The 1153433-nt window shown below is 39.2% G+C and overlaps 4 protein-coding genes, 1 non-coding gene and 4 pseudogenes across 5 annotated transcripts; 6 read left to right on the forward strand and 3 right to left on the reverse strand.

Annotated features, from left to right (window-relative positions):
• Positions 1-44636: 44636 nt before the first annotated feature.
• Positions 44637-45164, reverse strand: LOC118636259 (ferritin light chain-like). Its single transcript, XM_036271332.1, has one exon. It carries the CDS (start codon positions 45162-45164, stop codon positions 44637-44639), a length of 528 nt encoding a protein of 175 aa, XP_036127225.1.
• Positions 45165-81227: 36063 nt separating this feature from the next.
• Positions 81228-83222, forward strand: LOC118636448 (annotated as a pseudogene).
• Positions 83223-139274: 56052 nt separating this feature from the next.
• Positions 139275-966277, reverse strand: GPC3 (glypican 3). Its single transcript, XM_036271345.1, has 8 exons — positions 965953-966277; positions 911699-911860; positions 525436-526130; positions 403394-403527; positions 388872-388997; positions 343557-343677; positions 259724-259883; positions 139275-139794 (listed from the first exon to the last, which is right to left on the reverse strand). The coding sequence occupies exons 1-8, from the start codon at positions 966125-966127 to the stop codon at positions 139625-139627; spliced, it is 1743 nt and encodes a 580-aa protein (XP_036127238.1). The 5' UTR covers positions 966128-966277; the 3' UTR covers positions 139275-139624.
• Positions 372511-373567, forward strand: LOC118636274 (annotated as a pseudogene).
• Positions 406492-406999, forward strand: LOC118635998 (annotated as a pseudogene).
• On the forward strand, positions 451457-459952 carry LOC118635999 (shieldin complex subunit 1-like). Its single transcript, XM_036271074.1, has 2 exons — positions 451457-451635; positions 459783-459952. Exons 1-2 carry the CDS (start codon positions 451458-451460, stop codon positions 459950-459952), a joined length of 348 nt encoding a protein of 115 aa, XP_036126967.1. The 5' UTR covers position 451457.
• On the forward strand, positions 561425-564181 carry LOC118636000 (annotated as a pseudogene).
• Positions 626796-627716, forward strand: LOC118636275 (60S ribosomal protein L6-like). Its single transcript, XM_036271347.1, has one exon. The coding sequence runs from the start codon at positions 626796-626798 to the stop codon at positions 627681-627683; it is 888 nt and encodes a 295-aa protein (XP_036127240.1). The 3' UTR covers positions 627684-627716.
• Positions 966278-996955: 30678 nt separating the features above from the next.
• LOC118636760 lies at positions 996956-997059 on the reverse strand. The gene has a single exon (XR_004960745.1). It is a non-coding gene; the product is annotated as a U6 spliceosomal RNA (small nuclear RNA).
• Positions 997060-1153433: the final 156374 nt, after the last annotated feature.

A 1153433-nucleotide genomic window follows, 5' to 3' on the forward strand; every position in this document is an offset into this window, starting at 1 on the left:
CAATGTGTTTGAACCAATTTATACTCTGCTTAACAATGTAAAAGAATTTCAGTTGTTCCAATGTTTGGTATTATCTGCCTTTTAAAATTTTAGCCTTTTTTTAAACTTATCTTTATTGTTGGATGTATTACAGATGTTCCTCCTCTTCCCCAACCCCCATTGACCCCCTCCTCCCCACTCCCACCCCCTGTTGCCTTTCCCCACACTGTTGTTTGTGTCCATAGGTTATGCATATATGCATGTAAGTTCTTTGGTTTATCTCTTCCCACTCCCCAACCCCCTTCCCTTTGAAATTTGTCAGTCTAACAACCAATTTGTACTTCTTAGTCCCTTCACGTTTTTCACCCATTCCTCCAACCCCCTTCCCATCTGGCAAACAACAAAATGTTCTCTGTATCTATGAGAATGTTTCTGTTCTGCTTGTTCATTTTGTTTGTAGATTCAATTGTCGATAGATATGTATTCATTGCCATTTTGTTTGTTCATATTTTTTATCTTTTTCTTCAAGAAGACCCTTCAACATTTCATATAATAATGGTTTGGTGGTGATGAACTTCTTTAGCTTTTCCTTGTCTGGGAAACTCTTTATATGGCCATCGATTCTAAGTGACAGCTTTGCAGGATAGAGTAATCTTGGTTGTAGGTTCTTTCTTTTCATCACTCTGAATATTTCTTGCCACTCCCTTCTGGCCTGCAAAGTTTCTTTTGAGAAATCAGCTGACAGTCTTATGGGGGCTCCCTTGTAGGTAACCAACTGCTTTTCTCTTGCTGCTTTTAAGATTCTCTCTTTGTCTTGAATCTTTTGCATTTTGATGATGATGTGTCTTGGTGTGGGCCTCTTGGGGTTCATCTTGTTTGGGACTCTCTGTGCTTCCTGGACTTGTATGTCTGTTTCCTTCACCAAGTTAGGGTAGTTTTCAGTCATTATTGTTTCAAATAGTTTTTCAATTTCCTGCTCTCTCTTCTCCTTCAGGCACCCTTATGAAACGAATGTTGGCACACTTGAAGTTGTCCCAGAGGCTCCTCACACTATCCTCATTTTTTTGGTTTCTTTTTTCTTTTTGTTGTTCTAGTTGGGTGTTTTCTGCTTCCTTATACTCCAAATCCATGGTTTGCTTCTTGGCTTTACCTACTCTACTATTGAATTTGTGTGAATTATTCTTTATTTCAGTTAGTGCCTCCTTCATTTGTGACTGCTCTTTTTTTATGCTCTTGAGGCCCTCACTAAGTTTGCTGAGGTTCTCACTATGTTCATTGAGCATCCTTATAAGCAGTGTTTTGAACTCAGCATCTGTTTTGTTGTTTATCTCCATTTCACTTAGTTCTTTTCCTGGAGTTTTGCTCTGTTCTTTTATTTGGGACCTGTTTCTTTGTCTTCTCATTTTGGCTGCCTCCTTGTGTTTGTTTCTATGCATTACTTGATGAGAGCTATGGGGCTAGCTGAGACCAGATACTGCTTGTTTGAAAGAATTTAGGTAAACCTGAAGCAGGATCCAAGCCAGGCTAATCCTATGGTAAAGCAACTGGCAACAGCTTGGGTGAGCCCAATAGTTGGGTGGGGCATGGCCTCAGGGAATCACCATGGTGGGTCAAACAGTGTGAGCCAGGTTGCTGGAGCCCCAGATATGGTGGCTGTCTGCCGCCCCAGGGAAGGGCTCACCAAAGGAACAAAGCCCTCTGACAATGTGTCTGTCCAGGAGAAAGCCCCCTCTCCAGCCCTCGCTCCAGTGCCAAACAGCTCAGTTCTTCCCTGTGTGTCTCTGGCACCCCTCAAGCTGTTTCCCCTCTGAGCTTTGAGGGAGCAAGTCCAAGTAAGTCCATGCACGGGCCCTTTAAGAGGAGCTGCCTGGGGCTCCAGCTGCCTCAGCCTCCCTGATCCTCAGTTCCCGCTGGTTTTTTTTTAGCCAGAAGTTATGGGGACCTCTCTTCCTGGCACTGGAACCCCGAGCTGACAACCTGGTGTGGGAGGTGGACGCCACACTTCTCAGAGAGGACCCTCACAGGCGAGGTACCTTCCTGATTTTTATGTGCCACACATGGGTGTGGGACCAGCCCGTTTGCCTCCGCCCTCCTACCAGTCTCGATGCAGCTGCTTCTTTAATTCCGTAGTTGTAGGACTTCCATTCAGCTTGATTTCAGGTGGATTTGAATGATGGTTGTTCTGTAGTTTAGTTGTAACTTTGATGTGGTTGTGGAAGGACACAATACCGCGTTAACCTACACAGCCATCTTGACCGGAAGTTAAAATTTTAGCCTTTTGATTATTGTTTTTTGCTGTCCTTCTATCATATACAACCAAACAGAATCACATGTATTTATTTACTCTGAGTTAAAAATTAGTCCAATTAAAGAGTGAGCCTGCTCTCAAGCAGCTCTAATTCCAATGACATGTAAACAGAAGATTACAATATATAATATATTCTATTATAAGTATTGACTTATAGTAGAGGAGAGATAATAGATTAGTCCAGAGAAAGGAGTAGTCTCCTCTGTCTATAGTATGGAACATAGATTGGAGGGGCCTAGAGGAAGCAAGACCAGTTAGGAGATTATTAAAATACCACTATGGGGAGGTGAATAAAAAACAAAACCCTGGGATTGTTATGCAAATAGAGCTGACATAACTAAATGACTACAAAATATGGAGAGAAGCCCTGGCCAGTGTGGCTCAGTTGGTTGGGCAGTGTCCCATGCAACAAAAGGTTGCCAGTTTGATTCCTGGTCAGGTCACATGCCCAGGCCACAGGATCCATCCCAGGGAGGAGGCAGCTGATAGATGTTTCTCGGTCTTTCTCTCTCCCCCCGCCCCTTCCTTTCCTCTCTCTATAAAAATAAATTTTTAAAAATCTTCAAAAAAATATGGAGAGAAGTAATAGAATTCCCAGATGGTGATATTAAGGAAGTAGAATGAATAGGTAGGCATCTAATGTAATGTGGAAAATCAGAGAGTTATCAATGGTGACTCCCAGGCTTCAGACCCAGGTGTCTGGGTGGATTCTGTTGTTACCAATTGAGAGGGAAAAAACAGGTAAAGAAACAGAATTAGAGTGAGAGGTGGGAAATATGTCTTCAATTTGGACATGCTAAGTTTAAAAGGCCTATGGGATATCTAGTAGGCATTTGGAATTACAGGCCTTAAGTTTATGAGAAAATGATGGGAGAGGACTATGGATATTATTTGAAGGCTAGTTAGTGTGTGGGAGTTATTTGAACAATGAGAGTACATGAGATCAATAAGGAGATTGTGAGTAAGCTTAGAACTGCAATCTGTGGAACCCCACATTTAAAGGGCAAGTAGGCCCTGGCTGGTTTTGCTCAGTGGTTAGAGCGTCAGCCTGCACTCCTGAGAGACCTGGGTTCGGTTCCCACTAAAGGTATGTACCTTGATTGCAGTTTGTCCCTGGCTCTGGTTGGGTTGTGCGGGTGGCAGCCACTCGATGTGTCCCTTTCACATCGGTGTTTCTCTCTTTCTTCCTCTCTTTCCCTTCCACTCTATCTGAACAAAAAATAAAATAAAATAAATAAATAAAGGGCAAGTAGATTAATTCTACCGCCTCCCTCCCCGCCGTGCACGGCCCTGGAAACTCTGTAGCCACTGAAGCCGCACAGACTCACGGCCCCCAGGGAACTCGGTGGGACCGGGGAACGCAGTGGAAAGTTAATTCTACCGCCTCCCTCCCCGCCGTGCACGGCCCTGGAAACTCTGTAGCCGCTGAAGCCGCACAGACTCGCAGACCCCAGGCAACTCGGTGGGACCGGGGAACGTGGCGGAAAGTTAATTCTACCGCCTCCCTCCCTGCCGTGCACGGCCCTGGAAACTCTGTAGCCGCTGAAGCCGCACAGACTCCTGGCCCCCAGGGAACTCGGCGGGAGCGGGAACGCGGCGGAAAGTTAATTCTACGGCCTCCCTTCCCGCCGTGCATGGCCCTGGAAACTCTGTAGCCAGCTAAAGTCTCCGCTGAAGCTGCACAGACTCGTGGCCCCCAGGGAACTCCGTGGGACCGGGGAACTCAGTGGGAAGCTAATCCTACTGTCTCCCTTACCACCCTGCATGGGCCCTGGAAACTCTATAGCAGGCTAAACTCTCCACTGGAGCCGCACAGACTCAAGGGCCCCAGGGAACTCAGCTGGACCAGGGAACACAGTGGGACCAGGGAACTCCGCGGGACCAGGGAACTCAGCGGGAAATTATTCCCACCGCCTCCCTTGCCACCCTGCATGGGCCCTCGTAACGCTATAGCCTGCTAAACTCTCGGCTGGAGCCACACAGACTCCCGGAGAACAGGGGACTTGGGGGGATTAAAGTGGGTCCTCCCTGGAGCATCCAAACCCAGGAGAGGGAGCCACAAACAGCAAAACACCAACACCCACTGGGAAAACTTGGCAGACTCCAAAACCCACTGTGATAACGAAAATGATGAGAAACAAAAACAAAAGCCAAATGAAAGATCAAGAGACCTCTACAGAAGATGAAATAAATGAGGTGCAGTTAAGCAAGTTAACAGAATTAGAATTTAGAGCTATGATGTTGCGGAAGCTCAACAGCATGTGTAAGAACATGAGCAACATGAGTAAAGACATAGAAATGTTGAAAATAAACCATCTGGAAATGAAACACCAACAGGAAGAAATGAAGAATGACATATCAGAAATGAAAAACACACTGGAAGGTCTAAAAAGCAGAGTAGGGGAAGCTGAGGACCGGATCAGTGAATTAGAAGACAGGCTAGAAGAAATCAACCAATCAGAAAACCAAAAGGAAAAAAAGATTAAAAAACAAGAAGAGAGCTTAAGAGAATTGTGGGACAACTGGAAACGTAATAATATTCGTATCATAGGAGTCCCTGAAGAAGAAGAAAGTAAGCGAGGGCTAGAGAATATATTCAAAGAAATAGTGACAGAAAACTTCCCTAATTTGGTGAAGGAAGAAGGCATTCAAGTTCAAGAAGCTCAGAGAGCCCTAAGTAAGAAGAACCCAAACAGGCCCACACCAAGACACATAGTAATCAAACTGCCAAAAATTCAAGACAAAAAGAGAATCCTAAAAGCAGCAAGAGATAAGCAACAGGTTACCTACAAAGGAACCCCCATAAGGCTCTCAGCTGACTTCTCACAAGAAACATTACAGGCTCGAAGGGAATGGCATGAAGTAATCAAGGTCATGAAAAACAAGGATCTGAATCCAAGACTACTCTACCCAGCAAGGCTATCATTCAAAATCGAAGGTCAAATAAAGAGCTTCCCAGACAAAATAAGGCTAAGGGAGTACATTAGCACCAAACCAGCACTGCAAGAAATGTTAAAAGGACTGCTGTAATTAGCAGGAGAAATGGGAAGAAAAATAGAACCACACTAAACAAAAATGGCAATAAATAAGTACATATCAATAACCACCTTAAATGTAAATGGACTGAATGCTCCCATAAAAAGACACAGAGTAGCTGATTGGATAAGAAAGCAAGACTCATCTATATGCTGTTTACAAGAAACCCACCTCACAACAAAAGACTCACATAGATTGAAAGTGAAGGGATGGAAAAAAATCTTTCAAGCAAATGGAAAAGAAAAAAAAGCTGGGGTAGCAATACTGATATCCGATAAAATAGACTTCAGATTGAAGGCAATAACTAGAGACAAAGAAGCCCACTACATAATATTGAAAGGATCTATCCAACAGGAAGATATAACCTTGATAAACATATATGCACCCAATATAGGAGCACCAAAATATACTAAAAATCTTCTGGAGGACTTCAAAGAAGAAATCGATAGCAATACAATCATAACAGGGGACTTCAACACCCCGCTCACATCACTGGATAGATCCTCTAGACAAAAAATTAGCAAGGAAACAGAGACTCTAAATGAAGCACTAGACCAAATGGATTTAATAGATATCTACAGAGAACTACACCCCAAAACTACAGAATTCACATTCTTCTCAAGTGTACATGGAACATTCTCAAAGATAGACCACATGTTAGGGCACAAACTAAGTCTCTACAAGTTCAAGAAGATTGAAATTATAACAAGCATCTTCTCAGACCACAATGGTATGAAACTAGAAATCAATTGCAAGAAGAACATACAAAGACATTTTAACACATGGAAGCTAAATAGAATGTTATTAAACAATGAATGGGTCACCGAGGAAATCAAGGAAGAAATCAAAAACTTCCTGGAAACCAATGAAAATGAGGACACAACAATACAAAATCTATCGGATGCAGCAAAAGCAGTTCTGAGAGGGAAGTTTATAGCACTACAGGCCTACCTCAAAAAAGAAGAAAAATCTCTAATAGACTACCTAACCTCACAACTTAAAGAACTAGAGAGTAAACAAAAAGAAAACCCCAGAGCAAGTAGAAGAAATAGTAAGGATCAGAGCAGAAATAAACGACATAGAGATCAAAAAAACAATCCAGAGGATCAATAAAACAAAGAGCTGGTTTTTCGAAAAGATAAACAAGATTGATGGACCCTTAGCTAGACTCACCAAGAAACAAAGAGAGAGAACCCAAATACATAAAATCAGAAATGAAACAGGAGAGATAACAACTGACCCTACAGAAATACAAAAGATCGTTAACAACTACTATGAAAAATTATACGGCAACAAATTCGAAAATCTGAGCGAAATGGACAAATTTTTAGAAACACATAGTCTCCCAAAATTGGATCAGATAGAGATTGAAAACTTGAACAGACCAATAACAACAGAAGAAATTGAAGATGTAATCAAGACTCTTCCAGCAAACAAAAGCCCAGGCCCGGATGGCTTCACAGGGGAGTTTTACCGAACATTCAAAGAAGAACTAATACCCATTCTCCTCAAACTATTTCAAAAAATTCAAGAAGAAGGAAGACTTCCAAACTCGTTTTATGAAGCCAGCATAACTCTAATTCCAAAACCAGAAAAAGATGAACATAGATGCCAAAATCCTGAACAAAATACTAGCAAATCGAATCCAGCAATACACCAGAAAAATTATCCACCATGACCAAGTGGGATTCATCCCAGGGATGCAAGGCTGGTACAATATTTGCAAATCCATAAATGTGATACACCACATAAATAAATTGAAGAATAAAAACCACATGATCATATCAATAGATGCTGAAAAAGCCTTTGACAAAATCCAGCATCCATTTCTGATAAAAACGCTCAGCAGTGTGGGAATTGAGGGATCATACCTAGACATAATAAAGGCCATATATGAAAGACCTACAGCCAACATCATACTCAATGGGCAAAAACTAAAAGCATTTCCCTTAACAACAGGAACAAGGCAAGGATGCCCACTTTTGCCACTCCTATTTAACATAGTACTGGAAGTCTTAGCCACAGCAATCAGACAGGAAGAAAAAATAAAAGGGATCCAAATTGGAAAGGAGGAAGTGAAATTGTCATTATTTGCAGATGACATGATACTGTACATAGAAAACCCCAAAGAATCCACCAAAAGCTTACTAGACTTAATAAATGAATTTGGCAAAGTAGCAGGATACAAAATTAACGTCAAGAAATCGATGGCATTCTTATACGCCAATGATGAACTCACAGAAAGAGAAACTAAGCAAACAATCCCATTTACCATTGCGGCAAAAAAATTAAGATACCTAGGAATAAACTTAACCAAAGAGATAAAGGACCTATTCGCAGAAAACTACAGGTCTTTGAAAAAAGAAATAGAGCAAGATGTAAAAAAGTGGAAGAACATACCCTGTTCATGGATTGGGAGAATTAACATCATTAAAATGTCCATATTACCCAAAGCAATCTATAGATTCAACGCAATCCCCATCAAAATACCAATGGCATACTTCAAAGAATTAGAACAACTACTTCAAAAGTTCGTATGGAACCAGAAAAGGCCTCGAATAGCCACAGCAATCTTGAAAACGAAGAACAAAGTTGGAGGGATCACAATTCCAGATTTCAGGTTATACTACAAAGCCACCATAATCAAAACAGCCTGGTACTGGCATAAGAACAGGTATATAGACCAGTGGAACAGAATAAAGAACCCAGAAATGGACCCTAGGCAATATGCTCAATTAATATTTGACAAAGGTGGCAAGAGCATACAGTGGAGTAAGGACAGCCTCTTTAATAAATGGTGCTGGGAAAATTGGACAGCTACTTGCCGAAAAATGAAACTAGACCATCAACTTACACCCTACACCAAAATAAACTCAAAATGGATAAAAGACTTAAATGTAACTCATGAATCCATAAAAATCCTACAGGAGACTGTGGGCAACAAAATCTCAGACATCATACGCAGCAGAATTTTTACTGACACATCACCTAAGGCAATAGAAACAAAGGAGAAAATGAACACATGGAACTACATCAAACTCAAAAGCTTCTGCACAGCGAAAGATACAATCATCAAAACGGAAAGGCTACCCACTGTATGGGAGAGCATAATTGCCAATGATATATCAGGTAAGGGGTTAATTTCCAATACATATAGAGTGCTCATACAACTCCACAAAAGGAAGACAAAGAATCTAATTAAAAAATGGGCAGAGGAACTAAATAGACACCTCTCCAAACAGGACATACAAATGGCTAAGAGACATATGAAGAAATGTTCATCATCACTAATCATCAGAGAGATGCAAATCAACACAACAATGAGGTATCACCTCACACCTGTCAGAATGGCCGCCATCAACAAATTATCAAACAACAAGTGTTGGCGAGGGTGTGGAGAAAAGTGGACTCTAGTACACTGTTGGTGGGAATGCAGACTGGTGCAGCCACTATGGAAAACAATATGGTGTTACCTCAAAAAATTAAAAATTGATCTCCCATTTGACCCAGTGATCCCACCTCTAGGAATATACCCTACGAAGCATAAAACACCAATCAGATAGAATATATGTACCCCCATCTTTGTAGCAGCACTATTTACAATCGCTAAGATCTGGAAACAGCCCAAGTGCCCATCAGTAGACGAATGGATTAAAAAGCTGTGGTACATATACACAATGGAGTACTACGCAGCAGTAAGAAAGAAAGATCTCTTATCCTTTGAGACTACATGGAGGGACCTGGAAAGTGTCATCCTAAATGAAACAAGCCAAACAGAGAAAGACAAATTTCATATGATCTCACTGATTTCTGGAATATAATGAACATAACAGTTTGAGGACAATCCCCTAAGGAGTGGGGAGGTGAGAGAGGGATGAACAACAGAATTTATATGCATGTATGCATGAACAGTGGACATGGACAACAATCGGGGGAAGGGGCAGGGAGGGAAGGGGGAGGGGGGAATCAGTGGGGGAAAAAAGGAGAATCATTTGTAACAAAAATTAATCAATAAAAAAAAAAAGAAGGAAAAAAAAAAAAAAAAAGGGCAAGTAGAAGAAGATGACCTCTCCCAAAATCAGACTTAAGCATAATTATAGGTTGCAGAGTAGAGGGGAGAAGCAAGCAGAGAGAGAAAGATTGAAGACATAGGTGGTAGACATGATGAGCTCTGTAGCAAGTATTCAGAAGCGGGGAGAAATTGGCATTAAGACACTGTACATGAGCCCTGGCCGGTTTGCTCAGTGGTTAGAGCGTCGGCCTGTGGTCTGGAGAGATTCGGGTTCAGTTCCCACTAAGGGCACGTACCTCAGTTGCAGTTTGTCCCCGGCCCTGGTTGGGTCGTGTGGGTGGCGACCACTCCATGTGTCCCTTTCATGTCGATGTTTCTCTCTCTCTCTCCCTCCCACTCTATCTGAACAAAATATCGAAAAATGTCCTGGGTGAGGAAAAAAAAAGACCCTGTACATGAGGAAGCACAACCCCTGCTGACACTGGGGGAAATGAAAAACATAGGTTGGGAAACACATATAGGTGTGTTGGAAGACAGGTGAGGGAAGTATAAACTTCACACTTCATGACATGTATCTCTGTAAGGACATTTGCAAGGCACCCTGCTAAGAGTGAGGGAGGCTGAGTTGGGGCTGGGTAAAGAATAGTAAGGCTTAGGTCAGTCATTATAGTAAATGGGAGGCATTGGTGATTAGAGGCAAAAATATGATTGTATAGTAGCACTGAAGTGTTTATGAAGGCCAGCTACCAAATAAGAGAAGATTCTCCAAGGAATGGAGAGTCGGAGAGCCGGAGAGCCAAGGTAAAACCAACCAAGCATACAAACAAATCCAGCAACTTCCCTGGGGCCAACACCCTAGCAATCCACTTCATGCTGAGCTTCCTTAGCCTTGTCATTTTGTTGAAGGGGTGTTGGGGAAAAGTGCCTTTAGGTGGAGAGTGATGCAGACTGGTGGGAATTCTTAATGTATTACTAATTGGATGATGGGAAGGGACAACGAGGCCATATCAGATGCAACCGAAGTCCTTCAGCTAGGTTTCTTATCTGTAACCCACTCTGATCACTTTCTTCTTATACCTGTGGCTAGATTCCCTTACCTTGCTTTAGGTCTTGGGATCCAGCCACATCCCTTTTTGCCCAGGCTAGTGAAGCAGTGATATAGTAGAACTCCCAGTTCTCTTAGTTGACACTTGGAGAATTTTTAGCAGTGAAGTCAGAATGAATTCATTTAGTCTTTGCCTGCACCTTCTATTTGCTTTTTGTGCTTGCTGGAATCCTCACCAATCCATCATCGTATCCTGTTTTTGCATTTTAAACTAGACAGTGGTAAAATGAAGGCACCTTACAGGCTATAGGTTATACTTGAGAAACAGAGGCCTAGAAGCATCATCTTTCCAATTAGGTGGGGAAAAGGGGAGAGATTTTGATCCAGTGGGACCTCCAATGAAGATCTCATTATAGTGTTAGCAAAATTTTGGATGTTAACCAAAAACTGTCCATCAACTTGCAGCTCTAGCAATTACAGCTTCCACATGGGGATTTTACTTTAGATGGGACTACATTTCATCCAGAGAGAGCTATCCATGTGGCTCTTATTCAGGATGCAGGTGTGTTGGGAGATTTAAGTAGTTAACATTTGTGAAACACATTGTACTCTTCCAATGAAAAATGTTTTGAGAATAGTCTACTATTGTTAACATATTCTTTTTGAGAAACTCCAGGAGTCAAAGTGCTTGTTTCCATACTAGTTTTAGGAAAGAAAGGTGTTGGACTATATTATTGCAAAATGCCTGAGGAGCCAGCATGAATTGGAAAGTGAGTGACAAAAGGAACCATCTGAAGATTCAAAGACCTTTCAGCACTAGTTATGCCAAGAAATGCTAAGCAAATTAGCACTTTGCCTAATTAAAAATAAATACTTAAAGGAAGTTGTCAGTGAAAACGGCTCATCATGTTGATAGTCTGTTTGAGTAGCATTTCCAGTGTTAATTGAGGTATGGGTGACTCAGTGGTCAAAAAATCTGTCCTGAGAGAGAGAGAGAGAGAGAGAGAGAGAGAGAGAGAGAGAGAGAGAGAGAGAGAAACGTCATCAGAGAGAGAGAGAGAGAGAGAGAGAGAAACGTCGTCAGAGGCCAGGCCATGGTTTTTCACATCTGCACACTGCCCCAGGCCATCCCTTTAGAACACCAGATGTTTACATTTCACTTTCTGACCTCCTTTCCCAATGACAGTTCTTAGAGTTCCACTCAAGTGCTTTGCAGGCTGTTTGTTATTTGTGTGGAGTGCTGTGGATTTGATTTTTGCCTGAAATGACTTATTAACAGACTTCTTTCCCAAAATGATGATATTTCACAAGGAAAAGTTATAAAAACAAAGACCAAGATATGGACATGGACTCCAATGTTCTCTGCAGGTCTAAGACCTCAACAGTGGCCTGGGCAGGCGGGCAGGGGTAGGGATAGATGCTCCTGTGAACCAAAGAAAATCGTAAGTTTAAAATAAGGTAAATTTAGTGTCCCTATGGAGATGTGAGTCTGGGAGAGTTCTGACTTCCCCAGTGTGGAAACCATGCCAAGGGTAACTAGAGGAGTAAACCAAAATGCTGAGCCTGGCAGCATGAAAGATTGAGTAAACCCATAATTCACTCATTTGCAAAGTGGCTAGAGAAATCATCCTCTTGTTGACAAAGCAGTCCCATGTATGTGATGACATATCAATAATGAAGTGCCTGTCACTCCCACTTGCACCAGGCCTTTGGTTATGGATGCCACAAGAAAGAAGGGATTGCTTAATTTAATGGCACAAACAGACCAAATCTCTTGATTGAGAGGCCTGATACAGTGCTTTTAGCTCTGTGAACATTCAGCTCTGTCTTTTGTTGAAATGATGTCATTGCTGTAAAAAAATGTAGTTGCTTTTGTGTGAGTCACATCCCTTCCTCTAAGCCTTACTCTTTGGGAAACCCCATTAGCATGGCACTTTAGAGAATCATGTCAAAACAGGCCAGAGACTTCTGGCCACCTATTCTGTGCCCAACATGGTGCCAAGCCCCAGAGAAGTAGTACATTACTTTGTGTCAGGGAGGAGAGAGACACACAACACACTTAGAAAATGTTATGACAGAGTATAGACTTAAGCAGTGGATTTTATGGGAGAGGGCTCACATCTCTGTGGAGTAATCAGTGAAGTTTTGGGAAAGAATTGGAGAAGGTAAAAGGTGTTCTAGATGGAGAATTACAGCATGAGCAAAGATGTTAAAGCAAGAATAAACATGGCCAGTGCAGTGTCAATGGGGATGAAGTTAGGGAGGATAATTTTTGGAGAAAAGATGTAGATAAAGTTAGACTCAGGGAGGGTGTTCAATGCCACAATAAGGACTTTGGTATATGATCGCCAGACAATACAGAGGGCTATAGAAAGATAAGAATGTCAAAAAAGCCCTGGCCGGTTTGGTTCAGCGGTTAGAGCGTCGGCCTGCGGTCCTGAGAGACCCGGGTTCGGTTCCCACTAAGGGCACGTACCTCGGTTGCAGTTTGTCCCCGGCCCTGGTCGGTTGTGCGGGTGGCAGCCACTCGATGTGTTCCTTTCACATCGATGTTTCTCTCTCTCTCTCTCTGTTCCTCTCTCTCCCTCCCACTCTACCTGAACGAAAAATGTCCTCGCGTGAGGATAAAAAAAAAAAATAGAATGTCAAAAAAGAAACGTTTGTGGCATATGCCTGGGCCTCTGTGTGCAGAAGTTGGAGTTATTGGGCTGAGGATGTTGCAGCGCTACAGACATTCAGTGGTTAATACTTAGCCTATGCTGGGGCTGGGGAAATGGAGAGACAGCATAGGCAAGAGCTTTGGAGCCAGACACACCTGAGTTCAAATACCCTGGTTCACCAATTATGAGCTATGTAAACTGGAGCAAGAAACTTCACCTCATTGAGCCTCACTTTATTTCTCTGTAAAATGGGGCTAATCCTTTTGCTCACCTCATGGGGAAGTGATTAGATGAAAGGAAGTACATCTATAGCACATAGGTGGCCTCACTAAGCAGTAGCTTCTCATGTTTGTCCTTATTGGAAGAGACTTTTTGAGAAAGAACCAACAAGATTTGTTAGCAGGTAGAACTAGAACTATGGGAGATGGGGGAGTCACTGATAATTTTAATGGTTCAACATGGGAACAGTGGCTCAAATGCCTGAGCCCAGGGAACCAGTTGATCCTGGGTGGGAAAGTGGCAAGCCAAGCTCTATTTTAGTCAGTGTTTGTGAGAGCAAGAGGAACTGCCTCCTGGTCATTTGCTTCATATGTATATTCATCTTTGCCTGTGCTCAGGCTCCAAGAGGGCCTTGTTTAGAGAAATACTGCAGCATAGCAGAGAAGGTATATTTTAAAGTGACAGGTCTAAAAATACTGCTCTCTCCTTGCCCTTTCACAGCTGCAGATTCCCAATCCTGATCCTCACTGGGAGAAATAATAAAATGCATATGTTTATAATAAAAATCATATTTCCCTCTTCCTGTGATGTCTCCCAGTTGTAGGTTCCCATCCGTTTTCTGTTTTACCTATCATTTAACAAATGTATTTTAAGAAAAGTAATCTTTTCCACTGACATATCCTATAAAAGTCACATCCTCAGTTTTGGTTCTCATTGAGGAACAGAAATGCATGTTTTGAATATTTCCAAAAATACTTTTCACTTCATTCCCAGGCAAGGATTTTTATATCTTTGGTTAGAGACAAAATTTACAGAAAATGCACTACACAGTAATGTGGGTCCCTTGGGCTGGATTATAAGAAGGCAAGATAAGAGTTTGAGTTCTGGAAAAATTAGTTACAATTGGCAGCTGAAATCTAAGGCTCAATGCTTCTATGGGTCATCACTGAGGTATGCTCAGTACAAGGCATTCTGGGAAGTCAAAGCTTGGTTAGTACAAATGAGTGGAGTGAGTTGGACTCTGGGAGGTTTTTCTCATGAAAGCACTTGAATGGGACCATGGAATATAAGGTCAAGGTTGGCACAGTTGGCCAGCTCAGCATGCAGTGTGCAAAGAGCAAAGAAAGCACCCCTTCCTTGGTCTGAGGGAGGAGGCCCAATCTGAGAGCGTATAGAAAGTATCTGGCGTTGTTTGGAGATATCTATCCATGTGCTTGTCAATAGGTTAAATAAAATGTGTCTAGTGCATTTAGTATGGCACCTGACCCATAGTAGGTACTCAAGCTAAGCAGTATATGAGGGCCATTGTCAAAATCCTCATATACAACAGTGCTGGAAATCTCGACAGGGTTTGGGTTGGGAACTGATAATAAGAAGGAGACATGGACAAGGTATATATAAGGCAGAACACAGACAGATGATAATTCAAGGAGCCAAACCAGGGAAAACAAACAGTATAGGGGAGAAAAGTGTAGGAAAAGCTGTGAGGCAGGCACATAGTGAGTTTACTGTAGTGTACTTAGTCACTTAGTGAGTTTACTGTAGTGTACTTAGTCATTTCATTGGTTCATTCATTCATTTAACACATATTTATTGAGCATCTACTATGTTCTTAGCACCAATCTAGGTGCTAGGGATACAGCAGTGAAAAAAATTGAGAAAGACCCTTCTCTAACAGAATTTACAGACTCATGGCAACAGACAACAAAGCAGATTTGGGAGTGAGGCAGTAGTGTTGGAATCTAGAGTTGGCCTACCCAAAACCCAGAACCCACTTGATGGATACCAGAAAGTGTTCATCTCAGTCCTTCCCAGTCAAAATTTGTCCAGAATAGTGGTAACCAACCCTCACCCCACCTCAAACTTTTTGACAGGGCTGGCTTTACAATAGACACCTGACCTTGAGGAATATTTTTTGGGGAGAAAGGTAGATTTCCCTGCTCCTATTTCCAGTTTGTTGTGTCCAGAAATCCCTTTTTCAGAGAAGAGAGCCTAATTTTTCCCACCTGAAGACCCAAATACACTAGAGGAATAAAAGCTAAAATAATGATAAATGATAATCACTGAGAAAAAATAAAGCAGGGAAAAGGGAATCTTTTGGAGAGGGTTATAAATTTAAATAGGGGAGTCAGGAGTCATATAAATAAGGTACATTACATTGAAGAAATGAAGGGGGAAACAGAGTAAGCCATGCAGATCTGGAGTGGAGGAAAAAATTCCAGAAAGAAGAAACAACCTGGATAAAAGCCTCTAAGGTATGAATGTGCCTGGTATTTTCAAGGAAAAATATAGCAGTTGTTGTGGTTGACATAGAATATATGAGGTGGGAAGCAATGTAACATGGCACAGTGCTAGGCCGGATCATGGGGACTTTGTGGACCAAGATTAGGACTTTGGCTTTGACTGAATAAAACGGAGAGCCATGGCAGAGTGCTGAGCAGAGGAGTGACATAATCTGACCTACAATTTAAATGGATTAGTCTGGCTGTTGTGTATAAAATATAGTATAGGAGAATAAAGGTAGATGCATAGGGAGTGATACTACCATAATCTAGGCTAGAGATGATGGTCATTCAGGCCAGTGTAGTAGAGATGAAAAATAGTCAGATTCTGGATATAGTTTGAAGGTAGAGCAAACAGTATTTACTGCTGGATTGGATGTGGGATTTAAGAGAAAACTAGGAGTCAGGAATAATACCCAAGTCTCTGATCTATGAAATTGGAAGAATAGAGTTTCATTAAGAGAGATTGAGAAGATTGTGGGTGGGTTTGGGAAGGAGGTACACAAAAATCAAAACTTTTGGTTTTGGCATGTTAAGTTGGAGGAACTTATCTGACATCTAAGTGGAAAAGTTAAGAAGAAAGTTGAATATATGAGCTTGGAATTTACAGAAGAGGCCCGAGTGAGCCTTTTATGGGCCAAGGGTAAGAGCCCAGATAGCTATGTGGAGGCAGGGCCTTAGCTAGCGTAAGGCTTTCCTCCTTTACTTCTGTTCTTAGGACTGGAGCTGTGGACTTTGGTACAGGATCCATCCTTAATTGGTAAAACCAATCTTTGTCCTCTTTTTGCTGTCCCCTTGGCCTATCTTGGTCTGTCTTCCTCAAGTCCTAGTCTCTATATGCTACTTTGGCAGCTCAGAGTTGTACAACTCTAGGTCCCTCTCACATGTACTTTTCCTTTAGGGAGCGCTAGGAGAGAAGGAGCAGGCTGGACTCCAAAGCTGGGTAGAGGGTGTTTGTAGTCAACTTAGAGCTCCCCCAGGCTTATTAGCTATTGGCATTACCTTCAGAAACAACTTGGAGAAGTAAAGTGCTGGAAATACTCTGATTAGTGTGTACTTTGAACTTATATGTACAATTTTTTAAATTTAGTTTTTATTAATTAATTTTTGTTACAGATGTTTCTCCTTCTCCCGCCACTTATTCCCCCCTCCACCTCCCTCCCTGCCCTGTCCCCAGTTTGTTGTCCATGTCCACTGTTCATGAATACATGCATATAAGTTCTGTGGTTTATCTCTCCCCCACCACCCCCTCCTCTGGGGATTGTCAGTCTCTACCCCACTTCCATGTCTCTGAAATTACCCCATTCCTCAGACTGTTATGTTCATTATATTCCACAAATAACTGAGATCATATGATACTTGTCTTTCTCTGTTTGGCTTCTTTCAGTTAGGATGATACTTTCCAGGTCCCTCCATGTCGTCTCAAAGGATAAGAGATCTTTCTTTCTTACAGCTGCATAGTACTCCACTGTGTATATGTACCACATTTTTATCCATTCGTCTAATGATGGACACTTAGGCTGTTTCCAGATCTTAGCTATTGTAAATAATGCTGCTACAAACATGGGGGTACATATATTCTTTCTGATTGGTGTTTCAGGCTTCTTAGGGTATATTCCTAGAAGTGGAATCACTGGGTCAAATGGAAGTTCAATTTTTAATTTTTTGAGGTAACACCATACTGTTTTCCATAGTGGCTGCACCAGTCTGCATTCCCACCAGCAGTGCACTAGAGTCCCCTTTTCTCCACACCCTCACCAACACTTGTTGTTTGATGATTTGTTGATGGCGGCCATTCTGACAGTTGTGAGGTGATACCTCATTGTTGTTTTAATTTGCATCTCTCTGATGATTAGTGATGATGAGCATTTCTTCATATGTCTCTTAGCCATTTGTATGTCCTGTTTGGAGAGGTATCTATTTACTTTCTCTGCCCTTTTTTAATTGGGTTCTTTGTCTTATTTTGTGGAGTTGTGTAAGCACTCTATATATATTGGAAATTAACCCCTTATCTGATATACCATTGGCAATTATGCTCTCCCATACAGTGGGTAGCCTTTCTGTTTTGATGATTGTATCTTTCGTGGTGTAGGAGCTTTTGAGTTTGATGTAGTCCCATGTGTTCATTTTCTCCTTTGTTTCTATTGCCTTAGGTGATGTATCAGTGAAAATTCTGCTGAGTACGATGTCTGAAATTTTGTTGCCTACAGTTTCTTCTAGGATTTTTATGGATTCATGAGTCACATTTAAGTCTTTGAATCATTTTGAGTTTATTCTTGTGTAGGGTGTAAGTTGATGGTCTAGTTTCATTTTTCTGCATGTAGCTGTCCAATTTTCCCAGCACCATTTATTAAAGAGGCTGTCCTTACTCCACTGTATGTTCTTGCCACCTTTGTCAAATATTAATTGAGCATATTGCCTTGGGTCCATTTCTGGAATCTCTGTTCTGTTCCACTGGACTACATGCCTGTTCTTGTGCCAGTACCAGGCTGTTTTGATTACAATGGCTTTGTAGAATAAGTTGAAATCTGGTAATGTGATCCCTCCTACTTTGTTCTTCCTTTTCAAGATTGCTGTGGCTATTCTAGGTCTTTTTTGGTTCCATATGAACTTTTGAAGTACTTGTTCTAATTCTGATAAGTATGCCACTGGTATATTGATGGGGATTGCATTGAACCTATAGATTGCTTTGACTAATATGGACATTTTAATGATGTTAATTCTCCCAATTCATGAACAGGGTGTGTGCTTCCACTTTTTTATATCTTCCTCTATTTCTTTTTTCAATGACCTGTAGTCTTCTGCAAATACGTCCTTTATTTCTTTGGTTAAGTTTATTCCTAAATATCTTAATTTTTTTTTTTCCACAGTGGTAAATGGGATTGTTTTCTTAGTTTCTCTTTCTGTGAGTTCATTATTGGTGTATAAGAATGCCATTGATTTCTTGATATTAATTTTGTATCCCGCTACATTGCCAAATTCATTTATTAAGTCTAGTAAATTTTTGATGGAGTCTTTGGGGTTTTCTGTGTATAATATCATGTCATCTGCAAATAATGAGAGTTTCACTTCCTCTTTTCCAATTTGTATCCCTTTTATTTTTTCTTTCTGTCTGATTGCTGTGGCTAAGACTTCCAGTACTATGTTAAATAAGAGTGGCAAAAGTGGGCATCCTTGCCTTGTTCCTGTTATTAAGGGAAATGTTTTAGTTTTTGCCCATTGAGTATGATGTTGGCTGTAGGTCTTTCATATATGGCCTTTATTACCTCAAGATATGATCCCTCTATTCCCACATTGCTGAGCGTTGTTATCAGAAATGGATGCTGGATTTTGTCGAAGGCTTTTTCGGCATCTATTGATATGATCAGGTGGTTTTTATTCTTCATTTTATTTATGTGGTGTATCACATTTATTGATTTGCAAATATTGTGCCAGCCTTGTATCCCTGGGATGAATCCCACTTGGTCATGGTGGATAATTTCTATGGTGTATTGCTAGAGCCGATTTGCTAGTATTTTGTTCAGGATTTTGGCGTCTTATGTTCATCAGGGATATTGGCCTGTAGTTTTCTTTCACTGTAGTGTCTTTTCCTGGTTTTGGAATTAGAATTATGCTGGATTCATAAAACAAGTTGGGAAGTCTTCCTTCTTCTTGAATTTTTTGAAATAGTTTGAGGAGAATGGGTGTTAGTTCTTCTTTGAATGTTCAGTAAAACTCCCCCGTGAAGCCATCTGGGCCTGGGCTTTTGTTTGCTGGGAGAGTCTTGATTACATCTTCAATTTCTTCTGTTGATATTGGTCTGTTCAAGTTTTCTATCTCTTCCTGGTCCAGTTTTTGGAGACTATGTGTTCCTAGAAATTTGTCCATTTTGCTTAGATTTTCGAATTTGTTGCCATATAATTGTTCATAGTAGTTGTTAACGATCTTTTATATTTCTGTGGTGTCAGTTGTTACTTCTCCTCTTTCATTTCTAATTTTGTGTATTTGGGTTTTCTCTCTTTGTTTCTTGGTGAGTCTAGCTCAGGGTCTATCAATCTTGTTTATCTTTTCGAAAAACCAGCTCTTTGTTTCATTGATCCTTTGAATTGTTTTTTGGTCTCTATGTCATTTATTTCTGCTCTGATCTTTACTATTTCCTTCCTTCTACTTGCTCTGGGGTTTTCTTTTGGTTTGCTCTCTAGTTCTTTAAGTTGTGAAGTTAGATAATCTATGAGAGATTTTTCTTCTTTTTTGAGGTAGGCCTGTAGTGCTATGTACTTCCCTCTCAGAACTGCTTTTGCTGCATCCCGTAGATTTTGTGTTGTTGTTTCTTCATTTTCATTGGTTTCCAGGAAGTTTTTGATTTCTTCCTTGATCTCCTCGGTGACCCATTCATTGTTTAGTAACATGCTATTTAGCTTCCATGTGTTCAAATGTCTTTGCATGTTCTTGTTGCAATTGATTTCTAGTTTCATGCCATTGTGATCTGAGAAGATGCTTGATTTGATTTCAGTCTTCTTGAACTTGTATAGACTTAGTTTGTGCCCTAACATGTGGTCTGTCTTTGAGAATGTCCCATGTGCACTTGAGAAAAATATGAGTTCTGTAGTTTTGGGGTGTAATTCTCTGCAGATACCTATTTAATCCATTTGGTCTAGTGCTTCATTTTAGTCTCTGTTTCCTTGCTAATTTTTTTGTCTAGAGGATCTATCCAGTGATGTCAGTGGGGTGTTGAAGTCCCCTGCTATGATTGTATTGCTATCGATTTCTCCTTTGAAGTCCTCCAGAAGATTTTTAATATATTTTGGTGCTCCTATATTGGGTGCATATATGTTTATCAAGGTTATATCTTCCTGTTGGATAGATCCTTTTAATATTATGTAGTGGCCTTCTTTGTCTCTAGTTATGGCCTTCATTTTGAAGTCTATTTTATCAGATATGAGTATTGCTACCTCAGCTTTTTTTTGCTTTCGGTTTGGTTGGAAGATTTTTTCCCATCCCTTCACTTTCGATCTATGTGAGTCTTTTGTTGTGAGGTGGGTCTCTTTTAAACATCATATAGATGAGTCACTCTTTGTTATCCAGTCAGCTACTCTGTGTCTTTTTATGGGAGTATTCAATCCATTTACATTTAAGGTGATTATTGATATGTACTTATTTATTGCCATTTGTGTTTATTGTGGTTCTATTTTTCTTCCCATTTCTCCTGCTAATTACAGTAGTCCTTTTAACAGATCTTTCAGTGCTGGTTTGGTGCTAATGTATTCCCTTAGCCTTTTTTTGTCTGAGAAGCTCTTTATTTGACCTTTGATTTTGAATGATAGACTTGCTGGGTAGAGTAGTCTTGGATTCAGATCCTTGTTGTTCATGCCGTTTATTACTTCATGCCATTCCCTTCTGGCCTGTAGAGTTTCTTGTGAGAAGTCAGCTGAGAGCCATATGGGGTTTCCTTTGTTGGTAACCTGTTGCTTATCTCTTGCTACTTTTAGGATTCTCTCTTTGTCTTTAATTTTTGGTAGTTTGATTACTATGTGTCTTGGTGTGGGCCTGTTTGGGTTCTTCTTACTTGGGGCTCTCTGTGCTTCTTGAACTTGAATGCCTTCTTCCTTCACCAAATTAGGGAAGTTTTCTATAACTATTTCTTTGAATATATTCTCTAACCCTTGCTCATTTTCTTCTTTTTCGGGGACTCCTATGATGCGAATATTATTACCTTGCCAGTTGTCCCACAGTTCTCTTCAGTTGTCTTCCTGTTTTTTAATCATTTTCTTCTTTTGGTTTTCTGATTGGTTGATTTTTTTCTACCTTGTCTTCTAATTCACTGATCCGGTCCTCAGCTTCCTCTGCTCTGTTTTTAGACCTTCCAATGTGTTTTTCATTTCTGATATGTCATTCTTCATTTCTTCCTGTTGGTTTTTAATTTCCAACTGGTTGATTTTCAACATTTCTATGTCTTTACTCATGGTGCTCATGTCCTTACACATGCTGTTGAGCTTCATCGAGATCATGGCTCTGAATTCTAGTTCTGTTAACTTGCTTAAAGGCACCTCATTTATGTCATCTTCGGTACAGGTCTCTTGTTCTTTCATTTGGCTTTTGTTTCTGTTTTTCACCATTTTGGCTATCACAGTGGGCTTTGGATGCTGCCAAATTTTTCCTGTGGGTGTTGGTGTTCTGCTGTTTGTGGCTCCCTCTCCTGGGTTTGGTTGAGGCAGGGAGGACCCACTGTAAACACCACTGTCAAGTCTTAACTTTCCTCTAGCTAATTCTTTTCCTGGAGGCTATTAGTAGAGGTCACCTGAAGAACCTTGGTTTCTGAGTTGCCTGAAAAACTCCCTCAGGTCCTCAGTGTAAGAGGATTTGCCAAGGGTGGGGGAAATGCTGGTTGTTAATGGGCTTCAATTAGTATTTCAATGGCCACCAGGTGAGGTTGAATCTCTGTGGGAAGGGCCGCCACCTCTCCCCAGGGCCCTGGGAAGGAGTAAGATGACCACAGTCCTGTGTGGTGCACTCAGCAAAAGCTCTGAGCACCCTCCAAATCCCGAGTGACCCCAAACAGTTCCAGTCCATTCTGCCTTCCCTCTGCTGGAGCCCAAGGTGAGTGACTGCTGCCAATTTAGCCTCTGTCCAGACTCTGTGTCGTGGAGCTGCCTGGGACTTTTCCAGACCGCAGGCCGACGCTCTAACCGCTGAGCCAAACCGGCCAGGGCAGCCTGGGACTTTTAACCTGAGGGTGCTGCTCCCAGCTAAGGGCAGCCGAGTCTGAGAGTCTGAGGCACCAGATGAGGCCGTGGCACCCAGCCGTGGCGGCAGCCGTTTCCAGCCGAGTCCCCTGGTCCCAGCGGAGTCTGCTGGTCCCAGCCCAGGCCGCTGTGGACCCTGGGCTCCCGGCCCCCTCTCATGTCCTCGTATGCCTACCAGGATTGTGTCACTGTCCCTGATTATGTGGTCCTCCAGGCTGCCTTTCAGTTGCCCCTTTCCGACAATTTGTCTTTATTTTCATTGTAAATCCAGTTTGGTCCTGGGAGATGGTCTGTGTAGCTCCATTCACTCCGCTGCCATTTTTTTTCTTCGCCTGAACTTATATGTATAATTAACATCTTCTTTGTAGATCACATTTCTCATGTTTGTGGAAGAGATTTATCTTATTTCCTGTAATGCTGTAGCAATATGTAAAATGAAGTAAAATAATGTATAAATATGGGAGTCTTTCTTAAACATTTGTCTGTCTTCTTTTCTGAGTCTCCTTCATTTTCTCCTTAATCCTCACCCAAGGACATTTTTCCATTTTTGTTCAGATAGAGTGCGAGGAAGAGAGAGGAAGAGAGAGAGAGAGAGAAACATTGACATGAAAGGGACACATCTAGTGGCTGCCTCCTGCACCACCCCATCCGGGCCAGGGACAAACCTCAACCGAGGTATGTACCCTTAGTGGGAACTGAACCCAGGACTCTTTGGTCCATAGGCTGATGCTCTAACCACTGAACAAAACCAGCCAGGGCTAAGATTCCTTTTTTTTTTTTATCATGTTGCTCTGAGGTCCCATTGTTCTTAGTTATTCCTAATGCAGAGGTTCACTTGGTTTTTCCACATCAAAAAAACTCCAAATTACTTACCTGTTATAATGTCTCAGAAGCCCAAGTTGGTACCCATCAGTTGGAGAATGAGCTGTTGTTTCCTAGGTGTATCGCAATATCACAAATGCTTTTGCCATATGGCTAGAAGCCAATCACAGATAAAATCAAGTTGGGGTGTACTGGTGCACATGGAAAGGCTCTAGTTATTAATCAGAATGAACACCCTTTTTTCCTTGACACCAACACTGTTCCTTAACACTGCTCTTATGGAGTGCACATTGTGTACATGGATACACTTTTAGGAAACATGGAATTATGTATTTTTTCATCAAGTTTTTCTGAAATTCAACAGAAACATTATGGAGCTTTGGGGATCTTCTTTTTATGAGTCACAGAAATTAACTTTCTTTTCATAAAAGCTTTTTATAAAAAGAAAAAATAGAGCCAAGTGCCTGTCTTTCTGTGACTTGCTGAAACCGGAACCTAGATGTCTGTTAGTCTTAGCTTTGAATTTCAATTATTAAGCCTTTGCACTCAAGAGAAGGCCTGAAGCAAGTGTCCCAACCTGGACTTGACTAATTTCAAAAATCAATTTTTTTCCTCTCTTGTCCCTACTGCCAAGGTGGCCCTTAAAGGGACTATGGGGAATCCATAGAACTCTATAACAAAGTGGCCAGCCAGGGTTTTATAAAAATCCTTAGAGATCCTAGGTGTGGAGGAAATTATGATGTATCCTGATATTATATGTAAATCAACTAAAATAATATTAATCTGAAAATAAGTGTAAGGAAGGTCAACAAATTTCTGGGTTTTTTTTTCTACAGTGACTACTTTTAATTTTATTTTTGAAATGGCAAATCTCAGATGCTTTCAACTAATTTTGTGAGGTGCCTAGCTATACAGGAATCCTAAGCATGAGTTGAATTTGTCTATTGGATAAACCATTGCTGTTGCCAGTGAATATTTTGTGACCATGTTTAGCTTCTAAAGTAACTAGGAAGAACATGTATTCTTGGGATAGTCATCATCACTATAATTTTAGGCTTCCTGAACAACTTTTAAGAGATACATTTTCCATACAAAAGGGCTAAATGTATAGCTTGATTTCATTGCCACTAGGAATAAGAAGGTATCTTCTATTATAGCTAGGAGCATAGGAAACCGCTAATCATTGAATGTGTTGTGAGAGATGAAACTTTCAGTTGAATTGGAACTAAGGGTCTGAAGCAGGTGGGTAGAGTAAAGACACCCAGGACAATATGTTTACGGTATGTCAGTGGGGCAAAACCTAGAGAACCCTCATTAGGGTCCACATCAGCCTGGTGGCAAGGGTAAGCAGTGAGACTGAGAGCAGGTGTGCATATGGGAACTTTCCAAAACTAAAAGGTAGAAGGAAATGGGAAGTAGTACCCTGGGAACGACAAGGTAGGATAAGAGAGATCAGGAATCCAGGCTAGCATTTGCCTCAGCAAACACACGACTCAGATTAGAAGAAAATTAGTAAAGAATGTAGACCAAATGTCAGTTTTGTCCAAAAGTCTGTTATATTACCTGGTATTACAAGAACCAGTCTTGGGTTTCGGACAGCCCCAAACAACCAGGTGCAAGTAGCTAAGTGGTAAAGTCTGCCTGATAGTGAAACTGAGAGGCTGGGAGAGGAGCACATACTGATTCTGATTCTCTTGGTTTCATGACCCAAACAGGAAGGTAAACATTTATCTGAGCTACAGATGAAAATGAATGCAGTAACTCTTGTTTGTCCAGTCCACCTTAGACCATGGGACAGTCCAGGTTGTGAGGGGTAACCAGATGTTAAACATGTTCATAAGACAACCACTGGCGGTTGTTCTGGTTTATGCACTAATAGATTAAATCCATGCTTAGGGCATATGTCATATTACTCTGAGCTCTACCCAGTCTCATATCTGGATGTCTAACTTTTGGGCTTCGTACTGTCTGATGGGTGCTGAGTGGTTCAGATTCCTCTCTGGTACCCATGGAATTTGGTGTCATCTGCAGTTCAAATTGCCTCACTACATCTGCCAATGCTTTCTTATATGGCTCCTGAGATCATATAAGAATGGGACCCCCAGATGACTACATATAGCTCTCAGCCACCTTTTATTGGTTTGGGCTCACAAGTTTTGTTTGGTCTTAATGGTAGCTTTAACACTTAAGCTTTGCAGAGCCCCTCTGTCAAAAGAACTGAGGGCAAGGAGTGGACTGGGAGCATTTGAGGTACCCCATACTGTGCTTAGTGTACTTGAAGTCCTTCAGACTGATGGTCAGCGGGGGTCCCACAAAAGCAATGCTTTTGTTCTCTCCTTCTGCAGATGGAATTCTTGTTTTCCTAATGTATACTCCTCATAATTAGGGTAACCTTACTCTCATTTCTTTGTTCAGAAATTATTATTTATTTATTCATTCATTATTTATATTACAGATGTTTCTCCTTTATCCCCCACTGATATTCTCCTTCCCCTCCCTCTCCACCCTGTCCCCAGCTTTGTTGTCCATGTCCATTGGTTATGCATACCTGCATATACGTTCTATGGTTTCTCTCCCCCACAAACCCCATCTTCTGAGGATTGTCGGTCTGTACACTACTTCCACGTCTATGGGACTGCCCTATTCTTCCGACTGTTATGTTCATTATATTCCACAAATAAGTGAGATCATATAATACTTGTCTTTCCCTGCTTGGCTTCATTCACTTAGAATAATACTTTCCAGGTCCCTCCATGTCATCTCAAAAGATAAGAGCTCTTTCTTTCTTACAGATCCATAGTACTCCATTGTGTATATGTACCACTGCTCTTTTATCCATTTATCTACTAATGGACATTTGTTTCCAGATATTAGCTATTGTAAATAGTGCTGCTACAAACATGGGGGTATATATATTCTTTCTGATTGGTGTTTCAGGAGTCTTAGGGTATATTCCAAAAAGTGGGATCAATGGGTCAAATGGTAATTCAGTTTTTAATTTTATAGGGTATCACCATATTGTTTTCCGTACTGGCTGCACCAGTCTGCATTCCCACCAGCAGTATACTAGAGTCCCCTTTTCTCCACACCCTCACCAACACTTGTTGTTTGATGATTTGTTGATAGGGGCCATTCTGACAGGTGTTAGGTGATACCTCATTGTTGTTTTAATTTGCATCTCTCTAATGATTAGTGATGTTCAGCATTTCTTCATATGTCTCTTAGTCATTTGTATGTCCTGTTTGGAGAGGTGTCTATTTAGTTCCTCTGCCCATTTTTTAATTGAGTTCTTTGTCTTCCTTTTGTTGAGTTGTATGAGCACTCTATATATTTTGGAAATTAACCCCTTATCTGATATATCATTGGCAATTATGCTCTCCCATAAAGTTGGTTGCCTTTCTATTTTGGTTGTTGTTTCTTTTGCTGTGCAAAAGCTTTTGAGTTTGAGGTAGTCCCATGTATTCATCTTCTCCTTTGTTTCTGTTGCCTTAGGTGATGTATCAGTGAAAATTCTGCTGCATATGATGTCTGAAATTTTGTTGCCTACAATTTTTCTAGGATTTTTGTGGATTCATGAGTCACATTTAAGTCTTTTATCCATTTTAAGTTTATTTTTTGTATGGTGTAAGTTGATGGTCTAGTTTCATTTTTTGTTTGTTTGTTTTTTTTGCATGTAGCTGTCTAATTTTCCCAACACCATTTATTAAAGAGGCTGTCTTTACTCCACTGTATGCTGTTGCCACCTTTGTCAAATATTACTTGAGCATAATGTTTTGGGTCCATTTCTGGGTTCTCTGTTCTATTCCACTGATCTATGTGCCTGTTCTTGTGCCCGTACCAAGCTGTTTTGATTACAGTCACTTTGTAGTATAACCTGATATCCGATATTGTGATCTCGCCTACTTTGTCCTTCTTTTTCAAGATTACTGTGGCTATTCGAGATCTTTTTGTGTTCCATATGAACTTTTTATTAATTAATTAATTTATTTTTGTTACAGATGTTTCTCCTTTCCCCCCACTGATTCCCCCCTCCCTCTCCCTCCCTGCCCTGTCCCCATCTTTGTTGTCATGTCCATTGTTCATGCATACATGCATATAAGTACTGTGGTTAATCTCCCACACACCCGTCTTCTGGGGATTGTCTGGCTGTATCCCACTTCGATGTCTCTCGGACTGGGCCATTCCTCAAACTCTTATGTTCACTATATTCCACAACTAAGTGAGATCATGTGGAGGTTATGAGGAAAAGCAGACTCCAGTACACTGCTGGTGAAAATCCATATGAACTTTTGAGGTATTTGTTCTAGTTCTGTGAAGTATGTCATTGGTATTTTGATGGGGATTGCATTGAATCTATAGATTGAATTGGGTAATATGGACATTTTAATGATGTTAATTCTTCCAATCCATGAACAAGGTACGTGCTTCCACTTTTTTTACATCTTCCTCTATTAATTTTTTCAATGACCGGTAGTTTTCTGCAAATAGGTCCTTTACTTCTTTGGTTAAGTCCATTCCTAGGCATCTTAATTTTTTTGCTGTGATGGTAAATGGGATTGATTTTTAGTTTCTCTTTCTGTGAGTTCATCATTGGTGTATAAGAATGCCGTCGATTTCCTGATGTTAATTTTGTATCCAGCTATTTTGCAAATTTCATTTATTAAATCTAGTAGATTTTTGATGGAGGTTTTGGTGTTTTCTTTTCTTTTCTTTTTTTTTAATCTTTATTGTTGGATGTAAAATGTATTACAGATGTTCCACATTTTTCCCCCATTGACCGCCTCTTCCCCCCTCCCGCCCCCTCCCACCTTTTCCCACACTATTGTCTGTGTCCATTGGTTATGCATATAAGTTCTTTGGTTTATTCCTTCCCATCCCCACAAACTCTTTCCCTTTGAGGTTTGTCAGTCTAGCAATGAATTTGTACTTCTTAATCCCTTCACCTTTTTCACTCATTCCCCCAACCCCCCTCCCAACTGGCAACCAACAAAATGTTCTCTGTATGTATGAGAATGTTTCTGTTCTACCTGTTCATTTTGTTTGTAGATTCCATTGTTGATAGATATGTATTCATTGACATTTTGTTTGTTCATACATTTTATTTTTTTTCTTCAAAAAGACCCTTCTTCATTTCATATAATAATGGTTTGGTAGTGATGAACTCCTTTAACTTTTTCTTGTCTGGGAAAGTCTTTATATGTCCATTGATTCTAAATGACAGCCTCGCAGCATAGAGTAATCTTCGTGGTAGGTTCTTGCTTTTCATCACTCTGAATATTTCTTGCCACTCCCTTCTGGCTTGCAAAGTTTCTTTTGAGAAATCAGCTGACAGCCTAATGGGAACTCCCTTGTAGGTTACTAGCTGCCTTTCTCTTGCTGCTTTTAAGATTCTCTCTTTGTCTAGAACCTTTTGCATTTTGATGATGATGTGTCTTGGTGTGGGCCTCTTGGGGTTCATCTTGTTTGGGACTCTCTGTGCTTCCTGGACTTGTATGTCTGTTTCCTTCACCAAGTTAGGAAAGCTTTCTGCCATTATTGTTTCAAACAGGTTTTTGATTTCTTGTTCTCTCTCTTCTCCTTCTGGCACCCCCAAGATGTGAATGTCGGCATGCTTGAAGTTGTCCCAGAGGCTCCTTATACTACCCTCATTTTTTTGGATTCTTTTTTCTTTTTGCTGTTCTGATTGGGCATTTTTTGCTTCCTTATATTCCAAATCGATGGTTTGCTCCTTGGATTTACATACTCTATTATTGAAGCTGTGTAAATTATTCTTTATTTCAGTTAATGCCTCCTTCAATTCTAACTGTGTATCCATGATTTCTAACTGGTCCTTTTTTATGCTCTTGAGGCCCTCCCTAAGTTCACTGAGGTTCTCACTAAGTTCATTGAGCATCCTTATAAGCAGTATTTTGAACTCAGCATCTGTTAGGTTGCTTATCTCCATTTTGCTTAGTTCTTTTCTTGGGGTTTTGTTCTGTTCTTTCATTTGGGACCTGTTTCTTTGTCTCCTCATTTTGGCTGCCTCCCTGTGTTTGTTTCAGTGTATTACTTAATGAGAGGTATGGGGCTATCTGAGACCAGATGCTGCTGGTTTGAAAGAATTTAGTAAAAACCTGAAGCAGGATCCAAGACAGGCCAATCCTATGGTTAAGCAAGTGGCAACAGCTTGGGTGGGCTTGAAAGTTGGGTGGGGCGGGGTGGGGCCGGGCCTCAGGGAGTCACCAGGGCAGGGCTACCAGTGTGAGCCAGGTTGCTGGAGTCCCAGATATGGCGACTGTCTGCCGCCCCTGGGAAGGGCTCACCAAAGGAACACAGACCTCTTACAGCATGTTTGTCCCCGAGAAAGCCCCCTCTCCAACCCTCGCTCCAGTGTCAAACAGTTCAGTTCTTCTCTGTATGTCTCTGGCGCCCCTGGAGACGCCTCCGCTCCAAGCTTAGAGGGAGAGAGTCCGATAAGTCCGTGTATGGGCCCTTTAGGGAACTGCCTCGTGCTCCAGCTGCGTCAGCTTCCCTGAGCCTCAGTTCCTGCTGGTTTTTCCAGCCAGAAGTTATGGGGACTTCTCTTCCTGGCACTGTAACCCTGAGCCAGGCACCTGATGTGGGATGGGGATCCCTCAGTTCTCAGGAAGGACCTTCCCATCCACAGGAGCCTCCTGATTTTTATCCGCCACACTTGGGTGTGGTACCAGCACGCCGCCGCTGACCCCCCTCGCGCCTCTGCCCCTCCTACCAGTCTTGATGTGGCTGCTGCTTTAATTTCATAGTTGTAGGACTTCCATTCAGCTTGATTTCAGGCATTTTTGAATGATGGTTGTTCTGTAGTTTAGTTGTAACTTTGATGTGGTTGTGGGAGGACACGATACCGGGTTTTCCTACACCACCATCTTGACCGGAAGTCCTGGTGTTTTCTATATATAATATCAAGTCGTCTGCAAATAATGACAGTTTCACATCCTCCTTTTTAATTTGAATCCCTTTTATTTTTTTCTTTATGTCTGATTGCTGTGGCTAAGACTTTCAGTACTATATTAAATAAGAGTGGCTAAAGTGGGCATCCTTGTCTTGTTGCTGTTCTTAAGGGAAATGCTTTTAGTTTTTGTTCACTGAGTATGATGTTGGCTGTAGGTCTTTCATATATGGCCTTTATTATGTTGAGATATGGTCGCTTTATTCCCAAATTGCTGAGGGTTTTTATCAGAAATGGGTGCTGGAGTTTGTCAAATGCTTTTTCAAAATCTATTCATATGATCATATGATATTTATCTTTCATTTTGTTTATGTGATGTATCACATTTATTGATTTGTGAATATTGTACCAGTCTTGCATCCCTGGGATGAATCCCACTTGGTCATGGTGAATAATTTTTTTGATGTATTACTGGATTCGATTTGCTAGTATTTTGTTCAGGTTATTGGCGTCCATGTTCATCAGGGATATTGGCCTGTAGTTTTTTTTCTTTGTACTGTCTTTTTCTGGTTTTGGAATTAGGATAATGCTGGCCTCATAAAGCAAGTTTGGAAGTCTTCCTTCTTCTTGAACTTTTTGAAATAGTTTAAGGAGAATGGGTATTAGTTCTTCTTTGAATGTTCGGTATAACTCCCCTGTGAAGCTTTCTAGGCCTGGAATTTTCTTTGCTGGGAGAGTCTTGATTACACCTTCAATTTCCTTAGTTGTTATTGGTCTGTTCAAGTTTTCTATCTCTTCCGGGAATAGTTTTGGGAGACTGTGTGTTTCTAGAAATTTGTCCATTTCTCTTAGATTGTCAAATTTGTTGCCATATAGTTGTTGATAGTAGTTGTTAATGATTTTTTCCCTGGTGTTGGTTGTTACTTCTCCTCTTTCAGTTCTTATTTTGTGTATTTGGGTTCTCTCTCTTTGTTTCTTGGTGAGTCTAGCTAAGGGTCCATCAATCTTGTTTATCTTTTCGAAAAACCAGCTCTTTGTTTCATTGATCCTTTGAAGTGTTTTTTTTTTTTTGGTCTCTATGTCATTTATTTCTGCTCTGATCTTTACTATTTCCTTCCTTCTACTTGCTCTGGGGTTTTCTTTTTGTTTGCTTTTTAGTTCTTTAAGTTGTGAGGCTAGTCTATTGGAAATTTTTCTTGTTTCTTTTTTTTTCTCATAGTTTTCTTTTTTTTAAATTTTTATTGTTGAATATAGAATGTATTACAGATGTTCCACATTTTTCCCCCATTGATCTCCTCCTCCCCACTCCCACCCCCCTCCCACCTTTTCCCACACTATTGTCTGTATCCATTGGTTATGCATATAAGTTCTTTGGTCTATTTCCTCCCACCCCCTCAACCCCTTTCCCTTTGAGGTTTGTCAGTCTAGCAATGAATTTGTACTTCTTAATCTTCACCTTTTTCACCCATTTCCCCAACCCCCCTCCCATCTGGCAACCAACAAAATGTTCTCTGTATCTATGAGAATGTTTCTGTTCCACCTGTTCATTTTGTTTGTAGATCCCATTGTTGATAGATATGTATTCATTGACATTTTGTTTGTTCAAATATTTTATCTTTTTCTTCAAAAAGACCCTTCATCATTTCATATAATAACGGTTTGGTGGTGATGAACTCCTTTAACTTTTTCTTGTCTGGGAAAGTCTTTATATGTCCATCGATTCTAAATGACAGCTTTGCAGCATAGAGTAATCTTCGTTGTAGGTTCTTGCTTTTCATCACTCTGAATATTTCTTGCCACTCACTCTGGCTTGCAAAGTTTCTTTTGAGAAATCAGCTGACAGCCTTATGGGAACTCCCTTGTAGGTAACTGGCTGCCTTTCTCTTCCTGCTTTTAAGATTCTCTCTTTGTCTTGAACCTTTTGCATTTTGATGATGATGTGTCTTGGTGTGGGCCTCTTGGGATTCATCTTGTTTGGGACTCTCTGTGCTTCCTGGACTTGTATGTCTCTTTCCTCGACCAAGTTAGGAAAGTTTTCTGCCATTATTGTTTCAAACAGGTTTTCAATTTCTTGTTCTCTCTCTTCTCCTTCTGGCACCCCCAACATGCAAATGTTGGCACGCTTGAAGTTGTCCCTGAGGCTCCTTACACTACCCTCATTTTTTTTTATTCTTTTTGCTGTTCTGATTTGTCGTTTTTTGCTTCCTTATATTCCAAATCAATGGTTTGCTTCTTGGATTTACGTACTCTATTATTGAATCTTTGTAATTTATTCTTTATTTCAGTTAAAGCTCCCTTCGTTTCTAACTGTGCATAGATCATTTCTGACAGGTTCTTTTGTATGCTCTTGAGACCCTCACTGAGTTCATTGAGCATCCTTTTTTTTTTTTTTTTAATCCTCACCCGAGGACATTTTTCCATTTTTTGCACAGATAGAGTGGGAGGGAGAGAGAGGAAGAGAGAGAGAGGGGGAAACATCGATGTGAAAGGGACACATCGAGTGGCTGCCACCCGCACCACCAACCAGGGCTGGGGACAAACTTCATTGAGCATCCTTATAAGCAGTATTTTGAACTCAGTATCTGTTAGGTTGCTTATGTCCATTTCGCTTAGTTCTTTTCTTGGAGTTTTGTTCTGTTCTTTAATTTGGGACCTGTTTCTTTGCCTCCTCATTTTGGCTGCCTCCCTGTGTTTGTTTCTGTGTATTACTTAATGAGCGGTATGGGGCTATCTGAGACCAGATGCTGCTGGTTTGAAAGAATTTAGTAAAAACCTGAAGCAGGATCCAAGACAGGCCAATCCTATGGTTAAGCAAGTAGCAACAGCTTGGGTGGGCCTGAAAGCCGGGTGGGGTGGGGTGGGGTGGGGCGGGGCAGGGAGGGGTGGGGCCTCAGGGAGTCACCAGGGCGGGACTACCAGTGTGAGCCAGGTTGCTGGAGTCCCAGATATGGTGGCTGTCTGCTGCCCCAGGGAAGGACTCACCAAAGGAACAACGGCCTCTGACAACACATTTGTTCTGGAGAAAGCCCCCTCTCCAGCCCTCTCTCCAGTGCCAAACAGCTCAGTTCCTCCCTGTATGTCTCTGGTGCACCTCGAGCTGCCTCCCCGTCCGAGATTAGAGGGAGAGAGTCCGATAAGTTTGCACGCGGGCCCTTTAAGGAGCTCTCTGGGGCTCCAGCCACATCAGCTTCCCTGAGCCTCAGTTCCTGCTGGTTTTTCCAGCCAGAAGTTATGGGGATTCTCTTCCTGGCACTGGAACCCTGAGCTGGGCACCTGGTGTGGGACGGGGACCCCTCAGTCCTCAGGAAGGACCTTCCCAGCCGAGGTAGCCTCCTGATTTTTATCCCCCACACATTGGTGTGGGACCAGTTTGTCTCACCGCTGTCTCACTGCTGCCCCTCACGCCTCCGCCACTTGTACCAGTCTCGAAGCAGCTTCTTTAATTCCATAGTTGTAGGACTTCCATTCAGCTTGATTTCAGGTGCTTTTGAATGATGGTTGTTCTGTAGTTTAGTTGTAACTTCGATGTGGTTGTGGGAGGATGCAATACTGCATTTACCAAGCCGCCATGTTGACCGGAAGTCCTGAATTTTTTCTTGTTTCTTGAAGTAGGCCTTCAATGCTATGAACTTCCCTCTCAGAACTGCTTTCGCTTCATCCCATAGATTTTGTGTTGTTGTGTGTTCATTTTCATTGGATTCCAGGAAGTTTTTAATTTCTTTCTTGATCTCCTCAGTAACCCATTCATTGTTTAATAACATGCTATTTAGTGTCCATGTTTTCAAATGTCTTTGCATGTTCTTGTTGCAATTGATGTCTAGTTTCATGCCCTTGTGATCTGAGAAGATGCTTGATATGATTTAAATGTTCTTGAATTTGTTGATATTTAGTTTGCGTCCTAACATGTGGTCTGTCTTTGAGAATGTGCCATGTGCACTTGAGAAGAATGTGAATTCTGTAGTTTTGGGGTGTAATTGTCTGTAATTATCTATTAAATACATTTGGTTTAGTGCTTTATTTAGAGTCTATGTTTTCTTGTTAATTTTTGTCTTGAGAGTCTATCCAGTGATGTCAGTGGGGTGTTGAAGTCCTCTGCTATGATTGCATTGCTGTTGATTTTTCCTTTGAAGTCCTCCAAAAGATTTTTAATATATTTTGGTGCTCCTACATTGGGTGTATATGTGTTTACGAATGTTATATCTTCCTGTTGGATAGATCCTTTCAATATTATGTAGTGGCCTTCTTTGTCTCTAGTCGTGGTCTTCATTTTGAAATCTACTTTATCAGATATGAGTATTGCTACCCCAGCTTTTTATCCTTTTTGTTTGCCTGGAAGACTTTTTTCTGTCCCTTCACTTTCAAACTATGTGAGTCTTTTGTTGTGAGGTGGGTCTCTTATAAACAACATATATGTGAGTCATGCTTTCTTATCCAGTCAGCTGCTCTGTGTCGTTTTATAGGAGCATTCAAACCATTCACATTTAAAGTGAAAATTGGTATGTGCTTATGTATCGCCATTTTTGTTTAGTGTGTTCTATTTTCTTTCCTATTTGTTCTACTAATTACAGCAGTCCTTTTAACATATCTTGCACTGCTGGTTTGGTGCTAATATATTCCCTTTGTCTTTGTTTTTGTCTGAGAAGCTCTTTATTTGACCTTCTATTTTGAATGATAACCTTGCTTGATAGAGTATTCTTGGACTCAGATCCTTGTTTTTCATGACCTTGGTTACTTCATGCCATTCTCTTTTAGCCTGTAGTGTTTCTTTTGAGAAGTCAGCTGTTAGCCTTATGGGGGTTCCTTTGTAGATAAACTGTTGCGGATCTCTTGCTGCCTTTAGGATTCTCTTTGTCTTTAATGGTTTTTTTTTATATTTATTGTTGAATGTATTACAGATGTTCCTCATTTTCCCCCCTTTGACCTCCTCCTCCCCACTCTCGCCCCCCTCCTGCCTTTTCCCACATTGTTGTATGTGTCCATTGGTTATGCATATAAGTTCTTTAGTTTATTTCTTCCCACCCCCAACCCCCTTCCTCTTGAGGTTTTCAGTCTAACAACCTATTTGTACGTCTTAATTCCTTCACCTTTTTCACCCATTCCCCAAACCCCCTTCCCATCTGACAACCAAGAAAATGTTCTCTGTATCTGTGAGAATGTTTATGTTCTGCCTGTTCATTTTGTTTGTAGATTTAATTGTTGATAGATATGTATTCATTGCTGTTTTGTTTCTTCATATATTTTATCTTTTTCTTCAAAAAAAAACCTTCAACATTTCATATAATAATGGTTTCGTAGTGATGAATGCCATTAACGTTTTCTTGTCTGGGAAACTCTATATGTCCATCAATTCTAAATGACAGCTTTGCAGCATAGAGTAATTTTGATCGTAGGTTCTTGGTTTTCATCACTCTGAATATTTCTTGCCCCTCCCTTCTGGCCTGCAAAGTTACTTTTGAGAAATCAGCTGACAGCCTAATGGGAACTCCTTTGTAGGTAACTGCTTTTCTCTTGCTGCTTTTAAGATTCTCTCTTTGTCTTGAACCTTTTGTATTTTGAGGATGACGTGGTCTTTTTGTGGGCTTCTTGGGGTTCATCTTGTTTGGGACTCTCTGTGCTTCCTGGACTTGTATGTCTGTTTTCTTCACCAAGTTAGGGAAGTTTTCTGCCATTATTGTTTCTAATAGGTTTTTTGATTTTTTGTTCTCTCTCTTCTCCTGCTGGCACCCCCAAGATGTGAATGTCGGCACGCTTGAAGTTGTCCCAGAGGCTCCTTACACTATCCTCATTTATTTTATTTTTTTTCTTTTTGCTGTTCTGATTGGGTGTTTTTTGCTTCCTTATATTCCAAATCGATGGTTTGCTTCTTGGATTTACCTACTCTCCTATTGAATCTGTGTAAATTATTTTTTACTTCAGTTAGTGCCTCCTTCATTTGTGACTGCTCTTTTTTTATGCTCTTGAGGCCCTCACTAAGTTTGCTGAGGTTCTCACTATGTTCATTGAGCATCCTTATAAGCAGTATTTTGAACTCAGGATCTGTTATGTTGTTTATCTCCATTTCACTTAGTTCTTTTCCTGGAGTTTTGTTCTGTTCTTTTATTTGGGACCTGTTTCTTTGTCACCTCATTTTGGGTGCATCCCTGTCTTTGTTTCTATGTATTACTTAATGAGAGCTATGTGGCTATCTGAGACCAGATGCTGCTCGTTTAAAAGAATTTAGGAAATCCTGAAGCAGGATCCAAGACAGGCTAATCCTATGGTTAAGCAACTGGCAATAGCTTGGGTGGGGCTGCAAGTTGTGTGGGGTGGGGCCTCAGGGAATCACCAATGTGGGGTAAATAGTGTGAGCCTGGTTGCTGGATTCCCAGATATGGCTGCTGTTTGCTACCCCAGGGAATGTCTCATAATGGAACAAAGGCCTCTCACAGCACGTTTGTCCAGGACAAAGCCCCCTCTCCAGCCCTCACTCCAAATGTGAAACAGCTCAGTTCTTCCTTGTATGTCTCTGGCGCCCCTCAAGCTGACTCTCCTCCAAGCTTAGAGGGTGTGAGTCTGAGTAAATCCGTGAGTGGACCCTTTAAGGGGAGCTGCCTGTGGCTCCAGCAGCCTCAGCCTCCCTGAGCCTCAGTTCCCGCTGGGTTTTCCAGCCACAAATTATGGGGACTTCTCTTCCTGTTGCTGGAACTCTAATCGGGGCACCTCGTATGAGATGGGGACCCCTCAGTCCTCAGGGAGTACCTTCTCAGCTGAGGTATCCTTCTAATTTTTACCCACCACACATGGATGTGGGACAAGCCTGTCCACCTCCGCCCCTCCTACCAGTCTGGATGTGGCTGCTGCTTTAATTTCGTAGTTGTAGGACTTCCGTTCAGCTTGATTTCAGGCATTTTTGAATGATGGTTGTTCTGTAGTTTAGTTGTAACTTTGATGTGGTTGTGGGAGGACACGATAACACATTTATCTACTCTGCCATCTTTACCGGAAGCCCTGTCTTTAATTTTTGGCATTTTAATTATTATGTGTGTTGGTGTGAGCCTGTTTGGGTTCTTCTTACTTGGGGCTCTCTGTGCTTCTTGTACTTGAATGCCTTTTTCCTTCACCAAGTTAGGAAAGCTTTCTGTCACTGTTTCCTTAAATATATTCTCTAACCTTTACCCATTTTCTTCTTCTCCAGGGACTCCTGTGATGCGAATATTATTAGGTTTCCAGTTGTCCCACAGTTGTCTTAAGCTATCTTCCTGGTTTTTTTTTTTAATTGTTTTTTCCTTTTGGTTTTCTGATTGGTTGAATTTTTTTCTATCCTGTCTTCTAAGTCACTGATCTGGTCCTCAGCTTCCTCTACTCTGCTCATTAATCCTTTCAATGTGTTCTTTATTTCTGCTCTGTCATTTTTCATTTCCACTTGGTTCGTTTTCAATGTTTCTATATCATGGTGTTGATGTCCTTACTCATGTTGTTGAGCTTCCTCAAGATCATGGCTCTGAACTCTACGTCTGATAATCTGCTTAACTGCATTTCATTGATCTCATCTTCAATAGAGTTCTCTTGTTCTTTCAGTTGGGATTTGTTTCTTTGTTTCACCATTTTGGCTATCTCAGTGGGTTTTGGAGCCTGCCAATTTTTTTCTGTTGGTATTGTTGCTTTGCTCTTGGTAGCTCCCTATACCGGGTTTGGATAAGCCTTGGTGGGCCCTTGTTAAAAACCACTGTCAAGTCTTACTTTCCTGGGTAGATTTGCTAGCCCAGGAAAGATGCAGTTATCATCTAGCTTTTCGCCTGGAGGCTATTAGTCTCAGTTACTTAAGGCCTTGGAATGTAGCCCTGGTGTTCTGTGTAAGAGGATTTCCAGAGGGTAGAACAGATGCTGGTTGTTAATGATCCTCAATTTACTTTTTTTTCTTCACCTGGAAGGAGCTGAATCTCCGAGTGAGGGGATGCTGCTTTTTCCCACAACTTTGGGAAGGAGCAAGCTGGCCACTGTCCTTTGTGGCTGAGACTCAGCAAAAACTCTGAGCCCCCTCCAAATCTTGGCTGTCCCCACAGAATTCCAGTGCAGTCTGCCCTCCCTCTGCAGGAGCCCCAGGTGAGTGGCTGTAGCCAATCCAGTGCTCTCTTATAGCCCTCAGGGCTGTGGAGCAAGCTTAGTATTTTATCCCTAAGGGCACTTCTCACAGCTAAGGACCCTGCTGTCTGTGGGCTCCCAGCCAGCCACCCTCTGGAGCCTCCACAGATCCTACCAGTGTCCCCGGTGTTATGGTCCTGTCCCGCTGCTTTTCTGTTGCTTTATTCCAATGATTTTTCTTTATTTTAGTTGTAATTCTTGTTTGGTCCTGGGAGGTCATCTGTATAGCTTCCATTTACTCCGCTGCCATTTTTGCATTCCCTGTTCATAAATTCTTAATCCAGTTGATCCTGGACTTGCTCATTAACTCCTCAAATCCTATTCACCATTACATTCACTACATGTGGGTTAAAGATAATACTTCTTTTTACTATTTTATTGTGATAAAAATAACATAAAATTTGCCATTTTAGTCATTGTAAATTCAGTAGCATCAATTACACTCACAATGTTGTACAAGTATCACTACTATAATTTCCAAACTATTTTATCATCCCAAGCAGGAACTGTACTATTAAGCAATAATACCCCAGCCCCACTCCTTCCAGTCCCTGGTAACCTCTAATCTACACTCTGTCTCTATGAATTTGCCTATTCTAGATAATGTTTTCAAAGTTTATTCAAAGTTGTAACATATATTAGAACTTCATTTCTTTTTAAGGCTGAATAATGTTCCATTTTATTGATTTTATTTATTCACCTTTTGATGAACTCATGTTGTTTTCACCTTTGGGCTATTGTGAATAATGCTGCTATGAATAGGGGTGTACAAATATCTGTTTGAGCCCCTGTTTTCAATTCTTTGGGGTGTGTATCTGGTAATGGAATTGTTAGCTTATATAGTAATACTATATTTAACATTTGAGGGACCACCAAACTATATATTCCACCAAAGCTATACCATTTTACACTCTTACCAGCAATGTGTATGTGTTCCAATTTCTCTACATCCTTGAAAACACTTAATCTTTTCCCTCTTTTTAAAAATTATAACCATACTGGGTATGATGTAGTTTTGAAATGCATTTCCCTCATGACTCATGATGTTGAGTATCTTTTTATATACTCATAAACCATTTGTATATCTTCTTTGGAGTAATATTTGTGTCAAGGTCTTTGCCTATATCAATATGATTGTTTGTCTTTTTGTTGTTGAGTCATAGGAGTTTCTTATATCCTTCTGGCTGTTAAACCCTTATCAGATACATGATTTACAAATATTTTCTCCCATATATGGGTTGTTTTTCAGTCTCTTGATAGGGTCCTTTGATGCACAATGCTTCAAATATTGATGAAGTTCAATTTATCTATTTTTTTCTTTTGATACCTGTGATTTTGGTGTCATTTTAAAAATCTGTTGCTAAATCCAAAGTTATGCAGATTTCTTCTGTTTTCTTCTAAAAGATTTGTAGTTTTAGCTCTTAAATTTAGATCTTTGATATGTTTAAGTTAATTTTTTGCATATGATGTAAGTTAAGGATCTAACTTCAGTCTTTTGCATGTGGATACACAGGTCTCCCAGCACCATTTGCATTTTTAAATTTTTATTGTTGACACTATTACAGATGTCCCCCATTTCCCCCTCTTTGCCCCCCTCCACCCAGCTCCCACCACCCTTGCCACTCTATGGTCATCACCACATTGTTTTCTGTGTCTGTAGGTTATGCATATATATTCCTTGGCTAATCCCTTCACCTCTTTCACCTAGTTCCCTCTGATAGCTGTCAGTGTGTTCCATGTACCCATGCCTCTGGTTCTGTTTTGTTCATCAATTTATGTTGTTCACTAGATTTCACATATAAGTGAGATCACATAGCATTTATCTTTCTCTGATTTATCATAATAATCTTCAGGTCCCTCCATGCTGTTGCAAATGGTACAATTTCCTTCTATTTTATGGCCACATAGTATTTCATTGTGTAAATGTACCACAGCTTTCATATCTACTCATCTGTTGATGGGCACTTGGGCTGTTTCCAGATCTTAGATATTGTCCTTAGATAGGACACTATCAAGAGACTGCATAACAAGCCCTGGCCGGTTTTGCTCAGTGGTTAGAGCATCAGCCTGCGGTCTGGAGAGACCCGGGTTCGGTTCCCGCTAAGGGCACGTATCTCGGTTGCAGTCTGTCCCCGGCCCTGGTTGGGTCGTGCGGGTGGCAGCCACTCAATGTGTCCCTTTCACGTCGATGTATCTCTCTCTCTCTCTCTCCCTCCCACTCTATCTGAACAAAATATCGAAAAATGTCCTCAGGTGAGGATAAAAAAAAAAAAAAAAAGACTGCATAACAACCCATATATGGGAGAAAATATTTGTAAATCATGTATCTGATAAGGGTTTAACAGCCAGAAGGATATAAGAAACTCTATGACTCAACAACAAAAAGACAAACTTTCATAATGATATAGGCAAGGGCCTTGATACAAATATTACTCCAAATAAGATATACAAATGGTAAATAATATTGCATTGAACATAGGGGTGCATATATTCTTTCACACTGGTGTTTCAGGATTCTTAAAATATATTCCCAGAAGTGGGATCACTAGGTCAAAAGGCATTTCCATTTTTTAATTTTTTGAGGAACCACCCTACGGTTTTCCACAGTGACTGCACCAGTCGGCATTTCCACCAGCAACACACTATGGTTCCCCTTTCTCCACACCCTCAACCAGCACTTGTTTTTGTTGATTTTATTGATAGTAGCCATTCTGGCAGGTGTGAGTTGAAATCTCATTGTGGTTTTAATTTGCATTTCTCTGATGATTAGTGATGTTGCGCATTTTTTCATGTCTTTTGGCCATGTGTATGTACTCTTTGGAAAGTTATGGTCCTTTGGCCCATATTTTAAATTGAACTTTTGGACCTGGCAAGTTTACCTCAGCAGTTAGAGCATCAGCCTGCAGACTAAAAAGTAGCAGGTTCAATTCCGGTCAAGGTTATGTACTTTGGTTGAGGTTTGGTTTCAGGCTCTGGTTGGAGTCGTGTGGAAGACAACCAATTGATGTGTCTTTCTCACATTGATGTTTCTCTCTCTCTCCCTCCCTCCCACTGTATCTGAAGATAAATGAAAAAATAACCTCAGGTGAGGATTTAAAAAAATTAAATTGGATTATTTGTGTTCATGTTGTTGAGTTGTATAAGTTCTTTATATATTTTGGAACCATGTATTTAATAGACTATTCTTTTTTTTTTCAATTTTATTTTTGTTACAATTGTTTCTCCTTTTTTACCCCATTGACACTCTCCTCCCCATCCCCCCGCCCCATTCCTAGCTTTGTTGTCCATGTCCATTGGTTATGCATACATGCATATAAGTTCTGTGGTTTATCTCTTCCCTCCACCCTCCACTCTGTCTTCTGGGGATTGTCAGTCTGTACCCGACTTCAATGTTTCTGAGTCTACCCTATTCCTCAGACTGTTATGTTTATTATATTCCATAAATAAGGGAGATCATCTGGTATTTGTCTTTTTCTGCTCGCCTTGTTTAACTTAGGATAATACTTTCCAGGATCCTCCATGTCGTGTCAAAGGATAAGAGATCTTTCTTTCATACAGCTGTATAGTACTCCATTGTGAATATGTACCACTGCTTTTTTATCCATTCATCTACTGAAGGACATTTGAGCTGTTTCCAGATCTTAGATATTGTAAATAGTGCTGCTATGAATATAGGGGTACATATATTCTTTCTGATTGGTGCTTCAGGCTTCTTAGGGTATATTCCTAGAAGTGAAATTACTGGGTCAAACGGAAGTTCAATTTTTAATTTTTTGAGGTAATACCATATTGTTTTCCATAGTGGCTGCACCAGTCTGCATTCCCACCAACAGTGTACTAGAGTCCCCTTTTCTCCACACCCTCGCCAACATTTGTTGTTTGATGATTTGTTGATGGTGCCCACTCTGACAGGTGTGAGGTGATACCTCATAGTTGTTTTAATTTGCATCTCTTTGATGATTAGTGATGTTGAGCATTTCTTCATATGTCTCATGGCCATTTCTATGTCCTGTTTGGAGAGATGTCTATTCAGTGTCTCTGCCCATTTTTAATTGGGTTCTTTGTCTTCCTTTTGTTGAGATGTATGAATACCCTATATATTTTGGAAATTAACCCTTTGTCTGATGTATAATTGGCAATGATGTTCTTCCATACACTGGGTTGCCCTTACATTTTGATGGTTGTTTCTTTTGATGTGCAGAAGCTTTTAAGTTTGATGTAGTCCCATGTGTCTACATGTGTCCCATGTGTCTCCTTTTTTTCTGCTGCCTTTGGTGATGTATCACTGAAAATTCTGCTGCATATGATGTCCAAAATTTTGTTGCCTACATTTTCTTCTAGAATTTTTATGGATTCATGGGTCACATTTCAGTCTTTTATCCATTTTGAGTTTATTTTTGTGTAGGGTGTAAGTTGATGGTCTAGTTTCATTTTTTTGCATGTAGCTGTCCAATTTTCTCAACACCATTTATTAAAGAGGCTGTCTTTACTCCACTGTATGCTCTTGCCACCTTTGTCAAATATTAATTGAGCGTATTGCCTTGGGTCCATTTCTGGGTTTTCAGTTCTGTTCCACTGGTCTATATGCCTGTTCTTGTTCCAGTACCAGGCTGTTTTAGTTACAGTCTCTTTGTAGTGTAACCTGATATCTAGTATTGTGATCCCACCTACTTTGTCCTTCTTTTTCAAAATTTCTGTGGCTATACGGGGACTTTTTTGGTTCCATATGAGCGTTTGAAGTATTTTTTCTAGTTCTGTGAAATATGTTGTTGGTATTTTGATGGGTATTGCATTGAATCTATAGATTGCTTTAGGTAGTATGGACATTTTAATGATGTTCATTCTTCCAATCCATGAACAGGGTATGTGATTCCACTTTTTTATATCTTCCTCTATTACTTTTTTCAATGTTCTATAGTATTCTACAAATATGTCCTTCACTTCTTTGGTTACGTTTATTCTTAGGTATCTTAAATTGTTTGCCGTGATGGAAAATGGGATTTTTTTTTTCAGTTTCTCTTTCTGTGAGTTCATCATTGGTGTATAAGAATGCTATCGATTGCTTGACGTTAATTTTGTATCCTGCTACTTTGCCAAATTCATTTATTAAGTCTAGTAGATTTTTGATGGAGTCTTTAGGGTTTTCTATGTATAATATCATGTCTCTGCAAATAATGACAGTTTCACTTCCTCCTTTCCAATTTGGATCCCTTTTATTTTTTCTGCATGTCTGATTGCTGTGACAAAGACTTCCAGTACTATGTTAAATAGGAGTGGCGAAAGTGGGCATCATTGTCTTGTTCCTGTTCTTAAGGAAAATGTTTTTGCTTTCTGCCCATTGAGCATGATGTTGGCTGTAGGTCTTTCATATATGGCCTTTATTAGGTCGAGATATGATCCCTCTATTCCCACATTGCTGAGTGTTTTTATCAGAACTGGATGCTGTGTTTTGTCAAATGCTTTTTCAGCATCTATTGATGTAATCATGTGGTTTTTATTTTTCATTTTGTTTATGTGGTGTATCACATTTATTGATTTGCGAATATTGTACCAGTCTTGCATCCCTGGGATGAATTCCACTTCGTCATGGTGAATAATTATTATTATTTTTTTTTATCCTCACCCTAGGGCATTTTTCCATTTTTTGTTCAGGTAGAGTGGGAGGGAGGGAGGGAGGGAGGGAGGGAGGGAGGGAGGGAGGGAGGGAGAGAGAGAAACATCGACGTGAAAGGAACACATCGAGTGGCTGCTACCCGCACAACCGACCAGGGCCGGGGACAAACTGCAACCGAGGTACATGCCCTTAGCGGGAACCGAACCCGGGTCTCTCTGACCACAGGCCGACGCTCTAACCGCTGAGCCAAACCGGCCAGGGCGTGAATAATTTTTTTGATGTATTGTTAGATCCGATTTGCTAGTATTTTGTTCAGGATTTTGGCGTCTATGTTCATCAGGGATATTGGCCTGTAGTTTTCTTTCTTCGTAGTGTCTTTTTCTGGTTTTGGAGTTCAAATTATGCTGGCCTCATAAAACGAGTTTGGAAGATTCCTTCTTCTTGAATTTTTAGAAATAGTTTGAGGAGAATGGGTGTTAGCTGTTTTTTTAATGTAAATGATAAAACTCCCCTGTGAAGCCATCCGGGCCTGGGCATTTGTTTGCTGGGAGAGTCTTGATTAATTCTTCAATTTTCTTAGTTGTTATTGGTCTGCTCAAAGTTTCTATCTCTTCCCGGTCCATTATTGGGAGACTATGTTTTTCTAGAAAGTTGTCTATTTCACTTAGATTGTCGAATTTGTTGCCATATAATTGTTTTTAGTAGCTGTTAATAATCTTTTGTATTTCCCTTTTTTGTTGTTGTTGTTGTTGCTAAAAGCTTTATTGTTTCCAATTGGTCCAAGGCATGGGAGAGGGCTCCAGGGTGGTAAAAGGTATGTCTAGTGGTTTCAGGGAGAGGCTCAGGCAAAATCCAGACACCAGGGGAATGCAAAGGTGCTCCTCAAAGACCTCTGGGCTCCAAAGGCTCCTAGTTGTGCTTGAGGGTGAGCCTTTCGAAGAGATACTCGCCCATCCCAGCCTGGGATCCAGCCGGCCTGTGGAAGTTAGTCAGGTGGTTGCCCATCTTCTTGATGAGTTTCACCTCCTTCTCCAGGAAGTGGTTCTCCAGGAAGTCACAGAAATGAGGGTCTACATGAGTAGAACCCAGGGCATGCAGATCCAAAAGGACTTGGTTTAGGTTCTTCTCCAAGGCCAAAGTGGCTTCCATGGCATCCTGAGTTTTGCCCCATTCATCATGGGAAGACTTCACCACATCCTGGAAGAGAACGCGGCTACCGCGCTGATTTTGCAGCTTTAAGAGATGCTCAGTGCCCTCGCGCTTCTTCTCCGCCAACTCGTGGAAGCAGTGGCCCACGCCCTCCAGAGCCACAACATCACGGTCGAAATAGAAGATCAGAGAGAGGTAGGTGTGGGAGGCCTGCAGATGCAGGTTGGCCAGGCTGTTGACCGCAGCCTCCACCACGGTGGAATAGTTCTGACGAATTTGGGAGCTCATGGTTGTTCCGCAGTAAGGGTTAAGGTAAGAAAATGATGTTGGCTGGTCTCGGAGGCTGAGGCGGTTCCGAAGGTGGTGCTTGAAGAAGAGGTTGGAAGGTGGTTAGAAGCTGGAAGAGGGGATGTCCCTGGGTCTGTTCTGTTCAAACACTGTTGAAGCAAGAGACAGATCCGGGGGACACGGAGGGAACTGCCAATCTTTTGTATTTCTGTGGTGGTCGGTTGTTACTTCTCCTCTATCATTTCTGTATTTGGGTTCTCTCTATTTTTCTTGATGAATCTACCTAAGGGTCCATCAATCTTATTTATGTTTTCGAAAAACCAACTCTTTGTTTCATTGATCCTTTGAATTGTTTTTTTTTGGTCTCTATGTCATTTATTTATACTCTGATCTTTACTATTTCCTTCCTTCTACTTGCTCTGGGGTTTTCTTTTTGTTCGCTTTCTAATTCTTTAAGTTGTGAGGTTAGACAATCAATTAGAAATTTCTCTTAGTTCTTGAGGTAGGCCTCTAGGGCTATGAACTTCCCTCTCACAACTGTTTTTGCTGCATCACATAAATTTTGTGTTGTTGTGGGTTCATTTTCATTGGTCTGCAGGAAGTTTTTTATTTTTTAAATTTTTTTCTTCTTTTTTTTGTTACAGATATTTCCCCTTTTTTACCCCATTGGCACCCCCCTCCCCACCCCACCTCCGCCCCATCCCCAGCTTAGTTGTCCAAGTCCATTGGTCATGCATACATGCATATAAGTTCTGTGGTTTATCTCCCCCCACCCCCTCTTCTGAAGGATGTCAGTCTGTGCCCCACTTCCATGTCTCTGGGTCTACCGTATTCCTCAGACTGTTATGTTCATTATATTCCGTATATAAGTGAGATCATGTGGTATTTGCCTTTTTCTGCTTGGCTTATTTCACTGAGGATAATACTTTCCAGGTCACTCCATGTCGTCTCAAAGGATAAGAGATCTTTCTTTCTTACTGCTGCATAGTACTCCATTGTGTATATGTACCACAGCTTTTTTATCCATTCATCTACTGGTGGACACTTGGGCTGTTTCCAGATCTTAGCTATTGTAAATAGTGCTGCTATGAACATGGGGGTACATATATTCTTCCATATGGGTGTTTCAGGCTTCTTAGGGTATATTCCTAGAAGTGGAATCACTGGGTCAAATGGACGTTCAATTTTTAATTTTTGGAGGTAACACCATATTGTTTTCCATAGTGGCTGCACCAGTCTGCATTCCCACCAGCAGTGTATTAGAGTCCCCTTTTCTCCACACCCTCGCCTACACTTGTTTGATGATTTGTTGATGGCGGCCATTCTGAGAGTTGTGAGGTGATACCTCATTGTTGTTTTAATTTGCATCTCTCTGATGATTAGTGATGTTGAGCATTTCTTCATATGTCTCTTGGCCATTTGTATGTCCTGTTTGGAGAGGTGTCTATTCAGCTCCTCTGCCCAATTTTTAATTGGGTTCTTTGTCTTCCTTTTGTTGAGTTGTATGAGCACTCTATATATTTTGGAAATTAGTCCCTTATCTGATACATCATTGGTAATGATGTTCTCCCATGCAGTGGGTTGCCTTTCCATTTTGATGATTGTTTCTTTTGCTGTGCAGAAGCTTTTTAGTTTGATGTAGTCCCATGTATTCATTTTTTCCTTTGTTTCTGTTGCCTTAGGTGATGTATCAGTGAAAATTCTGCTTCGTATGATGTCCAAAATTTTGTTGCCTACATTTTCTTCTAGAATTTTTATGGATTCACGGGTCACATTTAAGTCTTTTATCCATTTTGAGTTTATTTTTGTGTATGGTGTAAGTTGATGGTCTAGTTTCATTTTCTCGCATGTAGCTGTCCAATTTTCCCAACACCATTTATTAAAGAGGCTGTCTTTATTCCACTGTATGCTCTTGCCACCTTTGTCAATTATTAATTGAACGTATTCCCTTGGGTCCATTTCTGGGTTTTCGGTTCTGTTCCACTGGTCTATATGCCTGTTCTTGTGCCAGTACCAGGCTCTTTTAGTTACAGTCACTTTGTAGTATAACCTGATATTTGGTATTGTGATCCCACGTACTTTGTCCTTCGTTTTCAAGATTGCTGTGGCTATTCGGGGACTTTTTTGGTTCCATATGAACTTTTGAAGTATTTGTTCTAGTTCTATGAAATATGTCGTTGGAATTTTGATGGGGATTGCATTGAATCTATAGATTGCTTTGGGTGGTAAGGACATTTTAATGATGTTAATTCTTCCAATCCATGTACAGGGTATGTGCTTCCACTTTTTTATATCTTCCTCTATTTCTTTTTTCAATGACCTGTAGTTTTCTGCAAATAGTTCCTTTACTTATTTGGTTAAGATTATTCCTAGCTATCTTAATTTCTTGGGTGCGATGGTAAATGGGATTGTTTTTTCAGTTTCTCTTTCTGTGAGTTCATCATTGGTGTACAAGAATGCCGTCGATTTCTTGACGTTAATTTTGTATCCTACTACTTTGCCAAAATCATTTATTATGTCTAGTAGATTTTTGATGGAGTCTTTAGGGTTTTCTATGTATAATATCATGTCATCTGCTAATAATAACAGTTCCACTTCGTCCTTTCCAATATGGATCCCTTTTATTTTTTCTTCATGTCTGATTGCTGTGGCTAAGATTTCCAGTACTATGTTAAATAGGAGAGGCAAAAGTGGGCATCCTTGTCTTGTTCCTGTTCTTAAGGAAAATGTTTTTGGTTTCTGCCCTTTGAGCATGATGTTGGCTGTAGGTCTTTCATATATGGCCTTTATTAGGTCGAGATACGATCCCTCTATTCCCACATTGCTGAGTGTTTTTATCAAAAATGGATGCTGGGTTTTGTAGAATGCTGTTTTAGCATCTATTGATATGAACATGTGGTTTTTATTCTTCATCTTATTTATGTGGTGTATCACATTTATTGATTTGTGAATATTGTACCAACCTTGCATTCCTGGAATGAATCCCACTTGGTCATGGTGAATAATTTTTTTGATGTATTTCTGGATCCGATTTGCTAATATTTTGTTCAGGATTTTGGCGTCTATGTTCATCAGGGATATTGGCCTGTAGTTTTCTTTCCTCGTAGTGTCTTTTTCTGGTTTTGGAATTAGAATCATGCTGGCCTCATAGAACATGTTTGGAAGTCTTCCTTCTTCATGAATTTTTTGAAATAGTTTGAAGAGAATGGGTGTTAGTTCTTTTTCGAATGTTCGGTAAAACTCCCCCCTCAAGCCATCTGGGTCTGGCCTTTAGTTTGCTGGGAGAGTCTTAATTACATCTTCAATTTCCTTAGTTATTATTGGTCTGTTCAAGTTTTCTATCTCTTCCCGGTCCAGTTTTGGGAGACCGTGTGTTTCTGAAATTTGTCCATTTCACTTAGATTGTCATATTTGTTGCCTTATACTTGTTCATAGTAGTTGTTAACAATCTTTTGTATTTCTGTGGTGTTGGTTGTTACTTCTCCTCTTTCTTTTCTGATTTTGTGAATTTAGGTTCTCTCCCTTTGTTTCTTGGTGAGTGTAGCTAAGGTTCCATCAATCTTGTTTATCTTTTCGAAAAACCATCTCTTTGTTTCATTGATCCTTTGAATTGTGTTTTTGGTCTCTATGTCATTTATTTCTGCTCTGATCTTTACTATTTCCTTCCTTCTACTTGCTCTAGGGTTTTCTTTTTGTTTGCTTTCTAATTCTTTAAGTTGTGAGTTTAGACAGTGAATTAGAAATTTTTCTTGTTTTTTGAGGTAGGCCTGTAGTGCTATGAACTTCCCTCTCAGAACTGCTTTCGCTGCATCCCATAGATTTTGTGTTGTTGTGTCTACTTTTTCATTGGTTTCCAGGAATTTTAAAATTTCTTCCTTGATCTCCTTGGTGACCCATTCATTGTTTAATAACATGCTATTTAGCCTCCATGTGTTGAAATGTCTTTACATGTTCTTGTTGCAACTGATTTCTAGTTTCATGCCATTGTGATCTGAGAAGATGCTTGATATGATTTCAATCTTCTTGAACTTGCAGAAATTTAGTTTGTGTCCTATCATGTGGTCTATCTTGGAGAATGTCCCATGTGAACTTGAGAAGAATGTGTATTCTGTAGTTTTGGGGTATAATTCTCTGTAGAAATCTATTAAATCCATTTGGTCTAGTGCTTCATTTAGAGTCTCTGTTTCCTTGCTAATTTTTTGCCTTGAGGTTCTATCCAGTGCTGTCAACAGGGTGTTGAAGTCCCTGCTATGATTGTATTGTTGTCGATTTCGCCTTGGAAGTTCTCCAGAAGATTTTTAATATATTTTGGTGTTCCTATATTGGGTGCATATATGTTTATAAGGTTATATCTTCCTGTTGGATAGATCTTTTCAATCTTATGTAGTGGCCGTCTTTGTCTCTAGTTATGGTCTTCGTTTTGAAATCTATTTTATCAGATATGAGAATTGCTACCCCAACTTTTTTTGCTTTCCATTTGCTTGTCAGATTTTTTCCATCCCTTCACTTTCAACCTTTGTGAGTCTTTTGTTGTGAGGTGGGTCTCTTGTAAACAACATATAGATGAGTCATGCTTTATTTTCCAATCAGCTACTCTGTGTCTTTTTATGGGAGCATTCAGTCCATTTACATTTAAGGTGATTATTGTTATGTACTTATTTATTGCCATTTTTGTTTAGTGTGGTTCTATTTTTCTTCCCATTTCTCCTGGTAATTACAGCAGTCCTTTTAACATTTCTTGCAGTGCTGGTTTGGTGCTAATGTATTCCCTTAGCCTTTTTTTTGTCTGGGAAGCTCTTTATTTGACCTTCTATTTTGAATGATAGCCTTGCTGGGTAGAGTAGTCTTGGATTCAGATTCTTTTTTTTTTCATGACTTAGATTACTTCATGCCATTCCCTTTTGGCCTATAGTGTTTCTTGTGAGAAGTCAGTTGAGAGCCTTATGGGGTTTCCTTTGTAGGTAACCTGTTGCTTATATCTTGTTGCTTTTAGGATTCTCTCTTTGTCTTTAATTTGTGGTGTTTTAATTACTATGTGACTTGGTGTGGGCCTGTTTGGTTTATTCTTACTTGGGACTGTCTGTGCTTCTTGAACTTGAATGCTTTCTTCCTTCACCAAATTCGGGAAGTTTTCTGTCACTATTTTTTTGAATATATTCTCTATCCTTTACTCATTTTCTTCTTCTTCAGGGAATCCTATGATGCGAATACTATTACGTTTCCATTTGTCCCACATGTCTCTTAAGCTGTCTTACTGTTTTTTAATAGTTTTTTTCTCTTGTTTTTCTGATTGGTTGATTTTTTCTACCCTGTCTTCTAATTCAGTGATCCGGTTCTCAGCTTCCTCTACTCTGCTTTTTAGACCTTCCAATGTGTTTTTCACTTCTGATATGTCATTTTTTATCTCTTCTTGATCGTTTCTAATTTCCAATTGGCTTATTTTCAGTGTCTCCATGTCCTTACTCATGCTGTTCCGCTTCCTCTAGATCATGCCTCTGATTTCTAGCTCTGTTAACATGTCTAATTGCTCCACATTGATCTCATCTTCGGTGGAGGTCTCTTGCTCTTTCATTTGGCTTCTGTGTCTGTGTTTCACCATTTTGGCTATCAAGGTGGGATTTGGAGCCTGTCAAGTTTTCCCTTGGGTGTTGGTGTTCTGCTGTTTGTGGCTCCCTCTCCTGTGTTTAGATGAGGGAGGGAAGACCCACGTTAAACACCACTGTCAAGTCTTACTTTCCTGGTTAAAGTTGCTGGCCCAGGAAAGTTACTTTCATCCTCTAGCTTTTTACCTGGAGGCTAGCAGTGGAGGTTACTTGATGAGTTTTGGGTTGTGAGTTGATTGAAAAAGTCCCTCGGGTGCTCAGCACAAGGGGATTTCAGGAGGGTGGGTCAGATGCTGGTTGTCAATGAGCCTCAATTAGCACTTCAATGACCCACAGGGTGGGGTTGGTTGTCTGAGGGAGGGGCCGCTGCCTCTCCTCAGAGCCCTGCGAAGGAGCAAGATGGCCACCGTCCTGCATGGCTACACTCAGCAAAAGCTCTGAGCGCCCCCCAAATCCCGAGTGTCCCAACACGTTTCCAGTCCACTCTGCCCTCACTCTGCCGGAGCCCAAGGTGAGTGGCTGTAGCTATTTTAGCCTCTGTGCCAGCTCTGCGCTGTGGAGCAGCCTGGGAGTGTAACCTGAGGGCGCTGCTCACAGATAAGGCCACTGCCGAGCTGCCGACCATGGGCTCCTAGCCCCTGTCTCGTGCCTTCGCAATCCTACCTGGATCGATTCAGTGTCCCTCATTATATGGTCCTCGCAAGCTGATTTTCTTTTGCTTTTTCCCATCAATTTGTCTGTGTAATAGATGTAATTCCAGTTTGGTTCTGGGAGACGGTCTGTGTAGTTACCGTTCACTCCGCCACCATTTTTTTTGTTTTTTCTGAAGGAAGTTTTTAATTTCTTCCTTGATCTCCATGGTAACCCATACATTGTTTAATAACATGCTATTTATCCTCCATGTGTTCAAATATCTTTGCTGCAATTGTTTTCTAGTTTCATGCCATTTTGATCTAAGAAGATGTTTGATATGATTTCAATCTTCTTGAACTTGTAGAGTTTTAATTTGTGTCTTATCATGTGGTCTATCTTTGAGAATGTCCCATGTGCACTTGAAAAGAATGTGAATTTTGTAGTTTTGGGGTGTAATTCTCTGTAGATAACTATTAAATCCATTTGGTCTAGTGCTTCATTTAGAGTCTGTTTCCTTGCTAATTTTTTGCCTAGAGGATCTATCCAGTGGTGTCAGCAGGATGTTGAAGTCCCCTGCTATGATTGTATTGCTGTCGATTTCTCTTTTGAAGTCTTCCAGAAGATTTGAATATATTTTGGTGATCCTATGTTAGGTGCATATATGTTTATCAAGGTTATATCTTCCTGTTGGATAGATCCTTTCATTATTATGTAGTGGCCTTCTATTTCTCCAGTCATGGCTTTCAATTTGAAATCTATTTTATCCGATATGAATATTGCTACCTCAGCTTTTTTTTTGCTTTGTTTGCTTGGACAATTTTTTTCCTTCCCTTCACTTTCAACCTATGTGCGTTTTTTGCTGTGAGGTGGGTCTCTTGTAATCAACATATACATGAGTCATGCTTTCTTATCCAATCAGCTATTCTGTCTTTTTCTATTGGATCATTCAATCCATTTACATTGAAGGTGATTTTGATATGTACTTATTTATTGCCATTTTTGTTTAGTTTGGTTGTATTTTTCTTCCTATTTCTTCTACTAATTACAGCAGTCCTTTTAACATTTCTTGCAGTGCTGGTTTGGTGCTAATATATACCCTTAACCTTTTTTTTTTTTTTTGGTCTCAGTTTCTCTTTATTTTTTAATGACAGCCTTGCTAGGTACAGTAATTTTGTATTCAGATCCTTGTTTTTCATGACCTTGATTACATCATGCCATTCACTTCTGGCCTGTAGTGTTTCTGGTGAGAAGTCACCTAATAGCCTTATGGGGTTTCCTTTATAGGTAACCTGTTGCTTATCTCTTGCTGCTTTTAGGATCCTCTTTTTGTCTTTAATTTTTGGCATTTTTATTACTATGTGTCTTGGTGTGGGCTTGTTTGGGTTCTTCTTACTTGGGGCTCTCTGTGCTTCTTGAAATTGAATGCCTTCTTCTCTCACCCTATTAGGAAAGTTTTCGGTCAAAATTTTTTAAGTATATAGAAGAGAAAATGGCGGCGAAGTGAATGGAGTGACACAGACCATCTCCCAAGACGAAACTGGATTTACAATGAAAATAAAGGCAAATCGTCAGGAAAAGGCAGCCGAAAGACATTTTGGAGGACCACTTAACCAGAAACACCAACTCAATCCTGGTAGGCTTGCGAGGACATGAGAGGGGGCTGGGAGCCCAATGTCTGCAGAGCCCTGGGCAGGGACCAGGGAACTCGGTGGGAAGTTACTCTTACCGCCTCCCTTGCCACCCTGCATGGGCCCTGGGATCTCTGTAGCCTGCTAAGCTCTCAGCTGGAGACTCACAGACTTGCGGAGACCAGGGGCCTCAGCGGGACCAGGGAACTCAGTGGGAAGTTACTCCTACCGCCTCCCTTGCCACCCTGCATGGGCCCTGGGAACTCTGTAGCCTGCTAAGCTCTCCGCTGGATCCGCACAGTCTCGCGGGCACCAGGGGACTCGGCGGGATTCTGCTACCAAGGCTGAGTCCAGCATACTCTGCGTGCTAAGCCCTCGGAGGGCACCGCGCAGAATCATGGAGACCAGGGGACTGTGCTGGACGCTACTGCCACCTCTGCAGTGTCCCCCTACCGCGGCTCAGTCCAGGGGCTTCTGCTGAGTGCAACCGCCTCAGCTGGTGCCAGAGCCGCAGCTGCCCTTGGCTGGAAGCAGCGCCCTCAGGTTAAAATTCCCAGGTGGCTCCAGGACGCAGAGTCCGGACAGAGGCTAAATTGGCAGCAGCCACTCACCTTGGGCTCCGGCAGAGGGAAGACAGACTGAACTGGAATTGTGTGGGGACACTCGGGTTTTGGAGGATGCTAAGATCTTTTGCTGAGTGCAGCCATGCAGGACTGTGGTCGTTTTACTCATTCCAGGGCCCTGGGGAGAGGTGGAGGCCCCTCCCTCAGATATTCAACCCCACCTGCTGGCCATTGAAATGCTAATTGAGGCCCATTAACAACGAACACCTGACTCACCTCAGGAAATCCTCTTACACTGAGCACCTGAGGGAATTTTTCAGGCAACTCAGAAACCAAGGGTCTGAAGGTGACCTCTACTAATAGCCTCCAGGCAAAAAAAAAAAAAAAAAAAAAAGCTAGAGGATAACTACCATTCCCTAGGCATGCAACACTAACCAGAAAAACTAAGACTTGACGGTGGTGTTTAAAGTGGGTCCTCCCTGGAGCATCCAAACCCAGGAGAGGGTGTCACAAACAGCAGAACACCAACACCCACTGGGAAAACTTGGCAGACTCCGGAGACCACTGTGATAGCCAAAATGGTGAGAAATACAAACAAAAGTCAAATGAAAGAACAAGAGACTTCTACAGAAGATGAAATAAATGAGGTGCAGTTAAGTGAGTTAACAGAACAAGAATTTAGAGCCATGATGTGGCAGAAGCTCAACAGCATGTGTAAGGACATGAGCACCATGAGTAAAGACATAGAAATGTTGAAAATAAACCAGTTGGAAATTAAAAACCAACAGGAAGAAATGAAGAATGACATATCAGAAATGAAAAATGCATTGGAAGGTCTAAAAAGCAGAGTAGGGGCAGGTGAGGACCGAATCAGTGAATTAGAAGACAGGCTAGAAGAAATCAACCAATCAGAAAACAAAAAGGAAAAAACGATTAAAAAACAGGAAGACAGCTTAAGAGAACTGTGGACAACTGGAAACGGAATAATATTTGCATCATACGAGTCCCTGAAGAAGAAGAAATTAAGCGAGGGCTAGAGAATATATTCAAAGAAATAGTGACAGAAAACTTCCCTAATTTGGTGAAGGAAGAAGGCATTCAAGTTCAAGAAGCGCAGAGAGCACCAAGTAAGAAGAACCCAAACAGGCCCATACCAAGACACATACTAATCAAACTGCCAAAAATTAAAGACAAAGAGAGAATCCTAAAAGCAGCAAGAGATAAGCAAGAGGTTACCTACAAAGGAAACCCCATAAGGCTCTCAGCTGACTTTTCACAAGAAACACTACAGGCTAGAAGGGAATGGCATGAAGTAATCAAGGCCATGAAAAACAAGGATCTGAATCCAAGACTACTCTACCCAGCAAGGCTATCATTCAAAATAGAAGGTCAAATAAAGAGCTTTTCAGACCAAAAAAAAAGGCTATGGGAATACATTAGCCCCAAACCAGCACTGCAAGAAATGTTAAAAGGACTGCTGCAATTATCAGGAGAAATGGGAAGGAAAATAGAACCACACTAAAAAAAAATGGCAATAAATAAGTACATATCAATAATCACCTTAAATGTAAATGGACTGAATGCTCCCATAAAAAGACACCGAGTAGCTGATTGGAAAATAAAGCATGACTCATCTATATGTTGTATACAAGAGACCCACCTCACAACAAAAGACTCACATAGATTGAAAGTGAAGGGATGGAAACAAAACTTTCAAGCAAACGGAAAAGAAAAAAAAGTTGGGGTAGCAATACTTATATCTGATAAAATAGACTTCAGAATGAAGGCCATCACTAGAGACAAAGAAGGCCACTACGTAATATTGAAAGGATCTATCCAACAGGAAGATATAACCTTGATAAACATATATGCACCCAATATAGGAGTACCAAAATATATTAAAAAACTATTAGAGGACTTCAAAGGAGAAATTGATAGCAATACAGTCATAGCAGGGGACTTCAACAGCCCGCTCACATCACTGGATAGATCCTCTAGACAAAAAATTAGCAAGGAAACAGAGACTCTAAATGAAGCATTAGACCAAATGAATTTAATAGATATCTACAGAGAACTACGCCCCAAAACTACAGAATTCACATTCTTCTCAAGTGCACATGAACATTCTCAAAGACAGACCACATGTTAGGGCACAAACTAAGTCTCTACAAGTTCAAGAAGATTGAAATTATATCAAGCATCTTCTCAGACCACAGTGGCATGAAACTAGAAATCAATTGCAAGAAAAACATACAACGATATTTGAACACATGGAAGCTAAATAGCATGTTATTAAACAATGAATGGGTCACCGAGGAGATCAAGGAAGAAATAAAAAACTTCCTGGAAACCAATGAAAATGAACACACAACAACCCAAAATCTATGGGATGCAGTGAAAGCAGTTCTGAGAGGGAAGTTCATAGCACAACAGGCCTACATCAAATAAGAAGAAATATCTCTAATAGACTATCTAACCTCACAACTTAAAGAACTAGAGAGAAAACAAAAAGAAAACCCCAGAGCAAGTAGAAGGAAGGAAATAGTAAGGATAAGAGCAGAAATAAATGACATAGAGACCAAAAAAACAATTCAGAGGATCAATAAAACAAAGAGCTGGTTTTTCGAAAAGATAAATAAGATTGATGGACCCTTAGCTAGACTCACCAAGAAACAAAGAGAGAGATCCCAAATACATAAAATCAGAAATGAAAGAGGAGAGATAACAACTGACACCACAGAAATACAAAAGATCGTTAACAACTACTATGAATAATTATACGGCAACAAATTCGAAAATCTAAGTGAAATTGACAAATTTCTAGAAACACACGGTCTCCCAAAACTGGACCGGGCAGAGATAGAAAACTAGAACAGATCAATAACAACAGAAGAAATTGAAGATGTAATCAAGACTCTCCCAGGAAACAAAAGCCCAGGCCCGAAAGGTTTCACGGGGAAGTTTTACCGAACATTCAAAGAAGAACTAATACCCATTCTCCTCAAAGTATTTCAAAAAATTCAAGAAGAAGGAAGACTTCCAAACTCGTTTTATATCGCCAGCATAATTCTAATTCCAAAATCAGAAAAAGACACAACAAAGAAAACTACAGGCCAATATCCCTGATGAACATAGATGCCAAAATCCTGAACAAAATACTAGCAAATCGAATCCAGCAATACACCAAAAAAATTATCCACCATGACCAAGTCGGATTCATCCCAGGGATGTAAGGATGGTGCAATATTTGCAAATCCAAAAATGTGATATACCACATAAATAAAATGAAGAATAAAAACCACATGATAATATCAATAGATGCTGAAAAAGCATTTGACAAAACACAGCATCCAGTTCTGATAAAAACGCTCAGCAGTGTGGGAATAGAGGGATCATATCTAGACATAATAAAGGCTATATATGAAAGACCTTCAGCCAACATCATACTCAAGGGCAAAAACTAAAAGCATTTCCCTTAAGAACAGGAACAAGCTAAGGATGCCCACTTTCGCCACTCCTATTTAACATAGTACTGGAAGTCTTAGCCACAGCAATCAGACAGGAAGAAAAAATAAAAGGAATCCAAATTGGAAAGGAGGAAGTGAAATTGTCATTATATGCAGATGAAATGATACTGTACATAGAAAACCCCAAAGACTCCATCAAAAATCTACTAGACTTAATAAATGAATTTGGCAAAGTAGCAGGATACAAAATTAAGGTCAAGAAATCAATGGCATTCTTATACACCAATGATGAACTCATAGGAAGAGAAACTAAGCAAACAATCCCATTTACCATTGCAGCAAAAAAAGGAAGATATCTAGGAATAAACTTAACCGAAGAAATAAAGGACCTATTCGCAGAAAACTGCAGGTCATTGAAAAAAGAAATAGAGCAAGATATAAAAAAGTGGAAGCACATACCCTGTTCATGGATTGGGAGAAATTAACATCATTAAAATGTCCATATTACCCAAAGCAGTATATAGATTCAATGCAATCCCCATCAAAATACCAACGGCATACTTCACAGAATTAGAACAATTACTTCAAAAGCTCATATGGAACCAAAAAAGGGCTCGAATAGCCACAGCAATCTTGAAAAGGAAGAACAAAGTTGGAGGAATCACAATACCAGATTTCAGGTTATACCACAAAGCCACTCTAATCAAAACAACCTGGTACTGGCACAAGAACAGGTATATAGTCCAGTGGAACAGAATAGAGAACCCAGAAATGGACCCAGGGCAATATGCTCAATTAATATTTGACAAAGGTGGCAAGAGCATACAGTGGAGTAAGGACAGCCTCTTTAATAAATGGTGCTGGGAATATTGGACAGCTACTTGCAGAAAAATTAATCTAGCCCATCAACTTACACCCTACACTGGAATAAACTCAAAATGGATAAAAGACTTAAATGTAACTCATGAATCCATAAAAATTCTAGAAGAGACTGTGGGCAACAAAATTTCAGACATCATAGGCAGCAGAATTTTTACTGACACATCACCTAAGTCAATAGAAACAAAGGAGAAAATGAACACATGGGACTACATCAAACTCAAAAGCTTCTGCACAGCGAAAGATACAATCATCAAAACGGAAAGGCTACCCACTGTATGGGAGAGCATAATTGCCAATGATATATCAGATCAGGGGTTAATTTCCAATACATATAGAGTGCTCATACAACTCCACAAAAGGAAGACAAAGAATCCAATTAAAAAATGGGCAGAGGAACTAAATAGACACCTCTCCAAACAGGACATACAAATGGCTAAGAAACTTATGAAGAAATGCTCAACATCACTAATAATCAGAGAGATGCAAATTAAAACAACAATGAGGTGTCACCTGTCAGAATGTCCGCCATCAATAAATCATCAAACAACAAATGTTGGCGAGGCTGTGGAGAAAAGGGGACTCTAGTGCACTGCTGGTGGGAATGCAGACTGGTGCAGCCACTATGGAAAACAATATGGTGTCACCTCAAAAAATTAAAAATTGATCTTCCATTTGACCCAGTGATCCCACTTCTAGGAATATACCCTAAGAAGCCTGAAACAACAATCAGGAAGAATATATATACCCCCATGTTCATCGCAGCACTATTTACAATCGCTAAGATCTGGAAACAGCCCAAGTGTCCATCAGTAGACGAATGGATAAAAAAGCTGTGGTACATATACACAATGGAATACTACGCAGCGGTAGGAAAGAAAGATCTCTTATCCTTTGAGACTACATGGAGGGACCTTGAAAGTATCATCCTAAGTGAAACAGCCAAACAGAGAAAGACAAGTTTCATATGATCTCACTTATTTGTGGAATATAATGAACATAACAGTTTGAGGAATGGGGTAGTCCCAGAGACGCGGAAGCAGGGTACAGACTGACAATCCCCTAAGGAATGGGGTGGTGGGGGAGGGATGAACCACAGAACTTATACGCATGTGTGCTTGAACAGTGGACATGGACAACAATCTGGGGAAGGGGCAGGGATGGAGGGGGAGGGGAGAATCAGTTGGGGGAAAAGGAGAAACATCTGTAACAAAAATCAATCAATCAATCAATCAATCAATCAATAAATAAATTTAAATATATTCTCTGACCCTTGCTCATTTTCTTCTTTGGGGACTCCTGAGATGCAAATATTATTACTTTTCCAGTCGACCCACAGTTCTCTTAAGCTGTATTCCTGTTTTTTAATTGTTTTTTTTTCCTTTGGTTTTCTGATTGGTTGTTTTTTTTTCTACCCTGTCTTCTAATTCACTGATCCGGTCCTCCGCTTCATCTACTCTGCTGTTTAGACCTTCCAATGTGTTCTTTATTTCTGATATGTCATTCTTAATTTCTTCTTGGTGGTTATTACTTTCCAATTGGTTGATTTTTATCATCTCTATGTACTTACTGATGCTGTTGAGCTTCCTCAAGATCATGGCTCTGAATTCTAGCTCTGTTAACTTGCCTAATTGCTCCATATATATCTCATTTTTGCTAGAGGTCTCTTGTTCTTTTATTTGGCTTTTTTTTCTGTGTTTCACCATTTTGGCTATCACTGTGGGCTTTGGGGCCTGCCAAGTTTTCCCTGTGGGTGTTGGTGTTCTGCTGTTTGTGGCTCCCTCTTCTGGGTTTGGATGAACGAGGGAGGACCCACGTTAAACACCACTGTCAAGTCTTACTTTTCTGGTTAGAGTTACTAGCCCAGGAATGGTACAGTTATCCTCTAGATTTTTGCCTGGAGGCTATCAGTAGATTATTTCAAGAGTTTTGGGTCGTTAGTTGATTAAAAAAAACTTCCTCAGGTGCTCAGTGTAAGGGGATTTCCTGAGGGTGGGGCAGATGCTGGTTGTTAGTGAGTCACTGTTTACATTTCAATGGCCTTCAGGGTGGGGTTGAATCTCCCAGGGAGGGGCCACTGCCTCTCCCAGAGCCCTGGGAAGGAGTAATATGGCCACCATCCTGGGAGGCTGGAACTCAGCAAAACTCTGAACCCCCTCCAAATCTTGAGTGTCCCCACTCAGTTCCAGTCCAGTCTGCCCTCCCTCTGCCAGAGCCCAAGGTATGTGGCTGTTGCTATTTTAGCCTCTGTCCCGGCTCTGCACTTTGGAGCAGCTTTGCAGTTTAACCCGAGGCCACTGCCGCACTTAGCTGAGGCCGCCGCCGCTCCCAGCTGAGGCCTCCGCCGACCGTGGGCTCCCAGCCCCCTCTCATGTCTCTGCAATCCTTCCAGGATTGAGTCAGTGTCCCTGGTTATGTGGTCCTCCAAGCTGCTTTTCAGTTGCCTTTTCCTGATGATTTGTCTTTATTTTCATTTTAATTCCAGTTTGGTTCTGGGAGATGGTCTGTGTAGCTTACATTCACTCCACCGCCATTTTTTCAGTCATCAGGGACATTTTTATCAGGCTATTTCTGCTGGACTGAATTAGTTCCCACTGTTCTTCTCCACTTTGTTACTTTACGTCGCTCCATTGCTATACTCTTTGGTAAAAGACTGGTTTAGCTTGGTTCAGAGGAAGGCAACAGAAATCTTTATTGACATTCCCACAAAAACAGCATGGGATGGGAGAGAGGTAGCTCCTCAAAAGAAAATCCAGATTTTCTTACCACAGAAATGGGTTCTTAGGAAAATAAAACACCAGATGTTCACTAGAAGCAGTAAAAAACAAAACAAAAACTGAAAACCCACAATCTATACTAGGATTCAGCAAACTACAGCCTGTGGATAAAATCTTGCCAGTCTGTTTTTAAAGGCCTGAGTAGTTTTACATTTTTTAAACGATGTTTTTAAAAAACACAAATGAAAGGAAAAATCAACAGCAATACAATCAGCAGAAAACTTCAAGGACTTCCGGTCAAGATGGTGGCGTAGGTAAATGCGGTATCGCGTCCTCCCACCACCAAATCAAAGTTACAACTAAACTACAGAACAACCATCTTTCAAAACCGCCTGAAATCAAGCGCAATGAAAGTCCTACAACTACGGAATTAAAGAAGCTGCATTGAGACTCGTAGGAGGGGGGGCGGTGGCGGTGTGATGGGCTGGTCCCACACCCAAGTGTGGCGGATAAAAATCAGGAAGCTCCCACGGCTGGGAAGGTCCTTCCTGAGGACTGTGGGGTCCCCGCCCCACACCAGGTGCCCCGCTCTGGGTTCCAGTGCCAGGAAGAGAAGTCCCCATAACTTCTGGCTGGACAAGCCAGCGGGAACTGAGGCTCAGGGAAGCTGACATGGCTGGAGCCCCAGGCAGCTCCCTAAAGGGCCCGTGCACGGACTTATCAGACTCTCTCCCTCTAAGCTTGGAGGGAGGCAGCTCGAGTGGCACCAGAGACATACACGGAAGAACTCAGCTGTTTGGCACTGGAGCGAGGGCTGGAGAGGGGGCTTTCTCGGGGACAAACACGTGCTGTAAGAGGCCTTAGTTCCTTTGGTGAGCCCTTCCCAGGGGCGGCAGTCGCCATATCTGGGACTCCAGCAACCTGGCTCACACTGGTAACCCTGCCCTGCTGACTCCCTGAGGCCCCGCTCCGCCCCACCCAACTTTCAAGCCCACCCAAGCTGTTGCCACTTGCTTAACCATAGGATTGGCCTGTCTTGGATCCTGCTTCAGGTTTTTCCTAAATTCTTTCAAACAAGCAGCATCTGGCCTCAGCGAGCCCCTTACCTCTCATTAAGTAATACACTGAAACAAACACAGGGAGGCAGCCAAAATGAGGAGACAAAGAAACAGGTCCCAAATGAAAGAACAGAACAAAACCCCAAGAAAAGAACTAAGCGAAATGGAGATAAGCAACCTAACAGATACTGAGTTCAAAATACTGCTTATAAGGGTGCTCAATGAACTTAGTGAGAACCTCAGTGAACTTAGGGAGGGCCTCAAGAGCATAAAAAAGGACAAGTTAGAAATCATGGATACACAGTTAGAATTGAAGGAGGCATTAACTGAAATAAAGAATAATTTACACAGCTTCAATAATAGAATATGTAAATCCAAGGAGCAAACCATCGATTTGGAATATAAGGAAGCAAAAAATCCCCAATCAGAACAGCAAAAAGAAAAAAGAATCCAAAAAAATGAGGATAGTGTAAGGAGCCTCTGAGACAATTTCAAGCTTGCCAACATCGGCATCTTGGGGGTGCCAGAAGGAGAAGAGAGAGAACAAGAAATCGAAAACCTGTTTGAAACAATAATGGCAGAAAAATTTCCTAATTTGGTGAAGGAAACAGACATACAAGTCCAGGAAGCACCGAGAGTCCCAAACAAGATGAATCCCAAGAGGCCCACACCAAGACACATCATCATCAAAATGCAAAAGGTTCAAGACAAAGAAAGAATCTTAAAAGCAGCAAGAGAAAGGCAGCTAGTTACCTACAAGGGAGTTCCCATTAGGCTGTCAGCTGATTTCTCAAAAGAAACTTTGCAAGCCAGAAGGGAGTGGCAAGAAATATTCAGAGTGATGAAAACCAAGAACCTACAACCAAAATTACTCTATCCTGCAAAGCTGTCATTTAGAATCGATGGACATATAAAAACTTTCCCAGACAAGAAAAAGTTAAAGGTGTTCATCACTACCAAACCATTATTATATGAAATGATGAAGGGTCTTTTTGAAGAAAAAGATAAAATGTATGGACAAACACAATGACAATGAATATGTATCTATCAACAATGGAATCTACAAACAAAATGAACAGGTAGAACAGAAACATTCTCATAGATACAGAGAACATTTTGTTGGTTGCCAGTTGGGAGGGGGGTTGGGGGAATGGGTGAAAAGGTGAAGGTATTAAGAAGCACAAATTCACCCTGGCCAGTTTGGTTCAGTGGTTAGAGTGTCGGCCTGCGGTCCGGAGAGACCCGGGTTCGGTTCCCGCTAAGGGCATGTACTTCGGTTGCAGTTTGTCCCCGGCCCTGGTTGGTCATGCGGGTGGCAGCCACTCGATGTGTCCCTTCACGTCGATGTTTCTCTCTCTCTCTCCCTTCCTCTCTCTCCCTCCCACTCTATCTGTACAAAAAATGGAAAAATATCCTCAGGTGAGGATTAAAAAAAAAAAAAAGTAGCACAAATTCATTGCTAGACTGACAAACCTCAAAGGGATAGAGGTTGGGGGAGTGGGAAGAAATAAACCAAAGAACTTATATGAATAACCAATGGACACAGACAATAGTGTGGAAAAAGGTGGGAGGGGGGCGGGAGTGGGGAGGAGGGGGTCAATGGGGGAAAAATGTGGAACATTGTAAAAATTTTATATCCAACAATAAAGATTTGAAAAAATAAAATAAAATAAAATAAAACTTCAATACCCTGCTGACATCACTGGGTAAAACCTCTAGACAAATAATTAACAAGGAAACAGAGACTCTAAATGATGCACTAGATCAAATGGATTTAATATATATCTACAGAGAATCATACCCCAAAACTGCACAATTCACATTCTTCTCAAGTATACATGGGACATTCTCAAAGATAGACCACATGTTAGGACACAATCCAAGTTCAAGAAGATTGACATTATATCAAGCATCATCTCAGATTACAGTGGCATGAAGCTAGAAATCAATTACAACAAAAACACGCAAAGACATTTAAACACATAGAGGCTAAATAACAGGTTTAAACAATGAATGGGTTACCAAGGAGATCAAGGAAAAAAGTAAAATATTCCTGGAAACGAATGAAAAAGAACACACAACAACACAATATCTATGGTACACAGAAAACGCAGTCCTGAAAGGGAAGTTCATAGCGCTACAGACTTATTTCAAGAAACAAGAAAAATTTCTAATTGACTATCTAACCTCACAATTTAAAGAACTAGAAAGCAAGCAAAAAGCAAAAACAAACAAACAAACCCGGAGCAAGTACAAGGAAAGAATTAGTAGAGATCAGAGCAGAAATTGATTACATAGAGACTAAAAAAAATACAATTCAAAAGACCTATGAAACAAAGAGCTGTTTTTTTTTTTTTAATCTTTTTTCTTTATTGATTTTAGAGATAGAGGAAGGAAAAGGGAGAGATAGAAACATTAATGAGAGAGAACAACGATTGACCACCTCCTGCATGCCCCCTACTCAGGATTTGGCCCACAACCTGGGTTTGTGCCCTGACTGGGAATCGAACCAGCAACCTCTTGGTCGACACTAAACCATTAGCTTTGGGGGTAAATTCAATATAATGGGATGCTGACTGTACTGGTCCCTCTCTTCTTTTCCTTATGATGTTTCTGTTGGAAAATCAGTCAATTCTTAGTTGGAGTGTTTTGGGTAGGTTTGTTATGTTATTTTCTATTTTGTTTTGTTTTTGAGACAAATGTGAGAATAAACTCAAATCCATTTCTACACAACAATGGAGGCTGAGAGAGAATGTAGGTCCAGGTAGGGCTGAGAAAAACTCCTAGGACACACCTGGCCTTCATGTAACCTTGAAGATTAGGGCAAATTGTGTCTGGAGCACCCAAAACTGCAGTATAAAACCCCAGACACCAGACTTGAAACATTCATTTCACAACTTTCAGTTGTGTTTTCTGAGGCTGAGAAACAAAGAGACAGTTGAGCTATTTGTTTAGAGATTCATCAGTGAAGTTGATGAGCCTCTCTTTCCAGGAGTGCTTGAAAATGCCAAGAAACTTCATGGATCATTTCATTGCTCTCAATTCTCTATTGGGTCATTGTTGGCCTTTATCCCAGGCCTCTTCTGGTAGCCAACTCCTTCATTCCAGCAATCATTTCTTTGTAGGAGTTTGCTTCTAATCTTTCAGTGTGTGTCTCAAATATTTAGTGATGGATTCAATCTAGTAGAATAGTTCACCCCCCCCCCCCTTTTAACTCATTTAAGTCAGTTAGGAAAATGAAAACTATAAACCGAATAAATATTGCAATTGTCTTGGCCTTCCCCAGTCTAGCAGCTCTGGGGCCCCTTTTGTTCTGCCTCCCACCTTCCTTGACAATCCAAGGGCACTTGGAATTTAAGGATCCAGTCCCACATGCAGGGATTCTTTGTAACATGTCAGCCAATACTGCTGCTTGAACAATCAAAATTGAATTTTCTGTATGATTCTCTTGGTTTTCTTCAGGTTTATTATGGGGTGTGACACCTGCCATTGATGATCTGAGCCCATAGCCCGGCTTAGCTGTATGATGATGGAAAGAGTTGGCTTCCCCTTGGAGAGGAGCTGGGTAAGGGCTGGCACAGAGCAAAGCTACATCATGCTCCCTGGCTCTGTTTCTACTTGCTATTTTGAAACTTTCTTCCCATGGAATTGTTGCATGGCTCCGATGCTAGAAAGAAGTGTGAGATGAGATCCATGTGAAGGAAACATTTTGAATGTGTTGACACATTATGTTTATCTTCCAAGACTCTGTTGGTGGTGTTTGCCCATGCAAACTGAGGAGAAATGGAGGTCTATGTAGATTAGGTTACCTGACTCCTTGAAGGTCGGGAGGAAGGGAGGAAGGGAAAAAAACGACTTGGTCCCATTTTTCTTCATAGTTCAAGGGAATATATGTATTTCTCCTACATTAGGTATCGAACTGCTTGCATTCTCCTCAGCACTCAATCTGTTTGTGTGGAAACAGCCCTAGTCAAGCCCTCTCTACTTAGTGGTTATTACAGCTGAGGCTTTGGGAAAGCTATGAGAAGAGGCTCGTTTTGACTCTAGGATCATAGTATGGTTTCTGAGAGATAGGCATTTTATTCACATAGCCCTGACTACTTGTAAAAGGGAAAACAACACAACCAGGATTTACAGACTAAAGGATCCACTCCAGCATGAGAGGAAGGGCAGGGAGCCATGGGCAATAAGCAAATTAACCAGAGTGCCCTTGGCTAACACCAGGAAAAATAGAAAGCATATTAAGAACAAGAAGAAGCCACCTTAGCCTAACTTTCCAGTCTTTGGAGGATTTACTTGAATCATCTCTTTCAGCTTTTTTGACATCCTGAACATTTCTTGACTTCTCCTTGAACAGATCTAGGTGTCCTTCTCTGGAGACTGAGCTGTTCTCACATGGACTCTGATAAGCTATTCCATATGGTTGGGTTCTTTGTTCTCATAGTGCTAGATTTTACAACTTTCCATTCATTGACTTGGAGTTTCTTATTTTTCTAATGGGCTCTTTGGAAATTTGAACCTCTTGCTAATATAAAAATTATTTTCTCAGTTGCGTCACATTTGTTTCTAATTTTGAAAACATTTTATAAGAAGCTCTCCCATGTAAGGACCAGCCAGAGGAGTACAGGAAGGAACCTACATAGAGTCTCAATACCTCAGGCAAATCTCTCAGACACCACCTTGGGCAGCCTTCTCAGAAGAATCAATATCCCAAGACTTTTTGTCCTGATAAGTCAAAGAAACACAGGTACGCCCCGCCATAGCTAAGAATGTTTAGGACATACCTGTAATTTGTTCACCAAGTAGATAGGCTAGGCCTGTCTTTTGGAACTAGAGATAGTCAAGGGGAAAGCACACGGTTCAGAGAAATAAAGTGTGGAAGCTTCAGGGGGTCAAAGTTAGAACAGAGTTTAGGTGCCTGCCCTTACCTCCCCCATCAGAACAGAAAGTTGCAGATTTAAGTCTCTATCACCATTTGTTTGTAGCTAGTGTCTTAAATAACTTAGTCTTGCTTTTTGAAGCAACCAATGCTAAAAATATAGAGAGCCTAATAGTTGGATTCACATTTATGTCACACTAATGTACCTAGGAAATAACATGATAGAAAGCTGTGGTTTTACTGCTATATATTAGAATTACCAAGGGAACTTTTAAACCTGTTCATGCACAGACCCATCTCCAGGAACTCTTGCTGTAATTGGCCTGGGATGGGGCCTGGGCATTGGGTGGATTTCCAGTTCTCTTGGTGATTCGAATGTGGATCCAAGATTAAGAACCACTAATGTAAATGAAAGAAAAGGACCTTTGGAGTTAGTCAGAACTAGGTTCAAATCTTAGCTCTTTTCCTTAATAACAATAGAATTTATTAAGCCTCAGTTTCCTTGTCTATAAACCACGGTTAATAATCCTACCTCTATCAGAGGGAATGAGCTAATGTAGATAAAGCACCTAATACCTGGCATGCAATAGTCACTTAATAAATGCCACTCTCCCCAATGCACACATGCTGTCTTTTAAACCATTAAGCTCCAGCAGTTTGTAGAAATGATTTCTATTTAATTTTCATAAAGATCAAAATACATTAGGTAGAAAAAAAGCTAATGTTGTAGAAGAACATTTAGCTCAAGTTTCAACATTTAGACCTAGGCTTTCTGACCTAGAAGAATTTGATGGCATCATCCTTCAGTGATCAGAACTTGGAAAGTGGGGCACACAAAAAATGCTGCATATAATTTACAAATATGCAGTTGTACAAAGAATACGGAGGGAGAAACAGTTTAACAATAGTTCATATGAAAAAGAACTTGGAGGTTTGAGCTGACCACAAGGTAAATAAGTGTGGACAGTGCCAAGTGACTGCTAAAACAGCCAACATAACCCAGTGACATCCAGAGGAAGGAGCAAAGTAGCCCAATATGCCCCTGCATTGGCCCAAGCAGCCCCTTCAGAGGGTGCCCCCCACCTCTGGTCATCACTGGCAGAGAGCATTTGATGAATCCAGAGGAGGGCAATAAGGATGGTTGAAAAGGGTGTCACATGGAGAACAATTGAAGGAACCAGGGATTTGGAAAGGCTGCATTGACTGTCATCGATTCCCTATAAAGTAGAAGGATATGGCTCCTAGACGGGAGGACTAAAACCAGCGGTTGGAAATCATGATCATTTTCAGTTCATCATTGGGTACTAGGTCCAAGGAGATCATTTTAGCAATTCAAAGAGACGATGATTCCAGAAGGATCCCATAGTTTATTTTATATATTTTTATTTTTTTTTGTTTTCTTTATTGGTTTTGGAGAGGGAGAGAGAGAGAGAAATATTGAGAGAGAACATCAATTGGCCCCCTCCTGCATGCCCCCCACTGGGGATTGGGCCCACAACATGGGTGTGTGCCCTGACCGGAAATTGAACCAGCAACCTCTTGGTGCATAGGTCAACACTCAACTACTGAGCCACACCGGCTGGGCAGGATCCTATATTTAAAAAAACTCCTCTTTGACATAAAAAAACCTATGACTTAGTGGAGGCTCTGTCACTAATCAGCTGTGTCATCCTGGACAAGTCATTTTGTCTCTTTGGACTTTAGCAAAATAATGTTAGGCTAACTGATATCAAAGAACTCTTAACAAGAAATATTTATTGAGCATTTATGTGCTAGTCACTGTACTCAGATATTTCTGCACCTAGGACATTTCAGTACTAATTCACAGCACTTACTCTGTCACATTCACCACTGACTCCCCAGTTCATTTTTCCCTAAGCCCAGGTGCTGGGGTTGAACTAAAGGAAGACAGTGGTTTTAGATCAGAACACTAGGAGACTAAAGAAACTTGCCTATATAGATTGATGAAGCTGAGTGGAAATTAAATCAGATTTACCCCTTAAGAAGATAAATGCTCCTTAGAGGAGGGCTTTTTAAGAATGGATCAAAAGCATTTTCTACACATGCATATGCATATATATGTAGGCAAATGGCAGACTTTAGGAACCTGTGGACCCATGCTTAATTATATCCAGCCCTGGCAAAGTTCAAACTTTTGTGAATCTGTGGAAGGAAGGTTGAACTGTGCTTTCTACCAAACTGCCAAGCACTTTGAGGTAAACATGTAGTACTTTCAGGCACAATCAGGCTTCAAGGTCCCTAATAGATAGAAAAAGCTGAAGTTGCCTCTCTTTTTATTTAAATTTTTATTATTGACACTATTGCAGATGTCCCCCATTTTCCCCTCCTTTGTCCACCTCCACCCAACCCACAGCCCCCATCCCTCCGCCCTCCCCACACTATTATCTGTGTCCATGGGTTATGCAAATATGTTCTTAGGCTAATCCCTTCACCTTCCATTATCCAGTTCCCACCCCCACCCCACCCCATTCTCTCTGACACTTGTCAGTCTGTTTCATGTATCCATGACTCTGATTCTATTTTGTTTGACAGTTTATTTTGTTCATTAGATTCCACATATTAGTGAGATCATATGGCATTTGTCTTTCTCTGACTGGCTTATTTCATTTAGCATAATAATCTCCAGGTCCCTCCATGCTGTCTCAAAGGGTAAGAAATCCTTCTTCTTTACAGTCATGTGGTATTCTATTGTTTATTTGTTTTCGTTTTTTCTTTTTGTATTTCTCTGTTTAATTAATTAATTCATTTTTGTTACAGATGTTTCTCCTTTTTCCCCCCACTGATTCCCCCCTCGCCCACACTCCACTCCCTGTCCACAACTTTGTTGTCCATGTCCATTGTTCATGCATACATGCATATAAGTTCTGTGGTTTATCTCTCCTCCACCAACCCCTCTTCTGGGAATTGTCAGTATGTACCCAACTTCCACAACTCTGGGACTACCCCATTCCTCAGACTGTTATGTTCATTATATTCCACAAATAAGTGATATCATATGATACTTGTCTTTCTCTGTTTGGCTTGTTTGGCTTAGAATGACACTTTCCAGGTCCCTCTATGTCGTCTCTAAGGATAAGAGATCTTTCTTTCTTACCGCTGCATAGTACTCCATTGTGTATATGTACCACTGCTTTTTTATCCATTCGTCTACTGATGGACATTTGGGCTGTTTTCAGATCTTAGCTATTGCAAATAGTGCTGCTACAAACATGGGGGTTCATATATTCTTTCTGATTGGTGTTTCAGGCTTCTTACAGTATATTCCCAGAAGTGGGATCACTGGGTCAAATGGAAGTTCAATTTTTAATTTTTGGAGGTAACACCATAGTGTTTTCCATAGTGGCTGCACCAGTCTGCATTCCCACCAGCAGTGCACTAGAGTCCCCTTTTCTCCACACCCTCACCAACACTTGTTGTTTGATGACTTGTTGATGGCGGCCATTCTGAGAGTTGTGAGGTGATACCTCATTGTTGTTTTAATTTGCATCTCTCTGATGATTAGTGATGTTGAGCATTTCTTTATATGTCTCTTGGCCATTGGTATGTCCTGTTTGGAGAGGTATCTATTTAGTTCCTCTGCCCATTTTTAATTGGGTTCTTTGTCTTCCTTTTGTTGAGTTGTATGAGCACTCTATATATATTGGAAATAAACCCCTTATCTGATATATCATTGGCAATTATGCTCTCCCATACAGTTGGTAGCCTTTCCATTTTGATGAGTGTATCTTTTGCTGTACAGAAGCTTTTTAGTTTGATGTAGTCCCATGTGTTCATTTTTCCTTTGTTTCTGTTGCCTTAGGTGATGTATCAGTGAAAATTCTGCTGCGTATGATGTCTGAGATTTTGTTGCCTACAGTTTCTTCTAGGATTTTTATGGACTCATGAGTCACATTTAAGCCTTTTATCCATTTTGAGTTTATTCTTGTGTATGGTATAAGTTGATGGTCTAGTTTCATTTTTTTGCATGTAGTTGTCCAATATTCCCAACACCATTTATTAAAGAGGCTGGCTTTACTCCATTGTATGCTCTTGCCACCTTTGTCAAATATTAATTGAGCATATTGCCTTGGGTCCATTTCTGGGTTCTCTGTTGTGTTCCGTTGGTCTATATGTCTGTTCTTGTGCCAGTATCAGGCTGTTTTGATTACAGTGGCTTTATAGTATAACCTGAAATTTGGTAATGTGATCCCTCCTACATTGTTCTTCTTAAGTATTTGTTCTAGTTCTGTGAAGTATGTTGTTGGTATTTTGATGGGGATTGTACTGAATCTACAGATGTCTTTGGGTAGTATGGACATTTTAATGATGTTAATTCTTCCAATTCATAAATAAGGTATGTGCTTCCACATTTTTATATCTTCTTCTATTTTTTTTTTTCAATGACCTGTAGTTTTCTGCGAATAGGTCCTTTATTTCTTTGGTTAAGTTTATTCCTAGGTATCTTAATTTTTTTTTTTGCAACAATGTAAATGGGATCGTTTTCTTAGTTTCTTTTTCTGTGAGTTCATTATTGGTGTAGAAGAATGCCATTGAATTCTTGATGTTAATTTTGTATCCTGCTACTTTGCCAAATTCTAAGTCTAGTAAATTTTTGATGGAGTCTTTGGCGTTTTCTATGTATAGTATCATGTCATCTGTGAATGACAGTTTCACTTCCTCCGTTCCAATTTGGATCCCTTTTTTTTTCTTCCTGTCTGATTGCTGTGGCTAAGACTTCCAGTACTATGTTAAATAAGAGTGGCGAAAGTGGGCATCCTTGCCTTGTTCCTGTTCTTAAGGGAAATGCTTTTAGTTATTGCCCATTGAATATGATGTTGGCTGTAGGTTTTTCATATATGGCCTTTATTACATCACGATATGACCTCTCTATTCCCACATTGCTGAGCGTTTTTATCAGAAATGCATGCTAGATTTTGTCGAAGGCTTTTTCGGAGTCTATTGATGTAATCATGTGGTTTTTATTCTTCATTTTGTTTATGTGGTATATCACATTTATGAATTTGCAAATTTTGTACCAGCCTTGCATCACTGGGATAAATCCCACTTGGTCATGGTGAATAATTTTTTTTTGATGTATTGCTGGATTTGATTTGCTAGTATTTTGTTCAGGATTTTGGCGTCTATGTTCATCAGGGATATTAGCTTGTAGTTTTCTTTCTTTGTAATGTTTTTTTCTGGTTTTGGAATTAGAATTATGCTGACCTTATAAAACGAGTTTAGAGGTCTTCCTTCTTGAATTTTTTGAAATACTTTGAGGAAAATGGGTGTTAGTTGTTTTCTGAATGTTCGGTAAAACTGCCCCGTGAAGCCATCCGGGCCTGGGCTTTCGTTTGCTGGGAGAGTCTTAATTGCATCTTCAATTTCTTCTGTTGTTATTGGTCTGTTCAAGTTTTCTTTCTCTTCCTGATCCAGTTTTCAGAGACTATGTGTTTCTAGAAAGTTGTCCATTTCGCTTAGATTTTCGAATTTGTTGCCATATAGTTGTTCATAGTAGCTGTTAACGATCCTTTGTATTTCTGTGGTGTCAGTTGTTACTTCTCCTCTTTCATTCCTGGTTCTGTGCATTTGGGTTCTCTCTCTTTGTTTCTTGGTGAGTCTAGCTAAGGGTCCATAAATCTTGTTTATCTTTTCGAAAAACCAGCTCTTTGTTTCATTGATCCTTTGAATTGTTTTTTTGGTCTCTATGTCATTTATTTCTGCTCTGATCTTTACTATTTCCTTTCTCCTTCTTGCTCTGGGGTTTTCTTTTTGTTTGCTTTCTAGTTCTTTAAGTTGTGGTTTAGGTAGTCTATTAGATATTTTTCTTGCTTCTTGACATAGGCTTGTAGTGCTATGCACTTCCCTCTCAGAACTGCTTTTGCTGTATCCCATAGGTTTTGAGTTTTTGTGTGTTCATTTTCATTGGATTACAGGAAGTTTTTAATTTCTTCCTTGATCTCCTCAGTGATCCATTCATTGTTTAATAATGTGCTATTTAGCCTCCATGTGTTTCAATGTGTTTGCATGTTCTTGTTGCAATTGATTTCTAGTTTCATGCCATTGTTATCTGAGAAGATGTTTGATATGATGTCAATCTTCTTGAACTTGTAGAGACTTAGTTTGTGTCCTAACATGTGGTCTATCTTTGAGAATGTCCCATGTGCACTTGAGAAGAATGTGAATAATCCATTGTTTATAGGTACCACAGCTTTTTTATCCACTCATCTACTGATTGACATATTAAATAATGTTGCTATGATCATAGGGTTGCACTTATTCTTTCTGATTGGTATTTTGGGATTTTTAGGATGTATTACCAGAAGCTGGATAGCTGGGTCAAAATGAAGTTCCATTTTTAATTTTTGGAGGAAATTCTATACTGTTTTTCACAGTGGCTTCACAAGTCTGCATTCCCACCAGCAGTGTACTAGGTTTCCCTTTTCTCTACATCCTTGCCAACATTTGTTGTTTGTTGATTTATTGATGGTGGCCATTCTGCCAGGTATGAGGTGATAACTTATAGTAGATTTAATTTGCATCTCTGATGATTAGTGATGTTGAGCATTATTTCCTGTCTATTTGCCATCTGTATGTCCTCTTTTTTTGGGGGGAATTTTTAACAGCTTTAGTGAAGTATAATTGTTATACAGTAAACTATACATATTTAAAGTGTACAGTTTGATAAATTTTTATGTTTATACATCTGTCAAGATAATGAACATATTCATTTATCCAAAGTTTCTCCATGTGCCTCCCTAAGACTATCCACATCCTCCTCACTCCTTATAATCAGTTATCTGCTTTCTGTCATTAGAGATGAGTTTGTATTTTCTAGGGTTTGATAAAAATGGACTCATTCAGTATAAACTCTTTTTTGGTCTATCTTCTTTTACTCAGCATAATTATTTTGAAAAGTGTCTGTTCAGGTAATTTGCCCATTTTTTAATTTAATTGTTTGCCTTCCTGTTGTTGAGTTGTATAAGTTCTTTCTATATATTGGAGATTATCCCCTTATCAGATGAATCATTGGTGAATATGTTCTCCCATATGGTGAGTTCCTTTTTCATTTTGTTGATGATTTATTTTGCTGTGCAGAAACTTTTCAGTTTGATGTAGTACCATTTGTTTATTTTTTCCTGTGTTTCCCTTGCCCTCAGAGACATTTCAGCCAAAACATTGCTCCGAGAGATGTCTGATATTTTATTGCCTATGTTTTCTTCTAGGAATTTTATGGTTTGTGACTTACATTTAAGTCTTTTATCCATTTTGAGTTTATTCTTGTATATGGTGTAAATTGGTGGTCTAGTTGCATTTTTTTTTTTTTGCATGTACCTGTGTAATATTCCCAACACCATTTATTGAAGAGACCGTCTTTACTCCAATGTATGCTTTTGCCTCCTTTGTCAAATAGTACTTGACCATAAAGGCATGGGTTGATTTCTGGGATCTCCGTTCCAGTCCATTGATCTATATGCCTATTCTCATGCCAGTATCAGGCTGTTTTGAGTACAGTGGCTTTGTATTAGAGTTTGATATCCAGTATTGTCATCCCTCCAACTTTGTTCTTCTTTCTCAAGATTGCTGATGCTATTCAGGATCTTTTTTTGGTAACATATGAATTCTTGAAATATTTGTTCTAGACCTGTGAAATAAGACACTGGTATTCTAGTAGGACTTGTGTTGAATCTATAGAATGCTTTGGGGAGTATGGGCATTTTTGATGATATTAATTCTTCCATTCCATGAACATGGTATATGCTTCCAATTGTTTGTATCTTTCTCTCTTTCCTTCCTCAATGTCCTATAATTTTCTTAGTACAGGCCTTTTATTTCCTTGGTTGATTGTATTCTTAGGTACCTTATTTTTTGTTGTTGTTGCAATAGTAAATTAAATTGTTTTCTTAGTTTGTCTTTCTAATAGTTCATTAGTGGTGTATAAAAGTGCCACCGATTTAAAAATATTAATTTTGTATCCTGCTACGTTGCTAAATTCATTTATTAGATACCATAGTTTTTGGCAGAGTTTTAGGGTTTTCTGTGTACAATGTCATGTCATCTGTGAATAATAACAGTTTTACTTCCTCCTTCCTAGTTTGGATGCCTTTTATTTCTTCTTCTTGTTTGATTGCTGTGCTAGGACATCCATCACTATCTTGAATAAGAGTGGTGATAGTGGACATTCCAGTCTTGTTCCTTATCTTAAAGGAAATTTTTTTTTAGTTTTTGCCCATTGAATATGATATTGGCTGTAGGTTTGTCATATATGGCCTTTATTATGTGGAGGTATGATCCCTCTTTTCCCACTTTGCTGAAAGTTTTTATGATAAATGGGTGTTAGATTTTAATTAATGCTTTTTCTCTATCTATTGATATGACCATGTGATTTTTCTTTTATTTTATTGTTGTGTTGTATCACATTTGTGGATATTGTACCAGCCTTACATCCCCAGAACAAAACCCACTTGATAGTGGTGTATGATCTTTTCAGTGTATTCCTGGATTTTATTTGCTAATATTTTGTTTAATGTTTCAGCATCTATATTCATCAGGGGTATTAGTCTATAATTTTCTTTCTTTGTAGTGGCTTTATCTGGTTTTGGAATTAGGATAATTCTGGCCTCATTAAAAGAGTTTGGGAATATTCCCTCCTCTTGAATTTTTTGGAATAGTTTGAGAAGGATAGTTGTTAGTTCTTATTTGAATGTTTGATTGGTAAAATTCACCTGTGAAGCCATCCAGTTGAGGACTTTTGCTTTCTGGGAGCTCTTTCATTACTGCTTCAATTTCATTAGTTGTGATCAGTCTATTCAGGTTTTCTGATTCTTCCTGATTTAGTTATGGAAGACTGTTTGTAGAAATTTATGCATTTTGCTCATGTTGGTCAATTTGTTGGCATCTAGTTGTTCATAGTGTTGTCTTACAATCCTTTGTATTTCTGTGATGTCACTTCTTCATCTCTTTTGTTTCTGATTTTATTAATTTCGATCCTCTATCTTTGTTTCTTGGTGCATCTGGCTAAAGGTTCATCAATCTTGTTTATCTTTTGAAAGAACCAATTCTTAGTTTCATTGATCTTCTGTATTGTTATTTTAGACTCTGTTATTTATTTCCACTCTTATCTTTATTATTTCTTTCCTTTTACTTACTCTGAGCTTTGTTAGTGTTTTGTTTTTTTTTTCTAGTTCTTTTAGGTGTAGGGTTAGATTGTTTATTAGAGATATTTCTTGCTTCGTGTGGTAGGCATGTGATACTATAAACTTCCCTCTCAAGACTGCTTTCTCTGTGTCCCATAGATTAGGGATTGTTGTCCGTTCATTTTCATTTATTTCCACGTATTTTTTACTTCTTTCTTGATCTCCTTGGTGACCCATTCATTGTTTAATAATATGCTATTTAGCCTCCATGTATTTGAGAGTTTTTAAGTTGTTTAAATTGTAGTTGGTTTAAATTGTAGTTTTACATGCATGCCATTGTGATATGAGAAGATGCTTGGTATGATTTCAATCTTCTTGAATTTGTTAAGACTTATTTTGCTTTCTAACATCTAGTCTATCTTTGAGAATGTTCCCATGTGCACTTGAGAAGAATGTATATTTTGCTGCTTTGGGATGAATTGTTCTGTAAATATAAATTGAATCCATCTGATCCAGTCTATCATTTAAGGTCACTGTTTTCCTTTTATCAAAAATTTTTATTTATTAATTTGTTTTTGTTACAGATGTTTCTGATTTTTCCCCCATTGACACCCTCCTCCCCTTCCCCTCACCCCATCCCCATCTTTGTTGTCTATGTTCATTGGTCATGCATACAATGCATGTAAGTTCTGTGGTTTATTTCTTCTCCCACAAACACCCCCCTCCTGTGAGGCTTCTCAGCCTGTACCCCACCTCCATGTCTCTGGGTTAATTTTGTTCATCAGTTTGTTTAGTTCATTATATTTCAAAAATAAGTGAGATCATGTGATATTTGTCTTTCTCTGCTTGGCTTGTTTTGTTTAGCATAATACTCTCCAGGTCCTTCCATGTCATCTCAAAGGACAAGAGATCTTTCTTTCTTATAGCTGTATAGTATTTCATTGTGTACCACAGCTTTTTAATCCATTCATCTGCTGATGGACACATGGGTTGTTTCCAGATCTTAGCTATTGTAAATAGTGCTGCTATGACATAGGGATACATATATTCTTTCTGATTGGTGTTTCAGGTTTCTTAGGGTATATTCCTAGAAGTGGGATCACTGGGTCAAATGGCAGTTCCATTTTTACAACACTTAAGGCAACAGAAACAAAGGAAAAAATGAACACATGGGACTACATCAAACTAAAAAGCTTCTGCACAGCAAAAGAAACAACCATCAAAACGGAAAGGGATCCCACTATATGGGAGTCCATAATCGCCAAAGACGCATCAGATAAGGGGTTAATTTTCAAAATTTATATAGTACTCATACAACTCAACAAAAGGAAGACAAACAACCCAATTAAAAAATGGGCAGAGGACCTAAATAGACACCTCTCCAAACAGGACATACAAATGGCCAAGAGACATTTAAAAGAATGCTACACATCACTAAGTATCAGAGTTGCAAATTAAAACAACTATGAGGTATCACTTCACACCTGCCAGAATGGCTTCCATCAACAAATCATCAAACCACAAGTGCTGGCGAGGGTGTGGAGAAAAGGGGACTCTAGTGCACTGCTGGTGGGAATGCAGACCGGTGCAGCCACTATGGAAAACACTATGATGTTACCTCAAAAAGTTAAAAAAAGTTCACTGTTTTCTTGTTGAGTTTTCTGGGTCTCTCTCATAGCCTGGATTAGCAAAGTTGAATGAGCCAGACCAGCCCAGAATGAACCAAGTGTCAATTTGCAGTAGGAGAGACTTAGCCTATCTTACCTTCAAATCCCCAGGAACTTCCAGTGTTTTCAGATTTGTATCTCTGCACTTAGAATTGGTAATGGACATATAGATTTGTTTTGAGCAGGAACAGATATCCAACATGTGGTTTTGGTTCCTCCTAGCTAAGGACATCCATCCATAGGCAATTTCAGGGGCCAAGTTCATTTGTCTCAGTAAACCTGATGACATCAGAAAGCCCCTTCTAGGCACCCAGTCATTCCTCACTATGTCATGGACCTGAGACTTCCATTACTGATAATATTGTGTCTCTCAGTTGCCTGGACTTGGTCTGGTTGGATCTGGGGCTTTCTGGTCTTTTCAGATTAATTATGTAAATTCTTACCTGAGTAAATGATGGCGTTTTCTCTCTGAGAGTCTTAAATGTAGGCTACCTATTCTATGATAGACATGTTCCTGACCTGGGAGTCAGGACACCTAAGTTGTAGCCAACTTAAAGCTCAAACATTAACCAACATAAAAACTTTGGGCAAATACTTTTCTCTCTCTGGGCCTCAGTTTTCCCCTCAATAAAATTAAGATTTTTCTCTGTTTTGTTTTCTCTCCCTCTTTGTATTATTTTTTAAGTTTTTATTGATTTTTTTTAGAGAGAGAGAAAGGGAGAGAGGGATAGAAACATCGATGTGAGAGATAAACTTCAATTGGCTACCTCCTGCACAGCCCTGAGTGGGGATTGAGCCCACAACCTGGGCATGTGCCCTGACTGGGAATCAAACTGGGACCTCTCAGTCCATGGGATGATGCTCAATCCACTGAGCCACATCAGCCAGACTCCTTTTTGTATTTTTCTATCTCCCTTTTCTACATTATACCCATTTACCTTAGCTGCCATTTTGTTTTGTTGTTGTTGTTGTTTTTGTGTGTGTGTGTTTTTTTTAGTCACCTTCTCATGCCAACATTTGTTTCTCTTTCCCTTTATCTTTATAAGTTGGCTTCCATTTTCCTTTTCTCTCCCAGCAGTCCTGTTTTATCTAACCCTATTTACACTCTCTTACATGCTCTCCCTGTTTCTTAAAATGCAACCAGAAGTAATGAAGCATATTTGTAAAATAGAACACATTGTTGAATCAACTATTATGATTCACTTTCTTTATGAACTGATATGAGTTGCTTGAAGGTTAAAACAGGGCCCCAACACCTTACCCTTCCTTAAAAAGCAGTCACTACAAAAATAAGTTGCTTTTTACAATTACGTGTGACCTACAATTGACATTTGTTTTGTGGGTCAGTAGTTACCATGGAGGCAAGGTTCCTTACCCTTGGCTGTGGCATCTGACCCACTTGTTAGCTCAGGCTGTCAGCAGAACATTGCTAAAGATAGTTAGCCCAGGTGGGAGCATCTTTTTTGTAGCCTGGGATTTGATGAGCCTCTGAGGAGAGAAGGGAATGCTTTGCTTGCTATATAAAGCACTGACCTTAAACCCATTTCAGCCTTTAGTTTTCTCTAAGACAGAACTCATTCTGTGATGCCCAAAGCATCAGACCTCCTTGAACCACTGAAACTGGGAGTGAAGGACACTTTTACTTTGTAAAAAATCCAAATTTCAGATACTTTTTAAAATGTCCTCATCAGAAAGAGCATTACATAAATGATTAGACCTAGAACATTAAGCATATTCTGAATAAGCAGCAGTGGGAGGGTGGATACCAAGGACTCCACAAAGCACTAATCGTCCCCAGGCTAGAGAACATTCTTCTGGTGACCCTTCACATGTCAAGCCATTCTCTTCCTGGTCCATCCCCACTTTTAATGCATAGAAACCAAAGATCAACCTTAACCCAGCTGGTTGAAACAATTGCAACTCTAAATTTAGTGGAATGGGAATGAAGCTTGACTCTATACACTTGAATTTCAACCTGATTGCTCCCAGACCCTTTTCTCTACTTCCATTCCCAAGCCTTTGAAGTTTTTTTCACTTTCCAAAGTTTCTTACAGCCGAACATTCCTTCTACCCTATGGGAAATTGTGTACTGTATAGCATTTAGAATTACATTGTACTCAATAAAGCTCACTAGCTCTTTCCACTCTAGTGAGTGCTACATTTACAAATGTCACTTAGCATTCACCAAAAATGTATTAGCTCCTCAATTGGATGAGCTAAGAATATAGTCAACAAAAAAGTCTGTTCAGGGGAGCAGAAATAACTCAAGTTTCCCTTTATGATAGGAGTTTGTGATGTGCAGGTGAATAGTCATCAAAATAAAAGTCATCAAATGGTACACTTAAGACATATATTTTTCCTGGCTGGATAGCTCAGTTGGTTAGAGTATCATCCCAATATGCCAAGGTTGCATGTTCAATCTCCAGTCAGGGCACATACAAAACTCAACCAATGAGTTCAGGGATAGGTGGAACAAGTCATTGTTTCTCTCTCACTCTCTCTGTATCTCCCTTCCTCTTTCCCTAAACTCATTAAAAACACTAATGTTTTAAAGTTTTGTAGATTTCAAAATGGTGGTGGAGTAAATGGAAGATACACAGACCATCTCCCAGGACCAAACTGGAATCACAACTAAAATAAATACAAATCCTCAGTAAAAAAGAAAAAAACAAAAAACAAAACACACACACACACACACACACACACAAAAACCAACAACAACAGAAAAGCAGCTGGAGAGAACCTGTATAACCACAGACAGAAAGAAGACACTAAATCGAGCCTGGTAATAACTGCAGAGGTGCATGAGGGTGAGCTGGGAGCCCATGGCCAGCAGCTGTTTTAGCTGTGCGCAGTTCCCTTGGGGTAAAAATCCCAATCTGACTCCACAGCACCGAGGGTCAGGACAGAACACCAAAATGGCTAGAGCCACTAACCTTGGGCTCCAACAGAGGAAGGGCAGACTGAACTGGAACTGTGTGGAGAGACTTGGGAGAATGGAGAACTGGGAAGGCAATAGGAGTTTAGTGCTGAATCACTCCCTCACAGGATAGTAGCCATATTACTTAAAGAACCCCTTCCCAGAGCCCCCCCCAGGAGGGGGAGCAACAGCCCCTCCCTCAGGAATTTAACACCAGTGGGCCAAGCCAGAGAAATGCAAATTTAGGCTCATTAACAGCCAGCAAGCATGTGCCCCACCCACTAGAATTCCTCTTACCCTGAACCCCTGAGGGACTTTTTAATTCAGTTGAGGGCTACAACCCAAGGCTCATCAAGTAACTGAGACTAATAGCCTCCAGGAAAAAGTCTAAAGGATATCCAAACCTTTCGTGGGCTTGCAAATCTGCCTAGGAAATTAAGACTTCCCAGTGGTGTTTAACGTGGATCCTCCTATACCCATCCAAACTCAATAGAGGGAACCACAATCAGTGAAACTCCAACACCCACAAGAAAAATTTGGCAGGCTCCAAAACCCACTGAGACAGCCAAAATGGAGAAACAAAGAAACAAATCTCAAATGAAAGAATGAGATAATTCAAAAGATGAAATAAATGAAAGAGAATTGAGCAAGGTATTAGAGGGAGAATCCAGAGTAATAATCATGAGGAAGCTCAACAGCATGAGTAAAGATAGAGAAGCACTGAATACTAACCAATTGGAAATGAAGAATGATATCACAGAAATAAAGAACACATTGGAAGGAATAACCAGTAGAGTAGAGGAGGCCAAAGACTGGATCAGTGAATTAGAAGACAGGGTAGGAAAAAAATCACCCAATCAGTGAACCAAAAAGAAGAAAACAGTTAAAAAACAGAAACACAGGGCAGTTATGGTGATGGTGGGGCTGGGCAGTAGCCAACAGGGAGTTCTCACCATGGTCATGTACTGGCTGATCCGGGATTCCCGCTATGCCGAGGCAGTGCAGCTGCTGGGTGGGGAGCTCCAGCGGAGCCCAAGGAGCCGCGCTGGCCTATCGCTGCTGGGCTACTGCTACTACCGCCTGCAGGAGTTCACAATGGCCGCCAAGTGCTACGAGCAGCTGAGCCAGCTGCACCCGGAACTGGTGCAGTACTGCCTGTACCAGACCCAGGCCCTGTACAAGGCCTGCCTCTATCTGTAGGCCACCCGGGTTGCCTTCCTCCTCTTGGACAACCCCACCTACCACAGCCAGGTCCTTTGCCTACAAGGTGCTATTAAGTACAGCAAGGGTGATCTTCCCAGGGCCAGGAGCCTCGTGGGGCAGCTACTGAGTGGGGAAGGGGGAGAAGACAGTGGGGGTGAGAATGAGGCAGATGGCCAGGTCAACCTGGGTTGTTTGCTGTAAAAGGAAGTACAGTATTAAGCCGTATGTTCCAAGTTCTTTATAGCCCTCCAGGCTTCTGGCTACCAGCCTGACCTTTCCTACAATCAGGCTTTGGCTTATTACAGCAGCCGGCAATATGCCCCAGTACTGAAGCATATCGCAGACGTTATTGAGCGTGGCATCCGCCAGCACCCAGAGCTAGGTGTGGGCATGACTACTAAGGGTGTTTATGTTTGCAGTGTTGGCAACACTTTAGTCCTTCACCAGACTGCTCTGGTGGAAGCCTTAAACCTCAAGGCAGCCATTGAATATCAACTGAGAAACTATGAGGCAGCCCAGGAAGCCCTAACTGACATGCTACCTAGGGCAGAGGAAGAGTTAGACCCTATGACTCTGCACAATCAGGTGCTAATAAACATGGATGCCAGGCCAACAGAAGTGTTTGAAAAGCTACAGTTTTCGCTCCAGCAGAACCCCTTTCCCCCAGAGACCGTTGGCAACCTGTTACTGTTATACTGCAAATATGAGTATTTTGACCTCACAGCTGATGTCCTGGCAGAGAATGCACTCTTGATTTACAACTTCCTCACACCCTATCTCTATGACTTCTTGGATGCCATGATCACTTCCCAGACAGACAGCTTCTGAAGAAAATTTTCTTAAGCTTGATGGGCTAGCAGGGATGCTTACTGAGCAACTTCAGAAACTCACAATACAAGTGCAGGAAGCAAGATGCAACAGAGATGATGAAGCTGTCAAAAAGCCAGTGAATGAATATGATGACATCCTGGATAAGTACATTCCCGTATTGATGGCCCAGGCAAAAATCTACTGGAACCTTGAAAATTATTTCATGGTAGAAAAGATCTTTCACAAATCTGTGGCATTCTGCAATGACCATGACATGTAGAAGCTGAATGTGGCTCATGTTTTGTTCATGCAGTAAAACAAATACAAAGAAGCCATTGGTTTTTATGAGCCCACGGTGAAGAAGCATTATGACAACATCCTGAATGTCAGTGCTATTGTACTGGCTAACCTCTATGTTTCATATATTATTACAAGTCAAAATAAAGAAGCTGAGAAGTTGATGAGGAAAATTGAAAAGGAAGAAGAGCAGCTCTCCTATGAAGACCAGATAAGAAAACCTTCGATTTCTGCATTGTGAATTTGGTGATAGGGACACTTTACTGGGCCAAAGGAAATTATAACTTTGGGATTTCTTGAGTTATCAAAATCTTAGAACCTTATCATAAAAAACTGGGAACTGATACCTTGTGTTATGCCAAAAGATGCTTCTTGTCCTTATTAGAAAACATGTCAAAACACACGATCATGCATCATAATAGTGTTTTTCAAGAATGCGTTCAGTTTCTAGAACACTATGAAGTTTATGGAAGGAATATTCCTGCTGTTATTCAACAACCCCTAGAAGAAGAAAGAATGCATATTGGAAAGAATACAGTCACATATGAATCCAGACAGTTAAAAGCCTTGATTTATGAGATTATAGGATAGAATATGTAGTCGTGTCTGATAATGGCTTTATTTGTGCATTTTGTACTGTTGTATTTGTATTTAGGCATTGGAATCTTTACTTTGTTACATGTCGAACTTTGTACACTTTACAATTACAATAAAAATAATTTGATTTAAAAAAACAAAAAACAACAACAACAAAAAAAACAGAAACGCAGCTTGAGAACTATGGGTCAACATGAACCATACCATCTACATCATAGGAGTTCCAGAAGAAAATGAGCAAAGGTTAGAGGATATATTTGAAGAAATAGTGACAGAAAACTTCCCTAACTTGAAGGAAGAAGGCATTCAAGTTCAAAAAGCACAGAGAGCCCAAAGTCAGAAGAACCCAAACAGCCTCACATCAAGACACATAATAACTAAAATGGCAGAAATTAAAGACAAATGGAGAATCCTAAAGGCAGCAAGAGATAAGCCACAGGTTACCTACAAAGGAACCCCCATAAGGCTCTCAGCTGACTTCTCATCAGAAACACTACAGGCCAAAACAAAGTGACATGAAGTAATCAAGGTCATGAAAAACAAGGATCCTAATCCAAGACTACTCTATCCAGCAAGACTGTCATTCAAAGTAGAAGATGAAATAAAGATGTCCCCAGACAAAAAAATAGGGAGGGTGGGGGGCTAAGGGAATATATATATTAGCACCAAACCAGCAGTGCAAGAAATGTTAAAAAGACTACTGTAACTACTAGAAGAAAGAGGAGGAAAAATATAACCACACTAAAAAAAAATGGCAATAAATAAGCACATATTAATTATCACTTTAAATGTGAATGGTTTGAATGCTCCGATAAAAAGACACAGAGTAGCTGACTGGATAAGAAAACATGACTCACATATATGTTGTTTACAAGAGACCCTCCTCACAGCACAAGACGCACATAAGTTGAAAGTGAAGGGATGGAAAAAATCTTCCAAGCAAATGGAAAGGAAAAAAGAGCTGGGGTAGCAATACTCATATCCGATAAAATAGACTTGAAAATGATGGCCATGACTAGAGGAAAACAAGGCCACTACATAATATTGAAAGGATATATCCAACAGGAAGATATAACTTTAGTAAACATATATGTACCCAATATAGGAGCACAAAAAATATATTTAAAAACTTATGGAGGGCTTCAAAGGAGAAATCAACAACAATACAATCATAGCAGGGGACTTCAATGCACCACTGACATCACTGGATAGATCCTCTAGAAAAATTAATTAATAAGGATACACAGACTGTAAATGATGCACTAGATCAAATGGAATTAATAGGTATCTACAGAGAAGTGCACTCCAAAACTGCACATTTCATATTCTTTTTAAATGCACATGGGACATTTTCAAAGATAGACCACATGTTAGGACACAAAATAAGTCTCACAAGTTCAAGAAGTTTGAAATTATATCAGCATCTTCTCAGATCACAATGGCATGAAATGAGAAATCCATTACAACAAAAACACACAAAAGCATTTAAACACAAGGAGGGCAAATAGCATGTTATTGAACAATGGAAGGGTTACCAAGGAGATCAGGGAAGCAATTAAAACCTCCTGGAAACCAATGAAAATGAACACAGAGCAACACAAAATCTATGGGATGCAATGAAAGTAGTTCTGAGAGCGAAGTTCACAGCAATACAGGCCTACCTCATGAAACAAGAAAACATTCTAATTGACCATCTAACCTCACAACTTAAAGAACTAACAAGCCAACAAAAAGAAAACCCGAGAGCAAGTAGAAGGAACGAAATAATAAAGATTGAGCTGAAATGAACAACATTGAGACAAAAAAAAAAAAAAAGAATTCAAAAGAGCCATAAAAAAGAGAGTTGGTTTTTCAAAAAGGTAAACAAGATTGATGGACCCTTAGTTAGACTCACCAAGAAACAAAGAGAGAGGATCCAAATAAACAAAATAAAAAACAAAAGAGAAGTAACAACTGACACCACAGAAACACAAAGGATCATTGACAAATACTACGAACAATTATATGACAAAAAATGGGACAAGCTTGGCAAAATGGACAAATTTCTAGAAACAAATAATCTCCCAAAACTGAACTGGGAAGAAATAGAAAACGTGAACAGACCAATAACACCTAAGGAAATTGAAGATGTAATCTAGATTCTCCCAGCAAACGAAAACATGGGCCTGGACATCTTCACAGGGGATTTTAATGGACATTCAAAGAAGAACTAACACCCATTCTCCTCAAACTATTACAAAAAAATTGAAGATTAAGAAAGACTTCCGATTCCAAAATGGCGGCGGAGTGAATGGAAGCTAAACAGACCGTCTCCCAGGAACAAACTGGAATTACAACTAAAACACAGACAAATCGACAGGAAAAAGCAACAGAAAAGGAGCTTGCGAGGACCATATAACCAGGGACACTGACTCGGTCATGGAAGCCTCACGAAGGTGCGAGATGGGGGCGGGGAGCCCACGGTCGAATAACGTGGCAGCGGCCTTAGCTGTGAGGAGCACCCTCAAGTTACACTCCCAAACGGTACCACAGTGCAGAGCCAGCATAGAGGCTGAAATAGCCACAGCCACACAACTTGGGCTCTGGCAGAGGGAGAGCAGACTGGACTGGAACTATGTGGGGACACTCGGGATTTGGAGGGCCCTCAGAGCTTTAGCTGAGTTGCAGCCACGCAGGATAGTGGCCATATTGCTACTTCCCAGGGCTCTAGGGAGAGGCAGCAGCCCCTCCCTCAGAGATTCAACCCCACCCAGTGGGCCATTGAAATGCAAATTGAGGCTAATTAACAACCAGCATCTGCTCCACCCTCGGGAAAGCCCCTTATGCTGAGTACCTGAGGGAGTTTTTCAATCAACTGACAACCTAAAACTCTTCAAGTAACCAGGACTGCTAGCCTCCAGGAAAAGAGCTAGAAGATAAAAATACCATTTCTGGGTGAGCAACTCTAACCAAGAAAGTAAGACTTCACAGTGGTGTTTAACGTGGGTCTCCCTCACTCATCTAAATCAAGGAGAGGGAGCCACAAAGAGCAGAACACCAATACCCACAGGGAAAACTTGGCAGGCTCCAAAGCCCACTGTGATAGCCAAAATGGTGAAACACAGGAAAAAAAGCCCAATGAAGGAAGAGACCTCCACCAAAGATATATCAATATGGAGCAGTTAGGCATGTTAACAGAGCTATAATTCAGAGCCATGATCTTGAGGAAGCTTAACAGCATGAGTAAGGAAATAGAGATGCTGAAAATAAACCAATTAGAAATGAAAAACCACCAGGAAGTGATCAAGAGTGACATATCACAAATAAAGAACAAACTGGAAGGTCTAAATAGCAGAGTAGAGGAAGCTGAGGACAGGATCAGCGAATTAGAAGACAGGGTAGAAAAAAATCAACCAAGCAGAAAACCAAAAGGAAAAAACAATAAAAAAAAACAGGAAGACAGCTTAAGACAACTGTGCGACAACTGGAAACATAATAATATTTGCATCATAGGAGTCCCCAAAGAAGAAGAAATTAGCAAGGGTTAGAGAATATATTCAAAGAAATAGTGACAGAAACCTTCCCTAATTTGGTAAAGGAAGAAGGCATTCAAGTTCAAGAAGCACAGAGAGCCCCAAGTAAGAAGAACCCATACAGACACACACCAAGAAACATAGTAATTAAAATGCCAAAAATTAAAGACAAAGGGAGAATCCTAAAAGCAGCAAGAGATAAGCAACAGGTTACCTAAAAAAAAAAAAAAAAAAAAAAGAAAAGAAAAGAAAAAAAAAAAAAACACGCCATAACTCTCTTAGCTGATTTCTCATAAGAAACACTACAGGCTAGAAGGGAATGGCAGGAAGTAATCAAGGTCAAAAAAAAAACAAGGATCTTAATCCAAGACTACTCTACCAAGCAAGGCTGTCATTCAAAATAGAAGGTCAAATAAAGAGCTTCCCAGACAAAAAAAAAAAAAAAGGCTAAGGGATTACATTAGCACCAAACCAGCACTACAAGAAATGTTAAAAGGACTGTTGTAATTAGTAGCAGAAATAGGAAGAAAAATGTAACCTAACTAAAGAAAAATGGCAGTAAATGAGTACATATCAATAATCACCTTAAATGTAAATGGACTGAATGTTCTGATAATAGACACAGAGTAGGTGATTGGATAAGAAAGCATGACTCATCTATGTTGCTTAAAAGAGACCCACCTCACAACAAAAGACTGACATAGGTTAAAAGTTAAGGGATGGAAAAAAATTTTTCAAGCAAATGGTAAGCAAAAAAAAAAAGCTGGGGTAGCAATACTCATATCTGATAAAATACATTTTAAATGAAGACCCTAACTAGAGACAAAGAAGGTCACTACATAATATTGAAAGGATCCATCCAACAAGAAGATATAACTTTGATAAACATATATGCACCCAATATAGGAGCACCAAAATATATTAAAAATTGATTGGAGGACTTCAAAGGAGAAATCGACAGGAATACAATCATAGCAGGGGACTTCCAACACCCTGTTGACACCACTGGATAGATCCTCTAGACAAAAAATTAGCAAGGAAACAATCTAAATGAAGCACTAGACCAAATGCATTTAATAGATATCTACAGAGAATTACAGCCCAAAACTACAGAATTCACATTCTTTTTAAGTGCACATGGGACATTCTCCAAGATAGACCACATCATAGGACACAAACGAAGTCTCTACAGGTTTAAGAAGATTGCAATCATATCAAGCATCTTCTCAGATCACAATGGCATGAAACTACAAATCAATTGCAACAAGAACATGCAAAGACATTTGAACACATGGAGGCTAAATAGCATGCTATTAAACAATGAATGGGTTACCAAGGAGGTCAAGGAAAGAATTAAAAAATTCCTGGAAACCAATGAAAATGAACACACAACAACACAAAATCTATGGGATACAGTGAAAACAGTTCTGAGAGGGAAGTTCATAGCACTACAGGCCTACCTCAAAAAAGAAGAAAAATCTCTCATAAATTATCTAACTTCACAACTTAAAGAACTAGAGAGCAAACAAAAAGAAAACCCCAGAGCAAGTAGAAGGAAGGAAATAGTAAAGATCAGAGCAGAAATAAATGACATAGAGACCAAAAAAAACACTTTAAAGGATCAATGAAACAAAGAGCTGGTTTTTCGAAAAGATAAACAAGATTGATGTACCCTTAGCTAGACTCACCAAGAAACAAAGAGAGAGAACCCAAATGCACAAAACCAGAAATGAAAGAGGAGAAGTAACAACTGACACCACAGAAATACAAAGGATCATTAACAGCAATTATGAACAATTATATGGCAACAAATTCGACAATCTAAGCAAAACGGACAAATTTTTAGAAACACGCAGTCTCCCAAACTGAACCAGGAAGAGATAGAAAACTTGAACAGACCAATAACAACTAAGGAAATTGAAGAGGTAATCAAGACTCCCAGGAAAGAAAAGCCCAGGCCCAGATGGCTTCACAGGGGAGTTTTACCGAATATTCAGAAAAGAACTAACATCCATTATCCTGAAACTATTTCAAAAAATTCAAGAACAAGGAAGACTTCCAAAGTCGTTCTATGAGGCCAGCATAATTCTAATTCCAAACCCAGAAAATAAAACTACAAAGAATGAAAACTACAGGCCAATATCCCTGATGAATCTAGATGCCAAAATCCTGAACAAAATATTACCAAATTGAATCCAGCAATCCATTAAAAAAATTATTCACCATGACCAAGTGGGATTCATCCCAAGGATTCAAGACTGATAGAATATTGACAAGTCAATAAATGTGATACACCATAGGAAAAGAAAAAGAAAGATAAAAACCACAAGATCAAAATTTACTAGACTTAATAAATGAATTTAGCAAAGTGGCACGTTACACAATTAGCAGCAAGAGATTGATGGCTTTCTTATACACCAATGATGAACTCACAGAAAGAGAAACAACAACAACAAAAAAACGATCACATTTACCATCACAGCAAAAAATTAAAATACCTATGAATAAACTTAACCAAAGAAATAAAGGACCTATTTGCAGAAAACTACAGGACATTGAAAAAGAAATAGAGGAAGATATAAAAAAGTGGAAGCACATATCTTGTTCATGGATTAGAAGAATTAACATCATTAAAATGTCCATAATACCCAAAGAAATCTATAGAGTCAATTCAATCCCCATCAAAATACCAATGACATACTTCACAGAACTAGAGCAAATACTTCAAAAGTTCATATGGAGCCAAAAAAGACCTCAACTAGCCACAGCAATCTTTAAAAAGAACAACACACTTGGAGGCATCACATTACCAAATTTCACGGTATACTACAAAGCTACTGTAATCAAAACAGTCTGGTTCTGGCACAAGAACAGGCTTATAGACCAGTGGAACAGAACTGAGAACCCAGAAATGGATCCAAGGCAATATGCTCAATTAATATTTGACAAAGGGGTAAGAGTACACAGTTGAGTAAAGATAGCCTCTTTAATAAATGGTGTTGGGAAAATTAGACAGCTGCATGGAAAAAAATAAAACTAGTCCATTAACTTACACTGTACACAAGAATAAACTCAAAATGGATAAAAGACTTAAATGTGACTCATGAATCCATAAAAATCCTAGAAGAAACTGTAGACAACAAAATTTCAGACATCATACGCAGCATAACTTTCACTGATACATCACCTAAGCCAACAAAAACAAAGGAGAAAATGAACACATGGGACTACATCAAACTCAAAAGCTTATTCATTGCCAAAGAAGCAACCACCGAAATGGAAAGGCAACCCACTGTATGGGAGAATATAATTGCCAATGATATATCCAATAAGGGGTTAATTTCCAATATATATAGAGTGCTTACACAACTCAACAAAAAGAAGACAAAGAACCCAATTTAAAAATGGGCAGGGTAACTAAATACACACTTCTCCAAACAGGACATAAAAATGACTAAGAGACATATAAAAAAATGCTCAACATCACTAATCATCAGAGAGAAGCAAATAAAAAAAGCAATGAGGTTTCACCTCACACCTATCAGAATGGCCACCATCAACAAATCATCAAACAACAAGTGTTGGTGAGCGTGTGAAGAAAAGGGGACTCTAGTACACTGCTGGTGGAAATGCAGACTGGTGCAGCCACTATGGAATACAATATGGTGTTACCTCATAAAATTAAAAATTGAACTGGATTTGACCCAGTAATCCCACTTCTAGGAATATACCCTAAGAAGCCTGAAACACCAATCAGAAAATATATGTACCCCCATGTTCGTAGCAGCACTATTTCCAATAGCTAGATCTGGAAACAGCTCAAGTGTTCTTCAGTTGACGAATGCATAAAAAAGCATTGGTACATATACACAATGGAGTAGTATGCAGCTGTAAGAAAGAAAGATCTCTTATTTTTTGAGACAACATGGAGGGACCTGGGAAGTATTATCCTAAGCAAAACAGGCCAAACAGAGAAAGACAAATATCATATGATCTCACTTATTTGTGGAATATAATGAACATAAGTCTGACAAATGATGTAGTCCCAGAGACGTGGAAGTGGGGTACAGACTGACAATCCCCAGAACTGGGAGTGGTGAGGGAGAGATAAACCACAGAACTTATTTGCATGTATGCATGAACAAAGGTCATGGACAACAAAGCTGGGGACAGGGTGGGGAGGGAAGTGGTTGGGTGAATCAGTGGGGGAAAAAGGAGAAACATGTGTAACAAAAATTAATTAATTAATTTAAAAAAAACCCACAAGATCATATCAGTAGATGCTGAACAACAGACAAAATCCAGCACTCATCTCTGATAAAAACTCTCAGCAATGTGGAAATAAAGGGATCATATATCAACATAATAAAGGTTATATATGATCAACCTTCAGCCAACATCATATTTGAAGAACAAAAACTACAAGCAGTTCTCTTAAGAACAAAAACAAGACAGGAATACCCACTATTGCCACTCTTATTTGACATTGTGCTGGAAGACTTAGCCACAGCAATTAGACATGAAAAAAATAAATAAATAAAAGGTATCCAAAATGGACAGGAAGAAGTGAGACTGTCATTATTCGCAGATAACATGATATTATATATAGACAACCCTAAAGCTTCCATCAAAAATCTACTAGATTTAATAAACAAATTTGGCAATGTAGCAGGATACAAAACAATCATCAAGAAATTGACTCCATTCTTATATACCAACAATTAACTCACAGACTAAAAATTTTCTGCACAGCAATAGAAACACGCATCATAATGGCAAGGTAACCCACCATATAGGAGAGCATAATTGCCAGTAATACATCAGATAAGTAGTTAATTTTAAACTCCACAAAGGATATACAAATGGCCAAGAGACATATGAAAAAGTGCTCAATGTCACTAATCATCAGAGAGATGCAAATTAAAACAACAATGAAGTATCACCTCACACCTGCCAGAATGGCTGCCATCAACAAATCATCAAACAAGTGCTGGCAAGGTTGTGGAGAAAAGGGGACCCTAGTACACTGCTAGTGGGAGTACAGACTGGTGCAGCCACTATGGATAACAATATGTATTTCCTCCAGAAATTAAAAATTGAACTGATCTCACTTCTGGGAACATATCCTAAGCAGCCTGAAAGAGTATATGTACCCCTACATTCATAGCAGCAGTAGTTACAATTGGTAAGATCTGGAAACAGCCCAAGTGTTCACCAATTGATGAGTGGATAAAAAAGCAGTGGTACATATATACAATGGAGTACTATGCAGCTGTAGAAAAGAAAGATCTCTTATCATTTGAGAGGACATGGAGGGACCTGGAGAGTATTATGCTAATAAAAATAAGCCAATCAGAGAAAAACAAATACCACACAATCTCACTTCATTGTGGAATATAACAAAAAAATTAACGGATGAACAAAATAGACCCAGTGACATAGAAAGGAGTATGGTTCAAACTCTCAAACCTCAGCGGATGGCAGTGGTGAGGGGGAGGGTTTCCGTAAGCCAAGGAATTTATATGCATATATACATAACCAATGGGCATAGACATCAATGCTGGGAAGCGGTGTAAAATCAGGAGGAGAGTGTTTAGGGTGGGAATAGGAGGATTGTCTGTAACAAAAATAAATAAATAAAAATTGCAAAAATACGACACACACAAAAGAACTAAACATAATAAATAAATAAATAAATAAATAAATAAATAAATAAATAAATAAATAAATTTAAAAAAGCAATCCTAAAAGGGTGTATGGGAAAATTATTTCTCCTCATAAAAAAAGAAAAGAAAAATTATCTCAGTAGCTCTTTTTTATTTATTTTTATTGTTGACAGTATTACAGATGCCCCCCCATGTTCTCCCCTTTGCTTTTCTCCACGCAGCTCACACTACACCCCAGGCCTTTACCACATTATTGTCTATGTCCATGGGTAATGCATATATGTTCTTTCGTGAATCTCCCCTCTGCCTTCTGTCAGTCTCTTCCATGTATCCATGCCTCTGGATCTATTTTGTTTATCAGTTTATTTTTTTCATTTGATTCCACATATAAGTGAGATCTTGTGATATTTGTCTTTCCCTGACTGGCTTATTTTGCTTAGCATAATACCGTCCAGGTCCAACCATGCAGTCACAAAGAGTAAGAGCTCCTTTTTATACAGCCAAGTAGCATTGTGTTGTGTAAATGTACCACGGCTTTTTAATCCACTCATTTTCTGATAGGTACTTGGGCTGTTTCCAGATCTTAGCTCTTTTAAATAATGCTGCTATGAATATAAGGGTGCATATATTCTTTCTGATTGGTGTTTTGGGAATCTTAGGCTATATTCCGAAAAGTGGGATTGCTGGTTAAAAGTCAGTTCCATATTTACTTTTTTGAGGAAACTCTATACTGTTTTCCACTGGGTCTACACCATTATGCATTCCCACAAGCAGTGTACTAGGATTCCTTTTCTCCACATCCTTGCCAGTATTTGTTATTTGTTCATTTATTGATAGCAGCCATTCTGGCAGGTGTGAGGTGATAACTCATTGTAGTTTTAATTTGCACTTCTCTGATAATTAGTGACATTGAGCATTTTTTCATGTCTATTAGCCAGCTGCATGTCCTCTTTGGAGAAGTGTCTATTCAGGCCCTTTGCCTATTTTTAAATTGTATTGTTTGTCTTCCTGGTATTGAGTTGTATAAGTTCTTTATATATTTTGAAAATTAACCCTTTCTCACATGTATTATTGGCAAATTTGTTCTCCCACTCAGTGGATTCTCTTTTCATTTTGTTGATGATTTCCTTTGCTATGCAAAATGTTTTCACTTGATGTTATCTTATTTGTTTATTGTTTTCTTTGTTTTACTTGCCCAAGGAGATATGGCTGAGATTTTACTACCTTTTTTTTTTTTTCTAGTATTTTTTTATTGTTTTGCGACTTACATTTAAGTCTTCTATCTATTTTGAGATTATTCTTGTGTATTGTGGAATTTGGTGGTCTAGATGCATTTTTTTTTTGCATATACTTGTCCAATTTTCCCAACACCATTTATTGAAGAGACTGTTTTCATCCCATTGTATGCTCTTGCCTCCTTTGTCAAATATTAATTGACCATAAAGGGATGGGTTGGTTTCTCAGTTCCATTTTATTGATCTAAGTGTCTGTTCTTATGCCAGTTCCAAGGTGTTTTGAATATAGTGGCCTTGTAGTATAGTTTGATATCAGGTATTGTCATCCCTCCAACTCTGTTCTTCTTTCTCAAAATTGCTGATGCTATTCACGATCTTTTTTTGGTTCCATATAAATTTTTGTAATATTTGTTCTAGATCTGTGGAATATGCCATTGATATTATAATAGGAATTGTGTTGAATCCATAGATTGCTTTGGGTAGTGTATACATTTTATTTTTATTTTTTTTCTCCAATACTTACTTTTTCTATTTATCATCAGAAAGGGTAGGAGGGAGAGGGGGGAGAGACAATTGATATGAGAGAGAAACATCGATTCATTGTGTCCCACAGGACCCAACTAGGGCTGAGGAAGAACTACAACCGAGGTACGTCTTGTCCTTGACCAGAATCAAACCAGCAACACATTCCACGGGCCAACACTCTAACTGCTGAGCCAAACTAGCTAGGTTGTATATACATTTTAATGATGTGAATTCTTCCAATCCATGAAAGTGGTACATGCTTCCACTTATTTTTATCTTTCTCAATTTCATTCTTTAATGTTCTATAATTTTCCAAGTACAGGTGTTTTACCACCTTGGTTACATTTATCCATAGGTACTGTATTTTTTGTTGTTGTTGTTGGAATACTAAATGAGATTGTTTTCTTAGTTTCTTTTTCTTTTATTTTATTTTCTATTTTTTTATTAATTAATTTTTGTTACAGATGTTTCTCCTTTTTTCCCCACTGATTCCCCCCTCCTCCTCCCTCCCTGCCCTTTCCCCAGTTTGTTGTCCATGTCCACTGTTCATGCATACATGCATATAAGTTCTGTGGTTTATCTCTCCCCCCACCCCCTATTTAGGTGATTGTCAGTCTGTACCCCACTTCCGCGTCTCTGGGACTACCCCATTCCTCAGATTGTTATATTCATTATATTCCACAAATAAGTGAGATCATATGAAACTTGTCTTTCTCTGTTTGGCTTCTTTCACTTACGATGATACTTTCCAGGTCCCTCCATGTAGTCTAAAAGGATAAGAGACATTCCTTTCTTACAGCTGCATAGTACTCCATTGTGTATATGTACCACAGCTTTTTTATCCATTCATCTACTGATGGACACTTGGGCTGTTTCCAGAGCTTAGCTATTGTAAATAGTGCTGCTACAAACATGGGGGTACATATATTCTTTCTGACTGGTGTTTTAGGCTTCTTAGGGTATATTCCTAGAAGTGGGATCAGTGGGTCAAATGGAAGTTCAATTTTTAATTTTTTGAGGTAACACCATATTGTTTTCCATAATGGCTGCACCAGTCTGCATTCCCACCAGCAGTGCACTAGAGTCCCCTTTCTCCACACCCTTGCCAACCCTTGTTGTTTGATGATTTGTTGATGGCGGCCATTCTGACAGGTGTGAGGTGATACCTCATTGTTGTTTTAATTTGCATCTCTCTGATGATTAGTGATGTTGAGCATTTCTTCATATGTCTTTTGGCCATTTGTATGTCCTTTTTGGAGAGGTGTCTATTTAGTTCCTCTGCCCATTTTTTTTTTTTTAAGTTCTTTTTTTTTTTTTATGAATTTTTATTTATTTTTTTGTTACAGATATTTTACCTTTTTACCACATTGGCACCCCCCACCCCACCCTACCTCCGCCCCGTCCCCGGCTTAGTTGTCCATGTCCATTGGTCATGCATACATGCATATAAGTTCTGTGGTTTATCTCTTCTCTGCCCATTTTTTAATTGGATTTTTTGTCTTCTTTTTGTGGAGTTGTATGAGCACTCTATATGTATTGGAAATTAACCCCTTATCTGATATATCATTGGTGACTATGCTCTCCCATACAGTGGGTAGCCTTTCCGTTTTGATCATTGTATCTTTCACTGTGCAGAAGCTTTTGAGTTTGATGTAGTCCCACGTGTTCATTTTCTCCTTTTTTCTATTGCCTTAGGTGATGTGTCAGTAAAAATTCTGCTGCGTATGATGTCTGAAATTTTGTTGCCTACAGTCTCTTCTAGGATTTTTATGGATTCATGAGATACATTTAAGTCTTTTATCCATTTTGAGTTTATTCTCGTGTAGGGTGTAAGTTGATGGTTTAGTTTCATTTTTCTGCAAGTAGCTGTCCAATTTTCCCAGCACCAATTATTAAAGAGGCAGTCCTTACTCCACTGTATGCTCTTGCCCCCTTTGTCAAATATTAATTGAGCATATCGCCTTGGGTCCATTTCTGGGTTCTCTGTTCTGTTCCACTAGTCTATATGCCTGTTCCTTTGCCAGTACCAGGCTGTTTTGATTATAGTGGCTTTGTAGTATAACCTGACATCTGGTATTGTGATCTCTCCAACTTTGTTCTTTCTTTTCAAGATTGCTGTGGCTATTGGAGGCCTTGTTTGGTTCCATATGAACTTTTGATGTGTTTGCTCTAGTTCGGTGAAGTATGTCATTGGTATTTCGATGGGGATTGTGTTGAATCCGTAGATTGCTTTGGGTAATATGGATATTTTAATGATGTTAATTCTCCCAATCCATGAACAGGGTATGTGCTTCCACTTTTTTATATCTTCCTCTATTTCTTTTTCAATGTCCTGTAGTTTTCTGCAAATAGGTCCTCTACTGCTTTGGTTAAGTTTATTCCTAGGTATCTTAATTTTTTTTGCCACAATGGTAAATGGGATTGTTTTCTTAGTTTCTCTTTCTGTGACTTCATCATTGGTTTATAAGAATGTCATTGATTTCTTGACGTTAATTTTGTATCCTGCTACTTTGCCAAATTCATTTATTAAGTCTAGTAAACTTTTGATGGAATCTTTGGGGTTTTATATGTATAGTATCATGTCATCTGCAAATAATGAAAATTTCACTTTCTCCTTTCCAATTTGGATTCCTTTTATTTTTTCTTCCTGTCTGATTGCTGTGGCTAAGACTTCCAGTACTGTGTTAAATAGGAGTGGCGAAAGTGGGCAACCTTGCCTTGTTCTTGTTCTTAAGGGAAATGCTTTTAGTTTTTGCCCATTGCGTATGATGTTGGCTGTAGGTCTTTCATATATGGACTTTATTATATCTAGATATGATCCCTCTATTCTCACAGTGCTCAGCATTTTTATTAGAAATGGATGCTGGATCTTGTCAAAGGGTTTTTCAGCATCTATTGATATTATCATGTGGTTTTTATTCTTCATTTTATTTACGTGGTGTATCACATTTATGGATTTGCGAATATTGTACCAGCCTTGCATCCCCGGATGAATCCCACTTGGTCATGGTGTGTAATTTTTTTGGTGTATTGCTGGATCCGATTTGCTAGTATTTTGTTCTGGATTTTGGCATCTATGTTCATCAGGGATATTGGCCTGTAGTTTTCTTTCTTTGTTGTGTCTTTTTCTGGATTTGGAATTAGAATTATCCTGGCTTTATAAAATGAGTTTTGAAGTCTTCCTCCTTCCTCAATTTTTTGAAATAGTTTGAAGAGAATGGGTATTAGTTTTTCTTTGAATGTTCGGTAAAACTCCCCCGTGAAGCCATCCGGGCCTGGGCTTTTGATTGCTGGAATAGTCTTGATTACCTCATCAATTTCCTTAGTTGTTATTGGTCTGTTCAAGTTTTCTATCTCTTCGTGATCCAGTTTTGGGAGACTATGTGTTTCTAGAAATTTGTTCATTTTGTTTAGATTTTCGAATTTGTTGCCATATAATTGTTCATAGTAGTTGTTAATGATCTGATGTATTTCTGTGGTGTCAGTTGTTACCTCTCCTCTTTCATTTCTGATTTTGTGTATTTGGGTTCTCTCTCTTTGTTTCTTGGTGAGTCTAGCAAAGGGTCCATCAATCTTGTTTATCTTTTCGAACAACCAACTCTTTGTTTTATCGATCCTTTGAAGTGTTTTTTTGGTCTCTATGTCATTTATTTCTGCTCTGATCTTTACTACTTCCTTCCTTCTACTTGCTCTGGGGTTTTCTTCTTGTTTGCTTTCTAGTTCTTTAAATTGTGAGGTTAGATAGTCTATGAGAGATTTTTCTTGTTATTTGAGGTATGCCTGTTGTGCTATGAACTTCCCTCTCAGAACTGCTTTCGCTGCATCCCATAGATTTTGTGTTGTTGTGTCTTCATTTGCATTGGTTTGCAGGAAGTTTTGATTTCTTCGTTGATCTCCTTGGTGACCCATTCATTGTTTAATAACATGCTATTTATCTTCCATGTGTTCAAATGTCTTTGTATGTTCTTCTTGCAATTGATTTCTAGTTTCATGCCATTGTGATCTGAGAAGATGCTTCATATGATTTCAGTCTTCTTGAATTGTAGAGACTTAGTTTGTGCCCTAACATGTATTCTGTTTTTGAGAATGTCCCATGCGCACTTGAGAAGAATGTGAATTCTGTGGTTTTGGGGTGTAATTATCTGTAGATATCTATGAAATCCATTTGATCTAGTGCTTCATTTAGATTCTCTGTTTCCTTGCTAATTTTTTGTCTTAATGATCTATCCAGCAATGTCAGTGGGTTGTTTTAGTCCCTTGCTATAATTGTATTGCTGTTCATTTTTCCTTTGAAGTCTCCAGAAGATTTTTAATATATTTTTGTGCTCCTATATTGGGTGCATATATGTTCACTAAGGTCATATCTTCCTGTTGGATAGATCCTTTCAATATTATGTAGTGGCCTTCTTTGTTTCGAGTTGTGACCTTCATTTTGAAATCTACTTTACAAGATATGAGTATTGCTACCCCAGCTTTTATTTCCTTTCTGTTTGCTTGAAAGATTTTTTCCATCCCTTCACTTTCAACCTATGTGAGTCTTTTGTTGTGAGGTGGGTCTCTTCTAAACAACATATATGTGAGTCATGCTTTCTTATCCAATCAGCTACTCTGTGTCTTTTTATGGGAGCATTCATACCATTTACATTTAAGGTGATAATTGATATATACTTATTTATTGCCTTTTTTGTTTAATAAGGTTCTGTTTTTCTTTCTATTTCTTCTACTAATTACAGTAGTCCTTTTAGCATATCTTGCAGTGCTGGTTTGGTGTTAATATATTCTCTTAGCCTTTTTGGTCTGGAAAGCTCTTTATTTTACCTTCTATTTTGAATGATAGCCTTGCTGGATAGAATAGTCTTGGATTTAGATCCTTGTTTTTCATTGTCCTTGATTACTTCATGCCATTTCCTCTGGCCTGTAGTGCTTCTGTTGGGAAGTCAGCTGAGAGCCTTATGAGGGTTCCTTTGTAGGTAACCTGTTGCTTATCTCTTACTGCCTTTAGGTTTCTCACTTTTGCTTTAATTTTTGGCATTTTAATTACCGTGTGTCTTGGTTTGTGCCTGTTTGGGTTCTTCTTACTTGAGGCTCTCTGTGCTTCTTGAACTTGAATGCCTTCTTCCTTCACCAAGTTAGGAAAGTTTTCTGTGACTATTTATTCAAGTATATTCTCTAACCCTTGCCCATTTTCTTCCTCTTTGGGGACTCCTATGATGCGAATGTTATTACATTTTCGGTTGTCCCATAGTTATTTTAATTTGTTTTCCTGTTTTTTTTTTTTCTTTTTGTTTTCTGATTGGTTGATTTTTTTTTCTTCCCTGTCTTCTAATTTGCTGATCCGGTCCTCAGTTTTCTCTACTCTGCTGTTTAGTACTTCCAACGTGTTCTTTATTTCTGATATGTCATTCTTCATTTTTACTTGGTTAGTTTTCAGTGCTTCTGTATCTTTACTCATGGTATTGAGGTCCTTACTGAAGCTGTGGAGCTTCCTCCTGATCATGGCTCTGAACACTATGTCTGACTCCTTTCTTAACTGCATTTCATTTATCTCATCTTTGGTAGGGTCTCTTGTTCTTTAATTTGGGGTTTGTTTTTTTGTTTCTCCATTTTGGCTATCTCAGTGGGTTTTGGAGCCTGCTAATTTTTTTCTGTGGGTGTTGGTGTTCTGCTATTTGTGGCTTTATCTACTGGGTTTGGATGGGCATGGGAGGACCCACCTTAAACACTACTGTCAAGTCTTCCTTTACTGGGTAGATGTCCAACCCAGGAAAGGTTCTGTTATCTTCTAGCTTTATTTCTGGAGGCTATGAGTTTCAGTTACTTGAAGAGCCTTAGGTTCTTAGTTGAATGAAAAACTCCCCCTGGTGTTCAGTATAAGAGGATTTCCCAGGGGGTGGGGCTGATTTTTAATGAGTCTCAATTTGCGTTTCTTTTGCCCACCTGGGTGGGGTTGAACCTCTGAAGGAGCAGCCACTGCCTCTTCCCAAAGCCCTGGGAATGATTAAGATGGACACCATCCTGCATGGCCGCAACTCAGCAAAAGCTCTTAGCATCCTCCAAATCCTGATTTTCCTCACATAGTTCCAGTCCAGTCCACCCTTTCTCTTCTGGAGCCCCAGGTGAGTGGCTGTAGCCAATTCAGTGCTCTATCCCAGCCTTCTGTGGTGTGGAGCGGTCTTGGGATTTTAACCCTGAGGGCGCTGCTCACAGCTAAGACCGCTGCTTTCTGTGGGCTCCCAGTCCCCCTGTCATGCCTCTGCAATCCTACCAGGATCGTTTTAGTGTCTCTGATTATATGAACCTCGCAAGCTGCTTTTCTGTTGCTTTTTTCCTGATGGTCTGTCCTTATTGCTGTTGTAACTCCAGTTTGGTCCTGGGAGATGGTCTGTGTAGCTTCATTCACTCTGCCACCATTTTGGAATCTAGGATGGCTGTAATTTAAAACAAAAAAAAAAGAGAAAGTGTTGGTGAAGATGGGCTGCAATTAACATTCATATATTGTTGGTGGGATGTAGAGTGGTATAGCCATTATGAAATACAGTTTGGTGGTTCCTTAATAAGTTAAACATAGAATTACCATATGACTTAGTAATTCCTGTCCTAGGGTTACACCCAAGAGAATTGAAGATATGTGTTCAAACAACAACTTGTAAATTAATGTTCATAGCAACAATGTTCACAATTGCCAAAAGATTAAAACAACAACATGCCCATAAACTGACAAATGGGTAATAAAAATTGACATTCAAACAATGGAATACTATTCAGCCTTAGAGAGGAAGGAAATACTGACACATGCTACCATATGGATGAACTTAGAAAATATTAAGGCTAAGTTAAAGAAGCCAGACATAAAAGGATACATGTAATAACTCCATATCCATGAAATATCCAGAATAGGCAAATCCATGGAGACAGAAAACAGATTAATATTTTTCAAGTAAGGGAGGCAGTGGCCAATGAGGAGTAACTACTAACAGGAGCATAGTTTCTTTTTGGGTGTATGAAAGTGTTCTGATATTAAATAATGGTGATTATTGCACAATTTAGTATACTAAAAAACCACAGAACTGTGTATCTTAAATGGTTTAATTGTATAGCATACAAATTATACCTCAATAAAGCTGTTACAAAAAAAATGAATGATGCTTTGATTGGCTTGTGTGAGTAAGTGGATAGGGTGCCATTTATTGGGGCAGAACACATAGTGGGGATGGTGGAAATAAATATACCCATTCAACATTATAATATTTTTTAAAATAGGCAAAGGACCCATATTTTTAAATTGATTTTTAAAGAGAGAGGAAAGAAGAGGGAGAGAGAGAAACATCTATGTGAGATGGATTAGCTGCGTTCTACATAACCCCTACCAGGGATTGAGCCTGCAGCCTGGGCATGTGCCCTGATGAGGAATTGAACTGGCAACTTTTCAGTGCATGGGATATCGCCCAACTAATTGACCCCCACTGGCCATGGGTTTAACAGGTCAATTTCGAGGTGCCTATTAAACATAGGTGGAGATGTCAATGATGGAGAAAAGAAATAAACTTAAATTGTTTTTTTCTGAGGTTACTAGTGAGAACCTCGTAGGGATCCAGCCTGCGTAGCATAGGCCTGAAAGCAGAACTGATTCGATTGAAATTTATATGGAGTAGCTGGAGTCAGAAGTGTTCAGGAGGGGCATGAGGTTATGAAGTTGGTGCTGCACAGTTTTGAAGTAGGGGGCCTTGGGATGGAACCTGTAGTGGACCAGAGTTCATTGTCACATGGGTCTACATACAGATTTTATCTTTGGTCATTTCTTGGGCATTAAAGACAGTCTCTGATTCTTTGTAGAGCACAGGTTAGATCAGATGGGGAGGGCTGGGACAAGGATTTGTTAATTTTCTCATTACCCATCAGTGTTCAGCCTCATTGCTCAGTAACAGATGCAGTGTCTTCCTTAATACAAGCATTATTACTATTCCTGAATGATAATTTTTTCAGCTGATATCTATAGAGAATTATGTCCCCACCACAGCAGCCATCTCTCTTCCTTCTATATAACCTGGACTAGAGTCTAGGTCTGTGATGGCTAGATGCATACCTGTATGGGTAGTGAAGGCATTGATTAGTCCCCCATACCTTTTCTGATAAGACAGCAGTGATGACCCTTTTTTAGCAGGGCCTGTGACTTTAAGAAGAGCACTTCATTCCATATAAGATGTCTAGTTTCTAATCATAGTGCTGGGGCAAATAGAGAAAAAACAAGAAACATATAAGTTGGTGTTAGAACCTGTATTAGATGGGACCAATGAGATACCTAGTATAACAGGAAACAGGGCTCACTCAAGGGTATCCAGGGACCAGTAAAAGAATAGCACCATCTTCCCTGAACTCTAAAGGGTGAGTGAGAGGTATGACTCAAGACAAGAGACAGGATTTCAAAAAGTTGGGGACAATCTGGTAATTGCAATGGTAACAGGATGAAGTGGTAGTGACCTATATCTGGGCTGAGTGAAGTGGCAGAGGTTCCCAGCTCACTGGCACTGTGTACTGACATTGTAGAACAAGATCCAGTTAACATGCTTAAAAGTTCATAGTCAGGTGAGGAGGAGAACAGCTTGGGTGGGGACTAAGAAGCATGAGGACATAATAAGCCTGTATCTCTGGGCTTTCAGGTGGAGATGGTTAAAGTAAGTGGTTAGAAATAGTCTGAAACCTAAGGAAGAGGCCAGAACTGGAGGTAGACAGTTGGCAAGCACTAGTGTACAGGTGGTAACAGAAGCTGTGGGAGTGGATGAGCTCACTAGGGAGAGGGAGCAGAGAAGATAAGAAGTCTGAATCCAAACCCCAAGAAGCACCAACATTTAAGGGGCTGGCAGAGAAAAAGGAGCCATTAAAAATAAGGAAATCTTACTGTTTGTGACAGCATGGATGGACCTGGAGAGTATTATGCTACGTGAAATAAACCAGTCAGCAAACTACACTGCCATATAATTTCAAGAAAATAAACTAGCAAACAAAATACAGAGAGACTCATAGATAGGGAACAGAGCGGCACTGTCAGAGGGGAGGGAGGTTGTCGGGTTGGGTGGAAAAGGTGAAGGGATTAAACAATAATAAGAACAGAACCCCCCCCCTCCAAACAAAACAAAACAAAAGAACCACAAAACTCTTAGACACAGACAATAGCATGGTGATTACCAGAGGGACAGGGGTGGGGGGAAGGTAGAAGAGTGTTAAAGGGGGATCAATGATGATGTGAGGAGAGGAGACTTGGGATTGTGAACACACAACACAATATACTGATTATGTCTTATAGAATTGTACACCTGAAATATATATAATTTTATTAACCACTGTCACCCCAATGAATTAAATAAAAAAAGACAGTCAACTCTATTCTTCAGTCAGAACCCAGGGAGGAATTAGCAGAGGGAACCTGTTTCTTCTCTTTGTTTAAGAGGAGTTGAAGACTTTCCAGCTCAGGTAACTCAGGGCAATTCTTTGCTAGGGCTTTATTGACCTGGTACCCTGGCTCACCATTCTTGTGACCTAATTTCGTCCTCACACTGGGTTCTGCTTTCTTTGCAATCCTGGCCTTTAGCCCACTGTATGCTAGAGATCTCTGGATAATGCTGGCTCCTGGACAGCCTTGTGCCATGTTTGCTCACAACCTGCTGGACCATTCAGATCCTAGATGCCTGCCTGAGGCTACATATCCATTTGCCCTCAGGACACTGGGTCTGGCTTGACTCCTTTCTATCCTTGTATATTTTCTCCCCTCATTTTTCCCGGCCCCAAGTCTACCCTACTCCTTCCTTCCTTCCTTCCTTCCTTCCTTCCTTCCTTCCTTCCTTCCTTCCTTCCTCCCTCCCTCCCTCCCTCCCTCCCTCCCTCCCTCCCTCCCTCTCTCCTTCCTCCTTGTCTCCCTGTCTCCTTCCCTTCCATCCTAGAACAAATATTTTTTAATTTAATGTAATCATCTTAATTCAAAATAAAACTCAGATACAGAAAATTACATAAAACAAATGTATAGCTCAGTAAATAACTAAAATATGAATACCTTGTAACCACCACCTGGGACATGAAATAGAACTTTACTAGCCACCCCAGAAGTCATTCCATATCCCCCATCCCAATCACAGCCCCCTCCTTTCCTCTAAATGCAGCCACTGGAGTTTTTCCTCATACATAGAGATAGAGTTCCCATTCACTGAATACTTACTGCCTGCAAGGACTTTACTAAGAATGCTTCATGTCTCACAATAACCCTTTGAATTAGATAATATTATCTGCATTTTTGAGATGCAGAAATTGAACTTCAGAAAGGTGCATAAATGTGTCAAAGGTCACATGGTGCCAGAGCCAGGACTGTAACCTTGAGATGTATCTGACTTCCAATCTTGTGCTTTCTACTTCCACTCCACTATGTGTTGTACCTCCCAGCTGAGCTTTGAATAATGTCCTATGCAGGAGACTGTCTGACTTTCTGAGGTTAGTGGTTGCCACAGAACTAAATCAAGTGGCCACACCATAGAAGAGGGAAAGCAGCCCTGGCCAGTTTTGCTCAGTGGTTAGAGCATTGGCCCGCTGACTTGAGATTCCCAGGTTCAGTTCCCACTAAGGGCACGTACCTTGGGTGCAGTTTGTCCCTGGCCCCTGTTGGGGTCGTGTGGGTGGCGGCAACTCGATGTGTCTCTCTCACATCATGTTTCTCCCTCTCTCTTCCTCCCTCTCTCCCTCCCACTCTATCTGAAGATAAGTGCAAAAATGTCCTCGGGTGAGGGTAAAAATAAAAGAGGGAAAGCAACTTGGCAGAGAGAGAGAGAGCGAGCAAGCGAGCGAGAGAGTGCATCAACAATTTGCAACTGCTTATATTCTCTCTTTGTCATCTTTCCATTACCCAATGAGAAAATAAACAGTGAATGGCCACACCAGTTAAACTGTTTAATTATGTAAGCTGGGAAGATGACATTTGTGTACATTCTCCAAACACATGGATAAAAGAAATGAACTTTGCCTTGGTGTGAAACTAATTTGTTGCATATTGGAACTCTGATAGTTTCAGATGGGCCAGGCATTTTGTTGCCCTGATGTTTTTATGTCTAAGACTAGAAATGAGGCTGATGAAGCTCCATCTTAGGTTGGACTGATTCGTATATTAGCATTTTCTAAAACATCCCCATCTGAAATATACTTCCAAAGAAGTGTGTCTTTCTGTAGTCATTCCTGTTATTTTGGACATTTCTTCAAATGGAAATGTATCTAAACATCAAAGGAATAAGAAAAATGACTTGTGCTATGAGTCACAGAGTGGAAAAAAAAATGACCAAGGATCAACAATAACTATTAAAAAGAAAAAGGAGCATCATTTATGGGGCTAGTGCTCTTTTTTTTTTTTTTTAACCTCACCTGAGGACATTTTTCCATTTTTTGTTCAGATAGAGTGGGAGGGAGAGAGAGAAAGAGAGAGAGAGAAACATTGATGTGAAAGGGACATATTGAGTGGCTGCCACCTGCACGACCCAACCAGGGCCAAGGCCAAATTGCAACTGAGGTACGTGCCCCTAGCAGGAACCAAACCTGGGTCTCTCTGAACTGCAGACCGACACTCTAACCGCTGAGCCAAACTGGCCAGGGCAGTAGCGCTCTTTTTATATTGATAATAAAGAAACATTTTAATATAATACAAAAAGATGGAACCAGAAAAAAGAAACCATGGAACTAAATGTCATGTGTCACGTTATGAAAGCATAATTAATTACTAATTGGTAAACATTGATTCTCAGTTAACTTTATTATAATGTTTCTCTCAGTGTTAGGACTCTGTGAGTTAAAACAAAACATTCAAATTAAAATACAGAAACTTGAAAAAGATGGCGGTGGGCAGGACCAGAGGGAGGGTGAGTGTGTGAGAGAGTGAACGAGTGTGTAACAGAGTGTGAGTGGATGTGAAGGTGGAAGACCAAACTCGTGCAGTGTAGAGACGAGGAACAGAAGGTTCCTGTGCTGTGGACAGGAGCAGCCTGCTGCTACCACGGTAGAAAGCTCTCCAGGGTGCTTCTCCTTTTGCCACAGGGAAGTCCCACCATTTTGGAAGATCCTGGGTCTTCCCTGGGAGGGGTCAGTGGGAGCTGCTAGGGCCCAGCAACCTGAGCCCACCAGTGCACCTGGCACCATCAGACCAGTGGAACCCTGTGTCAACATAGACCAGTGAACTGTAGTGGAGCTGCCAAGGTGCTGGTTGCAGAAGCTGCAAATGGCCAGGAGCCCAGCAACATCCCCCACAGTAGCAGCCTGATCAGAGTCCAGATATACCCCCAGCAAGAGTGGCTGGGGAGCAGAATCCATCCCCAGGCAACAGAAACACAGACCAGCAGCAGAGACCCATTCATGAAAACTACAGCAAAGGCTGAGCAAGAGTTGAGCCCCACAGGGCAGCAACACTCCCCAGCCACCAGCAGTGGGACCTGGGGCTCCACAGAGGCCTGTGCAACCAAGCAGCCCACAAGAACGGTGGGAAGCTGGAGCCCAAGAGGGACTGGTGTAATCAAGCTGCCCACCTGTAGGACCTGCAGGGTGCAGAACACCAGAGAGGCCTGTGCAACCCAGCAGCTCACAAGATTGGCAAAGATCTGGGTCTCCAAAGGGACTGTGCAGTCTAGCTGCCCATGGTATGGGCAGGGAGTGTGGCTCCAATGGGGCCTGAGCAAAACAGCTACAGGTGGCACCAGCGACCAAATTGAAACTCAGATCCAGAGGGGCCCACATGATCCATCAGCAGCACCTATCAGAACACACCAATACCAGTCCCCAGTAATCAATCTCCAGGATCCACAGCAGGCAAGAGGTGACACACAACAAAATAGTCTGGGAGGTACAGTAGCCTTATTTGATATACAGTGAGCTGCATACAGATCCAAACATCCCTCAGTGGGTCTAGAGCTACCTGACGGCTAAAATGGGGAGACAAAGAAACAACACCCAAAGGAAAGAAAAAGAGAAATCATCAGAAAAGGAACTACGGAAAATTGAAGACAGCAACTTGTCAGATAAAGAATTCAAAGCAATGATTTTAAGGGTGCTCAAACAATTTGGTGAGAACTACAAGCAACTTAATAAGAATTATGACGAGCTCACTGGGAACTACTTCAGCTTATAAAAGGAGGTAGAAGCTATGCATAAAAATACAGAAGAAATAAAGAATGTCATACCTGTAATGAAAAATACCTTAGAAGGGTTTAATAGTAGATTAGAAGAAGCTGAAGACTGAATCAGCGACTAAGAAGACAAGGTTGAGAAAAACACTCAAATAGAGCAGCAAATGGAAAAAAAAATTAAAAAGCAGGAGGAAAGTTTAAGGGAGCTGTGGGACAACACAAAACATAACATTATTCGCATTATAGGGATACCTAAAGGAGAAGAATCAGAGAAAGGAATAGAGAACCTGTTTGAAAAAATAATGATAGAAAACTTCCCTAAACTGGTGAAAAAAAATAAATGACCAGGAAACACATAGAGTCCCAAGCAAGAAGAACCCCAGAAGACCCACAGCTGGACACATCATAATAAAAGTGGCAGACATTAAAGACAAAGAAGGAATCTTAAAGGAAGCAAAAGAAAGACAGAAAGTTACTTACAAGGGAGCTCCCATTCGACTGCCAGCTGATTTCTCAATAGAAATGATACAGGCCAGAAGGGAGTGGCATGAAGTGTACAAAGTAATGCAAGGCAAGGGTCTGAATCCAAGACTACTCTATCCAGCAAGGCTATCATTCAAAATTGAAGGAGAAATAAAGAGCTTCATGGATTTAAAAAAAAAAAAAAAAGCTAAAGGAATTTACCCCCACCCAACCAGCACTAAAAGAAATGCTGAAGGACTTCTGGTCACGGTGGTGGCATAGGTAAACATGGTATCACATTCTCTCACAACCACATGAAAGTTACAACTAAACTACAGAACAACCATCACTCAAAACTGAAATCAAGCTGAACGAAAGTCCTACAACTACGGAATTAAAGAAGCAGCCACATCGAGACTGGTAGGAGGGGTGGAGGTGGAGGGTCTGGTCCCACACCCACGTGTGGCGGATAAAAATCAGGAGGATACCTCAGCTGGTACAGCCCTCCATGAGGAGTGAGGGGGTCCCCATCCCACACCAAGCACCCGCTCAGGGTTCAAGTGACAGGAAAAGAAGTCTCCATAACATCTGTCTGGAAAAACTAGCAGGAACTGAGGCTCAGGGAGGCTGAGGTGGCTGAAGCCCCAGGCAGCTCCTCTTAAAGGGCCCGCACATGGACTTACTGGACTCACTCCTTCTAAGCATGGAGGGGAGGCAGCTCAAGGGGCGCCAGCTCAAGAGGCGCCAGCTCAAGGGGCATGAGAGACATACAGGGGAGCACTGAGCTGTTAGCATTGGAGCAAGGGCTGGAGAAAGGGATTTCTCCGGAAAAAAATGTGTTATTAGAGGCCTTTGCTCCTTTGGTAAGCCCTTTCCTGGGGCAGCAAACAGCCACCATATATGGGACTCCAGCAACCTGGCTCACACTGGTAGCCCCACCATGGTGATTCCCTGAGGCCCCACCCCACCCAACTTGCAGGCTCACCCAAGCTGTTGCCACTTGCTTAACCAAAGGATTGGCCTGTCTTGGATCCTGCTTCAGGTTTTCCTAGATTCTTTCAAATAAGCAGCATCTGGTCTCAGATAGTCCCATACCTCTCGTTAAGTAATACACAGAAACAAACAGTGAGGCAGCCAAAATGAGGAGACAAAGAAGCATGTCCCAAGTAAAAGAACAGAACACAACCACAAGAAAAGAACTAAGTGAAATGGAGATAAGCAGCCTAATAGTTGCTGAGTTCAAAATACTGTTTATAAGGATGCTCAATAAACTTAGTGAGAACCTCAGCAAACTTAGTGAGGGCCTGAAGAGCATAAAAAAAGAGCAGTCACAAATGAAGGAGGCACTAACTGAAATAAAAAATAATTTACACAGAATCAATAGTAGAGTAGGTAAAGCCAAGAAGAAAACCATCGACTTGGAATATAAGGAAGCAAAAAACACCCAATCAGAACAGCAAAAAGAAAAAAGAATCCAAAAAAATGAGGATAGTGTAAGGGGCCTCTGGGACAACTTCAAGTGTGCCAACATTTGCATCTTGAGGGTGCCAGAAGGAGAAGAGAAAGAACAAGAAATCAAAAACCTATTTGAAACAATAATGGCAGAAACCTTCCCTAACTTGGTGAAGGAAACAGGCATACAAGTCCAGGAAGCACAGAGAGTCCCAAACAAGATGAACCCCAAGAGGCCCACACAAAGACACATCATCATCAAAATGCAAAAGGTTCAAGACAAGGAGAGAATCTTAAAAGCAGCAAGAGAAAAGCTGTTACCTACAAGGGAGTTCCCATAAGGCTGTCAGCTGATTTCTCAAAAGAAACTTTGCAGGCCAGAAGGGAGTGGCAAGAAATATTCAGAGTGATGAAAAGCAAGAACCTACAACCGAGATGACTCTACCCGCAAAGATATCATTTAGAATCGATGGCCATATAAAGAGTTTCCCAGACAAGAAAAAGTTAAAGAAGTTCATCATCACCAAACCGTTATTGTATGAAATGATGAAGGGTCTTTTTGAATAAAAACATAAAATATATGAACAAACAAAATGGCATTGAATACATATCTATCGACAATTGAATCTACAAACAAAAAGAACAGGCAGAACAAATATTCTCATAGATACAGAGAACATTTGTTGGTTGCGAGATGGGAGGGGGTTCAGGGAATGTGTGAAAAGGGAGAAGGAATTAAGAAGTACAAATTGATTGCTAGACTGACAAACCTCAAAGAGAAGGGGGTTGGGTGGCAGGAAGAAATAAACCAAAGAACTTATATGCATAACCAATGGACACAGACAACAGTGCGGGAAAAGGTAGGTGGGGGGTGAGAGTGGGGAGGAATGGTTTAATGGGTGAAAATGAAGAATATCTGTAGTTCATTCAACAATAAAGTTAAAAAAAATAAATGCTGAAGGGACTGTTGTAAGAAGAAGAAACAGAGAGAGAGGAACACAGGCATAAAATTAAAATGGCAACTAATAACTATCAATAATTACCTTAAATGTAAAGGGCTTAAATGCTCCAATCAAAAGACATAGGATAGCTAATTGGATAAGAAAACATGACCCATATATATGCTGTCTACAAGAGACCCTCCTCACAACAAAAGACTTACACAGGATAAAAGTGAAGGAATGGAAAATATTTTTTCCAAGCAAATGGAAATGAATAAAAAGCTGGTGTAGCAATACTCATATCTGACAAGATAGACTTCAAAACAAGGGCCATAATAAGAGACAGACAAGGTCACTACATAATATTAAAAGGAGAAGTCAAACAAGAGGATATAAACCTGGTAAACAAATACGGGAGCACAAAAATATATTAAAAAACTTCTGAAGGACTTCAAGGCAGAGATCAATAGCAACATGATCATAGTGCATGACTTTAACATGCCACTGACGACACTGGATAGATCTTCTAGACAAAAATTAACAAGGACATAGATTTCATGCAAGACAAACAAGATCAGTTGGACTTAATTGACATTTACAGAACATTTCACCCCAAAGCTGCAGAATATACATTCTTCTAAAGTACATATGTGTCTTTCTCAAAGATAGACCACATGTTAGGACACAAAGCAAGTCTACAAAGTCAAGAAAATTGAAATCATATCAAGCGTCTTCTCAGATCACAGTGGCATGAAACTAGAACTCAATTACAATAAAAACACACAAAATCATTCAAACACTTGGAGGCTAAATAGCATGTTATTAAACAACGAATGTGTTACCATGGAGATCAAGGAAGAAATTAAAAATTTCTTGGAAACCAATGAAAACAAACACACAACAACACAAAATCTATGGGGCACAGTGAAAGCAGTCCTGAGAGGGAAGGTCATAGCACTACAGGCCTACCTCAAGAAACAAGAAAACTTCCTAATTGACTTTCTATCCCTACAACTTAAAGGACTATAAAGTAAACAACAACAACAAAAATCTAGAGCTAGTAGGAGGAAGGAAATAGTAAAGGTCAGAGCAGAAATAAATGACATAAAGACTAAAAGAACAATTCAAAAGATCAATGAAACAAAAAGCATATTATTTGAAAAGATAAACAAGGTCAATGGACCTTTACCCAGACCCACCAAGAAACAAAAAGAGAGAAACAAAATAAACAAAATCAGAAATGAAAGAGGAGAAGTAACAAATGACACCACAGAAATACAAAGAATCATCAAAACATACTATGAACAATTATATGCCAACAAATTGGACAACTTAGGAGAAATGTACCAATTTCTACAAACACACAGTCTTCCAAAACTGAACCAGGAATAGATAGAAAACTTGAACTAACCAATAACAACAAAGAAAATTGAAGATGTAATCAAGAAACTTCTAGCAAACAAAAGCCCATACCCAGATGGCTTCATGGGGGAATTTTACCAAACATTCAAAGAAGAACTAATACCTATTCTCCTCAAACTATTTCAGAAAATTCAAGAAGAACGAAGACTTCCAACTTATTTTATGTGGTCAGCATAATCCTAATTCCAAAACCGGATAAAGACCCTGCAAAGAAAGAAAACACAGGTCAATATCCCTGGTAAACAGAGATGCCAAAATCCTTAACAAAACATTAGCAAATAGGATCCAGCAATGCACCAAAAAAATTATTCATCATGACTAAGTGGGCATGAAAGGTTGATACAATATTTGCAAATCAATAAATGTGATACACCATATAAACAAAAGGAAAGATAAAAACCATATGATCATATTAATAGATGCTGAAAAACCATTAGAAAAAATCCAGCACCTATTTTTGATCAAAACGCTCAGCAATGTGGCAATAAAGGGATCATATCTCAACATAATTAAGGCCATATATAAAAAACCTACAGCCAACATCATACTCAATGGGCAAACAATAAAAGCATTCTCCTTAGGAACAGGAACCAAACAGGGATACCCACTTTTGCCACTCTTAGTTAACATAGTACTGGAGGTCTTAGTCACAATAATTAGACATGAAGAAAAAATAAAGGGGATCCAAATTGGAAAGGAGGAATTGAAACATGTCATTATTTGCAGATGACATGATATTATACATAGAAAACCCTAAAGACTCCATCAAAAATCTACTAGACTTAATCAATGAATTTGGCAAAGTAGCAGGATACAAAATTAACATCAAGAAATCGACGGTATTCTTATACACCAATGATGAACTCACAGAAAGAGAAACTAAAAGAAAATCCCATTACCATCGCAGCAAAAGAAAAAAAAAAGAAAGAAACCTAGGAATAAATTTAACCAATAAAGTAAAGGAGCTATTTGCAGAAAACTACAGGTCATTGAACAGAGAAATAGAGGAAGACATAAAAAAGTGGAAGTACATACCTTGTTCATGGATTGGAAGAACTAACATCATTAAAATGTCCATACTACCCAAAGCAATCTACACATTCAATGCAATCCCCATCAAAATACCAATGACATACTCCCCAGAACTAGAACAAACACTCCAAAAGTTTATATGGAACCAAAAAAGACCCTGAGTAGCCCCAGCAATCTTGAAAAAAAAAAACAAAGTAGGAGGGATCACATTCCCAGATTTCAGGTTATGCTACAAAGTCACTGTAATCAAAACAGCCTGGTACTGGCACAAAATCAGGCAGATAGATCAATGGAACAAAATAGAGAACCCAAAAATTGATCCAAGACAATATGCTCAATTAATATTTGACAAAGGTGGCAAGAGCATACAGTGGAGTAAAGACAGCCTCTTTAATAAATGGTGTTGAGAAAATTAGACAGCTACATGCAAAAAAATGAAACTAGACCATCAACTTATACCATACACAAAAATAAACTCAAAATGGATAAAAGACTTGAATGTGATCCGTGAATCCATAAAAATTGTAAAAGAAAATGTGGGGAACAAAATTTCAGACAACATTCACAGCAGAATTTTCACTGATACATCACCCAAGGCAAAAGAAACTAAGGAGAAAATGAACACATGGGACTACATCAAACTCAAAAGCTTCTGTACAGCAAAAGATACAATCATCAAAACGGAAAGGCTACCCACTGTATGAGAGAGCATAATCACCAATGGTATATCAGATAAGGGGTCAATTTCAAATATATATGGACTGCTCATACAACTCAACAAAAGGAAGACAAACAATCCAATTAAAAAATGGGCAGAGGACCTAAATAGACACCTCTCCAAAAAGAACATACAAATGGCCATGAGACATATGAAGAAATGCTCAACATCACTAATCATCAGAGAGATGCAAACTAAAATAACTATGAGGTATCACCTCACACCTGTCAGAATGGCCCCTATCAACAAATCATTAAAGAACAAGTGTTGACGAAGGTGTGGAGAAAAGGGGACTCTAGCACACTGCTGGTGGGAATGCAGACTGGTGCAGCCACTGTGGAAAACACTGTGATGTTACCTCAAAAAGTTAAAAATCGAACTGCCATTTGGCCCAGTGATCCCACTTTTAGGAATATACCCTAAGAAACCTGAAACACCAATCAGAAAGAGTATATGTACCCCCATGTTCATAGCAGCACTATTTACAATAGCTAAGATCTGGAAACAACTCATGCATCCATCAGTAGATGAGTGTATTAAAAAGCTGTGCTATGCCCTGGCCGGTTTGGCTCAGCGGTTAGAGCGTCGACCTGCGGTCCTGAGAGACGTGGGTTCGGTTCCCGCTAAGGGCATGTACTTCGGTTGCAGTTTGTCCCCGGCCCTGGTCGGTCGTGCGGGTGGCAGCCACTCGATGTGTTCCTTTCACATCGATGTTTCTCTCTCTCTCTGTGTTCCTCTCTCTCCCTCCCACTCTACCTGAACAAAAAAAATGGGGAAATGTCCTCGGGTGAGGATAAAAATAAATAAATAAATAAATAAATAAATAATAAAATAAAATAAAAAGCTGTGGTACATGTACACAATGAAATATTATGCAGTTCTAAGAAAGAAAGATCTCTTATCCTTTGAGATGATATGGAAGGACCTGGAGAGTATTATACTAAGCAAAACAAGCCAAGCAAAGAAAGACAAATATCAAATGATCTCACTTATTTGTGGAATATGATTAAGTAAACAAACTGCTGAACAAAATTAACCTAGAGACATAGAGGTGGGGTACAGACTGACAAGCCTCAGAGGAGGGGTGTTTCAGTGGGAAAGGTTAAACCACAGAACTTACATGCATGTATGCATGACCAATGAACATAGAGAACAAAGCTGAGGATGGGGCGGGGGGGGGGGGGGAGGAGGGTGTGAATGGGGGAAAATGAGAAACATCTGTAACAAAAACAAATAAATACATACATACGTACATATAAAACATTCAGATTATACTCTTATGTTCAGTGTTATTTATTTATTTATTTATTTATTTATTTATTTATTTATTATCCTCACCTGAGGACATTTTTCCATTTTTTGTTCAGACAGAGTGGGAGGGAGATAGAGGAAGAGAGAGAGAGAGAGAGAGAGAAACATTTACCTGAAAGGGACAATCAAGTGGCTGCCTCCCGCAGGACCCAGTCAGGGCCTGGGACAAACTGCAACTGAGGTAAGTGCTCTTACGGGGAACCAAACCCTGCCCTCTCTGGACTGCAACCTGACGCTCTAACCGCTGAGCAAACCATCAAGGGCTTGTTGTTGTTGTTGTTTTTTAACTGATCTTTTTCCTTTAAATTTTTTTTTATTTAATTAATTAATTTATTTTTGTTACAGATGCTTCTCCTTTTCCTCCCACTGATTCACCCCTCTCCCTCCCTCCCCGCCCTGTCCCCAGCTCTGTTGTCCATGTCCATTGTTTATGCATACAAGCATACAAGTTCTGTGGTTTATCTCTCCCTCACCACTCCCTCTTCTGGAGATTGTCAGTCTATACCCCACTTCCACGTCTCTGGGACTACCCCATTCCTCAGACTGTCATGTTCATTATATTCCACAAATAAGTGAGATCATATGATACTTGTCTTTCTCTGTTTGGCTTGTTTCGCTTAACATGACACTTTCCAGGTCCCTCCATGTCGTCTCAAAGGATAAGAGATCTTTCTTTCTTACAGCTGCATAGTACTCCATTGTGTATATGTACCACAGCTTTTTTACCCATTTGTCTACTAATGGACATTTGAGCTGTTTCCAGATCTTAGCTATTGTAAATATTGCTGCTACAAACATCGGGGTACATATATTCTTTCGAATTGGTGTTTCAGTCTTCTTAGGGTATATTCCTAGAAGTGAGATCACTGGGTCAAATGGCAGTTCAAATTTTAATTTTTGGAGGTAACACCATATTGTTTTCTATAGTGGCTGCACCGTTCTGCATTCCCACCAGCAGTGTACTAGAGTCCCCTTTTCATCTTTATTGTTGACTGTATTACAGACATACCCCCTTTTTTCCCCTTTGACCCTTTCCTCCCCTCTTCTTCCCCCCTCCTGCCTTCCCCACACTATTGTGGGTGTCCATTGGATATGCATATATGCATAGAATTTCTTTGGTTTATGTAATCTCGCCCTCCCTCCCTCCTTTCCTTTGAGGTTCATCAGTCTAACAACAAATTTGTACTTCTTAATTCCTTCATCTTTTTTACCCATCCACCCAGCCTCCACCCATCTGGCAAGCAACAAAAAGTTTCCTGCATCTATGAGTGTGTTTCTGTTCTGCTTGCTCATTTTGTTTGAAGATTCAATTGTTGATAGATATGTATTAATTGCCATTTTATTGTTCATATTTTTGTTCTCCTTCAAGAAAGCCTTTCAACATTTCATATAATAGTGGTTTGGTGGTGATGAACTCCTTTAGCATTTTCTAGTCTGGGAAATTCTTTATTTGTCTATCAATTCTAAATGATAGCTTTGCAGGATAGAGTAATCTTGGTTGTAGGTCATTGATTTTCATAACCTTGAATATCTCTTGCCACTCCTTTTTGGCTTGCAAAATTTCTTTTGAGAAATCAGCCGACATTCTTATGGGAGCTCCTTTTTAGGTAAGGAACTACTTTTCCCTTGCTGCTGTTAAGATTTTCTCTTTGTATTTAACCTTTGGCATTTTCTTTTTTTTTTCTTTCTTTTTTCGTATGTGCCCCTAGTGGGAACTGAACCTGGGCCTCTCTGGTCCGCAGGCCAACACTACAACTGCTGAGCCAAACCAACCAGGGCTTAAACTTTGGCATTTTGATGATGTGTCTTGGTGTGGACCTCTTTAGGTTCATTCTGTTTGGGACTCTCTGTGCTTCCTGAACTTGTATATCTGTTTCCTTCACCAAGTTTGGGAAGTTTTTTTGTCATTATTGTTTCAAATAGGTTTTCAATTTCTTGTTCTCTCTTCTTCTTCTGATACCCCATGATGAAAATGTTGGCACGCTTGAAGTTGTTCCAGAGGCTCCTTACCCTAGCCTCATTTTTTTGGATTCTTTTTTTTTTTTTCCCTGTTCTTATTGGATGTTTTTTGCTTCCTTATATTCCAAATCAATGGTTTGCTTCTTGGCTTTACCTACTCTACTATTGATTCCCTGTAAATTATTTTTTATTTCAGTTAGTGCATCCTTCATTTCTGACCGGTCCTTTTTTATGTTGTTGATGTTCTTACTAAGCTCCTTGGAGGTTTCCTTAAAGGTCTCACTTAGTTCCTTGAATGTCTCACCAGGTTCCTGGAGCATCCTTATAACCAGTGTTTTGAACTCTGCATCTGATTGATTGCTTATCTCCATTTTGTTTAATTCTTTTCCTGAAATTTTGTTCTTTTCTTTCATTTTGGACATGTTTCTTTGTCTCCTTATTTTGACTGCTTCCCTGTGATTGTTTCTATGTATTAGGTAGAGTTGCGAAGTCTCCTAGGCTTTTCAGGGTGGGATATTGTCCTGTAGGATCCAGTGGCACAGCCTCCCTGATCACCCTAGCTTGGTCCTTGAGGTGCATCCATAGTGTGGACTGTACACCCTTCTGTTGTAACTGAGTTTTAATTGTTGTTGGCACATCAATGGGAGAGATTTACTCAGGCTGATCAGCTGAAAGGACTGGCTCTGCCCACTGCCCACTGGCCTCTGATTACCTTGGAAGATCAGCTGTGTAGGGGCCCATCACACAGAGCAAGACTTACTTCATCAGGGCTCTGGTACCCACTGAATCTGCTCACTGAGTGTGTCACTTGTGGAGATGGTTGGGTGGTGGTGTTTCAATGTGGTCTGAAGCTGTCCACTGGGTGTGCTGGCTCTGGGGCAAGGTCAGCCACTGCCCGTGTTCTATCCGAGGCCACCTGGCCTAGGCTGCAAAGTGATCTGCAGATGGCTGCTTCTTGTGCTGGGCTTGGAAGTGCCCAGGAAAAGCCAAGTTGTGAACCAAGGCTGGCTGCTTCGAGAGGTATGGGGATCGCTGAGACCAGATGCTGCTTGTTTGAGAGATTTTAGGAAACTCTGAAGCAGGATCCAAGACAGGCCAATTCTGTGGTAAAGCCTTTGGAACCAGCTTGGGTTGGCCGGCAAGCTGGTTGGTGCGGGGCTTCAGGGAATCACCAGGGTGGGGCAAATACTGTGAGTCAGGTTGAAGATTCCTGGATATGGTAGCTGTCTGCTGCCCCAGGGAAGGGCTCAACAAAGGAACAAAGGCCTGGGTGAGCAAGTCTATCCAAGAGAAAGCCGCCTCTCCAGCCCTTGTCCTGAAGCCAAACAGTTCAGTTCTTCCCTGTATGTCTCTGGCACCCCTCAAGCCGTCTCTCCTCTGAGTTTAGAGGGAGTGAATCTGAGTAAGTCCATGTGTGGGCCCTTTAAGAGGAGCTGCCTGGGGCTCCAGCAGCCTCGGCCTCACTCATCCTCAGTTCCAGCCGGTTTTTGCAGCCTATGAGGACTTCTCTTCCTGGCACTGGAACCCTGAGCTGGGGGTCCTGATGTGGGACAAGGACCCCCTCACTCCTCAGGGAGGACGTTCCTGGCTGAGGTGTCCTCCTGACTTTTATCCACCACACGTGAATGTGGGTCCATCTGTACCTCCACCCCTCCTACCAGTCTTGATGTGGCTTCTTTAATTTTGTAGTTGTAGGACTTCCATTCAGCTCAATTTCAGGCAGTTCTGAATGATGGTTGTTCTGTAGTTTAGTTGTAATTTTGTTGTGGTTGTGGAAGGAGGCAAGTATTGCATTTACCTACGCTGCCATCTTGACAGGAAGTCTTCAGTGTCATTTTGAAATGTGTTGTGGATATTTCCATAGTTATTGAAACATTTGAAACACTTAAAAATGCATGTACCAACTCAACTTCTCTCTATTTAGGCTCTGGGAAGCTTGAGCTGAATTTTCTTTAGTGAGTACAGAAAAATAAGTTAAAATTGGTTATGTCTATGAAGGAAGATTTATGGTCAATGTGTGCACCCTTAAATTTCTTTCTTTTTTTTAATCCTCACCTGGGGACATTTTTTCCATTTTTTGTTCAGATAGAGTGGGAGGGAGAGAGAAGAAGAGAGAGAGAGAGACATCAATGTGAAAGGGACACATCGAGTGGCTGCCACCCACACCACCAACCAGAGCCAGGGACAAACTGTAACCGAGGTACATGCCCTTAGTGGGAACTGAACCCAGGTCTGTCTGGACTGCAGGCTGATGCTCTAACTGCTGAGATAAACCAGCCAGGGCCACACCTTTAAATTTTAATAGAAGGATATGGTAGTACAAGCTCCTCAAACCTCAAATTTCAAGAGGAGAAATGATAATGATCAAACATGTGTCTCTGAAGCTTCAGTGAGCTCTACCAGTCACCACTAAAGACATGAATGCTGTGATTTTTATTATGATGAATTTGTGACTACAGTTTAGATGTTTTTTTAAATGAAATGCCTTTTGAGAGGTAAAAAAATCACCAAATAAAATACATTTGATGTGACATTTAAAGAAAAAAAAATATCCAATTTTTTCCCTCAAAGATGGCAACAATGGATTTCAAGTGAGATATCAGAGGTTTACTTTCAAAAGGATACAACTCTGAACCAAATTTACTCTATTTGATTAATAGAAGCATTCTTAGACAATAAAATCAATAGCTGTATAAACATACCAGAAGCTTGTCATCTGCTTTAATAGGCGCCCCCTTGCCTTAGTTGAGGGGAATACCATGAAGTTGTAACCAAAATATCTGAATGCTTCTGAGCATTCTGCTTACTTGCCCACCCCCAGCTTCCTTTCACCCTCGATCCACTGCATGAGCCCTTCTCCCCATCCATCTCTTCCAGGATATAGCAGTGACCTAAGTTGACTGTACTTGCATGTCTAGTTAGGGGCTGGATGGAGCCAGGCCAGGTCCTATTACTTCTCTTCATCCTCAAAACTGCACTGTGTTCCCTGAGAGAGTCTTGAAATTTGTCCTTCTCAACACTCTCTTTTCTCCCAATTTCAGCTGGAGAGGCACAGAGTAGTTTGTTTTCCTACATAATCCTGGTGGAGCCCCCTTTCTCTCAGAGGATTGCTTCATCTCCAGTGTTCCTGGCTGGCTACACAAAATGCAGATTCACATTTCCTTATATTGGCTCCAAGCTGCTTTTACTCTTTCTGTGATAAACCAGCATCACTAGTACCATGTATTAGGTAGCTCTAAAAACACATGAGGAAGGTGAAAACTGGGTCATGTTTTATTCAAATGGGTCTTCTTGAAGGCCCATTACTTCTTGAGGCCTGACTGGTAGTTTCTAAGGTTACAAATTTCACAGACACAGAACTCTGCTTTGAGCATTGGTTACTTAACTGATAGCATCCATTACTCAACAGAGCCAAGAACCAGGAAACACTTTTCCCTCTACTGTTTGAAGATTGTGAACCTATGACAGTACTATGAGGGTAAACAGCAATTGAAGACCACTGAACAGAGTTTAGTGTTGAAATCAAACCTCACAACAAAGTTAATCAAGACGTGATATTTTTATACTTGGTTCTAAAGGGCATGATAACTAAGCATCAATGATAAATCATTCATTGAGATGGGAGCAGATAGTCAGATTTCTATACATTTAACATAGTTATTCTAGGAAGAAAGCTCTGGAAGAAAATAATGAAGGAGAGTTTTTGTCCTTAGTCCTTTTCTGCTGGAGGTGTTCAGTCAGAAATCCACTGTTGCCGTCAACTTTCTATCAGGAGAATTGAGTCCACAGATGCTCCTGTCTGGTCTAGAGTTTGTGCCATCTTTTAAAAATTATTATTATTAAATATGTTTTTATTGATTTTTCTAGAGAGAGAAAGGGAGGGAGAGAGAGATAGAAACATCAATGTACTGTCTTCTGCCTACCCCCTACTGGGGATCGAGCCCTCAACCCAGGCATGTGCCCTGAATGGGAATCAAACTGAGACTCTCAGCCCATGGGATGGTGCTCAATCCCCTGAACCACACTGGCTGGGTGTGAATTTGTGCCATGTTAAACCAAGTAGTTCCAGGACCCCAGAGTAACTTCTGATCCAAGGGAACCAGGAACCCGTCAATAGGTTCTTCTGGAATGCCTTCCACAAAGTGAGGATGTCCAATCCATGGGTCTACTTTTCATCTAAAGGTCTTCCAAGGGGCCTTGGGAGAGCTTTAAATTCCATTTACTTTGTGCCTCTCTTTCCCTCTTTCCAGCTAGGTTGAAGGTGAGATCTTGAAAGATCCTTTTCCTTTGTCTCCTAGATCCTGAAGTATAAAAGGATTGCATTATCAAAGAAGTTGATATAAACTGAGGATTATGGCTTAAACAGCAGTCATCAAACTTGGCTATACATTGGGACAATCTGGGGTACTTTAAGAAATAACGATACCTGTGTCCTACTGCCAGAGAGTCTAATTTAATTAGTCTAGATTGCAGCTTGTGTATTGGGAGTTTTAAAAGCTCCCTAGGTGATTCCAGGATCCAATTAAGGCCAAGAGGGACAGTTTGAATTTAATAAAGAATTTTCAAGATACTTTAAGGTTAGCACTTTCTGAACCACATACCAGGAAGATTTGGGAAGCATCAGAATCTAGTCCTCTTCTGTTCACACTTGCCAATGAGATTGCTTAAAGATCTCAGTCCTGTCACAAAATATTTCACCACTCTTGTGTTTTCTGTAAGTTGTAAATTTCTGTGACTTGAGATAAAGTAATTCACTTTCTTCCCTGGGGTTCTCCAGGATTTCTGGGCCCCAAAGTCACATCCTAAAGAAATCAAACCTGTGTTGTCCTGTTGGTCTCTCCTCTTAGGTATGTCACAAAAGAAATGGACTTCACCTTCGGGACTAGGTGAAGTCCCTAGCCAGGACCAGTGTTGCTTCCTCTTCTATCTGTCAAATCTCATTTATCTACCTCTTTTTAAAATTTATTTTATTATTTTTTTCTTTATTTATATTTTCTGTCACCATTTATCCCTCCTATACCTCTTCCACATCCAACCACCCCTCTCCCCTGAGCAATGACTTCTATTTTTTGTTTACTCCTTCTACTCCCCCAATCCCCACCATCAGAGCTGTCTGCCTGTTCTCTATCTATGAGTCTGTCTCTATTTTGCTTGGTAGTTCAGTTTATTAATTAAATTCCACATATGAGTGAAATCATAAGGTACTTGTCTTTCTCTGACTGGTTTATTTCATTTAGCATGATGTTTTCCAAGTCCACCCATGCTGTTGCAAGGGGTAGAATTTTCTTCGTTTTTATGGCTAAGTAGTATTCCATTCTGTAAATGTAGCATAGCTGTTTATCCACTCATCTACTGATGGACATTGGGCTGCTTCCAAACCTTGGCTATTGTAAATAATGCTGCAATGAATAGAGGGGTACATATATTCTTTCGAATTAGTGTTTTGGGTTTCTTCGGATAAATTCCCAGTAGAATTTCTGGGTCATAAGGCAGTTCCATTTTTAATTTTTTGAGGAAACTCCATACTGTTTTCCACAGTGGCTGCACCAGTCTTCATTCCCACCAATAGTGCATAGAGGGCTTCCTTTCACCACATCCTCACCGCCAACACTTGATGTTTGTTATTTATTGATGGTAACCATTCCCAGAAGTATGAGGTGACATCTTTTTGTGGTTTTAATTTGCATTGCTTTGATATAAATGATTCAACATCTTTTCATATGTCTATGGGCCATCTGTGTGTCCTCTTTATAGTCATTTATCTACCTTTTTGAAAGGACATTTGTAATTGCATTTAGATTCCACCCAGGTAATCCAGGATAATCTCTCTATTTCAAAATCCTTAATTAATCACACCTGCAAAAACTCTGTTTCCATATAAGGCAATATTCATAGGTTTGGGATATCTTTCAGGGGGACATATTTCAACGTATAATACCTTGTAAAAGCCAGTATGAGTGTTGCTGAGAGTGTGATCTGGTGCTGTCAGAAGAGTATATTCCCAAAGAGGTTGTTATAGCCTGGATGAAGAGTTAGGGTGCAGAATCAGATGGAAGATGGTCAAGATGAAGACTAGCAAGTTTGGTCATGATAATTCTGTAAACATTTGGGAGTGTACATACATGGAGTGGAGAAAAGAGGCTATCTTCATGGCTTGGATGGTGCCCATTTCTGGTACATGGTTTTCATGGGCCTCAGAGGAGGACCCTGAAAAGAATCAGCTTCTCTGGAGTAGGATTGATACATCTATGTGAGTATAGAGCCATGGCAGTGAAGAATCCATTTCTACTGTAGGTAGATAAAGGGCATACCCCACATATCTATCTTGCTTTTGACCTTAGGGGGAGTTGACCATTCAAAGCCACTGAAAGGCCTGCACAAATGTCCCTTTCTATCCCATGAGTGTCTTCACTGACAATTCCTTCTAATGCTTTTATGGCCTCTGTTCTTGAGCATGTCCAGGTCTCCAACTAAGCCTCTCCAAGGTCAGTCAATTGCTGTAAGGTAGGAAAAACTTTGGGAATGAAAATTCAGTGTTCTCTCTGTTATAAGATAGTAAAAAGCTAGGAAAATTCCAGGATAATCAGACTAGGGAAACTAAAACAGACAGCTGAACAGCAGTTTGCAGCCACCTAGTAAATCCTATCTTCCCTAAACCAAGGACACTTAAGAGTAAATGGTGCCCAGCTGGTGTGGCTTAGTGGTTGAGCTTTGAGCCATGCACCAAGAGGTCACAGGTTCAATTCCTGGTCAGGCACAAGCCCAGGTTGTGGTCCAAATCCCCAGTGGGGAGCATGCAGGAGGTGGCCAGTCGATGTTCTCTCTTATCAATGTCTCTCTCTCTCTCTCTCTCTCTCCCTCTCCCTTCCTCTCTCTCTCTCAAAATCAATAAAGGAAAAAAAAAAAAGAAGGAAAATTTCCTTCAAGAAGACAAGGACCAAGGTCTTGTCTCACTGGTAACACTCTCGAACTCCAACCCTTTGGTTTTTACTGGAAGGTTTCTTTCTTTGTATCAAAGAAGATGGAGTCAGTACCAACCATTCTGTGGAAACATTTTGTATTTTTTTTTCCTTTATAATGCTTTCAATAACTGCTATAATCCCCTGGGAACTGTTGGCCAAAATAATTTTTTCTTTGATTTTGGCTCTCTTGTAGCCATGAATTTGTTTTTATAAGCCAAATGTTGATATTACATTTAATCCATTATTATTTCAAAACCACCAGAAAGACAAGATAGCACCTATTCCTTAGCTAGATCACAAAACTCCAGGTACCATCCAAGGCAAAAACCTAACAATTCAGAGAACTACTTTTACATATTCCTGGCTCTGGCTTACTCTTCAGAGAAAATGGAGAGTGAATGTTTCAGAATGCCACAATCTTAACAGTGCTGGGTGGGGCTTTGTAACATTCAGCCAAGGCCTCTTATTTAGAAAACTTGGAATCACAGACACCACTTAACAAACATGCAGCAGGAAACTCACCCACATATTTACCCAACAGCCCAATTTGCCAGAGCAAAGCAGGAGGAAAAGTAATACCCACTTCAAGAAGGAAAAGTGAGTTCTATATTCAGAAGTTTCCTTTGCTGTCTAGGAGCCGGGGCCTAGAGACGCTGTGCTCTGTGGTCTGATTCCCCACAGGGATAATATCAAGGACATTTAGAAAACCATTATTTGAAACCTGCACTCACTGAGGCCGACAGGGCCAAGTGTGTTGCAGAGAAATTCAGAGAATTTGAAAGCCAGAATGAACAGCAGAGTTTATCTAGTTCAGATTTGCAGACTGGTAGCCAACCCTTCAGGTGGAATCACCACACAAATGTTTGTTCTGCTAATTGAATTAGATGCCAGCATTTAAAATTTATGTATTTGGATCGGAGAAAAATGGTGGCGGAGTGAACGGAAGTTACACAGACCGTCTCCCAGAACCAAACTGGAATTACAACTATAACACAGAAAAATTGACGGGAAAAAGCAACAGAAAAGCAGCTTGCAAGGACCATATAACCAGGGACACTGACTCGATCCTGGTAGGCTTGCAAAGGCTCGAGACGGGGGCTGGGAGCCCACGGTCAGCAGCTCCGCAGCGGCCTTAGGTGGTAGCAGCGCCCTCGGGTTACACTCCCAAGCAGCTCCACAGCGCAGAGCCGGGACAGAGGCTACAACAGCCACAGCCAATCACCTTGGGCTCTGGCAGAGGGAGGGCAGACTGGACTGGAATTGTGTCAGGACACTCGGGATTGGGAGGGCGCTCAGAGCTTTTGCTGAGTGCAGCCACGCAGGACGGTGGCCATATTGCTCCTTCCCAGGGCTCTGGGGAGAGGCAGCAGCCCCTCCCTCGGAGATCCAACCCCACCCTGTGGGCCATTGAAGTGCTAATTGAGGCTCATTAACAACCAGCATCTGCCCCACCTTCATGAAATCCCCTTGTGCTGAGCACCCTAGGGAGTTTTTCAATCAACTGACAACCCAAAACTCATCAAGTAACCTAGACTGCTAGCCTCCAGGCAAAAAGCTAGAGGATAACAGTACCTTTCCTGGGCTAGCAACTTTAACCAGGAAAGTAAGACTTGACAGTGGTGTTTAACGTGGGTCCTCCCTCACTCATCTAAACACAGGAGAGGGAGCCACAAACAGCAGAACACCAACACCCAAGGGAAAACTTGACAGGCTCCAAAGCCCACCGTGATAGCCAAAATGGTGAAACACAGAAACAGAAGCCAAATGAAAGAGCAAGAGACTTCCACCGAAGATGAGATCAATGTGGAGCAATTAGGCATGTTAACAGAGCTAGAATTCAGAGCCATGATCTTGAGGAAGCTCAACAGCATGAGTAAAGACATAGAGACACTGAAAATAAGCCAATTGGAAATTAAAATCCATCAAGAAGAGATAAAAAAATACATATCAGAAATGAAAAACACATTGGAAGGTTTAAAAAGCAGAGTAGAGGAAGCTGAGGACCGGACAGTGAATTAGAAGACAGGGCAGAAAAAATCAACCAATCAAAAAAACAAAAGGAAAAACTATTAAAAAACAGGAAGACAGCTTAAGAGAACTGTGGGACAACTGCAAACGTAATAATATTCACATCATAGGAGTCCCCGAAGAAGAAGAAAAGGAGCAAGGGATAGAGAATATATTCAAAAAAATAGTGAGAGAAAACTTCCCTAATTTGGTGAAGGAAGAAGGCATTCAAGTTCAAGAAGCACAGAGAGTCCCAAGTAAGAAGAACACAAACAGGCCCACACCAAGACACATAGTAATTAAAATGCCACAAATTAAAGACAAAGAGAGAATCCTAAAAGCAGCAAGAGATAAGCAACAGGTTACCTACAAAGGAAACCCCATAAGGCTCTCAGCTGAATTCTCAACAGAATCACTACAGGCCAGAAGGGTATGGCATGAAGTAATCAAAGTCATGAAAAACAAGAATCTGAATCCAAGACTACTCTACCCAGCAAGGCTATCATTCAAAATAGGAAATTGGGTTCAGTTGTTCTGACATGCATTTTAGTGCTTAAGGCAAAAAGCAAAATGGGACCCTCAGAAGACCTTTTGGCTTAGCCACATCTGCTTGCTAGCTCCATCCCGCCTGGGAATACAAACTTCTGAAAGGGCCTGGGCCAGATCGTATAAGGCCTGTGACTCACTGTTTCAGAGCATAGACCCGGCTGAAAGGTGTTTGCTCCAGTAAGAGGAGCAAGATCTATGGCTTGCAGATTAGGAAGGGAACTGTGGATCAACATAGCCAAGCTCAAATATAAGGAAAAAGGAATCACTACAGAGCTTTTCTATTCAAGCTGCATACTCCTACTGGGAGGCACGTGTTGGATGTAGGTTTGTGAGCAGGGTGGATTTCCTGCCTCATTGCTGGGAAAAATCACCCCATAACTGAAATTCTCATTAGGATTAATTGGGTAGACAGGCCTGACAGGCTCTTGGAGAACATGAGTACCTTTTCCCTTAGGTCTGTGGCTGGCTCAGAGGACAGGCTTTAGCTGTTCTTATAAATTCTTGGGAAGCCTAGGCTTCCCTCACAATTTGGCTATATATAATCCCATCTTTAGACGCTGCTCATTTTACTCACAAAATGCTGCTGAATTGCAACTAATACATATCCCTAACTCATTGATGATTTTATAAGGAACACAAGTACTCTTTAAAACCTAGATTATGAATAACAGTTGATCAGTATTTCAGTAGAATTTGAGTATCACCTGGGGATGCATATAATGCATGGGCATACTATTGGACCTTACCTCCTGCCTTGGCTATGGGATGAAGTAAAATGACCAATAAGAGAGCTATTCAAAGAAACCTGAAAGGGATTCTTGAGCTCCTAAAGCAAAAGATAAAGGTGGGGACTGGATTCATATTTCATTGTCAGGCAGAATCAGATAACTGGTAAGGCTTCAAAAAATGTATTTAAAGAGAAATAAAACAGGACATGAGAAAAGACATATGCATAACAATTATTTGCAATGCCCATGAAGTCTCTTGGCCTTGGCTAATTGTGAATTTTCAATAATATTCCCTTCAAAAGGAACATTGTTTCTTGGCCTTAAATGAAGCCAGAGTGTTCAATTTTTTTTTTTAACTTTTCTCTCTTTTTTTTTTACAAGCTTTTTAAAAAATATGTTATCATTGATTTTTTTTTTTTAGAGACAGAGGAAAGGAGAGAGAGATAGAAACATCAGTGTGAGAGAGAAACCTCAATCAGTTGCCTCCTGCATGCCCCCTTCTAGGGATCAATCCTGCAACCTAAGCATGTGCACTGGCCAGGAATCAAACCTAGACCTCTCAGTCCATGGGACAATGCTTAATCCACTGAGTCACACCAGCTGAGCCATAGTGTTCAATTCTTAGTGTCCATCTTCGTCCCTGTCTTCTGAAGTTGACCTCTGAGCTTCAAGTCTGAAATGCTTGGAAGAGGGTGAGAAGGGGGTCAAGGGTTAGAAGCTGTAAGCCTTTTCTTATATTTCTGAGAGATTCTTTTGATATTAGGACCACTGTGAATTTTAGCTGAGGGAAATCTTCATCCTGACAGGTAGGGTCTTGCTTAAGTCAAATGGTGCTAAGTGGTTACAAAGGCTACAGAAAGCTAAGGGCTTCCCACTCTTGTGGGGCAAGCCTTAGCACTCTCCATGCATTGATAGCCTCGCATTGAAAATTTGGTAGTTCATTTTTCCAAAATCTGTAATGGATATATCAAGCTATTCAAAACACTTTCCTGCCCATTTACTCATAAGAGCCCCAAGATAAGCCTGAGAGTAGGCAGTATGGGGCTTAATGTAACATATCATTTTCTCCAGCTTTATTGAGATATAATGACATATAACATTTATAAGTTTAAGGTGATAAATATGAGTATTTGATATAAGTGTATATTTTGAAATGATTACCACAATAAATTTAGTAAGCATCCATCACCTCACATAGTTATATTTTTTTCGCTTATGATGAGAACTTTTAAAATTTAATATAATATTCTTATTAATACTTTAGCTGATCTGATGGTAGACAGTAAGATGATGCTGACTAAAACTACTCCAGTTTTCCAAAATTTTCTCAAAATTCATGTGAGGTAACCAAGCCTGGGAACTATAGTACATGATTAGGTGCCATAGGACTAAATGATTGTGTGAAATCAGACAAAATGACACCATCAGTGCTAGAAATAACCATTTTAGTGGCAGAGAAAATACCAAATTTTATCAGCAATTTAAAGACATAAGAAGATGAAAACCTGCCCCTGGAAAGGAGAGTTTATGGCAAACAATTTGGGGCATTGTAATCATTGGGAGCCCCAATGTATGTTTTAAATATTCATGATAATAAAAAGACAGCCTTTAACAGCTTCTGAACTGAAAAAAGTTGTAATGCAGTAAACTTTTTATCATCCAATATATTTGGCAAAATTAATATGCCATTTTATTTTGTATATGCATACACATGGCTTATCCATATTCGCAGAATTAAAATAGAGTGAAATACACTGAACAAAAACATATTGGGCTAATTCCAAAACCAGAAAAATATACTAAAAAGAAAGAAAACTACAGACCAATATCCCTGATGAACATAGACGCCAAACTCCTGAACAAAATACTAGCAAATTGAATCCAGCATTACATCAAGAAAATTATTCACCATGACCAAGTGGGATTTATCTCAGGGATGCAAGGCTGATACAATATTAGAAAATCAATTAATGTGATACACCACATAAACAAAATGAAAGATAAAAATCATATGATATCAATAGATGCTGAAAAACCATTCGACAAAATCCAGCACCCATTTCTGATAAAAATGTTCAGCAATCTGGGAATAGAGAGATCATAACTCGACATAATAAAGGCCATATATGAAAGACCTACAGCCAACATCATACTCAATGGGCATAAATTAAAAGCATTTCCCTTAAGAACAGGAACATGGCAAGATGCCCACTTTCGCCACTCTTATTTAACACAGTATTGGAAGTCTTAGCCACAGCAATCAGACAGGAATAAAAAATGGATCCAAACTGGAAAGGAGGACTTGAAATTGTCATTATTCACAGATGACATGATACTATACGTAGAAAATGCCAAAGACTCCATCAAAAATTTCCTATACTTAATAAATGAATTTGGCAAAGTAGCAGGATACAAAATTAATGTCAAGAAATTGAAGGCATTCTTATACACCAATGATGAACTCACAGAAAGAGAAACTAAAAGAAAATCCCATTTACCATCGCAGCAAAAAAAGTTAAGATACCTGGGAATAAACTTAACCAAAGAAATAAAGGACCTATTTGCAGAAAACTACAGGTCATTGAAAAGAGAAATAGAGGAAGATATTAAAAAGTGGAAGTACATACCTTGTTCATAGATTGGAAGAATTAACATCATTAAAATGTCCATACTACCCATAGCAATCTACAGATTCAATGCAATCCCCATCAAAATACCAATGACATACTTCACAGAAGTAGAACAAATACTTCAAAAGTTTATATGGAACAAAAAAAGACCCTGAATAGCCACAGCAATCTTGAAAAAGAGGAACAAAGTGGGAGGGATCACATTACCAGATTTCAGGTTATATTACCAAGCCACTGTAATCAAAATAGCCTGGTACTGCCACAAGAACAGGAATAAAGACCAGTGGAACAGAACAGAGATCCCAGAAATGGACCCAAAACATTATACTCAATTAATATTCAACAAAGGTTGCTAGAGCATACAATGGGGTAAAGACAGCCTCTTTAATAAATGGTGTTGGGAAAATTGGACAGCTACATACAAAAAAATGAAACTAGACCATCATCTTACACCATACCCAAGAATAAATTCAAAATGGATAAAAGACTTAAATGTGATCCATGAATCCATAAAAATCCTAGAAGAAACTGTAGGCAACAAAATTTCAGACATCATATGCAGCAGAACTTTCACTGATACATCACCTAAGGCAACAGAAACGAAGGAGAAAATGAACACATGGGACCACATCAAACTCAAAAGCTTCTGCACAGCAAAAGATACAATCATGAAAATGGAAAGGCTACCCACTGTATGGGAGAGCATAATTGCCAATGATATATCAGATAAGGGGCTAATTTCCAATATATATAGAGTGCTCATACAAAAACAAAAGGAAGACAAACAATTCAATTAAAAAATGAGCAGAGGAACTAAATAGACACCTCTCCAAAAAGGACATACAAATGGCTAAGAGACATAAGAAGAAATGTTCAACATCACTAATCTTCAGAGAGATGCAAATTAAAACTATAATGAGATATCACCTCACACCTGTCAGAATGGCCGCCATCAACAAATCATCAAACAACAAGTGTTGGCGAGGGTGTGGAGAAAAGGGGACTCTAGTACACTGCTGGTGGGAATGCAGACTGGTGCAGCCACTATGGAAAACAATATGGTGTTACCTCAAAAAAATTAAAAATTGAACATCCATTTGACCCAGTGATCCCACTTTTAGGAATATACCCTAAGAAGCCTGAAACACCAATCAGAAAGAATATATGCACCCCCATGTTTGTAGCAGCTCTATTTACAATAGCTAAGATGTGGAAACAGCCCTGATGTCCATCAGTAGACTAATGGATAAAAAAACTGTGGTACATATACCGCAATGTACACTGCATAGTACACAAGGGAGTACTATGCAGCTGTAAGAAAGAAAGATCTCTTACCCTTTGAGACGACATGGAGGGACCTGGAAAGTATCATCCTAAGGGAAACAAGCCAAACAGAGAAAAAGAAGTATCATACGATCTCACTTATTGTGGAGTAAAATGAGCATAATAGTCTGAGGAATAGGGTAGTCCCAGAGACGTGGAAGTGGGGTACAGACTGACAATCCCCAGAAGAGGGGGTGGTGGGGGAGAGATAAACCACAGAACATATATGGATGTGTGCATGAACAATGGACATGGACAACAAAGCTGGGGACAGAGTGGGGAGGGGGGGAGGGTTGAATCAGTGGGGGGAAAAGGAGAAACACCTATAACAAAAATTAATTAATTAATTAATAAAAAATCATATTGGGAATGCATGGAATGTTCTTTGGTGGTTTAGGGCTATGATTGCTCTAAATAGGGAGTTAAGGATGAAATCCATTTAGAAAATGTAGACAGGGTTGTTGTGGCCATTTAGAAAGAACCCTATTTTTGCTGTTTGTTCCTAGACAACATTTTTGCCCTTTAGCACTTTTGCAACTGTAGCCATAAACAAGTTCTAGAAAATTGTGAGTAAAGAAAATTTTCTTGTTGGGAAAATGACAGAAAACAATACCATGCTGTTTTAAGTGAACCTAGATTCTAATGAACGCTCCATTGGTAATAGGTCAGACTTGAGGATAGTTTCACATTTGGCTGGTGTTTGGTGGCCTCACTGTGTAGACATGACCATCTATGGTATCAGTTGTCTGAGGGAAAGTGAGTTCCATCCCACCTGCCAGAGCTGTGGCCACTCAAATTGATGTTCATTCCACAAACATCATATGTGATGCTGCCACGTGTAAGAGGTAGAGCTTTGTGCTGTAGGAGATCTCGAGCTGAATGGTCTCATTGACTGCAAGTCTAAGACACACATTGTTATTTGGAGTTCCCTATCCTCCAGAAGCTTCTCCTGTGGTAGATATGGTGTTGGGGAAACTATGGGGGAAAGACGCACTTTTTTAGATTTTCCAGAAGGGTAAAACATTGTTCCTACCTATTGACAATGTGTCATAATGATAAAAGTAAATGTAATCAGTCATGTAAGTTGTGAAATGTAATTAATGCTTCTGTTTGTTCTGTAATAATGTAAAAATTCAAAACTATTTGCATTGAGAGAACAACTAAAAGCCACCTCCTCTATTAAATCTGAGTAATCTTTACCCTACCCTTGCCCTGTGTTTTTTTGTCTTGCTATAATATACCTCTGCTTCTTCAAGATTAAGTAAAATCTACAGATAGTCAATTGTGGAAACACAGAAGTAAGCAGTTTCTATGATTCTGGATGGTGTGGCTCAATGGACTGAGTGTCGTCCCATGGACTGAGAGGTCCTGGTTCAATTCATGGTCAGGGCATAAGCCTGGGTTGTGGGCTTGATCCCCAGTAGGGGGTGTGAAGGGGGCAGCTGATCAATGTTTTTCTCTCACATTGATGTTTCTATCTGTTTCTCCCTTCCTCTCTCTCTCAAAAATCAATAAAAACATATTTAAATACACACACACACACACACACACACACACACACACACACACACACACAGACTTTTCATTTCTGAGACAGCATTTGGTGCCCTGGCTAAGACAAATTCATCCCAGTACGAAATGAAGAATACTGTAGGACTGGGAGTGTTTTCAGAGACAGAACAATTCCTACCTCCTCTATTAGTAAACTCAGTCTATTCTGTGGTAGTTTTCATGAATATTTTGTCTTGGGGTTTGGATGGGAGAGCTGCCTCCCTGCCTTCCAGAGAGAACAGCACAAAAGGGGTTACCTAATTCTGTGGGAGCTTTATCTGCCTCCTGAATGGTTCAGTGTAGGACCATGCCTATACTGATTACAAAAGCACCAACAAAAAATAAATACCTAACATCTTACAGGAAAGACAAAAAAGCAAACAGTATGAGTGAGGAGAACAATGCCTCTGTTGTGACAAGGAGTCTTCATGAGAATGATGGAATTCCCACACCCTGGGTTCTGATTTGTAAGGGCAACATTAAACATCTTGAGGCAGGCCCTGGCTTGAACACATTAATTTGGAAAGGCAATGTGTTTTGTTAGATAAGGGAGTTTTTAAAAACTGTCACTAGGATCAAAATGAAGATCAGTATAATTAACTCTGTCTGTATGCACACAGATTTCAGGAAACAGTCTTGACTCTAGCTCACCAATGTAAACCATTTGTTCATTTTGTTCTTTCAGGGTGACAAGGTATATATAATGTGGTGAAAAGGCTCAGACTGAGTCAGTTCTGACTTTTCACTTACCTTTCTGTGTGACCTTCTTTAAACCTCTTAACTTCTCCAGGGCTCAGTTTCTACATTTATAAAATGAGATAGTTGGAGGTGATAAACTATTTCTAGGAGTTCAAGATTCCATCCAAGCAGAATAAATATAACAAATCTATTGCTTAATGGCATTGAAAACTGGATTTTCATCCAAAAAAAAGCTATAATTATCATCTGTCCAAAAGTGTTCTTAAATATGTTGTCTCAAACTGAAGTTGCAGTTAAGTGATGGGTCACTTCAGAGCCACCTCCAAAACATTTAAGTTGATGTATAAGTGGTGATAGATACGTCACATAATTAAAGGCATATTTATTTTGTCAATAGTTTCAAGTGCCTTGAGGTACACCTTTTTGTCTACTCATTTGTTCGTTGTCTCAACATGTATTTATTGAGCGCCTAAGGTATGCCAGGCACTGGAGAAAATATTTCTCCTGAAATCCTATGCTTTCCTCTTTCCCTCCCTCCCTTCCTTTGAGTTTGGGTTTGTTTGTGCCCTCAGGTGCACAGGGTTTACTTCTACTGCTCAGTTCATAGTATTTTATCAGAGTTGGTCCAGACAAGATTCCTCTCTTGCTTTGTTTGATTCATTCATTTATTCCTTTTTATCCCCAAAGTCTACTCCCATTCACCTCCATACAAAGGCAACTATTCTAATGTGGTCAATGTCTATCTTTTAGTGTGCATGTATTTTTGTAAAATGTATAGTCTTCTGTGAATATATCTTAATTTATTACAGTGGTGAGATGCTATATAGCCCATCCAGTTTCTTGCCGTTTTTACCCACACTATGATTTTAAGATATATCCATACTGCTGGTTGTACATATAGCTCATTGTTTCTGACCGCTCATAATTCCCTCCACATTGTACCTCTATTCTCTTGCATGGATAAGCACCCAGGTGTCCTGCAATGCCCCATAATGGCAAATAACGCAATAATTAACAGACTTGTGCATGGTCCACTATGGACCTGTGTCGTACTGTTCTACCCAAGACACTTTTCCCCCTTTGTAACCTGGATAATTTCTGTACTTTCTTTTAAAATGGGACAATTTCTATCCTTTCTTCTACACTTTCTTCCAGGGTTGTATCTCTGACCCATTGATTGTAATATATATCCCCTTCTGCTCTCTTGCGCATCCCATGTACACCCCTATTATAGTGTTTATATTGTATTGTAAATTCTTGTTTCTCCCTCTCTCTCTCTCTCTCTCTCTCTCTCTCTCTCAATAAATGTGAAACCCCATGAGAGTCGGGCCTGTGTCTGTCTCATATGTTGTATCTTTAGTATTTGACACAGTGTCTGGCACAAAGCATTGCTCAATAAGTGCCTGTATAATGAATACTGGATTATCAAACATTTATTAAGCACCAACTGCATGCCAGCCCTATACTTTTTTTTTTATCCTCATTAGAGGACATTTTTGCATTCATCTTCAGATAGAGCAGGAGGGGGAGAGGGAAGAAGAGAGCTAAACATCCATGTGAGAGAGACACACTGAATGGCTGCCACCCACATGACCCCAACGGGAGCCAGGGACAAACTGCAACAGAGGTACGTGCCCCCAGCAGGAACCAAATCCAAGACTCTCCAGTCCGCGGGCCGATGCTCTAACCACTGAGCAAAACTGGCCAGGGCCCTGTACTCTATTTTTAAAATGAATCTTTCAAAGTCAATATAGTTTTCATTTGTCTGTTTGGTTAGTCATCACCTGAAGATATGTTTCCATTGATTCTCAGAGAGATTGGAAAGAAGGGAGAGATGGAGGGAGAGAGGTAGAAAGAGAGAAATGTATGTGAGAAAAGCACATTGATTGGCTGCCTCCTGCATGGCCCCGACTGGGGCTGAGGATTGAACCCACTATCCAGGTGCGTGCCCCTGAGCAGGAAATAAACCTATGACCCTTTGGTCTGTGGGCCGATGCTCTAACTGCTGAGCCAAACCAGCCAGGGCAATATAGTTATTTTTAAATATGTAACAGTGAATAAAAAGCAATGAGTTTATGAATTGTTGGTTCCTTGACAAACCTGGCAGACCTTCTATAACTAAACTAGTGTTGTGTCCTTCCAAGAGTTAGTTTCCTTACATTTTCTAGAATTTCTCCTTGGGGAAAGAACCGTCCATAGCTAATCGCACATTCTTTGAATTCTTCTCAGGAAAGTCTTTGTTTCTTGAAGGCACATTTGATTTTTGGAAGCAGCTTAAAGTTACTTGGCAGAAAATCTAGTGAATGATGTGGGTGATCAAGCTGAAGAACATTATTTTGGTTCCAAACACGGTGTCAATATAAATAAATGAGGCTGGTTTTTTTGTATGGTACATATACTGGTTCAACAGCAATTCCAAAAAAGGACTTTCAAAAATGTTGTGGTCTTGGCAATAAAAACTATTTCTCCATCCTAGCGCTCTCTCTCTCTCTCTCTCTCTCTCTCTTTCTCACGTGCGCACGCGCGCACACACGGTATTTAGTGCCTAGCCTAAAATATAGACAAGTAAAATCAAAAGCCCTTGGAATTTAGTTAGGAAAAACAATTACACAAGTATGGGATGGAAGAGATCTGGTTTGGCAACCACTCTTGTAAAAACGTTGGGGTAGGGGTGGGGTTCAATTGGCCACAAGCTCATCATTTATAAAGAGAGTAATGTGGATTCTAAGTATCTGCCTTCTAGGACTGCTCTGGTAGAGGTCTTGGGGCTCTGTGAGAACTCTGGGAGATGACCCATGCGCGACCCTGCTTGAGCTCCAGCTGTACGATGGGGCTCAGTTAAGGCATGACAACATAAGAGGACAACTGGTCCACTGAAACATGGAGCTATTTAGAAAAAAAACAACAACAAAAAAAGAAAACAGAAGTCAGTGATTGAAAATTGTTTAAGGATAGCTCTGTGAAAAGCGGTATCATCTTAACCTCATGCTGGTCTTTATGGAAGAGCAGGATCAATTGGTAGAAATTATAGGAAGGCAGATTTAGGCTCAACCTAATACAGATAGTTTTATATTATAGAATCATATATTCAGTAGAATCTCATGTATGTGAATATACATATACAGAAAGAAAAGACTGGAAAGATATAAATCAAAATTTTAATAGTAAATATGGGGTATGGAATTATTGAGTACATATTTTTAAAACTTCATAATGATATATTATTAAACTTTTCATTGCCTGTATATATTTCTTCTGAAAAAAGAAAAAAAAAAGCTACATTTGATAAAATTTGGAGGTGTCCAGCAATGATATAGGCTGTATTGCAACCTTGTGAGAGCTCTCTTGAGGCAGTAATCAAAGGCTATGGAAGGTACTAGCAGGTCCTTTGCAGAAATTTGGTGTGTTATTCTGTGATTTAACTTTGTCCAAGCACCAGAGCTGAGCGGTTGGAGGTGCACATATGCATCCAATGAGAAAGAGGGCTGGAAACTTCCAACAAGGTGGGGCAACTTTCCAGCTGCCAGGCCTATTCTAATATATTTATATGTAGGAAGTTTAAATCAAAGAGCAGAATAAACACTTCAAAGATGAAAAGCTACCAACTAACAGAGAAACTGGATTCTGAATTAGAGGCATAAAACAGAGAGGGATGGGAAAAACATGGATAAAAAGCTAAAAAGATACAGGCTATTGAATGAAAGTAAATGTCAATAGGAGATGGTGAATTTTCCATGTTTTTTAAATGTGTATGGTTATCCATTTTAATGCCAACCATTTAGTTGAAGCCAGCAGGCCATGGATAGTACAGAGGAGTTGTCTTCTGCCCCTCATCACTCAGCCTGAATGGACCATAGCTGGCAGATAGTATACTGATGTAAGAGAAATACTGGCTGGCTTGGTTCATTTTCTGGGTACTGTAGTATATCAAATATGATCTAGGCTAGAAAAGTCCTGAGAGGTACATGGGAACAACACACGTATGACACCAGTGCTGGCCAAAAGGACTAGCACCTACTTCTTTTCAGAACAAATGGTGCCACAAAATCAGAGCAACAAAGAGGCTAAACATCTTGTCCCAAATCTCCATTTTAGAAGAGGGAAACTGAGGTCTGGGGATGGGAAGTGAATAAGAAGGGTGTGTAAAAATTGGCAATCTCCTTTGCTTCCCAGAGAGGAGAAATGGACTTTAAAACAGTCTTCTCTTGCTTGCAGGTGTAAAACCTGGTCTCAGAGCCACAACTTATTTTTGACAAATAAAATAAAAACCTTCCTGCCTTGGCTGGGGTGGCTCAGTTGTGGGCTTGATCCCCAGTAGGGGACGTGCAGGAAGCAGCTGATCGATGTTTCTCTTTTTCATAGATGTTTCTCTCTCTCCATCTCCCTTCCTCTCTTTCTAAAATAAATAAATAAATAAATAAATAAAAACATGTTTAAAAAAACAAAAATAAAAACCTTCCTGTAGAGTGGCAGGGACAGTTATCAGGCAATAACTGAGCTTTAGCTCCTTCTTCTGGCCTCGTGTTGTTATAATATCATACCAAGTCCAAGAAGCAAACTTTTCCAATATTTAGGTTTCATGAATCAAAGAACAAAGATTCTTATAAATCCCACTTAAATACAGAAATGATGATGCTTTAAAAAGAAAATAATTATCTTTCAAGTCTTACCAACTGCTACATATTATTGTAGCCATATTAACAAATAAAACTGTCGTCTTAACGTCAAAACAAACAAACAAAAACACCCAAAACAACTGAAGAAAACACTAAATTAAGTATTTCAATTTTGTGTTTGTGAAAGTTTCTGCAAAGGGTAAAAATGGATATTGGGAACTTGTGCTCTGCAGGAGACCCTGACAGAAGTGTGTTGGTGACAGCAGGAGGTAGGAAGATACGTTGAGAGAAATTACACCTCTTGCTTCCTGCATGGTGACGACCTGCCATTGGACAGAAATTGAAGATCCTGGTTGGGAACACCTCCTACAATCAAAGGGAACTTCCCATTCCTGTCCTTGACTTTTGCTTGCACTCCTTCCCTCTGTCTCACCACCTCTTCCTCATACCTTTTCAGCTTCTCTTATTCCTCAGGTGGGAGTTGAGTTCCCACTCTGTTAGAATAGTGTTTTTGTTGACCTGACCTGGCAAATGGGCAATAAGCTAGACAGAAACAACGGCAAGTTGGTTATTCTTGAAGTTTTTTGGCAGCAGAATATCCAAATATCAGTATAGTGCCATTGTTGTTCGAGATGTTACATGTGTAAAAGAAGATTTAAGTAATTATACTGGGTCTACAATTGACAAAAAGCTGGCATTGGAATTTGTATTGCTGCCAGATCTTTAGCTCTGTGAAAGCAAGGATCAAATCTGTTTTTTCTATCGTCTTCAGCATCTGACACTCAATAGGTATGAAAACCTAGTTGTTGAATAAACAAATGTTGAAGAAGCCCACCTGATGCCAAGACTGAGTTTTGCTTCCTAGAAATTATGAGTTTCCTAGTGACAACTTTTGCAACCTAACCTAGGGCAACTGCTGGCCCTGCAATGTAGTAGCCCCTGGAGAAGTGTGACAGAGAACAAGCCTGAAACAGCAGCAAAGAAGCTTAGGCAATGATTTGTTTGCACTGTTTGGGCCCAAGTCTCTGGTTTAGGATATGAAAGAATATCATTCATGCAACTGTACATGACTCACACAGAAGATTTTTATTTGGGCAAAGCATCTTCAGAAATGAAATTTGTCCAGCTACTGTGGCTAAGTTGGTTGGGTGTCATCCAGTGCACCAAAGGGTCTCTGGTTCAACTCCTAGCCAGGGCACATGTCCAGGTTGCAGACTTGATCCCCAGTTTGGGGCATGCAGGAGGCAGCCCATTGATGTTTTGTTCTCATATTGATATTTCTCTTTCCTTTCCCTTCCTCCCTCTCTCAAAATTATTTGACATATTTTTTTCTTATAAAGTGAAATTTGCAATGAGACAGTGGAACTTTTTGAGATACCTTTAGTTTCAAAGGCAAGGTTTCTAAATGGAGATTATGGATCAGGTGTGTGTTAGGAGAGAGTGGCTTTGAGTCAGAATTGATAACCACACAAAAGTTGGGCAGGGAGGTGGGTTTCAAGGCCCCTGCTGATACCTGGTGAGATTTTGTTATGCTGAATAAAAAGCTAAATGAGAAGGAGGAGAAAGATTCCATAGTAACCATATATGAGAGCTTACAGAAAAGACCCAATGCATTTTTATTTGAGCATTTATTTTTTTTCCAAAGAAATACATGCAAAGGGAAAGAGAAAAAGAAAGAGACAGACATGGTAACCATGTTCTAGCAGCCAAACATAGGAAAATAATTTGGCACAATTTGATTTTTTTCTTTACAAAAGGACAATCTATACTATCACTAAAATTAACCTTCCTCATAAAAATACCATTTGATTTCAAAAACAGAACACATGGTTAGTCTTCTACTTGATGACTGGAGGAGGTATATGAGATTTTAAAAAATAAAAAAAAAATAAGAAGGTGGTTTCCTTTCTTGAGGAAGACCACTGGGTGCTGAAGGGCAGCACAGGTGCTGTGCGCTCGGAAGTTAGTGCACCAGGAAGGAAAAGCACACCACAGAGATTGCCAAGCTGGTTAGAACCTTCAGGGGGAAATGGCCATTCCCAAGGTTGTGAGAGGCAGCTATCTCATTGTCGTTCTGATTCACAGGTTGCTTGCTTCCAGGAGTATCATCCATATCCAGATCGTAAGCCAGTTCTGCCAAAAGCAAAGAAAAATTTTAAATACAAGATTGCCAACAGTATCAGTCATACACTATTCATGCTTCAAGCACTTATCTGGACTGCTGGGAAGGAATGCTGCCAGGAGATGGGAAGGATATGGGGTGTGTGCGAGGGAGAGCAGAGGAAGGAGATAGCTAGAGGTGTTCCTTCCAGAGATCATATCAACAGGGAACGAGCTAGCTGTTTTCCTCTCCACTGTGGCTCCATCCATACCCTAGGGTGCACATTGGTCTTTGCAACATCTCATGGCTGGCAAAAAGCTCTGCTTGAAAGTCATTTTTACCAGATCTCACTGGTATAAAAATGTAAGGTACAGTGTGGGTGACTACATGTCTCTCCTTGTTATGTGTCAATGGAGGAGGGGATGTTGTGGACTCCCAGAGCAACTTTCCTGGGTCCTGCACCTCATACAGATCCCATCCTGGGACCTTGCTCGAGAGTTTAGGATAGGGTAGTTTGCCATTAAAAGGTGTTTTATGAGAGACTAGAGAAATGGCTGCAGAGTGAATGGAGCTACACAGACCATCTCCCAGGACCAAACTGGATTTACAACGAAAATAAAGGCAAATCTTTAGGGAGGGGCAACCAAAAGACACCTTAGAGGACGACATAACCAGGGACACCGACTCAATCCTGGTAGGCTTGCGTGGACGCGAGAGGGGGCCGCTAGCCCTCGCTCCGCAGCGGCCTGGGTGGGGACCAGGGGGCTTGGTGGGAAGGTGCAGCCGCCGCCTTGGATGCGACCCCACCTGAGTCCAGCGAACGCTGCTGCCTACGTAGCCCTCGGCTGGTGCTGCACAGACTGGCACGGACTGGCTGGGACCAGGGGACTCAGCGGGACGCTGCTACCAAGGCTGAGTCCTGCGAACTCTGCGTGCTAAGGCCCCGGCTAGTGCCGCACGGACATGCGGGGACCAGGGGACTCTGCTGGAAGCTGCTGCCATCTTGGCAGTGTCCCGCTACTTCGGTTCAGTCTTGGAGTTTATGCTGAGTGCAACGCCCTTGGCTGGTGCCACAGCCACGGCTGCCCTTGGCTGGAAGCAGCACCCTCGGGTTAAAAGTCCCAGGCAGCTCCACAATGCTGAGTCTAGACAGAGGCTAAATTGGCAGCAGCCACTCACCTTGGGCTCCAGCAGAGGGAAGGCAGAATGGACTGGAACTGTGCGGGGACACTCGGATTTTGGAGGGTGCTAAGAGCTTTTGCTGAGTGCAGCCATGCAGGACTGTGGTCATTTTACTCATTCCAGGGCCCTGGGGAGAGGTGGAGGCCCCTCCCTCAGATATTCAACCCCACCTGCTGGCCATTGAAATGCTAATTGAGGCCCATTAACAACCAGCAGCTGCCCCACCCTCTGGAAATCCTCTTACACTGAGCACCTGAGGGAGTTTTTCAGGCAACTAAAAAACCAAGGGTCTTCAGGTGGCCTCTACTAATAGCCTCCAGGCAAAATAAATTGAGGATAACTACCATTCCCTGGGCTAGCAACACTAACTAGAAAAGCTAAGACTTGAAAGTGGTATTTAAAGTGGGTCCTCCCTGGCTCATTCAAACCCAGGACAGACAGGGAGCCACAAAAAGCAGAACACCAACAGCCACAGGGAAAATTTGGCAGCATCCAAAGCCAACTGTGAGAGCCAAAATGGTGAAACACAGAAACAAAAGCCAAATGAAAGAACAAGAGAACTCTACAGAAGATGAGATAAATGAGGTGCAGCTAAGCAAGTTAACAGAACTAGAATTTAGAGCCATGATGTTGAGGAAGCTCAATAGCATGTGTAAGGATAGGAGCACCATGAGTAAAGACATAGAAATGTTGAAAATAAACCAGTTGCAAATTAAAAACCAACAGGAAGAAATGAAGAATGACATATCAGAAATTAAAAACACATTGGAAGGTCTAAAAAACAGAGTAGGGGAAGCTGAGGACTGGATCAGTGAATTGGAAGACAGGCCAGAAAAAATCAACCAATCAGAAAACCAAAAGGTAAAAACGATTAAAAAACAGGAAGAGAGCTTAAAAGAACTGTGGGACAACTGTAAACAGAATAATATTTGCATTATAGGAGTCCCTGAAGAAGAAGAAAATGAGCAAGGGTTGGAGAATATATTCAAAGAAATAGTGACAGAAAACTTCCCTAATTTGGTGAAGGAAGAAGGCATTCAAGTTCCAGAAGCACAGAGAGCCCCAAGTAAGATGAACCCAAATAGGCCCACAACAAGACACACAGAAATCAAACTGCCAAAAATTAAAGACAAAGAGAGAATCCTAAAAGCAGCAAGAGAAAAGCAACAGGTTACCTACAAAGGAAACCCCATAAGTCTCTCAGCTGACTTCTCACAAGAAACACTACAGGCCAGAAGGGAATGGCATGAAGTAATAAACGGCATGAAAAACAGGGATCTGAATCCAAGACTACTCTACCCAGCAAGGCTATCATTCAAAATAGAAGGTCAAATAAAGTGCTTCCCAAACAAAAAAAGGCTAAGGGAATACATTAGGACCAAACCAGCACTGCAAGAAATGTTAAAAGGACTGCTGTAATTAGCAGGAGAAATAAGAAGAAAAACAGATCCACACTAAACAAAAATGGCAATAAATAAGTACATATCAATAATCAACTTAAATGTAAATGGACTGAATGCTCCAATAAAAAGACACAGAGTAGCTCACTGGATGAGAAAGCATAACTCATCCATATGCTGTTTACAAGAGACCCACCTCACAACAAAAGACTCACAAAGATTGAAAGTGAAAGGATGGAAAAAAATCTTCCAAGCAAACGGAAAAGAAAAAAATGCTGGGGTAGCAATACTCATATCTGATAATATAGATTACAGAATGAAGGCCATAATTAGAGAAAAGAAGGCCACTACATAATATTGAAAGGATCTATCCAGCAGGAAGATATAACCTTGATAAACATATATGCACCCAATATAGGAGCACCAAAATATATTTAAAAACTTCTGGAGGACTTCAAAGGTGAAATCGATAGCAATACAATCGTAGCAGGGGACTTCAACACACCGCTGACATCACTGGATAGATCCTCTAGACATAAAATTAGCAAGGAAACAGACACTCTAACTGAAGCACTAGACCAAATGGATTTAATAGATATCTACAGAGAACTACACCCCAAAACTACAGAATTCACATTCTTCTCAAGTGCACATGGGAAAATCACAAAGATAGACCACATGTTAGGGTACAAACTAAGTCTCTACAGGTTCAAGAAGATTGAAATCATATCAAGCATCTTCTCAGATCACAATGGCATGAAACTAAAAATCAATTTCAAGAAGAACATACAAAGACAATGGAACACATGGGAGCTAAATAGCATGTTATTAAACAATGAATGGGTCACCGAGGAGATCAAGGAAGAAATAAAAAACTTCCTGTAAACCAATGAAAATGAACACACAACAACACAAATCTATGGGATGCAGAGAAAGCAGTTCTGAGAGGGAATTCCATAGCACTACAGGCCTACCTCAAAAAAGAGGAAAAATCTCTAATAGATTATCTAACCTCACAACTTAAAGAAGTAGAGAGCAGACTGAAAGAAAATCCCAGAGCAAGTAGAAGGAAGGAAATAGTAAAGATCAGAGCAGAAATAAATGACATAGAGACCAAAAAAACACTTTAAAGGATCAATGAAACAAAGAGCTGGTTTTTCGAAAAGATAAACAAGATTGATGGACCCTTAGCTAGACACACCAAGAAACAAAGAGAGAGAACCCAAATACAGAAAACCAGAAATGAAAGAGGAGAGATAACAACTGACACCACAGAAACACAGAAGATCGTTAACAACTACTGTGAACAATTATATGGCAACAAATTCGACAATCTAAGCGAAATGGACAAATTTCTAGAAACACATAGTCTCCCAAAACTGGATCAAGAAGAGATAGAAAACTTGAACAGACCAATAACAACAGAAGAAAGTGAAGAGGTAATCAAGTCTCTGCCAGCAAACAAAAGCCGAGACCCGGATGGCTTCACGGGGGAGTTTTACCAAACATTCAAAGAAGAACTAATACCCATTCTCCTCAAACTATTTCAAAAAATTCAAGATGAAGAAATACTTCCAAACTGGTTTTATGAAGCGAGTATGATTCTAATTCGAAAACCAGAAAAAGACACTACAAAGAAAGTAAACTACAGGCTAATATCCCTGATGAACATAGATGCCACAATCCTGAACAAAATACTAGCAAATCGGATCCAGCAATACACCAAAAAAATTATCTACCATGACCAAATGGGATTCATCCCAGTGATGCAAGGCTGGTACAATATTTGCAAATCTATAAATGTGATACACCACATAAATAAAATAAAGAATAAAAACCACATGATAATATCAATAAATGCTGAAAAAGCCTTCGACAAAATCTAGCATTCATTTCTGATAAAAACGCTCAGCAGTGTGGGAATAGAGGGAACATATCTAGACATAATAAAGGCCATATATGAAAGACGTACCGCCAACATCATACTCAATGGGCAAAAACTAAAAGCATTTCCCTTAAGAACAGGAACAAGGCAAGGATGCCTTGCTTTTGCCACTCTTATTTAACATAGTACTGGAAGTCTTAGCCACAGCAATCAGATAGGAAGAAAAAATAAAAGGGATCCAAATTGGAAAGGAGGAAGTGAAATTTTCATTATTTGCAGATGACATGATACTATACATAGAAAACCCCAAAGACTCCATCAAAATTTTACCAGACTTAATAAATGAATTTGGCAAAGTAGCAGGATACAAAATTAACGTCAAGAAATCGATAGCATTCTTATACACGAATGATGAACTCACAGAAACTAAGATAACAATCCCATTTACCATTGCGGTAAAAAAATTAAGATACCTAGGAATAAATTTAACCAAAGAAATAAAGGACCTATTGGCAGAAAACTACAGGTAATTGAAAAAAGAAATAGAGAAAGATAAAAAAAATTGGAAGTACATACCCTGTTCATGGATTGGGAGAATTAATATCATTAAAATGTCCATATTACCCAAAGCAATCTATAGATTCAACGCAATCCCCATCAAAATACCAACGGCATACTTAACAGAATTAGAACAATTATTTCAAAAGTTCATATGGAGGGGAACCGAAAAATTGCGGCGGAGTGAACAGAGCTACACAGACCTTCTCCCAGAACCAAACTGGAATTACAACTATAACACAGACAAATCGACGGGAAAAACCAACAGAAAAGCAGCTTGCGAGGACCATACAACGAGGGACGCTGACTCCATCCCGGTAGGCTTGCGAAGGCGTGAGACAGGGCTGGGAGCCCAGGGTCGGCAGCTCGGCAGCGGCCTTAGCTGGGAGCAGCGCCCGTGGTTTACACTCGCAGGCGGCTCCACAACGCAGAGCTGGGACAGAGGCTGAAACAGCCACAGCCACAGCCACTCACCTTGGGCTCCGGCAAAGGGAGGGCAGACTGGACTGGAACTGCGTCGGGACACTCGGGGTTTGAAAGGCGCTCAGAGCTTTGGCTGAGTGCAGCCACCCAGGACTGCGGCCACATTGCTCCTTCCCAGGGCTCTGAGGAGAGGCAGCAGCCCCTCCCTCGGAGATCCAACCCCACCCTGTGGGCCATTGAAGTGCTAATTGAGGCTCACTAACGACCAGCATCTGCCCCACCCTCGTGAAAGCCCCTTGGCTGAGCACCAGAGGGAGTTTTTCAATCAACTGACAACCCAAAACTCATCAAGTAACCTAGACTGCTAGCCTCCAGGCAAAAAGCTAGAGGATAACAGTACGTTTCCTGGGCTGGCAACATTAAACAGGAAAGTAAGACTTGACAGTGGTGTTCAACGTGGGTCCTCCCTCGCTCATCTAAACCCAGGAGAGGGAGCCACAAACAGCAGAACACCAACACCCACAGGGAGAACTTGACAGGCTCCAAAGCCCACAGTGATAGCCAAAATGGTGAAACAGAAGCCAAATGAAAGCAAGAGATCTCCACCGAAGATGAGATCAATGTGGAGCAATTAGGAATGTTAACAGAGCTAGAATTCAGAGCCATGATCTTGAGGAAGCTGAACAGCATGAGTAAGGACATAGAGACACTGAAAATAAGCCAATTGGAAATTAAAAACCAATAAGAAGAGATAAAAAATGACATATCACAAATGAAAAACACATTGGAAGGTTTAAAAAGCAGAGTAGAAGAAGCTGAGGACCGGATCGGTGAATTAGAAGACAGGGTAGAAAAAATCAACCAATCAGAAAAACAAAACGAAAAAACTATTAAAAAACAGGAAGACAGCTTAAGAGAACTATGGGACAACTGGAAACGTAATAATATTCGCATCATAGGAGTCCCCGAAGAAGAAGAAAATGAGCAAGGGATAGAGAATATATTCAAAAACATAGTGAGAGAAAACTTCCCTAATTTGGTGAAGGAAGAAGGCATTCAAGTTCAAGAAGCATAGAGAGTCCCAAGTAAGAAGAACACAAACAGGCCCACACCAAGACACATAGTAATTAAAATGCCACAAATTAAAGACAAAGAGAGAATCCTAAAAGCAGCAAGAGATAAGCAACAGGTTACCTACAAAGGGAACCCCATAAGGCTCTCAGCTGACTTCTCACAAGAAACACTACAGGCCCGAAGAGAATGGCACGAAGTAATCAAAGTCATGAAAAACAAGAATCTGAATCCAAGACTACTCTACCCAGCAAGGCTATCATTCAAAATAGAAGGACAAATAAAGAGCTTCCCAGACAAAAAAAAGCTAAGGGAATACATTAGCACCAAACAAGCACTGCAAGAAATGTTAAAAGGACTGCTGTAATTAGCAGTAGAAATGGGAAGAAAAATAGAACCACACTAAACAAAAATGGCAATAAATAAGTACATATCAATAATCAACTTAAATGTAAATGGACTGAATGCTCCCATAAAAAGACACAGAGTAGCTGATTGGATAAGAAAGCGTGACTCATCTATATCTTGTTTATAAGAGACCCACCTCTCAACAAAAGACTCCCATAGGTTGAAAGTGAAGGGATGGAAAAAAATTTTCCAAGCAAATGGAAAGCAAAAAAAAGCTGGGGGAGCAATTCTCATATCTGATAAAATAGATTAAAAAATGAAGACCATAACTAGAGACAAAGAAGGCCACTATATAATATTGAAAGGATCTATCTAACAGGAAGATATAACCTTGATAAACATATATGCACCCAATAGAGGAGCACCCAAATATATTAAAAATCTTCTGGAGGACTTCCAAGGAGAAATCGACAACAATACAATCATAGCAGGGGACTTCAACACCCCATTGACATCACTGGATAGATCCTCTAGGCAAAAAATTAGCAAGGAAACAGAGACTCTAAATGAAGCACTAGACCAAATGGATTTAATTGATATCTACAAAGAATTACACCCCAAAACTACAGAATACACATTCTTCTCAAGTGCACATGGGACATTCTCAAAGATAGACCACAGGATAGGACACAAACTAAATCTCTACAAGTTCAAGAAGATTGAAATCATATCAAGCATCTTCTCAGATCACAGTGGCATGAAACTAGAAATCAATTGCAACAAGAACATGCAAAGACATTTCAACACATAAAGGCTAAATAGCATGTTATTAAACAATGAATGGGTCACCGAGGAGATCAAGGAAGAAATTAAAAACTTCCTGGAAACCAATGAAAATGAACACACAACAACAGAAAATCTATGGGATGCAACAAAAGCAGTTGTGAGAGGGAAGTTCATAGCACTACAGGCCTACCTCAAAAAACAAGAAAATTTCTAATTGACTGTCTAACCTCACAACTTAAAGAATTAGAAAGCAAACAAAAAGAAAACCCCAGAGCAAGTAGAAGGAAGGAAATAGTAAAGATCAGAGCAGAAATAAATGACATAGAGACCAAAAACACAATTCAAAGGATCAATGAAACAAAGAGCTGGTTTTTCGAAAAGATAAACAAGATGATGGACCCTTAGCTAGACTCACCAAGAAACAAAGAGAGAGAACCCAAATACACAAAATCAGAAATGAAAGAGGAGAAGTAACAACCAACACCACGGAAATACAAAAGATCGTTAACAACTACTATGAACAACTATATGGCAACAAATTCGACAATCTAAGCGAAATGGACAAATTTCTAGAAACACACAGTCTCCCAAAACTATTCCCGGAAGAGATAGAAAACTTGAACAGACCAATAACATCTAAGGAAATTGAAGAGGTAATCAAGACTCTCCCAGCAAACAAAAGCCCAGGCCCAGATGGCTTCACGGGGGAGTTTTACCGAACATTCAAAAAAGAACTAACACCCATTCTCCACAAACTCTTTCAAAAAATTCAAGAAGAAGGAAGACTTCCAAACACGTTCTATGAAGCCAGCATAATTCTAATTCCAAAACCAGAAAAAGACACTACAAAGAAAGAAAACTACAGGCCAATATCCCTGATGAACATAGACTCCAAAATCCTGAACAAAATATTAGCAAATCGGATCCAGAAATACATCAAAAAAACTATTCACTATGACCAAGTGGGATTCATTCCAGGGATGCAAGGCTGGTACAATATTCGCAAATCAATAAACATGATACACCACATAAACAAAATGAAGAATAAAAACCACATGATCATATCAATAGATGCTGAAAAGGCATTTGACAAAATCCAGCATCCATTTCTGATAAAAACGCTCAGCAATGTAGGAATAGAGGGATCATATCTCGACATAATAAGGGCCATATATGAAAAACCTACAGCCAACATCATACTCAATGGACAGAAACTAAAAACATTTCCATTAAGAACAGGAACAAGACAGGGATGTCCACTTTCACCACTCTTATTTAACATTGTACTGGAAGTCTTAGCCACAGCAATCAGACATGAAGAAAAAATAAAAGGGATCCAAATTGGAAAAGAGGAAGTGAAACTGTCATTATTTGCAGATGACATGATATTGTACATAGAAAACCCTAAAGACTCCATCAAAAATCTACTAGACTTAATAAATGAATTTGGCAAAGTAGCAGGATACAAAATTAACGTCAAGAAATCGACGGCATTCTTGTACACCAATGATGAACTCACAGAAAGAGAAACTGAAAAAACAATCCCATTTACCATCGCGCCAAAAAAATTACGATACCTAGGAATAAACTTAACCAAAGCAGTAAAGGACCTATTTGCAGAAAACTACAGGTCATTGAAAAAAGAAATAGAGAAAGAATTAAAAAAGTGGAAGCACATACCCTGTTCATGGATTGGAAGAATTAACATCATTAAAATGTCCATACTACCCAAAGCAATCTATAGATTCAATGCAATCCCCATCAAAATACCAACGACATATTTCATAGAACTAGAACAAATAATTCAAAAGTTCATATGGAACCAAAAAAGACCCCAAATAGCCACAGCAATCTTGAAAAAGAAGAACAAAGTAGGTGGGATCACAATACCAGATATCAGGTTATACTACCAAGCGACTGTAACCAAAACAGCCTGATACTGGCACAAGAACAGGCATATAGACCAGTGGAACAGAACTGAAAACCCAGAAATGGACCCAAGGCAATACGCTCAATTAATATTTGACAAAGGTGGCAGGAGCATACAGTGGAATAAAGACAGCCTCTTTAATAAATGGTGTTGGGAGAATTGGACAGCTACATGCAAAAAAATGAAACTAGACCATCAACTTACACCACACACAAAACTAAACTCGAAATGGATAAAAGACTTAAATGTGACCCGTGAATCCATAAAAATTCTAGAACAAAATGTAGGCAACACAATTTTGGACATCATACGGAGCAGAATTTTCATTGATACATCACCTAAGGCAACAGGAATAAAGGAGAAAATGAACACATGGGACTACATCCAACTAAAAACCTTCTGCACAGCAAAAGACACAATTATCAAAATGGAAAGGCAACCCACTGTATGGGAGAACATCATTGCCAATGATGTATCAAATAAGGGGTTAATCTCCAATATATATAGAGTGCTCATACAACTCCACAAAAGGAAGATAAAGAACCCAATTAAAAAATGGGCAGAGGAGCTGAATAGACACCTCTCCAAACATGACATACAAATGGCCAAAAGTCATATGAAGAAATGCTCCACATCACTAATCATCAGAGAGATGCAAATTAAAACAACAATGAGGTATCACCTCACACCTGTCAGAATGGCTGCCATCAACAAATCATCAAACAACAAGTGTTGGCGAGGGTGTGGAGAAAAGGGAACTCTAATACACTGCTGGTGGGAATGCAGACTAGTGCAGCCGCTATGGAAAACAATAAGGTGCTACCTCAAAAAATTAAAAATTGAACTTCCATTTGACCCAGTGATCCCACTGCTGGTAATATACCCTAAGAAGCCTGAAACACCAATCAGGAAGAATATATGTACCTCCATGTTCATAGCCGCACTATTTACAATAGCTAAGATCTGGAAACAGCCCAAGTGTCCACCAGTAGACGAATGGATAAAAAGCTGTGGTACATATACACAATGGAGTACTATGCAGCGGTAAGAAAAAAAAGATCTCTTATTCTTTGAGACGACATGGAGGGACCTGGAAAGTATTACCCTAAGTGAATGAAGCCAAGCAGAAAAAGACAAATACCACATGATCTCACTTATATACGTTATATAATGAACATAACAGTCTGAGGAATACAGTAGACACAGACACATGGAAGTAGGGCACAGACTGACATCCCTCAGAAGAGGGGATGGGGGGTTGGGAGGGTGGGAAGAGATACCACAGAACTTATATGCATGTATGCATGACCAATGGACATGGACAACTAAGCCAGGGATGGGGCGGAGGTGGAGTTGAGTGGGGGGTGCCAATGGGGTCAAAAGGTATAATATCTGTAACAAAAAAATTAATAAAAATTCATATAAAAAAAAACGTTCATATGGAACCAAAAAAGGCCTCGCATAGCCACAGCAATCTTGAAAAGGAAGAACAAAGTTGGAGGCATCACATTTCCAGATTTCATGTTATACTACAAAGCCACCGTAATCAAAACAACCTGGTACTGGCACAAGAACAGACATATAGACCAGTGGAACAGAACAGAGAACCCAGAAATGGTCCCAAGGCAATATGCTCAATTAATATTTGACAAAGGTGGGAAGAGCATAGAGTGGAGCAAGGACAGCCTCTTTAATAAATGGTGCTTTGAAAATTGGACAGCTACTTGCAGAAAAATGAAACTAGACCATCAACTTACACCCTACACGAGAATAAACTCAAAATGGATAAAGGACTTAAATGTAACTCATGAATCCATAAAAATCCTAGAAAAGACTGTAGGCAACAAAATTTCAGACATCATACGCAGCAGAATTTTTACTGACACATCACCTAAGGCAATAGAAACAAAGGAGAAAATGAACACATGGGACTACATCAAACTCAAAAGCTTCTGCACAGCGAAAGATACAATCATCAAAACGGAAAGGCTACCCACTGTATGGGAGAGCATAATTGCCAATGATATATCAGATAAGGGGCTAATTACCTATACATATAGAGTGTTCACACAACTCCACAAAAGGAAGACAAACAATCCAATTAAAAAATGGGCAGAGGAACTAAATAGACACCTCTCCAAACAGGACATACAAATGGCTTAGAAACATATGAAGAAATGATCATCATCAGTAATCATCAGAGAGATGCAAATTAAAACAACAATGAGGTATCACCTCACACCTGTCAGAATGGCCACCATCAACATATCATCAAACAACAAGTGTTGGCGAGGGTGTGGAGAAAAGGGGACTCTAGTGCACTGCTGGTGGGAATGCAGACTGGTGCATCCACTATGGAAAACATTATGGTGTTACCTCAAAAAATTAAAAATTGAACTTCCATTTGACCCAGTGATCCCACTTCTAGGAATATACCCTACGAAGCCTAAAACACGAATCAGAAAGAGTATATGTACCCCCCCATGTTTGTAGCAGCAGTCATTACAATCGCTAAGATCAGGAAACAGCCCAAGTGTCCATCAGTAGACGAATGGATAAAAAAGCAGTGGTACATATACACAATGGAATACTACGCAGCTGTAAGAAAGAAAGATCTCTTATCCTTTGAGACTACATGGAGGGACCTAAAAGTATCATCCTAAGTGAACCAAGCCAAGCAGAGAAAGACAAGTTTCATATGCTCTCACTTATTTGTGGAATATAATGAACATAACAGTCTGAGGAATAGGGTAGTCCCAGAGACGCGGAAGTGGGGTACAGACTGACAATCCCCTAAAGAGGGGGGTGGTGGGGGAGAGATAAACCACAGAACTTATATGCATGTATGCATGAATAGTGGACATGGACAACAAACTGGGGAAAGGGCAGGGAGGGAGGGGGAGGGGGGAATCAGTGGGGGAAAAAGGAGAAACATCTGTAACAAAAATTAATTAATAAAAAATAAATTAGGAGAAGGAAAAATGGCGGCGGAGTGAACGGAGCTACACAGACCGTCTCCCAGAACCAAACTGGAATTACAACTATAACACAGACAAATCGACAGGAAAAGCAACAGAAAAGCAGCTTGCGAGGACCATACAACGAGGGACACTGACTCCATCCCGGTAGGCTTGCGAAGGCGCGAGACGGGGCTGGGAGCCCACGGTCAGCAGCTCTGCAGCGGCCTCAGCTGGGAGCAGCGCCCTCGGGTCACACTCCCAGGCGGCCCCACAGCGCAGCCGGGACAGAGGCTGAAACAGCCACAGCCACTCACCTTGGGCTCCGGCGGAGGGAGGGCGGACTGGACTGGAACTGTGTCGGGACACTCGGGGTTTGGAGGGCGCTCAGAGCTTTGGCTGAGTGCAGCCACTCAGAACGTAGCCACATTGCTCCTTCCCAGGGCTCTGGGGAGAGGCAGCAGCCCCTCCCTCGGAGATCCAACCCCACCCTGTGGGCCATTGAAGTGTTAATTGAGGCTCACTAACAACCAGCATCTGCCCCACCCTCGTGAAAGCCCCTTGGCTGAGCACCAGAGGGAGTTTTTCAATCAACTGACAACCCAAAACTCATCAATTAACCTAGACTGCTAGCCTCCAGGCAAAAAGCTAGAGGATAACAGTACATTTCCTGGGCTGGCAACTTTAACCAGGAAAGTAAGACTTGACAGTGGTGTTCAACGCGGGTCCTCCCTCGCTCATCTAAACACAGGAGAGGGAGCCACAAACAGCAGAACACCAACACCCACAGGGAGAACTTGACAGGCTCCAAAGCCCACAGTGATAGCTAAAATGGTGAAACACAGAAACAGAAGCCAAATGAAAGAGCAAGACACCTCCACCGAAGATGAGATCAATGTGGAGCAATTAGGCATGTTAACAGAGCTAGAATTCAGAGCCATGATCTTCAGGAAGCTGAACAGCATGAGGAAGGACATAGAGACACTGAAAATAAGCCAAATGGAAATTAAAAACCAACAAGAAGAGATAAAAAATGACATATCCGAAATGAAAAACACATTGGAAGGTTTAAAAAGCAGAGTAGGGGAAGCTGAGGACCGGATCAGTGAATTAGAAGACAGGGTAGAAAAAATCAACCAATCAGAAAAACAAAAGGAAAAAACGATTAAAAAACAGGAAGACAGCTTAAGAGAACTATGGGACAACTGGAAATGTAATAATATTCGCATCATAGGAGTCCCCGAAGAAGAAGAAAATGAGCAAGGGATAGAGAATATATTCAAAAAAATAGTGAGAGAAAACTTCCCTAATTTGGTGAAGGAAGAAGGCATTCAAGTTCAAGAAGCACAGAGAGTCCCAAGTAAGAAGAACACAAACAGGCCCACACCAAGACACATAGTAATTAAAATGCCACAAATTAAAGACAAAGAGAGAATCCTAAAAGCAGCAAGAGATAAGCAACAGGTTACCTACAAAGGGAACCCCATAAGGCTCTCAGCTGACTTCTCACAAGAAACACTACAGGCCAGAAGAGAATGGCATGAAGTAATCAAAGTCATGAAAAACAAGAATCTGAATCCAAGACTACTCTACCCAGCAAGGCTATCATTCAAAATAGAAGATCAAATAAAGAGCTTCCCAGACAAAAAAAAGCTAAGGGAATACATTAGCACCAAACCAGCACTGCAAGAAATGCTAAAAGGACTGCTGTAAATAGCAGTAGAAATGGGAAGAAAAATAGAACCACACTAAACAAAAATGGCAATAAATAAGTACATATCAATAATCACCTTAAACGTAAATGGATTGAATGCTCCCATAAAGAGACACAGAGTAGCTGATTGGATAAGAAAGCATGACTCATCTATATGTTGTTTACAAGAGACCCACCTCTCAACAAAAGACTCACATAGGTTGAAAGTGAAGGGATGGAAAAAAATTTTCCAAGCAAATGGAAAGCAAAAAAAACCTGGGGTAGCAATTCTCATATCTGATAAAATAGATTTCAAAATGAAGACCATAACTAGAGACAAAGACGGCCACTACATAATATTGAAAGGATCTATCCAACAGGAAGATATAACCTTGATAAACATATATGCACCCAATATAGGAGCACCAAAATATATTAAAAATCTTCTGGAGGACTTCCAAGGAGAAATCGACAACAATACAATCATAGCAGGGGACTTCAACATCCCGTTGACAGCACTAGATAGATCCTCTAGGCAAAAAATTAGCAAGGAAACAGAGACTCTAAATGAAGCACTAGACCAAATGGATTTAATAGATATCTACAGAGAATTACACCCCAAAACTACAGAATACACATTCTTCTCAAGTGCACATGGGACATTCTCAAAGATAGACCACATGATAGGACACAAACGAAATCTCTACAAGTTCAAGAAGATTGAAATCATATCAAGCATCTTCTCAGATCACAATGGCATGAAACTAGAAATCAATTGCACAAAGAACATGAAAGACATTTCAACACATGGAGGCTAAATAGCATGTTATTAAACAATGATTGGGTCACCGAGGAGATCAAGGAAGAAATTAAAAACTTCCTGGAAACCAATGAAAATGAACACACAACAACACAAAATCTATGGGATGCAGCGAAAGTAGTTCTGAGAGGGAAGTTCATAGCACTACAGGCCTACCTCAAAAAACAAGAAAAATTTCTAATTGACTGTCTAACCTCACAACTTAAAGAATTAGAAAGCAAACAAAAAGAAAACCCCAGAGCAAGTAGAAGGAAGGAAATAGTAAAGATCAGAGCAGAAATAAATGACATAGAGACCAAAAACACAATTCAAAGGATCAATGAAACAAAGAGCTGGTTTTTCGAAAAGATAAACAAGATAGATGGACCCTTAGCTAGACTCACCAAGAAACAAAGAGAGAGAACCCAAATACACAAAATCAGAAATGAAAGAGGAGAAGTAACAACCAACACCACGGAAATACAAAAGATCGTTAACAACTACTATGAACAACTATATGGCAACAAATTCGACAATCTCAGCGAAATGGACAAATTTCTAGAAACACACAGTCTCCCAAAACTATTCCCGGAAGAGATAGAAAACTTGAACAGACCAATAACAACTAAGGAAATTGAAGAGGTAATCAAGACTCTCCCAGCAAACAAAAGCCCAGGCCCAGATGGTTTCACGGGGGAGTTTTACCGAACATTCAATAAAGAACTAACACCCATTCTCCTCAAACTATTTCAAAAAATTCAAGAAGAAGGAAGACTTCCAAACACGTTCTATGAGGCCAGCATAATTCTAATTCCAAAACCAGAAAAGGACACTACGAAGAAAGAAAACTACAGGCCAGTATCCCTGATGAACATAGACGCCAAAATCCTGAACAAAATACTAGCAAATCGGATCCAGAAATACATCAAAAAAATTATTCACCATGACCAAGTGGGATTCATTCCAGGGATGCAAGGCTGGTACAATATTCGCAAATCAATAAACGTGATACACCACATAAACAAAATGAAGAATAAAAACCACATGATCATATCAATAGATGCTGAAAAAGCATTCGACAAAATCCAGCATCCATTTCTGATAAAAACGCTCAGCAATGTAGGAATAGAGGGATCATATCTCAACATAATAAAGGCCATATATGAAAGACCTACAGCCAACATCATACTCAATGGACAGAAACTAAAAACATTTCCATTAAGAACAGGAACAAGACAGGGATGTCCACTTTCACCACTCTTATTTAACATTGTACTGGAAGTCTTAGCCACAGCAATCAGACATGAAGAAAAAATAAAAGGGATCCAAATTGGAAAGGAGGAAGTGAAACTGTCATTATTTGCAGATGACATGATATTGTACATAGAAAACCCTAAAGAATCCATCAAAAATCTATTAGACTTAATAAATGAGTTTGGCAAAGTAGCAGGATACAAAATTAACGTCAAGAAATCGACGGCATTCTTGTACATCAATGATGAACTCACAGAAAGAGAAACTGAAAAAACAATCCCATTTACCATCGCTCCAAAAAAATTACGATACCTAGGAATAAACTTAACCAAAGAAGTAAAGACCTATTTGCAGAAAACTACAGGTCATTGAAAAAAGAAATAGAGGAAGATATAAAAAAGTGGAAGCACATACCCTGTTCATGGATTGGAAGAATTAACATAATTAAAATGTCCATACTACCCAAAGCAATCTATAGATTCAACGCAATCCCCATCAAAATACCAACGACATATTTCATAGAACTAGAACAAATACTTCAAAAGTTCATATGGAACCAAAAAAGACCCCGAATAGCCACAGCAATCTTGAAAAAGAAGAACAAAGTTGGAGGGATCACAATACCAGATATCAGGTTATACTACAAAGCGACTGTAACCAAAACAGCCTGGTACTGGCACAAGAACAGGCATATAGACCAGTGGAACAGAACTGAAAACCCAGAAATGGACCCAAGGCAATACGCTCAATTAATATTTGACAAAGGTGGCAAGAGCATACAGTGGAGCAAAGACAGCCTCTTTAATAAATGGTGTTGGGAAAATTGGACAGCTACATGCAAAAAAATGAAACTAGACCATCAACTTACACCATACACAAAAATAAATTCGAAATGGATAAAAGACTTAAATGTGACCCGTGAATCCATAAAAATTCTAGAAGAAAATGTAGGCAACAAAATTTCGGACATCATACGGAGCAGAATTTTCACTGATACATCACCTAAGGCAACAGAAATAAAGGAGAAAATGAACACATGGGACTACATCAAACTAAAAAGCTTCTGCACAGCAAAAGAAACAATCATCAAAATGGAAAGGCAACCCACTGTATGGGAGAACATCATTGCCAATGATGTATCAGATAAGGGGTTAATTTCCAGTATATACAGAGTGCTCATACAACTCCACAAAAGGAAGACAAAGAACCCAATTAAAAAATGGGCAGAGGAGCTGAATAGACACCTCTCCAAACAGGACATACAAATGGCCAAGAGACATATGAAGAAATCCTCAACATCACTAATCATCAGAGAGATGCAAATTAAAACAACTATGAGGTATCACCTCACACCTGTCAGAATGGCCGCCATCAACAAATCATCAAACAACAAGTGTTGGCGAGGGTGTGGAGAAAAGGGGACTCTAATACACTGCTGGTGGGAATGCAGACTGGTGCAGCCGCTATGGAAAACAATATGGTGCTACCTCAAAAAATTAAAAATTGAACTTCCATTCGACCCAGTGATCCCACTGCTGGGAATATACCCTAAGAAGCCTGAAACACCAATCAGGAAGAATATATGTACCCCCATGTTCATAGCAGCACTATTTACAATAGCTAAGATCTGGAAACAGCCCAAGTGTCCACCAGTAGACGAATGGATCAAAAAGCTGTGGTACATATACACAATGGAATACTATGCAGCGGTAAGAAAGAAAGATCTCTTATCCTTTGAGACGACATGGAGGGACCTGGAAAGTATTATCCTAAGTGAAAGAAGCCAAGCAGAAAAAGACAAATACCACATGATCTCACTTATATACGGAATATAATGAACATAACAGTCTGAGGAATACAGTAGACCCAGACACATGGAAGTAGGGCACAGACTGACATCCCTCAGAAGAGGGGATGGGGGGTGGGGGGTGGGAAGAGATAAACCACAGAACTTATATGCATGTATGCATGACCAATGGACATGGACAACTAAGCCGGGGACAGGGTGGAGGGGGGGTGGGGTGGGGGGTGCCAATGGGGTAAAAAGGTAAAATATCTGTAACAAAAAAAGAAATAAATAAATAAAATTAAAAAAAAAAATAAATTAATTAATAAATAAAAATTTCCCACCCCCCAAAAAAGGTGTTTTATTCTTCCAAAATATTTCTTCATTTATCCATATAGTCTTTTCATACCCTCTAAAAACCTACAAAAAGTTAAATTGATCTAATATATAAAATTTAAACTAAGCAAATTAAGACTAAAGGTCTTCCTTCTCTGACTGCCTACCTTTTATGATATGTTCATGATTCTAAAAAGAAATTGGGATACTTGGGTTGCCCTAATGAGGTCTTTCAGAAGGCAAATCTAAGTAGGTTGTGGTTTGTTAGAAAATTTAAGATGCCTGGACCTGGCTCAGTGCTCAGTTTCTTTCAGATTTGCTTTCTCAGATTTAGAGCTTAAATATTCTCCCTTGGCTTTTCTAGACCCAGTCACCAATCTTTCTATTTTATTAGCTTGTGAGGTGATGCGATGTTAGCAACCTTACCAGCCAACTGTCTTATGACCAACAGAGCTGGAAAGATACCCTGGCAACACAGAGATGCACAGTAACAAGTACAGAGGAAATTACTGGGATTCTGCAGAGGGAAGGAAGGAAGAGCTCTTCTTACAGGGGATGAAACACTCAGTAAGTAACAAGAATAAAAGTGTGAAGACTCAGCTGGTCCAAGATGCATACAGAGCAGGGCCTAGGATCTGGGCTGCTCTGAGGCTGGCATTGGTTGGAGTAGGCACCAAGGTGAAGATGATCAAAGCTAGGGGGTCTGGTTACATACATGCGATACTATTTTCCAAAAGGGGTATTGCAATTTGTAATGCAAGCAATGATGAGGGAACCAAATTTACTGTGCCTCAATTGGAAAAAATACATTGTAGCCAGTATACGATGATATCTCAGGATTTTAAAAATATGCATGTATTTGAATTACTAGTACGGATCGACTTTTTCTGTTTTAGATTACTAATTATATTTTTCAATACATAACAGTTCATATCCTTTGCCTTTTTATTTAATGGGTGTTGATATTTTTCACATTAATTTGAATATATATTATTGAATTGTTTGACTATCTTATTCAATGTAAATATTTTATTATTTTTCATTGCTCTATAAATAAATTATTTCATAACTTTAAATATACATGACTCTGACTACATTTTGCTCCTTTAGAGCTGAGAAAGTTTTTCTTCTTGAATGCCGATAATAATTCAAATCAAATTTTCCAGGGAACCCTCTTACACAGGAAAAAGCAACTCAGCAGACTGTAATCTAGATTCTCTCTCTCCCAAAATAAATACATACAAAGAAAATAAAAAGAGAAAAAGAACAAAGAGCAGTGCTCTACTTGGAAATCAGACCTCTTTCTCTGAAAAGTGAAATTTGCAGAGCTCACAAAAAAGGCCGAGGTCAGCTGTCACTTGGTAAGGACAACACAGGCTTAGGTCTCGATCAGATTTCACCAAAGTTGAGAACACATATGGCTATATCTGTTGAAAGCCCAGCCTTGGGTCTCACAGCAACTTCTCAACTTAAAGGAAGAGGAGTATTTTTAGGATTCACCCAAATGAGAGTATTCTCAGAATCACTTTCAGATTCCTTCCCTGGATATTCCACTTGCCCAACATTAAGAGGAAACAACATCTATTAATGTTATTACTGAGCACCTATACTACTTACCTTGCTTTTCAAATAATCTGAAAACACTAAACAATTTTGTGTATTATAGCAGTTATGTTGATTCTAGTAGTTTCTAATCCTTTTCGCCACCAAAGACCTCTTCTGTTATTTCTATTTCTTGGACCCTATGATTTGAAAGGATAAAAATGACTACCGCCCTGGCCGGTTTGGCTCAGCGGCTAGAGCGTCCACCTGTGGTCCGGAGAGACCCGGGTTCGGTTCCCGCTAAGGGCACGTACCTCGGTTGCAGTTTGTCCCCGGCCCTGGTTGGTCGTGCGGGTGGCAACCACTCGATGTGTCCCTTCACGTCGATGTTTCTCTCTCTCTCTTCCTCTCTCTCCCTCCCACTCTGTCTGTACAAAAAATGGAAAAATGTCCTCGGATGAGGATTAAAAAAAAAAAAAAAAATGACTACCAATTATTAAGTCCTCATTGTTGCGCCAGGCACTCTGCTAAGCTATATTTTTTATTGATTAATTTTTGTTACAGATGTTTCTCCTTTTCCCCCCACTGATTCCCCCCCTCCCCCTCCCTCCCTGCCCTGTCCCCAGTTGGTTGTCCATGTCCACTGTTCATGCATACATGCATATAAGTTCTGTGGTTTATCTCTCCCCCACTCTGCTAAGCTATTTATATGTGTCATCTAATTTAATTATCTTCTCAACAATGTCCTGAGGTAAGTATTATAAATCCCATTTTATGAATGAGGAAGGTCAAACTCAGGTCAGATTTTATGCCTATACCAACACACTGGGTAAGTCACAGAGGTCCTATTTGAATGCAAGTCTGTCTCTGAAACTCATATGAAGATATACCATCTCTTGAAATAAACTGTTTACAAAGTACACTAGAGTGATTAAGCAGTAAAGAATTCCTTCTTGAAAAAAATTCTTGATTAGTGAAATACGTATTACTAAATATAACATGTTATTTCACTCCTCCAGAACTCAGGAGCCAACACATCTAGTCAAAACTGGGTTTCTTCCTATGCACCTTGAATGAGTCTGGCAGCCTAGATAAACAAAGGAATGATAAAAAGATTACTACAGCACAATTTGGGGGTTGTAGCACTGGACATTACCAAGAAGCCAGGGAATGGAAGAAACTTTTAAGATAACCCCAGTAGGATAGTACAACAGTTCAGTGGCAAAAGGAAGCTGCATCGGATGAGGCAACCCAGCCATAATTTTGACCAAATGTCAATTAACTTTCTTTTTTTCTTTTGTAAATTTATTAATTTATTTTTGTTACAGATGTTTCTTTTTCCCGCACTGATTCCCCCCTCCCCCTACACCCTGCCCCCAGCTTTTTTGTCCATGTCCATTGTTCATGCACACATTCATATAAGTTCTGTGGTTTATCTCTACCCACCACCCCCTCTTCTGGGGATTGTAGGTCTGTACCCCACTTCCACGTCTCTGAGACTACCCCATTCCTCAGACTGTTATGTTCATTATATTCCACAAATAAGTGAGATCATATGATACTTCTCTTTCTCTGTTTGGCTTGTTTCCCTTAGGATGATACTTTCCAGGTCCCTCCATGTTGTCTCAAAGGATAAGAGATCTTTCTTTCTTACAGCTGCATAGTACTCCATTCTGTATATGTACCACAGCTTTTGTATCCATTCGTCTACTGATGGACATTTGGGTTGCTTCCAGATCTTAGCTATTGTAAATAGTGCTGCTACAAATATGGGGGTACATATATTCTTTCTGATAGATGTATCAGGATTCTTAGGGTATATTCCTAGAAGTGGGATCACTGGGTCAAATGGAAGTTCAATTTTTAATTTTTTGAGGTAACACCATAGTGTTTTCCATAGTGGCTGCACCAGTCTGCATTCCCACCAGCAGTGTACTGGAATCCCCTTTTCTCCACGCCCTCGCCAACACTTGTTGTTTGATGATTTGTTGATGGTGGGATTCTGACAGGTGTAAGGTGGTACCTCATTGTTGTTTTAATTTGCAGCTCTCTGATGATTAATGATGTTGAGCATTTCCTCATATGTCTCTTAGCCATTTGTATGTCCTGTTTGGAGAGGTGTCTATTTAGTTCCTCTGCCCATTTTTTAATTGGGTTCTTTGTCTTCCTTTTGTTTTTGTATGAGCACTCTATATATATTGGAAATTAACCCCTTATCTGATATATCATTGGCAATTATGCTCTCCCATACAGTGGGTAGCCTTTCCATTTTCATGATTGTATCTTTTGCTGTGCAGACGCTTTTGAGTTTGGTGTAATCCCATGTGTTCATTTTCTCCTTTGTTCCTGTAGCCTTAGGTGATATATCAGTGAAAGTTCTGCTGCGTATGATGTCTAAAAATGTTGCCTACATTTTCTTCTAGGATTTTTATGGATTCATGAGTCACATTTAAGTCTTTTATCCATTTTGAGTTTATTTTTGTGTATGGTGTAAGTTGATGGTCTAGTTTCATTTTTTTTGCATGTAGCTGTCCAGTTTTCCAAACTCCACTGTGTGCTCTTGCCACCTTTGTCGAATATTAATTGACCATAATGTTTTGGGTCCATTTCTGGGTTCTCTGTTCTGTTCCACTGGTCTTTATTCCTGTTCTTGTGCCAGTACCAGGCTGTTTTGATTATAGTCGCTTTGTAGTATAACCTGAAATCTGGTAATGTGCTCCCTCCAACTTTGTTCTTCTTTTTCAAGATTGCTCTGGCTATTCAGGGTCTTTTTTGGTTCCATATGAACTTTTCAAGTATTTGTTGTAGTTCTGTGAAGTATGTCATTGGTATTTTGATGGGGATTGCATTGAATCTATAGATTGCTTTGGGTAGTATGGACATTTTAATGATGTTAATTCTTCCAATCCATAAACAAGGTATGTGCTTCCACATTTTTATATCTTCCTCTATTTCTTTTTTCAATGACCTGTAGTTTTCTGTGAATAGGTCCTTTATTTCTTTGGTTACGTTTATTTCTAGGTATCTTAATTTTTTTACCGCAATGGTAAATGGGATTGTTTTCTTAGTTTCGCTCTCTGTGAGTTCATCCTTGGTGTATAAGTATGCTATCGATTTCTTGACGTTAATTTTGTATCTTGCCACTTTTCCAATAAATTGGCTAATAAATTTTTGATGTAGTCTTTGGGATTTTCTATGTTTAGTATCATGTCATTTGTGAATAATGACAGTTTCACTTCCTTTCCAATTTGTATCCATTTATTTTTTTCTTCCTGTCTGATTACCGTGGCTAAGACTTCCAGTACTATGGTAAATAAGAGTGGCGAAAGTGGGCATCATTGTCCTGTTCCTGTTTTTAAGGGAAATGCTTTTAGTGTTTGCCCATTGAGTATGATGTTGGCTGTAGGTCTTTCATATATGGCCTTTATTACCTCAAGATATGATCCCTCTATTCCCACATTGCTGAGCGTTTTTATAAAAAATGGATGCTGGATTTTTTCGGCATCTATTGATATGATCATGTGGTTTTTAGTCTTCATTTTATTTATGTTGTGTATCACATTTATTGATTTGCAAATATTGTACCAACCTTGAGTCCCTGGGATGAATCCCACTTGATCATGGTGAATAATTTTTTTGATGTATGGCTAGATCCGATTTGCTAGTATTTTGTTCAGGATTTTGGCATCTATGTTCATCAGGGATATTGGCCTGTAGTTTTCTTTCCTTGTAGTGTCTTTTTCTGGTTTTGGAATTAGAATTATGCTGGACTCATAAAATGAGTTTGGAAGTCTTCCTTCTTGAATTTTTTATTTTATTTTTTTATCCTCACCCGAGGACATTTTTCCATTTTTTGTTCAGATAGAGTGGGAGGGAGAGAGAGGAAGAGAGAGAGAGAGAGAGAGAAACATCGACATGAAGGGACACATCGAGTGGCTGCCACCCGCACAACCAACCAGGGCCAGGGACAAACTGCAACCAAAGTACGTGCCCTTAGCGGGAACCGAACCCGGGTCTCTCTGTACCGCAGGCCGACGCTCCAACCGCTGAGCCAAACCGGCCAGGGCCTTCTTGAATTTTTTGAAATAGTGTGAGGAGAATGGGTGTTAGTACTTTATTGAATGTTCGGTACAACTCCCCCGTGAAGCCATTCGGGCCTGGGCTTTTGTTTGCTGGAAGAGTCTTGATTACGTCTTCAATTCCTTAGTCATTATTGGTCTGTTCAAGTTTTCTATCTCTTCCCAGTCCAGATTTGGGAGAGTATGTGTTTCTAGAAATTTGTCCATTTTACTTAGATTGTCAAATTTATTGCCATATAATTGTTCATAGTAGTTTTTAACAATCTTTTGTATTTCTGTGATATCAGTTGTTACTTCCCCTCTTTGACATCTGATTTTGAGTATTTGGGTTCTCTCTCGTTTTTTCTTGGTGAGTCCAGCTAAGGGTCCATCAATCTTGTTTCTCTTTATGAGAAGCCAGCTCTTTGTTTCATTGATCCTTTGAATTATTGTTTTGGACTCTATGTCATTTATTTCTGCTCTGATCTTTACTATTTCCTTTCTTCTTCTTTCTCTTCACTTTTCTTCTTGTTTGCTTTCTAGTTCTTTAAGTTGTGAGGTTAGATAGTGTATTATCAACTTTTCTTGCTTCTTGAGATAGGCCTGTAGTGCTATAAACTTCCCTCTCAAAACTGCTTTCGCTGCATTTCATAGATTTTGTGTTGTTGTATGTTCATTTTCATTGGTTTCCAGGAAGTTTTTAATTTCTTCCTTAATGTCCTTTGTAACCCATTTGGTGTTTAATAATGTGGTATTTAACCTGCACGAGTTCAAATGTCTTTTGCATGTTCTTGTCATGCCATTGTGATCTGAGAAGATGCTTGATATGATATCAACCTTCTTGAACTTGTAGAGTCTTAATTTGTGTCCTAACATGTGGTCTATCTTTAAAAATGTCTCATGTGCACTTGAGAAGAATGTGAATTCTCCTATTTTGGGGTGTAATTCTCTGTAGATATCTATTAAATTCATTTGGTCTAGTGCTTCATTTAGAGTCTCTGTTTACTTGGTAGTTTTTGTCTAGAGGATCTATTCAGTGATGTCAGTGGGGTGTTGAAGTCCCCTGCTATGATTGTATTGCTATGATTTCTCCTTTGAAGTCCTCCAGAAGATTTTTAATATATTTTGGGGCTCCTATATTGGGTCCATATATGTTTAACAAGGTTATATTTTCCTGTTGGATAGATCCTTTCAATATTATGTAGTGGCCCTCTTTGTCTCTAATTATGGCCTTTATTTTGAAATCTATTTGATCAGATATGAGTATTGCTACCCCAGCTTTTTTTCCTTTCCCTTTGCATGGAAGATTTTTTTCCATCCCTTCACTTTTCACCTACGTGAGTCTTTTGTTGTGAAGTGCATCTCTTGTAAACAACATATAGATGAGTCATGCTTTCTTATCCAATCAGCTACTCTGTGTCATTTTATTGAAACATTCAATTCATTTACATTTAAGGTGATTATTGATATATACTTATTTTTTGCCATTTTTGTTTAGTGTGGGTATATTTTTCTTCGTATTGCTTCTACTGATTACTGCATCTTTTAACATTTCTTGCAGTGGTAGTTTGGTGCTAATGTATTCCCTTAGCCTTTTTTTTTTTTTTTTTTTTGTCTGGGAAGGTCTTTATTTGACCTTCTATTTTGAATGGTAGCCTTGCTGGGAAGAGTAGTCTTGGATTCAGATCCTTGTTTTCATGACCTTGATTACCACATGCCATTCTCTTCTGGCCTGTAGTGTTTCTGTTGAGAAGTCAGCTGAGAGCCTTATGGGGGTTCCTTTGTAGGTATCCTGTTGCTTATCTCTTGCTGCTTTTAGGATTGTCTCTTTGTCTCTGCTTTTAGGATTGTCTCTTTGTCTTTAATTTTTGGCATTTTGATTACTGTGTGTCTTGGTGTGGGCCTGTTTGGGTTTGTCTTACTTGGGGGCTCTCTGTGCTTCTTAAACTTGAATGCCTTCTTCCATCACCAAATTAGGGAAGTTTTCTGTCACTATTTCCTCAAATATATTCACTAACCCTTGCTCATTTTCTTCTTCTCAGGGACTCCTATGATGTGAATATTATTACGTTTCCAGTTGTTCCACAATTCTCTTAAGCTGTCTTCATGGTTTTTTTTTTTTGCCTTTTGGTTTTCTGATTGGTTGATTTTTTTTTCTACCCTGTCTTCTAATTTTCTGATCCAGTCCTCTGCTTTCTCTACTCTGCTATTTAGACCCTCCAATGTTTTTTGGGTTTTTTTTTGTTGTTGTTGTTTTATTTTGTTTTTACTTCTGATATGTCATTCTTCATCTCTTCTTGTTGGTTTTTAATTTCTAAGTTGTTGATTTTCAACATTTCTATTTCTTTACTCATGGTGCTCATGTCCTTTCACATGCTGTTGAGCTTCCTCAAGATCATGGCTCTGAATTCTAGTCTGTTAACTTGCTTAACTGCACCTCCTTTATCTCATCTTCGGTAGAGGTCTCTTGTTCTTTCATTTGGCTTTTGTTTCTGTGTTCCACCATTTTGGCTATGACAGTAGGTTTTGGAGCCTGCCAAATTTTCCCTGCGTGTGTTGTTCTGTTGTTTGTGGCTCCCTCTCCTGGGTTTGGATGAGCCAGGGAGGACCCACATTAAACACCACTGTCAAGTTTTACTTTCCTGGTTAGAATTGCTAGCCCAGGAATGGTACAGTTATTCTCTAGGTTTTGGCCTGGAGGCTATTTGTCGTGGTTACTTGAATATCCTTGGCTTCTCAGTTGAATGAGAAACTCCCTCTGGTGTTCTGCATCAGGGTATTTCCTGAGGGTGGGGCAAATGCTGGTTGTTAATGGGCCTCAATTTGCATTTCAATGGCCACTGGGTGGGGTTCAATCTCTGAGGGAGGGGCCACTGCCTCTCCCCAGAGCCCTGGGAAGGAGTATGATGACCACCACCCTGAGTAGCCACTACTCCACAAAAGGTCTGAGCACCCTCCAAATCCCAAGTGTCCCCACACAGTTACAGTCCAGTCCACCCTCCCTCTGCCGGAGCCCAAGGTGAGTGGCTGTGGCTCTTTTAGCCTCTGTCTTGGCTCTGTGCTGTGGAGCCGCTTGGGAGTTTAGCCCTAAGGCCCTGCTCACAGCTAAGGCTGCTGCTGTCTGTGGGCTCCCTGCCCCCCTCTTGTGCCTCCACAATCCTACCAGGATCAAGTCAGTGTCCCTGGTTGTATGGTCCTCCAAGCTTCTTTTCTGTTGCTTTCTCCTGACAATTTGTCTTTATTTTCGTTGTAATTCCAGTTTGGTCCTGGGAGATGGTCTGTGTAGCTTCCATTCACTCTGCTGCCATTTTGGAATCCTAAAGTGACTTTCTTTAAACAATATTTAAACATAATTCTCTTGCTCTATATTTACCAAAATAGTCAGTTGTATAAAGAATAAAGCAGCATTGACACAAAAAATAAAAATAAAAAGCAAGAGAAAATTCAATGTTTCCATATAAAATGGATCACAAATTTGATTAAGTAGACTTATTAAGCTTTGTGAAATACTGAGAAGAGCTCTGAGTTTGAGGAGCCAGAATGGGAATTATCCTGAAGAAGTCAGCAATGATGGCCAGGGCCATTAGATGCCTTAGGCACAAAGCCAGGTCAAGTCTCCTACCTCCAAAGAGCCCCCGGAAATATTCAGAAGGATACATTCCTGTACTTCCTAAACTGTGGCTACAGGTTACTAAAGGCTTCCCATTTTGTAGCAGTAGATGTATTCTACGAATCCCATAGCTAGGTTCCTAGGGCTTATATTGATGAGAATTTCAGCAAAGACACATTTGGCCTGGACCACCATAATGAAGATTAGAGATGTAGGGGACAGTTTATCAATATAAAAAAGCATTATGGGAGATAGAGGAAATAGGGTTTTGATAAAAGATATATATGGACACTGCTGAATAGGGGAAATATAATCTAATTTAACTCAATAAATTTAACTGTAGTCTATTATATCCCAAGCATTAAGCTAGAAGTTTAGAAAAAGACTTAGTGTTTACCTTCAGGAATCCCATACTCTAGCACTCCAGCAGGGGAAACAGACTAGTAGACAAATCTATTTGGCAAAACGTAGAAAGGGCTCAGATAAAGGCATAAGCAAAACACCATGGGGATAGAAAGGAGAGATAAAAATTCCAAATAGAAGGATCTGGAAATACTTTTTGGAACAATTGGGCTATAATCTAAACCATGAAAGTTGGATGGAACTATGGCAGGTCTAATGAAAGGGTTATTCATTTTAGGCAGAAGGTTCAGCTTGAGCAAAATCACCAATATAAAACATTGTACATAGGGCATACTTAGTAGGAACAAGTAGCCTTGTGTGTGTTTGTGTGTGTGTGTTTATGTGCACTGTGTTGGGTGATAAAAGGTAAAGAAGAAAGGACAATCAAGAACTAAATCATGGTGCTAGATTAGGAATGTTAAAACTTTATTGTATGGCAACAGAGAGCCACTGAATGTCTTATAGTACGGAAACCACATAATCTAGTTTGTGTTTTTTAGAAAAATCATTGTTAACAGTTTGGAGGACAGTTCTAAGTGGAAGAGACTTGTAAAACATCTTGTCTTGGAAAACAGAAGCCTGTGGGAACAGTATCTGGAGATCAGACAGAAGCAAAAATAATTGCAAAAGACACGCACACAAAGAAGATAAATCTACACCAAACCAAAACTTTCTGTTTGCTACAAACCAGATATACTAGGGGAGTCACCACGAATCATTTTCTTTGTCTTTTTTTATTAATTTTTTTTTCTTCACTGTTTTTAGAGAGACAGGAAGGAACAGGTAGAGGGAGATAGAAAGCCCAATGAGAGAGAACATTGATTGGCCACCTCCTGCATGCGCCCCACTGGGGATCGGGCCCACAACCTGGGCTTGTGCCCTGACTGGGAATCGAACTGGCGACCTCTTGGTGCATGGGTTGATGCTCAACACCTGAGTCACACTGGCTGGGCCAAACCATTTTTTTAAATCATTCATATTTAATGTTCGTCAGTGATTTTGCAGAACATATCTTTATTGTATTAAGTATTATAAAATGTACATAAAATGTTTCTATCTTGCAGTTGATTATCAGTGAGATTTTCATGTTAAATCCAAAAATCTGTTTCTATTTGTCATCAGTTTAACTATGCCCAGAGGGTAAGCCCAAGAATCTGTACTATTTATATAATCAACCCTGACTCTCATTTGCCCCCATGTCTCCTGTGTTGCAGATTAGATAAACCCTTTAAAATAAGCATCAGTCATTAAAGTCTGCAAGTTATGTTGAAAGATTTTTCTGCTTTTTCTGTTGGGTAAAGCACTAAGTGGGGAACTTGCTATGCTTATTCAGTTTCCTGGTGGAGTTCCTAAGAAGGCTACACCAGACTTACTAGGTTACCTTTGGCAAATCATTTCCCTCTCCTCTGGGACTCAGTCACCCCATCTACTAACTCAGGGTGTTGGACTGGATGGACTCTAAATTTCCTTCTAGTTTTACTTCTTTCTGATTCCCAGGCTCTTCAGGTCCAGTGAGGGACACAATTTGTTGCAGGCTGCAATCATTTCCATGCCCACAGCAGCCAAGGTTACTGTCCCCAGCAGAACCTCCATAAACAAATAGGTTCAGTCAGCTGCTTCTCTTGGGATATAAGTTTTTCTGGTGATCTTCATCAGTTACCAAATTTTGAATCCTCTTTCTTCTTTAGCTGTTCTAATTCTGGATGAGAGATACCAGCAATAAATAAGTCCATGTTGGACTGTTTTTCTTTTCTTTAAACCCTGGCTTAATAAGTTTCACTGAGGCCAGTACACATACAATTTTGGGGAAGAAGTGACTGGACCTGTGGTACATCAAGTGGTCATGCACAGACAACCAAACACGATCTGTCAGCCAGTGACATAAGCCCTTGTGTGGGTCCTTACAAAGCCAATAGAGTCTTAAGCATATAATAGGAAGCAAAGATCATGCTCTCTAATGGCATCAAGGAAGGCAATGGATTGCTCTAGGATAGCAATTTGCAACAAGTGTGGTGCAAGAATTTTTAAAACATGCAATACCCAACTACTTAGTCAGGGGCATTGACTTCTTTTGTCTTAGATTGTCAAATAAAAAATTACAACAGCCAACACAACAATAGCTGTCTGGTGTGAATGAATCAAGATTATTTCTATTTTTTTGTCAGATCAGAAAAAAATATATTTTTGGTGGTACTGCAGAATTTTTGTAATTAGTTTATGTGTACCATGAGATGAGAAAGGTTGAAAACCACTGTTCTAGGGCGCCTCACCATCACCAACAGGCAAACTTCACAGAGCAGTATGAAAGAAGAGCTGCTATCAAAACACCAGGGGTGAATATGCTGCAGTTGAGCCAAACATGGGGGTTTCGTTCTTGCCAAGCTTGCACCAACAGATGGCTTCAATCTGGTCCTAATATAGCACCAGTGTAATACTGCTATCCCTATGTTTTGCATTTGCTGTGTACAGTTGGCCCCCAAGACATGAATATGCAAAACCTTCAGTATATTACTTGGCAGACCCCAAAGGCTGAAACTGAGGAAATCTCTGGAGAAATCATGTTCATCACACTACTGCTTACGCTGCTGCCCATCCCCATAGAAGCCCTTGGGCTCTGCCATTCAATTACTAATCCCAAGAAAATCTTGGTTTCCTTGTCTTCCCCTCAATGCAGTCTTCCTTCCTGCCACATCAATCCTCCTCTTATGTGAATTTTCAGGTGTGAAATGACTACTTGGACTTGAAAGCAGAAAAAAAAGTGACTTTGTGAATGACCCTTGGGTTTCTTAGAGTCTAGATGTTCCTCTACATAGATCTGATGAGGGGAACTGGCACACTTGTGGCTTCTGGTTTTTAATTGGCCTAATGGGACTCCTTTTATTTTATTTATTTATATATCTTTATTTTTGTTACTCTTCACCTGAGGATATTTTTTCCATTGAATTTTAGATAAAGTGAACGGGAAGGAGGGGGAAGGGGGCAGAGAGCAACATTGATGTGAGAGAGACACATTGATCAGTTGCCTCCTACATGCACCTGACCACGGTTGGGGCTCAAACCTGCAACCCAGGTACATGCCCTTGACTGGGAATCGAACCTGAGACCCTTCAATGTGTGGGGCCAATGCTCTATCCACTGAGCTACACCAGCCATGGTTAATGGGACTCCTTTTAGAATGGGCCCATTTTATTACGTGCCTTCGTGACAAACAAGTGAGCTGCCAATCTTCCCTGCTAAATGATCATAATCCTGCTCTTGGAAGAGGGCTGGGGCAGTGAGATGCTCACTTCTTTGCTTACAGCTAATTTTAGCCTGCAAACATCCTCAGTTGCAAGTATGGGCTGCTGAAAGAATACAATGGCTTTTCCCATTAGTATAGGCATGAACTCTGTTATTACAGGTCTCTGCTTCTCAGTCTGAGGTATGTGTATCTTCAGGTTACACTGTAGATACTGTGAGAACATGAAGCCATGGCATGCTTCTTCCTAGGGATTTAGGGGGAAGTACACTCTTATACTAAAACATGCAAGGCTGTATGATAGAGTAGAAATGTACTGTTTTCAAGCTTATTTAAGACTTTATAAAATGTTTCATGTTTACTAGGACCTTCAGGTTATGTCCCAGACCCAGGAGCAGGTGTTCACTCTCACTCTTCAGTGATGTATAGGGTATTTAGTCAAACAGATCCTAAAAGCACTGTTAGGCAACTTGTTAGTATCACCTGGGCTTTGTAAACTACCAACCTGGATACTCTAACTCACAAATTCCTTATTAATGACTCAAGGTAGCCTTTTCTATGACAACCTACTTGTCAAAAGGGGAACACCATAGTAAATGCCCTAACTGGGGCTCAGCCTGCTTAGTTTTCTAATACAAAATGATTTCCAGAGGTTTCAACCACTAACTATGCTTCACTATTGCATTCAGCCATTAAGGAAAACAAACAAAAATATCATTTAATCCCTTTGAAAAATAAACAATTTTTGCTGTAGAATCTTATTATAATATGGGCTCTTACTGTACTTATTTAGGTATATCATGAGTAAATTCATATTCCCAGAAACAGAATAACTCCATTCTGGAAACCCTAACAGTAAGGAGTGGTGGTATAGGTGCTGGTCCTCCTCATCAGCACCAGAATTATTAGCACCTTTCACAGGAGCGTCATGACTGTTACTCTCATGTCTACTGATCCTTTTCCCCCAAGGATGCCTAACAGCTCCCCAGGAATCACAGCCAATGAAAGGATTTACCTTCCACAGAAGAGGTTACCTCATTCCATGGGAAGTAATGGGCTTGTGAGTCAGTGGAAAAGATGGTGACAGAGATACTGTTCAGCTAGGGCCAGGAGAGAAGATGAAGATAACAGGATTAGAGAAGGCAAAGGAAGAGAACATTTTAAACAGGGGAGGGTTTGCATGGTCGAATGCTATAGAAGTCATAAAATATAAGGAATAAGAGGAAATTACTGGCCCTTCTCATCTGTGTCAATTAGAAGGTTAAGAGAGATTTTTGAGAAAAGTTTCAGTAGGATGGTTAGTTCACAGCCAGATAGTGCTGACTTGAAAGAATGGGAGCTGATTTGGATTCAGTGAATACTGATCAGACTTCAGAGAAGTTTGTGAGTGAGTGAAATGAAGCACTGTCACCTTGACTGTGCATAATATACTGCGGCATTGCTATCAATGCCACATCACCTAACTAGTCTGTACAACCAAACTTTGTTAGAGGGTGCCTCTATAGTTTCCATTCGCGATGGCTCTAGAAATGCTAGTTCTTGTTATCCTTGATGCATAAACAGCCTTTACCAGATACTCAGATACTTGCACAATAACATTTAAAGCAGATTATTAATAATAGCTAAAAGGTGAAAGCAACCCAATGGATGAATAGATAAATAGATAAGTAAATAAAATGTGGTATATTCATACAATATAATATCATTCAGCTACAAAAAAAGAATCAAGAATTAACACATGCTACAAGGTGTATGAACCTTGAAAACATGATAGTAAATGAAAGAAGCCAGTCACAAAATACCATATAGTATATTATTCCATTTATATGAATTATAAATAGGCAGGTTAGGCAAATTTTAGAAATAGTGGAATGGTGGCATAACACTGTTAATGTAATTATGCCACTGAATTGTATGCTTAATGGCTAAAATGGCAAATTTTATGTAAATATATATATATATTTACGATGATTAAAAATAAATTATAGAAATCAAAAGATAATAGCATCTGGGGCACATTGCAGTTCCTAAGGAGAATGTACAGCTACTTTGGCATTTTGTTTTGTAGAGGGGTGAGTGTGTGTGAATATACCTGACACGAAAGCTCCACCCCCAAATTGTACTCCTTTGGTGCTTTGAAAGTCAAGTTAAGTTAGGTCTTTTGGACATTTAAGCATTTAAGCACAACCCTATAATTGCAGATATGGTCCTCAATTGGGGGAATGAAGGACAAGGGCAATTTTTGTCAATAATTTTTATCTAAGGCTAAGTATTTTAAGACATTTTTATACAATCTCTGGGAAACTTACATTTTTGTGGTTCACAAAAATGATGCTAAGCTGAAACCATATTTTAATAATTGATCAAAGAATACACTCTATTTTCATTACTTAAAAAACTTTAATAGTTCAAATTCACTGAGCTCTGTTTATAATATAAATTTCAGGCATGATGCAGTACAGAGGTATGCATCATTGGGCTTTGACTATGTAAAAGGAAAACACAAAATGTCACTTGTAGCCAAACCAATTATTGGTGAGAGATCAGAAGAGTGAGGGAGTGGCTTTATAGTCCCTTGCAGCCCATGATCCAAGATGCTCAATTTAAAGTTCTTTGATAGAATTTGTGGCAGGGCTTTAGATATACTTGAATGGGAAAACCCAGTCTGGTAATCTTCCATTTTTAATCAGCCATGTTAAATCTTACAAAAAAGTGTACCTGAGAACTGAAATGCAAATGTCCTGACAATATCCAACAGCAAGGAAAATTACTAGTACAATAGTCAACAGGTCAAAATGGCTTAAATCCCAAAAAACACTCAGCTTGGGTGTGGGAACATTGCAGGCCAGAAATCAACAGCAGGCAGGTGTTCTCATAAATAAAAGATGAAAAGCCTGCCTAATTTGTTCCATCTGAATTTGTTTCTTAAAAAACGCTCCAATTGTGAAACATCTCCCTCATCATACTGGCTCCATCCTCCTTCCTTCCCATCTACAGATCTAGACTGTCAGTAAGTCCCCATTCTCACATTCACATAGGCATCATCTCCTCTGTGTTTGGATGTCAAACATTTCTCCTATATCCTTCAGCCTCTTGCTCCTTTCCCACTCCCCCATGGTCCTCAATGTCCCAGCTATAAAAGATACCCATTGTTTTCAATGGTCCATTTCTGTCCAGGAAGAATAAATATTCTATTCTATGACAACAGAAACAAGACAACACTCTTTCTAAATCACACATTGAATCACATTTCTCTTTTCCTCAAAATCTTTTGATGGTTCTCTACTGTATGTGGGAATTCCTTAGCATGGCATTCACAAGCTTCCTATCTCATATTTTCTTGCTTTCCAGTTTCAACTTCCCACATATTGCTTCAAGTGCCATATACTTTAGTCATACCATCCCATTCATCATTTGCTGAAAATTGCAAGTACTTTGAAGTTCTCATGTTTTTCTCCATGCTGTTCCCTCAGCTTGGGATAGTCTCTCTTCCAGGCCTCACCTTACATAATACCTCTTCCAGGAAGCCTTCCCTTTTCACCTGACCCAAATTAATCACTTCCTTCTCTATTTATTGGATTGTACTTATATGATAGCACTAATTTCATATATATATATATATATTTTTTTTTTTGGTACATGCCCCTAGCGGGAACCACACCCAGGGCTCTCTGGTCCACAGGCTGATGCTCCAACCACTGAGCCAAACTGGCCAGGGCAATAGCACTAATTTCAATCTACCTCATAGTTGATTTAGTCATTGTTATGTTCCTCTCCTCATTTGAACCATGTGCCCCACCAAAGCAAGAAATGAGTCTTATTCCTCTCTGTCTCAAACACAGTATAATACTTGGCTAGCATAGAGACTTAAAAACATGCTTGTTGACTAAATTAATGAATGCATGAATCAAAGGTTAAATAAATAAACACATATCCCTAGTCTACTGAGGGAGTGTAGGTGAAGGGCTACCTCCTCAGAAGAGACCCCTCTGCAAGGAGTCTGTCCTCATTAACTGATGCTTTCCTTAGGAGGAGGAGTCCTGATGAGCTATGAAGACAAGATAAAGGCAAAGCAATGGTGGGTGGCTCAGGAAGCAAATGGCAGAGCTCAAACCCTGACCTCCAGATTCCAAAGCCCTTCTAACAATAGCAAGTTCTCATTACCCACAGCATCAGTTCACACCACTTAGTGTGGGTAGGATCTACAAGGATTATTTTCTTATTCCCTTTGCTGCCTGGAACATGATGCCTTGTTATGTGAGCAGCTGATACATGCTGACAATCTGTGTGTCAGGCTGGACAGGAAACAGATTTTCTGGTGTGCCGGTCCCATTTATTTCTCACTTTGAAACTTTGTGGTTAGGTTCCCACACTTCTGACCCCTGCCTTTACTTCACAATCAACTCATCTCTGGTCCACACCCTTCCCTTTCCATCACCACTGATTCCCAAGTGCAGGAGCTGCTGGTGATTGAAATTTCAGTGCCTGTCTCTGTGACATCAAAATATAGCTTTGTTAATGAAGTCACTTGTTTGGTTATACTACTACAAAGCATTAAGACTTCAGTTCCTGCAGTAAAATGTGCCAGCACCCTATACCCCTTGCAGACGTCCATGGGATGACTTCCAGGAAAATACAATTACATGCTGGCATAGGGATAAATACAATGCCTTCACCTAAAAGTTCTGTGTTTTCATCCCCCCATTTCCATTTTTCTATTCATTTAATTTTCTCTGTCCATCTTTAAACTCATGCCTATGTCTAGGCATTGTTCTACTAAATATTCTCTCCTCTCTTTACAGTGTTCTTTTCCATATCCTTAGGCAAAGGGTAAGGTTGGAATCTTCTGACAGATTTTGAATCTTATACATGCTTTTCTGTTCCTCCCCACTTTGATTTAAACCTCTAACCTGGGTTTCGTTTATTTTAATGAAGAGGTTATAGTATCTCCTTCCTTATTCTTCCACCAGCGTTTCCATTGCCTTATTGTTTATCTCTCAGCACCATCCCTGCTTCTCAGCTCAGATTCTCTCATTGGTTCCTGTAGCACCACAGACCTCTTTCTCTAGCACTGCCTGATCTCCTGCACCTGCTCATGCCCCCTTTGTTCAGTTTCCCTTCTCTCTTTCTCTCTCTGTTTTCTTGCTCCATAGACATGCCATTTTATTTACTGTTGTTTGATGGCCTTGTCTTTTTTTTAAAGGGAAATTATTTGGGCTTAAATAAAAATTTTAAACTTTGTAATACTTAGTGCAATCTGAAAATTGCATAGGCTGCATCTAGGCAGTGAGATCTATCTCCAGAGGTGGTCCATGAGAGTTTGGACAGCCATTTCATAGAGATATTGGTGAAGGGATTCAAACAGGATAAAGGTGAAGGTAAATAGCTTCCAATGACCCTTCCAACCCTAAGATTCTAGGATTTCATTCAAGTCTTTAGAGGTCTCATAGCAGGTACAAAGGGTGAAGGGACATGTTTCACATGACCTTTACATTCCTACCTTTTGACACAGACACTATCTGGAGGGGAATCTAAAGAGACTTCTTTGCTCAAAGAAAGAGATCAGTGTTTTTTTGTGGACCACAACTATCTTAGAGTGAAGGGCTTAAAGTTTGCCAAGGACATCAACCAAGATACAATTTTAAGGGAGTAAAAGGTGGGGAGAAAGAACCACATAATCTTCCAGCTTGCTAAACTGGGGCTATGTCTAAAAAAATCATGCAAATGTTTATCAGGCAGTATGAAATGTACATATATGGTATGGATGGTCATGGAGGACACTGCCTTCACAGAAGGTGGAGCAGCCAAATCAGGAATTGTTTACATCAAGTTTTTACCTACCAATGGGAAACAATTAGCAATAATTCACAGGTGATAGGCATCATGCTCAATGCAGGCACATAATGGTATCATTCAGGATCCAGAAGAAAAGGAGGAATCAGATAGAGAACATTCATTTGGGGAACATGATTAGGACATAAGTTGGAAGAAAACAAGGAGAGTGCAACTGAGGAGAAATAGCTAGATGACCCTCACACAAATGGGCATTAGAACAAAGTAAGCAAGTCCAAAGGGAGGTAAGAAAATGTAAAAAGGTGCCAAGTAGCCAAAATCAATGGCTATAAAGATGTAAAAGGAAAATTCTACCAGAAAAGGTGGCAGCCTGACATCCAGATCCCTAATGAAACATAAAAACTAGCAAGAAGATATTGAACCAAAATAAAGGGCAGCCCTGATTTCTTATAACTAAGAAGGGACAGGAGTTTTCCATATTGTTTTCACCTGTCTACAGAATACATCAAATGTGCTCAATAACCAAGACAAATTCATCTATCTTATTATTGGCCAAGTCAAATTAAGAAGGGAAATGGCTGAGAAGAACAAGGCATCACACTATAAGCATACCAGAGGTATCAGAAAATTAATGATGAGATTTTAGAGTCAAAGGCCTTGAAGTGCCAATAAAGGGGCTATATTTAAACACATTAAAATGTGAGCAAGTGCAAGAGAGAGTGTGAGTGGATGTGAGTATGAATGAGCAACTGCGCAACAGTTCAGCAACTTAAGGCAGAGGGTTCCAGTGCTGTAGATGGGGCAGTGGCTGGCTACCACTGTGTGTGGCTTATCAGGGTGCTTCTTCCTGCACAGGGGTGGAAGGCCCCACCATTTTGGAAGATCTGGTGGGTCTTCTCTGGAAGGAGGCAGCAGGGAGCACCTAGGGCCCAGTAACCTGAGGCCACCAGTGCAATCTGAACCATTGGACCAGTGGCACTCACTGTGCCAATGTGGAGCAGCACACAGTAGTGGTGCTGTCAGGTTACCTGCTCCCAGAAGTATCAGCAGGCCAGCAGCTGACCAACGTCCCCAGCAGCAGCAGCAGCAGCCCACTGGGAAGCTGAGCACCTCCACCAGCATCAGTAGCACCAAATTGGGAGCCGAGCACGATCCCTGACAGTAGCAGTGACTTGCTCAGGAGCAGAGCCCCACCTCCAACAGAAGCTGAGGCTCGGAGCTGAGACATACCCCCAGCAGCAGAAGCTCAGGAACTGACACCAATCCTCTGGCAGTGGCAGCAGCAGTGCAGATCGGCAGTTGAGACCTGCCCCCAGAATAATCATCATCAGCTGATCAGGACCAGAGCCCCAGCCCAAGCAGCAGCAAGGCTCTGGAAGCAGAGATCCTCCCCCTGACAACTGCAGCAGCAGATTGGGGGTGGGACCCCTCCCCCAGCAGCAGCAAAATCCTAGGAGCTGAGTATTCTCAGCCCTCAACAGCAGCAGAATATTGGGAGCTGAGAGCATCCCTGGGCAGCAGCAGCACCAAACCAAGAGTTGAGACTTGCCCCCAGAAGCAATAGCAGTGACTGACCATGAGCTGAGCCCCACCAGGCAGCAGTAGTACCTGAGGATCCATACATCCCAACAGCACACCAGCTGGATATGCACACCCCCACAGCACCTACCATGACAAACGAACATCAGCCACCAGCTGACAGTCCTCCAGGGCCCACATAAGACAACAGGCACCATACATCAGAACAGTCGGGATGGCATAGCAGTCTTATCTGATACACACCAACTTGCCTACACATCCCAACACACCTCACCTGGCTGTAACTACCAGACTGCTAAAATGGTGAAACAAAGGAACAACCTCCAAATGAAAGAAAAGGAGAAAACTCCAGAAAAGGAACTACATGAAATGGAAGCAAGTAATTTGTCAGATAAGTAATTCAAGCATGATTTTAAGGGTGCTCAAGCAACTTAGTGAGAACTACAAGCAACTTAATGAGAATTATAAAGAGCTCAATGGGAACAATATCAGCATAAAAAAAGTGCTGGAAGCTATGAATAAAATCAAGTGGAAATAAAGAACGGCATAGCTAATATGAAAAATACCTTGGAAGGATTCAATAGTAGATTAGAAGAAGCTGAAGATCAAATAAGTGAGTTGGAAGACAAGATAGAAAAAAACATCTAAATAGAGCAGCAAATGAAAAAAAAAAAGCAGGAGGAGAATTTAAGGGAGCTTTGGGACAATATGAAACATAACAACATTAACATCATAGGGGTATCAGGAGGACACACAAAGAAAGGAATAGAGAACCTGTTTGAAGAAATAATGACAGAAAACTTCCCTAATGTGGTGAAGGAAAAAGTCACATAAGTCCAGGAAACACAGAGAGTCTCAAGAAAGATGAAGCCCAAAAGACCCACAGCTAGACACATCATAATAATAATGGCAAATATTAAAGACAAAGAAAGAATCTTAAAGGAAGCAAGAGAGAGACAGAAAGTTACCTACAAGGGAGCTCCAATTTCACTGTCAGCTGATTTTTTCAATAGAAACACTGCAGGCCAGAAGGGAGGGGCATGAAGTATTCAAAGTAATAAAAAGCAAGGGTCCGAATTTAAGACTACTCTATCCAGCAAGGCTATAATTCAAAATTGAAGGTGAAATAAAGAGTTTCACAGACAAAAAACAGCTAAAGGAATTTACTACTAGCAAACCAGCACTGCAAGAATTGCTAACTGGACTGTTGTAAGAAGAAGAAGAGATAGATAGATAGATAGATAGATAGATAGATAGATAGATAGATAGAGGCAGGAACACAGGCATAAAATAAAAATGGCAACTAATAAGTACCTATCAATAATAATCTTAAATGTAAATGGCTTAAATGCTCTAATCAAAAGACATAGGGTAGCTGACTGGATAAGAAAACATCCCCCATGTATATGCTATTTACAAGAGACCCACCTCACAGTACAAGTGATTCACACAGGATGAAAGTGAGGGGATAAAAAGAAAATTTCCAGGCAAAAAAAAAAAAAAAAAAAAAAAGCTGGTATAGCAATACTCATAACGAATAAGATAGACTTCCAAATGAGGGACATAAGAGACAAAAAAGGTCACTACATAATAATAAAGGGATTGATCCAACAAGAGGATAAAACCCTGGTAAACATATATGCACCCAATATAGGAGCACCAAAATATATTAAAAAAATAAAATAAAACTTTTGGAGGACTTCAAGGGAGAGATCGATAGCAACACAATCATAGTTGGCTACTTTAACAGCTCACTGACACCAAAGGACAGATCTTCTAGACCAAAAATTAACAAGGAAACAGACCCCATAAATGATGAACTAGATCAGCTGGACTTAATTGATATTTATAGAACATTTCATCCCAAGGCTGCAGAATATACATTCTTCTCAAGTGCACACAGGACATTCTCAAAGATAAACCACATGGTAGAACACAAAGTAAGTCTCTACAAATTCAAGAAGACTTAAATCATATCAAGCATCTTCTCAGATCACAATGGCATGAAACTAGAAATAAATTACAATAAAAACACTCAAAAACATTCAAACACATGGAGCATAGATAGCATGTTATTAAAAAATGAATGGGTTACCAAGGAGATCAAGGAAGACATTTAAAACTCCTGGAAACCAATAAAAATGAACACACAACAACACAAAATCTATGGGATGCAGCAAAAGCAGTTCTGAGAGGGAAGTTCATAGCACTACAGGCCTAACTCAGGAAATAAAAAAAAAAATTCTAATTGACTATCTAACCTCACAACTTAAAGAACTAGAAAACAGGCCCTGGCTGGTTTGGCTCAGCGGTTAGAACACTGGCCGGTGGACCAGAGAGTTCCGGGTTCGGTTCCCGCTAGGAGCATGTACCACAAGAAAAAAAAGAAAAAGAACCAGAAAACAAACAAAAAGAAAAAACCCACAGCAAGTAGGAGGAAAGAATCAGTAAAAATCAGAGCAGAAATAATTTAGAGACTTTAAAAAAAAAATCCAAAAGATCAATGAAACCAAGAGCTGGTTCTTTGAAAAGATAAACAAGATCGAGGGACCCTTAGCTGGACTTACCAGGAAACAAAGAGAGAGAACTCAAATAAACAAAATCAGAAACAAAAGAGAAGTAACAACTGACACCACAGAAGTACTAAGGATTAATGAAAGGATCAGTAACAAATACTATGAACAATTATATGCAAAGAAATTGGACAATTGAGAGACTTCCAGTCAAGATGGCAGCGTAGGCAAATGCGGTATCGCGTCCTCCCACAACCACATCAAAGTTACAACTAAACTATAGAACAACCATCATTCAAAACCATCTGAAATCAAGCTGAATGGAAGCCCTGCAACTACAAAATTAAAGCAGCAGCCACATCCAGACTGGGAGGAGAGGTGGAGGCATGAAGGGCTGGTCCCACACCCACATGTCACAGATAAAAATCAGGAGGACACCTTGGCTGGGAAGGTCCTCCCTGAGGACTGAGGTGTCCCCGTCCCACACCAGGCACTCAGTTCAGGGTTCCAGTGCCAGGAAGAGAAGTCCCCATAACTTTTGGCTGGAAAAACCAGCAGGAACTGAGGCTCAGGGAGGCTGAGGCGGCTGGAGCCCCAGGCAGCTCCTCTGAAAGGGCCCCCACACGGATTTACTCAGATTTGCTCCCTCTAACTTCAGAGGGAAGGCAGCTCGAGGGGCGCCAGAGACATACAGGGAAGAACTGAGCTGGTTGGCATTGGAGCAAGGGCTAGAGAGGGGGTTTTCTCCAGGACAAAGGTGATGTCAGAGGCCTTTGTTCCTTTGGTGAGCCCTTTCCTCACAATGCCAGCAGACAGTCGCCATATCTGGGACACCAGCAACCTGGCTCACACGGATTCCCTCGCCCTGGTGATTCCCTGAGGCCCTTCTCCACTCAACTTTCAGGCCCACACAAGCTGGTGCCAGTCGGTTAACTATAGGATTGGCCTGTCTTGGATCCTGCTTCAGGTTTTCCTAAATTCTTTCAAACAAGCAGCATCTGGCCTCAGCAAGTGCCAAACTCCTCGTTAAGTAATAAATAGAAACAAACACAAGGAGGCAGCCAAAATGAGGAGACAAAGAAACAGGTCCCAAATGAAAGAACAGAACAAAACTCCAGGGAAAGAACTAAGTGAAATGGAGATAAGCAACCTAACAGAAGCTGAGTTCAAAATACTGCATATAAGGATGCTCAATGAACTTAGTGAGAACCTCAGTGAACTAAGTGAGGGCCTCAAGAGCATAAAAAAGGACCAGTCAGAAATTAAGAATGCACAGTCAGAAATGAAGGAGGCACTAACTGAAATAAATAATAATTTACATAGATTCAATAGTAGAGTAGGTAAATCCAAGAAGCAAACCATTGATTTGGAATATAAGGAAGCAAAAAACACCCAATCAGAACAGCAAAAACAAAAAAGAATCCAAAATAATGAGAATAGTGTAAGGAGTCTTTGGGACAATTTCAAGAGAGAGAATAACAAATCGAAAACCTATTTGAAACAATAATGGCAGAAAACTTTCCTAACTTGGTGAAGGAAACATACATACACGTCCAGAAAACACAGAGTCCCAAACAAGATGAACCCCAAGAGGCCCACACCAAGACCACGTCATCATCAAAATGCAAAAGGTTCAAGACAAAGAGAGAATCTTAAAAGCAGCAAGAGAAAGGCAGCTAGTTACCTACAAGGAAGTTCCCATAAGACTGTCAACTGATTTCTCAAAAGAAACTTTGCAGGCCAGAAGGGAGTGGCATGAAATATTCAGAGTGATGAAAAGCAAGAACCTACAACAAAGATTACTCTATCCTGTAAAGCTGTCATTTAAAATCGATGGCCATATAAAGAGTTTCCCAAACAAGGAAAAGCTAAAGGAGTTCATCACCACCAAACTATTATTATATGACATGTTGAAGTGTCTTATTGAAGAAAAAGATAAAAAATATGAACAAACAAAATGGCAATGAATACATATGTATCAACAATTGAATCTACAAACAAAATGAACAAGCAGAACAGAAACATTCTCATAGATATAGAGAACATTTTGTTGGTTGCCAGATGGGAGGAGGGATGGGGGAATTGGTGAAAAAAGGTGAAGGGATTAAGAAGTACAAATTGGTTGCTAGACTGACAAACTTTAAAGAGAAGGGGGTTGGGGGTGGGAAGAAATAAACCAAAGAACTTATATGTGTAACTAATGGACACAGACAACAGTGTGGGAAAGGATAGGAGCAGGGCAGGAGAGGGGAGGAGGGGGTCAATGGGGGAAAAATGAGGAACATCTGTAATACATTCAACAATAAAGATAAAAAAAGAAAAAGATAATAGATTGGACAATCTAGGCGAAATGGACAAATTTCCAGAAACACATAGTCTCCTACAACTGAACTGGGAAGAGATAGAAAACTTGAGCAGACCAATAATAACTAAGGAAATTGAAGATGTAATCAAGAATCTCCCAGCCAACAAAAGCCCAGCCCTTGGCGGCTTCACGGGGGCGTTTTACCGAACATTCAAAGAAGTAACACCTATTCTCCTCAAACTATTCCAAAAAATTCAAGAAGAAGCAAGATTTCCAAAGTCGTTTTATGAGGCCAGCATAATTCTAATTCCAAAACCAGATAAAGACACTACAAAAAAGAAAACTACAGGCCAATATTCCTGATGAACATAGACGCCAAAATCCTGAACAAAATACTAGCAAATCAATTCCAGCAATACATCAAAAAAATTATTTACCATGACCAAGTAGAATTCATCCCAGGGATGCAAGGCTGGTACAATATTCGCAAATCTATAAATGTGGCACACCACATAAATGAAATGAAGAATAAAAACCACATGATCATATCAATAGTTGCCGAAAAAGCATTCGACAAAATCCAGCACCCATTTCTGATAGAAATGCTCAGCAATGTGGGAATAGAGGGATCATATCTCGTTATAATAAAGGCCGTATATGATAAACCTACAGCCAACATCATTCATAGTCAATGGGAAAAGCTAAAAGCATTTTCATTAAGAAGTGGAACAAGACAGGGATGCCCACTTTTACCACTCTTATTTGACATAGTACTGGATCAGAGAGACAAACCTCAGAGGAGGTGGGGTGGGAAGAGATATATCAAAGAACTTATATGCACATATGCATAACCAATGGATGTAGACAACAATACTGTAAAGGGGGTGGCGGAAACTGAGAAGGTGCCAATGGGGGAAAAGGAGAATGACATGTAACATAAATTAATTTTTTAAAATCACATTAAAATGCAATCATTAACAACAGAAACAGAAACTGGGACCTTATAGCCTGGCCCCCTAATCTTCTTCTGGATAGGTATGCTAAAAGTAAAATAATTATGATAAATACAGCAACTATTTTGCAATTAATTAAAGGGAGATAGGGAATAGGGTGATAAATCTCATTGCTTGGTGAAAAGCAAATAAAACATATGAAGTAGTTTTTGAGATTACAAGAGAGTAAGGGAGGGTCAGGATGTGATATGGGTAATCTCACGTGCTTTCTGTTTGTTTCATGGGACATTTCCCAAATATTAAAAAGAAAAGATTAAGACTGGAAAGTCCCCTTTGGAATCAGAGCTTGCCCAAAACTAAATTCCAATGGACTTTTTTCCCTCATTTTTACTTTTTAAACCACTTTATTGAGGTATAATTTAAATAGCATAAAATTCATCCATTTCAGGTAAATGTCAATGAGTTTTAGTAAATTTAACAAGGGTAAAACCACCATCAATATTACTACATTTTCATCAGCTCAATACCCAATAAGATCCCTCATGTCAGTTTATAGGTAATCTCTGAAAGTATTCTTACTTTTCATCTTAAGCTCTCTGCAGTTTCCAATACTTTTGGCCACTGTCTGTCTTGAAACTTGGTGTTCCTCCTCTGCCTCTGATCATTCTCATAGAAATTATATTTCCTTTGCAGTCTGTTTTTCTCTATCTTAGCCCTGTGCTCTTCTCACTTTACGAGTCTTGAATGCTCTCATCTGTGCCCCCAGTTTTATATATCATTGAGGATTTCCCAATTTACTGATAAGTAAATGCCTCTACCTAGCCATCTAATTGTCCAACCCAGAAATCTGCAAATTATCTTATATTCCTCCTCCTTTTTCATCATCTAGGCCTAATTATTGAATCCTGTAAATTATGTGTCCTTAATATTTTGTGAATTCTCCTTTCCATTGTCATTGCTTGCTACAGCTACTACTTTACATTATGTTCTCATCATTTCTCACCTGGAGGACTGCAACAGCCAGCTTTCCAGTCCTCCTGCAAACCATCCTACACACTCTAAGTAGTCTTTTTATTTTGTTAATTTATCTATTTAACAGATGAATACATTCTTTAAGCTAAAAACTAAGCAATAGGTTAGTCTGTAGAGTTAAAAATAAAAAAAAGAAACAAAGTCCCCTCTTGAACCTCCCCCTTCCCACAACTCCCCAGGGGTAATTACCAGTAAATTATTTTCTATACATATGTATATTATACATATTTACACTGTTTTGGAAATATTTGCATGTTAATACAAGTAGAACTGCCTCATCCCTTTTAATCCTCTCAAGAAATTCAATATATGAATATAACACATTTAGCCATTTCCCCTCTGATAGTCATTTAGTTTGTTTCTAATTTCTCCCTGGCACAAACAATGCTGTGGTGAATATTCTCTGACATACACCTCTACATTATGTGGTGCATTTTGATAAGTATATGCCTAGAATAAACCTGGCATGTAGGGATGGAGGCTGCATAGGAGAATGGTAGGACAGAAGTTGGGAAAGACTCGTTGGAAAAGATTGGGAGAGAAAAGGATTTATATTTTTTAAAAGATGAAGTAGAGCCCTGTCCGGGTGGCTCAGTTGGTTGGAGCATCATCATCCCATATACCAAAAGGTTGAGGGTTGAATTCCCAGTCAGGGCGCATATGGGAGGCAGCCAATCAATGTTTCTCTTTCTTTGTAAAAAATCAATAAAAACATAGCCTAGGATGAGGACTTTTAAAAAGTGATGGCAATTGGTCCTGAGACCCACTTGACTGAGAATTTTTAATGCCAGCAATAAGTTCATTGCTCAGCCTGCAAATCCACAATTGCATAAGCAGTAAGCAACAATGTAAAGTGAAAATCAAAATGAGAAAACTGTAATTAGGTATGCAATGTAACCAGAGAAAGCAATTACTGAAGAAATTACCACAATTAAACATGCATTCTCCTAAACAGAGATTGTTGTCTTTGATTGATTTGTCACAATCAGTACTCCCTGTGTTATGCAGAATACCTGTCAAGCAGCAATTTTTGTTGTCTTTTTCATTTCTTTGCCAACATATTAGAGGAAGTAAATTGAGCTTCTCCAATCTCTATAATTTCCTCACAAGTGGAAGGAGTATTAACAGAGGGAGGTAGAGACAGATTAGAGTTTAGGTCACCCAGGGAGAAATCTGAAGCCCACTTTTGACTAACAACAAAGCAAGTAATCCTCCAACATTTTTTTTCCTATGATTAAGCCTAAAACCAAATTTAGGAGGCCTCCTTTTCAACTTGATTTTTTTGTTTGTTTCACCTTTCTCATGCCCCAGCCAGCCAGTCAGACAGGCAGTTAGAGGTTGTAGGGCCCTGATTAGAGACTTAGGCAGTATTCTTCACCTAAGAGTCTCTCTTACCCTACCTTCTTTACCTCACACTTTTTTTTCTCTCTAGTTTCTTTCCCTAAAACCTATTTTCACCCTTGTAATTTCCAGAGTACTTTTTAGGAAAAATAGGGTTAAAAATAGATCAAAATATGTGTCCTTATCTTTGGTATCATTACCTGAGTCATTCTAAAATATTTGGTTTAATGTGTTTTCATGAATAACCCCATAAAGTGGATGAATGGTGGATGTGGCAGCCCAAGATGAATGGAAGGGTTTATGTTGAGTATGCTTAGTACAATGTAATTAATTAATGAAACATTTGTTGAGTACTGGCAACATTTATTGATGTATAGTAAGTCCTCACTTTAAGTTGTTGATAGGTTCTGTGACTTTAGCAAAATGATGTATAACAAAACCAATTTTACCACAGGTTAATTGATATAAACAAGAATTAAATTCCCACAGCATTCTCAATGTTACAAAGAAACTATATTGAAGAAAAGAATGTGATTTGAGGATCCGCTGTACTGGGATTCAGGCAGGCCAGGAACTGCGGATACAGGATAAGACATGGAGCCTATCCCCTAGGAGCTCTCCATCTAGCCGGAGATGGACACATGGTATAGGTGTCAGGAAGGACATAAATAAAGATGAATTTGGGCACCTGTTGTTTGCTAGACATTGTGCCAGGTGCTGTGGTGAATACAGAGATAAGGAAAACTCAGTCATTGGCCTCCAGGAGTTCTCTATCCTGTCAAGAAGATGAGGTGGGTATAAAAATAGCTGTATCTAGTTAGAATGTGATAAGCGCCACAAGAGAGGCATGAACCAAGTGTGGGAATTCTGTGCAAAAGCAGATCCTGTTGAGGGTTCTAAAATGGGAAACCTGGGGAAGTCTGATCCACAGACCTCTTTAGACTTCTACTGATCTGCCCTTTAGCAGAGAATATTTTATTTAGTACAAAAGTCATACTACTTCTCAAGTGAGATAAGATATATAAATGTGATTTGAACTTTAATGTGCTCCACAAGCACATTACTTATAATTTGAGAAAACCATGAATGTTAAACCTTTCTCTGGAGAAACACTGCTCTGGAATCTAAGCAAATCTCTCATGCTTTCATATTACCTTCACCCTCCTTTTTATGTTCATCCCTCCTCTCTCTCTCAATTTATCTTAATTAGTTGATGATCTAAACTGTTCAGGGAAGGATCCTGTGCTTTGGTCTTCTTCACTGACAGGAAACCCAAGTCAATAACACAGGCTCAGTGCTTGAGCGTCGACCTATGCACCAAGAGGTTGCTGGTTCGATTCCCAGTTAGAGCACATGCCCAGGTTGTGGGCCAAATCCCCGGTGGTGGGCATGCAGGAGGCGGCCAATTGATGTTTTCTCTCATTGATGTTTCTATCTCTCTCTCCTTCTCCTTTCCTCTCTCTCTAAAATCAATAAAGAAAAAATAATAATAATATAAAAAAATAACACAGGGCCAGATGTGCAGAAGGCATGGATTGCCAGCTATGCCTTGTCACTTGCAGGTTCGCTATCACTGCATTTGGAGAGATTTCCAATGCACCGCCTCACTTGTGTTCAGTGTATCTGAGCACAGGCACAATGGAGTGCCAGTGCTCTTCAAATGAAACCCTAAACCCTTTCAAACACTTGACAATCTACTTTCTCAACTTACAAGGCTCTGAAGATTTTCCTCTGCACATTTTTCAAGTATGATATGAGATGCCAGTTTAGTCAAGAGAGATTTGGAGAACTTCTTTTAAATGTAGTCTCCTTGAAAAATGAGGGCTTTTTCCCCTGAAGTTGTTGCCATTAACTATCTGTTAGTTTAGATGCACATTTTATGAACTGAAGAATAAAACGTACTCCCACTTAAAAAAAAAGGTATTTGGATGTGTAATTTTGCTAGTTCTGATTATTGAAATGAAGACAATTAAAAGGTCAGATGTAATGAGATAAAGGAGTGACAAACCCTGTGTTTCATATTCTCATTCCTGTTTTAAAAAGAAAAATTAATTTACTCCAACAATGTAGGGCATATCTTACTGAAGAAGTAAAAACATATACCACTTCCCAAAGATTTTCCTTCCTCTCATTGCTTATTTAAAAATAATCAACTCACCTTCGGTGAGAAGCACATTGTTACTATTGTTATGAGAAGATTTCATCTAGTTGATTGGTAAATAGAGACTATCAGCTTGAATTACTCAAATTAGTAAGGCTAATGCAATGTCACTATTCAAAAGAGTGCCAATTTAGAATTTCTTGACGGCCTCAGGAGAGAGAATCCTTATACATCCTATAATCTCTCTTCATTCTTACCTAAATTCATTCTCATAGATGTTAAAAATGGCCTGTTTTGTAGCCAACAGAAACTGTGTCCAGTAAAATAATGTAAGGAGCTCAGAATTAAAAGAGATTAGCTGTCCCTGCCTGGCTCCTGTTATTTTTAAAGCAGAAATAACTTTGGCTTCTACTGATGCATACCCAAAACATGAAATACAAAGGATGATCAACTCTAGATGCAGCATGAAAAGGACCTTAAAACATGCTCAAGAGCAAGTAATTGATTTATTAAAGGGAAGAACAGAAGCAACTCTGTAGTCCTGTCATATCAATAATCTTGCTTAAGAATTTCACTCTATATTTCTTCTCCCTTTAAATATCTTCAGGACTTATAGGGCATCAAATATTGAAGCTTATAAGACATTAATGTCATCTTAATTAAGGAGATGGCATGTAAAGTACATAAGTGATAGAATTTAGAGAACTAGCAACGATTCAATAGGGATTAAAAATCAGTTCTGTAGTTTTAATTGAACACCTAATATTTTATCACAGATATTTTGGGAAGCAAAATTCAAATATCTTCTTTCAACTATCTTTGGCATTGTTCCAGAACAAGTACATTTACCATTAGGAAATTTAATTTGTGTTTGAGAACACAGTGTGAACTGCAGCATTTGGGTGATTATGAAAACATTTATAAAATCATAACATGAAAGGCTTTCAAGCCACAGTACATAAAGCACATAGCTCTAAAATATATACATGTGCACAACATAGGCCTTCTGCTTTAACTTTATGAAACTTAAAAGAATAAAAATAGTGCCTGAAAAACTTTTGGGCATCTTGGAATATATGTGTGAGATCAAAAAGGTGAAGAAATCATGAGAACTTTTCCAAGCAGCATGAAAGAAAGAAGGCAGCCTAGTTCAGTTCCCCTCAGAGATATTAAGTACTAGTATTGATTTTCTTCGAGATTAAGAATAAATTACTTTGTCTGTGCCTCAGTCTCCACCTTTGATATAGTTAATGTAGTACAGTGGGACTTAGATGGAATTTGCACAGGCAGGTCCATTTTGATTAGATGCTAGTCTGTTTCCACAGGATTAGTTAGCAGTGGAGATCACTGCCATGGGACCATAGTGAAAATGTTAGAATCTGGAAGGGCAGCATACAGACTGAGTATCCCAGGCTCCTAAGCTTCATTCTCAGAGGTCCATCACTTAAAGCTAAGTGACCACTGTCCTTTAAATGTGAGTTTCTATTTGCTAATCTGCAAATTGGGGATGATACTATTGCCTTCACAGGACTGTAGAAAAAATTAAGTGAGATGATACCTATGTCCTAGTTCCTTGACCAAAGTAAGGGGAATGTTCAGGTACAGGGATAAAGAAAAAGGACATCTAAAACATGTTTCTGTTCCTGAATAGGAGTAGGGGAGAATTATGCAAGGGTGAGTATGGGTGTACTTAAACTTTGTTTAGGAACCAATAACTAAAGCTGGGCTACAAGATTCCAAAGCACTCAAGGGAGGAAGAAAGTCAAGCTGACTACTTAATGCTGTGGAAACAAGACAAAAACATTGTTTTGTTGAATTCAAATTTCTTCTTCAGAAGGCGAGGTCAATTGATTTGTATCAAGATAGATAGAGTTTGAATATGTAGTTAGTTGTACTTAACATTAAAAACATTATAAATAATTCACTTTACAAAATCTGCTCAAATGAGAAAATAGAGACCATTATAGGTAATAGTTAAAAGCTATAAAATGTTTTCTTATATAAAATTCTAGCATTGAATCTATAGATTGCTTTGGGTAGTATGAACATTTTAATGATGTTAATTCTTCCAATCCATGAACAAGGTAGATGCTTCCACTTTTTTATATTTTCCTCTATTTCTTTTTTCAATATTCTGTAGTTTTTTGCAAACAGGCCTATCTTAATTTTTTTTGTTGCAATGGTAAATGGGACTGTTTTTTAGTTTCTCTTTCTGTGTGTTCATTATTGGTATAAAACTGCCAATTAATTCTAGATGTTGATTTTGTATCCTGCTACTTTGCCAAATTCATTCATTAATTCTAGTAGTTTTTTTTTTTTTGATAGAGTCTTTATCCATTAAAATACCAACAACACATGTCACAGAACTAGAACAAATACTCCAAAAGTTTATATGGAACCAAAAAAGACCACAACTAGCCACAGCAACAAAGTAGGAGGGATCACAATACTGAGTATCAGGTTATATTACAAAGCCACTGTAATCAAAACAGCCTGGCACTGGCACAAGAACAGGCATATAGACCAGAGGAACAGAACTGAGAACCCAGAAATGGACCCAAGACATTATGCTCAGTTAATATTTCACAAAGGTGGCAAGAGCATACTATGGAGTAAAGACAGCTTCTCTAATAAATGGTGTTGGAAAAATTGGACAGCTACATGCGAAAAAAAAAAAAAAAAAAAGAAACTAGACCACCTACTTACACCATACACAAGAATAAACTCAAAATGGATAAAAGACATAAATGTGACTCATGAATCCATAAAAATCCTAGAAGAAAATGTAGGCAACAAAATTTCAGACAGCACACACAGAAGAATTCTCACTGACACAATGCCTAAGGCAAGAGAAACAAAGAAAAAGTGAATACAGCCCTGGCCGGTTTGGTTCAGCGGTTGGAGCGTCGGCCTGTGGTACAGAGAGACCCGGGTTCGGTTCACGCTAAGGGCACATACCTTGGTTGCAGTTTGTTCCCGGCCCTGGTTGGTCGTGCGGGTAGCAGCCACTCGATGTGTCTCTTCACGTCGATGTTTCTCTCTCTCTCTCTTCCTCTCTCTCCCTCCCGCTCTATCTGAACAAAAAATGGAAAAATGTCCTCAAGTGAGGATAAAAAAAAAAAAAAGAAAGAAAGAAAAAGTGAATACATGGGACTACATCAAAATAAAATGCTTCTGCACATCAAAATAAATAAACATCAACATGGAAAGGTAACCCACCATATGGAACAGCATAATTGCCAATGATATATCATAAAAGGGGCTAATATCAAAAATATAGAGAGTGCTCATACAGCTCAACAAAGGAAGATGAATAATCCAATTAAAATGGGCAGAGAACCTAAATAGGCACCTCTCCAAAGAGGAAATATAAATGGCCAAGAGACTTATGAAAAAATGCTCAAGGTCAGTAATCAACAAAGAGGTGCAAATTAAAACAACTATGAGGTATCACCTCACACCTACCAGTATGGCTGCCATCAACAAATCATCAAACAACAAGTACTGGCGAGGGTGTGGAGCAAAGGGGACTCTAGTACACTGCTGGTGGGAATGTAGAGTGGTGCAGCCACTATGGAAAACAACATGGTGTTTTCTCAAAAAATTAGAAATTGAACTGCCATTTGACCCAGTGCTTCCACTTCTAGGAATATATCCTAAGAAGCCTGAAACACCAATCAGAAAGAATATATGTACCCCTATATTCATAGCAGCACTATTTGCAATATCTAAGATCTGGAAACAGCCAAGTGTCCATCAGTAGATGAGTGGATGAAAAAGCTGTGGTACATATACACAATGGAGTACTATGCAGCTGTAAGAAAGAAAGATCTCTTGTCCTTTGAGACGACATGGAGGGACCTGAAGAGTATAATGCTAAGCAAAATAAGCCAGTCAGAGAAAGACAAGTATCACATGATCTCACTTATTTGTGGAATATAATGAACAAAATATGGTGATAAACAAAATAGACCTAGAGATATAGAGGTACAGTTGAGACTGACAAACTTCAGAGGAGGGGTGGGGGTGAAAGAAGAGATAAACCAAAGAACTTATGCATATTAGCCTAACAAATGGATATAGACAACAATGCTGGGGTGGGGTGGGGTGGGAATGTGAGGAGGGTATCAATGGGGGAAAAGGACGAAACATCTGTAACAAAAATAAATTAATTAAAAAAAAAAAAGTTCCAGTAACTATTTTGAAATTACTGATGAAAATCAACAAGCTAGCACATAGCCATTTTTGAAATAATAAAGTTCAAAGACCTGTTTTTTCCTTTCAAGACAAGCCAAACAGAGAAAGACAAATTTCATATGATCTCACTTATTTGTGGAATATAATGAACATAACAGTTTGAGGAATGGGGTAGTCCCAGAGACGCGGAAGCGGGGTACAGACTGACAATCCCCTAAGGAGTGGGGAGGTTGGGGAGGGATGAACCACAGAACTTATACGCGTGTATTCATGAACAGTGGACATGGACAACAATCTGGGGAAGGGGCAGGGAGAGGAGAGGGAGGGGGGAATCAGTGGGGGAAAAAAGGAGAATCATCTGTAACAAAAATTAATCAATAAAAAAATAAATTAAAAAAAAAGACAGTTCAGTTTATTTAATTTTTTATTTTCTGACTTGGTTTCCCTAAATTTTATTCCTCTATAACCAGGACCCTGGGCCAAGGTATCAGTGAGTATTTTATTTAGCCAGGCTTAACCCTACTTCCCATTTCCACTGTGCATACCCTTACCATTACTAAAGATGGGGTGCTCCTCTGCCCTCTGACAAGGTAGGGGGTGGGACTCTAGCCAATCATTTCACCAGGTTTCATGCCATACTCTCAGGCTGCTTCTAGAAGTACTGTGGAGAACAGTGTGCTGGAAGGTTTGGCCAACTCCAAATTATGCATTTATAACCCAGTAGATGAGTTAACGATATTAAAATAATCCTAAAGTCAAGTCTTGGATTTTGGCCCACCCTAGAATAACCTGCCATTGTTCATCTGGTTTGGACCCACTTATCAACCTTGTACTCTGCTACCAGTCCATCAGCTTCTTAGGAGAGATAGATCCACAGAAGTGATAGGGGCCTGTAGCCACCAAGAATTCTGACAGTGCCATGATTGTTGTGCTTCTACCTGGGAAAAAACTGAAAAGAAAACAAGTGTACTTTTGTTCCCTTCTTAATCACATTTGCCTTGTAGTCCTTCCTTATCCTCTCAAGAAATTTATTTACTTCATGCTATCTTATAGCTGATCTGGGCAACATTCCTGGGCTGCACTGCTCAATCAGTACCCAATCCTCTCAACATGCTTCTCTCCCTCATTAAAATATAAGAGTCTCAAAACCCCATTTCTGCAGGGCCCCGTGTTTTGTTTAAGTGGCTATGGATGGTCATGAGAACATCAGAAAATCTCATCCTTTTTCAATGATTTATACTGTGCACACCCTAGGAGTACAAAACAGATAAAAAAAGGAGGCAATGTACTGTAGTGGTAAAAGTCCTGGATGGGGAGCCAGAAAACAGAGGTGTCAATATTGGCTCTACTATAATAACAACTCTGGTTTGGGGCAAGTTATAGAATGTCTGTGAATCATAGTTTCTTCATCTGTAAAGCAGGGTTTCTGTGAGGAGATGTGAAAGCACTTAGCATGGTGTCTGTACATAGTAGGTGCCCAATAAATGGAAGCATTCCATAAAAAGGAATGGGAGTTCCTTGACTCTCTTAGGTCCTCAAGATGTAAAAGACCTTCCAAAATCTTATGTACTGCATGCCAAAGCACCAAAGCTTATAGAGAACTTTAATTCTTTTTTAAAATATGTTTTTATTGATTTTTTAGAGAGAGAGGGAAGAAGGGAGAGAGAGAAGTAGAAACATCGATGTGAGAGGAAAACATCATCTAGGTTGGCTGCCTCCTGCACGCCCCCTACTGGGGATCAAGCCCACAACCCAGGCATTTGCCCTGACTGAATCGAACCAGTGACCTCTTGGTGCAGGGATGATGCCCAAGCAACTGAGTCACACTAGCTGGGTGGAACTTTAATTTTTGTATACATTTAATTATTATTATTATTATTATTATTATTATTATTTTTTTTTTTAACCCTCACCCACCCAAGGATATTTTTCTATTTATCTTCGGATAGAGTGGAAGGGAGAGAAAGAGAAACATTGATGTGAGAGGGACACATCGACTGGTTGCCTCCCGCACCACCCTGACCAGGGCAGGGGATGAACCACAACTGAGGTACATGCCCTTGATTGGAATCGAACCCATGGATCATTGGTCTTCAGGCCGACACTCTACCACTGAGTCAAACTGGCCAGGGTGATTCTTGTATACATTTTAATCTCTCTAAACAGAAAAGTAACAATTTACAAATACTTTTTTCTCTCAAGGATTCTTTTGGCAGAACTAAGACAAATATGTTAGTAACACAAAGCACAAGAAGAATGGAGGATGAGCAATCAATGTAACCACTATAAAAATATTAGGCAGATGCTCTTCTTTCAACTGGCTCTAAGTTGCTAAGTTTTCATGGTGGTGTCTCCTTTTAAAACAAATTTGTTGCTGCTGATGTTTTATATCCTTCCCATTAAACTGTTGGGTTTCACATGTATGGGATATGCTGGGGAAAAATGCAGAAACTGTCATATCTTTAACACCCCAGGACAGTACAGTCAGACTTTTCCAACATCCACTGATCCATGCTCTTCCCAGTTGCATTCCACCCTACAGTAGCCTTGCAGGAATAAATAAAAGCACACCTTGGGAGCAGTTGCCACATCCCTTCTAAAAAGTCACCAGTGCTGCCTGGCCGATAGGGCTGAGTGGTTGAGCGTCAACCCAGGCACCAAGAGGTTGCCAGTTCAATTCCCGGTCAGGACACATGCCTAGGTTGTGGGCCTAATTCCCATTGTGGGGCATGCAGGAGGCAGCCAATTGATGTTCTCTCTCACCGATGTTTCTATTTCTCTCCTTCTCTTACTCTCTAATCAATAAAGAAAAAAAAATAATGAAGTCACCAGTGCTTCACTAATGGTCACAGGATTAAGTCCAAACTCTGGTTCTTGTGTATCTTTTTTCCCTAGAGAGCAGGTACTGTCAATATCTAGCCTCTTTATTCTTATTATGCCTAACACTGCTAGCTGCAGAAAAAAGTGCTCAGTCAAATTTGTGAGTTGAGGTGAAATACCTGGCTAAATTGAATTCTGTCTGAAACCAGGCTCTCTTCATTCCTCATGCCTTCCCAGGTTAGTGGACATAAGGGAAGTTTCCCTTGCCATCAGTAGGGACTCCCCACTTATACTATCTGCATATAATTAACCAGGAAGAAACTTGGGAGACGTTGAAAGTCACTATTTATTTTCAATCCCCATCTGAAGATGTTTTTGTTTTAATTTATGTTTTTAGACAGAGAAAGTGGGGTGGGGAGAGAGGGAGACAAAGATGTGAGAGAAAAACATTGATCAGTTGCCTCCTGCACGCACCCTAACTGGGGATTGAACCCGCATCTGGGTATGTGCCCTGACCTGGAATCGAACCAGCAACCTTTCAGTGCATGGGATAATGTTCCAACTGAACCACACCGGCCAGCACTGAAGGTAATTATTAACAATGGTTAAATGGCTTGCTCTCAAGAGACTTTTATAACTAAGAAGCCCTTAACAGATTTATGCTTCTTGGTAGAACTGAGCCATGAAATAATTTGAAGTAAGAAGAAAAAAGAATTCCTGGGATGCCATAGTGCAGAATAGGGAGAATTTGAGAAAGAGGCAGATTTGAATGCAAATCCAAGCTCTGCCTCTTACAACCAGTTAAGACTTCAAGCAAGTCACTTCACTTATTTCAGTACCAGTTTTGTCATCTCTAAAGTGAGCATACTTACCACAAGGCTGCTCAGAACTTTCAATGAGAGCATTTATGTAAAGTTCCTCATGTAAGGCCTGGTGTTTAGTGGGATCACAATAAATATTTGTTGATCAAAAGTGGATGAATGTGTAATTTTTCCATGTAAAGCAGTCAGGCTCAGAACTAGACTGACAATTGAGCTTTACATGTAGAGCTTGCCAGGCTCTATCACGATGCCTGCCTCTCCCACATCAATGTGCACTGTTGGCCTTATGGATCCCTCCAAATATTGCCATCTCTTTGGATGACACCATGTCTTCTAGTAAAATGGGTGGACCACTTTTCTAAAGTGCAGGTGCGGGGGAGGGTGTGACAGATTCAGGTGTGCTGCTTAGGAACTATCATCTACCTCCAGACTCTAGCAGGCTGGCCCTCCTCTGGAGAGGACACATGAGGCCTGTCCTATATGCAGGCACTTCTGTTCATAGCACAAGACACCATGGCTTCTTCTGGACTTCAATTTTTAATTAAAAAAACAAAAACTCTGTCCACATGGTGATGATATGGAAAATCAAACATGTACGGACAACACTACTTGCTTCCCTGCCCTTCTAAAATATTTAGTTGTATTGTAGCTAAGCCTGGGAAACTAAGACTACATGGAGCATTTAAATGGAATATAACATACAAGTAGAGCTGTAGGTGGACACTGCAAACACAATATTCACCAACTGGTTTGTGCTGGAGTAATGTGAGCAGACCCTACACCAAAACATGGGCTCAGGTCTCTTCTTCCTACAGAGGGTCTGATCTGCTCAGCTTAAGCTCACCTCTCAGCACAGATATACAGAGCCCAAGGAGGTTACTATTGCTCTACCCTATGATCTAGCTCAAGCCTGGCTTCTAGGCCAAAGAAAGAGATTTGTTTAAAGCGAACAATTAACAAAAACAAAAGCCCTAAAGTCTGTCTAAATGTCAGTAGCTTCCAACTAGAGATGAGGAAGACAGAATACAATTAAAATAGGAATATTTCTCTTTCCTTCTACTTCCTTTCCAGTTTTAGTGACTCCCAAGCAAGAATTGTCTCAAGAGCCAGAAAGGCAGAGGAAAAGGCTGGTGAATATTTCCTCAACACTTCTCTTGCACTGATACCAGCAGGAAGCTGTAAGGAAGACATTCTTGTTTCAGGCAAGTATTTTCTATTTGTTCAAATACTTTTTGAGTGCTGCTGTGTACCAGGCCATATTATTGAAAGTTGAGGTTCCCAGGTCAACCCCTGTCTCTTCCCACATCCTAGGGTGCTCATGAGTGAAGAAGATGGGTATGTAACTATGGCATAGTGTTGCATATCCAGTATGTCTCACCCACTAGACCCTTACCATGGCTCTAAGAAAAGAGAAACAACACAATCTAAATGCCCAGAACACTTAAAATGTGTGGTGATTGCAGGGGAGAGGGGGAATGGAGGAAGTAGAGGAAAGTATAGGGGGGTAAATAGTTATGGATGGAGATGATCTGGGGTGGTGAACATACACTGCAGTGTACATATGATGTGTTGTACAATTGTGCACCTGAAACCTGTATAATTGTGTTAACCAGTATCACCACAATAAATTAAATTTTAAAAAATCATGGCCAAATTGATGTGTGTGGTCAAATCACACCCACTGGGCAGCCTCTTCCAATTCTGAGAGCACAGTAAAAAATTGCACATTTTGCCCTGGCTGGTGTGGTTCAGTTGGTTGGGCATCGTCCTGTGCACAGAAAGGTTGTGGGTTGGATTACCCATCAGGGCACATGCCTCGGTTGTGGGCTCCATTCCCAGTAGGGAGCATACAGGAGGCAGCCAATCAGTGTTTCACTTTCACATCAATGTTTCTCTCTCTCCTTTACTCTCTCTCTAAAAGTCAATAAATTATTCTTTTTTTTTCCCTTCTTTTAATTTTAATTTTTTGGTTAAAGATATCCCTCCTTTTTACCCCATTGACATCCTCCTCCCCACTCCCATCCCCCTACCTTCACTGTATTGTTGTCTGTGTCCATTGGTTATGCATACATGCATATACGTTCTTTGATTTATCTCTTCCTGCCCCCTACCCACCCTCCCTCTGAGGTTTGTCAGTCTGTACCCTACTTTCATGTCTCTGGGTCTATTTTGTTCATCAGCTTATTTTGATCATTATATTTCACAAATAAGTGAGACTATATGATATTTGTCTTTCTCCAACTGGTTTATTTTGCTTAGCATAATACTGTCCAGGTCCCTCTATGTCGTCTCAAAGGATAAGAGATCTTTCTTTCTTACAACTGCATAGTGTTCCATTGTGTATATGTACCACAGCTTTTTTATCCACTCATCTACTGATGGACACTTGGCTGTTTCCAGATCTTAGATATTGCAAATAGTGCTGCTATGAACATAGGGGTACATATATTCTTTCTGATTGGCTTCTTAGGATATATTCTGAGAAGTGGGATCACTGGGTCAAATGGCATTCAATTTTTAATTTTTTGAGGAAACACCATATTGTTTTCCATAGTGGCTGCACCAGTCTGCATTCCCACCAGCAGTGTACTAGAGTCCCCTTTGCTCCACACCCTCGCCAGCACTTGTTTGATGATTTGTTGATGGCAGCCATTCTGGCAGGTGTGAGGGGATACCTCATAGTCATTTTAATTTGCATCTCTCTAATGATTAATGACATTGAGCATTTTTCATATGTCTCTTGGCCATTCGTATGTCCTGTTTGGAGAGGTGTCTATTTAGGTCCTCTCCCCATTTTTTATTGTATTCTTTGTCTTTGTTTTGTTGAGTTCTATTAGTACTCTATATAGTTTGAGAATTTATCTCTTACCTGATGTATTATTGGCAATTATGTTCTCCTATACAGTGGGTTCCCAATAAACTATTCTTAAAAATTTTTTCACATTTTGCCTGTGAAGGAACAAACTTATTATATTCTCTTAGGTATTCAAGCCAATGGTCCATAGCAGAGTTCTTCCAGTTAGTTGCTTTTCTTCCATTTGAGTTCCCTGATTCATGTTGAGATTTATCCTTGCCTTCTTTATCTCCTAAAATTGTGTTCAAAAGTTATTGACCAGTATCTCTGGCACTGAATATTTTTTCCCCTTTCCCTTAGGAATACTTTTCCTTGGAAATATAGAAAAGCAGTTTAATTGAAAGTTAGCGTGGAATTCAATGTACTCCATGTATCTGTCAAAATGGGATTGCAGAGAGGCCCAAATCCAAGAAATAAAAGCTAGAGCTAATTTATAGTACATGTTTTCCTCTTAACTTTACCGGAGGTTCAATTTAGGAGAAATCAAAGCATTTCTCATTTATTTACACATAAAACATTTCATGATATTTTGAATATACCAAAAACTGTATGAAACTTTTCAAAGATATTTTAAGAGAAAAGGGAAGTCTTATTGGCCAAGGATGAACAAACTACCAAACCAGTTGAAATTGTTTTAAAACCCAAAAATGAAAACTTCTGAATGGATTCAGTCCTTAGCAAAGGATGAACTCTAAACCATACACAGAATAAATCCTCAGAGAATAACCAAAAGGCTATAATGAAGCACCAAGTACACAATCTGAATTGCTTAACCTGATTTCCATTTAGGAAGAGAGAAAGCTGCTGCAATCCACAAAGGAAGCTCATTTTTGTAGGCTGACAAGAAAGTTATTGGAAGGCAAGTGACAGACACAGTAGATCACCTTCCAGATCGCTGTAAAGCATGCCCCCCTTTTCCATGATGCCATTACTATAGGGGTACCTATTCACTCCACAAACATTCACACAGTACCCACTCTGGGCCAGGAACAATGCTAAATGCTGGAAGTACAAAGTTAAACAAAACATGACCCCTATTCTTCAGGACAGCTACAATTGGTACAGCATTTACTATGGGTTCTTGGCATATATAATCTCATTTAATCCTTGTAAGAATACTATGAGTCAGGTGCTATTATTTCCATTTTATAAATTTAGGGCCTGAGATTCAGAAGAATCTTCTTCAAAGCTACAAAATTTGTAAGTGGCTATTTCTTATCTATTGTGTTATTCTGTCTCAAGCAAGAAATAGAGGAAGCTTAGAGGAGGAAATGATCACCTCTAGATTGGGTATGAGTGTTTTAAGATTGGAGAAGACTTTATGGAGAAAGAAATATTTAAATTGGGACTGGGAGCTTGGGTAGGGTTTGAATATGTGAGATTAAGAATAAAAAGTAAGCCCTGGCCGGTTTGGCTCAGCAGATAGAGTCTTGGCCTGTGGTCCAGAGAGACCCGGGTTCGGTTCCCACTAAGGGCATGTACCTCGGTTGCAGTTTGTCCCCGGCCCTGGTTGGGTCGTGCGGGTGGCAGCCACTCAATGTGTCTTTCACGTCAATGTTTCTCACTGTCTCTCTTCCTCTCTCTCCCTCCCACTCTATCTGAACAAAAAATGAAAAAATGTCCTCAGGTGAGGATTTTAAAAAAAAAAAAAAAAGAATAAAAAGTAAGTGGAAGGAGAGACATAAGTATTCCAGAAAGAAAAAGAATGATGTATATAGAAATGCTTAGGAAACAGTTTGGCTGCTCTGTGTAAGAAGAAGCAAGAGATTAGATTGGAAAGCCTGAATAGGATGAAAATGCAGAGGGTCATGAAAATATGAGTAGTAAATGAAGAAAAGAATGAACAATCTGAAAGAGGCTATCCAATGCAGATGAGCTTTTAATTTTGGAGCCACAATAGTTTCAAAGCTGTCATGTCTCTGCTCTTTTTCTGTCTTCAGCCAAACACTAGAAAGATTTCAGGACCAACTATGGGATGCTGGTGTGTGTGTGTGTGTGTGTGTGTGTGTGTGTGTGTGTGTGTGATTCAGAGATTATGATCCCAGTTCCTAGAAAATGGTGATAAGAGGTACCTTTCCTCATAAGAGAGTGTACTGCTGTGATCCTTGTTTATCACGATTACTGTTGATAGGAGTTTTAACTGAAGTATAGATGCAGCTTCAATTACAATATTCTTGAAGCATCATTCTGTACATTCTTTTCCAAGCAGAAAGATATTATATTATTCTGAGCAAACTAACATTTGGGAATTTAATGTTATATTTCAAACCACTCAGTGCTGGTATCCATTTTACAGTTAAATGTGAGACACATGTGGCCATAAACATCTATCCATGTAGTGTCCTATTAGATACAGATAGTAAGCTCTTAAGAGCCATCTCCATATTGGATAATGAGTATTAGCAGATATGTTATTTCTGGATTACATAAATTTTGGTTATGCTAGAATCATCACCTTTAACGCATTTGTATAAAAAATAACATTTTAAAACAGAGGTATTAACAAATGTAATATGAAATGGGCACATCTGTGGATAACTCATTCTAGGTTGAGTGAAGGAATTTTCTTAAAGGCATCCATTCTCTAAGATCCCTATAGTATTAGGCCCTGTTAAGTTTGGGTTTCTTTCTTTTCTCAGCATTAGATTCACTGCCTTCAATAGATTGATTTACTGAAAAAAGAATTAGATACACAGCCTTGGTCCTAGAGCCTGGAGTTTAGCCTAAAATGATTCTGCATTCCATTGTTGGTCTTTGGCCATCTTTATATTGCTGTAGCCAGTGTACCCAATTTTATTAGAGACAGGATATTCTGTGGTTAGATTTTAAGAGTATTCATATACGAACTTAAAAATAAAATCTTATAGGAAATGGTTCTTCTGTGTTCAGACCTTAAACAGACCTGTGTTCAGACCTACTGTGAAAGTCTGTGATTTTATTATTGCATGACTTTAAAAACTTACACATGTGTATGGCATAACTATAATGAGAATTTAGAATCATGAAAAGAGATCAAAGTTTTTCTTTTTACTTTTTGTCTTGAAACTCACACTTTGGTTGATCATATTTTATTTCTTTGATGTTTATTTGCATTACCTTATAAATCTACAAGTGAGAACAATTTTGCTGACAAAAGGAAGTATTGAACATCATTTAACATGGAATATTAGTTCCAGAACTTATTATTTGAGGTACAGCCAGCTTTGAAAAATAGTGTAAATGATACCAACAGACAATTTATGCACTATATTTGACTTCACCCAGCCACATATTTTAAAATATCATGCTCTATGCATTTAGTTAGTTACCTTTTTCAGGTGTCCTGATAGATATTTTCTATAGCTGATCTGATTTGGTGACCAAGGAGATTGAGAACACTAGCCAACTGGCTCCCTGTGGTATGAGTAACATGCTAAATAGTTACCATGTTCATATATTCATAAACACCTGTCTTCTGTGCTGTTATACATCAGTGGCTTCAGCCTGGCAGAAGGATTGAAAGTTGTAGGTTACTTCAGATAAGCAAGGAAATGGAAAATATCCTTCTGGATAATTCAGTGATGCTTCTATGGTTCTAAAAGGGCAGAAGAATTGAAATGGAAAGAAGAAAATGTCCTGTAGGACTGTTTTAAATACTAAAATCAAATGGCTGTGAATCACATGGCCTCTTCTCAAGGACACAGAGGAAAGATTATTTGTTGAATCTTGTTTTAAAACATGAAGTGGGAAGATAGGAAGATGGCAGCAGGCAGGACCAGAGCGAGGGTGAGTGTGTGAGAGAGTGAGCAAGTGTGAGAGAGAGTGTGAGTGAATGCGAGTGTGGACAACCAACCTTGAGCAGTGCAGAGACGTGGGGCAGAGGTTCCTGTGCTGTGAACAGAAAGCAGCTGGCTACCATGGTAAGTGGCTCGGCTCGTCAGCGAGCTTCTCCCTGTCTGGCCGGGAGGCCCCACCATTTTGGAAGATCCCTGGTCTTCCCTGGGAGGAGGAAGCGAGAGTGGCTAGGGCTGAGCAATCTGAGTCGACCAGAGCACCTTGCACCATTGGTCTAGTGGACCCCGCTGTGTAAATGCAGATCAGTGCACAGTAGCAGTGCTGTCAATGTGCCTGATGCAGTAGCTGAAACCAGCCAGGAGCCGAGCACCATCCCCCGCAGCAGATACCTGATTGGAGCCCAGCACCTTCCCATACAGCAGCAGTGACTGGACGGGAGTGGAGTCCTACCCCTAAGAGCAGTGGATATTTGCAGAGGCTCGGGGAGGCTCAGAAGCTGAGACATACCTCCAGTAACACTAGTACCAGCTTGGGAACAGGGCACCTCCCCCCACAGTAACAGTGACTGGGCAGGAGAGGAGCCCCACCCCCAAAAGGCAATAGCAGCTCAGATCAGCAGCTGAGACCCATCCCCAGTGACATCAGCAGAGACTGATCAGGAGCGGTGCCCCAGCCCAAGCAGCAGCAAGACTTGGGCAGCTGAGATCTGCTCCTGACAACTACAGCAGTGGATTTGGGTGGAACCCTTCCCCCTGGCAGCAGCAAAGTCCCATGAGTGAAGCATTCTCAGCCCCCTACAGCATCAAAGGATTGGTACCTGAGAGCACACCCTGGCAACAGCAGCAGCAGCAGCAGCAGCAGTGTGAACCGAGAGCTGACACTTGTCCCCCGCAACAACTGATCAGGAGCTGAGCCCCACCAGGCAGCAGAGTACCCCAGTACAAGAACCAGTGGGACCTATGCACCCCAGCAGGTACCAGTGAGACCCACAAACCTCAGCTGTGCACCAGTGGAACCCATGCACTCCAGCAGACCACCAGTGGAACCCAAGCACCCCAGGAGTGTACCAGCAATACCCCACGTACCCCAGCAGAATATCAGCGGGACCCATGGACCACAGCAGTGCACCAGCTGGACCCACGCACCCCAGGCAGCAGCAGCACAAATTGGCAGCTTAGAACCATCCCCAGCAGCATCAGCAGAGGCTAATCAGGGGTGGTGCCCCAGCCCAAGCAGCAGCAAGACTCAGGGAGCAGAGACCTGCATGGCAGACAAATACCAGCCACCAGGTGTCAGTCCTCCAGGACCCACAGTAGGCAAGAAAAGCCATACACCAAAACAGTCTGGGAGGCACAGCAGGCTTAGTTGATACACACTGACCTGCCTACACAACTGAACATCCCCCACTAGGCCTAGAACTACCACATTGCTAAAATGGTGAGAAAAAGAAACAACACCCAGATGAAAGAAAAAGAGGAATCACCAAAGGAACTACAGGAAATGGAAGAAAGCAACTTGTCAGATAAAGAATTCAAAGCAATGATTTTAAGGGTGCTCAAACAATTTGTTGAGAACTACAAACAACTTAAGAATAATTATGAAGAGCTCAGTGGGAACTACATCAGCTTAAAAAGAGAGCCCTGGCCGGTTTGGCTCAGCGGTTGGAGCATCAGCCTGTGGTCCAGGGAGACCCGGGTTCAGTTCCTGCTGAGGGCACGTGCCTCGGTTGCGGTTTGTCCCCAGTCCTGGTTGGGTCATGAGGGTGGCAGCCACTCAATGTGTCCCTTTCACGTCGATGTTTCTCTCTCTCTCTCTCCCTCCCACTCTATCTGAACTATATATATATATATATATATATATATATATATATATATATATATATATGGTAGAAGCTATGCATAAAAATAAAGAGGAAATGAAGAATGACATAGCTGTTATAAAAAATACCTTTGAAGGGTTTAATAGTAGATTAGAAGAAGCTGAAGACCGAATGAGCGACTTAGAAGACAAGGTAGATAAAAACACCCAAATAGAGCAGCAAATGGAAAAAATAAAATAAAACCCAGGAGGGGAATTTCAGGGAGCTGTGGGACAATACAAAACATAACACTATTCACATTAAAGGGGTACTGGAAGGAGAAGAAAAAGAGAAAGGAATAGAGAACCAGTTTGAAGAAATAATGACAGAAAACTTCCCTAACCTGGTGAAGGAAAAAATAACACAAGTCCAGGAAACACAGAAGAGTCCCAAGCAAGAAAAACCCCCAAAGACCCATAGCTAGACACATGATAATAAAAATGGCAAACATTAAAGACAATGAAAGAATCTTAAAGGAAGCAAGAGAGAGACAGTAAGTTACCTTCAAGGGAGATCCCATTAGATTGTCAGCTGATTTCTCAATAGGAACACTGCAGGCCAGAAGAGAGTGGCATAAAGTATACAAAGTAATGCAAGGCAAGGGTCTGAATCCAAGACTACTCTATCCAGCAAGGCTATCATTCAAATTGTAAGGAGAAATAAAGAGCTTCACAGATAAAAAAACAAACAAACTAAAGGAATTTACCACCACCAAAGCAGCACTGCAAGAAATGCTGAAGGGACTGTTGGAAGAAGAAGGAGAAACAGAGAGAGAGAGAGAGAGGAACACAGACATAAAATGAAAATGGCACCTAATAATTATCTATCCATAATAACCTTAATGTAAGTGCCTTAAATGCTCCAATCAAAATACATAGGGTAGCTGACTGAGAGAAAGAGAGAGGAACACAGACATAAAATGAAAATGGCACCTAATAATTATCTATCCATAATAACCTTAATGTAAATGCCTTAAATGCTCCAATCAAAATACATAGGGTAGCTGATTGGATAAGAAAACCTGACCCATATATATGCTGTCTACAAGAGAGCCACCTCACAACAAAAGACACAACGGGTGAAAGTGAAGTGATAAAAACAAAATTTACCAAGCAAATGGAAATTAAAAAGAAAAAACCTGATGTAGCAATACTCATATCTGACAAGGTAGACTCCAAAACAAGGGCCATAATAAGAGACAAAGAAGGACACGACATAATATTAAAAGGATCAGTCCAACAAGAGGATATAACTCTGGTAAACATATACACATCAAATATGGGAGCACCAAAATATATTTAAAATTTCTAGAGGACCGCCCTGGCCGGTTTGGCTCAGCGGTTAGAGCGTCGGCCTGCGGTCCAGAGAGGCCCGGGTTCGGTTCCCGCTAAGGGCATGTACTTCGGTTGCAGTTTGACCCCGGCCCTGGTTGGTCGTGCGGGTGGCAGCTACTCGATGTGTCCCTTTCACATCAATATTCCTCTCTCTCTCTCTCTCTCTTCCTCTCTCTCCCTCCCACTCTATCTGTACAAAAAATGGAAAAATGTCCTCAGGTGAGGATGAAAAAAAAAATGTGATAAAATTTCTAGAGGACTTCAAGGGAGAGATCACTAGCAATACAATAATAGTGGGTGACTTTAACACCCCACTGGCACCACTGGAGAGATCTTCCAGACAAAATATTAACAAGAACATAGATTCATTAAATAATGAACTATATCAGGTAGACTTAATTGATATTTACAGAACATTTCACCACAAAACTGCAGAATTCACATTCTTCTCAAGATCACATGGGGCATTCTCAAAGACAGAACACATGTTAGGGCACAAAGCAAGTTTATACAAATTCAAAAAGATTGAAATCATTTCAAGCATCCTCTAAGATCACAATGGCATGAAACTAGAACTAAATTACAACAAATATATTCAAACACTTGGAGGCTAAATAGCATGACATTAAACCATGAATGGGTTACCAATGAGATGAAGGTAAAAATTAAAAATTTTTATGAAAATCAATGAAAACAAACACACAACACAAAATCTATGAGATGCAGCAAAAGCAGTCCTGAGAGGGAGGTTCATAGCTCTACAGGCCTACCTCAAGAAACAAGAAAAATTCTTAATTGACTTTCTAACACTACAACTTAAAGAAGAAGAAAGTAAACAAAAAGAAAAACTCAGAGCAAATAGAAGGAAAGAAGTAATAAAGGTCAGAGCAGAAATAAAGGACATAGAGACTAAAAAACAACTAAAAACATCAACGAAACAAAATTCTGGTTCTTTGAAAACATAGACAAGATTGATGGATCTTTAGCCAGACTCACCAAGAAACAAAAAGAAAGGACCCTAATAAACAAAATCAGAAACGAAAAAGGAGAAGTAACAACTGACATGGCAGAAATATAAAGGATCATTGCACATACTATGAACAATTATACGTCAACAAATTAGACAATCTGGGCGAAATGGACAAATTTCTAAAAACACACAGTCTCCCAAAACTGAACTGGGAAGAGATAGGAAACTTGAACAGACCAATAACAAAAAAGGAAATTGAAGATGTAATTAAGAAACTCCCAGCAAGCAAAAGCCCTACCTCGATGGCTTCACAGGGGATTTTTACTAAACATTCAAAGAAGATCTAATACAAATTCTCCTCAAACTATTCCAAAAAATCTGGTCAAGATGGCGGCGTAGGTAAACGCGGTATCGCGTCCTCCCACAACCATATCAAAGTTACAACTAATCTACAGAAAACCTTCATTCAAAACCGCCTGAAATCAAGCTGAATGGAAGACCTACAACTAGAGAATTAAAGCAGCATCCACATCCAGACTGGTAGGAGGGGCGGAGGCGCGAGGAGCGGAGGCGCCACTGGCTGGTCCCACACCCACATGTGGCGGATAAAAATCAGGAGGATACCTCGGCTGGGAAGGTCCTCTCTGAGGACTGAGGGGTCCCCGTCCCACACCAGGTGCCCCACTCAGGGTTGAGTGCCAGGAAGAGAAGTCCCCATAACTTGTGGCTGGAAAAATCATCAGGAACTGAGGCTCAGGGAAGCTGAGGCGGCTGGAGCCCCAGGCAACTCCTTAAAGGGCCCGAAAATGGACTTGTCCAACTCACTCCCTCTAAGCTTGGAGGGGAGGCAGCTCAAGGGACAGCAGAGACATACAGGGAAGAACTGAGCTGTTTGGCACTGGAGAGAGGGCTGGAGAGGGGGCTTTCTCTGGGACAAACGTGCTGTCAGAGGCCTTTGTTCCTTTGGTGAGCACTTTCCTCACAAGGCCAGCAGACAGCTACCATATCTGGGATTCCAGCAACCTGGCTCACACTGGTAGCCATGCCCTGGTGATTCGCAGAGGGCCCGGCCTCACCCAACTTTCAGGCCCACCAAAGCTACTGCCAGTTGGTTAACCATAGGATTGGCCTGTCTTGGATCTTGCTTCAGGTTTTTCCTAAATTCTTTCAAACAAGCAGCATCTGGTCTCAGCTAGCCAAAAAACCGCTCGTTAAGTATTACACAGAAACAAACACAGGGAGGCAACCAAAATGAGGAGACAAAGAAACAGGTCCCAAATAAAAGAACAGAACAAAACCCCAATAAAAGAACTAAGCAAAATGGACATAAGCAACCTAACAGATGCTGAGTTCAAAATACTGCTTTTAAGGATGCTCAATGAACTTAGTGAGAACCTCAGTGAACTTATGGAGGGCCTCAAGAGCATACAAAGGGACCAGTCAGAAATGATGGATGGACTGTCAGAAATGAAGGAGGCATTAACTGAAATAAAGAATAATTTACACAGATTCAGTAGTAGAGTAGGTAAATCCAAGAAACAAACCATAGATTTGGAATATAAGGAAGCAAAAAACACCCAATCAGAACAGCAAAAAGAAAAAAGAATCCAAAAAAAATGAGGATAGTGTAAGGAGCCTCTGGGACAACTTCAAGTGTGCTAATATTCGCATCTTGGGGGTGCCAAAAGAGGAAGAGCAAGAACAAGAATTTGAAAACCTGTTTGAAACAATAATGGCAGAAAACTTTCCTAACTTGGTGAAGGAAACAGACATACAAGTCCAGGAAGCACACAGAGTCCCAAACAAGATGAATCCCAAGAGGCCCACACCAAGACACATCATCATCAAAATGCAAAATGTTCAAGACAAAGAGAGAATCTTAAAAGCAGCAAGAGAAAGGCAGCTAGTTACCTACAAGGAAGTTCCCATAAGGCTGTCAGCTGATTTCTCCAAAGAAACTTTGCAGGCCAGAAGGGAGTGGCAAGAAATATTCAGAGTGATGAAAAGCAAGAACCTACAACCAAGATTACTCTATCCTGCAAAGCTGTCCTTTAGAATTGATGGCCATATAAAGACTTTCCCAGACAAGAAAAAGTTAAAGGAGTTCATCACCACCAAACCATTATTATATGAAATGATGAAGGGTCTTTTTGAATAAAAACATAAAATATATGAACAAACAAAATGGCAATGAATACATATCTATCAACAATGGAATCTACAAACAAAATGAACAGGTAGAACAGAAACATTCTCATAGATACAGAGAACAATTTGTTGGTTGCCAGATGGGAGGGGGTTTGGGGGAATGGGTGAAAAGGTGAAGGGATTAAGAAGTACAAATTCATTGCTAGACTGACAAACCTCAAAGGGAAAGGGGTTGGGGGGTGCGAAGAAATAAACCAAAGAACTTATATGCATAACCAATGGACACAGACAATAGTGTGGGAAAAGTCGGGAGTGGGGAGGTGGGGGTCAATGGGGGAAAATGACGAACATCTGTGATACATTCTACATTCAACAATAAAGATTAAAAGTAAATAAAAATGAATAAAAACAAAAAATCTAGGAAGACAAGATTTCCAAACTCATTTTATGAGGCCAGAATAACCCTAATTCCAAAACCGGATAAAGACACTACAAAGAAAGAAAACTACAGGCCAATATCCCTGATGAACATAGATGCCAAAATCCTGAACAAAATACTAGCAAATCGAATCCAGGAATACATCAAGAAAATTATTCACCCTGACCAAGTGGGATTCATCCCAGGGATGCAAGGCTGGTACAATATTCGCAAATCAATAAGTATGATACACCACATAAACAAAATGAAAGATAAAAATCATATGATCATATCAATAGGCACTGAAAAAGCATTCGACAAAATCCAGCACCCACTTCTGATAAAAATGTTCAGCAATGGGGAAATGGAGGGATCATAACTTGATATAATAAAGGCCATGTATGAAATACCTACAACCAACATCATACTCAATGGGCAAAAACTAAAAGCATTTCTCTTAAGAACAGGAACAAGACCAGGAGGCCCAATTTCACCACTCTTTTTTAATATAGTACTGGAAGTCTTAGCCACAGCAATCAGAGAGAAAGAACAAATAGAAAGGCTCCAAATTGGAAAGGAGTAAGTGAAACTCATTATTTGCAAATGACATAATATTGTACATAGAAAACCCTAAAGACTGCATCAAAAATCTACTAGACTTTATAAATGATTTTTGCAAAGTAACAGGATACAAAATTAACATAAAAAAATCGATGGCATTCATATACACCAACAATGAACTCACGGAAAGAGAAACTAAAAAAAAAAAAAATTTCCATTTACCATCATGGCAAAAATATTAAGATATCTAGGAATAAACTTAACCAAAGAAGGAAAGGACCTATTTGCAGAAAACTACAGGACATTGAAAAAAGAAATAGAGGAAGATATAATAAAGTGTAAGCATATACCATATTCATGGATTGGAAGAATTAACATCATTAAAATATCCATACTAACCAAAGCTATCTATGGATTCAATGCAATTTCCATCAAAATACCAACAATAAACCTCACAGAACTAAAACAAATACTCAAAAAGTTTATATGGAACAACAACAACAAAAAAGACCCCAAATAGCCACAGCAATCTTGAGAAAGAAGTACAAAGTAGGAGGAATCACAACACCAGATAAAAGGTTCTAGTACAAATCCACTGTAATCAAAACAGCCTGGTATTTGCACAAGAACAGGCAGGTAGATCAATGGAACAGAATAGAGAACCCAGAAATTGACCCAAGACAATATGCTCAATTAATATTTGACAAAGGTGGCAAGAGCATATAGTGGAGTCAAAAGAGCCTCTTCAACAAATGGCGTTGAGGATTTCACAGCTACATGCAAAAAAATGAAGATAGACCACCAACTTACACTGTACAGAAGAATAAACTCAAAATGGATAAAAGGCATAAATGTGACTCATGAATCCATAAAAATCCTAGAAGAAAATGTAGGCAACAAAATTTCAGACATCATACGCAGGAGAATTTTCACTGATACAACACCTAAGGCAAGAAACAAAGGAAAAGTAAACACATAGGACTACATCAAACTCAAAAGCTTCTGCATAGCCAAAGAAACAACCATCAAAATGGAAAGAGAACCCACTATAGGGGAGACCATAATTGCCAATGATACATCGGTTAAGGGGTTAAGTTCCAAAATGTACAGAGTACTCATAGAACTCAAAATGGGAACACAAAGAACCCAATTAAAAAATCAGCAGAGGAACTAAATAAACACCTCTCCAAAAAGGAAATACAAAAGGCTAAGAGACATATGAAGAAATGCTCACCATCACTAATCATCAGAGAGATGCAAATTAAAACAAGTATGAGGTATCACCTCACACCTGTCAGAATGGCTGCCATCAACAAATCATAAAACAACAAGTGCTGGTGAGGGTGTGGAGAAAAGGGGACCCTAGCACACTGCTGGTGGGAATGCAGACTGGTGCAGCCACTATGGAAAACAATATGGTGTTACCTCAAAAAACTAAAATTGAACTGCCATTTCACCCAGTGATCCCCCTTCTGGGAACATACCCTAAGAAGCCTGAAATACCAATTAGAAAGAATTTATGTACCCCCATTTTCATAGCAGCACTATTTACAATAGCTTACATCTGGAAACTGCCCAAGGGTCTATCAGGAGATGAGTGGGTAAAAAAGCTGTGGTACATATACACAATGGAACATTATGCAGCTGTAAGAAATAAAGATCTCTTATCCTTTGAGATAACATGGAAGGACCTGGGGAGTATTATGGTAAACGAAATAAGCCAGTCAGAGAAAGAAAGTATCACATAATCTCATTTATTTGTGGATTATAATAAACAAAAAAGGTGATGAACAAAATAGACCCAGAGACATAGCAATAGGGTTCAGACTGACAAAGTAAGAGGAGGGTGCGGGTAGGAGGTAAGAGATCAACCAAAGAGCTTATGCATATAAGCATACCCAATGGACAAAGACAACAATCCTGGGGGTTGGGGGGAGGAAACGGGAGGACGGTGTCAATGGAGGGAGAAAAAACTGTAGCAAAGATAAATTAATTAAACAAAAATTAAAGAAAAAAGAGAAATTAAAGAACATCTAAATACAACAGGTCCTTGAATATTGTTTCATTGCCCATTATTTCATTATAACATTAATGAGATACCATAGGAACTTACCTCTTGTTTATATGGATGAGTCATGGTAAAACTGGTTTCATTATTTGTCGTATCACTTAAAGTTCCAGAACTTATTGACAACATTAAGCGAGAACTTAGCTGTTAATGCAAACCCACCCCATGCTCTTGGACTGGAAGAGTTAATATAGTTAAGATATCAACAACCCTATATTGTTCTACAACTGGCAGAATTTGAAAAGCTAGTCCTAAAATTCATATGGAAATTCAAAAGGCCAACAATAGCCAAAAGAGAAGAACAAAGTGGGAGGCCTCACAGTTCCATGATTAAAAACTTGTTACCACGATTCCAATATGGCAGCAAAGTAAATGGAAGCTACACAAAAATCTCCCAGGACCAAACTGTAATAACAACTAAAATAAAGACAAATTGTCGAGAAAAAACTACAGAAAATCGGCTTGCGAGGACCATATAACCAGGATCAATGAATCATTCCTGGTAGGATTGCAGAGGCCTGAGATTGGGGCTGGGAGCCCAGGGACAGCAGCAGTCTTAGCAGTGAGTAGCGCCCTCGAGGTTAAACTCCCAAGCCTGCTACACAGGGCAGAGCCTGGACAGAGCACTAAAATAGCCACAGCCACTCTCCTTGGGTTCTGGCAGAAAGAGGGTAAACTGGACTGGAAATTTGTGGAAACACTTAGGATTTGGAGAGTGCTCAGAGCTTTTGCTGAGTTGTGGCCAGGCAGAGTGGTGGTAATCTTACTCCTTCCCAGAGCTCTGGAGAGAGGCAGTGGTCCCTCCCTCCGAGATTCAACCCCACCCTGTGAGCCATTGAAATGCAAATTGAGCCTCATTAACAACCAGTATCTTCCTCATTCTCCAAAAATCCCCTTACTGTGAACACCTCAGGGAGTGTTTCATGCAACTGAGAACCCAAGACTCTTCAAGTAACCTCCAGTGAAAAGCAAGAGGATAACTGAACCATTCCTGAGCTTGCAACACTACTCAGGAAAGTAAGACTTGACAGTTGTGTTTAACATGGGTCCTCCCAGCTCATCCAAACACAGTAGAGGGAGCCACAAACAGCATAACACCAACACCCGAAGGGAAAATTTGGGAGGCTCCAAAACCCACTGAGATAGCCAAAATAGTGAAACAAGGAAACAGATCCCAAATGAAAGAACAAGAGATCTCTACTGAAGATGAGATAAATGAAATGAAGTTAAGCAAGTTAACAGAGCTAGAATTCAGAGCCATGATCTTGAGGAAGCTCAACAGCATGAGTAAGAACATCAACACCATGAGTAATGATAGAGAAACACTGAAAAACAACCAATTAAAAAATTAAAAACCACGAAGAAGAAATAAAAAATGACATTGCAGAAATAAAGAACACATTGGAAGGACTAAACAGCAGAGGAGATGAAGCTGAAGACCAGATCAGCAAATTAGAAAACAAGGTAGAAAAAAAAATCAACAAATCAGAAAACCAAAAACAACAACAACAACAACAAAAAAAACAATTAAAAAACAAGAGAACTGTGGGACAACTGGAAAAATAATCATATTCACATCATAAAAATCAGTGAAGAAGAAGAAAATGAGCAAGGGTTAGAGAATATATTTGAGGAAATAGTGACAGAAAACTTTCCTAATTTGGTGAAGGAAGAAGGCATTCAAGTTCAAGAAACATAGAGAGCCCCAAGTAAGAAGAACCCAAACAGGCCACACCAAGACACATAGTAATCAAAATGCCAAAAATTAAAGAGAGAGTCCTAAAGGCAGCAAGAGATAAGCAACAGGTTACCTACAAAGGAAACCCCAAAAGGCTCTCAGCTGACTTCTCAACAGAAACACTACAGGCCAGAAGGGAGTGGCATGAAGTAATCAAGGTCATGAAAAACAAAGATCTGAATTCAAGACTACTGTATCCAGAAAGGCTATCATTCAAATACAAGGTCACGTAAACAGCTTCCCAGACAAAAAAGGCTAAGGGATTACATTAGCACCAAACCAGCACTGCAAGAAATGTTAAAAGAACTGTTGTAATTAGCAGAAGAATTGAAAAGAAAAAGATAACCACGCTAAACAAAAATGTCAATAAATAAGTACATATCGATAATCACCTTAAATGTAAATGAATTGAATGCTCCGATAAAAAGACACAGAGTAGCTGATTGGATAAGAAAGCATGACTCATATATATTTTGCTTAAAGAGATCCACCTCACAAAAAAAGACTCACATAGGTTGAAAGTGAAGAGATGGAAAAAAAAAAATCTTCTGAGCAAACAAAAAGAAAAAAAAAGCTGGGGAAGCAATACTCATATCTGATAAAATAGATTTCAAAATGAACTCCAGAACTAGAGATAAGAATGCCACTACATAATATTGAAAGTGTCTATCCAACAGGAAGATATAACCTTGGTAAACATATACGCACCCAACATAGGAGCACCAAAATTTCTTAAAAATATTCTGGAAGACTTCAAAAGAGAAATAAACAGCAATACAATCATAGCAGGGGACTTCAACACCCCACTGACATCACTGGATAGATCATCTAGACAAAAAATTAACAAGGAAACAGAGACTCTAAATGAAGCACTAGACCAAATGGAATTAATAGATATCTACAGAGACTTACACCCCAAAACTACAGAATTCACATTCTTCTCAAGTGCACAAGGGACATTCTCAAAAATAGACCACATGTTAGAACACAAACTAAGTCTCTACAAGTTCAAGAAGATTGAAATCATATCAAGCATCTACTCAGATCACAATGGCATGAAACTAGAAAGCAACTGCAACGAGAACATGCAAACACATTTCAACATATGGAGGCTAAATAGCATGCTATTAAACAACAAATGGGTTACTGAGGAGATCAAGGAAGAAATTAAAAACTTCCTAGAAGCCAATGAAAATGAACACAGAACAACACTAAATCTATGGGATGCAGCCAAAGCAGTTCTGTGTGGGAAGTTCATAGCACTACAGGCCTACCTCAAGAAGCAAGAAAAATTTCTTGTAGACTATCTAACCTTAGAACTTAAAGAACTAGAAAGCAAACAAAAGAAAACCCCAGAGCAAGTAGAAGAAATGAAATAGTAAAGATCAGAGCAGGAATAAATGACACAGAGACCAAAAAAACAATTCAAAGGATCAATGAAACAAAGAGCTGGTTTTTCAAAAAGATAAACAAGATTAGTGGACCCTTAGCTAGACTCACCAAGAAACAAAGAAAGAGAACCCAAATACATAAAATCAGAAAGGAAAGAGAAGTAACAATTGACACCACAGAAATACAAAGGATTGTTATCAAATACTATTCCCAATTATATGGCAACACATTCGACAATCTAAGTTAAATGGACACATTTCCAAAAACACATAGTCTCCCAAAACTGGACCGGGAAGAGTAGAAAATTTGAATAGACCAATAACAACTAAGGTAATTGAAGAGGTAATCAAGACTCTCCCAGTAAACAAAAGCCCAGGCCCAGATGGCTTCAAGAAGGAGTTTTACAGAACATTAAAAAAAACTAATACCCATTCTACTCAAACTATTTAAAAAAATTGAAGAAGTAGGAAGACTTCCGAGGACAGCTAAGCCTTGGGCTGGCTTCCAGTCACCACAGGTGTGACTTCTCTGATCACTGGGGCAGTACGGGAAAAAGATGGTGGCGGGCAGGACCGGAGGGAGGGTGAGTGTGTGAGAGAGTGTGAGTGGACATAAGGTTTGACGACCAAACCCAAGCAGTGCAGAGCCGCGAAGCAGAAAGTTCCTATGCTGTGGACTAGAGCAGCTGGCTACTGCGGTAAGTAGCCCTTCAGGGAGCTTCTCCCTGCACCATGGGGCGGTTCCACTATTTTGGAAAACACCAGGTCTTCCGTGGGAGGAGGCAGTGGGAGCAGCTAGGGCTCAGCAACTTGAGACCACCAGCGCATTTGGCACCATGAGACCAGTGGACATTCTGTGTCAACACAGACCCATGCCCTGTAGTGGAGCTCTCAAGGTGCTGGTCTTGGAAGCCTCAGACAGCCCGGAGCCCAGCACCATCCCCCACAGTAGCAGCCCTATCAGAGTCGAGATATACCCCCAGAAACAGAGGCTGGGGAACAGACATCCATCCCCAGGCAACAGAAGCACAGACCAGCAGCTGAGCCCCATCCTCAAAAACTACAGCAAAAGTTGAGCAGGAGTTGAGCCACATCGTGTAGCAGCACTTTCCAGCCACCAGCGGTGGGACCTGGGGCTCCACAGAGGTCTGTGTAGTCCAGCATTTCACAAGAGTAGTGGGAAGGCAGAGCCCAAGTGAGACTGGTGCTACACAGCTGCCCACCTGCGGGAACTGCAGGGTGCAGGGGCACCAGAGAGACCTGTGCAAACCAGCAGGGACTGTGCCATCTAGTTACCTACAGGATCTTCGGGGTGCTGAATCACCAGAGAGGCCTATGCGATCCAGCAGGGACTGTGCCATCCAATTACCATGCGAACTGCAGGGTGCGGGGGCACCGGAGAGGCCTGTGCAACCCAGCAGGACTGTACCATCCAGTTACCCGTGGGACCTGCCAGGTGCTGAAGCACCAGAGAGGTCTGTGCAAACCAGCAGCCCATAACATAGGCATAGAGCCATGTCCCCAAAGGGACTGTACGATCCAGTTACCTGTGGGAGCAGCAAGGTGCATGGGCACCAGAAAGGCCTTTGGGACCCAGCTGCACACAAGAGAGGCATAGAGGATGTGAAAATGGAGTTGGAGTGAATAGAAGCTATGCAGACGATCTCCCAGGACCAAACAGGAATTACAATAGAAATAAAGACAAATCCTCGAGAAAAAGAGCAACAGAAAAGCAGCAGGACAGGACCATATAACCAGGGACACTTGTAGGATCTGCAAAGGCGCGAGAGGGTGGCAGGCCGGGAGCCCATGGACAGCAGTAGTCTTAGCTGTGAGCGGCACCATTGGGGAATAAAGACCAAACCTGCTCCACAGTGCAGAGAGCCGGGACAGAGCGCTAAAATAGCGCCAGCCATTCACCTGGGGGCTACGGCAGAGGGAGAGCAAACTGGGCTGGAACTCTGTGGGGACACCCATGATTTGGAGAGCACTTAGAGAGTTTTTTCTGAGTTACGGCCACAAAGGACAGGGGCCAGTGTGCTCCTTCCCAGAGCTGTGGAGAAAAGCAGCCCTCCCCCACCCGGAGATTCACAGGTGAGGCATAGAAATCCAAATCGAGGCTTATTAACAAACAGCCTCTATCTCACCCTCTGGAAATCCTCTTATGTACAACACCAGGACTATATTACAAGGCACTGAGTAACTGGACTACTAGCCACCAGGAAAAAGCAAGAGGATAACTGAACTTTTCCTGGGCTTGCAAATCTACCCAGGAGAGTAAGACTTGACAGTGGTGTTTAAGGTGGGCCCACCCACGCTCATCCAAACCCAGTAGAGAAAGCCATAATCAGCAGAACACCAACACCCACAGGGGAAATTTGGCAGGCTCCAAAACTCACTGAGATAGCCAAAATGGTGAAACAAAGAAACAAATCCCAAATGAAAGAACAAGAGAACTCTATTGAAGATGAGATCAATGAAATGCAGCTAAGCAAAATATCACAGGTAGATCTCAGAGCCATGATCTTGAGGAAGCTCAACAGCATGAGTAAGGACATCAGCACCATGAGTAAAGATATAGAAACATTGAAAACCAACCAAGTGGAAAGGAAGAATGACATAGCAGAACACATTGGAAGGACTAACCAGCAGAGTAATGCAAGCTTAGGACTGGGTCAGTTATTAGAAGAGAGGGTAGAAAAAAATCAACCAATCAGAAAACCAAAAGTAAAAAACAATTAAAAAACAGGAAGACAGCTTAAAGAGAACTGAGGGACAACTGGATAACATTCAAATCATAAAGTCCCCGAAGAGGAAGAACATGGGCAAGGGTTAGAGAATATATTTCAAGAAATAGTAACAGAAAACTTTCCTAACTTGGTGAGGGAAGAAGGAATTCATTCAAGTGCAAGAAGCACAGAGAGCCCCAAGTAAGAAGAACCCAAACAGGCCCACACCAAGACACATATTAATTAAAATGCCAAAAATTATAGACAAAGAGAGAATCCTAAAGGCAGAAAGACATAAGCAACAGGTTACCTACAAAGGAAACCCCATAAGGCTCTCAGCTGACTTCTCAACAGAAACACTACAGGCCAGAAGGGAGTGGCATGAAATAATAAAGGTCATTAAAAAAAAAAAAAAAAAAAAAAAAGATCTGAATTCAAGACTAGTCTATCCAGCATGGATATCATTCAAAATAGGTCAAATAAAGAGATTCCCAGACAAAATAGGCTAAGGGAGTATATTAACACCAAGCCAGCACTGCAAGTTATGCTAAAGGGACTGCTGTAATTACTAGAAGAACAAGGAAGAAAAATAGAACCACACTAAACAAAAATTGCAATAAATAAATACGTATCAATTATCACCTTAAATGTGAATGGTTTGAATGCTCTGATAAAAAGAAACACAGTAGCTGACTGGATAAGAACGCATGACTCACATATATGTTGTTTACAAGAAACTTACCTCACAACATAAGACTCACATAGGTAGAAAGTGAAGGAATCGAAAAAAATCCTTCAAACAGAAAGAAAAAAAAAAAAAAAAAGCTGGGTAGCAATACTCATATCCAATAAAGTTGATTTCAAAATGAAGGTCATAACTAGAGACGAAGAAGTCAACTTCAGAATATTGAAAGGATCTATCCAACAGAAAGATACAATCTTGGTAAACATATATGCACCCAATATGGGAGAACCAACATATATTAAAAATCTTTTGGAGGACTTCAAAGGAGAAATCAACAGCAATACAATAATAGCAAGGGACTTCAATATCCCACTGACATCACTGGAGAGATCTTCTAGACAAAAAATTAACAAGGAAACAGACTCTAAATGAAGCGCTAGATCCAATGGATTTAATGCATATCTACAGAGAATTATACCCCCAAAATGCAGAATTCACATTCTTCTCAAGTGCACATGGGACATGCTCAAAGATAGATGACATGTCAGGGGGCAAACTAAGTAACTACAAGTTCAAGAAGATTGAAATCATATCAGGCATCTTCTCAGATCACAATGGCATGAAACTAGAAATCAACTGCAACAAGAACATGCAAAGGTATATGAACACAGGAAGGCTAAATAGCATGTTATTGAACAATGAATGGGTTACCATGCAGATAAAGGCAGAAATTAAAAACTTCCTGGAAACAAATGAAAATGAACACACAACAACACTAAATCTATGGGAAGAAGCAAAAGCAGTTCTGAGAGGGAAGTTCATAGCGCTACAGGTCTACCTCAAGAAGCAAAAAAAATTCTAGTAGACTATCTAATAACTAACCTCACAACTTAAAGAACTAGAAAGCAAACCAAACAAACAAACAAAGAAACAAAAAAACCCACAGCAAGTAGAAGGAAGGAAATAGTAAAGATCAGAGCAGAAATAAATGACATGGAAACAAACAAAAAAAAATTCAAAGAATCAATGAAACAAAAAGCTGCTTCTTTGAAAAGATAAACAAGATTGATGGACCCTTAGCTAGACTCACCAAGAAACAAAGAGAGAGAACCCAAATACACAAAATCAGAAATGAAAGACGAGAAGTAACAACTGACAACATAGAAATGCAAAGGATTGTTAACAAATATTATGAACAATTATACAGAAACTAATTCGACAATCTAAGTGAAATGGACAAATTTCTAGAAAAACATAGTCTCCCAAAACTGAACCAGGAAGAGATAGAAAACTTGAACAGACCAATAACAACAAAAGTAATTGAAGATGTAATCAACACTCTGCTAGCAAACAAAAGCCCAGGCCCGGATGGCTTCATGGGAGAGTTTTACCAAACATTCAAAGAAGAAGTAATACCCATTCTCCTTCACTATTTCAAAAAATTTAATAAGAAGGAAGACTTCCAAACTCTTTTTATGAGGGCAGCATAATTCTAATTCCAAATTCAGAAAAAGACACTACAAAGAAAGAAAACTACATGCCAATCTCCCTGGTGAACATAGATACCAAAATCCTGAACAAAATACTAGGAAATTGAATCCAGCAATATATCAAAAAAAATTATTCACCATGACCAAGTCGGATTCAACCTAGGGATGCAAGGCTGTTACAATATTAGCAAATCAATAAATGTGATACACCACATAAACAAAATGAAAGATAAAAATCATATGATCATATCAATAGATGCTGTAAAAGCATTCGACAAAATCCATCACCCATTTCTGATAAAAATGCTCAACAATTTGGGAATAAAGGGGTCATATCTCAACATAATAAAGGCAATATATAAAAGACCTACATCCAACATCATACTCAATGGGCAAATATTAAAAGCATTTCCCTTAAAAACAGAACAAGACAAGGTAGCCCAGTTTTGCCACTCTTATTTAACACAGTAGTGGAAGTCTTAGCCACAGCAATCAGAAAGGAAAAATAAAATAACTGGGACCCAAACTGGAAAGGAGTAAGTGAAACTGTCATTAATCGCAGATGACATGATACTATACATAGAAAACCCCAGAGACTCCATCAAAAATATACTAGACTTAATAAATGAATTTGGCAAAGTAGTTGGATACAAAATTAACGTCAAGAAATTGATGGCATTCTTATACACCAATGATGAACTCACAGAAAGAGAAAGTATAAAAAACCATCATGGCAAAAAAATTAAGATACCTAGGAATAAACTTAACCAAAGAAATAAAGGACCTATTCACAGAAAACTACAGGTCATTGAAAAAAGAAATAGAGAAAGATATAAAAAAGTGGAAGCACGTACCTTGTTCATGGATTGGAAGAATTAACATAATTAAAATGTCCATACTACCCAAAGCAATCTATAGATTCAATGCAATCCCCTTCAAAATACCATTGACATACTTCACAGAACAAGAACAAATACTTCAAAAGTTCATATGGAACCAAAAAAGACCTCGAATAGCCACAGCAATCTTGAAAAAGAAGAACGAAGTTGGAGGGATCACATTACCAGATTTCAGATTATATTACAAGGTCATTGTAATCAAAACAGCCTGGTACTGTCACACGAACGGGCAGATAGATCAATGGAACAGAACAGCGAACCCATAAATGGATCCAAGGCAATATGCTCAATTAAAATTTGACAAAGGTGGCAAGAGCATACAGTGGAGTAAAGACAGCCTCTTTAATAAATGGTGTTGGGAAAATTCGAAAGATACATGCAAAAAAATGAAAGTAGACTATCAACTTTCACCATACACAAGAATAAACTCAAAATGGATAAAAGACTGAAATGTGCCTCATGAATCCATACAAATCCTAGAAGAAACTGTAGGCGACAAAATTTCAGACATCATACGCTGCAGAATTTTCACTGATACATCCCCTAAGGCAACAGAAACAAAGGAGAAAATGAACTCATGGGACTACATCAAACTCAAAAGCTTCTGCACAGCAAAAGATACAGCCATCAAAATGGAAAGGCTACGCACTGTATGGGAGAATATAATTGTCAATGATATATCAGATAAGGGGTTAATTTCCAATATATATAGAGTGCTCATACAACTCCACAAAAGGAAGGCAAAGAACCCAATTAAAAAATTAGGAGAGAAACTAAATAGACACCTCTCCAAACAGGACATACAAATGGCTAAGAGACATATGAAGAAATGCTGAACATCACTAATCATCAGAGAGATGCAAATGAAAACAACAATGAGATATCACCTCACACCTGTCAGAATGGCCACCGTCAACAAATGATCAAACAATAAGTGTTGGCGAGGGTGTGGAGAAAAAGAGGACTTTAGTACACTGTTGGTGGGAATGCCTACTGGTGCAGCCATTATGTAAAACAATATAGTGTTACCTCATAAAATTAAAAATTGAACTTCCATTTGACCCAGTCATCCCACTTCTAGGAATATATTCTAATAAGCCTGAAACACCAATCAGAAAGAATATATGTACCGTTATGTTTGTAGTAGCACTATTTACAATAGCTAAGATATGAAAACAGCCCAAATGTCCATAAGTATCCAAATGGAAAAAAAAAGCTGTGGTACATATACACAATGGAGTACTATGCAGCTGTAAGAAAGAAAGATCTCTTATCCTTTGAGACGACATGGAGGGACCTAGAAAGTGTCATCCTAATCGAAACAAACCAAACGAAGAAAGACAAGTATCATATGATCTCACTTATTTTTGGAATATAATGAACATAAGAGTCTGAGGATTGGGGTAGTCCCAGAGATGTGGAAATGGGTTACAGACTGACAATCCCCAGAAGAGGGGGTTGTGAGGAAGAGAGTAACCATAGAACTTACATGTATGCATGCATGAACAATGGACATGGACAACAAAGCTGGGGAAAGGGTGGGAGGGAGGGGGATGGGGGAATCAGTGGGGAGAAAAGGAGAAACATCTGTAACAAATATAAAAATTAATTAAATAAAAAAATTAAAAATGGAACTGCCATTTGACCCAGTGACCCCACTTCTGGGAATATACCCTAAGAAGCCTGAAACACCAATCAGAAAGAATATATGTACCCCCATGTTTGTAGCAGCACTATTTACAATAGCTAAGATCTGGATACAGCCCAAATGTCCATCAGTAGACAAATGAATAAAAAAGCTGTGGTACATATACACAATGGAGTACTATGCAGCTGTAAGAAAGAAAGATCTCTTATCCTTTGAGATGACATGGAGGGACCTGGAAAGTATTATCCTAAGCAAAACAAGCCAAACAGAGAAAGACAAGTATCATATGATCTCACATATTTGTGAAATATAATGAACATAACAGTGTGAAGAATGCAGTAGTCCCAGAGATGTGGAAGTGGGGTACAAAGTGACAAACCTCAGAAGAGGGGGTGGGGGTGGAAAGAGATTAAGCACAGAACCTAAATGCATATACGTATAACTGACAGACATGGACAACAAAGCTGGGGACGTGGGGGGGGGGAGGTACCAATAAAAAAAAAAGGAGAAATATCTGTAACAAAAATAAATTAATTAAAAAATAATAAAATGCAATTCCATAGAGACCTATTCTAATAAAAGCAACATTCTTTATAACGGAGAGATTATCAGTTTTCATTGGATATATCATATGAACCAAAGATACTGGGTTTAAGTTATTTTAGACTTGGTAATTTCTTGCTAACTAAACATCTCTATAAACAAGTTTACACTTTTCAGGTAAGGTTGTAAATTTTTAAAACTAATCTCTTCTTTATGGAATACCTCCAATCTTTGGCTTGCCAGCAAGTCTGAATGAATTTTGTTGGTATGTCTGGGCCCAAGGAATAAAGGTGTAAATACTAAACCAGATTTGTTTCTATTATTATAAATGTCCAAGATGACCAAATTAACTTTTTCATATTACTCCATGCACTCTATTTGCATTCTTATTTCTACATGCTTTGCTGGAAGAACCAAGAGTAATGATGCTCAAGGATTGGCCAGTGGAGCACAGCATGGTTAGAACAGCAGGTTTTTGGCCCTTTGGATGACCTCAAAATGGGCTGAATAACTGTCTGTGGATCTCTATGATCTGCTGACTGGAGGCTTACATGGTATAGACAAGAGTACCATGAAGCAGAAATGGAGGTGGCAGGGCAGAGGTTAGCATTAATAGTTTTATAGTCTTTGGAGCCAAGAAGGCATGGGTTTTAATCTTGACTAAACCATTTATTAGTTGTGTGGCTCTGACACATTTACTTAATTTCTCTGAGTTTAATTTTCCTCATTGGTAAAATGGGGGTTGTACTGTAACCAACTTTTCATTGAGAATTGTAGGGACTCAGGCTCATGTCAGCATAAAGAGATCAGTAGTAAGTGCTATGCTCCTGACTACTGCTATAATTATGGTTTTTGTAATTATTATTATTATTGCTATGAGATTCATTCTCACATTCATTGTTAATCTGTATAACATGCAATTCTCTAACATACCAAAACCTACAAAAAAGTGAGGCTCACTCACTAGTGTGTAATTAAAAATTTTGAGTTATACTGAGGGGTTAATGAATAATTCTAAATGTATTATTTTAGCTGGGGCACTGGCCCCAAGAACAGCACAAGGGACCTGTAGCCTGGCTGCCTGCTCTGTCTTCCAGAATGAAGATTATGCTGGATTCCAAAGCTACCTTCAGGATAAGCTGTCCAAACCAACTGCTATCCCAGCAAATGATAGTCTAGGATGTACGTAGGCCAGATGGTTCCAGAGCACAAGAATGCACTGTGGATCAATAATTATAGCTCTGAAGTGTAGCACAGAGGAGCAAACCAAGATCTCCAAAGCATGAATAGTGAGTTACATGCATACCATATGCTCTTCAGTTCTTCCTTTTTGGGCCCATGTTCAGGCACTGAGAGGATCTAATATTCATGTGAAAGATACTGGGAATATATATAAAGAGGGAGAAAAGAGAAAAATCTTCCAAGGGTTCAGAATACTTCAATTCAATTAGACTGAGCTCTATATTTTTAGCTCCTCCCTATGCCACCGAATGCCAAAAGGCTAGAAAGGTCTGAATTACTCCTGCTGAGGGTATTCTGGTTATGAGTATCAACTCCATGACAAAAGTTAATGGCTATTTTCTGGCACAAGATAATTGTAATCATCATCATCATCAACAACAAAAATTTATTGGCTATCTGTGCTGGGCCATACAGCAAGGTGGATATGGAAATGCTTTCTGTTATTGGAAAGGTCTGGGTTCCATTTCTAGCTCTTACTATCCATGACCTTGGACAAAATAATTTAACTCTCTGAGCTTCAGTTTTCTTCTTTACAAGAGCTAATATTAATGCCTACCGAACCAGGTTGTAAGGAGGATTTAATCAGGTGATGAGTTTGAAAGTTATTTGTAAATCACAAGGATGGTTGTTGTTATTATGAACAGAATGGTAGATATAGGAGTTTTAGAAATAAACAAAAGAGAGATGTCATGGATGGCTGAGGTCATGAAGAATGAGTTTTGTCCCTGGCTGGATAGCTCAGTTGGTTACAGCATTGTCCTCATATGCCAAGGTTGTGTGTTCAATCCCTGGTCAGGGCATATACAAGGATTAACCAATGAATGCATAAATAAGTGGAACAACAAGTTTATGTTTCTCTCTCTCCCTCCCTTCCTCCTTCTCTCTAAATTAATCAGTAATTAACAAAAAAAAAACAACACAATGAGTTTTGTGAAGAAAGTGGTTCTTGAAGTATGAGGTGTATTAGGGGAAAGAAAAGGCATCAAAAGCAGATGTAATGGTCTGAACAAAAGTAAAGAGGTAGTAATGAGAATGGCATGTTAAGGCAACATGTACATTTATAGCTCATTTATAGCTATAAAAAGTTTCAGAGGAAACTGTGGGATCATTAGCAAATCCATGGTCTGATAGTGTGAGTTCAATCTTGCCTGGGGGATTTGAAACTCAAGGCAGTATAATCCTACTGCACCTTGACTCCAATAATGAACTGCATGGTCAGACTACAGGGCATGGACATTTGTACCCTCCTCACTAAGGTACCCTCCTGCTAGTGCTTGCCACTGTGACACTGACATGGCCTAGATTGCAAGGGAGTTAGACGTGAAACTAAGATGAAAATAAGAACACATCTATTAGTAACGAATTGAAACACTCAAACAGGGGATGAGAAAGTGCTTTGGAAAGTACAAAATTAATAAACAAATGGAACAAATATAAACATTTACACACACACACACACACATATATATATAGCACAATTATTGAAATAAGAAAAGGTTAATCGTTGGGAAAAACCAGCACAATTTAATGTAATGTAGTGACTTAAAATTCAATAAAATTCTAGCCTTGCCTTTTTTATTTTATAAATGTTAGATGTGTTTTATGTTTGAAGATTCATTTGGAAATCATTTAGGTCACCATTTGGATAGGCTTATTTTTAATTCATATTTCTACTGATGTTCGCCCCTGTGAGTAGAACAGATGTGGTGAAGGCAGGATGGATTTATTCACATTGCAGTAGGCCTTCTCCAAGAACAATAAATCCTTTGGTTTCCAAAACATTCAAGATAAACTGATAAACTCTAGCACGGTTGCCTGGTGACCTGGTTGACTTTATCATATTTATCCAAATGACTCAATGATGTGTTTTCAACTTTTCTTGTCCTATGATCTCCCTCAGTGCCCTTGATTTTAGCTCTTTAATATTTTATACCTTGCTGTGCAGTGTCTTCATATGCAAAACAAAAATAATAATGGGACCCACTCCAATGGTTGTTGGGAGAATAAAATGAATTGCTTCACGTAAAATGTTTAAAACAGTGACTGGTATATGGTAAGTGCTCAGAAAAGCGATCTATTATTATCATTCCAAACCTATCACTACTCCACTCACACTCTCCCTCTGAATGTCATTGGCATATACCCATTTGCCCAAGGTGACTTTGTCCTTGACTACCCTTTCTTCCTCATTCTGCCAAACCTAAACAAAAAGTTCTGTTGGTTCTTCTTAAAGATTTCTTCATGAAGATTTCTAAAATACAATCCTGACCATGTTATAATTCTCCCATAACTTGTATTCTCTCACACTCCCAAACTCCATATACACACACACACATAAAACCTTACACTAGCAAACTAGAGTGTAGCCTCCAATCTCTTGATGGTGTTTCCTGCACTCCTATGGTGAAAAGGATTATGAGGTCAAATTTGGGCTCAGTGGAATGGGGTACTGTGATTGATTATCAATGTCTTCCATGATGAGTGGGGGTTGAGGAGGCTGATGACTCATATGTTGTGAATTTATAGATCCTGCTACAGGATCAAGGTCTAGCTCCCAAACAAGGCATAGAAAGCTTGCATGATCTGACCCTAACTAATCATCCAGTCTCACCTCTTGCCTCTCTCTGCTCTAGCCACACCAAACTGAATATTATTCCCAGAATAATCGAATAATCATGCCCCTTCTCATGTCACTGTCTTTTCTCATACTATCCTTCCAGTTTGCAATACTATCCCCTTTCACCTGACTTCTACTTATTATTTATTTATTTATTTATTTATTTATTTATTTATTTATTTATTTATTTATTTTCTATCCTCACCTGAGGACATTTTTTTTCAATTTTTGTTCAGATAGAGTGGGAGGGAGAGAGGGAGAGAGGGACAGAGGAGTAAGGGAGAGAGGGAGAGAGAGAGGAAGAGAGAGAGAGAGAGAGAGAGAGAGAGAGAGAGAGATACATAGATGTGAAAGGGACACATTGAGTGGCCACCACCTGCACGACCAACCAGGGCCAGAGACAAACTGCAACTGAGGTACGTGCCCTTAGCAGGAACCGAACCCGGGTCTCCTGGACCGCAGGTCTACGCTCTAATCTCTGAGCCAAACCGGCCAGGGCGACTTCTACATATTTTTAAAGAATCAGCTCAGTTTCTGACCACCTCAGGCTGGGTTTGAAGCTTTTCTTTTTTGTTTCCACAACTCCTTGTGTATATTGCAATCAGTTCATTAACCACATTATATTATAATTACCTAGTTAGGTATCTGTGTCCCCCATACCCTCCACCACTCCTCCAACTACACTGGGAACTTATATGGGCAAGTATGGTGTTTGTTTTTGTATGGTTAGGGCCATGCAACAAACACTTATTGGACACCAATTATATGTTAGGCACTGGGAATTACCTGACATCAAATTGATAAATGCTAGAATGTGTATTATGAAAGCACTCTGACTAGGGTAAGAATTTACTGAGGGGAAAGGTAAATCTGGGCTGAGTTTTAAGAGTAGAGAAGGGGAAACAATTACGGGCTAAGGGACCAGAACAGTATTAACAGCTATCATTTATGGGAACCCACCAAGGTGTAGGCCCTGGGATAAGTGTTTTACATATATTATAAATATAGGAATTTACAAAGGCTCAGAAAGGCCTTAGAGAGCTGAACAGCAAGTTTAGGAAGAGTGAGAAATTCAAAGTAGTTGGAGTACAGGATGGGGTAGAAGTTAATTGGAGACAAGATTAGAGAACACATCCTCACTCTCCTTTTCATTCCTTAAGCTGAACCTGATTCTAAATCCCTTTGAGGTGCTAAAAATACTGTTTTAGGCTAAAGTGTGACTTGTATATTCAGGTTTAGAAATCCCTAGAACTGAAATATACATCATTCCACAACACTGCACAGATCATTGCCACTGTTAAAAAATCCATCTTTCTTTCTCCAACTATTATTCCCTGTGAAGCAGTCTGTGGGGAGAAAGAAAGGTAGAACAAAAAAGAAAACTAAATGGAGAGAGAAATTCATGGCTCCATGCTCCAAGAAGCCTGAGTCAGAAAGGTATTAGTGCAGAAAGATGCTATGTCTGGATGTTGACTTAAAATGATAAAGAATTTATGAACCTACAGATACAGAATCCCTGGATTCCTTTTTACTATTGATTTAGACTTCCAGTGCTGTGTGTTACAGACAGGTTCAGAAATATGCAGAAGCAAAGTACAGACATTCTTACTGTATTTCTGTGTAATTGAAAAGAAAGTTTCCAATTCCCTGATCTGGCCACATTTGGGAAGAATTTCATTCCTTAGTCCTCTAGCAATTGGAATGGCACATGAGTATGAATACTATGTTGCCTCCCTCCACAAACAAGAAACAAATGTTGAAAAGGAGAGTGGGGGTGTGTTCCAAATTTAGCTTTCTTCTAACCTCTGACCATATGGTTGGTGGTTGAAAAAATGATTACCAAGCCCACAAAATGTAACCTGATATTAGCAGTTTCACTCTAACTCTGGGAAACTAAGGCTAATACCAGCCCACGGCATTCATTTGTCTTAATGTCATCTGATACAGGGAGACTGAATTCTAAAACTGGTGCCCCATGAGCTAGCCTTCAGGACTCCCATCCAGGTTTGTGATGGAGCTGATGAAATTTCCATTAGTTATCAGATAAATTTTTAGTGGGAGCTCATCAACCTCAACAGGGAATTAAGGGGCTTTGAGGGGGGAAAAATTTATGGATCTGGGTAACAGTTTCCAAATTAAGGAAGTATCCAAGTCTAGGATTCTGAATCCTAGATTTCAGAGTAACTGAAAATGAGGGCTCTTTCCTATGCCAGCATGATTTTGGAAAAGAGGACGTTTCTCTTACTCGTGGTGGAAAGAGCTATTGATTTAAGCCTAGAACTTTTAAGGATGAAGGCAGGAAAATAAATGTTCCAAAGTACTCCCTCACCCTGTGGTACACTGGTAGGTATTTAACAAGTGGCTCTAAAAATACCACCCCCCAAAAACACCACGTATATTGACTTAAATTTTGCTGGGAGAAAGGCTACAGACCATACAATTTACAAATAATAAAAACTATACACTCTTCTTTATTGTAAATTCCACAAGCCAATTGATTCTCACAATGCATTCATTGATTTTGGCAGACTTGCATCTGTAGCAAAAAAACAAGGGTTGTGGTGATGAGAAAGTGTAGTTTGAGCCAGAACAATGGTTGATACATTGGTTTACATTAAGGAGCAAAACAAAAATGAAATAACAAAGATGCATGTCGGAGCTTCATACCTTCATCAGTGATGGGAGTGACATCTCTGCTAAATCAGATATACTAGAAGGATAGTTTCTCAATGTTTTGTGCTATTCACAATGTAACAGCTACAAAGACAACACAATTTAAAATTTCATATGCACTATTAAAATTTTTTCCATCAAAAACAAAACAAAACAATAAATCAACCCCTGATTTGTGTTTCCTGCTGTTCTTGTGGTGTAAATATTTCCATCATGGTCAATTTCAAGCTACCAATATGACAACACTATACAGAGTTGGAAAGCCTTATCTAATACTTCCACCATACAGACACAATAGACACAAATAACCTCAGCAGCACAGAAAATAGTAAATGTAACAAAACAATTAGGATGTGATGAGTTTTGAATGTTACCTTTGCTTTTAATACAATGTATTTAATTGTAAATCTATGGAGTTTAATTTTTAATAATGGCTATGTTTAACAACTGGCTCATGAAAATTCTGAAATTTAACAATTGGTTCTTGTGAGTAATTAAACTGCTGCTTTTGAGTCTAATATATCATTGGGTCCAAGGGTAAGGAGGGAAACAGGCAGAGACACAGAGAGCAGGCTACTCCTCCTTACTTAATGTGGGGTATGCTGTTCTATTATTCATCACCAGTATGCAAGGAGAGGAGTACAGAAATGGCAAGTGAGTGCTTAGAAATTTTTATAGCGATTTAACAGAGATTTTTTTTAGGTGTTTTGAGTCTTAATGAAAAAGTGTGGCTTGTATATAGGCCTTTTGGTCATTTTCTTTTTATAGTAATGAATTTGTATATTTTTAAAAATTGTTGGTCTATGACAGATTTGGGAGGAACAAAACCCTTTCCTCCAGGTCATTCACCACAGATAACTTGAGATGCACTGGTCTGTTCTGTGAGGCCAGAGTCAGAAGGGAGAGAGTGGTGTAGCAGATAAGTATAGACTGGACAACCTTGACATTGACCATTTAGCCATTAAGTCTAACTAACTTGTTACTGAAGGAGGGGCTGTATCTCAGTTTGCTTTTCTAACATGGTGTCAGGAAGGCCACAAACCTGAAAATAATCAGGGAGAAGTAAGAACTGGATTCTCTTGGTAGTAAAACAAATGTAGAGGCTGTGCGTGACAGACAAGTTGCTGAAAAAAATTGCTCCTTGGAAAAGTCTCTGCCATTCCTGAGGATCCATTTGCTTAAGGAAATAGTTCCAAAAACATTATAATTGATGACATGTGCTCAAATTCAACCAGAGAGCGTCTCTTGTTCACTTTTCTTTCCTACCCCCAGCCCGAAAAACTGCCTCATTGGTTTGCTCCACCATCTTGGTTCTCTTTTGCTCTATTTACATATTTGTGCCATAAAACTATAGCATCTCAGAGCTATTCGGGACCATGAAAGTGAGGAGTCCATGATGTAGATATCTACCCACTACCTAAATCTAACCAATCTTTCTAAATATATGGTTATTTAATCTCTAATCAAATACCTCCAGAGTTCAGAAGCTGATTGTTTCCTAGAACAATCCATTCCACTGAGGAGTAGCTCGAAGAGTTAGAAAGTACATTGCTGTGACACTCAAAATATATCTTCTTGTAAATTTCATGCATAGGTTCCAGATCTACCCTCATCTTCCACATGCAAAACCTCTAAATATTTGAAGACAACATTCACATTTCCTGAATTCTTCTCTTGTATGGGCTGAACATTGCTACTTCTTTTCACTGTCCTCCTACGGACCCTGTTTACAGGTTCTTCACTATCCTTCTTACTTCCCTCAAGATGCACTCTTAGTTACAGACACACAACATCTCACATAGTATACCCTCCCCCCTCACAGAAGCCCCCACTCTTGTATTGACTGAAACAGGTATCTCATATCTTTTTGGTCACAATTTCAGCTGCTAGCAGTTGAAAGATACTTTGAGAAGGCTAATTTAAAAAATAGTGAGGCTGAAACCTACCAAATAGGAGGCAAAAGAAAGCAAATGCTGAAAAGTAAACATTGCACAGGAATAACTGAAATATTTATTAAACATCTACTAAATGAAAATTATGGGGCAAGGCAGCTGAGTGAAGCACTGGTCGGTGACTGAGAGCTGATACATGTATATATAAAATGACAAAGACTTGCTTTCTTACCCTCTAAGAAGGTTCATCCTTAGTCAAGGAAACCACTTTACTCTGAAACCCATTTGAAAGTGCTAATGATATTGCCCCCTGCTCGGACATAGACTGTTCTCAGACACCAGAATCTATACAGTAGCCTCTACTCCATTTTCATGTATTTGGTAATTATATTACTGATTAAGCCCATTAATGAAATACAAATTAAGATTCTGTCTGCACTGATGCTACAATTCTCATCCTACAGGTTTATTTACCATCACCCGTACCAATTAGGATTATAAAAAACAAGGTCAAAAGGCATTTTTTAAAAAACAGTAAGCATATTTGGAAATGTTAAGACTCATAACTATCATGGATCATTTTGTCAGATCATTAAACATATCTTAGCTAGGTGTGTATGTAGGCAGGCTCTATAATAAGGGTTTCTTTCAAAAAGACTAACCAAACAACAACTTGCCAGTAACTTCATACCTACCAAAGCAAGTTGGAAATCTCCTTGGTCCTGACACAGACAAATATGGAGAAATAACAGATGATGGCCGTCTCTTTGTTCTTTTTGCCATAATAACAAAAGTTAAAGGACAGCATTGTCTGATTGGAAAGACTTGATAATAGATATGTGCATGAGTGTGTATGTAGTTTGAGGGGTCTGGCGGAAGGTCAGTGATTGCAAGGCAGATGGCTCTGAATCCCTCCTGCTCTCAGAGCAGGACCTCAGTCTGACTTCATATCCGACCGCCAGTCATGGCCACTAGGACTGTCCATACCAGTCACTTTCAGCTTCTGTCTCTCTCTACAGGCTCATGATTCCTTATTACACTGGGCTCCTTTGATTTTGCCATATCAGGGGAACACAGGTTTAATTAGAAATCACATCTTTCTGTCTTTCTGATATATTTATTCTTCTAGGGGAGCACTTCCCATTTGATGGCATACGAGTCCATTCTCCCAGATCCCTTGGGAATGTTATCCTTCAGGGACTGCCTCACTTCTTTTGGTGATTCAGCTAGAGGCTTTGGGCTTGCCACCTTCCTACTGTTTCCTCCTCTACTTTTCCACTAGCTGAGTATTGAATGTCTCCTTTCCATTTGTTTCTATCCATACTAGATTATCACAATTTAGCTGAGGCTTCATCCAGAGAAAATCAATTGTACCATTTAGCCACATTCAGGCATCAATAGTTTCTCTGAACTTCAAAACTAAGTATAAAGTTTAATACAATGGCCATAAATCGCTGACACTATTCCTGACACTCCCCCAATTCTTAGAATTAAGTGTAAGATCCACCAGGAAGTATGACTATTTATAGCATAGTTATATGCTATAACTAGTGGCTCAAACAGTATATATCACAGGGTAGTAGACCTACATAAAAGAACCCTAGAATATATCCTCCCAACCAGTAAGAAACCTAAAACACCTTAAGTTATGGTGACTTTATAGAAACTTTTTACCTTTCCTTAACTTTCATCTATCACCAGTTTACCTGTAGTAATTCCCTAGTCAACACTAAGGCATGGGAAGACCCGATTCTGAGTGTACTTCTTCAATAGGCAGGTAATATGACTGTTAAAGTTTGCATCTAAATCCCTCTTTGTGAGCCATGGGAACCATACAAAGCTCTAGGGTGAGGTTGGATTGTCTTGTCAATCTGTTAGCAAGAACCACCTGGACTGTATCTGGGTGAAAGTGCTATTATAGTGAGCTTTGCTTCCTTCAGCTTCCCTCTGGCATTTCACCTATAAAAGAAAAGACCAAGGCTTGAAAGCAGATTGCTTACAGCTAAGAGCAAGCCAGAATGAAAAGAATCAGGGTTCTTTTCTTTTTTTTTAAAATTTTTATTTATTTATTTATTTTTTTGTTACAGATATTTTACCTTTTTACCCCATTGGCACCCCCCATCCCACCCCCCCTCCACCCTGTCCCCGGCTTAGTTGTCCAAGTCCATTGGTCATGCATACATGCATATAAGTTCTGTGGTTTATCTCTTCCCACCCCCCCACCCCCCCTCCCCTCTTCTGAGGGATGTCAGTCTGTGCCCTACTTCCATGTGTCTGGGTCTACTGTATTCCTCAGACTGTTATGTTCATTATATTCTGTATATAAGTGAGATCATGTGGTATTTGTCTTCTTCTGCTTGGCTTCTTTCACTTAGGATAATACTTTCCAGGTCCCTCCATGTCGTCTCAAAGGATAAGAGATCTTTCTTTCTTACCGCTGCATAGTATTCCATTGTGTATATGTACCACAGCTTTTTGATCCATTCATCTACTGGTGGACACTTGGGCTGTTTCCAGATCTTAGCTATTGTAAATAGTGCTGCTATGAACATGGGGGTACATATATTCTTCCTGATTGGTGTTTCAGGCTTCTTAGGGTATATTCCCAGCAGTGGGATCACTGGGTCAAATGGAAGTTCAATTTTTAATTTTTTGAGGTAGCACCATATTGTTTTCCATAGCGGCTGCACCAGTCTGCATTCCCACCAGCAGTGTATTAGAGTCCCCTTTTCTCCACACCCTCGCCAACACTTGTTGTTTGACGATTTGTTGATGGCGGCCATTCTGACAGGTGTGAGGTGATACCTCATTGTTGTTTTCATTTGCATCTCTCTGATGATTAGTGATGTTGAGCATTTATTCATATGTCTCTTGGCCATTTGTATGTCCTGTTTGGAGAGGTGTCTATTCAGCTCCTCTGCCCATTTTTTAATTGGGTTCTTTATCTTCCTTTTGTGGAGTTGTATGAGCACTCTGTATATATTGGAAATTAACCCCTTATCTGATACATCATTGGCAATGATGTTCTCCCATACAGTGGGTTGCCTTTCCATTTTGATGATTGTTTCTTTTGCTGTGCAGAAGCTTTTTAGTTTGATGTAGTCCCATGTGTTCATTTTCTCCTTTATTTCTGTTGGCTTAGGTGATGTACCAGTGAAAATTCTGCTCCGTATGATGTCCGAAATTTTGTTGCCGACATTTTCTTCTAGAATTTTTATGGATTCACGGGTCACATTTAAGTCTTTTATCCATTTTGAGTTTATTTTTGTGTATGGTGTAAGTTGATGGTCTAGTTTCATTTTTTTGCATGTAGCTGTCCAATTTTCCCAACACCATTTATTAAAGAGGCTGTCTTTACTCCACTGTATGCTCTTGCCACCTTTGTCAAATATTAATTGAGCGTATTGCCTTGGGTCCATTTCTGGGTTTTCAGTTCTGTTCCACTGGTCTATATGCCTGTTCTTGTGCCAGTACCAGGCTGTTTTGGTTACAGTCGCTTTGTAGTATAACCTGATATCTGGTATTGTGATCCCTCCAACTTTGTTCTTCTTTTTCAAGATTGCTGTGGCTATTCGGGGTCTTTTTTGGTTCCATATGAACTTTTGAAGTATTTGTTCTAGTTCTATGAAATATGTCGTTGGTATTTTGATGGGGATTGCATTGAATCTATAGATTGCTTTGGGTAGTATGGACATTTTAATTATGTTAATTCTTCCAATCCATGAACAGGGTATGTGCTTCCACTTTTTTATATCTTCCTCTATTTCTTTTTTCAATGACCTGTAGTTTTCTGCAAATAGGTCCTTTACTGCTTTGGTTAAGTTTATTCCTAGGTATCGTAATTTTTTTGGAGCGATGGTAAATGGGATTGTTTTTTCAGTTTCTCTTTCTGTGAGTTCATCATTGATGTACAAGAATGCCACCGATTTCTTGACGTTAATTTTGTATCCTGCTACTTTGCCAAATTCATTTATTAAGTCTAATAGATTTTTGATGGAGTCTTTAGGGTTTTCTATGTACAATATCATGTCATCTGCAAATAATGACAGTTTCACTTCCTCCTTTCCAATTTGGATCCCTTTTATTTTTTCTTCATGTCTGATTGCTGTGGCTAAGACTTGAAGTACAATGTTAAATAAGAGTGGCGAAAGTGGTCATCCCTGTCTTGTTCCTGTTCTTAATGGAAATGTATTTAATTTCTGTCCATTGAGTATGATGTTGGCTGTATGTCTTTCATATATGGCCTTTATTATGTTGAGATATGATCCCTCTATTCCTACATTGCTGAGCGTTTTTATCAGAAATGGATGCTGGATTTTGTCGAATGCTTTTTCAGCATCTATTGATATGATCATGTGGTTTTTATTCTTCATTTTGTTTATGTGGTGTATCACGTTTATTGATTTGCGAATATTGTACCAGCCTTGCATCCCTGGAATGAATCCCACTTGGTCATGGTGAATAATTTTTTTGATGTATTTCTGGATCCGATTTGCTAGTATTTTGTTCAGGATTTTGGCGTCTATGTTCATCAGGGATATTGGCCTGTAGTTTTCTTTCTTTGTAGCGTCTTTTTCTGGTTTTGGAATTAGAATTATGCTGGCCTCATAGAACGTGTTTGGAAGTCTTCCTTCTTCTTGAATTTTTTGAAATAGTTTGAGGAGAATGGGTGTTAGTTCTTGTTTGAATGTTCGGTAAAACTCCCCCGTGAAACCATCTGGGCCTGGGCTTTTGTTTGCTGAGAGAGTCTTGATTACCTCTTCAATTTCCTTAGTTGTTATTGGTCTGTTCAAGTTTTCTATCTCTTCCGGGAATAGTTTTGGGAGACTGTGTGTTTCTAGAAATTTGTCCATTTCGCTGAGATTGTCGAATTTGTTGCCATATAGTTGTTCATAGTAGTTGTTAATGATCTTTTGTATTTCCGTGGTGTTGGTTGTTACTTCTCCTCTTTCATTTCTGATTTTGTGTATTTGGGTTCTCTCTCTTTGTTTCTTGGTGAGTCTAGCTAAGGGTCCATGTATCTTGTTTATCTTTTCGAAAAACCAGCTCTTTGTTTCATTGATCCTTTGAATTGTTTTTTTGGTCTCTATGTCATTTATTTCTGCTCTGATCTTTACTATTTCCTTCCTTCTACTTGCTCTGGGGTTTTCTTTTTGTTTGCTTTCTAATTCTTTAAGTTGTGAGGTTAGACAGTCAAGTAGAAATTTTTCCTGTTTTTTGAGGTAGGCCTATAGTGCTATGAACTTCCCTCTCAGAACTGCTTTTGCTGCATCCCATAGATTTTGTGTTGTTGTGTGTTCATTTTCATTGGTTTCCAGGAAGTTTTTAATTTCTTCCTTGATCTCCTCGGTGACCCATTCATTGTTTAATAACATGCTATTTAGCCTCCATGTGTTGAAATGTCTTTGCATGTTCTTGTTGCAATTGATTTCTACTTTCATGCCATTGTGATCTGAGAAGATGCTTGATATGATTTCAATCTTCTTGAACTTGTAGAGATTTAGTTTGTGTCCTATCATGTGGTCTATCTTTGAGAATGTCCCATGTGCACTTGAGAAGAATGTGTATTCTGTAGTTTTGGGGTGTAATTCTCTGTAGATATCTATAAAATCCATTTGGTCTCGTGCTTCATTTAGAGTCTCTGTTTCCTTGCTAATTTTTTGCCTAGAGGATCTATCCAGTGCTGTCAACGGGGTGTTGAAGTCCCCTGCTATGATTGTATTGTTGTCGATTTCTCCTTGGAAGTCCTCTAGAAGATTTTTAATATATTTTGGTGCTCCTATATTGGGTGCATATATGTTTATCAAGGTTATATCTTCCTGTTGGATAGATCCTTTCCATATTATGTAGTGGCCGTCTTTGTCTCTAGTTATGGTCTTCATTTTGAAATCTATTTTATCAGATATGAGAATTGCTACCCCAGCTTTTTTTTGCTTTCCAATTGCTTGGAAAATTTTTTTCCATCCCTTCACTTTCAACCTATATGAGTCTTTTGTTGTGAGGTGGGTCTCTTGTAAACAACATATAGATGAGTCATGCTTTCTTATCCAATCAGCTACTCTGTGTCTCTTTATGGGAGCATTCAATCCATTTAGGTTTAAGGTGATTATTGATATGTACTTATTTATTGCCATTTTTGTTTAGTGTGGTTCTATTTTTCTTCCCATTTCTACTGCTAATTACAGCAGTCCTTTTAACATTTTTTGCAGTGCTGGTTTGGTGCTAATGTATTCCCTTAGCCTTTTTTCTGTCTGGGAAGCTCTTTATTTGATCTTCTATTTTGAATGATAGCCTTGCTGGGTAGAGTAGTCTTGGATTCAGATTCTTGTTTTTCATGACTTTGATTACTTCATGCCATTCTCTTCTGGCCTGTAGTGTTTCTTGTGAGAAGTCCGCTGAGAGCCTTATGGGGTTCCCTTTGTAGGTAACCTGTTGCTTATCTCTTGCTGCTTTTAGGATTCTCTCTTTGTCTTTAATTTGTGGCATTTTAATTACTATGTGTCTTGGTGTGGGCCTGTTTGTGTTCTTCTTACTTGGGACTCTCTGTGCTTCTTGAACTTGAATGCCTTCTTCCTTCACCAAATTAGGGAAGTTTTCTCTCACTATTTTTTTGAATATATTCTCTATCCCTTGCTCCTTTTCTTCTTCTTCGGGGACTCCTATGATGCGAATATTATTACGTTTCCAGTTGTCCCATAGTTCTCTTAAGCTGTCTTCCTGTTTTTTAATCGTTTTTTTCCTTTTCTTTTTCTGATTGGTTGATTTTTTCTACCCTGTCTTCTAATTCACTGATCCGGTCCTCAGCTTCCCCTACTCTGCTTTTTAAACCTTCCAATGTGTTTTTCATTTCCGATATGTCATTTTTTATCTCTTCTTGTTGGTTTTTAATTTCCATTTGGCTTATTTTCAGTGTCTCTATGTCCTTACTCATGCTGTTCAGCTTCCTCAAGATCATGGCTCTGAATTCTAGCTCTGTTAACATGCCTAATTGCTCCACATTGATCTCATCTTCGGTGGAGGTGTCTTGCTCTTTCATTTGGGTTCTGTTTCTGTGTTTCACCATTTTGGCTATCACTGTGGGCTTTGGAGCCTGTCAAGTTCTCCCTGTGGGTGTTGGTGTTCTGCTGTTTGTGGCTCCCTCTCCTGTGTTTAGATGAGCGAGGGAGGACCCGCGTTGAACACCACTGTCAAGTCTTACTTTCCTGGTTAAAGTTGCCAGCCCAGGAAACGTACTGTTATCCTCTAGCTTTTTGCCTGGAGGCTAGCAGTCTAGGTTAATTGATGAGTTTTGGGTTGTCAGTTGATTGAAAAACTCCCTCTGGTGCTCAGCCAAGGGGCTTTCACGAGGGTGGGGCAGATGCTGGTTGTTAGTGAGCCTCAATTAACACTTCAATGGCCCACAGGGTGGGGTTGGATCTCCGAGGGAGGGGCTGCTGCCTCTCCCCAGAGCCCTGGGAAGGAGCAATGTGGCCACCGTCCTGAGTGGCTGCACTCAGCCAAAGCTCTAAGCGCCCTCCAAACCCCGAGTGTCCCGACACAGCTCCAGTCCAGTCTGCCCTCCCTCCGCCGGATCCCAAGGTGAGTGGCTGTGGCTGTTTCAGCCTCTTTCCCGGCTGCGCTGTGGGGCCGCCTGGGAGTGTAACCCGCGGGCACCGCTTATATCTGAGGCCGCTGCCGAGCTGCCGACCGTGGGCTCCCAGCCCCGTCTCGCGCCTTCGCAAGCCTACCGGGATGGAGTCAGTGTCCCTCGTTGTATGGTCCTCCAAGCTGCTTTTCTGTTGGTTTTTCCTGTCGATTTGTCTGTGTTATAGTTGTAATTCCAGTTTGGTTCTGGGAGACGGTCTGTGTAGCTCCGTTCACTCCGCCGCCATTTTTCGGTTCCCAGGGTTCTTTTCTTGATCCTCTCCAACTCATTGTCCACCCCTGCCCCCACTGCCTCACTAACACCAAAGAAAACAAAACATAACCAGCTGCGATTCTTTCAAGATGTAGGTGACTACCACAGTTGTGACAGTGGTTATTTGCACAACTCAGCAGATATATTTGTCATTGTTAAAATCCCTTCTCAGTAGGCTAAAAACAAGTTAATGAATAACTGAAAATGACACTTTGGGGATAGAGAAAAGGGAGTACAATGTAAGAAAAAATATTGGCCAGAACATTGGGGACTTCATTTACAATTTTAGCTACAGGATTTTTAAGACTAAAATTAACTTATAATCCAATGGTACTAAACAATATTAATGATATTACTCTAAATGGGTAACTGCTTTACAGTTTACAAAGTACTTTCATATCCATTATCATATGTATTTCATTCAACAACTTATGAAATGAGCAGGTCAGAAAAAGTTTTATTATTATTTTTGCACATGAGGGATATGAGACTTAGAGGAGCTAAATGACTTTGTCCAAGGCCACAATATTGGGAAGTGGCAGACACATGACTGAGACTCAGTTTGTTCAACTCTTTAGATGAAATGCCCTTTCTTCTCTCTATGTCTCAAGCTTCAGCAGCCTAAGGGTAGGAAGGTATCATGTTCACCCATTAGACGGGATCTACCTTTCAGTGTTGATGACATGAGGCCCCTTACACTGAGGTCACAAGTTTGAGGTACTGATATCCCAAGAAAGAAGGTTGGATAGAGTACTACAAGATCTTGCCCAAAAATTTTAGAAATGGATTACTTAGTGGGAAGCAACCTGCAACATAAGTGCCAAAGATCTGACTGGTGGGTTTTCAAAGAGTGCAAAGGAAGTAGGTTTAGGTTGTTCAAACTATAAAACACATTTCAGGAAAACTTCTATAATTTATTCCTGGACTTGTTACCAACAGAGCAGTAAAAATAGATATCCACCTGTATTTTGAGCTCTGAACAGGACTCAACAAGTTTCCAGTTAAAAAAACAACAACAACTCCATAACAAGGAAACAGAGACTCTAAATGATGTACGACATCAAATGGATTTAATAGATATCTACAGAGAAGAACACCCCAAAACTGCAGAATTCACATTCTTCTCAAGTGCACATGGGACATTCTCAAAGATAGACCAAATGTTAGGACACAAAGTAAGTCTCTACAAGTTCGAGATTAAAATCATATCAAGAACTTCCTCAGATCACAGTGGCATCAAACTAGAAATTAATTACAACAAAAACACACAAAGACATTTGAACACATGGAGGCTAAATGTCATGCTATTAAACAATGAATGGGTTACCAAGGAGATCAAGGAAGAAATAAAAACCTTCTTGTAAACCAATGAAAATAAACACACAACAACACAAAATCTATGGGATGCAGAGAAAGCAATCCTGAGGGGGAAATTCATAGCACTACACTCGAAACTTAAGAAACAAGAAACATTTCTAATTGACTAACCTCACAATGTAAAGAACTAGAAAACAAACAAAAAGAAAAACCCAGAGCAATTAGAAGGAAAGGAATAGTAAAGATTAGAACAGAAATGAATGACATAGAGACCAAAAAAAAAAAGAATTCAAAGGATCAATGAAAGAAAGATCTGTTTGTTTGTTTTTTTAAAGATAAACAAGATTGATGTACCCTTAGCTAGACTTACCAAGAAACAAAGAGAGAGGACCCAAATAAATAGAATCAGAAACAAAAAGGGAAAAGTAACAACTGACACGACAGAAATACAAAGGATCATTAACAAATACTATGAACAATTATACACCAATAAATCAAGCAATCTAGGTGAAATGGACAAATTTCTAGAAACAGTCCCCCACAACTGAACTGGGAAGAGATAGAAAACTTGAACAGAGCAATAACAACTAAGGAAATTGAAGAGGTAATCAAGACTCTCCCAGCAAACAAAAGCCCAGGCCCAGATGGCTTTACTGGGGAGTTTTACCAAACATTCAAAGAAGAACTAATAACCATTCTCCTCAAACTATTCCAAAAAATTCAAGAAGAAGGATGATTTCCAAACTTGTTTTATGGGGCCAGCATAAGTCTAATTCCAAAACCAGATAGACACCACAAAGAAAGAAAACTACAGGCCAATATGCCTGATGAACATAGATGCCAAAATCCTTAACAAAATATTAGCAAATTGGATCCAGCAATACATTAAAAAAATTATTCACCATGACCAAGTGGGATTCATCCCAGGGATGCAAGGTTGAAGCAATATTGGCAAATAAATAAATATGATACACCACATAAACAAAATGAAAGATAAAAATCATATGATCATATCAATAGACGCTGAAAAAGCATTTGACAAAACCCAGCACCCATTTCTTTCTTTTTTTTTTTTTTTTTTATCCTCACCCGAGGATATGTTTCCATTTTTTGTACAGATAGAGTGGGAGGGAGAGAGAGGAAGGGAGAGAGAGAGAGAGAAACATCTATGTGAAGGGACACATCGAGTGGCTGCCACCCGCACGACCAACCAGGGCCGGGGACAAACTGCAACCGAAGTACGTGCCCTTAGCGGGAACTGAACCCGGGTCTCTCCGGACCGCAGGCCGACGCTCTAACCGCTGAGCCAAACTGGCCAGGGCCCAGCACCCATTTCTGATAAAAATGCTTAGCAATCTGAGAATAGAGGGATCATATCTCAACATAATAAAGTCCATATATGGACAAGCTAGAGCCAACATTATACTCAATGGGCAAAAACTACAAGCATTTCCCTTAAGAACAAGAACAAGACAGGGATGCCCACTTTCACCACTCTTATTTAACATAGTATTGGGAGTCTTAGCCACAGCAATTAGACATGAAGAAAAAATAAAAGGGATCCAAATTGGAAAGGAGGAAGTGACATGATATTGCACATAGAAAATCCTAAAGACTGCACCAAAAATCTAATAGATTTAATAAACGAATCCGGCAAGGTAGCAGAATACAAAATCAATATCAAGAAATCAATGGCATTCTTATACACCAATAATGAACTCACAGAAAGGAAAAGTAAAAAAATAAAAAAATCCCATTTACCATTGCGGCAAAGAAATTAAGATTTCTGGGAATAAACTTAACCAAAGAAGTAAAGGACCTATTTGCAGAAAAATACAGGACATTGAAAAAAGAAATAGAGGAAGATATAAAAAAGTGGAAGCACGTACCTTGTTGATAGATTGGAAGAATTAACATCATTAAAATGTCCATACTACCCAAAGCAATCTATAGATTCAATGCAATCCCCATCAAAATACCAACGACATATTTCACAGAACTAGAACAAATACTTCAAAAGTTCATATGGAACCAAAAAAGTCCCCAAATAGCCACAGCAATTTTGAAAAAGAAGGACAAAGTAGGTGGGATCACAATACCAGATATCAGTTTATACTACAAAGCGACTGTAATCAAAACAGCCTGGTACTGGCATAAGAACAGGCAGATAGACCAGTGGAACAGAATAGAGAACCCAGAAATGGACCCAAGGCAATATGCTCAATTAATATTTGACAAAGGTGGCAAGAGCATACAATGGAGTAAAGACAGCCTCTTTAATAAATGGTGTTGGGAAAATTGGACAGATACATGAAAAAAAAAAAAAAAAAGAAAGAAACTATACCACCAACTTACACCATACATGAAAATAAACTCAAAATGGATAAAAGACTTAAATGTGACCTGTTAATCCATAAAAATCTTAGTAGAAAATGTAGACAACAAAATATCAGATGTCACACACAGCATAATTTTAACTGATACAAGACCTATGCAAGAGTAACAAAGGAAAAAATGAACGTATGAGACTAAATCGAACTAAATGCTTCTGCACAGCAAAAGAAACAACCACCAAAAAGGAAAGGGAACCCACTTTATGGGTGAGCATCATTGCCAACAATACCTCAGATAAGTGGTTAATTTCCAAAATATATAGAGTGCTCAAAGAAGTCAACAAAACGAAGACAAAAAACCCAAATAAAAAATGGGCAGAGGAGCTTAATAGACACCCCTCCAAACAGGACATACAAATGGCCAAGTGACATATGAAGAAATGCTCAACATCACTAATCATCAGAGAGATGCAAATCAAAACAACTATGAGGTATCACCTCACACTTACCAGAATGGCTGCCATCAACAAATCATCAAAGAAGTGCTGGCGAGGGTGTGGAGAAAAGGGGACTCTAGTACACTGCTTGTGGGAATGCAGACTGGTGCAGCCACTGTGGAAAACAATATTGTGTTTTCTCAAGAAATTAAAAATTGAACTGCCCTTTGATGCAGTGATTCCACTTCTAGGAATATATCCTAAGAAGCCTGAAACACCTATCAGAAAGAATATATGTACCCCTATGTTCATAGCAGCACTATTTACAATTGCTAAGATCTAGAAACAGCCCAAGTGGCCATCAGTAGACAAATGGATAAAAAAGCTGCGGTACATATACACAATGGAATACTATGCAGCTGTAAGAAAGAAAGATCTCTTGTCCTCTGAGATGATATGGAGGGACCTGGAGAGTATAATAATAAGTAAAATAAGCCAATTAGAGAAAGACAAATAGTACATGATCGCACTTATTTGTGAAATAAAATGAACAAAGTTAGCTGATGAACAAAATAGACCCAGAGACATAGAAAGGAATACGGTTCAGACTGACAGACCTCAGAGGTGGTGGGGTGGGGGATGGGAAGAGATAAACCAAATAACTTATATGTATGTATGTGTAACTAATGGAAATAGACAATAATGCTGGAGGGGTGGGGGCGGGATGTGGAAGAGGCTGTCTGGGAGGAAAAAGGGGAAACATCTGTAACAAAATAAATTAATAAAAACTAAAAACAAACAAACAAACAAAAAAGTTCAGCATCTCATCTTCTGCAAACTTTCTACTCATCCTTTTTTTCTTCCTTTTTTTAATCCTCACCAGAGGATATTTTTCTATTTCTCTTCAGACAGAGTGAGCGGGAAGGAGAGAGAGAAACATTGATGTGAGAGAGACACATCGACCGGTTGCCTCCTGCACAACACCAACCAGGGCCGGGATGAACCGCAACCAAGGTACATGCCCTTGACCAGAATCGAACTCACAGTTCCTTGGTCCATGGATCAATGCTCTAACTGCTAAGCCAAACCAGCCAGGGCTCTACTCATTCTTCATCAGGCAATATGATTTATTCTAGAGCATGAAAATTTTGCAGATGTCACCCTTGATAAAAGGCCAAACATAAAGTTCCTTAATTCATTTTACCCTTTTCATCAAACCAACCCATTAATGAATTTATGAATACATGTGACTACCAACCCATATTTATGAAGGTTTCACTTAACAGTTTAGAAGAACAGTTATTCCATTGAAGTGTCCTCCTTTCTTCTGTGTACAGGCTTGCCAAGAGTAGAAATATAAGGTTACACTTGTTCCACTTAAAAAAAAGAATAATCATCATTGGTTTGGTCCTGGCCAGTTTTGCTCAATGGTTAGAGTGTTGGCTTGCCGTCCCGAGAGACCCAGGTTTGGTTCCTCCTAAGGGCATGTACCTTGGTTGCAGTTTGTCCCCAGCCCTGGTTGGGTTGTGTGGGCGGCAGCCACTTGATGTCTCCCTTTCACGTTGACGTTTCTCTCTCTCTCTCTCCCTTCCACTCTATCTGAACAACAAAATGGAAAAATGTCCTCAGGTGAGGATAAAAAAATAATAAAAAATAAAAAAATTTTTCTAGCAAAAAAAATATATCATTGGTTTAATTTTTTTTTCCTCTTTGCTGTTATTTTTGGTGTCATTGTTTTTTTGCCTTCAGACTGAAAGTAACTGTAGGGAGCTAATATTTGGTATAGAGACTCGGGGTCCACAGCAGTGAAGTCTTAATGGCTTTACTCCAGTACTGTTGGGAAGAGGTGATTGTTATGGGAGGGAGAAGACAATTGCTTTCCCTTACAACACCTGGAGATAACAGAAACAAATAGCAAAAGGGACCTGCCTAGGCATGGATTTCATATTATTCTCACTTTCCAGCCAAAGAACAAGTGGCAAGGTTTATCTTTTCCATTCCCAGACTGACACAGAGAGAGTGCACGTTTCTTGAGGGTAAACATTTTCACAAGAAACATTTGGTTAATATGGGTAAGAAACATCCATTTTTTTTTCTTTATTGATATTAGAGAGAGAGAGGAAGGGAGAGGGAGAGAAAGATAGAAACATCAATGAGAGAGAACATAGATCAGCTGCCTCCTGCATGTCCCCTACTGGGGATCAGGTCCACAACCTGGCCATGTTCCCCAACCAGGAATCAAACCAGCGACCTCTTGGTGTATGGGTTGATGCTCAACCACTGAGCCACACTGGCCAGGCAGCCATTTGGTTTTAATATCGGTTCAGGCCCTAAGCCTAAGACATGTCTAATGATCTCATCTCTTCAGTCTACCCCAACCAGCTGAAGTCCCTATTACTCCCATGAAGCAACAAGGAATGTTTCTATCTTCTACAGTCTGTTTCCACTTTCCTCATCCAAAGAAATAGGTTTTCACAGTATTCATAATCACTTTGTCCTATCTTTGGCCCAGCTTGAGCAAGGATTATCTTTTTTTATTTTATGACTTGCAGTTATAAAGACATTAGGCTCACTAGAATGTTCTGTCTGTACCCAAACAGTGCAAGCTGGAGCAAGAATAGGTGTAGGGAAGACAAGGAGTGAGGGAGTGGTAACGCAGATGTTTCTAAGATAAATGTTTTTTGCTGTGAGTTGATTTGTGTTTTCAACAGCAGGTGTGCATACCTATATGAGTGCAAGCACATGCGTGAATGCATACTCCCATGTGTGTGTGTTTCTGTGTTTCTGTGCATACTCAATTGTGTTTTCAACAGCAGGTGTGCATACCTATATGAGTGCAAGCACATGCGTGAATGCATACTCCCATGTGTGTGTGTTTCTGTGTTGGTGAAAGTGGGGACATTGCACAGAGAAGGCAGATGCTTAAGGTGGTTAGCCATCATGTCTTCGCCAGGGACACCTGGCTAGAACTTATAAAGCTTCTCAGGCCAAAGCATCAGCCCTAGCCAAAGCATTAGGAGTAGCCAGTTTCCCAAACAGCTCAAAGTAAGAACTTCCACAAGGCCAATAACTAGGAACAACGCTGATGGTAGCCTGGCAACAAGAAAGTCAGCTTATTGCACTAAGTCCATCGTGCATGATGTGTCTTTGGAAGAAATCTTAAAATGGGTGTTCAGTGCAAAAACATGTCATAACTCATGTTCTAAATTCAATCATTCCAGAAAATACATGCCAAAAAAGAGATGTGAGAAAGCTTAAGAGCAGCGTTTCTCAACCTGTGAGTCGTGACCCCTTTGGGGGTTGAATGACCCTTTCACAGGGGTCGCCTAAGACATAACAGTAGCAAAATTACAGTTATGAAGTAGCAACAAAAAAAAAATGTTATGGTTGGGGGTCACCACAACATGAGGAACTGTATTAAAGTGTCGTGGCATTAGGAAGGTTGAGAATCATTGCTTAAGAGCTTTTGGAATAATAACAATTATAGTCTCCTGGTTGTTACAATATTGGTAGAGCTTAACAGGTTACAAAGCACTTTTATACTCATTATCACATCTGGTTTCCACAGTAATTCATTGAGGTAGACAAGGATGATGCCTCATTTTACAGATGGACAGAGGTTCAGAGCAGCTACATAACTTGCTCTAGGTCCCACTGTTAGTAAATGTGTTAGGACTGGAACCTAAGTGTCCTAGTCTATGATATGGATGACTGGGCTTTGGGTCTACTTTATATTTCCTAGAATACTTAGCTCACTGTGTGGTGGTTTAATGGGTTCTTAGCTGTTTGAAGTATTAAGCCTAAGTGCCACAAGTGCTCAATTAGAAGGTGACAAGGGCTTCAAACAGATCATCTAGGGATCTTCTTAACATGACCTTCTGATTTAGCCGGTTTGGGATGGCACCTGAGATTCTGCATTTCTAACAAACTCACAGATGATACAGATGCTGCTGGTCCATGGATCCTACTTGGAGCAACAAAGGGTCAAGAGGTATTGCTGAATGTTGGTTACCTAATTTTAATTGCCTTAGGGGTCTTAAACAAACAAACAAACAAACAAACAAACAAACAAATAAACAAGGCAATTCTAATCTACATCTTCCGACTTCTAGAGTTACCAAAGATTAGCAGCAGCAGCAACAATAAACCAGTGTCTTTAATAGTAGATATCATGTTTTGAGTGCTTTCTAGGTGACAGGTATGTGCCAAATGCTTTGCACAGATTTATTTTATTTAACCACCACAACCTTATGAAATGAGCTGAGGGAGATGAAGTAACCCACCAAAAAGGAAACACATTAGTGTTGGTACTGAGAAGTGAAAGAAAGAGGTTGACCTATAACTGTGGATAAACATCATGTCATAGTCATCTCACCAGCAATGAAATTCAACAATCAGAAAATAGGAACAGACACTAAGAATTCTGTGTTAAATTTAGTATTAATAATTACACGAATTCCAAAATGGCGGCGGAGTGAATGGAAGCTACACAGACTGTCTCCCAGGACCAAACTGGAATTACAACTAAAACACAAACAAATCGACGGGAAAAAGCAACAGAAAAGCAGCTTGAGAGGACCATATAACCAGGGACACTGATTAGATCATGGTAGGCTTGCGAATGCGCGAGACGGGGGCTGGGAGCCCACTGTCGGCAACTCGGCAGTGGCCTTAGCTGGGAGCAGCGGCCTTGGGTTAAAGTCCCAAGGGACTCCAAAGCGCAGAGCCAGACAGAGGCTAAAATAGCCACAGCCACTCAACTTGGGCTCCAGCAGAGGGAGGGCAGACTGGACTGAAACTGTGTAGGGACACTCGGGATTTGGAGGGCACTCAGAGATTTTGCTGAGTTGCAGCCATGCAGGACGGTGACCATATTGCTCCTTGCCAGGGCTCTGAGGAGAGGCAGCAACCCTCCCTTGGCAATTCAACCCCACACTGTGGACCACTGAAATGCAAATTGAGGCCCACTAACAACCAGCATCTGAGCCATTCTCAAGAAATTGCCTTATGCTGAGCACCTGAGAAAGATTTTCAATCAACTAACAACCCAAAACTCTTCAAGTAACCTGGACTGCTAATCTCCAGGCGAAAAGCTAGAGGATAACAGTACCATTCCTGGGCTAGCAACTCTAATCAGGAAAGTAAGACTTGACAGTGGCGTTTAAAGTGGGTCCTCCCTCACTCATCTAAATCAAGGAGAGGGAGCCACAAACTGCAGAACACCAATACCGACAGGAAAAACTTGGCAGGCTCCAAAGCCCACTGTGATAGCCATAATGGTGAAACACAGAAACAACAGCCAAAAGAAAGAACAAGAGACATCCACCAAAGATGAGATCAATGTGGAGCAGTTAGGCAAGTTAACAGACAAGAATTCGGAGCCATGATCTTGAGGAAGCTCAACAGCATGAGTAAAGACATAGAGATGTTGAAAATAAACCAATTGGAAATTAAAAACCACCAAAAAGAGATCAAGAGTGACATATCAGAAATAAAGAACACATTGGAAAGTCTAAAGAGAAGAGTAGAGGAAGCTGAGGACGGAATCAGTAAATTAGAAGACAGGGTAGAAAAAAATCAACCAATCAAAAAACCAAAAGGAAAAAACAATTAAAAAACAGGAAGACAGCTTAAGAGAACTGTGGGACAACGGGAAACGTGACAATATTCGCATCATAGGAGTCCCCGAAGAAGAAGAAAATGAGCAAATGTTAGAAAATATATTCAAAGAAATAGTGACAGAAAACTTCCCTAATTTGGTGAAGAAAGAAGGCATTCATTCAAGTGCAAGAAGCACAGAGAGCCCCAAGTAAGAAGAACCCAAACAGGCCCTCACCAAGACACATAGTAATTAAAATGCCCCAAATTAAAGACAAAGAGAGAATACTAAAGGCAGCAAGAGATAATCAACAGGTTACCTACAAAGGAACCCGCATAAGGCTCTCAGCTGACTTCTCACAAGAAACACTACAGGCCAGAAGGGAATGGCATGATGTAATCAAGGTCATGAAAAACAAGGATCTGAATTCAAGACTACACTACCAGCCAGGGTGTCATTCAAAATAGAAGGTCAAATAAAGAGCTTCCCAGACAAAAAAAAAAAAAAAAAAAAAAAAGGCTAAGGGAATACATTAGCACCAAAGCAGCACTACAAAAAATGTTAAAAGGACGGCTGTAATTAGTAGAAGAAATAGGAAGAAAAATGTAACCACACTAAACAAAAATGGCAATAAATAAGTACATATCAATAATCACCTTAAATGTAAATGGACTGAATGCTCCGATAAAAAGACACAGAGTAGAGGAAAAAGAGAAATGGCGGCGAAGTGAATGGAGCCACACAGACCATCTCCCAGGACCAAACAGCATGGGTCCTGGGAACTCTGTTGCCTGCTAAGCCCTTGGTTGGTCCCGCACAGACTCGCGGGCACCAGGGGACTCAGTGGGACGCTGCCACCAAGGCTGAGTCCCGCGAACTCTGCGTGCTAAGCCCTCGGCAGGTGCCGCATGGACTTGCGGGGACCAGGGGACTGTGCTGGACGCTACTGCCACCTCTGCAGTGTCCCGCCACCGCGGCTCAGTCCTGGGGCTTCTGCTGAGTGCAACCCCCTCAGCTGGTGCCACAGAAGCGGCCACCCTTGGCTGGAAGCAGCGCCCTCGGGTTAAAAGTCCCAGGCGGTTCCACGACGCAGAGTCCGGACAGAGGCTAAATTGGAAGCAGCCACTCACCTTGGGCTCCGGCAGAGGGAAGGGAGACTGGAATAGAACTGTGTGGGGACACTCGGGATTTGGAGGGTGCTAAGAGCTTTCGCTGAGGGCAGCAACGCAGGACTGTGGTCATTTTACTCCTTCCCAGGGCCCTAGGGAGAGGCGGTGGCCACTCCCTCAGAGATTCAACCCCACCTGGTGGCCATTGAAATGCTAATTGAGGCCCATTAACAATGAACAGCTGCCTCACTCTCAAGAAATCCTCTTACACTGAGCACCTGAGGGAGTTTTTCAGGCAACTCAAAAACCAAGGGTCTGCAGATGACTTCTACTAATAGCCTCCAGGCAAAAAAAAGCTAGAGGATAACTACCATTCCCTGGGCTAGCAACACTAACCAGAAAAGCTAAGATGTGACGGTGGTGTTTAAAGTGGGTCCTCCCGGGGAGAAGCCGCGCACCTCGCGGCCCGCCCCTCCCAGTGCTCCCTGGGCCTCTACGGATGGTCTCCTCGGACCTGCTGCCTAAACCCAGCGTCATGCCGTCGTCTCATCACCTCTAAAGAAACAACAGGGAAAGTAGGAGAAGGAAGAAAAACCAGTGATCCACCTAGCCTATCTAAGGAGTGTGGTTATTTTTTTCTTTATGAAAACAGTCATTTTGGAGAGGAAAAAATGGCGGCGGAGTGAACAGAAGCTACACAGACCGTCTCCCAGAACCAAACTGGAATTACAACTATAACACAGACAAATCGACGGGAAAAACCAACAGAAAAGCAGCTTGGAGGACCATATAACGAGGGACACTGACTCCATCCCGGTAGGCTTGTGAAGGCGTGAGACGGGGGCTGGGAACCCACGGTCGGCAGCTCGGCAGTGGTCTCAGCTGTGAGCAGGGGCCCTCAGGTTACACTCCCAGGCGGCTCCACAGCGCAGACGGGACAGAGGCTAAAACAGCCACAGCCACTCACCTTGGGCTCCGGGAGAGGGAGGACAGACTGGACTGGAGCTGTGTCGGGACACTCGGGATCTGGAGGGCACTGAGAGCTTTGGCTGAGTGCAGCCACTCAGGACGGTGGCCACATTGCTCCTTCCCAGGGCTCTGAGAGAGGCAGCAGCCACTCCCTCAGAGATCCAACCCCACCCTGTGGATCATTGAAGTGCTAATTGAGGCTCACCAACAACCAGCATCTGCCCCACCCTTGGGAAATCCCCTCTTGCTAAGCACCTGAGGGAGCTTTTCAATCAACTGACAACCCAAAACTCATCAAGTAACCTAGACTGCTAGCCTCCAGGCAAAAAGCTAGAGGATAACAGGACCTTTCCTGGGCTGGCAACTTTAACCAGGAAAGTAAGACTTGATAGTGTTGTTCAACGTGGGTCCTCCCTCGCTCATCTAAACCCAGGAGAGGGAGCCACAAACAGCAGAACACCAACACCCACAGGGAGAACTTGACAGGCTCCAAATCCCACACTGACAGCCAAAATGGTGAAACACAGAAACAGAAGCCAAATGAAAGAGCAAAAGACCTCCACCAAAGATGAGATCAGTGTGGAGCAATTAGGCATGTTAACAGAGCTAGAATTCAGAGCCATCATCTTGAGGAAGCTGAAAAGCATGAGTAAGGACATAGAGACACTGAAAATAAGCAAATTGGAAATTAAAAACCAACAAGAAGAGATAAAAAATGACATACTAGAAATGAAAAACACATTGGAAAGTTTAAAAAGCAGAGTAGAGGAAGCTGAGGACCGGACAGTGAATTAGAAGACAGGGTAGAAAAAATCAACCAATCAGAAAAAACAAAAGAAAAAAACTATTAAAAAACAGGAAGACAGCTTAAGAGAACTATGGGACAACTGGAAACGTAATAATATTCGCATCATAGGAGTCCCCGAAGAAGAAGAAAATGAGCAAGGGATAGAGAATATATTTAAAAAAATAGTGATAGAAAACTTCCCTAATTTGGTGAAGGAAGAAGGCATTCAAGTTCAAGTAGCACAGAGAGTCCCAAGTAAGAAGAACCCAAACAGGCTCACACCAAGACATATAGTAATTAAAATGCCACAAATTAAAGACAAAGAGAGAATCCTAAAAGCAGCAAGAGATAAGCAACAGGTTACCTACAAAGGGAACCCGATAAGGCTCTCAGCAGACTTCTCACAAGAAACACTACAGGCCAGAAGAGAATGGCATGAAGTAATCAAAGTCATGAAAAAAAAGAATCTGAATCCAAGACTACTCTACCCAGCAAGGCTATCATTCAAAATAGAAGATCAAATAAAAAGCTTCCCAGACAAAAAAAAGCTAAGGGAATACATTAGCACCAAACCAGCACTGCAAGAAATGTTAAAAGGACTGCTGTAATTAGCAGTAGAAATGGGAAGAAAAATTGAACCACAATAAACAACAATGGCAATAAATAAGTACATATCAATAATCACCTTAAACGTAAATGGATTGAATGCTCCCATAAAAAGACACAGAGTAGGTGATTGGATAAGGAAGCATGACTCATCTATATGTTGTTTACAAGAGACCCACCTCTCAACAAAAGACTCACATAGGTTGAAAGTGAAGGGATGGAAAAAAATTTTCCAAGCAAATGGAAAGCAAAAAAAAGCTGGGGTAGCAATTCTCATATCTGATCAAATAGATTTCAAAATGAAGACCATAACTAGAGACAAAGAAGGACACTATATAACATTGAAAGGCTCTATCCAACAGGAAGATATAACCTTGATAAACATATGTGCACCAAATATAGGAGCACCAAAATATATTAAAAATTTTCTGGAGGACTTCCAAGGAGAAATCGACAACAATACAATCATAGCAGGGGACTTCAACACCCCGTTGACAGCACTGGATAGATCCTCTAGGCAAAAAATAAGCAAGGAAACAGAGACTCTAAATGAAGCACTAGTCCAAATGGATTTAATAGATATCTACAGAGAATTACACCCCAAACTACAGAATACACATTCTTCTCAAGTGCACATGGGACATTCTCAAAGACAGACCACATGATAGGACACAAACTAAATCTCTACAAGTTCAAGAAGATTGAAATCATATCAAGAATCTTCTCAGATCACAATGGCATGAAAGTAGAAATCAATTGCAACAAGAACATGCAAAGACATTTCAACACATGGAGGCTAAATAGCATGATATTAAACAATGAATGGGTCACCGAGGAGATCAAGGAAGAAATTAAAAACTTCCTGGAAACCAATGAAAATGAACACACAACAACACAAAATCTATGGGATGAAGCGAAAGCAGTTCTGAGAGGGAATTTCATAGCACTGCAGGCCTACCTCAAAAAAGAAGAAAAATTTCTAATTGACTGTCTAAACTCACAACTTAAAGAATGAGAAAGCAAACAAAAAGCAAACCCCAGAGCAAGTAGAAGGAAGGAAATAGTAAAGATCAGAGCAGAAATAAATGACATAGAGACCAAAAAAACAATTCAAAGGATCAATGAAACAAAGTGCTGGTTTTTCGAAAAGATAAACAAGATTGATGGACCCTTAGCTAGACTCACCAAGAAACAAAGAGAGAGAACCCAAATACACAAAATCAGAAATGAAAGAGGAGAAGTAACAACCAACACCACACAAATACAATAATTCGATAACAGCTACTATGAACAACTATATGGCAACAAATTCGACAATCTAAGCGAAATGGACAAATTTCTAGAAACACACAGTCTCCCAAAACTATTCCAGGAAGAGATAGAAAACTTGAACAGACCAATAACAACTAAGGAAATTGAAGAGGTAATCAAGACTCTCCCAGCAAACAAAAGCCCAGGCCCAGGTGGCTTCACGGGGGAGTTTTACCGAACATTCAAAAAAGAACTAACACCCATTCTCCGCAAACTATTTCAAAAAATTCAAGAAGAAGGAAGACTTCCAAACTTGTTCTATGAAGCCAGCATAATTCTAATCCCCAAACCCGAAAAAGACACTACGAAGAAAGAAAACTACAGGCCAATATCACTGATGAACATAGACGCCAAAATCCTGAACAAAATATTAGCAAATCGGATCCAGAAATACATCAAAAAAATTATTCACCATGACCAAGTGGGATTCATTCCAGGGATGCAAGGCTGGTACAATATTTGCAAATCAATAAACGTGATACACCACATAAACAAAATGAAGAATAAAAACCACATGATCATATCAATAGATGCTGAAAAAGCATTCGACAAAATCCAGCATCCATTTCTGATAAAAACGCTCAGCAATGTGGGAATAGAGGGATCATACCTCGACATAATAAAGGCCATATATGAAAGACCGACAGCCAACATCATACTCAATGGACAGAAACTAAAAACATTTCCATTACGAATAGGAACAAGACAGGGATGTCTACTTTCGCCACTCTTATTTAACATTGTACTTCAAGTCTTAGCCACAGCAATCAGACATGAAGAAAAAATAAAAGGGATCCAAATTGGAAAGGAGGAAGTGAAACTGTCATTATTTGCAGATGACATGATATTATACATAGAAAACCCTGAAGACTCCATCAAAAATCTACTAGACTTAATAAATGAATTTGGCAATGTAGCAGGATACAAAATTAACGTCAAGAAATCGACGACATTCTTGTACACCAATGATGAACTCACAGAAAGAGAAACTGAAAAAACAATCCCATTTACCATTGCGCCAAAAAATTACGATACCTAGGAATAAACTTAACCAAAGAAGTAAAGGACCTATTTGGAGAAAACTACAGGTCATTGAAAAAAGAAATAGAGGAAGATATAAAAAAGTGGAAGCACATACCCTGTTCATGGATTGGAAGAATTAACATAGTTAAAATGTCCATACTACCCAAAGCAATCTATAGATTCAATGCAATCCCCATCAAAATACCAACGACATATTTTATAGAACTAGAACAAATACTTCAAAAGTTCATATGGAAACAAAAAAGACCCCGAATAGCCACAGCAATCTTGAAAAAAAAAGAACAAAGTAGGCGGGATCACAATACCAGATATCAGGTTATAGTACAAAGCGACTGTAACCAAAACAGCCTGGTACTGGCACAAGAACAGGCATATAGACCAGTGGAACAGAACTAAAAACCCAGAAATGGACCCAAGGCAATACGCTCAATTAATATTTGACAAAGGTGGCAAGAGCATACAGTGGAGTAAAGACAGCCTCTTTAATAAATGGTGTTGGGGAAATTGGACAGCTACATGCAAAAAAAATGAAACTAGACCATCAACTTACACCATACACAAAAATAAACTCAAAATGGATAAAAGACTTAAATGTGACCCGTGAATCCATAAAAATTCTAGAAGAAAATGTGGGTTACAAAATTTTGGACATCATACGGAGCAGAATTTTCACTGATACATCACCCAAGGCAACAGAAATAAAGGAGAAAATGAACACATGGGACTACATCAAACTAAAAAGCTTCTGCACAGCAAAAGAAACAATCATTAAAATGGAAAGGCAACCCACTGTATGGGAGAACATCATTGCCAATGATGTATCAGATAAGGGGTTAATTTCCAATATATATAGAGTGCTCCTACAACTCAACAAAAGGAAGACAAAGAACCCAATTAAAAAATGGGCAGAAGAGCTGAATAGACACCTCTCTAAACAGGACATACAAATGGCCAAAAGACATATGAAGAAATGCTCCACATCACTAATCATCAGAGAGATGCAAATTAAAACAACAATGAGGTATCACCTCACACCTGTCAGAATGGCCGCCATCAACAAATCATCAAACAACAAGTGTTGGCGAGGGTGTGGAGAAAAGGGGACTCTAATACACTGCTGGTGGGAATGCAGACTGGTGCAGCCGCTATGGAAAACAATATGGTGCTACCTCAAAAAATTAAAAATTGAACTTCCATTTGACCCAGTGATCCCACTGCTGGGAATATACCCTAAAAAGCCTGAAACACCAATCAGGAAGAATATATGTGCCCCCATGTTCAGTGCAGCACTATTTACAATAGCTAAGATCTGGAAACAGCCCAAGTGTCCACCAGTAGATGAATGGATAAAAAAGCAGTGGTACATATACACAATGGAGTACTATGCAGCGGTAAGAAAGAAAGATCTCTTATCCTTTGAGACGACATGGAGGGACCTGGAAAGTATTCTCCTAAGTGAAAGAAGCCAAGCAGAAAAAGACAATTACCACATGATCTCACTTATATACGGAATATAATGAACATAACAGTCTGAGGAATACAGTAGACCCAGAAACATGGAAGTAGGGCACAGACTGACATCCCTCAGAAGAGGGGATGTGAGGTTGGGGGGAAGAGATAAACCACAGAACTTATATGCATGTATGCATGACCAATGGACATGGACAACTAAGCTGGGGACGGGGCGGAGTTGGGGTGGGGTGGGGGGTGCCAATGGGGTAATAAGGTAAAATATGTGTAACAAAATACTAAATAAAAATTCATAAAAAAAAGAATAAATGTACATTTGTACAATGGGAAACCAAGAAATGTAATCTATTTAGATTTTGAAAAAGCCCTTCATAACGTCCCACACCAAACAGTGTTAAAAAGTTAATTCATCATGGAATTATGGTGTAGTTGTTTGAAATGGATAAGGATGTAGTTTATAGGCAAGAAAGCAAAAGCAGGGATAAACAGGGACTTTTTTGGAGAGGTATGAACAGTGATGTGTCCTAGGGGTCAATGCTGGGACCAGTTAATATTTTGGCAAATCATCTGAACAACCTTTAGATAACCAAAATATTTTCTGGGTAGCAAAGTGCAAAGAAGATTTCAGTCTTTTATGATTGTATTGATGAGTAGATACAGAAGAATTAGAGTAGAACTGTTCAAAGAGTGTCCTCTGAAATCTCACTGCCTGGCTCTGAATCCTGACTCTGCCCTTAAAGACTGCATGACCTTAAACAAATTACTGTACCTCTTACAGCATAAATTTTCTCAACTTTAAAGTGGAAATAATAATAACCTCCTAGTTAATAAAGGTGTTGTGAAGATGATATGAAACAATACATATGAAGTTCTGGAGCACTGTGTTAAGTATCCAAAAAAATCAGCTCCTATTATGTTACTTATTATATTTATTCAACATTCTTCTTATAGGATGCCAGCCTCTGAGTGATCATGTTATGCCCTAAGAATGCAACTTGGGAGCCATTGCAGTCTATTTCTTGAAAGTATTGACCAAATTTATTTTAGTGATTCAGAGGATGAAGATAACTATAGACTGAGATGATAGTAAAAGATTTCATGGAAGGGAACTAATGATTAAGGGGCACCTAGTATGTGCTAGATACAGGGCTAGATGTTTTAAAAAAGTTTACTCCTTTAATCCTGCAATAGTCCTATGAAGTTAATGATCCCCATTTGATGGATGAGGAAGTGGAGACTTAGCAAAGAGGCTTAGGAAACATGTCCTAGGTACTGCTAGCTCATAAGGAATAGAGCAAGAAATCAAATACAAGTTTCCTTTACCCCTAAGCCTATTTTTTCACTGCATCATATTTGAAATGTTCTTTGAGGTATGGGCATAATTTATGAAGGAATAAAAGAGGGTACCTATATAGAAATAAAAGCAGGCAATGGCATGAAGACAGAAACAAGAGCAGTATGTTTATGGAGTTCATGGGGCATTAGTATGGCTGTTTTTGCCAACATGGATGGTTCTTGTGGGCTAGTGGTAGGAAGTAAAGCCAGAAGCATAGTTTAGACTAGACTAGTAGGCCTCAGAACTCTGCTAAGGAGTCTGAGCCTTGTCTTTCAGACAACAGAGACAAGATGAATGCAGTTAGCTAAGAGAGGTAGGACATGCTTTAGAAAGATTAACCTGGCAGTGATGCAAGAAGAATTTGGTGGAATCTTCCACCTGGGTCTGTGATTCTTTGTTCTCTAATCTGCTAACACAAGGCTTAAAAGCCTGGAGAAAACTTAAGATGTAAGTGAAATAGAATATGGAGTAGGAAATAATAGAAGGAAAGCAGTGACAGAAGCAGAAAAAATTACCAATAATATACAGGGATTTGGGATTTGGGTTCCAAGTGTATATGAAGGGCAAGGTAGAAGAAAGCATCAAAGATGACTAGTTTTAAGCCTCAGTGACCAGGAGAATGGTGGTAGTATTAATCAATTAAAGAAGCCAAAGTGAATGAGATCTGTTCTTTCTCTGGAAAAGAGAGAAAAGACAGAGGCTTCAGAAGAGACCCCTGGATAATACAGTTTCAGGGTAAGATTAGGAAAACCTAGTGAAAGAAAAAGTCTGAAGGAGGAAGAGGAGGAGTTTCTTAGAGGCCATGGCTGGTAGCATATCAAGGAGAAGTCTGTGCACTGAAGAGGGAAGAGCATGGCACTGGAAGTGTCAAGAGCCAAGTTAGATTTCCAGTTATTCCATTTAGATAAATCTCATTTCTTCTTTGAGCCCCAGTTTTCTTATCTGTAAAATGGAAATAGAATACCTATCAATAGAAAAGTACTTTGTAAACTGGGAAAATGAATACAAGCATGAGGGCATTTTGTTGTTGTTGCTGTTGTTTTGCCTTCTTGACCCTAGCAGCTTGATTTTTAATCCATTGCTGTCATTTTTATGTAGCTTTGCTGTTATGTATCATAGCTTATGTTAGACTACTTATAAGAAAACAAAACAAAAATGATGTCCTAAGAAGAGAGGGTCAGGTGATGTCTCTTCATTAGAAAGTTACCCCATCATTGGTTTTCAACAGACTCCCAAGATTACATTTCTTTCATAATTGAATAGAACCAAGAAAATTTCTAATGGGAAACAGCCAACTGAGTACGCTAGTTCATTTTAGACCATGGAAAACATGAAGTTACCCTTTTAATTTACCTAGGTCCAGAGATTATGAAAAGGCTACCCGAAAACTTCATTTTCTAGAGTATAGTCTTTCCTTGAAGAGTTGGTGGCATTGTGTGTTGCAGGAATTTTAGGGGTGTTACAGAGAGCAGATTCAATTGGTTTTTAATTTCCAAGCATGACCATTTTAGCTCAGATTTGAGCCAGCACTAATCAGTTACCTGCAAGAAAGCGGAGCTGATTCTTCACCTTCATCATTCCATCACCAGAGCCTCCGATGCACTCATCTTCATCATCGCCACAGTCTCCACTTTCAAGCCCTTCTTCATCAAGATTTTTATCCAGAACACTACCTTTGGGCACAGACATAGTTCTCAGGAGCTGAAAGAAAAAAGAGAAATGTCACAGCTCTTCATGTTTCCTGGGTAGGTATAAAAGAGCGTGCTATTAACAGAAGGCATTAACATGCTAAATGAGTTACACAGAAGCTTCTAAAAATCAATTTCAAATTTTTTTCTTTTGATATTTTGTTCAGATAGAGTGGGGGAGAGAGAGCGATAGAGAGAGAGAGAGAGAGAGAGAGAGAGAGAGAGACTCATTGACGTGAAAGGGACACATCGAGTGATTGCCACACTCACAACCCAACCAGGGCCAGGGACAAACTGCAACCGAGGTACATGCCCTTAGCAGGAACCGAACCCGGGTCTCTCTGGACTGCAGGCCGATGCTCTAACCACTGAGCCAAACTGGCCAGGGCCAATTTCAAATTTAAATAGTTATAAACTGCTTATATGCTTTCGAGTTTCATACTCCCGGACCTTTCTATGGCATTTCATATGATTCTCTACTTCTCTACTTTGCTTACAACATATGTATATTGCATCAAACCTTTTCATAACATGGTACTTAAATTCTTTTATTTTTTTATCCTCACCTGAGGACACATTTTTTTACATTTATCTTCAGATAGAGCGAGAGGGAGAGAGGAAGGAAGAGAGAGAGAAACATCGATGTGAGAGAGACACATCGACTGGTTGCCACCCACATGACCCCAACCAGGACCGGGGACAAAATGCAACCAAGCTACGTGCCCTTAACGGGAACCAAACCCAGTACTCTCTGGTCCACAGTCTGATGCTCTAACCGCTGAGCAAAACTGGCCAGGGCTGGTACTTAAATTCTTGAAGGTGTCCTTGGTAGGTGAACTAACTGATGAGGAAGTTATCACATCATAGGCAAAGCATATTTATAGGCTGACAGCCCATCGAGATCAGAAAAGATTCCTATGGAGTCTATTATAACTATATTTACATTTATTAAATTAAAACAACAAATGCTTCCCACCTAATGAAGAGGATAGCAGTGAACTTTATATACACTTTAAATGAATATTTACAATTAACTGTCATGTACCATGCCTTGATCACTAGAAAAAAAAATTAGAATATCTCCCTTTTCCATAATTTCAATAAGATGCTTTGAAATTCATTTTGCTTTTTTTGTAGATAATATGCCTATTCAGAGGCATGTTTGTTTTGCTCTTCAATGCCTTTCTCATGTTATGGTGACTCCCACTTCCCAAAAGTTGTTCCACTGACCCAGAAGCCCAGCTTACAGCATGAGTGATCTTTGGGGGCAGATCTCAGACTCCATTTTATTCTTCCTCACCATCTCTTTCCAAGGATGTATTCCAATATCCTCCACTTCTGCTCTAGCTTCTGCCCCACTTCCCCTTTTAGTCCTAAATCTCAGTTCCATTTCCCATTTTTATTTTATTTTTTTTTATCCTCACCTGAGGACATTTTTTTTTTCGCATTTATCCTCAGACAGAGCGGGAGGGAGAGAGGGGGGGAAGAGAGAGAGAGAAACATCGATGTGAGAGAGACACAATGACTGGTTGCCATCCACACAACCCCAACTGGGGCTGGGGACAAACTGCAACGGAGGTACGTGCCCTTAGTGGGAACCCGGGACTCTCTGGTCCATGGGCTGATGCTCTAACTGCTGAGCCAAACTGGCCAGGGACCATCTCCTAATTTTAAATAACAGCCAAAAAAAGATACTATATGTACTGAAACTGAGATTTTTGTCATTGTGAAAGAGGTATCCAGAAAAAAATGCTGCATACACAGGCACATCTTGGTTTCTGTGGTTTCCATTGTCTGTGTTTACTGTCACTGCAAAATATACCTTTATGTTCTCTACTTGTGATTTAGCTGCTATACCAATATCAACTCAGAACAAACTACAATACCATACAGAAATTTGACTCTGCAGGTTTATTTTTCTAAGCAAACAAAGAAAAGTCCAAATAGTTCTCCTACCCAAGAACCTCTAATGGTGTTGAAGAAGCCAACCCACCTACCATCTGCCACTCTAACACCATCTCCACCCTGCTGCTCTAGTGTATCCACTCTCTAATGCTCCCCATCTTCTACCATCCATCCCACAAATCTAAGTGTATACTATAGACACACAGGCTAGAATAAGCTACCAGTGGTTCTCAAACTTTTTGGTGGTGTCAGGACCCCTTTATACTCTTACTGAGAATCCCAGAAAACTTTTGTTTATATAAGTTGTATCTATTGGCATTTACCATCTTAGAAATTATAACTGACAATTTTTTAAAAAATATTTAATGGCTAATTTTAACATAACAATAATAAAATCATAATGTGTTAACATAAATACCATTTTAATAAAAATATAACTATATTTTCCCTGATATAAAACAGTTAGAAGGGAAGGGTAGCATTCTTTTACATTTTTGCAAATCTCTTTAATGTACAGCTTAATATGATAGGTGTATTATTTTATCTGCTTAACTGTTCAATCTGTTGTTATGGTTGAAGCATTTGAAGAAAACTCAGCCTCTCAAAATACGTCATGGGAAAAGAGAGAAACAGTTTAGTAGCCTTATGAGGTAACTGTGGATATTTTTCATTGATACTACAGAAAAACTCAAGTGGGAAAGGTTAGTTGAAATGTAGAATATGAAACCATATAAATAAACTTTTGATGTTCTGTGGTATTAACATTCATTGGCATGTTTTGAACTTTGAATGAGTCTTTTACACATTTTATATCATCACACAATGGGTCATCTAGAAAATATTGGTTCACTGAGCTATGCAGGCCTTCTAAATGTTATCACCTTTCATTGTATGATACAAAAAAAATCACATTCATTAACATCACCTACAATCTCATTAGAAAAGTCTTTAAGAATTTGGAAGCCTTGAAGCTCAAGGTAGGAGATCCAATTTTCCAAAATTTTAATTTTTTTTGAAAGTTCAAATTTGATCATTGGTAACAAATACTGTCTGTTTTTCCTTTCACTGAGAGGTTCTCTTTGTTTCTTTTGAAGAAAATGCCTAGCAAATACTCAAGTCTGTATAACCATAGTTCGTTAGACACTATCTCAAATAAAAATAGTGCTTCGTGAAATAAGAGGCTAATTTAGCCCATAGCTTAAATAATCGCACAAGTGCTTTTCCTTGAGACACACATCAACACAGTTTATAGGAGAAATACATTAAATGTACTTCACATTTAATAACACAGAATATTTTTTAAAAATATACTCAAGCCCTGGCTGGGTGGCTCAATTGGTTGGAGCATCATCCTGTGCACCAAAATGAGGTGGGTTCCATCCCTGGTCAGGGCGCATATGGGAGGCAACTGATCAGTGTTTTTCTCTCACGTCAATGTCTCTCTCTCTCTGTCTCTCTTTCTACCCCCTCCCCCCAAATCAATAAAAACATATTCTCAGTTGGGGATTAACATACACACACACACACACACACACACACACACTCAAGGGTTAAAGTTTAATAAATTAATCATTTTTATTGATTCAACAATGACATTGTTGTAGTAAAACTTCCCTGCAAGTGTATGCTGTTGAAGAACAGAAGAACTACTAGTACAGTTTGGTGCCACTGCCTTGATTCATACTGTGATACCATCAGTTGTACTAACAATTGTTTTTGCACCACCATTGCAAACATTAACACAATGAAAAAGGCAAATAACATCTTGGTATTTCTGTGCAAGTAATTTTGACCTGGTGGATCCTTGGGTTTTATGGATTATCAAAATCCATAAACCATTATTTGAGTAATACTAATCTACACTATAATATCACTTCAGTCAACCAAAACATCATAATCTCCTCCTTTACCACATTTCTTATGGGAAAATTGCTTTCAACTTACGCTTTTTAGCTTAATTAAAAAAAAAAACAAAAACACATCATATATGTCATAAATTACCTGAATTACAATTGTTTACATAAGGGGATTTGTGGTTAGATATAGATTAGTGAACTTGCTTTTTCTCAAGTACATCTCATATCTGTGCCTTTCATTAATCCCTTCAGCAAACATTAATCGAGCACCTAATAGTGGTTGTTTTCATTTCTGTCTATTGAAAACACTACGTTCTTTCAAGCCAAGTTCAAATGTCACTTCCTTAATAAAGACTTTTTGGCTATCACAAATGGTTATTATAATTCTCCCTTTCCCTCTTCCACCACTGCTCCCTTTATCTGTACCTCCTAAACAGCACTTTATGTGTGCAACCTAGTACTGTTTGAACATGTGACTTTGCTCACCACCAGACTGAGCTGCCTGGGGGCTTTGTCTTATTTATTTTTGAACCCCATAGCATTTAAAGCAGTGTCTTGCACACAGTAGGCACTCAACAAATGTGCTATTGAACTGAAGCAAAGTGGCATAGTATCTTTAATTTTTTAAAACCTACTTCCACAAACTCATGAAAAAGGAGAACAGCAAAGCACAGATTAATTAAACAAGAATTTGTGAAAGAATAACTACATCCTTTTGGATGACCCTGGTTAAAATCTGTAGCTAATCTTTGAGAAGCCATTTTCCAACCTCATGTACAATGCCCTCAGTATTCTCAGGCAGTTCATTTTTTTAAAAGCGCGATTAAAAAAGAAACAACAAACTTTAAAACTTTGCTATTGAGATAACTTTTTTAGTTCTCAAATTACTCTCATTTTGGAGACAACTTCAGCATTGAAGAAGGATTATAGTATACTTTCAAAGCATTTTACACAGACATCTGCCGATGAGCTTAACCCTCACACATTAACAAAACAAATCCAAAACTAGAAAGCTATTGTTAATATAAGAGTCTTAACACTCTGAAGTTCCAGAATGTTGAAAGAAGGGTAATCTGTCAGAGATGACAAATTACCAGCAAAGACTGTGGATTTAGTACAGCCTGGAATTTGGAACAGAAATCAAGACAGCTAATTACAATTCACAATATTGACCTTTTTGTTCCCTCTCTCTTTACAATGTCTTCCAGACCGAACCTCATTTAATAAAAAGAAAGTTACAAGGGCTTTGCACACAAAATCAGATAACTTTAGGTGCCCAATGCTTTTGATTAACTATTTGCACTTTTCAAAGGACACTATCCTATTACCTTTTTCAAAAGCCAAGGCTCAGAAAATTATTATCAACATAAACTATCTGATTAAAACACAGGTCTGATTATTTCACTCCCCTACCCCCATAAACCTTCTAAAAACCTGACATTTCTGCCATAAATTGTTTGGCACTCACTCCTTACTGGGAAGGCCTCTCACAGCCCAGCTTTTTCTACAGCTACTCCTCTCCTTGCAACTGGGTTTGAGCCACATGAGACTATTACAGTTGCTTAAATATGCAAAACATTTTTACTTTATAATTTATTATGTTAATTATGTGTCAATATAATATAAAAAGGTGAAAGGAAAGAGAAATAAAGGGAAAAAGACCTAGTTTTAAAACTCTTAATAAATATTCGTATTTTCAAAGGTAGGTGTTTGTTTTTGTTTTGTTTTGTTTCTTTTTGGCCTACATTTTTACATAGTTGAACTTGGACTTTAGAATCAGAGTGACTAAGCTTGGAATTCTGGTTTTTCTACTTATTAACTTTTTCCCACTTATTAACTTTGCTGCTTAATTCCCCTAATCCTCAATGTCCTCATCTGTAAAATGAGGAAAATAATGTCCGCTTCATAGAATTGTTGTAATGAAGAAATGTGATAAATGTAAAACTTTAAATGTAATAAACACAGTACAGTACCATTAATGTATCTACTGAAATTTACTTAACCATTCTCTGAATATTGAATATTTATATTGCTTATAGTCCTTTTGCTTCTATAAATGAAGATGGAGTATCAGGGTCATTCACATAACATTTTCTGTATTTTGGATTATTTCCTTAGTTTCCCATTACTGGGCAAAGGATATGTACATTTTTATACACTACAAGAGTAAGTCTCCAATTCTTTAACAATCACTTAGGATGATTGTTAAAAACTCAAGCTCCCTGGACCCACTCAACAGAGCTTCTGATTTAGTAGGTCTTGTGTGAAGCACACAAATCTGCATTTTTAACTAGATCTGCTCCTCCATCTCATCATGAGCAAATCACAGACCACTCTAAGAAATGCTACTACAATGTCACTCCACTTCCCAGAAACCCCCTGAAACCATCTGTGTGTCAGGATCATTAATACATGTTCTTCAAGCCATTATTTAAAAAATTTAAATCCTCACTTGAGGATATTTTTCAATTTATCTTCAGATAAAGCAGGGGAGAGAGGAAGGGAGGGAGAGGGAGAGAGAGAGAGAGAGAAAGAGAGAGAGAGAGAAAGAGAGAGACATTGATGTGAGAGACACACATCGACCAGCTGCCTCCTGCATGACCCCAACCAGGGCCAGGGACAAACTGCAACCAAGGTACATGCCCTTGACGGGGATCAAACCTGCGACTCCTTGGTCCACAGGCTGATGCTCCAACCACTGAGCCAAACCGGCCAGGGTTCTTCAATCCATTTTTTTAAAATATGTTTTTATTGAGTTTTTTAGAGAGAGGAAGAGAGAGAGAGAGAGAGAGAGAGAGACATCAATGTGAGAGAGAAACATTGATTGGTTGCCTCCTGCATGCCCCCACTGGTGATCAAGCTGCAACCCAGGCACATGCCCTGACTAGGAATGGAACTGGGACCTTTTAGTTCATAGCTGACACTCAATCCACTGAGCCACACCTGCCAGGCAATCCATTTTTAAAAAGAGTTAATGCAACCTGATGATTTTCTTGTCACTTAGATATGGACATCATGACCTTTTGACTTTGGAGTTAATGAAAATACGTGTGTGTAAAGATGAATGACTTTGCTTGGTTAGAATGGGAAATACTTGAAGTTGGCTTTGGGACAAGTACTCAAGTTCATATAATAAAAGGAAACAAAAACTCTAGAATAAATACTTAAGAAAATTAGAACCACAGTGTAAGACAAAAAAAGCCTTCCTAGAATTTAGCAATTTCATGTTCTTAAAACCACAATAACCAAGATAACAAAAGAGTTCTGCATTATGGGACAATCTAATTTGAACAAAGCTCTTTTTATGACTGGTTGACAGGAGAACAAAGATCAAAGGACAGACTGTTTGTTCTTAGGGGGATCACATATGCTGAAATTAGACCAGTGAGAACAGCAACTCTTGATCTGTCTATATGATATAGATAACATGGCTCTTGGAATTATCTTGATTGCAAAGATATGAACTTTATCAGCCACACATTGTGCTAGGGCTTAACATATGCTATCTCACATAATCTTGGATCTTCACTACCAATTTGTGTAACAAGGAAGACTGCCATCCCCATTTATCACATCAGGGGAGGCTACTGAGGCTCAGAGAGGGGACATGACTTGATCCAGTCACTGAATAAGTGATAGATAGAGACCTTATTAAAAATAAAATATTCGGCTCCCAAGTCCAGAGATTTTCAAGAAAAACATGCTGTCTTAGGTAAAGACATCAACTAATGGGGCTTTCATTTCACATTTTTGCCATCATTACTGCTTTTACCTGAGATAATTAATTTCCAGTTCAATCTTAATTTTTCAGATGCTACTCATGAACTATACCTTGATGGGAAGGCCTTTTGCTATTTATTGGGTGGGAGTGCCGTGTGGGGGAGATAATGACATTGGATGCCTCCTGCTTGTTTTCCCTGCCCTTGACATCTACTGTGTGTTAAATAGTCAACCTATCTCATCATAAATGGATTTATTTGGAAAAGATTCAGAAAACTGGTTAGAATAGAATGAAAAATTCCATTACTGCTGCTACATGGCTCTTTAGTATTTTAAAAATAAAGGATAAGTAACAAAACAGATATTGCAAATATGGGGCTTTGGTAGGTATTTTGAGGAGTTAGCTCATTTTGTCTCTTTGGGTTACTCACATACCTCTCTCTCTAGGTATTTTTATTATTTTTGTTAATCCTCACCCAAGGATATTTTTCCCATTGATTTCTAGATAAAATTGAAAGGGGGGAGGGAGGGAGGGAGGGAGGGAGGGAGGGAGGAAGAGAGAGAGAGAGAGAGAGAGAGAGAGAGAGAGAGAGAGAGAGATGAGACATTGAGGTGAGAGAGACACATTGATTGGGTGCTTCCTGCATGACCCCAAACAGGGCCAGGGATCAAACCTGCAACCCAGGTATGTGCCCTTGATCAGGAATGGAACTTAGAACCCTTTGGTCTGCTGGCCGATGCTCTAATCACTGAGCCAAACCCACCAGGGCTCTCTAGGCATTTTAAAAATATATGGATCCCAAATAACTTTAAAGCTGTTAAGCTGGGCTTACAAAACTGATTTCGAACTATCTGGATGCTCAGCTTTATACAACCTGCAAGGAATGCTTTGGGGGCCTGGCTTGCCATGTCCGTGGCAATGTAAACATGCTTCACTGTTTGTATTTGAGTAGCATAAGCTAATGGGAAACAAATGTGCTGGCTCCAACGAATCCCAGATTTTTTGGAATGTCATTATTATTCATACATTGTGCATATCCACAAGGCCTAGGGCAAGTGACGTCTGCATTGCATGCACACTTTCTTTGAACAAATGAACCAAACCACTGCCACAACTAATTGGAAACAATGGCAGCCCCACACCTTTCAGATGAAGCCAGAACCAAAATATATAGGGCTAGAATTAATGGCTATATACACAGTTTACACATTGGAGAGGCAATAAAGTATAGCAGTTAAGAGTGTGAGCTTTGGACTCTACCCAGTAAGAATTTAAATCTCTACTCAGCCTATATACTAGCTGTTTTACTTTGGGCAAGTCACTCAACTTCTCTGAGCTTCAGTTTCCTCAACTGTAAAATGTAGGATAATGCCATTCACTGACTTCACAGGGTTGTTGAAGAATCAAATAAAATAGTACCATTCACATTCCATAGTCCCATGTGTCCTTTTTTCATAAAACTTTCCACAGTTTGTAATTATATATTACATGCTGCACCCCCATTAGACTGTTTTGATTATCAGTGTGTGGCACAAGTTAATGTACAATAATATTCATTAAATGGATAAATGAACAAATAAATAGAGAAATAAATGTAAAGTGCTTCACATGTTGCTTGGCAAGGTAATAAGTTCTCAAACATGTTACGTCTGCTGATGAGGATGGTGATAATCTTGAAAGGAAGAAGGGGAGGAGGAGGAGGAGGAGGAGGAGGAGGAGGAGGAGGAGGAGGAGGAGGAGGAGGAGGAGGGAGGAGAACAGTAGTAGCTGTAGTAGCAGAAATGAAGAGCTGATTACAAATGCCTTGTAAGGCAAAACAGGTAACACTCCATGGCCAAACACTGAGGCACCAGAAAGAAGAGTCTGAGAAATACTTCTGGATGTCCTCCAGTAAGATAATGATCTGTGCATAAAGTATACATGCAGAGATGTTTAGGAAAAAGCAAAAGGACAAGCTACAGGCTGTGCATCCATGTGGTATCAGTAGGAAGGTCACCCATACCCATGTACTATCTTCTCTGGGCATAGATTCTATGTTCATCTCTTACCCACAGCACACACTTTCTCCACCACTTTTAGCTTCCCAATTTTACTTTATGTTTGTTAATGTAGTACCGAAACTTGTGAAAATAAGTCCTCCCTATTAAAGAAATGTCAGGATAGTAAAACAAACCAGAATATGAAAGAAGTAAACTTGGGATGGAATTAAAACTATTTCTGTGGGGCTCTCTCCTAGTTGCAGAAATGCTTATCTGCAGTTTTAGGAAACTACTCACTGCCTTAAAGTAAACAATTTATAATAACATTATCAGTAGCTTACAAGCATATAGTTTTATCCTTTTCCAAAAGGAGGCATGGCATAATGGTTAAAAGCTTATACTCTGGGGTCAGAAAAGTTATGTTCAAATCTAGATTCTATCACTTACTAGCCCTGTTACTTTATTCTTTAACCTCTCTGAGCTTTATATTTCTTATCTATTAAAATGGTTATAATACCTGTACCTATCTTCCACACTGCATGACTGTGGGGATTAAATGAGGTAATCCATGTAAAGCACTGAACTTAGTTTCTGGCAGTAAGTGCTCACACAATGATATGTTAACTTTACATAGTAAAAACTATATATTTATAAAATCTAATCTCTGAAGGGGACGAATTCTCAATTTCTGGAGCATGAACATACAGTTCTGGCCTGGCTAGGGATCATTCTGTGGAATGCTATAGGTCCTCAATAAATCTTAGTTATTGTGCAATTACTATCAACATTTCTTTATTTTAATAATTAAAAGCACTTCCATATCTCTTCTCTCATTGATGCTATCAGGACACCTGTGAGGCAGTGGGAAAGGTACTATTAACCTCATTTTATAAATAAGGAAATTGGAGCTGAGAGAAGTGAGGCAACATGTCCATTTTTAGCCTGAAGACTGTTTAATAGTAACTACTGTGAAGTTGTTAGGATTTGCAAATGGGCCAGGGAGGAGGGCTTATATACTGTGGCAGTAACTTGGAAAGGGCATGGCCCTGAGATAAACACAGTGGTGCTCAAGAAATGCTTGGTAGTTGAAAGAATGAGTGAAGCAATAGGTTAGCAAAATAAATAAGAATTTTTATTCACTGATTTTGGATTTCTCTCAATCTCTATCTCTTCAAACCTGGTCAGACACGTCATTACTGTTGCTCTGGTATGGTAATAGCTGATTCCTGCCTGGGAGCTCTGGTATACTGAGGCTAGACAGCTGGACAGATGTTTGGACAGACTGAGTGACTGACTGACTGCATTCAGTTTATTAAGACTACCCTGAGAGGCAGGTCCCATAATCTACCACCTCCGCTGATAAAGTGAGGTTAAGTCAAAGGGGAAGGCAGAAAATAGATCTTTTAAAGCAAATTAACCAAGTAACCCAAAAGGATGTGGCCAACCCACACAGAGTGGCTAAATGATGTTACTGAGGCTGCCTAATGAGCCTCTTCCAATCCAAATGAGTACTCTGTTTGTTAGATTAGTTGGCCTGAGTACGTTAGTTGTGAGCTCTGTAATGTCCCCCTTTAGGGTCTCCAGCCTTGCTAGATTAAATCTCAGTTTAATGGGCCATAAGTCCCACAAAGTACAGTTCCAATTATAAGGCTGGAGTCAAGGCTGGCCTAGCCTCATGAAGCTGGTCAAGTCCTTCTACTTAGTCAGGTGTGGCAGGAAAATGCAAACACAGCAAGGTACCCTTTCAGGACACCAAGTCCAGTTTCTCTCTGAAGGTATCTGACCCTGGTTACCACCAATGCTGAAGATAAATGACTTTTTGTCCCTGTGTCAGTTTTAATCATTGTGAAAAGCCACAAGGACAAATTATAACATTTTCTGGAAGAAACATGTACTTCGAAGACATCTGTAAAGCACCAAAGCACTGCTCAGTTTCCAAAGGCATAACCTCATTTTCATGAGGGCTACTAACAAAAGGCAATGGTTCCAGGGTAAAAGTATACCTAGATATTACATATTTCCTCACAGAACTGAGGTTACACAGGCATGATATGAGTATTTAGAATTGTCCTAGTGTATAAATTTGATTCACGTGTGATATCTAACCAAATAGACATCTTGTGGTTATACTCTTGGGAAATGAGAATTCTTCCCTCTAAAAATAACCTCTGTGTATGAACCACAGCAGTCATGTTGTCAAGCATAGGGCCTGAAGAATCAACCTCAATGACTGGAGGATGATGGTGTACTATTCTTCAATAAGTCTTCTAGCCTAGCAAGGGTTAATGAAATGCCTCCAGTTTCCCTGTCAAAGCTTCCTTTCTTTGAAGTCTAGGTCTAGATCAGAATTTATAATTAGGTTTTCAGTGAAAACAGATTTCCTTCTCTGGTATACTATTTTAAAAATATGAATCTTTAAATATGTTTCAGATAACTAAGGCTAAAATGTATTATTCTGAGGTAAAATAAATGACCAAGGGCATCTAGTATAAATAAAACAGTTGGGACTTGATGAAAAACTAGATTCTGAGATTCTAGTTGTTATTTCCTATGAGATAAGAGAGCTTCAAATGTTTCCTGTTCCAAGTATTAGGCTATGTAATCCTAAGGGGAAAATGGGCCTCCACAGGAAACACGAAATATGACTTAAATTATTATAATAATCATATCTAATCATGTACTTTTTCTAATTATTATTATTATATTTTTACTGTTGAGAGTATTACAGATGTTCTTCCCTTTTCCCCCATTGACCCCCTCCTCCCTACTCCCATTCCTCTCCTGCCTTCCCCACATTATTGTCTGTGTCCATCAGTTATGCATATATGCATACAACTTCTTTGGTTTATCTTTTCCCACCCCACCTCCCTCTGAAGTTTGTCGCTCTGTTGCCTAATTCCATGTCTCTAGATCTATTTTGATTGACATCTTACTTTGTTCATTATATTCCATAAATAAGTGAAATCATGTGGTACTTGTCTTTCTCCGACTGGCTTATTTCGCTTAACATAATACTCTCCAGGTCCATCCACGTTGTCTCAAAGGATAAGAGATCTTTCTTTCTTACAGCTGCATATTACTCTATTGTGTAAATGTACAACTTTTCCATGCACTCATCTATTAATGAAAACTAGGGCTGTTTCAAGATCTTAGCTATTGTCAATAGCACTGCTATGAACATAGGGGTGAAAATATTCTTCCTGACTTGTGTTTCAGACTGCTTAGGATATATTTCAAGAAGTGGGATCACTGAGTCAAATAGCAGCTCCTAATTTAATTTTTTGAGGAAACACAATACTGTTTTCCATAGTGGCTGCACCAGTCTGCATTCCCACCAGCAGTGTACTAGAGTCCCCTTTTCTCCACACCCTCGCCAACACTTGTTGTTTGATGATTTGTTGATGGTGGTCATTCTGACAGATGTGAGGTGATACCTCATAGTCATTTCTTTTATTAAATTATTTATTTTTGTTACAGATGTTTCTCCTTTTTCCCCCACTGATCCCCCACTTCCTCTCCTTCCCCGTCCTGCCCCCTGCTTTGTTGTCCATGTCCATTGTTCATGCATATAAGTTCTGTGGTTTATCTCTCCCCCACCACCCCCTCCCCTGGGGATTGTCAGTCTGTACCCCACTTCCATGTCTCTGAGACTACCCCATTCCTCAGACTGTTATGTTCATTATATTCCACAAATAAGTGAGATGATATGATATTTGTCTTTCTCTGTTTGGCTTGTTTCGCTTAGGAAAATACGTTCCAGGTCTCTCCATGTCATCTCAAAGGATAAGAGATCTTTCTTTCTTACAGCTGCATAGTACAGTGATACCTCGGTTCTCGAACGCCTTGACTTTCGACCAAATCGGTATTCGACCAGGAGATTCGAGAAACTTTTGTCTTGGAATCCGAACAAATATTTGGAACTCGAACTTCCGAGATGAGCCGAGTTGAGCCGAATGGTGTTCATTCGGCCCAGCGCGCCTTGCTTGCGTCATCAGTGTGAGTGCAGAGAGAGAGTCACGCTTTGTGGAGAGAGTCACGCTTTGTGGAGAGAGTCACGCTTTACACTGAATTTAACCCTTAGACATACTGTACACTTTTATTTCTTGTTGAGACTTATGTTTTTTCTACATATTATATACAAATTAGGCCAGTAAATAGGCATTTTCTGGGGCTTGGAACGAATTAATCCAGTTTCCATTATTTCCTATTGGGTTTCATTGCTTCGGTTCTCGAACAATTTGGTTCTCGACCGTCCTCCTGGAACGAATTATGTTCGAGAACCGAGGTATCACTGGTACTTCATTGTGTATATGTACCACAGCATTTGTATCCACTCGTCTACTGATGGACACTAGGGCTATTTCCAGATCTTAGCTATTGTAAATAGTGCTGCTACGAACATGGGGGTACATATATTTTCTGATTGGTGTTTCAGGCTTCTTAGGGTATATTCCTAGAAGTGGGATCACTGGGTCAAATGGCAGTTCAATTTTTAATTTTTTGAGGTAACACCATATTGTTTTCCATAGTGGCTGCACCAGTCTGCATTCCCACCAGCAGTGTACTAGAGTCCCCTTTTCTCCACACCCTCGTCAACACTTGTTGTTTGATGATTTGTTGATGGCGGCCACTCTGACAGGTGTGAGGTGATATCTCATTGTTGGTTTCATTTGCATCTCTCTGATGATTAGTGATGTTCAACCTTTCTTCATATGTCTCTTAGCTATTTGCATGTCCTGTTTGGAGAGGTGTCTATGTAGTTCCTCTGCTCATTTTTTAATTGGGTTCTTTGTCTTCCATTTGTTGAGTTGTATGAGCACTCTATATATATTGGAAATTAACCCCTTATCTGATATATCATTGGCAATTATGCTCTCCCATACAGTGGGTTGCCTTTCCATTTTGATGACTGTATCTTTTGCTGTGGAGATTCTTTTGAGTTTGATGTAGTCCCATGTGTTCATTTTCTTTGTTTCTGTTGCCTTAGGTGATGTATCAGTGAAAATTCTGCTGCATATGATGTCTGAAATTTTGTTGCCTACATTTTCTTCTATGATTTTTATGGATTAAGGATTCACATTTAAGTCTTTAATCCATTTTGAGTTTATTCTTGTGTATGGTGTAAGAAGATGGTCTAGTTTCATTTTTTTGCATGAAGCTGCCCAATTTTCCCAACAACATTTATTAAAGAGGCTGTCTTTACTCCACTGTATGCTCTTGCCACCTTTGTCAAATTTTAATTGAGCATATTGCCTTATGTCCATTTCTAGGTTCTCTGTTCTGTTCCACTGGTCTATATGACTGTTCTTGTGCCAGTATCAGGTTGTTTTGATTATAGTGGCTTTGTAGTATAACCTTAAATCTGGTAATGTGATCCCTGCAACTTTGTCCTTCTTTTTCAAGATTGCTGTGGCCATTCGAGGTCTTTTTCAGTTCCATATGAACTTTTGAAGTATTTTTTATAGTTCTGTGAAGTATTTCTTTGGTATTTTGATGCAGATTGCATTGAATCTATTGATTGCTTTGGGTAATATGGACATTTTAATAATGTTAATTCTTCCAATCCATGAACAAAGTTATCTGCTTCCACTTTTTTATATCTTCCTCTATTTCTTTTTTTAATGACCTGTGGTTTTCTGCAAATAGGTTGTTTATTTCTTTGGTTAAGTTTATTCCTAGGTACCTTAATTTTTTTGCTGAAATGGTAAATGGGATTTTTTTTTTTTTTTAGTTTCTCTTTGGTGTATAAGAATGCCATCAATTTCTTGAAGTTAATTACCTCATAGTCATTTTAATTTGCATCTCTCTGATGGTTAGTGACGTTGAGCATTTTTTTCATATGCCTCTTGGCCATTTGTATGTCCTGTTTTGAGAAATGTTTATTCAGGTCCTCTGCCCAGTTTTAATTGGATTATTTGTCTTCCTTTTGTTGAGCTATATGAATACTTTATGTATTTTAGATATTAACCCTTTATCCAATATCTTTGGCAAATATGTTCTCCCAAAGAGTGGGTAGCCTTTTTATTTTGATGCTGATTTATTCTGCAGTGCTGAAGCTTTTTAATTTGATGTTTTCCCATTTATTACTTTTTCCTTTGCTTCTCTTGCCCTAGGTGATGAATTGGTGAAAATTCTGCTAGGTGTGTTGTCTAAGATTTTGCTGCCTACCTTTTCTTCTAGGTTTTTTATGGTTTCATGACTTACATTTAAATTTTATCCATTTTCAGTTCATTCTTGTGTATGGTGTAAGTTGGAGGTTTAGTTTTACTTTTTTTTGTATGTACCTGTCCAATTCTCCCAACACCATTCATTGAAGAGACTGTCTTTTCTCCGTTGTATGCTTTTGTCTCTGTTGTTAAATTTTAATTGTGCATAACATCCTGGGTCACTTTCTGGGTTCTCTGTTCTGTTCCATTGATGTATATGCCTGTTCTTGTGCCAATACCAGACTGTTATGATTACGATGGCTTTGTAGTATAACTTGATATCTCATATTGTGATCCCTCCAACTTTGTTCTTCTCTTTCAAGATTCCTGTGACTATTTGGGGTCTTTTTGGTTCCATATATACATTTGGAGTATTTATTCTATATCTTTGAAATATGCTGTTGGTTGTTTAATAGGGATTGCATTGAATTTATAGATTGCTCTGGGTAGTATGGACATTTTAATGTTGATTCTTCAAATCCATGAACAAAGTGTATGCTTCCACTTTTTTATATCTTCCTCTACCTCTTTTTATCAATGTTCTATAGTTTTCTGGGAATAGATCTTTTACCTCCTTGTTTAATTTTATTCCCAGGTACCTTACTTTTTTTTGTTGCAATGGTAAATGGGATTGCTTTTTTAGTTTCCCTTTCTGAGTGTTTATTTTTGGCGTATAAGAATGCCATTGATTTCTCGATGTTAATTTTGCATCCTGCTACTTTGCCAAATTCATTTATTAAATCTAGTATATTTTTGTAGAAGTCTTTAGGGTTTTCTATGTACAATATCATGTCATCTGCAAATACTGACAGTTTCACTTCTTCCTTTCCAATTTGGATGCCGTTTAATTTTTCTTCTTGTCTGATAACTGCGGCTATGACTTCTAGTACTATATTGAGGAAGAGTGGCAAAAGTGGACATCCCTGTCTTGTTCCTGTTCTTAAAGAAAATGCTTGTAATTTTTGGCCATTGAGTATGATGTTGGCTGTAGCTTTTTCATATATGGCAGTTATTATGTTGAGATATGATCCCTCTTTTCCCATATTGCTGAGAGATTTTATCACAAATAGGTGCTGGATTTTGTGAAATGCTTTTTGAGCATCTACTAACATGACCCTATGAATTTTATCTTTCATTTTGTTTATGTGGTTTATCACATTTATTAATTAGTGAATACTGTACCAGCCTTGCAACCCTGAGATGAATCTCACTTGGTCATGGTGAATAATTTCTTTAATGCATTGCTAATATTTTGTTAAGGAGTTTTGCATCTATGTTCATCAGGCATATTGGCCTGTAGTTTTCTTTCTTTGTAGTGTCTTTATCTGGTTTTGGAATTAGGATTATGCTGGCCTCATAAACGAGTTTAGAAATCTTCCTTCCGCTTGGATTTTTTGGAATAGTTTGAGAAGAACAGTTGTTACTTCTTCTTTAAGTGCTCCATAAAACTCCTCTCTGAAGTTGTCCAGACCCGAACTTTTGCTTGCTGTGAGTTTATTGATTACAGCTTCAATTTCCTTAGTTGTTATTAGTCTGTTCAAGTTTTCTGACTCTTCCCGGTTCAGTTTTGGGAGATTGTGTCATTCTAGTTGTTTCTTCATTTTGCCTAGATTGTCCAATTTGTTGGCATGTAATTGTTCATCGTATTTTCTTACAATCCTTTGTATTTCTGTGGTGACAGTTTTACTTCACTTCTTTCATTTCTGATTTTATTTATCCGGTTCTCTCTCTTTGCTTCTTGGCGAGTCTGGCCAAAGGTTGATCACTCTTGTTTATATTTTCAAGCAACCAGCTTTTGGTTTCATTTATCTTCTGTATTGTCTTTTTGGTCTCTATGTCATTTATTTCTGCTCTGATCTTTATTATTTCTTTCTTCTACTTGCTCTAGGTTTTTCTTTTTGCTCTCTTTCTAAGTCTTCAAGTTGTAGGGTTAGATAATTTATCAGAAATTTTTCTTGCTTCTTGAGGTAGCCCTGTAATGCTATGAACTTCCCTCTCAGGAATGCATTGGCTGTGTCCCATAGATTTTGTGTTGTATGTTCATTTTCATTAGTTTCCAGTAAGTTTTTATTCCCTTCTTGATCTCATTGGTAACCCATTCTCTTTGTTTAATAACATGTTATCAGCCTCCATTGTGTTTGAATGCATTTGAGTTGTTTTATTGTAATTTATTTCTTGTTTCATGCCATTGTGATTCAAGAACACACTTCATATGATTTCAATTTTCTTGAACTTATAGAGACTTAGTTTGTGTCTTAACATATGGTCTATCTTTGAGAATGACCCATGTGTACATGAGAAGAATGTATATTCTGCAGCTTTGGGGTGAAATGTTCTGTAAATGTCAATTAAATCTATCTGATCTAGTGTGTCATTTAGGGTCCTTGTTTCCTTGTTAATTTTTTGTCTAGAAGATCCAATGGTGTCAGTGGGTTGTTAAAATCCCGTTATGATTGTATTGCTATTGATCTCTCCCTTGAAGTCCTCCAGAAGTTTTGTGATATACTTTTGTGTTCTTATATTGGATTCATATGTTTATCAGGGTTTTATCTCTTGTTGTATCGATCACTTTAATATTATAAAATGACCTTTGTCTCTTAGTATGTCCTCATTTTGAAATAGATTTTTCCAGATATGTGTATTGGTAACCCGTTTATTTTTTTTATTTCCATTTGCATGGAAAAATTTTTTCTATCCCTTCACTTTTATCTTATGTGAATCTTTTGTTTTGAGGTGGGTCTCTGGTAGACAGCGTATATCATGTTTTCTTATCCATTCAGCTATCCTATGTCTTTTGCTTGGAGCATTTAAGCCATTAACATTTAAGGTTATTATTGATAGATACTTATTTGCTGCCATTTTAATTCTTTATACCCGTGTTCCTCTCTCTGTATTTCTTCTTCTTCTTACAACAGTCCCTTTAGCATTTCCTTCAGAGCTGTTTTGGTGGTAGTAAACTCTTTTAGCCTTTTTTTTTTTCTTTTTGTCTGTGAAGCTCTTTATTTGACCTTCTATTTTGAATGATAGCCTTGCTGGATAGAGTAGTCTTGAATTCAGTCCCTTGTTTTTCATTATTTTGTATACTTCAAGCCACTCCCTTGTAGTTAATTTTCTGACTCTCTTGCTGCCTTTGAAATTCTTTCTTTGTCTTTAACATTTTCCATTTTATTTATGATGTGTCTAGGTGTGGGTCTGTTTGGGTTCATCTTGTTTGGGACTCTCTTTGTTTCCTGGACTTGTGTGACTTTTTCTTTCACCAGATTAGGGAAGTTTTCTATCACTTCTTCAATCAGGTTCTCTATTCCTTTCTCTGATTCTTCTTATGGTACTCCTATGATGTGAATGTTGTTACATTTCATATTGTCCCAAAGCTCCCTTAACTTTCCCTCTGCTTTTTAATTTATTTTTCCATTTGCTGCTCTAATGGGTGTTTTTTCAAACGATTTTATTGATTTTTTTTTAGGGAGAGAGAGAGAGCTAGAAACATCAATATGAAAGATTAATATTGATCAGCTGCCTCCTGCACACCCCCTACTGGGGATTAAGCCTGCAATCTAGGCATATGCCCTGACTGGGAACTGAACTGGGATCTCTCAGTTCATGGGACGATGCTCAATCCACTGAGCCACATTGGCAGGCTGGGTGTTTTTTATACCTTGTTTCTAACTTGCTGATTTGGTCTTCAGTTTCTCCTAATTTGGTATTGAATCCTTTCAAGGTATTTTTTATTTCTGCTATGTTATTCTTCATTTTCACTTGACTTTTGTTCATAGCTTCTACCTCCTTTTTCATGCCTATATTGTTTTCACTGAGTTCTTTATAATTCTTATTGAGTTGCTTGTAATTCTCACTAAGTTGTTTGAGTACCTTTACAACCATTACTTTTAATTCTTTATCTGATAAATTGCTAGCCTCCATTACATTTAGTTCCCTTTCTGGCAATTCCTCATTTTCTTTCATTTGGGGGGTTCTTTCTTTTACCATTTTATTGATCTGGTGTTCTGGGGCCAGGTGGGGCAGGCCAGGTCATGGGAGCAGGTCATGCATCCAGAGGTGTGGTTCTGGCTGGGGTAGGTCATGCTCCCCGGATCTGGGATCTGGTGTAGTGGTCTGGGGGCACTAGCAGCTCTAATCTGTGGCAGTGTGCCTGGTGGCTCTTTGCACAGTAGAGCCAGTAGGACAGTTATTTTCTGCTGCTGGCATGTCCCCTGGGGGTGGGGTACTCCTCTGCTGCTTGTGGGTCTGCAGAGGCACTGGACTCCTCTGTTGCTGGTGGGACCCATGGGGACTGTGGGCTATCTGCTACTGGCTGTTCCCGTGGTGTCAGCAGGCCCCTCAGATGTGTGGTCTTCAGCAGGTTACTCTTCTTCAACAGAACTGCAGATCCAATTGTGTCCTCTTTATAACCAATGCAGGACCCAAGTTCTATCACTGGAAGATGAAAGCCAGTTGGGATTCATTTCCTCTTCTACATGGTCAAGGTTGTGGCCAATCACAACTATGTAGATCAGGGTAAACATCACTACTGGCTGTAGGATCAGTGACTATCTTGGATCCTAGACTCCAGAGTCCAGTTCCAAATGTCCTCTCCACTTCCTATTCCAATACATGATGAATAGGTTCTCTCTAACCACATACTTTATTTATTTATTTATTTTATTCCTCACCCGAGAACATTTTTCTACCTACTATCAGATAGAGTGGGAGGGAGGGATAGAGACAGAGAGAAACATCAATATGATAGAGCCACATCAACTGGTTGCCTCCAGTATGACCCGACCAGGGCCAAGGATGAACAACTGAGGTACAAGCCCTTGACAGGAATCCAACTCATGCCTCGTTGGTCCATGGGTCGATGCTCTAAGTGCTGAGCCAAACTGGCCAGGGCTCTATCCACGTACTTTAAAAAGTTGAAATAGACTTCCCATCAAGATGGTGGCATAGAGAAATGCAGTACTCGCTTCCTCCCACAACCACATCAAAATCACAACTAAACTACAGAACAACCATCCTTCAGAACCACCTGAAATCGAGCTGAATGGAAGTCCTATAACTACAAAATTAAAGAAGAAGCCATACTGAGACTGGTAGGAGGGATGGAGGCACGGACAGTCTGGTCCCACACGCACATGCGAAGATAAAAATAAGGAGTGATACCTCAGCTGGGAAGGTCCTCCCTGAACAGTGAGGGGTCCCATCCCACACCAGTTGCTCAGCTTAGTGTTCCAGTGCCAGGAAGAAAAGTCACCATAAGTTCCGGCTATAAAAACCAGTGGGAACTAAGCCTGAGGGAAGCTGAGGCTGCTGGAGCCCCAGGCAGTTCCTCTTAAAGGGCTCATACTTGGACTTGCACCCTCCAGGCTCCAGCATGGAGGGGAGGAAGCTTGAAAGGCACCAGAGACATACAAGAAAGAACTGAATTGTTTCGCATCTGGGCAAGGGCTGGAGAGGCAGCTTTCTCCTGGACAGACGTGCTGGTGGAAGCCGTTGTTACTTTGATGAGCCCAACCCCCAAAAGGCCAGCAGATGGCCACCATATCTGTGACTCTCGCAACCAGGCTCATACTGTTTGCCCTACCCTGGTGATTCCCTGAAGCCCTGCCCCACCACCTTTTAGGCCTACCCAAACTGTTTTAAGCGGCTTTACCACAGGATTTGCCTTCTTTGTTTATTACTTCAGATTTTCCTAAATTCTGTCAAACAAGCAGCACATGGCCATAGCAATCCCCATACCTCTCATTAAGTGATCCCACACCTGGTACTAGAAGCAGCCACCCTTGGTTCAGAGCTTGGCTTTGCCTGTGCATCTCCAAGCCCAGCACAATAAGCAGCCATCAGCAGATCGCTTTATAGCTTATGCCGGGTGGCCCAGTGTAGAACGCAGGCAGTGGCTGACCTTGCCCCAGAACCATCACACCTAGTGGACAACTTCAGAACAAACTGAAGCACCACCACCCAACCACCTCCACAGGTGACACACTCAAGCAATGGACTCAGTGGGTACCAGAGCCCTGCTGAAGTAAGTCTTGCTCTGTGGGGTGGGCCCCTGCACAGCTGATCATCCAAGGTAGTCAGAGGTTGGTGGTTAATGGGCACAGCTAGTCCTTGCAGCTGATTAGCCTGAGTAAAACCCTCCCGTTGAATTGCCAACAGCAATCTTCAATCACAGCAGAAGGGTGTAAAGTCTATACAAGGGGTGCACCTCGAGTGCCCAGCTGGGTGACCAGGGAGGCTGTGCCACTGGATCCTGCAGGACACCTACTAAAACAGGCCACCCTAGGAAGCCTAGGAGATATAGCAACTCTATCTAATACATAGAAAGAAACACAGGGAGGCAGCCAAAATGAGGAGACAAAGAAACATGTCCCAAATGAAAAAAACAGAACAAAACTCCAGGAAAAGAACTAAACGAAATGGAGATAAGCAATCTAACAGATGTAGAGTTCAAAACACTGTTTATAAGGAATTTAGTGAGAATTTCAAGGAACTTAGTGAGGACCTTAAAAGCATAATAAACGACTAGTCAGAAATTAAGGATGCACTAACTAAAATAAATAATAATTTACAGGGAATCAATAGTAGAGTAAGTAAAGCCAAGAAGCAAACCATCGATTTGGAATATAAGAAAGTAAAAACAAACAAACAAACAAACAAAAATACACCCAATCAGAACAACAAAAAGAAAAAAGAATCCAAAAAAATGAGGATAGTATAAGGAGCCTGTGGGACAACTTCAAGTGTACCAACATTCACATCATGGTAGTGCCAGAGGGAGAAGAGAAAGGGCAAGGAATTGAAAATCTGTTTGAAGAAATAATGACAAAAAACTTCCCAAACTTGATGAAGGAAACAGATATACAAGTCCAGGAAGCACATAGAGTTCCAAACCCCAAAGAGGTCCACACCAAGACACATTATCATCAAAATGCAAAATGTTCAAGACAAAGAAACTCTTAAAAGCAGCAAGAGAAAAGCAGTTAGGTACCTACAACAGAGCTACCATAAGGTTGTCAGCCAATTTCTCAAAAGAAACTTTGCAAGCCAGAAGGGAGTGGCAATAAATATTTAAAGTGATGATAAGCAAGGACCTACAACCAAGAATACTCTATCCTGAAAAGCTATCATTTAGAATCAATGGCCATATAAAGAGTGTCCCTGACAAGCAAAAGCTAAAGGAGTTTATCACCCCCAAACCAGTATTATATGAAATGTTGACAGGTCTTCTTGAAGAAGAAGATAAAAAAATATGAACAATAAAATGGCAATAAATACGTATCTATCAACAATTGAATCTACAAACAAAATAAGCAAGCAGAACAGAAATAGACTCATAGATACAGACAACTTTTTGTTGGTTGCCAGAGGGGAGGGATGTTGGGGGGATGGGCAAAAAAGGTGAAGGGATTAAGAAGTACTAATTGGTTGTTAGACTGATGAACCTCAAAGGGAAAGGGGGAGGGAGGAAGAGATAAACCAAAGAATTTATATGAATATATGCATAACCAATAGACACAAAACAGTGTGGGGAAGGCAGGAGGGGTGTGGGAGTGGGGAGGAGGGGGTCAAGGGGGGGGAGGAGGGATATCTGTAATATATTCAATAATAAATATAAGTGAAGAAATAAAAATAGAATGTATTGAGCAAAAAATAAATAAATAAAAGGTTGAAATAGAAGAAGCAAAAGAATGGTGCTCTTGTATACTTTTTAGCCTCACTCCTTGAGTAAAGATTAACTTAAGAAATGCTTGGGTAACTCTTTTATTTATTTATTTTTATTATTTTTAATTTATCTTTATTGTGGAAAGTATTACAGATATACCCCCTCTTTATCCTCATTGTTGGGTAACTCTTTTAAATATAAAAAATTGGGATGTGCCCTAAAAATAGTGCTTTGTTTGGTAAATACAGCATTAAAGATGCTAGAACAATTAGCTCTTTGTGAACCTACCATGTACAAGTTTTGTAGCACTTTGGTCACAGAAGACAACTAGAGCACTAGAATTTGATGAGGAGCACTGATGCCCTAATTATATGCTGCAGCTACCAAATGTTTAAGTACTTCCTTATTGTTGTATAGTTTTCCGTTCTGAAGCCTGAATGGTTTGAATGGAGTGGTCAAACAGTGGATGAAAGAATGTTAGATGGCACTACTGGTATTCTGTAATAGCAAAGGAATTCAATTCCTGCCTTTGGGTAACCATTTAGGACACTGAAGAAAAATCACTGAAAAACCATAGTTCAACTGAAGCTTGGCCATTAACACTTAGAATATATTCATTACCTTGTTGGAATTCCATATTTGGTCAAATGGTTTTTTAACATAATTCACAGTCATTTTACATTTAGTTATTGCTATTGGTAATCATTTTTCCAATTTTAGCCTTGTCAATTCAGTTTAGAAATTCTAGTTGCAGAATTGTTTGCTAGCTTGGTGTAAACTTACAAAATAATTTCTATTTAGCATTTGGCTAAACTATCCTTCACACTCTCCTTTCACCCCTTAACTAAAATACTCACTAATTTAGTATTTCTATATACTTGCCATTTGGTAGCATATCTTAGATTAATTTTAGTTCTCTGAAATAAGCATAACGTTGGAGCCTAGTATAGATATAATTATTTCCATTCTCGTGTGGGTCTCTATCATTATTGCTTCTTATTCTTGAATTCCAAACTTCATTAAGTATTTTTCCTATTGGCACTTCCTAGGAATCCATTCTTCAGACAAGCCACTTGTTTTTCCTGAGAAGCTTATTTGAATTTAACCACAAGGTGTGGAAAGAACACATGTAACCAAGTCCAGTTAATCTGTACTCAGTGTTGGGCAGAGCTTGATTCCATGCTATTTTGGTGAGGTATACGTTGGTAGAGATCATGGTGAAATATTTTTTGTGTTGGCTCTCTTTGGTGGATGGGGTGTGCTCATTTTGTTTGATCCTAGGACTGAAGTGCTTGACTGGTTGTCTTACCTGAACTCCTTTCCTATCTCACAAACCTATTTGGTGATGACACAGTGTTAGGAATAGGAGAATATAAGTGTGTGAGGAGAAAAAAAATACAGCTTATTAACAGGCTTCAGCCAACACACATTTATAGTTCTACCTTTCTTTGTTTCTCTTTACTGAGCTCACTAGGTAAGAATGTCTTGACCAGTTCTAACATGGGCTTCTCCACTATCCTCTGAGATTCTGTTTAGACATATGTTCAATGAACATTTTTGTTATATAAATGTGTTTCCCTCCCTGACAATATTTAAGCCCTTTTGATATACCAGGTAATATACATACATTCTGAACATTCTATTTGTTCAACATACTTCTGGATACAGCTTATGGTAATTTTCATCTTTGAAGAAATCAATGTGCATGTCCTAAGTAGGCACATCAGGGAAGATGACTGGGAAGCAGAGAAATTCCCAGAAGATGGTATCTAATATGAGATATGAAGATATTAAATGTATTGAGCATCCACAAGTACTCAGCATCATATTCAACATATTACTAAAGGAAATAGGTTATGGATTTGGAGTGGCGAGTTAGAAAGAACCTGAGAGATAATATGATCCAATCCATTCATTTTACAAATGAGGACAGCAAGCCCATACAGACAAAAATAGAACTTTTCAACTACCTAATCAGGAGTAGACGACATGAGCTAACTTTCTGTCTAATCCTTGGAGATATCACAAGAGAACCCATTGAGGGCAGTTAAGATAAGAGAGGCAAAGAGACTTGAGACTTGCAAAAATGCTTTTAGGTCTAGGAGGAGGGCAATAAGGCTCTTTGGATGCTTATCCAGACCTGGTCAAATAACAGGTTAGGAATAAGACAACATGGCCCCTGGGAGCATGTTGCAGCCAACTTCCAGGCTGGCAAGGGTAATTGATAGTAACAGAACATGGAACCTGCCCTCAAGAAATATATAGTCCACAAGGAGTTCCTTTCTCAATGGTACAGAAAAAGAATGGAATGAAACCTTCCAAAGTCCTCATCTCATCCACTACTGATCAGTTGGATAAATCAACCTGCCAAAGTAAAGGTTCTTCCTTATTGTACCTCAGTCATTTCTTCCAGTTGAAAACTTCTTAGAGAGGTTAAATTATACTTAAATCCCTGCATTTGCATTCAGTTAAAAATTATTCCCTTTTGCTTCTTACTCTCTGTAGTTATAAGTATTTAAGCAATTGATCAGTTTTATTAAAACAAATAGGTTACCAAGTTACGGTGGTTTTTAATTAAATTGACACTTCAAATAGGTTACTGTCCCAAAGATTAAATTTGGTGGACTGGTTATAATTTATACATCTTTCAAATAGTAACTATATTTAAGTACTACCATGACATTTCAAATAGTTGACATCTTATGTTTTCATGTTTCCAGAAAAAGGTAGGAACATATACAGTACAATAATCTTTGAGGTTGTATGCAGTGATTCTAAAAGTTTGAACTAAATTTCAGTATGACCATCTGTGAGTTGACAGTGCAGAGACCTTCTGTTATAAACGTACTACCCACAACATCAGGAACAGAGTGCCCCACAAATTCACGCACTTAGGTACTTACACTTACGCAGACACCTCAACTAATGGAAAAAATATATATAACTGGAGATTCCAAAATGGCAGAGGAGTGAATGGAAGACACAGACCGTCTCCCAGGACAAAACTAGAATTACAACTAAAACACAGACAAATCGATGGGAAAAAAGCAACAGAAAAGTAGTTTGCGAGGACCATATAATGAGGGACACTGACTCCATCCTGGATGATTGTGAAGACGCAAGACCGGGCCTGGGGGCCCACGGTCCGCAGCATGGCAGCGACCTCACCTGTGAGCAGAGCCTTCAGGTTAAACTCCCAAGCAGCTCCACAGGGCAGAGCAGGGACAGAGGCTAAAATAGCCACAGCCACTCACCTTGGGCTCTGGCAGAAGGAGGGAGGACTGGACTGTAACTGTGTGGGAACAATTGGAATATGGAGGGCACTCAAAGCTTTTGCTGAGTTGCAGCCACGCAGGACTGTGGCCATATTACTCCTTCCCAGGGCACTGGGGAGAAGCAGCAGCCCCTCCCTCAGAGATTCAACCCTACCTTGTGGACCACTGAAATGCAAATTCAGGCTTGCTAACAACCAGCATCTTCCCCACCCTTCGGGAAATCCCCTTACACTGATCAGCTAGGGAGTTTTTCAATCAACTAACAACCCAAAACTCTTCAAGTAACCTGCACTGCTAGCCTCCAGGCAAAAAGCTACAGGATAACAGTACCATTCCTGGGCTAGCAACTCTAACCAGGAAAGTAAGACTTGACAGTGGTGTTTAATGTGGGTCCTCCTTCATTCATCTAAACCCAGGAGAGGGAGCCACAAACAGTAGAACACCAATACCCACAAGGAAAACTTGGCAGGCTCCAAAGCCCACTGTGATAGCCAAAATGGTGAAACACAGAAACAAAAGCCAAATGAAAGAACAAGAGACCTCCACTGAAGATAAGATCAATGTGGAGCAGTTAGGCAAGTTAACAGACTAGAATTCAGAGCCATGATCTTGAGGAAGCTCAACAGCATGAGCAAGGACATAGAGATGCTGAAAATAAAGCAACTGAGAATTAAAAACCACCAAGAAGAGATCAAGAGTAACATATCAGAAATAAAGAAAACTTTGGAAGGTCTAAAGAGCAGACTAGAGGAAGCTGAGAACTAGATCAGTGAATTTGAAGACAGGGTGGAAAAATATCAACCAATCAGAAAACCAAAAGGAAAAAACGATTAAAAAACAGGAAGACAGCTTAAGAGAACTGTGGGACAACTGGAAACGTAATAATATTCACATCATAGGAGTCCCCAAAGAAGAAGAAAATGAGCAAGGGATAGAGAATATATTCAAAGAAATAGTGACAGAAAACTTCCCTAATTTGGTGAAGAAAGAAGGCATTCAAGTGCAAGAAGCACAGAGAGTCGCAAGTAAGAGGAACCCAAACAGGCCCACACCAAGACACATAGTAATTAAAATGCCAAAAATTAAAGACAAACAGAGAATCCTAAAGGCAGCAAGAGATAAGCAACAGGTTACCTACAAAGGAAACCCCATAAGGCTCTCAGTTGACTTCTTACAAAAAACACTACAGGCCAGAAGGGAATGGCATGAAGTAATCAAGGTCATGAAAAACAAGGATCTGAATCCAAGACTACTCTACCCAGCCATACTGTCATTCAAAATAGAAGGTCAAATAAAGAGCTTCCCAGACAAAAAAAGGCTAAGGGAATACATTAGGACCAAAGCAGCACTCCAAGAAATGTTAAAAGGACTGATGTAATTAGTAGAAGAAATAGAAAGAAAAATGTAACCACAGTAAACAAAAATGGCAATAAATAAGTACATATCAACAATCACCTTAAATGTAAATGGACTGAATGCTCCCATAAAAAGACACAGAGTAGCTGATTGGATAAGAAAGCATGGCTCATCTATATGTTGTTTACAAGAGACCCACCTCACAACAAAAGACTCACATAAGTTAAAAGTGAGGGATGGAAAAAAAAATCGTCCAAGCAAAGGGAAAGGAAAAAAGGCTGGGGAAGCAATATTCATACCTGATAAAATAGATTTCAAAATGAAGGCCATAACTAGAGACAAAGAAGGCCACTACATAATATTGAAAGGATCTATCCAACAGGAAAATATAACCTTGATAAACATATATGCACCCAATATAGGAGCACCAAAATACATTATAAATCTGGAGGACTTCAAAGGAGAAATAGACAGTAATACAATCATAGCAGGGGACTGCAACACCTCATTCATACCACTGGATAGATCCTCTAGACAAAAAATTAGCAAGGAAACAGAGACTCGAAATGAAGCACTAGACCTAATGGATTTAACAGATATCTACAGAGTATTACATCCCAAATCTATAGAATTCACATTCTTCTCATGTCCACATCCGACATTCTCAAAGATAGACCACATGATAGGACACAAACTAAATCTCTACAAGTTCAAGAAGATTGAAATCATATCAAGCATCTTCTCAGATCACAATGGCATGAAACTAGAAATCAACTGCAACAAGAACATGCAAAGACATTTCAACACATGGAGGATAAATAGCATGTTATTAAACAATGAAGCGGTTACCGAGGAAATCAAGGAAGGAATTAAAAACTTCCTGGAAACCAATAAAAATGAACATACAACAACACAAAATCTGTGGGATGCAGCAAAAGCAGTTCTGAGAGGGAGGTTCATAGCACTACAGGCCTACCTCCAGAAACAAGAAAACGTTCTAATTGACTGTCTAACCTCACAACTTAAAGAATTAGAAAGCAAACAAAAAGAAAACCCCAGAGCAAGTAGAAGGAAGGAAATAGTAAAGATCAGAGCAGAAATAAATGACATAGAGACCAAAAAAAAAAAAAAAAAAATTCAAAGAATCAATGAAACAAGGAGCTGGTTTTTTGAAAAGATAAACAACATCGATGGACCCTTAGGTAGACTCATCAAGAAAAAAAGAGAGAAAACCCAAATGCACAAAATCAGAAATGAAAGAGAAAAAGTAACAACTGACACCACAGAAATACAAAAGATTGTTAACAGCTACTATGAACAATTACATGGCAACAAATTCGACAATCTAAGTGAAATTGACAAATTCCTATAAACACACAGTCTCTCAAAACTGGATTGGGAAGAGATAGAAAACTTGAACAGACCAATAACAACTAAGGAAATTGAAGAGGTAATCAAGACTCTCCCAACAAACAAAAGCCCAGGCCCAGATGGCTTAACGATGGAGTTTTACCGAACAGTCAAAAAAGAACTAAAACCAATTCTCCTCAAACTATTTCTAAAAATTCAAAAAGAAGAAACACTTCCAAACTCGTTTTATGAGGCCAGCATAATTCTAATTCCAAAATCAGAGAAAGACACTACAAAGAAAGAAAACTGCAGGCCAATATCCCTGATGAACATACATGCCAAAATCCTGAACAAAATAACTAGCAAATTGGATCCAGCAATACATCAAGAAAATTATTCACCATTACCAAGTGGGATTCATCCCAGGGATGCAAGGCTGGTACAATATTTGCAAATCAATAAATGTCTTATACCACATAAAGAAAACGAAGAATGAAAACAACATAATCATATCAATAGATGTCGGAAAATTCTTTGATAAAATCCAGCATCCATTTCTGATAAAAATGCTCAGCAATATGGGAATAGAGGGATCATATCTCGACATAATAAAGGCCATATATGAAAGACCTACAGCTAACATCATACTCAATGGGCAGAAACTAAAAACATTTCCCTTAAGAACAGGAACAAGACAGGGATGTCCACTTTCACCACTCTTATTTAACATTGTACTGGAAGTCTTAGCCACAGCCATCAGACATGAAGAAAAAATAAAAGGGATCCAAATTGGAAAGGAGGAAGTGAAATAGTCATTATTTGCAGATGACATGATATTATACATAGAAAACCCTAAAGACTCCATCAAAAATCTACTAGACTTAATAAATGAATTTGGCAAAGTAGCAGGACACAAAATTAACGTCAAGAAACCGACGGCATTCTTATACACCAATGATGAACACACAGAAAGAGAAACCGAAAAAAACAATCCCATTTACCATCGTGGCAAAAAATTAAGATACCTAGGAATAAACTGAACCACAGAAATAAAGGACCTATTTGCAGAAAACTACAGGGCATTGAAAAAAAAAAATACAGGAAGATATAAAAAAGTGGAAGCACATACCTTGTTCATGGATTGGAAGAATTAACATCATTAAAACGTCCATACTACCCAAAGCAATCTACAGATTCAATGCAATCCCCATCAAAATACCAACGACATATTTCACAGAACTAGAACAAATACTTCAAAAATTCATATGGAACCAAAAAAAAAAAAAAAAACCCAAATAGCCACAGCAATTTTGAAAAAGAAAGACAAGGTAGGTGGGATCAAAATACCAGATTTCAGGTTATACTACAAAGCGACTTAATCAAAACAGCCTGGTACTGGCACAAGAACAGGCATATAGACCAGTGGAACAGAATACAGAACCCAGAAATGGACCCAATATGCTCAAGTAACATTTGACAAAGGTGACAAGAGCATACAGCGGAGTACAAACAGCCTCTTTAATAAATGGTGTTGGGAAAATTGGACAGCTACATGCAAAAAAATGAAACTAGACCATCAACTTACACCATACACAAAAATAAAGTCAAAATGGATAAAAGACTGAAATGTGATCCATGAATCCATAAAAATTCTAGAAGAAAATGTCAGCAACAAAATTTCAAACATTAATTGCAATAAAATTTCCGACATTATATGCATCAGACGTTCACAGATACATCACCTAAGGCAATAGAAACAAAGCAGAAAATGAACACATGGGACTACATCAAATTGAAATGCTTCTGCACAGCAAAAGATACAGTCATCAAAATGGAAAGGCAAACCACTGTATGGGAGAGCATAATTGCCAATAACATATCAGTAAGGGGTTAATTTCAAATATATATAGAGTACTCATACAACTCAACAAAAGGAAGACAAAGAACCCAATTAAAAAATGGGCAGAGGAGCTGAATAGACACTTCTCCAAACAGGACATCCAAATGGCCAAGAGACATATGAAGTAATGCTCAACATCACTAATCATCAGAGAGATGTAAATTAAAACAACAATGAGATATCACCTCACACCTGTCAGAGTGGCCGCCATCAACAAATCATCAAACAAGTGTTGGCGAAGGTGTGGAGAAAAGGGGACTCTAGTGCACTGCTGTTGAGAATGCAGACTGATGCAGCCACTATGGAAAACAATATGGTGTTACCTCAAAAAATTAAAAATTGAACTGCCATTTGACCCAGTGATCCCATTTCTAGGAATATAGCCTAAGAAGCCTGAAACTCCAATCAGAAAGAATATATGTACCCCCATGTTCATAGCAGCACTATTTACAATAGCTAAGATCTGGAAACAGCCCAAGTGGCCATCAGTGGACGAATGGATAAAAAAGCAGTGGTACATATACACAATGGAGTACTATGCAGCTGTAAGAAAGAAAGATCTCTTATTCTTTGAGATGATATGGAGGTACCTGGAAAGTATTATCCTAAGTGAAACAAGCCGAGCAGAAAAAGACAAATACCATATGATCTCACTTATATATGGAATATAATGAATATAACAGTCTGAGGAATAGGGTAGACCCAGAAACACAGAAGTAGGGTACAGACTGACAACCCTCAGAAGAGGGGGTGGTGGGGGGTGGGAAGAGATAAAGCACAGAACGTATATGCATGTATGCATAACCAATGGACGTGGACAACACCACCAGGGATGGGGCGAGGGGGATGGGGAGGAGGGTCCCAATGGGGTAAAAAAAGGATAAACATCTGTAACAAAAATAAAATTAAAAAATTAAAAATGAAATAATATAAAAATAAAACATATAAATTTAATACTGGGGAAAAAAAAGAAAGAAAATATATAACTGACTTAATACATAATATAAAATACAGAGGGCCACATGGGCTTGTAGATGGCTGCTTAAATTTGGTTAACCATGTTCTACTCCTTTTCAAAATATGTCCCTGATCCACCCTACCCCATCTTGACTTCTGTTTCTTTTTTCTTTTTTATCTTAATCCTTACTCAAGGACATTTTTCCATTTTTTTTTTGTTCAGATAGAGTGGGAGGGAGAGAGAGGAAGAGAGAGAGAGAAAGAAACATCGACGTAAAAGGGATACCTCAAATGGCTGGCACTCACAGGCCGGGGACAAACTGCAACCAGGCCGGGGACAAACTGCAACCGAGGTACGCTTCCTTATCGGGATCTGAACTCGGGTCTCTCTGGAATGCAGGCTGACGCTCTAACCGCTGAGCAAAACCGGCCAGCGCCTGTCTTATGTTTCTTATTGTAGGTATACCAGCCAGAAATAAGATTGATTTCCATCAACTCTACCGGGAAAATAGTTCCTTCACTTTAATATAAGACAATATCATCTTTATACAGGCCAAATCTGTACATTTAGAAACATTACTTTGCTTTTAGAGAAGAACACACATTCACTGCATTATTTTCTGAAATTTGACTTTCTAGTTTTATGTTAAACAATTATGAAGCTTATTATTTCTAGCAGTTCTGTATTGACAGTCAGACAATTAGAAAATCATGAAAGCAATGAGAAGCAACTCATCACATATAAATGATACTCAATAAGATCAACAGCTGAGTTCTCATCAGAAACCAAGAAGCCCAGAAGATAGCGGTATAATATATTCAAAACACTAAAAGATAAAAACTGTCAACCAAGAATTCTATATTTGGCAAATCTCTTCTTCTAAAAATTAAGGTGAAATTAAGATATTCCCAGATAAATAAAAGCTGAGGAAGTCTGTCACTATTAGACATGCTCTATGAGAAATGCTGAAAGGAGTCCTTTATGTGGTAATTCAAGGACACTAGACAGTAACTCAAAGCCATAGAAAGAAATGAAATACACCAGTATAGGTAATTATTATAATTGTACTTTTGCTTAGTAAATATTTTCTTTGAATGGTTTTAAAGGACAAGTGCATAAGGCAATAATTAGAAATATATGTGGATGAGTTTATAATGAATAAAAAGGTAAACTGTATGCCAATAACAGTACAAAGGTGGGGAGAGGGAACAAAGCTACATAGTAGGAAAGTTGTATATATTACTGAAAATAAGTTGATATTGATGCAAACTAGATTTTTATGAATTAAGATGTCAATTATAATCCATAGGGCAACCACTAAGAAAATAACTTTAAAAACATCATAAAATAAATGACCAGAAAATTAAGTAATAAACTAGCAAATAACTGTTTAATGTGAAAAGGGAGGTAATGGAGAAAAAGAGGGGAAAAAAGAGACATACAACATATAAAAAACAAACAACGAAATGCAGATGTAAATTTTATCATATCAGCAATGAAAGTAAGTGTAAATTTATTGAACTCTTCATTCGAAAAGCAGAGATCTAATAATTGATTGAAAGTAAAAAGATGGGAAAAAAATAAACCATGTAAACAATAAGTAACAAAGAGCTAAAGTGGCTATACTAATATCAGACACACTATATTTTAAGACAAAAATTAGTAATATAGAAAATGAAGATAATTTTAATGATTAAGCATTAACACACCAATAATTTACAATTATAAATGTATATACACCTAACAACAGAGCTTGAAAAGACATGAAGCAAAATCTGACTGAATTGAAAGTAAAAATAAGCAATTTAAAAGTACTAACTGTAGATTTCAATACCCCATTTTCAATAATTGATAAAACAATGAGTCAGAAGATTAACAGGAAATAAAAGACTAAAATAACACTGTGAACTAATTGGTGCTTGGGAAACTAAATATCCACATGCAAAATAATGATTTTATTTATTTATTTTTTAATATATTTTTATTGATTTTTTTTTTAGATAGAGAAAGGGAGAAGGGGAGAGAGATAGAAACATCCAGGAGAGAGAACATCAATTGGCTGCACACCCTATACTGGGAATCCAGCCCACAACCTGGCATGTGCCCTGACTAAGAATCGAACCAGCAACCTCTTTTGCATGGGACGATGCTCAGTCCACTGAGTCACACCAGCCAGGCACAAAATAATAATTTTTGAACCCCTACCTTACACCATATTAAAAAATTGACTCAAAGCAGACCAAAGGCAAAAATGTAAAATCTGTAACTATAAAAACTTTGGAGGCAGAGGGGTAAATCTTTGTAAATTTGAGTGAGGCAAAAACATAAGTGACAAAAAAATAATAATAATAAATTGGACTTCATCAAAATGAAAAACAGCCCAGATGATGTGGCTCAGTGGATTGGGCATCGCCCCATGGACTGAGAGGTCCGGGTTCTATTCCTGGTCAGGGCACATGCCAAGGTTGCATGCTCAATCCCCAGTAGGAGGTGTGCAGGAGGTAGCTAATCTATGTTTCTCTCTCACATTGATGTTTCTATTTCTATCCCTTCCTCTCTTTCTAAAAAATCAATAAGAACCTTTAAAAAACAAAACATTTTGCATAAAAAAAAGTAAAATGTCGACCCACAGACAAAATTTTTTCAAACTGCATATCTCATAAGGGTCCTCTATCTAGAATATCTAAAGAACTCTTTTTTTTTTAAATCCTCACCCGAGGATATTTTTCTATTTATCTTCAGATACAGTGGGAGGGAGGGAGAGGGAGAAAAAGGGAGAGAGAGAGAGACATCAACGTGAGAGGGACTTCGACTGGTTGCCTCCTGCATGACCTCAACCAGGGCCAGGGGCAACTGCAACCAATGTATGTGCCCTTGGTTGGAATTGAACCCGAGACTCCTTGGTCCAAGGGCTGATGCTCTACCACTGAGCCAAACCAGCCAGGGCCAGAATATCTAAAGAACTCTTATAAGCCCGGCCGGTTTGGCTCAGCAGTTAGAGTGTTGGCCCATGGACCAATGAGTCACGGGTTCAATTCCAGCCAAGGGCACGTACCTCAGTTGCAGTTCATCCCCGGCCCTGGTTCAGGTCATGCGGGAGACAACCAGTCGATGTGTCCCTCTCACATTGATGTTTCTTTCTCTCTCCCTCTCCCTCTCTCTTGTTCTCTCTCCCCCCATTCCACTCTACCTGAAGAAAAATGGAAAAGTATCCTCTGGTGAGGATTAAAGAAAATTAAATGAAGAACTCATAAATAAAAAATGAAGAGTCAACTTAATTTAAAAAAATTCACAAAGGAGCCGAATAAATATTTATCCACAAAAGATATAGAAATGGCCAGTGAATAAGATGCTCAACATCATGAGTCATTAGTGAAATACAAATCAAAAGCACAAGAAGATATCAATTCATACAATAAGATGGCTATAAAAATAAACATGAGAATTACCAGAAAATAACAAATATTAGAGATAATATGGAAAAAGTGGAATTCTCATACATTACTGGTAGGAATGTAGCATGATTCAGCCATTGCGGAAATAGTTTTGTGTGTCTTCAATAAGATAAATTATTACATATACCTTAATAAAATTATGTACTCAATATACATATAAAAGTACAAACATAACACATACAATGTGATACAGTAATTTTACTCCTAGGTATATACCCAAAATAATTAAAATCGAGGACTCAGATACTTGTTCATCAATGTTCATAGAAGCATTATTTACAATAGCCAAATGTAGAAACAACCCAAATGACCATCAATGTAAGAATGAATAAACAAAATGTAGTATATACACACAATGGAGTATTATTCAGCCATAAAAGGTATGAAGTTCTGATGCATGTTTCAACATAGATGAACTTTGAGAAAATAATGTTATGTGAAAGAATCCAGTCACAAAGTACCACATATTATACGATGCCATTTTAATAAAATATTCAGAATAGGCAAATCCATAGAAACAGAGAAATTAGTGATTGCCAGAGGCTGGGTGGTAGAGGAATGAGAAATGACTGCTAATGGGTATGTGATTTCTTTTGGGGGTGATGAAAATGTCTGAAATTAGATAGTGATGATGGTTATACAACTGGGTCAATATATGAATAACTACTAAATTATATATTTTCCTAGGGTGAATTTTATGGTATGTATATTTTATCTCAGTAAAAAGAGAAAAAAATGGAACCAATCAATTAGAAAGAATTTCCAACTCCAAACTTCCTATTGTTGTTTGATATTAAAGAAGTCATTGAAAAATATCTACTTTTTCAAGATATGACATGGTATTCCCTCCTGTAAAATATATTTTCTTGGAATAATTTTAAAGAAGAACCTTTATTTTATTTTTCTATTTAAACTTGCCTGAAACCCTGGCCGGTTTGGCTCAGCGGTTAGAGCGTCAGCCTACGGTCCACAGAGACCCGGGTTCAGTTCCCGCTAAGGGCATGTACCTTGGCTGCAGTTTGTCCCCGGCCCTGGTTGGGTCGTGTGGGTGGCGGCCACTCGATGTGTCCCTTTCACATCGATGTTTCTCTCTCTTCCTCTCTCTCCTTCCCGTTCTATCTGAGTAAAAAAATGGAAAAATGTCCTCGCGTGAGGATAAAAAAAATAAATAAATAAAAATAAATAAATAAACTTGCCTGAAAACCATTACGCCAGCACATCAGTTATCTTATTACACTGTCTCTGTGGTTTTAATCTTACATAATACTCTTTCACAGATTTGCTTTCAGTATTCATTCAGACCATGGAAAGTGAATCATGCAAGAAGGGCCATCAAGAAGAAGCAATGTAGCTAGTTCTGATGTGACAAGGACCTGTAGAGTTTTAGCACTGGAAAAAATATTTCAGTAAATAGTTCTCATTTGGCTAAATTCTTGAGGTAGAAAATCAAAATGTTTCCTAAACCATGAATAAGATACTGAAAGGTTATGGTTTCTTGGGGGAATTAAATTAATTTCTACTGTTAACATTAATATGGGCTATGCGAATGATCTGAATACCAAGTGAGAACTTGGCATACAAGGTTGCTATATTTCAGAAATTTATATTGTATTTCCAGCTTCATCTTACAAAAGAAATATTACCATCCAATGGTTTTGGAACATAGCTACACCCTTTCCTTTAAACTAATGGTGCTGACTTCTGTCTGATAAGTACAAATTCAACACAGACCTACTTCTAAACCTGGTTATATGATTCAAAGGTTTGTTTGTTCTAATCCCCAGGTATCTTAGGAGAACATATGTAATATTTTGGAGCTTAATTTTACAAAAACAGAAAAAAAAAGAAAATTTCAAACACATTCCAAATATATAAGAAAACAAATGATTTTGTGGACAATATCCCGAGGCTAGTAAGTGTAGTGCCCTGTGGGCAATGATGGTAGAAGTACAATGCTTACTTCAAGTATTGCACTTACCAAGCTGTTAAATCTCTTTATGGAATAGGTGCCTACTAGGTTTCCTGTTTGCACCATTACACCTTTTTTTTTTTTTTTTTTACGTGCCCCTAGAAGAACCAAACCCAGGACTCTCTGGTCTGCAGGCCGACGTTCCAACTGCTGAGCCAAACCGGCGAGGGCTTTATTATTTTTTTAACATTATTCTATTACACCAGGAGTCTGGAATCCGGGAAATAGGGAAAATATGGCTTAAACCCTTTGACTTTTAGTGTTGATGGCTTATACATTTTAATAATCCTTAAATCCACCCATATTTTGTTGTCAGTGCTGTTTATAAACTTTCCATTTAGATGCTATTATATAAAGTTTAGCTATCTTAAAATAACTATACTGTACCTATCTCAATGTTTATATTCATAAACCAGTGGGCTCTTTTATTTGGTTGGTGGTTTCTTCCAAGCAACTATCAAAAGAGCATGTCCCTGGGAAAAGATAAACCAAAGAACTTATATGCAAATATGTAAAACCAATGGACACAGACAACAGTTTGGTGAAGGGGGGGGGGGGCAGGAGCAGGGAGGGGTGAGTCAATGGGGAAAAAAGGAGGGACATCTGTAATACTTTCATCAATAATGATAAACAAAAACAAAAACAAACAAACAAACAAACAAAAACAGCAGCATGTCCCCGTTTTAAGTATTTCTATGTACTAACAATCCCTGAAGAGAACCATGAAATAAACTACTGGGTTGAATCCAGAACTGTCATCCTAATTGGTTGATTGCTAATGGTTTTCAAACTGGTTAATGACTATGACCTTAAAAGCTATATGTCAGTATGTTAATTAGCAAGTGAATACACACATTATGACAAGTCGTCATTTTTAATTTAATTTTTAAAAAATTTTAAAGACTTGTTTTATTTTATTTTTTAATTATTATTTTTTAATCCTCATCTGAGAATATTTTTTTTTCCATTTATCTTCAGATAGAATGGAAGAGAAGCAGGGAAAGAGAGAAAGATCAATGTGAGAGAGACACATCGATTGGTTGCCTGCCACAAGACCCTGGCTAGGGCCAGGGATTGAACCTGCAACCCAGGTATATGCCCTTGACTGGGAATCGAATCTGAGACCATTTGGACCATGCATGACACTCTAACCATTGAGCGAAACTGGCCAGGGCAAAGCCCTCAATTTTTAAAAGCAACATACATTTATCTCTGTTATAGTCTAGCCAATGTTTCTTATCAAGTCAACTATTTCCTGGTTTTAATTGAACTATATAGTTTATGCATCACTTAACAAATAGGGTATATCATACAGAGCTTCTACAAAGCCAGATAATTCACAATAACAATTCCCTTCAGAATCTGTATAAATTTCCTATGGGCATACAAATCAAGCCACCAAATAATTCCAGTGGATAAATATTGACCTAATCGCTGTATGTTTACTCATAAAACAAAATGTCACTTTATAGTTGGCTGTACATTCTTACATGCTGTGAACATTGATTTATTACAGGTTTTAAGTTTCATGCTCAGCCTAAAAATTGTATTACCTAAAAGCAGTTGCATTCTGGCATTCAAATAAAATCCCTGTTATTTGCTTGTCTAATAAATTACAAACAAATTTGACCTGGAGTCATTGCTATATTGAGGTCCCACATATCTTCTGATGGGGTAGCACAATGTGTATTGGAAAGAGCACAGAAAAGCAGTCAGGTGTTCTCAGTTCTGCCACTGTTTTGGTCTTGGGAAGAAATTTATTCCCCCCTCTGGGTCTTAGTTTCCCAACATATACAAGGAGAGAGTTGGAATGTGTGAGTTCTAAGTCTTTTATAGCTCTGATAATCTATGAATTTTTGAGACTGTTAAGGAGCGGAAAAGGAGACATTATTTTGGAATGATTCTTTATGAAAGAGTGTTGAGTTATTTGGGGTTTGAGGTTTTTGTGTGTGTGTGGCAATGTAAGAAAACTTGAACCTAATTTCAGGTTTCAACACAGTAAGAAAGTATTGCTAATAAAATACAGGCTTTAGGTCTGGAAAAGTCAGTTTATTTTATTTTTATTTTTTTCTGTTGTGTTTTAAAGTTTTTTTCTTTTTTATTGATTTCTAGAGAGAGAGGAAGGGAGAAGGGGAGAGAGATAAAAACATTGATGAGCGAGAACATCGATTGGCCACCTCCTGCATGCCCCCCCACTGGGGATCGGGCCCACAACATGGGTATGTGCCCTGACCAGGAATCAAACTGATGACCTCTTGATGCATGGATTATCTCTGAGCCACATCGGCTGGGTTGTTTTTGTTGTTAATTAATCCTTACCTGAGAATATTTTTCCATTGATTTTTTAAAAAATGCGTTTCTATTGATTTTTTAAGGAGAGAGGAAGGGAGAGAGATGTAGAAACATTAATGTGAGAGAGATACATTGATCAGCTGCCTCCTGCACTTCCCCTACTGGGGATTGATACCAAAACCTGTGCCCTGTGCCCTGACTGGGAATCAAACCGGGACCTTTTGGTGCATGGGACATTGCTCAATCACTAAGCCACTCCAGCTGGGCTGATTTTTTTTTTTTTTTTTTTAGATAGAATGGAAGGGGGAGAGAGAGAGAGAGAGAGAGAGAGAGAGAGAGAGAGAGAGAGAGAAACAAAAATCACTCTGAGAGAGATACATCCATTGGTTGCCTTTTGCAAGTTCCTGATTGGAGCTGGGATTGAACTTGCAACCCAAGTACCTGCCCTTGACCAGGAATCAAACCCACAACCCTTCAGTCCTCGGGTTGACGCTCTAAACTGGCCAGGGCTGGGAAAGTCATTTTAAACATGTGGAAAAACAATCGAGAATAACAGCTGTTTTTTCACCTGCTCCTAGAGGAAATTCTTGGCTTTTAGCCATGACACCCTCCTTTAACTCAACTACAGTACATTTAAACCTACTAGCCACTCCTCAATTTGAGTTACACATGAAGATATTCGGTCTAGAGGATTATCTTTTCCTTGACCTGAATTCCATCCATCCAAAGTTTTCAGCACCACATTCAAGTTCCTGCTGGGAAATATCTGCTATCTCTCCTGGAATAAAATTATGAAAGTTTATAATCATACTGAAGATTGACACTCCTCTCCACTCCCCCCTCCCAGAATAGTTCTAAATTGCATAGCCTCCTCTCTTATTACCAAAATGCAGGCTGACCTTTTAAGCAGGCAGAATAGTTGACTATCAACAAGCAGAGATCTGAGACATACTGGGTGGCTCTGTGCCCTGAAATAATTTTCTTCTTAGACATTTGCAGGGCTTGACATTCTATCTCTAGAGACACATTCCTTTGGGATAAACCTTGATCACTCAGGTGTTTTCTTGAAATAAAATGCCTGTCTATTGGAGAGGTAAGATGCTAAATCATGAACACTTTACAGTAATATTTCCTAAGGTGTATTCTTTAATATAGTTTCCAAGTTCCATAAGACATTGCAAAAAGAGATCCATGGTCAGATAGTTGAGAAAACATATTACACTGCATCTCTTCTTAGAGAGTCAAAATGCACAGTAGCATATTAAAGATACTAACAAGTCCTGCTGTAAACACACTAAAGTAATTTTTTAGTCCACTGTTTCCTTATTTGAGAATATGGAACACTTTTGAAAAAAATTAAAATTGTAGTAAAATACGCCTGGCTGGTGTGGCTCAGTGGATTGAGCGTCATCCCATGGCCTGAGAGGTCCTGATTCGATTCCCAGTCAGGGCACATGCCAGGGTTGGGGGCTTGATCCCCACTAGTGGGTGTGCAGGAGGCAACTGATCGATGTTTCTCTCTCATGGATGTTTCTATCTCTCGCTCTCCCTTCCTCTCTAAAAAAATCATTGAAAACATATTTTAAAAATTGTGCTAAAATACACATAACATAAAATTTACCATGTTAACCATATTTAAATGGATAGTTCAATAGTATTGTATATATTACATTGCTGTACAAACATTTTCATCTTGCAAAACTGAAACTCTATACCAACATCTCATTTCCCTCTTCCCAACAGCCCCTGGCAACCACCATTCTACTTGGTCTCTATGAGTCAGATTACTCTAGGCACCTCATGGAAATGAAATCATACAGTATTTATCCTTTTGTGACTAGCTTATTTCATTTAGCATAATATCTTTAAGGTTCACCTATATTGTAGCAAGTGACAGGGTTTCCTTCTATGCTGAATAATATTCCATTGCATGTATATACCATATTTTGTTTATCCATTCATCTATTTATTGATAGATACTTGTGCTGCTTCCATCTTTTGGCTAGTGTGAATAATGCTGATATGAACACGAGTGTACAAATATCTCTTTGAAATTCTACTTTCAATTCCTTTGGATATATACCCAGAAATGGAATTGATGTAATATATGGTAATTCTATTTTTAATTTTTGAGGCCCCACCATACTATTTTCCATAGTGGTTATACCATTGTACACAATATTTGCTCAAAGGTTCCAAATATTCCACCTTCTTGCCAACACTTGGTTTTTGTTTTTTTGTTTATAGTAGCCATCCAAATAAGTGTGAGGTGGATCACACTGTGGTCTTGATTTACATTTTCCTAATGATTAGTGATGGAAAGCATCTTTTCATATACTTGCTGGAAAACTTTAAAAAAAAACACGAATAAAATTTTCGTGGAACATACTTTGGGATATACTGCTAGGGAGAATGGGTAATAATGATAGTTTTTCTTTTTTTAACATAGAGCAGTTTTTGTTGGTTTATTTTTAAGAACAATTAACATTTACTATTTTAAAATCAATACAATATACAGGAAGTACCCAAACTTTTTATCTCTGGGTAGTAGGATTAGGAATTAATTTATTTATTTCTGCTTATCTGTAATGTCTAAATTTCTACAATAAACCTGCATTATGCAATTTTAAAAGTTTAATATAAATGAGATGATAATTAGACAGATAGATAGCGTGTCCATTTCTATGGTAGTTGTTTTGGCCATGGCACTCAGCTACCAATGTCTTCCTTTCCTCAACTTTTATTGTTCTTGTGCTTAAATTAGCAGTTTCTTACATTCTACCTTATATTATTTTCTAATTTTTCTCTGTGTTTTAATATTGAATGTTACATAACTGTAAACCCTTTTGGAGAATGCCCTGTGTTTTATATTTCTGTTTGTGCCCCAGTAATAATTACCTTATTTTTCAACCCCAACCAAGGCGTATCATCTAACAAAGGATGTCTTTGTATGTGTGCATGCTGTATCTGAGTATTTGAGGCAGTGTGGGAGTCTTCATATGGATATTAAAATACTGAAATTGTGAAGCATTTTCAGTGATTTATGAGTCTAACAGATAAAATGTTTAAAAAATATGCCCTTGAATGACACAGAACCATTACTCACCATCCCTGCAATATAACTTTCTTAAAACTCTAGGGGCCACTGAATGTAACAAATTTATTATAATATTATTGACTGTATTTCCTATGCTGTACTTTGCATCCCCATGACTATTTTGCAACTACCAATTTGTACTTCTTAATCCCTTCACTTTTTTCACGCATTTCTCTAACCCATCTCCCATCTGGTAACCATCAGTCTGTTCTCTGTATCTATGAGTCTGTTTCTGTTTTGTTTGTTTTGAATACAATAAATTTAAAACTAATTTCTCTAATCATGAATACATAAGTATTCTCATTTCTTTAATTTTTTAAACAACATTTTGACCCTAAAATTTAGCATTTTGTTAAACATTGGTAAGTTTTATGTAAACTGATTTGTTTCCAAAATAATCTCTAATAAGAATATGCCATCTCATCTATTAGATTTCTTTCTCTCAACAGATTTTCAGAGTCCTCATTGTTTCCATATTAAAATCATGTTGTCCATAATACAGAGACCCAGACATCTGGTCCAAGGGAAAACAGGCAAAGCCATTTAATCATGTAATGGAGGAAACACTTCCTGAAAGTTTGTCCAGCAGCCATTCTCACATGTGATATCCTGAAAGTGCTGGTCTGGACTTTGCTGGAGATGAAACCAAGATGTACCTTAGAGTGTGACTGCCTGCTACAGTGAAAAGAAGATTGGGAGCCAGACCTGGTGTGAAAGTTCAGTTCTACAATTTACTAACAGATTACACTTGCACAAGTCACTTCCCTAGTCAGAGTCCCACCTAGAAAAACAGATAAGAAAAGTAGTACAGTACCTCACAGAGCAACTATGAAGAATCAATGCATGTGAAAGCACTTTGTAACATCTCACCCAAAGGAGTTTAAGGTAACTATCTCTGCTCTAGAGCAGAGAAACTCTAGTCTACTACACTTAACAAGACTATCAGCGTCCTCAGAAATTCTGTTTAGCCCAAATTACTATGGGCCATTTCAGTCCTTACTTATTAAAACAAACAAACAAACAAACAAACAAAAAAACAGAAATAAATAAACTCCCCAAAACAACTACAAAAAGAAACAAAGGCTAATTAATATGTCGAAGAGGGGAGTGCAAAAATCTTCTAGCATAGTCATTTTCTTGTCACTTCTCTTCCCTTAAAGTATAAAATAACCAGGCAAAATATTTGAGTAGACCTTTCATCAAAGAAGATACACAAGTGGACAATAAACACATGAAAAGACGGTTAACATCATGAATACTAGGGAAATGCAAATTAAAATCACAATGAGATACCATTACCCACCCACTGGAAAATCTATTCAAGGAATGAAAATACCAAGTGTTGAATAGGATATGGATAAATTAGAACCCACATGCACTGTTGGTGGAAATGTAAAATGGTATAATGACTTTGGAACAGTTTACAGTTTCTCAAAATGTTAAACGTATATTTGTCATATGACCCAGCCATACCGTTCCTAGATATATCTACCAAAAAAAAAATTCAAACTTATGTCCACATAAAGACTTGTATGTGAATATTCATAATGGCATTATTCACAGTAGTCCAAATCCGGAAACAATTCAAATGTCCATGAACTGGTGAACAGATAAACAAAATGTGGTATCCCCAGACATTAAAATACTATTTGGCAATAAAAAGGAACAAATCATTGATATATGAACTTCCATAACATTATGCTAAGTGAAAGAAGGCAGACTCAAAAGACCATATCTTATATAATTCTATTTATTTTAAATATGAATAAAATGAATATCTATAGGGACAGAAAATAGTTTAGTGGTTGCCTGGAGCTGGGAATGAGAATGGGAAGTGACAGCAAACAGTCATGGGGAAACTTGTTGGGGTGATGGAAATGTTCCAAATTGGATTGGGGTGATGGTTGCACAACTGTATAAATTTACTAAAACTCTTTGGGCTGTATGTATATTAACAAGGGGTGAATTTTATGGAATGTAAATTATATCTCAATAAAGTGATTGAAATATATTTTAAAAAGGGAGAAATTATGTTTGCCAATGTGACAAGGGAGGAACTCAAGTTTGGACGAAAATTCCTGCCTTGGAGTCAAAACCCAATAGAAGTCTAGCTATCTTTTATTGTTTTGTTGTTAATCATCACCCAAGGATATTTTCCATTCGACTTTTTACAGAGAATGGAAGGACGTGAGGTTGAGAGAAAGAAAGAGAAACATCAGTGTGAGAGACACATGTGGATTGGTTGCTTCCTGCATGACCCTGACCAAGGCGGGGGATTGAACCTGCAACCCAGGTATGTGCCCTTCATCTGGATTCGAATCTGTGACCCTTTGGTCTGGGGGTGACGGTCTGACTGCTGAGCCAAACCAGCCAGGGCAAAATTAGCTATCATTAAGGCACCAATGTCTTAGGTGATTCCATCCTTATCCTAGTTTTTTACTACCATAATCATGCCATCAGCCAGGAGACACATTAACTACATGAAGTTCAAGTTGACACCTATAAAAAACTCAATATCCACTCTTCTAAAATTTCTCTTTTCCATCCCCATGTCTCTCATTTTTCTCAATATTTGTTTTATATTGCCTTCTCCCCCAGGACATGTGTTTCTTTTCTTTTTTTTAATCCTTACCCGAGGATATTTTTTTCCATTTATCATCAGATAAAATGGGGGAGAGAGAGAGAGAGATGTGAGAGAGACACATCGATTGGTTGCCTCCTGCATGACCTCCACCAGTGCCAGGGACCGAACTGCAACTGATGTACGTGCCCTTTACTGGAATTGAACCCAAGACTCTTTGGTCTGCAGGCTGGCACTCTAACCGCTGAGCCAAACCAGCCAGGGCAGTTTATACTTCTTTATTCCACACTATGCATAAACTCTTTTGTCTACCTCTCACCTAATTCCATACTTATGGCTAGCACAACCAATATTTAATAGCAATAAATTTATATTGGAACAGACAGATCACATCAGATGAGTAAACTATTTACTTTATATATCTAGTCTAGTAATTTCCAATGTATAACCACTCTTTTTCTGGATGCAAAATACCATTATTTATTCAACAACACAGGAGTGAAGAAAGTGAAAATAGATCAGCTAGACAGTACTTTTCTGAATTATTCTGTGAAGCCTGGAGACCTCAGGGACAGAGTCAAAGATAGATGTAGTCAAAAGGAGTCTTTGACACTGAAGTGGCAATTAAATTTTAGAAAAGTTTCTTTTTTTGTTCATTATATGCCACAAATAAGTGAGATCATGTGGTATTTGTCTTTCTCTGATTGGCTTATTTTGCTTAGCACAATACTCTCCAGGTCCCTCCATGTCATCTCAAAGGATAAGAGATCTTTTTTTCTTACAGCTGCATAGTGTTCCAGTGTGTATACGTATCACATCTTTTTTATCCACTCATCTATTGATGGTCACTTGGGCTGTTTCCAGATCTTAGCTATTGTAAATAGTGCTGCTATGAACTTAGGGAGTATATATATTCTTTCTGATGGGTGTTCCAGGCTTCTTAGGGTATATTAACAGACCCATAGTCACAGAAAGCAGTATGGTTCAGACTGACAAACCTCAGAGGAGGGGATAGGGGTGAGGGATGACAAAAACCAAAGAATTTATATGCAGTATGCGTAACCAATAGACATAGACAACAATGCTTAGGTGGGGGGCAGGATAGGGAGAAGGGTGTCTTGAGCGGGGGGAGGAGAAACATTTATAACAAAAATAAATAAATTAAAAAAATTTAGAAAGGTTTCTATTTTGTTAAAACACTTGACATTTTAAAATGTCGGTCCTAACCTTCAGTTGTCAAAAAAAAACAAAACAAAACGAAACGAAAAACCTGGGCTTTCCAGAATCCCCAAGAATTCTAGTAACTCAATGTTTAAAATGTACCTAAGAAGGTATGCCAGACATATGCTTCATTCATCAAACCATAACCAACACACTCATCAAGCTAGGTGTGTGGCAGAATAAAGAATTTAGAATCAGAAAACCTGTATTCCCCTCTCCTTTATTTCCTCCGCTTGCTGGATGTTCCCTGAATCTCACTAATCCCTAGTTTCCTATGCTATAAAATTAAAATAACAGTTACACCTAATCTCACAGGTTTATGGGGAATTAAATACATTTGCGTATATAAAAAGCACTTTGTAGACTGCAGAGACCCAGACAAATAGAAGCTATCTGCTTTCAAAAAACATTCCAAAATTTCTTATATGTTGTTTTGAATGTATAGGGCACTTCCAAAATCACTTTTAAAAAATTCTGTTTTCATTTCCCTGTCTCTAAGGGATCTTCTTGACCCTTGGCATTTCTGGCCTTCCATATGGTCATTGCTTACTCTCTGGTACGTACACATTAACAGTTATTCTGAAGAGTGCTTGGATCTCTTTGTTACACTTGCACTTCCTGGCTCACAAAAATAAAAATGCTGCTGATCCAACATTTCTATAGGACTACTTCTCCCAAAGGTTTCCCCTTGCATTCCCCATTGGGTGAAATGCAACTGCTGTTCAATAGCACATAGCAACACTAAACAACAGTCTAAGACAGGATGCGAGGGAAGCAATATTATATGCAGCTGAAAGGACAAGGGAAGCCAATGTCAACAGATGTAGTTACCAGATGTGAACTTTGGCCAAGGAGGTTAGGGCAGGCAATCCTTTAAGAAGTACCATGGGCCAAGCTGGTGTGGCTCAGTGGTTGAGCATTGACCCATGCACCAAGAGATCGCTGGTTTGATTCCCGAACAGGGCACATACCCAGGTTGTAGTCCTGATCCCCAGTGGGGGGCATGTAGGATGCAGCCAATTGATGTTCTCTCTCATCGATGTTTCTCTCTCTTTCTCTCTCAAATCAATAAAGAAGAAATATTTTTTTAAAAAAGAAGTACCATGGGATCTTTAATGCCCGAAAGTTAGTGGAACCTTGGTTTCACATCTTATTGAAAATGGATTCTTCTGGAGCTCTGACCCATTGCTACTTCATCGAGACAGTTTTGGAGTGGAGTGATTTGCACAGTCTCACTAGCAGATGTCTCTTCACTATTCAGAAGGTAGGGTTTCTGGAAAAATCACTTCTAAATAAGAGCTTGGCATTATTTGGGGTGATTTAAAGAGATGATAACTGGAGTGGATCTGGACACAAGCCACAATTTAATACTCCTTCCCTTAACACTATGGGAACAGCAATTGTACTCCAGTCCCACACAAACTTGGAATGAGCCAACAGTCCTTATTTTGTTCTCACTTTGACACTTATTTCCTTTCCAATACAAGACAGGTGCACTGTTCCTTATAGTGTTGGACGATGGAAATTAACTGGAAATAATGATGCTTTAAAAGGCAGCAGATGCCTTAGCCAAAAAGATGTAAAGGGAAAGCATGGAAGTTCACTCTTAGTAAATCATACTCTCCCCAGGCTTCCTTTCTAAGGCCATCCATGGGGACTTACATAATGGTGTCCAGAAAGGAACTCTATTGGGAGGAACATTAATTTACCCACGGATTATTTTTCTAAATTATAAGATTCTTAGAGGCAAAATAATGATATGTAAGCATCTGGCACTCAAAATGAGTCGCTACTAAATATTTTAATTAAATCTATTTTCAATGAAGCAGGAAGTATCAAATACTTATGTGTTCATATATGACGAGAAGGATTTTTGTCCTGTAAGGTGTTTATATGTGAGTTAGATAAACTTCCTATTCCTACACTTTTAATAAAAACAAAGAAGGAATCTGGCCTGCCAGCTTATTTCATTCTGTACTATGAGGTGTTACTTTCAAAATGTGAACAGGTCCTTTATTCATGATAAAAAAGAAGAAGAAACAATCAACTGGAATTTATGAACAGTTAATTTTCTCATTATCCAACCTAAAAATGAATTGCGTGTTCCTTCTCCTGCCAACCTTTCCTTCTCTTTCCCCTTCCTTCCCAAGCACTAGTGCTATGAATAAAGTCTGTTCATGGTCTGTGGCAGTAATTGTCTAGGAAGGGTGTGACATCTGAATGGAGGAGGGGCAGATGAAGGTTCCAAGTTAGCCTCAAAAACAATAAATCACTAATAATACATCTTGTGCTTTCCCAATGCACTCCTCAGCTGTTGCACAGATACACTGTATCATATAATATGTAGGTCATTCTGTTTTCCTGTGTAGATATATATGAATGAATGCTTTGCCTCTTAATTTAATTGTGGACCCCCAAAGAGAAGAGGCTGGGTTCCAATACCTGGTCCAAGGGAATAATGCTGTTCAGATTTTTTAAAAATATTCTGTTATCTAGACTTTTCTCTCAGGCTTCTAAGTCAAATTTATAATGGCTCAAGGCATACTTCCACCTGATTACCCCAACTCTCACAATTCTCTCCATATACCTTCACTAATCACCATTCTCTAATACAGCATACAGTTTCACATCTTTATGCTTTGCACATGCTGTTCTCTTTGCCTTGTGTGATCTCTCCTATTGAAATTCAATTTAGCCTCCGGAATCATTTCATATGTCATTTCCACATTAATACTTCCCCAGTTACTGCAGCTGAATCAAATTGTTTCATCTGTGCTTCCACAACATTTTGTTTGGACCTGTCTTAAAATCCCAATCACATTCGGCCTTGAATGGTAGCTATTTGTGTTTATGTCTGTCTTCTCTATGAGTCCAAAGGCTTTCTGAGGGTGGAACTGTGTCTGTTTCATCTTTGTACCTCTTCAGATTCCCAGTCCCAAGCCGAGTGCCTGGCACTCAGTGGCTACTAAACAATAAACATTTGGAATAGGAGCTCAAGTACTATGTGTTGACTTACTGAATTGTCTGTATGTCTTTTAGCTGTTATTCAAAGAGCCTGGCATAGACCATAAACTCAATACAGAACACACACAGAAAGAACATCTGTGTCAGAATAACACCCCAAAACTATAAATGTCAAAATTTTGTAAATCTGTTTATTTTGCTTGCATGCAACCTTCATAGGCCTAACGGTTAACAGAAAAGAAAAGAAAAAAAAAAGAAGAAAGAAAGAAAAGAAAAAACAAATCACCGACTTACCTCTAAGAGTGTTAGCCACAGAATATTTTGCAGACCATTAAGAATGAGGGCTTCTGTTTAGGTAGTACTGGTTAATTTCTAACATAGAGAGTTATATCTGGTTATAGTGTTAGTACATAGATTATGTTTTGCTTTTCTCAACACTGTCATGACCTGAACACATTACTCTTTTTCAGAGAATGCCTTACTGAGAGGCCCAGTAACAAGAACTTCTACTATAGTATGCTCCGATGATGTCCCCTCCCCCATCTCATCAGAAGCTGGGTTGGAATTTCCCTGCAGGATATTCTTGCCTTGGCCACCTGAAGTTCCAAATAAATGACCTGAAATCCTCTTGGGGAGGGGGCGGGGTGGGAAAAGATTAACCAAAGTATTTATATGCATATATGCATAACCAATGGACACAGACAACAGTGTGGTGAAGGTGGGGGGAGGTGTCAATCGGGGGGTTAGGGGGACATCTGTAATACTTTCCACAATAAAAATAAATAAAACAAAAACAAAAACAAAAAAGAAAATAGTGGGGGAAAGTGCCTTGGAACATGCTCCATTTATACTAACTAAACATTCAGTGTCAGGCCCAATAAGTCAATGGGATGCTATGTGGCAGTTTGTGGTGTTTTTTTTTGTTTTGTTTTTTCTTTCCCTTTTTCAATCCTAGACATCTTTGAATCTATGCCATTGATATTCCAATTTGCAAGTTATTATCATGACTTAAACAGACAGAATTACCTGCTGCTACATTTCAGGTATGTTCATGTATTAAATTGTCTGACCTGTTTGTTTACTTTCTTCAGCTGTCTCAGTAGTCGGGGGTGGGGAGGAGATGGGGATTTACCCTCTCTGAACTTTCTCTAAAAACTGTGATGCCAAAGGCAATTATTTGTGGAGGAATATGCTGTATGTATGGATGAAAGGGACATATGCAAATCTTCAACAAGAAAGGGAAATACCAGCTATGGGGAAATATGTCTTGAAAGCATGCCAACTCTGGTCAACTCTGCCCAAGGCCCCCTGTGCAGATATTAACAAGCTGAACACAATATGACTTTAGGAATGCAAAGAAAAAAACCATTTAACAGTTGGAAAATCTCTTCCGCAATCTGAGGTCAACCAAGCTAATAAAAAGCTTCAAAAACTTCTGAAAACCCATGAATAAGCCCCAGATGTTCCTGTTCTCAGCTGAACTTTGCACCAAGTTATTTCATACCCTCTATTGTGCACAAGTAAAACTATTGCAATCCCTAGTGCTTCCCTATCTGTTTCCAAAGAAAACTGCCACCAGTCAAATTACTTCTCTCACCCACAGTAATTAATTGTCCATATTGTTATTCATCTCTTTTTCTGGAAAAGAACCCTTAGTGTAAGAGTGGGAACCTTTTTTTCTTTCAAGGGCCACTGACTCATGGGGGAGGGGAGATTAACAAGGGGCCACACACAAGTAAGAAACCACTTGATTTAGTTTCTTTTTTGTTTGTTTTTGTAGAAGAAATATAAAATACTCTCCTCACCGTCTTTAAAAATAAGAATAGGGAAAAGAAAACTCCATTCATTCTATATAATAAACAGTTAAAATACTCCAGGTCTCTGCTATAGCAAGTTTCTGGAGTGATGTGGTTAAAAAGAGATGTGAGGGAGAAGGAAAGAGAAAGTTTAAAAAGTAAGGTAAAAAAATAGAAAGAAAGAGGCCAAGTGATGGTGAAACAGGGGAGGAGAAAAACAGACATCACAGGAAAGGAAAAGGGGAAAACACAGAAGAAGGCTATGTAAGCTCCCCAGTTAATGTGTTAGTTGCAGTAAACAGCTTGTCCCACCCCTGATGCTCCCTGTACTTTGGGCATTAGAGTAAGTTATCATTGCACTTTGAAATCCTTATTAGCTTTCTAGCAGTTTAGAGAAAGTCCTTTCTGTTCTCAGAAACAGCTGTTCTGCTTTGATTTTCAAACTTCAAAGCTATTTTTTTAAAAATAAAGGCTATTTTCTCAAGAAAGTCTGAAGGTTTTACGTGTGTAAAGGAATGACTGGAAGTCTCTGACGTTGCAAAACTGTCAGATGGCTTTATCAGAGGTCTTTGAGAGATTATGGCTGTCTTATTCCATAGAGCCTGCATGTTATATTTAGAATAAACACTTATTTCGTTGATTTGAGGGCTATTTTCCCCCTAAAATCAAACTTACTTTAGGGTTTATTTGGATCCTGGTGTAGTAGACAATATAAAGTGGAGACCTCGGACTTCTGGTCAAGATAGCGGCGTAGGTAAATGTGGTACTGCGTCCTCCCACAACCACATCAAAGTTACAACTAAACTACAGAACAACCATCATTCAAAACCACCTGAAATAAAGCTGAATGGAAGTCCTAAAACTACTGAATTAAAGCAGCAGACACATTCAGACTGGTAGGAGGGGCAGAGGCATGACGGGCTGGTCTCACATCCACGTGTGGCGGATAAAAATCAGGAGGATATCTTGGCTGGGAAGGTCCTTCCTGAGGACTGAAGGGTCCCCGTCCCACCCCAGGTGCCCCACTCAGGGTTCCAGTGCCAGGAAGAGAAGTCCCCATAATTCTGGCTGGAAAAACGAGCAGGAACTGAGACTCAGGGAAGCTGACGAGGCTGGAGCCCCAGGCAGCTCCTTAAAGGGCCCGCACACGGACTTATCGGACTCTCTCGCTCTAAGCTTGGAGGGGAGGCAGCTCGAGGGGCACCAGAGACATACAGGGAAGAACTGAGCTGTTTGGCACTGGAGCGAGGCCTGGAGAGGGAGCTTTATCCTGGACAAATGTGCTGTCAGAGGCTTTTGTTCCTTTGGTGAGCCCTTCCCTGGGGCAGCAGACAGTCGCCATACCTGGGACTCCAGCAACCTGGCTCACACTGGTAGCCCCACCCTGGTGACTCCCTGAGGCCCCACCCCACCCAACTATCAGGCCCACCCAAGCTGTTGCCACTTGTTTAACCATAGGATTGGCCTGTCTTGGATCCTGCTTCAGGTTTTTCCTAAATTCTCTCAAACAAGCAGCATCTAGTCTCAGATAGCCCCATACCTCTCGTTAAGTAATACACAGAAACAAACACAGAGAGGCAGCCAAAATGAGGAGACAAAGAAACAGGTCCCAAATGAAAGAACAGAACAAAACCCCAATAAAAGAACTAAGCGAAATGGAGATAAGCAACCTAACAGATGCTGAGTTCAAAATACTGCTTATAAGGATGCTCAGTGAACTTAGTGAGAACCTCAGTGAACTTAGTGAGGGCCTCAAGAGCATAATAAAGGACCAAGTCAGAAATGATTGATGCACAGTCAGAAATGAAGGAGGCACTAACTGAAATAAAGAATAATTTACACAGATTAGATAGTAGAGTAGGTAAAGCCAGGAAGCAAACCATCGATTTGGAATATAAGGAAGCAAAAAAACACCCAATCAGAACAGCGAAGAGAAAAAAGAATAATAAAAAAAAATGAGGATAGTGTAAGGTGCCTCTGGGACAACTTCAAGGGTGCCAACATTCGCATCTTGGGGGTGCCAGAAAAAGAAGAGAGAGAACAAGAAGTCTAAAACCTATTTGAAACAACAATGGCAGAAAACTTCCCTAACTTGGTGAAGGAAACAGACATACACGCCCAGGAAGCACAGAGAGTCCCAAACAAGATGGACCCCAAGAGGCCCACACCAAGACACATCCTCATCAAAATGCAAAAGGTTCAAGACAAACAGAGAATCTTAAAAGCAGCAAGAGAAAGGCAGCCAGTTACCTACAAGGGAGTTCCCATTAGGCTGTCAGCTGATTTCTCAAAAGAAACTTTGCAGGCCAGAAGTGAGTGGCAAGAAATATTCAGAGTGATGAAAAGCAAGAACCTACAACCAAGATTACTCTATGCTGCAAAGCTGCCATTTAGAATCGATGGCCATATAAAGACTTTCCCAGACAAGAAAAAGTTAAAGGAGTTCATCACCACCAAACCGTTATTATATGAAATGATGAAGGGTCTTTTTGAAGAAAAAGATAAAATATATGAACAAACAAAATGGCAATGAATACATATCTATCAACAATGGAATCTACAAACAAAATGAACAGGTAGAACAGAACCATTCTCATAGATACAGAGAACATTTTGTTGGTTGCCAAATGGGAGGGGGGTTGAGGGAATGGGTGAAAAAGGTGAAGAGATTAAGAAGTACAAATTCATTGCTAGACTGACAAACATCAAAGGGAAAGGGGTTGGGGGGTGGGAAGAAATAAACCAAAGAACTTATATGTGTAACCAATGGACACAGACAATAGTGTGGGAAAAGGTGGGAGGGGGCGGGAGTGGGGAGGAGGGGGTCAATGGGGGAAAAATGAGGAACATCTATAATGCAGTCTACATTCAACAATAAAGATTTAAAAAATAAATAAAGTGGAGACCTCATACACATCTCTCTCTTTCTCTTTTTTTTAATGATAGATACATACTTCTTTATTTTTTTCTAATCCTCACCCAAGGGGAGATATACTAACTAGTCATTGAAAGGTGAACCTTTGCATGTTAGGATCTAGCAACCCACTAAGGATAAGTTGCTTTTAAGCTGTGGTACTGATTTTAGAACTACTGTATATGTGCTACTGAGATTACATTATGGTGACGGTGTATTAAAGAAGACAAAATGGAACAGGAAAATGTACAGAGAAGGAGAAATAAAAAATAAAGGGTGGAGAACAAGGCAAAGCCATAAGATGACAGACTAAAATCACTGGCCTCTTGAGTCTAAAAAGATGGAGGCCTATGGGGAAAATAAGAGAAGTGCATACAATTGTGATAGGTAATGTAACCACAAACTTATTCCCTAGAACACGAAATTCAGGAGGTACCCCCTTGAACTTGAAAGAGATGATTTTTAGATTAGATGAAGGGAGTCCCTACCTCAAATATCAAATATTAAATTTCAGTAATTTCCCTGAGGTTAGGAAAGGCAAAAATTAGCAATAGATTCCAAAATTTTTGGGCCAGTTTGTAAATAATGAACTAATATTGGGTTATTCTGGGAAGCTCAGAAGCTTGGGGGCCACTTCTCACTGTGCACACATTTCTTAGTATGCCTGTCAGCAAGGACTCCTGGGTGATGTGAATCATGAGGCTGCCTCTGAGATAATTTCTCTAAAAGTCTTTGATGTTACCTTCAGAATTAAGGTGATAACTGCTGAAACACTGGGTTAGGAAGCTATCAGGCCAGATGAGGACCTAAGTTACTTCTGAGACAGCCAACAGAGATGGAGACAAGGAGAGGTGGAAGAACTTTGACTTGGTCCAGAGTGGTTTTAATTTACATTGGTTCTCACTTATTTTGGTTGTCTGTTTTATTTATTTATTTATTTTTTAATCCTCACCCAAGGATATTTTTCCATTTTGTGTTCAGATAGAGCGGAAGGGAGAGAGAGGAAGAGAGAGAGAGAGAAACATCGACGTGAAGGGACGCATCGAGGGGCTGCCACCCGCACAACCAACCAGCGCTGGGGACAAACTGCAACCGAGGTACATGTCCTTAGCGGGAACCGAACCCGGGTCTCTCTGTACCGCAGGCCGACGCTCCAACCGCTGAGCCAAACCGGCCAGGGCTGGTTGTCTGTTTTAAATGGAAATAGATTTATTGCTTATCTGATGTAAAAATAATTTTAAAAAGTAGTTGGGTAGAGAACAGAAAGGTAAAGAAAGAAAATGAAAGTTATAATATTGCTTATGTCTTAATATATACAGTCGGCCCTTGTTTATCATGGTTAATCAGTTCCAGACTACCACAATAAATGAACTTCCGCAAAGTAGGATTCTTTATTTATATATAATCGTCCCTCACCACTTCGCGCTATGACATTTGCTATACTATATTGCCATACTATATTTCAACTATAGCATATTTGAAAAAACCGCGATGGAGTGAAGCCACGAATGTTGAAGCGCAAAGTGGTGAAGGACGACTGTATTCTTACAGACTCCCCCCCATACATACATATATACATGTGTTAATATTTGTAAAAATTGGATTGTACTTTAATATTGTCTCATAATCTTCTTTCAAACTTAATATATCATAGATATCTTTCTTTGCACAACAGTATTTTTAAAATATATTTAAATTATTTTAATTTTAATTTAAATATAGTGGAATAATCTATATCCATTAAAATATTTTCTAGGTGAACATAGTCAATAAAACTATTTTTGATGGCTCAGCCAGTGTGGCTCAGTAGACTGAGCATCATCCCATGGACTGAGAGGTCCCCGTTTGATTCCCGGTCAGGGCACATGCCTGGATTGTGGGCTCGATCCCTAGTAGGGGGTGTGCAGGAGGCAGCTGATCAATGTTTCTCTCTCACATTCATGTTTCTATCTCTCTCTCCCTACTTCTCTCTCTAAAAAAAAAAATCAATAAAAATCATATATAAAAAACAGTTTTAAAAATATGTATGTTTCTGATGGCTGCAGATATTTCCATTGTATAGAAATGGCATAATTCACATAATACATCTTCTATTGATAGATATTTGGGTTGCTTTTATGACAATGCCACTGAAATATCCTTATACATACAACTTTGTGGATAACTATAGTCTTTCCTTTGGAGAAATTGCAAGTTGAGGAGCTGCTAGTTCCAGGCTACTTCAAGTGACCTCCTAGATAATTAGACTGTCTTAATGCTACTTCATCCCTCAACAGAACAGAAAAATGATCACTGAATTTAGAGTAAGTTCAACTTTTTAATCACTTGCAGTCTGAACACAAGTTTCATCATGTGTAGTAGAGAATATTAATGATAGCTAGCTCATAGATAGTAGGGGGAAATAAGTGTGATAATGTAAATAAAAGGTCCTCACAAATATTAAAACAGAGATTATTTTCTTTTTAAGATCCTTATGTTAAGAATTCAGAGGCACTTTTAATGGGTCCAGTCTGTCATGATCCACACACTGAGAGGGCCCCAAATGACTCTGAGGGCTTGCCACCATCTGAAATGACATTTCTGAGTCCCTAGACCTGAATCAGCTGCCTAGAGGTTAAGGGAGGACCTACCAGATGTTTAGCTGTCATGTACCTAGATAGCATTTTGTTCCCTAAGTTTCATGCTACATGGCATTCACTTAGTGATTGTTTGCCATTTTCTATTGTACCAGGAGGAAAGTTTATCAAGTTCTCTTCCACATTTGACCCTCTATAAATACACCCAGTTTGTGTGGGGCTGAATTGAACACTTTGGCAAGAAACAAACATTCTCAGGAAGAAAAAGATCAGTTGCATTACAACACAAATGGCAAATTCTTTTCCAAATGTCTGGTGCTTTTGCTTTGAAAAAAAAAAAAGTGCTGCTATTCATTATTACTAGCCAAAAGCATTTATACATTGTTTTCTTTTTTTAATCCAGAAGGGAGCACAGAGCAACAATGGTGCTCTTTATTAGATATTTAGAAACACCCAGTATAGTACCAGCACCCAGCAAGTGCTCAATAAATGCTATTTGGTCTTGATCACTGACTTTCTCTACGTCATTTTTTATTGAATTTATTGGGGTGACATTGGGTCATAAAACCATATAGGTTTGAAGTGTACAACTCAATAAAACATCATCTGTGCACTGCATCATGGGCCCATTGCCCCAAAGTCTCTTTCCATCCTCATTTATCCTCCCTTTTCCCACCTCCAACTACCCTCACTTCCCTTTCCCTCTGACTATAACCACACTGATGTCTATGTGTTTATATATATACTTTTAATCCCTTCCCTTTCTTTCATCCAGCCCTCCAAACCCATCCCTCTGACAGCTGTCAGTCTGTTCCATGAATCCATTTCTATTTTGTTCATTACATTCCACATATAAGTGAGATCATTTGGTATTTGTCTCTTACTACTTTCCATGAAAAACAGGATCACTATGGGCATTGAGAAAAAAAAAAATCAACCCATCTGAGAGAAATTTTTAAATTATGTGGTAGACTAGAGTGTGTGAATAGGAAGAAATGAGTGAGCAGTTATGGGGAAAGAAGTACCTCTCCCACATAGAAGGTTACATGGCATAAGTGGGAGTCAAGGAAATAAAAGACTTATGAAAGGAAGGCAACAACTACTTTTACTTCAGAGACAAAAGTTACATACATGGGTCAAAGAAAAGATACATTGTCTTGGGCAAGAGAAACAAAGGAAAAAATTAGTAAATGGGACTACATCAAACTAAAAAGCTTTTGCACTGAAAAGAAACCAGCATCAAAATGAAAAGGGAGCCCGGCCAGTGTGACTCAGTAGTGGAGCATCGACCCCATGCACTAAGAGGTAGCCGGTTTGATTCTCAGTCAGGACACATGCCCAGGTTATGGGCCCGATCCCCAGTGGGGGGTCATGTAGGAGGTGGCCAATCTGTGTTCTCCCTCATGGATGTTTCTATCTCGCCCTACTTCTCCCTTCCTCTCTCTCTAAAATCAATAAAAAAATAAATAAAGGGAACCCACTCTCTGGGAGAGCATATTTGCCAACGATACATCGGATAAGGGGTTAATACCCAAAATATACAGAGTACTCATACAACTCAACAAAAGGAAGACAAAAAATCCAATTAAAAAGTGGGCAGAGGGCCCTGGCCAGTTTTGCTCAGTAGTTCGAGTGTTGGGTCACAGACTAAGGAGTTGTGGGTTTGATTCTGGTCAAGGGCCTGTACCTCGGTTGCAGTTGGATCCCTGGCCCTGGTAGGGGTCCTGTGGTAGGCAACCAATTGATGTGTCTCTCTCACATCCATGTCTCTCGCTCTCTCTATCTTTCTGCCTCCCTCCCTTACTCCCACACTATCTGAAAAATCAATGGAAAAATATCCTTGGGTAAGGTTGTTTTTTTTGTTGTTGTTGTTGTTTGTTTGTTTTTTAAGTCAGAGGACCTGAATAGACACTTCTCTAAACAGGACATACAAATTGCAAGTAGACATATGAAAAAATACTCAACATCACTAATCATCAGAGAGATGCAAATTAAAACAACTATGAGGTATCTCCTCCCATCTGCCAGAATGGCTGCCATCAACAAGTCATCAAACAACAAGTGCTGGCAAGGGTGTGGAGAAAAGGGGACTCTAGTACACTGCTGGTGGGAATGCAGACTGATGCAGCCACTATGGAAAACAATGTGGTGTTACCTCAAAAAATTAAAAATTGAACTGCCATTTGACCCAGTGATCCCACTTCTAGGAATATACCCTAAGAATCCTGAAACACCAATCAGAAAGAATATATGTACCCCCATGTGCATAACAGCACTATTTACAATTGCTAAGATCTATAAACAGCCCAAGTGTTCATCAATAGATGAATGGGTAAAAAAGCTGTGCTACATATACACAATGGAATACTATGCAGCTGTAAGAAAGATCCACCTACCCTTTGAGACAACATAGATGGACCTGTAGTGTATTATACTGAGTGAAATAAACTAGTCAGAGAAAGACAAATACCACATGATCTTATTTATGGAATATCATGAACAAAATAAGCTGTCAATCAAAATAGATCCAGAGTCATAGAAGTAGGGAACAGACTGACAAACTTCAGAGGAAGGGGAGTCAGGGGGTGGGAAGAGATAAACCAGAGAACTTATATGCATGTATCCTCAACCAATGGACACAGTCATTAGTTTCAGGAAAGCAGGAGGGGGTGGGAGTGGGGAGGAGAGGGTCAATGGGGAAAGGGGAAACATCTGGAATACTTTCAACAATAAAAAAATTTTTAAAAAAATGATGGCAACTCTAGTGCTAGAAGGAAAAAAAAAGATTGTGGTTCCCTACAAGCCAAGCACAGTGAATGCCTCATTGATTTTTCTAGTCCCTGTGCTCAACAGGGGATTGATGGTGAAGTATGGAAGGCCTGGACTAGGGTGATGGCATAGGGATGTAAAGGATCTCAGAAAAAGAACATTACCAATAATAACCTGAAGGCATTTGATGATTGGCTACAGGATGAGAGTTCAGGACTAGCAATGCCAGTGGAACAGTGATAACAAAAGTGATGGAACACAGTAGTTTCAAGAAATATACTGAAAGTAGACAAGATCACAGACCCATCTGTCCTTTCTTTCTTTTTTAAAAATATGTTTTTATTGACATTTTAGGGAGAGAGAGAGAGAAACATCAATGTGAGAGAGAAACACTGATCGGTTGCCTCTTGTACACCCCTCACTGGGGATCGAGCCTTCAACCCGGGTATGTGCCCTGACCAGGAATCAAACTGGGACATCTCAATCCATGGGACAATACTCAATCACTGAGCCACACCAGCTGGGCATCTGTCCTTTCTTACAGAAACAATTTCCGGGGGTCAAGTAGGAGAAATTTGTGTAAATAGGGTAGGTATGCTAAATATTTTTTATTATTTTATTCATACTCATAACCCTCAAATAAAAAAGTGTCCTAATGTCTAGCTACCTATACCTGAGTTAGCTAGGACTTCAAGGACCCAGAAAAACTGGAGTCTAGAAATAAAGTAGGTTCATGAATTACTATTTCGTCTCAACTCTTCAAGCCTCAACAAGCTGAGCTTGGAATTGAAATGAGACTGCCAAGAAAATGACAGTTCCTATTACTCAGGCTTTGACAGATAAGGTAGGTTTTGCAACTTTGCTCAATACTGTATGTTACAGTGACAGAATAGGCATAGTAGGAAGAAGTAGGCCATTAACTGAGGTCTCTGTCAAAAGTAATTCCACTGGATGAGAGCCACGGCATAGTCGCCAAGTGAAGGTCAGAAAAGGGAGGCAGAAAAAGAAGAATGATCATGGATTTACCAGGTCTTATCAAGTTCTTCTGAATAAATGGGATGAGGACTCACAGGGAAGACATAGTACTACTCCACCATGTTTCTCAAGACAGTGGAGAAAGATAGTAGATCTTAAATGTTCTCACCACAAAAATGAATGATAATTATGTGACATGATGCAGTGTTAGCTAAGGCCATGGTGGTATTCATTTCATAATACTTAAGTGTATCAAATGAATATGTTTTACACCTTAAACTTTCATAATGTTATATTATGCCAATTATATCTCAGTCAAGCTGGAAAATAAATAAAATAAAATATATTTTCAAAAGTACATACTTCAAAGGCAAAACCTCAGTGTAATATTTTATATTTTTATGGTGAAAAGAATCCCGGTATTTTCTTGCTGTCCCTCTGCACATGTACATTCATTTTCTCCCCAAATTCACATCTGCTCCATGTGAAAAATACATTCACACTATCCCAACATTCCTAAAATGTGTCAACAAATTACAGCACAACTCTAAAATCTAAAATCTCAACTAAATATCATTAATTCAAAAGTCCCCCAAATCATAATATAAATCATTTCCTGGTGAGATGCTGGGTATGGTCCATTCTGGGTCAAAATTCCTCTCCATCTCTGTACCTGTGAAACTAGGAAACAAGTTATCTGCTTCCAAAACATAGTGGTGGGACAGACATAGGGTAATAGTTATTGACATTCTCCCTAAACTGGAAGAAAACAGCTAGGTCAAATATTAGAACAGAATCCTTAACTTATTTATGTAATAAATAGTTATTGGTCTTCTACTATGTGTCAGACACTGTTCTAAAAGCAGAAGATACAGTGGTGACTGGGGTGGATAAGACCCTTCTCTTGTGAAAATGCTGTAAACAAGATTCTATGCTGCCTAAACAACACACCACATCCGCCTTCTTATAAATTGTGCTGACCAGCAAGAGCACAGGAGTGCTAAGGTGGAGAGAAAAAGCATTGCTGAGTGCCAGCCAGTCTTGGTGAAAGGCCAGGTCAGCTCATTGTCAGTACATGCTTGCGTAAAATTAACAAGCAGAGTTCTATATATAAAGTTATTTGAGACCATTCTAGGCAAATAAGTAGCTGCTATAATTAGAAAAAGACAGGAGTTGATAACAATTTGGAAAATGTGTTTTAAGAAGGCTTAAGAAGCCCTGGCCAGTTTGGCTCAGTGGTTGGAGTGTTGGCAAGCAGACCAAGGAGTCGTGGGTTTGATTCCCAGTCAAGGGCGTGTACCTGGGTTGCAGATTTGATCCCAGGCCCCAGTTGGGATCGTGCAGGAGGCAACCAATTGATGTGTCTTTCACATTGATGTCTCTCTTTGTCTGTCTCTCTCTACCTCCCTACCTCTCTCCCTCTGACTCTACCAAGAAAAATCAATGGAAAAATATCCTCGGGTGAGGATTAAAAAAAGAAGGCTGAAGAAGGCAAACAGTCACTGCTTCCCTTAGTTTCCCCCACTCTTCTTTGTGAGGCTGTCACAAAACACAGTAGTCTCTCCAACACATCTAAACACCCACAGTGGCAGCTGAAGAAAAACACTATAATCTATCTCAGTCTTTTTCAGTTTTGGTAGTTTTTGAGACTTCAGTGAACAGATGGCACTCAACATTCAACAGCCAAGGAGCCACTTTCAGTTGGAGTCCTGACTTATAAAACTGTGTAACAAACTGATTAAAATGTAATGCTTAACACATTCATCAGGGAATCTAAATACTTCATTGTGAGAACTTCTACTTCCGGTTCAATGGGACAATCTCTGGAGGTACTAGAATTTTCTTTTAATTTTCTACTCTGGGACCTGGATAAGGTACTAGTGTGCCTTGAGAAGGTCACTCCATGCCTTTTCTTCAGAGGCCCAAACCACAGCATGCTACACCCCTCCTTGGTCCTGGCTAACAGCCAAAGTTAATTAGCCTGAGTTTAGGACACAAGGGTCCTCATCCCCTTTAGGCAGTGGAAAAGAAGGTTAATGCATTTTAATAGCAAGCTTCATTTCTTTGCTTCGAAAAACCCTGTCAAGTTTAACTGGACTCCTTGTCTCCAATTTCTGATCTCCAAAGCAAACTTCATGGTCCTGACAGAGTTAACACAATAAAATACTGATAATAATACTGATAACACAATAACCCTGTCATGCTTTTGCTCTAATCCCTTCATCAGTTCTCCACTACTAACAGAGTATAAAGTTCAGATTCTTTATTATACTATTCATTGCCCTCCCACATTTTGTACCACCTTCTCAGTCTCATCCTTCACTGTCCATGTTCTCTTCCACTCTGCCCTGTGCTATCTAAGACTATTGATGTACTTTCATGTCTTTTATTTTTATTTTTTTTCCTTTATTGACATTAGAGAGAGAAGAAAGGAGAGAGAGAGAAAGATGGAAACATCGATGACAGAGAACATTGATTGGCCGCCTCCTGCATATCCCACACTGGGGATTGGGACCGCAACCTGGGCATGTGCCCTGATTGGGAATCGAATTGGTGAACTCTTGGTGCATGGGTTAACATTCAACCACTAAGCCACACCGGCCGGCCTACTTTCATGTCTCTGTACCACTATTCATTCAAAATTCCTTTGCCAGGAAGATCCTTCGTTTTAATCTCTGTCAAAATTTTCCTCAACTTTCAAAGCCTTAAGGCTACCTATTTTTGAAGTCTTGGTTAATGCCCTTGGTAGAAATGAATCCTTCCCTTCTTTGGGCTAGCACTTGGTTTATATTTCTTTTATGACACTTAAACTATGCCTTGGGTTATAGTTGTATAGGTATGTTTTCACCACCCTCCTTGAAAGCAAGAATTGTATTTAAATTCTTTCTGATTGGTGTTTCAGGCTTCTTAGAATATATTCCTAGAAGTGGGATCACTGGGTCAAATGGAAGTTCAATTTTTAATTTTTTGAGGTAAAACCATATTGTTTTCCATAGTGGCTGCACCAGTCTGCATTCCACCAGCGGTGTACTAGAGTCCCGTTTTCTCTGCACCCTCGCCAACACTTGTTATTTGATGATTGGTTGATGGCAGCTTCAACAAATGGCAACTTCATAGTTGTTTTAATTTGCATCTCTCTGATGATTAGTGATGTTGAGAATTTCTTCATGTCTCTTGGCCATCTGTATGTCCTGTTTGGAGAGGTGTCTATTTAGTCCCTCTGCTCATTTTTTAATTGGGTTGTCTTCCTTTTGTTGAGCTGTATGAGCACTCTATATATTTTGGAAACAAGCCAAACAGAGAAAGACAACTATCATATGATCTCACTTATTTGTGAAATATAATAAACATAACAGTCTGAAGAACAGGGTAGTCCCAGAGACGTGGAAGTAGGATACAGATTGACAATCCCCAAAAGAGGGGGATGGAGGGGAGAGAGACAAACCACAGAAGTTTTATGCATGCATGCATGAACAACGGACACAAACAAAACTGGGGACAGGGATGGAGGGAAGGGGAGGAGGGTGTCAATGGGGGAAAAAGGAGAAACATCTGTAACAAAAAATAAATAAAAATAAAAATAAATAAAAGAATTGTATTTAAGTTATTTCTGTATTCTTGTCCACAGCCCCTACTCTAGTGCTTGTCACACAGAGCTGCTCAATATTGAACAAATAAATTAAAATTGTAATTATATAAGTTATGTGATGATAAATATGCATATGGGTTTCTCTATGTCTTTATAAACACAGTCCACTAAACTTGGCACTTACACATACCATGGGCATTTAATAAATAACTTCTAAATGAATGGTAACGATATATACACATATTTTTTATTGTACTTTGTTTTTTTGCCTGATGAGTTTCATTTTGAAACAGTCATACAAGTAGTCATGATTTAAATGACTTCCAAGAACAATAGACAAGAACAAAAGCAATTCAACCACATAGGAGCTCAGAGTTGAGCTCCAACACAGTATCTTATAATGGAACCTGTAGCTTTAACAATAGTTTGTATAGATGCAATTATTGATCAATCAATTTGACATACAACAGCTTAGGGAATGGCATTCCCTAAAAAAAAAAAAATCAGCAATAAGAAAACTGCTCCCCATAGGATACCCTTATCCTATACTCTGGTCTAGTGAACAAAGGCAACAGCACCACTAGGTTCAGGTCTAGAGATTTTCTAGCTCTCAAATACCTTCAAAAATCCATATGCAGCTATAACAAACTGCCCCTAGCTTGGCTTAATATTTTGTATTAGCTCATTGATGAGTCTGGATTCCTTTCCCATTTCCCATGGTATATCAGGCAGGAACAAAGGCTCAGGCAGCAGGGGGTATCTTTTTTTTTTTTTTTTGCTGGATAACAAAGTACATAATCTCTAGTCCCAAACTCTCTGTCTAAAAAAAATTCCATAGATCTTTGATAGTAGAGACCATGGGATGAAGCTTCTGTGCCTTAGGCTCTGGATTGCAAAATAGAGCTTTGAGAATGTGGGCCTAGGTAGTATTCCTGTCATCTGTGACATCACCCCAACAGCTGAGAATAATGATGTCTCAAGAGAACTCATAGTCCCAGGCCCTGTGAATTCTTTCTGTTCTGTTGGCATACACACAAGGTCATGAACATATTATACACCACTCAAAATCATTCTAAATACCTCCTGTGAGATATCAGCCAATAAGAATATCATGTCAGCCGGGTTTTAAATATAGGAACCTCTCACCATCTTCAACCAGAGAGCAAAATGCAAAAGGAATGCAGATTAACTTGTCCTGAAGTTTATAGCTCTGAAGTCTCTTCACTTGATACTATTCTTCCATGAAAGATCCTGGTGAAGATAAAAATTAACATGGGTCTCTAAATCTTGTGGTAGAATCTTCAAGCTGTACTCTAAGGGCAGTCTGCCTATTTATAGATCCTCCACTTTAGGGCAGAGTTCAAACTTGGAAAAATCTGGCAAACTTTCTTTAAACCCATACTTTACGTGTGTGTGAGAGAGAGTGTGTGTGTGTGTATTTTAATTTATTATTTTTATTTTTCATTCACTTGCTTTGAGCCAAACTGAACTTTAAGTAGTTCAAAATTCTGTTGAAGCTTGGCTACATATATTTTATAAGAATCTTTGGCATCTAGATTATTATATATAGGTTACTTTATTGTCTTAATATTTTATTTTATATCTTATTTCTTTAATTAATTTATTTTTCTCACAAATGTTTCTCCTTTTTCCCTAGTGATTTCCCCCTCCTCCCCTCTCACTGCCCTGGACCCAGCTTAGTTGTCCATCTCCATTGTTCATGCACATGCATATAAGTTCTGTGGTTTATTTCCCCCCGCATCACCTCTTCTAGGGATTGTCAGTCTGTACCCCACTTCCACATATCTGGGACTATCCCATTCCTCAGAATGTTATGTTCATTACATTCCAGAAATAAGTGAGATCATATGATACTTGTCTTTCTCTGTTTGGCTTCTTTCGCTTAGGATAATACTTTCCAGGTCCCTCTATATCGTCTCAAAAGATAAGAGATTTTTCTTTCTTACAGCTGCATAGTACTCCATTGTGTATATGTACCAAAGCTTTCTTACCATTCGTCTATTGATGGACATTTGGGCTGTTTCCAGATATTAGCTATTGTAAATAGTGCTGCTATGAACATGGGTACATATATTCTTTCAAATTAGTGTTTTAGGCTACATAAGGTATATTCCTAGAAGAGGGATCACCGGATCAAATGGAAGTTCAATTTTTAATTTTTTGAGGTAACACCATATTGTTTTCCATAGTGGCTGGACCAATTCTATTCCCACCATAAGTGTACTAGAGTCCCCTTTTCTCCACACCCTCACCAACACTTGTTCTTTGATGATTTGTTGATGGCAGCAATTCTGAGAGGTGGGAGGTGATACCTCGTTATTTTAATTTGCATCTCTCTGATGATTAGTGATGTTGAGCATTTCTTCATATGTCTCTTAGCCATTTGTATTTCCTTTTGGAGAGGTGTCTATTTAGTTACTCAGTCCATTTTTTAATTGGCTTCTTTGACTTGTTGTGTTGAGTTGTATGAGCACTCTATATATTTTGGAAATTAACCCCTTAACTGATATATTGCAGGCAATTATGCTCTCCCATACAGTGGGTTGCCTTTCCATTTTGGTGGTTGTTTCTTTTGCTGTGCAGAAGCTTTCTAGTTTGATTTAGTCTCATACGTTCATTTTTTCCTTTGTTACTCTTACCTTAGGTCTTGTATCAGTGAAAATTCTGCTGTGTGTGACGTCTGAAATTTTGTTGTCTACATTTTCTACTAAGATTTTCATGGATTCATGAGTCACATTTAAGCCTTTTATCCATTTTGAGTTTATTCTTGTGCATGGTGTAAGATGATGGTCTAGTTTCATTTTTTTGCATGTAGCTGTCCAATTTTCCCAAAACCATTTATTAAACAGGCTGTCTTTACTCCACTGTATGTTCTTGCTACCTTTATCAAATATTAATTGAGTATCTTGTCTTGGGTCCATTTCTGGATTCTCTGTTCTGTTCCACTGTTCTATATGCCTGTTCTTGTGCCAGTACCAGGCTGTTTTGATTACAGTCGCTTTGTAGTATAACCTGAAATCTGGTAATGTGATCCCTCCAACTTTATTCTTCTTTTTCTAGATTGCTGTGGCTATTCGGGGTCTTTTTCGGTTCCATATGAACTTTTGAAGTATTTGTTCCAGTTCTTTGAAGTATGTCATTGGGATTTTGATGGGGATTGCATTGCATCTATAGATTGCTTTGGGTATCATGGACATTTAAATGATGTTAATTCTTCCAATCCATGAACAAGGTATGTGCTTCCACTTTTTTATATCTTCTTCTATTTCTCTTTTCAATGACCTGTAATTTTCTGCAAATAGGTCCTTTATTTTTTTAGTTAACTTTATTCCTAGGTATCTTAATTTTTTTGTTGTGATGGTAAATGGGATTTTTTTTTTTAGTTTCTCTTTCTGTGAGTTCATCATTAATGTATAAGAATGCCATCTATTTCTTGATGTTAATTTTGTATCCTGCTACATTGCCAAATTCATTTATTAGGTCTAGTAAATTTTTGATGGCGTCTTTGGGGTTTTCTACCCATAGTATCATGTCATCTGTGAACAATGACAGTTTCACGTCCTCCTTTCCAGTTTGGATCCCTTTTATTTTCTCTTCCTGTCAGACTTCTGTGACTAAGACTTCCAGTACTATGTTAAATAAGAGTGGTGAAAGTGGGTGTCCTTGTCTTGTTCCTGTTCTTAAGGGAAATGCTTTTATTTTTTGCCCATTGAGTATGATGTTGGCTGTCAGTCATTCATATATGGCCTTTACTATGTCGAGATATGGTCCCTCTATTCCCACACTGCTGAGCGCTTTTATCAGAAATGGGTGCTGGATTTTGTCAAATGCTTTTTCAGCATCTATTGATAAGATCATATGATTTTTATCTTTCAATTTGTTTATGTGGCGTAATATATATATATATATATATATATATATATATATATATAATTTTTTTTTTCGAATATTGTACCAGACATACATCCCTGGGATGAATCCCACTTGGTCATGGTGAATAATTTTCCTGATGTATTGCTGGATTCGATTTGCTAGTATTTTGTTCAGGATTTTGGCATCTAGGTTCATTAGGGGCATTGGCTTGTAGTTTTCTTTCTTTGTAGTGTCTTTTTCTGGTTTTGGAATTAGAATTATGCTGGCCTCATAAAAAGAGTTTGGAAGTCTTCCTTCTTCTTGAATTTTTTTTGAAATAGTTGGAGAGAATGGGTATTAGTTCTTCTTTGAATGTTCGGTAAAATTTCCCCATGAAGCTGTCCAGGCCTGGGCTTTTGTTTGCTGGGTGAGTCTTGATTACATCTTCAATTTCTTTTGTTGTTATTGGTCTGTTCAATTTTTCTGTCTCTTCCCAGTTCAGTTTTGGGAGACTGTGTGTTTATAGAAATTTGTCCATTTTGCTTAGATTGTCGAATTTGTTACCAGATAATTGTTCAAATATCTGTTAACAATGCTTTCTATTTCTGTGGTGTCAGTTATTATTTCTCCTGTTTCATTCTGATTTTGTGTATTTGGGTTCTCTCTCTTTGTTTCTTGGTGAGTCTGGCTAAGTGTCCATCAATCTTGTTTATCTTTTCAAAGAACCAGCTCGTTGTTTCATTGAATCTTTGAATTTTTTTTGGTCTCCATGGCATTTATTTCTGCTCTGATCTTTACTATTTCCTTCCTTCTACTTGCTCTGGGGTTTTCTTTTTGTTAGCTTTCTAATTCTTTAAGTTGTGAGGTTAGACAGTCAATTAGAACTTTTTCTTGTTTCTTGAGGTAGGCCTGTAGTGCTATGAACTTCCCTCTCAGAACTGCTGTTGCTGCATCCCATAGATTTTGTGTTGTTGTGTGTTCATTTTCATTGGTTTCCAGGAAGTTTTTAATTTCTTCCTTGATCTCCTCAATTACCCCTTCATTGTTTAATAACATGCTATTTAACCTTCATGTATTCAAATGTCTTTTTATGTTTTTGTTGCAGTTGATTTCTAGTTTAATGCCATTGTGATCTGAGAAGATGCCTGATATGATTTCAATCTTCTTGAACTTGTAGATACTTAGTTTGTGCCCTAACATGTCATCTATCTTTGAGCATGTCCCATGTGCACTTGAGAAGAATGTGAATTATGCAGTTTTGGGGTGTAATTCTCTGTAGATATCTATTAAATCCATTTGATCTAGCGCTTCATTTAGAGTCTGTGTTTCCTTGTTAATTTTTTGTTTAGAAGATTTATCCAGTGATGTCAACAGGGTATTGAAGTCCCCTGCTATGATTGTATTGCTGTAGATTTCTCCTTTGAAGTCCTCCAAAAGAATTTTAATATATGTTGGTGCTCCTAAATTGGGTCCATATATGTTACCAAGGTTATATCTTCCTGTTGGATAGATCCTTTCAATATTCTGAAGTGGCCTTCTTTGTCTTCAGTTATGGCCTTCATTTTGAAATCTATTTTATCTGAAATGAGTATTTTTTTTTTTCAGCTTTTTTTCCTTTCCATTTGCTTGGAATATTTTTTTCCATCCCTTCACTTTCAACCTATGTGAGTCTTTTGCTGTGAGGTGGGTCTCTTATAAACAACATATATGTGAGTTATGCTTTCTTATCCAGTCAGCTACTCGTTGTCTTTTTATCGGAGTTTTTAAACCATTCATATTTAAGGTGATAATTGATATGTGCTTATTTATTGCCATTTTTGTTTAGTGTGGTTTTATTTTTCTTCCTATTTTTTCTACTAATTACAGCAGTCCTTTTAGCATATCTTGCAGTGCTGGGTTGGTGTTAATATATTCCCTTAGCCTTTTTGTTGTGTGTGAAAAGCTTTTTATTTGACCTTCTATTTTGAATGATAGCCTTGCTGGATAGAGTAGTTTTGGATTCAGATCCTCATTTTTCATGACCTGGATTATTTCATGCCACTCTCTTCTGGCCTATAGTGTTTCTCTGGAGAAGTCAGCTGAGAGCCTTATGGGGTTTCCTTTGTAGGTAACCTATTGCTTATCTCTTGCTGCCTTTAAGGTTCTCTCTTTGTCTTTAATTTTTGGCATTTTAATTACTATGTGTCTTGGTGTAGGCTTGTTTGGGTTCTTCTTACTTGGGGCTCACTGTGCTTCTTGAACTTGAATGCCTTCCTCCTTCACCAACTTAGAAAAGTTTTCTGTCACTTTCTTCGAATATATTCTCTAACCCTTGCACATTTTCTTCCTCTTGAGGGACTCCTATGATGCAAATGTTATTATGTTTCCAGTTGTCCCACAATTCTGTTTTTTTTTTTTCTTTTTCTTTTGGTTTTCTGAACCGTTGATATTTTTCTACCCTGTCCTCTAATTCACTGATCCGGTCCTCAGCTTCCTTTATTCTGCTGGGTAGTCCTTCCAATGTGTTTTTTATTTCTGCTATGTGATTCTTCCTTTCCACTTGGTTGGTTTTCAATGTTTCTATATCTTTATTCATGGTGCTGATGTCCTTACTCATGCTGTTGAGCTTCCTCAAGATCATGGCTCTGAACGCTACCTCTGATAATTTGCCTAACTGCATTTCATTTATCTCATCCTTGATGGAGTTTTCTTGTTCTTTCATTTGGGACTTGTTTCTTTGTTTCACCATTTTGGCTATCTCAGTGAGTTTTGGAGCCTGCCAAATTTTCCCTGTGGGTGTTGGTGTTCTGCTGTTTGTGGCTCCCTCTACTCAGTTTGGATGGGCCCACTGTCAAGTCTTCCTTCCCTGGGTGGATTTGAAAGGCCAGGAAAGGTTCAGTTATCCTCTAGCTTTTTCCTGGAGGCTAGTAGTCTCAGTGACACAGGGTCTTTGAATGTAGCCCTGGTGTTCTGTATAAGAGGATTAACAGAGGGTGGAATAGCTGGTTTTTCATGATCCTCAATTTGCATTTCTTTGCCTCACCTGGGAAAGGCTGAATCTCGGGGGTTGGGGGGCAGGGGCTGCTGCTTTCCCCCACAGCTGTGGGAAGGAGCACACTGGCCACTCTACTTTGTGGCAGCAACTCAGCAAAAACTCTGAGTGCCCTCCAAATCCCAGGTGTTCCCACAGAGTTCCAACTCAGTCTTTCCTCCCTCTGCTGGAGACCCCAGGTGAGTGGCTGTGGCTATTTTAGCGCTCTGTTCCGGCTCTCTGCACTGTAGAGCGTGCTTGGTCTTTATTTCCCAAGGGTGCTGCTCTCATCTAAGACTGCTGCTCTCCGTGGGCTCCCAGTGCACCACCCTCTTTTGCCTCCGAAGATCCTGCCAATGTTCCTGGTTATATGGTCCTGTCCTGCTGCTTCTCTGTTGCTTTTTTGTGAGGATTTGTCTTTATTTGAGTTGTAATTCCCGTTTGGTCCTGGAAGATCATCTGTGTAGCTTCCATTCACTCCACTTCCATTTTCATATCCTTTAAGCTTATCTTCTGTGCTGCTGTGTTGCACAGGCCTCTCTGTGCCCCAGCTTACCACATGTCCCATGGTCAGGCAGTTGGACTGCACCAGTCCCTCTCAGGTTCTGGCTTCCCACTGCTCTTGTGAGCTGCTGGGCCATACAGGCCTCTGTGGAAAATCCCGGGTCTTCCCTGGGAGGAGGCCGTGGTAGTGGCTAGGGCCAGCAACCTGAGCCCACCAGCGCACCTGGCACCATGGGACCAGTGGACCTTCTGTGTCAACACAGACCGGTGCACAGTAGTGGAGCTCCCAAATTGCAGTTCGCAGAAGCCGTAGAGAGCTGGGAGCCCAGCACCATCCCCCATAGTAGCAGCCCAAAAAACAGTCGAGACATACCCCCAGCAAGAGAGGCTGGGGAGCAGACATCCATCCCCAGGCAACAGAAGTACAGACCAACATCTGAAACCCATTCTCCAAAACTACAGCAAAAGCTGAGGGGGAGTTGAGCCCTACGGGGCAGCAGCACTCCCCAGCAGCCAGAAGTGGGACCTGGGGCTCCACAAAGACCTGTGCTGTCCAGCAGCTCACAAGAGCAGTGCAAAGCCAGAGCCTGAGAGAGACTGCTGCAATCCAGCTGCCCACCCGTGGGAACTGCAGGGTGCAGGGGACCAGAGAGACCTGTGCTCCCAGCAGAGACTGTGTGATCTAGTTACCCGTGGGACCTGCAGGGTACTGAAGCACGAGAGAGGCCGGTGTGGCCCAGCAGGGACTGTGCCTTCCAGTTACCTGCCGGACCTGCAGGGTGCTGAAGCTACAGAGAGGTCTGTGCAATCCAGCAGCACATAACATAGGCATAGAGCCATGTCCCCAAAGGGACTGTGCGATCCAGTTACCCGCTGGACCTGCAGGGTGCAGGGGCACCAGAAAGGCCTGTTTGACCCAGCTGCGCACAAGATAGGCATCGAAGATGTGAAAATGGAAACTGAGTGAACGGAAGCTACGCAGGCGATCTCCCAGGACCAAACAGGAATTACAACTAAAATAAAGACAAATCCTCAGGAAAAATCAACAGAAAATCATCAGGACAGCACCCTGCAGGTCCCACGGGTAAGTAGATCACACAGTCCCTGCTGGGTTGCATAGGCCTCTCTGGTGCCCCCGCACCCTGCAGGTCCCTAGAGTGGGCAGGTGGATTGTACCAGTCTCTCTGGGGGCTCTGGCTTCCCACTGCTCCTGTGAGCTGCTGGACAGCACAGGCCTCTGTGGAGCCCCAGGTCCAGCTGCTGTAGGCTAGGGAGTGCTGCTGTCCCATGGGGCTCAACTCCTGCTCAGCTTTTGCTGTAGTTTTTGGGGATGGGTCTCAGCTGCTGGTCTGTGCTTCTGTTGCCTGGGGATGGATGTCTGCTCCCCAGCCTCTGTTGCTGGGGCTATATCTCGACTCTGATCAGGCTGCTACTGTGGGTGATGGTGCTGGGCTCCTGGCTATCCTCAGCTTCTGCAACCGGCACCTTGGCAGCTCCACTACTGTGCACTGGTCTGTGTTGACACAGAGTGTCTACTTCCAAAATGGTGGGACCTCCCTGTGGCGCAGGGAGAAGCACCCTGAAGAGCTGCTTACGGTGGTAGCCGGCTGCTCCAGTCCACAGCACAGGAACCTTCTGCTCCGCGTCTCTGTACTGCTTGGGTTTGGTCTTCCATCTTCACGTCCACTCACACTCTCACACACTCTACCTCCCTCTGGTCCTGCCTGACGCCATCTTAAAAAGGGTATATTTAGAATTTTGAAACCAGTTAAACCACAACCCAAACTATATATGTTAAGAAAACACTCTAGCTATGATGGTTCATTAGCTACACTTTACCAAACCATATGATTATTTACCCAGCATTTCTTGCCACCTGTTAAAAAATGATCCTAGGAACCTCTGTCAAACACATTGCTAAAATCTAGACATACCATGTCTGTGGTGTTCTTCTGATTTCTCCCTCTCCCTCTCTCTCACACACACATACACACACATACACAAGGGGGAGTGACTTGGTTACTGATTTATTCTGAGGGAGCCCACAGTGTCTTCTAGCAATCATCATGGTGACTTCTGAAAGCTCATGCCTGTCTCTAGTCTTTTGGCTCTTCTATTTGTTGTGATGACTCAGAAATTCTTAACTGAGATACCATGAAAATAATCAGAATATTCTTCAGTGAACTGGGAAAGAAATGACCTGAACTTGGGTCTCATTATTTATGACATACTGTAATGGTAATTTTCTTAGCTTCTTTGTTCTTGTTAATTGCATACCCATAATACAGAATATATATTACTATGAAAAGCGATGATTTAGCAAAATATGGACTATGAAGAAAATAATATCTAAATCAACTAATTAAACAAATAAGATCATACTTTAACCCTATTAAGAAATTATCCAATAAAATCTAATAATAATGTAATTTCTACTTTTGACATTCATTAGAACTCTGCAGGAATTATTCTACTTAACTTTTGCTATACAAAATTAGTGTGGTTGTTATCTAAGGTAACTATATAGTTAGGGATACAGAATTGATCCCATTATTAATATTTTACCTTCACTAAGTACTAATATTGAGCCCGTATAAAATATGGAAACATCCCCGGTTATGTTTCAAATAAGTTTGCAGTTGAAGGTTAAGTCTCAAATAATCATGGGCATACAAGACAGAGGCTAAACATTTAATTGAGCTAATTAACATAGGACTGCCATCCAGGGGCAAAATAGTCTGTTCTGTATAGACAAGCTAGTTTAAGACAAATTGCTCAGTACTTTCTTCCATTGGACTTTGTCAGAATCCTAATGACTTGGGCAAGGAAAATTTAGATGTGTTGGTCTGCATCTTCAAGTAAGACACTTTTGCCTCACTATTACAAGAACATAGGCCCTCCAAAATTACTTTGGAACATCACTCCAATAGGACTAGACCCAGCCATTCACACTCTTCCATTTGGTCAACAGTTTAACCAACAGTTCAGTTTTGGAGGCGGCTGATAGGAACTGGAAGGCCTTCTGTGACTGCCTTATGTATTATAGATACTTAGCACATTCACGGAATAAATGCTCAAATAAAAAAATGGCTCATATGAGATTAAATTTTTAGTGTTAGCTTCAAGGGCACCCTGAGATTTTTATTTTTTTAGCAGTTAGAACCCTTTGTTTAAGTATAATGTTACTTGGAAGACTGATATGTAAAATATATTTTTAAAATATAGTTGTTTTGGTTAACATAGAAATGGGGGACTCAGAACAATCACAGCACCTCTCCCACATCTCTACTCCTTATGGGACACAGTCTGAACACACTGTTTAAGCAACTGAGCTAAATGGCACATAAGCCCACTGCCTAATATGATGTTAATTTTGCCATACTGGAAGGAGGGAAAAGGTACTAGATAAAGTATTACAGGTTGCCCAGTAAGGTGGAGGAGTTGAGATCCAGAATACCAGAGTGAAAGTATGATTGTTCTGGAATGTGAATAGGAGCCCAAGTCAGACTATACCTGGGTTAAGCCCATGAGCAACAGGTCCCAATGATGCTGCCTGCTTTTGGTTCAGTGATCCCAGCAGAGACCCCCCCCCCCACCCGACCTGTGTGCAACAACTGCTCAGTGGGTTTAAAGAGGCCACAGGCACTGATGTGTACTTGTTATGAGCAAACACTAGTTAATATCCATTACGAGAGATAAATAATTAACAAAATCATGGCTCATGCTGTACTGATTTTTGTTCCTAAGATGAACTGCTTAAGAATGGGCTTCTGCTATGGTTGGGAGTACTGTATAAGAATATGTGGTTGCATGTTTGCAAGCATGTTTTGTATTACACAAGAAACTTTGGAAGCACAATAATAGCATTACAGAATATTGATCTGTTCATTTCCCAGTTCCAACTTTATTATTTACTGGTAATATGACTTTGGACAAGTAATTTCCCTCTCTTGGTTATAATTTCCTCATCTGTAAAACCAGAGGGTTGGACCCTATGCCACCTAAAGGACCCTTCTAACTATAACTCTGCACTTATGTAACCTTGCCCTTTAGTTCAGAAACTGGTTAATATTGAATGAGAAAGTGCCTTAAATTGAATCTAAATTCAAAAATAAATGAGGGCAGCAAAAGCTGAGTTATTTGAATGAATTGATCAATAAAATATTATATATATATTTAGCACCTACTCTATATATATTAGGTACTAGAGGAAACAGAAAATTATATGCATGATTCCAGACTTAAGAAACTGATAGTCCAAAGGCAATACCTATATATTCACGAATATATATAGATGAAAAATCATTTCTGAATTTCTTGAATAGTATTTGAAAATGCATATAACAATATAGTGCCTATAGTAAAGGTTTATGAAGGTAAAGAGCAAACATTTATTACTATTTATTAAAAATATATAGTGTTACATTTTATCAGTTAATAAATATAAACAGAATATGAGATCCTGTGGATTTCATACATATTTTGGAAATATATTTCTTTTTTTTTTTTATCCTCACTCGAGGACATTTTTCCATTTTTTGTTCAGATAGAGTGGGAGGGAGAGAGAGGAAGAGAGAGAGAAACATCGACGTGAAAGGGACACATCGAGTGGCTGCTACCTGCACAATCAACCAGGGCTGGAGACAAACTGCAACCAAGGTACATGCCCTTAGTGGGAACCGAACCCAGGTCTCTCTGGACCGCAGGCCAATGCTCTAACCGCTGAGCAAAACCAGCCAGGGCCGGAAATATATTTCTATCTTTGTAAATCTGGCAGCCTTTATAGCTTAATAGAATCCCCTTTTCATATGTAGAACTTGCCTTCCATAGCTAACACTTCCAATACTTCTAACTAAAACAACAATAACAAAAACTCATGCATGCACAATACTGCAATAAAAAAAGATAATGTGTTTATTTTCATTGTTAAATAAAGATTAGCACAACACTGGTATCAACTACATTTTGGCTCACCACTCATGACTCATCTTCCATTTCGGAAAAACGAATAATATGTGAGCACTAAAATACATGACTCAATTTAAATATCTTGAATCCTGTATATTCTAAGTATAGAAAATAGTTTATTTAAAAAAATTTAATATGAAATACTTGGGAATTCTTCTTTGTGCCTTGTTATTAAACTATACATAGTAATTAAGATATATATATATATATTTAAAAAAAACATGCTCCCCAAAGCCACCATATATTGTAATTATTTTTCAGGCTATTAAGCAAAATGAGAGATGTTTTAATGATCAATGTGTTTTGAAATGCATTAGCTAATTCCCTTTTACTTCATGAAATAATGTTTAGCTCCACAGAATCAAAGTCTGGTATTTAAAAACCAACATGCATTGTCCTTTTGCACTTCAGAAGTCATTCACTGGATCTTATTAACATGCCTTTGTAGATAATCTGTCTTTCACACACACACACATATTTTGGCTCCATATGGAAATGACAATTATGAAGAGTTCTGCCAGGCTACTGATATATGAAGAAGTGTGACAAACACTGAGACATAATTCCATTTGGAAAGGTCTTTTATTTAAATTTACTCTTAAAAGATTTCTTCTTTCATTTAGAAAACTTATATCAGTGTTGGCTTTTCTAGCAACCATTAGACCAGGGTAGTGTTTTATGACTCTCACTGGTTTTATTGTGAGAAGACCCTGAAAAAAGTTATTCAGAGTATTTTCTATCATGCCTGAGATTTGTTTAAAGTTTTTCTTTTTAATCACATGCTAAGGAATGTCTTGGGTACTTCTCTGGCACTTAACAACTTTATTGATTAACTTATTAAAAATTTAGCTTTCGATTTCAAAAGTTAGTAGCATCTTTTCATGATACCAAAGTAGCCTGTCAGGAACCTTAAAAATACTTTTCAGGTGTTCACGAAGGGGGGTGGAGTAAAGACACTTCACTGCTCTGCATTTTTAAATTTTTGTTGACCATTTAACATAATTTTATGAATTAGAGATAGCTAGTAGAAAGATTGTCTGGTGCCTATAACTCAAATACATGCCACAAAGTGCCTCAGTTTGACACCATACAGTGTGGTAGTTTTCTAAGAATCTTCAATTGAAATTTGATAAACAACATGATTGCTCTTTCTTTGCAACTGATTTTAGAACGTTAGATCATAGAAATTACTATATTAGGGACTTGGAAATTATTAGACAAATTAATGAGTTTCTGTTATTTGTGTTTCTGCATATCATTTATATATGGATCTTGCTAATTATAACAAGGTGTGCCATGTCTTTATAGAAGTAGAAGGAAAGAGGATAGACACTGAAATTAGTAGCTGTGGCTTATAGGTCTAGTTCTACCACTTATCATATGTAGGTCATGTAGCCTTCTGGTGCCATGGTTCACTGCGCAAGTGTAGGTAATAATATCTGCTTCTCAGAACCATTGCAAAGGTAAATTTTCTAATATACATGAAAGAGCTTTACAGACCAAATTGTGCTATGCAAATGTATGGTAGAATTATAATCATTCATATGGAGTCACATGACTAACAGGATCTGGCCCTGGAGGAGGGAATCTTAGAGGGGATAAGTGCAAAAGTGTTTTTATAGATTAATGTTTTCATAGTCCAATGAGAACAAGGCAGAAGAACAGAATAATTGGGTGGGGGGCGGGCAAGTTTTAAGTTCCATCTGCTCAGGCTGGAAGACTGGTGGGAAGGGAACAATTTCTGAAAAGATGAGAGGTTACAAAGTAGAAAAGAGTGACCTGGGAATACGGTGTTTTAAAATAAGTGGCAGAGCAGAGAATAAAGTCACAAGACTTGTTCAGAAGAAGGTGCTAGGTTAAAGCCTGACCTTGAGCCACAAATCACGGAATCACACGACTGGAAGGAATCTTAAGAGGCCATCTCATCTACTCCCCTATCATTCAGCAGGACGTTTCAACCATTCCAAACAGATGAGACTTTATCCAACTTTGAATGAAAATCTCTGACACTTAATGGGTAGGTATTGACTGCTCTGCCTTCAATTTTTTACAACAGGCAGGAAAACAATTTATGAAATTTTATTTGAACTTGAACTGAAACTGGGGAAAAACAATAAACAGCTAGATTTTCCTTGGGAACAATAACATCTATAGGAGTTTTGGGACTGTTAAATTAGCACTAATTACATAGGTAACTTTTCAAGACAGAGAAAATGTTACTAACAGAACAGGGTTAGAGGACAATTAGCCCACAATAACATATGAGTAAGAATGTATTGTGATCATTCTTGGTATTTCTGAGGTCTTCTCTCTGCAGGAGCCTTGAAGTAGAACACTAACAAAAACAAATGTTTTTAATTAAAAAGAACACAACAATATATTCCTACAAATTCCAGGATTGACTTTGAGAACTTTAAAGAGTTCAATTCCTCTCCTAACACAAGACAATAGACCCTCACACAAATTAGAAACTGAAAAGGAAATAAAAAGACCCTCATCTCCAGTTATGGGAATGTTACACATGAACTCTGGCTTAGAAGGAGGGGAGGACATTCTACACCTGCAGGTTTTCCTAGAAAGGGGCCCTGGGCCTGACCCTGAACCTACGCCCTCAAGATTACACCATGGGACTGTCAATATGGAAATAATGTTACTTTATTCCCTTAGTAAGTATATTATTTCCAGTGCTATCAACAACGACTATAACCTGAAAGGAAGCAGCTGAGAATTTCTATGGAAGAAACTGGAGAGTTATTTTGGGATGTGCTCATAAGTGGTCTAACTATAGTCCATCTGGATGGACAAACATGGTCACACATGCATAGACAGAGAAAAATATCTCTGTATTTATAGATATGTATGTTGAAGCATCCTAATGTAGTTTAATACCAAGCAAGGGGCTTAGAAAAATAACATTGCATTCCTGGATTCATCCCTCAGTACCACATGAACTTGGGCAAGTTAACTTAATTCTACCTTCCCATCACTAAAACTTTAGGTCAATTTAGCCATGTATTCAGTGAATCCAGATGTCTGGCAGTGTATAGGAAACAACATCTGGATGATTGATGTTGTTTGAACATCAACTGAACTCACTGGATGGTTTGGTAGAATGCCCACATGGCCCTTAAGGGCTTTCTGCCTCAGTTTCTCTAGCTATAAAAAGGAACAAACATTATTAATAACTAATTTCTCAGCTGGCAGTGAGGATGATATAATGTCCAAGGATAACAATGAGTTATTGAAAAGAATTACTCTATGAAAGTACTGTATCTTGTATAATTCCAAGTTGACTATTTTTCCCAACATAAGTAGTTACTCTTTTAGGACATGAAATTCCTTTGAAATATGGTTAAATGCTACACAAATATAAACATATTATCATTATCATCACCATCACTGTCATTATCATTAGCATCATCACTGTTCTTCATGACCAAAATATAAATTTTACGGAAGATCTGAAAAATATGTGTTTTAGCCATGGAAAGCAATACAGATGAGAAAAAAAAATATCAGTGTGGGTGTTTGGAGCCAACCAATTTTAACAGCTCAACTTAAACATGTACAACTGGTCTATGAATGTGAAGTAATTGGTTGCTTAATGGTATTTTCAAGGGAATGAACAAATGTTCACATACACACATTCATGGACAGATGTAGCAGAAAGGAATTGTAAATCGTGACCTCTCCTACTCTGACAATATATATGTCCATACCTGAAGCTGAAAAGCTTTTGGGGCTGGATGTTAGAGAAAAGGGAAAGACAGAAACACTGTGAAAGAGAAAAGAAGAGATGTATCAAAGGGATCTGCAACTATACAAAATTGGGGGGCAGAATTAGGCTGGTAAAAAGTACTGGAATTTCAATCCCTTTCAAACCCAGGTCCTGCCTATAGAGAAAATCCTGAATATAATTATCATAACTGCTACTTATTATGTGTCATGTATATACATTTATATATATTTGTGGATGTATATGTAAAATATTATAATATACAAAAATATATATTTAATTATATATTAACTTTATATAATGGGATGTATGTGTGTATATATTTTATATATAAAAGGTTATATACCTAGTAAGATCCACAACTGATATTCTTTCCACTATATAACATGGCCTCCCACAGTATTAATATCAAACACCTAACTAAGCATTTGCTAAAAGAACTTGCTATAACTATTGTTAGTGGCCAATGGATCATATGGAAGCCCATGTCTGATACAGCTTCCCCTTTTTCAGGGTGGGGGTGGGGTCCATACACACGTCTTTGTCTAATGTTTCTTATGACTGTCACTACCTGCTTGTCTTTACCTACTCATTGTTGATGGCAGATCTTAACACCTGCCTCTACCTGGAGTCTTTCTTACACTAGCCTAGCCCACCTTAGCCCTAAGCAAACCACCAAAAATTAATGAGCAGCATCACTCTTCTGGCTCTTTATCATATTTTTATTTATTTATTTATTGATCTTTATTTAAGCACTGTCTGCACTTGTGCTCCCCTCCGAATAAGCTGTGAAAACAGAGCACGAGACTTCTGCATAACCCTCTGATTCCCTGGCACCTGGCTGAACACATATTGGTATTCCTTAAGGTTTATTCACCAAACATCTGTGTTGACAGTATTCTTCATTAAACATTATGGACACAGTGATGGACCCTGAGATTTTGGCCTCACCGATGCTGGGGTCTAACCAATTGAGTGGAGCCACTCAGACAAAATTGGTAATTTGGAAATAATTCAGAAGACAAGTATTGCCATTGTCCCCAGGTGAAAAATGCCATGCCCTCAGTTCAGCCATTAGTAGATTACATTGTGCTCTGAACCCTTCAGAGATGCATTTTAAAATAAACATCTATCTCGGCTTTATATAACTTAGTGAGGTTGTGAGTTCACCAAAAAAAAAAAAGAATTGGGTATGCAAATACTGCCATTATCGTGTGCTCAGTAGCAATAACAACTATTTTTGAAGTGTTCACTGAGTGTAGGGCACTTTATTAGGCACTGGAGGAATCATACCCAAACGTGTTGTAAATACTTTCACAATGCCATTTTCAGGGAAATACTACTATTTAGAATGACTTCTTAACCTTTTCTAAGAACCACAGAAATTTCACTGCTAAACTTTATATTAAAAAACAAAATCATGCCCTGGCCGGATTGGCTCAGCGGTTAGAGCGTCGGCCTGCGGTCCTGAGAGACCCGGGTTCGGTTCCCGCTAAGGGCGCGTATCTCGGTTGCAGTTTGTCCCCGGCCCTGGTTGGGTTGTGCGGGTGGCAGCCACTCGATGTGTCCCTTCACATCGATGTTTCTCTCTCTCTCTCCCTTCCTCTCTCCCTCCCACTCTATCTGTACAAAAAATGGAAAAATATCCTCGGGTGAGGATAAAAAAAAAAAAAAAAAAAAAAATCATACCAATGTTTTCATGCAGGAACCTGTCCTTGTATAAGAATTTTAGTTTCATTAACTTCTTCTTAGGCTACAGATAGAAGTCAGTGGTGTCAAGGCTCTCCTACTCCTGCATCATGGGGCAAACTGTCACTCTGGAATATGTTGGCATTTTTTTATTGTGGCCATAAAGCAATAACAAGAAGATGGTACAACTAACTTCTATTTGTTTCTTAGTTACTAAACTCCTTATGAGAGGAAAAACTCTTTGTACAGGTCAAGCAAATCTGTGGGTGTCTCTGTGCACGGCAGTGAATCAAAAGTTGTTAGGGCCACAGTGAAGCTGGCTGGTTCTCTTGAATCTTGCTGGTGGCAGTGAAAGCGGATACGTTCCCATTGGAAAGCAATTTAGAAACATGCATAAAAGTGCTCATATCCTTTAACTCAATAGCTTCAATATTTTAAGAAAATGATCTAAGATCAAAAGAAAGCATTATATATGAAGAATTACCTTTATTTATGATGGTAATTTTTTTAATCCTCACCTGAGGATATTTTCCATTAATTTTCAGATAGAGAGGGAAGAAGGGAGGGAGGGAGGGAGAGAGAGAGAGAGAGAGAGAGAGAGAGAGAGAGAGAGAGAGAGAGAGAGAAAGAGAAAGAGATCTATTGGTTGCCTCCCACAGGACCCCAACCAGGGGCCAGGGATTGAACTGCAACTGAGGTACATGCACTTGACTGGAATTGAACTTGTGACTCTTTGGTGTGCGCGCTGATGCTCCAACCACTGAGCCAAACTGGCCAGGGCTATAATAGTAAACTTTTTAAAGCAACCTAAATGTCCCGCAAAAGCTAGCTGAATAATTATGATGAATACGTAAAGGAATCTAAAGATCGTAGAAATGATTAATATGAAGATTTGTGGCAACATGAAAATTGTTTCCAATATAGTGTAAATTTTAAGAACTATAAATCACTTGTATACTTCTAATTATGTAAAAAATCTGAGTGTGATGTTTTTGAATATTAGCAAAGATGTGAAAATGAAAACAGTTGGGATGCAGTAATGGCATTGTGAGAAATATATTTCCTTATATTTTCCAAGCTTTTTCTAATATTACAATATAATCTTTGTTAAAAGTGAGGTGAGCCCTGGCTGGTGTGGTTCAGTGGATAGAGTGTTATCCCGTGCACTGAAGGGTTGCAGGCTCAATCCCCAGTCCCAGTCGGAGAGCATGGAGGAGGCAACTAACTGATGTGTCTCTCTCATTGATGGTTCTCTCTCTCTCTCTCTCTCTTTCTCTCTCTCTCTCCCTCCCTCCCTCCCATCCACTCTCTCTAAACAAATTAATGGAAAAAATATCCTCAGGTGAGGATTAACAAAAAATAAATAACATTTTAAAAAGTGGGGTGAAAATGAGGGTCATAAATTCTTTTTAGCAGAGAAAATCTTTGATGAAAATAAACAGTGGCTGCCTCTCCAAAAACTCAAGAATACAGTTTGGACAGTGAACACCACCCATCCCTTACTTCTTTGCCTCTTTCATTGTTGGATATAGTCCTACATACCTGGTTAATGTGCTTCAGTTTGTCAATAATTTGACTGACCACTGGTTCAGGGCCCTTCATTTTCAGGTCATGGAGGTTGAACTGATTTTTCATTCCATTCCTCGCTGCCTTTTGGCTGTACCTGGAAAGGTGAAGGTAAAGAAACAGCTTGTCACAAGAGAGTCTGAAGCAAAGTGAAAGCTGACTATTTGGCACCAATGGTCAAGCTGACCACAAGCTCTCTTCAGCCTTTTGGACCATGGAATGATCCCACAGAACAAAAATAAACCACTCCAGATAGAGTCTCTTTACAGTGGAGAACACTCATTTAGCAAACTTTTTTTTCTAGGTGTTGTGAATACAACAATAAGCAAGGCAGATAAAACCTTTATTGTGCTCTCAGTCTAGTGCATGATCCAGAAAAGTAAGGGCCAATGGCAATGCTAAGGGATTCCTGATTCTTGGCCAAGGAAGCACACAGGAAAGACTTTAACTCTGAGTGTGCTTTCTACTCATTTGAAGGAGAAAGACTCTTGCATGTTCTTTAAACTCTTGTTCCTTCTCCCAATTTCTGTTCCCATAATTTCCCACAGGGTAGGCCTTGAAACTGGGTTTCTTTTCAGGAGGTTTTCCAAGGCCATTTGCAGCATAAATTTTTCCTCACTTTATACATTTTTTACAATTACAATAGCATAGTCAGGGTAAGGACAAATTTCATATGTCTATATATATTCCTCACCCGAGGAGTTTTTGAAATTGATTTTAGAGAGAGAGGAAGGGTGAGACACAGAGACAGAGAGAGAGAGAGAACAAAAGAAAGAAAATTACTGTGAGACAAAAACATCGATCAGCTGCATCCTATCCTTCCAAGAGAGAACCATGGTTATCAGTTTGATTTATATTCTTCTAGGGGTTTTCACATTCATATACTAACACATAATATTAACCAAAGTTGGAATCATACTAGTTATACTGATTTGCAGCTTTTTATCAATTAACACATACCTTGGATATATTTCCAAGTCAGAACATAGAAAACTGTCTTGTTCTCATTACTTTATTCCTCTGTATGGCTCTTTCTTTCTTTATCTAACTAATGAACAATTGAGTCATTTCCAACATTTTGCTAATATAAACTATGCTGCAAAGAACATCCTTGTATACCAATCTTTATACATATGCATGAATATCTATAAAGGATAAGTTTAACCAATTTACATTTCTAATCCCAAATTATATTGTGCAATGAATAATACTACTGTATTTTTGCATAGTACTTTACAAAGTAGTTTTATGTCACTCAGCTCATTTGAGCTTCTGAAGCATACTGTGTGGTAGATAGGACAGACTTCATCATCTTTTTATTATTGAAAATTTCACAACTTCAGAAGATATTGATCTAATTCTGTTAGGTTTTGCCTTCCAAGATACAATGTATCTGCCAACATTAAGGACATGCTTTGAAAAACATGCCCGGTAGCAGAGGAGATCAGAAAATCCAGTTCTGACGTTTACCGTTAAAAGTCATCCTCTAGTCCTGGCTGGTTTGGCTCAGCAGTTAAAGTGTTGGCCTACGGACCAAAGGGTCTCGGGTTTGATTCCCAGTCAAGGGCACGTACCTGGGTTGCAAGTTCGATCCCTGGACCCAGTCGGGGTGCTGTGGGAGGTGGCCAATCAATGTGCTCTCAAGTAGATGTTTCTCTCTCCCTCCCTTCCTTCCACTCTATCCAAAAATCAACGGAAAAATATCCTCGGGTAAGGATTAACAACAACAAAAAGTCATCTTCTGGCCCTGGTCAGTATGGCTCAGTTGATTGAGCGTCTTCCCGTGCACCAAGAGGTTGCTCATTTGATTTCTTCCAGTCGGGGCAATGCCTGGGTTGTGGGTTCAATTCCCACTAGTGGGCATGCTGGAGGCAGCTGTTGGATATTTCTCTCCCTCTCCCTTACTCTCTAAAATCAATTTAAAAATATTTTTCAAAAAAAATGTCATCCTCTGAAAAGGAAAGCATTGTGTAGTCAAATTGAACAGAATACCTGATTTTTTTCCTAAAATAGTAGCCTAAGATCTTATTTAACTTTAAAAGATAGTGAATACACAAATCACCAACCATTCTTTATCAGCTTACTACTAGTCTCCTCTTTTACGTTCATATAATTCTGTCCATTAAAATATTACCTCCCTCTGATGACACCACCAAATCCATCTTCCTTTACTTTACACTTACTGATGCCTGAAGCAGAGACCCTACTCACATAAAAAGGTAAGGCTCATTATAAATCTTCTGAAATAAACTTTAGGAATGTGTCCCTAGAGACATTTCTTTGTGCTTGTTCATATAGAGCAGGGGTGAGGAAACTTTTCTGCCGAGGGCCATTTGAATATGTATACATTTGTAGCCATACAAAATTATCAACTTAAACATTAGCCTGCTATATTTGGTCAAACATTTAATTAACTCACCCCTAATGTGACGGCTGGAACTGCTTGCTTTTCTTTGGTGAGGTGTGTGATGTTAGCTGACATTGATGATGTTGCTACTTGCAACTGCTTTCCAGGTTTGTGTCGATCAGTGTGGAGCGCAGTCAACTCTTTGCAATGGTAAATTTTTAAAAGAACTGCTTATAGTAGTAAGTTGTTCCAAACACAGATGCATATTTCAATGCATATCTCCTCAAAGTGGGAAATTCATCATTGCTTATGTAACGTTTTTAGAACTCAAGAGGTGGGAGGTTGTTATATCTAGCTTTCAGCTCATCATTGCTTTGAGCTGAATGATTTCATCTTGTAGGTTATCAGGCACACAGCTGGTTCCACTTGAATGGTATAGCAAAGATGTTCAATTCCATTTGTTAACTTTTCAAATCCTTGAATCTTCATTAAGTGCCTCAATTAGTTTTATACATTCACCAGCACAGTCAAGTGTGGTAGAGGCCTTTGTCCTTCCAGAGTGGGGAAATACACCGTGTAATTCCTTTCGAGTTGCCTTAATTTAGCTTCAAATTATTTCGTGTTTGAAATCAGGGAGCTGAGAAGCTGGTTGGGGCCTGGCAGCTTGACCTTCAGCTCTGAGAGGTACTTGGTAATGACCACCGTGAATGCTAAATCACACAGCCACTTGCTATCATTGAGTTCCCTGACAGGATTTCCCTTCATCTCCATGAACTGCTTGACTTCATCCCGCAGTTCATAAAACCTCATGAGCATGTTCCCGCAACTCAGCCACCACAATTCACAGTGATAAACAAGATCACCGCACTCAGAGTCAAGATCATTCAGCAACTTACTAGCGGCTGTTAAATCCTCTGCTTTTTACACAATTTATGTATGACACTACTGTTGACATCACATTGTTGAGCTGCAATGACTGTGCACAGAGACTTTCTTGGTGTAGGATGGAATGGCATATAATTAAACCACTGGGATCAAGACTGAGAAGATTCAGTTCTTTCTTGACAAATTCAATTAACCCTTTCTGCGAGCCAACCATGGCTATAGCTCCATCTGTAGTAAGGCCACTTACCTTTTCAAATGTTAGCTCAAGTTTTTTATTGATAAAACAAGCCTCTCAAACAAGTCCTCACCTATTGTAAAGCCATGCATGGCTTCCAGTGACAGCAGTTCCTCTTGTGTGTCAAACTCTGCAGTTATCCCATGAACGAAAATGGCCAGTTGGGTGGGATTTATTATGTCCATTGTCTCATCACAAGCCAGAGAGAAATATTGGAAATCTCCTTCAGTATTTTTTCATTATCTTGTGCTAAGGCATTAATGCGATCTGAGACAGTTCTCCCAAACTAACACTGTGAAATAATTTTGCTTTGTCTGGTGCTAACAACTCCATAGCAGCCACCATGCACTCTTTCACAAACTCTCCTTCTATAGGAGGCCTCAGCTTCTTTGTGATTGGCTCGCTCACTACATAACTTGTCTGAATAACATTGTCTCTGTCACAACAAGGCCTAGTGAGAGCAGCTTGTTGTGATTCAAAACTCCACTGAAGAACATTGATTTTATCCAGATGCATTTGGCCTCCCAATTCATTGCATTTAGCATGTTTTGAGCTGTAATGACACTCCAGATTGGCTTTTTTCATTACTGCTAATGCATCACCACAAACTAGGCACACAGTTTTGCCTTTGACTTTAACAAAAGAAATAACCATTCATCCATTTATCTTTGAAAGATCAACACTCTGCAACAACTTTTCTTTTCTTTGTAGTTGCCATTTGTAGGATGTGATATCACACCACTTAAGTTTTAATAACTATCCAGTGTGTGTGTCACCAGCAATGAAACTATTTTGCTTTGATTGCTGTTCTAATCCTGCATCTTGAATTTGGAACATATCCAACTATCGTATCATTGACTCTTGAGGTCTTTTCTGTGTACTGAAATTTCCTTAATCTTCATCTGCGATTCAGTTTTTGCAAGGATTGTTGATCGTGGACATGTGGATAAAGGTTGGATTGGCGTTATCATCTGTGTCGACAAAGAAGTCGACAACATCGTTGTTAAGGTCATCAACATTGGAGGAATCATCTGATTGCATCTCCTCTCATCATCACCAGATCACACCATATTTTCGCCACAGTGTGTTAACACTTGTGCAACATGTATACTCCCAGCCTGCCTGGCACTGACTGTCCTCTGAGTTACTGCAATACAGGCAGATGGGCCTCAGGCAAACAGATGAGAAGCATATGTGTCTGTCCCATCATGTATTCGTATGTGTCCTGTTTATCCTGTAATGGACCCTCCTTGCTGGTCCCTCAAAATTTATGTTATTATTATGATTCACTTAATATAAACTTGTGTTGCTATGAAAAAAGCTCCTGGATTTATTGAATTTTGAGTCCCATCAGTGGTTGCCTTGGCAGGGCCAGACCAAATTATTTTGCGGGGCCTTATACGGCCTGCAGGCTGGACATTCCCCACCCCTGATATAGAGGCCTGCTGGCCACTCTTATGCCCACTCCTACAAAACAAACATATTCCTTAAGTTTATTATTTTCATTGGAATAGTGCAAAGACATCTGCCAACTTAGGGATTTGGCACTATACTCTTTCTTCCAACTCATTTATAAATATTAAATAAAATTAGTCCCACAGATGATCTCTTGGAACCCTACTGATTATTTTCTGCCATTCAGAAAAGTATCCCTTTAGCTCTATTTTTGTTTCTTATTTCCAAGTCATGGATAAGGAACCAGGACTAAACACTGCTCCCCAATTTCAAAGTGACTCAACTTTTAAAAAATAGTTTTGGGTTTAAATGCTTGCCAAACTTTTTGCAAGTTGTAATAGCATCCACTGTTCTGTTCTATCCATGAGCTATTTAAATCCTCAAAGCACTCCAGTAAATTAAGCATGGTTTCTGGTTACAGAAGTGTTGGGAAGAGCTGGTGTGTGGCTAAGACCTAAAACTTGCTTTTATTTTGTTTACTGTACAAAGCAGCAACCAAAAGTACTGATCCAACAGATGCTGATAGCTGCTAAAATTTAGTGGCATTATTTTAAAACTCAGTGTTCTCTCACTATCCCTTTAGGTGTCTCAATACCTCACTCCCAAACCCCAATATTTTTTTCTGTTGTTCATCTTTCTATCCTTTTCTCTTTAGCCAGACAAAATATAGAATGTAATCTTAAAAGCCACGAGTGTTATAATGAAATACTATGCAGATATTAAAAGAACCAAGTAGATCTGTATGTGTTGATATGGAACCAAATACAAGATACATTATAACAGATACAAGTAGTGGTTAAGCATGTACAGTGTCATTTCCTTTGGGTCAAAAAATGGGTCTGCATATGCATTACTCTCATATACTTTATATGTATTTGAATATACACAGAAAATTTTTAAGAAATGGTAATAGCAACTACTTCCAGTGAGTGATGGAGAGATGTTGGGAAAGTTTTATTTTTTTTTCTTTTATGTCCTTCCACATCTTTTACATTTTTTATTTTTATAATAATTTAACTTTTAATAAGCAAAATTTTATATAGTAATTATTTTTTTTTCCTTTATTGATTTTTAGAGAGAGAGAAGTGAGAGGGAGAGAGAGATAGAAACATTGGTGAGAGAGAACATTGATTAGCCACCTCCTATATGCCCGCCACTGGGGATCAGGCCAACAACCTGGGCATGTGCCCTGACCGGGAATTGGGAATTGGACCAGTGACGTCTTGGTACAGGGGTTGATGCTCAACCACTGAGCCACACCGGCCAGACTATAGTAGTTAATTTTTTGAGGCAAAAGAGAAAACAAAAGAAAAGAAAAATTAAAAGCAGGGCTAACTCTTTTTTTTTTTTTAATTTTTGAGGAAACACCATATTGTTTTCCACAGTAGCTGTACCAGTCTGCATTCCCACCAGCAGTGTACTAGAGTCCCCTTTTCTCCACACCCTCGCCAGCACTTGTTGTTTGATGATTTGTTGATGGCTGTCATTCTGACAGGTGTGAGGTGATACCTCATAGCTGTTTTAATTTCCATCTCTTAAAAATTGAACTGCCTTTTGATCTAGTGATCCCACTTCTAGGAATATACCCTAAGGAGCTGGAAACACCAATCAGAAAGAATATATGTACCCCCATGTTCATAGCAGCACTATTTATAATCACTAAGATCTGGAAACAGCCCAAGTGTCCATCAACAGATGAGTGGATAAAAAAGCAATGGTACATATACACAATGGAATACTATGCAACTGTAAGAAAGAAAGATCTCTTACCCTTTGAGACAACATGGAGGGACCTGGAGAGTATTATCCTAAGTGAAACAAGCCAATCAGAGAAAGACAAATATTACATGATCTCACTTATTTATGGAATATAATGAACAAAACAAGGTAATGAACAAAACAAGGTGACGAACAAAACAGACCCAGAGACATAGAAGCAGGTTGCAGACTGGTAAACCTCAGAAGAGGTGGACATGAGGGGAGGGAAGAAATAAATCACAGAACTTAAATTCATGTGTGTGTAAACAAGGACTTAGACAATAATGCTGGGGGGGGGGGCAGGATCGGGAGGAGGGTGTCAATGGGGGATACAAAAAGAAGCATCTGTAACAAAAATAAATAAATAAACATTATTAAAAAAAAAATAGGGCTGACTCAAATGCATATTTCAGGGCTTGGGGGAAATCCTTCTTGTTAATAAGACTTATGTTGACCATCAGTAGTGCCCCAGTCCAAAGGCGATTTCTTAGGGAGAAATCATATTTGGGGCAATATATACAATGTTACCCTGGAATTCCTTCTAATCTCAGATGGATATCATCAGGTCGCAAACTCTACTTTGTTAGTTTAAACACAGCCTGTATACCTTCTGCTCTTCAATGAGGTAACTCCAACCTGCCTATTTCATATGGTCAGTATATCAGTGAGGATGTGAATATGAATATACATTTTATGAGTAGTACCCTCTCTCAAAACAGAAGCAAAAAACTTATTCAAATTCTCACTCACCTTCCCTGTAGATGCCTATGTTTTCTTCTGATGGGAACTGGGGGCCTCCTTGAACCACTCTGATGCATCCTGACCTGCTGCCATTGCATCTCAATGTATGGTGGTGATAGTCCTGAATTTTTCATGCTCCTTTTACACATATTCAATGTACCAGCTCTTTGAAGGCTAAGGCTTGGTTAGTTCCCTGTTATACCACCCAGAGCACCTTGTGGTACTTATAATAATAATCACTGTCAGCACTGAGTACTTTCTTTGTGCCAGTTATTGTTCTAAGTACTGAGGAAAAAGAAAACATGCATTACCTCATTTAATGCTCTTAAAAATCCTATGAGATAGACACTATTATTATCACAGTTTTTTTGCAGATAAGGAAACTGACATACAGAGAAGTGAAGTCACTTTCCCAAGATCACACAGCTAGTCAGTAGCAAAGCTGGAGTTGAACTTTGTGAGTCTATCTCCAGCTGCCTCCATTCTTAACCACTATGCTACTGTTCCTTGCAAATAACCCATGCTGACTAAATATTGCACATTTCCTCACCACACTGCTCCATTGTATAAGACAATTTGTAAGCTACTTGTACTGCTCTACAAGGCTCACAACAGTGCCTGCAGCAATATTTCTCTTTACCTACTCACCAGATTCCTGAGCTTGCCCTTTAAAATCCCTTGGGGAGAACCCTGTGTATGGATTATTTTCTCCCAAACAGAGGTCCACAGTATTGCTATTTAGTGAAATAATTCCATTTTTGGAAGATAAGGTATTGAAGTTAGAGAAATAAATAACACCCCCCACCACCATCACCATGCGACTAAACAAACACCAAAGGTAATTTGAAACGTCAAAGGACAATAGGAAAATGAATGCAGGAGAAAGTCGACTTGACATCTTTGTCTCTTTGGCTATAGCAATGTGACATATGTGATGTGTCCCTCAGGAATTTTATGTTACATACATGCTTGGAGCCCAGAGGGACTCAGTTCTGGGTGTCTCATAGTTTTGCATTAATTAATTAATTAAGTATTTCTTTCCCACTCGTTCCCTCTGTGCCCCTGGTGCACACGGTTTGTGACAAGATTTGCATGTGGTTAGGCCATAACAGCCATAATTTTCGTCATCCACAAAGTGCTCAGTGTCAGGAATGTGGATACTGTTGGATATAGGGGATTTTAATAGTGGGTTGTCTGCTTAGTAACACTCATTTCTAATTAGATTAACTGTCTTCCCTTCAGAATACTGTTTCTTTCCTAAAGCTTTGAAATGGTTCTGGCAATTAATACTGGCCAGTGGAGAATGAAAAATAAATAGAAGGAAGTTCCTACCTCCCAAATCTAAAGTTTTCTTAACTGGACATGTTGCATGTGATGTTAGAAGTGTCACCTTTAAGCATTACATGTGGTGCTTTCTCCTTCCCCCATCCAGTTGGTATCTATTTAGCACGTAAATGATTGCTGTAATACCAAGAAAATCCTATTTGTAAAGTGAAATGGGGGGGCATGCTTCTATTTAGGCAGATTGGCTGGAGATGGAGGAGGAAAAGGAGGGGGTAAAAACCTGTGCAAAAGCTATAAAGATAAAAAGAACTTAATTAAAACAGAACATCTGGGCATGCTTGTCTTGGGACAGTTGAAGCAAAGACAGAACTTGTAGAAAATGAATAGAGTGAAACAAGTGTAAAATGGGCAATCTTTTCTTTCCATTTCTGGGCTGGCTGAAGCAGCAAGGGTGTAGTGGAAGGAAATAAAATTCAAATGTAGACCATTCCAAATGGAAGCACCCTTAAGAGATCAGCTTATCCAATTCATTCATTGTGTATATGAAGAAACATAGACCCAGAAAGGGACTTTCCTAACAGCACAAGTTGTTAATGTTACAACTCCCACATTTCGAAGAAATTCCTTTCTTAAAAAGGTTTCTTAAATGCACACGGCTGATTTTGAACACTACTAAATAATGATTTAGAACAGAAAAGCTGCCAAAAAAGTCACTTTCCTCCTTTCCTTAGGCATCAGAATGGTGGCAAGAGTTTGAGAGCAAGTCTTAGAAGAACTAACCCTGCTCCCCACCAAAATTTGATTTCAGAAAAGTGTAATCTGCGGCCCTTATAGATGGCTACAAATAAGTTACAGACCTCACATTCTCAGAGTGCCATCTAATGGAAAGATTGCAGTATTGCATGCACCGCCCAGCCCAAACTGAGTGATTTATCCGACCTTTTCCTTGGAAAAAGTACTCCCACCACAATAATCACTGTGAAAAACGGGATAATTTAAAGAGCATAAATAGCTTTAAAACCAAACTAGAACACAGGATAGAAAAGCCATCTTATTAAGACACCTATGAAGTTGTTCTTTTTTCTGTCCAAACACAGCCTTAATTTACATAAGTGAACAGAAAAATAAAGGTGAAAAAACCTGAGTTTTGCAAATGCTCTTAATAAAGATGGCAACTATTTGTTTCTTATTTGTTTATGCACATATTTTAATTGCTTTTTTATAGAGATGAAGGGAGACGGAGAGGGAAAAAGAGAGAAAGGGAGAGAGAGACCTCGATGTGAGAGAAACATCACTGCTGCACGCCCCAATCGGAATCAAACCCACAAGCTGGATGTGTGTCCTGACAGGGAATTGAACACCTTTGTTTTATGGAGGATGCTCCAATCAACTGAGCCACACTGGCCAAGATCATGCACATACTTAGAGAAAAATGTTTTCATAATTATTGGCATACCAATACCACTTCTGAACAAATTTCAGCCAGGACAGTGATAGAAACAGATATATCCACCATACTCCAACAAATAACTCTGTTCTCAAACAATCGACTTTCAGAAATTACAAGTAGATTTCAACAGAAAGGAAGCAAAGACAGCGAAGAAACCAGGGAGATGCAACCCCATTTATATATCATTTAGTGAACATTAGCTGTATAAGGGAATAACTATATTAGAAGCAATCCGTTTTTAGCCTATTCTGAAACCTCACTGTGAGAAGGAACTAAAAGATTGATCTTGGAATATAATAAAAGGTCATTTAAACCTAGAGAAGCAAAGGGTATTTTCTAGGTGATGAGGAAAGCTTGAGAATTTGAAACCACCACAAGGGAGATGAGTTGGTGACTGTGGGGAGCAGCCCCCAGCAGAGAAGGGAAAGTAGAGAGCAAATGCCTGAGATGGGATCATCTGAATGTTTGTCTGAAGAAGCAAACTTTGCAGAGGAGCCTGGAGGTAAGGAGACAGAGAAGCACATAAGGAATCAAAGGGATTCTTGTGAGATCTTCAGTATGTGTGAGAACACTGATGAGAAGTGCCTCTGGGGTCCTGACCAGGGGCAGTCAGGATACTAGGCCAGGGTAGGGAATGCTGGCAAAGGATTCTTTGAAGTGTGTCCTTAAGGGGAACAGGACAATGAGGAGAAGAGGACTCTGACCCAATTTAAATGTTACTGTAACAGAAAAATCACTCGATTCAAAAGCTCAATAATTGGGAAGGGGGGGGGGGTGGATGTAACAGCACAGTGTGTGATAGGGATTTATTATTCAATCAGCCCAAACTTATTCACCAACTCCTTCTAGCTCAGAGAATCAGCCCAGAAAACCAGATGCTTTCTTGTCTTACCAGAATTAAACCAAAAGGAAATTATCTTTACCTGTTTTTAATTTTTTTAAGTTAAATTTTTTAATTCATGAAAATTTCAGAGTTGGAAAGGACCCCTGAAATCATTCCAATGTCCTCTTCTTACAGATGGGCAAAGTGGGCTCCAAAGAGACTAAGCATTAGTCATTCAAGTTATTATCGGCATCACTGCTGGTGGAACATGGGTGGAGCTGTAACTACCCCCAAATAGAGGCACCAAAAAGAAGGAGTCAGAGAACAGGTCACATACCTCAACAACACATGAGAGTATTGTACAAAAATAACTGATATTCAAAATAATGGTCAACAATTAAATTTCTATTTTCTTTATTGATTTTAGAGACAGAGGGAGAGAGAGATAGAAACATCGATGAGAGAGAACACTGACTGGCTGCCTCCTGCACGACCCCCACTGGGTATCAGGCCTACAACCTGGGCATGTGCCCCAACCAGGAAACAAACTGGTGACCTCTTGGTGCATGGGTCGACGCTCAACCACAGAACCACACTGGCCAGGCAACAGTTAAATTTGTAAAAGGTGAAATTCAGTTTGGTATTCAGTTTACTGAGACAGGGAGTACATAAGAAATTTTAGAAAGTCTGAGTCAGAGGTGGAAAGAGCACTGGCCTTAGAGTTAAGACAAAGGTTCAAATGCTTTGTTCTACCACTTACTCTGTTACTTTTGACAAGTAATTAAACCCTGCTTGGCTTAAGTTTCTTCATCTATACAATGGGATAATACCACCTGCATTGGTTTGAGGATTAGTTGATATTCTGAATATTATATACTGAATGAGATACCATAGGCAATGTGCTTAGAATAGTGCCCAGCCCATCAATATGAGGGCTAGTATCATCATTATGTGAAAGCACCAAACACAGTGTCTGACATGAGTAAGTTTTCAATAAATGTTATTTGAAAAACATTTCCTGAAAGCTCTGGACGATGTTGTTCAATGGTTAGGGCATTGGCTCACACATCAAATGCTTGCAGATTTGATTCCTAGTCAAGGGCATGTACCTGGGTTGCAGGTTCTATCCCCGGCCCCAGTCAGGGTTGAGCGGGACACAACCAACCAGTGTGTCTCTTTCACACCAATGTATCGATGTTTCTCTCTCTCTCTCTCTCTCTCTCTCTCTCTCTCTCTCTCTCTCTCCCCCCCCCCCCATCTCTCCTTTCTTTCCACTCGATCTAAAATCAGTGGAAAAGTATCCTCAGGTGAGGATTAAAATAGAAAAGAAAAGGATTTCCTGAGAGAGGATGAATAAATCTTGCAATGAAAATTTGGGGGAAGCTTCAAATCTGCTCATCCTCACACTGAGAGACCTTGCAAAATGAAAGAGTCTCAGTAGTCTAAGTATGTTCTAGATAAATTATAAGTTGAAGCAAAGGTAGAAATGATTTAGAATTTTGGAAAATGAGCATGGCCAAAAGTACCAGAGCTTTCTTTGGTATTATGATTGAGCAATGACCTGTGAGTAGGTAGTACTGAGCATGTAGACTTGGCTATAAGGAACACTAGATGTCCTGAAAAGCTTCCAGGTGACTGGGCATCTGAGAGGGGAACTTACTGGATAGGACTTCAAATGGTTCAAAATTAATTTTAGTCCACTGAAGAACAAATCATTTACTTGAAGCCCAAGTGAACAACTTTGGATATCAAAAGCTTATTCACTCTCTCCTCCCCCCTCCTTACATATTCCTTCTGTCTGAGATAGAAAATATTCTGCTTCCACTTTGTATAACTGTCACAAGTAATGAGTTAGATGGCTCTTGAAAACACCCACGTGTTTTTTTCAAATCTCTCTCTTCAGAACACTGCTTTGTTTGTCGCAGGCACCCACAGGGTCTACAACAAGCATCCATTCTTTAATACAGTGATCTTCAAAATGAAAAATAGGACTCTCAAAGGCTACCTACAATCACACCTCACAGATTCAAGACCCGTTTAAGAGAGAGGTAAGTTTGAGTTAGGGAAAAGTATGACCTGTAGATATTTTCCTTGCATTACATTTCAAATATGTGTGGTAACAAAGGAAAGCCTCCTAAAATGGTGCTTTGGATGCCCTACTGAAGTTTATTTGTGAACTGCCAAAGATCACGAGAGAAAGACAAACTGTTTGATATGAATGGGTACTGCTGAAATACTTTAAAAGAAAGCTCGAAATTCCTGCCACTGTTTTCTGACTCTCCTCTTGTCTTAGCCACAGTCACTTGCAGGCCTCAAAACTCATGTCCTGAGCCAATGGTGACAAAGGCAGGAAGGAAGGTGATTGCTTAGCTGACGGGCCTGTCAGGCCCCAATCTCTAGAATTAGTCTTAGTCCTTGAAACCAGTATTTCATGTTTTTGGAGTGAACCCCAGATGTTTAGGCAGTACTCCCACTTGCCAGCTATATTTTCTCAGGCTGTATGACCTGAGCTCTGTTCTGGTTTCCTTGTTTGTATCTGTCTTCTGCTTTACCCCGTGCCTGGCATCAGTAGGTAGTTAATAAATGTCTGTTGAACTGAACTGAGACTGAAGTTCTGACCCAAAGCTCAGTTTAGGTTGTAGAGACTCTGACCTACTCTGCCCAGCTCTTGTCAGCCTGTTTCCCCTGTGGCCTTTCCCCTAATCTGCAGCCACAGGGTGAGGACCTGCCTTTCACTAGACTTTTTTCTGGGCTCTGCCAGGAACACCTACCACTATGTCCCACCCACTGGATTGCACAACTTTGGAAACCAAAGCTTACCTAGAAAACGGTTCCTTCCTTATGCCCCAGTGAATGTCATTATTCAAGTGGTGGGTCACTTCCGACTTGGGCCAGCCATACAGGTGAGTTCCCACAGCCCGAATAACACTCGTTCCAGACCCTGTGCCATCCCCATAGACCAATTCAGTGATTGGTTTACACACTGAACCTACCCAAGATACACACCTACTAGTAATATTGATTTGCATCACAAACTCTTTTCTAACAGCATAAACTTCAGCCTACTTCTATGTCTGATTGAATGGCATTTCACTGTTGTGAAAACAAATCTTCTGACATGCCTGTTATATTTACTATGGTCAAGACAATAACATTGAGAGAATTTCTAATCTGATGAAGTTTCTCAGCTTTCTTGGGTCAGAGAAGGATTTGCTGTCTTCCTTCAGGAATAATGCAAATACTCTCTATTCAGTACTCACCCTCACCCCATCAATTATCTACATAGCCCTGTACCCAGTAACAGAACCTTGGTGGTCAGAGGTCTGGAATTTTCCAGTGTTCTGGCACACAATCTCTAGTTTGGACTTCATGGACCAGATCCTGGTTTTGGCTTTGGCAAATATGGTCCTCAGAAAGTTAAATCTCCAACTAGTAACTGTTGTATTTCTCTGCAAACCTGTGATTCCGAGTATGCAGCTCTATTACCTCAAGACCCATCTATAGACTCACCATCCTCCATCATGACTTCCAGAGCACTGGCATAGAGTGCTGTTGTGGTTGACGGGAAGGAGAAGGGACTAGCAAGAATAAGGTCACTCAGTGTTAGACTTATGCAAGAACACTAAAAGGTCCTGTCTATAGGAAGTAGAACTGCTGCTTCTGTTGTCTTCTCTTAAAATCATTCCTAGAGTCCCAGAATTCAGACTGCAGCTGCAGCCTTGAGGTAGCAGAAGGAAAGACACTTAGCAAGTCAGCCTGATGGAAAAGAGTGGTGATCATGGCCATGGGCAGAGTAGCTGGCACAGAAACAGAGGGGAAAGTGCTCACCACTCCCAGTATCTGACTATCAGAATAGTTCTGCCCTTGGCACTGTTTCTCTCTAGTTTCCAGCAATAAAATAAAACTAAAGAATAACAGAGTGAAGAAAAGGTGAAATGAAGTGTAAACCACCCCCACTCTAACCGCCCCAGTAGCTGCAGGTACCCTCGGCTCTTCAAACCTTTGCACCTGCTCTCCTTCCAGAACAAGTGGCCTATTGTGCTGTGCTGTGCTCATGGAGGTGCTAAGCAAACAAGAAGTGACTCTCCTGATCTTAAAGTAGATGGGATTCCAGGAAAACTTTACCAAGCCAAATAAAAATGATTGTAAAGCACTTAGTAAAATATAAACTGCTACATAAATGTTTAATAAAAGCTCACAGCAATGCACACAAGAACAACTCAATAAAAAATTACCCTTAGCCCAGAAAAGAGTGAAAACTGTCTCCCTCATTCTGCTTTTCTCAGCCACTTTATATTTCTCTTCTCTTACCTGCCTTCAGCCCTTGGCACTTCTCTAGATGTATCTCTTCCCTTACTGATATATCTCTGTGGTTAGAGGGTTTCTGATTTTCATTCTGGGTGGTTGTGTCAAATATTATTTTGAGTAACAGACACTGAATTCCATTTCATTTTTTTTTTGAAGCCCATTGGGGTTATGTGGTGCTATGGGGGAAACATTTTCTTTAAGGTTTAATTATGTGAAATTTTACCCCAAACTCCCCAATATCAGACACTGAAAACAACTCTGACAACATTTCAACCAAATGGAGAAGTCAAATGAAGAAATATCTTATTGCTGTCCTAATGAGAATGATTATACCCTGGGGCTCCTTTTGAATCACTTTTACTTTGATCTGCTTGGAAAGCCATCCTGAAAGAACTAGAAGTTCACTCTTCAAGATGGTTTTAAGAAATTCCTCCTCCTTTCAGACTACCTCCCCTCAAATATCCTTGTCATAGAATCTAATAGCCTTTAGAGTTGGAAAGAGCTTTACAGGCCATTTTGTCCAAAACATTTTTTTTTAAATAACAGGCTGAAGGAGAGTAACCTGCTCAACATCACACAACTAATCCATAGTAGAGCTAGGACCCAACCTAGACTCCCAAACTAGAGCTAAAGTGGTCTTTTCTTGCATAAGCTTCAAAGCTCCATAGGGTATACACAGGCAACGGCTTTATTATAAGAGCCATATGTGTAGAGGACATTGAACGGAACGCTTGCCTTGGAGGTGGGTGTAGGTCACCAGTTCTTTCTCCCAGGGGATGCCAACCATAGCCTTGGAAATATCTGAGAGTAGAGAAACATGGTAAAAGAGGCAGGAAAGGACTGCTGTTAGTGGGCCTGGACCAAGAAGGGACCAAGAAGAGACCAAGGAAAGGACAGAATTTAATAGCACAGGCCAGGGAAACCTGGACAGAACATCCATTCCAGATTTTCTGGACTAGAGAAAAAAGCAAGCTTAGGTCAAGATTTCCTCAAGAACAGGAATAAGGCAGGAGAGCTTTGAACCCATGAAGGAGAGAAGCCAGGTATTTCACAGGCAGAGCAGTATAATGGTTAAGAGGACATAGATCGTCTGAGTTTGGATCCCATCTCTCTTACTAGTGCTATGGGTTTTAGTAAGCAAACTCATCAGTAAAAGAACGGTAATAATAATGTCCAGCTCAAAAGGCTATTTTAAGGATTATCTTAGTTAATGTATACAAAGTGCCTAGCACTGTGCCTGGCATATGGGAAGCACCATAGAAATGTTAGAATTATCATCATTAACCACCTCTACTATCAGTCCTAATTCCTGAGGTTTTACAGCACCCTTAGACAGGACTTGGGGGGGGGGGTCAAAGGGAAAAGAGAAGTGATCAGAATGCTTCAGGGAGAAAAAAGTAATAGAAGTTAAACAGTGAAGGCAAAAGAACAAACAGAATGAGTAAGCTGCAGTTCCCCCAGCATCCTTCATCCCTTCAATGTATACCATGTACAAATGCACCTTTTCCAAATATTTAGGAGGTATAAGTGTCAGCCTGGGATAGAAGCATTGCTCAGGACCTGGGACTTTCTGTGCACAAACTGAAAAGTTTCTAGCAAACTAGAACCATTTAATCACTGTAGGGAATTATTATTTATTATAATAATCAGAGTGTGGAACAGTGTTGCTGGTTAGGATGTTCTTTGTGTCTATGAAGAAAAAAAAAGCCTAAATAAATCGGTTTCTCTAGGGGAACATTAGCCAATTTGAGGAGAATGGTCTTTAGCAGGGCATTTATACAGCAATAGCCACATTATCAATAATTCTTATTTGTTTGCTTTGATTCTCTGATCCTGTCTTCCTCTAAGTTCTATTCCCACCACTGATATAAAAGTGTTTAAAAGTAATAAAACTGCCCTGGCCGGTTTCGCTCAGCGGTTAGAGCGTCGGCCTGCGGTCCTGAGAGACCCGGGTTCGGTTCCCGCTAAGGGCGCGTACCTCGGTTGCAGTTTGTCCCCGGCCCTGGTTGGTTGTGCGGGTGGCAACCACTCGATGTGTCCCTTCACATCGATGTTTCTCTCTCTCTGTTCCTCTCTCTCCCTCCCACTCTACCTGAACAAAAAATGGAAAAATGTCCTCGGGTGAGGATTAAAAAAAAAAAAAAAAAGTAATAAAACTGATTTGATGGAGGTGGGCAGGACTGGAGAGAGGGTGAGTATGTGAGAGAGTGAGCAAGTGTGAGTGGATGTAAGTGTGGATGAGCAACCCTGAGCAGTGCAGAAATGCAGAGCAAAAGGTTCCTGCGCTGTGGATGGGGCAACAACTGGCTACCATGGTAAGCGACTCTTCAGTGCACTTCTCCCTGTGTGGCCAGGAGGCCCTGCCCTTTTGGAAGATCCCTGGTCTTCTCTGGAAGGAGGCAGCAGGAGAAGCTAAGGCCCAGTGACCTGAGCCCATCAGTGTGCCTCACACCATCGGAACAGTGGACCCTGCTGTGTCAACACAAACCAGTACACAGTAGCAGTGCTGTCAAGGTGCCTGCAGCACAAGCCACAAGCTATTGGGAGCCCAGCACCATCCCCCACAACAGCAGCCTGATCAGAGCCGAGACACACCCCCAGCAACAGAGGATTGGGAGCAGACATCCATTTCCAGGCAGCAGCAGGACAGATTGGAAGCAGAAACCCATTCCCAAATGCTTCAGCAAAAGCTGAGCAGAAGCTTAGCCCTAATAGGCAGCAGCGCTCCCCAGCTGCCAGCAGCAGGACCCGAGGCTCCAGTGGGACCCATGCGATACAGCTGCCTGTGGCACCTTTGGGGCCTACATCTCCAGCAGCAGTGCCTACCACAACAGACCAATACCAACCACCAGTAGTCAATCCTCCAGGACCCACAGCAGCCAAGAGGTGCCACACACCAGAAGAGTCTGAGAGGCACAGCAGCCTTAATTGATACACACCAATCTGCCTACACACCCCAACATACTTCACTGGGTCTAGAACTACCAGACGGCTAAAATGGGGAGACAAAGAAACAACACCCAAGTGAAACAAAAGGAGAAATCACCAAAAAGAACTAGATGAAATATAAGAAAGCAATTTTTCAGATAAAGAATTCAAAGCAATGATTTTAAGGGTGCTCAAACAATTTAGTGAGAACTACAAGCAACTTAATGAGAATTATAGGGAGCTCAGTGGGAACTACCATCAGCTTAAAAAAAGAGGTAGAAGCTACAAATAAAAATCAAGAGGAAATAAAGAATGACATAGCTGATATGAAAACATACCTTAGAAGGATTCAATAGTAGATTGAAGAAGCTGAAGACCAAATCAGTGAGTTAGAAGATAGGGAGAAAAAACGACCAAATAGAACAGCAAATGGGGGGAAAAATTTTTTTAAAAAAGGAGTAGAGTTTAAGGGAGCTTTGGGGCAAGACAAAGCTTAACAAAATTTGCATCATATGGGTATCAGAAGGAGAAGAATTAGAGAAAGGAACAGAGAACCTGTTTGAAGAAATAATGACAGAAAACACCAATATGGTGAACGAAAGTCACACAAGTCCAGGTAAACCAGAGAGTCACAAGCAAGATGAACCCACAAAGACCCATGGATAGACACATTATAATTAAAATGGCAAATATTAAAGACAAAGAAAGAATCTTAAAAGAAGTAAGAGAGAGACAGAAAGTTTCCTACAAGGGAGCTCCCATTAGACTGTCAGTTGATTTCTCAATAGAAACACTGTAGGCCAGAAGGGACTGGCATGAAGTATACAAAGTAATGCAAGGCAAGGGTCCGAATCCAAGACTAATCTATCCAGCAAGGCTATCATTCAAAACTGAAGGTGAAATAAAGAGCTTCACAGACAAAAAAAAACCCCACAAAAACCTAAAGAATTTAACATCACCAAACCAGCACTGCAAGAAATGCTAAAGAGACTGATGTAAGAAGAAGAAATATATAGAAAGAGGAACACAGGCATAAAATAAAAATGGCACCTAATAAGTGTCTATCAATAAGAACCTTAACTGTAAATGGCTTAAATGCCCCAATCAAAAGCTATAGGGTAGCTGATTAAAAAAGAAAACATGACTCAATTACATGCTGTCTATAAGAGACCTACCTCACAACAAAAGACTCACATAGAATGAAAGGGAAATGATGGAACAAAATTTTCCAGGCAAATGGAAATGAAAAAGAAAGCTGGTATAGCGATACTCATATCTGATAAGATAGACTTCAAAACAAAGGCCATAATAAAAGACAAATAAGGTCACTACATAATATTAAAAGAAACAATCCAGCAAGAGGACATAACCCTGATAAACATATATACACCAAATAGAGAAGTGTCAAAATATATTTAAAAACTTCTGGAGGACTTCAATGGAAAGATCAATAGCAATACAATCACAGTGGGTGACTTTAACACCCCACTGACATCACTGGATAGATCTTCTAGACAAAAAATTAACAGGGACTCAGAGCCCCTAAATGACAAACTACATCAGCTGGACTCAATTGATATTTAGAGAACAATTCACCCCAAAGCTGCAGAATATACATTCTTCTCAAGTGCACATGGGACATTCTCGAAGACAGACCATACGTTAGGACACAAAGTAAATCTCCACAAATTCAAGAAGACTGAAATCATATCAAACATCTCCTCAGACTACAATGGCATGAAACTAGAAATCAATGACAACAAAAACACGCAAAAACATTCAAACACATGGAGGCTAAATAGCATGTTATCAAACAACAAATGTGTTACCAAGGAGATCAAGAAAAAAATATAAAAATTCCTGGAAACCAATGAAAATGAACACACAACACAAAATCTATGGGATGCAACAAAAGAAGTCCTGAGAGGGAAGTTCATAGTGCTACAGGCCGACTTCTGGAAACAAGAAAAATTCCTAATTGACTTTCTAACCCTACAACTCAAATAACAAGAAAGTAAAAAAAAAAAAAAAAACCAAGAGCAAGTAGAATGAAAGAAATAGTGATTGTTGGAGCAGAACTAAATGACATAGAAACTAAATAAACAATTCAAAAGATCAATGAAAAAAGAGCTGATTCTGATTCCAAAATGGCGGCAGAGTGAACGGAAGCTACACAAACCATCTCCCAGAACCAAACTGGAATTACAACTATAACACAGACAAATCGACGGGAAAAAGCAATAGAAAGGAAGCTTGCAAGGACCATATAACCAGGGACATTGACTTGATCCTGGTAGGATTGTGAAGGCAGGAGGGGGGGCTGGGAGCCCACAGACAGCAGCGGCCTTAGCTGTGAGCAGCGCCCTCGGATTCAACTGTGAAGAAGCTCCACAGCCCAGAGCCAGGACAGAGGCTAAAATAGCCATAGCCACTCACCTAGGGCTCCAGCAGAGGGAGGACAGACTGGACTGGAACTGTGTGGAGACACTCAGAATTTAGAGGGGGCTCAGAGCTTTCGCTGAGTTGCAGCCATGCAGGACTGTGGTCATCTTACTCCGTCCCAGGGCCCTGGGGAGAGGTGGCTGCTGCTCCCTCAGAGATTCAACCCCACCCGGTGGGCCATTAAAATGCTAATTGAGACTCACTAACAACCAGCATCTGCCCCACCTCCAGAAATACCCTTATGCTGAGCACCTGAGAGAGTTTTTCAATCAACTGACAACCCAAAACTCTTCAATTAACCTCGACTGCTAGCCTCCAGGCAAAAAGCTAGAGGATAACAGTACCTTTCCTGGGCTAGCAACTTTAAGCAGGAAAGTAAGACTTGACAGTGGTGTTTAACATGGGTTCTCCCTTGCTCATTTAAACCCAGGAGAGGGAACCACAAACAGAAGAATACCAACACCCACAGGGGAAATTTGACAGACTTCAAAGCCCACTGTGATAGCCAAAATGGTGAAACACATCAACAAAAGCCAAATGAAAGAACAAGAGACCTCCACTGAAGATGAGATCAATGTGCAGGAGTTAGGCAGGTTAACAGAGCTAGAATTCAGAGCAATGATCTTGAGGAAGCTCAAAAGCATGAGGAAGGACATAGAGATGCTGAAAATAAACCAATTGGAAATTAAAAACCACCAAGAAGAGATCAAAAATGAAATATCAGGAATGAAGAACACATTGGAAAGTCCAAAAAGCAGAGTAGAGAAAGCTGAGAACCGGATCAAAGAATTAGAAGACAAGGTAGAAAAAAATCAGAAAACCGAAAGGAAAAAATGATTGAAAAATGGGAAGACAGCTTAAGAGAACTGTGGAACAACTAGAAACGTAATAATATTCGCATCATAGAAGTCCCCGAAGAAGAAAAAAATGAGCAAGGGTTAGAGAATATATTTAAAAATAAAATGGTAACAGAAAACTTCCCTAATTTGGTGAAGGAAGAAAGCATTCAAGTTCAAGAAGCACAGAGAACCCCAAGTCAGAAGAACCCAAACAGGTCCATACCAAGACACATAGTAATTAAAATGCCAAAAATTAAAGACAAAGAGAGAATCCTAAAAGCAGCAAGAGATAAGGAACAGGTTACTTACAAAGGAAACCCCATAAGGCTCTCAGCTGACATCTCAACAGAAACACTACAGGCCAGAAGGGAATGGCATGAAGTAATTAAGGCCATAAAAAACAAGGACCTGAATCCAAGATTACTATATCCAGCAAGGCTGTCATTCAAAATAGAAGGTTAAATAAAGAGCTTTTCAGACAAAAAAAAAGGCTAGGACAATACATTAACACCAAACCATCACTGCAAGAAATGTTGAAAGGACTGCTGTAATTAGTAGAAGAAATAGGAAGAAAAATATAACCAAAGTAAACAAAAATGGCAATAAATAAGTACATATCAATAATCACCTTAAATGTAAATGGATTGAATGCTCAGATAAAAAGACACAGAGTAGCTGATTGGGTAAGAAAGCATGACTCATCTATATGTTATTTACAAGAGACCCACCTCAAAACAAAAGACTCACATAGGTTAAAAGTGAAGGGATGGAAAAAAATGTTCCAAGCAAACAGAAAGCAAAGAAAAGCCGAGGTAGCAATAATCATATCTGATAAAATAGATTTCAAAATGAAGGCCATAACTAGAGACAAAGAAGGCCACTACATAATATTGAAAGGATATATCCAAACAGAAGATATAACGTTGATAAACATATATGCGCCCAATATAGGAGCACCAAAATATATTAAAAATATTCTGGAGAACTTCAAAGGAGAAATCGACAGCAATACATTCATAGCAGGGGACTTCAACTTCCCGTTGACAACACTGGATTGATCCTATAGACAAAAAATTAGCAAGAAAACAGAGACTCTAAGTGAAGCACTAGACTAAATGGATTGAATAGATATCTATAGAGAATTACACCTCAAATCTACAGAATTCACATTCTTCTCAAGTGCACATGGGACATTCTCCAAGATAGAACACATGATAGGACTCAAACTAAATCTCTACAAGTTCAAGAAGATTGAAATCATATCAAGCATCTTCTCAGATCACAATGGCATGAAACTAGAAATCAACTGCAACAAGAACATGCAAGGACATTTGAACACATGGAGGCTAAATAGCACGTTATTAAACAATGAATGGATTACCGAGGAAATCAAGGAAGAAATTAAAAACTTCCTGGAAACCAATGAAAATGAACACACAACAACACAAAATCTGTGGGATGCAGCAAAAGCAGTTCTGAGAGGGAAGTTCATAGCAATATAGGCCTACCTCAAAAAACAAGAAAAAATTCTAATTGACTGTCTAACCTCACAACTTAAAGAATTAGAAAGCAAACAAAAAGAAAACCCCAGAGCAAGTAGAAGGAAGGAAATAGTAAAGATCAGAGCAGAAATAAATGACATAGAGACCAAAAAAACAATTCAAAGTATCAATGAAACAAGGAGCTGGTTTTTTGAAAAGATAAACAAGATTGATGGACCCAAGAAACAAAGAGAGAGAACCCAAATACACGAAATCAGAAATGAAAGAGGAGAAGTAACAACCAACACCACACAAATACAATAATTCGATAACAGCTACTATGAACAACTATATGGCAACAAATTCGACAATCTAAGCTAAATGGACAAATTTCTAGAAATGCACAGTCTCCCAAAACTGGACCCCGAAGAGATAGAAAACTTGAACAATAAACAACTAAGGAAATTGAAGAGGTAATCAAGACTCTCCCAACAAACAAAAGCCCAGGCCCGGATGCTATCATGGGGGAGTTTTACCGAACATTCAAAAAAGAACTAACACCCATTCTCCTCAAACAATTTCAAAAAATTCTAGAAGAAGGAAGACTTCCAAACTCGTTCTATGAGGCCAGTATAATTCTAATTTGAAAACCAGAAAAAGACACTACAAAGAAAGAAAACTACAGGCCAATTTCCCTGATGAACATAGACGCCAAAATCCTGAACAAAATACTAGCAAATCAAATCCAGCAATACATCAAAAAAATTATTCACCATGACCAAGTGGGATTCATTCCAAGGATGCAAGGCTTGTACAATATTTGCAAATCAATTAATGTGATACACCACATAAACAAAATGAAGAATAAAAACCACATGATCATATCAATAGATGCTGAAAAAGCATTCAGCAAAATCCAGCATCCATTTCTGATAAAAACGCTCAGCAATGTAAGAATAGAGGGATTATATCTCAACATAATAAAAACCATATATGAAAGACCTATAGCCAACATTATACTCAATGGGCAGAAAATAAAAATATTTCCCTTAAAAACAGGAACAAGACAGGGATGTCACTTTTGCTACTCTTATTTAACATAATACTGGAAGTCTTAGCCACACAATCAGACATGAAGAAAAAATAAAAGGGATCCAAACTGGAAAACAGGAAGTGAAACTGTCATTATTTGCAGATGATATGATATTATACATAGAAAATCCTAAAGACTCCATCAAAAGTCTACTAGACTTAATAAATGCATTTGGCAATGTAGCAGGATACAAAATTAACGTCAAGAAATCGACGGCATTCTTGTACACCAATGATGAACTCTCAGAAAGAGAAACTGAAAAAACAATCCCATTTACCATCACGCCAAAAAAATTAAGATACCTAGGAATAAACTTAACCAAAGAAGTAAGGGACCTATTTGCAGAAAACTAAAGGACATTGAAAAAAAAATAGAGGAAGATATAAAAAAGTGGAAGCACATGCCTTGTTCATGGATTGGAATAATTAACATCATTAAAATGTCCATTCTACCCAAAGCAATCTATAGATTCAATGCAATCCTCATCAAAATACCAATGACATATTTCACAGAACTAGAGCAAATACTCCAAAAGTTTATATGGAACCAAAAAAGACCCTGAATAGCTACAGCAATCTTGAAAAAGAAGAACAAAATAGGAGAGATCACAATATCAGATATCAGTTTATACTACAAAGCCATAGTAATCAAAACAGGCTGTTACTGGCACAAGAACAGGCATAAAGATCAATGGAACAGAATAGAGAACTCAGAAATTGACCCAAGTCGTTATGCTCAATTATTTGACAAATGGGGCCAGAGCATAGAACGGAGTAAAGGCAACCTCTTTAATAAATGGTGATGGGTAAAATGGACAGCTACATGCAAAAAAAAAAAAAAAAATGAAGCTAGACCACTCTCTTACACTATACAGAAGAATAAACTCAAAATGGGTAAAAGACTTAAATGTGACTCATGAATCCATAAAAATCGTAGAAGAAAATGCAGAGAACAAAATTTCAGACATCACACGCAGCAGAATTTTCACTGATACAATGCCTAAGGCAATAGAAACAAAGAAAAACAGAAACAGATAGGATTACATCAAACTAAGAAGCTCCTGCACAGCAAAAGATACGATCATCAAAATGGAAAGGGAACCCACTATATGAGAGAGCATAATTGCCACGATACATCAGATAATGGGTTAATTTCCAAAATATATAGAGTGCTCATACAACTCAACAAAAGGAAGACAAAGAACCCAATTATAAATGGGCAGAGGACCTAAATAGACACCTCTCCAAGCAGGACATATGAAAAAATGATCAACGTCACTAATCATTAGAGAGATGCAAATTAAAACAACTATGATGCATCACTTGCCAGAATGGCTGTCATCGACAAATCATCAAACAATAAGTGCTGACAAGGGTGTGGAGAAAAGGGGACTCTAGTACACTATGGTGGGAATGCAGACTGGTGCAGCCACTATGGAAAAAAATATGTTGTTTTATCAAAACATTAAAAATTAATCTGCCATTTGATCCAGTGTTCCCACGTCTAGGAATATATCCTTAGAAGCCTGAAACACCAATGTGAAAGAATATATGTACCCTTATCTTCATAGCAGCACTGTTTATAGTCGCTAAAGTCTGGAAACACCCCAAGTATCCATCAATAGATAAGTTTATTAAAAAGCTGTGGTACATGTACACAATGGAATTCTATGCAGCTGTAAGAAAGAAAGATGTCTTATCCTTTGAGACGACATGGAAGGACTTGTAGAGTATTATCCTAAGCCATACAAGCCTTTCAGAGAAAGAGAAATATCACATGATCTCACTTATTTGTGGAATATAATGAACAAAACAACTAAGGCACGAAATAGAGCCAAAGACATGGACGTGGGGTACAGACTGAGAAACCTTAGAAGAGATGGGTGCACAGAAGAGATAAACCACAGAATTTATATGCATGTATGTGTAAACAAGTACATAGATAATAATGCTGGGGTGGGGGGCAGCCAGATTGGGAAGTGGGTTTTAATGGGGGAAAAAAAGGAGAAACATCTGTAACAAAAATACAAAAAGAAAGAAAGAAAAGTAATAAAAAGTAATAAAACTGCATTTATTTAAAAATGCTCTGTCACTCGGACTTTTCATTAATTTAAACATATGCTTCCAACTCTCAATATATTTCCTTATCCAGGGTCAATTGGTTTATTCAGCAGCATGGACCAAACTTGTTTAAAGATACAATTTGTGGAGCTAGGTAGATTTGCTTAAGAAAAAAAAAATAAAAAGTAATATTTCTGGAGAGATGTTTAGAGAGATACTTCAAGAAGCTGCCAACGGGGCTGTGTTTGTAACAAGAGCCCAGTAATGATGTATTAATTAGCCAACATTTAATCAGGGTAGAACTTCCCTCCATATTTTATCTAAGTTTCTACATTAACATCTAGGAGGTTATGGAGGATGCTTCATAATTTTCAAAGATATTTCATATATGTGTATGTGTGTGTTTGTTTGTTTGTTTGTTTTGAGACTCACAACCCTATGAGGAAGGCAGGGGAGGCATTAATTTCACCATTTTACAGAAGGAGAAAACAAAACAGAGTTTAACTAACCTGCTCAAAGGTACACAGACATACCATGGTAAGCTAGATCTAGTACTCAGGTTTGTTAACAACAGGTTAGTTCATCCATTTGTCAGTTCATCCATTGAATTCAATAATACATGTATGGGGAGTCTACTCTCTGCCAGGTAAACTAACAAAGAGTAAATTTAGATAGAAGACAGAGTACTTGTCTTGAAGGAGCTAGTGGAAGAACAGAGACACACATGTAATACAGGGTCACTGGTGATATGCTAGAGGAACACCTACCTGCTGAAGAGGATCTTAACCCAGACTAGGGCACCAAGCAGGAGGATGCAGGCTCCTCAGAAGAGATGCCATCAAGTTAAGGTTAAGTAGGGGTAAGCCAGACCAACAGCACCTTTTCTGGCCCTTTCTAGGGTGGTCTTTGTTTTAGTCCTCCCTAATATATTTGGAGATTAGATTTCCAGCCTGAGTTCTTGTGTAGCACCACCCCCTACATGTCCCTCCAACACAATGCTGGTATACCCCAATGTCAAGTGAGAATGGCCTACTCTGGCTTCTGTTGAACAGGAACTCATTCCAGCCCTGGGCCTGAAGCTGTTCCTCCAAGCAAAAAGGGGGACAAAATGGGCAAATGAGTGGTTCAAACCAGGGTGGTTTAAAATCCATTTGACGTATGGATCAGCAAAATATGAAGGGGCAAAAAATAGGAAGCTGCTGTGACCCTGGAGTTACAAATTAAAGTAAAATTTCCTTCACAGGGAAATAAAACTTCATTGTAAAGGTAACAAACCCAAGAATCAAAGCCAAACTCATTTAAAAGAATAAAATTCACTGGCTTGAGAAATTGGGAAATCACAATTAATTTGAATGATCTCTCTCATTTTCCATAAAGGTTAACCAAAGGGTAACAGAAAGGACTTTAGAACATAGGTCAACTAGATTTGGCCTGCAATTAGACCAGTTCTGGTTTCCAATGGAAGTAATTTTGGAAGACTGCCTGGGTTAATCACTATGAAGAAGTCTTAGGAGGAACTGTTGAAACTCTTTCCTATAAAACGAGATATCAAAGGAAGGAAAGCCAGCCAGTACATACCCTTAGATGCAAATAACTCTCAATTGATCCCCAGGAGATCCAGATGGACACCTTTTGCACCAATCAGGACCAGGGATGGGGATTTTGATGTTTTTGCAGAAGAGAGAAGAAATAAGATAAAAATGAGAGGGAGTGGGTGAAATTGTGTTCCTTCAGAATTAAGGAATAGATCATTGGAGGCGGCTAAAATCAGGCCTAATTCTATTTCCAGTAAAGAATTACAATGGCTGTTTTTCTTGACTAGTTTTATTGAACAGTAGCAATACTAGCTTTCATCTCTTGAGGGCCTACTGTGTTCCTGGCACTATACCCTACATTTCACAATCTCTGAATCCTCTCAACAATCCTTTAAGGTAGAAGTTAATAATTCCACTGTACATAACAAGAACTGAGGCTCAGATAGAAGAAAGCTAATATATCCTGGAGCAGAAATCCCCTAAAGTTGTGGGCTGAAACCTGCTACTTTGATGCTTTTTATAATTGACATGCAACTTTGAAATTTGCCTCTGTGTGCTTTTTGTCAACCCCAACTCCTTGGCTATATTTCTATCAGTAAAAATCATTGGAGAAGCTCAAGCAATATTTTGTATTTGCTTAAGTATAGAAGGAAAGGGCAAAAAATGGGAGAGTTGAGTTACTTTTCAAGGAGTTCCCAAAAGCTCATACCCTGTAGGAAGAACTGGGTTTGGTGGCACTAAAGAAGAGGCACCCGCTAGCCATTTTCTGTGGCCTGCAGGGAAGAAAAACCACCATTACAACCACAAAGGTCACAACACTAAAAGAGCTGGAGGAGTCTAAGAGCAGGGCCACAGCAGGAGGCTCCCAAGAAAGAGGCTTCTCTAACAAAACTCTCCCTTTCCTTCAAACTCCTAGTCTCAAGAGTCTGTTTGCTTTGATGCACAGTGACCAACTACCAGCAATAACTGTTCTGGGTCAGAGTAGTTGGATGAATATATTTCAGGTATGCTTTGTTTGTGTAGGTCAGAGGTGTTCTGATGAAGTGGCACTGGTAAAACTAAAGGAGACTGATGACCTGCCTTATCAGGAAAGTTCAGATTTGTCCTGCCAAGCAGCCATGTTTCAATCAATTCTCCATTTACCTTTTATGCTCTCTGAGGGGTGAATATAAAGTAATGAGATTCCAAGTTCATAAATATCTACCATTTAAAGACAGTTTAAATGTCAAGGAAATTGTCACCTGGCAACATCCCACGCTGCCCATCATGTCCCTAAGCAGCAGCCTCTCGTGTCTCCCGACAAAAGTGCATTTCATTCTGAAAAAGTCTGTACACTCCATGGCTGTGATTGGAGCCCCATTCTCACAGGGACAGAAAAGAAAAGGAGTGGAATATGGTCCTGCTGCTATAAGAGAAGCTGGCTTGATGAAAAGGCTCTCCAACTTGGGCTGCCGCTGAAAAGACTTTGGAGATTTGAGTTTCACTCCAGTCCCTAAAGATGATCTCTACAACAACCTGATAGTGAATCCTAGCTCAGTGGGCCTCACCAACCAGGAACTGACTGAGGTAGTTAGTAGAGCAGTGTCAAGTGGCTACAGCTGTGTCACACTGGGAGGAGACCACAGCCTGGAAATTGGTACCATTAGTGGCCATGCCCGGCACTGCCCAGACCTTTGTGTGATCTGATGCCCATGCTGACATCAACATATCCTTCACCACTGCATCTGGATGTCTCCGTGGACAGCCAGTTTCATTTATCCTCAGAGAACTTCAGGACAAGGTGCCACAGCTCCCAGGATTTCCCTGGATCAAACCTTGTATCTCTTCCCCAAGTATCGTGTATATTGGTCTAAGAGATGTGGACCCTCCTGAACATTTTATTTTAAAGAATTATGATATCCAGTATTTTTCCATGAGAGACGTAGATAGACTTGGTATCCATAAGGTCATGGAACAGACATTTGACCTGCTGATTGGCAAAAGACAAAGGCCAATCCATCTGAGTTTTGATACTGATGCATTTAGCCCTACACTGGCTCCAGCCACAGGAACTCCTGTTGTAGGGGGACTGACCTATTGAGAAGGCATGTATGTTACTGAGGAAATACACAACACAGGGTTGCTGTCAGCATTAGATCTTGTTGAAGTCAATCCTCAACTGGCTACTTCAGAGAAAGAAGCTAAGGCTACAGCAGGCCTGGCAGTGGATGTGATTGCTTCAAGTTTTGGTCAGACAAGGGAGGGAGGGCACACTGTCTATGACCAACTTCCTACTCCCAGCTCACCACATGAATCAGAAAATGAAGAACGTGAGAGAATTTAGAAAATACTGTGTGCTGACACATTTTCGTCACAATGGCCATTCCAGAGTTGTGAGGGGACAGGTACTACATGGTTATCTGGTCAAAACTGCCTTAATGAGATCATTTGTGTATTCTCACAGTTGTCAAGTTTCCTTTCCCTCTCAATTTTGGTGACCAATAATACTACTGTAAATGTATTTTTTTTTTTGCAGTTCACAGGTTATTAATATGTTGGAGTACTATTAATTTATTTTTAAAAATGTCAAGGAAATAAACAGCCCTATTATTTCATACTCTCACCTCAAGTCGTAGGAGCTTGCTTGATCAGCCACCCCATTCAACAGTCTGGTTCCACAAGAATTATGAATATTTCCCAAAAATGTAGTTTATCTTTACAGGAAGAATGGCCTGTACCTTCTCATCCTTGCCCTGGACATTTACCTGACCTACTCAACCATGCTATAATGATGTGATAATATCAATAATAGCTATCATTTGTGAAGTGACTACGTGCCAGAGCACATCTTCAAAACAACCCTGTAGAATAGGTATCAGTATCCCCATGATCACAATTAAGGTAACAGAATTTTATATTAAATGACCTGCTCCACCCAAACAGTCAGTGTCTGAACCAAGATTATAATCTCCATCTGTATTATTCTAAAGATTGTATCCTTCCCAATATGCACCAATCACCTGGCTCTTGTTTCCTAGCTTTTCAGGCTCTTCACACTATAATTTTCAGCCTACATTACTGATGAGCAACTGGTTGAGAACAAACAACTGGCAGGCTGCAGTTACTGGCCATGTGCCCTCAAGGCTTTTCCCAAAGAACACGTACAAAAATGTTTTGAGGACTGCCAACATTAGGGAAATATGTACGACCTACCAAATCACCTGCTTTGAAGGAAGCAATGATTTTAAAGGGCATAGAAGCTCTAGTATGTTAAATTAATAATTTCTTAAAAGCAATTATAGTCCTTCAGACTCCTCTCCAATGTCTTCTCAGCTAAAATAGAAGAGCTCTGGAGCATGGCACAGTGATAGTAAGGGGAATGGGCCTTATCCCCTCCAGAAGCACATTTCAAAGAGGAAATTGTGAAGTAATGTGTAGTTGTTGAGGGTATGGATATGCTGGAACCTACCTTGGAGACCCCTAAATGCTCTCCATATAATTAAATGAGTCAATTGAATGCAAGTAGGACTGGCATAAGTACTAATACGACACAATCTGCTTAAAGTAATAAGCTAGCTAGCCTTCAACAGGAGGCTGCAGACATCACTGATGAGGCATGGAAATGTCTCCTCCTGCTACATTAGACATGACAGTTGACAAGTACAGCCCATCCTAAATGTGGCAGAGCATATTCAGCTGTCAGTCCGTAGGATAAATTAAATTTTCCTCACTCAGTTCTAAAGGTAGAGCTACTATATGTGACACCATAATCTTAAGGGGTAAATATCACTGTATTGCTATAGAGTAGTCCTGAAAATAGCTGTCACTACAGACTATTTTCAGACATATGTATGATGAAAAGTATACCTAGCTAAACCCTTAGAAGGATTATTACATGTTACACTCCAAACTTATTTGTCTTACCTTCCCAGGACTGGGGAAAAAATCTTTAGCTGCCATAAATGTTCTATGTTATACCAAACTAAGTTATTATCTACATAATCCATTATTCCTTCAAAGCCTTTCCATGAACAATTTTCACTTATTCAAAGTAGGAAAAATATGTAAACTGCCATAGCAGTATTATACTTCAGCATTTTCTTGTAGGGCATACACTCAGGCCAACATTGCAGGTCTCAAAATCCAAAAGAATAAACTGTCATGTTTCTGCTTCCACGAAAACAAAATGAAATGAAATCCAAAAATATCTGAGGGAAACCAAGAACTGTGGAGATAGCTATAAAATACTTTCTCTTTCCTCCCAGCCTTTTAAAAGCAGAGCATCTTGCAGGATAAGGGGCAAAGGAAGAACTAACCATGAGAAGAAAGAGCTGGGATTTTGAAGACTATACCTCAGTTTCTAACGCTCAAAACATCATGACGGGGGCACCTAAAAAGAGATACTGAGCCTTGGCTTCAGCATGGTTTTAGTCTGCCTTGTACCTACACAAGCTTGGAATCAAATGACTTTAGCACCTGACCCAACACCACTGAATATAATTTCTGTTCTCCATTGTTTACTTTCATTCCTATTGCCCTTTCCGCTTGGCTGTTTTTTATGTATTTGCTTCCTTATTGGTGTTTTCATTGGCCATCCTATATTTAAAGTTGTATATACACTGCCTTGAGCCACAATATAAATCTCAAAAACAAATAAATAAGCAAAGCCCAAACAAAAAATAATTAACAACCTATTTTAGCAAGAGATCTTGGGAGATATATAGCAATTGCTACATATCACTGGCCTGTTCTGATATGATTGGAATGAGCTTTGTATTTGTGTAATTGTATCTGAATATGTATACTCTCCAGCACATAGGTTTTTTCTTCATTTAATTAATTTACTACCAGATTGAGGATCTTGGGTGTCTTTCCATTTTACTAGGTAGACCAGGGGAAGACTTGTTAGTGCTGGAAATTGATCCTTTCCCCACTACCAAGTACTCAAAACAAAGTGTTCTTAAAATAAATGCATTATAAAAACAGAATCAACTATTATTCCTTACCCTTCCTAGATTATAGAGAAAAAATAAGCCAGTTTGCTCATCTTTCTCTTTTAAAAACTAATTTGTATGGGAATTGGGTGTTAAGGGTTCTCTTGATCACTTCCACTTGCTGAGATGCCACAGTGTCTTCCTCCAACCCAGCAGATGAGGAAAAAAGTCTACTTACTCTACTTTTCTACATCATCTAGAAGGTTTTGAGACAAGAACAAAACTTGAGAACTGAAAAAATCACTTTGAATATTCCTGCTTCTGATTTTCCAATTAAGTACAGAAATCCTGGACAGGCATTGTACACATTGAAAGACCTGTCTTATCAGTAGAAATAAGGGAGAATTCACAGTGACTGTGTGTGCACATAATTTCTTAGGTGAAATGGAGACAAGATTGCATAGGAAAGAGAAGTACCTTTTCTACAATTTGCCCCTTTGAGTCTCATGAAGCTTATACTCTAATGCCAGGTGACTCATATACTCCACTGAGAGTCTCACAGTCATCTGTGAAAATGAAATATGAATACTGATTCATAATCAACAGGAGTGGCTATGTAGGACTGCAAGCCAGAATATGAAAGCAATATTCTAAAGCTGACATCAGGATCCAGGCCCATCCAGTCCTGTAACATGACAGAGGAGAATCAAGACTTGCTTAACACAGAAGGGAACTAAGGCATCATGCCATAAAGTAAAGTACAAGTAGTTGTACATGCAGAATGGATAAGCCTCAAAGGCACCAGGGAAGTATAAACCCTTATAGGAGGTGTGCTGATTACACGTAGGACTGAGAAAAGACTCAAGGAAGGATAATCGCAAATGCATATAGAGAAAGACATAGAGGTGAGGCCAGGTCAAGTATGATGGGGATGGTAAGCCTATCAGTTTGTTTATCCTGTCCTCAAGGTGAGTCAAGCTGAATCCAGAGGTGGTGGAAGAAAACTGATAGAGCAGTAGTTCCTTAGGTTTCATATAAAACGGGTAGAAAACAAAATGTGCTATACCAGTACAATAAAATATTATTTGGTCAAAAAAAGTAATGAAGTAATGATACATGTTACAACTTGAATGAATTTTCAAAGCATTAGCTAAGTGAACAATTCCTTCTATATGAAAAATCCAGAATAGGTAAATCCAGAGACAGAAAACAGGCTGTTGGTTACCAGGGGCTGGAGAAAGGGGAACATGAAAACGTTTCTTTTTGGAGCGATGAAATGTCTTGGAACTAGGTAGAGGTGATAATTGCAGAATATTGTGAACGAACTAAATGCCACTGCATTGTACATCTTAAATGGTCTATTTTATGTATGTAAATCTCACCTCTATGAAACACATACACTCAATACAAGCAGATGCCTCTGAGAGGAACTCCTTGGAGTGCTGAGGAAGGATGTTGGTTTATTTATTTTTTCCCTCATCCTTTTCAGTAAGTTGTGAGCTCTTCAGCAGGTATAGGCACTGGATTCTACATATCACTGTGTATCTCATAGGCCCGAGTATATAGCAAATGCTCAGTTTTTGCTGAATTAACCTGAATGATCCAATGTTAAATGTAAAGACAAAACAGCATTTTTTTTCTCTTTAGGGGTTTTTGAACGTGTATAGGTTTAAACAGTTACACTAATTTAACAATAAACTTTATTAAACAATAAAATGGGGCTTACATACAGTATCAAACCATCCAAAAGAAGAATGAAAATTTTAGTCAACTATTCATATATTTCATCTAACAGTTCTAAAAAGGTGTTCAAGAATGTCTTTACTATATTGTTCATTCTTCATATAGGTATTTTCGGTGCCAATGCAGTTAGTTTACTTCCATGGATTCTTTATTTTTCTCTTGGTCTCAGGGATTCTCTGTAGTTCCACAAAGGCAAAAGATGGAGAATTTTCTGCTTTCTGCAATTATAGAAAACCCTTGACCGCAGGCTATATGATGGCTTACATGAAAAAGAGTATCTCATATAAGTTAAATTTGCTAATTTGAAGATTTAGGCAAAATCCTAGAAGAAGCCAATATTTATCTCAAGCCCAGATAGGGTGGTTGTAGGGAGGTGAGGAGGACAAACAATAGGCTAATGTGGTACTCCCTGAGACTAGATCTGTGAAAACCCTTTCTTCATAAGAGATAAAAATTGAAAGGGTGTGAAATATGACCTTATTTACAGAGACACTGATTTGTTTAACTTTTTAAAAGTTGAAAGATGCCCTGGTCGGTTTGGCTCAGCGGTTAGAGTGTCGGCCTGTGGTCCAGAGAGACCCGGGTTGGGTTCCTGCTATGGGCATGTACCTCAGTTGCAGTTTGTCCCCGGCCCCGGTCGGTTGTGCGGGTGGCAGCCACTCGATGTGTCCCTTTCACATTGATGTTTCTCTCTCTCTCTCTTCCTCCCACTCTATCTGAACAAAAAATGGAAAAATGTCCTCGGGTGAGGATAAAATAAAATAAAATAAAAGTTGAAAGATATGTACATTTAGAGTAGGAGGGTATAAATAGCTCTGATAACATAGCTGATGTGGATATTTATATTTTCTTCAGTGTGGATATTTATATTTTCTTCAGTGTCAATATTTTTCTTTTCATCAGGCATCTCCACTGGTAAGTTTCAATTCCTTTTAGGATCCTTGAACTTTATAAATTTTCTTGACTAAAAGTAAAATATTTTCACAGGGACACAAACCCAACCTATAAAGGTGATAAACTTACAACCCATTTAACAATATGAAATTGCAACATATACTTAAGACTAAATTCAGTGAGAAATTCAATGAAAAGCTCTGGCAAGGTTTTAACTGTAGATGATACATGCAGCACAGAACTAATCTTTATAAATGCTACAAATATAGAGCACACATGCCCTAAGGCTACAGACCTTCATATCATTGAAAGTATATTGCTAAGTAATTTAAAAAATCTAGTTTGACACTATTCCCTAGTCCCATTGTTACATTAGGTCAATAATTTAAGTATGGGTTAATTATAACCTGAGGGTATTAATCACAGAAGAGCTACTTCCTGGATTACATTACCCTTATTCTATCTACAAATATGTTTGATTTCCTTCCTTTCTCCTTGTTTTCCTTCCTTTCTTTTCTTTCCTGGAGAGTATATATCAACAATAAAAGTTGTTTTTTTAAAAAATATATTTTTCAGAAGTATAAACAGGAATTTGGAATAACAGATTTTCCCCATACCATAATACTTATTTTAGTTTATTATTTTGTTCAATACACTAATGTATTTGAAGTTAGCATATTAAACAAAAATATTCCAGTCAACAGGATTCTTTTAATAGTTCAAAAGTACATTTGGCTAACTTTGGATCCATACAAATCTAGCAGGCTTTGGATTCTACCATTTGCTAGAAGAGGACTTTCTTGGCTTCAGGACAACAATGTTCACAATAGTATATTGGACATAAAGTAGTTTATATGAGCAAAATTCAATTTTTAAAAATACCACTAATTCACAAAATGTGGCATGGTCAGAAATTCTTTGCAATTCACTAAAACTGGATCTTCTGATATATTTTCTATCAGTCAGGTCATAACATTTGCTCTCAACATTCACAACAATGAAGAAACCAATATTAGTGCTTAATATATATTAGGTGCTCAAATATTGGTTAAGTGAGTAAATAAATTAATGCTTGATTGCATTAATAAATTAATATATTGCAAACTAAAATTTTGTAATACGAGCCCATGGTTAGAAGATATGATGCTTAAAACAAACTAGTATTCAGGAATTGTTCATTTTTCACTATATTATCATATTAGTAGGGAAGTCACTGAATGGTTTCTCATCAAGTTTATGCAAGAACCATATATTTGATCTTTGAGCATTTTCTTTTTAATATAGTTTGTACTGTTTTCAAGCATCACATTTTATTAGGCCAATATCAAATGTTTTTTTTTCCTGACAATTTAAAAAGTGTCATAACAGTTAGGTATAGTTTCATGATTATACTTAGTACCTGATGAGCTTTTAGGAAGATAAATATACACTATTGCTCTAGAGTAGAGTGGGCTGCCTGGGGCCATTAATCCTTCCAGCCTGATTTGCATTTGATACAGGAAAGTGTATCTCCAGGCAAGTTCAGTGCTTCAGAGAGGGTGGTATTCAACCTCAGTCCCATTACCATCTTATTCTCATTATCCCAGTTCAGTAAAATAGCTTAGTTGAGAAACAAGCTATTTTTAGGCTTGTGCTTTACCTTGTTTGGGGAACAGGAGGATAGAGGGGGAAAAGGAGAAAGAAGAGAAATAACCTGAATTGAACTTCTAGTATGTACTAGTGTTCTAGAGCTTTAGATTTATGACTTTATCTAACAGATAGTCACAACAAATCTGTGATATATTCTTCCCTTAAAGAGGACCTTGAGGCTTTCTAAGTTAAGTGACTCACCCAAACCCACACATAGTAAATAGCAGAACTGAGATGCAAACTCAAGTTCATCTGGCTCCAAAGTTTTCCTCTGTCTATTACATTACATTGCTATTTAATTCCATTTAGCTTCATAATTAATTATCTTTTGACCTGATATTGGTTCCAACTACAATGTAAGCTCCTCAAAGCAGGTTAACTTGCCGGTATTGTTCACCTTGTATTCCTAGCACCTAGCTTGGTGCCTAACATACAGTATCTCAGGAAGATAGTGGCGGGCAGGACTGGAGGGTGGGTGAGTGTGTGAGAGAGTATGAGTGGATGTGCAGGTGGACGACCAAACCAGAGCAGTACAGAGACGTGAAGCAGAAGGTTCCTGTGCTGTGGACAGAGCCGCCGGCTACCACAGTAAGCGACCCTTCTGGGCACTACTCCCTGCACCTTGGGGAGGTTCCACCTTTTGGAAGATCCCAGGTCTTCCCTGGGAGGAGGCAGTGGGAGCAGCTAGGGCCCAGAAACCTGAGGCCACCAACATACCTGGCACCATCGGACCAGTGGACACTGTGTCAACACAGAGCAGTGCACAGTAGAGGATCTCCGAAGGTGCCTATAGCTGAAGCCACAGACATCCCAGAGCCCAGCAACATCCCCCATAGTAGCAGCCCAATCACAGTCAAGATATACCCCCAGCAACAGAGGCTGGGTAGCAAATATCCATCGCCAGGCAACAGAAGTACAGACCAGCAACTGAGACCCATCCCCCAAAAATACAACAAAAGCTGAGCAGTTGAGCCCCATGGGGCAGCAGCACTCTCCAGCTACCAGCTGTGGGACCTAGGCCACAGAGGCCTGTGCTATCCAGTAGCTCACAAGAGCAGTAGGAAGCCAGAGCCCTAGAGAGACTGGTGCTATCCAGCTGCCCACCTTCTGGAACTGCAGGGTGCAGGGGCAACAGAGAGGCCTCTGCGACCCAGTAGGGACTGTGTGATCTAGTTACCCGTGGGACCTGGGGGGGGGGGGAGCTGCAGCATCAGAGGGGCCTGTGAGACTGAGCAGAGATTGTGTGATCTGGCTAACTATGGGGCCTGTGGAGTGCTAAAGCACCAGAGAGGACTGCACGACCGAGCAGGGACTGTGCCATCCAGTTAACCGTGGGACCTACGGGGTGCTGAAGCACCAAAGAGGCCTGTGTAACCCAGCAGCCAATAACATAGGCATAGAGCCGGGTCCCCAAAGGGATTGTGCTGTCCAGTTACCTGTAGGACTTGCAGGGTGCTGGGGCAACAGGAAGGCCTATGCGACCCAGCTGCTCACAAGATAGGCATAGAGGATGTGAAAAACTGAGGCAGAGTGAATAGAAGCTACACAGATAATCTCACAAGACCAAACAAGAATTACAACGAAAATAAAGACAAGTACTCAGAAAAAAGCAACAGAAAAGCAGGAGGACAGGACCACATAACCAGGGGGCACTGGTAAGATCTGCAGAGGTGAGAGAGAAAGGAGGGCTGGGAGCCCATGGACAGCAGCAGTCTTAGCTGTGAGCAGTGCCCTTAGGGAATAAAGTCCAAGCCTGCTCCACAGCACAGAGAGCCAGGGCAGAGCACTAAAGTAGCCACAGCCACTCACCTGGGAGCTACAGCAGAGGGAGGGCAGACTGCGCTGGAACTCTGTGGGGACACCTGGGATTTGGAGGGCACTCAAGAGTTTTTGCTGAGTTGCAGCCACAAAGAACGGTGGCCAGTGTGCTCCTTCGCAGAGCTGTGGGGAAAAGCAGCAGCCCTAACCCCGCCCCCATCTTGGAGATTCAGCCTTTTTTAAGTGAGGCAGAGAAATGCAAATTGAAGATCATTAATAACTACCATCTATCCCACCCTCTGGAAATCCTCTTATGCAGAATACCAGGGTTACATTTCAAGGCATGGAGTAACTGAGACTACCAGCCACCAGGAAAAAGCTAGAGGATAACTGAACTTTTCCTGGGCTTGCAAATCTACCCAGGAAAGTAAGACTTGACAGTGGTGTTGAACGTGGGCCCACTCAGGCTCATCCAAACCCAGGAGAGGAAGCCACAAACGGCAGAACACTAACACCCACAGGGAAAATTTGGCAGGCTCCAAAACCCACTGAGATAGCCAAAATGGTGAAACAAAGAAACAAATCCCAAATGAAGAACAAGAGAACTCTATCGAAGATGAGATGAATGAAATGCAGCTAATCAAATTAATAGAGGTAGAGTTCAGAGCCATGATCTTGGGGAAGTTCAAAAGCATGAGTAAGACCATCAGCACCATGAGTAAAGATATAGAAACACTGAAAATTAACCAAGTGGAAATGAAGAATGACATAGCAGAAATTAAGAACTCATTGGAAGGACTAACCAGCAGAGTAGAGGAAGCTGAGGACCAAATCAGTGAATTAGAAGACAGCGTAGAAAAAAATCAGCCAATCAGAAAACCAAAAGAATAAAAAATAAATTAAAAAACAGGAAGACAGCTTAAGAGAACTGTGGGACAACTGGAAAAGAAATAACAATCGCATCATAGTAGTACCCGAGGAGGAAGAAAATAGGCAAGGGTTAGAGAATATATTTGAAGAAATACTGACAGAAAACTTTCCTAATTTGGTTAAGGAAGAAGGCATTCAAGTTTAAGAAGCACAGAGAGCCCCAAGTAAGAAGAACTCAAACAGGCCCACACCAAGACACATAGTAATCAAACTACCAAAAAGTAAAGACAAAGACAGAATCCTAAAGGCAGCAAGAGATAAGCAACAGGTTACCTACAAAGGAAACCCCCATAAGGCTCTCAGCTGATTTCTCAACAGAAAAACTACAGGTCAGAAGGGAGTGGCATGAAGTAATCAAGGTTATAAAAAACAGGGATCTGAACCCAAGACTACTCTACCCAGCAAGGCTACCATTCAAAATAGAAGGTCAAATAAAGAGCTTCCAGACAAAAAAAAGGCTAAGAGAATAGATTAACACCAAACCAGCATTGCAAGATACGCTAAAGGAACTGCTGTAATTAGTAGAAGAAATAGAAAGAAAAATAGAACCACACTAAACAAAAATGGCAATAAATAAGTATATATCAATTATCAATTGATATATGAATTAAATATGAATGGTTTGAATGCTCCAATAAAAATACACAGAGTAGCTGACTGAATAAGAAAACATGACTCACATATATGGTGTTTATAAGAAACCCACATCACAACAAAAGACTCATAGTTTGAATGTGAAGGGATGGAAAAAATCTTTCAAGCAAATGGAAAGCAAAAAAAAGCTGGAAAGTAATACTCATATGTGCTAAAGTAGATTTCAAAATGAAGACCATAACTAGAGACAAAGAAGGCCACTGCATAATATTGAAAAGATCTATCCAAAAGGAAGATATAACCTTGGTAAACATATATGCACCCAATTCAGGAGCACCAACATATATTAAAAATCATTTGGAGGACTTCAAAGGAGAAATCAACAGAAATACAATCATAGCAGGGACTTCTATGCCCTGTTGACTGGATAGATCTCCTAGACAAAAAATTAACATAGCAGGGACTTCTATGCCCTATCACTGGATAGATCTCCTAGACAAAAAATTAACAAGGAAACACAGACTCTAAATGAAGCACTAGATGAAATGGATTTAATAGATATCTACAGAGAATTACACCCCAAAATCTCATAATTCACATTCTTCTCAAGTGCACATGGGACATTCTTAAAGATAGATCACATGTTAGGGCAAAATCTAAGTCTCTACAAGTTCACGAAGATTGAAATTATATCAAATCTATTCTCAAATCATAATGGCATGAAACTAAAAATCAATAGCAATAAGAATATGCAAAGATATTTGAAAACATAGAGGCTAAGTAGCATGTTATTGAACAATAAATAGATTACCATGGAGATCAAGAAAGAAATTTAAAAATTCCTGAAAACCAATAAAAATGAACACACAACAACACAAAATCTATGGAAAACAACAAAAGCAGTTCTGAGAGGGAATTTCATAACACTACAGGCCTAACTAAAGAAACAAGAAATTTCTAATAGACTATCAAACTCACAACTTAAAGAACTAGAAAGCAAAAAAAAAATAAAAAAATAAAAAAATAAACCAACACACCGCAGCAAGTTGAAGGAAGAAAATAGTAAAGATGACAGTAGAAATAAATGACATGGAGACCAAAAAAACAATTCAAAGGATCAATGAAACGAAGAGCTGGTTCTTTGAAAAAATAAACAAGATTGATGGACCTTTAGCGAGATTCACCAAGAAACAAAGAGAACCCAAATACACAAAATCAGAAATGAAAGAGGAGAAATAATAACTGACACCATAGAAATACAAAGGATTGTTAACAGATATTATGAACAATTATATGGCAACAAATTCGACAATCTAGGCAAAATGGACAAATTTCTAGCAGCACATAGTCTCACAAACCTGAACCAGGAAGAGATAGAAAACTTGAACAAACCAATAACAACAAAAGGAACTGAAGATGTAATCAAGACTCTCCAAGGAAATAAAAGCCCAGGCATGGATGGATTCACCGGGGAATTTTACCGAATATTAAAAGAAGAACTAACATCCATTCTCCTCAAATTATTTCAAAAATTCAAGAAGAAGGAAGACTTCCAAACTCGTTTTATGACGCCAGCATAATTCTAATTCCAAAACCAAAAAAAAAGACACTACAAAGAAAGAAAACTACAGACCAATATCTCTGATGAATATAGATGCCAAAATCCTGAACAAAATACTACCCAATCGAATCCAGCAATATATCAAAAAAAATTATGCACCATGACCAAGTGGGATTCATCTCAGGGATGGAAGTCTGGTACAATATTCGTGGAACAATTGGTGAGATATACCACATAAACCAAATGAAAGATAAAAATCATATGATCATATCAATAGATGCTGAAAAAGCATTTGACAAGATCCAGCACCCATTTCTGATAAAAATGCTCAGCAATTGGGAATAGAGGGATCATATCTTGACATAATAAAGGCCATATATGAAAGACTTACAGCCAACATCATACTCAATGGGCAAAAAGTAAAAGCATTTCCCTTAAGAACAGGAACAAGACAAGGATGTCCACTTTTGCCACTCTTATTTAACATAGTACTGGAAATCTTAGCCACAGCAATCAGACAGGAAGAAAATAGAAAAGTGATCCAAATGGGAAAGGAGAAAGTGAAATTGTCAATATTTGTAGATGGCACGATACTATATGAAGAAAACCCCAAAGACTCCATCAAAAATTTACTAGCTTAATAAATGAATTTGGCACAGTAGCAGGATACAAAATTAATGTTAAGAAATCGATGGCCTTCTTATACACCAATGATGAACTCACAGAAAGAGAAACAAAAAATAATCCCATTTACCATCGTGAAATAAAAATTAAGGTACCTAGGAATAAACTTAACCAAAGAAATAAAGACCTATTCACAGAAAACTACAGGTCATTGAAAAAAGAAATAGAGGAAGATATAAAAAAGTGGAAGCACATACCCTGTTCATGGATTGGAAGAATTAACTTCATTAAAATATCCATACTACCCAAAGAAATCTACAGATTCAATGCAATCTCCATCGAAATACCAACAACATACTTTACAGAACTAGAACAAATACTTCAAAAGTTCATATGGAACCAAAAAAGACCTCAAATAGCACCGCCATCTTGAAAAAGAACAACACACTTGGAGGGATCGCATTACCAGATTTCAGTTTATACTAAAAAGCCACTGTAATCAAAACAGCGTGGTACTGGCACAAAAATAGACATATAGACCAGTGCAACAGAACAGAGAACCCAGAAATGGACCCAAAACATTATACTCAATTAATATTCGACAAAGGTATCAAAAGCATACAATGGAGTAAAGACAGCCTCTTCAATAAATGGTGTTGGGAAAATTGGTCAACTATATGCAAAAAAAAAAAAAAAAATGAAACTAGACCATCAGCTTACACACTACAGAAGAATAAACTCAAAATGGATAAAATACTTAAATGTGACTCATGAGTCCATAAAAATCCGAGAAGAAACTGTAGGCAACAAAATTTCAGACATCACACGCAGCAGAATTTTCACTGATACATCACCTAAGGCAACAGAAACAAAGGAGAAAATGAACACTTGGGACTACATCAAACTCAAAAGCTTCTGCATAGCAACAGATACAATCATCAAAATGGAAAGGCAACCCACTGTATGGGAGAGCATAATTGCCAATGATATATCAGATAAGGGGTTAATATCCAATATATATAGAGTGCTCATACAACTCAACAAAAGGAAAACAAAGAACCCAATGTAAAAATGGGCAAAGGAACTAAATACACACCTCTCCAAACAGGACATACAAGTGACCAAGAGACATATGAAGAAATGTTCAACATCACTAATCATTTGAGAGATGCAAATTAAAACAACAATGAGGTATCACCTCACACCTGTCAGAATGGCTGCCATCAACAAACCATCAAACAAAAAGTGTTGTTGAAGGTGTGAAGATAAGGGTACTCTAGTACACTGCTGCTGGGATTGCAGACAGGTGCAGCCACTATGGAAAACAATATGGTGTTACCTCAAAAAATTAACAACTGAACTGCCATTTGACCCAGTGATCCCATTTCTAGGAATATAGCCTAAGAAACCTGAAACACCAATCTGAAAGAATATATGTACCTCTATGTTCATAGCAGCACTATTTACAATAGCTAAGATCTGGAAACAGTCCAAATGTCCATCAGTAGACAAATGGATAAAAAAGCAGTGGTACATATACACAATGGAGTACTATGCATCTGTAAGAAAGAAAGATCTCTTATCCTTTGAGACAACATGGAGGGACCTGGAAAGTATTATCCTAAGTGAAACAAGCCAAGTAGAGAAAGACAAGTATCATATGTTCTCACTTATTTGTGGAATATAATGAACATAACAGTCTGAGGAATGGAATAGTCCCAGAGACATGGAAGTAGGTACAGACTGACAATCCCCAGAAGAGGGGCTGGTGGTGGAGAGATAAACCACAGAACTTATATGTATGTATGCATGAACAATGGACATGGACAACAAAGCAGAGGACAGGGCAGGGAAGCGGGGGGAATCAGTGGGGGGAAAAGGAGAAACATCTGTAACAAAAATAAATAAATAAATAAATTATATATATATATATATATATATATATATATATATATATCTCAAAACATAATTGTTGAATGAATGAATGAATGAAAAACAAAACACACATATCATCAGAGGTAATGTGGTTCTAATCCAACTGTATCATTTTTTAGATGGGGAAAAAAAGGCCCAGAGAGGTTAAGTCATTTGCCCTAGATTAAGCAATTTACCTGTGAAAGATTCAGAACTCGAGTTCAGGTCTCTTCTGTATTTTCCTTTAAAACATGCTACCACTTGTACAAACATTTTTGAAAGCATATTCATCAATTCCATGTGGTTTCCTAAGCATTCTACCTCCCTGATTTAATTCCTTAATTGCAAGCTGTTCCATACACATGCAAACCCAATTAGCCCATTAGAATGAAAGCTCTGTGAGCACAAAAAATTTTGCTTGTTTTATTCATTTCGAGATTACTGGCAGATAGAAGGTGCTCAGTAAATATTTGCAGAATAACTGAATATGTATTATTTCCTTTGCAACTATGAGAAAATTCTTCATAGATAATGAATGTTAGCACAGATTACACTAATAAACACTCAAATTATCAAATACTTCAGTAAAATTGCTCAGTGAAATTGTACTCCTTTTTCCTTCCCCTTTCTTCTTTCCTTTACCTTCATCACTAAAGCAGGAAAAAATAACAGTATCTATTTCATTGGATTGGTGTAAGGATAAAGAGAGTTAACATAGACAGGTACTTGGTATTGTGCTTAATATGTAGTTAACTTTCAATAAGTGATAGCTATTAGTTTGAATATGATTTCTTCTAATCAATCAATGAATAAGGGCCAAAATAACTAGGAGATGGAAGAAGTCAAAGACTGAATACATAATTCTCTATATGCTTCCAAGTTTGTAAATTTGGAGGTCTATAAGTTATAGAAAGCATCTGGCATCTCATAAATGTTCATGTATACATTTTTCCTAGAATTTTTCTTGTGAAATGAATGGAGGCAAGAGAAGACATAACTATCCTTGAGATAAATATATGATGATCATTCCTCAAATACTGCTGTATTTATCATTCAAAAAAGATTACCTTTCCACGAGTTCTTGTCCATTCCAGCAAAGAGTGTCATTTTCAGCCACAGGGCTATGGCTGCAAATGTAGCCAGGCAAAGCACTGTAGAAACTGATGAAAGATTTCAACTTCTGAATTAGTTCCCTGAAAGAAAAGGAAAACATCTGTATATAAGAGACAAGTAAACCCAGTATGAAAAAAAGTTTAATTTCCTTATCAGCATGACAGAAAGGCTCTACCAGGCTGATCAGAACAATAAATTACTTTTAAAGACATTCTTAGCTACAAGGCCACAATTTTGTTTTTACCAAAATCAATAAAATTATATTAGAAAAAATACCTACCATATAAGGTGCTATTCCTATCAAAGACTGATTTAATTTTTAACAACATTCATTTTCTAACATGTTCAGCTTCCATTTTTTGTTCAGAATGCTATTACCTATATTTTCAAAGGTGCTGATTACAAGGCACACCAGAGCACTACATATCTTTTTGTTTCTGAGTGTAATTGAGTGCATTGATTGTAATTTAGAATGCTATTACCCTAGAGATGGCCCCTTTCCATGTAGGCTGTGGCTAATAGTAGCAGATCAGAATTGCAGGGCGCTCAGAGAAGTATAAGCTCTGTGAAATTTTCCTGATGACAGTTAGAGAAACTGCTAGAGGAGGAAGGTTTCTTTGTCTGTGCATTACAGTTCCTATGGGAGGAGGAAGGAGGGAGTGGATCCTAGTATATTTTATTATTTATTTTCTTTGGCTTTTATGCTATATGTGATGTGTGTGTGTAAGAGAGAGAGCGGGAAAGAGAGAGAGAGAGAGAGAGAGAGAGAGAGAGAGAGAGAGAGAGAGAGAGAGAGAGAAATATGTTATAAACACACACATAAATATCCAACCAAATTTCTGGCCTAGTATCTTGTTACAGATATAAGATATACATGGACACACAAAATAAAACATTACATACCGGAGAGTCGTGGATATATTTATAAAGAAGTATTAAAATATGTATGCAATAAATGCCCATTGATAAATAAAAATAAAGTACCTTCATTTTCTAAAGTGATGTTCCTGATAGGAAGGAAGTTAAAGAGTTCTTCATATTCAAGTCTACCTTAAGTCTCTACTAAGTTTTTGGAGACTCTGCCAGGGAATTTGCCGGCAGTGGAATAATTATTCAATGCTGTCTCCAGGCTAAGAATGGATCAGCCTGATATACAGGCCTCTGGAGGAGCCAGAGATCTGAATCTCATTTGGACACCAGTGGGAGTCCTGAGCCCAGAAATGCCTTCCGGGGGTTGTTCTCAAATCTGGCCAAAAGAGGGAGACTGATAGAAATTATTTTCTTACATTTAACACCATTTTCCATTTTATTATCATAAAACAATTCATTTCAACTAATAATTTAAAAGAGAGAGTTCATAATATTCAGCATATCTCCATTAAGGCTTGGATTACAGTTAAGTCAGGGTGATGGACAAAACAACTCAAGAAAGGTTATTGAGACATATATAACTCCTGATACCCCAGAAGTTGCTTCCTGCTATTCTCAAACCCCCTCACAGTCAACTCCTGGTGGCTGAGCTTCATCAATTTCCAAAGTGAAGAGGTTCAATACAGGGTTCTGAAAATAAAAGTCAACAATATAGCTTCTCACAGAGGAAGAAATGGGTTTAATTAAGGCTAATAGGAGAGATACTCTGTTTTACAAGATAATAATACAGTTCTCAAGAGCAGAAACTGAAAGACTAAAGGTTGAGGCTGAATAATTCCACCCTCTCCATGAGGTAATGGAATATGGCCATTAATCTATAAGTAGTGGTGGCTCTCTCTTTAATGAAAGTTTCCCTTAGGCCTCCTCCTATTTCCAAACTCTCTCACTAACATAGTACACAGCAAGAAAAATTGAACTCCTAGAAAATCTTCCAATTTGACTTCCCTAGAAGTTAAAAAGAAAGCACTCTGAACTTCTTCTTGTCTCCTAACTCAAGAAGTTTTTTTAGGTAATGATAAAGTTCACCAAAAAATTAGAGAGGATACATAGAGTCTATCTAAATGTCAAGGGGATGAGGGGCTGCAATAAACGTAAGACCTTCCACTTTAGTATGGAACGATATTACTTGGTGGGGTCAAGAAAAAGTAAAACAAAACAAAACAAACAAAAAAAACAACACAAAGAATGAAAATAATGTAACCATAGTCTGGGTCATCAAATTCTAGAACTCAGGAGAATCTCTTTGAAAGTTAAGCGAGGTAACTTAGAGAAATAAAATGTCATCTTATTTTATAGGGTATTCATTACCACCAAGGACATACAAGACAGGCTTAGGAAGAGCTTATATTTTATTTTTTTCAAAATAGTTTTGTTGATTTTAAGAGAGAGAGAAACATTAGTTGCCTGTCTCCTGTACACCCCCTTACTGGGGATTGAGCCTGCAAGCCAGGCATGTGATGTGACTGGGAATCGAACCAGTAATCTTTTGGTACATGGGATGGCACCCAATCAACTGAGCCACACCATCCAGGACAAGAGACTATGTTTTTGTTTGTTTGTTTTTATTTTTTAAATATGTTTTTATTTATTTATTTTTTTAGAGAGAGAGACATCTATGTGAGAGAGAAACACAGATCGGCGGCCTCCTGCACACCCCCACAGGGGACTGAGCCCGAAACCTGGGCATGTGTCCTGACCAGGAATCAAACCAGGACCTGTCAGTCTATGAGACAATGCTCAATTCACTGAGCCACACTGGCTGGGCAAGACTGTGTTTTAAAAACATTTTTCTGAATTCGTTATTTTGAATTTAGAACACAGTTCATTTAGCAACCATGTTATAATGGTTGGATTCTCAGAACAGTCCCATAAAACCTGTGAGGAGTAGCAGCTAAGAGAACTGATTTTGGAGTTTAGCCTACTCGAGTTTCCAATGGCCCCTGCTCCCTTGCTTACTAAGTAGTAAAACCTTAGGCAAATTCTAAACTTCTCTGAGCCTTAGTTTCGTTATCTGTAAAATGAAGCGAATGATAAGATGCTATGATGATTAAATGAAACAATGCATGTAAACTGTTTAGCATAGTACTTCACACAGAGTAATCCTCCCACAATGTTAGCCATTTGAAAATTTACTACCATTATTATGAATCTGTAGAATACAAATATACTATTTACATGTAATATATTATATTCCAGAACAATTCATGTATAGAATATAATTAAAGTATTTTCAAGTTTCAGGTAACTTTATGTATACAAGATAAATAAATTCCTCATCTTTTAAGGTTGGTATTAAAATATACAACCATCCTTGGGATGAATACCACTTGGTCATGGTGAATAATTTTTTAACTGTATTGCTGGATCCAATTTGCTAATATTTTGTTAAGGATTTTGATGCAAGGTTGGTACAATATTTGCAAATCAATAAATGTGATACACCACATAAACAAAATGAAAGATAAAAACCATATACTCATAACAATAGATGCTGAAAAAGCATTTGACAAAATCCAGCACCAATTTCTGATAAAAATGCTCAGCAATGTGGGAATAGAGGGATCATATGTGGACATAATAAAGGCCATATATGAAAAAACCTACACCCAACATCATACTCAATGGGGAAAAACTAAAAGCATTTCCCTTAAGAACAGGAACAAGACAGATTGTCCACTTTCACCACTCTTATTTAACATAGTACTGGAAGTCTTAGCCACAGCAATCAGACATGAAGAAAAAATAAAATGGTTCCAAATTGGAAAGGAGGAAGTAAAACTGTCATTATTTTTAGATGATATGACATTTTACATAGAACACCCTAAACACTCCATCAAAAATCTGCTAGTTTTAAAAAATAAATTTGACAAGGCAGCAGGATACAAAATTAACACCAAGTAATCAATGGCATTCTTATACACCAGTAATGAACTCACAGAAAGAGAAACTAAAAAAATAATCTCATTTATATCACAGCAAAAAACAAAACAAAACAAAAAAAAAAACAAGATACCTAGGAATAAACTTAAACAAAGAAGTAAAGGACCTATTTGCAGAAAACTACAGGACATTGAAAAAAAGAAATAGAGGAAGATATAAAAAGTAGAAGCACATACCTTGTTCATGGATTAGAAGAATTAACATCATTAAAATGTCCATACTACCCAAAGCAATCTATATATTCAATTCAATCCCCATTAAAATACCAACGACATATTTCAAAGAACTAGAATAAATACCCCAAAAGTTTATATAGAACCAAAAAAGACCTTGAATAGCCACAGCAATCTTGAAAAAGAAAAACAAAGTAGGAGGGATCACAATACTGGATATCAGGTTATACTACAAAGCCATAGTAATCAAAACAGCTTGCCACCGGCACAAGGACAGGCATATAGATTAATGAGACAGAACAGAGAACCCAGAAATTGACACAAGACATTATGCTCAATTAATATTTGACAAAAGTGGCGAGAGTATACAATGGAGTAAAGGCAGCTTCTTCAATAAATGGTGCTAGGAAAATAGGACAACTACATACAAAAAAAATAAAACTAGACCACCGACTTACACCATACACCATACACAAGAATAAACTCATAATGGACAGAAGACTTAAATGTCACTTGTGAATCTATAAAAATCCTAGAAGAAAATGTAGGCAACAAATTTGTGACATCACACACAGCAGAATTTTCAGCAATACAATGGTTAAGGCAAGAAAAACAAAGGAAAAAATTAATAAATGGGACAACATCCAACTAAAAACTTGTGCACAGCAAAGAAACAAGCATCAAAATTGAAACAGAATACACTACATGGGAGAGTATAATTGCCAACGATACATCAGATAAGGGGTTAATTTCCAAAATATACAGAGTACTCATACAACTCAACAAAAGGAAGACAAAGAAACCAATTAAAACATGGGGAGAGGACCTAAATAGACACCTCTCCAAACACGACATACAAATGGCTAAGAGACATCGAAAAAAATGCTCAATGTCACTAATCACCAGAGAGATGCAAATTAAAATGACTATGAGGTATCACCTCACCTTTGCCAGAATGGCTGCCATTAACAAATCATCAAACAAGTGCTGGTGAGGGTGTGGAGAAAAGGGAACTCTAGTACACTACTGGTGGGAATGCAGACTGGTGCAGCCACTATGGAAAACAATATGGTGTTTCCTCAAAAAATTAAAAATTGAACCCAGTGATATACACTCAGAAGCCTGAAACACCAATAAAAAAGAATACATGTACCCCCATTTTCATAGCAGCACTATTTACAATTGCTAAGATCTGGAAATAGCCCAAGTGTCCATCAATAGATGAGTGGATAAAAAAAGCTATGGTACATAAACACAATGGAGTACTGTGATACCATAAGAAAGAAAGATCTCTTAACTTTTCAGACGACATAGAGGGACTTGGAAATTGTTATGCTAAGTGAAATAACCCAATCATAGAAATACCACATGATCTCACTTATTTGTGGAATATAACGAACAAACTATGCTGATGAACAAAAGAGACCCAGAGACATAGAAGTAGGGTTCAGACTGACAAACCTCAGATGAGGGGGGTGGTAGGGAGGGAAGAGATAAGCCAAAGAACTTATATGTATATATGCATAACCAGTGGACATAGACAACAATGCTGTGGCGGGGGGGGGGTGGCAGGATGGGGAGGAAGGTGCCAATGGGGGTAAAAGTGGAAACATTGGAAACAATAATAAATTGATTGGTAAAAAAAAAAAAAAAAAAAAAAAAAAGTACAACCATGTTCTCTCCCAAAATATTTTTTCATGATATTCTTTCTCAAAGAGTATGTAGCTATTGGGCTGTGTAAACCATTGAACTAATCTGAAGTAGCAGTTGGAATGGTCTTTGCCTGGTAGGAAGGTAGTGGTAGCCTTTAGAAGGAATTGTGTCTAAGAATTAGATGTGGAGCATCCAATATGGAAGGCCAAGATGCAGTTGAGTTTAAAAAGCTAGATTAGTCCTGGACGGTTTGACTCAGCAGGTAGAGTGTGGGACCATGGACCAGAGGGTCTCGGGTTCAATTCCAGGTCAAGGGCACATGCCTGGGTTTCAGGTTTGATCTCTGGCCCTGGTCACAGTTGTGTGGGAGGCAACCAATCCATGTATCTCTCTCACATTGATATTTCTCTCTCCTTCTTCCTCTCCCTCTCTCTCTCTCTTTCTTCCCTCTCCCTCTCCCTCTCTCTCTCCCCCCCCTCCTCTTTCCCTCCCTCTCATCTACTCTATCTAAAAATAAATGGAAAAATATCATTGAGTGAGGATTAATGAAAATAAATAAATGAAAATAAAAATAAAAAGGTAGATGAGTCATCAGAGAAATGCAACTCAAAACCACAGTGAGATACCACTTCACAAGGATGATGATGATAATAATAGTAATAAAGACAGAAAAGTGTGGTGAGGATGTGAAAAAATTGGAACACTCATACATTGCTGGTGGGAATACAAAATGGTACAGCTGCTGTTGAAAACAATTTGGTAGTTGAAGATAAGCATAAGACCCAGAAATTACACTACTAGGTATATACCTAAAATAATTAAAAACAAGTACTCAAATAAGTACATGTACATGCATGCTTACAGAAGTACTATTTACAATAGCCAAAATATGGAACAAGAAGAGATGTTCAATGGGTAAATGGATAAACAAATACATATTCTATATGATGGCATATTATCCAGCCTAAAAAGAAAAAAAGACGAACCTTGAAAACATTATGCTAAGTGAAAAAAGTCAATCATGAATGACTACATATTATATGATGCCATTCATGTGAAACGTCCAGAATAGGAAATTCTATAGAGACAGAAAATAGAGTGGTTGCTTAGGGCTGGGGGGAAGATAAGGATTGGGAAATGATAGCTAGGGGGTATGGGATTTCCTCGTGAGGTGACAAACATATTCTAAAATTGATTGTGATGAAGGTTGCACAACTCTGTGAATATACTAAAAACAGTTGAATTGCATACTTTAAATGGATGAATTGTATGATATGTGGATTATATCTCAGTAAAGTTGTTATTGAGATATAACCCCCCACAAAGGGTAAAGAAGATGTGAAATAAGTCTCAGAGAAAGAGAGGCTTGTATACTTGGGGAGAGATGTCCCTTAGAACAATGCAAAGCAACAGTCAGGAGAACTGGGAAAGAAGCAGGTTTGAAAGGGCATGAAATAGAAGTCTGGGTGAAGGGTGAGAAGAGACATTTTTATAAGCAGCTGCAACTTCAGCACTGCAAGATCTATAGACAGTGGTAAAAATCTATTTTCCACCTGGCCAGTATGGCTCAGTGGTTGAGTGTTGACCTGTGCACTGAGAGGTTGCTGGTTCTATTCCTGGTCAGGGTACATGCCCTGGTTGCGGGCTTGATCTCTGGTAGGATACATGCAGGAGACAGCCCACTGATGTTTTTCTCATTGGTTTCTATCTATCTCTCCCTCCCTCTATCTCTAAAAATCAATACAAAACATTTAAAAAATCTATTTTTCTTTCAAATGAAGTTTGTTGGTTTTCTTTCTCATTATAAATACATGCTCACTTTGGAGAAATATATGCTCACTAAATATTTTCTATATGTAGACAATATAGAAAGGTAGAAAGAAAGAAAAAAAGCTTTAATCCTACCAGCTAGAGACAATCACTGTTAATATTTGCACATGTTTCCTTCCAGACTGTTCTCTCGGGAATATTTTATATTTATTTCTCTAAAACCTTTTCTTCTTGACAGACTTATTCACTGAGTTCTTTTTGATTGTTAGTGCATATTATTCCCATTAGAACCTGCTTAGAATCCAAGATGGATTCAATTAGGAAAAATAACAAAAACATCATAACAGTGAAATAAATGTCAGTTCTCAAATAATTCCCAGGGCCTGTGGGATGAGACAGCACCCACCTTTGGGAAAACAAAGAGCAGGGTACCAGCACATCTAGGAAACTGTCGAATGTTTTTCAGTCCTCAAGTACATTGTTATAGTACAGGCCATTCCTTCATGCAAAATCTTCTAATACTGTGAGAAAATAAACGTTGGTTTCCAAAAGAGAATTCGATTTTTGAAAATAAATCCAGAAATACTATTTTGAGGGGTAGAAGAAAGACTTTTTAAACTGTTGGGGAGTTAATGAGCTTTTTAAAAGAGTGACAATTGGTGATAATGTCCTCTGACACCATAGCTAGAAAGCATCAGAGAGTTATAGGAGTAGTTTTTCTCCTACCAGTTAACTGGGCCTATCTCATTTCTCCTCTTCATTGTTATTCCTTCCTAAACCTGTTCTGGCTTAGGAATTAAGTATATTTTACTTTTATATATTTTTAAAGCTTTTTAAAAATATGTTTTTATTGATTTAAAGGAGAGGGAGAGAGAGAGAAGCATTGATATGATAGAGAATCATGGATCAGTTGCCTCCTGTACACACCCTGACTGGGGACTGAACCTGAAACCTGGGCATGTACCCTGACCAAGAATCGAATTGATGATCTTTCAGTGCACAGGATGTTGCTCAACCAATAGAGCCACACTGGCCAGGACATTTATCTTTTCTTAAATAAAGCTTTCTATCCCCATGCTTACAATTTTTAAAGGAGGTCAGCTGAATATTTATATTTCTCTCTTTAAAGAAAAATAACTGAAACTAAAGTAAGTGATATACTAATTACGCATACATGACTCAGTCAAGATTTCTTTTGTTGACAGACAACAAAAGAATCTCTACCCACGAACTAAGGCAGTCTGCTCAACTGAATTATCTCTAGGAAGAAAAAAACAACAAAAACCAGAAAGTCTGGAGAGTTAGTTGCCCAAGATAGGAAAAACAATATGGTTGAAAGGAATGTTCTTTGATTCCAATTCCACTTCATTTTAATATGTGCATGCCAAACAACCCATCTGACATATAAATTGTGGAGCCTATGGCTCTCACTTAGGACAAGCCAAACACTTGCTTACAGCAGTCTGCTCAGAAAAGAGTCTCTTCAGAGAGGTTTCCATTCAGTGTGTTAAATGTGGAACTAAAGGACAGGGCTCCTTTGCATACAGAAGCCAGTTTGAAATACTGCAGCTGGGTGCATGTGATCTTCTCTGGAGAGCTCTCACCATCCTGAAGAAGAGAGTCCCCTTCTTGGGTTGTGGGGGAGGGGATTCCCTTTGCATTCTTGCAATGATTTGCTTGGGCAGGCATCAAAGCAGCACTAATTGGAAACCACTAAAAGTAAAAACAGCCTTTCACCACCAAGTGCAGATCCTGCACATTTCTCCTTCATTATTAAGGTCCCTTTTCTCTTAATATAAAGTAATATGAGCTCATTATTCTTTTAAAAAATTGAAAATACAGAAAAGCACATCAACTAATTGAAATGATGCAGGATCATACTTAATGCTGCTGCAGAGAACCTTTCACAATCTGACCCCAAACTGTGAGTTTTCTACCACTTCAGAGACTAGCCCATACTTTTCCTTACACTGTTCCCTTTGCCAGGAACACTTTTTCTGTCCTCCGTCTGCTGATTTCTACTAGTTCTTCAAGGCCCAGCTCAAAAGTTACCTTTTACAAGAAGCCTTACTTGACTTTCACAGGAGAGCTGCTAATTTCCCTATCTAAGATGCCACCACCCTTTTGAATGTAGCTGTTTTGGCACTTGCCCCTAATGTATAAAGAGTATTTATTTGTGTGTCTGTCTGCCTAAATAGACTAGGAGGAGCTCCTCCTATTCATCAAAGCTTAATCCTTACATAGTGTTTAGCACATAGATGGTGTTGACAAACGTTGAAAGAAGTAGAGTCCAATTTAGGGCAGAATGACTTATACCAGACCCGAAACTCACTGATTTCACCCAGGACATACTTTGTTGTTTTGTTTGGCAGGTGGAAGATACCACTAAACTTACAAAGCTGCCTAGCCAAACCAGAGCATCAATCTGAGAAGGAATAGGAGTCAGTATTGATTTGGACCACGTTGCTGATATCACCTTTTGTTCTTTTCTTTCCAGGTCATTAACTAGTGTCACCAATCTATTACTCCTATAGACCAAGTCAGAGGGAAAGGGGAGAAGGGGGAGTGCAGGAAGGGGAAGGCTGGAACATGCAGATGTAATGACACAAGGGCGGAGAAACTGTGTGACTTTCTCACAGGTCAGCAGTTGGGCCAGAAGCTTGGTATGTAGATGCAGGATGGACTATTCAACTAGAGATTTTGGGTTTCCGAAAGGGAAATATATTGCTTATATATTCCATCAAAATTTATGGGGGATATACAAATACAAGGTAAACACTACCATAAGAGAAGTGGTGAAATAGACATTCAAGTGGGCAAAAGAGGAAGAGGCTGACATCTGAGATGTGCTGAAAATATTAGAGTTGAAAAAGACTGAAAATCTCATTTCTTCTATTCTGATTGTACTATTGTACATCTTGTCCTATCCTCACTGTTTTAAATCTGCTGACAGATATTTTCAATATTTATTCCTTAAAAGGACACTGCATTCCATTCATAGGCCATCAGTAGAATATCAAATCACCTTTAAATTGAACTAAGTTATTTCTAAGATTAGTTGTATGTTGCCAACTACCCAGTTGGGGGCAGACAAACAGATGACTTCTGACTGCTACCAAATGAATCCTGCATTTCTTTATGTGTTGTTATTTTCAATAAGGCAACGGGCTTTTCAACTCATAATTAGATTCAGACAGCTTGCTCAAAACCTCCACAGACTGAATGCCACAATAGGGTTCTTTTCCAACTGTCATATTTTTAACCATAGAGGATGGAGCTTGCACATGGGTGTGAGGGGTCCTGGAAGCATATACATTTTTCTGGACAGGGTGAAATAGTGTGCAGAACATACTGAGAAATTTACAAAGGTACTAACACTGCTAAAACAAACCCTTCAATAACATCAAATTGTAGGGGTACAGTGTATTTAGCCAGAGATCATCTTAATCCCTAAGTCTTTCCTTTCCCTAAGAGGGTTCACAATGCCTATTTGAGGGAGTTAAAGAAAAACAGACACTCTTTTATTGTTTTGTTTTCTTATTCCACTAGATAATTCAAAAATAATGGCTACACACCAGACTCTAATGCTTAATTTTACTAAAAAGATGAGAAGCATCATGAGTCAGGCTCATGTTTCCAACATCAAAAGGAGCCCTCCCTGACTACCACTTACTCAATTCTGTAGGCCTTGAAATTTTTCTTACTATTCTTTCTTTTCTTCTGGGGTAACAGGAAGTCCAAAAATGACTAAAACAAAGTGCCAAATCTGGGTACCTGGTCATGAACTCATTTATCCATTTATATTTCCCTGGAGGTATCAACATCTACAGAGTCCTCCCTGTCCCTCCAGAGCCCAAGATAAAAGCTATTGATGAGTGTCCTACTTACTAAAAATATGTGTCCAGGAAGTAGGGAATAGACTGACAGACCTCAGAGGGAAGGGGGATGAAGGGGGGCAGGAAGAGATAAACCAAAGAACTTATAGAACTTATATGCATAACCAATGTACACAGACAACAGTACGGTAACGGCGGGGGGGGGGCGTGTCAATGGGAGAAAAAGAAAAAAACATCTGTAATAAAATTAATTAATTAATTAAAAATAAATAAAATTTAAATGTAAAAAAGAAAAAAAAAAGGTGTCCAGGATGACAGGGTAATTTCAAAATTGGGCTGGGTTACAGTGCTTACTTTGAAAAAGTTCTTCATGTGATTCTGTTACAAATCCATGTACCAACTCCTTCACGAAGCTTTCACTGTAACTCCCTGGGCAAAGAGGTTCTCTCTTTCCCCATAGGCTGTTTCTATATACTCTGGAAATCCTTTTGCACTTACAAAACTGTTTTGTATTTATTTTTATTCAAGTCCATTTCCACATTACAGTGATTTGGAGAGCAGAGACTGTGTCTTGATTTTCAGTGCCTAGTATATGTTCTGGCATATAATAGGTTCTGGCATATAATAGGTTTCCTAAAATTCTGCTGAGTTGAATATACATACATATATATGTTCATAAATATATAATACTTATAATTTATATTTTATTTATACATAATTAATATATAATATTATATAAATTATTTGCTTCAGTCTAATATGCAAGGGGTTTCTACCAGTTAAAGATCAATGGCAGGCTAATTCCTCATTGGTTTTGACGAAGAGTGAAAGTAATGGTGAACAACAGACAAAGGACAGTCAGGAGCTAAAGAAAGCCTCAAGAACTCGCCTAATTTTATCTTCCTAGAAAAACAAAAACTTCTCAGAGACTCCTCATGCTATAGGAAAATGGTTCTCAAATATCCTGGTGCTAGGAACCTGTGGTGATTTTTAAATATGTCTACAAATTTCTTTATACTATTCCCTTCAAGAGGCGAAACTTCATTTCCCGCCTCCTTGAATGTGGACTAGAATTTGTGACTCGTTTTTAGCAAACTGACCATGTCAAAATTGAGAGTACGTCACTTCCAAAAGTAGGTCATAAAAATCATAACAGCTTTCTCCTTGTTTTTGTCCATGGATCATTTATTCTGGGGAAGCCAGATGCCACGTGGTGAGGATACTCTTGAGGTTTATGTGGTGAGCCTTCTTCCAACAACCAGCACTAACTTGCTCAATGTGTAAGTGAGCCACCTTCAAAGGAGATCCTCCAGCCTCAGCCAACACTTCAGATCACTGCCAGCCGCAGGCATAATCTTGACTGAAATTTCTTAAGAAACTGAGAACCACCCAGCTAATCAGTCCCCAAATTTCTGACAGAGACTGTGAGATAATGAATGTTTGCTGTTTTAAACAACTGTTTGGGGATAATTTGTTATACAGCACTAAGTAACAAATACAACACCTTAACACTCTTAAAAATTGTTTAGGACCCCACCCTGGCCAGTTTGGCTTAGAGGTTAGAATGTAAGCCCACAGACCAGAGGATCTTGGGTTCAATTCCTGGTCAAGGGTGCATGCCTGGGTTGCAGGTTTGATCCCCGGCCCTGGTCGGTGTTGTGTGGGAGGCAGCTAATTGATGTGTCTCTCTCTCTCACATTGATGTTTCTCTCTCTCTCTCTCTTCTTCCCTCCCTCCCTCCCACTCTATCTGAATATCAATGAAAAAATATCCTTGGGTGAGGATTAAAAAAATTGTTGAGGACCCCAAAGACCTTTTGTTTATGTGATATATATCTATCGATATTTATTGCTTCAGAAATTAAAACTCAGAGAAATTAAAAAACTATTAATTTTAAACTTATAATAATGAGTCATTATATGTTAGCATAAATAACATTTTTATGAAAAAAGTGAGGAGAGTGATACTGTTTTTGCATTTTAGCAAAATATTTTTATTGCTTGTCATAATAGGAAATGGATAAGTTCTCCCATTGGCTTCTTCATTTAATCCGTTGCAATGTGTTATTTTGGTTGAAATATATGAACAAAACTCAGCTTCACACAGATATGTAGTTAGTAAAAGGCAGATCACACAGACCTACTAAAGGGGTCTCTGGGACTCCTTGGGTCTGCAAATCACACCTGAAAACTGCTGCCACAGGGAAACTAGGAATCCATTAGTTTGAAAGTCAACAGAAAAGAAGAAAATGGGACTTCCTAATATGTTTTTCTGGAGGACTCTTCTTTCAAGAAGTCTGACTGCCTTCTCTAACTCTAAACTATATCATATATGACTAGGAATTTTCATTTCAAAACTTCCAGTAATAAATGGATATGAATGGAATAATTCAGCCCATATCTGAGATGTTACTTATTTTATCTCTTAATTTTCCATCTGTAGGCCAATGTCGCCCAATGTCCTCAAAGTCATCAGGAAGCAGATCTTGAGTCTATCTATTCCTGAGCCAGTGGCAGGCTGGCTCTATGTGCACGGCTTTTGAGGAAGGCAGTTCTCCTAGATTTGTGTTGGGCATCCTATCAAATTTCTACTCCTTATTTGTAGACATGAAACAAGAATAGGGAAGGAGGGAATCTGGCTGTGGGAAGGAGGAATGAAAGAGAAAAAGGAACAAACTTTAATTTAGTCCCTTGACTGCTATGTTACAAAATAGGGACTGAATCCTTCATTTGATCATTCTTCAAAGAGTGTGTAGGGTGTGCATGCAGTGTGTGTGCATACACATGAGTGTGTCTTGCCATTTTCTCTGGTAAACTCATCCTGGAACCACTGTTAATAATGGGAAAAGCCACAAACTAAGCCATGGAATTGTGTGACCAAATCATAAGCAAAAAATAAAAATCTTTTATCAATGAAGATTTTGAATAGAGAAGTCCATTCCACCCTGTGTTGTTGTACTGAATATTCACATATGGTAAGTTTACATTTAAATATGGCTTAGAAACAATACAATATAGTTTTTCTTTAATATTGACAGATGATAGAATGTAATTAACCAAACACTCTACTCAGAAGGACTAAAAAACATGTATTTAAGAAGTTTCACTCCAAGGGTTTTTTACCTTAAAACACAATTGCTATTTGTATACTAAAATAGAGAAAAAAAACTCTCACCTTCTTCGACTGGATAAGGTTTCTTCATGTTCCACATGAGCAACTTTTAATAACTTCTTGTCAATAAATAGATCTTCAGGATAATAAGCAGATCTATATTGACGTTGTTGAGAATGGGCACATAACTTGCCAATCTGAAAAAAATGGAGTGCAATATAATTATATAATACTTTCACATATATTATAGTAGAAACAAATTGTGTAATGCATTTTAATTTCTTTCCCCAAAAAGAGCAGAATGAAGCTATTACTGGTGTCAAAAAAGGTGATATGCTTTTAAGGGAAGTAACCATCTGTGGAAAAAAAGGCTGAAGATTGGGGCTGGGGGAACTCTAAGTGCAGCCTATTCAGAGATTTGCTAAGATAACAAATGCTTTCTTTCTACAGTGAAATGCACATTTGAGAGGACTCTCTACACAGGACTTATGCCATTGATACCTTTTAATGGCACTTAGTATTTACACATATGAAGTTCACAAGTGGGTTTTGCAAAATTTAGGAAGAAGCAGTGCAGGAGATGAGGGGGGTATATGAGAAATGTGTAGAGTAGCTTGTTAATAGAAGAGCAGTCTCCCATGCATAGAGTGCTCCTCATTCTTATGAGCGTTTTTGTTATAAGACCTAAGCTATGGCATTCTGAAAAATGTCAATGTAGTTGCTCATCAGGCTTTCCTAAAAACACCCAAGGGAAGAAAGAAGGCAAGCCAATCCATCAATAACCAGTGTCATCAGCTATGATCACATATCATTGAATAAACCCAGGATTGAGAGTATTAAAAACTACAGGTACTTTCCACCTTGCTCTTCTTCCATTTCCTCAGTACCTAACTCCCTCCTATCTATTCATTTGTTCATTCAAAAATAGTTATTGGATGCCACCCTCTAAAGCTTTGCTCTTTTACACTCATATAGCAATGATTTAAAAAATGGCACCAGCTTTCTTATCTCAATTCTAAATGATTTGGTTAAATTATTTGTAGAGTTTGTATATTTTCACTTTCAGAGAGAAGCCTAAATGAACCAACCTCTATAGGAAGATAAATATTACCATATGTCTCCCTTGTGCCAGATAGTGTGCTAAATGTTATCACTCCCATTTTATAGGTGAGGACACTGAGGCTCAGGGAGGTTAAGTGACTTGCCTAAGGCAAATGAACAGTAGATTCCATCTGACTTTGAACCCATTTGTCAGACTTTAAAGCTTATGCAATATCACCTTGCTAGAAAAAAAAATGCTTGATTTCTAGTTCTTTACATTCTTTATTTGGAGGTTAGAATTGCAAGTCTTCTAAAACATACTCAACATAGCCCAAGTGAATGTATAGACTGTACACTTTACAAAAAATATTACAAATACCTTGTAAAGCCCTGCCCATTTTGGCTCAGCTGTTAGAGCGTCGGCCCGCGGACCAAAGACTCTCGAGTTTGATTCTGGTCAAGGGCACATATCTTGGTTGTGGTTCTGTCCCTGGCCCCAGTTGGGGTTGTGCGGGAGGCAACCATTAGATGTTTCTCTCTCCCCACGCTCCCCCACACTCTATCTGAAGACAAATGGAAAAATATCCTTGGGTGAAGATTAAAAAAAAAATACCTCATGAAGACAGAGGATATACCTTTGTCACTTCTGTACCTCCACAGAATTCAGACTGGATTTTATACACTGTAAGGCACTCAATAATGGTGAATTAATTGAAGTGAATGCAAAGAAACTCCTCCTATCAGGATTAGCACGACATTCTACTGATAGGCAATCTCAGTTTCTGGATTTCTCATGATAGTAATGATAGTATTTACTAAATTATTTATCTCTTTTTTTTTTTAATCCTCACCCAAGGATAGTTTTCTATTTAACATCAGATAGAGTGGGAGGAGGGGGAGAGAGAGAGATATCACATTGATGTGAGAGAGACACATCTACTTGTTGCCTCCTGTTTGATCTGACCAGGGCCAGGGTGAACCGAGTACATGCCCTTGACCAGAATCGAACCCAAGACTCACTGGTCTGGGGGAAGACGCTCTAACCGCTGAGCCAAACTGGTCAGGGCTAAATTATTTATGTCTTTATAAAGGCATAAATGGCATTTAGTTTGTATAGTTTGAGAAAGTTTTCCATATATAAATAAATTCTTGGATTAGAAAAAAATCTAGAATCAGCAGTAGCATAACCTCCATTGTAAAAGACAGCACATAGACTCTAATATTCATACTAGCTATTCTTAATAGTTTATCTTAATGGGTTGAAACAAAAGTTGCAGACACTTTAAAATATAGTTGACTCTAGAACAACACTTATGGGTCCACTTATATGTGGATTTTCTTTCAATAAATATATATAAGAATGTAAACATATTTTCTATTCCTTATGATTTTCTTAATAACATTTTTCTCTAGATTATTTTATTGTAAGGATACGATAAAATATATATAACATACAAAATATGTGTTAATTGACTGTTTATGTTCTTGATAAGACTTCACGCCTACAGTAGGCTATTATTAGTTTAGTTTTGGGGAAGTCAAAAGTAATACACAGATTTTCAACTGCATGAGAGGAAGGCCAGTCCCTCACCCCCACACTGTACAAGGGTCAACTGTATTCCATTTGGCTTTGGAATATTTAATACTGAATTTTTCACATGTGCTTATGTAATGCTATTTGACTTGGGCTAATATTAATTTCAAATGAAGAATCTACATTCTCTGAATTGCCCTAACTGGTAGCAGTCTGGTGAGGGTGCTTTAGGCTGGGGGGCTGCCTGGTTGGATCAGGGAATTATGTTCCAATCACTTCCAAAGCAAATAATGCAGATAAGAATAACTTAGGGCAGACTGTGCATCAGAAAATTATGTCCTTAGACATATATGTCTTTACTTTTGTTAAAGCAGGGGAAATATTCATGAAACAAAACCTTGATTTTTGGTCCATAAATATCTATACTCCAACAACATAATTCACTGTGAGAGTCTATTCCACCAGGATCAGTGTTCTTAGTCAGTACATTCAAGAGCACAGGACACACCCTTTTGCAGTCGGTGCTGCCTGGGTCGCCTGTGTCTGGGCAAAGCACAGAAACCTTGAGCAGGAAGGAAACGCCTTCATGGGAGGGTGCGCAGCCCTTCTCCCCGAAGAGGCACAGTTAGGAGCTGGAAATGCCATAGGAAAGCCCCACGATGGTACAGTGTATCAGAAACATGAGCCCATCTTTTTCTAGTCCATTGGAAATCCATTTACTTTTAGATGCTTGAATGGCATACTCATTGATGGAAATTACAGGGCAATATCGAAAGTCGTGTACAGATCGTGCACTGGGAGGGATCGGCTTGGCCCTGTGAAAATGAGTGATAGTACATGGCTGACATCAGAAATTCAGAACCCTCTGGCTGTAGGACAGTATATCAACAACTGTTCCAGTGACAGACTGGCCAATGTCTGTTACCAGGAGCTGGACATGCCCTTTCCCAGTTGAGCTGCAGCAGTACCTCCCCAACATCGCCTACAGCTGTCACGAACAAAGCCCACTTGGATGTGTTATGCTGGTCACGCTCAGGGACATCAGACAAGGAGAAGAGCTCTTCTCAAACTACTCTACAATTGTCGCTGACTAAATGAGCACTGGGTTTTCTACTCAACTGCTGAGTTCATGTTAATGTTTCTGTTCACTGTTTCTCTGCATTCCCCCTGCAGAACACATACTTGCAATCTAATTGGAGTGGGAATTTTATTTCTGTGGATATTTTATTTATGTTTCAGCCCCATGGTAAAAACCATTTGCTTCATTGAGATTCTAATTTAGTTCATTTTCACTTAAATACACAGGAGCTTATTATATTAAAACCTATTGTCTGAACTTATAATTTCCATGTTCCTTTTGTTTATGTAATATATCTCTGTGGTGGTGTATACAATTTAGCCAACTCATCTGCAATTCTTTTACTGTCGATGTGTGTGAACTTCTGTAGAAACTTTATTTTTACAGAATAAGCTAAATAAAGCCAAATTTATTTTTTGTGTCAAAAAAAAAGAGCACAGGACACATTCTCTTGACCAACACCTGGTCCAAATGCAGCACCTGAAATCAAAATCTTACACACGTCTTTCACAGTAACTTGTCTACTTGCAACCCGCAGCTGTAAAATCACCTTTCCCATTGATTGTATGTTGTTTTCACCAGTAAAGACTAATTGGGCCACAGCAAGACTTTCAAGTTTTCAACCCCTCCCAATCTATTGGAAAGGTACAGCTGAGGCAAAAGTAGGATGGTTAAGAAATAAGAAATGTAGGCAGTCTGCAGTCTGATCTTTCTTCCCAAGTTACCTAATGTGGCATTATGGAGCTGACTTACCAAGGCTCTATGTGGGCTAAGGGGCAAACAATGGCATCCTGCCAACACCTCCACTTCCCTATCTGAAATGTGCCACATCTTATCAGATAGTCTGTATATTCTTCCACAAATCTATTATGAAGCAAAATCTTCTCATATACAAAGAATTTGTCAAATGTAGGCAAATTCTACCTACCTTTGGGCCCTTCTCTGCACATATTTCACCTCCACACCGTGTGAGCTTTAGGTGAATATTATGATCTTATTTCAAGAAGTGGACATGAAAAGAAAACCTAATTTACAAAGACATGCAGTGTTCACATTGGTCCTTTCATCTTCATACTTGGGAAACATCAGGCTATGCTGGGAGACCTGGGTATTAATTTGCAGTTGCACTTGCTGAAGAAACCAGACTCCCAAAGTGGGACTTTAGAAATTAGTATCCTGCCCGGGACTTTCAGGTTTTTAAATAAGAAGTGCAATTCAGCTTCCTTTCACCTACTAATGTACCTAGTCAAGGATGCTGCTACCTTTAAATTTAGTTAGTTGAAGTGAATGTATTAGGCAGGGGAGTGTCTCTATCAATAGACTTAGAATATAAAGACTTTTTGTTTTCCATTAACCGTGATTTATTTTTTAAAATATGTTTCGATTGATTTTTTAGAGAGAGAGAAAGGGAGAGATAGAAACATCCTTGTGAGAGAGAAACATCAATCAGCTGCCTCCTGCATGCCCCCTACTGGGGATCAAGCCTGCAATCCAGGCATGTGCCCTGACCAGGAATTGAACTGGGACCTCTCAGTCCATGGGACGATGCTCAATTCACTGAGCCACACCAGCCAGGCATGAACTGTGATTTTTAAGGGTGCCATTATTAATGTGCCAGAACCTGTGGCAGGGAAAGCAATAGTTCTATGAAGTGTTATGACACTTGAAAAATAAGAAGGCAGAGCCTCTGACCATACCCAGGCCAGCAGGTCATTCTAGTAACCTTAGAACCATTCTTTTCTAACCAGGCTCCAGAAGCACTGGTTTTGTACATACATGAGAATACACTACTGGGTCCCAGCAAGGTATAGTGAAGAACCCAGTAGACTGAACATCAAAAGACCTGGCCTACAACCCCACTTCTTCCTCTCACCCTTAACAAGGATTTCATGCCCCCCCCCCCCATGGTACATGATTTACACTTAAAGACAAATCATCTTCCTTCACCATATATTTCACCCCCTTTACTCTTTACTACCCCATTAAGATATGATAATATATTTTAATCCTCACCCAAGGACATGATGAGAGAGAGAGAGAGAAACATTGATGTGAGAAACATCAATCAGTTGTCTTCCATACGTGCCCTGACTGAGGATCAAACACACAACCCAGGTATGTGCTCTGACTGGAAACAGAACCCACAATCTTTTAGTACACGGTACAATGTTCAACAATTGAGCTAGGGCAGACATGTTATTTGAGAGCCATATTTTATTCCGGGCTCTTGAATAAATGGGGAAAATTACTTTCCACGTTGAATAGGTTACCAAAGATTATGAAACCATGCAAAGCATTTGGTTTGATGTTATTTATACATGTACCACATATATAATTCAGACACTCCACTGGTTAAAATCTAACTGTGTTCTTTCTTAGGCCCCCATTTGTGATTGGTTCTGGGAGCTCTCAGTAGACAAAAAATCTCAGACTTCATCTTGCCCTCTGGATGGCTGAGCGGAGAAAGAGAGTCTACAGTATACTGTAAGCTTCTCAACATTACTAATACCTCACATTTGTAACATAGTACCTTATTCCAGCCTCATGCTTCACAGGTCTATGTCCATTCACCATTCCCTCCAGTGAGTCCTTCAAAAATCCTCTGAGACACACAGAGGAAGTATTATTAACCTCAATGTGGAGATAAGGAAACTGAAGCTCACAAAGGTTAAGGAACTTAAACAAAGCCACAGTACCAGTAAATGGCAGAGTTGGGACTTGAACCCAAACCTGACTATAATATCTTTCTATGCTGGATTTCTGTCTAGAGGGTAGACTCTAGGCTACCCAGTATTGGTTATGACCAAACTCTACAGTGCTGTGGACATAATTGGAGAAGAGTAATAATTAGGCAGAATTTAGAAGCATATTTCAAAGAAGGTGTAGTTATTAAAGGTAGACAGGAAACTGACATCCAATTTTAATGTAAATTACAGGAAGTATTTCTAGTGGAGTGATTTAAATGTAGCCTTCCATGTAAGAGTCAATTAACCGTACTAAAACACTGGATGTCAAGTTACATGGGAGGGGTGGCTCCCTAAGTAGGTCCTCCTTGCTATTTGCAGGATGACCCTGAACCATGGCTCCTGAAGTCAGATCCTTGCACCAGCTAAAAAATCTGTAATTCATACAATCCAGGTCTAGTCTGAAATCTGGAGTGAGTATATTCTTTATACTTTCCTCCCAAACGGAGATTCCAGGTTAATCCTATGGCTACAAAAATGCAACTGGTTTAAGCTTTTAGGTTTTATAGCCTAAAAGATATGGAAACGGGGGTGGGAAGGTGTTACTGCATTAAAGTATACCTCTGACTCTCTCCCACTCTCAACTAGCTCCAACAGATTTATATTTCTCTTGAATTAAAAATAAGATAAAGGCTTTACATTTTCTTTCTTAAGGAATATATAAGGGTGTGTGTGTGTGAGGGGGGGTTTGGCAGTCATGATATTTTCTTTCTTTTTTTTTTTTTTTTGCAATTTTTATTAATGTATTTTTGTTACAAATGTTTCTCCCTTTTCCCCATTGACACCCTCCTCCAGATCCCACCAACCCCCTCACAGCATTGTTGTCTGTCCATTGGTTATGCTTATGCTTATATGCATATAAATTCTGTGGTTTATCTCTTCTCTCCCCCCTTCTGAGGTTGTCAGTTTGAACCATATTTCTATGTCCCTGGGCCTATTTTGTTCATCCACTTATTTTGTTCATTATATTCCACAAATGAGTGAGAGCATGTGATATTTGTTTTTCTCTGATTGGCTTATTTCGCTTAGCATAATACTCTTCAGGTTCCTCAATGTCATCTCCAATGATAGATCTTTCTTTCTTACAGCTGCATAATATTCCGTTGTGTATATGTACCACAGATTTTTTTAATCCACTCATGTATTGGTGGACATTTTGACTGTTTCCAGACCTTACTGATTGTAAACAGTGATACTATGAACATATATTTTTTCTGGTGGGTATCTCAGGCTTCTTTTATTTTATTTTTTTGTTCTTTTTTCCAATTTAATTATTTTCATTCATTTATTTATTTTTGTTACAGATGTTTCTCCCTTTTCCCCTACTGATTCCCCATCCTCCTCCCTCCCCACCCTGTCCCCAGTTTCGTTGTCTATGTCCATTGTTCATGCATACATGCATATAAGTTCTATGCTTTATCTCCCCCCACCTCTTCTGGGGATTGTCAGTCTGTAACCTATTTCCACGTCTCTGGGACTACCCTGTTCTTTAGACTGTTATGTTCATTATATTCCACAAAGAAGTGAGATCATATGATATTTGCCTTTCTGTATTTGGCTTGGTTTCCTTAGGATAATACTTTCTAGGTCCCTCCATTTCATCTAAAAGATAAGAGCTCTTTCTTTCTTACAGCTGCATAGTACTCCATTGTGTATATGTACCACTGCTTTATTTATTTATTTATTTATTTATTTATTTAATTTTTTTATTTTTTATCCTCACCCGAGGACATTTTTCCATTTTTTGTACAGACAGAGTGGGAGGGAGAGAGAGGAAGAGAGAGAGAGGGAAACATCGATGTGAAAGAGACACATCGAGTGGCTGCCACCCACACCACCAACCAGGGCCAGGGACAAACTGCAACCGAGGTACATACCCTTAGCGGGAACCGAACCCGGTCTCTCCGGACCGCAGGTGGACGCTGTAACCGCTGAGCCAAACCGGCCAGGGCTACCACTGCTTTTTTACCCATTTGTCTACTGAAGAACATTTGAGCTGTTTCCAGATCTCAGCTATTGTAAATAGTGCTGCTATGAACATGGGGGTACATATATTCTTTCTGATTGGTGTTTCAGGTTTCTTAGGGTATATTCCTGGAAGTGGGATCACTGGGTCAAATGGCAATTCAACTTTTAATTTTTTGAGGTAACACCATATTGTTTTCCATAGTGGTTGCACCAGTCTGCATTCTCACCAGCAGTGCACTAGAGTCCCCTTTTCTCCACACCCTCGCCAGCACTTGTTTGATGATTTGTTGATGGCAGCCATTCTGGCAAGTGTAAGGTGATACCACATTGTTGTTTTAATTTGAGCATTTTTTCATATCTCTCTTGGCCATTTGTATGTCCTATTTGAAGAGGTGTCTACTTAGGTCCTCTGCCCATTTTTTTTTTTTTTTTTTTTTTTTTTTATCCTCACCTGAGGACATTTTTCCATTTTTTGTTCAGATAGAGTGGGAGGAAGAGAGAGAGAGAGAAACATCGATGTGAAAGGGACACATCGAGTGGTTGCCACCCTCACGACCCACCAGGGCTGGGGACAAACCGCAACTGAGGTACGTGCCCTTAGCGGGAACCGAACCCGGGTCTTTCTGTACCGCAGGCCTACGCTCCAACCGCTGAGCCAAACCGGCCAGGGCCCTCTGCCCATTTTTAATTGGATTTTTTGTCTTCCTTTTGTTGAGATGTATGAGCACTCTATATATTTTGGAAATTAGCCCCTTATCTGATATATCTTGGCAATTATGCTCTCCCATATAATAGGTTCCCTTTCCATTTTTATGGTTGTCTTTTGCTGTGCAGAAGCTTTTGAGTTTGATGTAGTACCAAGTGTTCATTTTCTCCTTTGTTTCTGTTGCCTTAGGCGATGTATCAGTGAAAATTCTGCTGTGTGTGATGTCTGAAATTTTGTTGCCTACATTTTCTTCTAGGATTTTTATGGCTTCACTAGTCACATTTAAGTTTTCTATCCATTTTGAGTTTATTCTTGTGTATGGTGTAAGTTGGTGGTGTACCTGTCCAATGTTCCCAACATCATTAAAAAGGCTGTCTTTACTCCATTGTATGCTCTTGCCACCTTTGTCAAATATTAATTAGGCATAAATTTTGGGGTCATTTTCCAGGTTCTTGGTTCTGTTCCATTGATCTAACTGCCTGTTCTTGTGCCGGTACCAGGCTGTTTTGATTACAGTAGCTTTGTAGCATAACCTGATATCCAGTATTGTGATCCCTCCTACTTTGTTCTTCTTTTTCAATACTGCTGGTTATTTGAGGTCTTTTTTGGTTCTATATAAACTTTTGCAGTATTTGTTCTAGTTCTGTGAAATATGTTGTTGGTATTTTAATGGGGATTACACTGAATCTATAGATCACTTTGGTTAGTATGGACATTTTAATGATGCTAATTCTTCCTATCCATGAAAAAGGTATATGCTTCCACTTTTTTTGTATCTTCCTCTATTTCTTTTCTAAATGACCTGTAGTTTTGTGAGAACAGGTCCTTTACTTCTTTGGTTAAGTTTATTCCTAGGTATCTATTTTTTTTTTTTTTTTGCTGCAGTGATAAATGGGATTGATTTTTTGTGTGTATGTGTGTTTTATCTCATGTCCCATAATAGAAGAAGAAGGTGGAGGGAGGGGAGGGGCAGAAGCAAAAAGGGAAACATTCCCATTAGTGAGTCTGTGTCACAAGAAGATCCTGGAAATATCATACTGCCCTCGAAAATATGACTGCTTTTGAGGGGGAAGATGGCTCTCCCACTGAACTGTACACAGTGATTAGTACAACTTCTTCTCTCTTCAGAACTGTACCTGAGGTCATCAAGACTGAAGGACCTCTAGAGGGTTTTTTCAATTATATTAATTATATAACTTTTCTGCTAGAATCCAGCTGATTATTATGGTCCCAAGGAGTGCTTTTCTGAGTACTATTGCTAAATAATTTGTATAAATTTAGTCTTTGATCATCAATAGACTCATCAGAACCCTGAATAATTAAAAATAAACCTTCCTCTATGGTTATGCAATTTAAATATCAGTTCTGACCCTATAATACACTCTGGAGTAATAGATATTTTAGATAGAGGATTGTGGTGGAATGGGGTGGGGCAGGAATTCCATAAGTTTCCAGTGAAAATGAAATAATGAACTTCAGCCTGGCTGGTGTGGCTCAGTGGATTGAGTGTTGTCCCATGGAATGAGTGGAATGAGTGGAATGAGTGGAATGACCAGGTATGGTTCCTGGTCAGAAAACATGCCTGCATTGCTGGCTCAATCCCCAGTAGGGGAAGTGCAGGAGGCACAGATTGATGTTTCTCTCTCATATGGATATTTCTTTCTCTAAAAAAAAAAAAAAATCAATAAAAATATTTCAAAAAGAAATAATGAACTTCACTTCATTCTGTTGAATTGTGTATTATACTGTTGTTTAATTTAATTAGATCTTTAAAAATTTAAAACAAATATACATTGAAATGATGTGATATACAACAAAAATATTTTAATAGTAGTAACCATGCCCATTTAACAATTCTACAGGTATAATAAAAATACTAAAATATGTTAATGTTTAGTCTGTGGTTAAAGTTTTGTCTTGTTACTTTCCCCAGGGCTTTTACTAATGATTTAAATTTGCCGCACTACATAACTATTTGCATTGCTTCCATAAACAGCATGGAAGTAGCTCAAATGAATACTGATTAATAGAAATGAACAAACATTTGGCGGGGCAAACTATTCTTATTATATACTTGTAATCATTACATTCTTTGTCTTACAATTAGATGGGCATGGCAGGTATTTTTCATTCACTTTTCCTACAGAAAATATGCATATGAGCATTAAATTAAATTATAACAATGTACTTCAGGAAGCACATCATTATTAATTAACTATTGATTGATCTAGATACAGAGCACAAGGATAATGAATAGACTTGGTGACAATGTTGATAATATATGTGCCCCCCCAAAACGTTTTGCTGTGATTCATCAATTGCTTGACCATTAACATGAAAGTTCACTAGTAATCTGTAATGTATTATGAATCAAGTTATTTTAAGAAATTAGGTGTCATTACTTGAACATTCCATTCAAATCAGCTCTTTAAAAAAAAAACGCAATCCAAAATAAGGAACCAATGTCCTACAGATTGGTCTGCTGTTAAATTGAACTACAGGACTATAACATGGTCAAAGGAGCATAAAATTTGGAGTCAGAAGACCTGAGTTTTACTGCCAGCTCATCCTCCTACCACTTCAATAACTCAAGACAAGTCATTCAATTTCCTTCAGACTCAACTTTCTCATCTTCACAATGGAGATAAATAAGAAGGTCAAATAAAATAATGGATGAAAGAATGTAATATCTCCTACATCCAGATAGAGAAATCTGACTCATTTATTCAGTAAGTGAGGACTACTTACCTTCTGCAGCCTGCTTCCTGTGTTAGAATCCTGGCTCAGCTTGACAAGTAAATAACTAGTTGTAAATAATATTTGTAGGAATTCTTTAACTGGGGACTTTTGAAAGACAGGAAAAGGGTTTGATAAGACTGGGTCCTCACTCTGAAAGGGAACCACATTGAGTATGCCCACCTTGTTTGTGTGTTACACAGTCTGATCTGTTTTTCTTTGGGATACCTGACATATCCTCTTCTGTTCTTCAGGGCCTCAATCTATATTTATGAGAAATATTGGCCTGTAGTTTTCCTTTTTTGTAGTGTCTTTATCTGGTTTATAATTACAGTTATGTTAGCCTCATAAAACAAATTAGGAAGTTTTCCTTCTTGATTTTTTTAGTATAGCTTGAAAAGAATGGGTATTAGTTCTTCTTTGAATGTTTGGCAAAACTCCCCTGTGAAGCTGTCTGGGCGCGGGCTTTTGTTTGCTGGGAGATTCTTGATTACATCTTTAATTTCCTTAGTTGTTATTGGTCTGTTCAAGTATTCGATCTCTTCCCAGTTAATTTTGGAAAACTGTGTGTTTCTGTAAATTTGTGTATTTCACATGGATTGTCCAATTTGTTAGCATATAATTGTTCATAAAATTTTTAATGATCCTCTGTATTTCTGTGGTGTCAGTTTTACTTCTGCTCTTTCATTTCTGATTCTCTTTGTTTCTTGGTGAGTTTAGCTAAGGGTCCATCAGTCTTGATTATCTTTTCAAAGAACCAGCTCTTTGTTTCATTGATGCTTACAATTTTTTTTTTTTTTTTTTTTGGTCTCAATGTCATTTATTTCTGCTCTGATCATTACTATTTTCTTCCTTATACTTGCTCCGGGGTTTTCTTATTGTTTGCTTTCTAGTTCTTTAAGTTGTGAGGTTAGGTGGTCAATTAGAAATTTTTCTTGTTTCTTGATGCAGGCTTGCAGTGCTATGAACTTCCCTCTCAGGACTGCATTTGCTGCATCCCATAAATTTTGTATTGTTGTCTGTTTATTTTCATTGGTTCCCAGGAAGGTTTCAGATTGTTCCTTGATCTACCTGGTAACAAATTCATTGTTTAAGAACATGCTATTTAGGCGGGAGGGAAATGGCGGCGAAGTGAATGGAGCTACACAGACCATCTCCCAGGACCAAACTGGATTTACAATGAAAATAAAGGCAAATCGTCAGGAAGGGGCAACCGAAAGACACCTTGGAGGAACACATAACCAGAAACACCAACTCAATCCTGGTAGGCTTGTGAGGACGTGAGAGGGGGCCAGGAGCCCATGGTCCGCAGCGGCCTGGGCAGGGACCAGGGAACTCGGCAGGAAGTTACTGCTACCACCTCCCTTGCGACCCTGCCTGAGTCCTGCGAACTCTGTTGCCAGCTAAGCCCTCGGCTGGTGCCGCACAGACTTGCTGGGACCAGGGGACGCCGCGGGACCAGGGGACTCAGCGGGAAGTTGTTGCTACCACTTCCCCTGAGACTCCTCATGAGTCCTGCGAACTCTGATGCCCGCTAAACCTTCCACTGGTGCCGCACAGACTCGCTGGGACCAGGGATGTTGGCGAGACCAGAAGGCTCGGCGGGAAGTTGCTGCTACTGCCTCCCTTGCGACCCTGCATGGGTCCTGGGAACTCTGTTGCCTGCTAAGCCCTCGGCTGGTGCAGCACGGACTCACAGGGACCAGGGGACTCGGTGCCACGCAGCTACCAAGGCTGAGTCTCGCGAACTCTGCATGCTAAGCCATCGGCTGGTGCTGCGCGGACTCGCAGGGACCAGGGGACTGTGCTGGAAGCTACTGCCACCTCTGCAGTGTCCCGCTACCGCGGCTCAGTCCTGGGGTTTCTGCTGAGAGCAATGCCCTTGGTTGGGGCCACAGCCAAGCCTCCCTTGGCTGGAAGCAGCGCCCTCGGGTTAAAAGTCCCAGGTGGCTCCACCACGCAGATTCCAGACAGAGGCTAAATTGGCAGCAGCCACTCACCTTGGACTCTGGCAGAGGGAAGGCATACTGGATTAGAACTGTATGGGGACACTCGGGTTTTGGAGGGTGCTAAGAGCTCTCGCTGAGTGCAGCCACGCAGGACTGTGGTCATTTTACTCCTTCCCAGGGCCCTGGGGAGAGGCGGTGGCTTCTCCATCGGAGATTCAACCCCAACTGGTGACCATTGAAATGCTGATTGAGGCCCATTAACAACCAACAGCTGTCTTACTGTCAGGAAATCATATTACACTGAGCACCAGAGAGCTTTTAGCAGGCAACTCAGAAACCAAGGGTCTGCAGGTGACTTCTACTAATAGCCTCCAGGCAAAAAAAGCTAGAGGATAAATACCATTCCCTGGACTAGCAACAATAACAAGAAAAGCTAAGACTTGACGGTGGTGTTTAAAGTGGGTCCGCCCTGGCGCATGCAAAACCAGGAGAGGGATCCACAAACAGCAGAACACCAACACCCATGGGGAAAATTTAGCAGACTCCAAACCCACTGTGATAGCCAAAATGGTGAAAAACAGAAACAAAAGCCAAATGAAAGAACAAGAGACCTCTACGGAAGATGAGATAAAGGAGGTGCAGTTAAGCAACTTAACAGAACTAGAATTTAGAGCCATGATGTTGAGGAACCTTAACAGCATGTGTAAGGATATGATCACCATGAGTAAAGACATAGATATGTTGAAAATCAACCGGTTGGAAATTAAAAAATAACAGGAAGAGATGAAGAATGACATATCAGAAATGAAGAACACATTGGAAGGTCTAAAAAGCAGAGTAGGGGAAGCTGAGGACCGGATCAGTGAATTAGAAGACAGGCTAGAAGAAATGAACAAATCAGAAAACCAAAAGGAAAAAACGATTAAAAAACAGAAAGACAGCTTAAGAGAACTGTGGGACAACTGGAAATGGAATAATATTCGCATCATAGGAGTCCTGAAGAAGAAAATAAGCAAGGGTTAGAGAATACATTCAAAGAAATGATGATAGAAAACTTTCCTAATTTGGTAAAGGAAGAAGGCATTCAAGTTCAAGAAGCACAGAGAGCCCCAAGTAAGAAGAACCCAAACAGGCCCACACCAAGACACATAGTAATCAAACTGCCAAAAATTAAAGACAAACAGAGAATCCTAAAAGCAACAAGAGATAAGCAACAGGTTACCTACAAACGGAACCCCATAAAGCACTCAGCTGACTTCTCACAAGAAACACTACAGGCTAGAAGGGAATGGCATGAAGTAATCAAGATCATGAAAAACAAGGATATGAATCCAAGACTACTCTATCCAGCAAGGCTATCATTCAAAATAGAAGGTCAAATAAAGAGCTTCCCAGACAAAAAAAGACTAAGGGAATACATTAGCACCAAATCAGCACTGCAAGAAATGTTAAAAGGAATGCTGTAATTACCAGGAGAAATGGGAAGAAAAATAGAACCACACTAAAGAAAAATGGCAATAAAAAAGTACATATCAATAATCACCTTAAATGTAAATGGATTGAATGCTCCCATAAAGAGACACAGAGTAGCTGATTGGATAAGAAAGCATGACTCATCTATATGTTGTTTACAAGAGACCCACCTCACAACAAAAGACTCAGGTAGATTGAAAGTGAAGGGATGGAAAAAAATCTTCCAAGCAAACAGAAAAGAAAAAAAAGCTGGGGTAGCAATACTCATATCTGATAAAATAGATTTCAGAATAAAGGCCATGATTAGAGACAAAGAAGGCCACTACATAATATTGAAAGGATCTATCCAACAGGAAGATATAACCTTGATAAACATATATGCACCCAATATAGGAGCACCAAAATATATTAAAAAACTTCTGGAGGACTTCAAAGGAGAAATCGATAGCAATACAACCATAGCAGGGGACTTCAACACCCAGCTGAAATCACTGGATAGACCCTCTAGACAAAAAATTAGCAAGGAAACAGAGACTCTAAATGAAGCACTAGACCAAATGGATTGAATAGATATCTGCAGAGAACTACACCCCAAAACTACAGAATTCACATTCTTCTCAAGTGTACATGGGACATTCTCAAACAGACCACATGTTAGGGCACAAACTAAGTCTCTACAAGTTCAAGAAGATTGAAATTATATCAAGCATCTTCTCAGATCACAATGGCATGAAACTAGAAATCAATTACAAGAAAAACATACAAAGACATTTGAACACATGGAAGCTAAATAGCATGTTATTAAACAATGAATGGGTCACCGAGGAGATCAAGGAAGAAATCAAAAACTTCCTGGAAACCAATGAAAATGAAGACGCAACAACACAAAATCTATGGGATGCAGCGCAAGCAGTTCTGAGAGGGAAGTTCATGGCACTACAGGCCTACCTCAAAAAAGAAGAAAAATCTCTAACAGACTATCTAACCTCACAACTTAAAGAACTGGAGAGCAAACAAAAATAAACCCCCAGAGCAAGTTGAAGGAAGGAAATAGTAAGGATCAGAGCAGAAATAAATGACATAGAGACCAATATACACTTCAAAGGATCAATAAAACAAAGAGCAGTTTTTTCGAAAAGATAAACAAGATTGATGGACCCTTAGCAAGACTCACCAAGAAACAAAGAGAGAGAACCCAAATACACATAATCAGAAATGAAAGAAGAGAGAAAACAACTGACACCACAGAAATACAAAAGATCGTTAACAACTACTATGAACAATTATATGGCAACAAATTCGACAATCTACGTGAAATGGACAAATTTCTAGAAACACAGTCTCCCAAAACTGGATCAGGAAGAGATAGAAAACTTGAACAGACCAATAACAACTAAGGAAATTGAAGATGTAATCAAGACTCTCCCAGCAAACAAAAGCCCAGGCCCGGAAGGCTTCACGGGGGAGTTTTACTGAACATACAAAGAATAACTAATACCCATTCCCTTCAAACTATTTCAAAAAATTCAAGAAGAAGGAAGACTTCCAAATTCCTTTTATGAAGCCAGCATAATTCTAATTCCAAAACAAGAAAAAGACGCAACAGAGAAAGAAAACTACAGGCCAATATCCCTGATGAACATAGATGCCAAAATCCTGAACAAAATACTAGCAAATCGGATCCAGCAATACACCAAAAAAATTATCTACCATGACCAAGTGGGATTCATCCCAGGGATTCAAGGCTGGTACAATATTCGCAAATCCATAAATGTGATACACTACATAAATAAAATGAAGTATAAAAACCACATGATAATATCAATAGATGGTCAAAAGCCTTCAACAAAATCCAGCATCCATTTCTGATAAAAACGCTCAGCAGTGCGGGAATAGAGGGATCTTATCTAGACATAATAAACGCCATATATGAAAGACCTACAGCTAACATCATACTCAATGGACAAAAACTAAAAGCATTTCCGTTAAGAACAGGAACAAGGCAAGGATACCGACTTTTGCCACTCCTATTTAACTTAGTACTGGAAGTCTTAGTCACAGCAATCAGACAGGAAGAAAAAACAAAAGGGTTCCAAATTGGAAAGGAGGAAGTGAAATTTCATTATTTGCAGATGACATGATACTATACATAGAAAACCCCAAAGACTCCATCAAAAGTTTACTAAACTTAATAAATGAACTTGGCACAGTAGCAGGATACAAAATTAACGTCAAGAAATTGACGGCATTCTTATACACCAATGATGAACTCACAGAAAGAGAAACTAAGGAAACAATCCCATTTACCATTGAGAAAAAAAAAAATATATATATATATATATACCTAGGAATAAACTTAACCAAAGAAATAAAGGATCTATTTGCAGAAAACTACAGGTCATTGAAAAAAGAAATAGAGGAACATATAAAAAAGTGGAAGCACATACCCTGTTCAGGGATTGGGAGAATTAACATCATTAAAATGTCCATATTACCCAAAGCAATATATAGATTCAACACAATCCCCATCCAAATACCAACGGCATACTTCACAGAAATAGAACAATTACTTCAAAAGTTCATATGGAACCAAAAAAGGCCTCGAATAGCCACAGCAATCTTGAAAGGGAAGAACAAAGTTGCAGGGATCACAATACCAGATTTCAGGTCATACTACAAAGCCACTATAATCAAAACAGCCTGGTACTGGCACAAGAACAGGAATATAGACCAGTGGAACAGAATAGAGAACCCAGAAATGGACCCAAGGCAATACACTCAATTAATATTTGACAAAGGTGGCAAGAGCATACAGTGGAGTAAGGACAGCCTCTTTAATAAATAGCGATGGGAAAATTGGACAGCTACTTGCAGAAAAATGAAACTAGATCATCAACTTACACCCTATACAAGAATAAACTCAAAATGGATAAAAGACTTAAATGGAAGTCATGAATCAATAAAAATCCTAGAAGAGATTGTAGGCACAAAATTTCAGACATCATACGCAGCAGAATTTTTACTGACACATCACCTAAGGCAATAGAAACAAAGGAGAAAATGAACACATGGGACTACATCAAACTCAAAAGCTTCTGCACAGCGAAAGATACAATCATCAAAACGGAAAGGCTACCCACTGTATGGGAGAGCATAATTGCCAATGATATATCAGATAAGGGGTTAATTTCCAATACATATAGAGTGCTCATACAACTCCACAAAGGAAGACAAAGAATCTAATTAAAAAATGGGCAAAGGAACTAAATAGACACCTCTCCAAACAGGAAATAGTAATGGCTTAGAAACATATGAAGAAATGATCATCATCAGTAATCATCAGAGAGATGCAAATTAAAACAAAAATGAGGTATCACCGCACACCTGTCAGAATGGCCGCCATCAACAAATCATCAAACAACAAGTGTTGGCAAGTGTGTGGAGAAAAGGGGACTCTAGTGCACTGTTGGTGGGAATGCTGACTGGTGCATCCACTATGGAAAACATTATGGTGTTACCTCAAAAAATTAAAAATTTAACTTCCATTTGACCCACTGATCCCACTTCTTGGAATATACCCTAAGAAGCATAAAACACCAATCAGGAAGAATATATGTACCCCCATGTTTGTAGCAGCACTATTTACAATCGCTAAGATCTGGAAACAGCCCAAGTGTCCATCGGTAGACAAATGGATAAAAAAGTTGTGGTACATATACACAATGGAGTACCATGCAGCTGTAAGAAAGAAAGAACTCTTATCCTTTGAGACTACATGGAGGGACCTTGAAAGTATCATCCTAAGTGAAACAAGCCAAACAGAGAAAGACAAGTTTCATATGATCTCACTTATTTGTGGAATATAATGAACATAACAGTCCGAGGAATGGGGTAGTTCCAGAGACGTGGAAGTGGGGTACAGACTGACAATCCCCTAAATAGGGGGGTTTTGGTGGAGAGATAAACCACAGAACTTATATGCATGTATGCATGAACAGTGGACATGGACAACAATCTGGGGAAAGGGTAGGGAGGGAGGGGGAGGGAGGAATCAGTGGGGGGAAAAGGAGAAACATCTGTAACAAAAATTAATTAAAAAAATAAAATAATATAAAAAAATAAAAATTAAAGTGAAAAAAAAAAAGAACATGCTATTTAGCTTCCATGTCTTTGTGTGTTTTTGTTGTAATTGATTTCTAGTTTCATGCCATTGTGATTTGAGAAGGTGCTTGCTAGGATTTTAATCTTCTTAAACAGGCAAAGATGTATTTTGTGTCGTACCTTATGGTCTATATTTGAGAGTGTCACATGTGCACATTAGAGGAATGTGAATTCTGCTGTTTGCGGTGTAATTATCTGTAGATATCTATTAAATCCATTTGATCTAGTGTCTCTGTAACCTTGTTAGTTTTTTTTGTCTAGAGGATCTATCCAGTGATGTCAGCTGGGTGTTGAACTCCCCTGCTATGTTTGTATTGCTGTTGATTTCTCCTTTGATGTCCTCCAGAAGTTTATAATATATGTTGGTGCTCCTATGTTGGGTGCATATATGTTTACCAAGGTTATATCTTCCTGCTGGATAGATCCTTTCAATATTCTGTAGTGGCCTTCTTTTTCTCTAGTTATGGCCTTCAGTTTGAAGTCTATTTTATCGAATATGAGTATTGCCACCACAGTTCTTTTTCCTTTCCATGTGCTTGGAAGATTTCTTTTCCATCCCTTCACTTTCAAACTATGTTCTTTTGTTGTGAGGTTGGTCTCTTGTAAAGAAGATATATATGGTTCATGCTTTCTTACCCAATCAGCTACACTGTGTATTTTTCTTTTTTTTTTTTGCTATTTATTTATTTTTATTAATTAATTAATTTTTTACAGATGTTTCTCCTTTATCCCCTACTGATTCCCCCCTCTCCCTCTTTCCCCACCCTATCCCCCTCTTTGTTGTCCATGTCCATTGTTCATTCATACATGTATATAAGTTCTGTGGTTTATCTCTCTCCCACTACACCCTCTTCTGGGTATTGTCAGTCTGTACTCCACTTCCACGTCTCTGGGACTACCTCATTCCTCAGACTGTTATGTTCATTTTATTCCACAAATAACTGAGATTATATGATACTTGTCTGTCTCTACTTGGCTTGTTTTGCTTAGGATAAAACTTTCCAGGTTTCTCCATGTCATCTCAAAGGATAGGAGATCTTTCTTTCTTACAGCTGCATAGTACTCCATTGTGTATATGTACCACAGCTTTTTTATCCATTCGTCTACCGATGGATATTTGGGTTGTTTCCAGACCTTAGTTATTGTAAATAGTGCTGCTACAAACATGGGGGTCCATATATTCTTTCTGATGGGTGTTTCAGGCTTCTTAGGGTATATTCCTAGAAGTGGAATCACTGGGTCAAATGGAATTTCAATTTTTAATTTTTTGAGGTAACACCATATTGTTTTCTCCAGTGGCTGCACCAGTCTGCATTCCCACCAGCAGTGTACTAGAGTCCCCTTTTCTCCACACCATCGCCAATGCTTGTTTGATGATTTGTTGATGGCAGCCATTCTGACAGGTGTGAGGTGATACTTCATAGTTGTTTTAATTTGCATCTCTCTGATGATTAGTAATGCTGAGCATTTCTTCATATGTCTCTTAGCCATTTGTATGTCCTGTTTGGAAAGGTGTGTATTTAGTTCCTTTGCCCATTTTCCTCACCTTTCCTCACCTTTCCTTTCCTTTCCTTCTTTCCTCACCTTTCCTTTCCTTTCCTTTCCTTTCCTTTCCTTTCCTTTCCTTTCCTTTCCTTTCCTTTCCTTTCCTTTCCTTTCCTTTCCTTCCCTTCCCTTCCCTTCCCTTCCCTTCCCTTCCCTTCCCTTCCCTTCCCTTCCCTTCCCTTCCCTTCCCTTCCCTTCCCTTCCCTTCCCTTTCCTTCCCTTTCCCTTCCTCTTCCCCTTCCCTCCTTCCCTTCCCTCCTTCCTTCCTTCCTTCCTTCCTTCCTTCCTTCCTTCCTTCCTTCCTTCCTTCCTTCCTTCCTTCCTTCCTTCCTTCCTTCTTTATTTTTTATCTTTATTGTTGAATGTATTACAGATGTTCCTCATTTTTCCCCCATTGAGCACCTCCTCCCTACTCCTGTCCCCCTCCTGCCTTTTCCCACACGATTGTCTGTGCCCATTGGTTATGCATATATGCATAGAAGTTCTTTGGTTATTCTCTTACCACCCACAAAACCCCTTCCCTTGAAAGTTTGTCAGTCTAGCAATTAATTTGTACTTCTTAATCCCTTCACCTTTTTCCACCCGTTCCCCCAACCCCTCTCCCATCTGGCAAGCAACAAAATGTTCTCTATATCTATGAGAATGTTTCTGTTCTGTTTGTTCATTTTGTTTGTCGATTCAATTGTTGATAGATATGTATTCACTGCTATTTTGTTTGTTCATATATTTTATCTTTTCCTTCAAAAAGACCCTTCAACATTTAAGATAATGATGGTTTGGTGGTGATGAACTCCTTTAGTTTTTCCTTGTCTGGGAAACTCTTTATATGGCCATCAATTCTAAATGACAGCTTTGTAGGATAGAGTAATCTTGGTTGTAGATTCCTAATTTTCATCACTCTATTTCTTGCCACTCCGTTCTGGCCTGCAAAGTTTCTTTTGAGAAATCAGCTGACAGTCTTATGGTAACTTCCATGTAGGTAACTAGCTGCCTTTCTCTTGCTGCTTTTAAGATTCTCTGTTTGTCTTGAACCTTTTGCATTTTGATGATGATGTGTCTTGGTGTGGGCCTCTTGGGGTTCATCTTGTTTGGGACTCTCTGTGCTTCCTGGGCGTGTATGTCTGTTTCCTTCACCAAGTTAGGGAAGTTTTCTGCCATTGTTGTTTCAAATAGGTTTTAGACTTCTTGTTCTCTCTCTTCTGTTTCTGGCACCCCCAAGATGCGAATGTTGGCACGCTTGAAGTTGTCCCAGAGGCACCTTACACTATCCTCATTTTTTTTTATTATTCTTTTTTCTCTTCGCTGTTCTGATTGGGTGTTTTTTTGCTTCCTTATATTCCAAATCGATGGTTTGCTTCCTGGCTTTACCTACTCTACTATTTAATCTGTGTAAATTATTCTTTATTTCAGTTAGTGCCTCCTTCATTTCTGACTGGTCCTTTTTTATGCTCTTGAGGCCCTCAATAAGTTTGCTGAGGTTCTCACTAAGTTAATTGAGCATCCTTATATGCAGTATTTTGAACTCAGCATATTTTAGGTTGCTTATCTCCATTTCGCTTAGTTCTTTACCTGGGGTTTTGTTCTGTTATTTCACTTGGGACCTGTTTCTTTGTCTCCTCATTATGGCTGCCTCTCTGTGTTTGTTTCTATGTATTGCTTAATGAGAGGTATGGGGCTCTCTGAAACCAGACGCTGCTTGTTTGAAAGAATTCAGGAAAACCTGAATCAGGATCCAAGACAGGCCAATCCTATGGTTAAGCATCTGGCAAAACCTTGAATAGGCCTGAAAGTTGGGTGGGGTGGGGCCTCAGGGAATCACCAGGGCAGGGTAACCAGTGTGAGCCAGGTTACTGGAGTCCCAGATATGGCAGCTGTGTGCCGGCCTTGTGAGGAAAGGGCTCACCAAAGGAACAAAGGCCTCTGACAGCATTTTTGTCCCTGAGAAAGCCCCCTCTGCAACCCTTGTTCCAATGCCAAATAGTTCAGTACTTCCCTTTATGTCTCTGGCGCCCCTTGAGCTGCCTCCTCGCCACACTTAGAGGGAGTGAGTCCAATAAGTCCGTACACAGGCCCTTTAAGAGGAGCTGCCTGGTGTTCCAGCGGCCTCAGCCTCACTGAACCTCAATTCACGCTGTTTTGTTCCAGCCATAAGCTATGGGGACTTCTCTTCCTGGCACTGGAACTCTGAGTAGGGCACCCAGTGTGCGACAGGGACCCCTCAGTCCTCAGTGGGGACCTTCCCAGCTGAGGTAGCCTCCTGCTTTTTATCCGCCACACGTGGGATTGAGATCAGAGTCTCGGTGAGGCTGCTTCTTTATTCTGTAGTTGTAGGACTTCCATTCAGCTTGGTTTCAGGCAGTTTTGAATGACGGTTGTTCTGTAGTTTAGTTGTAACCTTGATGTGGTTGTGGGAAGATGCGATTCCACATTTACCTAGGCTGCCAAGTTGACTAGAAGTCTCTTCTCTGCCCATTTTTTAAATTGGGTCCCTTGTTTTCCTTTTGTTGAGTTGTATGAGTACTCTATATATATTAGAAATTACCCCTTATCTGAGATATCATTGGCCATTATGCTCTCCCATACAGTGGGTTGCCTTTCCATTTTGATGATGATATCTTTTGCTGTGCAGAAGCTTTTGAGTTTGATGTAGTCTCATGTGTTCATTTTCTCCTTTGTTTCTGTTGGCTTAGGTGATGTATCAGTGAAAATTCTGCTGTGTATGATGTCTGAAATTTTGTTGCCTACATTTTCTTCTAGAATTCTTATGGATTCACAGGCCACATTTAAGTCTTTTATCCATTTTGAGTTTATTCTTGTGTATGGTGTAAGTTGATGGTCTAGTTTCATTTTTTTGCATGCAGTTGTCCAATTTTCCCAACACCATTTATTAAAGAGGCTGTCTTTAGTCGACTCTATGATATTGCCACCTATGTCAAACATTAATTGAGCATATTGCCTTGGGTCCATTTCTGGCTTCTCTGTTCTGTTCCACTGGTCTATATGCCTGTTCTTGTGCCAGTACCAGGCTGTTTTGATTACAATGGCTTTGTTGTATAACGTGAAATCTGATAATGTGATCCCTCCAACTTTGTTCTTCTTTTTCAAGATTGCTGTGGCTATTCTAGGTGTTTTTTGGTTCCGTATGAAGTTTTGAAGTATTTGTTCTAGTTCTGTGAAGTATGTCATTGGTATTTTGATGGGGATAGCATTGAATCTATAGATTACTTTGGGTAGTATGGACATTTTAATGATGTTAATTCTTCCAATCCATGAACAAGGCTTGTGCTTCCACTATTTTATATCTTCCTCTATTTCTTTTTGCAATGTGCTGTAGTTTTCTGCAAATAGATCCTTTATTTCTTTGGTTAAGTTTATTCCTAGGTATCTTAATTTTTTTGCCACAATGGTAAACGCGATTGTTTTTTTAGTTTATGTTTCTGTAAGTTCATCATTGGTGTATAAGAATACCATCAAGCCCTGGCCAGTTTGGCTCAGCGGTTAGAGCATTGACCTGTGGTCCCGAGAGACCCGGGTTTGGTTCCCGCTAAGGGCACGTGCCTCGGTTGCAGTTTGTCCCTGGCCCTGGTTGGTCGTGTGGGTGGCAGTCACTCGATGTGTCCCTTTCATGTCGATGTTTCTCTCTCTCTCTCTCTCTCTCTCTCTGTTCCACTCTCTCCCTCCCACTGTACCTGAACAGAAAATGAAAAAAATGTCCTCGGGTGAGGATAAAAAAAAAAACAAAAAACAAACAAACAAAAAAGAATACCATCAATTTCTTGACCTTAATTTTGTATCCTGCTCCTGTATCAAATTCCTTTAAAAAGTCTAGTACCATTTTTATGGTGTCTTTGGGGTTTTCCACATATAGTATCATGTCATCTGCGGATAATGACAGTTTCACTTCCTTTTTTTCTCTCATTTGGATCCCTTTTATTTTTCCTTTCCGTCTGATTGCTGTGGCTAAGACTTGCCATACTATGTTAAATAAGAGTGGTGAAAGTGAGCATCCTTATCTTGTTCCTGTTCTTAAGGGAAATGCTTTTAAATTTTGCCCATTTAATATGATGTTGGCTGTAGGTCTTGCATATATGGCCTTCATTATGTCAAGATATGATCCCTCTATTCCCAGATTTCTGAGGGTTTTTATCAGAAATGGGTGCTGGTTTTCGTCTAATGCTTTTTCAGCGTCTATTGATATAATCATATGAATTTGTCTTTCATTTTGTTGATGTGGTGTATCACATTTGTGGAGTTGCGAGTATTGTAGTAGCCTTGCATCCCTGGGATGAATCCCACTTGGTCATGGTGAATAATTTTTTTGATGTATTGCTGGATTCGATTTGGTAGTATTTTGTTCAGGATTTTGGCATCTATGTTCATCAGGGATATTGGTCTGTAGTTTTCTTTCTTTGTAGTGTCTTTTTCTGGTTTTGGAATTAGAATTATGCTGGCCTCATAAAACAAGTTTGGAAGTCTTCCTTCTTCTTGAATTTTTTGAAATAGGTTGAGGAGAATGGGTGTTAGTTCTTCTTTGAATGTTCGGTAAAGTTCCCCCATGAAGCCACCTGGGCCTGGGCTTTTATTTGCTTGAAGAGTCTTGATTACATCTTTGATTTCTTTTGTTGTTATTGGTCTGTTCAATTTTTCTATCTCTTCCTGGTTCAGTTTTAGGAGACTATGTGTTTCTAGGAATTTGTCCATTTTGCTTAGATTGTCAAATTTGTTGCCGTATAATTGTTCATAATCTTTGTTAACAATCCTTTGTATTTCTGTGGTACCAGTTATTATTTCTCCTCTTTAATTTCTGATTTTGTGTATTTGGGTTCTCTCTCTTTGTTTCTTGATGAGTCTAGCTAAGGGTCCAGAACTGAAGTTTATCTTTTCACAGATCCAGTTCTTAGTTTCATTGATCTTTTGAATTTTTTTTTTTTTTTTGGTCTCCATGTCATTTATTTCTGCTCTGATCTTTACTATTTCCTTCCTTCTACTTACTCTGGGGTTTTCTTTTTGTTTTCTTTCTAGTTGTTTGAGTTGTGAGGTTAGATAATCTATTAGAATTTTTTCTTGCTTCTTGAGGTAGGCCTGTAGTGCTATGAACTTCCCTTTCAGAACTGCTTTCGCTACATCCCATAGATTTACACTGTGTCTTTTGATCTTAGTTTTCAATTCATTTAAATTTAAGGTTATTGTTGATATGTACCTATTTATTTCCATTTTGGTTTATTGTGTTTCTATTTTTCTTCCTATTACTTATACTGATTACAGCAGTCCTTTTAACATTTCCTGCAGTGCTTGTTTGGTGATAATATAGTCCCTTAGCCTTTTCTTGTCTGGGAAGCTCTTTATTTCCCATTCTGTTTTGAATGATAGCCTTGCTGGGTAATAGTAGTCTTGAATTCAGATCCCTGTTTTTCCTTACATTTATTATTTCATGCCATTCCCTTCTGGCCTGTAGTGTTTCTGTTGAGAAGTCAGCTGATAGCTTAATGGGAGTTTTTTTGTAAGTAACCTGTTGCTTATTTATTGCTGCCTTTAGGATTTTCTCTTTGTCTTTAATTTTTGGCATTTTAATTATTAAGTGTCTTATTGTGGGCCTGTTTGGGTTCTTCTTACTTGGACCTCTCTGTGCTTCTTGCACTTGTACATCTTTTTCCTTCACCAAGTTAGGGGAGTTTACTGGCACTATTTCTTCAAATATATACTCTAACCCATGCTCATTTTCTTCTTCTGGAATTCCTATGATATAGTTGTTACATTTCAGGTTGTACCACAGTTCTCTTAGGCTGTCTTTCTTTTTTTTTTTTTTTTCTTAAGTTTTTTTTATTTGTAATTTGTTTTTGTTACAGATGTTTCTCATTTTTCCCCCCTTGACACCCTCCTCCCATTCTCCCCCACCCCATCCTCAGCTTTGTTGTCTATGTTCATTGGTCATGCATACATGCATGTAAGTTTTGTGGTTTATCTCTTCCCTCATGAACCCCCCTCCTCTGAGCCTTGTCAGTCTCTACCCCACCTCTATGTCTCTAGGTTAATTCTGTTCAGCAGTTTGTTTAGTTCATTATATTCTACAAATAAGTGAGATCACGTGATATTTGTCTTTCTGCTTGGCTTGTTTTGCTTACCATAATACTCTCCAGGTCCTTCCAGGCCATCTCAAAGGATAAAGAGATCATTCTTTCTTACAGCTGCATAGTATTCCATGTCTTCCTTTTTTAAATTGTTTTTTTTTTTTTTTCTTTTTGGTTCTCTCATTTGGTTCTTTTTTCTACCCTGTCTCCTAATTCACTGATCCAATCCTTGGCCTTCTCTACTCTGCTGGTTATTCCTTCCAATGCATTCTTTATTTCCGCCATGTCATTCTTCATTTCCAACTGGTTTGTTTTCAATGCTTCTATATCTTTACTTATGCTATTGAGCTTCTTCATGATTATTACTCTGAACTCTCCCTCTGATATCTTGCTCAATTCCCTTTCAGTTAGTTCATCTTCTGTCGAATTATCTTGTTTTTTTTTTCATTTGGGATTTGGTTCTTTGTTTCAACATTTTTGCTCTTTCATTGGGTTTTGGAGTCTACCAAATTTTACCTGTGGATGTTGGCATTCCACTGGTTGTGGCTTTCTGTACTGGATTTGGATCAGTGTGGACTGACCCACATCAAACACCACTGTCAAGTCTTATTTTCCTTTGCCGTTACCCTAGGAGATCTGAAAGACATATTATCCTTGCTCAGGATATCTATTGGTGCTATGAAGAGATAACGGTTATCCTCCAGGTCTCGCAGTATGCAGCTGACAGTGCTTCCTTTGGTGCTGCACAGCTGCTAGGCTCCAGTCTCTCCACCGGGCTCGCCTGCCCAGGACTCTTTCCAGGGTCTGAGCTGGGTGCCAAGGAACCCAGAGCCTCTGCTAAGAGTCTGCTCCACCCACCCACCTGAGCCTCAGCCTCGACCGTGCTCCACTCCCCGGGTGCGCAAGGTGCTGCGACACTCATAGCAGTGGTACCAGGCATATATCTCTTACAAGTAACTTTTTCTTTTTAATCTTCACCTGAGGATATTTTCCTACTTATCTTCAGATAGAGTGGGAGAGAGAGGGAGAAAAAGGGAGAGAGAGAGAAACATCAATGTAAGAGGGACACATCAACTGGTTGCATGACTGTGACCAGGGCTGGGGATGAACTTCAACTGAAGTACATGCCCTTGGCCAGAATCAAACCCATGACTCACTAGTCCATGGGCTTATGCTCTACTGCTGAGCCAAACTGGCCAAGGCTCTTATAAAAACTTTTAAACTTGTGCACATTTCTCTATTCTTAGGTCTAGGATTTCATTAACTGTCCCTTAGAGCAGTGCTTATCAAACTTTAATTTTTATACAAATCACCTGGGAATCTTACTCATGTTGGATAATGTATAGTAGGTTTGGGGTGAGGTCTGAGATGAGTAGCAAAGCCCTAGTGTAGTGGATCTCAAAATGTGATCCCAAAACAAGCAGCATATGTCACCTGGGAACTTGTTACAAATGTAGATTTTAAGGCCTGGCATTAGACTTACTGAATCAGAAACCCTGTGAGATGGTTGTGGCCATATCATAGGGTTTCTGATTCAGTAAGTTTTAATAAGCCCTCCAGAGTATTCTGATACATGCTCAAGTTGGAGAACCAGACCACCATGATTATCCCAACATCCTCTTAATTGGTCTCCCAAGCTCCAGTTTAGACCTCCTCCAATTCATTCACTGTAACAGCTTTCAGGAGGTGCTAGAGGCCAAACTTATTTCCATAATAATACTAAGATTTATTTGGCCCTGTCACTGTTTTTCCCTTACAAACATATAGAAAAAAATTCTGGAAACTACATAATTGCTCTGGAATATGTGTTTGTGTATTCTAGAATTTTCTCAGATAGCAGGTGTAGGGTACAAATATATGAATTTTTAAGAGGTGAATTGTTTCTCAGTACTTAGTGCTCTTACCGGCTACTTAGGTTACACCTACTATAATCTTTATAACCTCATTACCATTTAATTGTTATATTGAAATCTAGAAGTTTTATGTCTATGTGAAAACATAAAAAGTAAATACACTTTGCTGTCTTATTTGCAATAATATTTAAAATATTCTTCAAAAATATGTTTAAAATTAACTATAAATTTTATTATTATAGATTTTATTTATTATACAATATAATCAAAATAACTTAAAATATATTTTTCTGATATTTAAGGATGGATAGTTGACTTCAAAAAAGATTATAAGACTCCCTTGCTCAACCCATATTGGCAATATCTAGGTTTGAAGGTGCTAAAAAGGAATTAAACTGATTTATCAGAGTTTTATGACTCATAGAAAGAAAGGACCTACACAGTAGATTAAAACTGTAATTAAGAAACAAATATATAACAAAAGCCTTAATTCCTTTGGCCTTACAGACACTAATAACTTATCTTACTGTGTCTGAGGCAATAGAATATTTTACAGTAGTATTATAGCGTGAACTAAGCAGTAACGTCATCTTGAAAAATATTATTCAGAGTTTATTGAAAGAGAAATTAAATATTTAAAAGTAGATGTTATAAGCTCTTTAAAAATCAATACTATTATGGTTTTTCAGAAAATAAATGGAAAGGCCACTTAAACATCATATAGGAGAAAGCTATGGTATTACAATAGCTGGAAAAGTACACATAGTAGTGGAGAAACTAATAAACACTGTAGAGTTGATATTGCTGAGTGCATACAGGATGAAGAGTCAGTAGAGGAAATCATGCCACATTCCAATTAAATAAATTAATTCATTGAATTAAAGATTTAGTTTCAAACATAAAGATCAAGTTAATATCTCCTCAGTAGAACTGTGGTTTTGCCTTTCAAATGGACAAATCTATAGACATAAGATGGACTTCTTGTTTTGCTTATATTCATCCAGCATCAGCACCAACTAATAACTGAAGAATATCTATAATGTGAAAGCTTGGGGGGGGGATAAGTAGTGCTAAAATAGTCAAAATATGAAATTAACATTGTTGAAATACATGGTTTATCCTCAAAAAAATGTGAGGACATTTCACTGATGGTGCAAAAGGTATGGCAAGTAAAACTGCTGGCACCTTAGCATGAGTCAGAATAATGGCACCAAACACTAATAGTAGTCACTGTATTTTTCAATGCTAAACACAGGTTTGTTTTTTTTTTTAAAGCCAGTTTCACTTAAGAATATAAATGAATGAGTGAAAATTCATTTTAGTAAATCTTGACCCTTGACTACATGTCTTTTTGATATTATGTATGATGAAATGGGAACTATACATAAAGTTCTTTTGCTACATACTAAAATATGATGGTCACCTAGAGGAAAAGCCCATGTGTGGTTATGAGATGAACTAAACACTTTTTCCATGAAATACTTTACTTCAAAGACTGACAAACTAATGTGATTCAAACTTGAGTATCTGTCAGGCAATTTTTTTCTTTCTTTAATACATTTTATTTTAACTTCATCTTTTTTAAAACTATGTTTTTATTGATTTCAGAGGAGGGAGGGAGAGATAGAAACATCGATGAGAGGGAAATATTGATTAGCTGCCTCCTGTATATCCCCTGCTGCGGATTGAGCCCACTGCCCAGGCATGTACCCTGACCAGAAATCAAACCAGCAACCCCCCGGTGCACAGGATGATGCTCAACCAACTAAGACACACCAGCTGAATTGTCAGGCATTTTCTTGAAAAGAACAAAGTGAGCCTGTTACTTCAAGGAAAACAAGTAACAGTACTTGTATTCCATGGTAAAATTAGTAGTACTAGGGTTCCCAGTTCCACATATAAGGAGCTTGGAAGTTGTCACTCCATCCTAGCAACAAATAAGAAGCTAAACAGATGAAAGAATCAATGCTTCTTGGATTCATAAGAGAATGGAGGACAGAGGGTAATCCACTGTTACCAAGATTGGAGAGACAGACAGGCAAATACAGGGAGTTATGGTCCCACCAGAGCAGATACAGGAGCAAACACCCCTTTGAACCCAGGGCTGGTGTATGAAAACTGGAACTGTAATTTACAAACTGCTGGAGGCTGTTTATACATCATTGAGAGTTAAAATCTCCAGGGGGAATTCAATAATAAGAGGACACCACAATACAGTGAAATTTACATTCAGGAACATGACCAGTGTAAATATCAAGAAAATATCCCTCAGGTTTACAGCAGGAAGAGGATAAAAAAAACTATTTTGAAATATACCACAGCACTCTGTTCTCAACAAGGCCTGCTCTCAGGAGAAACTAGTTAACCAGAGCCTAATCTGCTGGGGTATTATTAAAGCCTCTCACCTGGGGAAAGGAAATACCATACTCCAGCCCACTCTAAACACCCTGACCTACCAAAAGGGGTAGGGTGGATAAAAAAAAGTAAAACCTTAGAAATACTTGTGAAGTTCACCGTCCAGAGGCCAAGACTCATTAAAATATTGAGATCCAATCATAGAAGTATAGAATGCCTCCCCTCCTGCTATAATTTACCACCACAGTACTAAAGGCCTATTTATAGGAGATACATTTAACCAGTAGGCCATGTCAAACTATCAAGAAAAACATTACAATGAATACAAAAAGGAAATAAACACAATTTGAAGTGACAGAGCAAGCATCAAAACCAGACATTGCAGGAATTTTGGAACTGACAGGACGAGAATTTTTTTAAAGTATTATTTTTAATAATGAATAAAATAGAAAGCATGAGAAAAAAAAAATTGGCAAAGAAAGTAATCATGTTGAAATCATAAGAAAGAACCAAAAGCAAATGCTAAAGAGAAAAAAAACAAAACAAAATATTAGCCAAAATGAAGAATCCCTTTGATGACCTTATTGATAGACGAGACAAAGTTGAGGAAAGACTATCTCAGCTAGAGGATATATCAACAAAATTTTCAAAAACTGAAAATCAAATAGAACAAAGACAGAAAAAAAAAAATAAAACAGAATAGAATATCCAAGGGCCATGGGACTACTAAAAAAGGTGTTACATATGCATAATGGGAATGCCAGAAGGAGAAGAGTGAAAACGAACAGAAGAAATATTAAGATCAGACAACAAACCACAGATCCAGGAAGCTTAAAAAAAACACCAAGGAGTATAAATGCAGAACAAAAGCAAAAACAAAACAAAATAAAACAAAAACCCTCTAACAACAAAATCCTACACCTAGGCATACCATCTTCAAATTATAGAGAATGAAAGATAAAGAAAATAATTCAAAAAAATAAAAATAAAAAAAAACAGAAGGGGGAAAAAAATCACCTTACTTATAGAGGAACAAAGATACGAATTACATCTGACTTCTCCTCAGAAACCAAGAAAGGAGAGAGTGGAGTGAAATATTTCATGTTTTGAGAGAAAAAAAATCACCAACTTAGAATTCTGTATCTTGAAAAGTTATATTTTGAAAGTAAAGTAAAAATAAAGACTTTCTCAAACAAAAATTAAGGGGAATTGTTGCCAGTAGACCTGCCTTGTGTGAAGTGTTAAAGATGTTAGAGTGACGGCAAATGATATAGGTCCGAAACTCAGATGTAAATAAAGAAAAACCATTAAAAAAGGAATAAGTGAAAGTAAAAAAGAAAGAAAAACTTTTTTCTTAATCTTAATTGATCTAACAGTTAAGTTTGTTTAAACTACTAATAGCAACTTTGTGTTTGATTATGTATGCTTATGTATATCTTAAGCATATATCATTACATATAAACATCTATAAGTGAAATGAATGACAGCAATTATACAACGGATGGGAAGAAAGAATTGTGATTATTTTGTTATAAGGTACTCACACAACCTGTGAAGTGGTATAGTGTCACTTGAAAATGGACTTTGATTAGTTTTAAATGTATATTGCAAACTTTAAAGCAACAATTAAAAAGTTTTTTAAAAATACTATAATTAACATGCTAAGAAAGGGGAAAAATGAGTAATAAAAAAGTAAATTAAAAGCACAAAAGACAGAAAAAGAGAGGAAGACAAAATAGAGGAACAAAGAACAAAAGCAACAAATAGAAAACACAGTAACTAAAATGTTAGATACTAATCTAACTATAAATAAAAGCGTTGAATGTCAGTGGTCTAAGTGCATCAAGTAAATGCATTAATTAAAATAGTAGATCAATTAAGTGGTCTAAAGGCATCAATTAAAAGAGTAAATTAAAAAAAATGACCTAACTGCATGTTGCCTATAAGAAACCTATTTTATCCTCACCCGAGAACATATTTTTTGCATTTATCTTCAGATAGAGTGGGAGGGAGAGAAGGAGAAAGAGAGAAAGAGAAACATCATGTGAAAGAGACACATCAAGCAGTTGCCACCCACATGACCCCAACGGGGTCCGGGGACAAACTGCAACCAATGTATGTACCCTTAGCAGGAACCGAACCTGGGACTCTGGTTGGCGGACTGACGCTCTAATCGCTGAGCCAAACTGGCCAGGGCAAGAAACCTATTTTTAAATATAAAGATACATGAAGACTAAAAGTAAGTGTATGAAGACATAAAAGAGTATAGCATTACAGATCCCATGGAAATTGAAAATGATAATAAATAAGCACTATGAACAACTGTATTCCCTCAATCTGATAATTTAGAAGAAATAAACCAATTCCTTGAAAGATATAATCCACCAAAACTCACACAAGAAATAGATAATCTGAATTGGCCTATATCTATTAAAGATATTGAATCAATAATTAATATCTTTCCAAAACAGAAAGCATCAGACCCAGATGGACTCATTGATGAATTCTATCAAACATTTAAGGAAGAAATTATGTCAATTTTTATGACCTCTGTCAAAGGATAGAAGGAGAAGACCTACTTCCTAACTCATTCTATGAGGCCAACATTACCCTAGTACCAAAACCAAACACATTATAAGAAAACTATAGACCAATATGGCTCATGAACATAGATGGAGGAAAAAATAAAAGATTCCAAAAATGTATAAAAAGAGTTGTTATACACCACAACCAAGTGGGATTTATCCCAGATATGCAAGGATGGTTCAAGCTTCAAAAATTAATTAGTGTATTCTTCACATCAACAGATCAAAAAAGAAAAATCATATTATTATATCAATAAATAATTTAACAAAATTCAACACCATTCATAATATTTTAAAATCTAAGTAAACTGGGAATAAAGGGGAATTTTCTCAACTTGATAAAGACTATCTGCAAATAACTTAAAGGTATAATCACACTTAATGGTAAGAAATTCAAAGCCTCCCAACTAATATCAAGTATAAGACAACAGTGTCCCCTCACATCACTCCATTTCATCATACTGGAAGTCCTTGTTAATGCAATAAGGCATGAAAAGGAAAGAAAAGGTATATAGATTGTGAAGGAAAATATAAAATGTTCTTTGTTTGCAGATGATATTATTGTCTACATAAAAAATTCAAAAGACTCCTGGAATTAATAAGCAATTTTGGCAAATTGTAGGACATCTTTGTAATATACAAGTCAACTGATATCCTATATACCAAAATAAACAAGTGGAATTTGAAATTAAAAACACAATATCATTTATATTACCACCTCAAAAATTAAATACCTAGATATAAATCTAACAAAATATGTACAACATCTGTATGAGAAAAACTACAAAAGTAATAAACAAACAAAAAACAATAAAAACTAACTAGCCCTGGCCAGTGTGGCTCAGTTGGTTGAGAATCATCTCATGCATCAAAGGGTCAACCGTTCAATTCCCAGTCAGGACACATGCTCAGGTTGCAAGTACAGTCTCCAGTAAGGGTACACACGAGAGGCAACTGGTCAACGATTCTCACTCAAATCAATGTTTTTCGCTCTCTGTCTCCCTTTCTCTCTCTCTCCAAAAAAAAATATATATATATATATATATATGAAAAAACTAAATAAACAAAGACATATTCTATATTCATGGATGGAAAGATGCCATATGGCCAAGATGTCAGTTTTTCCTAACTTGATCTATAGATCCAAGGCAAACAGACAGGAAGAAAAATAAAAGAGATACAAATTAGAAAGGAGGAAGTAAAACTGTCATTATTCGCAGATGACATGATACTATACGTAGAAAACCCCAAAGACTCCATCAAAAATTTACTACACTCAATAAATGAATTTGGCAAAGTAGCAGGATACAAAATTAATGTCAAAAAATGGATGGCATTCTTATACACCAATGATGAACTCATAGAAAGAGAAACTAAAAAAACAACCCCATTTACCATCGCAGAAAAAAAATTAAGATACCTAGGAATAAACTTAACCAAAGAAGTAAAGGGCCTATTCGCAGAAAACTACAGGTCATTGAAAAAAGAAATAGAGGAAGATGTAAAAAAGTGGAAGCACATACCTTGTTCATGGATTGGAAGAATTAACATCATTAAAATGTCCATACTACCCAAAGCAATCTATACATTCAATGCAATCTCCATCAAAATACCAACGACATACTTCACAGAATTAGAACAGATACTTCAAAAATTCATATGGAACAAAAAAAGACCTAGAATAGCCACAGCAATCTTGAAAAAGAAGAACAAAGTTGGAGGGATCACATTACCAGATTTCAGGTTATACTACAAAGCCACTATAATCAAAACAGCCTGGTACTGGCACAAGAACAGGAATATAGACCAGTGGAACAGAATTGAGAACCCGGAAATGGACCTAAGGCTATATGTTCAATTAATATTTGACAAAGGTAGCAAGAGCATACAATGGAGTAAAGACAGCCTCTTTAACAAATGCTGTTGGGAAAATTGGACAACTACATGCAAAAAAACGAAACTAAACCATAAATTTACACCCTACACAAGAATAAACTCAAAATGGATAAAAGACTTAAATATGATTCATGAATCCATAAAAATCTTAGAAGAAAATGTAGGCAACAAAATTTCAGACATTATAGGCAGCAGTATTTTCACAGATACATCACCTAAGGCAACAGAAACAAAAGAGAAAATGAACACATGGGACTACATCAAACTCAAAAACTTCTGCACAGCAAAAGATACAATCATGAAAATGGAAAGGCAACCTACCCACTGTATGGGAGAGTATAATTTACAATGATATCTCAGATAAGGGGTTAATTTCCAATATATATGGAGTACTCAAACAACTCAACAAAAGGAAGACAAAGAACCCAATTAAAAAATGGGCAGAGGAGCTGTATAGACACCTCTCCAAACAGGACATACAAATGGCCAAGAGACATATGAAGAAATGCTCAACATCACTAATCATCAGAGAGATGCAATTTAAAACAACTATGAAGTATCACCTCACACCTGTCAGAATGGCCGCCACCAACAAATCATCAAACAACAAGTGTTGGCAAGGGTGTGGAGAAAAGGGGACTCTAGTACATTGCTGGTGGGAATGCAGACTGGTGCAGCCACTATGGAAAACAATATGGTGTTACATCAAAAAATTAAGAATTGAACTTCCATTTCACCCAGTGATCCCACTGCTAGGAATATACCGTAAGAAGCCTGAAACTCCAATTAGATAGAATATATGTACCCAATGTTCATAGCAGCACTATTTAAAATAGCTAAGATCTGAAAACAGCCCAAATGTCCATCAGTAGATGAATGGATAAAAAAGCTGTGGTACATATACTGAATGGAGCACTATGCAGTTGTAGGAAAGAAAGATCTCTTATCCTTTGAGACAACATGGAGGGATCTTGAGAGTATTATCCTAAGTGAAACAAGCCAAGCAGAGAAAGACAAATATTACATGATCTCACTTATTTGTGGAATATAATGAACATAACTGTCTGAGGAATTGGGTAGTCTCTGGGACGTGGAAGTGGGGTACAGACTGACAATCCCCTGAAGAGGGGGAGAGGTGGAGAGATAAACCACAGAACTTATATGCATGTATGTATGAACAATGGACATGAACAACAAGGGTGGGTACAGGGTGGGGAGGGAGGGAGAGGGGGAATCAGTGGGGTAAAAAGGAGAAACATCTGTAACAAAAATAAATTCATTAATTAAAAAAAATCCCAGCAAGCAATTGTATGAATATTGATAAACTGATTCTGAAGTTTATATAGAGACGCAAAGGACCTCAAATAGCTGATACAATATTGAAGAAAAATACCAAAGTTAGATTACTGACACTATATTACTTCAAACTTATTATAAGGCTAACATTCAAGACAGTGTAGTATTGGTGAAAGAATAAACAAATAGATCAGTGGAACAGAATAAAGAATCTAGCAATAGACCTACAAGAATATAGTCAACTGATTTTTAACCAAGAACCAAAGGTAATATAATGGAGCAAAGATTATCTTTCAAATAAATCGTGCTGGAACAACTGGACATCCACATAAAAAAATCTGGACACAGACACTATACCCTTTACAAAAACAAACTCAAAATGGCTCATAAACCTAAATATAAAACACAAAACTATAAAACTTCCAGAAGATAAAATAGGATAAAAGTGAGATGACATTTAGAATGGTGATGTTTATTTAGATACAACACTAAAGATATAACCTATGAAAAAAACAGTTAATAAGCTAGACTTCATTAAAAGTAAAAATATTTGGGTGTTGGTGGGTGGAAAGATTGAGCAAAAAAGAAAAAAAGAGAGAGAACACATGGACATCGACAACAGTGTGGTGACTGCATGGGGAAGAGAGGTGGTTGAAGTTAGAAGAGGGTACGAGGGGATAAATGGTAGAAAAGTAAAATAAAATAATTTTAACTAAAAACATTTGTTCTATGTAAGATTGTCATGAGAATGAGAACAGAATCCACAGACTTTAAAAAAATCTGTGCAAAAGACATATGATAAAGGACTGTTATCTAAAATATACAAATAATTGTTAAACTTGACAATAAGAAAAAAACAACCCAATTTAAAAATGAGCCAAAGCCCAGCTGGTGTGGCTCAGTGGATTGAGCGTCATCCCATGCACTGAGAGGCCTCGGTTAGATTCCTGGTCAGGGCCCATGCCAGGTTTGGAGGCTCAATCACCAGTAGGAGCATGCAGGAGGCAGCTTATCGATGTTTCTCTCTCACATTGATGTTTCTATCTCTCTCTCTAAAAAAAAAAAAATCAGTAAAAAATTAATTCTAAGATATTTTAAAAAAATGTGTCAAAAACCTTAACAGATTCCTCTCGAAACAGGATATACAGGTAGAAAACATGAAAAGCATAAGAAAAAATCCTCTACATCATATGTTATCAGAAAAATGCAAATTAAAACAATAAGATACCATTACATACCTATTACAATGGCCTTAGTATTCTTTGGGCTATTAGAGTGATCTAAATCTGGAACACTGAAAATACCACATGTTGATGAGGACTAAGAGCAACAGGAACTCTCATATATTGCTGGTGAGAATATAAAATGGTACTTGGGGAAACAATTTGGTAGCTTCCTACAAAACTAAACATACTCTTACCATATGATCTGGCAAGTGTGCTCCTTGGTATATTTCCAAAGAAGATGAAAACTTATGACTACACAAAAACCTTCACATAAATATTTATAGAACTTTATTTATAATTGTCAAAAGTTGGAAGCAATCAAGATGTCCCTTAATAAGTGAATGTATAAACTGTGCCCATCCAGATAATGAAATACTAGTCAATGTTTAAAAGAAATGAGCTATCGAAAAAAAACAAACAAACAAAAAAAAACATGGCGGTGGGCAGGAATGGAGGGAGGGTGAGTGTGTGAGAGAATGTGAGTGGACATAAAGGTGGACGACCAAACCTGAGCAGTGCAGAGCGATGGAGCAGAAAGTTCCTGTGCTGTGGAAGAGAGCAGCCGGCTACCAAGGTAAGTGGACCTTCAGGGCACTTCTCCCTGAGCCGCGGGGAGGTCCCACCATTTTGGAAGATCCTGGCTCTTCCCTGGGAGGAGGCAGTGGGAGCAGCTGGGGCCCAGCAACCTGAGCCCACCAGCACACCTGGCACCATTGAACCAGTGGACAATCTGTGTCAACACAGACCGGTGCACAAGTACTGGAGCTCCCAAGGTGCCTGTAGCTGAAGCCACAGACATCCTGGAGTCCAGCAACATCGCCCATAGTAGCAGCCTGATCACAGTCCAGATATACCCCCAGCAACAGAGGCTGGGAAGCAGACATCCATCCACAGGCAATAGAAGCACAGACCAGCAGCTGAGGCCCATCCCCAAAAACTACAGCAAAAGGTGAGCAGGAGTTGCACTCCATGGGGCATCAGCACTACCCAGTCACCAGCAGTGGGACCTGGGGCTCCACAGAGGCCGGTGCGGTCCAGCAGCTCACAAGAGCTGTGGGAAGCTGGAGCCTGAGAACAACTGGTGGAATCCAGCTGCTTGTGCGTCCTGTGGGGTGCTGGGGCACCAGAGAAGCCTGTGCAACCCAGCAGCCCACAAGAGTGGTGGGAAGCCAGAGCCCAGGAGGGACTGGTGAGATCCAGCTGCCTGACCACGGGACCTGCAGGGTGTGGGGGCACCAGAGAGGACTGTGCAAAGCAGCAGGGAATGTGCGATCCAGTTATCCGCGGGACGTGTGGGGTGCTGAAGCACCAGAGAGGCCTGAGTGACCCAGCAGAGACTGTGCGATCCAGTTACCTGCAGGAACTGCGGGTTGCTGAAGCACCAGAGAGACCTGTGCAAAACAGCAGCCCATAAGAGAGGCATAAAGCCAGGTCCCCAAAGGGACTGTGTGATCCAATTACTCGCGAGACTTGCAGAGTGTGGGGGCACTAGAGAGGACTGTACGACTCAGCTGCACACAAGATAGGTGCAGAGAATATGAAAATGGAGGCAGAGTGAATGGAAGCTACATAGATGATATACCAAAAACAAATGGAAATTACAACTAAAATAAAGACAAATCCTCAGAAACAAGCAACAGAAAAGCAGTGGGACAGGACCATGTAACCAGGGACACTGGTAGGATCTCCAGAGGCACGAGAGGGCAGCAGACTGGGAGTCCAGGGACAGCAGCAGTTTTAGATGTGAGCAGCGACCCTGAGGAATAAAGACCAAACCTGCTCCACAGTGCAGAGAGCTGGGAAAGAGAACTAAAATAGCCACAGCCACTCACCTGGGGGTTCTGGCAGAGGGAGGGAAGACTGGGCTGGAACTCTGTGGGGACAACAAGGATTGGGAGGGCCACTCAGAGCTTTTGCTGAGTTGCTGCCACAAATGACTGTGGCCAGTGTGCTCCTTCCCAGAGCTGTGGGGAAAAGCAGTAGCCCCATCACCCACCTCAGAGAGTCAGCCTTTCCCAGGTGAGACAAAGAATTGCAAATTGAGGCTCATTAAAATCCATTATCTATCCCACCCTCTGGAAATCCTCTTTTGCAGAACACCAGGGCTACATTCTAAGGCACTGAGTAACTGAGACTACTAGCCTCCAGAAAAAAGCTAGAAGATAACTGAACATTTCCCGGGCTTTCCAATCTACCCAGGAGAGTAAGAATTGACAGTGGTGTTTAACGTGGGCCTGCCCAGGCTCATCCAAACCCAGTAGAGGGAGCCACAAACAGCAGAACACCAACACACAAAGGAAAAATTTGGGAGGCTCCAAAACCCACTGAGATAGCAAAAATGGAGAAATAAAAAAAAAAAATCCCAAATTAAAGAACAAGAGACCCTACCAAAGATGAGATAAATGAAATGCAGTTAAGCAAATGATCAGAGGTAGAGAACAGAGCCATAATTTTGAAGAAGCTCAACAGCATGAGTAAAAATATCTGTACCATGAGTAAAGATACAGAAACATTGAAAACCAACCACCTGGAAATGAAGAATGACATAGCAGATAATAAAAAAAAAAGAAAAAAAATTGGAAGGACTAACCAGCAGAGTAGAGGAAGCTGAAGACCGGATCAGTGAATTAGAAGATGGGGTAGAAAAAATGAACCAATCAGAAAACCAAAATTAAAAAAAAAACAAAACAGGAAGATAGCTTAAGAGAACTGTGGGACAAGTGTAAACGTATTAACATTCACATCATAGGAGTCCCCAAAGAGGAACAAAATCGGCAATGGTTAGAGAATATATTTGAAGTAATAGTGACAGAAAAATTTCTTAACTTGGTGAAGGAAGAAGGCATTCAAGTTCAAGAAGCACAGAGAGTCCCAAGTAAGAAGAACCAAAACAGGCCCACACCAAGATATCTAGTTATTAAACAGACAAAAATTAAAGACAAACAGAGAATCCTAAAGGCAGCAAGGGATAAGCAACAGGTTACCTACAAAAGGAAACCCTATAAGGCTCTCAGCTGACGTCTCAACAGAAACACTACAGGCCAGAAGGGAGTGGCATGAAGTAATCAAGGTCATGAAAAACAAGAATCTGAATCCAAGACTACTCTATCCAGCAAGGCTATCATTCAAAATAAAAGGTCAAATAATGAGCTTGCCAGACCAAAAAAATAAAAAAAAAGGCTAAAGGAATACATAAACACCAAACAAGTATTGCAAGATATGCTAAAAGGACTGCTGTAATTAGTAGATGAAATAGGAAGAAAAACTAGAAACACACTAAACAAAAATGGCAATAAATAAGTACATATAAATTATCACCTTATATGTGAATAGTTTGAATGCTCCGATAAAAAGACACAGAGTAGCTGACTGGATAATAAAGCATGACTCACATATATGTTGCTTTCAAGAGATCCACCTCACAACAAAAAACTCACAGAAGTTGAAAGTGAAGGCATGGTACACAATCTTTCAAGCAAACGGAAAGGAAAAAAAAGCTGGGGTAGCAATACTCATATATGATAAAGTAGATTTCAAAATGAAGACCATAACTAGAGACAAATAATGCCACTACATAATATTGAAAAGATCTATCCAACAGGAAGATATAACCATGGTAAATATATATGCACCCAATATAGGAGCACCAACATATTTTTAAAATCATTTGGAGGACTTTAAAGGAGAAATTAATAGCAATATAATCATAGCAGAGGACTTCAACATGCTGCTGACATTACTGAATTATTGAGACAAAAATTAACAAGGAAACACAGACTCTAAGTAAAAGACTAAATCAAATGAATTTCAAAGATATCTACAGAAAATTACACCCCAAAACTACAGAACTCACATTCTTTTCAAGTGCACATGGGACATTCTCAAAGATAGACCACATGTTAGGACACAAACTAAGTCTCCACAAATTCAAGAAGATTAAAATCATATCAAGCATCTTGTCAGGTCACAATGGCATGAAACTAGAAATCAATTGCAACAGGAACATGAAAAGACATTTGAAATCATGGAGGCTAAACAGCATGTTATTGAACAATGAATGGGTTACCATGGAGATCAAGGAAGAAATTAAAAACTTCCTAGAAACCAATGAAAATGAACACACAACAACACAAAATCTATGGGATGCAGCGAAAGCAGTCCTGAGAGGGAAGTTCATAGCACTACAGGCCTACATCAACAACCAAAAAAAATTTCCAATAGACAATCTAACCTCACAACTTATAAAACTAGAAAGCACACACACAGAAAACTGCAGAGCAAGTAGAAGGAAGGAAATAGTTAAGGTAAGAGCAAAAATAAATGACATGGAGACCATAAAAACAATTCAAAGGATCAATAAAACAAAGAGCTGGTTCTTTAAAAAGATAAACCAGATTGATGGACCCTTAGCTAGACTCACCAAGAAACAAAGAAAGAGAACCCAAATACACAAAATCAGAAATGAAAGAGGAGAAATAATAATTGACACTACAGACATACAAAGGATTGTTAACAAATATTATGAACAATTATACATCATCAAATTTAACAATCTAAGCGAAATGCAAAATTTTCTAGAAACACATAGTCTCCCAAATGTGAACCGGGAAAAGATAGAAAACTTGATCAGACCAATAACAACAAAAGAAATTGAAGATGTATTCAAAACTCTCCCAGCGAATGAAAGCCCAGGCCCAGAAGTCTTCACAGGGGAATTTTACCGAACATTCAAAGAAGAACTAATACCGAATCTCCTCAAACTATTTCAAAAAATTCAAGAAGAAGCCTTCCCAAACTCGTTTTATGAGGCCAGCATAATTCTAATTCCAAAACCAGAAAACAGCACTACGAGAAAACAAACAAACAAACAAACAAAAAAAAACGACAGGCCAATATCCCTGATGAATATAGATGCCAAAATCCTAAACAAAATACTACCAAATTGAATCCAGGAATACATCAAAAAAATTATTCACCATGACCAAGTGGGATTCATCCCAGGGATGCAAGGCTGGTACAATATTTGCAAATCAATTAATGTGATACACCACATGAACAAAATGAAAGATAAAAAATCCTATGATTATATCAATACACGCTGAAAAAGCAATAAACAAAATCCAGCACCCATTTCTGATAAAAACATTCAGCAATCTGGGAATACAGAGATTATATTTTGACATAATAAAGGCCACATATGAAAGACCTACAGCCAACATCATACTCAATGGGCAAAATTTAAAAGCATTTCCCTTAAGAACAGGAACAAGACAGGGATGCCCACTTTCACCACTCTTATTTAATATAGTAGTGGAGGTCTTAGTCACAGCAATTAGACATGAAGAAAGAATAAAAGGAAACCAGATTGGAAAGAAAGAAATAAAACTTTCGTTACTAACATCAAAATTACAACTAAACTATAAAACAACCGTCATTCAAAGCCACCCGAAATCAAGCTGAATGGAAGTCCTGCAACTACAAAATTAAAGAAGAAGCCACGTGGAAACTGTTAGGAGGGGCAGAGGTATGGAAGGACTGTTCCCCACCCACATGTGGCGCATAAAAATTAGGAAGGTACCTCACCTGTGAAGGACCTTCCTGAGGAGTGAGGGGTACACCTCCCAAACCAGGACGTCAGCTCCGGGTTCCAGTGCCAGGAAGAGAGGTCCCCATAACTTCTCGCTGTAAAAACCAGCAGGAACTGAGGCTCAGGGAGGCTGAGCCTGCTCAAGCCCCAAGCAGCTTCTCTTAAAGAGCTCACTCAGGGACTTACTCGGACCAGCTTCCTCTAAGTCCAGTGTGGAGGGGAGGCAGCTCAAAAGGCACAAAGACATATGAGGAAGAACTGAGTTGTTTGGCATTGGGGCGAGGGCTGGAGGGACAGCTTTCTCCCGGACAGATGTGCTCTTGAAGGCCTTTGTTCTTTGGGTGAGCCCTTCCCCCAGGAGCCTGGCAGACATCAGCCATATGTGAGACTCCAGCAACCTGGCTCATACTGTTCGCCCTGCCTTGGTGATTCTCTCAGGCCATGCCTCACCCAACTTTCAGGCCTACCCAAGTTGTTCCCAGTTACTTTATCATGGGAATGGCCTGTCATGGATCCTGCTTCACATTTTCCTAAATTCACTCAAACAAGCAGCATCTGGTCTCAGTGAGCCCCATACCTCTTGTTAGGTGGCCACAGGCCTGACACTCTAAGCAGCCAGCCTTGATTCACAACTTGGCTTTGGCTGGGCAGCTCCAAGCCCAGCACAAGATGCAGCCATCTGCAGACTGCTTTGTAGCTTATGCCTAGTGGCCCCGGGTAGATCACAGGCAGCAGCCGACCTTGTCCCAGAGCCAGCACACCCAATAGACAGCTTCAGACCACATCGAAGCACCACCACCCAACCACGTCCATAATTGACACACTCAATGAGTGAATTCAGTGGGTACCAGAGCCCTGATGAAGTAAGTCTTGCTCTGTGTGGTGGGCCCCTGCACAGTTGATCCTCCAAGGTAGTCAGAGGTCGGTGGATAGTGGGCACAGCCGGTCCTTACAGCTGATCAGCCTGAGTAAAACCCTCTCATTGATGTGTCAACAGCAATCAAAACTCAATTACAACAGAAGGGTATAAAGTCCACACAAGGGGTGCACCTCGAGGGCCCAGCTGTGAGACCAGGGAGGTGGTGCCTACAGGACACCTACACAAAAGTCCACTCTAGGAAGCCCGGGAGACATAGCAAGTCTACCTGATACATAGAAACAAACACATGGAAGCAGCCAAAATGAGGAGACAAAGAAACATGTCCCAAATAAAATAACAGTACAAAATTCCAGGGAAAGAACTAAACAAAATGGAGATAAGCAATCTAATAGATGCATAGTTCATAGCACTGCTTATAAAGATGCTCAATTAACTTAGTGAAAACTTCAATGAACTTAGTGTGTGCCTCAAGAGCACAAAAAGGATGAGTCAAAAATGAAAGAGGCACTAAGTGAAATAAAGAATAATTTACACAGATTCAATAATAGAGTAGGTAAAGCCAAGAAGCAAACCATCAATTTGGAATATAAGGAAGCAAAAAACATTCAATCAGAACAGCAAAAAGAAAAAAGAATCCAAAAGAAAATAAGTATAGTGTAAGAAGCCTCTGGGACAACTTCAAGTGTACAAACATTTTCATCTTGGAAGTGCCAGAAGGACAAGAGAGAGAACAAGAAATTGAAAACCTGTTTGAAATAATAATCACAGAAAACTTCCCTAACTTGGTGAAGGAAACAGACATACAAGTCCAGGAAGCACACAGAGTCCCAAACCACATGAACTCCAAGAGGTCCACACCAAGACACATCATTATCAAAATGCAAAATGTTCAAGACAAAGAAAATCTTAAAAGCAGCGAGAGAAAAGCAGTTAGTTACCTACAAGGGAGCTTCCATAAGACTGTCAGCTGATTTCTCAAAAGAAACATTGCAGGGCAGAAGGGTATGGCAAGAAATATTCAGAGTAATGGAAAGTAAAAACCTCCAACCAAGATTACTCTATCCTGCAAAGCTGTCATTTAGAATTGATGGCCATATAAAGAGTTTCCCAGACCAGAAAAAGCTAAAAGAGTTCACCATCACCAAACCAGTAGTATATGAAATGTTAAAGGGTCTTCTTGAAGAAAAAGAAGATAAAAAATATGAAGAAACAAAATGCCATTAATACACATCTATCAACAATTGAATCTACAAACAAAATGAACAAGCAGAACAGAAACATTCTCATAGATACAGAGAACATTTTGTTGGTTGTCAGATGGGAGGGGAATTAGGGGAGTGAGTGAAAAAGGTGAAGGGATTAAGAAGTACACATTGGTTGTTAGACTGACAAACCTCAAAAGGAAGAGGGGTAGGGGCAGGAAAAATATATACTAAAGAACTTATATGCATATATGCATAATAAATGTACACAAACAACAGTGTGGAAAAAGGTAGGAGGGGCGAGGGAGGAGGGGTCAATAGGGGAAAAAGGAGGAACATCTGTAATACATTCAACAATAAAGATAATTTTTTTTTAAAAAAAAGAAACTGTCGTTATTTCTAGATAACATGATATTGCACCTAGAAAACCCTAAAGACACCATCAAAAATCTGCTGGATTTAATAAACAAATTTGGCAAAGTAGCAGGATAAAATATTGACATCAAGAAATCGGTGGCATTTTTATACACCAATAATGAACTCACAAAAAGAGAAACTAAAAAACAATCCCATTTACCACTGAAGCAAAAAAATTTAGATACCTAAGAATAAACTTAACCAAAGAAGCAAAGAAAGGACTTATTTGCACAAAACTACAGGACATTGAAAAAAGAAATAGAGGAAGATATAAAAACTGGAAACATATACCTTGTTCAGGGACTGGAAAAATTAACATCATTAAAATGTCCATACTAGCCAAAGCAATCTATAGATTCAATGCAATCCCCTTTAAAATATCAATGACATATTTCACAGAAATAGGACAAATATTTCAAAAGTATATATGGAACAACAACAACAAAACCCGAATAACCAAAGCAATCTTGAAAAAGAAGGACAAAGTAGGAGGGATCACAATACCGGATATCAGGTTATACTACAAAGTCATTGTAAACAAAATAGCCTGTTACTGGCACAAGAACAGGCATATTGATCAATGGGACAGAATAGAGAACCGGAAGTGGACCCAAGGCTGTATGCTCAATTAATATTTGACAAAGGTGGTAAGAGCATACAGTGTAGGAAGGACAGCCTCTTTAATAAATGGAATTGGGAAAATTGGACAGCTACATGCAAAAAAATGAAACTAGACCACCAACTTATACCATACACAAAAATAAACTCAAAATAGATAAAAGACTTAAATGTGACTCAAAAATCCAGAAAAATCCTAGAAGAAAATGTAGACAACAAAATTTCAGACATCACACACAGCAGAATTATCACCGATACAACACCTAAAGCAAGAGAAACAAAGAAAAACATGAACACATGAAACTACATCAAACTAAAAAGCTTCTTCTGCACAGCAAAAGAAATAACCATCAAAATAGAAAGGGATCCCACTGTATGGGAGAACCTAATTGCCAATGATACATCAAATAAGGGGTTAATTTCCAAAATATATAGAATACTCATACAACTTAAGAAATGGAAGACAAAGATCCCAATTAAAACATGGGCAGAGGATCTAAAGAGACACTTCTCCAAAAGGACATACAAATGGCCAAGAGACATATGAAAAAATGCTCAACATCACTAACCATCAGAAGGATGCAAATTAAAACAACTGTGAGGTATCACCTCACACCTGCCAGAATGGCTGCCATCAACAAATCCAAAAACAAGTGCTGGCAAGGGTATGGAGAAAAGGGGACTCTAGCACACTCCTGGTGGGAATGCAGACTGGTGCAGCCATTATGGAAAACACTAAGGTGTTACCTCAAAAAAGTTAAAAATTGAATTGCCATTTGACCCAGTGATCCCACTTCTAGGAACATACCCTAAGAAGCTTGAAACACCAATCAGAAATAATATGTGCACCCCTATGTTCATAGCAGCACTAGTTACAATTGCTAAGATCTGGAAAAAACCCAAGTGTCTATCAATAGCAAGTGGAGAAAAAAGCTGTACATATATACAATGGAATACTATGCAGCTGTAATAAAGAAAGATCTCATAATTTGAGATGACATGGAGGGACCCGGAAACTTTTATGCTAAGTGAAATACGGCATTCAAAGACAAGTATCGAGCTTGCTGCTGTTGCCGGATGGATCACTGCAGGTGAATGAATTGCTGTTGCTTTTGAGGTTGCCTGGCACTGGGTGCAGGCCCTGTAAATCCACCTACTCCCTAGCTGCCATATCTGCAGATCTGACCATGTAACTCCTCTGCATGGACTATGGCAGCTCAGCAAGCCACTCCTGGCAGCCAGTCAGAGGAGAGCAGTACTTGGGAGCTGCCATCGGCTTGTGACATAAGAGATTACATGCTGCGTGAACACAGCCAGGAGGCTCACAGCGAGAATGTTAGTTCTGTAGAAGCCCTTTCCATTCCTTCTTCTTCTGAGGTGGATCCAGGTTACACCTGTTTTGTGAGACTTACCTGATCCATCAATGAATATAGTTCTAGCACCAGGGATTCCAAAATGGCGGCGGAGTGAATGGAAGCTACAGAGACCATCTCCCAGAACCAAACTGGAATTACAACTATAACACAGACAAATCGACGGGAAAAAGCAACAGAAAAGCAGCTTGCGAGGACCATATAACCAGGGACACTGACTCGATCCTGGTAGGATTGCGAAGGCTCGAGACGGAGGATGGAGGCCACAGTCAGCAGCTCGGCAGCAGCCTCAGCTGTGAGCAGCGCCTTCGGATTACACTCCCAAGCGGCTCCACAGCGCAGAGCCGGGACAGAGGCTAAAAAAGCAACAGCCACTCACCTTGGGCTACGGCAGAGGGAAGGCAGACTGGACTGGAACTGTGTCGAAACACTCGGGATTTAGAGGGCACTCAGAGCTTTTGCTGATTGGCAGCTAAGCAGGACGGTGTCCATATTGCTCCTTCACAGGGCTCTGGGGAGAGGCAGCAGCCCGTCCGTTGGAGATCCAACCCCACTCTGTGGGCCACTGAAGTGCTAATTGAGGCTCATTAACAACCAGCATCTGCCCCACCCTCATGAAATCCCCTTATGCTGAGGACCTGAGAAAGTTTTTCAATCAACTGACAACCCAAAACTCATCAAGTAACCTCAACTGCTAGCCTCCAGGAACAAAGCTAGAGGATAACAGTACTTTTCCTGGGCTAGCAACTTCAACCAGGAAAGTAAGACTTCACAGTGGTGTTTAACATGGGTCCTCCCTCGCTCATCTAAACCCAGGAGAGGAAGCCACGAACAGCAGAACACCAACACCCACAGGGAAAACTTGACAGGCTTCAAAGACCACGGTGATAGCCAAAATGGTGAAACACAGAAACAGAAGCCAAATGAAAGAGCAAGAGACCGCCACCAAAGATGAGATCAATGTGGATCAAATAGGCATATTAACAGAGCTAGAATTCAGAGCCGTCATCTTGAGGAAGCTCAACAGTATGAGTAAGGACATAGAGACACTAAAAATAAGCCAACTGGAAATTAAAAACCATCAAGAAGAGATAAAAAAAAATGACATATCAGAAATGAAAAACACATTGGAAGGTTTAAAAAGCAGAGTAGAGGAAGCTGAGGACCAGATCAGTGAATTAGAAGACAGGGTAGAAAAAAATCAACCAATCAGAAACACAAAAGGAAAAAATGATTAAAAAACAGGAAGACAGCTTAAGAGAACTGTGGGACAACTGGAAACGAAATAATATTCGCATCATAGGAGTCCCCAAAGAAGAAGACAATGAGCAAGGGTTAGAGAATATATTCAAAAAAATAGTGACAGAAAACTTCCCTCATTTGGTGAAGGAAGAAGGCATTCAAGTTCAAGAAGCACAGAGAGTCCCAAGTAAGAAGAACCCAAACAGGCCCACACCAAGACACATAGTAATTAAAATGCCACAAATCAAAGACAAAGAGAGAATCCTAAAAGCAGCAAGGATAAGCAACTGGTTACCTACAAAGAAAACCCCATAAGGCTCTCAGCTGACTTCGCACAAGAAACACTACAGGCCAGAAGGGAATGGCATGAAGTAATCAAGGTCATGAAAAACAAGGATCTGAATCCAAGACTACTCTACCCAGCAGGGCTATCATTCAAAACAGGTCAAATAAAGAGCTTCCCAGACAAAAAAAAAAGGCTAAGGGAATACATTAGCACCAAACCAGCACTGCAAGAAATGTTAAAAGGACTGCTGTAATTAGCAGAAGAAATGGGAAGAAAAATAGAACCACACTAAACAAAAATGGCAATAAATAAGTACATATCAATAATCACCTTAAATGCAAATGGATTGAATGCTCCCATAAAAAGACACAGAAAATCTGATTGGATAAGAAAGCATGACTCATCTACATGTTGTTTGCAAGAGACCCACCTCACAACAAAAGACTCACATAGGTTGAAAGTGAAGGGATGGAAAAAAATTTTCAAAGCAAATGGAAAGCAAACAAACAAAAAAAAAGCTGGGGTAGCAATACTCATATCTGATAAAACAGCTTTCAAAATGAAGGCCATAACTAGAGAAAAAGAAGGCCACTACATAATATTGAAAGGATCTATTCAAGAGGAAGATATAACCTTGATTAACATATATGCACCCAATATAGGATCACCAAAATATATTAAAAATCTTCTGGAGAATTTCCAAGGAGAAATCGACAGCAATACAATCATAGCAGGGGACTTCAACGCTCTGTTGACAGCACTGGATAGATCCTCTAGACAAAAATTTAGCAAGGAAACAGAGACTCTAAATGAAGCACGAGACCAAATGGATTTAATACATATCTACAGAGAATTACACCACAAAACTACAGAATACACATTCTTCTCAAGTGCACATAAAACATTCTCAAAGATAGACCACATGATAGGACATAAACTAAATCTCTACAAGTTCAAGAAGATTGAAATCATATCAAGCATCTTCTCAGATCACAATGGCATGAAACTACAAATCAATTTCAACAAGGACATGCAAAGACATTTCATCACATGGAGGATAAATAGCATGTTATTAAACGATGAATGGGTTACCGAGGAGATCAAGGAAGGAATTAAAAATTTCATGGAAATCAATGAAAAATGAACACAAAATCTATGGGATGCAGCGAAAGCAGTTCTGAGAGGGAAGTTCATAGCACTACAGGTCTACCTCAAGAAACAAGTAGAATTTTCACTGATACATCATCTAAGGCAACAGAATCAAAGGAAAAAATGAACACATGGGACTACATCAAACTCAACATCTTCTGCACAGCAAAAGATACAATCATCAAAATTAAAAGGCAACCCACTGTATGGGAGAACATCATTGGCAATGATGTATCAGATAAGGGATTAATTTCCAATATATATAGAGTGCTCATACAACTCAACAAAAGGAGGACAAAAAACCCAATTAAAAAATGGGCAGAGGAGCTGAATAGACACCTCTCCAAACAGGACATACAAATGGCCAAGAGACATATGAAGAAATACTCAACATCACTAATCATCAGAGATGCAAATTAAAACATCTATGAGGTATCACCTCACACATGTCAGAATGGCCGCCATCAACAAATCATCAAACAAGTGTTGGCGAGGGTGTGGAGAAAAGGGGACTCTAATACACTGCTGGTGGGAATGCAGACTGGTGCAGCCACTACGGAAAACAATATGGTGTTACCTCAAAAAATTAAAAATAGAACTGCCATTTGACCCAGTGATCCCGCTTCTAGGAATATACCCTAGGAAGCCTGAAACACCAATCAGGAAGAATATATGTACTCCTATGTTCATAGCAGCACTATTTACAATCGCTAAGATCTGGAAACAGCCCAAGTGTCCATCAGTAGATGAATGGATAAAAAAAGCTGTGGTACATATACACAATGGAGTACTATGCAGCGGTAAGAAAAAAAAATCTCTTATCCTTTGAGACGACATGGAGGGACCTGGAAAGTATTATCCTAAGTGAAATAAGCCAAGCAGAAAAAGACAAACACCACATGATCTCACTTATATACGGAATATAATGAACATAACAATCTGAGGAATACAGTAGACCCAGAAACATGGAAGTAGGGCACAGACTGACATCCCTCAGAAGAGGGGGTGGGGGGTGGGAAGAGATAAACCACAGAACTTATATGCATGTTTGCATGACCAATGGACATGGAGAACTAAGCTGGGGACGGGGTGACGGTAGGGTGGGGAGGGTGGTGCCAATGGCGTAAAAAAGGAGAAATACCTGTAACAAAAAAATAAAAAATAAATAAAATAAAATACCTTAAAAAAAAAAGACAAGTATCACATGACCTCTCTTATTTGTGGAATACAATTAACCAAATAAGGTGATGAACATAATAGACCCAGAGTCACAGAAGTAGGGTTCAGACTGACAAACCTCAGAGGAGGTGGATAGAGGAGGGAAGGAAGTGATAAACCAAAGAACTTATGCATATAAGCATAACCAATGGACATAGACAACAATGGGTTGAGGGGGGCAGGATCGGGAAGAGAGTGTCAGTGGTGGAAAAAAAGGTTCAACATCTGTAAAAAAAATAAATTAATTAAAAGAATAAAATAAGCTGCAACGAAAAAATAATAAAATATTATTATATACATGGATACAGTCTGATGAGCCCCTTTATAGTTTATCCCTACCAGATACTGACTAAAATGCAGCTGTACTTCATTTTTTCATAGCTTGTTGCTAGTCATTGTCCATTCTTAATCATTATGCTCAATTAAAACTTGTAGTTTCAGGGAATATATAGTAAATAAAACTGAGGCTGACTACCATGCAACAACATTACAAACTACACTAATACAGAATCCCAAATCTCATACAACCATGTCCCTGCCTTCCCAATTTCCAAGAAGACTGATTGCAGGCTACTACAACATAGCACATTATGTTAGGAGAGCCCAATTTTGGATCTTATTTTACTCATTGTCATTACCAGTGTTGTTAAATTCTGACAGGCTGAAGGACGACTAGATGGGTTAAAAGCAAAAAATATTCAAGTGCAACATATGCCATTTTCATACTCTGTTGCTCATACAAATATTTAAAAAATAACCAGGTAACATTCCTAAAAGTGTATGGGAAGCTGTATATCTGCTACACAACAACAATGTTTCAAGATTGTTCTGGCTGTAATTTCATTCAAACCTGTTAGCCATAGTTCATCTGAATAAAGATATAGTCTCTGACCAATACCTTGGGTTTCTTCTTATTACACTGTACCGTAGACAGACCTCTCTCTGCTCATTGGTTTCAGCAAACGTTTTAGTCTGAATATCTCCGAAACACATCTGAGACAAATTTTGAAAAGGACATGATTGAAAGGAGAGAAAATAATCAGGTGATTTGAGAAGAGTTGTGAGCCCTGAACAACAATAGCACAAAGAGAATTGTCATGTGCATTTCCCTCTGTGACAGCAGCATTGAACATTGCTATCATTCCAACCCTTTCTGTCTACAGATGTTATTTTCATTCTTCTCCAATCTTATCTTTTGATGAGTTCCTTAAATGACAGTCATGATTTTTTACACCGTGGAATGGCAGCTTGTGATTTTTTTTCCTGTAGTATTTGCATATCTCCAGTTGCCCAATAAAACTTTGGGCATCATCAAAAACTGGCTTTCCATACTTCCTTCCATGTGTCTAGACTCAGAGATACATGGATATCAGAACTAGTACGGACACTTTGATCTGTTAGGGCAATTCTCCCTTTTATGAGTAAGAAACTGAGGCTCAGAGAAGGGCAGGGGCTTGCACATGGCCTACTTCTGGAAGTGTTAAGTGTGCTCAGGAAACACCACCTCAGTCAAATTTCACTCAGCAAACAGATTTCAGAAGCTTTCCAAACACAAAACCCTCTACCAGCGGTTCTCAACCTGTGGGTTGCAAACCCTTTGGGGGTCAAACAACTGTTTCACAGGGGTCGCCTAAGATATAACAGTAGTAACATTACAGTTATGAAGTAGCAACAAAAGTAATTTTATGGTTCGGGGTCACCATAACATGAGGAACTATATGGTTGTGAATTAGGAAGGTTGAGAACCACTGCATGGTATCTAGATGAGTAGGTATTTTGTATTATTTATGCTTCACTGCCCCACCATTAGTGTGAATAATTGAGAGATAGCTGTCTTACTGCTTAATAGGATATTCAAGAACTGAGGACATTCCAGATTAGTTTCATGATATATGTATGGTAGGCATTCTCATAACTAACTTTGGTTGGATATAGCCCTTTACTCTTTACAAAGCACTGGTCCATATTATGTTATCACATGGGAGCTTTGTAACTAGCCCTGTGAAGTAAGATGTTAAGCCTATTTTTATTTACCAAGTGAGGTTCTTGGAGGTTAAGTGATTGCCCAAGGCCACACAACTAGTAAAGGATAAAACACAGCCTTGAAACAAGGACCTAGAACTCCAAACCCTAATGTGTTTACAGTCTTTACTTGATGAAACCTTTTGGCAGTAGCTGAGGATCAAAGAGTCAGAAGTTGAAGGTTAATTAGTTAAGAAACTGTGGTATTCAAGAAGATGGAAAAGGCAACAAATATCCAGAGAAATAGCCCTGGCTAAGTGTTTGTTTTTTCTTCTTTTGTTTTTCTCTCTTCACAATGAATGGTTTCAAGTAATACCTATATTGCATGAATCTTCAGTTGGACATGGGATTAAAAGGTGGGACCTATTTTAATTTACGCATAAGAATAATTATAATTTTATTTGAAATGTATCTTAGGAGTCCCGATTTTGAACTTTAAAAGCCATCTCTTTCTCTTTCTGAGTCACTGAATTAGGCGTGTGAACATCCATGGCTATGGTCATAGCACTGCTACTGGGATTTTTCTCTTCTCTGGGCTTTAGTTTCCTCACCTAAAAAATGACAACTCTGACATCTTAAAAGTATATGGTTCTAAGAGCAAGGTGTACAAAGGAATAAGAAGTCTTTTCCCTTTGAAAGTATAGAATGTCTCCTTTCCCCATCATTCTGGCATTTTGTCCCTGAAGGTTTTGCAATAGTCATAATAAAATTAAGTAAGATTTGGATGAGAACTTTGTTTCTTGCACCATGATCTTTTTTTTTTTTTTTAATCCTCACCTGAGGATATCTTTCCATTTATCTTCAAATAAAGTAGGAGGAAGGGAAGGGGGGAGAGAGAGAGAGCTTGGTTGCCTCCTGCACGACCCCGACAAGGGCTGGGGTACGTGCCCTTTGACCAGAACCAAACCTGCTACACTTCAGTCCATGAGCCTACGCTCTAACCGCTGAACCAAACCGGCCAGGGCTGTACCATGATCTTTAAACAGACTTTGTAATTTTGCATAATTATGTGACAAATTATAATAAAAAATAAAGAAATAGCAGTCTGAGGGTCATACATGGGACTCCTGATAGGCACCATCAGATCAGATAGGTTACAACCTGCCAGGAGAGCATATTACCTTGGGCAGCTGGGTCTCAAAGAAGATCTGAGGGTTAGGCCACAGAGTGTCTCTCACTCTTTTCAGATGTACTTTTCGTGGTGCCCAGAATATTGTAAATAAAAATAATCTCAGCTGTGATAATGACTTACCTTGGAAAATCATTTAACCTCTATACGACACAGGAGAATTTGCACAGCAAGTTTGTTCATGGAGGAAAAGGTATTTTCAGCAAAAATCCCTGTTATAAGACCAGATCCTTTTCTCTCTCTCTCTCTTTTTTTTTTTTTTTTTTTTTTTTTTTTTTTTTGGTACATGCCCCTAGCGGGAATCGAACCCAGGACTCTCTGGTCCACAGGCTAACGCTCCAACCACTGAGCCAAACCGGCCAGGGCAACACCAGATTCTTCTTATGCGAAGATTACTTGCACAAATTAAGTGACGTTTATGACAAAAATATGGATAGGCACAATTATGCTGGTTCTAAAGCTTGCATGGCAGCTGCACAAACCCATTTGGACTGGGGACATCTGAAACTCATTGCTCAACTTGAAGAAAAATAAAATTATTTCATTTTGGAATCAATTTACAGAAAGTGAGAACAGGGCCTCAAAGGCATAAGTCTAGAGGAGGGCAAGTGTGGCCAAGAAATGCATTATTGGGAATATGACTGAAGAAGGAAGGAAAAGTAACATTTGGCTATATAGAGCTGGTGATAATAATTCTCCTTGCTCTTCCAAGGGTCAGTCCCCAGTATTTCATCAAGAAGAAGAAAAACAAAATGAAATTTTCTCTAACCCTTTTCAAGGGCACAGGTACTATGGTTAGTAACTGCCATGGAGAATGGGCAGCTCAGGCACTGGAAATCCAGTAGAAACACTGGGAAAAGACAAGATGATGATTAGTTTTTTTATGTACTGATTTTCCTTTAGAAACTTTTGATTGACTGACAAATCAGCAGGCCTCTTGCTAGTGTCATGAAATCATATGTATCTGGAGCCAAGGAAGGGAGGCAAGACCGGACATATGAGTGCTCTCTATCTGTGCAGTTTTATTAAAAATTCATTGTTTGGTGCTAAAATAAATCACAAAAGATTGCTTTTCTAATAAAGGCAATCTCTGCACTCTCTGTTTGCTTATCTAGGTTTCTCTAATATACAAAACAGTATCTGCCTCATGTCTTGCCATCCTGCCAAAGCTAAAAACATACATGAATCAGAAATGGATTGTTTTGATCCCAACATTGGCAGCTCGGCAACAGAAGAACACACTAGCATTCAAGTTCAAACTCCTCTGAAGAAGACGGCTGAGTAGGTCTCCCTTAGGACACTGCCTCAAATATTAACTCTGAGAGAGGGAATCTGGATTAATGAGTTAATATAAACATTTAAAAAGCAAATAATTAAATAATCATCATAATAAAAAAAAAACAAAAAGTAGAATGACAACATGGAGTTAGCATTTAATTGTCTGGATCACTCCATAAAAAATATTCCTTTTACAAATGTCCAAAGAGAAAATCAGGCTATGAAGAATTCTCCGAAGTGCTTTTGCTGTCATCTACTAATTCACTTTCTTAGTCACTTGTTTACCTAGTGAATCAAATTTCCCATCCTCTTTTCATGGGGTCCCCTCTTGGCAGGCAGTCACTCTCCTATACAACTACCTTCCTACTCTTGGTCCTCTATGCTAAAATATTCTTCCTCCCCACCTTCATGCTCATAAATCTTTGTATTTACTTTGTAATGAGGAGTTTACTTGAAAGTTATACTGCAAAAAAAAAAAAAAAAAAAAAAGGGTCACTCCTTATCTGGTTGCCCTCCTACATTGCCCAGTGCAAATCCTGGGGCACTCAAGTGCTCTTATCAAGAACTCCCTCCATACTTAAGTTTTCCTAACTCTGATTTGTCCCTCTCTGTATACTGATTTCATGAATGATATGTGAGTCCTTGTATTTGCTTTCATATTAGAGACTTGGCAACCTGGTCCAAGAGGCAAAGTGCTTGCCTTGAGTCCCTAAAACAAAGATATCTGGTCCCAGGTCTCCTGTTTCTTTTCATAGGGAAAGAAATATGTGATTTCACTCCTCTATGCCTCAGTTTTCTTATCTGTAGAATGTGGTTGTAGTGAAGATTAAATGAAATAGTCTCTATAAAATACCTAACACAAAGCCTGGTACATAAAAGGGACTCAATAAACAGCAATTTTCCTTCCCCCAATCCTTACTGCATGGGCACAGTCTCTTACCTAAAATTAAAAAGAAAAAGAGGCCACACGGTACTTCTTAACATACTTTATGTCCTTCCTCTTCACTCTCTCTTACTATGGTTATCTCCAGCTTCCTGTTATCCTCTACATGTGTCTCTCCTCCCCAATCTGGTTCTCCGTGTCCTCATTGCTACAAGAATATGGTTGGACTAAACAATCTCTAAGGGTCTTTCAAGCAGTACCACTATAGCCACGGTATGGATCGGATGCTTCTTGGGCAACCAAATGTTATAACTACTCCCTCATAAACAGATTAGATAATGATATCACATCATACAAGAAATTGTTTTATAAAAATTCTTAAGGGCACTCTGGCTGGTTTGGCTCAATGGTTAGAGTGTTGACGCGCGGACCAATGAGTCACGGGTTCAATTCCTATCAAGGACACATACTTCGGTTGCGGTTCGTCCCCAGCCCTGGTCGGGTCATGCGGGAGGCAACCAGTCGATGTGGCTCTATCACATCAATGTTTCTCTCTCCCTCCCTCCCACTCTATCTGATAATAACTGGAAAAATATCCTTGGGTGAGGAGTAAAAAACAAAAAATGAAACAATAAGTAAAAATTCTTTTTTTTTTTTTAATTCTCACCCGAGTACATTTTTCCATTTTTTGTTCAGGTAGAGTGGGAGGGAGAGAGAGGAACAGAGAGAGAGAGAGAAACATCGATGTGAAAGGAACACATCGAGTGGCTGCCACCCGCACAACCGACCAGGGCCGGGGACAAACTGCAACCGAGGTACGCGCCCTTAGCGGGAACCGGACCCGGGTCTCTCAGGACCGCAGGCCAACGCTCTAACCACTGAGCAAAACCGACCAGGGCTAAATAAAAATTCTTAAGGGCATTTTATTTTGTAACAGATTTTTCTCTGATCAGGGTAAAACATTTGTCATTTCAAATAAAAATTTCTGGAAAGCAAATACTTATTACGAGAATCAATATGAAGCCATGGCCTTTTGATTAAAAACATGAAACTGACATATGGCACTTCTCCATCCCCAGGGAAAAAAACCTTCTAGGTTCTATTTATTTGCTTTTTAAAGTTTTATTGAGTTTCCACTTTTAGTCCTGCAACCTGTCCTAAAGGAAAGGGAAAGGCGCAAGGCTAGCTCTGGTTCTCCCAACATGCAAACAGCGACACTCCATGCCAGTGGTCTGTGTGGCAATGAAAATTCTTTGAGCTTAATTTCTTCAGTTAAAGATCTGCCACGGGAGATGAAACAACCAGTAGCAGGTTTTCCCTTAAAAGAAAATTGCAATTTGTTCTCAACAGTATATTTTCTTGAAGACAAAGAATGAGAAGGAAGAGGAGGGAGGAAGGGGGAAGGAAAGGAGGGAAACAAAGGAGGAGAAGATGAAGGAGAATTTATATAGGAAAAGTTATTTTCTAGGATATATCATCCTCAAATGAGAGCCAGAATTCATTATATGAATATCTGCTGTTACAAAGAGTTTATTTAAAATCATCTTAGCCCTGGTCGGTTTGGCTCAGCTGTTGCCCATGGACCAATGAGCTGTGGGTGGCATTCCGGTCAATGGCACGTACCTCAGTTGCGGTTCATCCCCAGCCTTGGTCAGAGTAGTGCGGGAGGAAGCTGTTTGATGTGTCTCTTTTCTGTCAATGTTTCTCTCTCTCTCCTTTCTTCCACTCTATCTGAAGATAAATAGAAAAATATCCTCCGGTGAGGATTAAAAAAAAAAATCCTCAACTGAATGAGTTTACCCAATTTTATTTCCACTAACTTAAAGTCCATCAATTCAGCCTGGTGGTCTCAGCATCATATCTACCCGGGCCATTTGGCTTAGTAGCTCCTTTAGCAATGTTCTCTAAAATCAAAGATTGGCTATAGGTTGACTTTTTCAGCTATGTATCCAATTTGAGAAAATAAATACATTTTATTCTGGAAGCTAGCAACTAGCTAATTATTGGATGAATTTTATGATTGAATATAAACTGAGTGTTGAAAGGCAATATGCTGAAAAGCTGTGCATTAGATTTTCTACCACTTCACAGTTTTATGTTATTTTACTTTGCAAACTCTGGTTTACTTAGTCAATAACTTGTAGAGACCATACCCTAAAACTCTGCACATCAAAATAAATGTTTCCAGCCTGGCCTGTATGGCTCAGTGGTTGAACATCGACCCATGTACGGAGAGGTCACTGGTTCGATTCCCGGTTAGGGCACATGCCCAGGTTGCAGGCCCAATCTATCTATCTCTCCCTCTCCCTTCCACTCTCTAAAAATCAATAAAACATTTTTAAAAATGGATATTTCCAGATTGCTCAACAGGTGCACACGGATTAATCATAGTTACAGATTCCTAAACTCTTTAAAAATTTTTATTTAATTTATTGGGTAAACACCCATTAATAAAATTTAAAAGGTTTCAGATTTACGATTCTATAATACATCATTTGTATATTGTATTGTGTGTTTACCATCCAAAGTCAAGTCTCCTTCCCTTACTATTTATCTGTCCTTTACCCTCTTCTACCTCCTGTCTCTGGCAATCACCATACTGTTGTCTTTGTCTATGCATTTATGAGGTTTTTTTTTTTTTTGCTTAATCCCTTCACTTTTTTCTCCTATCCTTTCAACTCCCATCCATCTAACAGCTGTCAGTCTGTTCTCTGTATCTATGAATCTGTTTCCATTTTGTTAGCTTATTTTGTTCCTTAGATTCTACAAGTAAATGAAACCATATGATATATGTCTTTCTCTTACTGGTTTATTTCACTTAGCATATTATTCTCCAGGTCCATCCATGCTGCCACAAAACATTAGATTTTATTATTTTTTTTTACAGCCAGTACTATTCAAGTGTGTAAATGTACCAAAGCTTTTTTATCCACTCATCCATTGATGAGAACTTAGATTGCTTCCAACTCTCGGCTATTGTAAATAAAGCTGAAATGAACATAAGGCTGCATATATTCTTTTGAATTAGTGTTTCAGGTTTCTTCAGATATATACCCAGAAGTGGAACTGCTGGGTCATAAGGCAGTTCCATTTTTTAAGTTTTAAGGATCCTCCATATTGTTTTCCACAGTGGCTACACCAATATGCATTCCCATCAACAGAGTAAAAGGGTTCCCTTATCCCCTCCTCACCATTGGTTGTTTGTTGATTTATTGATGATAGCTATTATTACAGGTGTGAGGTGATAACTCATTGTGGTTTTAATGTACATTTCCCTGGTGATTAGTGACCTTGAGCATCTTTTCATATTTCTATTGGCCGTGTGTCCTCTTTGAAGAAGTATCTATTCAGGTCTTCGCCCATTTTTGAATTGGATTCTTTGTGGTTTTTGTTTGTTTGTTTTGTTTTGGTGTTGAGTTGTATAAGTTTGTTATAAATTTTGGAAATTAATGCCTTATCAGATGTATCCTTAGAAAATATGTTCTCCCATTCAGTGGGTTGACTTTTTATTGTGTTGATGGTTTTCTTTGGTGTGTAAATTTTTCTTAGTTTGATGTAGTCCATTTAGTTTAATTTTTCTTTTATTTCCTATGCTCAAAGAGATATATCAGAAAAAAAATATTTTCACTAAAAATGCCCAAGATTTTACTGCCTATGTTTTCTTCTAGGATTTTTATGGTTTTGAGTTTAACATTAAAACATTTAATCTGTTTTGAGTTTATTTTTGTGTATGGTGTAAGAAAGTGATCTAATTTCATTTTATTGCATGTATCTGTCCAATTTTATCAACATCATTTATTGAATAGACTATCCTTACCCCAGTGTATGTTCTTGCCTCCTTTGTAAAATATTCATTAACCATAAAGATGTGGATTTGCTTTTGGGCTCTATATTCTGTTCCACTGATCTATATGTCTGCTTTATGCCAGTAAAATGCTGTTTTTATTATTATGGCCTTGTATTCTAGTTCCATATCACACAGTGTGATTCCTCTCACTTAGTTCTTCTTTATAAAAATTGCTGTGACTATTTGGGGTATCTTGTGATTTCCACATACATGTTTAAATTATTTGTTCTAGTTCTGTGAAATATGCCATTGGTATCTTGATAGGAATTACATTGAATCTATAGATTTCTTTGAGTAGTATGAACATTTTAATGATGTTAATTTTTGCTATCCATGAACACAGTATATGCTTCCACTTATTTTTATCTTCTTCAATTTCTTTCTTTAACATCTTCTAATTTCCTGAGTACTGTACAAGTCTTTTACTTCCTTGGTTAAATTTATTACTACGTATTTTGTATCCAAATATAAATTAGTTGCTTTCTTATAGTTCATTATTGGTGTATGAAAATGCAACCCATTTCTGGATATTTATTTTGTATCCTGCTACTTTACTGAATTAATTTACCAGTTCTAATAGTATTTTGGTGGGATATTTAGAGTTCTCTATATTCAAATAATGTCATCTGAAAATAATGACAGTCTAATTCTTCTTTTCCATTTTGGATGCCTTTTATTTCTTCTTCTTCTCTGCTTGCTATGGCTCCAACTTCCAGTACTATGCTGAATAAGAGTAGTGAAAGTGGACATCCTTGTTTTGTTCCTAATCTTAATAGAAATGCTTGTTGTTTTTGCCCATTGAGTATGATGCTGGCTGTGGGTTTGTAATATATGGCACATATTATGTTGAAATATATTTCCTCTATTCCCTCTTTGCTGAGAGATTTTATATTAAATGGGTGCTAGATTTTGTAAAATGCTTTCTCTGTCGCTATTGATATGACCATGTGATTTTTATCCTTCATTTTGTTTGGTGGTATATCACATTTTTAAATTTGTGGGTATTATACCAACCATTCATCCCCAAAATAAATCCCAACTGTTCGTGATATATGATCATTTTAATGTATTGCTAGATCTGGCTTGCTAATATTTTACTGAGGATTTTAGCACCTATGTTCGTCAGGGATATTGGCCTATAATTTCCTCTTTTTTTGTAGTGTCTTTATCTAGTTTTGGAATTAGGATAATGCTGGCCTTTTAAAATTAGCTGGGGAGCCCTGGCTGGTTTTGCTTAGTGGTCAGAGCATCAGCCCACGGACTGGAGAGTCCTGGGTTTGGTTCCTGCTAAGGGCACATACTTCAGTTGCAGTTTGTCCCCAGCCCTGGTTGGGGTCGTGTGGTGGCAACCACTTAATGTGTCCCTTTCACATTGAAATTTCTCTCTCTCTCCTCTTCCCTCTCTCCCTCCCACTCTATCTGAAGATAAATGCAAAAAATGTCCTGAGATGAGGATAAAAATAAATAAAATAAAATTAGCTGGGGCGTCTTTTCTCCTCTTGAATTTTTTGGAATAGTTTAAGAAAGGTAGGTGTTAGTTCTTCTTTGAAAGTTATAAAAAATTCACCTGTGACTCCATCTAGTCTAGTATTTTTCTTCCTGGGAGGTTGTTTTTTTTTTTTTAATTACTTTTTTAATCTTCATCTGAGGATATTTTTCCATTTATCTTCAGATAGAATGGGAGGGAGAAAGAGAGACAGAGAGAGACTGAGAAACATTGATGTGAGAAAGACACATCAATTGGTTCCTCCCACATGACCCCGAATAGAGCTAGAGACTGAACTGCAACTGAGGTAAATGCCCTTGATTGGAATCAAACCCATGACTTTGATTCACAGGTTAACACTCTAACCACTGAGCGAGACTGGCCAGGACTGCTGGGAGGTTTTTGATTACTGCTTAAATTTCGTCAGTTGTAACCTGTCTACTCAGATTTTGATTCTTCCTGATTCAGTTTTGGAAGACCATATATTGGTAGGAATTCATCCATTTCATCCAGATTGTCCAATTTATTTGCATATAGTTGTTTGTGATATTTTCTTATAATCCTTTGCATTTTTGTGGAGTCAGTTCTTCTCTTTCATTCTGATTTTATTTATTTGGGTCTGCTCCTTTTCTTGATGAGTCTGGTTAAAGGTTTGCCAAAGTTGTATATCTTTTCAAGGAACCAAGTCTTGGTTTCATTAATCTCTTGTATTTTTTTAGACTATTTCTCTTATTTCTGTTCTGATCTTTATCATTTCCTTTCTTCTATTCACTTCGGGTTTTGTTTATTGTTCTTTTTGTAGTTTTTCAAAGTGTAAAGTTAGATTATTCATTTGATATTTTTCTTGTTTCTTGAGGTAATCCTGTAATGCTATGAATTTCCCTCTTATGACTGCTTTTTCTGTGTTACATAGATTTGGGTTATTGTATTCTCATTTTCGTTTGTCTCAAGGTATTATTGTTTCTCTCTTGATCTCATTGTTAAACCATTCATTGTTTAGTAAAATGTTATTTGGCATTCATGTCTTTATAGGTGTTTTTTTTTCTTGTGATTGAGTTCTAGTTTCATAACATTATGGTCAGAGAAGATGTGTGGTATGATTTCAGTCGTCTTAAATTTATGGATACTTGTTTTGCCTTCTAACATGTGGTCTATCCTAGAAAACATTCCATGGACACTTGAAAAAGAATGTGTATTCTGCTGCCTTGGGGTGAAATGCTCTAAAGATATCCATTAAATTCATCTAATCTAGTGTGGCATTTAAGGCTGCTGTTTCCTTACTGATTTTCTGTCTGGAAGATCTGTCCATTGATGTCAAAGGGGTGATAAAATCCCTTACTATGATTGTATTACTACTGAGTTCTCCCTTTATGTCGATCATAGTTCTCTTTACATATTTAAATGTAAATATGTTGGGTGCATAAATGTTACAAAGGTTATATCCTCTTGTTAGATTTCTCCCTTTATCATTAGGTAATGTCTCTCTTTGTCTCTTACTATAGACTTTTTTTTTAAATTTTTTTTAATCCTCACTCGAGGACATTTTTCCATTTTTTGTTCAGATAGAGTGGAAGGGAGAGAAAGGAACAGAAAGGGAGAGACAGAAACATCGACGTGAAAGGGACACATCGAGTGGCTGCCACCCGCACGACCAACCAGGGCCCCCCGGCACGTGCAACCTGCAACCAAGGCACGTGCCCTTAGCGGGAACCAAACCCGGGTCTCTCTGGACCGCAGGCTGACACTCTAACCACTGAGCCAAACCGGCCAGGGCTAGACTTTTTTAATTATATATTTTGTGATACAAGTACTGCTACTCCAGCTTCTTTTTTTTTTTTTTTTTCATTTCCATTCCTATATCTTTAATCTCTTTAGTATCTTTCATTCTGAAGTGGGTCTCTTATAGACAGCATATATATATATATGAGTTTTGTTTTCTTATTCATTCAGCTACCCTGTCTTTTGATTGGAGAGTTAATTTATTTACATTTAAAGTGATTATTGATAAGTATGCATTTATTGCCATTTTATTCTTTATGACTATGTTCTTATTTTGTCTCCTCCTCCTCGTTCTTGACCCATTAACATTTCTAGTAATATTGGTCCAGTGCTAATGAACTCCTTTAGCTTTTTCTTGTCTGGGAAGCTCTTTATGTCAACTTCAATTTTAAATGATAACTGAGTAAATTTATCTTGGTTGTACGTCTTTGCTTTTCAACACTTTGAAAATCTCATGCCCTTCTGGTTTGAAATGAGAAATCAGCTGACAGTCTTATGGGAGCTCCCTTGTAGGTAACTGTCTTTCTCTTACTACTTTTAAGATTCTCTCTCTGCCTTTAACTTTTGCCATTTTAATCATGTTGTATCTTGGTGTGGGCTTCCTTGAGTTCATCTTCTTTGGGATTCCCTGAGCTTCCTGAACATGTGAGCCTTTTTCATTCACCAGGTTAAGAAAGTTTTCAGTCATTATTTCTTCTAATAGTATCTTGATCCCTTGTCCTCACTCTTCTCCTTCTGGTACCCCTATGATGCAGATGTTGTTATGGTTTCATATTGTTCCAAAGGTCCCTTAACTTATCCTCAATTTTTTTTTATTGTATTTTTCTTTTTGCTGTGCTGATTGGGTGTTTTCTGCTATCTTGTCTTCCAAATCACTGATTTGATTCTCTGCTTCATCCAATCTCCTCTTTATTCCTTGTAGTGTATTCTTCATTTCATGTATTGTATTAATTTCTGATTAGTTCTTTATTATGTTCTCTATGTCCTTTTTTTATATTTGCTATCTCTTTGTTGAAATCGTCACTAAATTCCTTGAGCATCCTGACAACTATTTATTTAAACTCCATATCTGGTAAATTGCTTGCCTCCAGTTCATTTAAATCTTTTTCTGGAGATTTCTCTTGTTTTTTTTTCATTTGGGGCATGTTTCTTTGTCTTTCCATTTTGGCTGTCTCTTTGTGTTTGTTTCTATGTATTAAGTAGATCTGTTATGACTTCCAATCTTGGTAGGGTGGCCTTATATAGTAGGTGTTCTTTGGGACCCAGTGGTGCTTGAACACCTGAGCTGGGTGCTTCTGGAAAGTGCCTTGTGTGGGTTATGTGGGCCCTCCTTTTGTAATTGAGTTTTAATTTCTATTGATCTGTTCTTGCATCAAGTTGTGCTCAGGATGGTTGATGGTTAGGATCAACCAGTATCACAGTTTATGAGCTAGTGTGCGGGTGCTGACCTCACACAGTGGAATTCGCCTCAGCAGGGTCTGGTGCCTGTCAAGATCTCCCTTTGTAGATGCCACTTGTGAAGCTAATTGGATCCTGCTCTGATGTTTCCTGATGCTGGCCACTGTGTGTATTGGTTCTGGGCCTCTTGGGTGGGACTCTGGTGTAGGCCAATGTCAGATGCTGCATGTGACTGGCCCTGCGTAACCTGTTTGGAGCTCAAATAGATCCACAGTCTGTGGCTACTTCTGCTGGGAAGGACCAAGCTGAGCACCAAAGCCAGCAGGCCAGCACCCTGACATCCATCTCCACCTGATTCCACTTGTTGGCTTCCTGTTAGGCTCAGTGACCCTAACCTCTGGCAGTATTTGGTACTCAGGTTGCATGAAAAGTTCTTAGAAAGTTACTACATAGCGGCGAGTTGTGTTCACCAGATTGATACAGATGCAAATTCTGGGCCAGTGCTGGTTCTGAGGCCACTCAGCAAATGTCCCAGTTTATATCAAGTTAGTCTGCCACCTGCTGGATGTTCATAGACCTTTGTGGTGGGGCAGGGTCTCAGGGATTCTCAAGGGGAGGCCAGCAGAGTTTATCAGGTCCAAACAGATCAAGATATGGCCTTTTGAAGGGTGGGTTCTGCACTGGTAGGGCACGCAAGAGAAAAATGTCCCCCATCCTAGAGCCACACAACTTAGTCTGTCCCAGATTCTGCTGGGAAGCCAAGTTCAGCAGGATGGGGCTGCCAGGAGTTGGGAGGATGGGGTTAATGGATCTTCTGTGAGAGGGAGGTGCCAGTTAGGCTGGAATAAGGTGGGAAGAATGGCCCCTACCCCAGAGACACATAAATCAGTCTGTCCCAGATTTTTCCCAGACCACAGCAGGGTGGGACCAGCAGGAATAGGGAGGTTGGAGCCATAGGGAGCCCAGATGGTGAGACTAGCAGATTTCCCATGAGGGAAAGGCACCAGTCAGGTTCATGGGAAAGTGGGGGAAATAACCCCCACCTCAAAACCACACCACTCAGTCACTGACACCTCCTGAGTCTGTCCAGACTTCTATACCCCATCCCCAGCAGCTGACTCCTCAATAGGAATGTAAAGTCTGCAGACTGAGATGACAGGGAGTCCAGAGGCTGGGGCTATTATATTCCCCCACGCTGATGTTGTAAGGAGGGGAGTGCTTTACCCAAGAAAAATAGTGTCTGCAGTATGGGAGAGGTACTAAGTACTGGGTTCCTGGCAGCTGTCCTTTCAGCTCTCTCCCCAAAGCAACACAATGCAGTCTCTCTTCACACAACTCTAATCCACTCTGCCCTCCCTTTGCTGGATCCCAGGGTAAGTGGCTGGGAATGAGATTTTACGTGTTGGCCCTTTAAGATGGCACCTGTGTTTATAGCAGACTCATCTCTTCCTGGCAGACGGAATCCCCACTGAATTTCACAGCCAGGTGTTATTCGGTTGCCTCTTCCTGGTTCTGGTGCTCTGAGCTGGGGATCCCAGCATAAGTTTGAGATTCAAGCTCCTCAGGTAGAACCTTTGCAGCTGAGATATCTCTTTGTAATCTGTCCTTAGGAGTGGGGCTAGCCCTTTCCATATCTCCACCCTTCCTACCAGGTGCAATGTGGCTTTTTCTGTAAATTCTTGGTTATAAGACTTCTCTTCAGCTAGTCTTTAGTTGGTTATTCAGATTGATTGTTCTAAATTTTAGTTGTAATTCCTGTTTGATCCTGATAGGAGGTGAGTGTAACTTCCTTGGCCTCTATCTTGGATCCACGGTCTTTTTAAAAAAATTACTCCTCATAAAACTGAAGTAGAAAAATTATTGATGATGTTAAGGTTTCTTAATTAGTTCTACATTTGCTAATAGTAGTCTAAGAGCAACCTTAAAATTTTATAGAAAGTGATTTATTTAGAAACAGGACCAATTCTCTCCCCCCCCCCCCAAACCTCTGTTGTTGTTGTTTGTTTTCCTGAAAAAATAATTCAGGCCCGACTAGTCTTACAAGCTCCTCTTTCCAAACCTTTCATATATGCAGGTAGCTGGTCTAGTGTGGGAGGACTGATTTCTACAAGCCACCATGTGTTGAAGCCAGCTACAATGAGAAGGCAGTATGCCTGAATCCTTTCTTCCAGGATTTACATAAGGATCTGGCTGGTATGGTACTGCCCAGGACAGAGCTCTAGGCCATAGGATGAGTTCTGGAAGTGAGTAATAAAGACCCTCTTCCCTCCGTTATTCCTCAGTCTCCACCTAAGTTGCAAGGATTCTATGGTTCCTTCCCACCAGTCATCTATTTCCCACAACCCTACCCTTGCCTCCTCAGTGGTTGGAAGAGCCTTCATTCAGGTAGAAGTCTTCTAGGGAACTTTCCCTGATCTCCCCAGGCTAGGTTGGATACCCCCTTAATTAGCATCCTTAAATTGTCTGTGTATAGCTCTAACTCTGTTTCTATATCCCTCACTAGAACATGAACTCTTTTGAGGGCAGATGTTTGCTTTTTTCCATCTTTCTATTCATATCACCTGATCTAGTTCAGAATATAGCTAAAGTACTAAATAAATACTCACTGAATATATGGATGAAATGGCAACATATTTAATATTGGCTATTGTCACTGTCAGGCAATAATTTGCTACTGCAGAGAAACCTTATTATATAAACTCAGTTCTCTGAAATTAACCAGGTAACAAAAGAAACTTCAAACACATTGTCAGACATTTAAGATATAATATTAAAATGTTCTTTATGACCCATATTTTTAAGCATTAGTTTAATTAACACTGACATTTTGAAAGTCTAGAAGTAATCAGGATCATTAATGTCAGCCTTCCAACAATATGAAGAAAGTTTCTGTAATACAGCACAAACTGCTTTCACAAGATTGTCTGGAAATAAATAGCTCAATGTGAAATTTATGACTTGCTTTATAGATTAATCAATGGTACAATGGTGTTCTAACAATGTTAAAAGGGTTCTCTGATTTCCATTATAAAGAAAATTTCAATCAAGCAGCCTAGCAGTCTAACAGCATAGGTCATTCTATAATCTAATTCTAATAATGACTATAGCATGCATGAAAACAAGAGAATAAAAAAGGCTGAGAGAGCAAACCTAGAAAAAATTATTCATTAAAGAGAAACAACAATAATGATTTGCATCTTGCATTTTCAATGACCTTTGTAGTGCTCCTCTACAAATAAAACAGAATCTTTCCTCATGGTCTAACAGATACCTTTTGTTCCTGCCCATCCATTTTGTGTAAATTATATATGCTGGCCTTTAATTGGCTAAAACTTTAATCTTCTATTAATTTAATCTTCTATTTATTTCTTTTCTTTACATAAAAAAGCTCATGATAGAGTATGCATTGAAATCCATACTAATGATGTACCTATTGTGATGTACCTAAAATTTTGAGCAACAATATCTTATTGAATTGCTTTGACTTGTGCAAGAGTCCAAGCAGGGATAAACAAGACTGATGGTTTCTATTTACTATTTCTAGAGAAAGCCTTATTTTAGATATTCTCTGTCTCAATTGAATATTCATATTTAATTCCTTCTGCATAAAGAATTCCTGATAACTTGTAAAACACAGATCCAAAATTATCTTCGAAAGAAATTTAATCTTCTATTTATTTCTCTTCTTTACATAAAAAAGCTCATGATAAAGTATGCATTGAAATTCATACTAATGATGTACCTATTGTGATTTCTAAGAATCCTACAATCAAAAAGCAAAGAAAATCAAAGAGCATCTTAGATGTTAGTTTGAATATTTTAGGTAGAAGATAGACTAGACTAGACTAGACTAGATCTTTAATGATCACTTCAAATGTAGCATTAAAGATAGACTCTAAATGTAAAGTGAAAAAATCATTTAAAAAAACACTTTATGGCACCTACAAGGCAAAGGTAAGAAGGAGAGACCAAAAAGAGTGAGAACATTTTCCAGTATCAGAGATGGGAAGGTTTTGATGACAGAAACAAAGCACCTAATCCAAGATGTTTTTTAAGAACAGACCATCGCTCTGGCTGGTGTGGCTCAGTTGGTTGGAGCATCATCTCCTAGGGTGGCAGTTTTGATTCTCAGTCAGGGCACATACTCAGGTTGCAAGTTCAATCCTCCTGCAAGACGCAACTGATCAATGTTTCTCTCTCACATTGATCTTTCTCTCTCAAATCAATAAAAAAAAAGAAAGAAAAGAACAGCGATCAAGAGAAACTTGTGATTTGGGAGGTACTTCCTGTGGCACTCCTATCAGAACAGAACCCCAGCTTACAAAAATGTCATGAGGCCAATCCTAAGAACAAGTTTCAGATTCTTACAGTCTGCTTTTATGGACATGTGTACATGTGCTAAGCTGGGCTACTTGTCTAGACTTCTACATTTAAGTGTTTCACTTTCTTCTATAAGTTGATTTCTCATTTGGCCAATTAACCAAAGCAAATATCTTAAATTATTTATGGATTTTCCCTTTGGTCCCATAACTTATACCTACTACTAAAATACCACTTAGTATTTATTTTTCCTTTATTTTTTAGAAAATGTTTTTATTGATTTTTTGAGAGTGAGAGAGAGGAAGGGAAAGAGAGAGGGAAACATCAATGTGAGAGAGAAACACTGATCAGCTACCCCCTCTGCATGCCCCCTACTGGGGATCGAGCCCACAACCCAAACATGTGTCCTGATTGGGAAATGAACTGTGACCTCCCAGTCCATGGGATAATGCTCAATCCACTGAGCCACACCAGCCAGGCTATTCTTCCTTTCTTTGCAACAGGCAGTCATATCTCACTTGCTTACTTTGCTATGTTTCTAACCCTCACTTTTCTGCCTTGCTGGTTTGCCTTCCACAGTCTACCAACTATATCTTTCCATTCAGGCTTGAAAAGATAAAACAAGAAAATGTCTTCCCTGTCTCTGTCAAGCCTTTCTAGCTTCTGGGTTAACTGACTTGTTTCCTTTTTTATGTAGTAGCTTCTTTCATTCTGCTGAATAAAGCTCCCCAAATAAACATCTTCATTGTTGCATCTTGAAAATTGTGCATTGCCTTGAAAGTTGCATTCAATTCATGTTTCTTATTTTCTCTTTTGCTGTCACTTTGAAATCTAAGTCCAGCGACCAGGACAATTTGGCTGGGTAGGTGTGGGTTGAATATCTGGCTAATACTCTAAGCAGAGAAATGTAGGTATTAAGAAATGGGAGTGATGAAAGGGAAGGAAAACATGCAGGTAATTTATATCCAGGCAAGCCTGATGGCCTGTAGAATAAGGCCACAAATTTCAGGGACCCAGATAAGGATGTAGAAAACATAAGCCTGGGAACCTGGTCTCAGAATCTGGGCAAGAATAAAACAGCATCTGAGTAAAGAGTCTAAAGAGTAGACTCACAAAATTATCTAAAAAGGAAACTGAACCCTAAACTTCCTATTATCAAAAACAGAAGGAATCAAGCGGAAACCAGGGTTGAAGGAATGGATGAGAGAGGCCTAGATTAGTTTATCTGGATTGTCCTCAAACTTTAAGCAAAGAGGCTGGGCATGGAATTGAATGACTAAGAAAATTTAAGACATGGATGGAAGAGCAAATGATATCTCTTCCTCAAAATGCAAAGTTAAAGTAAGAAGAAGCAATTTTCAAGTGATGAGAAACCTTTAATCCTTATGATAAGCCCAATGAGACAAAATGATAGAGATCAAGGCAGATGTACAGATGGCTACACTCATCTCACCACCTCCTAATCTCTAGTCAAAAAATGAAAACAAATAACACTGTTCAGGAGAGAGATTTCGGAGGGCCTTGATCACCACAAGGCATCTGAATTTGCTCATATTCATTAGCCCATTCCTTGCACAGATTTCCCCTTGCTTGTGCTTCTGGCTCAGTCTTTTGGAGGTGATCCACCACAGTGTCTTATTATCAAGACAAGAGTTCACATCACAAATCTTAAAGAACTTTTTAATTTCTACTCTGAATCTCCACAGACACACACAAAAAAAGCTGTTATCATTAACAGAAATATTTACTCATTCTCCAAACTAGTTTTGGATTGCTCAAAAATGTGTTCTGGATGGGAAGTTATGTGTCAGAGAGACCACACACTGTGTTCTTCGTTATGTCTTTTGCTTGTGGACACTTCCCAGTAGAAGGGCAGTTTGTTATATTGGTAGAAAGTGCCCTTAGAGGGGAGAAATTATTGTTGTCACTTTTGCAAGGAAATGCAGACACACTGATAAAGCAGTGCCCCATTCATTCCTTCCCAGAGGGGAGATCGGAACAGCATTGTTCAATTTATATCATGTGGCCATTTTGCATATAAAATGTGACTAGTCCAAGCTGAGATGAAAAACAAATGTAAAATATCTGATTAACAATTTTAAAAATGTTGATTACATGCCAAAAATACTAATTTTGAACATGTTGGGCTAAATAAAAATATTAATTTCACCAATTTTTTCTTACTTTTAAAAATGTGGCTATTAGAAAATTTAAAATTACATATATGGCTTGCATTATATTTCTTTTCAGCAGTACTAACCTGGATATCACACTAAGATATGACGTGGCCAAAAGAAAGTACACGCTTCATTGAATTATAGAGAGAATGGAAAATTACAATTCCACGAAGACTAAGCACAAAAGAAGTGGATATCTACAGAAGTAGATGGCTGCAAAAAAAAAATACTCAGAATTATTTGGCAGAACTGAGAGTAGGAAAGAAATACCACAAATCCTTTTCTATCATAATAGATCATTTCAAATTCTAGGAAAACAAATAAATAGTTATTTGGCCACCAGAGTGGACAGGACATTTGAGAAAGTCAAAGTAGTAGTATATCTATATCTCATTGGAATTGAGTTAGTATAAATCTGAAGTACATTCTGACAAATTAAGCTGTGTGCAATAAGCCTAGAACAGCTACTAAGAAAATAAAAAAATAATTTTAAAAATCTCTAAATGAATTAAAATGTTATGCTAGAAAATATTTACTGAATAGAAAAGAAAGCAGCAAAGGAGAAACAGAGGCACAAAAAGGCAAGAGACATACAGAAAACAGTAAAATGGCACATGTAAATCTTACCATATCAGTAATTATATTAAATATAAATTGATTTGACATTACATTCAAAAGAGAAATTGTCAGATTAGATAAAATATATACAACCATATGCCATCTTTAGAAGACACATTTTAGATTCAAAATAGACTTAAAGAACAGAATGGGAAAAGATATATCATGTGAACAGTAATTATAAGTAACATAAGTGGCTATACTAATCAGAAAAGAAAATATTAGATAAAAAATAATTAGAGATAAACAAGAACATTTTATATTGATTAAAGGAAAAATCCACTAAAAAGATATAACATTTATAAACATATTTATCTAAAAAGAAAGCCCTAAAATACCTGAAACAAAAAATGACAAAACTGGAGAGAAAAATAAACAATTCAGCAACAACTGAGTGCTCTATAATACACTTTCAATAATACATAGAAAACCTAGGCAGATCAAAAGTAAATCAATAGCATTAGAGGCCCACCTCAAAAATAAATAAATAAAAATCTTAAAAAACAATCTAAGTTTATACTTGAAGAAACTAGAAAAAGAACAACAAATAAAGACCAAAGTGAGTAAAATAAATAAAATAATAAATATCAGAGCAGAAATAAACAAAATAGAGTCTGAAAAAATAATGCACAAGATCAATGAAACCAAGATGTGGTTCTTTGAAAAGATAAATAAGATTCAGAAACCTATAACCAGACTCATCAAGAAAAAAAAAAGGTGAGGGGGGGGATCCAAATAAATAAAATCAGAAATAAAAGAGGAGAAATAATAACTGACAAAAAAATACAAAGGATTATAAGAAAATATTACAAACAACTATATGCAAACAAACTGGACAGTCTGGATGAAATGGATGAAGTCCTAGAAACATACAATCTCTCAAAAGTGAATCAGGATGAATCAGAAAATCAGAATAGACAGATTATGACTAATAAAATTGAAATAGTAATAAAAAAAAAAACCTCCCAGCAAACAAAAGTACTGGGTCTGATGGCTTCACAGGTGATTTTTTTTCAAACTTTCAAAGAAGAACTAACACCTATCCTTCAAACTATTCCAAAAAATTTGAGAGATAGGAAGACTCCCAAGCTCATTTTAGGAGGCCACCATTATCCTAATTCCAAAGCCAGAGAAAGACACTACAAAGAAAAAATACATAAGCCGATATCCCTAATGAATATAGATGCTGAAATGCTCAGCAAAATATTATCAAATCAGATCCAGCAATACATTAAAAGATCATACACCATGACCAAGTGAAATTTATTCCTGGGACGCAAGGTTGGTACAATATCCATAAATCAATTAACATGATACATCACATAAACACAATAAAGGATAAAAATCACAACAAGATCATAGCAATAGATATAGAAAAAGTTTTTGACAAAATCCAGCACCCATTTATGATAAAACTCTCAGCAAAGTGGGAATAGAGAGAATATATCTCAACATAATAAAGGCCATATATGACAAACCCACAGCTAATATACTCAATGTGGAAATACTAAAAGCATTTTCCTAATGAGTGGGAACAAGACAGGGATGTCCACTTTCACCACTTTTATTCAACATAGTAATGAAAGTCCTAGCCACATCTTCCAAACAAGAACAAAAAATAAAATGCATCTAAATTGGAAAGGAAGAAATAAAGTAACATTATTTGCAGAGAACATGATACTTATATAGAGAACCTGAAAGATTCTGCCAAAAACCTACTAGGACTGATCAATAAATTCAGCAGAGTACCAGGACACAAAAGAAATGTTCAGAAATAGATTGCATTTTTATATACAGTTCTCCCTCACCACTTCTCGCTTCAACTTTCGTGGCTTCACTCTATTGCAGTTTTTTCAATATAAATAAATATAAATCTTACTTCGCGGAAATTCATTTATCATGGTAGAGTCTGAAACTAATTAATTGTGATAAATGAGGGCCGACTGTACCAGTAATAAACTATCAGAAAGAAAAACTATGAAAACAATCCCATTTATATTTGCATCAAAAATAAATAAAATAAAATAACTAGGAATAAATTTAACCAAGGAGGTAAAGGACTTGCACTCAGAAAATGAGAAGACACTGATGAAAAAATTGAAGAAGATATAAATAAATGGAAGTATATGCCATGCTCATAAATAAAAAAAAAATTAACATTGTTAAAAAGTCCAGCCCAGCCGGTGTGGCTTAGTGATTGAGCATGGACCCATATATCCAGAGGTTGCCAATTTGATTCCAGGTCAGGGCACATGCCCAGGTTGTGGGCCAAACCCCAGTCAAGGGCATGCAGGAGGCAGTCAATCAATGTTCTCTGTCATCGGTATTTCTGTCTCTCTCTCCCTCTCCCTTCCTCGCTAAAAATCAATAAAGAAAAAAAAAAATTTAAAGTCTATACTACCCAAAGCAAACTAAATCCAACAAAATGTCTATCAAAATATCAATGAAATATTTTACAGAACTGAAACAAATAATCAAAAAATTTATATGGAACCACAAAAGACTCTGAATAGCCACAGCAATCTTTAGAAAGAAGAACAAAATTAGAGGAATCATGCTACCTGATTCCAAAAAAATACTACAAGACCAAAACAATGAAAACAGCATGGTACCAGCATAAAAACAGACATATAGATCAATGGAACAGAATAAAGAGCTCAGAAATAAACCCACACTTATATGGGCAATTAATGTTTGACAAAGCAGGCACGAACACACAATGGAATAAGACAATCTATTCAATAAATAGTGCTGGGAAAATAAGACAGATATATGGAAAAAATGAAACTACAAAGCAAACAAAGTCCAACTGAATTAAAGACTTAATGTTAGACTCAAAACCATAAAAGTCGTAGAAGAACACATAGGCAGTAAAATGTTGGACACTTCTCAAAGCAATATTTTTCCTGATATATCTCCTAGGGTAAGGGAAGCAAAAGAAAAAATAAACAAATGGGACTATATGAAACTAAAAAGATTTTGCACAGCAAAGAAACCATCAACAAAATGAAAAGACAACCCATTGAATGGGAGAACATATTTGCCAAGGATACTTTTCATAATGGGTTAATATCCAAAATTATAAAGACCTCACTCATACAACTCAACATTAAAAAAAGAATTCAATTTAAAAATGGGCAAAGAAGCAAAATAGACACTTCCAAAGAGGACACACAGATGGCCAATAGATATATGAAAGGATACTCAATGTCACTAATCATCATAGAAATGCAAATTAAACCCTCAGTAAGATATCACATCACACAAGTCAGAATGGCAATCATCAATAAATCAACAAATAACAAGTGTCGGCGAGGATGTGGAGAAAACGTAATGTTGGTTGGAATGCATTCCGGTATACCCACTGTGGAAAACAGGGTCTAAAAAACATTAAAAATAAAACTGCCTCATGACCCAGAAATTCCAATTTTGGTATATATCCAAACAAACCCAAAACACTAATTCAAAAGATTATGCTCAGCCCTGGCTGGTGTGGCTCGGTAGTTGGAGCATCGGCCCCTGTACCAAAGGGACAGAGGTTCAATTTCCAGCCTGGTCAGGGTATGTGCAGGTGGTAACAAGTCAATCTCTCTCTCTCTTTCTCTCTCTCAAATGCACATGAAACATTCTCCAGGACAGATCATAGCCTCAGTAAGTGAATAAGGATGGTAATAATACCAAGTATGTTTTCCAACCACTATGAAATGAAAGAAGAAACCAGTAACAGAAAGAAATTCAGGAAATCAACATATATGTGGGAAATAAATCACACGACCTAAGCAACCATATCTATGGAAATCAAACAATACACTGGTAAGTATGTTGTCTCTAAGACCTTGTATAAAAGAATCAAATATGAAATCACAAAGAACAGAATCAAATACTTTGATATTAATAAAATGAAAACATATTATACCAACACAAATGGGATGCAGCTAAAGCAGTACATAGAGGCAAATTCACTACTTGAAATAATACTTGTAAAAAAACATTTTGAAAAAAAAAAGAAGGCTTTCAAATCAGTCACTTAAACTGGCATCTTATAATGCTGGAAATAAAGAGCACATTAAAGCTAAAGCTAGAATAAGTACTAAAAATAGTAAATTAGAGCACAGACTAATAAAATCAAGAATGGAAAAACAATAGAGAAAATCTACAAAATTAAAAGTTGGTTCTGTGAAAAGATCAAAAAGATTATAAAACTTTAGTTAGACTAATCAAAAGAAAACGAAGGAAGACTCAAATGAACATAATCAGAAATGGAAGAAGGGATATTACTATTGGCCTTACATAAATAAAAAAGGTATTAAGGAAATAAAAAAAAATTGTATGCAAGCAATTTATATATCATGGATAAAATGGACACATTCTTAAAATTACAAAACTACAAAAAATAACTCAAGAAGAAATAGAAAATTTGAATAAATTTATAAAAAATAAAGATACTGAGTTAGCAATTTAAATCCTCTCACAAAGAAAAGCCCAGGAACAGATAGCCTTACTGGCAAATACCACCAAATATTTAAAGGAGAATGAATTCCAATCCTTTTTAAAAATCTTCCAAAAAACAAAACAAAACAAACAAAACAGGAAGAAACACATCTCAACTCATTCTATGAGGCTGGTATTACCATGATACCTAAAAAAAAAAAAAAAATCTACTGACCAATACCTTTATGAAGATATATTTTAAAAATCCTCAAAAAAAAAAAAAAATTACCAGCAAACTGAATCTAGGAACACATAAAAAGGTCATACACCATAATCAAGTGAGATTTATCCCCACATGCAAGGGTAACATCTGGTAGTCAATACTATTATTATTACGATCATTATTTACTAGAATGAAGGACCCATTACACATTACATGTTGAAGAGAAATTTGATAAAATCCAACATGATCTTATAATAAAAACAATCAACATTCTAGGAATATAAGTGAACTTCTCAACCTAATAAAGGGGATTTATGAAAAACCCACAGCTAACATTATACTTAATGGGGAAAGACTAAAGACTTTTCCTCTAAGATTAGGAAAAAGATAAAGATATTAATTCTTGTCATTCATTTCTCTTCAACATTGGACTACAGATCCAACACATATATTTATGGTCAATCAACTTTTGACAAAGGTGTCAAGATCAATTAATAGAGAAAGAATGGTATTTTCAACAAATGAGCTGGGACAACTGAATATCCACATTCAAAAGAATGAAGTTATACTCTAGTTTCCAACAAATATAGAAAATTAACTTAAATCTATCATAGGCCTACACACAAGAGCTAAATATATAACATTCTATAAATAAAACATAGGTATAAATCTTCATAACTTAGATTTAGGCAATTATTTCTCAAATATGACACACACAGAAAAATAGATAAATTAAACTTTAAAAAATTTATATTTTATTTATTTATTAAATTTTTAGGCTTTTTGAAAGGTTTTTTAATTAATTAATTTAATTATGTTACAGATGGATCTCCATTTTCACCCATAGATTCCCACGCCCTCCCAGCCCTGCACCCAGCTTTGTTGTACATGCCCATTGTTCATGCATACATGCATATAAATTCTGTGGTTTATCTCTCCCCTACAACTCCCTCCGCAGGGGACTGTCAGTCTGTACCTACTTTCACGTCTCTGGGACTACCCATTTCCTCAGAATATTACGTTCATTATATTCCACAAATAAGTGAGATCATATGAAACTAATCTTGCGCTGTTTGGCTTGTTTCATTTAGGATGATACTTTCCAGGTCCCTCCATGTAGTCTCAAAGGATAAGAGATCTTTCTTTCTTACAGCTGCGTAGTACTCCATTGTGTATACATACCACTGCTTTTTTATCCATTCATCTACTGATGGACACACGGGCTGTTTCCAGATCTTAGCTATTGTAAATAGTGCTGCTACAAACATGGGGGTACATATATTCTTCCTGATTGGTGTTTCAGGCTTCTTAGGGTATATTCCTAGAAGTGGAATCACTGGGTCAAATGGAAGTTAAGTTTTTAATTTATGGAGGTAACACCATATTGTTTTCCATAGTGGTTGCACCAGTCTGCATTCCCACCAGCAGTGGACTAGAGTCCCCTTTTCTCCACACCCTCGCCAACACTTGTTTGATGATTTGTTGATGGCGGCCATTCTGACAGGTGTTAGGTGATACCTCAGTGTTGTTTTAATATGCATCTCTCTGATGATTAGTAATGATGAGCATTTCTTCATATGTCTCTTAGATATTTGAATGTCCTGTTTGGAGAGTTGTCTATTTAGTTCCTCTGTTCATTTTTTAATTGGATTCTTTGTCTTCCTTTGGTGGAGTTGTATGAGCACTCTATATGTATTGGAAATTAACCCCTTATCTGATGTATCAATGGCAATTATGCTCTCCCATACAGTGGGTAGCCTTTCCGTTCTGATGATTGTATCTTTCACTGTACAGAAGCTTTTGAGTTTGATGTAGTCTCATGTGTACATTTTCTCCCATGTTTCTATTGCTGTAGGTGATCTGTCAGTAAAAATTCTGCTGCATATGATGTCTGAAATTTTGTTGCCTAAAGACTCTTCTAGGATTTTTATGGATTCATCCGTTACATTTAAGTCTTTTATCCATTTTGAGTTTATTCTCGTGTAGGGTGTAAGTTGATGGTCTATTTTCATTTTTCTGCAAGTAGCTGTCCAATTTTCCCAGCACCATTAATTACAAAGGCTGTCTTTACTCCACTGTATACTGTTGCCACCTTGGTCAAATATTAATTGAGCATATTGCCTTGGGTCCATTTCTGGGTTCTCTGTTCTGTTCCACTGGTCTAAATGCCTGTTCTTGTGCCAGTACCAGGCTGTTTTGATTACAGTGGCTTTGTAGTATAACCTGAAATCTGGTATTGTGATCCCTCCAACTTTGTTCTTCCTTTTCAAGATTGCTGAGGCTATTCGAGGCCTTTTTTGTTCCATATGAACTTTTGAAATAATTTCTCTAATTCTGTCAAGTATGACGTTGGTATTTTGATGGGGATTGCATTGAATCTATAGATTGCTTTGGTTAATATGGCCATTTAAATGATGTTAATTCTCCCAATCCATGAACAGGGTATGTGCTTCCACTTTTTAATATCTTCCTCTATTTCTTTTTTCAATGACCTGTAATTTTCTGCGAATAGGTCCTTTATTTCATTGGTTAAGTTTATTCCTAGGTATCCTAATTTTTTTGCAGCAATGGTAAATGTGAGTGTATTCTTAGATTCTCTTTCTGTGAGTTCATCATTGGTGTATAAGAATGCCATCGATTTCTTGACGTTAATTTTGTATCCTGCTACTTTGCCAAATTCATTTATTAATTCTGGTGAACTTTTGGTGGAGTCTTTGGGGTTTTCTATGTACAGTATCATGTCATCTGCAAATAATGACAATTTCACTTCTTCCTTTCCAATTTGGATCCCTTTTATTTTTTCTTCCTGTCTCATTGCTGTGGCGAAGACTACCAGTACTATGTTAAATAGGAGTGGCAAAAGTGAGCATCCTTGCCTTGTTACTGTTCTTAAGGGAAATGCTTTTAGTTTTTGCCCATTGAGTATGATGTTGGCTATAGGTCTTTCATATATGGCCTTTATTATGTCTAGATATGATCGCTCTATTCCCACATTTCTGAGCGTTTTTATCAGAAATGGATGCTGGATTTTGTCGAAGGCTTTTTCAGCATCTACTGATATGATCATGTGGTTTTAATTCTTCATTTTATTTATGTGGTGTATCACATTTATTGATTTGTGAATATTGTACCAGTCTTGCATCCCTGTGATGAATCCCACTTGGTCATGGTTGGTAATTTTTTTGGTGTATTGCTGGATCCGATTTGCTATTATTTTGTTTAGGATTTTGGCATCAATGTTCATCAGGGATATTGGCCTGTAGTTTTCTTTCTTTGTTGGGTCTTTTCTGGTTTTGGAAATAGAGTTATGCTGGTTTCATAAAACGAGTTTGGAAGTCTTCCTTCTTAAAATTTTTGAAATAGTTTGAAGAGAATGGGTATTAGTTCTTCTTTCAATGTTCAGTAAAACTCCCCCGTGAAGCCATCAGAGCGTGGGCTTTCGTTTGCTGGGGGAGACTTGATTACATCTTCAATTTCTTCTGTTGTTATTGGTCTGTTCAAGGTTTCTATCTCTTCCTGGTCCAGTTTTGGGAGACTATGTGTTTCTAGAAATTTGTCCATTTCGCTTAGATTGTCGAATTTGTTGCCATATAATTGTTCATAGTAGTTGTTAACAATCTTTGGTATTTCTTTGGTGTCAGTTGTTATCTCTCCTCTTTCATTTCTGATTTTGTGTATTTGGGTTCTCTCTCTTTGTTCCTTGGTGAGTCTAGCTAAGGGTCCATCAATGTTGTTTATTTTTTTGAGAAACCAGCTCTTTGTTTCATTGATCCTTTGAAGTGTTTTTTTTTTTGTCTCTATGTCATTTATTTCTGCTCTGATCTTTACTATTTCCTTCCTTCTACTTGCTCTGGGGTTTTCTTTTTGTTTGCTTTCTAATTCTTTAAGTTCTGATGTTAGACATTCAATTAGAAATTTTTCTTGTTTTTTTTGAGGTAGGCCTGTAGTGCTATGAACTTCCTTCTCAGAACTGCTTTCGCTGCATCCCATAGATTTTGTGTTGTTGTGCGTTCATTTTCATCGGTTTCCAAAAAGTTTTTAATTTCTTCCTTGATCTCCTCGGTGACCCATTCATTGTTTAATAACATGCTATTTAGCCTCCATGTGTTGAAATGTCTTTGCATGTTCTTGTTGCAATTGATTAATAGTTTCCTGTCATTGTGATCAGAGAAGACGCTTGATATTATTTCAATCTTCTTGAACTTGTAGAGATTTAGTTTGTGTCCTATCATGTGATCTATCTTTGAGAATGTCCCATGTGCACTTGAGAAGAATGTGTATTCTGTAGTTTTGGGCTGCAATTCTCTATAGATATCTATTAAATCCATTTAGTCTAGTGTTTCATTTAGAGTCTCTGGTTCCTTGCTAAATTTTTCTCTAGAGGATCTATTCAGTGATGTCCGCAGGGTGTTGTAGTCCCCTGCTATGAATGTATTGGTATCGATTCCTCCTTTGAAGTCCTCCAAAAGTTTTAAAATATATTTTGGTGCTCGTACATTGGGTGCATATATGTTTATCCAGGTTATATCTTCCTGTTGGACAGTTCCTTTCAATATTATGTAGTGGCCTTCTTTGTCTCTAGTTATGGCTTTTGTTCTGAAATCTATTTTATCAGATATGAGTATTGCTACCCCAGCTTTTTTTTTCTTTTCCGTTTGCTTGGAAGATTTTTTTCCATCCCTTCACTTTCAATCTATGTGAGTCTTTTGTAGTGAGGTGAGTCTCTTGTAAACAACATATAGATGAGTCATGCTTTCTTATCCAATCAGCTACTCTGTGTCTTTTTATGGGAGCATTCAATCCATTTACGTTTAAGGTGATTGTTGATATGTAGTTATTTATTGCCATTTTTGATAACTGTGGTTCTATTTTTCTTCCCATTTCTCCTGGTAATTACAGCAGTCCTTTTAACATTTTTTGCAGTGCTGGTTCGGTGCTAATGTATTCCCTTAGCGTTTTTTTTGGGCTGGGAAGCACTTTATTTGACCTTCTATTTTGAATGTTAGCCTAGCTGGGTAGAGTAGTCTTGGATTCAGATCCTTGTTTTTCATGACCTTGATTACTTCATGCCATTCCCTTCTGGCCTGTAGTGTTTCCTGTGAGAAGTCAGCTGAGAGCCTTATGGGGTTTCCTTTATAGGTAACCTGTTGTTTGTCTCTTGCTGCTTTTAGGATTCTCTCTTTGTGTTTAATTTTTGGCAATTTGATTACTATGCATCTTCGTGTGGGCCTGTTTGGGTTCTTCTTACTGGGGGCTCTCTGTGCTTCTTGAACTTGAAAGCCTTCTTCCTTCCCCAAATTAGGGAAGTTTTCTGTCCCTGTTTCTTTGAATATATTCTCTAACCCTTGCTCATTTTCTTCTTCAGGAACTCCTATGATGCGAATATTATTCCATTTCCAGTTGTCCCACAGTTCTCTTAAGCTGTCTTCCTGTTTTTTAATCGTTTTTTTTTGTTTGTTTGTTTTGGTTTTCTGATTGGTTGATTTTTTTCTACCCTGTCTTCTAATTCACTGATCCGGTCCTCAGCTTCACCTATGCTGCTTTTTAGACCTTCCAATGTGTTTTTAATTTCTGATATGTCATTCTTCATTTCTTCTTGGTGGTTTTTAATTTCCAACTGGTTGATTTTCAATGTTTCTATGTCTTTACTCATGGTGCTCATATCCTTACACATACTGTTGAGGTTCCTCAACATCCTGGCTCTAAATTCTAGTTCTGTTAAATTGCTTAACTGCATCTCATTTATCTCATCTTCTGTAGAGGTCTCATTTTCTTTCATTTGGCTTTTGTTTCGGTTTTTCACCATTTTGGCTATCACAGTGGGCTTTGGAGTCTGCCCAATTTTCTCTGTCGGTGTTGGTGTTCTGCTGTTTGTGGCTCCCTCTCCTGGGTTTTGATAAGCCAGGAAGGACCCAGTTCAAACACCACCGTCAAGTCTTAGCTTTTCTGGTTAGTGTTGCTATCCCAGGGAATGGTAGTTATCCTCTAGCTTTTTTTTGCCTGGAGGCTATTAGTAGAGGTCACCTGAGGACCCTTGGCTTCTGAATTGCCTGAAAAACTCCCTCAGGTGCTAAGTGTAAGAGTATTTCCTGAGGGTGGGGCAGCTGCTGGTAGTTAATGTTCCTCAATTAGCTTTTCAATGGCCCCCAGGTAGGGTTGAATCTCTGTGGCAGGGGCCTCTGCCTCTCCCCAGGCCCCTTGGAAGGAGTAAAATGACCACAGTCCTGCGTGGCTGCTCTCAGCAAAATCTCTTAGCACCGTCCAAAACCCAAGTGTCCCCACACAATTCCAGTCCAGTCTGCCTTCCTTCTGCTGGGGCCCAAGGTTAGTGGCTGCTGCCAAGTTAGACTCTGCAGACATCGTGGAGCCGCCTGGGATTTTTAACCCGAGGGTACTGCTTCCAGCCAAGTTTTGCCACGGCTGTGGCACCAGCCGAGGGCGTTGCACTCAGCAGAAGCCCCAGGACTAAGCCACCGTAGCGGGACACTGCCATGGTGGCAGCAGCTTCCAGCAGAGTCCCCTGGTCCCAGAGAGTCTGTCCTGCACCAACCGAGGGCTTAGCATGCAGAGTTTACAGGACTCAGCCGGGGTCGCAGCCGAGGCATCAGCAGCCTCCCACCGAGTCCCCTGGTCGCAGCCCGTCTGGGCCAGTCCGTGCGGCACCAGCCGATCGCTTACCAGGCAGCAGAGTTCGCAGGACTCAGGCGGTGTTGCAGCTGAGGTGGTAGCAGCAACTTCCCGCCATGTCCCCTGGTCTCGCCCAGGCTGCTTCGGACCGTGGGCTCCCCGCCCCCTCTCGCATCCTCACAAGCCTACCAGGATTGAGTTGGTGTCCCTAGTTATGTGGTCCTCCAAGGTGTCTTTTGGTTGCCCTTTCCTGCCGATTTGCCTTTATTTTCATTGTAAATCCAGTTTGGTCCTGAGAGATGGTCTGTGTAGCTCCATTCACTCCACTGCCATTTTTCAGATCCAAGAGATCTTTCTTTCTTACAGCTGCATAGTACTCCACTGTGTACTATGGAGTGTACATGTGGTATACGTACCACAGTTTTTTGATCCATTCGTCTACTAATGGACATTTGGGCTGTTTCCAGATCTTAGCTATTATAAATAGTGCTGCTATGAGCATAGGGGTATATATATGTTCTTTCTGATTGATGTTTCAGGCTTCTTAGGGTATATTCCTAGAAGTGGGAACACTGGGTCAAATGGAAGTTTAATTTTTAATTTTTTGAGGTAATATCATATTGTTTTCCATAGTGGCTGCACCAGTCTGCATTCCCACGAGCAGTGTACTAGAGTCTCCTTTTCTCCACACCCTCACCAGCACTTGTTGCTTGATGATTTGTTGATGGCGTCCATTCTGATAGGTGTGAGGTGATACCTGATTGTTGTTTTAATTTGCATCTCTCTGATGATTAGTGATGTTGAGCATTTCTTCGTATATCTCTTAGCAATTTCTATGTCCTGTTTGAAGAGGTGTTTATTTAGTTCCTCTGCTCATTTTTACTTGGGTTCCCTGTTTTCCTTTCGTTGAGTTGTATGAGCACTCTATATATATATTGGAAATTTACCCCTTATCCAGTAGCAATTATGCTCTCCCATACAGTGGGTTGCCTTTCAATTTTGATGATTATGTCTTTCACTGTGAAGAAGCTTTTTAGTTTGACGTAGTCCCATCCCATGTGTTCATTTTCTCCTCTGTTTCTGTTTCCTTAGGTGCTGTATCAGTGAAAATTCTGCTGCGTATGAGGTCTGAAATTTTGTTGCCTACATTTTCTTCTAGGATTTGTATGGATTCATGAGTACCATTTAAGTTTTTTTATCCATTTTGAGTTTATTCTTGTGTATGTTGTAAGTTGATGGTCTAGTTTCACTTTTTTTTTCATGTACCTGTCCAATTTTCCCAACACCATTTATTAAAGAGGCTGTCTTTACTCAAGTCTATGCTATTGCCACCTTTGTCAAATATTAATTGAGCATATTGCCTTGGGTCCATTTCTGGGTTCTCTGTTCTTTTCCACTGGTCTATATGCCTGTTCTTGTGCCCGTACCACGCTCTTTTGATTACAGTGGCTTCGTAGTATAACCTGAAATCTGGTAATGTGATCCCTCCAATTTTGTTCTTCTTTTTCAAGATTGCTGTAGCTATTCGAGGTCTTTTTTTTTGTTCCATATGAACTTCTGAACTATTTGTTCTAGTTCTATGAAGTATGTTATTGGTATTTTGATGGGGATTGCATTGAACCTATAGAATGCTTTGGGTAGTATGGACATTTTAATGATGTTAATTCTTCCAATTCATTAACAACGTATGTGCTTCCACTTTTTTATATCTCCCTCTATTTCTTTTTTCAATGACCTGTAGTTTTCTGCGAATAGGTCCTTTGCTTCTTTGGTTAAGTTTCTTCCTAGATATCTTAATTTTTTTGCTGCAATGGTAAATGGGATTGTTTTTATAGTTTCTCTTTCTGGGAGTTCATCATTGGTGTATAAGAATGCCATCGATTACTTGACATTAATTTTGTATCCCGCAACTTTGCCAAATTCATTTATTAAGTCTAGTATATTTTTGATGTAGTCTTTGAGGTTTTCTACATATAGTATCATGCCACGTGAAAATAATGACATTTTTATTTCATCCTTTCCAATTGGAATCTCTTTTATTTTTTCTTCCTGTCTGATTGCTGTGGCTAAGACTTCCAGTACTATGTTAAATAAGAGTGGCCAATGTGGGTATCCTTGTCTTCTTGCTGTTCTTAAGGGAAATGCTTTTAATTTTTGCCCATTGAGTAGATGTTGGCTACAGGTCTTTCATATATAGCCATTATTATGTTAAGATATGATCACTCTATTCTCAGATTACTGTTTTTTGTCAGAAATGGGTGCTGGATTCAGTCAAATGTTTTTTCAGCATCTAATGATATGATCATTTAATATTTTTACATTTATTTTGTTTATGTGGTGTATAACATTTATCGATTTGTGAATATTGTACCAGCCTTGCATCCCTGGGATGTATCCCACTTGGTCATGGTGAGTAATTTTTTGGGTGTATTGCTGGATTCAATTTGCTAGTATTTTGTTCAGGATTTTCGCATCTATGTTCATCAGGGATATTAGTCGTTAGTTTTCTTTCTTTGTAGTGTATTTTTCTAGTTTTCCATAAGAATTATGCTGGCCTCATAAAATGAGTTTGGAAGTCTTCCCTCTTCATGAATTTTTTTGAAATAGTGTGAGGAGAATAGGTATTACTTCTTTGAATGTTCTGTAAAACTCCCCTGTGAAGCTGTCTGGGCCTGCACTTTTGTTTGCTGGGAGAGTCTTGATTACACCTTCAATCTCCTTAGTTGTTATTGGTCTGATCAAGTTTTCTATCTCTTCCTGGTCCAGTTTTGGGAGACTATATGTTTCTAGAAATTTGTCCATTTTGCTTAGATTGTCGAATTTGTTGCCATATAATTGTTCATAATATCTGTTAACAATCCTTTGTATTTCTGTGGTGTCAGTTATTATTTCTCCTCTTTCTTTTCTGATTATGTGTATCTGGGTTATTCCTCTTTGTTTCTTGGTGAATCTAGCTAAGGGTCGATCAATCTTCTTTAACTTTTGAAAGAACCAGCTCTTTGTTTCATTGAGAATTTGAATTGTTATTTTGGTCATGTCATTTATTTCTGCTCTGATCTTTCTATTTCCTTCCTTCTACTTGTTCTGGGATTTTCTTTCTCTTTGCTTTCTAGTTCCATAAGTTGTGAGGTTAGATAGTCTATTATAAATTTTTCTTGCTTCTTGAGGTAGGCCTGTAGTGCTATGAACTTCCAACTCACAACTGCTTTTGCTGCATCCCATAGATTTTGTGTTGTGTGTTCATTTTTCATTGATTTCCATGAAATTTTAAATTTATTCCTTGATCTCCATGGTAACCCATTCATTGTTCAATAACACGCTATTTAGCCTCCATATTTGCAAATGTCTTTCCATGTTCTTTCTGCAATTGATTTCGGGTTGCATGTCATTGTAATCTGAGAAGATGCTTGATATGATTTCAGTCTTCTTGAATTTGTAGAGATTTATTTTATGCCCTAACATGTGGTCTATCTTTGAGAAAATCCCATGTGCACTTGAAAAAATGTGAATTCTGTGGTTTTGGGGTGTAATTCTCTGTAGATAGCTATTAAATCCGTTTGATCCAGCACTTCATTTAGAGTCTGTGCTTCCTTGTTAATTTTTTGTCTAGAATATCTGTCCAGTGATGTCAGTGGGGTATTGAAGTCCCCTGCTATGGTTGTATTCCTGTTGATTTCTCCTTTGAAGTCCTCCAAATGATTTTTAATATAGGTTGGTGCTCCTAAACTGGGTGCATATATATTTATCAAGGTTATATCTTCCTGTTGGATATATCCTTTCAATATTATGTAGTGGCCTTCTTTGTCTCTATTTATAGTCGTCATTTTGAAATCTTCTTTATCAGATATGAGTATTGCTACCCGAGCTTTTTTTTTGTTTTCTGTTTGCTTGAAATATTTTTTTCATCCCTCCACTTTCAAGCTATGTGAGTCTTTTCTTGTGAGTTAGGTCTCTTGCACACAACATATATGTGAGTCATGCTTTCTTATGCAGTCAGCTACTCTGTGTGTTTTTATTGGAGCATTCAAACCATTCACATTTAAGGTGATAATGGATATGTACTTATTTATTGCCATTTTTGTTTATTGTGGTTCTATTTTTCTTCCTATTTCTTCTAATTACAGCAGTCCTTTTAGCATTATCTTGCAGTGCTGGTTTGGTGTTAATATATTCCCTTAGCCTTTTTTATGTCTGGAAAGCTCTTTATTTGATCTTCTATTTTGAACGATAGCCATGCTGGATAGAGTAGTCTTGGATTAAGAACCTTGTTTTTCATGACCTTGATTACTTCATGCCACTGCCTTCTGGCCTGTAATGTTTCTCTTGAGAAGTCAGCTGAGAGCCTTACAAGGTTTCATTTGTAGGTAACCTTGTTGCTTATCTCTTGCTGCCTTTAGGATTCTCTCTTTGTCTTTAATTTTTGCATTTTAATTACTATGTGACTTGTTGTGGGCCTGTTGAGTTCTTCTTACAGGGGCCTCTCTGTGTTTCTTGAAATTGAATGCCTTCAATCCTCACCAAGTTAGAATCATTTTCGGTCACTATTTCTTCAAATGTATTCTCCATCCCTTGCCCATTTTCTTCCTATTCGGGGTCTCCTATGATGTGAATATTATTTTGTTTCCAGTTGTCCCACAGTTCTCTTCAGCTATCTTCCTGTTTTTTAATCAAATTTTCCTTTGGGTTTTCTGATTGGTTGATTTTTTCTACCCTGTCTTCTAATTCACTGATCTGATCCTCAACTTCCTCTACTCTGCTGGTTAGTCCTTCCAATGTGTTCTTAATTTCTGCTATGTCATTCTTCATTTCCCCTTGGTTATTTTTCAGTGTTTCTATATCTTTACTAATGGTGCTGATGTACTTACTCATGATGTTGAGCTTCCTCAAGATCATGGCCCTGAACTCTACCTCTGATAATTAGCTTAGCAGCATTTCATTGATCTCATCTTTGATAGAGTTCTCTTGTTCTTTCATTTGGGATTTGTTTCTTTGTTTCACCATTTTGGCTATCTCAGTGGGTTTTGGAGCCTGCCAAATTTTCCCTGTGGGTGTTGGTGTTCTGCTGTTTGTGGCCCCGTCTACTGGGTTTGGATGGGCCTGCGTGGGCTCACATTAAACACCACTGTCAAGTCTTACTGTCCTGGGTAGATTTGCAAGCCCAGGAAGGGTTCAATTACCCTCTGTTTTTCCTGGTGGCTAGTTGTCTCAGTTACTTCGTGCCTCAGAATGTAGCCTTAGTGTTCTGCATAAGAGGATTTCTACAGTGTGGGATAGATGGTGGTTATTAATGATCCTCAATTTGCATTTCTTTTCCTCACCTGGGATAGGCTAAATGTCAAAGTCTTGGGGGGCTGCTGCTTTCCCCCACAGCTTGGGGAAGGAGCACACTGGCCACTGTCCTTTGTTGCCACAACTCATCAAAAACTCTGAGTACCCTCCAAATCCTGGGTGTCTCCACAGAGTTCCAGCCCAGTCTGCCCTCCCTCTTCCTTAGCCCCCAGGTCAGTGGCTGTGGCGATTTAGTGCTCTGTCCTGACTCTCTGCACTGTGGAGTGGGGTTGGTCTTTATTCTCCAAGGGAGCTGCTCACAGCTAAGACTGCTACTGTCCATGGGCTCCCAGTCTGCCACCCTCTTGTGCCTCCGCAGATCCTACCAGTGTCCCTGGTTATATGTTCCTGTCCTTCTCCTTCTCTGTTGCTTTTTTCCAAGGAGTTGTCTTTATTTTTGTTGTAATTCCCGTTTCTTCCAGAGAGATTGTGTGTTTAGCCTCTGTTCACTCTGCATCCATGTTCAAATCTTCTATGCCTATCTTCTGCACAGCTGGGTCACACAGGCCTTCCTGGTGCCCCAGCAACCTGTAGTTCCCACGGGTAATTGGATCACACAGTCCCTTTGAGGACCTGACTCTATGTCTATGTTATGAGCTGTTGGGTTGCACAGGCCTCTCTGGTGCTTCAGCACCCTGCTAACTGGATGGCACAGTCCTTGGTGGGTCGTGCAGGCCTCTCTGGTGCTTCAGCTCCCCAAAGGCCCCATGGGTAACTAGATCGCACAGTCTCTGCTGGGTTGCACAGGCCTCTCTGGTGCTTCAGTATTCTGCAGGTCCATCAGGTAACTAGATCGCACAGTCTCTGCTGGGTCACATAGCCCTCTCTGGTGCTACAGCATCCAGCAGGTCCCTTGGGTAACTAGATCGCACAGTGCCTACTGGGTCACATAGGCCTCTTTGGTGCCCCAGCACCCTGCAAGTCCCACAGGCGGCCTGTTGGATTGCACCAGTCTCTCTAGGGCTCTGGCTTCCCACTGCTCTTGTGAGCTACTGGAAGGCACTGGCCTCTGTGGAGCCCCAGGTACAGCCTCTGGCGGCTGGGGAGTGTTGCTGCCCCATGGGGCTTAACTGCTGGTCTGTGCTTCTGTTGCCTGGGGATGGATGTCTGCTCCCCAGCCTCTGTTTCTGGGGGTATATCTGGATTCTGATAGGGCTGCTACTGTGGGGGATGGTGCTGGGCTCTGGGCTGTCTGCAGCTTCTGCTACTGGCACCTTGGAAGCTCCACTACTGTGCACCAGTCTGTGTTGACACAGATTGTCCACTGGTCCGATGGTGTCAGGTGCACTGGTGGGCTCAGGTTGCTGGGCTCTAGCCGCTCCCACTGCCTCCTCCCAGGGAAGACCTGGGATCTTCCAAAATGGTGGTACCTCCCCGTCGTGCAGGGAGAAGGGCCTTGAATGGCCACTTATCACGGTAGCTGGCTGCTCCTGTCCACAGCACAGCAACTTTCTGCTCTGTGTCTCTATACTGCTCAGGTTTGGTCATCCACCTTCTTTTCCACTTACACTCTCTCACACACTTGCTCACTCTTTCAGACACTCACCCTCCCTCTGGTCCTGCCCGCCACCATCTCTAAAATTTATATTTTAAAGGACATTATTAGGAAAGTGGAAAGCCATCACATAGTCTTAATGTCTAGATCTGGAAAAAATGGCGGCAGAGTGAATGGAGCTACACAGACCGTCTCCCAGGACCAAACTGGATTCACAATGAAAATAAATGCAAATCGTCAGGAAGGGGCAACTGAAAGACACCTTGGACGACCACTTAACCAGAGTCACTGACTTAATCCTGGTAGGTTTGCGAGGACGCGAGAGGGGGCCTGGAGCCCACAGTCCGCAGAGGCCTGGGCGGGGACCAGGGGATTCTGCGGCGGGAAGTGGCTGCTAAACCCTCTGCGGTCAGCGCGGGGACGGGAAACTCCGCGGCGGGAAGTTGCTACTAAAGCCTCCGCTGCCACCCTGCCCCAGTCCTGCAAACTCTCCTGTGGGAACTCTCCTGCCTCCCAAAACCTCGGCTGGGGCCCCACGGACTCGCTGGGGCCAGGGAACTCGGTGGCAGTGGTGGAAGTTGCTGCTAAAGCCTCCGCTGTGACCCTGCCCCAGTCCTGCAAACTCTGCTGCCCCCCAAGCCCTTGGCTGGGCACGCACTCCCTGAGGCCAGGGAACTCGGTGGCTGCGGCTGTGGGAAGTTGCTGCTAAAGCCTCCCTGTGACCCTGCCTGAGTCCTGCAAACCCTGCTACCTGCTAAGCCCTCGGCTGGTGCCGCAAGGGCTGGCACGGACTGTCTCTGACCAGGGGACTCAACTGGACGCTCTGCGTGCTAAGCCCTCGACTGGTGCCGCACAGAATCGCGGGGACCAGGGGACTCTGCTGAAAGCTGCAGCCACCCCGGCAGTATCCTGCTACCGCGGCTCAGTCCTAGGGATTCTGCTGAGTGCAACGCCCTCGGCTGGTGCCACAGCCTTGGCCGTCCTTGGCAGGAAACAGCGATCTTGCGTTAAAAGTCCCACGCGGCACCACAACGCAGAGTCTAGACAGAGGATAAATTGGCAGCAGCTACTCACCTTGAGCTCCAGCAGAGGGAAGGCACACTGGACTGGAACTGTGTGGGGACACTAGGGTTTTGGAGGGTGCTAAGAGCTTTTGCTGAGTGCAGCCACAAAGGACTGTGGTCGTTTTGCTCCTTCCCAGGGCCCTAAAGAGAGGCGAGGCAGAGGCCCCTCCCTGAGAGATTCAATCCCACCTGGTGGCCACTAAAATGCTACTTGAGGACCATTAACAATCAGCAGCTGGCCCAACCTCGGGAAATCCTCTTACACTGAGCACCTGAGGGAGTTTTTCAAGCAACTCAGAAACCAAGGGTCTTTAAGTGACATCTACTAATAGCCTCCAAGCAAAAAGAAAAAAAAAAAAAAAAAGCTAGAGGATAACTACCATTCCCTGGACTAGAAACACTGACCAGAAAAGCTAAGACATGAAGGTGGTGTTTAAAGTGGGTCCTCCCTGGCTCATCCAAACCCAGGAGAGGGAACCACAAACAGCAGAACACCAACACCCACAGGGTAAATTTGCAGGCTCCAAAGCCCACTGTGACAGCCAAAATGGTGAAAAACAGAAACAAAAGCCAAATGAAAGAAAATGAGACCTCAACAGAAGATGAGATAAATGAGGTGCAGTTAAGCAAGTTAACAGAACTAGAATTCAGAGCCATGATGTTGCGAAAGCTCAACAGCATGTGTAAGAATATGAGCACCATGAGTAAAGACATAGAAATGTTGAAAATCAACCAGATAAAAATTAAAAACCAACAGGAAGAAATGATGAATGACATATCAGAAATGAAAAAAAAATTGGAAGGCCTAAAAAGCAGATTACGGGAAGCTGAGGACCGGATCAGTGAATTAGAAGACAGACTAGAAGAAATCAACCAATCAGAAAACCAAAAGGAGAAAACGTTGAAAAAACAGGAAGACAGCTTAAGAGAACTGTGGGACAACTGGAAACGGAATAATATTCGCATCATAGGAGTCCCTGAAGAAGAAGAAAATAAGCAAGGGTTAGAGACTATATTCAAAGAAATAGTAACAGAAAACTTCGCTAATTTGATGAAGGAAGGAGGCATTCAAGTTCAAGAAGCACAAAGAGCCCCAAGTAAGAAGAACCCAAACAGGCCCACACCAAGACACATAGTAATCAAACTGCCAAAAATTAAAGACAAAGAGAGAATCCTAAAAGCAGCAAGAGATAAGCAACAGGTTACCTACAAAGGAAACCCCATAAGGCTCTCAGCTGACTTCTCACAAGAAACACTACAGACAAGAGGGAATGGCAAGAAGTAATCAAGGTCATGAAAAATAAGGATCCAAGAATACTCTCCCAAGCAAGGCTATCATTCAAAATAGAATGTCAAATAAAGAGGTTCCCAGACAAAAAAAAGGTTAAGGGAATACACTAGCACCAAACCAGCATTGCAAGAAATGTTAAAAGGACTGCTGTAATTACCAGGAGAAATAGGAAGAAAACTAGAACCACACTAAACAAAAATGGCAATAAATAAGTACATATCAATAATCACCTTAAATGTAAATGGACTGAATGCTCCCATAAAAAGACACAGAGTAGCTGATTGGATAAGAAATCATGACTCATCTATATGTTGTTTACAAGAGACTCACCTCACAACAAAAGACTCACATAGATTGAAAGTGAAGGGATGGAAAAAATCTTCCAAGCAAACGGAAAAGAAAAAAAAGTTGGGGTAGCAATACTCATATCCGATAAAATAGATTTCAGAATGAAGGCCATAATAAGAGACAAAGAAGGCCACTACATAATATTGAGAGGATCTATCCAACAGGAAGATATAACCTTGATTAACATATATGCACCCAATATAGGAGCACCAAAATAAATTAAAAATCTTCTGGAGGACATCAAAGGAGAAATCAATAGAAATACAATCATAGCAGGGGACTTCAACACCCCGTTGACATCGCTGGATAGATCCTCTAGACAAAAAATTAACAAGGAAACAGAGACTCTAAATGAAGCACTAGACCAAATGGATTGAATAGATATCTACAGAGAACTACACCCCAAAACTACAGAATACACATTCTTCTCAAGTGCACATGGGACATTCTCAAAGATAGACCACATGTTAGGGCACAAACTAAGTCTCTACAAGTTCAAGAAGATTGAAATTATATCAAGCATCTTCTCAGATCACAATGGCATGAAACTAGAAATCAATTGCAAGAAAAACATACAAAGACATTTGAACACATGGAGGCTAAATAGCATGATATTAAACAATGAATGGGTTACCGAGGAGATCAAGGAAGAAATCAAAAAATTCCTAGAAACCAATGAAAATGAAGACAAAACAACACAAAATCTATGGGATGCAGTGAAAGCAGTTCTGAGAGGGAAGTTTATAGCACTACAGACCTACCTCAAAAAAAGAAAAATCTCTAATAGACTACCTAACTTCCCGACTTAAACAACTAGAGAGCAAACAAAAAGAAAACCCCGGAGCAAGTAGAAGGAAGGAAATAGTAAAGATCAGAGCAGAAATAAATGACTAGAGACCAAAAAAACAATGCAAAGGATCAATAAAACAAAAAGCTGGTTTTTATAAAAGATAAATAAGATTGATGGACCCTTAGCTAGAGTCACCAAGAAACAAAGAGAGAGAACCCAAATACACAGAATCAGGAATGAAAGTGGAGAGATAACAACTGGCATCACAGAAATAAAAAAGATTGTTAACAACTACTATGAACAATTATATGGCAACAGATTTGACAATCTAAGCGAAATGGACAAATTTCTAGAAACACACAGTCTCCCAAAACTAGATCACGAAGAGATAGAAAACTTGAACAGACTAATAACAACAAAAGTAATTGAAGATGTAATCAAGACTCTCGCCCTGGACAGTTTGGCTCAGCGGTTAGAGCGTTGGCCTGCGGTCTGGAGAGACCCGGGTTCGGTTCCCACTAAGGGCACGTACTTCGGTTGCAGTTTGTCCCCAGCCCTGGTTGGTCGTGCGGGTGGCAGCCACTCGATGTGTCCCTTCACATCGATGTTTCTCACTCTCTCTCCCTTCCTCTCTCTCCCTCCCATTCTATCTGTACAAAAAATGGAAAAATATCCTCAGGTGAGGTTAAAAAAAAAAAAAAAAAAGACTCTCCCAGCAAACAAAAGCCCAGGCCCGGATGGCTTCACGGGGGAGTTTTACCGAACATTCAAAGAAGAACTAATACCGTTCTCCTCAAACTATTTCAAAAAATTCAAGAAGAAGGAAGACTTCCAAACTCCTCTTATGAAGCCAGCATAATTCTAATTCCAAAACCAGAAAAAGAAACAACAAAGAAAGAAAACTACAGGCCAATATCCCTGATGAAAATAGATGCCAAAATCCTAAACAAAATAATAGCAAATCAGATCCAGCAATACGCCAAAAAAATTATCCACCATGACCAAGTGGGATTAATCCCAGGGATGCAAGGCTGGTACAATATTCGCAAATCCATAAACGAGATACACCACATAAATAAAATGAAGAATAAAAACCACGATAATTTCAACAGATGCTGAAAAAGCCTTCGACAAAATCCAGCATCCATTTCTGATAAAAACGATCAGCAGTGTGGGAATAGAGGGATCATATCTAGACATAATAAAGGCCATATATGTAAGACCTACAGCCAACATCATACTCAATGAGCAAAAACTAAAAGCATTTCCCTTAAGAACAGGAACAAGACAGGGATCCCCACTTTCACCACTCCTATTTAACATAGTACTGGAAGTCTTAGCCACAGCAATCAGACAGGAAGAAAAATAAAAGGGATCCAAATTGGAAAAAAGGAAGTGAAATTGTCATTGTTTGCAGATGACATGATACTGTACATACAAAACCCCAAAGACTCCATCAAAAGTATACTAGATTTAATAAATGAATTTGGCAAAGTAGCAGGATACAAAATTAACATCAAGAAATCGATGGCATTCTTATACACCAATGATGAACTCACAGAAAGAGAAATTAAGCAAAAAATCCCATTTACCATTGTGGCAAAAAAATTAAGATACCTAGGAATAAATTTAACCAAAGAAGTAAAGGACCTATTCACAAAAAACTATAGGTCATTGAAAAAAGAAATAGAGGAAAATATAAAAAAGTGGAAGCATATACCTTGTTCATGGATTGGAAGAATTAACATCATTAAAATGTCCATATTACCCAAAGCAATCTATAGATTCAACGCAATGCCCATCAAATAACCAACGGCATACTTCACAGAATTAGAACAATTATTTCAAAAGTTCATAGGGAACCAAAAAAGGCCTCAAATAGCCACAGCAATCTTGAAAAGGAAGAACAAAGTTGGAGGGATCACAACAACAGATTTCAGGTTGTACTACAAAGCTACTGTAATCAAAACAGCCTGTTACTGGCACAAGAACAGGTATATAGACCAGTGGAACAGAACAGAGAACCCAGAAATGGACCCAAGGCAATATGCTCAATTAATATTTGACAAAGGTGGCAAGAGCATACAGTGGATTAAGGACAGCTTCTTTAATAAATAGTGCTGGGAAAATTGGACAGCTACTTGCAAAAAAATGAAACTAGACCATCAACTTACACCCTACACGACAATAAACTCAAAATGGATAAAAGACTTAAATGTAACTCATGAATCCATAAAAATCCTAGAGGAGACTGTAGGAAACAAAATTTCAGACATCATACACAGCAGAATTTTTACTGACAGATCACCTAAGGCAATAGAAACAAAGGAGAAAATGAACACATGGGACTACATCAAACTCAAAAACTTCTGCACAGCGAAAGATACAATCATCAAAATGGAAAGGTAACCCACTGTATGGGAGAGCATAATTGCCAATGATATATCAGACAAGGGGTTAATTTCCAATATATATAGAGTGCTCATACAACTCCACAAAAGGAAGACAAAGAATCCAATTAAAAATTGGACAGAGGAACTGAATAGACACCTCTCTGATCAGGACATACAAATGGCTAAGAAACATATGAAGAAATGCTCATCATCACTAATCAGCAAAGAGATGCAAGTTAAAACAACAATGAGGTATCACCTCACACTTGTCAGAATGGCCGCCATCAATAAATCATGAAACAACAAGTGTTGGCGAGGGTGTGGAGAAAAGGGGACGCTAGTACACTGCTGGTGGGAATGCAGACTGGTGCAGCCACTATGGAAAACAATATGGTGTTACCTGAAAAAATTAAAAATTGAACTTCCATTTGACCCAGTGATCCCCCTTCTAGGAATATACCCTAAGAAGCCTGAAACACCAACCAGAAAGAACACATGTACCCCCATGTTTGTAGCACCACTATTTACAATCGCTAAGATCTGGAAACAGCCCAAGTGTCCATCAGTAGACGAATGGATAAAAAGGCTGTGGTACATATACACAATGGAGTACTACGCAGCTGTAATAAAGAAAGACCTCTTATCATTTGGGAGTACTTGGAGGGACCTGGAAAGTACCATCCTAAGTGAAACAAGCCAAACAGAGAAACACAAGTTTCCTATGATCTCACTTATTTGTGGAATATAATGAACATAACAGTCTGAGGAAGGGGGTAGTCCCGGAGACGCGGAAGTGGGATACAGACTGACAATCCCCTAAATAGGGGGGTGTTGGGGAAGAGATAAACCACAGAATTTATATGCATGTATGCATTAACAGTGGACATGGACCACAATCTGGGGAAAGGGCAGGGAGGGAGGGGGAGGGGGGAATCAGTGGGGGGAAAAGGAGAAACATCTGTAACAAAAATTAATTAATAAAAATTAAATAAAATAAAAATAATAAAAAAAATAAACTCTTAATATCTAGATCCACAAAAAAAAAAAAAGCCAACACATAGTATGAGAGAAAATTTTTACAAATCGTGTATCAGATAAGGGTCTAGAATCCATAATATATAAATAATGCTTATAATTCAATAATGAAATGACAACCCAATTAAGAAATTAAAAAATTATCTGTATAGATTTTTCAAAAAAAGAAGACAAACATCTGGCCAATAAGCACATGAAAATTACTCAATATCATTAGCCATTAGAGAAACACAAATTGAAACTGCAGTAAGATAGCACTTCAGATCTACTAGGATGGCTATAATAAAAAGGCAGATAATAACAATTATTGTTCAGTATGTAGGGAAATTGAAACTCTCATACATTGCTGGTGGAAAGTAAAATGGATAGTTTAGCAGAATCAAAAGCTTAAACAGCGTTACCAATGACCCAGAATTTTACTCGTAGGTATATTCTCAAGGGAAATGAAAACATCCACAAATAGACTTATGCAGGGATATTTGTAGCACAATTACGCAAACTAATTAAAAAGTGAAAAAAACTCAAATGTCTCCCAATCTATAACAACCAAATACGGTATATTCCTACAATGGAATATTATTCAGTCATAAAAAGGAATGAAGTAGTGATACCTCTCACACCTTAGATAAACCTTGCAAATATTGTTAGGCAAAAGGAATCAGACATAAAAAAAAAAAACATATATTGTGTGATTTAATTTGTATGAAATGTCCAGACAGGCAAATCTATAGAGACAGCAATTAGATTAGTGGTTGCCAGGGTGGTGGGGAAGGGGGAAGGGGAGTGAGAGCTAATTGGTACAGTTTCTTTTGGAATGATAAAACTGTTCTAGTATTGGTTTTGATGACTCCAAAAATATACGAGAAATCTCTGAATTGTATTCTTTAAATGGGTAAATTAGTGAATGTATTTTATATGAATTATATTTCAATAGAGCTGATTTGACAAAAAAAAATGTAATGTGGTGGAATTTACCTCTAAACTAATGAGAACAAGGGATTTGTACATGAAATTAAATTGATTTAAAAATAAAATATGCTGAGCTATAAAACCATGAGCAGGTATGAAGGAATCTTAAATGCATATTACAAAGTGAAAGAAGCCAATCTGAAAAGACTACATACTGTGTGATTCCAATTATATAATATTCTGTAAAAGACAAACCATGGAATGCTTAAAAAGATTAGTGGTTGCTAGAGGTTAGAGGAAGAAAGGATGAACAGACAAAACACAGGACTTTTAGGGCTTTGAAACTATTCTGTATGATACTATAATGACAGATACAGATCATTATACATTTGTCTAAACACACAGAATGTACCACACCAAGAGTGATCCCTAATGTAAACTACTGACTTTGGGTGATAAGGACATGTTAGTGTAGATTCATTGATTGTAAAAAATGTACCACTCTGGTGCTAGATGTTGATAGTGGGGGAGGCTCTGGGTGTGTGGACACAGGAGGTATATTGGAACTCTATGTACTTTCTGCTCAATCTTGCTGTAAACTTAAAAGTGTTATAAAAATAGTCTTATTTTACTTTATTTTTTCTATTCATGTTCAGATAGAGTGGGAGGGAGGTAGAGAGAGGAAGAGAGAGAGAAACATCTACATGAGAGGGACACATAGACTGGTTGCCCCTGCACGACCCTGACCAGGGCTGGGGGAGAACCGAGGTACGTGCCCTTGACTGGAATCGAAACTGCAACTCTAACCACTGAACCAAACTCGCCAGGGCAGTCTATTATATATATATATTTAAAGCAAAAAATAATACAAGATACACTCCTACTTATACTTCTGATTTTGCAAAGATTCATGCTCTCTACACTACTGATGGCTCCTCAGTTTCCCAAGGATGAATTCCTTGCCCCTTTAGCTTGATCTAAGAGAAAAATTAAACACCTATTCTATGCAAGACACTGCATACTAGGGGATGAGAGAAGAATGGTGGTCTCACACACTAAAACCAATATTTGATTTAAGAAAATGTCAAGTGAATATTGGAAAATGGCGGCGGAGTGAACGGAGCTACACAGACTGTCTCCCAGAACCAAACTGGAATTACAACTATAACACAGAAAATCGACGGGAAAAACCAACAGAAAAGCAGCTTGCGAGGACCATACAACAAGGGACACTGAATCCATCCCGGTAGGCTTGCGAAGGCGCGAGATGGGGGGCTGGGAGCTCACGGTCGGCAGCTCGGCAGCGGCCTTAGCTGGGAGCAGCGCCCACGGGTTACACTCCCAGGCGGCCCCACAGCGCAGAGCCGGGACAGAGGCTAAAACAGCCACAGCCACTCACCTTGGCCTCCGGCGGAGGGAGGGCAGACTGGACTGGAACTGTGTCGGGACACTCGGGGTTTGGAGGGCTCTCGGAGCTCTGGCTGAGTGCAGCCACTCAGGACGGTGGCCATATTGCTCCTTCCCAGGGCTCTGGGGAGAGGCAGCAGCCCCCCCCCTCGGAGATCCAACCCCACCCTGTGGGTCATTGAAGTGCTAATTGAGGCTCACTAATGACCAGCATCTGCCCCACCCTCATGAAAGGCCCTTGGCTGAGCACCAGAGGGAGTTTTTCAATCAACTGACAACCCAAAACTCATCAATTAACCTAGACTGCTAGCCTCCAGGCAAAAAGCTAGAGGATAACAGTACGTTTCCTGGGCTGGCAACTTTAACCAGGAAAGTAAGACTTGACAGTGGTGTTCAACACGGGTCCTCCCTCCCTCATCTAAACACAGGAGAGGGAGCCACAAACAGCAGAACACCAACACCCACAGGGAGAATTTGACAGGCTCCAAATCCCACAGTGATAGCTAAAATGGTGAAACACAGAAACAGAAGCCAAATGAAAGAGCAAGCCACCTCCACCGAAGATGAGATCAATGTGGAGCAATTAGGCATGTTAACAGAGCTAGAATTCAGAGCCATGATCTTGAGGAAGCTGAACAGCATGAGTAAGGACATAGAGACACTGAAAATAAGCCAAATGGAAATTAAAAACCATCAAGAAGAGATAAAAAATGACATATCCGAAATGAAAAACACATTGGAAGGTTTAAAAAGCAGAGTAGGGGAAGCTGAGGACCGGATCAGTGAATTAGAAGACAGGGTAGAAAAAATCAACCAATCAGAAAAACAAAACGAAAAAACTATTAAAAAACAGGAAGACAGCTTAAGAGAACTATGGGACAACTGGAAACGTAATAATATTCGCATCATAGGAGTCCCCGAAGAAGAAGAAAAGGAGCAAGGGATAGAGAATATATTCAAAAAAATAGTGAGAGAAAACTTTTCTAATTTGGTGAAGGAAGAAGGCATTCAAGTTCAAGAAGCACAGAGAGTCCCAAGTAAGAAGAACCCAAACAGGCCCACACCAAGACACATAGTAATTAAAATGCCACAAATCAAAGAAAAAGAGAGAATCCTAAAAGCAGCAAGAGATAAGCAACAGGTTACCTACAAAGGGAACCCCATAAGGCTCTCAGCTGACTTCTCACAAGAAACACTCCAGGCCAGAAGGGAATGGCATGAAGTAATCAAAGTCATGAAAAACAAGAATCTGAATCCAAGACTACTCTACCCAGCAAGGCTATCATTCAAAATAGAAGATCAAATAAAGAGCTTCCCAGACAAAAAAAAGCTAAGGGAACACATTAGCACCAAACCAGCACTGCAACAAATGTTAAAAGGACTGCTGTAATTAGCAGTAGAAATGGAAAGAAAAATAGAACCACACTAAACAAAAATGGCAATAAATAAGTACATATCAATAATCACCTTAAACGTAAATGGATTGAATGCTCCCATAAAAAGATACAGAGTAGCTGATTGGATAAGAAAGCATGACTCATCTATATGTTGTTTACAAGAGACCCACCTCTCAACAAAAGACTCACATAGGTTGAAAGTGAAGGGATGGAAAAAAATTTTCCAAGCAAATGGAAAGCAAAAAAAGGCTGGGGTAGCAATTCTCATATCTGATAAAATAGATTTCAAAATGAAGACCATAACTAGAGACAAAGACGGCCACTACATAATATTGAAAGGATCTATCCAACAGGAAGATATAACCTTGATAAACATATATGCACCCAATAGAGGAGCACCAAAATATATTAAAAATCTTCTGGAGGACTTCCAAGGAGAAATCGACAACAATACAATCATAGCAGGGGACTTCAACACCCCGTTGACAGCACTGGATAGATCCTCTAGGCAAAAAATTAGCAAGGAAACAGAGACTCTAAATGAAGCACTAGACCAAATGGATTTAATAGATATCTACAGAGAATTACACCTCAAAACTACAGAATACACATTCTTCTCAAGTGCACATGGGACATTCTCAAAGATAGACCACATGATAGGACACAAACTACATCTCTACAAGTTCAAGAAGATTGAAATCATATCAAGCATCTTTTCAGATCACAATGGCATGAAACTAGAAATCAATTGCAACAAGAACATGCAAAGACATTTAAACACATGGAGGCTAAATAGCATGTTATTAAACAATGAATAGGTCACCGAGGAGATCAAGGAAGAAATCAAAAACTTCCTGGAAACCAATGAAAATGAACACACAACAACACAAAATCTATGGGATGCAGCGAAAGCAGTTCTGAGAGGGAAGTTCATAGCACTACAGGCCTACCTCAAAAAACAAGAAAAATTTCTAATTGACTGTCTAACCTCACAACTTAAAGAATTAGAAAGCAAACAAAAAGAAAACCCCAGAGCAAGTAGAAGGAAGGAAATAGTAAAGATCAGAGCAGAAATAAATGACATAGAGACCAAAAAAACAATTCAAAGGATCAATGAAACAAAGAGCTGGTTTTTCGAAAAGATAAACAAGATTGATGGACCCCTAGCTAGACTCACCAAGAAACAAAGAGAGAGAACCCAAATACACAAAATCAGAAATGAAAGAGGAGAAGTAACAACCAACACCACGGAAATACAAAAGATCGTTAACAACTACTATGAACAACTATATGGCAACAAATTCGACAATCTCAGAGAAATGGACAAATTTCTAGAAACACACAGTCTCCCAAAACTATTCCCGGAAGAGATAGAAAACTTGAACAGACCAATAACAACTAAGGAAATTGAAGAGGTAATCAAGACTCTCCCAGCAAACAAAAGCCCAGGCCCAGATGGTTTCACGGGGGAGTTTTACCGAACATTCAAAAAAGAACTAACACCCATTCTCCTCAAACTATTTCAAAAAATTCAAGAAGAAGGAAGACTTCCAAACACGTTCTATGAGGCCAGCATAATTCTAATTCCAAAACCAGAAAAAGACACTACGAAGAAAGAAAACTACAGGCCAATATCCCTGATGAACATAGATGCCAAAATCCTGAACAAAATACTAGCAAATCGGATCCAGAAATACATCAAAAAAATTATTCACCATGACCAAGTGAGATTCATTCCAGGGATGCAAGGCTGGTACAATATTCGCAAATCAATAAACGTGACACACCACATCAACAAAATGAAGAATAAAAACCACATGATCATATCAATAGATGCTGGAAAAGCATTCGACAAATCCAGCATCCATTTCTGATAAAAATGCTCAGCAATGTGGGAATAGAGGGATCATATCCAAACATAATAAAGGCCATATATGATAGGCCTACAGCCAACATCATACTCAATGGAAAGAAACTAAAAACATTTCCATTAAGAACAGGAACAAGACAGGGATGTCCACTTTCGCCACTCTTATTTAACTTAGTACTGGAAGTCTTAGCCACAGCAATCAGACATGAAGAAAAAATAAGAGATCCAAATTGGAAAGGAGAAAGTGAAACTGTCATTATTTGCAGATGACATGGTATTATACATAGAAAACCCTAAAGACTCCATCAAAAATCTACTAGACTTAATAAATGAATTTGGCAAAGTAGCAGGATACAAAATTAGCATCAAGAAATGGACGGTATTCTGGTACACCAATGATGAACTCACAGAAAGAGAAACTGAAAAAACAATCTCATCTACCATCGCGCCAAAAAAAAAATTAAGATACCTAGGAATAAACTTAACCAAAGAAGTAAAGGAACTCTTTGCAGAAAACTACAGGTCATTGAAAAAAGAAATAGATGAAGATATAAAAGAGTGGAAGCACATAGCCTGTTCATGGATTGGAAGAATTAACATCATTAAAATGTCCATACTACCCAAGTAATCTATGGATTCAATGCAATCCCCATTAAAATACCAACGACATATTTCATAGAACTAGAACAAATACTTCAAAAGTTCATATGGAACCAAAAAAGACCCCGAATAGCCACAGCAATCTTGAAAAAGATGAACAAAGTAGGTGGGATCACAATACCACATATCAGGTTATACTACACAAAGCGACTGTAACCAAAACAGCCTGGTACTGGCACAAGAACAGGCATATAGACCAGTGGAACAGAACTGAAAACCCAGAAATGGACCCAAGGCAATACGTTCAATTAATATTTGACAAAGGTGGCAAGAGCATACAGTGGAGTAAAGACAGCCTCTTTAATAAATGGTGTTGGGAAAATTGAACAGCTACATGCAAAAAAATGAAACTAGACCATCAACATACACCATACACAAAAATAAACTCAAAATGGTTAAAAGACTTAAATGTGACCCGTGAATCCATAAAATTTCTAGAAGAAAATGTAGGCAACAAAATTTCGGACATCATATGGAGCATAATTTTCACTGATACATCACCTAAGGCAACAGAAACAAAAGGAAAAAATGAACACATGGGACTACATCAAACCAAAAAGCTTCTGCACAGCAAAAGAAACAATCATCAAAATGGAAAGGCAACCCACTGTATGGGAGAACATCATTGCCAATGATGTATCAGATAAGGGGTTAATTTCCAATATATATAGAGTGCTCATACAACTCCACAAAAGGAAGACAAAGAACCCAATTAAAAAATGGGCAGAGGAGCTGAATAGACACCTCTCCAAACAGGACATACAAATGGCCAAGATACATAGGAAGAAATGCTCAACATCACTAATCATCAGAGAGATGCAAATTAAAACAACAATGAGGTATCACCTCACACCTGTCAGAATGGCCGCCATCGACAAATCATCAAACAACAAGTGTTGGCGAGGGTGTGGAGAAAAGTGGACTCTAATACACTGCTGATGGGAATGCAGACTGGTGCAGCCACTATGGAAAACAATATGGTGTTACCTCAAAAAATTAACAATTTAACTGGCATTTTACCCAGTGATCCCACTTCTACGAATATACCCTAAGAAGCCTGAAACACCAATCAGGAAGAATATATGTACCCCCATGTTCATAGCAGCACTATTTACAATATCTAAGATCTGGAAACAGCCCAACTGTCCATCAGTAGACGAATGGATAAAAAAAGCTGTGGTACATATACACAATGGAGTACTATGCAGCAGTAAGAAAGAAAGATCTCTTATCCTTTGAGATGACGTGGAGGGACCTGGAAAGTATTATCCTAAATGAAATAAGCCAAGCAGAAAAAGACAAATACCACATGATCTCACTTATATACAGAATATAATGAACATAACAGTCTGAGAAATACAGTAGACCCACACACATGGAAGTAGGGCACAGACTGACATCCCTCAGAAGCGGGGGTGGGGGGGGTGGGAAGAGATAAACCACAGAACTTATATGCATGTATGCATGGCCAATGGACAAGGACAACTAAGCCGGGGACAGGGCGGGGGTGGGGTGGGGAAGGGGGTGCCAATGGGGTAAAAAAGGTGAAATATCTGTAACAAAAAAAATAAATAAAAAATTAACCAAAAAAAAAAAGAAAATGTCAAGTAAATCACAGTTGAGACATATTGTATTTTTCTGTATTTTTACAATATGGAATTTGTTTCTTATTTGTATTGTGCCAGCATGAGTGAGGCAATGATTATATTAAGTAAATACTGCAGAGGGCATATACCTAGAAAAAAATCATTTCACATGGTCTGATTCACTTCCCATATTCCTTTTACTCCCCTAAAACTCCCTCACTTCCCACATTGCTTTCTCCCTTTCCCTCCACCGAAAGAAATAGAGTCATAACTGAAATCCAGAGAATAAAAAAGATAGTTGTCATTCATTATAAAGAGGAAAGAGACTCTAAGTAGGCAGGATAGATTAAAAAAAAAGACAAGAAAATTGAGGGATTTAATAAAAGGATAATATCTAAAAACAAGGGTATATCAAAAATTATACCAAAGATATTTAATAGATATTTATTCACTTTTATACCAACCTAAATTTAATCATTTTTTTCCCAATTTTTATTAATGTATTTTTGTTACAGGTCTTTCTCCCCCCCGCCCAAGACAACCTCTTCCCCATCCCGCCTCCCTACCCCCACAGCATAGTTGTCTATGTACATTGGTTGTGCATACATGCATATCAGTTCTTTGGTTAACCATTTAACAGTGGTACTCAGCAAAAGCAATTTGGCATTATACTACACAATACAGACTCTAAAAGAAAGAAACAATAAACACAACTTGAGTCCTTTCTCTATTCCCAAGGTGATTTCAGTACTAAACCGGAACAAGAAAACCCAATGAGCCCTGGCTGGTTTGGCTCAGCGGTTGGAGCGTGGGCCTGTGGACCAGAGAGTACTGGGTTCAGTTCCCACTAGGGGCACACACCAAAAAAACCACAAAAACAAAAAACCCAATGAATGCTAACAATTGCCCTCAGCAATCAAAATATATCACACTGCCCTTTATTCAAGAGTCTTCTGTGAAGACCACTGTAAGCAGCTAGAAAATTGTGTGTTCAACTTGGTTTGCCTGGCTGGGAATCAAGTCACCTGAATATCTAGGGGTAACACAATTGATCCTCCTGGTTATTAGTGACAAAAGTTGGGTGAATGGCCCTGGCCAGTTTGGCTCAGAGGTTAGGGCATTGGCCCAGGGACCAAAGAGGCCCGGGTTTGGTTCCCATTAAGGGGACATACTTTGGTTGCAGTTTGTCCCCAGCCTGGTTGGGGTCCTGTGGGTGGCAACCACTTGATGTGTCTCTTTCACATGGATGTTTCTCATTCTCATCGATGTTTCTCTCTCTCTCTTTCTCCCTCCCGCTCTATCTGAAGATAAATGCAAAAATGTCCTCCGGTGAGGATTAAAAAAAAAAAAAGTTGGGTGAATAAAAGCAGAGGACTAGAGCCACACAGGCTGAACAAAATTGTTCAAAGACACACCAACAAACACACACTAAGGAACTTCAGGTCCTTAAGAGAAATGCAGAGAACCTGGATAAGTAGCTTCTCCTGAAAGACCATCCTAACATTAGGAAAATAATGCATAAATTCTGCTGCAACCCAACTGATTTAGTTTCTTGAAACAGCTTCCTCATATTGGTGTTGCCAGTTCCTGGCATAGGGTCTTTGGCATAGGAGCTTAGAAAATATTTATCAGTTCTGAATGTGGATTTATCTTATGCTTCTGGAAAATTAAAGATTATCAGATCTAAGTTTGAGGCTCAGGTTCATACCATGAAAACCAAGAGTGTTTGTAAAGAAATTCCTCTCAACTCTGAAAGACATTTGTCCTTTTCTTTTTATCTCCCTGCTCCCCACCTCTGACTAACCCCTCCTTGAAGCTTGTCCCTTCTCTCTCTCCTTCATGAGATTTAATGATAAATATAACTTACAGTGCAGGTTTGAGTTAGAAAAAGAGAAGTTCATCTATTAGCTCTATAAGAAAACCAAGATTGACTTTTATTTTTTTAATCCTTACCTGAGGATATTTTTTCCATTGATTTTTAGAGAGAGCAGAGGGATAGAGGGAGGGGAAAAGAGAGAGAGAGAAACTTTGATGTGAGAGAGACACATTGATCAGCTGCCTCCCGCACACTCCCCAACCAGGGTCGGGGATCAAACTTGCAGCCCAGGTACGTGCCCTTGACTGGAATTCGAACCCATGACCCTTTGGCCCATGGGCCAATGCTGAGCCACACCAGCCAGGGATACCAAGATTGACTTTTTTTTTCCTTCACCCAAGGACACTTTTCCATTTTTTTGTTCAGGTGGACAGATAGAGTGGGAGGGAGAGAGAGCAAGAGAGAGAGAGAGAGAGAGAGAGAGAGAGAGAGAGAGAGAGAAGAAACATCGACGCAAAAGGGACACATAGAGTGGCTGCCACCCACATGACCAACCAGGTCTGGGGACAAACTGCAACCGAGGCATGTGCCCTTAGCGGGAACCGAACCTGGGTCTCTCTAGACTGCAGGCCACCACTCTAACCGCTGAGCCAAACCGGCCAGGGCCCAAGATTGACTTTTAAAATCATACATATAATTTTTTTCTTTGAAATAAAAAGATAGCACATTAACTTCAAGCAATGCTTGGGCTGCATATTTAATGAGGTTTATTTATACTGCATATATATATATTTTTTAATCATCACCTGAGGATATTTTTCCCATGGATTCTTTTTTAGATAGAGTGGGAGAGAGGGAGAGAAGTGCGGGGGGAGAGGGAGGGAGGAAGGGGGGAGGGAGAGAGAGGGAGAGGGAGAGGGAGAGAGAGAGGGAGAGAGAGAGAGAGAGAGAGAGAGAGAGAGAGAGAGAGAGAGAGAGAGAGAGAAACATCGATGTGCCTCAGAGATTGGTTGCTTCCTGCTGCACTACCCCAACTGGGGCCAGGGATCAAACCCATGCCCTTGACCAGCAATTGAACTTGAGACTCATTGGTCAGTGGGCCAACGTTCTAAACCACTGAGCCAAACCAGCCAGGGCTGTACTGAATCTCTTTGATTGGCTTTATTTGTGGCTGAAAATACAAACATACTGATTGCAATCACTCTTTCTTATATTTAGAAACAAAATTAATAATCTGCAAAAAAGCAGAAAGGCATAGATAGCCTCTCAGTCAGTAAATGATAATAGTGCCCAAATATAATGCCTCTGGTGTCCTACTTTATCTGTTTTAGACTTTCTGAGTAGAATGAAAAAAGGAAAAATTAATTCACTTTCTGAATACTCTTCAGAAAAGATTTAAATTGGGTAATAAGAAGGCAGCATAAACCCTCCCCTAACCCCCCACCCCTAGTATGAAAATGGCCTTATTGGGTTATGTACTTTCCAAAGGGATATTTTTTATCTTCTAGATGGCAGCATTGCTTATATTGGTTTTGTTTACTTTATATAGTAATGTATTTGAATAATATGTTTAATATTTATACATGTATTGTTTTACTAGATATTTCATAATATGCTTACATGCTGTTGTATTTGAAATTCTTTATATATTATTTAACAGATTTTTATTTTATGAAATAATTTTTACAATGTTATTCAGGTATATTTTTGGATTTCGACAATTTACCCATTTCAATTGTACAATATAATGACTTCTACTAAATTTACCAAGGTATGCAGCCATCACTATAAACCAGTTTTAGAACATTTTCATCACCCCAATATGATACCTCATGTCCATTTCAGCATTTTGAGATGTATGACACATCTTGAACCCCAAGTCCAAAAGGAATATTTTAAAAGGCCATTAAGGGGTCTGTACTAGAACCAAAACAAAGGTTATTTGTTTTTCTCTATTAATGCCCCCCAACATGGACAGAGATGATAAATTGTAAGACCTAGTATAAGTGCACAGTACTAGCACTCAAAAAGTTGTAGCTGCTGGTAATAACGAAGTTTTTATTTTATCTTACAAAGGGTGCAATACCTTGGAAAAAAACTGCTCAAATTCCATCATCTTGGCTTTTTGTGAAACTCTTTATTACAGCAAATATTATAACTGGCCCTACCCTTAAGGAAATTAGTGTTCTATAGTGCAATTTCATTTAAAAATGCTTTTGTGGTGTTCAAAATGCTTTCAACTTTCAAGTACAGGTAGGGGAGTTGCACTTTAAGAAACAGTCCAAGTAGAAAGCATTTTCTGCCAGAGACCTGAGCGAGATCGCAAAATGCATAGGTACAAGAGGTCAGTGAGCCAGGGTTACTTGTGGTGCTATTGTGTGTTAATGACGTAGCACTGCAGTGACCAAGAGCAACCTTATTCCAAGTGGGGGAAAAAGATCACAGAGGAATCACACTGTGTGCATGACTTCATGTTTTCTGAGGCATTTCAGGTTTTGCAAAATGAAGAGAGCAAATATTTGGGGGCCTTTCCGCCCTTGCCAGGTTGGAGGCTTCTTTCACTGTGTTCTCTGATTCCCTGGCCACTCAATATGAAAAAGGCATTTTTGACTTCTTCACTATCATCCTGGGAGCACACGGTTTCTCAGAATGTCAGATCACGGGGAAGCCTTCTTCTACGCTGTCCACTTGGGTGAATATTCCCAATTTCTAACCCTTATAAATTTACTCTGAAGATGAATCAATCCTCCACATCACTCCTAGTAGACATGCGTAAGCATCTACTTACTGCTCTGTGGTTATCACATGGGTCACCTTAGAACAGCAGTAGAAGTTCTAAGCCACTCTGCCCAGCCAGTTAGGAATACAAACTTCCAACCCCAGAGCCTGAACAAGCAAGAAAGTGAATGATAACTTACAGACCAAAATAGAGACCAATAGAGTAGTAGCAGGATACCCAAAGGAGCAGAGTTTGCTTCCCAGTAGAGGCAATAGTCAGGTGTGCCTTTCATACTTTTGTTTTTCAAGTATTCTCTAAAAAGATGAGAAAGCTGCTACCATACTCTCTTTGGATGTGCCTTCTGCTATCCTCCAACACGTGGTACACAGTCCTGTCTTTTGGCCAAGTGGTCAGTGCTGGACTAAGTGCATTCACTAACTTCAAATTTCCTTATGTGATCCTCCAAAAGCATTGTGAACCTGAAAGGTTCTTGCAACCATGGAAGGTTGAGAGATTGTGTTGCAAGACAATTTTCCATGGGTCTCATGTTTCTGCATGTGTTATAAACTGAGGCACTTTTCCCCAGACTATCTTTTCTCAAGTATCTTTGTACAGTGAACAACCTTAGAAAGCAGAGACAGTGCCTCCCTTCAGACAAAAGAGCATGCAGGCTTATCATGTATTATAAAAGATTTGAGTTCCCTAAACTTAAGGCAATTTACTGAGTGTGCAGGAGTCAGGGACCTCACACAAGTGCTAATACTCTGGCTACTGCTATTTTTGTGAAAAATAAACTGCCCTTCATCTCTGAGCCAGTAATCTTGTTTCTTTAACCAGCATCCATGACACTTCGGTCAGCTAACTTGTTAATTTGCAATTAAGGTAAAAATCTCAGATCTTTTAAAGCTCTTGAAGACATGTTCCTGCCATATCAGTTCACACACCACAGAAAGGAGGAAAAACTTTCTAAAGATTCAAACATATAAAACAACTAGTAATCATACTGCCATTTCCTGCAAAGGCAAGTAATTCTAGATTTGTGAAGAGCCCATCTAATTTCTTAATGTGACCCATAATATATATAATTCCAGGATGAAACATTTCAAGAGCTTACCTTGTGTGACCCCTGCTGGAAACTTGCATGAAATTAACATTTAGTGCCTACAAGGGGTGCCGATTCTTTTTCATTTGTATTCTTCTCTTTAATACTAGGTAATCTATGTTTAAAAACTATATATTTCCCCCATGGGAAGCACTAAAGCTATTTTTATTGTGAATGAATAAAAGACTGCAGCTTATAAATATTTTAGCCTTTCCAGAAATGGACCTCATGCAAGTAAAGTTGCTTACCACAGTTCTAGATGCTGACCTACAGACACTAATTAGGTAGTGAGTCATTTACTCATTATCACTTTGAAATCCTTTAGTATTGAAAACATCTTGTATGAATTCAGACAAGGTATCTCTATGTGAGACAAAAAAATGAAAAGTCCAAACTGCTAGCATGAGAAGAAAAACACTGACATTCTGACACCTGAGAAATAACCTCAGCCTTCAAAGCTGAGAGGAAGGTAGGACTAATCTTGGAAATTCTGATGAGGTAGAGTCACTCACACAGACAGCAAAATATAAGAATTTTATAGAGTGAATTATTATCAGGAATCAACAGAGAATCTTCCCCAGAGTTTCCTAGCACACATAAATAAATACTGACTTCACTGAAGAGATTGTCAGAAATTCTATCAAAGGAAATGGATGTACTTGGATACCAGAGTATGTTATGCTCTCAGTAGGCAATGTTCCTACTAAGGAAACACCACTATGGAGACCTGGATATACTGTTAAATTTCAGAATAAAAGGTAAATGCATTAAAAACAATCTGTTGGCCCTGGCCGGTTTGGCTCAGCTGTTAGAGCGTCGGCCTGCGGTCCTGAGAGACCCGGGTTCGGTTCCCACTAAGGGCACGTACCTCGGTTGCAGTTTGTCCCCGGCCCTGGTCGGTCATGCGGGTGGCAGCCACTCGATATTTTACTTTCACATCGATGTTCCTCTCTCTCCCTCCCACTCTATCTGAACAAAAAATGGAAAAATGTCCTCGGGATTAACAGGCAGATTTCAAACACTGTAACTGGAAGATAGCCTATTCCTTACCACTGATGCTGCTCATATAGATTCTAGGCAATGCCATTTCACTGTGTCAAATCTTATAAAAGATTTGAGTTCCCTAAACTCACTGTGTCACTGGGTATTCCATCAGCTACATGAATATTCCCTCTTTCCACAGAAATTGCTTTGAGCCTTTATGTATTATGAAGACTAAAAATCTAATGCCTTTCAGTACTTCATTGGGAAATACTATACCAAAAGTCTCCAAAGATGGAGAATGAATTAAAAAACAGATCATGCATCTGGAGAAAGAGTAGAGAATAATACAGGATATTAAGTAACATAATAAAAACCTACTTAGTCTGTGTTTGGGGAATGAAGATTTTGGTGAAGGGGAATTGGAACTACTTGAGAAAGCATTATAGAGTAATAGTGAAAAGCATGAGCTTTGGAGTCAGACAGGTCTGGTTTTGAATTTTAGCTCTGCTACCTGCTAGCCAAGTGACTGTGAGGGCAGCAACAGAGTCACAGTTATCTTTCCAGCCACTCCCTGTGACCTGCAGTGTCTATCATACTGTTTCTATAATTAGCTTTTCAATAAATATTTCCTGTGATGAATCCAATTTCAGATAGGCTAAACATCTCAATGAGGAAAAAAGGGAAAAATATTGCTGGTAGCAAACATTGCAAATTTACACAATATTCAATGAAGCATATACCAAACTGAGGTAATGAAATTGTGGGAGAGGAATGCTAAGAAATTCTGAGATAAAAAAATAAGGAAAGTACATGAACACAAATGGGAAAATAAAAGTGCAAACAGCCATGTGAGGATATGTGAGCAGTTACTTTGGGGATAAAGAAAGTAAATGAAGTAATTACAGAAAGCTTTCAGAAACTTTCTGGAGGAGCAATAAATATCCAACATGCTTATTATTACTCCTTTAATCAATGCATAAATTATAATGTGAAAGGTACAACGGCTATGCATATAATCCATACACAGGTACATGGTAATAACAATCAAAATGGGTTCAGAATAAAAACAATTGCCTTTCTTTTCTTTTCTTTTATATTAATTTATTTTTGATACAGATGTTTCTCCTTTTTTTTCCCCATTGACACCCTCCTCTCCAACTCCCCTACCCCATCCCCGGTTTTGTTGTCCATGTCCATTGGTGATGCGTACATGCATATAAGCTCTGTGGTTTATCTCTTTCCTCCCCCCACCACCTCCTCCTCTGAGGGTTGCCAGTCTGTACATTACTTCCACGTCTCTGGATCTACCCTATTCCTCACACTATTATGTTCATTATATTCCACAAATAAGTGAGATCATATGGTATTTGTCTTTTTCTTCTTGTATTGTTTCGCTTAGGATAATACTTTCCAGTTTCCTCCATGTCATCTCAAAGGATAACAGATCTTCCTTTCTTCCAGCTGCAAAGTACTCCATTGTGTATATGTACCACTGCTTTTTTTCATCCATTCGTCTACTGATGGACAGTTGGGCTGTTTCCAGATTTTAGCTATTGTAAATAGTGCTGCTAAGAACATGGGGGTACATATATTCTTCCTGATTGGTGTTCCAGGCTTCTTAGGGTATATTCCTAGAAGTGGGATCACTGGGTCAAATGGAAGTTCAATTTTTAAATTTTTGAGGTAACACCATATTCTCTTCCATAGTGGCTGCACCGGTCTGCATTCCCACCAGCAGTGTACTAGAGTCCCCTTTTCTCCACACCCTCGCCAACACTTGTTGTTTGATGATTTGTCGATGGCGGCCATTCTGACAGGTGTGAGGTAATACCTCATTGTTGTTTTCATTTGCATCTCTCTGATGATTAGTCATGTTGAGCATTTCTTCATATGTCTCTTGGCCATTTGTATGTCCTGTTTGGAGAGATGTCTATTTAGCTCGTCTGCCCATTTTTAATTGGGTTCCTTGTCTTCCTTTTGTTGAGTTGTATGAGTACTCTATATATTTTGGAAATTAACCCCTTATCTGATACATCATTGGCAATTATGCTCTCCCACACAGTGGGTTGCCTTTCCATTTTGATCGTTGTTTCTTGTGCTGTGCAGAAGCTTTTCAGTTTGATGTAGTCCCATATGTTCATTTTTTCCTTTGTTTCTGTTGCCTTAGATGATATATCAATAAAAATTCTGCTGCGTATGATGTCTGAAATTTTGTTGCCTACGTTTTCTTGTAGGATTTTATGGATTCACAAGTCATATTTAAGTCTTTTATCCATTTTGAGTTTATTATTGTGTAGGATGTAAGTTGATGGTCTAGTTTCATTTTTTTTTTTTTGCATATAGCTGTCCAATTTTTCCAACAACATTTATTAAAGAGGCAGTCTTTACTCCATTGTATGCTCTTGCCCCTTTCGTCAAATATTAATTGAGCATAATGTCTTGGGTCCATTTCCAGGTTCTCTGTTCTGTTCCACAGGTCTATATGCCTATTCTTGTGCCAGTACCAGGCTGTTTTGATTACAGTCGCTTTGTAGTATAACCTGATATCCAGTATTGTGATCTCACCTACATTGTCCTTATTTTCAAGATTGCTGTGCCTATTCAGGGTCTTTTTTTGGTTCCATATGAACTTCTAAACTATTTGTTCTAGTTCTGTGAAGTATGTCATTGGTATTTTCATGGGGATTGCATTGAATCTATAGTTTGCTTTGGGTAATATGGACATTTTAATGATGTTAATTCTTCCAATCCATGAACAGGGTATGTGCTTCCACGTTTTTATATCTTTCTCTATTTCTTTTTTCAATGTCCTGTAGTTTTCTGCAAATAGGTCCTTAACTTCTTTGGTTAAGTTTATTCCTAGGTATCTTAATTTTTTTTGCCACAATTGTAAATGTGATTTTTTTTATGTTTTATTCATATTTTATAGAAAGAGGAAGGGGTAGAGAGATAGAAACATCGATGTGTGAGAGATACATCACTCGACTGCCTCCTGTATGCCTCTCACTGGGGATTGAGCCCATGACCCAGGCATGTGCCCTTACTGGGAATCAAACTGGGTCCTCTCAGTCTGTGGAACAACACTCAGGGATTGTTTTTTTAGTTTCTCTTTCTGTGAGTTCATCATTGGTGTATAAGAATGCCGCTGATTTCTCGCCCTAGCCGGCTTGGCTCAGCGGTTAGAGTATCAGCCCGTGGACCAGAGTGTGTGAGGTTTGGTTCCCACTAAGGGCACGTACCTCGGTTGCAGTTTGTCCCCGGCCGTAGTTGGGGTCGTGTGGGTGGCAACCACTTGATGTTTCTCTCTCACACGGATGTTTCTCTCTCTCTCTTCCCATCTCTCTCCCTCCAATTCTATCTGAAGATAAATGCAAAAATGTCCTCGGGTGAGGATAGAGAAAAAAAAGAAAAGAAAAAGAATGCCGCCTATTTCCTGACATTAATTTTGTATCCTGCTATTTTGCCAAATTCATTTATTAAGTCTAGTGGATTTTTGATGGATTCTTCAGGGTTTTCTATATATATCATGACATCTGTGAATAATGACAATTTCACCTCCTCCTTTCCAATTTGGATCCCTTTTATTTTTTCTTCATGTCTGATTGCTGTGGCTAAGACTTCCAGTACTATGTTAAATAAGAGTGGCAAAAGTGGGCATCCTTGTCTTGTTCCTGTTCTTAAGGGAAATGCTTTTAGTTTTTGTCCATTGAGTATGATATTGGCTGTAGGTCTTTCATATAGGGCCTTTATTATGTCGAGATATGATCCCTCTATTTCCAGATTTCTGAGCGTTTTTATCAGAAATGGGTGCTGGATTTTGTCAAATGCTTTTTCAGCATCTATTGATATGATCATGTGGTTTTTATTCCTCATTTTGTTTATATGGTATATCGCATTTATTGATTTGCAAATATTGTACCAGTCTTGCATCCCTGGAATGAATCCCATTTGGTGAGGGTGAATAATTTTTTTGGTGTATTGCTGGATCCTATTTGCTAGTATTTTGTTCAGGATTTTGGCATCTATGTTCATCAGGGATATTGGCCTGTAGTTTTCTTTCTTTGGAGTGTCTTTTTCTGGTTTTGGAATTAGAATTATGCTGGCCTCTTAAAACGAGTTTGGAAGTCTTCCTTCTTTTTGAATTTTTTGAAATAGTTTGAGGAGAATGGGTGTTAGTTCTTCTGTGAATGTTCGGTAAAACTCCCCCGTGAAGGCATCTGCGCCTGGGCTTTTGTTTGCTGGGAGAGTCTTGATTAATTCTTCAATTTCCTTAGTTGTTATCGGTCTGTTCAAGTTTTCTATCTCTTCCCAGTCCAGTTTTGGGAGACTGTGTGTTTCTGGAAATTTGTCCATTTCACTTAGATTGTTGAATTTGTTGCCATATAATTGTTCATAGTATTTTTTAACAATCTTTTGTATTGCTGTGGTATCAGTTGTTACTTCTCCTCTTTCATTTCTGATTATGTGTATTTGGGTTCTCTCTCTTTGTTTCTTGGTGAGTCTAGTTAAGTGTCCATCGATTTTGTTTATCTTTTCAAAGAACCAGCTCTTTGTTTTATTGATCCTTTGAATTGATTTTTTTTTTGGTCTCTATGTTGTTTATTTCTGCTCTGATCTTTATTATTTCCTTCCTTCTACTTGATTTGGGGTTTTCTTCTTATTTGCTTTCTAGTTGTTTGAGTTGTGAGGTTAGATAGTCTATTAAAAATTTTTCTTGTTTCTTAAGGTAGGCCTGTAGTTCTATGAACTTCCCTCTTAGAACTGCTTTCGCTGCATCCTATAGAATTCGTGTTGTTGTGTGTTCATTTTCATTGGTTTCCAGGAAGTTTTTAATTTCTTCCTTGATCTTCTCTGTAACCCATTCATTGTTTAGTAACATGCTATTTAGCCTCCATGAGGTGAAATGAAAACAAATACATTTTTATAAGAAAGTGGTAGCATTAAACAATTTAGGTGTCATGTAACAACAATGTTTAAAATATATGTATTGAAAACTGTAAGAATTTGTATTTGCTTCAGATATAAGATGTGAAATTCAATAGTGTGCTGACAAATTTAACTATTAAAGACCTACTTGACATTACTAGGGGCCAAGATATTTAACCTAATTCACAAATGTAGCTGAAGTGCCAAGAAGAATCTATTTACATTCCAGTTCTAACACGAATACGTTCTTGGATTTTTCGGTACAAATTTTCTCTCTCCTTCCTTTCTTTTTCCTATCTTCCCTCCTCTCTCTCTCTCTCTCTCTCTCTCTCTCTCTCTCTCTCACGCACACACACACACACACACACACAGACCCTCACATGCATACATTTTCATATAAATTGATTCACTTATTTGGACTATTATAACATTAAACATCTTGGCACTTAATATCAGTTTAAGCAAAACTCAATGTCCATTTGGCACTTAGAAAAATGTAATAAAAAGAGTACTGGGCTGGGGCTTGGTGAGTACCTGCCATGTGCCTGAAACTTTGCCATGTATTTTGAATCTGTCATTTCAATTAATCCCATAAAGCAACTCCGTTTTCTAGATGAGGAACCTGAGGTTCTAACTTTGCCATTAACTGTCATTCATTTCCAAACTCTGGGATTTCCTTTATCTTCCAAAGATGTAGACTGGGTTTGCTCCCAAGGGAGAGTCAGAAACAAGTGAGGCACTTTTTAAATAAATTTTCTGGCCTCTCCACAGACTTATTGTATCAAAATCTTCAGGATGGACTCCTGGAATCTGTTTAACAAGTTCCCCCAGATGACTGTAATGATGAGCCAAGTTTGTGAACTAGATGTTTACCACCTCCAGGAATGCTGCCAGTGACAACATCCCAACATTTGCTTGCATGCCTTCACTTGGTAGAACTCAAAAGTATCTAATGGAAAAGTAAAGTACTAATAGGTCATACTTATAAAAATTTAACAGTGACCCACTCATTTAGAAGACTAAAATGTCCTTCAAAATCTGGGGTACATGGCAGCCACCAAAACAACTGGGTTAAGTCTCTGGATGGCAGACTTATGGCACAGCTTATAGCTAGCTAAAAAGGCTATCCCAACAGAGCTCAGAAAAGACATTTTATCAAAGATGTCTCTCACTACAACTTAACCTCAAGTAGGACTGACTGGCAGGGTTTTACATATTAACACAACAGAAACGTCAGGGTGTTACATTAAAATCTTATTAATGCTTTATTTTATTTTAAATTTTTCTTTATTCTTGAAAATATACAGATGTGCTCTTCTTTTTCCCCATTGACCCCCTCCTCTCTGCTCACAACCCACCCCTGCTTTCATAGCACTATTATCTGTGTCCATTCATTATGCATATATGCATATAAGGTTTTGGTTTATCTCTTCCTGCCCCCCTCCCACCTTCCCTTTGAGGTTTCTCAGTAGTTTCCAGTTCCATATCTCTGTATCTATTTTGTTTATTAGTTTATTTTGTTCATTAGATGCCATATATAAGTGAGATCATGTGATACTTGTCTTTCTCTGACTGGCTTATTTCATTTAGCATACTATCAAAGTCCCTCCATGATGTCTCAAAGGGTAAGAGACCCTTCTTTTGTACAGCTGCATAGCATAATCAGCTTTTGCTTTGGGGAATTCTGTGGGTTTGTTAACATGAATAGAGTTCTTCAGTCTACTCAGCCCTCACTTCCCCCCTCTCCCTATAAATGGTCCATTCTCTCTCTGACCCATACAAAGTATGGGTTAGATCACACCTGGCCAATGATTTCCCCATTCCCATCATTTGGTATATATTACTTTGAGTGGTGATCATAAAACATTAACAAGGCAGAGTTTATATATGCTTTCTGTTCTAGTTCAGGCATCCCCAGGGAAAGGCAGACTTCATGCTCTCATAACCAGCTGGAAGCTGGAGCAATCAGGCTCTTAATGGCCAAAACAGAAAGAGACTGCATCACTGAGCACCTCTTCACAACCAAGACCTTTCTTCATAAATGATAATGACATGAAATGTACTCCCTCTACGCTTGTGCACCTAAAATATAGCAGGTTTAGCACCCCGAAATAGCTGTCCAATTTAAGTTCACAATTTGTTTTTTTTTAAAATCCTAATGGGCTTTTAGAGTGAAAGCCTAGGACAGTCCAATGGGAGACAGGCATATGGTGCAAAGAGTGCTAGTTAGATTGTAGCAGCAGAAGAACTTGGATTCTATTTCTGGTTCTTCCATTAATCATGTAATTTGGGGCAAATCTTCCTGAACTTTATTTCTTTATTTGTAAATCAATAGGATTTGACTAGCTAATCTCTCACAATCCTTCCAGCATTCACACTGTAGTGAAATGTTCATTATGGTAAAATTTATTCAGTTGCATGTCTGTTAGTCAACTAGATTGACCTTTTCAAGATTTAAGAACTATATCTTGGGTACTGAATACCCACCACCTGGCAAAGTACCATGCACAAAGCAGCTGCTTGATAACAGTTTATTAAATAAATCTTTATGCCTGGAGCCTGATCAAAACAATGCACTTAATCCTTTATCAGTTTCCCACCCTCTTTTGCTGTTGTCATTTAAAAGCACTAGAGAATACATATTTTAAAGATCAATTGAAGTGCTATCAAGTGACCAATATCAGAGGCAGGTTTTAAAACACACTTATACCCCATCTTTAATGCTGTGTCCTTATTATTCCTCTTATTGAAGACATTTCTACACTCCGGGCACTCTTGCTTTGTGTCTGACACATAGTGAGTCCTCAATCAATATAAAGTTAATGAATGTGGAATGCACTAACTTTCCATTTTTCTAGTTCTGTGAGATTCACTTTTGCATGAGGCCCCAGAATCTGGTCAAAATTTATAAAGCAGTCAAGGGAATAATTACTCATCAAAGAACACTATTGTTAGGACATTTCTGTTCATTTTACTATAAGATATTTTTTCAGCAAATGTGTTTTAAATGGCTAACATTGTGAATGGGAAAACTGGAACAGCTCCATAAGTAGTCACGCTGTGCATCGCATTATTTCTGTCTTCCCTCCTAGTATAATTCACCAAGCAAAACAATTACCCTGTCATTTGCCAGATTTTAAAATCAAGGCAAAATGGCCCAACCTGCTCTACCTATTCTAGGTAAGCAATGACTCAGAGTACATAGCAATTGCACTGTATAGAAAGTAAGAGTATGAGTCAACCAAGCCTGTGTTTGAATTCCAGTTTCCCCCACCACTACTTAACTGGCTCTGAGATCTTGGTTAAGGTATTTAACCACTCTAAGCTTCATTTCTCCCTGTGTAAAATGGGGACACTATTAGCACTTAGGTGACTTCAGGAATCACTCACCACCACCTCAGCAGGATCTGGCTAGTAGCTCTTAGCTGTATATTCTTCTCTACATTGGAAAGTGAGTGCCTCCTGTGGTTCTGAATGTATGCACCCTAGCTTGGAGGGTATAATGTAACTAACAATGTGGGACTGAAACAAGGCAAATTGCTGCCTCACTTGCAGAACTGTCTCATCACAAAACCCATTAGGCTGACTCATATAATCAATGTTGTAAAAACAACTGTTGGAAAGCATGATGCTTGGCCTCACTTATGTTCTTTTCTAGATCTAATTGGTGGGTTCTAGCTGCATCTCCTGTGTTTAAAGTCATTACTTAAAATGGTGATGTGATACGATGATTAAGAACATGAGAGTAAAATCAGAATCAGAAACATTGGTGATAACCTAATTAAATGAGAACTAATCAATTTATGAATTATAGATTTACCATTAACTATAGCTGGGTGCCCTTGAGCAAGTTACAGTTTTATTGAGCTTTAGTTTCTTCATTTATAAAATGGAGATAATAGTTCCTGTCTCTAGGGCTTTCATGAAGATTATGATAACCAACAACAATGGTAATAATAGCCATTATTTACTGAAGACTTACCATGTACCAGGCACATGCTAAGTGCTTTAACATGTTATTCTTTTAAAAAAATTTTTTTTTTTTAATCCTCATCCGAGGACATTTTTCCATTTTTTGTACAGACAGAGTGGGAGAAAGAGAGAGGAAGAGAGAGAGGGAAACATCGATGTGAAAGGGACACATCGAGTGGCCGCCACCTGCACGACCAACCAGGGCCGGGGACAAACTGCAACCGATGTACGTGCCCTTAGCGGGAACCGAACCCGGGTCTCTCTGGACCGCAGGCGGATGCTCTAACCACTGAGCCAAACTGGCCAGGGCACATGTTATTCTTTTTATCTCTATTCTATAAATCATAAATATGACGCTCATAAAGATAAACTGATTCACCCAAGTTCCCACAGCAAGCAAATGAGTAGAGTTAAAATTCAAAGCCAGGCATTATAACTTCATAACCTGTGGTCTCAATGGCTGCCTAACTCTGTGAGGTCATTCAGTCCCTCATCCCTTCCAATGCTCTGATTTTTTTCCTCACTACTCTTAAACAGCAACTACTACTAGCCTGGCTGCACCATCCCAATAGGACCCAGTTCCTCTGAAAACTATAGACTGGTACTCACTGTGATGGTCAGCTTTCCTCCATTCTTCTGGACATATTGGATGGAATTATGGATCATCGAAAAGAGACCAAGCAGTACATTCTCCATGTCATAGATTCTGTACATGCCATTCACCAGTTCCTCAAGAGACAGAATGTATTCTTTCCAGTATTTGTCAATCTCCACCACACCTGCCATGCAGCCTTGCATGACCATACTGCAGTAGCCACCACAAGGCTTAACCATCATTAGTCCTTGGCAGTAAGAACAGTACCACATTCTGGTGAGCATTCGGCCACAGTCCTTACTAAACTTCAGGTGATCAGTTGTGTTGATCACTTCAATTCCAAGATTCAGGGCTTGGAGGAAGATCCTAGTAACTTGCAGTGACTTGGAAACCTGGGTCATAATTAGCTTGGGGAAATTCCCAAATACTTTCAGGTCACGCCTTGCCCCACGGAGGCACTCATTGATGTCTAAGGCTGATTCAGGAAGGCCTGGGTTCATTAGCTGGGTATAGATGACTGGAAACAGGCTATCAAATAGTTCATTGACCATGTCATCCACGTTGATATCAGAACCCAGGATGTAGAGAGACACGTCGGTAAAAAATTCACCCACAAACTCAAAAGCTTGTGGGGTCAGGCTCGGATAGTTGTTTTTGAACATGGCATTGGTGTAGTTCTTGGCATGGCGAACAACAATTTCAAAGGCCTCTGTAAAATAAGAGAAAGAGAAATGCCCACAAATCAAAGCATGAAAATTCAGGGTGTAAATGAATTAGAAATTTCTCTAAATTTCTGCTGTGGTGACTAAGGTCCCATTTGCCTTAAATAATTGACTCATATTGCCTCGATTCCTACAGCTATTTGCTCCTATAAATCAATTTTCCTTTCTAAATATAAAGTCCAAACCCTGATGTGTACATAAATTCTTAAACACACAAATTATATTTCAAATAACAAAATCCACCATTCAGTTAACACGTTGGCCGCTCAGGAAAATACTGATTAAACATAAGCTACATGAGAAGTTATTTTTTTTCTTCATTGATTTATTCAGTTATAAATGTCTTGTATTTCAAGGCATTTCATTTTTAAACAGAGATAAATATTTGACAACAAACCATATACTATATAAACTCATATAACAATCTAAGCCTGTTCAGCCCTGGAGGAGAAGCAAGTTCTTAGCCAAGAATAAACCTATCACAAATCTACTCATTTTTGGTAGATTTTCTCTAGATAACTTTAAAGGGAGCTATCTGACAAATTGCCAGATCTGGGAATGGAATTTATCCCTTAAGTGGGTATTGGGATGGAAAAAACAATAGTCTATGCAGTTATCCATACATTTGATATTGAAAACAACACCTCTGGTATTTACAAGCTGAACATCTGGAACTATAACTGCTAAACTTATTTGGTAAATTCAGCTTCTACATGGCTTTGAAGCCTTATCTACTCTACATAACCTACAAATTCAGGATAACATCTGTTGCCCCTACCCCCTGGCATAAGAACCAATTCGTGTTATTGGTTTGAGAGAGAAAGTAATGTCACCATCTAATTTTCTTCAAGCTGAAACACCCCAGACATAAATTATTCCAAATAATCATAGTTCCACATTTATATGAGGGAAGAGAAAATAGTCACAATATTTTGTTTTCTTAACAAATAAGACAGTTTAAAAACGAACAAATAACCAAGTTTCCTGAGACATTTAAAATTAACTTAATACTTTCTCTCATTTCCTTCCAAAGTGCAAGGGTCCATGACAGATATACTCCAAATGATGCCAATTCATGAGACTTGGAAAATCAAATTATTACCACTTTCAGACTACCAGAGAGACTGTATTCCAACAGCTCCTTGGGATTGCTCAATCCAGCATCTCAGTCACCTATGGCAGAAGTGATATCTAGGTTGTGACACCAACATCTGCCCCAGATCTCTCATAAGGTAGAACATGCTTGTTAGATTCTTCCCTTGAGCTTATGACTTTCCCTGCAATGTTGCGCAGATGCCAATGCAATTCTACTGGGCTTCCAAGCCCACTTGAGAAAGTTAATCTTCATCTCCACCAATTGCTCTATGTTCATGTTTGTTTTGGTTTGTTTAGAACATCAAGAAATTCCTGGAAAGTTTATCTATCTTGTAAAAGTTTCTTCCTAACCCCATATGTTACTTTATTCTCAATCATTGACTCTAAACATTTAATGAGGCCAAGCAATCATCTAGCCCATAACAAAGGATCAGTCAATGAATTCTTTAAAATCATCAGAAATATGGAGATTAAAAACTACTCATTCATTTAAATAATTTTTTATGTATTGATTTTTAAGACCGAGAGAGAGAGAGAGAGAGAGAGAGAGAGAGAGAGAGATTGATTGATTTTTTGTTCCACTTATTTGTGCATTCATTGGTTGATTGATTCCTATATATACCCTGACCAGAAATCAAACCCATAACCTTGGCATATTGGGACAATGCTCTAACCAACTGAGCTACCTGGCCAGGGCTTACTCATTCATTATTATTTTAGCTAGCAATCATTTATTACATGTTAGGCTCTGTGCTAGGTACTAGGTATATATAAGTTCTGGGTAGAGACAAATGATAAACCACTCTTGTATTAAAAATACTCAAAAGCTATATGGTTTAACATTTCAAACTATATTATAGCATCTACTTTTTGCAACAACTTTCTGATTTGGTATTGCAATCCCCATTTTATAAATGGTGAGATTGAGACTCAGCAGAGTTTAGGCATTTTCCCAGGGTCACACAACTGGAAAGTAGAAGTAGTCAACTCAGACTAATTTCTCTTAGCAATGGTTACAATCCAACTGCCCTTGGCTCTATAGCCAACACACATAATTTCAAAAACCTTTGTAGAAAGTTAAGTTCTTTTTTAAGCTCATTATTTTTCCATTGGCTTCTTATCTATAAATGGAAATATATTAAGAGAAATTGTAGCCCAAAGACCAACAAAGCAGAATCATACTTTCACCTTTGCCTTGGGGAAGATGAGGTAAAAGAAGGAAGAGTGGTGCTGCCCTGTAGATTTCAATAATTTAAACTACCCTAAAATGAATTCTCTACAAGGCAAATTTCATGTCTAGCACAGGGCATTGATTTTCTAATGTGCAAAATATATGACAGTGAAATTCCATAGATTATACTGCCATAACCTTTTTTAAAAATTTCTGTTGGAGCCCTGGCTGATTTGGCTCAGCAGTTAGAGCGTCAGCCCGCAAACCAGAGAGTCCGGAGTTTGGTTCCCATTAAGGGCACTTACCTCAGTTGTAGTTTGTCCCCAGCCCCAATTGGGGTCCTGAGGGTGGCAGCTAGTCAATGTGTCTCTCTAACTTCGATATTTCTCTCTCTCTCTCTTCTTCCCTCTCTCCCTCCCACTCTATCTGAAAATAAGTGCAAAAATGTCCTCAGGTAAGGATAAAAAATAAAATAAAATAAAATAAAGTAAAATTTCTGTTGGATTGATAGAAAAAAATTACAAAAGATCATGAACTCTTCTGCAGAAAGAATTAGCAAGAACACATATTGCAGTGGGAAAGGGGCTAGGAGCTCATATCTAACCTCAAGCTCACATGTGCTCCCTGCAGCAAGTTTCACAGCTCAGAACCCATTTAGCATATCTCTGGGTGTTGCTCATCCCCTTTACTTCTATATCACTGGACAAGTATTCAATCAAAGGCTCCTTGGGGACTTATAGGAACCAAGACTAGGTGAAAAGTATGCTCAGTTTAAGGTTTAAGGAAATAAAGCCAAGGGCTAAAATTATAGCAAGGAAGTTCAGCTCATTGATTTTCTTTTTTTTGGGGGGGTCAGATAACATTACGCCTTTAAGGGATGTCTTTTTCCTGGGAAGTGGTTAAGAGCTATGTCTAGGAAAATTTGGAACAATCTAAAAATCAGAGATATTATTAAAACTTTGACACTAAACATGAAATATTCAAATATTTCTTCCACAATAGAAAGATAAATGATGCAGATAAATAGATCTAACAAGCATAATCAATATACATCCAAATATAGCAATGTTTCTAGATTTGCAATGTCCCCATTATCATCCTAGTCACCACTGTTTGGACACATTCTAGTATTGTCAACAACCTCCATAAATTACGGTGCTCAAAAAGGTACACAATTCTGCAGTTGTAGTTTGATATGTGAAGTATGCAATCAGGCTATTTCCTCTCTTTAATGATTCAATAACTTCTACTTCCTCCTGCCTGGGACATAGAGCCTATCACTGTAGTAAAATTATTTGGGGCTGATGTTTCTGTATTCTTATTATTTGGTGCTGATATTTTTGTATTCAAACCTAGACAGAAAGATATGTGTTTTCACAGGCTTTTGTTGTTGTTGTTAATCCTCACCCAAGGATATTTTCCATCGATTTTTTTAAAAGATAGAGCTGAAGGGCAGAAGGAAGGGGGGGGGGAGAGAAACATTATTATCCTAAGTGAAACAAGCCAAACAGAGAAAGACAAGTATCATATGATCTCACTTATTTGTGGAATATAATGAACATAACAGTCTGAGGAATGAGGTGGTCCCAGAGATGTGATAGTGGGGTACAGACTGACAATCCCCATAAGAGGGGGTAGTGGGGATTGTCAGTATGCATGAACAATGGACATTGACAACAAACTGGAGACAGGGCAGGGAGGGGAATCAGTGGGGGGAAAGGAGAAACATCTGTAACAAAAATAAATTAATTAAAAAAAAAGAAAATTATATTGCTCAGAAAACTGGGTCTACATAAAGAAAGAAAGAATATGAGAGAAAGAATAAATAAAGGTAAAATAAAATCTTCTATTTTTTCAAAAACTGATCTAGTTGATTGACTGTTTGATATAAGTAATAATACCAATGATACATTTGGTGATTATAATATATAGATGAGTAAAATAAATGACAGCAATGTTATAAGGGACAGGAGGGAGAAACTGGAAATTCTTTGTTATGAGATATCCACACTATCTGTGTGGCAATATAGTGTTATTTGAAAGTGGACTTAGGATAGTTAAAAATATATATTGCAAAATTATGGAAAAAACTAAAAATCTCAAATATCTATTCAGGCCCTGGCTGGTTTTGCTCAGTGGTTAGAGTCTCGGCCCGCAGACCAAAGAGTTGCAGGTTTATTTCTGGTCAGGAGAATGTAACTCGGTTGCGGTTTGTCCCAGGCCCTGGTTTGGGTCATGTGGGAGGTAACTAATCTATGTTTGTCTCTCCCTACTCCCTAACCCCAACTCTATCTGAAGATAAATGGAAAAATGTCCTTGGGTGAAGATTAAAAAAAAAATCATAAATAAATAAATAAAATATCTATTCAGGCTAGTCAAGAAAAAAGGAAGATAGAATTTACTAATATGAGAAATAAAAGGGGACATTTCTACCCATTGAAAGGATAATACTTAAATACTAAATACCCTATTCCCACAAACTTGATAATAATTGATAAAATGCATCAATTCCTTGAAAGACAAAATCTACCAAAACTTAACAAATGGGAAACAGATTATCTGAATTGACCTATTTTTAACAAAGAAACTGAATGAATAATGTAGGAAAGCACTAGGTCCAGATGATTTCATGGGTGAATTCTACCAGACACTTAAGCAAGAAAGGGTACCAATTCTTTACAATCACTTCCAGATAATACAAGCAGAGAGAACATTTGTTAACTAATTCTATGAAGCCATCATTAACCTAATAACAAAACAAATAAAGACTTTACAAGAAAAGAAAGCTACAGACTTAAATCTTTCATAAACATAAATGCAAAAAATACATAAAAAATTAAAGAATCAAACCTGACAATGTATTAAAAAATGATACACCATGACCAAGTGGAATTTATACCAGATATGCTAGTCTGGTTCAACATTCAAAAATCAGTTAATGTGAGAAGAGAGGAAGATGGTGGCAAGCAGGACCAGAAGGAGGGTGAGTGTGTGAGAGAGTGAGTGAGTGTGTGAGACAGTGTGAGTAGATGTGAAGGTAGACGACCAAACCATAGCAGTGCAGAGCCATGGAGCAGAAAGTTCCTGTGCTGTGGACTGGAGTAGCCGGCTACCGTCTTAAACAGCTCTTCAGGGCACTTCTCTCAATGCCCTGGGGAAGTCCGACCATTTTGGAAGATCCCTGGACTTCCCCAGGAGGAGGCAGTGAGAGCTGCTGAGGCACAGAAACATGAGCCTACCAGCGCACCTGGCACCATCAGACCAATGGACACTCTGTGTCAACACAGACCAGTGCATAGTAGTGGAGCTCCCAAGGTGCCAGTCGTGGAAGCCATGGACAGCCAGGAGCCCAGCATCATCCCCTACAGTAGCAGCCTGTTCAGAGTCGAGATATACCCACAGGAACAGAGGTTGGGGTGATCCCCGGGCAAGAGAAGCACAGACCACCGACTGAGACCCATCCCCAAAAACTATAGCAAAAGCTGAGCAGGAGTTGAGCCCCACAGGGCAGCAGCACTCCCCAGCCAACAGCAGCTATACCTGGGGCTCCATAAAGGCCCGTGTTGTCCAGCAGCATACAAGAGCAGTGCGAAGCCGGAGCCCTAGAAAGACTGCTGCAATCCAGTTGCCTGCCCTCTGGAACTGCATGGTGTGGGTACACCAGAAAGGCCTGTGAGACTCAGCAGGGGTTGTGCAATCCAGTTACCACAGGACCTGCGGGCTGCTGAAGCACCAGAGAGGCCTGTGTGACCCAGTAGTGACTGTGCCATCAAGTTACCCGCAGCACCTGTGGGGTGCTGAAGCACTGGAAAGGCCTGAGCAACCCAGCAGGGACTGTGCAATCTAGTTACCACAGGACCTGTGGGGTGCTGAAGCAACAGAGAGGCCCACATGACCCAGTAGGGACTGTGCCATCCAGTTACCCGTGGGACCTGCGGGGTGCTGAAGCACCAGAGAGGCCTGTGTGACCCAGTAGCCCATAACATCGGCATAGAGCCTGGTCCCAAAAGGGACTGTGTGATTCAGTTAACTGTGGGAAATGCAGGGTGCAGGGGTACCAGAGAGGCCTGTGGGACCCAGTTGCACACAAGATAGGCATAGAGGACGTGAAAATGGAGGCAGAGTGAATAGAATCTACACAGACTATCTCCCAAGACCAAACAAGAATTACAACTAAAATAAAGATAAATCCTCAGAAAAAAGAAGCAGGACAGGACCATATAACCAAGGACACTAGTAGGATCTGCGGATGAGTGATAGGGGGGCGGGCTGGAAACGCTCTAACAGCAGCAGTCTTAGCTGTGACCAGGGCCCTTGGGGAATAAAGATCAAGCCCACTCCCCAACTCTGAGAGCCCAGAGAGATCGCTAAAATAGCCACAGTCACTCACCTGGGGGCTATGGCAGAGGAACGGCAGACTGAAACTCTGTGGGGAAACCCTGGATTTAGAGGGCACTCAGAGTTTTTGTTGAGTTGTGATCACAAAAGACGGTGGCCAATGTGCTCCTTCCCAGAGCTGTGGGGAAAAGCAGCAGCCTCCCCCACCCCCAGAGTTTCAGGCTTTCCTAGGTGAGGCAAAGAAATGAAAATTGAGAATCATTAACAACCAGCATCTATACCACACTCTGGAAATCCTCTTATGCAGAACACCAGGGCTACATTCCAAGGCACAGAGTAACTGAGACTACTAGCCCCCAGGACAGAGCTAGAGGATAACTGAACCTTTCCTGGGCTTGAAAATCTACCCAGGAAAGTAACACTTGAAAGTAGTGTTTAACGTGGGCCCACCCAGGCTCATCCAAACCCAGTAGAGGGAGCCACAAACAGCAGAACACCAACACCCAAAGGGAAAATTTGGCAGGCTCCAAAACCCACTGAGATAGCCGAGATGGTGAAACAAAGAAACAAATCCCAAATGAAAAAACAAGAGAACTCTATCAAAGATGAGATAAATGAAACACAGTTAAGCAAATTATCAGAGGTAAAGTCCAGAGCCATGATCTTGAGGAAGTTCAACAGCATGAATAAGGACATCAGAACCATGAGTAAAGATATAGAATCATTGAAAACCAGCCAAGTGGAAATGAAGAATGACATAGCAGAAATTAAGAACACATTGGAAGGACTAACCAGCAGAGTAGAGGAAGCTGAGGACTGGATCAGTGAATTAGAAGACAGGGTACAAAAATCAAACAACCAGAAAATCAAAAGAAAAAAAAACAAAACAAACAATGAAAAAACAGGAAGATACCTTAAGAGAACTGTGAGGCAACTGGAAACATAATAACATTCACATTATAGTAGTCCTCGAAGAGGAAGAAAATGAGCAAGAGTAAGAGAATATATTTGAAGAAATAGTGACAGAAAACTTTCTTAACTTGGTGAAGGAAGAAGGCATTCAAGTTCAAGAAGCACAGAGAGCCCCAAGAAATAAGAACCCAAACAGGCCCATACCAAGACACATAGTTATTAAACTGACAAAAATTAAAGACAAAGAGAAAATCCTAAAGGCAGCAAGGGATAAGCAACAGGTTACCTGCAAAGGAAAACCCATAAGGCTCAACAGAAACACTGACATCTCAACAGAAACACTACAAGCCAGAAGGTAGTGGCATGAAGTAATCAAGGCAATGAAAAGCAAGAATCTGAATCCAAGACTACTCTACCCAGCAAGGTTATCATTCAAAATAGAAGGTCAAATAAAGAGCTTCCCAGACAACAAATGGCTAAGGAAATATATTAACACCAACCCAGTACTGAAAGATATGCTAAAAAGACTGCTGTAATTAATAGAAGAAATAGGAAGAAAAATAGAACCACACTAAACAAAAATGGCAATAAATAAGTACGTTTCAATTATCACCTTAAATGTGAATGGTTGGAATTCTCCGATAAAAAGACACAGAGTAGCTGACTGCATAAGAATGCTTGACTCACATATATGTTGTGTACAAGAGAACCAACTTACAACAAAAGACTCACATAGGTTGAAAGTGAAGGGATGGAAAACAATCTTTCAAGCAAACGGAAAGGAAAAAAAAAAAGCTAGGGTAGTAATACTCATATCTAATAAAGTAGATTTCAAAATAAAGGCCATAACTAGAGACGAAGAAGGCCACTATATAATATTGAAAGGATCTATCCAAAATGAAGATATAACCTTAGTAAACATATATGCATCCAATATAGGAGCACCAACACATATTAAAAATCTTCTGGAGGACTTCAAAGGAGAAATCAAGAGCAATATAATCATAGCAGGGTACTTCAACACCCCACTGACATCACTGGATAGATCATCTAGACAAAAAATTAATAAGGAAACACAGACTCTAAATGAAGTGCTAGGTCAAATGGATTCAATAGATATCTACAGAGAATTACACTGCAAAACTGCAGAATTCACATTCTTCTCAAGTGCACATGGGACATTCTCAAAGATAGACCACATGTTAGGGCACAGACTAATTCTCTACAAGTTCAAAAAGATTAAAATCATATCAAGCATCTTCTTAGATCATACTGGCATGTAACTAGAAATCAATTGCAACAAGAACATGCAAAGACATTTGTAAACATGAAGGCTAAATAGCATGTTATTGAACAATGAATGGCTTACCATGGAGATCAAGAAAAAAAATAGAAACTTTCTGGAAATCAATGAAAATGAACACACAACAACACAAAATCTATGGGATGCAGCGAAAGCAGTTCTGAGCGGGAAGTTCACAGCACTACTGGCCTACCATAAGGAACAAGAATATTTTCTAACAGACTATCTAACCTCACAACTTAAAGAAAGCAAACAAAAAGAAAACCTCAGAGCAAGTAGAAGGAAGGAAATAGAAAGATCAGAGTAGAAATAAATGACATGGAGACCAAAAAAACAATTATAAGGATCAATGAAACAAAGAGCTGGTTCTTTGAAAATATATACAAGATTGATGGACCCTTAGCTAGACCCACCAAAATACAAAGAGAGAGAACCCAAATACACATTTTCAGAAATAAAAGTGGAGAAATAATAATTGACACTACAGAAATACAAAGGATTGTTAACAAATATTATGAACAATTATTTGTAGGGCAACAAATTCAACAATCTAAGCAAAATGGATAAATTTTGAGAAACATATAGTCTCCCAAAATTGAACAGGGAAGAGATAGAAAATTTGAACAGACCAATAAAAAAAGGAATTGAAGATGTAATCAAGACTTTCCCATCAAACAAAAGCCCAGGCCCGGACGACGTTACAGGGGAATTTTACCAAACATTCAAAGAACTAATACCCATTCTCCTCAAACTATTTCAAAAAATTTAAGGAGGAAGACTTCCAAACTTGTTTCATGAGGCCAGCATAATTTTAATTTCAAAATCAGAAAAAAGACACTACAAAGAAAGAAAACTACAGGCCAATATCCCTGATGAACATAGATGCCAAAATCGTGAACAAAATACTAGCAAATCTAACCCAGCAATACATCAAAAAAATTATTCACCATGACCAAGTGGGATTCATTTCAGTGATGCAAGGCTGGTAAAATATTCGTCAATTAATAATTGTGATACACCACATAAACATAACAGTCTGAGGAATGGGAGTCCCAGAGACATGGTAGTGGGGTACAGACTGACAATCTCCAGAAGAGGGGGTGGTGGGGGAGAGATAAACCACAGAACTTATATGCATGTACGCATGAACAATGGACATGGACAACAAAGCTGGTGACAGGGCGGGGAGCGGAATCAGTGGGGGGAAAAGGAGAAACATCTGTAACAAAAATATATTAATTAATTAATAAAAAATAAAATGATAGCCCTGGCCGGTTTGGCTCAGCGGTTAGAGCGTCTGCCTGCGGTCCGGAGAGACCCGGGTTCGGTTCCCGCTAAGGGCACGTACCTCGGTTGCAGTTTGTCCCCGGCCCTGGTTGGTCGTGCGGGTGGCAGCCACTCGATGTGTCCCTTTCACATCGATGTTTCCCTCTCTCTCTCTTCCTCTCTCTCCCTCCCACTCTGTACAAAAAATGAAAAAATGTCCTCGGATGAGGATTAAAAAAAAAAAAAAAAAAAAAAATGATAAATATTTGTTTCAAAAATTAATAAATAAATTATATGTCTCATTGCCATACCTGAAAAAAAAAAAGGAAACAACCACCAAAATGGAAAGGCAACCTACTCTATGGGAGAGTATTATTGCCAATGATATATCAGATAAGGGGTTATATTTCCAATATAGAGTGCTCATACAACTCAACAAAAGGAAGACAAAGAACCTAATTAAAAAATGGGCAGAATAACTAAATAAACACCTCTCCAAACAGGGCATACAAATGGCTAAGAGACATATGAAGAAATGCTCATCGCGTCGGCCTGCGGTCCTGAGAGACCCAGGTTCAGTTCCCACTAAGGGCTCGTACCTCGGTTGCAGTTTGTCCCTGGCCCTGGTCGGTTGTGCGGGTGGCAGCCACTCGGTGTGTTCCTTTCACATCGATGTTTCTCTCTCTCTCTCTGTTCCTCTCTCTCCCTCCCACTCTACCTGAACAAAAAATGGAAAAATGTCCTTGGGTGAGGATAAAAAAAAAAAAGCTCTTCATGGCTAATCAGAAGAGAAATGCAAATTAAAACAACAATGAGGTAACACCTCACATCTGTCAGAATGGCTGCCATCAACAAATCATCAAAGAGCAAGTAAGTGTTGGAGAGGGTGATGGGGAAAGGGGACTCTAGTACATGCTGGTGGGAATGTAGACTGGTGTAGCCACTATGAAAGAGAATATGGTATTACCTCAAAAAATTAAAAATTGAACTTCCATTTGACCCAGTGATCCAGCTTCTAGGAATATACCCTAAGAAGCCTGAAACACCAATCAGGAAGAATATATGTACCCCCATGTTCATAGCTGCACTATTTACAATAGCTAAGATCTAGAAACAACCCAAATGTCCATCAGTAGACAAATGGATAAAAACCTGTGGTACATATACACAATGTACTACTATGCAGTTGTAAGAAAGATCTCTTATCCTTTGAGACAACATGGAGGGACCTGGAAAATGTCATCCTAAGTGAAACAAGCTAAACAGAGAAAGACAAGTATCATATGATCTCACTTATTTGTGGAATATAATGAACACAACAGTCTGAGGAATGGGATAGTCCCAGAGACATGGAAGTCGGGTACAGACTGACAATCCCCAGAAAAGGGGGTGGGGGGAGATAAACCACAGAACTTATATGCATGTATGCATGAACAAAACTGGGGTCAGGCTGGGGAGGGTGGTGGGCGGGTATCAGTGGGGGGGATAAGAATAAGCATCTGTAACAAAAATAAATTAATTAATTAAATTTAAAAAATCAGTTAATGTAATCCATCATATGAATAGGCTAAAGAAGAAAAATCACATTATCATATCAACAGGTGCAGAAAAAGCATTTGCCAGAATACAACACCATTCATGATAAAAATTCTCAGTTAATGAGGAATAGAGGAAAACTTTTTCCCCTTAGTAAAGTATACCCACAAAAATTTCACAGCTAATATACTTAATGATGAGGCTTTCCACCAAAGATTATGAACAAAGAATGGATGTATCTCCCAGAACTTCTATTCAACATTGTCCTTAATTTCCTAGTTAATGTACTAAGACAAGGTAAGGAAATAAAAGGTACACAGTCTAGTAAAAAAAAGAAATAAACTATCTTTGTTAACAAATTACATGATTGTCTATGTAAAAAATTCCAAAGAACTGACAAAACTTTTTCCTTGAGATAATAAGAGACTATAGCAAGGTTGCAGGATACAAAGTTAACATACAAAAATCAGTTGCTTTTCCCTGGCCAGTTTTGCTCAGTGGTTAGAGCATCAGCCCATGGACCAAAGAGTCACAGGTTTGATTCCAGTCAAGAGCACGTACTTCGGTTGTGGTGCAGTCCCTGGCCCCTGGTCAGGGTCGTGTGGGAGGCAGCCAGTTTATGTGTCTCTTTCACATCAATGTCTCTCTTTCTCTCTCTCTCTCTCTCTGTTGAAAAATAAATGGAAATATATGTTCGGGTGAGGATTTAAAAGAAAAAACAATAACAAAAACAAAAGTCAGTTGCTTTTCTATCTACCAACAATGATTAACTGGTATAACACATTGAAAACACAATATTATTTACATTAGTATCAAAATAAATGGAATGCTTATATATAATTCTAACAAAATATGTAGAAGAATAAATGGAGAGATACTCCATGCTAATAGATATAAACACAATATTATTAAGAAGTTAGTTCTTCTGAATATGATCTTTAGATCCAATGGAATCCCAGTCAAAGTCTCTGCAAGTTATTCTGTGAATATCAATACTAAAGTTTGTATGGAAAGGCAAAAGACACAGAATAGCCATCTTATCAATAAAAATTTCAGAGAACTGGCACTGCCTGATTTCAAGAATTTCTTTAAAGTTACAGTAACCAAGATAGATGGTATCGGTGAAAGAATAAATATATACATCAATGGAACAGAATAAAGAACCCAGAAATAGATTCATGAAAACGAGAAAGGCGATTCAATGGAGGATATTCTTTTAAACAAATGTTCCTGAAACAATGACTACCCATATGCAAAGAAATAAGTCTAGGTATAGACATTATACCTTTCAAAAAAATTAACACAAAATATATTGTAGACCTAAACGTAAAATGCAAAACTATATACATCTTCTATAAGATAACATGGGAAAAGTTCTTGATTCTTTTAGTTTTAGCAATAATGTTTTAGATAACTCAAAAATATAATACATGAAATAAAAAATTGACAGGTAAGACTTTATAAAAATTAAAACATGTATTCTGTGAATACATAAAGAGAATGAAGAGAAAAACCTCTGGTAGGAGAATTCAAAAAACAAACCACAGATTCTGAGAAAATATTTGTAAAACATATGTAATAAAAAACTTGTATTTAACATACACAATCAACTCTTAGAATTTAACAATAAGAAAACAAACAACCCAATTAAAAACGTACAAAAGATCTGAACAGACATCTCACCAAAGAAGATATGCAGATGGTAAATAAGCATAAAAATGTGGCAGAGTAGGTGGAAGTTATACTTACCTCCTCCCAGGACCACAGTGGAATTACAACTAAAATATACAACAGTTGACCTGAATAATCAACTGAAGACTAGCTGAATAGAAGTTTTATAACCAAGGACTTACAGAAGAAACTACATCAAGACTTTTAGGAATGGTAGAGACATGAAAAGAACTGGCCCCACTCCCTTGGGTGGTGGCTGAGAATCTAGAGCTGTGGTTCTCAGCCTTCCTAATGCCGCGACCCTTTAATACAGTTCCTCATGTTGTGGTGACCCCCAAACATAAAATTATTTTTGTTGCTACTTCATAACTGTAATTTTGCTACTGTTATGTCTTAAGTGATCCCTGTGAAAGGGTCATTCGACCCCCAATGATGTCGCGACCCACAGGTTGAGAACCACTGATCTACAGGGCTATCTCAGCTGCAAAGAATCCCCCTGAGAAGCGAGGGGTCTCAAACCCATGCCAGGTTCTCCAGCCCAGAGCACCAAAAACAGGAACAGGTGCCCACATAAAATCTAGCTGTGAAATTCAGTGGTGATTCTGTCCATCAGGGAGAGAAGATAGTCTGCTAGAGACCCAGGTGCCCTTTTAAAGGGTCAGTACCCAAATTCTCCTTTGCAGCCACTCATCCTGTGCTCTGGTGAGGAAAGGGTGTGTGGACTGGGGTCATGTAAGGGCAGAAGGGGGTTTGTGACTCTGGACAGAAATTTGAAGGGACAGCTGCCAGGTCCATGTGCTAAGTCCCTCTCCCACACTGCAGATGCCACCTTTCTTGGGTAGAGCATTCCCTTCCATATGGTATCAGTCTGAGAAAATGAAATGGCACCAACTTCTGCACTCACTGTACCCCCACACTGTGAGCTCACAACCTATGGAGGAATCAGCTGCCTAGGTATGAGGTGTGGAGGTTTGGGCCATCTCAGATGGTGTCAGTGACTGAGCTGCGTAGCTCAGGGGCAGGGGCTGCTCCCCCCACTCCTTCCAGCAAGCCTGAATGTGCCTTCCCCTTACTAGACATCCACTGGCCCCACCCTCCAAATTACTGGAGTCCACTCACTGCTGACCTCAGGCTCTGCAGGAGTTCAGGGAAGAATCAAGGACAGACTAAATTGGGTGGCTCTAGGACTGAGACCATATTTTCCTCCCATGCCCAACTGGTGCATAACCCTCCTTTCAAATGGCCAAATCATGGTCTGATTGGGCCTGATAAACTCTGCTAGCCTCACTGTGTCAACTCTCTGAGATCCCACCCCACCACAAAGGTCGGTGGGCACCAAGGAGGTGGCAGTTAGCCTTGGTGTACACTGGGACTGTTCCTGAATGACCTCAGGCCCAGCAATGACACCAAGATTCAACCTGTATCAATCTCCTACTGGGTGACTCACTGAGAACCTATCTCATGCAACCTAAGTACCACAAGAGGCTCTTTTAGTGGCTGAATCTAATAGGTAGCCCACAGGAAGAGGTAAGGGGAGGTAAGCAGAGGCATATTTTGGGGTGCCATGGGCCATTTATTGACCTAATCCTGGGCTCGGTGCTGGTGAAAGCCAGGGTTGGTGTGCAGCTTGGCTCTTCCCATACACATACAGGCTCTACAAACAGTGGATTCCTTTGTACCTCCAAACATGTTGTGCAGGGTCAATCACAGGCAGCTTCTGACATTGGTCTGCACCAGAGTCCCTCCAAAAAGGCCCCAGAACCAACAAACCCAGTGGTGAGCTTCAGAAATCAGAACAGGATAGATTAGCATCACAAGAGGCCCATCAAAAGGGAGATCTGGGCAGGCACTAGACTCTGCAGAGGCAAATTCAACTTAGGGTACTCAGCACCTGCACAGTAGTTTATATATTGTAGTCGAGGTTGATCATCAGCCAGCTTGAGGATCAACCACATGCACAAACCAACCAATAACAATCAAGACTCAATTATAACAGAAAGGCCCACATAACCCACATAAGGGGCATTCCTGGAGCACCCAGCTCAAGTGATCAAGAAGACTGTATCACTGGGTCCCACAGGACACCTACTACAAAAGGTCACCTTTGTAAGACAAGAAGTCATAGCAGAACTATCTAATATATAGAAACAAACACAAAAAGGCAGAAAAAGTGGGCATACAACAAAACATGCCAGAAATGAAAGAACAGGATAAATATCTAGAAAAAGAGCTAAATGAAATAGAAGCAATATATTTACCAGATACAGAGTTTGAAAAAAATTTGTTATAAGGATACTCAAGTAATTTAGTAAGAACTCCAACAAGAGATAGAAAATATTTAAAAATACAAAGAAACCATATAAATGAAGAACACAATACCTGGAATGAAAAATATACTTGAAGGAATAAATAGTAAAAAATCAGAGCAGTAAAAAAAAAGAAAAGAAAAAAAAAGAGAGAATTAAAAAAAAAAATGAGGATAGGTTAAGAGAACTTTGGGAAAACATAAAGTGTAACTACATCTGTACCATAGAAAGTTTTTACCAGGAAGCAAAAGAAGAACAAGAGATTGAGAACCTATTTGAAGAAATAATGACTGAAAACTTCCTTAACTTGGTGAAGGAAAAAAAAAACACACAGGTCGAGGGAGTGCAGAGTCCCACACAAGATAAACCCAAAGAGGTCCACATCAAGACATATTTTAATTAATTTGGCAAAGGTTAAAGATAAAAAGAGAATCTTAAAAGCAGTAAGAGTAACATAGTTACCTACAAAAAGGCTCCCATAAGACTATCAGCAGATTTCTCAAAAGAAACATTTCAAACCAGAAGAAATTGGCATGCTGTATTCAAAGTGATAAAAAATATGGACCTACAACCAAGAATACTTTCCCTAGCGAGGTTATCATTTAAAATTGAAGAAGAAATAAAGAGCTTTCAAGTCAAGAAAAAGCTAAAGGAGTTTGTTACCACAAAAACACTATCACAAGAAATGTTACCAGGTCTTGAAGACAAAGAAAAAAAACAAGACAACATCAGAGAAACATAAAGAATAAAATGGCAATAAAGACACAACTATCAATATATACTTTAAATATAAATGGCTTAAATGTTCCAATCAAAAGGCATAAGGTAGCTGAATGAATAGGAAAACAAGATCCATATATATGCTATCAACAAGAGACCCACCTCAGAATTAAAGATACACATAGACTAAAAACAAGGGATGTAAAAAGATATGTCATGCAAATGGAAAGTAAAAAACAAAAAAAAAACAAAAAAAAAGCTGGGTTAGAATACTTAAATCAGATAAACTGACCTAAAAACAAAGGCCATAACAAGAAAAAAAATACATAATGCTAAAGAAATCAATCAAACAATAGAATATAACCCTTATAAATATTTATGTATACAACACAGGAGCACTTATATATATAAAGCAAATCTAGGACATAAAGGGTGATATTGACAGTAATACTGTGACAGTACAGGATTTTAATACCCCATTGACATGAATGGATGGATCTTTCAGATACAAAATCAACAAGAAAACAGCGGCCTTATGTGACACACTAGATTAGATGGATTTAAATGATATATCCAGAGCATTTCACCCCAAAGCAGCAGAAATACTTTCTTTACAAGTGCACATGGAACATTTGATCAGATAGACCACATAATAGGAAAGAAAACAAGTCTCAATAAATTTAAGAAGATTGAAATCATATCAAGCATCTTCTTTGACCACAATGGTATAAAACTAGAAATAAATCACGAGAAAAAAGTGAAAAACAGACAAATACATAGAGGCTAAATAACATGTTTTTAAACAAAACAAAATAAAAAGGTTTAACAATAAGATCAAGGAAGAAATAAAGATACCTTAAAACAGATGAAACTGAGAACACAACAACTCTAAATCTATAGGGCACAACAAAAGCAGTCTGAAGAGGTAAATCATAGCATTATAGGACTGGATCAAGAAATAACAAAAATCTCTAATAAAAAAATCTAACTTTACACTTAAAGGAACTGGGGGGGGGGGGGCGAATAAAGACCAAAGTGAGTTGAAGAAATAAAATAATAAATATTACAGCAGAAATAAACAAAATAGAGTCTGAAAAACCAACAAAAAAGATCAGTGAAAGCAAGAGCAGGTTTGTTGAAATGATTCTGAAATCTATAACCAGAGTCATCCAAAAATGAGAGAGAGAGAGAGAGAGAGAAGCCAAATAAATAAAATCAGAATTGAAAGAGGAGAAGTAACAATTGACACCAAAGAAATAAAAAAGATTATAAGAAAATATTATGAACAATTATATGCCAACAAATTGGACAATCTGGATGAAATGGATAAATTCCTGGAAGCATACAATCTCCCAAAACTAAATAAAAAAGAAACAGAATATCTGATGAAACCTATTACAACTAATGAAATTGAAGTAGTAGTTGAAAAACGTCCAACAAACAAAACTCTTAGACGCAATGACTTCACAGGTGAATGTTACCAAAAATTTAAAGAACTGACACCTATCCTTTGAAAACTATTCCATAAAAATTCAAGAGGAAGGAAGACCACAAAGTTCATTTTACATAAACAGCATTATACTAATTCCAAAACCAGATAAAGACACGGCAAAGAAAGAAAATTATACGCCAATATCACTGATGAACATAGATGCTAAAATACTCAACCAAATATTTGAAAATTGTATCCAGCAATATATTATAAAGATTATTCACCATGACCAACTGGGATTTATCCTGGGGATGCAAGGTTGGTTCAATATCTGCAAATTAATTAATGTGATATAACCCATAAACAAAATGAAGAATAAAAATCATGTTATCATATGAATAAATGCATAAAAACTTTTTAACAAAACCCAGCACCCATTTAGGATAAAAATCATCAGCAAAGTGGGATAGAGAGAACATAATGCAAAATTATAAAGGTCAAATACGACACACCCGCAGGTAACATTATACTCAATGGAGAAAATCTGAAAGCACTTTCCTTAAAATCAAAAAGAGTGGTATGTCTAGTTTCACCACTCATTCACCATAGTACTGGAAGTCCTAGCCACAGCAATCAGACAAGAAGAAGAAATAAAAGACATCCAAATTGGAATAAAGACGTAAAACTGCCATTATTTGCAGATGATGTGACACTGCTTATAGACAACTCTAAATATTCCAACAAAAAACTATTGGAAGTGATAAATAAATACAGTAAAAGTAGAAAGATACAAAATACATATCCAGAAATTGGTTGCACTTTTATACACCAATAATGAACTATCAGAAAGAGAAACTAAAAAAGCAATCCTATTTACAATTGCATTAAAAAAATACCTAGGAATAAATGTAACCAAGGTGGTAGAAAAAAACCTGTACTTGGAAAATTATAAGATACCAAAGAAAGAAACTATTCAACAAATATTCAGTGAAGATACAGTTCAATGGAAGTATATACCGTGCTCATGGATAGGAAGAATTAACATCATCAAAATGTCCATAATACCCAAAGCAATCTATAGATTCAACACAATTCCTATAAAAATACCAATATAATATTTCACAGATATAGAACAAATAATTTAAAAAATGTATATGGAACCACAAAATATCCTGAATAACCAAAGCAATCATCAGAAAGAAAAACAAAGTTGGAGGAATCAAGCTACCTGATATCAAACAATACTGCAAGTCCTTAGTAATCAAAACAGCATGGTACTGGCATAAAAACAAACCTATAGATCAATGGAACAGAAGAGAGAAACCAGACATAAACCTACACATATATGGGCAACTAAATTTGACAAAGGAAACAAGAATACACAATGGGGAAAAGACAGACAGTCTACTCAATAAATGGTGTTGGGAAAATTGGAAAGATATATGCCTAATATGAAATTAAAGCACCTTTTTACATAATATATAAAAATAAATTCAAAGTAGATTAAAGACTTAAATGTAGAACTCAAAACAACAAAAATCCTAGAAAACATGAGCAATAAAATTTCACTATTTCTCTTAGTAATATTTGTTCTAATATATATCTTTAGGTGAGGGAAACAAACAAAAAAAATAAACAAATGTGACTACATCAAACTAAAATATTTTGTTCAGCAAAGAAAAACACCAACAAAATGGAAAGACAACCCATTGAATTGGAGAACATATTCCCCAATGATATATCTGAAAAGGGGTTAATTTTCAAAATTCAGAAAGGATTTATAAAAATCAACACCCAAAACCAAACAATTCCATTACAAATGGGCAGGTGACCTATATAGACACTTTGAAATCAAATAATTCTACTTAAAATGGGCAGAGGACCCAAATAGACATTTCTCCAAAGAGGATATACAGATGGCCAATAGACATATGAAAAGATGGTGAAAGTCACTAATCATTAGAGAAATGCAAATTAAAACCACAATGAGGTATCACCTCACACCTGGCATAATGGCTACCATCAATAAATAAGCAAATAACAAATAACGAGTGTTGGCAAGGATGTGGAGAAAAGGCAACCCTTGTGCACTATTGATGGGAATGCAGATTGTTGAAGCCCTGTGGGAAACAGTATGAAGGTTCCTCAAAAAGTAAAAAATGGAACTGCCTTATGACCTAGCAATTCTACTTCTGGATATATATCCAAAGAAACTCAAGAAACACATTTTAAAGAATATATACACCCCTATGTTTGTCACAGCATTATTTATAATAGCCAAGCTATGGAAGCAGCCCAGGTGCCTTTCAATAGATGAGTGTATAAAACACCTGTGGTACATATATACAATGGAATGCTACTCATCCATAAAAAAGAACAAAATTTTACTATTTGTGACAGCATGGATGGGCCTAGAGGATATGTCAATCAGAGAAACACAAACACCATATAACTTTACTTATATGTGGAATACCAAAAACAGTATGAAGAAACAAACAAAACAGGAACATAGATACATAGAGCAGGCTGATGGTTGTCAGAAGGGAAGGGAGTTGAGGGACAGGGTGAAAAAGGTGAAGGAGCTGAGTACAGATCTGCAATTATAGACTAGTCAAGGGGATATAAAATACAACATAAGAATTATAGTCATTAATATTGTAATAATAATGTATGATGCCACTGGGTACAGGAAATATCAGGGTGAACACTTGGTAACATATATGATTATCTAACCACTATACTGTATACCTGAAATTGATACAAAATAATATTGAATGCAACCTGTAGTTCAAAAAATTAAATATCTATAAAAAAACATGAGAAGACCAACATGGTGGCAGGCAAGACCAGAGTGAGGGTGAGAGTGAGTGAGTGATTGAGCATGTGTGGGAGAGTATACATGTGTATGAGTGTTGGTAGGCATCTGCTTGTCATTGGGGTAAACCAGGGCAGGCCGTTAGGGCACACCGGGTGGAGGGAGCTGCCAGCTGCAAAAATGGCACTCTTCACCCTGGCACTTCTCTTATCTAGGGATCAGAGAGTGCACAATATTGGAGTACCCATAGAGTCCTCCTTCAGAGGAAGCTGCAGGGAATGGCAGAAACCCAGTGCCAGGAAGCCACAGACAGGTGTGTGCAGCCTCACCATCTCCCATGGGACACGCCAGCAGCCAATGCCCTCATTGCCACCACATGGCCCATCAGTAGGAGAGGGCCCCACAGCCCCCACGCACCATCAGCATCAGAGGGATGTGCCACCCCCCTCAGAACTCACCACCAGGCGAGAGCTGCCAGTATTACTGTACCCATGAGGTGCCTGCACTGTAGGCCCCACCCCAAGCAGAGAGCCACAGTACTCCCCACCAGTCTCAGCAGAGAGCCAAAGAACCTACTGCCACCACCACTGAGAGCCACTAGTGCCCCCAGATGACTGGATTGGTTCCAAGATCTGGAATACATGATCCCAGTGATCCACTACCCCTGGACACATCGACCTGACCCTGCAACCGGGCCTGCCCCACCTGGCCTCACACCACCAGAATGATAAAATGGTGAGACAAAGAAACAACACCCAAATGAAAAAAAACTGAAGAAATTGTCACTAAAGGAGCTAAATTAAATGGAGGAAAGCAATTTATCAGGTAAAGAATTCAAAGTAATGGTTATAAGGGTACTCAAACAACTTGGTGAGAATTAGAAGCAACACAATAAGAATTGTAAAGAACACAGTGGAAATTACATCAGCATCAAAAGAGAGGTACAAGCTATGAATAAAAATCAAGTGGAAATGAAGAATGACATAGTGGAAATAAAAAAATATTCTGGAAGGATTCAATAGTATATAAGAAGAAGCTGAAGACCAAATCAGCATATTAGAAGACAAGGTAGAGAAAAACACCCAAATAGAGCAGCAAATAAGGGAAAAATTAAAAATCAGCAGAATTGAAGGGAGCTTTGGAACAACACAAAATGTAACAACATTAGAATCACGGGGGTACCAGAAGGAGAAAAATTAGAGAAAGAAATAGAGAACCTCTTTGAAGGAATAATGACAGAAAACATCCCTAACCTGGTGAACATAAAAGTTACACAAGTCCAGGAAACACAGAGAGACTGAGTCAAGATGAACCCAAAAAGACCCACTCTTAGATACATCATAATTAAAATGGCAAACAATAAAGACAAAGAAAGAATCTTAAAGGCAGTGAGAGAGACACACAAAAAAAATTACCTACAAGGGAGCTCCCATTAGATTGTCAGCTTATTTCTCAATACAAACACTGCAGGCCAGAAGGGAGTGGCATGAAGTGTACAAATTAATGAAAAGCAAGTGAATGAATCCAAGGCTACTCTACACAGCAAGACTATCATTTGAAATTGAAGGTGAAATAAAGAGCTTTGCAGACCAAAAAAAAAAAAAAGCTAAAAGAATTTACTATAACCAAACAAATAATGCAAGAAGTGAGAAATGCTAAAGGGACTGATGTAAGAAGAAAAAGAGAGAGGGAGAGAGAGAGAGAACACAGGCATAAAGAATAAAAATGGCAGCAAATAAGTGCCTATCAATAATAATGTTAAATATAAATGGCTTAAATACTCCAATACAAAGATATAGGATAGTGGAATGTATAAAACATGACCCAGATATAGGCTGTCTACAAGAGTCCCATCCCAGAACAAAAGACTCACACAGGATAAAAGTGAAGGGATGGAAAACATTTTTTTCCATGCAAATGTAAAGGAAAACAAAAACTGGGTAGCATTACTCATAGCTGATCAAATAGACTTCAAAATAAAGGTCATAGTAAGAGACAAAGAAGGGTATTACATAATATTAAATGGATCAATCTAACAAGAGAAAATAATGCTGATAAACATATATGCACAGAATATAGGAGCAACAAATTATATAATAAAACTTCTGAAGGACTTTGAGGGAGAGATTAAGAGCAACACAATCATAGTAGGGGAGCTTAACAACCCACTGACATCACTGTCTAAAACTTCTAGACAAAAAAAATTAACAAAGATACAGAAACCCTAAATGACACATTAAGTCAGATTGATTTAATTGATATTTTACAGAATATTCCACACCAAAGTTGCATAATATACATTCTTTTCAAGTGCACACAGGACAATCTCAAAGACAGACCTCATGTTAGGTCATTAACTAAGTCTCTACAAGCTCAAGAAGATTGAAATTGTATCAAGCATCTTCTCAGATCACAATTGCATGAAACTAGAAATAAATTACAATAACTCAAAAACGTTAAAACATATGGAGGCTAAACAGCATGTTATTAAACAATGAACGAGTTACCAATGAGATCAAGGAAGAAATAAAAAAATTCCTGGAAACTAATGAAAATGAACACAAAACAACAAAGTCTATGGGACACAGCAAAAGCAGTCCTGTGAGGGAAGTTCACAGCATTACAGTCCTACTTCAAAAAAACAAAAAATGAACCCAAAACAGAATTAGCAGAAAGAAGGAAATAATAAACATCAGAGACAAGAAAAAATATATACAAAAGATCAATGAGTCCGGCTGGTGTGGCTCAGTACTTGGGTGTTGACCCATGCACCAGGAAGTCGCTGGTTCAATTCCCAGTCAGGAAACATGCCCAGGTGGTGGGCCCAATCCCCAGTGGGGGGCATGCAGGAGGTGGCTAATCAATGTTCTCTCTCATCAATGTATCTATCTCTCTCTCTCCCTCTCACTTCCTCTCTCGCTAAAATCAATAAAAGAAAAAAAATAAATAAAATAAATAAAAAAGATCAACGAAACCAAGAGCTGGTTCTTTGAAAAGATAAACAAGATTCAACCTTTAGCCAGAATCACCAAGAAACAAAAAGAGAGGACCCAAATAAATAAAATCAGACACAAAAGAGCTGATGCAACAACAGACAGCACAGAATTAAAAGTATTGTAAGAAAATACTATGAACAATTATATGGCAACAAATTGGACAACCTAGGTGAAATGGACAAAGTCATACAATTATAGGGTCTTCAAAAACTCAGCCGGGAAGAGTCAGAAAACCTGAATAGACCAACAACAACTTAGAAAATGAAAGCAGTAATCAATAAACTCCCAGCAAACTAAAGCCTTGGTGTGGACGGCTTCACAGGGGAGTTTTACCAAACATTCAAAGAAGAACTAACACTTATTCTCCTCAAACTATTACAAAAGTTAAGGGGCAGGAAGACTTCCAAGCTCTTTGTTCTGAGGTCAGCAAAATCCTAATTCCAACACTAGATAAAGACACTACCAAAAAAAAAAAAAAAAAGGAAATTACAGATCAATATCCCTGAATAACAAGACAGCAAAATCCTCAACAAAATATTAGCAAATCGAATCCAGCAATATATTTTTAAAAAATTATTCACCACAACCATGTCAGATTTATCCAAGAGATGCAAGGCAGGTACAATATTCACAAGTTCATAATTGTGATACACCACATAAACAAAATGAAAGGTAAAAATCATATAATAACATCAATAGACGCTGATAAAGCATTGGACAAAATTCAGCACCATTTTTGATAAAAAGTAGAAATAGAAGGATCGTACCGCAACATAATAATGGCCATATATGATAAACCTGCAGTCAACATCCTACTCAATGGGCTAAAACTAAAAGCCTTTCCCTAAAGAACAGGAACAAGACAGTGATGTCCAGTTTCAATACACTTATTCAACAAAGAAATGGAATTCTTAGCCACAGTTATCAGACAAGAAGAAACATAAAAGTTATCCAAATTGGAAAGGAGAAAGTGAAACTGTCATTATTCACAGATAACATGATATTGTACATAGAAAACCATAAAGACTCCAGCAAAATACTACTATATTTAATAAATGAATTTAGAAAAACAGCAGGATACAAAATTAACATACAGAAATCAATGGTATTTTTATATACCAATAATAAGTACAAAGGGAAAATAAATCCCATTTGTTATCACAACAAAAAAAAATAAGAAACCTAGGAATAAACTTAACTGAGTAGGTAAAAGACCTGTTCTCAGAAAACTAAAGAACAATTAAAAAAGAAATAGAGGAAGATATATATAAAAAAAAAAGGAAACATATACCATGCACATAGATCAGAAGAATCAACATCATTAAAATGTCCATACCAACCAAAAGAATCTAGATTCAGTGCAATACCTATTAAAATACCAATGGCATATTTCACAGATCTAGAGCAAATAATGCAAATGTATATATTGAACTAAAAAAGACCCTGAATAGCCACAGCAATTTGGAGAAAGAAGAACAATGTTGGAGGGATCACAAGTCCAGATATGAGATTACACTATAAAGCCATTATAATCAAGAGAGCCTGGTACTGGCACAAGAACAGGAAAAAAGATCAATGGAACAGAACAGAGAACCCAGATATGGACCCAAGCCATCATGCTCAATTAATATTTGAAAAAGGAGGTAAGAGCATGCAAAGGAGTAAAGACAGTCTCTTCAATAAATGGTGCTGGGAAAATTGGACAGCTATATGCAAAAAAATGAAACAAGACCACAAACTTTGCCACACACAATATATTCAAAATGGATAAAATACTTAAATGTAAATCATGAAACCATAAAAATACTATGAGAAAATGTAGGCAGCAAAACCTCAGATATCATACATAGCAGAATAGCAGAATTTTTACTGATACATCGTTTAGGGCAAGAGAAACAAAGGAGAAAATTAATAAATGGGACTGCATGTAACTGTAAAGCTTCTGCACAGTAAAAGAAACCAGCATCAAAATGAAAAGGGAACCCACTGCATGGGAGAGCATATTTGCCAATGATACATCAAATAAAGGTTTCATTTCCAAATTATATAAAGTACTCATACAACTCTATTAAAGGAAGACAAACAATCCAATTAAAAAATGGGCAGAGGACCTGAATAGACACATCTCCAAAGAGGATATAAAATGGCCAAGAGACATATAAAAAATGGTCAACATCACTAATCACCAGAGAGATGCGAATGAAAATGTCCATGAGGTATTACCTCACACCTGTCAGAATGGCTGCCATCAACAAATCCTCAAACAACAAGTGTTGGCGAGGGTGTGGAGAAAAGGGGACTCTAGTACACTGCTGGTGGGAATGCAGACTGTTGCAGCCACTATGGAAAACAATATGATGTTTCCTCAAAAAATTAAAAATTATCTGCTATTCGACTCAGTGATCCCACTTCTAGGAATATATCCTAAGAAGCCTGAAACACCAATCAGAAAGAATATATGCATCCCGGAGACCGAAAAATGGCGGCGGAGTGAACGGAGCTACACAGACCGTCTCCCAGGACCAAATTGGAATTACAACTATAACACAGACAAATTGACGGAAAAAGCAACAGAAAAGCAGCTTGCTAGGACCATACAACAAGGGACACGGACTCCATCCCGGTAGGCTTGCAAAGGCTCAAGACGGGGCTGGGGGCCCACGGTCGGTCTGCAGCTCGGCAGCAGCCTTAGCTGGGAGCAGCGCCCTCGGGTTACACTCCCAGGTGGCTCCACAGCACAGAGCCCGGACAGAGGCTAAAACAGCCACAGCCACTCACCTTGGGCTCCAACGGAGGGAGGGCAGACAGGACTGGAACTGTGTCGGGACACTCGGGATCTGGAGGGCGCTCAGATCTTTGGCGGAGTGCAGCCACTCAGGACTGTGGCCACATTGCTCCTTCCCAGGGCTCTGAGGAGAGGCAGCAGCCCCTCCCTCGGAGATCCAACCCCACCCTGTGGGCCATTGAAGTGCTAATTGAGGCTCACTAACAACCAGCATCTGCCCCACCCTTGTGAAAGCCCCTTGGCTGAGCACCAGAGGGAGTTTTTCAATCAACTGACAACCCAAAACTCATCAAGTAACCTAGACTGCTAGCCTCTTGGCAAACAGCTACAGGATAACAGTACATTTCCTGGGCTGGCAACTTTAACCAGGAAAGTAAGACTTGACAGTGGTGTTCAACGTGGGTCCTCCCTCGCTCATCTAAACACAGGAGAGGGAGCCACAAACAGCAGAACACCAACACCCACAGGGAGAACTTGACAGGCTCCAAAGCCCACAGTGATCGCCAAAATGGTGAAACACAGAAACAGAAGCCAAATGAAAGAGCAAGACACCTCCACCGAAGATGAGATCAATGTGGAGCAAATAGGCATGTTAACAGAGCTAGAATTCAGAGCCATGATCTTGAGGAAGCTGAACAGCATGAGTAAGGACATAGAGACACTGAAAATAAGCCAATTGGAAATTAAAAAGCCAATTGGAAATTAAAAACCAACAAGAAGAGATAAAAAATGACATATCCGAAATGAAAAACACATTGGAAGGTTTAAAAAGCAGAGTAGCCCTGGCCAGTTGGCTCAGCGGTTAGAGCCTCGGCCTGCGGTCCGGAGAGACCCGGGTTCGGTTCCCGCTAAGGGCACGTACTTCGGTTGCAGTTTGTCCCCGGCCCTGGTTGGTCGTGCGGGTGGCAGCCACTCGATGTGTCCCTTCACGTCGATGTTTCTCTCTCTCTTCCTTCCTCTCTCTCCCTCCCACTCTATCTGTACAAAAAATGGAAAAATATCCTCGGGTGAGGATAAAAAAAAAATAAAAAATAAATAAATAAATAAAAAGCAGAGTAGGGGAAGCTGAGGACCGGATCAGTAAATTAGAAGACAGGGTAGAAAAAATCAACCAATCAGAAAAACAAAAGGAAAAAACTATTAAAAAACAGGAAGACAGCTTAAGAGAACTATGGGACACCTGAAAACGTAATAATATTCACATCATAGGAGTCCATGAAGAAGAAAATGAGCAAGGGTTAGAGAATATATTAAAAAAAAATAGTGAGAGAAAACTTCCCTAATTTGGTGAAGGAAGAAGGTATTCAAGTTCAAGAAGCACAGAGAGTCCCAAGTAAGAAGAACCCAAACAGGCCCACACCAAGACACATAGTAATTAAAATGCCACAAATTAAAGACAAAGAGAGAATCCTACAAGCAGCAAGAGATAAGCAACAGGTTACCTACAAAGGGAACCCCATAAGGCTCTCAGCTGACTTCTCACAAGAAACACTCCAGGCCAGAAGGGAATGGCATGAAGTAATCAAAGTCATGAAAAACAAGAATCTGAATCCAAGACTACTCTACCCAGCAAGGCTATCATTCAAAATAGAAGATCAAATAAAGAGCTTCCCAGACAAAAAAAAGCTAAGGGAATACATTAGCACCAAACCAGCACTGCAACAAATGTTAAAAGGACTGCTGTAATTAGCAGTAGAAATGGAAAGAAAAATAGAACCACACTAAACAAAAATGGCAATAAATAAGTACATATCAATAATCACCTTAAACGTAAATGGATTGAATGCTCCCATAAAAAGACACAGAGTAGCTGATTGGATAAGAAAGCATGACTCATCTATATGTTGCTTACAAGAGACCCACCTCTCAACAAAAGACTCACATAGGTTGAAAGTGAAGGGATGGAAAAAAATTTTCCAAGCAAATGGAAAGCAAAAAAAGGCTGGGATAGCAATTCTCATATCTGATAAAATAGATTTCAAAATGAAGACCATAAATAGAGACAAAGACGGCCACTACATAATATTGAAAGGATCTATCCAACAGGAAGATATAACCTTGATAAACATATATGCACCCAATAGAGGAGCACCAAAATATATTAAAAATCTTCTGGAGGACTTCCAAGGAGAAATCGACAACAATACAATCATAGCAGGGGACTTCAACACCCCGTTGACAGCACTGGATAGATCCTCTAGGCAAAAAATTAGCAAGGAAACAGAGACTCTAAATGAAGCACTAGACCAAATGGATTTAATAGATATCTACAGAGAATTACACCCCAAAACTACAGAATACACATTCTTCTCAAGTGCACATGGGACATTCACAAAGATAGACCACATGATAGGACACAAACTACATCTCTACAAGTTCAAGAAGATTGAAATCATATCAAGCATCTTCTCAGATCACAATGGCATGAAACTAGAAATCAATTGCAACAAGAACATGCAAAGACATTTCAACACATGGAGGCTAAATAGCATGTTATTAAACAATGAATGGGTCACCGAGGAGATCAAGGAAGAAATTAAAAACTTCCTGGAAACCAATGAAAATGAACACACAACAACACAAAATCTATGGGATGCAGCGAAAGCAGTTCTGAGAGGGAAGTTCATAGCACTACAGGCCTACCTCAAAAACAAGAAAAATTTCTAATTGACTGTCTAACCTCACAACTTAAAGAATTAGAAAGCAAACAAAAAGAAAACCCCAGAGCAAGTAGAAGGAAGGAAATAGTAAAGATAAGAGCACAAATAAATGACATAGAGTAAAAAAACAATTTAAAGGATCAATGAAACAAAGAGTTGGTTTTTCGAAAAGATAATCAAGACTGATGGACCCTTAGCTAGACTCACCAAGAAACAAAGAGAGAGAACCCAAATACACAAAATCAGAAATGAAAGAGGAGAAGTAACAACCAACACCATGGAAATACAAAAGATCGTTAACAACTACTATGAACAACTATATGGCAACAAATTCGACAATCTAAGCGAAATGGACAAATTTCTAGAAACACACAGTCTCCCAAAACTCTTCCCGGAAGAGATAGAAAACTTGAACAGACCAATAACAACTAAAGAAATTGAAGAGGTAATCAAGACTCTCCCAGCAAACAAAAGCCCAGGCCCAGATGGTTTCACGGGGGAGTTTTACCGAACATTCAAAAAAGAACTAACACCCATTCTCCTCAAACTATTTCAAAAAATTAAAGAAGAAGGAAGACTTCCAAACACGTTCTATGAGGCCAGCATAATTCTAATTCCAAAACCAGAAAAAGGCACTATGAAGAAAGAAAACTACAGGACAATATCCCTGATGAACATAGACGCCAAAATCCTGAACAAAATATTAGCAAATTGGATCCAGAAATACATCAAAAAAATTATTCACCATGACCAAGTGGGATTCATCCCAGGGATGCAAGGCTGGTACAATATTCGCAAATCAATAAATGTGATATACCACATAAACAAAATGAGGAATAAAAACCACATGATCATATCAATAGATGCTGAAAAAGCATTCGACAAAATCCAGCATCCATTTCTGATAAAAACACTCAGCAATGTAGGAATAGAGGGATCATATCTCGACATAATAAAGGCCATATATGAAAGACCTACAGCCAACATCATACTCAATGGACAGAAACTAAAAACATTTCCATTAAGAACAGGAACAAGACAGGGATGTCCACTTTCACCACTCTTATTTAACATTGTACTGGAAGTCTTAGCCACAGCAATCAGACATGAAGAAAAAATAAAAGGGATCCAAACTGGAAAGGAGGAAGTGAAACTGTCATTATTTGCAGATGACATGATATTGTACATAGAAAACCCTAAAGACTCCATCAAAAATCTATTAGACTTAATAAATGAATTTGGCAAAGTAGCAGGATACAAAATTAACGTGAAGAAATCGACGGCATTCTTGTACATCAATGATGAACTCACAGAAAGAGAAACTGAAAAAACAATCCCATTTACCATCACTCCAAAAATATTACGATACCTAGGAATAAACTTAACCAAAGAAGTAAAGGACCTATTTGCTGAAAACTACAGGTCATTGAAAAAAGAAATAGAGGAAGATATAAAATAGTGGAAGCACATACCCTGTTCATGGATTGGAAGAATTAACATCATTAAAATGCCCATACTACCCAAAGCAATCTATAGATTCAATGCAATCCCCATCAAAATACCAACGACATATTTCATAGAACTAGAACAAATACTTCAAAAGTTCATATGGAACCAAAAAAGACCCCGAATAGCCACAGCAATCTTGAAAAAGAAGAACAAAGTTGGAGGGATCACAATACCAGATATCAGGTTATACTACAAAGCGACTGTAACCAAAACAGCCTGGTACTGGCACAAGAACAGGCATATAGACCAGTGGAACAGAACTGAAAACCCAGAAATGGACCCAAGGCAATACGCTCAATTAATATTTGACAAAGGTGGCAAGAGCATACAGTGGAGTAAAGACAGCCTCTTTAATAAATGGTGTTGGGAAAATTGGACAGCTACATGCAAAAAAATGAAACTAGACCATCAACTTACACCATACACAAAAATAAACTCAAAATGATAAAAGACTTAAATGTGACCCGTGAATACATAAAAATTCTAGAAGAAAATGTAGGCAACAAAATTTCGGACATCATACAGAGCAGAATTTTCAATGATACATCACCTAAGGCAACAGAAATAAAGGAGAAAATGAACACATGGGACTACATCAAACTAAAAAGCTTCTGCACAGCAAAAGAAACAATCATCAAAATGATAAGGCAACCCACTGTATGGGAGAACATCATTGCCAATGATGTATCAGATAAGGGGTTAATTTCCAATATATATAGAGTGCTCATACAACTCCACAAAAGGAAGACAAAGAACCCAATTAAAAAATGGGCAGAGGAGCTGAATAGACACCTCTCCAAACAGGACATACAAATGGCCAAGAGACATATGAAGAAATGCTCAACATCACTAATCATCAGAGAGATGCAAATTAAAACAACAATGAGGTATCACCTCACACCTGTCAGAATGGCCGCCATCAACAAATCATCAAACAACAAGTGTTGGCGAAGGTGTGGAGAAAAGGGGACTCTAATACACTGCTGGTGGGAATGCAGACTGGTGCAGCCGCTATGGAAAACAATATGGTGCTACCTCAAAAATTAAAAATTGAACTTCCATTTGACCCAGTGATCCCACGGCTGGGAATATACCCTAAGAAGCCTATAACACCATTAGGAAGAATATATGTATCCCCATGTTCATAGCAGCACTATTTACAATAGCTAAGATCTGGAAACAGCCCAAGTGTCCACCAGTAGACGAATGGATAAAAAAGCTGTGGTACATATACACAATGGAGTACTATGCAGCGGTAAGAAAGAAAGATCTCTTATCCTTTGAGACGACATGGAGGGACCTGGAAAGTATTATCCTAAGTGAAAGAAGCCAAGCAGAAAAAGACAAATATCACATGATCTCACTTATATACGGAATATAATGAACATAACAGTCTGAGAAATACAGTAGACCCAGACACATGGAAGTAGGGCACAGACTGACATCCCTCAGAAGAGGGGATGGGGGGCGGGGAGGGTGGGAAGAGATAAACCACAGAACTTATATGCATGTATGCATGACCAATGGACATGGACAACTAAGCCGGGGACAGGGTGGAGGTGGGGTGGGATGGGGGGTGCCAATGGGGTAAAAAGATAAAATATCTGTAACAAAAAAATAAATAAAAATTCATTATAAAAAAAAAAAAAGAATATATGCATCCCTATCCTCATAGAAGCGCTATTTATAATAGCTAAGATGTGGAAACAATCCAAGTGTCCATCAGTAAATGAGTGGATAAAAAGGCTGTGGCATATTTACACAGTAAATACTATGCAGCTGTAAGAAAGATCTCTTACACTTTGAGACCATAAAGGGATCTGGAGAATATTATGCTTAAGCAAAATAAGACAGTCAGAGAAAAACAAGTACCACATGTTCTCATTTATTTGTGGAATATAATGAACTCAATAAACTGTCAAATAAAATAGATCCAGAGACATGGATGTAGGGAACAGACAGACTAACCTCAGAGGGAATGGGGTAGTGGGATGGGAAGTGATAAACTAAAGAATTTATATGCATATAGGCAAAACCTATGGATGAAGACAACAGTTCGATGAAGGTGGGGAGGAGGGGGTCAATGGGGGATAAAAGGGGGACATCTGTAATACTTTCAACAATAAAGATAAATTTAAAATAAAATAAAATATGCTCAATATCATGTCATTTGTAAATTTTAAATTAAAATAAAAAAGAGAGAACATTACACAGGTATTAGAATAGCTAAAATTCATTACACTGACAGTAGCAAATGCTAACAATTATGTGGAGCAACATTGGTGGTGGGAATGGAATATACAACCATTGTGGAAGTTTCTTACAAAACTAAACATCCTCTGGTTGCCAGAGTCGAGAGGAGTTAGGGGACTGGGTGAAAAAGGTGAAGGGATAGAGAAGTACAGATTGGTAGTCACAAAAAAATCATGGGGATATAAGTACAGCATAGGGAATGTAGTCAATAATATTGTAATAACTAAGGATTGTGTCAGATGGGTAGTGGAAATATTGAGGGGAGCACTTTATAAAGTAATGACTGTCTAACCACTATGCTGTACACCTGGAACTAATACAAAGTAATATTGAATATAAACTGTAATTGAAAAAATTAAAAATTAAAAAAAATAACTGAATGTTCTCTCACCATGTGATCCAGCAATTGCAATCCTAGTTATTTACCCAATGTATTTGAAAACTTGTGTTCACACAAAAATTCACACAAGAATATTCATAGTAACTTACTTATATCACCCACCCAAAACTGGAAACGAGCAAGGTATACTTCAGTGGAATAAATTCATAAAGAGTGGTATATCCATACAATGGAATACTATTTAGCAATAAAAAGAAATGAGCTATCAAGTCACCAAGAGACATGGAGGAATCCTAAATGTCTATTACTAAGTGAAAGAAGCCAATCTTAAAATTCTATACACTGTATGATGACAACTATTCGACATTCTCTAAACAGCAAAACTATGGAGACACTAAAAATACCACTGATTACCAGGGATTTGGGGTTGGGGGGAGAGCAAGAAGAGGGTGAATACTATAGGTGAAGCTGAGAAGGCAAGCCATGTGCAGTCCCTTAAGCAGTGCAGAGATCCCGCACCTGGCTTTTGTAATTCCTGTACATCTGCCAACCATCTAAACTACAGTGGAACTAGAAGGCCCCCAAATACCTGGAGGCTTATCATGTATAAAAGGCGGCTGGAATCTTGGCTCAGGGCTCAGCCTTTGGCGGTCACTGCACTGAGACAGCACAAGTGCGAATTAAACAGTCCTTTTATAACTTATTCACACCCACCAAATTTCTGTCACACATTTTGTTTGGCTGGGAAGCCAACAGCCATGCTGGCCACTGTTGAGCCACTTGAGCAACTGTTGTCGAAGGGAAGGAGCCATTAATTTTGGGCCCCCATGATGGAAAGGAAGGCCCGCCACCAGTGATTTCACTGGACCCTGACCCTCGCTGGGCCCAACTGTAGTCAGCCACCGCTGGGCTCAAACGGACTCTGGGGAGGATAGAAAAGCTTGCCAGGACATTAGATCTGTATGAGTCCCCAGGGACCCAGGAGCGAGTTTAGGCCCACCTCTAAGGCTGAAGGGAAGCATGATCATCTCCCAGGTGGCATAGACGCCACACAGGATAGGGAATTCTTGGGTGGAAGTTTAAATTCTGTGTGATTGTGTGTGTAAATGACCATGCTTTACAACGCCTGTTACGGAGCCTGCGTAAGTCCCAACCTGCACATCCGTGGTGACCTCATATGGCTAAGGGTAGTATCAGGTTCACTGGGACATTTGTCTCCACCAGTGAACCTGATCCAAGTCAGGGATTTATACTGACCTGCATATGCCAAGAGGCACCTAAATCCCCGCAAGGGGAGCGGCCAGGAGGACAAAACGAGAGTTTCCTCCTGTTTGTCTTGCAACACTGTTCACTGGGAGGTTTGCTTAACCATTTTAGATATCATTGTGGAGGGAAGTGCCTCTAAACCCACTGTTCTGAAATGTATAATAAAGAAGTTTATAAAGGGGTTCTCAGGAGATTATGGGGTCAAACAGACCCACCAAAATTGTACACCCTCTGTGAATTAGAATGGCCCACCTTTAGCATGGAATAGCCCTCTGAAGGCATCCTTGATGTCCCCACAGCCACCTAAGATGACGGCCATCTGACCAATTTCTCGACATAGACCAGTGGTTGGAAATAGCCCAAATCAGGCCTCCTTGGGCTGTTACTAGTCAGGGACAGTGTAAGGCCCTCATGGCACAAGGTTAAAGGAAGACTCCATGGAGAATTAAGGGGCCTCTTATATTACAAAGGAACTCAGAAGAGGCCCCTCCACTGCTATTGTCATATGTCCTGTTACCTAAGGATGGGGAACCTCACCTGCCTGACAGCCTACCTCCATCTGTCTCACCCCTACACCCTGCCACTGCATTGCTGGATCCAGGATCACCAGAGCCAGTGGGAAGATATCTCAGGTCAGTGACCCAGGGACCAAAATCCCCAGCAGCAATGCAATTACCACTGCAGGAGACAAGGGGTCCACAAAGAATGGTCCTTGACAGGACCCTACAAGAGGGGGTAGCAGTCTTCCAGACTCATCACCTCACCTGGGTCAACTGTAGTGGATTGTCACAGAAGCCAGAAAGTGGCTCCAGACACTGTCACCAACTAGACATCTAGACATAGAAGCCTAGGCATAAAAGGCCTTACCTGATGAGGAGCCCTCAGGGAGACCCGCAGACACAGAGACATGGGAAAAGGCAGGAGAGAGACAGACAAAGGCACAGAGGTGAAGCCAGGGTTTGGGGCGGACAGAAAGAGGCCAGAGAAGCTGTGGGAGACAGAGGCAGAGAGAGACAAAGACACAGGAGAAGAGAGTTTGCAGGAACCTAGCCACAAGGCACCTACCCCAAACCAAGGGGCAAGTTTTCTCCATTGTTTGAAGGTCCCCAGCTCCTCTGAAACTCTGCCTCTGACCCTGGTGCTAGACCAAGCCCCAGGCTGTACAGAAGAGCTTTCCACAAAGCCAGGGTGTGAAGGATGTGGTGCTCAAACGGCCTCAGTCCCTCCCAGCTTCAGCATCCTGCCATCTCAGCCAGACCCACATCCCAGGAAGGGCTGGACAAACAGCTGGCTGTGGGGAGCCCAACCCCATCTGCTGTTCCCCACTGTAACTTTCCTGGGCTGGTGTGGCTGCTCCAGCCTCTGCTGGCCTCCCTCCTGCCCTCAGCATGGCTGGTGTGGCTCAGTGGTTGAGCACTGACCCATGCACCAAGAGGTCACCAGTTCAATTCCCAGTCAGGGCACATGCCTAGTTTGTGGGCCAAATCTTCAGTGGGGAAGCATGCAGGAGGTGGAAAAATGAGAGCCCCAACTGCCAGTGAAGAAAACCAGGGACTTCTGCTCCACCCAGGCGCTACCGGTCAGACTTAGGTTTCTAGATCACCCAACGTGCCCTGGCTGGTTTGGCTCAGCAGTTAGAGCGTCGGCCTGCGGTCCAGAGAGACCCGGGTTCGGTTCCCGCTAAGGGCACATTATCTCGGTTGCAGTTTGTCCCCGGCCCTGGTTGGGTTGCGCGGGTGGCAGCCACTCGATGTGTCCCTTTCATGTTAATGCTTCTCTCTCTCTCTCCCTCCCACTCTGTCTGAACAAAAAATGGAAAAATGTCCTCGGGTGAGGATAAAAAAAAAAGTGGAAAAAAAAAGATCACCCAAGGCAAACAAATGCTAAGGTCCAAAAAGAAAACAGGCAGTCTGCGCTACGGTTCCCACTTCCTGTCGACGGATTCAAGAATTCCTGGGAGCAGTGGGGTTCTGTCAAATATGGACACCCGGATTTTCAAAACTGGTAAAACCCTTATATCAGGCCATGAAAGGAGAAGAAAAGGTGTGTCTTGTCTGGGGCTCCAATCAAGAGAAAGTATGTACAACAATAAAGACCAAGCTCACAAAGGCACCAGCCTTAGGACTCCCAGATGTATCACAGGAGTTCATGCATGAAAACAACAGAATAGCCGTTGGAGTCCTAACCCAGGAATGTAAGCCTTGGCAGAGACTGGTAGCTTACCTTTCAAAGTAAATTGACTCTGTTGGGGCAGGCTGGTTAGTCCCCTCCAATGAGGAGGAGATTCTGTTTTCCGAAAAACTGAATGGCAGTGTCCTGACTGGTTTGGACATCCCTGCTAGGCTGTGGTACAGTTTGCCTGCGTTTGGGGAGACACTGCTGCTAGAGCTAGAGCAAGACCCAGGAGTGCGGGTTGAGGGGCTGACAGTGCAGTACCTGGGGCAGGCGCCTAAGTTTCTGGCAGGGGCACAGCCAGGCACCTACCTCACTGGCACCATCAATGGAGATCCAGACAGTGGCATCTCTGCACTGGGATGAGGGAGCCTTGTTAGGGGTGCTGCAGTGTCGGCGGATCAAACTCTACATCCAGCCCCTGGAGAGAGGCACCCCTAACTCTGCAGGTGAGCCTGAGGCGCACATCCTACTCCAAAAGAGCCCCACCAGCAGCAGGGCCCCATGTGCAACATCAAGACTCCTCCTGGGAACCCCAGACCCAGCCCCCAAAGAGCCAGGTGCTTTGCTTCCCTGAGTAGATTTGTGGAGACCCTGAGTGGCAGATGACAAGATGGCAGCATTTCATGGAGCAGGGCTGAAGCACTACCTGCTCACAGTCATGGCAGCCACACCCAAGGCCTTCTAGCATCTGAGCGTCCGCAACCCTGTCAGCTTGGTGGTGACTTGGCTAGTGATTCAAGTGCCAGGAGAGGAAGGGCCCCAGGTGGGACCCAGAGCCACCCAGACCCTGCACAGCTTCTGGACCTGGCAGCAAGGATTCAACATCCCTGAGGTCTCAGACCCATATCACTTTGCTGTTTAACCATCAGGACCTGTGTGTGGTCTCTACCTGTGACACTCTGAGCATGGCTGACATGGGCACTGTGTGTGACCCGGCTCAGAGCTGTGTACCATGTGTCAGTCTGATAGAGCCTGGGAGCACCTCTCATCATGCCATGGCTCCTGTGATGGCTCATGTGGACCCTGCAGTGCCTGCTTCATCACAGACTTCCTGGACAATGGCTATGGGCACTGTCTCTTAGACAAGCCAGAGGCTCCACTGAACCCTCACTTTCCCTGGCAAAGACTATGACGCAGACCGCCAGTGCCAGCTGAATGTTGGGCCAGACTCACACCAGTGTCCACAGCTGCTGCCACCCTGTGCTGCCCTCTGGCGCTCTGGGCATCTCAATGGTCATGCCATGTGCCAGACAAAGCATTTACCATGGGCCGATGACACCTCATGTGGGCCTTCACAGGCCTGCATGGGTGGCTGCTGCCTCCATGTGGACCAGCTCCAGGACTTTAAGATCCTATAGGCTGGTGGCTGGGGTCCTTGGGGATCCTCGGTCAGTGCTCTCGGAGCCATGGGTGTGGTGTCCAGTTATCCTTCCGGGACTGTACATGGCCCAGGAAGGATAATGGGCACAACAGAAGGGAGGGAATATAATGAAGGATGGTGGATCCTCCCAAACCACAGAATCTACGTGCCAGAACAATTAGCCCATCAGTTAGCCCTCCAACAACATGACTCACCCATCTGGGAAAAAAACCACCCTAGAAGCCTTATTAAGCCAGTACTACCTGATCATTCCATCCCTCTGTGCCTCAGTCTCCCAACGCCATCTCCTCTGTGCTCAAAACAATGCCAGACAAGGCCCCACCAGGCCCACTATGATCCAGCACTACGGTCAAGCACCCTTTGAAGATCTAGAGGTAGACTCCTCGGAAATAGGACCCAGTAGAGGAAATAAATATCTCCTGATTTTCATCTGTATTTTCTTGAGCTGAGTTGAAGCTTACCCCACACGTATGGAAAAGGCAAGAGAAGTAACCAAAGTTCTACTGAGAGACATCATCCTGAGATGTGGAATGCCATTGACTATATGATCAGACAATGGCCCAGCCTTCATGCAGAAATAGTACAGCAGGTAGCTAAAACTCTAGGCATCCAATGGAATTTGCACAGGGCCTACCAACCCCAGAGCTCAGGGAAAGTAGGACGCATGAATCAGGCCCTTAAGCAGACCATGGCAAAATTATGTCAACAAACCAACCTGCCCTGGACTGATATAATGCCCCTAGCTCTCCTGCGAGTACATTGTACCCCTTAGGCAAAGAGAGGGTTCTCCCCTTTTGAAATCTTATATGGGAGACATCCCCCACTGACTAAATTCAAAGGGGATATAAAAGAACTGGGAAATTTGAAAATCCCAAAACTACAAGAACTAGGTAAAACTATTCTTGAGGTACCTAAGTGGCTAACTGAGAGAATACCCATTTCCCTGGGAATAACTGTACACCCAAACAGACCAGGAGACCCAGTCTGGATAAAAAATTGGAAAAGGGGACTTCTCAAACCAACCTGGAAAGGGCCCTATTTAGTTCTCTCAAGGTTGCAGGTCTAAATACCTGGATGCACCACTCACAGGTGAAGGTAGCTCACCTGCAACATGACAACCAACCTGCCTGGAGAGTGACCACCAGCCAGAACAATCCTTTACAGGTCACCTTTAAGAGGACAGTGAAACCTGCTGATCAGTCTATGGCAAGCGCCTAAGAATTCTGCCAGTAGAATCGATAGTCATCTGCTGGACTGATCCCAGCACTGGACTCTGTATCCTTAGTAGCCTTACAGGATCAAGTAGACTCCTGAGCAGCAGTAGTATTATAAAATAGAAGTGAGTGAGACCTACTGATTGCTGAAATGGGAGGAATATGCTTCTTCTTAAACAAGGAATATTGCTTTTATGTTAATCAGTCAGAAATATTTAGAGACATGGCCCAGCCGTTAAAGGAATGAAGTACAAAAGACAGGAATTATCGGAATCTTGGAGTTCCTGGAGTAACGTATGGAACTTGGGTACTCCCATTAGCTGGTCCTCTCAATGTTTTTTATAGCATTCCTGTTTGGCCCTTGTATTTTCAACATGCTAACCCATTTCATTTCCTCTTGCTTAGAAACAATAAAGCTCCACATGATGCTTCAAATAAGGACCCCCAACTACTCTCCTCTGGACGGTGAAGAACTCTAGTTGTTGCATCCCTCCCCTTCAGTAGGAAGCAGTCAGAGAGATCACCGCCCCTCTCCCTCATGTGGCACTAAGGAAACTCCCTGCCCAAGATGTTCTATAAGTCTGCTAGGAGCATCTTGAGAATCAAGAGGTGGGGAAAGAGAAGGCAAGCCAGGTGCGGCCCCTTAGGCAGTGCAGAGACCCTGGCCCTGGCTTTTGTGATTCCTGTACATCTGCAAACCACCTAAATGACAGTGGAAGTAGAAGGCTCCCAAATGCCTGGAGGCTTATCATGTATAAAAGGCAGCTGGAATCTGGGCTCGGGGCTCAGCCTTTGGAGGTGATTCCACAGGAACAGCACCTGTGTGCATTAAACAGTCCCTTTCTAATCCTCCGAGTGCGTGCAGTCTGTCTCTTCCTGCAAACCAAATTTCTGCCACAATAAAGCCAAGGATTTTTAGAGTGGTGAAACATTTCTGTATGATATTTTAATGGAGGATACAAGATATTATGCATTTGTTAAAACCCATAGAACAGTGTAACCTAAAAAGTAAATCGTTATGTAAACTATGAAGTTTAGTTAATAATAATGTACAGTGATACCTCGGTTCTCGAACATAATTCGTTCCAGGAGGATGGTCGAGAACCGAATTGTTCGAGAACCGAAGCAATGAAACCCAATAGGAAAGCGTGACTCCACAAAGCGTGACTCTCTCTCTGCACTCACACTGATGACGCAAGCAAGGCGCGCTGGGCCGAATGAACGCCATTCGGCTCAACTCGGCTCATCTCGGAAGTTCGAGTTCCAAATATTTGTTCGGATTCCGAGACAAAAGTTTCTCGAATCTCCTGGTCGAATACCGATTTGGTTGAAAACCGAGGCGTTCGAGAACCGAGGTATCTATATTGATTCATTAATTATAACATGTACCACACTAATGCTATTAATGTTAACAATACAGGAAACTATGTGCAAGAGAGAGGGGAGCAAATAGATACTCTGTACTATGTGTTTCATTTTTGTTTAAATCTAAAAGTATTCTAAAAATAAAGTCTATTAATTTTTTTTAAATTAGAAAATCTGGACCTTGGAAATTAGTCTTGATGGGGCCAGTAACTAATACCACTGAAAAGTGTTAATTTGCTCCCACTTTTTCTCTCCCAATCTGCTTTGACATTTCTTTCATGAGTAGGGAATTTTAACACACAATAGATGCCATATGGCATCAATGTAATTTTAATTGGAAAAGGTACTGGAAAAAGTTAATGGACCAAAATACCCAAATAGGTAACACATTTCAATGCCATTTTTGAATACTGAATGATTTTTTTTTAAATCAGCCACATGAGAATGGGAAGATTAGGTTGTAAGAAAAGCCCCCACATTTTCTAGAATAGTTCATAGAGAACAGACTAAAAGTGCTGCTCCAGCCCAGCTGGTGTGGCTCAGTGGTTGAGCATTGACCCATGCACCAAGAGGTTGCCAGTTTGATTCCCAGTCAGGGCACATGCCCAGGTTGTGGGCCTGATCCCCACTGGGGGACATACGGGAGGCAGCCAATCAATGTTCTCTCTCATCAGTGTTTCTATCTCTCCCTCTCCCTTCCTCTTTCTCTAAAATCAATAAAGATAAATTATTTAACATAAATTAATAAAAGTGTTGCCCCAAATTCTGTTCAATTTTTCCAGCATTTTATGTTTCGCATGAATTCTAGAATTAAGCAAGCTTAGAAATAAGTTGCTATTAAATATAAGCCATTTATTTGTGCAGGCCCATGACCAGACTATAAATGTACATAGTCATGCGTTTAAAAAAAAAAAAATTCTTTATTGATTCCAGAGAGTGAGGAAGGGAGAGGGAGAGAGATGGAATCATTGATAAGAGAGAACATCAACTGGCTACCCCCTGCATGCCTCCCACTGGGGATCGGGCCCACAACCTGCGCATGTGCCCTGACTGAGAATTGAACCGGTGACCTCTTGGTGCATGGGTCGACGCTCAACCACTGAGCCACACCGGCCAGGCTGTAGTCATGCTTTTTAAGTTTCACATTCTAGGCTTCAAATTAGCAAAGTATATCAATTAGAAGTTTTAAAAAAATATATGAAAGAAAGATTTTTCAAGGCCATTACAAATATTGTTTCACTGATAGATAGACAGGCAGATATACATATAGATAGAGAGATGGAAAGATATATATTTTCCCCTAAGGGTACTACAGACCAGAGAAGACCATTAAAAATGTATCACTCGCCCTGGATAGTGTGGCTCAGTTGGTTGATCATTGTCCCATGTATCAAAAGGTCTCAGGTGTGATTCTTGGTCAGGGCACATACCCAGGTTGTGCGTTCGATGCCTGCTCCAGGCGCTTGAGAGAGGCAACCGATTGATGTTTCTCTCTCACATCGATCTCTCTCCCTTACCCTTCCTGTCTCTCTAAAATCAATACAAACATTAAAATTTCACTCCAAGGGTTCTCAGAAATAAGAAATGAATATTCATAACTCCTAAAAAATGTATGACCCTATAACAGTTAAACACCCCTTTGCCCCATTAGCCCAATTAGGTCTTATCATTTACCCTCCAGTAACTTTTCTGAAAGCCTAGTTTGTTTTAACCTTCTGAACACTTTGATTTCATGTACCCAATCATTTTCTTCCTCTTCACATTTGTTACTAAAAAGCACAGACCAAATTTATGGTCTACCTCTATCAAGCGTAGTAAACTTCATGTCATGTATTATGTGTCATAAACTTACATCATATTTTCCTACTTGTATTTTCCCCTTTCCCTGATTATTTCTATGCATTTTAGTTGCATTATATCTTGCTTTTATTATGTGCACTTTTGTAGAGTACTTTACATTCTTTTTGGGTCAAGGTAGGATATAAATAAATAGGTAGGTATATAAATTAGATGTAGAAAAAGAGGAGCTCTATCTACCATTTCAAGACAAAACATTGTTTCAACACTGTATTCTTACTAGTTTTAGTAGAAACTAAAATATTTGTATTTATAAATGGTCAGACCCTCATCAGTGACTCATTTGCAGCCTAACACTGTTTTCCCCAACAGTTGTCAGAGCCTGAGGTTGAATCTGCATACATGATCCTTCCAAAACTTTTTATCTGCTGACCCTTTTACCATATCTTTAAATCTTTGTTCAAATGCATGTATCAACTTTAAGATTAGGTAAGCACTAAAAAGGCCAGCTTCATCATCATGGCTCACAAAATGTAAATTTTCTCATTGGATTCAGGAACAAGTCACCCTTTAGAAATCAGGAAAGCGGCAAAACAGAAGAATGTAGGGAGCCCTAGACAATGACTTATTTCTAAAATTGATGAAACTTTATTTTAAGAAAAATTTGTCACCCTGGCCAGTTTGGCTCAGTGGTTAGAACATCGGCCTGTGGTCCAGAGAGACCAGGGTTCTGTTCCCTCAGTTGTGGTTTGTCCCCAAGCCTGGTTGGGTTGTGTGGGTGGCACCACTTGATGTGTCCCTTTCCTGTCGATGTTTCTCTGTTTCTCTCTCTGCCTCCCACTTTATCTGAACGAAAAATGGAAAAATGTCCTCGGGTGAGGATAACAAAAAAAAAATATTGTCTTACAGAAGCCACTGGGGTTTAGGAGCTCATTTTACTGTGACACACTGAGAATGTCTAAGTTATTATTACAGGGAAGCAGCCAAAATGAGAAGACAAAAAAAAAAAAAAACAGGTCACAAATGAACAAAAAGAACAAAACTCCAGGAAAAGAACTAAATAAAATGGAGATAAGCAATCAATCAGATGCAGAGTTCAAAACACTGGTTACAAGGTTGCTCAAGGAACTTAGTGAGACTTTCAAGGAACTTAAAGAGACCTCTAATGAACTTAGTGAGAACATCAACAACATAAAAAACGACCAGTCATAAATGAAGGATGCACTAACTGAAATAAAGAATAATTTACAGGGGCCCTGGCCAGTTTGGCTCAGCAGTTAAAGCGTCGGCCTGCGGTCCAGAGAGACCCGGGTTCGGTTCCCGCTAAGGGCACATACTTCGGTTGCAGTTTGTCCCCGGCCCTGGTTGGTCGTGCGGGTAGCAGCCACTCGATGTGTCCCTTCACGTCGATGTTTCTCTCTCTCTCTCCCTTCCTCTCTCTCCCTCCCACTCTATCTGTACAAAAAAATGGAAAAATATCCTCGGGTGAGGATAAAAAAATAAATAAAAGAATAATTTACAGGGATTCAATAGTAGAGTAGGTAAAGCCAAGAAGGAAACCATCGATTTGGAATATAAGGAAGCACAAAACACCCAATCATAACAGCAAAAAGAAAAAAGAATCCAAAAAAATGAGGGTAGTGTAAGGAGCTTCTGGGACAACTTCAAGCATGCCAACATTCATATCACAGGGGTGCCAGAAGGAGAAGAGACAGAGCAAGAACTTGAAAACATATTTGAAAAAATAATGACAGAAAACTTCCCTAACTTGAAAGAAACAGACATACAAGTCCAGGAAGCACAGAGAGTCCCAAACAAGATGAACCCCAAGTGGCCCACAACAAGACACATCATCATCAAAATGCCAAAGGTTAAAGACAAAGAGAGAATCTTAAAACAGCAAGAGAAAAGCAGTTTGTTACCTACAAAAGAGCTCCCATAAGGCTGCCATATGATTTCTCAAAAGAAACTTTGCAGGCCAGAAAACAGTGGCAAGAAATATTCAAGGCGATGAAAAGCAATGACCTACAACCAAGGTTACTCTATCCTGAAAAGCTATCCTTTAAAATCAATGGACATATAAAGAGTTTCCCAGACAAGAAAAAGCTAAAGGAGTTCACCACCAAACCAGTATTATATGAAATGTTGAAGGGTCTTCTTGAAAGAGAACAACAATATGAAAAATAAAATGGCAATTAATACATATCTATCAACAACTGAATGAGCAAGCAGAACAGTAACAGACTAATAGATAGAGAGAACTTTTTGTTGCTTGCCAAATGGGCAGGGGCTAGAGGGATGGGTAAAAAAAATGAGGGAATTAAGATGTACAAAGTGGTTGTTAGACTGATGAACCTCAAAGGGAAGCGGGGTGGGTGGGTGGGATGAGATAAACCAAAGAATTTCTATGCATATATGCATAACCAATGCACACCGACAATAGTGTGGGTAAGGCAGGAGGGGTGGCGGGATTGGGGAGAAGGGGGTTAATGGAAAAAAAACAGGGGGATATCTGTAATACATTCAATAATAAAGATGAATTTTTAAAAATAGGCTTTTGAAGACATATTGAAAGAAAGATTCTGCTCTATAAAGAGTGAAGGGCTTCCTCGGGTACATACCAAAAGGAAAAAAAAAGAGTGAAGGGCTTCATTTAAAGGTTTAAATGCAAACATTCTTGTAGTGCCTTATCTAATAAAAACCTGTGTTTCTTTTCAATATACCTTTAGCTATTGAAAAGAAAGATCACAGCTACGGGCCTTTTGTGTTGTTGGGACAATTAATGTGTTCAGTTTACACAGTCTTGCTCTCGTCTGCTTTTTTTTAAAATTTTTTATCCTCACTCGAGGACATTTTTCAGTATTTTGTTCAGATAGAGTGGGAAGGAGAGAGAGAGAGAAACATTGATATGAAAGGGACACATCTAGTGGTTGCCACCCACACGATCCAACCATGGCCGGGGACAAACTGCAATTGAGGTACATGCCCTTAGCGGGAACCGAACCTGGGTCTCTGCAGGCCACAGGCCAACGCTCTAACCGCTGAGCCAAACCGGCCAGGGCTGTCTGCTCTTCTTTCTTCTTTCAACCACTTAGACATTAAATGAATATCCTATAAAGGTCCATTTTCAGTAGTTTCCTCTGGCAACTGTCCCACGCAATATTACAATCTATAAGAGAGCCTCAGGTCCTGAGCTAGATATACGAAGCAGCCACTCAGTGATACCTTGGTTTCTTGGTAGCATCAGAGAAATTGGCATCTTTTGCTGCCACTTGTCCCCAAATTTCTAACTACAAGTCTTTATTTGTAGAAGATCCAAGCCCACAATTTTAGAAGTCTCTTTGGCAAACATCTGGCAGCCCTTGCTACTAACCTCCCCATTACTGTTCCAGATAAGGGTGAAAAACTGAGCAGGGGATCTTCCTCACAGCAGGATGCTTTTTCTTTTATTTTCTAGGAGTTGCACCCTCAATAGGTCACCCTCACAAACTCAACTTAATCTGTAAATATGGGAGGGAATGGGGAGAGAGGTGAATCAATGGAAGGTAGTTCCATCACATCAGATGGACAAGGGACAGTATAAACTCTTAAGACTGATTCCCTGTGAAGGGAACATCTGTGGAAAAGAAAATCCAGCTGTTGGCCAGGCCAGCTCCATTATGTCTGCTTCTAGTACACTGACATTTTCTGGATTCAAAGAAGACATTGCCTATATTACTAAAAGACCTGGGCACAATTTTAACATAATGATTGGAATGACCTGATGTCTAAAGTAACTTTCTGCCAAAAGGACCTTTGCCACAATGCATTGAAGAGTGCTTGTTTTAAATAAGCATTTAAAAAAATGGTCCATTTCTGTAATTTGGCAATGTGCCTGGAAAAATTAGATCCTGATATTGGGCATTTTAAAGAAAAATCTCTAAAATGTAAGTTACAGTTGTTTTCTTTAATGAAGCCTTTTGATGTTGTTGCTTAGCACTTCCCTTAAACATGCCTGTGGGTCCTCTGTGTGGGCCTGGAGGCAGCCCCAATTCCAATGCAAAGGAAGATCCAACACAATTGCAGTGTGTCCTCTGCTGACCTCTCTGGCCTCAACTGAGCTATAAATTCCAGCTCGTGGGGTCTAGAACAGTGAAGTTGACAACATTGAAAATTGTAACCATCAAAATGTTATTGTTTCAGTTTGAGACATATGCCACAAAAAGAATAATTAAAATTCAAGTTTGTCATTTTCCAAAATCTGTCTGTGGAAGTCGCTGAGGTTAATGCCTCTTGCCCAGAATGACAAACCAAACTAGAAAAGTGGACTATTGTCTATTTTTCCTTAGCCTCTAAATTTTTTGAGAAGGGAGAAGGAAAGGAAATATTGGTACCATATGGTCCTAGCATACTACCATTGATTCAATGGAATATTATGTTTGTAAATGATGTTCAAATCACCCCTATAATAGAGTCATTATTAGCCTGTCCAATTCCTATGCTAAATGTAGAATAAGTTATCATATGCTGACAAATTATAACATGCCTCTTTTCCTTGTGTTCCTTTCTTCCTCCTCTATTAAATTGTCAGTCTTCTTTCCATGTTCCTCTCAGAAAATGCCAAGTGGAGGTCAGTGAATGTGGTCATAAAAAATAAATAAATAAAAGTTTATCTGCCATTTTTAAATGTTTATTAGAGTAAAAGTACAATGGTATACAGTATATATACATATGTCTTTAGCTGACGGGTTATGGGGGTCAGCTCACACTCTGGCTTGCCATCTTGTTTCCACAAAATAGATGTCATATGAGAATGTTAATTTATCTGAGTAGACGTATTTCAGTATTGATCATAAACAAAAATGCTGGTACAGCCTGCCTGCAATACCAAAGCCAAGAAAGAAAGGTCTATTGCTGACAAATAAACTGGTGAAGAGATTCACCATGATTGGTCCCAACCTAGCTGGAGTCGTGTCTCTTTCAGCAGCTCATTCTGGCTGATGTTATCATCATATTCCATCCCTCCATAAATGCTATGTGTCCTTTTTATAAAAAATTAAAATGAAAGTTCATTTTGTTTTAAAAATGCCATGGCACCCTGGCTAGTCGGCTCAGTTGCTTGGAGTATCATCCTGAACACCAAAGTTAACTTTCATTAATATTCAAATATTCTGGAGGAGGCAGTAACTGTGGTAATAAAAGGTTAAAGTGAATTGTTAATATTAATTTTATTTCTGTGTCTATAAAACGGAGAAAAGAAGGTCTGTGTACAAATATCACAAAACAACATCAATCATTGGATAAATGTGGTTCTTCAATGCACACTTGAACAAGAAGAAAGTTTTGTTGGTTTGAAATTCTGGCATAAATATATTAAAGCTGACATACACGCACACATACACACACACACACACACACATATATCAGGGCAAGCTACATCACATCCTCATACAAAAATGTACAAAACATTAGTGTGTCAGTTTCAATTTCTGGTCAGGGTACATGTCCAAGTTCTAGATTTGATGTCTGATTCCTGGTGGGGGAACTACAGGAAGCAGCCAATCAATGTTTTCCTTTCACCTCTCTCATCTCTCTCTCTCTCTCTCTCTCTCTCTCTCTCTCTCTCTCTCTCTCCCTCCCTCCCTCCCTCCCTCCCTCTCTAAAATTAAATAAGTCAAATAAAATAAAAATGCCATGGCAACCCTGGAGCTACTGCTGATATTGATTGACAATCAAGGTTGAATATCATTGTCAGCAGACTGGTGATATTATAATTAAATAAAAATAACAACAACAGTAATGACAAGAGTAACTACAACCAATATTTGCATAGCATATTTATTTCAATCAGGCACTATTCTAAGCCCCTTACATTTACTCATTCATTTAATCCTCACAACCACCTTATAAGATAAGTATTATTATTATTTCCATTTTAATAGATGAGAAAACTGAGGCTTAAAGAGCAGAAGTAACTTGCCCAAAGCCACACAGCTAGTAAATGATGCAGAGCTGGAACTCAACTCGACGTATATCTGGATCCAAAACCTGAGTTCTTTAATCATGCCTCTCTAATGCTCAATATAGGAGACTAGGATTCTTCTTGGAAAGGAGAGGCGAAGGTAATTTCAAATGGCATATTCACTATTACTAACATTTAAAATAACATAAAAAGAGGGCATGTGCTTTTAATTTTATTTCCGTAGAATTTATGATAGAGACAGAGGGAGTTAATTGGCTGGTGGATGCAAAAAGACTGGCTTCCAAGAAACCCAATTATGTCTGGAGTTGAGTATATAGTCTCTCTGGGGTGGATTGACATCAACAAAGCTCACAGAGGGCAACGTTTAAAATAAAAATACACAGGGTTTGGAGACTCAAAACTCAATTTTTAAAAAAATCCTCACCTGAGGACATTTTTCTATTTATCTTCAGATAGAGTGGGTGGGAGGGAGACAGAGAAACATCTATGGGAGAGAGACACATTAACTGGTTGCCTCCCGCATGACCCCAACCAGGGCCGGGGACAACTGCAGCTGAGGTACGTGCCCTTGGCCAGAATCGAACCCGTGAGTCTTTGGATCCACGGGCCGACGCTCTAACTGCTGAGCCAAAACTCAATTTTGACAATGTCCCAGATTGATTGAACTCATACTAACAAACGCTCCAAAGACTGATGAATCAAAGCTGACTATCAGGGTACCAATTTATAGTGTTAAATATAAATCACAAAGTGACAGATTCTAACATAATCCCCCCATGGGAAATAACATGGCAAACCAAATTATCTAGAACTTGCTTAATAAATATGGAATCAATGTACATTCGATTTATAAGATTTGAGTGTTTAATAATGGCATCATGTTAAAATATACCTTTATAAATAGGATATTACAATAACACATTACAACAATAGCTAATACTTATTGAGGGATATAATATACCAGGCACTGTGATGAATATATACATTATCCTTTTTTTTATTCTCACAAAAACCCTAAATGGTTAAGTACCATTATTAAAATTCTCATGTTACAGACAGAAACTGGCTCTTTGAAAGTTATATCTACTTGTCCAAGGTCATAAAGCTAGGCAGTCATGAGATATGAATCAATTTGATTATGGGAACTTATTCATAACTACATTGCTACATTGGCTCTGTGCCTAGTCCAGTCATACAAGGCAGTCTCTCCTGGGCAGAGTAGGCTGATCAGTGCTACTATCTTTTTCTGGAACTTTCTTCTTTTTATCTGCTTTTAGGACCCACAGCCACGAACCCTACTCCCTGATTGACATATTGTTTCTTCAACTGTGTGAACACTGTCAATCAGTCTACTGTCTGATCTTTTTTCCCTAGGAACCATTAAATCTGTCTGTCTCTATATCAGTCTTGCTCTATCTCCTTTTTGCAATTTAAAAAATAAAATTTAACGAAGTAAACGAATAATCACCCATATTCCCACCATTATCAACAATAATTAACTTGCATAATTTGCTTCTGATCCTTTTTCTATATTACGCTTTACAAAATTATACAAATAATACGTGAATACATTATTCTTTTGTAATTCAGTTTTTCAAAGTTAATTTGCATAGGTTTGTTTTCATTCATAACTTGTTGATTTCCTAGCTTACCTCTTAGAGGGCAATTAGGGCAATTTCACTTTCAATATTTTCAGTTTCTTGGGGAGGCCCCTCCAAGTTGCTTCCGTGCACCAACTACACATTACCACATATGATGAGATTGGTATAAACAAAGAGGTGAGCTTGTTTTGTAAGCTTGACCATTTTATTAACATTGCAGTTCAAGACTGTATACTTTGTCTACCTGAGTAAGTCTCTTAATTGTCAAAAAAATCTATCTTGGCATAAAAGATTGTGAAAATTGGTATTGTGCAGGGGTCAATGACTACATGATTTTTCCCCAATAAAGCAAAAAGATTTGTATATTGACAAGGAAATTAAGGGTTTGGACATAAACAATTACATAGTGACTTTGACAAAACTAAGATATCACTTTGAAAAAGACATACCCTGGAAATACAAAAGTAAGCTATTAAGAAGGCACATCTCTGAAAATCATAAACAGAATTCATGCTATCTGATAACTATGACATTTAATATATATTTATTTCAAAACAAACATTTAAAGGAGGCATTAGTTTATTGTAGGTTTAAAGAAAGATGCAGGCCCAGAACTATTTTTAAAGGTTATCTGAGGAAAGGAAAAGACCGCAGAAGTAATGGAAAATAAGAAGCCTCCCGGAAGGGAAAAAATGTGGTGTACATGGCAAATATCAACAAGTGAGCACAGTAAACCATGGTCAAAAATATCAAATCAAATAAGCCTTTTTTTAGTCTATGATATATTGAACTTCGAGGCTTATAATTATAGTTATTTTTATAGTTTATCTACTCTTAATATATCTTTCTAACTATACACAGCAGGAAACTGAGGAAATATTATAAACTAAATTATCACTATTCTGATCAAAACACTGCCTCAAAGAATTTCACAACACAGATTACAGGATATCAACCAAATGACTGGCTCCCCCTCCTGGCCAATCCTGGATGACATAAAATATTCCTTATGCCTAAACCCATCACAGAACTTTTCTCAGGCACATGTGGCCCACCTTTAAACTACACATAAATCCATAGAGTGTCCTACTGCTAGTATATATGACCCCCATATTCTTCTGGGTTTTTAACTGGACTAGCAAAATGTACCTATACAGGTCACTGCTATCTGTGGATAACCATTAAATGAAGAGCTTCTCCTTTTATTTATTGATTGATTGATTGATTGATTCTTTTTTTATCTTTATTGTTGTATGTATTACAGAAGTTCCTCATTTTTCCCCCATTGACCACCTGCTCCCCACTCCCAACTCCCTCCTACCTTTTCCCACACTGTTGTCTGTGTCCATTGGTTATGCATATATGCATAGAAGTTCTTTGGTTTATTTCTTCCCACCCCCCAACTCCCTTCTCTTTGAGGTTTGTCAGACTAGCAACCAACTTGTTCTTCTTAATCCCTTCACCTTTTTCACCCATTCCCCCAACCCCCCTCCCATCTGGCAACCAACAAAATATTCTCTGTATCTATCAAAATATTTCTGTTCTGCCTGTTCATTTTGTTTGTAGATTCTATTGCCGATAGATATGTATTCATTGCCATTTTGTTCGTTTATATATTTTATCTTTTTCTTCAAAAAGACCCATCAACATTTCATATAATGGTTTGGTGGTGATGAACTCCTTTAACTTTTTCTTGTCTGGGAAACTCTTTATATGGCTATTGATTCTAAATGACAGTTTTGCAGGATAGAGTAATCTTGGTTGTAGGTTCTTGCTTTTCATCACTCTGAATATTTCTTGCCACTCCCTTCTGGCCTGCAAAGTTTCTTTTGAGAAATCAGCTGACAGTCTTAGGGGAACTCCCTTGTAAGTGACTGCTTTTCTCTTGCTGCTTTTAAGATTCTCTCTTTGTCCTGAACCTTTTGCATTTTGAAGATGATGTGACTTGGTGTGGGCCTCTTGGGGTTCATCTTGTTTGGGACTCTCTGTGCTTCCTGGACTTGTATGTCTGTTTCCTTCACCAAGTTAGGGAAGTTTTCTGCCATTGTTGTTTCAAATAGTTTTTTGACTTCTTGTTCTCTCTCTTCTCCTTCTGGCACACCCAAGATGCGAATGTTGGCACTTTTAAAGTTGTCCCAGAGGCTCCTTACACCATCCTCATTTTTTTTGGATTCTGTTTTCTTTTTGCTGTTCTGATTGGGTGTTTTTTGCTTCCTTATATTCCGAATCAATGGTTTGCTTCTTGGCTTTACCTACTCTACTACTGAATCTGTGTAAATTATTCTTTATTTCAGTTAGTGCCTCCTTTATTTTTGACTGTGCCTCCTTCATTTCTGACTGGTCTTTTTTAATGCTCTTGAGGCCCTCACTAAGTTTAGTGAGCATGCTTATAAATATTATTTTGAACTCAGCATCTGTTAAGTTGCTTATCTCCATTTCGCTTAGTTCTTTTCCCGGAGTTTTGTTCTGTTCTTTCATTTGGGACCGTTTCTTTGTCTCCTCATTTTGGCTGCCTCTCTGTGTTTGTTTCTGTGCATTACTTAACAAGAGATATGGGGCTATCTGAGACCAGATGCTGCTTGTTTGAAAGAATTTTTAAAAACCTGAAGCAGGATTCAAGACAGGCCAATCCTATGGTTAAGCAACTGGCAACAGCTTGGGTGGGCCTGAAAGTTGGGTGGGGCGGGGCCTCAGGGAATCAGCAGGGTGGGGCAACCAGTGTGAGGTAGGTTGCTGGAGTCCCAGATATGGCAGCTGTCTGCAGCCCCAGGGAAGGGCTCACCAAAGGAACATAGGCCCCCCGACAGCATGTCTATCCTGGAGAAGGCTGCCTCTTCAGCCCTTGCTCCAATGCCAAACAGCTCAGTTCTTCCCTGTATGTCTCCGGCGCCCCTTGAGCTGCCTCCATTTCAAGCTTAGAGGGAGTGTGTCTGATAAATTCATGTGCGGGCCCTTTAAGAGGAGCTGCCTGGGGCTCCAGCCACCTCAGCCTCCCTGAGCCTCAGTTCCCGCTGGTTTTTCCAGCCAGAAGTTATGGGGATTCTCTTCCTGGCACTGGAACCCTGAGCGGGGCACCTAGTGTGCTACGGGGATCCCTCAGTCCTCAGGGAGGACCTTCCCAGCCGAGGTGTCCTCCTGATTTTTATCCGCCACACGTGGGTGTGTGACCAGCCCGTCCACCTCCGCCCCTCCTACCAGTCTCTACGCTGCTGCTGCTTTAATTCCATAGTTGTAGGACTTCCATTCAGCTCGATTTCAGGTGGTTTTGAATGATGGTTGTTCTGTAGTTTAGTTGTAACTTCTTTGATGTGGAGGACTCAATACCGCATTTACCTACACTGCCATCTTGACCGGAAGTCGAGCCTCTCCTTTTAATTAAGCTACTAATGCCAAGAAGCCTTCACTATTGTTCATTATTCTGTGTTATCAAGTCTTTCTGGATCATGTGACCTAGAGGTCCCAGGCTCCTTCAGATCCACCTCCATCTTCCTGTCTCTCCACCCACACTGTCTGGCTATATTATCACTTACCATTCAGAATCATTTTTCTCAGTACTTGCAGTGATAGGCCAAAGGTCAGAAGACAGCTAGGCCTGGTGTATCTCTATCACCTTATAACCTAAGCTATTTCTGTTTCATGCACTTGCACTTATTCTCTTACAGCAATAAGTGTACTCAAAAATCGCCCTGGCTGGTTTGGCTGAGCGGTTAGAGCTTTGGTCTGTGGTACTGAGAGACCTGGGTTCAGTTCCCGCTAAGGGCACGTACCTCAGTTGCAGTTTATCCCTGGCCCTGGTTGGGTTATGTGGGTGTCAGCCACTCAATGTGTCCCTTTCATGTCAATGTTTCTCTCTCTCTCTCTATCTTCCTCTCTCTCCCTCCCACTCTATCTGAACAAACAAATGGAAAAATGTCCTTGGGTGAGGATAAAAAAAAAAAATCAGTCCAGAGAGTACCCAGCAACATCTTTTCTTTACTAATGTATGGTCCACCAGCCATTTCAAGAACTGAGATCTTAGTCTCTCTTGGTTTCCACCTCTCTGTATCTACTTCTTACTCACATTTCAAATCTCAACTAACTCCTATAATGTAGTCTTCTGCTCCTCTCTATGCTTTCCTGCTGCCCCAGATCAATAGAACCCCAAATGTTTTACTTTAAATCATGACCTCACAATGCTAACTTCCCCTTCCCAGGTAAGAACTTTGAATCCCAATTCTAGCACACTTGATAGACTCCCAGCCTCACCAACATCTTCTGGTTGGGCCTGACACCAAGAACTCCGGTTTCAGAGCATGAAAGCCTGACACGGAAATATTAACATAAGGTTCCTCTTAACAATTCTGCTCATTTTCATATATTATTTATATTAGATACCTTTGATATTAGAATTACACATATTTAAATCTGAAAGAGACCTTAAAAATCATGTAACTCAGTGACTCTTAGACATTGTTGATCTGTAAATCTATGATATCAGAATCTTCTGAGGAGGTTTGTTAAATATACAGATTCTAAGGCCCTACCACCGACCTATAAATTCAGAGTTTCTAGGCATTGGCCCAAAGAATCTATATTTTCACAAGCTTCCCAGGGAAGCCTGATGCAAAGCTAGGTTTGGACACACTGATTATCAGCCTCTATTTCAGAGATGTGGAAGCTGATCGAGAAAAAACTAAAACCAAAGTCCTGTGAGTCCCAGTCTTGTTCTTTTAATGATATCACTTTCTCTCCTTCTTGAAGTATGTTGTAACTATCTTGTATAAGGACTAGTTATAAACTTCATTAGCAATTTTTTTTTAAAAAGCTTGTTTTGTAAAGAACACACTGGCTTAGCTGTTCAACTCTCTTAAAACCCTACTTTAACAGAGTTGCATACTGCCCGGCCAGTGTGGCTCAGTGGTTGAGCATCAATCCATGCACCAAGAGGTCACTGGTTTGATTCCTGGTCAGGGCACATGCCCAGGTTGTGAGCTGATCAGCAGTGGGGGACATGCAAGAGGTGGCCAATCGATGTTTCTCTCTCTCTCTCCCTCTCCCTTCCATTCTCTTTAAAAGTCAATAAAGAAAAAAAATTAATAAATAAATAAAAGTGTTGCATACTACTAAAGACAGCTACCTCATGGTAATACATATTAACTGCTGTTATATTAACTGATTTATGATTTCTTCCCCTCAAAGCTTACATGGTTAAAAACCAGAAGAGGCTGTTGAATAAATTAATGAGAGATCAACAAATGTTGACTAGACATGAATGGTTCACACTGTGCCACTGTGAATGATAAAAAAATGAAAAAAAAATAAAAAAAAGAGTAAATCTATCAATTGGTTTGTCTCCATTACACCAAATTAACAATCTGCTTGTTTTTTCCTCCCTCCAAAAAACAAGACATTTCAGGTTACACTACTCAACAAAAACTGAAGGACATAAAGCACTTTAGATTACTGCACAACTGTTGCAAAATTCACACATGTTCTGTCTTTGGTTTTACCCCTCAGGAAATGGTCTAAAATTGTGCTTTGTATTTTGAAAATGACTCACTTCTCAAAGGAAACCACAAGGATTTTATTAATAGTATCTCATTAATCTTCAACAGATAGCTGTAGGGCAATAATACATTTTACTGATGAGGAAATGATTACAAAGGAGGCTAAGTAACTTTCTTAAAGTTATTAAGTTAATCACTGACTTAGTTGACATTTGGCACCAGCGATATCCTCATTTCTAAATTGCTTTCATTTACCTCCATGACACTAAACTATTCTTACTGTTTGTTTTTTCTTGTGAATTTAAGTTTCTTTAATGAAGAATGAATCTAATGTTAAATCCATTCATTTGCATCATTGAAAATTACCTTGGAAAGGGACCTAGAAGCCATGCTAGAGAGTTTAGATTTGATCTTGTAAGCTATGGAGCCCCACTCAATTTTTCTGAGTTATAAAAGTGGAAAAGAAAGAAAAAGAGAAAGCTACTTAGAAGCCAGAAATGCTGCTTATAGCTTCCTAACTATTCAACAGTATAGTTCATTTTTAATTTCCCTTGAGAAAATTTTAATATCTTGAACTTTGAAACTGCACTGCCACAATGTTTCAGAGCTCCCTTGCTTACTTGTCCCTCCACATGGAGACTTTTTTAAGGTAAAATATTTGCTTTTGCACTTTGTTTTAATAACAAATCCTGTTTTTCTAGAGTGTTCAACAATAACTCCTTTTAAATGCCTTTCTGTCTTATAACATTTAAGAAAACAGTTGGTGTCCAAGATTACCCTATCTGAAAGACAAGTAGTATCTGGTGGCCTGGGAAGCCTGAACCTGAGCTAATTGTGAATTCCAGGTGGTCAATTTCAACTCTGAAAACAATCCATATGGGAACATATAATTAACCCACCAACTTGCTTTTGTGACACTGAAACTTAGTCTCAGTGACAGCTACCCTTCAGAAATATGGCTCCTTGTCTGGAATGAAGCAAGTTCTATTACTAGTGGTCTAGAAGGAGATCAATGGGCAACATCACCACCTTGATCAAACCCCTGTGGTCTTCTTGAGCTGCTGTTATTCCAAAGGGAAAGACAACAATGAACTTGAGTATCTCAATACAACTTCCAATAAGGAGGCTCCAAAGGAGTTCTGTTTTAGTATCATTATAGTATAGTCATAATGAATAGCAACTAATCAGGGACCTTTCCCCATAATGGCCTATTTAAATATTATTTTATTTTTCTAATATCTTAAACTCTGTGGAATTAAAATGCTCTCATTAAATTATTAAAATTATTACAGAAAGAATGTTTTTGGTATGAAAAGTATTGTATTTCCTCCCAGATTACAGCCCTACATTTTGTTTCTTTTTAATTCCATATTTTAAAAATTATTTTGCTCTCTGAATCAATCTACTTCATCTACAAAGGCAGCTCTGTATTTACTTTCCCATCTGCATCACTGATGAAGAGTTCACTGGCAATATAGGCTAGAAGGAAATATCAATCACATTTCCTTCACTTCAAAAGTAAAACCACTGGTCTACCTCATCTGCAAACATGGTAATGTTAATGGTTTCCTGCTACATTAGTCAATCCTGATGCAGGAAGAGTGAAAGGCCAGGTCAGATGGCGACTGTCACAGCTGGCTGGCTGTACTGCCAGGATCATGGAATCTACAGCTGAGCCAGGTGTCACAGCTCAAAATGAGGCAATTGGGGAATGACCTTAATGCCAGGCTGACAGGACACCAATAAAGCACTTTTTTGATGAACTGAGAAAATAACTTGCACCACAATCTTTACTACCTGACTTCTTTGCAAAGATGAACTCCAGATTGTTTGGCAGAAGTTAAACATTTGAGTAGACTTCTTTTTGGAAACCCTTGGACAAGGCTGATGAAGTAGAAACTAGGTGTGAGCTTGCCTTTGGAAGGTGAGAAGAAGCAAGTTGGAAGTGAGAGAACTAGGATAAGTTCCGAGAAATGCAATAGCAAAAAGCTACCTTTATCTGTTTTGTCTCTAATCCCATGTACAGTGAGTGCCTGCTTTGTGCCAGGCACTGTACTAAGGATGCCAAGAGCCAGAAAGAGAATCAAGCATAACACTTATCCTGAAGGAACTTCCTGCCTGGTGCGAAATCCAACCTCTACTACACCCTTAATAGCTTATGTAGGGTTCTTGGGGGCTTTAATCTTCCTGACACTTCTAAGGACAGAAATTCACAACTTCTTTTGGCTCAGAAGCACTGCAATTTGTAAAGACTTCCATGAGTCATGCAATCCAGTGATTTATCATCAAGTCCATTACCAAAATAGCAATTGTGCCAAGAGGAGATAGCCTTAAAAGCTACCATAGGGACCCTACTTATTGAAGACCCCAGATATTCCCTTCCATCTTCTCTGTGGGTGACAGAGTATTAGCCCTAAGTCCCTGGCCCAGCACCAAAGCAACATTGTGGCTAATCATATACCCTGCAAGCTCATATTCTCTGCTACAGGCTTGGACCTTCACTGTAATTACTAACACTTGTTACAGTTAATCTTTATGTAAAGTATAATAAAAAGGTTTCTGTCTGAGGAGCACTTTATAGAGTACTCAAGCTTGAAACCATGATATAACTGTAAACCTGAGGTTACCATTTACAGAACAGAAGGCAGAGGAGAGCGCAGTAAGAGAAAGCCAGTTACATTTGGAAGCACTCAGCACTCCACTTAATTTAATTCACTTTGCCTCTCATTATGTCTCTTCACATTTTCTATTCCCCATGTCCCCCTCTCTATCTTATCTTCCTCTTATTATTTTCCCATTCCCCATTTCTTTTTCTTTATCCTCTCCTAACACTTTAAAATGGCCCTGACCAGACTTAGAGCAGTCTCTGTTTAAATATGGCTGCCTGATAAACTGTACATGTCCATTCCACATCAAACACAAATGAATTCAGGATCATCCACTCTATCAGATTACCTATGCCTATGCTTTCCTCCCTTCCATTAGCACTGATAACCAAGAAGTGATCACAGAGATCTAGACTAGATGCCTATCCTATAGAATTGTTATGCTCAGTTCCCATGGTAACAGATAGAGATCTGTCACAAGAATAGGTGTTATGTCTATGCAACCTGGATGCCAAAGCTTTTAATTCCGATAGCTAGGAGACAGGTTAGCAGAGGCCAGCCCTGAGAGTTTGTTAGGCCAGCAGTCTGACAGATATCAAGGAGTCAGTAGGCCTGGCGTGGACAAAGAATCCTGTGCAACAACAGCAGACATTGGGCCAAAATTAAAAAAAAAAAAATTGTCCAAGCTGCATGTGTGTTATAATTCAGCCTTGTCAGTAGTGCCCAAGCATATAGAGGCAAAACAGAGAACTAGGGATCCTAGACTCTGAGGTGCTGAGACCACAGAAAGCCAAGGTGGAAGCACTCCTTCTGGATCTTAACTTCTGGGCAGCATTTCTAAGAGCTATTTAACAGCAGCTACCATGCACAACAACATAGGCTGCACTTAAGGAAGTGTTAAGAAATTCTAGACCACAACATAGTTTGCACAACTTTTTGTGTCCTTTAAAATTAGATGAAAAGCTATGTTTTCAGAGACTATAAAGATAACCCAGTAAATCTCAGTCATCCTAGGAAAGATTACATTGATTTCAAGTTCTTATTAACAAAATTAAGCAAAATAGGTGAAAGGATGGCTAATGTTCAGACACTTCATTGTCTTGCCTTTATTTTCACTTCTTTATGTTGACCTGCAACTGAGCAAGAGGAATTTTTAAAAATATTTTTTTCTTTATAGATTTGAGAGACAGAGGAAGGGAGAGAGAGACAGAAACATCGATGAGAGGGAAAATCAACTGGCCGCCTTCCGCATGCCCCCCACTGGGGATTGGGCCCACAACCTGGGCATGTGCCCTGACCGGGAATCAAACTGGTGACCTCTTGGTGCATGGGTCAATGCTCAAACAGTGAGCCACAGCGGTTGGGCAACAAAAAGATTTTTAAACATAAAACCACTTATTTATTTTCATAGAGCTTGCGGATGGCCCTTTTGGACTTAGGTAATGCCATCATTCTGCAGCACAGCCTAGAGTTCAACAGAACAGAGACTGAAGTGGGCTTTAAGAAAGGGATGCTGACCAGTGGGCCTTCTTTATTTTCCTCCTTGTTTTACTCTGATGGATTGTGAGCATTTGGATTCTTGGAAAACAAAACTAAGTTTTCTAAACATTTCTGAGCCTTGTTTTAAGGGGGGTGGGGGCATGTTATTGGTTTCTGTGACACTTACCAACATTAGGGTTTTTAGGACAATAAAAAGTATCACAAGTCAGAGCAGATTGGATTCATTAATGGAACTGGACTGCCTGTCTAAACATCAGAGCAACTTTTTTGTAACAAGAAACCTTACTTCCTCCACTTAGTTGAGCTGGAAAATTAATATAGTGTGCTTCTGAAGAAACACATAATGAACATGATGAATTTTCATCATCTTGCTGGAAAGTGATTCTTTATGTTCTTATTCCAAATTTACAGCCAGTAAATTTAATGTTCCCAAGCTGCTGAGCCTTCTTAAGACCTCACTATCAATTTGTGGGCACATGAACTGATTCTGACCTGGAATTGATTAGTGCTTTCTAAAAAAATGCACATGTAGAAAATTGCTGAACTTCAAGATAAATCAAGTTATTTGAGGGAGTTACATTTTAACTATTTATATTTCTTTTAAGGGAAAAATAAATAATAGCCTCTACCTGAATACCCTGCAGAGGGGTAGGGACCAAAACTGCTCTCTGACTTTTACAGGAAATTTGTATTCAGGGAGTTAGAATTATCCACTGGTAACTAGAAGCCCATCCGGACCAGCTCCTGGGCCAAGCTGATTTCACAGTTACCCACTGTTCTTTGGTCAAAAGTCAAAACCCACAAATAGCAACCAAGAGTACTGTGAACCCACAAAGAGATGGATGTTTTAAGTAGATGTTCCATTTCCTTGTTAAAGAAAACACAAATATAGTTCACATACTACAAATTCCACCTCCTTTAAAGTGTACAAGTCAGTGGTTTTTTGAATATTAACAAAGATATGCAAACATCATCATTGTCTGATTCCAGAACATTTTCATTGCCCCCTAAAGAATATACATTAGCAGTCACTCTCCATTCTCCTCTCCCCTCTCCCTGGCAACCACTGTTTTATTCTCTGTCTCTATGAATTTGCCTATTCTGGACAATTATTCTTTTTTGCATAAGGATTTTGTTTTTTATTTTTATTGATTTTTAATTAATTTTTTAGAGAGCAAGGGAGATGAAGAGAGAGATAGACCAGCGATGTGAGATAGCAACATCAATTGTCTGGCTCCTGCACGCCCCCTAATGGGGATCGAGCCCACAACCCATAAATATGCCCTGACCAGGAATTGAACTGGGACATCTCAGTCTATGGGATGATACTCAATCCACTGAGACCCAATGGTTGGGCTATTTTTTTTTCTTTATTGATTTTAGAGAGAGAAAGGGAGAGGGAAAGAGATAGAAACATTGATGAGAGAGAACATCAATTGGCTGCCCCCTGCATGCCCCCCCACTGGGGATTGGGCGCACAACCTGAGCATGTGTCCCGACTGGGAATCGAACTGGTGACCCCTTGGTGCATGGGTCGATGCTCAACCACTGAGCCACACTGGCCGGGCTATTTTTTTTTAAATAACCACTGGGTATTTCCCTTTAGGAAACAGTAAATCAGTGGAAATGTTGAAGTGGTCCCATTTAAAACCTAGGTCTTTCAATAAACTAGTATGGAAACTTTCATTAGTGGACTTTACTTGTGGATGTTTACAGCCACTGACAAATGGCCTGTCGAGCACAGACTTTCTCACCAGGTATGACTGTCTTATCCTCCTTTGGTTGTGAAGTGGTGGGGGAGGGTGTCTTACTTTGTTGTTTGTCAGAGATAGGGTAGATTTGAATATCTCAAAGCCAGTTTCAGCCTATTTGTGAGCAGCAATACAGCCAAGTAGACTCTAGAGTCAGTTATACTGGGTTCAAACCACAGCTCTACCATTTTTTTAATGGGTTATCGGCTATGTGACTATGGGCAAGTTATGTAACTACTCTGAGCCTCAGTTTCTCACCTTTAAAAAGAAGATGACAGTAACCTACCTCACAATACTTATTTTGAGGTCTAAATGTGACAAAGATATATAGATAGTAGAGATAGAGATAGATAGTTTGGTACTATATCAGGAAACAGTAAGCTTTCAATTAATTATATCTAAAATGAAAGGCCTATTTTGTGCCACGTACTGGTTTTTTAATTTAATGGTTGCTTACTTACTGGTGCTAAGTCCCACATCATCCAAAGGAAAGCTAGGATTCTGAATATAAGGACTGGCAATGTCTCTGAAAGATATTGATGTAATAAGGTGACAAGATGTTTGATCAACTATTAAAGATTGATATCACATCAGTAAATACTAGTCCCAGACTAATTTCTTAAAAGGCAAGGCAAGTTTACATTGTCAGGAAACTAAAATTCAACAAATTCTTTCTGCAAACAATACTCTAGGCTTTGAAAATCAATCTGTTTCACCCTGTCTATATGGCAATCAGTTTTTCCAATAATGTAGAAATATCTATCCATGCACAGTATAATATAAAATCTATAGATCAATAAGCCTTTTGATTTATAAAATGTTACTGAAAACCCCAAGGGACAAAAGATCTAGAAAAGACAAATGCTTCTCATCAAAAAGTAGTCTCATCAAAACACTACTTTAAACATAATCCTGTCAAAATAAAGAATGCACATTTTATAAAGTATGCATGAAGACCCACTAGGATTTGTAAACAAAATCAAGCATCTGTCTTCACTAAGAAAAAGTTCAAAGTCAAATATTTTATAACTGCATATATAGTACATCTGGAAGGTAGACAAAATATATAAATTATTGTAAGTCTCCACATATAGTGGTTATTTAACTCATTTCCCAGGTTTTATGGACAATAACTTGATGCTTAACACTCTTTATAGGAATAAGAAATAGTAATCACAAAGCAGTGCCTTCCTATAAAATTCCATTTTTATAGGATTTCCTACACCCTTAAGGCCCTTTGAAACCATGATCCATGACCCTACCAAAGCATCATCAAATTACATCTAGGAAGAACAGACTGGTACCTCCAACATTTACCAATGTGAAAAGAATGAGGAATCTGATCTGAAAAAATGGTGGCAGAGCTCATGGAAGTTATACAGACCATCTCCCAGGACAAAAGTGGAATTACAACTAAAATAAATACAAGTTATCGGGAAAAAACAACCAATGAGCAGTTAGACAGAACCCTTAAAACCAGGGATAGAAAGAGAACACCAAATCAAGCCTAGTAGGAGCAGCAGAAGCACAAGAGGGCTGCCTGGGTGCCTACAGGCAGCAGCTAAGGGCTCTAGCTGTGAGCAGTTGCCTCTGAGAATTTGGGGAGTTAAAATCCCAATCTGGCTCCCCAGCAGAGTGGTGTATCAGAGAAAGGTACCCACCTAACACCTGGCTATCACTAGAGCTGAGGCTGTGTCTGGCAGGGAGGGGCTCAGGGAACATCAGCACTTCCCTGAAGGACCAGTGCACTGAATCAGATACAACCACTCAAGTTGGGCTCTGGCAGAGGTAGGTCTGGACTGGAACTGTGTAAAGAGAGCCAGGGGTTCAGGGCATTGGGGAGAGAGCTGGAAAAAAGGACATCAGGAGTTTTATGCTGAATTACTCCTTCATAGGAGAGCAGCCATATTACTCAACAAGCCCCTTCCTAGAGCCCTGGGGAGAAGCAATGGCCCCTCTCTCAGGAATTTAACACAACCCAGCTGGAGAAATACAAATTGTGCACATTAACAGCTAGAGTCTATTAGCTAGTAAGAAGCGAGGGAAAATAAAGGAGCCTCTTGAAATTTAGAATTGCTCCAAAGAATGAGTTATGAAGACTGAGGCCTAAGTTCCTATGCTGAGCTTCTATCCCACTGCTTCAGCAACCATCTCCATCAAGTAGCCTTATGTTTTGGCCTAGGGGAGAAACAACTACCCCTCCCTCGGGAATTTAACACCACACTGTGGCTCTGGGGACTGAACTGTAAAGGCAGAGGCCAGGACCCCAGTGCCTAGATAACAATCTAGCTGTAGAAAGCACTTGCTTATCAAAGCAACTTTAACCCATGGGAAAGCAATGGCCCAACCCACTGAAAATTCTCTAACCCTGTCCACCTGAGGAATATTTCATTCATCTAAAGGCTAAAAACCAAGGCTCATAAAGTAACTGAGACTAATAGCCTCCAGGAAAAAAGCTATAGGATAACTGCAACTTTATTTGGCCTGCAAATCTACCCAAAAAAGTAAGGCTTGATATTGGTGTTTAACGTGGGCCATCCCATAGTCATCCAACCCTATAGAGGGAACCACAATCAGCAAAATATCAACACTCACAGGGAAAATTTGTCCAGCTCCAAAACGCACTGAAACAGCCACAGTGATGAAACAACAAAGCAAATGTCAAATGTAAGAACAAGATAATTCTACAGAACAAGGGATAAATAAAATGGAATTAAGCAAGTTATCAGAGATAGAGTTCAGAGAAATGATTATGAGGAAGCTGAACAACATGAGTAAAAATATAGAAACAATGAAAACCAACCAACTGAAAACGAAAAACCATAAAGTGGAAATGAAGAATGACATAGCAGAAAAAAAGAGTACACTGGAAGGAATGACCAGCAGAGTAGAAGAAGTGGAAGATGGGATCAGTGAACTAAAAGACAGGTAGAAAAAAATCACCCAATCAGAGAACAAAAAAAATTAATAATAATTAAAAAAACAGGAGTACATCTTAAGAGAATTGTGGGGCAACATGAAGTAAAGCAACGTAAGTATCATAGGTGTACCAGAAGAAGAAGGAAATGAGCAAGGGTTAGAGAATGTATTTGAAAAAATAGTGACAGAAAACTTCCCTAACTTGGTGAAGAAAAAAAGGCATACAAGTTCAAAAAGCACAGAGAGCCCCACACAACATGAACCCAAAAAGGTGCACATCAACACACATAATAATTAAAATGCCAAGAATTAAAGACAAAGAGAGAATCTTCAAGACAGCAAGTGATAACCAACAGGTTACCTACAAAGGAACCACCACAAGCTTAACAGATGATTTCTCAACAGAAACACTACAGGCCAGAATGAAATGGTATAAAGTATTCAAAGAATAAAAAACAAGGATCTGAATCAAAGACTACTCTATCCAGAAAGGCTATCATTCAAAATAGAAGGTAAAATACAGAGTTTCCCAGACACTAGAGTCCCCTTTTAACCACACCCTCATCAGCACTTGTTGTTTGATGATTTGTTGATGGCAGCCAGCCATTATGGCAGGTGTGAGGTGATACCTCACAGTTGTTTTATTTTGCATCTATCGGATGAATAGTGATGTTAAGCATTTATTCATATGTCTGTTGGCCACTTGTATGTCCTTTTTGCAGAGGTGTATATTTAGGTCCTCTGCCCATTTTTTAATCAGGTTCTTTGAGTTGTATGAGCACTCTATATATTTTGGAAATTAACCTCTTATCTGATGTATCATTGAAAATCATGCTCTCCCATAGAGCAGGTTCCTTTTCCATTTTGCTGGTTGTTTCTTTTGCTGTACAGAAGGTTTTTAGTTTGATGTAGTGCCATGTGTACATTTTTTCCTTTGTTTCTGTTGCCTTAAGTGATGTATCAGTGAAAATTCTGCTGCTTATGGTGTCTGAAAATTTTTGCTGTCTTCATTTTCTTCAAGTAGACTGGTGCAGCCACTATGAAAAACAGTACGGTGTTTCCTCAAAATATTAAAAATTGATATGCCTAAGCAACAGATTATCTACAAAAGAAACCACATAAGACCCTCAGCTGACTTCTCAACAGAAACACTACAGGTAATAAGGGAATGGCATGATGTAATCAAGGTCATGAAAAACAAGGATCTGAATACAAGACTATTCTACCCAGCAAGGTGATCATTCAAAATAGAAGGTCAAATAAAGAGCTTCCCAGACAAAAAAGGCTAAGGGAGTACATTAGCACCAAACTAGCACTGCAAGAAATGTTAAAAGAACTGCTGTAATTAGCAGAAAAAATAGAAAATAAAATATAACCACACTAAACAAAAATGGCAACGCATAAATACATATCAATAATCACCTTACATGTAAATGGTTTGAATACTCTGATAAAAAGACAAAGAGTAGCTGATTGGAGAAGAAAGCATGACTCATCTATATGTTGTTTACAAGAGACCCACCTCACAACAAAAGACTCACATAGGTTGAAAGGGAAGGGATGAAAAAAAATCTTCCAAACAAAAAGGAAAAAAAAAACTGGGGTACCAAGACTCATACCTGATAAAATAGAATTCAAAATAAAGGCGATAGCTAGAGACAAAGAAGACCACTACATAATATTGAAAGGAACTGTCCAACAGGAAGGTATAACTGTGATAAACATACATGCACTCAATAAAGGAGCACCAACATATATCAAAAATTTTCTGGAAGACTTCAAAGGAGAAATCAATAGCAATACAATCATAGCAGGAGACTGCAACACCCCTCTGACATCACTGAATAAATCCTATAAACAAAAAATTAGCAAGAAAACAGAGACTCTAAATGAAGCACTAGATAAAATGTAATTAATAGATATCTACAGAGAATGACACCCCAAAACTGCAGAATTCACATTTTTCTCAAGTGCACATGGGACATTCTCAAAGATAGACCACATGTTAGGATACACACTAAGTCTCTACAAGTTCAAGAAGACTGAAATCATATCAAGCATCTTCTCAGATCACAATGGCATGACACTAAAAATCAACTGCAACAAGAACATGCAAACACATTTGAACACACGGAGGCTAAAGAGCATGTTATTAAAAAAAGGAATGGGTCAACGAGAAGATCAAGGAAGAAATTTAAAACTTTATGGAAACCAATGAAAATGAACACACAACAAAAAACCTATGAGATACAGCAAATCCAGTTCTGAGAGGGAAGTTCATAGCAGTACAGGCCTACCTCAAGAGACAAGAAAAATCTCTTAATAGATTATCTAAGCTCACAACTTGAAGAACTAGAGGGCAAACAAACAGAAAACCCCAGAGCAAGTAGAAGGAAGGAAATAGTAAAGATCAGAGCAGAAATAAATAACATGGAGACCACAAAAAACATTTTAAAGGATCAATGAAACAGAGAGCTGGTTTTACGAAAAGATAAACAAGATTGATGGATCTTTAGCTAGTCTCACCAAGTAACAAAAAGAGAGAACCCAAATACACAAAATCGGAAATGAAAGAGAAGTAACAACTGACAACACAGAAATACAAAAGATCATTAACGACTACTATCAACAATTATATGGCAACAAATTCGACAATCTAAGCGAAATGGACAAATTTCTAGAAATACATAGTCTCCCAAATTTGGACCAGGAAGAGATAGAAAACTTGAACAGACCAATAACAACTAAGGAAATTGAAGATGTAATCAAGACTCTCCCAGCAAACAAAAGCCCAAGCCAGGATGGCTTTTGGGGGGAGTAATACCGAACATTCAAAAAAAAAAAACAAACAAAAAAAAAACAACAACAAAACTAACACCCATTCTCCTAAAACTATTTAAAAAACTTCAACAAAAAGAAAGACTTCCAAACTTGTTTATGAGGTCAGCATAATTCTAATTCCAAAATAAAAAAGACATTACAAAGAAAAAAATTACAGGCGAAAATCCCTGATGAACATAGACGCCAAAATCCTGAACAAAATACTAGCAAATCGGATCCAGCAATACATCAAAAAATTACTCACCATGACCAAGTGGGATTCATCCCAGGGATGCAAGGCTGGTACAATATTCACAAATAAACTAATGTGATACACTACATGAATAAAATGAAGAATAAAAACCACATGATCATATCAATAGATGCCAAAAAAGCCTTTGACAAAATCCAGCATCCATTTTTGATAAAAACGTTCAACAATGTGAACATAGAGGGATAATATCTCGACATAATAAAGGCCATATATGAAAGATCTACAATCAACATCATACTGAATGGGCAAAAATTAAAAGCATTTCCCTTAAGAACAGGAACAAGATAAGGATGCCCACTTTTACCACTCTTATTTAACATAGTACTGGAAGTTGTAGCCACAGCAATCAGACAGGAAGAAAAATAAAAGTCATCAAAATTGAAAGGAGGAAGTGAAACTGTCATTATTCGCAGATGACATGACACTATACATAGAAAACCCCAAAGACTTCATCAGAAATTTACTAGATTTAATAAATCAATTGGGCAAAGTAGCAGGATACAAAATTAATGTCAAGAAATCGATGGCATTCTTACACACCAATGATGAACTTACAGAAAGAGAAACTAAAAAAAACAATCGCATTTATTATTGTGGGAAAAAAACTAAGATATCTAAGAATAAACTTAACCAAAGAAATAAAGAAGCTATTCCCAGAAAACTACAGCTCATTGAAAAAAGAAATAGAAGAAGATATAAAAAAGTGGAAGCACATACCTCATGCATGGATTGGAAGAATTAAAGTCATTAAAATGTCCATACTACCCAAAGCAATCTACAGATGCAATGCAATCCTCATCAAAATACCAATGACATACTTCACAGAACTAGAACAAATACTTCAAAAGTTCATATGGAACCAAGAAAGACCTTGAATAGTCACAGCAATCTTTAAAAAGAAGAACAAAATGGAAAGGATCACATTACCAGATTTCAGGTTATACTACAAAACCACTGTAATCAAACAGCCTGGTATTAGCACAAGAACAGGCATATAAAGCAGTAGAACAGAACAGAGAACCCAGAAATGGACCCAAGGCAATATGTTCAATTAATATTTGACAAATGTGGCAAGAGCATACAGTGGAGTAAGGACAGCCTCTTTAATAAATGGAGCCTGGAAAATTGGACACCTACATGCAAAAAAATAAAACTAGACCATCAACTTACACCCTACAAAAGAATAAACTCAAAATGGATAAAAGACTTAAATGTGACTCATGAATCCATAAAAATCCCAGAAGAAAATGTAGGCAAGAAAATTTCAGACATCTTACACAGCAGAATTTTCAATGATACATCACCTATGGCAACAGAAACAAGGAGAAAATGAACATATGGGACTACATCAAATTCCAAAGCTTCTGCACAACAAAACATACAATAATCAAAATGGAAAGGCTGCCCACTGTATGGGAGAACATCATTGCCAATGATACATCAAATAAGGGGTTAATGTCCAATATATATAGAGTGCTCATACAACTCAACAAAAGGAAGACAAAGAACCCAATTAAAAAATGGGCAGAGGCACTAAATACACACCTCTCCAAACAGGACATACCAATGGCTAAGAGACATATGAAGAAATGCTCAACATCACTAATCATCAGAGAGTTGCAAATGAAAACAACAATGAGGTATTACCTCACACGGGTAAGAATGGCCGCCATCAACAAATCATCAAACAACAAGTGTTGGCGAGGGTGTGGAGAAAAGGGGACTCTCGTACACTGCTGGTGGGAATGCAGACTGGTGCAGCCACTATGAAAAACTATATGGTGTTACCTCAAAAAATTAACAATTGAACTGCCATTTGACCCAGTGATCCCATTTGTAGGAATATACCCTAAGAAGCCTGAAACACCCATCAGAAAGAATATATGTACCCCCATGTTCGTAGCAGCACTATTTACAGTAGCTAAGAACTGGAAATAGCCCAAATGTCCATCAGTAGATGAATGGATAAAAAAGCTTTGGTACATATATACAATGGAACACTATGCAGCTGTAAGAAAGAAAAACCTCTTCTCCTTTGAGAGGACATGGAGGGACCTCAAGAGTATTATGCTAAGCAAAATAAGCTAATTGAAGAAAGACAAATACCAGATGATCTCATTTATTTGTAGAATATAATGAACAAGGTGGGCTGATGAACGAAATAGACCAAGAGAAATAGATAGGAGCATCATTCAGAATGACAAACCTCAGGGGGGGGGGGGCTGATACAATGAACTAAAGTTGTATGCATAACCAATGGACATATACAACAATGCTGGGGGTGGGGAGGCGGGATGGGAAGGAGGATGTCTAGGGTGGAAAAAGAAGAAATATCTATACCAATAATAAACTAATAAAAATTGGGGAAAAATATAAAACATTACATCATTCAAATTTTAGTACTTATTGCATATTGAAATAAGAATATTTTGGACATATTGTGCTAAATAAAACATACTATTAAAACTAAAAATAATAAAAATAAAGAGCTTCCCAGACCAAAAAAAAAAAAAAAAGGCTAAGGATATATATTAGCACCAAACCAACACTTCATAAATGTTAAAAGGACTGCCGTAATAAGCAGAAGAAAAAGGGAGAGAAACCTAACCATAATAAATAAAAATGAAAATAGATAAATACATATCAATAGTAACCTTAACTGTAAATGCATTAAATGTTCCAAACAAAAGACAGAGTAGCTAATGGATAAGAAAGCAAGACTCCCATACTCCCATATATATTGTTTACAAGAGACCCACCAGACAACAAAAGACTCACACCAGATGAAAGTGAAAGGATGAAAAAAATTTTTCTAAGCAAACGGAAAGAAAAAGAAGCTGGGGTAGCAATTCTCATATCTGATAAAATGGACTTCAAAATGTAGACCATAACTAGAGACAAAGAAGGCAACTACACAATATTGAAAGAATCTATCCAACAAGAGGATATAACCTTGATAAACATATATGTACCCAATATAGGAGCACCAAAATATATTGTATTTTATTATTTTTTTATTAATTAATTTTTGTTAAAGATGTTTCTCCTTTTCCCCCCACAGATTCCCCCCTCTCCCTCCCTCCCTGCCCTTTCCCCAGTTAGTTGTCTATGTCCACTGTTCATGCACATAAGTTCTGTGGGTTATCTCTCCCTCACCACCCCCTCTTCTGAGGATTGTCAGTCTGTACCCCACTTCCACGTCTCTGGGACTACCCCATTCCTCAGACTGTTATGTTCATTATATTCCACAAATAAGTGAGATCATATGATACGTCTCTTTCTCTGTTTGGCTTGTTTCAGTTAGGATGATACTTTCCAGGTCCCTCCATGTAGTCTCAAAGGATAAGAGATCTTTCTTTCTTACAGCTGCATAGTACTCCATTGTGGATATGTACCACAGCTTTTTTATCCATTTGTCTACTGATGGATAGAAAACTTGAACAGACCAATAACAACAGAAGAAATTGAAGATGTAATCAAGACTCTCCCAGCAAACCAAAATATATTTTAAAACTTCTGGAGAACTTCAAAGGAGATATAGAGAGCAATAAAATTATAGTAGGGGATTTCAACACCCTGCTGACATCATTGAATAGATCCTCTAGACAAAAAATTAAGGAAACAGAGACTCCAAATGATACACTAGATCAAATGGATCTAATACATATTTACAGAGAATTACACCCCAAAACTGCATAATTCACATTCTTCTCAAGTGCACATAGAGTATTCTCAAAGATAGACCACATGTTAGGACACAAACTCAGTCTCTACAAGTTCAGGAAGATTGATATCATATCAAGCATCTTCCCAGATCACAATGGCATGAAACTATAAATTAATTACAATAGAAACACTCAAAAACATTCAAACACATGGAGGCTAAATAGAATTTATTAAACAATGAAGGGGTTACCAAGGAGATCAAGGAAGAAATTAAATAATTCCTGAAAACCAATGAAAATGAACACACAACAACACAAAACCTATGAGACACAACAAAAGCAGTCCTGAGAGGGAATTTCATAGTATTACAGGCCTACCTCCAGATACAAGAAAAATTTCTAATATACTATCTAACCTTACAACTTAAAGAACTAGAAATTAAACAAAAGAAACACCCAGAGTAAATAGAAGGAAAGCAATAATAATGGTCAGAGCAGAAATAAATGACATAGAGACTTAAATAAAAATAGAAAAGATTAATGAAACAAAAGAGCTGGTTCTTTCACAATATAAACAAGATTGATGGACCCTTAGCCAGATTCACCAAAAAACAGAGAGGACCCAAATAAAACAAAACCAGAAATAAAAAAGGAGAAGTAACAACTAAAACCACAGAAATACAAAGGATTGTTAAAAATTACTATGAACAATTATATGCCAACAAATTGTACAATCTAGGTGAAATGGACAAATTTCTAAAATCACTCAGTGTCCCAAAACTGAACCAGAAAGAGACAGAAATCTTTTTTTTTTTTTAATCCTCACTTGGGGATAAAACCTTGTTTATCTTGTGAAAGGACCAGCTCTTTGTTTCATTGATTTTTTGTGTGTGTATTTTTTTAAGTCTCTATGTCATTTATTTCTGCTCTGACCATTTTTTTTTTTTTGCATTTATCTTCAGATGAGCAGGAGGAAGAGAGGGAGGAAGAGAGAGAGAAATATTGATGTGAGAGAGACACCCTGGCTGACTGTGACCCACACGATCCCAGCCGGGGCTGGGGACAAACTGCAAAAAAGGTGCGTACCATTAGCGGGATCAGAACCCAGGTTTCTCTGGTCCCTGAGCCGATGTTCTAACCACTGAGCAAATCCAGCCAGGGTGAGACAGAAAATTTGAACCTACCAATAACATCTAAGGAAATTGAAGATGTAATCAATAAACTCCCAGCAAACAAAACCCAAGCCCAGACAGCTTCTCGGGGGGGGGGGGGGGGGGGCGCGCACATGGAACAGTTGACCAAAAATTCAAAGAAGAACTAACACCCATTCTTCTCCAACAATTCCAAAAAATTGAAGAAGGAGAAACACATGCAAACTCATTTTATATGGCCAGCATAATTCTAATTCAAAACCAGATAAAGACACTACAAAGAACGAAAACCACAGGCCAATATCCCTGATGAACATAGATGCCAAAATAATTAACAAAATATTAGCAAATTGGATCCAGCAATATATTAAAAAATTATTCACCATGACCAAGTGGGAATCATGCCAGGAATGCAAGGCCAGTACACTATTCGCAAATCAATTAATGTGATAAACCACATAAACAAAAGATAAAAACAATATGATCATATCAAAAGATGCTGAAAAAGCATTCAACAAAATCCAGCACCCATTTCTGATAAAAACTCTCAGCAATGGGTGAATAGAGGTATCATACATATCTCAACATAATAAAGGCCATATGTGAGAAACCTACAGCCAACATAATAATCAATGGGAAAAAACTAAAAGCATTTCCTTTAAGAACAGGAAAAAGACAGGGTTGCCCACTTTCACTACTCTCATTTAACATAGTACTGGTAATCGTAGCCATAGCAATTAAACAAGAAGGGGGAAAAAAGGGGGATCCAGAGAGGAAAGGAGGAAATGAAACTGTCATTAATCACTGATGACATGATATTGTACATAGAACACCCTAAAGACTCCATCAAAAATTTACTAGATTTAGTAAATGAATTTGGCAAAGTAGCAGGATACAAAACATCCAGAGATTGATGGTGCTCCTATACACCAATAATGAACACTCAGAAAGGAAAACAAAAAAATCCCACTTACCATTGCAACAACAAAAAAATAAAATAAAATACCTAGGAATAAACTTAAACAATGAGGTAAATGACCTGCTCTTAGAAAACTACAGGACATTGATAAAATAAATTGAAGAAAATAGAAGAAAGTGGAAACATATACCATATCCATGGATCAGAAAAATCAACATCATTAAAATATCCATACTACCCAAAGCAATCTACAGATTCAATTCAATCCCTGTTAAAGTACCAATGGCATATTTCACAGATCTCGAGCAAACACTCCAAAAGCTTATTTGGAACCATAAAAGACCCCAAATAGCCACCGCAATATTGAAAAAGAAGAACAAAGTGAGAGGGATCACCATACCAGATATCAAGTTATACTACAAAGCCATCATGTTAAAAACAGCCTGGTACTGTTACAAGAATAAGCATATAGATAAATGGAACAGAACAGATATCGACCCAAGACAGTATGCACAATTAATATTTGACACAGGATGCAAGAGCCTACAGTGGAAAAAAAGAGTCTCTCCAGTTAACGGTGTTGGGAAAATTGGACAGCTATATGCAGAAAAATCAGATTAGACCACCAACTTACACTATATGCAATAATAAACTCAAAATAGATAAAAATCTTAAATGTAACCCATGATACCATAAAAATCCTAGAAGAAAATTTAGGCAGAAAAATCTCAGATATCATATGAGGTGGAATTTTCATTGACACATCACCTAGAGCAAGAGAAACAAAGTAAAAAATTAATGAATGACACTAAGTCACACTTAAAAGCTTCTGCATGGCAAAAGAAACCAGCATCAAAATGAAAATGGAACCCACTTTCTGGGAGTACATATTTGCCAATGATACATTGGATAAGAGGTCAATATCCAAAGTATATAGAGTACTCGCGCAAGTCAACAAAAGGAAAACAAATAGTCCAATAAAAAATGGGCAGAGGACCTGAATAGACACTTCTGCAAACAGGACATACAAAAGGCAAGGAGACATGGAAAAATGCTTATCATCTCTAATCATCAGAAAGATGCAAATAAAATGACTATGAGATATCACCTCACACCTGCCAGAATGCAGGACATAAACAAATCCTCAAACAACAAATGCTAGCAAGAATGTGGAAAAGAGGGTACTCTAGCACACTGTTGGTGGGAATGTAGACTGGTGCATATACTATGGAAAACAATATGGTGTTTCTTAAAAATATTAAAAATGGAACCGCCATTTGAACCAGTTATCCCACTTCTAGGAATATGTCCTAAGAAACGTGAAACACCAATCGAGAAGAATATATGTACCCCAATGTTTATAGCAGCTCTATTTACAATTGCTATGATCTGGAAACGGCCCAAGTGTCCATCAGTAAATGAGTGGATTAAAAAGAAAAACAAACAAACAAAAAACTGTGGTACATTAACACAATGGAATACTACTCAGCTATAAGAAAGAAAGACCTCTTACCCTTTGAGACAACATGGAGGGACCTGGAGATTATTGTGCTAAGCAAAATAAGCCAGTCAGAGAAAGACAAGTACCACATAATCTCACTTATTTCTTGAACATAATGAACAAAATAAGCCATCGACATAAAGAGATCCAGAGTCATGGAAGCAGGGAACAGACTGACTAAACTCAGAGTGTGTTGGGATGGGAGGGGAGGGAAGAGATAAAGCAAAGAACTTATATGCATATATGCACAACTGATCGACATGGACACTAGGCTGGGGAAGGTAGTAGTGAGGTGGGAGCACGAAAGAGGAGGTAAATGGGGAAAAAACAGGGACATCTGTAATACTTTCAATAATAAAAAAAGAATGAGAACTCTGATACAATTGTGTATAATAAACCTGATATTGGAATAAATATATATATATATTTTCTGTCACTCATTATCAATAGCCATCTAGTTAGGTTCTGAGAGTAACATGCCAAAGTCCATAACTGTATAAATGAATGATTTACTTTTAGGAATTTTTTCCCCCACTGTGTTGTAAATGGTCTTTATTCTTCCAGTGCAAGCAGCCTTTGGTTATGGACAGTAGAAACACTGAACAAGTGGTGAAGATACCATAGAATCCAATAACTATTTCCCTCTAGCACAAACAAGTTTTGAACAGGGTGGACTAAACAGAGAGTGGTAGGTGCCTCAAGGGCCCCAGGCTGTTGTTAAGTGGACATAAGGTCAGTGTTTAGCTTAACAACTCCCATCCTACCTTATCCTTCCTATCCTATCCTAAATCAGCTAATCTGGCTTCTGGTCCCACCTGTGTCACTAATTGTATGACACCAGGGAGTGGCTTCAATCTTCTGGGCCTCTGTGCCCAAAATGTGGAACTGGAACAAAATGATTCATCTTTCTGTGCATACTATAATTCAATTCCAACACCCTTGGTCATTCTCTGTTTTATTCCTATTATCATCAGTAGATGATAGGACAGACCCATTCACAAAGAAACCTTAATTCAATAAGGCAGTGATTTAAGCTTTCATTAACATTTTCCCAGGCACTGTGTTAGCCCCTTGGAATTAAAGATTAATATGTCTCTGCTCTCCAAGTTTTGTTATTAGAAACATACTTAAGACACAGAAGTATTTGTAGTGATCCACATTAAATGCCATTAGATTCCTGGTCAAAAAGATCTAGCAACCAAAGCCAGGACATGATAGACATTTAGGAGAACAGCTCTGCTCTTAGGCCATTGCCAAGACCTAGATGGTGGATGGGCAGAAGCAAAACTCATGTTTAGGGACTGTTCGAATCCTTAAAGAGGGCAACAAGGGATTCAGTTGAGGGATTTGGCATTTCCTCACAATTACGAATTCTCCAACACTGTGTGTGACCAACCCCTTTTCTTAGATAAAATTCAGCCTCATTGTTTCACCTCTCATTTAAGAGCCACACCTCCTTCACCTAACTCAAGAGTTTTCTCTGTTTTTGACTTCCTATCTCCACCTCACACCATGACCACTTCTTACTCATGTGCACCTCCACTGGTAGAAAAGAATACAGTGAAGGTTCTATGCTACTTTTGGCAACTATCAGCTAGACACATGACATTAGGCAAATTCCTTTTGATGCCAAATCCCAAACCTCAAAAGCACTCTGAAGTTGTAGATGCTGAGGTTCATAGAGGAGAAATGACTTGCCCAAGCTTAGGCCACATATAAATACAAAACTCCTTAGATGCTCAAAAGAACATGTGCATGCCTATAATAAGGATGTCACCTGGGAAGGCCAATTGCCCAGGAAGCCTATATGAGGCTTCACAACGGAGGTTTAACTTTGAAAAATTTACTGTAGTCTAAAATTTAGTCCTCCACTTTTCCCATTAAATTTTTTATTTTAACAGTGTCCCAGCACTCATCTGACTCAAACTAAGAAAGTTCCCAAGTCACTGGCATATGCAACCAGAATGCCTAAGTATTCATTTGTAATGTAAATTAATACTACTAGGGGGACTAGATCCTCACATTCTATAGCCACACTCTCCATAGACAAGCTACATGAAAGGATGAATTACAGGCATACCTTGGAGATATTGCTGGTTCAGTTCCAGATAACCTCAATAAAGTGGGTACCATAATAAAGCGAACAGTAATCTTTTTGCTGCTGGAGGGTTTTGCCTTCAATTTGTACAAACAAATGCAACATCTATGAAGCACAATAAAATAAAGGGCAATAAAAAGAGGTATGCTTGTATAATCAGAAGGTTGATTAGTGACCTGGAATCACTACAAGGCAAGTTAATTAAATCATATAAATATTCAGTAACACCAGGTCTTTGTAATCTAATAATCTCCACAATGAAGGTAAACTTGCCGTCGGAACTGGCCCTTAGACATCCATGCCCTTAGAACTGGACAGGTTTTGTAGAATGGTCTCAGTTACTCTCTTCAGCATGTGTTCTCATTGCCATATCACTGATTTGGTCTCTTGCATCTAAAGTTTATCAGAGGACAATACACTTTCAGGATCTTCAGGAGATACCTGTCACTTCCATGGACAGCCAAACAAGACAAGGTTTTCTGAATATGTCTGCAGTGCTTTCAATGACATCTTGCTGTCTCACCATCAAATAGGGATGATCCCATATCCTTTCCAGAGTTGTTCCAGGAGAAAAATGAGATAAATGCAAAAATGCTTTTTTAAAGTACTACTGTGCACAAAATGATAATTTTGCTATCCTTCAATTTTACCAAATAAAGGGATAAACAAAAGCAGAGAGCATTTACTGGAACAATTTCCAAAAGGGAAAAAAAAATGATCAGTTGGCTAAAATATTGGGGAACTCCTAATTAACTACTGTTATTATTTAAGCTCCCCAAGGTTATCACTTATTTCCAAAACAATGCTGATGCAAGATACACAATGAAATGAGGTCAGTGAATGCAGGTTCTTCCCAAGCCAGGGCTGGGAGAAGGGTAGGGTAATCAGTGCACAATTAGTTGTTAACTGATAAATGAGGAGTCAAGTGGTTGCATGACACAGAAGTGGATATCAGCTAAAAAAGATATACAATACTGGCTCATTTATGAGAAAGATAAAGAGAGAGAAGAAGAGCAGGACGGTGGCCATAGAAGGCCATAGGAATCCGCTGAGGAGTATGTAAAAACTCAACTGCCGAATCCACTAGCCCTGAAAATGGATGGCGCTGGAGCGTCGGGCCCATACCCAGCCATCGCTGGCAGTCGATGACATTCACAATCAAGACTCTCCCTGCAAACAAAACCCCAGGACCAGATGACTTCACGAGGGAATTTTACTGAACATTCAAAGATGAACTAATACCCATTCTCCTCAAACTATTTCAAAAAATTCAAGAAGAAGGAAGACTTCCAAACTCATTTTATGAGGCCAGCATAATTCTAATTCCAAAACCAGAAGAAGACACTACAAAGAAAGAAAACTACAGGCCAATATCCCTGATGAACATAGACGCCAAAATCCTGAACAAAATATTAGCAAATCGGATCCAGAAATACATCAAAAAAATTAATCACCATGACCAAGTGGGATTCATCCCAGGGATGCTAGGCTGGTACGATATTCACAAATCAATACATGTGATACACCACATAAACAAAATGAAAGATAAAAATCATGATCATATCAATAGACGCTGAAAAAACATTCATCAAAATCCAGCACCCATTTCTGATAAAAACGCTCAGAAATCTGGAAATAGAGGGATCATATCTCGACATAATAAAGGCCCTATATGAAAGACCTACAGCCAACATCATAATCAATGGGCAAAAACTAAAAGCATTTCCCTTAAGAACAGGAACAAGACAAGGATGCCCACTTTCGCCACTCTTAGTTCACATAGTACTAGAACTCTTAGCCACAGCAATCAGACAGGAAGAAAAAATAAAAGAGATCCAAATGGGAAAGGAGAAAGTGAAACTGTCATTATTCGCAGATGACATGATACTATATGTAGAAAACCCCAAAGACTCCATCAAAAATTTACTAGATTTAATAAGTGAATTTGGCAAAGTAGCAGCATACAAAATTAAGGTCAAGAAATTGATGGAATTCTTATACACCAATGATGAACTCACAGAAAGACAAACTAAAAAAAAAACAATCCTGTTTACCATTGTGGCAAAAAAAGTTAAGATACCTAGGAATAAACTTAACCAAAGAAATAAAGAATATATTCGCAGAAAACTACAGGTCATTGAAAAAAAAAAAAAATAGAGGAAGATATAAAAAAGTCGAAGCACATTCCTTGTTCATGGATTGGAAGAATTAACATCATTAAAATGTCCATATTACCCAAAGCAATCTATAGATTCAATGCAATCCCCATCACAATACCAATAACATACTTCACAGAAGTAGAACAAATACTTCAAAAGTTCCTATGGAACCAAAAAAGACCTCAAATAGCCACAGCAATCTTTAAAAAGAAGAACAAAGTTGGAGGGATCACATTACCAGATTTCAGATTATACTACAAAGCCACTATCATCAAAACAAAACAGGCATATAGACCAGTGGAACAGAATAGAGAACCCAGAAATAGACCCAAGGCAATATGTTCAATTAATATTACACAAAGGTGGGAAGAGCATACAGTGGAGTAAAGACTGCCTCATTAATAAATGGTGTTGGGAAAATTGGACAGATACATGCAAAAAAATAAAACTAGACCATCAACTTACAGCCTACACAAGAAAAAAATCAAAATGGATAAAAGACTTAAATGTGACTCTTGAAATCATAGAAATCCTATAAAAAGTGTAGGCAACAAAATTTCAGACATCATACACAGCAGAATTTTCACTGACACATCATCTAAGGCAACAGAAACAAAGGAGAAAATGAACACATGGGACTACATCAAACTCAAAAGGTTCTGCACAGCAAAACATATAATAATCAAAATGGAAAGGCAGCCGACTGTATGGGAGAGCATAATGGCCAATGATATATCAGATAAGGGATTAATTTCCAATATATATAGAGTGCTCATACAACTCAACAAAAGGAAAACAAAGAATCCAATTAAAAAATGGGCAGAGGAGCTAAATAGACACCTTTCCAAAAAAGACATACAAATTGCTAAGAGACATATGAAGAAATGCTCAACATCACTAATCATCAGAGAGATGCAAATTAAAACAACAATGAGGTATCACCTCACATCTGTTACAATGGCTGCCATCAAAAAATCATCAAACAACAAGTGTTGGCAAGGGTGTGGAGAAAAGGGGATTCTAGTACACTGCTGGTGGGAATGCAGACTGGTGCAGCCACTATGGAAAACAATATGGTGTTACCTCAAAAAATTAAAAATTGAACTGCCATTTGATTCAGTGATCCCACTTCTAGGAATATACCCTAAGAAGCCTGAAACACCAATCGGGAAGAATATATGTACCCCCATGTTCATAGCAACACTATTTACAATAGCTAAGATCTGGAAACGGCCCAAATGTCCATCAATAGACGAATGCATAAAAAAGCTGTGGTACATATACACAATGGAGTACTATGCAGGTGTAAGAAAGAAAGATCTTTAATCCTTTCAGACAACATGGAGGGACCTGGAGAGTATTATCCTAAGCAAAACATGCCAAACAGAGAACAATAAGTATCATAAGATCTCGCTTACTTGTGAAATATAATGAACATAACAGTCTTAGGAATGGGGTCGTCCCAGAGATGTGGAAGTTGGGTACAGACTGACAGTCCCCAGAAGAGGATGTTGGGGGGAGATAAACCAAAGAGCTTATATGCATGTATGCATGAAAAATGAACAGAGACAACAAAGCTGGGGACAGGCTGGGGAGGGAGGGGGAGAGGGGAATCAGTGGGGGAAAAAGGAGCAACATCTATAACAAAAATAAATTAATTAATTAATAAAGAGAGAGAGAGAGAAAGAGGGGAAGAGAGAATGAGATTGAATATGAAAACCCCAAGAAATAAATACATGTAGCAAAGAGGTCCTAGCCATTAGCAAACACCAGAGGCAAAGAAAGAATTTCTTCCACTCCCACTAACCACATAGAACATGTCTCCCCTTGGGAGGAGGAGGTGATTATTTCCTTGGGAGATTGATTATACTCACACAGTCCATACTAAAAGCTGACCTCAGATTATATTCATCATATTTTACTTCAAACTCTCATTTTTTTTATTGTCACATGTCATTTTCTGAGTTGGGGGTGGTGGATAGAAAATGGTATGCTATTGTCAGAAATGAAATATACTTAATTTTCAAAAGGACATGTTTTATGCTAGAGATTACTTCAAAAGGTCTCATTAAAAAATCCCTTTGGTAGTAAAAACAAACAAACAAAAAACAGAGGTAAATAAAGCCTAAAGAAGTCACCTATTACACCTCTACTACATGCCTGCTGGTATATGTGTTCAAAGGCATGCCTATAATTTGTCTGTCAGATATAACACCATATCTACACATGATCATATATTTTATAAAGATGAAAATTGGGTCTTAAAAGTCATGTAGAGATATCCTCCCATCTAATCTTTGAACCATTGTGTAAAAAAAATGAGAACAGGAGGCTATTTCTGTTGAAGTAAGATCCTAGGCCAAAACACATAGTTGTAGATAGTCCCATATAAGGAACAAGAGTTGGGAGGCAAAAGCAGAGATGGCCAAGGGGATGACAGAAAGTGCACATAGCTCTCAACAAAGGCAGTGACTCCTCTGTCCATCCTAAGTGATTGAACTGCCACGTGGATGAGGGTTCCAGTTCATTAGTGCTTTGATCTCGTCTCTGAATCTGATGACCTTTGAGCATCAACCCTACCACTTTGTGAATAATAGAGACCTCCCATCCACAGAGTTCTTCTGACCTGGGTCCTTTCAAACCAAACCAAGAGAGTCCCTCCCTCCCAGTACGGAATACAGTAGAATACAAGGAATAGACATACTGTTGGGGCACTAGTTGGGGGTGAAGGGAGAAAGAGCAAGTGACCCAATTTTGCAGCTACCTTGGAAACCCATCCGCCAAGGCACAGAGGCCACCCAGTTGACACAGGATTACCACATCATATTGAGTAGTAAGAGCCTCTTATGCAGGTGACTGCTTACTTTTCTATACAAAAGATACCTGTGAGACACAAACAAAACATTTAGATATTTAGCCTCTTAACACCAGGCAGCTCACATTAGTTCATGTTTGTGTGTTTCCTATCCCAGGGTGTAGCTGTCTACCTGATACAAAGAAGTTGTTCCATAATTATGTTTCCTGTTATTTTACTCCGATGCAGCACAGAGATAAAAATATCAGCTTTAGAATCAGGGAATATGTGTTCTAGTCCTACTTCCACCATGAAAAAGCTGTGAGTCTTTAGGCCAGTCTCTCCTCATCTCTTGCCTCAGTTCCCTAACAGATTCCCAGTGGCCTGTACTCTTTCATTCAGCTCTCCTTTCAAACACTCCCTCCTTGCAGAGGCTTTCCTCACTACCCTATCTAAAATATCACCCCCACCCTCATACCTCTTCAACTCTACTGTGCTTTACTTTTTCTTCATTAGCACTTACATCCAGTTTTAAATTGCCTAATTCATTTATTTCCTTGTTTGCTGTATCCTTGCTCTCCACCCCTAGTCCTGCCAATAGATTTTAAGTTCTATTAAGGCAGGGATTTTTCTTTATCACTGCATATTTTCCACTGCTGTTTCCTTAGCTTCAGAGCACAGTGCCTATCACATAGTAGGTATAATTAATATCTGTTGAAATAAAAATTTAAAGCGTAGTAGATGCTCAATGTATGTAAAATGAGATGGACGAAGGTAAGTAGTGAAATGGATGAGGTCAACGTCGTTTCCCGAGTTGAAGGTCTATGGACCATGGCACCCACATGTTCTGATAATGATGTGTCATTCCAACATGTACCTCCGTATCTGTTCCCAAGTGCCAATGAAAAACTTCAAGCATTTTCTCCTCTGGATTCCCAGAGTTAAGAGCTCTGGCTTTTCAGCACCTCTCTGAGCTGGACACTGGAGGGCAGTATACCCACACTTACTGCTTCCCTCCAGTAGAGGGCCAGAGGTGAGGGGAATCCAAGTTCTGGATAAATGGCTGTACTGGAGTATGAAATTGGTATGTCAGGACCTGTGCCTAACTGCCCCCTGATGTGAGGAGCTGCAGACTGTGGGACAAACGGTTCAGTAAAGACTTCATTCAAAATTTGTAACGTGGAAATTAAATGTGAACAATGAACCAAAAACTATTTGCTCTTGCCAAAGCCAGGATGAGCTCTATGAACAGAAGTGTCCTGGGTTGTTCTACACACACTAGGGGAGGAAGCCACATTTCCTTCTAACAGAAGGCCATTATACAAAGTGCTGCCAAACATAATCTTCCTTTAGATGTATTCTCCTTAACTAAAGTAATGTAATGAAATATTAATATTTTGGTTTATGATTATCTGAAGTTGGCACTTAAAAAAAAAGCCAACACTGGCATCAAAGAAATTTATCTTATCATTGTGACTTGCTTAAAATACATTTTAATTAAGACACTGTACCCATTATAAATTGGGGGATTTTTTTTAAAGAGTACAATTAAATAAAACAATTGAACCCTGTGCTACAATATTAAAGATGAACAAGAAAATATATAAGAAAAATGTACTGCAGTTAACATGTGTGGGCATATGCATATAATTTCTATTAAGAAATTTAGGGGCTTGATGAAAATCCAAAACCATTCAATATGTGAATTTCTAATGTGATGATATATTCTATTACTTTTGAATTCTCAACTACTACAATGCTGATATTGAATTTTAGCCATACCATTCTTGTGACATATGTACTCCAAGTCTTACATCTAAACCGATTTTCCTCATATTTTTTTCATAAGTCACCAAGCAGAATATCCTAACATTGCATCCTGGGTGACACCCTTTTATGGACTCCAATCTGACATACAACCCCTCAGGCTGCAACGGCAATCTGCTCCCAATACAAACAGCCCATATATTTGTGTTGAAAACCAACAACCTCTAGCTTCAGAACCAGATCACTGCCTCGGACCTATGAGAGGCTGTTGTATGATATTTCTTTTAGAACCCTGCATAGCCTCCCTGTAAGCTTTTGATAAATTAAAATGTTCATTTGGAACTAGATAAGCTTAGCAGGCTTGTCCTTGCAAGTTCCTGCCTGTTAATAAAATTGAGAGTGTTTCATCCCTCAGGAGGTGAAAAAGAAAAGAGCTAGTCCATCTTGTGCTGTCAGAGATGATCATTCACAGTTGGCCCCCAGATAGTGCCAGCAAATGTATCCCTTTTAGCATCATCTAAACCAAGCTAATATAGGAGGCTTCTCCCTCATTTGCACACAAGATATCAGAATGAAAGAAAAAAATAAATAAACAACTCTAAACTTATCCAAATAACTCCACAGAAAATTTTTTTTAAAAAGACATGCAGAAAGCTACTTCCATTTAAAATTTTTATCCCCACTGTCCTAGATCACTTCACCTGGAGAGGGTGTGGATACCAGGAAGCAATGTTTAGAGTCTGCTCCATTTTTACCTGCCTCCAGTCATTGTCTGTTCCTTCACCATCAGGAAGAGAAAGACCAAAAGACTTAACTACAACCCTGAATTGGAGTTATAAACCCTACCTCTACAATGGCCTCAGGCATCCCAGAGCCTAAGTGTAGCTCAATCTTGACAGCATCCCCACTGTAAGTACTCTTCCCTATAATGAAAGGTTGGCTACTAAGTGGCTGAAGATCCTAATGGTTTCCCAGTGAGGACTGAGGAAGATTTTAAAACCTATTTAGTGAGTAGCAAGTACAGTAGTTCCCCCATATCCACAGAGGATACATTAAAAGACCCCCAGTGATGTTTGAAACCACAGATAATATCAAACCCTATATATACTATGTTTTTTCTTATACATACAAATCTTTTCACTTAAAGGAAGCACTTTACAGCTTGTCTTGGCATATCCAAATTGCCAGCATCACTATTATTGCACTTCGGGGTCATTATTAAGTAAAATATGGGTTACTTGAACACAAACACTAGGATCTCATGACAGTTCATCTGATAACTGAGATGGCTACTAAGTGATTAATGGACAAGGGGTAACTACAGAATGGAGACAGTGGTCAAAGGTAGAATTCACATCCCACATGGGACAGAATAGGACATGTGAGATTTCATCATACTACTCAGAATGGCACACAACTGAAAATTTATGGATTGTTTACTAATGGAATTTTCCATTTTATATTTTTAGACCATGGTTGACTGGGGGTAACTAAAATTGCAAAATTCAAAACCATAGATAAAGATGGACTACTGAGAAAAGAAACAGATTCTCTGAGGCAGACACAGTGTCCCTGAATTGGCTCCAATAGTACCTTTTGTATTCTTCTATCTGAGTCTATCACAATATATTGAAAAATATCTATTTGTCTTCCCCACTAAACTGTGAACCCCTAGAGGGTAGGAACAAGTCTCTATCATCTTTGTGCCTCAGTATTCACTTTAGAGCCTGACAAACTGGGGGCATTTAATAAGCATTTGTTTAACTGAACCAATCTCTGTATATCGACAGTCAATGAAACAGTGGTTTCAGCCTAAAATACATTAACTGAAAAGAAATTGATATATAGATGATAAAATGTTTGAATAAAGGCGGCATTTTCCTGTTCTTCAGGAAAATGTTCTTAGTTTCTGCCTATTGAGTATGATGTTGGCTGTAGTCTTTTATGTGGCCTTTATTAAGTCACGATATGATCCCTCTATTCCCACATTGCTGAGCATTTTTATCAGAAATGGAGGCTGGATTTTGTTGAAGGCTTTTTCAGCGTCTATTGATATGATCATGTGGTTTTCATTCTTCATTTTATTAATGTTGTGTATCACATTCATTGATTTGCGAATATTATACCAGCCTTGCATCCCTGGAATGAATCCCACTTGATCATGGTGAATAAATTTTTTGATATATCGCTGGATCCGATTTGCTAGTATTTTGTTCAGGAGTTTGGCGTCTATGTTCATCAGAGATATTGGCCTGTAGTTTTCTTTCTTTGTAGTGTCGTTTTCTAGTTTTGGAATTAGAATTATGCTTGCCTCATAGAACAAGTTTGGAAGTCTTCCATCTTCTTGAATTATTTAAAATAGTCCACTTTCGCCACTCTTATTTAACATAGTACTGGAAGTCTTAGCCACAGCAATCAGACAGGAAGAAAAAATAAAAGGGATCCAAATTGGAAAGGAGGAAGTGAAACTGTCATTATTTGCAGATGACATGATATTATACATAGAAAACCCTAAAGACTCCATCAAAAATCTACTAGACTTAATAAATGCATTTGGCAAAGTAGCAGGATACAAAATTAACGTCAAGAAATCGACGGCATTCGTATACACCAATGATGAACACACAGAAAGAGAAACTGAAAAACAATCCCATTTACCATCGCAGCAGAAAAATTAAGATACTTAGGAATACACTTAACCAAAGAAGTAAAGGACCTGTTTGCAGAAAACTACAGGACATTGAAAAATGAAAGAGAGGAAGATATAAAAAAGTGGAAGTACATACCTTGTTAATGGATTAGAAGAATTAACATCATTTAAATGTCCATACTACCCAAAGCAATCTATAGATTCAATGCAATTACCATCAAAATACCAATGACATATTTCACAGAACTAGAACAAATACTTCAAAAGTTCATATGGAACCAAAAAAGATTTAGAATAGCCACAGCAATTTTGAAGAAAAAGGACAAAGTAGGTGGGATCACAATACCAAATATCAGGTTATACTACAAAGCAACTGTGATCAAAACAGCCTGGTACTGGCACAAGAACAGGCATATAGACCAGTGGAACAGAACAGAGAAACCAGAAATGGACCCAAGGCAATATGCTCAATTAATATTTGACAAAGGTGGCAAGAGCATACAGTGGAGTAAAGACAGCCGCTTTAATAAATGGTGTTGGGAAAATTGGACAGCTACATGCAAAAAAATGAAACTAGACCATCAACTTACACCCTACACAAGAATAAACTCAAAATGGATAAAAGATTTAAATGTGACCCGTGAGTCCATAAAACTTCTAGAAGAAAATATAGGCATCAAAATTTCAGACATCATACGCAGCAGAATGTTCACTGATACATCACCTAAGCCAACAGAAACAAAGGAAAAAATGAACACATGGGACTACATCAAACTCAAAAGCTTCTGCACAGCAAGATACAATCATGAAAATGGAAAGGCTACCCACTGTATGGGAGAGCATAATTGCCAATGATATATCAAATAAGGGGTTAATTGCCAATATATATGGAATGCTCATACAACTCCACAAAAGGAAGACAAAGAACCCAATTAAAAAATGGGCAAAGGAACTAAATAGATACCTCTCCAAACAGGACATACAAATGGCTAAGAGACACATGAAGAAATGCTCAACATCACTAATCATCAGAGAGATGCAAATTAAAACAACAATGAGGTATCATCCCACACGGGTCCAGAATGACCGCCATCAACAAATCATCAAACAACAAGTGTTGGCGAGGGTGTGGAGAAAAGGGGATTCTAGTACACTGCTGATGGGAATGCAGACTGGTGCAGCCACTATGGAAAACTATATGGTGTTTCCTCAAAAAATTAAAAATTGAACGTCCATTTGACCCAGTGATCCCACTTCTAGGAATATACCCTAAGAAGCCTGAAACACCAATCAGGAAGAATATATGTGCCCCCATGTTCATAACAGCACTATTTACAATAGCTAAGATCTGGAAACAGCCCAAGTATACATCAGTAGATGAATGGATAAAAATGCTGTGGTACATATACACAATGGAGTACTATGCAGCTGTAAGAAACAAAGATCTCTTATCCTTTGAGACGACATGGAGGGACCTGGAAAGTATTATCCTAAGTGAAACAAGCCAAGCAGAAAAGGACAAATACCACATGATCTCACTTATTTGTGGAATATAATGAACATAACAGTCTGAGGAATACGGTAGACCCAGAAACATTGAAGCAAGGTACAGAGTGACAACCCTCAGAAGAGGGGGTGGTGGAGGTGGGAAGAGATAAACCACAGAACTTATACACATGTACGCATAACCAATGGACATGGACAACAAAGCCGGGGACGCGGTGGGGCGGATGGGGAGGAGGGTGTCAATGGGGTAAAAAAGGAGAAACATCTGTAACAAAATAAAAATAAAAATAAATAAATAAATAAATAAACAATAAAACACACATGTAAAATTAAAAATAAATAAAATGTTTGAAAAAATTAGTAGTTAAGATACATAATGGCTATTTCAACCAGAAAACAGCTGATATAATCAAAAGAAGCAAGGGACATTTAAAAGCTGTTATATTTCTCAGGAACAATGTCCTTTGGAAAGATTATCCTTTATGTGCCTGTTAGTGACCATGTCCTTTCCTTGTGACAATTTACACAATGTGGTCATAGCCATGAAAAACTGCAAAGGCGGAGAACCTGTTAATGTTTTGCTAGGATTAGATATTCAATAGATGGATAAGGGTCACATGTAGTCCCAATTCAAAATTCATGTTGCAATGCCTGGTGAAGGTGGGGTGAGGAAAGATAAAAATTTTCAGTTTCTAGTCTGAACAACCAAGCATAGGTCCAATAAGATAGATTGTCATGAAAACTATCCAGTGAAGTGTAATTTTTCATTTAAATCTTCAAAGAGGAAAAAAACATACACACAATGAAACAAATTACTATCTTGTATGTGTATCTAAATACTTAGGGACTAAAAATATGTGTTAAGAGGTTATATTACAAATAATATAAATGATCTTGAAGCTTTTGAAAAGCATATTATATGCTGGAACACTATTCCACTTCCCTGAACTGCTATGATATGAATAATTGTGGGCCAGACCTCTCACAAGCATCTCAATCATTATCCATGACATGGACTCAACTACATTCCATGGAGCAAAAGTTCTCATGGACAGTGACTATAGCCATGTTTCATACTTTAATATCTCAGTAATTTAGATTTTCTTTTTTAAACTTAAAAAGCACTAAAAGCTATTTTCTAAGTGCATCAACAAAATTTCATTTCTATGTACCAAAGTGTTAAGTACAAAATCAATCCTAAACTGATATAGTTTTAAAAGTTCTATAGTTTGAAAATATGACTTTCCACCATTTATGACAAATCCTTAAATGTGCCTGAAGAGAAATGTACTGATAAGTTAGATCTTAGCTATAGTAATACCAAGAAATGAGTGAACTGGGAGAAGACAAATGGTTTTACATTAAAGCACAGTAATCAGGATTGGGTATACCTTTATCTGAGACTCAAAACAGAAACTACTTAAGAGGCAGCCTTCTCAAAGTCTGGAACAGTCTCTTTCTCTAGATTAGTTCAGTGCTTTTTTAGATGGGTTTCTCTAACATGCACTGCCTCAATGACTTGGGAAATTACCAGTCAAATAAGGATTTTTGAGGATATCTTTTTTCCAAACTAACCAACAGTTTAAATGGTACAACTTATACACTGTCAAAACACTTACTTTTTTTCAGTCTTTTAGAAATCATAAAACTTTTTAGCTTTACCTTCACAGTTAAACTAACTCAATTTCATTACCACTGTTTTGAGTGACCACAGACGAAGCCTCCTTAGAACTCCCTCCAACAGCCCAACCCTACCTAGGCTGAGGAGAATCTCTAAAGCTAAAGGGAAGCTCCTAGGAAACATGGTGTACAGTGTCAAGCCTAGTCCTGTTCTGACTTTTTTTTTTTTTTACCCCAATTGCAATAAGTGGGTCTTTGATAACTCCTTGTGAATTACATACCTTGGTCAGTTCCAGCAAACCTGCACCTATCTTGACACTCTACCCTGCCTGAGTCATTTCCTATCCAGTTTTCTGGCCAGAACTCTAGTTCTTCTGGACTGCCTTGAAATTGCTCCTTAGTGCCTTGGATTAGAAATGAAAATTCTTAACTCTAGTCAGATGGGCCCAGCTGCAATCAGATGTCCCAATTAGGCACATGTCTATCTCCCCATCTAGACTTTGAGCTCAAGAACAAAGGCTTTATTAGATTCATCTTTATTCCATAGAACAGAGCACAGCATATAGAAAGCCTAGAGGGGATTTAATAAGTAGATCTCTGCCATATAGATCACCCTGAACCTGGCAGTGTGTCTACAAAGCTAAAGCTCTCCTTATAACCTGTACCAGAAATGTTCTCTAATCACCAGCCCCAGTTCCCTAAGTCTTCTTAATGGCTAAGGGACAAATGTCTTAGTTTTTATATCTGAAGTGCATAAGTGATTGTTAAAAGTAATGTCTCTTCTTCCTCTGAAGACTTCTCTCTCAATCCTCCCAAAGGTATTAAGAGAAAATACCATTTTTGAAAGAAAAAAAAAAATGTTGCCTGACATCTCAAATTGACAAATCTTTTCTTAATAGAGTAATTTGTCAAAATATCAATAAATCCCTTTTTATAATGTTTCTCTAGCTCAAGTGAGGAAAGGTCAATTTTAAATCCAACTGGAACTCATTAACACATTAAGATTTTATACTTTATTTTACGTTTATCTAGTTAAAATAACAGAGCAAACCAGCTTTCTTTCTTTAAAAGAACAGACTGAAAAATAATTAAAAGAGGTTCTGGTCAGGCAGTTGGTTCAATGATGATGATATTCGTGAGAAAGGAGAACCTGTTGGTCATCTTTGGGTCAGTTGGCTTAGATGGGCCCATGTGGTAGTTGTCCACATGAAGAATGTGGCCCCTCAGCCTGACACTACCTCCCCCTTTTGTATGCTTCAGTAGTAAAAGTGTCCACCTTAATTGATGCTGGCAAGGGAGGAAGAAACCAGGCTCACTCCCCCTATGGCCATTACCAAAACTGCTAGATACTGCATATGGGCATTTGACGGCCATAGGATACAGGATAATATGCTGTGTTTAAGGAGCTTAGTGGGACCATCTAGCTTGTTTATTTACCATTTATTAATAGAACAGAGCAACAATCAGACAGACTATGCCTTATGCATGAACTAACATGCAAAAATGAGTTATATAAACCACAGTTCAAATGTTGTGTTTGTTGCTGCTACTATAACAATAATAAACACCTTGTTTAGAAAAAAAAATGAAAAACAAAATATCCACCTTAAAAATGCATTCCCTTGGCCCTGGCCAGTTTGGCTCAGTTAGTTGGAGCATTGTCCCACACTGAAAGGCCCAGGTTTGATTTCAGGTCAGGACACATACCCAGGTTGAGGGTTTAATCTCTAGATGGGGTGCATATAGGAGTCAGGCAATTGATATTTCTCTCACATAGATGTTTCTCACTCTCTTTCTCTCTCTATCCCTTCCTCTTTCTCTAAAAATAAATAAACATATCCTTGGTTGAGGATTTTTTAAAAATGCATCTGTTTGAACAGTATCCTTTGCCTACTATTTTTTTTTTAGAAGGCAAAGATTCCTTGGAAGGGAAAGCCTTTAACTCCTCTAAACTTGGGTAGATATGAGTTTATTTGAAGCTTCCCACACTGGGACAGGGCTGTAGTGGCATGTAGAAGAGGAAAGGGTACAAAAAAGGGGGGTGGATATTTTTAATTCACCTCAGGCTGACACTTATTAATGTAGTATGGGATACAAGCAGGACTGTCCTCATAATTTGTGGGGCCCAGTACAAAATGAAAATGTGAAATCTGCTGTTTAAAAGTTACTAAGAATTTCAGGTAATAGCAGAGCACTAAACCAAGTTCTGGGCTCTTCTGAATGCAGGGCCATGTGTGACTGACTGCACAGGTTGCACATTCCTAGAGCAAGCCTTCAGCACAAGGCTTAAAGTTGAATACTCCAGGACAAAAATCCTCTTCCTTACTGGGAAATCAAGTCAGAATAGGTATTCTACTGACTGTGAGCTTCAAAAATGCAGGACTTATATCATATTCATCTTTGTAAGTCTGGTATATGGCACCATATGGCTTTTGTGCGTGTTGTTTATTCCCTATGCCTCAAATTCCTTTTCTTGAATTCCCTTTCTATTCTTTACATGCCAAATCCTTACTGACCCTTAAAGCTTCAGTTTATGTATCCCCTCTCCTTGAAGCTCTCCTTAATACCTTTTCCCTCCACCCTGTGCAAGGTCAGCACAATCTTCTATGATAAAATTGTGACTTCCATCTCTCTTGTTTGGAAATGTATGTTACGCCCAAGAGGGGATTCAGACAGCTATAACCTCCCTGGAGCCTAAAAGGTCAAATGTCTGAGACTAAGAAGGAAAGGCAGTCTTCCAATAGCACTTTACCTAGTCCTCTGTCTAGAAGGCTCCATTACTTTTGAGGTTCCCTGATGAGTGAGTGTGTCAACACAAAGAAACATGAATGACTTTGCAGAGAAGCTTCTACTTGTGTGGCATGAGCCACCTAGAATAGCAACACCATCCTGAACAGAGATGGTTGATTAACCTTGCACTACCTTTAACCTGTGGCACCTCAAATACCTCCTTTCTTTAGCCTCCCCAAGCTCGACTGCCATGGAGAAACTGAAGTAGTGCAAAAACAAAAACCAAAGAGTCAAATTCAGTATTTGGAACTGATAAAAATAATTATGTTGTCATGTGATTGGAAGGCTATTTTGGCTTCACCTGATGTCTTCTTCCATGTGTCCATAACCAAGAGCCAAAGAACTTTACTAAATGGACTTCAGAAATGTGAATTACTTTGACACACAAAACAGGCAATATTTTATATATACCAGACCAGACCAGATATTACATACTACAAATCAGGGCATTCATATTTCTGTGGACTTGAGCAAATAATTCTAAGTCCCACTCAATCTGATTTCACCCACTGCATTATAAAAATCAAGCATGCACAACTCTGAAATATGCTAATTAAGGTGTGTGGAGACAGGCAGCAAATTGATGAGTACTGTCAATCTAGCCTTTTTGGGGTTCATTTTGTTCTGAAATCTCTTTTGGTGGTCATTCATTTCAAAAAGAAAAAAATAACAGAAGAAAAGCACATGCTAATAGCATTGCAAGTAACAGCATAGGCTATAGATTCATGTAACGAAAGCAGAAAATTTCTTAAGTGCATTCTGAAAAGACTGTCTGGAAGGAGTCATTAGAGCTGTGTACAGTAGGAAGGTCCAGTTTCTTAACAAAACAAGGCTAGCAGTCTTCTTGGAATGCAATTTAATTAAAAAGCATCATCAAATAAGCCCACCAATGTCTGGGAGGAGAAGTCCCAAACTGAATTGAAGTTCTACCTCTTTCTTGAGGGGAAGCGGTAAATGGGCATTAATGGGAGAGGTAATGCTTTTGTTTAAGTACATCTATGTGTCCATTTCAAATAGTCTAAGTTGCAACGATGCCATCACTGTTTTAATTTTAAGTCTACTCATATATAACCTCCCTTACAAGCAAATAACTGAATAAACAAGAATCTCCTCAACAAATAAACTATGAGATCTGAACACTAGTAATCAGGGGTAGTAGGAAAGGCAGAATTGATCAATGATGTCTGAAACTTTCTTGTAAGGAATACCTCACAAGAAAAAAAATAGTAGCAATGGAGTTCACCAAGGGGGTTTCTTTATATTCAAAGAGAAAGGTCTACCACCACGAGCTTTTCATCTAAAGCAGCTATAAAAATTAGATACATAGGTTGTCCCTGTCTTTAAATAGACCATGCAGAGATGCTCTTTGAAATACATTTTCTACTTTTGTCAGGATCAATTGAGAGTTTCTAAGCAATGGAACTACTGCTAGCTTGCTTTCCTACTTTGGAAAAATGTGGCTCACAGGTTTACCTTTACATCAGGATATACCTATTAACATGTGTTTATACATGCATATGCATCTTTCTGCTTAGGAATTCAGCAAGTCTATGTAGAGTCTAGTGCAACTTTATAAAATTATGCAGGGAAAAAAAAAACAAAACACTTCTTTCCCTCCCTCAAGGGAAAGAAAATAGCAAGTGTGTTTTTAAAAAAACTGACAGCAAAACTGGCATTACCTTACCAAATTTGGTAACTCTCACTAAATCTAAGTCACCTCTTTAAGCTTTTATTTCAAGGGATTTTAACTAAAATGTCAAGAACACTAAAATACAACACAACATGTATTAACACATCTTATTTAAAAAAAAAAAAACATTTAGAGATACGTTTTGTCAAGTGTGCAAAGATTCTTTATACCTCAGGTACTCAGATGAACTTCATTAATAGGTTTCTTAAGCTTATTTATTTTATGTGTTGTCTCCATGAAGTCTGCATTGTAAGCTTAATGGCATGTGAATGAATTAACCAACAAGGTGTGCATGTGTAGAGCGTGTGCATGTGTGTGTGTGTGTGTGTGTGCGCGCGCGCATGCGCATGCGCACGTGGATGGGGGGTATTTAGTGACAGAATGAAACTAAGAAACAAAAATGGACCTAGAGGAGGAAAAATGTCCTTGCTGAGATCTTCATTTCCACTGCCTATCCCCAACATACTTAATTATAAACTCTAACACTCTTAATAATAAATCCCAAGGCTTATAACCCATTTCCAAATGTAAGAGTCAATAGAAATAAAAAATGCAGATGAATAATTCACTTACTGCAGGTCTGGATACAAGCAGCATCTCACAGGATCGTGTATTCAATATCTTAAATATAGTACAACCATGCACCACATAAGGATATTAGGTCAACAATGGACCACATGTGCAACAGTAGTCCCATAAGATTACAATGGAAATGAAAAATTCCTATTACAGTCAAACCTCAGTTCTTGAAAGTCTCTCATCTTGAATAATTTGGTTCTCAACCAAGTTGTTCACAGAAAAAAATGTCTCGGTTGTCAAACAGAACTTAGGTTCTCGACCTGACAACCCTTTCATGCTGATAGGACAACATGACAAAAAGCATCTCTCAGGCCACAAACAAAAGAGAGAATGTGCAAGTATGAGAGTTGCTAACATATAAGGAAATTGTGCTCTGAATATTTTCATGTTTTTTTGCTTTTGTTGCTAGTGAAATGTATGATTAGCACAATTTTAAACATATAGAGACCATCAAGAGTGCTGATATTGCCCTGGCCAGTTTGGCTCAGTGGTTAGAGCATTGGCCTGCGGACCAGAGAGACCCGGGTTCGGTTCCACTAAGGGCATGTACCTCGGCTGCAGTTTGTCCCCAGCCTTGCCTTGGTTGGTCATGCGGGTGGCAGCCACTCGATGTGTCCCTTTCACGTCGATGTTTCTCTCTCTCTCTCCCTCTCTCCCTCTCTCTCTCTCCCCCCCCCCCACTCTACCTGAACAAAAAAATGGAAGGATGTCCTCGGTTGAGGATGAAAAAAAAAAAAAAGAATGCTGATGTTGCTAAGGGCATGAAAGTGCTCATGAAACAATGACCACAGGCAATTGAAGAGGTAGAAAAATTGTTGTTGATTTGGATAAAGGAAAAGCAGTTGGCTGGTGATAGCATTTTGGAGGCAATGATATGAGAAAAAAAGTGAAGATGCTTCATCCTGAACTCCTGAAAGACACCCCTGGAATGAGTGTTGAAAGTGATTTGTTCAAGGCTAATACAGGGTACTTTGATAAATTTAAGAAAATGAGTGTTGTTAATAGATTAAACAGTATAATAGACATGTACTGTATGCAAGAAATGTTAAAATGGAATTATTTGGGGGTCTAGAACAGATTAATTCAATTTACATAATTTCTAATGGGAAAAATTATTGAGTTTTCAAACAAATCACTTCTCAAACATCCTTCTGGAATTAATTAATTAATCTCAAGAACCAAGGTTCCACTGTACCTACTGACTTCATAGCAGTTGTAATGTCATAGCACAAAGGTTGTAAAAATCAAGGCTGTGGTTGAAATGGCAAACAAAATCAACCTGGGTGTGGATTAAGATGACATCGAAGACCTCCTAGTGGTGGTTCCTGAGCAATGAGAAGTTATTGGAACTGGAAAAAGAACATACTACTGAAGAACAAGCCAAAGAAAACTGCCAGAGAATAAAAAGAAGAGCCCCAATAGAAATTCACAGTTAAGGATTTCAGAGAAGCTTCTTTAGACCTCAACAAGCTCCTTAAAAGTTTGAAAACAAGGATCCAAATACTCAAAAGCTTTCATTAATAGAGAGAAAGGTTCATGGTGCATTATCTCCTTACAAGCAAATGTATAATGAAGAAAATAAAGAAACCAAGTAAACCAACGTAAACATACTTCTGAAAAGAGTGACATCTCCTCAACAAGAGGCTCTGGCAGGTTCTCCAGGAGGTGTTCAAGAAGAAGGAATTGTTATCATAGGAGATGACAGCTCCATGCTTGTTATTGCTCCCCAAAGACCTTCCAGGGGGACAAAATGTGGAGCTGGAAAAAGTGATATTGATGATACTGACCCTGTGTAGGCCTAAGCTAATGTGTGTGTTTGTGTCTTAGTTTTCAAGAAAAAAAGGTTAAAAAGTAAAAAACAATATAAAATAAATTGAAAGAGAATAAAGCATATAGAATAAGGATATAAAGAAAGGAAATACTCCTGGACAGTTTTGCTTAGCGGTTAGAGCATCGGCTTTCAGACCAAAAGGTTGTGGGTTCAATTCCTGATCAAGGGCATGTACCTGATTTGCAGGTTCAATCCCAAGCCCTGTGGGAGGCAACCGACTGATGTGTCTCTCTCACACCGATGTATCTCTCTCTCTCTCTCTCTCTCTCTCTCTCTTTCTCTCACTCTCTCTCTCTCCCCCCTCTCTCCCCATCCCTCCCTCCCTTCCAATCTCTCTAAAAATCAATGGAAAAATATCCTTTGGTGAGGATTAACAAAACAAAGAAAATATTTTTGCACAGTTGAACAATGTGTTTGTGTTTTAAGCTAAGTGTTATTATAAAAGAGTTTAAAAATTAAAAAAATTGAAGTTTATGAAGTAAAATGTTACAGTAATCTAAGGTTAATTTATTACTGAAGAAAGAAAAAATTGTTTTATAAATACTGTGCAACCTAAGTGTGCAGTATTTATAAAGTATACAGTAGTACACAGTAATATCCTTGGCCTTCACATTCTCTCACCACTAACTCATTGACTTACCCAGAGCAACTTCTAAATCTTGCAAGATCTATTCATGGTAAGCACTCTATGCAGGTGTACTGTTTTGTATTTTTTCCATATTTTTACTGTACTTCCTTATGTTTAGATATGTTTAGATACACAAATACCACTGGGTTATAATTGCCTATTCAGCATAGTAACATGCCATACAGGATGGTAACCTAAGAGCAATAGGCTATACCATATAGCCTAGGTGTGCAGTAGGTTACACCACCTAGGTTTGCATAAGTATATTCTATGATGTTCTCACAACAAAATTGCCTAATAATGCATTTTTCAGAACATATCCCCAGTGTTAAGCAACACAAGACTGTATATAAAATGAGCACATTGCTAAGCCCCCTGTTATTGAGAGAGAAGTCAAGTAATTCTAGTTAGTATATGCACTCACACACCTACCCTCATTAGCTCATTAAAAATTAATAGTATTTTAGAAGGTGATGTTATAGTCAAAACAACACAATATGTAAGAGCCAACTCTATGGCTCAGTCCAGCCTACAAATAGTTTTGTATATACTGCATAGTTCTTAAGATTGCGCTTAATAATACTTTCCCTATGGGCAAACTAATAATGATGCTGATTTACTGCCTGCAGATCTGCAAAACCGATTCAAAGCCCATGCACAAATATTCCCTCATCCATCACTCCTCCTCTTCCTGATTCTACAGGAAAGCTGAACAGCAAGGACCCTGGATTGAAATCATTCCAAAGCCTTGCTTTCTAGTCTATAGAATGGTAATAATAAACCTACCTTACCCTCTATCTCACAGGAATATTGTTGAGAAGCAGGTAAAACATGTACAATTGTTCTGAAAACTTCCCCCAAACATGCAACAATAACACTTTACCAATATAAAACATATTTATATTACACAGTGGTGATTGGTCAAATAAATATTCAGAAATATCTCTAAGTTTCCCATCTAATAAGAATTCCTCCCAGAGAATAGGGAAAGTGTCCAGCTTCACTGAAAAAAATCTGTCTAGATTAGCAGAGGGAGAGAATAAGCAGAAGAATTGGAGGTATGTAAAAGATACAAGGTCACAACAGAAGAAATTCACAAAGGAAAATATGACTCAAGCAGTGCTCAGCTAAAACAAAATACTAAATTAAGTTAATAATTGATGTAGATATAATCTGCTTTAATACTATAACCAACAATTTAGACTACTTGACATTTCCAAATTCCCTACCATGCTCAAAAATTATCCCATTCTAGGCTTCTAGGTAGTCTGAGAAGGGCAAGTCTGGTTCGTGGACACTTTCTAACCCTGTGGGATCTATAATAGCCACTTATCACTCCATGCTTAAATTTTACTGGACTAGACTTAAATGTACCTTAAGGAAATGATACCCTCTTCTCCAAATACATAGTCAAATAAGGAAAATCCTTGACGGTTTCTTCTGTCTCAAATGAGAAATAGATCTAATTCATAAAGCTTGGAGTGCCCTGGGCTTACGCTAAAATCTGGAGATAACACTAATGGAAAAATATTTAAAAGTCAACCTCAAACATGGCCCAGTGTATATACCTGGTTCAGGTTCATTTGTTCCAGAACTGTCATTTACCTTATATTACTGTCCAAAGACAATTTTTTCTCAAATTCCAGACATTATTTTGTTATCTATAGGATTGTATTTTTAAAAAGAAACAGTATTTTTAACGTGGACACCACAAAAGATGCTAAATATATTTTAGTTATTTAAAATAATAAAATTAGCCCAGTATCCTGTTTTTTTTCTAAATTATTACTTTTTACGCGACCTTTGAAAATATACAAAAATTACCCATTCAATATCTTGGTTAAAGTCCACAAAAATATTTTCTATTCCTTTAAATGAAACAATAAATTAAACCCAGGATTGCAATGGAAATGGCTCCACTGTCTCTGGAGTGTTCATACATATTTCCTCAAAATATATCTCTAAAACTTGCTTTGCTTTAGAAACTACCCTCTTTTGAAAGAACCGAAGAATCTTTCACATTTTTTATTCCCTTTTGAGGCAACAAAACAACAGCCAAGTTTTGAATTGATGGATGAGCAAATGAACTAATCTGGCTTCAAATCAGAATGGCCTACAGAGCTTATTAAATAAAAGGGGAAAAAAACCACAAAATAACAAACAAAAAACCACAATAGGTCCTATCCAAGAACCTCCAAGGGCAGGACCATGAAATCTGTATTTTTTATTCTTTTTTTATTGTTAACAGTATCATAGATGTCCCCTAAGTCCCCTTTTTGTCCCAAGTTCGAAAACATTTATATCAGTGCATCTCATTCTCACATAACAACTCTGCTCTCTTCTAAGGATTCCCTTATCTATCTCCAGCTCAGACACTTCTCTTGAACTCCAGACAAGCCCTCAGAATGTCTCAAGGGCAAGTGAAATGTATTAGGGCCAAAAGACTGAATCCATCTCTTTTCCCTTCCAACTTCCTATCTCTTTGCCTGAATTCAGGTTGTTTTCTTCACATGCAAAATTGACCTGTGCCAAGATCCCTTGCACTTCGATAAACTAGAATTCTAACTTGCTCCCAACTTTATACCATAATCTTTCTTTACAAATAATATTTTAGCCCTGGCCAGTTTGGCTCAGCAGTTGGAGCGTTGGTCTATTGAAAAGAGTCATGAGTCAAGGCCATGTACCTCGTCCTGGCCCTGGTTGGGGTCATGTGGGAGGCAACCAGTCAATGTGTCACTCTCATATCAATGTTTCTCTCTCTCTCTCTCTCTCTCTCTCTCTCTCTCTCTCTCTCTCTCTCCCTCTCTCTCTCTCTTTGTCCCTCCCACTCTGCCTGAAGATGAATGGAAAAGTATCCTCAGGTGAGGATTTAAAATAATAACAATAATAATAATAACAATAATTTTTAAAAACTGACAACCAAAAACTGTATTATAGCCCAGCTGGTATGTCTCAGTGGATTGAGCATTGTCTCGGACTGAGAGGTCCTGGTTCGATTCTCAATCAGGGCACATGCCCAGGTTGCAGGCTCAATCCCCAGTAAGGGGTGTGCAGGAGGCAGCCAATCAATGTTTCTCACATCAATGTTTCTCTCTCTCCCTTCCTCTCTCTCTTAAAAAGATCAATTAAAAAATCTGTCATAAACATTTATCATCCTCCATTTGCTATTTTATACAACATATATATTTTTTTAAAGTATGGACCATAGAAAATACCCTTCTATGGTCACAAAAATCTAATACCTTATTTTATTATTACTATCATTACCAAATTGTATCCATTTAAAATAGTCCCTGATTAAAGTATCAATAAAGTACCAGGAGAGGCAAGTTCTGTCATTAGCTTTTCAGAGAGATTGTTTATTCACCAGATCACATAGAAGCAGGCACATCTGGTTCAAAATTGGCCCCGGAGGTGTGCTAAGTACATGAGAATAGAATTTTTAAAAAAATCTTTATTGTTGAGAGTATTACAGATGTCCTGCCCTCTTCTCCCATTGCCCTCCACCACTGGTTCCAAGCCAAGACCTTCACCACCTATTATCTGGGACCATGGATTATGCATATATGTTCTTTGGTTAATCACTTCTTCCATCACTTCCCCACTTCCCTCTGAGATTCATCAGTCTGTTCCATGTTTCCATGCTTCTGGTTCTGTTTTATTAATCAGTTTATTGTATTCATTAGATTCCACATATATGTGAGATCATATGATACTTGTCTTTCTCTGACTACCTTATTTCACTTAGCATAAAACAGGTTCCTCCATGCTGTCTAAAGGGTAATAGATTCTGCTTTTTTACAGCTGCATGGAATTCCATTCTGTAAATGTACCAGAGCTTTTTATTTTATTTATTTTTATTAATTAATTTTTTTTTGTTTTTTTGTTCTCTGTTTTTATTATGTTGCCTTTTCTAATAATAGCAAATGATTCAAACTAGAAGTCCTGCGATAAGATTTACCAGTCATTTATACACACAGTTTTTTAAACACCAATAGAATATTGTTGTACATCTTACTTTCTCGGTTTTTATTTGATTTTTCATTAATAAATTAATTTAGTTTTTCCCATCTTGCAAGATGGCGGGGGAAAAACCTGAGAAGCCGGATACTAAGGAGAAGAAACCTGATTCTAAGGAGAAGAAACCTGGAGCTCAGAAGGCTGATGCTGGTGGCAAGGTTAAGAAGGGTAACCTCAAGGCCAAGACGCCTAAGAAGGGGAAGCCCCACTGCAGCCGAAACCCTGTCCTAGTCAGAGGAATTGACAGGTATTCCCGGTCGGCTATGTATTTCCGAAAGGCCATGTACAAGAGGAAGTATTCCGCAGCTAAATCCAGGATTGAAAAGAAAAAGAAGGAGAAAGTTCTTGCTACTGTCACAAAACCAGTTGGTGGCGACAAAAATGGTGGTACCCGAGTGGTTAAACTTCGCAAAATGCCTAGATATTATCCTACTGAAGATGTGCCTCGGAAGCTGCTGAGCCATGGCAAGAAACCCTTCAGTCAGCACGTGAGAAAATTGCGGACCAGCATCACTCCTGGGACCATTCTGATCGTCCTCACTGGGCGCCACAGAGGCAAGAGGGTGATTTTCCTGAAGCAGCTGAGCAGTGGCTTGCTACTTGTGACTGGACCTCTGTCCCTTAATCGAGTTCCTCTGTGTAGAACACATCAGAAATTTGTCATTGCCACCTCCACCAAAATTGATATCAGTGGTGTGAAAATCCCCAAACATCTCACTGATGCTTACTTTAAGAAGCAGCAGCTACGCAAGCCCAGGCACCAGAAGGGTGAGATCTTCGACACAGAGAAAGAGAAATACGAGATTACAGAGCAGCACAAGGTTGACCAGAAAGCCGTGGACTCGCAAATTCTGCCAAAAATCAAAGCTGTTCCTCAGCTGCAGGGCTACCTACGCTCTGTGTTTGCTCTCACAAATGGGCTTTATCCTCACAAAATGGTGTTCTAAATTTCTTACAAAGAACCTAATTAAATAACTGATCTATTGTTAAAAAAAATTAATTAATTAATTAATTTATTTATTTATTTATTTTTGTTACAGAGGGTTCTCCTTTTTTCCCCACTGATACCACACTCCCCGCCCTGTCCCCAGCTTTGTTGTCCATGCCATTGTTCATGCATCCATACATATAAGTTCTGTAGTATATCACTCTGCCCCCACCCCCTCTTCTGGAAATTGTCACTCTGTACCCCACTTCCACGTCTCTGGGACGACCCCATTCCTCAGACTGTTATGTTCATTATATTCCATAAAATAAGTGAGATCATGTGATATTTGTCTTTCTCTGCTTGGCTTGTTTCGCTTAGGATAATACTCTCCAGGTCCCTCCATGTAGTCTCAAAGGATAAGAGATCTTTCTTCCTTACAGCTGTGTAATACTCCATTGTGCATATGTACCACTGCTTTTTTATCCATTCGGCTACTCATGGACACTTGGGCTGTTTCCAGATGTTAGCTATTGTAAATAGTGCTGCTATGAACATGGGGGTACATATATTCTTTCTGATGGGTGTTTCAGGCTTCTTAGGGTATATTTCTAGAAGTGGGATCATTGGGTCAAATGCCAGTTCAATTGTTAATTTTTTGAGGTAATACCATATTGTTTTCCATAGTGGTTGCACCAGTCTGCATTCCCACCAGCAGAGTGCTAGAGTCCCCTTTTCTCCACACCCTCACCAACACATGTTGTTTGATGATTTGTTGATGGTGGCCATTCTGACAGGTGTGAGGTGATACCTCATTGTTGTTTTAATTTGCATCTCTCTGATGATTAGTGATGTTCAGCATTGCTTCATGTGTCTCTTAGCCATTTGTATGTCCTGTTTGGAGAGGTGTCTATTTAGTTCCTCTGCCCATTTTTTAATTGGGTTCTTTGTCTTCCATTTGTTGAGCTGTATAAGCACTCTCTATATATTGGAGATTAACCACTTATCTGATGTATCATTGGCAATTATATTCTCCCACAGAGTGGGTTGCCATTCCATTTTAGTGGTTGTTTCTTTTGCTGTGCAGAAGCTTTTTAGTTTGATGTAGTCCCATGTGTTCATTTTCTCCTTTGTTTCTGTTGCCTTAGGTGATGTATCTGTGAAAATTCTGATGTATATAATGTCTGAAATTTTGTTGCCTACAGTTTCTTCTAGGATTTTTATGGATTCATGAGTCACATTAAGTCTTTTATCCATTTTGACTTTATTCTTGTGTATGGTGTTAGTTGATGGTCTAGTTTCATTTTTTTGCATGTAGCTGTCCAATTTTCCCAACACTATTTATTAAAGAGGCTGTTTTACTCCACTGTATGCTCTTGCCTCCTTTGTCAAATGTTAATTGAGCATATTATCTTGGGTCCATTTCTGGGTTCTCTATTCTGTTCCATTGATCTACCTGCCTGTTATTGTGCCAGTACCACGCTGTTTTGATTTCAGTGACTTTGTAGTATAACCTGAAATCTGGTAATGTTATCTCTCCAACTTTGTTCTTCTTTTTCAAGATTGCTGTGCCTATTCAAGGTCTTTTTTTGGTTCCATATGAACTTTTGAAGTATTTGTTCTAGTTCTGTGAAGTATGTCGTTGTAAATATACCGGAGTTTTTTAATTCATTCATCTACTGATAAGAATAGAAATTAAGGTGCAGCCTTTATTTGAATTATTTGATGTATTAGTTTTGTAAATCAAAGAGAAATATAAAGAGAACAAAAATCAAATTTATACAAAAAGTTGAGTTAGTATCACTAACTAGGATATCTTCAGGTTTCACCTTGGTCAATTCCCTACCCAACCCCTATTGTTCCTCACTCAGATCTCACAATAGGAAGGAAATAAAAGTGGGTGGCATTTTCTGGAGCTCCCTCTCCCAGAATGCCTCAGAAAAGAAACTGAAACACTGAAAGACAGAAGAGGAAGTCTAATATTTGGGGATAGAGAAATATCATGTCAAGTTGTCGGCCAATGTTAGACCTGGATAAAATACAGAATATGTTTGAATGTGCTTCCCCATATAGAACTCCTTATACTCATCACAAAATAACAATGATAGTACAGTTGAAAAAAGTCCAAGCTCTGAAATCAAGCAGATATAGATTGGAATCTCAGCTTTGCTAATTAACACTTATGACTGAGCAAGTTACTTAACTTCTCTGAGACTCAGTTTCTTCCTTTATAAAGAAAGGATACTAATAGTATTAATAATATCTTCTAAGTTTGTGGAGAGGAATTAATGAGAAATCACACATAAAGTCATGGCACATAATAGGCCCGTACAAATTCCAGCTTTTATCCTTATCATCATCATTATTATCATCATCAAGTGCCTTGAGAAATCACTCTATATTTCTATGGCAAAACTGTATTATTTAAAATATTAGGTTGAACTATATCAAATTGCCTTCTTTTTTCATATTAAAATAAAGGTCACAGGTAAAATGGCGGCAGAGTGAATGGAAGCTACACAGACCATCTCCTGGGACCAAACAGGAATTACAACTAAAATAAAGACAAATCATTGGGGAAAACCAACTGAAAAGCAGATAGAGAGAACCCATATAACTAGGGACAGAAAGAGGACACCAAATCGAGCCTGGTCAGAACTGTGAATATACAAGAGGGCAGGCAGGGAGCTCACAGACAGCAGCTAAGGACTGTATTAGCTGTGGGCGGATCCCACAGAGAAAGCAAGAGTTTTAAAAAGCACCAAATCAACTACAACAACACACTATGAGCTCTGGCAGAGGGAGGGTGGACTGGACTGGAACTGTGTGGAGTGAGTCCAGGGCTTCTGGCTCAGCAGAGAGCTGGATGGGAGGGGGCAGGGAGTTCTGTGCTGAATCACTCCCTCAAAAGACAGTAGCCATCTTACTCAAAAATCCAATTCCCAGAGCCCCAGGGAAAAGCAAAGTCCCCTCTCTCAGGAATCCAACACCACCAGACCAAGACCAAAAAATGCAAACTGAGGATCATAAACATCTAGAGTTTTATAGCAAGTAAGTGCTCCACCCGCTGGAAATCTTTGAACACCTGAGTGATTTTTGATTCAGCTGAGGGCTACAAATCAAGGCTCATCAAGTAAATGAGACAAATAACATCCAGGCAAAAGATAGAGGTTAACTGAACCTTTCCTTACCTTGCAAATCTACCCAGGAAAGTAAGACTTGACAGAGGTGTTTAAGGGTAGGGGTCTTCCCACACTCATCACAACCCAGTAGAGGGAGCCACAATGAGCAAAACAGGAACACCCACAGGGAAAATTCTGCAGGCTCCAAAACCCACTGAGAAAGCCAAAACAGTGAAACAAAGAAACAAATTCCAAATAAAAGAACAAGAGAATTCTACAGAAGAGATTAATGAAATGGAATTAAGCAAGATACCAGAGGTAGAGTTCAGAGTACTAATTATGAGGAAGCTCAACAGCATGAGTAAATATATTGAAACATTGAAAACCAAACAAATGGAAATGAAGAATGACATGGCAGAAATAAAGAACACATTGGAAGGACAAAACAGCAGAGTAGAGGAAGCCAAGGACCAGATAAGTGAATTAGAAGGGTAGAAAAAAATCACCCAAACAGAAAACCAAAAAGAAAAAAACAATTAAAATACAGGAAGACAACCTAAGAGAACTGTGGAACAACATTAAATGTAACAACATCTGCATCATTTGAGTCCCAGAAGAAGAAGAAAATGAGCAAGGGTTAGAGAATATATTTGAAGAAATAGTGACAGAAAACTTCCCTAACTTAGTGAAGAAAAAAGGGATTCAAGTTTAAGAAGCACAAAGAGCCCCAAGTAAGAAGAACCCAAACAGGCCCATATCAAGATACATCATAATTAAAATGCCAAAAATTAAAAACAAAGAGAGAATCGTAAAGGCAGCAAGTAATAAGAAACAGGTTACCTACAAAGGAACCACAATTAAGGCTATCTGCAGACTTCTCAATAGAAACACTACAGGCCAGAAGGCATGCATGAAGTAATCAAGGTCATGAAAACCAAGGATCTGAATCCAAAACTATTATATCCAGCAAGGCTAGCATTCAAAATAAAAGGTGAACCAAAAAGTTTCCCTGAGAAAAAAAGGCTAAGGGAATATATTAGCACAAAATCAGCACTCCAAAAAATGTTAAAAGGACTGCTGTAATATGCAGAAAAAGTAGGAAGAGAAACATAACCATAATAAACCAAAATGGCAACAAATAAGTATATGCCAATAATAATGTTAAACATAAATAAATTAAACACTGATCAAAAGACATAAAGTAGATGAATGAATAAGAAAACATGACGCATATATATTTTGTTTACAAGAGACCCACCAAACAACAAAAGATTCACATAGGTTGAAGGTGAAGGGATTAAAAATATTTCCCAAGCAAACAGAAAATAGAAAAAAAGATGGCGGGTGGCAGTGCTCAAGCGAGGGTGAGTGTGTGAGAGTGTGAGCGAGTGTGAGAGAGAGTGTGAGTGAACGTGAGTGTAGACAACCCACCTTGAGCAGTGCCGAAATGTGGGGCAGAAGCTTCCGGTCTGTGGACAGAAAGCAGCCGGCTACCAGGGTAAGTGGCTCATCAGCAAGCTTCTTATTGCGCGGCTGGGAGGCCCCGCCATTTTGGAAGATCCCTGGTCTTCTCTGGGAGGAGGAAGCAGGGAACGGCTAGGGCTGAGTCACCTGAGTCCACCAGAATGCCTTTCACCATTGGATCAGTGGACCCGAATGTGTCTACGTGGAGCCCCTCCCCAACACCAGCTGAGGATCAGGATCTGAGATACACCCTCAGCAGCAGTGGCACAAACCTGGTAGCCCAGCACCTTCCCCCACAGCAGCAGTGTCTGGGCTGGAGTGGAGCCCCTCCCTCAACACAAACTGAGGCTCAGGAGCCAAGACACACCACCAGCAGCAGAGCTTTGGGACCAGACATCCATCCCCAGGCAGCAGCAGCACAGATTGGCAGCTGAGACCCATCCCCAGCAGCATTAGCAGAGGCTCATCATGAGCAGTGCCTATGCACAAGCAGCAGCAAAACTTGGGCAGCTGAGACCTGCCCCTGACAAGTGCAGTAGTGGATTTGGAGTGCAGCCCCTCTCCCTGGAAGTTGCAGAGTCCTAGGAGCAGAGGATCCTCAGCCCCAACAGCAGCAGAGGATTGGGAGCTAAGAGCGCCCCTGGCAACAGCAGCAGCAGTAGCAGTGCAAACCGGGAGCTGACACTCAACACCAGCAGCAACTGATCAGGAGCTGAGCCCTACCAGGCAGAAGGGTAGCCCAGCAGAACACCAGCGAGATCCATGCACCCCAGTAGAGCACCAGGTGGACCCAAGCACCTCTGCAGTGTATCAGAAGGACCCACGTACCCCAGCAGTGCAAAAGCTGAATCCATGCACCCCAAGCAGCAGCAGCACAGATTGGCAGCTGAGACCCATTCCCAGTGGCATCAGGAGAGACTAATCAGGAGCAGTGCCCCAGCCTAAGCAGCAGCAAGACTCAGGGAGCTGAGACCTGCACAACAGACCAATACGAGCCACCAGTTGTCAATCCTCCAGGACCCACAGCAAGCAAGAGGCATCAAACACAAAACCAGTTTTGGAAGTGCAGCAGCATTATTTGATACATAGCAACCTGCCTACACATTCCAACATCCCTCACCAGGCCTAAAACTACCAGACTGCTAAAATGGTGAGACAAAGAAACAACACCCAAATGAAAGAAAAGAAGGAATCACCAGAAAAGGAACAACAGAACTTCAAAGACAAGGTGGAAAAAAATACCCAAGTAGAGCAGCAAATGGGAAAAAAAATTAAAAAGCAGGAGAGTTTAAGGGAGCTTTGGGACAATATAAAACATGACTCCATTTGCATTACAGGGGTACTAGAAGAAGAAGAATCAGAAAGAAATAGAGAACCTGTTTAAAAAAATAATCAAAGAAAACTTCCTTAAACTGATGAAGGAAAAAGTCACACAAGTCCAGGAAACACAGAGAGTACAAAGCAAGATGAACCTCAAAAGACCCACAGCGAGACACATCACAATTAAAATGGCAGATTTTAAAGACAAATAAAGAATCTTAAAGGAGGTAAGAAAGAGACAGAAAGTTACCTACAAGGGGGCTCCCATTAGACTGTAAGCTGGTTTCTCAATAGAAACACTGCAGGCCAGAAGGCAATGGCATGAAGTATAGAAAGTAATGAAAGGCAAGGGTCTGAATCCAAGACTACTCTATCCAGCAAAACTATCACTCAGAATTGAAGGAGAAATAAAGAGGTACACAGACAAAAGAAAAGCTAAAGGAATTTACCACCACCAAAGCAGCACTGCAAGAAATGCTGAAGCGACTGTTGGAAGGAGAAGAAGAAACAGGGGGTGGGGGGACACAGGCAAAAAATAAATATGGAAACTAATATGTACCTATCAATAATAACTTTAAATGTAAATGGATTAAACACTCCAATCAAGAGACATAGGGTAGCTAATTGGATAAGAAAACACAATGCATATATATGCTGTCTACAAGAAACCCAGCACACAACAAAACACTGACACAGGATGAAAGTGAAGGGATGGAAAAAAATTTCCAAGCAAATGGAAATGAAAAAAAAAAAAGCTGGAATAGCAGTACTCATATCTGATAAAACAGACTTCAAAACGAGGGCCATAATAAGAGACAGAGAAGGTCAGAACATAATATTAAAAGGATCATTTCCAACAAGAGGATATAAACCTGGTAAACATACATGCACCAAATACGGGAGCAAAAAAAAATATTAAAAAACTTCTGGGGAACTTCAAGAATTTCAATAGCAATAAAATCATAGTGGGTGACTTTAACACCCCATTGACACCACTGGATAGATCTAGACAAAAAATTAACAAAAACACAGACTTCTTAAATGGTGAACTAGATTAGTTGGACTTAATTGATATTTACAGAACATTTCACGCCAAAGGTGCAGAATATACATTCTTCTCAAATGCACACGGGACATTCTCAAAGACAGACCACATGCTAGGACACAAAGTAAGTCTCCACAAATTCAAGAAGACTGAAATCATATCAAGCATCTTCTCAGATCACAATGGCATGAAACAAGAAATCAATTATAACAAAAACATCCAAACACTTGGAACAGAAATAGCATGTTATTAAACAATGAATGGGGTATCAAGGAGATCAAAGAAGAAATTAAAAACTTCCTGGAAACCAATAAAAATGAACACACAACAACACAAAACCTATCGAATTTAGCAAAAGCAGTTCTGAGAGGGAAGTTCACAGCACTACAGGCCAACCTCAAGAAAAAAGAAAAATTCCTAATTGACTGTATAACCCTACAAATTAAACAAATACTAAGTAAACAAAAAGAAAAATCCAGAGGAAGTAGAAGAAAAGAAATAGCAAAGGTCAGAGCAGAAATAAACGACATAGAGACTAAAAAAAAACAATTCAAAAGATCAATGAAACAAAGAGCTGGTTCTTTGAAAAATAAACAAGATTGTTAAACCTGTAGCCAGATTCAGCAAGAAACATTAAGAAAGGACCCAAATAAACAAAATCAGAAATGAAACAGGAGCAGGAACAACTGACACCACAGAAATACAAATGATCGTTAACAAATACTATGAACAATTATACGGCAACAAATTGGACAATCTAAGGAAAATAGACAAATTTCTAGAAGCAGAGTCTCCCAAAACTGAACGAGGAAGAGAGAGAAAACTTGAACAGACCAATAACAACTAAGGAGATTAAAGTTGTAATCAAGACCCCCCAAAAACACAAGCCCAGGCCCGGATGGCTTAACAGGGGAGTTTTACCAAACATTCAAACAAGAACTAACACCCATTCTCCTCAAACTATTCCAAAAAATTCAAGAAGGAAGACTTCCAAACTTGTTTTATGAGGCCAGCATAATTCTCATTCCAAAACCAGATAAAAACACTACAAAGAAAGAAAACTACAGGCCAATATCCCGGATGAACACAGATGCCAAAATACATAACAAAACATTAGCAAATCATATCCAACAATACATCAAATAAATTATTCATCATGACAACGTGGGATTCATCCCAGGGATGCAAGGATGGTACAATATTCAAAACTCAATAAATGTATTACACCACGTAAAAAAAATGAAAGATAAAAACCGTATGATCTTATTAATAGATGTTGAAAAACCATTCGACAAAATCCAGCACCCATTTTTGATAAAAACACTCGGTAATGTGGGAATAGAGGGATCATAACCTGACATAATAAAGGCCATATGTAAAAAAGCTACAGCCAACATCATACTCAATGGGCAAAAACTAAAAGCATTTCCCTTAAGAACAGGAACAAGACAGGGATGCCCATTTTCACCACTCTTATTTAACATAGTACTGGAAGTCTTAGCCACAGCTATTAGACATGAGGGGAAAATAAAAGAATCCATAGTAGAAAGAAGGAAGTGAAACTGTCATTATTTGCAGATAACATGATATTGCACGCAGAACACACTAAAGACTGCATAAAAAAACCTGCTAGATTTAAAAAACAAATTTGGTCATGTATCAGGATACAAAATTAATGTCAAGAAATTGACAGCATTCTTATACACCAAGAATGAACTCACAGAAACAGAAACTAAAAAAAGAATCCCATTTAGCATCATGGCAAAAACATTAAGATATCTAGGAATAAACTTAACCAAAGAAATAAAAGATCTCTTCACACAAAAATACATGTCATTGAAAAAAAAAAAAATAGAGGAAGATATAAAAAAGTTGAAGCACATAACTTGTTCATGGATTGGAAGAATTAACATCATTAAAATGTCCATATTACCCAAAGCAATCTATAGATTCAAGGCAATCCCCATCACAACACCAATAGCATACTTCACAGAACTAGAACAAATACTTCAAAAGTTCATATGGAACCAAAAAAGACCTCAAATAGCCACAGCAATCTTGAAAAAGAAGAACAAAGTTGGAGGGATCACATTACCAGATTTCAGCTTATAATACAAAGCCACTGTAATCAAAACAGCCTGGTATTGGCATAAGAACAGGCATGTAGATCAATAGAAGAGAACAGAGAACCCAGAAATTGACCCAAGACAATATGCTCAATTAATTTTTGACACAGGAGGCAAAAGCATACAGTGCAGTAAAGACAGCCTCTTTAATAAATTGTGTTGGGAAAATTGAACAGCTACGTGCAAAAAAATTAAGCGAGGCCACCAACTTACACCATATACAAGAATAAACTCAATAAACTCAAAATGGATAAAAGATTTAAATGTGACTCATGAATCCATAAAAATCCTAGAAGAAAATGTAGGCAACAAAATTTCAGACATCACATGCAGCAGTATTTTCAATGATACAATGCTGAAGGCAAGAGAAACAAAGGAAAAAATGAACACATGGAACTACATCAAACTAAGAAGGTTCTGCACAGCAAAAGATACAATCATGAAAATGGAAAGGCTACCCACTGTATGGGAGAGCATAACTGCCAATGAAACATCAGATAAGGGGCTAATTTCCAAAATATATAGAGTACTCATACAACTGATCAAAAGGAACATGAAGAACCTAATAACAAAATGGGCAGAGAAACTAAACAGACACCTCTCCAAACAGGACATACAAATGGCGAAGAGACACATGAAAAAATGCTCAACATCACTAATCATCTGAGAGATTCAAATGATCACCTCACACCCGTCAGCATGGCCGCTATCAACAAATCATCAAACAACAAGTGTTGGCGAGGGTATGGAAAAAAGGGGACTCTAGTACACTGCTGGTGGGAATGCAGACTGGTGCAGCCACTATGAAAAACAATATGGTGTTTCCCCCAAAAAATTAGTAATTGAATTGCCATTTGACCCAGTGATCCCACATCTAGGAATATACCCTAAGAAGCCTGAAACACCAATCAGAAAGAATATATGTATCCCTGTGTTTATAGCAGCACTATTCACAATCACTAAGATCTGGAAATAGCCCAAGTGTCCATCAATAGATGAGTGGATAAAAAAGCTGTAGTATATATACACAATGGAGTACTACGCAGCTGTAAGAAAGAAAGATCTTTTATCCTTTGAGATGACATGGAGGGACCTAGAGAGTATTATGCTAAGTGAAATATGCCAATCAGAGAAAGACAAATATCACATGATCTCACTTATTTGTGGAATATAATGAACAATACAAGCTGATGAAGAAAATAAACCCAGAGTCATAGTAGCAGGATACAGACTGACAAACCTCAGAAGAGGTGGCTTGGGAGGGAGGTAAGAGATAAACCAAAGAACTTATATGCATGTACGCATAACCAGTGAACATAGACAACAGTGCTAGGGGAGGGATTGGGAGGAAGGTGTCAATGGGAGGAAAAGGAGAAACATCTGTATCATAAATAAAAAAATTAAAAAAAGTCAAGCCCAGCAGGTATGGCTCAGTGGATTGAACATTTATTTACCCATGGATTGAGGGGTCCTGGTTCAATTCCTCGTCAGGGTAAATGCTCTCGTTGTGGGCTTGATGCCCTGTAGGGGTCATGCAGGAGGCAGCCGATTGATGTTTCTCTCTCACATCAATATTTCCTTTTTTTTATCCTCACCTGAGGATATTTTTACAGTTATCTTCAGACAGAGAGGGGGAGGGAGAGAGAGAGAGAGAGAGAGAGAGAGAGAGAGAGAGAGAGAACATCGATGTGAGAGAAGCACATCGATTAGTTGACTCCTGCTGGACCCCAACCGGGGCCAGGTTCAAACCATAACCTTGGTATGTGCCCTTTCTTGGCCAGAATTGAACTTGGGACTCCCTGGTCCGCAGGCAGACACTAACCGCTGAGCCAAAGCAGCCAGGGCTCTCACATTGATATTTCTATCTCTCTTTCCCTTCCTCTCACTCTACAAAATCAATAAAAACACATTTTTTAAAAAAGTCAAACGTCAGCAATTTTATGTGGGGCTACCTAAAATTTTAAAAAGTATGTCCTGGGGAAAAGTACTATGTTTAAGTACCTAGTTCTATGTGGCAAAGGGACAACCTGATCCTTTGAAGTTAAGTAAAATGTATGTCTATGCAGTTGGAAGATGAATAACTTTTGATGAGTTCAGGACACACAGAAAACATCTCTGTTAATGCTGACCAAGGGCTGAAGGCCAAGGTACTACAATGCTACTGGCATGACCTAGCTACACTACTATGATGGAATCATGAAGGGACCCTGCGAATAGGGAGGAGACCATGTCTGCATAATACAAAATTAAAAATAAGCCTGGGCCCACAGGGTTGTTCCCCACAAGACGGGTAAAGAGCTTAACAAAAACCATGTACTCAAGACAAGGGGAAAATAAACACACTCTGACTTTTCCTTCTTAAGTCTCATAGGACAGTTTGATTTTTCAAAGTAACCTATATGTTTTGGGCAAAGAAAAGGGGGGAGGTGGCAGAAGGTCATCCAATTCCAAAATACAAATCAAAGCATAGAATGCATTGAAAATAGAAACATTACTCTATAGTGTTTGGGTATTTAAAAATTGAATAAAAGAACACTGAGACTAGTGGAGAAATATACCTGGCCCTTATATACTATAATAGAAAGCAGAAAAACCCAGAATTATTTATGTTTAGAAGCAATATAGTATAATGGAAAGAGACTGGTGCTTTGGAACCAGACAAATCTTCATTACAATTCCCAGTTTCACCACTTACTAGCTGTGAGACTATGCATAAAACTTGACACTTTTACAGAATTGTTGTCAGAATTAAATTAAATTAAATAATATATTTAAAGTGCCCTCTATGCACGGTGAGGTGAGAAGGCATCCTGAGGGTGGGGCTGTCTACAAAAGACCCATTTCAGAAGGAAAGTTGCACACAGACTAAAAATAACGGGATGGAAAAGAACACTTCATAAAAATGAAAATTAAAAAAAAAAAATACTAAGGTAACAATACTTATATCTGACAAGAGTCTTTAAAATAAAGGTTATAGTAAGAGGAAAAAAAGTACACTACATAATGTTAAGGGATCAATCCAACAAGAGAATATAACCCTTGTAAGCCTTCATGTACCCAAAAGAGAAGCATTTGAAAATGTAAAGCTAATCTTGATAGACATAAAGAATGAGATCAACAGTAAAACAGTCACAGAATGGAGTTTTAACACCACATTGATATCAAAGGACAGATTTTCCAGACAGAAAATTAACAAGGAAACAAAAGCTTTAAATGACATACTAGATCAGATTGATTTAATAAATATTGTCAGAGCATTTCACCCCAAAGCAACAGAATGTACATTCTTTTCAAGTGCACATGGAACATTTTCTAGGATAGACCACATGTTACAAAACAAGTCCCAATAACTCTAAGAAGATTGAAATCATATCAAGCATCATCTCTGACCATAATGATATTAAGCTACAAATCAACTAAAATAACAAAACTCAAAAACACTCAAAGACATGGAGGCTAAATAACATGTTACTAAACAATGAATGAGTTAACAATGTGATCAAGGATTGTTAACAATGTGACCAAAACATTCTGTGAAAAAAAAAAAGAAAATGCGAACACAAAGACACAAAGTCTATGGGACTCAGTGAAAACTGTCTTAATTAATTCATAGCATTACAGGCCTGGATCAAGAAATAACAAAAATCTTCCTCTGGCCAGTTTGGCTCAGCGGTTGGACCATCGGCCCATATACCAAAGGGTCAGGGGTTTGATTCCAATCAAGGGCACATACCCTGGGTGTGGTTCAGTCCCCAGCCCTGGTCAGGGTCATGCGGGAGGTAGCCAATTGGTGTGTCTCTCTCACATCAATGTTTTTCTCTCTCTCTACCCCCTCAACTCTATCTGAAAATAAAAGGAAAAAAAGAAGAAATTTAAAAATCTCAAATAAACAATCAATTTTATACTTAAAGGAACTAGAAAAAGAGCAACACACAAAGTCCAAAGTAAATAGAAAATGAAAATCAGAGCAAAAATAAGCAAAATAGAGTCTAGAAACAATACAAAAGCTTAATGAAACCAAGGGCTTATTTTATCAAAAGATAAATAAGATTCACTAACCGTGACAATACTCATCAAAAAAAAAAAAAAAAGTTAAGCCCTGGTTGGTGTGGCTCAGGGGTTAGAAAGTCAGACCACGGACAAATGAGTTGCAGGTTGAATTCTGGTAAAGGGTATGTTGATGTGTCCCTCTCATATTGATGTTTCTCTCTTTCTCCCTCCCATTCTGTATGAAGATAAATAAAATTATATCCTTGGGTGAGGATTTAAAAAAAAAATTAAAAGTGAGAGTGAGGACCCAAATAAATAAAATCAGAAATAAAATAGAGTAACAACTCACACCAAAGAAAGGAAAGAATTGTAAGAAAATACTATGAAAAATCTATACACCAACAAAATGGACAATCAGGATAAATAGGAGAAATTCCTAGAATCATACAATCCTCTAAAACTTAATCAGAAAGAATCAGATAATCTAGACATATAAATTACAACTAGTGAAACTGAAACTCCCAGCAAACAAAAGGCCTGGACCAGATGGCTTCATAGATGAATTTTACCAAACATTCCAAGAAGAAATAACACCTATCCTTCTCAATTTTTTTCAAAAAAAATCAAGAGGATGGAAACCTCCCAAGCTCATTTCATGAGGCCAGTTGTATCCTAATTCCAAAACCAGATGAAGACACTACAAAGAAAGAAAATAATAGCTCAGTATCTCTGATGAACAAAGAAGCTAAAATCCTCAACAAAATATAAGCAAATCAGATCCAGCAATACATCATGATTTATTCCAGGGATACAAGGTTAGTACAATATTGACAAATCAATAAATGCGATACACCACATAAACAAAATGAATGATAAAAACCACATGATCATATCAATAGATGCAGAAAAGGCATTTGGTAAAATCCAGCACCCATTTATGATAAAAACTCTCATCACAGTGGGAGTAGAATGAAAATACTTCAACATAATAAAGACCATATATGATAAATCCACAGTCAACATCATATTCAAAGGGCAAAAACTAAAAGCATTTTCTTTAAAATCAAGAAGATGCATGGTATGTCCACTTTCACCACAATTTCATATACCTCCATTTACAAACTTTCTAGGAAATTCACTTACAATGAAGTTAGTTATGGAGCTCTTTTTCATCATTTGTTAAACTTTGTAACTTGAGAAGCCAAATGGATAGTTTGCCTGGATATCCAGAGGTTTATTTGGATAGACGAGGAGAAACTTCCAGGGTGATTAAGTCCCCAGGTAGACGTTACCAACCAGTGAGGGAATAAAGGAGGGAAGATAATGAGAAGGAACTAGAGACACACTCATATTCTATCTCTGGCCAGTCCAGGTGTAGTGGGTTACAGCTTCCCAGCTTTCTAGCCTTAGTTGATCCTTATGATCCAAGTGTACATTCCCAGGTAAAACAAATGCAAATGTTGTTACTGCTGGCCACCAAACAGCCTCCTACTTGGAGTCATTAGACAAATTAACTGAAGAACTCATATGGTTTGGAGAATCACTGGTGACATCCAGCAATGCTATTCAGTCACAAATGATTATTGAACTATACATAAAAGGGGAGTGAGGAATTGATGTCAACGTTGAGGGCCTTCTATTAGTCACACCCATATTTCCATTAGGTTCTGAAAATATTATTAATATTTTTAATCCTCACCCAAGGATATTTTTATATTTATCTTCAGATAGAGAGGGAATGAGAGAGAGGGAGAGAAAGGGGGAGAGAGAGAAACATCAACATTAGAGGGACACACAGGCTGGTTGCCTCCCGCATGACCCCAACCAGGGCCGGGGAAGAACTGCAATGGAGGTACGTACCCATGGCCAGAATTGAACCCATGACCCACTGACCTGAGTGCGGATGCTCTACTGCTGAGCCAAACCAGCCAGGGCAATATTTTTATTCTATGTAACTCTTTGTTTTCATGTAAACTCATCTGTATGTTTTTGTCTATCATTTCTAGAACAGGTAATCAAGTTTCTGACAACAGAGTATATTGTTGAAGCCCGTATTATTTGAATATCACATCACTGTATATCACCAGGACAAATGTATCCATTATGTAAACAGGAATAAACGAATATATAAATGATAACAGCGAGAGGAGACAGTAAGCATTATATTTATAACCTTAAAGTCTGACCCATTTTTTTCAGTTTCAAACATGTCAGCCATAGCTGAGAGTCTTACTCATTTTCACCTCTCACCCAGGTGTACAAGATAAAGTTCATTACCTCAGGAAAAACTGTACTCCATTGCCTTACCTTGTTGGTTAACAAATGATCACACAAATATGCCTAGTCTGAGAGATATGCCTGAAAACCAATTAAAGATTGACTTGATTCCAGTTTTAAAAGAAAATATTTTTAATTTAAACTATCTGAATGTTACTATAATATCTAACTGGCTTAGGTTTTGTGAACTTACTAACTAAACAACAAGAAAGTGAGGGAGAGACCACAGTGAGTTTGCAGAGGAGGTTCATCCAGAATCAGGGCACTTTTTTAGTTTTGAAGCACTGATTTGGAAGAAAGAGGGCCTGAAGATTCTCATATCTGAAAAGTTTCACCCAAAAGCTATTTGTTGGACAGGAAAAAAATCTGAGAATGAGGTGGCTCTATACAATATGTCCTTTCATATTAGTAGAGTGGTAAGGTAGGGTGAGTAGTTGAAAGAAGCCTGGGCTGGGAGATAGCAGACCTGAATTAGAACCAGTCATTACACGTTCAGAGTTTCTGCTTCCTCTTCTAAAGAGAATATACTAGATGTTTTCTTAAACCTCTTACATTTGGACATTTTAGTCATCTCTGTGAAGAGGGTGACAGTACATCCTGAGTAACCTGCTACATTCTCAGTTATATCTTGTAGATCAATTAACCTGTTGATTATTTTTAGCACCTCCTAGTGAAAGTGTATGTCTTACATATAAATTTTAGTTAAAAACAAATAAGGAAAAGTGATTTTGGTGGAAATAGTAATGAAAAATTCCAATCTTCCTTTTCTGGATTAAAAAGGCTACAGAAAGCTATTGTAAAGACCAAACGTACTGTCATTTTCAAAATTTGCAACAGATATTTATGTTACTCTAATAAAATCGTTCATTGGAATCTAAATACTTCAATTGTGTGTGTTTTTTTTAAACTAGAAACAGATATGAGTATGTCTAATGGACCTCCTCATATCAAAATATTTAGAAACTTCTGGTGCAGAGGTACCTGGCAGACAGGTCTAGTCTCAAAACTATACCCCTTTATCCAGAAGAATCAATTTCATTTATTCCAAAGCCATCTGACAAACAAAATGCTATTAATATTTAAACTCAAATGAATTTGGATATTGATCTTGTTGACTCAGGCTATGTTTACAGATATACAGATGTGTCTGGAAAGCAATGCCATGATTTCCATAAGCCTTACAGGAAATTGGGGATGAGGGGGATATGGGAGTCAAGGAGATAAAAAGGTACCTGAATCCAGAACTTCCTAGATTGATTTTGAGTTGCTCTTGCTTCCTGAAACCTGACTCAGGTTTTGGTAGACCATTTCTCTTGTAAGTAGACTTTTGCCCACTTGGTGTGTGACTGGTTGGTAGTTTTGTCTCCATCTTCCCCCCTCCTCTCAGTCAAAGGCTAAACCTAGTGCTTCTGAGTATATGAGTCTCTGTTTCGTTTTTGTGTTGTTGTTTTTTTTAAAGCAATCCTTCTTTGGGAAACCAAGGAGAAAATAGCTCAGACTGGCTACTATCTGCAATAAACACTAGTTGTCCTGGTTCCCTGTGAGCCTCTCTCTGGCTCAATAAGCTCATATTCTTTAACTAGGAATTACACAACAGACAATCCAAGAAACAATCCTTTCTAATGACCAGACTCTCTGGGTCTCTGGGTAGATATTAATATACCTCTCTAGTTTTCAATGCCATTGTTAAAGCCACCTGGTTAAGACTTAGCTCCAGCTACAAGCTAAGCTATTACCTGCCCCACTCTGAAAATCAGTGAAGTGAAGGGTCTCCTGAGAAGGGTTGTATTTGAATATTTTACCTGAGAAACTATCTTCCAGAGCATTCACTTGTGATCTTAAATGGCAGGGGCAGGATCTCCTTGACAGAGTTTTTGACTTTATAAATTTTTTCCCATGGGCCAAATATATTGAAGTTTGCAGTGTTCTCATTTTGGGCTCAACCAGCACGTACTCATTCCGGCTCCTAATAACAGCCCTATAAAAGAGAGACTTCAGCTCCGTAGGATCTTCTGGTAGCTGGTTATCAATGCCTCTGTTAGGGCAAAGGACATTCAAAAAACGAACTGTCATAGCTCCTTAGCTAAAATGAATATCTACATCTTACTTATAAAGTCAATCGTCATTCCAATAATTGGCTGTAGCAAAGATCAATACACCTAATTACCCTGTCCTATGTACTCTGAGGACTAACCTCTAGGGAAAGTATTATTGGTGGAAACACTATATGCAGCATTAAGTATTAATGATACTCTCAGGTTTTCTGAAAAAATAGGTAAAGTCAGGAAGTTAGAAAAAAAAAAACTTTGATTCTCTGGCCAGCATTAGAAAACCCGCCTGCCTATGAATGTCAATATCATGTCAATAATTCTGATGCAAAACAAAAGAAGTGTGGTGTACAACCTCCCATTAAATGGAAGAAAACCTGGATAAAAGACTTAAATGTGACTCATGAATCCATAAAAATACTAGAAGAAACTGTAGGCAACAAAATTTCAGACACCATATGCAGCAGAATTTTCACTGACACATCACCTAAGGCAATAGAAACAAAGGAGAAAATGAACACATGGGACTACATCAAACTCAAAAGCTTCTGCACAGCAAGATACAATCATGAAAATGGAAAGGCTACCCACTGTATGGAGAGCATAATTGCCAACGATATATCAAATAAGGGGTTAATTGCCAATATATATGGAATGCTCATACAACTTAACAAAAGGAAGACAAAGAACCCAATTAAAAAATGGGCAAAGGAACTAAATAGATACCTCTCCAAACAGGACATACAAATGGCTAAGAGACACATGAAGAAATGCTCAACATCACTAATCATCACAGAGATGCAAATTAAAACAACAATGAGCTATCACCTCACACGGGTCAGAATGGCCGCCATCAACAAATCATCAAACAACAAGTGTTGGCAAGGGTGTGGAGAAAAGGGGACTCTAGTACACTGCTGGTGGGAATGCAGACTGGTGCAGCCACTATGGAAAACAATATGGTGTTATATCAAAAAATTAAAAATTGAACTGCCAAAAAAAAAAAAACCTGAACTACCATTTGACCCAGTGATCCCAATTCTAGGAATATACCCTAAGAGGCCTGAAACACCAATCAGAAAGAATATATGTACCCCCATGTTTGTAGCAGCACAATTTACAATAGCTAAGATCTGGATACAGCCCAAGTGTCCATCAGTAGACGAATGGATCAAAAAGCTGTGGTACATATACACAATGGAGTACTATGCAGCTGTAAGAAAGAGAGATCTCTTATCCTTTGTGGCGACATGGAGGGACCTGGAAAGTACCATCCTAAGCAAAACAAGCCAAACAGAGAAAGACAAGTATCATATGACCTCACTTATTTGTGAAATGTAATGAACATAACAGGAATGGGGTATCCACAGAGATGTGGAAGTGGGGTACAGACTGACTATCCCCAGAACAGGGTGTGGGAGTGAAAGATAAACCACAGAACTTATGTGCATGTATGCATGAACAATGGACAAGGACAACAAAGCTGGGGAGAGGGCGGGGAGGGAAGGGGAGAGGGAAATCAGTGTGGGATAAAGGAGAAACATCTGTAACAAAAATAAATTAATTTATTTAAATTAAAAAAATGGAAGAAAACCAGGTGACACTCCTGATGAGTTTGCATAATCAGTGAGGATTTGGAGCTAGTGGTTCAAAGACCACACATCAACAGACAGCCTGGAGGACATGCCGATTTTATCCAGAGAAAGCAACTTACAACTTAATGTCGATCTGGGCACTTGTTAGAAATGGATGAGCAGCATTAAGATGCTGCTATAGAATGCCCAAGCTTCTCAATCATGGGTGGCCTATGCCATATAAAAGCAACTCCAGAGCTCCAGGAGGGGATTCAATCATACAAATGTCAGAAACGTAAAAGAGTTTAATATGCCCTTGTATTGAGGAATGCTGAAGAAACATCTGCAGAATGGCATCTTGCAGGTGGTTAGGGCAAACAGTGAGGCTTGGAGGATGGAGAACAGACAGCTGTGCTTTTAGGCGACATTTTTTTTTTTTTTGATGTAGAGGTCACTGGAGAAATATCAATTGGTGTGATAAGTTACCCCATGCTAAGAAAAACCAGATCAAATTTTTGGCTGGTTACCCAGTACACAACAGGATACCTTCTCTATAGTATGATTTTCAATCTACATCCTCCATCAGAGAAGGGAGTATTTGTTTACTCAGTTTTCCCTTTTCTCTGAAACACTCATACTTTGTAGGGCTCCTAGTCAGAAAATGTTCCCCACCCTTGAATGAAATCTGCTGATGTGGTTTCCTAAACTGGGGCGTCTATTCACTAGGACAGACAAAAAGTTTCAATTAAGTAAGGATAGAATATAAGCCCTGTTTGAGATTCTTCATACTGCCAAAACCCAAGCAAACTAGGGCAAAAGCAGAGAGTAAAGCAGGGTGATGTCCCTGGAGAAGATTCTTAGTTTTATTGGTGTCCCAGTACTAAAGGATTAGGAGACTTAGAAAGTTCTAGCTTTTTGCTCTTGTTTAACCAAATATTTCTAGGAATGAGGAAAATGAGCAGCCCAGAGAAGGGAGGTAACTGCTTTCCCTAAGCTACTCAACTTAGATTTTAGGTCTCCAAACACGTAAAAGATAAGTTATGGTTGCAAGTTTTTAATAATGTATCTTCTCCCTCCAAACTTTGATAGTTTGATATAAGAACCAAATAAACCAACTAAGTAATCATATGGTAACTAGAAATTGTTATAAGTCATGGAACAGAGAATAATGTCAAGACCTGATCCCTGTCAACAAGGTGCTTTGATTGAATAGAAAAGATATAAAAACATGAAATGAGCAGTGAACAAGTGAACAGCTTCATATTTTGCAATGCTATAAACCCATAAGTAAGGTACAAACCACGCAAAATAATGTTTATTATAAGGTACTAATTGGGAAATATAGTCAATTCGAAAATATAAGGAAAATTAGAAAATGGTGAAAACTGTGAAGACTTAGGTTGTCAAGGAGAGTACAGGAGCTGGGAATTGAAGGAATGCTGAAATGAATTGGATCAGACTTTTGAAGATGAGGAAACAGCATGAGCAACAATTCAGAGGTAGGGGTACAGTATGATTGTGAGAGCACAATTAAGAGATACAGTCTTTATGTATACACCTCCTAGGAGTAAGGTAAGGTTGGAGAGGTAACAGTGGGGACGAGTTTCTGGTATAGGTCTGAAAAGGCAGCTAGAAGATTTTATGGGCTGTGATGTAAGCATTAGGGAGACATTTTATGTTTTCAGGTAGGAAATAATAGCTCTTCCCTGAAAGATTACAATGTGCTAGTGCTCTGCTAAGCTCCTTACATGGATTATGTCACTGAGACTTCACATCAAACTTTGGAGGCAGTATCAGCATTACCCCTATGTTTAAATGAGGGAAGTGATTGGAAACATTAAGCAACTTGATTAGGGTGCACAGCGAATAAAAGAATAAGTCAGGATTGCAGCCCCAGATATGTATAATTCCACTGCTTATGAACACTGTTCTTAAATATAATGCTCTATATGATGAGGGTAATTAAAAAAATAAATCTTGCATAATTGTGAAACACATAGGGTTAAGAAGCAAGGATGCTAATTAAGAGCAACTTCAAAAATCCAGACACCAGGAAGAAAGGTATCAAGACCAAGAGAAGGTGTTACAAAAAAGAACAGAGAGGAAGGAAAAATGGTGGCAGAGTGAATGGAAGCTACACAGACCGTCTCCCAGGACCAAGCTGGAATTACAAATAAAATAAAGACAAGTGATCTGGGAAAACCAACTGAAGAGCAGCTGGAGAGAAGCCTTATGACCAGGGACATGAGGAAGACCCGAAAATGAGACTGGTAGGAGGTATGGAGGCAAGAGAGGGCCGGCTGGGTTCCCACAGGCAGCAATTGAGGAATATCTTAGTTGTGAGAAGGTCCATCTGAGAAGTCAGGGGTTTAAACCCCAAGCCAGCTCCCCAGCACACAGTGGCAGAGCAGGGAAAGATGCCCACATAACACCTGGCTGAGAAAATCATCAGAGCAGAGGTTCTGTCCTGCAAGAAGAGGCTCTGGGAACACCAGCACTTCCCTGAAGGGTCAGGGCACTAAATTACAGCTATAGGCACTTAACTTGGGGTCCAGCAGAGGAAAGGTAGACTGGACTGGAGCTGCATGAGGAGAGTCAGGGGGTGCTTGGCGCTGGGGAGAGAGCTGGGAAGGAGGCCATCAGGAGCCTTAGGCTGAGTCATTTCCCCTTAGGGCAGTAGCCATATTTCAGAAGTAGCTCTTTCGCATCAGAGTGGCTTTAGCCTGGGGGAGTAGCAACGGCCCCTCCCTTGGGAATTCAACCCTGCCCTCTTGGGAGAAGCACAACCTGAGGCTCATTAACAGCCAGAATAAGCCATCATATCTCAACATAATAAAGATCATATATGAAAAACCTATAGTCAACATCATACTCATGGGGCAGAAAATAAAAACATTTCCCTTAAGGAAAGGAACAATCAAAGATGGTGGCCGGCAGGACCTGAGGGAGGGTGAGTGTGCGAGAGAGCGAGCAAGTGTGTGAAAGAGTGTGAGTGGACACAAAGGCTGGAACCTTCTGCTCTGCGGCTCTGCGATGTGCACTGGAGCAGCCGGCTACCATGGTAAGCTGCTCTTCAGGGCGCTTCTCCCTGTGCCACAGGGAGGTCGCAACATTTTGGAAGATCCCCGGTCTTCGCTGGGAGGAGGGAATGGGAGTTGCTAGGGTCCAACAACCTGAGCCCACCAGCACACCTGACACCATCTGAGCAGTGGACACTCTGTGTCAACAGAGACCAGTGCACAGTAGTGGAGCTCCCAAGGTGATGGTCATGGAAGCCGCGGACAGTCTGGAACCCAGCACCATCCCCCATATTAACAGCCCTAAGAGTCCAGATATACCCCCAGCAACAGAGGCTGGTGAGCATACATCTATCCCCAGGCAACAGAAGCACAGACAAGCACATGAAACCCATCCCCAAAATCTACAGCAAAACCTGAGCTGGAGTTGAGCCCCACGGGGCAGCAGCACTCCCCATCCTCCAGCAGCGGGACCTGGGGCTCCACAGAGGCCTGTGTGGTCTACTAGCTCAAAAGGGCTGTGGGAAGCCCGAGCCCCAGAGAAACTGGTGCGATCCAGCTGCCCACCCACAAGAACTGCTGGATACTGAAGCACCAGAGCGACCTGCGCTTCCCAGCAGGGACTGTGCCATCCTGTTTCCCCTGGGACCTGCGGGATGCTAAAGCAACAGAGAGGCCTGTGCCATCCAGCAGGGACTGCATAATCTAGTTACCGAGGGAGCCTGTGGGGTGCTTAAGCACCAGAGAGGCCTATGCGTCCCAGCAGCCCATAACACAGGCATAGAGGGGGGTCCCCAGAGAGACTGTGCCATCCAGTTACCCACAGGACCTGCAGGGCGCTGGGGCACCAGAAAGGCCTGTGCAACAGAGCTGTGCACAAGATAGCCTTAGAGGATGTAAAAGAGGAGGTAGAGTGAATAAAAGCCACCACCCTGGCCAGTTTGGCTCAGCGGTTAGAGCATCGGCGTGCAGTCCAGAGAGACCCAGGTTCATTTCCCATTAAGGGCGCGTAACTCGGTTGCAGTTTGTCCCCGGCCCTGGCAGGTCGTGCGGGTGGCAGCCACTCGATGTGTTCCTTTCACGTTGATGTTTCTCTCTCTCTCCCTCCCACTCTACCTGAACAAAAAATGGAAAAATGTCCTCGGGTGAGGATTAAAAAAATGAATAAAAGCCACCCAGAGGATCTCCCAGGACTAAATGGGAATTACAATTAAAATAAAGACAAATCCTTGGAAACAAGCAATAGGAAAGCAGTAGGACAGGAGCATATAACCAGGGACACTGGTAGGATCGGCAGAGGTGTGAGAGGGTGGCGGACTGTGAGCCCAGGGACAGCAGCAGTCTGAGCTGTGAGCAGCGCCCTTGGGGAATAAAGACTAAGCCCGCTCCACAGCCTAGGGACCCAGGACAAGGATCTATTATAGCCAAAGCCACACACATGGGGGCTACAGCACAGGGAGGGCATACTGGGCTGGAACTCTGTGGGGGCAACTGGGATTGAGAGGGTACTCAGTGGTTTTGCTGAGCTGCGGCCGAAAAGGACTGTGGCCAGTGTGCTCCTTCCCCTAGCTGTGGGGAAAAGCATCACCCCCCCACCACAGAGATTCAGCCTTTCCCAGGCAAAGCAAATAAATGCAAATTGAAGCTCATTAACAACCAGCATCTATCCCACACTCCATAAATCCTCCTAGGCAGAACACCAGGGCTACATTAAAAGACACTGAGTAACTGAGACTACTAGCCACCAGGAAAAAGCTAGAGGATAACTGAACTGTTCCTGGGCTTGCAAATCTACACAGGAAAGTAAGACTTGACAGTGGTGTTGAACGTGGGCCCACCAAGGCTCACCCAAACCCAGTAGAGGGAGCCACAAACAGCAGAACACCAACACCCACAGGGAAAATTTGGCAGGCTGCAAAACCCACTGAGATAGCGGAGATGGTGAAACAAAGAAACAAATTCCAAATGAAAGAACAAGAGAACTCTATCAAAGATGAGATCAATGAAATGCAGCTAAGCTAATTATCAGAGGTACAGTTCAGGGCCATGATCTTGAGGAAGCTCAACAGCATAAGTAAAGACAACAGGATCATGAGTAAAAATATAGAAACATTAAAAACAAACCAAGTGGAAATGAAGAATGATATAGCAGAAATTAAGAACACATTGAAAGGACTAAACAGCAGAGTAGAGGAAGTTGAGGACCGAATCAGTGAATTAGAAGACAAGGTAGAAAATAATCAACCAATCAAAAAACCAGAAGGAAAAAATGATTAAAAAACAGGAAAATAGCTTAAGAGAACTGTGGGACAACTGGAAACGGAATAATATTCGCATCATAGGAGTCCCCAAAACAGGAAAAAAAATGGGCAAGGGTTAGAGAATATATTTTTTAAAAAAATGGTAACAGAAAACTTCCCTAATTTGGTAAAAGAAGAAAACATTCAAGTTCAAGAAGCACAGAGAGCCCCAGGTAAGAAGAACCCAAACAGGCCCATACCAAGAAACACAGTAATTAAAATACCAAAAATTAAAGACAAAGAGAGAATCCTAAAAGCAGCAAGAGATAAGCAACAGGTTACTTAAAAAGGAAACCCCATAAGGCTCTCAGCAGACTTCTCACAAAAAACACTACAGGCCAGAAGGGAATGGCACGAAGTAATCAAAGTCATGAAAAACAAGAATCTGAATCCAAGACTACTCTATGCAAAATAGAAGGTCAAATGAAGAGATTTCAAGACCAAACCAGCACTCCAAGATACGCTAAAAGGACTGCTGTAATTAGCAGGAGAAATGGAGAAAAAAATAGACCCAAACTAATCAAAAATGGCAATAAACAAGCACATATCAATAATCACCTTAAATGTAAATGGATTGAATGCTCCCATAAAAAGACACAGAGTAGCTCATTGGATAACAGAGCATGACTCATCTATATGTTGTTTACAAGAGACCCACCTCACAACAAAAGTCTCACAGAGGTTGAAAATGAAGAGATGGAAAAAAATTTTCCAAGCAAATGGAAAGCAAGGAAAAGCTGGGGTACCAATTCTCATATCTGATTAAATAGATTGCAAAATGAAGTCCATAACTAGAGACAAAGAAGGCCACTACATAATATTGAAAGAATCTATCCAACAGGAAGATATAACCTTGATAAACATATATGCACCCAATATAGGAGCACCAAAATATATTAAAAATCTTCTGGAGGACTTCCAAGGAGAAATCGACAACAATACAATCATAGCAGGGGACTTCAACACCCCGTTGACAGCACTGGATAGAGCCTCTAGGCACAAAATTAGCAAGGAAACAGAGACTCTAAATGAAGCACTAGACCAAATGGACTTAATAGGTATCTACAGAGAATTACATCCCAAAACTACAGAATACACATTCTTCTCAAGTGCACATGGGACATTCTCAAAGATAGACCACATGATAGGACACAAACTAAAGCTCTACAAGTTCAAGAAGATTGAAATTATATCAAGCATCTTCTCAGATCACAATGGCATGAAACAAGAAATCAATTGCAACAAGAACATGCAAAGACATTTCAACACATGGAGGCTAAATAGCATGTTATTAAACAATGAATGGGTCACCGAGAAGATCAAGGAAGAAATTAAAAACTTCCTGGAAACCAATGAAAATGAACACGCAACAACACAAAATCTATGGGAGGCAGCGAAAGCAGTTCTGAGAGGGAAGTTCATAGCACTACAGGCCTACCTCAAAAAACAAGAAAAATTTCTAATCGACTGTCTAACCTCACAACTTAAAGAATTAGAAAGCAAACAAAAGGAAACCCCAGAGCAATTAGAAGGAAGGAAATAGTAAAGATCAGAGCAGAAATAAAGGACATAGAGACCAAAAAAAAAAAAAAAACAATTCAAAGGATCAATTAAACAAAGAGCTGGTTGTTCGAAAAGATAAACAAGATTGATGGACCCTTAGCTAGACTCACCAAGAAACAAAGAGAGAGAACCCAAATACACAAAATCAGAAATGAAAGAGGAGAAGTAACAACTGACACCACAGAAATACAAAAGATTGTTAACAACCACTATGAACAACTATATGACAACAAATTCGACAATCTAAGCGAAATGGACAAATTTCTAGAAACACACAGTCTCCCAAAACTGGACTGGGAAGAGATAGAAAACTTGAACAGACCAATAACAACTAAGGAAATTGAAGAGGTAATCAAGACTCTCCCAGAAAACAAAAGCCCAGGCTCAGATGGCTTCACAGGGGAGTTTTACCGAACATTCAAAAAGAACTAACACCCATTCTCCTCAAACTATTTCAAAAAATTCAAGAAGAAGTAAGACTTCCAAACACGTTCTATGAGGCCAGCATAATTCTAATTCCAAAACCAGAAAAAGACACTACGAAGAAAGAAAACTACAGGCCAATATTCCTTATGAACATAGACGCCAAAATCCTGAACAAAATATTAGCAAATCGGATCCAGAAATACATCAAAAAAATTATTCACCATGACCAAGTGGGATTCATTCCAGGGATGCAAGGCTGGTACAATATTCGCAAATCAATAACACCACATAAACAAAATGAAGAATAAAAACCACATGATTACATCAATAGATGCTGAAAAAGCATACGACAAAATCCAGCATCCATTTCTGATGAAAATGCTCAGCAATATGGGAATAGAGGGATTATATCTCGACATAATAAAGGCCATATTTGAAAGACCAACAGCCAACGTCATACTCAATGGACAGAAATTAAAACATTTCCATTAAGAACAAGAACAAGACAGGGATGTCCACTTTCACCACTTTTATTTAACATTGTACTGGAAGTCTTAGCCACAGCAATCAGACATGAAGGAAAAATAAAAGGGATCCAAATTGGAAAGGAGGAAGTCAAACTGTCATTATTTGCAGATGACATGATATTATACATAGAAAACCCTAAAGACTCCATCAAAAATCTACTAGACTTAATAAATGAATTTGGCAAAGTAGCAGGATACAACATTAACGTCAAGAATTCGACGGCATTTGTATACACCAATGATGAACTCACAGAAAGAGAAACTGAAAAAACAATCCCATTTACCATCGCACCAAGAAAAGTAAGATACCTAGGAATAAACTTAACCAAAGAAGTAAAGGACCTATTTGCAGAAAATTACAAGACATTGAAAAAAGAAATAGAGGAAGATATAAAAAAGTGGAAGCACATACCCTGTTCATGGATTGGAAGAATGAACATCATTAAAATGTCCATACTACCCAAAGCAATCTATAGATTCAATGCAATCCCCATCAAAATAACAATGACATATTTCATAGAACTAGAACAAATACTTCAAAAGTTCATATGGAACCAACAAAGACCCCGAATAGCCACAGCAAACTTGAAAAAGAAGGACAAAGTAGGTGGGTTCACAATACCAGATATCAGGTTATACTACCAAGCGACTGTAACCAAAACAGCCTGGTACTGGCACAAGATCAGGCATATAGACCAGTGGAACAGAACTGAAATCCCAGAAATGGGCCCAAGGCAATATGCTCAATTAATATTTGACAAAGGTGGCAAGAGCATACAGTGGAGTAAAGACAGCCTCTTTAATAAATGGTGTTGGGAAAATTGGACAGCTACATGCAAAAAAATGAAACTAGACCATCAACTTACACCCTACACAAGAATAAACTCAAAATGGATAAAAGACTTAAATGTGACCCGTGAATCCATAAAAATTCTAGAAGAAAATGTAGGCAAAAAAATTTCGGACATCATACGGAGCAGAATTTTCACTGATACATCACCTAAGGCAACAGAAACAAAGGAAAAAGTGAACACATGGGACTACATCAAACTGAAAAGCTTCTGCACAGCAAAAGAAACAATCATCAAAATGGAAAGGCAACTCACTGTATGGGAGAACATCATTGCCAATGATGTATCAGATAAGGGGTTAATTTCCAATATATATAGAGTGCTCATACAACTCAACAAAAGGAAGACAGAGAACCCAATTTGAAAATGGGCAGAGGAGCTGAATAGACACCTCTCCAAACAGGACATACAGATGGCCAGGAGACATATGAAGAAATGGTCAACATCACTAATCATCAGAGAGATGCAAATTAAAACAACAATGAGGTATCTCCTCACACCTGTCAGAATGGCCGCCATCAACAAATCATCAAACAAGTGTTGGCGAGGGTGTGGAGAAAAGGAGACTCTAATACACTGCTGGTGGGAATGCAGACTGGTGCAGCCACTATGGAAAACAATATGGTGTTACCTCAAAAAATTTAAAATTGAACTTCCATTTGACCCAGTGATCCCACTTCTAGGAATATACCCTAAGAAGCCTGAAACACCAATCAGGAAGAATATATGTACCCCCATGTTCATAGCAGCACTATTTACAATAGCTAAGATCTGGAAACAGCCCAAGTGTCCATCATTAGATGAAAGATTTAAAAAGCTGTGGTACATATACACAATGGAGTACTATGCAGCGGTAAGAAAAAAAAATCTCTTACCCTTTGAGACGACATGGAGGGACCTGGAAAGTATTATCCTAAGTGAAAGAAGCCAAGCAGAGAAAGACAAATACCACATGATCTCACTTATATACGGAATATAATGAACATAACAGTCTGAGGAATACGGTGGACCCAGACACATGGAAGTAGGGCACAGACTGACATCCCTCAGAAGAGGGGGTGGGTGGGTGGGAAGAGATAAACCACAGAACTTATATGCATGTATGCATGACCAATGGACATGGACAACTAAGCCGGGGACGGGGCCGGGGTGGGGTCGGGAGAGGGGTGCCAATGGGGTAAAAAAGGTGAAATATCTGTAAGAAAAAAAATAAGTAAAAAATTTAAAAAACGAACTAACATACAAATATTGGAACAGAACAGAGAACCCAGAAATTGACCCAAAATAGTATGCATAATTAATATTCATCAACGGAGGCAAGGTCATACAATGGAGAAAAGACAGTCTCTTCAATAAATGGTGTTGGGAAAATTGGACAGGTACATGCAAAAAATGCAACTAGACCATTAACTTACACTATACACTAGAGTAAACTCAAAATGGATAAAAGACTTCAATGTACCTCGTGAAACCATAAAAATCCTAGAAGAAAATGTAAGGAGAAAAATCTGAGACATCTCAAGTAGCAAAATTTTCTCTGATGCCTCACCTAGGGCAAGAGAGAAAAGGAAAAAAAAACTAATAAATGGGACTACATCAAACTAAAATGCTTCTGCACGACAAAAACAAAAAACAAAACAAAACAAAAAAATGTATTAAAATGAGAAGGGAACATGCTCTCTGGCAGAACATATTTGCCAATGATACAATGAATATCCAAAATATATAGTGTACTCATAATTCAACAAAAGGAAGATTAACAATCCAATTAAAAAATGGGCAGAGGACCTGTATAGAAACTTCTCCAAACAGGACATGCAAGTGGCAAAGAGACATATGTAAAAATGCTCAACATCTCTAATCAACAAACAGATGCAAATTAAAATGACTATGAGGGTACTGGCCAGTTTGTCTCAGCGGGTAGAGCATCAGCTCGCAGACCTGAGAGTCTCGGGTTCGGTTCTCGCTAGGGGCACGTACCTTGGTTGAAGTTTGTTCCCAGCCCCGGTTAGAGTCCTGTGGGTGGCGGCCACCCAATGTGAGTCTCTCTCATCGATGTTTCTCTCTCTCTCTTCCTCCTTCTCTCCCTCCCACTCTATCTGAAGATAAATGCAAAAAATAACAATAATAATAATAATAAAATGTCTATGAGGTATCACCTCACACCTGACAGAATGGCTGCCATCAACAAATCCTCAAACACGTACTGTTGAGGGTGTGGAGAAAAGGGGAGTCTAGCACACTGCTGGTGGGAATGCAACTGGAGCAGCCACTATGGAAAACAATTTGGTGCTTCTTCAAAAATATTAAAAATGGAATTGCCATTTGACTCAGTTATTCCACTTCTAGAAATATATCCTAAGAAGCATGAAACACCTATCAGAACGAATATATGCACCCCTATGTTCATAGCAGTGCTATTTACATAGGTAAGATCTGGAAGCAACCCACGTGTCCATCATTAGATGAGTGGATAAAAAAGCTGTGTTACATTTACACAATGGAATACTATGCAACTGTAAAAAAAAAATGGATATCTTACCTCTTAAAATGATATGGAGGGACCTGAAGAATATTATGCTGAGTGAAATAAGCCATTCAGAGAAAGACAAGTATCACCTGATCTCGCTTATTATGGAACATTATGAGCAAAATATACTGTTGATTAAAATAGATCCAGAGTCATGGAAGTAGGAAACAGACTGACAAACCTCAGAAGTATGGGGTGTGGGGGTTGGGGTAAGAAGAGATAAACCAAAGAACTTATATGCATATATGCACAACCAATAGACACAGACATTAGGTTGGGGAAAGCAGGAGGGGGGTGGGAGTGGGGAGGAGTGGGTCAATAAAGGAAAAATGAGGGGGCATCTGTAATACATTCAACAGTAAAAAAAAGGTGAAACAAAAAAAGAAAAGAGAATGGATAAATTCTATAGGCAATGGTGATGTTCTATGTGTACCGGGAAAAGCAAAAGATGGCTTGGAAAGGAGTAATAACAATGGCAAAAATTTCAGGGAGCGGATGGGAACAGTAACTAGTTTGCAGGGAGATGATACAAATGTTAAATTAAGATTTAGACATGTTGACTAAGGGGACAATGAGAAATGTCCAATGTACAACTAATAGCATGAGCCTGAAGATATACCTTTGTCTTATTTATGGGTACCTAATGAAATCTACAAATCCATTCCTAGTAAAACAAACAGATGTACATACATGAAATTTTGCATCACATTTCAGAGGGCCAGTGACTCCCTAAAACTCACCCACAGAACCTTTGGTACAAAGCCGGCAATAAACGGAGGATGGAGTGAACATACTGAGGAGTTGTATTCATAGTGAGTATAGCATGAATATCTCTTTGCTTCCATGATCCTGCCTTGCCTGGTTCCCATCTTCCTTTCTGATGGCTACTTTTTCATTTCTCTGTTTATCTTGGACTCCTTTCCCTGTCCAGTAAAACTGGGTGCTAACCAAGAATCTAGAATATTTTTTGCCTCCTTTTTTCCTTCTCTACAGGCTCAGTTGGTGATTTTATAGAGATTTTGTAAGTGTTAAATGAAATAATACATGTAATTTGAACAGCATTGTCCCTGGCTCATGAAAAACTCATAGTAAACTGTAGACATGATAATAAACTGAGACAACAGATTGAACTTTATGAGAACTCCACTGTCAGGGAAAGAGAAGAAAAAGTTGATTGAATGAGACAAAGAACAAGCTGCCAAAGTGGTTTTGAGAAGCTCAAGAAGAGCATATCAGAGACAGAGGGAGAAGATGGTTAGTGATATAATATGCCTCAACAAGAAGGAGGAGAATATGTTAAATTTTACTTGACTTATCTGAAGTTAAAATCAAGAAAGATTTTTCTTACCCCTGGTCTAAACAATCATTCCCAAGAATGCACATGGTGATTAATCTCCTCTACAATAAGGTGCCTTGTGTTGATACAAGCACACCAGTTTGTTGTGGTGGTAGTTGCTATGGTTTATAACATAATTTTAACTTTGTCATCATTAGGAAAATTGGAAAATAAGCCCTTCAAAAATATTCCAAAGAGTTCAAGACCTGAAAATTCAGAAGCCAAGCATCTCTCTGATGCCAATCTTCCCCTAATCAGGTCCCATGCATTCAGAACAACTACTGTGGCAAGAATGTCATGCAAATATTCTTCTGGCAGCTTTTAAAGGAAACAGCATCCTCTTATCAGTTCCCAGTCTGGTCTCTCCCAATGGGACTGCATGTGCTTCTCAACATACAAATAAGTGCCGTGCTCTTACATTTGCAAACTTTAATCAGATCTCTTGAAAAACTGGCAGGATTCCTTCAAGTTTCTAGGGGTAAGAGTTTAGTTTCCTAAGCAAAGTTTCATGGGCCACATTCTAAGAGAGGAGTATCATTCTGAGAAAATTCTACAGCTTCTTGTTTATAGTTTTTCCTTTTAAGAGACAAATGTGGCTACTTCTAGAGATCTATTAAGTGAAATTGGAGCTCTACTGGTTGAATTTAAGCATGCAGGGTTAAGTTCGACCAGATCTGCTCCTGAATCACTTCTTAGAAGTCAGCAGGACTACTGGGGAAAGAGATGCTTATTTTCCTCCAGAAACTGGGTATTATACATTGATACCTCGGTTCTCGAACATAATTCGTTCCAGGAGGACGGTCAAGAACCAAATTGTTCGAGAACCGAAGCAATGAAACCCAATAGGAAATAATGGAAACTGGATTAATTCGTTCCAAGCCCCAGAAAATGCCTATTTACTGGCCTAATTTGTATATAATATATAGAAAAACATAAGTCTCAACAAGAAATAAAAGTGTACAGTATGTCTAAGGGTTAAATTCAGTGTAAAGCGTGACTCTCTCCACAAAGCGTGACTCTCTCTCTGCACTCACACTGATGACGCAAGCAAGGCGCTCTGGGCCGAATGAACGCCATTTGGCTCAACTCGGCTCATCTCGGAAGTTCGAGTTCCAAATATTTGTTCGGATTCCAAGACAAAAGTTTCTCGAATCTCCTGGTCGAATACCGATTTGGTCGAAAGTCAAGGCGTTCGAGAACCGAGGTATCACTGTAACTGCAAAATAAGTGCCTGGAGGAGGAGGAGGTGGAAAATATATGAACCACTTCTGTAAATAACTAAGTCAGTAAGTACGATATATAATTCCTAAAATTTGCTCCTGCAAATTTGCATTTCAGATTTCTCAAAAAACTATAATGCAAGTTAGCAGGCTTTTTACTCCTATTTTCCCCCTCCTGTGATCATCTCCAATTTCAGCCGTGATTCGCTAAACATTTTCCCAAATGTAAATTAAAATGATATCCTAGCTCATTGTTTCATTTTATATTAGACTTCATTGGGTTTTCAGACATTTACACTGTGAGCTCTCATTCCCTTACTGTAAAATCTTTTTTATTTAAAATTCAATCATGTCAAGTTTGGAACAGGAGAAGCACTGATTTGATCAGCTATCATTGGATTTACAATATATAAATGACAGCACCATATCTGGTTCTTGTCTAAAGCTGCTGCCTTTCATCAATTTATATTCCACTAGCAAGAAAGAAAAATTGTACCACATTGTAGTGGTATGGTCAAAGATCAATACCAACTTTTTCTTAATGACTCAAAGGCCAACATAAGGACTGCATAAGCCAAAGCTAGACAGATCAAATTTGTCCAATATCCTTTTCAATTACTGAAGAACATGCACAGTGACGTATAACATTAAAGCAAAGGAATATCAAACAAGACTGAGAAGCATCCTCAGATAGGATGTGGAATAGAAATGAGCTGAAATGAAAAACACCCTTCCCCACCTTGGTCTGAAAGCAGCTGGGCATCTCCAGAGTTAGTCTAACTACTAGAATTCAGAGCAGTGATTCAGCTGTATAATCCAAGGGACAGGGATTTAAACAAGGACTCTATCACACACTGAATTCCTTAGATGTTGATATTGAACAACAGGTAATGAAGAGGGAAAGAGACTGATTTCCCCTCAGAATACAATATGTATTACAGGAAGCTTAAAAGCAAATTACCCTAACAATTTAACAAGCTCAATAGATTGGTTAGGCCACTCTCCACTATGGCAATGAAAGAGTGTCCAATCCTGTAGGAATCTGGGAAGATTCCTTATTTCAGCAAAAATAGAGCTGGGGACAGGTCAAAGCATTTCACTCAAAAACTGGTGTACCACAACTTCAAAACCAAATAATGGCAGACTACAATAAAAATCAGTTCGGAATGCTGGATTTGAGACTGCCTTGTTGATTTCTCTCTCTATTGATGATTTTTATTTATTTTTTGTAAACCTGCTACCAATGCTAAAAAGGGCAGGGGCTTCTCTTCATTAAACTATGTCCCTGTTCTCCTTGCAAACATGGTTTAGCACTTTAAATCACAACTGTGTTTTTTGTTTTTTTTTTCGCCATAGGGTATAAGGGTATAAGCTCAACAGAGATTAGGTGAATTAGAAGTGTTCAAGAGAAGCATGATGAAATCTTGGAAAGGCTTTTGTAAAATATACTGTGAAGGGAATTCAAATATCTGATCAGTGACATAAGGGATGATGTTTTAATCCCTTCCAGTCCTGGGCTTCTATATTTCTAAGTAGTAACAGCTCAAATGTCCTATTACTAATTTTTAAAAAAATAGAAAGAATATGAGTCCTTGGAATCAAATGGACTTGGGTTACCAGACCAGGCCCTGTACCTTACTAACAGTGTGATCTTGGGCAAGTTATTTAGCTGATCTGTACATCAGTGGCAGGCACAGTAACAAGTGTGCTATATATACATCATATCCCATTTGATCTTCACACCAGTCCTATTAGGTTGTTGTCTCAATTTTAAAGATGAAAAAACTGGTTCAGTGAGCTTAAGTAAACTTGTTCAAGATCATACACAGCTGTAGAGTCTGGATTCCAACCATGATTTATATGGTTCCAAAATTACTCTTACCACTACTCCCATCACAGGGCAGTCCTTCCAGTCCAATTTAAGCCTGAGTTATTTTCTTCACTATATCTCTGGTCACTGATAACTCAAGTTGGGGCCACATAGCTAACCACAACAGAACTGTATAATCCAATTTACAATGTGAGCAGCCAATGACAACTTAGATGTCTGCTCAGGGAATGCTTAGGAATAAAACATGGAAACCTTACTTCTGGAAACCTTACTTCTGTAAAACTTACTTCTGTTTCCAATTTCACCACGATGATCTATATAACTGAAGACAAATGTGTCCCAATTCTAAAGATAAAAATGGGAAGTTGTAACAAGAATGTAAAGGGAAAAAAAAAAAAGAATGTAAAGGGCAGTATTAGACAAATATCTATATAGTCGATTATGACTTCATTTTCAAGTTGTGTTCCTAAATACCCTTTTCTTGCAAATTAGTGCAATATTTATGGATCATGACATCAGAAGATGCAGTTTAGCTGTGGATAAGAGAAGCAGGCAGTTCAGCCTGGTGTGAAGTAATCAGAAATAGAATGCCTTCTTTTCCACAAAACATCATGCTACAACTTGAGTGACAGTAAAATCAGGGTCATCAGATGAGTTGTGGGCCTGGCAGGTAGACCATCTAGTAGTTAGCACTATTAGGAGGTCAGGAAGCCAAAGAGGTAAGATAGCAGTCATACCAGGCAGTGGGGTCATGTGTTTGGGCGGTACAAATTGGAGAAGTACACACAAGAAATCGTTAATTAGGGTGCTGAGCTTGAACCAGATACTCTCACATACTTTCTCTCACAGAAAATTATACCACCTGTCCTCAGCCAGCAGCAAAGAGAGTAATGATATCTGACAAGGCCTTTTGAAGGTACCAAGCAGCTGCAAAAAAAAACACAACTGAACAACTAACTAGCTGGTAGGTGGGAGACAGTACAGGACTGTGATTAAGCACTCTGGCACTGGCATCTCAAACTGTGTTCAAAATATGACTGAGAAAATATACTCCAGAAAGTTAGTCTAATAGCCAGCAGATAGTGAGATCTCAACAGATTTTTTTTTTCAGTCCTGATTGTGGCTAAAAAACAAAGGACAGATTTTTCAAATGCATACAAAGTGATCTTTCTAGCCACACAACTATAAAGAAATATCTTCAACAGAATCATTTTTTTCCAACACCAACGGTAACCTCAGCTATTGTGGATATATAAATGTATACTAATTACCACCAGCTAACAAGATGTGTACTATATTGACTAATAAAATCTCTGACTTCATAAGCAGAAAAATTATTTTCGGTAAAGATTATAGCCAGTCACAATCATGTGCCACATAACAACACTTCTGGTCAATGTCGGACCACATGTACAATGGTGGTCCCATAAGATTATAATGAAGCTAAAAATCTTCTACTTCCTAGTGACATCGTAGTTGTCATGTGTTTGTGGTGATGATGGTGTAACAAGCCTACTTACACTGCCAGTTGTATAAAAGTATAGCACATACAAATACAGTAGTAGGCTATAGAATCCAGGTTTCTGTAATACACTCTATGATGTTTGCACAATGATGAAATCAACAATGCATTCCTCAGAGCATGTCTCCCTAATTAAGTGGCACATAAATGTATTCATATTTTGAATTTCTGTATAATACTGGAATGTTCTTAAGCAGCCCAAATAAATAATGAGCAACAGTGTCACAATCTTTATGTAATCAATTATATCTATCATTTGATAATATTAACACATAGATAGTTCTGTTCAAATTATAGTGCAATGGATAGTTACCTTATCTCTCTGTTGAAGCATTTCCTTCTTTTTGTCACAGATTATGTACTTGAAAGAGGCAATCCAGGGGTACAGAGTCACAGTACATTATTGAGAAGGCCTGAGACCAAGGCCTTGTTCTATCACTTACTGGCTGAAAGACACTGTGCTTCAGCTCCCCCACCTACATAACAAAGATAATAATATCTACCCCTCCCAATAAAGGTATTATTCATTTTTATAGCCATCATGGACCTGAAAATTGTGCCAGACAAATAATAAGTAGATGCCACTATTGCTTGGTGATAAAAATTTCAAGAAAAGTTAATATTTTTGATGCTGGAATTTTGTGTTTGCTAAACCCTCATTAAAAATGAATATTCATTTCAGACATCATACGCAGCAGAATTTTTACTGACATATCACCTAAGGCAATAGAAACAAAGGAGAAAATGAACACATGGGACTACATCAAACTCAAAAGCTTCTGCACAGCGAAAGATACAATCATCAAAACGGAGAGGCTACCCACTGTATGGGAGAGCATAATTGTCAATGATATATCAGATAAGGGGTTAATTTCCAATACATATAGAGTGCTCATACAACTCCATAAAAGGAAGACAAAGAATCCAATTAAAAAATGGGCAGAGGAACTAAATAGACACCTCTCCAAACAGGACATACAAATGGCTAAGAAACATATGAAGAAATGCTCATCATCACTAATCATCAGGGAGATGCAAATCAAAACAACAATGAGGTATCACCTCACACCTGTCAGAATGGCCGCCATCAACAAATCATCAAACAACAAGTGTTGGCGAGGGTGTGGAGAAAAGGAGACTCTAGTGCACTGCTGGTGGGAATGCAGACTGGTGCAGCCACTATGGAAAACAATATGGTGTCACCTCAAAATTTAAAAATTGATCTTCCATTTGACCCAGTGATCCCACTTCTAGGAATATACCCTAAGAAGCATAAAACACCAATCAGAAAGAATATATGTACCCCCATGTTCATAGCAGCACTATTTACAATAGCTAAGATCTGGAAACAGCCCAAGTGTCCATCAGTAGACGAATGGATCAAAAAGCCGTGGTACATATACACAATGGAGTACTATGCAGCTGTAAGAAAGAAAGATCTCTTATCCTTTGAGACTACATGGAGGGACCTGGAAAGTATCATCCTAAGTGAAACAAGCCAAACAGAGAAAGACAAGTTTCATATGATCTCACTTATTTGTGGAATATAATGAACATAATAGTTTGAGGAATGGGGTAGTCCCAGAGACGCGGAAGCGGGGTACAGACTGACAATCCCCTAAGGAGTGGGGAAGTGGGGGAGGGATGAACCACAGAACTTATACGCATGTATGCATGAACAGTGGACATGGACAACAATCTGGGGAAGGGGCAGGGAGGGAGGGGGAGGGGGGAATCAGTGGGGAAAAAAGGAGAAATATCTGTAACAAAAATTAATCAATAAAAAAATGAATATTATAATTATAAAGTTTTCACTGATACTCAAATCAGTTTGTTGAGATAGATTGCTTTGGCCTGATTTAAGCTTCAACATTGAATTGTCATCATTTGACCCTGTAAACAAGTAACTACAGACACTGTGCATTTTTACCTTCTTAAAAGACTTCATAAGTATCACATAACAAACATTTAAATATATTCAGAAGATAAAATTAACCTAATTAACATAGGATATAACAAGATCCAGTGTCTAATACTATACAAAATGTTCACGATATGATCCAAAACTTCTTGGCATACAAAGAATTAAAAAAAAAAAAAAAAACTAAACTCACATGAGTATAGCAAATCAATATTTTCCAACTCTGAAATGACAGATAACTTAGTTAGTGGACAAAGATGTTAAATCAGCCATGAAAATTCTCCGACAAATTTGATCAAACACTCTCAAAAGAAATGTAAAGACAGGATGTTTCTGCAAAGAAATAGAAGTTATAAATGGGGACCAAACCAAAATTTTAGGTACGAACAACACAATAACCACAATATAGCAAACTAGATTAATTCAATGGCAGAATGGATATAATGGAGGAGAATTCAGTAAATGTAAAGATCAAACAATAAAAATTATGCAATCTAAATAACAGAAGGGAAAAAGAAAATGAACAGAGACTTAGATATCTGAGGAATAACAACTAAATGTCTAATATTTGTATCATTAGAGTCACCAAAAAAGAATGAAGAATATGGTACATAAAAACATATTTAAATGAATAAAATCTAAAATTCCTCCCAAATGTGGCAAAATACATAAATTGACAAATTCAAGAAGCTCACCAAACTACAAACTTGGTAAACTCAAAGAAATGCACACTCAGTCACACACACAAAAAATCAAACTGCTAAAGACTAAATAAAAAAGGAAAAACCTTGAAAGTAGCCAGAGAAAAATAAAATATTACTTAAAGGGGAATAACTATTTGAATGACTGTGGGTTTCTCTTGAGAAATAAATCGAGGCAAGAAAAAAGTAGCACATTTTTAAAGTGATGAACAAAAATAACTATCAACCCAGAATTCTGTAACCAGTAAAAATATTATTCAGATATGAACATGAAATAAAAATATTCTCAGGTGATGGAAATGTAAGAGAATTCATAGCCATTGAAGTTTTCTAAAGGATATTCTCTGTACAAAAGGGAAATAAATACCAGAAGGAACACTAGAAAATCAGGACTGAACAAAAAAAATAAAAAAAAGTAAATATCCAGATAAATAAAATAGACTATTCTACTTTTCTTGAGTTTTAAAAAATATGTTTTACAGTTAAAAGAAAATATCATCATAATGTCTAGTAACATTTTTATTGTAGTTGGATAAGATGATTACAATATAAAAGGGGAAAGAGAAGGGATCTAAATCGTGGAGAATTTCTGCATTCAGATTAAAATGGAAAAATATGGATTGTAAGAAAGCTGTGAAAAGTAAAGTATGCGTATTGTAATTCCTAGAGCAATCACACACAAAAAAAATTGATACAAAAAGTTATAGTAAAAAAATAAACTAAGGTGGAATAATAAAAAAATGTTCAAGTAACCTAAAGAAAACTGGAAAGGAGGGGGGAAAAAGAAACAGAAGGGAAAAACAAAAAATATATATAAAATGGTAGATTTATTTATTATTTATTTTTTATTGTTGAAAGTATTGTGTATGAACCCCTTATTCTCCCATTGACCCTTTCCTCCCTGCTCCCACCACTCTCCTGCTTTCCCCAACCTAATATCTGTGTCCATTCGTTGTCCATATATGCATATATGTCCTTTAGTTTATCTGTTCCCACCCCTCTCACCCCCTGCTCTGAGGTTTGTCAGTCTGTTCCTTACTTCTAAGACTCTAGATCTATTTTGATCGACAGCTTATTTTGTTCATGATGTTCCATAAATAAGTGAGATCATGTGCTACTTGTCTTTCTCTGACTGGCTTATTTTGCTCAGCATAATACACTCCAGGTCCCTCCATGTCATCTCAAAGTGTAAGAGATCTTTCTTCTGTAGAGCTGCATAGTGTTCCATTGTGTAAATGTAACACCACTTTTTTATCCATTAATCTACTGATGGACACTTGGGTTACTTCCAGATCTTACCTATGTAAATAGCACTGCTATGAACATAGGGGTGCATATATTCGTTCTGATAGGTGTTTCAGGCTTCTTAGGATATATTCCTAGAAGTGGAATCACTGGGTCAAATGGCAATTCCATTTTTAATTTTTTGAGGAAGCACCACATTGTTTTCCATAGTGGTTACACCAGTCTGCATTCCCACCAGCAGTACACTAGAGTCCCCTTTTCTCCTCATCCTCACCAGCACTTGTTTGAGGATTTGGTGATGGCAATCATTCTGGCAGGTGTGAGGTGATATCTCAGTCATTTTAATTTGCATCTCTCTGATTCTTAGAGATGTTGAGCATTTTTTCATGCCTACTGACCAGCTTTTCACCCTCCCCCCCAAAAAAATCACAAGAAATTAAATGAAACAAAAAAGTTTGGCCCATATACAAGTGAATAAAAGCAATCAATAGAAACTTCCTGTGGGAGCATAGACATTGGACTTAATGGACAAATACACTGAATGACCTATTTTAAATATGTTCAAATGCAGTTGAAAATTCATATACACGCTCAGCCGAACCTCTATATGCACACATTGTCCACATCCCTTTGACCCCTGAACAACACTGGTCAACTGAGAGAAACCAGTTTATATGTAGACCCATGTAGTTTAAACCTGAATTTTTCAAGGGTCAAGTGTACTTCTAAAGGGAGCAGAATTGACTAGCTGAGATAATATAGAGGAATCTCTGTTCCAAAGACCGTGATACAGCCATGTTGTTCTGGCATCCTTTGGATAGAAGGTAACCTGAAACTGCTCAGACCATGTGTGCCGAATATAACTTACAGCTTCATATTTCTGCTTTGGAAACAACAAAATTTCCAAATGGCTGCCTAAGTTTCAGAATATGAGTGTAGAAAGAAGTGGTGACAGAAATGTGGGTTCTCTAAGGAGCTGAGAAAAAGGACTAGTTATTATAATCTGCTGATAAAAACCAAGGTGATTAGGAGATTCCAAGATAGTGGTGGATTAAGTGGGAGCTACACTGACCTTCTCATAGGACAAACCTGTAATTACAACAAAAATATAGAAATGTCATCCTGAATAACCAACTGAAGCCTAGCTGGAGAGAACCCTTATAACCAAGGATATAAAGAGGAGCCAACATCAAGAATGGTAGAAAGCGTGGAAGCATGAGAGGGCTAACTGGACTCCCACAGACAGCCGCTGAACTGCTGCATGGATATCTAAGTTGTGGGGTGATCCCCTTGAGAAATCTAGGATCTAAATCCCAAACCAGGCTTCCAAGAACAGTGTAATGGAACCAGAAAAAGTGCCCAAATAACATCTGGCTGTAAAAATCACCGGAGGTTCTGTTTGATAGAGACAGATGGCTAGAAACATAGGCACTCTCTTAAAGAGCCAACACACTAAATTTAACTTGCAACCACTCCATTGGGCTCTGGCAGAGCAGAGTGAGGGCACAGTGTACTAGAGCTATAAGAGGAGAATCTGGGGGTTGGTGGCTCTGGGGAGAAAGCTGGAAAGACAGCTGCGAGGATCGCTGTGGTAAGTCATTCCACTGCAATACAAAAGCCATGTTTCTAATGCAGAGTTTTCCCATCAATGAAGCTTTAGCCTGGATGAAAGCAATTACCCCACACTTTGGAGAGTTTCTCACCCTGCCCTGTGGAATTTATACTTGGCTGAGGACTAATAACCTGAAGTTCAATAAGTGACTGAGACTAATAGTCAGACTGTATACAGAAGCAAATCTCTGGGAGTTTTGAGACTTTGCCTTACTTCTCCTCTGCCTAGTGCTAATAAAAGCAGACCTTGGTATTTAATTTGGTGCTTTCTATATGCAATCAGCCTAGTATAAGAACCCACAAACTGCAGATCAATGGTAGCTCTAAACAGGTTACTAGGGCCAGTCACAAACAGAGTCTGACATTGGCCTGCAACAGAGACTGTCCAAAGAGGTTCAAAACCAAAAAACCCAGTGGTCAGCTTCAGGTAAGAATAGAGCAGGATACAATAAGCTTCAAAAACAGTATATCCACAGGGACTTACTGGCAGGCTCCAAACCCTCATGAGGTGAATTCTACTTCTTATGAAAAGTACCTGCACAGCAGCCTGCATGCTGTGCTGGCAGTTGAGCCTCACTGTTAACCAGCATGATGGTTGAGCCCAAGCACAAAAGAGCCAACAGCAATTAGGATTCCATTACAGCAGAGGGCTCACACAATGTGCATCAGGGACATTATTAGAGCACTCAGGTATGGTGATGAGGGGACTGTTCAACTGGGTCCCACAGGTCACATACTACATAAGAATATCTTCCCAAGACTGGGAGTCATGGCAGATCTACCTAATACACAGACACACACCCAAACAGGAAGCTAAATTGGGGAAACAAAGAAACAAGCCCCAAATGAAAGAACACAATAATGCTCTAGAAGAAGAGCTAAATGAAATGGAGATAAGCAATTTATCAGATATAGAGTTCTGAGTAATGATTATAATGATGCTCAACAGCATGAAAAAGGATATAGAAACTATGAAAAACAACCAGTCACAAATGAAGACTAAAATAGCAGAAAAAAGAATACACTGGAAGAAATAAACAGCAGATCAGAAGAAGCTGAGGATCAAATCAGCAAATTAGAAACCAGGGAAGAAAAAAATCATTCAATCACAGAAGCAAAATGAAAAAACAAACAAACAAAAAAACCAGGAGGATGTTTAAGGAAGCTGTGGGACAACATGAGACATAACAATATCTACATCATAGAAATACTAGAAGGAAAAGAAAGTGAGCATGCCATAGAGAACTTGTTTGAAGAAATAATGGCAGAAACATTCCCTAACCTGGTGAAGGAAAGAGTCACACAAGATCAGGATGCACAGAGAGTCCCAAACAAGAAGAACCCAAAGAGGCCCATACCAAGACACATCATAATTAAAATGCCAAATATTAAAGACAGCCTTGCTCAGCCATTAGAGTGTCTGCCTGAGGAATGAAGGGTCTTGGGTTCAATTCCCAGGAAGGGCACATACATGCATTACCATTTTGATCCTTAGCCCCAGTTGGGTTTGTGTAAGAGGCACCAATTGATAATCTCTCTCACATCAATGATTCTCTTTCTCTCTACCTCCTTCCCATCCATTCCATCTAAAAATCTAAAAATCAGTGGAAAAAATATCCTCTGTTGAGCATTAAAAAAAAAAAAAAGTTAAAGACAGAGAAAATCTTCAAGGCAGCAAGAAAAAAGCAATTTGTTACCTACAAAGGAGCTCCCATAAGGCTATCAGTTGATTTCTCAAAAGAAACACTACAGGACAGAAGGTATGAAGTACTCCTGGTAATGGAAAGCAAGGATCTGAAACCAAGACTACTCTATCTATTAAAGCTATTCTTCAAAATAGAAGGTTAAATAAAGAGCTTCACAGAAAAAAAAAAAAAAAAAAAGCTAAAAAAGTTTATAACCACCAAACCAGCACTGCAAGAAGTGTAAAAGAGAATGCTTTGATAATAAGAAATAGAGGGAAACAGGCATAAAGAATACAAATGGTGCCAGGCCAGTATGGCTCAGTGGTTGAGCATCAACCAATGTACTAAGAGGTCACCAGTTCAATTCCCAGTGAGGTCATATGCCCAGGTGTGGGCAAGATCCCCAGTGGAGGGCATGCAGGAGGTGGCCAAATGATGTTCTCTCTCATCAATGCTTCTATCTCTCTCTCCTTTCTCTCTCTCTCAAATCAATAAAGGGAAAACAATTTTTGTTTTTATCTTCACCCGAGGACATTTTTCGATATTCTGTTCAGATAGAGTGGGAGGGAGAGAGAGAAACATCGACGTGAAAGGGACACATCGAGTGGTAGCCACCCACACAATCCAACCAGGGCCAGGGACAAACTGCAACCGAGGTACGTGCCCCTAGCGGGAACCAAACCTGGGTCTCTCCAGTCTGCAGGCCAACGCTCTAACTGCTGAACCAAATTGGCTAGGGGAAGGGAAATCATTTTTGTAAAAAGAATACAAATGGCAATGTATAAGTAACTGTAAATAATAACCTTAAATATAAATGTTCCCATCAAAAGGTAAAGGGTAACTGAATGGATAAGAAAACATGACCCATATATATGCTGTCTACAGGAGACCCAACTCCAAACAAAAGACACACACAGGATGAAAGTGAATGGATAGAAAGAAATTTTCCATGCAAATGTAAACAAAAAAAGCTGGGACAGCAATAATCATATTTGATAAAATGGACTTCAAAATGAAGGTCACAATAAGAGAAGAAAAGGTCATTACATAATACTAAAAGGATCAATCCAACAAGAGGAAATAACCCTAGTAAATATATATGGACAGAATATTAGAGCACCAAAATATCTTTTAAAACTTACGAAGGATTTCAAGGGAGATATCAACAGCAATACAATCATAGTAGAAGACTTTAACATCCCACTGACTTTACTGGATAGATCTTCCATACACACACATACACAAATTTCAACAAGGAAAGAGTGACCCCAAGTAACCCACTAAATCAGATGTGTTTATTGACATTTACAGAATATTTCACCCCAAAAATGCAGGATATACATTCTTCTCAAATGCACATGGGACATTCTCAAAGAAAAGGCACATGTTAGGACACATAAATGTCTCTACAACTTCAAAAAGATTGAAATCATATCAAGCATCATCCCAAATCACAATGGCATGAAACTAGAAATAAACGATAATGAAAACACTCAAAAAAATTCAAACACATGGAGGCTAAAGAGCATGTTGTTAAACAATGAACTAGTTACCAATGGGACCATGGAAGAAATTAAAAACTTCCTGGAATCAAATGAAAATGAACACACAACAAACCAAAATATTTGGGACACAGCAGCAGCAGTCCTGAGAGGGAAATTCTTAGCACTACAGGCCTCCCTCGACAAACAAGAAAAATCTCTAATAAACAATCTAACCCTACAACTGAAAGTATTAGAAATAGAATAAGAAACCCCAGAGTAAGTAGAAGGGAGAAAATAATAAAAATCAGAGCAGAATTAAATGACAGAAATACATATATATGTAAGATCAATAAAATCAAGAGCTGAAAAGATAAACAAGATTGATGAACCTCTACCCAGACTCAAAAAAAAAAAAAAAAACCGAGAGGACTCAAATAAGTAAAATTGGAAACAAAAGAACTGAAGTAACAACTGACACCACAAAAATACAAAGGATTGTAAGAAAATATTACAAACAAATATATTCCAAAAATAGGACAAACTGGGAGAAATGGACAAGTTTCTAGAAACATACAATCTTCCAAAACTGAATCAGGAAGAATAAGAAAATCTGAATAGACCAATAACAACTGATGAAATTGAAATAGTAATAAAAAAAAAAATCTCACAGCAAACAAAAGCCCTGGTCCAGATGGTTCACAGAGAAATGTTATCAAACATTCTAAGAAGAACTAATGCCTATCCTTCTCAAATGATTCCCACAAATTCAGGGTTGAGGGAGTCAATGGGGGAAAATGGAAATATCTATAATACGTTTAACAGTAAAAGCAAATTAAAAATAGATGAATAATTTCAAAGAACTAAAAGGAATTATGTCTAAAGCACTAAAGGAAAGCAGAAGAATGATGTCATAACATGAAGAAAATATTAAAAAGACATCAAAATTAAAAGAAAATAACTAAATAAAAATTCTAAATTAAAATAAGTAAAATTTAAAATTCATTAGAGGTACTCAAGAGCAGATTTGAGCAGGCAGGAAAAAATCTGTAAACTTTTAGATACATCAGTTGAGATTATTCAGTTGGGAAAAAGAAAAATAAATAAAGAAAAATGAACAAAGCCTCAGAGACATGCAGGACACCATCAAGTATAACAACACACACACACAATGGGTGTTACAGAAGAAATGGGGAGGAAGAAGGGAGCAGAAAGACTATTTGATGAAGTAATGACCATTTTCCCCCAAAACTGATATAAAACATAAATCTACACATTCAAGAAGCTTAACAAATTTAAATTTGATAAACTCAAAGAGATCTATACATAGATACATCATAATCAAACTTTCAAAAGATAAAGACAAAGAGAGAACCTAGAAAGCAACAGGAAAGAACTGACTTACATACAAGTATCATCAATAAGATTAGCAACTGATTTTTCATCAGAAACAGTGGAGGATAGAAGGAAAGAACTTAGCATAATCAAAGTGCTAAAAGAAAAATCTGTCAACCAAAAATTTTATATTAAAAAAACTACCCTTTAAATGAAAATGAAATGGGGGAGTAACTCCTTAATGGCTACAGGGTTTAGGGATAATGAAAATGTTTTGGAAGTAGATAGAGATGGTGTTTGTAAAATAAGGTAATGTACTAATTGTCCTGAATAGTTCACTTTAAAATGGTCAATTTTATGGTATGTAAATTTCACCTTAATTTCTTAAAGGAAGTAGAAATTAACCATTTTCCCAGATAAACAAAAACTAAGAGAATTTGTCACTAGCAGACCTGCTCAAAATACTAAGGGAAGTTCTTCAGGCTAAAATATAAGTACACTAGACAGTGATTCTAATCCCCATGAAGAAATAAAAGACATCATTAATGATAAATAAATGAAAGTAGAAGAATGATGATTATAAATTGCCTATTTCTTCATAATTAGTTTTTCTCCTACCTTATCTAAAAGGCAATTATAAAAAGCAAAATTTATAAATCTGTGATTATGGAAACACAGTGTGTAAATATATAATTGTGACAAGAAGAGCATAAAGGAGAGAAAGAAACAGACTGAAGTTTTTGCATACTAATTTAAGTTGGTATTAATCTGAACAAGATTGTCATATATTAAGAAGGTAATAGTAATCCAAAGGATAAGCACTAAGAAAAAAACTAAAAATATATATTGCAAATGAAATCAGAAGGGAATTTAAAATAAATGAAGGCAGAAATGGAGGAATAGTGGAGAAAAAAACATGACAAACAGAAAACAAACAGTACAATGGCGAATGTAAATCCCACCTTATCAGTAATTATGTTAAGTGAGAATTTATTAAACTCTATAGTTAAAGGTAGTGATTGACAAACTACATACAAAAACATAATCCAAGTATATTTTGTCTCCAATTGACACACTTTAGATTCAAAGTACAGAAATGGAAAAAGATAAAGATATACCATGAAAACAGTAACAAAAGAATAAGAGGTGTGGCTATACTAATACTGGAAAAATTGTTACTACAGACAAAGGACATGACATTATATAATGTGAAAGTGCTTGTCCATCAAGAAGATATAACAATTATAAACATATCTGAATCTAATAACAGAGCACCAAAATAAATGAAGCAAAAACTGACAGAATTAAAGACAGAAATAGCTCTGCCCAGCCAGTGTGCCTCAGTGGTTGAGCATCAGCCCATGCACCAAAGGATCACTGGTTTGATTTCCAGACAGGGCACTTGCCCAGATTGTGGGCCAAATCCCCAGTAGGGGGCATGCAGGAGGCAGCAAATCGATGTTCTCTGTCATCGATGTTTCTATCTCTCTCTCTCTCTCCCTCTCCTTTCTCCTTTCTCTAAAATCAATAAAGAAAAAAGAAAAGAAAAAGAAATAGCCCTGACTGGTTTGGCTCAGGAGTTAGAGGGTCAGCCTGTAGACTAATGAGTAGCAGGTTTGATTCCATTCAAAGACACATACCTCAGTTGCGGTTTGTTCCAGGCCCTGGTTGGGGTTATGTGGGAGGCAAACAATGAATATGTCTCTCTCACATTACTGTTTCTCTCTCCTTGTCTCTTTCTTTCTCCACCACCACCCCCATGCTATCTGAAGGTAAAATAGAAAAACATCCTTGGGTGAGCACTAAAAAAAAACAAAAAGAAAGAAATAGACAATCCAACAATAATAGTTGAAGATATTACTACCCCACTTTCAGTAATGTATAGCACAACTAGACAGAATATCAGGAAGAAACAAGAAACAGAAGACATGAGCACTATAAACCAACTAGACTTAACATTTATAGAATGTTCCTTCCAAAAACAGAATATACATTCTTCGATTAAAAGTTAGGACATAAAATTTTTTAAATTAATTTAAAAGAATTGAAGTGATACAAAGATATTCTGACCATAATGAAATAAAATTAGAAATCAATAACAGAAGGAAATTTTTGAAGTCCACAAATATGTGATAATTAAAATAAAAGTATAGAAAATATAGTATGCAAATAAATACTAATTAAAGAAAACTGGAGTGGCTATGAAAATCAGAAAAAGTAGAATACAGAGCAAAAAAAAAAAGTATCAAGGATAAATAAGGATGTTACATAATGATAAAAGTATCAATTCACCAAGAAAGAATGAGTATTAAGTGTGCTTGTACGTAACAACAAAACTTCAAAATGCATAAAGATTCAAAATAAAGATGTTAATTCCCGCAAAATTGATCAACACATTTAACGGGATTCCAACCAAATCATTAAAAGATTTCTTTGTACACAAACACAAGTTGATCTTAAAATTCTTATGGAAGTCCATGAGACCCAAATTAACCAAGTAATTTTCCTTTTAAAAAAGAGTAAAGTTGGAGAAACCACAGCACTTATTTTTAAGTCTTACTATAAAGATCCAGTACTTTAGGCAGTAGACACTGTAGTATCAGTATAGATTTATGAAAAATTTTAAATCTACAAATAGATCCACACACATACAACCAATTGAGTTTTGACAAAGGTTTAATAGACAATTCAATGGAGCAAAGATAGTCTTTTAAACTATGGTATAGGAATAATTAGACACATTTATAGAATAATAATGAACCTCTCCCTAAAATCATACCTTATACAGAAATTAACTCCAAATTTATTATAGATCTAAATATAAATGATAAAATCATAATTTTTTTGGATTGAAAACATGGGAGAATTTTTTTTACTTGGGGTTAGGCAAAGAGTTCTTTTACATGACACCAAAAGATACCAAAAGCACAATCTATTACAGAAAAAATATAATAATTTGGAGTAATTCACCACAATTTAAACTTTTGCTCTGAGAAAGACACTTTTAAGGAGAACAAAAAGACAAGCTACAGACTGAAAGAAAATATTTAAAAATCACATATTCCACAAATGAATTGTATTCTCAATATATCAAGAGCTCTCAAGTAATATATATGCTGAGAGAAAAACAAAAAAAGACAGTCTCAAAAGGTTAGTATACGATTCCATTCATAGATGTTCTCAAAGTCACAAAATCATAACAATAGAACTCACATCAATAATTACTACAGGTTAGAGTTGAGGAAAGATTGTGACTAGTAAAGGGTAACACAAGGTAATTTATAGTATTCCATTTGTATCCTGATTTTCAGGGTGTATTCAAATCTACAAATGTAATAAAATGTCACTGAACAATACATGAACAAAGTACATGTAAAAATTAGTAAAATCCTAATTGTATCTGTACCTGAGTTAATAGTATTATGCTAATGTCAATTTCATGGTTTTCACAATGTACTATGGTTATGTGAAATACTGTTATCAGGGGAATCTAGGTAAATGGTACATGGTAATTCTCTGTATTATCTTTGCAATTTCTTATGATTCTTTTTTCCCCCATGTTTCCCCGCCTCTGGTTCTATTTTATTCATGAGTGTATTTTGTTCATTAAATACCACATATAAGTGAGATCATGTGATAGTAGCCTTTCTCTGACTGGCTTATTTCCCTTAGCTTAATACTATCCAGGTCCCTCCATATCTTCACACAAGGTACTAGATCCTTCTTTTTAACAGCTGCATAGTATTCCATTGTGTAACTGTACCACAGCTTTTTTATCCCCTCATCTACTGATGGGCACTTGGGCTGTTTGCAGATATTAGCTATTACAAATAGTGTTGCTATGAACATAGAGGTGCATATATTCTTTCTGATTGGTGTTTCAGGCTTCTTAGGATATAGTCTAAGAAGTGGGATCACTTGGTCAAATGGCCTTCCATTTTTAATTTTTTGAGGAAATTCCACACTGTTTTACATAGTGGCTGCACCAGTCTGCATTCCCACCAGAAGTATACTAGGGTTCCCTTTTCTCCACATCCTCAGCAGCCCTTGTTGTTTGTTGATTTATTGATGGTAACCATTCTGGCAGATGTGAAATGATATCTCATTGTCATTTTAATTTGCATCTCTCAGATGATTACTATCTTTGAGCATTTCTTCATGTCTCTTGGCCTTTTGTATGTCCTATTTGGAGAAGTGTCCATCCAGGTCCTCTGACCATTTTTTAATTGGATTGTTTGTCTTTCGTTGGTTGTATGAGTATTTATTTTTTTAAATTAACCCCTTATCAGATGTATTATTGGCAAATATGTTCTCCCATACAATGGGTCACCTTTTCATTTTGATTCTTAAACTATTTTAAAATTAAAAGTTGCATTAAAACACTCAACAGTATAAAAACCCAAAAATCCAATTTAAGAATGAGCAAAAAAGTCTTGAACAGACACTTCACTAAAGGGAATATATAGACGGCCAATAAACACATGAAAAGATGCTCAACAACATTAGCTATGAGGGGATGCAAATTAAAGCCACTGTTGAAATAGTGTTATATATCTTTTAAAATGGCTAAAATAAATATTGCCAATACCAAGTGCTGACAAGAATCTGAAGTGACAGCAATTCTCATCCATGGCTTGTGGCAATGCAAAATGGTACAGCCACTCTGGAAACCATTTGGCAGATTCTGATTAATTTAAACATACACTTCTCATATAACCCAGAAATCCTACTTCTAGGCATTTATCCCAGAGAAATGAAACCTTATGGAACTTATGTTAACACAAATACTTAAACTTAGTTGTATATAACATCCTTATTTTAATTTCTGTAAACAGGAAGCAACCCAGATACCTTCAACTTGAGAATGGAAGAACAAACTGTAGTACATTCAAAACATAAAATATTACTCAGCAATCACAAGGAACACTATCCATATAAGCAACAACTTGAATTAACCTCAAAGGCACTATGCTGAGAGAGTCACTAGCCTCAAATGTTGCAAAACTGTACAATCTCATTTATGTGATATTCTGGAAAAGGCAAAACTATTGTCAGGAGTTAAAGCTGGGATGCTATAAAGAAATATTATGAAGGAGTTATTTTGAGTAATGGATATGTTTGGTATTCTCACTTCAATGGTGGTGACATGAATTTTTGCACGTATTAGTAATAAAAAAGCTACATACCAAAAGTGAGAAGTTTACTGTATGTAAATTTATAAAACAATTTTTTAAATTAACCTGATTATGCCAAGTAATATCATCATTTCATGATCCAGAGATATAAAAATAAGAGCGTATACATACATAGCGCTAAGTGCAGGCATTTTCTAAGTGTTTTACAAATATTAGCTCATTTAATTTTCACAATACTCCTACAAGTACTAGAATTCTACCCAAGTAAAGTGATACACATTGAGGTTAAACAACTTGTCTAAAATGAGAGAGCCAGGAAGTGGTGAGACTGAAATTAAAGCCAAGCTTCAGTCAAAGTCCAGAGTCTCTGCTGTTAAACATGAAACATTACCATGCCCTATGCTACATGCTATGAGCTCTTGAGAAGACACTCCCTCTTTATTAATAAATCAATCTGAGGTACTTATTAACAGATGTTTTTCTGAAGAAAGTCCTTAAGATTTAGAAACATAAATTCAATTACACCCAATTAGTCAGAAGGAAACAAAAATCGAAATATCTACATAACATAATTTATATCTCACGTCCCCACATACTCTACTGATTAACACAGGTTTCTTGCCATGAATATTTTTTTCTCCTTGCAGAAATCCATATGATATTTGCTACTTAATTATAGACAAAAATGAACCTTTATCATTCAGAAAATTGCCAAAGGAAGTTTGGGATTCTTAGAGAAGTTGGAAAGGAGGAGTTTTTTAACTTGTTTGCTAGTATTAAAAGTTATTTCTAAAGGCATGCATGAAAATGGCACTAAAAATATTATTAATTTATGTGGTTTTAGTTTGTGTTTGTTCATACCACACTGCATTCGACTACATTCAGAATAGTAAATAAAAATTCACATGTGCCAGAGTGCTAAGCAAAGATAAAAAAGGAAGTAATACAAAATCCCTCCTTGAGGAAAAGAAAGAAAATAGATGTTACAGAGGACAATACATGGTTAATTATTGATTTTGAAATAAAATTGACCAGAAAAATTAATTGGATAGTGCTGTTTAAATTGTACTGTTTCTGCAAGGTCTGCTTTTAATTTTAGGGGAAAACAGCGAGATACGTCATTTCAGGAGGAAAAGGGATCATGCAGATTTTTACAGATAGGATTTTTGGATTGTTTTATATATTTTTTAAATATGTCTTTATTGCTTTTTGGAGAGAAAGTAAGGGAAAGAAAGATAGAAACATCAATGTGAGAGGGGAAACATCCATCAGCTGCCCCCTGCATGCCCCCTTCTGGGCATCGAGCCTACAACCTGGACATGGGCTCTGACTGGGACTTGAACCAGGACTTCTCAGTCCATGGGACAAGGATCAATCCACTGAGCCCCACTGGCCAGACTTGTTTTCCTTCTCTTAGATGTTCAAAATAAATCCTACAGTGAGTGGATGATTTCATGAAGCAGACAGGGAAATGAGCATGATTAGAAGTTAAGTAATATACAAGGTCAGGAACATATATAAGGTTTGTCATTAAACAGCCCTGGACAGATTTCGTGACTATCCCCTAATCCACATTCACATACCACAGCCATCTGTATGCTGCAAGGTCTACCATCTGAGGATTAAACCACCTGTCTATATTTCAAATACATGACTCTGACAGAGATTTGAAAGTGTGAGGGCAGAAGTGCACCAGTGGCTAGGAAGTAGGAGGGAGGGTCTAATTAAAATCGGGAGAAGAGCATGACACATTAGCTCTTCATTCAACAAACAGGCACTGAGCATCTGCTAAGTGCTGAGCACTGCACTAAAGGCAGCAGATACAGATATGGCTAAGACCCATATACCACCTGTCACCAGGAGCTCACAATCTGGTTTGGGAGATCCCAGAGCATTTTGGAAAATTCAAGTGCAATCGTCTGACTCGAGTTTTCAGGGCATACAAAGATAGGAAATCAACAAGACTGAAATTAAAGGAATATGCAGTGAACACATACTGAAGAGCTTATTATTCTATGCCAAGGAGTTTTACATTTTATGTATTTTGTTTAAATACAAATAATCCATGTTTATTGTAGAATACTTTAAATATACAGAAAAGCAAACTATTTTTTTTAAATTGCCTGTAATTCCACAAACCAAAGCTGCATGCTATGTGTCTGTTTCTATCTCTCCCTAATTCTATATATAGATATGTCTCCATCTCTCCATCTATTGACATAAATGCATTCACAATCAAAAGCACGTGTTTTTTCCTACTTAATAATATATGAGACTTCGGTCAAGATGGCAGCATAAGTACACAGTATTCATCTCCTCCCACAACCACATCAACTAAACAACAGAACCATCATTCAGAACCTCCTGAAATAGAGATAACGGAAAGTCCTACAACTACAAAATGAAAAAAAAAGCCACATCAAGACTGGTAGGAGGGGCAGAGGCTCAGATGGGCTGGTCCCACACCCATGTGTGGTGGATAAAAATCAGGATGGATACCTCACTTGTGCAGGTCCTCACTGAGGAGCAACAGGTCCCCGTCCCACACCAGGCACCCCATCACAGGTTTCTAGTGGCAGAAAGAGAAGTCCCCTTAACTTTTGGCTGTGAAAACCAGCGGAAATTGAGGCTGAGGAAAGCTACAGTTTCTAGAGTCCCAGGCAGTTCCTCTTAAAGGATCCACACATGGACTTATTTGGACTCACGCACCCTCCAGGCTCCAGCATGGAAGAGGCAGCTTGAAAGGTGCCAGAGATAATATGGGGAAAAACTGAGTTATTTGGTATCAGGGCTACAGCTGGAGAGAGAGCTTTCTCCTGGACAAACGTGCTACCTAGGCCATTGTTCCTTGGCTGAGCCCTTGTCCCACCGGCTGGCAGACAGGTGCCATATCTGAGACTCCAGCAACCTGGCTCACACTGTTTTCCCCATCCTAGCGATTCCCTGAGGCCTGGCCCCATCCAATTTTCAGGCCCACTCAAGCTGTTTCCAGTGGCTTTACTGTAAGAATGACTTGTCTGGGCTCATGCTTCAGATTTTCCTAAAATCTCTCAAACAAGCATCATCTGGCTTTAGCGAGCCCCATACTTCTAGCTAAGTGGCCCCAGGCCTGGCACTAGCAGCAGCTGGCGTTGGCTTACAGCTTGGCCTTGCCTGGGCACCTCTAAGCCCAACAGAAGAGACAGCTTTTGGCAGATCACTTTATAGCTTACACCTGGTGTCCCTGGGTAGAACACAGGCAGTGGCAGACCTTTCCCCATACCCCCTAGGAGGCCCCAGAGCCAGAAAACCCAGTGGACAGCTTCAGACCAAGGTGAAGCAGCACCACCCAACCACCTTCACAAGTGACACACTCAAGGAGTGGACTCAGGGGGTACAATAGCCCTGCTGAAGTCTTTTTCTGCGTGGTGGGCCCCTGCACAGCTGGTCCTCCAAAGTGCTCAGAGGTCAGTGGTCAGTGGGCACAGCCAGTCCTTGCAGCTGATCAGCCTGAGTAAATCCCTCCCATTGACATGACAACAGCAATTAAGACTCAATTACAACAGAAGGGTGTACAGTCCACACAAGGAGTGCACCTTCAGGGCACAGCTGGGGTGATCAGGGAGACTGCCACTGGACCCTACAGGACACCTACTACAATAGACCACCCTAGTAAGACTAGGAGACAAAGAAACTCTACCTAATACATAGATATAAACACAGGGAGACAGCGAAAATGAGGAGACAAAGAAACATGACCCAAATGAGAGAACAGAACAAAACTCCAGGAAAAGAACTAAACAGAATGGAGATAAGCAATCTAACAGGTACAGAGTTCAAAACACTGGTTATAAGGATGCTCATAGAAGTTAGTGAGGACCTCAAGAGCATAACAAAGGAGCAGTCAGAAATGAAGGATGCACTAACTGAAATAAAGAATAATTTACAGGAATCAATGGTAGAGTAAGTGAAGCCTAGAAGCAAACCATCGATTTGAAATATAAGGAAGCAAAAAACACCCAAACAGAACAGAAAAAATATTTTTTTAAAAAAAAATGAAGATAGTGTAAGGAGCCTCTGTGACAACTTCAAGTGTACCAACATTCACATCATAGGGATATTGGAAGGAAAAGAAAGAGAACAAGAAACTGAAAATTTATTTGAAAAACTAATGACAGAAAACTTCCCTAACTTGGTGAAGGAAACAGACATACAAGTCCAAGAAGCACAAAGAGTCCCAAACAAGATGAACCCAAAGAGGCCCACACCAAGACACATAATAATTAAACTGAAAAATGTTAAAGACAAAGAATCTTAAAAGCATCAAGAGAAAAACAGTTAGTTACCTTCAAGGGAGTTCCCATAAGACTGTGAGCTGATTTCTCAAAAGAAACTTTGAAGGTCAGAAGGGAATGGAAAAAAATATTCAAAGTGATGAAAACCAAGATTACTCTATCCTGCAAACTTATAATTTAGAATCGATGGGCATTTAAAGAGCTTCCCAGACAAGTAAAAACTAAAGGAGTTCATCACCACCAAACCAGTATTATATGAAATGTTGAAGGAGAAGAACAAAAATATGAAAAATGAAATGGCAAGTAATACATATCTAACAACAATTAAATCTACAAACCAAATAAACAAACAAAACAGAAACAGACTCATAGATACAGACAAATTTTGTTGGTTGCCAGATTGGAGAAGGCTGGGCAGATGAGTGAAAAAGGTGGAGGGATTAAGACGTGCAAATTGGTGGTTAGACACGCACCTCAGAAGAAAAGGGGGGGGGTGCAGGGAAAGATAAACCAAAGAACTTATAGGCATATATGCATAATCAATGGACACAGACTAGTGTGTGGAAGACAGGAGGTGGGGTGGGAGCAGAGAGGAGGGGGTCAGTGAGGGAAAATATAATTCTTTCAACAATAAAGTTAAATTAAAATAAGAAGTTAAATTTTAATTTTATATGTATACATATATATGAATATTTTTGTCCTTACTACTTGTTTAATAACATCATTTTTAAAAGAAGCATTGGATTCATCATATTGCTATTTTACAATTTAACCATTCCTTTGCTGCTGGTTGTTTCCTATTTTCGCAATTATAAAGGAGTTATTTTTTAAATGCAACTATGGTTGCATTCCATGACAGCTGTCCAGAAATGTGACAGTTGTAGGTCAAATAAGGGTTGAACTGGTAAAGAGAAAAGTAAGAGGAAAAGATCATTGAGTGATAAATAAAGTCAGGCAGCACACACACAAAAACCAGGTGATTCCTAGTAGAGAGAGAATATTAAGAGGGAGGAAAGAATCTGTTTATGCTGTGGAACCTGGTAAGTTATTCATTCAACAAAACTTTATGGCATAGCTACTCAAAATCTATGAATCACCCTAGACCCTGGGTCTTAGACTGAGATTTCTAATGTGATCTCCTGTGCATGCTATCATCAGTCAGTCAATGGTTCACTTGCAGCATCTCATCCTTGAAAAGAATTGACTGAGAGTGGTAGCTGGGCAATCACCTTCATTTCCCAATTCTGTTTCCGTATTGAATTAAATCACCAGGAAGCCAAGTACCTGGACCATATTAACTCAGTTTCAAAGAAATGTCTGAACTGAATTACAATTTAATATTACACTATCACCTTTATGTAAAAAGGTCAATACTGGAATTATCTATTTCAAATGGGTTTCTAGTTATTTGCTGAAATGAAGTTGAATATGTCTACTATAAACTATTATCTCTAACACAAGGGCCCATATAATACATTTGAGGATAAAATTTGGGGAAAAGAAGTAGGCACACTTTTCTTCAGCAACAAAAAAAACTATCAAGCCAATGTATTCTCCTGTTTACTTTTTGTTGCTAGGAAACAGGCTATTAGATTGGCTTATCCAGGTACCTCATGGCATCCAACCTTTCTGACTTTTTTATTTGGTCCTTTGGTGGTTTTTTTTTTAATTTTAGAGGTCCTATTGCTGAATTTTGTATACTACCTATGATCCTTTTGAAGGTATATAGAATAGAAGAATCATAAATAAATGTGGTCACCGAAAGCTTTTGGTAACAGTTGGCCCACATGATACTAAAAATTGTCTCAATGATTGTCAGCGTCTGATGTAGGGATAGTGAAACGTGATGTTAATCGTTGATATTTTTGATTATAGTGTAATTATAGCTTGAAATGTGCCATTCTAGTTTGTATTCATAACATATAAATATACACACGCAAGTGCTAATAATGTAACATTTAAAGATGACTAAATTTCTAAAATATTCTATAACTTGCAACTTTAAAGGAGAAAACCATGCCCTGGCCGGTTTGGCACAATGGTTAGAGTGTCGGCCCATGGACCAGAGTCCTAGGTTTAGTTCCCGCTAAGGGCAGGTACCTCAGTTGTAGTTTGTCCCTGGCCCCAGCTGGGGTTGTGTTGGGGCAACCAGTTAATGTGTCTCTCTCACACAGTTGTTTCTCTCTCTTTTCTCCCTCTAGCTCCTGCTCTATCTGAAGATGAATGCAAAAATGCCCTCGGGTGAGGATAAAAAACAAACAATCCCTGGCCACTTTGGTTCAGAGGTGGGAGCGTCGGCCTGGGGACCAGAGAGTCTTGGGTTCGGTTCCCGCTAGGGTACGTACCAAACCAAACAAAAAAAAACTCAAAGGAAAAAACCATGAGCGGAGAAAAAAATGGCGGCGAAGTGAATGGAGGGACCCAGACCGTCTCCCAAGACCAAACTGGATTTACAACGAAAACAAAGGCAAACCGTCAGGAAAGGGCAGCTGAAGGACACCTTGGAGGACCACTTAACCAGAAACACCCACTCAGTCCTGGTAGGCTTGCGAGGACGGGAGAGGGGACCAAGAGCCCAGGGTCCGCAGCGGCCTGGGCAGGGGCCAGGGAACTAGAGGGGAAGTTAACTCTACCGTCTTTCTTCCCACCATGCCCGGCCTGGAAACCCTGTAGCCGGCTAGACTAGGCTCTCTGCTGAAGCCGCACAGACTCGCAGCCGGCTAGGCTAGGCTCTCTGCTGAAGCCGCACAGACTCGCAGACCCCAGGCAACTCGGTGGGACCGGGGAACGCGGTGGAGAGTTAACGCTACCGCCTCCCTCCCTGCCGTGCACGGCCTTGGAAACTCTGCAGCCGGCTAGGCTAGGCTCTCCGCTGGAGCCGCACAGACTCGCAGCCGGCTAGGCTAGGCTCTCTGCTGAAGCCGCACAGACTCGCAGACCCCAGGCAACTCGGTGGGACCGGGGAACGCGGTGGAGAGTTAACTCTACCGCCTCCCCCCCTGCCGTGCACGGCCTTGGAAACTCTGCAGCCGGCTAGGCTAGGCTCTCCGCTGGAGCCGCACAGACTCCTGGCCCCCAAGGAACTGGGCGGGACCAGGGAACTCGGAGGGACCGGGGAACTAGGCGGAAAATTAATTCTACTGCCTCCCCTCCTGCCGTGCAAGGCCCTGTAGCCGCTGAAGCCGCACAGACTCCTGGCCCCCAGGTAACTCGGTGGGAACGGGGAACGCGGCGGAAAATTAAGTCTACCGCCTCCCTCCCCGCCGTGCACGGCCTGGAAACCCTGTACCCGGCTAGGCTAGGCTCTCTGCTGAAGCCGCACAGACTGGCAGCCGGCTAGGCTAGGCTCTCTACTGAAGCCGCACAGACTCGCAGACCCCAGGCAACTCGGTGGGACCGGGGAACGCGGTGGAGAGTTAACGCCACCGCCTCCCTCCCTGCCGTGCACGGCCTTGGAAACTCTGCAGCCCGCTAGGCTAGGCTCTCCGCTGGAGCCGCACAGACTCGCAGCCGGCTAGGCTAGGCTCTCTGCTGAAGCCGCACAGACTCCTGGCCCCCAGGCAACTCGGTGGGACCGGGGAACGCGGCGGAAAATTAAGTCTACCGCCTCCCTCCCCGCCGTGCACGGCCTGGAAACCCTGTAGCCGGCTAGGCTAGGCTCTCCGCTGAAGCCACACAGACTCCTGGCCCCCAGGCAACTCGGTGGGACCGGGGAACTCGGCGGAAAATTAAGTCTACCGCCTCCCTCCCCGCCGTGCACGGCCCTGGAAACTCTGCAGCCGCTGAAGCCCCACGGACTCACGGCCCCCAGGGAACTGGGCGGGACCAGGGAACTTGGCTGGAAATTATTCCCACCACCTCCCTTGCCACCCTGCATGGGCCCTCCTAACGCTATAGCCTGCTAAACTCTCCGCTGGAGCCACACAGTCTCCCGGAGAACAGGGGACTTGGCGGGATTAAAGTGGGTCCTCCCTGGTGCATCCAAACCCAGGAGAGGGAGCCACAAACAGCAAAACACGAACACCCACTGGGAAAACTTGGCAGACCCCAAAGCCCACTGTGATAACCAAAATGGTGAGAAACAGAAACAAAAGCCAAATGAAAGATCAAGAGACCTCTACAGAAGATGAAATAAATGAGGTGCAGTTAAGCAAGTTAACAGAACTAGAATTTAGAGCCATGATGTTGCGGAAGCTCAACAGCATGTGTAAGGACATGAGCAACATGAGTAAAGACATAGAAATGTTGAAAATAAACCATCTGGAAATGAAAAACCAACAGGAAGAAATGAAGAATGACATATCAGAAATGAAAAACACACTGGAAGGTCTAAAAAGCAGAGTAGGGGAAGCTGAGGACCGGATCAGTGAATTAGAAGACAGGCTAGAAGAAATCAACCAATCAGAAAACCAAAAGGAAAAAAAAAGATTAAGAAACAAGAAGAGAGCTTAAGAGAATTGTGGGACAACTGGAAACGTAATAATATTCGTATCATAGGAGTCCCTGAAGAAGAAGAAAGTAAGCGAGGGCTAGAGAATATATTCAAAGAAATAGTGACAGAAAACTTCCCTAATTTGGTGAAGGAAGAAGGCATTCAAGTTCAAGAAGCTCAGAGAGCCCCAAGTAAGAAGAACCCAAACAGGCCCACACCAAGACACATAGTAATCAAACTGCCAAAAATTCAAGACAAAGAGAGAATCCTAAAAGCAGCAAGAGATAAGCAACAGGTTACCTACAAAGGAACCCCCATAAGGCTCTCAGCTGACTTCTCACAAGAAACATTACAGGCTCGAAGGGAATGGCATGAAGTAATCAAGGTCATGAAAAACAAGGATCTGAATCCAAGACTACTCTACCCAGCAAGGCTATCGTTCAAAATAGAAGGTCAAATAAAGAGCTTCCCAGACAAATAAGGCTAAGGGAGTACATTAGCACCAAACCAGCACTGCAAGAAATGTTAAAAGGACTGCTGTAATTACCAGGAGAAATGGGAAGAAAAATAGAACCACACTAAACAAAAATGGCAATAAATAAGTACATATCAATAACCACCTTAAATGTAAATGGACTGAATGCTCCCATAAAAAGACACAGAGTAGCTGATTGGATAAGAAAGCAAGACTCATCTATATGCTGTTTACAAGAAACCCACCTCACAACAAAAGACTCACACAGATTGAAAGTGAAGGGATGGAAAAAAATCTTTCAAGCAAATGGAAAAGAAAAAAAAGCTGGGGTAGCAATACTGATATCTGATAAAATAGACTTCAGATTGAAGGCCATAACTAGAGACAAAGAAGCCCACTACATAATATTGAAAGGATCTATCCAACAGGAAGATATAACATTGATAAACATATATGCACCCAATATAGGAGCACCAAAATATATTAAAAATCTTCTGGAGGACTTCAAAGGAGAAATCGATAGCAATACAATCATAACAGGGGACTTCAACACCCCGCTCACATCACTGGATAGATCCTCTAGACAAAAAATTAGCAAGGAAACAGAGACTCTAAATGAAGCACTAGACCAAATGGATTTAATAGATATCTACAGAGAACTACACCCCAAAACTACAGAATTCACATTCTTCTCAAGTGCACATGGAACATTCTCAAAGATAGACCACATGTTAGGGCACAAACTAAGTCTCTACAAGTTCAAGAAGATTGAAATTATAACAAGCATCTTCTCAGACCACAATGGTATGAAACTAGAAATCAATTGCAAGAAGAACATACAAAGACATTTTAACACATGGAAGCTAAATAGAATGTTATTAAACAATGAATGGGTCACCGAGGAAATCAAGGAAGAAATCAAAAACTTCCTGGAAACCAATGAAAATGAGGACACAACAATACAAAATCTATGGGATGCAGCAAAAGCAGTTCTGAGAGGGAAGTTTATAGCACTACAGGCCTACCTCAAAAAAGAAGAAAAATCTCTAATAGACTACCTAACCTCACAACTTAAAGAACTAGAGAGTAAACAAAAAGAAAACACCAGAGCAAGCAGAAGAAAAGAAATAGTAAGGATCAGAGCAGAAATAAACGACATAGAGACCAAAAAAACAATCCAGAGGATCAATAAAACAAAGAGCTGGTTTTTTGAAAAGATAAACAAGATTGATGGACCCTTAGCTAGACTCACCAAGAAACAAAGAGAGAGAACCCAAATACATAAAATCAGAAATGAAACAGGAGAGATAACAACTGACCCTACAGAAATACAAAAGATCGTTAACAACTACTATGAAAAATTATACGGCAACAAATTCGAAAATCTAAGCGAAATGGACAAATTTTTAGAAACACATAGCCTCCCAAAATTGGATCAGATAGAGATTGAAAACTTGAACAGACCAATAACAACAGAGGAAATTGAAGATGTAATCAAGACTCTTCCAGCAAACAAAAGCCCAGGCCCAGATGGCTTCACAGGGGAGTTTTACCGAACATTCAAAGAAGAACTAATACCCATTCTCCTCAAACTATTTCAAAAAATTCAAGAAGAAGGAAGACTGCCAAACTCGTTTTATGAAGCCAGCATAACTCTAATTCCAAAACCAGAAAAAGACACAACAAAGAAAGAAAACTACAGGCCAATATCCCTGATGAACATAGATGCCAAAATCCTGAACAAAATACTAGCAAATCGAATCCAGCAATACACCAGAAAAATTATCCACCATGACCAGGTGGGATTCATCCCAGGGATGCAAGGCTGGTACAATATTCGCAAATCCATAAATGTGATACACCACATAAATAAATTGAAGAATAAAAACCACATGATCATATCAATAGATGCTGAAAAAGCCTTTGACAAAATCCAGCATCCATTTCTGATAAAAACGCTCACCAGTGTGGGAATTGAGGGATCATACCTAGACATAATAAAGGCCATATATGAAAGACCTACAGCCAACATCATACTCAATGGACAAAAACTAAAAGCATTTCCCTTAAGAACAGGAACAAGGCAAGGATGCCCACTTTCGCCACTCCTATTTAACATAGTACTGGAAGTCTTAGCCACAGCAATCAGACAGGAAGAAAAAATAAAAGGGATCCAAATTGGAAAGGAGGAAGTGAAAGTGTCATTATTTGCAGATGACATGATACTGTACATAGAAAATCCCAAAGACTCCACCAAAAGCTTACTAGACTTAATAAATGAATTTGGCAAAGTAGCAGGATACAAAATTAACGTCAAGAAATCGATGGCATTCTTATACACCAATGATGAACTCACAGAAAGAGAAACTAGGCAAACAATCCCATTTACCATTGCGGCAAAAAAATTAAGATACCTAGGAATAAACTTAACCAAAGAGATAAAGGACCTATTCGCAGAAAACTACAGATCTTTGAAAAATGAAATAGAGCAAGATGTAAAAAAGTGGAAGAACATACCCTGTTCATGGATTGGGAGAATTAACATCATTAAAATGTCCATATTACCCAAAGCAATCTATAGATTCAACGCAATCCCCATCAAAATACCAACGGCATACTTCAAAGAATTAGAACAATTACTTCAAAAGTTCATATGGAACCAAAAAAGGCCTCGAATAGCCACAGCAATCTTGAAAAGGAAGAACAAAGTTGGAGGGATCACAATACCAGATTTCAGGTTATACTACAAAGCCACCATAATCAAAACAGCCTGGTACTGGCACAAGAACAGGTATATAGACCAGTGGAATAGAATAGAGAACCCAGAAATGGACCCTAGGCAATATGCTCAATTAATATTTGACAAAGGTGGCTAGAGCATACAGTGGAGTAAGGACAGCCTCTTTAATAAATGGTGCTGGGAAAATTGGACAGCTACTTGCCGAAAAATGAAACTAGACCATCAACTTACACCCTACACCAAAATAAACTCAAAATGGATAAAAGACTTAAATGTAACCCATGAATCCATAAAAATCCTAGAGGAGACTGTGGGCAACAAAATCTCAGACATCATACGCAGCAGAATTTTTACTGACACATCACCTACGGCAATAGAAACAACGGAGAAAATGAACACATGGGACTACATCAAACTCAAAAGCTTCTGCACAGCGAAAGATACAATCATCAAAACGGAAAGGCTACCCACTGTATGGGAGAGCATAATTGCCAATGATATATCAGATAAGGGGTTAATTTCCAATACATATAGAGTGCTCACACAACTCCACAAAAGGAAGACAAAGAATCCAATTAAAAAATGGGCAGAGGAACTAAATAGACACCTCTCCAAACAGGACATACAAATGGCTAAGAGACATATGAAGAAATGTTCATCATCACTAATCATCAGAGAGATGCAAATCAAAACAACAATGAGGTATCACCTCACACCGGTCAGAATGGCCGCCATCAACAAATCATCAAACAACAAGTGTTGGTGAGGGTGTGGAGAAAAGGGGACTCTAGTACACTGTTGGTGGGAATGCAGACTGGTGCAGCCACTATGGAAAACAATATGGTGTCACCTCAAAAAATTAAAAATTGAACTCCCATTTGACCCAGTGATCCCACTTCTAGGAATATACCCTAAGAAGCCTGAAACACCAATCAGAAAGAATATATGTACCCCCATCTTTGTAGCAGCACTATTTACAATCGCTAAGATCTGGAAACAGCCCAAGTGCCCATCAGTAGACGAATGGATTAAAAAGCTGTGGTACATATACACAATGGAGTACTACGCAGCGGTAAGAAAGAAAGATCTCTTGTCCTTTGAGACTACATGGAGGGACCTGGAAAGTATCATCCTGAGTGAAACAAGCCAAGCAGAGAAAGACAAATTTCATATGATCTCACTGATTTCTGGAATATAATGAACATAACAGTTTGAGGACAATCCCCTAAGGAGTGGGGAGCTGAGAGAGGGATGAACAACAGAATTTATATGCATATAGGCATGAACAGTGGACATGGACAACAATCGGGGGAAGGGGCGGGGAGGGAAGGGGGAGGGGGGAACCACTGGGGGGAAAAAAGGAGAATCATTTGTAACAAAAATTAATCAATAAAAAAAAAAAAACATGAGCTGTTCTTTTTCTGTGCAGAAAGAAAGAAAGAATTGAATAAATCAAATTCAAAATTGTATGAAAGTGTTTTTCTCTCTTCCTTCTATCTGATCTGTAGAGAGATGACTTCTAGTGAAGCCTACTTAAAACTCTTCAATGGCTCCCCATTGCCTTCAGGAGAAAGTCCAACTATTATGGCAAGATGCTTATGCTATCTTCAGGAAAAAAAGGTAAATTACATAAAAATATGATCTCAATTTTAACATACAAATACACATAGAAATTAAATAGACTAAAATATGCACTAAAATTGGTGAATAGGGTTTTTATTTATTTATTTTTATTAATTAATTTTTGTTACAGATGTTTCTCTTTTTCCCCCACTGATCCTCCCCTCCACCTCCCTCCCTGCCCTTTCCCCAGTTTGTTGTCCATGTCCACTGTTCATGCATACATGCATATAAGTTCTGTGGTTTATCTCTCCCCCACAACCCCCCTCTTTAGGGGATTGTCAGTCTGTACCCCACTTCAGTGACTCTGGGACTATCCCATTTCTCAGACTGTTATGTTCATTATATTCCACAAATAAGTGAGATCATATGATACTTGTCTTTCTCTGTTTGGCTTGTTTCACTTAGGATGATACTTTCCAAGTCCCTCCATGTAGTCTCAAAGGATAAGAGATCTTTCTTTCTTACAGCTGCGTAGTACTCCATTGTGTATATGTACCACAGCTTTTTTATCCATTCGTCTACTGATGGACACTTGGGTTGTTTCCAGATCTTAGCTATTGTAAATAGTGCTGCTATGAACATGGGGGTACAATTATTTCAAAAGTTCATATGGAACCAAAAAAGGCCTCGAATAGCCACAACAATCTTGAAAAGAAAGAACAAAGTTGGAGGGATCACAATACCAGATTTCAGGTTATACTACAAAGCCACTTTAATCAAAACAGCCTGGTACTGGCACAAGAACAGGCATATAGACCAGTGGAACAGAACAGAAAACCCAGAAATGGACCCAAAACATTATACTCAATTAATATTCGACAAAGGTGGCTAGAGCATACAGTGGAGTAAGGAGAGCCTCTTTAATAAATGGTGCTGGGAAAATTGGACAGCTACTTGCAGAAAAATGAAACTAGACCATCAACTTACACCCTACACAAGAATAAACTCAAAATGGATAAAAGACTTAAATGTAACTCATGAATCCATAAATATCCTAGAAGAGACTGCAGGCAACAAAATTTCAGACATCATACGCAGCAGAATTTTTACTGACACATCATCTAAGGCAATGGAAACAAAGGAGAAAATGAACACATGGGGCTACATCAAACTCAAAAGCTTCTGCACAGTGAAAGATACAATCATCAAAACGGAAAGGCTACCCACTGTATGGGAGAGCATAATTGCCAATGATATATCAGATAAGGGGTTGATTTCTAATATATATATAGAGTGCGCATACAACTCCACAAAAGGAAGACAAAGAGTCCAATTAAAAAATGGGCAGAGGAACTAAATAGACACCTCTCCAAACAGGACATACAAATGGCTAAGAAACATATGAAGAAATGCTCATCATCACTAATCATCAGAGAGATGCAAATCAAAACAACAATGAGGTATCACCTCACCTCTGTCAGCATGGCTGCCATAAACAAATCATCAAACAACAAGTGCTGGTGAGGGTGTGGAGAAAAGGGGACTCTAGTGCACTGCTGGTGGGAATGCAGACTGGTGCAGCCACTATGGAAAACAATATGGTGTTTCTTCAAAAAATTAAAAAGTGAATAGGGTTTTTAGAATTAAATGTGTTGAGTGAAATTGGTCAATAAGATCATATAGATTTCCATGTACATTTTTATGATACATGATTTGTATATTACATATTCAAATCACCTTCTGTCACCATATATTTGGCCCCCTTTACTACCTCCCTACTCCCTTCCCTCTGGTAATCACCATATTGTTGTCTGTGTCTATGAGTTACAGTTTTATATCCCACATACGAGTTGTTGTTAACTCATATGGTTCTTAGCTTTTTCTGACTGACTTATTTTTCTTAGCATAATATTCTCAAGGTCCATCCAATATTGTCACAAATAGCAGTATTTCATTCTCCCTTAAGATGGTTAAAATATTTATTGATCTATATGTTCTTTTTATTTATCCTCACCTGAGGATATATTTTTTTATATATATCTTCAAATAGAGTAGGAGGGAGAGAGGGGGAGAAAAAGGGAGAGAGAAAATCAATATGAGAGGGACACAATGACTGGTTGCCTCCCGAATGACTCCAATAAGGGCCAGGGACGAACTGCAACTGAGGTACATGCCTTTGGTCAGAATCGAACCTGCAACTCATTGGTCCGGGGGCTGATGCTCTACTGCTGAGCCAAACCAGCCAGGGAAATATATTCTTTTTTTTTTTTTTTTTAATAAACATGCATTATTTGTCTTTTTAAAAGAATGCAGCCCTCTCTCAGGTTGGAAGTTCTAGAATCAGATAAGAGAAACAAAAATATTTTAAGGCAATTTTTAAAATTTATTTTTATTTTTTTAAATTATTTTTGTTCCAGATGTTTCTTTTTCCCCTCCTAGACACCCTCTTCCACATCCCATTCCCCCACCCCCCAGCATTGTTGTCTATGTCCATTGGTTACGCATACATGCATAAAAGTTCTTTGGTTTATCTCATCCATCCCTCCCGTCCCTCTTCTCTTGATGTTTGTCAGTCTGAACGATCCTTTCCATGTCTCTCGGTCCATTTTGTTTTAAAAACATGGAATTATTTTTGGACCTCAGTGGCTGATACAGCTATATAATTCAACATATTTTTGTTAGTCTCAGATAGTACAGCGTGCTCATTTAAAAAAATGACATTTCTACCTATGTGAATAAAATATGGCAGATACACAGAGATCTTATGGCTGGCCTCCTAACCCCTTATTCCAGAGGCTTATTAAAGGCTGGCCTCCTAACCCCTTATTCCAGAGGCTTATTAAAGGCTATGTTGGGAGACTTATTTTTTCTTCATGGACTGGGAATTGGCCTGAGCTTCCAATGACCACCTCTTTCTTTCCTATAAAATGGTCTTTCCCTTTAAAAGATTTGAGCCTCTGAGCTACAGCTACATTAAAGCCCCAGTCAGGTCACTTTGTTGTTATTGTTTTCAAGTGAGGGAACAGTGGTAAATCAAAGTAGCACAGTAATTTTTGGACCATCGGCTCCCCATCTCCACTCATAAGCCAAATTATGATGACCAAGAAACATTCTCCCTACTCTTTCTGGCTAAACATGAACTCATGTATGGAGTACAGACTTTTTGTTTTGGGGAGATAAAATAGCTTCAGGACCATACTCTTCTAGAATACAGAAATAATAATGAAAGGTGATCACAGTGATAATTTGCCCTGTCAGCAGTAACTCCTAAGGATGGACCAAGCCAACAGTTCTTCAGAGGTCATCTTGGCCTAAGTCTATTTTGGGAGGCAATTCTCCATGGATCTCTTGTGTTTTCGCAGATGTTGTGAACAGATGCACTAAGTGCCTTTGTTCTGGAATATATTTTCAAGGATATTTCTATAGCAAACAGACATTGAAGACAGAGATAGTGTCTTAATCTGAGGGAAAGAGCAGGTTTGCTTACAGCCTTGGAAGATAGAGATGACTAGTTTCCAGTATAATAAAGATAATGTCTCTTCCTAGAGAAAAGGAATGGTGTGCTTATTGCCCATTATGAAGGATTTGAGCTCCCTAATCTCAGGGTTCCTCCCTTGCAATGCAACCCAATGAGTGTACAGATAACACATGGTCATCTTCACATCATCTTATGGGTAGTGGGGCTCAGAGAGGCAGGGAAAAAATGCAATGCAGACACCATACCTACTGCTACTGTTATGCCAGCATCCATCAAACTGCCTCAGGCTAACTGGCTGACTTACAAGTCAGGGGAAAAGGCCCGCCATTTCTTAAAAGTCTGTACTCCCTGACAGTACCCTCACAAAACCCACAAAAGGAATTAGGAAGAAAGTAAGGAACCTACAGTCTAAAGGTTAAAGGACTGAGAGTGACTCAAAGTAATCATTGTCACATACCAATGATTATAATGTAAATATTATAAAGCAGTTAATTATTATTAGCCAGTTTAGTTGAAACTAGGACCACGGGGTCACAAAAACTCATCAGTGATAAAAGAACAGATTTAGACTTAATGCAACAAGTCTTCAAAAGAACTTTTTGGCAGAAGCTAAACTGTCTTATGAAGGACCTCCTTGGAAGAATTAAAAAGTTTAGTCACTGATCAGTTCTGTACTTGGGAGAGTGTTAATTGAACTCTCAGACTTAATACATTTTGTTGACATTTTTTCCACTTCACATAGTACCACGGTTTGAAAAATAACTAATTTGTTTTTTGTTTTTTTTTTGGGGGGGGGGTCTGGCTTTTTATTCATTTTACAGCTCATTATAAATCATACAATATGCCAATGTATTCTTTTAGTGCAATTGTAACAGAAAACAATATAATGCACCACTAGAACTCTTTATTCAGCAGTGGCCATGTGCCAAAAATTAACTGGGAAAGATGTTACTCCACTTCAGAAAACAAACAGAGATTCTTAAATGCACACAGAAGGCTGAATTCAGTTTTACAATCATAAGGTTATTGTTTTACTATTAAAAATTTCAGTAATTGCATCTTAAATGGGGGTTTACATTATTCATAATATGTCATTGTAATAGCCTGGTCCTATCCATCCTAAAAAATAACTGCACTTTCAGTTGTGAATATTTTTATCTAGACAACTAAAATGAATCATATTTTATTTTGTCCTCAAATAATAGGTTATACTTAGAAATCTTCATCTCTGTTTTAAAAATGAAGGGACATGGGAAGAATTTACCCATGTTTACCTCCATCTCTAGCAAATAAGTCAAATTTTCCCATTGTCTTTGCCTCAAAGGGTCCCAAAAGTACTTGTGGAAGATGTTGTGTCAAACTCATACTGAGTCATTCAGTTTCTATTTTTTTATAATTACATTTGTATTTTTATTTATATATTATTTTTAATTTAATTAATTAATATTTGTTACAGATGTTTCTCCATTTTCCTCCACTGATAACCCTCTCCCCGACGCTCCCCACCCTGTCCCCAGCTTTGTTGTCCATGTCCATTGTTCATACATACATGCACAAAAGTTCGGTGGATTATCTCTCCACTCCACCCCCTTTTCTGGGAATTGTCAGTCTGTACCCCACTTCCACGTCTCTGGGACTACCTCATTCCTCAGACTGATATGTTCATTATATTCCACAAATAAGTGAGATGATGTGGTACTTGTCTTTCTCTGCTTGGCTTGTTTCACTTAGGATAATACTCTCCTGGTCCCTCCATGTCACCTCAAAGGATAAGAGATCTTTCTTTCTTACAGCTACATAAAACTCCATTGTGTGTATGTACCACAGCATTTTTATCCACTCATTTATTGATGGACACATGGGCTGTTTCCAGACCTTAGCAATTCTAAATAGTGCTGCTACGAACATGGGGGTATATATATTCTTTCTGACTGGTATTTCAGGCTTCTCAGGGTATAGTGCTAGAAGTGGGATCACTGGGTCGAATGAAGTTCAATTATTAATTTTTTGAGGTAACACTATATTGTTTTCCATAGTGGCTGCACCAGTCTGCATTCCCACCAGCAGTGTACTAGAGTCCCCTCTTCTCGACACCCTGGCCAACACTTGTTGTTTGATGATATGTTGAAGGCAGCCATTCTGACACATGTGAGGTGATACCTCACTTTTCTTTTAATTTGCATCTCTCTGATGACTAGTGATGTTGAGCATTTATTGATAGGTCTCTTAGCCATTTCTGGGTCCTGTTTGAAAAGGTGTCTATTTAGATCCTCTGCCCATTTTGTAATTACCTTCGTTATCTTTCTTTCATTGAGTTGAACGAACACTCTATATATGTTGGAAATTAACCCCATATCTGATATATCATTAGCAATTATGCTCTCCCATACAGTGGGCAGCCTTTCCATTTTGGTAGTTGTTTCTTTTGCTGTGCAGAAGTTTTTGAGTTTGATGTAGTCCTATGTGCTCATTTTCTTCTTTGTTTTTGTTTAGGTGATGTATCAGTGAAAATTCTGCTGCGATGATGTCTGAAATGTTGCCCACATTTTCTTCTAGGATTTTTATGGATTCATGAGTCACATTTAACTGTTTCATCCATTTTGAGTTTATTCTTGTGTAGGGTGTAAGTTGATGGTCTGGTTTCATTTTTTTGCGTGCAGCTGTCCAATTTCCCCAACACCATTTAATAAAGAGGCTGTCTTCACTCCATTTTATGCTCTTGCCCCCTTTATCAAATATTAATTGAGCATACTGCCTTGGGTCCATTTCTGGATTCTCTGTTCTCTTCCACTGGTACATATGCCTGTTCTAGTGCCAGTACCAAGTTGTTTTGATTACAGTGGCTTTATAGTATAACCTGAAATCTGGAAATGTGATCACTCCAACTTTGTTCTATTTTTCAAGATTGCTGTGGCTATTCCAGGTCTTTTTTGATTCCATATAAACTTGTGAAGTATTTGTTCTAGTTCTGTGAAGTATGTTGTTGCTATTTTAATGGGGATTGCATTAAATCTATAGATTGCTTTGGGTAATAAGGACATTTTAATGATGTTAATTCTTCCAATCCATGATCAAGGTATGTGCTTCGACTTTTTTATATATTCCTCTATTTCTTTTTTCAATGACCTGTAGTTTTCTGTGAATAGGTCCTTTAGTTCTGTGCTTAAGTTTATTCCTAGGTATCTTAATTTTTTTGCCAAGATGGTAAATGGGATTGTTTTTCTAGTTTCTCTTTCTGTGAGTTCATCATTGGTGTATAAGAATGACATCGATTACTTGACATTAATTTTGTATACTGCGACTTTGCCAAATTCACTTATTAAGTCTAGTAAATTTTTCATGGAGTCGTTGGTCTTTTCTACGTATAGTATCATATCATCCGCGAATAATGACAGTTTCACTTCCTCCTTTCCAATTTGGATCCCTCGGTCATTCATATATGGCCTTTATTATGTCGGGATATGTTCCCTTTATCACAGATTGCAGAGTGTTTTTATCAGAAGTGGGTGCTGGATTGTGTCGAATGCTTTTTCAGCATCTATTGATATGATCACATGATTTTTATATTCCATTTTGTTTATGTGGTGTATCACATTTATTGATTTGCGAAGATTGTACCAGCCTTGCAACCCTGGGATGAATCCTACTTGGTCATGGTCAATAATTTTTTTGATGTATTGCTGGAATCAGTTTGCTAGTATTTTGTTCAGAATTTTGGCATGTATGTTCATCAGGGATATTGGCCTGTAGTTTTCTTTCTTTGTAGTGTCTTTTTCTGGTTTGGAATTAGAATTGTTCTGGCCTCATAAAACGAGTTTGGAAGTCTTCCTTCTTGAATTTTGTGAAATAGTTTGAGGAGAATGGGTATTAGTTCTTCTGTGAATGTTCAGTAAAATTTCTCCCAGAAGCCGTTCAGGCCTGGGCTTTTGTTTGCAGGGAGAGTCTTGATTACATCTTCAGTTCCTTTTGTTGTTATTGGTCTTTTCAAGTTTTCTATCTCTTCCCGATTCAGTTATGGGAGACTATGTGTATTTAGAAATGTGTCCATTTCGCTCAGATTGTTGAATTTGTTGCTCTATAGTTGTTCGTAATATTTGTTAACAATCCTTTGTATTTCTGTGGTGTCAGTTGTTACTTCTCCTCTTTCATTTAAGATTTTGTAAATTTCGTTTCTCTCTCATTGTGTCTTGCTAAGTCTAGCTAAAGGTTCATCAATCTTGTTTATCTTTTCAAAGAACCAACTCTTTGTTTCATTGATCCTTTGAATTTTTTTTTTTTGTTTGTTTGGTCTCCATGTCATTTATTTCTGCTCTAATGTTTACTATTTCCTTCCTTCTACTTGCTCTAGGGTTTTCTCTTTGTTTGCTTTCTAGTTCTTTAAGTTGTAATGTTAGATAGTCTATTAGAGATTTTTTCTTGTTTCTTCAGGGAGACCTGTAGTGCTATGTACTTCCCTCTTAGAACTGCTTTTGCTGAATCCCATAGATTGTGTTGTTGTGTGTTCAATTCCATTGGTTTCCAGGAAGTTTTAAATTTCTTCCTTGATCTCTATGGTAACCCATTCATTGTTCAATAACATGCTATTTAGCCTCCATGTTTTCAAGTGTCTTTGCATGTTCTTGTTGCAATTGATTTTAGTATCATGCCATTGTGATCTGAGAAGATGCTTGATATGATTTCAATTTTCTTGAAGTTGTAGAGACTTAGCTTGTGCCCTAACATGTGATCCATCTTTGAGAGTGTTTCATGTGCATTTGAAAAGAATGTGAATTCTGTAGTTTTGGGATGTAATTCTCTGCAGATATCTATTCAATCCATTTGATCTAGCACTTCATTTGGAGTCTGTGTTTCCTTGTTAATTTTTTGTCTAGAAGATCTATCCAGTGATGTCAATGGACTGTTGAAGTCCCCTGGTAGGATTGTATTGCTGTTGATTTCTCCTTTGAAGTTCTCCAGAACATTTTTAATATATGGTGGTGCTCCTATTTTGGGTGCATATATGTTTACCAACATTATGTCTTCCTGTTGGATAGATCCTTTCAATATTATGTAGTGGCCTTCTTAGTCTCTAGTTATGACCTTAATTTTGAAATGTACTTAATCCAATATGAATATTGCTACCCCAGCTTTTTTTCCCTTCTGTTTGCTTGGAAGATTTTTTTCCATCCCTTCACTTTCAATCTATGTGAGTCTTTTGTTGTGAGGTGGGTCTCTTGTAAACAACATATATGTGAGTCATGCTTTCTTATCCAGTCAGCCAATCTGTGTCTTTTTAACGGAGCATTCAAATCATTCACATTTAAGGTGATAATTGATATGTACTTATTTATTGCCATTTTTGTTTAGTGTGGTTCTATTTTTCTTCCTATTTCTTCTACTAATCAAAGCAATCCTTTTAGCATACCTTGCAGTGCTGGTTTGGTGTTAATATATTCCCTTAGCCTTTTTTGTCTGGGAATCTCTTTATTTGACCTTCTATTTTAAATGATAGCCTTGCTGGATAGAGTAGTGTTGGATTCAGATCCCTGTTTTTCATGACCTTGATTACTTCGTGCCATTTCCTTCTGACCTGTAGTGTTTTTTTGAGAAGAAAGCTGAGAGTCTTATGGGGTTTCCTTTTTAGGTAACCTGTTGCTTATTTCTTACTGCCTTTAGGAATTTCTCTGTCTTTAATTTTTGACATTTTAATTACTATGTGTCTTGATGTCGGCCTGTTTGGGTTCTTCTTACTCAGGGCTCTCTGTGCTTCTTGAACTTGAATGCCTTCTTCCTTCACCAAGTTAGGAAATTTTTCTGTCACTATTTCTTTAAAAATATTCTCTAACCCTTGCCCATTTTCTTCCTCTTTGGGGACTCCTATGATGGGAATGTTATTACATTTACAGTTGTGCCACAGTTCTCTTAATCTGTCTTTCTGTCTTCCTGTTTTTTAATTGTTTTTCCTTTTGGTTTTCTGATTGGTTGATTTTTTCTACCCTGTCTTCTAATTCACTGATCCAGTCCTCAGCTTCCTATACTCTGTTGGTTAGTCCTTCCAATGTGTTCTTTATTTCTGCTATGTCATTCTTCATTACCACGTGGTTGTGTTTCAATGTTTCTATATCTTTACTCATGGTGCTGATGTCCTTACTAATGCTGTTGACCTTCCTCAAGATCATGGCTCTGAATTCTACCTCTGATAATTTGCTTAGCTACATTTCATTGGCCTCATGTTGGAGAGAGTTCTCTTGTTCGTTCATTTGGGATATGTTCATTTGTTTCATCATTTTGGCTAACTCAGTGGGTTTTGGAGCCTGCCAAATTTTCCATGTGGGTGTTGGTGTTCTGTTGTTTTTGCTCCCTCTATGGGGTTTTGATGGTCCTGGGCAGGCCCACATTAAACACCACTGTCAAGTCTTACTTTCCTTAATAGATCTGAAAGCCCCGGAAAGGTTCAGTTATCCTCTAGCTTTTTCCTGGAGGCTAGTAATCTCAGTTACTCAGTGCCTTTCTGTAGGCCTGATGTTCTGCATATGAGCATTTCCAGAGTATGAAATAGATGCTGGTTGTTAATGAGCCTCAATTGCTGGCAAAGGCTGAGTCTCCGAAGTGGTGGGCTGCTGCTTTTCCCCACAGTTCTGGGAAAGAGAACACTGCCCTCCATCCTTTGTGCCCAAAATTTAGCAAAAACTCTGAGTGCCCTCCAAATCCCAATTGCCCCCACAGAGTTCCAGCCCAGTCTGCCCTCCCTCTGCCTTAGGCCCCACGTTAGTGGCTGTGGCTATTTTAGTGCTCTGTTCTGGCTCTCTGAGCTGTGGAGAGGGCTTGGTCTTTATTCCCCAAGGGCACTGCTCACAGCTAAGAATGCTGCTGTCAGTGGGCTCCCAGAGAGCCACCCTCTCATGTCTCCCAGATCCTACCAGTGTCCCTGGTTATATGGTCCTGTCTTGCTGCTTTTCTGTTGCTTTTTTCTGAGGATTTGCCTGTATTTTGGTTGTAATTCCCCTTTGGTCCTGGGAGATAATTTGTGTAGCTTCCATTCACTCTGCCTCCATTTTCACATCCTCCCTTCAGTTTCATTGCTTCCTGATCACATTAACTTGAAATATTGTATTTGAAAGTTATTATCACACATAAATTTCTTAAATAGTTCTGATCAAAAAGAAACAACGGTTTAATTAATTTTTACATACAGAGAAGGATTTCACTCCCCTACCCCATATATACTCCTGGATGTTGGCCATATTTATTCTTCAAAGTGGATTCAGAAGATTGCTCTGTCTACACTATAGCAACTATTCTTGCTCCTGGCCTAACTGCAATACAAGTTTTATCCAAATTAAAGCAGTGCTAAAGAGCATAATCATGTGGAGTCCACTCCCCGACATTCATCCACCTTCTGCAAAGGGAGTAATAGAAGGCTTTTTTTCAGATCTCTTTTACTCCTTTAGTGGGAGGTGGCAGAAGCATCACCATTGAGCTGATGGGGCAAGATTATTGACCCAGTGCTAAGGGAGCTGACTTCAGCAGGCAGCTGATCTAAGTTCCACACAGAATGACAAAATAGCAGCTTTGCAGGACAAAGTTCCAGCAGGAGAACAGGTAAGAAGAGCATATTGCTGATTGGTTGCTCAGAATGCCTTTGTCTCTGAGTTGAGATTCTTCAAATGAAAGTCCCCCACCCCCATCCCATGTCCATACCCAAACACACCGTCATTAGCATCTGTACTGTCTCCTTTTAATTACTGGAGATTGTGTTGGAAGAGCATTATTGAGAAAAGAAACGAGAGGAAGCAGGATTTTCAGAACCTGGTATACCAGTTTTTCCATCTCCTAGCCCCAAACGTATTTTTGGTTCCGCCTTGTGGGAAGAAGCTATATTAAACGATACCTTCAGAGGTGGGGTACCTTTTTTCTGTCAAGGGCCATTTGGATATTTATAACATCATTCGCAGGCCATACACATACAAAATTATCAATTTAAAAATTAGCCTGATATATTTGGTCAGGCTAATTTGGTGAGTTGTGTGATGTTAGCTGCTATTGATTTTGCGGGCCTTATAAACCTGTGGGCCGGACGTTTGCCACCCCTGGACCCAGGAGCCAAACTTTACCAGGAAGGTCTGGGAATTCTGGGACAATAAACTTATTTTAATAAATGTAAAAGAATCAAGAGGGCGTTGGGTGAAGGCAAATGAGTCATCAACACTTTTGGGGTGATTCTGAAGCTGGTAACTAATACTGGTGCTCTGTTCAACAATTTAAAAAATATATCCTTTGAGATATATCATAATACAAAGCAGTCATGTGTATCTGCTGGTTAATGATGAATAGAAATATGGATCAAAACTCATACCTCCAAACACTAAAATAGAAGAAAAAATAAATTAGATTTTAGGAGACTTAGATTCTAGTCCAAACACTGTCACAATCTTACTGGATGACTTTTGGCAAGTCACTTAGCTGCTTCAGTCCCTATTTGTCCATAAATGGTGATAACTTTCATAGCGATACTAAGCTGTTTGAGGGTTTCAAATTAGAGAGAACATCAGAGTTTTAAAAGAAGTTACAGTGCCTTATATTCAGTATATGCAGATTTATAGGCAGCGTTATATGACCTATAGAGCTTCCTCTAACTCAATGATTCTAGGCAAAATTATCTCTTCTAGGAAAGCATGCAGTTCACAACCATTAAAGTGAAGCTGAGGGATGGGATTTCAATCTCAATCTGAATCCATCTCTCATTCACTGTGTGATCTTGGAAGCCTCAGTTTCCTAATCTTTAAAATGCTGTTAAACATAGTAGGACTGGAGGTTTGTGGGGGAAGAGATAAACCAGAGAACTTACATGCATGTAGGCATGACCAATGAACATGGACAACAAAGCTGGGATGGGGTGGGTGGAAGGGGAGGAGGGTGTCAATGGGGGAAAAATGAGAAACATCTGTAACAAAAACAAATTAATAAATAAAAATAACATTAAAATAAATAAATAAACATTTCTAAGTAAAAAAAAAAAAAGCATAATAGTTACCTATGCCAATGAATTGTGAGGGTTAAATGAAATAATACAAATAGACCACTTAGCAGATTCCTGGAATATTAGAAAACAATTGAAAATGTTAACTATTATCATCATCATTGCCACTCTCTCTTCCCTTCTCATTTGACAAAGGTTTTGATCTAAGTTTCCCAGATCCAGTGTGCTATATGGACAACAGATAGGTCAAAGGAGAAAGCTGGAGTTCTGTGGGTTGGAGCAAGAAATGGTTGCAAAGGGCCACATTGCAAAATGCTTAATAAAGGAATATTTTTAAAGGCAGAGCTTTGTTCTTTGATGATGCCTGCGACTGTGGCCTCTTTTGGAAGAACTGGACATTAGACCTCAGAAAATAGTTGACAATGATTCTCAGATATCTCTTCTGGTTAATAAATAAGTGCTCAAAAGAACCCATAAATATTATACATATATATTGCCCATTTTACCCAATAAATGCATTACCTATATTCTAAATTTCCTTTATCCAAGTTTTCTGATTTTTTTTTTTTTTGCCAGCTTGGCATTCCACTACTCTTAAAAGCATAAAGATACCTATGGAGATTTCATAATTCACACATTCCTTCAACAAACACTCCAGTGTCTACTGCACATCAGACATGAGGCTCAGCATAGGGGTTAAAAAGATACTCTTAGAGAGTTCATAGATCAATAACAAGGCAGGTCACTCATCCAGGAAGGGGGTACAGGAATGACAATTTGAGAGAAGGTAGTCAGTTATGCTTCAAACATGTTCAGTTTGTAATGCCTCTGGATATAGGTACCTATAATGACAGAATATGGCTAAAGATATGAACTTGAGTCCTCAGCAGTAGGCACTCATGAGGTCACTCACATAAAGCATGCACAATGAGAACAGAGAAGCAAAGATGAGACCCTAAGGAAACATGTTGAAAGTGTAGACTGAAGAAAGAGACCCATGACAACGAACAATAGACAAAAAATAGACACAAAGAAGGAAGAAGACAATCAGGAGAGAATGCCAGTCCAGAAACTACATAAGGTTTTTTTATACAGAAATTACTAAAACAGAAATGTAGTAACTGCTGCCCTGGCTGGTTTGGCTCAGCAATTAGAACATTGGCCTGCGGTCCAGAGAGACCCGGGTTCAGTTCCCACTAAGGGCATGTACCTCGGTTGCAGTTTGTCCCCGGCCCCCTGGTTGGGTTATGTGGGTGGCAGCCACTGGATGTGTCCCTTTCACGTCAATGTTTCTCTCTCTCTTTCTCTCTCTCTCTCTCTCTCTCTCTCTCTCTCTCTCTATATATATATATATATATATATATATATATATATATATATATTTCTCTCCCTCCCTCCCTCCTTTCCTCCCTCCCTCCTACTCTATCTGAACAAAAAATGAAAAAATGTCCTCGGGTGAGGATAAAAAAAAAATACAGAGAAATGCAGTAACTGCTAATATTGTTAATATTATTCCTATTTTTAGTACTCAAGTTTTTCCTCATTCACATGGATGGTGTGGTAGCCAGCCTCCAAGGTGGCCCCCAGAGATGTGCGTCTCTTAGTATCCATGCTATAGTCCCCTTCTGTAATAAATCAAGCCTGGCTCTGCATGACTAATAGAATAAAACAGAAGTGATAATGAGTGACTTCCAAGTTTACATCAAAAAAGGCACAGTAGCTTCCACTTTGGTCTCTTGGATCATTTGCTTTACGAAAAGCCTACTGCCATGTTATGAGAACATTCAAGCCAGCCTATGGAGAAGCACGTGCAGAAAAGAACTGAGACTCCCTACCTACACCAATTTGCTAACCATTCAAGTGACACACTTGGAAATATATCTTACAACTTGAGTCAATCCTTTAGATGGATGCAACCAGCCAACATGGACGGCAATCCCATTAGAGACCCCCACCCAGAACCAATCCCTAATGAATAGAAATCATGAGAGAGAATAAATTATCATTGTTGTTTTAAGCAAGTAAGTTTTGGGGTGATTTGTTATGCAGAAATAGATAACTATACAAATGGCTCCCTCTCCTGAATTAAGATGACAAAAAAATCTGAAAGCTTTTGTGGGATCTATGCATTTCTTTGTATAAAAAGTATCTTCTACATAGTCATTTTCAGTACATTTCATTTTACTTTATCCTATTCTTTATATTTAATATTTAACACTACATGAACTACATGTTGTTACTAGGAATCATTGCTTGACTTATGCATCCTTTAGGCAAGAGATCAAGCCCGAGATTATACATCTCACAGAAGACAATCATCATAAGAAAGCTAAAAGAATAATCCAGATGTCTTCTGAACGAAGGATTATGAGTGGCAAAATACAACAACTTGTAAAGAAATCAAGCTAACCATTACATCTAAGGAAAGTAGAATCTTAAAAAATGACGAGACCCTCCATGTTGAGGTTAATTCTACTTGTTCTCCATAAGAATGAGAATGAGGAGGCTACACTAACCATAAAAACCCAGGGATGTGTATACAGTTGCTCTAGATCAGTAGGAGACTGAACATAGCTGTTTGTAAAACTGCATTTGGTATATCCATTTTGCTTAAAAAAAAAAAAAAAAAGAAAAACAGAACTTGTTCACATTCAAAGAAAAATAAGACTTGTTTCACAAAACCCTCTAATTCTTCCTGCCTCTCTGCTCCTTCATGCTTATGAAAAGTAGAAGAAAGATATGGTTGATTTACAAAAGTAGCAGCATATAAGGAATAGTTTTAATTTAAAAATATTTGGTCCCATTTTAGATCACATGACTCTGCCAGGTTCAGTTCAGAAAGCATAGCCACTGTACATAAAGGATAAGTAACGGGTAGGTCTGCAGCTGGAAGAAACTATAGGAAAAATGACTAATCCAAAGACAAGCCCCAAGTGCCCTGGCTCAGAAGGCAGGGAGTACAAAGTGCCTTTTTTGCACTCCTCACACATTCTACCTAGGTGAGGTTAGGATACAACCTTCCAAGTTTAGATAAATGACTCTGCTTGCATATGATAATTTGGAATAGATAAGGTACTGGTCAGGAAAGACACAAATGAGAATTAATGATAGATCAGAAGAGTTATAGAAGTCAGGCCTTTTTCTTGAAAATCAAGAAAAAGGACAAAAGTCCAAAATAAAGTATGGGGAATGCAAAGCTAAAAACTAGTGGAGTTCTACTAACTTAAAATAATGAGAAATTGGTCTACAATACAAATGCGGGGGACAGACAGTAAGGGTTCCTAGGAAAGCTTTTCTTTCTTCAAAGATGAGGGGAGATTATAAAAAGTTCAACCTTTCACAAGAATAATAGAATAGAATTAGAAAGGGAAATCCCTATTCTCAGGTACTCAAAAAAAGAAAGTGCAAGGCTGAGCTCAAAGTGGGTCCCAATAGTGACCTTGGACCTAGGAACTGGGACATTGGGCTCCCTCAAAATTCTCTCTTTAGGTAAATGTCACCCTGTGTAGAGTTCATGAGACTGAGGTTAGAAAAAAGAAGAAAGCTACGACTGCCTTACAAAAGTAAAGCATACATATAAGGAACACTTCTAATTTTACAATATTTGGTCTTATTTTAATGTTTTTATCCTCACCAGAGGACATTTTTCCTTTTTTTTTGGTCCATTTTTTTTGTTCAGATAGAATGGGTGAGAGAGAGAGAGAAACACTGACTTGAAATGGGCACATCAAGTGGTTGCCACCCGTACAACCCAACCAAGGCCTGGGACAAACTGCAACCGAGGTACGTGCCCTTAGCAGGAACCAAACCCAGGTCTCTTGGGGACCACAGGCCAAATGCTCTAACCACTGAGGAAACCGTCCAGGACTTGGTCTTATTTTAGAACATATGCCTCCAGTATAAAAAGTTCAGGAATTATAGGAAAACGCATAAAGGTTCATCATTAGTGAAGGTTCATCAAAATAAAAAGTAAAAACAGCACATTATTTAAAAAGAATATCAGTGGTATTAGGTAAATGAGCACTAAAGAAGCAATATAACTTTCATTTACCATTACCTGCTGACTGCAAGCTTTCTAAGACCTTTCACCCTCGTAATTTTAGTGAAATATCTGTAACTTCACTTTTCTATGTTACCAATAAAATATTTAAAATATTTTTTTCCTTTATCCAATCCTCAATTCAAGTGTTTTGATTTTGAATCCCTAGATGACACTCCCTAATTTGCAACTGGGAGTAGGAGAGTATTTTTAGTTTTGATCCAAAATTATTGAGATGATTGGGAAAATGCATAGGTGCAAGTCTGCTATAATTTTGGGTAAAAGAATTCAGTCTTAGAGGGATATTACAAGTATATACACAGGTAGAGTGAAGTGAACAAAATGTTGCCTAGAAAAAAAATTTTGCTTCATATATAAATAATTATTTTAATTAGTATACCAGGAGCTACTTCTAAAGTATACCAAGTTTACTATTTTAAACAGTTTCAAAGTACCCTCAAACAATCTTGTTGACAAATTAATAGAATTTTGCATTAATGAGGACTAATGGCTTTCTTTTTAAATAACTTCAAACACAGGCCAATTTTAACACATATGGAAATAATTCTCCTCCCACCCAAATGATACACCAAACCTCAATAACATAACTTTCCTTTTGAAAGCTACTGAAGAACTCTTGCCAGAGATTCACTTCTTAATGGCACCATTCTAAAGTGAATGATGAATACTCTAATATTTACCCCTTTATAATCTATATGGCTAACAAAAATACATAATTGTTTTCTCCACTACTCTTTCCATAGTTCTCTCCAAAACCCTGAAGGGATGGTTTGGTTTTGCAAGCATTATAAATTTATTAGAGTGAACTATGACCCAGTCTAGATGAGAACCAGAACAATATTCAACATGAAAAGGCAAAATTCACTCACTTCTATAAAACTGCCTTCTCTCAAAAATCCTGAAAAACCAAACTTTTTATTTTCTTGACATTGTTCTCTCTAAGTGCCAACTGAATGCTTTATTTTTATAGTTTAACCAGCCCTAATACATATATACTATATTGTATTTGGTGCCTGTATTACAAACAAATAATTCTAAGGTTTGATATCATAAGATTCAATGACATTTTGTCAAACTAAACTTCATCACTTAAAATAGCTTTGCTCATAGAACTCATTCTGAAGCTTTCATTACCAAAACTTGTCTATATGAGAATTACCACATGGCAACACTTCTAAAGGCAGGTACCTAAAATGTTCTTTATTTTGAAATCTCTGGTATGTGACTCCCTCCAGTTACATAGCAAAGAAAAAGTCAAGAGTACCAATCTAAGTGAATTTATATAAAGTATAAGTATACATATATATATACACTGAATATATGCATATAAGACAAGATAAAGACAACAAACATCCAGGAGGCAAAATCCGTAATACGTTTCAAGATGAAATGATATAATTACACATGATACCATGTATAAGGCATTTTCCACAGTTTATCATCATTACTAAGAAGTATCGTTATTTCTCACCAAAGGTAATATTTTATCCTCTCATACTTCAGAGTTGAAATAGACCATTTTTTAAATTAATTAATTTATTTTTGTTACAGATGTTTCTCTTTTTCCCCTTATTGACTCCACTCTTTCCCTCCCTCCCCGCCCTGTCCCAGCTTTGTTGTCCATGTCCATTGTTCATGCACACATGCATATAAGTTCTGTGGTTTATCTCTACACCAAAACCCCCTCTTCTGGGGATTGTCAGTCTGTACCCCACTTCCACGTCTCTGGGACTACCCCATTCCTCAGACTGTTATGTTCATTATATTCCACAAATAAGTGAGATCATATGATACTTGTCTTTCTCTGTTTGGCTTGTTTCACTTAGGATGATACTTTCCAAGTCCCTCCATGTAGTCTCAAAGGATAAGAGGTCTTTCGTTCTTACAGCTGCATAGTACTCCATTGTGTATATATACCACAGCTTTTTTATCCATTCGTCTACTGATGGACACTTGGGCTGTTTCCAGATCTTAGCTATTGTAAATAGTGCTGCTACAAACATGGGGGTACATATATTCTTTCTGATTGATGCTTCAGGCTTCTTAGGGTATATTCCTAGAAGTGGGATCACTGGGTCAAAAGAAAGTTAATTTTTAACTTTTTGCGGTAACACCATATTGTTTTCCATAGTGGCTGCACCAGTCTGCATTCTCACCAGCAGTGTACTAGAGTCCCATTTTCTCCACACCATCGCCCACACTTGTTGTTTGATAATTTGTTGATGGCGGCCATTCTTACCGGTGTGAGGTGATACTTCACAGTTCTTTTCATTTGATTCTCTCTGATGATTAGTGATGCTGAGCATTTCTTCATAGGTCTCTTAGCCATTTGTAGGTCCTGTTTGAAAAGGTGTCTATTTAGTTCCTCCGTCCATTTTTTAATTGCGTTGTCTTTCTTTCATTAAGTTGTACAAACACTATATATATATTGCAAATTAACCACTTATCTGATATATCATTGGCAATTATGCTCTCCCATACACTGGGTTGCCTTTCCATTTAGATGATGGTATCTTTTGCTATGTAGAAGCTTTTGAGTTTGATGTACTCCATTGTGTTCATTTTCTCCTTTGTTTCTGTTGCCATACGGGATGGATCAGTGAAACTTCTGCTGCATATGATGTTTGAAATTTTGTTGCCCACATTTTCTTCTAGGATTTTTATGGATTCATGAGTCACATTTAACTGTTTCATCCATTTTGAGTTTATTCTTGTGTAGGGTGTAAGTTGATGGTCTGGTTTCATTTTTTTGCGTGCAGCTGTCCAATTTCCCCAACACCATTTATTAAAGAGGCTGTCTTCACTCCATTTTATACTCTTGCCCCCTTTATCAAATATTAATTGAGCATACTGCCTTGGGTCCATTTCTGGATTCTCTGTTCTCTTCCACTGGTACATATGCCTGTTCTTGTGCCAGTACCAAGTTGTTTTGATTACAGTGGCTTTATAGTATAACCTGAAATCTGGAAATGTGATCACTCCAACTTTGTTCTATTTTTCAAGATTGCTGTGGCTATTCCAGGTCTTTTTTTTTTTTTCCTCACCCAAGGATATTTTTCCATTTTTGTACAGATAGAGTGGGAGGGAGAGAGAGGAAGGGAGAGAGAGAGAGAAACATCGACGTGAAGGGACACATCGAGTGGCTCCCACCCACACAACCAACCAGAGCCGGGGACAAACTGCAACCAAAGTACATGCCCTTAGCGGGAACCGAACCCGGGTCTCTCCAGACCGCAGGCTGACGCTCTAACCGCTGAGCCAAACCGGCCAGGGCTATTCCAGGTCTTTTTTGATTCCATATAAACTTTTGAAATATTTGTTCTAGTTCTGTTAAATATGTCGTTGTTATTTTGATTGGGATTGCACTGAATCTATAGATTGCTTTGGGTAGTATGGATATTTTAATGATGTTAATTCTTCCAATCCATGATCAAGGTATGTGCTTCGACTTTTTTATATATTCCTCTATTTCTTTTTTCAATGACCTGTAGTTTTCTGTGAATAGGTCCTTTATTTCTTTAGTTAAGTTTATTCCTAGGTATCGTAATTTTTTTGCCACGATGGTAAATGGGATTGTTTTTTTTTAGTTTCTCTTTCTGTGAGTTCATCATTGGTGTATAAAAATGACATTGATTACTTGACATTAATTTTGCATACTGCGACTTTGCCAAATTCATTTATTAAGTCTAGTAAATTTTTCATGGAGCCGTTGGTCTTTTCTACGTATAGCATAATATCATCTGCGAATAATGACAGTTTCACTTCCTCCTCTCCAATTTGGATCCCTCGGTCATTCATATATGGCCTTTATTATGTCGGGATATGTTCCCTTTATCACAGATTGCAGAGTGTTTATATCAGAAGTGGGTGCTGGATTGTGTCGAATGCTTTTTCAGCATCTATTGATATAATCACATGATTTTTATATTCCATTTTGTTTATGTAGTGTATCACATTTATTGATTTGCGAAGATTGTACCAGCCTTGCAACCCTGGGATGAATCCCACTTGGTCATGGTCAATAATTTTTTTGATGTATTGCTGGAATCAGTTTGCTAGTATTTTGTTCAGAATTTTGGCATGTATGTTCATCAGGGATATTGGCCTGTAGTTTTCTTTCTTTGTAGTGTCTTTTTCTGGTTTGGAATTAGAATTGTTCTGGCCTCATAAAACGAGTTTGGAAGTCTTCTTTCTTGAATTTTGTGAAATAGTTTGAGGAGGATGGGTATTAGTTCTTCTGTACGGTAAAATTTCTCCCAGAAGCTGTTCGGGCCTGGGCTTTTGTTTGCGGGGAGAGCCTTGATTACATCTTCAGTTCCTTTGGTTGTTATTGGTCTGTTCAAGTTTTCTATCTCTTCCCGATTCAGTTATGGGAGACTATGTGTATTTAGAAATGTGTCCATTTCGCTTAGATTTTGACTTTGTTGCTCTATAGTTGTTCATAATATTTGTTAACAGTCCTTTGTATTTCTGTGGTGTTAGTTGTTACTTCTCCTCTTTCATTTAAGATTTTGTGAATTTTGTTTCTCTCTCGTTTCTTGGTGAGTCTAGCTAAGGGTTCATCAATCTTGTGTATCTTTTCAAAGAACCAACTCTTTGTTTCATTGATCCTTTGAATTGTTTTTATTTTTTATTTTTTTATTTTTTGGTCTCCATGTCATTTATTTCTGCTCTTATCTTTACTATTTCCTTCCTTCTACTTGCTCTGGGGTTTTCTTTTTTTTGATTTCTAGTTCTTTAAGTTGTGAGGTTAGATAGTCTATTTATGGGAGCATTCAAACCATTCACATTTTCTTGTTTCTTGGGGTAGGCCTGTAGTGCTATGAACTTCCCTCTCAGAACTGCTTTTGCTACATCCCATAGATTTTGTGTTGTTCTGTATTCATTTCCATCGGTTTCCAGGAAGTTTTATATTTCTACCTTGATCTCCATGGTAACCCATTCATTGTTCAATAAGATGCTATTTAGCCTCCATGTTTTCTTGTGTCTTTGCATGTTCTTGTTGCAATTGATTTCTAGTTGCATTCCCTTGTGATCTGAGAAGATGCTTGATATGATTTCAATTTTCTTGAACTTGTAGAGATTAGCTTGTGCCCTAACATGTGGTCTATCTTTGAGAATGTCCCATGTGCACTTCAGAAGAATGTGAATTCTGCAGTTTTGGGGTGTAATTCTCTGCAGATATCTATTAAATCCATTTGATCTATCACTTCATTTAGAGTCTGTGTTTCCTTGTTAATTTTTGTGTCTAGAAGATCTATCCAGTGATGTCAGTGGACTCCTGACGTCCCTTTCTAGGATTGTATTGCTGTTGATTTCTCCTTTGAAGTTCTCCAGAACATTTTTAATATATGGTGGTGCTCCTATTTTGGGTGCATGTATGTTTACCAACAGTATGTCTTCCTGTTGGATAGTTCCTTCCAATATTATGTTGTGGCCTTCTTAGTCTCTAGTTGTGGCCTTAATTTTAAAATGTACTTAATCCAATATGAATATTGCTACCCCAGATTTTTTTTCCTTTCCGTTTGCTCGAATGATTTTTTTCCATCCCTTCGCTTCCATCCTATGTGAGACTTTTGTTGTGAGGGGGTGTCTCGTAAACAACACATATATGTGAGTCATGCTTTCTTATCCAGTCAGCTAATCTGTGTCTTTTTATGGGAGCATTCAAACCATTCACATTTAAGTTGATAATTAATATGTACTTATTTATCTCCATATTTGTATACTCTGGTTCTATTTTTCTTCCTATTTCTTTAACTAATTGCAGCAGCCCTTTTAGCATACCTTGCAGTGCTGGTTTGGTGTTAATATATTCCCTTAGCCTTTTTTTGTCTGGGAAGCTCTTTATTTGACCTATTTTGAATGACAGCCTTGCTGGATAGAGTAGTCTTGGATTCAGATCCTTGTGTTTCATGATCTTGATTACGTCATGCCACTCCCTTCTGGCTGCAGTGTTTCTGTTGAGAAGTCAACTGAGGGCCTTATGGGGTTTCCTTTGTAGGTAACCAGTTGCTTATCTCTTGCTGCCTTTAGGATTCTCTCTTTGTCTTTAATTTTTGGCATTTTCATTACTATGTGTCTTGGTGTGGGCCTATTTGCGTTCTTGTTACCTGGTGCTTTCTGTGCTTCCTGAACTTGAATGCCTTCTTCTTTCACCAATTTAGAAAAGTTTTCTGTCACTCTTTCTTCAAATATATTCTCTAACCATTGCCCATTTTCTCCCGCTTTGGCGATTCCAATGATACGAATATTATTACGTTCCCAGTTGTCCCCCAGTTCTCTTAAGCTATCTTCCGTTTTTTTTAATGATTCTTTCCTTTTGGTTTTCTGATTGGTTGATTTTTTCTATCCTGTCTTTTTTTTTATTATTATTATTTTATTTTTGTTACAGATGCTTCTCCTTTTTTACCCCATTGACCCCTACTCCCCAATCCCCCTGCCCCGTCCCCGGCTTTTTGTCCATGTCCATTGTTTATGTGTACATGCATATAAGTTCTGCGGTTTATTTCTTCCCGCCCCTCACCACCCCCGCTTTTAAGGGTTGTCAGTCTGTACCCTACTTTCATGTTTCTGGGTCAACCCTATTTATCAGACTGTTATATCCATTATATTCCACAAATAAGTGAGATCATGTGGTATTTGTCTGTTTCTGCTTGGCTTGTTTCACTTACAATAATACTTTCCAGGTCCCTCCATGTTGTCTCAAAGGATAAGAGATCTATCTTTCTTGCAGCTGCATAGTACTCCCCTGGGCATATGAACCACAGCTTTGTTATCCATTCATCTACTGATGGGCCCTTGGGCGGTTTCCAGATCTTAGCTATTGTAAATAGTGCTGCTATGAACTTGGGGGTACATATATTCTTTCTGATTGTTGTTTCCGGCTTCTTAGGGTGTATTCCTAGAAATGAGATAATTGGGTCAAATGGAAGTTCAATTTTTAATTTTTTGATGTAACACCATATTGCTTTCCATAGTGGCTGCATCAGTCTGCATTCCCACCAGCAGTGTACTAGAGTCCCTTTTTCTCCAACCCTCACCAACACTCATTGTATGATGATTTGTTGATGGCAGCCATTCTACCCTGTCTTCTAATTCACTGCTCCAGTCGACAGCTTCCTCTGCTCTGATGGTTACTCCTTCCCATGTGTTCTTAATTTCTGCTATGTCATTCTTCATTTCTACGTGGTTGGGTTTCAATGTTTCTATATCTTTACTCATGGTGCTTATGTCCTTACTCATGCTGTTGAGATTCCACAAGATCAGGGTTCTGAACTCTATCTCTGATAATTTGCTTAGCTGCATTTTGTTTATCTCATCTTCAATAGAGTTCTCTTGTTCTTTCATTTGGGATTTATTTCTTTGTTTCACCATTGTTGCTATCTCAGTGGGTTTTGGAGCCTGGAAAATTTCCTCAGTGGGTGTTGGTGTTCTACTGTTTGTGGCTCCCTCTACTGGGTTTAGATGTGTCTGGGTGGGCCCACGTTCAACACCACTGTCAAGTCTTACTTTCCTGGGTAGATTTGCAAGCGCAGGAAAGTTCACTTATTCTCTAGCTTTTTCCTAGAGGCTAGTAATCTCAGTTGCTCAGTTCCGTGGAATGTACGCCTGGTGTTCTGCATAAGAGAATTTCCAGAGGGTGAGATAAATGCTGGTTGTTAATGATCCTCAATTTGCATTTCTTTGCATCACCTGGGAAAGATTGAATCTCCGAGAGGGAGACGCTGCTACTTTTCTTTTCTTTTTTTTTTTTTTTATAAATTTTTATTTATTTTTTTATTACAGATATTTTACCTTTTTACCCCATTGGCACCCCCCACCCACCCACCCCCACCCTGTCCCCGGCATAGTTGTCCATGTCCATTGGTCATGCATACATGCATATAAGTTCTGTGGTTTATCTCTTCCCACTCCCCCACCCCCCATCCCCTCTTCTGAGGGATGTCAGTCTGTGCCCTACTTCCATGTGTCTGGGTCTACTGTATTCCTCAGACTGTTATGTTCATTATATTACGTATATAAGTGAGATCATGTGGTATTTGTCTTTTTCTGCTTGGCTTCTTTCACTTAGGATAATACTTTCCAGGTCCCTCCATGTCGCCTCAAAGGATAAGAGATCTTTCTTTCTTACAGCGGCATAGTACTCCATTGTGTATATGTACCACAGCTTTTTTATCCATTCGTCTACTGGTGGACTTTTCCACAAAGCTCTTGGAAGGAGCACACTGTCCACAGTCCTTTGTGGCTGCAAATCAGCAACAACTCTGACTGCCCTCCAAATCCCAGGTGTCTCCAAAGAGTTCCAGCCCAGTCTGCCGTCCTTCTGCCTTAGCCCCCAGGTGAGTCGCTGTAGCTATTATAGTGCTCTGTCCCGGCTCTCTGCTCTGTAGAGCGGGCTTGGTCTTTATTTCTCAAGGGCACTGCTCACAGCTTAGAATGCTGCTATCCATGGGTTCCCAGCCGCCACCCTCTCGCACGTCCGCAGATCCTACCAGTATCCCTGGTTATATGCTCCTGTCCTGCTCCATTTCTGTTGCTTTTTTTAAGGATTTGTCTTTATTTTAGTTGTAATTCCCGTTTGGTCCTGGAAGATCGTCTGTGTAGCTTCCATTCACTCCGCCTCCATTTTCACATCCTCTACGCCTATCTTGTGCGCAGCTGGGTCACACAAGCATTTCTGGTGCTCCCACACCCTGCAGGCCCTGCGGGTAACTAGATCGCACAGTACCTTTGGGGACCCGGCTCTATGCCTATGTTATGGGATGCTGAGTCCCATGGGTAACTGGATCACACAGTCTCTGCTGGGTCACACAGGCCTCTCTTGAGCCCCTGCACCCTGCAGTTCCAGCGGGTGGGCAGCTGGATTGTACCAGTCTCTCTGGGGTACCAAACTCCCACTGCTTTTGTGGGCTACTGGACTTCACAAGCTTCTGTGGAGCCCCAGGTCCCGCCGTTGGCGGCCGGGGAGTGTTGCTGCTCGGTGGGGCTCAACTCATGCTCAACTTTTGCTGTAGTTTTTGGGGATGGGTCTCAGCTGCTGGTCTGTGCTTCTGTTTCCTGGGAATGGATGTCTACTCCCTAACTTCTGTTGCTGGGAGTATATCTGGATTTTGATAAGGCTGCTACTATGGGGGTTGGTGCTGGGCTCCAGGCTGTCCGCAGCTTCCGCAACTGGCACCTTAGAAGCTCCACTACTATGCACTGGTCTGTGTTGACACAGAGTGTCCACTGGTCTGATGGTGCCAGGTGTGTTGGTGGGGTCAGGTTGGTGGGCCCTAGCCGCTCCCACTGACTCCTCCCAGGGAAGAGCCCAAATCTTCCACAATGGTGGTACCTCCCTGTGGCGGAGGGAGAAGCGCCCTGGAGAGCTGCTTACCGCTGTAGCCGGCTGCTCCTGTCCACAGCACAGGAACCTTCTGCTCCATGGCTCTGCACTGCTCTGGTTTGGTTGTCCACCTTCATGTCCACTCACACTCTCTCACACACTAGCTCACTCTCTCATACCCTCACCCTCCCTCCGGTCCTGCCTGCTGCCATCCAGAATTTCTCCCCCAGAATAGATCCTTTTAATAAATCTCTCAGAAAGCTGATTCTTGCTTGAAGATATATTTCCCTACCATAATTTTAATTATCCAGGAAAGATATTTTATATGAATTGTGAATTTTATATGCTTTCCATTTCAGGTACCTATGTGCATGTACTCGCTAAAAGCAGAAATCAAACTGCCTATATAATAGTTTTATAAATGGAACAAGTCGGCTTAAATGAAAATAATTTTAGGAGACTTTCCATTGCCTATTTTCCATGACAGCTCTCCAACTCAAGGCTTTTAAATGGGAAAAAAAAAGATATTTTACAACAGATAGCATAGACACATAGGCACAAACAGGAAACTTTTCATAAGTCAGGCTCAAAAATAGGAATCAACTGTTTTCCAAGTTAGAATGAGTTAATCCTCAGGGTTTTGCCCACTTACAGAGTAAAACACAATGGAAAATGCCTGATTTTTTGGACAAGAATAAGAATCAAGATTAATATTTTGAGCTTATTTTCTTTTTTAATGTTATTGGTTTTTGAGGGGGGAGAGAAAGAAGAAGAAGAGAGAGACGTTGATTTGTTGTTCAAATTATTTATGCATTCACTGGTTGCTAATTGTACGTGCCCTGACCAGGGAACAAACCCACAAACTTGGCATGTAGGAATGATGCTCTAATCAACTGACCTACCCGACCAGGGCTTGAACTTATTTCTTTGGTGTCCACTTTTACTAATGTACAAAAGAAATTGACCAACAAGGGTAATTTCTGTTGAAATACCACTCATAAGAGATAAAAGAAAGAGTTATGTGCAGAGACAAGTGTCAGTTGTCTCTGAAAATGGAAGCATATAACAAAGAAAATCATTGCTGCTACTGCAATCAACGAAGAAAGAGGGGTGTCATGAAATGATAGAAAAAGGAAAGAAAAATTGTTTCTGTATATCTGATACAAGGTCAGTCAGAATTAATAAAAACAAAAGGAGAAAGAGATGCTATCAATAATTATTACAGAAAGATTCGTGACAATCAAAAATTTATAATTAGAAAGATTACAAAATGTCGGCGGAGTGAACAGAAGCTACACAGACCGTCTCCCAGAACCAAACTGGAATTACAACTATAACACAGAGAAATCGATGAAAAAAAAGCAACAGAAAATCAGATTGCAAGGACCATGTAACCAGGGACACTGACTCCATCGTGGTAGGATTGCGAAGGCGTGAGATGAGGGCTAGTATTCCAGTCGGCAGCTCGGCAGTGGCCTTAGCTGGGAACAGCATCCTCGGGTTAAACTCGCAAGTGGCTCCACAACGCAGAGCCAAGACAGAGGCTAAAAAAGCCACAGCAACTTACCTTGGGCTCCAGCAGAGGGAGGGCCAACTAAACTGGAACTGTGGGGGGACATTCGGGATTTGGAGGGCACTCAAAGATTTTGCTGAGTTACTGCCACGCAGGATGGTGGCCATCTTGCTCCTTCCCAGGGCTCTGGGGAGAGGCAACAGCCCCTCTATCAGAGATCCAACCCCACCTGGTGGGCCATTGAAATACTAATTGAGAATCATTAACAACCATCCTCTGCCCAACTCTCTAGAAATCCCCTTATGCTGAGCACCTGAGGGAGTTTTTCAATCAACTGACAACCCAAAACTCATCAAGTAACCTAGACTGCTAGCCACCAGGCAAAAAGCTAGAGTATAACAGTACCTTTCCTGGGCTAGCAACATTAACCAGGAAAGTAAGACTTGACAGTGCTGTTTAACCTGGATCCTCCCTTGCTAATCTAAACCCAGGAGATGGAGCCACAAACAGTAGAACACCAAAACCCACAGGGAAAATGTGACAGGCTCCAAAGCCCATTGTGATAGCCAAAACTGTGAAACACAGAAACAGAAGCCAAATGAAATAACAAGAGACCACCACTGAAAATGAGATCAATGTGGAGCAGTTACGCAAGTTAACAGAGCTAGAACTCAAAGCCATAATCTTGAGAAAGCTCAACAGCATCAGTAAGAACATAGAGATGCTGAAAATAAACCCATCGGAAATTAACAACCACCAAGAAGATATAAAAAATGACATATCAGAAATGAAAAACACATTGGAAGGTCTAAAAAGCAGAGTACAGGAAACTGAAGACTGGATCAGTGAATTAGAAGAAAGGAGGAAGAAAAACTGTCATTGTTAGCAGATGACATGACATTCTATATAGAAAACCCTACAGACTGCATCAAAAATCTATTAGACTTACTAAATGCATTTGGGCCCTGGCCAGTTTGGCTCAGCGGTTAGAGCGTCCGCCTGCGGTCCGGAGAGACCCGGGTTCAGTTCCCGCTAAGGGCACGTACCTCGGTTGCAGTTTGTCCCCGGCCCTGGTTGGCCGTGCGGGTGGCAGCCACTCGATGTGTCCCTTTCACATCGATGTTTCCCTCTCTCTCTCTTCCTCTCTCTCCCTCCCACTCTGTCTGTACAAAAAACGGAAAAATGTCCTCGGATGAGGATAAAAAAATAAATAAATAAATAAATGCATTTGGCAAAGGAGCACAATACAACATTAACGTCAACAAATCGACGGCCTGAAACCCCCATGTTCATAGCAGCACTATTTACAATAGCTAAGATCTGGAAACAGCCCAAGTGTCCATCAGTAGACGAATGGATAAAAAAGCTGTGGTACATATACACAATGGAGTACTATGCAGCTGTAAGAAAGAAAGATCTCTTATCCTATGAGACGACATGGAGGGTCCTGGAAAGTATTGTCCTAAGTGAAATAAGCCAAGCAGAAAAAGACAAATACCACATGATCTTACTTATATATGGAATATAATGAACATAACAATCTGAAGAATATGGTAGACCCAGAAACATGGAAGTCGGGCACATACTGACATCACTCAAAAGAGGGGGTGGGGTGGTGGAAAGAGACAAACCACAGAACTTATATGCATGTATGCATAACCAACGGACATAGACAACAAAGCCGGGGATGGGGGGGGGTGAGGATGGGGGTGCCAACGGGGTAAAAAAGGAGAAACATCTGTAACAAAAAAAATTAAAAATGAAAAAAGAAAAAAAAAAAGAATTCATAATTAGTCCTGGCTGGTTTGTCTCAGCGGTTAGAGCGTTGGCCCGCAGTCCAGAGAGACCTCAGTTGCAGTTTGTCCCGACCCTGCTTGGTCGTGTGGGTGACAGCCACTTCATGTGTCCCTTTCATGTCCATGTTTCTCTCACTCTATTCCGCACTCTCCCTCCCACTCTATCTGAACAAAAACTGGAGAAATGTCCTCGGGTGGGGATAAAAAAAAAAGAATTAATAATTAGCTAAATAAGCCCATCGTGAAAGACAAATGCCACATGATCTCACTTATTTGTGGAATATAATGAAGAAAATAAACTGATGAACAAAACAGACCCATCGACATAAAGAGTTGTATGGTTCGGACGGACAAACCTCAGAGGAGGGAGGTGGGGGGTTGGATAAGATAAACCAAAGAACTTATATGCATGTATAGGTAATCAATAGATATAGACAACAATGCCGAGGTGGGGAGATGGAGAGGAGGGTATCTAAGGGGGTAAAAATGAGAAACATCTGTAACAAATATAAATTAATAAAATAACAAAAAAAAAGAATTCACAAAAATGGTGGCGCAGTGAATGGAAGCTACACAGACCATCTCCCAGGACCAAACTGGAATTACAACAAAAATAAATACAAATCATCAGGAAAAAGCAACAGAAAAGCAGATTGAAGGACCACATAACCAGGTACACTGACTCAATCCTGGTAGGCTTGTGGAGACGCGAATGGGGGGCTGGGAGCACAAGGTAGGCAGTGGCCTTAGCTGGCAGGAGTGCCCTCGGGTTAAACTCCCAAGCGGTTCCACAGGGCAGAGTCAGGACAGAGGCTAAAACAGCCACAGCCACTTAACTTAGGCTCCAGTAAAGGGAGGGCAGACAGGACTGGAACTGTGTGAGGACACTCTGGAATTGGGGGGCACTCAGAGCTTTTGCTGAGTTGAGGCCACACAGGACAGTGGTTATCTTACTCCTTCCCAGGGCTCTGGCATGGGCACCACCCAGGGAGATTCAACCCCACTAGGTGGCTATTGAAATGCAAATTGAGGCCTATTAACAACCAGTATCTGCCCCACCATCCAAAAATCCCCTTACTCTGAGCACCTGAGAAAGTTTTTCATTCAACTGAGAAGCCAAGGCTCTTCAGGTAACCACAAATGATGGCCTCCAGGCAAAACACTAGAGGATGACTGAACCATCCCTGACCTAGCAACTCTAACCAGGAAAGTAAGACTTGACAGTGCTGTTTAACGTGGGTCCTCCCACACTCACCCAAAACCAGGGGATGGAGCCACAAACAGCAGAACACCAACACCCACAGGAAAAATTTGGCAGGCTCCAAAGCCCACTGTGAGAGCCAGAATGGTGAAACACAGAAACAAAAGCAAAATGAAAGAACAAGAGACCTCTACCAAAGATGAGATAAATGAGGTGCAGTTAAGCAAGTTAACAGAACTAGAATTCAGAGACATGATCTTGAGGAAGCTCAACAGCAAGGGTAAGAACATGAGCACCATGAGTAAAGACACAGAAATGTTGAAAAGCAACTAGCTGGAAATTAAAAACCACCAAGAAGAAATGAAGAATGACATATCAGAAATAAATAACACACTGGAAGGTATAAATAGCAGAGTAGAGGAAGCTGAGGACCGGATCAGTGAAATAGAAGATAGGGTAGGAAAAAATCAACCAATCAGAAAACCAAAAGGAAAAAAAACGATTAAAAAACAGGAAGACAGCTTAAGAGACCTGTGGGACAACTGGAAATGCAATAACATTCGCATCATAGGAGTCCCCGAAGAAGAAGGAAATGAGCAAGGGTTAGAGAATATATTTGAAGAAATAGTGACAGAAAACTTCCCCAATTTGGTGAAGGACGAAGCAATTCAAGTTCAAGAAGCACAGAGAGCCTCAAGTAAGAAGAACCCAATCAGGCCCACACCAAGACACATAGTAATCAAAATGCCAAAAATTACAAAGAGAGAATCCTAAAAAGTAACAAGAGCTAAGCAACAGGTTACCTACACAGGAAGCCCCATAAGGCTCTCAGCTGATTTCTCAATAGAAACACTACAGGCCATTGCATGAGGTAATCAAGGTCATGAAAAATAAGGATCTGAATCCAAGACTACTCTACCCACCAAGGCTATGATTCAAAATAGAAGGTCAAATAAAGAGCTTCCCAGATCAAAAAAAAAAAAAAAAAAAAAAAAAGACTAAGGGAATACATTAGCACCAAACGACCACTGCAAGAAATGTAAAGGACTGCTGTAATTAGCAGGAGAAATAGGAAGAAAAAATAGAACCACACTAAACCAAAAGGGCAATAAATAAGTACATATCAATAATCACCTTAAATGTAAATGAACTGAAGCCTCCGATAAAAAGACACAGAGTACCTGATTGGATAAGAAAGCAAGACTCATCTATATGTTGTTTACAAGAGACCTACCTCACAACAAAACACTCACATACGTTGAAAGTGAAGGGATGGAAAAAAGTCTTCCAAGCAAACAGAAGGGAAAAAAAGCTGGGGTAGCAATACTCGTATCTGATAACATAGATTTCAAAATGAAGGCCATAACTAGAGACAAATAACACCACTACATAATATTGAAAGGATCTACCCAACAAGAAGATTTAACCTTCGTAAACATATATGCACCCAATATAGGTATACCAAAATGTATTAAAAATTTTTTGGAAGACTTCAAAGGAAAAAACAATAGCAATACAGTAATAGCAGGGGACTTCAACACCCCGCTGACAAGACTGGATATATCCTCTAGACAAAAAATTAACAAGGAAACAGAGAATATAAATGAAGCACTAGACCAATGGATTTAATAGATATCTACAGAGAATTACACCCCATAACTGCAGAATTCAATTTCTTCTCAAGTGCACATGGGACATTCTCAAAGATAGACCATATGTTAGGATACAAACTAAGTATCTACAAGTTCAAGAGGACTAAAATCATACAAACGTCTTCTCACATCACAATGGCATGAAACTAGAAATCAATTGCAACAAGAACATGCAAAGACACTTGAAAACATGGAGGCTAAATAGCATGTTATTGAACAATGAATGGGTTACCATGGAGATCAAGAAAGAAATTAAAAACTTCCTGGAAACCAATGGAAATGAACACACAACAACACAACATCTATGGGTTGCAGCAAAAGCAGTTCTGATAGAGAAGTTCACAGCACTACAGGCCTACCTCAAAAAACAAGAAAAATCTCTAATAGACTATCTAACCTCACAACTTAAAGAACTAGAAAGTAAACAAAAAGAAAACCCCAGAACAAGTAGAAGGAAGGAAAGAGTAAAAATAAGAGCAGAAATAAATGACAGAGTCCAAAAAAAAAAAAAAAAAAAAAACAATTCAAAGGATCAAAGAAACAAAGAGTTGGTTCTTTTTTTTTTTTTTTAATCCTCACCCGAGGATATTTTTTTCCATTTTTTGTACAGATAGAGTGGGAGGGAGAGAGAGGAAGGGAGAGAGAGAGAGAAACATCGACGTGAAGGGACACATCGAGTGGCTGCTACCCGCACGACCAACCAGGGCCGGGGACAAACTGCAACCGAAGTAGGTGCCCTTAGCGGGAACCGAACCTGGGTCTCTCCGGACCGCAGGCTGACGCTCTAACCACTGAGCCAAACTGGCCAGGGCAAGAGTTGGTTCTTTAAAAAGATAAACAAGATTGATGGACCCTTAGTTAAACTCATGAGGAAACAGAGAGAGAGAACCCAAATTCACAAAATCTTAAATGAAAGAGGAGAAGTAACAACTGACACCACAGAAATACAAAAGATCATTAACAACTACTATCAACAATTATATGGCAACGAATTCAACAAACTAAGCGAAATGGACAAATTTCTAGAAACGCATAGTCTCCCAAAGCAGAACCGGGAAGAGATAGAAAACTTGAACAGACCAATAACAACTAAGGAAATTGAAGATGTAGTCAAGACTCTCCCAGCAAACAAAAGCCCAGGCCCACATGGCTTCAAGGGGGAGTTTTACCGAACATTCAAAGAAAAACTAACACCCATTCTCCTCAAACTAGTTCAAAAAATTCAAGAAGGAAGACTTCCAAACTTGTTTTATGAAGCCAGCATAATTCTAATTCCAAAATTAGAAAAAGACATTACAAAGAAAGAAAATTACAGGGTAACATCCCTGATGAACATAGTCGCCAAAATCCTGAACAAAATACTAGCAAATCGGATCCAGCAATACATCAAAAAAATTATTCACCATGACCAAGTGGAATTCATCCCAGGGATGCAAGGCTGGTACAATATTCGCAAATCAATAAATGTCATACACCACATAAATAAAATGAAGAATAAAAACCACATAATCATATCAATAGATGCCGAAAAAGCATTCGACAAAATCCAGCATCCATTTCTGATAAAAACGCTCAGCAATGTGGGAATAGAGGGATCATATATTGACATAATAAAGGCCATATGTGAAAGACCTACAGCCAACATCATACTCAATGGGCAAAAACTAAAAGCATTTCCCTTATGAACAGGAACAAGACAAGGATGCCCACTTTCACCACTCTTATTTAACATAGTACTGAAAGTCTTAGTCACAGCAATCAGACAGGAAGAAAAAATAAAAGGGATCCAAATTGGAAAGGAGGCAGTGAAACGGTCATTATTCACAGATGACATGATACTATACGCAGAAAATCCCAAAGACTCCATCAAAAATTTACTAGTCTTAATAAATGAATTTAGGAAAGTAGCAGGATACAAAATTAACGTCAAAAAATCTATGGCATTCTTATTCACCAACGATGAACTCACAGAAAGAGAAACTAAGAAAACAATCCCATTTACCACTGCGGCAAAAAATTAAGATACCTAGGAATAAACTTAACCAAAGAAATAAAGGACCTATTTTCAAAAACTACAGGTCATTGAAAAAAGAAATAGAGGAAGATATTAAAAAATGGAAGCACATACCCTGTTCATTGATTGGAAGAATTAACATCATTAAAATAGCCATACTACCCAAAGCAATCTATAGATTCAATGCAATCCCCATCAAAATATCAACGCCATACTTCACAGAACTAGAACAAATAATTCAAAAGTTCATACGGAAGCAAGAACGACCTCGAATATCCGCAGCAAACTTAAAAAAGAAGAACAAAGTTGGAGGGATCACATTACTAGATTTCAGGTTATACTACAAAGCCACTGTAATCAAAACAGCCTGGTACTGGCACAAGAATAGGCATATAGACCAGTGCAACAGAACAGAGAATCCAGAAATGGACCCAAGGCAATATGCTCAATTAATATTTGACAAGGTTGGCAAGAACATACAGAGGAGTAAAGACAGCCTCTTTAATAAATGGTGTTGGGAAAATTGGACAGCTACATGCAAAAGAATGAAACTAGACAATCAACTTACACCATATACAAGAATAAACTCAAAATGGATAAAAGACTTAAATGTGACTCATGAATCCATAAAAATCCTAAAAGAGACTGTAGACAACAAAATGTCAGACATCATATGCAGCAGAATTTTCAATGATACATCACCTAAGGCAGCAGATAGAAATGAAAAAATGAACACATGGGACTACATCAAACTCAAAAGATTCTGCACAGCAAATGATACAATCATCAAAATGGAAAGGCAACCCACTGTATGGGAGAGCATAATTTCCAGTGATATATCAGATAAGGGGTTAATTTCCAATATACATAGAGTGGTTATACAAAGAACCCAATTAAAAAGGAAGACAGAGAACCCAATTAAAAAATGGGCAGAGGAACTAAATAGACACCTCTCCAAACAGGACATACAAATGGCTAAGAGACATATGAAGAAATTTTCAACATCACTAATCATCAGAGATGCAAATTAAAACAACATTGATGTATCACCTCACACCTGTCAGAATGTCCGCCATCAACAAATTATTAAACAAAAAGTGTTGGCGAGGGTGTGGAGAAAAGGGGACTCTAGTACACTGCTGGTGGGGAATGCCGACTGGTGCAGCCACTATGGAAAACAATATGGTGTTACCTCAAAAAATTAAAAATTGAACTGCCATTTGACCCAGTGATCCCATTTCTAGGGATATACCCTAAGAAGCCCAAAACACCAATCAGAAAGAATATATGTACCCCCATGTTTGTAGCAGCACTATTTACAATAGCTAAGATCTGGAAACAGCCCAAATATCCATCAGTAGACGAATGGATAAAAAAGCAGTGGTACATATACACAACGGAGTACTATGCAGCTGTTAGAAATAAAGATCTCTTATTCTTCGAGACTACATTTAGGGACCTGGAAAGTATCATCCTAAGTGAAACAAGCCAAACAGAGAAAGGTAAGTACCATATGATCTCACTTATTTGTGGAATATAATGAACATAACAGTCTGAGGAATGGGGTAGTCCCAGAGACATGGATGTAGGGTACAGACTGACAAACCCCAGAAGAGGGGGTGGGGGGGAGAGATAAACCGAAGAACTTATTCGCATGTATGCATGAACAATGGACATGGACAACAAAGCTGGGGACAACAGGGCGGGGAGGGAGGGTGACGAGGTAATCAGTGGGGGTAAAAGGAGAAACATCTGTAAGAAAAATAAATGAATCAAAAAATAAATTAAAAATTAAATTAAATAAAAAAACAAACAAAAGAATTCACAATTAGCTCAAACTCAAATATAAATCAGAGTCTACATATTCTTCATGGCTACAGATTTGATGTTTTGGGGGAGGTGAGGAAATGTTGGGTCGTGGTCAGAGAAAAGGGTGAAGTCAAGGGGTGTCAAGGAACAAATAGAAGAAGAATTTGTTAACTTAAAAAAAAATCCATCATAACCATGCTTCCTAAAAGATTCCATGGTATTCCTCCCATTGAGTTCACAGACAGAGAAGAGCAATGGATGGAAAGATTAACTAGGAGATACACAATCTTTACATAAACCAACTAAAGTGGTCATAACAAACAGCAAGCAGTATTGAAGCATAAACACTGATAGACTGCAAGAATATCAATGCTGATTACATCCCTAGAAGAATCTGAAATCAATTAAAAATAGACATGAAATTATGCATTTCCATGACATTGATGATATTTTTTCATAAAAGTCATTAAAATTGTAAGGTTCAAAGGCAGACCCTTCCTTTATGGTATACAGTCCCTGTAAGGGTCATGCAGTCCAATAACCAGCAAGGTTCACATCAGCGTTGTGGGGAAAGGAGAGCAGATATGTTGCAGCACTTAGCATAATGACTGACACACTGTCTAAGTATCCGTGGGAAGGAGAGAAGGCAGAAAGATATATAGTATATAGAGGTTTATAGAAAAAAAAAGACCATCAAAAAGTTAGGAAGGACATTTTAAGGGTAAAATAACAACAGTGGAATTATTTAAGCTTAGATAAAATAAGAACAAGATTTAATGCCAGGATATTATATACATGGCTGATCTCTATTGAAGACAGAGCAAGATGAGATACCATTTAAATGAGTTAGATTAAGTATAAAAAAGACTTCTTGCCAAATACTTGAACAAATTACTAAGGGAAACTGAAAATATATTAAAATAAAATATATTCTTTCCTAACAAAGATGAACTAGGCTAGACAACAGATTAAATCAGTTCATTGAATTTCCATATGGCTATGATAACTTTCTGATCAGTGCCACTAAGAACTCTAAAATTCATATACAAATTTTATAGTAATGATGGAGGTATGCACTTTTTCCAGTCACTGCACTTAATAACCCATCCTGATCTATCAACATATAATAATATGCCCATAATTCACCATAACCTTCTCATAAGATTTAATAGCATTCAGTTCAAGAGGCAACCATTTCTATTTCATAAACATCTTTTTTGGGGGGTAAGCTCCCCTCAAACAATTTCAAATCTTTTCCATATGGTGAAAAAGTAATAGAAAAATCTAATTTCCTGTGCCTCACCTTCCTGATCCTTGCTGGAGACAAGGCCCACTTAACTGTCACCTGATCCTTTGGTCTAGTCCTCTCCTGATCTCTCTACCCTCAGTCACTGAACTATAATCTCATCTACTCCTAAACTTATAGAGCTCTGTGTTTACCTCTCTTACCACATGCCATATACAGTCATCCCTTGAGGTCAGAGATCATGGCTAACTCATCTAAGGATTCCTATGACTCTGAGGAGACTACCTGGGTAGTGATATTTAATTAACTGAACTATAGCCATCTCCTGGGTTTAAAGACACTCTTACCTAATCAATAGACTGGAATTTACCTAATTCTCAATTTCTTTCTAGTCTAGATTGTTGTGCAAAGTATTATAATGGACAAAATCAATTACTTTCACTTTAGGCCCTGAGATTACAAACTTAAACACTAATATATTAATATCATGTTCACTGGATATTGCTCATAATTATGGTCTGATATGTGTTGTGTTTTTTGTTTTGTTTTGTTTTGGTTTTTCAATGTAAAGCTAGCTAAGCTTTTTCTTGCAGTTCAAGATGGGGGGAAAAAGTTCAAACTTTACTGTTCAAGCCCAGCAAATTCACAGGATTCTCACTAGCTTCTCCGCAGTTACTTGTAAAATGGTTTGAAGAGTGAAGGTTCAGAACTTCACACAATTATCAAAATCTACGAAGCTGAGGAAGCACTCTGAAGAATGGGAATATATCACTACTGTCCCTTTCTAAGGGAGGCCGAGATCAATAGCTGACATCACCATACCAAACAGGGAAGTGGTATTTATTCAGTAAAGCCGAACTCAGAGAAAATCTTCCAACATAAATACAAAGAAATGCTAGCTGAGCCTGCGGGCTCAGAATCATGCAAGTTCCATTTAATAACTAGTACAAGGATAATGCAGTTTCAGGTATGTATAAGACATATATTTGGTGAGTTCATCCTTCCTCACCAATGGCAACTCCTTATCTTAGGGGCCCAAGAATATACTTTGGATGATAATAGTCTTCACCTAGTCCAGCTTCTTAGGCAGAATCTCCAATTAGAAGTCAAACTGATAATATTCAAGATTAAACATGAACTTTCATTTGTCTAAATGAGCTATTTCAAAATTCACCTCTCAAAGATTCTACTTCTCATTTATATTCAGCTGTTCTCCAGACCCACATGAATACCTGTTCAAAATGGTTACTTCTCAAAAGTGACTTTTAATTTGCCCAAAGCTTTACAAATGTCCTTGCTTAAAAAAATCCCATAATGCACACTATTCTAATTATAGTATTAGAGTTTTTCTTCACTTGTGCCTCCAGAACACTGGTTTGCTTAGCTCTTTAGATACTGTACCACTAGCCCACTCTCCTGGTAAACCAGATATTTTCACATATCTACTTCCCTTCCCTGCTTCCCAGTACAGTATAGTACAAATTGCATGGGTTTTGTGTAATAAATCTTATTCTCTCAATATAAAAATCCCCTCAAATCTTGCTGCTCTCTGAGGTGGGCCTTAACCCTTGCAATTATTTCACACTGTACCTTAAAATCTTTCTCCTAAACTGATTTATTTCCAATGATATTAATATAAGTTCTAAATTCCTTTTCGGTTCTTTTCCTTCTCCTATACATTGATTCATCATTATTTGCAATAAAATCCATGATGAAATTAGCTATACGTTTTCCTTTTCTGCTTATATTCCTGCAGATTGGTTCATTTCTTCATTGTTTCTACTGTAATCCAACTCTAACTCCTTTTCAGCAAATTTCAATGTCATGCTTCTCCTAAGATTTCTAAATTGCTCATATCAATTGGGTTTAAAATCATAGCTACAAGAGAATGCAAGCATTGGGGATGACTAATTGACCATGAGAGAGACAGACTTAAACATGGGAACAGTTTACTAAGAAAAAAGTTACAAAATATCTATATTTGGAAACATTTTCAAATAGAATAAAAGTGCTTCACTCATATATGATTTAGGTGTTGAGATATCTAAGCAAAGGGATGAACTAAACCGGCTTATTTATGTCCTTCCAGGTCTAAAACCCCACAGTAAAGTCATCTAACTATATTTCTTGACTTTGCAAAGAAAGTTTTAGATTATCGCAGAATGATGATAAAATTCATTACAGCAAAATCAAGTCAAGATATTATACCAAATGAGATCTTCTTGGGGCCGGATGGAATTTGTAATTTAATAAGGAGTATGAGAGGTGAATGGGTGAGACAGACCAATCTTCCTACCTTCTCTTAAAGCTGGTGCCAGGCTGCCTCCAGACAGGAAGACGGGAATAATCAGAAAATGCATCGATTCTGTAGCATTGTTTAGCCAACTAGGTGCAATCTACTGCTATGGATAATAACTTTACTTTTTTTTTTTTTCCTCACCCGAGGACATTTTTCGATATTTTGTTCAGATAGAGTGGGAGGGAGAGAGAGAGAAACATCGACGTGAAAGCGACACATCGAGTGGTTGCCACCCACACGACCCAACCAGGGCCGGGGACAAACTGCAACCAAGGTACGTGCCCTTAGCGGGAACCGAACCCGGGTCTCTCCGGACCGCAGGCCGACGCTCTAACCGCTGAGCCAAACTGGCCAGGGCAATAACTTTACTTTTGAGAACACATAACTAAAATGGAATTCTTTGAAAATACAGGCAAGTTTTCCTCATTTGGGAGGAATAAAATATCTCCTAAACTTTAAGAATCCTTGCAAGTAACTAATCACTTCTAATTAACTGCCAGTTGGTTGTGAAAGACTAAAAAATGGGAACTTTGCCAGTCAAAAGATAAGCAGCATGGTGAGATGGGGATCATGGAAAGGGTGGGAAATTAGGTAGAGCCAAGAAAGAGGTATGAGTGTGGGAGATGGGCTCAGAATGGCCAGGTTTCCAATAATAACACACAGGCTGATATTTTTTCCCTTCACTGATGAGGCATAATAATGTATATTTAACATCCAAGCTCTGAAACACCGTTATTGCCTTACATTAATATCACTGTCACCTACAACTTTTTCTTTACCTTGCAGATCACTTCACAGGTAATGTTACAGAAATACGCAAATCTAAAGGGTTAACAATAATCAGGACAGTCTCAGAAAGTATGATGTATCTAATAAGGGATTAATGCAACATGTAATTTTTAAATACTAAAAGTAAAGCATTTATCAGTTTTATTCTTTTATTGTTAGTGACCTCCTACTGTACTGAGAGAAGAAATATGGAGTATTAGAAAAACTTAAGGAAACTAGAGATTTTCAAATCAGAGAGGCAAGAATTTGGAGTCCAGCTCTACCAATTTATAATTATGTGACCCTGAACAAGTCAGTTAACAATTCTATTTTCTCTCATCTGTAAAATGTGTGTGATCGTACATTAATAATTATTGTGAAGAATGTGTACATGCAAATAAACATAGCATAGCAGCATATGGTTAACAATAATAGTTCATTTTCCTTAGGATCTCCTTATACTCCTGTCTTCTCTTTTAACCTCCTCAATTAGCCCTACTCTCCTGTTTCCTTCCTATTCTCCTTCTCCAGCCAGTTGTCATTTCTCTACAGTAGTTATTCTTCTCTTTTCCAAAGTGCAGCCTTACTTATGGAAAAACCCTAGCAATTAGCAGAAAGTAGTGGGAGTGATTAGATGCCTATCAAATTTATAGGACTAGAAAGTTTTCCAGTTGCTTAGGGTTTAAATGTCAAAACATAACAACACAGTTTTGGTAATCAATGTGATATCCTACATAAAAAAAAAATTGAGCATCTAGATACATAGAACATTATACTAGATGTTGGAATTTTAGAGATAAGGACTCAGTCCCTGTCCACAAAGAGCTCAGCATTTACTGAGGGAGACAAACATAGAAACAAATCATTGTAGTAGAATGCAAGAAGTGCCAAAAGAAAGATATGTGGGAACCCTTGTGTACTTTTGGTGAGAATATAAATTGGTGCAGCCACTATAGAAAATAGTATGAAGGTACCTCAAAAATTAAAAATATAACTACTATATGATTCACCAATTTCAATTCTGTATTTATCCAAGGAAAAGGAAAACACTAACTTGGAAAAATACATGCACCCCAATGTTCATTGCAGCATTATTTATAATAGCCAAGATATGGCAGCAACCTAAGTATCCATCAGTGGATGAATGGTACAAAATATTATATATATATGAATATTATTCAGCCATAAGAAAAGAATGAAATCCTACTGTTTGCAACAACATGGATGAACCTAAGGGCATTATGCTAAGTGAGATGAGTTAAACAGAGAAAGACAAATACCGTACGACCTCACTTATATGTAGAATCTAAAAATAAAAAGAAAAAAAAAAAAAGAACCAAGCTCACAGAAACACTGGTGGTTGCCAGAGGCATGGAGTTGGGTAGGTGGGCAAAAAGGGTGAAGAGAGTGAAAAATTACAAACTTTCGATTATAAAATGAGTAAGTCACGGGGATGTAATGTATAGCATGTGAACTATATTTAATAATACTGTACTGCATACTTCAAAACTGCTAAGAATGCAGGCTGGTGCAACCACTATGGAAAACACTATGGTGTTACCCAAAAAAATTCAGAATTGAACTGCCATTTGACTCAGTGATCTCACTTCTAGGAATATACCCTAAGAAGCCTGAAACACCAATCAGAAAGAATATGTGTACTCCCATGTTCGTAGCAGCACTATTTACAATCGCTAAGATATGGAAACAGCCCAAATGTCCATCAGTAGACGAACAGATAAAAAAGCCATGGTACATATACACAATGGAGTACTATGCAGCTGTAAGAAATAAAGATCTCTTATCCTCTGAGACGACATGGAGGGACCTGGAAAGTATTATCCTAAGTGAAACAAGCCAAGCAGAGAAAGACAAGTATCATATGATCTCACTTATTTGTGGAATATAATTAACATAACAGTCTGAAGAACAGGGTAGTCCCAGAGATTTGTAAGTAGAGTACAGACTGACAATCCCCAGAAGAGGGGATGGGGAGTAGAGAGAAACCACAGAACTCATATGCATGTGCACATAACCAATGGACATGGACAACAAAGCTGGGGACAGGGCAGGGAGGGAGGTAGAGGAGGGTGTCAGTGGGGGAAAAGGAGAAAAATCTGTAACAAAAATAAATATAAATAAATAAATAAATAAATAAATAAATAAATAAATCATCTCATAGAGAAAGACACTCATTCCATTTCTAGCTCTGCTCTTATACAAGCTGTATCACCTTAGCCAAGTCAGTTCACTCTTTGTGCCCCATTTTTCTTATAAGATAAATGAAGGAATAAGGTTCAACAATCTCCACAAGTACTTGAGGATTTAATGTTTTATTACATTTTTACCAAGTAGTAAAGTGAAGGGAAAATAGTTCCAGATTCCATATTTTTTATTCCACACCACAATTTCTTCTCCAATAATTTTTCCTTACAGAGAGTGGTTATTTATTGTAGCTTTGCTTTTGACTCTATATCAAGATGGTGCTGTATTTATGGATTTGATATCATGGCTGCAAAAGGGTTCCTTGTGGCAAAAAAAAGAAGTTCCCTTGTATGAAACAATCAGTTTTCTTCCTTGTTCCTTGTAAAATAAGATAATAGTTTGAGTCCTGGGCAAACGTTTTAAATTTTAATGCCAGGGATTCTTTTTTAACATGTCAAGATTTCAAAACTATTTCATTATCTCAACAGTAACCCTCACAAAAAGTCCACCTCCACATCCATTTAACAAACAGTTATTAAGCCTTTCTCTGTGTCAGGTATTGGCTGGGGGCTATGGGAGATAAAGAAATGATATGAGCCCAGTTGTCAGGGAGCTTATTATTTATTTAGTGGATGTGGCACTGAGCCTAGTGCTATATAAAACATACTAGCAAGGCAATTTTCTTCTGTCACAACTGGAGCCATGAGTCCTCAACATGTACATGTGGTTTTGACTAGAAGTCATACATTCAGTAGGTATTGAAAGCCACATGTAAAAACTGATTTGTTTTTTTTAAAAAAGTTCAACCTCATTAGAATAAAATTTAAAACAATGAGATTCTCTTAGCAAACTGGGAAAGATGTGAAAAGATAAAATGCAATGACAATGAAAGTGTAGTGAGATGTGTACTCTCATAGATTGTTAGGGCAAATGGTAAATGAAATAGAGTGCATCCATAATAAATCATGGTACACAAACCCAAGTAAATTCTATGCAACCATTACAATGTTTTTAAGTATTGCCCTGGCCTGTTTGGCTCAGCAACTAGAGCACTAGCCTGCAGACATAAGAGCCAAAGGTCCGAGTCCAGTCAAAGGCATGCACCTGGGTTGCAGGTTCGCTCTCTGGCCTCAGTCAGGGTTGTGCGGTAGGCAACCTGTTGATGTGTCTCTCTCACATCAATGTTTCTCTCTTTCCCCACGCCCTTCCACTCTATCTAAAAATTGATGGAAAAATATCCTTGGGTGAGGATTTACCAAAAAAAAAAAAAAAAATGTTTTCAAGAATATTTAATGATATGGTAAAAGATTCAGGATCAAATAGTAAGTGAAAATAGCAAGTATCAAACTATATGTAAAAATAATCACATTTTGCCCAGCCAGTGTGGCTCAGTGGTTGAGTGTCGACCAATGCACCAAGAGGTCCATGGTTCGATTCCTGGTCAGGGCACATGACCAGGTTGTGGGCCCAATCCCCATTGGGGGACATGCAGGAGTCAGCCAATCAATGTTTTTTCTCATTAATGTTGCGTTCTCTCTCTCACTCTCCCTTCTCCTTTCTCTAAAATCAATAAAGAAAAAAAAACATTAAAAAATAATAATAATCACAGCCCTAAGCGGTTGGAGCGTCGGCCCGCGGACCAGAGAGTCCCAGGTTCAGTTCCCGCTAGGGGCACGCACCAAAAAAAATCACATTTTGGTAAAACAATATATTTTTCTTTGTGAATATATAGGAGGGGGGGGACTAAAAGGAAATATATCAGAATGTTAACAGTAATTATTACTGGGTGGTGTGATTAAAAGTAATTTTATTGTTCTTTTTAATATTTCTCTAAATTTTCCAAATTTTCTAAAATAATACTGTTGCTTTCTAGTATTGAAAGGTATTACAATGCATAAAACAGGAAGAATTAATACTGAAATGTTAATAGAAACTTTCCTTGGTTAGCAGGACAATAGTATGAGTTTCATATTCTTCATATTTAAAAAAAATTTATAAAGTGAACATAAACTAATTTTATAGGGCTAAAAACTAAAATTCAATTAAAAATTGGACTGTCAGATGAATTAGCAAGGACTACCATGATAAGCATATATTATTTAAATAAGTCAGTTCTACTCCCACAGAGCTTTGCAATACTTTAGGCTCGATCTCCACTGATTTATGGTTGGGGCAGGTCACTTGTGTGTGCTTTTGGGAATCGATAATTACTAAATGTTTCAAAGGAATACTACAATGGCGAGTGTGACAGCATTGGTGAAATGCTTTGAACCCAGGGAAAAATAATACATAGTAAGTAGTAATGGATGTTTTAATTATCCACTGTGTAATATTTGTGCTCAAATGATACTCAGCAATTTCATCTACTCTCATTTCATCAACTATCCTGTCCACGCAGATGACTCCCAAATTTATCTAATTCTCTTCACAACACATATATCACTTCTTTGCAATAATTCCCCCTATTCTGTCATATTATTCTTTTTCACTTGAGTTTATTGGGGTGACATTGGTTCATAAAACCATACAGGTTTCAAGTGTACAACTCAACAAAACATCATCTGCATACTTCATCATGCGCCCATCGCCCAAAGTAAAGTCTCTTTCTATCCCCATGTATCCCCTTTGACCATTTCCACCTCCCCCCATCACCCTTTCCCTCTGCTATCACTATACTGCTGTCTGTGTCAATGTGATATATACATAAATATATTCCCTTCACTTTTTTTTCTTTCTGGCCTCCAACTCCCCTCCCTCTAGACCGCAGTCAATCTGTTCTATGTAACTATGCTTGTTTCTATTTTGTTTATTAAATAATGTTGTTGATTAGATTCCACATATAATTGAGATCTTATGGAATTGGTCTTTCTCTAACTGGCTTATATCACTAAGCATAATATTCTTAAGGTCTACTATCCATGCTGTCACAAAAGGTTACCATTTCCTTCTATTTTATGGCTGAGTAGTACTCCATTGGATAAATGTACCACAGCTTTTTAATCCACTCATCTACTGATTAACAATTGGGCTGTTTCCAGATCTTGGCTATTATAAATAATGCTGCATTAAACATAGGGGTGAATATATTCCTTCAAATCAGTGTTTCAGATTTAGTCTAATATACTCCCAGAAGTGGAATCACTGGGGCAAAAGGCAGTTCTATTTTTAACTCTTTGAGGAAACTCCATTCTGATTTCCACATTGGCTGACTAATCTGCATTCCTACCAACAGTGCACAAGGGCTCCTTTTCTCCACATCCTCGCCAGCACTTGTTTGTCGATTTATTGATGGCTGCCATTCTGACAGGCATGAGATGATATCTAACTGGTTTTAATTTGAATCTCTCTGATGATTAATGATGTTGAGCATCTGTCCATGTGTCTATTGGCCTTCTGTATGTCCTCTTTGCCCATTTTTTTAATTACATTGTTTGTTTTCTTGGTGTAGAGTTGTATAAGCTCTTTATATATTATGGTTATTAACCTATTATCAGATGTATCATTGGCAAATTTCTTCAGTGGGTTTCCTTTTCATTTTATTGATGGTTCCTTTTGCTGTGCAAAAACCTTTTAGTTTGATGCAGTCCCTGTGCTTATTTTCTCTTTTGTTTCCCTTTCCCAAGGAGATATATCAGATAAAATAATGCTACTAGAGCTCTGGCAAGTTTGGCTCAGCAGTTAGAGTGTTGGCCTGTGGTCCAGGGAGTCCCAGGTTCAGTTCCTGCTAAGGGCTTGTACCTTGGTTGCAGTTTTTCCCCAGCCCTGGTTGGGTTGTGTGGGTGGCAGCCACTCAATGTGTCCCTTTCACATCGATATCTCTCTCTCTCTCTCTCCCTCCCTCTCTATCTGAACAAAAAATGGAAAAATGTCCTCAAGTGAGGATTAAAAAAATATATTGCTACTAGAAATATACGAGATCTTACTGCCTATGTTTTATTCTGTTTTTATGGTTTCATGATTTACATTTAAGTTTTTAATCCATTTTGAGTTTATTCTTGTGTATGGTGAAATTTGGTGATCTAGTTGCATTTTCTGTATGTATTTGTCCAATTTTCCCAACACCACTTGTTGAAGAGACAGTCTTTATGCCATTGTATATTTTTGCCTCCTTCATCAAATATCAATTGACCATAAAGGCACAGATTTATTTCTGGGCTTTCTATTCTGTTCTATTGAACTGTATGCCTGTTCTTATGCCTGTACCATGCTGTTTTGATTACCATGGACTTGTAGTATGGTTTGATGTTAGGTAGCGTGATTACTTCAACTTTATTCTTCTTTCTCAAGTTTGCTGAAGGTATGCTGGGTCTGTTGTGATTCCATATAAATTTTGGAATATTTATTTTATATCCATGAGATATACCAATGGTATTTTATTAAAAACTGCGTTGACTCTATAGATTGATTTGAGTATTATGAACATTTTAATAATTTTGATTTTTACTATCCATGAACAACATATATGCTCCCACTTATTTGCATCTCCCTAATTCTATTCTTCAGGGTCTTATAGTTTTCTGAGGACAGGTCTTTTGCCTCCTTGGCTAAATTTATTCCTAGATACCTTATTTTGTTGTTGTTGCAATAGGAAATGGAATTGTTTTCTTAATTTCTTTTTCTGACAGTTCATTATTGGTATATAAAAATGTCACCAATTTCAGCACTGGACAGTGTGACTCAGCTGGTTCACCAATGCCCTATGCACTGAGAGGTCACTGGTTCGATTCCCAGACAAGGCACATGCCCAGTTTGCCAGTAGGCAGCCAATCAATGTTTCTTTCTCTTTCCCTATCGGTTCCCCTCTCTCTAAAATTAATTTTAAAATAATAAAAATGCCATCAATTTTTGAACATTAATTTTGTATTCTATTACTTTACAAATTCATTTATCAGTTATAGTTTTTTTGGTGGAGTCTTTAGCGTTTCTATATACAGTATCATGCCACCTACAAATAATAACAGATTTGCTTCCTCCTTTCCAATTTGGATGCCTTTTATTTCTTCTTGTTGTGTGATTGCTGTGGCTAGAATCTCCAGTACTTCATAGAATAAGAGGGTTGAAAGCAGACATCCCTGTCTTGTTCCTGATCTTAAGATAAACGCTTTAAGTTTTAGCCCACTGAGTATCATATTGGTTGTGGGTTTCTCATATATGGCCTATATTATGTTGAGATATGATCCCTCTATTCACACTTTGCTTAGAGTTTGTATCACAAGTGGGTGCTAGATTTTATCAAATGTTTTTTCTGCATCTATTCATATGATCATGTTATTTTTACCCTTCATTTTGTGTGTGTGATGTATCACATTTATTGATGTGCAAATATTGTACCAACCTTCCATCCCAGGAATAAATCCCACTTGATCATGGTATATGATCTTTGTAATGTATTGCTGAATCCAGTTTGCTAATATTTTGTTAAGGATTTTAGCATCAGGGATATTGGCCTATAATTTTTTTTCTCTGTAGTGTCTTTGAAATTAAAAAAAAAAATGCCATCAATTTTGGATTTGGAGTTAGGATAATGCTGGCTTTGTGAAATGAGCTTGAAAGTCTTCCCTCATGTTGAATTTTTTGGAATTCTTTGAAAAGGACAGGTGTTAGTTCTTTGAATATTTGGTAAAAACTTGCCTGTGAAGCCATCCTGTCCAGGACTTTTGTTTGCTGAGTGCTTTTTAATTACTGCTTCAATTTCATTAGTTGTAATCAGTCTATTCAGGTTCTGACTCTTCCTTATTCAGTTTTGGAAGACTACATGCTTCTAGAAATTTATTCATTTTGCCCAGGCTGTCCAATTTGTTGCCATATATTTGTTCATAATATTTTCTTATAATTCTCTGTATTTCAGTAGTGACAGTTGTTATTTCCCCTCTTTAATTTTTTTATTTTATTTATTTGGTTCCTCTTTTTTTTCTTGATGAGTCTGATTAAAAGTTTGTCAACCTTGTCCTGGCCGGTTTGTCTCAGTGGTTAGAGAGTTGGCCCATAGATCAAAGGGTCATGGGTTTGATTCCAGTCAAGCGCATGCACCTGGGTTGCAGGTTCTATCCTGGCCCCAGTAAGGGTCATGCAGGAGGCAACCAATCAATGTGTCCCTCTTGCATTGATGCTTTTCTATCTCTTTCTGCCCCTCCCTCGCTTCTACTCTATCTAAAAATCAATGGAAAACTATCCTCAGGTGAGAATTAACAACAACAACAAAAAGTTTATCAACCTCTCTTATCTTTTCAAAGAACCAACTCTTGGTTTCAGTGATATTTGGTTTTGGTTTTTTAGTCTCTTTGTAATTTATTTCTACTCTAATCTTTATTATTTCCTTCCTTCAACTACTCTGGGCTTTATTTGATTTTTTTTTTTTTTTTTTTTTTTTAGTTCTTTAAGGTATAGGGTTCGAATGTTTATTTGAGCTTTTTCTTGCTTCTGTAGGTAGGTATGTAATGCTATGAATTTCCCTCTCAGGACTGCTTTTGTTGTGTCCCATAGTTTCATATGTTGTGTGTTCATTTTCATTTGTCTCCTGGTAATTTTTTTATTTCTTCCTTGATCTCAATGTTAACCCATTCATTGTTTAATAATATGTTATTTAACTTCCATGTGTTTGAGTGTTTTTGAGTTTTGTTATTCTATCTGATTTCTAGTTTCATACAATTGTGGTCAGGGAAGATCCCTGATATGATTTCAATGTTCTACAATTTTTTAGGGCTTATCTTTTGTCATAGCATCTGGTCTTTGTTAGAGATGGTTCCATGTACACTTTAAAAGAATGTATATTCTGCTGCTTTGGGATAAGATGTTCTGTAAATATCAATCAACTCCATCCAGCCCAGTGTGTTGTTTGAGGTTGCTATTGTCTTGTTGAATTTTTTTGTCTGGAAGATCTATCCATTGATGTCAATTGGGTTTTTTTAATTCCCCAGCTACGACTGTATTGTTGTTGACCTTTCCTTAATGTCCACCAACATTTTCTTTATATATTTAGGTGCTGCTACTTTGGGTACATATATGTTTACAATTGTTATATCCTCTTGTTGGATTGATCTCTTTAGTATTATGTAATGTCCTTGTCTCTTGTTATGACTGTGTTCTGAAGTCTATTTTGCCTGATAGAAGTATTCCTACCCCCCCTTTTTTTTTCATTTTCATTTGTATGGAATATTTTTCTCCATCCCTTCACTTTCAGGCTGTGTGTATCTTTTCTTCCGAGGTGAATCTCTTGTAGACAGCATATATATGGGTCATGTTTTCTATTCCATTCACCTATCCTATGTCTTTTGATTGGAGCTTTTAATCCATTCACATTTGAAGTTATCATTAATAGGTACTTATTTACTGCCATTTTTTTGTTTATTTTTTTTAATCCTCACCTGAGGACTTTTATTTTTATTTCTTTTTGCATTTATCTTGAGATAGAGTTGGAGGGGGAGAGAGAGGCAGAAACATAAATGTGAGAGAGACACATCAAGTGGCTGCCACCCACATGACCCCAATTGGGGCTGGGGACAAATTGCAACCGAGGCCTCTCTGGTCTGCGGGCCAACGCTCTAACCACTGAGCCAAACCAGCCAGGGCTGCCATTTTATTCTTTATACATATGTTCCTCTCTGTTTCTGTCTCTCTCTCTCCATCCCTCCCTCCCTCCTTCTCCATCTCCTTCTCCCACTGCCTATTTCTTTTCCTCTTTCTTCTTTTAAAGACCTTTAACATTTCTCATAATACTGGCTTGGTGTAATGAACTCCTTTGTTTTTGGTGCGTGTGTGTGTGTGTGTGTGTGTGTGTGTGTGTTTTGGTCTGGGACGCTATTTATTTTGCCTTCAGTAATAAATGATACCTTGCTGAGTAGAGTAGTCTTGGTTGTAGGTCCTTGCTTTTCTTCACTTTGAATATTTCATGCAAATCCCTTCTGATCTGAAGTGTTTCTGTTGAGAAATCAACTGACAGCCTTATGAGAGCTCCCTTACAGGTAACTGTCTCTCCCTTGTTGCTTTTAAGATTCTCTCTTCGTCTTTAATCTTTGCCATTTTAATTATGATGTTCCTTGCTGTGGGCCTCTTTGGGTTTACCTTGTTTGGGACTCTCTATGCTTCCAGCCCTTATGTGAAGTTTTTCTTCATCAAGTTAGAAAAATTTTCAGCCATTGTTTCTTCCAACAGTTTCTTGATTCCTTGCTCACTCTCTTTTCCTTTTGTTATCCCCTATGATGCAGATGTTGTTACATTTGATGTTGTCCCAGAGGTCCCTTAGACTTTCCTCATTTTTAAGTTATCTTTTCTTTTTGTTGCTCTGCTTGGGTGGTTACTTGTTAACTTGTCTTCTAAATTATGATTCGATCCTCTGTTTCATCTAACCTGCTATTGATTCCTTCTAGTGTTTTCTTCATTTCAGATATTGTATTCTTCTTTGCTGACTGGCTATATTTTATGATTACTAGTCCTTTTTAATGATTATCTCTTTGTTTAAGTTCTCATTGAAATTATCCATTTTCCCCCTAAGGCCCTTCAGCATCCTTATAACCACTCTTTTAAACTCTGCATCTGGTATCTTGATTGCTTCCATTTCATTTAATTCATTTTGTGGGGATTTCTCTTGTTCTTTCATTTTGGTCATATCTCTTTGTGTTCCCATTTTGTCTGCCTTTTAGTGTTTGACTTTGTGTATTAGGTAGATCAATTACAACTCCCAAGCTTCTTATGAGGGCTTTCTGATATAGATGCCTTGACAGTCTCAGTGGTGCAATCTTCTAGATCACCTGAGCTAGGTGCTCCAGAAATGTTTCTTGTAGGGTTTTATGCTCCCTCTCCTACGTCATTTGAGTTGCCAATGCTGTTGGTCCATTCATGGATGGAGTTAACCCTTAGTCTGGCTGACTATAAAGAAGTATCTCATTTACCATGTACAAGTCACTGTTCAGGGGCTGCCCTTCAAAGCAGTGTTGTTTCCAGCAGGTTATGGTGACTGCCAGAGTCCCCTTTTGGCTGTGCTGTTTCTGTGGCTAGTTGCATTGTGCTCTGGTGAGATTTGAAGCCTACCACTGGTTGTGCTGGTTCTGGGTGAACTTGCATAGGATTCCAGTGCAGGTCACTGTCAGATGTTGTGTATAACTGGCCTTGGGTTACCTGTCTGGTTCCACCATGTTATTCACTAATTGTGAGTGTGTATACTGGACCAGGGTATGTGTGGGAGGGTCCAAGCTGTGTACAAGGTTTGGCTTCCTGCAGCTCTGAGCTGGGGGCAGATCAAAGTACACCAAAGGCTCTCTGAGGTTGGCACCCACCTGTCGGCTACTCTACCACCCACTAAGGTTGCATGATTTCCTCTGGAATTTTTAGAAGAAAGACTGTAGAGTGGGCCCAAACTGGCCACTTCCCATTGCCACTACCACATGGCAGGAGAAGGGAGCTAGTCTGTTTCCTACTGGGGGGCAGCATGGTCAGGCACTCCATGGGAAGAATATGGCCCCTACTCTAGAGCCATACCACCAATTCTCTCCTAGAGTTACCAAATCTAGCACCCCCAGGAGGTGTGAACCACTAGTTCAGGTTGAGTGCAGCCAGATCAGCAGGGCAGGGCCACAGGGAATTGGAAAAACAGATCAAAGTGTGGTTCTGGCCAAGCCCATGGGAGGGGGGCAAGATCTTTGCCATTCCATAGCTGGGTAGCCACGCTCACTGAATCCCACATCAGAGCCTCTAAGGGAGATGTGCTCCCAAGGTCCAAGTTCTTAGCTGCCCTTCCCTGAACAAAGGAACTGAGCTAAGCAGCACAGGGCTGTTGGTCCTTACAAAGATAGAACAAAACAGTCTTCCATTGGAGGTAATACTAGCTGAGCCTGCATGTAGGGGGTGGGGAGACTGGCCCCTATTCCAAGGCCTCACAGTTAAATGTCTGTTTGAGTGTTTACCTATACTTTCTTCAGAAAAAGGTGCAAAAAGGTCCCTGTTCAGTGCAGTCAGCATTCCTTTCTGCTGAACTCAAGCTAGGCTGGGTGATGTTACCAGGATGTGGAGGACTGAGTTAGTGCACTCCCCAGGCAGGAGTGCCTGCGCAGCCATAGTGGCTCAGTTGGTTGAGTGTCATCCAAAGGGTTGCCAGTTATATTTAATTCCTGGTCAGGGCACGTATAGAAGGTAACCAATCAATATTTCTCTCTCACATCGATGTGTCTCTTTCTTGCTCTCTACTTACTGTCTCTAAGCATGACCTCAGTGAGGATTAAAAAAAATAGTAGTGCCTGATCCTGAGAAATAGTGCCTGAAGGCATTGTGGAATATTGACTTCAGACCTGGACCTCAGTAAATGACCCTTCAGATATATGATCACGGCCACACCACCCAGATTTTCTCTTTATGAATCCTTTATGCCCTGAGTTGCCTTCCCTCTACTGGAGCTCTACCAGGTAAGTGCTTGAGAGCAGGCTCCTGTGCGTTGGCCCTTTAGGAAAGTACCTGGGATTCTAGTAGACATCCTCCTCTTTCTGGCAGACAGAGTTCGTGCTGATTTTCACTGCCAGACACATCATGTGAAGGCTTTCCTTTCCCAGGCCTGGTGCTCTGGGTTGGAGGTCCCAGTGTGGGGTTGAGGTCCCTCATTCCTTGGGGAGATTTTTACACCTGAAATATCTCTCCATCTTCTCAACCACTGTGCATGGATGCAGGGGCCAGGCTTCTCCTATTCTCTACCCTTCTTACCAGGCTCTGAGTACCTCCTTCTATAAATCCTTGGATATAATACTGTTCAGCTGTCTTTTAGTCGGTCATTCAGGTAGACTGCTCTGTAATTTAGCTCTAAATCCAGTTTGGCACCAGAGAGAGGTGAGTGTAGTTTCCAGCTATGCTGCAGCCATCTTAAAACACTGTCATATTATTCTTCTTCTCTGGCTCCTTTTTCCTCCATCTGTTGCTTGCACCACAAATATTTTCATATCAAGTAAAATTGATTATGAATGAATCATGAACTTGATTAACTAGTTTCTCTTAAATCAACAAAAATTGGTTTAATGAACATGGATATAAAGTTTACATAACTATTTTTTCATTATTTTTTAATTGTGATAAGATTGGTTTATAACCTTATATAAGTGTCAGATGTGAAACATTATAATTTGGCATTATAATTTGTATATGCTATATTGTGCTCACCACCAAAAGTCTAGTTTCCACTCATCCTCATACAATTGTCTCCCTTAATTTGTTTTTCCCTACCTCTTCCCCACTTCTCCTCTGTAACCACCAATCTATTATCTGTCTCTATGTATTTGTTTTTTTGTGTATTCATTTGTTTTGTTTTTGACTTTTTATTACACATATGAATGAAACTATATGATATTTGCCCTGGACAGTTTAACTATGTGACTTGATCAAAAGGTCATGGGTTCAATTTCTGGTCAAGGGAACGTAACTAGGTTACAGGATCGATCCCTGGCCCCCATGAGGATGCTGCTTGAGACAACTAATTAGTGTGTCTCTCTCACGTTGATGTCTCTCTCTCTCTCTCTCTCTCTCTCTCTCTTCCCTTCCCTCCCTCTATCCCACTCTCTTTAAAAAAAATCAAAGGAAAAATATCCTCAGGTGAGAATTAAAAAAACAATCATGTGGTATTTGTCTAACTTACTTCACTTAGCATAATACCTCAAGGCCCATGTTGTCACAAATGGTAGGGTTTTACTTTTTTTATGGATGATTAATATTCCAGTGTGTGTGTGCGCGCGTGCGTGCACGTGTGTGTGTACATACATATATATGGGTATATGTATGACAAAGGAGCTAAGAACATACAATGGAGAAAGGAAACTCTCAATCAATAAATGCTATTAAGAAAACTGGACAGCCATAAGCAAAAGAATAAAACTAGACAACTATCTTACACCATACAAAAAATCAACTCAAAATTGATTAAAGCCTTGAACATAGTACTACCCGAAACCACAAAATATATAAAAGAAAACATAGGTGGTAAGCCCCTTGACATTGGTTTTAGCAATGTTTTTGTGGTTTCGACTCCAATGGGAAGGGCAACAAAAGAAAAAAATAAGCAAATGGAACTACATAAAACTAAAAGGCTTCTGAACAGCATGGGAAACCATCAACAAAACAAAAAGTCAATCTACTGAACTGAAGAGAATATTTGCAAATAATACATCTGATAAGGTGTCAATATGCAAAATATATTAAAATCTCATATATCTCAATAACAACAAAAAACCAACAACTCATTTAAAAAATGGGCAGAGGATCTGAATAGATATTTTTCAAAGAAGGCATACAGATAGCCAAGAGGCACACGAAAAGATGTTCAACACCACTAATTATTAGGAAAATGCAAATTAAACCACAATGAGCTATCACCTTACACCTGTGAGAATGGATATCATCAAAAAGATAAACAAGCATTGGAGAGGATGTGAAGAAAAGGGAACCCTACACCATTCACTATGTCCCTGCCTAGAACAGCACCAGGCACAAACCAGGAGCTCAACATATAACAACATAATTAGAATGACACACTACAGCAGAGAAGCCCATACCCCAAGCCAGCAAATAATGTTTTATTGGAAAGTACTGTCCACTAAATCTTCTGGCAATTATTCCTGAACAATAAAGCTGTCAGATCTTGTATTTAAAAGTATTTATAGATAAAGGAGAAAAGGGGGGGTGGGGAGATAGCCTTGGTATAAGACTGGGTTAGCAAAGCTGGGGAGATATTTTAGCCTGCTAAATAATTTCTGAGATGGTATGGTAGATGGGAGATCAGATTGTTATCAAAACAAATGGATATCTGGGTAAAGAGAGTGGGCCATATATATAGAGAGGCTAATAAGCAGAACAATGGGTAATTCAGGAAAGCAGTCTGCCGAGGGAGTTCCTTGTCCACTATCCAGAGAAAATTCTCAGCAATCTTTAATTTTCCCTCTACCCATCTCATCTAGTACCAAATAGACACTCTTTCCTTCACTCCATCTCTTGGAATTACCTTTAGGGCCACTGCTAGCACATAGTTTACCTTTGTGAGAAGTAGGAAACGGCTCCCCCCATCTGCTGCTAAAGGTGTCCCCTATAAGATATTCAAATGGCAAAAGGATGGAGAGACTGCAAAAGGTGCCCCTTTCTGAGTAGACCAATTAAAAGAAAGCATTGGTTGGCAAGGAGTACCCTGGCTAGATTTCAGCTTCTAACTGCACTTCCTCAGCCTGGCATCTACCAAACTCTGGGGCTCTGATAGCACATACTCTCTTTCTCTCTTGCTCCTTCTACCACCCCCATTCCTACTCCAGCATTAGTCCAGGGCCAGGTTAATTTCTAAATGCTGCCCTCTCCTGCATTTGCTTTCCCCACCTCTATCACTGCTCCAATTATACTGGTGACTACTTTAATTTCTTATTGTATTTTAGACTGGAACCAGATTCATCTGTGAGTGACTAAAAACTAAAGGTTTCTATCAGAATCTTAACAATAAGGATCTCATTTTGGAAGATGAATACCAGAATGAGTCTCATTGGTGGGTGGGTAGGGAATATGTCCAATAGCAGGTTCTAGGTAACATTTTGTCCCATGAACTATATACCATGGAAAATAAGTCTTTTGGTCTAGTAACTCTAGGAAACTCTATATACTATATCTCTTGAATATTAAAATCACACGTTACTGAAATTAAGGCTCTGTTTCACTCACCGTTTCCCAAACATATTAACCATGGAACCTTACTCTGAAGCCCTCATCTTCCATTCAAGGCTTCATTCTCAGAACATTACCCAACAATACAGGCCTTTTCACTCTCCCTGGCGAGCCTTCCTGGAGAGGATTTCTGAAGACAGACATACAGACATATGGGGCCTGAGGGAACAACAATTCCTGACTGAAATTCCCTGGCTCTGTGTGTTCCTAAGAATTCCCTCAGGAGGCCCAGGTGTGCATCTAGGTAAAAGAAAACTATTGTTAAGAAATTTTACTCTGCCAAGGAACCAAAGGCCCAGTTTGTGGGGGTGGAGATGAAGGGGAAAGTTCTGGTTTCTTTAGATGAAAAAGAATGGCTTTAGCAAACAAGGTCTGGCTGGGGCTTGGGAAAGAGACAGTGTGCATCTGTGCAGGTTTCAGGTTTCTGACAGAGAAAATTTCAAGAGAGATTTACAGTCACCCTCCCCATTCATCATATACATCTATGTCAAGATTATGAGTTTGCAAAACACTACTGGCATTATATAACTGGATCCTTGGCAATCCTGTGAATTAAGAAATGGAAGTAAATTTCTAATATGTATGTGAATCACTGAGGCTTTCATCCACAGATTATCCTAGTGAATAGTTTAAATCCTAATAAGACTGTGAATGGAAGTTTCATTAATATCCCCATTTTGTCCAGATTTTAAAACTGAGGCTATGAGTGCTTACTTTTTAACAGTCACTGGGCTAGATGCTGGTAATACAAAAGGGAAACAGGTAGACATAGTTCTTTCCTGACAGTATTCACAGTCTAATAATGAGAGGCCAGCCAATAAGGGGCACTCAGAGAACACTGTGAGAGAACATTAGTTTGTTCTGTTTCTATGACTCTGTTTTTATTTTGTTTTGCTTATTAATTTATTTTGTTTTTTAGATTCCACACATAAGTGTGATCATATATTATTTATCTTTCTCTGTCTGACTGATTTCACTCAGCATAATACCCTCTAGGTCCATCCATGCTGTCACAAATGGCAAAATTACATTTATTTTTATTGCTGAGAAATATTCCAGTGTGTGTGTACACAACATCATCTTTATCCATTTGCCTATTGATGAACACCTAGTATACAGCACAGGGAATAATATTTTAATAACTTTACCCAGTGACAGGTTACAGGACCTAGTGTGGTGAGCAAATCATAAGTTACATAAACATCAAATCATTATGTTGAACACCTAAAACTAATACACTACTTTATGCCAGCTATGACTTAATTTTCAAAAAATTAATAAATAAACAAAATAAAATGGAAAATACCTGACAGTTAAAATTATGATAACAGCTAGCAGTTAATGAGTGCTTAATATGTGCCAGGCTCCCTGCTAAGTGCTTTGGATGCATTATCTTATTTAATCATGACAACATTCCTACAAAAAAGGTTGTATCATTATTCCCGTTCTAAAAATGTGGAAACTATACCTGAGAAAGGTGAACTGACTATACTAGAGTTGACTAGCTAGGAAAGGGTAGAACAAGGATTCTAATTATAATTTGTTTGACAATAGATTTCCTGTTAACTACAAAGTTAATTATAGAGGGTCTTATGGAATCAATGTTGAAAGCATCTTAAGCTTCATACAGCACACAGGGTAAATTTTTTTAAAGTTGATTGAAATATTCATTTTAACCCACCTGGAGGAGGCTTTATTTTTATAGGCACAAAATCACAGAGGCTCAAAATCTTAGTTGTACATAATATCATCATACTAAATGATTAATCTGTATCTAGTCTGGTTACCCTTAACCTGGGGTAACTTGGAGCTGCTGAGCTATCAAAAACAGACAAAGGAACTATGACTGGGATGATTTAATTTAAATCACAAGAATAAAACCTACACTTAGGCATATCTGAAATTTGGATTCTAAGAGCTAGAATCTGGCCAGTTTCTATGTAAAATTTCAACCTTGAGATCCTATTCCTACAAGACTAACAACCCCAAAGTTTGATCAGCTAAAGTTTGGTAATATCTTCTGTACTCATTTACGGGGAGATTGCATCATAGATGATACTAGACATATTTGGAGATGCTTAAATAAACTGAAGGGGAAAGCACAAATTCATACAAGAATAGTTTTCAGCTCCTTAAACCAAACTCACAAATGAGACTGTAAGTTTGCATTTCCTCTTTATTGGCTACAATCTTGTTATTTTATAAAAAAAGGAAATATTTTTGCCATTCAGTAATTGAATGGTTTTACTTTCCCCTCTACCCTTGAAGAATAGAGCACTAATTTAATAAGTCATACCTAGATTCCTGCCTAATCAGCATATGCCAAAAAATAATTTACCATGCTCTTCCCAGCTCCAGATATACAATCATTCCTAGATGGAAGCACAAAGATGCAACGACATGTAGTTATTGGCCAACCAACAGACCATATCACAAAGGTAAAGCATGCAATTCCCGCCTTTATAAGGTACTAAGTCACAAGTTACAACCATCTCTCTGTCATCTTTTCTTTTAATAATTCTGACTATATTAATCACAAAAGACACTTTTAACTATCCTACTGCCTCCCAGACTTCCACACATGGTTATACCTTGCTCAACTCTAGAGGGTGCCTTTCACATGGATTGTGATGCAGATGTGCAGAGCACAATCTGCACTATTGCACACAGCAGCCTACTATTTCTCCCCATTCCTCACTACCCCAAAACATCACTTGGGTAGTTTTGATTTTTGCATACTGGAGATGTTTTTATCACAAACCTCTTGGCACTGACCAATGGCTCTGCTTAGCAGCACAGGAAAGCACAAGAAGTACCTACTCACTTCTTAGCACTGCTTTTCTCAGGTGAATTCTAAGAATATTCAGCAACATTTTTATCCTTTATCAGGCATTAATGAAAACAATAAGCAAAGATGGATCGATAGTAATTGGTCTCATGTAGAAAATGACAGTTAGTCAATTATTTTTATAAGCCTCTAGAAATAGCAAATAAACATCTTTGCAATATCCCTTGTCAATAGAATAACCATAAATCTGGGTCTCAATACTCCGACCAATGCTCTAAAGTAAAAAAAATTCTTTAAAGATAATAAGAGAAGAATTTTTAAGAACTATATCATCTCTTTCTCTAAATAAGAATGAACATTTTTGCCCTGGCCGGTTTGGCTCAGCAGTTTGAGTGTTGGCCCGCGGACCAGAGAGTCCTGGTTCGGTTCCCGCTAAGGGCACATATCTCGGTTGCGCCCACCATCTGGGTACATGCCCTGACTGGGAATTGAACTGGGACCTTTGTGACCATGGGACAACGCTCAGTCCAGTGAGCCACACCAGCCAGGCAACAAGAACTATTTTAAATTGTATTTCTGGTAGACAGTAAATAAATGGATGCAAACATTTACTATTAAGGTGTAGCCTTAACAAGCAGAGAAGGGAGTCACCCAAGTGATGGGATGTGAAGAGTGCTGAGAAGGCCTCACAACTAATAAATGTTATCAGTTATGTTTCATTCCTTTGTATTAAGGGCTGTGTGCAATCACCATCAACATCACCACACACATACACATACACATACACACAGAGGTAACATGAAAACTCCTATGAGAAATAATACATTAAGTCTCTGATTACTGGCATATTCCCCTGCCCATTGACAGTGTCTGTAAGAATAGGAATACCCAGCTCACTTTAAGTAGAGGAGGATAGGCCAATAGATTCAAAACCTTGATCAGAGGGCATTTTCTAGAAAGGATACAGCGGGGTGGTGATGCTGGAATGACAGGAATAAGCACAGTTAGGGTAATATTTTAAAGGCATCAGATAGTGGGCACCTCAGGAGGAGAAAGGAGAAGAGATGAAAGATGAAGTAAAGGTTAAAGGGCATGAAACCCAAATTGCACTCGCATCAGTTTTGAAAAAACGTTTCTGAACCCATTTCACAGGGATTAACTTTGAAGAAATTTCCCATAATACAATTAGGAAAGTAGGTTATTATTTGTTATGTGTTCCTGGGATGCTCACATTAACTGACAGTAGCTCTTGGGAATTTATACCAAATTTGTTCTCCAGCTGTTGGCATATGATGACGGTGGGTTGGTACAAACAGCTGCGATTCCCATTGCCTCTCCTTTCCACCTGGACCTGATCATTGTTCAGCCCCATCATTAATCTCTGTAAAAAGGCAATGCTCATACCTTTGGCATCCATCTCTATTCTGAACCCAAGTGTAACTGATAGACTGGATACATTGCACAGTTTTATTTTATTTATTTATTTTTTTATCCTCACCCGAGGACATTTTTTTCCATTTTTTGTTCAGATAGAGTGGGAGGGAGAGAAGGAAGAGAGAGAGAGAAAAACATCGACGTGAAAGGGACACATCGAGTGGCTGCTGCCCACACCACCAACCAGGGCCGGGGACAAACTGCAACCGAGGTACACGCCCTTAGGGAAAAACCGAACCTGGGTCTCTCTGGACCACAGGCTGACGCTCTAACCGCGGAGCCAAACCGGCCAGGGCTTATTTTATTTTTTTAATGTTTTTTTTCTTTATTGGTTTTAGAGAGAGAGGAAAGGAGAGAGAGATATAGAAACATTGATGAGAGAGAACATTGATTGGTCACCTCCTGCATGCCCCACACTGGGGATCGGGCCCACAACCTGAGCATGTGCCCTGACTGGGAATCGAACCAACAACCTCTTGGTGCATGGCTCAACCACTGAGCCACACTGGCCGGGCTACATTGCCCAATTTTAAAATATTTTTGTGTTGTGAGTACAATTCTGAAGTTTGGGTAAAAATTTATAGGAAACGTGTTACAATTTACCAACATTCGATTTGACATCTTTTGTTGTTGGAAAAAAAAAACAATATGAGGCAAGAAAGTTTCTTACTCAAATATGAGTGCAAAATACAACTCTCAAATAGTGAATGGAATGAAATTAAAATAACTAGTGTTAATTTTGAATCTTCTTTCATTCTGAATATCCCTCATACTTAAATACTTTAAGGAAACATACCTGGTGTTTTACACAGATTACAGTTTGCCAGTGGAAAAAAGGATGGCCCTAATCTTCTTGAATTGAAAATGTGATGTGTGCACAATAAACTTCCTCTTAGACACTAGTACTTTAAATGTGGTATTGTTTTCTGTTTTTGTTTATTTCAATTTAACTTTTCCCAGTTGTAGCCCTATTTACAAGTTATCTTCCTTCAATAAAATTCCATTACAGGTATCTGTTGGATATATTTTTATTTATATCCCATACAAAATAAAGATATTTTAATATTAATGTTTTCTCCCTCTATAAGTTAAAAATTCAAACCTATGCCCTGGCCAGTTTGGCTCAGCGGTTAGAGCGTCGGCCTGCGGTCCTGAGAGACCCGGGTTCGGTTCCCGCTAAGGGCACGTACCTCGGTTGCAGTTTGTCCCCGGCCCTGGTTGGTTGTGCGGGTGGCAGCCACTCGATGTGTCCCTTTCACATCGATGTTTCTCTCTCTCTCTCTGTTCCTCTCTCTCCCTCCCACTCTACCTGAGCAAAAAATGGAAAAATGTCCTCGGGTGAGGATAAAAAAAAAAAAAAAAAAAAATTCAAACCTATCATGGAAACTAAAAGCAATAACATTAAACCGTGTGATTTTAGTACTGAGAAGCAGTAAGAATAATTCTAATTTTTTTTGCATATAAGCAAACAAAATAATGTAATTAAGGTTATACTACTGCAAATGATATTTTGAAAAATAAATTACTTTTGCATTTTTTCACAAAGTAGATGCTATAAATATTGTCATTCCATAACAGAAAGTCACAAGCAATCCCCTCTCCATGGGGTAACTACTCTATAATGAGCTGTGTTTGGTTTTATTTAATTAAACAGGAGGGGAAAAGAGGACAAGAAACATTTCACACAGTAAAATGCGCTCAAAAAGGGGAAATCAGTTTTCACTTTGGTTGCTATAACAAAAACCTATATAAATTTTGCTTACTTTAAAATGTATAAGCAGATGTAAATCAGTTGAAACTATTGCCTTTTTCATCTTTTGTTACATGTGGTAATTGGTAAGCAACCAAGAAAATAGTTACAATAACCCAAAGCCCACATCTAATTAGGCCTTGCCACAATTTTGGCATTAAATCTTCAGCACAATTAGGCAATTCACTGTATTGTATACCAAGAAGTTCAATCAGGCTACTTCACATTGGCCGGGGCTGCTGGGCCTCACTGGTTTTAGTAGACAAAGCTACAGGGATGGCTGAGGAAACATGAGATCCATTTATGTATCTCCGTAAAGTAACTATTACTTGTCAGGCAAATTTCTACTTTTAAGTAGTAGCCTGCTATTGGGATTACTAAGGTATAGAGACTATTTAAATATAAAAAAATTGAAATAAAAAAGACCAATATATGTAATATTTCCAGACACAATTATGTGAAATGATGTTTCTGCCTTTCTCTATGTGAGCAGTAAACAGAGAAATAAAATTATATTTAAATTGAGAGAAACTAAAGCAAAATGACCTCATGTTCCATTAACCAAAATTAATGCTTATATACGCAAATACAAGTTTAACTGGGTATCCATATGCAAATTATAAATATGAAGCGGCATCTCTTTTAGTGTACAACTGAATACTAGGTTACTATTGTTTTTAGGAGATTTTCAATAAATTGTATGTTTTAATCTCTGTGTTATGGGAAATGATCCCCTTTATCTCTTTCAGATGTTACCTATGGCATCTATTACTGTCCACAAGCAGTGCAGTGACCCTAGTAATGCATAATTCTACAGTGCATATTTAATTTTGAAGATGAAAAGTGAGATATACTTCCCTCATAACACTTATTTTTATGACTCTCCTAATTCTTTGAAATTTATTATTTTCAGTGAAAGCACCCAGAAGGAATTGAAATAGATTTTCCAAATCCATTTCTAGATTATCTTAATCTACAGTAACATGTTAACTCATTCATAATACTCTTAGCAAACATAGAAAATAGAAATTTCCCTGATTAAAAAATATCCCTACAAACCTGTGACTTCAATATTCTTTTAAAAACTAAAGTTATTTTCAGAGAACTTCTGTGTTATTTTGGACCCAACTAGGGTCCAAAAACCTGTCTGTCAATCACAAGAACTATAGAAAGCAAATAGGAAAATAAGAGATGGAAGTGGTCCTTTGGGGTTGATCCTACTGAGGAAAGAACCAATAATGCTCTCTCAGACTTCTAGGCTAGGCATTTAGAGCCTGAATAAGATCCTTCACTCTAAGATTCTCTTGTGGTTTCCAATGTCTGAGTAATTCCAAGAAAGGAGTTGTTATTGTCACTGTCAGATGGGGCAATGAGTCTTCACTGAATCAGATATTAAATTATTGTGTTACTGGGCCCAGAAAATAAATGGCTAAAGGAAAATTGATAATAGTTTTCTGAGCAAAGAGACTATTAATTAAAACTGCAACTGGGGAAATGAGAAAGATGCACGAACAAGTCCATGCTAGCATAGAACTGAATACAGCCTATGGAATCACAGGTAGAACCATCTTTGGTATCTAGTCTTCCTCCCTATATAGGCAGCTCCTGGAGTGTATGCCTCCATCTCAAAAATCCCCTCTATCTCACAATGGTAATTCTCTAAAAAATACTTGCAGGATAAATGGGAGAAATAGCATACCATAACCTGCATTGACTTGTCATTCATTCAATCTTTAATAAGCAGTCACTATGGGCAAAGCACTGGTACAGATGCTATGAGAAAGAAAAAGAACAAGGCACTGTATCTCTTGTCAAGGAGCTCAGAATCTAATTGGGGAGATAAGGCATGTTTACAATTAGCTGCTATAATACAAAATAACAACAAACACAACATACTAAATAACAGAGCCCTTTAAATATTTCCATATGAAGAAAAAAGAGATCTTATGAGAAGGTGCCATTTGAAAAGAAAACTCTCTATTGAGTCTTTTCAGGAGTCCCTCTAATGAACTTTCACTTTCTTTTCAATTGGCCATAGGTGCTGGCCCCTCCCTCCACATCCTCTGCTACCAATACTTACTCTTTGACTCAGATTTTCTCCTGGGCCAATCTGTATCTACTTAAGCCCAGAAACTTTTGAGGTTTTGTAAAGGGTTTTACAGCTAATAACTATAGGGGACCAAACAAGGTTTAATAACACATAGAGAAGTTCTAAGAAACCTAAAAAGTTTCCAGAAATAGCTATCACAGATCCTAAGTGGAACGGAGATGAGATTAGGCCTAATTTCCCTAGTTCCTTTCACTGAGTTCAAGGCTTCTGGTACTCAGCACTACTCATCTTTCTTTGTCCCTATCCCCACCCTTTTCTTTTCACACACTTAAAACTTGAAGAGGAAATGTAATGGTATAAAACTGGATATCTCTAGAGGTAAAAATGACAGTCCTCTACATCTTGAAAAATATAAGCTAGTGCAAATAGCTTCTTGTGCTGCTCGTAAGAATAGTCATTAGAACAAATGTACAGTGCCTAGGAAGAACTAATGAGTTTTGGAAGGAATACCTTACAAATTCAACCCTAATAGGTAATAGTAAATGTCACAATTATAGCTTCAAAGTACACACAGAATCTAGTGTTAACTGATGTTTTCGTGTACCTTTCTTTAGGTTCTACATTATGTAACACTTGTTTGGGTTCAGTGAATACAAATAACTAAGCATGATGGGAAAGATAGTAACACAGACACATTTCAAGCTTCAATGAGACTGTCTGCTTTAATAATGAGTGCAGAATAATAACATAAACTGCCCAAAGGGTGGGGAAGGATAGTAACTTTTTTTTTCTAGTTCTAAGAGTCCCAGGCAACCACAGAAATCACAACTTTATCTTTCATATGGCTTCAGTGAATTCTCACACATGGAAATTTACTTCTGATACTTTTAGTGATGATGTACCAATCATCACTCTAATAGCAATAAGTTAGGGAGTGAAGGAAATCCTCTTTTCTTTTTTTAAGCCACATGTAAGACAAATCAATTTCATTTGTTTGAAAGAGAATGGTCATAAAATATGATTTACGTAATCTATTTACTTCTTCCAAATATCTAATGCTCTTGGTAGTCCCCTCCCTAAAAGTCCTCATTGTGTGAATCTTTCCTATCCTCAATCTGCCAATTCCCAAATCATTTACTTTCTCTACTCCCATTCTTTTTTTTTTTTTTTTATCCTCACCCGAGGACATTTTTCTATTTTTTGTACAGATAGAGTGGGAGGGAGAGAGAGGAAGGGAAAGAGAGAGAGAAACATCGACGTGAAGGGACACATCGAGTGGTTGCCACCCGCACGACCAACCAGGGCGGGGACAAAGTGCAACCGAAGTACGTGCCCTTAGCGGGAACCGATCCCGGGTCTCTCTGGACCGCAGGCCGACGCTCTAACCGCTGAGCCAAACCGGCCAGAGGCTCTACTCCCATTCTTAATTTCACAAATTTCTCTAGTAACACTTGAAATTTTGCCATTTTGGTGGTATAACCTCATAATATAGCTTAACTTAGCTAATTCCTTGTTGATGTTTAACAAGCCTTTGTTGTTGTTGTTAATCCTCACCAGAAGATATTTATTTTCCCATTAATTTTTAGATAGAGTGGAAGGGAGGGAGGGAGGGAGGGAGGGAGAGAGAGAGAGAGAGAGAGAGAGAGAGAGAGAGAGAGAGAAATATCGATACAAGAGAGACACATCGATTGGTTGCCTCCCACACAACCCCTACCAAGGGCCGAGGATTGAACCTGCAACCTGGGTATGTGCCCTTGACCAGGAATCAAACCTGAGACCTTTGGTCCATGGGCCAATGCTCTACCTCAGGTGGTGAACATATGGCTTGCAGGTCACATAGGCCCACCAAACCAATACCAGCTAACATCACACATCACCAAATTAGTCTGACCAAATACAGCAGGATAATTTTTAAGTTGATAATTTTTTTTTTTATCCTCACCCGAGGACATTTTTTCTATTTTTTGTTCAGATAGAGTGTGGGAGGGAGAGAGAGAGAGAGAAACATCGACATGAAAGGGACACGTCAAGTGGTTGCCACCCACACGACCCAACCAGGGCCGGGGACAAACTGCAACCGAGGTACGTGCCCTTAGCGGGAACCGAACCCGGGTCTCTCAGGACCGCAGTCCGACGCTCTAACAGCTGAGCCAAACCAGCCAGGGCTTAAGTTGATAATTTTTTATGGCCCAAAAATGATGTTATAAATATCCAAATAGCAATTGGCAGAAAAACGGTTCCCCATCCCTGCATGACTGAGCCAAACCAGCCAGGGCAAACAAGCCTTTTATTTATATCTTGCAGACTACCAGTCATTTCCCAGGGCAGCCAACCTAAACTTTTCTCATTTTTTCACTCTTCCTAAATTTTGCAAGTCCCAAATCCAATCCTGTTCTCTTTATTCTTAGTAAATGACATCTTTTTATCTGATAAATTATAAATATATTAAAGGAGAAATTAACACTGACTTCTTCAACTCCAATCCACATGGCTTGAAACTCATTATTCTAATGAAATTTCTTTCTCAACTGTCACCAATGACTTCAGAATTGTTAAACATGATGGCTACATCTAACCTTTATCCTTTTCTACCTCTCTGGTATTTGACACTGCTCTTTCTTCAACCTCTCTGCTTTCCACACTAACATACTCTTAAGGTTCTCATTCTGATTCTCTGACCATTTCTTTGCTTGATCTTTTTCTAACACCTCTTACTTGGCAAACTTTCCAACTTTCATGATTTCCGTTATGATATCTTATGCAGAAAATCATGGATTTCTCTGTAAGTCCAAACCTCTCTCTAGAGCTGTAGGTCTATATAATTGACTCCTTCTTGGACATCTCCCTATATGTGTGTTATCCATATCACAAACTCAACATGACCAAATTCATCATCTTCCCTCCTGTAGTGACCTCCCCACAATCTTTTTTCAAACTATCACCCGAGAATATGCTTTTATTGATTTGAGAGAGAGAGATTTATGTAAGAGAGTAACATCAATCAGTTGTCTGGCATAGGTGCCCTGGCCAGTGATAGAAGCGGCAACCTAGGTATGTACCCTGACTAGGAATCGAACTCACAACCTTTTGATGTACAGGACAATGTTCCAACCAGCCAAGTCACCCAGCCCAGGCTGGCCCACAATCTTTATTGCTTCAATCAACTTTCCTGTTTTAGTCATGGCATCACCATTTTAGTTCTCAATTATTACTAGGTCTGAAATTTTAAAAAATATTTTATTTCTTCCTCTTATTCATCCTCATGTGTCTTGTTACCAAGTTCTATCAGTTCTATTTTCCCTAATGTTTCTCACTCACATCCATCTCCAGTTTTTCCCTATTTACATTGCTAAAGGCCAAGTTAAGATCTTCATCATCTCTCACCTCCTATGTGACAGGCATTGTGCTCAGTGCTTTACATAACATATCTCTCATAGCAGATGTACAATAGACCTTTGTTCAATATACCATCCATTTCCCACAGGTGATGCCAAACAAATATTAACAACCATTAACACAAACCAATACTACCAAAGGAATTTTCCTTTGAAAACATAAATACCTTGAATAAAAAATATCAGGTGAGAGATCATACACATTTAAACACATATAAAATAGGATCAAGTGAGTGATTAGGTGATATAAAGGGGCACATCACCATCCTCAAGTAGTGCAACTGTACAACACAGCAAGTAGAATCATGTTACTTCATATTAAGAAAGAAAACTAGACAATAGTGAAAATGGTGCCGATACAGTTAATCCATTCCAAAAGGATCAACAAGGACACCCAATAGGACAGAAGTGAAATGTGGTCCTTAAACTGGTTTTAACCCTGTTAGTGCCAAAGGAACTTAAAGATGATAGCAGGTCACCCTTTAAATTAGCTGTCTCCAGGCATAGTAAATAACATTTTCCTTGCCCTGGCCATTTTGGCTCAGTGGTTAGAGTGTCAACCTGTGGACCAAAGAGTCACGATTTCGATTTGTCAAGGGTACATACCTCGGTCCATGGCCCTGGTCAGGGTCATGTGGGAGGCAACCAATGGATGTGTATCTCTCACATCAATGTTTCTCTCTGTCTCTCTCCTCCCCACCCCCCTCCACTCTATCTGACAACAAATAAAAAAATGTCCTTGGAAAAAGATTTCAAAATAATTAAATAAATAAGATTTTCCTCAAAGACTTCCAAGGAACATGACAGGAAGAAAAAGTGCAATTTTCTGTTTCAAGAACCCATAAGCTCCATATTTTTTTTCTTTGCATTTCCGATATTACCCTTTGGTATGTAAATGTCAAGGAGATATTAAAGGATGTGAATGTAGCTTCTTGCAGAACAAAGCTAGTTATACATGGCTACCTAAATGTGTCTGTAGGCATCTTGATGTTACTAAAACATTTAATATTAAAGACATATTCTTAATTTGTTAGTGTAATTCATGGTCCTTTGGAGCTCAAACTGTTCATGCAATAATTAGTACTGAATTAAATGTGAGAGAGAAAGCAAATAAAATACTAGAAAGGTTTTTTATTCCACTCTCAGTCTTTTCCTCATTCCTATACTGCTTTGAGCTTTTAATGGGACCTTGAGAGGAATGAGGATGGAGGGAAATAGAGATGAGAAGAAGAAAGAACAGAAGATACAGCTGCTGTTTCTAAGCTTTCACAACTTAAGCGAGCCTTCATTTGATCATTTGCCTATAGGATTCAAAGTCTGTCTTGTCTTTTCCTTCAGTTCTATTTTTGCTGTAAGGGCTTAACAATTGTTGCTTCTGCCACTGATTCCTGCAATCTCAGGTAGGAACAGCATCAATGCTGTAAGAAACATGCCTGACCTAAATGCCCTGAGACTGGGCATATTAATATGTGGCCTCACTTTGTGTCCCTAAAGCATAGATGTTAAAACCATCTCTTCTGAATGACAAATACCTCTCTCACTTAGTGTCAACTGCCAAGATGGCTCACATGTTTAAAAAGAATCCACAGAGAAAATTTAAAAATATTTCCTTTCCTTCATATTTCGTGGTATAGACTGTCTTCCTGATATAGGCACTATGCAGTGCCTAATAAAAAGCTGAATTTGCTAACAAGTTTTTATACCCTCATAAAGTAGCACTAGTTAAAGTCATCTAACTGGCAGGAATTGCACAGGTAACAGACATCTGGAACTTCAACCACATAGTCTTCTAAACTTTGGTTAATGGGCCCTGGCAGGCTGCCATCACATAAGTTTACTACAAAAGTAAAATGCAAGGCTAATGAATTTTAAAAATGATGTCAGGCATAAACACTGCCCTTTGGTATTCTCTTGCCAATTAACAAATATCACAGACAACTCAGCAGGCTCTCAGTTAGGCCAACCAACAAAAATCACAGGACGATCTATGTGTATACCGCCCCCCCCCCCCAAAAAAAATCCAAAGAATGTTGCTGAGATGTAAATAATACATAAACTATTAAAATGAACAAAATGGTGCCCAGGAGTATAACCAATATGCTTTTTCACCTAAGTTGCAATATACTATTCTAGGTTCCATGGGTGACAAGACGGGAAAGCTTGAGAAACTTAGCTGATTTTTTCAGGGGGGTGGAGGAGGTGATATATAAAGGCAGATCACAGACCTCAGACACTCAGTCTGAAGAGAAGGTTGAAATGGGATATAATCAGTCTTTCAAATAAGAATGGGTGTTGAAGAGGTGAAGTGAACTTATTCACCAAATAATAATACAGTAGAGATAAGGAAGACTTGTTTAAAATTTATCTTTATTGTATTGCAGATGTCCTCTTTGAAGATTTTGAAACTAAACAAAGATAAACTTAAAACAGATTATAACGGGTGATGGAGTGGGAACCAGCAGGTTTAAATATATGGAAGATATTACATTATTCAAAACATGAGGTGCTAATGGCTGAAAATACACAGTTTCCCAAAAACAGAATTAGGTACATTCATAAGATTTAATTCACAATGACTTATTGAATGAGCATAATTCTGAAACAGACCTTGATCTTCAGAAGCAGATTCTTGGAAAACACAGAAATGACCCAGTTCTAATTATAATACCTAATTACAGTTCCCAAGGTTTACCTGGGATCCAATTTGTACCAAAAAAACTTACTAAATCCTAATGACATATTTCTGCTTGTTGAGGGACAAGATTATTCTCATTAGTTTTTTCAAGAATAATTTACAATCCTTGCAGTCCATGTTCCGTAGCCATCTGCTGTCCCCCAATCTTTTTCGATTGCATTTTGGGAGTGCATAAACCATTCAATTTCTTTATCGCAGAAAAACCTATTTTTTTCCTATCTGTGTGAGCTTTCTGTTTGGTTTGACCAATAACTAATTGAACATTAAATGTCATGTTATCTTGGTTTTGTTTCAACTCCTTTGTTTCTCATGCAATCTCCTAAAGATTTGATTATGTCACTAAACCCTAATGCTTCCATTGTAGGCTTCTATTTATTTCACTGTAATTATCTATATATGACTATCCTACTTTTTTGTTTTAAGTACTCTGTGGTTGCTTCTATATTGAGGAGAAACTAAAATTAAATAGCTACAAGCCACAGAATAAACTAGTTTGGTTAGACATGTCAGTTGCACTTAGAATGATGCTATGTAAGTAATGTGTTGGATAACAGATGCTTTTATTTTCTACCAAACATGAAGCTGGTTGCAGGAAATCAGGCCAGCTTCTCAGCAGCTCAAATCAGATCTTTACAGTATGACTTCATTATTTAGTTTGAAAGCAAATTTCAAAAGCAGACTCACTCATAGTCAAATCTAAGTATAAACAGACTTTCCAAGTCACATACAAATGAGTTATTCATCATCTGCCATTTGCAATCGCCCATACCTCTGGTTCCCTGCCATTAATTCAAAGCATTACAGCCCTGGCCAGTTTGGCTCAGTGGTTGAGCGTCGGCCTGTGGACCAGAGAGTCCCGGGTTTGGTTCCTGCTAGGGGCACATACCACAGAAAAAAAAAAAAAAAGCACTACAAAATTTGCTTTAGAATATTGATTTCAAAGGTAAAATTCTAGGGTTTTGCTTTTATAAGAACACGATAAATGACAGCAATAGCCAAGATGGAAAAAGAGAAAGCCAGATAATGTGCCAAGGACAGATTCTGGGCCATTCCCTGGCTAGTGGAGTATCACATTGAAGGGCTCATATATGAGATCATTTGATCTATGACTTTTACTTTCAAATATCAGAAATATATACTATATAATTTAACTAGAAACTAGTGAGTATAAAATCACATAGCTATTCAGTTTGATCCAATGGGATGTTAACCACTCTGGGAAGTTTTCTAATCCAAGTCTCTCATTTCCAACTGGTCTCATTGGGTAACCCACATGATATATGCAGGGACCAAAAAGGGGGCTGTTTAGTGTAGGACACCTTGAAGGGCTATTTTACAATGCCACATGTTACACAGATTAACTCCAGATATTGTTTTTTGGGTGTTGCTTTTCAATTAGACACAGTATTTTTTATTTCATATTTGTTGAGTTCTAAGCATTAGAAAACAGCTGGGAAATGAAAATTAGGATATGGTATTCTGCCTTCCTTTCAACTTCTCTTCCACTATACTATTCTCTTTAAGTAACATTTTATTCCAGCTCAAATAATTTCTTTGATACCCACCAAGCTCATTTTTCCTGCCTCAAATATTTTGCTCAGGCCACTGTTATCTACTTACAATGAATGTCGCATTCTCTCATATTCTTTCATCAATAGCTTCCTCATCATCTGCGCTTAGCTCAAATAGGGATAACATGTACATAACCTCTTTGTCAACTAGACTATAAACCCACTTGAGAGTAGAAATTGCATCTTACATGTCACCTCCACAGTACCTAGCACAATAATTGGCACTTTATAGATGCTCAATAAATACCTCTGGAATCAATGAACCCATCAATCAATATCTGCCTCAAGATGCTTATCATAACTTGACTGTTCTTGAGAATCTAACTTCAGCAGATGTACATATTCAAAATACAGTTCTTGCTGTCTGAAAAGTGTTAAACAGTAGGGGCCTACACTATTATCGCTATCTAAATTCAGTATAAATGCCTTGATAAAAAAATCTATCACTTGCTCTGCCCGCTTTGCTCAGTAGTTAGAGCATAGTCCAAGCACTAAAGGGTTGTGGATTTGATTCCTGGTATAGGGCATGTACCTGGGTTGCAGGTTCAATCCCTGGCCCCAGTCGGGGTCATGTGGGAGGCAACCAATCGATGTGTCTCTCTCATATCGATGTCTCTCTCTCTGTCTCTCTTTCTATCTCTCTCCCTCCCTCCCTTCCTTCCACTGTATCTAAAAAAAAAATCAATGGAAAAATATCTTCAAGTGAGGATTAAAAAAAATGAAAAATTTGTCATTTCCTTGGATGCACAATAAGTTCTAGGAAGGTAATGTGGAACAGGGTAACCATTGTTAATAATACTGTATTGTCTATTTGAAAGTTGCTAAGTGAATAGATTTTAAGGTTCTCAACACACACACACACACACACACACCCTAGCTATGTGAGGTGATGAATGTATTATCTTATTGTGGTGATTATTTACAACATACACATAGATCTAATCATTATTTTGTATATCTTAAACTCACACAATGTTATATGCCAAATATATTTCAATAAAGCTGCAAAATATCATCATTTCCTGAAACACTGAAGAACTGCTATATCTAGAAACATTATAAGGCTATTTAGATCTTTATTACTAAAGCCATTGAGATTTTCCATCTACCCCAAAGGCTGTTCAATCAACTCAAAACAAGTGAAATAAGAAACATTAAAACCATATGTTAGGCAGTTATTGTAAAATAATCACAATTCCTAAGCATCTTTATTTTTTTTTGTCAAACACAACAAAGTTCATATTACACAAACTCCTATTTCACTAAGATAATATGATTTGAAATAGCAGTGGCAAAGGCCTAAGAATACAGATCCTGTTAACACTTGAAAAGTTTTCCCCTTCCCGCCCTGGCCAGTTTGGCTCAGCAGTCAGAGCATCGGCCTGCGGTCTGGAGAGACCCGGGTTCGGTTCCCGCTAAGGGCACGTACTTCGGTTGCAGTTTGTCCCCGGCCCTGGTTGGTCGTGCGGGTGGCAGCCACTCGATGTGTCCCTTTCACATCGATGTTTCTCTCTCTCTCTCCCTTCCTCTCTCTCCCTCCCACTCTATCTGTACAAAAAATGGAAAAATATCCTCGGGTGAGGATAAAAAAAAAAAAAAAAAAGAAAAAGAAAAGTTTTCCCCTTCCCACAAAGGCATATCAGGATACCAAAATAAGACTTCCAGCAATGCATTCCTAACTCCAGAAGCAATGGTAACTATCAAACACTGAGGTGGGGGTGAAGGGATCTCATGGCAAGGTGATACCAAGGAAAACAGCATCAAAAATATAAAGTTTTACCCCGGTTTTCAGACTCTAACTTGTTGTAGTTCCAATTCATGTCCTATTTTCCTGGGAATCCAGAAGCAAAAAATGTCATCACATTGATTCTCTAAGGCAAAGAACAAGAAGCCTTAAGCAGAGTCCAGATTTGGCTCCCTAGTGATTGCAGTTCTGGATAGGCCATTCTTAGAAAAAGACCATGGTGCCTAGCAGTTCTAAAAATTGAATGCATGCTATGAGATAGAAATGGAAACGAGTGAAGCAGTTTGTGCTGTTGGCAATACTGTTTTGCTTGTCTGTGGAGGGAAGGAAGATGTTTGTTTTACAATCCACATTTGATTGGGTTATGTTCTAATTACGGAATTAATCTCTAATTGCTAATATCCCATCTCATTCTGAAGTCTTGACATAAAAATTATGTTTTTTTCTTCTTCCAAAATGAGTCAACAAAAGTTTTCATCCATTTTGTAGATGTTAAGGGTTATTTATTATGATTTGGGAGGAGGTTTAATCCTCACAGAGATAATTTTTTCAATGTGTAGATGCTGAAATTAAAAGAATATTATTTAATAAATAATACTATAAACTAGAAGTATTTAATCTTCACTATATATCACATTCCAAATACATTAGAGTTTATAAATAACAATAGAAATAAATTTATTTTAAGGCCATGGCTACATTGTTTTCTTTCACAAATGGCAAAGCTAAATCACTATAGATCTGTCACTAAGTTTAATACAACAATAGTGAGTAGAAAGAATATACAACTGTCAGAAAACCAAAGGACAAGTGATATTATGGATGTGACCCTGGGCAAGTCTTGAGTCTCTCTAGAACTGAGCTTTTACATATGTAAAACAAGGATAATACCAATAGTTCTCTACTTGCAAACTGCTGAGAGCAAAAAACATAAACACCTTTTTAAAAAATTTATCTTTATTGTTGAAAATATTACAGATGTCCCTCCTTTTTTCCAACATTGACAGCCTCCCACTCCTCCTGAATTCCCCCCCCCCCGCCTCCTTCACCTTACTGTTGTCCGTGTCCATTGGTTATGCATGTATGCATATAAATTATTTGGTTTATCTCTTCCCTCCCTCCCACAACCTTCCCTCTGAGGTTCGTCAGTCTGTTTACTGTTTCCATATTTCCACATATCTGGATCTATGTTGTTCAACAGCTTATTTTGTTCATTATATTCCACAAATAAGTGAGATCATATGGTACTTGTCTTTCCTTGACTGGCTTATTTCGCTTAGCATATACTCTCCAGATCTCTTCATGTCATCTCAAAGAGTAAGAGATTTTTCTTTCTAAGAGTTGCATAATACTCCATTGTGTATATGTACCACATCTTTTTTATCCATTCATCTGCTGATGGACACTTGGGTTGTTTCAAGATCTTACCTACTGCAAATATTGCTGCTATGAACTTAGAGGTGCATAAATTCTTTCTGATTGTTGTTTCAGGCTTCCTAAGATATATTCCTAGAAGTGGGATCACTGGGTCAAATGGCAGTTCCATTTTGAATTATCTGAGGAAATACCATATTGTTTTCCATAGTGGCTGCATTCCCACCAAAGTGTTCTAAAGAACCCTTTTCTGTCTACTTCGCCAGTACTTGCTGTTTGATTTGGCAGCCATTCTGCCAAGTGTGAGGTGATAACTGATAGTCATTTTAATTTGCATCTCTCTGTTGATTAGTGATGCTGAGCATTTTTTTCATGTTTATTGGACATTTCTATGTCCTGTTTGGAAAAGTGTCTAATCAGGTCCTCTGCTCATTTTTAAATTGGATTGTTAGTCTTCCTTTGTTGAGTTTTATGAGTACTTTATACATTTTGGAAATTAACCTCTTATCAGATGTATCATTGGCAAATATGTTCTTCCATACAGTGGGTTCCATTTTCATTTTGATGCTGGTTTATTTTGTTGCGCAGAAGCTTCTTTGTTTGATGTAGTCCCATTTATTGATTGTTTTCCTTTCTTTCTCTTACCCTAAGTGACATATTGGTGAAAATTCTGATGCTTGAGATGTCTGAGATTTTGCTGCCTACATTTTATTCTAAGATTTTTATGGTTTCACGACTTATATTTAAGTCTTTTATCTATTTTGAGTTTATTCTTATGTATGGTGAAAGTTGGTGGTCTAGTTTCCTTCTTTTTGCATGTATCTGTTCAATTTTGGCATCACCATTTATTGAAGAGACTGTCTTTACGCCACTGTATGCTCTTGCCTCCTTTGTCAAATGCTAATTGAGCATAATGTCTTGGGTCTATTTCTGGGTTCTCTGTTCTGTTCCACTGACCTATATGCCTGTTCTTGTGCAACTACCGGGCTGTTTCATTTACAGTAGCTTTGTAGTATAACCTGAAATCTGGAAATTTGATCTCTTTAACTTGATTCTTCTTTTTCAAGATTGCTGTGGCTATTTGGGGTCTTTCTTGGTTCCATATAAATTTTAGTTTTTATTCTAGCTCTGTGAAATGTGTCATTGGTATTTTAATAGGGACTAATTTGAATCCATAGATTGCTTTGGGTAGTATGGACATTTAATTGATGTTGATTCTTCCAATACATGAATATGATATATGCTTCCTTTTTGGTATCTTCCTCTAGTTCTTTTTTTCAATGTCATATAGTTTTCTGAAATTGGGTCTTTTACTTCCCTGGTTAAGTTTATCCCTAAGTGTCTTGAATTTTTTGTTGCAAATGGGAGTGTTTTATTAGTTTCTCTTTCTCATCGTTCATTATTGGTGAATAATGCCATCAATTTCTGGATGCTGATTTTGTATCCTATTACTTTGCCGAATTCATTTATTAAATCTAATAGAGTTTTGGTGGAAACTTTAGAATTTTCTATGTACAATATATCATGTCATCTGTGAATAATGACAGTTTCACTTCCTCCTTTCCAATTTTGATGACTTTCATATTTTATTCTTGTCTGATCACTGAGCCTATGACTTCCAGTACTATGTTAAATAAGAATGGTGAAAGTGGACATCCCTGCCTTTTTCTTGTTCTAAACAGAAAAGCTTTCAGTTTTTGACCAATGAGTATGATGTTTATTGTAGGTTTGTCATATAGGGCCTCTATTATGTTGTGTTATAATCCCTCTATTCCCACTTTGCCGAGAGTTTTTATCACAAATGGGTGCTGGATTTTGTCAAATGCTTTTGCAGCATCTATTGATATAATCATATGATTTTTATCATTAATTTTGTTTATGTGGTGAATCACATTTGTTGATTTACAAATATTGTCCCAGCCTTGCATCCCTGGGATAAATTACACCTAGTGGAGGAAATTTTTTTTAATATATTGCTGCAACCGATTTGTTAAAATTTTGTTGAGATTTTTCCATGTACGTTCGTTAAGGTTATAGGCCTATAATTTTCTTTCTTTGTAGTGTCTTTATCTGGTTTTAGAATTAGGATTATGCTGGCCTCATAAAAAGAGCTTGGAAGTCTTACTTCCTCTTGAGTTTTTCGGTATGGTTTGAGAAGAATAGGTGTTTCTCCTTTGAATAGTTGGTAAAACTGCCCTGTGAAGCCATCCAGACCTGGGCTTTTGTATGCTGGGAGTTTACTGATTAATGCTTCTATTTCCTTAGTTGTTATTGGTCTGTTGAGGTTTTCTGACTCTACCTGGTTGAGGTTGGAAGACTGTATAATTCTAGGAATTAGTCAATTTCACCTAGGTTGTCCAATTTGTTGGCATATAATTGTTCATAGTATTTTCTTACAATCCTTTGCATTTCTGTGATGCCAGTTGTTACTTTACCTCTTAAATTAATTATTTTGTTTACTTTGGTCCTCTCCCTGTGTTTTTTGGTGAGTCTAGCTAAAGGTTTATCAATCTTTTTTACCTTTTTACAGAACCAGCTCTTGGTTTCATTGGTCTTTTTTTTTTTTCAAAGAGACACCAGAATTTTTTTTCCTAATGTTTTTTTAGAGAGCAAGGAAGGGAGCGAGAGATAGAGACATCAATGTGAGAGGGATACGTCAATCCACTGCCTCCTGTTTACCCCCTACTGGGGATCGAGCCTGCCACCTGGGCATATGCTCTGAATGGGAATCAGACTGGGATTTCTCAGTCCATGGGACAATGCTCAATCCACTGAGGCACACTGGCAGGGATCAATAATCTTTTATATTCCTTTTTTTTTGGGGGGGGGGTCTCTGTCATTTATTTCCACTCTGATCTTTACTATTTCTTTCCTGCTACTTACAATGGTTTTCTTTTTGTTCTCTTTATCATTCTTAAGTTGTAGGGTTAGATAATTTATTAGATTTTTTTCTTGTTTTTTTGAGGTAGGCCTGTATATTATGAACTTCCCTCTAAGGACTGCTTTCACTGTATCCCGTAAATTTTGTGTTGTTGTGTGTTCATCTTCCCTAGTTTCCATGAAGCATCTGATTTCTTCTTTGATTTCATTGGTAACCCATTCATTGTGAAATAACATATTTTCAGCCTCCATGTGTTTGAATGTTTTTGCGTGTTTTTGTTGTAATTGATTTCTAGTTTCATGCCATTGTGATCTGAGAAGATGCTTGATGTATTTCAATCTTCTTGAACTTGTAGAGCTTTTGTGTCCTAACATGTGGTCTATCTTTGAGAATGACCTGTGTGCACTTCAGGATAATGTATATTCTGCAGCTGTGCAGTGAAATGTTCTGTAAATATGAATTAAATTCATAGCATCTAGTGTGTCATTTGGGGTCTGTTTCCTTGTTAATTTTTTGTCTAGAAGATCTATCCAGTGGTGTCAGTGGGGTGTTAATGTCCCCTGCTATGACTGTATTCCTGTCAATCTCTTCCTTGAAGTCCTCCATAATTTTTTGATATATTTTGGTGGTCAAATATTGGGTGCATATATATTTACCAGAGTTATACCCTCTTTTATATCCATCCCTTTTTATACTATGCAATGACATTCTTTGTCTCTTATTATGGCCTTCCTTTCTAAGTCTATTTCATCGGATATGAGTATTGCTGCCCCTGATTTGCTTTCATTTCCATTTGCCTGGAAAGTTTTTTCCATCCCTTCACTTTCAACTTATCTGAGTCTTTTGTTGTGAGGTGGGTCTCTTGTAGACTGCATATATGTCGGCAATGTTTTCTTATCCATTCAGTTACACTAAGTATTTTTATTGGAGAATTTAAGTCATTTAAATTTCAGGCTATTATTGATACGTACCTATTTGTTGCCTTTTTTATTCTTTTTTATTTTTAATTCTCACCCAAGGACACTTTTGCATTTATCTTCAGATAAAGTGGGAGGTGGAGGGGGAGAGAGAGAGAAACATTGATGTGAGAGAGATGCATTGACTGGCTGCCACTCACACAACCCCAACTGGGGCCGGGGACAAACTGCAACCGAGGTATGTGCCCTTAGCGGGAACGGAACCTGGGACTCTCTGGTCCACAGGCCAATGCTCTTACCGCTGAGCAAACCTAGCCAGAGCACCTTTTTGATTCTTTATGCAGGTGTTCCCCTCTCTCTCTATTTCTTCTTCTTCTTACAACAGTCCCTTTACCATTTCTTGCAGTGCTGGTTTACTTGAAGTAAATTCCTTTAGCCTTTTTTGTCCCTTAAGCTCTTTATTTCCCCATCAGTTTCAAATGATAGCCTTGCAGAATAGAGTAGTCTTGGATTCAGACCCTTACTTTTGATTATTTTGTATACTTCATGCAATTCCCTTCTGGCCTGCAGTGTTTCTATTGAGAAATCAGCTGACAGTCTAATTGGAGCTCCTTTCTGGGTAACTTTCTGACTCTCTTGCTTATCTATCAGATTCTTTCCTTGTCTTTAACATTTGCCAATTTAATTATGATGTATCTAGGAGTGGGGCTTTTCAGGTTTACCTTGACTGGGACTCCGTGTTTCCTGGACTGGTGTGACTTTTTCCTTCATGAGGTAAGGGAAGTTTTCTATCATTATTTCTTCAAACAGGTTTTCTATTCCTTTCTCCGAATCTTCTCCTTTAAACCCCTCCTACTTTTTTTTTTTTTCCATTTGCTGCTCTAATTGGGCGTTGTTTTTGTTGTTTCGTATAACTTGTCTTCTAACTCACTGATTCGGTCTTCAGGTTCTTCTTATCTACTATTGAATCCTTCCAAGTTATTTTTTATCTCAGCTATATCACTCATAATTTCCACCTGACTTTTATTCATAGCTTCTATCTCCCTTTTTTTTTCTCTAATCCTCACCCGAGGACATTTTTCAATTCTTTGCTCATATAGAGTGGGGGGGAGAGAGAGAGAGAGAGAAACATCGACATGAAAGGGACACATCGAGTGGTTGCCACCCGCACGACCCAACCAGGGCCAGGGACAAACTGCAACTGAGGTACGTGCCCTTAGCGGGAACTGAACCCGGGTCTCTCTGTACCTCAGGCTGATGCTCTAACCACTGAGCCAAACCGGCCAGGGTTCTACTCCTTTTTCATGCCTATGTAGTTTTCACTGAGTTCTGTATAATTCTTATTGAGTTGCTTGTACTTTTCACCAAGTTGTTTGAGCACATTTACAACCATTACTTTGAATTTTTTATATGATAAATTGGTAGCCTCCATTTCATTTAACTCCATTTCTGGTGATTCCTCATTTTCTTTCATTTGGTGGTTCTTTGTCTTACCATTTTATAGGTCCGCTGGTTCAGGGCCAGGTGGGGTAGGGTGAGTCATGGTAGCAGTTTGGTGTGCCCAGAGGTGTCAGGTCACAGCAGGTCATGCACGCTGCATCTGCGATCCAGTCCTGTCATTTTGGGGCACTACCAGCTGTTATCAGTGGCAATGGGGCCAGCAGCTCTTTGCTGCAGTGGGGTGGTAGGATGGTGGCTTTCTACTGCTGGTGATCCCAAGGAGGAGGTGGGCCCCTCTGCTGCAGGTGGTCCCATGGTGGCTGCAGGCCCCTTTGCTGCTGGTGGGACCGAAGGAGGCAGCAGTCCCCTCTACTGCTGGTAGAGCCCTCTGCTACCAAGGGAAAGGCAGTGTAGCTGGAAGTGTCTATGTGGCCTCCTCTCTAGGAGGACCCTATGAGTCCTCCAAAATGGTGAAATCTCTGATCTAGAATGGGGAGAACCACTGAGCGGCGGAGTTTACTTCTCCTGCTGGCAGCTCCCTCCACCTGGAGCACCCAAATGGTCCGCCCTGAGTTCCCCCAACAACTGGCTGCTGAAAACTCATAGTCACATTCACTCACCCTTTCTCACACATGCTCACCCACTCACACATTCACTGTCACTCTGGTCCTGCCTCACCATGTTGGAATCTCCCCCCACAAACAACTTTTTGATGTGCAATTTGGAAAACATATCATAAAACTTATACTTCTTCTTATATGATTTTGACACAGTAATCCTGAAATTTTAATAATTTATCCTGAAAAAAAGAATCAGAAATGCACCCAAATATTTATGCGCCATAATGTTAATCATAGCATGAGTTTTAATTAGCAGTCAGAAACAATAAAAATAGATGATTAAGTCCAAATAAATTACCTTATATCCATACAATGGAAACTATGCAGCCATAAAAAAAAAAAAAGAAGAAGAAGTTTTAGGAAAATATTTAATGAACTATAATATTCACAATAAATAAATAGTGGGAAAAACTGGGTTTGAAATCACTATACATGATATAATTCAAACTGTAATACAGGTACACACCTGCAAAAAAAACAAAAACAAAAAACAACACTGCAGGGAAATATACCAACATATTGACCAATGAATCACTGTTATCTTTGGAAGAAATTTTAGACTTTTTAATGTTTTTATTGATTTTTTTTTTGTAGAGAGAGAGACAGAAACATTGATATGTGAGAGAAAGATCAATTGACTGCTTCCTGCATGCCCTTCATTGGGGATGGAGCCCCAACCCGGCCATGTACACTGACCAGGAATTGAACCAAGACCTATCAGTCCATGGAATGACACTCAATACACTGAGACACACTGGTCATACTAGATTATTTTAATTGTCCTTTTATACTCTCTGCATTTTCAAATTTTCTTTAAAAACATGCACTGCATTTATAATCATTAAAAAATGTTAAATAGACCTGGCCGGTTTGGCTCAGCGGTTGGAGAGTTGGCCTGCGGTACAGAGAGACCCGGGTTCGGTTCCCGCTAAGGGCACGTACCTTGGTTGCAGTTTTTCCCCAGCCCTGGTTGGTCGTGTGGGTGGCAGCCACTCGATGTGTCCCTTCGCATCGATGTTTCTCTCTCTCTCTTCCTCTCTCTCCTTCCCGCTCTATCTGAACAAAAAATGGAAAAATGTCCTCAGGTGAGGATAAAAAAAAAAATGTTAAATAGTACTTCCTCTCTAACTCCATTCTGGAAATTATATGACATGTTTGTTAAAGTATATTTGTAAAATCTAAGACAGTATTACAAAATTAAGATCATATTATTATTATTAGAAAGGTCCAAGTCTTCACTGTTAATACACAAAAATTAAATAATTCAATTTTGGAGCAAAGACTAAAAGAAGGTGTTTCTGAAAAGAACTGGGCCAAGAAAGTTCTATTCAGTTGAGCTTGACTTTCAACAACCCAAATGTGCTTTTCATGTTTTCTTCTCATTTTATATACAGTACCTTACAATGTGGGTCAGAATTTATTGAAAAGTACTTAGAGTTACTTTAGCTGCACAATTTCTTGGTTTTATAAGACAAGAAATCATGTGCCACTACACTGGCCCAGTTAGATACACAGCTAAAATGTCCACATGGCTGTTAGGAGTTGAATTAAAAGTGTTCTGTGTATGACAAAAGAGGTTGCAGTGCATTTATCTAGTTCTAATCATTGAGCAGGCTCCCAATCCACAAGACAAACTTAGAATTTAAAGGGCTGTTTTAAACTGAGATATCAGTAGATTATTTGCATAGGGTTAAGTGTTTTATCTTCCCATTCCCTCCCCCTATTCTGGGTGGGAAGAAAATTCACCCAAATTTCCATCTATAATTCTTTTTTACTTTCCTTTATTGCTTTTAGAGAGAGAGGGGAAATTAAAGGGAGAGAGAGATAGAAACATCGATGAGAGAGAACATCAATTGGCCACCTCCTGCATGCCCCCAACTGAGGATTGGGCCCACAACCTGGGCATGTGTTCTGGCCAGGAATCTAACCAGCAACCTCTTTGTACATGGGTTGATGATAAAACACTGAGCCACACCAGCCAGACCCATCTATGGATTTTTAAAAGTTTATTCTATGTAAAGAACTTTAGCTACTTCAGGACACAGTTAGGGTGTTTGATAATGCCTAACACAGTCCAAATACAACAATCAAAAAATTCAAATGCATTGGCACCTGGGCAGAGTGAACTCAGGTCAAGACAAAAGTGTGAATGTTTCCTGAGCCCACGGAATGTTGAGTGTGGTGCTGACGGCTGAGAACTGAGCAGGAGAGGCAGGCATTAGATTTCCTGGAAGGCTGGATGCTGGGTGCATTGCAACATTTTTGCAACTGGCACAAAATCCCAGTGTCATAGGAGGAAACAGTGTGGTGGAGTGAATGGAAGATACACAGATCCTCTCCCAAGACCAAACTGGAATTACAACTACAATGAAGAAAAATTATCAGGAAAAATGAACTGTAAAGCAGCTGTAAAGAACCCATGTAACCATCCTGGCCAATGTGGCCCAGCAGTTGCAGCATCAGCCCGTGGACCAGAGAGACCCAGGTACGGTTCTCACTAAGTGTATGTGCCTCAGTTGCAGTTTGTCCCAGGCCCTGGTTGGGGTCACATGGGTAGCAATCAGTTGATATGTCTCTCTCACATTGATGTTTCTCTCTGTCTCTCCCTCCCTTTCTCCCTCCTGCGCTATCTGAAGATAAATGCAAAAATATCCTCGACTGAGGATTAATAAAAGGAAACCATATAACCAGTGACAGAAAAAGGACACCAAATTAAGCCTGGTAGGAACTGCGAAGGCCTAAAAGGGTAGGTTGGGAACAGAAGGACAGCACTGGGGGGCTGTTTTCACTGCAATAAGTTCCTGCTGAGAAAGTGGGGGTTTCAAAAAGCACCAAATCAGCTATAGCCACTTACATTCAGCTCTGGCAGAGGGAGGGCAGACTGGACTGGAAATGTGTGGAGAGCATCCAGGGCTCCTGGCTCAGGAGAGAGCTGGAGTGGAGGATACTGGGAGTTTTGTGCTGAATCACTCCATATAAGACAATAGCCATCGTACTCAAAGAGCCCCTTCCCAGAGCCCAGGAGAGAAGCAATGGCCCCTCTCTAAGGAATTCAACACGACCAGGCCAGGCCAGAGAAATGCTAATTGAGGCTCATTAATATATAGAGTCCAACAGAAAGCAAGTACCCCACCCCATAAAAATCCTCTTACATTTGAGGGATTTTTTGTTTAGCTGAGGGCTACAACCCAAGGTTCATCAAAGAACTGAGACTAATAGCATCCAAGAAAAAGCTAAGGGATAACTGAACTTTTCCTTGGCCTGAAAATCTACAGGAAAGTACGAATTCACAGGAATGTCTAACATACATCCTCCAAACTCATCTAAACTCAGTAGAGATAGCCACAAGCTGTGGAACACCAACACCCACAGGGAAAATTTGGGAGGCTCCAAAACACACTAAGACAGCCAAAATGGTGAAACAAAACAAAGAAATAAATCCCAAATGAAAGAACAAGAAAATTCTAAAGGAGAGATAAATAAAATGGAGTTAAGCAAGATATCAGAAGGAGAGTTCAGAGTAATAATCATAAGAAAGCTCAATAGCATTAGTAAAGATATAGAAACATTGAAAAGCAACAAATTGAAAATGAAGGATGACACAACAGAAATAAAGAACACCTTGGAAGGAATAATCACCAGAGTAGAGGAAGTCAAGAATCAGATCAGTAAATTAAAAGACAAGAGAAAAAACTCACCCATTCTGAGAACAAAAAACAAACAAACAAACAAACAAAAACAGGAAGCCAGCCTAAGAAAACTGTGGGACAACATAAAACATACCAACATCTGCATCACAGAAGTGTCAGACAAAAATGAGCAGGCGTTAGAGAATATATTTGAGGAAATACTGACAGAAAACTTTCCTAACTTGGTGAAGGAAAAAGGAATACAAGGTCAAGAAGTACAGAGAGCTCCAAGTAAGAGAAACCCAAAGAGGCCCACACCAAGACATATAATAATTAAAATGCCAAAAATTAAAGACAAAGAGAGAATCCTAAAGGCATCAAGAGATAAGCAACAGGTTGCCTATATAGGAACCCCCATAAGGCTATCACCTGACTTCTAAACAGAAAGACTACAATCCAGAAAAGAATGGCATGAAATAATCAAGGTCATGAAAAACAAGGATCTGAAGCCAATGCGACTCTATCCAGCAAGGCTATCATTCAAAATAGAAGGTGAAATTAACAGCTTCTCAAACCAAAAAAAAAAAAAAAAGAAAAAAGGCTAATGAAATATATTAGCACCAATACACCACTCAAAGAAATATAAAAAAAGGTCAGCTATAATAAGTAGAAAACATAGGAAAAAAAATTACAACCACAATAAACAAAAATAGCAATAAATAAGTACATATCAATAATAACCTTAAATGTAAATGGAGTGAACATGCCGATCAAAACACAGAGTAGCTGAATAAACTCATATATGTTGTTTACAAGAGACCCACCCCACAACAAGGACTCAGATAAGTTGAAAGTAAAGGGATGAAAAAAAAATAAAAAACATTCCAAGCAAATAGAATGAAAAATAAGCTGAGGTAGCAATACTCATATGCAATAAAATAGACTTTAAAATGAAGGCGGTAACAAGAGACAAAGAAGGATACTACATAATATTGAAAAGATCTATCAAGCAGGAGGATATAACCTTGGTAAACCTATATGCACCCAATATAGGAACAGCAAAACACATTTAAAAACTTCTGGAGGACTTCAAAAGAAAAATAAACAAAAACACAATCACAGTAGGGAACTTCAACACTCAGCTGAAATCACTTGATAAATCCTCTAGATGAAAAATTAACAAGGAAGCAGAGACTCTAAATAATGCACTAGATCAAACAGATTTAATAGATATCTACAAAGAATTACATCCCAAAACTGCAGAATACATATTTTCAAGTGCACATGGGACATTCTCAAAGATAGACCACATGTTAGGACACAAACTAAGTCTCTACAAGTTCAAAAAGTTTGAAATCATATCAAGCACCTTCTCAGATCACAGTGGCATGTAAATAGAAATCAAGTGCAACGAGAACATGCAAAAACATTTAAACACATGGAGGCTAAATAGAATGTTATTAAACAATGAATGAATTACCAAGGAGAACAGGGAAGAAATTAAAAACTTCCTGAAATCCAATGAAAATGAACACACAACACAAAATCTGTGAGACACAGCGAAAGCAGTTCTGGAAGAGAAGTTTATAGCACTACAGGCCTACCTCAAGAAACAAGAAACATTTCTATTTGACTTTCTAACACTACAATTAAAGAAGTGGAAAGTAAACTAAAAGAAAAACCGAGAGCAAGTAGAAGGAAAAAAAACAGTAAAGGTCAGAGCAGAAATAAATGACAAAAAATATATATATATTCAAAAAAAATCAATGACACAAAGACCTGGTTCTTTGAAAAGATAAACAAGATTCATGGACCCTTACTGACTCACCAAGAAACAAAAAGAGAGAATCCAAAAAAAACAAAATCAGAAACAAAACAGGAGAAGTAACAACTGACACCACAGAAATACAAAGGATCGTTAAAAATACTATGAACAATTACACACCAACAAATTAGACAATATAGGCGAAGTAGACAAATTTCTAGAATCAGACAGTCTCCCAAAACTGAACTGGAAAGAGATGGAAAACTTGAACAATAACAACTAAGGAAATTGAAGATGTAATCAAGACTCTCCCAGCAAACAAAAGCCCAGGCCCAGACAGTTCACGGGAAGTTTTACTGAACATTCAAAGAAGGAATAACACCCAGTCTCCTCAAACTATTCCAAAAAATTCAAGAAGAAGGAAGACTTTCAAATGCATTTTATAAGGCCAGCATAATTCTAATTCAAAAACCAGAAAAAGACACTACAAAGATAGAAAACTACAGGCCAATATCCCTAATGAACATAGATGCCAAAATCCTGAACAAAATACTAGCAAATCAGATCCAGGAATACATTAAAAAAATTATTCACCATGACCAAGTGGGATTCGACCCCGGGATGCAAGGCTGTTTCAATATTTGGAAATTAATAAATGTGATACACTACATAAACAAAATTAAATATAAAAACATTATGATCATATCAATAGATGCTGAGAAAGCATTTGACAAATACAACACCCATTTCTGATAAAAACGCTCAGCAATGTGGGAATAGAGGGATCATATCTTGACATAATAAAGGCCATATATTAATAACCTACAGTCAACATCATGCTCAATGAGCAAAAACTAAAAGTATTTCCCTTAAGAAGAGGAACAAGACAGGAATGCCCACTTTCACTACTCTTATTTAACATAGTTCTGGAAGTCTCAGGCACAGCAATTAGACATAAGGAAGAGATAAAAGGGATCCAAATCGGAAAGGAGGAGGTGAAATTGTCATTATTTGCAGATGGCATGATATTGCACATAGAAAACCCTAAATATTACATAAAAAAATCTACTAGATTTAATAAATGAATTTGACAAACTAGCAGGATACAAAATTACCATTAAGAAATTGAGATAAGAAAAATGGCTGCGGAGTGAATGGAGCTACACAGACCATCTCCCAGAACCAAACTGGAATTACAACTATAACACAGACAAATCGACGGGAAAAAGCAACAGAAAAGCAGCTTGGAGGACCATATAACGAGGGACACTGACTCCATCCTGGTAGGCTTGCAAAGGCGCAAGACTGGGGGCTGTGAGCCCACGGTGGGCAGCTCGGCCTTAGCTAGGAGCAGCGCCCATGGGTTACACTCACAGGCAGCTCCACAGCGCAGAGCCGGGACAGAGGCTGAAACAGCCACAGCCACTCACATTGGGCTCCGGCGGAGGGAGGGCAGATTGGACTAGAACTGTGTCTGGACACTCAGGATCTGGAGGACGCTCAAAGCTTTGGCTGAGTGCAGCCACTCAGGAAAGTGGCCACATTGCTCCTTCCCAGGGCTCTGAGGAGAGGCAGCAGCCCCTCCCTGGGAGATCCAACCCCACCCTGTGGGCCATTGAAGTGCTAATTGAGGCTCACTAATGACCAGCATCTGCCCCATACTCGGGAAATCCCCTTGTGCTAAGCACCTGAGGGAGCTTTTCAATCAACTGACAACCCAAAACTCATCAAGTAACCTAGACTGCTAGCCTCCAGGCAAAAAGCTAGAGGATAACAGTACGTTTCCTGGGCTGGCAACTTTAACCAGGAAAGTAAGACTTGACAGGGGTGTTCAACGTGGGTTCTCCCTCGCTCATCTAAACACAGGAGAGGGAGCCACAAACAGCAGAACACCAACACCCACAGGGAGAACTTGACAGGCTCCAAAGCCCACGGTGATAGCCAAAATGGTGAAACACAGAAACAGAAGCCAAATGAAAGAGCAAGACACCTCCACTTTAGATGAGATCAACGTGGAGCAATTAGGCATGTTAACAGAGCTAGAATTCAGAGCCATGATCTTGAGGAAGCTGAACAGCATGAGTAAGGACATAGAGACACTGAAAATAAGCCAATTGGAAATTAAAAACCATCAAGAAGAGATAAAAAATGACATATCAGAAATGAAAAACACATTGGAAGGTTTAAAAAGCAGAGCAGGGGAAGCTGAGGACCGGATCAGTGAATTAAAAGACAGGGTAGAAAAAATCAACCAATCAGAAAAACAAAAGGAAAACACTATTAAAAAACAGGAAGACAGCTTAAGAGAACTATGGGACAACTGGAAACGTAATAATATTCGCATCATAGGAGTCCCCGAAGAAGAAGAAAATGAGCAAGGGATAGAGAATATATTCAAAAAAAATAGTGAGAGAAAACTTCCCTAAGTTGGTGAAGGAAGAAGGCATTCAAGTTCAAGAAGCACAGAGAGTCCCAAGTAAGAAGAACCCAAACAGGCCCACACCAAGACACATAGTAATTAAAATGCCACAAATTAAAGACAAAGAGAGAATCCTAAAAGCAGCAAGAGATAAGCAACAGGTTACCTACAAAGGGAAACCCATAAGGCTCTCAGCTGACTTCTCACAAGAAACACTACAGACCAGAAGAGAATGGCATGAAGTAATCAAAGTCATGAAAAACAAGAATCTGAATCCAAGACTACTCTACCAAGCAAGGCTATCATTCAAAATAGAAGATCAAATAAAGAGCTTCCCAGACAAAAAAAGGCTAAGGGAATACATTAGCACCGAACCAGCACTGCAAGAAATGTTAAAAGGACTGCTGTAATTAGCAGTAGAAATGGGAAGAAAAATAGAACCACACTAAACAAAAATGGCAATAAATAAGTACATATCAATAATCACCTTAAACATAAATGGATTGAATGCTCCCATAAAGAGACACAGAGTAGCTGATTGGATAAGAAAGCATGACTCATCTATATGTTGTTTACAAGAGACCCACCTCTCAACAAAAGACTCACATAGGTTGAAAGTGAAGGGATGGAAAAAAATTTCCAAGCAAATGGAAAGCAAAAAAAAGCTGGGGGAGTAATTCTCATATCTGATAAAATAGATTTCAAAATGAAGACCATAACTAGAGACAAAGACGGCCACTACATAATATTGAAAGGGTCTATCCAACAGGAAGATATAACCTTGATAAACATATAGGCACCCAATATAGGAGCACCAAAATATATTAAAAATCTTCTGGAGGACTTCCAAGGAGAAATCGACAACAATACAATCATAGCAGGGGACTTCAACGCCCTGTTGACAGCACTGGATAGATCCTCTAGGCAAAAAAATTAGCAAGGAAACAGAGACTCTAAATGAAGCACTAGACCAAATGGATTTAATACATATCTACAGAGAATTACACCCCAAAACTACAGAATACACATTCTTCTCAAGTGCACATGGGACATTCTCAAAGATAGACCACATGATAGGACACAAACTAAATCTCTACAAGTTCAAGAAGATTGAAATCATATCAAGCATCTTCTCAGATCACAATGGCATGAAACTAGAAATCAATTGCAACAAGGACATGCAAAGACATTTCAACACATGGAGGCTAAATAGCATGTTATTAAACAATGAATGGGTCATCGAGGAGATCAAGGAAGAAATTAAAAACTTCCTGGAAACCAATTAAAATGAACACACAACAACACAAAATCTATGGGATGCAGCGAAAGCAGTTCTGAGAGGGAAGTTCATAGCACTACAGGCCTACCTCAAAAAACAAGAAAAATTTCTAATTGACTGTCTAAACTCACAACTTAAAGAATGAGAAAGCAAACAAAAAGAAAACCCCAGAGCAAGTAGAAGGAAGGAAATAGTAAAGGTCAGAGCAGAAATAATGACATAGAGACCAAAAAAACAATTCAAAGGATCAATGAAACAAAGAGCTGGTTTTTCCAAAAGATAAACAAGATTGATGGACCCTTAGCTAGACTCACCAAGAAACAAAGAGAGAGAACACAAATACACAAAATCAGAAATGAAAGAGGAGAGTAACAACCAACAATGCGGAAATGCAAAAGATCATTAACAACTACTATGAACAACTATATGGCAAAAAATTTGACAATCTAAGCGAAATGGACAAATTTCTAGAAACACACAGTCTCCCAAAACGATTCCCGGAAGAGAGAGAAAACTTGAACAGACCAATAACAACTAAGGAAATTGAAGAGGTAATCAAGACTCTCCCAGCAAACAAAAGCCCAGGCCCAGATGGCTTCACGGGGGAGTTTTACCGAACATTCAAAAAAGAACTAACACCCATTCTCCTCAAACTATTTCAAAAAATTCAAGAAGAAGGAAGACTTCCAAACACATTCTATGAGGCCAGCATAATTCTAATTCCAAAAGCAGAAAAAGGCACTACGAAGAAAGAAAACTACAGGCCAATATCCCTGATGAACATAGACGCCAAAATCCTGAACAAAATATTAGCAAATAGGATCCAGAAATACATGAAAAAAATTATTCACCATGACCAAGTGGGATTCATTCCAGGGATGCAAGGCTGGTACAATATTCGCAAATCAATAAACGTGATACACCACATAAACAAAATGAAGAATAAAAACCACATGATCATATCAATAGATGCTGAAAAAGCATTTGACAAAATCCAGCATCCATTTCTGATAAAAACGCTCAGCAAAGTAGGAGTAGAGGGATATCTCGACATAATAAAGGCCATATATGAAAGACCTACAGCCAACATCATACTCAATGGACAGAAACTAAAAACATTTCCATTAAGAACAGGAACAAGACAGGGATGTCTGTCCGAGAGCCTGGGAACTGGCACCAGGCAAACTGCTCAGCCATTACCTCACTTACCCAACCTAAACTCCCACCCTTTTTCAGCAACTGTTTGCCCCAAACTCATAGATCAACTCCTGTCACATTCTCCTGTCCTAGTCCAGGAACTGTTTGCTCCGGGACAATAGACTCACATTCCAGGGGCCCCCATGCATAGCCCCTCAAGACCTAACCCTAACAACAAGTTCCAGCTGCCACAGGCGCAGATATAAAAATCACAAACCCCAGCATCGGGCGCGGCTTCTCCGACTCAACCCCGGGAGTCTGTGAACCCGCCGGGAGTGTACCCAATAAAGCCTGATTTCTGCTTATTCGGCTGTTTGGCTCTTAGGTTTCTTCCCACCTCCCACCTGCGGCGCCTGGCTACCTTACATCTGGTGCCGAAACCCGGGAGAGGGGTTATGCGACCCGCCTCAGTCCCTGCAGGCTGAGGCGAGAGTCCCCCCTCTCTCTCTCCCTGCCTCGTGCCGCCCTCCACTGCCTTGAATTCGGAGCTCCCTGCAGATAGGGCTTGCAACCATAAGTAATTCGATCCGTTTCCCTTCTTGCAGGACCCCTGTGTCCCTGCTGGGGTCTCTCGTCCTAGACTCGTCCGAGCCGAGAGCCCTCCCCTCACGACTCCTGGAGTCTATATAGGGGGCCTGATTGAAAGGGACGCCTTTCACTCACCCCTCTATCTCTGTCCGGAGATGGGTATCTGGAAGGGATGCCTCCCTCATACCCTTTCTCCTTCGACACTTAGGGGTCCAGAAGGCCACTAAATTATGGGAAACTCCGAATCCAAAATAGACCCTAAGACTCCTTTGGGATGTCTTCTTATAAATTTCTCCAAATTGGGATACTCTCAGACCCTCCACAAGAAGAAACTCATCTTCTTGTCCCAGGTTGCTTGGCCTCTATACACCCTAGACAACCAGTCTCACTGGCCGCCTACGGGTACTTTTGACTTTAATGTCCTCCGGGACCTGGCCAATTTTTGCCGGCGGACCGGAAAGGACTCTGAGATCCCATACATTCAGGCTTTTTGGGACCTCCGCTCCCGCCCTGACCTTTGCTCACACTGCTCCACTCTCCAGATTCTCCTAGCCCAGACTTCCCCTCCTCCAAAGGCACCTCCTATAGACCCCCCTCCTTACTCTCTGCCCGATGACCTCCCTGATCACCTATCGCCTCCCCCAACCCTCCTCAGAGAAGACCCCCCTGGTCCTGACCCGGCTCCGGCTGCCCCACCTCCCGCTGACCCCCTCGACTCTCCCATAGCAGCCCATACCCGATCTCGCACTCCCCAACCCCCGCCTGCTGTCCTGGCCCCTCTCCGCGAGGTGGCTGGAGCAGAAGGACTGGTGCAGGTACATGTCCCCTTCTCCCTCCAGGACCTCTCTCAGACTGAAAAGTGGTTAGGATCCTTCTCAGCTGACCCCTCAACCTACATCAGAAAGTTCCGATACCTGTCCCAGACTTATGACCTGACATGGCATGACATCAAAGTAATTTGCACCTCCACTCTCACCCCTGAGGAACATGAGCGTATCCTCTCTGCCGCCAAGCAGCAGGCAGATAGAGCCCACCTGGTAGACAATACTGTCCCCCTCAGCAATGAAGCAGTTCCCCAGGACGATCTTGCATGGAACTATCAGGCCGGCCCTGGATCTAATATTCCGCGTCGGAACCTCATGCTCCAATACCTCCTTCGGGGTATGGACGCAGTCTCCAATAAAATAGTTAACTATGACAAATTGAGAGAAATTACCCAGCTCCCCGAAGAGAACCTGGCCCTGTTTCTCAACCACCTGCAGGAGGCCCTGGTTCACTACACCCACCTAGACCCGGGGTCCCACAACGGGGCCACAATCCTAGCATCTCACTTTATCTCTCAGTCTGCCCCAGATATCAGGAAAAAACTAAAAAAGGCTGAAGAGGGCCCTGAGACTCCCATCCGAGACCTGGTAAAAATGGCTTTTAAAGTTTTTAACGCCCGGGAGGAGACGGCTGAAGCAGCCCCGCAGGCGTGGCTGCAACAGAAAGTTAGCCTCCAGACCCAAGCCTTGGTAGCGGCCCTCCGGCCGGCAGGGGAACCAGCAAAAAGACTGACCTCCAAAGGAGGACAGCGCACGCCCCCGGGCGCCTGTTTCAAATGCGGAAAGGAAGGCCACTGGGCGAAGGCCTGTCCGCAGCCTAGGCCCCCCACCAAGCCTTGCCCTCAATGCAAACAAATGGGCCACTGGAAGTCGGACTGCCCGACCCTGGCTCAGCCCTCGGCACCTCAATGCAGGGGGACTGAGAACCAGACGTTCCCGGCCCTAGAACTGCTGGGGCTAATGGACGACTGAGGGGTCCCTGGCTCTTCGACTCCGGTTACCCTCGCCGAGCCCAGGGTCACGCTCCAGGTAGCGGGTAAGTCTGTCTCCTTTTTGGTAGACACGGGGGCTACCTACTCTGTCCTTCCCTCTCATTCAGACCTTACGGTTCCTTCCCAGGTCTCGGTCATGGGAATTGACGGATCACCCTCAACCCCACAGCGGATGACCCTCCTTAACTGCCTATTTGAGGGTCACCCGTTCTCCCACTCCTTCCTAGTCATGCCCTCATGTCCAGTCCCCCTCCTGGGGAGAGACATTCTGTCCAAACTCCAGGCAAGCATCTCATTCTCCCCGAAACAGACCTTCTTGCTGGCACTGGTGCCAGGCCCCGACCTTGAGCCTAACCCAGACCCCAACGTCCAGCTCCTACCTGGAGTCCGCCCCAAGGTCTGGGACACAGATACCCCCACCATTGCTTCCCACCACACTCCTGTTTTAATTAAACTCAAAGACCCATCTTCTTTTCCCAACCGCCCGCAATTCCCCATCTCACACGCTCATAGGATGGGACTCCTGCCCATCATCACCAAGCTTAAGACACAAGGCCTCCTGATCCCCACCAATTCACCTTGTAATACTCCCATTCTCCCCGTTAAAAAGGCCTCAGGACAGTACCGCCTTGTTCAGGACCTCCGCATCATCAACGCGGCGGTCGTCCCCATTTCCCCAGTAGTCCCTAATCCCTACACCCTTCCCTCTCACATTCCCCCTACTACCACCCATTTTTCGGTCCTTGACCTCAAGGATGCCTTCTTCACTATACCCCTCCACCCGGATTCCCACTTCCAATTTGCCTTTACCTGGGAGGACCCTGTTTCCAATACCGCTCAACAACTAACCTGGACGGTCCTACCCCAAGGATTCCGGGACAGTCCTCACCTATTTGGACAAGCATTAGCTGCAGACCTACTTGTTTGCAATTTAACTGCCTCCACCCTTTTACAATATGTAGACGATCTTCTGATCTGCTCACCAACCAAGGCTGATTGCCTCACAGCCACCACCCTCCTACTGAATTTCCTTTGCAGCAAGGGATATCGGGTATCCTCCAAGAAGGCACAAATAGCCATCTCGTCTGTCACTTACCTTGGCCTCCTAGTCACCCCGACCCATCGAGCCATTACCACCGACAGGCTACAGGCTCTTCGGGGCCTGCAGCCCCCTAACTCGGCGGCTGAAATCCAGTCATTTCTGGGACTGGTAGGCTTCTTTCGCCACTGGGTCCCAGGCTTTGCCCTTCTAGCCAAACCCCTCTATCTGGCAGCCAAAGAAACGCCCGAGGGGCCCTTGACATCCCCCGAAGATGTTCGCCAGGCCTTCTCGGCCCTCCTGAAGGCCCTCTGCTCAGCATCGGCCCTGGCCTTACCTAATCCCTCACGACCTTTTGTCCTATATACTGAGGAGAGACACCACTTAGCTCTTGGAGTCTTAGCCCAACCGACGGGTCCAACTCTGGTCCCGGTAGCCTATCTCTCCAGACAGCTGGACCCCACGGTTCATGGATGGCAACCCTGTCTCCGAGCTCTTGCAGCTGCAGCCGATCTCACCACTGAGGCTCTGAAAATCAACCTCCAACAACCATTACAGGTCTTCTCTCCCCATCGCCTTACAGACCTTCTTTCACACCAGGCTCTGGCCCATCTTGGGCCCTCCCGACTCCAGCTGTACCACCTCCTCTTTATAGAAAACCCCTCTATCACCCTCTCTAACTGTAGCCCTCTCAATCCAGCTACCCTCCTTCCTGTCTCTGACCTGCCCATCTCTACACACTCCTGCCTCGAAATCTTAGAGCAATCTAAATCTCCCCGACCCGACCTAATGGCCCATCCCCTGCCAGAAGCCCAACATACCCTTTACATAGATGGCAGCTCAATCTCCGAACTGCCGGGGCCCCGGCGGGCTGCCTATGCCATCGTCTCTGACACCCAGGTCATAGAAGCTAACAGCCTCCCCTTAGGGACCACCTCACAACAGGCCGAACTAGTCGCCCTGACCCGGGCCCTCATCTGGGCCAAAAATAAGACAGTCAACATATACACAGACTCCAAATATGCCTTTCTCATCGCACACTCCCACTGTATGATTTGGAAGGAACGAGGCTTCCTCACGACCAAGGGAACGCCTGTTCTCAATGGCACACTCATTTCTAGGCTCATTCAGGCCATCCAACTCCCTTTGCGGGTGGCCATTATGCATTGCTAAGGCCACCAGACCTCCAATTCCCCCGTTGCTAAGGGAAACGCCTTCGCCGATAAGACAGCTTGCTCCATAGCGCGTGCACACCCCACCTCTGCTATATGCTTTCTTTCAAAAACATACAGACCACAATATTCCTCCACAGAAAAAGACCTTTTTCAATCTTCCCCGGAAATCCAGCTCAAGGATGGATGGGCATTCAAGGACAACCTCCTCATCCTCCCAGATTCTCAGAGATACCAGATAATCTCTGACATCCACAAGTCCCTACATATTGGACCTAAGGCTCTTTATCATTTCCTCTCTCCCCTCGTCCACCCCAACCGCCTCCAGCAAACCATTCAAGCCGTCCATTCCTCCTGCTCTACCTGTTCCAGGACAAACAGCCAGGGGGCCTGCCACATCCGCCGCCCACGTCACCAGATGTGGGGCCATCTCCACGGACAGGACTGGCAGGTCGATTTTACCCACATGCCCAGACACAAAAATCTTAAATATCTTTTAACTATGGTTGATACCTTTTCAGGATGGATTGAGGCCTTTCCCACCACCTCAGAAACTGTGGGGACTGTAGCTGACCACCTGGTCCGGGACATCATCCCTCGCTTTGGCCTGCCTACCTCCATCCAGTCAGACAACGGGCCCGCCTTCATCTCCAAGGTCACAGAAGCTGTCTCCACCTCCCTCGACATACAGTGGAGACTACATGTGGCCTACCACCCTCAGTCATCTGGTAAAGTTGAAAAGGCCGACGGGCTCATCAAAGAACATCTGACCAAGCTCAGCCTAGAGCTCCGTCAGTCTTGGCCCACTCTTCTCCCCTTGGCTCTGACCTGCCTAAGGGCTGCCCCGAGGGGGCCTTCCCAACTGAGCCCCTTCGAACTCCTCTACGGCCGACCTTTCCTCCTGTCGGCCCCATCCCCATCGCATCCGCCTCCTCTGGCTTCATACCTACCCTACCTCTCCCTTCTCCGCTCCCTCCTTCGGGAACACGCTAACTCCACCCTTCCTGAGCCCAGCCCGGGGGCAGGAACGATGGAGCGGGTCGCCCCAGGGGACCAGGTTTTTATAAAGACCCTTTCCCCAAAGCCCCTTGCTCCTAAGTGGGAAGGACCCTATATGATCGTCCTAACCACCCCATCAGCAGCAAAGGTCCTGGGCATCTCCACGTGGGTTCACCTCTCCAGGATAAAAAAGGCCATCCCTCAGGATGACCCCCCTTGGACCGCTACTCCTATTGGTCCTTTGTCTCTCAGACTCAAACGCAGGACGCCAGACTAAGACCTTTGTCTGGAGATTTTATCTCACAGAAAATTCCACAACTGGATTTGTTAAAATCTGTCGAAATCCAGAGGGACACTATACCCAGGGATGGCTACTCACTACCACCGACTGCCCATCCACGGGATGCAAAAGCCCTCTCTTCCTAAATTTCACTGACTTCAAAAACACTTTCACACAGAACGAATGGGCTCCCGCGGTCTGCTTCCTTCAGGATCAGCCTACTCACTGCCAGTCCCCCTCCAGCCCCTGGCATCCCTGCATGGGATGTCAATGGAGCAGCTGCAACATTCATGCAGCCCAGAGGCCCAATACCCCCAATCCCCATCAGGAATCTCCCTCTATCGCCGCACCATGAACCGCACACAGTCCTTCTCCCTCATTATTTCTGATCCGACTGACTCCAAATAGACGACCCTTCAGAGGGGAGCCGTGTACTCCTCCAGGTATTCCCATATGCCATCTTCCAACATTTATGTCTGGCGAGCCCTGGTCCAACTTACTGGCGGAGTCCACGACGACATCCAGACCCAGGAATCCCTACTCACCAGACAATTAGCTGCCCAAACTTCCCCCTTTTCATGGCTCTCTCTCCTCCAGGAGGGTCTAATACTAGCCAATCTCACTGGGGCAGGCAACCTCTCATCTTGTTTAATGTGTGCAACCTTAGGAAAACCTCCTCTGACTGTGGTCCCTTATCCCACCGCTCTCAACTGCTCCGGGACGTCCACCGCACCAAAACTTATGACTCCTCTTGCCGATGTAGCCCTATATATGCCTCCTGATCTCTCTCAAATTCCCTTTTGTTACAGTAACAGTTCGTCCAACCTTTGCAATGTCACACAATCTCCCACTTTCAACTTAACTGCCCCTAAAGGCTATTTCTTCTAGTGTAATCATACCTTATCAAAAACCCTCTCGACCCCCTTGGATCCCACTCTTCTCTGCCTGCCTGTCACCCTAACCCCCCAACTCATGGTCTACACACCTGCTGAATTCCAACAAAAATACATCTGTTACAACCCGAAACAAAAGCGGGCAATCTTTTTACCCCTTTTAGTAGGACTCTCCCTCTCAGCCTCGGCTGTCATTGCTGGGCTGGGAGGGAGTGCCCTAGCACACTCCTTAGTCACCTCAGAACGCTTAGAATCTCAATTTCAGATTGCTATTGACAGCTCGGCTGAGTCCCTAGCTTCTCTCCAGAGACAGATCACCTCCCTGGCCCAGCTGTCGATGCAGAATCGAAGGGCCCTGGACCTCCTCACAATGGAACACAGAGGAACCTGTCTCTTTCTTGGGGAAGAATGTTGCTATTATATCAACGAATCAGGTTTGGTAGAAACCCGCATTGAAACCCTCCACCAGCTAAGTTCAGAACTAAAAAAACAAAAGTTCTCAGTAGACGCCTCCTCCTGGTGTAATTCCTCCATGTACTCCTTACTCCTCCCCCTCCTCGGCCCAACCATCATCATAATAATTATACTGCTAATTGCCCCCTGTTTTCTCCACTTCATCCAGGACCGATTCGCACAGCTCACACGGACAATAGAGGTCCACCAAATGATGCTACAACATTACCAGCCTTTTACCAGTCCCCCGAACTCGGACCACACCGACTCGGCACACCCCCCCCACGCCGCCCCCGTCCAGCAGGAAGTAGTCAGAAAGACGACCTGGCCCCTGTTCCTATATCACAGAGTCGGGAATGTCCGAGAGCCTGGGAACTGGCACCAGGCAAACTGCTCAGCCATTACCTCGCTTATCCAACCTAAACTCCCACCCTGTTTCAGGAACTGTTTGCCCCAAACTCATAGATCAACTCCTGTCCCATTCTCCTGTCCTAGTCCAGGAACTGTTTGCTCCGGGACAATAGACTCACATTCCAGGGGCCCCCATGCGTAGCCCCTCAGGACCTAACCCTAACAACAAGTTCCCGCTGCCACAGGAGCAGATATAAAAATCACAAACCCCAGCATCGGGCGCGGCTTCTCGGACTCGACCCCCAGAGTCTGTGAACCCGCCCGGAGTGTACCCAGTAAAGCCTGATTTCTGCTTATTCGGCTGTTTGGCTCTTCGGTTTCTTCCCACCTCCCACCTGCGGCGCCTGGCTACCTTACAATGTCCACTTTCGCCACTCTTATTTAACATTGTACTGCAAGTCTTAGCCACAGCAATCAGACATGAAGAAAAAATAAAAGGGATCCAAATTGGAAAGGAGGAAGTCAAACTGTCATTATTTGCAGATGACATGATACTATACATAGAAAACCCTAAAGACACCATCAAAAATCTACTAGACTTAATAAATGAATTTGGCAAAGTAGCAGGATACAAAATTAACGTCAAGAAATCGACGGCATTCTTGTACACCAATGATGAACTCACAGAAAGAGAAATTGAAAAAACAATCCCATTTACCATCGCGCCAAAAAAATTACGATACCTAGGAATAAACTTAACCAAAGAAGTAAAGGACCTATTTGCAGAAAACTACAGGTCATTGAAAAAAGAAATAGAGGAAGATATAAAAAAATGGAAGCACATACCCTGTTCATGGATTGGAAGAATTAACATCATTAAAATGTCCATACTACCTAAAGCAATCTATAGATTCAATGCAATCCCCATCAAAATACCAACGACATATTTCATAGAACTAGAACAAATACTTCAAAAGTTCATATGGAACCAAAAAAGACCCCGAATAGCCACAGCAATCTTGAAAAAAAAGAACAAAGTAGGTGGGATCACAATACCAGATATCAGGTTATACTACAAAGCGACTGTAACCAAAACAGCCTGGTACTGGCACAAGAACAGGCATATAGACCAGTGGAACAGAACTGAAAACCCAGAAATGGACCCAAGGCAATACGCTCAATTAATATTTGACAAAGGTGGCAAGAGCATACAGTGGAGTAAAGACAGCCTCTTTAATAAATGGTGTTGGGAAAATTGGACAGCTACATGCAAAAAAATGAAACTAGACCATCAACTTACACCATACACAAAAATAAACTCAAAATGGATAAAAGACTTAAATGTGACCCGTGAAACCATAAAAATTCTAGAAGAAAACGTAGGCAACAAAATTTCGGACATCATAGGGCCCCATGTTCATAGCAGCACTATTTACATTAGCTAAGATCTGGAAACAGCCTAAGTGTCCACCAGTAGACGAATGGATAAAAAAGCTGTGGTACATATACACAATGGAGTACTATGCAGCGGTAAGAAAGAAAGATTTCTCATCCTTTCAGACGTCATGGAGGGACCTGGAAAGTATTATCCTAAGTGAAAGAAGCCAAGCAGAAAAAGACAAATACCACATGATCTCACTTATATACGGAATATAATGAACATAACAGTCTGAGGAATACAGTAGACCCAGAAACATGAAAGTAGGGCACAGACTGACATCCCTCAGAAGAGGGGATGGGGGGTGGGGGAGTGGGAAGAGATAAATCACAGAACTTATATGCATGTATGCATGACCAATGGACATGGACAACTAAGCCGGGGACGGGGCGGAGGTGGGGTGGGGTGGGGGGTGCCAATGGAGTAAAAGGTAAAATATCTGTAACAAAAAAATAAATAAATAAATTCATTAAAAAAAAAGAAATGGACAGCATTTTTATGCACCAATAATGAACTCACAGAAAGGGAAACTAAAAAAAAAATTCCATTTATCAATACAGAAAAAAAAAAAAAAAAGATATACCTAGAAATAATCTTAACCAAAGAAGTAAAGGACCTGTTCTCAGAAAACAACTGGATATTGAAAAAAAGAAATATAGGAAGATATAAAAAAAGTGGAAGCATATACCTTATTCATGGATTGAAAAAATTAACATCATTTAAATGTCCATACTACCCAAAGCAATTCATAGATTTTATGCAACCCCCATTAATATACCAGTGCCATATTTCACAGAACTAGAACAAATATTCCAAAAGTTTATATGGAATTAAAAAATCCTGAAATAGCCACAGGAATCTTGAATGAGAAGAACAAAGTAGGAGGGATCACAATACTGGATATCAGGTTATACTACAAAACCACTGTAATCAAAACAGCCTGGTACTGGCACAAGAACACGCATATAGATCAATGGAACAGAACAGAGAATACAGAAATTGATCCAAGACATTATGCTCTATTAATATTTGACAAAGGTGACAAGAGCATACAATGGAGTAGAGACAGCCTCTTCAATAAATGGCGTTGGGAAAACTGGACAGCTACTTGCAAAAAATGAAACCAGACCAACCAATTTAAACCATAGACAAGAATAAACTCAAAATGGATAAATTTGACTTAAATTTGACTCGTGAACCTATAAAAATCCTAGAAGAAAATGTAGGCAACAAAATTTTAGACATCACACACAGCAGAATTTTCACTGATACATCACCTAAGGTAGGAGAAACAAAAGAACAAATTAATACATGGGAGTACATCAAACTAAAAAGCTTCTACACAGCAAACTAAACAAACATCAAATGGAAAGGAACCCATTACATGGGAGAGTATAATTGCCAATGATACATCAGATAAGGGATTATATCTCCGAAATATATAGAGTACTCATACAACTCGACAAAAAGAAGACAAAGAATCCAATTTAAAAATGGGCAGAAGATCTAAATAGACACCTCTCTCTCCAAACGGGACATAAAAATGGCCAAGAGACATGAAAAAATGCTCAACATTATTAACCATCAGAGGGATGCAAATTAAAATGACTGAGTTATCACCTCACACCTATCAGAATGGCCACCATCAGCAAATCATCAAACAACAAGTGTTAGCGATAGTGTGGAGAAAAGGGGACTCTAGTACACTGCTGGTGGGAATGCAGACTGTGCAGCCACTATGGAAAACAATATGGTGTTTTCTCAAAATATTAAAAATTGAACTGCCATTTGACCCAGTAATCCCACTTCTAGGAATATATTCTAAGAAGCTTGAAATAGCAATCGGAAAGAATATATATACCTCTCTGTTCATAGCAGCTCCATTTACAATTGTTAATATCTGGAATCAGCCCAAGTGTCCATCAATAGATGAGTGGATAAAAAAGCTGTGGTACATATACACAATGGAACACTATGTAGCTGTAAGAAAAAAAGACCTCTTATACTTTGAGACAACATAGAGGGACCTGGAGAGTATTATGCTAAGCGAAATAAACCAATCAGAGAAAAAAACAAATACCACATGATCTCATTTATTTGTGGAATATAATCAACAAAATAAGATGATGAGCAAAATAGACCCAAAGACATAGAAAGGAGTATATGGTTCAGACTGACAAACCTCAGAAGCAGGAGGTGAGGGAAGAGATAAACCAAAGAACTTATATGCATATATGCATAACCGATGGACATAGACAACAGTGCAGGGGAGGGGGCGGGATTGGGAGGAGGGAGTCAATGAGAGGAAAAGGAGAAACATGTGTAACAAAAATAAATTAATTAAAAGAAAATCAAACAATTCAGTGATCATCTCTACTACAACATCTAAGTGAAAATTCAAAATTGGTGATATAGAGAGGTCAATCAGTCAAATTATCAACTGAGAATATTGATAATGGAAATAAGGAGAATCCAATTAATAGATCTATATTTATTTATCCATAACCCTTATTAGAATCTTTATTATTTTTAATTAACTAGCACTACCAGCTTCACTTAAAGACCCTTCATTTTTTCATTGTTTAAACTATTGATAAAGAGAAAGTCATTAACCATTTCCTTTTAAGAGGATTTTTCTATAAAATTCCCTCAAACTGAATTAAAGGGAAGGGAGAAAACGGAACAATTCCCACAAGAGAAAGCACTGTAAAATAAGGACAAAAATCCAGTGATGTATCTACCTCAATGTTTATGGCCACATATCTGACAGAGAGAAAATAAACAAAACTTTTATGAGCACAGTCAGTGTCTTGGAGATAAATGGTAATCTAATTTTCATATGACAGAAACTCAAGTCAGGTCCACTAGGAGAAATTAAATATTCTGATGGAAGCTAACAGTGAATGATGTCCTCTTTTACTTAACTGATGCTATTAAATAATTTTTCACTCATTCAACCTCAACAACATTCACCTGAACTTTCAACAACCTATTAATATGAGTTGAAGGCAAAATATTGGTGTTAACTGTGTAACCACAGCCAGTTTCTCAAAAATGTAAACCTACCCTGGCAAGTTGCCAAGCACACTGGGCCACATCTTTTTTCCCACTGTTCCATAGTAGAGATCAAAGGCCTACAGACAGCATCTTATTGCTTTCAGCTACACATATTGAATAGATTACTACAATAACAACCTCCCTCATTTGAAGACTGATTTTTAAAAGTGCAACAACCAATCAACATTGACATTTGCCTCGCATACCTGTTCAGCATTGCTAATTTAATCTTCTATAAAAAACAAGGAAAACTTACATAACGTCACCCCCTGTGGGAAAAGACTGGTTGTTTTTCCAGGAAATTGTGAATGAGATGTATCCAAAGAGGAGAAAAATCGGAAAAACAATAAAAAGAACCCAAAATGTTACAATGAGAAATGTATTGAAACTTTTATAATCACTGACAGTAATGATGAAATGATGCTTTTAAAGATAAACTGAGGCATCAAACTTCAAAGTATCACCCTGAGCTGTAGAACTTGTTCTGAGATTTACTAAAATAAAAAGTAACATCAACTTTCCAGTTCAGTATATGAACTCTATCTATATTGCTATATAATACCCAGCTGTTTAGGAATACCCAGCAAAGTTACTTGTTTACATCAAGAAACATGCTTTGTGATTTGTTTACAGCAAGAAACATGCTTTTTAAAGTCATTAACCAATTTGTAATCATTTGAGAACCTCTCTGGCCTCAGATACTTCAAGAAGGACAAGTTTGTTAATCATTTGGTCATGCTGGAATTCGATATCAGCAGCAGAATCAAGCCTTAAGCCCCTTCAAATTCTCAAATACCTTCTTGAATCCCTTACAGTACTGCAAAAGTCTTTTCCTGCTCTCACTGTGCACCAACAATCCCCATCAGTATTATATGCACATGCACCATTTGTCACTGACACTCATCTGGAGACACAGACAGACATGCTCCACTGGAGGACTGATTTCCAGAAAAAAGAGATATTTGAAATAAGAAAAACAATCTACCCTTTGTGTTCTAATTGCCTGTGTTCTGTGTACCACTTGAAAGAGGGAAAAAGGGGGCAGGAGAAGGTGGCAAGCAAATTTTAATCTATAAAGTTAAATTAAAATTCTTAGCATTTTATTTTCAAATTTAATAATTTCTGTTAAATTTAATTTACCTAGTTGTTAATGAATTAGCAAACACATTTACAACCAAATTGCCTGTTAATTGAATACTAATGAAAACTACTTTGTTTATTTTCCTGTTGATCATGTATGATTCACTAGGGTAAATGAACTACACCAAAGGCCTCTGGCTAGTGTAACTATACTTTATATTTATCACTGTTACCTGGATCCTCAAAGGGTAAAGAACAGAACTAAGTTCTTGTTTTCTTCCCTCTAGTGTCAGTGACAGTGTTTGCTGCAAACTATAAAGCAGCACAAAACATTTACGTCAAAAGGCAAGAAGATTACCAGCTCCAAAAACCCTGGATTTGTATAAACTCCAAATGCAAAGGCTTACTGATGCAACAGTCCAAGAACCTCCTCCCCAAGTTAGCTGAGGCTTCTATGATCTGCCAATTTTCAATATAAAGTCTGAAACTATGCTGGAAAATCTGGAGATGCTTTAGAAATGTTTTCACAGGATGCCAAGGGCCCTCCCTCCACACCCCACTCCTGCCCAGATCCCTTCTCCTTTTCTGTCTTCAAGGCAGAGGGATGTAGCCAGAGGCAGAGTTTCTTCCTGTGGAATGTATAGCCAATTATATGTGAGTCCTTAAAGCACTCTAGGCTCCTTTAGTCTGGGGGCCAAGGCTTCAAAATGAGGATCTCTCCCTTCTCCATCATGATTCCAGTGATAACAATCTTCCAATCTATTCTTTTCCCTCTATAAACACAACCCAATGACCTGTTTCCTTTTGTAACTGGTGCCAGACCCTGAGTTGATTTCATCTACCACCTTTCCTAATCTGTAGCTTGACGTGGGTAACAATCATTTAATCTGAATCTTGACTAAAATAGTTTCTAGGTGCTACTTAGCAAAACAGTCCCTAAATCCTGCTCAGATTTGCTTTTTTACTCCTGAAAGACACTGAACCTTGAAAATAATTTTGCTTGATTTCAATTTAAATGGACATTAGTTATTTTAAACAGCTCTTTGTGGCTTAGTTGCCAATTAATTTAACAAAAGCAGCTGCCCTTGAGGTACCAGTAGGAAAGCATTTACTAAAAACCAGTGCCCTCTAATTTCTCCCCTAAGAATGAGCAAAGTTACAGACCAAATCTTTGCCTACAGAGAATTTACTATGTAGCTGTGCCCATTAACCCATCATGTGACATGGGCAAGTTGTGCAAACAGGAATGGAACAATGCAGAGGACAGGGACAAAATGGAAAGATATCCTACTCAGAGGCAGGAGGCATGGTGGAGGAAGGCTTATCTAATCCCTTGAGAGCCTTATTTCAAATCTGATACCCAGTAGGTCAGAGAACTTCAGATTTGTCCAGAGCTGCTCCTACTTTCCCTTCTGCAGCCTAAGAGCATATCCATCTTCTGCTAAAACAAGTCCTGAGGTCCAGCAAAATGTCTCAAACTGAGCCATCATTTACTTAAATATGTGTTCTCAAATTTGCCCCAAGTGCCTTCACAGTCTGCTAGTCATAAAAATTTATGTGTGTATGTGTGCATGTGGATAAACACTCTCATATATACATATACACACATGAATATATAAATATATATGTGTGAATATGTGTATGTAAAGCCCTTCTCTAATCACCTTTTAAACAAATTTTAAAACATGCAAAATGTTAAGAATACCTTTATAGTGACTGTGCCTTTATTCTGGGCCTTTCAATACTTATAGATCCCACTTCTCTAATCACCTTTTAAACAAATTTTAAAACATGCAAAATGTTAAGAATACCTTTATAGTGACTGTGCCTTTATTCTGGGCCTTTCAATACTTATAGATCCCACTTATATTGCTGTCCAATAAAATTACAACAGAAGGTTATAGAGGTATTTATTTAGAAACACCACTGCTCTGGAATCAGCAAAATTGCTTTTTTTTTTTTTTTACATTTTTTCCTATTCCTTCATTTCTATGAGCATTTACAGTACCTAGCTTAGTATGGCCAAGTCAAAACTCTATAGGTTTTGTGGTAGGAATTTCTTTAAATTAGGTTCTAATACGATGTGGTCATTGATGTTATCCTGTCTTTAAATGGAATTTTACATGCAATATACATGAGAATGCATGTGTACTGAAAGAACATAGAATTAAGATAGGGGAATTTAAAGTCAGGTTTCCTAGAATATAAGGACTTTAAGTTGAAGGACAAGAGCATGAAAGAGAAGGAAATTAAAAGCAGATTGGGAATATTCTAGAATTTAGACAATCAAATTCTAAACACTATCAAGTCTATAGATAAGGTCCCTATTACTGATATTCTTCCCCAAGTACTCCACCTCTCTCTTATTTGTATTCGATCTTAGCTCTCATTACTGAATTTCAATGGTCTGGAGAAAATGTTGTTCTTCAACACTGCAGCCATAATATACTAACAGCTTCAGATATGTGTTGTATGAGTTGTTAAATTCCTGCTAAGTGATTAAAGTAAGATTGTCTTCTATTTTCTGGCTCTGTGTCAAAGATATATTAAATGGTCTTTTAAATGTTTTATTCCTGAAATTACATTATACAACCCTTATGCAATAATTAACCTATGGTTTTCAACAGTGATTAGTGAGTCTTTGTTACAGTAACAACGGTTCATTCACCAATCGAGTTTATTAAGCCAAGCTCATTGAAATCCCAGAGTCAAGAAAAGTTTCCAGGAGGGCTCATCTAAAGGACTATATTGGGGAGGGAGAGAAACGAGGCACCAAATATCAGTTACACCAGCAAGAGAAATATACCACCTGGTGCAAGATCATTACTAAAATGATAACTTCTTGAGATGCATAAATGTCTAATCACTATATTGTATCATTAAAACTAATATAATATTGGTATATCAACTATAATAAAAAATGTTAAAAAAGAAATATATAGCTTCTAATTGCAATTACTAATTACCTTCAGAAGATATTGTTTTGGTGAGTCAAGAATACTTCTTATGATTGCCTATCAGTTTTCTGGGAGCAAGTTATCTTCAGTTCTCAGAGTCTCATTCCTCCAGACTACAAGACCCTGGGCCTTCAAGAAATTTAACAAATTGCAAGAAAAAGACATAGCTAGCTCACATGTTGTATGTCTCCTTAGACAATCAAAGCCAAGCCCAGCTTTAAGTAGTAATATTAATGTATTAATCTCTGTGATTTAATCCTCATAACAACACTTTGAAATGACTGTTAAGCAACTTGCCCCAAATAGATGCTGATGGTCTGACTCCAAGACCCCAGCCATGATGTTGTAATTGTGTATCTGTAAAGAGAACCTCAGGCACATTAATGGACAGGAATCTTCCTGTATGAAAATTATATGTCATTTGTACATACATACATACATACATACATAAAAGTCAAAGCTAGCCTGGCCAGTGTGGTTCAGTGGTTGAGTGTCGACCCATGCACCAAGAGGTCATCGGTTCAATTCCCAGTCAGGGCACATGCCCAGGTTGTGGGGCATGTAGGAGGTGGTCTATTGATGTTTCTATCTCTCTCTCTTTCTAAAATCAATAAAGAAAACAAAATTTTTTAACTCAATTCTTTCCCGTGTTTAAAAAAAGTCAAAGTTAGCATTTGGCATTCACTTGAAAGCCTAATCAATGTTCAACATAAACCATAATCCAAGAAAATTCACTTGAAACTATACTAGATATAAACTGTTCATTGATCATGTCAAATTAGGTAAAGGCACAAATCACAAAGTCAAAAAATTTCATTCAAACCAAATTGAGTGCTTTCTATTCTTTTTATTTCACTCCTAAAACATTAGCCCGCTTCTCTGGCTATTGTAATTGGTCTATTGTCAAGTGTTAACCAGACATTTTGGATAGAAATATTTCACCTTTATATATCAAGATGATATTATCACAGCACTAAATATTTTACTCTTGTAAACATGCCATTTGACTTAATTTAGAAGATTCCTCCTCCCTGAGACATCTGACTCCATATCACCTATATACCACTTTTGGAAAGGTATTTCTGGTGATTCTGGCAATACCTGACCCCACTGCAGCACTGGGTTATTGGCATGTCCTTTCCTGAAGAGTTCCTTTTTGTGGGTAAAAAAAAAAATCATTCCTTTCATATATTAATAGGATCACACATTTTACTGATAAATATTTGGATTTGCCTTGTACACTATCCACGGTTATCCGGAAGGTAGAGAACAATCAGAATATAATCAAAAGAAAGATTTCTCATCAGTAAACATGGCACTCCCTCTCCCTCCAACCCAATACCTCATTCAGAGCTGAATAGTTTTGCTTTGCCCAGTGTCCTGATAAGTTTTATAACCTATTTTTTGAGGCCTCAATAGAGAAAAAGCAGCAAATCACAGGGAGATACTATAATCTCACCAGATTAGAATATTCTAATCTGGTGAGAACTATAGAAAATCCCACAAAATCCTTATATTTTAAGAGACCAAATTTATTAAGATCTAGATATGTGTTTATCATTATGAAAGGCCAAAGGCTAGACAAAAAAAGTAAAAATTAGGTGACTATAACAAGAAACAGTTTCAGGATTGCTGAGCACAGGCCTTGTTAGGTATGAGTGTTCTATGTCTTTGTGCATTTTGTTTAGTTACCTGCCACTGGCCTCTATGTCAATATTTCATCATTGTGCTATGAACTACCATTAAAGCTTTCATATAAAATATGGGGTTTTAGCATTTTTAATAATTCATGTTGGGAAGAAAATAAGGAATAAGAAATTTAAAAGTATACTAAGAGGAAAATGATAATAACAGGAATACTCTCCATTTTCTTCTTTAAATTCTCTTGCATGCTCATTAAAAGTAAAAATATTTATTAAGCTCTTAAAATGTACCAGATAATATGCTGAGATAAGGATTACTTCATCAACTCTGTGAGACAGATATTATCATCCCCATTAAATGGATAAGAAATTTGAGATTCAGAGAGCCTCAATCTAATCAGAGATTAGAACTCAGTTTGTTTTGACTCAAGACTTAGAAACTTTACCCTCCATCCTACACTATATCATACTCATAAAAGCAACCCAAGTATGTCCCAGAGGAACTATAGGAGTCATGCAATATCTATGGGGGGATATATTCCAAGTCCCCCAATAGATGACTGAAATCACAGAGTACAGAATTCTACATACACTATGTTTTTTTCCTATGCATACATACCTATGATAAAGTTTTATTCATAAATAGGTACAATAAGAGATTAACAATAATAAACAGTAATAAAATAGGACAATTATAACAATATACTATAATAAAATTTAGGTAAACGTAGTCTCTCTCTTTCTCTTTCTCTCTCTCTCTCTCTTTCTCTCTCTCAATGGGTGGGTAGCATATACAGCTTGAATACCCCGGACAAAGGAATGATTCCTATCCCAGGCAGGACCAAACAGGATGGCTTGACAATTCATCACACTACTCAGAATGGCATGAAATTTAAAACTTATGAATTCTTTATTTGTGGGACTTCCATTTAATATTTTCAGACTATGACTGACTATGAGTAACTGAATCCCCAGAAAGTGAAACCGTGGGTAAGGGGGGACAACTGTATACATAGTCCTGTTGTACTAAATTGACTTCCTCTCCAAAAGAGCCATCACAACGGTTATATACAAACAAACAAACAAGTCTGACTCTTTGTTACTGAATTTTGGTGACTGGCTTGTAGCATGCTACAAGCCAGTCAGAGCAACTAAACAAGTCTGTGTGTACTAATGCAGCCTGAGGCAAGACTTAACTTATTAGAATACTCATGTAAATGGAATATAGGTTTAAATTTCTTCCACACAAAATGGCATGGAATGTAGTAACACTTTCTGAAAAAATGTACACCACGTTGATAATCAATGCTTAATGAGGTCCTTTTCTCTAGACTCAAGACCTTTATGTTACTGTCATCCTGTTAACCATCTCACTTTTCCCCACTAGATACCTCTATCCTCTTACAAAGGCCCATCACTATGTGCAAAATGGCAACATAATTAATTTTTTCAATATAAACCAAGTTGTTTACTCTCAAACATCCTGCAGTTCAGGAAATGTCAAAATGTCAAACCATGTAGGCTGAAATAAACTCTGCATTGAACTTCTGATCACTTCCTGAAGGGAATGAAAAGCAAGACATTCCTTGGAGAAAGCAGAGATACACAGAAGCACTACAACATGTAACTCATTGTCTTTTGTTTTTGTTTTGGCCACTATTTTTATAATCAATAAATTTATAATTAATTAATTATTATGAATTTATTTATTTTTGTTACAGATGTTTCTCTTCCCCCCCCACCAGACACCCACCTTCTTATCCTGTCCCCCCAGCCAAGCATTGTTGTCTATATCTATTGGTTATGCATACATGCATATAAATTCTTTGGTTTATCTCATCCTTCACCCCCACCCCCTACCTCTGAAGTTTGTCAGTCTGAACCATACTCATTTCTATGTATCTGGGTCTATTTTGTTCATCAGCTTTTTTTGTTCATTATATTTCACAAATAAATGAGATCATGTGGTATTTGTTTTTCTCTGGTTGGCTTATTTCGCTTAGCATAATAGTGTCAATGTCTTTCTTATCTGATAAATATGTCATGATCAGTACATCTTTATCTATTTGGAGTTAAAACATAACACCCTGTTTTAAGATCCTGTCACATCTCCAGAATTTGGTATATGTGTATAGATACAATACATAACCTTCCATACTCCCTTTTGGATTGTTTTTAATAATAAGAGTATTTTAAATTTCCTTATTACAACATATATGTTTACCACACAATAGCTCGCACATACTATGTATTCAATAAATGATTATGAGATTTTAGAAAAATTAGAAAAGACAGATGAGAAAGAAAAAATAATCCACCTCCATAATCCCACTATCTAGAGAAAACTATTTCCTGTTACTTATTATTCTAATCTGATTTCTATGCATATTAAGTCCATTTTTATTAAAAATATGATCGTACTTTATATACTATTTTGTCACGTAACAATAAGTTATCAATATCTTCCTATGTCATTATAAATTCTTTCACAACACCATTTTAAGAGCACTATAGTATTCCATCATATAGATGGTCCATAATTGAACAAACCCCTTAATGTTGGAAACTCGGGTTATTTCCAGTTTTTCATTTTTATAATGTCACAATCAATAATTCTTATAACTAACACTTTATGTACCTACCTGTTTATTTCCTTAGGATAAACTCCTAGGAACGCAAAAAATGAAAATGTCCATCAATTGATAAATGGAAGAATAAAATGTGTATATTCATACAGTAGGTATCGACACAGACAAACACACATTTTTTAAAACAAAAGTATATAACAGTTTCAACAGTCAACAAAGTTACCTGTTAGTATCATCCCTCAAAATGTTATATTCTGAGTCAAGTCAGAAATGGCAGAATGATCATTAGTCCCAGCCTCTGAGGGTCTTCTTAGCTAAGACAAATTACATTGCTTTTTTTTAAGTTTCTCTCTACTATCTCTGAACAAAACACCACAAAAACACTATTTTACTTCCTGAGCTGGATTCTTACACACACACACACACACACACACACACACACACATAGCCTTCAGTGTACATTCTATTTTCCTCTTGGTGCTCTCTTCATTTCTAATGCTATAATGAATTCATTTGTGCTCCTTCACTTCTCTCTGGTATGCTGCTCCCACAGGCACCTCCTAAGTGGTTGAAGCAACGACCTATCATTGCTCAGCAGTGAAGGCAAGTTTGAGTCACAAGTCAAATACCTTTCTGAGACCTTTAACCTTGCTGAATAGAGTGGCAGAGTGATGAAAGCCATTCTGCATACCAGAAAGGTCTAATGTCACAGTTTACAGTCTGTCCAAACAGGATGTTTGAATTTTGTTTTTCACTAAATGGTGATCATGGTGGCTCAAAAACAGTATTCCTATGGTGACACCTTCAAGCCACCCCACACCAAAAGACAAGGAAGGTCAAGATGAAAAGAGGGAGATACTTGTTCTGACAAATTACCCTCTAATGCTGCCTATATGAATCCTTGGGGAGAAATTCCTTGGAAGTCCCTATGAAGGACTTTATATACCTCAGAGAGAAATAGAGAAAGTGATCAGGCAATGTCCACACAAGAAGCTAGTCAGGAAAACCTTTGCCAGAAAGAATGCAGGCCAGGTTAAGTAAAAGCCACAGTTGTAAGACATCAGACAAAAGCAAATAAGGATTTACATGTGTCTTTCCTTAGTTTAAGTACTAGCCAAATATTTTTCAGAGCCTGGTCTTTCAGAGTGCGTGCACTCGCTCTCTCGCTCTCTCGCTCTCTCGCTCTCTCGCTCTCTCGCTCTCTCTCTCCCTTTCTCCTTCTTCCTTCTTCCTTCTTCCTTCTTCCTTCTTCCTTCTTCCTCCTTCCTCCTCCTCCTCCTCCTCCTCCTCCTCCTCCTCCTCCTCCTCCTCCTCCTCCTCCTCCTCCTCCTCCTTCTTCTTCTTCTTCTTCTTCTTCTTCTTCTTCTTAAGGGTAAAATGATGAAATTTTTGTTGAGGAGGAAGTCCTTGCTTATCCATCCTCCCCCTTTTTAGAGTGTCTCCTTGAGTACATAATAAGTCTGATAAAAAAATCTTAACCTTTTGTTTTTACAGTGCATGTTCACAGGCCTCTGACACTTTGAACTGCAAATACCTCCAGATTTAGCTCAGAAGTCTCTCACAACGTATACATGAGACAATCACAAAGCACATCTTCTTGTCTCACAGGTAAATAAGAGAATTCTTTAATTGTTCTCTCTTCTATTTTTCTATATCAACATTTTCTCCATCAAAATGTCTGAAATTCTTTCCAGACTTTATTATCCTTTTTGGGCTACCTTACATGCATGTAATTCTGATAATGCTTACCCAAAATTAAAATCATGTTTTTTTTCATGTTTTTTTTTTTTCTCTTTTTTATACTAGCATGGAAGGACCTTCTACTGCAGGAACTGTTTCAGTTCTCTAAAGACACAAGCTGTTAATGGGTGAATTGCTGTGAGTGAAATGCATAGAAACATCTGAAGAAAAAGGGGGACACTGTAGTTACATGGAAAACAATTTAATACACTTGATTTAGGGACCTAAAGCATCCACTGCTTACTTGCAGGTACATTCTCAGTCAATTATTCAATTAACAAACATTTTCTGAGCTCCTTTTATGAGTAGGCCCTATGCTAGGTGCTTAGGATACAAATGACATATGGTCTAGGCCCTGGAAGTGTTCAGAGCATAGAAGAGGCATCACCAGACCACTTGATCCCCACAGATCTACTCAAGCAAAAAGAGCCCAACTTCTATTAAAAGAGACTAATTTTTTACTCTAGCTAGGATTATGAATGACTGATGGTAGAAATGTTGCTACTTCCTTGAGGTAGCTTCTTCCATCTTTGGGCACCTTATACTGCTGGAATGTTATTGCCTGGCTTGAGAAAACTGTCTCCCCATAACTCTCCTCTATTGCATCTAGTTTGCTTCTTTCCAAACCAAAGCTACAAAAAGACTAATTTAATTATACTTGGACTTGAGAAAACTTCAGGTTTTGATGACAAGAAGCATAGCCCCCTGAAACTCCTAGTCTCCAAGATGAAAAGTTCCAGTTGTTTCAACATTTTCTCATACAATGTGATTCTGTGTCTTCGTGCCATTCCTTATTAAAGAAATCTCAGGTAGCAGCAGACAGAGTTGCTATTTACAGGGTTGGTAGCAGGCTCTGATGACAATTTACAAACCTATTTTGATGGAAAAAGGGGATGCATTGGACCATCAAATAATAGGGCCCCAATTTGTGGTCTTCATGATCAAGTATCATTCATATCCTGCTAATGCACGGCAAATCACATAACAGCTTCAGCCTTAGAAAAGTCTTGAAACTGACCACATGCTCACATGCAGTTCAAAAGCACAAATGAAAGCAATCTGTATATCTATCCCAATTCTTTTTGTCCTTGCTAAGCTTCTCCACCTTTGAACTCAGCAGTCTCTCCCATAACTTTTCACTCTACATAGAAATTTTCAGTTCCAATTAATAAATACCTAAAATCCAACTATGTTCATGAATTCAGGGTGTGAACAAAGAATCACAGTGCTAATCTAGTCTAACATGTGTTCAGATTAGAGGAAACTAAGCCCTAAAAAGACAGTGACTTATTAAGTGGCAGAGCCCTGAATAGAATTACAAGTTCACTACTTTTCTCTCCTTTGCATCAAAATGTCTATAAGTTTTTTTAAATGTCTGCAAAAAACATCAAGAGAAACATAATTTATTAATACTGGTGTCTTGAAAAAAAGGTTACTGGTGATCAAAGTTGTAGTCAGTGAGTTTGGGTCTCCTCTGCATACCACTACCACCACTTTTTCCCTCTTTTAAGCTCCCTGGAAATGTGTGCTTTTGTATATACCTAAGGTAACAGAGAATATTATGTCCCTAAACAAAATCAGACTCAAATAACATTTATGGGACATCCACTAAGTGCCAGGCATGTTCCCACACAGGATACCATTTATTCTGCATAACAACTCCATGAGGTAGGTGTTATTACAGCCATTTTCCAAATGACCTGTTGGACCTCAGCTCATAGAGACCACATAGTACAGTTAGGATTCAAACCCAGAACTTTTAACTCCAAATATGATACTTTCTCTACTCCTTTCATTATGTACCTTTTAATGACTTTAATGATTAAATGGTCTACTGTGTCCAAGTTTTTGCTTGCTACACAAACTGATTTTTTTCAAGTTGAAATTCTAAAAGATCCAGCTTCTAGCACTCTCTTTACATACCAGGCTACTGTGGCATATCCTGCCTATAGCAACAGTCAGGGCAGGAATGATTCCTATCAAGTTTTGGCAGACTATAAGAAAACTCACAGTCTGAACAAGGGAGAGATCAGGTCACCTTAATAAACTTAACTAAAAAAATAAAATAAAATCAATATTAACAAAAATATAAACTGGGGGGGAAAAGCTCTTCCAGATGGTGCCAGTAAACCCTGAGGCAAGCAAAATAAGTAGGTTTAGCTTTGGAAGCCTGACATCACTTTAAGCTCCAATAAACCTTGATACCCCAGTAGGAATATCAGGCCATTTATATCTCTGGGTTGTTAAGAAAAGGAAGAGAAGGGTTTCCTAATCTGGACATCGAAATGTTAAATTGTAACCTCCCCTTTGTAACCAATGAGTATTCACAGAAACAGGTGGGTAATGGAGGATGAACATTCCCTCCCAGCATTTTTAATTAACTGGTTGTTGGATTTATTGGTCAGCTTAGTGGGAAATCAGAATGTACTAACTACTTGGGGGCTATTTTTATAGCCTTCTGAAGTTCAGTTGCCTTAGTACAGATATCTGGCACCATTCCTAGAAGTCATTAGATCTGTATTTTCCCTTTTTAAACAGCAACCAGTGAATAGATTTGAGCATTCCATGTATCTAGCTAGTAATCCAATATAAAAAAGGTGCCTCTCTCCCGTCCCACTTTGGCAATATAGCATATGCATCACCAGTTCATCCTTTCACATCCAGCAGCAGGTCAGAGGTTAAGGGAGTATGGTTATAATACAAAATAAGTTAAGTAAAACCTTGGAAGTGAGGGTCTGTGTCCATCATCAATATGTTTATAAAACCAGAATAAGTAGTTTCTGAACAAACAACAGTTGATGTTATCAACTCTCAATTCCTTAAATCAGAGTTTCAACTCATTTCCTCTTGTCTTCCTTCAGAGTAAGTGCTGTTTAGGGGGGAAAGAGTTTTTGCAAGCAGAGATCTTTTTGCAAAATACATTAACCATTTCTGTGCAGATATTTGGGTGACAAATTGGAACCCAATACCTAGTTTGTAATAAAACTACCAAAGCATTATTACATTGACATAATAGAGACAGAAATTCTAATTAGTCAAATTTTGATTGTGCAGGCACTCACTTTAATGTGGGAGATGAATTAAACTCATCCTTGGGGAAATCCAAGGGTAATGACTGAAACACAATGGGATTGAGCTAATTATCAACCAGGTGTGCTTTAAGGAGTTGATGGTTCACTCTATTACCGCTACATGCACAAGCCTATTTGGGGGAGGAGTTTGTGAGGGCAGGTCAGACACTGCAACTTTTCAGAAGGTAAAGACAATGGTTTTTGCATATCTCAAATTATGTTGGACCAACCTAAATCCTGCTCAACCATCCAGGCCAGCTTAAGAACCTGTTAACTTTTCCTGACTCTCCAAGGCCCCAGAAGCTGTTAATCCCTAGGAGTCTACTAACAGTTGCTGTCTATAAGCAATTGCCCTAACTGCCTTTAATAAGAGTAAACATTTCATTTGTATGTCTGGTCTTCTTAGCTAAGCAAACTGCTCAAAGGTACACATGAGTTTTTGGTTGTGTTGTTTCGTTTTCTTATATCCCCCCCCCAAAAAAAATATCTGACCTTGTTAAGTATTTGTAGATTGAGGTCTTCAGGATAAAAAGTTAACTTTTTAAATACATACACATTGCTGTATGGGTATTTCTTACATTTGTTTGTTCTGTAAGTGGAGTTCTGTATATGAAACATAAATTTTTAATGGTGCTGGTTCATTAAAATGAACATCAGTCTTTCACAGTGTGGTACACAGACTTGGGTGTGTGCTAACCTCATGAAATCCCAACCAACCTCAGCACATGTTATTAAACAAAGCTCTACTGCTCTGAGCCACATGTACCTTACTACTGTCATCCCTTATTCCTTCTTCCATTATTTCTTGCTACTCCCTTCATTAATACATCTTTTCTTCCTCATTTTTCTAGCACCTCAGGAATCTGGCATTCACAGCCACTACCAACCAACTCCAGTACACATTTCTTCTGGTTGTCAAAGTGTGTATTCCTTACACTATACATTGTCAGTCTTCATCAATGAATCCCAGTCCACAAGATTATAAAATTATAAATAACAGACTGGAATTCCAAGATGGTGGCAGATTGAATGGAAGATACACTGACCTTCTTCCAGGACCAAACTGGAATTACAACTAAAATATACAAAAATCATCCTGAATAACCAACCGAAGACTAGCTCAAATGAAAACTTATAACCGAGGGCATAAAGAAGAGGCAACATCAAGACTGGTAGGAAGGGATGAGGCATGAGAGGGATGGTTGGGTTCCCACAGGCATCATCTGAAATTCAGGAAGGATATCTCAGCTGCAGGGGGTTTCCTATGAGAAGTCTTGGGTCTAAACCCCAACGTAGGCTCCCCAGCCCAGAGTAACAGAACCAGGAAAGGTGCCCACATAACATCAGTCTGCGAAAAGCTCCAAAGGTCCAGTCTGGCAGGGAGAGATGGCTATAAGCATAGGCACTATCTTAAAAGGGACAGCACATTAAATTTCCTTTGGATGCACTGACCTTGAGCTCCAGTAGAGGGAGGGAAGAGTGGAAAAAAGCTGTGTGAGGACAGGCTGGGAGTGGTGGCTCTGGGGAGAGAGCTGGAAAGGCAGCTTTCAGGATCCTTGTGCTCAGTCATTCCCCCATGATGCAGAAGCCATCATTCTTAGGCAGAGTATTCCCATCAAAGCAGCTTTAGCCTAAATGCAATTTCCCTACATGTTGGAAATTCTCTTACCTGGCCCTGTGGAGTTTATGCCCTGTTGAAGTCTACACTGTGATGTTTATTAATTAACTGAAACTAACAGTCAGAGTGCAGGCAGAGGTAGATCTCTGGGTGCTTTGAGTCTTTACTTGACCCATTCCTTGACCTATGGCTAGTAAAAGCAGATCTTGCTGCATATTATGGTCCTATCCACACGCACTCAGCCATAGCAGAGGGAGCTACCAACTGTGGAATGCTGATAGCTCCAAACAGAACACTCAGGGGCAGTCATAAACAGCATCTGACATTGGCCTGCACAAGAGACCCTATGCAGAAGCCCAAAACAAATGAACCTAGTGGCCAGCTGAAGGAAACAGCAGGATCTAATACATTTCAAAAGCAGTATATACACAGGGAAATATCGGCAAGCTCCAAACACTGCTGAGGCAAATTCTCCATCTTGTGAAAGACATTTGCACAACAGATGGCATGCTACATTGGGAGCTGAGCCTCACTGTCAGACAACCTGAGGGTTGAGCTCATGCACAAAAGGGCCAAGAGCAATTAATACTTCATTACAACAGGAGGGCGCACACAACATGCACAAGGGATATTATTAGAGCTCCCAGGTCTGGTGATCAGTAAGACTGCACCACTTGGTCCCACAGGTCATGTACTAGGTGAGAATACACTCCCAAGATCAGAAGTCATAGCAGATCTACCTAATACATAGAAACACACCCAAGCAGGCAGCCAAAATGGGGAGATAAAGACACAAGCCCCAAATGAAAGAAAAAAGAAAACTCTCCAGAAGAGCTAAATTAAATGAAGATAAGCAAGTTCTCACATATAGAGTTCAGGGTAATGACTATATGGATGCTCAAGAGCATGAAATAAGATATAGAAACTATGAAACAACAACCAATCAGAAAGGAAGAATGACATAGCAGAAATGAAAAAAATACACTGGAAGAAATGAACAACAAATTAGAGGAAGCCAAGGAATGGATCAGCGAATTAGAAGACAGGGTAGGGAAAAAAATTACTGAATCAGACAACCAAACAGAAAAAAAATTTTAAAAACAGGAAGAGGAACAAGTGATGGTGGCGGAGTGAACGGAGCTACACAGACCGTCTCCCAGAACCAAACTGGAATTACAATTATAACTCAGACAAATCGACGGGAAAAACCAACAGAAAAGCAGCTTGCGAGGACCATACAACGACGGACACTGACTCCATCCCGGTAGGCTTGCGAAGGCACGAGACAGGGGCTGGGAGCCCATGGTCAGCAGCTCAGCAGCAGCCTTAGCTGTAAGCAGCGCCCTCGGGTTACACTCCCAGGCGGCTCCACAGCTCAAAGCTGGGACAGAGGCTGAAACAGCCACAGCCACTCACCTTGGACTCCAGCACAGGGAGGGCGGACTGGACTGGAACTGTGTCGGGACACTCGGGATTTGGAGGGCGCTCAGAGCTTTGGCTGAGGGCAGCCACTCAGGACTGTGGCCACATTGCTCCTTCCCAGGGCTCTGAGGAGAGGCAGCAGGCCCTCCCTCAGAGATCCAACCCCACCCTGTGGGCCATTGAAGTGCTAATTGAGGCTCACTAACAACCAGCATCTGCCCCACCCTCCTGAAAGCCCCTTGGCTGAGCACCAGAGGGAGTTTTTCAATCAACTGACAACCCAAAACTCATCAATTAACCTAGACTGATAGACTCCAGGCAAAAAGCTAGAGGATAACAGTACCTTTCCTGGGCTGGCAATTTTAACCAGGAAAGTAAGACTGGACAGTGGTGTTCAACATGGGTCCTCCCTCGCTCATCTAAACACAGGAGAGGGAGCCACAAACAGCAGAACACCAACACCCACAGGGAGAACTTGACAGGCTCCAAAGCCCACAGTGATAGCCAAATGGTGAAACACAGAAACAGAAGCCAAATGAAAGAGCAAGACACCTCCACCGAAGCTGAGATCAACGTGGAGCAATTAGGCATGTTAACAGAGCTAGAATTCAGAGCCATGATCTTGAGGAAGCTGAACAGCATGAGTAAGGACATAGAGACACTGAAAATAAGCCAATTGGAAATTAAAAACCAACAAGAAGAGATAAAAAATGACATATCAGAAATGAAAAACACATTGGAAGGTTTAAAAAGCAGAGCAGGGGAAGCTGAGGACCGGATCAGTGAATTAGAAGACAGGGTAGAAAAAATCAACCAATCAGAAAAACAAAAGGAAACAACTATTAAAAAAACAGGAAGACAGCTTAAGAGAACTATGGGACAACTGGAAACGTAATAATATTCGCATCATAGGAGTCCCCGAAGAAGAAGAAAATGAGCAAGGGATAGAGAATATATTAAAAAAAAATAGTGAGAGAAAACTTCCCTAAGTTGGTGAAGGAAGAAGGCATTCAAGTTCAAGAAGCACAGAGAGTCCCAAGTAAGAAGAACCCAAACAGGCCCACACCAAGACACATAGTAATTAAAATGCCACAATTTAAGACAAAGAGAGAATCCTAAAAGCAGCAAGAGATAAGCAACAGGTTACCTACAAAGGGAAACCCATAAGGCTCTCAGCTGACTTCTCACAAGAAACACTACAGACCAGAAGAGAATGGCATGAAGTACTCAAAGTCATGAAAAACAAGAATCTGAATCCAAGACTACTCTACCCAGCTAGGCTATCATTCAAAATAGAAGATCAAATAAAGGGCTTCCCAGACAAAAAAAAAGCTAAGGGAATACATTAGCACCGAACCAGCACTGCAAGAAATGTTAAAAGGACTGCTGTAATTAGCAGTAGAAATGGGAAGAAAAATAGAACCACACTAAACAAAAATGGCAATAAATAAGTACATATCAATAATCACCTTAAACGTAAATGGAATGAATGCTCCCATAAAGAGACACAGAGTAGCTGATTGGATAAGAAAGCATGACTCATCTATATGTTGTTTACAAGAGACCCACCTCTCAACAAAAGACTCACATAGGATGAAAGTGAAGGGATGGAAAAAAATTTTCCAAGCAAATGGAAAGAAAAAAAAGCTGGGGGAGCAATTCTCATATCTGATAAAATAGATTTCAAAATGAAGACCATAACTAGAGACAAAGACGGCCACTACATAATATTGAAAGGATCTATCCAACAGGAAGATATAACCTTGATAAACATATATGCACCCAATATAGGAGCACCAAAATATATTAAAAATCTTCTGGAGGACTTCCAAGGAGAAATCGACAACAATACAATCATAGCAGGGGACTTCAACGCCCTGTTGACAGCACTGGATAGATCCTCTAGGCAAAAAATTAGCAAGGAAACAGAGACTCTAAATGAAGCACTAGACCAAATGGATTTAATACATATCTACAGAGAATTACACCCCAAAACTGCAGAATACACATTCTTCCCAAGTGCACATGGGACATTCTCAAAGATAGACCACATGATAGGACACAAACTAAATCTCTACAAGTTCAAGAAGATTGAAATCATATCAAGCATCTTCTCAGATCACAATGGCATGAAACTAGAAATCAATTGCAACAAGAACATGCAAAGAAATTTCAACACATGGAGGCTAAATAGCATGTTATTAAACAATGAATGGGTCATTGAGGAGATCAAGGAAGAAATCAAAAACTTCCTGGAAACCAATGAAAATGAACACAAAACAACACAAAATCTATGGGATGCAGCGAAAGCAGTTCTGAGAGGGAAGTTCAAAGCACTACAGGCCTACCTCAAAAAACAAGAAAAATTTCTAATTGACTGTCTAACCTCACAACTTAAAGAATTAGAAAGCAAACAAAAAGAAAACCCCAGAGCAAGTAGAAGGAAGGAAATAGTAAAGATCAGAGCAGAAATAAATGACATAGAGACCAAAAAAAAAACACTTCAAAGGATCAATGAAACAAAGAGCTGGTTTTTCGAAAAGGTAAACAAGATTGATGGACCCTTAGCTAGACTCACCAAGAAACAAAGAGAGATAACCCAAATACACAAAATAAGAAATGAAAGAGGAGAAGTAACAACCAACACCACGGAAATACAAAAGATCGTTAACAACTACTATCAACAACTATATGGCAACAAATTCAACAATCTAAGAGAAATGGACAAATTTCTAGAAACACACAGTCTCCCAAAACTATTCCCAGAAGAGATAGAAAACTTGAACAGACCAATAACAACTAAGGAAATTGAAGAGGTAATCAAGACTCTCCCAGCAAACAAAAGCCCAGGCCCAGATGGTTTCACGGGGGAGTTTTACCGAACATTCAAAAAAGAACTAACACCCATTCTCCTCAAACTATTTCAAAAAATTCAAGAAGAAGGAAGACTTCCAAACACGTTCTATGAGGCCAGCATAATTCTAATTCCAAAACCAGAAAAAGACACTACGAAGAAAGAAAACTACAGGCCAATATCCCTGATGAACATAGACGCCAAAATCCTGAACAAAATATTAGCAAATCGGATCCAGAAATACATCAAAAAAATTATTCACCATGACCAAGTGGGATTCATTCCAGGGATGCAAGGCTGGTACAATATTCACAAATCAATAAACGTGATACACCACATAAACAAAATGAAGAATAAAAACCACATGATCATATCAATAGACGCTTAAAAAGCATTCGACAAAATCCAGCATCCATTTCTGATAAAAACGCTCAGCAATGTAGGAATAGAGGGTTCATATATCGACATAATAAAGGCCATATATGAAAGGCCTACAACCAACATCATACTCAATGGATAGAAACTAAAAACATTTCCATTAAGAACAGGAACAAGACAGGGATGTCCACTTTCGCCACTCTTATTTAACATTGTACTGGAAGTCTTAGCCACAGCAATCAGACATGAAGAAAAAATAAAAGGGATCCAAATTGAAAAGGAGGAAGTGAAACTGTCATTATTTGCAGATGACATGATATTGTACATAGAAAACCCTAAAGACTCCATCAAAAATCTATTAGACTTAATAAATGAATTTGGCAAAGTAGCAGGATACAAAATTAACGTCAAGAAATTGACGGCATTCTTGTACTTCAATGATGAACTCACAGAAAGAGAAACTGAAAAAACAATGCCATTTACCATCGCGCCAAAAAAATTACGATACCTAGGAATAAACTTAACCAAAGAAGTAAAGGACCTATTTGCAGAAAACTACAGGTCATTGAAAAAAGAAATAGAGTAAGTTATAAAGAAGTGGAAGCACATAACTTGTTCATTGATTGGAAGAATTAACATCATTAAAATGTCCATACTACCTAAAGCAATCTATAGATTCAATGCAATCCCCATCAAAATACCAACGACATATTTCATAGAACTCGAACAAATACTTCAAAAGTTCATATGGAACCAAAAAAGACCCCGAATAGCCACAGCAATCTTGAAAAAGAAGAACAAAGTAGGTGGGATCACAATACCAGATATCATGTTATACTACAAAGCGACTGTAACCAAAACAGCCTGGTACTGGCACAAGAACAGGCATATAGACCAGTGGAACAGAACTGAAAACCCAGAAATGGACCCAGGGCAATACGCTCAATTAATATTTGACAAAGCTGGCAAGAGCATACAGTGGAGTAAAGACAGCCTCTTTAATAAATGGTGTTGGGAAAATTGGACAGCTACATGCAAAAAAATGAAACTAGACCATCAACTTACACCCTACACAAGAATAAACTCAAAATGGATAAAAGACTTAAATGTGACCTGTGAATCCATAAAAATTCTAGAAGAAAACGTAGGCAAAAAAATTTCGGACATCATACGGAGCAGAATTTTCACTGATACATCACCTAAGGCAACAGAAACAAAGGAAAAAGTGAACACATGGGACTACATCAAACTAAAAAGCTTCTGCACAGCAAAAGAAACAATCATCAAAATGGAAAGGCAACCCACTGTATGGGAGAACATCATTGCCAATGATGTATCAGATAAGGGGTTAATTTCCAATATATATAGAGTGCTCATACAACTCCACAAAAGGAAGACAAAGAACTCAATTAAAAAATGGGCAGAGGAGCTGAATAGACACCTCTCCAAACAGGACATACAAATGGCCAAGAGACATATGAAGAAATGCTCAACATCACTAATCATCAGAGAGATGCAAATTAAAACAACAATGAGGTATCACCTCACACCTGTCAGAATGGCCGCCATCAACAAATCATCAAACAACAAGTGTTGGCGAGGGTGTGGAGAAAAGGGGACTCTAATACACTGCTGGTGGGAATGCAGACTGCTGCAGCCGCTATGGAAAACAATATGGTGCTACCTCAAAAAATTAAAAATTGAACTTCCATTTGACCCAGTGATCCCACTGCTGGGAATATACCCTAAAAAGCCTGAAACACCAATCAGGAAGAATATATGTACCCCCATGTTCATAGCAGCACTATTTACAATAGCTAAGATCTGGAAACAGCCCAAGTGTCCACCAGTAGATGAATGGATAAAAAAGCTGTGGTACATATACACAATGGAGTACTATGCAGCGGTAAGAAAGAAAGATCTCTTATCCTTTGAGACGACATGGAGGGACCTGGAAGGTATTATCCTAAGTGAAAGAAGCCAGGCAGAAAAAGACAAATACCACATGATCTCACTTATATATGGAATATAATGAACATAACAGTCTGAGGAATACAGTAGACCCAGACACATGGAAGTAGGGAACAGACTGACATCCCTCAGAAGAGGAGATGGGGGTGGGGCGGTGGAAAGGGATAAACCACAGAACTTATATGCATGTATGCATGACCAATGGACATGGACAACTAAGCCGGGGACAGGGTGGAGGGGGGGTGGGGTGGGGGGTGCCAATGGGGTAAAAAGGTAAAATATCTGTAACAAAAAAATAAATAAAAATTCAAACCTAAAAAAAAACAAAAACAAAACAAACAAAATAAACAAACAGGAAGACAGTTTAAGGGAGCTGTGGAAAAACATGAAACATAACAATATCCACACATCATGGGAATGCCAGGAGAAGAAAGTGAGCATGGGATAGAAAATCTATTTGAGGAAATAATGGCAGAATACTTCTCTAACCTTGTGAAGAAAAGAGTAACACAAGTTCAAGAAGCACACAGAGTCCCAAGCAATAAGAGCCCTAAGAGGCCCAAGTTAAGACAAATTATAATTAAAATGCCAGAAACTAAAGACAAGGAAAGAATCTTCAAAGGAGCAAGAGAAAGGTAAGTTGTTACCTACAAAGGAGCACCCATAAAGTTGTCAGATGATTTCTCAACAGAAACACGACAGGCCAGAAAGGAATGGCATGAAGTATTCATGGTAATGCACAGCAAGAATCTGAAACCAAGACTACTCTATCCAGCAAGGATTTCATTCTAAATCCAAGGTTAAATAAAGAGCTTCCTAAAGAACACACACACACACACACACACACACACACCCATACACAAAATGGCTAAAGGAGTTAATGACCACCAAACTAGAATTGCAAGAAATGTTAAAGGGAATGCTGTAACAGGAAGAAAAAATATTTAGAGAGAAACACAGGCATAAATAATAAAAAATGGCACAGTCCATGTTGCTCAGTGGTTGAGCGTCAACCCACACACTACAAGGTCGCCAGTTCGATTTCCGGTCAGGGCACAGGCTCAGGTTGTGGGCCATATCCCCAGTGGGAGGCATGCAAATCGATGTTCTCTCTCACATTAATGTTTCTATTGGTCTCTCCCTCTCCCTTCCTCTCTCTAAAATCAAAAAGAAAAAGAATTTTTAAAAAATTAATAAAATGGCAATAAATAATAATAACCTTAAATATAAATGACTTAAATGTTCCAATCAAAAGACATAGGGTAGGTGAATGAATAGAAAACATGACCCATATATCCCATATATATATGCTGCCTACAAGAGACCTACTTCAGAACAAAAGACTTACAAAGGATGAAAGTGACGGGATGGAAAAAATCTTCCATGCAAATGAAAACAGAAAAGAAGCAGGGATAGCCAAACTTGTATCTGATAAAGCAGGCTTCAAAGCAAAGGTTATAACAAGAGTCAATGATCACAACATAATACTAAAGGGATCAATTCAACAAGAGGATATAACCTTGCTAAACATATATGCACCTAATATAGGAGAAGCTAAATATATTTAAAAGAAAAAATAAAAATAAAAATAAAACAAAACAAAAAACAAAAAAAAAATAAAAGAAAAAATATATATATATATTTAAAAGAAAAAAAAAAAAAACTCTTGGAGGACTTTAAGGGAGAAGTTCACAGCAATATAGTCATAGTAGGGGACTTTAACACCCCATTGACTTCACTGGATATTCCACACAAAAAGTAAAAAAGAAAAGGGTGATCCTAAATGATACACTATATCAGATGGATTTATTGACATTTACATAATATTTCACCACAAAGTTACAGGATATACATTACATTCTTCTCACATGCACATAAGACATTCTAAAAGACAGACCACATGTTGGGACACAAAAAAAGTCTCTACAAGTTCAAGAAGATTGAAATCATATCAAGCATCTTCTCAGATCACATTGGCATGAAGTGAGAAATCACTTACAGTAAAAACACTCAAAAATATTCAAACACATGGAGGTTAAACAGCATGTTATTAAACAACGAACTGGTTACCAATGAGACCAAGGAAGAAATTAAAAACTTCCTGGGAATAAATGATAATGAATACAGAGCAATTCAAAACATATGGAATACAGCAAAAGCAGTCATGAGAGAGTTCATAGCACTTCAGGCCACCCTCAAGAAATAAGAAAAATCTCTGATAAACTATCTAACCTTACACCTAAAAGAAACAGAAAGAGAATAACAAGAAAAGTCCAAAATAAGTAGAAGGAAGGAAATAATAAAAATCAGGGCAGAAATAAATTACATAGAAACGAAAAACAAGCAAACAATACAATGAAATCAAGAGCTGGATCTTTGAAAAGATAAACAAGATCAATGAACCTCTAGCCAAACTCAACAAAAAACAAAGATAAAGGCCCCAAATAAAGTAAAAAATGAAATAGGTGAAGTAAGAATTGACATAACAAAAACACAAAGGATTGCAAATAAAATATTACAAACAACTGTATGCCAACCAATTGGACAACCTGGGAGAAATAGAGAAATTCCTAGAAACATACAATCTTCCAAAATTGAACAAGTAAGAATCAGAAAATCTGAATAGACCACCAACAACTAATAAAATTTAAGCAGTAACAAAAAAAAAAAAAAAAAAAATCCCAGCAAACAAAAGTCCTGGACTGACAGCTTCACAGGAGAATTTTACCAAACATTTAAAGAAGAAATAACACCTATCGTCCTCAAACTATTCCAAAAAATTCAAGAGGAAGGAAGAATTCCAAGCTCTTTTTATGGAGCCAGAATTATCCGAATTCCAAAACAAGATAAAGACACTACAAAGAAAGGAAATTACAGGCCAATATCCCTGATGAGCATAACATACTCAACAATAAATTAGCAAATTGAATCCAGCAATATATTAAAAATATATGATCGTTCACTATCACCAAGTAGGATTTATCCCAGAGTGCAATGCAAGTAAATATCCACAAATCAATAAATGTAATACATCACATAAACAAAATGCAAGATAAAAATGATATGATCATATTAATAGATGCTAAAAAAAAGCATTTGAAAAAATTCAGCACCCATTTTTTATTTTTAAAAAAACTCTCAGCAAAAGTGGGAAGAGTGTGATCAAACCTCATTATAATAAAGGCCATGTATTACAAACATGCATCATACTCAGTGGGCAAAAACTAAAAGTGTTCCCCTTAAGAAAAGAAACTAGTCTGGGATGTTTGCTCTCACCACTTTTATTCAGCATAGTACTGGAAGTCTTAGTCACAGTGATCAGACAAGAAGAAAAAATAAAAGGCACCCAAAATGGAAAAGAGGAAGTGAAACTGTCATTATTCACAGATGACAAGATATTATACATAGAAAACCATAAAGACTGCACCCAAAACACTACTAGATGTAATAGATGAATTTGGAAATGGAACAGGATACAAAATTAACATCCAGAAACCAATGACATTTTTATACACCAATAACAAACTCGCAAAAAGAGAAACTAAAAAAAAATTAATAAAAAACAATCCCATTTACCATTGCAACAAAAAAAGTAAGATACCTAGGGATAAACTCAACCAAGGAGGTAAAAGACCTGTACTCAGAAAACTGCAGGACATTTTAAAAAGAAACAGAGGAAGATATAAACAAGTGGAAGCATATACAGTGTACATGCATTGGAATAATTAGCATCATTAAAATGTCTGTATAACCAAAGCAATCTATAGCAGCAGTTCTCAACCTGTGGGTCGCAACCCCTTTGGGGGTCGAACGACCCTTTCACAGGGGTCACCTAAGACATAACAGCAGCAAAATTACAGTTATGAAGTAGCAACAAAAATAATTTCATGGTTGGGGGTCACCAGAACACGAGGAACTGTATTAAAAGGTCACGGCATTAGGAAGGTTGAGAACCACTGATATAGAGTCTATGTAATGCCTACTAAAATACCAATGATGGCCCTAACCAGTTTGGCTCAGCGGTTAGAGCGTCGGCCTATGGTCCAGAGAGACCGGGTTTGGTTCCCGCTAAATTGCAGTTTGCCCCCAGCCCTGGTTGGTCGTGCGGGTGGCAGCCACTCGATGTGTCCCTTTTGCATCTATGTTTCTCTCTCTCTCTTCCATTCTCTCCCTCCCACTCTATCTGAACAAAAAATGGAAAAGTGTCCTCGGGTGAGGATAAATAAATAAATAAATAAAATACCAATGATGTATTTCACAGATCTAGAACAAATAATCCAAAAATATAAATGAAACCAAAAAAGATTCCCAAATAGCCTCAGCAATCTTGAAAAAGAGCAGCAAAGTTGGAGTGATCACAATACCAAATAGCAGGTTATACTACAAAGCCATCATAATCAAAACAGCCTGGTACTGGCACAAGAATATGCATACAGATCAATGGAACAGAACAGAGACCCCAGAAATCAACCCATACCATTACACTCAATTAATTTTGACAAAGGAGGCAAGAGCATACAATGGAAGAAAGATAGTGTCTTCAATAAATGAGGCTGGGAAAATTGGATAAGTACAAGCAAAAAAAAAATGAAACTAGCTTACACCACACACGACAATAAAATCAAAATGGATAAAAAGACTTAATGTAAGTCATGAAACCATAAAAATCCTAAAAGAAACCATAGGGAGCAAACCCTCATATATCTTAGGTAGCAAAATTTTCACTGACACTTCACCTAGGGCAAGAGTAACAAAGGAAGAAAATCAATAAGTGGGACTACATCCAACTAAAAAGCAAATGAAACCATCAACAAAATGAAAAGGTATCCCAGTATATGGGAGAACATATTTGCTAATGATACATCTGTTAAGGGGTTAATTTCCAAAATATATAAAGGACTGATACAACTTAATAAGAGGAAGACAATCCAATTTAAAAATAGGCAAAGGACCTAAATAGATACTTGACCAAAGAAGATATACAGGTGGCCAAGAGACGTATGAAAAATGCCCAAAGTCACTAATTATCACAGAAATGCACATTTAAAAGACAATGAGTTATCACCTCATACCTGCCAGAATGGCTGCCATCAACAAATCAACTAACAACAAGTGCTGGTGAGGGTGTGGAGAAAAGGGAACCCTAATGCACTGCTGGTGGGATTGCAGAATGGTGCAGCCGCTATGGAAAACAATATGGAGATTCCTCAAAAAATTAAAAATGGAACTGGCATTTAATCCATTGTGTCCACTGCTAGGAATATATCCTAAGAATCCTGAAACACCAATCAGAAAGAATATATGCATCCCTATGTTCATAGCAGGATTATTTATAATATCTAACACCTGGAAACAGGCCACACCATCAGGAGATGAGTGAATAAAAATGCTGTGGTACATTTACACAATGGAATACTATGCAGCTGTTAGAAAAAAAATCTTTTACCCTTTGAGATGACATGGAGGAACCTGGAGAGTATTATGCTAAGCAAAATAAGACAGTCATAAAAAGACAAGTATCATGTGATCTCACTTATATGTGGAATCTAATGTACAAAATAAGCTGATGAACAAAACAGATCCAGAGACATGTATGCATGGAACAGACTAACAAATCTCAGAGGAAAGGGTGGGGAATGGGAAAAGATTAACCAAAGAAGTTATATACAAATACGCATAACACATGGACACAGACAATAGTGCCAGTAAAGGCCTAGGGGGGTAGGAGCAGGGTACGGCGGAACAATGGGGAAAAATGGAGGATATCTGTTATACTTTCAACAGTAAAGATAAATTTAACCCCCCCCAAATGAAAGAACATAGACCAAGTCTGAAACATAATTGTATGTAAATGCTACAGTTATCAGAAGATCCTGAGTTGTTTTTTGTTTTTTGTTTTTTTTTTTTGGTACGTGCCCCTAGCAGGAACAGAACCCAGGACTCTCTGGTCCACAGGCCGACGCTCCAACCGCTGAGCCAAACCGGCCAGGGCAGATACTCATTCTTTAGGTGGCTGTTAAACAAAGTGATTTGACTATAGTCATGCGGTTATTAAATTCCACTTAAACTAAAGCATAGAATCAGAACACATGCATTGTAACCAGAATCATAGCTTAAAGTGGTCCTATCCTGTTTAATGAGCTACTGATTTGCTTTTCAGAGACAACAGACACAAACCACAAATCATACAGTCAAAGCATGCTCAGAGGGGAGAATTTTGTCCTCCAGCTGCTCCCTAAACCTATGTCTTCCCCCTCCACATACACACATGGAACCAAAGGAATGGGACTACTGTCTAGGAAGATCTGGTGCTGATGCCCTTCATCATAAATGGCCAAGCTCCAAGGTTCTGCAACTGAAAACTGGACTCGTCAGTGGATCCACATATCTGTCCCCCCTATACCCTTAAAAACCCATCCCAAATCCTGGATTTGGAAATTCAGGCTTTTGAGCATTAGCTTCCCTTTCTCCTGGGTGGTGCCATTCATAATAAAATAACCAATATTTCTCCACTCCAATTCCCAGTGTTTAGTTTGGCTCTGCTAGTGCCAGCTGGATGAAGTCTTTCTGTTCAGAAACAATATACCAATTGAACTATGGGAGCTAGTTCCTAGTACTGAAGCAGGCATTCTTCTAGCAGAAATTTCTTTGTTTTTCAGCACAGGGAAACTTCAATTGTTGAATGTTAAATGTTGAATTTGTATTTAAAAAGATAACAATCAATCAAATATTTATTGATCATCTGGCAAATACAGGGCCCTGTGAAAAAGTCTGTGAGGAAAAAAGATGTTTTCAACAAAGAAGTGTAATCAAGTAGTAGTAGCAAGAACAACAGAGCACACCTACACACTTTTTCTTACAAGTTAGAGGCTATTCAGACAGGCTACCTGTGGCACCTGAGAAAATATCATATATATATGCCTCAGTCTATGTAGAAGATATGTGGATTAAACAAAACAAGGGTACAAGGCGTCATCTTCTTTAAACCTTTACCAACCTACATCTTCCTAGTCAACTGAAAATCAATTTCCTTCTTGAATGTTCTTCCAACAAAATAACAAGGAGGAAAAGGGAAACTGATGCCAGGATATAAGTTGCTACCTAGAACCATTTTAAAAGTTCTCCAAGGGCTCCCCATTTGCTGAAACCGTCCATCATGGAGATCCCTATGTTCAGTTACAGTCTATGTTCTCTTGGCTACTTAGGAATGGCAGAGTCGCCATCACTGAGCAAAGCAGGCTTCCAAACAATCTCAAGCTAGACATTGACAAAGAAAAAACTAATACCAAAATGCCATCCAAGCATCACCCAGGAGGAATCTGGAAACATTTCTTCACAAAATATTATTTATTTTTTAAAGTAAATTATACACGGTGTCCCAAAAAAAATGAATACAGGGCATCTGTAGATTCTATTATATTTTGAAAATAAAGTGTATTTTTAAAAACAATAGCTTTATAATTATTCAAAGTGTGTATACATTTTTGGGGATACCCTATATTTTGTATTATCCATCACTCTTTCCTTAGAAGAGTATATTGTTCAATTCCTTATAAAGACAATGACATGGGTTTTCCAGGACTTTTACTTAATCAAACCAACTCCTTCTATTTCTGAAGTAGATCAAATGAAAGAAGGATTGTATTTCTGGTTAAGTCAATTTCATACCACTATAAAAGTCGACCAAGGAGGAGGCAAGATGGCTAAGCCTAAGAAAGTTCCGTCTGCTTGCTCCAAACACAGGACCAGACCTGAGGCTAAACTGCAGAGCATTCAAGTTGAAAAACCACCTGAAAATAGCTGATTGGAAATACTGTGAGTAAGGAGGCCTTGAACAGGAGAGAGGAGGAGATGCGAAGTACATGAGTGAACTGGCACAGCTGCATAGCACAGCTTGGAAGATGGAGGGAAGGTGCAGGAGCACATCTCCTGCCCCCTGGGAAAGGGGGGACTCAGCCCCACACAGAGATCCCCAAGCCAGAGCAACACATAAGGTAAGACTAGCCCACATAGTGCACTGGAGAAGAGGCACTTTCCTCCCCACCTCCTTCAAAGAGGAAGTACCCCTCCCCCCACCTGAAGATTGGCACTCAAGCAGCAGTGCCTGACATGCTGAGGATGTGGATGTCTAGCTGGGAGGGAGCCTGGGCAGAAGCCCTGTCCAGTGGGAGCCTGTCATGCTGAAAGATTAAAGAGCAAAGCAGTATTTTTTAAATCATTTTCTTTACTCTTTTTTACTATTCTCCCCTCCTTGGGGTGGCAACCAGGGGGGTGCAAACAACCCAGGCAGAACTGAGATATTGGAAGGAGTGGAAGAGACTACCTGCCCCTCCTGCAAGATACAGGCAACACTCTGAAAACAAATCTGTGTAAACTACCCTGATTGGACCTGATACCTGCAGAGCCCAGTGCTGTGGGGGAAGGGAAAGCAGCCCAGAACAAATACACACAAGTGGCTAGCCCTGAAGATGACTCAGCCTCTGGGCTAGGGAAGTCCAGCTCATAGGACTACCTGGGACCATACCTTGCGGGCCTTCAGCCACAAAGCCAAGGACTAGGTAGGGACAGTAATTCACATTGGCCTTCATCAGAACTGCCCAAGAGGGCAGGGACCCACACTGAAGGGGCCAGATCAAGCTACAGTAGAGCAAAATCCAGTGAAGAGCAGGTCCAGGGTATTTTTGTTGTGGGTTGCAGTAGTGGAAGTGGTATTTTGTTGGGTGGGATTTTTTTTTTTTTTTTTTAGTTTATTTTTAATTCAGTTTTTTTTTTCTTTCCCTTTTCCTGTTTTCTACTTGCCTATAGTCTATATTTTGTTCAATTAACATTAATATCTTTTAAAATTATTACTATTTCAGTCACTATTTTCCACTTTTTTTTAATCCTCACCCAAGGATACTTTTCCATTATCTTCAGATAGAGTGGTGGAGAGAGAGACAGAGAAACATTGACATAAGAGAGACACATCAATACATCAATTGGTTGCCTCCTGCACAACCCAGCCACGGCTGTGGATCGAACCACTAAAAGGTATACACCTTTGACCAGAATCATACCCACAATTCTTTGGTCTGAGGGCCTACATTCTAACCAATGAGGCAAATCAGCTAGGGGATTATTTTCCTCATTTCATTTTTATACTTACCTTATTTCTGGTCTTTGCCTTCCTTGCATTCATATTCTTTTTTGCGTGTTTTCCCCCCTCTTAAGCTTTTTGATCTCATGCTTTCTAGCATTCCTTCTGGGAGTGTGTGTCACTGTGGGTGTGTGTTTTCTGATTGTATATCTTTTAAGCTTTTTGTTGAAGCAGGTATTTCTATCATTGTGGATGCTGATATTTTTTAAATGTGCTCTTTGGTTTGGTCTGCTATTGCCGTGCCTTCTTTACTTTCATATACATTTTTTTCTTTGTTGCTATTTTATTTTTCATTTATTTATTTTTAAATCCTCACCAGAGGACGTTTTTCCATTTTTTGTTCAGATAAGAGTGGGAGAGACCGAAAGAGAAACATCCCCATGAAAGGGACACATCAAGTGGTTGCCACCGCACTACCCAACTAGGGCCAGGGACAAACTGTAACCGAGGTACATGGCCTTAGCGGGAACAGAACCCAGGTGTCTCAGGCCTGAAGGCCGATGCTCTAACCGTTAAGCTAAAATTGGCCAGGGCTCTGTTGCTATTTCTTTCTTTTTCTTTTTAATTTTTCCATTTATTTCTTTTAAGTTTTATTTTATTTTTAATTTTATTTTTACAGATGTATCTCCTTTTTTACCCCATTGACACCATCCTCCCCATTCCCCCCACCCCCACCCTTTGCCCGACTTGTTGTCCATGTCCATTGGTTATGCATACATGCATATAAGTTCTGTGGTTTATCTCTTCCCTCCCCCACCACCCCCTATTCTGAGGGTTGTCAGGCTGTACCTTACTTCCATGTTTCTGGGTCTATCCTATTCCTCAGACTGTAATATTCATCATATTCCACAAATAAGTCAGATCATGTGGTATTTGTCTTTTTCTGCTTGGCGCCTTTCACTTAGGATAATACTTTCCAGGTCCCTCCATGTCATCTCAAAGGATAAGAGATATTTCTTTCTAACAGCTGCACATTACTCGATTGGGTATATGTACCACAGGTTTTTTATACATTTGTCTAATGATGTACACTTGGGCTGTTTCCAGATATTAGCTATTGTAAATAGTGCTGCTATGAACATGGGGGTACATATATTCTTCCTGATTGGTGTTTCAGGATTCTTAGGGTATATCCCTAGAAGCAAGATCACTGAGTCAAAAGGAAGTTCAATTTTTAATTTTTTTAGGTAACAACATAGAGTTTTCCATAGTGGCTGCACCAGTCTGCATTCCCACCAGCAGTGAAAGAGAGTCCCCTTTTCTCCACACCCTCGCCAACACTTGTTTGATGATTAGTTGATGGCGGCCATTCTTACACGTGCGAGGTGATACCTCATTGTTGTCTTAATTTGCATCTTTCTGATGATTAGTGATGTTGAGCATTTCGTCATATGTCTCTTGGCCATTTGTATATCCTCTTTGGAGAGGTGTCTATTCAGCTCCTCTGGCCATTTCTTAATTGGGTTCATTGTCTTCCTTTTGTGGAGTTGTATGAGCACTCTATATATTTTGGAAATTAAACCCCTATCTGATGTATCATTGGCAATGATGTTCTCCCATACAGTGGGTTGCCTTTCCATTTTCATGATTGTTTCTTTTGCTGTGCAGAAGCTTTTTAGTTTGATGTAGTCCCATGTGTTCATTTTCTCCTTTATTTCTATTGCCTTAGGTGATGTATCAGTGAAAATTCTGCTATGTATGATGTCCGCAATTTTGTTGCCTACATTTTCTTCTAGAATTTTTATGGATTCACGGGTCACATTTAAGTCTTTTATCCATTTTGAGGTTATTTTTGTGTAGGGTGTAAGTTGATGGTCTAGTTTCATTTTTTTGCATGTAGCTGTCCAATTTTCCCAACAACATTCATTAAACAGGCTGTCTTTACTCCACGGTATGCTCTGGACCCTTTGTCAAATATTAATTGGGCATATTGCCTTGGGTCCATTTCTGGGTTCTCTATTCTGATTCCCTGGTCTATATGCCTGTTCTTGTGCCAGTACCAGGCTGTTTTGATTACAGTCGCTTTGTAGTATAACCTGATATCTGGTATTGTGATCCCACCTACTTTGTCCTTCTTTTTCAAAATTGCTGTGACTATTCCGGGTCTTTTTTGGTTCCATATGAACTTTTGAATTATTTGTTCTAATTCTGTGAAGTATGCCATTGGTATTTTGATGGGGATTGAATTGAATCTATAGATTGCTTTGGGTAATATGGACATTTTAATGATGTTAATTGTTCCAATCCATGAACAGGGTATGTGCTTCCACTTTTTTATATCTTTCTCTATTTTCTTTTTCAATGTCCTGTACTTTTCTGCAAATAGGTCGTTTACTTCTTTGGTTAAGTTTATTCTTAGGTATCTTAATTTTTTTTGCAATGATGGTAAATGGGATTGATTTTCAGTTTCTCTTTCTGGGAGTTCATCATTGGTTTATAAGAATGCCATCAATTTCTTGACGTTAACTTTGTATCCTGCTACTTTGCCAAATTCATTTATGAAGTCTAGTAGATTTTTGATGGAGTCTTTAGGGTTTTCTATGTATAATATCATGTCATCTGCAAGTAATGACAGTTTCACTTCCTTCTTTCCAATTTGGATCCCTTTTATTTTTTCTTCCTGTCTGATTGCTGTGGCTAAGACTTCCAGTACTATGTTAAATAAGAGTGGCAAAAGTGAGCATCTCTGTCTTGTTCCTGTTCTTAGGAAAAATGTTTTTCGTTTCTTCCCATTGAGTATGATGTTGGCTGTAGGTCTTTCATATATGGCCTTTATTATGTCAAGATATGATCCCTCTATTCCCACATTGCTGAGCATTTTTATCAGAAATGGATGCTGATTTTGTCAAATGCTTTTTCAGCGTCTATTGATATGATGATGTAGTTTTTATTCTTCATTTTGTTTATGTTGTGTGTCACATTTATTGATTTGCGAATATTGTATCAGCCTTGCATCCCAGGGATGAATCCCATTTGGTCATGATCAATAATATTTTTGATGTATTGCTGTATCTGATTTGCTAGTATTTTGTTCAGGATTTTGGCCTCTATGTTCTTCAGGGATATTGGCCTGTAGTTTTCTTTCTTTGTAGTGACACTTTCTGGTTTTGGTATTAGAATTGTGCTGGCTTCATAAAAAGAGTTTGGAAGTCTTCCTTCTTCTTGAAATTTTTAAAATAGTTTGAGGAGAATGGGTGTTAGTTCCTTTTTGAATGTTTAGTAAAACTCCCCCGTGAAGCCATCTGGGCCTGGGCTTTTGTTTGCTGGGAGAGTCTTGATTACCTCTTCAATTTCCTTAGTTGTTATCGGTCTGTTCAAGTTTTCTATCTCTTCCCGGTCCAGTTTTGAGACACTGTGTGTTTCTAGAAATTTGTCCATTTCGCTTAGATTGTCAAAGTTGTTGCCATATAATTGTTCATAGTAGCTGTTAACGATCTTTTGTATTTCTGTGGTGTCAGTTGTTACTTCTTCTCTTTCATTTCTGATTTTGTGTATTTGGGTTCTCTCCCTTTGTTCCTTGGTGAGTGTAGCTAAGGGTCCATCTATCTTATCTTTTCGAAAAACCAGCTCTTTGTTTCATTGATCCTTTGAAGTGTTTTTTTGGTCTCTATGTCATTTATTTCTGCTCTGATCTTTACTATTTCCTTCCTTGTACTTGCTCTGGGGTTTTCTTTTTGTTTGCTTTCTAATTCTTTAAGTTGTGAGGTTAGACAGTCAATTAGAAATTTTTCTTGTTTCTTGAGGTAGGCCTGTAGTGCTATGAACATTCCTCTCCGAACTGCTTTTGCTGCATCCCATAGATTTTGTCTGGTTGTGTGTTCATTTTAATTGGTTACCAGGAAATTTTTAATTTCTCCCTTGATATCCTCGGTAACCCATTCATTGTTTAATAACATGCTATTTAGCCTCCATGTGTTCAAATGTCTTTGCATATTCTTGTTGCAACTGCTTTCTAGTTTCCTGCCATTGTGATCTGAGAAGATGCTTGATATGATTTCAATCATCTTAAACTTGTAGAGATTTAGTTTGTGTCCTATCATGTGGTCTACCTTTGAGAATGTTCCATGTGTCCTTGAGAAGAATGAGAATTCTGTAGTTTAGGGGTGTAATTCTCTGCAGATCACTATTACATCCATTTGGTCTAGTGCTTCCTTTAGAGTCTCTGTTTCCTTGCTAATTTTTTGTCTAGAGGATCTATCTAGTGGTGCCATCGGGGTGTTGACGTCCCCTGTTATGATTGTATTATTTATTATTTAACTTTGTTTTTGTTACAAATGTTTGTTCTTTTTTGCCCCATTGACACCCTCCTCCCCATCCCCCAACCTCGTCCCCAGTTTTGTTGTCCACGTCCATTGGTTATGCATACATGCGTATAAGTTCTGTGGTTTATCTCTTTCCTCCGACCACCACCCCCTCTTCTGAGGGTTGACAGTCTGTACCCTACTTCCACGTCTCTGGGTCTACCCTATTCTTCAGACTGTTATATTCATTATATTCCACAAATAAGTGAGATCATATGGTATTTGCTTTTTCTGCTTGGCTTGTTTGCTTAGGATAATACTTTCTAGGTCCTCCCCACCCCCCCATGTCGTCTCAAAGGGTAATAGATCTTCCTTTCTTACAGCTGCATAGTACTCCATTGTGTATATGTACCACAGCCTTTTTATCCATTCATCTACTGATGTATACTTGGGCTGTTTCCAGATCTTAGCTATTGTAAATAGTGCTGCTACGAACATGGGGGTACATATATTGTTCCTTATTGGTGTTTCAGGCTTCTTAGGGTATATTTCTAGAGGTGGGATCACTGGGTCAAATGGAAATTCAATTTTTTATTTTTTGAGGTAACACCATATTGTTTTCCATAGTGGCTACACCAGTCTGCATTCCCACCAGCAGTGTACTAGAGTCCCCTTTTCTCCACACCCTCGCCAACACTTGTTTGATGATTAGTTGATGGCGGCCATTCTGACAGGTGTGAGGTGATACCTCATTGTTGTTTCTCTGTTGCTATTTTAAATCGTTCAGTCTCCCACCTTCTAGTATTGTTCTTTCTGTGTGTGAGCATGTGTATTTTCAGTTTGTCTTTTAATCTTTTTGTTCATCCTGTGGCCTCTATCATTGTTGAAGCTGATGTTTTGTTTTTTCATCCAGTTCTTTTTTTATTTAGTCTGGCTATGGATTGCTTCTCACATTTATTTATTTATTTATTCATTTATTTATTTATTCATTCATTCATTCATTTTCCCCTTTCTAATTGTTTTGTTCACACACATCCTAGTGTTGTTTGTGTATATGTGAGTATGTTGTTTATCTTTGTGTCTTCTAATATTTTGTTGAAAGAGTTACTTCTATTATTGTTGAGACTGATATTTTAGGGGGTTCTTTTGGTTTAGACTGGTTTCTTTGGTTTTGTTCTGTCAACACCTATATAATGCCAGGAAGGTCAGGGTTGTCATGGTCAGGGTTGAAACTTATAATTAACAACATCAAGGACTAAGATCACCCACAAACAGACAGAAGCAATAAAGACCCCAATTCAACAGGAGAGCCCACATAGCACACACAAGGGTCACTCCTGGAGCACCTAGCTCAGAAGATAAAGGAGACTATACCACTGGGTCACACAAGAAGGCCACCACACCAAGACTGGGAGTCATAGCAGTCTTATCTGATACACACTGACCTTCATGTACAACTCAACACACTTCACTTGGCCCCAAATACCAGATAGCTAAAACGGTGAGACAAAGAATCAACCCCCAAATGAAAAAAAGGAAGAATCCCCCAGAAAATGAACTACATAAAATGAAAGCAAGCAGTCTCACAGATAAATAATTCAAAATAATTGTTTTAAGGATGCTCAAACAACTTAGTGAGAATTATAAGAAACTCAATGAGAACTATACCATCATAAAAATGAGGTAGATGTTGCCCTGGCTGGTTTTGCTCAATCGTTAGAACATCAACCCATGGACCAAAGAATCACAGGTTCAATTTCAGTCAAGGGCACATACCTCAGTTGCAGATTGGTCCCCGGCCCTAGTCAGGGTCGTGTGGGAGGCGACCAACCAATGCGCCTCTCTCACACTGATCTCTCTCTCTCTCTCTCTCTCTCTCTCCCCCTCCCTTCCTCCCTCCCTCCATCCTTCTTTCTCTCTCTCTCCTTCCCTCCCTGCCACTCTATCTGAAGATAAATAGGAAAATATGCTCAGGTGAGGAACTAAAAATAAAAGATGTTAGAAGCTATGAAAAAAATCAACTGGAAATTAAGAATGGCGTAGCTGATCTAAAAATACCTTGGAAGGATTCAATAATAGATTAGAAGAAGCTTAAGAATGAATCAGTGTGTAAGAAGACAAGGTAGAAAAAAACACCTAAATACAGCAGCAAATGGGGAAAAAATTAAAAAGCAGGAGGAGAGAAAAAGGAAGCTTTGGGATAACATGAAACATAACATACATATCATACAGGTACCAGAAGAAAAATAATTGGAGACAGGAATAGAGAACCTGTTTGAAGAAATAATAACAGAAAACTTCCCTAACCTGGTGAATGAAAAAGTCACACAAGTCCAGGGAACATAGAGAATCTCAATCAAGATGAACTAAAAAAGACCCACACCTAGACACATAATAAATAAAATGGCAAAAGATAAAGAAAGAATGTATCTTAAAGGCAACAAGAGAGAGAGAGAAAGTTACCACAAGGGAGCTACCATTAGACTGTCAGCTGATTTTCAATAGAAACACTGCAGGACGAAAGGGAGTTTCAGGAAGTATACAAAGTAATGAAAAGCAAGGACCTGAATCCACGACTGCTCTATCCACCAAGGCTATAATTCAAAATTGAAGGTGAAATAAAGAACTTCGTAAACAAAAAATAAAGACTAAAGGAATTTCCTGCCACCAAGCCAGCAATGCAAGAAATGCTAAATGTTTAAAGAAGAAATAGAGAGAGTAACACAATAATAAAGAGGGAAAATGTCAACAAATAAGTACCTATCAATAATAACCTTAAATGTAAATGGTTTAAATGCTCCCATCAAAAGACATAGGGTAGCTAATTGTATAAGAAAATACGACCCATATATGTGCTGTCTAAAAGAAACCCAACTGAAAACAAAAGACTCACACAGCATGAACGTGAAGGTATGGAAAAAAATTTTTCAAGGCAAATGAAAATGTAAAAAAGCTGGTGTAGCAATACTCATATCTGACAAGTTAGATTTCAAAATGAGGACCATAATAAGAGACAAAGAAGGTCACCACATAATATTAAAGGATCGATCCAGCAAGAAAATATAATCCTGGTAAACATATTTGCACCTAATATAAGAGCACCAAAATATATTTTAAAACTTTGGAAGACTTCAAGGGAGAGATCCACAGAATACAATTAAAGCAGGGGACTTTAAAACCCTATTGACATCACTGGATACATTTCCTAGACTAAAAAATTAACCAGGAAACAGAGACCCTGAACAATGCACTAGTTCAGATTGATTTAACCGATTTTTATGGAACATTTCACCCCAAATGGTACCTGTATGATATGTATGCTGCAGAATATACATTCTAGTAAAGTGCACATGGGTCATACTCAAAGATAGACCACATATTAGGACACAAACTAATTCTTTACAACTTCAAGAAGACAGAAATCCTATCAAGCATCTTCTCAGATCACAATGGCATGACACTAGAAATCAAATACAATATAAACACTCAGGGGATTCCAAAATGGTTGCAGAGTGCATGGAAGCTACACAGACCATCTCCCAGGACCAAACTGGAATTACAACTAGAATAAAGACAAATCGTCTAAAAAAACAACAAAAAAGAAGTTGGAGAGTAACCGTATAACCAGGGACAGAAAAAGGACACCAAATCTAAACTGGTGGGAATTGCAGAGGAGTGAGAGGGATGGCTAGGAGCCTACAGACAGCAGCTGTTTAGCTGGGAGCAGCTCCCTCGAGGTTAAAATCCCAAGATGCACCACAGTGCAGAGGGCTGGGACAGAGCACTAAGTTAGCTACAGACCCTCACCTTGGTATCCATAAGAGGAAGAGAAACTGAAATGAAAATGTGTGGATACTCAGGAGCTTGAAGACCTGGGAGGGCAACGGAAGTTTTGTGCTGAATCACTCCCTCACAGGACAGTAGCCATTTTACTCAGAGAAGCCCTTCCCAGAGCCCCAGGAAGAAGCAACAGCTCCTCCATTAGGAATTTAACACCACCGGACAGGCCACAAAACTGAAAATTGAGGCTCATTAAGAGCCAGCAAGCATCTGCCCCTCCAGCTGGAAATCCTCTTACCCTGAACACCTGAGGGATTTTTTCATTCAGTTGAGGGCTACAACCCAAGGATCATCAAATAACTGAGACAGATAGCCTCCAGGCAAAAAGCTAGATGATAACTGAACCTTTCCAGGGCTTGCAAATCTACCCGAGAAAGACGACTTGACAGTTATGTGGGTCCTCCCACACTCATACCAAACCAGTAGAGGGAGCTACAACCAGTGGCACACTAACACCCACAGGGAAAATTTGGCAGGCTCCAAAATCCACTGAGATAGCCAAAATGGTGAAACAAAAAACAAATCCCAAATGAAAGAACAAGAGAACTCTACCAAAGAAGAGATAAATGAAATGCAGTTAAACAAATAATCAGAGGTACACTTCAGAGTGATGACAATGAGGATGCACAAAAACATGAGTAAAGATATAGAAGCATTGAAAATCAACCAACTGGAAATGAAAAACCACCAAGTAGAAATGAAAAATGACATAGTAGAAATGAATGCATTGCAAGGAATAACCAGTGGAGTACAGGAAGCTGAGGACTGGATCAATGAATTAGAAGACAGGGTAGAAAAATCTCACCCAATCAGAGAACAATAAGAAAAAACAATTAAAACACAGGAAGACAGCTTAAGAGAAATGTGGAACAACATGAAACATAACAAGGACCGCATCATAGGAGTCCCCCCCCCAAAAAAAAAGGAGCAAGGGTTAGAGAATATATTTGAAGAAATTGTGACAGAAAACGTCCCTAACTTGGTGAAGGAAAAAGGATATAGTACAGGAAGCACAGAGAGCCGCAAGTAAGAAGAACACAAACAGGCCCACACCAAAACACATAATAATTAAAATGCCAAAAATTAAAGACAAAGAGAGAATCCTAAAGACAGCAAGAGATAAGCAACAGTACCTACAAAGGAACCCTCGTAAGTCTATCAGCTGACTTTTCAATAGAAACACTACAGGCCAGAAAGGAATGGCATGAAGTAAGCAAAGTAATGAAAAACAAGGATCTGAATCCAAGACTACTCTATCCACCAAGGCTATCATTCAAAATAGAAGGTGAAATAAACAGATGCCCCGCCCCCCAAAAAAGGCTAAGGCAATATATTAGCACCAAACTAGCACTACAAGAAATGTTAAAAGGACTGCTGTAATTAGTAGAAGACATAGGAAAAAATATAAACATAATAAACAAAAATGGCAATAAATAAGTACATATCAATAATAACCTTACATGTAAATTGATTAAACACTCCGATCAAAAGACACAGAGTAGCCCTGGCCAGTTTGGCTCAGCAGTTAGAGCATCTGCCTGAAGTTCAAAGAGACCTGGGTTTGGTTCCCACTGGGGGCACGTACCTCGGTTGCAGTCTGTCCCCGGCCCTGGTTGGTCGTGTCGTGCGGGTGGCAGCCACTCAATGCTTCCCTTTCACATCGATGTCTCTCTCTCTCTCTCTCTCTCTCTCTCTCTCTCTCTCTCTCCCTCCCTCCCTCCCACTCTGTCTGAACAAAAATGGAAAAATGTCCTCGGGTGAGGATAAAAAAAAAAAAAAAAAGACACAGAGTAGCTGATTGGGTAACTAAGCATGACTCATATATATGTTGTTTACAAGAGACCCACCTCACAACAAAAGATTCACATAAGCTGAAAGTGAAGGGATTTAAAAAAATTTTCCAAGCAAATGGAAAGGAAAAAAGAGCTGGGGAAGCAATACTCCTATTCAATATAATACACTTCAAAATGAAGGCAATAACTAGTGACAAAGAAGGCCACTACATAATATTGAAAGGATCTATACAAAAAAAAAGATATAATCTTGGTAAAAAATATAAGCACCCAATATAGGAACACGAAAATATGTTAAAAACTTCTGGAGGACTTCAAAGGAGAAATTGACGGCAATACAATCATAGCAGAGAACTTCAACAGCCCGCTGACATCACTGGATAGATCCTCTAGACAAAAAATTAACAAGAAACAGAGACTCTAAATGATACACTAGATAAAATGGATTTAATAAATATCTACAGAGAATTACACCTCACATTCTTCTCAAGACCACACGGGACATTCTCAAAGAGAGAGCAAATGTTAGGATACAAACTAAATCACTAGAAGTTCAAGAAGACTGAAATCATATCAAGCATCTTCTTAGATCACAATGGCATGAAACTAGAAATCAATTACAACAAAAATACGCAAAAACATTTAAACACATGGAGTCTAAATAGCATGTTATAACATTATAAATGGGTTACCAAGGAGATCAAGGAAGAAATTAAAAACTTCCTGGAAACCAATGAAAACACAAATCCATGGGTCACAGTGAAAGCAGTCCTGAGAGGGAAGTTCTTAGCACTATAGACCTACCTCAAAAAATAAGAAAAATTTCTAATTTACTATCTAACCTCACAACTTAAAGACAATATGGAGTTTCCTCAAAAAACTAAATATGGAACTGCCATTTGACCCAGTGATCCCACTTCTAGGAATATATCCTAAGAAGCCTGAAACCCTTATCAGAAAGAATACATGTACTCCTATGTTCATTGCAGCACTATTTACAATAGCTAAGGTCTGGAATCTACCCAAATGTCCATCAATAGATGAGTGAATAAAAAAGCTGTGGTACATTTACATAATGGAATACAATGATACAGCTGTAAGGAAGAGAGATTTCTTACCCTTTGAGATAACATGGAGGGACCTGGAGAGTATTATGCTAAGCAAAATAAGCCAATCAGAGAAAGACAAACATTACATGATTTCACTTATTTGTGGAATATACTGACCAAAATAAACTGTTGGACAAAATAGACTTAAGAGACATGGAAGTAGGGAACAGTTTGACAAACCTCAGAGAGAGGTGGAGTAGGAGGGCGAGAAGAGATAAACCAAGGAACTTATATACATATGTGCACAACCAATGGACACAGACAACAATACTTTGAAGGGAGTTTGGGGGATGGGAGTAGGAAGGATGGTATCAATGGGGTAAAAAGGAGGGACATCTGTAATAAAAAATAGTTGTAGGAAAATAAATGAGGAGAAATACTGCCCCTTTTTATGATCACATGATGTTATATTATTTATTCATTTTACAAAATCAAACCATTTAGTAACAAAAAAAAATATTTAAAAAAATCTAACCAAAGAACCATTTCTAAGATAGATACATCTAATGACATTTTAAATGCTATCTCTTGATTCAGAGATAACTATTAGTAAAATAATTCTATTACTTTAAAGAGGGAAAAAAGACTTAGAACAAATTAACCTAAGTGAATTTTCACACCAAATATTTGCTTAATATTAGCGTGGTTTTTGTTTAATTTGGAAACATTCTCAAACACAAGCACCAGTTTTTAAATTTTACCAAAGCAAATAATTTGCTCATGCCATATATAATATAATCTCCTCATTCATGTATATGTTAGTCCTCATTTCATACATACACACACACACACATACATATATTAATTTGTCTCTAGATATTTTTGAGTTAAGGTTATATATCTGGGTGGAAAATAAAAGTAATTCATTTTATCAAATAAAATTTTGAGGTATATATTCTTAAAAAGCTACTGTACTTAGACTGCCAAAATGGAAATATAACTGATAGAGCAAAGGACTGGTTAACTTCAGGTTTCTAAAGCTTGCTAAATGAATTGAAAGAAGGCACTTAGGCCCTGGCCAGTTTGGCTCAGCGGTTAGAGTGTGGGCCTGCGGTCCAGAGAGACCTGGGTTTGGTTCCCGCTAAGGGCGTGTACTTTGGTTGCAGTTTGTCCCCGGCCCTGGTTGGGCCATGCAGGTGGCAGCCACTCCATGTGTCCCTTTCACATGGATGTTTCTCCCTCTCTCACTTCCCCCCACCCCACTCTATCTGAATAAAAAATGGAAAAATGTCCTCGGGTAAGGATATTAAAAAAAAAGAAGTCACTTAGACTCTCTGAGTCTCAGGTATATTAGAACTGTGCCTTCCAAAAAACCTCCTGTTGAACTTTACATAGGATTGGGCTAGTAGACAAAAAAGTCCTTTCCATTTCAAAAATTCATGCATAAAAATGCCATCTAACTATAAGAACCTATTTTTAAAATGTCTTGTACTAACCCAGTATTTGAGCCCTCACTATTTTATTAGATGACAGAAACTACAGTAATACTTGAAGTAAGCCTTTTGAAAAAGGATAGTTTTATTTAAAAGATATTTTAGCCTAGCCAGTGTGGCTCAATGGATTGAGCATAGTCCCATGGACTGAGAGGACTCAGTTAGATTCCAGGTCAAGGTACATGACAGGGTTGCAGCTTGATCCCTAGTAGGGGGTGTGCAGGAGGCAGCCAATGGATGTTTCTCACATTGATGTTTCTATCTCTCCCTTCCAATCTCTCTAAAAAAATCAATAAAAATATATTAAAATAAATAAATATTTTAATTTGTTATTAATCTTCACCTGTGGATATGTTCTACTGATTTTTTAGAGAGAGTGGAAGGAAAAGAGAGAGAGAGATGAGATGAGAGAAACATCTACTGATTGCCTCCCATTCTTGCCCTGACCAGGGTTGAAACCCAAACCCAGATATGTGCCCTGACTTGAATCAAACTTGTGACCCTTCAGTGAATGGGACTATGTCCTAACCAACTGAGTCACTCAGCCAGGGTAATGTCTTGCTTTTTTACACATGTATTATCTATAAGCAATTCTCACTCATTAAAAATCTTTGAAAATACCACCCTAGCCGGTTTGGCTCAGCAGTTAGAGCGTCCACCTGTGGTCCAGAGAGACCCAGGTTCGGTTCCCACTAAGGGCAAGTACCTCAGTTGCAGTTTGTCCCCGGCCCTGTTTGGGTTGTGCGGGTGGCAACCACTCGATGTGTCCCTTTCACGTTGATGTTTTTTTTTTCTCTCTCTCTCTCTCTTCCTCCCACTCCATCTGAACAAAAAACAAAAAAATGTCCTCGGGTGAGGATAAAAAAAAAAAAAATCTTTGAAAATACCATTTTAAGTGGTTTATCATAGTGTGTTCTATACAACCATTCCCAATTGTTCACTAGCAATAACAATGATACAACAAACCAAAGACCCTTATAAACACATATTTTTCACACATCTCTATTACTGAACAAAGACTTGTATCTCCCTTGCAGCAAGTCATTAGCAGAAAAGGAAAGGGCAACACAATGGGAAGCCAATAGGGGGCTGAATCGCAATATTCCCACCTCTCCACCCTCCTACCTGCCTTTATGGCACTCAGTCTTCCTTCGCCACTGTCATAAGTTTGGCTTTGGATTCTGATTGACCTTGACCCTGATACACTGAGGAGAAGTGGCTAAGAAGAAAGGCACACATATACAAGGTTGCAACTGGGAGCGCAGGGAGGCACCAATGACCTGGCCCATGAGGCTACCTGCTTTCTTGCTGGTTATCTGAGTGACCAGGGGCACCAGACAAGCAGTGACTTGTTTTCCAAGCCTGGCTCAGGATGGCAAAGGAACAAGATCTCCATTCATGTAGCTCCTAAGCCTTTGGTAACAGTCATGCCAGTGTTGAGGTACAGATCCCCAAAACAACCTAGAGGATAGAATAAGAAGTGTAGCTGAAGTGTTTAAAACAACTCAATATAGTATTAACTTAAAATTAATGTTAGCCCTCTCCCTCAATATCCAGCTTATATTTTCTGATATATCTGACAATATTTTAATTAGTATTAACTGAAAACTTAGTACCAACCCCTCTTCTCCCTATCATTTTTTTTTTCTTTGACATCCTAGAACCCAATGCTTCTTATATCATTTCTCCCTCTGGTCACAAACTGTGTGAAAACAAAGTGTGTCACAGAACCACATACATCTTGTTAATAAAGAAATTATTCTGTAAAAAAACGGTCTCCCTTTTCAGAGCATTGCAAACTAAGTGAGAAGCAAAAAGGAAAGTATAAGGGCTAGAGACTAACAAAAATAAGTGCTGAAAACTACTGTCAGATTGGCAGTTAAGTGCTCTGAGAGGTCAGACATAGGAAAGAGGACAGTCTGAGATGGAGAGGTGGAGTTAAGTCTTAACTGGAAAAATGCAATCTATGGCTACCCAGAGAGAGAGAGAGAGAGAAATGTTCCCAAGATTAACAAAGCCACTGAGGGAAGAATGTGCCCCCACCAATAATCATTCCAGTATATCTAGCCCCACAGATTCAAATGTTGCCCAGAAGGCAGGAACCACTTAGGCAAAATGTTCTGGCTAGGTTACTGGCTCAAGTCTACTTTATCACTAGAGGCTTTAAGAAACTGCATTATAGAAGTGGAACTCAGATACTTCAAAGAAAAACCTAACCCTTGGCCAAAGCAGCACCAACAAACATCAGGGGTCTAGATTTGCATAAAACCAAAAATAAAGAAAACTAGCCTTTCATGAAAGAAAGCTGACATCTAAGTGTAAATGGCCTCAAGGGTACATTTCATTTGCTTTCTGGCCATTTGTACATAGCCTTGTGCACATGGTAAAGAGAGCAAATTTATCACATCATCTTCACCCCACGGGATACCATCTGCTCCTTTCAATATAAATGTTTTCCCTGTCTTCACCAAGCACCAGTATTCTACATATTTAAACAGCAGACATTTATGCTTAAAACCATTTTATTTTTAAAAAGCTGAGGTTGGAAAATCATATAAATCCCACTTTATAGGGAAGTTAGAACAATGGAAAAAGCGCATCTTCTACTGAGATTTGCCAACATATTTTGCACATACTGGTGGAAAACATTCATAAAATTGTGCTGTCTCTGCCATAAATCACTCCAATATAATTCTTCAGGAATTTTTCTATCTCTACTTATATGGAGATAAAAGATCCACTGGATATTCGCCACTGAAATAATCTACAGGTTGCAGTGGAGTTATCTGCAAACAAATAATCAAGTTATTAACACTTGTTAGACCAATGGGAATGTAAAGTTAGGGGCAGCTGAAATGAAAGAAGCTTTGAAGTATATAGCTTTCTTTCTAATTACCCTGATTCCCATTTAAGAATGCTCATCTGGCCCTGGCTGGTTTGGCTCAGCGGTTAGAGCGTCACCCTGCAGTCTAGAGAAACCCAGGTTTGGTTCCCGCTGAGAGTGCCTACTTCAGTTGCAGTTTGTCCCCGGCCCTGGTTGGCTGTGCGGGTGGCAGCCACTTGATGTGTCCCTTTCACATGGATGTTTCTCTCTTTCTCTCCCTCCCACTCTATCTGAGCAAAAGATGGAAAAGTGTCCTCGGGTGAGGGTAAAAACAAAAGAATGCTCATCTGCCTTAGCCGGATTTGCTCAGCAGTTAGAGCATCGGCCCACAGACCAAAGAGTCGCGGGTTCAATTCTGGTCAAGGGCATGTACCTCAGTTGCGGTTCATCCTCGGCCCTGGTCGGAGTCCTGCAGGAGGCAACCAGTCAATGTGTCCCTTTCACATCGACGTTTCCCTCTCTCTCTCTCTCTCTCTCTTCATATCTCTTTCTTTCCCTCCCACTCTATCTGAAGATAAACAGAAAAGTATCCTGGCGTGAGGATTAGAAAAAAAAAAAAGGAAGGCTCATTTGAGAAAGACCACACATTCAGATTATCAGATAGGAAAATCTCTTGTCAGCATCATACCTCATTTACCTACAACATTTTTAAATAAAATCAAGATGGCAGTGTAGGTAAACGCGGTATCACGTCCTCCCACTACCACATCAAAGTTACAAGTAAACTACAGAACAACCATCACTCAAAACCACCTGAAATCAAGCTGAGTGGAAGTCCTACAACTACGGAATTAGGAAGCTGAATCGAGACTGGTAGGAGGGGCGGAGGCACGAAGGGCTGGTCCCACAACCACGTGTGGCGGATAAAAATCGTGAGGATACCTCAGCTGGGAAGGTCCTCCCTGAGGACTGAGGGGCGCCCCGCTTAGGGTTCCAGTGCCAGGAAGAGAAGTCCCCATAACTTCTGACTGTAAAACCAGAGGGAACTGAGGCTCAAGGAGGCTGAGGTGGCTGGAGCCCTGGGCAGCTCCTCTTAAAGGGCCTGCGCACGGACTTATCGGACTCACTCCCTCTAAGCTTGGAGGGGAGGCAGCTCGAGAGGCGTCAGAGACATACAGGGAAGAACTGAGCTGTTTGGCATTGGAGAGGGGGCTTTCTCCTGGACAGACATGCTGTCAGAGGCCTTTGTTCCTTTGGTGAGCACTTCCCTGGGGTGGCAGACAGCTGCCATATCACAGCTCCAGCAACTTGGCTCACCTGTTTGCCCCACCCTGGTGATTCCCTGAGGCCCCGCCCCACCCAACTTTCAGGCCCACCCAAGCTGTTGCCAGTTGGTTAACTATAGGATTGGCCTGTCTTGGATTCAAGTTTTCCTAAATTCTTTCAAACAAGCAGCATCTGGTCTCAGCGAGCCCCATACCTCTCGTTAAGTAATACATAGAAACAAACACAGAGAGGCAGCCAAAATGAGGAGACAGAGAAACAGGTCCAAATGAAAGAACAGAACAAAACCCCAGGAAAAGAACTAAGCAAAATGGAGATTCATCTGTTAGCACCTAACAGATGCTGAGTTTAAAATACTGCTTATAAGGATGCTCAATGAACTTAGTGAGAACCTCAGCAAACTTAGTGAGGGCCTCAAAAGCATAAAAACGGACCAGTCAGAAATGAAGGATGCACAGTCAAAAATGAAGGAGGCACTAACTGAAATAAAGAATAAGTTACAAATAATTCAGTAGTAGAGTAGGTAAAGCCAAGAAGCAAACCATCGACTTGGAATATAAGGAAGCAAAAAACACCCAATCAGAACAGCAAAAAGAAAAAAGAATCCAAAAAAGTGAGGATAGTGTAAGGAGCCTCTGGGACAACTTCAAGCGTGCCAACATTTGCATTTTGGGGGGTGCCAGAAGGAGAAGAGAGAGAACAAGAACTCGAAACCTTATTTGAAACAATAATGGCAGAAAACTTCCTTAACTTGGTGAAGGAAACAGACATACACGTCCAGGAAGCACAGAGAGTCCCAAACAAGATGAACCCCAAGAGGCACACAACAAGACACATCATCATCAAAATGCTAAACGTTCAAGACAAAGAGAGAACCTTAAAAGCAGCAAGAGAAAAGCAGTTAGTTACCTTCAAGGGAGTTCCCATTAGGCTGTCAGCTGATTTCTCAAAAGAAACTTTGCAGGCCAGAAGGGAGGGGCAAGAAATATTCAGAGTGATGAAAAGCAAGAACCTACAACCAAGATTACTCTATCCTGAAAAGCTGTCATTTACAATCGATGGACAGATAAAGAGTTTCCCAGACAAGGAAAAGCTAAAGGAGTTCATCACCACCAGACCATGATTATATGACATGTTGAAGGGTCTTCTTGAAGAAAAAGATAAAAATAGGAACAAACAAAATGGCAATGAATACATAGCTATCGACAATGGAATGTACAAACAAAATGAACAAGCAGAACGGAAACATTCTCATAGATATTGAGAACATTTTGTTGGTTGCCAGATGGGAGGGGGGATGGGGGAATGGGTGAAAAAGGCGAAGGGATTAAGAAGTACAAATTGGTTGCTAGACTGACAAACTTTAAAGAGAAGGGGGGTTGGGGGGTGGGAAAAAATAAACCAAAGAGCTTATTTGCATATGTGCATAACCGATGGACACAGACAATAGTGTGGGAAAAGGCAGGAGGGGGGCGGGAGTGGGGAGGAGGGGGTCAATGGGGGAACATGAGGAACATCTGTAATACATTCAACAATAAAGATAAAACATTTTATTTAAAAGTTAAAAAAAATAAAAACCATGTTTCTGCCCAGTTTGTGTGGCTGAAGGGATTGAGCGTTGTCCCATGGACTGAGAGGTCCCGTATGGATTTCTGGTCTGATTCCCAGTCAGAGCACATGCCCAGGTCACAGGCTCAATCCACAGTAGGGGGCATGCAGGAGGCAGCTCATTGATGTTTCTCACATCGTAGTTTCTATTTCTGTTCCTTGTTCTCTCTCTAAAAAAAAAAAAAAAAAAATTAATAGCCCTGGCCAGTTTGGCTCAGTGGTAGAGCGTCGGCCTGCGGTCCAGAGAGACGTGGGTTCGGTTCCCGCTAAGGCTATGTACCTCGGTTGCGGTTTGTCCCCAGCCCTGGTTGGGTGGTGTGGGTGGTGACCACTCGATGTGTCCCTTTCACGTCGATGTTTCTCTCTCTCTTTCTGTCCCTCCCCACTCTATCTGAACAACAACAACAACAACAAAAAATCAATAAAAATAAACAGAAAAATAAAAATAAAAACAATGTTTCTGGGTGATTTATAGTACAGTGAGTGACCAAGCAGAACATCCCAGGACTCTGCTATTTCCTCCCATAACTTGGTATTTATTTTAGTGTCACTCAGCACTGAAATTTTACCTGTGGCAGTAAAGGAAGGCCTAGAGTCATCTTGGAAGATCCAGCTTGAGGGTGATATGATTTTGCAAGGCAAATAAACAGTAGGCTTAGGCCACTGCTGAGTCTCAGGATGTGAGTCCTTGGCCTGACCAGCTGTTGTGTTCCAGTTGTTTAATATTGTTCAGGGTGGTCCTCGCAGTCCTTTGCCCTGCTGACTGGGATGTACAGCCCTTAGGGATTGTTCCAGTTTTGTCTTTCTATTTTAGGTTCCTAGTCTTGATTAATGCTAGAATTCAGGGAAAGCTAGAAGGGAAAGGGAATTACTCCATTCTTCTGTTCTCCCAGTGATTATACAAGCCCCACCCTCTCTTGGGCTGGAGTGGGGTGGAGTTCTATAGAGGAAATGATTTAGATGGTTCTCTCTAAAATTTTTGCTTTAGAGCATCTCACAAATGGGAAGGTAGATCCTAAGATCTACTGTGTCCCATCTCTCCCATCAGAGATTCCAGCCTGCTTCATCTATTTCCTGTTTTCAGCAAGTTTGATTTTTACTTTCCCCTGCTTTTCTATTCTCAGCCTGTCTCCTCTTCCAGACTAAATAGGTCAGATTTTGTTTCCTAAAAGGAGATTAAATTGCTCTTTGCTGGAAAAAATAAATAATCACTGGCCTGGGGGCGGGGGTTGTGTTGGCAAGGAATACTTGAGCAGAGAGTGTAAGACTTCTTTTCTGAAGTCTGTTTTTAATCCCATTGGCTCTCTCAGTTCTAAGACTGTTTGAGTTCAAATCCTGTCTCTATGTCTATGTGACCTTGGGCAAGAGACTTATGTTCTTAAAGCTCATTTCCCCAGGTTAGAACTAAATGAGAGAAGAACCTTTAATTGAATTGTAGTGAAGACCAAATGAATAAAACCCATGTGAGCTTTTGTTAATAGATTCTAAGAAGGTTAGAGGAAAAGGTGAAAAAGTTTAGGGGTAGTGGAAATTTTGTAGTCACCCCCTTTTATCCCCAGCAATAGACCACACCTGGAGAGAGTTGTTTTTTTCACCTGAGGAGCCAGTGTTTGACCCAGAGGAAATTGCACAATCCATCTATACTCAAACTGTTTCTATCCCCAGAGAAGAAGCTAGATCTTCTGAGAGGGGATCAATCAAAGAGCTGTCTTAGGCAGTGGGAAGTGTCATGAGAATAAACAGCTGCTCCTCCATCCAGTACCCCCTCCTGCTGTTAAATGACTCTGGGGAACAGGAAACCAATCATCAAAGGCTTCTGCCACCTGTGCACAGCTGGTAGTTCCTGGGGTCACTCCTGTAGTGACTAGAGGAGTTTAGAAAGTATCCCCTGTGCCAAGTCACTGATATGTCCATTTCCCTAAGGCCCAATAACTTACTGTATCCTCCATCCTCCATGCTCAGAGCTGGGAGGCTCATTTTTTAGCTGGAACACACTAGTCTGAAATTCCCCTAGGTCTTCCATAGTGCCATTTTGGGAAAAGCATCCTTTGAGAGAATCTCAGTATGAAGACAAGGAGCAAGACCAGGCTCTAATCCTCTGTTCCCTCTAGCCTTCTTTTAAAAAGGAAGACATGAAAGTAATTTCCTTTGTGCTACTTGCTGACAAGCATCATTCTCCCAGGGGATCCAGTCTGCTTCAGTGAGACCTCCCTTTTACTGGCTTTAAGATTACCAAGCCAAATGGTAGTGTACTGTGCCCAAAGGAGAAGTTAGTCCTGTGTTCTAGATGGGGCAGAGTGGTTGGTGACTACTAGAGAGCCAGGAGCACATCTATAACTACTTAATGGCCAGATGGCCACCAGGCTGGCTAAGAGAGCAAAGGACACCAGAGGCCCCTCATTGTTGGGCAAGAGGCAGGATGGGCTCCAACCAGGGAAGGCAGGCATATCCAGGAACTTATTTTTTTCTTTTTCTTTTTCTTAATCCTCACCTGAGGATATTTTTTCCATTGTTCTTCAGATAGAGTGGGAGGGAGAGAGAGAAACATCGATGAGAGAGACATATCGACTGGTTACCTCCCGCACGACCCCAACCAAGGCCAGGGACAAACTGCAACCCATGTACGTGCCCTTAATCAGAATTGAACCCACGACTTATTGGTCTGTGGGCTGACACTCTAACCACTGAGCAAAACTAGCCAGGGCTTCCATTGATTTTTAGAGAGAGTGAAAGGGAGGGGGGAAGGAGAGAGAGAAAGTAACATCAATGTGAGAGAGACTCATTGTTTGGTTTCCTCCCACAAGTTCCCAACTGGTGCTGTCGATGGAACCTGCAATGCAGATACATGCCCTTGCCTGGAAATTGAACCTGTGACTCTTTGGTCCACGGGCCAATGTTTGGTCCATGAGCCAAACTGGCCAGGGCTATTCAGGAAGTTTTAACAAAATTAGACTAAAACAAATTACAGAGGGGTTAAATAAGATGATATAGAGTATAACCAATTAGGGTAGGTAAGGGCAAGATTTAGTAAAAGGGGAAAAAAGGCACAGAGCCACAAAGATCAAGTCAGAGCCAGTGCTGAATCACAGTTCAGTTCAGGGTTGGAATAGTTAGGATTCAAGAGGTAGAATTGGAATAATTCAACTTAATCATTTATTGTCTTTCAAGAAAAAACACAAAATAGAATTAAGACCATCGACTTTAGAGTCACTCAGGAACTGGGGTTTGAATCACTGCTCTGCCACTTAGCTAAGTGACTTTTCGTTAAGTTGCGTAGCCTCTCTGCATCACTCTGAAATCACATGCATGATGCTAAAAAAAATTTGTATGCATAGATGCTAAAGAAATATTTGTTGGGCAAATAGTTTTTATCCAGAGGTTGTTTCTAGCAAGATTGGGGTTAGTGATAATAGCTCCCCACCTCAAAATTGTATTCCATTCAGTTTAGTACTTGTTCTTGTCCTTGTCTGAGATGAATGGAGTAACTACTTGGTGCCGTCCTGGTACCTAGCCCCCAGGGTCTTGATTGCTAGGGGAACATGAATCCTGCTAACAGGGGCCCAAGAACACATAGGTGAGGGAGAATATAAAGGTCTTAGGTTAAATTTCTGAGATAAACAAATTCATATGAAAATCAGGAAAACAGAATATTTTTTATTTTATTTTATTTTATTTTTGTTACAGATGTTTCTCCTTTTTCACCCCATTGACACCCTCTTCCCTATCCCCCCCCCCCCGCCCCATCCCCGGCTTTGTTGTCCACGTCCATTGGTTATGCATACATGCATATAAGTTCTGTGGTTTATCTCTTCCCACCTCCTCTTCTGAGGGATGTCAGTCTGTGCCCTACTTCCATGTTTCTGGGTCTACTGTATTCCTCAGACTGTTATGTTCATTATATTCCGTATATAAGTGAGATCATGTGGTATTTGTCTTTCTCTTCTTGGCTTGTTTCACTTAGTATAATACTTTCCAGGTCCCTCCATGTCATCTCAAAGGATAAGAGCTCTTTCTTTCTTACAGAATATTGTGCTTTATTCTAAAATGATATTTTCTTTATGCTTTCATGATTCTTCTAATAGAAATAACTTAAGCTAAAAGAAAACCTGGTTAAATTAATAGGCATTTTATGAGGCCTGGACAAGGCACAGTTTGAATTATCTTGTTAAATTTAAGTAACAAAATAAATGCGATGTGATATCCTGAATCAGAGCATGAAACAGGTAAAGGACATTAGTGAAAAAGCTGGGGAATTCTAAATAAAGGCTGTAGTTTATTTGATAGTATTTTACCAATGTTAATTTTTTAATTTTAACAAATGGTTCATAGTTATGCAAGATAATAGGGGAAGCAAGGTGAAACTAGTTTTGCAACTTCTCTGTAAATCTAAGATTATTTCAAAATAAAAGTTTTTTTAAGAAAAAAAATTAAGTTGCCAAACTCTTTTTTATTTCATCATTCTTTGTTTGAAGGCATTTTTGAAAATACATAATATTGGGGTGGAGTGGTTAGGATACTTTCTACTACATATACAGCTTTAAACTCTACTCTTTTTCTTAACAATATATACATGAATTTTCATATGCCATTAAAAGGTCAGAGGACTTCTGGTCAAGATGGCAGCATAGGTAAACGTGATACTAGCCTCCTTCCACCATCATATGAAAAGTACTACTAAACTAAAAATAACCATCATTCAGAACTGCTTGAAATCAAGCTGAATGGAAATCCTACAGCTACGAAACTATAGAAGCCACATCAAGATAATAGGAGGCGCAGACAGGCTGATCCCTCACCCACGAGTGGTGGATAAAATCAGGAGGGACGCCTAGTCAGGGGAAGGTCCTCCTTGAGGAGTGAGGGGTCTCTGTACCACACCAGGCCCCCAGCTCAGGGTTCTAGTGCCAGGAAGAGAAGACCCCATAACTTGTGGCTGGAAAAACCAGCGGGAATGGTGGCTGAGGGATGCTGTAGCTGCTTGGAGGCATCTCCTCCTAAAGGGCTCGCTCACAGACTTACTCAGACTCACACCCTCCTGGCTCCAGCGTGGGGGAGGCAGCATGAAAGGCACCAGATACATATGGGGAAGAACTCAGTTGTTTGGCATTGGGGTGAGAGCTGGAGGGGCAGTTTTTTCCTGGACAGACTTGCTGTTGGAGGCCGTTGTTCTTTGCTAAGCCCTTCCTTGGGGTGGCAGGCGGTGCCATATCTTGGACTCCAGCAACCTGGCTCACACTGTTTGCCCCACACTGGAGATTCCCTGAGAACCTGCCCCACCCAACATTCAGGCCCACCCAAGCTGTTTCCAGTGGCTTTACTTTAGGAATGCCCTCTCTGGGCTCTTGCTTCAGACTTCCCTAAAAATCTTTCAAATAGCATCTAGCCTCAGTGAGCCCCATACTTCTCCCTTAGTGGTCTTGGTTCATAGATTAGCCTTGCCTGGGCACCTCCAAGCCTGACACAAGAAGGAGTGGTCTGTAGATCATTTTGTAGCTTATCCCTGGTAGCCCTGGGTAGAACACAGGCAATGGCTGACCTTGCCCCAGAGCCAGCACACCCAGTGGACAACTTCAGACCACATTGAAGTATCACCACCCAACCACCTCCACAAGTGACACACTCAGGGGTGGGACTCAGTGGGTTCCAGAGCCCTGCTGAAGTAAGTCTTGCACTGTGTGGTGGGCCCTGCACAGCTGATTCTCCAAGGCAGTCAGAGGTCAGTGGTCAGTGGGCACAGCCAGTCTTTGCAACTGATCAGCCTGAGTAAATCCCTCCCATTGATGTGCCAACATCAATCAAGACTCAGTTACAACAGAAGGGTGTATATCCCACATGGGGGATGCACTTCAAGTGCCCAGTGGGATGATCAGGGAAGCTGTGGCACTGTTCCCTACACGACACCTACTAAATTAGGCCACCCTACCAAGCCTAGGAGATAGGAAAAATAGCAACTCTACCTAATACATAGAAACAAACACAGGGAGGCAGCCAAAATTAGGAGACAAAGAAACATGTCCCAAATGAGAGTACAGAACAAAACTCCAGGAAAAAAACAAAACAAACAGAACGGAGATAAGCAATCTAACAGATGCAAAGTTCAAAACACTGGTTATCAGGTTGCTCATGAAACTTACTGAGAACCTCAAGAGTATAAAAAAGGACCAGCCAGAAAAGATGAATGCACTGTCAGAAATGAAAGATGCATTAACTGAAATAAAGAATAATTTGCCTGGCTTGTGTGTCTCAGTGAATTGAACATCAACCCATGAACTGTGAGGTCCTGGTTCGATTCCCGGTCAGGGTACATGCCCGGGTTGCAGGCTCGATCCCCACCCAGTAGGGGCCATGCAGGAGGCAGCTGATCAATGTTTCTCTCTTACATTGATGTTATTCTCTCCCTTTTTCTCTACAAAAATCAATAAAAACGTATATTTTTTTAAATTACTCACTGGAAGATACTTTTCTCTTTATCATCAGATAGAGTGGGAGAGAGAGACAGAGAGAAACATTGATGTGATAGAGCCACATCAGCTAGTTGCCTCCTGCATGACCCATCGGGGACAAATCGTAACCAAGAAATGTGCCCTTGACCAGAGTTGAACCTATGACTCATTGGTCCATGGGCTAATGCTCTAACTGCTAAGCCAAACCGACCAGGGCAATAAAAACATATTTAAAAAAAGAAGTAAAGAATATAGGGAATCAGTGATAGAGTAGGTGAAGCTGAGAAGCAAACTGTTGATTTGGAATATAAGGAAGTAAAAAACTCCCAATCAGGACAGCAAAAAGAAAAAAGAATCAAAAAATAACAAGGATAGTTAAAGGGCCTCTGGGACAACTTCAAGCATACCAACATTCAAATCATGGGGGTGCCGGAAGGAGAAGAAAGAGAACAAGGAATAGAAAACTTATTTGAAAAAATAATGACAGAAAACTTCTCTAACTTGGTGAAGGAAACATACATACAAGTCTAGGAAGCACAGTGTCCCAAACAAGATGAATCCAAAGAGGCCCACACCAAGGCGCATCATCATCAAAATGCAAAAGGTTGCCCAGCTTGTCTGGCTCAGTGGAATGAGTGTTGTCCCATGGACTGAGATGTCCTTGTTAGATTCCTGGTCAGGGCTCCTGTCCTGGTTGCAGCTTGATCCCCAGTAGGGGGCGTGCGGGAGGCAGCCAATTGATGTTTCTCACATTGATGTTTCTATCTCTCCCTTTCTCTCTCTCTAAAAAAAAAAAGTCAGTAAAACATTTGAAAATAAAAAAGTACAAATTGGTTGTTATAAAATCGTCATGGGGCCCTGGCCGGTTTGGCTCAGCGGCTAGAGCATTGGCCTGCAGTCCAGAGAGACCCGGGTTTGGTTCCTGCAAAGGGCACGTACCTCGGTAGCAGTTTGTCCCCTGCCCTGGTTGGGTTGTGTGGGTGGCAGCCACTCAATATGTCCCTTTCACATCAATGTTTCTCTTCCTTTCCCTCCCACTCTATTTGAACAAAAAATGGAAAAATGTCCTCAGGTGAGGATTAAAAAAATATAACAATAATAATAATAAAAATAAAATAAAATAGTCATGGGGTGGACAGAGTCAGTGGGAGAGAAAGGGGGGACATCTGTAATACTTTCAACAATAAAGATAAATTTTAAAAATTTCACCTAAGTGTGATGGTTAATATTCATAATGTACTTAACCAACCTTTTATTGATATATATTTAAGTTGTTTCCAATTTCCCGGAAGGACAAATTATGCTGTAACAAATAAATACTTATGTAAATATATGTTTGTGTACACTTTGATGTTTCCTTGGATGTAGAGACCTAAAAGTAAAATTATTGCATCAAAGAATGTAAACTTCTAAAAACTCTTGGTACTGAATGCCACATCACCCTCAGAAGGCTTCTACCAATGTATACACTCAGGAGCAGTATGTGAGTACCCATCTCACTGTATTCTAATTAACACTGAATCCTACTATTAAGAGCAAGTATTAATCTTCGCCAGTGCACTTGCTTTAACCTGGATCCCTGCTGAGAATCTCTGATTCAACCTGCAGTTTTTGTAATGGCCGAGCGTACCTCTCTATTACCTCATCCTTTTACCATTTTTGCATACGATTCTTTAGCATGATCTTTTAAGGAAAGAAAATATCATATTGATAAGTAACTGGAGATTCTTTCTTTTTAACTGTATTTCTGGGAATATTGTGGAATTTACAAACAAACATCTTGATTCTTTTTAACATTTACATGCACGCACACACACTTTAATACCACTGAGAAAAACAAGGCTTGGGAAAACAAGTGAAAGTTGCCATTTAGACAGTTACCACCTACCAGGCTTTGGAGAATACCATCCTGGCAGGGCCTGAGTTTATTAAGATACTCCATTGCCCAGAACTGTGAGCTCCTGACATATGGTACATAGCTTCTCAAAAAACAAGACTAATGACTGAAATCTGCCTACTTAACCTGCAGTAGTGCAATGGAAGCATAATGGCCTAGAATGTTCTTGGTGGTGGTGGTAATGCCATTTCTGCTCCTAGCTCATATTGTTGGGTCCAAGTTTAACTCAGGAACACATTTGACACCAGTGGTACTGGAGGAGAGCTTCCTGGCCAGCAAGCCAGGCACTGATCTGTCAGAAAATGAGCTGCGACCACTGGGAAGGTAGTTCTTTCTGCTTCTGTCACCCTTCACAGTCTCAGCTCCTCTGGTATTTATAAGACTGCTTTAATAGTCTTGTCTTGCAATTACTTTTGGAGACAGCAGACAGCATCTTTTGATAGTTCAAGTCCTAGCGAATTTAAATTGTCCTCCTAATGCTATAAAAGAGTCAAATTATATATTCTAGTTCACACCAGACACCAATAAATGTCAAGGTGCCATCCACTCTGGTATTTAACTCCTTGATACCATCTGTTTTTGTGTTTCTCACACAGACTATATACACTAGTGTTTCCCCATCTCCTGGCTCAAAAGGATCAAGTTGGGAGATAAATTTCACTATTCAAAATATATTAAAAGGAAGAGGCCATCTATAAACATTGTTTTTGGAAAGTCAGGCATGACAATAAAGTCAAGGACAGGAACCTGGTTCAGTAAAGGAAATATTTCACACGAGTGTCATATACTTTATTTTTAAAGCTGCAATAAGATGTAACAATAAAATTGCCGATGATGCATTTCAGCCAAGTGATATGAACTGTTGCTAAACCAATTAAACTGTCAGTATACTATGGTTTCTCATTTTCTATAACGTACTAGGTCACCTTAGGACACTTAATCACTTATGACTTTTTACTACTGATGCAAAATCAATTTGGCAATTTATAATCTTACATTTCTTTATGAAAGTATATTATTCTGCAAGAAAGCTGCTGGAAAAATAAGAGATTTCTAAAGCCCATTCATTCCTCTTCTGTTCAGGTAGAGTCATAAAAGAATAAAATCATTCATGTTATCTGATGTTTTGAGACTTCTAGTAGTTTTTTTTATTTATATGATTTTTAAAAAAGACATGCCAAGTACACAATTTCTAACCCCAATGTGATTCTGAATATTAGATAATATTGCAGACATTAAAAAGTGAGAATTTTGACTGAAGAGCTCACTTTCCCACCTATCTTGTTTATTTTTGAGCGTGTAGGCTAAAAGAACCCTTTGCTTAAGTATGCCAGAGGGTAGGCTTTTTGGAGTCCTATATTTGGAATTGGGAGCTGTACATCTCCTCAAAGAGTTGGAGCATATGGTTATTCATGTTTAATACCATCACATTTTTTTAGTTTACTTGTTGGAAATTGTGAGTTATAGAATGACAAATCAACTGAGAAAGGTGGTGAAAAGGAAGATGAAGGGTTGGAGGTTTATTTCTATTATTATTAAACTTACATTTGGAAACACCTCCCCTTTTTCTCTCTAGGACAAATATGACACTGCTGTTGGAAAAATCAGTGGAATTAAAAAAATACACCTGATAGATCATTAGTTTTAGGTGATTGCTATTAGCACAGTAGAGGACAGATCTGTAGTTCTAAGATCATATGACAAACAAGAGCATAGTCAACATTGGCTGTATAGCCCTTTTCTTTTGTTTTGAACTCAACAAGAGATCCCTTTAACCCTCTCTTAAGACTCTTAATCAAACTTGCATAAATCAGATGTGTGCCTCTGGCAACTGTGTCTACATTAACACTGGACCATTTAAATTTGAGATTTAAACATGTGGTTGTCTTCTTTCTGGATTTAAGTCATGGCTATAGGTTTAGTAGGGGCAATCAACTGTATTAGTTTAAAATAAGCTTGTGATTAGGCATCTCTTGTATGCATATAATACAAGTACTCTGTGCTAGTTGGGTATTTGTCTACCCTCATTATCTCAGACATCTTTCCTATTTGTGTATTCTTTCTAAGACTCCAATCTGAACACATGAGAACACACTAATGAAAAGAGAAACAGAGTAGGAACTGAATAATTAAAATGACAATCACATCATTCTTTCCATCTTGATGAGAAAGGTGCACCAGGTATTAGTATAGGAGCTTGCACCTGCACAGTTTCATTTAAACTCACAACCACCTTTTGAGGTAGGTAATATTATTTCCTACTTTAGAAATGAGGACTGTGGCTCAGAGAGATTAAGTAATTTGCTAAAGGCATTATGCTAAGAAGTGGTGGAGTTTAATTTCCAATTTAGAACTTTTACTCTAATTCCAGTATTCTATTGTCTCCATTAGTGTTATTTTTTATTATTATATAGTGAAGTCTTGATAAGCCAGACTACATAGGGAATGGTAACACACACCATAATAGAGGTTTAGAAGTTGGGCAAATGAGAAATTTTAGCTGTTTTTAAAAATCAAGAAAAATTTATTGGTATAAAATATATTACTTTTAGAAAATTCAAAGTGCAGGTTAGATAGAGAAGAAAATAACTCATTCATGATATAAGACCCAGAGTTAACCACTCTTAACAGCTTCTCCCTGGCTGGGTAGCTCAGTTGGTTAGAGTGTTCATTAGCATTCATTGGTTGATTCTTGTAAGTGCCCTGACTGGGGATAGAACCCATAACCTTGGAGTTATTGGGATCAAATAAGTGGAACAACAAATCTTTCTCTCTCTCAAATCAATAAAAAAAAATTTAGAAACAGCTTGGGTAATAGACTTTAATTAAAATATACATATATACACAAGGCTTATAATATACATACCATTTCATACCCTGCTCTTTAAATAACCTAACAATATTTTCCCTTGTGATTACATAGATGTCATCCTTATTTTAATGGCTATGCAATATTCTATTGTCTGAACATACCATAATATATTTCACCAAGCCATCTTGGATAACTTAATGAGAAACATTAAGTTATCTTCAAGAATGCTCCCTTGATGTCACAAAATGCACGGTAATGTGGCTTGTTAAAATATTCAAAATATACATTTCTTTATCAGGTAGCTATGGTTGAATGTATACAATGTTACATACGTCTTTTCTATTTTAAATTTATCGTTATTGTTGAAAGTATTGGTTTCCTAGGCCATGGCACAGAAGTCTTACTTTCAAAGCTTTTGCTTGGACATCCACAGGCAACACTAAAGCCAGTAACCCCTGACAAAGGCAGCTAGAAGTATAGTGGCCAAACACAAGGTATAATTTAAGGGAAACAGAAACTCTTTTTTCCCTTGAATTCTCACTGGAAGACTCCTTTTGGTTGAGCAATTTTGGTTAAAAGGCAATTATTTCTGTTTAATCAGTGTTGTGTCTGTTAAATCAATTTGGTACACACACACAATGGACTATTATGAGGCTATTAACAATGATGGATATTTCATCATGAAAAAATTATCATGATATAATGTAAAAAATTTTAAAGATTGGGATATAAAGCTATGTATATATATGTGCCCCCTACTCCAGCTTGGTAAAAAACACACACACATATATATATATATCTATCTATGCTGAAGTACTTGGCAAATATTTTACAGATTATCTATCTATCTATACTTGAGTGAGAATATCCAACCATCACTAATGCTCAAATTTTAAAAAAAGAAACATTTTCGATTATTTTCTGTGTGCTAGGCACTGTACTCATATCTCAGTCTTCACAACAACACTCAAAGTTACCAGTATTGTTGATCTGAGGAAGTCATTTGCCCAAGACCATACAGATTGGATGAGGCAGGGCCAGGATTTGAACTTGGGTTTATTAATTTCCAAAGCCTGTGTGACATAAGATAGAGTGGGGGCAAGGTATTGGGAAATTTATTTTTTCTTAACTGGTTAAGAACGAAGCAGTCAAAGCAGTACTGGGAGAAGAAAACAGAAGTTGATGACCAGGTATAGGATTTATGCTGTGAAACCTGGGAGGTCCAGTGTTAATATAGGGACTTTGCATCCCTGGGATTAATATTATCTAATTTTGTAGCACTATTGTGAGGATTAAACGAGACAGTGCATATAAAGGGCACATGGTACATGCTTGGTCAACAATGGTAGCTAGTATTATTGTTTCTCTTATTTAGGACCTTGCTTATTATAGAGAATAGAGGCTCCAAGAAACCTGAGGCAGAACATGTTTACCCTAGTGAATCCTGTCTCATATTAATAGTGCACAAACATTCCTGACCAGTTGAAATGCCTTTTATTTGAATCTTTCAAATAAACAAGTTCTAATCAGCTTTGTGGACCATACCAGCTTTTTCAGGAAATTACTCTGCTTTTGGGGGTGTTATTTATCACTGAAAATGGAAATTTAATGTAATACAAGGGAAGCAGGAGTTACTGGTTTGGAGTTAATAGGCAACCTCCACCCACACACACACACACTCACGTTCGAAGGCTTTATTGGGTTCTGCTCCTTTAAGACTTACAGAGTCTGGGAATTTTGAGAACAAAAGCTTGGTGGGGAGGCTACCAGAGACTGAAGACCTCATCAATCTTTGTACATTCTTAATTTTTTTTATTGCCCCCCCCCTTCAGTCCCTAAAATTGAGTGGCACTATCTTGAAGCCATGGAGATTTAAGAAACAACTGAGGTTGGCTTCTCTTTGTTGAGTTTATGAAAGCCATATTTAGTTTTAGGAGGAATGTGTTTTTCCCTCGGGAGGCCCCTTTATACCTGCAGCCATCAGAAATTCCATATTAAAATCCCACATTTGAGTCTGTTCTTGCCTGTCTGGACCAAGTCCAGCTGTCAAAGTGAGATATTATTGACTTTCTCTTCTCAAGTGAGTGGTTTACATCTGCTGGCTCCATTTCTTTACCACTCATTCTGAAACACCTTGTAATCTGGCTTCTGCCACTGGCTCTTTACTAGAATTGCTTCCCTGAAAGTTACCAACTAAATGACTTTTTGCTGAATTCATTGGGGTTTATTTTTCCTTCTCCCCTTTTTATGTTTCTCTTTCCTTGGCTTGTGACACTACATATATCTGTTTCCTTTTTATCTCTCCGACAATTCCTTCTCTTCTTTTAAAGGCAGTGTTACTCTTCCATCTGAATGTGACTATTCTACAAAGGGATGCCTTTAGTGTTCTCTTCTACACTTCATTTATTTTCATGGCTTCCACTACCACATTAACGTAGTTAACTCTCCAGTTCTGACTTCTTACCCATGCCCCAGTCTTAAATTTCATATGAACTAATAATAATTAAAATGTTCTCTTTAGAGTCAGGCATTAAGTTGTACACTTCATATACACATCAACTCTACTTATCACAGCACTCTTCAAGGCAGGTAGTCTTAAGCCCATTTTACATGAAAGGAAACCAGCTCAAATAAGTTATATATGTTTGTCTTTTTTCCAATTAAATCTACCATCAACTAAAACTCAGCAGGTCCAAAAAAGAATTCCTTCTTTTTTGGCTCCAAACTCCAAATTCCTTCTCACTTGAAGGCAGTGTCACTGCTCACCCACTTTCTGTTATATAAATTGCAGATTGAGAGAGTTGAAAATCAGACAGGTTTGGAATAATGCACTTCCTCCTCAGTAAAACTAACCTCTTTAAAATCTCCCATCTTATTACAACCTCCTATCTTGAAAATTAAAGTTTAAGCTGTCCCATAGATGAGCAATTCTCAACTAATGTGAAAGCTGAGTCTGATAACTTTCACACACTGAATAGTGTGGGCTATCCCGAGTTAAGCATAATTATCAGCCCTAGTTGTGCTTTCTTTAATTCTCAAGATACACTTTTCCTCAACTGGTCCCTCCCATAGGTGGGGTCATTTCAGGTTCTGCTCAATTCCCAGTGCACCAACTGTAATACTGCTCATTTCTTCTCTCTTGGACTAGAAAGTCTACTGGAATGTGAGTGATTTAGTGATGGTATTTCTATAGCATAGGAGCAACTTTCAGTTATTTTTTTGAAAAGAAACTTACAAATGTTGGTAGTTCAGTGTTAGTAACAGCTGATACAAAGGACTTATGCATGGCTGATTTGGACATACCAGCGTGTTGAGACAATTATTTGAAAACCACTTCTGCAGATAATTAGGGAAGGCCCAAATGTCCATTGGTGAGAGTCAACTTTCTTCTCTGCATGGTATATTAGCTTAATGGTACAAATTTTTAAACTTTGATACTACTTAAAAATCAAAGACGTGAGAAAGTCCACATCTTATTGAAATCCATAAAAGGATCACAAGGTGGCAACATCTCATTGAAGATTCTCCACATACCAAACCAAATGCTTTAACTTGGGCCGTTTCTACTTTGCTAGCATCTCTGTGACCATTTCATTTTTTAAAAGCAGAAATCTACCATAGCTACCATAATTTTCAAGGGGAACAGTACAGAAGGTGTGAAGTCCAGTTATGTACTGTTCTTGTAAGTCAGGCTAAAAGAAAGTATAGATCCATTGAGAAAGTTAGTTTATCTGCTCAGTGTTTCAGTTTATTTTATTAGTAAGGTAGGGAAGCCTGGAATTGCAGGGACACTGCATTTTAATCACACTTGACCAGTGTCAAAAGAGAAATATACTTAGATTAACCTTTGGTGAATTGTCTTCTTAATAAGGAAAATACAACATACCTTTTTTTTTTTTTTTCCCAATCCTCACCTGAGGATATTTTTTTATATTTATCATCAGATAGAGTGGGAGAGAGGGGGAAAAGAGAAAGGGAGAGAGAGAAACATCAATATGAGAGAGACACATCAACTGGTTGTCTCCCACATGACCCGACCAGGGCTGGGATGAACTGCAACCAAGGTATGTGCCCTTGACTGGAATTGAACCCGTGACTCATTGGTCGATGGGCCGACGCTCTAACTGCTGCCCAAACTGGCCAGGGCCAACATACCTATTTTTTAAAAAAATCTGAGTTGGGTATTTAATTATTGTCATGAAAAGAAGATAAAAAGCTAATGTGTTTTCTAAGATTTCAACCTGTATCTAGTTGAACAAATGTGTTAATTGGTCTTATAAGTACTGCATTCATATATACTTATCCAAAGCTAGCATAGTGTTTAGCATGTACTTGAGGTTCAATTAAAATTTGTAGAATGAATTTGTTACTTTAGCAAAATAAAGATTAAAGTGTTCTGACTTAATAAGACATGCTCCCTAGGGTGACTAGCATAAATAAAAGTTTGATAAGGGTAAAAACCAAAGGTCACCAAGTTTTATATATTTTTTGTATCTTCCTGTTGTTTTTAAATAAAACCAAGCCACCATAAAAAAATCACTGAAATTCTTATGTTTTAAAAAAGCTATATTCTACAATGTAAAATATTAATATCTCACTAGCCAGGCCATTTTTCTTCTTCTTGGACTATACTATAGAGAGTATTTTTCACCTTTGACTTAGTACACATCAGTTGGGTCAAGTGCATTGGGGAGGAGATGAAGCTGAAAAGATGGTCACTAGGAAGCATCACTCTATCTGGCGACAGTGAGTCATTTGGGGGGGCTCAATATTTTCTTGGGCCATCCTTATAAATTTTATGTCCTATAAGCAAAGAGTTTAACTTGATGCTGGTTAGAATCTGACCAGCAGCCAAGGTTACCTGTGATGTCCTATGCTCCTCAGAGTAAAGTTATTGAATAGAAGCCTAATTAGAGCCAGTATTAGCTCACAAATGGGAAATCAATTCAATTGAAAATTGGTTGTAAGTGCTTACTATGTGCTCAGATCGTATGATGTCTTCTGTGGAAGTACGAAACATGATCCTTGAACTAGAGATGCTTAAAGGTAAGGTAATTACAAATGAAGATAGTTAAATAACAGTACCAGGTAGTCTGCGAATAATAGCTTGAGAAGGAACTATGGCCTGGCCGGTGTGGTTCAGTGGTTGAGTGTCCACCCATGCACCAAGAGGTCACTGGTTCGATTCCCAGTCAGGGCACATGCCCAGGTTGTGGGCCCGATCCCCAGTGGGGGGCATGCAGGAGGCGGCCAATCGATGTTCTCTCTCATCGATGTTTCTCTCTCTCTCTCTCTAAAATCAATAAAGAAAAATAATTTTAAAAAATGTCTAAAAAAAGAGAGAAGAAACTATGAAATATTAAACTTTCTAATTATAAGGAAGATGGGATCAGGTTAGGAACAGAATTGTCCAAGGTCTATCAGACAGTTGGTAGAAATTGGAACTAGTATTTAATTCTTTCAACTCCTCCATACCTATTCCATTATATCATATAGGTGGTTATATGATATTTTGACATGCTTGTTTGATCAGCTGTTTTGATGCTGGGTACTTTTTTTTTTTTAGCCTCACCCGAGGACATTTTTTCCCAATTTTTTGTTCAAATACAGTGGGAGGGAGAGAAAGAGAGACAGAAATATCGACATGAAAGGGACACATCGAGTGGCTGTCACCCACACGACCCAACCAGGGCTGGGGACAAACTGCAACCAAGATAGGTGCCCTTAGCGGGAACCAAACCCAGGTCTCTCTGGACCACAGGCTAATGCTCTAACTGCTGAGCCAAACCGGCTAGGGTGATGCTGGGTACTTTTTGATAAGACTATTTTAATATGGGGGGACTTCTGCAATAGCCTGCAAAACAAACTATTAAAACATGTAGCTGCTTTTAACAAATTACCAAATAATGTGCAAAACAGACAGTCTCTCCCCATCCCTTAGCATTGAGGGTGGATATCAGGGATGAGATGGGAGTAGGGGTCAAGGATGGAATGGGCATCATGGATGGGGTAAAGCTCAGAGAAGGGTTGAGGGGTGGGGTGAGGTGTCAGTCACTATCTGGCAGGCAAAGCATACATCGCCAGGAGTCATGTGTTTCCCACACTTGGTCATCTTTGAAAGGCCATTAATCATTTTGGGCACATTATCTGCTCATTCTCTGAGAATTCTTCTATTTCTTGAATAGTCTATAACTTAAAGTCTCTGATTCCAAGCTTTCAAGCAACAGAAATGGAGTGGAGAAGGATATTTAGATCACAATATAGTCCTATGGTCTCAGACCCAGGCTTCAGTGGGAATACTTGAATAAGTGTATGTCAGTTCTCTAATTAATAGTCCACATAAAATACCGTTGAAAAGTGATATGCTTCTACTATTTTAAAAATTGTAAAACTTGATATCATGATGTTTTGAGAGAATAGGATTGGTAGGCTCCTTTGAAGTCTTGCCTCTTTCAAAACCAAAAACTTAAAAATGTATCTTTTTTATAAATGTATGAAATTTTTACTTTATCAATACAGTGTTTTTTTAATCTTCACCTGAAAATACTTTTCCATTTATTTTTAGAGAGAGTGAAAGGGAGGGAAGGCGTGGGGGTACATCGATGTGAGAGAGACACATCGATTGGTTGCCTCCTGCCCATGCCCTGAACGCTGGGAATCAAACCTGGGATCCTTTGGTGCATGGGCTGATGTCTAACCACTGAACGACACCAGCCGGGGAAATAGTATTTAATGTACAACTATTTTTTAAATTCTCTGAGATGTAAAAAAATAAAGGCCAAAAGGAATGTATATTAAAAAAATATTCATATTGAAGAAGGTAGAAAGTAAAAGTCCCCATAAACTGGGTTGATATTGGGGGGAAAGTATCAGGCAGGTAAATGATAAGCAGCCTCTAGTGTTCTGTTTTTGTGTTGGCTATATCATGATGTCCACATTAAAACAACCATGTCAAAATGTCAAATATAAATATAAGATGTCTGGTTTTTAACAAAATATTTGAGAATCTTCTGTAATACCCTTGTGCATACGATTGTGAAATTTGACTGCATAACTAGTTATTAGGCAAATTTGCAGTTAGCTGAGCAACTGATTCAGTGTCAGCCTGGAGGAAGATGTTTTTAGGGAGTGGCCACAAGACTGATTTTGGCTCTACTTGGATGTTTATTTAACAAACACTGAGCACCTACTATGTAAAAGGCACAATACTTAGTCCTCATACTTCCTCTTATGTGAAGAATACTGAATCTGCCCTGGCTGGTGTGGCTCAGTTGGTTGGGCAACATCCCATACACTGAAAGGTTGCCAGTTCGATCCACAGTCAGGGCACATGCTTGGGTTGTGGGCTTGATCCCTGGTAGGGTGCATGTAGGAGGCAGCCAGTCGATGTTCTGCTCTGACATCAATGTTTCTCTCTCTCTCTTCCTCTCCCTTCTCTCTCTAAAAATTAATAAAAATATATTTTTTAAAAGAATACAAAGTCCATGTCCATACCATGGTTCCTACCCTAAAGGAACAGATTCCTCTTTATAGTTGATCACAAAAACAGGCTTTTCATTTTGCAGATAACACAAAGCTGGGTGGCATATTTTAATATATAGGATGACAGAATCCAGATTTAAAATGACCTCAACTTGTAGGAACTCTAGGTCAAAACCTACAAGATGAAATTTAACAGTGATAGATGTAAAATCTTGAATTCAGCTTTAAAAAATTACATATGTACAGGATATGAGAGATGTGACTTGGCAGCAGTTTATGTAAAAATTCTTGGGGATTTAGTTGATCACAAGTTTAATATGAGCCAACAATGTGGTATAGCTTATTTTTTTAAGCAAAAACAATTTTAGGCTGTATTAAAAGCATGTGTGCTGATAGACCACATCTGGAGTATTATGTTCAAGTATAGTCACCACATTTTACTAACATTGACAAAGTTGACTATATCCAGGAGATAGTGACCAAGACGGGTCTGAAAATCATATCACATGAGAAATCTTTGAAAGAAAGGACTGGGGAGATTTAACTTTTCTTTTAGGCCTCATCTTACACCATTTAAGTCTTTGTTAGATTCCCTTGCTGTATACTTCCACACTCCTCTAGAAAATCTTCACTCCTTTCCCACTAGACCAGGGCTTTGTTATAGCAAGATAGGGACTCTGTGTATGCTGTGATATCTGTGGGGTCCAGCGCTGTGCTTGATACAGGGTGGGTCCTCAACAATGCTTAGAGAATGAGTGAGTGAATTTCCCAAGTTTGAGGGCCTTATGTACAGCTGGGGAAAACTGATAAAGAACTATAGTGCCTGGCATCTGGAGTCATTAAATAATGGAACAAAACAGAAACTCAAAAGTCCCTAAATGTTTTTACATGGTTATTTTTTTCTCCATTTCTATTGACCTCTGCTGGGACCTGATACTAGATTTCTATGTCTGCTTTAACAGAAATTTTGAAAAGCATTCTCTCCAAAAGGAGCATTTTAAAAATGACTTACAGTTCAGGCATTAGTATCGAGGAGATACAAATGAAAATAATGAGATGATTTTTTTTTTTTTATACTCACAGATTAGGATTTAGTCAAACAGACATACATTTCTGGCACAAGACTTTTGGAACAGCAAGTTGGCAATATGTATTGTCAAGGGACTGAAAATATTCATGGTTTGATTCAATAATTCTACTTCTGGAACTGTCTCCTATGACAGCCATTCTGAATACAGAAAAAAAAAAAAAAGCCTAATGAACACATGTGTTTTCTGATAACAAAAAATTGGAAACAACAAAATATTTAATAATAGAGGAGTAAATGGTTATATAAACTGTGATATGTCCATTTGATACAACATTGTAAAGCAATTATACTTTGTAGTTTCTACAGGATATAAAGCTGTATATATAGTATGAGAAAAACAAAAATAAGAAAGCTTAAACCTGCATAGAAAAATATCCTGGAAAGGCTTATGCTAAAATGTCAACAGTGGGTATTTTTCAGTGTGAGATGATTATTTTTGCATTTTCTAAATTTTTTTTTATGAATTTTTATTTATTTTTTTGTTACAGATATTTTACCTTTTTACCTCATTGGCACCCCCCCCCCCCCGTCCCCGGCTTAGTTGTCCATGTCCATTGGTCATGCACACATGCATATAAGTTCTGTGGTTTATCTCTTCCCACCCCCCCACCCCCCATCCAATCTTCTGAGGAATGTCAGTCTGTGCCCTACTTCCATGTGTCTGGGTCTACTGTATTCCTCAGACTGTTATGTTCATTATATTACGTATATAAGTGAGATCATGTGGTATTTGTCTTTTTCTGCCTGGCTTCTTTCACTTAGGATAATACCTTCCAGGTCCCTCCATGTCGTCTCAAAGGATAAGAGATCTTTCTTTCTTACCGCTGCATAGTACTCCATTGTGTATATGTACCACAGCTTTTTTATCCATTCATCTACTGGTGGACACTTGGGCTGTTTCCAGATCTTAGCTATTGTAAATAGTGCTGCTATGAACATGGGGGTACATATATTCTTCCTGATTGGTGTTTCAGGCTTCTTAGGGTATATTCCCAGCAGTGGGATCACTGGGTCAAATGGAAGTTCAATTTTTAATTTTTTGAGGTAGCACCATATTGTTTTCCATAGCGGCTGCACCAGTCTGCATTCCCACCAGCAGTGTATTAGAGTCCCCTTTTCTCCACACCCTCGCCAACACTTGTTGTTTGATGATTTGTTGATGGCGGCCATTCTGACAGGTGTGAGGTGATACCTCATTGTTGTTTTAACTTGCATCTCTCTGATGATTAGTGATGTTGAGCATTTCTTCATATGTCTCTTGGCCATTTAAATGTCCTGTTTGGAGAGGTGTCTATTCATCTCCTCTGCCCATTTTTTAATTGGGTTCTTTGTCTTCCTTTTGTGGAGTTGTATGAGCACTCTATATATATTGGAAATTAACCCCTTATCTGATACATCATTGGCAATGATGTTCTCCCATACAGTGGGTTGCCTTTCCATTTTGATGATTGTTTCTTTTGCTGTGCAGAAGCTTTTTAGTTTGATGTAGTCCCATGTGTTCATTTTCTCCTTTATTTCTGTTGCCTTAGGTGATGTATCAGTGAAAATTCTGCTCTGTATAATGTCCGAAATTTTGTTGCCTAGATTTTCTTCTAGAATTTTTATGGATTCACGGGTCACATTTAAGTCTTTTATCCATTTTGAATTTATTTTTGTGTATGGTGTAAGTTGATGGTCTAGTTTCATTTTTTTTGCATGTAGCTGTCCAATTTTCCCAACACCATTTATTAAAGAGGCTGTCTTTACTCCACTGTATGCTCTTGCCACCTTTGTCAAATATTAATTGAGCGTATTGCCTTGAGTCCATTTCTGGGTTTTCAGTTCTGTTCCACTGGTCTATATGACTGTTCTTGTGCCAGTAACAGGCTGTTTTGGTTACAGTCGCTTTGTAGTATAACCTGATATCTGGTATTGTGATCCCTCCAACTTTGTTCTTCTTTTTCAAGATTGCTGTGGCTATTCGGGATCCGTTTTGGTTCCATATGAACTTTTGAAGTATTTGTTCTAGTTCTATGAAATATGTCGTTGGTATTTTGATGGGGATTGCATTGAATCTATAGATTGCTTTGGGTAGTATGGACATTTTAATGATGTTAATTCTTCCAATCCATGAACAGGGTATGTGCTTCCACTTTTTTATATCTTCCTCTATTTCTTTTTTCAATGACCTGTAGTTTTCTGCAAATAGGTCCTTTACTTCTTTGGTTAAGTTTATTCCTAGGTATCGTAATTTTTTTGGCGCGATGGTAAATGGGATTGGTTTTTCAGTTTCTCTTTCTGTGAGTTCACCATTGATGTACATGAATGCCGTCGATTTCTTGACGTTAATTTTGTATCCTGCTACTTTGCCAAATTCATTTATGAAGTCTAGTAGATTTTTGATGGAGTCTTTAGGGTTTTTATCAGAAATGGATGCTGATTTTGTCGAATGCTTTTTCAGCATCTATTGATATGATCATGTGGTTTTTATTCTTCATTTTGTTTATGTGGTGTATCACGTTTATTGCTTTGCGAATATTGTACCAGCCTTGCATCCCTGGAATGAATCCCACTTGGTCATGGTGAACAATTTTTTTGATGTATTTCTGGATCCGATTTGCTAATATTTTGTTCAGGACTTTGGCGTCTATGTTCATCAGGGATATTGGCCTGTAGTTTTCTTTCTTCGTAGTGTCTTTTTCTGGTTTTGGAATTAGAATTATGCTGGCCTCATAGAACGTGTTTGGAAGTCTTCCTTCTTCTTGAATTTTTTGAAATAGTTTGAGGAGAATGGGTGTTAGTTCTTTTTTGAATGTTCGGTAAAACTCCCCCGTGAAACCATCTGGGCCTGGGCTTTTGTTTGCTGGGAGAGTCTTGATTACCTCTTCAATTTCCTTAGTTGTTATTGGTCTGTTCAAGTTTTCTATCTCTTCCGGGAATAGTTTTGGGAGACTGTGTGTTTCTAGAAATTTGTCCATTTCTCTTAGATTGTCGAATTTGTTGCCATATAGTTGTTGATAGTAGTTGTTAACGATCTTTTGTATTTCCGTGGTGTTGGTTGTTACTTCTCTTTCATTTCTGATTTTGTGTATTTGGGTTCTCTCTCTTTGTTTCTTGGTGAGTCTAGCTAAGGGTCCATCAATCTTACTTATCTTTTCGAAAAACCAGCTCTTTGTTTCATTGATCCTTTGAATTGTTTTTTTGGTCTCTTTGTCATTTATTTCTGCTCTGATCTTTACTATTTCCTTCCTTCTACTTGCTCTGGGGTTTTCTTTTTGTTTGCTTTCTAATTCTTTAAGTTGTGAGGTTAGACAGTCAATTAGAAATTTTTCTTGTTTTTTGAGGTAGGCCTGTAGTGCTATGAACTTCCCTCTCAGAACTGCTTTCGCTGCATCCCATAGATTTTGTGTTGTTGTGTGTTCATTTTCATTGGTTTCCAGGAAGTTTTTGATTTCTTCCTTGATCTCCTCGATGACCCATTCATTGTTTAATAACATGCTGTTTAGCGTCCATGTGTTGAAATGTCTTTGCATGTTCTTGTTGCAATTGATTTCTAGTTTCATGCCATTGTGATCTGAGAAGATGCTTGATATGATTTCAATCTTCTTGAACTTGTAGAGATTTAGTTTGTGTCCTATCATGTGGTCTATCTTTGAGAATGTCCCATGTGCAGTTGAGAAGAATGTGTATTCTGCAGTTTTGGGGTGTAATTTTCTGTAGATATGTATTAAATCCATTTGGTCTAGTGCTTCATTTAGAGTCTCTGTTTCCTTGCTAATTTTTTGCCTAGAGGATCTATCCAGTGCTGTCAACGGGGTGTTGAAGTCCCCTGCTATGATTGTATTGTTGTCGATTTCTCCTTGGAAGTCCTCCAGAAGATTTTTAATATATTTTGGTGCTCCTATATTGGGTGCATATATGTTTATCAAGGTTATATCTTCCTGTTGGATAGATCCTTTCAATATTATGTAGTGGCCGTCTTTGTCTCTAGTTATGGTCTTCATTTTGAAATCTATTTTATCAGATATGAGAATTACTCCCCCAGCTTTTTTTTGCTTTCCATTTGCTTGGAAAATTTTTTTCCATCCCTTCACTTTCAACCTATGTGAGTCTTTTGTTGAGAGGTGGGTCTCTTGTAAACAACATATAGATGAGTCATGATTTCTTATCCAATCAGCTACTCTGTGTCTCTTTATGGGAGCATTCAATCCATTTACGTTTAAGGTGATTATTGATATGTACTTATTTATTGCCATTTTTGTTTAGAGTGGTTCTATTTTTCTTCCCATTTCTACTGCTAATTACAGCAGTCCTTTTAACATTTCTTGCAGTGCTTGTTTGGTGCTAATGTATTCCCTTAGCCTTTTTTTTGTCTGGGAAGCTCTTTATTTGATCTTCTATTTTGAATGATAGCCTTGCTGGGTAGAGTAGTCTTGGATTCAGATTCTTGTTTTTCATGACTTTGATTACTTCATGCCATTCTCTTCTGGCCTGTAGTGTTTCTTGTGAGAAGTCAGCTGAGAGCCTTATGAGGTTCCTTTTGTAGGTAACCTGTTTCTTATCTCTTGCTGCTTTTAGGATTCTCTCTTGTCTCTAATTTGTGGCATTTTAATTACTATGTGTCTTGGTGTGGGCCTGTTTGGGTTCTTCTTACTTGGGACTCTGTGTGCTTCTTGAACTTGAATGCCTTCTTCCTTCACCAACTTAGGGAAGTTTTCTCTCACTATTTTTTTGAATATATTCTCTATCCCTTGCTCATTTTCTTCTTCTTCGGGTACTCCTATGATGCGAATATTATTACGTTTCCAGATGTCCCATAGTTCTCTTAAGCTGTCTTCCTGTTTTTTAATAGTTGTTTCCTTTTGTTTTTCTGATTGGTTGATTTTTTCTACCCTGTCTTCTAATTCACTGATCCCGTCCTCAGCTTCCCCTACTCTGCTTTTTAAACCTTCCAATGTGTTTTTCATTTCTGATATGTCATTTTTTATCTCTTCTTGTTGGTTTTTAATTTCCAATTGGCTTATTTTCATTGTCTCTATGTCCTTACTCATGCTGTTCAGCTTCCTCAAGATCATGGCTCTGAATTCTGGCGCTGTTAACATGCCTAATTGCTCCACATTGATCTCATCTTCGGTGGAGGTCTCTTGCTCTTTCATTTGGCTTCTGTTTCTGTGTTTCACCATTTTGGCTATCACTGTGGGCTTTGGAGCCTGTCAAGTTCTCCCTGTGGGTGTTGGTGTTCTGCTGTTTGTGGCTCCCTCTCCTGTGTTTAGATGAGCGAGGGAGGACCCACGTTGAACACCACTGTCAAGTCTTACTTTTCTGGTTAAAGTTGCCAGCCCAGGAAAAGTACTGTTATCCTCTAGCTTTTTGCCTGGAGGCTAGCAGTCTAGGTTACTTGATGAGTTTTGGGTTGTCAGTTGATTGAAAAACTCCCTCTGGTGCTCAGCCAAGGGGCTTTCAGGAGGGTAGGGCAGATGCTGGTTGTTAGTGAGCCTCAATTAGCACTTCAATGGCCCACAGGGTGGGGTTGGATCTCCGAGGGAGGGGCTGCTGCCTCTCCTCAGAGCCCTGGGAAGGAGCAGTGTGGCCACTTTCCTGAGTGGCTGCACTCAGCCAAAGCTCTGAGCGTCCTCCAAATCCCGAGTGTCCCCACACAGTTCCAGTCCAGTCCGCCCTCCCTCCGCCGGAGCCCAAGGTGAGTGGTTGTGGCTGTTTCAGCCTCTGTCCTGGCTGCGCTGTGGAGCCGCCTGGGAGTGTAACCCGAGGGCGCCGCTTACAGCTGAGGCTGCTTCTGAGCTGCCAACCTTGGGCTCCCAGCCCCGTCTCGCGCCTTCGCAAGCCTACCGGGATGGAGTCAGTGTACCTCGTTGTATGGTCCTCGCAAGCTGCTTTTCTGTTGGTTTTTCCCGTCGATTTGTCTGTGTTATAGTTGTAATTCCAGTTTGGTTCTGGGAGACGGTCTGTGTAGCTCCGTTCACTCCGCCGCCATTTTTCGGTTCTCTTCTAAATTTTTTTTAAAAGCTTTTTTATATTGCCCTGGCTGGTGTGGCTCAGCACGCAAACCAATGGGTCAGGGGTTTGATTCTGGTCAAATGCATGTACCTCGGTTGTGGTTCATCCCTGACCCTAGTCAGGGTCATGCGGGAGGCAACCAGTCAATGTGTTTCTCTCACATCGATGTTTCTCTCTCTCTCCTTCCCTACCACTCTATCTGAAGATTAATAGAAAAAATATCCTCGGATGAGGATGAAAAAAAAGGCTTTTTATATTGAAGACAGTTTATAGTATGCCTGTTATGTCTAGAAGCAGACCAGTAGAATCCAGGTCTTAAAGACCCCTGTGTATCGCCAGTTATATCAAGGATATTTTGAAATTGTAAGGGGAAAAAACACAAACCTCTTCAGAGCAAAATTGGTTTTAATACTAAATTTGATTAAAATTAATTTTAATTCATTTAATTCAAAACATATATGAAATTAATAAGAACTCTTTCTGTGCCTTACTATTTTTTGTCTTTTTTTCTACTCCTCCCATCGATTTTTTTTTTTTTTTGTGTATCTTAAATATTATTCTTCGTCTTTTCTTGTGTCACCTTGTTTCTGTCTCAGTGGGCAACAAACTATTCTTCACAACTGGTCAGTTCCTTTGCATTTTACCCCAAATCTCTGCTAAATGAAAAATTCCATACAGCATTAGATTGACATTTCTACAGAACCAAAGCATGGAGAGATTTTGAGAATGGATATGCATTTTTTTTTTGAGTTTTATTTTATTTTTTTAATTTATTTTTAATTATATCTTTATTATTGAATGTATTACAGATGTTCCTCATTTTTCCCCCATTGACCCCCTCCTCCCCACTCCCGCCCCCCTCCTGCCTTTTCCCACACTATTGTCTGTGTCCATCGGTTATGCACATATGCAAATAAGCTCTTTGGTTTATTTTTTCCCACCCCCCAACCCCCCTTCTCTTTAAAGTTTGTCAGTCTAGCAACCAATTTGTACTTCTTAATCCCTTCGCCTTTTTCACCCATTCCCCCATCCCCCCTCCCATCTGGCAACCAACAAAATGTTCTCAATATCTATGAGAATGTTTCCGTTCTGCTTGTTCATTTTGTTTGTACATTCCATTGTCGATAGCTATGTATTCATTGCCATTTTGTTTGTTCCTATTTTTTATCTTTTTCTTCAAGAAGACCCTTCAACATGTCATATAATCATGGTCTGGTGGTGATGAACTCCTTTAGCTTTTCCTTGTCTGGGAAACTCTTTATCTGTCCATCGATTGTAAATGACAGCTTTTCAGGATAGAGTAATCTTGGTTGTAGGTTCTTGCTTTTCATCACTCTGAATATTTCTTGCCCCTCCCTTCTGGCCTGCAAAGTTTCTTTTGAGAAATCAGCTGACAGCCTAATGGGAACTCCCTTGAAGGTAACTAACTGCTTTTCTCTTGCTGCTTTTAAGGTTCTCTCTTTGTCTTGAACGTTTAGCATTTTGATGATGATGTGTCTTGTTGTGTGCCTCTTGGGGTTCATCTTGTTTGGGACTCTCTGTGCTTCCTGGACGTGTATGTCTGTTTCCTTCACCAAGTTAAGGAAGTTTTCTGCCATTATTGTTTCAAATAAGGTTTCGAGTTCTTGTTCTCTCTCTTCTCCTTCTGGCACCCCCCAAAATGCAAATGTTGGCACGCTTGAAGTTGTCCCAGAGGCTCCTTACACTATCCTCACTTTTTTGGATTCTTTTTTCTTTTTGCTGTTCTGATTGGGTGTTTTTTGCTTCCTTATATTCCAAGTCGATGGTTTGCTTCTTGGCTTTACCTACTCTACTACTGAATTATTTGTAACTTATTCTTTATTTCAGTTAGTGCCTCCTTCATTTTTGATTGTGCATCCTTCATTTCTGACTGGTCCGTTTTTATGCTTTTGAGGCCCTCACTAAGTTTGCTGAGGTTCTCACTAAGTTCATTGAGCATCCTTATAAGCAGTATTTTAAACTCAGCATCTGTTAGGTGCTAACAGATGAATCTCCATTTTGCTTAGTTCTTTTCCTGGGGTTTTGTTCTGTTCTTTCATTTGGACCTGTTTCTCTGTCTCCTCATTTTGGCTGCCTCTCTGTGTTTGTTTCTATGTATTACTTAACGAGAGGTATGGGGCTCGCTGAGACCAGATGCTGCTTGTTTGAAAGAATTTAGGAAAACTTGAATCCAAGACAGGCCAATCCTATAGTTAACCAACTGGCAACAGCTTGGGTGGGCCTGAAAGTTGGGTGGGGCGGGGCCTCAGGGAATCACCAGGGTGGGGCAAACAGGTGAGCCAAGTTGCTGGAGCTGTGATATGGCAGCTGTCTGCCACCCCAGGGAAGTGCTCACCAAAGGAACAAAGGCCTCTGACAGCATGTCTGTCCAGGAGAAAGCCCCCTCTCCAATGCCAAACAGCTCAGTTCTTCCCTGTATGTCTCTGACGCCTCTCGAGCTGCCTCCCCTCCAAGCTTAGAGGGAGTGAGTCCGATAAGTCCGTGCGCAGGCCCTTTAAGAGGAGCTGCCCAGGGCTCCAGCCACCTCAGCCTCCTTGAGCCTCAGTTCCCTCTGGTTTTACAGTCAGAAGTTATGGGGACTTCTCTTCCTGGCACTGGAACCCTAAGCGGGGCGCCCCTCAGTCCTCAGGGAGGACCTTCCCAGCTGAGGTATCCTCACGATTTTTATCCGCCACACGTGGTTGTGGGACCAGCCCTTCGTGCCTCCGCCCCTCCTACCAGTCTCGATTCAGCTTCCTAATTCCGTAGTTGTAGGACTTCCACTCAGCTTGATTTCAGGTGGTTTTGAGTGATGGTTGTTCTGTAGTTTACTTGCAACTTTGATGTGGTAGTGGGAGGACGTGATACCGCGTTTACCTACACTGCCATCTTGACCGGAAGTCCGGAACATTGTCTTTAAAAGACATAAGTCACCTTGATGTTCTGATGATTCTAAATTTGAGGATCACTGTCAGGTATCAGTGGTTTTTAAATAATGTTTACAAATGAAGACATTTTTAATGCAAGTGTTTCCTAAATTTTTTACCATAACACTAGCTGGACAATATTCCATTATGCGTGCTAGGACAGGGCTGCAATTGAAATTTCAGTAGCTTTTAGAAAAATTTTGAAGCTATCTCCTACCAATGAGTTTATTGCAAAATATATAGAACCCGAATGGCCACTTCAAATGACTCTAGAAGGCAACTGTATATCAAACTCCTCCATAATGGATTTTTTAAATTGTTAAAAAAAAACTTATCAATCCTCAGTAATCATTTTAAAGTAAAAATGATTCACTCCTAACTACATGTTAGTGCAGCCACTGCTCCCCATTCCAGTAGCAATGACCATGAATAACTCCAATTCACCCCCAATTCTGGAAGTGCTAATTACCTCCAGTGATGCTACACAGGCAGCTGAAAAGCTGGATGACCACAAGCAATTAGCCAAGCAATTAGCCAATCAACTTGGCTTAAAAATCTCCCACAACACAACTGGCAGAAAGCCATACATGGAATCTAAATGGCAACCACATATTTGAGAGGAAAGAAAAGGTTTAAGCTTCCCACACTATATTAATAACCTGCAATGGTGTCCAAAATTACCACAATTCTAATCACATGTTGGTATTTACACCATACTCAAAAGGCAAACAGATTACTCCTTATCAAAAAAAAAATGTTACACTATTAGCACCCATTACCACATTAACTAGATCTCACCTAGGAAAACTGATGACAGTGTTCTGAGGGTATGGGAAGGAGGAGAGTCAAGCCAGCATGAGGAAAGGTGAAAAACAGAAGAGTGTTTGCCGAAACAGAGATGTGGGGGAGGTGGTGAGGGTGAGCAGAAACAAAGCCTCTTCAGGTCCCATATCCCTTAAAGGGGAAAAGAAGATGGCTGTCATAAATAATAATCACAGCAGTGTAACATCAATCCCAAGCCAGATTTCAGAACACATCGTCCAGAAAAAGATTTGTGAGCATTTTTAAATGGAAAAAAAACAATTACAAGAAGCTGGCATATTTTTTTTGGTCTACTTTATTATATTTTTTTAATTTTTTACTTATTAATTTGTTTTTGTTACAGATGTTTTTCATTTTTCCCTTATTGACACCCTCCTCCCCTTACTCCCCCCATCCCATATCCAGCTTTGTTGTCTATGTTCATTGGTCATGTATACATGCATGTAAGTTCTGTAGTCCAGACTAACCTCTTCCTTTTATGGGAGTATTGGGTTGAAAACAAAACGAATACTTCTGGATTTCAAGAGGGTCTAGGAAAAAGTGAATGGTCATGTCCAAGATAAATTGCTATGAATTATAAATAATACTATTAGCTGGTTCCTTCATGACTTTAATAGCTGTCCCCAAAAGTGCCAGTTAATAGATTAATGTCAATTCAAAAGAAAGTCTGTTATGGGGAACCTGATCTACTCTTCTCAGCATTTTTATCAATGACTAGTATGATAGCATAAATGGTACACTGATCAAATCTACAAATTACATGAAGGTTGAAGGAAGAGTTAACCCATTTTGACCCCTAAAGATCTCAACAGGCTAGAATTTTGGCTCAAAATTTAAAAGATGTCATATTAATACAAGATCAACAGCTCAAACATGGGATGAAGGCTAGTGACAACAGCTTGAGAATTAGGACAGTTGTATTCAATGACCTGTAAAGCTCAGTGTCAACTCTGAGATACTGTGATGTTATGGAATCACCTTCCTAATTTATAGAACTGAAAAAGGACACAGAACTAAAGCTAATCTCTGGGTACTGAATTAACACATGAAAACATTCTGAATGCAGTAGAGAAACTAGGAAACTACCAGACCATCCAGTCCATTCTTCCTCAAAACTCCTTAGCTGTAGGGGTCTTGTTTGCATGGATAGCTTGGGAGTTTAAATAAACTTCACTTGGGTGGCAGAGATGTTTATAATGAGGACCAGGATGAAGGAAGTCAAATGGTGATATGTAAACAACATATATCCCTGCCTCCTGTGAAAACAGAATTTGATGTTTCTCTAAAAAGAGTGTGATTTATATGAATGGGAACAACAGGAAAACACACACACACACAAACAACAAACTAACCCTCTTTAAGAGGATTATTTATGGAATAAATTGGAACTCAATCTAAAACAAAGCATTTCTTCTGAGTCCCTAATTAAAATCTAAAAATAACACAGAGCATGTCCACAGACAGACTGACCTATATTTTTTTTAGGAATACAACTGAATACTACCATGGTCATGTCTGAAAGTGCCTAGTAGTGTTTGGTATACATTAGGTGCCTACTAAGTAGTTGTTGACTGGCTGATAGAAACATAAAAATAAAGTTTCTGAGGCATCTAACCAAAAAAGTCCTCGAAATTCAAGTCTGCAGTGAAACAGCAGGATTTAGATCTTCTCAAAAGAGCTTAACAGGGCTGAGCCAGGAGCTTGTGTTCCTTAGCTCCTGGCATAATGAAAGAAGACCACACTATTTCCTAGGCAGACTGCTCAGGGTCAGTCCTCTGGAGCAGTCAATTAGGTGCTTCCCCAATGAGCTATGAAAAATCCTGGCTCTCTCTGCACACTGGGAGGTAGCAGAAAGTGCAATATGGCCTACTGCCTCTGGAAACCTTGCCCTGGACCCAACATTTCAAATTCTAAGGGGTTCTGGTCCAGGGATAGTCTTTCTTGCTTTTCTTAAAATATGTTTTTATTGACTTTTTATTTTTTTTATTATTATTTTTTTTTTATCCTCACCCGAGGACATTTTTCCATTTTTTGTTCAGGTAGAGTGGGAGGGAGAGAGAGGAACAGAGAGAGAGAGAAACATAGATGTGAAAGGAACACATCGAGTGGCTGCCACCCGCACAACCGACCAGGGCCAGGGACAAACTGCAACCGAGGTACATGCCCTTAGCGGGAACCGAACCCAGGTCTCTCTGTACCGCAGGCCGACGCTCTAACCGCTGAGCCAAACCGGCCAGGGCTTTATTGACTTTTTAGAGAGATAAGGAAGGAGAGAGAGATAGAAACATCAATGTGAGAGAAACATCCATCTGCTGCCTCCTGCTCACCCCCCACTGGGGATGGAGCCCACAACCCAGGCATGTGCCCTGACCAGGAATTGAACCAGGACCTCTCAGTCCATGGGAAGATGCTCAATCCACTGAGCCACACCAGCTATGATGGATAGTCTTTCAAGTACACAAAAATGTATGAATAAATATATACCCGTATAAGAGGAAGAAAATTAAGAATACACCTAAATGGTTGCCGGTACAGGAGTGGTTGAGGGAGGATATTATGTAGCTATTTTTTAAAAGGATAAAGTCTTTGTTTTGAAAGATGCCAAAGATATATGAAGTAAAAAGGTATGCTACCAAATAACATGTATGGCATGGTCCCATTTCTGTAGGGAGAAAAACTGTGTGAATGAGTGAGTAGTGAGTGTGTGTATATGTATATAAATACATGGAAAAAAGTTTGAAAGAATACACACATCAAACTGTTTAGTGTTTGCAACTGGTGAAGTTAGTAAGGGGGATATAAAAAGGGAACTTTCACTTTTTTCTCATATATACTTTTGTTATTATTTCCTTTTATTTTTAATTATATTTATTGGGGTGACACGGGTTAATAAAATTATATATGTTTTAAGTGTACAATTCTCTGATACATATGTACATTGCACTGTGTACCCACCACCCAAAGTAAAATCTTTTTGTTACCATATATTTGACCCTTTTTACCCTTTACTACCCTACCCACCCACCTCTCTCTGGTAACCACCATATTGTCGTCTGTGTCTTTGAGTTTTTGCTTGTTCATTTGTTGCTTTCAGTTTTATATCTTACATATGAGTGAAATCATATGGTTAACTTTTTCTGTCTGACTTATTTCACTGAGCATGATATTCTCAAGATCCATCCATGTTGTTGCAAATGACAGTATTCCATCTTTTCTTATGGCTGAGTAGTATCCCACTGTATATGTGTACCACATCTTCTTTATCCAATCATCTATGGAAGCACACTTCGGTTGTTTCCGTGTCTTGGCCACCGTGAAAAACGATGCTACGAACATAGTGGTGCATGCAAATACGTATTTTCGATGTATTGTTCTTTTTTTACATTAAATATGTCTAAATACTGCATGCATTTTTCCATCCCAGAAAATTACCTTTACAATTTGAAAAAAAAATTGCAGAAGTGAAATAGAAAGAAATCCCCATTCTCGCCCAGCCTTCTGGAAACCCACAGAGAGCCTTGGTAAAGGAGTTCAACCAGGCTTGCTTAGCTTCCCTGCTCTACCCAAAGCATTACCATTCTCTATATTGGGATGGGAGTAGAACTGAAATGGAGACTGGTTTCTCATGGAGGGACAATTTAAAAATAAGCAATTTTCTCAGAAGGTCAAAACCCTGGGAGAAGCAACAACCATTTCAAAGGCTTCTCATTAGAAACAGCAGCAGTGCCCACTAGTAAAATCACGTAATGCATCTACCAAAATACTTGACATTGTCAATGAAATACTTTTGATGGAGAAAATCTGGCTCTTGAGGCAAATAGAAACTCGGTCAAATGAAGATGTTGATTTATGTAAGCCTCCAGATAATAAAGCCTTGATACACATGTCCTTTTCTATCAAATCTTTCCAAACAATATGCACTCACACAAGTTGCTTAGGAAAAGAAAATCAGGCAGCATCTAATAGCTAGATTCAATAAACAAAGCAACTAAGTAAGTTACTGTGAGCATTTCTTTGGCTAGTTGTCAGTTTCTCTGCTACAAAAAGAACACTTCATGAAAGATAGGTTAACTGCAACAGTGCACCATGATCCACAATCTTCTTCATCAGTATGTGAAGTGAATGGGAGCCAACTCAAAGAAATCGGAAAGGAACTGGATTGAGGGTTAGAAGGCCAGTTTTCCAACTGCCACTTGCCAGCATGAGACTTCAGGCCAATGGTTTTCAACAGGAGGTGAATTTGCCCTCCAGGGGACATTTGACAATGACTGGCGAATTGTCACAACTGCAGTGTGTTTGTGGGGGGGGGGGGGGGAGGCCTGAGATGCTGCTAAACATTTTTCAATAAACAGGGCAGCCTCCCCACAACAAATTATCCAGCCTCAGATGTCAATAATGGTGAGGTTGAAAAACTGCTTTAGGCAAGTCACTCCACATCACTCTATCCTCAGCGTTCTTACCTAAAAAATAGGACCCATGTGTCTCATAGAAGTGTTTTTTTTGTTGTTGTTGTTTGTTTTTTGTATTTTTTTTTAGTATTTAGTTTTATATAACTGTAGGATTAGCTGATCCTTGGGTCATTTTAATACTTCAAATCTATTAAAAAGTGCCTAAAAACTGTTCATTTTCAGCTTCAAACATTAATTTGGACTTTTAAAATTCCAAATTGTTTTAAGCAGTAATTTAGGAAAGAGCCATAGAAAGCTTCCCGGTGAATGTAGTATTTGAGGCAAAAGACAATATAGAACAGAGGCTGAGAGACCAAGCTCTTAAGTGTGTCTGGTGTTCAAATACCAACTCTGTCATGTGATCATCTGTAGAACAGTATTAATGTGAGAGTAGGCAGATAGAAAGACATGAGCTGGGAGAGGCATCTGGGGTTTGGAGGAAGTATATGTGAGACGTGACAAACTGAAAATAGACAATGGAGGCAACAAGCCTGTATGTGAGGAGGAAAGACTCAGAGCCCTCCAGGATGTGGTCTAAACTGGTGGCATAACACCTAGGTGAAGGAGCCTTATAAATAAAAGATATATTTTTTAAAAACCTTAGGGACGGGGTGATTTGCTTCTTGCCTAGAGGCATTCCAGCCTAGGAGTATAAATCCTCTGAATTCCCAAATATTGGGCATTTGGTTCGGTCCCAGCCAGCTTAGCCATCAACTAAGGGCACTTGGTTTGGTTGCCCGCTCAGGTTCTATATGAGTGTATTTCTCTCCTACAAATAAATTCTTGCCTGCTTTGCTGCTATTTGTTGTCTCTTGTTCGAATTCACCCCTACAAGCAAGACAAGAACTGGGAGCACAGAGTGTTCTCTGGCCATAGGCTATCTCCAGCCAGAGCCCCCATTGACCACAGCTGACATTAACAGCTCCTACTTCATATGGTTGTCCTTAGGACTCAATGAGTTATACATATACAAAGCCTAGAACAGTAATTGATAGATAAGTAGACACTTATTACACATACACTAGTATTAATATTTTTACTGATGCAGACCAGAGATACAAAGAGGAAGATAACCTAATCCAGTGGAGGGGGTGGTCAGGGAAGGTTTCCGGGAAAAAGTGATTAGCTGAGTTACATCTTAAAAACTGATGGACACTAAAAGGTATAAAACTGGAGGAAGGAAGACTAGTTAGGAAGCAGTTAAAAAATCCAGGCTACAGCTGAGAGTTGAAACTATAGCAGTGGTCACAGGGATGGAGAAAAGGTATAACCAAAATATCTCAGCGATGACTGGCTATGGGAGAAGAAAAGTCAGGAAGGAGTAGGCAAATGGTAATACTTGAACAAGCTGCTTACCCTCTTTTAGCTTCAATTTTCCTCATCCATAAAATGGAGACAATACCACCTACCTAACAGGATTACTATAAGGATTAAATCAATTTTATTTTAAAACCCATAGTATAGCCCTGGCCGGTTTTGCTCAGTGGTTAGGGCATCGGCCTGCGGTCCACAGAGACCTGAGTTTGGTTCCCGCTAAGGGTGCGTACCTTGGTTGCAGTTTGTCCCCGGCCCTGGTTAGTCGTGTAGGTGGCAGCCACTCGATGTATCCCTTTCACATCGATGTTTCTCTCTCTCTCTCTCTTCCTCTCTCTCCCTCCCACTCTATCTGAACAAAAAATGGAAAAATGTCCTCGGGTGAGGATATAAATAAATAAATAAATAAATAAATAAATCCCATAGCATAGCGGCACATAGTAGACAACAAATTAAAAATCTCACTATTATTGTAATTATTAATAATAATTACAATAGCCCTGGAAAGGGTCTCTAGGTGACAGCCAGCCAGAGAGGCTAAGCATCAGGAAGAGATTTGCCCAATATTACAACTGCTGCTTAATTGCGGAGCCATGAATAAAACCTCAGTCTTCTGCCTCCTACTCTGTGGTGGTTGTTGTTGTTTTCACACTATATTGTTCTAAGTGATTGGTTAGAGGAAACTCCCCTCCCCAAAAATTAAGTTGAGGTCACCCATATTGTCAGCAACAAAAAGGATTCTAAAATAAGCTAGAAAATCATGCTTTCTTCTACTCACTGTAAAAATTGCCCATACTTCTTAATCTGATAGCTTTACTCCCACTTCTTTTTATTAAAATAGAAGACTCATTGGACATAACTAAGTGAATCAATGATGCCATTTTTACAAATGTTGTGGTTTTAACTGTATCACTTCCCAAGAGACCTAAATGGTATACAGTAGCTTCATTATGATCAAAAACAAACACAGCTTGGCTCCTAAATGGTGCAACTCCTCTAATGCCCCTACTGAGATATAACTTTGCTACTGCTATTTGATTTCTTTAAATAATATTTATTGCACTCAATTACAAACATACAAATAAAGCTTCTAATTCTGCAGACCAAAACCCAGCCCCCCTTAAAAACAAAATAGGCAAGGATACAATAACTACCTCTGAGAAGCAATATGGAAAGCAACATCCAAAATAATAGTTCTTTCCTCAAACCCTGGCTGGTTTGCTCAATGGTTAGAGCACTGGCCCACAGAACAGAGTCTTGGGTTCAATTCCGGTGAAGGGCATGTACCTCAATGTCAGTCCCCAGTCATGGTTGGGGTCATGTGGGAGGCAACCAATCAATGTGTCTCTTTCACATCAATGTTTCTCTATATCTGAAGATAAATGGAAAAATATCTTCGGATGAGGATTAAAAAAAAAAAGTTCTTTCTTCAAGCCATGTAAGCACCAAAGTGGTAGAAGAATATGCCAACAATCAGTACTGAAATTGTCATTATTAAATCTAGGAATCCCCGCCAGGCTGGTGTGGCTCAGTGGCTGAGCATCAACCCATGCACCAAGAGGTCGCCTGTTCAATTCCCGATCAGGACACATGCTCAGGTTGTGAGCCCAATCCCCAGTGGGAGGAATGCAGGAGGCGGCCAATCGATGTCTCTCTCTCTTTTCATTCCTCTCTTTAAAGTCCATAAAGAAAAAATATTTTTAAAACAATAAAAAATAGCCCTGGCCAGTTTGGCTCAGCGGTTAGAGCGTCAGCCTGCGGTCCGCAGAGACCCGGGTTCGGTTCCCGCTAAGGGCACGTACTTCGGTTGCAGTTTGTCCCCGGCCCTGGTTGGTCGTGCGGGTGGCAGCCACTCGATGTGTCCCTTCACATCGATGTTTCTCTCTCTCTCTCCCTTCCTCTCTCTCCCTCCCGCTCTATCTGTACAAAAAATGGAAAAATGTCCTCGGGTGAGGATAAAAAAAAAAAAAAAAAAAAAAAAAAAAAACAATAAAAAATAGCCCTGGTCAGTTTGGCTCAGCGTTTAGAGTGCTGGCCCGCAGACCAGATAGTCTTGGGTTCAATTCCCGCTAAGGGCACGTGCCTCAGTTGCAGTTTGTCCCTGGCCCTGGTTCGGGTCATGTGGGTGGCGAGCACTCAATGTGTCTCTCTCATATCAATGTTTCTCTCTCTCTCTTCCTCCCTCTCTCTCTCCCGCTCTATCTGAAGATAAATACAAAAAAAAAATGTCTTCAGTTGATGACTAAATAAATAGAAATAAAAAAATAAATAAATCTAGGAATCCCGGTTTTGATGCTGTTAAAGTAACTTTGACTGCTTATTTGAGTCCATTAAATAATGATAAATTTGAATCTATTTGTTCAGATTAGGATTCATCATAGAATCAGATTAGAGCCCTGGCCAGTTTGGCTCAGCGGTTAGAGCGTCGGCCTGTGGTCCGGAGAGACCGGGGTTCGGTTCCCGCTTAGGGCACGTACTTCGGTTGCAGTTTGTACCCGGCCCTGGTTGGTCGTGCGGGTGGCAGCCACTTGATGTGTCCCTTCACGTCGATGTTTCTCTCTCTCTCTCCCTTCCTCTCTCTCCCTCCCACTCTATCTGTACAAAAAATGGAAAAATGTCCTCGGGTGAGGATAAAAAAAAAAAAGAATCAGATTAGAGCTGAATGGAGTTTTAGAGATTAGCTAGCCTTGTGGTTCTTAACTCTTTGGGGGAGCATAGACTACTTATAGAATGTAATTTAAGTTACGTGCTTTCTCTCCAGAAAAAAAGGCACATATACAAAACATTTCACATATAGTTTCAGGTAATAAGAGGACCCACTGCAACCCATCCAAGGACCCCAGTTAAAGATCAGTGTGCTGCCCTGGCTGGTTTTGCTCAGCGGTTAGAGCATTGGCCTGCAGTCCACAGAGACCCGGATTCGGTTCCCACTAGGGGCAAGTACTTCAGTTGCAGTTTGTCCCCGGCCCTACTTGGGTCGTGCGGGTGGCAACCACTCGATGTGTCCCTTTCATGTTGATGTTTCTCTCTCTCTCTCTCCCTCCCACTCTATATGAACAAAAATGGAAAAGGTGTCCTCAGGTGAGGATTAAAAAAAAAAAAAAAAAGATCAGTGTGCTGCTAGTCGACTCACCTCTTTGGACAGACAAAGAAACTGCACTTTAGAATGGTTAATTTGCCCAAACTCCATTAGGATGATAGCACTAGAGTTTAAAATATGAATTACACATAACAACCCTAATTAGTAATAGCCCTTTACATAAGTGTATTTACAGTACTGTTTAGTTTAATATGTATTTTTATATATACATCTTCATATTCTCATAACTAATATAGAATGCACATGTAGTAGCTCCATTTCATACACAAGAAACCCAAGGTTTAGAAAAATTAAATGAAGTTTCAAATATCTGCTAAACTCTACTATGTGTATCTACCCACCAACACTGAACTAGGATGTACATACAGATACACAGATTAATTCATGTAGCTTTCAATTCAGTGAAGGGGACAAACATCCCTCCATGCTCCCTCCCCCATCCAAAGCACATCATTTCTAGTTTGGTAGGTGCTAAGATGGAGGAAGAGAACAATGAATTGCAGGCAGATGGGATAACAGAGAGACCTAACCTAACCTGCTGGTTGGGAAAAGGACCCCTAAGGAGTTCAGTTAGTTAGTTATAGGTTCCAGAGCTGGAAAATAACCAAGCTGGAACTGAAACCTATGCATTCTGATTCTAAGGCTGGAGCTTTTTCATGGGCTGAGCTTCCCAAGGGCTTTGCAACCTACAAGGGGCTGAAAAGTCTTTTCTGGGAGCATAGCTTCAATCATGCCAGGAATAAAACCATCTAGCTCTTAAATTTTCAATACAACTCTCAGTTAGTACATGCTTAATACATACAAATTTGCTTTTGCACATGAAAAATTAGCCACGACTCAATTTAAACATGAGATAATTCAGTATATAAACCTGAAACAGTTTCTTCCTATTAGAGACCACATTACTATGCTCAAATGTCCCCCCCTCCACAAATATCAATTTTCTAATCTTGCTTCCTTTGAGTTTCGCCTTGGCCCTAGGTATTTATCTTTTCTTTCCTACTATGCTGGTAAGCAGAGCCTCTGAATGGCTGGGTAGGAAAAAAAAAGAAAACACAAGTGATTCTCAGGGAGATCATACAACTTTATTGCAAGTGCAAAGGCCCAGTTCTACTACAGTCTCACCATTTGTATTAAAGATGTCTGGAAAAAGAATAACAAGGGTGCGATGGGGGTTGGTAATAGCTACATGAGCTGACACAGAGAAAACTGTTCAGGACAGCTATATTTTAAATGTTTTACCTCTTGTCTTCTCGCTCCCTGACCTCCCACTGCCAGTTGCCTACTTCCCCACCAAACCCCATCCCCCATAAAGTCCTGAGGATTCTTGAAGATGAATTATTTCCCTTTTCAGGGTCTCTGGAACTACGTTTTTAGCACTGTATTTAATATAACTTGCAGTGCTCATGTTTTATTTGAATATTGTTCATTTTTTAGTTGAGTAAGTTTGTTGAATCCTTTAATTTTTAAATGACCTCTGGAAGACAAAATTTTCTGTGGCAATATATCAAGGTATAATGTAAGGCACAGAACAGTTCTGATTTATAAAACTGACTTCCACTTAATTTTTCAGGATTGTACCTGTTATATCAAGCCAGACCTACCTGTTATATAGGGCCTAAATAACAGCACTAAAGCAAATGATAATAATAAAACCTTATTGTCCAGCCGGTGTGGCTCAGTGTTTGAGTGTCGACCCATGCACCAAGAGGTCGCTGGTTCGATTCCCAGTCAGGGTACATGCCTAGGCTGTGGGCCCAATCCCCAGTAAGGGGCATGCAGGAGGCAGCCAATTAATGTTCTCTCTCATGGATGTTTCTATCTCTCTCTCTCTCCATTCCTCTCTCTAAAAGCAATAAAGAAAAAAAATTTAAATAATAAAACCTCACATTTTAATGACAACATTACATTTAATGAAGCATTATCTTATTTGTGTCTCATTACAATGTGAGATTTAGGCAAGATAAGGATTATCCCCATTTCACAGATGGCGAACATGAGGCTCAGACAGGTTAAGTGGTTAGTTCAAGGTCACACAGCTTCCCCACATTTTATTATTATTTTTAATCCTCATCCAAGGATATCTTTTCCATTGACAGAAATGGGACAATGTGTCAAAGATAAAATGTTTTCACACATGCTTAAACCCCTAGGATGAAAAATATCACAGTTCTCTCACCTTAACTTAAAAGTGCTAACAACAGCTTGTGAAAAATGAAAAGCCTTAAAGGAAGACAATAAAAATCTGAGACAGTCACTGATCTTTTTTCTTCTAGACTTCAAGTCAAATCAAGTTCTTCAAAGAAAATCCAATAAAGCCCAGACATTTTCATCCTAACAAAATAAATAATTCAGTCAGACTTTAGAGGACTCTTGCATTATGATTGGCTATTTGATATATTTCTGACTTAATAGCCACTAAACTGATTAATGCTAACTTCATTCACACATTACATCTACAGATCCTTTGACACTGAGAGTTATGAATGAAAAGTGCAAATAACGATAAGTAACCTGGAGCTTCCACATTTATTCCTAATGGCAGATTTTGCACTTTCAAAAGTCAAATGTCTGATAGGCTAAAAATTACAGCTTAGGTCTATCTGGTGCCAAGAAAATGATTGAGATTCATCACCCCTCTTCTCTTTAGGAAGATATCCACAGAGTCTCAGGTTCTTCCAAGCAGACAGGCAAATTTGATTTAAACACACACACACACACACACACACACACACAAAAAAAAAACTCTTTGGGCTGCAAATGGCTGTAGTAATCATCTGGTCTAACCCCACATTTTATTATTATTTTTAATCCTCATCCAAGGATATCTTTTCCATTGATTTTCAGAGTGGAAGGGAGTGGGGAGGAGAGAGAAAAAGAAACATTGATGTGAGAGAGATACGCTATTGGCTGCCTCCCACACATGCCCCAAATAGGGACAGGGATCAAACCTGCAACCCAGGTACATGCCCTTGACCAGGAATCAAACCTGCGACCCCTTCAGTGTGTAGGCTGATGCTCTCACCACTTAGCTACACTGACCAGGGCTAACCCCACATTTTATATGAGAAAATTAAAGCCCAGAGAAATGACATTAATTGCTCTAGGTTATCCAGTGAATCATGATAGAGTCAAAGATACATGCCATATCTCCTTATTCCCAGTCCAATGCTCTTGTCACTAAACAACACAACAGGAAAAAACCTCCACCCAGTATACACATTCATAAACATGTTCTCTCTCTCATCAATCCTGAATTATAACAGACCTATAAAGATAACTGAAGCCATATTCTCTGTGCTGAATTTCTAATGGTCTCAACAGAATCAGATCTGAGGAGGAGTCTCAGATATAAAATTATATGCAATTTCTCAAGTTTAAGTCCATCTCATGATTACAAATTAACACCCATCCTATTTTAAGACATGGCTGTAAATAACTGAAGAAAACATGCATACTCACTGATCACTAGCACTGCTTTTATTTATTTTATTTTATTTTTTATTTATTTATTTTTTTTATCCTCACCCGAGGATATTTTTCCATTTTTTGTACAGATAGAGTGGGAGGGAGAGAGAGGAAGGGAGAGAGACAGAGAAACATCGACGTGAAGGGACACATCGAGTGGCTGCCACCCACATGACCAACCAGGGCCGGGGACAAACTGCAACCGAAGTACGTGCCCTTAGCGGGAACCGAACCCGGGTCTCTCCGGACCGCATGCTGACGCTCTAACTGCTGAGCCAAACTGGCCAGGGCACTAGCACTGCTTTTAATATGTGCATTATGATTCCATTTTTGGAGGAAAATCTATATATGTGTGTTTGGATATATGCAGGGAAAAATCAGAAAGCTTGTGTTGTCCATGGTCATCTCTGGGTGTTAAGATTCTGGGTAATGCTCATATGTTCTTTTATATTTACTAGTATGTACTAATTTCTCTTCAAAAACTAACATTTAGCCCTGGCCAGTAGCTCAGTGATTACAGCATTGGCCTGCAGACCAAAGAGTTGCAGGTTCAATTCTAGTCAAGGGCACATGCTTCAGTTGTGGGTCATCTAACCTTGGTCAGGTTCTTGGGGGAGGCAACCAGTTGATGTGTCCCTCTCACATTGATGTTTTTCTCTCTTCTTCCCTCCCAATCTATCTGAAGATAAAATAAAAAAATATCCTTGGGTGAGGATTAAAAAAACAAAACAAAACAAAACAAAAAAAAAAAACTAACACCTATTGTTTATATCGTAAAGCATCAGCAGGATAGCAGAAAAGGAATAATATTAGAAATATTATAGTAAAATATTCAGACATATATACTCTTGGTATTTTTTCAGAATCAAAAATAACTTCACAATATCAATTCATGGTCAACTAAGCTTATAATATAAAACCTGTCTACCTAGAATTTCCCTCCTAAGAAACAGAAAAGAATTTGAACCTGATAATCATCCTTTTTTCTTGTGTATATTTAGTCTATAGAATAGGCAGGCCAACTTATTAAGTTACTATCACCAAAGGGCCTCTCATTCAAATTCAAGAATGGCTAGCTTATCAAATAGGATGCTTTTTGGAATATCTATACCGATCTAATTGATGAAGGAAAGGATAGCCCAAGTTAGTGAAATGTGATTTACAACTACTTTACAAGAATAACAAATGCCAGCTAACATTTACTGAGCACTTCCTATATACTAGACACCATTCTATGTTAAGTTTTACACACATCATGAAATTGAATTCTCACAACAAACATGTACAGTTAGGTCCTATTATTTATTGTGCCAGTTTTAGAGATGAGGATGTTTTTGTTTTTTGTTTTTTGTTTTTCAATTCTATGCAGAGATGAGGATATTGAGGCTTAGAGAGGATATGTGGACTCCCCTCCTGTAGGTAACAAGATTCAAGCTCAAGTCAATTTATTCCAGAAGCTATACTCTTTAACTCTATACTACCTTTTATTATTTTTCCATACCAAATTCAAGTGTTCCCAAGTAAAGTTACTCTCAAGTTTGCTTTAATAAGCAAAGCTCATTGTAATTAGCAGCCCCAATTAATGGGTTTTCTCAAGTCCTTCAAGCAAGTTAAATGTGACTTCCTACAAATCTTATATACACTCTTAATTCATTTAGCATATACTTTTTTCATAAATGGGATGAAAGTAAACTTCAGTCCAAGTCAAATCATCACAATATTCATATTAACAGAGCCAGAGTTAGTAGGAGTTCACTCTAGATCATTAATTTTTACAAAATATTTACTTCTTTCCTTGAGCTCACTTTTTCCATTTCAGCATTTATTGCCTGTATATTAAATATACAGTTTTCACATAAAGGGCTTCTGATTGCCTTCAAAATAAGAATAAAAAGCCCAACTATGGTCTTGCTTAATTGTGAGACATTTCTAAGACAACCTCTAAAGAAGTGGGTTTTAATAATTTGTTAAAAACCTCGTCTGGCCCTGGCTGGTTCAGCTCAGCAGTTAAGATCATTGGCCCTCAGACCAATGAGTCATGGGTTCGATTCTGGTCAAGGGCACGCACCTCAGTTGTGGTTCGTCTCCGGCCCTGGTCGGGGTTCATCTCCGGCCCTGGTCGGGGTCTTGTGGGAGGCAACCAGTTGATGTGTGTGTCTCTCTCTCTCTCTCTCTCTCTCTCTCTCTCTCTCAAGATAAATTGAAAAATGTCCTCGGGTGAGGGCAAAAAACCTTCATCTGACACCAAGTAAATATACAATAGGAGAAAATTTTCAAGTTGGCATATGTAATGAACACTTCATTCAATGTTCTTAAGCAGTCATCTCTCTTATGCAAACTTTTATGTTCCAAAATTTTGGTGCCTGAATTAGTAACATTTCACTGCACTCCCCAAAACAAACTTAGATTGCTTTTGTCTAGCTTCTTGCTCCCATATACGTTATACAGCTAAAGTTCCAAATAGTTACTGGCTAATTCAGGTCACCATCTCAACCCTCCCAGGTCTATATTCTCACAACAGAGAAAATAACAAAAGTTTCACCAATTTTCAACTTGGAAATGCTTGAAAATATAATCATCGCACACAAAGCACATTAAAATTCCTTGAAGAAAACTATATCTCGAAAACTAGTATAGTAGGTATGATTAAAGAACTTATAATTAAGAGTTTAAGGAGTCTAGTTCAGCATTTACTCTAAGGAGATGTCATGAGCAAGGAAATGACAGACCCACATATTCCTGTAACATTGTAGTGCTCACATTTTAACTAGGCCAAGAGAGAGAGGCCCTATGTGGTATGACTAACTACTTATGGGAGTAATTTTGCCATACAACTATCGTAAATTTATTTCAGTTCCACATATTACTTTTCCCATTAACTCAGGAGACCAAAGGAGCAAAACCAATTCCCTTTCATCCCTGTCAAACTTGGCAAGTTTCTCAGGAAGCAAATATTATTTAAATCATTTTCATAATTCTAAAATGCCTGTAAGACAAGTCCAGGGTTTAATTATACCACTTAAATTTGTTGAAGATGTTTGGGTTTTTCTTTGTTTAATTTCAGTAACGAAAGAGCCCAAGGGTTTAAAGCCCTAATAATCTAATACACTTTGCTAAGTGAACATTGTAACAGATACGCCTGGTTGGGATTTTGTAAATACCAGACAATTTCCCCTGATCTTTATCAGGAAAAAGTAGTCTAAATCTTAGGCAGGAAGAGATTAAATGTAGTGCAAAATAATAACATCTGGCCAGATTGTGTTTGTCAGAATAGCAGCCCTTTAGATGTCAGGCTGAAAATACTAAAATGAACTCTGAAGGCTGTGTGAGTGATCCTTTATGAGGCAATAGAGAAGTCTGCCATGCTGCCATAGAATACTCAGGATACAATTAACTCACCCTAGTATGTCCCTACAGAGAATTGTTTCACATCAGTGGGATTTGAAGCTTTCTGCCAAATAAAATTCTGGGGGACATTCTTGGGGTATTTTCTTTATTTCTCCATTACCATACAGATAGATTCCTAACAGCACTTTCTATTTTTTAAAACTTTCTATGATCATTTTTATGAATTGTTAAAGCTTATGTTTATCTTCTAACTACAAGGAAGACAGTGTGGCTCAGTGAAAAGAGTAATACTTTTGAAGTTAGAAATGTAATGCTGCCACTTAATGGTTATGTGACCTTGGGCTAAATGGCTCCTAACTCTAGTTTCTATATCTGTGAAATGGGGATAGTAAGAGCGAGCAGTGTCACTACCACTCTGAAGATTAATCTAACTTAGCACATTTATTTTCAGTAAGCTTAGTCAGCTTTGCTTCTCCTTTATGAATGACCCAGATGAGTTTAAATATCTAACCTCACCAATTTTCAGAGGCAAAGGCTTAAGAGAGCTATACACGATCTTCCCCTCCCATCAAAACAAAAACAAAACCCCTCAAGATTATATTTGAAATAATATGTACATACGTTTAGCCTCTTCTTCCACTATAAGCTATCTCAACCATCTGGCAGAGCTTGCCAGAAAGAATATACTTTGTTTTTCTACTAGTGAATACTTTGACGAATGAGATACTTGAATTGTTTTTCCTGCCTCTCTGATTCTTTTCATCTGGCATTTAGAGAGGGAAGATTATGGTCATCCACAATAAAAACTTTTTAAAAAGTTTTTCTCAATAAACAACTCTTTCCAGTATGTGTACCACAAAGCATGTTAAACTACTGATTTATCTGATAGGTCAGTGTATTCTGTTTCAAATGTTAACTGCTAGAAAGACTACTATTTCTCATATCCCCAAGGAATAGAAGTGTGGATAGAAGGCCTTTGGGGTTTCCCCCACTTACTATTCTGTTGAACAGAAACAGGCACTTTGGCCTCACTGAATGGGATTCTTTAGTTAACCCTTCAATGACTGTGGCATGTAGAAGTAAATACACATACTACATCAAAAAATAGTTTCAGAGCCCATTTTCCCAGTTGGGAAGGTGGGAAAGATGCCCAGAATCCATGCTTCAGGCAATAAGACTGATGGGCACACATTTCACCACCCTTCAAGCACCTTTCCAGCTACAAAATCCCAGACTCCAGTATACTTTTAGATCAAAATTACTGCCTGATAAATAGCCAGAAAGATCTGAAATCTAGTAACGCTGATACCAGTACAGTAAAAACAAACTCATTCAGACTAATGGTCAGTGTGGGGGTACAACTAAATAACAGCAACAATAATCCTTTAAACTTTTCTTTTTTTAAATATGTTTTTATTGATTTTTTAGAGAGAGATTTGGAAATATCGATGTGAGAGAGAAACATCCATTGGTTGCCTCCTGCACACCCACTACCGGGGATCAAGCTGGAAACCTGGGCATATGCCCTGAGCGGCAATTGAACTGGGACCTCTTAGTCCATGGGACAACACTCAATCCACTAACCACACTGGCCAAGCTAAATTTTTCAAAGCATTTTCATATACATTACCTCTTTTGAACCTCAAAAGCTCTGGCAGGTTGGCAGGTCAGGTGTTATCTTATACATAAAGAAAGAAACTTAGACACTTTAAATTACTTACCATTTTTCACACAGCTGGTGTCAGAACAGAAGTCAGAACCAATCTTTGGTTCATGTTAAGGCTAATATAAATTAGTAAAGAATCAAAGAACATATTGGAAGCTAAAGAAAAATATTGGTACACTTGACTGAAGCTGTTTTTAAATCCCCATAAAAATGAAACACTGAATTAACAAAGCAGTAAAAGCAATTTATAACATATAAAATGAGTTAGCATCCAGAATACATAAAGAACTCTTACAAATCAATAAGAAAAGGTCCTCTCAATAAGAAATAGTGAATAGCTAAATTTTTAATGATGAAGAAATCGTAATGAGAAAAATTACAAAATAAAAAAGTACAAATAACCTACAAATCTCCCTAATAACCAAGTAGTATTTTTTCACCCAAATAGGGGTTATTGTAAAATGGCAAATGACAAATGGTCAGGAAAACGAACATTCATGCATTGCTAGTGAGAGTGAAAATAGGTAAAACTTTATGGACGTCAAGTGGACAATAAGTATGAGAAACCTTAAAAACTGCATATCTTTTGACACAGTAATTTCAGTTCTGGGAATTTATCCTGAGGAAATAATTAAGGATATGAATAAATATTTAGATACATGGTTTATTTATGTTACTATGGTTTACTGAAAATAACCTAAATTTCTAATAGTAGAGAGGGCTGAATTAATAACATATGAGGCAACCACATAACTAAGTCTAGGTGGCCCCTAAGTACTATTTTCGGTTGTATTATAGAAATATATTATTGATATGGAAAATGGTTATATTACATCAAAAGGCAGGATAACCAAATTTTTGAAAAAAATATACACACACACCTATACATGTATAATACTGAACAAAAGTATACAATGTTATATGTAATTAGCTAAAATGTTAACAGTAGTTAGCTCTTGGGGGAGAGAATGTGGAACATTTTATTTTCCACTTCTTATTTTTTTGTTTTTCTTTTTCACTTTCTCTAGTAAACACATAGCACTAATTTGTATAGTAAAAACTTATTTAAAAAAAATAATATATTCAAACAAAGTTTGCTTTATTACTTTCAAGTCTTCACAATAATCAGTAATGACACATACGAGTGTATTTGGAGAAGCTGACAGATGTCAACATTCTCAGAATTCTTGGTCATAAAGTTTAAATCCATAGCACTGAACCTTGTTCACAGTGCTCTGAGAAGAGCTTAGATCAGGCTGGGAGAAAAGACAATCAGCAAGTAAGGGAGTGGTGAAGCCAGAAACAGAGGCAGAGGCTAGGGGAAACATAAAACATTCCATCTCAATGGGCAAGCATCAACCCACTAGCTAGACTTTTAGGATCTTACATCTGAGTAGATTTTAAAACTTAGAAACAAGTGCTATAGACAAGAGTTTATATATTTTCGTTTTCATCTGGTCATAGTTGTAGTTGTTGCAAAGAAAGTAGAGGAATTAGAAATTCCTACTGATACTACTGATTCTACTGATACTACTTATTTTAATGTGTGTGTGTGTGTGTGTGTGTGTGTGTGTGTGTGTGTTCATTCAAACATTTACTTAATGTCAAATATCTCACCTGGGTGTACAGGGATGAGGTAGAATACACATAAGCCCTACCCTCAGAGATATCATTTTCTAGTAAAGGAGACCCATGTTAATCACATAACCATACACGTATTACTATAAATGTGGTAAGTGCTAGAAAGAAAATACAGAAGAGGGAGTACAGTGGAAACTGATCTAATCCAATTATTGCATTTCAGTTCATCAAGTCCAGTACTAATGCTAAAAACCTTAACCAAAAGAGGGAAGCATCATAAATATCCTTATTTCCTTTCATCATTTTTCTTCTCCTTTCTCTCCTAATGCAACCCCGTGAAATCATAGTCTGCCATTGCTTGTTAGATCTAGAGGCTATGTCAACTCATTCGGACCACTAGGGGACCATTTAGAAACTGTATACTGTTAGTCTTAAATACACACACACACACACACACACACACATGAAAATATACAAAAATGTTACAAGGCATTTACTCTGAATGATAGGATTATGAGTGGGTATATTAGAGCATTTTATATTAATTATAAATAAAGCATAAAAAGGTATTTTTAAAAACTATGTATGTGCCAGATATATGACATTCAATACCACAAAGCAAAGATATATTTCATATGCTTCATATGCTTATAAATGTATAAGAGGGAATTTCTAAAAAGCAATGGCTACCATGTATTTGATTCCTACAGTCCAGCAAAGGGCTGAGGTCTTCACAGCCCTCATCTGATTTAACCCTCTTTAATTAGTGGCTCAGAGAAAAGTGACTTGCACTTAGGCACAAAGAGAGGAAGTAGAGAGCTGGAAATTAGACTCCAGTCTTCCTGAAGCCAGACTCCATGTCCTTCACACTATGCCCCTCTGCTTCTTTCCTGGATGTTTTGCCCTTTCAAAGGGAAGACTGAGTAAGAGACTATAATGATGGCCAGGGTGTCCAAGGAGGTGGGAGAGATAATTGACATTTGCCCAACTCGGCCCTTGGAGCCCACCCATGTCCAAGTGGAAAGTGAAGGGGCCACTTTGAATGTTTCCACAACCCTCCAGGGGTGGGGAACCTATTTTCTGCCAATATCTCTCCCTTCCCCATTTATCCAAAGATAAATAGAAAAGTATCCTCAGGTGAGGATTAAAAAAAGAAAAAGGAACCATGTAGAGGTCAATGCCCTCCTGGTACAGATGGAGAAACTGAGGCCCAGAGTAAGGAAGAAAAGACTATATCTAGTAGGCAATTAATGATGTATCCATTTTAATTTAACTTAGAAAGAGAAGTACACTAAATTTACCAAACTCCCTCACCTACCCTTCTCCTTGATCGAGAGTCATATCTGTCTGGAAAATACACAAAGGCAATCTCCTCCAAGAACCTCTACCCTCTAGTTGGAATTAATCTTTTCCAATCCCACATTCCCATACAGAGGCAGATTTCCTATGAAGACAATGAAACTTAAACTACAGGGAACCCACATTTGCAATCCTCCTCCTAGAAGAGCCATAGGCATTTTGTATTTTTAATTTTGTCTCATTTTCCTTAAAGAGGGCCCCCAAACTGTATAAGCTTTGAGCCCCCACAACACCTGGATCTACCCCTACTCCCCATAGAAAACTGCTACAAATGTTCTTACAGCATTTCTCTCAGAATGCTTTATACTGAAGTTATTCATGTATAAAGTCAGCGTTCTGAAATTTGAGCTACTTGAAGGTAGGCATGAGGTAGCTTTTATCTTTGAATCCTCCAAAATACCTGCCTTCAGACATGTTAGGTGCTTGCTCAGCAAATGTGGTGGTGGTGGGGGGGTTGTTTGTCTTGTTTTTGAATGAAATACAACAGAATTCCCTTGCAAGAAAGAAAGTTAAATTGGGGAGATTGCCCATGACTATGAAACAACATGCAGAGAGGCTGTGTAACATACAGCATCTAAAGGTACAGGCTCTGGAGCTGTAGTTTCTGGGTTTGATTATTGTCTGCCATTTATTGGCTATGTGCCTTTAGACAAATTACTTAAACACTCTAAGCCTCCACTTCCTCAGCAGCAAAATTAGGCTAATAATAGTACCAAATTCATAAGGTTGTTGTGAAGTTTATTGTTGTTGTTGTTGATGTTGTTCAGATAAAGTGGGAGGGAGGGAGAGGGAGAGATCACATGAAAGGGACACATCGAGTGGCTGACACCCACATGACCCCAACCAGGGCCAGGGACGAACCACAACCTAGGTACGTGCCCTTAGCGGGAGCTGAACCTGGGTCTCTGGACTGCAGGCCGACGCTCTTACCGCTGAACCAAACCAGCCAGGGCGGGTTGTTGTGAAGTTTAAATGAGACAATACAAGTAACACTTTAGAACAGGAAAAGGTGCATTCATCTCTCACTTAGTACATGTTCAGAAATTACATTTCTGATTCTCAACCCAAGCCCTCCACTTTCTCTTCTCCACACCGGCCCCAAATCTCCTACCTATCCCCACCCAGACTCATTCAAACCCAGCCCTCTTAATCATGACACTCCATTGCTGAACTGGGAACCAAAGGAGGAGACAAAAGACACGAAACCCAGTTCTGGTAATCTAGATGTGAACTGATGGAGCCTGGAACGAAAATCAGAGACAAACTGGAAGGCACCCTCATGTGATAAATGAGACCAAGAGATGGAATATAGAAAAAAGAAATGTGAGGACGTATAAAGGAAGATATACAAAACCTGGTGACTAAAAGATGAGATGAGGGAAAAAGCGGAGTACAACTGTGTATGTCAGCCCCTGGAGGCATCTCACAGTCAATAGAAGGAAAGGTGTTTTTAATTTCTATGTTATCATTTCCAGTTTAGAAGAAACTTGTTTTTACCTCCACTCTGCTGACAGGAAAATTCAAATCTCTCAAACACATGCTTCATTACTCCAATATCAGGTACTGCAGCTCAGTGGGACAGAAAGAGGAAAATAAACAAATCCCACTGAGGAAGGTGTGGGGAAAAATCACTCTGCGTAAAAGTGGTATTTTTCCTGGAAGCTTCTAGAGGGCAGGGACAATGTCCATTAATTTGCTATCTTGGGCTTACTAGTGATAAGGTGGGCAGTGAGGATGGCAGTTAGAGAGGGTAAATTCTAAGCCCCATTGAATCAAGGGGCATGGACTGGTGTAAAGAGTTAATCTGCATAATCTCCACACTTCAGGTTAGCCCCAGAACAGTCTCCACTGTACAGTGAGTCATTTTTCTAAACTCTTTTTATTAACTAGTTTTCAGTCTAATGACTGACTTTTCTAAATCAATAGGGAGCTCAGGAAAGGTTTACAATTACCCCAACCTCTGGATCTGCTAAAACCACAGAATTCTGAAACTGAATTGAATCCAAAAGTTCTTAGTTTAAAACTGAAATTACTTTAAACACCTAGTTTCCAATTGTTTTTTTCCAATAGCACTAATAATTAAAGAATCACATTTTTTAAAACTTTGTAACCAAAATCTCTCTTTGAGTAAGCACCATAAAAGTACTCTAATTAAAGCCAGCATCCACTGGGCTCTGATGAGAAACTCACCCTTTTATAACATGATTGCTACAGCTTTACTATACAGAACAGTGGTTTGATTAATAATTTACATTTTTGAGGATATATAAACTCACTCATGGTCATGGTTTTCATTCCTAAAATTCTACTATTCAGTTTAATGTTATTATATTTAGCCCCCAGTAAATGAATTAAATTCTGATTACACATCAATGTAATTATTCTCTCCTGCACGTTATTTTTTAAAATACACACACCCGCCTTGGCCGGTTTGGCTCAGCGATTAGAGCGTCAGCCTGCGCACAGGAGAGTCCTGAGTTTGGTTCCAGCTAAGGGCATGTACCTCGGATGCAGTTTGTCCCAGACTCTGGTTCGGGTTGTGTGGGTGGCAACCAGTTGATGTGTCTCTCTCACATCGATGTTTCTCTCTCTCTCTTTTCCCCTCTCTCCCTCCTGCTCTCTCTGAAGATAAATGCAAGAAAATTTCCTTGGGTGAGGATAAAAAAAATACAGAAAAAAATCAATAAAAGCATTTAAAAATAAATAAATAAATAAAATACACACAAATGCACACACACATTTTTTTCTTTATTGATTTTTACAGACAGAAGAAGGGAGAGGGAGAGGGAGATAGAAACATTGATGAGAGAGAACATCGACTGGCCGTCTCCTGCATGCCCCACATTGGGGATTGGGTCCACAACCTGGACAGGTGCCCTGACCGGGAATCAAACCAGCGACCTCTTGGTTCATGGGATGACACTCAACCAGTGAGCCACACCAGCTGGGCTCATATGTTATTTTCAAAGGAGAAAAAAGTTGTGACAGAATGGCCAGCAGTTTGAGTTAGGGACTCAGTGGGGCTCAGCCTGGAGCCCCACACACAGAGCTGGAGCATGGGCCAGAGAACTGTCAAGACTCGTCAAGGGGGGGAAAATTGTGAAATGAAAAAAAATTACTCAGTACTCACTTTAAAACCCCACTACATTATAAAAACTAAATTAACAAATGACTGAATCTCAAAAACATGTTTATCAATATTCAAGCAATTATTTAGTCACATATTAACTATGAAGGAAAAAAGCTTTGTTGGAATAATGTCCCTAAACAGTTACTTCAAGCAGAAATGAAGAGAGAAATTGCTCTGGGCTGATGTAAAAGGGTGTTCAAACCAAAGTCAATTTTATTTAAGGGGAGTGGGAGAGACAGGAATCTGACAGAGAAAAAAAAAAGTGGAAGAACTGCCAAGGGCAGATGTAAATGGAAAAATAGAGAGGGGAGAAACAAGAGCACAGAAACACTGTCCCCCTCCCCATTCACAGATTTTTTTTTCCATCTCCTCCACAGAAAGCAGCTAGAAAAAAAGCCTTCCAACACTCAGTGAAGCTCAACTAAAGATCTAAACTTTGACTTATTTTTCCTTCTCTTTGCCATAATAGCATGAACCAGAAAATGTAATTAAAATATGGCCTGACAACAAATTCGACAATCTAAGCAAAATGGACAAATTTCTAGAACCGCATAGTCTCCCAAATCTGAACTGGGAATAGATAGAAAACTTGAACAGACCAATTGCAACTAAGGAAATTGAAGAGGTAATCAAGACTCTCCCAGCAAACAAAAGCCCAGGCCCAGATGCCTTCACTGGGTAGTTTTACCAAACATTCAAAAAAGAACTAACACCCATTCTCCTCAAACTATTTCAAAAAATTCAAGAAGAAGGAAGATTTCCAAACTCGTTTTATGAGGCCAGCATAATTCTAATTACAAAACCAAAAAAAGACACTACAAAGAAAAAAAAAATTACAGGCCAATATCCCCGATGAACATAGATGTCAAAATCCTGAACAAAATACTAGCAAATCAGATACAGCAATACATCAAAAAAATTATTCACCATGAACAAGTGGGATTCATCCCAGGGATGCAAGGCTGGTACAATATTCGCAAATCAATAAATGTGATACACCACATAAACAAAATGAAGTATAAAAACCACAAGATCATATCAATAGATGCTGAAAAGCATTCGACAAAATCCAGCATCCATTTCTGATAAAAACACTCAGCAATGTGGGAATACAGGGATCATATGTCGACATAAAAACGGCCATATATGAGAGACCTATAGCCAACATCATACTCAAAGGGCAGAAAGTAAAAAACATTTCCCTTAAGAACAGGAACAAGATAGGGATACCCACTTTCGCCACTCTTACTTAACATTGTACTGGAAGTCTTAGCCACAGCAATCAGACAGGAAGTAAAAATAAAAAAAAAATCCAAATTGAAAAGTAGGAAGTGAAACTGTCATTACTTGCAGATGATATGATTTTGTAAACAGAAAACCCTAAAGACGCCATCAAAAATCTACTAGACTTAATATATGAATTTGGCAAAGAAGCAAGATACAAAATTGACGTCAAGAAATCGATGGCATTCTTATACACCAATGATGAACTCACGGAAAGAGGAACTGAAAAAGCAATCCCATTTACCATCACGGCAAAAAAATTAAGATACCTAGGAATAAACTTAACCAAAGAAGTAAAGGACCTATTTTCAGAAAAGTACAGGACATTGAAAAAAGAGAGAAAGATATAAAAAAGTGGAAGCACATACCTTGTTCATGGATTGGAAGAATTAATATCATTAAAATGTCCATATTACCCAAAGCAATCTATAGATTCAATGCTATCCCCATCAAAATACCAACAACATATTTCACAGAACTAAAAACTACTTCAAAAGTTCATATGGAACCAAAAAAGACCCAGAATAATTACAGCAATTTTGAAAAAGAAGGACAAAGAAGGTGGGATCACAATACCAGATATCAGATTATACTACATAGCCACGGTAATCAAATCAGCCTGGTACTGGCACAAGAACAGACATATAGACCAGTGGAACAGAATAGAGAACCCAGAAATGGACCCAAAGCAATATGCTCAATGAATATTTGACAAAGGGGGCAAGAGCATACAGTGGAATAAAGACAACCTCTTTAATAAATGGTGTGGGGAAAATTGGACAGATACATGCAAAAAAAAAATGAAACTAGACTATCAACTTACACCATACACAAAAATAAACTCAAAATGGATAAAAGACTTAAATGTGACCCGTGAGTCCATAAAAATTCTAGAAGAAAATGTAGGCAACAAAATTGCGGACATCATACGCAGCAGAATTTTCACTGATACATCACCTAAGGCAACAGAAACAAAGGAAAAAATGAACACATGGGACTACATCAAACTCAAAAGCTTCTGCACAGCAAAAGAAACAACTATCAAAATGGAAAGGCAATCCACTGTATGGGAGAACATCATTGCCAATGATACATCAGATAAGGGGTTAATTTCCAAAATATATAGAGTGCTCCTACAACTCAACAAAAGGAAGACAAAGAACCCAATGAAAAAATGGGCAGAGGAGCTGAATACACACCTCTCCACACAGGACATACAAATGGCCAAGAGACATATGAAGAAATGCTCAACATCACTAATCATCAGAGAGATGCAAATTAAAACAACAATGAGGTATCACTTCACACCTGTCAGAATGGCCGCCATCAACTAATCATCAAACAAGTGCTGGAGAGGGTGTGGAGAAAAGGGGACTCTAGTGCACTGCTGGTGGGAGTGCAGACTGGTGCAGCCACTATGGAAAACAATATGGTGTTACCTCAAAATATTAAAAATTGAACTTCCATTTGACCCAGTGATCCCGCTTCTAGGAATATACCCTTAGAAGCCTGAAACACCAATCAGAAAGAATATATGTACCCTCATGTTCATTGCAGCACTATTTACAATAGCTAAGATCTGGAAACAGCCCAAGTGTCCATCAGTAGACAAATGGATAAAAAAACAGTGGTACGTATACACAATGGAGTACTATGCAGCTGTAAGAAAGGAAGATCTCTTATCCTTTGAGATGACATGGAGGGACCTGGAAAGTAGTATCCTAAGTGAAACAAGCCAAGCAGAAAAAGACAAATACCACATGATCTCACTTATATATGGAATATAATGAATATAACAGTCTGAGGAATAGGGTAGACCCAGAACCACGGAAGTAGGGTACAGACTGACAACCCTCAGAAGAGGGGGTAGTGGGGGGTGGGAAGAAATAAACACAGAACTTATATGCATGTATGCATAACCAATGGACATGGACAATAAAGCCGGGGATGGGGCGGAGGCTGTCAATGGGGGTAAAAAAGGAGAAACATCTGTAACAAAAATAAAATAAAATAAAATAAAATAAAATAAAATAAAATAAAATAAAATAAAATAAAATAAAATAAATATGGCCTGAGCACAACCAATCCTTCCTGATGTAACCCCTTGTTTGTGTGTATAATATACCAGATAGGGGCCAGAAGAGCAGCTTCAAGAAACTGAAAAAGGATTGGTCCTGGTGCTATGACAATTCAAACAGCATAGCTTCACATCTAAGAATGCTCAATATGAGCCCCCTTTTCAACGGTCCTTTCCCACCTGTGCACTGTTTGAATATTATCTGTATGTGGCAACGGTTGTCAAATTATATCATGAACTCCAGCTTTGTCTGGGTTAATGTCTGTGACAGTAATGCCTCATTTATCTGGCAACACTGGGTGAAGCAGTGCATACAAATAAGCTGTCTACATAATAATGCATGTATGTTGTGCTTTATAGTTTTCAAGACACTTTCACATGCATTACCTCTACTCCGTGAGGTAAGCAGGACTGTAATTATTATCCCCATTTTGCAGATAAGAAAAAGGAGGCTATTCAAGTCTAAACCATCACCCTAAGGCATAAAGCTCATAAATACAGATGATAGCTAAGATCTGGAAACAAGCCCAATGTCCATCAGTAGATGAGTGGATAAAAAGTTGTGGTACATTTACAGAATGGAACACTATGCAGCTGTAAAACAGAAAGATCTCTTATCCTTTGAGATGACAGGGAAGGACTTGGAGAGTATTATGCTAAGCGAAATAAGTTAATCAGAGAAAGACAAGTATCACATGATCTCACTTATATGTGGAATATAATGAACAAAACAGACCGAGAGACATGAAAGTGGGGAACAGACTGACAAACCTCAGAGGGAAGTGGTTTTGGGGAGGGCAGAAAGAGATAAACCAAAGAACATATATGCATAAACAATGGACACAGACAACAATACTATGAAGGTGGGATACGAGGGGGATGAGAGTGTCAATGTGAGGAAAAGGAGGAACACGTATAAGGAAAATTAATTAATTAATTAATTAAAATAAATAAATAAGTATGGGACAATTATAACTTAGATTTTCTAACTCCAAATCCAATGTTTTTTCCATTACCTTTAAACAATAAAATGTACATTTAGTCATTTAAAATGAAAATATTAAGGAAAAAACCCTTCTATTTAACTGCTTATTTACTGCTGGCTAGAAAATTAGAAAATCAAGGTTGTAAAGACTGTGCATAAATTTAGAACAGTAGTTGCCTCTGAACAAGGTCCCACGGGGCTCTCAGATGAGTCAACTACATAAGCAAGAGCTCCAAGGCATTTAGGTGCTCAGATAGGTTTTCTGTTTAACCACCATTTCTCCTCTCCAATGAAGAGAGTTCAAGGTGTGAGATATGCAACTTCCAGAAAAGCAAAGTGTTACTGTGCTCTGAAGAGTTGATTCTAACTCAAGGTCAGCAGCACCCTGGGGAAGACTGAAATCATCCAAGAAACAGAAAAAAACCTGGACATACTCCCAAATATTTCTTGATAGTACAGTTAAAGGTTATCATAAAATTATACAAAGAAAACAGAACTCAAGGTCTGATGTGTAAAAATGGTGAAGATGCAATGAAAAATTCAAAATTCGGTCCTATTTTTCTTTTTAGGGACCACAAATTCTACAACTTCTTAATTTTTTTTTTTTTACTTCAAGCACACTAAGAACAAGGAAAATATTGTCACATGATGGCTGAAAGAGGCTGTGGCATCAGTGAGTTTCCTCATCTGTAAAATGGAAATAATTATAGTATGAACCTCTTAGAGCTTCTGGAAAAATTAAATGAGGTAATTATATAAAAGTAAGCATCATATAGTAGGCACTTAATAAACTGTCACTATCATCATCATCATCATCATTATTATTATTAGGTAGGGAGAGTAAAATTAAAGAAAACCTATTTTGCGTTGAGTTCTTCAAAAAGAATTAATTAAGCAGAAACAAAATATAATTGTGCTGCCCCATTGTACTAAGCACATCTAAGTAAATTAAATTTAGGAAACAAGGCAATGCAAAGACTGAAAATAAAGTACAACTTTTTAAAATGTTTCAATCATTATCAAAACAACATTAGCAATACAGCACTCCAACCACTATAGCAAAGGGCCTCAGGCTCATTTATGAGAGCAAAGGCTTCCTGCAAATGAAGACAAAAATCCAAATCGAGGCAATAAGGATTCCTATGGAACTGTGCACATATTTGCAGAGAGCACTCACTTCTTAAGTATTCCAAAAGGGGAATCCTAAGGAGATTGTGGATCTAGGCCAAAATCAGAATGAGCTTTCTTCAACTTCATGTGGTGGAGAAAATAGTTCACATCTAATTTCATATGAGTGAAGTACTGGAGCAATTTTCTCAATAATTTGATCTATCAGAGACTTGGGGAAGAAATATAATTTAGGAAAAAACAACTGTACCTCTCCCCTAATTCATTACCATGTAGTGGTCTGTGATTTTAGTCTCTCCAGATGTTTGTCAAAAAAAAATATATATATTCAGGGGCAATGTCTCCACAAACATGACATAATTGTCTCGAGGTCTGGCGCCAGGGTCTACCTTTTTCTTATGAAGCTTTCATTTTTCTAACATTGAAGCAGGAAAAGAGAAAGTAACAAGATAAAAACAAGTACATAGTATGGTGATGACAAGGCAGAAGGCACCAGCAATGAGTTGAGATACCATCTAGTTGTCTCCATGTTTCTTTGCTAGGGTTGCACTTCTGCCTGTCTCCACAATTTGAGACATAATGTGCGTGTTTGTGTGTGTGAGAGAGAGAGAGAGAGAGAGACAGAGATAAACATGTCAGTTACTCTGCAAGTTAGAATACCAGTTCTGATAACTCCATCACAACCCTCCAGGCAGGAAATACTAGTAAGATATTTGTGGACCTGCTTATTCTAGGAATTAAACAAATCATAAATAAATCCATTCTGAAAAAGCACCTTGATAACCCAAAAAGTACAATTCAGCTCTCTTCTTCGTCACAATTCTCATGTAACATCACTTCTTATAACTCCACTTTCAGCCAGCAGATCATCTCCAAAGCCAATCTAAGAAGTACATGAATGGGGAGATCGCAAAATGGCAGTGGAGTAAATAGAAGCTACATAAACCATCTCCCAGGACCAAACTGGAATTGCAAGAAAAATACAGAAAAATCATGGGGGAAAACAAATAGAAAAGCAGGTGGACAGAACCCGTATAACCAAGGATGGGAAGAGGACAACAAATAGAGCCTGGTAGGAACTGTGGAGGCACGAGACGGCAGGCTGGGAGCCCATGAACAGCAGGTGAGGGCTGTTTTAGAAGAGAGCAGTTCCCTCAGGATTAAAATCCCTGAGTGGGCTCCATAGCACAGAGTGCCATGACAAAAGCACTAAATTAACTACAGCCACTCACTCACCTTGGACTCCAGCAGAAGGAGTGCGGACTGGACTGGAACTGTGTGGAAAGACTTGGGAGTTGGGAGAGCTGGGAGGGCACAGGGAGTTTTATGCTGAATTGCTCCCTCATATGACAGTAGCCATAATACTCAAAGAGCACCTCCCCAGAGCCCCTGGGAGAAGCAACAGCACCTTCCTCAGGAAATTTAACACCACCCTAGAAGCCAGAGAAATGCAAATTGAGACTCATCAACAGCTAGAGACAGCCAGCAAGTATTTGCCCAACCCACTGGAAATCCTCTTACCCTGAACACCTGAGGTATTTTTTTCATTCAGCTGGGGGCTACAACCAAAGGCTAATCAAGTAACTGAGACTAATAGCTAGAAGGCAAAAGAAAGAGGCAAATGGAACCTTTGATTGGCCTGCAAATCTACCCAGGAATGTAAGACTTGACAGTGGTGTTTAACATAGGCCTCACACACTAATCCCAACACAGTAGAGGGAGCCCCAATCAGTGGAACACCAACAACCACATGGAAAATTTGGCAGACTGCAAAACCAAGAGACAACAAAAATGGTGAAACAAAGAAACAAATCCCAAAAGAAAGAACAAGAGAATTCTACAGAAGATGAGATAAATGAAATAGAATTAAGCAAGTTATCAGAGGTAGAGTCCAGAGTAATAATAATGAGTAAGCTCAACATAATGAGTAAAGAGCTCAAAACCATGAGTAAAGATATAGAAACATTGAAAATCAACCAATTGGAAAGGAAAAACCACCAAGAAGAAATGAATATTGACACAGCGGAAATAAAGAACACATTGGAAAGAATAACCAGCAGAGCAGAGGAAGCTGAGGATAAGATCAGTAAACTAGAAGACAGTAGAAAAAAAATCACCCAATCAGAGAACAAAAAAAAAAAATTTTTTTTTTTAAACAGGAAGACAGGTTAAGAAAACTGTGGGACAATTGGAAACATAACATTATCCATATCATAGGAGTTCCAGAAGAAGAAGAAAATGAGCAAGGGTTAGAGAATATATCTGAAAAAAGTGACAGAAAACTTCCCTAACTTGGAGAAGGAAAAAGGCATTCAAGTTCCAGAAGCACAGAGAGCCCCAAGTAAGAAGAACTCAAACAGGCCCATACCAAGACACATCATAATTAAAATGCCAAAAATTAAAGACAAAGAGAGAATCCTAAAGGCGGCAAGAGATAAGTAACAGGTTACCTACATAGGAACCCCCATAAGGCTATCAGCTGACCTCTCAACAAAACAGTATGGGCCAGAAAAGAATGACATGAAGTAAATAAGGTAATAAAAAACAAGGATCTGAATCCAAGACTATTCTATCCAGCAAGGCTATAATTCAAAATAGAAAGTGAACTAAAGAGATTCCCAGACCAAAACAAACAAACAAACAAAAAGGCTAAGGGAATATATTACTACCAAACTACCACTGAAATACATGTTAAAAGGACTACTGTAATTAGTAGAAGAAATAGGAAGAAAAACATAACCACAATAAACAAAAGTGGCAATAAATAAGTACATATCAAAAATAACCTCAAATGTAAAGTGGATTAAACACTCCAATCAAAAGACACAGAGTAGCTGAAAGAATAAGAAACCATGACACTCTCTCTCTCTCTCTCTCTCTCTCTATATATATATATATATATATATATATATAGCTTACAAGGGATCCACTACATAAAAAACATTCACATAGGTTGATACGGGAGAGATGAAAAAAAATCTTCCAAGCAAATGGAAAGGAAAAAAGAGCTGGAGTAGCAATACACATATCCGATTAAATGGACTTCAAAACGCAGGCCATAACTACAGAAGGCTACTATATAATATCAAAAAGATCTATCGAACAAAAAGATATAACCTTGGTAAACATATATGGACCCAACATAGGAGCATCAAACTACATCAAGAAACTTCTGGATGGCCTGGCTGTTGTGGCTCACTGGTTGAGCATCGAACCATGAACCAAGAAGTTACCAGTTCAGTCTCTGGCCAGGGAACATGCCCAGGTTGTGGGCCCAATCCCCGGTGAAGAGCATGAAGGAGGCAGCCAATTGATGTTCTCTCTCATCGAAGTTTCTCTCTCTCTTCCTCTCCCTACCTCTCTCTCTCTCTAAAAAAAAAAAAAAAAAAAAATCAATAAAGAAAAAAAAATTTTAAACAAAAACATCTGGATGACTTCAAAGAAGAAATCAACAACAATACAATCATAGCAGAGGACTTCAACACCCCCTTGACGCCACTGGATAGATCCTCTAGACTAAAAATTAGCAAGAAAACAGAGACTCTAAATGAAGCACTAGACCAGATGGATTTAATAGATATCTACAGAGAATTACACCCCAAAACTGTAGAATTCACATTCTTCTCAAGCGTACATGGGACATTCTCAAACATAGACCACATGTTAGAACACAACCTAAGTCTCTACAGGTTCAATAAGATTGAAATCATATCAAGCATCTTCTCAAATCACCATGGCATGAAACTAGAAATCAATTACAATAAAAGCACTCAAAACCATTCAAACACATGGAGACTAAATAGCATGTTATTAAACAATAAATGGTTTACCAAGAATATTGAGGAAGAACTTAAAAACTTCCTGGACACCAATGAAAATGAACACACAACAACATAAAATCTATGTAACACAGAGACAGCAGTCCTGAGAGGGAAGTCCGTCACACTACAGGCCTGCTGCAAGAAATAAGAAAACTTTCTAAGTGACTATCTAGCCTCACAATTTACAAAACTAGAAAGTAAACAAAAAGAAAACCCAGAGCAAGTGGAAGAAAAGAAATAGTAAAGATCAAAGCAGAAATGAACAACATAGAGACTAAAAAAAAAACAATTCAAAAAATCAATAAAACAAAGAGCTGGTTCTTTAAAAAGATAAACAAGACTGACAGACCCTTAGCCAGACTCACCAAGAAAGAAAGAGAACCCAAATACACAAAATGAGAAACAAAAGTGGAGATATAACAACTGATACCACAGAAATACAAAAAATCATTACTATGAACAATTATGCCCCAACAAATTGGACAATCTAGGTGAAATGGAAAAATTTCTGGAATCACATAGTCTCCCAAAACTGAACCAGAAAGAGATAGAAAATTTGAACAGACCAATAACAACAAAAGAAATTGAAGATGTAATCAAGAAACTCCCAACAAACAAAAACCCAGGCCTGGACAGCTTCACAGGGGAGATTTACCAAATGTTCAAAGAAGAACTAACACCCATTCTCCTCAAACCTTTCCAAATAATCCAAGAAAAAGGAAGACTTCCAAACTCATTTAATGAGGCCAGCATAATTCTAATTCAAAAACCAGATAAAGGCACTACAAAGAAAGAAAACTCTAGGCCAATATCCTTGATGAACAGAGATGCCAAAATCCTTAACAAAATATTAACAAATTGGATCCAGAATACATTAAAATGCTTATTCACCATGACCCAGTGGAATTCATCCCAGGGATGCAAGGATGGTACAATATTCGCAAATCAATAAATGAGATACACCACATAAACAAAATGAAAGATAAAAACCATATGATCATATCAATAGACGATGAAAAAGCATTCAACAAAATCTAGCACGCATTTCTGATAAAAAACGCTCGGCAATGTGGGAATAGAGGGATCATATCTGGACATACTAAAGGACATATATAAAAAACCAACAGCCAACATCATATTCAATGGGCAAAAACTTCAAGAATTTCCCTTGATAACAGGAACCAGACAGGGATGCCCACTTAAGCCACACTTACTTCACATAGTACTGGAAGTCTTAGCCACAGCAATCAGACATGAAGGAAAAATAAATGAGATCCAAATTGGAAAGGAGGAAGTGAAAATGTCATTATTCGCAGATGACATGATATTGTACATAGAAAACTCTAAACACTCAATCAAAAATCTACTAAACTTAACAAATGAATTAGGCAAGGTAGCAGGATACAAAATCAATGTCAAGAAATCAATGGCATTCTTATACACCCATGATGAAAACACAGAAAACTAAAAAAATCAATACCAATGACCATTGCAGCAAAAAAATTAAGATACCTAGGAATAAATATAACAAAAGAAGTAAAGAACCTATTTGCAGAAAACGACAGATCATTGAAAAAAGAAATAGAGGAAGACATAAAAAAGTGGAAACACATACCTTATTCATGGATTGGATAAATTAACATCATTAAAATGTCCATATAACCCAAAGCAATCTATAAATTTTATGCAATCCCCATCAAAATACCAACAATACATTTCACAGAACTAGAACAAATACTTCAAAAGTTCATATGGAACCAAAAAGACCCCAAATGGCCACAGCAATTTTGAAAAAGCAAGACAAAATTGGAGAATCACAATACCGGATATCGGGTTATACTACAAAACCACTGTGATCAAAACAGCCTGGTACTGGCACAAGAATAGACATATAGATCAATGTAACAGAACAGAGAACCCCAAAATTCACTCAAGACATCATGCTCAATTAATATTTGGCAACGTTGGCAGGAGTATACAATGGAGTAAACACAGCCTCTTTAATAAATGGTGTTGAGAAAATATGACAGCTACATAAAAGCATTGAAAGTAGACCATCAACATACACCATACAAAAGAATAAATTCAAAATTGATAAAGGACCTAAATGTGACTTGTGAATCCATAAAAATATAGGCAACAAAATTTCAGACATCATACGCAGCAGAATTTTCACTGATACATCATCTAAGGCAAGAGAAACAAAGAAAAAAATGAACACACGGGACTACATCAAACTCAAAAGCTTCTGCACAGCAAAAGAAACAACCTTCAAAATGGAAAGGGAACCCACTATATGTGAGAGCATAATTGCCAATGATACATCAGATAAGGAGTTAATTTCCAAAATATATAGAGTGCTCATATAACTCAACAAAAGGAAGACAAAGAACCCAATTTAAAAATTGTCAGAGGACCTAAATAGACACCTCTCCTAACAGGACATACAAATAGAGAAGAGACATATGAAAAAAATCCTCAAAGTCACTAATCATCAGAATGTTGCAAATTAAAACAACTATGAGGTATCACTTCACACCTGCCAGAATGGCTACCATCAACAAATTATCAAACAACAAGTGCTGGTGAGGGTGTGGAGAAAAGGAGACTCTAGTACACTGCTGGTGGGAATGCAGACTGGTGCAGCCACTATGGAAAACAATATGGTGTTTCCTCCAAAAATTAAAAATTGAACTGCCATTTGACCTAGTGATCCCACTTCTAGGAATATACCCTAAGAAGCCTGAAACACCAATCAGAAAGAACATATGTATCCCCATGTTCATAGCAGCACTATTTACAATAGCTAAGATCTGGAAACAGCCCAAGTGTGCATCAGTAGACGAATGGATAAAAAAGCTGTGGTACATATACACAATGGAGTACTATGCAGCTGTAAGAAAGAAAGATCTCTTATCCTTTGAGACGACATGGAGGGACCTGGATAGTATTATCTTAAGCTAAACAAGCCAAACAGAGAAAGACAAGTATCATATGATCTCACTTATTTGTGGAATATAATGAACATAACAATGTGAGCAATGGGGTCATCCCAAAATCGTAGAAGTGGATTACAGACTGACAATCCCTAGTAGAGGGGGTGGTGGGGGAGAGATAAACCACAGAACTTATATGCATGTGTGCATAAACAATGGACATGGACAACAAAGCTGGTGACAGGGTGAGGAGGGAGGGAGAAGCGGCGAATCAGTTGGGGAAAAAGGAGAAACATCTGTAACAAAAATAAATTAATTAATTAATAAAAAAATAAATAAATAAATAAATGAGTGGATAAAAAAGTTGTGGTACATATACATAATACAATACTATGCAGCTATAATAACGAAAGATCCCTTATCCTTTGAGACGACATGAAGGGACCTGGAGAGTGTTATGCCAAGCAAAATAAGCCAATCAGAGAAAGACAAATACCACATGATTTCACTTATTTGTAAAATATAATGAACAAAATAAGCTGATGAACAAAATAGACCCAGAAACATAGAAAGGAGGAGGGCTCACACTAACAAACCTCAGAAGAGGTGGATGGGGGGGGGGGAGAAAGAGATAAACCAAAGAAATTATATGCATATATGCATAACTAATGGACTTAGATAACAATGTTGTGATGGAGGAGGCAGGATTAGGAGGAGGGTGTCAATGGGGAGAAAAGGAGAAATATCTGTAACAAAAGTAATTTAATTAATAAACAATAAATATAAAAGAAGTGCATGGTACATGTATTTTTTAAATCAGCTTAAATTATTTATTCCATTTCCAAATTGTTAGTCTTAACAAACTCTTCCTAAGAGTGTGACTGCATAAATAGGCTAACAAATACTTTGGTCTTATATTCTGTACTTTATATAATCAACCCAATACCCTCTGAAGGTTCGACCTAAAAAATTGTTATGAATATATGCTTTATAAACTAATTTGAGTAATTTTCTAAGAATTTCATTATAATACACAAAGTAAGCTATAATTAACCCACCTTACAATTCAAAGATGTTAATTTTAATAAAGATGTAATAACTCTAAAGATCTGGCATCTCATGTAGTCAGAAGTATTATTTTTCTATATGACCACAATTTTTTCTTTGTGAGGCAAAGAAAAAAGGTAGCTGATTCCATCTGTTTAAGAAAAGATAAGAGAAAGCCGCAATATCCATGATTAATTTTCCCTCAAAGGAGGCAGCATACTAAGGTTGTTAAAATTATAGACTTTTTTTTTTTTTAAATCTTCACCCGAGGACATTTTTGCATTTATCTTCAGATAGAGCAGCAGGGAAAGAGGAAAGGAGAGAGAAAGATCGATGTGAGAGAGACACATCAAGTGGTTGCTACCCGCACAACCCCAATTGGGTCTGGGGACAAACTGCAACTGAGGTACATGCCCTTAGCAGGAATTGAACCCGGGACTCTCTGGTCCACAGGCCAACGCTCTAACAGCTGAGCAAAACTGGCCAGGGCAAATTATAGACTACTAAGAGCCAGGATGCCTGGGTTGAAATTCTGCTTTGACCATTTATTAGTTGCGTTAGTTGTGTGACCTTGGGCAAGTTACTTAACCATTCTGTTCCTTGGAATATTATCCATAATATAGAGATACTATTAGTAATGATAATAATACTTACATAATAAGGTTACTGCGAGAATTAAATGAACTAATATATGCAAAGCACTTATAAGATTACCTAGTATATACACGCTTGCTATTACCACTACTATCACCACTATCATCACCAACTCTAGGTGGGTCTTTGAATCAAGGGAGGTATTCCCCATCCTGCCATGATACTCCTACAAATTAGCAAAGAGAAATTCAATTTCTTACACATCTGGTAATGTGACAACAGATTCTTTTACACTCATACTTGGTAAGAACTGAGACTGACAAAGAGAGAGGTGAAATCCACCCACACAAGTAAGAAAATGCAGGGCCATCAAGCCAGTATCCTCCTCTTAAATGGCAATGATCTCAGTGGTCAAAAGGACTTTGTGCATGTCTCAGAAGTATCTAACTCATGTCTACAGAAACCTAGTATTTAAGTAATCTATTTTTTGTTCTTTAAGCAAGTCTTATAGGTTAGTTGAAAGAAAATATAATTTACTCTTTCTGCAGGGATTTACAACCTTTTACAAACAGGTAAACATTATGTCCTTGGACAGTGAATTTTTGATAATGCCCACCTTTCCAAAGATTGGAATGAAGCTTCTTTAAAAAAACATGTTTTCCACCCAGCTGGTGTGGCTCAGTGGTTGAGTGTCGACACATCCACTAAGAGGTCACCAGTTTGATGCCAGGTCAGGGCACATGCCCAGGTTGTGGGCCAAATCCCCAGTGGGGTGCATGCAGGAGGTGGCTAATTGATGTTCTCTCTCATCGATGTTTCTATCTCTCTCCTTCTCCCTTCCTCTCTCTCTAAAATCAATAAAGAAAAAATATTTTTTAAAACATGTTTTCCTTAAACAGAATTTCTTACTGGGACATTTTTATACCAAGCATTAATGCTATAATGGTCATTTATAAATTCTATTTACCTTTTGAAAGCCTAGTACCCACACAATGATACCACTGAGCATCACATCTAAAATGATCTGCAGAACTCACCTTGGAAAACTGCAGCATTCTGAATAATTAAGAACTTGAGCTCCATACTTGCAGATTGCAGCAGTTGTTCCATGTTCAATCGTGCTGTTGATTGGTATTTTTCTTCCATCTTTCTTGAGCAGCATGTTGGGCCCTTGGGGAGACATACTTGCAAATCTGATCCTGAAACAAACATGTTTTTCATGTTTTAGTAAGCAGAATATCACACATACACACACTCACACACACACAGAAAAGAGGTGAGAGGGCAAAACAACACATTTCTTTTAAAATACAGTAAAATCTTGATTATTCAAAATTAGTGTTTAACTTAACTAATCCCTCCTTTCTCCCAATTATCCTTATAACTGATTCTTTTTTAAAAACCATTAGAATTGATTGCCTAGGTTTGACTCATAAATTCTTCATAAATTAATTTATAGCACCAAGTATACATCATTGAACAAAGATAATTAATTTGTTAAAAGAATAATCCATACACTCATACAATTTATTTTTCCTGACTATAATTTAGAAATGAGAACATAACCAAGAAGCAATTTTCAAAATTCCAGTTTTGATTTCCTAAAGAAACATATGTCTGGTCAACCCAATGTTGCTTTATGGCGGATAAACTAATAAAAGATCAATAATCATATCAAAGCTTTGTTGCCATTATCATTTTAACTAAAGATGTAAGGCAGATTTATAGAGGAAACATCCAGAGGACAATATTAACATTCACTTTTTGGATCACAATCGCATGACACTAGAAATCAATTATAATAAAAACACTCTAAATCATTCAAACACATGGAGGCTAAATGGCATGTTATTGAACAATGAATAGGTTACCAAGGAGATCAAGGAAGAAATAAAAAAACATCCTGAAAACAAATGAAAATGAACACACAACAACACAATATCTATAGAACACAGTGAAAGTAGAAAAGAGAGAAAACTTCATAGCATTACAGGCCAACCTGAAGAAACAAGAAAAATATTTACTAAACTATGTAACCCTACAACGTAAGAATTAGAAAGCAAACAAAAAGAAAAAGCCGGAATTAGTAGAAGGAGGAAATAATAAAGATCAGGGTGGAAGGAAATGACATAGAGCCTAAAAAAAACAATACAAAAGATGTATGAAAGAAAAAGCTGGTTCTTTAAAAAGATAAAAAAGACTGGTCAACCATTATCCACACTCACAAAGAAACAAAGAGAGAGCACCCAAATAAATAAAATTAGAAATGAAAGAGGTGAAGTAACAACTGACACAGCAGTTGTACAAAGGATTGTAAGAAAATAATATGAACAACAAATATGACAACAGATTGGACAACTTAGGCAAAATGGACAAATTCCTAGAATCATACAAATTTCCAAAACTCAACAAGGAAAAGGCAGAAAACTTGAACAGTCCAATAACAACTAAGGAAACTGAAGCAGTAATCAATGAACTCCCAGTAAACAAAAGCCCTGGTCTGGACAGCATCACAGGGGAGTTCTACCTAAAATTCAAAAAAGAAAGAACACCTATTATCCTCAAACTATTCCAAAAAATTCAAGAGGAAGGAAGACTTCCAAGTTCTTTTTATGACACCAGCATAATCCTAAGTCCAAAACCAGATAAAGACAATACAAAGAAAGAAAAATACAGGCCAATACGGTTGATGAACATACATGCAATATCCTCAACAAAATTTTAGCAAATCAAATCCAGCAATATATTTTAAAAAATTATTCACCACGACCAAGTGAAATTTATTCCAGGGATGCAAGGGTGGTATGATATTCCCAAATCAATAAATATGATACACCACATACACAAAATGAGAGATAAAAATCATACGATCATATAACTAGGTGCTGAAAAAGCATTTGACAAAATCCAGCACCCATTTTTGATAAAAAAAAAAAAAAAACTCTCAGCAAAATGGGAATAGAGGGATCATACCTCAACATAATAAAGGCCATATATAAAAAACCTATAGCCAACATCATACTCAGTGGGCAAAAACTTGAAGAACAGGAACAAGACAGGAATGCTCACTATCACCACTCTTATTTAACACAGTACTGGAAGTTTTTGCCACAGCAATTAGACAGGAAGAAAAAATAAAAGGGATCCAAATTGGAAAGGAGGAAGTGAAACTGTCATTATTCAAAGATGATATGATACTGCACATAGAAAAGCCCAAAGAATCCACCAAGAAACTGCTAGATTTAATAAGTGAATTCGGCAAAGTAGCAGGATACAAAATTAACATCCATAAATCAGTGGCATTTCTATACAATAATGAGCACTCCGAAGGAGAAACTAAAAAAAAAATCCCATTTACCATTGCAATTAAAAAAATTAGACACAAAGGAATAAACTTACCCAGGAGGTAAATAAGTTGTTCCCAGAAAACCACAGGACAGTGAAAAAGAATTAGAGGAAGACATTAAAAAATGGAAGCACATAACATGTTTATGAATTGTAAAAATAAAAATAAGTATCACTAAAATGACCATACTGCCATGGCCAGTTTGCTCTGTGGTTCAATTCCAGTCAAGGGCACGTACTTTTGCAGTTCAATTCCCTATGCCAGTCAGGGTTTTGTGGGAGACAACCAATTGATGTGTCTCTCTCACATGGATGCCCCACCCACCCCCTTCTCATTTTCTCTCCCTCTCGCTCTCTCCCCCTCCCTCACTCCCAGTCTATCTGAAAATCAATGGAAAAATATCCTTGGGTGAGGATTTAAAAATTTATTAATTAGTTAATTAATTTAATGATCATACTACCCAAAGCAATGTATAGATTCATTGCACTCCTCATTAAAATATCAGCGGCAGCCCTGGTCAGTTTGGCTCAGCGGTTAGAGCGTTGGCCTGCAGTCCAGAGAGACACGGGTTCAGTTCCTGCTAAGGGTGCGTACCTCAGTTGCAGTTGTCCCCGGCCGTGGTTGGGTCGTGCAGGTGGCAGCCACTCAATGTGTCCCTTTCACGTCTATGTTTCTCTCTCTCTCTCTCTTCCTCTCTCCCCCTCCCTCCCTCTCTGTCTGAACAAAAAATGGAAAAATGTCCTCAAGTGAGGATAAAAAAAAAAAAAACCAGTGGCAGCCTATCTGGTGTGGCTCAGTGGTTGAGCATCAACCCATGCACCAAGAGGTTTCCGGTTCGATTCCCAGTCAGGGCACATGCCCGGGTTGTGAGTCTGATCCCCAGTGGGGGGCATGCAGGAGACAGCCAGTTGATGTTCTCTTTCATTGATGTCTCTAACTCTCTCCCTCTCCCTTCCTCTCTCTCTCTCTCTAAAAACTAATAAAGAAAAAAAATTTTAATAGCAATGGCATACTTCACACAGAACAAAAACTCCAAAAGTTTATATGGAACCAAAAAAAAAAAAAAAAAAAAAAAAGAGAGAGAGAGAAAAAAAACGAATAGCAACAGAAATATTAAGAAAAAAAAAAAAGTTGGAGGAATGACAATACCAGACACTAAATTATACTACAAAGCCCCTGTAATCAAAACAGCCGGGTATTGGTACAGGAAGGGGCATATAGATCAATGGACCAGGACAAAGAGCCCACAAATTGACCCAGGACAGTATGCTCAATTAATATTTGACAAAGCAGGCAAGAGCATACAATGGAGCAAAGACAGTCTCTTTTAATATATGGTGTTGGAAAATTAGACAGCTACATGCAAAAAAATGAAACTAGGCCACCAATTTACACTGTACATAAGAATAAACTCAAAATGGATAAAAGACTTAAATGTGACTGTTGAATCCATAAAAATCCTAGAAGAAAATGTAGGCAGCAAAATTACAGACATCGCAAAAAGCACAATTTTCACTGATATATTGACTAGGGCAAGAGAAACAAAGGAAAATATTAATAAATGAAACTACATAAAAATAAAAACTTCTGCACAGCAAAAGTAACCAACATCAAAATGAAAAGGGAACCCAATGTGTGGGAGAACATAATTGCCAATGATACAGTGGATAAGGGGTTAATTTCCAAAACATAGAAAGCACTTATACAACACAACAAAAGAAGACAAACAGTCCAACTAAAAAATGACCAGAGGACCTGAATAGACAGTTCTCCAAATAGGACATACAAATGGCCCAAGAGACATATGAAAAAATACTCAATGTTACTAATCATCAGAGAGATGCAAATTAAAATGACTGAGGGCCTGGCTGGTGTGTCTCAGTGGTTGAGTGTTGACACTGACCCATGCATCAAGAGGCTGCTGGTTCAATTCCCAGTCAGGGCACATGCCCAGTGGGGGGCAGGCAGGAGGCAACCAATCGAAGTTCTCTCTCATCTATGTTTCCATCTCTCTCTCTCTCCCCCTTCCTCTCTCTCTAAAAAATCAATAAAGAAAAAAATATTTTTTTAAATAAATGTAATGACTAGGAGGTATCACCTCACACCTGCCAGAATGGCTACCATCAACAAACCATCAAACAACAAGTGCTGGTGAGGGAGTGGAGAAAAGGGGACTCTAATACACTGCTGGTGGGAATGCAGAGTGGTGCAGCCACTGTGGGAAACAATATGGAGTTTCCTCAAAAAATTATATATGGAACTGTCATTTGACCCAATGATACCACTTCTAGAACTATATACTAAGAAACCTGAAACATCAGTCAGAAAAAAATGTATGCACATAGGTCCCTAGCAGCACTATTTACAATTGCTAAGATCTGGAAACAGCCCAAGTGTCCATCAGTGGATGAGTGGATAAATATGCTGTGGTACATTACCCAATAGAATACTATGCAGCTGTTAGAAGGAAAGACCTCTTACCCTTTGAGACAACATGGAGGGACTGGGAGAGTATTATCCTAAATGAAAGAAGCCAAGCAGAGAAAGACAAATATCTCATGATCTCACTTATTTATGGAATACAATGAACAAAATAAGCTGTCAAACAGAATAGATCCAGAAGCATGGAAGTAGAGAACAGACTGACAAACCTTAGAGGGAAGGGGGTGGAGGGGAGGGAAGAGATAAATCAAAGAATTGATACACATATATGCATAACCAATGGACACAGACAACACTGTGGAGAAGGGGGGAGGGGGGAGGGAGGAGGACAATGTCAATGGGAGAAAAAGGAGGGACATCTGTAATACTTTCAACTATAAAGATAAGTTTTTTTAAAAAGATAATGAAAGGATACTAACTTGAAAAAATATACATATTCAGGCAATCACCAAAGTCTCTTACAACTCCATCACTCTAGTTCTATCACAAATGCTGAACTCTTGTTGCTTTGAACTCCTGAGCTCTTTCATTGCTGCCTCCCTTACGATGCAGAATGCTTTTATATTTTTGACTTTCCATAAAGATTTTTCAAATGAATGATCTACGTGCTTATTCCAAAATTAGGGAATCAGAACCTCTTCTGAGTCTTCATCCAATGTGACTTTTTACAACATCCTTCAATTCACCAATCTCTATTTCTTAAAACACTCACTTCTTCCCTTGTTTTAGTGAACCTAACCACCCCTCTACAAATATACACACACACCTCCTACTATGGCTTTTCTTATCTGTCTTTTCTTACTTCCTCTTCTCCTGCCTATCACTTACATGCTATTGACCCTCTCCTTCATTCTACATCTCCACTCTGGGTAATCTCATCCAGCCCTCACCTCTTCTCTAAGCTCCAAAATTCCACATTTTCAACTACTTTATGGGAATCTCAAATTTAGCATGTCCAAAACTGAACTCAATATATCTCATACACACACACACACACACACACACACACACACACACACAGTTCCATCTTCTGTGTTCTGTTATCTCAGTTCATGATCATCATCCATTAAGTTTCCCAGTAATAGAAACTTGGGTCATTCTCAGCTCTTCATTGGTGACTCAATACACTTCTGCATCAATGAAAGTCATCAGCATGTGAATGAAAATTGAAGCCATGGGAGTAAATGAGAGTCATTCATCAAATATTTGTTGAGCACCTAGGACGTGCCACACACTGTGGCTATAGCAGTATACAAATTCCCTCCCCTCGAGGACCTTATATTCTGGGAGACAATCAAGTACAGTGATAAATAAGTACTACCGAAAAAATAAAATTAAGTAAGGAAGGGAAAGCCAACTGTGATATATATAATAAAATTCTTCTCAGTCATAAAAAAAGGAATGAAGTATTGATACATGCTACCACATGGATGAATCTAAAAAATATTACATTAAGTGAAAGAAGCTACGTTTTTTAAAAATTACATACTCTATGGTTCTATTTATATAACTGTCTAGAAAATGAAAATTAATCTATAGTGACAGCATTTAAGTGATTGTTGGGAGGTGGAGGACAGGGAAAGGTGGAAGTGAGGAAATTTTGGAGAATGATAAACTGTTCATCATCAGAATTCCCAAACTGTACCCTTAAAATATGTGCAGTTTATTGCACATCAAGTATACCTCAATGAAGCTGTTAATTTTTTTTTAATGTTCAAAATATAAAGCAAGAAATATAGGGAATGTGGTGGCTGTGGGGATGATTCTATTTATATAGGATAGTCAAGGAAGGCTTCTTTCATTAGGCCGTATTTGGGGAGAGATGAGGGAAGTGAGGGAGTCTCATGATTTTATATCCTCCACCAATACTAGCAAATATTAGGGCTCAATGAATATTGCATCCGATATTCTTCCTTTTCTGAAACTCCTGATTTACTTAAACTCTCCCTTCAATAAGCATTTGTTTCATTCCTTCTGTTCTGGCTGTGAAAATGTACATCTCAGACCTTCTATTGTGGGGAATGTAATTGACTATTGGTCCCAGCTGCTGCACTCTGAATTCAGCAGCATGTTGTGCCCAGGCCACAATCACTAGGGGCTGCTCTTAGCAAACATGCTAAGTCCTGTGAGATGCAGAACTTTGCTGACAGGGACTTTGGCTTTATGACTCCCAGTAGACCTTGACAAAATTTTCTTAAAACTGCACTGCAGTCTAAGATTCTTTCTATTCAACCTTCCTTCTTTCCCTCTCTCCTCCACAGGGGTCAGACCTAGACCACAGTCTGATGACTCTCTAGCATCCTTCAGCCCCCTGATCATTTTCTTTCACAAGTGTTTTTCCCAATAAATCTCTTGCACATCTAATGCTGCATTGGCATCTGCTTCTCAGAGGACCCATCTGACATATTCTATGTCCCAAGCACTGTGCTACATGGTAGAGGTACAACTTTAAACAACAAAGACATGGCCCTCCTATATAATTTTATTAAGCAACATCACCCTAGTAAATCCAATAAAAATAAAGACAAAAAAAGTGAGGCATGGTCCTTACCCCAAAAAACACACTGCCTAAACGGATTAACAGAGATAAATATCCAGTGCATAGTAAATGAGTATAATAAAGCAACATAGTTAGCTAACTAGGATGACAAAACATGTATAGGGAAAACAGGGAGGACTCCCCCAAGTCCCTTAAGGCCCTTGGAAAACAAGATTCCATAATGAATATCAAAACTTACTGAAATAAGGCTAAAAAGCATATTCAGACATTTTAGAGAGCTTTTCAACAACTGATGTTTTAAATAAGGGGTGGGGAGGAGACTAGTTAGCCTTAAATTACCAGAAAATTTATTTTTATTACAACATCTTATTTCCCTAGGAATGGCAGTTAATCATGGCCTTAATGAATGTGTCCAAGTTTCAAGTTTTGCCTCACATGATATCACTGTTGGAATCCAGTTTATTGATTCCAAGTCCCCCTCCTCAAGGGAAATGCTGACAAACATAGTAAAGGAAAGCACAGACAATACATACCCCAAAACCTAATCCAGCACTGCAATTTATAGTACTGGATAGAAAAGTGGTATTTGATGTGTCAAAATATGATTTGGTGTCCTGGCTGGTTTGGCTCAGCAGTTAGGTCATTGGTCCTCAAACTGAAGGGTCTTGGGTTCGATTCTAGTCAAGGGCATGTAACTGGGTTTCAGGTTCAGTTTGATCCCTTGCCCTGGTCAGGGTCGTGCAGAAGGCAACCAATCGATGAGTCTCTCTCACATTGTTAATTCTCTCTCTCTTCCTCCCTTCCTTGCACTCTCTCTAAAAGATCAATGGAAAAAAGTATCCTTGGGTGAGGATTAACAAAAAATAAATTTTTAAAAAATATATATGATTTGGGGTCTGGAGATACAGAGTTCAGACTTATTTCCTAGAAATGTCAATCTCACATACAAGTCTTAAACTGATTTTAAATATGGTCTAAGCTTAAAGGATTTATGATTATCTTCAGAGAAGAGGAAAACAACAATTAGGTGTAGCTCATGGTGTTCTTTCTACATGAGGCTACAAAATGTAATGCTATTCTAGGAACATAAACAGATTTAGATTACTGAAACAAGAAAGAAAAGAATCCCCTTAGAAAAGAGGGGCTAATCTAAATTTAAACAAGATTGGTTATAACACACATGTAGATATGAAAAATTCTATATAGCAGATATTTTACATATACCAAGTTCCTATCCACCTAATCAGGTTCTATTTACTTTCTTGGTAAGCTGATACAGTATGTGTTTGAAATATCTGCATTTGAATACATTCATAAAATCTCCAGTTAGTGAGAGTTATAAAACAATAGAGCTCAGATCTATTCTCTGTGAAGGACTATGAGTTGTTTAGATCTTAGAAGTAAAGAAATTGCTGCTCAGTGTACCTACAGGCCCAGGAATGACTCTGAATTATCATGAAACTAGCTTGGATTGCCTTTGATATAATTCATAAAGCAACTTAGAGTTTGATTAGTGTGCTCCTTCCCTGAGGTGGCCAAGTCTCATCATTATATAAACTCCCACTACTGCAAAAATTCATTTAGCCAAAAATCTTTAAAGGAAAAAACCTCAAATGAGAACTTTTAGGAAAACATGTCAGATGTCACAAAGAAAGGTATGTGCTATATACAAATACAAGTAATATATATATAGCAATATTTAACCTCCCTCCCAGTTACCACTGCCTGGTTAATCAATAAACAAGTACAATCGATCTGGCAGATGAGTTAGCTATTGATTTGAGGAAATAAAATATTTATAAACTGATAAGAATTCAGAATTTCCACACTGAGGAGAGAAATAAACGCTAAAGGAAAACCTTTTTAAGTTCAGTTCATATATCTCACAGGCCAACTTTAAATAAGTCCCAGTACAAGCCAGCTAAGGAATAAAGTGGGCCTGGAGAGCTAGACATGCCTAAATGAAAAAATGACAAAGAAATATAACCACTTCAATGCATGAACACACACATGAAAGAAACAAAAGAAAAAGAACACAAAACAGAAAAAAGTACGAAAATAAATTAGAACCCTGGCTGGTTTGCTAAGTGGTTAGAGCATCAGCCCGTGGAACAAAGAGTGCCGGGTTTGGTTCCTCTAAGTGCACGTACCTCAGTTGCAGTTTGTCCCCAGCCCCAGTTGGGGCTGTGTGGGTGCAAACCACTCGATGTGTTTCTCTCACATCAATGTTTCTCTCTCTCTCTTCCTCCCTTTCGCCCAACAGAAAAGCAGCTAGATAGGACCCATATAACCAGGGGCAGAAAAAAGAGACAGTGAATCGAGCCTGGTAGGTCTGCAGAAGGCCCGAGAAAGCAAGCTGGGAGCCCATGGACAGCAGCTGTATTAGCTGTGAACAGCTCCCTCAGGGTTAAAATCCCAAGCAGCCTCCACAGTGCAGAGGGCCGGGCCAGAGCACTAAATTAGCTACAGCCACTCACACTGGGCTCTGGCAGAAAGAGGGCAGACTGGACTGTAACTGTGTGGGCATTCAGAGTTTTGGAGGGCATTCAGAGTTTTTGCTGAGTCACATCCACACAGGACTGTGGCCATCTTGCTCAGAGAGCCACTTCCCAAAGCTCTGGAGAGAAGCAGAGTCCCTCCCTAAGGAATTTAATACCACCAAGCAGTGCCAGAGAAATACGAATCAAGGACAGTTAACAACAAGCATCTGCCACACCCTCTGGAAATCCTCTTATCCTGAACATCAGAGAAACTTTTTCCTTCAACTGAGGGCTACAACCCAAGGCTCATCAAGTAACTGAGACTAATAGCCTCCAGGCAAAAAGCTAGAGGATAACGGAACCTTCCCTGGGTTTGCAAATCTACCCAGAAAAGTAAGACTTAACAGTGGTGTTTAATGTGGGTCCTCCTAAACTCCTACAATATCCGATAAAGTGAGCCACAAAAAATGAACACCAACACCCACAGAGAAAATTTGACAGGCTTCCAAACCCACTGAGATAGCCAAAATGGTAAAACAAAGAAACAAATCCCAAACAAAAGAATAAGAGAGCTCTACCGAAGATGAAATGAATGAAATGCTGTTAAGCAAGTTATCAGAGATAGAGTTAAGAGCCATGATCTTGAGGAAGCTCAACAGCATCAGTAATGAGCCCAACAGCATGAGTAAGAAGCTCAACACAATGAGTAAAGATATAGAAACACGGGAAATGAACCAATTAGAAATTAAAAACCACCAAGAAGAACTAAAGAATGACAGCAGAACAAGGAACACATTGGAAAGAATAACCAGCAGAGTAGACGAAGCTGAGGACCAGATCAGTGAATTAGAAGACAGGGTAGAAAAAAAAATCAACCAATCAAAACACAAAAAAGAAAAAAGAGTAACCGAAAAATGGCGGCGGAGTGAACGGAGCTACACAGACCGTCTCCCAGAACCAAACTGGAATTACAACTATAACACAGACAAATCGACGGGAAAAACCAACAGAAAAACAGCTTGCGAGGACCATACAACGAGGGACACTGACTCGCTACCGGTAGGCTAGCAAAGGCACGAGACGGGGCTGGGAGCCCACGGTCCGCAGCTCAGCAGCGGCCTCAGCTGGGAGCAGCACCCTCGGGTCACACTCCCAGGCGGCTCCACAGCGCAGAGCCGGGACAGAGTCTGAAACAGCCACAGCCACTCACCTTGGGCTCCGGCAGAGGGAGTGCAGACGGAACTGGAACTGAGTTGGGACACTCGGGGTATGGAGGGCGCTCAAAGCTCTTGCTGAGTTGCTGCCACGCAGGACGGTGGCCACATTGCTCCTTCCCAGGGCTCTGAGGAGAGGCAGCAGCCCCTCCCTCGGAGATCCAACCCCACCCTGTGGGCCATTGAAGTGCTAATTGAGGCTCACTAACAACCAGCATCTGCCCCACCCTCGTGAAAGCCCCTTGGCTGAGCACCAGAGGGAGTTTTTCAATCAACTGACAACCCAAAACTCATCAATTAACCTAGACTGCTAGCCTCCAGGCAAAAAGCTAGAGGATAACAGTACGTTTCCTGGGCTGGCAACTTTAACCAGGAAAGTAAGACTTGACAGTGGTGTTCAACGTGGGTCCTCCTGCGCTCATCTAAACACAGGAGAGGGAGCCACAAACAGCAGAACACCAACACCCACAGGGAGAACTTCACAGGCTCCAAAGCCCACAGTGATAGCCAAAATGGTGAAACACAGAAACAGAAGCCAAATGAAAGAGCAAGACACCTCCACCGAAGATGAGATCAATGTGGAGCAATTAGGCATGTTAACAGAGCTAGAATTCAGAACCATGATCTTGAGGAAGCTGAACAGCATGAGTAAGGACATAGAGACACTGAAAATAAGCCAATTGGAAATTAAAAACCAACAAGAAGAGATAAAAAATGACATATCAGAAATGAAAAACACATTGGAAGGTTTAAAAAGCAGAGTAGGGGAAGCTGAGGACCGGATCAGTGAATTAGAAGACAGGGTAGAAAAAATCAACCAATCAGAAAAACAAAAGGAAAAAACTATTAAAAAACAGGAAGACAGCTTAAGAGAACTATGGGACAACAGGAAACGTAATAATATTCGCATCATAGGAGTCCCCGAAGAAGAAGAAAATGAGCAAGGCATCGAGAATATATTCAAAAAAATAGTGAGAGAAAACTTCCCTAAATTGGTGAAGGAAGAAGGCATTCAAGTTCAAGAAGCACAGAGAGTCCCAAGTAAGAAGAACCCAAACAGGCCCACACCAAGACACATAGTAATTAAAATGCCACAAATTAAAGACAAAGAGAGAATCCTGAAAGCAGCAAGAGATAAGCAACAGGTTACCTACAAAGGGAACCCCATAAGGCTCTCAGCTGACTTCTCACAAGAAACATTACAGGCCAGAAGAGAATGGCATTAAGTAATCAAAGTCATGAAAAACAAGAATCTGAATCCAAGACTACTCTACCCAGCAAGGCTATCATTCAAAATAGAAGATCAAATAAAGAGCTTCCCAGACAAAAAAAGGCTAAGAAAATACATTAGCACCAAACCAGCACTGCAAGAAATGTTAAAAGGACTGCTGTAATTAGCAGTAGAAATGGGAAGAAAAATAGAACCACACTAAACAAAAATGGCAATAAATAAGTACATATCAATAATCACCTTAAACGTTAATGGATTGAATGCTCCCATAAAGAGACACAGAGTAGCTGATTGGATAAGAAAGCATGACTCATCTATATGTTGTCTACAAGAGACCCACCTCTCAACAAAAGACTCACATAGGTTGAAAGTGAAGGGATGGAAAAAAATTTTCCAAGCAAATGGGAAGCAAAAAAAAGCTGGGGTAGCAATTCTCATATCTGATAAAAGAGATTTCAAAATGAAGACCATAACTAGAGACAAAGACGGCCACTACATAATATTGAAAGGATCTATCCAACAGGAAGATATAACCTTGATAAACATATATGCACCCAATATAGGAGCACCCAAATATATTAAAAATCTTCTGGAGGACTTCCAAGGAGAAATCGACAACAATACAATCATAGCAGGGGACTTCAACACCCCATTGACAGTACTGGATAGATCCTCTAGGCAAAAAATTAGCAAGGAAACAGAGACTCTAAATGAAGCACTAGACCAAATGGATTTAATACATATCTACAGAGAATTACACCCCAAAAATACAGAATACACATTCTTCTCAAGTGCACATGGGACATTCTCAAAGATAGACCACATGATAGGACACAAACTAAATCTCTACAAGTTCAAGAAGATTGAAATCATATCAAGCATCTTCTGAGATCACAATGGCATGAAACTAGAAATCAATTGCAACAAGAACATGCAAAGACATTTCAACACATGGAGGCTAAATAGCATGTTATCAAACAATGAATGGGTCACCGAGGAGATCAAGGAAGAAATTCAAAACTTCCTGGAAACCAATGAAAATGAACACACAACAACACAAAATCTATGGGATGCAGCGAAAGCAGTTCTGAGAGGGAAGTTCATAGCATACAGGCCTACCCTAAAAAACAAGAAAAATTTCTAATTGACTGTCTAACCTCACAACGTAAAGAATTAGAAAGCAAACAAAAAGAAAACCCCAGAGCAAGTACAAGGAAGGAAATAGTAAAGATCAGAGCAGAAATAAATGACATAGAGACCAAAAAAACAATTCAAAGGATCAATGAAACAAAGAGCTGGTTTTTCGAAAAGATAAACAAGATAGATGGACCCTTAGCTAGACTCACCAAGAAAAAAAGAGAGAGAACCCAAATACACAAAATCAGAAATGAAAGAGGAGAAGTAACAACCAACACCACGGAAATACAAAAGATCGTTAACAACTACTATCAACAACTATATGGCAACAAATTTGACAATCTAAGAGAAATGGACAAATTTCTAGAAACACACAGTCTCCCAAAACTATTCCCGGAAGAGATAGAAAACTTGAACAGACCAATAACAACTAAGGAAATTGAAGAGGTAATCAAGACTCTCCCAGCAAACAAAAGCCCAGGCCCAGATGGTTTCACGGGGGAGTTTTACCGAACATTCAAAAAAGAACTAACACCCATTCTCCTCAAACTATTTCAAAAAATTCAAGAAGAAGGAAGACTTCCAAACACGTTCTATGAGGCCAGCATAATTCTAATTCCAAAACCAGAAAAAGACACTACGAAGAAAGAAAACTACAGGCCAATATCCCTGATGAACATAGACGCCAAAGTCCTGAACAAAATATTAGCAAATCGGATCCAGAAATACATCAAAAAAATTATTCACCATGACCAAGTGGGATTCATTCCAGGGATGCAAGGCTGGTACAATATTCGCAAATCAATAAATGTGATACACCTCATAAACAAAATGAAGAATAAAAACCACATGATCATATCAATAGATGCTGAAAAATCATTCAACAAAATCCAGCATCCATTTCTGATAAAAACGCTCAGCAATGTAGGAATAGAGGGATCATATCTCAACATAATAAAGGCCATATATGAAAGACCTACAGCCAACATCATACTCAATGGACAGAAACTAAAAACATTTCCATTAAGAACAGGAACAAGACAGGGATGTCCACTTTCGCCACTCTTATTTAACATTGTACTGGAAGTCTTAGCCACAGCAATCAGACATGAAGAAAAAATAAAAGGGATCCAAATTGGAAAGGAGGAAGTGAAACTGTCATTATTTGCAGATGACATGATATTGTACATAGAAAACCCTAAAGACTCCATCAAAAATCTATTAGACTTAATAAATGAATTTGGCAAAGTAGCAGGATACAAAATTAACGTCAAGAAATCGACGGCATTCTTGTACATCAATGATGAACTCACAGAAAGAGAAACTGGAAAAACAATCCCATTTACCATCGCACCAAAAAAATTACGATACCTAGGAATAAACTTAACCAAAGAAGTAAAGGACCTATTTGCAGAAAACTACAGGTCATTGAAAAAATAAATAGAGGAAGATATAAAAAAGTGGAAGCACATACCCTGTTCATGGATTGGAAGAATTAACATAATTAAAATGTCCATACTACCCAAAGCAATCTATAGATTCAATGCAATCCCCATCAAAATACCAACGACATATTTCATAGAACTAGAACAAATACTTCAAAAGTTCATATGGAACCAAAAAAGACCCTGAATAGCCACAGCAATCTTGAAAAAGAAGAACAAAGTAGGTGGGATCACAATACCAGATATCAGGTTATACTACAAAGAGACTGTAACCAAAACAGCCTGGTACTGGCACAGGAACAGGCATATAGACCAGTGGAACAGAACAGAAAACCCAGAAATGGACCCAAGGCAATACGCTCAATTAATATTTGACAAAGGTGGCAAGAGCATACAGTGGAGTAAAGACAGCCTCTTTAATAAATGGTGTTGGGAAAATTGGACAGCTACATGCAAAAAAATGAAACTAGAACATCAACTTACACCATACACAAAAATAAACTCAAAATGGATAAAAGACTTAAATGTGACCCGTGAATCCATAAAAATTCTAGAAGAAAATGTAGGCAACAAAATTTCGGACATCATACAGAGCATAATTTTCACTGATACATCACCTAAGGCAACAGAAATAAAGGAGAAAATGAACACATGGGACTACATCAAACTAAAAAGCTTCTGCACAGCAAAAGAAACAATCATCAAAATGGAAAGGCAACCCACTGTATGGGAGAACATCATTGCCAATGATGTATCAGATAAGGGGTTAATTTCCAATATATATAGAGTGCTCATACAACTCCACAAAAGGAAGACAAAGAACCCAATTAAAAAATGGGCAGAGGAGCTGAATAGACACCTCTCCAAACAGGACATACAAATGGCCAAGAGACATATGAAGAAATGCTCAACATCACTAATCATCAGAGAGATGCAAATTAAAACAACAATGAGGTATCACCTCACACCTGTCAGAATGGCCGCCATCAACAAATCATCAAACAACAAGTGTTGGCGAGGGTGTGGAGAAAAGGGGACTCTAATACACTGCTGGTGGGAATGCAGACTGGTGCAGCCGCTATGGAAAACAATATGGTGCTACCTCAAAACATTAAAAATTGAACTTCCATTTGACCCAGTGATCCCACTGCTGGGAATATACCCTAAGAAGCCTGAAACACCAATCAGGAAGAATATATGTACCCCCATGTTCATAGCAGCACTATTTACAATAGCTAAGATCTGGAAACAGCCCAAGTGTCCACCAGTAGATGAATGGATAAAAAAGCTGTGGTACATATACACAATGGAGTACTATGCAGCGGTAAGAAAGAAAGATCTCTTATCCTTTGAGACGACATGGAGGGACCTGGACAGTATTATCCTAAGTGAAAGAAGCCAAGCAGAAAAAGACAAAGACCACATGATCTCACTTATATACGGAATATAATGAACATAACAGTCTGAGGAATACAGTAGACCCAGACACATGGAAGTAGGGAACAGACTGACATCCCTCAGAAGAGGGGATGGGGGGTGGGGGGGTGGGAAGAGATAAACCACAGAACTTATATGCATGTATGCATGACCAATGGACATTGACAACTAAGCCGGGGACAGGGTGGAGGGGGGTAGGGTGGGGGGGTGCCAATGGGGTAAAAAGTTAAAATATCTGTAACAAACAAATAAATAAAAATTCATAAAAAAAATAGAAAATAAATAAAAAAAATAATAAAAAAAAAGAAAAAAACAATTAAAAAACTGCCCTGGCCAGTTTGGCTCAGCGTTTACAGCGCTGGCCTGCAATCCAGAGAGACCCGGATTCGGTTCCCGCTAAGGGCAGGTACCTCGGTTGCAGTTTTTCCCCAGCCCTGGTTGGGTTGATCAGGTGGCAGCCACTCGATGTGTACCTTTCATGTTGATCTCTCTCTCTCTCTCTCTCTCTCTCTCTCTCTTTCTCTTCCTCTCCCTCTCTCCCACTATATCTGAACAAAAAATGGAAAAATGTCCTCGGGTGAGGATAAAAAACAAAACAAAACAGGAAGACAGCTTAAGAGAACACTGGGACAACTGGAAACATAACAATATTCACATTAGAGGAGTTCCAGAAGAAGAAATGGAGCAAGCATTAAGAGAATATATTTGAAGAAATAGTGACAGAAAACTTTCCTAACTTGTTGACTAAAGAAAGCAGTGAAGTTCAAGAAGCACAGAGAGTCCCAAGAAAGAAAAACCCGAACAGGCTCACACCAACACACATAGTAATTAAAATGACAAAAATTAGCCCTGGCTGGTTTGGCTCAGCGGTTAGAGCGTCGGCCTGCGGTCCTGAGAGACCCGGGTTCGGTTCCCGCTAAGGGCATGTACCTCGGTTGCAGTTTGTCCCCGGCCCTGGTCGGTTGTGCAGGTGGCAGCCACTCGATGTGTCTCTTTCACATCGATGTTTCTCTCTCTCTCTCTGTTCCTCTCTCTCCCCCCCACTCTGCCTGAACAAAAAATGGAAAAATGTCCTCGGGTGAGGATAAAAAAACAACAACAACAAAAAAACTTAAAATGACAAAAATTAAAGACAAAGAGAGAATCGTAAAGGCAACAAGAGATAAGCAACAGGTTACCTACAAAGGAAAGACAATAAGGCTCTCAGCTGACTTCTCAACAGAAACACTACAGTCCAGAAAGGAATGGCATGAAGTAATCAAGGTCATGAAAAACAAGGAACTGAAACCAAGATTACTCTACCCAGCAAGGCTATCATTCAAAACAGATGGTGAAATAAAGAGCTTCCCAGGTGAAATAAAGAGCTTCTCAGATGAAAAAGGCTAAGGGAATATAGTAGCACCAAACCAGCACTGCAAGAAATGTTAAAAGGACTGCTGTAATTAGTAGAAGAAATAGGAAAAAAAAAAACAGAACCACACTAAACAAAAATGGCAATAAAGAAGTACATATCAATTATCACCTTAAATGTAAATGGATTGAACGCTCTGATCAAAGGACACTGAGTAGCTGATTGGATAAGAAAGCATGACATATATACATGTTGTTTGCAAGAGACCCACTTCACTACAAAAGACTCACATAGGTTGGATTGAACGCTTGGATCAAAAGACACAGAGTAGCTGCCCGGATAAGAAAGCATGACATATATACATGCTGTTTACAGGAGACCCACCTCACTACAAAAGACTCACATAGGATTAAAGCGAAGGGATGGGAAAAAATCTTCCAAGGAAATGGAAAGCAAAAAAAGGCTGGGGTACCAATACTCCTATCTGGTAAAAATAGATTTCAAAATAAAGACCATAACTAGAAACAAAGAAGGCCACTACATAATATTGGAAGGATCTATCCAAAAGGAAGATATAACCTTGGTAAACATATAGGCACCCACCTATATTAAAAACCTTCTGGAGAACTTCAAAAAAGAAATAGACGGCAATACAATCATAGCAGGGGACTTCAACACCCCGATTACATCACTAGCTAGATCCTCTAGACAAAAAAAAAAAATTAGCTAGGAAACAGCAACTCTGAATGATGCACGAGATCATATGGATTTAATAGATATCTACAGAGAATTATACCCCAAAACTGCAGAATTCACATTCTTCTCAAGTGCATATGGCACATTCTCAAACATACACTACATGTTAGGACACAAACTAAGTCTGTAGAACTTCAAGAATATTGAAATCATATCAAGCATCTTCTCAGATCACAATGGCATGAAATTAGAAATCAATTACAACAAGAACATGAAAGACATTTGAACACATGGAGGCTAAATAGCATGTTATTAAACAATGAATGGGCTACCAAGGAGATCAAGGAATAAGTCAAAAACATCCTGGGCACCAATGAAAATGAACATACAAGAACACTAAATCTATGGGATACAGCAAAAGCAGTTCTGAGAGGGAAGTTCATAGCACTACAGGCCTACCTCAAGAAAAAGAAAAATTTCTAATTGACTACCTAACCTCACAACTTGAAGAACTAGAAAGCAAACAAACAAACAAACAAAACCAGAGCAAGTAGAAAGAAATAGTAACAATAAGAGCAGAAATAAGTGACATAGAGACCAAAAAATCAATTCAAAGGATCAATAAAATAATGAGCTAGTTCTTTGAAAAGATAAACAAGATTGATGGATCCTTAGCTAGATTCACCAAGTGACAAAGAAAGTGGACTCAAATACACAAAATCAAAAACAAAAGAAGAGAAGTAACAACTGTCACCACAGAAATACAAAGGATCGTTAACAACTACAATGAACAATTATATGGCAACAAATTCGACAATCTAAGCAAAATGGACCACTTTCAAGAAACACATAGTCTCCCAAAACTGGACCAGGAAGAGATAGAAAACTTGAACAGACCAATAACAGAAGAAATTGAAGATGTAATCAAGACTCTCCCAGCAAACAAAAGCCCAGGCTCAATGGCTTCACGGGGAAGTTTTCCCAAAGATTCAAAGAACAACTAACACCCATTCTCCTCAAACTATTAAAAAAAAAAAAAAAATGGAAGGCTTCCAAACTAATTTTATGAGGCCAGTATAATTCTAATTCCAAAACCTGATAAAGACACTAAAAAGAAAGAAAACTACAGACCAATATCCCTGATGAACATAGATGCCAAAATCCTGAACAAAATACTAGCAAATCAGATCCAGCAAAACATTAAAAAAATTATTCACCATGACCAAGTGTGATTAATCCCAGAAATGCAAGACTGGTATAATATTCGCAAATCAATAAATGTGATACACCACATGAACAAAATGAAAGATAAAAACCATATGATTATATCAATGGACACTGAAAAAGCATTCAACCAAATCCAGCACCCATTTCTGATAAAAACACTCAGCAATGTGGGAATAGCGGGATCATATCTTGACATAATAAAGGCCATATATGAAAGACCTACAGCCAACATTATACTCAATGGGCAAAAACTACAAGCATTTCCCTTAAAAACAGAATCAAGAGAGGAATGCCCACTTTAACCACTCTCATTTTACATAGTACTGGAAGTCTTAGCCACAGCAATCAGACATGAAGGAAAAATAAAAGGGATCCAATTGGAAAGGAAGAAGTAAAACTGTCATTATTTGTAGGTGACATGATATTGTATATAGAAAATGCCAGAGACTCCTTCAAAAATCTACTACACTTAATAAATGAATTTGGCAAGGTAGCAGGATACAAAATTAACGTCAAGAAATCATCCGCATTCTTATACACCTATGATGAACTCACAGAAAGAGAAACTAAAAAAAAATCCCAATTACTGTCATGGCAAAAAAAAATTAAGATATCTAGGAATAAACTTAACCAAAGAAGTAAAGGACCTATTTCCAGAAAAGTACCGGACATTGAAAAAGGAAATAGAGGAAGATGTAAAAAAGTGGAAGCACATATCTTGTTCATGGATTGGAAGAATTAACATCATTAAAATGTCCATACGACCCAAAGAAATCTATAGATTCAATGCAATCCCCATCAAAATACCAATGACATATTTCACAGAACTAGAACAAATACTTCAAAAGTTCATATGGAACCAAAAAGACCCTGAATAGCCACAGCGATCTAGAAAAAGAAGGACAAAGTAGGTGGGATGACTATGCTGGATATCAGGTTATAGTACAAAGTTACTCTAATCAAAACAGCCTGGTACTGGCATAAGAACAGGCATATAGACCAGTGGATCAGAACAGAGAACCCAGAAATTGACTCAAGATATTATGCTCAATTAATATTTGACAAAGGTGGCAAGAGCATAGAATGGAGTAAAGACAGCCACTTAAATAAATGATGTTGGGCCCTCGCTGGTTTGGGTCAGCTGTTAGAGCATCGGCCTGGGGTCCAGAGAAACCGGAGTTCAGTTCCCACTAACGGCACGTACCTCGGTTGCAGTTTGTCCCCGGCCCTGGTTGGGTTGTGCGGGTGGCAGCCACTCGATGTGTCCTTTTCACATCAACGTTTCTTTCTCTCTCTCTTCTTCTCTCTCCCTCCCACTCTATCTGAACAAAAAATGGAAAAAATGTCCTCGGGTGAGGATAAATAAATAAATAAATAAATGATGTTGGGAAAATTGGACAGCTACATGAAAAAAATTGAAACTAAACCATCAACTTACACCATACACAAGAATAAACTCAAAACGAATAAAATACTTTAATGTTACTCATGAAACCATAAAAATCCTAGAAGAAAATGTAGGCAACAATATTTCAGACATTATATACAGCAGAATTTTCACTGATACATCACCTAAGGCAACAGAAACAAAGGCAAAAATGAACACATGGGACTACATCAAGCAAAAAGCTTCTGCCCAGCAAAAGAAACAACCATCAAAATGGAAAGGGAACCCACTGTATTGCAGAGCATAATTGCCAATGATACATCAGATAAGGGGTTAATTTCCAAAATATACAGAGTGCTCATACAACTCAACAAAAGGAAGACAAAGAACCCAATTTAAAAATGGGCAGAAGACCTAAATAGACACCTCTCCAAAACGGACATACAAATGGCCAAGAGACATATGAAGAAATGCTCAACATCACTAATCATCAGAGCCAATTAAAACAACTATGAGGTTGTTTTACCTCAAACCTGCCAGAATGGCCGCCATCAACAAATCATCAAACAATAAGTGCTGATGAGGGTGTGGAGAAAAAAGGACTCTAGTATACTGCTAGTGGGAATGCAGACTGGTTCAGCCACTATGGAAAATAGTATGGAAAACAGCCACTATGGAAAACAGAAAATTGGATTACCATTTGACCCAGTTATCCCACTTTTAGGAATATATCCTAAGATTCCTGAAACACCAATCAGAAACAATACATGTACCCCTATGTTCATAGCAACACTATTTACAATCTCTAAGATCTGGAAACAGCTGACATGTCCAACAATAGATGAGTGGATAAAAAATCGGTGGCACATATATACAATGAAGTACTACGCAGCTGTAAGAAAGAAAGATCTCATCCTTTGAGAGGACATGTAGGGACCTCGAGAGTATTATGCTATGCAAAATAAGCCAATAAGAGAAAGACCAATACCACATGATGTCACTTATTTGTGGAATATAATGAACAAGGTGGGCTGATGAATGAAAGAAACCCAGAAACATAGAAAGGAGTATGGTTCAGACTGACAAATCTCTGATTAGGGGTGCAGGGTGGATGGATGAGATGAACCAAAGAACGTATAGACTTATATGCATGTATACTTAACCAATGGACATAGACAACAATGCTGGGGGTGGTGGGGGAGCAGGATGGGGAGGGGGGTGTCTGGGGGGGAGTAGAAACATCTATAACAAAATTCAATTAATAAAAATTGGAAAACAAAATAAAAAAAGAAATAAGCCATCAACAAAATGAAAAGGGAACCTACTGTATGGGAAAATATATGCACCAATGACACATCGAATACGGGGTTAATTTCCAAAATATATGGAGTACTCATACAACTCAACAAAAGGATGACAAACAATCCAATTAAAAAATGGGCAGAGAACCTGAATAGGTACTTCTTGAAAGAAGACACTCAAATGACCAAGAATCATATGAAAAAATGCTCATTGTCACTAATCCTCAGAGAAATGCAAATTAAAATGACAATGAGGTATCACCCAAACCTTCCAGAATGGCTACCATCAATAAAATAACAAGTGCTTGAAAGGATGTAGAGAAAAGGGAACCCTAGCACACTGCTGGTGGGAATGTAGACTGGTATAGCCATTGTGGAGATCAGTATGAAAGTTCCTCAAAAAATTAAAAATGGATCTGTTGTTTCACCCAGCAATCCAAATTCTTGGAATATATCTTAAGAATCCAGAAACACCAATCAGAAGTAATATATGCACCACTATGTTCATAGCAGCATTATATACAATAGCTAAGGTCTCGAAAGAGCCCAAGTTCCCATCAGTAGATGCGTAGATAAAAAAGCTGTGGTACATGTACACAATAGAATACTATGCTGCTATAAAAAAGAAGGATCTCTTACCCTTTGAGACAGCATGGATCGACTGAAGACTATTAACTATTATGCTAAGTGAAATGAGCCAGTTAGAAAAAGACAAATGTCACATGATCTCACTTATAAGTGGAATTTAAATAACAAAATAAACTAACAAAATATGTCCAGAGTTATGGATGCATGTAACAGAATAACAGATCTCATTTGGTGGGGGCACAGGAAGAGATTCACCAAAGAACATATATGCATATATGCATAACCCAGGGACACAGACAATAGATGGGAAAGGCCTGGGATGGGGCAGGGGTTGGGTGGAGTCCAGCAAAAAGGTAGAAAATGGGAGGCATCTGTAATACTGTCATAATTCTATCAATTAAAAAAAAAAGAAATAAGATGCGAACTGCAAAAGACACACTAAATAGCAAAACATTCCTTAAGTATGTCAAGAATAAAAGAAGGTTAAAGGTAAATAGTTCATTAGATGCAAAGGAAAAGGAATGGTGGACCACACTCATCAAAGAGGTGCTCACATTTTTTTGTTGTTGTAAAAATGGAATTCAGCTGAGAAATGGGAACAGTTACCAGCAATATCGCCTGGGGTGATGAGAAGACGTCTTAGCAATTGACTGCTCAAATGAGCCAGAAATCTTCAACTCTTTTGGGCTTAATAACTTGCATTCCAAGATACTTAAAAATTTTTAACTAAAGTCATTACAGGCTGCTGGTTTCCATTTATGTTGGAGGATTAAAAAGTACCTTTATTTTATAATCTCCTCTGCTACATTTTTAGTTCTTGAAAAGCAAAGAATGACTACCATCTCCTTTGGGATGCCCTGCCAATCCCATTCAGTCTTGTGCATATAGTGTTGAATTAACGAGCACTGCAGACTGAGAGCACTAGTAAAGAACTTTGTGTCTGTCTATACTAAAAAGGGGGTGTGGAGACAGATGACCTTGAAAATTTTACATCTGTATGCTTAACTTTGATCTTGGAAAAATATTTTAAAATACCACCAAAAAAAATCAATTTCAAAACATCTTGAAGATATACAAACAGATGTTTCACATGTAGGAAGTATGAAGTAATTTACTTTGAATTATTTTGAACCAATGTCTTGTTTGCACATTGGGTCCAGTTCTGGGTCTTTCAACTGAAAAGGGATATTGTAGTCATGGAAGCTTTTCTCTGGGGGATTATTCCCATGTGTATCCAAGCTGAGCACCTTACCAGTTGCCTCTCCTGCTAAAGGCTAATCCACAGGTGGTCCATAGAAAGTTCCTTGCTGATGTGTACTCTTGTGTCAGGACACCTCTTGGGCTTGGTTCCCCATCTTTTTTACCTCCATCACAGATTCTTTGCTTTGGGCCCAGTTTTTGCTCTATTTTGGCTCAATTCAAGTACTTGACATTTCATACTCCTCCTGGTTTCCCTTAGCCACCTCTCCTAGGACTGAAACTTCAGTTCCACTTTGCTGTACAATCATAGGCTCACAATCACTTGAAGACCTCATTCCGTGCCTGAGCCCTGTCCCTATTTGGAAGAGGACAGTGAACAACGTGTATGGGGTTGTTTAAATATGTCTGTTCTATTGAATTTTTCTCCAGATCAGTGATTATTAATGGTCTCCTTACCATGGTAGGCACTAGTGGGCAAGAAGGAGCAAAAGCACTCATGACCCCTCTTAACACGTTGCTTATAATTTAGTCGTAGCCCTGCTATTCAATAACTGTGCAAGCAAGGGTAGGTTATTTAACCTCTGCATGGCATTTTGTCCTTATCTATAAAATGAAGTTATCAATAGCACTTACTTTACAGAATTATTGCAAGGATTTAGTGAGATTATGTGTGCAAAGCTTTAGCCTTCTGGGTATAAAGTAAATGTTTAATACATGTTAAGAAAAAGTAAAATAAATTCACGCTAAAAGACCAGGCTTTCATACAAAAACAGCTGGAGAACAGTAAAAGTTGTTCTAAAGTTAGATTATAAAACCTGTAGTATATTTTCTGAGGTGATAGAAATAGTCCATATTTTAATTGAGGTAGTGGTTTCATAGGTATAGACACTTGTCAAAGCTCATTAAATTCTTTACTCAAAATGGATACATCTTATTGTTTGTAAATTATATCTCAATAAAGTTTATTTTTCAGATACACAATATGGACATTTGCTAGATAAGGAAATTCCCACCAGAGGTTCTAGGGGTCAAAGACGACTTCCGGAAGAAAATAGGGCTTGAGCTAGACACTAAAGTATGGGAAGGATTTGGAGAGCTCAATGGGTTAAATGTGTTTGGCACCAGTGGAGTAGTGGAGCAAGACTAACCTGCTTGGAGAGAAGCTATAGTCTAGGGCTAGCTTTTCAGTTAGGACAGGCCAGAATTTGAAGGGCTTTCTCCCAATAGGCAATAAAGAACCACTGTTGGTTCTCAAGCAGAGGCATCATATGATGAAGAGTGCTGTTTAGGATGATTAGTCTTACTGCCTGAAATGGGAAATGGACTAAATAACCTCGCAAGGTCACATTCAGCCCTCTGATTCTCCAATTACTTTTATTATGTTCTATATGTTGGTTATTTTACTAGACTGCAATTTTAGCAAATGACTATAAATTGTCAAAAATCACATTAAAGAACAGAAATATTAATGTACACATTGACCCTTATACTTTTCTAAGAGAAGATAGAATATATTCAAACAGCAACAGAAGAGAATGAATTGTCAGGGCACAGTAAAAATGAAAATTGAAATATGTTCCATATATATAAATATATATATGTATATGTGTGTGTATGTGTGTATGTATGTATGTATATATATATATATATATATAATGATTTGATACATTTCATTGCCAAGATCTACTTATCTACTTTATGAATGGCAGATTATTTTGTTGCTAATAATGGTATACTGTGCTAAAAATAATAATGTAATATTGTCATTAAAGTAATATTAAGCTAGCCCTGGCCGGTTTGGCTCAGCAGTTACAGCATCAGCCTGCGGTATGGAGAGACCTAGGTTCGGTTACCACTAAGGGCACGTACCTTGGTTGCAGTTTGTCCCCGACCCTGGTTGGGTCATATGGGTAGCAACCACTCGATGTGTCCCTTTCACGTCGATGTTTCTCTCTCTCTCCCTCCCACTCTATCTGAACAAAATATCAAAAAATGTCCTCAGGTGAGATATTTCACCATTGTTAGCAACAAATCATCAAAACAACAAGTGTTGGCGAGGGTGTGGAGAAAAGGGGACTCTAATACACTGCTGGTGGGAATGCAGACTGGTGCAGCCACTATGGAAAACAATATGGTGTTACCTCAAAAAATTAAAAATTGAACTTTAATTTGACCCAGTGATCCCACTTCTAGGAATATACCCTAAGAAGCCTAAAACACCAATCAGAAAGAATATATGTACCCCCATGTTTGTAGCAGCACTATTTACAATAGCTAAGATCTGGAAATAGCCCAAGTGTCCATCAGTAGACGAATGAATATAAAAGCTGTGGTACATATACACAATGGAGTACTATGCCACTGTAAGAAAGAAAGATCTCTTATCCTTTGAGACGACATGGAGGGACCTGGAAAGTATTATCCTAAGTGAAACAAGCCAAACAGAAAAAGACAAATACCACATGATCTCACTTATATATGGAATATAATGAACATAACAGGCTGAGGAATAGGGTAGACCCAGAAACATGCAAGTAGGGTACAGACTGACAACTCTCAGAAGAGGGGATGGTGGGGGGAGGGAAGAGATAAACCACAGAACTTATATGCATGTATGCATAACCAATGGACATGGACAACAAAGCCGGGGACGGGGCAGGGGTGGATGGGGAGGAGGGTGTCAATGGGGTAAAGAAGGAGAAACATCTGTAACAAAAATAAAATTTTAAAAATTTAAAAAGAAATGAAAATGTTGTGACATACAAAAATAAATAAATAAATAAAGTAATATTAAGCTAATAAACGAATGATATCCAAAACTGGTTACTTCATGACTTGTAGGGAAAATAACAGATGCCTGTTAAAATTATCCAAAGGATTAACTGCAGACTGTACTACTAATAAACCAAAAAATAAATAAACATATCATGTATTCTTTAAAGGTTTTTTATATAAACTGAGGACAAGTCTATTTACTATCCAACAATATTAGCTAATTTCCTTAGCATATAATGATGATTTTCTATTAGAATGGTGCCTTTTACCCTAATTAATAATTATCTAATAAAATCTTAAACACTCATTAATTTTTTACTAATCAAGATAGGAATGCAGATGAAAGAAATGACTGCATTTGAAACTAGTGGGGAAAGTGGTGATTTCTGGTAAAAGAAATTATCCAGCAGAAAGTTACCCTTCTGTTATTTAGCCTGAAATAACATGACCATGCACAAGGCTCACCTGAGTATTACAAGCTCAGACTTTAAATCAAAGATGAGCCTAGGGCCACCACAGACTCTGCCTGTGTAAAAGATAGGTCAAAATGTCTCTACCACACTGAAGTACTTGGGAGTTTTTTTTGTTTTTTGTTTTTTAATGTTTTTATTGATTTTTTTAGAGAGAGATAGAAACATCTATGTGAGAAACATTGATCAGCTTCCCCCTGCACGCCCCCTACTGGGGATTGAGCCCAAAACCCGGGAATGTGCCCTGACCAGGAATCGAACCAGGACCTCTCAGTCCATGGGATGATGCTCAATCCACTGAACCACACTGGCTGGGCTGGAGTACTGGAACTTTAAAGCAATCATGGAGATAAGCCATTCTCTAAACCTAAAAATTAAACAATGAATTACTGTTCCTTCTATTGCCAGCTGTCAACTAACTGCATATCATTTCATATCTGGTAGAGGTTGAATCCAGAGACCACTACCCTGTCCCACAAAGAAGTTCTTTCTGGACCACATTCCCAACCAGCAGTCAACACGTGCTGTGGCAATACAAATTTACTGACTACATTCAGCCTGTCAACATGGTGAACAATTCGTTCATCCAACATTTACTAAATGCCTACTTTGTGCCAGGGATTATACCCAACCAAAGGAATACAGTAATTAACAGCACATGGTCCCTGCCTTGAAGTACAATGACTGGTCCAGGAAATGGGCTGCCAAACTAATTAGAAACTAGAAACCTCTGTCATTCTGGACACCTTACTTGTCCTCATCCCCTATAACCAAATGTCACTAACCCCACTGGTTCTACTTTTTAAATGTCCCTTCATGATTTCCCTCCTTTCCATTTTGCCTTATCACTTCACCTCTTTTCACTTGAACATCTAGAACAGCCTTTAAACTGGCCTTCCTTCCTCTACACTCTCCTCCACGCAAGTCACGGAGAGGTGTTCCTAAAGTACATATGTGTTCACACCATTCTCCTTTCAAAACCCCCAAGAAAATGGAGCAAGGGCATAGGGGAGCATAAGTGGGTGGCATGTTTGGGCTCTGCCAGAGAATCTGGTAAGGCTAAAGGGAAAAGTGAGCTGGCGGTGAGTGACAGGGGCTAGATGAAGGGGAGCTATGTGAGCCCTGCTACAAGATGATTCTTAGTTTATCACTGGTTATTTTGTTTGTTTTATATTTTCCAGCTTTATTGAATTATAATTGACTCCTACTTATCTTTGGATTGGATTATCACAGAAGAGAGTGTTCATGGGAACAGAAAATAATGTACTACACAAGATTTCTGTCCTTTGAATTCCCATAGCACTCTGCATTCTTTATAAAGACACTTCTCACACACTCTAACTTGTACCACAGTTATATTTGCATGCCTTATCTCCACTAGATTTAAATTTTTTTTTTTTTTTTTTTTTTTTACAAATTAGGTAGTGTACCTGTTTTATTTTTTTTTTAATCCTCACCCGAGGACATTTTTCCATTTTTTGTTCAGATAGAGTGGGAGGGAAAGAGAGGGGGAGAGAGAGAGAAACATCGACGTGAAAGGGACACATCGAGTGGCTGCCACCCGCACAACCGACCAGGGCCGGGGACAAACTGCAGCCGAGGTACGCGCCCTTAGCGGAAACCGAACCCGGGTCTCTCAGGACCGCAGGCCGACGCTCTAACCGCTGAGCCAAACCGGCCAGGGCTTAAATTTCTTGATGGGAAGAGCCTTGACTGTCTCATCTTCATATCTCAAGGGGTTTGCTGAGGTTTGGGCTTGATGTGCAACCAATGCCAGAATTTTAAGAGAGTTCAGTTTGAAAGAAACTAGGTCATACTAATTGATACTACTAGAGCAACTTTTAGAAAAGCAGTATTCTAGCCCTGGCCGGTTTGGCTCAGCGGTTAGAGAGTCGGCCTGCGGTCCTGAGAGACCCGGGTTCTGTTCCCGCTAAGGACGCGTACCTCGGTTGCAGTTTGTCCCCGGCCCTGGTCGGTTGTGCGGGTGGCAGCCACTCGATGTGTCCCTTTCACGTCGATGTTTCTCTCTCTCTCTCTGTTCCTCTCTCTCCCCCCCCCTACCTGAACAAAAAATGGAAAAATGTCCTCGGGTGAGGATAAAAAAAAAAAAGAAAAGCAGTATTCTATTCCAGGAAAAATGAAGATCCCTTCTCCTCCCCTTCTCTCTCTTTCTCTTTCGCTCTCGCTCTCGCGCGCGCGCTCTCTCTCTCTCTCTCACACACACACACACACACACACACACACACACACACACACACTTCACACACATAGTCTATTTAGATGGGGGGAACCCTTAATAAAAACAAAATTGGTCCTGGCTGGTTTGACTCAGCAGTTGGAGCATTGGCCTGAGGACTGAAGGGTCTCAGGTTTGATTCCGGGTTAAGGGCACGTACCTGGATTGCAGGTTAGATACTCAGCCCTGGTCAGGGTCATGCAGGAGGCAACCAATTGATGTGTCTCTCTTACATCCATGTTTCTTTCTCTCTCTCTGTCTCCCCCCACCCCTTCCACTCTTTCTAAAAATCAACTGAAAAATATCCTCGGGTGAGAATTAACAACAACAACAACAAAATTGGTTGGAGAATAATGCCAGCTACTCTGGCGTTGGGATTAAAAATTTTTTCGTTTAGAATTCTGCCAGAGGGACTAAACTGAGATAATTTTCCTGTCTTCCCTACTCACTCTTTCACTAATTATTATCTTACTCAGATAAGTAGCTGATATCCTGTCTTTCAGGAAATGTATAATTTTTATTTTTCAGATATAATATTCAAATATGCAGACCTGAGGCATAGCTGAGAATTTCAATACCCTTGGCCCACTCTGAGTGCTAGGTCCTTTCTCCTGTGAATTAAATCACATCAGGGCCCTTTCCTACCTCGACTAAAGTGTTATCATCTGTTGTGCTACCAAATCAGCTGTATGACTTAACAATATACCTTCTCAAATCTTGGCCTGATTGGATGACCCCCAAGGTAATTTCAGGTCAGAGAGTCCATTGTATACTGGGCATTGGGAGAACACAAAAGAAGCAAAGGGCTTGCTCTGCCCTTCTAGGAAAGTTTTTTAAATAGCACTTGGCTATACGTGAATATGGATATGGGGTCAAGACAAAGACCAACAACTAATTCAGCCTTTACAGCAGTTCTCCTCATGTAATAACCATATTCACTTTGTCTCCAGAAACCAACTAATGGCAAATCGCTTCCTGATGGGATGGCTTGTGATGACAAAGGGAAGAACTCTGAAATCACACAGACCAGGGTGTGCACTCCAATTTGGCCACTTAACAGCCATGTGATCATAAGCAAATTACTTAATCCCTAAGCCTCAGCTTCCTTATCTGTAAATTGAGGACAGTAATACCTATCTCTTAAAGTGGTTGTGAGGATTAAATTAAAGTCTTATTCAATGTTTCCCAAGCATATTCCTGTATTTCCTGCTTCCTTGTTTTGCTCATACTATTTCTTTCCCTGGAGTGTTCTTCCCCTAGCTTCAGCTATTAAACCTTCTCATTAACAATACTCTCTCTCTCAAGTGTCTCTTTCATAGTGTTTGTCTTCTCTTCCCCAGCTACGCTTCCACCAAATAAACCCCATAAGCTGTCAACTCAGAATTTTCAGCACACTCTGTACCGCTCATACTGCATTTTGCAAAGGTGGTATAGGAAGTCATATACTTTTTTAAACCCTAGTATTAAATTGTAAGTTTCTGTAGTCAGGAACTATATCTTGATCATCTTTATATTCCCTGACATGGCATAATACAATGCCTGGTATATAGTACATATTAAATAAATGTTTGTTGAACAAATGTATGAATACTCAACAATGAGATCTTGCTTCCCATACATAGTAAGTTCTCTGTGTCTTGAAGCATTCAAGTATAATTTGGGTAACAATATCAGGAATACTATAGAAGGGACTCCTGCACTAGATAGGAGGTTGTACTTGGTGACCTCCAAAGTTCTTTTCTCTCTGCATTTCCATGAAGGTCATATTTTAACTCAATAATCACTTTATATAGCAAGGTTCTTACTGCCATAAATGTTAGAATTGGTCTTTTTGTCATAAGCAAGTGTGACAGCATTTCTTCAGAGAATGTCTCATATGTGACAACTATATATTTACCACTCCCCCTGCGAGTTGTACCTAAAACAGTATACCTGAACCTGAAAAGGCAGGCTTTTACTTCACAAATGTTTCTGGCTTCCAAAACTCACTGTAACTGATGTTTTAGGAAACCACAATGACTAACTAGAAAACAATGGTAGCACACCATCACCTTGAGCCTACAAATCCTGTGAAAAAGTTTTTCAGGTGGGAAATAAGTAATAATTGCATCCAATGGCTAAAGTGTGTAGAAAAGTCCTGGCCGGTTTGGCTCAGCAATTAGAGCATTGGCCCAAGGACCAAAGAGTCTGTGGTTTGATTCCTGATCATGGGCGTATACCTCGGTTACAGTTTGATCCCAGGCTCTGGTCGGGGTTGTGCAAGAGGAAGAGGCAACCAATCAATGGGTCTCTCTCACATTGAAGTTTCTTTCTCCCCCCCCACTCTATCTGAAAATCAATGGAAAAATATCCTCCAGTGAGGAATAAAAAATAAATATCATCCTAAGTGAAACAAGCCAAACAGAGAAAGACAAGTTTCATATGATCTCACTTATTTGTGGAATATAATGAACATAACAGTTTGAGGAATGGGGTAGTTCCAGAGACGCGGAAGTGGGGTACAGACTGACAATCCCCTAAAAAGGGGGGAGGTGGGGGAGGGATGAACCACAGAACTTATATGCATGTATGCATGAACAGTGGACATGGACAACAATCTGGGGAAGGGGCAGGGAGGGATGGGGAGGGGGGAATCAGTGGGGGGAAAAAGGAGAATCATCTGTAACAAAAATTAATCAATAAAAAAAAGAGAGAAAAATAAATAAGTCAAGTGTTTACAAAAATATTATATTTGTAAGAAAAAATTCCAAGCATCAGGAGTAAAGATATCAAATCTATGCTGAATATGATAGCCTCTTCTGTTTCAGAATCCTTTTGATCCAGAGTAATTTAGGTAAGGCATTTTGCTCCCCAGGTCCGCAATTTAATCATTTGGAAAATGGGTTAACAGGAGTTGGTACCCATATCCCTGTCATAAAACATACCAAAATTTTACAACTTTAAGCTTCCCTAAGGCAAGTTCCCCTTAGAGTAGAGCAATCTGATAAATTGGTATGATTCAACAGGTCCAAAAAGCTCCCCTCTCTAGTAGGTTGAATGGTACCCCCCCTCAAAAAAGATATGTCCATGTCCTAACCCTAGAACCTGTGAGTGTGACCTCATTTAGAAAAGGGGTCTTGAAGGATGTAACCAAATTAAGGATCTCAAGGTGAGGTCATCCTGGATTATCCAGGTGGGTCCTAAATACAAAGGCAAGTGTCCTTGTAAGAGATACACAGAGGAAAGACACAGGAAAAGTAGGAGGCCTTGTAAATGCAGGGTCAGAGCTTAGAATGATGCAGCTATAAACCAAGGAAGGTCTGAAGACACCAGAAGCTGGACGTGGCAAGGAAAGATCTCTGATAGAGCCCTTAGAAAGAATGTGGCCCTTCCAACACCTTGGGTTTTTATTTTATTTTATTTATTTTTCTTACACATGTTTCTGCTTTTTTCCCCCCACTGATTCCCCCCTTTCCTTCACTCCCTGCCCGCTCCCCAGCTTTGTTGTCCTTGTCCATTGTTCATGCATACATGCATATAAGTTCTGTGGTTTATCTCTCCTCCCCCACACCCTCTTCTGGGGATTGTCTCTTATCCTTTGAGATGACATGGAGGGACCTGGAGTGTATCATCCTAATTGAAACAAGCCAAACAGAAAAAGACAAGTATCACATGATCTCACTTATTTGTGGAATATAATGAACATAACAGTCTGAGGAATGGGGTAGTTCCAGAGATGTGGAATTGACTTTCGATTTGTGTCCTCCAGAACTGTGAGATAATAAAATTCTGTTGTTTTATACCACCAAATTTAAGGTAATTTGTTATGGTAGCCTTAGGAAAATAATACACCTACTCTCTCCCCCTACCCCACCTACAAGTATTTGCCTAGTAATGCCTAAATGTTTCATCATGGGTGAGTTACTATTTTGGTTAAGCAATTTCATCAGGTGTTGTCTTAAAGTGCAACACTTCTTGAGTAATTCCCTAATACCTCAGGCTAAAGGGTTTACTTGGGATCTTCCTCCAGCACAGAAAAGAAGAGGGGGTGGCAATCCAGAACACCTAGATAGAGAGTAGGGGCGATGTCAAATAGGAAATATTTTAAAAAATAAATAAAATGAATCAAAACAAAATTTTATTTAGGGTCAGTCTTGAGAAAGTCAATCGACAGAGCCCAAATGTTACTTTAACATCAACAGGCACATATTATAAGAAGGAAGAAGCCTTGCAGAGTGAATAAAAATGTTGCCTCAGCCCTTGGTCCATATTCCAGAAAGATTGTTAAAAAAGGTACTCAAACCAATAAAAATGCCTCATTCTCACTGGTCATCTGGATTTGTGTTCCTTTGCTCAAGAAAGTAGGCATATTTAGAGACATGCAAAAAGTTGTTTCAAGCTATTAGGAATCAAATATCCACAAAGAGAGCCCAGCAACAATGAAAGATACCTATCATCATTCTGCCCAGCCAATCCTGAATTTAGTAGGAGTTTCCCTTCACATTACACCTGCCCTGGCTTCAGCACTTCCATAGATGCTGTTTAACCCATACTCAGGCGAATCTTTCCAATGTCCAATTGTCCTCAGGGTTAAGATGCTTTTCTCAGTTCTAATGGCTAACTTAAATTTCAGAATCAAGCCACTGCACCTTATAATTACATTCTCAGCCACTAAAAGTAATCTGTGCCCTCCATTTTGTTTCCCCTTTACCTATGATAGGAACCTGTGGGAAAGGCAGTCAGTTGCCTTGTTAGTATAATATACACACTGCATTTGAGCAAAATACAACCAAAAGAAAATCAAGCACTCTTGATCCCTGAGTGAGAAGTAGTGTTATTGATCTTTTCCTTTATCTATCCTTCAGCTGCTCTAAGTATCTACACTGACATGCTCTTAGTGCTGTGGCATTTATGCCATCTTGGGGAATACCTGTGTAAATGCTCCAGTAATACATTCTCAACATACTGTTGTGTTAGAACTTGAGAATCTGAAGGACTGGGAAGGACAGATTTTCCTCCTCCCACCCCCATGTCATATGAATTAGTGTCCATACTAACTGGCCCTCCTCCTGCATACTACTGATGTCTAGACTTGGTGGCAATCCATTTCTGTGGAAGAGATTTAATGAAGGAGAAAGTGCATGGGAGGGAAATTGGCAAGCAAAACATTACAGAGAAACTATAAAAAAACTTGAAAACACCGAGTTTTTGTTAAGCTGAGGCTGAAAGCTAAATGATATTGTTTCAAACACACACAGACACATACACACACACACACACACTAGCCACTGCACTTTAACCTGAACCAAATGTTTTCTAAAATTGAAGAAAATCTAAGTTGTTAATGCAACACATAAGACTTTTCAAAGATGCTCATTAGTAACTTTTTCCTCCCCTGCTTTCTTCAGGAACTATGAAAAAGAAAAACAAATTTTCCAAACAGGTGATTTGGGGATTTTCCTTCCACGGCCATGATTTCATTGAAAAATTCAAAAATTACTAATAGTATCTCCATTCTCCTGTCAAACAATGGGTTATTCAGATACAGAGCTCTCCAGAACTCAGTGAGAAATCCAAGAGACAGTGGCATGAGGGCTCCAGATCAAGCTGAAGGAACCAAGCCTGGATCTAGGGTCTCCCTATGTGATATTAGTTTTATATGGTGTACTTTTAGAAAGCCACCAGCTCTTGAGACCATAGCAACTTGGTTTAGAAATATGTGCCTCATTTAGCTTTTACTTTTTTAAAACAGGGAGAACTGAAATAAAGGAGAAATGTTGACACAGTAACTATGTAGCTAATTCTCCCAAACCACACTGACCATGCATGTCTAAGAAGTGCTGGATTCAAAGAAGCCAATACTACACTGAGCTGGGGCAGTGATGGAAATAGGTTGATACAATCAAGGAAGCATTTCAACTCGTTGAGAGACTACCTTCACTGAACCGGAATATCGAATGCTCATGACCCCTGGCTGCTGAGCTTCATTCAAGATACCAAATTCCCAAAAATTCAAGTCACTGATCTTCCCATGCCCTCCTCGTTCCCCTCAACAAATACGGAGACACCCCTCTAAGCAGGGTCCCCATCTGTCTACCTGTCTGCCTCCCCACCAAGAGAAGGGAGAGTGGAGTATTTGACTTCAGATCCCCTGTACCTCAACATCTGACACATACTGGGTTCTCAAAACTGGTTTTGGGTGTGATTCCTAGAAATGCTGAGCCAATCACAGAGTAATGATTAGAAACATGGCTCGGGAACCAGACTAAATGTGTTTAATCATTCATTTCATAGCTATTTGACCCTGGACAAGTCAGAAACCTCTATAAGCCTCAGTTTTCTCATCTGTAAAATGGGGAAAATAATAATATCCAACAGGGAGTGCTATTGTGAAGATCACATGGTATGCTGCCTATAATGGGCTTAGCACAGCGCTTAACTCAATAAATGTTAACGATTATTAGCACCACCCCCACCATAGGTACTCAATAAAAACTTGCTGAATTGAACTCAAACCAGTGGGAATGACTAGCAGATGTGAAGGCAACCTGGGCTTTTTTTTTTTTTTTTTTTTAAGGTTTTTTCCACCTTACTCTATACCAGATGACCTCTGAGAACTTACTTTCTTTCTCTTTCTTTCTTTCTTTCTTTTTTTTTTTTTTTTTTGGAGAAAAGGGATAGAATAGGAGATTTAGGTTCTACTTTTGCTTATCTTCAGTTTTTCATACAGGGCAGAAAACTAAGTCTGGCAAAGTCAGGCAGATGATTTTCTGAGAAATATGACAAGGCTATCAAAAACTTGAAAAGTTTTGTAATGAGCATGAATTTAAATACATTTAAATTTCCTCTAGATTTAGGAATTCCAGCAACATCCTTATATATTTTTCAGTGTGCTTTTGCAAATGTGAAGACACCAAGGCCCTATAAGATAGCAGATGTGAGGAGCCAAGGCCCTCAAAGAATTTCTTCCAGGGTGGGGGTGGGGAGGGGATGGGGCAATTGTCATGGAAATTAACCCCTGAAAATGGCTGGATTTTATTACCAGATGGATGCCAGAGGAGACTACTTGAATTTTAGGGTCTTTACCACCAAGAGAGCAACCTGCATGCCTGAAATGATTAAGAAGAAGAGACTCAATTGTCTAGTAAACTGAAATTTCAAACCACCCTGCTTACCTAAATGAGAAAAACTGCTTAGACTAAAGCATTATTACTTCTATTTAGACAAGCCTACAAAGATATATAAGGAGCTAAAGAATGGGACCCTACATTCTTCCCTAAGCCACAACAATGCCTGTTTATGTAAATAGAGTTTTCAATAACAGAGCAGAATCTGAAAAATATCTGTTTTCATTATTGTCTCTGAAAAATGTAAATACAGAAGATGAAAGTCAAGGGGCTTTCACTATGATGGGCATCCTAAAATATTTACTTTTATTTAAGTCTGAGCCTGGATTCCAAGCAAATCTTAAAAACATGCAATGACTCTTTCTCCTAAAAAAGGACTAAGCAGGCACAAAGATTTCTCTGACTCTTGGACAGTTGACTGCATATTTATCCAAAAAAAAATTTTTTTATTAAAAAGCTATTTAATAGTTTTAAAAGAAGTAAAAGTAGTAGAAGATATCTATTTACCTTTACCTGACAGCCCTGGGCCAAAATATAAATATCATTGCCTCCACAATCATCACCATCTGACAATCAAACACTCCCACATGACCGTAACAACCTCTGGGTGCAAACTAAAAGCTCTTTAAAGACTATACGAAGGCTATGTACAGAACATTTTAACAAAGACTGAAAGAATTATTAGAAAAACTAATTCAACTGTTCATACTTTTGACAACTATTACTATTTGTTTGAACTCAAGGGTCCAGCTCCTTCACTGATAGGTATTAATGACTATAGAGATACCACATATCCAGAGTTTTAAACTGACCTTGTAGTTTCTTGGTTCAAGAACTCAGGTTTTGACTCATTCTCTGTATATCAGCCTTCCTGTTGCTGGTTAGGCAGCTGATAAGAGGCAGAAATCCTTCTTGCTCATTAGGCCATTAGCTGATGTTAAGCAAAGGGCTAGGGAAGAGCATGTTCAGTGGCCCAGAGGAATGTGCCAGACCCTACATATAAAGCCAGCCTCAATTTGGGGTTAAGAATTTAACCTTAAAAGGCTGACAAGTCATAAATTTGCCTGAGGTTCATATATGTGTGACTTTCACAGTTTATATTTCCTAGCCAGGACTCAAAGTCCAAACATGCCCCTGATTAATGAATGGTACTAATTGTTATTCCTGACTTAAGAACATTAGTCTTTATCCAAAATGTTTTCTAAAAAAACACAATCTCATACCTAAAACACTGGCTTAGGGGAGTTGGAATGACTAGTTAGAAAAAAGTAGGAAGACGAGCCTAATGTTATGTTACTGGATGCTACCATTTTGTAGTTAAGATTGACTCAAAAGCTTCCATTTCATTGTATCCATCAAGCAAAGTAAAAAGAAATGCCTCCCCAAATCTAAACATTTGAGATAAAGCAATTATCTGTAACTGCACAAAAACTGAGCTGAGGCGGGGGAGGGGGGGGGGGGCTGAAGTATCTTCAAGCACATTTTGTCTAACTTATCTTGTTAAATATTTATACATACATGCATAACCTAACAACCTTGGCCAAACTTGGAAGAAATAATAGATACGGCACAAACAAAAGATCCCCATAAGCATCAAGACATAGAAAAAATAGCAAGGAATCGTCTAATTGAAATTCTCTCCGTAACATTAAGTCAAATTTGAAACTAGGACAATAATATCCTACAAGTGAAACAATGTCCCTGAAATGTGGTAACTTCATCAGGGAGAAGTAGGCTGCAATTTGCTTAGCCTACAAGATAGGTGTCAGTTCTCCCCATACCAGCAAGGTTTTAAAGGGGCTCCCTTATCCTTAGAAAAAGGGAAAGGCATTCAGTGTAAGAAAAGAGATTTCTAAAAACAAAGATGCCATTTGCATTTATTGAGAATTAGGACAAAGTGAAAGAGAATGTAAACTACATAGATAACAATGATCTGAGGTAAGAGTCTGATATATTTAGCTTTGTCCTATCTGTTCAAAAAAGCCTTTTAAATACTCAGAATTCTTAGAAAATGGAATGTAAATTCATGGGTGCATATTTTAGAGCTCTTCATCTGCAAACTAACGAAGGAATCAAATTTCGCAATATCCCAAGAGAAATAACCAGGTACCCAAACCAAGTATGTGAGCAGAAATTAAAAGCCTGTTTTCTCTCTAGAATCACTGAAGGCAGGCAGATGTGGAGGAGGTAGAGGAAGATGGGGAAAGAAAGAGGAGAGAAAGAAATCAGGAGCTACAGGAAATGGAAACACTGCTTTAAAATACAGAGGAAAATAACATTCCACTCATCTACTTTTTTAGAGAAGAAACACAAAACCATTCAATAAATATAATAAATCATAAAACACCTTCAGTTCTAAATTATAACCAGTTGAGAGAGGGTGAGGGTGGAAAGGATGAAGGCAAAAAGGGAAGATATGGAGAGTAGTCCAACTGAAAATGAATGGAAGACCCTCAGTAGCTTTGAAGATGGTAAACTGAGCCCCAGAAAGGCTTGATGAGTGTGCACAGAGCATCCACTGTTCCCCTTCATTATAACTGTCAAAGAAACTTGAGTTACTTCTTATAACTACTCTATGAAATCTTGATGAGGTTTTTGGGAATTTTACCCAGATTTTGTTATTTGATAATACACATCATGGCCACTAGGACCTAACTTGAAAGTAAAACTGGGTATTGTTAAGGGGGTGGGTGTGGGAAGACTCTGAATGATTGAATAAATGCTGGTTCCAACATCACCTTCAGGCTTTGTGAATGAGGCAATCTTACTCTCTCAAAGAAAAAGCAATCTGACAGTCCGACAGCTTTTTATTTTTTTATCCTCACCCGAGAACATTTTCCCATTTTTTGTTCAGACAGAGTGGGGTGGGGGGAGGAAGAGAGAGAGAGAGACATCGACATGAAAGGTACACATGGAGTGGTTGCCACCCCCACAACCCAACCAGGGCCCGGGACAAACTACAATCGAGGTACGTGCCCTTAGCGGGAACTGAACCGGGGTCTCTCTGGACCAAACCAGCCAGGGCTTATCTGATAGCTTTTGAAGGCCAAAAGAACCTTCAGGCAATGTTATTAAATTGACCCACAGCACTGAAGTTGCAAAGACAAGAAATTACTTAGGTTTTAAATACTAACATTTGTATAAAACCTTCAGAATTCTGTGGGGAGAAATAAACTTCTGAGTTTGAAAGGAAAGCAGAAAAAAATGTTTCTGAGAGAAGGAACTATTTGAAACACTGAGCACAGTTCTTCCATGGCACTTTAAAAGTCTTTAATTTTTTTTTAATTTATCTTTATTGTTGAAAGTATTACAGATGTTCCTCCTCCTCCCCCTTACACCCTTCTCCCCCACCCCACCTCCCACGCCACTCCTGCCCCCACAACCCTCCCTTCCCCACAGTGTTGTTGTCTGTGTCCATTGGTTATGTATATGCATATAAGTTCCTTGGTTTATCTCTTCCCACCACTCCATCCTCCTTACTTCTGAGGTTTGTCAGTCTGTTCTTTACTTCTATGTCCCTGGATCTGTTTTGTCCATCAGTTATGTTGTTAATTATATTCCACAAATAAGTGTAAAACTTTTCAAATTTCCACTGTGACTTCTGAGGATGGCCAGAGAAAATATACTCCAGAATGCCAGCAAGAGAGAAAATGGGAAGCCATTAGGTCCCTAGGGTAAGAACAAAATGATCTCAGAAGATACTTACTTCTGGCGACATTCAATTAAACCAAGGACTAAACTAGAGGTTCTACTCACCTGGGGAAACAAAAACTGTTTTCCAAACTAATCACAAACTTATTAGCCACCCACCGGAGATCTCTAGCCCATTCATTCTCACATTCTTATTCCCATTCATTCTCTAGTTCTCTTCCCCCAACTCTCTGAATCTCTATCTCCCTCCTCTTATGTTCTCCCTTCTTCACTCACCCATACATTGGTTCTGTATAGGTCTCTAAGACCACATCAGTGAATGAACAGCTGAAGGATAGCACAGATGTGAAAAATCAAAAGAACACTAGCACTGGTCTGTGTGGCTCAGTTGATTGGGCATCATCCTGTGCACTGAAAGGTTCCTGGTTCAATTCCTGGTCAGGGCACATGCCCAGGTTGCAGGCTCAATCCCTGGTAAAGTGGGCATGCAGGAGGCAGCCCATCAATGTTTCCCTCTCACATCAATGTTTCTCTCTCTCCATCTCCCTTCCTCTCTCTTTCAAAAGTAATAAAAATTTAAAGATAAAAGAACATGTGCAAGACCTTCTCTTGAGTGCTTACCCTCAAGGAAGCAGCCCTTCTCAAACTTTAACATGCACACAAATCACCTGGGATCTTTTTTAAAAATATCAACTCTGATTCAGTAAGTCTGCGATGGGGCCTGAGATTCTGCATTTCTTACAATCTGATGCTGATGCTGCTGGTCCAGGGGCCACACTTTAAGGAGCAAGGCTCTAGTAAGAAGAAAAAAAGTCAAGTACATAATTACAAGAGCAAGCGAGAACCAAGGCCATAAAAGAAGTACAGTAATAGCAGGGTTCAAAGGGGAAAATGATCACATCTAGTCATAGGGAATCATGAAGTGATTCATGAAGAAGATGGCATTGTATTGACAACGTGAAAGATGGGTAAGACAACAGCAGGCATAGATGAAAGGAAGTCAGATAGTCTATAAGCAGAGGCTTGGAGGCAGATGACTACAGGGTGCTTTCAGTCATGAGTTAATAGCCTGTTATGCTTAAGTAGAGGGCACACATTCCAAGGGGATAAGAGTGAGAGAAACTTAGCAGGACTCAGACATTTAATATGAGTATGAGATGTGTAAAAAGAGAAGTCAAGGACAATTTCAATTCTGGGTACCAGACAGAGATGCTAGCACCACAAACGTAGACTGTTGGAGAGAGGCAGATTTATGCAGATAGGAAAAGAAAATGATGGATTAATTTTTTGTCTCTGTTGAAAATGAAGCACTGGCAGGACTTCTGGGTGGAAACAGCCATCAGGCAACTGGGAAATACTGAACTGGAAAGCAAGGATGAGGTCAGGTTGGAAAGAGATATGGGAATCATTCGAAGAGCAAAGATAATGATGAAGTCATGGGAATGGATGTGGGAATGAACAGAGAAAGAACAGAAAGGGCAACGGATAAGTGCTACTGAAACACTTGCATCTATTAAGGAGTGGGATTAAGAGGGCAAACAAACAAAGACAGATTCAGCCTTTACTGTAGGAGGGGAACTCAAAGTAAAAATGTCACAAAAGTCAAAGGAGTGTGGGAATTTAAGTGAAATACTTTATATCCAGACCACATCCCCTCCCCTCATAATCCAATGAGTATACTGGAAAGAGCATGAGCTATGGACTGAGACAAAACTGGAGACAAATCCTGACTCCACCACTTACACAACCTTTGGGAAAATAAACCTTTCATCTGTAAAATGGAGATACCACCACCTACCTTTCAGGTTTGCTAGGTAGATCAAATGAGAGATTAAATACAAGCAACTAGCCCTGGCTGATGGACCAAAGAGCCAGCCATGTGTTCAATTCTTGGTCAAGGACATGTACCCGGGTTGCACCTTTGATCCCCGACCACGGCCAGCGTCGTGAGCAACCAATCGATTTGTCTCTTTCACAGCAATCTCTCTTTCTCTCTCTCTCTCTCTCTCTCTCTCTCTCTCTCTCCTCTCTCTCTTTCTCTTTCTTTCTCTCTCTCTCTCTCTCCCTCCCTCCCCTCCCTCCACTCTATCTAAAAATGTCAATGGAAAAATAACCTCGGGTGTGGATTAACAAATATATATGTGTGTGTGTGTGTGTGTGTGTATTTACACATATATATTTTTTACGTATATATGTAAAAATATATATATATATATAATATAAAATCAACTGGCACATAATAGGCACTCAGTAAATGGTGGTTTCCATGATCTTCTTTTTGGCCCTTCCAAACTATCCCATCAACCTGAAAGGGGCCTCAAAAAACCTATTGGAGAACAAGGAGTTTCAAGCTTACATTGAATGAAAGTAGAAACCCTGATAAAGGCAACCTATTAAAACAAAACAAACAAACAAAAATACAACAACAGGGAAAATAAAGAAAGCATTCATGCCAGAGAAACAGAAAATTATACAACCCTCTCCCACAACAACATTAAAAAAAAAAAAAAAAACATTACATCTCCATAGACACTTAAGAAAAGATCAGCCCAATTAAACAAGTATTTCTAGTATTTTCTTGGAATCACTTATTTCAGAGACTAGCCAGCAGGGCCCAGTCTGAAGTAGAATAAAGACCAGAGCTCCAAAACCTACACACTGTTACTGCTTTCATTCTTCAGGGTGTAGAGTGTTCCCCAGGGGTATGAACAGAGGAACCTCCATGTTGGAACCAGGCAGGTTGGTGGAACTAAAAATTTACAGAAACTTTATGAGTGGCTGCATGGTTTGTATGTAAGTACTTGAAAGCAAGGCTTTCATGATGCAAATGTAAATATGATTGTGAAAGACCACTCACTGTTAAGAGTAACAACTTTCAAATAATTTAAATAACACATAATTATTAATTATTGCTATCAAAAATCCTAGAAATCTGATCCCTTGATTCTAATGTATTTCTCTACATATAAATCCCCCCTCACTGTGTGTGTGTGTGTGTGTGTGTGTGTGTGTGTGTGTGTGGTAATACATTATCTTATTCGCAAAGTCTTGGACCATGGCAACATATACTCATACTTTCTCTTAATCAAGAGAGTTCTTGAAGGCTTTGGAAGTTTTTTGTTGTAATCACCAGATGTTGGCAAAATACATCTTAAGACATGTCACATGCAAAACCCTGGAAAACATCATCCACACTCATGACTTCCAACTTGAGCCTATATGCTGATGAATCCCAACTATGCTTCTGCTGAACTCCAGAAGAATACATAACCCTCTTTGCCAATTATCTAATCTGTACCCAGAGTTTCAGCTACTATTGAGATGCTGATAATGTCCAAGTATGTATCTGCAGCCCTGATTTCTCTCTTCTGTGATCTAAAACACAACCTCAACTACCTAGCGAACATTTCTGCCTCAATGATCAAAGGACCCCCTCAAACTCAACCTGTTCAAAATCTAATTATTTCACCCCTTAAAAATAGGTTCTCTAGCCCTGGCTAGTGTTGCCCAGTTGGTTGAGCATCGTCCCTGTGCACCAAAAGGTTGCCAGTCCGATTCCCAGTCAGGACACATGCACAGGATGCAGGCTCAATCCCTGGTCTGAATGCTTGCAGGAGGCACCCAATCAATGTTTCTCTCTCACATCAATGTCTCTCTCTCTCTCTCTCTCTCTCTCTCTCTCTCTCTCTCCCCCCTATCCCCCTCCCTCTATCTCCCTTAACATTCCTCTCTCTAAAAAATCAATAAAAACTTTTTTTTAAAAAAAGGTTACTCTTGTATTTCAATCACTTATTCAACAAATGCATACTGGGCACTTATTATGTGCCATAGTTCCACCATCCAGAAAAACTAGAAGTTCTAGACTCTCCCTTCTGTCCTCATATCCAGTCACCAAGTCATGTTTACTTTACTGCCTCTATTCTCTTAAATTTATCTTTTATTCTCCTATTTACTGCCCCATCTTTTCACCTACATTATTAAACCCACTGCTACCACTCACTCTACAGCAGCAGTTCTCAACCTGTGGGTCGCAACTCCTTTGGAGGTCAAATGACCCTTTCACAGGGGTCGCCTAAGACCATCGGAAAACAGGTATTTCTGATGGTCTTAGGAACCAAGACACCACTCCTCTATCCTCTATCTGTCTCCAGGCGGGTCCGCCCACATGCAGACACGCCCACATACAACCTGAGGAACTGTATGAAAGGGTCAGGGCATTAGGAAGGTTGAGAACCACTGCTCTAGTCATTCTCTGTACTGAATAACATTTTCTCTCCTTTAAATGTTTTTATGGATCCTCATCATCCTTGGATACAGCACAAGAAAATCCCTCAGCATTTCCTGCCTACTTCTCTAGTTCACCTTTCCTCCATTTTCCACACATCTGTGCTCCAACCAATCCAAACTATTCCAGTCCAACAAATGTGTCACTTTATCTCTTAGATTTGTACCTTTGCACATACCTAGGCTAACTAGGAATGTGCTAAAGGGAAGTAGGCATCCTTTCTCTATAGCTCAACAGCCCTCAAACCCCCCACAGCATGCCCAGCTCTATGGCACTCTCATCCTACTGCCTATACATCCATGATTTTCCTTATTTAGCTCCCTCCCTAGGCAGTGATTTTTATCTTATTCATCAGCTCTTAGCTCAGTACCTGACATATAAGCAGTGTTCAATAAATGTGGTTGAAGTAAAAAAATGAATAAAAGACTTTTAAATATTTATGCAGAGATAGCATATAAAGTTCACTATTGGTAGGTTCCTTTTCTGAGACTTCCGATGTTTTCCAAAACAGTTAAATGTAGTCCCCAATACAATCAGTCCATGAAACCTAACCTAGAAAGGGCCTCTTGGGTCACATTCCCATCTCTATGGAGCTTAACATGAAATGCTGCCAGTGCTAGGAGTAGTTTTCCAAAATGAGCTAAATTCACAGTTTGAGTTGACCATCACTACTTTAAGAAAGATCACATCTCTGTACTGAGGGAAATGATGGAACCTGATAAATTAGCAGTAACTCTATAATATCAGTGATAACAGCACTGTAACAATTTGGGGCAAATTTAACTGAAAATGGTTTATTTGAGGTCTGAAAGGCTGTACCTCCCAGCTCTTCCCAGTGTAAGTTAGGTTTATTCTCTAGGTTATGACCAGTATACATATATAGAGATATTACATGTATATATGTATAATGTACAAGTGTGTGTGTGTGTGTGTGTGTGTGTGTGTGTGTGTGTGTGTTGGAACTAGGCAGGTTGGTGGAACCTAGAACCTGCATATACGTTATGAGTGTATACTTTGTTTGTACCTAAGATATATGAAAGCAAGGCTTTCAGGACACAAATTTAGGGTATGATTGTGAAAGACCACCCACTACTTAAAAGTAACAATTAACAGCTTTCAAACAGTTTAAATAGCACATAATTATTCACTGTTGCTATCAAACTAAGAGAAATGTATATTTATACATATATAATTTATGAATATAAATATATAAAACGTATCCAAATACCACATTTAGATAAAGTTGCAGCTAAAAATGTCTCTTTACTTGACACATCCTCCTCAAGTTTCAATTCTGACAGAAGGGCAACAAGGCTCCCAGGGTCACAGAGAATAGATAAATAAGCTTTCACTCTACCATTCCTTCCTTCCTCAGTCTCTACTGCAGATCAACTTAGGCAATAATGCATTCAGAGAATCAGTAATTCTCTAGGTATATGCCATCCTAGGATCTCATTCAACAGTGATCAAGTCCTCTAGACTATGTCTTTAGCTGTTTATTCTTACATTCATTCCAAACATTATTAATAACTGTACAATCCAAACATGGCTCCTACATTCAACAAGCATAGGTCTGACAAAGGCTATGAATAAGCTATGTACTTCAAAAAAACATGGGTATTAAGTAAGAAGTACAGATAAAGTATTTCTGGGAACCAAATGCAACTAAGGCATATCTCTGTATTATCTCTGCACACATGCAAATTTCCATATTTAAATATTTTCCAAGTCCTTCTTCAGTCTGATATGTGCCAGTTAACTTTCTAATATATAGTAGAGTGAAGGCTTTTAATCTCCTTCTTGTGCCTGTCACGCTAACCCTCCCTCTTTTCACCAGATTTTCCTCAGCTTCAAAAATCCATTCCAAAAGTTTACAAACAGCAGTGGAGATTCCCAGGATTCCATGATACATACTATAAATACCTGTATGCAGAGTTTGGGAGAAAGGCATGCAGAACCATAATTAAGGAGGAAATTATCAAACAGAATTCTAATATTATTTTCAAATAAACATCATCTCTTTCTTTCTACCTTCTTTCTTATTTGGGCCTCTATCTGAAAGAAATCCCGATGGGTCGTCCCTAGCCAACTAATTTGAGTTTTCTCAGCTGACTTTAAGTTTGCCATAATGCATACAGAAATCAAAACTCTCATGAGACCCTTTATCCTACTCCAATAAAATTTCTATGGCTGAAAATCTACTTTGGGTTCTTTCTAAATACACATTTATAAAGTTCGATGTTATCGGTGAGAAACACAAAACACTGAGGGAAAATTTACATACATTCAGTATATGTTTCTGTAACTCACACCAAGTTGCATTATTTTCACAAACCTAAATAAAATGAAGATAAATATATGCATTTATGTATATGGGGATATGTTTAATTTATCTTGAAACTACTTAGAAGAGCCTTGTAAACAAGTACAGACTACTCACCTCTTGTAAAATCTGGATAGTCTACTTTTTCTAGGGAGTTACAGTGCAGTCAAATTACCTAAACCAAAGTCTTTTATCAGGTACCTATAGACAACAAATAGATTTTTAACCTGAAAAAAATAGTTACTTTTCTAGAAACCTTAGTTTATTAGTCAAAATGAATCAAGTATGAATCAAGTACCTAAATATTATTTTATGGGAATTTTACATTCATAATACATTTATAACTCCATTTATTCATATTCATTTAGTCTACAAATATTTATTGAGTATATATTAACTGTATCATGCACTGTGACAGACACTAGGAATACAAAGATAAGATCCAGCCCTTAACCTTAAGGAAATCACAGTCTAATAGGGATGTTATGAACATGTATATTGAAGATGTCATAATCAGGATTTATAATTTTCCAGTAATAAACTCATTTTCAAAAGGTAGACTCAAAAAGCCCAGTTAAAATTCTACTCTAAAAGTTTGCCTTATTCTGGATGTATAAGAAATAAATACACCCTGGCTGGTGTGGCTCAGTGGTTGAACATCAACCCTGTGCACCAAGAGGTCACCAGTTCCATTCCCGGTCAGGGCACATGCCTAGGTTGTGGGCCCAATCCCCAGTGGGGGGTATGCAGGAGGCAGCTGATCAATGTTTCTATCTCTCTCTCCCTTCCTCTCTCGCTAAAAAAATTAATAAAAACATTTTAAAAAGAAATAAATACATGCTTCATTGTGCATAGAAATTCTGAAAAATACAGAATATTCTCAAAAGCATCACTACTGGAGAATGTACATCTTTCAACTTTCAGATGGTGGATGGAATATAATGTGTGCAGGTTTCCTTTTTTTCCCCCTTTTATCGACTTTAGAGAGAGATGAAGAGAGAGGGTGAGAAATAGAAACATTGATGAGAGAGAATATCAACTGGCCGCCTCCTACATGCCCCCCACTGGGGATTGGGCCCATGACCTGGGCATGTGCCCCAACTGGGAATTGAACCAGCAACCTCTTGGTGTTTGGGTCGATGCTCAACCACTAAGCCACACCGGCCTGGCCAGGAGGTTTCTTTTATAATGGTTTTACCATCCTTGTCCCTTTTTGTTGCCATTTTCACTTGTATTTTATCTCCTTTCCTATCAATTATTTATCAATATAAGCCTATTAAGTATACTTCAAAGAGCTTAGTAGACTTACTAATCTAGAATATAAATACAATTTCAGCTACTAGAAGTACTTAACTGTTTGGAACACTGTTCATGCATTTTGACCTTAGAATTGACTTTTACTCATAAGGAAAAATACAAACTCTCAAGGCTTTATTAGCTACATACAAAGACACTCAAAAGTTAAAATGCCCTCCTTGTTAATCAATTTGGATTGGCTCAGTGGTCAGAACATCAGTCTGTGGACCAAAGGGTCATGGGGTCAATACTTGGTCAAAAGCAGGTACCTGGGTTGCAGGTTCGATCCCTGGTCCAGGTCAGGGTCATGCAGGAGGCAACCAACTGGTGTGTGTCTCTCATACTGATCTCTCTCTCTCTCTCTCCCCTCCCCTCCCCTCCCTTCCCCTCCCCTCCCCTCTATATTTAAAAAAATCAATGGAACAATATCCTCAGGTGAGGATTAACCATAAATAAATAAATAAATAAATGGCAGACAAGTATTTCCATTAACTGGCACTTAGATAATTGATCTTTAATTGGCCTAATTTGAAGAACCTAACTAAATCTTTACTTTGTGTATTCAACAAGGTATTCAAGTGAGACTATAATGTTCTAATGAGCATTTCACCTGCACACACCGCATTTCAAAACACATTTTCTCTGCTGATATGCCCATCTTCACCTTACTTTCTGAATCACATTCTCCCTATCATTACATCTCAGAAGGTAAATTACCTTTACTTTATGCTGTCTCTAAAGCCGGGCTGGGGCCCATGACTTGGATTCTATTTTCTGATGCTCACTTCTTAATGGAGTGCTATGGGATCCTGTTTCAAGCCAGACCATTTGCTATATATGGGCAGATGAGTAGGGATTGTTCTGCCCACACCTTCCATTAGACCCTAAATTACCAAAAACATCAACCCATTTACAAACTTGGCTGGAGTTTAATAGATGTTGGCTCCTGGTGTGGTCTCTTGATTTGAGCCTGTGCACAAATTCTGATCCCAGGTTACAGAAACCTTTGAGGTACTCCAACAGGTTATGCTTGTGTTATAGCTCAACTCCCAAATATGGTAATATCAACATTAGCAAGAAAGGTCTAGCTGACATTAAATCAGAGAGTTTAAGAGATGTCTTACAATGTATGTGCTATAATAATTGTTGTTCTTTAATGATACTAAGCCAGTCATAACAACATTGCTAATTTCAATTTGTTATTTGGGTACCCAACATTAATAAGCCCTGCCTAATGGTAACAGTCACCAGCTAACTGAAATAAGCCTGAATCTGTCTCTAGTCAAAATAGACATTGTAAAGTATGTGGGGTATGTCCACATACCCGAACAATATGCTACAAAAATTTGGATTTAGGTCTTTAAAGTAAGTAAGGTGACATATAGCTTAAAGTATTTGCGAGTTCACAGAGAATACATAATGATCTAGAAATTCTATTATTATAATTATTTACCAAATGCTCTATGGTACTCTTTGCAATGTGTTCAACGCTGCATCAAAAGAAGTGCTTTCCCTTTAAGAAGCTTATAATCTAAAACATACAAACAACCATATGCAGAAAAAAGCTAGAGATCAGAGTAAAAGGAAGCATTCACAAAATGTACAAATTCAGCACGCCAGAACTTTTCAGTTGAGCAATATGATCCCTAGTGAAATTCTTTCCAAATGATGTATGCACAAGTTACAAATGATTATCTTCAATTTTCTTGGAAATGAGTAATAAGATACCCCTTAAGACCCATGTTTTTATATATGCATCAAACACTAAAGTTGGTATGGTCATTGATAGCTGCCATTTAAGGAAAAAACATATTTTCTGTCTTGTCTCATAACAGACAAATTCAGGCCTCTTTTCTCCCAGGTTGGTAATAAGCAGCATTTTTCTAGGCTGCAATGAACAGCCAACATCACAACTCTAAAGATGGAAGTAACATAATGCTCAAAAATATTAAATCAAAATATTGGATACAACCTATCAGCCCATAAGTAAAAAAAAAAAAACATTGCAAAATTCACACCATCTGTAGCATCTAGCATCCATCAAAATCTTCTTATGCCTGTTTTTCCTAATGCTTACAAATGGAATTTGCTCCAAGAATTAAGAAAACTTTTTAAGATGGAGGTCCTATTAAGAGATTCCTCCCTATTTCCCTCGTCATTTCTTCAGTTCTTTTCCCTTGCCCAGGATGGCTATTGTGACCATTTCAGCCAATTTCCTGGAGGTATTTTCTAGCCCTTTTTAATCCTACAAGTTGCCTGAGAAGACTGTTTACTTGTATGCTCCCCCACTAGACTCTGAGTGCCCTGACAAAAGGGACTGTGTCTTACTCCTCTGATACCCCCAGCACCTAACACAGAGCCTGCCAAGGAGGAGGCAGTCTTGGACTTCTTTCAGGCCAAGATGCTCCAATGATCATCAGTCATCTCCTCAATCAGACTGAGGTGCCCCTCTAAGCACATCTTGGCACCAATCATCAGGGTTAACGAAATAAATCTATTCAGACATTTGAAAGAATTATCTATACCTTCCAAGCAGTCAGCAAGCAATAATACTTTTTCAAAATTTAAATAACCTGCTCACCCAAACTAGTGCAATCTCAGAGGAGGAAATACCTCCCACACCTCACTTATTCTCTCCCTGACATTAAGACTGCTAATTGCTTCAAACTAATTGGGGAACCACAGCTAGCAACCCAGATACAGTTGCTAGTTCTGACACTCTAAAAAAAAAAACAACAAAAAATACCAAACTCTGTTTCAAGAATGCTTATTTTTATTTTTATGTTGTTTCATCTATTTTGAGAAGCTCCAAGTCGATTTTGGCTCTTCAAGGCTGCCTTTTACCCATACAGGCATTTGGCCTTCTGGATTGGTTCTTGCACTTTCCAAGGCCCTTTAAGGCAAGATTCCTCAATCTTCTGGGAGTTGCAACACTTCCAGTTTGTTTTTCTCATTCCCATCCCTCCCCTTCACCATCACCCCCCCCCACAAAAGTGGTATATGGCATTCATAAAGTGAATTACACTTGATTTTTGTTTAGAGGAATTTTTTTCAGACTTCTGTAACATTCCCTAGAGACAATTGGAAACATCATTGTCTGATTACTAACTCACTTTCCTTGTCTAAAATTGTATCCATTCTTGATTGCGACTGTGGGTAGGTTAAGCAAAACAAAATAAACATCTAGATTTATGAGCTCATTGGCTTTTTTTTTTCTGAATTTTTCTAAATTAAATAAGGGCAAAAGAGCTGCACTGAAAGTCAGTTATATGGATTATTCTGCCAAATGCTAACTCTGTGTGCCTGGTTTCCATCTGTGGTGCTTTCCAAGTTACAAATCCTTTAAAAAAAAAAAGACTGGGCTATGAAAATATCTATGGATTTGGGGGACATGCTATTTAGAATCACTATCCTGTGCCTTTGAACACTCTAAAAGAAATGGGAACATGAGATTGTAAGGCTTTAGAGCAGCTTTGTGGAAGTCTGGTGTAGTCCTTCAGCATCAGTGATTTATTTTTTTAGGCTGGCTGATTTCAAATGCCATTTAGTCTCATCCATATTAGCATAAGAAATGTACCTTACCCATTCTAACCCAATTCTGCTAATGGCCGAAGTTAGCACTCAATTCCAAATGCTCCCCCTAAGTGAGACAGGACATTTCTCCTTATTGTGACCCAATCTCATTTTATCTAGAACAAAGAAAGCTTTAATGCAGTTAATACAGTAGAGCTGGTAAACTGAACATAGCTTAAAATATAGATGGAAAAAAATGATAAGCGGTCATCATGACGGTTCCTAACTCAAAAATTTTGCCGCTCTTTCAATTTCCAACCACTGATCTAACAATAGCAAACTACTAATTTATTCACTTTTAAATTATGCACTTGCCTTTGTATTCAGCCATTATTGTCTCTTAATACTGATGAGCTCTTTCCACATATGGACATTAGGATTTTCACCATGTTTTCCATAACTATAGTAACGATATTTGCTCAACTAAAATTCAGAACACATGATCTCATGCCAGGACAAAGTACTAGAAATCTGCACTGCCCCAGTAAATCCAGAATATATGGTAGCTGTATGGATATCACCATATTTGAATTTTGGCTTTGCTCCAAAGCAAGTCAGAACAGTGCCTGCCATGTGAAGGTGCTCAACACTGCATATGTTTTAAATGGAAGTGAAGTAGGGACTGTTGGGTTTATATGGCAAAAACCCTTGGAAAGCGATTTTTCCTACGGTGTTTGGGAAATACTAGTGGAAAATGATAAATTTAACAGTCCCTGTTCTCTATAGTATGGCCATGCTTAGGCCTGGAGTAAGGGAGGTAGGAAGGAGGGAGTGCAGGCCAAATCTCACACACGCAGTGTGTGGGCCCTCCCAATACTTTTATACAGATGCTGAAAAGAGGCAGGCAGCCAGAGAGTTGGGGGAGGGGAAGGGAGGAGGAGCGAGAGCCTGAGAGTGTGTGAAGGCGGCTGCTCAATCTGTATCTGCATTCCCTCTAGCCATTTTCTTCTTTTAAGTATGTTTACTCCCAGATTTCAAATCACCCAACCCCAACTCTGAACCCATTCATCTTGTGGGGGCTCATCCTGTGAAGACCATTTTTTACATTTTCACCAAAACATGTCCTCTGTCTTTAGCAATCTAATACCATGCACTTCTAAGAGAGAGATTTGCCTCTTGTTTCAGTTCTGTGTAACTGCCCCCTTACAGCTGCACACACCCACGTTATGTTATTGACACTTAACAGTAGGAAAGGTAGTTCTACCCTTGTTTAGAGTGAAGTTCTGTAAAGCAATATTTAACAAATGGGCAAATGCATTCAGTCACCAAGTAGGGTGACCAATTACCTTTACAACTAAACAGCATGCTCGCTTGGCTCTTTATCCACCTAGAGAAAAGGCCGAGGGCGCACTAACTGTCTAGGTAACCTCCCGCTAGTGAATGCTGGCTGGCAGCGCCCACAGGGCGCGCATCACACTCACAACTTGGTCCAACCATCAGGCCCGCTTCTCTGACTTGTTGAGCGCCAAAAACTATGTTTGAGTGAGGGCGACTTCGGTATCCCTCAGAAGCAGGAGACCCGCGCCTCAATGATGGTTCACGAAGAGACCCTGGAGGCCACAAACGTCTTAAAGTTTTTGAATACTACCCACCGTTTCTTCAGAGCGCACCTCTAATAAATTAACCTTTTTGAAACCGACTCATCTTACCCGCATTGTCAGTGTAGCAACTTGTCCTGATGAAATTATAGGCTTTTAGGAGTCCAACTGCGGGATAGTCAATCACACAAGGCCATTAATATTCAAATGTTGACAGCAGCAGCCCTCAGCTAAGGTTAAAATATGCCCTGCACAACGCGACCTGATAGTGTGGAACAAAAGGCAGGCGTTCAGAAACTTTCCTCAACCTAAAATCATCTCCCCTTCAGGGTCCAGCCCGTCAAAAATGCTGATGAATTTGAGAGGGGGAGGAGTTATATCATCTTTGGACTCCTGCTCCCTGGGCCAGCAGCACCATTTTTGAAACGATTTTACCAACCTAGAGAAGGGACGCTGTTTAAGGAAAAAGCTCAGTCCTCCTCATTTGGGGGACCCTCCACCTCAAAAGTTTCCCTCTGTGTGTCTTTACCTGCCATTGCGGATTCGAAGACCTGTCCTCAACTTTGCCTGCACTTGGGCCGGCGAGCTCGGGAACTCAGGCTTTGGGAAGGAGGGCCTGGGAGGCAGGTTGAGGAAAGAATGGCCGGAGCCGAGGACAAGCAAAGGCTGAAATTTCGGCACGTAAGTGCGAGCGAGGGTGACAAATTCCCAAGGCACCGGTTCAGATGTGAGGCGCCAGTTCGCAAAGGCCTGGGGAGCCAGCTTCCACCTTCCCGCCCTCCCCCCAAAATGGGCGCTCCGGAACAGGCCATCCCAGCCAATCCTCCCACTCGCACCTTCCCTGACAGCAGGAGTATAGGGAATGAGGCCACGGTCTACACACATTTTTCTTCCTCCCTTGGGAGACCTGGTCGGCCCGGGCACAGCGACCACTCCCAGGTGCCCAGTAGCAGGGCACACGACCATGGCCCCATGGGGCTAGAGCACGACGGGTACCACCACCATGCGCCCCCAGGGTCTTGGCTAGACGCGGCGAACCTGTGAGGGACTTCTCACCTGGCACGGGGGTTTCAGGCACCCACTTGAGTCCGGGCTGCAGTCTCTGGAAAAAAGAGCGAACCTGGTGACAGGTGGCGTCCGGTGGCGGGGGTGGAGGCTGCGCCTGTCCCGGGCAGTCCAAACTGAGCAGCATCGCCACCACCAAGCACGCGGTGCGCACAGTCCCTGCCATCCTGCTGGGCGGGGAACGAGGGGAGCGCGGGAGAGTGGTGGCGGGGACAAGAGCAGTTCCAGGAAGCGGCAAGCCTGGCAGTGGCCGGAGGAACGGGAGACCTACCGCTACCCAGCCGCTGCAAAAGTTTCCTCGCAGCTACCTGGGCGCTGGGCGCTGGGCGCTGGGCGCTGGGCGAGGGCGGGAACGCTGGGCTGCACCGGCCGGGCGAGGTCGGCAGGGGCGGGGCGGGGCGGGGCGGGGCGAAACCAATTGCGCGGCCAAGGGGCGGTGGCAAGTCTGCGAGTGCAGGGCGCTGGGCTGCGGGGACTGCTGGGGCCCCGCGGCGCGGGGACCGACGGAGGCGGCAAGAGAGGAGGACGCTGAGCGCGTGTAATGGCTCCTGGCAGCCCGACCCCGCTGCCCGCTCTCCGTCGCCGCTCTACACAGGGCGCTCTGGCACAACTACTGCAGAGGGGCTGCAGGCTCCAGCGTGCTGATTGGCTTCCCAGCAGCCGTCCCCTCTGACTGGCTCTGGGAGAAGTTCCCCAACCTTACTCCTCCTTCCCGCTGCTCATTGGCCTGCTGCCTGGAGGAGGATTTTTGCAACCTCTCCATCCTTCCTTGGGGTGCGTCGTGGTTCCTTGTTTAAGTGCCCCCCTCTCTGCTTCGGCACTGGTCTCCTCTCAGCCTGGTCCAGCTCGTCTCTGGCTACCAGAGCCACACAAGCTCTTTCTCCTCCGCACATAATCCACCCCCCCTTCCTGATCTCCAAGGAGCTTCCCTCGAAAGGTTTTCTCCTCGCAGCTACTGCTGGGTTCACAAGCCCAACCTACAAATAGTCACAAACCGAGGCAACTGGAGCTCGCTGGCGGATTCACAACCTGCCTCATCTTTGAATACTGTACCTAAAAAGTCTGAAAGCCTATGGGGCTTACTAGGTTTGATTCAGTAAAACCAAAGTCGGAGATAGCATCTGATCCCAGGATGTTAAAAGGATCTGTCTCCTGCAAGATAGTCCCAGGTGATCCTTCATGAAGCAAAGCATAACGGGTGACAACAAAATAACCTGGGGCTTAAAGCCAGTCTAACTCATTAGAAAATCATTTACACAGCAAATTCGGTGAGCCAGAACTAGCCTGTTTCATAGGTGAAATAGAAGGCTGAAAGTTCTCCTACACTCAAATCTCCATGTCTGCTGCTTAAAGTTTACCATTAGAAATCCAGTTATTTGAAAAGCAAATAATTCTCAGAAGAGGAATGCATTTAGCCATTACTTATATACTCCTAAGTAGGGATCTTTAACCCCTGTATTTATTTATTTATTTATTTTGTGATTCACACACACTCACCTTAGCACATAGTAGAAACTCGGTATTTGTATAATTAAATGATTTAACACCTCAGTGTGAATTAGTTTATCATCTGATTGTGTTGTTTCTGATCTAAGTGAGAGTGGGTTTTGATAAGTAAAGAAAAGGGAGAGCCTCCACACCAGGCATTATCCACGAAGTGCTAGGTCAGGGGAGAAGGAGGTTATTTGCCAAAACGTGTGGCGGAGAAGAGAGGCCAAGGAAGGGGATGGTCGCTGAGGAGCTCATTTGTTCAGTAGCAAATATTTGAATTCTTACTATGTACCAGACACTGTGAGACACAAACAGACAATGGGGATACAAAGATTAACCTATGGTATCTGACTTCAAAGAGTTACAAGTCTAATGGGAAAGATAAGCAAACAGAAAAATGTTAACAGCATGTGGTAAGTGCTAACATAAAGGTAAAGGGGGTGAGAGGGTGGGTCTGAGAAATCTTCCCAGAAGAGACTGTACCCTAAATTCAGGTTTGAAAGTCCCGCAGGAGTTGAGGTGAGAAAAGAAGATGGGAGGAAGGGTGCCAAGGGAAAAGAAGCAGTGTAAGCAAAGACTAAGAGAAAAGAGGAGAGCCTGGCATGGCCCAGATGGAGGGTGGTAGGTTTCAGGCTGCAGATTTAGAACAGCTAAAGCTGCAGAGGTAAATGATGCATAGTTTTGAAGCCATCCGAAGGAGTCTGGGGAACTAGTTAGAGAAATTTTATGTAGAAGAGTGGCATGACCATGTTTGCCTTATGAAAAGATCTCTCTAGCAACAATGTGGAGAAAGGCTTGGGGAAAGAAGAAAGTTGAAAGCTGGTTAAGAGGCTATGAAAATAATCCAGACAAGAAATGAGAAAGGCCTGTGGCAGAGGAGATTTGGAAGGAAAAAAAACTACCAGCAGTATTTAGGAGATAAAATTAAAAGGGACTAGTGAGTTAGTGAATGTGGGGGATGGGAGAGAAGGAGTCAGGGTGGAGGACTCATTCATTCTTTTTTCAACAAACATTTGAGTGCCGCCTGTGTATCTGGCATTCTTCTCCTACTTCATAATTTTGCCTGGGGCTAGGCCTGCTCCTGCATTGAACATTTGACAAATGACATATCCACTTTAAAAGAAATACCAATTAAGAGTCATAATTTGGCTGGTGAGTTTGATATGTTCCACCTGTGGAGCCCTGTGACCAAAGGGCAGATTGGAAGGCAAGCATTGATTGAATTTCATGACCCTGCAGAGGAAGACATGACCTCCCATAAATTCATGATCTTCCAGAGCTCATGCAACTAACTATAAAGGCAACAGTTGTTTTCAACTACTGGGTACTGAATAGCTTGAAAAGAGGGATTGCAACTTATTTTTAATATATACTTTTATATCTAATACACTTTGTATGAACCAGGTCAGTGCTTTCCAAAGTGAAGTGTGTGACTCCCTGGTGGTATATGGGCCAGTGAAGTTTTTGAGTTTTATTTTAATAAATATCTATTTTAATGTGGATTAAATATATATATTACATCCAACCCATGATTCCATTAGGACAAAGCTAAATAGATAGTGCTGTGATGAATTTATTTCAATTAAAATGTGAGCTAGCTTAAAGAAAAATATTAAATACTACTGGGAATGTGAGGACTAGCAAAACTTGTGGAGTGGTATATGAATGACTGAACGACTAGTATTTGGGCTAGGTCATAGGCAAACTGGCCCTGGGGTTTTATGAAATATTCCTTTGACCTAAACGCTTTTGCTACCCCTCCCAGCTACTCAAAGTCTTCAAGAAAACCTAAGGTAGGAGTTAATAAAATTTGCTAGCCTAGGCCAGCTGGTGTGGCTCAGTGATTGAGCATTGACCCATGCACCAAGAGGTTGCCATTTAATTCCCAGTCAGGGTGCATGCCCAGGTTGTGAGCCAAATCCCCAATGGGGGGCATGCAGGAGGTGGCAACCAATCGATGTTCTCTCTCATCAATGTTTCTATCTCTCTCCCTCTCCCTTCCTCTCTTTAAAAAATAAATAAAAGAAAAAAATTGTTTAATAAAATAAAACTTGCTAGCCTTAAAGAGCGGTTCCATTGTTATAAGTGCCTTGCAAACACTTTCTAGCCTTCAGCTCATAAATGATGACTCTAACTGGAATTTCAGGCACTGAAAAAGGCACAGAGGAATAGGCTTTTGGTCAATAAAACGTGTAGGAACACCATGGGCAGTTGTCCACTCTGCCTCTACAGTGACTTGTAATTTTACTGACTACAATCCCATTCCTTTACCTAAGTATAAAATCTGTTTGTTTCATTTTTATGCTCTATCTTTCTCCTGTTTGAAGTCAGGCCAATGACTTATCCTTACTCTTTAGCTAAAAGAGACAACGAGAAACAATCGGTCTAGAAACACAAAAGAATGTGCCAATTGAGCCAGTGTGCACTTTCTACAATGCATGATTTTGTGCTTTCAGGCTCAGTTGGAAATATTTAGATAACACTGTTGGGCCCCATTTTTCTCTCTGGACCTCAGAAGAAGGCTACCTAACACAGCAAGCCCAGAGGAACTTTTCTTCATCTTTCATTCCTAGTCTCCAGTTTAAAAGAACTTGACAATTCCCAGCTGTAGCCAGCAGCTATTATCTTGCTGTAGCTAGGAGGAGAGTCTGGTTCTTGGCTCCCAAAGCAGCATAAATCAGGATTTCTGGAGAGAGGGTTAAGAAAAAGTGTTCAACAGATGATGCCATGGGAGAGGCTCACACAAGGCCATGCACATGTCCACGCACACATGGTTTGTCTTCAGCCCAGTTCCCTTTGACCCTCAGGTGATGCTCTCTTCTTCCCATCCCCCTCAGGTACATACCATCTTCTGCCCTTCACCCTACCCTCAAAACCTACTTTCAGAGAAGAAACTTTAAAACTCATCCACTTACAGTGTATATGGTTGATAGGATATAATGAGGCTGCCCACCCCGTGGTATTTTAACAGGGATCAAAGCTTTAAATCAAAGGAACAGAGCTCTAAAAACTGTGGAATTTCAGGCATTTGCCAGTGGGAAGGGAGTGTTTAAACTGAGGGGCAATGAGGCCTTTTTCGGTGCACCTGAAATCACACCATGTAGACAGTTGCTTATATGTTAAACTGGTCCTGTTCATAGTTAACACCTCCCTAGCCACACCTCTGCACTCCATGGCACACAGCCACTTTGTCTCCCCTCTTCTTGCAGTGTAAGACTCCTTTGTGGGGCAGAGAAGAGGGAAGGCGCCAAGCACACTGATCCCAGTTCTCCCAAACATATAAGCTATGATCAGAGAATGAATTATGGTCCTTTGGGAAAGAGTGTTCATTCATTCATCCCAGCCAGCAGGCCAGTGCAATGTAAATGGTAACTTTGTAAGTTGAAAGACTTAAAGCCATTTTGAAAATTTCATAATAATCCCAGGCAGAATGTGGCTCCATGTGTATGGAAAATTAATAGGCCCGGCTGAGATGCTTGCATTACGAGTTGTGGATGGATAGCCTCTCCCCAGACCAGGGACTATGATTTCCCCCCACCAAATCCACAAAAATTTACTGAGGTTCTTGTAAGATAGAGTCGAAGACTTGGAAAAAAAACATTGAAATTAGTATTTGTGGCATCATGTTGATTACTACAAATAAAAAATTATTCTATTCTGTCTTCATTTGTATAAGGGGTATTGATCTAGATTCACAGCATATTTCTTCATTCCCCTAGTCCATTGATGTTTTTTGTTTTTGATTGGGCACATATACACTATGTATACCTAACATTTTGTGTCTCTTGCATAGGATATTTGGTTTTCAATAGAAATTTAAGGGTTTTGCAGTTTGGTGATTGAGAGTATGGTAGCTTTAGATCCAAAAGCTGATGATACCTGAGGTGTGGCTTTATGTACCACATGGCGATCCACACGTACTTTGTTTTGCTTTAAATTATGGTGGACTGCCCTGGCTGGTTTGGTTCAGTGGTAAGAGCATCAATTCTGGTCAAGGGCACATACCTTGGTTGCGGTTCCTCCCTGGCCCTGGTCGGGGTCCTACAGGAGGCAACCAATGGATGTGTCCCTCTCATGTTGATGTTTTTCTCTCTCTCTCCCTCCCTCCCTCCCACTTTATCTGAAGATAAATGGAAAGATATCATCGGGTGAGAATTTAAAATAAGAAGAAGCCAGCCCTGGCTGGTTTGGCTCAGCAGTCAGAGCATTGGCCTGCACAAGAAGGGTCCTGGGTTTGATTACCTGTCAAGGACATGTACCTAAGTTGCAGGTTTGATCCCTGGCCCTGGTGGGGGTCGTGCAGGAGGCAATTGATCAATCTCTCTCTCTCTCTCTCTCTCTCTCTCTCTCTCTCTCTCTCTTTCTCTCTGTCCCACCCCCCATTCCCTTCCACTCTATCTAAAAATCAATAGAAAATTATCCTCGGGTAAGGATTAAAAAAAATTATAGTGGACCAAAAAACACAGTGTTTCAGATACTGCATTGTATTTATTTTGATATATGGTGTGTAGAACCTCTAAGTAAATTTACTAAATTGTTCTGTGTCTTCATGCTCTGGAGCCTGGGTCTCCAATAGGTCAACAGTTGCTCTGTTACAGTAGACCCTTCAAGGCCCTTTCCCATCCCCAGAGCTCCCTGAATTCCCAGCAAAATGTGGGAAAATATTAACAGCTACTACCACAGGCAGCAATTCATACTTTCAAGTACCTCTCCCATTCCACTTCCTAAGCCCCATCCACTGTCCTAAATCTTAGGGAATTTCAAATGCAGTATCTCATGAGAAAAGGCCATCCCTACCCTTATCCTTAAGTCTAGAGTTATCATAAAGACTATCGAAACTGTTATTTTTTTTAGTTTTTTTTTCTTTTTTTTAGTTTATTTTTCAATCACAGTTAATATACAATATTATATTAGTTTAAGGTGTACAACATAGTAATTAGAAATTTATATACTTTATGAAATGATCACCCCAATAAGTCTAGTATCCATCTGATGCCATACATAGTTATTACAATATTATTGAGTATATCCCCTATGATGTTCTATACATTGGAACTGTGTTCTTTTGTTGTTGTTGTTGTTGTTGTTGTTGTTGTTGTTAATCTTCACCTCCTTACCCAAGGATATTTTTTCCAATGATTTTTTAGAGAGGTGGAAGGGAGAGAGGGAATGGGAAAGAGAGAGAGAGAGAGACAGAGAAACACTGTTATGAGAGAGACACATCGATTGGTTGTCTCTGCTGGCTCTCCAACTAGGGCCAGGGATTGAAACTGCCACCTAGGTATGTGCCCTTGACCAGGAACTCCTTAAAATAAGTATCCTGTACCCAGCATCTAGAACAGTGCCTGGAACGTTTATTGACTGAATGACTGACTGCATCCCTCGCAATGCATCCCTCACAACACACACCCCATCAGTGGCTCCACAGGAGATTCTCAACATTGGTTCACCAATGCTCTTCTTCTTCTCCTTTTTTGTTTTTTGTTTTTTTGTTTTGTTGATCCTCACTGGAGGATATTTTCCCCCCATTGATATTTAGAGAGAGTGGAAGAGAGAGAGAGAGCAACATCAGTATTGATATGAGAGAGACATGTCAATTGGTTGTCTCCCATGTGCCCCAACCATGACTGGGTTCAAACCTGCAACCCAGGTACCTGCCCTTGACCTGGAATCAAACCCTTGATCCTTCGGTCACCTTGCAGATGCTCTGATGCCCAATCTGACACTTCAACTGGGCCAGCACCAGCCGGAGCTCCATTGACTTTTAGATAGAATTGAAGGGAGAGGGAGAGAGAAAGAGAGAGAAAGGGAATGGGAGAGATGTGAGAGAGACACATCTATTGGTTGCCTCCCAAACCTGCAGCCCAGGTCAGGTACATGCCCTTGACTAGGAATCAAACCTGCCACCCTTTGGTCCAAAGGAAGATGCTCTAACCACTGAGAAAACCAGCCAGGGTGATAGCAGTAAACTTTTAAGAGGGCATAGTATTAATTTTTCCCTGTTGAAAAACCTGCCAATTATTTCTATGGAAATCTTTCTGAAATTAATTGTATATTTTCTTGTTAGCAAACAAAATACATGAAATCTAATCTAATGTGTTTTGATGCTCTATTCTATCATATTCAATTTTTATATTATGCTAAAATACAGAAATGGCAAAACATTGAACTAAATCAGTACTGTGCCATTACACGCCATGAAACTTTCTTTCTTAAAAACAACAGCAAAAATTCCCTGTAATGATTTTCCCCTTGCTCTTTAACATATTACATAGACTGTATAGATCCAAACCCTCCTGCATTAGTCTGCTTTTTACAAAATGTAATTCTGAAATCAAAGGCTAAATTAGCCTTCCTAGAATGCTCTTCTGGTTTCAGTACTGATAACTTCGTACTCCCAGTCAATTGCAACCCACTTTTCAGTTTAATTGCTTTAACTTATGTTGCAACATGGTGACCACCAGAAACATGCAGTGTGGAGCAATGAACATAGCTTCTGGAGTCAGTTAGTCCTAGGTCCAAATTCCAGCTTTATTATTTACTACCTAGGTGACCTAGGGCAAGCTGGCTTACATGGCTGAGGCTTCACTTACAAAATGAAGATTAAAAACTTAACCTTGGTTAATGACTGAATGGATAGATGGATCCATGTGATAATACAAGTATAGTAAAATGTAATTGTAGAATATAGGTAGCGAGAATATTGTATCATTGTAATATTATTTCATCTTACCTGTATGTTAGAAAAAATATAACCTTGCAAAAAATTTGAGAGGACTAAAAATAATATAGGCAAAGTGTCTGGTACATTACATTATCCTATAAACCATAAAGTTATATATTTTTTTTATTCTCACCCGAGGACATTTTTCCATTTTTTGTACAGATAGAGTGGGAGGGAGAGAGAGGAAGAGAGAGAGAGAGAGAAACATTGATGTGAAAGGGACACATCGAGTGGCTGCCACCCGCACGACCAACCAGGGCCAGGGACAAACTGCAACCGAGGCACATGCCCTTAGCGGGAACCAAAGCCGGGTCTCTCCAGACTGCAGGCCAACGCTCTAACCACTGAGCAAAACTGGCCAGGGCCATAAAGTTATTTTTTAAAGGCCATCAAAACCAGATTTTTTGTTCGTTTATTTTTAACAACTGTTTCTTTCCTTATGAACATTTATTAGACAGTCACTGCATTCTAACCACTGGTGATATAGTGATGAAGGCAAAATTCTTGCCCTCGTGCTCCTTATTCAGGTTTATTTTTACCCATGAGCCTGATCCGGCATAACTGAGTTTTTAGTTGTGAGCTCATTGCCAGGTTTGTCACAATGCCAGATTCTGGGAGTGCCAGATTGTCAAGGTTTTACAGGATTCCTGCTTGAAGGGGAGATACAACCTGAGAGGGCCCCCTTTAATTTCACAATCTTGGCTCAGCTCAGTCCTTCAACCTGCCTTAAAATAAGTCCATGTAATGGGTTTGAGACCTAAGCAGTGTTCATTGATGGCCGAGGTCCAGCAAGAGACTGCCACAGGCCCAGGAATTCTCAGACACAGATTTGCCTTTCTATTTTTCAGTGCTTAACCTCTGTTGTTTGATCTCCCCAATTACAATTACATTTTCAGATCCTCCATTTTGGGGGACCTTACCCCCAATTTTCAGCCTTAATAATGACTTGTATTTCCTGGATGTAACCACAGGAGCTCAAATTCACTTCTAAAAAAACTTTTCAAACTTGTATTAATCTTCACAGTCATAGTCACCTACACTCATACCATTTTTAATTTACTACTGTACAGAGTAAATGGCGTATTTACTTTCCCTTTTTCTGCTTGATACTAACAAAAATTGACTTCTTCAGAGGAAAAAGCCAATGACTTCTTGACAACTGGAAATAATGCCAGTTTCTTGACTGTTAGTCTATATGTAGAGGGAAAACCTTTATCCCACATATAGAAGTGAAAGCTCATCTTTCTTGGCGTAACTGTACCTATGGCAAAAAAGGTCAATTAATCACATGCAAGTAGCTAGACAAGATGATAATATAAAGCAGGATTCTGTGTGCTTCTAAACGATCTGGAGTTTATCAGATACCCCTACAACATTCAAGGATGGGAAATTCTGAGACAGTTAAAGAGAAAAAATCAAAGAATGAAGGATGGATTTGATTATTGTTCTTTTGCATATTTTCACAAGTATGGTTTCATTCTTCACTCTAAAATGAGAAGATCAGTGGAGTATCTTTCTATGAGCAGCTGTATTCACACCTAAAGCAGCCATAGTTCTGAAATCCAGGGAGAAGATCTCTTTCTTAGTTTAGTTTTACTGCAAAATGAACTTGTAATATTACTGATATATGTTAACACATTCACGATGTCACTGATATTTTTATAAATTTAGCTGCCAAGTTTCCTATCCCTATACAAATATTATTATGGATTCTCAAAATTAAGGCAATATATCCATTTCCACCATTTTTTGTGTCTTAAAATTTGATCTTTTGGGGTCTTTAATTTTTTATTATTTGAAATTGTATTTTCAATTACAGTTCACATTCCATATTATTTTATATTAGTTTGAGGTGTACAGCATAGTTGTTGGACAATCATATACTTTAGAAAGTGATCCCCTTGATATTTCAGGTACTTACTTAGCACCATACATAGTTATTACAGTATGATTGACTACATTCCCTATGCTGTACTTCAAGTCTCTATGACTGTTTTGTAACTACAAATGTGTACTTCTTAATCCCTTCACCTTTTTCACCCAGCCCTCCAACCCCTCTCCCCTGTGGCAACTATCAGTCTGTTCTCTGCAACTATGAGTCTGTTTCTATTTTTGTTCATTTATTTTGTTCTTTAAATTCCACATATAAGTGAAATCATATGGTATTTGTCTTTCTCTGACTTACTTCACTTGGCATAATATTCTTTAAGTCCACCTATGCTGTCACAAATGGTAAGATTTCATTTTTTTTTAATGACAGAGTAATATTCCATTGTGTATTTATACCATCACTTTTTTATTAATGGGCACTTGGGTTGCTTCCATATCTTGGCTATTGTAAATAATGCTGCAGTGAACATAGGGGTGCATATATTCTTTCAAATTAGTGTTTTGGGTTTCTTGACATATACCCAGAAGTGGAATTGGTGGGTCATATGGCAGTTCCACTTTTAATTTGTTGAGGAACCTTCATACTATTTCCCACTGTGGCTGCACCAGTCTGAATTTGCAACAACAGTGCACGAGGGTTCCCTTTTCTCCACATCCTCAATAGCACTTGTTTGTTAATCTTGGGGTCTTTAAATTCAACAAATAAGGATTAAAGTATGGTAATAGTGCAATTTCAGGACCTGACAACAAACCTCTTGATCTGAGAAGGTAATACCAAATTTCCAAGACTACCCAATAATCCCAAATTGTCTCCTTTCAGAATCTCTTACATTTGTTTAAAACTTTATTCTTCTCACAAAAAGTCTCCCCATACCTTATCCTCCTTGTTTTTCTCAACAGCCTTATGAGATAGATCAGTTATGCATGTATTTTTACCCCCATAATATTGATGAGAAAACCTCTGGGATTGAAATATGTAAAGTGATGATTCCAAGGTGCCAGAGCAGGTGAGCAATGAAGACAGGACCATAACCCAAATCATATACCTCTAATTCTAAAAAGTAGAAAATAAAAACCACAAGCCATGTGGCAGTGGTTTAAAACCTAAACGTCATAGACAAAAACTTTTAAATGTTATCCAGATGTCTTTGAAAGGCTCAGGGAATCAATACTCACCTTAAAGAGCCAGGGTCTTTAAAATGAGCATGAAAAATGACATGTTATGAAAAACATGCCAATTTGAGATTTACTAGATGAGAGAGAAAAGTTAGGGACAATACAGACAGGGCCAGGTTTCAGAATATGCTCTTCTCTTCACTGAAAACAAACAATGACTTTTGCACAAGATAGAGAAGTTACAATGTTGGAAGTAGAAAAAGTGAGTTTGCATCATATTCACTCTGAATATGTGAAAATAAAAGTAGAAGACTTTTTGGAAATCACCCCTGCGATTTGATTTTAAATGTTTGGAGAACCTTTTCTTCCTTGTAAATGAAAAACCTGAAGTGGTTCAGAGGAAATCTATCTGTATTCTACTTTAATCTTGTTATCAGTAAAGTCAATGAAGAAATCAAAATGGTAAGTTCGAATGAAGTAGCTTTGAAAACATCTGAATTGCACTCCTTTAGGCTAGCAGAATTTGACAGCTAATTATGGAGACTAGATTACACAAAACTCAGAATTTCTCAAAATGTAGTAGTAATGCCCGGGTAGGGAGAACTGGTTGCATCATTACAGGAATTTCACAGCTTCCCTCAGGGAAAGTGGTTCCATGGGTCAATGTTGAGCTTCATGATTGGAATTAGGGTGTACAGGCCTGATGGAAGCCCTCTTCTTCCTGCCTTGCCTTTATAGACTGAGAGGAGCACTGAGTCCCTCAAGGACAGCTCCCCACAGGAAGGAAAATTAGCCTAAGAGGAGCTAAACCAAGGAAGTTGAGTTGCCAGAATCCTTTCACAGGCCACCCAGGCAGTGAAGAAATTCATGGAGAGAAAGAAAGAAAGAAAAGACCCACAGCCTTGAGCAGAGCCAGCTGGGAAGGATGTTATTACTTTATTTCTGTTTTCTTAGCTGTGTGTGTGTGTGTGTGTGTGAGAGAGAGAGAGAGAGAGAGAGTGTGTGTGTGTGTGTGTGTGTGCGCGCGCGCGCATGTGTGTTGAGGGAGAGGGAAGATTGATTGCAGAAAATGTCTGGATCCACAGTGCTCAAGATGGAAACTTTTGTTGATATAATTTCTCCTAACTTTCCTACACCTTCTTTCCCTTCTACTCCATTCCCCCAGTGGCTATCAAGAGCTGTATATATCTGACCACAAAACATCCAGTCAGTTCAAGTCAAAAATGCAGCCAGCCATCTGGATTGACTCAAAGCCTGTCTACACACACCAATTGGCTTGGGGGTAAAAAAAAATGTAATTCAATGGAACAACTGGTTATTTTTAAAACAACGAGTTGAATTCAGACAACCATCCAATTAGTTGATTTCAAAATGCCTGTTTGGCATCATGAAACGGATTATTTTCAAAGGGCCTTGCGTATGCATTAACAACCTGAATGCTAATAAATTGACAACAATTTTAGAATCAAGTAGATAAGGCCAAAGTGGCAGCTGTACTCTGTTTAGAGGGAAAACCAGTTAGAGTAGCAGTCCATCAAGCACTCCAGAGGATGACACCTTCTGTTGTAAGGATGAAGTCTTTCACTAGACAGTGGCATAACCATACCCCTCTTTGTAGAGGAAAGCACCTCATGCCTTCTTCCTGGATGTGCCAAGCAAATATTCAAATGGGCTCTCAAAGGTAAATATGCTTCTGTTAGCTATTGCCCCATAACACATTTCCTAACGTGCTTCTCTTTCTCGCCTTTTATGCCTTTGTCTCACTACATACAGCAATGAAGCCTCTTCTGAGCCATTTGACCCAATTCCTAATGAGTTGAGTCAGTTTAAACTGCACAACTGTATCTTCCTGAGTTTTTCTCCCCCTGAAATGTGAAAATTCTTTTCCTGTGTTACATTGCTAAGAAATTATCTAACAAAGTGGGGAAGGTCTCCTCCTGAAGAGAATTTTATTTGCACTCCCCATGCTTTGTGATAAAGGGCATTCAACTGTGTTAATCATATAAGTTTTAGAGAAGCACTCTTTTTCACATCAGGTTTAAAACATCACCCCTGAGGTGGTGCTGATGGCTCCCTTAGAAAAGATTTCTTTAACATCTAAGACACAAAGGACTTCAGCAAATGCTCAAAATTAAATAAATGGTGCGTAAGTGCTGATGCTCCATCCCCAGAGACAAGCATTTACTAAGTGAAATTTTTGTTACTGCAAATGTCTTACTTGGGTGTGTCTTAATCTTGAATATTTCAGAGACTTGGTTTTATTGTTTTTTGTTTTTTTTTTTAATTTATTTTATCAGAAAGGATTCTCACAATGGAAGCATTCATTGCCATCTCTGTGGCTGAGTCTTCAGGTTTAAGACTGGTTAGGCTGCCCCAGGTAGAAGTGTTTGCACAGATACAGAAGTATAGAATCACAGCCCCAGAGTTGGAAGGGGCCCCATTCAGCCAGTCCTTGCTTTTAGGCATCCAAGCCAGAGTAATAGCCACCCTTTAAGATTCCCAAAGAGAAAAACTCCTCTTGTAGTTCTTTCGTTATAAAAAGTGTGAAGAGAAAACATTTACAAGGCAATAAATTGTAATTCATATTGAAATTATTTCTTTTTTTAAACATTTGCTTTCCAAAGTTTAATTTTTTTTTTTTCCTTTGGAAAAAAAAAATATTTCAATAGAAGCACTTCTCCTTTGAGGACCCACACAGGACATTTCTCTCAAGAAATTCTACCCAGAATCATTATGTGTCTTCTAAAAAGCAAGCTTGTTTTTTATCTTATGGATATTCTGGATGAAAATATGTTTTCTATTTTTTCTTTGGCTGTTGGAAAGCTCAGAGCCAAATTTGTAACTGATAAACAGGACTCAATTTCAGCTTCTCCCATTTTACTTCCCTCATATTCTCTTCATCCATATTGGTTCACTTAGTTGTGTTTTGTTGTTGTTTCTGGGCTTTTTGATTGATTTGATTTGGTATTTTAAGCAGCTTGGTGAAACAATTAAGAGTGGCAGAGGATCTGGAGACCAACATACTTATTCTTGGATCTCAGCTGTACCCTTTCCTAGCTTAACTTCTCTGAGTCTCAGTTTCTTCATCTGTAAAATGGAGATAGCAACAGTAGTTTCCTGGGATGGTTGTGAGCGTTAACTGAGAAAGTACATGTATAATGATAAGCCAAGAGTAAGCACTTTAGTTATTAATATTATACCTTTGCTACCAAAAATTATTTTAGAGCAAGGCAAAAAAGTAATTACTTATTCCCAAAATCAAACGTTCACTCTTTACCCCCATTCACCTTCTTTCTTTTGTATAAATTGTCTTTCACGTGAAATAATTTCTTTTCCAAACTTTTTTTAAAATTAATTTATTTTTGTTACAGATGTTTCTCCTTTTCCCCCCACTGATTCCCCCCTCGACCCCTCCCCACCCTCTCTCCAGCTTTGTTGTCCATGTCCATTGTTCATGTATACATGAATATAAGTTCTGTGGTTTATCTCTCCCCCACCACCCTCTCTTCAAGGGATTGTCAGTCTGTACCCCACTTCCACATCTTTGGGACTACCCCATTCCTCAGACTATTATGTTCATTATATTCCACGAATAAGTGAGATCATATGATACTTGTTTTTCTCTGTTTGGCTTGTTTGGCTTAGGATAATACTTTACAGTTCCCTCCATGTAGTCTCAAAGGATAAGAGATCTTTCTTTCTTACAGCTGCATAGTACTCCATTGTGTATATGTACGACAGCTTTTTTATCCGTTTATCTACTGATGGACATTTGGGCTGTTTCCAGATCTTAGCTATTGTAAATAGTGCTGCTATGAACATGGGGGTACATATATTCTTTCTGACTGGTGTTTCAGGCTTCTTAGGGTATATTCCTAGAAGTGGGATCACTGGGTAAAATGAAAGTTTCATTTTTAATTTTTTGAGGTAACACCATATTGTTTTCCATAGTGGCTGCACCAGTCTGCATTCCCACCAGCAGTGTACTAGAGTCCCCTTTTCTCCACACCCTCGCCAACACTTGTTGTTTGATGATTTGCTGATGGTGGCCATTCTGACAGGTGTGATGTGTTACCTCATTGTTGTTTTAATTTGCATCTCTATGATGATTAGTGATGTTGAGCATTTCTTCATATGTCTCTTAGCCATGTGTGTGTCCTGTTTGTAGAGGTGTCTATTTAGTTCCTCTGCCCATTTTTTAATTGGGTTCTTTGTCTTCCTTTTGTTGAGTTGTATGAGCACTCTCTATATATTGTAAATTAACCCATTATCTGATATATCATTGGCGATTATGCTCTCCCATACAGTGGGTTGCCTTTCCATTTTGATGATTGTTATCTTTTGCTGTGCAGAAGCTTTTGAGTTTGATGTAGTCCCATGTGTTCATTTTCTCCTTTGTTCCTGTTGCCTTAGTCATATGTCAGTGAAAATTCTGCTGTGTATGATGTCTGAAATTTTGTTGCCTATAGTTTCTTCTAGGATTTTTCTGGGTTCATGAGTCACTTTTAAGTCTTTTATCCATTTTGAATTTATTCTTGTGTTTAGTGTAAATTGATAGTCTAGTTTCATTTTTTTGCATGTAGCTGTCCAATTTTCCCAACACCATTCATTAAAGAGGCTGTCTTTATTCCACTGTATGCTCTTGCCACATTTCTCAAATATTAATTGAGCATATTGCCGTGGGTCCATTTCTGGGTTCTCTATTCATTTCCATTGATCTATGTGCCTGTTCTTGTGCCAGTACCAGGCTGTTTTGATTACAGTGGTTTTGTAGTATAATCTGAAATCTGGTAATGTGATCCCTTCAACTTTGTTCTTCTTTTTCAAGATTGCTGGGGCTATTTGAGGTCTTTTCGCACTTTGATGAAACTCCTAAAACGTGCTTCCCAAACTTGTTGAGAATCAGTAGAAGCAGTTATTAAAAGTACAGATTCTTGCCATGACTGGGTAACTGGGTTGGGTAGAGCATCATCCCAATATGTCAAGGTTTTGAGGTCAATACTTGGTCAGGGCACACACACGAATCAAACAATGAATGCATAAATAAGTGGAACAACAAATCAATATTTTCCTCTCTCTCTCTCAGCAATAAATTAATTTTAGCCCTGGCCAGTTTGGCTTATGGTTAGAGCGTTGGCCTGTGGACCAAGGAGTCATGGGTTCAATTCTGGTCAAGGGCATGTACCTCAGTTGTGGTTTGGTCCCCCATCCTAGTCGGGGTCGTATGAGAGGCAACCAGTTGATGTGTCCCTTTTTCACTAATGTTTCTCTCTCTCTTTCTTCCTCCCTCTCACTCTATCTCAAAATAAATGGAAAAGTATCTTCAGGTGAGGATTTTAAAAAAAATGGAACATTTGTATAAAAAATATAGATTTCCAGTCTTAGACACCCAAAATTATTTTATAAATTAGTAGTTCAAGATTAGATGTTTCTGGGACTGAAGTTTTCTACACTGGATTTGATTATCAGCTTTTGGTGCCACTTTTCTCCAAGACTCGATCTAATCACAAACTTCCCAACTTGCTTTCTTTGTAGTGTCCCTTTTACACTTTGACTTTTGTTTTCTTGTTCTCCCTTCAATTACTTCTAATACTACTTCTTTTAATTCTTTTTCTTTCTGTCCTGAAACTAGTGTTCTCCTTCTTCCAATTCCTCATGCTGCTTCTTTGTCCTTAGCAGATCCTTCCCCACCCCTCACCCTCAACATTGCTTTGGGTGAGGTATATCTGAGCTAAAGTTGTCAGCCTGTTTGTATCTTTTTGTGACTGAAAGTATAGGGACATTAGGAGAATTACAACTATTCAGTGACTGTTCCAACCCCTTCTTCATGGAGAAAAACATCTGCAGTTTTAAATTTTATTGGCCAGCTTGATGGCTCTACAGCACAGTGAGGGAGCCCCCCCAACCACAAGGCTCTTCATCCTGCTGGGGAAGCCACGCATAGATGAGAGACCAAAAAGTGCAAAAAAAAAGAAAGAAAGAAAAAAAAAAAAAATATATATATATATATATATATATATTTATCCTCCTTCCTCTGTTTTCCATGGATAAGTGCCAAATCCCTCATACTTAAACTTCCCCCCTTCCTTTACTTTGCCTCCCAGCTTCCTTTGAATGAATAGTCTACCCCTTCCGATTTTCTTAATAATCTACCTCTAGCTCATTCCAGTGTTTAATCCCCTTGACAATAAAAGAAAGAAAGAAAGAAAGAAAGAAAGAAAGAAAGAAAGAAAGAAAGAAAGAAAGAAAGAAAGAAAGAAAGAAAGAGAGAAAAGGAAAGAAAGAAAAGAAAAGAAAGAAAAGCGTATTGCCTGCCAAAATCCTAAAACTTCTCCTGCTTTATCTTGATACTGTTTCGGCTCTTTCCCCTCGTTACATGTGTGTTGCTAGGATAGTACATGTATTTTCAAGGTGAATTCTCTGCCAAAAGATCTTGCCATTGAGTCATCTTCATCCTCATCTTAAAAAAACAAACCAAAACAACAACAACAAAAAAACATGAGCAAGTCTCAGCAGCACTTCATTCATGCTAATAAACATTACTTAGGGAAAGGAAAAAAAGGCTTTGAGAACATTTGATCATCACTAAAAATAAATGTTTACTGAGTACCTACTCAGTGCATGGCACTGTGTTAGCCCCAGAGATATAAAGAAGTGTCTACTGTCCTGACCAGTTTAGCTCAGCAGTTGCTTGCGGACCAGAGAGTCCCGGGTTCGGTTCCCGCTAGGGGCACGTACCACAAAAAATAAAGAAGTGTCTACCTTTAGGTGCAGATGTACACATTAAATCCAGAGAAGTGTTTCAGACTAGAAAGATTACTTGAATTCCAAGGGAGCAATTCTGCCTGAAGGGCCTGGGTGGTCACAAAAGGTAAGACTCCACACCCTGAAGAAAGTGTTCCAGACAGCCTGAGGGAATTAATGTAAACAAAGACCAGGAAACAGAAATGAAAATAGTTTGAGGGGAAACAATTAGGAGGCCATTTGATGAGAGCAGATAGTTTGTGCAGACTGGAAGAGAGTGGGAGATAATAAAAAAGCGTTAACCTGAGGGTGGTGAATGCTGGGCTAATTAGTGTAGCCTTGTCCTATAAGCAATAAGAGTGCCACCCTCACAGATAAAAGAAAGCAGGAGACCACTGGGGTTTCTGGGTACCTTCACAAGGAAATGAAGCAGGGGCACTGATTACAAGAACTTTGTGAAATGACTTTAGTTCATATAAGTATTTTCTGTGTTTGTAACTTTGTTATTCCCTTGTGGTATCCATGCTGTTTGGGAGGACAGCAAGATAAGGATAGCTGCAGAGATTACATCCTACACCAAAGGCCGGTCTGGAGGTGAAAATGACCCTAAGAAATGGAATAAAGGTAGATGGTTTTAAAAGTAGGAAGATAGACAAGGAAAAACTCTGAAGGTCACAGAAGGGAGAGGAAATGCGGCATATTTGGAACCAGCAAGAAACTGCAAAATGGCTTGCAGGGCTTTACCATAAGGAACTCTAGATATTTCCTTGCCAGCCCGTGACCAGCCGAACTTTTCCAATAGTGTCTATCATGCTAGTTTAGAGGAAAAATAAATGGTTGTTGTCAAATGAATGCACCATTTTGTGAAATCCAGAGAGCACTGATAATATTCTGTAGATACTACCTTGTTGAACTAAGTGGGATTAATTGGGTACCGGTTAACATCTAGGTTAGATTCTTGAGTCCCCTAATTTTAAGGTGCTGGCTGGGCAATAGTGGTTCCCTATAACCTCACTCAGATTTAGGCAAGAGTGAAATATATATACATATATTTATATATATTTTTTCCAGGAAAGAGTTGATTGTGCCCTGCTAAAATAAGCAGTTGATTTGGATAATCAGATACTACTGTCTGCTCTCCTAATTCATTATGACTTCAGTATTGTGAATGGGCCATTGACAACTTGGACAACATTGACAATCCAGGACAACTTGGAAAGGCTTCTGCCTCTACTAATCTTCATTTTCAGCTGAGCTGCTCTCTTCCAGTCTTAAACACACCCCTGTGTCCCTTTGCAAGTATGACACCATCAATATTTACCTGAAAAGGCACAAAGTGATTGGGAAAGACCCTGTTGCCTCCTTTCATCCACCCTTTCCATTAATCAAGAAGAAAGGAAGCATTGCTTTCTTCACTGACCTTCATGATAATTTCGTAGGTGGTACATACTAGATACTGAATAAGTGTTGGTTGAATGAATGAATAAATGCCAGGCACTATTCTAAGTTCTGAGCATTCAGCAGTAAAAAATACAAAAGTAGACAAAAATTCCCTCTTTTAGAGATTGCATTATAGTGAGAGAAAAAAAAGGAATCATAAATTTCTAAGTTATATGAGATGTATCACTGAATATATAAGTATAATACATATGTGGTGAAACAGGAGACTGTAATATAATAATGCATCTAATTTGTGTTTCTCTTCCTCCTTTATCTCATTAAAATATTTATTGTCCTCAAAAAATTAAAATTAGAATTATCAAATGATCCAGCAATTCCACTCCTAGATGTATGCCCAAAAAAATTGAAGCAGAAACTTGAACAGATATTTGTATGCCAGTGTGTTCATAGCCACAGTTTCCACAACAGTGAAAAGTTGGAAGCAACCCAAGTGTCCAATGATAGATGAAAGGATAAACAAAATGTGACATATGCATACAAACTGAATATTATTCAGCCTTTAATAGGAAGAAAATTCTGACACATGCTACAACATGAATGAAGCTTAAGGGCATTATGCTATGTGAAATAAACCAGTCACAGAAAGATAAATACTGTATGATTCCACTTAAATGAGGTAACTCTAGTAGACAATTCATAGAGACAGAAAGTAGAATGGTTGGTTGCCAGGAGCTGGGAGGAAGGAGGAATGGAAAGTTACTGTATAATGGGTATAGAGTTTCAGTTTTGCAAGATGAAAAAGTTCTGAAGATCTGTTGTACAACAATGTGATTATATTTAACACTACTAACCTATAAACTTAAAAATGGTTATGATGATAAATGCTATATATATTTTAACCACAATTGAAAAATTAAAAACACCTACTAAACCCTTTGTGTGTGAGTTGTATGAAGATTAACAAACACAAATCTTTTGCTGGTGTTTACATTATAAGACCCTTCATGATGTGGTCAGGCATGTCAAGGTCATACAGACAAGCGAACACAAACATTCAGCCCAGATATGGAGAGGCAGCTGGATATTTACGTTACCTAACAGAGCAAAGGTGAGTGCATTTGGGGATGGAAGGAGGGCTGGCTGTCCACACAGTGTGATTTTACTAGATGCTGCTCCTGACTTGTTTTTCAAAATATTGTGTCAACACCATTGCTCGTCATACACTCCAAAATTACAGTTTTCGTTTGAATCTTGTAGAATTAGGATCTTCCACAATTTTTTATGAGTAAGCAAATATCTTAGTAAAGGACAATACTGGTTTTCAGTTAGCAATTTCTTTCCTGTCTTTTATTAAGGGGCTCCAGGATAAGAGAGGAAACAGTGGGGTAGGAAAAGAGATGGGTAGGCGACCAAGATCAACTTCCCACTTTTACATCCAGATGGAGGAGGCTGCGGAGGTAAAAGATATTGATGTGACAAGTCCAAACTCAGACAAGCTTGGAGGGTCTTTCTTCCACTCAAGTAATAAAGAGTAAAGAAAAGCAATTTACTACATTAACACTGACCAGCCTCCAAAGGTAATTATCTCCATTCCTGCTGCTCAGAAGTACAACCGCAGAGGCTGAGGAGAAGAAGGGGGTACTTCTCCCAACTCTACATTCTCTAAGAATCTCTTAGCAGAGACAGCTGGGTGAACCCCCTTTACTTTACCCTACCAGTACAGTCACACCTCAATCCCTCAGGTGCCACCAACTGTGTGTGTGATATTCTAGAGAGAGCTCTTTTGCATTCTCCATGAAGAAAGCCTCTACTGGGCAGGATAATTCAAACCACATCACAGCACTGACCCCTTTGGCTCAGCAGTTAGAGCATGGGCCCACTGACCAATGGGTCACAGGTTTGATTCTGGTCAAGGGCATGTACCTTGGTTGCAGTTTGTTCCAGGCCCTGGTTGGGGTCGTGTGGACGGCAGCCAGTCAATATGTTTCTCTCACATCAATGCTTCTCTCTCTCTCTTACTGCCTCTCTCCCTCCGGCTCTATCTGAAAATAAATGGGAAAAAAAAAATGTCCTCGGGTGAGGATAAACCACATCACAAATGCATTTTTATTGCCTTAAAGGAACAAACTTTTTAAGGACTTCAGCACATTTTTTATGAGTCAATGGAAACTGCTAATAACAAATGGGTTTTATCAATTCCCTGAAATCAAGTCTCTGGGGATCTCTCTGCCACTGTGAGCAGTTAGTTTGAGTTACTGTACACATACACTTCAACTAATAAAAGGGCATGTTTAAAAATATTCCAGAATTCCAACCTGTCACTGTTTAAGATTGGTTTGTCTGCCCCCACCCCCATTAGTCTAAAGAGATGAGATTTTGCTGAGGCAGATTTTCAAGTAGTTTGCAAATGATAAAAAAAAAAAAGAGGGGATTTCTGTCCAGCCAGTGTGGCTTAGTGGCTGAGCTTGACCCATGCACCAAGAGGTCACCAATTTGATTCCCAGGTTGTGCCCAGGTTGTGGGCCCAATCCCCAGTGAGGGTGTGTAGGGGGCGGCTAGTCGTTCTTTCTCATCGATGTTTCTCTCTCTCTCTCTAAAAACAATAAATTAAAAAGAGGGGATTTCTCTCTCCTTTCTCTCTCTCTCACTCACTCCCTCCCTACCCCCTCCCTCCCTCCCTCCCTCTCTTAATGACACTTGACAGGCACTTTTAGGATCAATATTTGACAATTTCTCCCAGTTTGTTGTTTACCTGGATTCTCATAAGAAAGTTGCATTACAATAAGAATGCCACCAATTTTCTTGCCTAGTGCCAAACAGCTTTGCTTTTCTAAGGCTGACTCTCTTTAGATTTATGGAAGTCATTGTTAAGCTAATGTCAAATATTAGCTTTCATTCATTTGTAAACATGAAGCAAAAATGCTCTTCAGTGGGATAATTTCGAAGTATCCTAGAAAATGCTCTGGCCAGTCATTCTCTTTGAAACACCCCTTTGGTTTGCAGTGATACCTGTGATATGCTATTCATTTTAAATCCTCACCTGAGGATGATATTTTTTTCCATTTATCTTCAGATAGAGTGGGAAGGAGGGAGGGAGGGAGGGAGGGAGGGAGAGAGAGAAAGAGAGAGACATCAATGTGAGAGAGACACATCAACCAGCCCGCTTCCCCCATGACCCCAACCAGGGCGGGGACCGAACTGCAACCCAGGCACCTGCCCTTGACTGAAATGGAACCTGCGACTCTTCTGTGGGCGGGTTGACACTCTAACAGCTAAGCCAAACTGGCCATTGCATAATTTAGACTTTTTAAATCAGATAAAAAGCACTTCAGCTCTAAAGCTTGTGGGAGCCCATCACACCAAGGGTTCTAGTCTGTATGCAGTAGATGGAGTTTTTCCGGAAGTCCTCTAGCCAGGTTCAAAAGCTTTAAAATAGGTCTCTGGCTTCCAATACATGTCAGTTGAAAGTTGTGTTTGCTTCTTATATCACAAGAATTGTGACTTGCTCTTGAGAAAGCAAGGAGTAAAAAGAAAGCAAGAGCCATAGGAATAAAAAAGGAACAAAGATGCTGCTCTGGTTCTGGTTCTCATCAATAGCAAGGGAGTGTCAGGGCTGTGGTGATACCAGTTTACCTGGCTATCTTCAGGTCGAATGAGGCAGTCTAGTGATAAGAGGAAGGTATTCTTAACTGGGATTTGTAGCCCAAATATTTTATCATCCCTCCCCTCCCAGCATACACTTCATGAAATAAGCTTTATAAGCTTATGAGGCAGGCCCTGGCCAGGTAGCTTAGTTGGTTAGAGTGTTGTCTCCATAGGCAAGTTTGTGGGTTCAATCTTAGATCAGGGCACATACAAGAAGCAACCAATGAATGCATGAACAAATGAAATGACAAATTAATGTTTCTCTCTCTTCCTCTCTCTCTAAAAAAATCAATAAAAAAAAAAAATAAAGCGTACAAGCAGGAAGATTGTAACAACAAAGGGATTCTCCTTCCAAGAAATTTCCGGTCTGAGATAACATGTAGTACAGAAATGTTGCATCATTAAGTAAGCAACCAAATATATCTATTAATTGAGGGAGAGAAGAGCAAACACATTTTGGTTTAAAGGACAATGACAACAAGTTTGAGATACACAATCTTACATTTAAGACTTTAAAACCAATTTTCAAAGTACAAATATATACAAACCAATAGAAGAGAACTGAGAGAAATGCAGGATCAATGATGCTGTGTCTTAAGCAGGTGGGAGTTAAACTTTGGGAGGTGCTTTTCTTATTTAAAGGATGATTTTTGAAAAACACCACCTCCTCTATGAAGTCTTTCCTGTCCTTTACTCCTTCATTGGCTACAGTGGGCCACTATGTCCTTTAGGTTTCATGATGCTCTGGTGCATATTTCATCATGTCACTCATAACAACTTATTGCATGTCTGTGTCCCCACTGGACTTCAAGTAGTTTGAGGACAAGGTCTTATTCTTTTGTGTGTCTCCGTCACCCTAGCTTAGCACCTGGTACATAGTAGGTGCTCAATCTTCTTTTGAATGCATGATATCCCATAATTCCCTGTGGTGAAAAGTACAATAGCTAAATATATATTCTTTTTTTTTTTTTCCTCACCTGAGGACATTTTTCCACTTTTTGTACAGATAGAGCGGGAGAGAGAGAGAGGAAGAGAGAGAGAGAGAGAAACATCGATGTGAAAGGGACACATCGAGTGGCTGCCACCCGCACGACCAACCAGGGCCGGGGACAAACTGCAACCGAGGTACATGCCCTTAGCGAGAACCGAACCTGGGTCTCTCCGGACCGCAGGCCAACGCTCTAACAGCTGAGCCAAACTGTCCAGGGCTAAATATATATTCTTGTTAAAGATATGTCAAGCCAATTTAAGGCCCCATAGAAGAAAGAGAACTATAAATTTCCAGCTCCTAAATCAAAGGTTGGAAGCTTGCTCCTCCTAGCCATAGCTCCTTGATATGGCTCCTGATTAATAATCTGTTACATCCACAAAAGGGGTCATTTTAAGGTAACCCAGTGGAGCTCCCATGACCTATTGACCTTGTTATATCACCAAAAGGGAGCTAACTTTGAATCAAAGTATGGCAGAATATTTTGCTGTGATTCACATACTACCCAGAAATTTTTGCCTTCCTGAAATTCATAATAAAAATTCTAAATCCCCAGCAGGAACTTTCAAACCCCCACAATTCTTGCTTACACAGCAGAGTAACACTTGGATTCTTTGCCATGCCTCCCGACCTTTTGTTAATTGCAAAATAAACAGATCTCCAGTTTAGAGGGGTCTTTGCCTTTTATGGGTTCCCTGCCGTGTAGGCACTGCTTGAATGGTATTTATTTCTGCCATATTTGCTCTCCAACACTTGTTCAGAGCAAGGGACTGGTCTCTGGGAATGGAAGAAACAGGGCTTGAAATAAGAGAAGAAAATCAGGTGCCCTAATGTCCTGAATGAAGTGCCCAACTTATTTTTCAGAAGAGGTGAGGTTCTAGGAGGATGTGTGCAAATGAAATTTTATTTTTAAAAAGTTTCAACAAGCATTTCTGAGCCCCTATTCATGTATCTAGCCTTGCCCTTATATAGCTCATTGTCAGGTAGGGGAAACAGAAATGTAAAAAGTGATAAGCACTATTAAAGAAGCACAACCCCAAAGCTGTAACAGTTCTCTAGCGAACGCAAATGATTGGCATAGAAATATGATAAGGAAGGGCTGTGGTGGCATCATAAAGATGTGGCCATAGGTCATGCGTTTCCTTATTCTTGCAGGTTCCAAAACTTAATTTTATATGTTGCTCTAGGGCTAATCAGACCCAAGGGATTGACCTATGATAAACCAGAAAGATAAATACTCATACAGATATAAGCTAAAATTGATTTACTATATGCCACCAAATGTCCTGGTGCTTTACATGAATACTATAAGAAAAGTACTAGCACCACCTTCATTTTTAAAGTAAATAAACAGGACTCAGAAAGGTTATGACTTGTCCAGGCTGTTTAAATTAGGATTCTTATAAAAGTCTGACTCATTTTAGTTGCCCTGTTCTTAATCCCTACACATACAGTCACTCATTATTATTATTATTATTTTTATCCTCACCTGAGGACATTTTTCCATTTTTTGTTCAGGTAGAGTGGGAGGGAGAAAGAGGAACTGAGAGAGAGAGAAACATCAATGCAAAAGGAACACATCGAGTGGCTGCCACCCGCACGACCGACAAGGGCCAGGAACAAACTGCAACCGAGGTACATGCCCTTAGCGGGAACTGAACCCGGGTCTCTCTGTACCGCAGGCCGACGCTCTGACCGCTGAGCCAAACCGGCCAGGGCTCACTCATTATTTTATACTGAAAAAAATAGAACTGTTGACTATTTTGTGCATTCTCTCCCCAAGAAGGAAAATGGTGGAAACTGAAGATTGGTGAGTGTCAAAATCTGAACAAGGAGCTCAGTGAATACTTTACATAAATGAATAGTTAAGAGTCCTCAAACTATTGTCTGGCTGGTGTGGTTCAGCGGTTGAGCATTGACCCATACACCAAAAGGTCGCCAATTCAATTCACAGTAAGGGCACATGCCCAGGTTGTGGACCCAATCCCCAGTTGGGGGGCATGTAGGAGGCAGCCAAAAGATGTTCTCTCTCATCCATGTCTTTATCGCTCTCCCTCTCCTTTCCTCTCTCTAAAATCAATTTAAAAATATTTTTTTTTTTTAAAAAAAGAGTGTTCGAACTATGTCAGCCTAGTGAATTAGACTCCTTTACTCCTGCTCAGTAGATCTCAGACCTTATGTTGATCAGTCAGGACATTCTTCATCAAAAATCCTAATAATTAGCCCTGGCTGGTTTGGCTTAGCTGTTAGAGCGTCAGCCTGCAGTCCAGAGAGACCCGGGTTCGGTTCCCACGAAGGGCACATGCCTCGGTTACAGTTTGTCCCCAGCCCTGGTTGGGTCGTGCGGGTGGCAACAACTTGACGTGTCCCTTTCATGTCGATGTTTCTCTCTCTCTCTCTCTCTCCCACCTCTCTGAACAACAACAACAACAACAACAACAATCCTAATAATTAAATCTAACTGTGCATTGCTGCTTTGTCTGCCCTTAAATACACATATTTTGGCCCTGCCTTCAATCTCAGTGACTAGGGTCTTTGATACTATCCTTGCTCAATTTCTGCAAGCCTTCTTTTGAGAGCTGGATACTACTCTTCCTAAATCCTACACACCTGTCATGAAGCTGCTCCATTTATCAGATTGGCTTTCCCTGGACTCCTGATGACCAGAATTGTACCTGAATTACCTATTTCCTTTAGATAACCAATCTATCCTCACCCAAGTTCATAAATTTATTAATTTAACTAATCTTTACTGGGTGCCTATCTATGCAAAGCACTGTGCTAAGGGCTTAAAGGACAAAAAGGAGAGATGTCTTATGCCACCAGGATGCTGATGTTGCTCTAGGCTTGGGATATAGTACAAATCACCACCCAGGTTTATCAGTTAAGGTCTGGGCACTCTCACATTGAGTAATCTGGTAATCTGGATAATTTCACAAAGGGGTTATTTGCAAAGGTGTGGGTAGAGTGTGGGAACCTTACAATAGGTGGGGTAGTACTGTTCTGATAGTAACAGCAGATAGCCATTACCCACTTAGGCCTGAAAGGCCAAGGATCGAAGAACACTATGAAGACTTTGGCTTTATAGGAGCTAGTGGCTTTCAGTCGAGGGAAGCAGCCGTTGCCAGCACGCCACTCATCAAAAGAGGGCCTGGGAAATCAATATTCCAACTTTACTCTCCTCTCTACCTCCAATCTCCGGTTGGTGCCAAATACAATGAGAAGTCAGGAGGCAAGCGAGCCCATTAATGCAATTTATATGGGTCAGCCTCCCATGTCACAGAGCAGGGTGAAGAGCAGACCTGGATATTCAGTCACACTATGCAACTGGATTATTTGTTCCTTAGCCCCAATCTGCTCCATTTGTGATTCCTTCTACTTGTTCTCTCCTCCTTATTTCCTATTGCCAAAGACTGCTTTTTTTTTTTTTTTTTTATTGTGCCATGGGACTCGTCCCAGTCTTAACATTAAGTGAGCGTCTCAAAGACCCATGACTATTTAGTTTTAAAACCAGATCACACATTTGAACTCCTCTCGGTTCAATGTGTTTTCTTCTATAGTACTGCATTCTCTGTAAGACTGTGAAGTGATAATATTATAATGATGATGGTGATGATGATGATAGCTGTCATTTTTTGTACTCTTATGATGTGTCAGAAACTGGTGTTTTACATAGAATTCTTTGCTCTGAGAATAGCATGGCTTTTGTAGGTGTCTAATCTATGGCAGGAAAAAAAAAACTTAACTTCCAGTGCACAAGTGAGAATAAAGACCAACTTCTTACCTTTACAGATAGCAGAACATTTTATGGATCCCATTTCCATTCTGCCTCTGTCACCCTTGAATTGCTGTGTACCAGATGCAAAGAGGATGTAGTTAACACATTCTAATTATGGGCTCTAGGAAGAGAGCTGCTTTTATGGAATGCACTCCTGCTGCCACTTTGGCTTCTGTTGCAGAGGCTGCTGAGTGTGCTAAATGCTCTCCAAATGCCCAAGGGGCACACTCAAGATTTGAAAATGCTAACAGAGGAGCTTAATTATGGTTCCTGAGAATGATTCCATTTACAGCCTTCAAGTCCTGAAAGGCAAGGTCTGTGTTTAGGGAGAAACACAAATTGCACCTATGGGCCAAGACAGTTTCACCATGATTTGACATAACTATCCAGTGTAGTTCTTCCAAAGTTACTGAATTTGTAAAGGAACCCAACATCTCTAATTGCCATTGCCAGACCTTTCTGTGGGTGGAGGGTGAAGTGGGTGGAGGTGAGACTGACCATAAGCCCAGCAGGTATTCTTGCATACATGCAGAGCAGCTCACCTTTGTTCGACAAATATTTACCCAATAGTATGCAATCTCCATCAGGCTGGGAATTTTCATCTGCCTCCCACCACCACTGCTGTATCTCTAGCACCTACGATGGTGCCTGATGTATAGTAGATGCTCAATAAATATTTGTTAAGTTGCATAAATAAATAAAATGGGGGTTTCCTCTGATGTCCAAAGATTCCATAATAACTACCAAGGTTACTTCAGTGCGAAATTCCTCTGGACCTCTGGATGATACTGTCTCTCCCATATTGGAGTTTACCACTTCACCTTTCTCATAGCATTTTTCCAATTGAAGTCAAATAAGTGTTTTTCTAGCATTAGTTCAGCTCAAAGCTACTCAAATCACTCGAATGAATATCATTAGGCCCCCTTTAAAAATGTTACCCTGGCTCTGGCTGGTATGGCTCAGTTGGTTGGGTGTTGTTTGGTGCACCAAAATGTTGCTGGTTCGATTCCCAGTCAGAGCACATGCCCTGGTTTTAGACTCAATCCTGGGTAGGAGGCGTACAGGAGGCAGCTGATTGATGTTTCAATGTCACATAGATGTTTCTCTCTCTCTTTCTAAAAATGAATACAAAAATATTTTTTAAAAATGTTGCTTTTGCCCAGCCGGTGTAGCTCAGTGGTTGAGCATCAACCCACGCACCAAGAGGTCGCCAGTTCGATTCCTGGTCAGGGCACATTCCCAGGTTGTGAGTTGGATCCCTAGTGGGAGACAGCCAAACAATGTTCTCTTTCATCGATGTTTCTGTCTTTCTCTCCTGTTTCCTGCCTCTCTCTCTAAAATCAATAAAGAAAAAAAAAAACTTAAAAAAAATGTTGCTTTGGCTGGGCAGCTCAATTGGTTGGAGCATTGTCCCGTATACCAAAAGGTGGCAGGTATGATTTCTGGTCAGGGCATATATCTAGTTTGCGGGTTCTATCCCCAGTCGGGGAGCGTATGGGGGACAAACAATGAATTTTTCTCTCTCACATGTCTGTCTGTCTGCCTGCCTGTCTGTCTCTCTCTCTTCGTCTCTCTCAAAAATTAATAAACATATCTTTAGGTGAGCATTTAAACAATGTAGAGATTTACCCCTTTGCATTTGGCTATCTTAATGTTGTAGTTAAGTTCGAGAAACTCTTAGGAAACATATCAGGCCCAAACCTCACTTGACACACAGTGTCAAAGTTGATGTTAACTGTTTCTGCAGTAATGAGTGTTTCATTATTTTTTAAAAAATATTTTTAATTGATTTTAGAGAGAAAAGGGGAGAGGAAGACAGGGATAGAAACACTGAGGAGAGAGAAGATTGATTGACTGCCTCCTGCATGCCCCCTACTGTAGATCAAGCCCAAACGTGGGCATGTGCCCTGACCAGGAATCAAACCAGCAACCTCTTCCTTCATGGGTTGATGCTCAACCACGGAGACACACCAACCAGGCAAGTTTTTCATTATTCCATTGCTGCCCCAGCTCCAGAGATGTGAGGCAACTGACAATATGGGTAATGGGCTTTCATTTTCTTTATACAAAGTCAATTAAGGAAGTGGGTGGTCTTCAATTATTTTTGCAGTCTCTTCAGATCAGTAACATTCTTTTTTCCTTGCAGATACAGTCCTTTCTATGGCTATAGATTCAGTGCCCAAAATAGAGCAAGTTTAGCTGCATTTATGCTCTGTATTTCTCAGGGAAGGACATGCTTGTTACACCAAGGATTTGCAAGGTGATCAATTTATTGTAAGCAAATCAAACCAGACTAAGAAGCATTCTAACTTTTTTAAAGTGTTTTTTCTTCTTTTTTTATTAATTTATTTTTGTTACAAATGTTTCTCCTTTCCCCCTGATTAACACCCTCCTCCAGATCCCACTACCCCCAACATTGTTGTCTATGTCCATTGGTTATGCATACATGCATATAAGTTCTGTGGTTTATCTCTTTTCTCCCCCTGCCTGCCCCTCTCTTCTGAGGTTTGTCAGTCTGTACCCTACTTCTATGTCTCTGGGTCTGTTTTGTTCATCGGCTTGTATTGTTCACTATATTCCACAAATAAGTGAGATCATGTGATGTTTGTCTTTCACCGATTGGCTTATTTGGCTTAGCATAATTCTCTCCAGGTTCCTCCATTGTTGTCTCAAAGGATAAGAGATCTTCTTTCTTACAACTGGATAGTATTCCATTGTGTATATATACCATAGCTTTTTTTCCATTCATCTATTGATGGACACTTGGGCTGTTTCCAGATCCTAGCTAGTGTAAATAGTGCTGCTATGAACATAGGGGTACACATATTCTTTCTGATTGGTGTTTCAGGCTTCTTAGGATATATTCCTAGAAGTGGGATCACTGGGTCAAATGGAAGTTCATTTTTAACTTTTTGAGGAAACACCATATTGTTTTCCATAGTGGGAGCACCAGTCTGCATTCCCACCAGCAGTGTACTAGAGTCCCCTTTTCTCCACAGCCTTGCCAACACTTGTTGATAATTTGTTGAGGGCAACCATTCTGACAGGTGTGAGGTGATACCTCATTGTTGTTTTAATTTGCATCTAACTGATGATTAGTGATGTTAAGCATTTATTCATATGTCTCTTAGCCACTTGTATGTCCTGTTTGTAGAGGTGTGTATTTAGTTCCTCTGCTCATTTTTATATTGGATTCTTTGTCTTCCTTTTGTTAAGTATAAATATGAAATGTTTCCTGAATTTGGGTGTCATCCTTGCACAGGAGCCATGCTAATCTTCTCTGTATCGTTCTGATTTTAGTATTTGTGCTGCCAAAACGACTACTAACTTTTTAATATATTTTATTTCCAGACCCTCAACTGAGTTCTCCAAAATTGTTTATTAGGCTAACTAGATATCTGCTGGATTTGTGAATTCTTGAGGACAACTTATAGATGTTTGTCTTATTCAATGCTGGGTCCTTAGTGTCTAGCTCAGTGTCCAGCACATAGCAGATAACCAATAAAATATTGATGGATAAATCAAGGGATCCTTTAAAGATCAATGTTTAATCAATTGACTGGCCCAACATCACAGTAAAGATTTTAGGCATCTCCTTCTATTCCTTTTTTTTTTGGATCTGAGTAGTCATTTTTTAAGATCACGTGGTAATTAATCCATTTATATTCAAATGTTTATTGAAACCTGTACTGTATGCCAAGTACAGGGGACACAAATGTGAATAAACTGTGTTCCCTGCTGTCAAAGATTTCAGTCTCTCCAGGAAACAGACAATAAAATACAGTAATGCTGTCTAATAAGTGATATGAGAAGGGAGACACTGAGGACCATGGAAACACAAAGGAGGGACATCTGATTTAGACTGGGAGCAAAGAAAAGACTTCCCAGAAGAGGTGAGAATTAAATAAACTTTTGTAAGGGCAAGTGGGAGTTAGCCAAATGAAAAAGGGAGAGAAAGGCATCCCAGGAACTATAGGTAGTTGACACAATTGCTATTGACATTTTGGGCTGAATAATTCTTTGTTGTAAGAGACATCCTGTACATTGTAGAATGTTTAACAGCAATATCCCTGAATTCTACCCACTAGATGCTAGTAGAACCTCATTTCCGTGAGTTGTGATAACCAAATATGTCTCCAGGCATTGTCAGATGTTCACTGGAGGACAAAATCCTCCCTAGTTGAGAAACACTTAGAGCCAAAGGTATGTGTGAAGAAGTGATAAGAGATGAGGTTAGAAAGCCAGGCAAGGGTCCAGGTCATGAAAATCATGGACTCTATGATAAGAAGTTTGGATTTTATCCTGATGTTCACAAGAAGTCCTTGAAGGATTTCAGGCAAGAGGATAACATAATTAAATGTGTATTAAGACTATCATTCTGGTAGCAGTGCAGAGTGTAAATCTGTGTGGCAAGACTGGAAGCAAGATGATGAGTTAGGAGACTCATGCAATCATCCAGAAGTGATGAGAGCCACTGTTAAGGCAATGACAATGGGAATGGAGTAAAGGAGGAAGATTTGAGAGATATTAAGAAAAGTTTTAAGAAAAAAGATATTAAGAAAATTCTAGGATTTAGTGAGGTAAAAGGTAGGAATGAGGAAAAAGATATGACTCCCAAGTTTTTAGTTTCAATAATTGGATAAATAACGGGTCTAATCATAGATAAAGTGAAAATAGAAAAAAAAATCAGGTTGGGAGAGGACCATACATTTTATTACTGGCATAGTAAATTTGAGCTACTACAGGACAGTCAAGTGAAAATTTTCAGAAGGGAATTTTCTATACTAGAGACCACCAAGCAGAGGGTTTTGGGAGCCAGTAGAGTAGATCGGTCCTGAAAAGGAGTTATGTGACAACACATCATATACTGAACATTTACTATTAAACTGCTTCATAGCTTCACCATCATTTATTTAATAAATATGTAGTAGGTACTAGACTCTAGACTAGGTGCAAGTATTTAAAAAAAAAAAAAAAAAACAGAAAAAAGAAAAGAAAGAAAGACAGAGCCCCTGCCTTCAAGGTTCTCACAGTTCATAGAGGAAGAGAACAAGTAAACATGAAATAATAATGCAGTTTGGTAAGTACTATGATGGGTGTATGCAGAGTGCTGTGAGAGCAAAAGAGGAAGAATACCTAATGGACTGAGTGTCAGGGAAAAGACAGAGAAGCATTACTGGTAGAGGCTATATGATGGAGAGGCGGAGAACTGCAGCAACAATGAAAATGCACCTTGCAGACTTCCAACTACAGAAGCATTTCTCAACCTCATCATTATTGGTATTTTGGACCAGATTGTTCTGTGTTGTGGGGGCTATCCTCTGCATTGTCAGATGTTGAGGAGCATATCGTGTGTTTACTCAATAGACTGTCAGAAGAATTCTCCCCTGATTTGTGACAATAAAAAATGTCTCTAGATCAGCGGTTCTCAACCTGTGGGTCACAACCCCTTTGGGGGTTGAAAGACCCTTGCACAGGGGTCGCCTAAGACCATCGGAAATATGTGATTTCCGATGGTCTTAGGAACCAAGACACCAATCCCCTATCATCTCCAGGGCGGTCTGCCCACATGCAGATACACCCACATACAACATGAGGAACTGTATTAAAGGATTGCGGCAGTAGGAAGGTTGAGAACCACTGCTCTAGATGATGCCAAATGTCCCCTGGAAGGACAAAATCATCCTAGTTGAGAACCGTTGAACTATAAGGTACATAAACAAGGGCCCAAGGTGCTGTGTTCTGAAATTTATCACCGAGTGCACACAAAACTGATTCTAGATAAGGGACTAAGCACACCAGGGGCACTAAGGCAGGCCTGTTGTAAGGAGATGTAGCACTCCACTGACAGAAGACTTTGACTCAAGGACTCAGTGAAGGTTTTATTGAACCTTTCTTTGATTGTATGTCAATCTTGCATGTTCCCAACTAATAATTTCCCTTTTCCCTTGACCAGGGGTCAGATTTACATGTCAGTCTGATGGCTCTCAAAGTCTTCTCCAGCAACCTTCCCAGTTTCTCTCATACTTAGGTCTTCCCCAGTGAAATCCTTGCACCTTCTCAGAACAAGACTAACAAAAGAATTCAGACCCTGGAATAAAAAATATCAGGATTCAAATCCTGGCTCCTCTTACTAGCTGTGTGTCCTTGAGCAAGTTGACATAGTTTTCTGAGCCTCCTTCACTTGTATGTAAAATGAAAGTAACAGTATACAACTCAGAAGGATTCTATAAGGATTAAATGGACTACTGCATCTAAAACATTTAGTATGCTGGTTGCTGACACAGAGAAAGGGGTGTTCCAAGCAGATTAGATAGCAAGATACACAGGCATGATGGTGAGAAATGCCACAGAAAAGTGGGAAAGAATGTAAAATGTTTTAAGCATTTCAGTATTGCTGAAGCACATAGTGCAAATCAGAAAGAGATGAGAGATGATGTGAGAGGTAGGCAGTTCTGAAACAGAACAATTCCAACCACTTCAATCTTTTTTTAAATTAATTAATTTATTTTTGTTACACATGTTTCTCTTTTATCCCCTACTGATTCCCCCCTGCCCTTCCCTCACCGCCCTATTCCCAGCTTTGTTGCCATATCCATTGTTCATGCACACATGCATATAAGTTCTGTAGTTTATCTCTCCCCCAACACCCCCTATTCTAGGGATTGTCACTCTGTACCCCACTTCCACATCTCTGGGACTATCCCATTCCTCAGACTGTTATGTTCATTATATTCCACAAATAAGTGAGATCATGTGATACTTGTCTTTCTCTGTTTGGCTTGTTTGGCTTAGGATAATACTTTCCAGGCCACTCCATGTCGTCTCAAAGGATAAGAGATCTTTCTTTCTTACAGCTGCATAGTACTCCATTATGTATTTGTACCACTGCTTTTTTTTTTTCTTTTTAATCCTCACCCGAGGATATTTTTCCATTCTTTGTACAGATAGAGTGGGAGGGAGAGAGAGGAAGGGAGAGAGAGAGAAACATCGACGTGAAGGGACACATCGAGAGGCTGCCACCCGCACGACCAACCAGGGCCGGGGACAAACTGCAACTGAGGTACGCGCCCTTAGTGGGAACCGAACCCGGGTCTCTCCGGACCACAGGTCGACGCTCTAACCGCTGAGCCAAACTGGCCAGGGCTGTACCACTGCTTTTTTATCCTTTCATCTACTGATGAACATTTGGGCTGTTTCCAGATCTTAGCAATTGTAAATAGTGCTGCTATGAACATGGGGGTACATATATTCTTTCTGATTGGTGTTTCAGGCTTCTTAGGGTATAATCCTAGAAGTGGGATCACTGGGTCAAATGGAAGTTCCATTTTTAATTTTTTGAAGTAACACCATATTGTTTTCAATAGTGGCTGCACCAGTCTGCATTGCCACCAGCAATGTACTAGAGGCCCCTTTCCTCCACACCCTCGCCAACACTTGTTGTTTGATGATTTGTTGACGGCACACATTCTGTCAGGTATGAGGTGATACCTCATTGTTGCTTTAATTTGCATCTCTCTGATGATTAGTGATGTTGAGCATTTCTTCATATGGCTCTTAACCATTTGTATGTCCTGTTTGGAGAGGTATCTGTTTAGTTTCTCTGCCCATTTTGTAATTGGGTTCTTTGTCTTCCTTTTGTTGAGTTGTATGAACACTCTCTATATATTGAAAATTAACCCATTATCTGATATATCATTGGCAATTATGCTCTACCATACAGTGGGTTGCCTTTCCATTTTGATGACTGTCTCTTTTGCTGTGCAGAAGCTTTTGAGTTTGATGTAGTCCCATGTGTTCATTTTCTCCTTTTTCTGTTGCCTTAGGTGATGTATCAGTGAAAATTGTGCTGCGTATGATGTCTGAAATTTTGTTGGCTACAGTTTCTTCTAAGATTTTTATGGATTAATGAGTAACACATAAGTCTTTTTTCCATTTTGAGTTTATCCTTGTGTAGGGTGTAAGTTGATGGTCTAGTTTCATTTTTTTTTTGCATGTAGCTGTCCAATTTCCCAACACCATTTATTAAAGACACTGTCTTTACTCCAGTGTATGCTCTTGCCACCTTTGTCAAATATTAATTGAGCATATTGCCTTGGGTCCATTTCTGGATTCTCTGTTCTGTTCCACTGGTCTATATGCCTGTTCTTGTGCCAGTACCAGGCTGTTTTGATTACAGTGGCTTTGTAGTATAACCTGAAATCTGGTAATGTGATCTCTCCAACTTTCTTCTTCTTTTTTAAGATTGCTGTGGCTATTCGAGTTCTTTTTTGGTTCCATATGAATTTTGAAGTATTTGTTGTAGTTCAGTGAAATATGTCTTTGGTATTTTGATGGGAATTGCATTGAATCTATAGATTGCTTTGGGTAGTATGGACATTTTAATTATGTTAATTCTTCCAATCCATGAACAAGATATGTGCTTCCACTTTTTTATATCTTCTATTACTTTTTTCAATGACCTATAGTTTTCTGCGAATAGGTTCTTTATTTCTTTGGTTAAGTTTATTCCTAGTTATCTTAATTTGTTTGCCACGATGGTAAATGGGATTGTTTATTTAGTTTCTTTTTCTGTGAGTTCATAATTGGTATATAAGAATGCCGTCGATTTTTTGACGTTAACTTTGTGTCCTGCTGCTTTGACAAATTCATTTATTAAGTCTAGGAAATTTTTGATGGAGTCTTTGGGGTTTTTATGTATAGTATCCTGTCCTCTGCGAATAATGACAGTTTCTCTTCCTACTTTCCAATTTGGATCCCTTTTATTTTTTCTTCCTGACTGATTGCTGTGGCTAAGACATCCAGTACTATGTTAAATAAGCGTGGCGAAGGTGGGCATCCTTGTTCTGTTCCTGTTTTTGTTTTTTTAATCCTCACCCGAGGACCTCTTTTTTTATTTTTTTGTTCAGATAGAGTGGGAGGAAGAGAGAGAGAGAGAGAGACATCAACGTGAAAGGGACACATCGAGTGGCTGCCACCCTCACGACCAACCAGGGCTGGGGACAAACTGCAACCGAGGTACATGCCATTAGCGGGAACCAAACCCAGGTCTCTCTGGACCTCAGGATGACGCTCTAACTGCTGAGCCAAACCAGGAAGGGCTTGTTCCTGTTCTTAAGGGAAATGCTTTTGGCTTTTGCCCATTGAGTATGATGTTAGCTGTAGGTATTTCATATATGGCCTTTATTATGTCGAGATATGATTACTCTATTTCCAGATTGCTGAGTGTTTTTATCAGAAATAGGTGCTGGATTTTGTCGAATGCTTTTTCAGCGTCTATTGATAAGATCATGTGATTTTTATCTTTCATTTTGTTTTTGTGGTGTATTACATTTATTGATTTGTAAATATTGTACCAGCCTTGCATCCCTAGGATGAATCCACTTGGTCATGGTGAATAATTTTTTTGATGTATTGCTGGATGCGATATGTTAGTATTTTGTTTAGGATTTTGGCATCTATGTTCATCAGGGATATTGGTCTGTAGTTTGCTTTCTTTGTAGTGTCTTTTTCTGGTTTTGTAATTAGAATTATGCTTGCCTCATAAAACAAGTTTGCTAGTCTTCCTTCTTGAATTTTTTGAAATAGTTTGAGGAGAATGGGTATGAGTTAATCTTTGAATGTTCTGTAAAATTCCCCCATGAAGCCATCCAGGCCCGGGCTTTTGTTTGCTGGGAGAGTCTTCATTACAACTTCAATTTATTTTGTTATTGGTCTGTTCAAGTTTTCTATCTCTTCTTGGTCCAGTTTTAGGAGACTATGTATTTCTAGAAATTTGTTCATTTCGCTTAGATTGTCGAATTTGTTGCTGTATAATTGTTCATAATATTTGTTAACAATCCTTGGTATTTCTGTAGTGTCAGTTAGTATTTCTCCTCTTTCATTTCTGATTTTGTGAATTTGGTTTCTCTCTCTTTGTTTCTTGGTGAGTCTAGCTAAGGGTACAGCAATGTGGTTTATCTTTACAAAGAACCAGCTCTGTGTTTCATTGATCCTTTGAATTGTTTTTTGGTCTCCATGTCATTTATTTCTGCTCTGATCTTTATTATTTCCTTTCTTCTACTTGCTCTGGTGTTTCTTTTTGTTTGCCTTCTAGTTCTTTAAGTTGTGAGGTTAGGTAGTGTATTAGAGATTTTTCTTGCTTCCTCAGGTAGGCCTGTAGTGCTGTGAACTTCCTTCTCACAACTGTTTTCTCTGCATCCCATAGATTTTGTGTTGTTGTGTGTTCATTTCCATTGGTTTCCAGGAAGTTTTTAATTTCTTCCTTGATCTCCATGGTAACCCATTCATTATTCAATAACATGCTATTTAGCTTCCATGTTTTCAAGTGTCTTTGCATGTTCTTGTTGCAGTTGATTACTAGTTGCATGTCATTGTGATCTGAGAAGATGCTTGATATGATTTCAATCTTCTTGAACTTGTAGAGACTTAGTTTGTGCCCTAACATGTGGTCTATCTTTGAGAATGTCCCATGTGCACTTGAGAAGAACCTGAATTCTGCAGTTTTGGGGTGTAATTCTCTGTAGATATCTCTTAAATCCATTTGATCTAATGCTTCCTTTAGAATCTGTTTTTCCTTGTTAATTTTTTGTCTAGAATTCTATACAATCATGTCAGTGGGGTGTTGAAGTCCCCTGCTGTGATTGTATTGCTGTTGATTTCTCCTTTGAAATCCTTTAAAAGATTTTTAATAAATGTTGGTGCTCCTATATTAGGCGCATATATGTTTACCAAGGTTATATCTTCCTGTTGGATATATGCTTTCAATATTATGTAGTGGCCTTCTTTGTCTCTACTTATGGACTTCATTTTGAAATCTACTTTATCAGATATGAGTATTGCTGCGCCAACTTTTTTTTTTGCTTTTTGTTTGCTTGAAAGATTTTTTTCCATCCCTTCACTTTCAACCTATGTGAATCTTTTGTTGTGAGGTGGATCTCTTGTAAACAACATAAATTTGAGTCATGCTTTCTTATCCAGTCAGCTACTCTGTGTCTTTTTATCGGAGCATTCAAACCATTCACATTTAAGGTGATAATTGATATGTACTTATTTATTGCCATTTTTGTTTAGTGTGGTTATATTTTTCTTTCTATTTCTTCTATTAATTACAGGAGTCCTTTTAGCATATCTTGCAGTGCTGGTTTGGTGTTAATACATTTCTTTAGACTTTTTTTTTTTTTGTCTGGAAAGCTCTTGATTTGACCTTCTATTTTGAATGATAGCCTTGCTGTATAGAGTCGTATTGGATTCAGATTGTTGTGTTTCATGACCCTGATTACTTCATGCCAATCCCTTGTGGCTTGCAGTGTTTCTGTTGAGAAGTCCCCTGAGAGTTTTATGGGGTTTCCTTTGTAGGTAACCTCTTGCTTATCTCTTGCTGCTGTTAGGATTCTCTCTTTGTCTTTAATTTTTGGCATTTCAATTACTATGTGTCTTGGTGTGGGCTTGTTTGTGTTCTTCTTACTTGGGGCTCTCTGTGCTTCTTGAACTTGAATGCCTTCTTTCTTCACCAAGTTAGGAAAGTTTTCTGTCACTATTTCTTCCAATATATTCTCTAACCCTTGCCCATTTTCTTTCTCTTCGGGGACTCCTATGATGTGAATGTTATTAAGTTTCCATTTTCCCACTGTTCTCTTAAGCTGTCTTCCTGTATTTTAATATTGTTTCCTTTTGGTTTTCTGATTGGTTGATTTTTTTCTACCCTGTCTTCTAATTCACTGATCCAGTCCTCAGCTTCCTCTACTCTGCTGGTTAGTCCTTCCTTTGTGTACTTAATTTCTGCTACATCATTCTTCATTTCCACTTGTTTGGTTTTCAGTGTTTCTATATCTTTACTCATGGTGCTAATGTCCGTACTCATACTGTTGAACTTCCTCAAGATCATGGCTTTGAACTTTACCTCTGATCATTAGCTTAGCTGCATTTCATTGATCTCATCTTTGATAGAGTTCTCTTGTTCTTTCATTTGGGATTGGTTTCTTTGTTTCACCATCGCTGCTATCTCAGTGGGTTTTGGAGCCTGCCAAATTTTCCCTGTCGTTGTTGGTGTTCTGCTGTTTGTGGCTCCCTCTGTGGGGTGTGGAGAAGCCTGGGTGGGCCCACATTAAACACCACTGTCAAATCTTCCTTTTCTGGGTAGATTTTCAAGCCCAGGAAAGGTTCATTTATCCTCTAGCTTTTTCCTGGTGGCTGGTAGTCTCAGTTACCCAGTGTCTTGGAATGTAGCCCTGGTGTTCTGCACAAGAGGATTTCCAGAGGGTGGGATAGATGCTGGTTGTTAATGATCCTTAATTTGCATTTCTGTGCCTCACGTGGGTAAGGCTGAATCTCTGGGGTGGGGGTCGGGTTCTGCTGCTTTTCCCCATAGCTCTCGGAAGGAGCAACCTGGCCATCATCCTTTGTAGCCACAATACAGCAAAAACTCTGAGTGCCCTCCAAATCCTGGTGTCCTCACAGAGTTTCAGCCCAGTCTGCTTTCCCTCAGTTGTAGCCCCAGGTGAGTGGCTGTGGCTATTTTAGGGCTCTGTCCTCACTCTCTGTGCTGTGGAGTGGGCTTGTTCTTTATTTTCCAAGGATGCTGCTCACAGCTAAGACTGCTGCTGTCTGTGGGCTCTGAGCCCACCACCCTCTCATGCCTCTGCAGATCCTACCAGTGTCCCTGTTTATATGGTGATGTCCTGCTGCTTTACTGTTGCTTTTTTTCTGAGTATTTGTCTTTATTTTAGTTTAATTCCCATTTGTTCCTGGTAAATCGTCTCTGTAGCTTCCATTCACTCTTCCTCCATTTTCACCTCCTCTCCTCCCTTCAATCTTTTTAATTCAAGTTAAATTCTCCAATCCTTTAATTATTTCCTTTGAGCCTTCTTCAAGTTCACTCCATCTGCCTTTAAGCTAAAAACTCAAAGCTTCACACAAACTCCATCCAAATTCTCTTATTCAGAAAATCTGACTAGTTGAGAGAGACTAAACGGTTTGTTGCTTCACAGTTCCTCCCCTCAGGATTCCAATTTATGCATCCTTGAATGGGAATTGGAAGAAAAGATATCTAATCACTAGTTGGCCCTTGCCCTCAATAGTCTTTCATTAAATCCAAAAACATTAACAGGGATCATTTTTTTCACTATGGAGTGTTATTTATTACCTCAACCCCCTTCTTTCTACTTTCCCCTCCCACACCCCACAAGAATAAGAAGATATGTCCATGAGCATGAGAACGGAAAAACTGGTAATAGTGTAACCAATTTGTGAATGTTCTGCCAGCTAAAGACTTGTTTTCAAGTTCTAGCTGAACACTGAACAACTGTACAATCTACAGCAAATCAGCTTCCGAGCCTAAATTCCTTTTTCTATATAATGGAGGCAATAAATCATAAACTGGATGAAAAAGCATTTTGAGAAATACAAAGCACAGGACAAATTATTATCCAACTTTTGTCAAGTTAGGGGTCTAAAACTACCTCTCTAATGCCCTTCAGAATGTTCTGTGCTTTCCCTGACATCCTTATCCAGGCAATAGATAGGAAGAAGTTCAATTGTTCTTATAAGTAGGTAGGGAAACAGCTACCCAAAGCTTCTCTGATGGAGAAAAGTATAAGCAAAAAATGGGACAGGTGATGCGAAGCTCAGTACAGGGTTCTGTATTCATTCAGTTTTACAAAATTGAAATTTCTCTCCCCATGCCTTACACCCACTCCTGAGGCTTAGCTAATCCATTCTTATTTTCTCTACCTTACTTGTCTTAGGAGTTAATCTCTTCATGCCTAGAATCACTTTCTATATTTTTGTGCACTTGTTTACTGTCTGTTACCCCCATATTAATGTAAGCTGCATGAGAGAAATTTTATGCTTTTTTGTTTTGTTTTTTTTTGGGGGGGGAGTTGGAGGTTGCTGCTAAATTCATTGCTATATCCCCAGGACTATGTACTGTTTCTGTCACATAGTTAGTCACTCAATATATCTGTAAATAAATGGATTGGTGAATAAATAAAGAAAGCACTGGACATCTGTAATGAATTTCTGGATGGGCTTCCATCCTCCATTGTCTCCAATCCTGTATGTAACTCCATACCAGGCTTGACGTGGGTGGTGGTGGTAAGAATAAAAAGATGTAGACTTTGAGGAGGTGTTGAAGGACATGAGCTTTACCCTCAGGAGTGGAAGAGTAATAGTGAGAGGGGTTTTAAAACTTCTAGAACTTTCTGAAAAGAGTAGTGTATTCAAATTATAAACACGGGTGAACTTTCCAAAGTGTCTTCTATGAAAAATGCTTCTCAGCAAAAGGGTTCTATGATCAGATTAGTTTGAGAAACAACACATGATTAATTTATACTCAGTGCACTCATAGATTCACAGTGTGTATTAGTATATTAAAGCCTCTCAAATGTCAGATAGTAAAGAAACATGCTTGATTATTGAAACTTTTTGTCCCATAATATTTGCAGAAAAATATTTTAGAAAATACTGGTCTAAGAAGTAACCATGGTAAGAAAGTTATCAGATTTAAAGAAGCCTTAACTCACTTGCCCAGATTTGGGTTTTTAAAAATCTTCTACTTGTTTCTACTGATTTATCACCAATAAAAGCCTTAAAGTAAAATAGAGCTTTAAAGGGAAAGGAGCCTGAGTGTCCAATAGGAGCTACAAAATTAAGGTGATGTAAAGGTCTGGAGAGAATGGTCTAGGCAGAGAGGAATTCAAGTAGAAAAATCAGCTAGTGAGTTCTACAAAAGAAGGGAAAAAAGCAAGATTCTTAATCACTCTCTTAATGACTATAATCAGTCTTTCTCTCCCCACACACCACTGAAATTACACTCACCAATGAATTCCTTATTGCAAAATCCAATGGGCACTTTTCTGTCATTATCTCTCAAATGTATCTGACAGAGCTGACCCTCTCATTCTTGAAACATTCTATTCATTTGGCTTCTATAATACTATAGCCTCCTGGATTTGGGCCTACCTCTCTGGCTCCTCCAGCTCAGTCTCCTCATATCTGTCAATCCTTAAATAGTGATGTATATTGAGGCTTTGTCCTAGGCTCTTTTCTGTTCTAACTTGATGCATGATTCTGAGCACTCTCATCTACTCCCATGGCTTTTATACCATCTGTCCTCTTGGTTTTCAGACCTTAATATCCAACTCCCTACTCAACATTTAAACTTGAACTTTTGTTCAACATGCCCAAGTAGGAATTCATCCTCTTTCTATGATCTCAGAAAATAGCAACACCACCAAGCCAGCTGCCTCAAGTCAGCTGCCCAAGTTAAAATCCTAGGAGTCTACCTCAACTCCTTCTTTCTCCCTCTCCACACTCAATTATCAAGTTCTGTTAATTAATTCTCCTAAATATTTCTGAAAGCCATCCACTTATCTTCTCCCCCATTGATACTGCCATTCTTTTTCCCCCCTTAACATGTTTTTATTGATTTTTTAGAGAGAGCGGAAAAGAGAGTGAGAGATAGAAACATTGATATGAGAGAGAAACATTGATCAGCTGCCTTCTGCACACCTTGCAGTGGGGATCGAACCTGCAGTGCAGGCATGTGCCCTGACAGGGAATTGAATTAGCAACCTCTTGGTGCATGGGATGACACTCAACCCACTGGGCCACACTGGTTGGGCACTACTGTCATTCTTATTTCAGGCTCCCAAGTCTTGGTCAATTTCTTCATTCACCCTCCCCATAAATACATTTGGTCGTATTGCAATAAGAATGCAATAAATTGTTCCAACACCTGTGCTTAAAACACTTCAACAAGTCCTTGAACCCTAACAGGTGTGGCTCATTTACTTGGGCATCGTCATCCCATGCACCAAAATGTTGCTGTTTCGATTCCTGGTAAGGGCACATGCTGGAGTTGCAGGCTCCATTCTCAGTAGGGGGCATGCAGAAGGCAGCCAATCCAGCTCACATAGATGTCTCGCTTTCTCCCTCTCCCTTCCTCTGTCTAAAAAAAAAAAAAAAAAATTCAATAAAAATATATTTTCTAAAAAGAACCTAGATAAAAAAATTAAAACTTTTAAACATGGTTTCAAAGAGCCTTTTTGATCAAATTTTCCTTTCCTTTCATAATTTGATCAAATTTTCCTTTCATAGACTGAGGAGCAAGACTCTCTGGGTTCAAATTCCAGCTTTACCACTTTTAGTAGCTGTGTAACTTTGAGCAAGTTAACCTCCCTGTGTCGTTGTTTTCTTATCTGAAAAGTGTGGTAATGGCAGTACCTACCTCCTAGGGTTGTTTTGAATGTTTTGTTAATATGTACATAGTATTTGCTCTGGCTGGATAGGTCAATTGGTTAGAGCATCATCCTGATAGTGCCAAGGTTTCAGGTTCAGTCCCTGGTTAGGGTACATGCAGGAAGCAACCAATGAATACATAAATAAGAACAACAAATTTCTCTCTCTTCCACTCTCTCTCTTAAACCAATCAATAAATATTTAAAAATCTAGCCTGACTTGTGTGGCTCAGTGGACTGAGAGGTCCTGTTTTGATTCCTGGTTATGGCACATACCCCAGTTGTGGGCTCAATCCCCAATAGGGGGCGGGCAGAAGGCGGCCCATAGATGTTTCTCTCTCACATATTTTTTTAAAAAGGTGCTCCATAAATGTTAGGTTGTAATGGTAATATAATCTCTTTGACCTTATCTCTTGCTACTCTTTGCCCCCCTTTCTATCCTCTAGTCACATCATATATTCTTTAGTTTCTATAGCACAACACATTCTATCTTTGTTAAGGGTACAGTGAAATGGTTTCTTGTAAATTCACAGAATTGTGCATCCATCACAACACTAAATTTTAGAACATTTTCATAAATCCAAAAAGATGTTCCACACACTTTAGTTATGATCCCCCAACCCCCACCCTCCTTGCCCCAGCTCTCGGTAACCACAAATCAATCTACTTTCTGTTTCCATGGATTTACCTAGTCTGAACTTTTCATATAAATGGAATCATACAAGATGTGGCCATTTGTGTCTGACTTATCATAGTATCTTCAAGGTCCCTCCATGTGGTAGCATGTATCAGTACTTTTTTCCTTGTTACGGACACACCATGCTCTCTTTCATTGCCTGACATTTGTACATAATATTCCCTCTGTCAATAACACATAGCTCCTCTCCACCCCCTACTCACATAGTTAACTCCCACTCTGACTTTAGCTCTCTAGTTTACATAGAATGACAAGATTTCTTCCTGGAAGACTTTGATGACAGCCTTCTCCCATCCTCCTTCCCCCTCCAGTTTGGATTAGGTAAATTTACTAGGTGCCCCCTCCCAATATCCTGTACTTCCCCTATTGCTTGTCTTTTTGTTTGTCTTTCTCCTGGACTGCCTGCTGAACAACAACTGGGGCCATTTGTGTATACTGCTCATAGCCAGCACATAGCGGAGTATGCAGCACACAATAGGCACTTTAGGACTTGATAGAATTAATAAAATGGAAACATGAGGAGCTGGCCTAGAACAGAAGAGTGAAGGCTCAACTGGCAGCAGAACAATGGGAGGTTTTCTGCTGTGCTACCTGACTAAACTTTCTAAAACATTCCTTTCTTAAAGCCTATTGTTCTCAAGCAAGACTCTAAGCCAGCAGTTCTCAACCTGTGGGTCGCGACCCTTTAGGGGTCGCCTAAGACCATCGGAAAACACATATTTCTGATGGCGATTCATAACACTAGCAAAATTACAGTTATGAAGTAGCAATAAAAATAATTTTATGGTTGGGGGTCACCACAATATGAGGAACTGCCTTAAAGGGTCGCAGCATTAGGAAGGTTGAGAACCACTGTTCTAAGCCTTAGTTCTTCCTCTACAAAAGGAAGCGTTCACCTAAATACCCCTTATAATTCCTTTCAGCTCTGACACTGATTGCTTACTATTATATGTTTAATTGGTCCTATAATTACAGAGAGCCAAAAGGATACCAAATGCATTAAAAATGCATTTCTCTCAATTTAACACAAAATTACACTGTACAAAATAGTACTTTTCTTTCCTTAATGCATTAGCAATATGGCACTTACAGGGTAAAATAAAAAAATAAAATGATGTTTTAAATTAGAATGGTTAAGGAATACAGACTCCATTAGTTAGAAGCTACTGAATCCTTTTTAAATCAATTTTATATTGATGCTTGATTGAAATATTAGCAGTAAGTGCCTCTGCATTTATAAGCATTTAAAAAACTTGAATTAATTTTTCTACACTGGCCTGCCTTTTTTGTTGTTGTTAATTCTCACCTGAAGATAATTTTCTATTGATTTTTAGATAGAGTGGAAGGAAAGGAGGGCGGAAGAGAGAAACATAGATGTGAGAATGACTCATCAATCGGTTGTCTCCTCTATGACCCCGACTGGGACCAGGGATGAAATCTGCAATAGAGGCACATGCTCTTGACCAGGAATCGAACCCACGACCCTTCAGTGTGCAGTCCAATGCCCTGCTCTGACTGCTGAGGCACACCAGCCAGGGCTGGTTTCTTTTTTTTAATCCTCACCATTTGATTTTTTTCTATTTATCTTCAGATAGATTGGACAAAGGGATGGAGAGGGAGAGGGAGAGGGAGAGAGAGAGAGAGAGAGGCATTGATGTGAGACACATCTACTGGCTGCCTCTTGCACGACCCCCACAGGGGTCAGGGATGTACCTGCAACTGAGGTATGTGCTCTTGACCAGAATTGAACCTGAGACTCTTTGGTCCAAAGACCTACGCTCTAATCACTGAGCCAAACCGGCCAGGTCTGGCTTTAAAAAAAAAAAAATCTTTAATGCTGAAAGTATTACATATGTCCCTCCTTTTTTCCCCATTGACATCCTACTCCATGCTTCCCTTCCATCCCTCTACCCCCTGCTTTCACAGCACTTTTGTCTATGTCCATTGGTTATGCATATATGCATATAAGTCCTATGTTTTATCTCTTTCAACCCTACCCCCCTTCCCGCTGAGGTTTTTCAGTCTTTTCCCAACTTCAACGTCTCTGGATCTATTTTGTTAATCAAATTATTTTGTTCATTATATTCCACAAATAAATGAGATTATATGACACATCTTTCTCTGATGGGCTTCTTAAATTTTTTTAATTTTAAAAAATTTTTATTAATTAATTTTTGTTACAGATGTTTCTCCTTCTTCCCCCATTGACACCCTCCTCCCCATCCCTCCTCTTGCCCCGTCCCCAGTTTTCTTATCTATGTCCATTGGTTATGCAAACATGCATATAAATTCTGTGGTTTATCTCTTCTCCACCACTAGCCCCTCTTCTGAGTTTTGTCAGTCTGCACCTTATTTCATATCTCTGGATCTATTTTGTACATCAGTTTATTTAGCTCATTATATTCCACAAATAAGTGAGATCATGTGATATTTGTCTTTCTCTGCTTGGCTTGTTTCTCTTAGCATAATACTCTCCAGGTCCCTCCATGCTGTCTCAAAGGATAAGAGATCTTTCTTTCGTACAGCTGCATTGTGTATATGTACCACAGCTTTTTTATCTATTCATCTACTGATGGACATTTGGGCTGTTTCCAGATCTTAGCTATTGTAAATAGTGCTGCTATGAACATAGGGGTACATATATTCTTTATGATTGGTGTTTCATGCTTCTTAGGGTATATTCTGAGAAGTGGGATTGCTGAGTCAAATGGCAGTTTCATCTTTAATTTAATGAGGAAACATCATATTGTTTTCCACACTGGCTGCACCAGTCTGCATTCCCACCAGCAGTGTACCAGAGTCCCCTTTCCTCACACCCTCACCAGAACTTGTTTGATGATTTGTTGACGGCAGCCATTCTGACAGGTGTGAGGTGATACCTCATAGTTGTTTTAATTTGCATCTCTCTGATGATTACTGATGTTGAGTATTTTTTCATTTGTCTCTTGGCCATTTGTATGTCCTGTTTGGAGAGGTGTCTATTAAGGTCCTCTGCCCATTTTTTAATGGGGTTCTATGTCTCCCTTTTGTTGAGTTGTATGAGTACTCAATATATTTTAGAAAGTAACCTCTTATCTGATGTATCACTGGCAATTATGGTCTTCCATATAGTGGGTTCCCTTTCCATTTTGATGGTTGTTTCTTTTGCTGTGCGGAAGTTTTTAGTTTGATATAGAACTGTGTGTTTATATTTTCCTTTGTTTCTCTTGCCTTAGGTGTTGTATCAGTGAAAATTCTGCTGCATATGATGTTGAAAATTTTGTTGCCTACATTTTCTTCCAGGACTTTTACAGATTCATGAGTCACTTTTCACTCTTTTATTCATTTTGAGTTTATACTTGTGTAGTATGTAAGTTGGTGGTCTATCTTCATTTTTTTGCATGTAGCTGTCCAATTTTTTCCCAACAGCATTTATTGAAGAGGCTGTCCTGACTCCACTGTATGCTCTTGCCACCTTTGTCAAACATTAATTGAGCATGTAGTCTTGGGTCAATTTCTGGGTTCTCTCTTTTGTTCTATATGCCTGTTCTTGTGCCAATACCAGGCTGTTCTGATTTCAGTGGCTTTGTAGTATAACCTGATATCTGGTATTGTGATTCCTCCTACTTTGTTCTCCTTTTTAAGATTGCTGTGGCGATTCAGAGTCTTTTTTGGTTCCATATAAACTTTTGGAGTATTTGTTCTAGTTCTGTGAAATATGTCATTGGTATTTTGATGGGGATTGCATTGAATCTATGGATTGCTTTGGGTAGTATGGACATTTTAATGATGTTAATGCTTCCACTTTTTTATGTCTTCCTCTATTTCTTTTTTTCAATGACCTGTAGTTTTCTGTGAAGAGGTCCTTTACTTCTTTGGTTAAATTTATTCCTAGGTATCTTAATTTTTTTTGCTGGATGGTAAATGGGATTGTTTTTTTAGTATCCCCTTCTGTGAGTTCATCGTTGGTGTATAAGAATGCTGTCGATAACTTGATGTTGATTTTATATCCTGCTACTTTGCCAAATTTATTAATTAAGTCTAGGAGTTTTTTTTTTTTTTATCCTCACTCGAGGACATATTTCCGTTTTTTGTTCAGATAGAGCGGGAGGGAGAGAGAGGAAGAGAGAGAGAGATAAACATCGATGTGAAAGGGACACATCGAGTGGCTGCGACCTGCACGACCAACCAGGGCTGGGGACAAACTGCAACCTAGGTACGTGCCCTTAGCGGGAACCGAACCCGGGTCTCTCTGTACCGCAGGCCGATGCTCCAACCACTGAGCCAAACCGGCCATGGCTAGTCTAGGAGATTTTTGATGGAGTCTTTAGGGTTTTCTATATACAATATCATGTCATCTGCAAACAATGACAGTTTCTCTTCCTCCTTTCAAATTTGGATCCCTTTTATTTTTTCTTCCTGTCTGATTGCTGTGGCTAAGACATCCAGTACTTGGTTAAATAAGAGTGGCGAAAGTGGGTATCCCTGTCTTGTTCCTGTTCTTAAGGGAAATACTTGTAGTTTTTGCCCATTGAGTATAATGTTGGCCATAGGTGTTTCATATACGGCCTTTATTATGTTGAGGAATGATACCTCTATTCCCACCTTGCTGAGAGGTTTTATCAGAAATGGGTGCAGTTTGTCGAATGCTTTTCCAGCATCTATTGATAAGATCATATCGTTTTTATCTTTCATTTTGTTTATGTGATGTATCACATTTACTGATTTGCGAACATTGTACCATCCATGCATCCCTGGGATGAATCCCACTTGGTCATGATGAACAACTTTTTTTGATGTATTGCTGGATCCAATTTGCTAATATTTTGTTAAGGATTTTGGCATCTGTTTTCATCAGGGATATTGGCCTGCAGTTTTTGTTTTTTTGTCTTTGTAGTGTGTTTGTTTATATTGGCTTTCAGGAAGATTTAAATTTCTTCCTTGATCTCATTTGTAACCCATTTGTTGTTTAATAACATGCTATTTAGCCTCCAAGTGTTTGAATGTATTTTTGTATTTTTGTTGTAATTGAGTCCTAGTTTTATGCCATTGTGATCTGAGAAGATGCTTGATATGATTTCAATCATCTTGAATTTGTAGAGACTTACTTTGTGTCCTAACATGTGGTCTATCTTTGAGAATGTCCCATGTGCATTTGAGAAGAATGTATATTCTGCAGCTTTGGGTGGAATGTTCTGTAAATATCAATTAAGTCCAACCCATCTAGTTCATCATTTAAAGAATCTATATCCTTGTTAATTTTTTGTCTAGAAGATCTATCCAGTGATGTCAGTGGGGTGTTGAATCACCCACTATGATTGTATTGCTATCGATCTCTCCCTTCAAGTCCTCCAGAAGTTTTTTAACATATTTTGGTGCTCCTGTATATGGTGCATATATGTTTACTAGGGTTATATCCTCTTGTTGGATTGATCCTTTTAATATTATGTAGTGACCTTCTCTGTCTCTTATTATGACCCTCGTTTTGAAGTCTATCTTGTCAGATATGAGTATTGCTAAACCAGTTTTTTTTTTTTTTTCATCTCCTTGGAAAAATATTTTCCATCCCTTCATTCTGTGTGAGTCTTTTGTTGTGAGGTGGGTCTCTTGTAGACAGCTTATATATGGGTCATGTTTTCTCATCCAATCAGGTACCCTATGTCTTTTGATTGGAGCATTTAAGCCATTTACATTTAAGGTTATTATTCATAAATAGTTATTAGTTGCCATTATTATTTTATGCCTGTGTTCCCCTCTCTCTCTCTCTCTCTCTCTCTCTCTCTCTCTCTCTCTCTCTGTTTCTTCTTCACACAACAGTCCCTTCAATATTTCTTGCAGTGCTGGTTTGGTGGTGGTAAATTCTTTTAACCGTTTTTTTTTTGTTTTTTTTTTTTTATCTGTGAAGCTCTTTATTTCTCCTTCAATTTTGAATGGTATCCTTGCTGGATAGAGTAGTCTTGGATTCAGACTCTTGCCTTGCATTAGTTTGTACACTTCATGCCATTTCCTTCTGGACTGTGGTGTTTCTATTAGAAATCAGCTGACAGTCTAATGGGAGCTCTTTGTAGGTAACTTTCTGTCTCTCTCTTGCTTCCTTTAATGTTCTTTCTTTGTCTTTAATGTTTGCCATTTTTATTATGATGTGTCTAGTTGTGGGTCTTCTGGGGTTCATCTTGCTTGGGACTCTCTGTGTTTCCTGGACTTGTGTGACTTTTTCCTTCTCCAGTTTGGGGAAGTTTTCTGTTATTATTTCTTCAAACAGGTTCTGTATTCCTTTCTCTGATTCTTCTCCTTCCAGTACCCCTATAATGTGAATGTTGTTATGTTTTGTATTGTACCACAGGTTCCTTAAACTCTCCTTCTGCTTTTTAATTTTTTTACCCATTTGCTGCTCTATTTGGGTGTTTGTTTCTACTTTGTTTTCTAAGTCACTGATTCGGTCTTCAGCTTCTTCTAATCTACTATTGAACTCTTCTAAGGTATTTTTCTTAACAGGTATGTCATTCTTTATTTCCTCTTGATTTTTATGCATAGCTTCTACCTTTTTTTTAAGCTGAAGTAGTTCCCACTGAGCTCTTCATAGTTCTTATTAAGTTGCTTATAGTTCCCACCAAATTGTTTGAGCACCCTTAAAATAATTGCTTTGAGTTATTTATCTGACAAGTTGCTTTCTTCTATTTCCTGTAGTTCCTTTTCTGGTGATTCTTTGTTTCCTTTCATTTGGGTGTTGTTTCTTTGTCTCCTTATTTTAGTTGTCTGGTAGCTCTAGACCTGGTTAGGGATGTTGGGATGTGTAGGCAGCTCACTGTGTATCAAATAAGTCTTCTGTGCCTCCCAGACTGTTCTGTTGTGTTGCCTCTTGTTTGCTGTTTTTCCTGGAGAATTGACTACTGGGGTTTGGTATTGGTGTGTACTGGTAGGTGCTGCTGCTGGATCATGTGGGCCCCTCTGAAGCTGTGTTCCCCGCTGCTTGCTGTTGCCACCTGCAGCTGTATCGCTCAGGCCCTGCTGGAGCCATACTCCCTGCCAGCAATGTAGGCAGCTGAATTGCAGAGGTCCCTCTGGATTCCTGGCTCTCTTCTGATCCTGTGGGCAGCTGGGTTGCTCAGGCCCCTCTGGAGCCTTGGCTCCTTGCCGGTCTTGTGGGCAGCTGGGTTGCATTGGGACCTCTGGAGCTCCGGCTCCCTGGTGATCTTGTGGGCAGCTGGTTTGCTTAGGGCCCTCTGGACCCCTGGCTCCCCACTGATCCTGTGGGCAGCTGGGTGGCACAGGACCCTCTAGAGTCCTGGCTCCCAGCTGATCCCTGGGCAGCAGGAATGCACAGGCCCCACTAGAGCCTGGCTCCCTGCCAGTCTTGTGGGCAGCTGTGTTGCACTTGTCCCCCTGGAGCCCCAGGTCCCACCACTGGCATCTGGGGAGCACTGCTGCCTGGTGGGGCTCAGCTACTGCTCAGCCTTTGTTGAAGCTTTTGGGGATGGGTCTCAGCTGCTGATCTGTGCTTCTGTTGCATGGGGATGGATGTCTGCTCCCAAGCATCTGTTGCTGGGGGTGAGTCTTGACTCTAATCGGGCTACTACTGTGGGGGATGGTGCTGGGCTCCCAGCTGTTTGTGGCTTCCACAGCAGGCACCAGATCCACTGGTCTGATGGTGCCAGGTACACTGGTGGGCTCAGGTTGCTGGGCCTTAGCTGCTCCCACTGCCTCCTCCCAGGGAAGACCAAGGATCTTCCAAAATGGCGAGGCCTCCCGGCTGCCCAGGGAGAAATGCCCTAAGGAGCTGCTTACTGTGGTAGCTGGCTGCTTTCTGTCCACAGCACAGGAACCTTCTGCCCCATGTTTCTGCACTGCATGAGTTTGCTCATCCATGTTCACTTCCACTCACACTGTCTCTCATACTCGCTCACTCTCTCACGCAGTCACCCTCCCTCCAGCCCTGCCAATCTCCATCTTTACCTCTGACTATCTTCTTTTGCCTAGCATAATACTGTCCAGGTCCCTCCATGTCATCTCAAATGATGAGAGATTTTTCTTTCTTACAGCTGCAGAGTATTCCACTGTGTAAATATATCATAGCTTTTTTTTATCCACTCATCTATTGATGGACACTTGGGCTGTTTTCAGATCTTAGCTATTGTAAACAGTGCTGCCATGAACACAGGGGTATATATACTCTTTCTGATTGGTGTTTCAAATTCTTACAATAGATCCCAGGAGTGGGATTACTGGGTTAAATGGCAGTTCCACTTTTAATTTTCTGAGGAAGAACCAAATCGTTTCCTATTGTAGCTGCATCAATTTGCATCCCCACCAGCAGTGTGCTAGGATTCCCATTTCTCCACATCTTCACCAGCACTTGTTGTTTACTGATTTTTTCATGGTAGCCTTTCTGATAGGTCTGAGGTGATGACTCATAGTCATTTTAATTTGTATCTCTCTGATGATTAGTGACATTGAACATTTTTTTTCATATGTCTCTTGGCCATTTGTATGTCCTGTTTGGAAAAGTGTCTATTCAGGTCTTGCCCCCCCCCCTTTTTTAATATTTATCTTCAGATAGAGTGGGAGGGAGAGAGAGAGAGAAATATCAACGCGACAGAGACACATTGAGTGGTTGCCACCCACACAACCCCAGCCCCTTTTTTTTTTATCCTCACTCGAGGATACTTTTTTCCATTTTTATCTTCAGATAGAGTAGGGGAGAGAGAAAGAGAGAGAAAGATCGAAGTGAGAGAGACACATCAATTGGTTGCCTCTAGCATGACCCAAACTGGGGCCCAGGGCCGGGTACTGAACCAAAACCAATGTATGTACCCTTGACCAAAATTGAACCTGTGACTCTTTGGTCTATGGGCTGATGCTGAACCGCTAAGCCAAACCATACAGAGGTCTGCCCATTTTAAAATTGGACTTTTTGTCTTCCTTTTCTTGAGTTGTATGAGAATATTACATACTTTGTATATTAACCCTTTAGCTGATATGTCATTGGCAAATATGTTCTCCCATAGAGTGGGTTCCCTTTTTATTTTGATGCTGGTTTCTTTTTTACTTTCTTTTTTTAAGAAGATCAAGTCTTCTTATTTATTTATTTTTATTTTTAATCCTCCCCCAAGGACATTTTTCCATTGATTTTTAGATATAGAAGGGAAGGAGGGAGGGAGAGAGAGAGCGAGAGAGAGAGAGAGAGAGAGAGACATCAATGTGAGAGAGACACATTGATTGGTTGCCTACTGCAGGACCTCACCTGGGGCTGGAACTTGTAACACAGGTAAGTGCTCTTGACTGGGAATTGAACCCATAATCCCTTGGTCCACGGGGTGATGCTCTAACTGCTGGGCCAAATCAGCCAGGGCAATGCTGGTTTCTTTTGCTGTGCAGAAACTTTTTAGTTTGATGTATTCCCATTTATTAAGTTTTTTCTTTGTATCTTGTGTCCTCCATGATGTATTGGTGAAAATTCTGCTCCATATAATGTCTAAGATTTTGCTGCCTCCATTTTCTTTCAGGATATTTATGGTTTCACAACTTACATTTACGTCGTTTATCCATTTTGAGTTTATTCTTGCGTATGGTGTAAGTTGGTGGTTTAGTTTCATTTTTTTGCATGTACCTGTCCAGTTTTCCCAGCATTATTTATTGAAGAGACTGTCTTTACTCCATTATATAATCTTGCCTCCTTTGTAGAATTTTAATTGATCATAATGTCTTGGGTTGATTTGGGGGTTCTCTGTTTTGTTCCATTGATCTATTTGTACCTGGCTGTTTTGATTACAATGGCTTTGTAGTGTAACCTGATATCTGGTATTGTGATGCCTCCAACTTTGTTCTATTTCAAGATTTCTGTGGCTTTTTGAGGTCTTTTTAAATTTCATATAAACTTTTGGAGTGTTTCTTCTAAAAATCTGAAATATGCCATTGGTATTTTAATAAGGATTGCATTGAATCTGTAGATGGCTTTGGGTAGTATGACCATTTTTTTTAATCCTCACTCAAGGGCACTTTTGCATTTATCTTCAGATAGAGCGGGAAGTAGAGAGGGAGGAAGAGAGAGGTAGAGAGAGACATCAATGTGAGAGGGACACATAGACTGGTTGCCACCTGCACAACCCCAATCGGGGCTAGGGATGAAACGCAACTGAGGTACGTGCCCTTAGCGGGAACCAAACTAAACCAAACTCTCTGGTCTGCGGGCCAGTGCTCTAACTTCTTAGCCAAACCAGCCAGGGCAGTATGGACATTTTAATGATGGTGATTCCTCCAATTCATGTATATTGTATATGCTTCCACTTTTTTTGTATCTTCCTCTATTTCTTCTTCCAATATCCTGTGATTTTCTGAGAAGTGTTCTTTCACCTCCTTGGTTAAGTTTATTCCTAGATATCTTTTTTGTTGTTGTTGTTGCAATGGTAAATGGGATTGTTTTTTTGGTTTCTGTTTCTGAGTGTTCATTATTGGTATATAAAAATGCTATCAATATCTGGATGTTAATTTTGTATCCTGCTAATTTGCCAAATTCATCTGTTAAATTTAGTAGTTTTTTTGTGGAGTCTTTAGGGTTTTCTATGTATAATATCTTGTCATCTTCGAATAATGACAGTTTCACTTCCTTCTTTCCAATTTAGATGCCTTTTATTGTTTCTTTTTTTCTCACTCTTGTGGCTAAGACTTCCAGTATTATGTTGAATAAGAGTGGTGAAAGCAGACATCCCTGTTTTGTTCCAGTTTTTAAAGGAAATGCTTTTAGTTTTTGCCCATTGAGTATGATGTTGTCTGTGGGTTTTTCATATACTGACTTTATTGTGTTGAGGTATGATACCTCTATTCCCACTTTGCTGAGAGTTTTTATCAGAAATGGGTGTTGGATTTTACCCAATGCTTTTTCAGAATCTAATTAATATGATCATATGATTTTTAGTTTTCGTTTTGTTTATGTAGTATATCACATTAATCAATTTTCTAATATTCCAGTGTCCTTGCATCCATGGGATTAGTCCCACTGACTCATGGTGAATAATTTTTTTGTTATATTGTTGGATTGAATTATCAATATTTTGTTGAGTATTTTGGCATCTATGCTCATGAGGGATATGGGCCAGTAATTTTCTTTCTCTCTAGTGTGTTTATCTGAATTTGAAATTAGGATTATGCTTGCCTCATAAAAAAGACCTTGGAAATCTTCCTTCCTCTTAATTTTTTTAAAAACATTTTGAGGACAACTTCCAGTCAAGATGGTGGTGTAGGTAAATGTGGTCTAACCTCCTCCCACAACCACATCAAAATTACAACTAAACTATAACACAACCACCATTCAGAACCACCTGAAATTGAGCTGAATGAAAGTCCTACAATTACAAAATTTAAGAGGCAGCCACACCGAGACTGGTTGGAGGGGCAGAGGCATGGATAGGCTCATCCCATACACACGTGTGGCAGATAAAAATCAGAAGGACACCTCAGCTGTGAAGGTCTTCCCTGAGGAGTGAGGGGTCCCCGTCTCATACCAGGCTCCCAGCTCAGGGTTCCAGTGCTGGAAAGAGAAGTCCTCATGTCTTCTGGCTGTAAAAACCAGCGGAAACTGAGGCTGAGAGAGGCTGAGGCTGCTGGAACCCCAGGCAGTTCCTCTTAAAGGGCCGGCACATGTACTTACTTGGACTTGTACCTCTAAGCTTGAAGGGGAGGCAGCTTAAGGGGTGCCAGAGACATACAGAGAAGAACTGAGCTGCTTGGCCTCAGGACCAGGGCTGGAGAGGCAGCTTTCTCCTGGACAGAAATGCTGGTGGAGGCTGATGTTCCTTTGGTGAGGACTTCTGCAGGTCGCAGACAGCTTCCATATCTGAGACTCCAGCAACCTGGCTCACACTGTTTGCCCTGCCCTGGTGATGTCCTGGAGCCCTGCCCCACCCAACTTTCAGGCCCACCCAAGCTGTTTCCAAAGGCTTTACCATAGGATTGGCCTGTCTTGGATCCAGCTTCAGAGTTTCCTAAAATCTCTCGAACAAGCAGCATCTGGTCTCAGTGAGTTCCATACCTCTCGTAAGTGGCCCCAGGCCTGGAACTAGAAGCAGCCAAACTTGGTTCACAACTTGGCTTTTCCTGGGCACCTCCAAACCCAGCACAAGAAGCATCCATCTGCAGATCACTTTATAGCTTATGCCAGGTGGCCCCAGGTAGAACAAAGGTGGAGGCTGACCTTGCCCCAGAGCCAGCACACCACATGGACAGCTTCAGACCACATTGAAACACCACCACCCAACCACCACAAGTGACACACTCAATGAGTAGACTCAGTGGGTACCAGAGCCCTACTGTAGTAAATCTTGCTCTGTGTGGTGGGCCCCGATACAACTGATTCTCCAAGGTAGTCAAAGGCCAGTGGTCAATGGGCACAACCAGTCCTTGCAGATGATCAGCCTGAGTAAATCCCTCCCATTAATGTGCCAACAGCAATCAAGACTTAATTACAATAGAATTGTGCACAGTCCACACTAGGGGTGCACCTTGAAGGTCCAGCTGGAATGATCAGGGTGGCTGTGCCACTGAATTTTACAGGACACCTACAACAATAGGCCACCCTACAAAGCCTAGGAGACATAGCAACTCTACCTAATACATAGAAACAATCACAGTGAAGCAGCCAAAATAAGGAGACAAAGAAACATGTCCCAAATGAAAGAAAAGAACAAAAGTCCAGAAAAAGAATTAAACAAAATGGAGATAAGCAATAAATCAGATGCAGAGTTTAAAACACAGGTTATAAGGTTGCTCAAGGAACTTGGTGAGACATTCAAGGAACTTAGTGAGACCTTTAAGGAACTTAAGGAGACCGTTAAGAACTTAGTAAGAATATCAACAACATAAAAAAGGATCAGTGAGAAATGAAGGGTGTACTAACTGAAATAAAGAATAATTTATGGGAAATCAATAGTAGATGGATAAATCCAAGAAGCAAACAATCTAAGTAGAATATAAGGAAGCAAAAAAACACCCAATCAGAACAGCAAAAAGAAAGAAGAATCCAAAAAAATGAGGATAGTGTAAGGAGCCTCTGGGACAACATCAAGCATGCCAACATTCGCATCATAGGTGTGCAAGAAAGAGATGACAGAACAAAAAATTGAAAACCTATTTGAAACAATAATGACAGAAAACTTCCCTGACTTGGTGAAGGAAACAGACGTACATGTCCAGGAAGCACAGAGAGTCCCAAACAAGATAAACTCAAAGAGGACCACACCAAGACTCATTATCATCAAAGTGTCAAAGGTTAAATACAAAGACAGAATATTAAAAACAGCGAGAGAAAAAGTACAAATTTGTTGTTAGACTGATAAGCCTCAAAGGGAAGGGGGGAAGGCAGGCGAGATGAGATAAACCCAAGAACTTCTATGCATATATGCATAAACAATGGACACTAACAACAGTGTGGGGAAGGCAGGAGGTTGGTGAGATTGGGGAGGAGGTGGTCAATGGGAAAAAAAGGGGGAACATCAGTAATATATTCAACAACAAAGATGAGTTAAAAAAGAAACATTTTACTTAAAAAAAATGTTTTTATTCTCACTCGAGGACATTTTTCCATTTTTTATTCAGACAGAGTGGAAGGGAGAAAGAGGGAGAGAGAGAGAGAGAGAGAGAGAGAGAGAGAGAGAGAGAGAGAGAGAGAGAGAGAAACATCGACGTGAAAGGGACACATCGAATGGCTGCCACCCGCACAACCCATCCAGGGCCGGGGACAAACTGCAACTGAAGTACATGCCCTTAGCGGGAACTGAACCTAGGTCTCTCTGGACCGCAGGCCAGCGCTCTAATCGCTGAGCCAAACTGGACTGGGTGAAACATTTTATATTTAAGATTAGTATTGATAAGTATTTATGAAGTGCCATTTTTATTCATTATGCCTATGCATTCTCTATTTCTTCTGATTATTATAGCAGTCCCTGTAACATTTCTTGCAATGCTGGTTTGGTGGCAATAAATTCCTTTAGCCTTGTTGGATACAGTAGTCTTGGTTTTAACTCCTCATTTTTCATTACCTTGAATATTTCATGCCATTCCCTTCTGGCCTGTAGTGTTTCTTTTGAGAAAACAGGTGACAGCCTTATGGGAGCTCCCTTGTAGGTAACTCTTTTCTGGCCTGCAAAGTTTCTTTTGAGAAATCAGCTGACAGCCTTATGGGAACTCCCTTGTAGATAACTAGCTGCCTTTCTCTTCCTGCTTTTAAGGTTGTCTTTGTCTTGAACCTTTTGCGTTTTGTTGATGATGTGTCTTGATGTGGGCCTCTTGGGGTTCATCTTGTTTGGGACTGTCTGTGTTTCCTGGACTTGTATGTCTGTTTCCTTTACCAAGTTAGGGAAGTTTTCTGCCATTATTGTTTCAAATAGGATTTCGACTTCTTGTTCTCTCTCTTCTCCTTCTGGCACCCCCAAGATGCGAATGTTGGCATGCTTGAAGTTGTTGCAGAGGCTCCTTACACTATCCTCATTTTTTTGGATTCTTCTATTCTCTTTGCTGTTCTGATTGGGTGTTTTTTGCGGGAACTGAACCCGGGACTCTCTGGACCACGGGCTGACACTCTAACCGCTGAGCCAAACCGGCCAGGGCCGTTCTTGATTTCTGATTGTTTTTCATTGTTTCTATATCTTTTGTCATGCTGTTGATCATCCTTATAGTCATTACTCTGAATTCTCTATCTGATAGCTTGCTTATCTCCATTTTATTTAGCCCTTCTTCTGGAAAATTCTCTTGTTCTTTCATTTGGGACTTGTTTCTTAGTTTCACCTTTTGGCTGCCTGCTTTGGTTTGTTTCCATGTATTAAGTATATCTGCTATGAGCCCCAGTCTGGGTAGGGTGATCTTATCTTGTAGGTGACCTGTGGGACCCAGTAGCGCAGCCTCCCTGATCACCAGACCTGGGTTCTCTAATAATGTCCCTTTTGTTATTTGTTGTGATGGAATATTGGCTACTTATGGCCCATTTGTGCATGGGTTTGAACCTCTGGCTGTCTGACAGTAATTCTAAACCCCCAATATAGTGAGCAGGCTGCTTTGCAGTTGCTTATCATGTGAAGTGCATTTCAAGTTGTCAGGGTTTGAAACCTACCAAATCTACCAAAATCTTCCTGTGGATAACAACAATCTGTAGTTTGTGGCTCCCTCTCTGAGGCTGGATGTGTGTGGACCAGCCAAGGTGAACACTAAGTTCTGGTTTTAGTCTCCCAGGGCAGAGTCCAGTGGCAGGCCAAGCAAAGATTCAAAGCACCCAAAGATCAGTATCTGACTGCAGGACGGCTGTTAATCTCAGTCACTTAATGCATCTCAGGTTGTAGTCCTTCTCTAGATGTAAACTCCACCCAGCAGTCAGAGTGACAGAAAGTCCAGTGGGTTGGGCAATTGCTTTCCCCATGGCTAAAGCTGCTTTTATGAGGACACTGTGCCTGAGAAGAGTGATGGTTTCTGCAGCTTGGGGGAATGACTTAGGACAGAGCTCCTGGTGTTTGCCTTCCCAGAGTCCTGGATCCCAGACTCTCCTCAAGCAGCTCTAGTCTACTTAGCTCTCCCTCTGCCAGAGCCCAAAGTGTGTGGCTGTAGATGAATTTATTGTGCTGGCCCTTCACGAGGTTGCCTGTGTTTCCAGCCATCTCTCCCTGCCAGACAGGACTTCTGGTGCTTTTTACAGCCAGGTGTTATGTGGGCACCTTTCTTCTTCCTGCCACTCCGGTATGGAGCACCCAGCTTGGGTTTAGATTTCCAGACTTCTCAAGGGGACCCCCTGAAGTTGAGATATCCCTCAAGAACTTCAGCTGCTGCCTATGGGAGCCCAGCCAGCCCTCTCGTGCCTCCACAATTCCTACCAAACTTGATGTGGGTTCCTCTTTACATCCTTGGTTATAAGGGTTCTCTCCAGCTGGTCTCCAGCTGGTTATTCCAGCTGATTTCTCTATATATTAGTTATAATTCCAGTTTGGATCTGAGAGAAGGTCAGTGTAGCTCCCATTCAATCTGCTGCCATTTTTTTCTCCAGAGACATACTTCTTGTGTAGTTGTAAAAATTAGAGCTGGTACATGTAAAGTACCTAGTAGAGTGCTCATTGGTGGATCCAGGTTTTGTTGTTGCAGAAGCATATAAAATTTTCAGGTCCCTGAGGCTCAGTAAGGTTATGAAACTGTCCACCTCCTCACATCTTTCAGTACAGGTAGAACTATGTTGTGTCTTCTAGGAGAAGCCTTCCTCCCTTGGGAACTATGACTTCTAAACCAGAGGGTATGGGGGCCAAGATGGTGGGTGCCTGTCTGGCCTGTCTTTTTAAGATGAAATGAAGAGTAGGAGACACTACTCCTTCTCAGAGAAGCACTTCTTAACTCCATCAGCCAGGTCCGAGCTATTCTGAGTGAGTTTGCTGTCAATAAACATCATTGTGACTCCTTCTGGGTCTTGTTTGCCCTCCATTACAGAGACCAAGCCAAAAGTAGGCAAAAGCAATACAAAATTTAGAAGAACAGCACATTCTCTATATACTACTCTAGGGCTTCAATAATAATAATAACAATAATATTAATAATAATAATAATAATAATTCCCACTTATTTAACACCATATTGACCCTTTATATATGTTAGCTCATATAATGGTTACAAAACAATCTATGGGATAAATATTAATATTATTATCCTCATTTTAAAAATAAAAAAAACTGAGCCACAGAGAGGTTGGACAACTGCTTAAAGTCATATATCTAGTAAATGGTAGAGCCAGGATTTAAAACCAGGCCTTTCTGAATGCATAATCATAGCCTTTGATGGTATAGGACATATCCCTCTCATTATTAAATAATAATTTAAGTATCTTTCTCTCCCACTATGTTATAAGCTTCCTCTGGGTTTGTACTACTAGCACCCACTATAATGTGAGGCACATTGGTTTTTTTCATTCCTTCAAAACAGATCTATATACTAAGTACTGGTTATTGGCACTTGGGCATACAATAGTGAACAAGGTAGTAAGATCCCTGCATAGTGGAGCTCACTTTTAGGTGGAGACAGACAAGTGAGTAAACAAGATTTTCTATGAAGAAAATAAAGAAAATGGAATTAAGAGTAGTTTAGGGGTGGGGGTGGGCAGTGTTTTTTGAAGCTAAAGTTGTCAGAAAAGGCCTCTCTAAGTAGCTGACAATGGTTTGAGCAGAAACCTAAATGATAATAAAGAGCCAGCCATGAGAAGAGCCAGAGGAAGTGTGTTCCAGTCAGAGGGACCAGAATGTACAAAAGCAAGGAGGTAGAAAGTGTTTGGCACATTGAATGATAGAAAAGAGGGCTCATGTGGGTGGGGCACAGGGAACAAAGGGGTAAGTGGTCAATGTCAGATTTTTATAGGAGATTTGTAGGCATTGGACACCTCCTATTGTACATATACTTCAGATTGTGACTGCTGCCCCCTAGTGATTCACAAGAGCCAGGGTTTTTGAAGGGATATTCAGAGGCAGGATCCCTGGGCCCTGGGAAGGAAAGCATGAGCCTTCCCTGCAAATGCTTCCTTTTTTGCTGAGAATACCTTCCTTTGAAGCCTACTCCCATTTTTTACCCTTCTCCTCCTCCTCCTCCACTTTCATCTTCATCGTCCTCCTCCCCCCTCCTCCACACACATCTCTAAAACAATTTAAGCATACAAACCATCTCTTTCAACTCCTCTTGGAACCATGAGACAGCTATTCTGTTCCTCGGGCCTCTGATGCAAAAACCATTGAGTCAGATAAAAGGAGGGAGTGGTAGTGACAGTGGCAGCAGCCACATCCCAGCTTATGTTCAAAGGAATCAGACAGTTTTAACTTGTCCAAAACCGTAGTATGGATTGCTAAACTTCCTAACAACAACTTTGGCAATCAGGAAGAAAAACAAGAGTCTGGAAAAGCAAACACCAGGGAACAAGAATTACAAGCATGGCCTCCCACCGACAGCAAACAGGCTGGGTGAAAAGCTCCCAGCATAGAATATGCACATGTTTCAGAGCACAACAGAGGATTTTTTCCTCTCCTGAAAGCTAGGTCCAACACTTCTTACTCCCTACTGCCCCACTGTGGAGAAATGCTTTTGGGAAAATGTTGATGTGCAGAGTTTACTGTGAGAAAAATATTCATTGCCATAATCTTCTTTCTGACTTCGGGCTCAAAGTACACCCCATTTTTCGTTTCCTTCAACATGTATCTAGAGAGGGGGGCTTTGGACACACATTCAGTGGCATTGTCTTCTTAAAATTTGATTATTATCATTATTATTCTTATTATTTTTAAATCCTCACCCAAGGGTATTTTTCCATTGATTTTTTAAAATAGAGTAGAAAGGGATTCCAAAAATGGCGGTGGAGTGAATGGAAGCTACACAGACCGTCTCCCAGGACCAAACTAGAATTACAACTAAAACACAGACAAAGTGATGGGAAAAAAACAACAGAAAAGCAGCTTGCGAGGACCATATAACCAGGGACACTGACTTGATCCTGGTAGGATTACGAAGGCGCGAGACGGGGGCTGGGAGCCCATGGTTGGCAGCTCCACAGCAGCCTCAGCTGTGAGAAGCACCTTTGGGTTAAAGTCCCAAGTGACTCCACAGCACAAAGCTGGAACAGAGGCTAAAATAGCCACAGCCACTCACCTTGGGCTCCAGCAGAGGGAGGGCAGAATGGACTGGAACTGTGTGGGGACACTCGGGATTTGGAGGGTGCTCAGAGCTTTTGCTGAGTTGCAGCCACACAGGACAGTGGCCATATTGATCCTTCCCAGGGCTCTGGGGAGAGGCAGCAGCCCCTCCCTCAGAGATTCAACCCCACACTGCGGGCCATGGAATGTAAATTGAGGATCACTAACAACCAGCATCTGCCCCTCCCTTGGGGAATCCCCTTACACTGAGCACCTGAGGGAGTTTTTCAATCAACTAACAACTCAAAACTCTTCAAGTAACCTGAACTGCTAGCCTCCAGGCAAAAAGCTAGAGGATAACAATACTATTCCTGGGCTAGCAACTCTAACCAGGAAAGTAAGACTTGACAGTAGTGTTTAATGTGAGTCCTCCCTCGCTCATCTAAACCCAGTAGAGGGAGTCACAAACAGCAGAACACAAACAACCACAGGGAAAACTTGGCAGGCTCCCAAGCACACTGTGATAACGAAAAAGGTGAAACAGAAACAAAAGCCAAATGAAAGAACAAGAGACCTCCACCGAAGATGATATGAATGTGGAGCAGTTAGGCAAATTAACAGAGCTAGAATTCAGAGCCATGATTTTGAGGAAGATCAACAGCATGAGTATGGACATAGAGATGCTGAAAATAAACCAAGAGGAAATTAAAAACCACAAGGAAAGATCAAGAGTGACATTTGAGAAATAAAGAACACATTGGAAGGTCTAAAGGGCAGAGTAGAGGAAGCTGAGGACCGGATCAGTGAATTAGAAGAGAGGGTAGAAAAAATCAACCAATCAGAAAACCAAAAGGAAAAAACAAGTAAAAAACAGGAAGACAGATTAAGAGAACTGTGGGACAATTCGAAATGTAATAATGTTCGCATCATAGGAGTCCCCGAAGAAGAAGAAAATGAGCAAGGGTTAGAGAATATATTCAAAGAAATAGTGACAGAAAACTTCCCTAATTTGATGAAGGAAGAAGGCATTCAAGTTCAAGAAGCACAGAGAGCCCCAAGTAAGAAGAACCCAAACAGCCCACACCAAGACACATAGTAATCAAACTGCCAAAAATTAAAGACAAAGAGAGAATCCTAAAAGCAGCAAGAGATAATCAACAGGTTACCTACAAAGGAAACCCCATGAGGCTCTCAGCTGACTTCTCACAAGAAACACTATAGGCCAGAAGGGAATGGCATGAAGTAATCAAGGACAGGGAGCTGAATCCAAGTCTACTCTACCCAAAAAGACTGTCATTCAAAATAGAAGGTCAAATAAAGAACTTCTCAGACAAAAAAAAGGCTAAAGGAATACATTAGCACCAAAACAACACTATAAGAAATGTTAAAAGTACTGCTGTAATAAGTAGAAGAAATAGGAAAAAAATAGAACCACACTAAACAAAAATAGGAATAAATAAGTACATATCAATAATCACCTTAAATGAAATAGGACTGAATGCTCCAATAAAAAGACAGAGTAGCTGATTCAATAAGAAAGCATGACTCATCTATATGTTGTTTACAAGAGACCCACCTCCCAACAAAAGACTCACATAGGTTGAAAGTGAAGGGATGGAAAAAAATTTTCCAAGCAAACGGAAAGCGAATAAAAGATGGCATAGCAATACTCATATCTGATAAAATAGATTTCAAAATGAAGACCATAACTAGAGACAAAGAAGGCCACTACATAATATTAAAAGGATCTATCCAACAGGAAGATATGACCTTGATAATCATATATGCACCCAATATAGGAGCACCAAAATATATTAAAAAGCTTCTGGAGGATTTCCAAGGAGAAATCGACAGCAATACAATCATAGCAGGGGACTTCAACACCCCATTGACACCACTGGATAGATCCACTAGACAAAAATTGGCAAGGAAACAGAGATTCTAAATGAAGCACTAGACCAAATGGATTTAATAGATATCTACAGAGAATTACACCCCAAAACTACAGAATACACATTCTTCTCAAGTGCACATGGGACATTCTCAAAGATAGACCACATGATAGGACACAAACTAAGTCTCTACAAGTTCAAGAAGATTGAAATCATATCAAGCATCTTCTCAGATCACAATGGCATAAAACTAGGAATCAGTTGCAACAAGAACATGCAAAGACATTTGAACACATGGAAACCAATGAAAATGAACACAGAACAACACAAAATCTATGGGATGCAGCAAAAGCAGTTCTGAGAGGGAAGTTCATAGCACTACAAGCCTACCTCAAGAAACAAGAAAAAGTTCTAATTGACTGTCTAACCTCACAACTTAAAGAATTATAAAGCAAACAAAAAGAAAACCCCAGAGCAAGTAGAAGGAAGGAAATAGTAAAGTTCACAGCAGAAATAAATGACATAGAGACCAAAAAAATCATTCAAAGGATCAATGAAACAAAGAGCTGGTTTTTTGAAAAGATAAACAAGATTGATGTACCCTTAGCTAGACTCACCAAGAAACAAAAAGAGAGAAACCAAATGCACAAAATCAGAAATGAAAGAGAAGTAACAATTGACACCACAGAAATACAAAAGATCGTTAACAGCTACTATGAACAATTATATAGGAACAAACTTGACAATCTAAGCAAAATGGACAAATTACTAGGAACACACAGTCTCCAAAAACAGGACCGGGAAGAGATAGAGAACTTGAACAGACCAATAACAACTAAGGAAATTGAAGATGTAATCAAGACTCTCCCACCAAACAAAAGCCCAGGCCCAGATGGCTTCACAGGGGAGTTTTACAGAACATTCAAAACAGAAGTAACACCCATGCTCCTCAAACTATTTCAAAAAATTCAAGAAGAAGGAGACTTCCAATCTCATTTTATGAGGACAGCAGAATTCTAATTCCAATACCAGAAAAAGACACTATAAGGAAAGAAAAGTACAGACCAATATCCCTGATGAACATAGACACCAAAATCCTGAACAAAATACTAGCAAATTGGATCCAGCAATACATCAAAAAAATTATTCACCATGAACAAGTGGGATTCACCCAGGGATGCAAGGCTGGTAAAACATTCGCAAATTAATAAATGTGATACACAACATAAACAAAATAAAGAATAAAAATGACATGATCATATCAATAGACACAGAGAAAGCATTCGACAAAATCCAGCATCCATTTCTGATAAAAACGCTCAGCAATGTAGGAATACAGGGATCATATCTCGACATAATAAAGGCCATATATGAAAGACCTACTGCTAACATCATACTCAATGGGCAGAAACTAAGAACAGGAACAAGACAGCAATGTCCACTTTCGCCACTCTTATTTAACATTGTATTGGAAGTCTCAGCCACGGCATTCAGACATGAAGAAAAAATAAAAGGGATCCAAATTGGAAAGGAGGTAGTGAAACTGTCATTATTTGCAGATAACATGATATTATACATAGAAAACCCTAAAGACTCCATCAAAAATCTACTCGACTTAATAAATGAATTTGTCAAAGTAGCAGGATACAAAATTAACGGCAGGAAATCAACGGCATTCTTATACACCAATGATGAACTCATAGAAAGAGAATCTGAAAAAACAATCCCATTTATCATTGCGGCAAAAAATTAAGATACCTAGAAATAAACTTAACCAAAAAAGTAAAGAACCTATTTGCAGAAAACTACAACACATTGAAAAAAGAAATAGAGGAAGATATAAAAAAGTGTAAGCACATACCTTGTTCATGGATTGGAAGAATTAACATAATTAAAATGTCCATATTACCCAAAGCATTCTATAGATTCAATGCAATCCCCATCAAAATACCAATGACATACTTCACAGAACTAGAACAAATACTTCAAAAATTCATATGGAACCAAAAAAGACCCTGAATAGCCACAGCAATTTTGAAAAAGAAGGACAAAGTAGGTGGGATTACAATACCAGATATCAGGTTATACTACAAAGCCACTGTAATAAAAACAGCCTGGTACTGGCACAAGAACTGGAATACAGACCAGTGGAACAGAACAGAGAACCCAGAAATGGACCCAAGGCAATATGTTAATTAATATTTGTCAAAGGTGGCAAGAGCATACAGCGGAGTAAAGACAGCCTCTTTAATAAATGGTGTTGGGAAAATTGGACAGCTATATGCAAAAAAAATGAAACTAAACCATCAACTTACACCATACACAAACATAAACTCAAAATGGAAAAAAAGACTTCAATGTGACCCATGAATCCATAAAAATTCGAGAAGAAAATGTAGGCAATAAAATTTTGGACATCACACGCAGCAGAATTTTCACTGATTCATCACCTAAGGCAACAGAAACAAAGGAACAAATGAACACATGGGACTACATCAATCTCAAAAGCTTCTGCACAGGAAGGAAAGAAGCATCAAAATTGAAAGGCAACACACTGTATGGGAGAACATCTTTGCCAATGATACATCAGATAAGTGGTTAATTTCCAAAATATATAGAGTACTCATAGAACTCAACAAAAGGAAGACAAAGAACCCAATTCATAAATGGGCAGAGGAGCTGAATAGATACCTCTCCAAACAGGACATACAAATGGTCAAGAGACATATGAGGAAATGCTCAACATCACTAATCATCAGAGTGATACAAATTAAAACAACAATGAGGTATCACTTCACACTTGTCAGAATGGCCACCATCAACAAATCATCAAACAACAAGTGTTGGCGAGGGTGTGGAGTAAAGGGGACTCTAGTATATTGCTAGTGGGAATGCAGACTGGTGCAGCCACTATGGAAAACAATATGGTGTTACCTCAAAAAATTAATAATGGAACTTCCATTTGACCCAATGATCCTGCTTTTTGTAATATACTCTAAGAAGCCTGAAATACCAACTAGAAAGAATATATCTACCCCCATATTCATAGCAGCACTATTTATAATAGGTAAGATCTTGAAACAGCCCAAGTGTCTATCACTAGATGAATGGATAAACAAGTTGTGGTACATATACACAATGGAGTACTATGCAGCTGTAAGAAAGAATAATCTCTTATTCTTTGATACGACATTGTGGGACCTGGAAAGTATTATCCTAAGTGAAACAAGCCAAGCAAAAAAAGACAAAAACCACATGATCTCACTTATATATGGAATATAATGAATACAACAATCTGAGGAATAGGGTAGGCCCAGAAACGTGGAAGTAAGGTACAGACTGACAACCCTCAGAAGATACGGTGGTGGGTGGTGGGGAGATAAACCACTAAACTTATATGCATCTATGCATAACCAATGGACATGGACAACAAAGCCGGAGACGGGGCGGGGGGAATATGGAGGAGGGTGTCTATGGGGTAAAAAAGGAGAAACATCTGTATCAAAAATAAAATTTATAAAAATACACAAAAAAGGTACATTGTACCCCAGCTCATTTGATTCAGCAGTTAGAGTGTCGGTCCATGGACCAAAGTGCCTCAGGTTTGATTCCACGTCAAGGGCATGTATCTGGTTTCAAGGATTGATGCCCAGCCCCAGTCAGGGTCTTGCGGGGAATGGGGGTGCAAGGGAGGGCAACCAATCATTGTGTTTCACATCAATGTTTTTGTGTCTCTTCCTCCCTTCCACTCTCTAAATAAATCAATGAAAAAATATCCTCAGGTTAGGATTAACAACAACAAAAAATTAATAAATAAAAGGTCCCTTGCTATAAAAAAAAAAAAAGAAACAAGTAAAATTCCCAATTGACTCTCTAACCCTACAACTTAAAGAACTAGAAAGTAAACAAAAAGAAAAACCCAGAGCAAGTAGAAGGAAAGAAATAGTAAAGGTCAGAGCAGAAATAAATGACAAAGACACTAAAACAACAAAACTAAAAACAAAGATTAATAAAACAAATAGCTGGTTCTTTGAAAAGATAACCAAGATTGATGGAAAGTTAGCCAGAGTCACCAAGAAACCAAAAGAGAGTACCCAAATAAGCAAAATTAGAAACAAAAAAGGAGAAGTAGCAACTGATACCACAGAAATATAAAGGATCATCAAAACATACTATGAACAAAATTATACCAACAAATTAAACAATCTAGGTGAAATTAATTATATTTCTAGAAACACACAGTCTCCCAAAATGGAATCAGGAAGAGATAGAAAATTTGAACAGATCAATAATAATTAAGGAAATTGAAAATATAAACAAGACTCTCCCAGCAAATAAAAGCCCATGCCCGGATGCCTTCACCGGAGAGTTTTACTAATCATTCAAATAAGATCTAATATCCATTCTCCTCAAACTATTCCAAAAAATCTAAGAAGACAGAAGACTTTCAAACCCATTTTATGAGGCCAGCATAATTCTTATTCCAAAACCAGGTAAAGACACTACAAAGAAAGAAAACTTCAAGCCAATACCCCTGATAAAAACAGATGCCAAAATCCTTAACAAAGTATTAGCAAATCGGATCAAGCGATACATAAAAAAATTATTCATCATGACCAAGTGGGATTCATCCCATGGATGCAAGGATGGTACAATATTTGCAAATCAATAAATGGGATACATCACATAAACAAAATGAACGATAAAAAACATATGGCCTTATCAATAGATGCTGAAAACTATTCAACAAGATCAAGCACCATTTCTGATAAAAACACTCAGCAATATGGGAATAGAAGGGTTATCTCTTGACATAATAAAGACCATATATAAAAAACCTACAACCAACATCATACTCAATGGGCAAAAACTACAAGCATTTCCCTTACAATCAGGAACAAGATAGGGATTCCCACTTTCACCACTCTTATTTAACATAATACTGGAAGTCTTATCCACAGCAATTAGACATGAAGAAAAAAAATAAAAGGAATCCAAATTAGAAAGGAGAAAGTGAAACTGTCATTATTTGGAGATGACATTTAGGGTTTGTACATAGAAACCCTAAAGACTCCATAAAATCTACTAGATTTAATAAATGAATTTGGCAAAGTATCAGGATACAAAATTAACGTAAAAAAATCAACGGCGTTTGTATACACCAACAACAAACAGAAAGAGAAAACAAAAAAAGAATCCCATTTAACATCATGGCAAAAAACATGAAGATATTTAGGAATAAACTGAACCAAAGAAGTAAAGGCCCTATTTGCAGAAAACTGTGGGTCACCAAAAAAGAAGTAGAGGAGGACATAAAAAAGTGAAAGCACATCTTTTGTTTATGGATTGGAAGAATTAATATCATTAAAATGTCCATACTACGCAGAGCAATATATAGATTCAATGCAATCGCCATTAAAGTAGCAACGACATATTTCACAGAAGTAGAACAAATACGTCAAAAGTTTATATAGAACCAAAAAAAACCCGATTAACTATTGCAATTTTGAAAAGGAGGAATAAAGTAGGAGGGATCAGAATACAGGATATCAGGTTATTCTACAAAGCTAAAGTGATCCAAACAGCCTGCTACTGGCACAAGAACAGGCATATAGATCAATGGAAAAGAACAGAGAACCCAGAAATGGACCCAAGTCATTATGCTCAATTAATATTTGACAAAGATGGCAAGAGTACACAATGGACTAAAGACAGCCTCTTCAATAAATGGTGTTGGAAAAATTGGACAGCTACATGGAAAAAAATAAAATTAAACCATCAACTTACATCATACACAAGAATAAATACAAAATGGATAAAAGAATTAAATGTGACTTGTGTATCTATTACAACCCCCGAAGAAAATACAGGCAACAACATTTCAGACATCACACGCAGCAGAATTTTCACTGAAACAACGCTTAAGGCAAGAGAAACAAAGTAAAAAATAAACACTTGGGACTACATCAAACTAAAAATGTTCTGCATAGCAAAACAAAAAAGCATCAAAATGGAAAGGGAACACACTATATGGGAGAGCATAACTGCCAAAGATACATCAGATAAGTGGCTAATTTCCAAAATATATAGATTACTCATACAACTCAACAAAAGGAAGACCAAGAACTCAAAAAATGTACAGAGAACCTAAATAAACACCTCTCCAACAGGACATACAAATGGCCAAGAGACACATGATAAAAATGCTTAACATCACTAATCATCAAAGAGATGCAAATTAAAACAACTATGAGGTATCACCTCACACCTGCCAGAATGGCTGCCATCAACAAATCATCAAAGAAGTACTGAGGAGAGTGTGGAGAAAAGGGGCCTGTAGTACTCTGTTGGTGGAAATGCAGACTGGTTCAGCCACTATGGAAAACAATACAGTGTTTCCTCAAAAAAACTAAATATTGAACTGTCATTTGACTCAGTGATCCCACTTCTATAAATATATTCTTAGAAGCCTGAAACACCAATCAAAAAGAATACATGTACCCCTATGTTCATAGCAGCATTATCCACAATAGCTAAGACCTGTAAATAGCCCAAGTGTTTATCAATATATAAGTGGATAAAAAAGCAGTGGTACATATACACAATGGAGTACTGTGCAGATGTAAGAAAAAAAGATCTCTTATCAAATGACAGGACATGGAGAGTATTATTCTAAGCGAAACAAGCCGATCACAGAAAGACAAATATCACACGATCTCATTTATTTGTGGAATATAATAAACAAAATAAGCTGAGGAACAAAACAGATCCAGAAACATGGAAATGTGATGCAGACTGACAAACCTCAGAAGACTTGGATGGGGTGGGGGCAGGGCAGAGGTAAACCACAGAACTTATATGCATGTATGCATAAACAGGAACATAAACAATAATGTTGTGGTGGGGGGTGGGACTGGGAGGAGAATGTCAATGGGGAAAAATGGAGAAACCTCCGTAACAAAAATAGCTAAAGAAATATTAAAAAATATATAATACAATAATTAATAAATAATATGAGAATAAACACCATATTTTTAATTTGAGTATATTAATTTATTTTTGTTACAGATGTTTTTCTTTTTTCCTCCCAGATACCCTCTTTTCTACACTGCCCCACTCCAAGCATTGTCTATGTGTACTGGTTATGTATACATGCATATAAGTTCTTTGGTTTATCTCATTCCTCCCTCCCGCTCCTCTCCTCTGAAGTTTGTCAGTCTGAACCCTACTCTTCTATTTCTCCAAGTTCTTTTTTGTTCATCAGCGGTTTTTGTTATTATATTCTACAAATAAGTGAGATCATGTGGTATTTGTCTTTCTGTGGTTGTCTTATTTCGCTTAGCATAATACTCTCCAGGTCTCTCTATGTCATCTCAAAGGATAAGAGTCCCTTCCTTCCTTCCTTCCTTCCTTCCTTCCTTCCTTCCTTCCTTCCTTCCTTCCTTCCTTCCTTCCTTCCTTCCTTCCTTCCCCTGCCTTCCTGCCTTCCTGCCTTCCTTCCCCTTCCTGCCTTCCTTCTCCTTCCTTCCTTCCTTCCTTCCTTCCTTCCTTCCTTCCTTCCTTCCTGCCTGCCTGCCTGCCTGCCTGCCTGCCTTCCCCTTCCTGCCTTCCTTCCCCTTCCTTCCTTCCTTCCTTCCTTCCTTCCTTCCTTCCTTCCTTCCTTCCTTCCTCCCTCCCTCCCTCCCTCCCTCCCTCCCTTCCTTCCTTCCTTCCTTCCTTCCTTCCTTCCTTCCTTCCTTCTTTCTTTCTTTTAAATCTTTATTGTTGAATGTATTACAGATGTTCCTCATTTTCCCCCCATTGACCCCCTCCTCCCCGCTACCACCCCTCTCCTGCCTTTTCCCACACTACTGTCTGTGTCCATTGGTTATGCATATAAGTTCTTTGGTTTATCTCTTCCCACCCCCAAATCCCTTTCCCTTTGAGGTTTGTCAGTCTAGCAGTGAATTTGTACTTCTTAACCTCTTCATTTTTTCACCCATTCCCCAACCCCCTTCCCATCTGGCAAACAACAAAATGTTCTCTGTATCTATGAGAATGTTTCTGTTCTACCTGTTCATTTTGTTTGTAGATTCCATTGTCGATAGATATGTATTCATTGCCATTTGTTTGTTCATATATTTTATATTTTTCTTCAAAAAGACCCCTCATCATTTCATATAATAATGGTTTGTGGTGATAAACTTCTTTAATATTTTCTTGTCTGGGAAACTATATGACGATCAATTCTAAATGACAGCTTTGCGGGATAGAGTAATCTTGGTTGTAGGTTCTTGCTTTTCATCACTCTGAATATTTCTTGCCACTCCCTTCTGGCCTGCAAAGTTTCTTTTGAGAAATCAGCTGACAGCCTTATGGGAACTCCCTTGTAGTTAACTAACTGCTTTTATTTTGCTGCTTTTAAGATTCTCTCTTTGTCTTGAACCTTTTGCATTTTGATGATGATGTGTCTTGGTGTGGGCCTCTTGGAGTTCATCTTGTTTGGGACTGTCTGTGCTTTCTGGACTTGTATGTATGTTTCCTTCACCAAGTTAGGAAAGTTTTCTGCCATTATTGTTTCAAATAGGTTTTCGACTTCTTGTTCTCTCTCTTCTCCTTCTGGCACCCCCAAGATGCGAATGATGGAACACTTGAAGTTGTCCCAGAGGCTCCTTACACTATTTTGATTTTTTTTTAATTCTTTCTTTTTTTTTTTTTTTTTTGCTGTTCTGATTGGGTGTTTTTTGCTTCCTTATATTCAAATTGATGGTTTGCTTCTTGGATTTACCTACTCTACTGTTGAAGCTGTGTAAATTAGTCTTTATTTCAGTTAATGCATCCATCATTTCTGACTGGTCCTTTTTTTATGCTCTTGAGGCCCTCACTAAGTTTACTGAGGTTCTCACTAAGTTCATTGAGCATTCTTCTAAGCAGTATTTTAAACTCAGCATCTGTTAGGTTGCTTATCTCCATTTTGCTTAGTTCTTTTCTTGGGGTTTTGTTCTGTTCTTTCATTTGGGACCTGTTTCTTTGTCTCCTCATTTTGGCTGCCTCCCTGTGTTTGTTTCTGTGTATTACTTAACGAGTGGTATGGGGCTAGCTGAGACCAGATGCTGCTTGTTTGAAAGAATTTAGGAAAACCTGAAGCAGGATCCAAGACAGGCCAATCCTATGGTTAAGCAAGTGGCAACAGCTTGGGTGGGCCTGAAAGTTGGGTGGGGCGGGGCCTCGGGGAATCACCAGGGTGGGGGTACCAGTGTGAGCCAGGTTGCTGGAGTCCCACATATGGGGACTCTCTGCCGCCCCAGGGAAGGGCTCACCAAAGGAACAAAGGCCTCTGACAGCATGTTTTTCCTGGAGAAAGCCCCCTCTCCAGCCCTTGCTCCAGTGCCAAAAAACTCAATTCTTCCCTGTATGTCTCTGTTGCCCCTCGAGCTGCCTCCCCTCCAAGCTTAGAGGGAGAGAGTCCGATAAGTTTGTGCGCAGGCCCTTTAAGGAGCTGCCTGGGGCACCAGCCATGTCAGCTTCCCTGAGCCTCAGTTCCTGCTGGTTTTTCCAGCCAGAAGTTATGGGGACTTCTCTTCCTGGCACTGGAACGCTGAGCAGGGCACCTGGTGTGGGACGGGGACCCCTCAGTCCTCAGGAAGGACCTTCCCAGCCGAGGTATCCTTCTGATTTTTATCTGCCACACGTGGGTGTGGGACCAGCACACCACCGGTCCTCGTGCCTCCGCCCTTCCGCCCCTCCGCCCCTCCGCCCCTCCGCCCCTCCGCCCCTCCGCCCCTCCGCCCCTCCGCCCTCCTACCATTCTGGATGTGGCTGCTGCTTTAATTCTGTAGTTGTAGGACTTCCATTCAGCTTGATTTCAGGCAGTTTTGAATGATGGTTGTTCTGTAGTTTAGTTGTAACTTTGATGTGGTTGTGGGAGGACGCAATACTGCATTTACCTACGCCACCATCTTGACTGGAAGTCCACACTGTCTTGATTAATGTAGTTTAGTAATAAGTTTTGAAATCAAGAAGTGTAAAGTCTATATTATTTGACATTCTGATATTTGCAGTGGCTGCTAAATTGCTGTTTTTTTCTGTATCTGTGGGCTGTTGGTTTTCAAAGCTACCATAGAGCTGAGGAAAGAGTATGAGAATTGGGTTTTTTTTTTTTTTTAATCCTCACCCAAGTATATTTATTAGAGAGAGTGGAAGAGAGGGAGAGAAGGAGAGAGAGAGAGAAACATTGATGTGAGAGAGACACATCAATTTGTTGCTTCTGGCACATGTCCTGACTGGGGCAGATATCAAACCTGCAATGCAGGTATGTGCCCTTGATCAGGAATCAAAGCTATGACACTTTGGTGTGCGAGCTGATGCTCTAATCACTGAGACTCACCAACCAGACTGGGGAAGTTCACTTGACAAAAAGCTTACTGTTCTTACCAAGATTAAATTATTTTTTCTTTTAAAGAAGTTCTCAAGATATTTGCAAGCTTTTAGTTAATTTCTAGAGTTCTTAAAAGGTTTCTTTTGACATTTTTTGGCTAGTGTTCTTATTGCTTTTATAAAAGAGAGGTTTTTCAGGGTTCCTTAGTCTATCATTTCCAAGTCATTGACATCTGAGCTTTTAATCACCACTACATTCTCTTCCTTTGCACCAAATTTTGTTAGAGCTACTTATGCTGTTTTCTAGATAGTGAATAGATGACAATATCACAGATTATCACTTGCATTATAGAACAGCATAACACTGTTGAGATTTCCAGAAGATTATGCTATGTGAGTCAAGATCTATATCTTTTTATGTTTTAATGTGTGTAGTTTTTGTCTCAAAATTTGTTGCTGAAAAATATGTGACAAATTTACATCATTCTAGTTATGAAATAAATGTTTGTGCCTCCCTCAAATTTTTATGTTGAAACCTTAATCCCAATGTGACAGTTTTAGGAGGTGGGTCCTCTGGGGGTGATCAGGTCTTGAGGATGAAGCCTACATAAATGGGGTTGGTGCCCTTATAAGAACAGGCCAGAGAGCTAATTATTTCTCTTTCTACCACGTGAGGACACAGCAAGAGGTCAACTAACTGTTTGCAACCCAGAAGAGGGCTTGCATTATTATTTCCAACTTCTAGCCTCCAGAAAAATAAAAAACAATGTTTGTTGTTTAGGTAAACACACCTATCGTAATTTGTTGCAGAGAACTGACCAACACCATCCTGAAGAGAAATATTACCTTATCCAATGAAGAACATGCTTAATGCATTATAAAACAGGCTCAGCAATACCTAGCTCACTAACAGCCTCCAGTCTATACAAAGGAGAATTATGACTGATCAAGAAGGATAACTGATGAATGAGGATTACTTTGAGAATTGTGATATTGCTATGCATTTCTCTCCCCACTCTTTCAACCTTCAAGCCAAATTAAAGTGGTTTCAAAAGAAATAACTACTCTAATGTTGATATATATCCTCTGAAGTATGGAAAGCACTTGATATGTTTCTCCTGAAGTTCAGAAGGTCCAAAGGATACTGATTGAGGTTTCCCTAAAATAATAAATTTAAAGCCAGTTTGGCGTTGCCTGTGAGTGCCAAGCAAAGAAAGAAAGTTATAATGAGAGCAGTTTGAACTTCATGAATTTACTGGATTCTAAAAAGGCAGCAGAGTGAATGAAAGCTACACAGAACATTTCTCAGAAAGAAACTGAAATTACAACTAAAATAAGGATAAATCATCGGGAAAAACCAACAGAAAGGCAGCAGGAGAGAAACCATATAACTAGAGACAGAAAGGAGACACCAAATTGAGCCTGGTAGAAACTGTGGAGGCATGAGAGAGGGTGTGCTGGGAGACCACAAATAGCACCTGAGAATTGTTTAGGTTGTGGGCAGTTACCTCGAGGTTAAAATTTTAAGCTGGCTCTATAGCACAGAGTGATGAAACAGAGCACTAAATTAGCTATAGTCACTCACCTTTGGCTCCAGCAGAGGGATGGCAGACTGGACTGGAACTGTATGGAGAGACTTGGGGGTTTGTGGAACTGGGAGGGCACCAGGAGTTTTGAGCTGAATCACTCCCTCACAGAACAGTAGCTATCTTACTCAAAGGGCCCCTTCCCTGAGCTCCAGGGAGAAGAAACAGTCCCAAGAATTTAACACCATCTGGCCAAGCCAGAGAAACGCAAATTGGGGCTCACTAACATTGCGTTTGATAGCAAGCAACCACCCCACCCCTTGGAAATTTTCTTACACCTGAAAGATTTTTTATTCAGCTGAAGGCTACAAATCAAGGCTCATCAAGTAACTGAGAATAACGGCCTCCAGGCCAAAAGGTAGAGGATAACTAAACCTTTCCTTGGCTTGCAAATCTACCTAGGAAAGTAAGACTTGACAGTGGTGTTTAACATAGGTCCTTTCACACTCATTCAAACCTAGTAGAGAGAGCCACAACTAGCAGAACAACAAGATCCACAGGAAAAAATTGGTAGGCTCCAAAATCCACTGAGACAGTCAAAGTGGTGAAAGAAACAAATATCAAATGAAAGAAAAAGAGAACTCTACAGAAAAAGAGATAAATGAAATGAAGTTAAGCAAGTTATCACAGGTACAGTTTAGAGTGCTGATAATAAGGAAGGTCAGCAGAATGAGTAAAGATATAGAAATATTGAAAATTAACCAACTGAAAGTGAAAAACCACCAAGTGGAAATGAAGAATGACATAGCAGAAATGAATGCACTAGAAGGAATAACCAGCAGAATAAAGGAAGCCGAGGATTGGGTCAGTGAATTAGAACACAGGGTAGAAAAAATTACCCAATCAGAGAACCAAAAATAAAAAAATAAAAAAATAAAACAATGAAAAAACAGGAAGAAAGCTTAAAAGAACTGTGGGACAATATGAAATGTAACAACAAACACATCACAGGAGTTCCAAAAGAAGAAAACAATGAGCAAGGGTTAAAGAATGTATATGAAGAAATAGTGACAGAAAACATCCCCAACTTGGTTTAGGAAAGAGGCATACAAGGTCAAGAAGCACAGAGAGCCCCAAGTAAAAAGAACCCAAAGAGGCCCACAAGAAAAATAATAATTAAAATACCAAAAATTAAAGACAAAGAGAGAATCCTAAAGGCAGCAAGAGATAAGCAACAGGTTACCTACAACAGAAACCCCATATGGCTATCAGCTGACTTCTTAACAGAAACACTACAGGCCAGAAGAGAATGGCATGAAGTAATGAAGGTCATGAAAAACAGCAATCTGAATCCAAGACTCCTCTATCCAGCAAGGCTACCATTCAAAATAGAAGGTGAATAAAGAGCTTCCCAGACAAACAAACAAACAAACAAACAAACAAAACAAACAAACAAACAAAAATGCTAAGGGAATATATTATCATCAAACCAGCATTGCAAGAAATGTTAAAAGGACTGCTGTAATTAGCAGAAAAAATAAATATAATAAAACCACAATAAACAAAAAAAGGAAATAAATAAGTACAATAATAACCTGAAATATAAATGGATTAAATGCCCCGAGCAAAATAAACAGAGTACCTGAATGGATAAAACATCATGACTCATATACATGTTATTTACAAGAGACCCACTTCACAATAAAACACTCACATAGGTTTAAAGCTAATGGAAAAAAATGTACTAAGGTAGCAACATTCATATCTGATAAAATAGACTTCAAAATGAAGGCCATAACTAGAGACAAAGATAACTACTACATAATATTGAAAGGATCTATTCCACAGGAAGATATACCCTTGGTAAACATATATGCACCCAATATAGGAGCACCAAAATACATTAAAAAACTTTTCGAGGACTTTAAAGGAAAAATCAAAAGCAAGACAATCATAGCAGGGGACTGCAACACCCCATTGACATCACCGGACAGATTCTCTAGACAAAAAAATCTACAAGGAAACAAAGACTCTAAATGATGAATTAGATCAAATAGATTTAATAGCTATCTTCAGAGAATTACACCCCCAAACTTCAGAATTCTCAGACTTCTCAAGAACACATAGGACATTCTCAAGGATGCACCACATGTTAGGACATAAACTAAGTTTCTACAAGTTCAAGAAGATTGAAATAATATCAAGCATCTTCTTAGGTCACAACGGCAAGAAACACAAAAATCAATTACAGCAAAACATTCACACACATGGAGGCTAAATGGCATGTTATTAAACAATGAATGGGTTACCGAGGAGAACAAGGAAGAAATTAAAAACTTCCTGGAAACCAATGAAAAGAAACACACAACTCAAAATCTATGGGATGCAGCTAAAGCAGTCCTGAAAGGAAAGCTTATAGCACTACAGGCCTACTACAAGAAACAAGAAAAATTTCTAATTGACTATCTAACCACACAACTTAGAGAACTAGAATGCAAACAAAAAGAAAAGCTCAGAACACGTAAAAAAAATGAAATAGTAAAGGTCAGAGGAGAAATAAATGAGATACTAAGAAAGAAAGAAAGAAAGAAAGAAAGAAAGAAAGAAAGAAAGAAAGAAAGAAAGAAGAAAGAAAGAAACAGTTCAAAGGATCAATATAGCAAAGAGCTGGTTCTTTGGAAAGATAAACAACATTGATGGACCCTTAGCCAGATGCACCAAGAAACAAAGAGAGAGGACCCAAATAATCAAAATCAGAAATGAAAGAAGAGAAGTTACAACTGACACAACAGAAATACAAATGATCATTAAAAATACTATGAACAATTATACGCCAACAAATTGGACAATGTAGGCAAAATGGACAAATTTCTAGAATCACACAGTCTTCCAAAACTAAACAGGGAAGAGATACAAAACATGAACAGACCAATAACAACTAAGGAAATTGAAGATGTAATCAAGAAACTCCTAGGAAACAGAAACCCGGGCCTGGACTTCTTCATGGGAGTGTTTTTTCAAACATTCAAAAAAAGAAGTAACACCCATTCTCCTTAAACTATTCCAAAAAATTCAAGAAGAAGGAAGACTTCCAAACTTGTTTTATGAAGCCAGCATAATACTAATTCCAAAACCAGACAAAGACACTACAAAAAAAGAAAACTACAGGCCAATATTCCTGATAAACATAGATGCCAAAATCCTTAACAAAATATTAGCAAATTGGATCAAGAAAGACATTAAAAAATTATTCACCATGACCAAGTGGGATTCATTTTAGTGGTGCAAGGCTTGTACAACATTCGCAAATCAATAAATGTGATACACCACATAAACAAAATGAAAGATAAAAACCATATGATCATATCAATAGACGTTGAAAAATTCTCAACAAAATTCAGCACCCATTTATGATAAAAATGCTCAGCAATGTGGGAATAGTGGGATCATATCTTGACATAATAAAAGGTGTATATAAAAAACCCACAGCCAAGATTATACTCAACGAGCAAAAATTAAAGGATTCATATTAAGAACAGTAACAAGACATGAATGCCCAATATTGCTATTCCTAATGAACACAGTACTGGAAGTTTTAACCACAACAATTAAACATGAAGAAAAAATAAAAGGGATCTATTTTGGAAAGGAAGAAATGAAATTGTCATTATTTGCAGATAGCATGATACTGTATATAGAAATCCCAAAAAAAACTACATAAACAAATCTACTATAACTGATTTAATAACTGAATTTGCAGAGTAGCAGGATACAAAGTTAACATCATAAAATTGATGGCATTTTTATACACCAATAATGAACTCACAGAAAGAGAGACTAAAAAAATGAATCTCATTTACCATTGTGGCTAAAACATTAAGATACTCAGGATTAAACTTAACCAAAGTAACCTACACAATGAAAACTATAGGACATTGAAAAAAGAAATAGCAGCAGATATTAAAAAGTGGAATCTTACAGCTTATTCATGAATTGAAAGAATTGACATCATTAAAATGTCTATACTACCCAAAGCAATCTATTGATTCAATGCAATCCCCATTAAAATCCCAATGATATATGTTACAGAACTAGAACAAATACTCAAAAAGTTCATATGGAACCAAAAAAGACATTGAATAGCCATAGCAATCTTCAAAAATATGAACAAAATAGAAGAGATCATGATACCGGGTATCAGGTTATACTACAAAACCATTGTAATCAACACAGCCTGGTACTTACACACAAACAGGCATATAGATCAATGGAACAGAACAAAGAACCCAAAATTTGATCCAGGACATTATGCTCAATTAATATTTGACAAAGATGGCAAGAGCATAAAATGAAGTAAAAATAGCCTCTTTAATAAATGGTGTTGACAAAATTGGACAGCTATATGCAAAAAAATGACACTAGACCATCAACTTACACCATACACAAGAATAAACTCAAAATGGATAAAAGACCTAAATGTTACTCATGAATCCATAAAAATTTTAGAAGAAAATTCAGGCACCAAAATTTCAAACAGCACATACAGCCAAATTTTCACTGATAATATCATTTAAGTCAGGAAAAACAATGAAATAAAATTAATGCACGGAACTACAGCAAACTAAAAAGTTTCTGGACATCCATACTACCCTAAGCAATCTATACATTCAATGCAATCCCCATCAAAACACCAATGACATACTTCACAGAACTCGAAAAAATACTTCAAAAGTTCATATGGAACCAAAAAAGACCTCGAATAGCCGCAGCAATCTTGAAAAAGAAGAACAAAGTAGGACTGATCACATTACCATATTTCAGGTTATACTACAAAGCCACTGTAATCAAAACAGCCTGGTACTGGCACAAGAACAGGCATATAGACCAGTGGAACAGAACAGAGAACCCAGAAATGGACCCAAGGCAATATGCTCAATTCATATTTGACAAAGGTGGCAAGAGCATACAGTGGAGTAAAGACAGCCTCTTTAATAAATGGTGTTGGGAAAATTGGACAGCTACATGCAAAAAAACAAAAAAATGAAATCAGATCAACTTACACCCTACACAAGAATAAACTCAAAATGGATAAAAGACATAAATGTGACTTTTTTAATTGAGCATAAAAATCCTGGAAGAAAATGTACGCAACAAAATTTCAGACATCATACATAGCAGAATTTTCACTGACATATCACCTAAGGCAACAGAAACAGAGGAGAAAATGAACACATGGGACTACATCAAACTCAAAAGCTTCTGCGCAGCAAAAGATACAGTCATCAAAATGGAAAGGCAACCCACTGTATGGGAGAGCATAATTGCCAATGATATATCAGAAAAGGGGTTAATTTCCAATATACATAGAATGCTCATACAAAGAACCCAATTAAAAAGGACGGCAGAGAACCCAATTTAAAAATGGGCAGAGGAACTAAATAGACACTCCAAACAGGACATACAAGTGGCTAAGAGACATATGAAGAAATTTTCAACATCACTAATCATCAGAGAGATGCAAATTAAAACAACAATGATGTATCACCTCACACCTGTCAGAATGTCCGCCATCAACAAATCATCAAACAAGTGTTGGCGAGGGTGTGGAGGAAATGGGACTCTAGTACATTGCTGGTGGGAATGCAGATTGGTGCAGCCACTATGGAAAACAGTATGGTGTTTCCTCAAAAAATTAAAAATTGAACTTCCATTTGACCCAGTGATCCCACTTCTAGGAATATGCCCTAAGAAGCGTGAATCACCAATCAGAAAGAATATATGTACCCCCACGTTTGTAGCAGCACTCTTTACACTAGCTAAGATCTGGAAACAAGCCAAATGTCCATCAGTAGACAAATGGATAAAAAAGCCGTGGTACATATACACAATGGAGTGCTATGCAGCTGTAGGAAAGAATGATCTCTTATCCTTTGAGACGACATGGAGCGACCTGGAAAGTGTCATCCTAAGCAAAACAAGCCAATGGAGAAAGACAAGTATTATATGATCTCACTTATTTGTGGAATATAATGAACATAACAGTCAGAGGAATGGGGTAGTCCCAGAGACATGCAAGTGGGGTACAGACTGACAATCCCCAGAAGAGGGGGTGGTGGGGGAGAGATAAACCACGGAACTTATATGCATGTATACAAGAACAATGGATGTAAACAACAAAGCTGGGGACAGGGTGGGGAGGATGGGGGAGAGGAGAATCAGTGGGGGAAAAAGGAGAAACATCTGTAACAAAAACAGATAAATTTTTTAAAAAGTAAAATAAAATAAAAACTTTCTGGACATCAAATGAAACAGGCATCAAAATGGAAAGGGAACCCACTATATGAGAGAACATAATTGCTAATGATACATTAGATAAGGGATTAATTTTCAAATTATACAGAGTACTCCTACAACTCAACAAAAGGAAGACCAACAATCCCAATAAGAGATGGGCAGAAGACCTAAATAGACACCTCTCCAAATAGGACATACAGTTGGCCAAAGAGACATGAAAAAATGCTCAACATCACTAATGATCAGAAAAATGCAAATTTAAATGACTATGAGGTATCATTTTATACCTGCCAAAATGGCTGCCATCAACAAATCATCAAACAAGTGTTGGCGAGGGTGTGGAGGAAATGGGACTCTAGTACATTGCTGGTGCAAATGCAGAGTGGTGCAGCCACTATGGAAAACAATGTGGTGTTTCCTCAAAAAATTAAAAATGGAACTGCCATTTGACCCAGTGATTTCACATCTAGGAATATATCCTAAGAAGCCTGAAACACCAATCAGAAAGAATATATGTACCCCTATGTTTATTGCAGCATTATTTATAATTGGTAAGATTTGGAAACACAGGAAGTATCCAACAATAGATGAGTAGATAAAAAACTCTGGTATATATACACAAGGGAACACTATGCAGCTGTAAGAAAGATCTCTTGTTTTTTGAGATGACATGGAGGGACCTGGAGAGCATTATGCTAAGCAAAATAAGCCTCTCAGAGAAAAACAAATACCACATTATCTCACTTATTTGTGGAATATAATGAACAAAATAAGCTGATGAACAAAATAGACCCAGAGACATAGAAAGAAGTACAATTCAGACTGACAAACCTTAGAGGAAGAGGTGGGAGGTGGATAAATCAAAGAACTTATGTTCATATATGTGTAATCAATGGAGATAGACAACAATCCTGTGAAGGATGGGGCAGATTTGAGAGGAGGGTTTCTAGGGAAAAAAGAAGAAACATCTGTAACAAAAATAAATTAATTAATAAAAAAAGAAAGAAAAAAAAGGAATTTGGTGGAGCATGAGCACAGAGTATTTTCTATGGGATGTTAGGGGTCCTAAGAAAGATATTCAGGCTTCATTTTTCTTGAAAGGCAACCACTTAAAAGTTATGCTTGCTAGGGCAAACTGATCCCAATCTTAAGAGTCTGAGTAGGATGCACAGTCAGAGCTGAGGGCTGAGCGGGAGAACAGGAAGCAAAAAATAATGGTATCATTGGCAGAAACTGAGAAAGTAAGAGAAAAAGCTGCTAGGAAAGAGAGAAATTTGGATTTGAGTTTAGATGCAATTTTTTTCTTTTTAGTACCCCAATTATCATTTCACATTGATTAAAGGGGTCTCTGCTACCTTCTTGGTATACACATAATATTTCCAAAATACTTTTTGAAAAGTTAGTACTATTTTCATTGGACTTGGTATGCTTTACTAAAATTAGAAATCAGAAAGCCTAAGTTCTAGTCCTAGTTTTGTCACTAATTTGTATGAGACATTAACTACTTTTTGCCTAATTTTTTTCACTATAAAATTCATACAATAACTACCCTACCTATATCATATTGTTGTGTAATGATTAAAGTGAATATAGGACAATTTATGTGAAAAGTCTTTGAAAAGACCAAATACAAGATTTATTCTAAATCTATTTCTTGTAATTAGTATATACCAGTAATCTAGCAGAAAGGGCAGGACACAATTAAGTTCTTATTTGTATTTGAAAAGAGTAATCTAGGAACTCCCAGTAATCTATAATGACACAGTTATTGTAGGTTATGGCCAAGGCTCATGTGAAACAAAGTGCTCACCTGAGGATGAGGGTCTAGGGAACTGCATAAGTTTTGCTGTTGAACATTAAGGAAAAATAGGAGATGGGTGTAGAGATGTTGCATTTTACAGCATTGCATAAATTAAAACAAATGTTCCTAATTTACACTTCAAAGTATGGATTGAATTTCCAGGCTTTATTTGAAAGAATATCATCTCTGACTAGAGGAAGCAGCTACTGCACCCCTAACACCCCAAATGAATGCCAAAGATGCAAAAGACTTGCAGGAATTTGTTAATTTCTATGTATTAGGAATCTGGAACTTAAGGACACTCTGCCAAGAATGGAGTTCATCCATATGTTTGCTAGATGGAAGAACAGGATGTACTCCTATTTGTTTACTGATCTCATTAACACAAATATAGACTAGATGTTGGGACCCTAGAAATCCCCTGGCATGATACAGAGGAAGGAATTAAAGAACTTCATGAAAGAAATATGCTAGTAAAAGTTTATCACAGGTGACTCACCTGCTAATTCCCTAATTAAGTCTTCTGAACAGACAGATGACTATCTCTTTACTAAGAACTTGAGACAAATTGTTTAGTTAAGCCCAATTCTTTCTTTTCAAAAAATCCTCATCCGAGGATATTTTTACAATAATCATCAGATAGTGTGGGAAAGAGGGAGGGAGAAAGAAAAACATTGATGTGAGAGAGATACACACCGATTGGTTGCCTCCTGCATGACCCAACCAAGGCTGGGGAGAAACCACAAGTGAGATACCTGGCCTTGACTGGAACCAAACCCATGTCTCTTTGGTCCATCAATCAACACTCTAATCCCTGAGCCACACTGACCAGGGCTAAGCCCAGTTATTTAAAAAAAAAACTTTTATCCTCATCCGAGGATATTTTTTTTGCATTCATCTTCAGATAGAGCTGGAGGGAGATAGGGAGGAAGGGAGAGAGAGAAACGTCGATGTGAGAGAGACACATCAAGTGGTTGCCACCCAAATGACTTTGACCAAGACCAGGGACAAACTGCAACTGAGGTATGTGCCCTTAGTGTGAAACAAACCCAGGTCTCTCTGGACCGCAGGCCGACACTCTAACTGCTGAACCAAACCAGCCAGGGCTAAAAAAAAAAAACAAACATTTTAAAATTGAGTTTTAGAGAGACAGGAAGGAAGAGAGAGAAATAGAGAGAAACATCAATGTGAAAGCAGAACATTGATTGCCTGCCTCCTGCACGCCCTTTATGGGGGATTCAGCTTGAATACCCCAGGTGCATGGGATGATGCCCAACCAACTGAGACACAGCAGCAAGGGCCCAAATATATTTTTTAAAAATAATGTAAAACTTTTAGAAGAAATGCAAGAATAAAATAGGACAAAGAATACTTTGTATCTTTTATTCAAATTTATCTATTGCTAACATTTTACCTCATTTGCTTTATTATTTGCATGCATACCTGTATACGTATTTATTTTTCTGAACTTTTAGACTAAGTTGCAAACATCATGACCATTTACTCCTAAATAATTCATTATGTATTTTCTAAGAATAGAATATTCTCTTAAATACCCACAGTACAGTTATTAACTTCATTCAATTTAACATTAATACATACTTTGATCTTCTCTAACTTCTATAGTCCAATATTATCAATTAACCAATAATAACCTATAGCACTTTTTAACCATTTAGCACAGAATCCAGTCTAGAATCAGGCATTGAATTTAGTTGTCATGTCTCTTAATCTTTCATTTTTAATTTTTTTTTGTTACAGTAGTTTCTCTCTTTAATCTTTAGTCAGGGACATTTATAAAGTCTTTCTTTTATGACTAGTGCTGGAGAGGATGTGGAGAAAAGGGAACCCTAGTACACTGCTGGTGGGAATGGAGAGTGGTGCAGCCACTATGAAAAACAGTGTGCAGTTTCCTCAAAAAATTAAAAATGGAACTGCCATTTAACCCAGTGATTTCACTTCTAGAAAAATATCTCAAGAAGCCTGAAACACCAATCAGAAAGAATATATGTATCCCTATGTTCACAGCAGCACTATTTACAATTGCTAAGATCTGCAAACAGCTCGTGTCCATCAATCCATGAGTGGATAAAAAAGCTCTGGTGTATATATACAAAATGGAATACTTTGAAGCTGTAAGAAAGAGAGATCTCTTAATTTTTGAGATGACATGGAGAGACCTGGATAGTATTATGCTAAGCAAAATAAGCCAATCAGAGAAAGACACATATCACATGATCTCACTCATTTGTGGAATACAATAAACAAAACAAGCTGATAAACAAAATAGACCTTATTTGCTCAACTTTCATCCTTCTGTGACTTGGTCTCCCAATGCCGTCTCCTCTATGCTTAAAACAATGCCAGACAAGGCCCCACTGGGCCCGCTGGGATCCAGCACTGTGGCCAAGCACCATCTGAAGATCTAGAGGTAGACTTCTCAGAAATAGTACCCAGTAGAGGAAATAAATATCTCCTGGTTTTCATCTGTAGTTTCTTGAGCTGTGTTGAAGCTTACCCCAAATGTACGGAAAAGGCAAGATAAATAACCAAAGCTCTACTGAGAGACACCATCCCGAGATATGGAATGCCATTGACTATAAGATCAGACAACGGCCTAGCCTTTGTAGCAGAAATAGTACAGCAGGTAGCTAAAACTCTAGGCATCCAATGGAATTGCACAGCCTACTGGCCACAGAGCTCAGGAAAATTAGAATGCATGAATCAGAACCTTGAGCAGATTATGGCAAAACTATGTCAAGAAACCAACCTGCCCTGGACTGATATACTGCCTTTAGCTCTCCTGCAAGTATGTTGTACCCCTCAGGCAAAGATAGGGTTCTCCCCTTTTGAAGTCTTATATGGAAGACATCCCCAACTGATCAAATTCAAAGGGGATATAAAAGAACTGGGAAATTTGGAAATTAAAAAAACAACTGCAAAGACTAGGAAAAATCATTCTTGAGGTACATAAGTGGGTAATCAATAGAATACCCATTTCCCTGGGAATAACTGTACACCCCCACAGAGTAGGGGACCAAGTCTGCATAAAAGACTGGAAAAGGGAACCCTTCAAATCAGCCTGGAAAGGGCCCTATTTAGTTATACTAACCACTCCCACAGCTCTCAAAGTTGCAGGTCTCAAAACCTGGATCCACCACACACAGATGAAGGCAGCTCGCCTGCCACATGACAACCAACTTGCCTGGAGAGTGACCACCAGCCAGAATAATCCACTACAGGTCACCCATAAGAGGACAGCAAAGCCTGCTGATAAGTCTATGGCAAGGGCCTGAGGACTCTGTCAGTAGAATCAACGGTCATCATCTGCTGGATTAATCCCGGCACTGGACTCTATCCTTAGTAGTCTTACAGGACATAATAGAAGGAGATTAGACCTACTGATTGCTGAAAAGAAGGAATATGCCTCTTCTTAAGTGAGGAATGTTGCGTTTATGTTAATCAGAAATGGTTAGAGACATGGCCCAGCAGTTAAAGAAATGAATACTGGGCATCTTGGGTACTCCAATTAGCTGGTCTTCTCTTTCCTTTTTAAATTATTATCATTATTTATTTTGATGCACAATTTGCCCCATTGTGGCTAATGGGAGCTCTTTCAGAATGATTTATTTATTTATTTATTTTATTTCATTTGTTACAGACGTGTCTCCTTTTTCCCCCACTAATATCCCTCCCCCCAACATCCCCGCCCTGTCCCCACCTTTGTTGTCCATGTTCATTGTTCATGCAAACATGCATATAAGTTCTGTGGTTTATCTCTCTCCCCCACCCCCTCTTCTGGGGATTGTCAATCTATACCCCACTTGCACGTCTCTGGGACTACCCCGTTCCTCAGACTGTTATGGTCATTATATTCCACAAATAAGTGAGATCATGTGATATTTGTCTTTCTCTGCTTGGCTTGTTTCGCTTAGGATAATACTCTCCAGATCCATCCATGTTGTCTCAAAGGATAAGAGATTGTTCTTTCTTGCACCTGCATAGTACTCCAATGTGTATATGTACCACTGCTTTTTTATCCATTTGTCTACTAATGCACATTTGGGCTGTTTCCATATCTTAGTTATTGTAAATAGTGCTGCTACAAACATGGGGGTACATATATTCTTCTTAATTGGTGTTTCAGGCTTCTTAGGGTATATTCCTAGAAGTGGGATCACTGGGTCAAATGGAAGTTCAATTTTTAATTTTTTGAGGAAACACCATACTGTTTTTCATAGTGGCTGCACCAGTCTGCATTCCCACCAGAAGTGCACAAGAGTCCCCTTTTATCCACCCCTCCCCAACACTTGTTGTTTCATGATTTGTTGATGGCAGCCATTCTGACAGGTGTGAGGTAATACCTCATTGTTGTTTTAATTTGCATCTCTCTGATGATTAGTGATGTTGAGCATTTCTTCATATGTCTCATCCATTTGTATGTCTTGTTTGGAGAGGTGTCTATTCAGCTCCTCTGCACATTTTTTAATTGGGTTCTTTGTCTTCCTTTTGTTGAGTTGTATGAGCACTCTATATATATTGGAAATTAACCCCTTATTGATATATCATTGGCAATTATGCTCTCGCATACAGTGGGTAGCCTTTCCATTTTGATGACTGTCTCTTTTGCTGTGCAGAATCTTTTGAGTTTGATGTAGTCCCATGTGATCATTTTCTCCTTTTTCTGTTGCCTTAGGTGATGTCTCAGTGAAAATTCTGCTGCATATGATGTCTGAAATTTTGTTGCCTACATTTTCTTCTGGGATTTTTATGGATTCATGAGTCACATTTAAGTCTTTATCCATTTTGAGTTTATTTTTGTATATGGTGTAAGTTGATGGTCTAGTTTCATTTTTTTGCATGTAGCTGTCCAATTTTCCCAACACCATTTATTAAAGAGGCTGTCTTTACTCCACTGTATGCTCTTGCCACCTTTGTCAAATATGAATTGAGCACATTGCCTTGGGTCCATTTCTGAGTTCTCTGTTCTGTTCTACTAGTCTATATGCCTGTTCTTGTGCCAGTACCAAGCTGTTTTTTTATTTTTTATTAATTTTATTTTATTTTGTGGCACGTGCCCCTAGTGGGAACCAAACCCGGGACTCTCTGGTCTGCAGGGCCCAAGCTCTTTTGATTACAGTGCCTTTGTAGTATAACCTGATATGTGGTAATGTGATACCTTCAACTTTGTTCTTCTTTTCAAGATTGCTGAGGCTATTCGAGGACTTTTGTAGTTCCATATGAATTTTGAAGTATTTGTTCTAGTTCTGTGAAGTATGTCATTGGTATTTTATTTTATTTTTTATTTATTTATTTTTTTATCCTCACCCGAGGACATTTTTCCTTTTTTTTTTTTTGTTCAGGTAGAGTTGGGGGGAGAGAGAGGAACAGAGAGAGAGAGAGAAACATCGATGTGAAAGGGACACATCGAGTGGCTGCCACCCGCACAACCGACCAGGGCCAGGGAGAAACTGCAACCAACGTACGTGCCCTTAGCAGGAACCGAACCCGGGTCTCTCAGGACCGCAGTCCGACGCTCTAACCGCTGAGCCAAACCGGCCAGGGCTGTCATTGGTATTTTAATAGGGATTGAATTGAATCTATAGATTGCTTTGGGTAGTATGGACATTTTAATGATGTTAATTCTTCCAATCCATGAACAGGGTATGTGCTTCCACTTTTTTATATCTTCCTCTATTTCTTTTTTTTCAATGAACTGTAGTTTTCTGCACATAGGTCCTTTATTTTTTTGACCAAGTTTATTCCTAGGTATCTTAATTTTTTTGTTACAATGGTAAATGAGATTGTTTTCTTAGTTTCTCTTTCTGTGAGTTCATCATTGGTGTATAAGAATGCCATAAATTTCATGACGTTAATTTTGTATCCTGCAACTTTGCCAAATTAATTTATTAAGTCTAGTAAATTTTTGATGGAATCTTTGGGGTTTTCTACGTATAGTATCATGTAATCTGTGAATAATGGCAGTTTCACTTCCTCCTTTCCAATTTGGATCTCTTTTATTTTTTCTTCCTGTCTGATTGCTGTGGCTAAGACTTCCAGTACTATGTTAAATAAGAGTAGCGAAAGTGGGCATCCTTGTCTTGTTCCTGTTCTTAAGGGAAATGCTTTTAGTTTTTGCCTATTGGGTAAAATGCTGGCAGTACGTCTTTCATATATGGCCTTTATTATGTCGAGATATGGTCCCTCTATTCCCACATTGCTGAGCGTTTTTATCAGAAATGAATGCTGGATATTGCTGAAGGATATTTTGGCATCTATTGATATGATCTTGTGGTTTTTATTCTTCATTTTTTTATGTGATATATCACATTTATTGATATGCGAATATTGTACCAGCCTTGCATCCCTGGAATGAATCCCACTTGATCATGGCGAATAATTTTTGTTATGTATTGCTGGTACTGATTTGCTAGTATTTTGTTCAAGATTGTTTTAAAAATTATTTATTTATTTTTTTGTTACTAATATTTCTCCTTTTTTACCCCATTGGCACCCCCCTTCCCACCAGACCCCCGCCCCATCCCCGGCTTAGTTGTCCATGTCCACTGGTCATGCATACATGCATATAACTTCTGTGGTGTATCACTTCCCACCCTCCCACCCCCTCTTCTGAGGGATGTCAGACTGTGCCCTACTTCCATGTTTCTGGGTCTACCGTATTCCACAGACTCTTATGTTCATTATATTCCATATATAAGTGAGATCATGTGGTATTTGCCTTTTTCTGCTTGGCTTATTTCACTTAGGATAATACTTTCCAGGGCCTTCCATGTCATCTCAAAGGATAAGAGATCTTTCTTTCTTACAGCTGCATAGTACTTCACTGTGTATATGTACCACTGCTTTTTTATCCATTCGTCTACTGATAGACATTTGGGCTGTTTCCAGATCTTAGCTATTGTAAATAGTGCTGCTATGAACATGGGGGTACATATATTCTTCCTGATTGGTGTTTCAGGCTTCTTAGGGTATATTCGTAGAAGCGGGTTCACTGGGTCAAATGGAAGTTCAATTTTTAATTTTTTGAGGTAACACCATATTGTTTTCCATTGTGGCTGCACCAGTCTGCATTCCCACCAGCAGTGTATTAGAGTCCCCTTTTCTCCACAACTTCGCCAACACTTGTTGTTTGATGATTTGTTGATGGCGGCCATTCTGACAGGTGTGAGGTGATATCTTATTGTTGTTTTAATTTTCATCTCTCTGATGATTAGTGATGATGAGAATTTCTTCATATGTTTCTTAACCATGTGTATGTCCTGTTTGGAGAGGTGTCTATTCAGTTCCTCTGCCCATTTTCTTTTTATTTTTTATTTTATTTTATGAATTTTTATTTATTTTTTTGTTACAGATATTTTACCTTTTTACCCCATTGGCACACCCCACCCCACCCCCCCTCCACCCTGTCCCAGGCTTAGTTGTCCATGTCCATTGGTCATGCATACATGTATATAAGTTCTGTGGTTTATCTCTTCCCACCCCCTGACCCCCCATCCCCTCTTCTGAGGGATGTCAGTCTGTACCCTACTTCCATGTGTCTGGGTCTACTGTATTCCTCAGACTGTTATGTTCATTATATTACATATATAAGTGAGATCATGTGGTATTTGTCTTTTTCTGCTTGGCTTCTTTCACTTAGGATAATACTTTCCAGGTCCCTCCAAGTCGTCTCAAAGGATAAGAGATCTTTCTTTCTTACCGCTGCATAGTACTCCATTGTGTATATGTACCACAGCTTTTTTATCCATTCTTCTACTGGTGGACACTTGGGCTGTTTCCAGATCTTAGCTATTGTAAATAGTGCTGCTATGAACATGGGGGTACATATATTCTTCCTGATTGGTGTTTCAGGCTTCTTAGGGTATATTCCTAGAAGTGGGATCACTGGGTCAAATGGAAGTTCAATTTTTAATTTTTTGAGGTAGCACCATATTGTTTTCCATAGCGGCTGCACCAGTCTGCATTCCCACCAGCAGTGTATTAGAGTCCCCTTTTCTCCACACCCTCGCCAACACTTGTTGTTTGATGATTTGTTGATGGCGGCCATTCTGACAGGTGTGAGGTGATACCTCATTGTTGTTTTAATTTGCATCTCTCTGATGATTAGTGATGTTGACCATTTCTTCACATGTCTCTTGGCCATTTGTATGTCCTGTTTGGAGAGGTGTCTATTCAGCTCCTTTGCCCATTTTTTAATTGGGTTCTTTGTCTTCCTTTTGTGGAGTTGTATGAGCACTCTATATATATTGGAAATTAACCCCTTATCTGATACATTGGCAATGATGTTCTCCCATACAGTGGGTTGCCTTTCCATTTTGATGATTGTTTCTTTTGCTGTGCAGAAGCTTTTTAGTTTGATGTAGTCCCATGTGTTCATTTTCTCCTTTATTTCTGTTGCCTTAGGTGATGTATCAGTGAAAATTCTGCTCCGTATGATGTCCGAAATTTTGTTGCCTACATTTTCGTCTAGAATTTTTATGGATTCACAGGTCACATTTAAGTCTTTTATCCATGTTTAGTTTATTTTTGTGTATGGTGTAAGTTGATGGTCTAGTTTCATTTTTTTGCATATAGCTGTCCAATTTTCCCAACACCATTTATTAATGAGGATGTCTTAACTCCACTGTATGCTCTTGCCACCTTTGTCAAATATTAATTGAGCATATGGCCTTGGGTCCATTTCTGGGTTTTCAGTTCTGTTCCACTGGTCTATATGCCTGTTCTTGTGCCAGTACCAGGCTGTTTTGGTTACAGTCGCTGTGTAGTATAACCTGATATCTGGTATTGTGATCCCACCTACTTTGTTCTTCTTTTTCAAGATTTCTATGGCTATTCGGGTCTTTTTTGGTTCCATATGAACTTTTGAAGTATTTGTTCTAGTTCTATGAAATATGTCGTTCGTATTTTGATGGGGATTGCATTGAATCTATAGATTGCTTTGGGTAGTATGGACATTTTAATGATGTTAGTTCTTCCAATCCATGAACAGGGTATGTGCTTCCACTTTTTTATATATTCCTCTATTTCTTTTTTCAATGACCTGTAGTTTCCAGCACATAGGTCCTTTACTTCTTTGGTTAAGTTTATTCCTAGGTAACGTAATTTTTTTGGAGTGATGGTAAATGGGATTGTTTTTTCAGTTTCTCTTTCTGTGAGTTCATCATTGATGTACAAGAATGCCGTCGATTTCTTGACGTTAATTTTGTATCCTGCTACTTTGCCAAATTCATTTATTAACTCTAATAGATTTTTGATGGAGTCTTTAGGGTTTTCTATGTACAATATCATGTCATCTGCAAATAATGACAGTTTCACTTCCTCCTTTCCAATTTGCATCCCTTTTATTTTTTCTTCATGTCTGATTGCTGTGGCTAAGACTTCCAGTACAATGTTAAATAAGAGTGGCGAAAGTGGACATCCCTGTCTTGTTCCTGTTCTCAATGGAAATGTTTTTAGTTTCTGTCCATTGAGTATGATGTTGGCTGTAGGTCTTTCATATATGGCCTTTATTATGTCGAGATATGATCCCTCTATTCCTACATTGCTGAGCGTTTTTATCAGAAATGGATGCTGGATTTTGTCAAATGCTTTTTCAGCATCTATTGATATGATCATGTGGTTTTTATTCTTCATTTTGTTTATGTAGTGTATCACGTTTATTGATTTGCGAATATTGTACCAGCCTTGCATCCCTGGAATGAATCCCACTTGGTCATGGTGAATAATTTTTTTGATGTATTGCTGGATCCGATTTGCTAATATTTTGTTCAGGATTTTGGCGTCTATGTTCATCAGGGATATTGGCCTGTAGTTTTCTTTCTTCGTAGTGTCTTTTTATGGTTTTGGAATTAGAATTATGCTGGCCTCATAGAACGTGTTTGGAAGACTTCCTTCTTCTTGAATTTTTTGAAATACTTTGAGGAGAATGGGTGTTAGTTCTTTTTTGAATGTTCGGTAAACCTCCCCCGTGAAACCATCTGGGCCTGGGCTTTTGTTTGCTGGGAGAGTCTTGATTACCTCTTCAATTTCCTTAGTTGTTATTGGTCTGTTCAAGTTTTCTATCTCTTCCGGGAATAGTTTTGGGAGACTGTGTGTTTCTAGAAATTTGTCCATTTCGCTTAGATTGCCGAATTTGTTGCCATATAGTTGTTCATAGTAGTTGTTAACAATCTTTTGTATTTCCGTGGTGTTGGTTGTTACTTCTCCTCTTTCATTTCTGATTTTGTGTATTTGGGATCTCTCTCTTTGTTTCTTGGTGAGTCTAGCTAAGGGTCCATCAATCTTGTTTATCTTTTCAAAAAACCAGCTCTTTGTTTCATTGATCCTTTGAATTGTTTTTTTGGTCCCTATGTCATTTATTTCTGCTCTGATCTTTACTATTTTTTTCCTTCTACTTGCTCTGGGGTTTTCTTTTTGTTTGCTTTCTAATTCTTTAAGTTGTGAGGTTAGACAGTCAATTAGAAATTTTTCTTGTTTTTTGAGGTAGGCCTGTAGTGCTATGAACTTCCCTCTCAGAACTGCTTTCGCTGCATCCCATAGATTTTGTGTTGTTGTATGTTCATTTTCATTGGTTTCCAGGAAGTTTTAAATTTCTTCCTTGATCTCCTCGGTGACCCATTCATTGTTTAATAACATGCTATTTAGCCTCCATGTGTTGAAATGTCTGTGCATGTTCTTGTTGCAATTGATTTCTAGTTTCATGCCATTGTGATCTGAGAAGATGCTTGATATGATTTCAATCTTCTTGAACTTGTAGAGATTTAGTTTGTGTCCTATCATGTGGTCTATCTTTGAGAACGTCCCATGTGCACATGAGAAGAATGTGTATTCTGTAGTTTTGGGGTGTAATTCTCTGTAGATATCTATTAAATCCATTTGGTCTAGTGCTTCATTTAGAGTCTCTGTTTCCTTGCTAATTTTTTGCCTAGAGGATCTATCCAGTGCTGTCAACGGGGTGTTGAAGTCCCCTGCTATGATTGTATTGTTGTCGATTTCTCCTTGGAAGTCCTCCAGAAGATTTTTAATATATTTTGGTGCTCCTATATTGGGTGCATATATGTTTATCAAGGTTATATCTTCCTGTTGGATAGATCCTTTCAATATTATGTAGTGGCCGTCTTTGTCTCTAGTTATGGTCTTCATTTTGAAATCTATTTTATTACATATGAGAATTGCTACCCCAGCTTTTTTTTGCTTTCCATTTGCTTGGAAAATTTTTTTCCATCCCTTCACTTTCAACCTATGTGAGTCTTTTGTTGGGAGGTGGGTCTCTTGTAAACAACATATAGATGAGTCATGCTTTCTTATCCAATCAGCTACTCTGTGTCTCTTTATGGGAGCATTCAATCCATTTACGTTTAAGGTGATTATTGATATGTACTTATTTATTGCCCTTTTTGTTTAGTATGGTTCTATTTTTCTTCCCATTTCTACTGCTAATTACAGCAGTCCTTTTAACATTTCTTGCAGTGCTGGTTTGGTGCTAATGTATTCCCTTAGCCTTTTTTTTGTCTGGGAAGCTCTTTATTTGATCTTCTATTTTGAATGATAGCCTTGCTGGGTAGAGTAGTCTTGGATTCAGATTTTTGTTTTTCATGACTTTGATTACTTCATGCCATTCCCTTCTGGCCTGTAGTGTTTCTTGTGAGAAGTCAGCTGAGAGCCTTATGGGGTTCCCTTTGTAGGTAACCTGTTGCTTATCTCTTGCTGCTTTTAGGATTCTCTCTTTGTCTTTAATTTGTGGCATTTTAATTACTATGTGTCTTGGTGTGGGCCTGTTTGGGTTCTTCTTAACTGGGACTCTCTGTGCTTCTTGAACTTGAATGCCTTCTTCCTTCACCAAGTTGGGGAAGTTTTCTCTCACTATTTTTTTGAATATATTCTCTATCCCTTGCTCATTTTCTTCTTCTTCGGGGACTCCTATGATGTGAATATTATTACGTTTCCATTTGTCCCATAGTTCTCTTAAGCTGTCTTCCTGTTTTTTAATAGTTTTTTCCTTTTGTTTTTCTGATTTTTTCTACCCTGTCTTCTAATTCACTGATCCGGTCCTCAGCTTCCCCTACTCTGCTTTTTAAACCATCCAATGTGTTTTTCATTTCTGATATGTCATTTTTTATCTCTTCCTGTTGGTTTTTAATTTCCAATTGGCTTATTTTCAGTGTCTCTCTGTCTTTACTCATGCTGTTCAGCTTCCTCAAGATCATGGCTCTGAATTCTTGCTCTGTTAACATGCCTAATTGCTCCACATTGATCTCAACTTCGGTGGAGGTGTCTTGCTCTTTCATTTGGCTTCTGTTTCTGTGTTTCACCATTTTGGCTATCACTGTGAGCTTTGGAGCCTGTCAAGTTCTCCCTGTGGGTGTTGGTGTTCTGCTGTTTGTGGCTCCCTCTCCTGTGTTTAGATGAGCGAGGGAGGACCCACGTTGAACACCACTGTCAAGTCTTATTTTTCTGGTTAAAATTGCCAGCCCAGGAAAGGTACTGTTATCCTCTAGCTTTTTGCCTGGAGGCTAGCAGTCTAGGTTACTTGATGAGTTTTGGGTTTTCAGTTGATTGAAAAACTCCCTCTGGTGCTCAGCCAAGGGGCTTTCAGGAGGTTGGGGCAGAAGCTGGTTGTTAGTGAGCCTCAATTAGCACTTCAATGGCCCACAGTGTGGTGTTGGATTTCCGAGGGAGGGGCTGCTGCCTCTCCTCAGAGCCCTGGGAAGGAGCAATGTGGCCACAGTCCTGAGTGGCTGCACTCAGCCAAAGCTCTGAGCGCCCTCCAAATCCCGAGTGTCCCCACACAGTTCCAGTCCAGTCCGCCCTCCCTCCGCCGGAGCCCAAGTTGAGTGGTTGTTCTTGTTTCAGCCTGTGTCCCGGCTGCCCTGTGGAGCCGCCTGGGAGTGTAACCCGAGGGCGCAGCTTACAGTTGAGTCTGCTGCCGAGCTGCCAATCTTGGGCTCCCAGCCCCGTCTTGCGCCTTCGCAAGCCTACCGGGATGGAGTCAGTGTCCCTTGTTGTATGGTCCTCGCAAGCTGCTTTTCTGTTGGTTTTTCCCGTCGATTTGTCTCTGTTATAGTTGTAATTCCAGTTTGGTTCTGGGAGACGGTCTGTGTAGCTCCATTCACTCCGCCGCCATTTTTCGGTTTCTTCCTCTGCCCATTTTTTAATTGGGTTCTTTGTCTTCCTTTTGTGGAGTTGTATGAGCACTCTATATGTATTGGAAATTAACCCCTTGTCTGATGTATCATTGGCAATTATGCTCTCCCATACATTGGGTAGCCTTTCCGTTTTGATGATTGTATCTTTCGCTGTGCAGAAGCTTTTGAGTTTGATGTAGTCCCATGTGTTCATTTTCTCCTTTGTTTCTATTGCCTTAGGTGATGTGTCAATAAAAATTCTGCTGCGTATGATGTCTGAAATTTTGTTACCTACAGTCTCTTCTAGGATTTTTATGGATTCATGAGTTACATTTAAGTCTTTTATCCATTTTGAGTTTTTTCTCGTGTAGAGTGTAAGTTGATGGTCTAGTTTCATGTTTCTGCAAGTAGCTGTCCAATTTTCCCAGCACCATTCATTAAAGAGGCTGTCCTTACTCCACTGTATGCTCTTGCCACCTTTGTCAAATATGAATTGAGCATATTGCCTTGGGTCCATTTGTGAGTTGTCTGTTCTATTCCACTGGTCTATATGCCTGTTCTTATGCCAGTACCAGGCTGTTTTGATTACAGTGGCTTTGTAGCATAACCTGAAATCTGGTACTGTGATCCCTCCAACTTTGTTCTTCCTTTTCAAGATTGCTGTGGCTATTCGAGGTCTTTTTTGGTTCCATATGAACTTTTGAAATAATTTTTCTAATTCTGTGAAGTATGCCGTTGGTATTTTGATAGGGATTGCGTTGAATCTGTAGATTGCTTTGGGTAATATGGACATTTTAATTATGTTAATTCTCCCAATCCCTGAACAGGGTATGTGCTTCCACTTTTTTATATCTTCCTCTATTTCTTTTTTCAATGACCTGTAGTTTTCTGCGAATAGGTCCTTTATTTCTTTGGTTAAGTTTATTCCTAGGTATCTTAATTTTTTGCCGCAATTGTAAATGGGATTTTTTGCTTAGTTTCTCTTTCTGTGAGTTCATCATTGGTGTATAAGAATGCCATCGATTTCTTGACGTTAATTTTGTATCCTGCTACTTTGCCGAATTCATTTTTTCTTCCTGTCTGATTGCTGTGGCTAAGACTTCCAGTACTATGTTAAATAGGAGTGGCGAAAGTGGGCATCCTTGTCTTGTTCCTGTTCTTAATTTAAATGTTTTTAGTTTCTGTCCATTGAGTGTGATGTTGGCTGTAGGTATTTCATATATGGCCTTTATTATGTCAAGATATGATCCCTCTATTCCCACAGTGCTGAGCATTTTTGTCAGAAATGGATGCTGGATTTTGTCAAATGCTTTTTCAGTAACTATTGATATGATCATGTGGTTTTTATTCTTCATTTTGTATATGTGGTGTACCACATTTATTGATTTGTGAATATTGTACCAGACTTGCATCCCTGGAATGAATACCACTTGGTTATGGTGAAGAATTTTTTTGATGTATTGCTGGATCTGATTTGCTAGTATTTTGTTCAGGATTTTGGCATCTATGTTCATCAGAAATATTGGCCTGTAAGTTTCTTTCTTTGTAGTGTCCTTTTAAGGTTTTGGAATTAGAATTATGCTGGCCTCATAGAACTTGTTTGGAATCTTCCTTCTTCTTGAATTTTTTGAAATAGTTTGAGGAGAATGGGTGTTAGTTCTTTTTTGAATGTTCGGTAAAACTCCCCCGTGAAACCATCTGGCCTGGGCTTCTGTTTGGTGGGAGAGTCTTGATTACCTCTTCAATTCCTTAGTTTTTATTGGTCTGTTCAAGTTTCCTATCTCTTCCCATTCCAGTTTTGGGAGACTGTGTGTTTCTAGAAATTTGTCCATTTCACTTAGATTGTCGAATTTGTTGCCATATAGTTGTTCATAGTAGCTGTTAACGATCTTTTGTATTTCTGTGGTATTGGTTGTTACTTCTCCTCTTTCATTTCTGATTTTGTGTATTTGGGTTCTCTCTCTTTCTTTCCCGGTGAGTCTAGTTAAGGGTTCATCCATCTTGTTTATCCTTTCGAAAAACCAGCTCTTTGTTTCATTGATCCTTTGAATTGTTTTTTTGGTCCCTATGTCATTTATTTCTGCTCTGATCTTTACTGTTTTCTTCCTTCTACTTGCTCTGGGATTTTCTTTTTGTTTGCTTTCTAATTCTCTCTCTCTTTTTTTTTATCCTCACCCAAGGACATGTTTCCAGTTTTTGTACAGATAGAGTGGGAGAGAGAAAGGAAGAGAGGGAGAGAGACAGAGAAACATCGATGTGAAAGGGACACAACGAGTGGATGCCACCCGCACGACCAACCAGGGCCGGGGACTAACTGCAACCGAGGTACATGCCATTAACGAGAATCGAATCCTGGTCTCTCCCGACTGCAGGCGGATGCTCTAACCTCTGAGCCAATCCGGGCAGGGCTTGCTTTCTAATTCTTTAAGTTGTGAGTTTATTCAGTCAATTAGTATTTTTTCTTGTTTGCTGAAGTAGGCCTGTAATGCTATGCACTTTCCTCTCAGTACTGCTTTTGCTGCATCCCATAGATTTTGTGTTGTTTTGTGTTCATTTTTATTGGTTTCCAGGAAGTTTTTAATTTCTTCTTTGATCTCCTCGGTGACCCATTCATTGTTTAATAAAATGCTATTTATCCTCCATGTGTTGAAATGCCTTTGCATGTTCTTGTTGCAATTGATTTCTAGTTTTATGCCATTGTGACCTGAGAAGATGCTTGATATGATTTCAATCTTCTTGAACTTGTAGAGATTTAGTTTGTGTCCTATCATGTGGTCTATCTTTGAGAACGTCCCATGTGCACTTGAGAAGAATGTGTATTCTGTAGTTTTGGGTGTAATTCTCTGTAGATATCTATTAAATCCATTTGGTCTAGTGCTTCATTTAGAATCTCTGTTTCCTTGGTAAGTTTTTGTCTAGAGGATCTATCCAGTGGTGTCAACGGTGTGTTGCAGTCCCCTGCTATGATTGTATTGCTGTCGATTTCTCCTTGGAAGTCCTCCAGAAGATTTTTAATATATTTTGGTGCTCCTATATTGGGTGCATATATGTTTATCAAGGTTATATCTTCCTTTTGGATAGATTCTTTCAATATTATGTAGTAGCCTTTTTTCTCTCTAGTTATGGCCTCCATTTTCAAATCTATTTTATCAGATATGAGTATTGCTACCCCAGCTTTTTTTTTTGCTTTCCATTTGCATGGAAAATTTTTTTCCATCCCTTCACTTTCAACCTATGTGAGTCTTTTGTTGTGAGGTGGGTCTCTTTTAAACAACATATGGATGAGTCATGCTTTCTTATCCAATCAGCTACTCTGTGTCATTTAATGGGAGCATTCAGTCCATTTACATTTAAGGTGATTATTGATATGTACTTATTTATTGCCATTTTTGTTTAGTGTGGTTCTATTTTTCTTCCCATTTCTCCTGCTAATTACAGTAGTCTTTTTAACATTTCTTGTAGTGCGTGTTTGGAGCTAATGTATTCCCTTAGCCTTTTTTGTCTGGGAAGCTCTTTATTTGACCTTCCATTTTGAATGATAGCCTTGGTGGGTAGAGTAGTCTTGGATTCAGATTCTTGTTTTTCATGACCTTGATTACTTCATGCTATTCTCTTCCTGCCTGTAGTGTTTCTTGTGAGAAGTCAGCTGAGAGCCTTATGGGGTTTCCCTTGTAGGTAACCTGTTGCTTATCTCTTGCTGCTTTTAGGATTCTCTCTTTGTCTTTAATTTGTGGCATTTTAATTACTATGTGTCTTGGTGTGGGCCTGTTTGGGTTCTTCTTACTTGGGACTCTGTGCTTCTTGAACTTGAATGCCTTCCTCCTTCACCAAATTAGGGAAGTTTTCTGTCACTATTTCTTCAAATATACTCTTACCCTTGTTCATTTTATTTCTCTTTGTGGACTCCAATGATGCGAATAGTATTACATTTTCAGTTGTCCCACAGTTCTCTTAAGCTGTCTTCCTGTTTTTTAATTATTTTTTTCTTTTGGTTTTTTAATTGGTTGATTTTTTCTACCCTATCTTCTAATTCAATGAACTCGTCCTCAGCTTCCTCTATTCTGCTATTTAGACTTTTCAATGTGTTCTTTATTTCTGATATGTCATTCTTTATTTCTTCTTGGTGGTTTTTAATTTCCAACTGTTTGATTTTCAGCATTTCTATGTCTTTACTCATGCTGCTCATGTCCTGACACATGCTGTTGAGCTTCCTCAAGATCGTGGCTCTGAATTCTAGTTTTGTTAACGTACTTAACTGCACCTCATTTATCTTGTCTTCAGTAGAGGTGTCTTGCTCTTTCATTTGGCTTTTGTTTATGTGTTTCACCATTTTGGCTATCACAGTGGGCTTTGGAGTCTGTCAAATTTTTCCTGTGGGTGTTGGTGTTGTGGTATCTGTGGCTCCCTTTCCTGGGTTTGGATGAGCGAGGGAGGTCCCATGTTAAACACCGCTGTCAAATTTTACATTCATGGTTAGAGTTGCTAGCCTAGGGATGGCACATTTATCCTCTAGTTTTTGCTTGGAGGATATCAGTTGTGGTACCTGAAGACCATTGGCTTCTCAGTGGAATGAAAAACTCTCTCAGGTGCTCAGTGTAAGGGGATTTCCTGAGGGTAGGGCAGATGGTGTTTGTTAATGGGTTTCAATTTGCATTTCAATGGCCACCAGGTGTGGTTGAATCTTCCAGGGAGGGCTGCTGCCTTGCCTCAGAGTCCTGGGAAGGAGTAAAATGTCCACTGTCCTGCATGGCCACAATTTAGCAAAAGCTTTAAGTGTCCTTCAAATCCCGAGTGTCTCCACACGGTTCCAGTCCAGTCTGCCCTCCCTCTGCTGGAGCCCAAGGTAAGTGGCTGTGGGTATTCTAGCCTCTGTACTGGCTCTGCGCTGTAGAGCTGCCTGAGACTTTAACCACAGGGCGCTACTCACAGCTAAGGCCGCTGCTCACAACTAAGGCCGCTACTCACAGCTAAGGCCCCTGTTCACAGCTAAGGACACTGCCAACCATGGGGTCCCTGCTCCCTTCTTGCATCTTTACAAGTCTACCAGGATTGAGTAAGTGTCCCTGGTTATGTGGTCCTTCAAGCAGCGTTTCTTTTGCTTTTTCCTGATGATTTGTCTTTATTTTCATTGTAATTTCAGTTTGGTCCTAGAAGATGGTCTGTGTAGCTTCCATTTACTCCACCACCATTTTGGAACCAGCCAGGATTGTTTTCTTAGTTTCTCTTTCTGTGAGTTCATCATTGTTGTATAAGAATGCCATAAATTTCTTGACGTTAATGTATCCTGCTACGTTGCCAAATTCATTTATTAAGTTTAGTAAATTTTTGATGGAGTCTTTGGGGTTTTCTACATATAGTATCATGTCATCTGCGAATAATGACAGTTTCACTTCCTTTTTTTCTCATTTGGATCCCTTTTATTTTTTCTTTCAATCTATTTATTTATTTATTTTTTTATCCTCACCCGAGGATATTTTTCCATTTTTTGTACAGATAGAGTGGGAGGGAGAGAGAGGAAGGGAGAGAGAGAGAGAAACATCGATGTGAAGGGACACATCGAGTGGCTGCCACCCGCACGACCAACCAGGGCCGGGGACAAACTGCAACCGAAGTACGTGCCCTTAGCGGGAACCGAACCCTGGTCTCTCCGGACCGCAGGCCGACGCTCTAACCGCTGAGCCAAACTGGCCAGGGCTTTCTTTCAATCTAATTGCTGTGGCTAAGACTTGCATACTATGTTAAATAAGAGTGGTGAAAGTGAGCATCCTTGTCTTGTTCCTCTTCTTAATGGAAATGCTTTTAGTTTTTGCTCATTGAGTATCATGTTGGCTTTAGGTTTTTCATATATGGCCTTTATTATGTCGAGATATGATCCCTCTATTCCCAGATTGCTAAGTGTTTTTGTCAGAAATAAGTGTTGGATTTTGTCGAATGCTTTTCCAGCATCTATTGATATGATCATATGATTTTTATCTTTCATTTTGTTTATGTGGTGTATACCATTTATTAATTTGCAATATTTTACCAACCTTGCATCCCTGGAATGAGTCACACTTGGTCATAGTGAATAATTTTTTTGATGTATTGCTGGATTTGATTTACTAGTATTTTTTTCAGTATTTTGGCATCTATGTTCATCATGGATATTGGTCTATAGTTTTCTTTCTTTGTAGTGTTGTTTTCTGGTTTTGGAATTAAAATTATGCTGGCCTCATAAAACGAATTTGGAAGTCTTCCTTCTTCTTGAATTTTTTTAAAGTGTTTGAGGAGAATGGATATTAGTTCTTCTTTGAATGTTCTGTAAAATTCCCCCATGAAGCCATCCAGGCCTGGGCTTTTGTTTGCTGGGAGAGTCTTGATTACATCTTCAATTTCTTTTGTTGTTATTGGTATGTTCAAGTTTTCTATCTCTTCCCGGTCCAGTTTTTGGAGACTATGTATTTCTAGAAATTTGTACATTTCGCTTAGATTGTCGAATTTTTTGTCGTATATTGTTCATAATATTTGTTAACGATCCTTTGTATTTCTGTGGTGTCAGTCATTATTTCTTCTTTTTCATTTCTGATTTTGTGTATTTGGGTCTCTCTCTTTGTTTCTTGGTAAGTCTAGCTAAGGGTCCATCATTCTTCTTTATCTTTTCAAAGTACCAACTCTTTTTATTTTATTGATCCTTTGAAGTGTTTTCTTTTTTGGTCTTCATGTAATTTATTTCTGCTCTGATCTTTACTATTTCCTTCCTTCTACTTGCTTTGGGGTTTTCTTCTTGTTTGCTTTCTAGTTCTTTAAGTTGTGAGGTTAGATAGTTTGTTATAAATTTTTCTTGCTTCTTCAGGTAGGCCTGTAGTGCTATGAACTTTCCTCTCAGAACTGCTTTTGCTGCATTCCATAGATTTTTTGTTGTTGTTGTTGTGTGTTCATTTTCATTGGTTTCCCGGAAGTTTTTCATTTCTTCCTTGATCTCCATGGTAACCCATTTATTGTTCAATAACATGTTATTTAGCCTCTATGTTTTCAAATGTCTTTGCATGTTCTTGCTGCAGTTGATTTCTATTTTTATGCTATTGTGATCTGAGAAGATGCTTGATATGATTTCAATATTCCTGTATTTTTAGAGACTTAGTATGTGCCCTAACATGTGGTCTATCTTTGAGAATATACCATGTGCACTTGAGAAGAATGTGAATTCTGTAGTTTTGGAGTGTAATTCTCTGTAGATATCTATTAAATCTATTTGATCTAGCACTTCATTTAGAGTCTGTGTTTCCCTGTTAATTTTTTGTCTGGAGTGTCAAAGTCCCCTGCTATGATTGTATTGCTGTTTATTTCTTCTTTGAAGTCCTCCAGAAGATTTTTAATATATGTTGTTTCTCCTATATTGGGTGCATATATGTTTGCCAAGGTTTATCTTCTTGTTGGATAGATCATTTCAATATTATGTAATGGCCTTCTTTGTCTCTAGTTATGCCCTTCTTTTTGGAATCTACTTTATCAGATATAAGTATTGCTACACCAGCTTTTTTTTGCTTTTTGTTTGTTTGAGAGATTTTTTTCTATCCCTTCACTTTCAACCTATGTAAATCTTTTGTTGTGAGGTGGATCTTTTGTAAACAACATATATGTGAGTCTAGCTTTCTTATCCAGTCGGGTACTCTGTGTCTTTTTATCGGAGCATTCAAACAATTGACATTTAAGGTGATAATTGATATGTACTTATTTTTTTGCCACTTTTGTTTAGTATGGTTCTTTTTTTCTTCGTATTTTTTCTATTAATTACAGCAGTCCTTGAAGCATATCTTGCTGGTTTGGTGCTAATATATTCCCTTGTCCTTTTTTTTTTTGTCTGGAAAGTTCTTTATTTCACCTTCTATTTTGAATGATAACCCTGCTGGATAGAGTCATATTGAATTCAGATTGTTTTGTTTCATGACCGTGATTACTTAATGCCACTCTTTTCTGTCCTGTAATGTTTCTGTTCAGAAATCAGCTGAGAGCCTTCTGGGGTTTCCTTTGTAGATAACTTGTTGCATATCTCTTGCTGCCTTTATGATTATCTCTTTTTCTTTAATTTTCGTCTTACTTGGGGCTTTCTGTGCTTCTTGAACTTGAATGACTTCTTCCTTCACCAAATTAGGAAAGTTTTCTCTCACTATTTTTTCAAATATATTCTTTATCCCTTGCCCATTTTATTCCACTTTGGGGACTCCTATGATGCTAATGTTATTATGTGTCCTGTTGTTTCACAGTTCTCTTAAGCTATCTTCCTGTTTTTTTATTGTTTTTTTCCTTTTGGTTTTTTAATTGGTTGATTTATTTCTACCCTGTCTTCTAATTCACTGATTGGGTCCTCAGCTTCCTCTACTCTGCTGTTTAGTCCTTCCAATGTGTTCTTAATTTCTGCTATGTCATTCTTCATTTCCACTTGGTTGGTTTTCAGTGTTTCTATATCTTTACTCATGGTGCTGATTTCCTTACACATGCTGTTCAAATTCCTCAAGATCATGGCTCTGAACTCTACCTCTGATAATTTGCTTAGCTGTATTTCATTGATCTCATCTTTGATAGAGTTCTCTTGTTCTTTCATTTGGGATTTGCTTCTTTGTTTCACCATTTTGGCTATCTAAGTGGGTTTTGCAGCCTGCCAAATATTCCTGGTGGCTAGTAGTCTCAGTTACTCAGCGTCTTGGAATGTAGCCCTGGTGTTCAGCATAAGAGGATTTTCAGAGGGTGAGATAGATACTGGTTGTTAATGAGCCTCAATTTGCATTTCTTTACTTCACCTGGGAAAGGCTGAATGTGCAAGGTGAGGTGCTGCTCCTTTTTCTTACAGCTCTGGGAGGAAGCACACTGGCCACAGCCCTTTGTGGCCACAACTCAGCAACAACTTTGAGTGCCGTCCAAATCTTGAGTGTCCCCACCAAGTTCCAGCCCAGTCTGCCTTCCCTCTTCCGTAGCCCCCAGGTGAGTGGCTGTGGTTATTTTAGCGCTTTGTCCCAGCTGTCTGCGCTGTGTAGTGGGCTTGGTCTTTATACCTCCAGGATGCTATTCACAGCTAAAACTGCTGCAGGCCATGCGCTCCCAGCCAGCCACCCTCTTGTGTCTCTGCTGATGTTACCAGTGCCCCTGGTTATATGGTTCTGTCTTGGTGCTTTTCTGCCCCCCCCCTTTTTTTTTGAGAATTTGTCATTATTTCAGTTGTAATTCCCGTTTGGTCCTGGGAGATCGTCTGCGTAGCTTCTATTCACTCTGCCTCTATTTTCACATTCTCCAAGCCTGTCTTGTGTGCAGCTGGGTTGCACAGGACCCTCTGGTGCCCCCGCCCTCTGCAGGTCCTGCGGGTAACTGGTTGGCACAGTCCCTTTGGGGACCCAGCTCTATGCCTATGTTATGGGCTGCTGGGTCACAAAGGCTTCTCTTGTGGTTCAGCACTCTGCAGGTCCTGTGGGTAATTGGATTGCACAGTCCCAGCTAGGTCACACAGGTCTCTCTGGTGCTTAAGCACCCTGCAGGTTCTCAGGTGGCTAGATCACACCATCCCTGCTGGGTCGCACAGGCCTCTCTGGTGTTCCAGTATCCAGTAGGTCCTATGGGTATCTAGATTTCACAGTCCCTGCTAGGTTGCACAGGCCTCTTTGGTGCCCCTTCATTCTGCAATTCTCGAAGGCAGGCAACTGGATTGCACCAGTCTTTCTGGGGCTCTGACTTCCCACTGCTCTTGTGGAGTACTGAACCGCAGAGGCCTCTGTGGAGCCCCAGGTCCCAGAGCTGGTGGCTGGGGAGTGCTACTGACCTGTTGGGATCAACTCCTGCTCAACTTTTGCTGTAGTTTTTGGGGATGGGTCTCAGCTGCTGGTCTATGCTTCTGTTGCCTGGGGATGGATGTCTGTCCTCACCCTCTGTTGCTGGGGGTGTGTCTCCACTCTGATTGGGCTGCTACTATGGGGGATCGTGCTGGGCTCCAGGCTGTATGTGGCTTTTGCAACTGGCACCTTGGGAGCTCTACTACTGTGCACCAGTTTGTGTTGACACAGAGTGTCCACAGCTCTGATGGTGCCAGGTGTGCCGTTGGGCTCAGGTTGCTGGGCCCTAACCACTCCCACTATCTCCTCCCAGGGAAGACCCAGGACCTTTCTTTTTTTTTTTTTTCCTCACCCGGGGATATTTTCCATTTTTTGTACAGATAGAGTGGGAGGGAGAGAGAGGAAGGAGAGAGAGAGAGAAACATCGACGTGAAGGGACACATCGAGTGGCTGCCACCCGCACGACCAACCAGGGCCGGGGACAAACTGCAACTGAAGTACGTGCCCTTAGCGGGAACCGAACCCGGGTCTCTCCGGACCGCAGGCCGACGCTCTAACCGCTGAGCCAAACTGGCCAGGGCAAGACCCAGGACCTTTAAAAATGGTGGGACCTCCCTGCATTGCAGAGAGAAGCACCCTGAAGGGTTGCTTGTTAGGGTAGCCAGCTGCTCCTGTCCACAGCACAGGAACCTTTTGCTCTGTGTCTGCAAGAGTTTGGTTGTCCACCTTCACATTCACACACATGCTCTCACACACTAGTTCACTCTCTCACACACTCACCCTCCCTCTGGTCCTGCCCACCGCCATCCTCAGACTCAGCTGGTCTTCTCTTAATGATTTTTATAGTGCTCCTGTTTGGCTTTTGTATTCTCAACATTCTAACCCATTTCATTTTTTCTTGTTTAGAAACAATGAAGCTCCAAATGATGCTTCAAATAAAGACCCCCCCCCCCAACTACTCTCCTCTGGACAGTGAAGAACTCTAGTTGCTGCATCCCTCCACTTCAATGTCCCTATTTCAGTGGGAAGCAGTCAGAGAGATCATCGCCTCTCTTCCTCATGCAACACTAAGGGAACTCTGTATCCAAGATATCCTCTAAGTCTGCTGGAAGCAGCTTGAGATTCAAGAAGGGGGAATGCGAAGGCAAACCAGGTGCAGACAACTCTCTTAGTCAGTGCAGAGACCCTGCCCCTGGCTTTTGTAATTCCTGTACATCAGACAACCACTTAAACTACAGCAGAACTAGAAGGCCCCAAATGCCCAGAGGCTCATCATGTATAAAAGGCGGCTGGAACCAGAGCTTGGGGCTCAGCCTTTTGAGGTGACTCCACTGGGACAGCACCTGCACACATTATACAGTCCTTTACTAATCTTCCAAGTGCATGTAGCCTGTTTTTTCCCACAGACCAAATTTTTGCCACAACAGTCTAGTTTCATTTTTTGCATGTAGCTGTCCAATTTTTCCAACACCATTTATTAAAGAGCTATCCTTACTCCATTGTTAGCTCTTGCCACCTTTGTCAAATATTAATTGAACATATTGCCCTGGGTCCATTTCTGGGTTCTCTATTCTGTTCCATTGATCTATATGCTTGTTCTTTTGCCAGTACCAGGTTGTTTTGTTTACAATCACTTTGTATTATAACCTGATATCTGGTATGTGATTCCCTTACTTTGTTTGTCTTTTCAAGATTGCTGTGGCTATTCAGGGTCTTTTTAGGTTCCATATAAACTTTTGGAGTATTTCTTCTGGTTCTGTAAAATATGTCATTGGTATTTTAAATGAGGATTGCACTGAATCTATAGATTGCTTTGGATAGTATGGACATTTTAATGATGTAAATTCTCCCAATTAAGGAACAAGGTATATGCTTCCACTTTTTAATATCTTCCCCTATTTTTTTTCAATGTCCTATAGTTTTCTGCAAATAAGTCCTTTATTTTTTTGGTTAAGTTTATTCCTAGATATCTTAATTTTTTTGCCGCGATGGTAAATGGGATTGTTTTTTTATTTTATTTTCTCTTTTATGTGAGTTTATTATTGGTGTATAAAAATGCCAATAATTTCTGGATGTTGATTTTGTATCATACTACTTTGCCAAATTCCTTTATTAAATCTGGTAGTGTTTTGATGGAGTCTTTAGGATTTTCTGTATACAATATCATGTCATCTGCGAATAATTACAGTTTACTACTTAATTTCTAATTTAGATTTTTAAAAAATTTTTCTTCTTGTCTGATTGCTGTGGCTAAGACTTCCAGTACTATGTTAAATAAGAGTGGTGAAAGTAGATATCCCTGTCTTGTTCCTGTTTTTAAGGGAAATGCTTTTACTTTTTGCCCTTTGACTATGATGTTTGCTATAGGTTTGTCATAAATGGCCTTTATTATGTTGAGATATGATATATCTATTCCCACATTGCTGAGAGTTTTCATAAAAAATGGATGCTGGATTTTGTCAAATGCTTTCCCAGAATCTATTGATATGATCACATGATTTTTATCTTTTATTTTGTTTATGTGATGTATCCCATTTATCAGTTTACAAATATTGTACCAGCCTTGCATCTCTGGGATACATTCCACTTGATCATGGTGAATAATTTTTTTAAGTATATTTCTGGATTAGATTTCCTAAAATTTTGTTGTGGATTTTGGCATCCATGTTCATCAGGGATATTGGCCTGTAGTTTTCTTTCTTTGTAGTGTCTTTATCTGGGTTTGGGATTAGAATTATGCTGGCCTCATAAAAAGGGCTTGGGAGTGTTCCACTTGAATTTTTTTGAATAGTTTGAGGAGACTAGGTCATGGTTCTTTTTTGAATGTTCAGTAAAACTCCCCTGTGTAGCTATCCGGACCAGGGCTTTGGTTAGCTGGTATTTTATTTATTGCTTCTATTTTCTAAATTTTTTTTTATCCTCCCCTGAGGACATTTTTCCATTTTTTTTTTTCGTTCAGAGAGAGAGAGAGAGAGAGAGAGAGAGAGAAACATCGACATGAAAGGTACACATCGAGGGGCTGCCACCCACATAACCCAACCAGGGCCGTGGACAAGTTGCAACCAAGGTACATGCCCTTAGCAGGAACCGAACCTGGGTCTCTCAGGACCGCAGGCCAACGCTCTAACCACAGAGCCAAACCGGCCAGCACTCTTAATTGTTTTTGATCTATTTAGGTTTTCTGACCCTTCCCAGTTGAGTTATGGAATAGTATATAATTCTAAGAATTTGTCCATTTCGCCAAAGATGTTAAATTTGTTGGCATGTACTTGTTCATAGTATTTTCTTACAATCTTTTGTATTTATGTGATGTCCATTTTTACTTCACGTCTTTCATTTCTGTTTTTATTTATTTGGGTTCTCTCTCCTTTTTTCTTGGTGAGCCTGGCTAAAGTTTGAGAAATCTTGTTAATCTTTTCAAAGAACCAGCTTTTGGTTTCACTGATCTTTGGCCCTCACCCGAGGATATTTTTCCATTATTTTGTTGTTGTTGTTCAGATAGAGTGGGAGGGAGAGAGAGAGAGAAACATCAAAGTGAAAGGTATACATCGAGTGCCTGTTCCCTGCACAACCCAACCAGGGCCGGAGACAAACTGCAACTGAGATATGTGCCCTTAGTGGGAACCGAACCTGGGTGTCTCTGGAATACAGGCTGACACTCTAACAGCTGAGCAAACCAGCCAGGGCTCACTGATCTTTTGTATTTTTTGTGTGTCTATGTTATTCATTTCTGCTCTGATTTTTTAATTTTCTTATTTTTATCCTCAGTTGAGAACATTTTCCCATTTTTTTGTTCAGATAGAGTGGGAGGGAGAGAGAGGAAAAGATATATATAGAGAGAGAAAAACATCGCCGTGAAAGGGACACATCAAGTGGCTGCCACCCGCATGACCCAACCAGGGCTGGGGACAAATTGCAACCGAGGTACATGCCCTTAGCAGGAACTGAACCCGGGTCTCTTTGTACTGCAGGCCGATGCTCTAACCGCTGAGCCAAAACAGCCAGGGCTGATTTTTATTATTTTCTTTCTTCTACTAACTCTGGGTTTTTCTTTTTGTTCTCTTTCTAAATATTTAAGTTGCTGTGTTAGACAGTTTATTAGAACTTTTTCTTCTTTCCTGAGGTAGGCCTATATTTCTGTGATCTTCTCTCTCAGGACTGCTTTTGCTGTGTCTCATAAATTTTGTATTGTTGTGTATTCATTTTTATTAGTTTTCAAGAAGTTTTTATTTCTTTCTTGATCTCATTGGTAACCAATTTATTGTTAATAATATGCTATTTAGCCTCCATGTGTTTGAATGTTCTTGAGTGTTTTTTGTTGTAATTGATTTCTAGTTTCATGCCATTGTAATCTAAGAAGATACTTGACATGATTTCAATCTGCATAAATTTGTAGACTTTCTTTGCGTCCTAACATGTGGTTTATCTTTGAGAATGTTTTCTGTGCACTTGAGAAAAATGTATATTCTGCAGCTTTGGGGTGAAATTTCTGTAAATATCAATGAAGTCCAACTGATTTAGTTCATCATTTAAGGACTCTATGTCCTTGTTAATTTTTTGTCTAGAAGATCTATCTAGTGGTGTCAGTGGGTTGTTAAACTAACACACTATGATTGTACTGCTATTGTTCTCTCCCTTGAAGTCCTCCAGAAGTTTTTAAATACATTTAGGTGCTCTAATATTTGGTGCATATATGTTTACCAGTGTTATATTCTCTTGTTGAATTGATCCTTTTGATATTATGTAGTGACCTTCTTTGTCTCTTATTGGGGCCCTTTATTTGAAGTCTGCCTTATCCAATATGAATATAGATATTAGCTTTTTTAAAATTTTTATTTACCTGGAAAAATTTTTTTTCATCACTTCACTTTCATCCTGTGAGTCTTTTGTTTGAGTTGGGTCTCCTGTAGACAACATATATATTGGTAGTGTTTCCTTATCCAATCAGCTACCCTATGTCTTTTGATTGGAGCATTTAAGCCATTTACTTGTAAGGTTATTATTGATAGATACTTATTAGTTGCCATTTTTATTTTATGTCTATATTCCTCTCTCTATTTCTTCTTCTTTCAACAGTCCCTTCACCATTTCTTACAGTGCTGGTTTGGTGGTTGCAAATTTCTTTAGGCTTTTTTTTGTTTGTTTGTTTGTAAATTTCTTTATTTCACCTTTATTTTTGAATGATAGCCTTGCTGGAAAGGGTAGTTTTGAATTCAGACCCTTGCCTTTCATTACTTTATATACTTCATGCCACTCCCTTCTGGCCTGCAGTGTTTCTGTTAAGAAATCAGCTTACAGTCTAATGGGAGCTTCCTTGTAGGTAACTTTCTGTCTCTCTCTTGCTTTATTTAAGGTTCTTTCTTTGTTTTTAATATTTGCCATTTTAATTATGATATGTCTAGCTGTGGGTCTTTTTGGTTTCATCTTGCTTGGGACTCTCAGTATTTCTTAGACTTGTGTGACCTTTACCTTCACCAAATTAGGGAAGTTTTCTGTCATTGTTTCTTCAAACAGGTTCTCTATCCTGTTCTCCAATTCTTCTCTTCCTGGTACACCTATGATGCTAATGTTGTTACATTACTTGTTTTCCCACAGCTCCCTTAAACTTTTCTTCACCTTTCAATTTTTTTTCCCATTAGTTGCTCTATTTGAGTGTTTTTTCTACCTTGTCTTCTAACTCGCTGATTGATCTTCAGCTTTTTAAAATCTACTATTGAGATGTTCTAAGGTATTTTTCATATCAACTATGTAATTCTTTATTTCCACTTGATTTTTATTCATAGCTTTTACCTATTTTATTAGGTTGATATAGTTCCCACTGAGCTCTTTATAATTCTCATTATGTTACTTGTAGTTCTCGCTGAATTGTTTGAGCACCCTTAAAATCATTGCTTTGAATTTTTTATCTGACAGTATGCTTGCTTCCATTTCATGTAGTTCCTTTTGTGGTGATTCCTCCTTTTCTTTCATTTGGGGGTTGTTTTCTTTGTCTCACCATTTTAGCAGTCTGGTGGTTCTAGTCCCCATGAGGGATGTTGGGATGTGTAGTCAGGTCGGTGTGTATCAAATAAAGCTCCTGTGCTTCCCAGACTCTTTTGGTGCTTGGTACCTCTTGCCTGCTGTGGGTCCTAAAGGATTAACAACTGATGGCTGGTATTTGTTTGTCATGGTAGGTGCTGCTGGGGTGCATTTGTCCAACTGGTGTACCGCTGGCTTGTGTGGGTCCAGCTGGTGTGCTGTTTGGGTGCACTGCTGTCTGGTGGGGCTCAGCTCCTTATTAGTCACTGCTAATGCTGCTGGGGGCAAATGTCACTTTCTGGTTTGGGCTGCTACTGCTGCTGCTATTGCCAGGGGGTGCTCTCAGCTCCCAATCCTCTGCTGCTGTTGCAGGCTGAGACTTTGCTGCTGCTGGAAAAGGGGCTCCATTCCAAATCTGCTGCTGCAGTTGTCAGGAGCAAGTGTCGGCTGCCTGAGCCTTGCTGCTACTTGGGCCGGGGCACCGACCCTGACCAGCTGCTGCTGCTGCTGCTGGGGGTGTGTCTCACCAGCTGATCTGCACTGCTGCTGCCTGGAGATGGATGTCTATTCCCAAGCCTCTGCTGCTGGGAGTGTGTCTTGGCACCTGAGCCTCAGCTCCTGTTGGGGGTGGTACTCCACACCTTCCCAGTTACTGCTGCTCTAGGAGAAGGTGCTGGGCTCCCAAGCTGGTGCTACTGCTACTGGGGGTGGTGCTTGACTAAATCAGGCTGCTGCTGTGGGGGATGGTGCTCTGTTCCCGGCCAGTTGCTGTTTCCCCCAGCAGTTATCTTGACAGTACTGCTACTGTGTGCTGGTCCATGTTGACACAGAGTGGTCCACTGGTCTGACAGCGCAAGGTGCACTGGTAGACTCAGGTCGCCTGGCCCTAACCACTCACTCCCTGCTGCCTCCTACCAGAGAAGGCCAGGGATCTTCCAGGATGGTGGGACCTTCTGGCTGTGCAGGGAGAAGTGCCCTGACAAGCCACTCAGTATGGCAGCTTGCTGGCCCCATCCACAGCACAGGAACCCTCTGCCCCACACTTCTGCACTGCTCAAGGTTGCTCATCCACAGTCATGTCCACTCACACTCTCACATTCACCCACACTCTCACACTCACTCACACTCTCACACACTCACCCTTGCTTTGGTCCTGCTCACCACCATCTTTTTTCTCTTCCTGATTTTTATCCTCCACATATGATTGTCAGACCTGCCCATCTGTGCCTCCGCCCCTCTTATCAGTCTGGATGCAGCTTCTTCTTTAATTTCATAGTTGTAGGACTTCCATTCAGCTCAATATCAGGTGGTTCTGAATAATGGTTGTTCTATAGTTTAGTTGTAATTTTGATGTGGTTATGAGAGGAGGTGAGTACCACATTTACCTATGCTGCCATCTTGACCATAAGCCTAGAAATGCTAATTAAAAAGCAAAGATCTGGAAAGAGCACAGGTCCCCATTAATAGATGAGTGGATAGAAAAAGCTGTGTAACATTTACATAATGGAATACTGTGCAGCTGTAAAAAAGGAGGGTCTATTATTCTTTTTTCATTATTATTATTTTTATTAATTAATTTTTGTTACAGATGTTTCTCCTTTTCCCCCCATTGATTCCCCCCGCCCCCTCCTTCCCTGCCCTGTCCCCAGCTATTGTTTTCCATGTCCATTGTTCATGCATACATGCATATAAGTTCTGTGCTTTATCTCTCCCCACCAACCCCCTCTTCTGGGGATGGTCAATCTGTACCCCACTTCCACATCTCTGGGACTACCTCATTTCTCAGACTCTTATGTTTATTATATTCCACAAATAAGTGAGATCATATGATACTTGTCTTTCTCTGTTTGGCTTGTTTCACTTAGGATGTTAGTTTCCAGGTCCCTCCATGCAGTCTCAAAGGATAAAAGATCTTTCTTTCTTACAGCTGCATAGTACTCCATTGTGTATATGTACCACTGCTTTTTTATCCATTCGTCTACTGATGGACACTTGGGCTGTTTCCAGATCTTAGGTATTGTAAATAGTGCTGCTATGAACATGGGGGTACATATATTCTTTTTAATTGGTGTTTCAGGCTTCTTAGGGTATATTCCTAGAAGTGGGATCACTGGGTCAAATGCCAGTTCAATTTTTAATTTTTCAGGTAACATCATATTGTTTTCCATAATGGCTGCACCAGTCTGCATTCCCACCAGCAGTGTACTAGAGTCCCCTTTTCTCCACACCCTCACCAACACCTGTTGTTTGATTATTTGTTGATGGTGGCCATTCTGACAGGTGTGAGGTGATACCTTATTGTTGTTTTAATTTGCATCTCTCTGATGAATAGTGATGTTGGGCATTTCTTTATATGTCTCTTAGCTATTTGTATGTTCTGTTTGGAGAGGTGTCTATTAGTTCCTCTGCCCATTTTTTAATGGGGTTCTTTGTCTTTTTTTTGTTGAGTTGTATGAGCAGTCTATATGTATTGGAAATTAACCCCTTATCTGATATATCATTGGCAACGATGCTCTCCCATGCAGTGGGTAGCCTTTCTGTTTTGATGATTGTATCTTTCACTGTGCAAATACTTTTGAGGACTTCCGGTCAAGATGGTGGCGTAGGTAAACGCGGTATCGCGTCCTCCTACAACCACATCAAAATTACAACTAAACTACAGGACAACCATCATTCAAAACACCTGAAATCAAGCTGAATGGAAGTCCTACAACGACGAAATTAAAACAGCAGCCACATCCCAACTGGTCCCCCTCTCAGGGTTCCAGTGCCAGGAAGAGAAGTCCCCATAACTTCTGGCTGGAAAAACCAGCGGAAACTAAGGCTCAGGGAAGCTGACCTGGCTGGAGCCCCAGGCAGCTCCCTAAAGGGCCCACGCAAGGACTTATCGGACTCTCTCCCTCTAAGCTCGGAGGGGAGGCAGCTCAAGGGGCGCCAGAGAAATACAGGGAAGAACTGAGCTGCTTGGCACTGGAGCGAGGGATGGAGAGGGGGCTTCCTCGGGGACAAACGTGCTGTAAGAGGCCTTTGTTCCTTCGGTGAGCCCTTCCCGGGGGCGGCAGACAGAAGCCATATCTGGGACTCCAGCAATCTGGCTCACACTGGTAGCCCCGCCCTGGTGACTCCCTGAGGCCCTGCCCCACCCCACCCAACTTTCAAGCCCACCCAAGCTGTTGCCACTTGCTTAACCATAGGATTGGCCTGTCTTGGATCCTGCTTCAGGTTTTTCCTGAATTCTTTCAAATGAGTAGCATCAGTTCTCAGCGAGCCCCATACCTCTCATTAAGTAATACACTGAAACAAACACAGGGAGGGAGCCAAAATGAGGAGACAAAGAAACAGGTCCTAAATGAAAGAACAGAACAAAACCCCAAGAAAAGAACTAAGCAAAATGGAGAAAAGCAACCTAACAGATACTGAGTTCAAAATACTGCTTATAAGGATGCTCAATGAACTTAGTGAGAACCTCAGTGAACTTAGGGAGGGCCTCAAGAGCATAAAAAAGGACCAGTTAGAATTCATGGATACACAGTTAGAATTGAAGGAGGCATTAACTCAAATAAAGAATAATTTACACAGCTTCAATAATAGAGTATGTAAATCCAAGGAGCGAACCATCGATTTGGAATATAAGGAAGCAAAAAACACCCAATCAGAACAGCAAAAAGAAAAAAGAATCCAAAAAAATGAGGATAGTGTAAGGAGCCTCTGGGACAACTTCAAGCGTGCCAACATCGGCATCTTGGGGGTGCCCGAAGGAGAAGAGCGAGAACAAAAAATCGAAAACCTGTTTGAAACAATAATGGCAGAAAGCTTCCCTAACTTGGTGAAGGAAACAGACATACAAGTCCAGGAAGCACAGAGAGTCCCAAACAAGATGAACCCCAAGAGGCCCACACCAAGACACATCATCATCAAAATGCAAAAGGTTCAAGACAAAGAGAGAATCTTAAAAGCAGCAAGAGAAAGGCAGCTAGTTACCTACAAGGGAGTACCCATTAGGCTGTCAGCTGATTTCTCAAAAGAAACTTTGCAGGCCAGAAGGGAGTGGCAAGAAATATTCAGAGTGATGAAAACCAAGTACCTACAACCAAAATTACTCTATCCTGCAAAGCTGTCATTTAGAATCGATGGACATATAAAAACTTTCCCAGACAAGAAAAAGTTAAAGGAGTTCATCACTACCAAACCGCTATTATATGAAATGATGAAGGGTCTTTTTGTAGAAAAAGATAAAATGTATTAACAAACAAAATGGCAATGAATACAAAATCGATCAACAATGGAATCCACAAACAAAATGAAGAGGTAGAACAAACATTCTCATAGATACAGAGAACATTTTGTTGGTTGCCAGTTGGGAGGGGGTTGGGGGAATGAATGGGTGAAAAAGGTGAAGGGATTAAGAAGCACAAATTCATTGCTAGACTGACAAACCTCAAAGGGAAAGGGTTTGGGGGGGTGGGAAGAAATAAACCAAAGAACTTATAACCAATGGACACAGACAGTAGTGTGGGACAAAGTGGTAGGAGGGCGGGAATGGGAAGGGGGTGAATGGGGGAAAAATGTGAAACATCTGTAATATATTTTACATCCAACAATAAAGATTTGAAAAAAAAAGCTTTTGAGTTTGATGTAGTCCCATGTGTTCATTTTCTTCTTTGTTTCTATTACCTTTGGTGATGTATGAGAGAAAATTCTGCTGCGTATGATGTCTGAAATTTTGTTGCCTACAGTTTCTTCTAGGATTTTTATGGATTCATGAGTCACATTTAAGTCTTTTACTCAATTTGTGTTTATTCTTTTGTATGGTGTAAGGTGGTGGTTTAGCTTCATTTTTTGCATGTAGCTGTCCAATTTTTTAAACACCATTTATTAAAGAGGCTCTTTTTACTTCACTGTATGCTCTTGCCACCTTTGTCAAATATTAATTGAGCATATTGCCTTGGGTCCATTTCTGGGTTCTCTGTTCTATTCCACTCGTCTATATGGCCTGTTCTTGTGCCAGTACCAGGATGTTTTGATTACAGTGGCTTTGTAGTATAACCTGAAATCTGGTAATGTGATCCTCCAACTTTGTTCTTCTTTTTCAAGTTTGCTCTGGCTATTTGAGGTCTTTTTTGCTTCCACATGAACTTTTAAAATACTAGTCCTAATTCTGTGAAGTATGCCATTGGTATTTTGATAGGGATTGCATTGAATCTATAGATTGCTTTGGGTAATAAGGACATTTTAATGAGGTTAATCCTTCCAATCCATGAACAGGGTATGTGCCTCCACTTTTTTATATCTTCCTCTATTTCTTTTTTCAATGACCTGTAGTTTTCTGCAAATAAGTCCCTTATTTCTTTGGTTAAGTTCATTCCCAGGTATCTTAATTTTTTTGCTGCAATGGTAAATGGGATTGTTTTCTTAGTTTCTCTTTCTGTGAATTCATCATTGGTGTATAAGAATGCCATCGATTTTTTGACGTTAATTTTGTATCCTGCTACTTTGCCAAATTCATTTATTAAGTCTAGTAAATTTTTGATGGAGTCTTTGGGTTTTCTACGTATAGTGTCATGTCATCTGCAAATAATGACACTTTTGCTTCCTCCTTTCCAATTTGGATCCCTTTTATTTTTTCTTCCTGTCTGATTGCTGTGGCAAAGACTTCCCGTACTATGTTAAATGCGAGTGGCGAAAGTGGGCATCCGTGCCTTGTTCCTTTTCTTAAGGAAAATGCTTTTAGTTTTTGCCCATTGAGTATGATGTTGGCTGTAGGTCTTTCATATATGGCCTTTATTATGTCTACATATGATACCTCTATTCCCAGATTGCTGAGCGTGTTTATCAGAAATGAATCCTGGATTGTGTTGAAGGCTTTTTCAGCATCTATCGATATGATCATGTGGTTTTTATTCTTCATTTTATTTATGTGGTATATCACGTTTATTGATTTGCGAATATTGTACCAGGCTTGCATCCCTGGGTTGAATCCCACTTGGTCATGCTGAATAATTTTTTTGGTGTACTGCTGGATCCGATTTGCTAGTATTTTGTTCAGGATTTTGGTGTCTATGTTCATCAGGGATATTGGCCTGTAGTTTTCTTTCTTGGTTTTGTCTTTTGCAGGTTTTGGAATTAGAATTATGCTGGCTTCATAAAATAAGTTTGGAAGTCTTCCTTCTTCTTAAATTTTTTGAAATAGTTTGAGGAGAATGGGTGTTAGTCTTTCTTTGAATGTGCGGTAAAACTTCCCCGTGAAACCATCCGGGCCTGGGCTTTTGTTTGCTTGGAGAGTCTTGATTACATCTTCAATATCATTAGTTGTTATTGGTCTGTTCAAGTTTTCTGTCTCTTCCAGGTCCAGTTGTGGGAGACTGTGTGTTTCTAGAAATTTGTCCATTTCACTTAGATTGTCGGATTTGTTGCCATATACTTGTTCATAGTACTTGTTACAGATCTTTTGTATTTCTGTGGTGTCAGTTGTTACTTCTCCTCTTTCATTTCTGATTTTGTGTATTTGGTTTCTCTCTCTTTGTTTCTTGGTGAGTCTAGCTAAGGGTCCATCAATCTTGTTTATCTTTTAGAAAAACCAGCTCTTTGTTTTGTTGATCCGTTGAATTGTTTTTTTGGTGTCTATGTGGTTTATTTCTGCTCTGATCTTTACTATTTTCTTCCTTCTACTTGCTCTGGGGTTTTCTTTTTTTTGCTCTCTCGTTCTTAAAGTTGTGAGGTTAGATAGTCTATTAGAGATTTTTCTTGTTTTTTTGAGGTAGGCCTGTAGTGCTATGAACTTCCCTCTCAGAACTGCTTTCGCTGCATCCCATAGATTTTGTGTTGTTGTGTCTTCATTTTCATTGGTTTCCAGGAAGTGTTTGATTTCTTTTTCGATCTCCTCGGTGACCCAATCATTGTTTAATAACATGCTATTTTACTTCCATGTGTTCAAATGTCTTTGTATGTTCTTCTTGCAATTGATTTCTAGTTTCATGCCATTGTGATCTGAGAAGATGCTTCATATGATTTCAGTCTTCTTGAACTTGTAGACTTAGTTTGTGCCCTAACATGTGGTCTATCTTTGAGAATGTCCCATGTGCACTTGAGAAGAATATGAATTCTTTAGTTTTGGGTTGTAATTCTCTGTAGATATCTATTAAATCCATTTGGTCTAGTGCTTCATTTAGAGTCTCTGTTTCTTTGCTAATTTTTTGTCTAGAGGATCTATCCAGTGATGTCAGCGGGTTGTAGAAGTCCCCTGCTATGATTGTATTGCTATCCATTTCACCTTTGAAGTCCTCCAGAAGATTTTTGATATATTTTGGTGCTCCTTATTGGGTGCATATATGTTTATCAAGGTTATATCTTCCTGTTGGATAGATCCTTTCAATATTATGTAGTAGCCTTCTGTGTCTCTAGTTATGGCCTTCATTTTGAAATCTACTTTATGAGATATGAGTATTGCTACCCCAGATTTTTTTTTTTTTCCTTTCTGTTTGCTTGGAAGATTTTTTTCCATCCCTTCACTTTCAACCTGTGTGAGCCTTTTGTTGTGAAGTGGGTGTCTTGTAAACAACATATAGATGAGTCATGCTGTCTTATCCAATCAGCTACCCTGTGTCTTTTTATGGGAGCATTCAGTCCATTTACATTTAAGGTGATTATTGATATGTACTTATTTATTGCTATTTTTGTTTAGTGTGGTTCTATTTTTCTTCCCATTTCTCCTGCTAATTATAGCCGTCTTTGTAACATGTCTTGCAGTGCTGGTTTGGTGCTAATGTATTCCCTTAGCCTTTTTTTGTCTGGGAAGCTCTTTATTTGACCTTCTATTTTGAATTATAGCCTTGCTGGGTAGAGTGGTCTTGGATTCAGATCCTTGTTTTTCTTGAACTTGATTACTTCATGCCATTCCCTTCTGGCCTGTAGTGTTTCTTGTGAGAAGTCAGCTGAGAGCCTTATGGGGTTTCCTTTGTAAGTAACCTGTTGCTTATCTCTTGCTGCTTTTAGGATTCTCTCTGTCTTTAGTCTTTGACAGTTTGACTATGTGTCTTGGTGTGGGCCCATTTGGGTTCTTCTTACTTGGGGCTCTCTGTGCTTCTTGAACTTGAATGCCTTCTTCCTTCACCCAATTAGGGAAGTTTCCTGTCACTATTTCTTTGATATATTCCTTAACCCTTGCTCATTTTCTTCTTCTTTAGGGACTCCTATGATGCGAATATTATTATGTTTCCAGTTGTCCCACAGTTCTCTTAAGCTGTCTTCCTGTTTTTTAATAGTTTTTTCCTTTGGTTTTCTGATTGGTTGATTTTTTTTCTACCCTGTTTTCTAATTCACTAATCCGGTCCTCAGCTTCTTCTACTCTGCTTTTTAGACCTTCCAAGCTGTTTTTCATATCTGTTATTTTGTTTTTAATTTCCAGCTGGTTGATTTTCAACATTTCTATGTCTTTACTCATGGTGCTCATGTCCTTACACATGCTGTTGAGCTTCCTCAAGATTATGGCTCTGAATTCTAGTTCTGTTAACTTGCTTAACTGCACCTCATTTATCTCATCTTCGGTAGAGTTCTCTTGTTTCTTTCCTTTGGCTTTTGGTTTCTGTTTTTCACCATTTTTGCTACCACAGTGGGTTTTGGAGTCTGCCAAATTTTCCCTGTGAGTGTTGGGGTTCTGCTGTTTGTGGCTTCCTCTCCTGGGTTTGGATGAGGCAGGGAGGACTCACTTTGAACACTACTGTCAAGTCTTAACTTTCCTGGTTAGAGTGGGTAGCCCAGGGAATGGTAGTTATCCTCTAGCTTTTTTCGCCTGGAGGCTATTAGTATTGGTCACTTGAAGATCATTGGTTTCTGGGTTGCCTGAATAACTCCCTCAGGTGCTCAGTGTATGAGGATTTCCTGAGGGTGGGGCAGATGCTGGTTGTTAATGGGCCTCAATTAGCATTTCAATGGCCACCGGGTGGGGTTGAATCTCCAAGGGAGAGGCCGCTGCCTCTCCCCAGGGCCCTGGGAAGGAGTAAGATGATCACAGTCCTGTGTGGCTGCACTCAGCAAAAGCTCTGAGCACCCTCCAAATCCTGAGTGTCCCCACACTGTTCCAGTCCAGTCTGCCTTCCCTCTGCCGGATCCCAAGGTGAGTTGCTGCTGCCAATCTAGCCTCTGTTCGGGCTCTGTGTCGTGTTGCTGCCTGGGTCTTTTAACCCGAGTGCGCTGCTCCCAGCTAAGGGCGGCCGAGGCTGCGGAATCAGCTGAGGGCATAGCACCCAGCCGTGGCCACAGGACCTAGCCGTGGTCGCTGGAACCAGCCAAGGTGGCAGCAGCTTCCAGCCGCGTCCCCTGGTCCCAGCCTAGTTCGCTGGTACCAGCCCAGGCTGCTGCAGACCGTGGGCTCCCAGCCCCCTATTGCATCCTCGCAAGCCTACCAGGATTGAGTCAGTGTCCCTGGTTATGTGGTCCTCCGAGCTCCCTTTCGGTTGCCCCTTCCTGAGGATTTGTCTTTATTTTTACTGTAATTCCAATTTGGTCCTGGGAGATGGTCTGGGTAGCTTCCATTCACTCCACCGCCATTTTTTCTCTCTCCGGGTCTATTATTCTTTGAGACAGTATGGAGTTGACTTGGAAAGTATTATGCTAAGTGAAAGAAGCCAGTCAGAGAAAGACAAGTATCATGTGATCTCACTTATATGTGGAAGTTCATTAATAAAATAAACTGATGAACAAAATAGATTCAGAGACATGGAAGCATGGAACAGACTGATGAACCTCAGAGGGAAGGGCGTGGTGGGAAGGGATTAACGAAAGAACTTGTTTGCCTATATTCATAACCCTTAGACACAGACATTGTTGCAGTGAAGGTTGGGAAGGGCAGGAGCGGGGTGGAGTGGGTCAATGGAGCAAAGAATGGGAGATATCTGTAATACTTTCAACAATTAAAATAAATTGAAAAAAGACATTGAGATTTTAAAAGAATATAGTCCTCCTTTCTTTTGTTTTAATAGGATATTTCTCATTTGTAAGTTGGCTAATATTTTCTCATGTTTTGATTTATATCATACATTCCTGGCTAGAAAACTACATAATTGATGCTGTGTGCCTCTTAGGGCATAAGGTTGGTAGGCTTAAGATATCTATCTCTTCCCCATTTGCCCAAACCATGGATGACAAAAATTTTGTTCAAACAGTCAAGATTTTTTTCAGACTTTTCCAATTTACAGTTACTATTTTTCTCTAAAAAACAAATAAACAGTCCATGGAGAGACACTTTGAGAACAACATAAATATTCTGATCCTCATCAAAATATCCTGTTTTGAGCATCAATTGATGATTCCTGCCTAAACCAATCTTTCCTGTGATGGTTAAAAAACAATGATTTTTTTAAGCCCAGTGTTCCCTCCATATTAAACCTTTGATACTGAAAACCTCTTATCTTTCAACACAGCTTTATTGGCTATTCTCTCTAAACAAGGATGCTAGTGTGACATAGTGCAGTCAAAATGAGCTGGCTGGTTTCAATGAGGATAATAAAGAACACGAGAATAACAAAAACTAGGTGGGAGCACTGACCCAGCATAGATATGGAGGGACTATAACTACTAGAATCTATAGCAGAACCTGTGTGGCAATCCGAAATTGTAATTCACAGGGATCTTTGGCATTGTATAATTGAGCAGGGGTGCTAGGACAGAAACAGATGGGCATCTGACTGAAGTCTTTGTACAACGGACAAAAACTACTGGATTAGTGAATGAAAACCTGACTTAATCTACCCAAAACTAGATTCACAACCTTTTATCCAATTACCAGATCTGAGTTGATTTATAGATTAAAGTTCCACAAATGAGAATTAGGCCAGGTACCATTAAGGAAGAACACTAAACATGCATTTTTTTCACCTTGCATTCCCTCAGTGAACCTGCAGCGATTTTCTTGGGGAAAGAAAAATCCCTCAAATTTTGTGGAATAGTAAATCTTAGTTCTGAGTTAACACTAACTTCTGGATAGCCAGGACACTAAGGTCTCCAGTCATAGATTTTTAGTATGGAGATTGACAAGATGTAGGTACACTTTTGATTCTAGTCAATTTCACTGTAATCCCAATAAAACCACCAAACCCAATCCAGTGGAAATATCTTCAGTACCTGATAAAGGAAATGTATATCCTCAGCAAATGACAGAATTCCCACTTGAGACCCTTAAGTCACAGACACAGGGTTTTTAAGCGTATGGAATAAAGGGCCAAGTAGAAACTCCTTTAGCACCACATCCATAACAAGAAAGCAGTACTGCTTCCCCCATAGAATTGCCGAGATAAATGTTACCATCAATGACTTGAAAGATGTGGTACTAATTTATATACAGCTACTTTAAAAGGCAAGCATGTCACTCGGCTGGTGTGGCTCAATGGTTGAGCGTTGACTCATGCACCAAAAGGCTGCTGGTTTGATTCCTGAGTGAGGCATATGCCCAGGTTGTGGGCCAAATCCCCAGTGGGAGCATGCAGGAGGCAGCCAACTGATGTTTTCTCTCATCGATGTTCCTCTCCCTCTCTCCCTCTCCCTCTCCTTCTCCCTTCCTCTCTCTCTAAAATTAATAAAGAAAAAAAAAATTTTTTTAAAGGCAAGCATGTCTCTAAGTGACCTTATATGATCATTAATTGTACATCAACTCTAATTGTGGCCACTGTTACAGATATGACTTATAACCACTTGGCAAGTAGCTATTGATCTAATGAAAGCATTTTCTCTATGTATCAATCAGGACTGGGACTATGGTGTCACCTCAGGTACAAAATTTAAGGGAGTGCCAAAAAACTCAGTAACCAAAATAAACAATATTTTAAAGCAATATTTTATAAAACTATAATTAATACAAAAAATCAAAATAGCAAAGTTTTAAATAGAAACAGAAACAACAACAATCAGAGAACAACAGAAGAACACTTTCACTGTCTTGCCACAGTGGATGTCAAATCTTCAGCCATGTGCCACTAATTTTCAGGGAATCTTGCATATGTCATCATTTGGCAGGATATCATTATGCTAGTCTACCACTGATGACATCATGTTGACAGAAATTGGAGAGTAAAAATGAACAAGTATGCCAGATGTTAGAAAATGGGTGATAATTCTCCAGAGAATGCAGGGGCCTGCTGATACCTCAGTAAAGTTTTGGTGGGAGGCAGGTATGTCCACTGATCTGGGACATACTGGATATCTCTTCTAAAGTAAATAAAAAATTGTTGCATCTTGATTTCCCAACCACTGAATGGGCTTCAATGGATGTTGACGTTGGCATATATCACATTTGACTGGTTGCTTTTTTCTATTTACTGGTCTGAAAAGTTGTAATCTGTTTTTGAGAGGGCCCAAAGCAAGAGATGATGCTCCCTGTAGTCCAGGCTGTAGTGGGAGTGGTTATACCACCTGGGCTTTATCAACCAATAAACTCAGTAGTACTGAAATATTTGTGGCAGATTGGAATTGACAGCTTGAGGAAAGTTCATACAGAAGAATCACAGCAAGAAGCTCCTAGAGCTCTGGAACCAACACATGCCCCTTTAAGGAAGTAATTTTTCTCCTTTAAAATCAATTCCTGTCTTGCTTTTAGTTTCTGATTGAGATTGAATTTCTAATGTAGAATTTCAAGTGACCATGTAACCCAAACTGTCCAGCATCATTTGGGTGCTGAGAGCTGCCTAGCTATAGATTTAGGTGTTCCCTGAAGCATTTCATCTTCATTGGAAGCTGTATATTTGGAATGTGGCCTGAGCACACCTTGAAGGTAAAAGTCTTAGCATACCTGCTCCTGCCAAATAGCTATTATTCTAACTACTCACATATATAGCCTCATGGGAGTCCAATTGCAGAGATAAATGTTACCATCAATGACTTGAAAGATGTGGTACAGATGACTTAATTCATATATGGCTACTTTAAAAGGCAAGCATGTCTCTAAGTGACCTTAGATGTTTACAGCTGTCTCTGCATAATATGTTTGCAACCAGCCAGAAACGAACTGTTCTAACATTATAACCCTGAGGTTTATACCGGAAGGACAGTGTAGAAGTAAAATCCTCCCAGTGGGCAGAACTTGAAGGAGTACAAATTCAACTCCACTTTGCCTGTTTGACCTTTAGATCAGGATCCATACCAGGAGTCAGAAAATATTTTCTCTAAAGGGCCACATAGTAAGTAGTTTTAGTTTTACAAGCCATATATGATCTCTGATGCAATTGCTCAACCCTACCCTTGTAACAAAAAATTAACCATGGATAGTATGTAAATATACCTGTGTGCCTGTGTTCCAATAAAATTTTATTCACAAAAGCAAGTAACAAACTGCTGTTTGCTAAACTCTTGTCTATACCAGCTCATTGGCAGAAGATGGTTATGGATTTGGTAGAAGTGAAAATGGAAGATTGGTAACAAGGTTGACCTCTTAATTTGGAGTCCACAGAACTCTAAGAGGCCTGAAAGTAGAACAATATAATATTATATAATACTAGTTTCTTAAATAATCTTAGGTATTTATATGTCACATTTAAAAATAATACTCTGAAATGGGGTCTATAAGCTTTGCTAATCTATCAAAGCCCTTGAAAGATAAAAATGCTAAGAATGTCTGAGAATGGTCTTAGAGAGAGAATTTTCATGTCTCAAATATAACACTTCCCAAAAGGCCCTAGTATCCATTGCAGAATGATGGTACTAGTAGCATCAGGGAGAGCAAATTGAGAAATAGTTTCTGTTCTAGTGAGGGAAATTCCTACCCTATCCATAATGAAAAGGGTTCAGTGCAATCAACCTGCCATATAGTTATGCCTAATCACCTCAAAATATGGTATTTTATGCGGGGCTCAAACTTTGTTGCTGTTGCTGGTAAATTGGATTGAAGCTCATGAGATTCACTGGTTTTCTGAAGACCATCACAGAAGCAACAACCTTTATATATTGTTGGAAATGCTTACTGAAGAGTCAGTTATGGTACTACCTGGGAAACTTACACCTTGCAAGATTGGGATGCTGTACCACAGGATGTGGAAACACTCTAAACTGATACCTCTCATTGGTCATTAAACCTAATAATCCATTGACAAAAATTTTGATTCTCAAACTTGAAACTTAGTTGAGGGCAGCAAGACCTTTGGTAAACCTTGGCAGTAATGGCAACTTAATCAGCTCCAAAGCATTGGCAGAAGGCCACCAAATAATGTAAGAGTATGGACAAGACCATTTGAAAGCTGTGAGTACGAATGAGATTACATTCTTGGGGATTCCAAGAAATAATGGGGTAGGTGTTGGTGTACAGGGGAAATGGAGATTCCACAGACTGGGTGGAAGCAAATCCAGAGGAATGATGTGTGTGATTTCTTCTGACCACACTGTGATTATTTAGACATGATAATGGCAGTTTTCTACATGAAATCTGTGAATGTTATAGTCATACAACAAAAAAACCATGAAATGTTTCATTTCATAATTTATATAGCCACTTTCATTTCTTTTTTTGCAGTTTTACTTCTTTTAACTGTTAACATATTTTTGCATCTCTGAGAACATAGGCATGTGCTCTCCTATCCATGTTGTATGCAACTTTACCTTTAAGATATGAAGGAAAATCCCATCCTCCTCTTGAATATCTCTTTTACTCTCACACTACTATCGTAGTCCCAACACTTCTGATACTAAATGGGATGGGAATCCCCCACCAAAAATTTTCTGTGACACCAGCTGAGTGTTCTAGAATTTAACTTAATTCTGACACTATCTACCAGGAGATAGCATCAGATTCCACAGGTTAAGGGCTTAGTTCTGCAAGACTGCCTCCTTCTTCAGATGCCAGTTGCAAGTCTAGGTTATCACCTGTGCTTCTAACCCATCTCTTATAAATTGGAGGTTCCAAAGACCGCTTTCTCGTGTTCAATTAATTTGCTAGAGTGGCCCACAGAACTCAGGGAAACAAATATTTACATTACCAGTTTATTAAAGGATATGATAAAGGATAAAGATGAACAGCCAAATGAAGCAATACATACAGTGAGATCTGAGAGAATAGTGAGTTCAGGAGCTTCTGTCCCCATGTAGTTGGGATGTGTCACCTACCAGGTACATGGATGTATTCAAAAATCTGAAAGCTCCCAGAATCCCAGACTATTTTTATGGGGGCTTCATCACATAGGCATGATCAATTATTAACTTCATTTCTAGCCCCTCTTCCCTTTCTGGAGAACAGGAATTAAGACCAAAAATTCCAAGCTTGTAATAATGGCTTGGTCTTTCTGGTGATTAGCCCCCATCTAAGAGCCCACCGAGAGTGGACTTCTTAGAACAAAAGACACTACTATCACCCAGGAAATTCCTAGGGATTTAGGAGCTCTGTGTCAGGAATTGGTCAAAACCAAATCTTAAAATAAAAGGTGCTCTTAATGTTCTTCACACTTAAGACATTACAAGGGTTTTATTTATTTATTATTAATTAATTTATTGTAGTTACAGATGTTTCTCCCTTTTCTCCCCCAGACACCCTCCTCCCTATTCCACCCTCCCCTAAGCATTGTTGTCTATGTCCTTGGTTACGAATACATGCCTATAAGTTCTTTGATTTATCTCATCCCTTTCTTCTAGCCCCCTCCTTTGAGGTTTGTCAGTCTGAACCATACTCCTTTCTATGTCTTTGGGTCTATTTTGTTCATCAGCTTATTTTGTTCATTATATTCCACAAATAAGTGAGATCATATGGTATTTGTCTTTCTCCGATTGGCTTGTTTTGCTTAGGAGAATACTCTCCAGGTCCCTCTGTGTCGTCTCAATGGATGAGATCTCTCTTCCTCACAGCTGCATAGTGTTCCACTGTGTATATGTACCACAGCTTTTTTTATCCACTCATCTATTGATGGACGCTTGGGCTGTTTCCAGATCTTAGCTATTGTAAATAGTGCTGCTATTAACATAGGGGTACATATATTCTTTCTGATTGGTGTTTCAGTCTTCTTAGGATATATTCCTAGAAGTGGGATCACTGGGTCAAATGGAAGTTCAATTTTTAATTTTTTGAGTTAACACCATATTGTTTTCCATAGTGGCTGCACCAGTCTGAATTCCCACCAGCAGTGTACTAGAGTCCCCTTTTCTCCCCTCTCTCCCCAGCACTTGTTGTTTGGTGATTTGCCAATGGTGGCCATTCTGGCAGGTGTGAGCTGATACCTCATAGTTGTTTTAATTAGCATCTCTCTGATGATTAGTGACATTGAGCATTTTTTCATGTCTCTTGGCCATTTTTATGTCCTGTTTTGAGAGGTGTCTGTTTAGGTCCTCTGATCATTTTTAATTGGGTGCCAATTTTTATTCTTTTTTTTATCCTCACCTGAGGACATTTTTCCATTTTTTGGTTCAGATAGAGTGGGAGGGAGAGAGAGGAAGAGAGAGAGAGAGAGAGAAACATCGATGTGAAAGGGACACATCAAGTGGCTGACTCCCACACAACCCAACCAAGGCTGGGGACAAACCGCAACCTAGATACGTGCCCTTAGCAGAAAGCGAACCCGGGTCTCTGAACTGCAGGTTGATGCTCTAACTGCTGAGCCAAACTGGCCAGGGACCAATTTTTATTCTTTTTTTTTTTATCCTCACCTGAGCATTTTTCCATTTTTTGTTCAGGTAGAGTGGGATGGAGAGAGAGGAAGAGAGAGAGAGAGAAACATTGACATGAAAGGGACATATTGAGTGGCTGGCACCCACATGACCAACCAGGGCTGGGAACAGAGTGCAACCAAGGTACGCGCCCTTAGTGGGAACCAAACCCGGGTCTCTCTGGACCACAGGCCAACGCTCTAACCACTGAGCCATACCGGCCAAGGCCCTATTTTTATTCTTGATGCCTGTGTTTCTCTCTCTCTCTCTCTCTCTCTCTCTCTCTCTCTCTCTCTCTCTAGTTCTTCTTTTACAACAGTCCTTTTAGCATTTCTTGTAATGCTGGTTTGGTGGTAATAAACTCTTTTAGCCATTTATTTATTTATTTATTTATTTATTTATTTATTTATCTTTTGTCTGAGAAGCTCTTTATTTCACCTTAATTTTTTTGTGATAGCCTTGCTCGATAGAGTGGTCTTGGATTTAGTCCCTTGCTTTTATTTTTATTTTTTATCCTCACCTGAGGATATTTTTCCATTTTTTGTTCAGACAGATTGGGAGGGAGAAAGAGGGAGAGAGAAACATTGACATGAAAGGGACACATCGAGTGGTTGCCATCCACATGACCAACCAGGGCCAGGGACAAACTGCAACTGAGGTATGCGCCCTTAGCGGGAACTGAACCCGGTTCTCTCTGGACTGCAGGCCAACGCTCTAACTGCTGAGCCAAACTGGCCTGGGTAGTCCCTTGCTTTTCATTAGTTTGTTTTATTTATTCACTTATTTATTTTTAATCCTCACCCGAGGATATTTTTCCATTGATTTTTGATAGAGTGGAAGTGAGGGAGAGAAAGAGAGAGAGAAACATCAATGTGATAGAGACACATCACTTATTTGCCTCCCACATGACCCTGAATGGTGTTGGGGATTGAGCCTGCAACCTAGGTATGTGCCCTTGGCTGGGAATCAAACCTGAGACCCTTTGTTCCACTTGAAGACACTCTAACCACTGAGCCAAACCAGCCAAGGCATTTTTTGTAACTTTGTATACTTCGTGCCACTCCTTTCTGGCCTGCAGTTTTCTACTGAGAAATCAGCTGATGGTCTAATGGGAGCTCCCTTGTAGGTAACTTTCCATCTCTCTCTTGCTGCCTTTAAGATTTTATCTTTGTCTTTAACATTTGCCATTTTAATTATTATGTGTCTGGGTGTGGGTCTTTTGGGGTTCTTCTGGAGAGGGACTGTCTGTCTTTCCTGGATTTTTATAACTTTTTCTTCACCAGGTTAGCAAAATTTTCTGTCATTATTTTCAAACAGATTCTCTATTTCTTTCTTCAGTTCTTTTGGTACCCCTATAATGCCAATGTTGTTATGTTTCATGTTTTCCCAAAGCTCCCTTAAACTCTCCTCCTGCTTTAAATTTTTTTTTTCCATTGTTGTAATTGTATGTTTTTGTCTACCTTGTCTTCTAACTTGCAGATTCAATCCTCATGTTCTTCTACTATTGCATTTTTCCAGCATAGTCTTTATTTCAGCTATGTCATTCTTCATTTCCAGTGGATTTTTATTTATAGTTTCTACCTTTTTCCTCATGCTGGTGTATTTTCCACTGATTTCTTTATAATTCTTTATAATTCTCATTAAGTTGCTCACAATTCTTACTAAGTTGTTTGAGGACAATTACAACCATTACTTTGAATTCTTTATGTAACAAAGTGCTTGCCTTCATTTTATCTAGTTCTTTTTCTGGTGATTCTTTCTTTTCTTTTATTTTGGGGTTGTTCCTTTTCACACCATTTTAGCTGTCTGGTAATTTGGGGCCAGATGAGGCCACCAGGTTACATAGGCAATTGGTGCACCCAGGGGCATTGGGCTGTGTTGGGGACTAATACTGAATCCAGTCCAGTCATTTGGAGGTGCTGGCAGCTCTTGGCTGTGACAGTGGAGGGTCAAGTGTGGGTGGTAGATCATGGAATCAATAGGAGCAGGGTGGTGTCTCTTGGCTGCGGCAGGGCCTCTGGGGTCAGTGGCTCTGGGCTTTTGCAGAGATGTTGGAGTCGCCACCTCTTGCCTGCTGCAGGTCCAGGAAGACAGCTGACTGGTGACTTGCTTTTGTGTGTCATTGGAGGTCCTGCTGGGTTGCATGAGTCTCACAGGGGTATAGGTGGGGTGCATGGGTCAATCAGTGGCAGGGTTGGGGTACCCTAGTGCCACATGGGGGGCATAGCTCGCATGCATGGTTCCCACAGGAGGTGGAGCTTGTAAGCATGTCTCCTGTAGCAGCAGTCCTGCGGCCTCATGTTTCTCCCACAGTGGTGGTTCTGCTGCCATGCACTTCTCCCATGGTAGCAGAGCTGCTGCTGTGCATGGCTTGCTGTTGTATGCTTTTCCCACAGTGGCAGCACTAATTCCATGTGTGGCTTTCGTGGAGGCTGTGCTGCTGTCATGCACAGTTATCATGTAACACAACTACCCTCTGTGGGTTGGCATGGGTGCAGTCGAGGCCTCTGGTCAGGTGGGGCTGGGCACCCCCATGGCCTAGGGGCTCTGGGCCTTAGCCATCCTCCTCTGCTTCCTCCCAAGAAGGGCCCAACTGATCTTCAAAATGGCAGCACTTTTTAGCCCCAAGTGTGGAGAAGTGCCTTGCCAAGCAGCTCGCAAGGCTATCCAGCCACTTCCCTGTTGGTGGTACCAGACCCATCTGCCCTTAGTTTGCACACTGCTGTGCAGATGCTTACTAACTCAGTCTCACTCACACTCCCTCTTGTACACTCTCACCCTCTCTTGTACACTCTCACCAATTAACATACTCACCCTCACTCCAATCTTAAAATTATCTAATAAAAAATGTTACGGCTCTGGCCAGTGTGGATCAGTGGTTAACAGTAGACGAATGGATAAAAAAGTTGTGGTACATATACACAATGGAGTACTATGCAGCTTTAAGAAAGAAAGATCTCTTATCCTTTGAGACAACATGGAAAGACCTGGAAAGTATTATCCTAAGTGAAACAAGCCAAGCAGAGAAAGACAAGTATCATATGATCTCACTTATTTGTGGAATATAATGAATATAACAGTCTGAGGAATTGGGTAAACCCAGAGATGTGGAAGTAGGGTACAGACTGACAACCCTCAGAAGAGGGCTTGGTGGGGGGAGGGAAGAGATAAACCACAGAACTTATATGCATGTATGCATTACTGATGGGCACGGACAACAAAACCTGATATGGGGTGGGGGAGATGGGGAGGAGGGTGTCAATGGGTAAAAAAGGGAGAAACATTTGTAACAAAAATGAATTAATAAAAAATTTTAAAAAAATTAACCATTGGTGTATATTACTAATATATGCCAGTAGCATTTCAGACACCATCATATATTTTTACCTCAATTTATTTCAGAAGATAGACAAATAATAACTTGTAACATCTCTTGGTTCTAACATAATTTTTTTTCTTTACAAAGAAGAAAAAGAAACATCTCTAATACTTTCAACAATAAATAAATAAATAAAATAAAAACAAATTACACTTTTACAATTAAAGAAAAAAAACTTCATAGTTGGCTTTTGTCCACAGAATACATTTGATTTTGTGAAACTATAGTTTCCGATATACACAAATTTTTATTGCAAGACTCTTTGTAAAATCTTTTTCTCACTTACGACTTTTAAAATATATATTTTAAAATGGTAGATCTTATACTAATTTAGCTTCTGTTTTGCATAGTCTGATGTTGGTTCTTAAATATATGACTGATGTGAAATAAGATAATTTTAATATTGTTTTTCATGCATGTAACCTAAAATGAATAAAATTCTGAAAACTGATCTGTCTCACAAAAAAATGAATAAGGACTATGTCTAATAACTTGACTATTATTCATTGTGTATTGGACACCTGTGTGCCAGGTACCCAAAAGCAGGCCATGGTACAAAAATGTGACTTTAACTTTATTGCAACCAGGGCTCTTCTTATTTTGTACTCCATCATTGGCCAGATAGTATATCCTTGAAATTAGAGCTTTTATATATGTAATACCAAAAACCTAATTCTGAATTTAGAATTGTGAAAGAATGAACTATTCCAGTACAGTGAGTATTAAACCATATCCATTTTATGATACACTATAAGGAGAAAAAGCAAGAGGTAAAACTATTGTACTGAATACTACAACAACAGAAGAGTAAAACATGCATATGAAAATAGCTAAGAATGATAATAACTGTGTCAAAATAGTTACATTACAGGTGGTTTTTATTTTCTGTTTTTTAAATTTTTGTAATACATTACTTTAATAATTAAAAAATAGAAACAGTAGACATGACCAGACATTTCACAAGAAGAAATTCAACTGGTAAGCAAACATAGAAAACCATTTACACTAATGAGTAAAATAATATATATTGATACAAAACTATGATGCAATTTTTTACCTAATTAGCAAAAATTTACTTTTGAAAATAAAACCTAATGTCATGAGGATATAGAAAAACAGGTACTCTTATATATTTTAATGGCACTGTAAATTTATTTGACCCTTGTCATGGATTTAATTGTGTATCCTCAAAATTCATACCTTGAAGTCCTTACCCTTGAGAAGGCAAGGTGGATAAGACCCCCACCCTTGGCTTTTATGAAAAGGCAAGCCAGGTGCAGCCTTTTAGGCAGTGCAGTGACCCCACCCTTGGCTAATGTAATGTAATGTAATTCCCATACATCCACCAACGCCTAAACTACAGTGGAACTAGAAGGGCCCCAAATACCCAGAGGCTTATCATATATAAAAGGTGGTGAGAATCTGGGCTCGGGGCTCAGCCTTTGGAGGTCACTCTGCAGTGACAGCACCGGTGAACATTAAACAGTTTTTTTCTAATCCTCTGAGTGCATTGCAGTCTGTCTCTTTCCACCGACTAAACTTCTGCCACAACATTTGGTGCATTGGCAAGGAAGCTGACAGCTGCACTGACCCTTTGAGCCACCATTGTTGGAAACCGACACAAGAAAGCCACTAATTTTGGGCACCTGTGATGGAAAAGAAGGCATGCCACCAGTGATTTCACTGGACCCTGACCCTGGCTGGGCCCAATTATAGTCAGCCACTGCTGTGCTCCAATGGACTCCAGGGAGGATAGAAAATTCTGCCAGGACATCAGATTGGTAAGTGTCCCCAGGAACCCAGGACCAGGTTCAGGCCTGCCTCTAAGGCAGAAGGGGAGCTTGATCACCTTCCAGGCGGCATAGACTCTGCACAGGATAGAGAATTCCTGGGTGGAAGTTTAAATTGTTTGTGATTGTGTTTGTGAGTGACCATGCTCCACAACACCTGTGAGTCCCAACCTGCACATCCGTGGCGACCTCATATGGCTAAGGGCAGTATCAGGTTCGTGGGGACAATTGTCACCACCAGTGAACCTGATCCAAGTTGGGGATTTATACTGACCTGCCAATGCCAAGAGACACCTAAATCCCTGTGAGAGAAGCGGCCAGGTGGACAAAATGAGAGTTTCTTCCTGTTTGTCTTGTAACACCATTCACTGGGAGGTTTGCTTAACCATCTTAGATATCATTTTGGGGGGAAGTTCCTCTAAACCCACTGTTCTGAAATGTATGATAAAGAATTTTATGCCCTGGCTGGTTTTGCTCAGCGGTTAGAGCATTGGTCTGTAGTCCAGAGAGACCCAGGTTTGGTTTCCCACTAAGGGCACATACCTCAGTTGCAGTTTGTCCCCAGCCCTGGTTGGGTCATGTGGAAAGCAGCCACTCAATGTGTTCTTTTCACTTCAATGTCTCTCTCTCTCTCTCTCTCTCTCTCTCTCTCTCTCTCTCTCTCTCTCTCTTCCTCTCTTTTTCTCTCACTCTATCTGACCAAAAAATGGAAAAATGTCCTCAAGTGAGGATAAAATAAAAAAGAAGAATTTTCTAGCCCTGGCTGGTTTGTCTCAGTGGTTAGAGTGTCAGCCCACAGACCAATGAGTTGCAGGTTTGAGTCTGGTCAAGGGCACATACCTTTGTTGCAGTTTGTCCCCAGCCCTGGTCAGGTCATGTGGGAGGCAACCAGTCTGATGATAAATAAAAATGTATCCTTGGGTGAAAAAAAAAAGAATTTTATAGAGGGGTTCTCAGGAGATTGACCCCCTGAAAAATTGCACACCTTCTGTGAATTAGAATGGCCCACCTTTGGTGTGGAATAGCCCTCTGAAGGCACCCTTGATGTCCCCACAGTCCAGGCCGTGTATAGGATAGTCACCAGAGACTCCGACCATCTGACCAATTTTCCTACATAGACCACTGGTTGGAATAGCCCAAATCAGGCCTCCTTGGGTCTGATTCTGTGTTAACAGTCAGGGACAGTGTAAGGTCCTCATGGCACAAGGTGAAAGGAAGACTTCATGGTGAATTAAGCAGCCCCTTATATTACAAGGAGATTAGGAAGAGGCCCCTCCACTGCCACATCCATATGCCCCACTACCTTAGGATAGGGAATCTTACCTGCCCAACAGGCCACCTCCATCCATCTCACCCCCACAACTGGCCACTGTGCTGCCAGATTCAGGGTTGCTGGAGCCAATGGGAAGATGTTTGAGGTCAGCAAACAAGGGACTAAAACCCCCAGCAGCAATGCAATTACCACTGCAGGAGACAAGGGGTCCACAGAAAATGGACCTTGATGGGACCCTATAAGAGGGAGAGGCAGTCTCCCAGACTCATTGCCCCACCTGGGTCAACTGTACACAGAAACCAGAAAGAGGCTCCAGACCCAGGTGCCAGCTGCACATCTAGACATAGAAGCCTGGGCATGAGAGGCCTTACCTGATAAGGAACCCTCAGGGAGACCTGCAGACACAGAGACAGGAAAGGGCAGGAGAGAGAGAGACAAAGGCACAGAGGTGAAGCCAGAGTTTGAGGTGGACAGAGAGAGGCCAGAGAAGGTGCGGAAACCAGAGGCAGGGAGAGACAAAGATGTAGGAAAGGAAGGTTTGCAGGAGCCAGGGCACTAGGCACCTCTCCCAAGCCAAGGGGCAAGTTTTCTCCATTGCATCTGAAGGTCCCCAGTTTGTCTGCATCTCTGCCTCTGACCCTAGCGCTAGTCTGAGCCCCAGGCTGCAGACAGGAGTTTTCCACAAAGCCAGGGTGTGAATGATGCAGTTCCCAGCAGCACTCTACCATGTCCCAGCCAGACACACATCCCAGGAGGGGCTGGACAGGCAGCTAGCTCTGAGAAGCCCAACCCCATCTGCTCCTCCCCACTGTGACTTTAGCTCGGCTGGTGTGGCTTCTCCAGCTGCTGCTGGCCTTCCTCATGCCCTCAGCCCAACTGGTGTGGCTCAGTGGATTGAGCATCTTCCCATGGACTGAGAGTCCCTGGTTCAATTCCCAGTCAGGGTACATGCCCAGGTTGTGGGCCCAATCCCCAGTGGGGGGCATGCAGGAGGCAGAAAAATGAGCACCCCAACTGCCAGTGAAATAAACCAGGAACTTCTGCTCTACCCAGATGCTACCAGTCAGACTTAGATTTCAAGATTACCCAAGGTAAACAAATGCTAAGGTCCAAAAGGAAACAGGCAATCTGCCCTATTGTGGCTCTCACTTTCGTCGACAGATTTGAGAATTCCTGGGAGCAGCAGAGTTCTGTTGAATATGGATAACCAGATTTTCAGTACTGGCAAAATCCTTATATGAGGCCCTTAAAGAAAAAGAATAGATGCCCCTTGTCTGGGGCCCTGATTGAGAAAGCATTTACCAAGCTCATGGAAGCACCAGCCTTAGAACTGCTGGACATTCCTGTGTGTCCTAACCTAGGAATTTGGGCCTTGGCAGAGATCAGTAGCTTACCTTTCAAAGCAAATTGACCTGGTTGCAGCAGGCTGGCCAGCCCCCTCCCCCTGGGAGGAAGAGATGGTGTTTCCCAAGAAACTCAGCGGCAGCGTCCTGCCTGGTTTGGACATCCCTGCTAGGCTGTGGCATTGTTTGCCTGCCTTTGGAAGACACTGATGCTTGAGCTGGAGCAAGACCCGGGAGTGTGGGCCAAGGCGCTGACAGTGCAGTACCTGGGCCAGATGCCTGAACTCTGGGTGGAGCTGGGCACCTATGAGGAAGCCCTGTTAGGGGTATTGCCATATTGGGGGACCAAACTCCACATCCAGTCCCTGAAGGAAAGCAACACTTCTAACTCTGCAGGGGGGCCTGGGGCTCACATCCTACTCCAGAAGAGCCCCACCAGTGGCCAGGGCCCCATGTGCAGTGTCAAGACTCCTCCTGGGAACCCCAGGCCCAACCCCCAAAGAGCCAAGTGCTTTGCTTCCCTGAGTGGAGACCCTGATGGTGGCAGATGATAAGATGGCAGCATTTCATGGTGCAGGGCTGAAGTACTACCTGCTTACAGTCACGGTGGCTGCAGTCAAGGCCCTCAAGCATCTGAGCATCCACAACCCTGTCAGCTTGGTGGTGACTTAGCTAATGGTTCTAGGGCCAGGAGAGGAAGGGCCCCAGGTGGGACCCAGAGCCAACCAGAACCTGCTCAGCTTCTGGCCTGGCAGCGAGGACTCAACACCCCTGAGGACTCAAACTCATCACTTTGATGTTTACCCATCATAACCTGTGTGGGGTCTCTACCTGGGGTCTCTACACCCTGGGCATGGCTGATTTGGGCACTGTGTGTGACCCAGCTCAGAGCTGTGCTCCATGTGTTGGTCTTAACGAGCCTGGGAGGGCCTCTTGTCATGTCATGGCTCCTATGATGGCTCACATGGATCCCGAGGAGCCCTGGTCCTCCTGCAGTGCCCACTTCATCACGGACTTCCTGGCTTAGACAAGCCAGAGGTTTCCCTGCACCTGCCTGTGACTTTCCCTGGCAAAGACTATGACATGGAACTATGGGCTCTGGTAAAGGCATTAGAACTCACTGAGGATAATCAGGCCAACATATATACTGGGCATCTTGGGTACTCCCATTAACTGGTCCTCTCTTAATGCTTTTTATAGCACTCCTGTTTGTACCTTGTATTCTCAACATGCTAACCTGTTTCAGTTCCCCTTGCTTAGACCCCAAGTACTCTCCTCTGGATGGTGAAGAACTCTAGTTGCTGCATCCTTCCCCTTCAATGCCCCAATTTCAGCAGGAAGCAGTCAGAGAAGATCATTGCCCCTCTTCCTCCCTGTCCAAGATGTTCTCTAAGTTTGCTAGGAGCAGCTTGAGAATCAAGAGAAAGGAATGAGAAGGCAAGGTTGATAAGACCCCGCCCCTGGCTTTTGTGAGATGGCAAGTCAGGTGCAGCCCCTTAGGCAGTGCAGCGAACCCACCCTTGGCTTTTGCAATGTAATGTAATGTAATGTAATGTAATGTAATGTAATGTAATGTAATGTAATGTAATGTAATGTAATGTAATGTAATTCCATTCCTGTACATCTGCCAATGCCTAAACTACAGTGGAAATAGAAGGCCCCCCAAATGCCCAGGGGCTTATCATGTATAAAAGATGGTGGAAATCGGGCTTGGGGCTCAACCTTTGGAGGTCACTCTGCTGAGACAGCACCAGTGCACATTAAACAGTCTTTTTCTAATCCTGAATGTGTTGCAGTCTGTCTCTTTTCACCGACCAAACTTCTGCCACAACACCCTCAGTACCTCAGAATGTGAGCCCATATGGAAATAAGATTAATGCAGATGTAATTAGTTCAATTAGTTCAATGAAATCATGCTAGAGTAGGGTGAGCCCCTAATCCAATATCGCTGGTGTCTTTATGAAAGGGGAAACTTGGGCACAAACACACAGGGAGAAGAACATATAAAGATGAAGGCAGAGATTGGGCTGATCCAGAAGCAGGCAAGGAAAGCCAAAGATCACCAACAAGGCACAAAAATCTTGAGGAGAGGCATGGAACAGCCATCATAGCCATCAGAAGGAACTGCCAACTCAGCCTGCCGGGTGTCGATGCAATGCAATGAACTCCAAGCAGACAGAGCTTGGAGTGAGGGGGAACGTCACAAGGAAGCAAATGCCCTCAATCTCTAGATGCAGCCCAATTTATTTGCAAAGCAGTTCCCTTGGATACACTGTGCTTCATGTCCTTGAGATAGTGTCTCTGCTGACCCAGCTTTTTTACTGTTATAGCCATACATCCACTCCCTTGGTGGGTGGCTATCTAACCCAATATTTCTCGCACATACTTGTGTCCTTGGCTGGCAGGGTGCGAAAATGCATATCTCAAGGTTACATTTTGTTCATCCACCAAACCCCCAACCCTACATTTCCCCCTTTTTGTTTTCTTGAAATTGAGGAATCGCCACAGCTATGGTGGTCAGGAGCATCATCACTAGCTTTTTGGTCTTTAGCACAGAGGATACCATTCGCCAGAGTCCTTGGAGTAGTATGAGGCCAACACAAATCAGAAAACAATCAATAGCAGTAAAAATCCAGATTCTAAGATTGAAACCCTCAAACCAATGTTTTGGATTGAGCCATTATCTGAGATTGCCTTCAAATCATTTTGTTGAGTAAGCTGTTGTATATTTACTAACTGTGTTTCCAGAGCTTTTTAGATTTGTCCTCCAAGGTTGACAACAAATGCTTCTTGTAGGTGTTACCTGATCACTGTCCAATTGTGGAAGGTGGCATTCCAAGGTAATGTAGTGACACACATACTATGACTAAACTCCCAATCACAGTGTAACATAGAGTGAGTGGCCAATGTCTCTTCATGCTCTCCCAGCCAAAATATAGCTGCCTCTAAGCACAGTGGTTCTCAACCTTCCTAATGCCGTGACCCTTTAATACAGTTCCTCATGTTGTGGTGACCCCCAACCATAAAATTATTTTCATTGTCCTTCATAACTATAATTTTGCTACTGTTATGTTTTAGATGACTCCTGTGAAAGGGTCATCTAACAGTTTGCGACCCCCAGGTTGAGAACCGCTGCAAAGGCATCTAATCAAACTAGAATCTCATGATCAATCTCTGTCTGGGAAACTATATCTTTAGTAACATCAGTCATTACTTCAGCCACTCTATATGCTGTTTGGACCAATTCTGCCAATGCCATGACTGAAATAGCTGCAGTAGCAGCAATGACATTGCTAAAATTATGAATGCTATAAGCCACCTAATGAACTACTTTTTATAAGGATGTCCTAATGCTTTAGCTAATTGTGCTAAGCCAGATTCACCTTCCCATGCTCGAGTAAGGTTTACTGGTATCCATACCTCTGCTCTTTGGCACATGAGAATAATGCTAGCAGTATTGACCATTGTAATATTTTCATGAGTAATGCAGCTTAGGTAATAAGGTTGGTTAACAGAAATGTTAAATCTATTATTACTTTCAGAGATAGTTATAGAAGAGGCAGCCAAAAACAAATATGGGTGAGAGGTATAAATCATTACAGAATCAGTATGATTACTAGTAAATGTCATAGCAAAATTGCTACTGTGGCTATAATTTCTATAATTTCTTCTTAAAGAAAGGCAAACTCAGTCTCCATATTCCTGTGTGCCAAGGGCCAGAATGGTTTTTATAGGTAGCCCTGAGAACAGGTCCCAAGAGACCTCCATTGGTCCATGAAATGAAGGCACTGGAAGATGTGATAAACTTTAACTCATGATGATTGCTGGACAAATGTCCTTGAGGACCCCAGTCTTCAATAATAAGGCTCAAATTAGGGCCAGCTGGAGACTGTCCTTCTCTCAAGTGGCAAGGGTTCCAATGTGGAGCCAGGGACTCAAAGGCGATTTCTTGAAATGTAGCACAGGTAGAGATAGACACAGGGGTTTTGGAATTGTAAGAGACAGTCTGTGCTCTGACCCCAATGCCCATGATAAAGGTCAAGTTGGCAGCCTGGCCTGATGTGGCCAGCTTATAGTACAAATGCCACTGTAATTATATGGAAACACAGCCAGGGGTTTCATGGATGGATAAACAAATGGGGCGGGGAGGTTGCTCTGATAGAAATGAAACAGTGGCATTGGCCTGAACCAGTCCTCATTCTCTTACAGTGACCCATCTGGGGGAAGCCAAGTTTCTCCTGTCCAGTGAGCGTCATTGCTGGATAACAGGGCTTCTGAATTCCACCAAGTGACAGGGCAGAATAAAGGGGGATCCATAATAAAAGCTCAATATAAGTGTTGTTCTGATGCTACAGGGCTCAATAATATAAATAAGCAGCACAAAATACCTACCCCAGACTGTGTGGAGATTACAGATAAGTAAGCCAAAAACATATTCTCTGGGGTAAGAGGAGCCCCCACTCTAGCTAGAACTTCCTCAGAATGTCACTGCAGCTGCTTAAAGATTCCCCAGGTAACCCCAGGAAAGGTTTGAGAGGGATCTCGAGACCAAGCATTAGTGTTACGGTTAGTGTCCCAGGTCAGCTGTAACAGCTGAGGAACTGGGTTGAAAGGCTAGCCTTTTCAAATCATGGTAAGGTCTTATCCACTGAGCCGCCAATCACGTAGGACCAAATGATGAAATATGTGTGACATCTATTTGCTATAAAGTGTCAGGGGTTAAACCCCAAGGATAGACTCCTGCCAATGTTGGAGTCACTCCTGAAAGTTGGCAATCTGAGCAAGTCTTAATGACATCTTGAGCTTGCTAAAAGGTTAAATGAAAGATTTTTATGAGTGATTGAGCATTCTGGTGACAAAAAATATGCGAAATTTGTGCTTGCTGAAATGCTGATTTCCTCGTGTTAAAATCCAGGGAGTGTAGAATAAGATCAAATCTAAGTTATAAAAATAGGATGAGGAGAGAGGGTGAGGGTGTCAGAGAGTGTGTAAGAGAGTGTAAGTGGACGTGAAGGTGGATGAACAAACCCGAGCAGTGCAGAACCACAGACCAGAAAGTTCCTGTGCTGTAGATGAGAGCAACCAGCTACCACAGTAAGCTGCCCGTTAGGGTGCTTCTCCCTGCGCCGTGGGGAGGTCCCACGATTTTGGAAGATCCCAGGTCTTCCCTGGGAGGAGGCAGTGGGAGCGGCGAGGGCCTAGCAACCTGAGCCTACCAGCACACCTGGCACCATCTGAGCAGTGGACACTCTGTGTCAACACAGACCAGTGCACAGTAGTGGAACTCCCAAGGTGCTGGTCGCGGAAGCTGCAGACAGCCTGGAGCCCAGCACCATCCCCCACAGTAGCAGCTAATTCAGAGTCCAGATATGCCCCCAGCAACAGAGGCTGGGGAGCAGACATCCATCCCCGGAAACGGAAGCACAGACCAGTAGCTGAGACTTATCCCCAAAAACTACAGCAAAAGTTGAGCAGGAGATGAGCCCCACGGGGCAGCAGCACTCCCCAGCCTCCAGGGGTGGAAACTGGGGCTCCACAGAGGCCTGTGCAGCCCAGTAACCCACAAAAGCAGAGGGAAGCTGGAGCCCAAGAGAGACTGGTGCAATCCAGCTGCCTGCCCGAGGGACTTGCAGGGGCACTTGATAGGACTGTGCGACCCAGCAGAAACTGTGAGATCCAGTTACCTGCAGAACCAGTGGGGTGCTGAAGCACCAGAGAGGCCTGCACAACCCAGCAGGGACTGTGCCATCCAGTTACTCGCCGGACCTGCAAGGTGATGAAACACCAGAGAGGCCTATGTGAACCAGCAGCCCATAAAATAGGCATAGAGCCTGGTCCCCAAAGGGACAGTGTTATCCAGTTACCCATGGGACCTGCAGGGTGTGGGGCACCAGAGAGACCTGTGTTAACCCAGCAGTGCACAAGATAGGCTTAGAGGATGTGAAAATGGAGGCGGAGTGAATAGAAGCTACAAATATGATCTCCCAGCACCAAATGGAAATTACAGCTAAAATAAAGACAAATCCTTGAAAAAAAGCAACAGAAAAGCAGCAGGACAGGACCATATAACCAGGGACACTGGTAAAATCTGAAGAGGTGCGAAAGGATGGCAGGCTGGGAGCTCACAGACAGCAGCAGTCTTAGCCATGAGCAGCATTCATGGGGAATAAAGACCAAGCCCTCTCCACAGCACAGAGAGCTGGGACAGAGCTCTAAAATAGCCACAGACACTCACCTGGGGGCTACAACAGAGGGAGGGCAGACTGGGCTGGAACTCTGTGGGGACACCCGGGATTTGGAGGGCACTCAGAGGTTTTGCTGAGTTGCGGCCACAAAAGACTGGTGGCCAGTGTGCTCCTTCCCAGAGCTGTACAGAAAGCAGCAACCCCACCCCCTCGGAGATTCAGCCTTTCCCAGTTGAGGCAAAGAAATGCAAATTGTGGCTCATTAATAACCAGCATTTTTCCCACCCTTTGGAAATCCTCTTATGCAGAACACCAGAACTACATTCCAAGATGCTGAGTAACTGAGACTACTAGCCACTAGGAAAAAGCTACAGGATAACTGAACCTTTCCTGGGTTGCAAATATACCCAGGAAAGTAAGAATTGACAGTAAGAATTAACGTGGGCTCACCCAAGCTCATCCAAACCCAGAAAAGCGAGCCACAAAGAGCAGAACACAAACACTCACAGGGAAAATTAGGCAGGCTCCAAAATCCACTGAGATAGCCAAAATGGTGAAACAAAAAAAACAAATCCCAAATGAAAGAACAAGAGAACTCTATCAAAGATGAGATCAATGAAATGCAGCTAAGCAAATAATCAGAGGTAGAGTTCAGAGTTATGATCTTGAGGAAGCTCAAAAGCCTGAGTAAGGACATCAGAACCATGAGTAAAGATATAGAAACATTGAAAACCAACCACGTGGAAATGAAGAATGACATAGCAGAAATTAAGAACACATTGGAAGGACTACCCAGCTGAGCAGAGGAAGCTGAGGACTGGCTTAGTGAATTAGAAGGCAGAGTAGAAAAAAATCAACTAATGAGAAAACGAAAAGAAAAAAAAACAATTAAAAAACAGGAAGACAGCTTAAGAGAACTGTGGGACAACTGGAAACATAATAACATTCACATCATAGGAGTCTCCAAAGAGGAATAAAATGGGCAAGAAATAAAGAATATATTTGAAAAAATAGCAAGAGAAAACTTTCCTAACTTGGTGAAGGAAGAAGGCATTCAAGTTCAAGAAGCACAGAAAGCCCCAAGTAAGAAGAACCCAAGCAGGCCCACATCAAGACACATAGTAATTAAAATGACAAAAATTAAAGACAAAGAGAGAATCCTAACGGCAGCAAGAGATAAGCAACAGGTTACCTACAAAGGAAACCCCATGAGGCTCTCAGCTGACTACTCAACAGAAACACTACAGGCCAGAAGGGAGTGGCATGAAGTAATCAAGGTCATGAAAAACAAGGATCTGAATCCAAGACTGCCCTACCCAGCAAGGCTATAATTCAAAATAGAAGATGAAATAAAGAGCTTTTCAGACAAAAAAAGATTATGGGAATATATTAACACCAAACTAGCATGGCAAGGTATGCTAAAAGGACTGCTGCAATTAGTAAAACACATAGGAAGAAAAATAGAACCACACTAAATAAAAATGGCAATAAATAAGTACATGTCAGTTATCATGTTAAATGTGAATATTTTGAATGCTCCGATAAAAAGACACAGAGTAGCTGACTGGATAAGAAAGCATGACTCAAATTTATGTTGTTTACAAGAGATCCACCTCACAACAAAAGATTCACATAGGTTGAAAGTGAAGGGATGGAAAAAAATCTTTCACGCAAACGAAAAGCAAAAAAAAAGTTGGCGCAGCAATACTCATATCTGATAAAGTAGATTTCAAAATGAAGGCCATAACTAGAGACAAAGAAGGCCACTACATAATATTGAAAGAATCTATCCAAAAGGAAGATATAAAGTTAGTAAACATATATGCACCCAATATAGAAGCAGCAACATATATCAAAAAACTTTGGAGGACTTCAAAGTAGAAATTGATAGCAATGCAATCATAGCAGGGGACTAAAACACCCCGCTGACTTCACTGGATAGATTCTCTAGACAAAAAATTAACAAGGAAACAGAGACTCTAAATGAAGCACTAGACCAAATGGATTTAATAGATATCTACAGAGAACTATACCCCAAAACTACAGAATTCACATTCTTCTCAAGTGCACATGGGACATTCTCAAAGATAGACCACATGTTAGGGCACAAACTAAGTCTCTACAAGTTCAAGAAGATTGAAATTATATCAAGCATCTTCTCAGATCACAATGGCATGCAACTAGAAATCAATTGCAGCAAGAACATGCAAAGACATTTGAAAACATGGAGGCTAAATAGCATGCTATTGAACAATGAATGGGTTACCATGGAGATCAAGGAAGAAATGAAAAACTTCCTGGAAACCAATGAAAATGAACACACAACAACACAAAATCTATGGGATGCAGCAAAAGCAGTTCTGAGAGGAAAGTTCATAGCACTACAGGCCTACGTCAAGAAGCAAGAAAAAATTTTAATAGACTATCTAACCTCACAACTTAAAGAACTAAAAAGCAAAAAAATGAAAAACCCAGAGCAAGTAGAAGGAAGGAAATAGTAAAGATCAGAGCAAAAATAAATGACATGGAGACAGAAGATGACCCAGAGAAACCTCTACAGGACTACCTGGAGGCAATCCAATTGATATAGTGCAGACGGCCTGCCGAGACCTCAGGGGTGTTTCACTGCCATCATCAGATGAGGTATTGTTCATGATGGGAGCAACTATGTCCAGGGAGAAATCAGGTATGCTGGGGCAGCAGCAAATAACTCTGAACCATGTAATTTGGTCTCTGTCATTAAATAGGGGAACTTCAGCCCAATAGGCTGAACTCATAGCCCTAATCTAGGCTCTCTGATGAGGCCAGGGAGATCTGCTGCAGGTCAGAGCAGCCCTAAAATCAGTGTGGACTCAACAGATACACTAGGTCAGAAAATGAACTAGCCAAGCAAAAAAAAAAAAAAAAAAAAACTCATAAAGGAAATCAATGGTTGAGGGACACTGCCTGATGGGGTTGTTCAGCTTACTGAACTCCTGAGAGGCAGGCAGTGTTCAGTAAGGTCACAGGAAAAGGGAAAAGGCAGAGGGAAACAGGAATCTGTAGGTCTAAGTAGGGAGGAGGAGAAGAAAAGCTGGGGGATGTGCAGACAGCAGATAGATTGAGCAAGCTCTCAGGTTCATGTCAGGGGAGAGACTAGAAAAGTTGCAGAGGGTCTATCAGCAAGCTGAAGAAGGATTTTGGAGAGGGAGGAAATAAAAAGAAGTATTATGCAGAGGAAATAAAAAAATAAGAAAGGGCTAAATAAAGGGACATACATATTACAGGAAGACAGGGCATTGGAGAAATACTCAAGAAGGGAAGAAAATAGGACACTGAGAGAGGGAGAACTTGCCCCTAGTAATGGAATAACAGTCTAGGATGTAGTAAAGGGAGTAAAAATTTTAGGCTACTCCTGGCCCTTAGATTACACAATGGCTTTGCCTTGACAGCAAAGATATTACAAGATATCTCTAAGGGGTAAAATATAAATTAGAAGCTCCATTGTGCTTACCGCCCACAGAGTTCCAGGCAGATAGAACACATGAACAGTTCCTTAAAGAAAACCTTAACCAAATTTACTTTAAAATCTGGTAAAAACTGGACCACTCTGCTCCCCCTCACCCTCTTACAGTCCTTGCAGGCCCTGTAGTCTGCCCAAAAGGCTGTCCATAAACACAACTGTGATGCCCTGCCTGTGCCCACCTCAGACCCTGTGCACCCTTTCCAGCCCTGGGGACTCGGTGTGGGTAAAGAAATTCACCACCCAGAGACTCACTCCAGCCTGTAAGAGACCATACACTGTCATCCTGCCTGCACCAATGGCTGTCAAGGTCAACGACATCCCAGTCTGGCTGCACCATTCCTGGATGAAGGCAGAAAAAGCAGAATGGACGATCCAAGCCTCTCCAGATTCATTAAAAGTACTGACTGTACAGGGGAATCTTTATAGATCTGGGCCCCAGTGGAACTGGGAACTTAGAAATAGAATATTAGGGGAGATCTTAAGAAATGTCACCACAAAGAGAATAGAAAAACCTATTTTCAGTCTCAATCTATGTGACTTCATGAGAGGCACCCTAGGCACAGATAATATTACTGAAGATTAATTTCATATAGAAAGGCCCCTTCCCTGGGCTTATGGGACATCTATGGGGAGATGGGGACTAAAAGGGGCAGGAATCTATATATGCCCAGGGAGTGGTACAATCACCACAAGTTGCTTGAATACAAATGAATACTTTTATCCATCTTGAGGTTGTACTACTAACGACTATCTGAGATGCAGGGACCCTCATTTAGGTTTTAGAAGGTTAACCAAGACCAAGGGTTTCCCTATAGGAAAATCTGATCCCATTCAGATTACTGTCAGTCATCCAGACCATTATTAGGCCACAGGAAAGTCATAGGGGCTGACTGCTGGTTATGCCTAAATTTGAGGCCACCTTATTATATAGGGCTAGGCCTCTCTGAGACAATTTCCCAGACCCCAAATGCTGACAACTGTACATGGGACCAGCCCAAGTTAACTTTGGGGTATATCCAGGGGCAAGGGACTTGCATACTCCCACCTAAATATAACTTCAAGCAATACAAAACAGATGAGATTTAGATCTCCCTTTCCTCAAGCAGGGAGGACTCTATGTAGCACTAGGTGAAACCTGCCATTTATATGCCAATAATTCAGGAATAATACAGGGACAGAGTTAGTATTCTTAATGAGAAAAAAAAAGGTCAATGATTTGACTTACACATAAAACCAGTGGGGATGTAATAACTCCATTCTGAACCTCAGTTACTGCACGTACACACACTGGTAGACATTTTCTTGTAAACATAAGGGCCTTGAGAACCCCAAAGAAAACTATAAAGATAAGGGGTTAATGATGGCCTTGGGAAACTCAGAGGAACCATGAGAAAATAGAGATTAATGGTTGCCCTGACCTCTAACTAGCTCCTCTCTCCCCCTTTTCTTTATCAGCCCCATTAACAGTGCCAATAGCAGTGCCAAGAGAATGTAGGTTTTTTTGTTTGTTTGTTTGTTTGTTTTTCCCATAGTTTGTGCTTATAAAAGCAGGCAACAAAGAAGGCAGGTTGCTGGGATTTAGGAGATCCCCTCAGCCCACCAGTGTGATAAAGTGCTCCTTTACAATTTGACTATGCATCTCAGATTATCTCGCTGACACCTTACAACGCCCTTGCCAGCACTTGTTTGATGATTTGTTGATGGCAGCCATTCTGGCAGGCGTGAGGTAATAAATCATTGTTTAAATTTGAATCTTTCTGATGATTAGTGATGTTGAGCATTTCTTCATAAGTCTCTTGGCTATTTGTATGTCCTGTTTGGAGAGGTGTCTAGGTCCTCTGCTCATTTTTCAATTGGGTTCTTTGTCTTCCTTTTGCTGAGTTGTATAAGCACTCTATATATTTTGGAAATTAACCTATCATCTGATGTATCATTGGCAATTATGTTCTCCCATAAGGTGGGTTCCACTTCCATTTTGATGGTTGTTTTTTCTGCTGTGCAGAAACTTTTTAGTTTGATGTGGTCACATGTGTTCATTTTTTCCCTTGTCTCTCTTGCCTTAGGTGATGTATCAGTGAAAACTGCTGCATATAATGTCTGAAATGTTGTTGCCTGCATATTCTTCTGGGATTTTTATGAATTCACAAGTCAGTTTTAAATCTTTTACCCATTTTGACTTTATTCTTGTGTATGGTGTAAGTTGGTGGTCTAGCTTCATTTCTTTGCATATAGCTGTCTAATTTTTTCAACACCATTTATTAAAGAGGCGGTCTTTACTTCACTGTAGGTTCTTCCCATCTTTGTCAAATATCAATTGAGCATAATGTCTTGGGTCAATTTTCAGGTTCTCTGTTCTGTCCCATTAATCTATTATCTCTGTTCTTATGCCAGTAGCAGGCTGTTTTGATTATAGTGGTTTTGTAGTGTAACCTGATATCCGATATTGTGATCCCACCTACATAATCCTTGTTTTTCAAGATTGCTGTGGTTATTTGAGGTTTTTTAGGTTCCATATGAACCTTTGAAGTATTTGACCTAGTTCTGTGAAATATGTCATTGGTATTTTGATGGGATCGCATTGAATCTATAGATTGCTTTGGGTAGTATGGGCATTTTTAATTTTTATAATTTTTTTATATTTAAACACTTTTCATTTTATTTTTAAATTTATTTTAAAAAATTATTTATATTAATTTGCTTTTGTTGGAGGTGTTTCTCCCTTTTCCCCCATTGACACCCTCCTTCCTATAACCGCCACCTCTTCCCCAACTTTGTAGTCAATGTTTATTGGTTATGCATGCATGCATATAAGTTTTATGGTTTATTTCTTTCCCCCCAGCAACACCTCTTCTGGGGTTTGTCAGTCTGTACCCAACCACTATGTCTCTGTGTCAATTTTGTTCATTAGTTTGTTTAGTTCATTATATTCCACAAATAGGTGATATCATGTGATATTTGTCTTTCTCTGCTTAGCTTGTTTCACTTAGCATAATACTCCTTGATGTCATCTCAAAGGATAAGAGATCTTTCTTTTTTAAAGTTGCATAGTATACCATTGTGTACATGTGCCACAGCTTTTTTATCCACTCATCTACTGATGGACACTTGGGTTGTTTCAAGATCTTAGTTATTGTAAACAGTGATGCTATGAACATAGGGGTACATATATATATATATTCTTTCTGATTGGTGTTTCAGGTTTCTTAGGGTATATTCCTAGAAGTGGGATCACTGGGTCAAGTGGCAGTTCAATTTTTAATTTTTGAGGTAACACCATAGTGATTTCCATAGTGGTTGCACCAGTCTGCATTCCCAGAAGCAGTGTACTAAAGCACCCTTTTCTCCACACCCTTGCCAACATTTGTTGTTTGATGATTTGTTGATGGCGGCCATTCTGACAGGTGTGAGGTGATACCTCATTGTTGTTTTAATTTGCATCTCTCTGATAATTAGTGACATTGAGCATTTTTTCATATGTCTCTTTATCATTTTTGGAAAGGTGTCTATTTAGGTCCTCTGCCCATTTTTTAATTGAGTTCTTTGCCTTACTTTTGTTGAGTTGCAGAGCATGCTACATATTTTATAAATTAAATCCTTACTTGATGTATGATTAGCAGTTATGTTCTTTCATAATGTGGGTTACCTTTCCATTTTGATGGTTGTTTCTTTTGCTGTGCAGAAGCCTTTTAGTTTGATGTAGTTCCACGTGTTCATTTTTTTCTTTGTTTCTGTTGCCTTAGGTGATGTATCAGTGAAAATTCTGCTGCGATGTTGTCTGAAATTTTGTTGCCTATATATTCTTCTAGGATTTTTATGGATTTACGAGTCACTTTTAAGTCTTTTACTCATTTTGTGTTTATTCTTGTGTATGGTGTAAGTTGGTGGTTTAGCTTCATTTTTTTTTGCATGTATCTGTCCAATTTTTTTAACACCATTTATTAAAGAGGCTGTTTTTACTCCACTGTATGCTCTTGCCACATTTGTCAAATATTAATTGAGCATATTGCCTTGGGTCCATTTCTGGGTTCTCTGTTCTGTTCCATTAATCTATATCTCTGTTCTTATGCCAGTGCCAGGCTGTTTTGATTACAGTGGCTTTGTAATATAAACTGATATCTGGTATTGTGATCCCACCTACATTGTCCTTGTTTTTCAAGATTACTGTGGCTATTCGGGGTCTTTTTTGTTTCATATGAACCTTTGAAATATTTGACCTAGTCCTGTGCAATATGTCGTTGGTATTTTGATTTTGCTGTGGGTAGTATTGACATTTTTTATTTTTATTATTTTTTGATAATTTAAACACTTTCAATTTTATTCTTTCAATTTTTATTAATTTATTTTTATTACAGATGTTTCTACTTTTTCTTCCCTAGACACCCTTCTTCCCAACCCAACATCCCATCCCACCAGCATACTTGTCTATGTATATTGGTTGTACATACATGTATATAAGTTTTTTAGTTCATCTCATCCACGCCCCCCAACTCCCTACTCTGAGGTTTGTCAGTGTGACCCATACTACTTTCTATGTCTCTGGGTCTTTTTGGTTCATCAGCCCACCTTGTTCATTATATTCCACAAATAAGTGAGATCATTTGTTATTTGTCTTTTTATGATTGACTTATTCTACTTAGCATAATACTTTCAAGGTCCCTTTATGTCATCTGAAAGGATAAGAGATCTTTCTTTTTTAAACCTGCATAGTATTTCATTGTGTGTGTGTGTGTGTGTGTGTATACCACAGCTTTTTTATCCACTCATCTATTGATAGACACTTGGGCTGTTTATAGATCTTAGCAATTGTAAGTAGTGCTGCTATGAACATAGGGGTACACATATTCTTTCTAATTGGTGTTTCAGGCTTCTTAGGCTATATTGCTAGAAGTAGGATCAGTGTGTCAAATGGCAGATTAAATTTTAATTATTTGAGCAAACATTATACTTTTTTCCATAATGACTGCACCAGTCTGCATTCCACCAGCAGTGTACTAGAGTTCCCTTTTCTCCACTCCTTTGCCAGTACTTGTTGTTTGAGGATTTGTTAATGGCAGTCATTCTGGCATGTGTGAGGTGATACCTCTTTGTTGTTTGAACTTGCATCTCACTGATAATTAGTGACATTGAGCATTTCTTCATATGTCTTTTGGCCATTTGTATGTCCTTTTTTGAAGCAGTGTCTCCTTAGGTCATCATCTGCCTAGGTCATTTTTTATTTGGGTTCTTTATTTTCCTTTTGTTGAGTTGTATGAGCACTCTATATATTTTGGAAATAAACACCTTATCTGATGTATCTTTGGCAATTATGCTGCCACATATATTGGTTTTTCTTTTCATTTTGATGGTTGCTTCTTTTGCCATGCAGGAGCTTTTTAGTTTGATGTATTCCCATGTGTTCATTTTCTCTTTTGTTTTTGTTGCCTTAGGTGATGTATCAGTGAAAATTCTGCTGCATAAGGTGTCTGAAATTTTGTTGCCTGGATTTTCTTTTAGAATTTTTATGAATTCACAAGACACAATGAAGTCTTTTATTCATTTTGAGTTTATTCTTGTGTATGGTATAAGTTGGTGGTCTAGCTTCATTTTTTGCATGTAGCTGTTCTATTATCTCAACACTATTTATTGAAGAGGCTGTCTTTACTCCACTGTTGTTCTTGCCACCTTTGTCAAATATTAATTGAGCATAATACCTTGGGTCCATTTGTAGGTTCTCTCTTCTGTTCCACTGGTCTATATGCCTGTTCTTGTGCCAGTACCAGGCTGTTTTGATTACAGTGCCTTTGTAGTATAACCTGATATCTGGTAATGTGATCCCTCCAACTTTGTTATTCTTTTTCAAGATTGCTGTGGCTATTCGAGGTCCTTTTTGGTTCCATATGAACTTTTGAAGTATTTGTTCTACTTCTGTGAAGTATGCCATTCATATTTTGATGGGGATTACATTGAATCTATAGATTGCTTTGGGCAGTATAAATATTTTAAAGATGTTAATTCTTCCACTCCATGAACTAGGTAGGTGCTTCCACTTTTTTATATTTTCCTCTATTTTTTTTTTCAATGTTCTGTAGTTTTCTGCAAATAGGTCCTTTACTTCTTTGTTAAGTTTATTCCTAAGTATTTTAATTTTTTTTTTTTGCCACAATGGTAAATGAGATTACTTCTTTGGTTTCTTTTTCTGTAAGTTCATTATTGGTGTATAAGAATGCCATTGATTTCTTGACGTTAATTTTGTATCACGTTACTTTGTTATATTCATTTATTAAGTCTAGTAAATTTTTGATGTTGTCTTCAGGGTTTTCTATGTACAATATCATGTCATCTGCAAATAATGACACTTTTACTTCTTTTTTTTTCAATTTGGATCCCCTTTATTTTTTCTTCATGTCTAATTGCTGTTGCTAAGACTTCCAGTATTATGTTAAATAAGAGTGGCAAACATGAGCATCCCTTTCTTGTTGCTGTTCTTAAGAATAATGCTTTTAGTTTCTGCTCATTAAGTATGATGTTGGCTGTAGGTTTTTCATATATGGCCTTTATTATGTTGAAATATGATTTCTGTATTCCCACATTGCTGAGCATTTTTATAAAAAATGGATGCTGGATTTTGTCAAATGCTTTATTAGCATTTATTGATATGATCATATGGTTTTTATCTTTTATTTTGTTTATGTGGTGTATCACATTTAGTGATTTGTAAACATTGTACCACCCTTGTATACCTGAGAAGAAACTCACTTTGTCATGATGAATAATTTCTTTTGATGTATTGATGGATCTGACTTACTAATATTTTCTTAAGGAGTTTGGCATCTGTGTTCATCAGGGATATTGGCTTGTAATTTTCTTTCTTTGTAGTGTCTTTATCTGTTTTTGGAATTAGGATTATGCTGGCCTCATAAAAGTAGTTTGGAAGTGTTCTGTCTTTTTGGATTTTTTGGAATATTTTGAGGAGAGTGGGTATTAGATGTTCTTTGAATGTTCAGTAAAACTTTTCCATGATGCCATCTGGGCCTGGACTTTTATTTGCTGGGAGTTTCTTAATTGCATCTTCAATTTCCTTTGTTGTTATTGGTGTGTTCAAGTTTTTTATCTCTTCCTGGTTCAGTTTTGGGAGGCTGTGTGTTTCTAGAAATTTATCCATTTCTCCTAGACTATCCAATTCGTTGGCCTATAATTGTTCATAGCATGTTTCAATGAGCCTTTTTATTTCTGTTTTGTCAGTTGTTTCTTCTCCTCTTTAATTTCTGATTTTTTAAAATTTGGTTTCTTTATGTTTCTTTGTGAATCTGGCTAAGGTCCATCAATCTTGTTTATCTTTTCAAAAAATCAGCTTTTTGTTTCATTGATCTTTTGAGTTGTGTTTTTAGTCTCTATGTTGTTTATTTTTGCTCTGACCTTTACCATTTCCTTCCTCCTACTAGGTCTGGGTTTTTTTTTTGTTTTGTTTACTTTTTAGTTCTTTAAGTTGTAGGGTTAGAAAGTCAATTAGAAAATTTTCTTGTTTCTTGAGGTAGGCCGGTAGTGTTATGATCTTTCCTCTCAAGACTGCTTTTGCTGTGTTTCATAAATTTTGTATTGTGTGTTCATTTTCATTGGTTTCCAGGAAGTTTTTAATTTCTTCCTCAATCTCATTAGTAACCCATTTGTTGTTTAATACATGCTATTTAGCCTCCAAGTGTTGGACTGTTTTTGTTTGTTTCTATTGTAATTGAGTTCTAGTTTCATGCCACTGTGATCTCAGAAGATGCTTGATATGATTTCATTTTTTTTTGAATTTGTAGAGACTTTCTTTGTGTCCTAACATGTGGGGGTCTATCTTCGAGAATGTCCCATGTACACTTGGGAAGAATGTAAATTCTGAAATTTAGGGGTGTAATTCTCTGTAGATATCTATTAAATTAATTTGTTCTTGTGCATCATTTGAATTCTCTGCTTTTATGTTTACTTTTTGTCTAGAGGATCTATATTTGATGCTCCTATATTGGGTGCATATATATTGACCAAGGTTATATCTTTCTGTTGGATAGATGCTTTCAATATTATGTAGTGGCCTTCTTTGTCTTTAGTTATGGCCTTCATTTTGAAATCTATTATATCAGATATGAGTATTGCTACCCCAACTTTTTTTTTTTTCCGTTTGCTTGGAAGACTTTTTTCATCCCCTCACTTTCAACCTATGTGAGTCGTTTTTGTAAAGTTGGTGTCTTGTAAACAACATATATATCGGTCATGCTTTCTCATTCAATCAGCTACTCTGTGTCTATTGGTTGGAACATTCAATCCATTTAAATTTAAGGTTATTATTAATATGTGCTTATTTATTGCCATTTTTGTATATTGTTGTTCTTTTTTTTATTTATTTTTATTTTTTTTTATTGATTAATTTTTGTTACAAATGATTCTCCTTTTTTCCCCCAGTGATTCCCCCCTCCCCCTTCCCTCCCTGCCCCTTCCCCCGATTGTTGTCCATGTCCACTGTTCATGCCTACATGCATATAAATTCTGTTGTTCATCCCTCTCTCAGCTCCCCACTCCTTAGGGGATTGTCCTCAAACTGTTATGTTCATTATATTCCAGAAATCAGTGAGATCATATGAAATTTGTCTTTCTCTGCTTGGCTTGTTTCACTTAGGATGATACTTTCCAGGTCCCTCCATGTAGTCTCAAAGGATAAGAGATCTTTCTTTCTTACCGCTGCGTAGTACTCCATTGTGTATATGTACCACAGCTTTTTAATCCATTCGTCTACTGATGGGCACTTGGGCTGTTTCCAGATCTTAGCGATTGTAAATAGTGCTGCTACAAAGATGGGGGTACATATATTCTTTCTGATTGGTGTTTCAGGCTTCTTAGGGTATATTCCTAGAAGTGGGATCACTGGGTCAAATGGGAGTTCAATTTTTAATTTTTTGAGGTGACACCATATTGTTTTCCATAGTGGCTGCACCAGTCTGCATTCCCACCAACAGTGTACTAGAGTCCCCTTTTCTCCACACCCTCGCCAACACTTGTTGTTTGATGATTTGTTGATGGCGGCCATTCTGACTGGTGTGAGGTGATACCTCATTGTTGTTTTGATTTGCATCTCTCTGATGATTAGTGATGATGAACATTTCTTCATATGTCTCTTAGCCATTTGTATGTCCTGTTTGGAGAGGTGTCTATTTAGTTCCTCTGCCCATTTTTTAATTGGATTCTTTGTCTTCCTTTTGTGGAGTTGTATGAGCACTCTATATATATTGGAAATTAACCCCTTATCTGATATATCATTGGCAATTATGCTCTCCCATACAGTGGGTAGCCTTTCCGTTTTGATGATTGTATCTTTCGCTGTGCAGAAGCTTTTCAGTTTGATGTAGTCCCATGTGTTCATTTTCTCCTTTGTTTCTATTGCCTTAGGTGATGTGTCAGTAAAAATTCTGCTGCGTATGATGTCTGAGATTTTGTTGCCCACAGTCTCCTCTAGGATTTTTATGGATTCATGAGTTACATTTAAGTCTTTTATCCATTTTGAGTTTATTTTGGTGTAGGGTGTAAGTTGATGGTCTAGTTTCATTTTTCGGCAAGTAGCTGTCCAATTTTCCCAGCACCATTTATTAAAGAGGCTGTCCTTACTCCACTGTATGCTCTTGCCACCTTTGCAAATATTAATTGAGCATATTGCCTAGGGTCCATTTCTGGGTTGTCTATTCTGTTCCACTGGTCTATACACCTGTTCTTGTGCCAGTACCAGGCTGTTTTGATTATGGTGGCTTTGTAGTATAACCTGAAATCTGGTATTGTGATCCCTCCAACTTTGTTCTTCCTTTTCAAGATTGCTGTGGCTATTTGAGGCCTTTTTTGGTTCCATATGAACTTTTGAAGTAATTGTTCTAATTCTTTGAAGTATGCCGTTGGTATTTTGATGGGGATTGCGTTGAATCTATAGATTGCTTTGGGTAATATGGACATTTTAATGATGTTAATTCTCCCAATCCATGAACAGGGTATGTTCTTCCACTTTTTTACATGTTGCTCTATTTCATTTTTCAAAGACCTGTAGTTTTCTGCGAATAGGTCCTTTATCTCTTTGGTTAAGTTTATTCCTAGGTATCTTAATTTTTTTGCCGCAATGGTAAATGGGATTGTTTGCCTAGTTTCTCTTTCTGTGAGTTCATCATTGGTGTATAAGAATGCCATCGATTTCTTGACGTTAATTTTGTATCCTGCTACTTTGCCAAATTCATTTATTAAGTCTAGTAAGCTTTTGGTGGAGTCTTTGGGATTTTCTATGTACAGTATCATGTCATCTGCAAATAATGACAATTTCACTTCCTCCTTTCCAATTTGGATCCCTTTTATTTTTTCTTCCTGTCTGATTGCTGTGGCTAAGACTTCCAGTACTATGTTAAATAGGAGTGGCAAAAGTGGGCACCCTTGCCTTGTTCCTGTTCTTAAGGGAAATGCTTTTAGTTTTTGCCCATTGAGTATGATGTTGGCTGTAGGTCTTTCATATATGGCCTTTATTATGTCTAGGTATGATCCCTCAATTCCCACACTGCTGAGCATTTTTATCAGAAATGGATGCTGGATTTTGTCAAAGGCTTTTTCAGCATCTATTGATATGATCATGTGGTTTTTATTCTTCAATTTATTTATGTGGTGTATCACATTTATGGATTTGCGAATATTGTACCAGCCTTGCATCCCTGGGATGAATCCCACCTGGTCATGGTGGATAATTTTTCTGGTGTATTGCTGGATTCGATTTGCTAGTATTTTGTTCAGGATTTTGGCATCTATGTTCATCAGGGATATTGGCCTGTAGTTTTCTTTCTTTGTTGTGACTTTTTCTGGTTTTGGAATTAGAGTTATGCTGGCTTCATAAAACGAGTTTGGCAGTCTTCCTTCTTCTTGAATTTTTTGAAATAGTTTGAGGAGAATGGGTATTAGTTCTTCTTTGAATGTTCGGTAAAACTCCCCTGTGAAGCCATCTGGGCCTGGGCTTTTGTTTGCTGGAAGAGTCTTGATTACATCTTCAATTTCTTCTGTTGTTATTGGTCTGTTCAAGTTTTCAATCTCTATCTGATCCAATTTTGGGAGGTTATGTGTTTCTGAAAATTTGTCCATTTCGCTTAGATTTTCGAATTTGTTGCCGTATAATTTTTCATAGTAGTTGTTAACGATCTTTTGTATTTCTGTAGGGTCAGTTGTTATCTCTCCTGATTCATTTCTGATTTTATGTATTTGGGTTCTCTCTCTTTGTTTCTTGGTGAGTCTAGCTAAGGGTCCATCAATCTTGTTTATCTTTTCGAAAAACCAGCTCTTTGTGTATTGATCTTCTGGATTGTTTTTTTGGTCTCTATGTCGTTTATTTCTGCTCTGATACTTACTATTTCTTTTCTTCTACTTGCTCTGGGGTTTTCTTTTTGTTTACTCTCTAGTTCTTTAAGTTGTGAGGTTAGGTAGTCTATTAGATATTTTTCTTCTTTTTTGAGGTAGGCCTGTAGTGCTATAAACTTCCCTCTCAGAACTGCTTTTGCTGCATCCCATAGATTTTGTATTGTTGTGTCCTCATTTTCATTGGTTTCCAGGAAGTTTTTGATTTCTTCCTTGATTTCCTTGGTGACCCATTCATTGTTTAATAACATTCTATTTAGCTTCCATGTGTTAAAATGCTTTGTATGTTCTTCTTGCAATTGATTTCTAGTTTCATACCATTGTGGTCTGAGAAGATGCTTGTTATAATTTCAATCTTCTTGAACTTGTAGAGACTTAGTTTGTGCCCTAACATGTGGTCTATCTTTGAGAATGTTCCATGTGCACTTGAGAAGAATGTGAATTCTGTAGTTTTGGGGTGTAGTTCTCTGTAGATATCTATTAAATCCATTTGGTCTAGTGCTTCATTTAGAGTCTCTGTTTCCTTGCTAATTTTTTGTCTAGAGGATCTATCCAGTGATGTGAGCGGGGTGTTGAAGTCCCCTGTTATGATTGTATTGCTATCGATTTCTCCTTTGAAGTCCTCCAGAAGATTTTTAATATATTTTGGTGCTCCTATATTGGGTGCATATATGTTTATCAAGGTTATATCTTCCTGTTGGATAGATCCTTTCAATATTATGTAGTGGGCTTCTTTGTCTCTAGTTATGGCCTTCAATCTGAAGTCTATTTTATCAGATATCAGTATTGCTACCCCAGCTTTTTTTTCTTTTCCATTTGCTTGAAAGATTTTTTCCATCCCTTCACTTTCAATCTATGTGAGTCTTTTGTTGTGAGGTGGGTTTCTTGTAAACAGCATATAGATGAGTCTTGCTTTCTTATCCAATCAGCTACTCTGTGTCTTTTTATGGGAGCATTCAGTCCATTTACATTTAAGGTGGTTATTGATATGTACTTATTTATTGCCATTTTTGTTTAGTGTGGTTCTATTTTTCTTCCCATTTCTCCTGGTAATTACAGCAGTCCTTTTAACATTTCTTGCAGTGCTGGTTTGGTGCTAATGTACTCCCTTAGCCTTATTTTGTCTGGGAAGCTCTTTATTTGACCTTCTATTTTGAACAATAGCCTTGCTGGGTAGAGTAGGCTTGGATTCAGATCCTTGTTTTTCATGACCTTGATTACTTCATGCTATTCCCTTCGAGCCTGTAATGTTTCTTATGAGAAGTCAGCTGAGAGCCTTATGGGGATTCCTTTGTAGGTAACCTGTTGCTTATCTCTTGCTGCTTTTAGGATTCTCTTTTTGTCTTGAATTTTTGGCAGTTTGACTACTATGTGTCTTGGTGTGGGCCTGTTTGGGTTCTTCTTACTTGGGGCTCTCTGAGCTTCTTGAACTTGAATGCCTTCTTCCTTCACCAAATTAGGGAAGTTTTCTGTCACTATTTCTTTGAATATATTCTCTAGCCCTCGCTTACTTTCTTCTTCTTCAGGGACTCCTATGATACGAATATTATTATGTTTCCAGTTGTCCCACAATTCTCTTAAGCTCTCTTCTTGTTTTTTAATCTTTTTTTCCTTTTGGTTTTCTGATTGGTTGATTTCTTCTAGCCTGTCTTCTAATTCACTGATCCGGTCCTCAGCTTCCCCTACTCTGCTTTTTAGACCTTCCAGTGTGTTTTTCATTTCTGATATGTCATTCTTCATTTCTTCCTGTTGGTTTTTCATTTCCAGATGGTTTATTTTCAACATTTCTATGTCTTTACTAATGTTGCTCATGTCCTTACACATGCTGTTGAGCTTCCGCAACATCATGGCTCTAAATTTTAGTTCTGTTAACTTGCTTAACTGCACCTCATTTATTTCATCTTCTGTAGAGGTCTCTTGATCTTTCATTTGGCTTTTGTTTCTGTTTCTCACCATTTTCGTTATCACAGTGGGCTTTGGAGTCTGCCAAGTTTTCCCAGTGGGTGTTGGTGTTTTGCTGTTTGTGGCTCCCTCTCCTGGGTTTGGATGCACCAGGGAGGACCCACTTTAATTCTGCCAAGTCCCCTGTTCTGGGAGTCTGTGTGGCTCCAGCAGAGAGTTTAGCAGGCTATAGCGTTAGGAGGGCCCATGCAGGGTGGCAAGGTAGGCGGTGGGAATAATTTCCCGCCGAGTTCCCTGGTCCTGCCCAGTTCCCTGGGGGCCGTGAGTCTGTGGGGCTTCAGCGGCTACAGAGTTTCCAGGGCCCTGCAAGGCGGGGAGGGAGGCGGTAGAATGAACTTTCCGCCACGTTCCCCTGTCCCGCCGAGTTCCCTGGGGTCTGCGAGTCTGTGGCTTCAGCGGCTACAGAGTTTCCAGGGCCGTGCATGGCTGGGAGGGAGGCGGTAGAATTAACTTTCCACCGTGTTCCCCGGTCCCACCGAGTTGCCTGGGGTCTGCGAGTCTGTGCAGCTTCAGCGGCTACAGGGTTTCCAGGACGTGCATGGCATGGCGGAGAGGGAGGCGGTAGAATTAATTTTCCGCCGCGTTCCCCGGTCCCACCGAGTTGCCTGGGGTCTGCGAGTCTGTGCGGCTTCAGCGGCTACAGGGTTTCCAGGCCGTGCACGGCGGGGAGGGAGGCGGTAGAATTAATTTTCCTCCGCGTTTCCCGGTCCCGCCGAGTTCCCTGGGGGCCAGGAGTCTGTGCGGCTTCAGCGGCTACAGGGCCTTGCACGGCAGGAGGGGAGGCAGTAGAATTAACTTTCCGCCTAGTTCCCCGGTCCCTCCGAGTTCCCTGGTCCCGCCCAGTTCCCTGGGGGCCAGGAGTCTGTGCGGCTTCTGCGGAAACCTAGCCTGGCCGGCTACAGAGTTTCCAGGGCCGTGCACGGTGGGAAGAAAGACGGTAGAGTTAACTTCCCCTCTAGTTCCCTGGCCCCTGCCCAGGCCGCTGCGGACCCTGGGCTCTTGGTCCCCTCTCCGGTCCTCGCAAGCCTACCAGGACTGAGTGGGTGTTTCTGGTTAAGTGGTCCTCCAAGGTGTCCTTCAGCTGCCCTTTCCTGACGGTTTGCCTTTGTTTTCGTTGTAAATCCAGTTTGGTCTTGGGAGACGGTCTGGGTCCCTCCATTCACTTCGCCGCCATTTTCTCAGTCTATTGTTGTTCTTTTTTTTTTTTTTTCTTCCTATTTCTCCTGCTAATTACAGCTGTCCTTCTTAACATTTCTTGCAGTGCTGGTTTGGTGCTAATATATTCCCTTAGCCTTTATTTGTCTGGGAAGCTATTTGACCTTCTATTTTGAATAATAGCTTTGCTCGATAGAGTAGTCTTGGATTCTGATACTCATTTTTCATGACCTTGATTACTTCATGCCATTCCCTGTTGTCCTGTAGTGTTTCTGTTGAGAAGTCAGATGATAGCCTATTGGGGTTCCTTTGTAGGTAACCTGTTGCTTATCTTCTGCCTTCTTTAGGTTTCTGTCTTTGTCTTTAATTTTTGGCATTTTAATTTCTATGTGTCTTGGTGTGGGCCTCTTTGAGTTCTTCTTACTTGGGGTTCTCTGTGCTTCTTGAACTTGAATGCCTTCTTCCTTCACCAAGTTAGAGAAGTTTTCTGTCACTATTTTTTCAAATATATTTTCTAACCCTTGCTCATTTTCTTCTTCTGGAACTTCTATGATGCGAATGTTTTACATTTTCTGTTGTCCTGCAGTTCTCTTAAGTTGTCTTCTTGTTTTTGAACTGTGTTTTCCGATTGGTTGATTTTTTTCTACCCTGTTTTATAATTCACTGATCCAGTCCTCAGCTTCCTCTACTCTGTTGGTTATTCCTTCCAATGTGTTTTTAATTTTTGCTATGTCATTCTTCATTTCCACGTGGTTGGTTTTCAATGTTTCTATATCTTTACTCATGGTGCTGATGTCCTTACTCATGCTGTTGAGCTTCCTCAAGATCATAACTCTGAACTCTACCTCTGATTATTTGCTTAGCTGCATTTCATTGATCTCATCTTTGATAGAGTTCTCTTGTTTTTTCATTTGGGATTTGTTTCTTTTTTCACCATTTTGGCTATCTCAGTGCGTTTTGGAGACTGCCAAATTTTCTCTGTGGGTGTTGGTGTTCTTCTGTTTGTGATTTTTCTACTGGGTTTAGATGAATGTGGGAGGATTCACATTCAACACCACTGTCAAGTCTTACTTCTCTGGGTAGATTTACAAGCCCAGGAAAGGTTCGGTTATCCTCCAGTCTTTTGCATGCATGCTGTCAGTCTCAGTTACTTGATGGGCCTTTGGTTGTAGCCCCTAGTTGAATGAAAACTCCCTCAGGTGTTCAGCGTATGAAGATTTCCAGTGGGTGCGCAGATGCTGGTTGTTAATGAGCCTCAATTTTTATTTCTCTGGCCTAGGTAGGTGGGGTTAATTCTCAAGGGATGAGCTGCTGCTTCTTCCCAGAGCTCTGTGAAGTGGCTCAGTGAGCAAGATTGCCACTGTCCTGTGTCGCTGTGACTCAGCACAAACTTGAGCACCCTCAAAATTTTGAGTTTCCCCACACAGTTTCAGTCCATTCTGCCTTTTGCTGGAGCCCAAGGTGAGGGGCTTTAGCTAATTTAGTACTCTGTCCTGATTCTCTGTTCTGTGAAAGTGGCTTGGGATTTTAACCTCGAGAAAGCAGCTCACAGCTAAAACAGCTATGTCTGTGGGCTCCCAGCCCACCTCCTCTCACTTGCGCAGACCTGCCAGGCTCGATTCAGTGTTTTGTTTTTTTTCTTGTCCCTGGGTATTTGGGTCCTCTTTAGCTGCTTTTCTGTTGCCTTTTCCAGATGATTTGTCTTTATGTTTGTTTGAAATTTCAGTTTGGTCCTGGGTGATAGTCTTTGTAGCTTCCATTCACTCTGCCATGATTTTGGAATCTTTTTCACCATTTTTATTATTTATTCCTGTATTCCGTTCTCTCTCCTCCTCCTCCTCCTCCTCCTCCTCCTCCTCCTCCTCCTCCTCCTCCTCCTTCTTCTTCTTCTTCTTCTTCTTCTTCTTCTTCTTCTTCTTCTTCTTCTTCTTCTTTTTACAACAGCCTCATTAGCACTTTTTGCAGTGCTAATTTGGTGGTAATAAATTTTTGTAGCTTTTTTCCATCTGTGAATCTCTTTATTTCTTCTTCAATTTTAAATGATAGCCTTGATGGATAAAATAATTTTGGATCCAGTCTCTTGCTTTTCATTACTTTGTATCCATCATGCCTCTTCCTTCTAGCCTGCAGTGTTTCTACTGAGAAATCAGCTGACCATCTAATGGGAGCTTCCTTGTAGGTAACTTTGTCTCTCTCAATGTCTTTAAGATTTTTTCTTTGTCTTTAATATTTACCATTTTAATTGTTTTGTGTCAAGGTGTGAGTTTTCTTGAATTTATCATGATTGGGGCTCTCTTTGTTTCCCGGACTTTTGTGACTTTTTCCTTCACTAGGTTGGGGAAGTTTTGTGTCATGTTTTGTCCAAAAATTTTTCTGTTCCTTTTTTTGATTCTTCTTCTTCTGGTACACCTGTGATGTGAATGTTGTTACATTTTATGTTGTCCCAAAGCTCCCTTAAACTCTCCTCTTGCTTTGAAATATTTTTTTCCCATTTGCTGCTCTAATTGGGTATTTTTTTTATCCTCCCCCAAGGACAGTTTTTCCATTTTTTGTTCAGATAGAGTGGGAGGGAGAGCGAGGAAGAAAGAGAGAGAGAGAGAGAGAGAGAGAGGGAGAGAAACATCGATTTGAAAGGGACACATTGAGTGGTTGCCACCCACATGACCCAACCAGGGCCAGGGACAAACTGCAACCAAGATATGTTCCCTTAGCAGGAACTAAACCTGGGTCTCTCTGGACTGCAGGCCAACACTATAACCACTGAGCCAAACCAGCCAGGGCTAATAGAGTATTTTTTATGCCTTGTCTTCTATCTCTCTAATTTGGTCTTCAGCTTCTAATCTTTTATTAAATCCTTCCAGGGCATTTTATTTGCATCAGCTATGTCATTCATTACCACTTGATTTTTGTTCAAAGCTTCTACCTCATTATTTATGCTGATGTAGTTCCCACTGAGTTCTTTACAATTCTCATTATGTTGCTTGTAATTCTCACTAAGTTGTTTTAGCACTCTTAAATCCTTTCCTTTGAATTCTTTATCTGACACACTGCTTGCCTCCATTTCATGTAGTTCCTTTTCTGGTGATTCCTTCTTTTCTTTCATTTCGATGTTGTTTCTTTGTCTCACCACTTTAGCAGTATGGTAATTTGGGGCCTGGTGAGGCTCACTTGGATGCAGTGGCAGATCATGGTTTATCACATAAGACTGCTTTGTTTCCCAGTCTTGTTTCTGTGGCCTTCTTGTGGCACTCATTGTAGTAGTCTACTTGACCTGCTGAGCTGTGTGCTCTAGGAGGCTCAACCCTGACTCTGTCATGACAACTGTTATATAGGTGTTTACAAAACACAACATAGCTAAAGCAGACCAAACCAAAAGAAACCCTCCAAAATATAAGCATCAACAATAGTAAAAGCAACCTCTTCAGCAAAAGATTAAAAGTCAAGCAAACAAACAAAAAACACACTTACACAAAAATACTAGGAGGCAGGAGACCAAAAGAATTACAAGAGGAAGGGAAAAAATGAAAGTAAAGAAGGCAAGGCAAAACTAGACCACACTAAAAAAATTGTCAGTGTTAACAATGATAAAAACACCAGCTTCAATTAAAAGATTAAAAGACAAACAATCAAACAGAAAACACACATACACACACATGAAGAACACTAGAAGGCATAAGAACCCCCAAAATTGGGAGAGGGGTATAAAAATAAGAATATTAAAGCAAAGTAAGGGGAGACCATAAATAGGGTAACTATAAAAAAGTAAAAGGTAGAAAATAATGACTGAAATAATAATAATTTTAGAAAGTAATAATGCTAAATTGAATAAAATACAGAATAGGAAAGTAAAAAATTGAAAAATAAAAGAAAAAATTGAATTAAAAATTTTAAAAATGACAAACCAAAACAACCACAATAACCTCAGAAAAACCTTGGATATGCTATTTATGGAGTTCACTGTGGTATGCTCTGATGTTGGATCTGGTCCATTGGGTATGGGTCCTTGTCCTCTTAAACATTTCTCCTGTGCATGCCAATGTTAATTGATGTCCTGGCCTGGTCCTGGTCCTTCTGGCTAAAGCTCTGCAGGGCAAAGTTCCAGGTAGTACTCTGCGCTGAGCTTCTCTAGTCCAGAGCCTGGGTTACCTTTGGCGCTGGCCACTGGAATTTATTTGTTCTGGGCTGTTTTCCCTTCCCCCGTGGCACTGGGCTCTGTGTTATCAGGTAGAGTCAGGATGGTTTAAAGAGATTTGCATTGTGGGTGGTGCCTGTAGATTATAGGAGGAGCTGTCAGACTCTTCCTCTTCTGCCAATGTCTCAGTACTGCCTGGGTTGCTAGCACCCCCTGTTTGCCACCCCAAGCAGGGGAGAATAGAGAATAAAACAAAACAAAAAAGGAAAAGAGAAAAGAAAAACACTCCGTGCTTAATTCTTTTATCTTTCAGCACAGCTGGCCCTTGCTAGGTGGAGCTTCTGCCCAGGCTCCCACCCAGCCAGATGTCCAAATCCCCAGGGAAAGCAGCTCCAGCTGCTGGGATGCTGATTTCCAGCCCAAAGCTAATCCACAGGTGGGAGAGGGGATGTCAACTCTTCACTCCAGGTGGGGAGGAATGTGCTTCTTTCCTGGGACTCTCTGTCTAGACCCCATTAAAGTTCTTTGAGCAAATACTCAGCCCTTCAGAATTACTTTTGTGTGATTTTTTTCAGACCCCTCCTTTGGTCTGCCATTCTGCTTTTGGCCCTCCAGGAGTCCACCATCAGGGCACGCTTCCCAGGCTGCTGGTGTAACCCTGCGCTTCTTTTTTTTTTTTTAATTTTTAAAATTTATTTCTTTGTTATAGATGTTTCTCCTTTATTACCCCATTGGCACCCCCCCTCCCCATCCCACCACCTCCTCGTCCTAGGCTTTGTTGTCCATGTCTATTGTTTATGTATACATGCATATAAGTTCTGTGGTTTATCTCTTCCCAGCCCCCAACACCTCTTCTGAGGGACGTCACTCTGTGCCCTACTTCCATGTTTCTGGGTCTACCATATTCATCAGACTGTTATGTTCATTATATTCCATATAAGTGAGATCATGTGGTATTTGTCTTTTTCTGCTTGGCTTATTCCACTTAGGATAAAACTTTCCAGGTCCCTCCATGTCGTCTCAAAGGATAAGAGATCTTTCTTTCATACAGCAGCATAGTATTCCATTGTGTACATGTACCACAGCTTTTTTATCCATTCGTCTACTGATGAACACTTGGGCTGTTTCCAGATATTGCTGCTACAAACATGGGGGTACATATATTCTTTCTGATTGGTGTTTCAGGCTTCTTAGGGTATATTCCTAGAAGTAGGATCACTGGGTCAAATGGAAGTTCAATTTTTAATTTTTTGAGTTAACACCATATTGTTTTACATACTGGCTGAACCAGTCTGCATTCCCACCAGCAATGTATTAGAATCCCATTTTCTCCACACCCTCGCCAACACTTGTTTGATGCTTTGTTGATGACGGCCATTCTGACAGGTGTGAGGTGATACCTCATTGGTGTTTTAATTTGCATCTCTCTGATGATTAGTGATGAGCATTTTTTCATATGTCTCTTGGCCATTTGTATGTCCTGTTTGGAGAGGTATCTATTCAGCTCCTCTGCCCATTTTTTAATTGGTTCTTTGTCTTCCTTTTGTTGAGTTGTATGAACACTCTATATATATTGGAAATTAATCCCTTATCTTATATATAATTGGCAATAATGTTCTCCCATACAGTGGGTTGCCTTTCCATTTTGATTATTGTTTCTTTTGCTGTGAAGAAGCTTTTAAGTTTGATGTAGTCCCATGTGTTCATTTTTTTCTTTGTTTCTGTTGCCTTAGGTGATGTATCAGTGAAAATTCTGCTCCGTATGATGTCCGAAATTTTGTAGCCTACATTTTGTTCTAGAATTTTTATGGATTCACAGGTTACATTTAAGTCTTTTATCCATTTCGAGTTTATTTTTGTGTATGGTGTAAGTTGATGGTCTAGTTTTATTTTTTTGCATGTAGCTGTCCAATTTTTCCAATACCATTTATTAAAGAGGTTGTCTTTACTCCAATGTATGCTCTTGCCACCTTTGTCAAATATTAATTGAGCATATCACCTTGGGTCCTTTTCTGAGTTCATCATTGGTGTATAGAATGTCATCAATTTCTTGATGTTAATTTTGTATCCTGCTACTTTTCCAAATTCATTTATTAAGTCTAGTAGATATTTGATGGAGTCTTTAGAGTTTTCTATGTATAATATCATGTCATCTGCCAATAATGACAGTTTGACTTCCTCCTTTCCAATTTGGATCCCTTTTATTTTTTACTCATGTCTGATTGCTGTGGCTAAGACTTCAAGTACTATGTTAAATAAGAGTGGTGAAAGTGGACATCCCTGTATTGTTCCTGTTCTTAATGGAAATGTTTTTAGTTTCTGCCCATTGAGTATGATGTTGGCTGTAGGTTTTTCATATATGGCCTTTATTATGCAAATATATGATCCTTCTATTCCCACATTGCTGAGCATTTTTATCAGAATTGGGTGCTGGATTTTGTCTAATGCTTTTTCAGCATCTATTGATATGATCATGTGGTTTTTATTCTTAATTTTGTTTATGTGGTGTATCACATTTATTGATTTGCAAATATTGTACCAGCCTTCCATCCCTGGAATGAATCCCATTAGTCATGGTAAATAATTATTTTTTGATGTATTGCTGGATCCTATTTGCTAGTATTTTGTTCAGGAATTTGGCATCTATGTTCATCAGGGATATTGGCCTGTAGTTTTCTTTCTTTGTAGTGTCTTTTTCTGATTTTGGAATTAGAATTCTGCTGGCCTCATAGAACGTATTTGGATGTCTTCTTGAATTTTTTGAAATAGTTGTGGAGAATGGGTGTTAGTTCTTTTTTGAATGTTCGGTAAAACTCCCCCGTGAAACCATCTGGGCCTGGGCTTTTGTTTGGTGGGAGAGTCTTGATTACATCTTCAATTTCCTTAGTTGTTATTGGTCTGCTCAAGTTTCTATCTCTTCCAGGTGCAGTTTTTGGAGACTGTGTGTTTCTAGAAATTTGTCCATTTCACTTAGATTGTCGAGTTTTTTGCCATATAGTTGTTCATAGTAGCTGTTAATGATCTTTTGTATTTTTGTGGTGTTGGTTGTTACTTCTCCTCTTTCATTTCTGATTTTGTGTATTTGGGTTCTCTCTCTTTGTTTCTTGGGGAGTCTAGCTCAGGTTCCATCAATCTTGTTTATCTCTTCAAAAAACCAGCTCTTTGTTTTATTGATCCTTTGAATTGTTTTTTTGGTCTCTATGTCATTTATTTCTGCTCTGATCTTTACTATTTCCTTCCTTCTACTTGCTCTGGGGATTTCTTTTTGTTTGCTTTCTAATTCTTTAAGTTGTGAGGTTAGACAGTCAAGTTGAAATTTTTCTTGTTTGTTCAAGTAGGCCTGTAGTGCTATCAACTTCCCTCTCAGAAATGCTTTTGCTGCATCCCATAGATTTTGTGTTTTTGTGTGTTCATTTTCTTGGGTTTCCAGGAAGGTTTTAAGTTCTTCCTTGATCTCCTCGGTAACCCATTCATTGTTTAATAACATGCTATTTAGCCTCCATGTGTTGAAATGTCTGTGCATGTTCTTGTTGCAATAGATCTCTAATTTTATGCCATTGTGATCTGAACAGACACTTGATATGATTTCAATCTTCTTGAACTTGTAGAGATTTAGTTTGTGTCGTATCATGTGGTTTATCTTTGAGAAAGTACCATGTGCACTTGAGAAAAATGTGAATTCTGTAGTTTTGGGGTGTAATTCTCTGCAGATATCTATTAATTCCATTTGGTGTAGTGCTTCATTTAGAGTCTCTGTTTCCTTGCTAATTTTTTGTCTATAGGATCTATCCAGTGGTGTCAACGGGGTTTTGAAGTCCCCTGCTGTGATTGTATTGCTGTCGACTTCTCCTTGGAAGTCCTCCAGAAGATTTTTAATATATTTTGGCGCTCCTATATTGGGTGCATATATGTTTATCAAGGTTATATTTTCCTGTTGGATAGATCCTCTCAATATTATGTAGTGGCCCCCTTTGTCTCTAGTTATGGCCTTCATTTTGAAATCTATTTTTATCAGATATGAGTATTGCTACCCCAGCTATTTTTTGCTTTCCATTTGCTTGGAAAATTATTTTCCATCCCTTCACTTTCAATCTATGTGAGTCTTTTGTTGTGAGGTGGGTCTCTTATGAACAACATACAGATGAGTCATGATTTCTTATCCAATCAGCTACTCTGTGTCTTTTTTTTGGGAGCATTCAATCCATTTAGGTTTAAGGTGATTATTGATATGTACTTATTTATTGCCATTTTTGTTTAGTGTGGTTCTATTTTTCTTCCCATTTCTCCTGCTAATTACAGCTGTCCTTTTAACATTACTTGCAGTTCTGGTTTGGTGCTAATGTATTTCTTTAGCCTTTTTTTTTTTTTTTTTTGTCTGGGAAGCTCTTTATTTGACCTTCTATTTTGAATGATAGCCTTGCTGGATAGAGTAGGCTTGGATTCAGATCCTTGTTTTTCATGACCTTGATTACTTCATTCCATTTCTTTCTGGCCTGTAGTGTTTCTTGTGAGAAGTCAGCTGAGAGCCTTATGGGGTTTCCTTCGTAGGTATCCTGTTGCTTATCTCTTGCTGCTTTTAGGATTCTCTCTTTGTCTTTATTTTTGGCATTTTCATTACTATTTGTCTTGGTGTGGGCCTGTTTGGGTTCTTCTTACTTGGGGCTCTCTGTGCTTCTTGAACTTGAATGCCTCTTCCTTCACCAAATTAGTGAAGTTTTCTGTCACTATTTCTTTGCATATATTCTCTAACCTTTGCTCATCTTCTTCTTCGGGGACGTCTGTGATGTGAATATTATTACGTTTCCAGTTGTCCCACAGTTCTCTTAAGCTGTCTTCCTGTTTTTTAATCGTTTTTTCCTTTTGGTTTTCTGATTGGTTCATTTTTTTCTACCCTGTCTTCTAATTTACTGATCAGGTCCTCAGCTTCCTCTACTGTGCTTTTTAGACCTTCCAATGTGTTTTTCATTTCTGATATGTCATTTTTTATCTCTTCTTGGTGGTTTTTAATTTCCAATTGGCTTATTTTCAGCATCTCTATTTCATTACTCATTCTGTTGAGCTTCCTCAAGATCATGGCTCTGAATTCTAGCTCTGTTAACATGCCTAACTGCTCCACATTGATCTCATCTTTGATGGAGGTCTCTTGCTCTTTCATTTGGCTTCTGTTTCTGTGTTTCACCATTTTGGCTATCACAGTGGGCTTTGGAGCCTGTCAATTTTCCCTGTGGGTGTTGGTGTTCTGCTGTTTGTGGCTCCCTCTCCTGGGTTTAGATGAGCGAGGGAGGACCCACTTTAAACAGCACTGTCAAGTCTTACTTTTCTGATTAAAGTTGCTAGCCCAGGAAAGGTACTGTTATCCTCTAGCTTTTTGCCTGGAGGCTAGCAGTCGAGTTTACTTGATGAGTTTTGGGTTGTCAGGTATTTGAAGAACTCCCTCAGGTGCTCATCAGAAGAAGATTTCAGGAGGGTGGGGCAGATGCTGGTTGTTAATGAGCTTGAATTAGCACTTCAGTGGCCCACAGGGTGGGGTTGGATCTCAGAGGGAGGGGCTGCTGCCTCTCCCCAGGGCCCTCCGAAGGAGCAATATGGCCACCGTCCTGCATGGCAGCAACTCAGCAAAATCTCTGAGTGCCCTCCAAATCTTGAGTGTCCCCACACAGTTCCAGTCCAGTCTGCACTCCCTCTACCGGAGCCCAAGGTGAGTGGCTGTGGCTTTTTTAGCCTCTGTCCCGGCTCTGCACTGTGGAGCTGCTTGGTAGTGTAACCCGAGGGTGCCGCTCCCAGCTAAGACTGCTGCCGAGCTGCTGACCAAGGGCTCCCAGCCCCCGTCTTGCACCTTTGCAAGCCTACCAGGATCGAGTCAGTGTCCCTGGTTATATGGTCCTCGCATGCTGCTTTTCTGTTGGTTCTTCCCATCGATTTGTCTGTGTCATAGTTGTAATTCCAGTTTGGTTCTCGTAGATGATCTGTGTAGCTTCTGTTCACTCTGCCGCCATTTTTGGGGAGTTCCCCTGATCTGCTTTTAACTTGAGATAGTGCTGAGTCATCCCCGTGGGCTGAATCACCTCTGATTCCCACTGTCTGATACTACTCGGGCACCCTTCTCTTCTCTGTTGCTTTCATTTCGGGATCTATTTCTGTGTGAAGCTGAGTCTCCTCCTCCAAAGGGGCAGGAGCTGTGCTGCCACATTTTTCCTTTAGCTTCCCACCTGCGCTTTTGCAAAAATTTGTTCACTCAGTTTGCATCCTTTCTTGTTCTCTCTTCATGCTCCCCACTCACCGTATTTCCAATCAGCTACTTTCATGTGGATTTTCAAGTTGAATGTTCTGCATGTTAGCCTTAAGTCTTGTCCCCAACTAGCTGTGGGAAGGTGAAAGAGGCAGCAGGGCAGGTGGGAGAATCCAAGAAATAGGCGCCACTCACTGACTTCCTCTATCTTTACCTTCAGTTTTGAATAATAGCTTTGCTGGATAGAATAGTTTTGGATGCACTCCCTTTCTTTTCATTACTTTGTATACTTTATGCCACTCCCTATGGCCTATAGTGTTTTTACTGAGAAATCAGCTGTCAGTGTAATGGGAACTCCCCTGTAGGTAGCTTTCTATCTTTCTCCTGCTGCCTTTAAGATTCTTTCTATGTCTTTCATGTCTGACATTTTAGTTGTGATATGTCTAGGTGGGTTTTTTGGGGGGGTTCATCTTGTTGTTTCCTGGACCTTTCATGACTTTTTCCTTTGCTAGGTTAGGGAAGTTTTCTGTCATTATTTCTTCAAACATGTTTGTTATTCCTTGCTCAGATTATTCTCTTTCTGGTACTCCTATGATGTGAATGTTGTTAGCTTTCATATTGTCCCAAAGCTCCCTTAATCTTTCCTCCTGCTTTTTAAACTTTTTTTTTTCCAGTTGCTGCTTTGATTAGGTGTTTCTTTCTACCTTATCTTCTTACTTACTGATTTTGTCCTCTGCTTCTTTTAATCTACTGTTGAATCCTTCCAGGGTATGTTTTATTTCCGCTCTGTCATATTTCATTTCCTGTTGATTCTTATTCATGGTTTCTACCTCCCTTTTCATGCTTCTGAAGTTCCCACCAAGTTTTTTATTGTTCTAAGTTGCTTATAGTTCTCACTAAGTTGTTTTGAGCACTCTTTGAACTCTTTATCTGACAAACTGATTGCCTCCATTTCATGTAGTTCTTTTTCTGGTGATTCTTCTTTTTATTTTATTTGGGGGTTGTTTCTTTGTTTCACCATTTTAGTGGTTTGGTTTTCTAGAACCAGGGAGGTGGGATAGGTCACAGAAGCAGGTCCGTGTGTCCAGGAGCATTAGGTAGTAGTGGGTCATGTGCTGGATCTTGGATCTAGTTTGGTCATTCATGAGTGTTGGTGGCTCTCAGCAGTGGGGCTGGCAGGGTACAGTAGTGACAGGGCCGGTGGTTATTGGTGGTAGCAGCATTGGGGCTGTCAGCTCTCAGCAGCAGCAGCAGTGGGGCTGGCAGCTTGGGTGTGGTTGGCAGCTCATTTCAAGTATGGTGGCTGCAGTGGCAGCAGATCAAGTGGCTTTTGGCAGTGGTGGTGGCAGCAGGGCTGGAGGCTCTCTGCTGTGGTGGATCCAGCAGTTCTTTACTGCAGTGGGGCTGGTGGGATAATGGCTCTTTGCTGTAGCAGGGCCTACAGGGGCAGCAGCCCTTTGCTGATTGTGGGATCTTCAGGCTCACAGCTGCAGCTACAGAAGACGTGGTACCAGTCTCACCTGCCTGTGGCCTGTGCGGACTCAGTCTTTGCCATTCCCTGCAGCCTCTTCCCAAGGAGAGCCCTATGGTTCCTCCAAAATGGCATACTCTCCAATCCCAAGCAGAAGAACTAGGCATCTGGGGAGTGCGCTGCCATGGCTGGTAGCTCCCTAGCCTGGAGTGACCAAATGCCTTCCACCTACTGTGTTCCCACAGGCAGATACCCACCCACTGTCACATCCATGAGCACTCCTGCCCATACTCATCCACACATTCTCTTACCCTCTCTCCTGTCTGTGGCCTCAGGGTGCTGGGTCTCTGCCTCTCCCTGCTGCCTACTCCCAAGAATGATCTTTCATATTTTCTAAAATGGCCCACTCTCCAGTCCCAAGTGGGGAGAAGCACCCAGCCATGAAGTCCATAACAATGGCCAACATCTCCCCCTGCCTGGAGTGCCCAAAGAACCTGTTCTGAGTTCTCAAACCAACAGGCAGATACCCATTCACACTCACACCCATGCACACTCTCTCACACATGCTTACTCACTCACACTCACTCTCACTCTGGTTGGCCCTCATCTCTTTAAATTCAGTGCAAAAAGGTACATTTCTCTATAGTACATTTCACCTTGTTTTTGGTTCCTCATTATAGCCTGTTGAAATTTTTCTGAATCCTGGCTGTCATAAAGTGTTCTCCTATTTTTGTGTCATCATAAATTTAGTGAGCACACCTACTCCAACAATTTTTCAGTTTAAAAAAGAAAAAGAAAAAATAAAAATTTTTTTCTATAATTTTCTATGACATCAACTATTGCTTTTATTTTATTTTAAAAACATGTTTTTATTGACTTTAGAGAAAGAGGAATGGAAGGAGAGAGAGAGAGAGAGAGAGAGAAACATCAGTCAGTTGCCTCCTGTACACAGCCCAAATGGTGACCAAACCTACAACATGGGCATGTGCACAGACCAGGAATTGAACTGGTGACCTCTCCTGGTGACCTCTCAGTGCACAGATAACACTCAACTAAGCCACACTGGCCAGGGCAACTATTGGACTATTGCTTTTATAATTACACATTATTATTAATAAATAAAAGTAATGACAATGGAAAATCATACTCTATAATTCAGTTTTTAATATTTCATGTTGATATTCAGACCTAATGGTGCTGAATCTATGAAATTTTAGTGTAGTGTTAGGAAACTGAGAGAATGACACCACATAATGCAATATAAGAACCATCAGCTTTATGTAGTACATTAGGTAGGATGCTTGGATGGAAGTAATACAAAACTGAACCCAAACTAGCTTCAACAATTGTCACTACATTAAATCATATGAAAAAGAGAAGTAAGATAAGACTATTTGGGTAATTCATTGGCTGAAAAATATTATTAAGGAATAACATTCTTTGCATGTTTTTACTCTGAGGTTCTGTTTGTGTTCTACTCAACTCATAGTTGCAGAATGCTTGCAACAGCTCTAGGCATCATGTCCTCAAACAATAACTTCAAAAGGCCAGAAGAGAGGACATCCCTTTCTGGTGACCCTTTGTAAGACTAAGAATAGCTTTCTCAAAAGGTCTCCAAAAGATTTTTCCGCATATGTTGTCACAAGAATTATATTACATGCCTGTGCCTAAGCCAGTTCCTTTTAAAAATATGTTTTTATTGCTTTTTTTAGAGAGAGAGGAAGGGAGAGAGAGATAGAAACATTGATGTGAAAGAGAAGCATAGATCAGCTACTTCCTGCATGCCCCCCACTGGGGATTGAGCCCACAACCTGGGCATGTGCCCTGACCAGGAATTGAACCCAGGCCTCTCAGTCCATGGGACGACGCTCAATCCACTGAACCACACCAGCCGGGCTAAGCCAATTCTTAACAAGGATAATGAAATTACCATGGCTGCAGACTGAGAGAACATATTTGTAAAAGACACATCTGATAAAGGGCTGTTATCCAACATATAGAAAGAACACTTAAAGTCAACAATAAGAAAACAAACAAGCAATACAATTAAATAATGAGTGAAACAACTTAAAAGATACCACAAACACACTCCTTGGTATTTACCCAAAGGAGCTGAAAATGTATGTCCACACAAAAATCTGCACATGATGTTTATATCAGCTTTATGCATGATTGTCAAAAACTTAGAAGCAACCTGGATGTCATTCAGTATGTGAATGGATAAATAAACTGGTACATTCAGACAATGAAATGTTATGTAGTATTAAAAAGAAATGAATTATGAAGCCATGAAAAGACATGGATGAAGCTTAAATACATATTACTAAGTGAAAGAAGCCAATCTGAAAAGGCTACATACTGTATGATTCTAACTATATGACATTCTGGGAAAAACAAAACTATGGAGATTATAAAAATCAGTGGTTAGAAGGATTGTAGAGGGATGAACAACAAACAGGCAGATCACAGAGGACTTTTAGGGCCATGGAAATACTGTGCATAATGATAGATATATGTCATTATGCATTTGTCCAAACTCATGGAATGTACTACACCAAGAGTGAACGGTTATGTGAACTATGAATTTGGGGTAATAATTATGTAATAATGTCGGTTCAACAGTTGTAACAAATGTGTCAGTCTGGTGGGTTATGTTGATTAATGGGAGAGGAGGTTATGCATGTGTGGGGACAGGAGGTATATGGAAACACTGTACTTTTCCTCAATTTTGCTGTAAATCTAAAACTCCTCTAAAAATAAAGTTTTAATTTTAAAAAATTATCAAGGCTTGCTTAGCTAGGTTAAGGGCTGGAGCTGGAAAGGAACCCAGCCTTCTTAAAACCCATGGTGTCTCATACCAGCATAAATTGGAGTTTGTTATGAAAAAGGGAATTGTGGTAGGCAATCATTAAACAGGATGTATTCAAACATTTTAAAATGTGAAATGAACAGATGACATTCAGAACTTGCACAATTGAATATAGAAAAGTTAGATGTTACTTAGCAGTGGAATAAACCTATTAAAATCCAAACTCACTGAAAAAACTGAAATAGTACAGTACTCTACTTAATGGTAATTATCATGGATGAAAAAGGGGCTGATATCAGAATGCTAGACATAAATTACCACATATTTTCTTCATTCAGTTAGGATTGGATCAAAAATGAAAACGACATTTCTTTCAGAAAATCCAAGGAGAATTCAGTAAATGCACAATGAAGTATCATGATTTTGCATGTATTCCATAGAAAAATATGCGATGTACTTTAGGCTTCTTTGTGTTTATACAAGTACACTCCAAAGTGTTGTTTTTTTTTAATGTCTTCAGTATAAAGGCACACTAATACCAGTTTTTAATAAGGAGTAAGAGTGATATAGTGAATATTTCATTTGGAGGAGTTGGCAGAAAGATTATTTTTAAGTTTACTTCAAAGGAAAAGCATGAAATAATAAAAGATGAAAGACTGATTCATGTTCTCCGTGCTAGTTAATTCGGAAGACTCCATGGTCCATTTTTATCCGCTGACTGCAATCTTTCTAAGATAATTGATGAAGGATTCTGTTTTATTGCATTTGTTGTCACTCATTGCATTGTTTTTTAGATTAGAAGTGTTTGATATAAATTTATGTACTAGGCGTAATTTCATTATGTCTTCCAGTTTTTGTTCATCTCTTATTGTCAGTTTGTGGCTTAAAATTGGCTCTTCAGGAAATCTTAATTCACTATTATCTAATTGCTGTATTAAAAAATAATGAGGGAGGTACTTCATCACCTACCATTTCAAACATAATTTCATAAACCCTTTACACATAGAGCTACAGCAAGATTAGTTGGTTGAATTTTAAATTACTGAGTCCAATTCATAACAATTTCACAGAAATAATATTGTAAGTACCATGAACCAGATTCATTTCCTGGAAATAGGAAAACAGGAAGTATTTCTATAACAGTTCTAAAAACATCAGTGGTATTTACAGGATCAAATGGATAAGGAGTGCAATATTATCAAGTACAGTGTACCAAGTAACTGTTGCAGAGCTAACAGAAGGGATGTTTACCCATGTGCACTGGAGAGCATATATGCCTCAGTTGTAAATCAAGAGGCAATACTAGAGGAAGTACATAGAAGGAAGTTTGTTACCAGCTTCCTCAGTGATGTTTTACATATAATGAGGGAGAAAAATCTACAAGAAGGGATGACTTGTGGAATTCAAGGAACAAAGCAAAAATATCTTAGAAAGTAATCATTTGCTTCAGAGCAAGTTTCTAGGAAGCTGTGGTAATGCATTACTCAGAAGCTGTTTACTCATAGTTCCCTCTGAGTGCAAGGTTGCTGTGAGCTTCCCATCAAATTACAGAGCAGAGAACTTTTGTATTTGAATTCAAACAAGCTTATTAAGACTGTGGTATTTCAGGAAATGAACAACAAATGAAAGAACAATAAATAAAATGCTCTTCACAATGAAATCTGTCAAACGTTTTAAGAAAAGTAGCTATAAAAATTTTTTTGCGTAATACCTTACCCTAGGGGGTTGAAATAAAAGTTTTACAAATTCTTAATCTTCCAACAAATTTGGAAAAGAAGTTATAACACTTAACTAGCACAAGAGAGCAATATCACTTATTCATTCAATGAACATTTATTTAGCACCTACTACATGTAAAATTCTGTGTAAAGCACAGCAGATACAAAATCAGGTAAGATATAGTATTGGCCCCAAGATGTGTGTTGGAAGAAGACAGGCTTCCGGTCAAGTGCAGGGGTCCTAGGATAGAGATAAGCACAGGTGTTGCCTCCCTCTTTATTCTATACCCTTCTGGCATTCTTTCTCATCAATAGCCCCAAAATGTACAGATGGAAATAGAAAATGATGGAAAAAGTAAAGGTATAAGGAGGTTTATGGAATGAGCAGAGGACAGCTAAATCAATCAGAAATCCAAAATGTAGGAAATTTTCTAGATCTGGTTTCTTCAACAGATGAATTGCAAGGAAAAAAAAAAGAATGAGAAACTTTACATTCAATAAGACTTTAAGAAAACCATAACAAGCAAATGTAATATCCGAAATTTTTAAAGATTCTGATTCAAACAAATAGAAAACAATGGGACACAGGGAAAATTGAACAGTATCTGGATAGTAGATATTAAGTCATCATTGTCACAAGTTTTTAAGTGGATGATGGTATTGGTTGTGCTCTTTTTTTAAGAGTCCTTATCTTTGAGACTCTTACCAAAGTATTTACAGATAAAGTGATCGGACAGCTGAGATTTGCCTTCAAATGATCCAGTAGAGGTTGGTCATATGGTGATTCATTACATTTTTCTCTCTACTTCTGTGTATGTTTGAAATTTTCCACATTAAATAAATCAACCTGAGGATTCAGATAAGTTTTCCCAAAAGAGGTTTGAAGTGAGATTTGAAGATGAACAAGAGCTATCTAGCTAAAAGTAAGGGCCATCATCTCATCTCAAAGAACTTGTAAATAATATTACCCTTTAAAAAATAAAATTTAAAAACATTGTGAAATATTATATTCATACATATATACATACATATATACATATACATATATGTATATATGTATGTATATATATGTATATGTGTATATATATATATATATATATATATATATTAGTATACTTAATGCAAATGCACAGTTTAAAGAATAATAATGAAATGAAAGTCTATGGCCCACTGCCCAGATTTAGAAAGTATGCTTTTAAAGCCTTCCATGCCTCCTCAGCCTACAATGTTCTTCTGTCCACCTTCAGGAGCTGGCCACTCTCCTGAATTTTGTGCTAATTATTTCTTGCTTATCTTTATAGTTTTTTATCATGTATGTATTTATCTACAACCAATATGGTATTATTTAGTTTTACCTGGTATTGAACACCATATAGATGGAATTATATTGCATGTGTTCTTTGACTGTTCTTGTTCAACACTGCTTTTGAGATTTATCCATGATTTTTCACTTGCAGATCATTCATTTTTTTTGTTAGTATTCCATTTTATGAATAAACCATAATTTGTTTATCCATTCTACTATTGAGAGACATTTGGGTTGTTTTCAACCTGCTATTTGGGGCAGGTTGCTACTATGAGTAATCATTTACATGTACTTGGAACACAGGGGCAAGAGTTTTGCTAAGGTATAATGGCTTAAGAGTGGAATTTATGGGTAGGATTAAGATTGCTTTGTTGAGATGTCAACTGATTAAATCAACTCATAATGTTAGGAGACTGTCAACTCCACTGTCACTTAGCTAATGTTGTTAACACACTCAACAATGTTTATTAATAAAACTCAGCATTGAAAAAAAAATTCCAAGAGCATAGATTGTCAATGTGTATGTTGCATCATGTGGGGGAGAAAAAGGTGGATTCTAGGTACCATTTGCTGCAGAGCAGGAACAGTTCCTCACACTTCATCATAGCTAGAGTAAAATATTTGTCAAGATTATTCCACTCTCTTTGTTTTAAATTCTTGCTCATGAAGCAAATTTTTGAATTGTATTTACCAGCAGTCTTGATATCAGAAAAAGATAGCTAATACTCTGCGTGTGACAGTACTCAGCCAGTTTACTGGAAAGTGATTGCCTCCACTGGAGGACAAGATGCTGAAGTATAAAACTGGTTGACAACAGTGAGAATGAACATGTGGAAATTTCATGGCAATTCTTTAGATCCTTAAGAGGTCAAGAGTTTAAACATAGGATCTGAGAAAATGTTGACATCATTAACAGATGTAAAATAGAAAGATGTTTTTAAGGTAGGGATGGGGAGAGAACTGGAAGTGACAATGTTAGCACATCCAGGGCCACTGGAACATGTAGATGAAGACAAGTTAGGTGTCTTGAAATCAGGTCTGGAACTCAAGTAAAAGTTGTGACCAAAGATACATGTTTAGAATCATTCAGATAAGCTTGAAATGAAATTGCTAAGAGATAATTGCAGAAAAAAAGAAGAATTTTGAGCACAGAATCTTAAGGGCATACTTACAATTAGGAACTAAGACAGGAGAAGAGCCAGTAAAGACTACACCAGAGACGGTCAAAGAAGTAGGGAAGAACCAAAAACATAGAAGGCAAAGAAAGGAAGTGAGGCTTGAAGGCTGACGAAGGTGAAGAGTTGGATTAGGTACCCTAAACGAAACACTGGCCATTGAGAGAAGATGGTGGTGGCAGGACCAGAGGGAGAGTGAGTGTATGAGAGAGTGAGCAAGTGTATGAAAGAGTGTGAGTGGACGTGATGGTGGAACCTCCCCATGGTGCTCTGAAGGGTTTCTTACCATGGTAGCTGGCTGCTCCAGTCCACAACCAAACCCAAGCAGTGCAGAGACGTGGAGCAAAAGGTTCCTTTGCTGTGGACTGGAGCAGCCAGCTACCATGGTAAGAAACCCTTCAGAGCACCATGGGGAGGTTCCACCATTTGGAAGATCCGGGGTCTTCCCTGGGAGAAGGCAGTGAGAGAGGCTAGGGTCTAGCAACCTGAGCCCACCTGGCACCATCGGACCAGTGGACACGCTGTGACAACACAGACCAGTGCACAGTAGTGGAGCTGCCAAAGTGCCGGTCACGGGAGCCACAGACAGCTCAGAGCCCAGCACCATCTCCCATAGTAGCAGCCCTATCAGAGTCCAGATATACACCCAGCAACAGAGGCTGGGGAGCAGACATCCATCCCCAGGCAACAGAAGCACAGACCAGCAGCTGAGACCCATCCCCCAAAACTAGAGCAAAAGCTGAGTAGGAGTTGAGCACCCTGGGGCAGCAGCACTCCTCGGCCACCAGGGGTGGACCGGGACCCCACAGAGGCCTGTGCTGTCCAGTAGCCCACAAGAGCAGTGGGAAGCAGGAGCCAGAGAGAAACTGGTGCAATCCAGCTGACCGCCCACGGGACCTGCACAGTGTGGGGGCACCAGAGAGGCCTGTGCAACCCAGCAGGGACTGTGCGATCTAGTTACACGTGGGACCTGTGGGGTGCTGAAGCACCAGAGAGGTCTGCTCAACCCAGCATGGGCTGTGCCATCCAGTTACCCACCGGACAACGGGGTGTTGAAGCACAAGAGAGGCCTGTGTGACCCAGCAGCCCATAACATATGCATAGAGCCGGGTCCCCAAAGGGACTGTGCCATCCAGTTACTCACAGGACCTGCAGGGTGTGGGGCACCAGAAAAGCCTGTGCGACCCAGCTGCATACAAGATAAGCATAGAGGATGTGAAAATGGAGGTGAAGTGAATAGAAGCTAAGCAGACAATCTCCCAGGACCAAATGGGAATTACAACTAAAATAAAGACAAATCCTCAGAAAAAAGCAACAGAAAAGCAGCAGGACAGGACCATATAACCAGGGACACTGGTAAAATCTGAAGAGGAGCAAGACAGTGGCAGGCTGGGAGCTCACAGACAGCAGCAGTCTTAGCCATGAGCAGCACTCTTGGGGAATAAAGACCAAGCCCACTCCACAGCGCAGACAGCTGGGACATAGTGCAAAAATAGCCACAGCCACTCCCCTGGGGGCTATGGCAGAGGGAGGGCAGAGTGGGCTAAAACTGTGGGGACACCCGGGATTTGGAGGGCACTCAGAGTTTTTGTGGAGTTGCGGCCACAAAGGATAGTGGCCAGTGTGCTCCTTCCCAGAGCTGTGGGGAAAAGCAGCAGCCACACACCCTCGGAGATTCAGCCTTTCACAGGTGAGGCAAAGAAATACAAATTGAGGCTCATTAACAACCAGCATCTATCCCACCCTCAGGAAATCCCTTTATGCAGAACACCAGAACTACATTCCAAGGCACTGAGTAACTGAGACTACTAGCCATCAGGAAAAAGGTAGAGGATAACTGAACCATTCCTGGGCTTGAAAATCTACCCAGGAAAGTAAAAATTGGCAGTGGTGTTTCACGTGGGCCCACCCAGGCTCATCCAAACCCAGTAGAGAGAATCACAATCAGCAGAACACCAACACCCACAGGGAAAATTTGGCAGACTCCAAAACCCAGTGAGATAGCCAAAAAGGTGAAACAAAGAAACAAATCCCAATTGAAAGAACAAGAGAACTCTATCAAAGATGAGATAAATGAAATGCAGCTAAGCAAATTATCAGAGGTAGAGTTCAGAGCCATGATCTTGAGGAAGCTCAACAGCATGAGTAAGGACATTAGCACCATGAGTAAAGATATAGAAACATTGAAAACCAACCACGTGGAAATGAAGAATGACATAGCAGAAATTAAGAACAAATTGGAAGGACTAAACAGCAGAGTAGAGGAAGCTGAGGACCAAATCAGTGAATTAGAAGACAGGGTAGAAAATATCAACCCATCAGAAAACCAAAAGGAAAAATCAATTAAAAACAGGAAGACATAGAGGAGAAATAATAACTGACACCACAGAAATACAAAGGATTGTTAACAAATATTATGAACAATTATATGGCTACAAATTCGACCATCTAAAAAAAATGGACAAATTTCTGGAAACACATAGTCTCCCAAAACTGAACTGGGAAGAGATGGAAAACTTGAACAGACCAATAACAACAAAAGAAACTGAAGATATATTCAAGACTCTCCCAGAAAACAAACAAAAGCCCAGGCTCGAATGGCTTTTTGGGGGAATTTTACTGAACTTTCAAAAAAGAACTAATACCCATTCTCCTCAAACTATTCCAAAAAATTCAAGAAGAAGGAAGACTTCCAAACTCATTTTATGAGGCCAGCATAATTCTAATTCCAAAACCAGAAAAAGACATTACAAAGAAAGAAGACTAAAGACCAATACTCTGATGAACATAGATGACAAAATCTTGAACAAAATACTATCAAATCGAATTCAATAATACATCAAGAAAATTATTCACCATGACCATGTGGGATTCATCCCAGGGATGCAAGGCTGGTACAATATTTGCAAATTAATAAATGTGACACACCACATAAACAAAATGAAAGATAAGAATCATATGATCATATCAATAGATGCTGAAAAAGCATTCGACAAAATCCAGTACCCATTTCTGACAAAAAGGCTCAGCAATCTGAGAACAGAGGGATCGTATCTTGACATAATAAAGGCCATGTATGAAATACCTACAGCCAATATCATACTCAATGTGCAAAAATTAAAAGCATTTTCCTTAAGAACAGGAACAAGACAGGGATGCCCACTTTTGCCACTCTTATTTAATATAGTACTGGAAGTCTTAGCCACAGCAAACAGACAGGAAGAAAAAATAAAAGGGATCCAAATGAGAAAGGAGGAAGTGAAACTCATTATTTGCAGATGACATGATACTATACGTAGAAAACCCCAAAGACTCCATCAAAAATTTACTAGACTTAATAAATGAATTTGGAAAAGTAGCAGGATACAAAATTAATGTCAAGAAATCGATGGCATTCTTATACACCAATGAGGAACTCACAGAAAGAGAAACTAAGCAAACAATCCCATTTACCATTGCGGCAAAAAAAATTAAGATACCTAGGAATAAACTTAACCAAAGTAACAAAGGACCTATTCACAGAAAACTACAGGTCATTGAAAAAAGAAATAGAGGAAGATATTAAAAAGTGGAAGCACATACCTTATTCATGGATTGGAAGAATTAACATCATTAAAATGTCCATATTACCCAAAGCAATCTATAGATTTAATGCAATCCCCATAAAAATACCAACGACATACTTCACAGAACTAGAACAAATATTTCAAAAGTTCATATAGAACCAAAAAATACGTCAAATAGAAACAGCAATCTTAAAAAAAAGAACAAAGTGGGGCGGATCACATTACCAGATTTCAGGTTATACTACAAAGGCACTGTAATCAAAATAGCCTGGTACTGGCACAAGAACAGGCATATAGACCAGTGGAACAGAACAGAGAACCCACAAATGGACCCAAGGCAATATGCTCAATTAATATTTGACAAAGGTGGCAAGAGCATACAGTGGAGTAAAGACAGCCTTTTTAATAAATGGTGTTGGGAAAATTGGACAGCTACATGCAAAAAAAAAAAAAAAATGAAACTAGACCATCAGCTTACACCATAAACAAGAATAAATTCAAAATGGATAAAAGACTTAAATGTGACTCATGAATCCATACAAATCCTAAAAGAAAATGTAGGCAACAAAATTTCAGACATCATACGCAGCAGAATTTTCACTGATACATCACCTAAGGCAACAGGAACAAAGGAGAAAATGAACACATGGGACAACATCAATCTCAAAAGCTTCTGCACAGCAAAAGATACAATCATCAGGATGGAAAGGCAAACCACTGTATGAAAGAGCATTATTGCCAATGATATATCAGATAAGGGATTAATTTCCAATATATATAGAGTGCTCACACAACTCAACAAAAGGAAGACAAAGAACCAATTAAAAAATGGGCAGAGGAGCCAAGTAGACACCTCTCCAAACAGGACGTACAAATGGCTAAGAGACATATGAAGAAATGCTCAACATTGCTAATCATCAGAGAGATGCAAATTAAAACAACTATGAGGTATCACCTCACACCTGTCAGAATGGCCGCAATCAGCAAATCCTCAAACAACAAGTGTTGGCAAGGGTGTGGAGAAAAGGGGACTCTAGTACACTGCTGGTGGGAATGCAGACTGGTGCAGCCACTATGGAAAACAATATGGTGTTATGTAAAAAAATTAAAAATTGAAATTCCATTTGACCCAGTGATCCCACTTCTAGGAATATACCCTAAGAAGCCTGAAACACCAATCAAAGCAAATATATGTATCCCCCATGTTTGTAGCAGCACTATTTACAATAGCTACGATCTGGAAACAGGCCAAATGTCCATCAGTAGACAAATGTATAAGAAAGTTGTGGTACGTATACACAATGGAGACTATGCAGCTGTAAGAAAGAAAGATCTCCTATCCTTTGAGAGGGCATGGAGGGACCTGGAAAGTATTATCCTAAGCAAAACAAGCCAAACAGAGAAAGACAAATATTACATGATCTCACTTATTTGCGGAATATAATGAACATAACAGTCTGAGGAATAGGATAGTCCCAGGGACGTGGAAGTGGGGTACAGACTGACAATCCCCAGAAGAGGGGGTGGTGGGGGAGAGATAAACCACAGAACTTATATGCATGTTTGCATGAAAAATGGATATGGACAACAAAGCTGGGGACAGGGCGGGGAGGGTGGTGAATGGGGGAATTAGTGGGGGGAAAAGGAGAAACATCTGTAACAAAAATAAGTAAATTATTTAAAAAATAAAAATTAAAAACACTCGGGATTTTCTTAGTTATAAACAAAAAAGGTGTTGATAATAAAGGAAGCTACCAATTATTCAGCATTATGTGTCAGACATTTTTTCTCTTATTTTTTTATTGTGGTAGAGGACATATAACATTAATTTTACTATCTTAACCATTTAAGTATATAGTTCAGTGGCATTCAGTGCATTCATATTGCTATGCACATATCACCACCATCCATCCCAGTAACTCGTTTCATCTTGTAAAACTGAAACTCTATACATTTTTTTAAATAACAGTCTGAGGAAGGGGGTAGACCCAGAGACGCAGAAGTGGGTAGTCCCAGAGACGTGGAAGTGGGATACAGACTGACAATCTCCAGAAGAGGGGGTGGTGGGGAAGAGATAAACCACAGAACTTATACGCATGTATGCATGAACAATGAACATGGACAACAACCTGGGGAAAGGGTAGGGAGAGAGAGGGAGTGGGGAATCAGTGGGGGAAAAAGGAGAAACATCTGTAACAAAAATTAATTAATAAAAAAAAGATTGCTCAGTAAATTTTCACCTGAGGATATTTTTCCATTTATCTTCAGATAGCATGGGAAGGGGAGAGAGAGAGAGAGAGAGAGAGAGAGAGAGAGAGAGAGAGAGAGAGAGAGAGAGAGA

This window comes from Molossus molossus, unplaced genomic scaffold, assembly GCF_014108415.1.
Source record: "Molossus molossus isolate mMolMol1 unplaced genomic scaffold, mMolMol1.p scaffold_m16_p_2, whole genome shotgun sequence".
Lineage (NCBI taxonomy): Eukaryota > Metazoa > Chordata > Mammalia > Chiroptera > Molossidae > Molossus > Molossus molossus.

What these genes read in the sequence shown, in the direction of transcription:
- LOC118636259 (XM_036271332.1), bottom strand. Translation starts at nt 45,164, where the DNA reads ATGAGCTCCCAAATTCGTCAGAACTATTCCACCGTGGTGGAGGCTGCG.
- LOC118635999 (XM_036271074.1), top strand. Translation starts at nt 451,458, where the DNA reads ATGGCAGCTCAGCAAGCCACTCCTGGCAGCCAGTCAGAGGAGAGCAGT. An exon ending in TTCTTCTGAGGTGGATCCAG is followed by an intron (nt 451,636 to 459,782) that starts GTTACACCTGTT and finishes TTGCTTATCTAG; the next exon opens with GTTTCTCTAATATACAAAAC.
- LOC118636275 (XM_036271347.1), top strand. Translation starts at nt 626,796, where the DNA reads ATGGCGGGGGAAAAACCTGAGAAGCCGGATACTAAGGAGAAGAAACCT.
- GPC3 (XM_036271345.1), bottom strand. Translation starts at nt 966,127, where the DNA reads ATGGCAGGGACTGTGCGCACCGCGTGCTTGGTGGTGGCGATGCTGCTC. An exon ending in GCCTGAAACCCCCGTGCCAG is followed by an intron (nt 911,861 to 965,952) that starts GTGAGAAGTCCC and finishes TGTTTGTTTCAG; the next exon opens with GATCAGATTTGCAAGTATGT. An exon ending in GAGGAAAGCTGACCATCACA is followed by an intron (nt 403,528 to 525,435) that starts GTGAGTACCAGT and finishes CATTTTTTTCAG; the next exon opens with ATTGGCAAGTTATGTGCCCA.